Here is a 1037440-nt window from a genome sequence, read left to right as displayed (position 1 = left end):
CTCGGCGTGTTGCGGGTAGCACAGCACCAAAATGTGGCCAATTTACTGGCAGAAGCAGGAAGGCGGCGTCAGTGTGGTTGAAACATGAAATATTGATCAGGAAAGGTTTTGCACATTGATAGTCGGTGCTCTTATAATTAGCGTGGAGTTGTGTTTTAAAAAGTGGAGTGCTTGTCCGTTGAGTGGCAATGAGATGTATGAGTCTCTCTCAGCATCTTCAGATTCAATTTTTCCACTCAAGTGAGCGATTGGCTTTTTTCCTCTACACTCATGCGTATGCGTCTTTTGCATATGTGCACATCTTGGGAAAACAAGATTACAGTATTTATGAGCTACAACAAAGGCAAGTAACGAGGGGCATTCCTCAATGCAATGTCAACCTACCTTTACATTATTCTAACGTTATGAAATTGCTCATTTGTGTCTGTTGGGTTCTTTAAAGGCACCTAGTGTCACCTAGGCCGAGTGGAACGCTCCATCAGTTTTAGGAAGGAGCTTAAAGCAGCACCAAAGTCTGTGGCGGGAAGCGGATTCTTCTTCTCTGTGCTCCTTCAAAGTCATAATACAGTAGTGACCTTTTGTACCCTAATGGTCGTCGGGGGTCCAGGGCCAAAGGGAAAACCTCTTCTCCAAAATGTCACATGTCCTCGAGCCCCCAGGCGAGGAAGCCTCTGTCAGACGTAGGCCGACTCGCTGGACTGGGTCCTGCCCAGGTTGGGGGTCTGAGACAGGTGGGAGACGTCCTTCTTGCGCACTTCGCAGATGGACTTCCGTCGGGCCTGCACGCCGCGAATGGCCGTCTTTATCTTGCGCCAGCCGAGGTGGTTGAGCTCGGCCAGGTTGAGCACCACGCAAATGCCGCTGACCGCAAACATGAAGACCAGGAACACGGTCTTTTCCGTGGGGCGAGACACGTAACACTCCACCTCCTTCACGCACGGGTAGCGGTCGCACTCGAACATTCCCGGCACGTTGAAGCCGTACAGGAAGTACTGGCCCGCCAGGAAACCGATCTCCAGTGCGTTGCGGAAAACCACCTGGATGACGTAGAAACGGGAGATTCCTTCTTGCCGCCGCACTTTGGCGCTCTTGTGCGTCGGAGGGAGCCCTCGAGGTCCATTGGGGATCTCCTTGACCTCCAGGCAGTCGTGATCCTCCTTACTGCTGTCGGGGTGCACCAGGATGCCGTTGATGTTGCGGGAGTGAAGCTTGCGAGCGTGATGGTCGTGATGGCGGCCGTGGTGACCGTGGCCGTGGTGGTCCATGTAAGGGTGCAGCAGGGAGTAGCTGCGGTCCCGAGCTTTGGCCGACTGGTGGACGGAGTAGGTGATGAAGCACAGGCTCGGCGTGCACACCAAGATGATCTGGAAGACCCAGTACCGGATGTGCGAGATGGGGAAGGCTTTGTCGTAACAAGCCTGATTGCAGCCGGGCTGCATTGTGTTGCAGATGAACATGATCTGCTCGTCCTCGTACACCTTCTCGCCCACTATGCCGACTATCAGGATGCGGAAAATCACCACCACGGTTAGCAGGATCCTGCAGAGGAAACACAATAGGAAGGGGGAAGGTCAATGCACACCCGAGTGTTTGGATACAGAGGAACCCCTAAAGCTGATTGACATGTTGACTTTGTTTTGATTTACGCTTAGAATGGATTTAGGACCCAAACGCACTAAAGCAATGCACAATTGTATATGATAGAATAAAGGCCTATATGATAAAAAAAAAAAAAAAGACGTGAAGAGACAAACTAAGAGTGAATTATATAGGCACATAGCAACTGACCACATTATCATCAGAGACGGAAGGTCTGTCAATCCGTCAATGACGGACGCCTATTTTGTTGACAATTAATGGGAAACTTCGAAAAATTGACAAGCTAAGCATTGACGGAAGGGGGTCACTATCAATGATACTTCATTTATATAGCGCTTTTCCACCCTCAAAGCATTTTACATTCAACTACTTATTCACCTACTGAGGAGCAAGTGGGGTTAAGTATCTTGCTCAAGGGCACTTCCATGTGGTCACAATGGCATGGGATTGAACCCACAACCTCTGGATTGTGGGAGACGACCACTCTACTCTCCACAGAGCCACGCCACCCCAATGTAATCGTCAATCCGTCAATAAATTTGGCAACCCATCAATGACAGACGTCCCATTTTGCTGGGATGACGGTTGATGAAACATTTGACGGAGGCCCACTTCGAATGACGGGAACATTGACGGACGCTCATTTTGCTGAGCAATCGGCGAATGACTTGATTGACGGTTCGGCTTGAAATATTGATGGATTGATGATGACTGTTGACGATTGCCGAACGACGGGAGTCTCAAAATTCATTGATGCGCCCACCTCTGATTATCACACTATCATCATAAAGGAACATAGCAACTACTAAAGACTAGACAAACTAAGAGTGAATAATACATCGTCATCATAAGGGAAAGAGTAGCTGCATAAGCAACTAACAACAATAACATCATAACAAGCATTTTTCCATCCTCTGATACGTATGTACAAGTTTATTGCTCAGCGGCTCGGTTGAAAACGATCGCATTTAATTTATTATAGCATGCAAGCTCACAAGTTCACTAATCATGAGAGGATGCCAGTAAGTGGAGTGACTCACACTCCACATTGACATTAGTGTGTATGCCTACACATATGCTTAAACCGCTTGCTGTTTGTCATCCTAAACACTAAATATTATCCACTGGTGTTGATCCAACTTGGCCACTGCAGAGGAGGAATGGGCCTTTAGGATTGCACTGTCAGCGCTTTGTAATGAGCAGCGAGCGCCCGCACTTCACGGGGTGCCCGCTGCCAAAATGCAGTGGATGCGCATACTTCCTGCGTGGAGGAGCCAATTACTTAGAAACGCGCTTGTCTCTAGGCAGCGAAAGGGATTGGAAGTGAGATCAATGAGAGCTGGCTACAGGCCGCATGGACCAACTATTGTAAATACAATGACACACTTTATGTGTGTGCGGTCGCATTATTAGCTGATATAATCAACGGCCACAATAATAGGTACACCGGCTCAATTTTAATGGCATCCAATACAAGAGCTGCAATGAAAATTGAGGAACTTTTATGTTTAAAGTTTTGGTTCGATTTTTCAATGGGGTCGAACCGCTCTCATATTCAGAGCTGTTTCTAATGTTTTGACCCTCTCATTCTGCACACTACAACTGCAGTAATGAACGCGTGTGGAATATGAACAAGGTGGCAAAATCCACCCATTTTTATCCATTTTGCCACCTGCTGTCGACTAAAAATAACATCACGCTCAGGGCTTAGATAACGACCAATCACGGCTCACCTGTGTTCTGAGTTTGATCATGTGACATTCACAAGCTGAACGGTGATTGGTTGTTACCTGAGCCAACTGTTGTCATTTTCAGTTGCACGCAAAATGGCTGCCACGGGTGGATTTTGCTGCTTTATTCATATTCCACAAACACAATTTTTGTCAGAATACCGTGTTCACATGAGTGGGGCTACTATAGAACATATTAAAGACTCACGTTGACTTCCTCTTTAAATTGTGCCGGCATAACGAATGATTTCTCAAATGAGTGTCTATTTATGAGGCTAGCCTTGCATTTGAAGGCCTGTTGCCAAAGCAACTGCTAAAATGTGAGATGTTTGAGCAGGGTGAGAAAAAAAGGTTTATATAAGCTAAACATGCTGTATTCCTCAAATATACATATTGTTGTTAGAGACGTAGATGGAATTTTGGGCTAAACGTAATACAATAAAATAGTATTGGACGAAAACTGTTAGACGTTAGAACAATCAGCATTGCTGTATGATGTATTTTATTTGCATTTGTAATGTTTTTAGTCTTGTAACTGGATAAACACTGATTGTGAATAACTCCAGATGATGAAAGTGGCAACAGTTTTTATAGTGTTGATGGTGGTGGCACGGAAAACCCCACTGAAGGCCCTCTCGTACCAAATGCACGACGTAAGAAAAACGTCTCAAAGTGTCTTTAAGTTAAAAGAAACATGTCTTCAGTTGAGTAGTGGAAGTAGCTGAAAGCAACAAAGAACTTGTATCGTTAGCGTGAAAGTGATTTCAAATAGTCGTGCTCCACCTGCGAGTGCATGCCAAGAATGTTTCCTTCTGTGCGAGACGAAGACACGGGGACCGAGACAATGAGGGAGAGTTAGCCATGTGTGTGTGTGGCTCGTGCAAAACGGCAAACGTGCCCGGTCGTCTGTGATGGAGCAGCTGCGAGTGCGTACGCTACGCTGACTTTCACTCCGTGAGCGCCTAGAACACAATAAAGCTCAGCTGCACCTTTGGACCTCCATAAATTCAATTTAAAGTTGTCGTAATGCAGGCTTCGGTTCAAGTCAAAAGGTTGACATTTCTCATCATCATACGGAGGTAACTCATATATTGTGTGCTCATGTATATGACATATTTTATTACGTAGATGTAGGAAAGTAGCACTTATTCACTGCAAGTTTAACACTGTTGATGTGTAAAATGCCAATTAACTTCTATGCACTCGCATTCCCTTTCTAGTTATGGCCTTCTTCATGTAAAGTCAGTTTTTATTATTATTACTTTGGTTTATTTACTTTACTTTAGTTCCTTCATAGTGATGGTGTGGTCTATTCATTTATTGTTATGTTTTGCTGACAGTTCATCATGAATATATATCAGATTCAAATATAATATTAGATTACAAATTACAATTTATTTATATTTAGTCTAAGATAATTGACAATTTTGTTTTTAGTTCCATGTTTTTCCACAAGCAAAATCATCCCCCCCCCCCCCCCCCAAATAAAAAGAGAGAGAAAAAAATGAACTCCCCCCTATCCATCTCAGGGGGCGGCCATTTTGCCACTTGCTGTAGACTAAAAATGACATCACAGTTGCTCAGGGCTCAGGTAACGACCAATCACGGCTTACCTGTTTTCTGAGTTTGGTCATGTGACATTTGCAAACTGAGCCGTGATTGGTCATTAGCTGAGCCCTGAGCAACTGTGATGTGATGTCATTTTCAGTTGACAAGTGGCAAAATGGCCGCCTCCTGAAATGAATTAGAAGGGATACGAGGCTCATTTAGCAATTTTCAGCAATTAGAAGTTAATATTTTGCCTGTAATTAATTTGATAACTGCTGTCCACTAAAAATGACATCACGTGGTTATCAAAATTAATTATAATTAATTTGATAACTGCTGTCCACTAAAAATGACATCACGTGGTTATCAAATTAATTCTAGACAAAATATTATGCAATAATGGCTAAATATATATTATATTGGATGTTGTGCTGTGTTTGTTTGTCTTGTGTGTGTGTGTGTGTGTGTGATTGTGTGTGTGTGTCAATATGTGCACTCCTCTGCTGGCTAACAGGATAATCAGCACATGGCAGATTGCTGCATGAGCAGAAAGCAATGAAGGAAGGTTATCTGCAAACATCAGTGTTTTAGTGCCGCACAGCGCCAATAGTGTGCTTTGGAGCACATTGGGCCAGAACCGCCCTGAGCCATGAACCTGCAGAAGGTTCTAAAATCACCACTCCTCGCCCTAAAATAGATTTCTAGCCCAGCACACAAAATATAATTATGTAAAGGAGAAATGTGAAGATGTGGGTTCTACATTGTTACACCTCGTGGCATGCGGCGCGTACGGCGAGTGCTTTTTTTTCTCTTTTCAGTCAGTGCTCATCGCATCAGTAACAGCAGCTGCCCACCTCCCCGAGGGCGTCTTTTCAGTTACGAGTAATCATTACTTTTTGGACGACTGGGTGTGCCACAGCTTCAATTTGAAAGAGGATTGGGTTTTTGATGACCTGCATGGATGCTATTTACCATTTGTAGCCATGTATCACTGCCGGCTGATGTCAACCGTACGTCAGCGTGGGCAACAAAAATGTATCGTTTGATATGATGAATATGAGAACACGAGGGCACGCTGTAGTGAAAATGAAGTATACCGATTAATGAGTAGCAGACTATCCTGTGTGACATTAGATGATCCGCCACTGGTGTGTTGGCTGGACTTACTGGCTTGGTATAGATATCCCACAGGCTTCAAAACACACGCACGCACATTCATTCATAAGGCAGCTGCTGCCGCCAAGCCTCGAGGGACGACATGAGCCCTGCAGCATGACAGCAGATGTATTTCAAACAAAAAATGCAAACATTTTTTCTCTTTCTCACACACTCAGACACACTGAATATACAATCAAATTCCCCTGAGATGGCCCATCCATTTTTTTGTATCCTGTTCAGGGTCATGACAGGCTAAAGTCTGTCCTGGGCTGACTGCACCCTGAACACAGAGCAGATGAATGAAATGTGAGCCTGTGTCAATTCCATGCAAAAAGTAAACCACTGCTTATCCATCAAACAAGTGTTTAAAAAAAGAGAGAGAGAGAGGTTTAAAAATATGTACATAATACAATTAAATTGAATTAAATCACTTTAGATTATACATGTTGTAACTTAATCGCTGGGTAGCTAGCTGTGGATTTTGAGCAGATTGGGTTACTTTTACCCAAGGTTGGGTTATTTACATACTAGAAACAGTTGGGTCAATAACCCACTATTTTGGTGAATTTGACCCAACTTTGTTAGTCATCTTTTTTTTTCTTTTTTCTTTTTTAAAAAGGAACCAATTTGTGAGATTTTTGTTGTTGTTTTTTTAAATGTTTTTTTGTTGTGCAAAATAACCCAGGAAGTTGGGTGAAACTGACCCAAGTAGTGGATCGGTCCCTTTTTTACCCAAATTTTTGACCTACCAGTAACTGTTTTTAGAGAGTATTTTGACACAGTTGATTGGATTTGGGCTGGCTGAATTCAAAGTTGAAGCTGGTGACCATTTTTGACAAGATTTTCTGGTGTACTGAAGATGAAGTAAATTTAAGCCTGGATACAAATTTGTGGGTTACGCCAGTGAGAGCATCCGGTGTAAAAATTGTCCCAAAACATATTATGCGAGTGACTCACTATGCACTCAAAAAAAACAATAGAGGCAAAAATAACCCAACTTGGGTAGAAAAATTGACATATTCACTAATTGTGTCAATTTGACACCACACTCACAAAACAACACCACAAAATAACCTTGGGTTGGGTTGCTTTATGGGTAACTTATCAATTTAAGCTTTTTGGGCAAATAACTCAAAAAGTTGGGTAAGTCCATTATTGACCCAATTTAGGTTATTTTTGATCCAACTTTTTGGGGGGTTAACCCAATTGAATTGGGTCAAAAAAGAACTGACTGACTCTGAGTTATATAATGAGAGCAAAAAGATTTATTTAACCCCAAAGGTTGGGTCTTCATAACATTACTCCTAAACCCCTAGGCGGTATTGTGACCCATTTTGTGATTTTTGATGGTTCTGACCCAGCCATTTCAAAATAAAATACTGCCCACAGGTTAAAGCACTGAGTGTTTTGTTTTCATAATGTGTTTACACTTGTATGACAAATGCTACCTTAAAATTGCCTGAACAGTCAAAAAGGGTTTTATGATAGTGACAGATTCTTTCTGCATTATTTCCATCATATTTGTTGTGGGACAAGTTGATTCTAAACAAACCCGTCGGGATAGATTGTGTTTGATCTTCAAGATTCCACTATATACTGTACGGCATACTGAATGTCCGGACGCAGGGGTGCAGCCAGCCTTATCTGCAGGGTCAGGAATAATCTCTGCAGTAAGGCCTTGAGTAAAAAGATTTATCCCACCCATACGCTCTCAATAATAAGCTCCACCGATTGCTGTAATGAATAAAGACTTCAGCGGGCAGAGAAATTAGGCCGCTTAATGATGACTGTGCAGACATTTCTGTCCTACTGCCACTCATTCCCCCACAACTCCGCTTTGGAAGCTCTTTAATAGTTTGGAATTTATGGCGGACAGGCCGCCTGAGGGTCCACTAAACAGCGCCGTGAATGATGTTTTGAAGTGTGCGCTCACGAAAGCAGGTTAACCGAGTTCAATCAGCATATTTTTACCGAGCGATTAAAACCTAAATGGTTTATCAGTACGATGGGCTGTGGAGAATTGTGATAATCACTCTTCCTGCTCATCAAGGAAACAACTTATTTCTGTAATTGAGAAACTGACCCCCATTCGTTTAAAGGGAGTTGAGGAAAAACAAGACCAGATTATTTTGAGGATGATGCCGCCTTCCTCTTTTCCCCATCACCCTTTCATCTATAATGCTCTTTCCATCTTTCTTCCTTTACTGGCAAGAGAAATATAAATTCTCTCTGAAGGTTTCCAACGAATGAACCAGAGCATTTTCTGCTGACTGCATCGAAACGCAGTTCCTGAAACCACCATGAATCTTATTGCTTTCCAGTGTTTGCAGTTACGACAGCTTCCCTGTCGTGAAAAATATGATCACCACCGAGGTTTTGCATGGTCTCAAGTGCAGTGTGCTAAAAGTTCAGCATAACTCTAGAACTTTCATTAATATCCAAGCAATGATAGATTGTACTTTAATGCATTCTTAACTGTCACGTAATAGGCAATGCAATACTAACACCTCATGCATGTAATAGCATATCATAGTTTTGATTAGGGCTATAACTCAGTGTAAGTGAAAATACATTTTGCACATTAGAAAACTGCTACAGCAAATTATTATACCGTTATGCTATCACGCGCACACATACAATCTAAAATTGACAGTGTGTTACCAAACAAAATGATTACTTTTCTTATTCAATATTTTTTTTTTTAGAAGAAGTTATTTAATAATTCAATTTCATGTATTTGGAATTTTTCATAATTCCATCCACATTGTCTCAGGTCAGAGTTCCAGCTGGAGTAAAACAGCCCCAAAGCATGTTGCTGCCACCGCAGTATTTCACTGTGGATGTTGTGTTCTTTTAGTGATGAGCAGGTTTATGTTTGTGCCAAACGTATCTTTTGATGTTACGGCCAAAAGGATTTCACTGGAACACTACAAGATCTCCCACACGTAGAACTATGTGTTACAGCAAAACCTTCAGGCTTCTGCTAGAGAGCAAAAAATAATACCATATAAAGCTGACTAGATCAGCTGAAGTTTATTTTTGGGTTCATCTGAGTGACTCTCATTTAAAATGAGTTTGAATTAAATTGTGAATTTTGAACACAGCCACATACTAGTTATAAGAGGGTGTGCAGACTTGTGCAACCTCATTATTTTAATTGTTTATTTTGACTTCCCCTCTTAAAAAGAAAAAAAAAATCACGAGTTGTACAATTTATTGGTGGAAAAAGGTTTTAAATGATTTGTCTTGGTCTAATTGTTTTAATATCAGAAAAAGTTAGCATTTGAACAGGGTTGTGTAGACTTTTTTTTTTTATATCCACCTTATATTGATTTTATAGCTAGTTAAGCCGAAAATGATTTCGAACTCAAGTGATTTCTTTTTAATTATTTATTTATTGCTCAAAACGAAAATGGAAAACTTTTTTTTTAATTTATTTTTACCTGTGGTCATTATTAAATTGTTTATTAACATTAAATCATATTAATATTAACTTATATATTAATATATAAATACAAATATGTATAAATAAATATGTATTATATATATATATAATACTATATATTAATGTAATATTTAATTAATATTTATTATTATTAATGAAATCTGCTAAATGCATCGAGTGTAAGGGTTAAGGACTAAATTAAATTGATTGCACCCATCCTGTCTTGGTGGAGAGACTTGATTGATGGCTTTCCTTGGCCTACGGCCTTCTGTGTTGTCTTTGCTGATATATGATGATAAAACAGAGTGTATGACACAATAGGTGGCAGGATGGCCCATTGAGCCTGTCTGTCCTCTCTCTGCTCTCGTGCAGCCTCCTCTGCAGACCCATGTCATCGTTCATGAGCCTGAACCTCAACTCACACTCTTTCCCCTTCAGTGCTTCATGCTTCTCACAATGGGACGCAGTGCAGTCATTCTGCTCGGCATTTTACCAGGAAAGAAAGATACGAGTGTGGCTTTAAATGCTTTGCTCAGCGTATGCGTTAGCCCGGGTCAACAGTTTATCAACATTGATATTAAGATGAGAATATCCGTACAAAACACTGTTCTGGCTTTATGTGATGTTCATGAGAGCTGACTGGAGGAATAATTGCTACTAAAGAGAAATCTGCAAAGATGAAGAAGCACTTTATTGTCCTGGTTCAAGTTCAACCATCCAATAAATTGATCTTGATTGAGAATTTAAATGTAAAACAGGCCTAGGGGCTTATAAATAGTTCATGAAACATATCTTCAGAAAGTGTCAAACTCATTTTTGTCACAGGCCACATTATGGTTTCCCTTAGAGGGCCGTTATCACTGTGAAGACATCAATTTATAATCAGCTCTTCATAATTATACATTCAATTGATGAATTAACTAGTTTTAAAATCCAATGTTAGGGAAAACAAACACGAAGTAGACACACATGATTTGCTTCATGATGTGGTGAGCCGTATCTGTCCCTCCGACCTTGAGTCTGACACCTGTTTTCCAAACTAAAAAAGGGACTGAAACTTCTGCATAGAGCACAGCAGTGACGCAGAACAGTGACACATTGCACATGCTCTGGGAACTTACTGCGCCCATCAATATGTTACTGGGATGAATAATATCCTTCAGCAAGTGAACGCTGAGCTCAGCTTTACCAGGAAAAGCCGCCATTTAACAGCAAAATCAATTGCAGTCAACGCCGCGGATTGCTGCACAAATAATCTAATGACAGCCCCTCCGATGTGCAGACAAATAGTTTAATCTAAAAGGCCGATGAGCTTCAAGTCGTCATAGAATGATGGATCACTAATCAAATGTTGACATCAGGATTTCAAATAGCATGGAAGCTGATGAGAAATGATACTCAGCTGCGCCCACAAATGAGAGTGGTCCTATGTCTGATTCTTTTTGGTTAGAATTTGGGAGCTCTTGTCAAAGTAGGGTACCTCCCCCTGCTGGATATCTTGACCTATTTAGGCTAAGAGGCAGCGAGAATGCAAATAACTACTGCGGCAGGCAACTATTTAAAGAGGCCAATCTTTGCTCTCCCAACACAAAAAGGCATGGAAATGTTTGGAAGAAAGGTTTTGCCATATTGTGTTTAGTCGGGAAAGCAGTGGAATGAAATTGTGTTTTGTTCAGCTTTTGTCATAAAATCACTATTGCTACTTCCTACTGGTGTATGAGTGTGTGTATGGGTAAATGTGAGGCTTAAAACTCTTACGGTGTAGTTAAAGCGCTATATAAAATTTGTAGAGTTGACTCGAGAACTAAGTTTCAACGCCTAGTAGGTCGGTAGGTAGAAATTGCTAGTAGCAGAATAGCATAATTGCCAAAGTCAGTTTTAGCTTACTGTTTCCCAATCAATAAAAGGATGCACTGAAACTAAAACGGCTTTTCCCCTCGTTTTCCATCAAATTCAAATGCAACTTTAAAACTTTGACAACTATGCTATTGGGCTAACGATATGGTGGTTACTGCGTGGTACGTACAGTGTGTAGGTAGCTAGATATCATTAGCCTAGTAGCTAATAACTGTTACCAAAAAAAAACATGCTTGTTAAAAATGATGTGCTTTTTCCTGTTTCCTGAAAATGTTCAAATGTGACTTTGGCAACTATGCTATTAAGCTAACGATACGGTATAGATATAAGAGGTAGCCTACAGTATGAAGGTATCATTAGCCTAAGAGCATAATCCAATATGACGTGGAGACAGTGGGCATCTAGGCTAATGATACCTAGCTAGTACTGTATCTATTTTAAATTCTTTTGACTATAGGATTTCCACTGTATTTCTTTTTTTGCGCCGATTGTATATGTCAGTGTAAGAAGTAGAGAAACAGGGTGCTCGAAATGCAGCGCAGTACAAGGCTGGTCAAGTCTATATGCATTTTTTATAAAGCGTGACATCTGTTGCAGCTTATAACAAGTGCCACATAATGTTCCTGTAGTTTTTAAATGGCATTTTTACATTACATTTTTCCGGTGGGAAGGGTGCGTAACATTAAAGAAATTGTACTCAACACGAAGGAAAGCAAATCTAGAAATGTACGCGCCGTTGTGTGAATTTTTCATTAGAATTATTTCAAACAGCTGTGGCTTTGGAAATGTATGAAGACGTGCTTTAAAAAGCGGCATCGTTCATTTGAAGATGCATCCTCTGCCGCTTATTAAAGCTGCTGTTTATTCAGCCAAAGCTGCATTGCTGTGTCTTCGTAGATGGTGAATATTGCATGTCATTTCTCTCTAAATAGCACTGCAGTGCTAAATTCCGTGCAGAGGAATATGAAAATTAAAACACTTAATGTTGTAATACAAAGAGCACATGCTGACTTTGTTAGCTGTTTTAAAACTTCTTCTTTTTTTTTATGCCCTCACATCCTTTCCTTTCCTCTCCTTCCATCCAGCAATATTTAGGATTTTATCTTCCCAGGATCACTCTCCTCCTCCATTATCTTTGCCTTTTTTCTCGCTCCACTTGTCTTTGGCTCCGGCCCCGCAGCATTGCAGTGGAGAGCAAAATGCATCAAATTCCTTCCTTCCACTCTACCTGCAAGGTGTACACCTCTGATTTGTTGGTGCAGCCTCAAGGCTTTGCGCTTTCACGCTAGACAGTGACACACACGCACACGCACGCACCTGTGGTCTCAAGAAAATCTGAGCACATCATGTCAAGGAGGAAATATGCTTATGCATATATGTCTTGATCATTTCTTTTAAAATAAATAAAGCTATAAGTGAGTCAAGGACCTTTACAGTATCTGCGTGAGTGTGAGTTGCGTGAGTTCAGCTTGTTGCCCTAAAAGCTGGATGTCCTTCACATTTAATTATTTTGTTAGCACGTATCGCTTTTGGAGAGAACATTTATTTGTCCTTTTGTGCAGTTAAGCGTACGACTTCCGTTATGATTTTTTATTTTTTTTTAACATGCAGTTTCTGTCCATTTCCTCACAGATGTATTTGCAAAATAAAACTATTTATAACTCAAGCTAATATAAATTGCTGATGCCTACAGGATGACAAAGCGTGAATTTTATAAACAGCTGTAGTACAATGATTTCGTCATAAAACGAAATGTTCCGTTTCCCTCCCAGTTTTTTATCTTTCGCTCCTGGCCGTAATTTCACTCACTGCTGCTCTAAGAGGAAAATGGTATCAAAGAACAATATGTTTTTAAGATCCTGGAAACCTCAATTCAGATTCATTAAAAAGGTTAAGTAATTATTTTCTTACTAGAAACAATTTTTTTTTTTACTAATATGTGCCTTAAAGTCTTAATGTCAACCCATTTCAAATATATATATATTTTTTTACAATATGTTCTATTCAGCCCCACTAGTCTAAACATGGCATTCTGATTAACATTACACCTGTGAAATATGAGTTTAGAAACAAAATCCCATTTTTATCCATCTCACGGGGCGGCCATTTTGCCACACACATCTCAGCTTGCAAATGTCACATGACCCAATTCAGACAACGGATGAGCTGTGATATGTCATTACGCGAGCCCTGCGCAAATGTGATGTCATTTTCAGTCGACAGCGAGTTAGCAAAATGGCCGCCCCCTGAGATGGATAATAATGGGTGGATTTTGCTGCTTGATCAATACTCCACAAGCGCAGTATTAATCGAATGGGGGAGCATATATATAACAAATTGTAAAAAAAAATTGGGGGGTTGACTTTCTCAAATGACGATCACTACAACAGTACAATAAATGGTTTTAGCCAGTGAATGAGGAGACACTCTACAATGCGTCTTCATTGCAATGCAATTATGATTGCATTCATTGGTTAATTATGTACAAATTGTACAAGATGCGAACGGCCTTTGAAAGGGCAATACACGAAAACGCTTGTAACGAGTCATCGTGCGGAAGCCACCTGCAGTCAGTCTGAGGCATAGAAGCAAAACTCACTCAATCCGTTCCCAAGACTATGATTAAGCCAACCTATGCTAGTTTCTATTTTTAGTTTAATTACCTACCTAAAGCCATATCTTAAAGTCTGCAATTACGAAGAAACATAATGGCAGCGAGAGAGGGGGCACAGTGTCTGATGGTGGAATGTCATCGTCCTATTGCAAGAGGAACACCCAAACAGATGACTGACATGCAAAGGACAATTATCAGCCAATGGGAGAGGCGACGTCGTCATGTACTTTGGAGCATCATTTCAACTACAAGTGCAGACATGCAATGTATTTATAGTTTAAAATGCTACACAGGCTCAACATTCTATTTGTGCTGCCATCAAGCAGTTGCCGCATGCGACGGCCAGCCGCGCTGTGTGACGACAACGCTTGACGATGCGCAACTGTGAATCGCTTGCGTCACAGTTGATCGTGTTGGCACGTGCAACGACAGATCACTCCTGACCACGCCCAACTCGGGAGGGTTGGCTGTGGTCAGTGGTGCAACAGACTTGAACCTTTCAACCCGCAGAGGTCAGTGCAACAATTTGGACTCCGTACACCGTTTATGGTGTGGAGTGGGTTCAATTTTTGGAGGCACCTGTACAGCTTAAGACTGTGCCAGAGGGTGAGCAGCATTCTCCAACTTGCTGAGAAATCCCAAAAATAGAATTCGGATGGATTTCCTGACCATGCAAACACATGCTTAGTGTTGGGGATTCAAATATTAACGGGTTTTGTCATCTAGCCTCAGATGGTGTGTACAGTAATCTATGAATACTAACACGAAAAAGACAGCATCCAGGCTGTTACTTCAATACAGTGGAACCTCCTAGAAAAGAGTGAACCCCCTATTTTATTATTTTATTTTTATTGTTCACGTATCACTGTAGCGATATTATCTAAATACACAAAGAAGACGTAATTGCAAGACTTTTGGAAATGATCGTACTGTTCACTGACTGCACTTGTATATTTCGGTGACAGAGACTCTCCGCGCTTTGCTTCGCTTTTCGGTCACAGGTACATGTGATAGACAGCTGTCACATGACATATCATGTGATACGCTGTCATCTCGGGAGACTTAGCTTACTGTAACTCACAACATTTATTTTAATGTAGTCACTATTTTTCTTTTTTTGACAGTTATTTATGTTAATATTGAATTTAACGAGTGCTGTCAAGCGATTAAATGTTTTTGACTACCGGTAATTAATCACAGTATTGTCCTTAATTAATCGCGCTTAATCACATTTTTCTACTTCTGTTAACACTTTCAAGAATTATAATTAATCTCCAGATTTAGCACTTTAATTTTGACAGCCCTACATTTAACATTAAACAGTTTTAAACATTTTGTGATGTCGATAGATTCTTTTCTATTTCTATTGGGAAGTAGAGATAGACCGATACCGATTATTAGTCATCAAGGACGACGATAACCGATATTTGGAGCCGATATTCATTTAGCTAAAAAGGAAAATATTGGCATCAAAAATAAAAATAAATACAAACTCCACTTCTTCTTTTTTTTAAGCATATGTTTATTGAACGATGTTCGTAAAATATTGAAGTTCAAAAAAAATCTTAGTCAATAGACATCTTTGTTTTACAAATCTAACAAAAAGTAGCAGTAGCATGTCTTCAAAAGTTAAATAAAAAATTAAGTAAATAACTCCCTATTGTTTGCTACAGTAAATAAAGTTGTTAAATTTTTTCAAATTTTTATTTCAAACAAAGATGGAAGGTGCAGAGAGTTCCCAGGTTCAGAAGCATCTAAGAACATTTAAATAATTAGTTCCCTTATTTTTTTCCTGAACACTTTTTTTTAAATGGATCTATTTATCGGCCGATATTTGTCAAAAATGCGCCGATAATCGTCCCAGCCGATAATCAGTCTATCCCTATATGGGAAGTTTAAGGTTCCACTGCATTGCTAAAACTAGGGCCTTTCAGCACATTATATTAGCAGTATCTAGGTTCGATGTAAACACTCGGATTACAAGGGCAAACAGAAAAGACATGTTTAAGGAACTACATCCGACTAGCGTGAGTACAAAGTGGTAGCAAGGCAATAGTCGGAGCTTGAACTGCACGGACAAGCAGGAACGATGCGGGGACCTCATCGGAAAACTCTAATGTTACAGCTAAATGCCCCAGGGCCGACTTGAGAGGCTCGCAGGACAAACACGATCTGAGTGAAACCAAAACACATTTACCTCGTGTATCACTTTATTTGGGACTGTCTGGATGTTCAAATCCTGAGGGTGTCAACCACCTTCTGGATTGTTTTATCCATTTAACATTAACACTTAACCCTGTTTGTGTAATTTTGGGTTATTAAGCTAATGGCCTATCATAAAAATAAATAAAAAACACAACCAAAACAAGTACTTAAAGGACCATTCTTAATTAAGCCAGAAAAGCTTCTAGGCTGATTATAATGGTGACTCAGGGAACCATTTTAATGTTCTTCCAGTGAAGTGCATGATCAACAAATAGCTTAATTAAGCACAGGAGAGGGAGCCATTACATTGTTAGAGTATTCATTATTACTTTTGAAAGCGGGAGCAGACAAATTGAGAGTTGCCTCCATGCCTCTGAAAAACTACTGGTGGCTTTCTGCGCATTGTATACGGTTAACTTATTATGTTGTGACCACAAGGGGGGGCGGAAAGACTCATTTAAAAAAACAACAACAACAGTTAGCAATTAGCTTAGCAAGTAGCCATGGCTAACATGTTAGCAAACAGTTTCCTACTTACAAATCCAGTAGAAACAGAGCAACACGGACATCCCTTTGGTCTCCTTTTTCCGGCCACCTGTTGAACGCAATTCCAATATTCACTGTCGTTTTAGCCCTTGCGCTCTCTTTTCGCGCTAGCTAAATATTCAGCATTCTTCAGCAGTTACTCGGACAAGAAAAATGAGCTTGCAAATGGCTCCACAGAATTTGAAAGTGGGAGCTTAATTCCTAGTGGTAGCCCCATAAGCTGCGGTCATATAATCACATGTCTATAAAACCTCGCTCGGTGCATCTTTATTAAACCCAGTCAGCATCCTTGCAGGTTTTCCTTCCATCTGTCTGTACCCCAGAAGATTTAGTTGCTTAATAATGTGCTTTCAACCACAAGCAAACCTCTATAAAATGACTTAGTTGGAAGGAAAATCTCCAGAAAACCAATCATGATTCCGGGCCAACAACAGGTTTGGTGTCATATAATGCCGCTCACATCATCTCTGTCATTGTGTTGCAGTGACAGTGACCCACATGCTGAAGGGTATAAAAAAGTGTAAAAACTGTGATTTCTCACACTTTTATCCAGCTCACTTATGGTGTTATGTGAGGATTATGTGTATTTAGTGTACAATTTTGATGTAAGCATCCCCCCCCCATTTAGTCAGTCACACTGAAATGATGCAGAGTGCATTGTTTTTCAGAATAAAAGCTTATCTTCGACGTCTGTCTGAGATAAGACTTTCAATGTGGAGTGTTTGCAGATAAGAGAATCCGCTCAGGTGTTTCTTTTTGATTCTCTTTCATTCACACTCTTGCTTTTCTACTCCTTTCCGGCCTATTGGAATAAACCTTATCCTATCAATAGCTAAGCTATCAGGTAATATCAGCACATGGACCTCTTCTGAATTAACAACCGTAAAGCTTCCTATTGATTATGTGTGGTTTGTTTATCCCTTAACTAACGGTTAGGCCGGCAGGGGGGGGACGTGAGGAGGCATGGAGAGTTTTGAGGACAACGTGGGCCAATCCGAAATCATGGGAGGAGATGTCCTCAGCAAGTACACACGAAAACCGTGAAAAATCAACCCGTTTCTTACCTGCCAATCATGGTAGAGTGCTGCTGGACAGCCGCCTCCAGCAGCCTCTCCAAAATGGTCCATTCTCCCATGGTGAAGCGTCAGGGCGATCAAACCAAGCAGCAGGACTCGGAGGTGACCTTTCTTCCTCGGAGGGGGCACGGCCACTATGACCCCTCCCCGCCTCCCCGTGCTCTCTCTCTCAGCTCGATTTTGACCTCTACACCTGGCCTTGGACGATGTCTTTACGATTCCTCCAGGCTAGTCGTGCTGTGATTCTCTTGCCAGTGGTGGTGAAGTGCTGATCTGATTGCTCCCCGCTCCCCCCCACCACCACCCCACTCCCTTCCTCCCTCCCTCCCTAGTGCAGCGATGCTTGTCCTCCCCTGCCGCACCACTCTGTTCTGCACTACAGCATATGCTATAGCTCACTGTTTGACAGGCATGATCACCCTCTTTTTCCGCCCTGTCGTCGTTCTCCACTCTCCCTCCAGGACGCTCCTCCCGGTACCTCAGCTGGCCTCCCTGCCGCCACCTCTGCTCTCTCCTCGTCCTTGCATCGCCTTAAGATCTTCTGCTTACACTTACCTCAGCGCACAGCAGCGTAAACACAAGCCCCCCCCCCCCCGATCCCGCTCTCTTACTTCCTACTGAGGACTGCAGAGCCGCACCAGCACACACAGCTCCTGTCTGCTGAATGTCATTTTATGACTGGAGGAATGGTCTCTCCCAAAAGCTGCGAGAGCTACAAGGACCCATAAAAAATTTTAAAAAAATACACACACACGCACGCGTTCATACGCACGCACGCACGCACAAGCACGTTGCCACCCAGCCCCTTTGTAATAAATCAGCTGCCTTGCTGCATCCAGCCAGGCTGAACCAAGGCTCTGCAGACCTCCCGTCCTGCTAATTTGAGCACACGCCAGTGCTCAGAGTCACGTCTGCTGGCGAAAAGCTTGTCCTGTATAGCCTATTTCTGGGCTCCATCATCTTAACTCCCCTGCAACCTCCACCTCCTCCACCTCTCCCGCTAACCTCCGCTCTCCTTCTCCTTCTCCCTCCGCCTTCCTTACTCACGTTTCTGTGCGGATCTTTCCCAACTAGCTCTGCTCTCTCAGCGCTCAGTCCCCATCTCTGCGTTCCCTCTCCACCTCTGGCTCGTTCTCGTGCATGGAATCGCTCTATCTCTGTCACATTGTGAGCGTGCACTCCCCCCCCACCCCACACCCGCCCCCTTCTCTCTCTCTCTCTCTCTCTCTCTCTCTCTCTCTCTCTCTCTCTCTCTCTCTCTCTCTCTCTCTCTCTCTCTCTCTCTCTCTCTCTCTCTCTCTCTCTCTCTCTCTCTCTCTCTCTCTCTCTCTCTCTCTCTCTCTCTCTCTCTCTCTCTCTCGCGCTCTCTCCTCCCTCTCTCCCACCCTCCCTGGCAAATGTGCTTACTCCCTTATGCTTGCAAGAATGCCTCCTTCTGGACACAAATGAGGGATTCTACATCTCACGCTGCATTATGTCTCATCATCATCGCCGCAATCCTTTGTTCCGTGGTCTTTCCCACACTCTTCCGCTATACTCTCATCCGGGGAAGCGGATTTTCAGGGGAATGATGTGCCTGCTCTCAGGAGCTTATAGCGAGAACATTTTCATAGGGGTGGTCAGGGTGATTTTATAATAAATAAATATAATATGATAAATACAAAAAAAAATGATTATTATTATTTTTTGTGTGAAATAATAATATATTTTTTATTTATTTATTTTTTTTATATGAAAAAAAAATCACAAAATTTTCCCTTAGGTATGAGGGAGGCCAAAGAGTGGCCACCATTTAGCTCTGCCACTGCCTGCTCCTCCCACCATCCCTCAGTGATTCCCTCCTTCGCTTCTTACTGTCACACTTGACTTTACCCTGACCCAACCCTGATGCCATCCCCATATTCCCTCGCCTAATCGGCCCCTATGTTCTTCATTCCGTTCACTCCTACTCCCCCTCCTCCTCCTCCTCCTCCTTCATTACGTCCCGAGTGCTCCCCATCCCTCTCAAGAGACGCGAGTGCTGTATTGCACTTTGCTGTGACATTGAAAGCTGCATTCATTAGATTTATATTAAGGTGATGTGGGGATGGGAAGGTCTCCCTCCATCGTGTGCACACGTGTAGGCAGAGGTGTACGTCATTGGTACGCTCAACATATAAGCAGCCAGCTCAAGAAATCCATATTTCTGCGTGTACAGTAAGATGATAGAAGGGGAAATGTGCCACATTTGTGAGTCATGGCAGGGCTTCCCCATCCACATAGAGGAATTGGGTGCAGCAGTTTAGCACAGGCCAATAATGCAGTGGAATGACGAGCCACTTGCACATCAGAATGAAGTCAGCGCTTGAGGTGACATTTTCATTTGTGCTATCTTTACCTCTTACGCTTCTTTGGATTTTGGGATGACATGCTTAAAGCAGCAGCTCCTGTGTTATCTGATTTCCTATGTAACCAAGACAGCAAATCTGCTCTTGTGAAGAGAACAACAAACTCTCCATCGTTCGTTTTACAATTGCACACTGAAGCTTCCAAATAATGCACGGGTGGAAATGTTACCAAGGACATATGGCGGAGTTGAGGAGAGCAACAACGGGGAGGCGGGCGGTGAAAGGGGGGTGGGCGAGGTTCAGGTCTCAAAAAACCGAAGCACTGGTATCAGCCAGATGGAGACTATAGAGAGTCGCGGGTGTGTCTTCAATGACCTACAGCTCAAGAATGCACAAAAATACACACTGTATTCAACACAAAGTAAATTAGAAAGAGCAATGTTCTGTTTAGTCTATTTTGTGATGTGTGCAAGGGACTCACTATAAAACTGGCTCATGCTTGTATGCATTCATGTAGGAATTCATTTATGTACTGCATACCATTCAGCTGAAGGTCACGTTTCATTTCACGCGTGTAAACAAACACTGCATGTTGCTTCGATCAATGTATTCGCGCAGGTTTTGTTGGAAACGATTTCATTACCCTACCAATAAAATAAATGTGACTGTAATTATTATGATTGGTAGCTTCCACAGTTCTCTGCGATATGCGTTAGCATAATGGGTTCTTTCAGTTTTGATTTGATAAGACATCACAGTCAAGCAAAAAGGTTCATAAATGACTATAAAAATTCCTCTCAGTCAGTGTATGTCAGTTCCGTTTCACAGCAGCACAAATTACAGCCTTCAGAATGGCTATTAATCAGCACCTCTCTTGAATAAATTCAATAAAAACTGGATCTTATAATGGACTTGACAAGAGATTTTATCGCTGGACTTTTGTGTAAAACTACATTTATTTTATCTTGGTGAGTGTATGTCATGTAAAATTCAATTACATTTTTAAAGTCACCTGGGATCGGCTCCATTCAGCTCACCTGAAACCCTAATGAGGGCAAGGGTGTGTGTAACAATAAACCTAAGATGTCCAGACTTCTACTTTTAAGCATGCAGGGAATTTGATTGATTATTCACACTGCAGCTGAGCTTTAGAATGTATTGCAATATGACAGTGAACATTTGACAAACTCATTTAAACTAACATATTAGCCTATTTATTATATAAAATCATAAGACAAATTTGATCTGAGTGTTGGTGTGTATTATTACATGATCTCAAGTGGAGCTCAGCTTTACATTACACATATTCTCCTCAAAAGTGAGGGCTTGTCACAATTCGCCCTCCTGTGGACAAACGGTGGTATAATGTGTACTGCACAATCCGGTGATTTAATTAAAGACTGTAATGTAAAAAATATATACAATTTTGTGGGTATTGTGTTTCTCTTCCGCAATTTATTCTGAATTCACAAATTGTATTGACAGTTATTCCCAACCACTGTGCCACAATAGCACATTAGTGTGCTGTGGGGGGGGGGGGGGGATCACCTGTCTGTAACACGAATATATCCAGTTTTATTTATTAATGTATTTACTACAAAAAAAGTTAAAAGTTATCATTCGCATGACTTTGCTTTTCCTTCTACATTTGAATACATATGCTTAGTCATTATTGTCAAAATAGGCTTGTTATAGTTTTCAATCTCTGCCGAAGATGACACGACAAAAGCAGAGAATTCAACTGCTGTTTAAACCTCTTACTTTTGTAGTTGAAGGCATTTCAGATTTTTTTTTTTTTACTTCGGCGTTTGATCAGCACTTACAGTACAGTACAGTACAGTACAGTATACTTGTACTGAGTTGTGAAATAGTGCTGTACGCTATGTTTACCACCAGTAGGGGACAGCACACTAATTTAGGGCTGGAGTTTTACATACGTAGAAGAAGAAAGGTCCAAAGTGGCAACCATAATGGCAACTTGCCAGTAGACATGTCACACAAGTAATGTACTGTAATGCTAACTTGTCTGCAGCTCGGCGGTGAGTTGTCAAAAAAGTGTCTAGAAATCCGAAGGGGACATTTTCGTAACAGAAACCACACACAAGTGGCTTCTGTCGCGAGTTGGACAAATCGGCTCGACGTTCCAGATCTTTTATTTTCGAAAACAAGTGGTTAGCTCGCTTTAGCTGGCTAGCTGGGAAGCTCCAGAGAAGTCACGTCAGAGCCCAATTGAGCCCGTTTCACAGCCATGTCTACGGCCGGAGACTTTGGAAACCCACTAAGAAAATTTAAATTGGTCTTTCTCGGGGAGCAGAGTGGTAAGTCTTGTTCTTTAGTGGGCACAATGGGCATTTGTTCTAAATCACTGTTTACTGTGTCCCATTTAGATATGATGCTAAGGACTTAGGGTGTGTTTTGGCTTTGGCTGATTTAATCGGTTTTTGTGGCTAGCAGCTCATAATAGCCACGATACATACTCCTACGTATTCCTATTATAGTTTTCACCCTTAAAACGTAATGTTCTTATAATCCAACAATAACTGGTTACGTTAAAGTGCATGTTTTGTTTCAAGAGATAATGGTGGTGAATTAGCAACTTTACAGAACAAATGACTAGTAAATCGATTTAAGTCGTCTGTGTCTGACGCGTGTCGCCCATTTATTAAAACTTTTAATACCAACGCTACTTGTCCAGCCTGATGTTGTGTTACAAACCTGGCCAGTAGCATTCCTGCATTCCTCTTCCCACCAATTCTCCCACTTTCCAGTCAAACCGAGCACAGAATTCCCACGTAAAGGAAAAAAAAATGGCTTCACAAACAATCTTTAATCCTTATTTATCACTGTTAAGACAAAGGCCTGTCAACACAAAACGTTTTAAGAGCACTTTCCCAAGAGGGGTCTCATACCTCAAGCCAATACAGTATTAAGTATTAATGCTATACTAGAACTCAGCATGACTCATCTTTGTGCTTGGTAACATGAGGCAAAAAGTTACTTGCGTCATGGTCACTCACTGGAGTGCACTGCTTCTTTGAATCCTTATATATTTTATTGTGTCAATGTTAATTTGACTGTACTCGTACAACACACCTCCTAAACAAACCGGCTGGTCTTAATTCATTAATTGTGCTTAATTATTCATCCAACCGAGACATTTTTGACATCCTTATTGGTCTATGTGGTCCAGTGTGCCAGTTGTGGTGTCTTGCAGTTTTGTAAACAGACATGTTGACTTTGGCCCTGTCGTCATCAAGTCAATGAGTCTTGTAAATTGATAGTCAGTCCAGCTTCGTGTCACAGTCCACGCTGGCAAGTTCTCAAAGCCATTGCATGCCCCCCCCCCCCTCTCGTGCATGTGTTTATAACAGAATGGAAACGACAACATTATGACAGCAGAACTACGACTCGTTTTAAGTTTTAAGCATGACGTGATGTGACATGTGATGTGACATTTGATGTGTGTCTTGCTTTCAGTGGGGAAGACCTCGCTGATCACCAGGTTCATGTATGACAGTTTCGACAACACTTACCAAGTGAGGCCAAAGGTCACAATCAAATGTTGACTTGACTTACCACTTAATATGCCTAATGATCGCCATGCGCCATGTTTCAGGCCACAATAGGAATCGATTTCCTGTCGAAAACCATGTACCTCGAGGACAGAACAGTAAGTTTTATGTTAGTTTGATCTTCTTGTCATTTTTAAGACATGTGATTTTATTGGGTTTCTGTCGACATATATAAAATTAAACAGCATTTTGTTCTGCCCTTTAAGCGTGGGCTGACTGCCACTCCTTTCTGACTGCATAATCCCCCCCCCCCCCAAAAATCAAAGCCAATACGTCACCCAGAAAGGAGAATGGAGGACAATTGAAAGCTCATGTTATGATTCATTTGCCTTAGCCAGCGTAACCCTAAGCTATAAGGCCCAAACATATTTATTAAATTAATGGGAATTGGACCTTGAAAAAAATCATCATATACTGTATAAAATCCTAATCGCAATCAAATGTTTTCAAAATTGTTGCCCTAATTTATGACTAAATGTCTGGTTGTGTTTTTTCTCTTATTTTTTCCCCCCTCCTCCTTTCCCCACTCTGCCTTCTAGATCAGATTGCAGTTGTGGGACACGGCAGGCCAGGAGCGATTTCGTAGCCTCATCCCAAGTTACATCAGAGACTCAGCCGCCGCTGTCGTCGTGTACGACATCACAAGTAGGCGGTGATTCTTTTCACACACAAAAATTGAAATCTTATATTTTACACCTTTCAACCATATGTGTTCAAATCAACCAGTCAAATGATGACATTCTACTCCATTTACCGTCTCTTCTCATCTCATTGGCAGACGTGAACTCCTTCCAGCAAACCACCAAATGGATTGATGACGTGCGAACGGAGCGAGGAAGTGATGTCATCATCATGTTGGTGGGAAACAAGACAGACCTTGCAGACAAAAGGTAATCATCTTCCTCCTTCCTCGCTCCCTGGCTGCAGGCATGCTAATGAAGGCAATCGATTGCCGCTGCTGGAATGTAAATGTACAGAGTGGTTGCGAGTTTCCTGATGGAGCAAATTATTTCGATGTCAGTGCTATGATTGGTGTTTTGCCACCACTGTTTGTTTGTTTTTTTCACTTTCAAAAATAGTGAGTTAATATAAAGCTATAATATATCAATTTATTTACCATATACATTTAATGTACATGCAATGTTTAAAGTAACATTAGAATTGTTGATTTACCCGTAAAGCTAATTTTTAACATTTGCTGCCAGACGAGTAGCAAATTAAATTCACCTCTAATGTAAAACTTACACACACATAAACGCTTTAGTTTTATTCTTCTCCAAGGCTCACACATTGGGAGCAACATATTCCGAGCTTTTGTCCATCTAAGCAAATGGCCAACAATAATGGCCGTTAAACAACGTGGTAAAAGATATGAAGATTTTATTTATTTTTTTACTATTGTGTTTTATTTTGAAAAGCTGATCTCATTGCGTAGTTGTTAATATGCGATTGGCTTCATGTCTTACTTGATCCGACATCTCCAGTATACTGTATGTGTGTGTGTTTGTATTTTTGGGTGTGCAAGCGCAGTAAGAGCACTGCAATGCAGAGGGAGGGGTGGAATCAAGGTGGAAATACAAACAACTTAGCATTGATCACAACCATATATAGATAGTTAAACGTTTTATCATAATGCTTTGAAATTACTGAACAGATGGGAAACGTTTAATACAACAGTTTTGCAATTTAACCACACATACATTCATACATTCATTTGATTTGATTTGATGAACTCGGCACTCCTTAGTAAAGTGCTAACTGTGGCTGCTGCTTTTTGGCTTCTTTTAAGGTTACTTGTCACCCCACGTTAGGTGTGTGTGAGAACGAACTTTAACCTTTTGAACACTGATGAAAGGTAACAGAGAGGATTGTTTTATTTTTGTTGCCTTCTTTCCTTGAATATAACAGGCTGTAATAGAAGCAACTTGTTTGTTTTTTAATGCTTGGTCAGCTTTGTAACATTTGGCCAGGAAGCTCGGGAACGTTCCAGCTACTTGGCCTTCAAAATAAAAGGCCAACCGTGGCTGAAATTAGATTTAGTGATATATCATGCAATATGGTGACATCACTCGTTATGATGGTTTTTGTATGGTCTATTTATCCTTGGATTTTTGGTAAAATATAAGCTGTAAACTGTCTGTCCTTCAAGATTAGAGGTGTTAAAACTGTTCACTATTTTTTTTTCTTTTTATCATAAGAGGATCTTCAAGTGAGATAAACGGTGAATCTTAACCTTAAAAAAAAAAGTGCACACGTGACAAGGACTCTCATGTGTATGTATCTTTTTTCACAACTTAAAAAAAATACAAATTCTCAAGCAATAACGAGATTTTCATTATTTGCCATCTTGACCTTTTAATAGCTACCCAGCAGAGAAAGTTTCATACACATTCAGCGGATTCGCTGTAAATTCTGCTTACAGCGCCACTTTGCTCTTAGCCAGGGTGTTGACGCAGTATTTTGGCATCTAAGATGTTACAGAAAGAGTCCAGAAATATACAGCGAGTTGCTTTAAAAATAATTTACTTAGCTGCTCTCTTTTTATGGTCATTTGTGGGTTTCTTTTAGTTCATGTCATTGTCATTGCGATGTCCAAGTTTAACCCCTTTATCTACCGCAGGCAAGTATCTATTGAGGAGGGAGAGCGGAAAGCCAAAGAACTAAATGTAATGTTTATTGAGACTAGTGCGAAAGCTGGCTACAACGTAAAACAGGTAAGATGGAGAGCGAGCGTCGTGCTCAGTCACCTCGCCACCGACGCTGCCACCTTGGCGACGTCTCCAAAAGTGCCCCCCCCCCCCTTCCCATCCAAGTCACTCATCAGAGGGTGTCGTTGACAAGAAACCACCAATAAATATTGTGGTTATTGCAGTCAAGGCCTACATTTACACCGACGTTACCTCCTCTTTGTCGTGCAGATGGTGAACTTTTGGTTTTGAGAAAAGGTGGCAGCAGGAGCAGGGATGAGCACGACTCTTTCATTCATTTGAAAATATTGAACCTGTACTTTCCCCCCCCCCCCCCCCCCCCCCCCTTTGTCTGTCCGTCTGTCTGTGGGCGTGTTTGTGTGTATGGCTGTGCGCGTCCCGTACGCTGTGACTCATCACAGACAGATTACCACAGAGGAGGGAGAACAGAGGGCAAAAGAGATGAATGTTCTGTTTATTGAAACAAGTGCAAAGACAGGCTACAATGTCAAACAGGTAGAGCGTGCGTGCGTGCGCGTACGTGTGTGCGTGTTCGTGCTGTCCTTTTGATTGGCTTCGGCTTTACACACGCATGCGCGCTTTAAAACGTCTTTGACCTTTGGCCCCGGGTGGACGTAAATGGGTTTGGCCATTCCACGGATCTGTATATATTACTGGATAGCCGATAGCCCATACACGCCCGTGCAAGCCGTTGAAGCCACAGGGCGGCCATATTACTCCTCCCATCTCGCGAGCAGACTACTGTATAAACTGTATGTACATGTACAGATTAGACATATACAGCTTGTAGGCTCTTACTAAAAGGGCGGGGGTTGTGGCAGGGTGGTCACTATTTTTTTTTAACAAGTGGATGGTATGTGCTGCTTTGAACACCCCCTTTTCTTTTATCGCTCAGTTCTTTAGAGCCCAATATTAGATTTGGTAGAAGCATTTTTTGTTAAATTACAGGTATAATTCATTAATAAAAAATAGTTTCCTCCTGTAAACATCATTAAGCATATCATGTATACATGTATTGAAGGCAAGTTGTAAAATGTCTGAAGTCCTCTTGTCTTCATTTAACAAATTTAAAACATCATAAATCATGCTTTTTCTACTAAGTCTCAAATGTTCTCCAATTTCGATATCGTTTACCGAAAAATGTTTCTTGGAAGTAGTAATATGGCGGCCTCGCGGCTTCAAAAGTCTTGGCCTATCTGTTATCCAGTAATATATACAGATCAGTTGGCCATTCGTACTGGCTGTCTTTTGATGCTAACTGACTGATTGGAATCACATTCACAATCTACACAGTGCAACATTTAAAAGCTTGTTGTGTTGGCATGGGGTGAAAAAAAATGTGAATGGTAATTGAAATATACACACTCCTTGATAAACATCAAAAGACGTGTCAGAGTTTACAATCAAAGCAGTATTAGGGGAATGCCAAAAAGTACAAAAAGTGATACTATGAGATTTGAGTGACTGAATTACAAGAATGTAATTGAAATGCTAGAGACAAGTAATTATTTTAATAAACCTAAATGTAAATTGTAAAACATTGCATGACTTTATTTTATTACCCAGCATCAAGATTTTATTCTTGCAATATTATGACTTCTCTCTTTGACTTGAAATTGTACCACTTTATTCTCACACTATTTACAATATACACTTTTTTTTTACTCTTGCAACTAGACTTTTGAGCATGCCCCTAGTACTCCTTAGTAACATTCCATTTCACGGCATAGTTGTGCCCAGCCTATTTGTCGCATGTCGAGAATCATAATAAATACATGCTCACTTTTTTTTTTTTATTCATCATTCACTTGAGACCCTCTTAGCTCCCTCAGTGGAAAGCCAATTTTTTTTCAAGTTGAATTGGTGTACATTTTCCTCTGTAAGAGCTTCCAAGTGGGACCACATGATCATGCCAATACACCTATGTCACTATAATGAGTTTCACAGAATGTCATTTCCTCATGTGGAAAAAAATAATAATAATAAAAAAATGCGTGCTTTATTCCCTCCTGCAGCTCTTCCGTCGCGTGGCGGCCGCCCTCCCTGGTATGGACACCACACAGGACAAAAATAGAGAAGACAGTATCCTTTTGTGTAGTCTGTCTTGTTATGTCGCTCCATACGTCAACAGGAAAAACTCCGTAAGCCTTGTGACAGCTCACTGTACAGCTTGGCATTCATGGCAGGGTTTCGGACTCTCACTTCTGTTTGGGGTTTGAATCTCAGCTAATGACTAACTCACTAAAGGTTCCTTAATTCATGCATCCTTCAGTGATCGACATCAAGCTGGAGAAGCCGGCAGAGCAGCCTGCCAGCGAAAGCGGTTGTGCCTGCTAGTTTGCTCCACGTCACTGGGAAATGTTTCTCTTTCTGGGCTTGTTTGTCTGTATCTGTACCCTTCACTACATCCGCCTCACTTCCCCCAACCCACGGAGAAGGGAGACCTTCGCTCTCGTCCAGGCAGCCATTTAAAAGTCTTGGATCGATGTTTGCACTGCTGCACACAAACGCGGAAACAGTATTCACAGCTTGAGCTCGGACGTCTTCCCCGAGCTGCGGCGTCTGTCCGTTCGGGTGGAGATGATGGCAGAAGCGGAATGAGACGCGACGCGGTGGCGGTAGTTTGTGTAAACGTTACTTTTTGAACCAAACGGCGAATGTGTATAAAAAGCACCAAATGGAGTTAGCATGTTAAATAAATAAAGAGCATTGCGTTAACGGTAATGAGTGCAATGTGGATCTGTTAACATCACCATGTGTGAATTCTTACGTAATTTGTGATAATGACAAATTACCCTTGTGTTGCACTCAAAAGCAAATAGGCATCATGGCGAGAGCTCGCTGTCAACACGGACTGCAACTCACTAACAAGCGTGACATGTCACGACAACCTTTAGCAGCAAGGTCACCCATCTCCGGATATTTCCCAGCATGTCATGAAAGCCACCAAATGGACGAAAACATGACGCCCACATGGGCCGACACTACACCATCCCTCGCCACACTTTTCCCTTTCACCGTCCTCACGCTTACTTTCTGTTTTAATTTGTTTTCTTGGCTTTCATTTTCTACCCTTTTTATTTGGATAGTTTATTTTTTATCTTCAAGAGTACCATATAGCAATTTGTTTGATAGTGTTAGAGATGTTCTCATATATACAGAGTTATTATAAAAACCCACTGTAAAAATTATAAATGGAGATGCAGTGTAACATAAAATGAGGGCTTCCTTTCTAGTTTGGTTGGTAAAAACTATTTGCTTGTTTTTCTATTTTGGTGTTGATCTTTTTGTTAGTGATTTATCTACAATGATTTGTTATATTTATTTCTACAGGATTATTTTTTCTTTTTTTTTATGAACACATCTGTCAATCACGTTCCGTCTACTTTGGTAAATCATGCCATTTTCACTGTGCAATTTTAGCTTGTGTCAATATCTTGAGGAAGTTATACAGTAGTTTCTGTCTGAAATTTATTTTGAAGGAAAAATCAAATAAACTTGTTACTGCTGCTGCAATTCATTCACGCATTCAGCCCACTTTGTTTAGGATGTTTGGATATGGGTATTTCAAAGCATTTTTTTTTCTCCTAGTATTTAGTCATGAATTTGTCTTGTGAAAAGAATTTGCCTATGTATTTTTTTTTCATATTGTCTTTGTTCGCTTCAACTCTTTATTGACGGTCCTTAATTTGACTTGCCGGTGTTGCCCCTAGCGACCAATGTAAACATTTCCTCGTCAATGGACTGTTTGCGTGAAACCGAGGCTCTACTTAGTTATTTTGCATTACTATGTTTTTTTGTTGTTATTTGTTTGTTTTAAATAGCTCCTTTTCACGTAGCTGTTTGACCCCGGAAATGGATTTCTTACCAACTTATCAGCGCTGAATGAAACGTCAGGTGGCTGCTGTCATCATTAGCGTAACTTGCTTTAAACCCATTAACGTAGCATTCACGCGTGTAATTCCATCATTTATGTCATCGTTATGGAAATTCTTTTGATAACCGCGCTGTTTTGACAACCCTGACCTCAAAATATATTTTTTCATCTCGATGAATACGACTTTTATCACAGGGACTGAAGAGGACGTCGTGGCGTGGTCTTAAAAAACGATTACTCTTTGAGTAATTTTGTAGTTTATTTTTCTGAAGGGGGAAAAAAAAATCAAGCCCAAGCATCCGACGTTGCAATGTGCAGCGAATACTACGACAAGCTTGAAATAAACAGAAATGCGACAGACGCAGAAATAAAAAGGGCGTAAGTCTACCTAGCAACAGTTGTCGTAAGGAGCCAATCACGGTAAGATACACATCGTCATCATTTTATTCTCTGTCTTTGCAGGTATCGACGTCTGTCACTCAAGTTTCATCCGAGCAGCAACAAAGAACCTGAAAGTGCTGAGAAATTTTACCAACTGGGTGAAGCCTATGATGTTTTGAGTGACCGTAAGCATTATTAGTTATTATATACATATTTGCTGCATGATGATATTCTTTTACCCCATTGTGTGCCATTATGCACAACATACATTTAATTGACAGAATCTATTGAATATTATGGAAAACGTAATTTAGTTCAATTCAAAAAGTGACACACAACCTTGTAGGAAACTTCTCCTTTGCCAAGATTTTGATTGATTTTGCATGATTAGTGTTTGTTCATAACATGCATCTGATGTTGTGACAGCTCGAAAAAAGGCAACATATGACAAGTTTGGAGTGGAAGGCCTGAAAGGTGGAATCCCATACGAGTTTGGCAGCGGTGGCGCTTGGTCAACCAAATATGTCTACCACGGCAATCCAGACAAAACTTTCCGGCAATTTTTTGGCAGTGACAACCCATTCGCAGGTACCATAAAATGTTTGATGATAAACATCACGTGCTTCATCTAATGTGTCATTCATTTGTCTCTTACCAGACTTCTACACAAGTGACATCCCTCTGCTGTTGGGCGGCCTGCTACCGGAAGAGGTCAAGACGCAAGATCCACCCATCGAGAGGGATCTTCATTTATCCCTGGATGACCTCTTCCATGGCTGCACTAAAAAAATCAAGATATCTCGAAGGGTCAGTTTGGATGCGAGTTCCTACCTTGAGATACAAGTGCATGCAATGCAAACCATTTGTCTGGCCACAAGGGGGCAGTATAGAAGCTCGCAGCTTCTCACAGAGGATCTTCTTCTTCTTCTTTAAGTTCTTTTCCTTTCGGTTTTTCGTTCAGATATTTATTGCATTGTTTGTTAGCAACTTAGCATTAAGCTAAACAGATTTTAGGACAGTAAAGCAGTGGTTGTTTTAAAATCTTTGTTTCATGTTTAGTTTGTAAGTGAACTTCAAACAAAGACCAAGCACAAACAACAAAAGAAACACACAAAATGCATTTTTTTGTCACTCAACTTCCAGGTTATGAATGACGATGGCTACACGTCTGGTATTAAAGATAAGATTCTGTCAATTGATGTCAAACCTGGATGGAAAGAAGGCACAAAGGTCATTTTCTCCAAAGAGGGGGATCAGGTAAGAGATCAATTAAATAGTCACAAATTGTTCCGTATGTAAGAAAAGTAAACAGAACCTGTATGTTTTATAAATCTAGTGTGAAGATGTAGTACCTGGAGAAAATTCTCATTCTTTAGATTTTGTGACTTTTACAGGGCCCGAACAAGATCCCTGCAGATATTGTGTTCATCGTGCGACAGAAGACTCACCCTCAGTTCAAAAGACAAAACAACGACTTAATCTACAAGGCCCAAATCTCACTGGCAATGGTGAGTCGTGCTCAGAGCCACAGAAACATTTATGGACATTTATGTGGAGGGGCGGACTCAAGTAGCAAGTATTCTCTCCCCATTACAGGCCTTGACGGGTTGTTCTGTCAATGTGGAAACACTAGATGGCAGGCTACTCAACATTCCCATCAATGATATTGTGCAGTAAGTGTTTTCCTCTTTGATATGCCGTATTTCTTTACTTTTATTGAGCCAAGGCGCATATTTTTATATATCACAAAAAGTATATGCTGTGAACTTAATGGAAAAACAAAAAGGGGCACCAATGGCACATAAACCGTACTGTACTAAATCCAAATCAAAACAGGAAGTGCTGATCTTCGAGGATTTGTGTTCCACCAGAAACAAGCCAAAGGAATTATACATCCGTATCCCCTTTCTTCTCCCTAATTTGTGTGTCACCGCACTGCAGCTTTACATATCAAAAAGTGGTGACAGGAGAGGGGATGCCGCTTTCCCAGAATCCGGCCCAGAGAGGAAACCTCATCCTCATTTTCGGCATCCAGTTTCCTGAGAGGCTTTCCCCGGACAGGAAGGATCTCATCAAACAAGCTCTGCTTTTTAAAAATTGATTACATTCGGTCTTCTATTACCCCCCCCCCCCCCCCCCCCCCACACACACACACACACACACTACCACCACCAGGCAAAGAAGAGAAATGTAAGTCCATTACGCTCAGACAATGCAGACTGCTGAGTCATGCTGGAAACACAAGAACACTTCGCACTGTACAGAAAACGAGATCCATACGTTGAGGCTATTTATATCCATACACTACACTGTGTAATGTGTACAGTACATGCATGCCTTACTGATATTTTCCATTTATTGACTAAACAAGCTGATTTTAAGCAAACATCTGGCTTTTGACTTTGTTGGCCTGCACGATCCCACAGCAAGTTTTTCACAGCCCGTTTACACCTATGTATGATTTAGTACACATATGTAATCATGCCAGAATGCTACTCGAAGAGCCTCAACGACGGTCATAATTAACCGCGTAGCCTACAATGGTGTTACAATATTTACGGCCCATTGTTATGATAGCGCCATATTAGAACCAGTTTAGCCAGAAATTCGGTTTTACATGCAAGTCAAAAATATTAGGTGTATTGAAGCACAATTAATATAATAAGTCAATCATTTGAAAAATAAATCAAACGTATTATATCATCTTCATACTTTTGTAACATGTTTATAATTTATTGGCCAGCAATAAATCAATGTATTTAAGTGCAATGTCCCATAATTAATCCTAACCACATGGCTCACAAACATAAACAATCCCTGTAACTCAAAAACAAAAACAAAACAAAAAAATTTATCATATGGCTTAGTTAGTCTACAGTACTTCTTGTCTGTGATCTCAATAACAAATACAGTACAACTTAAGCAACAATTCCACATGATCTGCCAGTTTGCTGTAAACATAAACATCCTGTTTTGACACTCGTCAATGCCCCTAATTGCGACAGGGGTGTTGCAACAATTCCCACAGCAGGAATTAGTGGACCTCGGATCGACCTGAGCTGTGACCACAGGGCCCCCAAAACCATTTTCATGTACCCTGTGACCCGGGGGTCAACTAACCCCTCGTAAACACAACTGAGCATTTTCATGAGGCTTCGGTCTGTGTGGAGTCCTGCTGGAAGAGGCTTCAAAATGGCGACTCCCAATACTGCGTCACGCCTCGTTTGATTTGCTCATATGTGACAAACATGACGATGTTCCAGGAGCCCAGTCGCAGGAAAGAAGGCATAAACCTGACGGAAAAAAAATCCAATATTAGACACGAGTGTGTATATATATACACACACACACACACACACACACACACACACACACACACACACACACACACACACACACACACACACTTACCCTTTATAGAAGGCCGTGGTTCCTTCATTCTTAATCATTGTGAGAGCACAGTTGATGGCGCTGCTGTACTGGTTGGCACCCGAATTCATGAAGCGGGTTTTAACGACGTCCACAGGTGACGCCACAACGGTGGTACAGAAGCCTGCACCGAAGGCGGCTGTGAAATGACACGGCAGGTTGTCTGGAAGGCACCAAAAGGCAAAATTAGCGTTCATCAAATTTTGATAGGAAACTTGGTTTGTTTTCAAAGCACAAAATGTCATTTACAGGAATATTTGTGTGTAAAAATGTGATCAGTATTATTTTATAATATGGCATATAGTCTTTTGCTGAATGTCATTTATTATGTGTTATATGCATATTAACTCATTCGCTGCCATTGATGGCTATAGACGTCAAAAATTAATTTGAACTCGGTCGGGGGGGGGGGGGCGGCTTTGTTGGGGGGGGGCGGTGGTGGGGGTTGCGGGGTGGGGGGGTGCTGGGGGTGGGGGGTGTCTGGGGGATTGGGGGCATGGGGGCGGCTGGGGCTGGGTTGGGGTGGGTGGCGGGGGTGGATGGGGGGCGGGGGGTTGTGGGGGGGGGGCGGGGGTTGGGGGGCCGGTGGGGTGCCTGGTGGGCCTGCAGTGCCCCGTCCTGCTGCGTTGGGCCGGGGGCGCGGGCCGGGTTGGGGCGGGGGGCGCTCCTGCTCCTGGGTTTGCTCTCCGGCCGGTGGCCCTGGTGGGGCCCGGGGGTCGTCCTTTGGCGCTGCCGCGGCCTGGGGGGCCCTGAGGTGTTGCGCTTGCTCTGTTCCGGCGGGGGTCGACGGCTCCCCTCTTTGGTGGAGATTTTCATGCATGCCAGATCCACCACACCAGCATCTACCGAAACTCAGACACAATCTGTTTCCTCCTCAGGTTATTGAATCGGTGGAGGCTGGTGTCTCGGATCTCACGCGGCTTCGTCTGTCCTTCCTTCCTTTTCTCGGTCTCTCCGTTGGTCTCTTGAGGCCTCCCTGATTTTATGTTTTTTGGATTTGTTGGGGTCTGGATGTTTCTTGGGCTGGGGAGGAGTTCTGGTGGGGGGTGTCTGGTCGGTGCTGGATTTCACCTTCCTTGGTTTTCTTCGGTCCCCTCGGGTCTCCTGGTGTTCGATTTAGGTGAACGGTATGAGATTTTTTTTTTCTAATAGGTTTTCTGGTGAGCTAACAAACACACGCACGCACGCACGCACGCACGCACGCACACACACATACTCACCCACACACACAAAAAAAAAAAAAAAATGTATGTATATATGTATATATGTATGTATATATGTGTATATATATATATATATATATATTTAAAAAAAAAAAAAAAAAAAAAAAAGAGCAATGATGATGACATTTCCGAATGAACAATACTGAGCTCTATAAAAAAATAAAAAAAAATAAAAAAGAAGAAGAAAATAAGAAGCAAGAAAAAGAAAAAAAAAACAAACAAAAAAAAAAAAAATTCATTTGAACTATTTCTAGGAGTTTCACATTTTTTCCACTTTTGTTAACAAGAGTATGAAAATATAAATTAAAAAAAAAAGTTTTACATTTAGAACAGATATAATTTGTGCTTAGCGTTGTCCCATGAAAAGATAAATATGCAAAAATGTGAGGGGTGTGCTCACTTTTGTAATTGCAGTATCTCACCTGTCATTAAGTTATACTTCAGGATGACCTCCTTAATGATGTCATAGGTCACCAGCTCTGCACAGTTGACAATGGCGTTACGGGTGATGTTGGGCATGCACCCTGCAAGTACGCAAAGCTCGTTTTATTTCATTGGATGGTCTTAACAGTGATGTGATAAATGCTAGACGTACCTTTCCAAAGCCCTCGTACCCCCTCGTTCCGGGCGATGGTCTTATAAGCATCCAGAGTACCGTTGTATCTCCTCCCGCCGTCGGACAGGCGTGTCTGAGCCTGGAAGCGCACCTTCACCACGTCGGTCGGTTGCGCTAAAGCCACGGCCATGGCGCCCGTGGTGCAGCCCGCCATGAGCCTCGTGACGATCCCCGAACCTTTACACGTGCGCTCGTTACAATCAGGTCACCTTCATCATACGACAAAATCCTTCGGGGTCGGGATACTCACTTTCGTTGCCTCGAGTGTAGAATTGCTTCATGGAGTCGTAAAGACCAATTCGTACAGAGGCGAAGCTCATCTGCCTCTGCAGTCCTGCGACCAGTCCGTTGTAAAGACTCCCGGGGCCTTCTGTGCGCACCATAGTGCAGATGGTGCCAAACACGCCACGGTATTTTCTTGCAGTTGCACCCTCGGCTTTCTGAACCTCGCCCTGAACCTAAAGACACGGGCCACGTATAGTTAGAGACGTGTTTAACATGGGCAGCGCGTGAGGTAGTGGTTAGTGTGTCTGCCTCACAGTTCTGAGGTTTGGGTTTCGAATCTCGACTTTGTCACAAAAAGAGGGATTATACAGGTTAATTGCCGTGTAATGGACACAGATTAGTTTATTGCTTTTGCTTTGTTAAAAAAAAATAAAAAAAAAATACATGGACACTGAGTAATTACTGAGGGGGGAATTCAAAATCATTCAGTTTTACAAAAGATGTCATTTGTAGCAAATAATGTTCATACCAATTAAAACTCATTTGCTTTAAGTGTCCCAAAGACGTATTTATACGTTTTTTTCATGCAGAAGACTTTGATGCAGCCTCTCAACTGCAAAAAAAACGGTTGAAGAAATGGTAGTTAATACACAAGCGGCCAGCAGGTGGCAGCAGAGCAAAAGAGATCAACCAGGGCCATGTTGAAAAAAAAGCTATTTTACTCACATTTCTAAAAAGATTTGTGACTAATGATTAAATTTAGCTATATTTTAAACCTAGTTGCTGCAAAACGGAAACAGATAGAAATATACTTTTTTTTCCTGATGAAAAAAGAGACTCTAATCTTTCTTTTGGTATGTTCCATCTTTTTTATAGCAATAGAACACAATATTCTGTGGGCCTTGCAAAATCTGTCAAAATCCAGTAAAACAGCCGGGAGTGAAGGGGGGGGGGGGGGTTGCTTCAGTGAAAATGGCTGGGAGTGAATGAGTTAAATGTAATTGGTTCATTTGTCACTGCACACTGGTTGGGAATCACCCGTTACATCGTCCCACCTGTAGTCGCACTTTGGCCGTGTCCAACGGAAATGTGACCAGGTCAGCGACGCAGCCTGCAGTGCCAGCGCCAAAGAACTTGACAGTTGCCGAGGGGGTCACCTCACGGGCTTTCATCACGACCATTTTTGCACCTGAGTCGCATGGAAACATTTGCTCTTATTTGACCTGCGCATGCTTTAGAATGAGCACAGCTCAACTTGACCTGTCAATCAAGTTACACAACATTGGTTGTGATGATGAGGAAAACCGTATTTGGCAGCCAAAGTGGAAACGTATGTCACGTGTGTCACTTTGCGTGTGGAACCATGTGATTGGTTAATAAAGGTATAGGAATGATAATAACGAAGGTATTAAATCTATTGAAACAAGTGTACTGGTGCATCACTTCTCTGAATATAATGAGAATCTTAACTCATTCAATGCCATTGACGGCTATAGACGTAAAAAATTCATTTAAACTATTTCTAGTAGTTTAACATTTTTTCCACTTTTCTTAACAAGAGTATGAAAACCTAGAAAAAAAAAATTCAGAACAGATACAACATTTGTGATTAATCGTGAGTTAACTATTGAAGTCATGCAATTAATTAAAAAAAAATACCAGCTGATGCAATAAAAAAAAAAGATTATTAAAAATTAGGGGCGTCAGGTGATAATTTTTTTTAAGCGTAATTAATTGCCTGGCTTCGCTAGTTAACTCACGATTAATCATACATTTTATATTTGTTCTAAATGTACGATAAAAAAATTCTAGGTTTTCATACTCTTGTCAACAAAAGTGAAAAAAAAGTTAAATAGAAATAGTTCAAATTAATTTTTTACGTCTATAGCCGTCAATGGCAGTGAATGAGTTAAATATGTTTGTTTGTTTTTAATTGTACTGTACATAATACAACATTATAATACGAAAAAGAAATTGTTGTAAATGAAAGTGGAGAACCTAATGAGATGACGTCATAACCAGAATATAGCTAACAAGTGTAACATTTAGCTTGTTGTTTCCAAAACCTTATGGACACAACGTTACCATAAAAAATCAATACTGGAAGGAATCAACAATGACCCCCTCCCAAAAAAAAACCATTCTAAACTACAACATTTACTTTCAGTTACATCAACTTTTCCAAGAAAAAAAACCCAACAACCTTAATAACCAGCACACCAAAATCTGCCTTGCTACTGTTTTATGATCAAAAGATGGATGAATGAGCATAGTTCTCACTATAAAACAATAGTAGACAATTTAAAAGATCCATATTGGAAAATATTTAAGCTATTTCTGTACATTAGGGCTTGTAAATGCTTGAGGCAGACAGACAGACGAACAACCTTCAAGGTTCAGGCAGGAGAAGATCAATGGTCATATGACGATTCCAATTAATTATGTTAAATATTGATAAGAGTATATTTTGCAGAAACCTGATCAAGCCAAAACAACACTTATTCTAGAAGTAACAAAATGTGCGGTAACTAATTAAACTAAGCAAAAATTGGATTCATGTCTTAAAACTCATAAAAGCTTTTATTGTGGTAAGATTGCAATATGATGACTTAATTCTTAAAAAAAAAAAAAAAAAAAGACACCTCATAGTTTATTCCTGTTGACTAATGAGAACAAATAGAAACCATTGTGGCCATAAATTCCATCATCAATACACCCTTTCGAGTTTTACATTTTTTAATACTTGAAACATTCAAGCCTATAAATTTCCATACATCATGCAAGTATTTGAAATGCTATTACTTTTATCATCCATTCGAAATACACTGTAATGTAATCAATTACCTTTTGTTGCGTTCCTGAAGCGTCAAAGTGAATGACCAATCCCTATGCCGTCCTCATCCCTTGCTGCATACTCGCTGTTTGTCCCGCCGCCAAGCTGCCGAATATATGGACACCTTTTTGCACATGACCCCCCCCCCCCCCCCCCCCCCCAGACTGCGTGACAAGTTGTACCCACCTGTTATGCGAGTCTCATGTTTACCAGGGTGCGAGCCAGAAACAGGCAGGATACTCGAGCTCTTGTTGATCTTCACTTTGCACCGTCACTGGCCCCCGTCCATGACTCTGTGCAAAAAATTAAAATGATTGAACGCCCTTTCAAAGGCTGGCTTTGATGTCATTCTGTTATTGTTTGATCTATTACGCAATCCTCACATCTACTTTGGTATTCAGCGTACGTTCACCAAAGAGCTTTTGGAACATGCAGTCCTTTGAGAATCTATTGGCTCCCATTTGCAACCAATGAGAGACACTTACAAGCAGGCTGTGCAAGTCTGAATGTCCAGAGGTGGCAAAAAAGGAATAAGAGTGCAGATGTTTGTGTTAAATAAATATTATTTATTTGATTCCTGTACTTCAATAAAAGTAAGTGAGTATAAAACAAGACCTGTTTTGATCATTTATGCACAGTGAAAGACAACATCTCTGCACACAAAATTAGTTTTCCACTTACAAACTTGCGAATGGCGTTTTTATGCTGAAAAGACGCCAAGGCATCCATTGCAACTTTATTCAATTATGACCAAGACTACTCCTATTACTACTATGTTTCTAATTCAAATTTTGTGTTTCTAATTTTAATTTTGGCCAACATTTTACTCCACTGCAAATCTGTGAGTCATTCTCGGTCTGTACCAAAATAGCTAGTTGTAGTTTGTTTTTGTTAGTCTAAAGAGTTTAGTAGTACATACACACACACTTTCTAAATTCTATGCGAGCGTACCTTTCCACCTGTTGTCAACCATACAGCAGAAGGATTTCTCACCATGTGAGTAAATCGAGTTATTGACGCCAACCTATAAAGCTTTGTAATAGCCTATACATGCCACAAGATGGCAGTAAAGCACTTAAACGTTGTTCCTTGTCCTTGAAAAACCACAAAATGGCGCCCAAGAATCGCTTTTATTTCAGACCTAGCTTAGCACAAAAAAGGTAAATATTCCAACAAGGATGGAGTCCCAGAAGAAATTTTCAAACGCCAAACCTTCAATGTGAGAGAGTGCCCTGACTCACAAAAACAGTTACAAAATGTTTTTGAATTTTAAGTTCTGGTCTGTTGGAGGTTGCCTGCATACAGCACATGTGACTTTCTATGTCTTCATTTGGTCAGTCACGAGGAAGGCCCATGGAAGACATTCCCACTAAATATTGAACATTTCCCCTTCTGTTAGATGCTTTAATATAAAATGTCCATATTTATTATAGCCATATTATATTAGATAAAGTCTGACAAAATACTTTTGCGAAAGTCACTCTCAAAAGTAGTCTTTATACTTTGATACAATGGGAATTTTTTTTATAGGCTTGTAAAGTGCAAAGGAATACAGAATGAGCACTTTACCCTACTAAAGTTATCTAACTTGAACCTCTTCACTTCCCCGGCAATCTAAAAGGGCCCTCCCAGACCGGAGACAGACGCGTAAACACCTCGTGGCTGTTCCAGCTTCAACTCGATCGAGGTGACCTCATATACAGTCCTTGCAAAATGAAACCGAGCAGGCCCGCTCGCTTCACCCCGCTTTGCTCGGCTGCACTTTGAATACCACGAAGTGTGCATCAGTGCGGTGAACACAGCTTATCGCTGCCGCACTATAAATAAGACCGGCGGCTATAAATAAAGTCAGACGCTGCTTAATGTAAATGTTAGTGGAGCACGCAAGTATGCTTCATTATTCAGCAGGCCGGTCAATTCTCAGCCTCTGTTTCAAGTCGAATTATTTTGTTATGAGATGGAGAAAGGAACCTTTGAAAATAACAAATACTGTATGTGACATCACCTCTAATTTACTTTTTTTTTTAATACAAGAGAGTGAGGGAAATGCTAATATGTGTCAGCCATTTTATCATAATTATCCATAAGACTTAAAGATAATGTGTTCTTGTTTTTATTAGCATGATACTATCTATTGGATTTAAATATCACTTTTTAAAATGCAGCACTCCATTATTTACATTTATATTAGTAGTTAGTAGTGGTAGTGATACTGATAGTATATTATATTATATATTGTTTTATGGTGAATTCTCAAATACAACGGTTTAAAAAATGTTTCTATCGTTTGTTTTTGTTTTTTATTATGTCATTGTTGTGTTTTCCCTCAACTTTGCATTTATCGTTTTTCTCAATCTTGTTTGTGTTTTTTTTTTACATCATTTGCAATAAACCTGATAGTAGACACTAATAAATAAATAGTAAATATCTCATGCTAGCGTGTGCTAAACAGACCTGTTAAATGATTGATATGAGATACCCCACCTTTGTCAGGCGGTGAAAAAAAAAAAACTTTCATTGCATTATATCTATTATCGAACAGAATGGGACAAGACAAGATAATTTTCTCATTGTCTTTTCCATTATGTAACTTGATACCATATGTCCTAGTATACAACAATAAAGTCCACACCTACATGTCTGCAGACCTGGTGGGAGCAATTCATGTGATATGATCGAATTTAAGCCCTTTAAAAGCCACAAAGAAGACATTGTAATGACTGCAAGAATAATGGCTGGGAGTTGACCTACTGTAACTAAACCGTGTACATAACTCATACCCTCCTACCTACCTATTTAGACTGCATCACTTTAATAAATACAGTATAAATTATACATTTTTGAAAAATGATCTTGAATTATTATTTTATTAATTTTGCGTGTTATTGATATTGATGGACACTAGAGGGCAATACAACATTCGAGTTATTGCTAAGTAGGACGGAGGAGGCGGAGATGACGGAGAAGAAGAATTACCCAAGTTAGCCGTTAGCCTGTGGTACAAATGTAGCAGCAGTTAGCGGCTATCGGTTGTGCTCTTGTGTCATGTCTGCCTAGCATCGGTGCAGGTGTGGAAGAAAACTCCTATGCAGCGAGAGTGGGTTGACGTCACTTTCGAGCTTTCCTGACAGCGATCGAGATCCGCTTTTTCCGCAACATGGAGAAACAGTTGCATTTAAACCTGTTAGCTTCCAGACCTCCTATGCCGGGTGGCTTTCAGTCCAGCTCCAAAATGAAAATGGGGTGAGTCAATTAGCATCATATTAGCATACAGTCGTACTTTAAACGTAACAATAACATTCATCTCAATTCATCAGTGTGTTATTTATGCGACACAGGGATACTGTGCTACTGTCAAATGATTAAATTAGCCTATGGAGTGGATAGCAACAACGCTGTCAAGAGTTTGAAATGGACCATTATTAATATGATACGACAAGCTAACAGCTCAGTAATACACACTTCTCGGACTTTATTCAATTACTAAGGAGATGTTTATTAGCAAACAGACAGCCAGGATGTGACGTCCAGTGGTCCATCTAAGTCACGACAGAAAAAAAAACACCGTTTTCTTAATAGCAACTAATAACAATGGTGTGTTTTTACTGAACACAATACATTTGGATTTAATAATTGTCAATAACCTCAACCAAATGTTTCTTATGGTTGTAGATCCATTCATTTGTTTCAGAGGATAAAGAGTATGGAAAATGGATGGATGTTCATACAGTGCTTTGTTTGTCTTTTTAATCCAGGCCTGGACGAAGGAGAGATTTCACCCCGCTGTCCTGGAGTCAGTATTTTGAAACCATGGAAGATGTTGAAGTGGAAAATGAAAATGAAAATGGCAAAGATATATCTTTTTCTGCTTCTGTGTGCCTCCAGAAAGTGTTCAAAATTATAATTATGATTATCTTTCAAAGTAGTATATTCCAGCTAACCCCACCCCGAGTCAAACATTTCAGTCCAATCAACATTAAATTGATTTACTATGACACTAGATGTAATTGAATCTATTAATTGGGTTGAGAGGTTCTTTGACTCCATGGAACATTTTCAGAGTTTACTGCAGTGGTGCTCATGGTCCTGTACTGCTCTTGCTCCATGGAGGAGGACACTCTGCTCTCTCTTGGGCTGTCTTTACTGTGAGCATAATAACTTTTACTATTATTGTGTCGTTCCGTACTGTATAACTGTTAAAATCTTGCTTTAAGTGTGCTTAAAGCCATTGTTACGTGTTTTACAGGCTGTCATCTACAGCAGGATTAACTGCAGGGTAGTGGCTATGGACCTTCGAGCTCATGGTAGGTGGTATGTACTCTTAACAGTCATCACAGGAGAAACTTGCAGTCACTTTACAACAAGGTGCAGTTTGGCAGAATTAGTAAAAAAAAATAAAAAAATTAATTACATTTATTGACACTGTCAGTGGAAGGTGAATGTCAAACTAAACAACAAAAACAATTACTATTAATTAGCATACATTGGGAAGCTCCAGAAGCACACATGCTAACAATTAGCATCAAAATATGTGGTGGTGTTATCTTTTAAGCTACAGCTATTTGAGCACAAATGGTGAAGCAACAACAGATGATGTTTATTCAAAGGCATAACTGCCATTCTGAGGACCTGAATCTCAAGTACAGTGTATCTGTTTGTATGTCTTATACTGCCCCCAGGTGGCCAAAGCCACAATGAGCATTGAATGATTTGCTTTAAAAGGAGATTTGAGATTATGGTTGTTTTGAGTTATGAGCATCGTCAAGGAACAAATTAAATTGGTATTTCGTGGCCACCACTGTTTTTTTTTTTTTTTTTTTTAATACAAAAATGTTCAACCAAACCTTATAATTTTCTCTAGCAACGCCCGTTATCTTGCATGTAATGTAAATACCACACAGGGCCTGTTGTCAAAACCCATAAAAAAAAAAAAATCAAAATCCACTAATGATGATTAGATTTATCAGAGGAACACTGTTTTCATGTGCATCTCTGTCATCTGCTGCAGGTGACTCCAAAGTGAAGAATTCTGAAGATCTCTCTGCAGACTCTATGGCCAAGTAAGTTGCTGTATAGTGAAGAAGAAGAAAACACATAAACCATACAGTGGCTATAAAATGTCAGTTTTTATACAAAAACAAAAAGATGAGACCAACATAAATAATTTTGAAACTTTTTCCACAACTAATGTGGCCCGTGATCTGTATAAATCTATTTAAAGAGAGGAAGTAAAATAAAACAAAGGTGATATGGTTGGTTGCACAAGTGTGCACACCCTCTTATAACTGGTTAGGTGACTATATTCAGAATGAAACGATCACATTCAAATGTGATGTGGTGGCAGGTGTTGTGCCATTGAACTTGAGTTTGAATGTGATTGGTTAATTCGTGAATTCACACTTGTGCAACTACATCATCTATCTACGTTGGTTTATTTTACTTCCTCTCTCAATTGTTTTCCCAATTGAGTTGTACAGATTAATGGTGGGGAAAAAATGTTTGGAAATCAGTATGTAATAACAGAAAATGAATTGTTTCCACAGTCACGAGCTGTTCAAGAAACAGGAAAAATAACAATGACCAGCAGAGGGAGACAGAGATGCAAAAAATGGAAACATGAGGAGGAGGGAGGGGAAAAAACGAGGCCAAATATGTGCTGCTCAGGGAGAACAGTATGAACCTGGAAAATTATCTAATAAATTGCCTTGGTTACTTCTGGCATTTTATTTTGAACATTAGGTGTGAAGACTTTTTATTTCCACTGTACTCAAAGTTACCTGAAGCTTTTATTTAGCAACTTAAGGTTCTCTTTCCTCTTCTTCCCAAAGGGATATTGGCAAAGTAGTGGAAGCTCTTTATGGAGAAAACCCACCGCCAATCATGATTATCGGGCACAGCATGGGTGGGGCCATAGCGGTTCACACCGCCGCTGCCAATCATATACCATCGCTGCTTGGCCTCTGCGTCATTGACGTCGTCGAGGGTAGGTGTTTTTAATTGTATTTTTCCAAATCTTAAACACGCTGCCAATTGTGTGCCTTTTTACAAATTGTTCCTTCTCAGGCACAGCAATGGACGCTCTGAACAGCATGCAGAATTTCCTCCGAAGTCGACCAAAAATGTTTAAATCGCTGGAAAACGCCATAGAGTGGAGGTAAGCCTCAACCAAGCTCACTGCTAAAAGAGAACAAAAGAGTTTTTTTTTTTTTCTTCTTTCAAATCTTCCATTTCTTGACTACATTTCCATGTTAGCGTGAAGAGCGGCCAGATCCGAAACATCGAGTCAGCGCGCGTGTCGATGGGAGGCCAAGTGAAAAAGTACGCGCTGTCCTGCGTCATTGGGCATTCAGTCCAAACGTCGACGTGTGCTCTCGTTCAGCCCGAACACTTTGTGCTGCTCTGACCTTGACAGATGTGAGGAGTCCGCCAGGAGCCCGGTGGTCTCCACGAGCATTGGCGAAGGTATCATAGAAGAGGAGGAGGAGGATGAAGAAGGGGAAGACGAGTCCAACAAGAAAAGAATGAAGGAAGATGACCAAGAGGTGAGTTGCGTGTGTTCTCCTAAAAAGCAACGCATCTATGACGACTTTATTTGTCAAATCTGATTGGACGGTGCAGATGGACGTCATCGTGATTCTTGTTTCAGACGAAGAAGGAAAGCGTCTTCACGTGGCGAGTGGATTTGGCCAAAACGGAAAAGTACTGGGAGGGCTGGTTCAAAGGCCTGTCTTCACTTTTTCTTACCTGCTCCGTGCCAAAACTGCTCCTGCTCGCAGGTTCGATACCTCACCTCACCTCGCCTCCGTTTCTCACTGTCGACGTTTTTGTGTTGAGGAATTCAAACGTGTTCTTTGTGCAGGGGTGGACAGGCTTGACAAAGATCTTACCATAGGACAGATGCAAGGTAAAGACGCCGAATGAACATTGGCAAACTCTCTTTTGCTTGATCGTCTCACTTTTTGCCCGCAGGGAAGTTTCAGATGCAGGTCCTCCCTCAGTGTGGCCATTCTGTCCATGAGGATGCGCCCGAAAAAGTACATCACGAGAATCCGAATTTGCAGCGCGAGTTTGCTATTCGCTCGATTTGATGTTGTGATTGTTTGCGCTGTTCCTTTCTTAGGTAGCAGACGCCCTCGCCGCGTTTATGGTGCGGCACAAATTCACAGACTTTAAAGATGGATACATGTGGTAAGGGATTCTCCTTCTAAATATGTACGATCGGGTTTAAAAATTGGGATTTAACACGTCGTCGTGTACTTGGCAAATTCTCCAAAATCCCTGTTTTGAAACTGAACACATGAAATAGAAAAGAAGTGTGAGCTGGTCTTGCATCTTCTCAAAATATATAAACTAGGGGTGTCAGGCGATTTTTATTTTTTCATCGTAAATAATCGCATTACTTCAGTAGTTAACTCACGATTAATTGCAAATTCTATATCTGTTAATGACTTTTTTTATTTCTAAGTTTTCTTACTCTTGTTAACATAAAAAGTGGACAAAAAATAAACTTATAGGAATATGAGTTAAAATTAAAAATGTACTGTTAAAAAAAAAAGTGTGATAGTTATTTGTGTTGAGATCATATTTCTGCCACTAGATGGCATAATTGCATTTGTAAAACATTAGTGCCAGCTCAGTGCATTTTTCTTTTCATATTAAGAGCTATCTAATCTTTAACATTAGTAACGGGTGAAATTCTGCACATTTTGAAAATTGTAAAATACAACTTGACCCCATTTTCCACAAATATATGCATTATTATTCAACTTATTACGACTAAATTTGGACAAGGACGCGTGTGCTGTGTTGCGACTGTACAGGCTTTCCAAGTAAGGGGTGGCCATTAATGAAAGGAACTTCAAATGAACTCAAAATTAATGCACTTATTTTGACACTTCTATTATAAACTTAAGGACTATTTTTTTTTTCTGATCTTTCTACAGTTAATTGAATACGTCGCCACAGAGGAATTATTTGAAGACTCGCCAACGTCATTGTACAACAGCAGATTACAAAGGACGTTTAAAATAAAACACTCATTGTTGTTATGTTTTGTAGATACTTTGCCTTATTTTATTGTGCAACGCAAGAATAGGTTTATTCTTTCCGTTGCAGCGTCTTTTTATGTGAAATTCCTTTTTATGTTTTTGTTTTTTTCCGAGTGAAGTTTTATGTTTATAAAATGTCTTTGTCATGGTAAACGGTGATTCAGAGGGATTGAAAAGATGTCACATGCTTTTTGAATGTGTACAAATTCTGCAATATGTCACGTAGCGGGATCATCACGGCTGGTTTACTTCAAGGTCATCTACGGTCTGCTTTGTAAAGAATTCTAACTTTTGCACTGTTCAGAAAAACTCATTATTTGATATCCATACCATCTGTTGTCTCATATGCTGTACATTAATCCCCCCCCCCTCCCCTCCCTGTCCCCAAACAAAACCTGTCCACTCAGTTGCACTCCAAATGATTCAAACCTTATTCCAAATTATACTTTGCAGTGAACAAACAAGACGAGGCCAATTTAAATATCCCCACATCACTAACATTAACCGTTATCTTTTTAAAATGTATTTAAAGCTCATACAAATTGAAATCATGCGCAATTTTGAGTGCAGCTTTAAAGAGGAAATGGTCATTTGAATTGTTGCTGAGTGAGTTGCGAACAGCAAATTTGCGTGGATTATTTTAATATCACATAGCACAATGGCATCAGATGCACACAAATGACAGTTGTCTTTCATGGGTTTTGTGAAATAAAATGATGATTTAAACTATTGTTTGTGTCTCACTATATTGTGTTAAGTCAAAACTTTTCCAAACGAGCTAATGGAAGTGGATTTAGAAAGTTTCCTCAAATGCTTGATTTACTCCCGGATATTTAGTTGCATGCAATTAATTGTCCCTCTACAGACTAACGCATATTTAATGATGCAAGAAACAGTTGGATTATTGATTAACAATTAATGGCTCTCCAAAGATGTGATCTTAAAAACGATGATGTTGAGATGTAAACAACCTAATGAGTTTAGGCCAAGCAAATAGTGTCCCTCCTTCGTATAAGATGGTGTGTCACCAATTTTAATTTCATTGTATTTAAAAAGAAAAGAAAAAAGAAACTTTGGCCAGAACAATAATATTGACTTTTTAAATTTTACAGAGAAGTGCAGACTTTTTTTTTTTTTTAATGGATATCAATGTGTCATGATACAATCAAAATCATTGTGCTGCTAACCGCAAATATTACACAATAACTGCAGATGTCGGTGGAATCATTAAAGTTATTAGTTGAGTCGTCTTGTATATTGTAACTGTTCAAAATGGCTTGTGACAGAAATAAACAATGACATAATTTATCCAGCAGATGTCGCCATTGATATACATTTGGATGTGATGGGCCCTCAATGTACTCTACCTCTTCTACATACAGTACTTTTTACTTAATGTAAAATTTAGACTACCACATGCACAGTAGCCGTCAATATTACTCAACAAACCCCCTTTTATTTTTTTATTTTTTTGTTCCCCTAGTCCATAATGACACATATAGGCCGTGAGGCCAATTTATGAGTGTAAACGGGGGAGGGAGGTGGCAACCCATGGAATTAAAAAGCAGTGTCTGAGCGGGAGGTGGGATTCATTTAACCCATCTTTACTCTGCCACAAGCCTCGAGCCCTCTCAGGATCTCCTTGGCCTCCGTGAAAGGGCACTCGAAGGCCTGAAAAACATTCCAGAGAGGAGAAGTACCTGGTGACAGGGGGCCCCGAGACAAAGGTTGTTGTCATGATCACAAACTCCTCCACATCTTTTACCAAGAAAACGTAGAATGAGTTTTTATTTCCCCTTAAACTTCCCTTCTCGCTGCTCTCGCTCGACAGCTAATACATGCATTGTGCTTTTAACTCTACAACTACTCATTCTTCTTCTCGGCCTCGTTTTTACGGGCCTCTGTGGATGGTTCGACAACGCGGCATATGCGCAGTGCACGACCTCCGTTGTTCAGCATAGCTTCAGCTCTCGTCAGAAATGTCTACAGGGTATTCAACAGAGATGAAAGTCCAATTACGTAACACGCTGGTAATGAAATGAAAAGCTCAAAACAATGGCATCGGCATGTGACAGTAAAGGCAACAAAACGGAATGCACTAATGCGGCAATCTAACTGGTAATTCTTCTGCAATTACTACTGAGCAATGGTATCCCCAATGGTTCTTCTTCTCCATAGGCTTGTAGTGAGACTCAAATTAAAGCGCTGACCTGGTTAGCTTTCTGTCAGCAGGAGGGAGCGCTGTACCCCAACCCCCACTCCATCCCACCCACATGCAGGCATTAATGAGACTGGAATACTGTATGTGCCAACCAACTTTTGTCAGTTTTTACTTGAATTTGCCGGGGGGGGGGGGGGGGGGGATAAATATGCAATGTGACTTTTTGGTGATGGATGAAGCAAAACTAATAAACATAGGCCTTCCTTTTAGAAATAAGTAAATGGAACTTAGTTATAATTATTAATTGCATCTATGCTTACTTTGCAACAGGCCTCTAACGGGGGGAGGGGGGGGGGGTGTCAGTGGGCACGCGTAAATTTGACGTCATCCTCACGTAATTGGACAGACAGACAGGTAGTTTTTTTTTCTCTCCGTCAAATATGTCATAAAGCTCAAATCAAAAGGAAGTGCACACACTTACAAACAACACAGATTAAATGTAAAATTAAGTTGAAAACAAAACATTGACATATTGCAATGTGTAGCTACAGTCAAGTTATAGACTAGGTTAAGTATATATTTAGCCTTTTTTGGCAAAGGTGACGACATATTCAGTCAAACTCGGCGTGTGTGCAGAGATTGAAACGATTAGCGACTTGATTAATCAATTGATATTGGGTTTTCAAAAGAGATGACGTAATGTGAATACTAATGGTGCGCTCCTCCGAGGGTAATATTCGGTGTGGAGCCACGTTTAGATGCCGTTCACTTAATAGGCAGGTGAGTTTTACGTTCCCCCTGTTGTATGTGGCGCAGATGGTACGGTCCGCATGCACTCTGAGTTGTTGCTGAGGAGGTTCCGCTGTGCACTCAGTGCATACCGTCAAATTGGCACGCAGCTGTCGCGTCTTCTCGCAAGTGATTTTCGCCGTGATTAAAAAAAACACAATGCTGTCTTTTTCTTACCGATCTTACCTCGGACGACATGGCAAGGTCGCGTTGTTTCTCCTTTTGTTTCATCTTACAGGTGAGTGGGGTTTTTTTTTTATTCGTTTTTGCTGTGTTTTAGCAACACTTAAAATAGAGTTGGTTCATGAAAAAAAACTTATCTCGCACACGTGCGTGGGTTGAAAGTGTGAATTTTTTTTATGCAATTTTTCATGTTTTTTTATTTTTTTTATTTACTATTGCGAATTGAGCAGGTGCCTCGGAAAGAAATAGCTCGGAGAAAACTTGGCTGCAAGTTGACTTGCCTCGCCGCTCCAGCCAGCGTCACCACATCACGTCTGCTCGTGGTCCGACCTGGGGCTTCCATAGTAACACGCCATAGGAACCGCCGAGGAAGCAGATGCAATGAAATTGTACATACCGCCACCCTGCCGATTCAATGGCAGCCATATTAACGCCTGGACATTCTCTGACAAAGTAGCACGTTTCTACCGTATGTACGCTACACTCCCTTTCAAAAGTATTGGGATTCCTTTTACTTTTGGAAAATACTTTAAAAACAGGTTTGGCAAATGAAGGATAAACATTTTCAGTTTTTATATTCCAGGTACTTGGGATACACAACTTAAAACCGTTATTCCACCCACTGTGGACGTGATAGTGTTTGAAATCATCAGGTGTGCCTGGGAAATTATCCAATTTCACTTAATTGGTCACTGGTCAGAAAGTTTTTTTGTTTTTTTTTGTCACTATAAATACTGTGATCTTTTATCTCTCTTTGCTAGCTATGCCAGTGACAGAACAATAAAACTATCTTCCACTAGATGGCAGAAGGGGCTATTAACCTTCAGAACCTTTTTTTCCCTTTATTTCAAATACAAACAAAAATAGGTACAATCCCATTTCAATAATTTTCTAAATTCACATGAGTACAAACAAATAACATGCGGCATTTCCAATTCAACCTTCAGAGCCTTATAAAGAGAGAGTTTGGCCAACTCTGTTTCGGCAGGGTAACAAGATGGCGTCCATTTTTCATGTGACCAGCAGTTGACCAATCACTTATTTTTATTTTTATGTATTTTTAAATTTCATTTTAACTCCTAATTTAACCATTGGTATATTCCATTTTATTAAAGGGTTTTTTTTCTTCTTCAATGCAATTCCAAAACAACCTGGCAATAGTTTGATTGATAATTGAGTTCTTCACAATATAAATCTGGCACTTCTCCACGGTGATTTGGACGGGAAATGCGGGACATTCTGTAAAATACTTCGAGGTGATGTGACGTGTGCGGCATCTTGTGCACGTTTTTGACCAATCACGGCCATGGATGAAAATGTCCTATTGGTTCTTGTCTTAGGGTAGAAGAAATAAATGACCAGCTAAAAATGCATGAAGCGCCTTTTTTGAAGATTTGAGGTACACGTGTTTTGAGTTATGAGCGTGGTCATAGAAGGAATTAAACTCATAAGTCAAGGCACCACTCTGGCTATACTTTTTGACATTTTTGTTTGGTAGTGTGCTGTGAGATTTCTAGTGTAAAACATGTTCCCATTGGCTCAACGAAGTTTGGGGGAAACTGACTTAAGATGGCGTTAATTGTAATGTAAGTCTACAAATTGCTGAAGCCCAGCCCAGAGTGTAGAAAAGCAAGCGTGCGCCCAAAACAATGAAAGCATTTATTGTGGTACATGGACACATTGCCAAACACAAACTGCACCCCCTGTCCCACCAACAACTTAACAGAGCAATCAAGTAAGTGTTGCTCATAAGAAGCTAAGGCTGTTCTCTCACTTAATGTGTTTGCATTATCTGGTGGATGTAGGATTTTCATCGCCAAGGCACCAACACGATCTTGTTAATTCTAGTAGTGGTGTCGTGCATGTGCCATCCCCAAACACTGCCCTTGCCCCCCATGTTGACAATTTAGCCAAACAAATTCAAATGACGGCTGAATGGAGAGAGTTCCCCTTGGATTGATTTCTTAGTGATGGACGCATGTACCAGCCAGGCCGCTCTTACAAGAACTCGATTTGTTAGTTGAGTAAGTCTAGACTCCAAATGATTCGGCTGCACAAGACGCCACCCCCCCCCCCCCCCCCCCCCCATTGCTACCTCCACCCTAACACCATCTATTTTATGCTCGGATTCCCACTTTTAGCAAGACTCCCTGCCCTCTGCCAAGACATACATATTTATATTCTTGCTGCCACTTACACATGGTTGTTGATGGACTGACTTGAAGTTGCTGCCAATGCTTTCTCTATAGAGAACATTCGGGGTAAGAAAGATATGAATCAAATGATCCCACCCAAAGTGTCTCTGACAGCAAACCACATGAAAAGGGGAATATCCTTTTTTTGGGGGGGGGGGGGGGGAGTAAATTCAAGTCTCTAGTATGGATCCAGGGAATCCTTGGAAAAGCACCCTAAAGCTTTTCTACTAGCATGCTTTATGTTAGTAATTTGTCACCTATCTTTAAGTGGTGCATGTTGAAGGTATTATTGTCGAAAGTGAGAACCAGCGTCAGACAGTCCCCGAGGAAGCAGCGTGTCCTTGATGCTAGGATATCTATAATCGTTTTTTTTTACTGAGTGTGAAGGGGACACATTGTATTACATTTGCACACCAAGAAGCTTCTTTTTGAGATTCCCCTGAAAGCACACGAAGTACATGCTTATCGTTATGTCAAGCTAGGCTGCGCATATGATCAAATACACTTCGCCCCTATTTTCGTCACTTTTTATTCTGTCGGAGAAAAACGAGGGCACGCTTATGTAAGGTTGTCATGTCACCAATAAAAAATTTAGTAAAGTCGCTATACCTCTGCCATTACATATTCAGAAGTGGAGAAATGCTGCTTCCTTTCCTTGTACCGAGCTGTTGTTTGCTGTCTAGCGTTATCATTGTGCCTGTACTGAAAGGGCAAGTAGAGAAATCAGTTTTGGGTTTGAAAATATGGATGTTTGATACCACTTTATACAAATTGATACCCAGAAATGGCAAATCCAGATCCAGAAAGTAAAAAAAAACTGCCACCGTTTGGCTTTAACTCCAGGTGCTAGCTGGCGAGCTCCCTAGCTAGCTCACCGCACGCTCGGTTACCTGCTAGGGAGCTAGCTTGCTAGCACAAGGGGCTAAAGGCAAACTGTAGCAGGGTTTTTACTTTCTGGACCTGGATTTGCCACCTCTGAATAAGTTCTTGAATAGTCACCGATACCAATACCACTAGTACATTTGACATGGATTTTTTTCCCCCTAAAAACACAAACAGTATTACAATAGATATATATATATATATATATATATATATATATATATATATATATATATATATATATATATATATATATATATATATATATATATATATATATATATATTAAGGCCTATATAGCTACTAAACTGACAAAGCACCTAATGACAGAAATTTTAATTAAGCCAATTTAGTAGGGATGGTCGCGTCCCGATACCAGGTATCGGGGCGGTACCCAGCATTATTTCAAGGTATCAGACGGTACTGATGATGGCTGTCAATACCAGTATTTTTATTTTTGTAAAATTTTAATATTTTATCACCAAATGGTTCCATATTTTAAACGGGCACTAAAAGTTAAGGATGTTCAATGCCACTTTTTTCTCTTTTTTTTTTTTATTTCACCCAGACCGGTACCAATACACAAGTCAACAATAAATCGATACACTAATATTTTTTTATGGCAAAAGTTTCCACCCAAAAAAACCCCAATATATTTTTAAAGAAAATACCTATATATATATATATATATATATATATATATATATATAGCCTTTTTCTAAAACTACTTAAAGTATTAAGATGTGTAGATTTCGATCCAAGTGTCTTTAATATTCTATAGTGGACTGAGTCACTTCTAAATGGCCTGTACAATTTAAGAATGTGATGTCATGGCTCCATACACTTGTAAAACAGCCTATTCCAAAAATGCTGTCATTTAGAATAAGTTCAGTAGTTGCTGATAAATGTGGAAAACCAACCAAGCTGTTGTAACTCGTACAACATAAGTTGTGATTAATGAAACTCACTACATCAAATTGAGTAAGTGCTGCCTGGGCTTTAAAAAAAACAAAAACAAAAAAAAGTTAAATTCAAGCAGCAGACATGGCATCGCGGTACTTTGGCTTGGGCCCTTAAAATGGTGTCATGTCTCTTGGGACAAATTCACAAGAAGTTTTTTAAGCATTTTTGAACGCAACTACTTACTACTGACTGTGACAAGACCATAGTATTTCTTTGCAGGTCTTCGCCTGACATAATTATTCTTTTCCAGGATGCTTGCCAGTTGGGTGATAGTTGCCTTCATCTGTTTGCACATGTACAATTTGATGACTGCCAGAGGTTTCCAAGTGAATTATTTATGCCTGTGAGCATGTGTAGTGATGTACTTGGTATTGAATCTCAGTTGTGTGCGTGTGTGTGTGAAACTATGAATGCCTTGTTTGAGGCAACTAATTAGCCGCACTAAGTGAACCAACATTGCCGCGACTCTGTCACTCTTCATTCCGAATGGCTTCACTCTCCTTTGGGGGACGTAATGATACATTTTTATAGGGCAATCTCCTGCCCGCGCAATCGTTCAGTTAGCCTACAGCTATTGCGGAGAAGAAAATCAATCGGTAGCAATAAAATGATAGCTTTTTTTTTTTTTTTTTTCAGTCAGTCCTCCACCAATATTTGAGGACGCAGTCTTTTAAGAGGGAGTTTGGCGAGATGAGAGCTGATTTTGGCAAAACAACAATGGAATACTGTTTTGGACTCAGTTGCCGAGCAGCACAGCAGGTTTTGATTAGTCATGATGTTTTCCACGCTGGCAGTTTGTTGCAATTAGTGATGTAGTCCAAGGCTTAGGGACACATTTTTTAATTTTCTTTCATAAAGCCGTGACGTCACTCATCTGTTTTCTCTTAGCCGGAATCTTGACGATGGCGTCCCTCTCAGTCGTCGTCCCTCGCACTTTTTTTCTCTCTCTCTCTCTCTCTCTCTCTCTTTCTGAGCGGTGATGTCATCTCCACACGTACCCTCGCCTCCGCCGCCTTCACTGGGATCTTGTCGTATCCCCTTTTTTGCCTTTCCTTAAAAAGATGAGCTTTCGGCTTTTGAGCGGTGGCACGATTGTGACAGAAAGACCACGGGTTTGTCGGAAAAGAGGACATGCCGACTGCTTTCATGCGTTGTGTCTGGGTGGAGGGAAGCTTGCAGATTAAACGGATTCGTCAAACGAACGCTCCCACTGTCATCTGCGTTTTTATTTGTTTAAATGCTTGACGCCTGCTGTGATGCTATCACGCTTTGAATCCCGTCTTATCGCCACAAATGTCACCTCGCTCTGCGCTTGAAGGGCTTTGAAACATTAGACACAACAACATAAATGTTCGTTTGAACAAAGTCCTCGTATGACCTATATTGTTTCTCTTCGGTTGACGGCGTCAAATACATTTTCATCCCAGGTCACTGCGTTATTTTTCTTAACTACAGTCAATGCTCTGCTGTTTCAGTGTTGGGGGGGGGGTAATGGATTAAACAAACTATTTGAGCAGTTTCAATTGAAAATAGAACAAACTTTTTGCTGGAAATGTAGATCATTTCGTTTACACAAACCGATTGGCTGTTAAAACGATACCATTTTTAAACACAATTTTGCCATTTTAAATTTTGGTTCTCAACACGAACTCGTAAGTTGGGAAACGGTTAGGTGAAGGAAAACCTTTAAAAAAAAATATGGAATTGGTGGCTATATTCAGTATAATGCCAACATGTAATTTTTACCTTTTTTATATTTAAAGGGGAAGTCGAGTCAAAAATTTTCTTTACAATGTTTTATAAACATAACGCTAAAGTCTAAATACGGCATTCTGTTTAATTTGGTTGAATATGAATTTTCTTTCTGCCAACTGATTGACGTCACAGTTGCTCAGGGCGCAGGTAACGACCAATCATGGCTCAAGTTTGCAAGCGTCACATGACCCGTTCATAAAACAGCTGAGCTTGATTGTTCGTTACTAGTGTTAATTTTATCCGCTTAGTTAGTCTGTTTTATTCCAGTTTCAATCACGCTTGTTTAGGTTTTATCATAGTCAACCTCATCCCGTTTTTATTTAGTCCATTTTTAGTCGACTATAAATCAAAATTTTTAGTCTTTAAGTCCCAAGAAAACATCATTTTATTCATCGAGTTGTAGTCATCAAAAACTGTCAACATTTTCGTCGCGACAATCAATTTGACCCCTGTATATTTTTGGGGTCAGCACATTATTTGTATAACAGTATTTGGGTTATTGATTTTTATTTTATTATTATTTTTTTCAGGGATGTTGGCCAGTCAGGTGGTCGTGCCCCACCACGTGACCGCCGTGCTGGGGAAGAACCTGACGCTGGAGTGCCAGGTGGACGTGACGGCCAACCACACGCTCACTCAGAGCTCTTGGGAGCGGCATTTGCCTTCCGGCGCGGTCACGGTGGCCGTCTACAACCCGCGCTACGGCATCTCCGTCTCCCCGGAGTTCATCCATCGCTTGTATTTCCGCTCGCCCTCGTTCCACGATGCCGCCATTGTGCTGGAGAACGTCGGCTTTGCCGACATGGGCATGTACACATGCAAGGCTTCGACGTTCCCGCTCGGGATCACTCAAGCCTCGACGACCGTCAGTGTGCTCGGTAAGCGTTTAAAGCGCAATGTACATCATAATAATAATAATAATAAAATGCCACTTTTCTACGCGATCTGTCCTCAACGAAGGGTTTTCATTTCATCCTTGTGTTACTTTTTGAAGTGGAGCCCAAAGTCTACGTGTCCGCCGGCTCGACAGCGCTGATCGACGGCAGCAACGAGACGGTGGTGGCCACCTGCATCGCCGAGCGCGCCCGCCCCCCCGCCGAGGTGTCCTGGGAGTCCAACCTTTTCGGCCAATCGGAAGTGCAGCTTTTCGACGACGTCAACGGAACCACCACCACGCAAGTGCGCTACCTCTGGCAGCCCACGCGTCACATCCAAGGGCACGCGCTCACCTGCGTCGTCCGCCACCCGGCTCTGCTCGGCGACTTCAGGGTCCCCTATCAGCTTAATGTGCAGTGTAGGTGCATTTATGAATTATTATTATTAAATCCGGTGAAAGGTGTTGTTTGGACCCGTATGCAAGAAAAAGGGATTACAAAAGGGGTATAGTTGAGTTTGGCGTATGCGGTGAAATGAGAGAACCAAAAAGAATGGTTCTCTTGAGTTGGCAGGCGTTCTCGTCATCTTTTTCAGGCTGTCGAAGTCGAAAAACGTGAGCTTTGGAGATTAATTTAAATAATTTTGAAGTGTTAACTTGCTTGGCATTTGTTGGGGAAATCTTAAGTCATTTGTGAACTTTGCAAAGCCAAATATTCGTTCGTATGTCTTTGGCCCATCGTCATCATCAGAATAAAATGGCCTGCTCAAGTAACTTCCGCGGGGCCTCGCAAATTCCTATTGGCAGAACTAAATCTGTAAACAGGACGTTTTGAGAATTGTTTCTATGAGAAGGTTATAAGAAAGTAAAGCTCAGTTAGTTTTGTCTGTTTTGTACAGCAGTTGTATTTTTACAGGACAAGAATCGTATTGAAGGCCCAATGGCAACTCGAGCAGTGTTTGTATTGAAATATACTTTCTAAATTGATTTGACATTCATTCCAAGATTTTACTTGAGTAAATATCTATTCTCAGCTTCATAGAAAATAGTAAAAAAATAGAAATAGAAAAATACAATTAATTACGGAAAATTGTGGAATTAATTAGTTTAAAAAATGTAATCTCTTGACAGCATTACTTTATACTTTAACCAATAGTTTAAAAAATATATATATATACTAAGGCACAAGCTTTAGCATTTGTTTGTCCACAACATTTGGTGGTTTTGTCGTGATGTTGCCACCGTTTCATCGGCTTTGTTTCTTTGCTGCAGTTGCACCTGATATCTCTGTGGTGGAATACGATGGAGACTGGCATGTGGGCCGGGACAATGTTCAAATGACGTGCAAAGCCAACGCCAACCCACAAGCTCATCACTTCAGATGGATCAGGTGTGTGTACATATGTAAAAAAAAAATAAAATTGCCTTTCCAAAGATAATGTTCTCATTTTGATTTGTTGCTGAGTTATTCAATTTCCAATTTTTTATTGTGTTTGCAGTCGATCTGAATCATAATTGATCAACCGAGATTGTTGCAAGTTGTCTTTGTGTTGTGGTCCATCTTTATACATCTGTTGTTGTGAAATAGAAACGTCTTTTGTATAATGACAAGTCAATTTGAAGTTTCATGTGGAGTCGTAGCGGTCACTTTGTCCTGGGCAGCAAACATACAACAGTCAGCATCTTCTAGTAATTGTTGACTTGGAGCTTTAGTGCCGCCAGCTTTACAAATAAATCCACAAAAAAAAAAGGCATTGATGCGTAACTTGTCATTTACCCACAAAATATTTACAGTTCGAATAATCATTTTCCCGTCAGTTCATTCAGACTACCGACATGTTGGCGAAAATGCTCCTCTTCTATTTGTTCCAGGCTGGACGGCGAGATGCCAGAAGGCGTCCAAGTCCTGAACAGCACGCTGATTTTCCTCCGTCCTCTCCAGAGGAACGACTCGGGCGTTTACAGGTGCGAGGTTGCCAATGACATCAACCTCCGCAGTCGGGACATTCGCATTCTCATACAAGGTGAGCGCACCGGAACACGCCTGGCTCCCATTTGCCTGAGGATGCACAATGCACGCCGCACGCTTCATTGAGCGCATTGCTTTTTGTGAGAATGCTGTCCTTTTTTTGCTGAAATGTGACTCTGCCTCATTCCTGGTGTTTGTGCGTGCGTGCGTGCGTGCGTGCGTGCGTGCGTGCGTGCGTGCCAGCTGCTGGCAGCCTCCCAGGGCATTCACATTCACCAGCATGTATGGGCACTTATAATACTTGACCTATAATTGCTTGCTGATGATAAACATTAACACCCCAGATGTTCATATGGCACGTTCTTGGCCTATGAGTAACTAGTAAAGCTCTCTTCCGTCTGCCTTTTTGTGTGTGTGCGTGCGCGCGCATTTTCTCTTCGCATGGCCTTGAAATGTGTCATGCTTGTGTCGTGTATGTGTTCTGTGTCACGCAGGAAGAGGCAAAAGTCTTCAGCCTGGCTGGGATGATGTCTCCCTTTTTCATAAAACATTAACTAGTTCTTTTCAACTCTTATATATTATTTATCATACATATTCCATTTTCATATGAGAGGGGGGGCCGTGCAGATATTCACGAGATGACATGTGTTGGTTTACTCTTTTGTTGTGTGTGTGTGTGTGTGTGTGTGTGTGTGTCTTGTCGGTGTACGCACACAATAATTGACCACCTTCCTTGAATGCGTACCATTCATCCACATAAAGATGACGGACCTCCGGGTTTGTGGTTTTAACCAATCAGAAGTGTACGCTTCTGTCTGATCTTGTCTGGCACTACTTTGGCTTGTAGACGGTTTTCATTACTTCAATTCCTCCATCTCTTCTTTTTTTTTTTTTTTTTTTTTTTTAATAAATTCTTTGGTTTTGTGGTCCAGATCATTTTACGCTCGTTCTATTATGTTGCAATGCGTTGCAGTGTCTTAATGCTGTCAGTCCTGCGAATTTACCCAACAAATTATGAGCTCAGGAAAATGGTATGAAAATGTCAACATTCTCGCCAAACTGTTTTCTAGCCAACATGAGCTCAGTGTGCAAACAAGCTACAGCAATGCGCTCTGATGCACAAACATGGCAGCCACTCGCCATGCCGCGCTGAAACCGCCCGTAATTCATTGCTGCAGTGACTCCGCAGCAGTTGGGGCATAATACAAACTATAGCATCGATTTTATAAAAAAAATCGAAAGTTCATTCATGAAAATGAATAACTGACAATCAGAACTGCAAAGTTAGGCACAGTACAATTTTTTTTTTTTTAGAATCCAAGCAATTGTTCATAGTTTTATGTTAACCTGATATGCAAACACAAGATTGGAAAGGTGTAACCATTTATGTATTCAAGAAAAATATAAAGATCTACCAACGTTACCTCTGCAGTGGCCCTCCTGGGAGCACAGTCAAACTGAATGAAGCTGAATTTCCGAAAGTTTGTTTGTTCTTGTCCTACTTTCCTGCTGTTCTCGTCACACAAATAAATTCACTGCCAGTAGTTGAGTTGAAATTTCAGTTTGCTCGTGTCACCTCAACGATAACGTAATACAAGCCACTTAAAGTGTTTTGTCAGTCGGATTCATGTTTTGTTTTCAAAAGGTCCTCATACTGTACAAGAAAGCATATCAAACGTGATTCTTCGTCTTGGGATACTAATAAAATTTAGCACGATTTTTAAAATCAGTATTTCTCATGCAGAATAACGGGAAGGCACTTCATGTAATGTTAAACATCAATGAAGCTGGTCATTGTCTCATGAGCATCAACCATTAATTCAACTCCAGTGCGTGTGCCCCGCAAACGGTCTGGCAAGCAGATCATTGTGACTTCCTCTGTTATGAATGAATGTTCTGAGCGCGTCAGCAGGAGTTCTCTAAAAGGTAGCAGCAAACATCCCTGCGATGAGTAATGGAGAAAATACAATTTGTCAAGCGCTGCAAACCCACCCACTCCATTTGAAATGCATCCAATAGTTGTTCTATACGGCCAAAGTTGTTGAACCTCTGGTTCAACGCGAGGGAACTTTTGCCTTGCGGTGCTTCTCTTTATAACCTTGGTGCACTTCGGGGATCCTTCTTTTAGCCGTCATCACTATGTAAAATCTCTGTCCAACCATTACATCTCATCTCGCATTTTAAAGACCCTGTAAAGTGAACTCACAGATTTATTTCCCGAAACATTTTGAATGATTTCATTGCTGAAAATTGTGAGGATATAGTGTTGAGCTGTTTTTCACCATTTCAGCATTCCTCTTTAGTTTTTTTTGGTGGGGGCGTGGCTCGTGATGTCGCCTCCCCTCTCCCATGTAAGAACTTGAGAGCATTCGTTTGGCGCAATTGTGACATGCGGTTAGCTAGCTCTATGCTTACACCCTGAAAACGAATCTTCCCTTAGGATAGCATGCTGGCGTGCCTGCTTTAGAGTGCCTCGTTGTGTGCCTTGTGTGTGCACGTCACGCTGAGATGGACAGAAGAGTGAGGTGGTGGTGGTGGTGGTGGTGGTGGGGGGGGGTGCTTTATTTGGTGTGATTTGACAGCCAGCGTGTTTGAGAGCAGAGAGTTTTGTCTGTAATTATTACAATTTGCCGAAATTGTTAAACTCTTCTGTGTCATGTCAAATTTGCAAGACATTTTCACTTTGCGGGGTTTTTAACAATTTAAAACCACGTTTACATGCACTTTGTCCTTTGGCATTGACACCTTGAGAATGCTGACTGTAGTTGAGTGTCCCTATTCTCGTAGGACGGTGTTTCCCCAACCTCTGAGCCGTCGCACGTCAGGAAAAAAATGTCACGTCGCACCATCAAACAAAAATCTCACAAAAAGTATACTGAAATAATGAGGTCACCTTGGCTTACTTACAAATTGACTGTGTGAAATCTGGATTGGTTTAATTGACCACAAAGATGATATTTTCGCAGGAAGCGATGTCATACCATCGAGTGTAAGGATGAACTCGGATATACATTATTTGTATAAAATCCATCATTTCTGACCAATTACGTGAAATTTATCGAACTGCCGTGGCACAAAGGTTGGGAATCACTGCTGTAGACCATAGGTGTCAAACCCCCGGTCCCGGAGGGCCGCGGTCCTGCAGGTTTTGGATGTTTCCGTTCTCCAACACAGCTGATGTACGATCAACTCGTCAGCAAGCTCTGCAGAAGCCTGATAACGATCCTGTTGATTGGAATCAGCTTGTTGGGAGAGGGGAAACCTCCAAAACCTGCGGGCATGCGGCCCTCCAGGACCGGAGTTTGACACCTATGCTGTAGATGAATGTAGTTGCACTGACATTGTGCTTGTCTGTGTGTTCATCTCTCCCCCCCCCCCCCGCCCCCGCCCTCTACTCCCCATTAGATCCTCCCACCATGCCTTCCACCATTACTGCTCCTGTCCTCTCTGGTTCCTCCTCCTCCTCCTCCTCCTCCACCCTCGTGGACGATAAGCTCCACGTTCATCTCAGCTCCCCGACCCTCGAAGCGCTACCTGAGAGTAACCTGGGCACCGTTGTGGGCGGGGCGGTGGGCGGGGCCTTGTTCCTGCTGCTGCTGCTGTGTCTGGCCGGCGTGTGCTACCTGCGGAAACACCAGTCCTTGCACGGGGACTGCTACGCTAAAGAGTACCCGGGCCCCGGCGACCTCCAGAAAGCCGCCGCCGGCAAGCAGCACGAGCTCCAAGCCGCCAAAACCGGCGGCGGCTCCGGCTCGGGCTCGGGCTCGGGCTCCCACCGCCGTCAGGACCACGACAGAGAGGAGTGGGGAGGCCGCGAGCTCAAGCGCCACTGCAGCGCCGGCGGAGATGAATACCCGTCTAACGGCTACACGCGGGCCATGAGGGAGGGCGGTCACCACAGCAACCAGCCCAATCCCCAGCAGGGACAAACGGAGTATTGTAGTCCACAGCAGCAGCAGCCCAGGAGGCCCCCGTACACGCACTCTCCCAAACCTACGAGGAACGGCTCCCCCTACGTGGCAAACAAGTGCTACGATAGCGCTCCGGAGGGCGACTACGTCTCTCACAAAGACGGCTCGCTCATCTCTCGCAGGGAGTGGTACGTTTGACCGGCCCGCCGGCGGTCCGTCCTCGCGCCCTGATCACCACTTTACAAAATTAGCAACACTTGACTTCTCTTCTTTCGAAAATACCTTTGCACCCTGGAAGACACTTGAGAGAGGCTCATGATGCGAATGAGCCTCGCTGTGGCTGTGTTGCGTCTGGACCGCCAAATTTATGTCCAGTCACTAATGTCGGCAGGTGAGGAAGCCCCCGGTGGCCTTGCTTTCTCATTTGCACAAGCCCATTTGTTTGAAAGACCTGCGACCTCTGAATACGCGACACTTGGAGACGAAAAGGCCCGGGACCAAAACCTGATGTACGTCTCGCCATGAATCTCCAGTCCGAGGGTTACTGGTCCTGAACTCTCGTCTATGGAAGTCCGCTTAATTGCACTGCCTTTTTGCCATAGCCTCAATATTTCTTTCGAATAACGTTCTGTCTGTGAATAATCCCCCCCCCCCCCCCCCCCCCCCGAAGTTAATTTGAAGGCCTTGCTAACTTGAGTTCATGTTCTTGGAGGAACCTCTCTACTACTGTTGTGCATAGGAAAGTGGAAGGGAAGCCAGGTCACTGCCACCAGCAGCCGTAAAAGTCTCCGTTTGTAAATGTGACGAAAGGAGCCGCCACGGTCCTCCGCTTCACCTCGTGAGTTGGGCCCGCTTTCGATTTACAATACCTCGACATGACAATAGCTGTGTTGGACAGTTTGCACTCTGGCACAGGGCCAATGTAGCCACTGGGGGGGGGGGGGGGGGGGGGTTGTCAGTAACATGGCCGCCATCACGGACCTGAATACAGTATTCGGTTACATGACGGTGGCGCTAATGGGCCCGCTAATCTGTACCGGTGTCAATTAATAGCTTGTCGTTGGCCGCAGTTATGTTCATCACTTCTCGGATTATTGTCAAACATTGCAGGTAGAAGTTTGACGATTATGATATCCAGACAAATCTGTGACTTTTAACTGGGCCCGCTATGCCGTTGGAGTTATGAAATTTGGGTTACTCATTCTTTACCTTTGTCTTTTTGATGCACTAATATGATGGAGTATTTTGTTTTATTCTTTTCAAATGTCAGGATATCATATCAGGAGCTGTTTAAAAAAAGGGAAAGTCAAACCAAAAATGTTCTTATGCAGCCCCACGTGCCTGAAAACGGTATTCTGGTTAATTTTGTGTTTTTATCCATCTCGAGGGCGGACATTTTGCTTCTTGCTGTCGACTGAAAATGACATCACACTTGGTTAACAACCAATTATGGTTCACCTGTTTTCTGACAACCAATCACAGCTCGGCTCCAGAAAATGGATGAGTCGCGATTGGTCGTTACCTGAGCCCTGAGTAACTGTGATGTCATTTTTAGTTAGCAGTGGCAAAATGGCCGCCCGCCCTCTTGAATTAATTAAAAACGGGGTGGATTTTGTGGATTCCACAATCGCAATATTAGTCAGAATACCGTGTTTCGACTAATGAGGGCGCATACAACGGTTTGCAAATGACATTTTTGGAGTCGACTTCCCCTTGAAGTATTTTGGCACGTGCACTTACCAGACGGGGACGGAGGAGATTTGACAAGCTCTCCCTCTTCTTGCACAGTAGCGTTTCTAAACGGTAGCTTTTGTCACCTTTGATATTCGCTCAGAGGCCAAATATTTGCTTGCGTGTAGAAATAAGGATGACGTGCGTAGAACACACTAGACGACAACGAAGCCGTAGCGTGTATATTAGTTTAACCACAGGGTCCTGTTGCTTGAAACGGAAAGACGCGTTAGCCACTTTAACAGTATTGTCGTCCGACGGACGTTAGTTTAAATCGATGTTGTTGACTATTGTGCTGTGATTAGGCAGCCGTCGTCTTTAGTGACATGTTGGCCAGTGCAACTCGTGTTGTTTCGAATGTGAAATGAAATGCTAGAAACACATGCTCCTTTAGTTCGAAACTACCTAGTGTTTGTACAGTCGAGAGTGCCATCTTTTGAGGCCGCTATTGCCAAACTAGTACTCGTCATGTTTTTTTTTTTTTCTTTTTTCATAGGAAAGGCTTTGAATCGTTCTGGACGCAAGTTGGTGTAGGCAAGATATGAAATTTGCTCCTCAGGCAAAGCTTGTCTCTCGGGGGGTGGGGGGGGGGGGGGGTGGGGGGGGTTGAGAATGCAATCTCATGCGCATCTCCAAACTGCAGCCATATTGTGCGCGGCAAAGATGGAATTGGCCCGATGTGACGTTTTCATGGTTGGGTGGCAAAGTAAACATCGTGGCCATGTCGGTGTCCAGGCAAACATCCGTGCAGGTAACAGGAAGCATGGCTGCCTAATCCCGTCGTTTGCTTCCATGCACTAAGGCGGAAACTTCACTAATCGATTTTCGCAGCCCTTGTACCTGAATTCATCGAGTTTGCTTGAGTGAAGCAATGAGACACCTTGAAAAATATGATCTAGTGCCTTAGAAGATGTTTAATTGTTCCCGTATTTGTAGTTTTCCTGTCGATGCTTGGTGCCATTTCCGTTCTTAGTGCCATATCTTCACCGTATACACGAGAGTATTGCAAACCCATGATAGGCACTTTTGTTGTCAATGAGTTCACAGGTAATAGTACCGCAGTGAATAAACACTGTGAGTAGTTTACGTTTAATAAGCACCTTTTTCGTTCTTTGTATATAAATATACAGTATTCAACAGAAATGTAAGTTAATGGAAAGAAATATATATATATATTTATGTCAGTGAAATCTTGATTTGTTCTTTTTTTTTTTTTTTTTTTTTTTTCAGATACTTTTGTCTCAATAAAGCACCTTAGCATATGTGAGTTCTTTTCTCTCGTCTTCGGCTCTTTGTGCTTCAATAAATGACATCATCTCTGGCTCCCGAATGCTGCATAAGACCACCCACCCCCCACTCCGCTCCGTCAGCCCTCCCCGCCTCCCTCCCCGCTCCTTCAGATCCAGTATGCACATCTGGGACGCTGCCGATGATGTAATGCTTCCTCGCTTCATCTTCATTACCGTGTAGTGTCTTGGAATTATCTGGGATTACACTTATTGTCCTTAACTGGAATACGGCCATTTGTGCTCCCCCCTCTTAATTCGGATTTCCAGTCTCAGATTTTCTTTTTGGATTCGGCACAAAAAGGCCCGCGTGCTCTTTTTGTGAGTTCACCCCCCCCCCCCCGTGTCTCTCCCCTACTGTCTAGCAGCTGGTAAAATTAAACGCTGAGTGTTTGTCTGGCCCCGTGTCCCACTCTCCAGCCCATTGACTGTCCCCATGGCAACAAGCTCATCTGGGGCTGCTTCTCTTCGTGCTACCTGGCCACAAAATCTGGAAGGGGCGCGGGGATGCCGGGGAGCACGAGGCTGTAACCAGCAGAGACCGGGAATGTCCCATTACACCCCCTGCCTGGCATTCATCACATGGGTTTGACCTTGACATTGTTGCGCTTCCCTATGAAATTGTCATCGCCGATGACCTTGCCACGCAAAGGTCACGACCGCCGTTTTCACTCTTGACCTTGAAACGCTTTGGTGACCGCGCGCACCAGTGAAGCATCTCGAATCGTGACGTTAAACCCGCGTTGATGTACTCTTGACAAAATCGTTGAATTAGCATTTGATTGAAACGTGCCCGTTTCCAAGGTTACTTTTCACGCCAGACAAAGAATCAGAGCCGACGCCTCTCGGCGCGACGTGGGATCAAATGGTCGCCATCTTTGAGCTGGAGAAACAAAATTGCAATATGGGGTTAAAACGGAGACACTTAACCTTCCCCACTAATGATGACAGCATCTGCTTCCACAGGGTCGTTGTGTGACCTTTGACCCTGCTGTTGAGGATTAAGGGGATGGGACTGTCCTGACCTGCTCCCGGGATTCTCTTTATTTCACAGTCTGCTTCTTCTTTACCGTCAACGATCTACGTTGCCTCAAACATGAAGTAGAAAAAATATCTGACAAATACTTTCTTTTCTTTTTTTACACTTAATGAAGTCAACATCCTCAACAAATATTGACAATATATTCTATGCAGCCCCAATAGTCTAATTAATATTATGTTTGGAACATGAGTTAAGTGGCAGAGTCCTCCTGTTTTTATCACTCTCGGGGCGGCCATTTTGCCACTTGCCGCCGACTGAAAATGACATCACTGTTGCCCAGGCAACGACCAATCATGGCTCACCCTGTTTTCTGAAGCTGAGCAACGAATCATGGCTCATCTATTTTCTGAAACTCTGCCATGATTGGTTGTTACCCGAGCCCTGCGCAACAGTGATGTCATTTTTAGTCGACAGCAGTGGGCAAAATGGCCGCTCCCTGACATGGATCAAAACGGGTGGATTTTGCTGCTAAACTCATATTACACAAACACTATATTAATCAGAAGGCCGTGTTTAGACTAGTGAGTTTGTAAAGGACATTTTGGGATTGACTTCCACAATGGCACTAAAATGCACATAAGTTAAACACAAACTACACTAAAAAGAGAATCGTTGAACCAACTTAATTTCATTGCTTCAAGCGGTAACACAAAATTTAATTGGGTTCATCCAAATTAATATATTAAATTTGATCAATTATGAGGTCATTAAACTTATATTTTTGTATTAACTAAATTCAGTTGTGTTTTACCGCTTGACGCAATTCAACTAAGTTCGTCAACATTTCTCTTTTTAGACTGAAGTTGCTTCAACAATTTTCTTTTTTGAGTGTACACGGAAAAAAAAAAGACTCTTGGCGGCTTACTAGAAAAATAAAAAAAAGTACAGTATATCCAACGTTAGTACTATAGAGATCTTATTTGCATATTCAAAATGGGGGGGGACAGAAGAAACTCTATTTGATTCACATAAACTAACAATGACCTTTTGACCCGGTGGGCAGCTGCTGCCGCTCTCCCTCTGCCACTCAGCGAAGGTCAGTCATCGCGCATTACAGCGGGAAGGTTGACGAGCTGCATTTTTAAAGGCGCTCTGATCCAGCCACGCGGCCTGTTGTCGTAGTTCAGCCGCCGTCAGGGGCGAAGCGGCTACGGCGGCGGGTGGAGGACGAGATGAAGGCCACGTGGGCATGAGGACGCTGCAAAGTCCACACTTGTCCGCGTGCGTCATGATGGAAGCGGTATTTAAGATTCATTGCGGCGCATTATTGATCCGCCCTCCACCTCCACGGCTAAATCAACTGTAATTGACCCTTGAACGTGTACTTTTGCTCCTGTCACCTTTCGTCCTCCGTCGGCCTTGCGGGCTGTGCGTGTCATACTCGCAGTTTTACACAGGCCTGCTGGGGGCCGGCCTGTGACATGAATGCATCTTAATCACCGTTAAGCCTTAATCCCTTTGGGGGGTGGGGGGGTGGGGGGGTATGCAAGCATATGGTGTAACAAAGCTAATTCAGCAGACATTACAACGGTATTTAAGCTCCACGCACACAATGGAGGGAGGGTGTGATGGAGGTGAGCAAAATGTGGTCAAATAAACATTTTTGGAAGGCGCACTAGTGCAAGAAATTATAGGGGTCCATGCAATTTGTGTAATATAGTGCACAAAGTTATAGATGGGATGAATCATATTTAGTTTTGATCAAGTTAAAAGAATATAAAGACTGACTTTGTCAGGCATGCATACATTTTCCATTTGGACTTTTCTCATTTCCAAAAAGGTTATCACGTCATCTTGCCCACATCTGACGGCAGCTCCTGTGACCACTCAAAAGTGTCTTTCTCCTCCCAGAACAGTCTCGGGCCGAAAGGTCAAACTCCCTCGCCATGGCCGGGGCAGTGATCGGCGCGGTCCTCGCTCTCTTCCTCATCTCCGTGTTCATCATCGTCCTAGTCACGGCCCGCAAGACCCCGCCGGCGGCCTTTTCGGACAAAGTGTAAGTCAAAGAAATCTGACTCGACCAAAAAAAAAACAAAAAAAAAAAGGACTGATGAAAAATGATTCCCCTTGAGCCGTGGCTGAGGCCTGTCAGCGCGTTCGCTTTCACCGCCGGGGTGCCAAAGAACGTTGTGAACAGATAGCCCTTTGTCTTGTTTTGTGCATTTCTTCTCGTGTTAAAACACTCAACCCTGAGGCTGGTTTAAGTGCTTGAGGACTTGTTTTGATTAATTAAGCTTCTCTTTAATATTGAAGTCCGCGCCGCTGCTCCGACTTGTAACCGACGGACCGGAACGTCTGTGCAAGGTCACAGGTTGATTCCTCTCATTTATCTTTGTTAATGTGTCCTTGCGAACTTCCCCGCCAAAAGTAGAAGAAAGTGATGGCTAAATAAATGAATGGCATTTAGTTTTGTCACTGGAGCAAATGTAACGATATACTCCATTTTCATCCAGGGCTTACATTTGACTCTTAAAAAAAAAAAGAAAGAAAAAAAAAGCGATTCAAGGTGGAAAGTGTGACACTGCAGAACTGTGCATCCTGCAGTGCTGTAACGAAGTTAGCATCTTAAGCGTGACTGTGGCCGGACGTCCCGGTGGGACCGCAGGGCAGGAGTCGCCACTCTCCTCCATCACACATAAGCGTGTATAGCATCGTGTCAACTGGCATCTTGAAAGAGAAAAAAACGTTCCATGTTGCAAAGTCAATGTTAACTAAAAGGGGTCAATATCGATATCAAGTGCTTTTGGTGTCCTTGTCGGAATCGCTCAGTTATCCTTTATTTATTCCAGGCAACAATTTACAGTTGTTATCATGAAAATGTACCAGAATGAACACCGGAAGACCGAAAATTAATATATTAGTATAATTAATAAGTGTCCAAACATTTGCACATAAACCAGTAGAAAGTTGGGTCTCTTGAAATGTGACCCTCAAGATTATTTTACTTTGTGACTTTCAAAATGATTATGGAAGCATAGAACCAATGTGCAGTAAACAGTTTTGACTAGGCTATGTTGTTCGAACGTACTGCAAAGTAGTGCAAAGTCGTTTGAACATATTGGTACTATATAGGCTTGCAAAGTTTAAACCTGTTTCTTTGAAGTATGAGTCGGATATATGTTACTTTTAATATCTGATTCTGAAATTAAGAAAGCAGTTGTTAAACAGTGTTCATTTTAATATTTTCAGTATTTCTTAGTTTTTACTTAAGACCCTGGCTCATTTTCCCCTTAATGTTTTATTTCGTTATTTCTCTCCTCTGTGTTGTTTCTGTATGTAGTTCATATAATTTTATTCGATTTATTAAGTGAATAATTATTATTTTTTATTTTATTTATTTTTTAAAGAAGAAGAAGAAAAAAATTGCGACTTTTAAGACAAAAAAAACAAAAACAAAGGGTAATTGTTTAAAAAAATATATATATATATCCAATAATGCCACAACTTGAGCATGCGCAAACGTGCACTACAGCTACTTTTTGAGGACAGGACGAAGCTCACGAACAATGAAAATTAGGTAAGTAAACATTGTTGATGCTTTAATGTTTGAGAAATGTCGAACCAAATGCTTATTTACTTAATTTTCACTGTTGGTGAGCTTCGTTTTGTCCCCTATCAAGCGTGCACGTCAATACCCCGTGGCATTATGGGATTTAAAAAAAGAAAATGTTTTTAGCATTTAGCCTACGTAGCTTAATGCTACGTTCGAACGACTTAGCCCAGTCAAAAACGTTTATTCCACAACGTAGGAAGAAATAATTTTGCGCTCGACATTTATTTTATGTCTTTATTTTATGTCATCCTCTGAAGGATTGATCTTCCTCCGACACACAAGCCTCCTCCTCCCTACTCCGAGCGAGCGCCTGCTGTTCCTTTGGGGGTCCATGCGTCCCAGGTGGCCTGGCTGTGTCAGGTAACGCTCCCCCCTCCTCATCCTCGCCGTGACGTCATTGATGGCACTTCCCCCACGCGTACTACATCTCCGGTGGATGTCCACATGCAGAGCCGCAGGGCTGAGCGCAGGTACGAGGCCACCGAGAGGCGACGACCCCCCGTGGCCGAGGAGGGACCACCGGGGAGACGAAGTCCCACGGGACGCCTGGAGTGGGTTTGTCATCAGAGCGGGACGGAGCGGGTGTACATCAACCGCCGTGAACACTACGTGTGATGTGACGCAACATCACCCGCAGCTGCTTGCTTTGAACCCGGTCAAGCGCTCATAGCTTTGCATCTTGTGCGCCAAGCCGTCAAGTCCGGACGAAGAAACATTAGAAGCATCGGGGCCAAACTATCCTTCTCAAAAAAAAATCTGCAGTAATTTATCCTATGTGTACACAACGGATTCTCCTTAATATTGCCCTTTTTAGAACTGTGGAAGCACCTAGCATGTATTCAAATATATATATATATTTTTTTTTTTATTTGATTTCCGCTTTAACTTCCCTTTTAAAAGCACAAATCTCTTCTTAATTTTTTAGTTTTTGTTTGTTTGTTTTCTTGCTGTTTATTTACAACTGCTGAGAATTATAAGGGACTCCGATCAGATCATCAGCACGACACTGATGAGTCGTTCTACACAAAGGAAAAGTACACAAAGTTTAATATCCAGTTTGACAGTAAACTTCAACTGAGAGCGGCATTAAACAGCTGGAGAATTATTAACCAAGTGCTGCTATTGTTAACCCTCCTGTTATATTGTGTGGTTAAAAGTGACCCACTTTCAAGTTAAAGAACAAATGTTTGCTTTTTCGCTATCAAACGTGGCACAAACAGACAATTTAAAAAAAAAAAAAAAAGGTTAATTTTGACATATTTGCAAAACAGTTAAGAACCTTTTTGAAACATTGCGCATATACCGGGTCAATTTTTGTTTTGTTTTTGCTATGAAACTTCACCTCAACAGACTAAGAAATGGTTAAGTATGTGCAATGAAAACGGTTAACAATAAGATATACACAATATTTATTTAGTTGATTTTAACATTTTGGGTCAAATTGACCCATTTTAAAATTTAAGAATTACAAAATAGTAGGATTTTTCTTTTTTTTTCTTCTTTTTTTTGTGTGTGCAACTTTTAATCAACAGACAATTAAAATGGTTCATTTTGACATTTCGGTTGAAAAAATGTTAACCATGAGCTATAATTCGTTACCAGAGTGGTTTTGAAACATTAAACATATCCCGAGTCAAACTGACCCATCTCAAAGTTAAAGAACTACAGGTAGTAGGATTTCATGATAGGTGACCCTTGTGAAGAATAAGCGGTTAAGAAAATGGATGGATGGAACTTAAAAATGGTTCATTCCAAATATTTGCAGTGAAAGTGGTTGATAATGTTTATTGGGATGTGTTTTTATCATTAAACACCTTGGGTCAAACCAACCTAACAGTTAGCCGTAAGTGAGTTGAGTTCATTGCCACAAGACTTTCTCAAGTTTAGGCTCGCAAAATCAGGCTTGTATCGCCAAAAACTTTTAAGTCGGGTCACTCGTTTCGATCTCGTCCGAATTTACTCACAAATTATATTACTTTGTCTAATGCGCAGGCCTGTTTAGTCATCTTTTCTATCGATTGTGCCTTCTGCTTTCTACTGGGAGAACATTTAATTGTTCTTCCTGTCACTATACCTCACTTGCATAGATAGATGAAGATACTGTACATTTGTAGTGAGTAAATATTAATTGTATTTTTTTATTTTTTGTAAATGAAGACAATTTGAAAATTGATCATTTCTTGCAGCGTGCGGTTGGGGGGGGGGGGTGCGAGTGCGAGTGTTGGAACGCGGCCATCAGTGGCCGGAAACGACGGTCATGTGTGAAACCCGGAAGTTGGAAGTCCGTGGCATCTGTTGGGAAGCACTGGTTTAGCTTGTTTAATGCTGCATTCATGAAAAGTAGGAAAATACTGAATGCCACTTTGACCTCAAAAATACAAAAAAACACAATAAGCTAATATTTGTGCTTGAGATCAGACAATTTTAGGTCCCTATTTATATTTTACAGAACGCCATAACGCGGTCATAATAATATTAAATACAATCTAAAATATGTAACCAGATAGCACACATAAATATAATAATTCCAATCACAATCATTTCTGGACTGATATCCAAAAGATGCCTTGATGACAGCAAATCCGCCAATATCAGCTCCTTATCGGCCTGTGTGGCTTGCACGAGCGCATGAAATAATATAAATGATAATAATTCTAACAGGTGCCTGAAGACAAGCATTGCTTTTAATTGTTGTGTCGTCAGTACTGCTGCAACCTGATGCGTATCATCAGACCAAAACATGTTGCAACTGCCGAGGTCCTCTGAGACCATCTGTACTTACTGTGATGCAAACTGTGAAGTGATTTCCATCTCCGTCTTTTTTTTTTTTGGTTGCTATTTTTTGGTCTTGACACTGCTAAGGTTAACAGAAGAAACTGAGGATGTTTTTTTGTTGAATGCACATATCAGGAGGATATTTACATTGTTTTTTTTTTGGTGTGTGTGTTTTTTTTTGTGTCCATATAGCAATATGCTAGGGATGTTTTACTGACGTACTCAGATGCGACAAGCTAATGTATGTGTAAGGTAGTAACTAGAGGCTGCCACAGGGTGGCGCCCTTGTATAGTTTACTTTAATAGCACAAGCGCCTTGTTGCTTTTTGGCCTTCTGGAGACCCCGTAATTTTGGCTGTGTTTGCGTGGGGCGTCCATCTTGGTTTAGTTTCTTTTTGGTTTTAAATAGACGATTAAAGCGAAATTTCAGCCACAATCCGATTTCTGTGCTGCCTCTCTCCATCTCCGCATCACAACACAACTAAAACACAAGGCAGACTTCGCCGTTGCGCAGGGGCCGGTGCAGTCCTGGGTTACATATGTATATCTTGTATTATGTCAAGTATCTTTTTTTTTTTTTAAAGGATTATGGAAATTACACTTTATGATTTAAAGTATTAGAACCACTTCATTTTGCAGCTACTGGAAGTGAAAATTAAATGTATTGCAGCTATAGTTTCCACTTTTTGGGAAGACTTTTTACAAGATGTTGGAGTGTGTCTGAATTTTCGAATGAGACCTATGAAAAATGTACTTTTTAATTGCTTGTGGATGAATAGTTGAATTTCTGGAGTGCACGCCCACAATTAAAGTGTGACATCATCATGAACCAAGTCAATGTTTTATCTGACTATTTCTGAAAATGCGTCTGCGAATGAGCCGTTTTAAAAGTGTCTCACTGTGGCGTAACAGTGGGGCTAATTCCTTTTAATAACCAACATTGTGGAGTGTTAAATTGACCACCCCTGTTTTTCATTTTTTTTTCTTTCTTTTTTTTTTGTAAGTGGTTCCAAGGAGTGAAAGTTCTGCAGGGAATCAAGAATATAAATCTCGTCATCCAATAAATGTTTGAACTCTGGATTAAGTGTGCTGGGGATTCCATTTCAAGGTAATAGTCACATTGTACGCTCTGTGAGTGACAGTGTTGCATTGCTACGCGTGGGAACATCGTGTATAGATGTAGAAGACTTTGTGACTAACTGAGGAGTCAAAAGGCACTTTTCTAATGCGCTGCACTCATATTGAACGCGACCGTCACCGCCAGCATCCATTTGTGTGCGTGCAGTTTGCAGTTTCTGTGTGAGCCCCGCCTCCCTTTCCCATACTGACGCTTTCCAACAGCGACATTCAGTGGCTCCATGAAGGACTACAACAGCCGATACCTTTCATCATCACTCAACAGCTAGGGCAGTTTATTTTCATTTTTTTTTGCTTCTGTTGTAGAGATTGTTATGGAATAGAAGCCCGTTGCCGCCAGTTAAAAACAAAATTATATTTGTTTTAATTGTCGATGTTTTACTGTAAGAAAAAAAAAAACGTATTACGTCGTGTCGTCATCAGCAACGTCAAAATACATACTGAATTAATTAGAGAGCTTTAAAACTGCCTGAAGGCAGCTGGGATAGGCTCCAGCATCCCCGCGACCACTGTGAGGAATAAGAGGTCACGAAAATGAATAGTCTACTTAGGTCAGAATAAAATACAGTATTACACTTTTTATTGCTTTTTATTACAGAAAGAAGGGCAAAAAGAACAATGCACTGATTCCAATATTGTTTTTTAAATTCTTCATAAATGCCTTGTATAAAAACTGCTATACTCAACAGAAAAAGACTCCTGCCATTCTGGTTGATGCAGCGGAGATTGTTTGTCTTTTATCTGTTAAATGCGGGGTATGAGATTCACAGTTCCAACATATTACATTTCACAGCTAAAATGAAATAACAAATGTACAGATAGCTTTGCGTAAGTGTTGGCACACATCACTTGATACATTTTGGATGAACCACAAGGTAATAGATTGCATGTCCGAGCCGGTGAGCTCACAAATGTTATTTTTAAATTTGAAACCGACTCCATATTTTCTTTCATTTTTACTTACTGTAAGAGTAACTACTAGTTTTTGTTTTTGTCCATCTGCAGTACATATTTCATTAGCTCACTAAGACATGTTAGTTTGAGTACAGTGGTCATCAGTGTCATACTTTTGCAGAACAGTAATAATTTATCAATAAAACAAGTCACAGCTGAAGAGAACCCCATTTTTTTGTAGTTTGGCCCTCAACTTGCACTACAAATTACAAGTTGATGTTATTTTAAATGTGCATGATTCTGACAATGAACTTCTGCAAACTTTCTTGTTTTCTGTCTTCATCACCAGTGATGTAGGCTTAATAGTAGAACCACAAACAATAAAAGCAGATAACAAAGTGAACAGAAATGAGTGCGCTAGATTAATGCTAATGCTAACACAACTCAAACAGTGCAGCAACACATATAAACATTCAATATAATAGTACCATCCGTTTGTTCTATACTGTCCCCTGGTGGCCACGGCGGGCAGCAGCACAATGGCCATTCAATCGATGCAGTGTGACAAACTTTGCCTGTAATTCTATTTATGTCTCTTTTTTTTAAAATAAACTTTGTTGTTGTTTGTTGTTGGTTTTCTTTTGCTGATTAGCAGTCAGTTTTATTCAAATGGTGTCAGTAGTAGTAATAATAATAATTTAAAAAAGCTACAGCGCTTAATTTGGCTTCTAAACAGGAACACAGTGCTTGTGCTAATGTAAAAATAGACCTGTTGCCACGTGCAAAAAAAAATAAATAATAATAATCTGTGCTCTTGTGTGTGTGCTGTCCCTGACTGAAGTGAATATGTGAAGCATTTTGCCCGCACAAAGTATCTTGCTTGATAAAATTCCTCTCTCCTCACACATGTCCTAATGAATAGCAGCTTTGTCTCAGCTGTCAGCATCGATTAGATGGTGCTCCAAAACCAACGTCACGGTGGACTGACGGAGGATGCGGCACCACGGGCACCGCCGCCGTCATTTTGACTACAGCTAAACATCCTGCGCGAGCTGTTTACTTTGCCTTGGCTTTTTGTTTGGAGGCTGGCGTAGGAGCGGGTTTCGAGGCGGCGGCTTGTGCTCGAGCCGATTTGACCGCATCGTGCACCCCGAGGCACCTGAGACAAAACACAGCACCATAATAAAGTATATTAGTTACTGTGTACTGTAATGAGGCATGTGACAACTCATTTTGTAACATTACTTACCAAGTTTTGATCTTCTTCTCAAAAGCTTTCCAAGCTCTGACAATCCTCCTTATCCTCACCTGGCATTATGACAGGAGGGGGTTTATATTTAGAACAGATTTCTGTGCAGGTGTACCTAATGTTGTGGCCAGTGAGTATATTCAAATCTTACCTGCTGTTTTTTGTAGAGCAGAGGAAAGGAAAACAGAGCGATGACAGCTGTAACACAAAAAAATATTGATGCAACTCATGAGACAATTTGACACACTATTTCAATACAGCGAAGGTATCAGTCCTTATCCTGACTTGATACCTTTGACAATGAGATCTATATTGAAGCTCTCTGCTATGGAGGACCAAAAATGACCAAATAAAATAAGTAAATAAATAAACATTTAAAAAGTGAAAATAAAAACGGATACAAAAATATAATTAACTAATTAAATAAAAAATAAAAAATAACACAAATGCAAATAAAAATAACAAAAAGTTATATAAATAAAAGTAAAAATAAAAATAAAAAACGAGATTCAAAAATGAAAAATAAATGTGGAAATAAATAGATATAGATATATAAATAAAATTAAATAACAATTAATAGATAAAAAGGCTCTGCTCTCATATTTACTTATTTCATGCTGTAGACACTGTCAGGATGGAATGTGTCATGAAATGTTATTCAAATGAGGGGGCAGACCTAAGGGTGTCTTGGGTTGGACTACTTATTCACTGTTGCAAACTGCCTTTCGTGGCCTTTTTATATTAGACTTGGTTTTGGCCTGAGCACAACAATGGAACTTAGGTGAGTTTTTCAGAAAAAGAAAAAAAGATGGATACATTAATGAAGGAATCAGATCATTTTCTGAACTCACCAGCTATTACCAGAGTCAGCCCAACGGTGAGAACGCCAACATAGGTTAGCAGGTACAGCAGCAAAACAAACTGAGAGAAGAAAGAAAAACACACCAAAATGTACCTGCTTCAAAATCGGTAAGTGCTTTGTAATATTTTGCTTTCAAACATCTCTGACCTTGAGCGAGTCAATCACGTTGTCAATGAAAAAAAGACGTTTGAGCTCTGTGACAGCAAATGCTATTAGCAGCACCACCTCCTCCACCAGCATCACCGTCTCCTTGTCTGTCAGAGAGCTGTCGTAGTCCAGACATGACCTGGAAACACATATTTGTAACAATCGGCAGTGTGGCACCGCGCCACGGGGGGGCGCTTCTTTGTTTTTGTGTGTAGCACTTCTTCGTTTTTTGGCGGTGATTTATTTATTTATTTGATGCCGTGGAAGCTACGGTTATTGTAACGCGTAGTGTTTTTTTTTTGTTTGTTTGTTTTTTTGCTGCTGCTTACACCACGCAGGTGTTGTTCACAAAAGTACAGCATAGTGTTTATACTAGTGTAAATGTGTAAAATAATAATACAATAATAATAATAATAATAACAATCACTCCAAAGTGGCATTCTAGTAATGCTACCATCCCCTCTATTTGTCAACCAAACAGTCAATGTGAATGGACTCACTGGAAAGGATGCAGCCCAGGGTTCCAGCGCAGCAGCTCCAGCAGCTTGTAGTAGAGACGCAGGGGGAAAGTGACGCACATGACGCCCAAACAAATGTGAGAGAGGACAGTGATGGCGCTCAGCTGGAACAGACTTGCCAGACAGACCACTAAGCCCGTGAACACAAAACCGGTCCTGCTCGTGCTCCTCCAATAGACCAGGTCCATCACTGCAAAAACAACATACACATTATGAAATGTGTTACTTCCTGATTTCTTTTAACGTCTTATCTTAAGCGGCCTGAAAAAAGAAAAAAAAATTGAATTGGCTTTATTAGTTCATGTAAATAACTCTCTTAGTTTGACTTGAGAGTTCTAAGAGAGAACATTTACATTCTGCGCAGAAAGCTGTGATTTGAACCCACGACCTCTAAATTGTGAGGTAAACGAGTCTGTCATAACAGCACAAGCACTAATAAGAGATTGCATCGTTTATCATCATATTAATGAACTTAGGAATTACTGGAAAACATCATCATTTTAATGACTACTTTTTAGATTTAGGTTGTTATTATTTTATTTCAATTGATGTAAATTGCCTTAGAGAGAAAGAAAAAAATAATAGTCATTCGTTTTAGTATTGCTGATTTAAATGTCATAATGTTAAATAAACTGTATACCACAAAGCACAACAGATGCAATAGTTTCACTGACATCATAAATAAAAAGTGAAAATTCCTCTCATAATGACAACTATAACATTCACTCACATTTATCAGGACAGGAGTGAAGCTTTATACACAAACTTGCACAATATATATATCAAGAATAAATAAAAAAAAGACAAATCTGTCAAGCCTTCTCCCATTCCCTGACTTTTTACTTAATACAATTAAAGTTGAACCAGTTTGTTCTCCGCACACACTAAATAAATCGGCTCCCATTTCCGCATGCACCCGACAGCCTGACGGATAGACAGCGTGACTTGACCGCTCCTAACTTCAAAGTTGTGTCACCGATTGTTTCCTTACGTTTGCTGGCCATTTCGGCGGAGGTCCTGCTCGCTCTCCTCTCTTTCCTTCTTGTTGGCCGTGCACCGCCGCAGGCTTTTTTTGGCCACCCCCGCTCTGTCAGCAATATTAGGACGCCCTGGCCTAATTTTATCCCGTATTGGATGGCCTCGCTTTGGAATCACACACACACACACACAAATTGGCAACTTGAGACATCAGCAATGTACTCATCCCTCAGCTTTCAGACACTCCTATGCCTCCGAGCCAGTTGGTGGCCTACTGGAGGTCTTCCACAGTATTAAAGACTTTTGTAAGGCCATCTCTCTCCTGCAGCTGGATAGCTAGGCCTACCGGTTTAATATTCGGAATGGAACAGAACATGAAGCATAATTGTAAAATGAGAGCCACCTTGACGGAACTGGGAAAAAAAAGACACTTCACAATAAAGATGTCACAAATTTCAATTCCCTGAGAAATTGTTGGTGAATGATGTCACCAAGCCAATAAATCGCCGCATACTGTATGGTAGCAGTAGATACAACGCTGTGCAAATATGCCCCCTAGTGGATGTGAGCTCTACAGGGATGACGTCAGAGCAATTTGAATGACGCTAAAGTTTCTGCTGCTGAGGCTGCAATCTTGTGTCGAATTGTGTCAATAAAAGCATTAAAGCATGTTTCTGTTGAAAAAAAAAATATTAATATCACTCTTTATTTGGTTTTATTGCAATATTTGTACAATCTTTTGAGTAATGTATTATGTAAATGTTATTACATTTATAGAAGATTTAATGTTCACAAATTATTGGTAGTAAATTTGCAGGGAATTTATTGTTATATATACAAATTTATGGGTCTGGAAATGGAATGATGATTGAACTTTTAAATTTTTTTAAATTCCCTGCACTGAATAACATAACAAACATAAAATGGTGTTAATGCAGGGTCAAACTGCAGCATGATTTAAAGTAATTATTGTTTTCAATTAATATGATGAGCTCTTGGGGCCACATACAGGTTTTTATTATATTCAAATGTAATGTTTTTATGTTTCAATGAAAAATTAATAACTAAATGATTCAAGTACTGTAAATAATGCCACTTTTTGTCCACTTGGGTCAATTCTGTTTTGACCCCATTTACTTAGAGTGGAATTCCAGTGTCGGCCACTGGATGGCAGCACACTATTTTGTTTAACACTGTGTAAAAAAAAAAAGAATAAGAATGAAAACAGGAAGTGGGCCTGTTTCAACCTTACAAGATTTTTCAAATTGTAAATTCTCTTCAAAACTTCTACTTACACAGCGACAGCTGCAGGTTCGTTTTATAATGTAGCTTACAGTACACCTTTGGACATTGGAGACGATAGGAGATGATAGGTTTGTTAATTTAAAATACAATATTTTTGTCTTGGTCTGAAAAGTAACCCCTTTGATGGAGGGTGGTTTACTCCACTTCACAAATTAACCAAAATAAAACGTATAACAATTAAAAATAATAATAATTAAGTACATTAGACATAAATCAGCAAATTGAAAAACAGATGCAGATACCCTCGTTTTGTGTCTTATTTATTATTGTTTAATTAAAAAAAAAATTGTTTACCTAAATTTACATATTCATCTTCATATTCACAGAAGGTTGTGGAGCTACTATTGCACAGTGTAAGTCATGAGGTATGGTGCAAAATACATAACATGAATTTAAAATATCTCCAGATAGAAATTTAGCTTTTTCTTCCTATTAATCACTGGCCTGATTTTCATACAGGCAGCATGGATTCAGCTCCCACTTAGTGATAGTGTGAATGTGAGTGTGAATGTTTGTCTGCCTCTTATGTCCCTGTGAAACAGAATAAGTGGATGGATGGTGTTATGTCCAACTTTGTAAAATTGCCCAAAAGGGCTTCTGAAAATGTGTTGGGAAATGCTTTGCAGTTTGCAACAATCCAGTCATTGCCAGCATCGTTGGTTTACAATTCAACTGAACTTCATTACATTTACTTGCCTTTGTGTTTGTCTTTTCCTCCGTCACTCAGGCACACTGTGATCTAAATGGCCAGACTGCCCCATAATCCACCATGCTGTGAGCCTATAATCCAGCCTGATCAAAGGTTGGCTTTATCGCAAAGGGGGAGGGTCCGAAGTACCCGTAGGAAGACGTTGAGAGAGGCTGAGCTCCATTATGATAGTGACAGTTAGAGGCGGGCCTGGGATTGGTGCACGGAAATAGCCGACCAATCCCGGAGCAGGTAGAGAAAACATAACAAGGCAAAGAGGCCGGCATTGAAAGAGGAAGGAAAAAAACGGAGGAAAATGAGAAATCGCAGCAGAGGAGACTGAGCGAGGATGGGCGGAGGCGAGAGCGGCGCTCAGTGACGTCTCCGGAGAGGAGATGAGCGAGGAGAGGGAGGCGAGAACATCCATCAGATGAGGCAGCCATGCACCGAGGAGGGCCCAGCAGCAGCAGGCCTCGCCACCAGCTGTAAACAAAACATCCGAAGCATGAGGACGTCGAGGAAGGGAAGCGTGGAGATGCCCGCGTTTGTGCGGCAGCTGGTCAAAGAGACGGAGAAGAGGGTCAGCTCTTTCTTCAAAGGTGGGCGGGGGGGAGCGGCCGAGGGGGAGCAACCCGGCGGTGAGGGGGAGAAAGAGGAGGTCATCCCCAGCCCATACCTGGACCGGCCGGTGTTGGACAAACTGGCAGAGGAGGGCTGCGCCCGCTGGGGGCTCACTTATGCCCTGGGGAGCATGCAAGGCTGGAGGGCCAACATGGAGGACTACCACAACTGCGTGCCTCAGCTGGCGGGAGAGCTGGCCGACTGGAGCTTCTTCGCCGTGTTCGATGGGCATGCGGGGAGCACGGTGGCACAGCACTGCTCACAGCACCTCTTTGGCCACATTCTGGCCACAGGTGACAGACACACACACACACACACACACACACACACACACGTGCGCGTGTTCAGGACTCGTATGCCTCCTACAAATCTAAAACAAGCGCTGAAAAAAAGAAAGAAAAAAAGATCGAATCTCAATCGACATTTTGTTGTAGAATGCAATTTGGAAGAAAAAAAACAAATCCCTGCTTCATTTCTGTTAGTCAGGTCAAGTAGGCTTTATTAATATTTTTTATTCATATATTTTCTCAAATTTCAGTGCTCAGGTCGTGTTTCAAACTCAATGTGCTCAGGCCTTCAGTTTGACACATATACAAATATTTCATAAGGCAAACCATATGTATATTTTAAATGTCATATTCTTATTAATATTGTGTTTATGGTATTTGAATTAAGCAGCAAAATCCATCTCTTTTATTCATCTCAGGGGCGGCCATTTTGCCACTTGCTGTCAATTGAAATGACATGCAGTTGCTCAGGGCTCAGATAAGGAATGACCAATCACAGTTCACCTGTATTCCGAGTTTGGTCACGTGACATTCATATGCGGATAATTCTTCCTTGAAACACTATATGCTACGTTTTCATGCGCAAATTAGCAAAAATCCAGCAGTAATTGATGCCCCAAAAAGTTTTACAATTGCACGTAGATGCCACAAGATGACAGCAAAGCATTACATTGGTTGAAATGAAACGCCACAACTCACGCCAACCTAGTTCCTTGACACCAAAATGACATTGAAATAATTATTTTTCTGTTATGTAATTAGAAAATAGGTGAGTTTTTAACAAGTGAGCAAATAAAGTATTCGCTCCCAAAAATATGAAATGTCTGATTATTGTAAATGATGAGCTAAAGCAACACTGAATCAATTAAAAAGAGAGCAAAACATCATCATAGCATTTTTCAGCAATTGCAATTTCATGTAGTATTACGAGTTGCGTTTGCGTTGACAGGTGGCCTGGGGCCCGAGGACGACCCCGACAGGGTGAAAGGTGCCCTGACCGAAGGCTTCCTGCAAACGGACAAGCATGTCCACGCCGCGGCCCGCCGGGAAGGGTGGGAGAGAGGCGGCACCACCGTAGTGGCCGCCCTCATCTCGCCCTACAACATCTACTTCGCCAACTGCGGCGACTCAAGAGCCGTGTTGTGTCGCTCGGGCCAGGTGTGCTTCTCCACCGAGGACCACAAACCTTACAGTCCCCTGGAGAAGGAGCGCATCGAGAGCGCCGGAGGATCCGTGTCCCTCCAACGTATCAACGGCTCATTGGCGGTCTCCCGAGCGTTGGGCGACTTTAGCTACAAGGGGGCGGAGAACCGGCCGCCCAACGAACAGATGGTCTCGCCCGAGCCGGAGGTGTGCGTCGTTGAACGTTCGCCGGCCGATGAGTTCCTGGTGCTCGCCTGCGACGGAGTGTGGGACACTATCAGCAATGAGGAACTTTGCGCTTTCATTCACAACCGTCTGCTCGTGTGCACCGACCTGAGGGATGTCTGCTCGCAGGTCATTGACCTCTGCCTCTACAAGGTCAGAACCTGCCTCTCGAAACTGAACTTAGTACCACATCAGGCATTTGGTCAGCTGTTGACTTGAAATACTTTTTAACGGGTTAATTAAGTGAGGGACCATTGTTTATTCCGGCTATTGAGCTAAACCAGTGGTGTGCAACCTGCAGCTCTGGAGCCACTTGTGGCTCTTTAGTCCCTCTTCTGTGGCTAGTGTGGATCTCTTAAAATAATTAGTAGACATTTTACATTTACTTATTTAACTTTTTTTGGGGGATAAAACATTGTTTGAATTCATTAACAAAAAAATTAATAATTAGATATTCAAATTCAAAAGTTGTCAAAAAAAAAAAGCTGAAAGGTAGATATAAAAGTTACCTAAAAAATAAAAGTGACAATAAAATGTCCAAAAGGAAAAAGAAACACATAACAATACCATCACAATGTATACAAAATAAAAAAAAATAGTTATTTTTAAAAAGGCATAATAGAAAACGTTCAAAAAGTAATCATAAAATGTCCAAAAACAAAAGAAGAAAGGCAGAAAATTACCATAGAATGTACACAAAATTGCAAAAAAGTTAGAAAATTATTTCCCCAAAAAAGCAGACAAGAAAATAAGTTCAATAAGTAACTATAAAATGTCCAAAAACAAAAGAAGAAATCCCCAAAACTACCATCAAATGTCCACAAAATTGCCCAAAATGTCAGAAAATTGATAGCAAAAAAGCTATAAAATGTCCAAAAACGGAGGATCAGAGGCAACAAATTACCATAATATATGCATAAAATTGCCATGAATTTCTGAAATTTGACAGAAAGAAAAGTCTAAAAATTTATGAAAAACGAGCATTGCAAAAAAAAAAATATATATATATATATATATAATAATACGATTTTGGTTGATTTATTTGGCCTAAAATGGCTCTTTTGACAGTAAAGGTTGCTGACCCCTGAGCTAAACACAACAAACATGACATCAAATACAAAACGCATTTGGCAATATAGTCTATTGTCAAACATGACAGCTAAATACACAATCTGCCAGTCATGTATTAAAATTGTTGAGAATGTCAAATTGAAATGGACATCAAATATGCTGACATATAATCAAGAGAATGATCACATTTTGAATTTTAGAAATTTGAAATTACTGGATGGAAGTAGATGTTCTGGGCAAGTCAAAGGAGGACCAGTCCATTTCGTAGTCACAGCTGAGATGGGCTCCAAATCACCCGCAAAACTAAAAAGTACAAGTGGTCTTGAAAATGGGTGGATAATCGTCTATAGCCGTCAATGGCAGTGAATGAGTTAAACACCCCCTAGAAGTACAAGTTTTACTTTAATTGAGACTTTTGTCATTGATGTCCTCCTCAGCTATAAGTGAAGAACCCTATTGAAATAAACAGCAAGTAAACAAACTAACAGCGGCGCTGCCCTCCGCTTAACTGTCACGTCCATCATGTCATCATTACGTAAGAACGATCCAGCGTGGAAATGCACAATAACCTCAAAATGTCACAGCTTCTTCTTCATTGCGTGCACGTTCCTCTGCTCCACTGCAGCAGATGCGTGCAAAAAATAAATAAATAAATAAATAAATAAATCGGCAGCGAGGCTTGAAATGGTGACGTGGGTTGGGTCGGAGTCGAATGCTTTGCCAACATGGCCGTCACTCTCCACCACAGGGCAGCCTTGACAACATCAGCATCATTCTGCTGTGCTTCCCTGGCGCTCCCCAGCTGTCCACCGAGGCCTTGCACCAGGAGGCCGAGCTGGAGGATCTGCTGGAGTCCAAAGTAGCAGGTATGATGTCATATATATATATATATATATATTACTATTACGGTCATGTGACAATCACAAGCTGAGCTGTGATTGGTCATTACCTGAGCCCTGAGCAACTGTGATTTAATTTTCTGTGCTGGATAAAAAAAAACAGGTGGATTATGCTGCTTAATTCATATTCCACAAACGCAATATTAATCAGAATACCGTGTTTAGACATATTGCATACATTATAACACACTGTATACACACAAACTAGCATTAGCATTAGCCCACGAGCCAATATTAGGTTAAATTACAGCTGCCCTAAATTAACGGCAGCAGTAATGAGCAAAATACACACTTTTTTTTTTATGTTAAATACATTAGGAACTAGAAGTTCTGATATTTTGAATACTGAAATATAATTATTATTGTTATACACAACTTTTCAAATTTACTGCATTACCTGCCCCAATTTTTATTTTTTTTTGAAAGAGTCCGTATAAAATACTTCATGATGCTTGATTGATGAAATTTCTGTCTTCTACTTAACAGAGATTTATGATGAGCTGTGTGCCAGAGGGGAGGATCCTGATTTACTGGCGGTCCTCACGGTCCTTGCATCTACCGTAATCCCCGGATTACCACCAGGGGGAGGCATACAGAGCAAGTGAGATGCCAGCGTGTGTGCGTGTGTATTTGTGCAATCGTGCAGAAGAGAAAAGTGTCTTCGGTTTATGTTTTTGCAGTGCCGATGTAACAAAAATCTGAAAGTGCGACATGTCTCGGGCGTGGCAGAAAAGCTCACTATGGTGGCCCCCGATGACTTGACTTGGAGTGCAAATCACAACAATTGCTAAACGCAACAGCAAAAAAAAAAAAAAAAAAAGATGAAATAAAACAACAAAAAACTAATTTGCGTGTGTGTGTGTTACAGAAGGAACTGCATTATCTCCGCTTACTACCAACAGAGAGAGATGCATAACCCGACAGTACCAAATGTAAGTACAAAATAAATACATAAAATGTTAATATGCACAATCGTCAGTAATCCGTTACATTAATAACACTTTTTTTCTTCTTCTTCTGTCCAACCAGGAAATGGAGGGCTCCTGAATAGGCCGACTGGATTGTGTCAATTAAGGGATTGTAATCCATATCTATATTAACTGTTTTATTCATGTTTCTAATGGACAAAAAGGGAGTTAGTGAACAGTGTCTGTTTACATCATTCTAGCGAGCAGCACCTTGTCGTAACAAATACAATGCAAAAGTAGGTATAGGAAAGCCTGATACATTCTATATTTGTACAATTGTGACATTTTGTCAGACTAACTCAGCGACACTGACCCAGCAACAAACTTCTGCCTCATATTCAGTCAACGGACGAGACAAATAAAAGCCCGTCAGACTGAATATTAGCAACTGTGAAATAAGAGTGGATGGATGGAATGTATTTGTAAGAGTGTAGGCACATTTTAGCTTAGCCTTAGCATACAATAAGGTCCATTTGTTCAGACAGGAAATGCTAATACTGCTCAATGCTAATGCTACCTTGTTAGCTGTTGGAAAAGCACAAAAGTTCCCTTGTTATGTATTGTTGGCAAGGAAATGAACTAATATAATAATGTGAAGAAGAAAAAATATATTTCACATTTAATACGTTGAGGTTTGTGTTACGTTAGATGGTTGAACTTGATAGAGTAGACAATATTATTATTGTACTCTTTGCGTGTTCAATAAATTGAATGGTGAGATTCTGGTGAAGAAGTCCCTTTGCAAAGGTATAATTCATCAGAAGCTTCTGATCACACAAATGAAGACACGCAAGCAGTGTTCCGTTCAAAAAGTGTGTCTCCTCCTCCAGCACACAGATATTTATTGAAAGTCAGTGAATACAAAAAAATCCCTCTCCCCTCCCATGAGCAAGTTCCAATAGGTACAAATCAGATTAGACTTGAAGAGTAGCAAATCAGCCTGTCCTTGGACTCTCTTCGACCGGACAGAGACTCGTACCAACTATACTCCCTTTAGATAATATAGAAAAGAAACCTGTTACCAGAGAGACAGATAAGAATGCAATAGACAATACTATTGATTGAGCTATACTGAGTTAACATAATTATACCTACATTTACACAGTTATAACTAAATTCAAAACGGTTAAAATATAAAGTAAAACAGTAAAAATGTTAACAATGTTAACAAATTCAACATATCGTAGTTTTTAAATATGACATGGGGGGGGGGGGGAATTATTTTAGTTTTTTTTTTACAAGAATTTATAATGTAATGTAATCATCCTCAGAACTTTTGAGTAAATGAAATTATATAACACAAAGTCAGGGAAAATATATACAGTACTCTTTTTTTCTTCTTCAAGTCCTCAATGAAACTTACAGGAAAAACATCATCAGTATACAGTATTGCATGTCATATTCGACCCCCCCCCTGCATGTTACAGAACTATGTATACTGCCTTATCTCTTTCTTGATCAGGATGGTCAATAATCAGGATGGGTCATTATATCATTAATGTTGTATTATCTCAGTGAACAACTTTCTCTATATCTAGATGTTATATGTTAATAATGAAATGGCTTTCAGACAAAATAAAGAATATTTGAACTAGTGTGACTACTGGCATGTTTATTACCGTGCAAAATACACATTTTGATTAAACTGGCACGTTAGATTAGATTTGTGATACAATATGGAGTATGATGGATTAAAATGGGTTTTCTTGCATAGAGAAAAAGCTCTACAGCTTTTTTTTTTACTCTTGCTCTTTCCTCTACTGCCACACACAGCGCTTAAGAACAAAAAATAATTTTGTTCGGGTGCGCCTTTGATTGATGTCATGCTAAAAAAAGCATCCTCTTAAGGCTTTTGTTTGATTATACTGAGCATGTTGAGACGTGCAAATGATCAGCAAATTAACTCACTCACTGCCGTCGACGGCTATAGACGTCAAAAATTCATTTGAACTATTTCTATTAGTTTAACATTTTTCCCACTTTTGTTCACGAGAGTATGAATACCTAGATTTTTTTTTTATTGTATTAGAACAGATATAAAATTTGTGATTAATTGTGAGTAATTACGATTAAAAATTGTAATCGCCTGACACTCCTAATTTTTTATCATCTTTTCATAAATAAATAAAAAAGATTATTAAAAAAATAAAACATTTAAAGAAAAGATGATTAAAAATTAGGGGCATCATGCGATTACAATTTGGAATTGTAATTAATTGCATGACTTCACTAGTTCACGATTAATCACAATTTTTTATATCTGTTCTAAATGTACCCCAAAAAATTCTAGGCTTTCATACTCTTGTTAACATCAATGGGGAAAAAAATGTTAAACTAATAGAAATACTTCAAATACATTTTTGACGTCTATTGCCGTCAATGGCAGTGAATGAGTTAAAATGGTTTATTTTTGCAGTTTACCATTTATGTAATGTAAAAGGCTCCAAATGATGTGTGCATCTTTTTCTATAAGATGATCTTGTTTTGTTTTTTGTGCCTATGCTCTCTATGTTGCTTTATTCCACACAAATATATTAGTTGCGGAGCTAAGAAGACGACGAGCGAGCGCAGCCCTCTTAACTCATCAGCAGTCCGGCATCAAGTGGCCCTTCATGGCTGCTTTCATCTGATTGCTTTTGTATGAGCCAATCACTTCAGGACATCAAACCTATCTTGACTGTGATATCGAACGCTTTAAATTGCTTTCATGTTTTTACTCCTCAAACCAAAATGCGAGCATGTCTAGACTCTATAATGACTATCTGTAATGAATACATAGATTGTTTAAAAAAATAATTATATATATATATATATTATAATTTTGTGACATTGACATAGTGAACGAATAAAAGACTGCAAGTCAAACTGTTTACTCTTTAGTACAGTATGCTAACAATGTTATTTCAAGTACATAAATAAACTGTCTTTCATATTAATTCATGATGCATTTGCCTTTATTTTAGCATAACTAACCTATAAAACCAAAAGCATAACAAATCTGATAGTATATTGTAATGCTGAATAATTTATTGCATTTGGTTTTTTTTTTACATGAGAAGAGGAAATTGCAAAAAAAAAAATTTTAATCGCAATATTAAAAGGGAAATCATCGCAACTGGATTATTTTTCAAAATGGTTCAGTCGTACTACCTATCCACACTGGTTTCCTGGAGACGGTTATTCATAATGGCCAACGCCCCCACTCCTTCCGAAAATCCATTCTGGTGACTCTGCCGTGGCCCCTGGTGTGCGGTTTCACTCAGTTGCTTCTGCAGCAGTGCCAAAGACACCTTATTGGACACCATAAACTCATTAACAGAGATCATTTCTCCCGACAGCCGCCGGCCTGCGTACGCCCCGTCCGTTAGCGCGCCGCCGTCCGTCTCGCTGTCAAACACGGTCTCCACCGAGCCGTCCGCGTAACGTTGCCTTCCAGCGGGACGGTGCGACAGGAGCGGCTGGACCGCGTTGCGCTTCGATCGCTTTTGCCCGAGGTGAGCCGGCGGATGCCCCCGGTCGCCCTTCCGCTCGTGCAGGCAGGGGCAGCAGAGCCACCAGCATCCGGTCGCCGGGCAAGAGCTGGCCCGACGGTCCCCGGGACACGCCAACTTTTCCAAGAGCCAGTTGAGAGTTTGTTTGATGATAATGGAAATGACGTTAAAGAGTGAGTAAATACAACATACTCCCATAAGAATGAAAAGGCAATTCCCCAGCCGGTAGGCCTCCTGAGAGTCATAATGCTGCCTCTGGCTGCTTACCAGGTCGCCGAATCCGATGGTGCTGAAGGCCACAAAACAGAAATACAGAGACTCCACGTAGCTCCAGTTCTCCATGGAGCAGTATAAAGTGGAAGCGCCGCATGCAATCACTATCGAAGCCAGTCCGAGAATCAGCATCACATAATAGACGGAAGGCTTCCAGCCTTCCAGGCTGTCCTCCTCCCCGGACGGCTCCTGCCGGCTGGACACGTCGCCGACTCCGCCGCACTGAAGGCGGCGTTCATGACACCAGCGCATGATGTAAGCCAGCATCGTGATGATCCTCTCCAAGAAAAGGTTGAAGAATAGGATGGTCGCGGCGCAGCCGATCAGACCGTAAAAGATTAAGAAGATCTTTCCCGGTATGGTCGCCGGCGTGGTCATACCAAACCCTGGAGAGAAAATTATTTTTAAGTAAGGCATGAAGGTGACCTGGGATTGTACAATTAGGAATTCCACCAATATATTTGCTCTTGAAGAAGAAACCCCCAAAAAATTCGTTTTTAACTCATTCACTGCCATTGACGGCTATAGACGTCAAAAATTCATTTGAACTATTTCTATTAGTTGAATTTTTTCACCCACTTTTGTTCATTTCTTTTTTTAATCTTTTTTTTTTTTAAAGAAGAAAAGATGATTAAAAAATTAGGGGCGTCAGACAATTACATTTTTTCATTGTAATTAATCGCATGACTTCACTAGTTATTTGTATTATTAAAAAAAAAAGTAAAGATAAAAAAAGAAAAGATTATTAAAAATTAGGGGCGTCAGGCGATTAAAATTTGTAATCGTAATTAATCGCATGACTTCACTAGTTAACTCACGATTAATCACAAATTTTATATCTGTTCTAAATGTACAATAAAAAAATTCTAGGTTTTAAGAAATCGGTTTTTTTGTGTAGCTAATGATGAATTTACAGAAAACTCTTTCTGTTAATTCATTCACTGCCATAAATTCATTAAAAAATATATTGTTAAAAATTAGGGGCAAGAGGCAGTTTTATTTTAATTAATCGCATGACTTCACTAGTTAACTCATGATTAATCACAAATTTTATATGTGTTCTAAATGTACAATAAAACGAAATTGCTAGGTTTTCATACTCTTGTTGTTCTGAACTCTGAGCTATTGTGATGTCATTTTCACGAGACAGCAGTGGCAAAATGGCCGCCCCTGAGATGGATAAAAATGGTTAGATTTTGCTGCTTAATTCATATTCCACAAAAGCAATATTAATCAGAATGTTTTGACTAGTGAAGACGCAAAGAACATATTATTGTAAAAAATATATCTTTGGGTTGACCTCCTTTATAACTTCCGCTGTCAAGAATGACATCTTGCCAGATGTTAGCATAGCTCAAGCTAGTTGAGTTGAGTTGAGTTTATCAAATTTGTATTTCTTTGGACTTTGGTGGCATTTTTGTGACCGGCTCAACTATGCGTGTTCTCTTAACAAATAATAATGCTATTAGATCCAGGTGTCACTCCACTGTTTGTGATCGCTGCTTCTAAAAACCCACAACTATCGATGCTAACTATTAGCATGTCAATAGAGTCTTGAAGGCAATATACAGTACCGGTATGTTAGCATAAAGCTAGCTGGACCATTCTTAAGGGAACATAAGTTGGTTGTTTTAAATACATGTGTTCGGAAATGGATGGATGAATTGGATAAATAAAAACTGGCCTAAATTTGAGCTATTTCTTATTGCCTGTTGATGTGAATGGGAAAGGTTGTTTATGCCAGTGATCCCCAATGGCTGTCTTGCGGAAAATTATATTTGATTTAATTGTAATTAATAGTTGTTCATCTATCTGTGCCATTAAGTGACAAGCAGGAAGAAAAACAACTATTCCGAGAACAGAATAATAGCATGTTCAACTTAATAGCAACAGTAGCAACAGGAAAATGGGTTCGTACTGAAACTGTTACAAAACTTACCAATAGTGGAGATCACCGTACCAACAAAATAAAATGCTCCAGAAAAGTCCCAGCGTGGCCTCAACGCGTCCGCTCGTATCCCCGCTCCGTTGGCCTCCTCGTACTGCCGCAGCAGGGTGTGCAGGTCTTGCGGGTCCACGTTGAACCGCCGGGTGAAGTTATCCAGCTGCTGCCTCCACAGGCGGCGGGCGCGGAGCTCAAAGGGGTGCTCTAGGGCAGAGAAGATGGCGGCCCCGCACAGTAGGTAAAGAAGAATGAGGGCAGCGAGAAGGAAAAAACGAGCGTTGTCTTGGTTGATGGGCGCGTTGGGGCGGCATCCAGCAGACTTCCTCTGAGCCATCACCCCACCACAGCAGCTGCAAACAACACACATATATATATATATATATATATATATACATATATATATATATATATATATATACATATATATATATATATATATACATATTTATATATATATATATATTGTATACTGCAACCACACACCTGCATTATAAAATCATACATATGCTAGTCAAACAGTTCATATTAGCATAAACATCACTAATCTAAGTTAAGTAGTAAATACGGGTATATTCGTGAATGGATTTTACAATTGTAAAAAGTGTGAAATCCTGTTTACAAATAATACAATGAGACATACCTGATAAGGTTGAGAGCAGAGTCCCTCTCCCTGAACATGTCTGCTGTGCATCTGTTGAATGATGACCAACAAGAGGCGGTGTGTGTGTTTTGGTGTGTGTGTGTGTGTGTGTGTGTGCGCGCACAGCACAGGCTCAATGATGCTTTATCTGTCTCGCGCTGACATCATTTTTTTCCCGCCCACACCTTCTGTGTCCAAGCCCACCCTCTTTGATCTTGCCCCCCCCACATATGCACAGAAATTCAAAAAACATTTCTCTTACTCCATAATGACGATGAGCAGCTTGCACTCCGGTCTAGATCATCCGAAAGGTGTTTGATGGGGTTCAGGTCAGAGTTTTTAAGTTCTTCACCGCCAAGCATTTTTCATGGACCTACAGAAAAGAAACCTCTGTCAAAACTAATTTGCATATCAATCCAACAAGAAATGTGTCCCAAGACTTCTGTCTGTATAAGATACAGTTTGGGTGCACTTCTGTTTACGGAACCTGTGATGTTTTTTTGTTGTTGTTGCTGCAGACTGTGCGGGAGGTGTTTGTAGTCAGGCCTTTAATCTTGTATGGAAGTGCAGCGAAGGGCACGGCTTCCTTCAGTCGAGCCTCTGATGGCTGAGTGGCAGCTGGAGGTAGGTGCGGACCTCATGCCTGTCAGACAGAATACTGCAATTTCTCAAATTATGATCCAGTCATGCTCATTATAGTCCAATAAGACTACAAAAAAAAAACGTGTGATTCGTGGAACAGCGTGTGAGAATTCTGTCTTTTTTTTTCAATTGTGTTGCTGCCAGCTAAATATATATATTTTTTGGGGGGGTTTTACATATCACTAATAGTTTGTTCACTTTATCTGAGGGACTACTGGACTGTTAAATCCAAGTAAATGCATAATTTGCGTCAATGTTAATTTGATCAAAGGATTTAAATTACAATTGATGAGAAATAATTGTACCTTCATACAGTTTTTTTTTATTTAACTCATTCATTGCCATTGACGCTATAGACGTTTAAAAAAATTCATTTGAACTATTTCTATTAGTTTAACATTTTTCTCACTTTTAACAAGAATATAAGAACCTAGAAAAAAATATATTGTACATTTTGAACAGACGTAAAATTTGTAATTAATCATGACTTAACGATTGAAGTCATGCAATTAATTACAATTAAAAAATGTAATCACCTGACGCGATAAAAAAGAAAAAGAAAAGATGATTAAAAATTAGGGACGTCAGGCGATTAAATTTTTTAATTGTAATTAATTGAATGACTTCACTAGTTAACTCACGAATAATCACAAATTTTATGTCTGTTCTAAATGTACAATACCCCCCCCCCCTAGGTTTTCATATTCGTGTTAACAAAAGTGGGAAAAAAGTTAAACAAATAGAAATAGTTCAAATAAATTTTTGACGTCTATAGCCGTCAATGGCAGTGAATGAGTTAAGAAGCACCTCCCCAATTTGCAATGTAAAGAGATTAAAACAATACTTAATAATTACATATTTTTTTAAACCTGCATGTCCAAAAACTTTTAGTCGCTTCTGTGACATGAGGCAGTGCTTGAGATTCTGAATGAGAAATCCTGCGATAACCATTCTTTAGCACGCACATACTTGACTGCATCTCAAACGGCACACTGTAACGACTTCAGATCTCTCCTACGTTCAACATCTCTATGGAAACAGGTCCTTCACGTAGACTGCACAGCAATGTGCTGACCTTGACCAGTAAGCTGCAAGCCTTCAGCAAACATTTATCTTTTTTTTTTTTATCGTGCTTGTCCTCATTATTATTGCTACTGTATTATTGTTTTTGTTAATTGTCTCAGAACATATGGGAAATTTTCTTTTTCTTTCAAATGTTCATAAAAATATGGCTTATATTTGCTCTGAATAGCATTTGACATTTACTGCACATTTACATTTGGAATTAAACCATCAACACAAACAAAAAAAACATAAAATTTTGTTTAAAATGTTACCTTAAATTTGACAAAATTTGTGTGAATCTACAGTAATCTTTGCTACCATTTTGTGTCTTTTCAGGTGATGACACAGGCAGATCTTCACCCGTAGAGGGCAGCGACGAGCCGCGGACGTCATAATGAAGCAGAAGAAGAAGCCGCAGCCCAACGAATGAAACAGAAGAAGAAGAATTGAACGTTTCCCGGTAGTAGAAGCGCCTCGGGTCCTCCCTTAGGTGGCTCACAATTAATTTTGTTTTGGACCCGGCGTAAAGTCGCAAGAAAGCGGATTTAAGTGCCATTTAATGGCTTTGCCCAGTCAACACAACGTAATGTTTCCCCAATATTAGCTATTTTCTGGCGATTTCAAGACGCATCGCTGGAACCAAAGGTAAACGCTGTTTTCTGCAAATGAGATGACGTGTATTACTTCTAATGTCACTTTGCAAATATGCATAGGAAGCTTGCCTTGTTGTTATCGTAATAAACATGCTAGCTAGCTAAACGAAGATGGCCAAGCGGTCAATCCAAAAGAGACCCGCCTTGATTTGTTCAGCGACCGATTCCAAAATGGGACAACGGTGCATCGCACGAGTTCAGCAATCGAGTTGAACAAATAGACATGTATACGACTTGCGTGCATGTTAACTCCGATAAAAGATTAATAGTGTCACTCATTTAATCCCCTTTCACTGTGGGAGAAAGTGATGACAAGCGCCATGGGAATTGCGTTTTTGTACTAACCAAATTAGAAGACATTCAGACTTCACAATCTAAAATAGGTTGTGGTTGCTGTTGTTTTACGTAGCTTAAGGACCGCTTCCCCTGATGCCAATTGATTTAATAGCAACTTTTCTCACTAAAAGACTCTATTCGACGCGCGTTTATGACTCATTAGCGCCCCTAGATGCGTGTTGTGGTAAAAGCAGCATCGCGTGCCCTCCAGCTGCTCAACTAGATCAGCGTATCCCAACCTTTATTTAGCCAAGGCACATCATTTTACATAATATATATAAATCTCACGGCACACACAAAAATAAATTGCAGATAGAAATGAGAAGGAAACATACGTGTTTGTTTTAATGGTAGGAAGAGATTAAGATGAACATCCCTGCCAGAATGTGGTCCACTATATGATTACAGTGGCAGGTGCTAATATTTTATAACACTTGGGGGCGCTAGTGCTACTGATTGGATTTTGGATGTTGTCAATTGTGGTGGCGCGGGGGTCTGGTTTAGGACCACTAAAATATGTAAATTTCCACCAGTATAACACAAGCTGACAGATAGTAGTAATAATAATAATAATTATTATTATTATTTGTCATTATTATTAAGTTATTATTATTATCATCACAGCAAAGCATTGATAATATACTGTATTTCAAAAAAAAATATCTCCTGAGTTTCCAGCTGTTTTATTTGATTTGATTTAAAAAATATTATCCAGTCTGACTATTTCTTTATCTGTATTTGCAGCATATCCTGGGCACACTAAATTAGTTGTTCCCTGACCCAGACTGAGAAATGGAGGAGAGCTCGGAGGTGATGGAGAACATTGTGTTCCGAGGATCTGAATTTGTCGTGAAGGTAGAAGTGGATAAGGGCGGGCTGCTGGTGGAAATCTCCGATTCAAAGACGGCAGATCAGTGGAAGGCAGAATTTGATCCGGCCTGTAAGTTATCACGTTATCATTCAAAGATGGCATCTGCACCTTGAAGCCACATTCCTCACATTGCATTCCTTCGGTTTTTCCAGACATCGAAGACCTCACTCGGAAAACCGGCAACTTCAAGCAGTTCCCCATTTTTTGTAGCATGCTGGAGTCGGCCGTGAGAAAGGTACGTGGGCAAACAAAGCGCAATGTTGTAGGTGGCTGGCTCAGAAAGATGTGAACGGACAGGAAGACGCTTCGGGCTGCATGAGCTGGAGCGGACAAGCATTCGTTTTGCTAGCCACTGGAGCGAAAAAATGGAAAATTCCCGTGCTATCTTGTCCCATCTCTCCAGGCTGGGAGGTGCGAATGTAAATGAAGGAATTTGGTTCCATTTAAGTTATACGCATCAACCGGAATGACATGTATGATTATATACATCATTGTTCTTAACTAATGTGTGTGTTTTTTTTCAATGTATTTTCTGCAGACGAGCGATTCGGTCACACTGGACTTGTTGACCTACGCAGACCTAGAACTTCTAAGGAACAGGAAAGCGGGAGTGGTCGGTCGCCCTCGGGGCCATCCACAGTCGTCTGCTCTCACCGCCAAACGTTACCTTATTCTCATCTACACTGTGGAGTTTGACAGGTTTGTGTGCGCCCTTGCTCACTTGTTTCCCTCCATATTGTCTGCACCGCTGACTTGTGTCCTATACTTCCGTAGGATACACTACCCTTTGCCGCTGCCGTACATCGGCAAGCCGGACCCAGCCGCCTTGCAGAAGGAAATCAGGGCCCTTCGGTCGGAACTAAGCGCGCTCAGCTCTCAGGGAGTCGGCAAGTCTGCGGAGCTTGAAATCCAGCGCTTGCGAGCTGAGTAAGTGCGCTTGTCGTAAAAATGTGTTCAATTGTTTTTCAACAGTAAACTTCAAGAGTGGTTCCTGCATGACCTTTAATATAACCTCCAATATACATTTTCCACTAAAAACTGGATTTGCTCCCCCAAAAACCAAAACAAAGGGAAACAAATATTAGAAAAAATACACAAATACCGTATTTTTCAGACTTTTGGGCGCAGCGTATTATTAGGTACAATAAAAATGAATGAGTCTGTTTTTAAATATTTTCATATACATAAGATGCGCCGGGTTATAAGACACATTGTTTTTGTTAAGCATTGTGTGTTATGATAGATTTAGTACCATTATGCTAGGTTTTATCTGTTAGCGCCGCGTGTCTAACTTGCTAACGTTCACTGTACAACTACACGGGGGTTGCTTTGAGCGGAGGAGAGGATCCTCAAGCAGACAAAAACAAAGTTTGAACATTGCTAATGAATCTGGTGATCGGTGTTTTGCTATTCCTTTGGCTAATGCTAAATGCTATCTTGGTTGACAGTTGTAAACAAATCAAAGCACTCACCATTATCCAACCTTTTTGGCTCTGCCCCGGCAGCTATCGGAAGCTAGCTGTTGTTTACCTCGCGCTGGTCCGGTCTTACATTGTAACATTGGAAATATGATGCCAAAAAAGCTCATTTTGCGTTGGGCCTAACTGGCAACTGCATCATTAGGATAGTAGGACTACATTTCCCATGATTCTTAGACACGGAAACAGGAAGTAATTCTTGTTCCGGTATGATGAAAACATAAATGCCTGCTAGCTAATAGATGTGAATGAAAATTCCATACATAAGGCACTCTGGACTACAAGACGCACTGTTTATTTTAGAGAAAATTAAATTCTGCAGATTATTATTATTTTTAATCCCAATCTTAACATCCCATGGAAAGTTTCTGCCTATTGACCGAAAATGATGCGCATGAGGGGATGTAACACTGCAAATATTTTTATCTCCCAAGGCTGGCTCTGATGAAGGAGGAGAAAGAAGCCATCGCCAAGGTCCTGGAGCGGCTGCAGCATGGCGGAAGTGTTCCCGCACCCGGCGGACCTCAAGACTGGAGGGGTCGGGACGTGGTGAGGACTTTGGAGGAGCAGCTGCTCAAGGAGAGGGCCAAGAATCAGCGCTCGGCTAGCAAACGATGCCAGGAGCAGCGACTCCTGATGGAGCAGGTGGAATGCTTGTGGACGCCATTTGAGTTTGAGTCGTCAACTTTTTTGTTTTTAACACTTTCCCTCCCATCCTTCAAGATGGATGAGCTGAGGGCCTCGGAGTGCACGCTCCGCCTTCATGTCAAGAGTCTGACCAATGAACTGGCGTTACTACGCAGAAGGTTAGACCCAAGTACCTAAATCGCCACTGGTTCCCTCACATTTATAAATCTCACCTTGCATCTGAAGCAGAGGGACGCCCGTGTCCGCGTGCGGGGAGATCTATCGTTCGCACAATCCTGCCAGGGGTCGCTCAGGATCCAGAGAACGGCGAGGCGACAGAGTGCAAAGGTCAACGGAAAGAGGGAGAAGAGCAGACTCAACAGGGACGCGCGCCGCCGTGCGAAGGCCGTCACCTTCTCCCACTGGTGTGAACTTCAAATTGTAAAAGTGTGATATTTCATCAATGAAAACGTGTATTCTGTGATCAAATAAGAGTTAACCGTAATTAATATTGGCTTACTTGATTTAAGGCTCCCGAGCACCTCGCTTTGACCCAACTGCTTACATCCAGGACAAACAGCGCCGGCTAAGAGACTCTGAGCTCAAAAGGTAGGTTTCCCTTCAAAATCTGCAATTTTCATCACGTTTTTAAAAATTCTTATTAGCCATTACCTGTCTGTGATGCGTGCCAGACAGTTGAAGGTGCGGCGAGACATAATGATATCGCCATCACTGGTACCCGAACGAGGGCGCTCCCGCTCCAGAGAGGCGTGTCCTCATTCGAGGAGTCGCACCGGCAGCCGAGGGAGGAGTTTGTCCATAGAGCGGCAAGGGAGCAGGAACTCCTCTGAGAGCTCTTTAGTGGATATGGAAGAAATGACAAAAGCGCTGCTCAGGTGAGCTTCCTCAACGTGCATTGTTGACATCACACATTCTCATCTAATGTGCTTGTGGCATTTTAGAGGACGGAAACAGACGTTTAATGGCCCCGGCGCGGTACGTGAGGTGTCATTTATGTCACTTTATGTTCATTTGGTGATGTTAAAACACTTGAATGTATAATGTCTATAATTGTTTCTATAGTCCAGAGGAAGCCTGATTGCTCGGAAGCCAATAAGCAGCACTCCAACATACAGGATGAAGGACAAAGGTAGTAACTTCTGTTATTCTCAACTGATTTAAACCAATCTAAGATAATCATAAAAATTATCTTGCTAAATATCAAATCACATTCCAAATATTCCCACATAGCGCATAATGTGACATTTGACATTCAGCTCTTCAGCATTCGCATGCAGGTTCTCCCAAATTTGCATTTTCTACTTTAACTCATTCACTGCCATCAACGGCGAAAGACGTCAGAAATTCATTTGAACAATTTCTATTAGTTTAAAATTGTTCCCACTTTTGTTAACAAGAGTATGACTACCTATAATTTTTTTTTATTGTATTAGAACAGATAAAATTTGTGATTAATTGTGAGTTAATTAGTGGAGTCATGCGATTCATTACGATCAAAAATTGTAATCGCCTGATGCCCCTAATTTTTAATAGACTTTCCTTCTTCTAATTATTTTTTTAATTGTTAAAAAATTAAAAGAAAAGATGATTAAAAATTAGGGGCATCAAGCGATTACAATTTTTAATCGTAATTAATCGCATGACTGCACTAGTTAACTCACGATTAATCAAATTTTTATATCTGTTCTAAATGTACAAAAAAAAATTATAGGCTTTCATACTCGTTTACAAAAATGGTAAAAAATGTTAAATAGAAATAGGTCAAATTAATTTTTGACGTCAATGGCAGTGAATGAGTTAATATATACAGTGTATAATAATGAGTGCGCATTTTTCTCTTGTCACGCTGCACTCAAGAGAGCTCCATAGACACAGGCGCGGAGCTGTCGGAGATCGACGCCAGGCTTCAGGCCCTGCAGGAGTACATGAGGGACTTGGACACGGGACATTGACAGATGGTGCAGCTTGCAGCCCAACAAAGCTCAACTGAACAGGGTTTGCATCTCTGGGCGCCATTTTGTTTTGTTTTCCTCTGCATGGACCAGACTTTTTTGTATATGTTCAGGACCTCAAATTTCAGGAAATGAAAGCAAACATTGTGAAAGTATCCAGACTATTTTTACACCAGTGTTTTCACTTTTCAATTATATTTTTTATTAATTTAAATGTTATTGTGAATAAATGTGGATATAATCCAAACAAGTGGAGTTCACTTGTGCTGATTGTTAACTGTGGCAAATATACAGCAAAGGCCTGCATATGTACAGTTGAGAACGACATCAAAGTGAGTTGATTTTCAATTACTAGTGGTAGTTGAACAAAATATTTTACACACCATAACACCAAAAAGTATCACTCATCCAAAGACTGAAGCCTTTGGGGCTTGGTTTGTACCTTTTTGTTGTTGTCGTTTCATGCATAGGTTATTCTAATGTAGCCGCAAGGGGGCACAAGCCAATGTCGTCTTGTGCCAGTGTGTTGACAGATGCCAGTAGTGTGATGGGAAGATGGGAAAAAAAGTATTTTTGAAGAGTTGATGAATGAGGAAAATGAAAGAACGAAGCGTAGAAGAGGTGACTGTTGTGGACCAGGAAGTAGCAAAGATTAGCAAGGATGAAGTGAGACGGGCATTGAAAAGTGAAAAGTCACTTGGCCCTGATGATATATTTGTGGAAGTTTGGAAGTATCTAGGAGAGGTAGCAGTAGAATTTCTGACTGGGTTCAACAGGATCTTAGATAGTGAGAAGATGCCTGAGGAATGGAGAAGTGTGCTGGTGCCCGTTTTTAAGAACAAGGGAGACGTACCTCATGACAGGGTGCCCAGAGAGGAACTGTGGTTTTGTATGAAGAAGTCTGGAGTGGCAGAGAAGTATGTTCAAATGGTGCAGGACAAATGCCAGGCAGAAGGTCTGGAGGAATACCAAAGAGGAGGTTTATGGATGTAGTTAAAGAGGACATGAAGGTAGTTGGTGGGTGAGCAGAGGATGCAGAGGACAGGGTTAGATGGGAGGCAACTGATTCGCTGTGGCGACCCCTGAAGAGAAAAGCCAAAAGGAAAAGAAGATGATGATGATGATGCATAGGGTTTTCTCAGGGTCAAGTACTTTCCTCAGCATGTTTTTTTTTAAATTTCTTTATTGATCCTTCCTCGGTTGCTTCAACGACAACAGTGCAAGACAGTACAAAAAAAAACATTAAAATGCGGAAATACATAAAAAAAACGGGAAAAAGTATGAAAATCCTGCTCAAGGTGCTTTAACATCGTGAGGGACAAATTTATCATTGATACTAATAACTGGATAAAAATAGAAGCAGTAGAATTTCCTCAAAAAGTTAAGGCAGGTGTTAATCACGTGGATGAAACTCAAGTCAATGGCCAAGTTGGTCTCAATAAAGTGCTTAATGCAGAGAATGTGAAGGAAAGGCTTTAAACGCTTAATGAAATGATGGCATGTACCAAAATGACTGGGACTTTCTGATGAAAGCCTTTTTTCCCATCCTTCAGTTATTTGTTTGCTGGTTTTCAGCTGATTCCGCCACAGCCACTTGCATCTCTTGACTCCGTCGCTCCCTCAAAATGCTCAGGATGTGCAATGTGAGCTGGGGGAGAAAAAGAAAAAACATGGCGGGCATTAATTACATTTATACTCACATGATACCAGTTGAACTTACTAATCGCTGCTCTTCAAGAACTTCGGCATAAAAGGCCTTTCTCCGCTCCAGCTCCTTCATGTCGGTTTGTTTCCACTGCACAGCCTTTAACTTGATCATCTCTATGGGCATTTGTGGATTTTGGCGCCACTGGAACAGAAGTGTAGGAATATTTTAACATGAAAGAGAGGCACTGACGTTTATTTAAAAACTGTCTATTTCTTTCATTTTTATGCTCCTTTCATTGTCGAGTTTGCAGTGACTCACCACATGTACCAGGTACTCCTCAAGGGGATGAGACGTCAAGGTCTGCACGTCCTGGAAGGCGGCTGCTGATTTGGCTCTGCTTTTGTTCAGCAAGTGCTGCAAACGCATATGTTGTGTTCGGTGAAATGCAAAAGGGCACTGGTCGCAACGTGCAGCACATTTACCATCAACTCTTCATTGGTCCTCATTGTCAAGGTGTCCAGCCTGATTTTCACTGGGGCGCTGGCTGGGTGGGACTAATAGAGACACGCGGATGTTATAATGGCAAGTGTGTGCGTGTACAGTGAGCTGCTGCTGGCTCAGTGTACGGCTCATTACCTCAGCCTGATACTCGGCCCAGGCATCTTTGCGTTCTGCTTCAGTGAGCTCCTCCTCCTCTTTATGGTCCAGCAGAGACGCATGCTCGTGGTAGCTGACTATTTGGTCTTTACACTTCTCCAGAAGCATTGCCAGAACATGATCCTAACAAGACACCACAATTATTTATATTTAACCAGTCAACAAAGCAGAACGGCAGCATTTCATTTCAAATTGTTACCTTTGGCAAGTCCGAGGTCTTGCGCTTATTTTTCTTGGAGTGGGGCTCGTCTAGCAAGTCTGGCTCAAACGTGTAAAGTTCAGTCAGCTCTGAAAGGGTGAAGTGTCTCTCGATCTGCTGCTGATCCACCACTCGGTAGGACAAAGACTGCTTCGTCACCTGACGATCGTAGATCTTCTCCTCCATTGTGCCCTACATGTCAACAAACACGCAAAGACAGATTACAATCAACTGGGGGGGGGGGGGGATTCTCCCAATATGTGATCTTTATTACATACTTTTTGTTGACCTCACCTGCGCCAAGAAGCGATACACGAAGACTTGCTTGAGCTGGCCGAAGCGGTACACTCTATAGATGCTTTGAATGTCGTAGGACGGATTCCACGAGGCGTCAAAGATGATCACCCTGTTGGCAGCTACCAGGTTGATGCCCAGCGAGCCGGCCTTTGTCGAGATGAGAAACAGCCGGCCACTAAGGGGAGCGACATACGGACAATTAGCCTCATTGTGGCAGATGTCACCAGAGTTTATTGACATCATAAATGTGTTTTAAAAAATAATAATAATTTCAACGGTACCGGGTATTAGTGGGATCATTGAAACGATTGGACCATCTCGTCCGTAATGTAGCAATGATAGAGCCATCCAGACGGTAGTAATCCATGTTCTTAATCCATTTTACCACTATGTAAAAACAGGAGCCATATTTACTGGAAATGTACAGTGGTATTTCAATTTATGAGTTCAATTTATCAAGTCAACCTTGGCTGCCCAACACCATGCCTTACTTGAATTTTTTTTTTAATTGGCGCACTCCTAAGTCAAGTTTTTAGTTTTAACTCTTAATTCAAGGAGTTCAAGGTACAACCGAAAACATCAGCACTACCTTCAGTTGAATCCGCTGTTCTCCATTGTGAAGCTGCCAGGAAACTCTCAATCAGGTCTAATGACACCAAGGATTGACTGAACACAAGTCTGAGAGAGAGAAGAAAAAAAAATCAGTCTTTGTACTGAGGGATAAATGTTGACATCGAGAACGAGAAAAGGCCCGTACACTTTGTCATTCAAGGCTTCGGCCATCCTCAGGATCTCAAGTAAGAGCACCAACTTGCCCGAGTGCTCCAGGATGTCGGCGTCGTGTCGAGACAGCATACTTTTGAACCAGCACGGGACTGAAGGAGTAACAACGACATGAGTAGAGTGTTTCCAAGTTGCTGTTGACACTAAGTCACTTTCAGTACCTTTTGATGCAGCATCAGCAACATTTGCTGCAGCGGATTGGGTCGGATCATTGGTGGAGCTGTTGCTTGGTCCGCTATGGCAAGCAAGGAAAACATTCTTATTAGTTTACCAACATGACACCAGGCGGTGCACAAGAACAGAACAGGTTAAGTTTTTGCTCCCAAAAAAACAAAATAGTAAATATCTGTCAATAGGTGAATTCCGAACTACAAATATGTAAGTGTTCACTCTATAGCTGACATAAATTGGCAAAAAATATGTTATTTTTTATTGATGGTGGCCATTACCTTTCCATGAGTGGAGTGCTGTACACATTCTTCCTTTTATGAGCCTACCATTAAAAAACAATAAAATCCTTAACAACACATCAAAAATGGTGACATCTTTGTGAATTTGGTTTCCTTACTCTGAGCTTTTTTTCTTTGGCATCATAGCTAAGTTGAAGGCACCAAGGATGAGTCCAAACCCGGCTGAGGACCTGAAAATCCTTGAACAGGTTTGCACCAATCTTCATTTTTGCAGTGCTGATAACATTACTCAAGCCTGTGAAAAACAGGCCTTAATGTAAATATCAACTTGAACTACACAAAAGAGAAAATCATCTATTATGGGCACAATTGTTCCATTTAGGCAAAGTGTTTCATTTGTACAACAATTTAGAATTTTCATGTTCAAAAAAACTTGCTTGACCATAATATGTTCTATGCAGTCCCACTAGTCTAAATACAGTACTTTGATAAAATTTGCGTTAGTGGAATATGAGTTAAGCAGCAAAATCCAGCAATTTTTATCAATGTCAGAAGACGGCCATTTTGCCACTTGCTGTCGAGTGAAAATGACATCACAGTTGCTCAGGTCTCAGGTAACAACCGATCACAGCTCAGCTTGAGAAAACAGGTGAGCGTGATCTTTCATCTTCTTTAATTTATATATTTTATTGTAACAATCAATCCTGATCCATAATCACCCAACGCCCAAGTCTACTCACCACTGACGTACTGCAGGTAGTGACTGTACAACTTGTACTGAAGTGGAGAAACCCTGACTGCCATCACATACTCATACTTGGGAGGCAGAAACTCAGTCAGCTCGGAGTAATCCCTCCTCTACAGAAAAAACAACAAATGTTTTAGCGATTGCTGAGATAATAGTAAATAACTAGTTCTTACTTGCACACATCCGGTAAGCATTGCATGGAGGACGTGCGCGCGCCTCTTCATGATTCGAACATCTCTGGGCGTGGAGTCAGCGCACTGGCCATTCTGGATAGGGTTGACGAAGCGGTTTCGGAATTCCCCCAATGAGCCCAGAAGGTTCTTCTTGATGAAGTCGACCATGCAGTGGTCTGTAGAAACAATATGAAAGGGATGTCAGTTCTCACTGTAAAAAGGAAAAGACCCAGATATTTGCAAATAAAAATTGTAATGTAATTAATTTTCACTTACAGTATACAACTTATAGGCTCCTTTCTTTTTTTATGCCAAATGTGAATTTGAAGTGACATTTTAATATTAAGTCATAAGAGGGGGGTCAGAAAAGTTGCCAACTAAGCAACACTGATTGCAACAAAGAGTATAACCCGCAAGAAAATTAATCTTTTCTCCCCGGAAAAGACAAAAGGTCGAAAACTTACACTCAACCAGGTTGTTCTGCAGCGGCGTGCCAGTTAGCACAACTCTCCGTCGCGTCTTTACCGCACCCATGGCTTTGGAAATGTTGGAGTTGTCGTTGCGCAGAATGTGCCCTTCATCACATATGACAAAGTCTGGACCTGAAGATGAACACGTTGACAAAGCACCCTCAGAAAACATGTTGAAGTATAATGAAAAATGCAAAGTGCTCTACCTGGATCCACCAGTAGATTTTTAAGCTTCTGCTTTAAGTCGTCGTTGATTTTGGGGGATAGTGAGAGGTTTCTGAACATTTCGTAGCCAATAATCATCACACCTCCAGTAGTGTACCAGCTCTGCAGAGCTTGGAATCGGTCAGCAAAATTCTTTTTGGTGACCAGCTCAGTAACCTGTCATACATTTGTATTTGTGAACATTAAAATTAATGATGCATGTACTTTTTTTGGGTCCGTTTGTGCAATCTCGTACCTTCACTTTATCGTTCCCTAGTTGTTGTTGCCATTTATTGAACTCGCTAATCCAGTTGAGCACAGTATTGAGAGGACAAACCACCAGGGCCGTTTTAAAATGCAAATTTGTCGATAGCAACACAGTGTGCAGGAAGGCAACCACCTAAAAAAAAAGAGAAAAGAACGAACAATGTTAACATCCTTATCCCGTCTTACTTTCCAATCAATGGATCTATACCTGCAAAGTCTTTCCCAGGCCCATACAGTGAGCCAGAATGCAACCTGATCCTGGACCTGAGTTGGCCTTCTTCACTGACTCACAGCAGTTGTCCCAAATGAACTGGACTCCTGTTGATGAGGACAAAGAGAAAGAGAAAGAAATATTCAGTGAATGGAAGTCATGTTTAAAGAGTCATCTGGTTATCTAATCATAAATAACAAAATCTAACGAGATCTATCATAGGCCCACATTTGTGATCTCTTTTATTTAGGTACTATGTGTTTTGGTTGGGTAAGCACATGTATAGTGTCTTGATGAGCCTGTAAAAAAGGCCAAATGCATAAATAAAAAAGGGATCTAAAGTCTTTCACTATTAAAATCGACATTTTGTTTAGTTGGATTTTATAGTACAACCACAAGGTCTGCCCGTCCTCAATAAATAGACCTCTCTGACTCATTAAAAAAGAAAAAAGATTGGTGTTAGCATGTCTCTGGACTATGAAAGACTTGCCACAAGAGGGCGTTGGTTACCTCTATATTTTTTGGGGTTGCTTCGCAATGTTGGAGGTACACAATACAGCACATACAAATGTCATGTGATACACTAATGAATTAATTCAGCATGGTTTAGACAAGACTAAATCAGAATAAAAATTCTTCATTAATTTGGGGAAAGGTCTTTTCTATTCCAAAATGACTGTGAAACACTTGTGGGGTGGTTGCTATATATTAAATGACCAGGTGTCCCAATATTTTTGTCCAAATAGCAAGTCTCATAATCACTGCCTTTTAAAAAAAATTTTTTATCCATACAGTACATTTGTCAAGCACCACTCCACTTTTACATACATTTGCATTTGGCCTTTTTTTTTTTTTAACCTTTGTTTTCAAACATTTATCATTATCTTTATGGTTCAGTTTGGTTTGTTGAATTAATTATTTGAGGTCCCCAAGAAGACTAGTCACCACTTTATGGAAGCTAATGGGGATCCTAATAAAGAATAAAAGATACAATGTGAGTCTAACAAGTGCAAGTGTGCACTCACCGTCCACTTGGTGAGGTTTGAGATGAGTCACTAGGTTCCTGTGCACCTGAACTAAAGGTATCCTGGTCTGCTCATCCCCATCCAGAATCAGCTTGGTGGTGACAGATTCTTGAGAGTTGCTTTCTATGACGATTGTCTGGAAAGCAACGCTGGACTGTCAGTCTTGACTACTAAAAGTCACGAGCCACCAGAGCGTTTATTGTTGTATGTGCCGTACCTCCCGTCGCTCCTCCATCAGTTGCTCCCGACTTGCCAGTCGTTTGCATCGCTCCTCCTCCTCTCGCAGCGCTTCCTGGGTCTCGGAGCGGAGATTGTCATCTTGGATGATTTTGCGGATTTTTTTGCGCCCTTTGGGTGTGCCCTGACTGTTAAGCTCAACCTCGACATTCTCTTGTTCGTTCTGCTTCAATGTAAGTAAGTAACGTAAGACATCAAACTTTTCCTTGCCAGTGATGGCGATTGGTCATCGTTAGGGTTACCTCGCCACTGCTGCTGTCTGACAACAAAATGCAGGCCATCGGGTTCTTGCTAACAAACGGAGCGGGCTCTTGTTTGACTTTAGGGGATGAACTGGAAGAAGAACATGACACAGATACACGTGTAGTTCCTACCATTTTCATAGCTATAATATCGGAATATTGTCCATCCAAACATTTTTACGACAATTGAAGCAGGGTACACCCCGAATTGGTTTATTATCTTTAATGCTATTGGGAGCTAAATTTCACTGGTGACCTATTTACAAAAGGCACGCTGGTAATTCATGTGCACAGGAGGTCGTTGACCTCTGATTTCGAGATTCAATTTACAATAACGCGTCCTTCTCGAATATGAGAGGAAGAATTGTCATCAAGCTTCTCCATCAAGGAGACCCATTTTGAAGACGTGGATGACATCAAGATGGCCGTGATGACAGATTTGCAGAGTATCCGGAAGAATCCTTCCAAGGTGTGGCAGAGAAGGTAAATGGTACTTAATTTATATCGCGTTTTTCCACCTTTCGACCCTCAAAGCTCTTTACATTCACCTACTTATTCACTTACTGATGACGCAGCATCAGGAGCAACTGTGGGTTCAGTATCTTGCTCAAGGACACTTTGGTGTGGTCACAATGGCATGGGATCTAACCCACAACCTCTGGGGTGGGAGACGATCACTCCACCACTGAGCCACGCCACCTCCCCAGGGGTGTGTTAGACTCCAAGTGGAAAAATCTTGTGTGACGTGTCCTAGAGATTTTCTGACACACCGCCCATATAATACCAATCAAATGCAGGGGGATTTCTGTATATGTAATATATGTAATAAGGGATCAGACGAAAAGTAGAGCATAAGAAGTCTGACTAAATAAACGCCATTTACACATCTTGAAAGTTAGTTTTTTGTGCAATTATTCACACTTCAAAAACTCATTTATCTTATCGGCTATGATCAAATGACTAATTTTATCTGGTCATTATCTCATCAAACTCAATGATAGCACTGACCGTTTGAGCTCAAATGATTTTGTCCTGCTCAAAAATAGAGAAAGTGTGTTTTTTTCCTTTAGTACCTTTCTAGCTTCTCTTCCTCCTCTGACTCACTCAGCTCCTCGCTCATTCCAAATTCTTCCACCTCCGATGAGCTATTTTCAGTATCTCCGCTATCATCATCATCAGCTGGACATAAAGCAGCGTCACGTTATGACAATTCCAAGACGGACACACAAGTGCTCCGTGTGTGAGGCGTCCTTACTGCTCAACTCCATGGGGGTGACTCTCCTCTTCTTGTTTGCCTTTTCTGCTTCCTTCCCTGATGCTGCCTTGTCACTTCCTGTGCCCTCATCCAAGGTGAGTTTGTGGCGCAACAAGTGATGCTGCTTCGAGTTGGGGCCATTGGTGCCAGCGTCAGAAGACAAGGACAAGTTTTCCCCTGCGGCAGACATTTGAATGACTACGTAATCAACGGGAGGCTCGCATTCCCAGGTGACATCACTTTAAATAAACCTATGTGACTTGTGCTTCCGCACACTCACCATTTGCCTCTTGTCCACATTCTTCACTGGCTTGTTTTAATTCCCTTTCAGGTTCAGAAGAAGACTCATCATCCTGTGTTTCCTCATCTGACGATAACTCATCGAGCGATGAGAAGTTGGCATTGATTTGGGCCAAAAGTATTTTCTTAGCGATTCTTTTAAAAAGTAGAAGAGAAGGACAAGGTACCTCAGATAAATTTCATGATCAGTAACATCGGCTTCAGATGGAAAATTAAATATTGCATGGCCAGATGAATATTACAAGGCATAAATTATATCAGTTCAAGTTAATACGACTGATTAGTTGTACGGGACCTCCAGAAAAAAAAAACTTCCATTGTGACCAAATAGCAGAAGTCTACCAACAGGAATGCAAAGCTGCAAACTTGGTGAACTGGTGAAGGGACAGAGTAGCGATAGTTCGGCATTGGAAACAGCAGAAAAACACTGATCAGACATTTTAAAGAGCAAACATTTATTAGAGCAAGCAAGTTGTACGCACACATGCCACTAAAACACAAAGACATGTTTTCTTAGTGAAGCCCCATGAAGGAGCGGGATTGTTTTCTCTGTATTACATCATTCCCTCTTGAATTTTTCTAAACCTAATAGTACACTATATTGACAAATATATTGAGACACAAGGCAATTACACCTACAGGAAGTGGGAAAAAAAAAGAATAAAATATAGACTTGGTCTCACGCCCATTTGTAGCTATACAGCTTCAACTGCTCTACAAGATGGAGGTGTGTATATAATACACACATGGACAAAATTGCTGGCACCCCTCTGTTAAGGAAACAAAAACCCGTAATGCTCACTAGAATTATTTGAAACTTAAAAGTAACAATAAAGTTTGAGTGAAAATTCAACAAAAATCAGCCTTTACCTTTGAATTGTCGTTCAGTTCAAGATAATTATTCAAACGAGCGGACTAATAAAACAGGCCTGAACAAAAATGATGGGATCTCTCTATAAAAAAACTAAAAATAATTTGACCAGAGTGACATGTTTAACTCAGTTGCGTCCTTTTGGGATCACGGGTGTCTTCACACTCATGAAATAGAAACTGTGCTTTTTGGGGACATGGTGTGAACATAAACGACAGAAAGCAAAGGCGAGAGTTGTCTCAGGAGATTCGAAAGAAGATCAGAAACAAACATGGTTAAGGTGAGGCCTCTAAGTTCATCTCCTGTGAAATCATTCCTGTGACAGTTGTGGCATATATTAGTCAGATGTTCTAAGATCCAGACCGTAGCCAAGCTCCATAGATGTGGGCGCAAGAGGAAAATGGATGACAAATTGAAGAGACGGATAGTTGGAATGGTAGCCAAAGAGCCCAGAACAACGTCCAAAGAAATTAAAGGTAAACTCCAAGGCCAAACAGTGTCAGATCGTACCATTCGACGACCAAGGAGGACACCACTGTTGAAAGTAAATCAGAAATCCCATTGACCATCTGTGGAAGGAGCTAAAACATGCCACGACAGTGAGCCAAAATACCTGTTGACAGGTGCAGAAGTCTTATTGGCAGTTAGAGAAATCATTTGAATGCAATGACTGCCCCAAAAATATTAAGTTATGGGTACAATAATTTGTGTCCAAGCTTGTTTCATTAGTTTGCTTTTTAATAACTCTGTTGAATGACAATTCAAAAGTAAAGGCTGATTTTGTTTAATTTTCAATCAGTTTTTAGTTATTGTTACTTTTGTAAGTGATTTCAGTGCCCATTGTGGGGTTTTATTTCATTAGCAGAAGGGTATGGACACTTTTGCCCACGTGTGTATATATTAGATTTCATAACTTCATCAAGGACATTTGTAAGGTTAGAGGTCACTGATGTTAGAACCCAGAGAGAGAGAGAGAATTGGGCAGAACATCTTAAGATGAAGAATTAAAATTCATGGGGAAAGAAAGGGTCTATTGTACAACACCTCATTGGTAACTACTTAGAAGGATAAATCCACTTTGTTGATCCAAAAAGTCCTCTGGTATAATACAAAACAACTACCACATATAAATAATGACTGTACATGTTAAGTCGTGTAACATGGTATCTCTACACTATACAATAACATCCTGCTTATGATCCACATTTGAAAATGGTTCCAAACTATGTCCTTGAAATGCAATGCATTGTTTTGACCGATCAGTCCAGTGCTGTATAAAGACAAGTCAACATAGAATGACGCACGAGGTGTAGGACTTCTTCCAGACTTGGGCGCAATTGTCCATCCCTTGTTAAATCGCTCAGAAATCCTGACGCTTGAACATGCCCCTAATCTAAAATTAGGTCATCGACATGATTCACGAGAGGGAAGGGAGCAGCCATCTTCACTGCCACTGAATCCAACGTGTTAAAACCGGGAAGTGTTACAGTGTAGCGGCATCAAGATTGGGAGTGCTTAGTGGGCAAAAAGAGCACCAGTGAAGTAATTGACATGTTTTGGCCTTAGTAAGCACAAACAATGTGATCTTCACATTCTTGCTGACCATTTTACTAGCGAGTGAAAAAAAATAAAAGTCACGTCACAAACTACAAACAAATGAGTCGAGGGAGGGCTACAAAATCCCACATTTAAGACATTCCTTCCTAACAGCACTGCAATCACTGCTGTGCTGTCAGAAAATCCGACCTGGAGAGAAAAACAACGAGAAACAAACATGGGTGTCATTAAAAAAAGGACAGAATCGGAATTTGGGTGCTTATAATTGTTGTTTCACAGCCCACTCTCAATTCTCAGATGTACAACATTGTTATTTGTACTTGGAAGTACTGACCTGCAATATTTATTCTAAACCCAAATTGTCTCAACTTCAGAGAACTGCGACTGCTTTCTCTGCAGTATGTCGGAAATGGAAGGCAGTCAAAGTCCTCCATTTAAAGAAGCTGTGCATTAAGCTTTAGAAAATGGTCAGCAGTAATGTTTATCTGTGCATAGAAAGTGGGGTAAAACATACAAAAATACTAATATAGGTTGGAAAAACAGATGTACTGTTGACTGGTGGCATATTAAGAGCTCCGGATAGAGTGTTCCAAAACCGGACCCATGGATTGCAATTACAACAGCTCATTTGGCTCACTAGCACTTCAACTGAGTCTCTCCAGCTGCTTTGTTTTCTTTTTCCTTTTTTTTTTTTTTCAACAGGAGGCCTACAGGGAAAAGCCCTTCTGACTCAAAGGCTGGCTCCAGTTTCAACTGCGCGAGCCCACACCGCTCCTCAGGGCTCGGCCTTGAACACCGTTATACAACTCTGAAAAACTCTCTGTGGTGACAGATATGTCGAAACCTCAGCAGAACAAGGACGGCATGCGCGTGAATGAGACCACACTGTACTTGCTTATACAGAGCTCTCAGCTGCTGCTCACTTGGCACTAGTGAAAACAGCTCAACGTCAGAGCAGGATTTCAAGTGTTTGAATGCCATCCCATCCACCAGGGAGGCGATAGTCAAAGTTTTTTTTTTTTGGAACTATAAATGTGAGGTGACAAAAGGCAGGCCCTTAAAAAAAGAGACTAAATACCAGTTTTAACAGTATTATGTCACAATAATTTATTGTTCATTAGGGTGGCAAATACCAGAGGCTTGATGTTGGCGTCTTAAATGTTAAACGTTGCACTAATTAACAATCAAAAATGTCAATCGGCATGCACCACAATTCACATCTTTTACAACCAGATGTGATTTGCGTCTACAGAGATTTGCAGAATCATTCTTGTTTTCAAAGGGGTTTTTTTCAGTTATTTATATGACAAAATTATGTTCACCACAAAAGCCTAAGAGATAGTAGAAAGTCATATTGTAATGGATTTTTATATAACAAAATCAAGTTTCAACAACGGTGTTACAAACCCATGGAAAGGCAGCTTGGATAAAATTGGTTATATTTCTAGCCACATTTAAACAGGGCCTGTCAAAAGGAAATACACTTAATACGTTAAAGGAAAATCAGTAGGGAAAATTACAGCAACCTCAAGCGGATCTTCAAACTTCTGCACTTTATATAATAGATATTTTATTTAGAAATTCTCAGGGCATTGAATTGATTGCAAATGGACTGTTCTGGTTGTCATAGAAGACATTTAGCCTCTCAACTGAGCAGTTGAAAATCTAACTATCCACTTTATTCCTGACGGCTCTGATGTAGAAACAATTATAAAATGATGTTATTGTTTCTCTATGAGGAGCAGGTAGACAGCTGAGTCTTGACCTTAATGCTACATTTATTACCCCAGATGGTCAGTTCTAAAAAGAAGAAAAAAACGAAAAGCAAGAAAGGAAAAGAAAAAATTTGAATCTAGTTCCAGAAGTAACAAGCGCAAGGTGGATGAAGAAGAAGTAGGGATTGGTACTGAGTCACGGTACTAAAGTGGCAATAGGACTGAAAAAACAACAACTGGAATAACGATAAGATCCACCCTCAACTTTTTTGCACTACCTACTTGTGGGTTAGAGTTAGGGAGTCGCTAAGTCAGCGGCTCTGAAAGGCGGAAGTGAGGATTTACTAATGTACACTCACGCAGCCCAAAATGGCGTCCTTAACATTGGGTTAGCTAAGGTTGCTACAAATGCCATTTCACTCTCTGGGCATGTCTAATCGATTTACACTCATGCAACCGTTACATAATGTATAAGTTTGGTTATTCTTGGTTTGAGTGGTCACGCCTGGAGAAAGATTGAGGGATGACGTCGCAAGTGCAATCGATCATTAAAATGTCACAGGGGCAAAAGCACAAGCCATCTTATCAGAAAATGTGCATCTTATCCCACAGAAGTGCTTTTTTGCAGCCTTGTTGCTCTACACCAGATTTATTTTACACTAAATAATTGTTCATATAATGTTCATCAAAAACCAGTTATTTTTCTGAATATATTATTTATTTATTTACTTCGTTTTTGTGTGTGTGTTTTCTTACATTAATGTCCTTGTAAATACAAGACCAGTAAGTAAATGTTTTTTTAAAAGCAGTGTTCCAATATTTCTGTTCTGCCGTTTTTCTTAACAACAAAGTACAGATAAGAATACCGTTAAAATGCCAGATTGAGAAGCAGTATCATTAAGAGTAGTCCTATAACCGTCCCGACATCTATGACAACCAGAACAGTCCAGTTACGGCAGATTCAATACTCGGAGAATGAAATGACCTGGACGAAAGAGAATATTCACAGCCATCTTTATATTTTAATATAATATAAATATAATATAATTTTGTATGCATTAACCTAAAATTCAACACTAACAGCGATGATTTACGATTCAGTGCGTGGTAGAAAATCAGAACAAAGAAAGTGAAGCATTTCTGTTTTATTCTTGCCAATAGCTTGCCTACAACAAAGTAGTTGTAAAAAACAAAAAAAATAAAAAAAAGTAAAAAATTATTTTTTAATGATTACAAATAGGCTTCCTTTTTTTAAAGTCAATCTGAGGGGTGGGGTGGGGGGGTGTCTGAAAGGCAAGATTCCAACTTCATACTCCACCTTTAAAAGTCACATTTGCATCAGTTCAAAGTGCTACACACATCTTCGTTGATTGTGTAGCAACCCAGGCTAGCAGGCTTGACTTTGTTACTTGATTAAAATACTTTCACAGCATATAAACCTGTCGGTCATACATGAACAGGTTGGACTATAAGGCAACAAACAGTTCCTCTTTTAGGACAATGAACTACAAGCTTCTTGCATCTATGCCTGGAGCAATCCATTTATATGATAAAAGATATACTGTACATTTGAATATATATATATATATTTTTTTCAATTAAACATCCCTAATTATTTTCTATTAGAATGTATATTTGATTGATGGCGCTCTACTGCAGCTACGTTTAGGCCGCGCCTGAAAAGACCGCAACTGACTCTTGATGGCATTGGAGTTGGTGGATTTAGCAGAGGGTTTGCTTCTCGGACTTGCAGTCTTTCTCCCAAACCTTGGTTGTTTTACACACTCTACTTCCAGGCTTTTAGAACCATACCTATTTTCAGGGTCGTCATCATCGCCTGCTGCCCAGGTGGGCCCAGCTCGATCCTCGTCGTCTACAAAATAACAAAAAGAACAATTGCTGACGTGAATGTTTGTCTTTGTGACCGGTGATTCGCTGGCGACTAGTCCTGAGTGTATCCTGCCTCTTGCCCAAAGACAAGGCAAGGCAAGTTTATTTCTATAGCACATTCCATACACAAGGCAACTCAATGTGCTTTACACAAGAAAATACAACACCTATAAGCACAAACACAGCAGTTAACATTAAGAGCAAAGCAGGGAAATCAAAAGTAGATTAAAAAAAAATCTAAAAGAACATACATGGACAATGTTAAAAAAATAAGACAGCAAACATTAAGAGTAAAGAAAATTTCTAAAATATATTTTTATTTTATTTTAAAGACTTTAATCAAAGGTATGTGAAAAAGCAAAGTTTTAAACCTGGATTTAAAAGCATTTATACTCTGGGCTGACTTCACATCTGTTGGCAGCTTATTCCATTTGTGTGCAGCATAACAGCTAAATGCAGCTTCACCATGTTTACTTCAAACTCTGGATTCCACTAGGTGGCCCAAGTCTGCAGATCTGGGTTTGTATTCAATCAGCATTTCTTGATTATATTCAGGGCCCAAACCATTCAGTGATTTATAGACCGGTAGCAGAATTTTTAAATCTATTCTACAGCTGACTGAGAGCCGGTGTAAAGCCTGCAGCAAGGATATGCTCCGCCCATCCACAACCCAAAGTAAGAATAAGTGGCAAAAAAGAATGGAAAAATGCATCCTGCAACTCTGACTAAACATGTACTAGATAACTAAAAATACATCCAGGTTTTGCCAAAGATGAGTGAAATCATGTATGGGAAACGGGACACAACATCATCAGACTTACCAGATGACTGATGGAAAGCTGCTGGTCCCACATCGTCTGCGATAGCTTTCATCTTAGGATCGTCGGCGTCACTCCCAGAGTCATCGTCATGGTCGTCGTCGCTTGATGACGATGTGGATTCTATTACTTCCAGGCGAGCATGAGTCTTGTGCTTTCTGGACTCCGCTATCCCCTTCTGTCGAGCACAGCCTTCCGTTTCGCTCTTAACAAGATGAGTCTTGCCGATGGGCCTCAAGGTCTTCAGATTCTGCGTTGAATTCTGCAGGTCTTGATCGTCACTGGAGGAATCCGCCCTCCTTTCCCGTCGAGCCTTAGCAATGGAGTCATGCTCCGGTGAACGGTCCAGCAGCTTTCGTTTGCGGCGAATCCTCTCCGGCGATATCGGGGTGTTCTTTGTGAGCCATAAGAGACGCTTCTTCGCCACTTTGGCAGACGCTTGATTGCAATCATCATCTTCGTCGTCAGTGTGGTGCTCATCGGAGCTTTGCGCTTGAGTCATAGCGACTCGCTCAAGAAGCACGGCGGGTATTTCATCGGAGTCGGAGTCATCTCTGGTCTGGCTAAGATTTTGTTCTTCGGTGGTTTGGGCGGCGGCTGAGCTCGGCCGTGCCTCGGGGTCCGAATCGCTGTCGCTGTCTGCTGCGGAGCAAGACGGTTTACCCTTGACATCGCTGGGACGACGCAATGGTGTTGTCTTCACACGGGGAGACCTCCGATTGCCTTGCTCCTCTTCTAGGTGGAGAGATGTGCTTGGGTGATCTACGCTTATTTTACCGTCATCAACAGCCATCTCTTCATTTCCCGATACATCTTTTGCGCTAAACATCTCCTCTTCCATGTCTTCTGGAAGAAGCTGCGCATCTGGGCAGGGCTCTTCTGCCACAGGTACTGGTGTAAGTTTGACCACTAGCTTTTTGGTCACGCTGGCACCACTTTGAGGGCCCATTGTCTGCGGATCCTCTCCAGCATTACGTAAAGGCGAGTTCGCGCCCTTACTTGTGCTCACCACATCTGTGAGGACTTCCTTTTCCACATATTCATCTGGCACCTTCTGCAAGTTATTCAAGCTTCCATCATTGGAGATCTTCCCATCTGCTGCTGTGGCAGGTTGGGTCACAAAGTTATTGTTAAGTAATTCCTCCCAACACCTGGAGACATCCAAGTCGCTGAATTCTTCTTTAAGGCTTTCCTCGAGTGCCGCAAGAGACGCTCGAATGGATTTCACCACTGTCAAATATGACTTCAAATAAAGGCTTCGGACACCCCGTTTAGTCTTTGTCGCGGTATTAATGAAATGAATAAAGCTCGTGTTCACATTGTTTGCCGAGTCCACTAAATGTTTGACCTTTGCGGTCATATCTTTGGAGATATTTAAAGTGTTGTAGTTGAAAACAACACTATTATCCACGCCATTGTGATCCCATTTAGCGATGGGAAGGATTTGAGGTAGAGGCAGCATGCCGTAAAGTTCCGATTTCCCCGGTTCGGCTCGGTTTCTCTTGCGGTGCTGCTGCCAAAGTTGCTCCGCGGTCTCCAGTACGCTGTCACAGGCCATCACAAGGCCGAAAATGGGCTCAGGGTTACACACATAGCAGTACCAGTTGCTCTCCAAGATACCAGAGAGCTCCTTTCGCCCCAAATTTCTCAGAATGCACTTCTTGCAAAAGGCGTTACTGCAGAAATCACAGCAGATTAGGTTGCCGCCTTCGGCACACCAGCTGCATACGGCAAAAAAAAGGAAAACGACAAAAGGTCAATTTTAAATGTAGCACATAAAAACAATGCTTACTTTCCCATTTGAGTTTTACCGGCACTGTTCATCCATTCCATCTCCATCCTTGCTTATGTCATCACTTGAGTAATATTTGTAGCATGACTGTCAAAACAAAACATTGCAGAATATTAGCCGAAAATAACCATGCCACCAGGGGACTAATAGAGGAATGTGCTTGAAATTCCATAAATCTATCAAATCTGTTTATGTAAATGTTTGATGAAAACACATCAAAAACAGGCAAGAGAATCCAAACTGCCAAGTAAGTGTCTTACTCGAATGTCATGAATACAGCATTATAAACTGTTTATTTTCTTAACCGCAATACTTTGAATAAAATTAATTCATTTATTTAGTCCCAACATTTGGAGCTGGTAATAAACTCCGGAATACTGACGGTCAAGGTGAAATATAGAGTAATACAAGTAAAAATAGAATGTATTTCTGACTCACCTTGCATATTAGTACTTTGAGAACTGGGTGGCAAATAAGGGAATCTCTCTGGAAGTGGTTAACTTGACGACCACAAGCCGTGCAGCTGACAATTTCCAAATGGTCGCCTCCTGTTGAAGCCCACAACACTATTAGCTACAAAGACGCAGTCTCAAATAGCTTGTGTTGTTGTTGCGATTTGTTGCAATTTTGTCAACCAGAACTTGACTGACCTCCTCGCCTTCTTGGAAATTCTTTCCGTAATGCGTTACTCTTCCGGTTACAAAACTCAGGACCCCTGAAGTCATCTCTGCCATTATCTACAGGTTCAGGTCTGACCAAAACAGTGCCTGGACAAATCATTGCAATATTGTCACTACATTGTAACATAAAAAAAAAGAAATGACAACTTTACATTTGTCAATTTTTCAGCATGGATTGGATAGACGGTGTTGTTGGATTTTACAGGAAACACCAAGAACCAAAAACAAACTGTTCTATTGAAAACTTGCGCAGACTATTTGTCAAAGTCATGCAGCAAAAGTGACGTACCTTTCGGAAGGCAAGTGGTGTCTAGGTGACCGTTTGCACTGAAGGGGAAATCTACGTTGTCGCTGTCGTTTGAGTCTGCAGACTCGTCCAAGCCAGAATGCTTTATGACAACAGAAGGTTTTCTGAAATGATATTGAGAAGAGCTAAGTATTTTTAAACTGACAGACAGTTTATCTTCTATTTTTGCCATGTGCTGAGAATTTTGCATGTTGTTCTTTTAATCTCACCTTCTGGAGAATTTTGTGTCCACAAGTGGCTGTGAAGAAGCAAAGTAACACTTTTGAGATGCCATGTTGACTTTCATCTTGACATAGTTGTGACCAATTTGACTATACCAATCTAATCTATTCTATGCAGTTAGTTTATTAATGGAATATGTTGAGCACTAGTAGTGCTTGATTTGTTTAAGTGGGATGTATTAAGGAACATTGACTTTTAAATTACTTATATACAAAAACTTGTGCCTCTGGAGTTGTCTGCCCCACCCATCAAGTGTGAAATTAAACACCCATGTAACCTTTTTGATGTCTTCCTTGTTCCCAAATGGTCTTTAAACAAGCCATCCTTAATTTTTTGGCAGACTGTGATATATATAACAGTGTGGCAAATTTACATTAGTCACCCCATTATTCTGATTTTATTTGCACCTATGACTTGCCCACTAGAATGGGTGATGATCTGCCATTTTGAAATGTATGTTTGGTGATGTCTGATGCGTGATCAGCACATAAGAGGAATACAGCAGCATGAATTTGCTATTCTCTTCAGACCAGAGCTGAGAATAAGTAAATTCTGCTTCCAGTCATTATGGTGACAAAAGTTGATCTCCGCATTGTATTGGCGGGCAGGTGGAGCAGTGGCTTACTTGCATGAGACAATAGCACCTAAGAAAAATTAATGTTTTATATTTGTGTTAAGAATAGATGGTAAATTGCTTCTTTTTTTTACCCTTTTTGTATTTTTCCCTTTTATTAAGACACATGCAAACGGTTTTATAATTTGGAAAAAATAGTATTGTCTCCTTCAATGCATTTGATGCGGTTTACAGGTACTACTACTGTTCCAGGATTACCTCAACCATAGAGGGATCTGCTGAATTTCCCACTGAACCATTCCTGTTTGTTACATCTGCAAATGAACGATATAAAATGTCAACATTTGAATTTTGACCAATGTTAAAAGATGAAGGACCAATACGTTATGATGTTACCATCAGGCTCGACTGAGCCATTGCTGTCTTCATTTGTAGAATTGGCCAGGTATTCATGCAGCTTGGTAACCAATACATTCAGTTTGCTTGTCGTAGTACTGCAACCAAGAGAAAGGTGTGTTATCTATCAATGTTTGAATACTAAATACCCAAATATCTGGTTGGCAAAAACAAAGTTAATGGAGCTGTAGAGTAATTCAGAAGTATGTACCATGGTAGACAGATATATGCTTATTTTAAACCGTCGTTTCAGTAAACACACACACAAAAGGAAGGTAAGACAGTTTGGTGTCGTGCTTAAGTCGAAAGTTTCTCATTTTGACTGCTGTATACACGTTTACAGCAATGTAAAAAAAAAAAAGCGACGATACCAAATTACAAATGTTACTTCTAATAAAAGACAACGTTGAAGTCAAGAACAAATGTTTCTTGTTACCGCGTGTGTAGCTTACATTGACATTATTTGGAAACTTAAGTGTTTATAGTTTTGGACTGGCTGCTAGCCATCGTGGCTAACCTAGCATGTTGCTATTCGCCATTATTGCTAGTAGAGTACGACACAGTGGTTTTACCTCAACATCGCTGCTACATTTGGAGAATTCTTTTACGTCCTTGTTTTTAAGCATGCCAGAATGTATTTTTATTTTTAAAAAAGCGCTTATTTTGAGCGCAGCATAATACCAACAAAGCAAACAGAAGGCTGCTTCTTTTTTTCTTTTTTCGTTTCAGAATGACGAGTTTCCTTGCTAAAGGTTTTACCGCTTTCGCGCCCTCTGTTGGCTTGGAGTAAAAATCACAGCTCTGTTACATTGAAATTAAAACATGAGACACGGAGGGGGGGGGGGGGTGGGGGGGGGGACAAAAAACATTTGCGTTAGTTTTTTATGTTCTCGCAAGACATTAGTTAATGTCAATGCACTTCCACGTAAGCCACTGAGAACATGACTTAGCTAATTCACGTTTTTGTTATGTTGCAGGAGCATACATGGAATGGTAGCCAGGCAAACAATTTTAACAGTCTAATCACAACACTCATATTTAGTACATATTCACAAAACAATGTGGACAATTACCAAAAGCAATGAATGAACGTAAAATACACTTTTTTTTATGTGGGAGGAAGCCACTGTTACTGGCAGATCAGAGATCACACATTGAAGACTGGAGCCAAGATTCGAACCCAAGCAAAAACTGTGAGGCAGTACCATCCCACGGAAACTACATACTGTATTTCATCAAATCAACAGTTCTTCAGTTGTAGCAAAAGAACAACACATTACAAATATTTTAAATATAGCATTCCAAATACTTGTCACTGGCGCTGCCGCGCAGGCGAATAAAATATGTCTTACACAACAAATTGGGAGACATTTGCTCTTGTTTTTATAGCAACTTAAAACATATTTCAAGGTTAAACAATTTGAAATTTTAAGAGGGGAAGAAAGATAGGACATCCAAGGTTTAATTCCTTTGTGAGTAGCATGTGGCTTTGAGCATTTATTCAATAACATTAACATCGATGTCCATTTTTAAGGTCCGCCCGTGTATGAATGAATGTACTTTTATCAAAGTATCACTTAACTAATACCAGACTGGTATGTTACTAGTGCATGGACTTTGACCTAGCTACCAAGGATGTATAATCATTGGTGGTTTCTGGCATGTGCACTATGTGCGGCCCAAAGGGGGGAAAATGCTTTTGGTTTTTGATTTCGTAATTATTGCCGTTAATATGGGGATTTCGCGCCCCCTTGTGGTGTTGCCCTCTGGAGAGATTATAAAGCAGCCATTTTACATTAGAACATTTCAAAGCACACCACCAAATAAAATGTCACAAGGTGTACAAATACTGAAACAATAACCATCTTGTCTCAATTTGCTACAAATTGACTTCAATGTGAAATCTGGGGCTGTTTAATTGAACACAAAGCTGACTACAACAGGTGGATGCACGTGTTTACTTATGGACAAGTATTTGTTCTACATGTCACCATACACTGATGGTAAAGAGGAACAATGATATGCTTGTACTTAAAAACAGTTTGGAAAATTAAGTGGAAAGGAAATGGCAAATAGAGTGCACCTACAAAGAGCTTGTGTCTACCAGAAGGCAATACTTTTGAAATAAGTTATTTAACCATACATAAAATTAGAAAGCACAAAGTATACAAAATATTGCAATAGGGTTCCCTTAACTTTTCTATTCATTTGTACGCCGTAAGATTTTTTTTTAAACTGTTTCCGTCATTCTTTAGTGTTGCTTTATTCATACTTACGTTTTAAATATGTTTTTATTGAACAATTGCTTTATTCGTACTTGTTTACAATTCAATAAATGTTTTTCATTTAACAGTCATTTCAATTAACATTTTAAGTAACATGAACAACATATTTAAAAACAAATCAAAGAATCACCAAAAACAAAACAAGAAACATGGGTCAACTATTTTTTTTAAACATAGAGAAGCCATTACAGCAAAAAGTTTTGTGAGATTTCTTATTTCTGAAACTATAATGCCCATTCCAGTGTGGAGAATGGTGACGTCACTAACATGAAAGCTCGTACACCGTAACATGACGTCACATACTTTAAAGAATTAAATATAAAGAAGTTTTGCGTACACTAAAGCTACAAAGAGCCCTTCAAAGACACATTTTGGATAACGCCTTTAGGCTGGTGCCCAAAGAACAACACTTCACTTCCACACGCGACAAAGGTAAGTTGGATTTTGCATTGGACAGTTAGCCTCGTTAGCTTAGCACCAACCGCTGAGAATTCAACTAGCACATACACTGCGTTCTATTATAGAGAGCCTGCCGAGGGTTACGAGTATGTCGGCCTTTCCTGCAGCGAAAAAGAGCGAGTTGGTAAAAATCCCATCGCCGCCACAGCATCCTTCATTCACCACCAGTCCGGCGGGCGGTGACGCCACAGCAGGGCGGGACAAGAATTCCAACTCCCGACTACTTTGCACTCGACGTGGAGGAGACTGCACTGCGAGCTGGCCGCTGTTTGGAATTTCAGGCGAACCGAGCGTGAGTAACCAAGTTAATGTCTGTAACTTCTGATCGGCCCGAGTTGCGCTCGGTTGAATGTACGCCTTTCATGTGTCCATCTTCCTCGATCGTCACGTCCCGGCGAGGAAGCGCTGGATTAGCGCGAGTCAACAAGGATCGTTCGCCGCCCGTTAACTTGAATCTCGTCTGCTAGCAACCTAGCTTTGGCTTTTTATTTGTTTTTATATACTCCAGTACAGACTGTTCAGCCAACATCCACAATTTACTCCCCACTCCTCTGTGCACCCCCGTTAGCCTTAAAGTTGTTTTAAAAGCCAGTAAGGATGCCAGATCGCATTTGGGAGACTTGGCAAAGATGGTTTAAAAGTCTCAACTTAAATTTGTCGTCAGTAGTCATATATGATACACACTGCACGCCAGTTACAAAAAGACATGTCGTTTAAGTTGACACCCATGCGCCACATTTAATCATTACACGCGCGTGTGTGTTCGTGTGCGCGCGTGGACGTGTGTTTGCAACCGAGTGTTGCTCCTCTGATGACAGAACTGCCTTGTTATGTCGTTTTTATACAAATATTCCATAATGCTGGCGCTATCCCAGTAAATTATTCGCCGAGGATGTGCCGCTCCCTCATCGTTTCAGATCCTACATTATACATCGCTCGGAGTTGTTAGTAAACTTCAGTAATTACTATACAGAAACTGATTTTTTTATTTTTGTAAACGAGCGGCCCAATGCCATGTTAAGTGTTTTACCAGGTGTAACCATCTCACTTACAGCCGGGTGTTAAGAGAAAGCCACAGTTTGCCTTCATATTACTGGCGTCAGGACTCTAAAGGATTAGTCATAGGGTCAGAAGTGGAAAAAGTGTTGCTTGCACTTCCATTTTTGGGGGAATAAAATAGCTGGTTTGCCTTTATTGGTATTTGCCCTTGAATGTGTGGCATTACAACTTTACATAAAAGTGTTTCCCCTGCACAAAACCACGTGGCCACCTGTGTGTGTTATGCAGATTGGGATGTTGTCTTTGTAAAGACAAACCAGACCGTCAAGCATCAGCAGCACGAGAGTGTGACTTGTGTGCCCCGCCCCTTGCACGGTGTGTGTGGAAGTGAACAGGTTGGCCCACTTTCCGTGCCGTCAGCATTAAATTGTTTGTGATCGTTGCTCATTTTCACTTTGCTGTGTATCTGCCACCCTTTTTTCTGTAAAGTCTTCTGTTACTAGAGGAACTTGTTCCTCCCCCCCAAGAAAAGGTGGTCAACTTTCAAATGAATATTTGCATTGCTTGTAATGTGGTAGGTTAGTTTGCGTGGGATACTTTCCCACTCATTGCCCAAATTTGTTCATCGCCCTGCAGATTGGTTGGCAGCAATCTCGGGGTGTATTTTGCCTTTCAGTTAAAATCGGTTGGGACAAGCTCCAGCCCCTGTCATGGCATTTTAACAGGAAAAGCAGTATAGAAAATGGACAAACAATGTTTGCTTCCTCTGCTAGGTGGTCAATGAGTGGGCTACATTACAGGACAATAAAAAAAACGTAACTTCCAAATGGCACAGCATGAACAAATACTAGGTAGTGCATCGGCTAAGACGTTTTATTTTAAAGATCGTCTGTTAGGTGTGTCGACTTAACTGTGGTTGAAAAGACAAGACCGATTCCAAAATGCCAACCCGTCCGGTAACATTCCTAAGTGATGGCTGCTTCACCGCACCCCCATCTTTTCATTGACTGGTAAGTAGCGACCTTAGCAAGTTGTTCCAGTCACAAAGGTGAGCTGTCGATTTGAATATGTTGATTGTCTTGGGCTGCTTTTTTATCGCAAACCCGCCTTGCTTGAAGCCCTAAATGATGTCATCGGTTTCGAATTCAGCACGCATCCGTTGTGACATCTTGCTTATCTGCGAATGAATGTCGCTGGGCCTTACTCATCGATGCGCCATGAAAATGTGGCATACCGCACGCTCGTTAGGTCGTGAGTCAGTTGGCCTCGCATGTACAAGGCGTTTGGCACGAGAGTTAAAGTCTGTGTTCTTACAGACTGGGTGTGTTTTTATGAACTTGACCACACATGGGAAGGGTGCCAGTCTATTTGTGTGCCTCACGGTTCCTACGTAACCAAAGAGCCTTTTTGTACCTTTGCATATGTTGTGTGTTTAATCTCAGTTACTTGATTATTGATTTTCCCAGATTGGTATCATTAAAGGGAACTAATGGGAGGAAGTGTATTAAGTCACCATTTTAAGCATAGTGGGGATGAGAAAGGTCTTTTGTGTTAATTACTGTGAAAATTACAAAGATGTGTAAAAAAACAAAATAATTGTACTACTACTGTTAATTGAATAAATACTGTTGGTAAAACTGTTCTTAAGATGTGCAAGTGTAGGAGACATCTCGTTTTATAATAGGGACAGTCCCGATTTTTGTGCGGCCCTATCCCGATGCCCCCCCCCCCCCCCCCCTTCGGACAAATCATTGTGACAACATAACAGTTTACAACATATATTAGTTACACCCGAAAAGAAAAAGGGCTGATGGGATGAAGCCGAAGCGTATCAATTCCCGTCCCCAGAATACATTTAAGAGTTATCAAGATGTTGATTCATTAATTATTTATTAATAGTTTGGCATGTGATAAACCACTTAAAAAGGAATTTAACTCATAAATTCCTTCCTAGTATTTACTTTTAGATTTGCGTGCATTCTCATTCTCATTCTCATCCGCATCTAATCGCTTTACCTGATCTCAAAACTACTTCCTGCTTCCGCGTCTAAGAATGATGGGAAATGTAATCTTACGAGGCTAGCTTAATGCTTGCAGTTACTACCGCAAGGTAAACGACACAGACGCTTCCATTAGCTGCCGGGACCGAGCAATAATGGGGAGTGCATTGGCTTGTTTAATACGATTGAACTGTCAACCAAGATAGCATTTAGCATGAACTAAATAACACAACCACTGGCCACCGGATTTGTATGAATAGCTCCTGGTGAGAAATTAGCTGTATTTGAGTATCATTGAAATTGTAGCGTTGTAGTTTTTAAATTTTGAAAATCTGGTTACACTATGCAAATTGAAAAAAAAAAAACAGTACTGTATCATGCCATTGACGAGCATTTTTTTTTATCTAAAACTGAGAAACACAAGACATGAATACAAAAAAATCATTTGAAAAAAAATAATTATTTTACTCAAACCAGTAAAAGTAGCAGAAGATGCTTCATGTTTGAGTCCAGCTGTCGGGAGACGACAACTGCCTTGAAGCCAGACTCTCATTTAAGGCCGCGGTCTCATAGGGCGATTACAAACGCTCTTTTCTTCCCCGCTCTGCCACCAGCGTCGCGTCTCACATTTGTCCGCCGCCATCTGTGGCCCCCGCTCTGTGTACTTAACCCCTCTTCTGTTCCCACTCGGGCCTCTTGTCGAGGGTGTGTGACAAGGGCCGGCAAATGAGGTAATGCGTGCCGGCCCTTGTTGTGGCCGCAGACGCATTTCACATCCTTCTGGAGAGGTTAAATATAGCCGCGCGGTTATTTTCCTTATCGTTCTCGGTTTGTTCTTGCCCAGATTTAGTAGCATTAAGTAGAAGGGAAAACATTCTGTTATAGGAGTAACATTTCAAGTTTGATTTACTTTTATTATTATTCATGGGAGCAGCCGTAGCTCGATGATTGTTGGGCTAATCTCCGAGGGCCACATGGCTGCCGTTTCATCAGCTTTCATTAGGACTGTTAATGGTTTTTACTCGTGGAAGAGGAAGTTTAGTTATTTAGTCCATTGTTTGCCAAAGAGAAACTCGCGCTAAGCAAAACAAGCACTCTGCGGCGATCAGGAACAATCCCTATGCTTCAATGGTCTTTTTGCCATTTCTCATTATTCAAGTAGTGTGTTTACAATTGTGGTACCGAGAACCCAGCAGAAATAGCTTTGCCCGGTATTTCTGACTAAGACGTCCTGAAACTCGCCAGTCTGGATTTCAAATCAGGAAACAAGAACCCTTTTCTGTCTGGAAAATCTGAGATTGTCACTGCAGTTTTCAGCCCCGTCTTTGTTTTGTGAACACTTGCGTTCACAAGGAATGCCACCGCACCGGTTTGGCCTTGGAGACGCATCGCACCCTCTCCTTGCCTCTCAAAGCAACGATCTGCACAAGGCCCCTGTGCATTCCTTGGCTTTTGCAGTCAGGAAGGAGCTAGTAAGAGGAATGCCTCCACTTTTTTTGGGATTTTAGGAGACGGGGGACCGTCTCAAGAGGAGTTTGGCAACACAAAATGCAATGTTTCGGAGTTTGGCTGACTTGAGTCATGTTATTGGATATTTTCTTTTCACGCTGTTTGTCCGCAGGGCTTCTGTAATCTGGCTGCCATAACAAAAAGGCCCCCGAAATGTGTGCCAAACTTGAACAAATGTGAAGCAAAAAGTGCTTTTTTAAAAGCTTTTGTGACTTTGCTAATGACTCTTATTCTTTCATTTCCACCGCAGTCCCACCTTTTGCTGACTGACCAGCCTCAGGTCAATCACATCAACATGTCTGCAAAGATATCAAGGGAGGAACTGGAGGAAATACGGGAGACGTTTGGAAAGATTGGTGAGTAGATAAACTATTAATAGAGTCGCTGCACTACATTTCCGTGTTAGATAAACTATTAATAGAGTCGCTGCACTACATTTCCGTGTTGAAAACCCTCTTTGTGTTCATTGTAGATCTGGACCATGATGGCTACATTAGTTACTATGAACTCAATGAACTCCTCAAAGAGACTGGCCATCCGCAGCCAGGTTACAAGGTCCGAGAGATCATCGAGCAGCTCGATCGCAACAACGACAATAAGATCAGCTTCGAAGAGTACATTGCGGTAAGTCAAGTTGCGTCCAAATCGGCTTGTGCTCGGCCGGACAAGTGCTTTGTCAAACCCTATGCCGAAAAACCCCTCACCCTCGCGAGTGGCACTGTGAAAAAAAGCCTCCACACACTCAGGAAGTGAGGTCAGCAAAGCGGTGTTTTTTTTTTTTCCCCCTTCAGTATTTTATTTCAGTTGCGTAGCAGAACCGCAGCAGAAGTCGCAGCGCCATGATTAAGAAGTTCCACCGAAACATGGCTTGTGTTTTATCAACTTGATATTTTGTTCCTCATTAAGTACAGTTGGACATTATTAGGAGCATCTCAAATTATGGAAGCCCATGAAAAAAAAAAGATGTCCTTCCTTGAGCAAATAAGGGAAAACATTTGAAGTGGGTATATGATTGATGGATTTTCAAAAGCAGCACGTAATGACTAGGACTGTATTGGATTGGGAGGGGCTGCATCCGGCCCCTCCCAGGTCACTGCTAAACATGACGGTGCCATTGTTTGAGAGTAGTGCACTCCGGCAAATGCTTTGACCCGCTTACATGCTAAACCAGACTTTTCAGTGCAATCCTTGTGGCTGAGTTGTGATTTTACCTCTTGGGTAAATCACAACTAGCAAACATGCTAGCTGGCTACCTGTTAAGATGGAATATTACCCCGTTTCACTTGAGTTGTCCGAAGATTTGAGCCAAGTAATGTTATCTTTGCACTTGCATCTGTGTTATAGAGAGAGGTAGAACAATTAAATGCTTACGAGTTAAGCGGAAAAATCCACCAAAGGGGGCGGGCCATTTTGCCACACACTTGTCGACTGAAAATGACATCACAGTTGCTCAGGGTAACGGCCAATCATGGCTCAGCTTCGGAAAACACGTAAGCCATGATTGGCCGTTACCCGAGCCCCGAGCAATGATGATGTCATTTTCATTAGACAGTGTCAAAATGGCCGCCCCTTGAGATGGATGAAAACGGGTGGATTTTTCTGCTCAATTCAAATTCCACGAATGCAATAATAATCATAATGCCACGTTCATACTACTGGGGGCACATACAACATATTATTGTAAAGGAAATTTGTGTGGTGTGGGTGGTCACCGATGATGGAGCCACAACTTGAGTCTATGGAAGTGTCACATGACATTCCGGAGTCGGGGTACGTTTTGTCAACTCAGCTTTGTCGAACACGGCTCGCTGTTATAGTGATTCATATAAAATGACTCCTCACAGGCAGACCGGCTGGGTTGTTTGTGTTTGCTGACCCACAGAGAGTTTGGAAAAGTTAGTCAGCGTTGTTTGTCTTTTTATAGCGCTGCTTCGGACATTTTGTGCTGAATCTTATTTCCTAAGATGTGCCATGATGTCACAGGCTGACGTGACAAAAAAAAAATCATCATCACCTTCCACCTAAAAAGACAACTGCAACAAAGGCGTCTTTGTTCAGTTTTTTTTTTCTCTCTCAGAACATGCGTGATGTTCAGAAACTTGCAGTTAGTCTGCTGCCTCATGATGTTGTCATGACAGTGATGATGAGATGTTCCAACTATGCTGCTGCGTCTGCAGACTTGACCTCGGTTGCGCTGGCTTAAGGACAACAAAGATGACAAAAAGGAACAATTAAACAAAGGCCTTGGTGTAATAGTTGCAACAAGTGTGGTTGCACAAATTCCATGGAAATTCATTCAAATAATTCTTGTGGCCGAGCATCTCTTTGATTCAGTCAAGTTACAAATTCACTTCAGTACAATATTACATTTTCCCTGTTAGACCAAACAAAGTACTAAGCTTGGCTGTTAATTGATTGTGCCCATCAAAATTTTCTTTACAGTAATAGGTTATTGTCTAAACACGGTATTGCGTTTTGTGTAATATGAATTAAGCAGCAAAATCCCATTTTTATCCCATCTCGGGGCGGCCATTCTGCCACTTGCTGTCGACTGAAAATGACATCACAGTTGCTCAGGGCTCAGCTAACACTCAATCACAGCTCATCTGTATTGCGAGTTTGGTCATGTGACATTTGCAAGCTGAGCCTTGATTGGTCGTTACCTGTGAGCAACAGTGATGTCATTTTCATTCGGCAGCAAGTGACAAAATGGCCGCCCTCTGAGATGGATGAAAATGGAATACTGTTGTTTACATTAAGCAGGGGCACATATTTTAAAGAATATGTGACTTCCCCTCTCAACGAATTTTCTGTAAAATTCCATGTATTGTAAATCTGCCTCTGGTCTTGACAGATTGTCAACGAGCTGAAGGGCTGTGAAGTAGCGAAAACCTTCCGCAAAGCCATCAACAGAAAAGAAGGCATCCTCGCCATTGGGGGCATGTCGGAGCTGTCAAGTGAAGGAACGCAACACTCGTTCTCTGGTAAGAAGGACAATGTTGATCTCTCTCGGCGCGTCGCTACTGTTTTTGCAGCTAACATTTGCCGCCACTGTCGGAGCCAAACGCTGTTTGTTTTGCTTGCAAACTTAAACTTCCATCTTCGCCCTGACAGAGGAGGAACGATTCGCTTTTGCAAAGTGGATCAACAGCGCGCTGGAAAATGACCCCGACTGTCGCCACGTCCTGCCCATGGATCCCAACACAGACTCGCTGTTCAAAACTGTAGGCGACGGTATCTTACTCTGGTGAGAATTTAGTTCCCCTCTACACCGTATTCACATTTATAGTTAGTTTCTGTGATTTAACGTTTGCAAATTTTTTTTTTTGTGATATGCAGCAAAATGATCAACCAATCGGTGCCAGATACCATTGACGAGAGGACCATAAACAAGAAGAAGCTCACACCCTTTACAATACAAGTCAGTTGATTTTTTTTCTTTCTTCTTCTCAATCTCAACATTGTCGTGGGCTTTTTTCCCCGTCGTGTAAAATTGACAATTTGAGCACAGAAATTAACAAGAAAAATGAAAATGCGTACCTGTGTCTCAAGTTCTTATTATTGACCGTTACAGGAGAATCTTAACTTGGCGCTGAACTCCGCCTCGGCCATCGGCTGCCACGTCGTCAACATTGGCGCTTTAGACTTGAAGGCGGGGAAACCCCACCTGGTGCTGGGCCTGCTGTGGCAGATCATTAAGATCGGTTTGTTTGCCGACATCGAGCTCAGCAGAAATGAAGGTAACGCTTGTTCACGCACGTGTGGAGTTTTTCCCGCCGTCGCTCACCCGACCTTTGGCGCCTTCCGCAGCTTTGGCGGCGCTGCTGAGGGAGGGCGAGACCCTCGAAGACTTGATGAAGTTGTCCCCCGAAGAGCTGCTGCTCCGCTGGGCCAACTTCCACTTGGAGAACGCCGGCTGGCAGAAGATCAACAACTTCAGCTCTGACATCAAGGTGGGCGTGGAACGCGAAAGGTCGGCCAGCACAGATGTCGGTCCATCGGCACACTGGGCCGAACGATGTTTGCGCACACTGACCTGCAATATCCGCCGCTTGCGCGGCTCTTAAAATAGGACTCGGTTGGTTGTGAAACCTTCTGGTGCTCTTTGGCAGACGGCCAAATGAATATGTAAGCAAAACTGTGTAAGCAAGGGTGATTACTGCACACAAGCACAAAACTGGGTTACATCTTCACAAAAATGTTAGAGGGGGGATATACAGGTCTTTTTTTTTTGGGGGGGGGGGGTATATCAAAATTACTGGTATTGGTCTGAAAAAAAGTGGTAACTCATTTGCTCCCAAAAACGTGTAAATACATAATATTTTAAATATTCCCGTGCTCCGTATGTATACGTTTTTATGCTAGAGCATACAGAAGGGAAGGCTTTGATGCAGCCTCTGAACTGAAGAGAGAACGCTTGAAGCAAATGGTAGTTATTACAATAACGGTCAGCAGGTGGCGGCAGAGTATACGAGATCAACCAGGGCCATGTTGCAAAAAGCTCTTTCCCCCCCACTGTTTTTGTGAATAATGATGAAACTTAGCTATATTCTGATGATAATTGCTGCAAAAGGGAAACGTATAGAAATATAATTTTTTTCCTGATGAAAGAAGAGTAGGTTTCATGTTTTTATATCAATAGAACACAATATTCTGTGGGCCTTGCAAAATCAGTCAAAATCCAGTAAAAGAGCCGGGAGCGAAGGTGGTTGCTTCAGTGAATATGGCTGCGAGTGAATAAATTTTCATCAGTCATCACAGGACACTTCACTTTTTCTTAACAACAATTGAACCAAGTGAAAACGTGACAGTAAAAATATACCATTGTTGAGTTTATGGTTAGGGATTTGTAATACTGCAACAAGATAGATTTATTTTGCAATTTTGGTACAAATTTTCAGACAAAACTAAAATAAAAGCAACATAAATTATATAGTCACACTTTTGCTATAGTGGGCCACAAAAAGTGGAGCAGTGGCCTGGATCTGGCCCCCACACCTTGAGTTTGACAACCATACTCTACATAAAATGTAAATGAATGGTTATTTGGCAATATGTGTACGACACCTCTCGCTGTATCAAACATGGATTTATTATTTATAAGTATCATTTATTTGATTGTTTATTATTATACTTATTATTATTATTATTTTATTGATTAAAATTTGGTATTTATTTGCGTGTGATTCTCCAGGACTCCCGTGCCTTCTTCCACCTCCTGAACCAGATCGCTCCAAAGGGTAACGAGGAAGGCCAGCAGGCCATAGACATCAACATGTCGGGCTTCAGCGTAAGTGCGCTGCGTCCGCGCGTCGTAATCGCGTGCGACGCATCGCCTCTGAAGACGACGTTTTGTGTGTGTTGCACGCGCCTTCCAGGAGAGGGACGACATGAAGAGGGCGGAAGCGATGCTGACGCAGGCCGACCGGCTCGGCTGTAGACAGTTCGTCACCGCGGCTGACGTCGTCAGCGGCAACCCCAAACTTAATCTGGCCTTTGTGGCCAATCTGTTTAATAAATACCCTGCTCTGAAGAAACCCGAGAACCAGGACATCGACTGGGACCTTCTGGAAGGTGAGTTTGGAGGGATGTTGAATGAATAAAATTGCCTTTAAAGGTGTCACCTTTAAGGTGTGACAACAAGTTGCTTACGTTGGCTTTTACTCATGCACATTAATCCCATGATCTCTTTTTTTTTTTTTTTTTTTAATTGTCTAGGTGAAACGCGTGAAGAGCGTACGTTCCGAAACTGGATGAACTCCCTAGGCGTGAACCCAACCGTCAATCATCTCTACGTGTAAGTACCCCACCAATGTCTATACACTCGTATTCATCTGAACGGGACAGTTTTCTTGCTCAAAATTAACTCATTCACTGCCATTGACGGCTATAAACGTCAAAAATTCATTTGAACTATTTCTATACATTTTTCCCACTTTTGTTAACAATAGTATGAAAATCTAGACATTTTTTGGGTATTGTATTAGAACAGAAATAAAATTTGTGATTAATCGTGAGTGAACTAGTGAAGTCATGCGATTAATTACGATTAAAATGGTAATCGCCTGACGCCCCAAATTGTTAATAATATTTTCTTTAAAAAAAAGATGATTAAAAATCAATTATTTAAAAAAATTTTTTTTAGAAAATATTATTTAAAAAAAATAGAGGTGTCAGGTCATTAAAAATGTTAATCGTAATTAATCGGATGACTTAACTAGTTAACTCACGATGAATCACAAATTTTCTATCTGTTCTAAATGTACAAAAAAAAAATTGGGGCAATGGCAGTGAATGAGTTAATGTACTGTTGTCTTCCAGCGACCTGCAAGACGCCATCGTCATCCTGCAGCTGTACGAGAAGATTAAAGTAGATGTTGACTGGAACAACAAAGTCAACAGGCCTCCATACCCAAAGTTGGGAACCAACATGAAGAAGGTCAGCGTTGATTCCTTTTCAAACGCGCACATCACAATGACTGAAATATCCTCACATATTGGATTTGAATTCACATCCATATCCAGTTGGAGAATTGTAACTACGCCGTCGACCTCGGCAAAACCGCCAAGTTCTCCCTGGTGGGCATCGGCGGGCAGGACTTGAACGACGGCAACGCTACGCTGACCCTGGCGCTGGTGTGGCAGCTCATGAGAAGGTGAAAAATCCGCCGCTGATTTTTTGCTTAAGGACTGAGAAATGACACGGTGAACGTGTGTGTGCTAACCGGGCGCACGTCCCCACGAGCTCAGCCGCCTCGCGTGTCACAAAGGCCGATTGTTGACATTGTTACCGCTGCGCTGAGCTCGACAACATACCATTTAGTACGTGGCGGTGAAATGTAAAAAGTACAAACTCACAAGCAGCCTGTTGCATTGCAGGTACACTCTTAACGTACTGGCGGAACTGGGTGACGGAGAGAAGGTCAACGATGATGTCATTGTCAGCTGGGTCAACAAAACATTAGTACAAGCTGGAAAGAAGACCAAGATTACAAGCTTTAAGGTCAACATTAATACTTTTTTTTTTTTTTTTTGGTGGGTGGGTGTAACGTAATAAAAGGGATACTCACCAAATTGCGTGTTTCTGTGTGGTGATCAGGACAAAGAGATCAGCAACAGTTTGGCAGTACTGGAGCTGATCGATGCGATCCAGCCGGGCAGCGTCAACTTTGACCTGGTAAAAACAGGACGCCTCTCTGAAGCCGACAAGCTGGAGAATGCCAAGTATGTTTTTCCTTCTTTTTTTTTTTTTTTACCACACACAGTAAATGGACAGACTATACATTAAAAAAAACAACACTTTTTTAAAATACATTTTTAAGGTGCGTTATTTATTTTTAATGTCTTTATGTTACACACCCACATAATTTAATTATTATTTTTTTTATCCCTCCCACACATTTTAATCATATTAAAACACACTTTAACTCATTCACTGCCATTGATGGCTACAGACGTCAAAAATTCATTTGAACTATTTCTAATTTTTTTTCCACTTTTCTTAAGAGTATGAAAACTTAGAAAAAAATAATTGTACATTTAGAACAGATATAAAATTTGTGCTTAATCGTGAGTTAAGTTGTGACGTCATGCGATTAATTATTTTTTTTAAAGTATTTATTTGTATTTTTTTTTTGAGAAAATATTGTTAAAAATAATAATAATATTTAGAATAATATTTTTTAAAATCATAATTAATTGCATGACTTCACTAGTTAACTCACGATTAATCACAAACTTTATATCTATTCTAAATGTACAATAAAAAAAATTCAAGGTTTTCATACTCGTTAACAAAAGTGGGAGAAAAAAAACTAATAGAAATAGTTCAAATGATTTTTTTACGTCTATAGCCGTCAATGGCAGTGAATGAGTTAAAAGTGTTCCTTAGCGAAAGTGCGCTAGCTCAATAAACATAAAATGGGAAACACCATAGATGGGCTAACAAAAGAGCATACAATACTCGTTTGGTACTACAGTGAAATAGTAAAGCATTAAAAAAACAAATACAAAATCAACTTCCCACTGCTGTTTCTGTTTCTTTAGATACGCCATTTCCATGGCGAGAAAGATCGGAGCACGTGTCTACGCCCTCTCCGAGGACCTTGTGGAGGTCAAGCCCAAAATGGTGATGACTGTCTTTGCGTGCCTGATGGGTCGAGGGATGAAGCAAGTCTAAAAGGGGGATTGGCTGCGATCGTTGTGCCACGCCCACAAGACATCAGCTTTCTTGGAACGTCCCCTCCCCATCCCATTCAGCTCCGCATCACCGCCTGAAGGATTATTGTTAAGATTGGGAAAGCAAAAAAAAAAAAAAAAAAATCATCAAATTGCAGGTTTTGCTACCTTGTTGAAAGACTGGAGGTGTTTAATGAAGAATTACATGTTATTTAAAATGCCACATTCGGTAAATTTCCAATGGACCCTGTGTTGTTGACGACAAATGTAGAAGTCTTGTTTTTCTTAAAGCATCTATTCATATTCCATCTGCAGGGTTTACTTGTATACTGCCACTGTTGTCCACGCGTTCCTCAATTAGTTTAAGGAGACGAGACCGATTATGTCCCAACATCCACGCATGCCTCATCAATCCACCCACTTTACATATCAGTATACAGAAGCCCATTCGATGCTGTTTGTATTTTTCTACGTTGTGTATTTTTGTGGGACCATTAATGTGAGGTAATATGCTGGTCAGAGCAGGGCTTCTGTTATTATTATTATTATTGTGTCCAATGAGGAGCAGGCAGGTCGTCGGGGCTCTCGCTGTGCCTTCTTGTCTCGAAGATGAGAACCTTAACCCGGAACCTTTTTTGAGCTTTCACCGCCTTTTGCAGTCAACCATTACCAAATATAAACCCAAAGCTCCGCTACGACGACGGCTGAATTGTATTTGGCCATGTGGTCATGTTCTACTCCAAAAGTGCTTCACGTGTTAACAATAAATGACTTTGAAAACTTGAGGGCTTGATTTTTTTGGGGTAATCCAATCCCTTTTTAATTAACGACTTTACAACCTAGATTTACACCAAAAAAATTCTCAGGGCACTAAAGTGATCACTATCAATAGGGAAAATCTCACCACAGTTGTAATCGACAAACATTACAAGTTCCTTCTTTATTGCTATTTTTTTCTCAGTGGCAGTTACTTTTATGATCAACACCTCAGCACAGCTTCCAGTTCTTTTTATTGCTACTTCCTCTTTTTTTTTTTTATCTTACCTGTTTATCGTTATAGCCCTCGGGGGGTGATACTTCTTTTTTTTTTTTTTCTCTCTGACCAAAGACAAGTGATTTCAAAGTGGTTTTAGTGTATGTTTGATTTTAGGTGACACTATATATTTTCAAGTTATCTATGGACTATAGTATTGCTCTACACAAAGGTAAAGCGGTGACAGATTAATGTGTACACAGTTCAGTGGCCTGAGTGTCAGGCAGACATGAAATCCTCTGGGCTTCACGCATTCAGTTTTGTTTCAGATGAATGATAAGAAAGCTACATTACGTCTCCTGTGGTTCAAGCGTCATTGAAATAAAACCATGAAACTGTCTTCACTTGCGATGCTTTGCCTTCCAGTGCCACCCCCCCCCACCCTTTTTTTTTAATTATTATTATTGTTCTCCTTTTAGATAATGGACTAGTTTTGCGCTTAGGCTCGCCTTGAACCTCCCGAGGCCTGGATTGACACTTTGCCTTGAGAAATTGTATGTTTTGTTTTAAATTTTCTCCTGTTAATGTCTGCAAGCTTTTCTCCCTTTTCCTCATTTCTACCATATATGCTGAACCTAAACTAAATTGTCGTAATTACATCGTGGTAAGAGTTTACTTCTCAGGATTTTGTCTTTGGTGTTTTTTTCTGAGGGCGTTAAGAGAGTTATGCTTCATGGAGAGGACCAAAGCTGCAAAATTTAAAAAAATAAATACGGACATAAAAAAATAATACAAATATAATACATTTAATAAAAAAATATATAAATGGAAATAAAAACATCTCTTAAATTTTTGAATTATATTTTTCATATCAGTTTTTATTTTCACTTTTAGTTGTTTATTTATTTATTGTGGTCCTCCTTAATGCTTGGCGAAAAATGAGAATCCTTCTTTCTCTGCCAAACCACTACAATATTCTGCCTCCTGTTTCTAGCCTCGGGTGCGGTTTTATTAGCACTTTTTCCACCTAGTGGATTTTGCAAAGTCAGTTGGAGGGTTCTTCACTGCTCTGTCTTCAAAGTTTATGATAACACCTAGGCTTGTGTTCTCTTGCGAGTGAAGAGCAGGTCCAATCCAGTCCAGTGGATCTTAATATTATTATTGGCAGTACGAAAAAACGACAATGCGTTCTCTTTGATCACTTCCTGAGTAAAACGGATGTTCCTGTCCACGTGTTCAGTAACCAAATATTCACAGCTTTGATCCGAGCCCATGTGGCGTCAACGTACCTGAATCAGTGCGAGGGTTAGTTCTTCTAAAGGAGTCCAGTGTTTTTCTGTCCACTTCTTAACTTGTACGTTAGCTACAAACAATGAGCTACAAACAATAAGCTACAAACAATGAGCTACATACAAGGACGACATGAGTCCCCGCTAAAACGTTCTCTGAATTTAGACGTTCTCTGAATTTAAACCCTCTCGAATTTAAACTCTCTCTCTCTCTCTCTCTCTCTCTCTCTCTCTCTCTCTCTCTCTCTCTCTCTCTCTCTCTCTCTCTCTCTCTCTCTCTCTCCCCCTACACCTTTCACAACTACCCCCGCCCTTTATCAGCTGCTGCACCTTCTTCTGCCAACCTTCCTACTTCTGTGTCAAGTGGATGCACTCCTAAAAACGGGAGAAGGTTATGTTTACGTGATTACATTGATTTGACTTCATCTCTCTGCAAGCAGAGATGGACTGGCTCAGCGTGTTTGCGTGAGGTCCCCTTTGGGATGTTATTGGACTAACGAAGTCACCAAAGGTAGGGATTAATTACTATGAGAGTGTTTTTATGTGCTGTCTTTATTTTGTATACAGTATGGTGTTTTTGGCATGTTATTTGTGCAGATTATATAAGAAATTACTTATTATAATTATTAATTTACAGAAAATTATTTCTGTTAATTCATTCACTGCCATAAATTCATTAAAAAATATATTGTTAAAAATTAGGGGCAAGAGGCGGTTATTTTTTATTTATTTTTAAATTGTAATTAATCGCATGACTACACTAGTTAACTCATGATTAATCACAAATTTGATATCTGTTCTAAATATACAATAAAAAAAATCTAGGTTTTCATACTCTTGTTAACAAAAGTGGGAAAAAACACTTAAACTAATAGAAATAGTTAAAATTAATGTTTGACGTTTAAAGCCGTCAACGGCAGTGAATGAATTTTAATTTAAAAAAAGGAAAGAAAATATTATTAAGAATTTGGTCAGGTGATTAAAGTTTTTAATTGTAATTATCGCATGACTTCACTAGTTAACTCGCGATTAATCACAAATTTCATATCTGTTCTAAATGTACAATGAAAAAAATGGAGGTTTTTATATTCTTGTTAACAAAAGTGGGATTTTTTTTTTAGCTAATAGAAATAGTTTAAATAAATTTTTGACGTTTATAGCCGTTAATGTCAGTGAATGAATTTTTGTTTTTTAAAAAGGAAAGAAAATATTATAAAAAATTTGGGCCGTCAGGCGATTAAAGTTTTTAATCATAATTAATCTAATGACATCACTAGTTAACTCGCGATTAATCACAAATTTTAGTTCTGTTCTAAATGAACAATAAAAAAAATTCTAGGTTTTCATATTCTTGTTAACAAAAGTGGAAACAAATGTTTAATTAATAGAAATAGTTGAAATTAATTTTTTCATTGGCAGTAAATGAGTTAATTTGTTTGCACAGGTGCATAAAATAGGTCATTTTAAACAAATTCAATATACAGTTGTTGTTTTTTTGTCAAATGGGCTATTATCATCATTATTACCTAAACAAAATGTAATTAATTCCTAATAAATGCACCGTAGTCCCGTAAGCTTTCATTATGACGCATTTAATCATTTATCTGTCGCTATTTCCTCTTTATCTTGTTGCAAAATGCATGCATTCAAACACTTACGAGATAATGTTGTTATCTCACCTGTGCAAGTCAGCAGAGGTGAGAGCCCGCCGGTTACCAAAGTGACACGGAGCCCGCGGGAGAGCAGCTCTCAGAGCTTCAAGACGCCTCTTGTGTGTTTTGTGTTCATTAATGATCTTCCAATTAGTCACGCGGTGCTAACAGTCATCTAAATACCTCTCAAAGCTTGGGAGGCTGCACAGGGCCCTTCTTGTCCGTCACTCATCCTCACAAGGATGTGAGCGGCAGACCGACGAAAAAACGAGCAACACACGTGCCCGCCATCACGTGGACAGGCTTTCATTGAGCGTACGTGTGTGTGTGTGTGTGTGTATTTGGACCTCAGCAGGGATGAAGATGACAGGTCACACTCCTGAAAGAGATCGGTCGCCCCACAACCTGTCAGTCAAGACGAGCTTGGACGAGGAGATTGAGAGAGCCGAGAGCATTCTAAGCAGGTGAGGAGATTTTAAAACTGTATTAAGGAATTCTTGAACCTTGGGCTAGTTTAGACAAAATGGGGGGGGGGGGGGGGCATATTGAGTGCCTTAAAACCTTTTTAACTCATTCACTGCCATAAATTCATTCAAATTAAATAATTAATCGCATTACTTCACTAGTTAACTCACGATTAATCACAAATTTCATATCTGTTCTAAATGTATGATAAAAAAAATCTAGGTTTTCATACCCTTGTTAACAAAAATGGGAGAAAAAAGGTTAAATAGAAATAGTTAAAATGAAATTTGGACGTTTATAGCCGTCAATGGCAGTGAATGAATTAAAAAAAACAAGAAACAAATTTCGGGGCGTCAGGCGATTAAAGTTTTTATTTGTAATTAATCGCATGACTTCACTAGTTAACTCACGATTAATCACAAATTTCATATTTGTTCTAAATGTACAACAACAAAAATCTAGGTTTTCATGCTCTTGTTAACAAAAGTGAAAAAAAAAGTTAAACGAATAGAAATAGTTCAAATGAATTTTTGACGTTTATAGCCATCAATGGTAGTGAATGAGTTAAGCTAACATCCTTAAAAAGTATAGTTAAAAAATAAAATCACAGGAGCTCATAACTGGCTTATCTTTAGCATCGAAGTGTGACCTTTGGCCTTTCCTTCTCAGGAGTCGCCACAGCAAGTCACTCGCTTGATTTGTTTGTCGCGGTGTCAAGTTTTGATTTTGTACGTTTTCCGACTTACGTTCCAGGGTTCCATCCATCTGTGACGACACGTCCTCGGAGCTCCAAAGGGTCGCTGCTCTCGAACCTCACGGCGGCAACTCCAGAAACTCTTTTGAAAGGACTGGAGCAGTCTCAAGGTAAAAGCACATCAGTGGCCCATTCTGTTCTTTAACTCATTCACTGCCATTGACGGCTATAAACGTCAAAAATGCATTTGAACTATTTCTATTAGTTTAACATTTTTCCACTTTTGTTAACAATAGTATGAAAACCTAGAATTGTTTTTATTGTACAGACGTAAAATTTGTGATTAATCGTGAATTAACTAGTGAAGTCATGCGATTAATTACAATTAAAAATTTTAATTGCCTCTTGCCTTGAATTTTTAATAAACTTAAAAAAAAAAATATGGCAGTAAATGAGTTAATATGACTTGCTTGTCATGATTTTTTAAATTTATTCATCGTATTAAATATTTGGTCAATGGATTTATTTTAATTAATTAAATGAAAACATTTTACAATTGGGCAATTGATTTGTTGTAAATAGTATTTTTTTTTTAAAATAAACCACTTACAGATATGTTTAGGATTATTTCTATTGCTATTCATTAATTGGTTGATTAATTTCATGTATATTAAATATATTAGTGCAAAAAACAACAACATATAGATTGTTTTTTAATTAATTTGATTACGTGATTGGTTCATTAAGTCTAATTTAATTGTAAACAATGCGATTAAAAATGGAAATATACCGTAAATTACATATATATAAAAAACAAAACATGTAACAGCCATGTTAAGACGTAAAAAAGTTTTATAAGTGTATATTTTATAGGGGTGTGCAAAAAAAATCTATTCTCATAAGAATCGCAATTCTCATTTAGTATGATTCAGAATCGATTTTAAATATCCCCAAATCTATTTTATTTCAATTATTTTATACTGTCTTGCCCTTGTGTGTGCCTTTATCGGGAGCACTGTTCATGTTGTACACAATTTGGCCACTTAGGGGCGGTGTGGATATAGCTCGTTCTGATACACTGTTAAGTTGTAGCCACATAGAAGCAAAAAGTCATGATCAAGTTATTCCAATAAAAGTTGTGTTTTTTTGCAGTGTAGGATGTTAAGATGCTTCTCTGTATACATTCCTGAAGCGTTTTGTATGAATAGTCATTCTTTTGAGTGATAAAAGTGCCACGGGTAGCGCGCTAATTACCATTAGCGAGTCAGACGGGAGTAGATCATGACAATTCTTTGCATATCTTATCAATTAAAGCATAAATCATTGTCAATCAAATCATTTTTCATCTAAAATCGTTCTGAATCGAATCGCAGACCCAAAAATCGGAATCCAATGGAATCGTGAGACAGTCAAAGATTCCCAGCCCTAATTGACACTACTGCTGCATGTCAGACTGGTGAGCCTGGTGGTGAGACTGCGGGAATGGGCTCACAGGAGCTTGATCCAGGAGCAGGAGAGACCCGACTCCTTCCTGGAGCGCTTCAGAGGCCCGGAGCTGCGAAACGCCCCCAGCCGCGCAAGCAACGCGCAAACGGATGCCAATGGAAATGACGCCAAAGGGATCCTCAGGTATCACTCGGCCTCTTGCCACAAGTCAGCTTTAATAATACATCATTCATATCATATTATTGAAAAATCTTGTCAACACATTGTTGTATCGGATCCAGCCAGGACACACGCGCCACTGTGAGTTTTGTTAGCTAGGCTAACAAAAGCTAACTCATCTTAGCACAGCCATCCATTGACACTTTCTGTGGACAATAAAATTGAATTTGCCTTTAGGAAAAAATGGGAAGTTTTTGTGGTGTCCCCGTCTGACGACGCCTACTACCGCTGGTTATTCGTCATCGCTGCAGCGGTGCTCTACAACTGGTTCCTTGTTGTGGCGAGGTAATGACAGACGAGACATATTTAGGGATGAAAACAGAGGATGCTTGTACCGCAATGAATCTTTTTCTATTTGGATCCACAGGGCATGTTTTGATCGATTGCAGGTTGCCTATTACATCTGCTGGCTGGTGCTGGATTATCTGGCCGACACGGTGTACGTCATGGACACTTGTGTTCGGCTTCGCACAGGTGACGTGTTTTTAAATGCAATGTCAGTCCTGAAGATCAAGTGCTGCATTAGGTGCGAATGTGAGCGGGTTGTTTGTTTGTGTAACCGACGTTGTTCACCAGACACATTTCCGCAACATGGAATTTGTGCTTTGTTTGTGAAAAAGTTGCTGGGGTAAACTCCATCCGTCTTTAATGCGCAACACAAGACTGTGCATTGTCAGTTCAACTATTTAATGGATGTCAAAAAGATTGACCTTTAGTCGAATGCGGAAGAAGGCCCGCCCTCTCCAAAATAAGGGTTAGGTTTTTTTTTATTATACATTTATACACATTTCTGCCTTTCTGTCAAATTTGTGATTTTTTGGGGGGCGATTTTATGGACATATTTCTGCCTTACTTCTTCTTTTTTGAACATTTTAAGGCTATTTATTTTCTTTTTTTCCCCCCCTGCCTTTTTTGCTAGCAACTTTTGGCAATTTTGTGGACACTTTATGGTCATTTTTGGAACTTCTTCTTTTGTTTCTGGATTTTTTTATGGTTACTTTTTGAACATGTTCTTTTCTGCATTTTGTTTAATCAATTTTCTGATTTGGGGGGGGGGCAAATTTTTTTGACAATTTATGGTAATTCGCGGGATTTCTTCTTTTTGTTTTTAGACATTTTATAGTATTTTTTTTAATATAACATTTCTGACAGTTTTTTGTGAGTAGTTTTTTGTGCATTTTATGGTAATTTTCAAGATTTCATTTTTAAAAAAAAAAACGTTCTATAGCTGAGTTCTTACCTGCCAATGGAGTAGATGCACCTGTGGCTAAAGTTATTATTATTTATTTTTTTAACTTTCTGGACCTGGAGAGGCCTAATCTAACATTTGCTTCCAGGCTTCCTGGAGCAAGGCCTCCTGGTGAAGGACCACACGAAGCTGAAGGACAGCTACGTCCGCACGTTACAATTCAAGCTGGACGTGGCGTCTATCCTGCCCACCGACCTGGCCTACTTCTCCACCGGCATCCACACGCCGCAGCTGAGGTTCAACCGCCTGCTGCGCTTCCCGCGGATGTTCGAGTTCTTCGACCGCACCGAGACGCGCACCAACTATCCCAACATCTTCCGCATCTGCAACTTGGTGCTCTACATCCTGGTCATCATTCACTGGAATGCCTGCATCTACTACGCCATATCCAAGTCTTTAGGCTTGGGTTCGGACACTTGGGTGTTCCCAAACATCTCCAAACCGGAGTATTCCTCCCTAACTCGAAGTTACGTCTACTGCCTGTATTGGTCCACTCTCACCCTCACCACAATTGGAGAGATGCCTGCACCGGTGCGAGACGAAGAGTATCTTTTTGTGGTTTTCGATTTCCTCGTCGGCGTCCTGATCTTCGCCACGATCGTGGGAAACGTCGGCTCCATGATAGCCAACATGAACGCCACCCGTGCCGAGTTCCAGGCTCGGATCGACGCCATCAAACATTACATGCACTTCCGCAAAGTCGGCAGGGAACTGGAGACGCGCGTCATCAAGTGGTTCGACTACCTCTGGACCAACAAGAAAGCCGTGGACGAGCAGGAGGTGCTCAAGAACCTGCCCAACAAACTGCGAGCCGAGATCGCCATCAATGTCCACTTGGAGACTTTGAAGAAAGTTCGCATCTTTCAAGACTGCGAGGCGGGACTGCTGGTGGAGCTGGTGCTCAAACTGCGGCCGCAGGTCTTCAGTCCTGGAGACTACATCTGCAGGAAAGGTGACATTGGGAAGGAGATGTATATCATCAAAGAGGGGAAACTGGCTGTGGTGGGAGACGACGGGGTGACGCAATACGCCCTCCTCGTCGCCGGCAGCTGCTTTGGAGAAATCAGCATTTTGAATATTAAAGGGAGCAAAATGGGAAACCGTCGGACCGCCAACATCCGCAGTCTGGGATACTCGGACCTGTTCTGCCTCTCCAAGGACGACTTGATGGAGGCCGTGACAGAGTATCCGGACGCTAGGACGGTCCTGGAGGAGCGGGGCCGCGAGATCCTGATCAAGGAGGGGATGCTGGAGCACAACGCCGAGAGCGGCGGCCTGCAGAGGGAAGACACGGAAGAGAAGGTGGAGAGGCTGGAGTCGTCCCTCGACGGCCTCCATACTCGCTTCTCGCGGCTTCTCTGCGAGTACGCGCACACTCAGCAGAGGCTGAAGCAACGCATCACGCTGCTGGAGCGGCGGGCGAATCAAACGGACTGCGGAGCCGATGCGAGCCATGACGTCGTCGGGGATTCGGAGGCGACGGACAATGACGCTCAAGCTCGAACCTCCAGCCGCGCGGATGACGCTCCTATTGGGAATACTCTGGTGCCTTGAATTAGCAGCACCCTCATTTACGGGTTGCTTTCCTCTTACGTTATGGATCAAATTGACACTGACATTTTCATTTGTGTTATCATATATTTTTGATAATTGTATGTAGTCAAATTAACTCATTCACTGCCATTGACGGCTATAGACGTCAAAAATGTATTTGAACTATTTCTATTAGTTTAACATTTTTTTCCACTTTTGTTAACAAGAGTATGAAAACCTATAATTTTTTTAATTGTACATTTAGAACAGATATGAAATTTGTGATTAATCGCGAGTTAACTAGTGAAGTTATGCGATTAATTACAATTAAAAACTTTAATCGCCTGATGCCTCAAATGTTTTATCTTTTTTCAATTTTTATTCATTCACTGCCATTGACGGCTTAAAACGTCTATTTAAATTACATTTAAAAAATGTTATCGCCTGCCGCCTCAAATTTTTAATAAGCTTTTCTTTTTTTAAATCGCGTCAGGCGATTAATTTTTTTAATTGTAATTAATTGCATGACTTCAATAGTTGACTCACAATTAATCACAAATTTTACATCTGTTCTAAATGTACAATATTTTTCTGCTAGGTTTTCATACTCTTGTTAAGAAAAGTGTGAAAAAAAATGTTAAACTAATAGAAATAGTTCAAATGAATTTTTGACGTCTATAGCCGTCAATGGCAGTGAATGAGTTAATGTAAGCATTCCAAAGGGATAATTAATCCCAAAATATACGCATATACCTGTCCATTAAAAAACAAAACATAAATATGACAAATCTTTGGATTAAAAAACAAACAAAAAAAACTCTACTAAATCATTCAAAGTCCCAAAAGAACACAGCATTCTTTATCATGAAGCGGTATGCAAAGTTGTCAGCATTGTATGTAAACACCACATGTTGGGTTGCGTCAGCAGAGGGCTTTTGATCAAGACAAGTGGCGCTGTGGCGCTGTGGCCCTGAACACCTCATCTCTTGCCGCCCTCCTGGGAACAAAGTCCAAGGAGAGATTCTGAAAGGTGACTTGTGGAGTTGACAAACACAATTAACTAAGGTCAAATCTACAACACAGATGCCATAAAGCCAGGGTTCAACCTGCTAATTATTTTATTTTTTTAACATTTCTTGCTCTACAACTCGTGGTAATATTTAAGATGGCCACATAAACCCACTTGGTATGTAACAGGTCAAATTGACCTATTAATAAATAACAATAATACAAAATAAATAGTAGAAGTGTTTTTCCAGTCTGAAACGTGCTCTCATATGTTCCCATGTTAAGGAGATTTTGTTATGGGTTGAACTTTTTGGCCATAATTTCCAAGGGTATGTTTGGTGCAAACACAACACATCACCCAAAAAATCTCTCACAAAGTAAAAGCAACCTCTCACACACTATAAAACACCTCATACACACACAAAAAAAAGACTCATTGAGCCATTTTCAGCAGCAAAAAGTTCATATTTTTGTCCAGAATTAATTTATTTTCATGTACAATTAATACCTTTTAAATAAAAAAATTTCACTTGCTGTCGACTGAAGATGACATCACCTATACTGAGGAAGTAGGTAACGACCAATCACGGCTCAGTTTGCTAACCAAACCCAGAAAACAGGTGAGCCATGATTGGTCGTTACCTACTTCCTCAGCACAGGTGATGTCATCTTCAGTCGACAGCAAATGGAAATTTTTGTTGTAAAAGTTAATAATTGTACATGAAAAAATAATGAAGTTATCAAATTCGTTCTGGACAAAATCTTAACTTTTTACTGCTAAAAATGGCTGTCAAGTATCCCTTTAAAAATGTATATACCTCTCTCACACACTAAAAAAATCTGGGACATACCCCCAAAAAAATCTCTCACAACCAAAAACTACCTCTGAGTCTCTGACACACAAAAACACAACAAAACCTCACATTACAAAGTCTCTCTCCCCCTCCCTCACATAAAAAAAAAACACACACCCAGTTCTCAAACCAAAAACTACCTCTCACACGACAAAAAACATCATGCCAAAATATTACACCCAAAAACTTTCCACTTTTCAACATTCACATGCACCAAAAAATAAAATATAATAAATCTCCCACACATAAAGGATATTATCTCATTTAGCAAAAAGCTTCACTAATTCAAAAATATTTTTTGTCCTGTGAGACCTTTGTGAGTCAAAAATTATGTTTATTTATTATGTAAGCTCAAATATTTGTACAAGTTGTCTTAAATGCTGATTGGCTGTGCAAAGCTACAAGTCCCGCCTTCTGTTTTTATAGCTGTAATACATACATTAAAGCAAAAATAAATAAATCGACTGATAATTGAGTACGAGTTTAAATCACTGCATCAGAAGGGGTTTAAAAAATGTTAGGAAATTTCAAGGTGGAGGGTTAATAAAACAATGTGGGGGTTTTTTCCGCTCACAAGGCGTTTTGTTGTTGTAGTCAGAGTGTCCCCGGGTGAACAAAACGACTGGGGAATTTCCATTGGGCTCAGCCTTGGCATTCCTGGATGCCAGTCAGCCTTACAAGTGGCGGCGATAAGCGCAGCTGCAACAATGCAACAGTCGGCAGCATTCGAGAGGTAATTTAGTGCGCGTTCCCTGCACTCCGGAGGCCCGCCTTGCTATGATGTAAAAAGTCTACACACCCCTGCCAGGTTTTTGTGGTACACACAAATGAGAGTAGGACCATGTCAAAACTTTTTGGGAGAGAAGTAAAACCAAAACAACTCAAATAATATGATTGCACCCTCTCCATTCAAAATAGAAGTCGGTAAAGGTATTTCCAAAAAAGTAGAAAAGATCATTAAAAATAATAATAAAGTGGGGCAAAAAAAGTGTTTGGCCAGCTTCCCATCGACTTCCTATTGGATTTTGGCCAAATCCTTTTTTTCCCCCTCCACTGTAATATTAATAAAATAATGGTTGGTAATTTCAACAGCAAGCTAACATAACCCACATTGCGGGCGATGAATATTCCTCATGACAGATTGCATTCAATCTGCCAAATTGTTACTGCATTAAATGCTGGAAAGGAAATGCGGAATAGCATGCAGCTGTTATTGTGCTCCATTCACAAAAAAGTTGCTTGTTGCGGTACATGCATCTGTGAACACTTTATAAACAGGTGCTCTTGGTCTCTTCACGCACACGCATTAACCGTTAGTGGCCATATGGCATATACAGGACAACTGGTGCAGGCATGTGTGCAGTGTCGTTTATTTTTACCATCTTGAACACTTCCACGACGACAAATGTGTTCAGGTCGCATCTAATTCGTAAGTTTGTTTCATGAAAACTAACTGGAAATTTCCACCCAAACAAATGACAACAAATTAGGTTTTTGTGGCAACCTAAAACATTTTTTTGTGGACCATGTCACATGGGCAAAGTTTTGTGCTCGAGATCAAATCAAACACACACACTTGGTCTTTCTGAATAAAACTATATTGCTTGTATTTTCAAAGGACTGCACACATATATTGGAGCAGTAGCTGTTGCATTTCATACTTGGGAGAGAACGAAAAAAAAAACGAGATCCCCCTGATAACTGGGGTCTTCAGTATACAACAGCGAGGTTCATAATATCCCCCATCAGAGTAAACATGGTTTCATTCTTTAATAGGTCACAGGAGGACAATTGACAAGATGGGGGGGAACAAAACAAAAATGGCGCTGCCCAAGATACTTAAGATGACCAGGAAACAAAATCCTCATATTAATTGTGATTGAACGTGAGGATAAAGTGAGTGCAGAGCTCCTTGTGTTTTGAAAAGGAACTGCGCAGACATCTGGCAGCTGATTGGCTGAAATGGTCCGCTAGGACGAACAAACAAACAAACAAACAAACATGGCGGCTAGCGCATTCTCATGTGAAGGCTGTGCTTGGGTCCGTCCACTCGTTCCAACTTCTCAAAGTGTTTCCTAGCATTACGGATATTGATGAGGGTGGCCGCAGAGGCTGTGGAAAATCAAGACAATTGAGGGGTCCATTTATTTGACTGACCGCAACAAAAGTGATAAGCGGAACGTCCGAAGTCACAACACCGGATCGAGAACAGGATGTTGTTGACAGAGCAATACTGTCACTTAGTGACATTTTATAGGTAATGCTGGATTAAGGATAGTTTATATTATCAACTCCCTTGATAAAATTCATTCATATATGTCATTAATGGCATGGCCCATACTGAGCAGCCACTAGCGTTCCTATGTTAAAGATCTGTGGTTATCATCATCACACTTCTTTTAATGTTGACTAGTTGTTGTTTTTTTTAATCATTCTCTACAACATTCCTCATAACTATAACAGAATTGAGAATGCCTTAAAATAATATATATATATGTATATATTATTTATTTAATTATATTTGAGTATTATAAATTATACTTGAATATATTTTTTTTAATTAAACCACTTCTCAGAATAACATCACAGTAATTTTGCAACTATATATATTTTTTGTTAGAGAGAATAAGACAATAATAATATAAAAGACAAGATATTTACACCACTACTTATAAAATATAATAGTAACAATAATAATAATAATAATAATATAAAGGCAAAAAAAGCCTTAAAAGCAAAAGCATTTAAATATATATTTTAATAATTACGGAAAAAATATTTATACTTTAATATAAAATTCAGAAAATCTCAACAATAATAATGTAAAATACTCAAAAATGCATTAAAACCAGATATTTTATAATGATACTACATTAACAATACTACAAAACTTTCCCTGGAAACACATTAAAAGCTCAGCTAATTTATATATATTTTCAATAATTATACTGATATTCATAAAAGACTTCAAAATGCCATCAAAATCAAAGTTACCACCAATTCAATAAAAATATATACTACACTACTCAAAAAAATCTAAACATTTAGGACGGTTTAGCCCTTTAAATGTTTACCGATTTTAAACATTTTGGTTGATCATCATATTATTTCTGTGCGTGTATGACTGTGGAGGCTCCATTGTATGATCCAGTCACTACTTACGAATAGACGGGTCTGACATGATGACCATGACGTATGTGTTGGAGGTGAAGACATCGATGAAGGCCGCAAAGTTGGAGTTCCTCACTTCCATGCTCTGGAAAGAGGCTGCCAGTTTGCTGAAATAAATAAATAAATAATAAATATACAAATAAATAAATAGGATGTCAGTCTAACGAACGCTGATTTAAACCTTGACCAGTTTGCTGAAATAAATAAATAAATAATAAATATTCAAATAAATAAATAGGATGTCAGTCTAACGAACGCTGATTTAAACCTTGATGTTTCTGATTGGGGAGAAATAAATAAATAAAAAAACTGATGTGATACAGTTCTACTCCAGTTCTGGGAGTGGCAGTAATGCATGCTAACAAAAACTAGCGCCACAATTAAAAGTTTGGTGGTGGGCTGATATAAATGATTAAAACTTCTGCTAAATTTGGTGCATTAATTTAGATTTCTCAAATTGGCTTATTAGAATGTATTTGTGTCCAATATAATAATTTATTTGTTAATAATAAAACTAAAAATATTAAAATGTAATAAAAATAATAGTTAATATATATTATTTGCACTTACCTACAGCTGAGTTTGAACTGTTTGATAATGTTACTGATCTTCTCAAAGCGGTGAGCATCCCGCTGCTCTTTGCACTGGTAGTGGGAGATCACCTGCATTGAAAGCATTGTGCAAAAAAAAATAGTCCCGAAGATACGTTTAGTTAGCTATGGAGGTTACATTACGCACAGATGCTGTTAAGTGTTACATAAATTGCTCTGACCAGAAAAGTGGCTCTCTCAAAGAGCAGGACTTCATCTGCCTCGATAATCTGTGCAAAATTCCTCAGGTTCGTCTCAAGTTGCTGCACGTTTGGAATAAGCTGGTACACAATGCTGGACCACGCCTGCGGGAATTCAGATAGAACCGTTAGTTAGCGCTAGCATCACTTGGAATTGCTTGTATAACTTGAAAAGAACTCTCACGAACGGTCGTGTGGGCAAACCTTGTACAGGGTTTCATCCCAGATGGACGTCCTGAAGCATGTGCAAGCTAAAGGTCGGGACAATCTCTTTAAGTCCTCCTCACGCTCCTTAAAGATCTGTCAAGGACGCAGACGCACAAATAGCAAAGTTATTATAGTTAACAAAATAATTTAACTAAAATTTAAAAAATATTTGTATAAACAAAATAAAATCGAGGGTTTTTGTTGTTGAGATTTTACTACACATTCCTTATTGTGACCTGTATTAATTGTTTTTATCTAATACTAAAACAAGTGAATCTAAAATGAATATTAACAAACACACTCATTAAAAAAAATCATTAAAACTACATAAATTTGAAAAACAAAAGTCAAAATGAAATTTAAAAACAACCAAAATTATTTTATTAGCATCGATCTGTGTTCTTGCATATCCCTACTATGATTAACATCCACCTTACCAAGTCTCTCTGGTCCTCCTGCACCAGATCCATTTTATGCACGAGGCAGAAAACTTTAGCGTCGGGGGAGTTCTGCAAAATGGCTTCCAGACACGATTGGTAGTAATGCATGTCTTTCTCCAGCTCGCGGCTCTCCACGTCGAAAACATAAATAAGCACTTCCACATTCCTGAAGATGTTGTCCCTCTGGCTGGTGAAGTAATTCTCCATGAAAGTGTCTTGTCTGAGGGAAGAAATGTGGTTTGTCTTTCCGCAGCTGATCAATCAGCAGCTGGCAAATAACAAATCTACTTTACCCTCCGCAATCCCAAAGGTTTAGAACAAGATTGCCAAGAAATCGCACGTGGGAGTGTTCCACATCAACTGCAGTTCACAAAATAAGTAAAAAAAAAAAAAAAAGGATTAAAGAAGCGGACAGAATATGAAAGCAGTCGACTCTTTTGAACGTTCTTACTTGTTGCTCCAAGGCGACGCGTGTCTCGAGCTATGTAATTTGCAAATATGATTGATCTCATACTGGTCTTTCCCGACCCACTTTTACCCATCAATAACACCTGAAAAAGACGTGTTTGACAGATCACTGAAATGTAACCAGTAAATTACAATGTTGGCAGATAATTGACGGGACACTGCCAAACGCATCATTCTGACCACCCGTTAATTTCATGTAACTAATATAAAGGAACCAAAATATTACACACGACTCACGGTATGCTGCAGTACAGTTCTATGCACACCACCGTAACCACAATAATGTCACTCAAAACTCAAATACCGTTGTGTTTAGAACGACCAACCTTTTTCTTCATGGCTGAACTGGACATCCCCTTCCGAGGACACGATGGAAGTTTGCGACGAGCTGCGGATCAGATGACTTCACGTGCGCAGCTCTCCCCTTCCTCGCCTTCTCAGCTGAGGCGCACAAATTGCCACACATATTTACACTTACGTGTTCACTTTCAGTGGAGCCACTTCAGCAAATGCGACAAGAAGCTAAAAAAACCCACCGATAAAACTAACACTAACGAGGTGAAATTAGAAGTTCTAAATTATTATCTAACTTCATCCGAGTCTACTTTCCGTCCCGTAACAATATCTGAGCTAAAGCTAAATCAGCTAGCCAGACATACGGTACAGATTTATGCCATGTAGCTTAGCCGCTAGCTAAGGAAAATGTAACTACAATAAGAGTAGCTTACCAAAAGTGGAGAGAAAGTTTACTTGTGTTCAACCGAGAGTAGACATAAGTTATTGGCGTTAAAGAACCCAGTTGTGTACATTACTTGATGGGATCAGCGAGACAAGTTGAGATCAGCTGCTTCCTGTTTACGCTCCAGTCACATGACGTGACGTATGCACCAGTTGTGGCTGACAGACACACACAGAAAAAGACACGTCATTTCCGTTACGTAACAATTGTTTTATTTTCCTGAAAGGGCGCGTCCAAATGTTTGTATTGTATTATTTGTATGCTATGCTAATTACCAATGAAGGTTAAAATTTGCGGGGTCAACCATCTATTTTCTATACTGCCTGTCTTCATGGGTAATCTGGAACCGTTTTTTTTTTTTGCCCGACGTAATAAAGTACAAATGTTAAGATAGCACACAAATTTATTCTAAAATAAAACTGAATGTTACGAGATATTTAATATTTTTAGTTTTCAAATGTAGAAAATAAGATTGTAAAAACTCAACGTGTTTTGTGTCCTGTGATGTACGGCGACAAATTGTTGTAAATAACAAACACGATTATAAATGGCTGTTTGTATGTGCCCTATGGATCTCAATTCACACTGAAAGTTACCTGGGATATACTCCAGCTGAGCTCACCCTCGACCCTTATGAGAAGAAGCACTACAGAAAAATATGGCTCAAAGTAATATAATTACAGTGTAACAATAAGTTTCACATGGCAATGAATTGATTAATTTATTGAAAAGACAGCGGGATAAAAGTTATTATAAAAGTTTATTGTGTGTAATCTGCAAACCATAACCCCGAACAACCCCGATTAGTTGATTACCACACGAGAGCACATGAGGCCTTTATAAGGGATGCATAATGTCTCTCACACAGCAATACAGGAATAACAAGTCATACAGTGTGAAGAACAAAAGACCTTCCCGAACAAGCACTTCTTCACATCAATTATATGCCATTGACCTTAATATATGGGGGGAAAAAACACACTATTTACTGGTTTTGCAAATTCTTCAGTGTATGTGTTTTAGAGTAAAATTTCCAATGAACATTTTCCACAGCCAGTTTTCTTGTTGGAATCCAAAAGTTTACATTTCTGTAAGTTAACAGTTGTTATAAACACAAAATCAAGAACAGTTATGCTCCACATAGGAATTCAGCAACGTAAAGAGGAGAAACAAGATATGGTGTGAAAGTAAATTTCATTCATGGGGTGTATGGACAAATCTCTGTGGTACAATGTCGCACCCCTGCACTCCTCCGTTACATTTGATCTCGGAGTCTGGCCAGCCTTTGAGACAGCTCGTCCTTTAGACCACAATAAGCAAAGACAATCACTGATTAGCCATCCGCCCTGCTATTAATTATTAGTGGTTGAATGGGAAACAATTCAAGAAGCCGCTTCACCTGTTCTGCTGAAGCCACGCTGGTGCCCACCGATCCCACCTGTCCCTGAGGGAGCTCCAGGTTCAGGTCCAAGCTAAACAAAGTACATCAAACATGAATACTCCTCAAATAAAAATAAATGAGCACACAATGTTAAATGATTTCCTAAAGCGCATTAGTACCCTGCTTCATCTGCCATCTCGTGTAGCAATGAATCCACTTGGTTCTGAAACACACGATTAAAAGACGACGTTGAGTGTAGCACGTATGTCGGAAATAAAGAGCACGCTGTAAAGTGAATACCGCAGTTGTGTCGTGTACCTGCGGGGTTGACATTGTTGTGCTGCTACTCATCGTGTCTTCCATCTGCATCGTCTGGACATCCAGCGTCTCAAACTGGCGCTCAAACTTCTCCATGAGAGATGAAATCTGCGAGGCAAAAGTTGAATTTGTTGATGTAGCCATTTTTAGTCTTTCATATATATATATATATATATATATATTTTTTTAACTACCTTCTCCAGATTCATGGACTTCAGAGTAACATCCATGCCTTTCACCACTCCAGCCATAGACTTTGTGACCTGAGAAGAAGCACGAGCACATTTTCTATGCTTTAAAATTACATTACAGGTTTTAATGCTCATTTGCATGTTATATTGACGTTGCTATCATAAGAACGTGGATAAAATAAAATAAAGATTTGTAAATTAAATGCTTCTCTGTACTGTCCAAAATTTTCTGCTAGCATTTTGTTGAATAATTTAACTATTAAAACAAAGTCATTTATGTGACATGAGATCCTGATTGTTAAACTGCAGCAAATTAAACAACATTTCCAAATGGTGTAAAATATGACTGACCTTGTCTTGTTGGTTCGATGTGTAAATTACAGGATGTGCGCATGCGAGTGTACACACTGTTATGTTCCTTTCTTGCTTTGGTTCTGTTACATTAGGCTGCTTAAGTGATATTACATATTGTTTAGGTATGCTTTTATTTTAATGTAGTTTTATAATTGACAGAGTCAGTATATAACATGAGCATGAACTTAAAAAAACAAAACTATTTTTATGGCGCTATGCTTTGCCTCCATATTGAGAAGGGATGTTGGATACTACTTTTTTTTTTTTTTAGACCAATATCAGTACTCAACTCAAGATACCATACCCACTACTAAATTTGCAATTATGCCCCCCCCCCCATGCTTAAAATTGCATGAAATGAATTGGAATTTATCCATTTTCTAATTTCTAGTTCCTGATCGTAAAACGGCCTTCGCAAATAGCGATACCTTGAAATAAGGCCAGATATCGGTAATCGCTTATCCCCAATCTTGCGGGTTTTGACTATATTCATGACAAGGGCTCACTTTATACCACTCAGTCAAAGTACCTGGTTCATCGTGACAGCAGTCTGGACCCTTGCGGCCACCGCTTCTACCCGAGCGCTCATCCTCAGGTAGGTCACAGACTGATTCTTCTGTCTGATGGCGTTCTCGGCGTGGATCCGAGCCACGTCCGTGTTTCCTTTCTGGATGGCCTAAAGGCACACAAACGGTGTCAACTGTCTGCGGCCAACTCTAGTCCCAACCAGTAGTTTGGCCACATACTTTCTTGACTTTCGCCTTCTCCACTTTCTCGTCTTTTTCGCATTTCTTGGAGTTTCTTTGGAGTTCTTTGGCGGCAAACTTCAAATTGAAAAGATGCTCTAAGATACGAGGTTAAAGGAAATTCAAGTAAAGGCGGTACACCTTTTTGAATGACAAGGGCAGAGAGCGTGACTCAGAGCTGTCAACAAAACAATACAGTAGAAACATTCTTACGTCACAGATATAGGAAAAAAAATGGAAATTGATATTTCGGAAACGATTAAAACGGAAAAAATAAAGTAACTTGTTAACCATACGAGAACTCAGTAGCTAGTGACAAATACAAGTAATTTAGATAGTATTTTATGTTAAATGCCTGAGGTTGCCATTGCTAACTTTCAACCACATGTAAAAGATGCCATCATAGTTTAAAGTAACATTTCGATTACTGTAAACTGTACAGTAGTACTAAAAAGGAATTCTAGTTGGCGGTGGTTTAAATTCAACAATAATAATAATATATTAAAAACAAAAAACAAAAACAGGTTGTACTTGTCGGGGGGTTTCCAATAAAACCATTAGCAACAGAGCGTATTCAAGGCCTTTAGCACAGTTCAAACTGCTGTAGAGTAGACTACAAAATTGAAGCTGCGCTTTTAAATTCAAAAATTATATGACAGTTTAGCAATGTTTATGTGTTTATAACGTAAACAAAACCAGTATCACCCATAAACATATTGTTAAGTTCGGCGCATGAAACCTTCGCAATAGCATTTCCAACACTTCTCTTACTTAAACTGTTTTTAGAAGGATACTATCCATGCTGCGTATCCCACGGTTGCTTCGACGGAAGCGCCAAACAAAAAGTGTAAAATAAAGCCGGATTTGTCCCCAAAACCGTCGGACTTATCTGGTTACGGTCTACCTTCGCCGTCGTCTTCCGCACTTCCTGGTGTCTTACCAAAATACGGCTGACGTCACCGTCAGGTGGTGTTGCTTCGTTCAACGTCACAAGGAGACCTGACCCGCCTTCCGCGTGATTGTACGCCAAAGTCGCAGCCATATTGGATGTGGACAAGTGGAATTAATTCATTCATTTGCATCTTGCAGATCTAGCAACCGTTTTACACTCAAAGCAAGACCACTCATTGAATTTAGACTTAACGATGGCTTTTAATTGTATTTGGTAATTATTGCATTATTTTTGAAAAACTCATTTGCTGACTTTTCAACAAATCTTTTGAAGCCCTGTATGTGCATTAAACTGTGAATTGCTGGGACAAAACCTGTTTTCTATTGATTTGAAGAAACTACTCTGATTGTTAGTTGTCTCCAGCAATTGCCATTACATCTTATCATAGCATGAAATTCTAAACATTTGCCTCTGCATTTTGTTGTTATATATTTTAAAAAGCGATCAAAAAAAAAAAGGCGAAGTCAAGGAACACAATAGGAAATACTTTCGCGTACAACTACTGTCCAGTTTATGTAAAAAAAAAAAAAAAAAAAAAAAGTTAACGTGAAGAAAGATGGCAGTTTTGGAACACATCTTCTGACAAAACCGAAGTGTATGTATGAATATATAAATATATAAATATGCATTACCCGTTGGTCAAAAATGTTCCGTTCATGACGTTGGCGATGCTAAACTCGCAGTCTAATTGGACTGGGTTGTGAGGTGGGCGGGGCCAGAGCTTGATTGATGATAAAAGATTTACGTTGTGTGGATCTCGGCGGGGGAGAGTGGATGACTCACTCAGTCCGCTCCGCTGCGATGTTTCACCCCGCAACAGCTCGGCCAGCAGTGCGGTGGCACGCCGGCGGAGCAGCGTCACTGACAGGTTGCTGTGCTCCACGAAGTCCAACTCCCTCCACCCTCAACATCCTTAACATACTCTCGACTGACCCGTAACATAAACACTTCAGCTCGGACACTTTCGAGTGGGCTCCAAGTTGCGAGAACGATCAGCGTCGTGATTTGCCGTAAATGTTCGTGACGCCCGATTGCCATGGAAACGGTTCTGCTGTTTTGAGGAAAGGATAACTGTGCGTGGCAGCGTTTTTCCTCTTTTAAAAGAGGTCCGACAAACCTGTTGGATACATAGTCTTTTTTTTTCTTTTTTGTGGCTGTACGTTCGATTTTAATTTGTCAGGTAAAATAAACAAACAGGTAAGTTTTTTTTTTTACTCCATTATGTTTCTCCATCATGTACACTTTAAAAAAACAGCAAACTTAAATTAGTGATATATCAAATCTCACATGTTCTAAAATATCTACACTGAGCATCATTGCCTTTATTTGTTATTGTATAGTTTCTTTTAACCTCTGATGGACCGTTTGTTGTGTTTTTGTGCCATTGGATGCAGATTCTTCATTGAGCAGCTGTATGACTCATGGTGTTGTACTTATAAAAAAAAGAAAAGAAAAAAAAGGAAAAGTGGGAGTGGGGAATAGGAGTCCTGCAGCAGGACCCAGCTGATTTAAACCCGTAGCCAGTCACTGACTGGCTTTACTTTTATTTAGATGTGTTTAATAAACTACATCAGCCTTCAGTGCTCAAAAAATAGATGCCGATCGTGTTTACATCAGCAGACAAAGGAGTTGAATGATTTTTAAGCTTAAATTGGCCGACAATGACACCGCCTTGTAAATGGTATTATTTGCTGCTACCTCATCAAGTACCTACTTATTTATAGTTTATAATGGTACTGACAAGGATAATCTTTGACCCTATCATTAAAATGTTACATTTAAACACAATTCCCTCCACTCACATTCCATTTGTGCCATTTTACTCAAGCACAGCAACGGAAGCTTTTATAAAAAGTGAAATGTCTCTAATATTAAAGCAAAAGAGATGATTATAATACACATTCGTAATATTGTCACAAATGTGTCTTAGTGGCTTTTAATGCAATTTTAATGTTGACTCCTGAAATTGACGTTGGCCTTGAAGAGTGAACAAGTGAATGAGTGAGTGAGTGAGTGAGTCATCCCACAAATAATGAAGTCTCAATACAATGCAATGTTCTCGCCTCATAACAGCAGGAATAAAAGCACCTCATTATGTACACATGCCCTCAAGTGTGTAAACCGCATGACATGGTTCGATTCATCACCGCCACTTCACAGGAGACGAGTTTATAGAGGACCAGCACAGACGACGTTCACCATCTTACCTCAATGTTACGTATTACGTAAGGGAAAAAAAGTCTGAATCATATCAAGGGTTGAATTATAATGGATGACATTCTATTGTTTTCTTGTACTGTATACCTTTTATTGGCAGGAATATCTGATCTGTTAGGACCTAGCTTTGGAACAAGAGGGTAACGATAAAAAAAAAAAAAAAAAGTGGACTACATAGAGATATTTGTCTGAATCTTCTCTATTTTTGAGCTGCCCTTGTGCAAGGCATAGAAGCATATGAAAGTATCAATTAAAAGTAAATAATATATTATTTTTGAATATTTTTCACTTACCGGTAATATCCTGCCTCTTTAAATTCCATAGATTTACATATTGACAGATCACATTGTGGAAAAGTTAGGAAATTACCGTGGTTATTTCAGTCAGAAAAAAAAATTCTATCTCAAAAAGTTGGCATTTGAGCAGGGGTGTGTAGACTTTTTATATCTGTCAATCTATCGAATATAAAGGGGCAGGAGATTACAAAAGATATTAAAAAATAGTCAATATTAAATATATTGGCTATTCAAGTCCAGAGATGCTGTTGCCACCTGGTGGTAGTTTGCTACAGCTTTTGCCCGAACCCAATTGCAGAAAGTTCTTGATTTAGTGAATACAGTATACTGTTAATTCCATTGAGATCAATTCATTGAAGACTCTGAATTGAGAATGTCTTTTTATGTCCCGTGATTGACTGGCAACCAGTCCAGGGTGCCTCGTCTCTTGCACTCTCTCCGCAAACTATAATCACAAAAAAAGTATCTGTACTTTTCTGTTCACAGGCAACCATGACAGCGCCCCCAACTGAGAAACGATTCCACAACTTGACCCTGGAGCAACTCCAGGCTCTGGACAAAGTCCTGACCGAGGTCATTTCCATCCACGGGCGAGGGAATTTTCCAACACTGCAAGTGAGTGCCAAAGACATCATCCGCGTGGTGAAGGATCGACTTGTGGAACGAAACATCCGTGTTAAGGACATACGCCTCAATGGAGCCACAGCCAGCCACGTCCTGGTGAGGGACAACGGCCTGGACGTCAGGGACTTGGATATTATTTTTGGAGTGGAGTTGCCCAGGCAGGAGGACTTCCATGTGATCAAGGAGGTGGTGCTGGGTAGTTTGAGGGACCTACTCCCATATGGAGTTAACAGACGCAAGATAACCTGCCTTACGATGAAAGAAGCTTACGTACAAAAGATGGTGAAAGTGTTCAACGAGCACGACAAATGGAGCCTCATCTCTCTGTCCAACAACCGAGCCAAAACACTGGGCCTGAGATTTGTCAGTACCCTCCGCAGGCAGTTTGAATTTAGCGTCGACTCCTTCCAGATCATCCTGGACCGCATGCTGGAGTCCTACTGGGAGACCGACAGGAGACAAGGGAGGAACTTGTCGTCTTCAAAAAACAACGAGGGGGGAAGTGAAGAGCGAGAGCGTTCAAGCCAGCCTCCGGTTGACTCCAAGATGGCGTCTGGTGGAGAAACAGCACATCACAGTGAAGCGGTTGAGGAGAAAGAGCTTCCTGATGAGACTGAAAAGTGTGAGGCACAGGAGGAGTTAGCACCCGAGGATGCCGATTTTAAGCTTAACTCTCAGCAGGAAGAGCCAGAAATAGACATACACTCTGAGGAGGACATTGTTCTTGAACTAAGCGATGACAAGGAAGGGTTTCCAAAGGCATCTTCTCCAACGTGTGCATGTTTAAAACTGCAGGTTCAAGACGAGGCCTCTCATTCGCGCATCTCTATTACAGCATTGGTCAGTAAATCCTCCGCGCAGGATTGTGTCCAAGTGGACTCTGCCATCGCCAGCCTGCAAGAGTCCCATCACGAGTTCCCCTCTCCTCCCCCGGCTAAGAAAACCTGCACCATGTCCCCGGAGGTTGTACCAGACTACTGCCCCTCGCCTAAACTGCAAAGAAAAATGTCCCACAAAATGATCTGCAGTCCTGAAAAATGGTCTTTGCTCACAGACGTGTCAGATATGACCACTCAGCTGTTTGCACCCATTGAGATACCCGCTCAGATTCAAGATGGGGCTCATGGGACAACTTCCTCACAGAGGAGCTCAGCAAATCTTTCAGGTGCAGCTCGCACACTCCAGGCTGGACCTGAAACCAGTCAGGCTAACGAGCTAACCGTGAAGCCCAAACGTTCCAAGAAGCCTCCAGATTGTGACACCGGAGGCCAAACTCCCGAGGCGAATGTGGGACCGACCCAGGATTCCCGTGCAGAAACTCCCCCACCCTGCTGTGGTTTGACCTCATGGGGGTCCTCCATGGTGGTGGAGGCAGAGTGCATGTATGGCGACTTCAACCAGGCCATGGAGCACCTACGGCAGCGCCTCATCGCCACCCACCACCCCGAAGAGATCCGGGGAGGAGGCCTGCTGAAATACGGCCACCTCTTGGTGAGGAACTTCCGTGCGGCCAGCGAGACGGAGATCAAGTCTTTGGAGAGGTACATGTGCTCGCGTTTCTTCATCGACTTCCCCGAAGTGAAGGAGCAGCAGCGCAAGATCGAGGCCTACCTGCATTGCCATTTCACGGGCAGCGAGGAGAGCAGCAAGTACGACTTCCTGATGACCCTGCGCCGCATCATCGACGAGAGCACCGTGTGCCTGATGGGCCACGAGAGGCGGCAGACGCTCAACATGATCACCGTCCTGGCTCTGAGGGTCCTGGGGGAGCAGAACGCCATCCCCAACGCCGCTAACGTCACGTGCTTCTACCAACCGGCCCCTTACATGAGCGAGCCCATTTACGGAAGCTACTTCATTGCGCAGGCCCAACCCTCGCTGGTCTACCACCCCTACCCGGTCCACGTGCACATGCAAAGCGGCCTGGTGTAGCCACGGCGTTGTGCCCTCTGGGAGGCGGGAAGGCAGATTTCAGCACGTGCCAGCAAAAGGCACCGATGCAGGTTTTGAAGATGAGGCACCCACCCCGGGCACAGAGTCCTTTAATGCTTTGACATCTCACCTTGGTCAGGACTGAGTGGGGTCTAAAGGCATAGCATGTGAAGCTTTCACCTTGTCGACTTTTGGAAAGAATTGCCAAGTGGACACAAGAGCACAGGAGGCTAGGATGGAAAAATGGTTCTGATCATTCCTGAACAAAGAACAATGTTATCATCTAATTACGAACCCCAAATCTGATGAAGTTGGGACATCGAGTAAAACGTAAACCCTTGAATGCAATGGTTTCCAAATCCTTTTCAAACTATATCCAAGTTGCTCAATAGTCTGGTGTCTCCGTCGAATTTGCGCTTCATAATGTGCCACATATTTTCAACAGGAGACATGTCTGGTCTGCAGGCAAGTCGAGGTGTGCAAGTTACAGCCTATACCGTCACTCATGCCGGCATTTGAACTTTACTCTGATAAAAATCTGAATTGTCCTTTTCCTCTTTGGCGCAAAAGACAATTTCCAAAAACAATTACAAATGTGGACTCGTCAGACCGCAGCACACTTTTCCACTTTGCGTCAGTCCAGTTTCTGAAGTGTTCCTGAGCACTTTCCGCCTTGCCACGTACATGTAGAAATTTCTCCAGATTCTCCCAATCTATTGATGATGAAATTCCTGAATTCCTTACAATAGTACGTTGGGAAACAATCAAAAGTCCTTTTTATTTTAAGCTCCTTTTATAATCAATCATGGCACTTACCTGCTTCAAATTAGCATGTTCACCTGTGGAATGTTCTAAATAGATTTGTTTTCCTGCTGAAGGAGGCACTATATTGGGTAAAACCTGCACTCACTATACATTTGAACAGCACTACAAAATAGTATATGACCATATTAGGCGTAGGTATAGTGATTCCGAACACAGCTGTTTGGTGAAATGTTGTCATGTGGTTTGACTCTAAGCATGTGACGTTATTCAGTGTGTAGAATTGTAACTATGATGTGTAACCGTAAAAAGGTTTTACTGTGTACCGTATAGGGTTGCAAATTTCCAGTCCCACTGGGAACTAATAGAAATATACTGAACATTTGCAAACTTGCTATTTGTTCTATAGCATATGCATAAAGAGATCGATTTTTTAACTGTCGGAATTATCTTGAAATAATTGGGAAAAACAACATTTTATTCCCATAAAATGATTAACAGTTTCATTCTCAAGTATTTGGTTATAAATATGAAAACTTTTCAGTAAGTGTCTTTTAATTTCACGTTGAAAGTTAAATGCTGGATAATTGTAATTAATCTAGATAGACGTGGATTACACGGCAATGCTCCATTCAGAGGATTACTTTAAAATAAAGTGATTAGGTTTTAGTGTGTGTGACAAACTGAGCAGTGTTTTTTTTTTTTGTAGTGGGATTTAACGAGAATGACTTGTCGGGGTTGTGTGGTCTGTGATGTTTTTAGATGTGCACAGTTATGTGTACATTCACTGACCACAACATTAGGTACACTTGCAGAACCTAATCAGATGCAATTTAAGAAATTGCACCTTCACATTGATAATTTTGATAGACATTGCTGCATTATATTGGCAGAATATGCAAATTAGGACTGGTTGCTGCAAAACTACTGAATCAAACCTTAGTGTATGTTTTGGATGTCAATAAGTAAAACAAAAGGTGTTAAAATACATATTTTTAAATGTATTTGCAATATATATTTTCAATGTGTATCACTGTAATGTTGGAGCAGGTGTTTGTGTGACTATACGGTATAAAAAAAATATTACTACTCTTCAAGCACAGGTTGTTCACACTTTACCTGAGACTGAAGCACAACTTAACTCATTCACTGCCATGGACGGCTATAGATGTCAAAAATCTATTTTAACTGGGCTAGCAGTGAATGAGTTAAACGCACATACAGTGGATATAAAAAGTCTACACGCCCCTGTGTCCAAATGCCAGCTTTTTTTGTGACATAAAAATAAGACAATCTTTTTTTTCTTTTTAGCAGAAGCCTGATGGTTTGGAACTAATCTGTGCATAATTCCCTCCACCTTTACTAAGGACCCCAGTTCCAGCTGAAAAAATAAATTATTTACCTTGATCTCATTTTGTTTATATCACAAAAATCTGGCATCTGAACAGGAATATGTATTTTTTTTTTAAACTATCCACTGTAGATAGATGTTGTGTTGTCCTGCTTGTAATTCTGACATGCAATACTGACTACTGTAATGTGTGCAAATATGTGGATTTCCAACTGGTTGTATCTGTTGTGGTAATTGAGCTTGTTGTGTATCACCCTCTCCAAAAAAATGGATAGGATTCCTGTCATGATATATTAAGTGTTGAGCTTGTTGTGCTATGCATGGTGATGAGTAAAAATAAGACAACGGCTCTGTCTGGAGTTTCTTCTGTTCTTCAATGTGAAAATTATAGTTCATCATCCTCAAATAAAAACAGTGCGCAAAAATAATTCATTTGAGATGAACAAGGTCACCTTTATATTAATATCAGCATGCACGACGAGACGACTTAAAAAACAAAAATAGATCTCATCTGTCAAAGTGACCATTTCCCTCTCTGCATTTATCGAGCTTGCAGTTTGCAGGTGTGGCGCGGCGGCGTGCGTCATAGCTCAGCCTTGTTTGCTCCTGCTCTGACTCAGCCCGCCTTTCAACGCATTAATGCAGTCTCCCAAAATGGAATAGACAGATGTAAGAGTCCTTGTTCAGTTGACTTTTGAGGCCTTGCCTTTGGTGCTTGCGTAACTATGGGTTGTCGAAGGGACGCCGGGAAATTAAGAATCAAACTAATATGTAAATTGATTTTCCTTACATTTGATATTACAGGATTAAGTCTTCAAAAGCAGGGTACAGTTCCCCTAAGAAAATAAATGAATAACAACAAAAGCTCTACACTTACATCTTGGTTGTTTCCCTTCCTGATGCAATCCACCGATTTCTATCCAAGCTTTGAACTGGCAGTGGCTGGGAATTGGTGCACTGATCAAGACTTGAAAGGGAGCAACACGTTACACTACACTACCAGTGCACCTACTTGTGAACCTGTACACAGTAAAAAGATGTTCAAATATGCAAATATTTGATGGGGATTTCCAATTTTAAAGTTTCAATATATTGCATGTGCATATTCAACACAACGTTAATGATGGTTAAAGATTAAAGGAGGCAAAATGGAGTGCAGCACAATAAAATAAAATAAAAAGTCAAAATATTTTTGGGTGAAAATGCACACATTTCAATCTACTGTTTTAAGATACTAAATAAGCACAAAACCTCAAACTTATTGGCAACAACACAAACAAATGCCATTGTAATTTGTTTTCTTTTATTTAAAAAACAAACAAAACTAAACTGTATCAAAAACAGCCACAAAGTTTAGTAGTTCTTCCACTCATGGTAGAATGTTACATGTATGTTGACTATTTTGATGCTTAAGAGACCAGACAAAGTCATCTACTTGATAAATTAACAAATAATCATTTTGTAGACACCGGTTAATGCTTCTGCTTGTAGCACCTCATCTAAAAGGAAAAAAACAAACTTGCTGAAAGTTGGCTGATTTGATTTCCCAACTCATAATGGCACAATGTAAACGGTGGACACATTGTGAATCCAGTTAGACAGATGAGAACTAATTATTAGCTACATCCCAAGATGAGAAATGGGGTGGTGAACAATTGGTATACAACAATTTTCAACTTATTACCTCTCTCTATTATCATCACTGCTAAGCTGCCACATGGAGAAAATAAAATGTGCAAAATGTCACGTTCCTCATTGCTGTCAATGAAACGGCACCCAAAGTAAACTAGAATCAAAATCTATCACCGTGAAAGATCGTTGGGAAACACAATAACAAAAAGTAAAAAAAAAAAATGTAATTAAAGGGAAGGAAGGGAAGAAGCCATATTTACAGTTTGTGGAAATTGTGAGACAGCTGGATTACTGAATCATTTCCTCTCACTTGAAGAATGGTCGACAAGCAAAAAAATTGAACTTGTCATCCGGATAGTGGGAGAGATTGGGAAGAAATGAGCACCATGTTTTCACATCCCTGCTTTTTTCCTTTCTTTGGTGGCCAGTGACGAGACAAGCAGCACAGAGAGGACTAGTATTGAGTGTGAAACGATGAAGAGGAGACGAAGAGGAGCAGTAAGGCTGAAGTGATGAGTCCCGGGGAGGGAGAAGGGCCAAGATGACCAGCAGCTATCGGCCGGGGTGACGAAAACCCCTTGGCGACATATTGTTAGCACCATCGTTAAAAAACATCTCCCACCCACTGTCATTATATATTTATTATTTACACACCTGTACAAAAAAATCCCTGCAGTGTAGTTTGCTAGTTTTCTTGAGGTTCAGTGGCCCCATCCCATGAGGTGGCTGACGCGAGCTTTCTCGGTCATACGCCGTACCCGTCCCGAGCGGGACCTTCCCAGGTTGAGGCGGTCCTGCTCGGACTGGCCCTGGTACGAGACTGTCCGGCGGCCCTGCCGGCGAGTGTTCACCTGATGAAGTTTGTCGCACACGCTGCTTCCTGAGCCTTTGGTGGCAGCGACCGCCATTGCTGCAGTGGACGTGCTGTCCTCCTCCCCATCCTCTTCATCGGATTCCTCCTCTTCTTCCAGCTCCTCCTCCTCTTCTTCTTCATCCTCCTCTACCTCTTCATCCTCCTCTACCTCCGGTTTTATATTCCCTGGTTGTATTTGCTGCTCTAATTTTCCCTCCTTTTCATCCTCTTCATCTTCATCTTCTTCTTCCTCCTCCTCCTCTTCGTCGTCTTCGTCTTCTTCTTCTTCCTCCTCCTCCTCCTCCTCCTCCTCAACCTTTCCGGGGTGCTGCACCCGTGCTTTCTTAACACCAATCATTGCGTCCTCTCCTTTATGTTTCCGCTTCCCTGAGGTGACCATCTTGTCCTTCAAAGAGATCCGCAGCGACAGGCTAGGTGCTTTACTGTAGTCGTGATCTCCACCCTCCACGTATTCCTCTGCCTCGCCGTCCGAGCTGCTGTTGCTGTCTGATGAAGACGAGGAGGACGACGAAGTGGAGGATGACTCTGACGAGGAGCTGTTGGACCCAGACTTGTCGTCGTCGTCGTCGTCATCTTCGTCAGTCTGACGCTTGGCCGTACTATGCAAAGAAAGAAAAAAAACAAGGTCAAATTTAGGGCACTCAGCAGCAACCTATTGCAAATCAGCATCAAAATAGGACAATTACATTATTGAAAACCTTCACGCATGAGTTTATCAGAAACCTATTTTTAAATGTAAAAAAGTAGGAGGCAAGAGGAAAAAAATAGTCTGTCCAGTTTGGAGGTTTTTTTCTTCACTATGGCTTATAGCAGTGAACATTGAGTAACACAGAAAAAATGATCAAATACTGGACTGCGAATAAGTACCTCACAGCTGGCGATCTGCCTCCATTGTGCAACTGATTCCTGTAAGTCTCTCTCTGACAAGTCCGCTGTTCATTCCGAATGGCCGACTTGTGGTCAGAGATAATGGAGATGATGTGCTTTTCAAAAAAGGCCGACAAGCTGACTGTCATTGTGTAGATCTAAACGGAAAACAAAGAACAATCAGAGCTTCACTCAGTGTACAGCAACTTAAATGTTATACCTGAGATTTCTTGTTTGGTGTATATGCTTTGGAGTTGCTGAACATCAGGCGGACATCTTTGGCAAACTCCATTGGGTTCTCATAACTGCCGGTCTTCAACGTCTCTGACACAGTACCCAGATCCATGGGAGTGTCAATAATGTCTCTATAGTCCTGAACAAAAAATGGACATAGATTAGTACAAGTTTAATTTACTCACAATCCAAGTAAAGTATTGTTTGTTTGGATAAACCAGATGGCCTTGCTGATTATCTTACCGGATACTTAACGAGATCAACAGGCTGCCGGAACGGTTGAGAATCGTGGGAGGAGATCATTTTACGCAGCAGCTCACAGCAACGGCCCTGCCACGTTCTCACATTCAAAACCACCTCGCGCTTCTTTGAGTTACATTCCTGGAATCAAGAAAAGAGCCCACTGTGACACCGGACAGATTCGAAGAATATAAATGGTGTTTTGAAGCCTCCTGGCTGTGTACAGATGAAGACGAATTTCTCTCTCTCTCTCTCTCTCTCTCACCCGATGTCCTGAAGATGTTCCTGGAGTGTCAGAGTCCACATCCACCTCTCTTGCCTGCAGGGGAGCACATAATAGCCTAATTAAAAATAAATAAATATATAAATAAATAAAAAAACTCATCTTACCTCATCATCTCCACTGCTGACCTCCGATTTCAATCTATGATAAAGATTCAAGATGTCTGTGCAGCTTTGGTCTCTGGCACAAGGGAAGAAAAGAAGCACAGTTACAAAATGTTCTGATCAATTAATTCAGTGATTCGCAATCAATGTGCAACGGCAAATTAGTAAGCTGAGCAAGGTTATTTTAGTGAATGAAAACTAACAAAATAAACTCAAAATTCAAAATACATTTTCGTTAATGAAATCAAAAACAAAAATGAAAAACAGACTACATTTTAGGTTTACAAAACTAACTATAATTATAGCGAAGGTGTCCTTGGTTTTAGTCTTTGGTAATAAATTTAATACACGAGTCTTTGGGGTTGATTTTAAATGTGATTTGAAGTATATTATATGTATAAGGACATTTGAAAGTGTCACACAGAAATGACGTCATCTAGCAGCAGCCAATTAAAAAAAGCGCTTGACTTTTGGCTCCAATGGCTCAGTTTGCCTGCTTTTTCATTTAACTCAGCCGAAATGCAACACTAAGTACGAAATGTGTTTTTTCACTTTCCCATTGTGTTTATTAAATATTGCACACAAGTAATAACATTTTTTAAACTATAACTAATACTGAAACTAATATTAAGCTTTTTTTTTTTAAATAAGTAAAACTAATAAAAACCAACAAATAAAAATTCCAAAACTATAATAACCCTGGCTATGAGACATCATCTGGTGTTGCTACCGGAAATGATCCAATTTCACTTAAATGTTTGGAAAAAAAGAAGAAGAAAAAGAAAAGATTATTTATTGCAAATCTTTGTTCATCCATCTATACCAGAGATGTATGCAAATACAAGCAAAAAAAAAGAAGGGGGGGGGGTTATATAAACTCTGTTTACTACCAATTTCTGCTGCAGCTCATTTTGGCTGCAAACAAGTTGGGCCAAACTCATGTTAATGTGTTACCCGATGTAGCAGAGGAGAAGGTCCGTCACCACTTTGGCCGCAGTCACAATTGGGCTCTGGGGTTCGTTGAACGTGCGGGCGTTGTGTTCAATGTAGCGCACCTCCCACATTAGAGCGGAGATCCGCCTGAAACAGAAAAGTGCCAACGTTGCATAAACACGGTTGAACCATCCTGTGGTTGTTGTGTGCTCTGCCCTACCTGTAGAAATGGGTTTCCAGGCGTTTGTGGATTGTGCTGATGTCCGTGGGGTAGGCCACCACAGTGCAGTACAGAGGGTACTCTTCAAGATTCACAGGCGAAGCAAACGGCTTGGCAACATCTGCGCAAAGACAGAAAAACAGACATCAACAACAATCAAGTTGACAGTCGGTAGCCTGCATGACAAATCATCCGCCAACTTCTGCTCCTTACCAAGTGTAAGCAGCTGATCGATGCCATGGATGATTCTCTCACATTCTTCATCTCGTGTGTGCGCCCCCCACTCTCCTTCCTGAGGCTTGTAGAGAAGAGCTTCCAGCTCCTCCTCTGCCACCTCCACGGCGGCACCCACCTGGTCAGGTAATAAAGCTGAAAGCAGAAAGTGTCGTTAATGATGTTGTGTGATGGGCAGCAGCTAAAAGTAGAACAGTAGTTCTTAAACAATAAAAAATAACAACTATATTATGAAAACAAACATTTCAGGAAAATACAAGTTCATAAAATGAATTTCACATTTGTGAGTAGGCTATTCAATTTCAGTCTCCCCCAAACCAGAATGGTTCAACCCAACCTATCATATGCCGCCTAGCATCACCTGTTATTTTGAAAATGTTATTTAAAATTAAGTTAAATGATTTTTGGGGGGTAACAGGTCTTTACTATGATCCCAAAGGAGGACATTTGATGGTGATAATTTTTATGCGCATAAATCTTAATTTGTAATTAAGTTAATTTTGGGGGGTTTTATCTTTTGATTTCCAAATAGTTCAAGAGAGACTATTGTACAAATGAAGTTTTAAAGTTTTATAAATCAATGATGGCACAGCACAGTTTTAAGCCCTTTCTTCTTCTTCAACCAAAAATGATTTGTGCTGGTGAAGGGCTACTTGGATGAAAATATATTTCACAGGGGGCCCGTCACTGGAAAAAAAGGTTGAGGATCACTGAAGTAGAGCATGGGGTTATGAATTCTAATGGCATGGCAGGATCTGAGACAGTTTAGGCTCATCCATGCGTTACAACTCCATGGACACTGCTTTGAAATGGACATCAGGCTGAGAATGGAGCAGATTATTTTTTTTTTAACCACATCAAGGTACATCATCTGTTTTGGGTCCTAGAGGTTAGGGCACAAATACTGATTACCGGTACATTCTTGTATTCACTGTAGAACACTGCCACTCTTTTGCTGTTTTCACACTGAAAGGAATTTCTTTTATTGAACAAGGCAAAATGTCACCACAACAGGACCCCTGCCCGGTTCCTAAAACATGTGTCTCAGCTCAATAAGGTCAGAAAATACTGGCCTATCTAGACAAATCCAATTACTTTCATACTACCAACCTTCCTCTGGAATCGGTTCCATGTCCCAAGGACTCAATTTCTCCCGCTCACCATTGTCCCACCTGATGAAACAAAGGAGTTGATTCAGTGTTTGGCAGAAATGTATACAAAACATGATTGGCTTGGGTTAATTAGCTATATTATGTTGGAGAAAAATATAAATAACATGGAGAGGGACTTACTTGACTGCAAAACATTGAAACAGGCTGTCTGGATGATCCAATTGCAAAGGCTCCTGGTCCTCCACCAAGCCAAACCACCAAACATCATCAATGATGCTGCGGAATCTCATACCTGGAGTATGCGAGGATTAGAAGAAAATGGTCAGCAACACCTCCATGTATATTAACCAGCCTATAGACGATAGCCTATATAGAGATGTACACTGCCCTACCTGGCTGCCAGTTGTGGTCTTTAGCCTCATTGTAGAACTGCTGCAGTACAAGGAAATCTATGACATCAGGCATGTCATGGTACCTTTGAAAGAAAAGAAGTACGAGATTAAATTAAAATTTTGAGTAAATGAGATTTATAATTGACTTTATATAAAAGACTCACTTTAGGGAGAAAGAGTCATTGGTCATCTTTCCTGAGAATGGGTCTAAGAAAGCCAGTTTTAGGCAGCAGAGAGTGGGCGGTCCCACTTCATACTTAATTCCGACGATCTTCACAGATTCCTGGTCCTGTATTGGGTCAAAAGTAGAAAGACCAGGAAACAAGATAAATACATGGCTAGTACTAGTTGTACAAAGCAGTTTCTCGCAATAGCACATCTGAGAACAAGTCAATTAACAGTTGCTGATATATTGAACACAATGGAATTCATATTCAAGATTTGATGCATGATTGCAACCCACCTGCCGAGAGCTATTTCAATTCAAAGTGATGACAATTATTCCAATGTTTTTGTCATTGTTATATAAAAAATAAATCTGGTCCTCTTTCAAAGCACAATGTGTTTGTTTGATAGTACCCTCACCCTGAGTTGGAGTTTGTTCCATGGTTGTTTCTGAGGGTTAATGCAGTAGGCTTTGGCCCTACGGACCGCTTGGACATAAGCCTGGTGGCCTTGTTTGAAGTAGACAAGCTGAAAGAAGATAAGAGTTTGCTCCATTAGTGGTAGATTTAACCAAATGAAAAGATATACAAGCTGCAGAATGCAGACATCATGTCTGTTTAGGATGGTTTATTATGAGGAGATCCCTTTTTAGGTTTCTCTTTGTGTCCGGAAGGAGAAAGCTGTCTTGGAGGTTACACAAATACAAACAATCAAACATAAACATTACATATAAACATAATATATGTGTCTATATTTTACAATATGAATGGTATTTTATTGTATATTACCTAAATTGTTTTGGTATTTCGACTCGGTGAAAAAAAAAAGCAATATTGTCTGACATATATTAAAAAAAAAAAGGTAGTTAATTTTTTTGCTATATCACCCAGACTTATTTTCGAGTTACCGGTCGAACCAGTAATATTTTGCACTGAACAAACTCGGGGAATTGACAATTTAATTTGCACATTTTTTAATTTATTACAAATGAATCCTTCATCATAATTTCTCTATTGCAGAGTGACTGTTCTGCTTTTTGTCAGATATATTATTGGACATTCAACAGAAATTTTATGTATCAAATATACTAGTCTAGTGTTATCTTACATAGTAACCAACTTGGTTTCGGTATAGGTACTTTGAGTACTCAAAACTCAAATAATTGCACTGTTATCGGTCTGAAAAGTTTCCATTTATTTGTGAATGAGCACACCACCATGTAAAGAATATTTCTACTCCAGGCTGTGATTGTCAATGTTTGACTTTTTTTTTTTTGGCTTATCCTCATTAGGTAGTGACATCCAAATATGTATCAGTTGGGTTTGAGCTAAATCTGTGTACAAAGTAAATTAGAGGGAAGAGCGAGCTTCTACCTCATCTCCCATTTGTGGGACAAAAGGGAGGCGATGTGGGATAGTCTCCATGATCCATGAAGGTGGCAGCCAAGACGGTGCATCAAGTACTCTCAGAGAGGTTGTGGGTTTCTGAAAACAAATAGTATTAAGGTACGGATAAGCTAGAAAAAGAACATTGATACTGACAGAGATCAAGCAAGATCTTGCACAAATACGTTTGCAATGTGGCAAATGATGCTGCAGGCAGGCGCAGCTCACCTGTTTGGTCTCTTTGGGCTTTTTCTTCTTGTCTTTGCTGTCCTTTTTCTCCTTCACATTTTCATCACCATCCTCCTCCTCAGAGCTGCTGTAACCCGAAGGCTGGACAGGCCTCCTGGTCGATCGCTTAGGGGGCTGGAGGTTTATCCCGGCGTCAGCGGTCCAATCAGAGTATTCACTGGAGGAATCACTAGAAGAGACGGACGGTTGTTAAGTCTGGGGTACGAAATACATCAGCAGCAGTCAAAGATCCTTACCTGGAGCTGCTCTCACTCTGCCACTTAGCTTCACTGTCAGAGGATGCAGAGCTGGCCTGTCCCTGCTCTGCTCCCTTGTAACACACAAATGTAAACAAATAAAAATAAAAATAAAAACACGATTAAGCATTAGTACATAACAGATTAAAGATTAAAGGTTTGCAATAGAACATTGGTATACTTAGAATATTGGGAGGGGCATTTTTTTTTCTTCAGTAGCTTAATCTTATTTTCATCATTTGATAATAATAGCTTGCAACTAATGAAAACATGAAATTTCCACAGAGAAATTTGAGTAAAACAAAACAAAAATTTACCATTATCATTATTTTTGTTTTACTTTTATGACAGTTAAATGTTTAATTGCTGCGTAGGACTGGAACAAGTTATTTCTACTTCCCTGAATTCCTTTGAATTTGTTGGATTAAACATAATGAAATCATTTGAGTTAATTACTTCTTAAATCAGTACAGACACCACATTTTGGAGATGCAAGAAAAATAACCAACTTCTCTTTCACTGTCGGAGTCTGCATGGCTGTTAGAAGTACGTTCGCGAGTGCTCCGGTTCCGTGGGCGGCGTACTTGAGCTGAGCGGGTCTCATACGAGTGCCGCTGCTGTTTTTTCTTTGTCTGCCGCAAGGAGCGCAGGCGTGTGGTCAGGGGCTCGGCCTGCAAAACGCACAAAGAAAAGGGTGAAACAGAAAAAGAAGAAGATATACACTCAAATGTTTGGGATTCATATAGTGTTTGTAGTACATAATAGTGGGGTAGTAGGTACACAAACCTTTGGTGGACAAGTTACTGGTTTCTTTCTCCTCTCTGCATTGTAGAGAAAACATTCTCTATCACTTTTGGCTTGTCTGCTTTCCTCCATTAGACTGGAGAAAAAAAAAGAGACAAAAAAATATCATCAAAACTCCAGTTCTTTCTTTTTTTTGGTCCAAAAACCTGATGAAATGCCTTGCTGGGGCCTCACTTTAAAACTCCCTGCGGCAATTCATTGACCACCACTCTGCGGCTCCAGGCCAACAAGTCTCTCTCGGTGGCCACTTGACTGCGAAGAGCATTATGTTGCATTTGCCAAATGCCGTCCACCTGCCCACTACTGCGAGGACCCACATTCGGAGAGGACGCTACCACTTCTACTGCACCACCTGCCAAAAAAAGTTGCGACATTTGTTAATTAATTAGGTCATACATTGCATAATCGTAACCACATAATTACAGCATCAAGACATACCACCCTCTGCTTCATTCTGAAGCTCATCCTGCCACTCTCTGATGCGGGTGTCCAGAATGCTTTCTCCATTTTCTGCAGCTTGCTGGCCAAGAACCTGCTCAACCAACTCGCCTTCATCTTGAAGAATAAAATCAGTTTTATTTTGAGGGATAAACTGTGCATGGCTGATGAGTTGTTAAAAGACGGCATGTTTTACTGTTAGTCATGTATCCAAGTTGAGGTATTAGCTGATCGTCCTTGCAATTCTCTCTTCCCGGTACCAGGCGCTGATAGCGAGTAGTGTGCGGATTTCCATCGACATCCACTAGGAAAGGTGGCGGCATGAGGTGCGGGGCCTGCTGCGTCTGCTCATCCAGGACATAGTTGTTTGAGTCTCGGATAAGAGGCCGGTAGTCCGTGTGGAAGAACATCTGGTCAGGAATCTGGAGGGGATGAAGTCAGCAGTTTGTGTTGTTTAGACTTAAAACCTAATTCAAATCTTGATTTAATATCTCAAACCGGATGAGTGGGTGACTTATTTGGACATATGAAGCCACAAAATACATTCAGGTACCTTCTCATATGGTGTGCTGCACCCAAAGCCAAAGATGAGCAAATGGCCATGAGAGTCAGTGCAGGCAAAATGCTGACCATCAGCTGAGAACTTGCAGTCATAAATAGCCCCGTGACCTTGACCTTCAATCTGGGGAAAAAAATAAAAAAATATGAGCTGGAAAACATCATCAATAAAAGGTATTTCTCATGAATAAATAATCAAGTCATTGTTGCTTGATTACCATATTGAAGAAATTGCGAATCTTCACTCCCTTGCTCAGGTCCCAGATGTAAACATTGCCGTCATGGCCGGCTGACAACATGATGCGCGAGTCAAATGGGTGTGCCTCCAGCACAAACACCTCATCATCGTGACCCTGGAAGTAAGCAGTTGCTTATCACATGGTTATTTTCTCACATCCCTCTTCTAATAGGGCTGCAGAGTAGTTATGCCCACTTAAACCACTCACAGATAAAATATGCAACAGCTCTCCGGTAGTTGCATTCCACACTTTGAGCTGATAGTTTGACACGGCTGTGATGACGGTGTGATCCGCGCGGTCCCAAGCCACCATGGTCACCACCAGCTTGGTTTTATCATCTCCATTAACAACAGAACTCCTGCAGGAAATTGTTTGCTTCAATCAAGGAGCACTGAGTGACATTGTTGCATCATCCCACCTCGGGGACAAACGCATCTTTTACCCTGGAAGCCTGGCCGCCATGTCTAAAGCGATGCTCTTCCACTCTTGTTGTTGGTAATGCCAAATCCTCGCTGTGCCGTCGCGACTGCCACTCACAAACTTGAGGCTGCACATATACATGGTAGAAACGCAAAAAATAAACAACTTTCCGTATGAATAAATAAATAAATACACTCCAGGTTTGAACAGTTTCTCATTCAATAGCAATAGAAAATGTGTTCAAACTTTTTACTACCAGTTTATATGAATAAATAGCAGATTCTTACCTGTCACTGCTATTGCAAAACTGGACAACCACAACTTTATCCTACAAAGCCAGAATGGTGACACGTTAACATGTTGTCCAATGATCTGGCAATACAATTAGGTAGCTTTGGCGCATCTCACCGTATGAGCATCCAACTCTGAGACCTTCATCGGGTTTACAGCACCAAGGTAGTAAACCCTGACCATGTGATCGCTTCCACCCGTAGCCATTAACATTCCACCTGATCAACAAAACACTCAATATGAAATGACACACATATTACAAAATGTTAACACCATCTTTGAAGAATTTTCTAAGTGAGTACACTTACCACCACTGAAGGAGGAACTAGAGACCTGGACTCCAGGACGTGACCGCTCAACAAATTTGACCGGCTGATCACTGTGGATTGTGAGTGCACGCATATTTCCGTTACGAACATCTTTATGTTGTAGAATGCTGCAATGTTTGGCAGTTGTATGTAATACTAACTTGAATTTCATGCTCACAGAGTGCCACTTCCAGAAAAACACCATGCCATCTGCACCTGTAGAGGCAAGGTAGCGTGTCGCACCCCTGGCTGACGGGGAGAACTAAAAGAAATGGGAAGACATGGTTGGTTGGTTGTAATGCAGATATTCCCCCCCCCCACACTTATAACAAGCATGTGCATTGTAGTCACCTGAATGGATGTGATTGAGGCAGCGTGTGCTTGCAGAACGGTGATGGGTGCACATGTCCGCAGGCACCACATTCTGATGATTTTATCACAGCTTGCCGACGCGAGGAGCGAGTTCTCGTAGTTGACGGCCATATCACAGATCTCAGCTTCATGGCCGCGGAGCGTTGCAAGGAGCCGGCCATCATCTGTAGCCCAGATTTTCACAAGGCAGTCATCTGAACCCTAAAACATGACATTTACCAGAAATGAAATAAAGATCAAATTTCCAGAAAGATCAGACCTCTGAAAAATGTCATTTCGGGATTTAATTTTTTTTTTTTTTAAGTAATATCACTGGCCCATAAATCACGACTCACTGTAAATATTCGTCGACCAGTGCGGTCAAAGGCTACACAGTAGACTGCAGATAGGTGGCCGAGGATACGTTTGTGTATCCTCATGTGTTGGTAAGAGGAAGACGGCAGTGCCTGGCCAAAACGGACTGTGCCAGTGGTCTGCCGAGCGCCCATGATGGATACTTGAAATAGAGACAGTTGAAAATGACTTGCAGCAACACTTTAAAACACAGAGAAACTACACAACAAATTGGGGATGTTTACTTTCATTAACATTAGCAGCTATCTATATAGATAGATGTATTAAAAAAGAAGAAGCAGATAAGCATAAAGGGTACTGTCTAAAAAGACAAGGCAAATGAATGCCAACTGTATGTTCAGACTCCCATGTGCCAATTTGCATTGTGGAAGCAGATACTGTTTTGACATTACTGCATTTGCTTTTGGAAGCTGCTCTTGTTACATTTCCTTTCACTTGAGATTCCAAGACAATCTGAATTGAGAATTTCCAAGCAAGTGCCGTCAAAAGTACTCAGAAACATTATGAATCAGAACATCATAGCACATTCTTCATGTTTTGCAACATGAATTCTGATGTTCCAAGGCCTGTTTAGAGTACTAACCAGATTTGCTGAAGCAATGTCAAACACATTTGTTTTCTCGGATCATGCCATGTTAGAAACTCTGGCTATTTATTGATAAGCTCCACAAATTGGTAACCCAATTGAAATCCTAAGTAAACACACTTAACACAAAGTGCCTAGGGGAATACTACTTAAACGGTTAAATCTGAAAATGTTTTGTGGTTATAGAGAAGCATGAAGCGAAGCTCCAGCCAATATGCTTGGGTAGTCATACGCACCAACATTTGTAGGATATCCATTGTTGACTGGGGGTTCTGGTGGACGTCCTCTGTGAAGCGCAGCTGAGCCACTGCATACTTTATGAGTACAACCTAAAGCAAACCAATTTGGGTTTTAGAAAATGAGTATACTTTGCAAAACAGGCGAGAAATTCTAACAAGCACACCAGTCAGAGCGATAATTACTTTTGGTGGTACGAAGTAAGGACTGCCTTCCCAAGCCCAGAAGCGTTTGGATGCCAGGAACACTAGATGGGATCTCCTTCTCTATGAGTGGGCCTATCCGCTTACAAACACGCAGTAGATAGTCTGCAGGAATGTGCTCATTCAAAATCACCTGCAAGAATTTATTTACAATTTACTTTTTCAAGTACATTTTTACATACAATAAATACATTCTTTCCTAATCAAAATCTAGGATATCATATAATATATATTGAATATAGTACTTATATGATTTATTCTTTGTAAATAATTTCTGGTCGTCTTCTTTCATGTTTTAGCCCAGATACAACAGTGTTTCTAAAGCGGTCCATTAAATGTTCACTCATCCTCCTCCGATTGGCTCTACATTTCAAAGTCAGAACGTGATTGGCTCCGAGTCATTACTGACAGCGATGTTCAACCAATCAGGCCTCTGAAAATACTATTCCTCCTCCCACTTCCCCCCGACACAATAGCGAGCCGAAGCTATTAATCACCAGTCCGATGCTAAAATAAATGTAAAAATTCAAATAACGTTCCAAACTTAACCACAGTAACACGTTTACATGGTAAATTAAATTACATCCACACAAGGGCAGTTTGCGAATAAAAAAATATACTCTCAACACTACTAGAAATTAAATTAAAAGCATCCACTCACCCAATCTTGGAAGGTCCTTTTATATTTATTTCCGTCCCAAGTCCACCGTTCTGGGATCAACTAAAGTTAAAAATAAGTTGTTAGGAGACAGCGTGTAGACAATGGCCTCCGTTCTCGACTACTCGTTCCTTTGTGGAACTCCAAAGAAAAAATAGCTGAACTATGACCTACAAAACGACCAAATTGGGGGCAAGGATCGGAGATCCCGAACGAAATAAAAGGCAGAAAGTTGGTGCTGAACCTACCTCATACTCCTCCAGCTCTTCGACCAGAATCTAACAACGGACACACGGATTCAACGTTAGCTGCTAGCACTTGGCTAGCCAATTGGATTCGTATAAACTACACGACCGTTAATGGTAAATGTTGTGTTTGTCGATTTACCTTTGCTGATTTTTTACAAGGTCCCGATTGTAGGAACCTGGCAATGAGGTAATACAGTTCTGGAAGGGAGAGAGCGATGTGTTAGCATGTGTTGTTACCGTTGAGCTGCGCTAATGCTAAGGCAGATTTGGCTCGCACTGTGTTACTTAGCTCGCTAACTCACACGCAAATGTAAAACGGTGAGAAATGGCAAATGTTTCCGATTGGAAGGGACACTCACCGCATTCGACCTGTGAACAATGTGTTCCTGCCATGGCTCGAAGGGGACGGGCGGCATTAAAACAAACTGATGTTTTGGCTCGCTCGTTAGCCGCTGGGCTAGCTAGTAGCTAGTGGTGTGTAGCTAAAAAGGCTAACGTTAGTGAGTGGCCTCTCTCTCAAGTTGCTCCCTGGGCCACCACCCGGCCCTTTGTGCTGGCGCCCTCTAGTGACGGCCAAGTGACATTGGTCATTGCTCCTTTGACGAATATGACGAATAGGAACATTAAAGATATTCAAATATTTATATAATTTAGCCTTTGTTATATGCCTTTTGTTTTATTTATTACGAATAGGGACATTAAAGATAATAAATATTATAATTTAGCTTGTTTGAAAATATTACAGAACGGGTAGCACCGTGAACTAGAGCTTGGATGTTCTCGTCCATGTTTGGGGTTTCCCTTCTTTTTTTTTTACTACGACACTGCATGACTATTTAGATTCCATATAGGCTATGTACAGTACTTTGTTTTCAGCGAGTTGAGTAGGGCACGACCATATGTATGTTTTTTCTTTAAGGCCGATGCTGATAATTTGGCAGCAAAAAGTCCTGATGACTAATTCAAATAATTAAAAAAATCTATTAATACAATAACAAATGTGAATTATTGGCAGAACATGTGATTGTTTTACAATAATGTTTCCTTTAGTATTTGTTTAACTTTACAACTAAAGTGCTTCGGTGTACAGTACACTTTTCACAGAAGTGTGGCTGGCACTTCCAGGAACCAGCTATGAACAGGTATGTCACTAACTGATCTTTTTAGAATCGATTATTCCATTAATTACATGGGTAATTGGACCGTCCGTCAGTAACAAATATCTGTACGGAAACACGGAAGTGGCCAAATATTGGCTCCAGATGCTGGAAATATGGTTTCAAAATGTCGTCGTTTTGAGGCCAAAATGTTTGCGGTCGAGTTAGCTTCAACCAGCCCTAAATTAAATCAATCTTTTCCTGAAATTGTTTAGCCGTAATTGTCACGCTGATCTTGTGCATGAATGTCTGAATATTTGAACATATTTAAATACTGCCCCAGCACTCTGATTTAGTGAGCTTGACTCAGGTCACATCCATCATGGTGTGTTATAGCTGTGAGGTGACTTGACCGTTTAGGGTTGTGGTCATGTGCACGTATTATCCTCTCTCTTCAGTGGACATGAAAAGGAAATAGTCTTGAATAGCAGTGGGCTCTCTGGTAACTGTGCCGGACAGTGTACGTAAGGTGTATACACTCACCAGCCACATCATTAGAAACAGCCCCCCTATTATCGTGTGTACTTGGCCAAAACTGCTCTGACATGTCAAGACGCGCACGCCTGAAGAACTCTTATAGTTGTTCATTGGTATCTGGCACTGAGATGCTAGCGAAGGCCGTGCAGTAAGAGAGCTCAGCGTTCCGTGGATCAGATCCGCTTTCCTAGAATGTTCCTGCAATTCTAGATGGGATTTCAGTGAGAAGCAAAGTCCACACCTTGTTATGATCCTCAAAAGCATTCCGGAGTCATTATTTTACAATGTGCCACTTGTTCATACACATGTGTCGTAGGCTGTGTGTCAAATCAGTGACCCCACTGTTTCAGAGAACATCGTACTGATTCCACTTATGTGCCCCTGAGTGCAAACTAGTGCAAAATGTGTCGCCACTAAGGTCAACAACACGTATGCATTGTCAACGGTTATCAGTGTAACATATCTTTCTTCATCTCTCTCACTCGCTGTTATATGGTCAAACATAGGCACTACTGAAGAGTGTTCATTATGCAGGTAACAGAGCATTGTAATAAACTTGAGTCCACTGTGTGATATATATATATTTTTCCATTAACTGTTTAGTGCCAATGTTGCTCTTGTATGAACAGACGGGCTTGCCATTCCCATTAAAAAGACACTGCATTACCTGTCAAAGAGCAACATGTTCTGGAAGATACTGGATGCAATGGTGCCATAAGAAGGCCACTTACTTGAATATTACTGAAGTGGAAACTTAAACAAGCCCCTATTTTGTGTGTGTTTTAGCCATACCTATGCAAGTGTATGGGGAATATAGGTGGTTGTGTTTGTCTTATTTTGAATTAAATGGGGAAAATCTGTTAGAGATTTTAGGTATTGTATTACAAGTTACTCTTTTATTCTAAAGAAAGCGTTAACTATGCCTACAACATGTAATTTTGTGAATGGATTGGAAAACATTTACATTTTGTTTTATTTTTGCTTCCATTAAAAAAACAATAAAAGTGTTTTTTCAAATGGCTTTCATCTCCTGCATTGTATTTTTTCCCCATTACAATTACACAACATATTTATGTACCTGTTTATTATGATGTAGCCACTTGCAGACATCTAATTAGCTTGAGAGCTACAGTGTTTGTTTACAGGAATTCCCTCTAGCTCCTGACTTTGGTAACCAGCTTTTATTTTACATAATGAAATGTTTATGGCAATTTCCTGTCTTGAGTCCAGGTAGCTATGGCAACAAAAGAGAGTTAACTTAATTGGTTTAACTTTCATTCAGAAAAAGGATGTCAAAAGTGCTTGGTAAATGTCCTTCTGTAACCTGAGTTTTATTTAAAAAATATATATTTTAAATTTATGTATCCATTACATAATTATTATTATTTTTTTTTTTAAAGTGCGGTCGATAAATAGATATAAATATTCATAAATGCTTGATCCATTATATGAAAATATGGAATCTCTCGCACGCACACACACACACACACGAGCGCGCGCTTACACGCACATCAACTTTATTTAGTCCAGTGGGCGGGTCCAATCTGTGGCTGCACACTGGCTGCAAATGTTCTTCCAGTCTTCATACGAGCGTTGCATTCACAGCTCGCCTCCTGAGTCATACGAAAACCTTCGATGCCGGGAGCTGCGTGGACCGGTTTTTAACGGGTCGGATCTTCAGAGATCGAAATCTGTAAAAGAACGCTCACCCGACGTCAGTGGCAGCTCCGGCTCTGGGCAACTTATTTCCCCCTTCTTTTTTCTTTTTTGGAATGTAGCGCATCTGTTTCGTGTCGTTGCTTAAACAGCTTGTGCGTGTCTTTCCGTCTGGTTCCGTCTGACCTGCATTTCACACAGTCAGGTAAGACTTCAGCTTGGGACCGTTCACTACACTTTTCTTCTTTGATTTATTTATTTAGTTCATGCTTGTCTAGTTTTTACCTACGTAAATCGGATTTCGTTCAGTTTTGTGCAAAAAAAAACAAGCCAAAAACCCCAAAGTTGTTTCCCTAACAATGGGATGGCTGCAATTCATTCTATTAGCATTGTTGTCTGAAAGTGGAACGCACTTGACATATTTTCCTGGAATCAGATGCTGTGCAATCATAAATTGGCACCAGGAAGTCATAAACCTGTTTGGTTTGAAGAATGACTAATTAAAATGGAATCAAAATAAACATTAATCCATTCTCCAATAAAATCATCAGAGGAAAGAACGGTTATAAAAAGACAAAATCACAAGCGCTCTAATAATGTATGCTTTGTTCGGTCATTGCAGCATATTTTGTTATACATTTAATAATCCCCCGCATAAATACAACCTGTGACTGCTTCTCATAATTGAGCCAAGGCACATATTTTACATTAAAAAAGCTCAAAACCATTAAACAAAAAAAATGTCCTCCAAATGTATGCACTTGGTGTGAAAACCGGGACTGTTAAATTCAATTCAAGGCTGTTACTGTTGGCAACAGGTGGATACACAGGTAAATACTACCTTCTGCCATCTCGTGGAAGAGCATTTACTGTAATTGCTATGCTTGTCAATATACCTCGCTGGCATAACTGGATGAACATCTTGAGCGGTTTTTGCCAGCTCGATGTGTGAGTCGGCAGCCGCGAACGGCGATGAGGAGGATGTGTGCTGACAGCTGAGCAGGCCGAGCTGGGTTGCTCCACGGCTGAGTCAAGTGGGCTATTCGCCGCGCCATATGCTCCTTTTACATCACGCTGCTAAACATTCGGGCCAGCCTCATGACTCTCTGACGCTGCTATCGCCTTCTGCTGCTTATCTGCACTTGTGTCACTACAAACAACAAGTGGAACTCGATAACTGTAGTATGCTTGCTGGCATGAAAGCAAAACGTGCTCATAAAAGACATGCAAGGTCTTCTGACTAAGGCAGATGTTGATAGTGATTTAAATCCATACCAACCAATGTGCTGCGGGGAAAATTATGTCATTTCAACTGATTTAGCTGAAAATTATCATTTGATTACAACAAATAATAATGCACGGGAATCTTAATCATTGCTCATCTATCTATGACGGCGATGTATAGTGACAGTGATAGTGGCAGAGCGTCGGGTTCCGTCATCCACGTAGGCCCCTACTTTGTTGACTCTGCAATTAGATTATTATAAAAATCGTTCAGCCCTATTAGTGACATGCATAACAATAATCAACAACCTGTTTATTTCCGTATGCAGTCTATACTCTATGTGACATTTTTTTCCCCCCCCAGCCAAGTAAAATACAGTATGTGCCTTGGGTTAATAAATGCTGGGAAACACCATCCCATGGGTTGTCCTGTTTGCTCGTGTCCCTATTGCACAAATCAGGACTGCAAGTTAGCATGATTGATTATGCGCTGCTACTACTAGGTCCTAAATAAGATTTATTGGCTGAAGTGACTAATGCGATGGAGAGAGGAGCCAACCTAGTAAAATGCACACTAAGATGTCATAATACTGTTAGTACCCAAAGTTGAACTTCAGTTTCCCCCCCCCCCCCCCTCCAAAAGGAACCACGCGTTTTTATTAATAGGCCTACTTTTTCATACTTCAGGAAGCAAGAAACGTAATTTAATTTTGTTAATTTTTCACCATGTCCACCCCATGTCCGAGTTTCCAAATCTCTTGGCAAAAAAAAAGAAAAAGAAAAAGGAATGCTGCGGTGAGGGTTAGTTAACTGATGGCAGAGAGCCTCCTCTCTGATGTTACAGAGCATGTTGTGGGGGGAAAGTAGGTTACTGGGCCATGTCCTGCAAGCTTAAACTGAAGGCTCGTCTGAATATTGCTAGAGCTGCTTAGTGTGACTGGGCATGCACAAATGGCTGAGGTCTGTGTAGCAGCAAAAGGGCTCGTTCGGGCCCGCTGTCTCTTTAAGGAAACGGTGCCTGGTCGCTCCGCATAAGGTTGAATGTTGAATGTTCGAGCCATGTTGATTCATCTCTTAACGCACGGAATAGACTCCAACCTGCTTGACTAATGTCACAGGAGGCAAAGTGCAACATGAATTAATGCTTCTCTAACGTGGCCAATCAAAAAGGAGCATCTTTGTAAAGGCAGAATCTCCTTTGGGTTGTCCGAGTGTCTATAATGTTGTGCGTACATCAGGACAAGTGTTAATAATGATAATGTTTCTGAGCACTTAGCATGAGAGCTAGTTAGGATGTGCTCATGTTATTGATACTTATGCACTCTGTTAATATACAGCCTGTGTGCATCTTGCGTTTTCCCACATTTCCGGAAATACGGTAACAGACATAAATCATGTCAGCTAATGAAGGGTTAGGGGTTTCCGGATACAACATATTCCATTTAATGTTTTATGTGCTACCAAAATAGGGTAGTGATTTCATGAAGTTTTGAAATACATCATCAGTTAATACAAGCCGTTTAATCTTGAGGCAAGGATTCAGATTGATTAAGGTTTTATCATTTAAAATGGCAATTTTAGAAATAGTGGTCAGCACCTGGTTGCATGCGGCCCATTTCAGATGAACCGAAGACTCTAAAAACTCAGTGACTTTTGATCTATTAAATTCATCTGTTGGTATTTGTAACTGTAGATGTGTTTTTATTCAACATGCTAGATAGAAGTAATACATATTTTATTGAAGAAACCAGCTAACACTCACACCAAATATTTCCATCAGTGACCTCTACTTGCATAAAATCATTTAGTCTACATTATTATTCACATTCATCATACTGTACACTCAGAATTGAACAGAACACGACTGCACACCTTATCCTTTTAATTTACTTGAAAGATATTTGTTGCTGTGTTCGTATTGACCAATGGGGAAAGCGGCAGAACCTTGAAACGGAAAAACTGCGACTACTTTAAATGAAGCGACCTAAAGTAAAGAAAACCCAGCAACAAAGGCCGACAGCAACCGGGCATGCGCCACCGTCAGATCTGGCGCCTTGAAATTAATGGAACCATAAGGAATTTGTCATGGATAAATTGATGAATGTATTTGGGTCCCGACAGTGCAAACTTGCTGTAGTCAGGAGAACTGATTCAAGTAATGTATCTCGGCGAATGAAAAGACTCAGTGATGTCTATTGAGGATCAAAGGTTGAACCAAGTAATAAGAATCTCTTACCAGATGATCCATCCAGCCATTGTTACACCGCTTATCCCGTTCAGGGTCACTGCGAACTGGAGCCTATCCCATCTGACCTCGGGCTAAAGGCAGACTACACCGCGGACTGGTCGCTAGTCGATTACAGGGCACACGGACAACACATTCACACTCATGTTCACACCGAGGCAAATAAAACCATATCCGTGACTTTATCAGATGATGTTAGCCTTTAATTTGATTCAATGCCATCCTTACAAACAGTATTTCTGCTACTCATTCAATCGATTTCCCTGATAAGGAGACACAATGGATTTCACTGTAATACAGTACGCTGATTTTAAGTAAAATAGCGAGATTTATACCAATTAAAATTAAAATAGAAAAAAATTAACTAGTGCATTGGAGTCAGTCGGAACTTGGAAGTCAAGTTTTCAATTTACTTCAAAATAACAACCTAGTATGGAATATAAAATAATTATATTGAGCTACATACAAAAAATTTATAAAATAAATCAGGAAATATGAAAAGATGAAAAACTGTTTAATGCTAATTATAGCTGACCTAAGTGCTTGGTTCCCTATTTTATCTTCATGTAAAAACATGTATGATAGGAGGAAATGTCATCAGCAATTCAATATTCATATGCAGTATAGTGAAGAGTAAAAATCAACTGTTGGCCTAATCCCAGAGACTTACAGTACTGTATGTCATGTCTCTAGTTACACTCTATTGCTTTGACACCACACTGAAACTGGATATAGAGTAGCACCTTTCCAAGGTTATTGAACTACATAAACAACAGTCTTTGTCGCGGTCTTGCTGGGGAAAACCATTGTTAACCTGACCGGAAAAGGGTCGTTGGAAACTGTTTAGACAAGAGCAGATGCTTTGAAAGCTAGGAAGTATTTTTGTTGTCATACCTGTTGCGGGCTGAATTGAATAGGAATACTCCTTTCCTTGAAGAAAAACTTTCAGTGCAGTTCTTTCATTCTCACTTTCATTATTTAGAGTCCCTGTAAAGGGAAATAAATGTCTTTTGAATTTGACACATGATAAAGCTAGCAAGCAGCTAGCTAGCTAGCTAGCTAAAGGCTTCCAGGACTCCTTTCGACGGCCTCGTGTGCAGTGTCTCTTCCTCGCTTGGGAATCTTAAATAACGACACCAAGATGTTCTGCAAATTGTGGCAACCAGGGAGGATGAACTTTCAGGGTGTAGGCATAGCTAGCAAGCTAACAGGATGGGCCTAGTAACTCACAATTGTGGCGGATAACCACTGATGCGACTCAAGACAGTTTTAACCGTATATAGTGGAGGAGAGGGTACCAGACGCGCAAGTGCTTCTTTAGGTGCTGTCTGAGCCACATACAAAAAATAAATAAAATAAATCAGGAAATATGAAAAGATGAAAAACTGTTTAATGCTAAACCTCTACCTTTCAGTACTACATAGGTCTTTGTACATGTTTGCAGCAATCATCTTCAAACGTAGTAGAATGTATCCTCGGAATTCCCTTTACGGCAACAAAGAAAAAACTTCTCATACAGCAACCAATCTGAACTATTCAGTCTCATTTACGCCGATCTCTATGAGTCTCACACGTTAAACCTGCCTTATGTTTTGTAATTCATGGATGGAGTTTTTCAGGAGTCTAAACTTGGGAACTGGTTGAACAGCACACTCGTGTCTTTTTAAACAAGATACTGTCAAAGTACACTATCTTGTGTGCTCGATTGGTCGTTTGGTAACCTGCGCTCTCTGTGGCCTGGTTGGTGAGCAGCTGCTAATTCTGGTTTCTACGTGTGGACATTAGACAAATGCCACTGAATGAGTCACAGTCACTTTTGCCTTCATTCATGGTCGTACGTGGGTTGCTCCACGTCTTACCAGACTGTTGTCTCCTTATTGTTGCAAGTCAACTTTATTCGGGCAGTGGAACTATGTTGCACATGACTCTCTAGACTATGACTGGTATTCGTGTCATCCTCTTTGACCTTGTAACTATGACAGACCAAATGTTCAGCTCTGGTTATATAACTTTCACTACAGACGTCATCGCCCTTGCTGCTGTCGCCGATCTCTTGCTCCAAAGCACACAGTCATTGTCCTCAGTAGCTCCAGGCCCTCATTCACTGAGGCATGGAAAAGGAGATTTCATGTGTGTGTTTTTTTATATACGCTTTTTTATTTGAAGCATGAACCAAGTTGATTTACTTTGAGATAAGCATCTGGACGTTAAGTGTGGCCAACAAGTCTATTAGTTATGTGTTCTTTAAGGAGCAGGGGTGACTGATTCTCTCATTTGTCTCTCATATGTCAGCGTGATAGTTGATTCACACAACTTCTTCCTTTCATTCACAACTACAGGTCACAATAGAGAAATGGGTGGACCACTAAACTTGGTACTCCAAAGGCCAACGATTTACAATCTGCATTGGCCACTTGACTGTGTGTGACCTATTTATGACTCATATCTTTTGCTTAGGGTGTTGGCTGCATGTGCCATGACAGCATGGCTCGTCGTCGTGGAGTTAAACACAAAACACCATAAGCAAGTTCAGTCTGACGCTGAAATGACTTTGTTTAATTTACATCAGGGAAATCACCTTTAATCTATAGTTTAGTTTCTTTCATTCTTACCAATAACTATTTTTTTACAGAGTATATGGTGTATTGGCAGTTCCTATTACAGACGTTCCAATAACTTTTCAATTTATTGTTAATCCAAACAGCAGCACCTAAGGAAGTATGGATCTGAAATGTATTATGAACAAATATCCTGCATAGTAGTAAAGATGATCTTATGTTATGTGTAATTAACTTTCCATTTTTTTTATTATAATAAATGCTTGATTATCTTTGGGGTGCAATGCACATTCATATTATTTGATTTTAAGGTCCAGTTTCACTTGACACACTGTATATTGTAATATTGGCTTCTCAACTCCCCCCCCCCCCCAACTTGCCGCTACGACTATAGATAGTATCATTTGTATATAAAATTGCTCTCCGTAGTTCTCTGAGAGCACCACTGCCACCTACTGTAGTGGGTGCACAATTGCACTTTTTTCTAGTGTGGCAAAAAAAACCATGTTCCCCGGGGATCAAACGCGACGCCCCTGACCCCGCATCGCACCGCACCCCTCATTTGAGAATAACTGATTTATTTGGTAAAAAAATTAATGAAGTCAAAAAAGCAAAGCATAGAACCGCTTAATTTTATTTGAACATGTCTTCTCACAATGGCCTAATCCGGTGATTGTCAACGTGTGGTACGTGAGTCCCTCTAGTGGTAGGCAGAATAATCATTGCCCAAATATAGATCACAGTATTTACAGTACAGTACAGTATTTAACTTTTAAATTCAATATATTTTCATTTAATCTTAATAACAATCTGTTGTTAAACATTTAAGTAAAATTTTACTTGATCTATATACTGTATATCTACTTTCAAATGTCATTAAACTTTGATATGCAATAAATTTCAATTGAAATATTTATATATATATATTTACCCCTCTATATTTAAGCGCAGTGTTTAATGTTCAAACTAAGCATCATGTTAGGATGACACAATCTTATTAGGGCCGTATTAGAGCTAAATTTTCTGTCGACCAATTTTTGCGGTCGACAAACGATTTAGCCGAATTTCCCCCCCACCCCTAAATCATATTAAATACAATTTATTGTTTTTAATGAACACATGGGCCGACTATGCTTTTGCATTTTAATGTTTGTTGTAAGTAAGTTGTAAATAGTTGGTGTTAAAATGTGCCATTTGAACAACTTTATGGGTGCGGTTGGCCATGCAAATTTTTCACTGGCATATGGATTAGTTATGACAGCAAGAGTTTTTATTTCATGAATCACAGCAGATTTTTGCTGTCTGGATGATTCATAAACTTCCTATGGAGGATTTTTTTTTAATTTTCTGATTTACGTCAGCCAGAGAGTGTCCTGTACTTTTCCTTGTATGTAACCTACATAACTGCCTGAAGTCTTTCCTCTGAAAAGCTACAAAATCTGTAATAGATAGAGATTCTACAAATTATTAAGCCACAACCATCACTGGTTGTGTTTGGGAAACTGGTTTGCCTCTCTGTGATGCAACGTGATGAAAGGACCAGTTGTGTATGAGACCTGGAAGTGATTTAAGAGTCTTGCTCAAGGACAATGTACAATAATTATGACCATGACAAATCAAGGTTTTTGTTCACATATTGTGGCCTTCAGGCATCAAAACAATTTATCATTGTACTGTACTCTTATTTGGAAATTAAGTCAGTATGATTATTTTCCTTCTTCCCAGAGTGCTAACGATCCAGACGTGTTTTTTTTCTCTCTCTCATCATTAAAAATGTAGATGTTATTAACCCACTTTCTCGGTCAGTCATGTTCTGATTATATGCACACTCATTTGTCATAGAGAGCAGGCCCCTCACTTGAGAATAAATGACGTCTACAGCTGTAGAAAGTTAATTACATAAACATGCAGGGCATAATTTTTTTTTGTTTGGAAGGAAGTTGTCAAGCCTTTTGTGTTTGCAAATGAAACAGAATGCATGTGCAAATGCAGTTCAGCACAGAGCCCTTTTTGTCTGCCAGGTACCTTAAGGACAAGACTTATTTCCTTTTCTTCCCTTTCTTGGGAGAAAGATGGATTCAATAAAAGGGACTTGTGCTCCTTAGAAATATGGAAGACGGTGTTTCATAACAAGGAAAATGCAAGCAAGAGACAGGAATGAAGACATAAAGTCATTTTTTCCATGGCCTGCTTACAAAAGGCTGTTTGAGTTCACTGGAGAGCCGCTGTATGGAGCGAGAGAGTGGCTGCTTGTGGTTTCGCTAGCCAGTAAAAATTTGTCTACAAGATGTGTTATGTTTATTAGCACGGTGGTCCTACGTCTTATCTGAAGGACGTCATCATCTTTGTGTAGTCAGTAAGTGAAACCAAAATCGGAGCTTGAGACGTTGCTACAAAAAACGAAGCAGCATTGCCCTTTCCGCCCGTGCCCTAGAATCATGACCCACATATTTGCTCACACACTGCGTGTCTTTTTCCTGACCAGCAGCACACAATAACAGGCCTCGAGTAATGTGATGATTCATTGAGAATTGTCGAAAGCGTATACTTTAGAGGAAATTTCCAAATAGATTTATCTGATGAAAGAATATTTGCTACAGAGTAGACATCTGCTTTTCTCATCAAAATGAGGCAGCCCGCCTACAAGTACCGTATGAATTCATGCTGTGTCTGGGAAGTGTTTAGTTTGGGTAAAGTGTCCTTGAAATAATTTTGTGTTGTCATTTAAGTGTAAATTTGAGACGTGAGTGAAGCAAAATCAATGGAAAGCGAATTTAACATTTAAAGAATAACTCAACACAAACATTTTCTCTACAATATTAAGTAGCAAAATCCACCCTTTTTTATCCATCTCAGGAGGCGGCCATTTTGCCACTTGCTATCAACTGACAATGACATCAGAGTGGCTCAGGGCACAGGTAACGACCAATCGCGGTTCACCTGTTTTCTCAGTTTGGTCATGTGATGTTCGCAAGCCGGACCGTCATTACCTGTATCCTGAGCCAACTGTGATGTGATTTTCAGTCGGCAGCAAGTGGGAAAATGGAAGCCCCCCGGGATGGATAAAAACGCAACCTGTGCTAGCTTTAACGTAACCATCTGCTGTCAGCTAAAGGATCATCTGCGGTCAAAATTAATAAAAAAAATGTGGGTGATTAATTAATTAGTTAACACTAACTTTGACAGCCCTAGTAACGTTGCTAGTATCCTTAATTCACATGGCGGGTATCAGCAAATTGTAAATATTTTTGAACTTGCCATGGAAATGTAACCTGTACTCGGACTGCAGTTGGCACTTAGCATTTTAGCAGTTAACATCACACTGATAAAAAGAATGTATATAGAAAAGATTATTGAGGAAAACTTTAAGTAGTTCAAGTCAAAAAGTAACTCATATTACCACACACTATAAAATGTATGTTGATTTAAAAAAAATAATGTATACATATATTGGTGAAATTACCTTACAGCTAGCGATACTTAAAGAAACTTAAAGACCTAAAGAAATTTGAATGTTACATAAGAAACGATCAAATCGATTGTTTATTGTATTTTCTAGTGTCTTAGATTAAGTTCAACTTTTGAAATAAATTGACATTATGATGACATTTTGTTGAGGTCCAAATTAAGCATTCAACCTTCAAAGTATCACTGCAGTAAATAAGTTTCATGAAGGTAATAGTTTGACCCTGCAACTATTTCTATTTCCATTGTTTCCAATGGAGAGAAATTGTTTTGATCAGAGTTAAGATTTATTGAAGACAATTACATTTCCTATAGGTGTGACTTGTGAATAATTGTCTGTGTATTCATCAGCCCTGTGGTTGACTGGTGATTAGGCCAGGGTGCGGTGCCCAAAGACAACTAGGAAACTATTTAACATCAGTGTTTTCCAACTGTTAGTCAGCCAAAGCCACCAAGCAAAAATAACAAAATGTAAACACATGTAAATGCTTGTAAAATGCTCTAGCCTCAGTTTAATCACAAATGTTACTTAGAGTGAAATCACAGCTTTCGTTTAGTTTAACACAGAGCTATTGTTCTGTTTTATGAATGGCAACAGGTGGATACCCAGGTTAATTGTATCTTCCTGCCATCTAGTGGAACACCATGTAATTGTTTTGCCTGTCACTATACATCACTGGCATAAATCACCGAACAAAGATACATTTGTAGTAAATAGATGATGATAATAATGATAATTATTGTGCATCTTCAGCCAGGTCACATTCCAAATTATTCACAACTATTTTGAAAATTGATAAATCATTTAGAGACCTTGTTTGAAATTTCAACTTCTCAACGGTATATATTGTCAGATTTTTGTAGTCTTGTCGTCTTGCTGCTTGATTGTGAAATCCGTTCCTCTAATGTATTATGTCCTTTTGTATCGCCATTCATTGACAAACACTAATGACTTTGACTCTGCACTACTCCATAAAATTAATGTCTGAATGTATTTGTTTGGCGCACATCGAATCTCGTGGCTTGTTTGGTATGGTTGCTTCGGTTGGAGGAAAGACACCACACACGGTTGCCATGGCAACACAGAGGGAACAGCACTTCCAGAGTCTTAATTAACGACAGCCAGCGCTCCAACAGAGGGCCACGATGACATAATCAATACCGGCGACTCATACAATCTGCGGGGCCTCACGTCTCAGTGATGATTTAAACCATTCAGTTTTTCCTCTCTCTAAAGCCCAGCACTCGGAAGGAAGGAACAGGATGTAAAGAACACAACAGCTTTTATTATGTAGTCAGGTCTTCCTCAGAGCAGGAAATGTCATCTTATTATCTAATAGCAATAGCATGACCTACATAAAAGAGCAGAACTAATCCCCACGTAGGCGGATGGTGAATAATGCAGGAAAATGTGGGAGATCTTAATGAATCTTAGATGTCTCACACTTGTTGCCACTTGTCGGATGCTGGCACAACAAAATTTTGAACATCCTATACTTTTTAATGACTGTGGCTTTATTCACTTCGTAGATGCTTTAAAGCTCTTGTATAAACTTTATTTGGCGGCAAATCATATACGTTACACGGATGGATGATAGAGAGATTGATATCTTGATTGTGAGCCAGATACATAAATAGATAGATTGATTGATAGCCAGATAGTTTGCCAAATAGATAGCCAGATAGGGAGATAGCCGGTTAGCTAGCAAGCCAGATAGATAGCCAGTTAGCTAGCAAGCCAGTTAGATAGCTAGCCAGATGGATAGATGGATAGATAGATAGATAGATAGATAGATAGATAGATAGATAGATAGATAGATAGATAGATAGATAGATAGATAGATAGATAGATAGATAGATAGATAGATAGATAGATAGATAGATAGATAGATAGATAGATATGATGATCATGATGGACTTGTTTTAAACAGAAGTGGCAAGCTTAGTAGCTACACAAAGTGATGTGGAAGGCCGGACCTTGAGTTTGACATCTGTACTGTAATGGTTTCAAATTGTGACTTGCAATGAGTAAAAATTCAGCACAAGCCATCATTTAACTTCCCCTGTTACGTTGTAGCAGCTGTTAAGATAATACCGCCCACTGCATATCACAGTTAGCTTTCCCACCCCTGGGGAGGACATTCCTGCTCATTGCGGTTACACGCTACACAATAATTACATTGATAGGCGATTGACAGACTTAATTAGAAGCGGCGAGACAAACGTGGACTGAAATCCTAGTCACACCAGACTGAATTTTATGTAATTGAAGAGGAGGTTGTACTGCACGTGCATACTAGCAATCTATACCATAATGCCAAAAAGAAAAAAAGTGGGCCAGAGTGTTGGTTGAGCGTGTGGTTGCCAATTCCAATCAGATATGTTGACTAGAAAAGCTCTGTTTAAAACCAATTTATGAATACTTTTATTATTATTGGTACAAGTGTTTTAGGGGCCATGTCTGATGTTATTGGCCGCTAAAAATGGCTTCCAGCCCGTATTTTGGACATCCTTGATCAGTGAATTAAGTTGTCAACAAAAATGTACTACCTCATTATATATATTTTTTGTGGTGCCTTCACTGTTGACAGCAGACTTGACAGTTTAACATGGTACTTATCTTGAGTTTGCCATTACGCGTCATTTGACACAGTATGTCATTTCTAATGGCGATGAGTTACACGCTACTAGTGATTACCACAGAGCCATAACTGCAAATATGTCATAATGACACAAATTGTTTTTGAGTGAGCAGATGACATTTAAAAGAGGAAAGTGATGCAATTTGATGAATGTCCATGTGCCAGATTTATGATGAAGTCCCTCCCATGCTAGCAGAAAGTAATGGATGGCAATGTGAATTAATTTGCAGATCTTGAGGCAGCACTGTGGACAAGTTATTTGCACATCTGCATTGAAGACTAAATTGTCTATAGGTCTAAATGTGAGAGTGCGACTGGCTTGCAAACGCACGCTATTCTAATCTATTCAAATGCACCTGCATATACAGTATGCATCACATCTCACAAAGAAAGGTACACGATTGACAATATGCCAGCACATAAAGTACAAAGCCAGGCAGATTCCTTTTTATCTTCCTTGTCTTTCGCCAGCACAGCACAACAATTGTATGTCAGGATGTGCTCAAAATTGCACATTCCAGTGAATTATGTATAATATGATAATGCAACATCTCTGGATGAAGAATGTGTATCATAATGATGTGTTTTATAACTATTATAAACCTAATTACTAACATGGTGAGGTTTTCTTGCATCCTGTCTTAAAGATTGATCAATGACCTTTATACTCAATATAAAATTTGCTAGATCATTGATTCATCATAACTCAGCAATTTTTTATTAAGTACAAACGCTTAGTCTTCAGTCAATGCTTACAGTAATTTCTCATCTAGTTGTTTTGCATTCGGTTTATTAATTGCTGTTTTTGATGGATCGCTGCTTGCTGTGTGCAAGCAAACTACAGCCTGACGTACTGCTCTGTCAGCTTTGTGATCTGATAGGCCTGCCTTTAGACTCTATGTAAGGTTACTATAGTTACAGGCCAAAACGCCACTGCAATCTGGCTTTGCTGAGCGCCACCTACTTGGTCAGTGTTGAGCATCCACCTGCCGCTTATGTATTAAAATTAAAAATTAGTGGTGCACTGATTTTCACAGTGGGGTATAAACACTTTTTAATAAAAAATAAATAAATTACAATTAAAGTGGAAATCAAGACAAAAAAATGTTAATGAACTCATTCACTCCCAACTATTTTCACTGAAGCAATCCCCTTCACTCAGTTTTACTGGATTTTTACTGATTTTGCAAGGCCCACAAAATAATGTGTTCTGTTACTATAAAAACATGGAACCTACCAAAAGAAAGATTAGAGTCTCTTCTTTCATCAGGAAAAAAGTATATTTCTATCTGTTTCCATTTTGCAGCAATTACTATTAGAATATAGCTACGTTTCCTCATTATTCACAAATCTGATTAGAACTGTGGGTAAATTAGCTTTTTTCAACATGGCCCTGGTTGATTTATTTTGCTCTGCTGCTACCTGCTGTCCGTTTTTGTAATAACTACAATTTCTTCAACCGTTCTCAGCAGTTGAGAGTCTGCAACAAAGCCTCCAAGTTTTAGCATGAAAAAAACCCCGTATAAATATTTCTTTGGGACACTTAAAACATTTAAAATAGAACGTGTTTATACGTTTTTTGGGAGCAAATGAGTTAAGCGGCAAAATTCGCCAATTTTTAATCCATCTCAGTGGGCGGCCATTTTGCCTCTTGCTGTCAACTGAAAATGACATCACAGTTGCTCAGGGCTCAGGTAACGACCAATCACGGCCATTTTAAGTCAACAGCAAGTGGCAAAATGGTCGCCCCCTGAGATGGATAAAATCAGGTGGTTGGGAATAATATTCCACAAATACTAATCTGAATTCTGTGTTTAGACTAGTGGTAGTAGTTTTACTGTAATTATTTAAACAAAGAAGACGCATGTTGCCATCATTCATAAACAAGCATTCCCTAGTTCAAAATTGTTTAGTTCTCTTTTGGTTTTCTTTCTGTTGCATTCTTTTAATTTACTGGAACACATAAATAGCAATTAACAGCTCTTGACCAATCGCTGACCAGTGAAATGTCCAGATCTTTTCACACATGTGAACCAAACTGCACTACTGCAATATATAAGTAATGTGCTCTTTGCGGACAAAACGTTGCCCACCCTTTCCTTTTGTACCAACAAAGAGCTATGAAAAGGATAAAAATGCCCAAGTTCCGCCATACCATTCACTTCTTTTAGCTTTGAGCACACAGTGAACATTTTTTTAGTAGGAATCTTGACACAGGTTTGAGTCACAATCCTCTCAGTGGAACCTCCTATAATCAAAATGTGTAATGAGAAAACATCCTCCATGAACCAGGAAATAGTGTGCTATAACAGATGGAAAAACAATTTCTTTCACTTTTATCAACAGCTTGGCCTTGGGTGAGTGCCATTTTAGTTATTTATGTCACTTGGTTATTCATACACCAGGAAAGCGGTCAGAGTAACACCACTGCTCCCCTATTAAGAAGGAAATCGACAGAGATAATTTGCAACGTGGTCATAAATCCAGTTGGCAGGGGGGAGCCTGGGTTAGGCCTCGGACATACAAAAGGGATTAAATTATCAGGTATAGGAATCTTTTGGGATTCTCACCAGAGAGGTATTTTGTTTGTTATGGATCCACCTAGACCTAGAGGTATAGCTTGGTGCATTATTATTATTATTATTTTAGATAATTGCTAGAATGGTTGTAGAACTGAATACAATGACCATATTTTTAAGATTCACTTTTATTTAATGTCATTTGTTTGGTTGTTTGCATCATTAATTGAAAATTTTAAACTTGTCCATAGGTATGAAGGTTAGTGTGATTGGTTGGTTGTGTGCTCTGTGATTTGCTGGCGCCCAGTCCAGGGGTATACCCTACCCGTTCCCGCCCAAAGTCAGTTGGAATAAGCTTGAGCTCATCTGCCTCCCAATGAGAACAAATGCTATAGAATGGAAAACTGATGAATGGATTGAAGAAATGACAAGAAGAGATTAAAGAACCCCAATACTGCGTTCACATCAGCATTTATTTTATTCATTTATTTCTCTTTTTGAATGGTATTATATGAATTGGCTTGCTGTGTTGTGCGTATCAGACGAGGAGGGAGCTCTCTGACATTGTGCTCTGGTAGACTGTGTCTTGACACTTAAGACACAGTGGTAACGGTCTTTTATGGATAAAGACTCTAGACTATTTTTGAACGTAACCCCCCCCCCCCCCCCCCCCGCTGATTTGGCAATGTTAGCATGCCCTTTTGGTCCAGACTGTGATATCCTAGCAACAGGTGGTTGGGTTATTATAACACTATCTGTGAGCATTTTTGGTTCCTGTGCATTATCTTTTATTATGATTATAATAATTATTATTATCATTAAAGGTTGTTTTTTTTGCGACAATATGTTCTATGCAGCCCCGCTAGTCTAGATATGGTATTCTGGTTTTTATCCATTTCAAGGGCGGCCATTTTGCCACTTGCTGTTGACTGAAGATGACATCAATGTTGTTCAGGTCTCAGGTAACAAACAACCAATCACAGTGCAGCTTTAGAAAACAGGTGTGCTGTGATTGGTCGTTGCCTGAGCAACATTGATGTGATGTCATCTTTAGTCGACAGCGAGTGGCAAAATGGCCGCTCCCCTGAGATGGATAAAAATTGCTGGATTTTGCTTTGTAACTCATATTCCACAAATGTAATATTAACCAGAATGTCCCGTTTAGACTAGTGAGGTCACATATAACATATTATTGTCAATAAATGTTTAAGGTTTAATATTATTATTAAAAATACTATGCTGATGTTATCTTCACTGTCCAGCTTCCTTTAATAATACTAAACTTCTTTTGTGAAAATTATTTTCAAATTACAATTGGATTTACAACAAATTTTCAGATTATTTTTTATTGCTAAGGGTAGCCGTGAAAGATGTGTGCCATTTACCTCAAAACATGACACTTTGTTGTAAGGCTGTGACACAGATTTGTATTTATATATATATATATATATATATATATATATATATATATATATATATATATATATATATATATATATATATATTTTTTTTACCAATTTAACGCCTACCTGCTGAAAATCAATTGTCATGGCCTAATAGAGGATATAATCAGAGGCAGTGGTCCTGTTAAAACACCGCTGTAAACTACTTGTGAAATTTAGGATTTGTCGGCTGTCGGGACGGGGGATTCCATGGTGACTGCACTGTTACACTTAAACGCAATGTTATTAATGCACTGATAATAGAAATTCTTATTTATTTTTGTTTTTTCCGAAAGAGAAATTCTTATTTATACACTTTGGCTGGTTGAGATGCAACAGTTTTGCTTCCTATTTATTATTGTGTGACAGATGGGTCGTTCTAGCATTTTCAGAAATTATATTTAGAAAGAACAATTCAATTTCTATGATAGTTTTTCAATGGATTCAAATTCAATTAAATGAAAACAAATATGCATTTTTTTCCTTACTGGGTTCGCTGTTATTCTTCTCAGTATAAAGGTGTATTGGTTCCAAAATATTGGATCTTTTTTTGAAGGTGTACTGAGTAAAGTTGACGTTGAACAGCATTTGTATTAAGTCAACTATATTTGAAAGGCTTAACGACAGAGAACCACATTGTGATGGCTACACATTCGCTGTTAGAGCCCATAAACACAATTGTTTTTTGTAAACAGCAACAGATTTAATGACATTTATAATGGAAGATCAGATTTAATACGCTCTTTTTAGGAAAGTGAAACATAAATAGTTTGATTTATTTTTAGGAAGTCAAGGATTCTGACAAGTGCAGCAGTGTCGGTTTGAACAGTCAAAATTAATATATGCCATAAAACTTTATTAATGGTTTGGTATTGGTTGGGCTCCATCTGAAAAGCTCCTGGGAGACTTGTGGTAATGTCGCTGGAGGCGCCGCTTGCCAGAAGCTGAGGTAGTTCTATTTCTTGTTGCTTACCTAATATGTTGTTTGTGGGACCCTAATTATTATATAGTTGCCCTTGCATTTGGTTATTATTCATACTATGCTAGTTTTGATATTATATTATTTGTATTTATTGTAGGCTATGTGCAAAACTACAGAAGCTACTCATGAAGCATCATTGAGAGAGCTCTGTACATGATTACATTTAGATTCAGGGATTATGATTTTGATCAAATTGGAAAAAAGAACACAAGAGACACAATAACTACAAGATCTATTTTCACTACAAAACACATCTCGTGCGTGATCTTTCCCACCGCATCTGACATTTTGCAAGGTATTATAGAGCTGAGGGCAACAAAAACATACAGAGGCTAGTCCACCATGAGCTCCTGCAATTAGTCATGCATACTGTTGAGTGTTGACCCACATTTGGGGGGAAAGGCAACCAGGAAGTTGTAAAAGTCAGCATAGGAACCAGCACAAGTTGAGCCTCTTGTTATGCTCGGGGGATTAAAGTGTTGTCTTCTTGCAAGTGGTTGCACAGTTAAACTCCCCCTCCCCTCCCACTTTCTTCCAAGATGAAAATAAAAGGTTTATACTGTAAAGTCAGGGTCAGACGGGCTAATCGGCTGTCTTGCAGTTTCTATAAGCGTGTGACTTTCGGATCAGCTGTGACAACTGCGGTGACTTGTGCTCTCTCTCTCGCTCTCGTTTTTCTATTTTACACTGCCAAAAGGCTCACTGTACACAAATGACGTTGTGCTTCAAAGCACGTGTTAAAGATTACAAGCCGTCCCCTCCTCCCGGTGCCTCCAGTTTCTTGCTGTTGTCGACTATTGGAGCTACCAGCTGACCTACTTTCTCCCTCGCAGCGACTCGCTCCTGTTTACAAGCCTCGCCGAGAGGATGGTGGACCAAACGCACTTGAAAGTGGATTTATTTTTATTCCCTTTCTTTCTCGGCGTGGCGGAGGAGAAACTAGCCGAGCCGGAACCTGCCAAACCGCGCTCACCAACCGGCCTTTTCCAATAAATGCACCTTATTAACTCGTTATGCAATTTAATGCTTTTGGTGCCAGCTTCTCGTGGAGATCTGCGCAATCCTCGCCGCCTTTTAGTTTGCGGGAGATAAAAACACCATGAGCACATTTGGTCCTATTTTATAAGCGTGGATGTTTGTTTTCTGCCGGACGCCCTTTCTTTGCAAGGTATGTGGCTTTTCCATTCGGGGTTTAGCGGTAAAGTTCAGCGCAACCTGTCAACATGAATTGGTCATGCGCGAACATTTATTTTCAAGACTTTGAGTTAATCATTTATTGCAGGAGACACCCGGCGCGTGCTGAAGTTTACACACACACACACACACACACACACACACACACACACACACACACACACACACACACACACACACACACACACACACACACACACACACACACACACACACACACACACACACACACACCGGGCACTTCATTAGATATGCGCTCAGTTTTGATTGACATTGTCATCTGTTTATTAAAGCGCGTACAGTATGTTCTGCCCCTCTCCATATAGAACCACTACACACGGCAGTCTTCCACAAGATTTATTGAACCAACGCACATGAGCTTTGAAAGCAACTAATTGCAAAGTAATCAGTTTCTCTGATTTTGCTTTTTAAAAGGTAGAGGCTATGTTTGAGTAAATAAATAAATAAACAAATTAAACAAATGTCGCAAAAAGTATAAATGCTAAGCTGAAATAATGATCTTGGTGGGAGAAAAAGAGCATTAGATTGCTCTGACTGTCACTATACGTTGCTGGCATAGAGAAATGAACAATCACGCACGATTTGTATAGTACTGTAAATAAATAACTTTAGACGGTGAAACTAAATTGGCTTTAGTATACACACTGACTTTTTAGAGCACACCACCACAAAAATATAAAACAATTTGTATACACAGGTCCTGTCTGTCGCTCTGAATTGTTCCTAGGTGTGCTTGTGAGTGTGGATGGTTGTTCGTCTGCGTGCCCTGCAATTAGCTGGCAATCAGTTCAACGTGTACCCCGCCTATTGCCCGAAGCCAGCTGGGATAGGCTCCAGCACCCCGCGACCGTAGTGAGGAATAAGCGGTCACGAAAATGGATGGAAGGTCCTGTCTGTCATTATAAGTGAGCTGAATGGAGAAAGATGCAATATTTGTAGTACCGGTAAATAATACTTGCACAAATTAAGTGAAATTGGATATGCAGTGCAGTTTGACATCAACACAAACATAGCTATTGTTATATTATGCTGTGAATTTGAGTATTAGTGTCTTGTCAAGTAGCGTAGCTGTGCTGTGTGGATTCAAATCTTGAACCTAATCTTCCTGTGCGGGGTTTGCATGTTGTCCGACTCCCCGTCTATGGATGTATTTTCACTGGGTACTCTGGCTTCCTCCCTCATTCCAAAAACATGCATGTTAGATTCACTGACCACTCCAAATTGGCCATCGGTTTGAATGTGAGTGTGAATGTTTGTGATTGACTGGCAATTAGTCCAGGGTGTATCCCGACTACCACCCAAAGTCAGCTGGGATCAGATCCAGCTCACCTAGTACCGTTAAAATGAGGATAAGCACAATAGAAAATGGATGGATGGTGCCTCCAAAGTGCAGTTTTACAACATAACTACAACTGCATTAATTAACATTTTTAAATGCCTACCTTTCACTGTTCATTCAATCAGTAATTTCCAACCACTATGCTGTGGGAAATTATCCAATTACATTTAATTTGTTTAAAAATGATCATTTATACAATTAAAAAAAAATCTTTGTTCATCTTCCTATGCCTGGCAGAAAAATTCAATGCTTTTCACCCAGAGTATAGAAGTTATGTTATTAACCCTGTACCCACCCGTTGCCATTCATACAGAATAATATCTTTGTGTACAATTAAACAGGCCCAGATATCACACCTCGTAAGTAAATTTGTGTGTAAACTGACACAAGATAATCGTTACTTCAGTAGATGTACTTTTTAGGGAGATGGCATGAGATTTTTCTAATGTCAAGTATATACCTTTTTGGCAAAGGTGTACCTAATATTGTGGCCCAGTAAGTGTGTATTAAGCAGACATTTTCTGGGTTTTAAGATTGACATAATCCATTCCACCCCCGCCGTTGGGTTTCCACCTGATGACATGCATGGCAGAGGGGATATTAGTCACAATGATGATGAGAAATCACCACACAGTTTGTCAGACTGCTTGGGTTGGGCTAATGTTACCCAACCAGGTAGGTTTGTCATTGTGTCATTTATCCGCCTGGGATTAACATGGTTTTGCTCTACAAGAGAGGATCCCACCCTTCAACTGGGCCACTTATTGACTGTGTGCATGCAGTCAGTCGCGGGGGGTCACTGGGTGCAACATTTGGACATCCCACTGTAACCTAATACAAGTGCTTCCTGTTCCATTCGGGTGGCATTATCTGGAGTAAAAATCACAACCTATTTCTACGTAAAATGTATTCATAAATTCCTCTATGGCAAAAAGCCTTGCTTGATATCAAACAAATGCGTGGACAATACAAATCACAACTTGTTTCTATGTTGCATAATAGTGTCTATGTATTCGAGAGATTGTCTATGACTAAAAACCCTGCTGGGATGTATTGGAATCCAAACTAAAATCAACCATATGTTTTTTGTTGTGTTTTTTTTTTTAATAGACTGACTCAAGATTAATCTGTAGGTGCAAGAAGCAAGGCAGACTCAGCATTTGGTAGACACTCACCAGACACTTCATTAGGTACACCCACATGACCTAATTATACCACAGGGTGATTTAAAGTGAAGTTACTGCACGCTTGGATTCTTATTAAACAGACATGTTTTTTTTGTTTTTTTTTATAGATAAGTGCGCTGTGCCGAGCACCCATATAAGCGTTGTATAAAAATTGTTTCCATGAGATCAATAATAGTGCTTTGTTTTGAGTGACACTGGCGGAAAGGCATTTAATTAACCAATATGCCAATTGGTTCCTGTGCCAAGGAGGTTATGTTGCCATAACATCACATAACACAGCCATGGTTACCACAAAATGCTCCTGAGAACTTGGTGACAGCACAAACAATAATCTCTTACATTTTGGTGCGGATAACTACTACTTTCTTAAAGGGGAATACATTGCCTCCAGTGCTACTCATACTGGTGCATGGAAGGTGCGAATGTTTGGCGGTGGTCCGCGGGGCCGCAGGCGCACACTGGCAGCCGCGCTTCCGTCAGCCTGCCTCAGGGCAGCTGTGGCTACTTAAGTAGCTTACCGCCACCACAGTGTGGATGTGTGAGTGCATGAATAATGTCTCCGTTCCATTGTAAAGCGTCTTTGAGTGTCTAATTAGATAGAAAAGCGCTATATCAATCCGATGCATTATTCTTATTATTATAATAAAATATGTTTACGGTCAACTTCCTCTTTAATTTCATATACTTTCTAGTGAATAGTTGAGTTGTAAAGTTTTACAATATTTTGCGGGTTCAACCCTGGTTGGTCACCCTTGATGGATGGCAGCACTCTAGTGAGGCACATTTGATGATCTGATTGAATGTTATGACAGATGTTTACTTTACTTTACGAGCAAAGAGGTTTCAATACATGTGAATTGTTTTTGCTGACCTGACATAATCTAATCTAGCTCTACACCGTTCTCAAATTGTACTTGTACCCTCTGCCACCCCTTTTTAAAATGTATTATCTGAGGTTTGGATTTAATTTACTGTGTTGGTTTATTCAGACGCTCCGCTCCAAAGGTTGAGCAGTACTACAACCTCAACCGTGTGGTTGTTGAATGATTTTATCTGTAAACAAGCATGTTTAAACAGCTCTAATCCTTATAAGGTAAACACGCTGGGTTTATTCTTATCTGCTGCATACAGTGAACCTATTGACTGACATCTCCATGTCATCAAGTTTGTCTGATCCCAATGTAAAACTCGGTTTGCTCATGTACATTCAGTGCGGGTGTGTAGTGAAATGTAATTTGATTTTAAACTCATTGGAAGATGCTGCTGATGATGTTAAAATGGGGAAATATCTGCTGTCACCTGAAGAATTACATGAGTTATCTTACACCACCGTGGCAGATAACATGACCGTGCCTTTATAAATTGTCAAAGATTAACCTATAAAAACATATTTGAAAAGACAACAACACACCTAATTGGCCTAATCATTCATAATTATCCAATTAGGTGTTGATTATGTGGAATGGATTCTTGATTGGGCTGCATTAGTTGACTGGAAGCTCAGGCAGTGTTTCCCACACCATGTTAATACTTGGGCGGGCCACCCAAGTAAATTGGCCACCACCCAGAAAATCTATTTAAAAAAAAAAAAAAACGTGTTGCAACAGGCTATACCGCATGTAACGTTAGTTCGCCGTCACTCATTTGTGGATCGTGAGGCTAAAGGAGACGTAACAGGACCGAGACCCACCTCCCGTCCAACCCCCTCTCCCATCCCTCCCGCGGGAGCCCACCCACCCAAGTAGATTTTAATTCTCTGGGAAACACTGACTGCTGCAGAGGTGTTGTTGACCAGCCTGCATAAGTGCATGACCTCAGCTGTGGGTCTGTTTGAGAACATTTTGTTCAGTTCTTAACTCGTTGACAGTCATAACTGAGCATATGCATGGGGTCTTATTAGTTTGCGCAAGTTGTCGCAAAGCATTCTGTCCCTCAGCAAACACTTAAGTGTGAAACATCCCTTGAGCAGGAGGTGTTGTTGCTCCATTAATGGTCAAAACGAAACCCAGTGGTACATTGTTACAATCAAACTAGCAGTTGTTACATTGAAGTTCCTCATAGGCAGTTCAAAGCTGTCCGTTTGATCTTGAACTTGGAACTTTGTGATGCCGGCTTTCTAGCGCGAGTTCAGGTTGCTAGTTTGAAAGCTTTAAATACTCCAGGGCACACATGTAACCTGACGCCGGTGCTTTTAGCTCTTAACCTGGCAAGGTGTGGTTTTAACCTCATTACAGTTAAAGAATGTAGGTTGATATGCGTGGCTTCACTTTACACCATGATATCTGTGGTGGTCCTGATGTGCTTTACTATCACACAAAGACACTTCCCAAAGGACTGACTGGATGAATTACATATAATAAGTGTAAAAAAACAACACCAAGGTCAGAAAGTGACCTGATGCTCAAACTGTCGCAACTGCCTGACATCAACAAGCACACATCACTAAACCTCAATTCAGCAAAAGATTATAACTCAAGCAGAGGAGGATTTAAAGCAGTGAGACTCTCGCGAGTACTTTAGTATATCCTGTGCTCTCCAGCCTTGTCACTAGTTTCATTTTGGTAACCTTCCCGTTGATGAACATGGACTTGGATCTCTTGATTGTGTAGCTGCTCCTCGCCAGCAAAGATTCAAACTCAGGACCTCTCGACTGCGAGGCAGATGCACTAACCACTAACCCATCATGAGATAGAGCATATGGGGTTTATTATCCCCCTCTAGGCCTTCAAGTTAAGACAACTTACTGCATTGTTTAACTTTTGTCAGTATTTACTGTAGCCACTTAAAACATTGACTGATTAAAGCTTTTATGATGGCAACAGTTTTGAAACGGGAATGGATTAATTCCATATACTGTATGTTCATTTCAATAACATTGGCTTTGAAATTAGAAGGAACTGGAATTTAAGCAGCATTCAAAAGTAGATTGTGGTCGATTTTGAGGTTCTGTTGTCGTAGGATAAAATGTTAGCAGAGCGACTTAAGTCTGGAAATGGATGCAAATTGTATAATTTATGAGCGCCTTGCTATCCCCAAGAAACTCAATGCAGAGGAGCACTTTAATGTGTTTTTTTTTTTGGTTTTCTTTTAAACATAAATTTGGGAACACATTCTGGAACGCGTCTAGAAGTGTCACTTCATTAATCAAGTCCAAATCCTTTTCATTAGATGAGATTGGCACATCTGAGTATTACACACTGCTCTCGCATTTAATTTTGTCCATTTCCCTAATTTCCTTCCCTTTCTACTACTTTTCCCAAACACTGAAAATTGTGACTTTGCCTTACATTCCACAAATGTATTCCTCTTCAGGGAGTCTCATTTAGATAAATAATTATGGAAATAACCGTTTATGAGCATTTTCCCTCCAGACCACACTTATACGTCACTGAGCGAACCCCAAATACAAATAAGTGGTGATTGCTTTGAGCCAGTTTCTCTATCAGTGAGCTAAGAGACCACATAACATATAGGTGTCGGGTCAGCAATGTTAGCTCTTAGTAGGTGTTTATTACAGAGGCGTCTATTTCATCCTATTGAATTTCATTGTCAGAGTACCGAATATGAGGAAAATGATTGTTCAGTGCTTTTTCTTTGCAAGGTTGTCATATGAAGTGTTTGCTTCAGACATTTTTCTAGGTCAAGGGAGCTCCTTTTGTGCAAAAACAATTTTAATGTGGAACCGAATAAAGTGGTTTTGACAGAAAATGTGTAATTTCCAGGATGATGGGATCTTTTACTATCTGTGTTCACAGGATTTGGCCTTTGTTCGGCTGCCGGAGTGCGCTAGTTTTGTGCGAAGGTGGGCTCAGATGAGGTCAGTGCGGATGAGACTCGAGAAAGGGCCTGGATGGGAAAGAGCGTGAGCATGGACAACCTTTCGGACTTCGGAGGCCCTTGTCCTTCCAGCCACAGAGACTGGGAGTACGTTTGAAAACAATTTTCCTTTCAATCTGTGACCTTTGCTACATTGCCCAGAGGGGGACTTTCTTTTTACTCATGTTTGAATGTTAATAATGTTTTAACAAGTAGATCACTGATTGTACATCATGCCTTTCACAATGTTCATTTTATTCAAGAATATTTTTTTATGTGTGGTAATAACTATAGTTAAAATTATATTTACACAATAAGAAAGATAACATATTATTTATTTCAAGACATCATGGTATAATGCTAAAATTTTTCGCGAGAATTTAGCATGAAGGCATCTGACCAATCTCAATGATTCTTTTTCACAACTTTAATAGTAGTAAAGGCAAACCATAAACGATAGAACATTTTAATCATTGAAACTAGGCAAAGACCTAGAAGAAATTGATTGTGATATGTATTTTTCTGCCATGACAGGAAAAAATGTACAGCATTGTATTTATTAGTATGCAGGGGTTTTCCTGTGTACTGCGGCCACCTCCACCTAATTTGCTCACCGTTTTTTTTTTTTTTTACTTTAATGTACCGAAGAAGAAACAGATCATGGAGCAACCGTTGCACACGCCCATTTCCTGGTTGTGAGGCAGAGGTGGCGCGCTCCAGCCATCGACAAAGTCATAAAAACACAGTATATACAATAAACATAATAGTGTTTTACAACAACGCTGAACTATATTTGCAATTTAATATGTACTAGTGAATGAATTTTTAAATGATTGTTAACCCTTGGTATTCATATAATTTCTCATTTCTAGTCTCTGATCTTAAAATGGCTGCAGGAAGCCGGCCGATAATGGTATAGGTCAGCGCCGCGAGTACCGATACCTTAAAATAAGACTAGTATTGGCACCGATACCTGGTGTCGGTAGTCACCCATCATAGTTAGGATGGTACCACATCTGCCTCATTTTGAGTCAGGAAAAATTTATATTAGCAAGGTATAAAAAAAAAATTGAAGTAAAAATAAATGATATTTTAAAGGTTCCCAATGTTTCGGAAAATGTACATGATTACAACAGATGGTGAATACTGTATCTATTTTCTGTTCCTGAGCACCATTCTGCTATTTTTACAGAAACATATTGTACTGTACAATAATTGGTTGTAAAAAGATTAGTTACTGATGTAATGCTCTTTTGTTCTCTGATAGATCAAAAACTATATTGAGTGACTGTGTGAGCTGCAGACTGTATTTAATTAAAAACGAATTTAAGCTTCAGTGCCACAGTTACATGGTTACAGCACTATAACGGTACACATACAGTATGTATTATAGATGAACTCAAACTTCTAGGCAGCACATGAATATCTGGCTCAGTGGATTTTTATAAACGAACCTGTCATGCTATATTTTAAACATGAACATGCAATTTAATAAAGTGATAAGGCTGGCTCATCATAATAGACATAAACGGTGCTGTTGCCAGGGAACAGAGAATCTTTTTTTTGGGGGGTGGATAAGATTTTAAAGCTTTGTGCATTGTTTGAGGATCATGAACTATATTTGAATTTGTACCCATTTCTTTCTAGTTCTCGGAGCTGCACAGATGATTTGATGGACGATGATGAGAAAGACCGGGCAAAAAGGTACTATAGACATTTCCATTTTGCAATCACATTCTGATTCTGTGACTTCTGAAGTGCTGATGACTTAACTTGAGAAATCCTTTTGGTGCAATTTCTCCAAAATGCCTCCTCTAACTCTGTTGACAGAAAATGGAGTTTTGAAAATGTGCTTCTAATGAGAATGGCTCTTTGCAGGGCGTTGACCTCACTTGGAAAACAACATAGCAACAACAACAGCTCAAATCAATAGGGAAACTCACTAGTTACTTTTAAAAGATTTCCAATCTTCTGTCTTGTAAACATTGCTTACAGCCATATAATTAAATAAATACTCCATTGTGAAAAGACAGAGTAGACAACTGAATTTTTTTTTAAGTAATGTCATATTTTTGCAGACTACCACATTGTGAACAGACACATGGACATTCACAATGGCCACTGTGAGACAGCGAAAATAATCCGATTTCTAGTTTTACTTCAATTTAAGTTTTATCTGGGATTGTACCAAAGTGCAATGGATTCTTTTGTCTACTGCAAATTTTCAAGGACATCGTTTTTGCTGTGCTAGTGGTGTCAAAACTTTTATTTTTGCCGTCTTCTGGAAACTGACTGACCTTGTCTTGGCTGCTAAAGGGCATCCCGAAACAAATCGGAAAAGAAAAGAAGAGACCAGTTCAATGTACTCATCAAGGAGCTATGCACCATGCTGCAGGGCCAAGGCCACCCTCGCAAGATGGACAAGCTCACCATACTACAACGAACTATTGACTGCTTACAGAAACAAAAAGGTAGGACCAAGACAATTCTTGTTTGCTTTCCCTTAGTTACCGTTGACAATGAACACACCTCATTGATTAAGTATCTTAAACTGTACTTGCTGTCCAGACATCAGTGCTCAGAATGACACGTGTGACGTGAGACAAGACTGGAAGCCTTCATTCCTCAGCAACGAGGAATTCACCCAGCTCATGCTTGAGGTAAACAGATGCGATAGACTGACATCCTCTCCTCCTGATGATTTCAATATGGAAAACCGGGCAAGGTCTTAGGATCAGCTAGCCAGCACTTCATCTGCAGTAGCATGAATACAGTGCAGATTCTATCAATGAGTCTACTAACAATAAATCAGTCACCAACTCGCTGTGTAACTGCTCTCTTGTTCTTTTCTTTTTTCTTTTTTTCACAGGCGCTAGATGGTTTCTTGATAGCGTTAACTACAGATGGAAACATCATATACGTGTCGGACAGTGTGTCTTCACTTATTGGACATTTGCCGGTGAGTGTAAAGGCATGCAGTCTTCTAGTTTCTGTCAATATTTGTCCATAACTTGGTAACAAATCGATTGAAATGCTTAAAGAGGAAGTCAACCTTAAACATTTCTTGGCAATAATATGTTATATGTAACCTCATTAGTCTAAACATGACATTCTGATTAATATTATATTTGTGGAATATGAGGTAAATCTGCCATTTTGCCACTTCCTGTCGACTGAAGATGACAACACAGTTGCTCAGGCAATGGCCAATCACAGCTCACTTGTTTTCTGAAGCTAAGCTGTGATTGGTCGTTACCTGAGACATGAGCAACTGTGATGTCATGTGATCGACAGCAAGTGACAAAATGGCCTTCTGATACTGATCAAAACTGCTGGATTTTGCTACTTAATTTATATTCAATATCAACCAGAATACCGTATTTAGACTCGTGGGGCTGCATAGAATATAATTGTCAAGAATTTTTTGGGGAGGAATTGACTTCCCCATTAACATTGAATTGTAGCTATTTTGTCTCATGATGCTATTGTCCACACAATGTCTGTCAGACTGTTTCCTCATGTTTACCTTGATACGTTCTTTTGTGGAAGCCTGACCATTCTTTATCTATCCTATCGCATCAGTCAGATATGGTGGACCAAAATATTTTAAATTTCCTCCCGGAGCGGGAACACGGAGAGGTGTATAAGCTGCTATCATCCCATATGCTGATGACTGATCCCATTGCTGCTGACTTCCTGACCAGTGAGTCCCCTCTTTGCACTTTGTCTGCCCCCTCACAGTTCAGGACTATTTGTGTGTGCCAACCTGGTGAAGCGCAAGTTAAAAATACATGACAGATGAATACAGTCGATTCAGTCAGGCCTGGAGGATCTATTTAAATGAGAGAGAAAAACAGGTTGTGGAATTTGGGTCGGTAGGTTATTGGATTGCTGATTTGTGTGTCTATAATTAGCCCTTTAGCTAATAATAGTCACATGCTAAGTATCATAGTTTAGACTTTTAATCACCGTTATGTTAACACAGTAATCTCCCAGCAATGAACTATCCCCGGGCTCAAGGCTCTGACCTTAATCCTGCATTACTATTGGGCTTTTTACAGAAAGAGAGATGTGACTAGCGAAGCCTAAAAACAGTTTCAGAACCATGTGCGCCAGGGGCTCAACGCACATCAAAAGGTGCTCCAAGTTGCTGCGGTCTTTCCAGACAAAACATTTATGATGATGCATTTTCATGGGGTTATTTTTTAACCATAACATTGTCTACACTTCTGTTGTGCAGTAAATGTTTATGGAAATGTGGTCAAAGTGCTGTTGTAGGGCATGACTGTGCCCAAAGCTAATCATACATAAATGTCTTCTCACAGGATTTAAGAAACGGAAGCACTCAGGTTTTAAGTAATGATGTCATTTTCAGGCGACAGGAAGTGGCAAAATGGCCGCCCACTGAGATGGATAAAAACGGGTGGATTTTGCTGCTTAACTCATATTCCACAAACACAATATTAATCAGAATACTGTGACTCGTGGGGGTGCATAGAATATATTACTGTGATGAAAATGTTGGGTAACTTTCCCCTTTATATTACACAATTATTGTAGCCTAGCCTTCTCCATTTCCTCGCTCAGCTGTTGTACATAAAAATGCTTATTTGTTTTTCTGTCAACACTGAATTAAATTTAAGATGCTGTCTTTAGGTGAGGCACATGTGGAATTTTGCTGTCACCTTGCCAGAGGGAACATTGATCCAAAAGAGCCGCCTGTGTACGAGTATGTCAAGTTTGTCGGAGATTTCAAGTTTCATAACAATGGTGAGCAAAACCTTTTAGTAACACACCGAATCCAGTAACTTCATGACCAAAGTCGGACTGTTATTTCTCGTAGTGCCTACATCCTCTTGTAACGGGGATGAATTGTCGCTAGCAAGAAGCCTGCAGACATCGCTGGAGGAGCAGGTCTGCCTCATTGCTACTGTACGATTAGTCACACCGCAGTTTCTCAAGGTGAGACTCGTTGTGGTGCATTCATCTGTGTCAGCATTACTTGACAAATGAGACCAGTGCTGATTGAAGTGTAATAAATGTGTTAGTTGACTTTGAATGAGGCTTTTCTGAACACACCTCGAGAGTCAGCCGAGGTCAGAGCTGCACATTATTTCCATGACAGTCAAAAAGGTTTTAATTTAACAATATGTTAATTTTATGGTTGTACTGGAGCGTGCATTTACGTTAATACTTTGCTTGGTTGCCCGTTTAAAGTTAGAAATGATTAATGGACTAATTACTTTAACATCCACTACATTTTGTGATTTTTATTTCCTAAATCCGGACAGTTAGGAAAGTCATTTTGTGGTTGTTTACATGACTAAAAGCAGATGAGTTCATGTTCATGGTAGCACTTGTGAGTGGAGCCTATAGCCTTTCATAGTAAGTCTTTGTCAGGCTTGCTGCCATGCTTGAGTAAACATTGCTTGTTGTGAAGTCATTGAGGTGACTTCCCCCTCCTGTGTTCTTATTTATTTATTTATAGGATTTGTGTAACGTGGATGATCCTCGAGATGAATTCACATCCAGGCATAGCCTCGAATGGAAGTTTTTGTTTTTAGATCACAGGTAAATGTTCATGAGTCCAAGAACATCAGCAGCCAGCACCGTTGTTGTTTTACATACTCATTGTTGTCTTTGTTACAGAGCTTCACCAATCATCGGATATTTACCCTTTGAAGTTCTTGGAACATCTGGCTATGATTACTATCATGTGGATGACTTGGAGCTTATAGCTCAGTGTCATAAGCAATGTAAGTAACCCAGTCTTGTTGTCGCTTCTTTCTTCATAACCTGCAAGTGAAGTCTTACTGGGTGCATTCATTGCGCAATAAGAGCCTATAAGGCTGCCCAATTTGCTCTTATTTTATTTCTACCCTGGATCAAGAGCGTATTTTTGGCACTACAGTCGACAGACAATTTTCCCTTCACTTATAGTAAATAGCCACAAGCCTAAGGGAAATGAATGAATGAATTACATTACTTGAATAGAAAAATGCTGTATGTTCTCAATTGTTGTCCTTTTTTTGGTCATGTTCCTCTTCCTTAAATGTGAATGTTTAGGTATGATGTCACACTGTTTATTCAACTATCACCATTTGAGAGACCAGATGTCTTGATTGTCTTCATTTCTCTCCCCAGTAATGCAGTGTGGAAAGGGTAAATCTTGCTATTATCGCTTTCTGACAAAGGGTCAGCAGTGGATTTGGTTGCGGACGCAGTACTACATTACTTATCACCAATGGAACTCCAAACCTGAGTTCATCGTGTGTACTCACACTGTTGTCAGGTGAGATTATTTTGTTCGTTGTTGCTTGCCCACGAGAAGGATGCGTACCCTCTTTTGTTGTCTTGGGATTAAAGATGCCTATGAGGCAAGCCTCATCCTGGAGGAGCACTGTGACTAATATAGCGATCTTCTTGTGATTCAGTTACGCTGAAGTACGAGCTGAAAGGAGGCGAGCGTTTGGCCTTGAGGAGCTCTCTCCTCCTGAGATAGCCCCCTCCTCTGCGAAGGTAGACGTCCAGAAATTTCTCCATCTGATATCTATGAAATATCCGAATTGAGCACCTGGTCTGGTATGTTTTAGGCCCAGGATCTGTACTTCGACATGTGCTCCACGATGGACCCGCCGCAAGACAGAAACAGTGGTGCACGTTCGGTATCCTCCCACAGCTCTCGGAAGTCCTCCCACACAGCACTGTCAGACTCCGCATGTGAGTCATACTCTGCTCCCTAAAGTGCCAACTCACTCAACAATAGGTCGACATAAGCCGTTGCAGGATTTGATGTCCAGTACCAGCAATTCAAAAAACTGGGATACTGCCAGATAATCCGGCCATACATCCCTCCATTTACATACAGTATAGGACACATACAGACAAACAACCATTCCAAGTTACACCTGTAGACAATTAAGTCCTAAAATGCATCATTTAGGGATATGTGAAAAAGCTGTAGTAACTGAAAAAAACATGCAAACTCTGAAAATTTCTAAATTAGAACATTAACTGTGAGCCAGTCATGTTAACCAATAAATCTCCATCCTCCATAAACCAGGAAGCAGTCTAGTATGTTCCAGTCAACCAAACCCAAATATGGCACTTTTCACTCATATCAACAGTGTCATCCTAGTGCAGGGGTCTGCAACCTGCAGCTCTGGAGCCACATGTGGCTCTTTAGTCCCTCTCCTGTGACTCCCTTTGGATATCTTAAAATTTTGTATAAAATAATAATGTAATGTATATATATATTTTTTTTACATCAAATATATTTTTTAAAAAAATCATAGAATTACAATAAAATGCCTTTGGCATAAAATGTTCACCAAACTGCCAAAAATGTCAGAAAATGTATTTAAGAAAAGACAGTAAAGAAAATAAATGTTTTTTAAAAAATAACCTTAAAATGTCCAAAAACAAAAGAAGAAATCTCAAAAATTTTCAAAAAATTGCCCTCGAGGACCGCAGTTTGTTATCCCTGATACGTACTGGATGCTGCTGTCATATTTTTGTCTTCTGGTGCAGCTCTAATTAGACCAACACTAACACACGGTTTCCTTCATCATAGAGTTCAAACGTTTTATGGTTCCAGATAGATTTTTTTTATTCATTTGGCCTAAAATGGCTCTTTTGACAGTAAAGGTTGCCGACCCGTCCTAGTGTAATCTGCAAGGCAAAACCTCTATGGAACTTGCAGTTAATTACACTGGTGTATATTCCCCACTCATATGCTGTCTTTATGATTAAGTAGTCTCTAATGCTTACTTTAATTAACCTTGTTTATTTTAGCCTCCGCTCGCTCAGACTCCAGCTGCGTCTCCAGCCACTAGGAGCACACAAACTAAACAGTCCCCTCTTCTGTGTATTTGTGAACAAGTCACAGTAGCACTTGCTGATCATAAAAAGCAATTTATGTTAATCGTACGGTAAATAATACACTCAGTTGGTGTTGCTTCATTGAAAAGTGTCTAACTTGCATCACAGTCTGTGGGTTTCGCATCAGTGGAAAAATGAGGTGTCAGCCAAGACCTGGTGACTCTGCAGTATTGTTACAAAACATTGAAGGAAACCCAATTCATGTTCTTCTTGGCAAAAATGTGAGTTGTGTAACACATTTGATAAAGACAGAGGAGATATAATGAGAAGCACAATGATAAATTACTGTATAAGGTTTAGGCTTTGGTTTAAAAAACATGTGTGAATGGCAACAAAATAGGCATCACAGTACACTATGATATTTTCACAATATTTTTCCTTCGATATATCGCAAAACAAATATGCAATGATCAATATACTGTAACTACAGTATATGCAAGATATGAAACTATTTGTGTAAGCAAAAATAAGGTAAAACTCTTGAAAGTGGGCCTTAACTATTTTTTGTTTCTTGTTTACCTTCTTTTAATTAAATGTTCAACAACGAAATAGGTGTGCCAGTGGAATTCTTTAAGAGGACATTTAAAAACAATTAGAAATATTTGAGAGATAACACCATACAATGCCATGTCAACAAGTCCCACCCCTACCTGAGCATAATTATCTTTGTAAAGGCCACTTAAAAAAAAATATTGCTCCCATATTAGATGATAACTGAGCTCAAAGTACCGGTATGTCTTTCTGGTTTTTAATTCCTGTTACATTAAAGGAATGTAGGAAGACGAGCATTTATTAGGACCACATTTCGTGACAATTCAATGTGTGATTTTTTTTTCTGTGCAGCAGCAAATTCGTACACGGAGACCTGCACACCGTCATGGCAGTCAACTTCTATTGGGACCGAGAGGACGCCTGCCAGACTCCAAGTTGGGCGTTCAAAGGTCAGTTTATACAAAGGCTGTATGTGTGTTTGGAGATGATTTAAAATTAAAAAATTGAAAAAATTAACGGCAGTGAGAAACTAGACATATTCAATGGTCAAATTCATAAAACTTTCAACTTTCTATCATCTTCACTTTGTAGAATTCGATCCAAAGACAAAATTCCTTTGACCTGGTGCCCCAAATGAGCCTCCCCCTTTCTCCTCCATGCAGCAAGAACACAACGATGGTTAGTGTTGAGACTTCCCTTCCTGTCATTTGTCTTCCTCTCTTTTGTTTGCATGCAGTGCTGTTAGGTCTCTTTCTGCTGCTGTGCGTGTGCGTGAAAGTACTTCCTCTCAACTGTGTACATTGCCTCCAGGTTATAGGATTAAGTACACAAGTCAGACAACAGCTAGCACATTTTTCAAATTGCCGTCTGTTTTAAATGCAGCTTTGGAACTTTCAGCAGTTTGTCCCATTACACTTGGAAAGTCTATGTTCATGGCTGTGTTATTGCATGATATTCCTCATTTACAACTAGTATATACATTTTGTGTTTTCAGCCACAACAAACACAGCAGCAGCCGTCCATGTTTCAGCTGCAGCAGCCTCAGCTGGGTGTCATGAACCAGCTGAAGGAGCAACTGGAGGAAAGGACGCGCATCCTGCAGGCCGACATAAAAACGCAGCAGCAGGAGCTGCATGACATCAAGGAGAAGCTTCACCTCGCTAATCTTCAGGTAACCAACTCCTCATACCAGTTTAGACACCCGAGACCACTTCAGCCTGCAACATTTATCAAGTTTCCATTGAAATTAACAGGCAATCATGGGAATATGCTATATACGGAAAGTGGAAGTATATTGAAATGTACAAACGCTAACTTGAGAAATGTGGATTTATTTCTCCAGTAACAGTGGCATTCATTTACCAATATGCTTATGATGATTGTATTGCACTATATCATGCCAAGTAAAAAAATTATGTAAACAAAAAGAATAGTAATAAACACTGTTGGATATTAATAAATCAAAACAAAGCATTATCTTTGCAAAGGCGCGGAGTTCTGGTAGATCTCATGTATTGGATCTCATCCGACTGTGCAGGTGCACCTAATGCCGAGGCTGATGAGTGCACATGTCATCTGGGTTCATTAGTCGCATCATGCAGTAAAAGCCTGCTGTTAGCTAACCTCCCTCAGTAACAGGGGAAATGGCCCCACCAAGAGGCGGCATGCAAACCTAATGACCCACATACAGTAACATTTGTGTAACAATGATTCAGTTCCCTTATGACTTATGTCAAGAAAATACTTTTCTATTATATTCTATTCTATGAGTGACGACTAACATTTTCTCAATGTGTGTTGTAGATGTTGCTACAACAGCCCATCCACAATGAAATAGGCCAGCCGCCGCAGCCGCCGCAGCAGCAGCAGCAGCCGCAACAACAGGGCCCAGGCAGGCCGGCCTCACAGAGCCAATCAGGGGCTCATCAAACAGCTCTCAGGCCGAAACCACCGTCATGCGGGGCCCACAGTTCGTCCCCTCACTCGCTTCTGAGAGAAAACAGCTCCCCCTCGACACAGGTACGCCCAACAATAAAATGTTAAACACACAAGCGGCAAAGTTGCTACTGCTGATTTTTTTTTCTATTACTGGCAACATTCAAAAGGTCCCACAGAGGATATCTCGGAGCGGTCAGGTGCAGTCAGTCAGTTTGCCCGTGCAGACCAACACTAGTCTGACCATGCCCTTCTACAGCAACCCCATGATGTTCTCTCAGACCAACACGAGGCCTATACAAGACGCAAACCAAAGACACACGGACAACGACTTTAGCCAAGACGGACAACTACGGTAACAGCCAAGTCACACATTGAGATCTACTTAGCATTACAACAACATTAGATACACTCTAACTTGCACGTGTAGCCTAATATATATTATGTAATTTTTTTAGATAATTTTTTTTCTCCAGAAAATTACCATAAAATGTCTTTAGAATTGAAAAAAGGCAGAAAATGTATTGTTAAAAAGGCAGAAAAGAAAACATTCAAAAACTATTAAATGTCCAAAAACAAAAGATGAAATCCCGAAAATGACCCTAACATTTTCACAAAATTGCCAAAAATGTCAGAAAATGTATTTAAGTAAAAACAGTAAAGCACATGTTCCAAAAGTAACCATAAAATGCCTCAAAACAAGAGGAAATCACAAATCTTGCCATAAATGTCCATAAAATTGCCCAAAATGTCAGAAAAGGCAGCAAAAACTTTTTTTTTTTAAAAGCCATAAAATGTCCAAAAAAGGATGAAGAGAGGCAAAAAAAAGGACCATAATATGTCCGAAAATGTCAGAAATTTGACAGAAAGGCAGAAAAGTCTAAAAATGTATGAAAAATTTAACAAAAAAATAAAAATAGATAAAAAAATAAAAAAATGGATGTTTAAAGGTTTTGCGGCTCCAGAAAGATTTTTAGTTATTTATTTGGCCTAGAATGGCTCTTTTGACAGGAAAGGTTGCTAACCGCTGGCTTAGTCAGAGGTGGGTGTGTCTGTCAGTCAGTCACTGACGGATGCCCGTTCGACTAATGTATATTGAAGTAGACAATGTTTTGACACTCCTATACCAGTGTATGTTACCGGTATATTTTCCGTCATCTGAAAATTATGATTATGTCCTTTAGGATGCTCCTGAACCAGCCAATGCAGACACTGGTCCCCACAAGCAGTGGGTCCTCACAGTCCACCCAACAATGCAACATGGGCATTCCCCAGACCATGTGAGCATTTTTCCTCAGTCACCCCCTCCACACGACTCTCCTGCGTCTGACCCGTTGACCGTTCCCTCCCTACAGATACACGTTGGAGCAGCAGATCATCGCACCTTCGTTCCCAATGCAACAGGTCAACTGCAACGCCGTGCTCGTGCCCTCTCAGGTGTTCACGTCGCCTATCATGATCCCACACAACAGCTTCATCTCCCACCAGTCGCAGCAAAGCTATCAGGCTCAGCCTCAGGCCTCCCAGCACTCCCTGCATCTGCAGCAGCCTCAGCAGTTCTTTCAGGTGTGTGAAGCTCAGCTATCTTAGATTGTTATTGATCTGTTGAATAATCTTATTGTGGCTTTGCATTTGCTTAAAGCAGCTCTTGTGTTACCATAGCAACAGAGTGTCAGCAGGCTGTTAAGCAGAAGATCTGCATGAACCTTAATAAGGTTTCATAAACTAGAGCATTGGAATCAATTATTGGCTGAAATTGGCTAGCAACCAATTTTGCTGTAAATCAGCTGGGATAGGCGCCAGCTCATCCGTGACTAAGTAAAAAAAAAATTGTATTATACTAGAATAAAGTGTAATTGCACATCCTCTTTTATAGAGAATTACTATTTATTCTCATGGCGGAGAGTTGGGGGGTGGCGCGAAATATTTTCTTCTTCTTGGGGGACGTAACAAAAAATAATTGAGACGCACTGCTCTAAGAGAACAAGCCCCATCTGTGAGTTCTAGCCAGAGGAAAGCGATTTAACACATACAATACAAATCCACTAGTCACAATGTACAGGTTGTTACAATAAATTGGAATTGTAAATATTCATTATTTGAAAGGCCTGATGTGCTATGGGCTGCTGATTTGAGTGCATCTGTGTCTGCGTTCTGTGTTTTGCAGATGACTCAAGGACTTATGCACAGTGGATCGACTCCAGCATTCTTACACACCGCCAACATCCCACAGCAAAGCACTGTGGGATACATCCAGCAGCAGCAGCCAGCGCCGCAAGCACAACAGCAACAGCCACAACAACAAAGACAATACCAACATTCCCAAAACCAGAATGCTAATGTTTCAGACTTTAGGAACATGCTAACGCGGTAGCACTGAGGAACGTGGGAGAGTGCTGAGCTCGGCGGCCGGTTGTTGCCGTTGGAAGTCAAACTCGGCGGGAAAACTGATGCGAGCGGTCTGAACATTTGATGTGAAGCTGCTCGCCCCCACGAGAAAGTGCCGGCGGAGTTGAAACGGCGACGGGAAGCGGACCTGAGGAATGTGATGATGAGAGGCGGGGCCTTTCATCACTAGCCTGCGACACGCTCGGTTGTCATTGAAACGAGTGAATTTATCACCGCTGAGGACACCACTTTCATTTCGCAAGTGTCTGTTTGCACTTTTGGTACCATGCCCCACCCAAGAGTAGGATACAGTATTTATTTTTGCCTATACATTTAATATTAAATGTTCCCTCTAACCAGTGGCTTCACAGTGAGATTATTTTCCCGACAACCCCCTTCAGTGGAATCAACATTGCTTTTAATTTCCCATTTAGATGAGTTGGATGTCACACCCCAAGGGGATGTTTATCTAAATACTACAAACCACGCAACAAGGTTTTGTTTGAACAAAGAAGGGCTTCTTTAACAGCCGTCTCTTGACACGACACCTCTGACGAGCCCTGCAGCACCACAGCTCGCTTGTAAACAACTAAATGGTGGAGGGTGGGTTGTCTAATGTGCCTTTTAACCATGCTACTAGTACCATGGTGCAGTTCCAATGTTGTGTCTGACTGCGGCTTTAAAAATCCTGCTCAGGTCCATTTGGAATACAAAGTTTATTTTCCTTGATAGTAATTTATATTTTTTCCCCACATTAGATTGAAAATAATATACATTTAGATTTGTATTGGAGATTAAATATATATATATATATATATATATAGATGTATGTATATTGGATGCCTTTTTCGACCTTAACTTGCCCCCAACAATCAATTTAAGCACTAGCAGCAATGATATTATCATTATTATATTCACTAATTTATTTGCTGAATACATTTGTTGTAAAACAACTGACATGGGATTGAGAAAGCAGTTTTGTACGTTGAGATCATAATTAATATTATTGTTCATGCAGGAATTGATGGGTCACCACTGGTCTTAAAGTCTCACACAAACCTCATTGTATTTAATTTAAAAAAAAGAAAAATCCACCCACAATGACAGATTAACAAGATTGATGTGCTGTCTAAAAAAATGTAGTTATGAACTATATGCTGCAGTATACTCATCAATTTTACCATGAAGACAAGCTCTGACATTCAAAAATCATCGGAAATATACAAGTGTATGTTTGTAAATTGTGTTTTTCACTCCAAACTATTTAGATTAACAAACAGTACAAAAAAACGTGCCTTTACAAAGATAACCATGCTGTATTACTTGGTAGTACACACAGTTCATTGAAAACGTTAAGTCATCAAATATAGTGTGCTCATTTTCCAGTATGTTTATACTTTACTAGTTACAACAGTATCTTTGTAAAGGTGCACTGCAACAGCTCCTGTAACGGATCCCATTAAAAGCTGCAGAGATGAGAATCTGCTCATTACCAGAAAATCAACCTTTTTCTTTTTAATCACTCACGAGTCTCTCAATAATTTTTTGTTGAAGGACGCCTATTTGCAGCACGCTCAAACTGCCTGTCAGCGTCCACCCCAAATTCTCATTGTCTCTATTTAAGTTTTTCTGCAGTGCTTGAGCACCACCGAAGAAGAAAACAGGCCCAGTAGCTACTATTTGACTATGTGCAATGTCCCTTTGAGAATGTTAATTTATGCTGTATATTTACAATGTTTCACTACAGATGTGTAAAGATGTGTATATTATGCCACTATTGGTACTGTGTAAATTTTATTTTTTTAGTTACCCTGACATTCCTCCAGGCAGAAAACACAATTATTCCTTTTACAATGATTACAGCTTTGAGATTTGGGAATGTGGTGTGGCCTTTCTTTTTGATGGTCCAGGGAAGTTTCAACATCCTGTGGTTGACCCATGACTTTCTGGTTTAGAACCTAAGCAGTGCATGCTATTAAGCGATACATTTGTTACGATAATACCAGTCATTAGGCATAATGACATTTACTATCAAGCCGTTGCTCATCCATCATTAAGAAGCAGGTGATGGGGAGTTGGATCCTCAACTGAGCCGACGAGGTCCGCAGATGTGCATCTTTAAGTCAAAATATTATTTGCCTTGCATTGACATTAAATACAAAATCTCACTTGTGACTGACTCGTGAAACAGTTGACACAGTGAAGTTAAATCTGCTTTTGTGAAACCGCCCCTTTCGCTACCTGATATCTCGATGTAAATTAAGCCCTCATTGGTCCAGTTTGTGTAAATATTCGGCGCTAAATGGGTACGGTTTCAAAATCCACCCCCTCACTTTTAGCTTCAAGGGCTTGTTCCATTAAGTGTCGATGTTATTAAAGGTTTTGTCATGATTTTTTAAGTGACACTTTCCATTTGTATGTGAGAAAATGAAGGCCAGAAGCTGAGGAATACGAACCTGCTACACAGCCATTGCTGCCGTTTCAGGGCAGAAAACACAGTGAATATATTGTATATTAGAATGTACAAAAACACTAGATGATATAGTTTATTTTCTATGTCTAATAGAATACATATGTATGTTACATGATTTTAAAATTAAAGTAATTTTGTAACAGATATTGAAGTGTCTTATTAGTGGCGGTGAGGCTTTGTTGTGTTGGTGTTGCACAGTCACTTGTATGTATTTTCCTCCCGCTGTATTTACCATTGAAATAAGCTTTAAAAGATATTGTTAACATTGTTTAAAACATAAATTAAGTTTACAGCCTAAAATATATTGATATTAATTATGTTATATTGAATTATTTATAAATCAGCCTGGTTATTGTGAAACATTTGCAAATAAATATTTTCAAACATACAGTATGCATTGTGATTGTGAACACAAAACAAATGGGATATTGTTGACCTTGAAAGTTGTCAGTCTAGACAGTATAAACACTAATATGCTTATTTATTTCAATTTCTTTGCATGTTAGAATCACATTAAGGATTTGCATTCTATTGTGCGCGTGAGTGAGACTGAGTACACAGTGCTATCTTTGTGACAAACTGTTTGATTTAGAATTTCTAATTTGATGGGAAACAAAATGTGTCCATTTAAGACTAAATGCAACAGTAAAAATTTACTGGTAGGGAAATCTATTAGACAATAAGCACCATTAAAAGTAGAAAATTGTTACGAGTGTCCATTTAGTGCTTTTTGAAGATGTGCTATGTTGTTCAAAATAAGCAATGATTAATGAGTAAGAAAAATGCCCTAGAGCAGTGTCTTTTTAAACTGCTACACAACAGAAACTTCAGTCACTTTGTACACTTTGCTAACCAGTACCTCCACCTCCTCTCCACCAAGGTGACAAATGTCCAAGACACACACCAAATGTGTGTCCTCCAGCTCGCCGGCAGTCGCCATGATGTCCTCTGGGAGATCAAATAATAGGTGTCATTGCGATGCTAAATAACTCTGTAGTGGGTGAATTTTACCTGGTCTGTGGTGTGACTCCTCACTGTGGCTTGAGGTGACGCCGCCCGGAGGGCAGAGGAAACCAGAAGAGAGACAAGACAGCATGGTGTTGTCATGACGACCCAGAGGAAGACCTACGGCTCTGTGCTTGCTGGAGCGCACAATGGGTAAAAATGCTCCATCGACAGCTATTTGCTTGTTTAAGCCTGCCAAAACACATTTTTTAAAATAAAGGTTAAGCATGTGTATTGATTTAAGATAACCGCACATTAAAATATGTTTACGTTTGTAATACAGTCATTAAATTCTGTTTCCTGGTGACTCACTGATGACTCAAGTATGCCTAACTAAAGGTCAGTTTGTCTGGTCTGAAACTATTTGGAAGAAATTACGTCCATCTAGTTGATGTTGCTACTGAGTATTTTCCCCTTCAGAGAATTCCACCAAGTTCTCCATCTGAATTGTCCAGCTATTTTCCAACCACACACGTTCTAACCACTACTACTTTTATTCAGGCATTGAATAATAATAATAAGAAGAAAGACTCATTGGTGGCTCCATGTTAAATAGTGTAGTGTTTATGAACAACTAACAGCACATCAGAGTGTATGTATGTCTGAGAAATCTAAATTTGAAAATCTTACCTAGTATGGTAACTTGGTAGTATCCCGGGCAAATGGTGACTGGGAGTACATCGGCTGACTGTTCTGGTGTCCAACGCATGGGATGAAGGTTGCTCCACCGCAGAAGGGCATTCTTGTCATCCAAGGTGAAACTTCGAGAAATGCTATCATGATGAAGAGCGCCGTGACGCAAATGCACAGAGATTTCTTGTTGTTGCCTTGACCACCCGCTGCTCTCCCAGGATAGCATACCGTGGCCTGGTGGAAACAAATACACGTTCGAGCAGATCAAAATCTGCGCATTATAATAAAGTAGGTTCACAGTTCACAATCTAACCTTCATTTTGTGGTTGCAGACCCTGTCGCCGTGATTCAGAATCTCCCTCATTCTCTTGCAGCTCTCTTTCTACTTCTGCATTTCTGGCTCCTCTGTAAAAGCAGACACCTCAGCTGAGCATTGTTGAAGTAGCTTGCTTGTGTTAACATTAGTAACAGCATCGTTCTTACCGTTTCACCGGCACGCTGTTCACAGAACTCTTTGCTGTATTTCTGGAAAAAATATTTGCTTAATTAAATTAATTTGTCCGCTACTTTGTTCACTATGCAGGTGAATTTCAATCAAATAGAACATTGTGGAAAATGTATTTCAATTCAAAAAGTGAAACTGACTTCATATTATACACATATTTTTATATACAATTTGGATGATTAAACTAACAAACACAAACGTTATTGTCTCAACAAATTAGAATACAGTTGACCCTGCTATTTGTGGGGATAAGGACCAGATAGTAAATAGCAAAAATCAGTGTATCATCCACACCCATTAAAAAGTATTCGGGGGGAAATAAATAACCCCCCCCCTAATTATGTATTTTATTTTATTTAAAAAGGGGGGGGCAAATAAACATTTCATGTTTTCCATGAAAAAATAGAAACTGATTGAAAAAATTAACTAACCACAAAAACTAAAACAAAATTACAAATATTTAAATATAAAATATAAAAATATCATACCTTGTCTTCATCGTCCTTTTCCTTCTCACAGATGCTTGTTCAGATGGGGCCGATGCAGAATTGACTGACAAAGTTGCATCACACACATCTGATACGACATGATCACCTGTGGAAACATCTGGCACCTGCAGAAAACAAAGTATTTCTCTCAAGTCTATAAAAATTACATTGCTATAGGGCAATTTTAAGCAATGTATCATACCCCTTTAGACCCAAGACCTTGTGGCTCAGCCATGCTTGATTCTTCCACATATCTAATAGCCATGATCTGACCTTGAATGGCAACTTTTTTATGCTCTCTATACTGCAGCGTCTCCAATTCCTTCTTCAAGTCGGAAGCAGCGACAAGGGGAACTTGCTCTGTCGAGTGAACATTTAATAAGACAAACGTCACAATGGACAACCACCAAATGAATAATGTACGAAGATAAGGGTAAAGCATATTCATCAATTTGCAAACACTGCAGGCTCGAGGTTATTGCAAATGCTATCTGATCTTAATGTTATCTGATTTCTTCTATCTAGAAGAAGTTGAATCATTTCACAATTAAACTACACAATTCAGTCTTCAGCTTTGGAAATAATATTTCTAGTATTTTTTTGGTAACCTTTTCTCTTACAATTAAGAATTATCTTTGTACTAATAACGGTATGACTTTTTTGTTGATCTTGTTCAAATGTTTACTTTGTGTTGGAAATATTAAGATTTTTTTGTTAAGAGTTTGACTTTATTTACAAGTATTGTTTTTTTCCAGTCTGGCCCAAATACTCTGTACCACTCACTGAATGCTGAGAAATACTAAAGGCAGAAATTAATTTAGGGCTATTTTCACTTTTCACTGCAGTTTTTGGAATGTAATGCCAGTGAGTGTCGGGGGATTATGATCTGAACTATGCACTTTCCAAAAAGTGATGTTATGTCATTGCTGCTAATAATTCACACAATGAAAATGAAACTTTTAGATTTTTGAAAAAAAAAAAGGTGATATAAATAGAACAGTAACTGCACCGAAGGTCTCTGCCACTGGCTGGGTGAATGTACGCGGGGCATGAGGGTAGCAATAATGGCCACCAACAGCCGCCTTATCGAGGACCATGTTGTCCTTCAGAGTCTTGTTCCGCTGCATGAGGTTCATAACTGTGGGGTCATTTTTATATGGTCGACCCTTGTGGTAGCCTGTTACGGTGACAAAGTTCAAACCACATTGAACAACTCGTCTTCCCTATGGCTACAGACAGATGACATTTAAGATTTGAGCTGTGTTAACCTGTAATGAAAATCTCCGTCTCGCAGCTACTAGTGAGGTAAGGCAAGGAGCCTTCCACTTGGCACACTCGCATCTGAGTGCACACCAGGTAAGCCACTTAGAGAGAGAGTAGATGATGTTTTTAGCAAATTGAGATGCAGATTTGCTTTAGAAGTCAGTAGAGGTATCATATGAGGGGTTTTACATGGGTATATGCTGCCAAAGATTTCTGGCTGAGAGGAGGAAAACAATTCCAGGACAAAGGGATGCTCCGATGTTCCATCTATTGCATGGACCCAGCGGAGCGACCAGTACTTCTCAGGGCCTGCAATAAAAGTGAGCAAGGTCAATCTAACATCAAGTCGATCAAAATACAGGGGATCATTGATTCACAATGGTCATGACATACAAGGTTTTGATGTTACGAACGGTGCTCAGTGATCTAGTTTGCAGAGGTTAGTAGAAGGTTCCAAATGAAGTATACATTTGGGTCACACCACTGCCATAAGAATGAGCGTCGTAAATGGAGCACTGCCTATGTGTAGAGCTGAATTTTCTTATCTGCGTGTCCACAGGGTGTGCATGACCAAGAGGTAGGTTAGGGAAGACTCACCTAAGTTGCCTTTTCTTTTTATTCTTTCAACACGACCAACAAATGTTACCAAACCGATGACGTCACAAACAGAGTTGTTGGCAAGTGTTTTGATCTCTGATCTGGGAAGATAGAAAATGTGAAATGAATCATGGTTCACAACACGAATACAGTGTGAAAAAAAACTATTTTTGCATTTGCACAATCCCCAAAAATGCACATGTAGGGCTCAAGTGTAAAGTAAAGGCGGACGGATGATTTGAGGTTAAATCACCTTGTGGCGAAGCGGTAGGACACATCAGGCAATGACCACTGAAGTTGGACATTCTTAGGTGGCACCACGGTGATTATAGAAGTTGGGTTGCGAGCGTTCAGGCAGATTTCTGAGAGATAAAAGATAGAACTGTGAGATCACAAATGCCAGCATCCAATTTTCTATTCTTGTTGTAATAAATAATAAAAAATAATAAAAATATTATGATTTTTCAAAATCCTTTCAATGTTAAGTCATCCTTGGTAGGGAACCACTGCTTAAAGGTCAACAAATGAATCCTCTCACACACACACACTGGAAAACAGTACCCTGTTTAAACGTGATGGAAAACATACCAATGGAGGTAAACGTCTTGATTCCATAATGGTCCATTTTTGGGCGTGAGCGATTTGAGTAACTCAACTTAAGAGCGTAATTCTGGATGTACAGCACCGTTCCAACATTGAGCGAGTTGTAAAACTGTGGACATAGCTCGTTCCAAAGCACAAGAGACATGATGCCACTCTGGTCAGCAACTTCAAAATATGCCTAAAAGAAAATTAAGTAAAGTCAGATGGGGACTGGAGGTTATGTCTTTAGAGCAGGGGTTCTCCAACATTTTGGGTCCAGAGCTCCCTACAGGAGAGAAATACTTTCAAGGACCCAAGATGAAAGGACATAAAAATTATTTCAATGACCGCGACCAGGGTTCCGTGGACCCCAGTTTGTGTACCACTGCATTAGTGGGTTTAAACTTACCTGGTAAGGGAAATCGATCTTGGATCCGTGTTTGCCATAATAGCGCAATCTGGATTTCTGTATTATCTTCACCAGGAGAGGGAGGGGTTTACATGTGCTTCTGAACACGGACTCCAGGTTATTAATAAGAGAGATCTTGTTCACTGTTGGACAAGAGAATATTGGAGGAGATGAACACAACGTGCAGGCAGGGCGTAGTTAAGGTGGGGAGGTCGAGGGAAACATATACCTTTCGGAATCTGTCCCTTCTGTTCTCCCCACACACTTTTGTAGCAAGATGATCTAAAAAATTGGATGGACATGTATACAAAGTAAAAAGTGTAAACTGTGAGAGCTAAAGCTCGCTTTTTCCACTTGTGGGAAAATAGTATATCCCTGATGCTAAAACGAACATAACTTTGTTACCTAAAATGTTAACTTGACAGCTAATTTTACTTGAGTAATTTTACTCCCCCAAAAAACCTACGCCTTAAGTAGGTCCTACTCGTAATTGGTGATCACTTCTTTGCACATATTTTTTTTTAGTTCAGAACAGGTCAATGTAGACTGATTTAAGTTTAATCTTTATATCTCCATAGTCGCATACACTTATTCTGGTTATAATTCAGATTAGAATGACTGAGTCTGAGCCTAGTTTCATATGTTGATTTGGTGGACTTCGGAAGAATTTCAGATTTCAAATTGGGACCTGGCTGGCACTCTGTAGGTTTTGGCATTGACTGATTCAAAAGCATGTCTGAGAATGGGCAAAAAAAAATGTTTATCAGTTTTCCAAGCCTATGTCCATGAATGTCTTAAAACACAACAGCTATGTGTGTGCTTTGATGGAGGACTAAGCATAGGCTGAAATCTGAGGATTTTGACATCTTTAAAAACAATGACAAAGCTTTTTCACTTCCTGTTTTTTCCCCATTTTGTGTCCAAAAGGCTTACAGGGGCAAGAATGATATTTGACTGATATTTTTTAGTTCAGTCAGTGCTGTCATTGGACTTATTTATTAGGCTATTTATGCTTTACTGTCATTGTGTTTTACTTTAACCAGACTTTTGGCCAGTTTGGTTATGTAAATTGGCCACTATAAAGAGGGGCATTGCGAGAGGATGATCATTTGCTCAATTTGAGTCTACCCTACTTCTACAATGATGGCTCGAGCAGCACCTCACCGTCCAGCACTGGGTCACGTGAGGAAGGCGCCGAGATCCACATGTCTCCTTCTGGATACTCGCTATTCCACAGAGACAGGTAGTGTTTACGACTTAGCTGGAGGGGGACGTCGCTCTGGAGCAAGGTGTTCCTCTCCATGCCACTTTTGACCAGCACAGGCAGTGAGCTGACATCCCGAACGTGAGACAGCAGCGCCGATTTGCCCGAGGCGCACCTCATCTCCTCGATGCTGATATAGCCGTGACCCACTGTGCGCTCGTTGTAAACGAACGAGCATTGCGTGATGATGATGTCCGACCCTGTCCTCAGGTTGTTGCTGTGAACCAAGTGATTTAAACTTGGGTGAAGGGAGCATTTGGCCCGCCACATTCCGTCGGTGACAGTCACGTCGTAGCAGTAGCTCTCACGCGGCTGTCCTTCACTTTGTTCGCTCAAGTAGCGCTGAACTGCGATGACAGCGACACTAGCCGCCGCCTCATCTTCCTCCTCAGTTAGTTGTAGGTACTGCCTGGTCGATAACTGCTCCATTGCTCTCCGAAGGAAAGATGGACGAGGAATGCAAGTCGAGGTTGATGAGGTTTCATCCATCGCGGAAGTTTATCCAACAAATTGTTCAATGTAGTTTGAAAACTAGCTCTCGTTAGCTAACTGATGTCTTCCCATCGGTGAGATGGTGCCGCCGTGAGAAACCACATATTTATGATAAACTATGGGGTAAACTTATCTTACTACAACCACCAATAACAATATATATACATATATACTTTTTGTTTGTTCATTTACCCGGCTTGCGAACGGTGTTCGATAGCAAAGTGGCTAACGAACCGCCGGTTGCTCTTTGATTGCGTCACTATTAAAGATGAACAGTAAGCAAATGTTCATCAAATAAACAGTCCGTATCTTGAAGTTATGCCGACCTCTAAACGACGTTTTTGTCTGGCGGTACTAGCTAGAAGAGGGACGCTCCTTCAAATTGCCCGCTCGCTTGGCATGGCAGTTGTGAGAGACAGAGGCGGACGAATTTGACGTCATCTACGCGACAAATAAACTTCTGTAGTTCCAGATGTCTGCATTTGTAGTTAATTTCCTCTAGTCCCATTTTGGATGGAATAACTCAATACACGTTATTATATTTTTGTAAAACGTATAAATCGTTTAGCTATTTTTAAAATATATTTATTGTTATTAAGTTCAATTTTCAGCTGAAAAGACCAGTGTCACAAAGTGCCATGTAACCTAGTGGCTCTTCATAGGCCATTCACAGAACTCTTTGCTGCATAATAAACCGTGAAAGTAGCCATTTTTGCATATGTACATTATTACCTTTGTATATTAATGAAACAGGTGCCATTGTTGTGTTGAGTGTCAAGATGGTGTAGCTCGCCTGACTAGGGTGCAATCCAGGCACCATTGGTTCAGTTCCTGTTCAATGACAATGTGAATGTTTATCATCTCTCCATGTGAATGTGCCCTGAGATTGACAGATGATCAGTTTATGGTGTAGTCCATCTTTCGCCCATCATCAAGTCATCTGTGAGAAGCGGATAAAAGAAGTTGAACTTGCTTTGCAGATTCATGTTGCAATCAACATTGTACCTTTAACTAAAACAATAAATGTATGCAGTATTGCAGTTAAAAAAAACATTTATCCTGATCTTTTATGAGAAATGTTTCATCTGCGTCACTCACAGAGGAGAATTACAGTTTATTAAATTGACACAATTTCACAACACCCAAATCAGCATGTTAGCCAACACTTCCTTTATGACAGGAAACAAATGAGTTACCACAGTGGGGTGGAAAAGCTGAAACTGTTTTTATTCTAATTACTGAAATAAGTGGGCCCAAAAAAATGATGTTGTACAGTATATAAACTCAGACATGTCGATACTCATAAGGATACCATTATTACGGAATATGCAACAATTTCTCCTTCCTACCTCGGAAAAACTACAATCCCACAATGCTTTGCGCCTGGCAACATTTCTTGTCGACGTGGGAAGGGAGGCATCCCGACGGTGGACACAAACAAAATATTCAACGGGTTTGATGTGTATGCAACGCTGGAGGTAACCGTGGCATGACAGGAGGTTTTGGAGGCGAACCCGCTGACGTTTCTAAATATGTGGCTCAAACCCGAAGAGATCCTGCTGAAAAACGCCTTTAAACTGTGGGTGACCGAGAAGGATAATGAGTATTTCGTGCTTCAAAGGAGGCGAGGGTACGGTGAGGGTGCAGGCGGCTTGACAGGTAACGTCCGGGGGTATGTTTTCACCTCCTCGCATGTTTGGTAGCTGCTGTGTTTTAAACTACCAAGTTGGTATTATTAGGCTCACTGGTCACGAATGACCATCTTTTCCTGTTTGAGTTTTTTTTTTCTCCTGACGATCGAGAAGACAGTGTACATACAGTAGCATGCTAGAAATGCACTGCAACAGGTTTAATGCCAAATAGTGAACAGATGGCTTGTCTTAACATTGTTATCTACCTGTCAAAGTGTAATTTGTTCGAGCATAATAGTTGCCTGGCGGTTTGCATGGAGCAAAGTACAGGGGATGTTTACACTGTTCATTTAATTTCAAGCTGACTGGCCTGTAGCTATGCTTCAGGTTAGCCTGGATAATTATAGACTAAGGAGTAAGGGCATGATTGTATCATCTTCATTCAGATTCTGAGAATGAATCATTTATTTTGCTTTGGGTTTGCAGAAAAAATGACGTGTATGTGCATTTGTTTACAGCCCCAGGTCACTTTGCGTTGACAACTCAAAGTGGGTGAAGAGTTTACAAAGCAATTGCCAAAAATTGTACTCAAATAAGAGTACTGTTACTTTTCAGTATTACCAAGTCGTCCAAATAGCAAATTCAGCCCTAATAAATGCTTTTGAATTAACTTTGTTTACACGCGCGGAACAGCACGATAGGCTCACCAGGCAGCGATCTATTATTGTGTACAATTTGATTACGTAGAACAGGTGGATTCGCCCACATTTATCAGCAATGCTGACATCTATGTCATTACTCAAAAACAATTTAAGTTCTGCCAACTTACATCTTTATCTTGACTGTTGTGCATTGCGGATTGCTTTTCTCCCCGTTCCATTTGACATGCACAACTGCAATTTGGCTTTATTCCACAGAGCATTACATTTTACAAACGCAGACCAAGACAGTCTTCAGTGTGTTTCTCAAATTCCAAGTGGAGATCTTGTAGGCTGAAATGCTGACATTTTTAGGCAGACACAGATGACGGTGCATGGCATACATGTGGCATACTTGGAGTCCATCTTCTGACACATACAATTTATCCCCAAAAATTGCTTAAGTTAATGTAATTGAGTAAATGTACTTCTTACCGCCATTTCTGTTTTAACATCACTGTAATTACAGACTCGCAGCCTGGCCAATAAATGTGTCAACTACTGTATAGACACTTTGATGTTGACTTGTGATGGCATTCTGCATCACAAACTAAGACAAGCAGACTATCATTTAAAGCAGTAAGACTCCATCCCGCCATGGCGAGGAATGTGTTCAACAATAGAGAGTCTGCTTTGATAATAACCGGGATTATTCACTATACCTGCATGGTGTAATAGCGACAGCTGAATGCTGCAGCTGAAGCCCTCTACAACTCGAGAGCCTTTCATGTCTCAAGAATCTTTCAGAGGGTTTAATGTCTATTCTGTACAGTGAGATGACCTTTGTCGTCTCCCAATGAGAGCATGATGATGCATTATGTTTTGTGACACTTGAAATTCCTCAAATGCTGTACTGGAACATGCTAAGAAGTCATTTACCCACAACAGCAAGGCCCGTGCAAATCTGAAGTCTATCTGTCTACTTGTTAATTATTCATGGGCGGCATGTGAGAGAGAAGCCTTAAAGTGCCAGATGTGGTAGTTGCGTATCTCTGACGTCAAGCGCAGAAATCACGTTCTATCCTGTCAGCTCGTGTTTAGAAGCACAATCTATTAAATGTAAATCTAAGTGAAATACATATTTTTCAACAAAAATCTCGTTGACGTTGTCATTATCTTTTGTGAAGTTTCAGAGACTGTCAGAACATAATCTTTTGAGATGCTCTTAGTCCTAAACCACAGTTAAAAACAATATTACAAAAATGAGACTGCAGCTGTGAATTAAGTAATAATTATCCCCTGTAGCTGTAGAAGTGTGAAGGTCACACAGTGTTGGTTAAAATATCACTGCGCTCTATGTTGCAGGTCTCCTTGTGGGAACGTTGGACACAGTACTGGACTCCACATCCAAAGTGGCTCCTTTCCGCATACTGCACCACACGCCGGATTCACAAGTGTATTGGTCGATAGCATGCGGTATTTGCTTGTGATAGCATTCTTGCTGAATTTGAACTTTCAAATGAAATGTAGAAAATAAAATATCTTTGTGTAAGCTATTTCCGTATGTTGTGTCAGGTGTCACCAAGGAGGAGATATTCCAGCACTGGGATTGGCTGATGCAGAATATCATGAGGACCCTCTCTGTCTTCGACTCCAGCGAGGACATCACCAGCTTTGTGCAGGGCAAGATCAGAGTACGGAATCCTAAGGACTCAGTACAAGATATATGTAGCACTATGCCACCGTAGTCTGTTTGCATTGACACTGTCTCGATGCTATTCATTTCATTGGGATGCTCCACAGAGGGACGCTTTAGTGTAACATTGCATCGTCATGACACCAGCAGCTCACCCTTAATACTGTATGTTGTATTTTTCAGGGTCTGATTGCTGAAGAAGGGAAGACGTCTCACGTGCTGGAGGATGATCCTGAGAAGTTCAGAGAGGCATACTTGAGGTTCGAGAATTGGTTTTCGCTGCCGTCAGAGGAGAAGCTGGTCACGTATTATTCCTGCAGTTACTGGAAAGGCAAAGTGCCATGCCAGGGTTGGCTCTACCTCAGCACCAATTTCCTCTGCTTTTATTCCTACCTGCTGGGAGCTGAGGGTGAGACTTTTTTTTGCCTACAAAAGATACTTTCATTAACAGTGGGGTCTATCATTTAACCTTCAATTTGACCTCCTTTTCAGCTTGTTCATGGCCATTTTTGTCCACATACACAGTCTGTGTATTGATAAATTATTGTGTGAAAAGAGAAATTATTTTAAGTCCTGTCTCATGATGTCACAAAAACGAAGAAGGACAAAATGTCCCGGACAGAGCGTTGAAAAAATTATGATGTTGCTTAAAAAAAATTGCTTCGGAAAATAATTCTTGCCACCAACGGAAATCACTTTTATTTATCCAAAACATGACATTGGGGAAGACGTATTTCTTTTTTAATTTAATTACTTACCAGTTCGTTGTTCTCAGCCTAATCTGTTTTGGGGCAAATCTACTCACAAACAGGTCATGATTCTTCAGCAAAAAGTTATTTCTTATATATACATTTCTAACATTAGACATTAAAGATCATATTGTAATGAAATTAAACCTTTTTCACACCTCAAGGTACCAGTAGTCGTCTATACGTACAATATTGTACTACTTGCGAATAATAAACCCCCTCGAGTTTGGATTATTTTTTATTTATAAAACAATTTCTATAGTTGTTGGGAAATTAGGGTAATTTTTATTTTTTAACCTTTTAGTCTGTTTGCATAATGCACTGATTGGCAAACAATCCCAAAAAAATGTCAATGTATTCTCAGGGCCACTGTTTTTTTCTTATAGTTTTTGTACAGGCTGCCTACGGACAGAAGAGGGAATCTCTACTTTTCAAATATAATTTATTACAAAATGTAAAAAACAAACAAACAAAAAAACAGGCGATGAGTGTAGAATGAAAGCCATTTATATTTGTATTTTTTTAAGATGATGGCTGTTTTGTTGCTGCAATTATACAAATATTTAAATACAGCATGTCATGGCTGCTATGTGAAAAACACTTATGTCCATTTTTGTAATTATTATTATTATTATTTTTTACATTTTAATGTTTTTTGGGGATGAAACTGAATGCAGACATCCAAAAAAATAAAAAATAGTCAAATAAATAAATAAGCAGTTTCATAATATTTCCATTTTGCTTGCATTTTTAGTGAAACTGGTCATTTCCTGGGACGAGATTTGGAGGTTGGAGAAAACATCAAATGTCATCCTGACTGAGAGCATCCATGTGGTGGCTCATGGGGAGGATCACTATTTCTCCATGCTGCTGCACCTCAACGAAACATTTGTCATCATGGAGCAGCTAGCTGACTACTCCATTAAGCGCCTTTTCGATAAGGAGGCCTTTGAAAGAGAGAGAGCACTCTCAGACCCGCTGCAAATTACCAAGAGGTGCAGTTTTTTTGCTCATTAGGTCATCAGATAGCATGTTATAAATTCATCCATTTTTAGCAACTTAGTAACATAAATTACCCAACACTTTTTGGCTTTTGGTCTTCGTGGCAGTTTCATTATTAGTTCATAACAATTTGTGATAGAGTAGCTAATAGATGTCTGGTTCAAAATTCTACAACATACAACGCACAGCTCAAGGGTAGGATATAATAGCGTTCATCCACAAATGCATCCATAGAAGAGCAGTCAACCATACCATAACTAACCTCAATCATGAAGCGAGAAATACCGCCCACTCTTCAGCAGTAAAACATTTTGTTCTGCCCACTTATTCCCAATATGCAACAGCATATTTGAAACAGCCATACAATTTGCTTGCATTACACCAGGCAAAATATTCCGGGCTACTTTGCAGAACATCCCACATATCAGCAATAAGTGTCTCCCAATAGTAATTTGCAATTGCAAAAAAATGGCAACATTTCTGATATGCCTGAAGATGACTTTTTGTAAATATTGTTTATATAAATTATCTGTAGTGTGTTGTCATGTGAGCCATATATTGCCCACACTTAATTGACTCATTCCTGTAAGAATACAAATAAATACAGTAGGTAATTCACAAAACAAACCCCTTAAGTGTTTAACCTCCTCAAAATAAATCAACAATCAAGTTTTTATGATATTCATCATGACATTTTTTTTTTCTCCCACAGAGGCCTAGAGGCTCATGCAAAAAGTGAGCTGTTCCGGACATTTTTCAGGCTTCCCAAAGAGGAAAATCTGTTAGAAGTGCACGAGAGTTTCCTGTGGGTGCCTTTCAGCCATTTTAATACACTTGGCAAGATCTGTCTATCTGAGACCTACTTGTGTTTTGCCAGCCAGGACGGGAGCCAGTGTCACATCATCATTCCAATGCGCGAGGTAGAACACCAACGGCTTCACTTGATTTATTTCCATTGCTGACACTTCCTTCCGCCACACGTAATATGATGAAATTACTTTCTGTCTGACCAACGCGCCACCTTCCAGGTCGTAAATGTTGAGAAGCCAGATTCCAGCAGCCGTGCTTTAACAGTGTATGTGCGTGGGAAAAGGGCACTCCGTTTCACTGAAGTGCGGGACTACCAGCGTCTGGCAACAACGATCCGCAGCAGATGTGGGATTAGTGCTAGTCCGCAGCACTCAGCCTCAGCAGAGGTAACAATTCTGCAGTTTTTTGGGGCGTTTTTTTTTTTTTCTTCTCCCAACATCAACATGGTTTCATCCTTGTCCCGAAGGTCATCCGAGGTGAATGTCAGTCGCTTATCAACCACTTTGAAGACAACCCAGAGGACGTGACGCTCATGGTGGGCCAGAAAGATAGCAGCAAGGCAGTAAGCACAGAGGCGCTCATGACGGTTTACCACCCTCAAGATGTTGAAAACCTTGACCCCAAAATGGTACGGGACAAACACACTAGCATTTAGGACAAGGTCAATACTGTTACTGACTAATGGCTAATGGATGTGGAAAAAGGCATCATATTTGATCTACTATTTTAACTTGAAAAGTATCTCCCTATTTTATAAGTACTTGTGTTGCTTCTAACTTTCGTCTCATATTATTTTTTGGGTGGTAAAAAATAAGACATTAAAGCAGTGGTCCCCAACATCTGGGCCGCACGGTTGAAAAAAAGCTAATGCTGTTGCATTTTAAAAACCTAACAAACCACCAGAAGCCGCCTCCCGGTACGTGAAAGTTACGAACTTCTATGAAAAGGTTGGGGACCACTGACTTAAAGAACTAACACAAAAAAATTGCCATAAGTAAATTATTTGTAAGTATTTTAAAATAGGATGTTTTCAATCACCCTATATAAAGACAAAATTATTAAGATGAAATCAGTGTCTAAAAAAATACATGTTGGTTAAAACACTTTTAATGCCAGAATCCTTATCCTCATGATCAACAGCTTAAAGAGAAGATGAAGGAGCAATCCTGGAACATCCATTTTTCGGAATATGGCCGTGGTACAAGTATGTTCTTCACCAGGAAGACACGCGACTTGATTGTCCGCGGAGTTCCTGAAGCCTTGAGAGGAGAGCTGTGGATGCTTTTCTCAGGTATTTTGTTGTTGTTGTTGTTGTTTTTAAACACTAAACATTCTTCTCACATTCAACTCATAATAACCTTTCTTTCCATGTTGTAATATTATAAGGAGCCGTAAACGACATGGCGACTCACCCTGGCTATTATACGGAGCTGGTGGAACAGTCTCTGGGCACGAGCACGTTGGCAACAGATGAGATTGAGAGAGACCTTCATCGCTCTCTGCCAGAGCATCCAGCCTTTCAGAGTGATACAGGAATCTCCGCCCTACGCAGAGTCCTCACCGCATATGCTTATCGGAACCCTAAAATTGGCTACTGCCAGGTAAAGTCTCTTTTGTGCTGGTAACTGGATGCATTCTTTATATCTATTTGTAAATTGAACTGTATTATCATTCAAGATTTTGGATGTAAAATATTTTTTGAATATTTATTAAAAGGGGTGCAGTGAAAAATGCACTCATGGCAGACATTATTTGTAAGCTTTCAAGGTTGTTAAGTGAGCAGTTAAGTCACAGAGTGACTCCTTTCTTTTACTCAGGCCATGAACATTCTGACTTCCGTGTTGCTGCTCTACGCCAAAGAGGAGGAAGCCTTTTGGCTATTAGTTGCTGTCTGCGAGAGGATGCTGCCAGATTATTTCAACCGGAGAATTATAGGTACGAGGATGGCTGATAGGGATTTGACAAATGGCCTTGATTGATTTATGCCAGTCTCTAGTTGACGATACGATGACTTTGTTTCTACAGGGGCGTTGGTCGACCAGGCTGTTTTCGAGGATCTGATTCGAGAGAACCTCCCCCAGCTGGTGGAGAATATGACAGATCTGAGTTTCTTCTCGTCCGTCTCTTTGTCCTGGTTTCTCACCCTCTTCATCAGCGTGCTGCCCATTGAAAGCGCCGTGAATGTGGTGGACTGCTTTTTCTACGATGGCATCAAAGCCATCCTGCAGCTCGGCCTGGCCGTGCTCGATTACAACATGGACGCTCTGATCAGCTGCCATGACGATGCTGAAGCTGTTACCATCCTCAACAAGTAAGGGTCTATTCTGAATTCACATTAGGGGCTGGGCAATAAATCAAAATAATTCTATTAATCGCCATTTTAACCCTATAAAGCATGAAATATATGGGAGAAAATTCTAATTCTTTATAAATAGAGTATTTTGAACAAACTTCCACATATATGATTTATCATCATATTTGATACATCCAGTCAAAATGCTTTAGATTTGTACATTTATAACTGTCAAAAATATACTAATAATAAACAGACATATCAAACATATTAATAATTCCCAAAATTAGAAATAACTTTTCCCACTATTATTAAGTATAGGTATAGGTATAAGCCTATGTATAAATACGTCTTTCGTACACTTAAAACATTTAAAATAGAACATATTTATATGTTTTTGGGAGCAAATGAGTTACGCACAAACTATGAATGTTAGGTTTATGTTAAAACTGATATAGAATATATTATTGTTGTCAACATTTTGCACAGGAATTATTTTTGGATAAATAAAACCTTTAATTGAATATTTGTTGGGTTTATTAGATTAAAATCGTAATCGTCCTGAATGACAGAAGAAAAATAGAGATTTTATTATTGCCCTAATTCACATTTAATTTTTTTAATTTTTTTATTTGCTCTTTAGATTTTTTGATAGTGTGACAAACAAAGACAGCCCGCTGCCACCCACAGTGCAGCAAGCCCCCGTAGGCAACAACGATAAATCGACCAACGTAAACGTGGACATCAGCGAACTGATCCGAGAAGCCTATGAGGTACTGCCGCGTTTTTTTTTCTCTCCCCCCCAGATCCATTTGACTGTGTTTTTGAGTTCATTTTCTCTCCTCTAGAAATATGGCAGCATTCGCTCAGAGGAGGTTGAGAGTTCACGAAAAAGAAACAAACTTTTTGTGATCCAGACACTGGAGGACACAACAAAGCAGAATGTTGTAAGTCGGCACTCTTATTTTTATTTCCACGTTCGCTGTATATCGCAGGAACGTTCATTCATGGGTTTTTACAAGTTACGTTATGAAGAAGTGTGTTTTAATGTGTTTACATAAATAAAAAGAGGCTAACGTAGTGATTTCAAATTTGTCAGTAATGATTGTTTTCTTTGCAGATTCGTGTAGTCTCCCAAGACGTCAAATTTACTCCTGCCCAACTTGACGAGCTTTACAATTTGTTCAAAGTGAGTGACACACTTAGCTGTGCTCTCAAATCAAGTGTGTCTTTAATCTCGTCGTCATTCCGAGTATGTTGTTTCAGAGGCAACATTTTCTCAGCTGCTACTGGACAATGAAGAGCCCAGCTCTGCTTCACCACGATCCGAGTCTGGCCTACTTGGAGCAGTACCAGTTGGGCTTCCAACAGTTCAGCGTGTTCTTCTCCCTGCTGGAGCCTTGGACTTTCTGCACCAACAAGAGCACGCTTTCTCTTTGGGTTTTCCGCTTAATCGACGAGAACCAAGACGGCTTAGTCAACTTTAAAGAGTTCTGTTGCGCTCTCGGTGGGTGTGCTGTTCTGTTCAGGCCGCCTTTGTCACAAATGCTGCTTTCATTTTTCTTTGTTCAGTAACATTGTGCGTTATTTCCTGCAGATAATTTGTACTGTGGATCTTTTACAAATAAGCTGAAGTTCCTCTTCAAGCTGCATCTACCACCAGGTTAAGTGTCTTGAGTATATGTTGCGCCTCTGTCACCTTCTGAATTGCACATTTTTTTTATCTCTGAATGGTAATTGTAGTCCAACAAATCGTTCAGTCAACACAGAAGCAGCCAAAAGTGAACGCGAACCACTCCATATCCAGCAACAGTGTTTATTCAGTGAGCACATTGCTTGGTGAGGGAGAACGCCCTTGAATCTATGACTCTAATCTGCATGATGTGGCACTATGTGCTTGAAGGCAGCATCAAGAATAGTCTGCATGGGGTGCAACATCTTTGCCATGGTAACGATAGCTGCGTGCAACTGTGAGGGCATTTTATGCTTTCTGTGTCATGACGGAGACTATTTGAATTTTTTGGCTCACAGCTTGGCAGAAATACTCGCATGATGTGAGTGTGTGAGACAGCAAGAGACAGTCGCTTAGGACAAGTTACGGGGCAGACAATGACTATTCAAATAAAAATACATAGGATAAATAAAATGAGTCTCTTCTCTTCCAATGGAATGAAGGCAGAGCAGTTAGTGCTTGCGAGGCTGCGTTGCAAACGTGTAGACTGTAACAGCGCCCTCTGTTGCCTGACACGTCGTACACTCCATTTTACAGCTGATGTCTCAAATTGAGCTATTTTCAACAGTAAGAAGATCATATTTTGTCTATAATTCATTTGATGATGTAGTTTAGTGACAGCAAGTAATTATGCCTGAAAAATAATGAATTTAAGAAATTAATTCTGGAACGAAATCTCTTTTTACTGCTTAAAATAGCAAAATGAATGAAGTATCCCTTTAATACACAACATCCAATAATCCGTTTCCTATGTTGCTAAAGATCATAGGTGAGCAGGATTCTATCACCACCTGACTTTTGGGCTAGGTGTTCGGGGTAATTAGCTCATTTTCAACGCTTCATTATAGCAGTTTATCACTAACTTGTCATGTAGTTTTCGCCAGCATCATTGCCAATGAGACATCATTGTGTATGGTAGCATTCAATTCAAGCATGCTCCCATAGCAATTGGTAAATGGGGCCGAATTCAAATTCACTCAAATCTTTATTAGTACCACAGAAGAATACGTTTTTGTACTACTGTATTTGATGCAAATATGGCCAATGTTTTCTTGATCAATAGCTGACAACACTTCCTCTGCCTTGCCTATGCTCTTCTGTCTCTTCGTCTTTTCCTCTCAGTTGCGCTTACAGTCATTCTCTTCTAGCTTTCACAGGTAGTCCTTCGCACGTACAGGATGAAAGACTGCCAAACTGTTTTGCAACGACAGAAGGCTCTCCTCACTTGAGTAGACTTCCTGGTTAGCGTCTTGACTGCTTCTTCTCTCCTTCAAGTCTCACTTTTCCCTTTCCCTAATATTGGCATCCTTGCTTCAATATATCAATTTTCTTATTATGCTTTGCTGACATTTTGCCCATACATTGCAGACTTTGATCTTCCAGAAGACGGCGTGATTAAGAAAAGTCCTGAAAGAGGTGCTTTTACAGTTCTGTGTATTCAAAGGCTTTGTGCAAATGCCAACGTCTTTCCTGTGTGTGACACTAGATTGTGTGTCTGTAATTGAAAGGTCGAGGAAAAGTGGACCTGCAGGCCTACCTGAAACAATGGCAGAATGAAATACTTAGGAAAGAAGAAACCATCAAGGACCTTCCCCGAATTAATCAGGTAATTGAATTAACTTGTCGATTTACTTTGTTGAGGCTGTGATGAATAATGACTTACTTAATTAGGGTTGTGTTGCACTCCATAGTTGCACCAGAATGTATACACATTTTTTCCCCCACATATTAAAACCATATATGAGAATGTTTTGTTCAAAAAATACCCCAAATCATAAAATCAAGAATTAGCGCACACAAACATTTCTTTGTACATGTTTCTTGAAAGCAGTCAGGTGACTGCTCACCAAGCACATCTCTTCTGCGGGGTGTGATAATACGAGTAAAGAGACACACTATTTTCTATTTTGTCCTTTTTTTTTTTTTCTTGTGATAAAATACATTCACGATGGGTTTAAAAGGTGTGTGTTGATATGTTGTGCGATGGAGGGCTAAAACTATTTTTATTTATTTTATTTTATTTTTGTCTCCATATCACAAATTTAGTGTTCACTGTATACTGTATAATGAACATTTAGTGCCTATTTATCTAAGTATGCTTTTGAGCATCGAGTGCAGGGATGGGCAACTGGTGGCCCATCATGGATACACTCTTGAGTGGTCCCTTGATTAATTAAAAAAAAAAAAAAACACTGATCAAAATTTAACAAATGGGGGGGGGGGGGGGGTGGGCCAGCAAAATCTATAATATGAAAAAAATATTGAACAAAATGGGGGGGGGGGGGATGCTAATATGCGACTCAGTGGGTGCCAAAGTGCGAGTGTGCTGGGGATGACGGTGGTTTAAAGTTATAAAATCACCAATCACCACTAGATGGCAGACATGACTTCCCTGTAGTACAACGTGAATAAGCCTAATATTTTTTTGCATATTTGGAATGAGATGCATTCATCAATATTAACATTTTGAGTGTGTTGATTTTTGTGTGTGTGGGGGGGGGGGGGGGTGTTTAATTGTAGCAATTTATGTTGGTTTCTTGTTCAGCACGTATTTTGCATATATGTACGTATTTTGTCCGTATTTAAAATAGCATTTTCATTATACATCTGGTTAGGAATTGTGTGGTCCTCTGTGATCCCCTCAGTAGCACTAATGAAAAATTGTGGGCCCTTCCACCATTTGGTGCATATTTTCAAAGTATGCTTCTTTCTTTTTCTTTTTTTTAAATCTTAGTCTCAGTTTATTCAGTTCTCCAAGACCTTGTACAACATTTTTCATGGCGACCCAGAGGAGGAGACTTTGTACCGCGCTGTGGCCCACGTGACCAGCCTCCTTTTAAGGATGGAGGAAGTAGGCCGGAGGCTGCAGGAGCCCAGCAGCCCAGCTGCGTCCTCAAAGCCCGCCCCTGCGTACGGGGAGGACGGAGCTCCTCTCACACCCAAAAGCTCCGGCACCCCCAGCCCGCAGGAAGCCGGGCCCGAGCCAGGGGTGGACTGGTCCTTCTCCTTCGAGCAGGTCCTCGCGTCGTTGCTCAACGAGCCAGCAATAGTCTGCTTCTTTGACAGACACGTTGACATTCAGAGTAAAATTACGCTAGCTCAAGTGGCCCAGCTGAAGCTAACAGGAAGTAGCAAGTGATTGGAGAGATTAGTAAGGCAATCAGCGGATGAAGAGCAAAAAGGGCTGACATGCGAAATCCTTAAATGGCTTATATGGCATGCACACAAGAGGCATCTTTTCATTCCTGTATTGCTCACTAAGGGACATTCCTATGCCACTATTTCTTTGTACATCAATCAACAGTGTTTTTCACTCACAATGTTGACTTCATAGCACTCATTATGCAGATTTCATAGAAATAGTCTCCCTTTTCCACATTGCACCCAGCCAGAATGCCATAGAGCCCGTACAATATCGCTAATATTGTATAAAAGACATAAGTACTGTTTATTGTACAGTGTCTGACAGAAGAGGTTGTTCTATAATCTCTGATGTCATACTAACCGTCATATCAACCTAGTTTGCTCCTGGCAGATTAGCCCCGTTGTACTGTTAACGCTTATCACCAATGTGATGTATAATACTGTATGCTCTGCTGATGTGTGTTGTCCTGTAAATCTGTATGGAGAAGAAGCATTGCCATTTGTTTCTTAATTTGCAACACTCGGTACAGTATAGCTCGTACCCCTGCGAACCAGTATCACCAGTGCGGTGGCTCAAAGTGGACTCCACTAGTTTTGACTAGTAGTTCAGTAGAGAGCTGCTTGGAATGGACGTTGAAGGATGTTTTACTTTCATCAAATCTCAGGGTGCAATTTGTATGCGTTTAAAAAAAGAAAAAGAAAAAAAAGAAGTGTTTTATCCTGAGAGAAATCATTTGAAAATTATGACTGAGTTAAACATGATTGTTTTAAGCATGTGTAGCACATTTTGATGCGCGCCTTCAACAACATGCAAAGTGTGAGGTTGTTTTCTATTTATCTGTGCTTTTGCTGCTTGCATCCCAATGACTTGTTGCACATTGTTGGAGAATATGCCTACACGTTGGAGGCGTTCGGGTTCAGAAGGTCCCTGGGTGCTTTCGCTCTGAGGCTTTATTTCTTCTTGCATAGGAAAAGACAAAGTGATTTGAGTGCCAGTGATGTTTTTTTTTTTTTTTTTCTTCATTTGTTATTGTGTATGTATAGTCTGTACTGCGATTGTGAGTACAAACAAGCATCACCTTTGAAAACTGATGGTCATTGTTTACATGGCTTATAAAATGTTGCATATATTATAGTCTACTTTTGATGACGTCAGTAAATAAAGCCTAAAGCCATACGCAAGGAAGTGGATTGCCCATGTCATCCATTGTTATACAACATCACTAATATGCTTAATTGATCAAATATAAATATATTGATCCGATTTAAAAGATAGATATTAAATGTATTTTTGTCTGTGACAAGAATGTTATTTTTTACAAAAGGTCTTGTTTTGTCCAAGTATAAACTGATCGCTCATTTCAGAGCAACCTTGATGTGAGAGGATTTGACATTTTCATTTGGGTTTATTTACTCTGTCACACATTTCAAAAAATCGGCATTAATTTTGTTTGAAGGGAAAAGTAGAATTACCCATGATTGCTTTGCAGGGATTTTTTTCCCCATTACATAAAGGCGATTGCTGTAGTATTTAATTGCTTCAGTCATTTATGTGTGCAGTTATTGTCTGCTGCATTTGCTGAGAATGTGACTTGCCAATAATTCTCTTGCTTGTGTATTTTTTATTTTTTTTATGTTATAAATGTTGTTGTAGTAATAAAAAGTGGTCTATCTTTTAATAAGATGGTTTGGATCCTTCTTAGTGCCTCAATTCACTGCCCATTAACCCTCGCTCAATAGGAAATCATATCTACAACAAAACATACTTAAAGTAATCTAAATATTATTATTCTTTCATTGACTTTTATTTAACCAGGTTAAAAACGTATTTAGATTTGCAATATATTTTTGCAAAAGGCAGCTAGCTGCACATGAGGGTCCATTGTTGATCAAAACTGGCAATCATCTTTGTAAATGGCAGAATTAAAAAATACAATTCTGGGATTGGATCTTACTTGATTTTGCGTATGTCACAAACACTTGCGAAAATGTTTCATGGTCTGATCAAACTGAGTTTGATATTTTTGGCCATGATTCCAAAAGATTTGGCACAAACACAAGGAATTAATGGGTTTGAATATGAATAGGAATTCAAATTATTATTATTTTTAATTAATTAATTAATTTAATAAATGGCAGTGCTGACTCACACATCCTCAGTTATTAGAGGGTGTTTTTACATCCAAAGTTTCCTCCATTAACCCCAACCCAACTTTTGTTGTACAGGTTGTGGGTTATATTAATGTGGAGTCTTATTTGATCTAATTTGAACAGGCGTGTGTAGACCTTGTATGTTCACTTTACCATCTATGGAGGTCAAACTGACCACAAGCGTATTGGCACCATAAACATTGTTTTTGCGTGGCAACCTGGCCTATTTAACAGCTTTCCAGCTGTTCATTTCAGTCTTAGAACACAAAATACTCCGTTGTGAAACAAAGGACAAACAAAAGTTTGTCAACCTTTTAAAGAATGGGTTTTCTTTCCAGCGGTGGCACACAAGACAGAAGGGAGAAATACCATGTTGTGGAATGTATATAATCAGCTTTGTCTGAATTTCCCCTCATAAATCACCAAAGTATTCAAGGTTCACCCAGTTCTATCAAGCGTCTGTCTCTTGTCATTTACAAGCGTCAATGTGACTTGCTAACGGATGATCACGATGCTATTCTTGCCCGGAGATTTGGTTGCATGTGGTTGTAACCCCAAGTTCACAACTTCCACACTGTCATCTCCACTCACTGTCAATTTAGAGATGCTTTGAATCGTTTTAACTTCTTTTTTTGTGTGTGTGCCATTAGCAGTCTACTCACTGAGGTGACAAGTCAACTCACCTCAAATGATCACACAGCGATATGCTAACAGTAAAAAGGTCTTTGTAAAAAACATGCCGTGGGTTATTTGTTTAGTGTCAGACTACATAAACAAACATTGAGTGAAAACAGCGAGTTCTTCTGGTGGTCGTAAAGCAATTAAAAACATCACATGAGTGTGGAATCTAAGCTCATTCTTTATCGCAAGTACACACTTGGAAGAAAAATGTAATAGTAATAGCCTTACTTGTTGACTTAATCTACGTAGCGCTTGTACTGTGGTGAAAACAAAATTCCGTTACGCCACATTGTTTAAAAGCTGTCATCAAAATGTGTTCTCATAGCTTTGCTAAAGGTTAGCTATGCCAGAGTTAGACAGACCTGACGATATATATCTAGAAGGCAGGCTATGCATGGCATGGGCATCCACTTCCTTGAGTAATGGCTGACCGCATACCAAGTGTGAGCCACGAGGTCATCAGAACGGGACCACCGTTCCTCAACGTTTCGCCCCTTATGACGGTATATAGTGAGCTCGGCCACACCCTGTAGCTAACCTTAAGATTTTTTTTGCTCCCTATGTCTTGTCACACAAACACTCTAGAACTGGAATTATATTATAACAATCATTTATTTTTATATCTAGAAAAATGAAAGTACAATCCGCAGAGTGTTCGGAAGATGCTAAAAATTCGACTAGCAACCTGACAATGTGGCTTTAGGGTTAGCAATTCCTAACCATCATCAGAAATCATGGGAAATGGTTAATTTTCACTTAGTTGTTACAAAAATTGTTTTTGTTCATCTATATATGCCATCCAAGAAATTGTGAAACCCGATTTCTCACTGTATGTAAAATGTGAGCAAATTGAGACAAGGTCATCAGTACAGTTTTATTATTATAGTTATCATTTTTGTGAATTTTCTCATTCTTAAAATCTTCTTATGTAAAATAGACACTTTTTCTAATGGTTTGGAATTACTGAAGCACATGCTGCATTACTCTCTTTGCTGTATGTTTATATTAAAGAATAAAATAAAAAATGTTGTAGCCTGTTTGATGTATAGTTCCTAGAGTGGCTCCAACTGCTGGAGATAAAATTCCTTGTAATTTTTTTTTAGTCGTACTTAACCAATTAATTGGATTCTGATGATCAGTCTATTAACAATTGCCCTTTGGTTTCGGTAGCATAGAACTAAGGCAGTGATCATCTTGCTATTGGCGGTGTTAAAATTGCAGACAGCAATGAGTTCCAGGATGCTGTCATTGCATGTTTATGTCAACGGTTGCCATTTACATGATGTGTGATTGTTAAACATGTAAACTACCCTTTGGCACACTTTCGCAGCACCAAACTGGAAACTGGACTGAAATGAACTGGAGTAAAGTGGACCTAATTGGTCAAAAGGCAAGAATTCACATTATTATAAATGGGAATAGTGTGTTTTCATAGCTTTGCTAAAGGTTAGCTATGCCAGATAGTATTTTATTTTATATATATAATTCAACTAGACTTGATTTTTTATTTATTTTTTGTTGAATGATGCTCTAAATTATTGATAGTATTTTATTAGTTTGTTTGTTTTATCCGTAAATGTGCACAAACGTAATTGTGATCTAATTTCTGTTCCAATTTGTCCTGATCGAAATCACCTGTGGAGTGGGCGTGTTCAATAAAAAGGCAGTGTAAGTGTAATGAGCAGCAAAAACCCCTCTCGTTCTTTTTCCCCTCCAAAGTTTTTTCGTCTAGACTCAAGAGCAGGGGTGTTCAAATCCGGTCCTCGAGAGCCCCTATCTAGCCTGTTTTCCATGTTTCTCTCCGCTGACACACCTGATTAATAATCGGCATCGTTATCAGGCTTCTGCAAAGCTTGCTGATCATTAGATTCAGCTGTGCTGCAGGAGGAAAACAGGCCGGATAGGGGCTCTCGAGGACCGGACTTGAGCACCCCTGCTCTAAAGTTTATCTCAGGGTTGCGACGAGTAGCCGCTGTGAACTGCCGCACTGCCAACATTTTTTTTTTTTGATTAGCTGGAGGATTCTTATGCTCAGAATTGACTCTTTGCTGCTATTTCCCCACAGCAGGACTACAAGCAGTGAATTTCTGATCATAAATATGTCTATTTGGCAGCACTTCATAGCACAAGCGCAACAATCAGCCATTCTTTTTCAAAAATGTATTTATATAATGGTCATAAGGTCTTACGCGAAGGCATTTCATTGAAATGACGTCCAAAAATCTCGTGAAGTCTATGGGTCGCATGATTGATACAGTTATTGCTAGTAAGAGCTGTGCCACCAAATAACTTAACAGTGTCTGTTCTAATACTTTTGCTCACTTAAAAAGTGGGTTGCTTCAAACAAGATGTTGTTTAACACATATAAATACCATGAAATAAAAGCTGGGAATTCTGAACTTTAGTTGAATGTTCACCTTTTGACCCAAATGCCTTCAGTGTACATAAAACAAAAGGATAGAACTTTCAATTCTTTTGAAGGGAACGACGTGTTCTCCCTGTTAGCTGTCAGCTGCTTGGACGCTGGCGCCTTTCCCAGGTGACCTTTGACAAGAGGCGCGATAACACCCGAATATATCACATTTACAATTTGGAGTGTTCAATGAGGTCGGCATGCGTGTTTATGGAATGTGGGCGGAAGCCAGAGTAAACCCGTAAAACCGCGTTGCCAACGTATCTGTCAGTCAAAGTTAATCAAGAATATCAGGTAAAAAAAACTGTCTATATTTTGAGGTCATCCATCCTGCTTTTGTTATTGCTGTTCTTGCTCGACTGGCTGCTTCTCCGCTGGCTCTCCATGGGCATCTCTTGAACCGAGGTGGAGGTTTTACTCCGCCTCCCGTCGTCTCCATCAGCTTTACCTTTCCTCTCCGCCGCCATGTTGTCTCTGTTCTGTTTATACATCACTTTGCTGCTGTAGGGGCTGTAGGGGACATTTGGCTCAGCCATGCCGTATTTTGCCTCCACTGGGAAGGATTCGGGCCCTGCGGCGCCACTCGGAAAGTAGTTGTAGCTCGGGACAAGAGGGATGACGGCTTCCGCTGGCTCCCTCGTCGCCTGCGACCGCCTGAAGCGGAGGCCCTGGTGGCATTTGGTGAAGCCGAGATGGTACATTTCCACTAAGTTGAGCAGCAGCGAGACGCACGCCACGGCCAGCATGAAGAGGATGAAGACGGTCTTCTCGGTGGGTCTGGAGATGTAGCAGTTGACCACGTTGGGGCAAGGCCATCGGTCGCAGGCGTACATTGGCTTGAGATCAAAACCGTACAGGAAGTACTGAGCGACGATGAAAGCCACTTCGAATAGGGTCTTGAAGATAATGCTGAAGACGTAGGTCCGAAGTAGTGCTCCTCTCAAGTGCACATGACCTTGGGTGTCCTTGATGGGCTTTAAAACCTTCTTGGCCTCATTGCCGAGTATCTGCTGCTGCTTTTCACTCTGTCGAGCCAGTTCCTTCTGCTTCTCTTTCAGCTTGTCCTCCATGCGCACCAGATGTAGGATGTGTCCCAGGTAAATGAGAGTGGGCGTGGACACGAAGATGATTTGCATCACCCAGAAGCGGATGTGGGAAATGGGGAAGGTCTTGTCGTAGCACACGTTCTGACAACCGGGCTGCTTGGTGTCGCAGGTGAAACCCGACTGCTCGTCTCCCCACACCTTCTCAGCGGCCGAGCCCAGCACCAGGATGCGGAAGATGAACAGAACCGTCAGCCACACTTTGCCCACTACGGTCGAGTGCTCCTGGGCGCTCTCCAGCAGCTTCCCCAGCAGGTTCCAGTCTCCCATGGCGGCTCACAAATCGATCCTCAGCTTTAATGACAAGACCACCTGGGTGGAGACAACCACATGCCGCGCGTTAATGTATAAAGTCGTTGCAACAGTCGCAATCAGTCGCTATCTCAAAGTGCCGGTTGGTTGGGCTATTTAAAGAACTAACCTACATTTACAACCTAAATTGATTTCAATTTAATCTGTTACATGAAATTGTGTGTATAATGTATTCTTACAGTCTATTCATTTCATAGTGTGTCTCTTGGCTGCACTTAGTACACACTATGTCACACTGGAGTCCAGTTCTCCCTGTGAGGGAAGGACAAGACAAGGAAAAGGACAGAACAAGACAAGACAGGACCAGAACAAGACAAGAACAAGACAAGAACAAGACAAGAACAGGACAAGGAAAGGACAAGACAGGACAGGAAAAGACAAGACAAGGACAAGACCAAGACCAAGACAAGATAAGAACAGGACAAGACAAGACAGGACAGGACCAGAACAGGACAAGAACAGGACAAGAACAGGACAAAAACAGGACACAAACAGGACAAGGACCAGGACAAGGACCAGGACAAGGACCAGGACCAGGACAAGGACAAGACAAGACCAATACAAGAACAGGACAAGAACAGGACAAGAACAGGACAAGAACAGGACAAGAACAGGACAGGAATAGTGGAATTGGCTGTCCAATTGGAGTATGGTGGAAGGAGCTGTATAAATTCTAAGCACCTGTAGCAGTGGAGTGCAAGTGATGGGATTACCCAAGGAGTTCACAATGTCCTAAGATTCTGGTTAGTAAATCAATCAATTTAAAATTGAAAGGAGTGTGCCCGAGTGGAGTGCTAATCATTAGCACCTTGTCGGTCACGTCTTCTGTCTCTGATTGGTTGTTTGTCCTCGGTCGCAGCTGTTATTAATTACTAATATCAAATTAGAGGCACTTGATGGAGCCAGAGAGGGATGAGGTTTTTCTTCCCCCCTCCCACAATTACAATGCATTCATTCATGGCTTCTATAGTAAGTGAATGAGTATTAATTAATACATTTACTAATCAGCATCTCTGTTGAGTATGATGTATTTTATTTACAGTTTTATACATATTTTTGATTGATTTAGATAATAAATATGGATTCTTTACTGCACAGATAACATATGTGGCACAATAAATGTTGTCATTTAGACTTTTATTTTATTTTATATATGGTATTGATGGTTTCTAAAATTGTGACATGATGGTGGTGGCATTCGAAGTCGACTAAGTTGCTATTGAAGATCCAGGGACTAAATGCATGGCACTGCTAAAATGCAAATAATAACAGGTATACTCACACATAATTGACACTGCCAGAGATTAACGTTTTAATTTTCATATCTGTAATATACTGAAAGATTTCTAGTAACTTGCTTCTGGGTCACCATACATGACACACATGACAGTACTGTTCTTCTCTACTGTTAACTACATTTATAAACACCTTTTATTTTTGCTGTTAATTGAACATAGTGAACTGAAACACAAAATAAAAGGCTACCAGTATAAATTGCATTCAAAATTGCAAACTGCTTGCAAATCAATGTTTTTCTTTATAGTAATCTTTTCAAAATGTATTGCTTAAGACAAATTAAATTAGCCTTCTTCTACTAATATTTTTGTTAGCATAACATCCAGTTCCCCTCATTTATCCTGCTCATGGTTGCAAGGTGCTGATGGCAGACTTGTTTGCTAAAATAACCAATAACTAGGATTCATTGAATTTCTTTTGTTGAGCCCAGACTGGTTGAACTGTTAGTGAATGAACAAGCGGAAAAACATTTTTGGATGAACACATTTGAGATAAAAAAAAACAAAAAAAACAAGCATATCAACTGTTATAGGGACACAGAGGACGGAATGAACCCCCCAAAATTGATACTTGTGGTATATAATATCGACATGAAATGTACAATTATATAACACATACTGTTTTTTACATTAATAATTCACATTTGTGGAAGCTCTTGTTGACTTTTGACTGTACATTTACAATAGTAATCAAAGATAAATAACTTCACAAATGCTATAAAATTACAGTATAATAATCACAACCCAATTAAGTCCTTGTGCATATATGATGACTGGAACTTGACAGACTAAAAATTGGAAATGAAACAATCGCTTCGGCAATATTTAGTCCAATTTTCTTTCACTCATTATAAATGTGTGGGGCTGTAGGCTCGGAAAAGCTTTTCAACTTGATTGTCTGGATTAAAAGAGCATATTTGCTTCATACTTTGTATTCAAGTATCTGCTTAAGGAAAAAATACAAACGTATAAAATGTTCAAAGAATACGTAGAATTAAAAGTGACTTACTTGTTTGCTAGCGAAGCGCCCCAGGACGAAAAAGATCATTAGAATGCGATGCGATTGATCATGAATCAACTACTTGTCTTCCAAAAGGTTGTGTCTTCGCCGCTCATTAAAGACAAAATGAGGGTGAGAGTCTCGGAGGGGCTGGAGCTGCCTGCTGGTGGACAACTTTTGCTTGAGGACAGATCTTGTGACACAAGACCCACATTTAGGTTTCTAGTTTATATTTCAGGGCCAGCAAACATGAAAAACACTTGTGCCTGTCCTTTGGGCAGCCACCGGAGGAAGTCAACAGAACACCTGTTTGGGATATAACCCATGTGGATTTGGATCAAATACAAGTTTATCTTTGTGTGTGTGTGTGTGTTTAAAAAAGAAGAAGAATATAACAATTGAAAAAACAAATCTGACAAACGATTTCTGATTCAGATTCGTGTTGCGTTTGTAGAATATGCGTAAAGCAGCTAAATCGACCCGATTTGATCCATCTCACTGGGCAGCCATTTTGTTACTTGCTGTCGACTTAAAATGACATCACAGTTGCTCGGGCAACGACCAATCGTGGCTCACCTGTTTCCTGAGGCCGAACCGTGATTGGGCATTACCTGAGCCCTGAGCAACTGATGTCATGATGATGTCATTTTCGGTCGACAGCAAGTGGCAAAATGGCCGCCATGAGATGGAAAAAAAAAACCAGGTGCATTTTGCTGATTAACTTGTAACTTTTATTGTAAAGACGTTTTTTTTTTTTTATTGACTTCTCCTTTAAATTGTTACACTATTATACTGATTTACAGTACTTACTTTTGTAGTGTTTGGGAAAACATCACATGCGATTTATTCCTCAATCTCCCCAGGATTTACTGTACCTGATACTGATCATCTCCCCCAAGCCTTTGAGGTCTACAGTGAGTGGATCAGGAGATCTTTTCAGTTCACATATAGACCATATTTTTCTCAACTGCTGATGAGTGCCAAGATAAATTTCTCTCGAGTCGGCTACTTTATTTTTATTTTTTAATGTCTGTTCTTTTTAACTTCCCCGCCTGATCTGTCGGAATACTGTGTATTCAACAAGCCGCTACAAATGAGGCTTTGTGCCTCTCACGTGAAGACACATTGCCGAGAATTGCGAAAGCTCTCACTTGAGAGCTTGAGTTTCTGTACACACAAATGGCAGCTGAAAACTCCTGAGGGGATGCGGTATGTCTGCGTGGTCTAAATATAAATGTTGTCACTGTGTGGCGGTGGTCTGGGATTTTTGAAAGTTGTCCAAACTTGTCGTCCAATCATCATTTATCATTTGTATTTGCTGCATACAGACACTTCGGGAGTGACAGCCACAAGTCCAAAGTTTTGCTTGGATTGCAATTTTGATACTTTCCGCTACACCCCATTATGTGGTTTAAGCCGTAAAACTTGTGAGGAAATGTGATTAATTTGTGTTTTCATCTATCATCAAAATCCATATACTGTACCCTCATGGGCGATGGAGGCTCATTAGCACCGCTGTAAGCATACTGATGTTTTAAAATAGGTTTGATTAGAATGAATGGAAAGGCCATACTAGGACATTAAATTATATGAGCAGCACCTTTTGTATCTATCTTAAACATAGTTCCTATTAAATTGATTTAAATGTTTGCATTATATACAATTCCGTGCCTCAAGATTATGAGCGAAATATGATGAGGAAGCCAATACTGTATCAAATAATTCTACAAAGATAACAATGGTCATTGTCCAAAATTTAGGCTATTCATTGTGTACTGTGAACCAATTCATCGCATTCCAACTTCAACCGATTAAGTTAGGAACGGCAGTTCACATTAAAAAGAGCTCCTTTTCCTGGAATATCACATTTTCCATGCAAATTAAACTGTTCACGTGTATGAGATGCTAAAAAACAAAAAAAAACAAAAAAAAAACTTGCCATTTGAAATTAAAAACATTGACCTTGTTTGGAACATCATAAGATCTATTTACCACATTCTCAAATTTCACAAATTTTCACCCTCCCCACTTCAACCTCAAGTCTTATAGTCTTCATTTGTATAATTCATTTAATTGCAGCAGTTCAGAATTCCAATTCCATGGCTGTTCAGCGTTCACTCACACGTTTATTTAATTTAAATTTTATTCTAAACAATAAAGTCATTATTTATTATTGTAGTTTGCAGTGGTGTAGAATAAGAGCCGTGTTGACTCTAATGATTGAATGACTTTTTTGGGCGGTACTTTATTAATCACATGAATCAAGTCATTAATTGCACACAACGGAAGGCCACCATAACCAATGGTGGCAAAACGATTTTAGTGGTCTCAAAAATGCCTGTCCAAAATAACATTACTTATTGAAAGTCAGGATCTAATAGTTTTGTTTCCCGTACACTTGTGATGATAGAGTGTTGATACTTTCCATAAAAAGAGACGTGCCCCTGCAGGTCCAGCTGTCAGCAGGGTCAACAATTGTCCCGCACACGCTGACCCCTTACACGCCAAGGCTATTGATAACGCAAAACCCTGCGCTCTGTGGCCTTTACAATCAGTCCGAGACGTTTGCTCACAGGTGGCAGTTCAGGTCTAAAGATGGCAACAGTGCCATTCGCGACAGACATCTTCTTTTTTTTCCTTCCCCACGCCTATTCAGTAAACATCACCATTAATTAAATGGCTTTTGTGGAAAATCACACAAAGTATGGTGGAGTTTATTCTGCATTTTTTTGATGGCAGATTTACTGCTTCATATTTACCTCACAGGGATGTTTTAACCCATATTAATGAAACACTGTCATTACAATGAATGCATTGCATTATATGTTTTCTGTGCATTTACGTGTGCTTCGCTTTCAGTCAGACAGAAGACATTTATTACATTTCAGTACACTGCATACAATTCATGGCAGAAAGAAGCTAAATGTTGACACGCTCTATGTATAAAGTAAATAGACAATGAATAAATAAAGTAAAACATATTTAACACAAAATATTAAATAAATTTAATGTACACCAGGACAAATAATTTATATTTGGCAAGCCATTAATGGACCTAAGATGTCATCTGCATCTACTTAATTAAATTTAATGAGGTCTGAAAGGTTATTAGGTTTTTTTATTTGTTCAACATTAAAATAGAATGCTACTACTGGGTATGCCTACAACATCTAATAGCATCCAATATAAGTACTATATCTTTTTCTTTTTTCTTTTTGTACGGAAACCCCAAAATTTTCTTTACAATAATATAATCTATGCACCCCCACTTGTCAAAATACGGTATTCTGGTTAATATTGTGTTAGTGGAATATGAGCAACAAAATCCAAATCCAGCAGTTTAAAAAAAAAAATCTATATCAGAAGCCATTTTGCCACTTGCTGTCGAGTGAAAATACATTCACAATTGCTCAGGTCTCAGGTAACAACCAATTCACAGCTCAGCTTAAAAAAACAGGTGAGCTGAGATTGGTCATTGCCTGAGCCCTGATCAAATCTGATGTCATCAGCAAGTGGCAAAATGGCCGCCCCCTGAGATGGGTAAAAATGGCTGGATTTTGCTTCATAACTCATGTTCCACAAATGTAATATTAATCCGAATTTCATGTTTAGACTAGTGAGGTCTAACATATTATTGTCAAGAAATATCTAAGGGTTGACTTTTCCTATAATAATCAGCAAAATCCACCCGTTTTTATCCATCTTAGTGGACAGCCATTTTGTCACTTGCTGTCGACTGAAAATGACATCACAGACGCGAGGGCTCAGGTAACCAATCACGGAGGTCATTTGACGGCATGTGTCAAAAATATGGATGGACAAATGCTGCTTAATTCATATTCCACAGAAGCAATTTTAATCACAATACTATGAATAGAACATATTATTGTAAAGGAAATCTTTGGGTTGTCTTTTTTTGTGTGTGTCTTGAATCCCATTAAATTGTTCTGATACGCCATAAGGATAACATCAAATAACACCAAAATAAACATAGTGTATTGCACTTTCATAGTGTAAATCAAACGTTAATAATTGTTAACGGTAAGATCACTGGTATGCGTCGTTTTAAAAGAGATTTATTTCCCTACTATGAGTTTATGTTGTAGCCACGCCCCCGTGGTTGAGTCTCCAGCATTGTGCAGGTGCTTGCCACAGGCCTTCCCCACCAAGAAGACGATCTCTGCGATGTTGAGCAGGATGCAAACGCCCGACACGGCCAGCATGAACACAGTGAAGACGGTTTTCTCCGTGGGCCGGGATACGAAGCAGTCCACCGTGTTGGGACAGGGGTACGAGTCACACTTGACCAGACGGATCATCTTGTAACCGGGGTAGATCATGTAGAAGAGGTACATAAAAGTCACCTCGAACGTGACCCGGAATAACAGGCTGATGACATATGTCCACCAGAGGGCGCCAGTGATTTTCATTTTTTGGCTCTTGATCTGCTCCAGTTCTTTCGGGTTGCTTTTCCCCGACAGCTTGTAGAGCCGCTTGTCCACGTGCCGCCGGTGGGCCACGTGCATGGCGACCAACAGGGCGGGAGTGGAGACCAAGATGAGCTGCAGGGCCCACAGGCGGATGTGAGAGATGGGGAAGAAGTGGTCGTAGCACACACTGTTGCAGCCCGGCTGCTGGGTGTTGCAAATAAAGCCGGACTTCTCGTCCCCCCACACGCTCTCTGCTGCGACCGCCAGGACCAGGATGCGGAAAATGAACAGCACGGAGAGCCAAATGCGGCCGATTCCCGTGGAGTGTTTGTTGACGCCGCTGATGACAGCATAAAATGAGGCCCAGTTCATTTTTTGCTCCGGGTCTGAAACACACAAAGGAAAGTTGGAGTCTGTTTTTCATTAGTTGGATTGCTGTTTCTGATTCATCATATTTTTCAGAGTGGACTGGCTTCACAGTGAAACACTTTGCTCTTTAGATCCAATACAACACCTGAATCCAGATAGCCGAGAATCCTGGCTTCACAAATATAATATAATACAAATGTAAAAAGTTTCTCGTAGTTATTCTGCATCACTACATGACTGCCATACAAACAGAGTGAGGGTCAATTCCCACTCAGTGAGCGGTTGTCTCTCTCAAAATGTGCAATTTGATTGACTGTGACCATTTCAAAGTTTAGTCTTCCGTTAGCTAGATAGACTCCAGCTCCCCACGACCCTGAACAGGACAAGCGGAATAGAAAATGGATGGATAGATGTTCCCATCGTCTAGATACATAAGATGTGAATCACATTTTAGTGCTGCAACTAATCATTATTATTATTATTATTATTGCCCATATTATTACTTTTTGGAGCGGTTTGGGAAAATTAAAAATAATACTAGAATGTGTGATTAAAAAAGCCATATTAATTATAATAATAATAACATCACATTATATTGTCAAAGTTTGTCAAATGAAAAATGGGGAAAAAAACTTGACAAATATTGACTGTTGAATGAAACACTTTTACACATTTTTAATCTAACATTTACATGATTTCCTATTGAATTTTAAAATTGAACACCGCTTTTTTTTTTTACACCTCTCATAATCAGCAATTTAGTTGTGCTGCTATTTGAATTTTGCATTACCGGCATATTATCACCAAGTTTGAGTTAAAAAGATGACTTTACAAATCACATGACAACTTCATCCTGAAGAGGTCCAATTCCCAACTGCCATTGACGGCTATAAACGTCTAAAATTAATTTGAACTATTTCTATTAGTCTAACTTTTTTTCCACTTTTGTTAACAAGAGTATGAAAACCTAGAATTTTTTATTGTACATTTAGAACCGACATAAAATTTGTGATTAATCGTGAGTTAACTTGTGAAGTCGTGCGATAAATTACAATTAAAAAAAATTAATCGCCTGCCCCCCCTAATTTTTTGATAATCTTTTTTAAAATGAATTCATGGCAGTGAATGAGTTAAAAATAATAATAAAATAAAATAAAAGTACCAGCAATGTTTCATGAGTCAAAATCATACATCTACATCAACAAAGATGAAAGTGGTAAAAGTGTCCAAATATGTCTACAGCATCATCAGAGTGTAAATGCGAGTGATGTTACCCGGCTCAGCAGGAGGCGTAAGAGGCATATGAGACAGCGATGACAACTCTATTGACCCACTAGCTTGGAATGGATGACTGACTTACAAAAATAGAAGAAGGGGGCCTCTCCGCCCTCCTGTGGATTTGGCAGACCCCTTACGAGTGACCTGGCGCCGTGCGTCATGTGACATACTCGCCCCTCGTCAGAGTGAGACGCGCAGAGTGCCAAAAGCGCCTCGTGCAAATATTCAAAGGGTTAAGTAATATGCAGAGATTTTTTGTTTTTGTTTTTATGACAAAGAATAGGAAGTTAAATGAAGCAGCACAAGGAGCAAAGTATCCTTACCTTCAGATGACACTCATAACAAATAACATCCGGACACATTTATGCATGTAGCATTTTGAAGAAGTCTGTGCCAGTGAGCAATGGAGCAGCAGGACTTTGCATTGCTAATGATACACACACACACACACACACACACACACACACACACACACACACTGCACTGCACAGCCCTGCACTGAGAGGTCATATGCTTCTACACACGCTGTTTGCATACAATAGCTCCATTTAGCCGGGCCAAACAAACAGCCACACAATTCAATTCAAATGTTTTAATTTCGGCCCAGTTGAGGAATCTGTGTGGGGGACTGCAGTCGGCTCTCTTGGCTTAACGGCTTTGTTCTGGACAGGAAGTGTTGAAAGGTATAAAACAGCAATTATCCCAGAATTTCAAGAGACAGCAATACAACGAAAGCCTGCTATTTCGTTAAGGGGGAGTATTTAACTTAATAACTAAATTCTCACAGTTATCAGATTATTCTATTAACTGGACAAAATCAACACTTCTAATAATTACAGAAAACTCATGGAACCCTGCAAGCCAGGACCCACACTACTCATTTCCTATAGGTAATTTAAAATACTTAGGCATAAAAATCTCACCTAAATTAACTGATTTAGTTAATTTAAATTTCACTCCACTTCTGGATAGCATTTATAGTGACTTGGAGCGCTGGAATAATCTTCCTATTTCTCTAATAGGACGAATAGCCACTATTAAAACGAAAGTTTTACCCAAAATAAACTATTTTTTTCTCAATGATTCCATTTAAACCTACGGCTAACTGGTTCCAGTTGTTGGACTCAGCCGTTACAAAATTTTACTGGAATAAAAAAAAAAAGCAAAGATTATCTAGTCTATCTACTCTTCAGAAAAATAAATCCAAAGGAGGCACCAAATTTTATGCACTACTATATAGCTAACCAGCTACAATATATTATTTTATGGGCACAAGCCAACAGAGATACTAACTGTTGGCTGGAACTAGAACAGAAGGATTGTAATAACCTCAGACTTCTAAGCGACATAATTGTTTTAAAAATCCAATGATTTCCGCCACCCTGACTGCCTGGTGGAAGGCACTAGAAATTACAAAAGCCCAATGGCATAACCCCGACTTTCAAATTAACAACCAATCGTTTTATTTGGTTGTGTGGGAGCAGAAAGGAATTACACATCTCCACCATCTCTTCTCAGATAATATGTTTATATCATATGCATCCTTGCTCCAAAAATACAAAATTAAAAAAACGGAAATTTTTTACATTATTTGCAAGTTAAAAGTATGATAAAGAAACAAATTCCAACACTTCGGGGTACGCTCCAACCGCCTGTTTTAGCTAAAGTTATTACCAAGCTTTCTCCGACAACAACAAAAAAAACTCTCAAAAATATATAAGTTACTTTCATATACTGATAAAACGTCTTTACCCATCTCGAAATGGGAAACAGACTTGTCTGTAGCTCCGGAATCTGACTTTTGGATTCAAGTTTGTGAAAACGTTTTTAAAATGACAAAACACACAAATTTACAACTTATCCAATATAAAATTATTCATAGAACATACATTTCTCAATATATGATGAAGAAAATGGGACTCTCAGACTCCGACAAAATTCAAAGAAACATGGTCTACGTATATAGAATGTTTTAACCTAAACCTGGTTACTTAATTCTGCCTGTTAGCGAGAGCCACCGCAGCGTGATAACTTACATTGATGTTTCTGTATTTGGCAATTTGTAACTAATGGTTGTGTTTCTATAGTCAGGAAACCAGCTGCTGCCAACAGGATCGAGCAGATTCGCCTCCAATGGGCACTAAGGGTTAATATTCGGATTCACGGGGGTCCAATTGAGTTCAAGGTTGCCTCTTACACCTGGTCTTGGAAGTAAAGACAGCAGGAGCAAGTACATGGTCAGTATTATCCCCCCGACGTCTGGCTTCCGTTATCTAAACCAACTTAAATCAACCCTGCAAGACATTTTGGCCTTGGGATCCAGTAGCACGCTTGACATCCTTTCTTAAATCTCCTGTATTCTTCCTGTGTGTTCCCTGTGTGTGCCTAATTCCTTCTTCTTCTTTCGTGAAGAAAATGCATCAATTACAGCTCAAGGACAGTTGTCAGCATGAGGATAAACATTAACATTGGTGCATTCAACAAAAACACATTCAGTTTATGCCAAATGCCAACACGAACAACAATTTCAACAACTTCATCATTTGTTTGATGCGAGTATTGATTAATTGAATTGAATACACAAGTAAAACGTGAGTTCGAAACTTCACTCAAACTAAAGTGAACTGCGGAACACATCATTGCAATGCACTACTTGTGCTGCATCATTAATGCAATTCTGCACAACAATGAATTTCACAGAGGCGAGAAATTAGCTTGCGGCCTTGAGGGCAATATCAGATAAGGTAATTGCTACTTTCCCGGAGCTTGTTGACAAGATAACTACAGTGTACGCAACGAGGGGAAGCAACGGCTTCACCAGATACATTGTGATGGTATTGTAAATCTTTTCTAGCTTGAAAACCTGAAAGACAAAGACTATCATCACCTGCAGAGAATTGTGACTAAATCTGCATAATGTTGGTTGAAGATAAGCACTCTGAATTGTCTGCTAACGAGTCACCGAATAAGTAAAAGTAAATAAAAGTAAACAAGTCTTACTAGAGAGCTTTAAAAAAAATGCTTAATGAAAATACTGATATGAATATAGTAATTGTCACATATAAGCTCGTAGTTGTTATTTCCTGTGTTTTGACTGTGCCACAGGTGCTCCAGTATGAGGCTGGACTGGGGAACAAGAAGTGTCATTAACTCATTCACTGCCATTGACGGCTATAAACGTCAAAAATTCATTTGAACTATTTCTATTAGTTAAAAAATGTTCCCCCCACTTTTGCTAACAAGAGTATGAAAACCTAGAACACATTTTTTATTGTAAATTTAGAACAGATATAACATTTGTGATTAATCGAGAGTTAACTAATGAAGTCATGTGATTAATTACAATTAAAAATGTTAATTGCCTGACGGGCCTAATTTAAAAAAATATATATTAAAAATAAGGCGCATTTAATCGTAATTAATCGCATTATAATTTTATAACTGTTAAAACTGTATAATAAAAACATTCTAGGTTTTCATAAAAAATTTAATGAAATGGAAAAAAATGTTAAACTAATAGAAATTTATTTTTGACGTCTATAGTCGTCAATGGCAGTGAACGAGTTAATGACTGGCTGGCCCTTATAATGTTATATACGTTCTGTTGTCATTCTTATGATACTTTCACAAAGACGTGTGATAAAGATCATTGCTTTAGAGGCAGGACATGCAAGCCAATCTTGGAAATGATTTGCTTAAAAGAGAAAACGTTGGATGCTCACCATGATGGAGAAAAAAAAAAACTAAACATGAATCACAACTAGTTTGGAACACAAGCACGTGAATTAGTTGCCAGGGACATCAGATTTCTCATTCAACATATCAAAAAAACTGAAAAGATATATTGTACATTTCTTTCCAATAATAAATTGATTCGAGATATTGCGCAGTTGTTTTAAATGAAAGCATTCTGGACGAATACATCATGTGGAAAACCAAACTAAATGTGAAAAAGTGTAGTAATGTTTGATGAGTGCAACATTTTGTAAGACGTTACAGGGCTCCCTACTTATTTTCAGAATGTTCGGGGGGGGTTTTGTGTCCATCCTCTTGAAGGACTTCATTATTTTGGCAGCAAGAGGAGGCACAACTCAAGGCCGTGGATGACTATGTAAAATGTCCCAGATAAGAACACTAGAGCTGCAACACTTAACACCTGGGAGAGCTGAGACAAAAAAGCAAGGCTTCGGAGCGGCAAAGTGCCAAGGCTGAGTTATCAGACCTTCCCCTGAAAAAGTAGGAAATCTGTGCACATGAAGCTTCAAGGTTAGACAAATTGGAACGGAAGTTTGGGAAAGCGGCACTAACTGGGAAGGGGAGGGTTAGTTCCTTAACAGAAAGTTCAAGCAACAATATGTTATCAGTCTAAGTGAAAAATAATGGCCTCTAAATCATTTGCTAAGTATGCATGTTGGCACGTCGACATCAAGTGGCAAAGTTAACCATCATGTTTAGACTAGTGAGGTCACATATTACACTCTAAAAAAAATTACCCTACGGGTAAAAACTGGACCGATCCTCTATTTGGGTCGGTCGATGTGACCCAATTTTGAGTCAAGAAATGGGTCTTTTTACTTTTAGTGTAAAACTACTCAGAAATATTGGTTAGAGCCCAAAAAAAAAGGTAATTTTGTGTAAAACAATCCAGAAAGTTTGACAGTGATATGATCAAGAAATGTTTACGGTTGACTTCCCCTCTCATGCTCTGTAATCACATTGGGACTCATGTAACAAACTTTTGAAAAACAAAAACATAGTAAATGTATTTCAACACAAAAAATGATATGTTTCACAGAAAGTCGAATATAAAATATGTTTTCTAACAGTATTACTGAGAGTTGAACTAAGTCCCGGGTGTACCTCACCTCTTGCCTAAAGCCAGCTGGGATGTGTTCCAGCTCACCACATAATGAGGACGTAATAATGGATGGGTGATATTACAAAAAAGAATAGCTACAGTATTAGTAAGTGTGCCAAAAAATGCATGATTAATGCTGGTGGTTTGTTTGTAACAGAATGGTTTAAAAATAGATGATTAACTGAGTGGATTTAAAAATAGTGTAGGTACTATTACTGCTTTATGCAAAATCTGATTTTCGCTTAACGTTTGTGACACTGACATACTGCCGTAAAAAACGAATACATTAAAATAGTTTCACTCCCTCAAAGACATAATTAACCTTTTTCACCCCTGATCTCCTATCTGGAAGGATGAACACAATCAAGGTGAAATTGGATTAAAAAGAAGGATCCTTGGCCTACAACGACTGTGCTGGTCGCCATTCAAGGTTTAAGTCTTGGATGTGTGTGTGTGTGTGTGTCTGGCCTTTCTGGCTTGTGCGACTACGGAGGCAGCTGACAGGTACCGGCTGGCCAAGCGGAATGCAGCTTCAGCAGTCGCTGAGGAAAAAATTCGGACATGAAAGGAGTTCGGTGAGGCCATGGAAAAAGGACTTCCGCACGGCTTCGAGGAAATTCTGGTCCATCATCCGGTGACTCAGGAGAGGAAAGCAGTGCACCGTTAACACTGTGTATAGTGGAGATGGGGTGCTGCTGACCTCGACTCGGGACGTTGTGAATCGGTGGGGAGAATACTTCCTCAATTTTATCGACACGCCTCCCTCACTTTCACTTAATCAAATTGAGGCACTATTAGAGAAAATAGGGTACACCCCTCATATACCGCCCAGTGTCATGTGACTCTTTTGTGTTACAAACTCAAGTGTGAATAGGAACAGGTGTGTTGAATTTGGTACTACAGGTCTCGGACTCTCTCATACTGGTCAGTGCGCTATATAAATAAAGATGACTTGACTTAAAATGCATCATGGCAAAGAACTATCTGAATTGCCAACACATTGAAACTGAGCTGTAGCATCGTGGCCAAGACGGCAAGCTTCAAATCAGATCAAATTGTAACAATTTGCCCAAAAATATCTTTACAATAAGCCCTTTTCATTGACCATTTATGACTGAACAATCTTCGAGTTAGTAAATTAACACTTTAAGCTGTTCACAATATGTAGGCTACTCCAGACTGGGTTCGGGTTCAAATTTCCTGCCCCGTGACTGCGGATGTGGCGCCATGTGTGCATTGTGTACGCAAAGAAGGGTGTGTGCAGTTTCATTTATTGGCCACAGGTGGCAGTAGCGATTCAAAATTAAATGTTCTGCATTCAGCAGCTTTAAAAAGTAAAAACTTTTAGATGCCAGTTCAACCTAAAAATATATATGAGCACAAAACAATCATAATGACAAATTTTTACACATTTTGTGTTATTAAATTTGATAATTAATCACACGCCTTGTTTATTGTCTGTGCAATTTAGTTGATCGTTGGAAAATAATTTGGAAATGAAAATATACAGTATAATGATGCAAACAAACAATTTCCCTTTGGGAGATGGAGAAAAATGAAACTGACGAGACAACGAGAGACACCTGGACAAGACAAAAGTGGCTGGGGGAGATGATTGGATGACACAAGGGAACAGGATGACGAGTACAGGTTTGAACAAAACCTTACAAGTCAGACAGGACACCAATCATAACACCATGATGGAAAAAAAAAACCTAAACATGAAGTTTGGAACACAAGCACGTGAATTATTTGCCAAGGACATCAGATTTCTCATTCAACATATCAAAAGAACTGAAAAGATATATTGTACATTTCTTTCCAGTAATAAATTGATTCGAGATATTGCGCAGTTGTTTTAAATGAAAGCATTATGGACGAATACATCATGTGGAAAACCAAACTAAATGTGAAAAAGTGTAGTAATGTTTGATGAGTACAACATTTTGTAAGACGTTACAAGGCTCCCTACTTCTTTTCAGAACGTTTTTTTTTTTTTTTTTGTGTCCATCCCCTTGAAGGACTTCATCATTTTGGCAGCAAGAGGACGCACAGCGAAGGCCGTGAATGACTATGTATGTACAATGTCCCAGATAAGAACACTAGAGCTGCAACACTTAACACCTGCATTTTGCTATTTTGGAATGATCTTAAAGTAGCCTTGCTAGAGTGCCTTCTTAATAGTGGTTTTCATAAGCAGTTGGTTATGTAGTGTGTAATGGTTGGGGCCTTAAGAGGTGATGCATATCAGCAACAAGTTACAGCCCTAAAACCTGCCTGATTGTAATTCCACAGATGAGCAACACTTGGTTCATTTCAGAGCCTTGACACGCATTTGATTAATCCCGTAGAATCTGGAATAATATTAGGTGGTGGCTGAAGTATGATGAGTCGGCATTGTAGGCATGAAGATGTTTCTTTTGTGTAATTTTCTGCAGTAAAATATATTTTCTCCACCTCTTGAATCACCTGGGATTATTCACATAAGTGATATGTTGATAAAAATCATACAAGTTTTGGTGCCTGCTTCCTGTTTTGTTGCCCAAAAAGGCTTTGGGGCAGTATATAATGTACCTCTGGTCAGGTAAAGCCCTTTGAAACTGTTCAGCTCTTGTAAGGTTTTCGGCTTTCGGGCATTGGAAATAGAATTCAATGTGGTTTGTGCAATCACTCAGAATAACAAACTATTTACTAAACGTTCGTGTGAGCAGTTGGTCAGTGGGTACAAAATCCAGGATACCCTAAAATGCACAATAATGTCACCCCCCGCTCCCTCTCTCACCCTAAGAGCAGCCATGGAGACTATAACGCGTAATATAACTGCCCTGCCCACTTCGTGCCACTTTGGAATTACGAAAGCGCGCTCTTCTGAGCGTGCTTTCGTAATTTGATCCAAATAATTGCTTTGTGGCTTTAGCGTGAGTTGCAGTTGCGTGTGTCAAAAATTAAATTGAAAAAGCACTGTCGTCTAATGAATACGTTTTAATTCCACTCACACTTCTTTGGACGTGACTCGAACGTCGAACAAAAAGTTCGCTCTCCGAACTTGTTTAGTGGCAGGGGGAGAGAAAAGAAACACTCTTTTGGGAAATGAGCCAAAGTAGCAGCACATTATGGCCAGCGGGGGACAAACCGGCGACCGGCCAACATGCCCAGTCAAAGACGGAAGAAAGTTGCTTTTTGGCCATAAACTCCGCAGGAGGTGAAACGGACCAGCTGAGGGAAGCCAACAACGCGAATATTTATGGAGCGTATGACAGGGGGAAACAGAGCTGTCAGAGAGAGGCTGACCCACACAAAGATTCGCCCCATACGCAATACCGCGTGGGCGACCCTTGTTCCATTCCAGCCTGCGCCACCATCTCGGACACAGCCCGCGACTTCTGTAAAGTCGTGTCCGTGTCTCTGGGGCTCTCCGCAGGGATGTGATTTTTCCGCTAATTCGCGGAATTCCGCTTTTTTTATATCCAAAAATAAAACGTTACAATTTTTTAAGTGGTAAAAAATCCGATTTCGTCTCTCGACAGCATTCCATTTTAGTGTTTCCGTAACTGAAATGAAACTGATCTTGCGATTGGTTGAAGTGTCCGTGTTGACCAATAAACGCGCTTGTTATAAAGGCATAGGCGTATGCCATTGTTCATTTTTCAGACGTTTTTGCCGAGTGTTTAAAGAAAGATGTCCGTGATCGAACGCAAAGATGCTCCGCGAGTTAAGGAAATTGACAAGATCGTAAAAAACAAGTTTCGATGGGACTGGTTAGAGAAGGATATATCTACAAATGTTGGAAAGAAGACTGTGACGAATTTGTTCAGTGACTTTATTCGGAAGATCGATCGTGCCGGGAAAGCGCTTTGCATTTGGTGCCGTGATACCGTTGACTATGGCGGGAGAGGTTTCAAAGCTCTTGAAAGTCACGCAAAGAGCAAAAAACACGTGAAAGAACTCCAGTCAAGAACAACAAATTATTCCATCGCTGGAAGTTTCGGTGCCCAAACGAAAACTCCAAAACTTTACGGCCTCCATCCCTTATTGACATCACAATCGGAAGCGGTAATAGAGAGACGTGATCCACCCCAACAACCTGTACCAGTTGCTGATAGAGTCGTGAATTTTGAGGTCGGTGGTAAACTTTTCAAATTAATCGAAATCAAATTTTCGAAAATATTATAACGTAATAAAAATGGCCATAAATATTTAACATGGTTAATCATTGACACAAACTCAAATGAATGCTGCATGTTTGCACTTTTCAGGTTTCAATATGTTGACTGTCTTGATGTATGCAGTTACAGAGATGATCTTAGTCAATCATGCATTCGACGAATGCATGATTGTGTTTTTACCAGAGCTTGCTGCATGAGGTATTTTATGTTTTTGTTATGCATTATGTATTAAATTAAGAATGATTGATTAAATGATTTATTGCATGGTAAATATATATGATGATATTCTCAGTGATAGTTTTTAAAAGAAAAGTCAGTCCAATGTTTTTGAATGTGACTGATTTTGAGTTGACTAAAACTGCAATTTTATATGGGATAGTTCAATATACATTGAAATTTTATGCTGTTGTTTTGTCTATTTCTTTGTCATCTGAGTGCATTGAAAGTAATTAAAAACACGGAAAACCCATGAGCTCTGGACCTAGCTGAGTGCCCGCGGCCCCCAGACCCCCGGCTAAATTTTCAGATAATTTCACTTTGGTCTAATCACATCCCTGTCTCCGCGGACTCGAGTGACACCGGCGATGTGGCTTCCGACCACCTCAAGGTCACCCGCTGTATGTACCAAGCGAGAGCCGCCAACCCCGCCTCCGTGTCGGCCGCCAAGTACAGGTGCTTGTCGGGGCAAGAGGCGGGGGAAGCGATGTTTAAAAGTTCCGAGACAACGCTGCCCCAACAGCATCCCGCTACCACTTCTTCTTTGGAGTTCGCGCTAGCCGACTCCACTGAACTAACTTGTAAACAATTTGACCACATGGCCACCGGTTTCACGCCGTCCATGTCGCAAGACTTGGAGCTCGCCGGACGAGCCTACAAGCCATTTGAGGTGTCGTCGCCAGACTACGGTCCGGACAACTGCGGGTACCAACTGGAGCCATACCGCGTCAGTGTGAAGTCGGAGGAGCTGAACGAAGCGTGTGAAGAGGCGCAGCGGGGCAACAACTACTCCCATGGCGACAGGTACAACTCTCAGCTCTGGGGGGCGAGGCAGTGTGTGCCGATGCCGCACACGAGTGGGGCGAACGCGGCCTTCGCATGCGAGCCATACGAGAGGAGCTCCGGGCGAACCGATCAGTGGTACCCCTCCGGTGGGATGGTGATGCCGCCTTACGCCAACGCCAACGCCAACGCCAACTTCATCAAGGCGGAAATGGGACAACGGGTCGATGTCTCCTACGACTCAAGGTAAACAAAAACATCACACTTAAAAGTACACAAACAAACAAAAATGGTATCCACAATGAGACTACAAAGACGACAAATGTGACTTTAATGAAAAAATGTGAGCCAACTAAATTTAGAAATTTATAAAATGTAACCCTGGGAAATTTTTGAAACAGTTTATTTATTTATTTATTTATTTATAATTTCATATTCATTACACTTGCATTGCTATAATATGAGTTGTGATAATTTCTCTCTGGGAATGACATTTGCTTAACTATTTTGTGTTCACCTAGAACGCAACACAACCAGATGTTAATTAATATACCAATATAAAGAAAAAAAACCTTTGCCAAAAAAAAAAGTGTGCTTCCCAGATTAGTGACTTTATGACCCAGGGTCATGACTGGGCTCAAGTATTAATTCTCCTCTTGCACTTGACCAATATCAGGAATCTCTTAAATTTAAATGTAACGAAACCCGAATTACTAACTGCTCTGTATTCTAATATTTATTGTTTTGCTGTCAAACTGGTGGCCCAAAATGTTTTCACATTGAACTGTGCATTTTGGCAAAACTTGTTTAGTTAAGACAAACGTATTCCTCATTATCTAAGCATTGTTTTAAGTTTAGTGTCAAGTTTTTAATAAACTTGCCTTAAATGACAATTATGTGACTTGAGGAATTAAATGTTGTTGGCGTGAAACTCCTGCATATGGCGTGCATATCTGGTTTAGGGGTTCTGAGTTAGAATCTCAGCTCAGATATTTCTGTGTGCAGTTATCATCTTTCATTTTCCTCCCAGATTCCATAAACATGCATATTACGTTAATTGACGACTTTTAACTTGTGAGTGTTAATGGTTGTTTTTCATGATGTGGTTGTGTGACAACTAATCCAGGGTGCACCCCGTTTATTGCTGAAAACCAGCTCGGATAGACTTCAGCTCACAGCATGAGCGGGAGAAGTACATGAATATTTATTGCCTGATTTCTTAACAACAAAAACACAAAACAATATCTGAAAATACATTAGAAACAATATGTTTTTCTTTTTTTGTCTTTTTCAAATAATAAATTGTTTTAATTAATGTTCACTATGGGAACTTAAAAAAATATATATAATAAGACTGACACATGAATGGAGTGTCGGTCAATGCGCGACCGGCAAGCCGCATTGACAATCAATTCATTTATAAGTCCGTGCGTGCGTGCGTGCGTGCGTGCGTGCGTGCTGTTTTCTTTTTCTTGGTAAGTCCGTGCGTGCGTGCTGTTTTCTTTTTCTTGTGTCTTGTTTGACAGCACCGTTTATGTGCTCAGTTTGAATTGGATGTTGAAGTGTGAATTAATAAAGAAAGCACAACAACAAAAAAAGTCCGTGCGTGCTGTCGAGTCGCGTCAGGAGTGACGTCATGCAGCCGACAAATTCGGCTTTCGGAGGACCCAGCCTTGAGAATTTGGACGCAAGCTATCTGTCTGACTGAATGCACACTATCTGCTTCCTGTCTTCTCGCCCCTCAGCAAATCTCAGGCCAATCATAAATCACACTCTGTTGGTTACCTTTAAGGCCTCCCAGAAAATTGGAAATTACAGAATTTATGAGCAACACAACTGCAGTGTTAGTGCGACAGTGTGCAATGATTATTTCACGCCAAATAGAGGTACATTATGGAAGCGTATTGCATTCACTTAAAAAAAAACAATTTTTTTTGAGGAGCTCTGTTTGTGTGTGTGTGTGTGTGTGTGTGTGTGTGTGTGTGTGCGCGCATGTATTTTTTCAATGTTCTGTTTTTCATTTTCTTTTTTGTTTCAATATGTTATTTATAATTTTCAAGCTTTCCAAAGACACAAGCTGATGCTCTGTTTTTTTTTTTTAAATACCTCTGAACTCCAAATGGCTTGTTGCAGACTCGCTAATGGCGGCCCGCCTGCAAAATGTTTCCATGGAAACTTAACTGTTAGTTTACTAAAATTATGCTGATCTATTGACAAATTAGTCCGAAAAACGGGATATAAAAAAAAGAAGAAGAAATCGAGTGAATACAACATGCTTCCTTAGTACGTGTACCACCACACTTGAATCACTGAAGTTGAACTTCCCTGCAGGTCGAATAATCCACACTGGCCGTATTGGACCTGGCAGGCCAGTTCTGGCCCGCAGCCCGTTCGTTGGACGCTCCTGCTCCAGAGGGATTTCCAAGCTTAAACTTGTAGTGTGGATTTGAAATACATCTTTTGTGGCAGACACTTAGAACTTTTCTGACATGCCTCACTGATTATTTGTCTTGACCACTGTTAGTGTTAAGCAGAACTTATGTCAGCTTTACTTTGGACTCCTTGTACTGCATCTGCAGTAAATTGTTAAGGTCTTCACAAACAATTTGAAACACACTTCAAGCCAAAATAAACAGTTAAGCTAAGTAATAGCTTCCCGGCTCCTCATGGGTTTGTTTTTTGTTAACATTGACATAAAGTTGGGAATGTACTTTGTATTTTAAGATAAGCACAATTATCACTAATGGGACGGAACGGTTTCCTGTATCATTTTCATTCAGGATTACGTGCCGCTGCCTTTTGTTAATTTGGGTCCTCTGAGATCTACCATCGCAAACTTAGCTGGCACATTTCTCACTTTTACCCTTGATGGAGCTCTCACTAGTTGCTGAGTTATAATTCCACTCTTACTCCCCCCCACCCCCACCTAAGTCAAACTGATACTGTCTTGTGTAAATGTTTTTTTTTCTTAACTCATTTTGCCCTTGTCTGTTTTACTATGAACCTTGATATCTGAGTCGTCGTTATGTCTGGATGTTTTTTCCCCATCGCTGTCTGTGCGCAAAGGCTGACGCTGGGTGCATCCTCAGCTCAGTCTAGTTTTTGCGGAAACTTATTAAATGTGAAATCCTCTTTAATCCTGATTTCTACACCTACAGAAAGTGACGGCTGTAGGTTAATTTTGTAATATGCGGTAGTTAGATCCATTTGATTATACGAGTGTCGCCTTCCTAATGTTCTGATATTAACGTGTACACACACATTGTGTGTTTCTTGTGGCTAACTGTAGATTTGAGACTGGCAGAGAGCACATGATCCCCATGGAGTTCTTCTATCCGCCGCAGAGAGCATGTCTTATCTGTTCGGACGAGGCATCCGGATGCCATTATGGTGCACTCACCTGCGGCAGCTGCAAGGCTTTCTTCAAAAGAGCAGAAGGTAAACAGGATCAGAAATAAGTATGTGGTGTGAACACACACACCGCAACATCTTTAACTTTTAGCTCAAATGACACATTAGATACTGCCCTTTTATTTGTGACCTACACGTGACATCTGCTCTCCTCTTTATCCAAAGGCAAGCAGAAATACTTGTGTGCCAGCAAGAATGACTGCACCATTGATAAACTGAGGAGAAGAAACTGTCCATCTTGTAGGCTGAAGAAGTGCTTCGAAGCTGGGATGACTCTCGGAGGTAGGGTGGACTAAAGTACTGTTGTCTCACTGGACTGTGAATCAATTTTCACAATAAGATAAGAAAAGAGCATGCTTGTTCCACAGCATAGATGGCCTCATTCCTGAAAGATGCGTACGTTGTGTTTTATACTTTTCATATATTAAATAAATGGGTCATTTTCATATAATTTGACAGGACAGGAAAGACATGGCTCACTTAATTTCCTTATGAAAATAAATTTTTCTGATAATGAGTATTTGATTTATTGCCTCTTTTTACCACAGGTCATAATTGTTTCGAAGAAAAAAAAATACTTTGAAGCAAAAGTTTGATATTAACTCATTCACTGCCATTGACGACTATAGACGTCAAAGATTCATGTGAACTATTTCTATTAGTTTAACTTTTTTTAATTTCATTTCATTTTTTATGAAAACCTAGATTTTTTTTGTATTGTTCATTTATAACAAATATAACATTTGTGATTAATCGTGAGTCAACTATTGAAGTCATGTGATTAATTACGATCACAAATTGTAATTGCCTGACGCCCCTCATTTTTAATAATATTTAAAAATTAGGGGCGTCAGGCGATTACGTTTTTTAAAATTGTAATTAATCACATGACTTCAATAGTTGACTCACGATTAATCACAAATGTTATATTTGTTATAAATGAACAATACAAAAAAAATCTAGGTTTTCATACACTTGTTAGCAAAAGTGGATTTTTTTTTACCAATGGTCTGTTTTCACTCAAGCTGTCTTTGCCATTATTGCCAGTGGAGAGAGCCTCATTATATTGTTGCAATACACCAGAGCGACCTGTGAGCTCAAGTGCCAGGATGAGGCTTCTATTTTGCATTCACACAAGAGCAGACATCAAAATAAATGGTGTTATTCCTGAGATAGGAAAAAATAAGTATGAATTGTTCTTTTAAATGCTTACAATTTTAAATGATCAATAATGTTTTAAAAATAGCACTGTTACCGTTATTTGTTTGTTTGTTTACACAATCTTAAAAAAAAATACAAATATGGCGGCAAAAAAAAAACAATGTGAAGGTGAATTAGAAACCCATTACAAGGACCTCACCTAAGAATAAGTAACTAACATTTTAATAACAAATGCTATATATAGCCTCGACAAACATATCTTCAACATAACTGAATTATTACTTAAGCAAAAATAATTCCATAAGCGGCACACATTAAATACTGTATTAGTCCGTATATGCAAAAAGATCAGTGTCACTTACCGTGTTATTTAATGTAAAAGTTCTCACGTCAAGATGAACCCTTAACTATTCCATTTGCAATCACAAGCACGTGCTGAATTCAGGTGCTGTTTTAATGAATGGTAATAAGCTCAGTGTGTACTGCATGAACAAAACACATTACAGGGAAGGCGAAGTAGTAAAAGTATTAGTGCTTTGCCAAGAAAGACCAAGCACTTCAGTCTCTCTCCACGGCACATCCTCCACAACTCTCCAAAAAAGTTCTTGACAATAATATGTTCTGGATTTTGCTGCATAACTAATATTTCACAAATGTAATGTTAATCAGAATGACTAGTGAGGTCACATATAACATATTGTGAAGAAATGTTTAAGGTTGACTTCCCTTTTAAGCAACATTTGCATTTAACATTTGCTGTAGTTGCAGATCAGAACTGCACACTGGTTAGACATTTTGAACCAACCCAACAAAACATTCAGATGAGAAATAATCTTGGGAGGTCATGCCACATAATAACAATTGAAGTTTAAAAGGAGTCCCAAAAATAAAAAAAGCTACCCCTCATACAAAATGACCGCAGACCTTTCCATCAGATGAGACGCATCTGTTCAATCTGACCCAAAAGGTTGGGAGATTAGAAGATGAGTCTGGGTATTGTTGGCTATAATAGTTTTTTTTTTTTGGTTAGGTTTTAAAAAAAAAAAAAACACTGACTGCATGAAGCATTTTTAAATTGATCATTTGTGAAATGACTTGAATTCTCAGAAATGCAATCACCCAGTCTGCCTTTTTCAGATCTTTTTGGCATAACGGCATAAAAAGACAAATGAATGTCGTACAGGAATGAATAAAGTTTTCTGAATCTGAACGGTTGACTTTTCGAAAATGACTTTTTGCCTGATTCATCATTTCTAAAGCACCAATCTCTTTATCTTTTTAACCACAATTGATCCAACAAAACAATGACACTGTATTTGTTTTTGTTTTTTCCTTTTGCTAGCACGCAAACTGAAAAAGATTGGACAGCCCAAAAATGCCCAAAGGGAGCAAATTATTATCAATAAACCAGAGGCTATCCAGAATTTATCGGTCCTGAATTCCAACACCCAACAAGTGGTCTTCATGAACATCCTGGAGTCCATTGAGCCGGAGGTGGTGAATGCAGGCCACGATTGCGCCCTGCCCGACTCAGCAGCCTCTCTGCTCAGCAGCCTCAACGAGCTTGGAGAAAGACAATTGGTCAAAGTGGTCAAATGGGCGAAAGGACTCCCAGGTAAGGCACCGGTGATTCAAATCATTTCAAAAAGTAGTTTTTTTCTTTTTTTGCATATTAGACAATCCAAGACAGTCATGCCACAGGACAGAAAGCATCATTGTTCAATTCAGAAATTCAGGCAGCAATCCAGTCGATGAAGGACATCAAGTTCTTTAGAAACAAGATGGCTGATTTTCAATTGTGTATGGAAACTGATGCTAATGTTTTTTACATGGGATGTTAGAATAGGCTGCAAATTTTTTACATTTTTTTCCTTTTCTGACTAGCCCATGTTGGCATTGATCTCACTGCAATTGTGAGAAAGAGAATTGCTGTTTGGATGGAGAAATGCAGCATAAACATCTAAAAATCGGAGTTGTCCATTGGTTATGACAGAACTTGATAAACAGGAAAGCAGAACAAAGCTGTCTGAAAAAGTAGTGGCCCTAAAATTGATCCATGAGAAATCCCACAGGGTATTGTTGAGGAAATGCTGACACATGAGACATGTTAAGCTGTTTAAAATGTCTAATGTGTAATCACTGCTTGTAGGTTTTCAGACCCTCCATGTGGATGACGAAATGACTGTCATCCAGAATTCTTGGATGACCGTGATGGTCACCAACGACAGGATGCTGTACTTCGCGCCTGATCTCATCTTCAATGAGTAAATGATCACATTTAATTGACATATAATGACACGTTTCTTGCTGTCTCACATCTTTTCCACTCACTTGTTCATGACGCCCTGTTTTTATGTAGAATCACAAAAAATACATTATCTTAGTTTTCTCTCTCTCTCTCTCCATAAAATAGAGATAGTTGCAGTCTTTTAAGCCTTATTAAAGTGAGGAACATTAGTTCTTATCGTAAAACTGTGAGGGTGCTGCCGAATGAAACTGATTCAGATGAGAATATTGGTTGCCACATCGCCAATATCGTTAGAAGGAAAATCCACTTTTGTTCCCTTTGCATTACAATTTTCACCAATTTGGCGGTAACCTCACATCTCCTCTGCTGCAGCTCATCATCACACAACCGAATGTCAGACGTGTAAAAACATTTGATGCCTCACTTCTTTTGTGATTTGAGCGTTCGTTCCCATGACCTCGCCTCCTCACCCAAGCGCTCTTCTTTCCATTGGCAGGCAACGGATGCACGTCTCCTCCATGCACGTGCTCTGCAGCGGAATGAAGAAGCTGTCACAGGAGTTTGTGTCGATGCAGCTCACGCATGAGGAATACCTATGCATGAAGGCCCTGCTCATCTTCAGCATTGGTGAGTTGGGATTAGTTCATGGGAATTTCAGTTTGCCTAACTAGTCTATATGTGAGATGAAGACTTGGAGGTGTTTCACTATGTACCTTCGGGGTCTTGTGGGTGGAGCTGTGTTGGAATTTTGTAACATACAAGGTTTTTAGTTAACGAAAACTAACAAAAACTAACGAAAAAACGAAAACTAAAATTCAAAAAACAATTTCATTAACAAAATAAAATAAAAACAAAAATGCTTTTCTTTTTTTCTTTTCTTTTTATGTTTACAAAACTAACTATAACTATAGCAAAAATGTCCTTTGTTTTAATCTTTGCTAATTCATTGAATGCATTAATTAGCCTTTTGGGGATGATTTTAAATGTGATTTTAAGTAGATTTATTTACCCGGAATAAGGACGTTTGAAAGTGTCACACAGAAGTGACATCATAGCAGTCAATAGAAAAGAACCTTCAGATGATGTCGCGCCGAGGCGACAACAAAATGCTTTAACCCCAGGTGCTAGCTAGCTAGCTCCCATGGTGCTCGTTTACCTGCTAGGAGGGAGCTAGCGAGCTAGCTAGTAAGCATCAATGGCTAAAGCCAAACTGTGGCAGAGTTTTTACTTTCTGGACCTGGATTTGCCACCTCTGCGCACAAGTCATACACATTTAATAATAAGTAAATACATAAATAAACAAAAACTAATACTGAAACAAACTAAACTAAAACTAAGCTTCTTCTTTTTTTTTAAATAACTAAAACTAATCAAAACTAACAGAACCGGCCTGAAAACGAATTAAAACTAACTACATGTTGTTTTGATCGTGTCCAGTGATTTTCATCTTTTCAGTACAAGCACTATGCAAGTTAATAAGATGGAAGCTCTTTTGTACTGTGCAGAGGTTATTTTTGTTGTTGTAGGAGCATCTCTTTACTTACGTACATGGACAAATTTCTTTCTGTGGCCAGCGGGGGGAGAAACTTGAAATTGACAAAAATAATGAAAAAGAAATGTCTGAATGTTTTTGTTGCTGCAGTTCCAGTGGAAGGTCTGAAGAGCCAGAAGTACTTTGAAGAGCTGCGCCACAGCTACATCAACGAACTCCGCCGGCTGGTTAACGCTCGCTTTCCAGGCCATTTTCAGAGGTTCTACTACCTCACAGAGCTGATGGACTCCCTCCACATACCGTGAGATGCACTCCTTGCTAATAAGACTTTTTGCTGTGCTCGAAGGAACAATACTGATATGTTAAAAACAAAAAAAACATTCAAACCTTAACTACATCTCAAGTCTGATTAAATAGAAAAGAACCATGTGAAATTGAATGCAATAATGAAGGCTGTTAATATGACACGCCGATAAGACAGATTTGAAAAGTTTTTGCACGTCGTTTCTAATGTGGGCTCTGATATCAATCTCACACAGGTTATTTTTCCTCCCCCAGCGGAGCTTAATGAAACGGAAATTACTTTTTATTTTTTTAAAAGGACATTCACTCGCAGCCGTTTTCACTGAAGCAACCCCCTTCGCTCCCAGCTGTTTTCTTGCATATTAGTCTCTCTTCTTTCTCCAGGAAACAAAGTATATTTGTTTTCTTTTATCTGTTTCCGTTTTGAAGCAATTAGCATTAGAATATAGCTAAGGTTCATCATCATTCACAAATCTATTTAGAAATGTGAGTAAAAGAGATTTTTTTTCTACATGGCCCTGGTTGATCTCTTATACACTGCTGCCACCTGCTGGCCGATAACTACCATTTAAGCGTTCTCTTCAGTTCAGAGGCTGCGTCAAAAGCCTTCTGTATGCTCTAGCGTAACAATAAAAACGTGGCAATATTTAAAATAGAACGTTTTTATACATTTTTGGGAGCAAATGAGTTCAGATAAAAAAAAATTATGCATAATGGTCAATAAAAAAAAGGATGTTTTTTCTTATGGAAAGCGTGAAATGGTCCACTGTAAATGGAATGAAAACATTGTGGACATTTGAAGACAATCATGATGCTAGTCAATAATTTGTTCAGCAAAATGTGTTGAAAATACTGATTGGTAAAGTAATACAAATCGCCAGAATAAAATTTCAGACTTGTCGTTGATTTTTAATGTCATTTCTCCTGCGTTTCAGATGGTGAAGAAACTGCAAATCCTGGGAGTTTTGGCCAATCCCATCATGTTCCACGAGTAGCACGTGACATGTTTTGGGGGGGATTATTTTCCCATCAAGAAGTAACACATCTTTTGCTGCCAGCCTGGCATGGCTTGTTTCCTGGCAATTATGAGTTCATATTCTTTTTTTTTCTTCTTATAATTGTAATCTCCTCTTTTAAGCCATATTTTGTTTCCTTGGTCACAACCGTGTGAGTTTTTGTTTCTGTTGTCAGTCCGAGCTGAGATGCCACAAAGCAAAGTCACAAATTAACATCACACCAACCATATTGGAAACACGTCATTATGTACACCTACACGTTTGACAAGGCTAGGAAATCCAATAAAGAGCTGGATTTTAAAAAATAGATACAAATCTACGTTAACAAAGAAAATATTGCTTAGTTTTTTGTTGTTTTTTAATTAACACGGTCAGATATTTAATGCAATGAGTCACTCCAGAATTTTGTGGCGGAGTGATTTTTAGGACTAAAATAAATGTAACGTACTTAAAAAAAAATTGTAGAAGTGTTCTTTTGTACCATGTTTTCATAGTGAACAAAAAGTTGAAAAATTAAAATAACTAAAACTAGAATAAAAAAATGAAAAAAAATAAATGAAAAAAAATGCATGAATAATGTATTCATTGTGAATCTTGTGTCATTTAGTACTTTAATAAGAGCAAATTCTGCTACACTTTTTTTCTTTTTTAACCAACTTGATCAAATCCTGTCATGTTAAGTTATTCCTGGGCATCATGAAGCATGACGTTTCCATGAATTAGTTTGATTTCTTTGCATTCAAATTACCAACAGCTGCGTGTGATGAAGTGAAGTTCAACGCTGCTACTGCCAAACACTACAATGATATATAAATATATTAAATTAGTACCTTTCTGACAGTGTCAATGGCTAGTAAATATGCACTACTTCAAACAATAAAAAAACCTAAATTAAAATGCTATGCTAATTATAGATTTTTTTTTTTTTACTTTATTTTACAATGCAATCAAAGTGTTTTTTGTTTTTTTTTACTTCTCTTTGTCAGCCATTATATGACGTAGGCTGGATTGACACTTTTGGTCCAAATTCGGATACCATACCTATGTCCGTTACGCCTCCATTTCAAGTGAGGTCAATTTGATTTGGCTACGTTTACATTCCCTGAGCACACGGAACAACCCGCAAATAACTTTATAAGCATCAAAACTACAAATTGACAACATGGAAGTACGCAATAATAGATACAAAATGTAATCTAACACTCGAGCTCATATATTTACATCGTCAGGCTCACAGAAAATACTTAACGTTTATCGACAATGCTAAATAAAAGTCATTTAGTCCCAAGGACCACGTGGAGCGATTTTCAATTTCAATCAGTTATCCCGGAAATAAATATCAAGTTGCATAGATTAAAAAAAAATATATATATACAATTTTATCCACGGCTCCCATTAAGTCATCTAGCTGTGGTTTAATAATACTTGTATACGTATATATTCCTGTGTGGTATCGCTTACCTTAGTTTATTGAACATGAGCTAAAATTCCAGAGGTCATTGATCAAGACAGCATGTTGTCGAGTTAACATATGTAAGCAGCTAATTCATAACGAGCATTGCAAACGATGAACGTCTTTGTTGGGTTTTGCGTCAATGTGTCCAAAGCACAAAAAAATAAAAAATAAAAAATATATATATTCATTCAATCTACACTGATACTAAATGTTAATTTTGGCCATAATATACTTTTCACAGACAAAAATATGAAAACATGAAAAAGTTTTTGTGTCGCTGGTATGTGCCCAGTCTACTGCATATTAAAGTGCTCCACTTTGTACCCTTACAATATATATTAATCAGTATTGCTTTTGGTATTGTGATATTGGCTTATTGTTGGTTCTATCTAAAAAGTATGTAACGAAGTGTGTAACGAAGTGTGCAACGAAGTATGTAACGAAGTATGTAATCATCTTAAGGCAAATAAAAATCATAATGCATAATAACACGGAACGTTTTTCTGTCTCTTCATACCAGAATCACTTTAGACCTTTGAAGTTTTCTGACTGGCAACATTTGAGGTCTAAAGCCTTTTTACAGAAATGTGTATTTCTCTTTCCTACTGTGGCAATTGGCTGCTTAAAAGTATGAATCGAGTCAATTGACATAAATTTCAGCCAACTTGATCCTGATGAGCTTTCCCTTGTTTGTGCAAAAATAAGCACAGGAACTCTGCCAGGCACTGAAGGTTTAATGTGGTGGGAGGAGTGGATGTGAAAAGAAATACAATGCCTGATTACAAACGGGTTTTTATCATCGCTGACTTTTTCGATATTAAAATGTGGGGAAAGGAAGTGATATGAACTGAAAACAATTTAAAAAATATTTACTGCTTGAACAGGCAATTTCATAATTAAGAACTTTTCCTTTATGTTTTTGAAAGGCTTTGTATACACGCAATAATGTGAAGATTGGGAAAGGAAGAAAAAAAACACACACACCTGACCCAGATCTTAATCCCAAACCGCTTTTATGACAGCATTGTAGACAAAAGTTGTTTTGGTTGTGACGTATTCCCTCATGCCTGCACAGAAGCCTGAACACGCACGCACATGTCCACGGCCAATACTATGCCCAACGTATGAACAGAAATCAGTGGAAAACAAAAAAAATCAGCCATTGAATTGACTACGTTGTTAACTGAATAATGACATAAAAAAAACATTGTAAAAAAAAAAAAAGTACACTGGCCATTCTTGCTGGCTGTAAAATGAACACGTTTTTAACTCATTCACTGCCATTGACGGCTATAGACGTCAAAAATTCATTTGAACTATTTCTATTAGCTTAACATTTTTCCCACTTTTGTTAATAGTATGAAAACTTATAAAAAAAATTATTGTACATTTAGAACAGATTTCCCATAAAATCACAAAAAAACTACCATAAAATTGCCAAAAATGTCAGAAAATTTGATAGAAAAAAAGGCAAAAGTAAATTACCACATGTCCATAAAATAGCTAAAAATGTCAGAAAAAATGCAGAAAAAGAAGCAAAAAAATTTCCAAAAAAGGAAGAAAGAGAGAATAAGAAAATTACCATATGTCCATAAGTTGCCAAAAATGTCAGAAAATTTATAGCAAAAAAAAGGAAGAGAGAGAGGAACAAAATTAATAATATGTCCATAAAATTGCCAAAAATGTCAGAAATTTTACAGAACAATAGAAAAGTCTAAAAAGTATGAACAAATTATGTATGAAAAAAAAAATCGGAAGACAAAATATAGAAGGACTTACTAGGACGCGGAGGATCCATCGTTGCTGGCTGCACTCTGTAGCTTGAAAGAAGGTTGCCTGGAGGGCGGCTCGGGAGGCCTACCCGGGGGTCTGCAAATGGGGGGCATTCTGCCTGCTCTGCTCAGACCATCACAATCACCTGGAAAGCATTATAAACAATCCCATGTAAAGCTTTTGAGTGTTTGCCGAAGATTCCGTGTTGGCAAACGGTACCTTTAGGAAGAGGTCTCTAAGAATCTCGCTCAGTCGGAAGTCCAGACTGTCTGATTCTAATTAAAACAAAAGGTTTGGACGCCAGGAAAAGAAGTCAGCGTTGCAGAATGCATACAATATTAGGCCGACTTGTTAAAGCAAACAGAACAAGTTGAATGGTGCATCCAATAGAGCTGCTACTGAAACGAATTGTGTAAAACTGTGGGGCGTCTATAAAACGCAAAAGAAATAACATTACAACCAATAAAACAAGGTTGAGTTCATCTGAGGAAGAGTCTTTCGAAGGAAACTAAAACCATCCTTTGTCTTGAGGATCTCCCAGTGGGACATCCGGCAAGAATGAAAGACTTCTGCTATTAAACTCAGTTTTACGATGTTGACTAACGTGACTCAGATTTCCTTTTCCCCTCTTAAACTAATCAGCTGTCCTGCAGCCGAACCTCTAGCCAGTGCTCCATTTCTATCCAACTGTGGATAACACAATGGGTACAAAAGGGTTCTCTTAGATTTTCATCGACAAAATGCATACCATACATGCTGTACGGTATCTGTGGTCACCACAGCAAGTCACTCACATTTAACACTGGATACCCTTTACTCCCATTTATTTGGGCTTAGGACCAGTGTGGGAGAAGACCAATTGGTTATTGGGGTAATGGCCAGGAATCAAACCCACGCCATCTGCATGAAAGTAGTAAAAATGCTCCCATATTACGACGCCAATGCTACTTCCTTGAAGCTCGAACCTTTTTTGCAGACACACGCAGTGGACAGGAAGTTATTGAGCTCACTGTAGCTAACCCTGTTAGCTACAGTCGTTTGTTGAAGCATCATCAGTGACACTATTACATGCATAATGCAGATATGATGTATGTATGAACTAAATGGTAGTTAGTGTTTGTTTACCTTAAATGGTAAGCACTAGCATGCTAACACTAATCACGTTTGCTAACTGAATTGGTCATTGATGCTAACGTACTAATACTAATGTACTAATGCTAACTGCGATTGCTAACTGTTTAGCATAGGCTAATTTTATTGGTGTTTAATAATGCTCATACAAAAGATAATAGTTACATTCACTCAATTCTACTTAGCTATAATGATGTATGTGTGAACTAAATGGTGGTTGGTGTTTGTTTACTGTAAATAGTCATCGCTAGCGTGCTAATGCTAATCGTGATTGCCCTCCATTTAGCATAGGCTAAGACAATAAATAATTAGCCGTTATTAGTTTTTAGTAGTCCATTCCATTCATCTCATGTTTAACTTTAGTGGATTAACAAAAAATGGGAAATTTGGGACAACGAGGCACTACAGCTATAGCAGGTGGTAATGGAAGAAAACATTTAGCCGCCCCCACTTTGCAGCTAAAACAGCTTCCACTCTTTGCTCTAAAAGTTGAGTTCCTCAACACAAAACTCATCCAATTCTGCCTTGATGGCGCTTGCTTTGCGAACTGCGGGATTGAAATAGCATTCTCTCAAGTGTTACCAAATTGGAAGCAGAGAATTCTCCAAAATGTCTTGGAAAGATGATGTTTCAAGGGGAGAACAAGGGGGCAAAGCGAATAAGTGTTTGATAAATTAACTTATATTCATATTGTGTAAGAGTAGTTAAGATCATAAACCCAATTCCCTTGGTCTTAAGAACTAGGCTGGTGCCAAAATGTGCCTTACTTGCAGCTAACACAAGGTCTCGGTGTAGATCGTAGGTCATCAGCGGCTCAGACAGATTTAGCACAATGCTAGTTTCCATCTGTAGTCCCCATAAAATAAAACAAAGCAAATTAAAATTACATACAAACAGCATACCAAATACATAGTGCTGTATCATCAAATTACAAGTCTTATAAAACACGCATGTTAGATGAACCGATGACTGTATTTATTGCCCACAGGTGGCTCGCCAATGCATCATGGCAGTTGTAAGACGCTGCACATGTACGCCCCCTGGCTGTGATCAGCAGTAGGAGCTCTGGGGTGATCATTCATTGCTTTGCATACATTCATCACTCCTGACTGAAATCATCGCAGTGATGGTGTTGTTAAAAAGAATGACACAAATATGAGTCTCTCTACTAACACAACAACAGGCTTGCGAAGACAGGGTATTAAAAAAAAAAAACTCCACCATTAACAATACTCCTCACCTTTTTCTTCCACGTAGTTGACGCACTTCCGCACAAACTTGAATCCAATTTCAAAAAAAAATTATGAGTTGTTTTACACTAAAAGACCCAACGTTGTCAAGACATGGGTCTTTTAGTGTAAAACAACTCAAATATTAGTCAGATCCTTTTACTTGGGTCAAAAAATTGGGTCATTTTGTATCAAACAAGCCAGAAAGTTGGGTCAAATTGACATATTACGTGGATTGGTCCATTTTTTATCCATAATTGGGTTACTTTTGACCCAACTGTTTTTAGAGTGCACGTTCCAAAAACATTGCTGCTTCGGTTAATTGAAGACTAAATCAAGAGGGTCAAACTCATTTTATCGCTGGCCTCATCGTGTTTATAGTTTCCCTCAGAATGCCGTTTTTGACTGTGAAACCATGTCAGGGTTTCCATATAGTCATCATATGAAGAGTGTTTTTTTGTGTGTGTCCGCAGGAGAATTCAAACCTTTAGTTATTGCCTCCCCAATAATAAAAATGTTTTTGTTCACCGTTTTAAATAGCAAGCATCTCCTTTTTTTCCGCATTTTATTCTTACGTACGTTATGAATCAATTCAATAATCTGATTAATCGACGCTCAACATTTATTTATTTATTTCCCTGAGAGAATACCAACCACTTAGGCACTAAACACTTAATTATATTTGCCAGATGCTTGGCCCAAAAAAAAAAAATGCACATGAAATAGCACTGCCACACATGCATCACATCTGCTTCTCCATTACTTCGCAAAGTGCAATTTGTCGAAGCAGTGCCCCGCAGAGCTTGTGCACCGCGAGCCGGTGGCTAAAACTCCACTCATGACAGAAGCTGCGGAACCGTTTGCATCGAGCAGTCGGACACGCGAGGTGCGCAAGTGTGAATGGGCGGCAGATCAGGTTCACTTGCTCATTTCTTACCAAAGAAGGCATTTAGAAGTTTCTGCACTTGGATGTTGCTGCCAACTGTTCGGTACACATCCTCTTGTGTGACTCCTGCAAAATGAGGGGTGAGAAAAAGTTTGGTCTGACAAAAAGAGAAATGGAAATGTACCACATGCTTCTCCACGGAGTGCTTAGATAGACAGACAGATGGTCTTCCTCATTTAGGAATGTGTCATTTTATGTACTTAGTCTGGTCTCAAACAAAGGGGCATGCTAAATTCCTATAAAATGATTAATCTGAAAACATATGTGATTTATTGATCTGCTTTCAAATGCATATAAATTATTTACTTAAGTGAACACAATAACAGCAGCTCGGTGCCTTAGTGGTTAGCACATCTGCCTCACAGTTCTGAGTGATGTTCAAGGGTTTGAATCTCACTTCGGGCCTTTCTGTTTTGCGTTCTGCACCAATTCACGGAGTACTTTGGCCTCCTTAGACATCTTAAAAAGTTTTAGTTTAGTTTATTCAAAGGACAGTGTGCAGTAACATTAAAAAAGATGGCCGCACCAGATTTAGCACAATGCTAGTTTCCATCTGTAGTCCCCATAAAATAAAACAAAGCAAATTAAAATTACATACAAACAGCATACCAAATACATAGTGCTGTATCATCAAATTACACGTCTTATAAAACACGCATGTTAGATGAACCGATGACTGTATTTATTGCCCACAGGTGGCTAGCCAATGCATCATGGCAGTTGTAAAACGCTGCACATGTACGCCCCCTGGCTGTGATCAGCAGTAGGAGCTCTGGGGTGATCATTCATTGCTTTGCATACATTCATCACTCCTGACTGAAATCATCGCAGTGATGGTGTTGTTAAAAAGAATGACACAAATATGAGTCTCTCTACTAACACAACAACAGGCTTGCGAAGACAGGGTATTAAAAAAAAAAACTCCACCATTAACAATACTCCTCACCTTTTTCTTCCACGTAGTTGACGCACTTCCGCACAAACTTGAATCCAATTTCAAAAAAAAATTAAGAGTTGTTTTACACTAAAAGACCCAACGTTGAGTCAAGACATGGGTCTTTTAGTGTAAAACAACTCAAATATTAGTCAGATCCTTTTACTTGGGTCAAAAAATTGGGTCATTTTGTATCAAACAAGCCAGAAAGTTGGGTCAAATTGACATATTACGTGGATTGGTCCATTTTTTATCCATAATTGGGTTACTTTTGACCCAACTGTTTTTAGAGTGCACGTTCCAAAAACATTGCTGCTTCGGTTAATTGAAGACTAAATCAAGAGGGTCAAACTCATTTTATCGCTGGCCTCATCGTGTTTATAGTTTCCCTCAGAATGCCGTTTTTGACTGTGAAACCATGTCAGGGTTTCCATATAGTCATCATATGAAGAGTGTTTTTTTGTGTGTGTCCGCAGGAGAATTCAAACCTTTAGTTATTGCCTCCCCAATAATAAAAATGTTTTTGTTCACCGTTTTAAATAGCAAGCATCTCCTTTTTTTCCGCATTTTATTCTTACGTACGTTATGAATCAATTCAATAATCTGATTAATCGACGCTCAACATTTATTTATTTATTTCCCTGAGAGAATACCAACCACTTAGGCACTAAACACTTAATTATATTAGGCATAAAATAAAACAAAGCAAATTAAAATTACATACAAACAGCATACCAAATACATAGTGCTGTATCATCAAATTACAAGTCTTATAAAACACGCATGTTAGATGAACCGATGACTGTATTTATTGCCCACAGGTGGCTCGCCAATGCATCATGGCAGTTGTAAGACGCTGCACATGTACGCCCCCTGGCTGTGATCAGCAGTAGGAGCTCTGGGGTGATCATTCATTGCTTTGCATACATTCATCACTCCTGACTGAAATCATCGCAGTGATGGTGTTGTTAAAAAGAATGACACAAATATGAGTCTCTCTACTAACACAACAACAGGCTTGCGAAGACAGGGTATTAAAAAAAAAAAACTCCACCATTAACAATACTCCTCACCTTTTTCTTCCACGTAATTGACGCACTTCCGCACAAACTTGAATCCAATTTCATTGAGTTCCACTGTCAAATCAAATGCGCAGGTTAGTCAACTCTGAACATTCTTTACCGCTGCCCACTCAGCGTAATAATAATAGCCCACTTACTTTCTGCTTGCTTGTCAGATTAAATAAAAGATGAGGGCAAAACTGTGAAATTATGAAACAATGAAATGCTTTTTTTGTTAGAGCTGCTTGTTTACACATTGGCAATACACGAATAATAATAAGAATGATGATCAATATATATATTTTTGTTATGGTTGACATGGCCGGCTGCTAAAGAGTGACGCTTGATTACACCGTGTTGTGAGCTGAAAAACAACTCCATTATTAGTCAGATGTCATTCTCCACTTTGGCAAAGAAAATGACTGATTCTCACTACTGATGATTATTAATAAGGTTTCATCATTTTGATGTGCTGTGCTACTTCAGTTAAGTTTACTAATTAACATGGAAATTAAGAATATCTTACTACAAGAGCATCCTGGCCATGACTGAGTAATAAAACAAAACAAACTTAACAAATGTATTAGACCAGCAACCTTTCCTGTCAAAAGAGACGTGTTAGGCCAAATAAATAACTAAAAAATCTGTACTGAAGGCCCAAGAGCTCAATAGAGCTGCAACATAAAAAATATGAAGCATCCAATACATTCATTTTTCATCTTCTGTTTTTTTTCCATACATTTTTAGACTTTTCTACCTTTCTGTCAAATTTCTAAACTTATTGGCAATTTTATGGATATACTACTTTTCCTTTTTTTTTAAGCTTAATTGATTTTTTTTAAAGGCTTGGCTTTAAATACATTTTATAAAATACACTTTATAATATTCCTTTATTTATTTCATGTACTGCATATGTAGCTACAAAATAATTTCAAGTAGAAACAAATCCTGAACTATTTTCAGTTGAACTATTAAAAGGAACCCCGACTATTATGACAAGTTTGCTCTATATTATTTATTTGGTTGATAGATAACTATGAGATTCATATTTCAAAAATAATTTCCAGTTCAATACATTTTATAGAAACTTTATTTGGCGTCGGTTAAGCTGAACGTGAATTGTGGCCAACAGCAGCTGGTCTCATTTTGTATTTTTGTGTTTAATTGTTTACACTATTTTATAAATATATAAGTCAAGGTATCACTGTATTTATACTGTATATAAAAAAGAGCTTCCACACAGACTGGAAGAAGACATTGTCGGCAGGAGACTCACTTGTCTGCCTGCTTCAACTCCTATTTTATTTACTCTGGAGTTCAGTTCTACCAAATATCTCTCGGAGGAATAATCGGAGATGAGAGAAACGTCAACTCACAGGCTCTTTTCCGTCCATGGCTTCCATCCACAACTTCCTGTCTTCCTCCGAAAGAGCCTGGAACGTGACGGGCGTGTTTCTATGGAAACGGTCACAAATGCCATTAAAGAGGGGAAGGTTGCAATGAAATGATTCAGTTAGAAAAATCATTGATCGACTATGATAACGTTTAGCACTTAAGCTCTCGTTGAAAGCTGGACCTGGATCATGTCAATATTTTAAATATGACGTGAATGCAACTTTGATTTAACCATTATTGTAATAGTGGAAAAAGAGCACAATGTGATGCAAATCAAATCAAAACTGGTCTGTCTCATATTTTCTGCTACAGTAGCAACAAAACAACACTTGAAAATGACGCGTGTAGCTTTATCAATAAATCAACTCAAGCAACTGTCTTTCTTTGGCCAATTTCACTAATCACACAACTGTTGATCTAAATATATGTTCAGCAGTGACATATAATATTAATATTAATATTAATATTATACATTATATATATAAATAACAATTAATTATGAATTAATTAATATAATAAAAAAGATATATTTAAATGTAATTTAACTGTTACACAATATAACAAAAATGTATTCAAATAAAATAAAATGTCATTCTGTTCTTTTTCTGGCCAGATACTGAATGAATAGATACAAGAAGCTTCTTTAGAGTGGAACCCGCCAGAGTGAGTTTCACTGCAAAAGACACTACTGCCACCTGCAGTCTATCAGACAAGCTGAGACCTCATCATGTTGTTAACGGGACTCTAATTAGTTGCTCAACATTACAGAACACTCACAAAGCCCTCCATGCGTCATTCAGCAGTCATTTAAACATTGAAAAACGCCCGCACGACAAGCAGGCGTCTCCATGTGTTTAGAATGCATTTTGTCATCAATAAATATGAGCTTGTCGTGTTGGTCTCCCATCTGTTTGCAACGCTTCGGGAATGTTCGGGCTACGGTCTATTTCGCCCTCACTCGCCGTCCTTGGAAAGCAACTGTTCACTTCACCCGTCACCTGTTTACTAGGGGTGTGGAAAATAATCGATATTAATGGATGCATCGATGCGCACATGCACGATGCGAGTGCGTCGGCTTATTCACTGGGTATCGATGTCATTGACGTGTGAAATCTAGATCCATCTTGATGCGTTGGCGGGTATCGGTAAAATTTGATGCAAGCGCCGTTTTATTCATTGTAAACGTCATCCCATCTGCTGTTCCCCCAAATCCCAGGGCGCAGTGAATGCACCATACGGAAGCCGTGAGGCACCCTCTGTACACTAGTAAAACATCATGGACGTCCGAGCGAGCAGCAGCGAGGAAGATTATATATGTAATGCACCCGCAACGTTTAAATCATATGTTTGGAAACACTACGGATTCGCAAAAAAAGACTTCACAAAACGTCCGTCATTTGCAAAGAATGCCGCGTGAAGAAGCCGTACAACGGCAGCACGACAAACATGCAGACCCACTTAAAAAGGATACACCACATCGCTAACAATTTTCCGCCGCCTCCCCATCTAGTTCCTCGTCGGACACCGGAGATGGACTAAGCAAATTAGGTCAGGATCAGAAAAGTTTCGCTTCTTATTTTGGGGGTCCTCTCGCAGTGATAGTCCTGAGGATAGCAGACCAAGTGGAGGATATGGTAAGAAATACATTAGCAGCAGTTAGTTTTACTCTTATTATTTTCTGTCTCACTTAAGGGTTTTCTGTTTTAGTTCTAATTAGGTTACAGTATATGTATTTATTTATTTCACATGGAAAATAAATGACTTATGCTAGTTTTCAACACTTGTCCAAGTTGGCTTTTCTCGATGATGATGATGAGCTCTCTGCTCTGCTGATTGTCAGGCAAGGGCTGATGGTATGCTAGATGATGAGAGCCAGGCAGCTCAAGCAAAATAAGATGGGAGAGGCCACAGGGAGGAAGAGGAGGAAGACAATGAAAATGATGTGGAGGAGATGGAGGAAGATGAGAGAGGTTTGTTGTGGGACTTGGTTTTGTTATCTATAATAGTGCATTGATTTGAAAATAGGTGTGATGATGATATTGTATTGCAGTCATATGGTAGTTTAACTAATAACTAATTTAATATGCTGATATTATTGTAAACAAAAGAACAGGTTCACACAGCTTTTTTTTTTAGCACTACGAAGTGAGTTATGAGACTGTGCTATTGTTTATAATTTATGTTAATGTTTTCTCCTGAACATGTAGACCAACTAATCTTCCTGGGGGGAAAAACTGAAGCAGCACCATATGAAATGCATCACAAAGTGAGATGTTGACAGTGAGTGGTATTTGCAGAAAGATGTTTTCATGTTCTTTTCTTTTTAATTCTTATGAACATTTCGTAATGAGACACTCAGTGAGAGTAGTCTGTGTTTACACTACAGCAGCAGCTATGAGTTTCAGATGTTGTTAAATCTACTGCCTATGAAGAATAAAGCCAAATCATTTTTGTAGTACTATACTGTATTTCATATTTTTTAATACATATTTTTTCATTTTCCCCTTTGCTTATTTGCATCACGTTGAATCGCATCGCATCGCAACAAATTGCATCATATCGTATGGGATCGCATTGATTTGAACTAAATGATTATCGCATCGCATCGTATTGCCAGAAAATTACATTTATCGTTAAAGTATCGTATCGCTGGCAGTGCATCGAGATGCGTATCGAATCGTCCTCAGTGCTGAGATTCACACCCCTAGTAAGTACATAGTATGTTATTCACCTAAAAAGTATTAATCCCATTGTTTCTGGGTCACAGCATAAAACCATGACATAAAAGATGGCCTTGCAGTGTGAGTTCAGTATTGAGATTTCAGAGATTTGATCATGTGAAATATTGTCACCAACTAATTCAACATTTGAAATGTAGTCTTTTTTTTTAAGTACACTGTCTGACAATCGTTTCATTATTCGCCCTTTATTGATGCTGCTTGTGTAAATAAAGTGTCTTCACATTTGTAAGATTCATGCATTTTATGGGTTGAATTTTTTGTTTGTTACAGCAGCACAATATCATTACATTGTTTCAAATCGTTAAATATATGTTTAAAAACAAACAAGTCAAAAATTTAATGCAAATAATATGAATTAGGAAATGTAACTTTGGCTGGAATACTAATTTGACAGTGAGTCTTTTGCATACCACTAGAGGGAGCTAGTGTCCCACTAGCGGTATGCATACAACATTGAAATTACTGTTCCAATCAAAATTTTAAGTCCATCCATGGATAGTTTCTTTCTGTGTCACGTTTGAAGATGCAATAATTGCTTCAGACGGTTGTTGTTTGGAGTTGAAGCCTACTGTTGGATGCTTTCAATGGGGTTGACTTTGGCCACATCATGATTTTTTTTTTGTCTCCTTTTCTGCCCAAAGCAGCAAAACAGGTTTAATAACTCTCTTGGTGCAATTTCGTCACAGAGAGTGGGGTAAGTAATTTTACTTAAAGTGTCTTTTATGCAAGGGGATTACAGGAAACCCTCCAACTACAATATGTTCATATAGTTTAGGATGTTGTGCATCCCTGGGAGCAATCAATTTGGATCTTCAATAAACTGATGAATAACCTCCAATGTACTTCAGTCTGAAGGCGGACATCTAGAGGTCATTATAGTTACTTGCAATTGATCAGAACTACACACTCAGTGAATTGAGTAAGTCTGAGCTGGATGAAAAATAAATATAACATCTAATGAATTTGGGAGAGAAAAAATATCAGATGTGACAAAAACATTCATACTCTGTACTTAGGAGAAAAACTTAGACGTTTGTTAGAAAACCAGGCTATGAAATTAAATGCTTCGAACAAAGACCCTTTGCTGCCAGCTAAATTATGACAGGAGATACGGGACTAAATTTACAATGGGTCATTCATCAGCAAAACAAAAATTGCTAGATTAGCTAACGATATCATCTTTTTTTCCACATTTGAGAATTTTGTGGTTTGGTACAAGACACAACGCATTCGCCATCTTAGAGAAACCACTTGCCCCGAGTCAGAGTAAATTGTACAAATATTCAAAGGTTTAAGTAGTATGCAGATTTGTTTTTGTTTTTGTGCGTGTGTGTGTGTATGGCAGTGATTATGAAGTTTAACGCTTAAACAATAACAACAACAAAAAGTAATGTTTTTTTTCTGTAAGATTTGTGATCTTTAATTGCAAGTACTTTGGTAATTTAGCTTTATTTACTTTAATTTTCCACCAAAAATAACCTCTCTAAAAATAATTTCGCATTCATTTACTTGTACACTTGTATTATTTACAAATGATGAATTTTAATTAACCAGAGAAACAAATGACTACAGTAGGACAGCTTAATTTTGTTCGTCGCAAAAGTCTGAAACTATTGTAGTTGTTAAATTATAGTGGCTAGCTATTAGCTTGCCATTTTGTAGCGGCCCCTTTAAGAACCTCCTGGGTGTGTAAAAAATGGATTTAGTTTTTTTTCAGTCATGGGCGATTGGTAGCGTTCCATTTCGCATCCAGGCAGGCTTGTACTATTAATTTGCCTTAAGGTACAAATTATACACCACTTCAAAGATTCCACTTTCCGTTTGAGTGTACGGTTATATGTTGTCAGGACTGTAAAATAGTTTTGCTATAACGTATGATAGACAATATTGGCAAACTTGACTCATGAAAATGCAACATATTTCGGAATGGAACGAGTCCGAAATGAAACTAGCCGCTCTTGAGATCGAGACATCACAATACGGGAAAAGTGGCTAGCGGACAAAAATTCGCGTAATCAATCCACGGGATAAGGCTGACAATCACGGAAAAGCGAGGGAGTCCGTCTGTTTTCCTCCACTTCGGCTTCGTAAGTGACCAGCGGCCATTGCAGGCTCCCACGGCCAACATGGTTGCTCGAGCTCCGCTGCAATAAGCGGCGTGCAGTAAGTAGTAGGCGAACTAAGAGCTGCGTGGAAACCAAACTCACCGACTGTCCCCATCATCGTTTTTATTGCTCGAGAGACCACAAACAAGATGGGGCATCCTCCGTTGGAGTTTAGCGACTGCTACTCGGACAGTCCTGACTTCAGAGAGACGCTCAAGTGCTACGAACTAGAGCTGGACAGAACTAGCAAATTCCTTAAAGAGTTGATAAAAGATGGCAACAATGTGATTAACTCAATCAAAGGTAAGCACCTTATCCTCTATTTTTAATTTTGCACATTTCATGCAGTTGCAAGATGCGTTGTTATGGTGGGGGAGACATTTTGGGAGGTGCTATAGTGCTCCCTAATGACAGCAAGAAAACACCTACTGGCAGAGGTGGGAGTACATTTATGACTTGCACATTTGTGGCTTCCCCAAATCTCAAGTCTTAACGTTCAAGTTTCAAGAAAGTTACAGCAAAACAAACAAACAAACAAGCAAGTCAAGTCGACTCATCACTAGTCAAGTTGAATCATACAGTCTTACTCAGTCACAACCTGTGGTGGTGGTCAACGTATAGTATACAAAACCTTTCTGCCGAGTTGACCTATTTGAACAAGTATGAATATCCCCCCCGCCCCCATTAAATTGTATTAATTAATTTTATTCTAAGGAGTCTCGTCTTTGTTTTGTAGTGTTTCTCTGGGCTGCACTGCTTTTAATAATTTATGTTGATTAGATTTTTTTTCTTTGCCCAATCAGATTTCAGCCTCTCTGTTGCAGCCATGTATATTTAATCTACTCATGGCCTTCACAATCAGTAGAGGCCCTTTGTAACTCTATGGTTAACGGGACTGTTTCTCTAACTAATAACATTTAAAATGCATCCTCACAGGGCCAGATCTGATTGTTTGTTCAGAGCAAACGGTTGACTAGCAGAACACGTCTCTAGTGATCCACACACATTTATACACTTATTAATATGCATGGCTGGTGATTACGATGCATTTTATTTGCATCTTCTAAAATGTTTTTGTCACAATTGTTAGATAAACATTGATATTGAATTGACTTCCTGATTTTATCAAAACATAATAGTTGAATCCAAATTCGTCCCCTCGATGCTTCATGAGGTGCTATCTGCATCATAGTATAGTGTGGAGAAAATTACCCGATGTGTACTCATCGTGACTGCACAGAAAAAATACTATTCTTTAGAAATGAATCAATAAAACAAATGCTGTTCTATATTGAAAATGCAGATTTTCACATTTAAATAGGCGTAAATTGTCAAGTCCATGTAGTTCAAGTTGATTTTCACGAATACCTAGAAAATTCTAGTGGCGTCTTTCATAAGTTTTAGTCAAATTCCAAGTCCTAAAATTGTCGAGTAAGTCCGAGTCTTTCCACTGTTGATATCTAGTATACACAGATGTTGCTTTCCCACTCTGCGAGAGCGGATCTAGCCCAGTTTACCGTGAGGACCACATCCACACATCCGCAAACTTACAGTACATGGCTACATTTGGGTTAACGTGGCACCCCCTCCCTGAGGACACACTATTTGTTTTGTTTTACTTGCCAAGCTCCCATTTTGTAGCCCTGGCAAACAAATGGCGGCATTGTTGTTCGTGTTGGCAGTTGGCACACTTCTGGGCATAAACTGAATGTCTTTTTGTTGAATGCACCAATGTTAATGTTTATCTTAGTGCTGACAACTGACCTTGGGCTGCAACTGATGCATTTTCTTCACTGAAAAATAATTTAAAAAAAGAAGAAGAAGAAGGAATTAGACACACAAATGAAGAGTACAGGACATTCAAGATTGAACAAATGTTGATTATCATCTACTGTAATCAGAATTTGTGGATCAGTTCGTCTGACTGAGATTGAGATTCAACACCCCTGACAGATTCAAGACTGTCTTGCACTAAACATTTGATTGCAATGTAACCAAACAACATGTCACTCAACTCCTCCAACAAGTTTGTAAATGTTGGCCTCAAAGTTGAATTACAGAATGTTTTTTACTGCTGCCAGCCATGCTTGGCAGCAGAAAGAAGATCCAAATATTTATTATTATTATTTTTTTAAGTAGCAACGTGAATGTGAATCACTGTTTGACTATATGTGCCCTGCCCTGCAATTGGTTGGCAAACAGTCCAGGGGTGTACCTATTACATTAAATTAAAATTATATTACACATATGATCCTACTAAAGACAAATGCTATAAAAAATGATGAATGGATTAATTTTTTTTTAAAGGCTTTATGCATGTTTTCATAGGTTATTCTCTGGCTGTGCAGAAGCTTTCCCAGACTCTCAGTGTGTTCCAGTTCGACTTCATTGGTGACTCCTTGACTGACGATGAGATTAACATTGGTACGTTAGTCAATATCACCGTAAGGTGCCTTTAAGATGGCCCCATTGGTACTCACTGTAGAATGGTTGAGTACCGATACCAGGTATCGGGATGCTTATTTCAAGGTATGAGTACTTGTGTATTGGTTGCCCTCCTGTGGAAGTCAACCGTAAACATTTATTGACGATAATATGTTATATGTGACCTCACTAGTCTAAACATGACATTCTGATTAATATTACATTTGTGGAATATGAGTTAAGCAGCAAAATCTAGCCGTTTTTATCCAGCTCAGGGGGCGGCCATTTTGCCACTTGCTGTCAACTGAAGATGACATCAATGTTGCTCAGGCAACAACCAATCAGAGCTCACCTGTTTTCTGAAGCTGCGCTGTAATTGGTTGCTACGTGAGACCTTAGCAATATTGATGTCATCTTCAGTCAGACAGCAAGTGACAAAATGGCCGCCCCCTGAGATGGAAAAAAACGGCTGGATTTTGCTGCTTAATTGATATTCCACTAAAGCAATATTAACCACCATGACTAGTAGGGCTGCATAGAACATATTATTGTCAAAAAAATTGGAGGAAAAGTTTATGTAACAAAATATGTTATTCTTGTAGAACAGCAGTGCAATCATACTGATTGCTGTGCCTAATGATTTGACTCCCATGGAGCAAACAAACCACTATAAACTAACCACTTCATTTAGAATGTGTTTCTAATGTGTCTTTTCTGAGCGCATTTCCTAAGTCGTGTGCGGCTTTTCATCCCCAGCTCAATCGTTCCAGGAGTTTGCGGGACTCTTGCAGGAAGCGGAGCATGACAGGATGATGCTGGTGGGTTATCATCTTCCTCCACGCGCACGCCGCATCCTATTGGAGCTTTGTTAGTTATCAGGACAAACACATTTACATGCATTTGAATTGTTTTTATTGCATGTTTCCTTTTTTAATTTTTTTTTTAGGTCTGATAAACTCTTTGGCTACTGAATGTTTTCCTTTACACTTGTCATGCTATGGTATTTTTATGATAGGCTACAACTACACGCCGACCCTGTTAGACTAGCTTGTCTGTGACTAACAGTAATTTTAAACTTGCCGTCGTGTGCTAAGCCGTACTTAAAAAAAGAAAAAAAAGAAAACACACACAAAAAACGTGTGCACAACACAATTGTTTGGAAATCGCATTTCCAAAACGTTACTAAGCAACACTTTTTCATTTTAGGATTGCAAAGTCATACATGTTCCCTGTTTTCACTGTCCAGGTTCAGAATGCGTCAGATCTGCTCATCAAGCCTCTGGAGAAGTTCAGAAAGGAGCAATTAGGTTTAACAAAAGTAAGCATTGTGTTGTCTTCTGCTGCGTCACATTGGGCTTGAAGTCGAATGCTTACACAGCACGCATACAATCCACCCTCATGACAAACAGGAAGCCACGAGCGACTTCCTCACTTCATTTTTATGATGAAGTGCGTGGCAACAACATGAAAACAAATACTCGCATATATTTCCCCAGTTAACCTTTATTGTGAAAAGAGTAAAGCTTTGTTTTAATGTGCTCTTTTAAAGTAAATATCAGCCCATCTAATAAGCATTCTTTTTTTTATGACTTGCACAAATTATTACCCAAATGGGACCTGCTAGGAAATTTGCTTTGATTTATATCCTTGTCACCTATGCTTTCATTAGTATTGGTGATCCCCCCCCCCCCTGATTTCCTCTGTACACGTTTAGCAGGTGCAATGAGACATATGTCACAGTTTAAAGGCATTTACCTACGTTAGATCATCTCAGCAGATTATTATTATGATTAATCACATTTGGTGACAGAAATAGTCATTGGGTCCACATAGTTTTGGGCTTAGAAACCCATTCATTTTGAATCCATGGTATGTCATCAAGTATCGTATTGGAAATGATCAGCTCGAGGGTATTTATAGCTGAAGGCAAAATGTTTCGGACACATTTTCTACATAAAAGTCATCAACTCTGAGGCAGTATGGTGCCACAGACCTGTGCAAATGCGAAATAAATCAACCTCAGATTGACATGAAGCAGCTAGAATCATAAATATCTTAGTAAACAAAAAAATGCTAGTGTTAATATTCTAAATCTAAAATGTGCAAACATGTTACTTGTTAATGCAAATGAGCAACATAAATAATAATATAAAAAAAATGAAGAACAATCATCTGATGTGTAATAATTCTGTGTTCTGCAGGAAAAGAGGAAAAAATTTGAGAAGGAGGGTGAAAAATACTACTCGCAGCTGGACAAGCACCTGAATCTTTCTGCAAAGAAGAAGGAGAGTCAACTTCAAGAAGTTTGTGACCTTGTGGGAGTGAGAGCGACCTTTTTTCCCATGTGGCTTCATCTGTCTTTTCCCACCACACAGGCTGATGACATCTTGTGCAAAGAGCAAGTCAACTTCTACGAGTCGTCCGTGGAGTACGTGTACCAGATCCATCAGGTCCAAGACAGGAAGAAGTTTGACGTGGTGGAGCCTGTAAGTCGTCAACTGCTTCTTACTGAGATGAACTAGACCAGAATCTAGCTGAAGAATGGAAGCTATAAGAGCGACAAAAAGAAGATTGCTACATATTTATTTTTTAAAGTGTAAAAAAAAAAAAAGAAGATGTGGGTGAATTACAGACTAATGACAAAAATCCTTCAGTGACAAATGTTATATTGTGGTTTTGTTTGCGCAGGTCCTGGCGTTTCTCCACAGTGTTTTGACCCTCAACAACCTAACGGTGGAGATGACGCAGGACTTCATGCCCTACAAGCAGGAGCTGCAGCTCAGCCTGCAGAATGTAAGTCCTGTCTTGAAATGAAACATATCTTCGATCGGATAGGCATTGTCAATTGTAACCTGTCATTACTGAAAGATATTTACTGCGACTGGCTGGCGATCAAATCAGGGTGCATGTACCCAGCCCCTCACCCAAAGTCAGCCGGGATACACAGTAAAAACTTTTGAGACAAAAATAACTCAGTTTGGGTCAAAAATGGACCAATCCACTATTTGGGTCATTTTGACCCAACTTTCTGGGTTGCTGATTGGTCGCCAGTCAATGAAGGATGATTGTAAAGGGGCATAATGTGGCAAGCATGACAGTCAAACTGAATAAACCACTACCCTACCAATTACTCTAAATTGCGTACAAATGAACCCAATTTGGGTCAAAAATGGACTGATCCACTACTTGGGTCAACTTGACCCAACTTTCTGGGTTGATGTGTAAAACAAAACACCCCACTACTGCACTTCCAAACGCGCAAGTATTCAAGTCGTAGTTTGTTAAATTTTTTATTAATTCTTTCATTCTTCATTACATTAATGCATTTATTTTGTTTGATGAGTTTTTTTCCCCCCCAAACCCATACTGTGCCCCTCTCTTATGGAAGCATAGTTTGGGGTAGTTCTCCCCTTATTTATGTTTTTCTTTTTAATCTAAGAAAATCGAAGCACTTTTTGCTGACCTGGCAGGCTTCTCATTCTGTCTTCCTGTGTTGGTCATTTTTTTTATTATTTTTTAAACAGGTTGTAACTGTTAAGTGAAATTCGTTGCGCTGTACTTGTGACAGACAATGACAAATTTTACTCTAATTCACTTCCATTTTTTGGGGGGTCAAATTGCTCAAAATAATAATTGATCATAAAAAAATGTTTAACCCGATTTTGGTTATTTTTGACCCAACTTTTTTTTTTTTTGCGTTTTGGTTCCAGCTCACATGTGACCCTACTGGGGTTAAAGGTTATAAAAATGTCAGTTTACTACTTGTTCATTGAATGCAGTGATATCAGGGATATGTGGCTAACTTAAAAATAGATCTGATAGAGCCACTAAACCCAAATTGAAGACTTCAAATGCAAATTCAGCCTTAATCCGAATCCCATCAAGCGTTGTGCGGTTGTGCCCGCAGACGAGGAACCACTACGAGAGCACTCGAGAGGAGATGGAGGACCTCATGAAGCGAATGAAACACTCCTCGCAGATCTGCAAAAGGCCCAGTTGGCTGCCTATGGCGAGCTATCTGTATTGTCATGAGAAGTGTAAGTGGAGCGGGCGTGAGATACTTGTACAAGCTTGTTTAAAATTACCTCTCTCGCACGTTGGGTTTGAGGTGCGCCTTGTTTTGTTTCCATCCCAACAGGGGCCCTGGGTATGACGTGGGTCAAATACTACTGCAAGTATCACACAGAGGGAAGATTGCTGGTCATGGTTCCTTGTGAACAGAAAACCACCACTAAGCAGGTGTCACAAAAAGGCATCCTTACTATATATTTGAAATAAAAAACCAACAAACTGTAATGTGTAATATTCTAACTATCATTCCCTTCAGGGACCCACGCTGCTGACCCTGAAGTCTTGCGTCCGCCGGAAGACGGATTCTATAGACAAGCGCTTTTGTTTTGACGTGGAAGTTAATGAGAGGTTAGTGAAGCAAATTTGAGACGAGGCGTTTTGGACGAACCTGGCGGGGTAAACGGGTGACGGGTGAAGTGAACAGGTTGCTTTCCAAGGACGGCGAGTGAGGGCGAAATAGACCGTAGCCCGAACATTCCCGAAGCGTTGCAAACAGATGGGAGACCAACACGACAAGCTCATATTTATTGATGACAAAATGCATTCTAAACACATGGAGACGCCTGCTTGTCGTGCGGGCGTTTTTCAATGTTTAAATGACTGCTGAATGACGCATGGAGGGATTTGTGAGTGTTCTGTAATGTTGAGCAACTAATTAGAGTCCTGTTAACAACATGATGAGGTCTCAGCTTGTCTGATAGACTGCAGGTGGCAGTAGTGTCTTTTGCAGTGAAACTCACTCTGGCGGGTCCCACTCTAAAGAAGCTTCTTGTATCTTTTCATTCAATATCTGGCCAGAAAAAGAACAGAATGACATTTTATTTAATTTGAATACATTTTTGTTATATTGTGTAACAGTTAAATTACATTTAAATATATAGTTTTTATTATATTAATTAATTCATAATTAATTGTTATTTATATATATAATGTATAATATTAATATTAATATTATATGTCACTGCTGAACATATATTTAGATCAACAGTTGTGTGATTAGTGAAATTGGCCAAAGAAAGACAGTTGCTTGAGTTGATTTATTGATAAAGCTACACGCGTCATTTTCAAGTGTTGTTTTGTTGCTACTGTAGCAGAAAATATGAGACAGACCAGTTTTGATTTGATTTGCATCACATTGTGCTCTTTTTCCACTATTACAATAATGGTTAAATCAAAGTTGCATTCACGTCATATTTAAAATATTGACATGATCCAGGTCCAGCTTTCAACGAGAGCTTAAGTGCTAAACGTTATCATAGTCGATCAATGATTTTTCTAACTGAATCATTTCATTGCAACCTTCCCCTCTTTAATGGCATTTGTGACCGTTTCCATAGAAACACGCCCGTCACGTTCCAGGCTCTTTCGGAGGAAGACAGGAAGTTGTGGATGGAAGCCATGGACGGAAAAGAGCCTGTGAGTTGACGTTTCTCTCATCTCCGATTATTCCTCCGAGAGATATTTGGTAGAACTGAACTCCAGAGTAAATAAAATAGGAGGTGAAGCAGGCAGACAAGTGAGTCTCCTGCCGACAATGTCTTCTTCCAGTCTGTGTGGAAGCTCTTTTTTATATACAGTATAAATACAGTGATACCTTGACTTATATATTTATAAAATAGTGCAAACAATTAAACACAAAAATACAAAATGAGACCAGCTGCTGTTGGCCACAATTCACGTTCAGCTTAACCGACGCCAAATAAAGTTTCTATAAAATGTATTGAACTGGAAATTATTTTTGAAATATGAATCTCATAGTTATCTATCAACCAAATAAATAATATAGAGCAAACTTGTCATTATAGTCGGGGTTCCTTTTAATAGTTCAACTGAAAATAGTTCAGGATTTGTTTCTACTTGAAATTATTTTGTAGCTACATATGCAGTACATCAAATAAATAAAGGAATATTATAACGTTTATTTTATAAAATGTATTTAAAGCCAAGCCTTTAAAAAAAATCTATTTAGCTTTACTTCTAGACAACAAAATAAAGTTTGCTTGTATACACAAGAATTTAAAAAACAAAAAAATATTGATTCCAGAAAAAGGAAAACCAATTTCTCATTTTTATTGTTTAAAAATACCCTCAAATTTAGAAAAGTTGCTTCTCAAATGAAGCCATTGATTTTCAAAGGTACTGTAAAATTATAAAAATGTGAAAGTTGATTTGATAAGGAAGTAACTTGGCACATGTTAAACCCTCCCCAAAATGCTATCATTGTTAAAGCAGTCGTCACGTCAATTATGTATTTTAGAACTTACAGCAAATTGTATGTGTCACAAAATTGCTTCAATCAACTCTGGGATGGAAAAAAAAAGTGACTTTTTGTGGTAGTTCTTCATTTGTGGGGTAATCATGGCTTCTTAGTTAGCTTCTTAACTAATTAGTTCAGTAAGGTGATCAGGCAAAAATAACATTTTCCAAGCCAGAATAAAGCGTGTGGTATACTTTCAAATTTAATTGTGTGTCAGAATGACACCTGTTTTCTCTTAAAAGTCCTAAAACATAGACCAAGTCACACAATGGGACTTTTTATATCTCTTAAGTGGAAACAAATCGAGTGTTTGATTCCTGTATTTGATGTGACGAATATAAAAACTCACAATGGTGGTGGGATCCTCCGAGCTGTAGACAAGTAAACAGATATTGTCACGAGATGGGCAGAAGAAAAAAAGAGACGTTTTTGGGTGCCCTTTTCCTGTGCAACTTCCCTAAATATTCACTCAATCGTGAGTTTTACAGTTAGAATTGCAGCAGTACAAAAAAGTTAAATAAGTTCGCATAGTTGTCATACTTTGTGGAACGTTAATTGACAATTCTATTTCAGTTGCTTCGTTTGCCTTTTCATTCTAATATTGTGTTGTCCTGCAGTTTTACGGTGCTTGAGTGCATGTGCAATGCTTACCTTTTTATTCATTTATTTTTAATACAAAAATATAATGAATCCATAAATTATTATTATTGTTACTACCTCAATTAAGATGTCGAATCATTGCAGTCCTGAATATAACTTTTTTTTTTTTAATGGTTGAGTATATTATACTTGATTAATTTCTGGTATTTCAGGGAGCCTGCTCTCAAATGTTGTTACTTAAAAGGTAAATTCTGTTCAAAATCCTTCCATTCTTTCTCAAAAGTGGAAAATGTGGAAAGCATTAAAAGTCTGCATTATAGCACTTCATGAAGTAGGATGGTCTCAAAGATAAATTGTGTTAGTCAAAAACTGCAATCTGCCACGTGGCTCTTTAGTCCCTTTTTTGGGGGAAGAATAAAAAAATTATATATATATATATATAATATTCTTCAAATTAATTAATGATTAAATGAAACATGGATTAAATATTCAAAAAATAGAGTCAAATCTTTTAAATTGTCACAAAAAGAGAGATGAAAGGCAGATGAAAAAGTTTTTTAAAAATACCTGCATATCCAAAAAGTGACCGTAAAATGTCCAAAAAGAAAGAGGAAAAGTGGAAAATTACCATAAAATGTCGATGAAATTGCCACAAATGTCAGAGAATTGAATAATAAAAAAAAAGACAGAGAAGAAAAAGTTCAAAAGGTAACCATAAAATGTCCAAAAAACGAGAGAAGAAATACCCAAAATGACCATAAAATGCTCACAAAATTGCCAAAAATGTATAGCAAAAAGGCAGAAAAAAAAGAAAAAGTAGTATATCCATAAAATTGCCAACATTTTTTGAAATTTGACGGAAAGGTAGAAAAGTCTAAAAATGTATGAAAAAAAACCGGAAGATGAAAAATGAAGGTATTGGATGCTTCATATTTTTTATGTTGCAGCTCTATTGAGCTCTTGGGCCTTCAGTACAGATTTTTTAGTTATTTATTTGGCCTAACACGTCTCTTTTGACAGGAAAGGTTGCTGGTCTAATACATTTGTTAAGTTTGTTTTGTTTTATTACTCAGTCATGGCCAGGATGCTCTTGTAGTAAGAGATTCTTAATTTCCATGTTAATTAGTAAACTTAACTGAAGTAGCACAGCACATCAAAATGATGAAACCTTATTAATAATCATTAGCAGTGAGAATCAGTCATTTTCTTTGCCAAAGTGGAGAATGACATCTGACTAATAATGGAGTTGTTTTTCAGCTCACAACACGGTGTAATCAAGCGTCACTCTTTAGCAGCCGGCCATGTCAACCATAACAAAAATATATATATTGATCATCATTCTTCTTATTATTCGTGTATTGACAATGTGTAAACAAGCAGCTCTAACAAAAAAAGCGTTTCATTGTTTCATAATTTCACAGTTTTGCCCTCATCTTTTATTTAATCTGACATTTTTCCCATTCCAGATATATCACTCCCCAAATCACAAGCAAGCAGAAAGTAAGTGGGCTATTATTATTACGCTGAGTGGGCAGCGGTAAAGAATGTTCAGAGTTGACTAACCTGCGCATTTGATTTGACAGTGGAACTCAATGAAATTGGATTCAAGTTTGTGCGGAAGTGCGTCAATTACGTGGAAGAAAAAGGTGAGGAGTATTGTTAATGGTGGAGTTTTTTTTTTTTTTAATACCCTGTCTTCGCAAGCCTGTTGTTGTGTTAGTAGAGAGACTCATATTTGTGTCATTCTTTTTAACAACACCATCACTGCGATGATTTCAGTCAGGAGTGATGAATGTATGCAAAGCAATGAATGATCACCCCAGAGCTCCTACTGCTGATCACAGCCAGGGGGCGTACATGTGCAGCGTCTTACAACTGCCATGATGCATTGGCTAGCCACCTGTGGGCAATAAATACAGTCATCGGTTCATCTAACATGCGTGTTTTATAAGACGTGTAATTTGATGATACAGCACTATGTATTTGGTATGCTGTTTGTATGTAATTTTAATTTGCTTTGTTTTATTTTATGGGGACTACAGATGGAAACTAGCATTGTGCTAAATCTGGTGCGGCCATCTTTTTTAATGTTACTGCACACTGTCCTTTGAATAAACTAAACTAAAACTTTTTAAGATGTGTAAGGAGGCCAAAGTACTCCGTGAATTGGTGCAGAACGCAAAACAGAAAGGCCCGAAGTGAGATTCAAACCCTTGAACATCACTCAGAACTGTGAGGCAGATGTGCTAACCACTAAGGCACCGAGCTGCTGTTATTGTGTTCACTTAAGTAAATAATTTATATGCATTTGAAAGCAGATCAATAAATCACATATGTTTTCAGATTAATCATTTTATAGGAATTTAGCATGCCCCTTTGTTTGAGACCAGACTAAGTACATAAAATGACACATTCCTAAATGAGGAAGACCATCTGTCTGTCTATCTAAGCACTCCGTGGAGAAGCATGTGGTACATTTCCATTTCTCTTTTTGTCAGACCAAACTTTTTCTCACCCCTCATTTTGCAGGAGTCACACAAGAGGGTGTGTACCGAACAGTTGGCAGCAACATCCAAGTGCAGAAACTTCTAAATGCCTTCTTTGGTAAGAAATGAGCAAGTGAACCTTATCTGCCGCCCATTCACACTTGCGCACCTCGCGTGTCCGACTGCTCGATGCAAACGGTTCCGCAGCTTCTGTCATGAGTGGAGTTTTAGCCACCGGCTCGCGGTGCACAAGCTCTGCGGGGCACTGCTTCGACAAATTGCACTTTGCGAAGTAATGGAGAAGCAGATGTGATGCATGTGTGGCAGTGCTATTTCATGTGCATTTTTTTTTTTTGGGCCAAGCATCTGGCAAATATAATTAAGTGTTTAGTGCCTAAGTGGTTGGTATTCTCTCAGGGAAATAAATAAATAAATGTTGAGCGTCGATTAATCAGATTATTGAATTGATTCATAACGTACGTAAGAATAAAATGCGGAAAAAAAGGAGATGCTTGCTATTTAAAACGGTGAACAAAAACATTTTTATTATTGGGGAGGCAATAACTAAAGGTTTGAATTCTCCTGCGGACACACACAAAAAAACACTCTTCATATGATGACTATATGGAAACCCTGACATGGTTTCACAGTCAAACCGGCATTCTGAGGGAAACTATAAACACGATGAGGCCAGCGATAAAATGAGTTTGACCCTCTTGATTTAGTCTTCAATTAACCGAAGCAGCAATGTTTTTGGAACGTGTACTCTAAAAACAGTTGGGTCAAAAGTAACCCAATTATGGATAAAAAATGGACCAATCCACGTAATATGTCAATTTGACCCAACTTTCTGGCTTGTTTGATACAAAATGACCCAATTTTTTGACCCAAGTAAAAGGATCTGACTAATATTTGAGTTGTTTTACACTAAAAGACCCATGTCTTGACAACGTTGGGTCTTTTAGTGTAAAACAACTCATAAATATTAGTCAGGTCCTTTACTTGGGTCAAAAAAAAGAAAGAAAGGCCATTTTGTATAAAACAAGCCAGAAAGTTGGGTCAAATTGACCCAAGTCGAGGATCAGTCCATTTTTGACCCATAGTCGGGATGTTTTTGACACAACTGTTTTTAGAGTGTGGAAGGAAGCTAGAGTACATTTTTGAGTTACATTAGAACAGAGCTCATTAACCAAGGACCCCTTGTACAAAGTTTCATGCCAGTCTTCAAACTTAATCCAACTCTTGTCATTGGATTGTGCAGGTGTACCTAATGTTTGTGTTTTTATTTTATTTATTACAATAATTTCTGGACTATAAGCCCCCGCTACTTTTTTTTTAGTTGCATTCGACCCTGCGGCTAATACAAAGGTGCGGCTTATCCATCAGATCACAAGGGGGCGCAATTTTTTAAATAATAACATCTGAAATTAAACTGTCAAATTAGTTGAGTAGATTTTACACATCAAATGTCTTTATAATTCACAAGAATGAAAGACTTTGCCCAAATTTGGGATGGCGGAGGATGAATTTATGGGGGCACTTATCGCCCGTAATAAACAGACAAAATCTACAAGCGATAATCACAGTTGTTCACACTTACACTTTTCTTACTTTGACAAAATATCTGTCCATGACACCTAGGTAGTGTTATATCTAGTGTAGCATATCATTAGCTTTTGTAACACTTCATCTGCTGCTTTGTACTCCTTTGCAGGTCCTGTAAACTCAGGGGATGTGGACCTGCATTGTGGCGACTGGGACATTAAAACTATCACCAGTGCAATGAAGTTCTATTTAAGGTGTGTGAGTACGTACATGTAACTATACAAAAATATATATATATATTTTTAATTTAATTTATTATTTTGACCTAATGTGTACTTGTGCAGTTCTGGATCTATGCATGTGCTTCCCTGACTGTTTTCAACTGTGGTAGTAAACCACGAGCACTGCGCTTTGCCATGCAGTTAATGTCAAGGCATTGCGCTCTAGTGTTTTACGAGTGCTTTTATTTGTTCGCAGAAGTCTGTCTGAGCCGCTGATGACCTACGATCTACACCGAGACCTTGTGTTAGCTGCAAGTAAGGCACATTTTGGGACCAGCCTAGTTCTTAAGACCAAGGGAATTGGGTTTATGATCTTAACTACTCTTACACAATATGAATATAAGTTAATTTATCAAACACTTATTCGCTTTGCCCCCTTGTTCTCCCCTTGAAACGTCATCTTTCCAAGACATTTTGGAGAATTCTCTGCTTCCAATTTGGTAACACTTGAGAGAATGCTATTTCAATCCCGCAGTTCGCAAAGCAAGCGCCATCAAGGCAGAATTGGATGAGTTTTGTGTTGAGGAACTCAACTTTTAGAGCAAAGAGTGGAAGCTGTTTTAGCTGCAAAGTGGGGGCGGCTAAATGTTTTCTTCCATTACCACCTGCTACAGCTGTAGTGCCTCGTTGTCCCAAATTTCCCATTTTTTGTTAATCCACTAAAGTTAAATGTGAGATGAATGGAATGGACTACTAAAAACTAATAACGGCTAATTATTTATTGTCTTAGCCTATGCTAAATGGATGGCAATCACGATTAGCATTAGCACACTAGCGATGACTATTTACAGTAAACAAACACCAACCACCATTTAGTTCACACATACATCATTATAGCTAAGTAGAATTGAGTGAATATAACTATTATCTTGTGTATGAGCATTATTAAACACCAATCAAATTAGCCTATGCTTAACAGTTAGCAATCGCAGTTAGCATTAGTACGTTACTATTAGTACGTTAGCGTCAATGACCAATTCAGTTAGCAATCGCAGTTAGCATTAGTACGTTACTATTAGTACGTTAGCGTCAATGACCAATTCAGTTAGCAAGCGTGATTAGTGTTAGCATGCTAGTGCTTACCATTTTAGGTAAACAAACACTAGCTACCATTTAGTTCACACATACATCATATCTGCATTATGCATGTAATAGTGTCACTGATGATGCTTCAACAAACGACTGTAGCTAACAGGGTTAGCTACAGTGAGCTCAATAACTTCCTGTCCACTGCGTGTGTCTGCAAAAAAGGTTCGAGCTTCGAGGCAGACATTTTCAGTCGACCTATTTATATCCGGCTTGGTTGACTTTTTCTCACAGCCCTAATAAACAGTAAAAAACAAGCACTCGTGGACTTTTTTTTTTTGAAGAACTCTTGTCTGACACACTGCACGCTCAGGAAGTGCAGAGTATTATATATGTCAGGCTGATAAAGTAGCATTGGCGTCGTAATATGGGAGCATTTTTACTACTTTCATGCAGATGGCGTGGGTTTGATTCCTGGCCATTACCCCAATAACCAATTGGTCTTCTCCCACACTGGTCCTAAGCCCAAATAAATGGGAGTAAAGGGTATCCAGTGTTAAATGTGAGTGACTTGCTGTGGTGACCACAGATACCGTACAGCATGTATGGTATGCATTTTGTCGATGAAAATCTAAGAGAACCCTTTTGTACCCATTGTGTTATCCACAGTTGGATAGAAATGGAGCGCTGGCTGGAAGTTCAGCTGCAGGACAGCTGATTAGTTTAAGAGGGGAAAAGGAAATCTGAGTCAAGTTAGTCAACATCGTAAAACGGAGTTTAATAGCAGAAGTCTTTCATTCTTGCCGGATGTCCCACTGGGAGATCCTCAAGACAAAGGATGGTTTTAGTTTCCTTCAAAAGACTCTTCCTCAGATGAACTCAACCTTGTTTTATTGGTTGTAATGTTATTTCTTTTGCGTTTTATAGACGCCCCACAGTTTTACACAATTCGTTTCAGTAGCAGCTCTATTGGATGCACCATTCAACTTGTTCTGTTTGCTTTAACAAGTCGGCCTAATATTGTATGCATTCTGCAACGCTGACTTCTTTTCCTGGCGTCCAAACCTTTTGTTTTAATTAGAATCAGACAGTCTGGACTTCCGACTGAGCGAGATTCACTCCCTTACCTACAAATTACCTGAGAGAAATCGGGAGATGCTGGAGATGCTTCTTAAACACTTGGTTGTGTGAGTGCCGGCACATTTTGTCCTCCCGCATACTAATATGAGAGATGTCACAGTTAATTTTACACTCAAAAAGTGTTATCTTTATCACCAGTGTGTGCAGTCACAGCAAAGACAACCTTATGACTCCTTCAAACATGGCCGTCATCTTTGGACCCACACTGATGAGAGCGAAGGAGGAGACGGTGGCCGCCATGTTGGACATCAAATTCCAAAATATTGTCGTGGAGATTCTCATCGAGGAATACAAAAAGGTACGCATTTTTCAACAGATGCATTTTTATTTGTAGAATAAGATCGATATCAGTACAAGTACTCAACTCCTTACCGATACAAACCACTATGTCATTAATACTTTTGACACATAAAATCCCCCCCACATAAAAATTTCACTTTTAATTTCTAGTTCTTGATTGTAAAACGGCCACAAGAGGACGGCATGAAATAAGGTTGGGTATCGACTGGATACCGATAACTAGTATCGGTACTCACCCATTTCTATAGAATACAATAAAAATGTTTTTTTTATTTTTGTGTGTGCAATTTTTGGACTTAAAAAAATCTAGTAGCATTGGCCCGGCAGCACTTTTAACATATTTTGTGCCATCGCTGTTAGTATAATAGACCGATATGCTTTTTTAATGGTCGATACTAATAGTAGTCAGGAGACAACCGATATTTGAAGCAGATATTTATTTGTAGAAAAAAATGGCAAATTGTGGCAATGGGGAGCAGTTAGCACGCAGGCTAAATACTTCCCATTGGCTACTAGCGGGCACTAGCATCGAGGCAAGGTAGCTTCTTTCTTTTTTTTTTATATAGTGCATTTAACGATGAAGTCAATCCACACGTGTAAACATGACATTCTGATTAATATTGCATTTGTGGAACACGAGTTAAGCAGCAAAATCCATCTCAGGGGGCGGCCATTTTGCCACTTGCTGTCGACTGAAAATGACATCACAGTTGCTCAGGTAACAACCAATCACGGCTCAGCTTGAAAAAAGATAGGTTGCTACTCGAGCCCTGAGCAACTGTGATGTCATTTTCAGTTGCCAGCAAGTGGCAAAATGGCCCCGCCCCCTGACATGAATACAAACGGGTGGATGTAGCAGATGAACTCACAACAAAACACAATATTCATCAGAATGTTGTATTTAGACTCACGGGGGCTTCATAGACCATATTATTGTGAAACAATAATTTTGGCTTGCCCTCCACATGAATGCGCAAGATTAAAACGATGTGCTTTACACATTTGAAAGTGTTACTGCAACTGTGAAGTTACTCACTGGAAGTTTGACCATGATTGACAGATTTTCAGTCATATGCCGGAGGACAACAACGCCCCGCCCATCCCTCCTCCGCGCATCACCCCGAGAAAGCGGCAGCCCATCACCATCTCCAAGCGGCCGCCTCGTCTTTACCCGCCTCTGAGCCACGAGCACTTCCTCCAGCCGCAGCACACTGAGAGTAATTACCACCCTGCTATCATCATCTTCATCATTATCTTCATCATTATCATTATTCCGTCATGTCATTACTTTGTAATGTTTGGACACATTTCGAGAAGAGCTGCAACAAAACACACTTGTGGGGGTCATTTTGTTGATGCCGCCCTTATGGGGCACAAAATGTGTATTTAGTCTGTCTGTTAAATACAGTTATTACTTCCTTCTACATCTTTGTTGTAAACTCTGGATATTTCACATTTTTCCTCCGTGTTTTCGTCCAAATCGTGTAATTTTCCGTCCATTTAAACCTCTTGTTAAGTGGGTGGTTCTGTAATATCTCGTTCACTTTGGCGGCGATACTTGGCGCACCTGCAAATTGTCCTCCCGATGCGTCTTAGCTGTGCTAAACCACCACCGAAAAGAAAGTGGGGAATTTGGAAAGATATCTTATTCAAGCATACGTCGATTGGTTCGAAGGGATGTATTTTCTTTTCCGTGTTGTATACGGAGCCGAAATAAACCATTCTTAAATATTACTAGGGATGTTCGAGTACACAACCCTTGAGGAGTCACTGATACAACTAGTCCTTTTGATATATAACATTTCCTCCCCAAAATAAAAATAAAAAAGACCTATGATATCTTTTTATTAATGGCAATTTTCTATTTTTCTGATTTCTAGTTCCTGATTGGTAGTACCGATACCTTGAAATAAGGCCTGGTATTGGCTGGTATCAGTACTCGCCCATCACTAATAAATTACAAATTTTTTTGTTGTGTTTTTCCGAAACCGTTTTTTGGCCCCCCGATTCAGATACCCAGTTATTTTTTTCTCAACATGAAAAAGCTGAACTGCCATTGGTTTAGAGCTATGGAAGACCAAAACTGCCAAAATTAAAAATAAATAAATGACTAAATAAATGACTAAAAGTGAAAATAAAAAAACGGATATAAAAAATATATAATTTGAAAATTAAATAAAAATAAATGGAAAAAAAAATTATATATATATATATATATATATATATATATATACAGTAGTATTTAATTTTTTTTTAATATCCTTGATACAACCCTGTCCAAAATTGTAGAAAAAAAATGACACCCCTCCCAATCCAATGATGCTTACAAAGTCCCCTTCTCCATCCCAAAAAGTCCCATTCAACATGCAAATAAATATTTTCCCTCCAGCATCTCAAGGCTAACCTCTGCATTTTTGCTAAACCCTTTCAGGCGTTCATGAAATGTGGTTGTTTTCGTCAGGATTCTACTCTAATATATTACCCCAATCATATTTCAGTTCCCAACAAAGAGCCAACCTTCAATTTTGTACATTCCTGCTTTACACCCTTTTATTCCCATAAATTCCCATGGAAAATTTTCAAGATCCTGTAATTTTGCAACCCTCTAGTAGTCATTTGAAGTTGAGCATCCCGTAAAGACTTTATGACGATATTTACTGTCATGTGTAACAGATGGCCAGAGTAGCGACTCAGCGGCAGAAGGCGACTTCTCTGCGAGCCCCGTTCCCCTGCAGAGGACCAAATCTTCAATCTGTGCTCCGCTCGTTCCTCGAGAACCTCCTCGCAAGCAAGCGCCGCTCTACAGAGCAACAACCGGCAAGGCGGACTTTGATGGCAACAAAGTAGAAAGGCCGGAGTCGTCTTCACTGGCGAATGGAGAGCCCGGAGTCCCCGTGAGTCGAGTGTCGTCATTCCCGGGCAGGAGACCTCTTCCTAAAGGTACCGTTTGCCAACACGGAATCTTCGGCAAACACTCAAAAGCTTTACATGGGATTGTTTATAATGCTTTCCAGGTGATTGTGATGGTCTGAGCAGAGCAGGCAGAATGCCCCCCATTTGCAGACCCCCGGGTAGGCCTCCCGAGCCGCCCTCCAGGCAACCTTCTTTCAAGCTACAGAGTGCAGCCAGCAACGATGGATCCGCCGCGTCCTAGTAAGTCCTTCTGCTCGGGCAGGGGTCAGCAACCTTTGCTGTCAAAAGAGCCATTTTAGGCCAAAAAATAAAATGAAAAATTCACATCTGTCTGGAGCTGCAAAACATTTGAACATTGTGATGAAGAAAACAGTTGGTGTTAGTCAAATGTGTTGAGGGCCCAATAGCTAATTAGAGCTGCACTATAAAAGAAATTTCAATACCTAGAGATTCATTTGCTTCTATATTTTGTCTTTTTTTCATACCTAATTTGTTCATACTTTTTAGACGTTTCTATTGTTCTGTAAATTTTCTGACATTTTTGGCAATTTTGTGGACATTTTATGGTTTTCAGGTTGTATTTTTTTGGGAAGGCAATTCCAAATACTTTTTATGGTAATTTTTTGCCTTTCCACTTGTTTTTGGACATAACAACTTTGACATAACATCAGGATGAAGTTGGCTCAAAAAACAATAACTTAACAATTTGGACTGATATTTTTATGAATATTTAATTATTCCTTTTTTATTTAACCATTAATTCATTTAAATATTGTATCTAAAAAAAATACGTAAACAAAAATCAACTTTTTGGGGGGGGGGGGGAGATCTACAGAGAGTCACTGGAGAGGGACTTTATTAAAAAACCACATGTGGCTCCAGAGCCGCAGGTTGCAGACCCCCGTGCTAGAGCTTGGCAAGCTAGGACATTAAAATAATAATAATAATTTCATTGTCAAAATGCATCCTTGCTGATATGAACTGCTTACACTAACAACATAACCGTGCGGTCATTGTTGCCAATGCTGTATTTTGGGACTTTCCCGCCCCCCCCAAAAAGTCACTAACACGTTTGTATCCCATGAGGAGAATCATTTTCACATTGTTTTCCGCGTGACAAAGGAGCCCAGTGGAAGGCAATCAAGAGTAAATGGCGCTCAACTTTGCCAAAGAAATGGTGCCCATTTATATTGATTATTTATCGTAATGTTGTAAACTTTTGACCTGAGGTATGCGTTTCCAAGCCGCAAATATTTTGCCGAGGTCGCCATGCCTCTCATGTACAAGTCAAATGCGTGAGAGAGCAGACATAAGAAGCAGCCAAACCATTCAGTTTGATGGCTCATTTTATGATGCAAATTTATTTAGGATTGTGCTTTGACAAAGGGGACTTTTTTTTTTTTTTCAAGAGAAAATCGATACAAGTAAATGCTGGGGGGGGGATTTTTTTTTTTTCAGATCTTCCAAGAGGGAAAAGAAAAAGTTGTTCTTGAAAATGCCGGTGTCATTTGCTTCTATACATGAATGAGGGAGGACATTTTTTTTTTTACATTGTAGTTTTTTTTAAGGCCATAATGTCCAGCCCGACATTCTTCTGTTCTTTTTTTATTATAGTCAGCATAAATCTCGAATCAAGCTGTTAAAAACATGTTAAAAGGAATTTTGTGTGTGCGTGTGCTGACAGTCACCTTGAAAAAGTCATTTGATACTTGACTGACTACTTGCTTTAAAAAGTAACTTAGTTACTTTAATGATTGCTTGCTTTAAAAAGTAACAGATTACAAAGTTACTTTTCTTTACCTTGTTTTTGGAACTTGAGAATAACATTTATGGTAGGCAGATTATTTGGACAAAGTGGAAATTTACTGTTCCATTATTCTCCACAATGAAAACATAACAACTAAAGGCAAAACAGGCAAATTACTAATCGTTTAAGTCTTTATTTTTTATTATTATTATTATTATTTTTTTTTTAATAAGTCATAAACTAAAATAAGGTGCCTGGTGAAAATGATGTCCGGTGGGATACGTTGTGTTCGTCTAGGACTGCGCATTTCTGGTTTTAAGTGGCCTCACAAAATCAAATCAACTCAAGGCACTTTTTTTTTGAGGAACAAGATGGCTATTTGTGTGGCGACCATCCGCTTGGACCGATCGGCTTGAGAAGACTTCACGGTCATAGGAGGACAATGCGCAAAATTAGGGGAGGGAATCATCAACAATGATGGTCGTCATAATTGATTTATTGGAGGGGAAAAACATCTTTCTTTAAAATTGAGTTTTTGTTCAAAAGTATTCACATGACGAGAGAACACAAACATCCCCCAGCATATTAAAAAGTGCACAGCTGCGCACGATGTCTTGAACCTCTCATGCCTAAAAACGACAAGCTCTTCAACTAGCCTCACAATGTACAGACGCGAGTGCCTCATCGTCTTCGCTCAAAAACAGCAGCGAAGCGGTCGGCCGCTGAGCGCAGATGGACTGTGACGAGTGAAGGAGCCAAGATGGAGACACAGTCATTGTGTTTGTCCATTTAGACCAGTCAGTCACGCAATTGAGCAATTTGCTACTTAGATGTGCGTTTTAGTCTTACTGGAAAGCTAAAACTACAATCAAATGAGTTCCTCAACCAAATATTTACCAGCTCAGTACTTTAAAAATCATACGGCAAATAGATGTTGACTGGTTTTGCATTTGATCCAAAATTGCCACATTGAAGCATACAAAAAAATGAATCGTGAGTTAACTATCGAAGTCATGCAATTAATTACAATTAAAAAAAGTAATCGCCTGACGCGACAAAAAAAAAAGAGAAAAGATTATTAAAAATTATGAGCGTCAGGCGATTAAAATTTTTAATCGTAATTAATCGCATGACTTCACTAGTTAACTCACTATTAATCACAAATGTTATATCTATTCTAAATGTACAATAAAAAAATTCTAGGTTTTTAAACTCTTAACACAAAAGTGGAAAAAAATGTTAATAGAAATAGTTTAAATAAATTTTTGACGTCTATAGCCGTCAATGGCAGTAAATGAGTTAACTAATAACATTTAGATCAAGATCATTTCCTCCACTTTTTGCTCTGTCAAGGTCCAAATTTTGAACATATCACATGAATGATTCCCAAGTAAGTGCAGATTGCTCCTGTTTTGGTACGCTTCAGCTGCTGTTTTGTGCAGGGGCTGATATTCTCTGGCAGGTTACAGGGGCTCTGAACACCCCAACATTTCTTTAGAAATCTGTTCAGGTAGCAGTTTTTCAAAAATGAATTATAAACATGCAATTGGTTGACAGATTTTTATGTACTTGATAAGATTGATTAAAAAAAGGAAAAAGTGGCCCCTGCATCCGTTGTTTTTTTTTGTCTATGTGGCCCTCAGAGGGAAAAGAGGAAAAATACCATTCCTACTTACAAAACCGTTGTGTGCCAAGCCTGCCATTTAGCTTCAAGAGGGTGCCAGTGACTGCTAACAGCTGCCTTCGCAAACACTTGTGGAAATAATAGGACAGGCTATTTTCTTAAATTGACGATATTGGTTGCCTTCATTAGCTAGAGACTTATTATGCATGTTCCTTTAAAAAAAAGAAAAAAAATCATTTATATTGTTGTTACTCTTTTTTTCACAGTGTTGCTTCAAAAGCAAAATTTTTCGAGAATGCCTCGAGAAAAGGTAGCAGGTACGTAAAAAATTTTTTTTTTTTTTTTAAATGGCACCAATCAATTGCTGCTTTGGATTGTGTACTTATAGTGCAGTGTAAATTAAGTCAATCGGACGGCGGCGGCGGCGGTCTGCATTGCCTAACGTCTCTTTTCTTATTTAGTACGCCAGCTTCCCAGTCAGCAGCAGCAGCAAGCAATGAAAAAAAAGAGGTAAGATTTGCCAGCGGAATCTTTTGCTAAACGTAGTCCTCACCTCTGGCGCTCCTTCCTACCGTTTTGAATACTTGAACGTGTTGTGGTTGTCTCCTGTCAGAATCCAAGCTGAACCGAGCGTTTCGGAAGCGGCAGTTGGCGATGCCAGTTAACGGGCCAACCCGTGATTGGCGATTTGAAAGTGGCGCGGCAACTGGCTGAGTATTTCCGCTTTGTTTGAAGGCAACGCGGCCGCCCAAGTGACTTTTGAATGTGCGTTCAAGGCCGTCGTCTTTTGTTTGAATGTCATTCCAATGTTTGTCCCTCTCGCTTTTTGTGTTACGTTTGTTGGAACGTACTTCTAATGCGGACACGTTTTAGTTCATCCATTTGTAACCTTTGCTAATCAAAATATTATTTATTAGTTTCAATCAATCTGTTTAACTCATTCACTGCCATAAATTCATTTAAAAAAAAATTATTAAAAATTAGAGGCGACAGGCGATTCAAATTTGTAATTGTAATTAACTCATTCACTGCCATTGACGGCTATAAACGTCAAAAATTCATTAGAAATATTTCTATTAGTTTAACATTTTTTTCCCACACTTTTCTTAACAAGAGTATGAAAACCTAGAAGAAAAAGTTTTACATTTAGAACAGATATAAAATTTGTGATTAATCGTGAGTTAACTATTGAAGTCATGCAATTAATTAAAATTAAAAAAATTAAAGCCTGACGCGATTTAAAAAAAAAAAAAGATTATTAAAAATTAGGGGCGTCAGGCGACATACACGCTTAAAATTTTGAATCGTAATTGAATCGCATGACTTCACTAGTTAACTCAAGATTCATCTCAAATTTTATATCTGTTCTAAATGTACAATAAAAAAAAGTCTAGGTTTTCATACTCTTGTTAACAAAAGTGGGGAAAAAGTTAAGCTAATAGAAATAGTTTACGTCTATAGCCGTCAATGGCAGTGAATGAGTTAAAAACGTGTTCATTTTACATCCAACAAGAATGGCCAAAGTGTAAAAAATGTTTACAATGTTTTTTTGTCATTCAGTTAACAACGTAGTTAAAATAAATCAATGGCTGAATTTTTTTGTTTTCCACTTCCACTGATTTCTGCTCATTTTTGATGTTACAAGTATTTTCTGTCCCTGTAAATCAGTTTTTGTAAAAAAAAAAAAAAAAAAAAGTTGGCTCTTCCAAAATATTTTAAGCAAATTTTGTTACAGTGAAGACTTTATTTCATTTTTATATGCCACATTTTATTCTTTTCGCACCACCTGGAAATTGCAGTTGTCGTGTTTCCTTTTGTTTTTGTAAAGAAGATAAATGTGAAAAATGAATAGTTGTTTGGGGGGAGGGGGGGGGCTGCCTGTTACCTCTGTGTTGTTAGTTTTTTTTGGTATGTCAAATCTTTCTAAATTGAAAATTGTATACATTTAATTTGATTTAAAGTAAAAAAAATAATAATTAAAAAAAGCTTTATTTTGCAGAATGGATTTTTGATTTCTTTCAAAACAAGTGCCTAGTGTTAAAATAAGCACTTTTTTTTTTTTTTTTACTCGAGAAAACCTGCTAATAAACAGATTGTCCCAACAGTAGTATGACAGCCAGTATTGTTTGTGACAGTAAACAGCTTGACTCTTAACACGTTTGTTCTTCGCAAGTTTTATAAACACAAAGAAACTGTTGTTGACAAGTGACCTGATGATTAAATATGGATGCAAAAAAAGCCTTTTGCTTGATGTACCAAAAAATAAAAAATGTATGTTTCAAAGGTATGGAAAAAGATGGGGGCTTATCTGCCCTGTGGTATCCCATTCATTTTTTTTCCCTCACTAGAACATTGCTCAATAGGTAAAGAAATAACTGCATTATTCTTAACAAGGAATGCAAAGTCTTGGAATGACACCTTTAATTGTTTCTGTGTCAACAGTAGAAACGTTATGTCGGCCGTGGACATGTGCATGCGTGTTCAGGCTTCTGTGCAGGCATGAGGGAATACGTCACAACCAAAACAACTTTTGTCTACAATGCTGTCATAAAAGCGGTTTGGGATTAAGATCTGGGTCAGGTGTGTGTGTTTTTTTTCTTCCTTTCCCAATCTTCACATTATTGCGTGTATACAAAGCCTTTCAAAAACATAAAGGAAAAGTTCTTAATTATGAAATTGACTGTTCAAGCAGTAAATATTTATTTTTTAAATTGTTTTCAGTTCATATCACTTCCTTTCCCCACATTTTAATATTGAAAAGGTCAGCGATGATAAAAACCCGTTTGTAATCAGGCATTGTATTTCTTTTCACATCCACTCCTCCCACCACATTAAACCTTCAGTGCCTGGCAGAGTTCCCGTGCTTATTTTTGCACAAACAAGGGAAAGCTCATCAGGATGAAGTTGGCTGAAATTCATGTCAATTGACTCGATTCATACTTTTAAGCAGCCAATTGCCACAGTAGGAAAGAGAAATACACATTTCTGTAAAAAGGCTTTAGACCTCAAATGTTGCCAGTCAGAACACCTCAAAGGTCTAAAGTGATTCTGGTATGAAGAGACAGAAAAACGTTCCGTGTTATTATGCATTATGATTTTTATTTGCCTTAGACGATTACATACTTCGTTACATACTTTGTTACATACTTACTACATACACAAACATACTTTGATATGTTTAGATAGAACCAACAAGAAGCCAATATCACAATACCAAAAGCAATACTGATTAATATATATTGTAAGGGTACAAAGTGGAGCACTTTAATATGCAGTAGACTGGGCACATACCAGCGACACAAAAACTTTTTCATGTTTTCACATTTTTGTCTGTGAAAAGCATATTATGGCCAAAATTAACATTTAGTATCAGCGTAGATTGAATGAATATATATATATTTTTTTTTTGTATTTTTTTTTTTTTTTGAGCTTTGGACACATTGAAGCAGAACACAACAAAGACGTTCATCGTTTGCAATGCTTGTTATGAATTAGCTGCTTACATATGTTAACTCGACAACATGCTGTCTTGATCAATGACCTCTGGAATTTTAGCTCATGTTCAATAAACTAAGGTAAGCGATACCACACAGGAAGCAGACGTATAAAAGTATTATTAAACCACAGCTAGATGACTTAATGGGAGCCGTGGATAAAATTGTATATATATATTTTTTTTAAATCTATGCAACTTGATATTTATTTCCGGGATAACTGATTGAAATTGAAAATCGCTCCACGTGGTCCTTGGGAGCCTGCGGGCTCCATGTTGATGACTCATGGTTTACAGCATATCAAATTTGGTGGCACCTATATCAAAAAACGTATCTGCACAACGCTGCTCAAGTTGGGTTATTTTGATAAAAAAAAACGGTTGGAATCGCTCTAAAACAGCCAATGCATTTTCTTGTTTCTCACAATTTGGTGGATTTTCAAACAGGTAAATATTAATTTATTTTCTAACCAATAATGTCTGACTTTGATTATGAGCCCGGTTTTAAATGAATTGTGAAATAATAAAAAAAGAATGTCAAAATCTGTTTTCTTTTTGTTGGAATTGTGACGAAAAACTGCACAACGGTAGGCAAGACTTCCAATATTGAACTGGTTGAATTGAAAGTAGCCATATTGGAAATAGTTTTTTTTTTTTTTTTTTCAAGGCGTTAGATAAAACAGATTCTTTCTTGGCACAGAAGGTCGTGCCAGTTCAGAGTTGGCCGTCTCTTTTTATTTGTTGTCCCGTTGGAACATTTTTCTAGCCTCTTCTGATAAGGATGTATCTGGCAACGATGAAGCCGTGTTAGCACAGCCCACAGGCGCTTGTGAGTAGATCAAAACTTTATTTCATTTTTTTTTTGTCATAGCCTGCGTTTTCTATCTCAACTGTATTTTTTGTCATAGCCTGCGTTTTCTATCTCAACTGTTTCAAAGTGAAGGGAGTCTGCCACGCCACTAATACTTGAAGTACACATGCACAATGCAATGAGATTTAATGCAAAAGCTCTTATCAAATGCTGTCAAAAGTGGACACATTTTGCCTTTCCTCTAAAAAACATCAAACAAGTCAAATCACATTTAGTGAACCAAGTTATACAATTGCACGTCAAGCCAGGGGTGCTCAAGTTCGGTTCTCGAGAGCCCCTATCCGGCGCAGCTGAATCTAATGATGCAGAAGCCTGCTAACGATCCTGATCGTGAATCAGGTGTGTTAGCGGAAAGAAACACGGAAAACAGGCTGGATAGGGTGCTCTCGAGGACCCAACTTGAGCACCCATGCGTTAAGCGTAAGAATGACAACACACTACATTCATGTGTATTTCAATGAAGGCAATATTGTGGTCCAAAAATTATTATTTACAACAAATTGTTGACATGCTGGTCCACTCCTCCCATCCATACATACATTTTTGTAACAATGACTTTTATTTAGCATTGTCGATAAACGTTTTTTCTGTGAGCCTGACGATGTAAATATATGAGCTCGGGTGTTAGATTACATTTTATATCTATTATTGCGTACTTCCATGTTGTCAATTTGTAGTTTTGATGCTTATAAAGTTATTTGCGGGTTGTTCCGTGTGCTCAGGGAATGTAAACGTAGCCAAATCAGATTGACCTCACTTGAAATGGAGGCGTAACGGACATAGGTATGGTATCCGAATTTGGACCAAAAGTGTCAATCCAGCCTACGTCATATAATGGCTGACAAAGAGAAGTAAAAAAAACAAAAAAACACTTTGATTGTATTGTAAAATTAAGTAAAAAAATAAATAAATCTATAATTAGCATAGCATTTTAATTTAGTTTTTTTTATTGTTTGAAGTAGTGCATATTTACTAGCCATTGACACTGTCAGAAAGGTACTAATTTAATATATTTATATATCATTGTAGTGTTTGGCAGTAGCAGCGTTGAACTTCACTTCATCACACGCAGCTGTTGGTAATTTGAATGCAAAGAAATCAAACTAATTCATGGAAACGTCATGCTTCATGATGCCCAGGAATAACTTAATTAACATGACAGAATTTGATCAAGTTGATAAAAAAAAGTGTAGCAGAATTTGCTCTCATTAAAGTACTAAATGACACAAGATTGAAGACTTGCTTAGGAAAGGTGTCAGTTCTCGTCTTATTGGATCTCAATGCAGTGTTTTGATCATAATATATTGTTGAACAGGCTGAAAAAGAACAGTCCTAAAATGGTTCAAGATCCTACTTGAAGGAATTTTGTGACCATTAGAATTCTTGAATCCGATCGAATGATGTGGGGGTTCCTCAAGGGTCAGTCTTTGGACCCCTTTTGTTCAGGATGTATGACCAAATTCTTCAGAACACAAATGTGGGCTATCCTGTTTCTGTAGATGATATATGCAGCTATAGCGATCAAGGTCCACATATGACAATAATAATAATAATAATGCATCAGATTTATATAGCACTTTCCTAAACACTTCACAATGGATACATTATTCATGCATTTTTTTCATTGATTTTATTTTTTTTATTCTACTTTTATTTAAATTTTTCAACTTTTTGTTCACTATAAAAAACATGGTACAAAAGAACACTGCTACTGGCCGTTTTTATTTAATTAAATTTTTTTTAAAGTACGTTATATTTATTTTAGTCCCAAAAATAACTCCGCCACAAAATTCTGGAGTGACTCATTGCATTAAATATCTGACCGTGTTAATTAAAAAACAACAAAAAACTAAGCAATATTTTGTTTGTAAACGCAGATTTGTATTTATTTTTTAAAATCCAGCTCTTTTATTGGATTTCCTAGCCTTGTCAAACGTGTAGGTGTACATAATGACGTGTTTCCAATATGGTTGGTGTGATGTTCATTTGTGACTTTGCTTTGTGGCATCTCAGCTCGGACTGACAACAGAAACAAAAACTCACACGGTTGTGACCAAGGAAACAAAATATGGCTTAAAAGAGTAGATTACAATTATAAGAAAAAAAAAAGAATATGAACTCATAATTGCCAGGAAACAAGCCATGCCAGGCTGGCAGCAAAAGATGTGTTACTTCTTGATGGGAAAATAATCCCCCCCAAAACATGTCACGTGCTACTCGTGGAACATGATGGGATTGGCCAAACCTCCCAGGATTCTCGGTATGTGGACAGAGATGATTTCTCCAATCATATCTGGGAAGCTCACCTTGGCGTTCATCGACTTAGCTTGGAGAAACAGGTCATACGTAAACTGCTGCAGTTTCTTCACCATCTGAAACGCAGGAGAAATGACATTAAAAAATCAACGACAAGTCTGAAATTTAATTCTGCCGATTTGTATTACTTTACCAATCAACCTATCCCAGCCGACTTTAAATAAGAGATACACATTAAGGTGCAAAATTTTCAACACATTTTGCTGAACAAATATTGACTAGCATGATTGTCTTCAAATGTCCAATGTTTTCATTCCATTCACGGTGGACCATTTCACGCTTTCCATAAGAAAAAACATCCTTTTTTTATTGACCATTATGCATAATTTTTTTAATCTGAACTCATTTGCTACCAAAAATGTATAAAAACGTTCTATTTTAAATATTGCCACGTTTTTTATTGTTATGCTAGAGCATACAGAAGGCTTTTGACGCAGCCTCTGAACTGAAGAAGAACCTAAAATGGTTCAAGATCCTACTTGAAGGATTTTGTGGCAGCAGAGTATAAGAGATCAACCAGGACCATGTAGAAAAAAAATCTATTTTACTCACATTTCTAAATAGATTTGTGAATGATGATGAACCTTAGCTATATTCTAATGCTAATTGCTTCAAAACGGAAACATAAAAGAAAACAAATATACTTTGCTTCCTGGAGAAAGAAGAGAGACTAATATGCAGGAAAACAGCTGGGAGCAAAGGGGGTTGCTTCAGTGAAAACGGCTGCGAGTGAATGTCCTTTTTAAAAAAATAAAAAGTAATTTCCGTTTAATTAAGCTCTGCTGGGGGAGGAAAAATAACCTGTGTGAGATTGATATCAGAGTCCGCATTAGAAACGACGTGCAAAAACTTTTCAAATCTGTCTTATCGGCGTGTCATATTAACAGCCTTCATTATTGCATTCAATTTCACATGGTTCTTTTCTATTTAGGTTAAGGTTTGAATGTTTTTTTTGTTTTTAACATATCGGTATTGTTCCTTCAAGCACAGCAAAAAGTCTTATTATTAGCAAGGAGTGCATCTCACTATGTGGAGGGAGTCCATCAGTCGCGTGAGGTAGTAGAACCTCTCCGAATTGCCTGGAAAGCGAACGTTAACCAGCCGGCGGAGTTCGTTGATGTAGCTGTGGCGCAGCTCTTCAAAGTACTTCTGGCTCTTCAGACCTTCCACTGGAACTGCAGCAACAAAAACGTTCAGACATTTCTTTTTCATTATTTTTGTCAATTTCAAGTTTCTCCCCCCGCTGGCCACAGAAAGAAATTTGTCCATGTACGTAAGTAAAGAGATGCTCCTACAACAACAAAAATAACCTCTGCACAGTACAAAAGAGCTTCCATCTTATTAACTTGCATAGTGCTTGTACTGAAAAGATGAAAATCACTGGACACGATCAAAACAACATGTTCCCACAGCTTTGCGAACGTTGACTAATCCCACAATTCATTCTTGTAGTTGCAACATCAAACAATTCTCTTAAATTAGCTCATTGACGGGAATATGTTGCGTCATTATCGTTAACGTTCCTCTGTATTGCTGCCGTCCCTCATTTTTTCCCCCTGCCTTATGTTGACCGCTCTCTCGTAACATCTGTTTTACTTTGTTTCTTCATCTGTGGAAGTTGAACAAAGTAACAAGCCGGGTATAAAGTGCAGACTTTCTTTTGAAATATAGGAACATTGCCATTAGAAAAAGAAATACATCAAAGTATTGATACCTGAAAAATCTACTTCTCTACCGGTATAGCCGTATAGAGAGAGAGTTTGGCCAACTCGGCTTCAGCAGTGTAACAAGATGGCGTCCATATGTCATGTGACAAGGGTTGTTATAGTTTTGGAATTTTCATTTCATTTTGAGTTTTTGTTTTTTAAATGTAGTTAGTTTTAAGGCCGGTTCTGATAGTTTTGATTAGTTTTAGTTATTTAAAAAAAAAATGCTTAGTTTTAGTTTAGTTTGTTTCCGTATTAGTTTTTGTTTATTTATGTATTTACTTATTATTAAATGTGTATGACTTGTGCGCAGAGGTGGCAAATCCAGGTCCAGAAAGTAAAAACTCTGCCACAGTTTGGCTTTAGCCATTGATGCTTACTAGCTAGCTAGCTAGCTAGCTCCCTCCTAGCAGGTAAACGAGCACCATGGGAGCTAGCTAGCTAGCACCTGGGGTTAAAGCATTTTGTTGTCGCCTCGGCTCGACATCATCTGAAGGTTCTTTTCTATTGACTGCTATGATGTCACTTCTGTGTGACACTTTCAAACGTCCTTATTCCAGGTAAATAAATCTACTTAAAATCACATTTAAAATCATCCCCAAAAGGCTAATTAATGCATTCAATGAATTAGCAAAGATTAAAACAAAGGAAATTTTTGCTATAATTAAAGTTAGTTTTGTAAACACAAAATGTAGTTTTAGTCAGTTTTTGTTTAAAAAAAGAAGAAGCATTTTTGTTTATTTTATTTCGTTAATGAAATTGTTTTTTGAATTTTAGTTGTAGTTTTTTCATTAGTTTTCGTTAACTAAAAACCTTGTATGTGACCACATGACATATGGACGCCATTTTGTTACCCTACTGACAAAACTGGCCAAACTCTCCCTATATACGGCTCTAGTAGTATATAGTGGTGAATGGTGATATTACAACTTAGCCTTACAGTGGACCCTATAATAATTAGAATTGTTTTTTTGAACCCACACAATTTTTTTTCTTTCAAAATTCAAACACAGCTCCACCCACAAGACCCCGAAGGTACATGGTGAAACACCTCCAAGTCTTCATCTCACATATAGACTAGTTAGGCAAACTGAAATTCCCATGAACTAATCCCAACTCACCAATGCTGAAGAGGAGCAGGGCCTTCATGCATAGGTATTCCTCATGCGTGAGCTGCATCAATACAAACTCCTGTGACAGCTGCTTCATTCGGGTGCAGTGCTCGTACATGGAGGAGACGTGCATCCGTTGCCTGCCAATGAAAAGAAGAGCGCTTGGGTGAGGAGGCGAGGTCATGGGAACGAACGCTCAAATCACAAAAGAAGTGAGGCATCAAATGTTTTTACACGTCTGACATTTGGTTGTGTGATGATGAGCTGCAGCAGAGGAGATGTGAGGTTACCGCCAAATTGGTGAAAATTGTAATGCAAAGGGAACAAAAGTGGATTTTCCTTCTAACGATATTAGGTCTGAAAAAAAATTGGGTATTTCCCATTCTGACAAGCACAGGCCAGCGAGTGACCAGAGGTCCGACACAAGTGTTAAATCGCTTTTTTAAAAATTATTATTAATAGGAAATAACCACATTGTAAAAAAGCTTATGAAACCAAGACGAAGCAGAAAGAATAATATTTCATCAGTTCTAAATGGAAGGATGGAAATTTAATGGAACATGTTAGATTATTCCGCACAATGTGACTGATCCCAACTGCTCAAACTGGTGCACGACCTTACAAACTGTACTTCCTGATAAATTTTGTATTTCCTCAGATAGAAGCCAGGGGCAGATTAACAGGTGTCTGTGGGAAAATGCATTTATACATCACAAATTATACTTAAAGGGGACATATTATGGTTAACTGACTTAGTGAGGAAAAAGTGTGCCAAACCCAAATCACTTTCGCAAATAAGTATAACACTGCAATGCAGGAAAATGTAAGAAAAATTTAGTAAAATAAGAAAATGATTACCTCAAATAAACCAAATTATCTCTTAAGAAATTTCGACTTAAATTTAACTAAGATTTTGACAAATAAGAAATTACTTGAAAATAATATTCTTAGACTGAAAAGTAATATTGACTTTTTTTTCAATCTGTAATATATAGAACTATTTAAGTTTATGCAAAATATTAAAATAAGAAAATTTAATCTATGAAGTCCCAGTTCAAAACCTTGTGATATTGGTAAGTCGTCTTAAATTGTGGAAAATGTTTGTTTTAAGACTCACAGTACCTTAAGTTAACCCTGAGTATCTTAAAATAAGCAGAATGATCTTGTCTGACTATCTTATTTTAATCTTATTGTAAAATTAACACGTTTTTAACTCATTCACTGCCATTGACGGCTATAAACGTCAAATTCATTTGAACTATTTCTATTAGTTTAAAATTGTTTCCACTTTTGTTAACAATTGTATGAAAACCTAGAATTTTTTTATTGTACATTTAAAACAGATATGAAATTTGTGATTAATTGCGAGTTAATTAGTGAAGTCATGCGATTAATTAATATTAAAAACTTTAATAGGCCGATGCCCCGAATTTTTAATAATCTTTTCTTTTCCTTTTTTTATTCATTCACTGCCATTGACGGCTATAAACATCAAAAAGTCATTTTAACTATTTCTTTTTAGTTTACATTTTTCCCCCCCATTAACAAGAGTATGAAAACCTAGAATTGTTTTATTGTACATTTAGAACAGATGTAAAATTTGTGATTAACCGTAAGTTAACTAGTGAAGTCATGCGATTAATTACAATTTAAAAAAAATGTAATCGCCTCTTGCCTTTAATTTTTAATAATCTTTTTTTTTTAATGAATGCATGGCAGTAATTGAGTTAAGCAAAAATAACTTGTCAGAGCAAAATAAGCAAATTTAAGTTACATTTTGGAAATTATATCTCGCTTAAGATTTCAGTCTTTGCAGTGTAGCTAATTTAAGATTTAGTGTCTTAGTGTAATTTCACACTAGACAGGCAGTACGAAGACCCAACTATTTGGATACAAGCAATAAAGTCAATCTACCACAATATTTATATAAAATGGCTTGCAGCACTATCATTTTGGGGACTGCTGCCTTTGTTTAAAAAAAAATGTGTGCATGTCTATGCATTGCGTTTACAGACACCAAACTGATGAGACTCCGCTAAGGCCGCCCTTCCAATTAATTCTCGTTTTCAGATCTCTCCCACTCGTCTTTCATGTGCAGTCCAATCTCTTTGCGACAATTAGAAGAGTGCATTCAGTGCAAGGCGCCCAACATATTGCTCAAGCTTCGATGCCATGGCGAGCTCCAGGTACGCCTCCACCTCGCTTTCCATAAAAAAGCACAACAATTATTCAATCACTGCTGAATTTGGTGTCTCATTACAATTCCCGTGCCAGCTTTTTTTTTTGCCACTCTTAAAGGATAGCCTGGCTTGGCGAGAGACGGTAAGCAGCCAAGTGACAGGGAGCAGCACTTGAGTCCATTAACACTTAGCGCTCACATTTCTTTCAAATAGCTCAAATTACCCACCTTTTCTGAATTACACGGGCTCCACCAGCCGTAATTCACTGCTCCAATTTGGAGCTGCTAATCCACCAACACCTTGAAGACAACCGAGTAATCTGTCTTCTATCCTGACACTCAAGTCAGTGTCTTAAATGTACTCTTAGATGTAATTTTAACAACTTGCAAGTCTTTAAGTGGAGCCTAAAGGAGAACATGGTCGGAAATTGATTTCAACATCATTTTGGGATACCTTTTCATGACCAGTTTCCAATTCTCTATCCTGCTTTCACTCTTTAGGCTCACGGTTGTGCTGGAGCCCATCACAGCTGACCTTGGCCGAGAGGCAGGTTACTCCCTGGACTGGTTGCCAATAATTTAATTCGAAAAAAAGAAAAGAAAGTTACTTGCTTGTGCTGGAGTGTCTCCAAATAAGATAAATAAGCAGCACAGTGGTCTAGTGGTTAGTATGTCACTCACAGGCATGAGATTCTGGGTTTGAGTCACAGTGCAGACTGTTTGTAGAGATGAATTATGCATGGCCTAACTTTATCTAAAACCCCATCCTAAAAATAAATAAATGAATACATAAAAAAAGCTCCCTTCCTCTACCTTTTATCTTTTAAAATAAGCAGAGCAATTGACAGAAATGCATTAGTGTCTTAAAACAAAAAGGTAAAAGTGTTTAGTTCCACAATTTTTATAATTACAGGATCATTTTTATTTTTTTTCAATAATGTTGGTTTTCGATGCTAGCCCAACCTCATATATACACTCCATTTGTCCCTTTTTGTTGCCTCTTTGCATAATTGCAGTATGGTTGTCACGTTTGAGAATAGTACAAACAGGAAAAATAGACTAATGGCCATACAATTGCGTTTCAATTTTGCTTTTGCCCCCAACCCTATCTACCAAATGCTTACTAGGTTTGAGGACTCAAAGTAAATGAGCACACCACACTTAACCTTTTGGTTCATAAGTGACCCAGCTACCATGCTGTAAAAAAAAAAAAAAATTCTATAGATTTAAATAAATAACCTACAAACAATTCACAAAAGATATACAGATTTAAATAAATACCCTAAAAACAATTTCCCTTAAAAAATTAAATATTTTTATAGATTTAAATAAATACCTTAAAAACTATTCACTAAACCAAAAAAAAACAAAAAAAACAATTCACAAAAAAAAGAAGACTTTTATAGATTTAAAGAGGTACCCTACAAATAATTCACTTACAAAAAAGAATATATTTTTATAAATTTAAATAACTCTACAAACAATTCAACAATACAATACATTCTATATGTTCCTTTCGTTAGCAATAGAATTTCTTACTGGGTCGCCCCGCTGTCTGTGGCAACCAATATTCTCATCTGAATCAGTTTCATTCGGCAGCACCCTCACAGTTTTACGATAAGAACTAATGTTCCTCACTTTAATAAGGCTTAAAAGACTGCAACTATCTCTATTTTATGGAGAGAGAGAGAGAAAACTAAGATAATGTATTTTTGTGATTCTACATATAAACAGGGTGTCATGAACGAGTGAATGGAAAAGATGTGAGACAGCAAGAAACGTGTCATTATATGTCAATTGAATGTGATCATTTACTCATTGAAGATGAGATCAGGCGCAAAGTACAGCATGCTGCCGTTGGTGTTCTTATAGGAGCGCCACCCCAAGGCAAACACCATCACGGTCATCCAAGAATTCTGGATGACAGTCATTTGGTCATCCACATGAAGGGTCCGAAAACCTACAAGCAGTGATTACACATTAAGACATTTTAAAACAGCTTAACATGTCTTGACTTATCTAGAATATAAAAATATATTTAATGTGTCAGCATTTCCTCAACAATACCCTGTGGGATTTCTCATGGATCAATTTTAGGGCCACTACTTTTTCAGACAGCTTTGTTCTGCTTTCCTGTTTATCAAGTTCTGTCATAACCAATGGACAACTCCGATTTTTAGATGTTTATGCTGCATTTCTCCATCCAAACAGCAATTCTCTTTCTCACAATTGCAGTGAGATCAATGCCAACATGGGCTAGTCAGAAAAGGAAAAAAATGTAAATAATTTGCAGCCTATTCTAACATCCCATGTAAAAAACATTAGCATCAGTTTCCATACACAATTGAAAATCTGCCATCTTGTTTCTAAAGAACTTGATGTCCTTCATCGACTGGATTGCTGCCTGAATTTCTGAATTGAACAATGATGCTTTCGGTCCTGTGGCATGACTGTCTTGGATTGTCTAATATGCAAAAAAAGAAAAAAACTACTTTTTGAAATGATTTGAATCACCGGTGCCTTACCTGGGAGTCCTTTCGCCCATTTGACCACTTTGACCAATTGTCTTTCTCCAAGCTCGTTGAGGCTGCTGAGCAGAGAGGCTGCTGAGTCGGGCAGGGCGCAATCGTGGCCTGCATTCACCACCTCCGGCTCAATGGACTCCAGGATGTTCATGAAGACCACTTGTTGGGTGTTGGAATTCAGGACCGATAAATTCTGGATAGCCTCTGGTTTATTGATAATAATTTGCTCCCTTTGGGCATTTTTGGGCTGTCCAATCTTTTTCAGTTTACGTGCTAGCAAAAGGAAAAAACAAAAACAAATACAGTGTCATTGTTTTGTTGGATCAATTGTGGTTAAAAAGATAAAGAGATTGGTGCTTTAGAAATGATGAATCAGGCAAAAAGTCATTTTCGAAAAGTCAACCGTTCAGATTCAGAAAACTTTATTCATTCCTGTACGACATTCATTTGTCTTTTTATGCCGTTATGCCAAAAAGATCTGAAAAAGGCAGACTGGGTGATTGCATTTCTGAGAATTCAAGTCATTTCACAAATGATCAATTTAAAAATGCTTCATGCAGTCAGTGTTTTTTTTTTTTTAAACCTAACCAAAAAAAAAAACTATTATAGCCAACAATACCCAGACTCATCTTCTAATCTCCCAAACTTTTGGGTCAGATTGAACAGATGCGTCTCATGTGATGGAAAGGTCTGCGGTCATTTTGTTCGAGGGGTAGCTTTTTTTTATTTTTTGGACTCCTTTTAAATTCTTTCCTACCTAGAAGATTTTGCAGGGAAGCACACAATTGGGTAAATCGTGGCCATTTGCATTACATTTGGGATTCATCCTCCACTAAAAAGCAGAGTGAAATTGAGAGATGGAGAATGGGAAAAAGCGCACGAGTTGAAATTGAGAGATGGCGAATGGAAAAAGGTGCTCTCACCGACCTGTGGCAGATGCTGCATGTGACAACCTACACTTACAGACCAAACTGATGCATGATTTGTTGAGTCAATCAAATGAGGGTTCATAGAAAAAATATTAACGTATAATGATGGCGCTTTTTTTAACTTGAGGTTTAAGACCGTTGATGTCGTTCAGCGTTAAAACTGTTGTTCAAGAATCTGCCTTAGTCATACTTTAAGAGCTTTGACGTGTGTTGATCTATGGTAAAATGCTGACGACGTCTGGTAAAATATTAGCCTTCTTAAATCCTGCAGAGGTCATGGTTTAGGAGTGCTTTACTGCCTCGTGGCCTGGACGTAAATCATTATGTCTTCTAGAGTGGCCCAGTTAAGATTCCTGACCTCAGTCCAATTGTTATTATGTGGCATGACCTCCCAAGGTTATTTCTCATCGTCATGAATTAATTTGAACTATTTCTATTAGTTTACATTTTTTTCCCACTTTTGTTAACAAGAGTATGAAAACCTAGAATTTGTTTTATTGTACATTTAGAACAGATATAAAATTTATGATTAATCATGAGTTAACTATTGAAGTCATGCAATTAATTACTGATGCGATTTAAAAAAGAAGAAGAAAAGATTATTAAAAATTAGTGGCGTCAGGCGATATATATTTTTTATTGTAATTAATTGCATGACTTCGATAGTTAACTCACGATTAATCACAAATTTTATATCTGTTCTAAATGTACAATATTTTTTTTCTAGGTTTTCATACTCTTGTTAATAAAAGTGGGGGAGGAAAGTTAAACTAATAAAAATAGTTCAAATAAATTTTGGACGTCTATAGCCGTCAATGGCAGTGAATGAGTTAAAATTAAGATGGAATTTTAAATATGGTTTTCGTATGGAATTAGTAATAGGCTATGTGTCAAATCTCAAATCTGTGGACTCACCAGTCTGAGCAGTGTGACCCAAGTAACAAAACCTGTAAGATGTAGCCCTCCAAAGTGAAAATAAACACCAAAGGTTTTTATAAGCATCACATTGATTACAATGAGACTCAGTTCTCATTCATGGCTTGTTAATAGAACAAAAAATATATATATTCTGTTTCAACCAGATTTCCGACTTTGGTCGCTTCTTTTGGATGCTACAGAATTGGAGGAAAACTAAATTTACATATGTGTTTCCTTCCTTGTACAGTTCTAGAATTATTCTGCCAGAGTGGAAGTCCCAATTTGAGGACACAAAAAGTTGTATGCAGGTCAAAATAATTTCCGTGGTTAATTTTCCTACCTGCTAAATGACAGTAAATGTCAACTGTCTCGTGATTGTCTTTCGTAGTTTCTGTGGAGAGACTCTTATTAAAACTGCCACCCAACTTTGCGGCTCAGTTCGCTCAATATTGAATTTCAAGTTTTAAGCCAGCCTCAAATGAGGTAGAGGTGAGAGCAAATTGCAAATTATATAAGAAGTATCATTTGCAAATCTAACGTATCTACATGTTGATCCCATGACAAACATCAAATAAAAATGCTTAATTAAAAGTGCTTGCTGGGGATATTACCAGCAAACAGGCTTCGCTAGTATTGCGAATAGCTTATTTTTTTTTTCATTTGTAAAAGTAGGCTGGTAGGACTCATGACGTCTCCTACATTGTGATGACGCACGAACAATTTTGTTTGATAAATTGATAAAAGCCATGCAAGGAGATGAGCTGTCTTGCACATAAGCTGCTCCCTTGAACCTTCATTTTTCGATTCATTTTTCAGATGACGAGCTCCAAATATTAGCGCAGGATGATGAGTGAATGAGGACAGCTTGCAGGAGCTGCATCCTGCCCTTGCACGATGAAAAAGCTCCTTCGCTCTTATTGAGGAAATAACATTCCAAGAATAATAAGGAATTCATTTAATCAGAAATTAAATGAGATACTTGAGCAGATGCCAAATTGAAGAAAATTCATAAAAAGTAACTGTTGTTTGCCTCTCTTGAAAGGCTTTCCATTTTTAAGTATATCTTAAAAATGAAACTACATGTACTATTCCACGATGAACTAGTACTAGGCACTCAGTAAAGTGCTGACCTCCACCATGGCTGAACAATGCTAATTTGCACCAGAATTATGGAACAAATCCACATCTGGATTACAGTCAAATTGTAATCGCTTTATCGTGTTCCTACCACAGCTGCACATCAAATTTTATTCGGTTTTGTTCTCACTGTGCTGAAAAAAAATGTGCAAATCGTTTTGCATCGACTTTGTCTGTGGAAAAACACAAAAACATTTTTGTTTTTCACAAATAAAGACTTAATTTTAGCTGAAAAAAAATAGCATGACTCACAAACAGCTTTAGGAGGGAAAATAAAATACTGAGGAACTGTAGAATATTTTGGCCAATAATATATGTGACATGCCGCAAGTGAGTAACACACTTATGATGAGAACATACGTGAAAGGAGGCTCTCTTTAGCACCAACTAGAAAAGATGTGCCTTTTTATGACCAATCACTACATCAGAAGGCATTTTTGCTCCATGGGTTTGTCACTGACTCGTGGCCAAATTACCAGCATGTCTGCTGCTTTAATTCACCTGTCACATGTCAGCTTTGTGCCTGCTGTACAATTTTCAAGCGTAAACAGAATGAAAAAATGGAGGGGAGAGGAAATTGAACACAAGACCAAAATTAGCCCACTACATGTCAATCCTTACAGCCTAATATGACAAGCAGATGTGGCTGACAGTAAGGGGAAGTGAATGAAATAGGTCGAAATTGCACGGCAGCTCGGTCAGGGGCTTGATTATCACTAACATCCCCTATTGTGATGATGCCGCAATTGAGGAGAGTTGCGGAGGATGTGCCGTGGAGAGAGACTGAAGTGCTTGGTCTTTCTTGGCAAAGCACTAATACTTTTACTACTTCGCCTTCCCTGTAATGTGTTTTGTTCATGCAGTACACACTGAGCTTATTACCATTCATTAAAACAGCACCTGAATTCAGCACGTGCTTGTGATTGCAAATGGAATAGTTAAGGGTTCATCTGGACGTGAGAACTTTTACATTAAATAACACGGTAAGTGACATCATTTTTATGTAATCGGATTAATACAGTATTTAATGTGTGCCGCTTATGGAATTATTTTTTGCTTAAGTAATAATTCAGTTATGTTGAAGATACAATATAGAATTTTTTAAATTGTTCATTCAGAACAGATATACAATTTGTGATTAATCGTTAGTTAAAGTCATGTGATTAATTAAAATTAAAAAAACGTAATCGCCTGACGCCCCTAATTTTAAAAGATTAATAAAAATGAGGGGCGTCAGACGTTTAAAATTTGTAATCATAATTAATCACATGACTTAAATTGTTGACTCACGATTAATCAAAAAGTTTATATTTGTTATAAATGAACAATACAAAAACATTTAGGTTTTCATAAAAAATTAATGAAATAAAAAAAAGTTAAACTAATAGAAATAGTTCACATGAATCTTTGACGTCTATAGTCGTCAATGGCAGTGAATGAGTTAATATCAAACTTTTGCTTCAGAGTATTTTTTTTTCTTCGAAACAATTATGACCTGTGGTAAAAAGAGGCAATAAATCAAATACTCATTATCAGAAACATTGATTTTCATAAGGAAATTAAGTGAGCCATGTCTTTCCTGTCCTGTCAAATTATATGAAAATGACCCATTTATTTAATATATGAAAAGTATAAAACACAACGTACGCATCTTTCAGGAATGAGGCCATCTATGCTGTGGAACAAGCATGCTCTTTTCTTATCTTATTGTGAAAATTGATTCAAAGTCCAGTGAGACAACAGTAATTTAGTCCACCCTACCTCCGAGAGTCATCCCAGCTTCGAAGCACTTCTTCAGCCTACAAGATGGACAGTTTTTTCTCCTCAGTTTATCAATGGTGCAGTCATTCTTGCTGGCACACAAGTATTTCTGCTTGCCTTTGGATAAAGAGGAGAGCAGATGTCACGTGTAGGTCACAAATAAAAGGGCAGTATCTAATGTGTCATTTGAGCTAAAAGTTAAAGATGTTGCGGTGTGTGTGTTCACACCACATACTCATTTCTGATCCTGTTTACCTTCTGCTGCTCTTTTGAAGAAAACCTTGCAGCTGCCGCAGGTGAGTGCACCATAATGGCATCCGGATGCCTCGTCCGAACAGATAAGACATGCTCTCTGCGGCGGATAGAAGAACTCCATGGGGATCATGTGCTCTCTGCCAGTCTCAAATCTACAGTTAGCCACAAGAAACACACAATGTGTGTGTACACGTTAATATCAGAACATTAGGAAGGCGACACTCGTATAATCAAATGGATCTAACTACCGCATATTACAAAATTAACCTACAGCCGTCACTTTCTGTAGGCGTAGAAATCAGGATTAAAGAGGATTTCACATTTAATAAGTTTCCGCAAAAACGAGACTGAGCTTGAAATACTTCCTGTTTTCACTCCTCTTCCACTTCTATCCAATTTACAGTGTCAAACATAAGTGTGCAAACATCTTGTGGCTGATTGTGGAGTTACACCCAAAATAAACAGGAAGAGCTGGGGCATACTACAGTCATATTTCCACTTAAACCTCTAATAAAAACCATGTGCAGGCATTTGCGTATGTTAAAACAGTGTGAGTTATAGGTTTTCACTTTGCGTAATAAAAACGACAGCCCCTAACCGTGGTTTTGGGACTGGGGACGGTGTGGGAAATATTTGCGTGTCAAAAGTGCAGCCATGGGACTGACTGGGTGGGTGGTGGTTGGGGGGTGGGTGGGGGTGGGGGTAGCAGGATGCACCCAGCGTCAGCCTTTGCGCACAGACAGCGATGGGGAAAAAACATCCAGACATAACGACGACTCAGATATCAAGGTTCATAGTAAAACAGACAAGGGCAAAATGAGTTAAGAAAAAAAAAACATTTACACAAGACAGTATCAGTTCGACTTAGGTTGGGGGGCGGGGGGGGGGGGGGTAGTAAGAGTGGAATTATAACTCAGCAACTAGTGAGAGCTCCATCAAGGGTAAAAGTGAGAAATGTGCCAGCTAAGTTTGCGATGGTAGATCTCAGAGGACCCAAATTAACAAAGGCAGCTGCACGTAATCCTGAATGAAAATGATACAGGAAACCGTTCCGTCCCATTAGCGATAATTGTGCTTATCTTAAAATACAATGCATTAGTACATTCCCAAATTTATGTCAATGTTAACAAAAAACAAACCCATGAGGAGCCGGGAAGCTATTACTTAGCTTAACTGTTTATTTTGGCTTGAAGTGTGTTTCAAATTGTTTGTGAAGACCTTAACAGTTTACTGCAGATGCAGTACAAGGAGTCCAAAGTAAGGCTCACATAAATTCTGCTTAACACTCAACAGTGGTCAAGACAAATAATCAGTGAGGCGTGTCAGAAAAGTTCTAAGTGTCTGCCACAAAAGATGTATTTCAAATCCACACTACAAGTTTCCGCTTTGAAATCCCTCTGGAGCAGGAGCGTCCAACGAACGGGCTGCGGGCCAGAACTGGCCTGCCAGGTCCAATACGGCCAGTGTGGATTATTCGACCTGCAGGGAAGTTCAACTTCAGTGATTCAAGTGTGGTGGTACACGTACTAAGGAAGCATATTGTATTCACTTGATTTCTTTTTTTTTTTTATCCCGTTTTTCGAACTAATTTGTCAATAGATCGGTATAATTTTAGTCAGCTAACAGTTTCCATGGAAACATTTTGCAGGCGGGTCTCCATTAGCGAGTCTGCAACAAGTCATTTGGAGTTCAGAGGTATTTAAAAAAAATAATTTAAAAAAATCCTAAAAACAGAGCACCAGCTTGTGTCTTTGGAAAGCTTGAAAATTATAAATAACATATTGAAACAAAAAAGAAAATGAAAAACAGAACATTTAAAAAATGCACGCGCGCACGCACGCACACACACACACACATACAAACAAACAGAGCTCCTCAAAAAAATTAGTCAGAAAACAGGAGGTTTTTTTTTTTAAGTTAATGCAATACGCTTCCATAACGTACCTCTATTTGGCGTAAAATAATCATTGCACACTGTCGCACTAACACTGCAATTGTGTTGCTCATAAATTCTGTATTTCCAATTTTCTGGGAGGCCTTAAAGGTAACCAACAGAGTGTGATTTATGATTGGCCGGAGATTTGCTGAGGGGCGAGAAGACAGGAAGCAGATGCATTCAATCAGACACATATCTTGCGTCCAAATTCTCAAGGCTGGGTCCTCCGAAAGCCGAATTTGTCGGCTGCATGACGTCACTCCCGACGCGACACGACAGAACGCACGGACTTTTATTTTTATTATTTTGCTTTCTTTATTAATTCACACTTCAACATCCAATTCAAACTGAGCACATAAACGGTGCTGTCAAACAAGACACAAGAAAAAGAAAACAGCACGCACGCACGCACGGACTTACCAAGAAAAAGAAAACCGCACGCACGCACGCACGCACGCACGCACGCACGGACTTATAAATGAATTGATTGTCAATGCGGCTTGCCGGTCGCGCATTGACCGACACTCCATTCATGTGTCAGCCTGTGCGTGTTGTCGAGTCGCGCCAGGAGTGACGTCATCCAGCCGACAAATTCGGGCTTCGGAGGACCCAGCCTCGTGAATTTGGACACAGGCCCCGATTGACCAATATGAGACATACAGTACTGTACTAGTTTGAACTTGTTAATGACTATTTGTTTTGAAACGAAGATTTTTGTTGAAAGCTCCCTACTCACCCTAGTTCCTTCATCCAAGCTAAGGTAAGCGGCCATTTTTGAACACCTGCTAAACAGCAGTGACTGACTATATACAATTTGTTTTTACTCATGTGTCCTCTCCCATCACCATACGCACTGACTTCAGGGGACTCTTAAGAACTGAACTGCCTTCTCAATCAGCCTGTCCAGGTTTCTACTCTCAGGACGTAATATCATGCTGCCCCAGCAGGCCACTCTCTGAAAGATGGCTGCTGTGACGGAGTTATAAAATTAGCCCTCAGGGAGTCCACTTTTATGTGAAAGGACCTGAGCCTCGCCCCAAGACAGTCTCCTCTGGCCTTTTTTGGACAGCGTGTTTGTAGTCCAGTCTCATTTCAAAAACTTTTGTGACAATGGGGAGAGATGTAATTTAATTCTACAGTGTATATAGGATGAAAAGCAATGGTGCCAGAACAGTTCCCTGCAGGGCTCCTATTCACCACCTGGTCTTAAATAGGTCTCCATGACCTTATGAGCTGCAGGCAGTTAGTGGGGTAGTCTAATCCAGTTGCAAAGATGCTAGTCCACTCCAATAACTCCTGCATGTCCAGGGTGGTTATCAATTGTGATATCTTAAAGGGATACTTGACTCATTGAGCCATTGTCAGCAGTAAAAAGTTAATATTTTGTCCAGAATTATTTTTGATACCTTTATTATTTTTTCATGTACAATTAATACCTTTAAAAACACATTTTTCCACTTGCTGTCGACTGAAGATGACCTCACCTGTGCTGGGGAAGTAGGTAACGACCAATCATGGCTCACCTGTTTTCTGGGTTTGGTCTGCAAACCGAGCCCTGATTGGTCCGTTACCTACTTCCTCAGCACAAGTGATGTCATCTTCAGTCAGCAGCAAGTGGGGATTATTTTTTTTTATTTAAGGTATTGAGTCTACCATGGGCAAGTGACATGAGAGTGGTATTCAATACATTTCTGACTGTCGTTATTTGGCGTTCCCACACTCCGCTTGCGAGACTGAAGTGTGGTGCGTTCATCACGAAGTCACTCTCTTTGTGACAAAAATGTAGTCAATCTTTTGGTATCTAGTTCCTTCAAGGCTGCTTTAAACTCATTTTGTGCTGCAACAAAGTGTGTTCCTTGGTCACAATGTATTTGGCGGACTGCACCGTTAACAGCAGTAAAACACCTTAGTGCATTTATGAACACGTTTGTACACCGGTCCTCCCAACTATTCAATGTGAATGGCGCGGGAGCAAAAGCAGTTGAACAAAAGCCCATACCGTTTTCGTTGTTTCCTTCCCTCTCTAGTGAGGACCAAAACAGTACATGCCGCAGTACGTGAAGGGCATAGACGGCTCCAACTGTTCAGCAGGTAAGTTGCTCATTCATAAGTTGCTACGACGCATCACACATCAGGGGATGAAAGAAGCAACAGTTCTGCTCATTCCAGAGATGATTTGATTGATGGTGAATCATTTTCCTTGGTGTTTTACTTCATCGCGATCGTGAGATATAATGAGTTTGGTCACATGATGTTTGAACGAGTCTTTGATAGATGAAAGTCGCCCTCCCACCTTGAGGAGACCGTAAAGATCCAAGAAAACGTCAAGGTGGTACAGTTTGTCGTTGGAGCAGGCTGCTGTAGTTAAACAGTTTGTCTCCTTTCTGTATGTTTGTCCTTGCACATCCTTGTCAAGGTTGGCAAAGTCACGTTGCCAGCTCTCCCACGTTGGAAGCTCTCCCACGTTGGAGTGCTCCTGGCAGGGCATCAGCCCAGTTGATGCCTTGGTGGCGCATTTCATGCAAGATATTTTCCCCGTTTTAGTACGTATGGCGCCAAGGGGGTCGTAAATGGATGCAACAGTTGATCAAATGTGTCGCTGTGTTGCTGGTTATTCTTTTAAAGTATTGTTAAATCTGAAACAATCATTTTCTATACTCCATAGAATGCCCAAGGTTCGTTCTTGTGGCGGGTTTTTGAATGTCAGGTCCTTTGTTGGTTGTGTCCACAGCACACTCAGAAGGCGGGATACTTTGTAGAACAACATCACTGTTTGAGATTAATTTATGTACATGAAAAATAAGGAAGTTATCAAATTTATTCTGGACAAAGTATGAACTTTTTACTGCTGAAAATGACTCAATGCGTTAAGTATCCCCTTAAGAACCTGATCCTCATAGTGCAAACACATTTAAACATGTACAATGTATTGAGAGAGCAGTATCCATGAATAACACCAATGTATTGTACAATCTAAAAACTGATACTCACACGCACAAAGACGATTATGATGATGCCGTAAAACAGTTTGTTCCCGTTTTGACACAGAAATAAAGCTGTCTCCTACATACATGGGTCATGTCGAGACATGCAGATTCGTGTCATATTTGTGTTAATTTAACCGTGAAAAATATATATATATATATCGCGGTATCACAGTATTCAAATTTCAGCTCTAAAATGACCTTTTGGGAAATATTTGGGTAAATAAAAACACATTTTCCCCACTAAACAAGACGATTTTATTTTTAAACAAAATATAGTATATTTAGTACAGAAGAATATATATATATTTCATTCTTCTTAGTAAGTCACAGTGTCCCATCACTGGTGTGCTATTTCTATAAGAGACCCGTGATGCGACTCATGTTGTCCTTGGGGCCAACTAGTACCTGTTGGCGGCCCTTTTCTTCCTCAAAAATGACAATCATTACCGGTGACAGTCATTAATAGCGTTTTTTGAAACCTTTAAAAAAAACAAAAACATAATCCATTTAACCAGTAACCAGCCCAAGTCTGGTGTTTACATTAGTTGGATTTCATTGTGGCGTACCATGAGACCGTGACATCATTGTGTCCCAACATCTGGAGAACTGAGAACATACAGTAACTCCTCAAGAATTCCATTTAAAAAATTTGCTTTTAGTTCAAAGCTGCTTTGTCCTTTTTCAAGAATATGAGTTGATTATATTTGTGGAAAGTCATTTTGAATTACTGTACAGAAGAATATTAGTGAAAATGAGTCAAATGGAAGCAAAGAGCATTGCTTGTGCTCCTCGCTGGGCTGCAGGCATGGGGATTCTCCTCAGTCAGCGGACATGTTTGCTAGCCATGCATGATGTATTTTGAACAAAGTGAAGGTTCGGGTCTTGTTATAGATCCTAAATTAATCCACTTACCAATATACTCGATGGAATAATCATGATGGAATAATGAACCTATTGTACTTGGATCGAACCGCATGCAACACCCAATACAAAGGATGGGTGAGTACCAATACCAGGTATAGGTATTGGGGTGAAAACTGGATTTATTTCAAGTGATCAAGTACTCGCAGAGTCTGCTGATACCTGTCACCAAGGACTATTTTCCCTGCTGGAAGTCTTACAGGCAACATAGTGCTTTAATTTACTTGTGTATATTAGTCTGTATAATAAACACACCTGTTGCTTTTTTCCCCCTCTTAATGTCTCCTAATTTAATGTTATTTTTCTGAATAGGTAAGAAAATCTATATAAATATCGGCATTTTTTCCGATGTATCACCCAGCCCTATTTTCCAACTTTGTAGTTCATTTGTAGGTTCATAGTTGAAGCTGTATCTTCAATTTATTTGAACAAGTACTAAAACTCATGGAGTTCTTGGTTTTGCACTTTTGCTAATTTATTTCAAATAAATCAGAGACTGTTGTGCCTTGTGTCAAAAGCTTTCTTTAAAATGATCTGTCATTTAACATTGTCATTGGTTTAATAGAAATTGTATTAATCAAACTTAGTGGTATTTGTGAGTACTCAATTTGGAAATTAGAAATGTTTAAATTGCCATTGGGGTAAATAGGTCTGTCTTTAAAATGATCTATTATTGGTTTTGTGGGGTACTAGTGGTATCGGTGACTACTAAAGCACGTTTTGAGTACTGGTGCTGGTATCGGCCGTCTGCACACACAAAAAAAGTGCTATTGAGCAATTTAACTAGTTGGGAGTTTTCAGTGTGCTGGACTGCACTTTAAAGTTTCAGATCAGACCAGCATTAAACTAATGCAGACCTGTGTCAAACTAATCAATCTACGAGCACGAATTCTCAACTGGGTTTTCAACAGCAGCAATTAACAAACTCAGAGATGCTATTAGGTGAAAATCGAAAAACCTCTGACTCAAAAATACGTTTCTACTGTACACATATAGATAACATTTGGCCGTAGCTTGGCCTTGATCTGTTTCTCCTTGTGATCTAATTTGTGATTTGGCTACAGCAAGTTTCACTGTCATGGATGCAGTTCAGTAATTCCCTACAATATGATTTGATTGATAGTCTCGGCGTAGAGAGCTGTATTAGACCACCAATACCAGAAAGTACCCACAAGCATGAGGGATGACCGCGGGACATCGCCGCGCTCTGTTGTCCGCTAAGCTCTGATGACAGTTTTCAAAAAATTATTGTTTCTTTTAATTCCTTACAGCCATTCTTTGTAGCTAAAAACACAAGACTTCAATTAAGATTTGATCCACTTGCTGTAATTTCATGTGATACGGATAATTTATAATTTCTTTATATACTATAAATAAAAAAATTAAGTTCCCATAGTAAACATTAATTAAAACAATTTATTATTTGAAAAAGACAAAAAAAGAAAAACATATTGTTTCTAATGTATTTTCAGATATTGTTTTGTGTTTTTGTTGTTAAGAAATCAGGCAATAAATATTCATGTACTTCTCCCGCTCATGCTGTGAGCTGAAGTCTATCCGAGCTGGTTTTCAGCAATAAACGGGGTGCACCCTGGATTAGTTGTCACACACCACATCATGAAAAACAACCATTAACACTCACAAGTTAAAAGTCGTCAATTAACGTAATATGCATGTTTATGGAATCTGGGAGGAAAATGAAAGATGATAACTGCACACAGAAATATCTGAGCTGAGATTCTAACTCAGAACCCCTAAACCAGATATGCACGCCACATGCAGGAGTTTCACGCTAAGCCATAAAATATAGCATTTAATTCCTCAAGTCACATAATTGTCATTTAAGGCAAGTTTTTTTTTTTTTACTTGACACTAAACTTAAAACAATGCTTAGATAATGAGGAATACGTTTGTCTTAACTAAACAAGTTTTGCCAAAATGCACAGTTCAATGTGAAAACATTTTGGGCCACCAGTTTGACAGCAAAACAATAAATATTAGAATACAGAGCAGTTAGTAATTCGGGTTTCGTTACATTTAAATTTAAGAGATTCCTGATATTGGTCAAGTGCAAGGGGAGAATTAATACTTGAGCCCAGTCATGACCCTGGGTCATAAAGTCACTAATCTGGTAAGCACACTTTTTTTTTTGGCAAAGGTTTTTTTCTTTATGTTGGTATATTAATTAACATCTGGTTGTGTTGCGTTCTAGGTGAACACAAAATAGTTGAGCAAATGTCATCCCCAGGGAGAAATTATTATTTGGGACACAACTCATATTATAGCAATATAGTGCAAGTGTAATTAATATAAAATTATAAATAAATAAACTGTTTCAATAATTTCCCGGGGTTACATTTTATTCATTTCTAAATTTAGTTGGCTCATTTTTATTTAATTTAAGTCACATTTGTCGTCTTTGTAGTCTCATTGTGGATGCCTTTTTTGTTTGTTTGTGTACTTTTAAGTGTGATGTTTTTGTTTACCTTGAGTCGTAGGAGACATCGACCCATTGTCCCATTTCCGCCTTGATGAAGTTGGCGTTGGCGTTGGCGTTGGCGTAAGGCGGCATCACCATCCCACCGGAGGGGTACCACTGATCGGTTCGCCCGGTGCTCCTCTCGTATGGCTCGCATATGAAAGCCGCGTTCGCCCCACTCGTGTGCGGCATCGGCACACACTGCCTCGCCCCCCAGAGCTGAGGGTTGTACCTGTCGCCATGGGAGTAGTTGTTGCCCCACTGCGCCTCTTCACACGCTTCGTTCAGCTCCTCCGACTTCACACTGACGCGGTATGGCTCCAGTTGGTACCCGCAGTTGTCCGGACCGTAGTCTGGCGACGACACCTCAAATGGCTTGTAGGCTCGTCCGGCGAGCTCCAAGTCGTGCGACATGGACGGCGTGAAAACGGTGGCCATGTGGTCAAATTGTTTACAAATCAGTTCAGTGGAGTCGGCTAGCGCGAACTCCAAAGAAGAAGTGGTAGCGGGATGCTGTTGGGGCAGCGTTGTCTCGGAACTTTTAAACATCGCTTCCCGCTCCTCTTGTCCCGACGAGCACCTGTACTTGGCGGCCGACAAGGAGGCGGGGTTGGCGGCTCCCGCTTGGTACATACAGCCGGTGGCCTGGAGGTGGTCGGAAGCCACGTCGCCGGTGTCACTCGAGTCCGCGGAGAGCCCCAGAGACACGGACACGGCTTTACAGAAGTCGCGGGCTGTGTCCGAGATGGTGGCGCAGGCTGGAATGGAACAAGGGTCGCCCACGCGGTATTGCGTATGGGGCGAATCTTTGTGTGGGTCAGCCTCTCTCTGACAGCTCTGTTTCCCCCTGTCATACGCTCCATAAATATTCGCGTTGTTGGCTTCCCTCAGCTGGTCCGTTTCACCTCCTGCGGAGTTTATGGCCAAAAAGCAACTTTCTTCCGTCTTTGACTGGGCATGTTGGCCGGTCGCCGGTTTGTCCCCCGCTGGCCATAATGTGCTGCTACTTTGGCTCATTTCCCAAAATAGTGTTTTTTTTTCTCTCCCCCTGCCACTTAACAAGTTCTGAGAGCGAACTTTTTCTTCGACGTTCGAGTCACGTCCAAAGAAGTGTGAGAGGAGATTCGAACCTCGTCAAAAAAAAAAGTGAGTTCAATTCACTGGATAAAATCACCGAAGTCTTGGCTACTGTCTACCACTATCACATAAACAAACAAGACGACCAGTTGCGTGGAATTAAAACGTATTCATAAGACGACAGTGCTTCTTCAATTCAATTTTTGACACACGCGACTGCAACTCACGCTAAAGCCACAAAGCAATCCTTTGGATCAAATGCGCTCTTCTGAGCGCGCTTTCGTAATTCCAAAGTGGCACGAAGTGGGCAGGGCAGTTATATTACGCGTTATAGTCTCCATGGCTGCTCTTAGGGTGAGAGAGGGGGCGGGGGGTGACATTATTGTGCATTTTAGGGTATCCTGGATTTTGTATCCACTGACCAACTGCTCACACGAACGTTTAGTAAATAGTTTGTTATTCTGAGTGATTTGGCCTTGACCTGAAAGCGTTTTAACACAGATCCTTTCCACAAATAAGTGTATTGTTTTGTTAACTTTATATTTAGTGTGATATGAGTGAGTAGCTGAGAAAATATTCCTCACACACAGATCCATCCCAAAAATAATAAATGAGTTTATTATTGTTTTGTTAACTTTATATTTAGATGAGAACATATTCCCCGTTCCCTCATCTGTAGTTTGCCCTTTCTGAAAATGTACTTATTAAATTGTCTTTGTTTCAGGTTTGTACTGAGGTTTGTACTCAGCCTGAAAATCTACGTTATTTTTTTTTGCCATAAATGTAGCCAATAATTTGAGTGCCTATAGTTTGGGAAAAATCCTGAGCATATTTGTCCTTAATTTAGACTTTGTCGTCTTTGATTACTTTGGTAACCATTTACTATCATTGTGCTGCTGCCTATGTTGGCGTGATGAATTATGCCATCCTTTAGCCATATTCTCAAACTTATTTTCCCAAGTTTGCTCCTCCTGAGACCTGTTGAAAATGTACTAGGTAGTTTATACCTCAAGGGACAAAAAAAGGACTCATACTGTACTCCTATTTGTGGAAAAAAAAAATACGTATTGCTAAAATAATTCAGTTACATCCGGTAACATGAGCCATGAAAACTATATTTGGAGGAGTCCTGAGCACAGCAGTGGAATAACTTTTAGGGTCCATGAGCAGATAGATGCGCATGAGCTCCATGCAAAGCCTGCATATCAGTCTTAGGGATTACTCTTGAGCTCCTTCATTTGCATTTTTTGGAACTGTTAGCTACCTGACTGTCTTACAATGTACTCTCACCTACTGCACCAGCACAATCTAATGAGATGGGGGGTGGGGGGCTGTCTTTACAAAGTTATTTGGGTTTATTTTTTATGTTGAGTGTGTTAACTATATTCTTGTTAGTGTAGTTTGCATAAATTACAGTATGTGGATTTTGTTTTTCTAATTTCCAACCATCCATCCTGTTCAGGGTCACGAGTATCTGGACCTGAGCTGAATTGGTGAAAGGAAGTCTACATCCTGGACTGGTTGCCAGAAAGATGACCATTCATATTCACAATTTCATTCACTCCGTCACTTACTGAAAACTGACCCCACGCTGCCATTACAAACGTCAGGTAAGTGTACCACTACACTATCAGTGACCCAGTTCCTGGGCAAATTGTTAGAAAGTTTGAATACTGAGAAGTTTTGTTTGCAGTGGTCGGTACTGCGAAGGGGAATTTGTTATCAATTGCCTTAACAGGATAAATAAAAGTAAATGAATACAGTAATGTAATTTTAGCCAAGTCATGCCTATCACGTCACCTGATCACAATCAAGAATGGCTTCAAAGCGTGTATAAATGCTTTGAGATGATGCTATGACATCAGTGTTTTTTTGTACATGATGTCATCTTTGATCTCTTTCAGGAATTTTCAAAAAATGTTCGATAAGTTATGTCAGTGCAATGAGGCGCTCTTAAAACACGAGGCGGTCTCTTTGTAGTATGAAACAATCTATATGAGTTGAATGCTTGTGTACAAATCAGAATGCCTGCCATTTTAATTGAAATCGCCTGTCAGTATGTTTACATTCATCAAAGAAAGCCAAATTAGTACTGTATTGCATTTTAAAATGTGAATAAACACCTTAGTCTGTGTGTTTGACTTTTTAAAACACAAAATATTTGATTCAGAACCAAATTCTTGACACATGTATATACAGTGGAATAAAAGTCTGCACACCCCTGCTCAACTGCATGATAAATCTTTTGAGCACTTTTCCCCCACCATTAATGCAACCTATAACTTGTACTCAATTGATATATATATATTAATATATATATATATATATATATATTGTAAGTGAACATGCAGCTATGTGCAGAATTAACCAATCACATTCAAACTCATATTAGATGAATCAACACACGCCTGTTGTTCAAATTGGCTAAATAAAAGCAAGGAAAACCTTCATTTGCTTTCTCACAAAAGCTTCAAGGTTGTGTGCTAACTTTGACTGATGTTTGGAACTGCCGGGGGTAGGAGAAAATAAACATTTAATTTACATGCAATATATCTGGCCACTGTTCTATTTTATTATCTATGAAAAAAATGGCCACCTGGCATCTCTCCAGCACTTTATATGTCTCGCTTTTCTTTCACGTCTCAGCAAGCCGACAAGCTAAACACAACTAAAATGACCACAAACAAACACCGCTCGAGCACTTCTTTGAAAAGAGGGAAAGTACGCGCCGTGACTTCCAACAAATAGAATGCCTCATTTAATAAGAAAATACCAAGAGTCTACATCACAACAGGTTTGCATGTTCAGTCTGCTCTTCGGGTGTCACGATTGATTGACCCCCAAATGCAACCGTCATTATACACCATCATTATACGCTGTAAATTTAATTAACAATGGGTGTTGACTAGTTTTAAGTGTATATCCTTAATTCTATGTGGTCGGTTCCATGCTGCGCCGTGTATGAATGTTTCTTCTTGTGCAGCTTAGTTGTATCTGTCCGCCTGTTGCTCCTGGCAGCCGCACAAGTCCAACCGAGCATGAAAGAATAGAGCAGTAGTGCCAAAACCACATATGGGCACTGTGACTGCTTGATGTCAGTCTAAACCCGAGTAACGCTCACTTGTGTCGACTATCAAGGCTGATTTTGTTTGGATTTTCAAACATGACTGATGAGCCTGTAATTGATGATCTTCCCATGTTTTGCGACAAGCTAAATGCAGTAATCTTCAGAATCAAAATATTTGAATCCTTCCCGTTGAATCCTAGCTTAAATCATTCTCACTTAATGTAGCCTGCATGCTAACTGAAATACGTACAAACAAAACTATGGTGCTCAGCGATTTCCCCACTTTTATTAGTGGAATGTTTTTCCTGTTTTTGCTTCTTGAGTCGCAAAAGGAGTCCCTTTGCCAGCGGCGGGGAAAACAACAAAACATCAATTTGATTTATATTATCCAGTTTGGCTTCTTTAACTTAGTGTATTTCATATTGAACCAGTAGTTAGTTGAGTGTTATCAGGAAAAAGATCCTTATTTTTTGATTATGTGTGGCTTAAAGGGGACAGTAATATGTTCTTAATATCGCCTTTGTAGAATAAGAGTTAACCAGAAAAATCCACCTGTTTTTGTCCATCTCAGGGGGCGTCTGTTTTACCACTTTCTGTCGACTAAAAATGACATCACAGTTGCTCAGGGCTCAGGTAACGACCAATCACGGCTCACCAGTTTCCTGAAGCTGAGCTGTGATTGGTCTTCACCTGAGCCCTGAGCAACTGTGATGGCGTTTTCAGTCGACATCCTGTGTCAAAATGGCCGCCCCTGAGATGGATGAAAATGGGTGGATTTTGCTACATAACTCATATTCCACAAAAGCAATATTCATCAGAATGTCGTGTTTTGACTAGTGGCCGTATGTACATACAACATATTATTGCAAAGAAAACATTGAGGTACCTTAACATTATATGGTTTGACAAATGCACTCCACAACTTGTAATGATCTTGATCACATGTGCAGTACATGTAATTTTCGTAAAAACAAACCACATTGAATTCTATTTCCAATGCCCGAAAGCCGAAAACCTTACATCAGTAACGGTAAGAGCTGAACAGTTTCAAAGGGCGTTACCTGACCAGAGGTACATTATATACTGCCCCAAAGCCTTTTTGGGCAACAAAACAGGAAGCAGGCACCAAAACTTGTATGATTTTTATCAACATATCACTTATGTGAATAATCCCAGGTGATTCAAGAGGTGGAGAAAATATATTTTACTGCAGAAAATTACACAAAAGAAACATCTTCATGCCTACAATGCCGACTCATCATACTTCAGCCACCACCTAATATTATTCCAGATTCTACGGGATTAATCAAATGCGTGTCAAGGCTCTGAAATGAACCAAGTGTTGCTCATCTGTGGAATTACAATCAGGCAGGTTTTAGGGCTGTAACTTGTTGCTGATATGCATCACCTCTTAAGGCCCCAACCATTACACACTACATCCAAAGTGCAGCCTTTGTAATTGAAAGGATGTGGCTTGCATTAGAATGTGAGCATAACTGGGCCTGATGGGCTACAGAAGCCACGAGTGGTCATGGATACTCACTGCACTTGCTTTGCTTCATTGTTCAAGTGACGTGGGTTTTAGAAGTATATTGTCTGCTGAAGCGTATCAAATATTCGATTTACATCATGTACTTTCTTGTTTATAACTTTCAGTGAGAATGAGATTGCATGTTGACACAATGTTTTGGGTCGCAATATTCTTGAAAATGCTCGACTTGTATTTTTATGTTCCCTTTTCACAGATGGTGCTTGAAATTGAATTTCTAACTATTTGTTACATAAACAAATAGCTGTCCTGCTACAATAAAGGCAAAATAAATTATGTGCCTGAGCCTTCTGATAAAACATGCTTTCATTTTTCTTCATCTCCCAAAGGGAAATTGTTTGTTTGCATCATTATACGATCAACTAAATTGCACAGACAATAAATAAGGTGTGTGATTAATTATCAAATTTAATAACACAAAATACGTAAACAAATTTCAATATGATTGTTTTGTGCTCATATTTTTTGTGGGGTTGAACTGGCATCTAAAGATTTTTCTTTTTTTTAAGCTGCTGAATGCAGAAAATTAAATTTTGAATCGCTACTGCCACCTGTGGCCAATAAATTAAACTGCACACACCCTTCTTTGCGTACACAATGCACACATGACGCCACATCCACAGTCACGGGGCAGGAAATTTGAACCCGAACCCAGTCTGGAGTAGCCTACATATTGTGAACAGCTAAAGGTGTTAATTTACTAATTCGAAGAATTAGTCATAAATGGTCAATGAAAAAGGCTTATTGTAAAGATATTTTTGGGCAAATTGTTACAATTTGATTTGATTTGATTTGAAGCTTGCAGTCTTGGCCACTATGCTACAGCTCAGTTTCAATGTGTTGGCAATTCAGTTCTTTGCCATGATGCACTTTAAGTCAAGTCATCTTTATTTATATAGCGCACTGACCAGTATGAGAGAGTCCGAGACCTGTAATACCAAATTCAACACACCTGTTCCTATTCACACTTGAGTTTGTAACACAAAAGAGTCACATGACACTGGGCGGTATATGAGGGGTGTACCCTATTTTCTCTAATAGTGCCTCAATTTGATTAAGTGAAAGTGAGGGTTATTCAGCTTGTGGGTAAAATTTAAGGACTAACCTCAAATGTGCTACCCTGACCTTTACAGCTGAACTTTTTAAATGTTTCAGTACTTTTGCAAAAGTTGCTGTTCTCTAACAAGGAGCTTATGGATTGACTATTTTCAAGGACATGTATACCTTTCTGTGATTGTTCCTGCTTCTGTTTCTTTGTTACAGCCTGCTAATGAAACTCTAAAGTCAGTGTTTGCTTCTGACAAAGCCTCACAGTGGTGGTGTACTCTGTTGTTAGTTGTTGTCTTGGTCTCACAATGTGAAAATGTGGAAAGAATGAGGAAGAGGACCATTTAAATCCCAATTCTAATTCATCTCAATTTTGTCATTCAGCTCCTTGTTGGAGAACAGCAAGTTGTGCAAAAGATATTGAAACAGTTGGACATTTGCATTCAAAAGTTTGGAAAAGGTCAAATTAAGTTCACATTCTCACAGCTGAAGATAATTCAACTGTATGCCTATGTGCATTAATCAATGTGTGGGGAGGGAAAGTTTGTTTTAAATGTGTGTGTCAGGAGTTCTTGTTGCAGGTGGAAACATTCAAATAGCCAAGTCGAGAGAGTCAAAAAGACGCGTCTAGACTGCCTGTCACATTTGGGCACCAGACAAATGGCAGTTTTCACAGCGGAGGGGGTGGGTTGGCAATCTCCAAATGCACTCTTTTTGTGACAATTCCAGTGCCAGGAAAATTGAGCTCGCTAATTACAAAACCTCATCAGAAAACATTTTCAAACTATTTTCACAAATAATACAAGAGAGAACAAAGTCAGTCATTTGGATAAAGATGCAAATGCTTTCTCTAGCTCTGTTTGAAACTATCCCAAGAAGCCAACACATCTCAGTCGGTGTATGTCATTTAAAATTTGCTGCAAATAAACCTTTATTGCAATATCAACTATTTTCTTCTCTTACAGAACAGACTCAAAATAAGACTCCTCTCTTGGCAGCCATGATAGAGATCTAAAGGCTTTTTCATAATAACCAGTCAAAGACCAAGAGGTTTGATGTATATATGAAGAAAGTAACATAACAAAAATTAATTTTCTTGCATTATACCCTCACACACACACATCCATTTTCTACCGCTTATCCGAGATCAGATCGCGGGGGCAGCAGCTTTAAAAGGGAAGCCGAGACTTTCCTCTCCCCAGCCACTTCAATCAGCTCTACCGGCGGGATCTCAAGGCGTTACCATGCAGGCCAGCCGAGAGACATAGTCTCGCCAGCGTGTCCTGGGTCGTCCGGACATGCCCGGAACACCTCTCCAGGGAGGCGCCCAGGAGGCATCCGAACCAGATGCCCGAGCCACCTCAAATAGACTCTGAGTCCCTCCCGGGTGACCGAGCTTCTCACCCTATCTATAAGGGAGAGCCCGGAGACCCTGCGGAGGAAACTCATTTCGGCCACTTGTATCTGTGATCTTGTTCTTTCAGTCACGACTCACAGGTTGTGACTTTAGATGAGGGTAAGAACGTAGATCAACCGGTAAATCGAGAGCTTCAGCTCCTTCACAACAACGGACCGTTCAGAGTCCGCATCACTGCAGACACTGCACCGATCTGCCGCTCCATCCTGCCCTCACTTGTGAACAAGACCCCAACATATTTAAACTTCTCCATTTGGGGCAGAATCTCATCCCCGACCCGGAAAGGACACGCCACCCTTTTCTGACCAAGGACCATGGTCTCGGGTTTGGAGTTGCTGACCTTCATCCTAACTCCTTCACACTCTGCTTTGAATAAGAGTTGGAGATCACAGCTTGATGAAGCCAACAGCACCACATCATCTTCAAAAAGCAGAGATGCAATGCTGAGGCTACCAAACCGGACCCCCTCAATGATTCGGTTGCGCCTAGAAATTCTAGTCCATAAAAGTTATGAACAGAATTTGAGACAAAGGGCAACTTCCAACCCTCAATGGAAATTAATCCGACTTACTGCTGGCAATGCGGACCAAACTCTGACACCGGTCATACAGGGATCAATCAAACATTCCGTATCGGGGAGCTCGGTTCAGGGAGCTCGGTACCCCGTACTCCCGAAGCACCCCCCATGGGACTCCCCGAGGGACACGGTCGAACACCTTCTCCAAAACACATGTAGACTGGTTGGGCGAACTCCCATGCACCCTCGAGGACCCTGCCAAGGGTGTAGAGCTTGTCCACTGTTCCACGGCCGGGACGAAAACCACACTGCTCCTCCTGAATCCGAGATTTTATTTCCCGACGGACTCCCCTCTCCAGCACCCCTGAATAGATCTTACCAGGAAGGCTGAGGAGTGTGATCCCTCAATAATTGGAGCACACCCTCTACCACCCCAGTCTGCCAATCCAGAGGCACTGTCCCCGATGTCCACGCGATGTTGTTGAGGCGTGTCAACCACGACAGCCCCACAACATTCAGAGCCTTTAGGAACTCCGGGCGGATCTCATCTTGCCACCGAGGAGCTTTCCAACCACCTCAGTGACTTCGACCCCAGAGATAGGAGAGCCCGCCTCAGAGTCCCCAGACTCTGCTTCCTCAAAGGGAGGCGTGTCGGTAGTATTGAGGAGGTCTTCGAAGTATTCTCCCCACCGATTCACAATGTCCCGAGTCGAGGTCAGCAGCACCCCATCTCCACTATACACAGTGTTAACGGTGCACTGCTTTCCTCTCCTGAGTCACCGGATGATGGACCAGAATTTCCTCGAAGCCGTGCGGAAGTCCTTTTCCCATGGCCTCACCGAACTCCTTTCATGTCCGAGTTTTTTCCTCAGCGACTGCTGAAGCTGCATTCCGCTTGGCCAGCCGGTACCTGTCAGCTGCCTCCGTAGTCGCGCAAGCCAGAAAGGCCAGACACACACACACACACACATCCAAGACTTAAACCTTGAATGGCGACCAGCACAGTCGTTGTAGGCCAAGGATCCTTCTTTTTAATCCAATTTCACCTTGATTGTGTTCATCCTTCCAGATAGGAGATCAGGGGTGAAAAAGGTTAATTATGTCTTTGAGGGAGTGAAACTATTTTAATGTATTCGTTTTTTACGGCAGTATGTCAGTGTCACAAACGTTAAGCGAAAATCAGATTTTGCATAAAGCAGTAATAGTACCTACACTATTTTTAAATCCACTCAGTTAATCATCTATTTTTAAACCATTCTGTTACAAACAAACCACCAGCATTAATCATGCATTTTTTGGCACACTTACTAATACTGTAGCTATTCTTTTTTGTAATATCACTCATCCATTATTACGTCCTCATTATGTGGTGAGCTGGAACACATCCCAGCTGGCTTTAGGCAAGAGGTGAGGTACACCCGGGACTTAGTTCAACTCTCAGTAATACTGTTAGAAAACATATTTTATATTTGACTTTCTGTGAAACATATCATTTTTTGTGTTGAAATACATTTACTATGTTTTTGTTTTTCAAAAGTTTGTTACATGAGTCCCAATGTGATTACAGAGCATGAGAGGGGAAGTCAACCGTAAACATTTCTTGATCATATCACTGTCAAACTTTCTGGATTGTTTTACACAAAATTACCTTTTTTTTTGGGCTCTAACCAATATTTCTGAGTAGTTTTACACTAAAAGTAAAAAGACCCATTTCTTGACTCAAAATTGGGTCACATCGACCGACCCAAATAGAGGATCGGTCCAGTTTTTACCCGTAGGGTAATTTTTTTTAGAGTGTAATATGTGACCTCACTAGTCTAAACATGATGGTTAACTTTGCCACTTGATGTCGACGTGCCAACATGCATACTTAGCAAATGATTTAGAGGCCATTATTTTTCACTTAGACTGATAACATATTGTTGCTTGAACTTTCTGCTAAGGAACTAACCCCCCCCCCTTCCCAGTTAGTGCCGCTTTCCCAAACTTCCACTCCAGTTTGTCTAACCTTGAAGCTTCATGTGCACAGATTTCCTACTTTTTCAGGGGAAGGTCTGATGTCTCAGCCTTGGCACTTTGCCGCTCCGAAGCCTTGCTTTTTTGTCTCAGCTCTCCCACACACTCCCTCCGTTATCTCCACCCCTCTTTCAGCTCCACAGTGAAGTGTTAATATCAGGCTTCATATAGTACTCGCTGGCAAGAAAAGTCAGAGCGGGGACTTGTTATTGGGAATTCTTGCCAAGTTGTATCGCCCCAAAACTGTAATTAGCACTTTGTACTTACTCGCCATGCGGTCTGAAGCATGTGCTGCTATAATGAACGATTACTATCAAGCCTTTATATTAAACCTTAAATGTTTTTACATCAGCCATGAATTCGCATAACAATTAAGAAATCACTTCAGTGAAATTGCGTGTTGCTGTATTTAAACCAACTGCTTATGTAAACCACTATTAAGAAGGCACTCTAGCAAGGCTACTTTAAGGCCATTCCAAAAGAGCAAAATGCAAGTGTTAAGTGTTGCAGCTCTAGTGTTCTTATCTGGGACATTTTACATAGTCATTCATGGCCTTCGTTGTGCCCCCTCTTGCTGCCAAAATAATGAAGTCCTTCAAGAGGATGGACACAAAAAAAACCCCCGAACATCCTGAAAAGAAGTAGGGAGCCCTGTAACGTCTTACAAAATGTTGCACTCATCAAACATTACTACACTTTTTCACATTTAGTTTGGTTTTCCACATGATGTATTCGTCCATAATGCTTTCATTTAAAACAACTGCGCAATATCTCGAATCAATTTATTACTGGAAAGAAATGTACAATATATCTTTTCAGTTCTTTTGATATGTTGAATGAGAAATCTGATGTCCCTGGCAACTAATTCACATGCTTGTGTTCCAAACTAGTTGTGATTCATTTTTAGTTTTTTTTTTCCATCATGGTGAGCATCCAACGTTTTCTCTTTTAAGCAAATCATTTCCAAGATTGGCTTGCATGTCCTGCCTCTAAAGCAATGATCTTTATCACACGTCTTTGTGAAAGTATCATAAGAATGACATAAGAACGTATATAACATTATAAGGGCCAGCCAGTCATTAACTCGTTCACTGCCATTGACGACTATAGACGTCAAAAATGTATTTCTATTAATTAAAAAAAAAAATCCATTTCATTAAATTTTTTATGAAAACCTAGAATGTTTTTTATTATACATTTTTAACAGTTATAAAATTATAATGCGATTAATTACGATTAAATGCACCTTATTTTTAATATATATATTTTTTAATTAGGCCCGTCAGGCAATTAACATTTTTAATTGTAATTAATCACATGACTTCATTAGTTAACTAACGGTTAATCACAAATTTTATATCTGTTCTAAATTTACAATAAAAAATGTTTTCTCGGTTTTCATACTCTTGTTAGCAAAAGTGTGTGTTGGGGGGGGGGGGGGGGGATTAAAGTAAGGGAAATAGTTCAAATGAATTTTTGACGTTTATAGCCGTCAATGGCAGTGAATGAGTTAATGACACTTCTTGTTCCCCAGTCCAGCCTCATACTGGAGCACCTGTGGCACAGTCAAAACACAGGAAATAACAACTACGAGCTTATATGTGACAATTACTATATTCATATCAGTATTTTCATTAAGCATTTTTTTAAAGCTCTCTAGTAAGACTTGTTTACTATTATTTACTTTTACTTATTCAGTGACTCGATAGCAGACAATTCGGAGTGCTTATCTTCAACCAACATTATGCAGATTTAGTCACAATTCTCTGCAGGTGATGATAGTCACTCGCGTGCTGTTATGTCTATATCTAGTTTTTTTTTACAACAAGCAAAATAAAGTCTGTCATTTACCCCAAATGACACATTGGCTGTCATTTTGAATTGATTCAACCAGATTCATCGGAATTATATAAATGCTACAAACTAAGAAAAAGATTAAGTGTTTTACAGCAGCTTGAGTGTTTTCTTAAACCAGGCACGTTTTTCTGCTTTGACTACAAAATGTCCTTTTTTTCAAACTGTAATCACACTTCAAATGTCACTAAATGATTGTTTCGTTTCTCCACTATTGACATTTTCCACAACGTAACCTCACACAGCCTGCCATTAGAAGCCTCTTTGCATATCCCAAAGTCACAGACGGTGAAAAGAGATTTATATTTATTATAAAGTTATAAGATAAGCTTTCGAATGCAGATTATATGTAGGTCCTCCTGGGGTTTTGCTCTTTTTACATCTGTGTTTCAGGGCCTGAAGCTTTTGTCCCTGCTGTATAAAAACTGCAGTGAACATTTGCAATGTAAATTAAAAATTAAATCCCCTCAGAATAGAGTTAGAAGGGAACCCGACACTGAAGAATTGACACTTTGAAACAATGAAAAGTGGTCAGTGTACATCTTATATAGCAGCATAAATGTATTGTTCCTTCAAAATAACTCTAAATACAGCTTTGAAGACAAGCGAGAATACCATCACATGAGCACCGCCGATTTTGACAACCTTGAGCCTCCTTTGGGCACAGGCCTCTCCGACGTTTAGCAGCATCTCTTCTTTCAGCTGTGACATGACAGGTCACTGGACTTCGTGACATACGCTTTGCTTTTCATATATAGCTGTAGGTGTGAGGAGGGAAGCGCCATCGAGGGGATGAATTGAGCTTTTGTTGAAGCTGAGTTTCAAAGTAGCCTGCTTTGTGACTAACGCCTGTTCTGGGAATTTGGCATCACTGGTGGTACACTCTAAAAAGAGAATTGTTGAACCAATTTAAGATTACAAATGAACTCATTCACTGCCATTGACGGTTATAAATGTCAAAATGCATTTGAACTAATTTCTATTAGTTTAACGTTTTTTTCCACTTTTGTTAACAAGAGTATTAAAACCTATATTGTTTTGGTACATTTAGAACATATATAAAATGTGTGATTAATCGTGAGTTAACTAGTGAAGTCATGCGATTAATTACAATTTAAAAAAAAAAATGTAATTGCCTCTTGCCCCTAATTTTTAATATATATATATATATTTTTTTTAATGAATTTATGGCAGTGAATGGGTTAAATTGTTGACCAACTTAAAAAATTTAATTAAATTAAAAAAATCGCTTCAATTGGTAACACATGATTTAATTAAGTTAATCCAAAGTGAAAATATTAAGTTTAATTAATTATGAGTTTGTTAAACTTGACATTCACCTGAATTAATCCAAAGTGCCTCCAATCTAACGTATTAGGGGGCCTGTATTGTTGTTTTTTGCTATAAAAGGAACGTTTCTAGGCGTAAAGTCAATGTTTACGCTGTCGCTGAAGGCAGGCGCAATGTTGACGAAGAGAGTGGGTGGGGGTTGAGCCATGGGAGGAGTCAGTTTTAAATTGTTTGTTTACAAACAGAAACGGTCAAAACTTAAGACCTCGCCTTTAAGTTTAATGAACTCATAATTAATTAAACTTAATATATTCACTTTGGACTAACTTTATTAAATCATGTGTTACCAATTGAAGCAATTTTGTTTTTTAAGTTAAACACATGCAATAGACCTTTTTAATTTGTGTTGAGCAATTAACTATAAAAGAAGTTTTGGCACTTGGAAGTCTGAATAAGTTTCGCCTCAGTTTCATCAACCATCTTCCGCAGGCTCCAAATTTTCCCGCTGTTGTTGCATTATTTGTCTAATGTTTCCCTCTTTCAACATGAATCATGCAGCGTGTGCAGAATTAATTTGTTGGAGAGTGTGAAAATGATTTGGCATTGTCTCTCTGCATTTGTAAGCTCTTGATGATGTTACGCAACTCCTATTGTATTAAAAATGGACCTTATAAAAAAAAAAAACAATAGACACCTCTTGCGTGATGTACACTATAACATTTGTAAGCTTAGTTCAATGTGTTTTTTGTTTTTTACGGGGAAGTTCATACACTACACTTTGGAAACAGATTTTTATTCCAGGAGAAACGAAAGAAAGTAATCGTGCATTTTCTTTCTTTCTGCAACTCACACAGAAAAAAGATATTTTAATTATAGTCTTGCTGAATAAAAAATGAAAAGTTGTTGAGTTTATTCTGGCCAAAGAGTCATAAGTAGAAAGTACATAAAATCTTAAGTGTGTAGCATTCTTGCAACTCCGGTTACCATAGCGACGGCTCTGTCTGTTGTTGTTAGACCCACGAGTTCTAGCGAACCCCCAAAATCTCCTCATCCAATCAAACAAAAACCTCTCCCTCAAATAAATATCATTGCATTAGATATGACTGAACATAATAAAGATGATCAGCCAGTCAATGCGAAAGTAATTATGTGAGCTTGCTGATGTTTCTATTTGAATGAGTTTTTTTTTTTTTTAGCAGCAGCAGGCAGGGAACATGTAATCCTCCTTCAAGCATGTTTCTGCCTCAATTAACAATGTCTTCCAAAAGGATGCTTGGCTCCTCTGAGCACAAGTCAGAGTGACATTGAGAATGTAACATCTACAATAAACGGGGTCACGATGCACCTTTGAGCGGGAAAAGCACCGCTCGGCCCATTCTCATCTCAACGTCATACACTTATAAGGGGAATCATTTGAATTGCATGCAGCCTTGGCTGAAATAAAATGAGGAGAGTATTTCGGCGACGGAGTGACGAGCAGGAGTCAGTCTTTGGCCAGGAGCGCTTGAATTTGTCTTTCGGGTTTTCAAGCAAGGAAAGATTTACAATGTATCTGGTGAAGCGTTGCTTCCCCTCGTTGCGTACACTGTAGTTATCTTGTCAACAAGCTCCGGGAAAGTAGCAATTACCTTATCTGATATTGTCCTCAACGCCGCAAGCTAATTTCTCGCCTCTGTAAAATTCATTGTTGTGCAGAATTGTATTAATGATGCAGCAAAAGTAGTGCATTGCAATGATGTGTTCCGCAGTTCACTTTGTTTTGAGTGAAGTTTAGAACTCACATTTGACTATACTACGCGTGTATTCATTTCAATTAATCAATACTCACATATGTATAAACCAGGCCGTGGCAAGCTATTGTAGCCCCAGTTGACTGTTTTTTTTGTTTTTTTTTGTTTTTTTGCACCTTTTGGCAGCATCCACGTGGCCATTGGGCACCCTGGTCTGTTCCAGAGTGGTGACAGGCAAACAAGTCGCCACAGTTACATAACTCCTATGAAGGGGAAAAAAATTAATAATGCCACATGCGGGAGCCGTTGACTCCAGGGAGCAGCATTCTGTATGCCTTATAGATATATATATTTTTTATATCCCTTTATTGGCTCTGGAGCATTTGTTGGGGTATGACCAGTTTACCACATGACCTGTTGATAATGAAAAACGATAAACCTATATATCCCAATATATAATTTTTCCTTAAAACTGCATGAAATAAACGCCAATTTTCTATTCTTCTCATTTCTAGTTCCTGATCATCGTAAAATGGTCTTTCTCTCTCTCTCGCTCTCTCTCTCTCTCTCTCTCTCTCTCAAGTATTGGTAATTTTTCACAATAATTTCAGTGACTTTATTTGGAAAAATATAATTTTAGTTATTATAATAATAATTATTATTATCAGGCAGAATTGTGGTCTCGTGGTTAGAATGTCTGGCTCACAGTACTCCTGCTTCCTCCCACATTCCAAAACCACGTTCGGTTAATTAAAGACTCAAAAGTGTCAATAGGTGTGAGTGTGAGAATAAGCATTATTGAAAATGAATGGACATTGGCTATTACATTCTCTTTTTTTTGTTTATGTTGTACTTTGAACATGTCACAGAGAAATATTTCTTTGAACAAAAAACATCTCATCTTGTGTCATGTGGAACAACTCATTTGTCCTATTTTTGTAATATATGAACGGATGTCATTTTCCTTCAAAATAAAAATATGTGACTCGCGTTACAGAAGTGAACATAGGAAAGGATTTTGTTGTGCTCAAGGAAATAATCAACCACTTGCTGACCAAGAAAATTAATCTCAAAGAGATGTTCAGCGTAAAAACCACCAGTGTGTTACAATATGATCCATTTGTGTTAAAATATGAATAGATAGAATATGAGTGATCTGTCACTACAATTATTTACAGTCTGGCTCGTCTACCATGCCAAAGTGCCCCACCCGATAAATCCAGGCTACAATGCAATACTTCCGGGATCCGCTGCAGTTCCAGTGTCTTGATGCTTTGAAATTGAAAATTTCAACAACAACAAAATCACTCAGAGCCTGGTCGATGTGAGATATTGTTAGTAGGGGTGATGTCACGGTGAAGCAGCCACTAGTTCACACTTCCATAACTCCCGCTTCTTCTCTCACACAAAATGAAGCAAATCTCTTTCTAGACGTGTTGGCTGATCATTTGGCCTACATTGAAGAGGAAATCTTGTCATTTGTGGTTTGGGTTTTTAAATATATATCTTTTGTGACACGTCCTGGAACTTGTTTGGCACACCTTGTATACTTTAAACCTGGGTGTGTGAGTCCACTTCTTCACGGATTATTTATTTGTCTTCCTCACTTTAAGGAAAAACAAATCTTGTGTTCACACACAATGAATGACCTTGTGTGTGTGTGGGGGGGGGGCTCTCTCTCTCTTTGGCCATTAAGTTCCGCTACAGCAATATAATAAAACATTTGATGGATCACCATCATTGGTAATATTTACATTTAGAAACTAAAATTACAGACTAACAACAGTTCACAAAAAACCAACGGAACAAGAAAAATTTAAACAAAGGTGCATGCATTTTGGAAATGGAATAGACACATGGTGTTCAATTATTTAGACTTTAACTGTAAAACCAGCACTCTGTCATCACACCAAATGATTGAATGATGTTTTAAAAAAGGAGATAAAAGCATTTGGGATTTGAATTGGAAATTGTGATGTCGTCGCAAAAAGAGAGAGCCAAAAAGTAAAAATACAACCAAAAAAATTACCTCTCAACCTCAGTCAAAGTTTTCCAAAACCTCAGTTGAGTTTTCAGTGGCCTACAATTAAGTTTAGAAGTGGACGAATAAAATACACGTGTTTTGGTACACTTTTGGGAGGCACATGAAAAGTAAAATATGATGTAGTACAAGTAGTAAATTGGAAAAAAAAAATCTTCATTTGTGCCACACTCCCACATCCAATTCTCGGAAAACTGTCGGGGCTGACAATCTTAAATCTTAAACCTGTTCGTTATTTGCAAATTTGATGTGTGATCAACAGTCAGTTCGTTAGAGCCACAAACTCTCTGATTGTGCACTGAAACGTAACGTTAACTAATTAAGAAGCTCCTGCTCCTGCTGGACACAAATAGGGTAGCAAACGGTTTTGTTAAGTGTTTGTGTAATTACTCCCTACCTTCGCTTTGAGGCAATTAAAGTGGAAAAATGAGGCAATACTGGACTGATAGACCCAGGTAGGGTCACAGGTCACCAGGATAAAGGCTGCAAATACTTGACTCACCCTGGATGCTGGAAACCCACAATGTGCTATTGTCATTGAGTACATTGAAAAAGGGAAAAGGCCCAGCACTGAGCCCTGAGGGACACTTCCGTCGAGGATGTAAGGTTTGGACAAGGATGTCTCCCTTATTTACCATCAACTTCACACTTAATCAAACCGTACATGTGATGCAAAAAAAGTCCTATGACCTACAGCAACCTCAATGACACTTGACAAGTAGTTTCCCGTTTTTTCAAGGTGTTCAAAATCACATTTTAATATGTCAGCCTTCTGACTGCAATGTTCCCCAGCTGTAATTATGACATCTTCTTGGCTCAATCTTTGTATGCTATGAAAACATTTTGACAGTCGCCCTGTGTTTCAGTCCTGAGATCTGCCTCAGTTGTTTGTAGCTTCTGGAAGCATGCAGTGTGGAGGCAGAATGAGCAGCCAGAAGGCATGAATAAATCTTACTCTTCAGTCTCGACACCTGTAACACCAGATTCATTACTTAGTGAAATACTATTGACGTTTTCCAGTAACTGCTTTCATGCATCAATGCTGGACCATTTGAGTGCAACAGCGACAAGTACGATATTAAGTCAAATCAAAAACGTTTTTTTTTTGTTGACATTATGTTCTATGTACCCCCGCCAGTCTAAACAAGGCATTCTGATCAAAATTTAGTTTGTGGAATAGGAATTAAGCACCAAAATCCACAACAGGTTGCGGCCATTTTGCCACTTGCTGTCGACTGAAAATGGCATCACAGTTGCAAGAGGCAAAATGGCCGCCTCCAAGATACATATTTTACTTTTACATATTGTAAATAAAATGTTTGGTTTGACTCCCACTTTAAGAATATTAAAATGTTTTTAAAAAAAAATTATCCGCCCATTTTTATCCATGACGGGGGTGTGTTGGCCATTTTGCAAGTTGCTGTCGACTGAAAATGACATCACAGTTGTGAGGCAAAATATATGCCCCCCCCCCCCCAGAGAGAGAGAGAGAGATATTGTAAAGAAAATTATTGGTTTAACTTCCACTTTTAACTCAGTCACTCCCAGCCATTTTCACTGAAGCAAACCCCTTTGCTCCCAGCTGTTTTAATGGATTTTGACAGATTTTGCAAGACCCACAGAATATTGTGTTCTATTGCTATAAAAAACATTAAACCTACCAAAAGAAAGGTTAAAAAGTATATTCCTATCTTTTTCCGTCTTGCAGCAATTCCATTAGAATATAGCTAAGTTTCATCATTATTCACAAATCTGTTTACAACAGTGGGGGAAAGAGCTTTTTGCAACATGGCCCTGGTTGATCTCTTATACTCTGCTGCCACCTGCTGGCCGTTTTTGTAATAACTACCATTACTTTGAGCATTCTCTTCAGTTGAGAGGCTGCATCAACGCCTTCTGTATGCTTTAATGTAAAAAAATAAAAAACATATAAATACATCTTTGGGAGCATGGTAATATTTAAAATAGAATGTGTTTATATGTTTTGGGAGCAAATGAGTTAAGAACATTGAAATTATTTTTTTTAACAAATTGGAGGTTGACCTGTGTCTCTAGTATGAAATCATAATGTCTGCGTTTACTCTTCATATAACAATATTTCACGCTCACAAACCGGAAGTCTGGCATAGTACCAAAACTGCAACATGGCGCCACAGGGCATCCAAACTGCAAGAAAAAAAAACAAAGAAGAGGAACAAGTACAGCAATTACAGAGGGAGAAAGAAGTCAGGTTACCTGGCAATTACGCTGCAAATTCGTCCCCTTTGTGGTTTTAATTGTGCTAAATGACTTGTGAGACATGTTATACAAACACTCAACACAACCGGTTGCTTTTCTATTTGTGTCCAACTACCGCACGAGCTTCAGACCGCTCCCTAATTGGCTGTCATTACATTTCACGTCTCAATCACGGAGCACTAGGCCCCCAACAGAGGAGCATGGTTATATTTGCATTACATTGACAAATAATGAAAGTTGAGTAGCCCGAATTGACATCCTCCGATTCCTAAAAAGGGTTATTATTAGCGATGGAAAAATGAAGCTTCATGAACCTCTTGCAATATATATATTTTTTTACTCCTCGAGATGGTGCTCTTGGTTTATAGATAAAAGCTAGTGCAAAAGAAATTCATGACATTTCCGAAGATTTAGTTTAGTCTTGTAAGGCGAGAGCTCCACATTGGATGTGGGGGACCACGGCACAGCTTGATTGGCTCGTGCTGTCTTCAGCGACAACAAACCAAATACACAATGCGTGAGAATCAATGACAACGTGTCTCCTTGTATTCTTCTTCCTCCTCATCCTCTATCTTTTGTTGTCAGGCCGGAGAGCTTCATTGTGGCTCATATAATGTTTTCTTTTATAGTGCAATACAATACACGTGAGGCTGTATTTCATGCCGTCCAGAAGGGAAATAAATCATTAGTGCCACATTTAAATGCTTTTCAAATAGCTCCCATATGACGTACCGTGGTATTTAGTAGTGGAACTAAACAGAATCCGGTGACCCTCATTTACCTGTGTGGAGCGCCGCACTTTGGGAGTGGATTAAAAATTGTGTTCCTCTTCCTTATTAAAGGATTTCAAGAAATAGCAGCGGACAATTATGACCTAATATTGTTGTGATTTAATTGTTACAAAGGACTGAAGATAAGACCTTGGATACTTTTCCCGATACATCAATTTTAATTAAATGTTTTTTTTTGACATGCTACAGAAATGTGTTGTCATAAGTGGAATCATGTGTGATGAGTTTCCACACACCTATGACGGGGGCCAAACTGTATTCAAATGTATTGTCCTGGCTGAGCTTGATGCTACGTTTACATTTGACATAGTCATCCATATTGAAAATACAGAATCAGATTTTACAGTTGATGCAGCAACAAAAAAAAGGACATATCTTACAAATCACATCAAATTAAATGCTTTATCGGCAATATGCATTTTAAAATTACGGCAGCTTTCTACACAAGTTGTGTATGTGGAAAAAAAAACAACTATGATAACATTGTGCACTCTAAAAACAGTTGGGTCAGAAATAACACAACTATGGGTCAAAAATGGACCGATCCTCTACTTGGGTCAATTTGACCCAACTTTGAGTCAAAAAATGGGTATTTTAGTGTAAAACACAAATATTGGTCAGATCCTTTACTTGGGTAAAAAAAGAAAAGAAAAAAAAGGGTCATTTTGTATTAAACAAGTTAGAAAATTTAGTCAAATTGACCCATAAAGTGGATCGGTCCATTTTTTATCCATAATTAGTTTACTTTTGACCCAACTGTTTTTATAATGTGTTCAATTGGTAACATGAAATGAATTAGACCAATATCACCACTTAGTGGACAAACTATTACATAGCAGCAAAAGGTGGACTTTGGTGAGTTGTGTCAGGAAAGTTCCAGGACTGGTGTCACAAACGTGACATTTTAAACTGCAAACTCAACGTTTTCCCTTTTAAAGCAATACAACTTGATTCTAATGCCTTTCCTGTCATCTCTTTATGGATTTTATATATATATATATATGTGATCTGTGATTGACTGGCGACCAATCCAGGGTGTACCTTCATCTCATCCCAAATCAGTTGAGGAACTCCAGCTCGCCTGTGACCTTAATCATGGGTGACCTCATTAAATGAATTGTACCTACTGAAGATAGTTATTGCGTGTTCATGTATTGTGCATTATCTGGCAGGCTTGTTGAATTCAACATATAGTTTACTGACTCTCAATCTAAATGAAGGTAAGTTTTAATTGACTTTCCAAATAAACCGACTAATGTTACAGTTTGGAAGAATGCAATATGTCTGTTTGTCCATTTACAGTGTCAGTGATGTGGGTTGTCTCAAGGTTTTAATGGAAACTAACAAAATAACAAACGAAAATTGAAGAAAAAAAAACTTGTTAAAGAAATAAAATAAACTTTATTTTTTTATGAAAACTAACTGAAACTACAAAATATATATATAAAATATAAGTTTGTAAAACTAACTCTAACTATAATTAGAGCCAAAATGTTCCTCATTTTCAACTTTGTCTCTTAACATCGAGCTTTCGGGGGTTTATTTTAAATGTATTTATTTCAGTATTGCTGTACATCCAAACAGAAGACGGAAGGTCAAACAGTTATAGTTTACGTTATTACACAATGCTTAGTGACCGTTTTTTTTTCATCTTGCACATTACAAATGCGCCATAAAAATAATATGAAACAAAAAAACTAGTACTAAAATTAAGCCTTTTGGAATAACGAACTTGCTGTAAAAAAAAAGTAGGCCTAACTCTAATGAAAAATCGAAAGCTCTTATAACAGGAAGCATATAAATGGATGATAAGCGTTTGTGTCTGAGCGCAACCCACTTTGACTGAGCAGAAAACTATATTCGTTATTATAATATTCAGCAGTAACAATTGTGCGGAATCTCTTTAATTACAGTACATACAGTATACAATTCACATATTTTGTCATTCAGTCATGCTGCACGACATCTTCTATACGGCATTGTATACGATCAACTGTCTCGAGTCATTCGTTCAAATGGACACCAGCTTGTTGCCTATTTCCTTAATAATCGATCGATGAGGTAAAAATGTAACACGTATCGAGGTTCCCTCCAGGCCCGTTGACTCGCCGTCTCTGCTGAGGTCGGCGTTGTCTCGTAGGCCAGTGACGCCTCACTTCGGGTATTTGACAAACTGACACTCGCAGAATCAGAGTGTCCAACTCAGCTTGTCAAATACACTAAGTGGGGGGCCGGATCTCTCCGAATCAAACCTGGAATGAACATTCACCCCCGCCTGTCTTGCAGTTATTCAATATTGATCTGAATTAGTTACCTGCGGTGGACGTTGCTGCCGAGGGCCAACGATGACTCTCGCTGCTCCAGTGTCTTTAACTGTTAAGACACTGACAACTGGTCGGCTGCATTACTGCAAAGGGGAAGACAAAACGAGGAAGATAAGCGGGGGCGGAAATGTGTGGAAATAAAGTGTCAACATGTCACGGTTGTGAAATGCTCTTGAAGCTTTTCTCACATTGACATATTTGTGCACGCCTCTCCTTTTGTGGCATTTTATAGTTCTTATCGTTGCATTCAGAAGGCACTTGTGAAGCAGTTGATAGAGAGTATCTGTCAGTTTGTAAGCTAATTGAAACTTACATACACCCCCCCCCCCCCCCCCTGAAAAGAAGGACCATTTTATTTGAACAGAGAAATGTTGTAATTGTTTCATCATCATGCTAAACAATAAAATGTTCTTTACTATAATATGTTCTATGCAGCTCCACTAGTCTAAACAGTATTCTGATTAATGTTGTGTTTGTGGAATATGAATTAAACAGCAAAATCCACACTTTTTTTTTTATCAATCTCATTTTGTCACTTGCAGTCAACTGAAAATGACATCACAGTTCAGGGCTTCGGTAGCAACCGATCACGGCTCACCTGTTGTCTGAGTTTGGTCATGTGATGTTCACAAACTGAGCCGTAATTGGTCATTACCTGAGCCCCGAGCAACTGTAATGTCATTTTCAGTCGACAGCAAATTCAAAATGGCCGCCGCCTGAGATGGATTTGAAAAAACGGGTGGATTTTACTGCTTGATTCATATTCCACAAATGCCGTGTTTAGACTAGTGGGGGCACATAGAATATATTATAAAGACAAAATTGGTGTTGACTTCCCCTTTAAAGGTCTATATTGATTAACTCATTCACTGCCATTGACGGCTATAGACGTCAAAAATTAATTTTAACTATTTTTTTATTGTACATTTAGAACAGATATAAAATGAGTAATTAATTGTGAGTTAACTAGTGAAGTCATGCGATTAATTATGATTACAAATTGTAATCGCCTGACGCCCCAAATTTTGTATAATGTTTTCTTTTCTTTTTTTTTAATTCATTCATTGCCATTGACGGCTATAAACGTCAAAAATTCATTTAAACTATTTCTATTAGTTTGACATTTTTTCCCACTTTTGTTAACAGGAGTATGAAAACCTAGAATTTTTTTTTACTGGACATTTACAACAAATATAAAATTTGTGATTAATCGTGAATTAAATAATGAAGTCATGCAATTAATTACAATTAAAAAAATTAATAATTTTTAATAATATTTTTTTAAATCAACTTATGGCAGTGAATGAGTTAATTTATTGGTTTATTCCAAAATATCCTATCTGCTGATGTAAAATGTGTCACCAAAATAACTACACCAAGCTGATACATGATAAGGTAGAAGGTCGGGTCAAATTCTAGCTCTTGCATTCCTTAGCAGATATTACCGTACTTAGTTTTAAAGGTTTAATGCCCTACTACGTTTTTCACAAAATGCTACTAAACCTTTCATGAGAGCAGACTGAGGCTGCAATTCACATAAGTGGCGAACCAACTTCTCCCAACAGCAGCAGCAGCAGCACAATATAGAGGAAGTTGGAGGTAAAAAGATGCCTCACCGTGTGCTCTTGAGAAAGAGCGGGGTTAACTTTCATCAAGTTGTTCCCCAACAATTAACTGAAGAAACGAGCCGCAGTTCAGTGGCAGCCACATTTCTAAACTGAAGGGCTAAAACAGTACTAAATGTTGGCGGAACTCTGGTGACAGGAGCTTGTGGCAATGTGACGCTTTACTTATTTATGTATTTATTTACTTATTCCACCAGACTGACACTGAACCGAGAGCTTGTTGTTTGCTCACCTGTCAATCACCTGCTGTATTATTTGTATGTGGAGTCTAAAGATGGATGCTTTGAGTGAGACTTTTTTTTTCTAAATATAAAAAACATGTATATCATTAAGGAGACACTTGATTGGGATAAACTTTGGCACTTATATCATAGGTCTGTATGCTAAATGTTGGTGCAGATTGAGAGCCATTTTAGGAAATTATTAGCAATTTATGTACAATGATTTGGAAGGGTTAGGGTTAAATTAAAGTTAGTTATTTACTGATGTGCCCAAAACAAATAATTCAAAATGCATGCTAACATAAGAGTGATAAATATGTATAATATTACTACTAGTAATAGGGTATTAGGCACAGTAGGCTATCCCTAACTTTTAAAATAGGTTGAAAATATATGTGTGTAATGGATTAACAATAATAGTTTGATGCACAATTAAAAAAAAAAAAAGTTTATGTTTAAGTTATCATTTACGGAAGAAGCGTATTGCATTCGCTTGAAAAAAACAAACAACATTTTTTTTTAGGGAGTATTTTATTAAAATTTTCTGTTTTTCTGAATATTCTTTTCTGTTTTACTGAATATTTTTTTCTGTCAAAAAATATTCTGAAAAACAGGCTGAAAAAAAATATTTAAAAAAAAAAACGGAAAAAAACATATTCCAAAAAACAGGCTGAAAAAAAGTATTCAAAAAAACAGGCTGAAATTTTTTATTTAAAAAAACAGAAAAAATACTCAAAAAAACAAAGCTACCCAAAAAAAATTAGTCAGAAAAACAGGATTTTTGGTTTTTTTTCAAGTGAATGCAATACGCTTCCATAATCATTCTACTGAAAATGTATCCCTTTTTTTTTGTGGACAAGTCGCCTTCTTTCATGGACTAAAGACACCACCATGTGGCTCATTGCAAAATTACAACTACAGTGAGTGAAAGAAACTGGATTAGGAGGTTCACTATGCAAAGTCCCGTCATACTACATTGCGTAATTATTCACGCCTTGTGACGTCAAAACACACCCAGTTACAGTTGTACTTACTTTTTTGTCGTTGAATGTTTTGTATACAGCATTCAATTCATGCCCTTCCCTACAAATATTTGCAAATTGTAAATCAGCGTGTTGCGATTTACGTACATATTTGAACCTCATCGTAGGTCGAAAGGCGAGTTGCAAACACAGAAAGGAAAAGACCAATTATGTTTTTGTTTTTCTGGCTTTTATTTACTGGTGAAAGGAAGACAAAGCAAAAATATTGGGCAAGGCACTATCTGTCAGATGGTAACAGATCATTATAATTCAATTCTTCATATTTCAATAACTACTAAAAGAAAACATGAGTGAGTCCACCTCGTTCACACATGATTTGACTGAACTTAAAGGATTGTTCAGGTAAAACATACAGCACAGTAGCATTTACGTTGTCAAAGGCATCTAAAGGTATCCAAAATAAATGCATTCTTATTTTTGATGGCAGTTATTCTAGAAAAGAAAAATAGATGGGCAAAAACACCATATTGCAGTTGTATCTAAGTAAAAATTCATTCAGACACATCAAAATAGAATGAAAAGAAACACCTACTTCTATAATACTTTTATTTTGACCTTGCAAAATAATGTAAATACATCTTTCAAAAACTAATCTATGAAACAAGCAAAACCCTTCTTGTGCCTTGATGCCAAAAATGAGGCTGATATGATGGCGATTACAAATTGATTTGATACGGACTTAAAGAATGTCGCTGTCATGAACTGGAATGTCAATTTTCATTGTTGCAATGATGCATCGTGCACAGGGTGTTGCTTGTTCCTTCAACTTACTAGAACCGCCGTGAGCCACGTTATTAGTTCACAACTAACTGCTCCAGATGCTAAAGTTGTATCATACAAAAATATCCTTGCCGGTGTTTTCTTCTCTCTTTTTTTTTCTAACACCGTACATGATTTGATCACATCAGAATAATCCAAATCACAAAAATACAAAAGTCATTAATTAAATACATACAGTATATTAAAATGTAAGATCTGGAGATACTACTCATTGTTTTGGTTAATATTGAATACTGTGATGTTCCAGTGCATGTTAAAGGATGTTACTTTATGCAAGAAGGTCTTTCAGATGTGATAAAAAAAAATAATAATCAATTTAAAATTAAATTACAACATACCACATAGGCTGTTGAATTGAACAAAATAAATGGTCACCCATCCCATGATAACAAAACAATTTGATTAAAAGCTCATCAAGCTAAGTCTGATGTACATTGCGTATTTGTAAAAGCTACAATCTGACAGCTAAAGTCACCCAATCAGATATGAACGCTTAAGGGTCACTTTCTCCCCATAGACAAAAGTTGATGAGCATCAGTCATCTCGTGACAAAGATTGAAATTTAACACTACAAACTAAACGGGTTTCTTATGGCACACGTTTATTCAGTCTATATCCCAAAAGAAAAGCAATTCATTGTCTTGAATTCTGTTCTATAGATGCACCATCAAACTGAAATCAACTCATAGAACTGTTTACATTGTACAGTATTTAAAAGCTATGTGGTGCGTCATGAGATAATTAACTCATTCACTGCCATTGACGACTATAGACGTCAAAAATTCATGTGAACTATTTTTATTAGTTAAAAAAAATAAATCTTTTTTTATGAAAACCTAGATTTTTTTATTGTACATTTATAACAGATATAAAATTATCATGAGATTAATTATGATTAAACGGCCTTTTTTTTTTTAATTAGGCCCGTCAGGCGATTAAATATTTTTTTAATTGTAATTAATCACATTACTTCACTAGTTAACTAACAATTAATCAAATGTTTTATATCTGTTCTAAATTTACAATAATTTTCCCCCTAGGTTTTCATACTCTTGTTAGCAAAAGTGGAAAAAATGTTAAACTAATAAAAATAGTTTAAAGAAATTGTTGACGTCTATAGCCGTCAATGGCAGTGAATGAGTTAATATGAACAGAAAATTCAGTTCGCATGTGTACAGCAGCAGAAATATAAATTTATATCTAACGGGCACAGAGTTGGACCTTCAGCTCTTTTATTTTGGAGTCACAATACATGGAAGTGACAGAAATATGAGATGAAATTACAATTAGTTTACTTGATGTGTCAGAAAATGTGGTCCTATAACGATATGCTACAACCCCCCCCCCCCCCCCCCCTAAGTGAGGAATGCACTTACAAAATACAGTATGTCCCTTATTAACCAGTGACTTGCCTAAATTCAGTTAGGAATGGTAGCACATGCAATTTGACAGATCCATATTTGTATATTGTGCTGTGTTTGTGCAGCCATGTCATGATTTGCAGCTGATTTATTTGGGAGGAGAGAAAGAGCTGTAGCGACGCGGGACTGCAGTCCGGTCGAGTGGGCTTGCCGACTTCCGCATCACATACATTCAAACTCATCGATGCGCTGCTTGGTGTTTCCTGACCGGATCTGTCGGAGGGTCTTGTACTTGTCTCGTCCCGCCCGCATGTTCTCCGCGTGGATCATGTCGTTGACCGTCTTCTTGGTCTCGTCGCGGGCGTTGGCCAACTCTGAGCTCAAAGCCTGGAACGACAGTTGTCACATACTCGGAATCAACTTTACTCTTTGTTCTATTACCGTGACAACTATGGAGGACCAAAAATGCCAAAATAAGAAATAAATAAAAGTGAATATAAAAACGCATAAAAAAATAAATAAAAAACATTTATATAAAAAAAAAATACATTTAAATGGAAATAAAACAACAAAATGTACATAAATAAATACAAATTCTAAAATACAAAATGAGATTCAAAAAATGTTAAATATTAAAATAAATGTGGAAATAAATACATAAATAGAATGAAATGTCAATCAATAAAATAAGCTTTCATATTTATATACGCTGTCGGCATGAAATGCGTCACGAAATGTTAATCAAATGAGGGGGCGGTCCTAAGTGTCTTGGGTTGAACGGTTGATCGACATGTCAGTCTATGTCGGACTCTGCCCGTTCCACAGCAAGGGAGAATTCACACACCAGTGTGAAGTTGTCAAGTTGTGGTGACAGTGGACAAGATAGTTGTCCGTTGCTGGCGCTCTCCGTGCATGCCGGCGAGACTTCCTCGTTCGCTGACCTGCTCACTCTACCAACCCAAGACACGCTTAGGACCGCCCCCTCATTTCAATAACATTTCATGACACATTTCGTGCTGACAGTGTTTGCAGCATGAAATAAAAACGAGAGCAGAGCGTTTTTATTTATTGATTGACATTTAATTCCATTTATATATTTATTTTTGTATTTATTTCCATTTATTTATATTTTTTGGAATCTCTTTTATTTTTGTCTTTTAATTTTTTGGGTAGTTAACTTTTTTTTCACCACAAAAGAATGAACAGAAAAACTAAACATTTAAATCGCATTCCATATGTGAAAAACATCTGTCTTCTTAATATAAAACAAATAGGGAATGATGTTTTTTTTTCAGCCTTAATAAATCATTGTCAAAATTAAAGTCAAGTCTCAAGGGTTTTACAAAATTAACCCACTTCTCCCAGCAAGAAATAAATTGTTCGCTTCTATGATTGACGTATGCCGTTATTTTTCTCCATTTCGTAAATGTCCCTAGTAATGTCCATCCACCCATTCAGTGTTGGACTTTCTTGTGTCAACCACTTCCTTGATAGGGCCTTTTTACTAGCAACCAACAAAATGTTGACTAATTGTTTGTATTTATTTTTACGTATAAACATTACAGTTTCTATTTTTTTTTTTTGTATAAATGTTTTTAATTATATTTTTATATCCGTTTTTATTTTCACTTTTATTTATTTATTCTGGACAACTAGTGTGTTGTGTCTGTCGACCAGCCTTAGATGCACCCCGCCCCGCCTCTCGTTCAAAGTCAGCTGAGATAGGCCCAACTCAGATTAATGACACTAATGAGGATATAGAAAATTAATTGACGGATGGGTTACAATGCGGACAAGTATGTGCTTATTGTTTAAAGATGATGTCAGCACACTGCAGTATGCCATGACCTTTGCTAAATCCATTAGGTTATTTATTACGTTTGCTATAATGTGCTGTCGACACACTCCACAGTGGAAGCAGGGTCAGTACGGGACGTACTGAACTGTGGCCACTTGGTGGAAACATGGCTTTAGTGCTGACAATAGGTTCTTTTTGTTGACCGGGATAATATATTCAAGGAAAAAAATTATGCCAGTGGTATAACAATCAAACGCTCTACCATCACATGGCAGAATGTACAATTAACCTGTTGCCATTCTTCGAATGATCAGAATTAACATATTTTCAAATGTCAGACTTACAAGTAAATGTTTCTGCAAACGCTCGTTCTTCTCCGCCTCGGTCATGCGCTCCTCCTCGCTGCGGTCCTTGTACGTGGCGGCGGAGGTAAACTCGGCGCTGGCCTCGGCGCTGCTTTCGTCGTTCTCGTCGTGCTCGTTCTCGGTGTTGAGGGGCTCCTGAACATGGGTCGCCATCACTTTGTGTTTCAGCTCTTCTTTGGTCTTCTCCAGGTCTTGCTGCACCATGGTAGCCTGAGGTAACAGATTGAAGAAGTCACTCACTAATGGATATCATTCCCCCCCCATTTTTTTTATTTTTATAAATCAACACTCATATGTTTAAAAGATTAATAAATAAAAAAGCCGCCCACCTTTTCTTGCCACAGTACTGCCTCCTCTTCCTTCTTCTTCTTAGAGTCCTCCAGGAGGGAAATCTTTGAGGTCAGCTCAGCTAACTCGGTGGCCTAAAACAGATCATCCTTTTTTTTGAGACGCTTATTATCTAAAGCACCAAAGCGATTGAAATTGTATCGTATAACTGACCAGGTGCTCTTGGTTCTTCATCTGGTTCTCTGACTGTTGCAAGAGCGCCATCTTGGCATCCTCGGCGCCTTTAAGGTCCGCCTCCATGCGCTCAGCCTCCTCCTGGGCTCGCTTCCTCTCCAACTCCAACTCCAGAGCCCTCAGTGTTTGCTCCTCCAGCTCTGCGCACAATCACTTAACATGAACATCACAACAGAAAAGTACTATCTCCCCCGACGCACGGGCCCGTCACCCACCTTGCTGGGCCTTTTTGGTCTGCTCCTCGATTTGCTTTAATCGCTCCATTAATTCCTCTTTTTCCTTTTCTATCTTCTCCTTTTCCTTTTCTGCAGCTTCCCTTTTCCTCTTTTCGTTATCCAGCAGAGCTCTAATACATTTGGAAAATAATTGACAGTACTTTGAATGATCTGGCTCGCGTTATTATGTGAAGACATTACAGTAATTTGAACAGTGACCCTTAGAGGTCGAATAGAAGATGATTCACAGTTTTGATGTGATTCTGAGATTCTGCATGCAAGGTTTGTGCACATTCAAAACTGCCCTCAATGATGCAAGTTTTTTTTTTCTCTCCATTAAATATATGTTCTGTGAGAAATGTGCCCGTTACCGTTCCATCTTCTTGAGGTTCTTCTCCTCCCGAGCCTGAGCCTTCATCTGCTGCACTTCAATGGTGTCGGGCTTGCGGCGGCGCATGTACAGCTCGTGGTTTCCCATGCATAGAGACAAAATGCGCTTGTTGATGCGCAGCCTCGGAGCATAAAATACAAAGTCCTAAAAAAGAAGTAGAAGTAAGTGCCGGCCAGGTAGCGCTAAGAAGCATTTACAGTCCTGTCAATTAAAGCTAAAAAGCCTAAAAAATATACTTGTAAAAAAAAAAAAAAGAGAAAAAAAAGGTCAACATACTGGAGCTTTCTTGTCGATTGGTTTGATGACAAATTTCTTGTCATTGAAGGAAATATTCCTGATTTCACTCCAAGGAAAGCCAATTTTGGGCGTCATTCTGTGAAATAAACACACAAACGTCAGTACTGATAACGAGCCTCAAAAGCTACAAAGCGTGTAACGTTTTGCAAACTGGGTTAGGTCCTAAATACATTAAATAAATACTAATTGAATATAAACCCAGTAGGGTTCCGAGGTCTGTAGACTCGGGTCAATTAGTGGAAAGCAAACATGGTGAAACAGATTTTACTTGTTATGCTGCACACAACTAGAATAAGCTTCCAATAGAACGTAAATGCTTTTAAATCCAGCTTTAAAAAAAAATAATGCTTTTCCCCCCCCGTGCCTATAATTAAGGTCTTTATTAAACATTTCTATAATTTTTTTTCAAAATATTAATTTTAATAAACTACTTTTTATTTTGTTACTTTGCTTTTAAATATCTTAAATTGTTCTGCCCCCCCCCCTTCTCCTTTGCTTTAAAAATCTTTTATTTTGAACTATATTCCTCTGTACGCCTTAGTCAGTTTGCACCTTCTGGTTCATCGACTCGGTACGCTGATTCTGTACAATGACCTTGTGTAAGAAATGCGCTATATAAATAAAGCTGCCCTCCCTTGCCTTGTACACACTCACTTATCATTCTGTTCATAAATGTTGAGTCCCAAAGCATCCACTCCCAGCCACAGCTCTGTTCCTTTCTTATTTTTGATGCTGAAGTAGTTGACTCCATACATCTCCAGGTCTTGGGCAATCTTCAAATATTCCATCATGGATTCCTCTCTGAAAACACAAGAAATGTATTTTAAATACAGGATGTTCTTAACGTTGTCAAGGCAGAAAAAAAAATTTATTCTGTCGCTTTAAACTTTCAGATCTCAGCGAGCCACAGTCGCTTCCTCAAGGCAGTTTTAAGACTTCTGTACAACAGTCACTCTACCCAAGCATAGCAGACTAAGTGTCAAGAGGTCTCAAGCATAATTCGAATAGTCTAACCACAGCGTTAGCACGTCCAAACAGAGCAAAACAAATCATAGTCTCTGCGGGGCTGGAAAATTCTGGCTTAGGCAAAAAAATAAAATAAAAATGTTGCCGTGTGTTGTAAATGGTCATCTGTGTCAGCCATGTTATTGACTTTTGATCTGTCCAGGTTAATATTTGTTGCATCAAATAGCTTGTGCTTCATTTCCGATTCAAAACGTACGCTTGGTTATGACAACCGAAAAGAAAACACTGGCGATGAAAAGTGTATCATGACCTCTGGGCCCTGGCCAGTGTTATGTTTGAAAAGTCATGCCAGCCCACTGGGAGAGGCATACAAAGGAGAGAAGACAGAGTCAGATAAAGTTTGGCACAGAGTAGAGCAGTACAAATAGAATTAGTAACCCGTATAATGAGCTGGGAACTTTTTTTTTTTTTTTTTTATCTAGTGAGACTGGGAAGGAGGAGGAACAGTGATTACCTCATCATTCCCTTGTGTTCTTCATGCCACACTTGAATCCTCTCCTCCCACTGGTCCTTGCTGAGTTTGTGCTGGTCCAGAACTCTGCCAACATGAAAGGTCAGAGGTCATGCAGAGCCTGATACGAACCCAGATGACCCCTGATTGTCTTGTTAATGAATTAGTGCGGTAGGAATTACCTCTGAGGGAGCAGATGTTCATTGGATAGATAGCCCGGCGTGTGGACTTCCTTGTTATAGTCGGCATACTTTGCCTGCACCGCGTAGGAAGCCAGGAGGACGGCCGTCTCAGGAGGGCAGTAGATATCATCATTTAGAATTCCCTCCTTCACCTGCAGGAAAAACAGCCGCTGGGTGGCATCCTGGATTAACTCCTCGGACACATCCTCAGGAAAGAACTTGGCACGGAACTTAAATAGTAGCGGGCTTTCCTTCCTCACATCTTGGGCTGTCACCTGAAATCATCAAGTAGAATATACCGTAGGTCAAATAGTGGTTCACTTAGCGTCAAAGACAGGATAAATCAATAAAGAGCTCACCTTCTTATTGAGCTTGAGCCATGTTGATAAACCCTTGGTATCCTGGTACTGGAGTCCAAAGTACCAAACCTCCCGAAGCCCAATGGTCTTAACGACCTGAAAAAATAAAATTATACATGCAGATTATTTAAAAAAAAAAATACATATACCTAGACTATTAGCACAAGACCTTTCAAAGGAGCAGCTATTGTTTTGGGGAGACTGTGTATGGTGCAGTTGCACTGTAATCGCATTCAGTAGAGGCGAGACATCATTTTGTATTACTAGAGGCAAAGATAAGTGACTATTGTGTGTCCTACCTGGTCAAAGAGTTGTTTTCCTGTTGTCGTGGGCTGAATGGCAAACTCCAGTTCCGCATCCATTGTGGTGACTCTTACACTAATCTAAAAGTAATGAACAAATGGAATGAATGAACAATGCAAACATAACATGGACAAAAGTGTTAATTGAAAACAAGTCAATCAAAAAAGTACAGCAATCCAGATGATGCAAACTTGTTCGACAAAACAATCATTGCATTTGTGGAGTACGAGTTACGCAACAAAATCCAACCGTTTTTTTTATCCATCTCAGGGGGCGGCCATTTTGTCACTTGCTGAAAATGACATCACAGTTGTGGGACTCAAGTAACAACCAATCACGTCTCATATGTTTTCTGAGTTTGGTCATGTGACGTTCGCAAGCTGAGCTGTGATTCGTCATTATCTGAGAACTAATTTTCAGTCCATAGTAAGTGGAAAAATGGCCGCCCCCTTGAGACGGACAAATAGGTGGATTTTGCTGCTTTATTCATATTCCACCAACACAATATTAATCAGAATACCACGTTTAGACTAGTGGGTCTGCACAGAATATATTGTAAATATTTTTGGGGAGCTGACTTCACCTTTAAGCCATATCACAGTTAGAAAAACTTCAGCCTGGCTCCTTAACTGCACATCGCAAGCTAATCCCCCACATCGTCGTGGACAAGCCAACAACCATCTGACTGAATGATGAGTAATTCCATCTTTTCTGCACGTAGACTCCATGAAAGCCCATGTGCCCGTCTAGTTGGTCTCAGTATGGAACTTATCTACAGGAAGTAACCACATCCTTTGGTGGCGAGGCCTTGTGAGGCTTTTTCGCCGCTTCACCCTCATGAGAATGGCTTACTTCCTGCCATGTATCAAGCAGTCACCAGTCAGCTCGCTGCTCTGTGTTCTGCCAAGAACATACTAATACACCTATTTGTAGCGAGTTTGTCACCACCGGGGAACTTCCTGCTCGAGTAAAGAATGCACTGAACACACATCAGATATTGAGGCCGGAATGTGGAATGTACTGTATTGTAAGAGCCACCTAAGTCAAGTCATTCCCTTTCTATGTTTTTGCAGTGATGTGACGTTCGACGTGTAGCAGAAGTGAAAAAAATCCATAATACGCGCCTCCTTCATTTATTCAAACTTGCATCCAGCTGCCGAGGTCATACAAATATTAGATTTACTCTGGAATCAGCGAACTGATTGTGTTGCCGTTTCTCATTTCTCCGCCCTCTTTGAGATGATGAAAAAGGCAGCACAAGATGCCTGTTGGGAAATAACTGTGCATGCTGAGGCCCACGCCTGCCCTCAACAACAATGGCACGCATTATTTCCCCACTAGTCGGGGCTGGCGAGAGTTGCGTTCTTTCCCATTCATGTCAGCAGAACCCCATTTACAGCCCGGGACACTTGCCCCTCTGTCACTTCCTGTCATCGCCAGCAGTTAAGTTGTAGGTCAGTCTGGGTCGATGCGAAGAACTAATAAGCCGATAAGAAACCATTGTGAAAACTCATTTCATCTCGCGATGACCCATCTGGACCTTCAGCCGCTTCATTTCCTGAGCCCGAATGAATAACGTTGCATGAAAAAGGAAGCACGCGGCTACATTCTCTGCTTGTGTTAGGTAGGGTGTGTCGCCCACACTATTCTTAGCGCGCACTCACCCCCGCGCCCTTTCGGCCCACGTGCCATGTTTCCATGCATTTGACCTCATCGTTTCCCCCATGGCAACGGCACAATGTGCCCTGGCCAAACACACACTTTACAAACCATACCAACGTGCAACATCAGGGTCATATGATGCTTTAATGTTGTGCCAATTGCATTTCTTAACATGACTAAGACGTACAGTCACACAGTTCTAATCTCATTTTCCTATTTTTTGTCATCACGCCGTAAATCACCATGACGACCACAATATCCAAAAGTACAAATGACATGTTGAGGAAAACGACCTACTAATTACTCACATTAAATTATATGCACCAGACTTGATCAGAAAGGGTACCCTCACTGATTTAAACACAGCGAACATTCGAGAGTTATTGATGAAGTGATGGGTTGTCTCTATGAGGTCCTCAAATAGGCCAAATAAAGCCTTAACACGCAGAGATATTTTGATATGGACCATACTAGTTTTATTGTTAATATTTAATTAATTGTACAAAATACTTACAATTAAACCATTTTCTTTGTTTCCCTAATATTTACATGCATTAGAATACCAGGTTCAAATTATTATTATTTTTTTCAACACAAACTGCCCTTTACATAAACTTAAGAAAGATTGGGAGTTAAGTGTTTCGACGAACATAAATGCTTCTGGAATTGCATACAATTATCCATACATCCGTTTTCTATTGTCCTCATTAGGGCTGTGGGTCAATTTGAGTGTATCCCATCTGACTTTCGGCAAGAGGTGGGGTACGTCCTAGAATGGTCACCAGACAGACAGACAGACAGACAGACAGACCGCAACCATTTGCGCTCAGCTTCAGAACTATGGACGATTCGGTCTTCAATTAACCGAACATGCATGTTTTTGTGATGGCTGAACCGAGATACTAACAGACATACTTCCACTAGGGCTAGGGGTGTAACGGAAACCAATTTGAATCATAAAATCAGTTTTGATATAAAATATGCGAGTGCATTGAATTCAATGGTTCCATTTTAAAATCGAACCGCCTTCGAATTGTTTCACACGTATCGAATCGTCTTTTAATTGGGAAGATGACAACTAGCTTCCAGTATGGAATTTCATCTTCTACTGAGAAATGAATGATAACGCAGCATGCTATACATTATGATGATCCAGGCCTTAGCTTTTTTGACTTTTTATTGAAGGCCCCCGTTCTAAATTTAAAGGGCTGTCACCAATCACATACTTGAGAGTCTTAAACTATGTCACAAGTGTGAACATTTTATTTTAAAACAACCCCGACACCTAAAATGGCTGACATCACACCACTGACATTTTAAACAAAATAATACTTATATAGACTTCCAGAAAAACCTTTACACTGAACACTAGCCATACTGTCCCCTTTTCCATGCCTACATCCAGATCCTCATAAGTAACTCCGGGTTTTTTTTCTTGGTAATTGGGTTGCCCCTCAACAAAGTTCTGTGGCATAATCCTACTAAGAAACCAACCAACAATACAGTTCAAAAATGGCGGCAATACTGTAAAAATGTCTGCTCAGACTTGTGCCACTAAAAAGGTTATCTCACATTTACATGGCACGTTAAAAAAAAAAGAAGTCTGTGACATACTATGCGAGTCGTAAATATATCTGTGTTGTACGGAATAAGGCTGTTAAACCTCCCACCTCAGTTCAAACGCCCTGCGGCTGTGTGTGTACTGTTGTGTGTCTGCAGTCCAGATGTGTTTACATCTGAGGGCTGGATGCAACCGAGCGTTACGCTCGAAAAAACCCTCCAGTTGAAGAGTGCAAACTGGCAGACAGGAAGAGGGAGGGATGAAAAGGAGGATGAGCTTGCTTTACAAAAGCGAGGAGGGGTCTTTCCCATGACCATTGTTCCGTAAATATACATTCATGTGCACATCCATCTTAGTGCCTTTTGTCGGCGAGGTAGTCAACATTTGTAATCCTCCTCTCTACCTTTCCAAACTAGTATTTCGCTCATGAAAGCCTGTTCACTCCAACTTCCTACGATTCACTAATACTTGTGTGTGAGAAGTGTCATTTGCAAGGGTGTGGGGCAGAACTTTCAGTACAAACATTTGGCAAAACCTCAAGCTTGCTCTTATCTTTAGACAACCTCGATTTCGATTCAAGCTGAAAACTGAAAAATGGACCACAGATAGCACTAATTAGCACACAAAAATGACAAATATTAAGATAAAACGACTTACTTTCCGAAGTATAATAGTCACGGCCAGATCCTAGTGTGAAAATATTCAACAATTTGTGTAAAATAAAAAACATTCACTTTTTCCAGCAGCTCTAACTCTACAAACTGCTAATCTGCTCTGCTATGCGCACTACGGCCTCCTTAAATCCCCTGCTAGCATACCTCCACGTCTTTCCATTGACCAAATCACCATAGCCACACACACTCAATGTTTGTCCCTCAAGCAAGAAAACCACCAATGTTGTTGACTTCCGTCTGAAATGGTAAGTCGTACCCGAGCTTTATATTAGAGAATGTTTGTTCATTTGTGTGACAAGAGAATGCTAGCCTGAAATGTTGACATACTAATAACTTTTTCATACTGATATCCAACTAAAATAGATCCGAAATTTAGGGAGTGTTTTAAACCCCGACAGAGTAGAGGAATCACAGTTAACTTGTGATAAAAATGACACTTTAAGGCTGATATAGTGCTCCAGTGCAATCTTGAGTGGCGCACGGCATGTGAGGAGCAGGCAAGGGAGGAGAGCAGCTAGACGGTGATGTGAAAGTCCATATAAGGCTGCGGGCGAGGAAATTACCAGAAAGGAACTGATGTAAGAGCAGAACATTTGAGTCACACCGTAACTTCCTTGAGAAACTCAAGCACTTGCCAGTAGGAGGATGGCAGAGACGTGCAACTTTTGGAATAATTGCGAATTTGCGACTCATTAAGACAAAAAAAAATTGGGGGGGAATTTTTTGAACCTCCCTCCTGTGGCTACACTTCTCCAAAGGCAACTTTCACTTGGCAAAAACTGAACTTTTTTGCCGAGTCAGATGATCCCGCTTCCTTTTTTTTTTTTGGGCCCCCATTGAAGCTTTCAAATAACCTTACAAAAGGGCAAGCTCATTGTTTTAACACTAATCTCTGATACTGGGAAGTACTAAACTTTTCATCCCGAAAGCATTGTTCCTTCCATCATTTATGGCCAGCGACCTTCCTCTTGACCAGATATTTGTCCCCTTTCAGTTTCCTTCTTTTTTTTAACACTAAAGCACCATTTGTATCGTGTTGCTTGTAAACACACTGTAAAAGCTCCTTTTGAGCTTCTCCCGGCCTGTGAAGCCTCAGTAAACAGGGGACCACGCCGCTGTTGTCGAGGCTAACAGTATCCTAGCTGCACTACTCAGACAATTAGCACCCAGACGGTCACCTAAGTAACACACTAAACTTATTTCTAAAAAAGCACAGTAAACACTCGCACTATTGCATTCTTTGCAGTTTTCGGAGGTTGCAACTCAGCCTTCTTCCAATTCATATTGATTTTGGTCTGTGGTTACTTCTCAAGGCCCAATCATATTAATCTGCTCCATCTGATGATAGTGTTGAATGTTGATTGATGATGGTCTTGTAATGTAACAATTTGAAATCTCTTAGCTTTCCAAGTTTTTCCTCCTACCATTGTGACTTTATTCTAGTAAAATTAGAACGTACTCATCATAATATTTCAATGGTTTTTTGGGTAGTAATATATTTTTCTCTCTCCTATTTTTAGTGTTGAACCTTTTAAAGAAACTTTTATGCAGGACTTTTTTTTTAAGTTATTAAACATCCTATCGTTAAAGTTCTCAAGCTATCTTAAATTTGTAAAAAAAATAACGGAGCTGTATGAGGGGTGGCCGACCAATAGTGTATGTGGATTTTTTCAAATTTGGACAGAGGGTTTTTTTGCCCAACAGTGAGGAAATGTACCCCTACATGCTATAATGAATAATTTATTTCTTTAAATGTTTCTGCCTAAATATTTATGACCTGTTTAAGAGAAATGATCTTCACCGAACTAATTTTAATTATATATCCATTGCCACTAGCTAGTAATGCTGGATATGCATGCAAGCATGTCAGATTTGTCACTACACGGTACGTCACAATCATCACAGCTTTTAATTGGCCCAAAGGGAGGAGTCATTTAGGGTGACCGGATTTTTTTAAATGACGCTACAATTTAGCTGAATATCAAAAAATCATTTGAGACGCAGGAAGCAGGGCTAAAAACGCGACTGTCTCCGACAATACCGGACATCTAGTCACCCTAGAGTAATTGCTTTATTATGTGTTTTTAAGATTGGCATACAGGTCCCTAATATGTACATCTCACACAACATAATTCATTTCAAATTTGTTGGACCCCAAATTGAAACCACTATACTATACTATACGGTATTGCTAACAAAAGTTGGTATTTCACAATTCCTCCATTGATAAACAAACGTGCATTTAAACATTTACAGTGTATATTATCAGCAGCATCACGAGTCATGGGTCACAATACTTTCATTGTCCCACTGTCTTCAAGTAAATATCAGTTTAACATTTATGGATAAGTAGCAGATTTTTATTGTCATAAATCCCAATGTTTATGCTCAGATATATAAAAAAGAAAACAGAGGATAAGGTTTAGAAACATGAGCTTTATGCAGTTTAAATTTAACAAAGAGTGTGTGTGCACCCCCCATAAACACCCCCAACAATGAGAGGAGGGGTTCTCTTCATTGTTCCCAGCTATGCCACATTAAAACAGATTGCTGAAGTTAATATGATGTCACAACATCTTATAAAAATCTTTTTGTGGGGGGGGGGGGGGGGGGGGCAGGTAGAGCAGGGGCAGGAGGTCACATAGATGGGCCGTCTTGACAGCTCCAATCTCGGCTTCTACCTGCTAGCTAGCCCCGGCTGGATGGGGAGGCCTCCGGAAACACGAGCTCCATGGCTACCGGGGAGGGGAGGGGGGAAGTGGAGGGCAACCTCCCAAGACAAAGCACACCCTGGGTCGGGATTCTCAACCGTGCCACTCGTGTGGAGACGTGGGAAGATGGATTGTGATACAAAGTAGCCTCAAGGCCTCAATGAAGGATGTGATTTAAGCGCTCATTTGAAGAAGCATTGGGGCGGGAGCGCGCACGCGCACTCTCCTAACGGAAAGTATTGTGTCGTCGTGAGAATTTAAAAAGATTCCAGTAAAACCATTTGAAGCACTTATTAAGTAATACGCACACTAAAATAGAGAGTCACATACCGGTGTTGGACGCATATCAACGTAGGATCCTGTTCAACATGAGCAACAACAGGACGTTTACGTTATAAGAATAGTTAGGTTAATCAAGCTTACCGTTTTCGGCATCTTGGCTTTTGTTGGTCCGGTTCTGGTAAGAAGGGGGAAAAAACACAACCAAAAACTAATAGAACAGACGAGCAGTTGTCGAAACCACCAGAAAACTTTTTCCCATCAGAACAACGGCGCCAGTGAAACGCCTTCCTGTCCAAAACGAGTCCGACCTATGACTTGTTAGCTCGATTTAAAACACTCCAAAAACGTAACTTATCACTTTCGAAGGGAATATTAGTCTTTGTGCCGCCCTGAAAAAAAGAAATGAACTCGAAAGCTCGATTTCCTGCTAACGGTACCCGGACTCTGAAACCACACCCAGGCCGATGACAGGACAGCAGCCAGACAGAAAGAAGGAGAAGCTCGGTTTGGTTTGGGTTGGTTTAGCTGGAGCCCGCAGACTCCGCCTGCTGCTTCTGCATCATCATGGCCGCACACAGCCACTCTCCTGGCTCGGCCAAGACCTTTTTTTACTCGCTTCGCGTTCTCTCGTTTTAATTGTTTCAGTTTATAATAACAATTCACTGTCGATAAAACGCCCGCCAGGTGCTCAGTGGTGGCAAGTAAATTAAGTAGTTTTTCAGGTGGGTACAAATCGACACTTTTCTTCTGACGAGTTTTGACTTTTACTCCCCATGTGTATGCTTACTTTCTATTCATTATTTTTTTGTCCAAATAAGCTAATTTTGTATTAACGACCTTCTCGGGGGACTCAAGCAAGGACCACGAAGTCCCTCCTGCCGGGCAAATAAACCCGTGTGCTGAATAACCAAATATATCTCTTATTAGGTAATTGACTTGTAAAATGAATTACAGCAATCCTCTCTTCATCGCTGGGGTTACGTTAATCTGATAAGAACAGATACTACACTTGAGCTCCAGCCCAGCCCAGATATAGCCTAATCCACAATATATCCATAATATATAGAAATACCCTCATTGGAAAAACTCTCTAGACATATTTTTATAGCATTTACAGCACTGCAGTTATTTCAAGGTCTTTAAACACACTATAAAAATATAAAACCATTAAAACACATATACTATACATTGAGAGCAAGGACAATTGGTAACACTAAAGTGTACCGATCCTGTTGTGTTTACACCCCCCCCCCCCCCCCAAAACGAATGAAGAGGAAAGAAACTGCAGTTTAGATCCTAATTGGTTGATTAGTTAGTTGATTGAGACCTGTGGGATTTACAAAGCAGAAAAAAACTGATTTTGATGGCCATCTCAACTTACCTCAATCAGTCAAGATTTTAACCATGTATGACTAGACATCTATTTATATTGTGTGTGTTTTTTTACATCATGCCATCATCGGCAGAAATTGAAAAAGTAACATGGCCATTTTGACAAAAAAAGACGTGATTATATGCACTGAAAATAAATAGTTTCAGTACTTCTGCACATATGTTCCATTATTATGCCCAACTACACAATAAATTCTGGACAAAATGGTTGTCATCAGCTAAAAGAAAAATAATAATTACCATAAGTAATAAGTCTTTTTTTCTAATGTTTTATCCAGGCAGTGGAAAAACGGGGAGTCATTTGCCTTCCCCACGTTACCAACGCTACTGGAATGACGGAAAACGCTCCAGCAGACGCCGCAGCAGAAATGTTCATGTGGGCCCGCAATGTGGTGAGCAAGAGCATGCAGCAGTAGATGGAGGTAAAATCATGACGTTTTTGGCCTGTCTTGTTGCGTCGGATAACCTGGAAATTGCAAGCCTGATCCCTCCAGATCGCTTCAAAGTCAGATATCCTATAAGAAGAGCTCGAAGAGTCAGAAGACGTTACACCAATTTCAAAAATATGCTTCATCATAGCAGACAACGGCCTCTGGCTTCTTGACTCTTTGGGGATACAGAGGGATGATTCATAATACTATTTCCTCAGAGCTCGACAAGTTAAATGATGCCTTTGTACTGATTTCTTAACATGCAGCTCACATCGGGCTATCACACTTCCTCATCGCGTCGAAAACTTTGGATTTAGCTTGAACCTAACTATTTGCATACAATCTAACTAAACAAAGGTTTTGGAGTGAACGGTGATGTGCAGTGTGTCTAAATCAGTAACGCCATCCAAACTAAGCAGTGACAACTCTGTGGCCCTTGCGCAAAATGTTGCTGACCCCTGATTCAGATACAGTACTGGCAGTCTTTTTCATTTTCAACTGTCTCTCTGTGTGATTGACGGGCTGTCCAGGGTGTGTCCTCTGCTCTTGCCCAATGTCAGCTGGGTCGGGCTCCAGATCTGCGAAACGTTCACAATCCATTTGCTGCAGATAAGGGATGAAAGGTAAATACCACAATGCCTGAGGTGAAATTCTGCCAGAATGAGATTTTAGACCTTTAAAAAGTAACCAACTCAAATACCTTTGTGCTGACTCACTGAGTTACATTCCTATGAACTACACCTCTAGGGTAAGATGACCTCCTGTGGAGTGAGAAACTTACTGAAGCTCAATCACAAATTCAGACTAAAACGATGCTGCTCAGTACACTCACAGAAATATTTCAAGCAAGCCTAACTTAAGATTTATGTAATTTTTTTTAACATGACAAATTCCAATTTACTTTTTTTTATTAGTTAATTTTAACACAAACCTACCAAATAAACCTTATATAATACATATTCATTAATCTAATAAAGCCTATTTATTTGAAATGCACAATCCCCAGGTTTATGTATTTAGTATTAATAAAGTATAATTGCTCTTAATAATAATAATAAAAGTATTTATTTAAAATACATAAATTTCATTGTTTGAATTGCATAATAAACATCAATATATTTATCGTGTATAGGTAACCTATGTGAAAAACATTTATGTCAATTTTTTTCTCCATGTTTATATATATATATATATATATATTTTTTTTTTTTACATTTTTTGTTTTCGGGATTAAACTAAATGCAGACATCCCAAAAACATAAAAATAAAAAAGTAATTATACTTTATTAATACTAAATAGCATAAACCTGAGGATTATGCATTTGAAATAAATATGCTTTATTAGGCAAATGAATAAGTATCATATAAGTTTTATTTGGTAGGTCTGTGTTAAAATAATCAAAAAAAAAATCAGTAAATGGGAATTTATGTAAAAAATAAAATACATAAATCTTGTTAGGCTTGAAATATTCCTGTGAGTGTATATGATTGTGCCCAAGTCTAGCCTACTGCCAATCTATCCCAATTCCATGCACAACTTTAGCCAGAGGAGGGTGCTCAAACTCAAATAATGACTGAGCTGGCAGTTTAGCATCTCTAGCACTTTAGTGGCTTACAATAATATTAAATATCACTGAAGGTGTCCGATGCGATTCTTCCACACCAAACTCACACATTCCCAAAAATGGTTTTATTGAAGGAGGCGCTAGCACAGTTTGAACATAATGTAGCTTTATTAACGGTGAGAAACACATGTCATTAAGACTTACATTTTGTTTGAGCCCACAGACTCAAATAATCTAGTTTGGTCTACAAAAAAAAAAAAAAAAAAAGCAATGCTTTCCAGTCAGTGTAGATCACGATACTGCAGATAAGCACAACACAAAAAGCTTGCTTTAATGTTTCCCTTTTTACACTGCAGACACTACGGTCCACTCACACCACTTTAGAGAAGTCACCAGTACAACTCACTGTTTTTGAACCATGTGATTTTGAATGTTAGCGGGTTTAAACCTGAGTATAACACTGTAAATATGTACAGTCATGTTAATGGGCACACCTTGAGTCCTGGCATTCTGCATACCAACTCTGTCCATCTGGGAGTATGCTGGCATCAAGTGTCATATAAGGTACACAATTAGTGTGAATGTGTGTTTGAACCACTAATCACGATGTGTACATTTATTATTATTTTTTTAAACAACAACTTTGGTCTTGACATGCTATTTAACACATCATTTCAAAAGTCCAATTTCCAAAGGGCGCCAGCTGAAAGTACATTCAAACTGGCCACAGACAGCAAAATTATTAATTCACACTACTTCAATATATTTCAGAGGTCAAAGTAACAACAAACAGCACACATCTGCTTACCAACATTGTTTAGTCATTAAACCGACTGCCAAACATTCCATTAAATTCCAGTTTGAAGAGAAAAATTTATATTTAAAAAAAAACAAAAAAACATCAATAGACAACTTATTCAAAACTGGCACTGTGCTATCATTTATTAGTGTTTAGTAAAAGTGTCCTTTAAAGTGGATTAGTTCGGTGTGTAACACTGCGTGAATTTTTATTTTTTTTAAACACCCAAATATGCAAAGTTTTCATACAAGGCAAAAATATTAACAAATCAAGGGAAAATAAGCACAGGTTACAACATTCAAGTGAACTGAAGTAATGTTTTACATTTACACATTAAATCCTATCCACAGGAACACATGTAAGTATGTACAGTGAGGGCATGTAACTTAGTGCTGCGCAGTTTTGTCTTGCAGTGCACTGACCCAGCACATCAAAAGTACCAGGTAATTAACTACTGTACCCAATAAAAGATAGTACATACCTATGGGCTACTCCCAGTGACACACAGTGTCACACACAATAGGCATCACCCGCCCCCCACCCCACCCCATCACACACACTTTATTTAAATAAAACTATTTTCATAATATACATTTGATATTTAGTTTACATTCAAGTTAGAGATACAATTTGTATCAACAAGTAAAAGTCAATTCTAGACATTTGTGGCTTGGTTGTTTGCGGCACTTACAAAAGAGGGAATGTGGGGGCGCACTGACTGAACTACTTAGCGTGAGAAAAGCTTTTTCACAAAGCTGGACCATATAGGACAGGGTTTTTAGTTGTGAATTTTTGGCTCTCAAGTACAAGCTAGAAAATATAGCAATCAAATTGAATATGGACAAACCTGAGGATCATACGTCCAACAAGTTATTAAAAATGACTATTGAAATTTCACTTCCTTTTGGATCACGAGCAGGGCAGCTGCCTTTTAATGTGTGTAGTTCAAATTCATAAAGTGACTCATCAGTTTTGTGTACATCTTGTATTCAAGTACTGATTTGATAAGCATGATGCATCCCAGACTATTAACTCATTCACTGCCATTGACGGCTATAGACGTCAAAAATTAATTTGAACTATTTCTATTAGTTTAACTTTTTTTCCCCTTCACTTTTGTTAAGAGTATAAAAAAACTAGAATATTTTTAATTGTACATTTAGAACAGATATATTAGTGATTAATCATACGATTAATTACGATTAAATAATGTAATCGCCTGACGCCCCTAATTTTTAATAATCTTTTCTTTTTATTTAAACTTTAATTTTTTATTGTAATAAACTGCATGACTTCAATAGTTAACTCATGATTAATCATTATTTTTTTATATATCTTCTAAATGTACAGTATTTCATTTTCTAGGTTTTCATACTCTTGTTAACAAAAGTGGAAAAAATTAATTGTTTACGTCTATAGCCGTTAATGGCAGTGAATGAGTTAAGCACATTGAGTTGCCCTGTGTATGGAATGTGCTATATAAGTAAAGTCACCTTGCCTGTAAGAGGAAATATCTGACCTTGCTGAAGAAGACAATAATTCCGCTTTCATTTGAGTTGCGCTGTGTTGCAAGTCGAGACGGATTAAAGTCGTCAGTGCAATTAACTCGGTGTTCTTTCAGTCGCTGAAACACTGATGATAGTTGTTCTTTTTCTTTACATCAAAATCATTTTTTTGGAATATGATAATATAACTAGCTGGAGGTGGGTGGATGGGGGAGAGGGGGGGGGGGGGGTGATGGCACGCAAACGTTGAGCCAAATGCCAGAAACAACGGGTGACAGCAGCCTTGCAATCTGATTGTTTCATATGAAGAAACATTTAGGCAGTTTGTTTTCACCTTCTCATGAACAGACAGCTGGCCGAAAGTGGCCTCGTCTTTTTTCATGAAAAAAAAAACAAAGTCAGCAAAAGCCCAAAAAAAAATCATTTGGGCGATACACATTCATTTTTTTCTTTTTTGGATGTTTATACACACTAGTTTTACCAAACATTATAGAGAGCTTTTTTTCTTTCTTTTTTTTTTTTTTTTAAATAATCACCATTGAGAAAAATAATCTGGCTCACACAAATTCCCAATTAAGAGTAATACCACTTGATGTTGAAAATCTGCGTGGCGCGTTGGCATTTTGTACTTCCGTATAAGAACGTTTGGATGCTCAGTCAGGTGATTATAACAGATTCAATCAAGTGGCATTTCCCTTTAAATGCAGTCAGAGCGCCACCTTGCAGTTGGGCTGGCTTTTTACGATACCGCTGTTACCTGCAGTGGCACCTTGAAGTTCAAAATCCCTAATTGCCATACAATTTCACAAGTTTGAATAGAATTTTCATGAAAAATATACTCCAAAATTCAAACGACCGATATATTACACTACCACTCAAACAGTGATATCAGCATCATGTAAAGCCGCCCAAAAGACCCTTTGTTAAACAACTCAAGGTGCATACTTTGGACATACATATACAAAGTTTTACAATGCATTTTTTCACGCTTCAACTGTATATACATGTACAAGTTTTCACAAAATATATCACTCGTAGAAGAGAATAGACTCTTGCCAGCAGTAACCGCTGGTTTTTGGCCAGTGACGTGAAAAAGGTGAACGCATCCTGAGAGCAATGTGCTGCAAGGCACAGCCAAACTGTATTTGAGCCATCCACTCTCACAATAAAAGCCAAACATCATACTAGACATGCTTTCTTGCATTTATGTCATTTGTGGGGTTTTCTTTAACAATTAAAAAAACAACAACATATATTTAACAACCTTGCAGGCCAAATACTCATGGATGGATTTTTAATCTATCCGCCTAAATATAACAAATCTGTGTGCAAACTCTTGACGGTAAACATTTTTTTCAGTTTTTACTGCGGATGCATTGTGATCATCCAATTTTTACACTTTGTTATCTGAGCGTCTTATGTTTTGTTCACTGCATCCAATTTAACGTTACTGCTTTGCAGCTTTTTTCAACAATGTATTCGCGCTATAAAAAATGTATTGTAAGCGGGTTCTTCAAGCTGTCTCACCCTCTTATGTGTCTTAGTGAAGTCAGTCCATTTAAGTGCATGTTACTTTGATACAAATGAGCAACAAACAGATCCACTGACAAACTGAAGAAGTTCAGAGTAGCTCCTTTTTTCTTTCTTTTTTTTAAAGATAATCATATGCTGTAAGTACCCTGGGAATCAAAAAAAAAAGTGATAACATTGGATTTGTGATGGATCGCAGGGAGATTTGAAACACCCAGGAGTACTTTTTAATTTGTACTAGAGAAATAGAGCTAAAAATAATAATAAAAAATACCTCAGCGCTGTCTAAAAGCCTTAGATACATAAAAAGCGCTACATATATTATATACTATTTTCACAACAAATCTGACAAAAAATATACACAACAGTTGGAAATGAGAACTAATTCCAATTATGTTAAGTTGAATGTTATGTGACGTCAGAATAATAACCGTTTTTTGGCATTATTTAGCAGCTTATAAATGACTGAAATAATGGCTTTTGTGTGATTTATATGTACATTGATAACAACGTGCACCTGTATACAAGACAAAATCTCTTTTTGGCTTGCTTTGTGCACTGTCGTCAAATTCTACCAAAATAGTAGCTTTGTGAGGCTGAGCAAATAGATCTCTTTCCATACTGAGATAGTGCTTTGCGTTTGAAAGTAGGAGACTTCAATGACAAAGACATTCATTGAAGACTAAAAGCGTGAGGTCATTCAGATATAAGGCCATTAAATATCATAGTTCATGCTTGGAGGTATGTGTGTACCTCCCTCTTATTCGTCTTAGAAAGAAATGCACAAAATAATCACCAGTTATTTACAGCAGAGAGGCAAAGCTCAAGAACGTTATTGATAAGTTGTACTGCACCACAAACATTTGCGATGCCGTTCACAGCACATCCACATGACCTGAACAGGAACTTCTTAAAAGCTATGTGGCTAAAACTTTGGATATTGTTCATTAAATGAATCCAACTGTGATGTTGCTGGCTCGTATTGAAAGCAGGTGGGCCAAAGTTTGATACGTCGTCTCTTGTTGAAATCAGGGCCCGGTTGTTCAGTTAGCGGTTATTTTTTTTACCACTGGTTAACCCCTAACCGGCAGTTAAATTCTTAAACCGCCGTTAGCTAGCCAGCCGTAAAATATGCACTGTTCAAAACATGGTTAGTCACGTTGTTACTTAACAGCGTGTGGTTAGCATAACTGGTTAGCACTAATACACGCCACAATTCCTCATTTTGTAAGACGTTCAAATGTCCAAAAAGATCGCACTGTCAAAGTTAACCGTGTGGTTAGCATCACTGGTTAGCACTAACACACGCCACAATTCCTCATTTTATAAGACGTTCAAATGTCCAAAAAGATCAAAGGCTTGTTTTATAAATTGAATAAATCTATTAAATAAGTTATTCTCCACACTATTAAAAAGTTAGCGGCGTTCACAAAGTGTGCTAACTTTAGCGTCAAGGTAGCAGCCAGTTCAAGTTAACCGAGTTTTGAGCAACCAGGCACAGATTGTCAACCAATTGGTCTGACAAATTTGAGAGAACAGCTAACTAAGATGACAAAATCCTTATATTTGACATTTTTTCTACTCCATTTCAAATGTTGATAGGAAACTCAGCTCCTGGTTAGGCATGAGAGATGCGGTATGAAACGTACAGTAAAGTTTCCTTTTACAAATGTACCACACTGTGTGAAACATCTTACAATTGTACTTTAAAAATGTCAGACAAACTTCGTCTATGCTGTTGACTTAATGTCATCTTGCTGATGAAAAACCAGAAAGCTGCTGGATTTTGCAACAGACATTACAAAAAAAAAATCCTGAGGGCAAATGTTGCACATTTGGCAACATTTATCAAGTGCCTGTCTTTGCAAACAAAACACTCCAATCTCTCTATTTAATTTCCACCTTAATCACATATTATTTTTCTTTAAATAAAAAAAAACAAAAAAGGGTCCCTCAGTGACAAGACCTCAAATTTGTAACAATGACAGCTGCCAGTTGTTGTGGGTCTGTCAAATGAGGGTTCTTCTCCATCACTGAATGGACCACATAAGCAGGAAAAATGTTGCAAAGGTTCCGATATGTTTGATACTGGTGCTCGGGGATGACGTACCGTTCTTGGTGCTCCGCGGCAGCTGTGGCCTCCCACGGCGAGTTCCAAATTTGCTCCATTTTGTCAGGCATGCTGCGGACCATGACCCGCTCGCAACACGGCATCAGGCTGTGGCTCAGCGGGTACGAGTGGTACCCGTAAGACTCGTTCCCGCAGGGCAGCGGGTCCCAGCTCGCGTGCTGCTCTCGGCACAGCGGCGGTCGCCTCTGCCTCATCGGGTTGCTGTCGTACAGCCTGGAATCGGATATGCTGTCCATGCGAGTCATACCAAGGGAGCGCGTCGGCTGCGAGGACAGCGGCGGGAGGGCGTTCTGAGGCATGGGGTAGTCTCCGGGGCAGCTCGACCTGGCCCCCACTGCCACGTGGATGTGCGTGGCGAGGTGAGGCGCGGGCGGCTTACGTGGACCCTGCTTGGGCTCCTCCGGCCCGTAACTCTGCACCCTGGTGAGCGTTTCGTGCCGAAAGCCGTGCGGGAAAGCCTGCATTCTCCCCGTTGCCGGGGATTGCTTCATGCTCTCCTCCAGGCTCCCGTCCACAGAGTTCGGGTACATTTCGCCGTAGGAGGAGAATGAGTCACTGTTGGAGTGGCTGAGGCAGGACTCGGGGCAGTGGCTGCGAGTTCTCTGACACACAACGTGCTCGTGCTCCATGCTACAGAAACTGTCGACGTTGTGCATACTGCTCATGCTCATGTTTGAAAAGTCACTGTGCAGTGAATAATAACCATGATCGCTGACCGAGTCGTACTTTGGGAACTGCTCGCTGTATGTAACGGAGGCGCCGTGACTGTTGGTGACCAAAATGGGAGGGTAGTGTACACTCGACATGTGCTCGAGCGAACTATGTGAGAACTGCAACGAGCCCGGCACCGGGCTGCTCGCGGAGCGCGTGTTCAAGGCCCCGGCTGCGTGGCTCTTGGCGGGCTGCATGGTGGGCACGCTGAGGGCAGTCACAAGGGAAGGCACTGAATTTGTCTCAGACTTCCTCACGACGGACAGAGTTTCTGGAGACTCGCAGGCCACCGAGCGTATGCTCGGGTCCGACTGGCGTTTGGGCGCCACGCGTTTGACTTCAGAGTTGCCGTCCCTGTTCACAACTGCCGGACCGGTGCCGCATTTCGCTAAGGCCCCCTCGCTCATCGTCTTCACGGCAGACAGCTTGGCGAAGGCCCGCAGTTCATCGGCCACCGACCGCAGTGGTTGGTTGACGCGCTCCGGATGATAATATTTGCACTTGTGTCCATATGTGCACTTTTTGCCTTTTTAAGGAAAGAATAAATCAAGTCAGCAGCATGGAAGAATCTAAACCAATTTTTTTTAACTGACTCACCATAGGGGCAAGGTTGTTTTTTATGCTCTGGGACAACAGGACGCTTGCGAAGGAAATTTTCCAAGCTTGGACCGTGCCTTCCCAGTGGATCATCAGGTGGCATAAATCTAAAGACATGAAAATGTTTCAATGTGACTGCCGCAATGTTAGTAGTACACTCAAGTTCAACATAAATAGTGACGGCTGTAATGTTTAGGGCCCATATTGCTAGAGATTCTAACTTGACATCAAAATTCACGGCAAGGACTCTTAGCTTAGGAGTGATTGTGTGTAGAAGTGAGGATAGAACCTCAAATTGATCAACTTCACCATTTTCAATTTTATTTCATATTCGCCCCCATTTTTGGCCTATTAAAGAAGACATATTTTTCAGAACTCCTAGACATTTTATCAGATTGTCTTTTTATTTCACCGAGCGCTGTTTGCCAAGAAAAATGACGCTGATTTTGATGGTCTTAACATTCATAAAAACATATGAAATTTTAAACACACATATCATGCCACGCCATTTTTGCCTCTGCTTGTGGAACTTCTAAGCCACTTAAAAATCTCCTTCCCTGCTCCGAGCACCTCAGGAGCTATCTTAACTAATTTGCTCCAAAAAATGTATTAATACGTTCTATTTTAAATATTAACATGATCCCAAAGACGTATTTATACTTTTTTTCCTGGGGGGTTTATGCTAGAGCATACACAAGGCTTTGATGCAGCCTCTGAACTGAAGAGAATGCTTGAAGCAATGGTAGTTATTACAAAATCAACCAGCAGGTGGCAGCAGAGTATAAGCGATCAACCAGGTCCATGTTGCAACAAACTGTTTTCCCCACTGTTTTGAACAAATTTGTGAATAATGATGAAACTTAGCTACATGCTAATGCCAATTGCTGCAAAACAGAAACTGTTAGAAATATCCTTTTTTTTTCCTAATGAAAAAAGAGACTCTAATCTTTCTTTTGGTAGGTTCCAAGTTTTATAGCAATAGAACACAATATTCTGTAGGCCTTGCAAAATCAGTCAAAATCCAGTAAAACAGCCGGGAGCAAAGGAGGTTGCTTCAGTGAAAATAGCTGGGCGTGAATGAGTTAGGAGCTAGGATTCTTCAGGAATAGCTTTTATCTTTAGTCAAATCTACTCCTCACTTTTAGGCGATATTCTAATTCATTTGAAGCTGTAATTTATGATGTAGCATCACTGTACAAATATGCTGACTGTTTTCCAATGATAGGATTTAGTGTTGAATAAAATGTGCAAAGCTCCTTACTTGTCATTGACGAATGAATACATTAGGAGACGTTCCTCGATGAACTTCTTCCACTCTGGTTTTTCATTTTGCAAGTCTCTGTAGTTGTCATTTGACACAATAATTCCATCAGAATCATAAGCCAGCTTCACTATGAAGCGATCATCATAGCACACCACCCTTCTGCCTTGGACCCTCCGAGATGGGGTGAAAACCAGGATCTTCTCTTTTTCTAGCTTGCGTAATACTTCTTGATCTGTGAAGGGGAAACAATATTTGAGCTGGCTCGGGATCACATAAATACGAGGAGAATACCACATTCTTTTTGGGTAACTTTTAGCAGCTAATCCTAAATCCCCACGCCGATTGCCTCTTATTATTACAATACTCATTAAATGCAGTATCACGTACACTGACAATAGCAGGCCAAACATGACTTTGCTACCTGTAATGAGGGCATCGGGTCTTGACTGTTCCTTTCTCCATGCTGGGACAAACACAGTAATGTCTTTGTGCCCCTTTTCCAGGAACCATTCGACAGCAAGTTGGATACCACGGCAAGAAAAAACCTCTTTGTTTCCATGACTGAAAAACAAACAGATACAGTGAACTCCTGTTATAGAGAGACCATACAAAAACAATTGATTTAAAAACTAGTCTATGTATTTATATTAGTGTTTGAATTTTGTAAATGCTCCTCCTCAAGTCACTTCAATATAATTCCTTGGCACCAAGATGCCACAAGATGGCGCCAATGCAATACTTGTATTGCTTTACCATGAGCGCAAAAATAGCAAATGGGTGATAGTGCCCTAAAATGTCAGCAAATGTGTGAATTCATGAATGCCGAACCGCAATTATGTCACGGTTGTGAGCATCTTACCTCATTGCCACGTTTGATCCGTCAATGACAATAGGCCTGAGGTTGTCATAAGGGTCCACAGATTCCTCTTCCACAGACACCTCAGGACTAACAGTCTCTTTGACGCACGGTGTAAGTGATAGCGACGTGGCTGCAGTGCTGCAGGGTTGACTTTCGGGCTCCACTTTGTTCCCCAGCCTTACGAGCTCAGCAAGAATGTCATTAATTAGCGCAGCGGCCCCCAGTTTATTGAGCACCATCTCCACCTGCTCTCCAGAGTAGCCCAGCTTCAACGCAAAGTCCATTTTGGTCTGGTACTCCCTCTCACTGGCCGCTTTGATCGCTGGCCCCGCACCGGTCTCGTCATCACGGGACTCTTGCACGGTGCTACTCTGGGAAAAGCTGGGCTGGTCGAGGCACGGAGAACGACACAGCTGCCGATGGGGCTTTGTCACCGCCAAGGGCTCCCAGTTCTTGCAGCTGCTGTCGTTCACCTGAGCCTCCTGCCGCTGCTGCTCCTCGCCGTCACTTTCCGAGCTGCTGCCGTCCTCGGGCTCATCGGTGGCATGCTGGTCCCTGCTCGAGTCAGTGTTCTCCTCCCTGCATGGGTGCTTTTCCATTTTGAGCCTTTCCGACGCAGAACATGCTGTCACGTTTGCCTCAACACTTCGGATTTACGCCCCATGCTTCTTCCTCACCTCACCTGCAACCAGGGAATCTCATTCATTGCTGGACTTGGAACACTCCTTGAGTTGGACTGAAGGATTGCACTCTTCCCTGTGTGAACTACTTAAACCTGAAAGAGAGCAAAAATATATGCGTGAATACTGAGTTACACAGCGGGACTTAAAAATGTTAAGACTACCAAAACCTGTACAATTACGAACAGACATTTTGCCTAAAAAAAAAGTGCCTTAAAAAATTGCTGAAAAACTTCGACAGGTCGTACAGGCAACATGCCGGCCTATGATTTGAGACTTTGGCAGATCTCGCTTGTGCGTTTTGCTTTTTTAGTAGGCTTTCTTTTTCTTGCAACACTTATTCCAAAACAATAACCAGCCTTAACAAGGGACATGCAGAAGAGCTGTCCCCCTCTATAAGTGGGGGATAAGTACCAAACCATCAATCACTGCCGCAAATAGCATAATAATAATGATAATAAAAATAACTAAATATGTTTGTTTTTTTATCTGTAAATAGATGAATTAACAAGAAGCGAGTCAGCAATTAGTACATTGTTTAACTTCTTTTCACACATGTTAAGAAATTTAAATTGTGAGGGGCATCTGCCATGCAAATTTTACTATCGTAAAATATTTTACATTATTACACTAATTAGCTCCTAAGAATGAGAAATGTTCACGAAAGAAATTTTCTGCACATTTAGAAGGTTTTAAGATGTCTTGGAAGGGAATATTTATATTTGAATTATTTCATACCGGAAGAATGGTTGAATATGCAGTCTTCTGGTTGTTATTATTAGTATAGTGAGCATTAAAAATGAAATAAAAAATGGTGAAAGTCACCATCAGAACCTTATCCTAAAAATCGGACTGCTTTAACACAACCTAGCATGCTAATTTTATGAAAGAAATGAGATGAATGGAAAATGTTCATTAATTTCATGCTATTTTAAGAAGAAATGCTAACTTGGTATATATTGAAATTATCTGTCATTGTATTGGGGGGGGGGGGGGGGGGTTATGTATCAAAAGTACTAGTGGTATCGGTGACTACTCATTAGCTGAGTGCACCTACGGGTACTGGTCTGAAGAAAAGTGATATCGAACATCCCGAGTCTTCAATATGCATCAAAACAGTGTTGCATTAATGAACAACGTTTCCCTTGTCGTTGGTATGCAGCGAGAATATTACCAATGGGCCAAATGACGAAAATATGAATATTCAGAAAGAGGAACCACCAAAAGTCTGCATCTGATCCGTCTGAAAGCCATGCAAACCTTTTATCATGCCATGTTGACTATTTCACTTTTCAATCTTAGTAATGTGTTGTGAACATTACATGGTACAGTTTGAATTAAGGCATATGCAGTACAATAGAATCAGCCGACCAGTGTCACGATTCGTCTCCCTCTAGATAACGGAAAGAAAGAAAGAAAATAATGAAACCGACCGCAAATATGCATGTGACTTTCCTCTTCCTGCAGTCTATTGGTTTTTAAATAATACAACAACAAAAAAAAGCCTGGTCTGTTAATGTACTGCAGAACAGCCCTCGCCTTGAAGCACAAAGGCAACATTGAAGGCAGACACGCATGAGTGCATAGAACCTGAGACAGTGTGGGCTGATCAGTGCATCAGTGTGCCGCCAGCCCTCTCAAAGAGTGAACATTGCCTGGCAACTAATCTGTTACGTTCAATAAGGGCACGCCTTACGGTAGAAAATATGTTTTGTTACACGTGAAAATCAAAATCATTTTAGTAACGAGCCGGTTTAGGTGGAGAGCAGATACAATACTGCCAGATTCAAGAGGCGCAGCCCATGATGTGCGTTGCCTAGCAACACAGCCGTGTCATCAGCTAACTCCTTTTTACAAGTCACGACTAAAGCAAACACAGCTCATCATCTCTCTTCAGGCAGCCAGTAAATGCACAACACTTGCAGATACACTACTCTTTGCACCACAACTCTTGAGGAGGCACATTCCATAATAAAAAATGGACTTTTTACTTCACAGACCTTTGTCTCAACAATGTTTTCAATATGGAATAATCTACAAACCCAACCCATATCCCATTTAGGTTTTCTAATGAGGGTAAAATCATTCACGGATTATTTTCTTTAGCAACAGAGGTTTTCGTTAGTTGTTTAATTGAATTTTAAAAAGGTGTTAACAGGCAAGACCTGTCTTTAGGGACAAAATACAAAAACTAAGTAAATCTGATGCAACAAATGCATACATTTGCAGTCTGTTAGTGTATCCGATCAATTTGCAAACATTTATTTGGCCACCATAACCTCTCTACTAAAACTAAACGCAACATCTAAATAACGCAACCGTAGTGTAAACAAAAGCTGACGCAGTCCACTGATAATCGTTTAAGGTGACATGATTGTAAGTGGAGCAGATCAATCCAATCATTTACCTTTCTGATTCACAGGTTTATAATTTTGCAAGACGAAGAGACCATCTGTATATGAATGTTACATGGCGACATATGAAGAGGTCCTTGGGGCCATTCTGCACCCCGTCTGTGTTCGGAATAACTCCCTACCCGCTAAATGGTGAGTTTGCAATTTTGTAGTACTGTTTGAATAAGTAGCGAGTACAGGTTATATATCCCACAATGCATCTTGAAAAGTAGTGAACCGATTGTCACTAGAAAAGCAAAAAGCAGCGGGAGCTATCATACAAATGTTTGTATTGTTTTATAATACTAAATTATTATCATTATTATTTTTAATATTTAATACAGAAAGTCAAGCAATTGACACTGATATGTTGCAATTATGTAAAAGCAATAGAAATTAACTTTGTGCCCGAGTAGAATTCAAAAACAATTTTTTACTTGACTGATGAAAGAACTATATAGAACCACAATATAAAAATCGCAAGTGATTAGGTCTGAATAGACATCAATTTGGGCGATTTATTGCTGCACTAGTTTGACATCCTGAAATTAAGGTTGAAAAATTCAAGCCTTTCAAACTTTTTGCATTAAGTAACATTAGGTAACGTTATGTTGACCTGCGTTGTATCAAACTAAGGTATGCATCTAATATTTTAGTACCCAACTGGAAATTACAACTACAATAATGAACATATTCTCAAATTAATACTTCTAATAGTATCAATAAAAACTTACCAAGTCATCATCCAATCACATTATGCTCTCTTCAACTTTGCAAATACGATGACCAAGTTATTGTATGACTAATTTGCGTGTGGATTAAATCACATTTCAAGACAGAACGATGGACATGTGTTAGTTTTGGTCGAGCATGATTTAAAGTTCTAGAGTTCACTTAATGGCACACCGGATATTAATAAACTAGTGATATAAAGAATTTCAATGAGTCACGGCTTGTACTTTAAATAGAAACTTCGGTTACTTTGATAGCACTCATTTTCAAACGTGTTACGACTAAATGCACGTCAATATCAACGTTGTATCATGTCATCCCAAACAAGAGCATCGCGCCTTTAAATGGATGGTAACCAACACAACACCACAGGAGATCGCATATTATACTGACTTGATTATTTTAGCGTTATTACATGGGATGTCAAATTGGCGACCTTTGCACACAAGTAATCGCTGTAACATCATTTAGGCCCCGAGTTAGCACACGCGTACGAAGCTGCTCTGTGGTTACTTAGCCAGCTGGAGTCAACACGTTAGCCACATCCACTAACCAGGTTAGCTTTCTCAGCTACGTCTGGTTTGATTCATGGATACAAAGTAGCACGGCGTGTACCGCCGTGGTTAAACTGTACACCACGACAGTCGATCGGCGTCTGCATTTAGTTCACGGAAGATAAAAACATAGCCACTAAAATAGCACCAGATGCTAACTTTGACATACGCTCGCGAGCGTGTGTTAGCTTGTAGCTGACGCGCGCGTGCTAACATTTTCTCCGAACTTGAGATAAAGTTAAATGACAAATCTTACACTGCGGCGAAGTTGCGGCGACACGACGGGGCTTGTGCGTGTGGAGGAGAGCGCACCTAAATCGGTCGCGAGTGTTGCCATGCAGCGAGTGCAGTCTCACCATGTTGCTGTCATCCTCCTCGCCCGCACCACGGATGTTTGGCTGCCATTGGCGCTGCTGTGCTGTCGCAGTTTGCTCAAGGTTGCTAGATCACGAGAGGATGCTCGCTGGTGACACCTCAGCGCACTCCTTCCATATTGAAACATGGCCAAAATGCACTGTTCGCGTTTTAAGAGGAGCACGAATAACTTTCGCAACTTTAAATGGGATACATTTGATTTTTCAGCACTATTGCCAATGCACTTGTCGTTGGCTGCAATGCATTTATTTGTGGGCAGTTTTACCATGCAACATGAAACACTAATCGGCCACTAAATTAGGTATACAGCACATTTATTAAACTCAAGTGTTTCACAGCCTTTATTGAGCCAAGAAAAAATCTCACTGTACACCCAACAAAAACACAAATAGTATACAGTGGACCTCTTCTGCACAGAATATGGTGAGTTGAGGAGCTTCATTTGGACAAAATCAGTCATTTGCTGCCCTCTTTTGGCATCTATGGGAAACCGTTGTTTAAAGTGTCAATTTGCACTCGAGTCAGGGCTCACCAACAAATTTCCCATACATCTGTTAATAGTTGACACCCCCATGGGCATGTACGAGTGGGGAAGACTCCAACTTCTTTTAGCATCCCAAGCAAAATTTTTGTCCTACCCAACATAACAATCTCAATCATCTTTATTGGCCAAATATGTAAAACCAAATAATTTGTCTTCAGCAGTTTCAGCCAAATTAGTATTTCAGTAACAGGCAACTAAAACATAAAGCACAAAGCATCTCAGTCAAGATTGATGAATCACTTCCACATAATTAACTACTTTCCTATTTAGACCAGCATCATGTGGCAATTCAGAGAGAGCACGAAAGTTGCAAATAATGTATGTTAGTTTCTCAGCGCTCAGGTTAAGGTTTAACTGGGAAAAAAAGAGGACCAACTGAGGTAGGTATTTAATGAAATAGTGATTGTTTTGCCTGTTTTATGTTACTGGCAATGATAAATGAACAAAGATACAGCACACATTTGTCATAATTTTCCAGACCATTTAAGTGAAATAGGATAAAAACACACCCAACGTAATCACTAATGCTCATGATCCATAATGCTGTTTATTGATCATGAAGCAGACATTGCGCAGTAAATTTGCACCTTTTAGAGCAGTCTCATTGTTTTCTGCCTGTCTTTTAGTCAAGTTCATATGTAAACGTCATTATCTAAAGTAAAAGCTAGATTTAGGGATCCATATTCAGCCTTCATTCTCTCAGGGTGGTTATGTAAAACTTGAATCACTCTTCTAGTCAAGAGTGCACTAAAAAAAGATGAGTGGGCCAACAGACTGGAATATACCTGATCAGGAAAATAATAATGCAAATACAGGTACGTTTTTTTTTTGTTTACTTTTAAGGCAGTGTTCACATTGACAAAACAGATTTTTCAAAAATAACAGATAAAACCGAAGACATAAAGACAATTTTCAACAGCATTTTCAGTACAGTCCTACAAAGTACAAACAGCTGAGAATATAAATACAAAACATTCGATGACACTGGTTCATGACACTAGAAAAATTAAGTCATCCAATCAACAAAACATGGAATTCATATGACCATGAGGCAAGGATTTCTATTCAAACCACATACTTTCTAATGCAATAATGTGCATAAAGTGTGTCAGTAATCGTCTTTTGCACTGCACAGGCAGTCAAGCAGCATTCCACTCATGTGCTACACAAATAATCCATCTTTATCCTGCCGTATTATCTACACTTATGGTCGTCGAATGTGCAAGAACTAACACTCCAACTTCACATTTTCGCAATCCAAACTATCAAAACACTTTCTGTACTGCAAACCAAATGACTAAATACTTTTGACTATAGTGACAAAATTGTGGTCTTTAACTCATTCACTGCCATTGATGGCTATCGACGTCAAAAATTCATTCAAACTATTTCTATTAGTTTAAAAATGTTTCCACTTTTGTTAAGAGTATGAAAACTAGAAAAAAATATTTTATATTCAGAATAGATATAAAATCGTGAGTTAACTAGTGAAGTCATGCAATTAATTACGATGACAAATTTTAATCGCCTGACGCCCTTAATTTGTAATAATTTTTTTCTTTTTTAAATCTTTTCTATTTTTTTAAAGAAAATATTATTAAAAATTGGGCATCGGGTAAATACATTTTTTAATTGTAATTAATCGCATGACTTTTCTAGTTAACCCACGATTAAAAAAAGAAAAATTATTAAAAATTAGGGGCGTCGGGTAATTACTTTTTTTTTGTAATTAATCGCATGACTTCACTAGTTAACTCACGATTAATAAAAACAATTATATCTGTTCTAAATGAGCAAAATATTTTTTTCTAGGTTTTCATACCTTTAACAAAAGTGGAAAAAAATGTTAAACTAATAGAAATCGTTCAAATGAATTTTTGACGTCTATAGGCGTCAATGGCAGTTAATGAGTTACAAAACTCAATCTTGAAATGAATCGGGGGGGGCAAAACAGCTACAAACACATTTAATTTAAGAATGCTGCCCTGTCGAACAGAAACAAACGATAGCATCAAGTAAAAGATTTAAGAGGCAACTGGTGTTATATGCAAACCAGGCTGATGAGGAGCCTTCCGATAAAGCACAGTAACATAGATGAAACCTAGATATGTAAAACAAATGCTTGGTGAGGCAAAGATGTGAGCATTCATTCCTGCAACAAAACCATAAACTGTGCAAAACCATTTAGCGTTCTTAATTCAGCATGAATGCGTTTAGACTCCAATTTTGGTTTTTGTGCAGTACTTTTCAAATAAATTGTTCAAGTAGGCCACAATTATCACTAAACGTTAACACACACAGAGCAATCAATGGCACGTCGTTGTCCAACTGTATTATTTGACAACCTTTCAATTTCAAGGTGATTTTCTGACGTTTGTCACACCTGTGGGCGGGTCTTCTGTAGGCACACCTGCCCTTAGAGGACTTCCAGAATGACACGCTCGTTCCCGACTCGCCGTCTGTCTGCTTTGACTAAACTGCATATATGACTGTAAATCAGCAGCTGCTTTGCAAAATGCATCCTCATCAGCACTGTACGACGTGTCTATTCCTGAATAAACAAAGGTGCTGTGAGGTAAACAAGAATCTGACTGCGAGGGCAGGCGGCAGGGCCTATTGTAAAGCTCTGCGTCTTGTGACATTGGCACGTCAGAACCAAGGCGGGCTTTGCTCTCAGGTAACCCCCTGCTTAAAGAATCCGAAAATATTTGACGTTTCTGGACTGCTTCAGTTATGTCGTCGTCGCTCAAAGGAAGGCTTAAAGCCATTTCTGACCGACTTTGCCATGGCAAGGCCATAGCGCTACCACCGTCTCTGACCTCTGATGTGGACATGAGTACATTCTTTTTATAATATGCTAACGGATCCCTCTCCGGGTCTCTTTCAGCTTGAGGACAGGAAAGGGTAGCAACAGGCATCTGCAACTGAAGGCTTTCCGTGTCCAGAGACCGACTCCTCCTGTCCAGGGACAAAGGATTGGACATGGACTGGCTCAGTCTTGTAAGGCCAAGGTGCCGTGGGAGACTAGCGATGGCCCACGTGTTACTGATCAGACTCTGCTCATACAGATCTAACATTTGATAGTCGCATTCAGCAAATGCATCTTTTTGGAGGTAGCTGTCTTCAAATTCCTGATAGGGCGACGAAATGTCCTCCTCCAGTTCCATGTGAATCTGCTCATCGTATTCCCCCTCGTTATGCATGTCCACGACGTCGAACGTGACGATGGTGGGTAAGGCCTCCATATTTGAAGTGAAGGCGCTGCTCGTCTCCAAGACGTCCACGCTCGCGTTGTGCAGGTCGCACAGCATCTGAGAGCTTTTCTCATAGTTGACAAGCGCTTGGGAGAAACAAACGGTTTGGCTTTCATCCAAACAACTGTTACGATCCGGAGACTGGGAATTGACATTTCGGAACGGCGATGCAACAGGCGTGTTTTCTTCTGGATGTTGCTCTTTGGGATCACATAATGTTTGAAAATCTGGGTCGGACGTATTCGCCAATGACAAGTTGCTGTGCCTCGTCTTACGGTCAACATTTACAGTATTTGAGGAAGCAAGTTCATTTCCCTCTTCATTAAATTTGTCTGCCTCAAAATTCTTGCTAAGTGCGGCCTGTGGTTTAGTATTCAAATTACAGTTCTTCTTCCAGTCAGTTTCTTGCAGGGCTACTGTATTTCGTGTCAAGTTGAAGGACTTGCATGCGCTTTGCACCTCAATAAAATCCTGCGCTTTGCACTGGTCGGCACTTGGTCGTCGTTTCATCTCTGAGAAAGCAGAATCTGTCGCATCCATTTGCTCACTCTGGTTGGAACTTGGCAGTCTCGGTTTGCTTTCATTATGTGGACTGACGAGACTCTCGTCAGTCGCAAACAGTTCATAGAGGGCGTCCCCGCTGTAACTGTCCCTGGGTAATCTGTTTGTCTGTCTTAGCCTGTCTGTTCTGTCCTGTCCTTCATCTGGACCCGGGGTAGTTGAATCGTAGTAGCCCTCGTCGCTATTAGGAACTGATTCTTGATGCTCACTTTGAGGTGTCAACACATCAGCTGAAGTGTTCAAGGTGCTGGCTTGCTGTGCGCTGTTACTGTCCACCGAGTCCATATTGTGTGAAGGCATCATGCTGGCAGTCAGATCCACGTGGTCCTGGTTGCAAGGACAGTGAAGTTCCTCTGATGTGTTCGGTTCCCAAAAATCCTGAAGGCATTGTTCGTCTAAATCTTCGGGGGAGGCCATTTCTTCACCTCCGCCCTGGTAGGTGAGAAAGCAGGAGGCCCGCTTCCCTCCATTTCTTCTACTTTCTCCAGAAACGGTCGTTTCTGTGATGCTGTCATCCTCTTGATCTGCAATTATGTCCCCACAACCAGTGAGCGAATCAAAGCTCTTAAGGGAGGCAACCTCGCCGTAGATCAGGTTCAGTTGATCAGATGAGCCGGCAGGTGTTTCGGACTTCAGTGCTGGATCGGGCATCATCTCAAGTAACAGACAAGGCTCGCTATGTCCTCTACCGCTCTCCTTGTATCCACCGGAAGCCACGGCCATCAAATTAATGTCATCTTTTTGATCAGCACGCGACTGATTATCACACTCAATCGTAGGGTTTTCTCGTTCCAAATTCTTCTCTAAGGTTACTACTTCAGTGTCATTACATTCAGGTGCCAGTGAACTATCACACATAGCATTTGCAAAATCAGGCACATCTGGTTCAGATTCCAGGCACTGTGTGACATAGTGGTCAGGTTTGTTCTGGACAGGAGGCACCTCGATTTGGCAGTGAGGAGAGGACATTGTAATTGTTTCTGTTTTATCGGAACCGTCATTTCTATGGTTCTTGTGATGTTTAAAACTACTAAAAAAACTTTTCAAACCCCGTTTCTGTCGAGTGAGAGACTGGGATTTCTGTTCATTGGGGAGACTACATTCATTACCATGAAGGGTTTCAGTGCACTCACTCTGGTTGTGATACTCAAAATCCCCTGTGGAGGCGGATCCACCTTTCAGGCTGTCATCATGACTTATTTGGCTTAGCCCATCATGAGTTTTGCTTTTGTAGATTCCTTTCTTATTAGACCACTTGCTCTGGTTTTTACTCCTCCCGCTGAAAAAGCTTGGTAACAGACACATACTTTTGCGAACTCCAAAGAAGGTGAGTGCAGTCCTAAATTTCCCAGATTTTGGAGCTTTCACGACAGAAGCGGTTTTATCTGGAAGATGCTCCTCTGTAATGTCAGGAGGGTCACGTTTAGAAAGGGATCCCGAAATGTTCTCCAAGTCCCCAGTTTCACTTGGGAGCTTGTCAACGTCGCGAGAAGCCATTGCTAGCTTGTTTACAAAATCATGACGTTATCTGGCGTTGTTTTAGCTGAATGTCCACACCCAGCAGTGTGGTTCACTGTTGTCACTTCTTCATCCATCCATCGCGAGCTCTGCAGTGAAAAATATGTAAACATTACTGTGGCGTTTTTATATTAAAATTACCCAAGTGACATTTGGCTAACTACATCCATTAGCATGTTTTTACTATTCTCTATATCAGTGGTGCTTAATATTTGTCGCCAAGTACCATCTAAAAAAAAATAGCTTGCCAAATACCTCCATCGTGGCAAACAATTAAGTGTTTGCACTGTCTTGTGCACAAACAAGACAGAGATTTTATTTCTACAGCATATCTGTAATATTATTTTTAGTCACTGTAAAATTATGTTATTTGAGCATCAACGTTGGGCTTAAATACCCACCCAGCCATCCATCTCACTGGGGTTTGTGTGGAGCCTATGCAGTAAAATTAATAATTCAATTAAAATGATTTAAAATAAACGACTCGTAAATATTTTTAACTTTAAAGTTCAATAAAAACTAAATTGTAGTTACTACTTAGGCAGTGATTCAGTTACGTACCATAAGCGGTACTCATACTCCACTTTGAAAATCACTTCTCCACAATAGAGATGTGAAGGATAGTGTCTGCTTTGGCTCTACTGAATGATGTCTGACTTAATATAAATCAAAAGTCATTATAATGACGATGATAATGATAACAGTAGTAAATATGAGCTCTGTGGCACAATTGAGTTATTTATAAATAAGACTAAAATCAGCAGTTCACTGGGAAAGCAAGATTTGTTGTGCGTTTAAATGCATGTCACTGGTGTCTGTATTAATTTTGACAAGACAATAGTATGATAGAAGATAAACCACAATTTCAAACCCACAAAATTACATTTAATAATGCAACAGGCTGTCACGGCGTGGCTAAAATATGCATAAACCTATTTATAAATAGTTTATGCAAAGATGCGCTGACTTAAATCACACAGTCATTTATATAATGACCTTCAAGGAATGACAAATTACTGTACATTACTGTACATTGTTAGGTAATGGTAAAGTATAATAAGTAAACAAACTTACCATCTACAGCCAAAATCTCCCATCGCGTATCCCAACGCAAAGTCTCCGGCATCATTGAATTTATTCTAATTTCTCACTTCAAACCAACCTTCACAGTAAAATATAGAAGCTTGCGCCAGAAACGGTTTGATTTGTTTAGCACTAACCTAGCCTTTCGTTAGCAGCTGGTGCTTGCTAACAGGCTAAAATCCGTCATCAGCGGTGTAAATTCCACACTTAGTGGCCGTGCAGTGGCTCACGGTAAGTGACGACAATCCACCCGATTGGGAAAAATATTGTGCATATAAGCACGGATGTTGTTGCTGTCATTTATCAGGCTATTGGCATGCCGATTTCACTTCAGCAGTGTTAAAGCCTGGATAGAAGTACGCTAAACGCTATCGGCGCATGTTAGTGACGCAACACGTGAACCGCTGTTCTTTGGGCTGGGCAGTGGCAGTGCACATGCACAGTTGCACACTGCATAGGGATGGGGCAGTTGTTCCCAACTGTTGTCAAGCTGGTTATATGTTAAGTCCATTTCCCTGCACCGGATGAAGAACGTGAGAATGCATAATAACTGCATGAAGAAAAACGAAGTCAATTTCTTCACTTAAAAAAGCATCTCTGCACACAAAATAGTTTCCCTCTTTTAATAACTTACAAAGTGATAGCACTAGAAATGGGGGGGGGTAATTTACATGTTACATTTGTTGTTGTTTTTTAATCTGATAGCTATCTAGCACTGGCTCCTGTTTGTTTGCCATCAAAACAACATGTTCCTGACAGCATGAGGTGCCGACAAGTTCATACATAACCTAAATACTTTATTAATTTTCCCACTTGATTTAGAGAAATCTTATGGTCCAATGAAACTAAGGTTTAAGTTTTTGGTCATGATTCCCAAAAGGTATGTTTGGTCAAAAATATGAACGCTCATCACCAAAAGAACACCATGATAGTGGCAGCATCATGCTTGGGCCTTAGAGACAAGGTGGAATGAATTATGTACAGGTCATGTAGACCTACTGTTTGGCTTCTGATAGAAAGCCGAAATGTCCGGAAAAGCCTACTAGAACCTTTAAAAAAAAAAATTCTGTTGATGAGCATGACTTTAAATAGCTCTCATTTCACATGAGTTTGAAAGTTATAAGGGGGTGTGCACACTTGTGCAATAACTATCAAAAATGTTTATTTTTACCCCCCTTCTCAAAAGGATTCCAATTGAGTTGTTGCGTTAAGTTATAAATCATTTAACGGTGTAAAAAGTTCTGAAATTATTTATCTTGGTCTTATTTCTTATATCACAAAACATGCGAACACGGGTGTGCAGACTTTTTAGATCTAATGTAAATCCCCAAGATTTCCGTGAATCAAGAAAGTTCTCAATCTCCAGTTGACTTGACATTGATTTATGTTTGTTTGTTTTTTTAACATGTCGTCATCTAAGATGGCGGTAGAGTTCTTAGCACGTGTGTCTCACAGTTGGGTGGTCTTAACACAGATCTTCCTCAAATTTGCATGTTCTTCCTCATTTTGTGTGGGTTTTCGCCGCACATTCTGACTCATTCAGACATGCTTCTTGAACTCGCTAAAATTGTCCATACAGTACCTGTAAACATGTGTGAATGTTTTCTTTTTCTTTTTTTTGTCTATACAGTATGTGCCTTGTGACTGACAAAATAGTCTATAGAAAATGAACGAATGAATCGAATGTTCGTGATAGCAAAAGTACATTCTGTGCAGCAAACCCTTTGTGTAATTCAGGTCATTCTGAATATCTTCACAAATATATACAAAAATATTCTGCTACATTCAGATTAATGAGAACTAATAAAAACAGATTTACTGTCCTTTTTTTCCAGTGCAATTTCAAAATGCTGAAGATTTTACATCAATATTATTTTGGGTTAATATCAGACCAAGCGTTTGATATTTTCATTGTGACTTTTCCTCTTATGTTTTGGACTGCCGCACATCTGTCCATTCCATTTTGGTGTTTTGTAGTGCCTGAGTCTTCTTCTCATCCACCAGCACGTAATCCACCCGCTGTTCATCGGAAAGAAGAGGCTTCTGTGGAAATGCGTGAGGAGGTTCGGGTGAGGTAAATGTCAAAGGTCATGTTGAATCACTCTTCTGTGGTTGTGTCATCTGTTATACCTTCTGTACAGGAGAAGGAGAAGCCGAGTTGAAATCCAGTGACAAGTAGTCGAGGTTTGATCTTCTTGCCCAGGTTTGAACAACTCCTTCAACGTTGAGAGAGAAGCGTTGTCTTGATTCCTGCAGTCAGAGAAAGAACAGAACATTTGAAGAGTCATCTATGTTCCAAGTTTATGGTACGTGAAAAGTATTTCTATTGCAAAAGTGTTGAGCTATTATTGAGTTAAAACAAGACAAAACGGCCAAACGGCGATTTATATGATTTTGGGGGAAATGCACAATTTAACAACTAGGGGATTAAGACCACAAATACACCTTGACATAGTCAAAGGGGTTTTATGAGTGTTTTGCATTCCGCAACCAGTAGTGTTGCCCCCTAAAGGCACTTTTAAGCATTTCAGGCAAATTGGTTTTAAAAATAGAGGTGAACGTTGCTTTCTTTTTTTAGAGATTGTGGTTGAATTGGGACATTAATATGTTGATGACGGTTATTATTTAAAAAAAATGACATAATGGAAATGATTAGAATTACAATTATGTTATTCTGTAAACTGTATTTTAGTCTAGGCTAAAACGTGACTTGATTGGTATATTACCATTGTGGCACAGTTTGCGTCTTCATCTCTTGGATTGTCCCCAATCTCAAGACTTCCCTCATGAGCTAAACACTTTCCAGAAAAGCTGAAACTACAGAAAAAAATGAATATTATTGAATATGTTTCAGGTTTATATAACATCTTAAGTGTAATTTGTAAGTTCAATAAAAATATTGAATCTTTAAAAATAATACATTTTCTCTTTCAATAGCAACTCTTTACTACAATTTCATTAGCAAAGTTTACATCAATCAATCTCACCACGAATCAGTCTTTGTTCTGCTCAAAGGATGATGAGCGGGACATTCAGTGATTGTAGAGAGGCCTCTCAAATCAAGAGGTGGGGGACGAGCTGTGAACCCAGAGAGGACAACAAGGTCTTTATTTAATGCGGTCTGAAATGCAAACAGAGCTCTGACATTTGCATTTGCAACCGCCTATTTTTAGCAAAGCGCTGCAAAAGACTACTCCAATTGTTCACATGGTTCAAAACATTCAGCCCGCTGTCACGCTCACCTCTCCTCAAGCAAGGTTTGAGATGACGGTGAATTGGCGGCGGCGCAAATTCTCCAGGTTGGCACATGAGGGAGCTGAGAGTCTTGGTGGCCTTGACTTTGCTGTTTGTATCAGGGATGCTGAGGGGGCTCATGGGAATGTAACCGTCACCTTCAACAACGCTAACTCGCGACGATGGGGCAACCATGGGGATGTAGGACTCATCTTGCTGGCTTTGAACCTGTGCCGTATTTAGATAGGCCTTCTGAAAGACAGAGATCACAAGGGAATCCATCTCCCCTTCAAGTCTGACTAAGCTTGTGCCGCCCATGGCAGGATTGTCTTACCAAATTAAGAGTCTGCCTTCTGCTCACTGTTGATCTGCTGTCAACATCTCCTAGAAAAAGATACATTGCTGAATACAAATTTTTTCTACGGAAGCGTATTGCATTCACTTGAAAAAAAACCCTCATGTTTTTCTGATTAATTTATTTGGGGAGCTTTGTTTTTTCGAGTTTTTTTAATTTTATTTTCAGTTTTACTGAATTTTTTTTTCTGTCAAAAAAAGTATTCAGAAAAATAGGCTGGAAAAAAATATTCAGAAAAACAGGAGGAAAAATTACTCCGAAAAATAGGGAAACAAATTATTTAAAAAAAACAGGAAAAAAAATATTCAAAAGAACAGAAAAAAATTATTTAAAAAAAAACAGCTGGTGTTCTGTTTTTTGGAGTATTTTTATTATTTTTTTACCTCCAAGTAACTTGTTGCAGACTCGCTAATAGCGGAACCGTTTGTTCTGTAATCTCTGAGGGAAAACCATTAAAAATATATATATATTCCGAAAACCAGAAAAATAATTATTTTATAAAACAGGGAAAAATTACTCCTAAAAACAGACAAAAAATATTTAGAAAAAATACTCAAAAAAACAGGGAAAAATATTAAATAAAACAGGGGAAAAAATACTCAAAAAAAAACAAACCTCCCCCAAAAAAATCGTCAGAAAAACCGGATTTTTTTTTTTTTCAAGTGAATGCAATACACTTCCGTAGTTTTCCCATCCGGCCGCATCAGTCTGCACGCTGCCTCAGTATACCACCAACACGACTTTCAATTGGATCTTCCTATCAAAGCATACCAATTGTGAAATGGTCCAGGCTTGACAAAGATGTCCTCCGGGAAAGCAGCGCGACATGTTTTGGGAAATGCCGTGCACTCATTGCCCTCGGCCTGCGAATGCCTTCATCGGACAGATGGTTAGGCTTAGGTGGCAGCGGAGGAGGTGTTTGCCTGTCATTCGCGGCCTCAAATGACGCACAGGAGTACGGTTTGTCAAACTGGAAGACACTCATGGCGCAGAGATGGAGCGGAGATGAGGAGGAAGGTGGTGCTAGGGCTGTGCATGGAGCGCTGAGGGGAGGGTTGCTAAGCCTCCCATGTGCAAAAGGGGATGGACTGAGGCGAAACTGAGAAATGCAGTGAAATGATGTCGAGTCACTGCTAGGAGGTGAGGGCACGATGTCCTTGAAAACATCTTCTGTTGACTTGTGCTCCAAAGAAGTCTCGGAGTTTGAAAAGCTGCTATGTCTGCGGATGCAAGGACGTCAAAATCAATGTCAATGAAAAATATTAGCTTCTTTTTTCTTTTTTTTTATCCTGTGATTTTGTGTGAGAGGTTTAACATGCCTGCAAGTGTTTCCACTCCCTGTTTCGCATTGTGAAAGGACAAGATAATCTGGTGGATGACTGGAGTCTTGTTGACTTGACAGAGACACCCGGTCAGTGCTGTCACTTGACGGCTGAAGTGATGTTGGGGTGCGAGGAAAGCCTTCTTCTGAGCTCCCTGTTGACAAAAAAAAACAAAAAAACAAGTGTCACTGAGAATGCGTCGTTTCTGAGTTTTTGCAAGCACAAAGGGGACAAGAGTGACACCAAAAGGCAAAATGGTGCAACTCTAGCACACACAAAAATACATGCAAAGGTGCCCTTACCCAAATTCAGAAACATCAACAAGTGCATTGGAATTATTACTCCATTTATTTATTTTTATTTTTGTAAGTATATAAAAGCGAGTGATGTCATTTCTCCCTCTTTTATTTGAAAAATTGCCACTTGTGTAGTCAAGTTGGACCGGCTTCAGAAATTCAAGGCCTTTTTTCAAAAAGTAAAACACACACGCACACACACACACACACACATGCGCACACAAATCTTTCAATGCTCTCATAAAAGAGTTTCAACTAAAATGGAACTATGTGTAGTGCAAGCTTTTACAATATATTTTTCACTCGTTATAAGGGGCCTTGAAACTGAACTGTTGACACTTATCAACCAATAGCCAAAATAAAGAACTGAAGAAAAAGATTTGGCTTAGGGGTGTCCAATAAGCCATAGAGGGCCGCATACAGAACAATCAAAGGATACAAAGGCTATTAAACATGCTAAAACAAATCAATCTAGTAATTGTGCATTACAGTAATTTCAGTGTTTTTGTTTGTTTGTTATTTTTAACACATTTTAAAGGCGATAACGCAAACCGGTAAAATTTTTCATGATTTTTGGGGGGTGCCCTGTATCTAACGAGAGTAGATCTGCTCCTGCCCTGAGCAGGTTCCCACATTCAGAACCAAAGCAACAGTAATCGGTAATAAGATGGCAATTTTTAAAGCAGTAAAAAAAATACTTGAAAGTATTATTTAATCATTAACTCATTCACTGCCATTGACGGCGATAGACGTCAAAAATTTATTTCAACTATTTCTATTAGTTTAACATTTTTTTCTACTTTTGTTAACAAGAGTAGGAAAACGTATATATTTTTTATTGTACATATAGAACAGATATAAAAATGTGTGATTAATTGTGAGTTAAATAGTGAAGTCAAGCGATTAATTACGATTAAAATGTTTAATTGTAATTAATCGCATAACTTCAATAGTTTGTTCCCAAATCAGAAAATGCAGATAGTGGTGGAAATTATTTTTTGCTTCTGAAACAGAATATATTACTTTATGAGGTATTTTAAGGTGTAATGTTGTTAATATTTTACTAGTTTACTCTAAGTCAAATTTCTTAGTAGTATTAGTTGTCAGGTGCGTCACACTCATGATGGATGTCGCAACCGAACGGCCCTTCACAATACACTTTTTCAACACCCACGCCCGATAGTGTTGCAGGCCGTATCAAAAATAAAAAAAAATGTATGCATGCTGAGGGCCGCTAGAAAACGGACAGCGGGCCGTAAATAGCCCCTGGGCCATAGTTTGAATACCACTGACCTCTGTGAAACGTTGACAGCAATTTTCTATTAATTTATTACTGAAAACTTCAGTGGAGTTTAACTGTTTTATTTTTATTTATTTTTATTTTTAACACAACAGGTTAAGCAACAATTCCATCATCATGTTGCCCTTTGGCCTTCAAGTCAAATTGACCAATATCTTGCTAAGTCAAAGTGAGAACGGAAAAAAATATTTTTGCATTGACCTGCTTCCTCCTGGTTGCCAAACTGGCAAATGTGGCTGATGCTGCTGATCCAGCCGTTCATCTCCTCTTCAGTCTTGGCCACCAGGTAGAACATACGAGCGGAGGTCTTCACCACAAAGAGATGTTTTTCTTGGAAGTCACGCTTTATCCCCAGCTGCCCATTCAGCATTTCCACCTCGCACTCTTTCAGGTCAATGGTGCGGATTGGCTTTTTGGAACTCTTACTTTGGTAGTACTCCAGTACGTCGGGGTTACCGCTCATGCGACCTCTGCGCAGGACGAACCAACGTTTTCTCCACGCCTGCAGGCGAGAGGATGAATTAGCCCTTTGGTCTAATTTAATACAATTCTGGGTGTCGCCAGTAGAGAAATGTAACACCATCAGCACCTTTTTAGTCACGACCAGTCATGAGAGCCAGATCACAGCTTACTTAACAACTTTAAATCCAAATCGCTTTTGATTAGTCACTGAGCGGAACTTTTTGCTCAAATTCCGTGCAAGGAAGAGGAAGTTGACTGTATTGGGCGGAAAATGTTTAACACAACAAAATAAAGAGGTACTTGTAGAGAATTGATGACTTCTCTCTAATTGGGAAACGATACTGGAAAGAGTTTTAACCGATATTTCTATCAGAAGATGTGACTCCCAAGCTCTGCATGAAGTATTTTCACACTTGGATTTGTGGTTTAGTTTTCATCAACTTATTTTCTTTGTGTGGGCTCCTGCACGTCAGTTGGTGCCAGGAAGTGTTAAGACAAACCACATTTACTATCAACACAGCCCAATTTATGGGAAAACGAGAACGATGTTGGTGACCATCTGACAATTTGGGAGATTTCAGGACTATACTTTAAAAAAAAAAAAGCAGTTCGCAGTTTCAGAGGAACATTTGACTGTTTCCATTTCTTCGGAGAAGCATGCTAACAAACAGCAAGCGTAACAACAAAATGAATATCTAGAAGAATGATGGGGTTGAGGGACTTTGTATAGTCATTCATTCATACTAAAACTACAGATTACTGGATTTAATTCAAATGATTTAATGCATCGGCAGCCTTAAGACAATGATTATGACGATGGTGTCGATGATGGGTGTCTTTCTAGTTCGTTGAACTCGTAACTGAAGGTCAACCATACCATTTGATAAAGTAGGTGGCCTGGTGAATGCAGGAAACTTTATTTTGGTGATGCACATTCTGTGGGTTAGACTTTTTATGTCAGGGGTGATGATATATATATTTTTTTATTGTTGCATAATATGTTTTCATAAATTTAGTATGGCCCATGGGTGAATTTATATAACCTGAACTGAAAGTTCCCAACCCCTGCTTTGTGTCATCTGATTCCATTCTCCCATATAAGTTTGACCAAGATAACAGTTATTTTCATACTGGTGAGAGTATTTGAATAACAAGACACACGGCACTTCATCAACATGCATGGAATCTGTCATCTGGCGCCAGCACAACTGCTTTGGTGTCCTTCAATAAGTTTCTTTTTCTCGCCTTCAACCAACACAGACCTCCGCCCGCACTTGTTTTGACGAATTTCCCTCCTCCTCCTCTTTGCACAGAGGAAGTGCAAGCAGCCCATCAAAAAGCGGGACTATTTCTGCTTGCTGCTCATGACTGATGTCTGGCTTGGGCTGACATGACTTCCCATGTTTCACAATAAATGTGCTCCTTGCGCCAAAAACATGCAGTGAGTGGCTAAGCCAAAGATCACATGAACCAACCCCCCCCCCCCCCCCACCCCAACAATTCCACGCCGATCAAAGCGATGTGCTGTTAATTATTTTGTTTGTTGCACAAGTTGGTTTCCATTATTTGTGATTTATTGCTTCTGTCATATTTTCATGTGGTCATAATAATAGCAAGAATGAGGAGGAAAAGAATACAAAAGAGGCTGAAGGGCAGCTATGAGAATACATGGATATGTTTCAAATCCTTAATATACATTGTGTATATATTATGCACACACACAAGCACACACACACCATAGCACAAACATGCTGTAGCAGAAGGCTCAATAGCAGAGGATGGCATTTCTACTATTAGGCTGCTGCAGTGGTATGAGACAAAAAAAAACAGTGTCCAGTGTGTGCTTCTACTCACAAATCTCTTGAGTTTCTTCTCCGGGGGAGATTTAATGAGCCAGCCAGTGCAGACCACATCCCCAGCACTCATCTTGACTGCAGAGCGTGTCGTCCTCTCTGCTGCTGCTGCTGCTGCTGCTGCTGCTGCTGCTGCTGCTGCTGCTGCTGCTGTTGCTGTGAAACTGAGAGCAAGCATATCCTGTGTTCTGGTATTCAGCCCAGCCACTCCAAAAAGAGGAAGTCCAAAAAATTGATTACACTGACAGAGAGAAGGGGAGCGAGAGAATGTTTACGTTACCAAGAAGGGATGGAGCTTTTCAAGTAAGAACTGAAAATGTTGACACTCAAGCAGGAGACGGTTAAGATGTACTGATAAGAGACAAACTTGGTATCCTGCAAGACCTCATTCAAAATGCATTGTTTTAATTTTTTTTGCATGACATTTCAGAATAACTCTGTTCAAGTATGAGAAAAAATTATGAGTTATTTTGCACAGCTCAACTATTGTTGAAGGTTAAAGATTATAAAATAATATTACATGTTTTTTTAAATGTAAATGTTTGTATATTACGTTGATAAATATCCCTTAGATGTGCATGCCACTTCAACTGTTCATCACAAGCACCTGCCTTCTTTCTTCATTTGTTTTCTAATGTGTGCATTTAGGACATCATGGTAATGCATCTATGTGTCATCCCAAAAAGATAAGTCACCCGTTTTAAAGTAAAAGGGAAAAAATACAAGTGACTGAGTAATGTTGACTTTATATGAGAATAGCCCACTATGAATGTTTCACATAGTTTTTTGCTTGGGATGCTTTTTTCCCCGCTTAAAAAAAATAAAGTAAGCCAAATGTAAACACATCATTGTCATAGTTTGTTTAATTGTATATTTCAACCACTATGCTACCCCAGTGAGTACCATACTACTATTTCCAACGTAGACGTGTACCGCTCAAATATGTTTACCGTTGTGCGCATGCCAAGACGCGCTCAAGAGGCGTGGTGTGGCTCGTTTCGGCTCAATAAAAGGAAACTACTCGCTCATTGGCTCAGAGTGGACGTTGTTTGCTTTTGACCAATCAAAACGGTTGTGAACATTAACGACGTAACGCCAAAGATCTTCGAAGAAGAGATTCCCATTTTCGTGTGACTCACATTTCACACAGCACTGAGCTGAAATTAAATTCTCATGTATTGACTGTCTTCTGTCTGACTGTCTTGAGTAATGAACAATAAATAAGTGGATAAATGACAGTGCTAAATTATTTCTGACTTTATGGGCATCTGTTTAACAGAGCAACAGCGCCATCTTTTATCATCAGCTTTCCTAGTAGTCACTCTTGAGCGTTTAAGATCTTTACGATTACCCATGATTCCTCTGGACGTATGACCTGTCTCTGGCCTTGTGCAGCGCGGCAGGTAGCAGGACTCTGTGCAGGCGGTGTTAGGATTAGATTAACTAAGTAGCACTGGTGCACCTACCTGACAGGTCGGCAAGTGAAGTAAGAATTGATAAGAGCGGAGTCGCCACAATGCTCAAATGTAGAAACGTGTGGAGAAAGCTTGCTCCTCTTGCCAGAGCCTCGTCAACACTGTGTCGACAAAATGTGAAGAGAACAGGTATGTAAAAACTTACAACAGCTTGTCTTATTCTTATTAGCGCGCCTAATCGTTTCCGGCAAATTAACGGTATGGTACTTGTTATTTCTCTGTGTCTTCTCGTTTTAATTTCCGGGCAACCAATTCGGCGACATTTAGGTAGAAGTGTGACCTTCAATTCACCGTTAAAGCGCTAAAGTAGCCAACAAGCGAACGCTGATATTGCCTGAAGTTAATTCCAATGCAATAGTCTACAGCCCTGCATGACTGACTGAAAATGTCTCTGGGTTTGATTTTGTCTTTAACGTGGAGTCAATTGTGACTTGAGACGTCACACTGTAACTTAAGTAAATGGTTTTTTTTATGCTTGTAGTTTGCAGTGGTGAGACAGCTGTTTCTAATGTTGTTTCATTTTATATTTAATGTTATGTATTAGATCCATGATCGTGTTTGTTTTTAAGGGCAGAATTTAGATGCAGGTCCAAAGTGAAAGTATGCCAAATGTTGTGGTCTGTGAGTGTGCAGGGTGTCTATAAAGTATAGATAACATTTCACAAATTTAGTTCAAAAGCATTTGAATTCTTACAAAATGAGTAGATACTATATTGAACTTTGTGTTTCCCTAATTTCTACACCTCATTATATGGGCACCATAAGGGCACACTTTGCTAGGGGTGGGAATCTTTGAATGTCTCATGATTCGATTCAGATTTTGGGTTGTGATTCGATTCAGAATCGATTTTCGATTAAGAACGATTTTTGCTTCAAAATGATTTGATTGACAATGATTTTTGCTTCAATCTATAGATGTTCAAGGAATCGTAATGATCTACTCCAGTCTGACTCGCTAATGCTAATTAGTGCTCTACTCGCGGCAGTTTTATCACTCAAAAGAACGGCTCCATGCTGAAAAAACAACAACCTTTTATTGGAATAACTTGATCGTGACTTTTTCCTTCTACTCCTTAATGTGGCTACAATTTAAGTGTATCAGACCGTGGAACCACACTGCCCCTAAGTGGCCAAATCGGGTACGACATGAACAGCGCTCCCAATAAAGGCACACACAAACAAAGGGAAGACAGTATAAGATAATTTAAATAAAATCGATTTTGGTGCATTTAAAATTGATTCTGAATCGTACTAAATGAGAATTGTTTTTTATTTTTGGGGGGCACACCCCTACTCTTTACCTAAGCCACTGACTCCTGTCTTTACACATTTCAGGTGCTTTATACAAATGGATGGACAATCATTTAGTTTTAATCGTAAATGTAAAGACGGTATTAAGTAGTAGCCCAAGCACTGTACACTAGTCTTTCACCATTCACCAACATCCCAAAATATTTATGGTTCAATCTTTAACCACTTGATAGCATTTGTGAAAACTGATCACTATTTCATTGCTATCTGCGTTCAGGTTTGCACAATGCCAGAGTACCTGGACATGTCCCTACGGCTCACATGGCAACCGGGCCTACAGGGAGTGGTGGGGAAAACCGTCTGTATGTCCTTACGGCTGGAGCAGTCGCCATTGGTGCAGGAATATACGTGAGTGAGCACATCTATATACTGAATATAAAAAAACGCTACACACCTTTGTTCATGTGCCATTTTTTTGTGTATAGAAAATGAGACCAAGGTAATTTGAAACGTTTTTTCAAAAGGTTCTAATCCTGCATTTTTGCACACTTTGGCAGTCTACAGGTGATTATGGTGTCCGTGTTACGGTGTAGCGCAAAGAATAAACAACTTCTCTTGTTTTCCCAGGCGTACAGAACTATCAAAGAAGACAAACAAAGATATGAGGAACGAATTGCAACAAATACACCTTTGCGACATCAAAGCGCCAAACAAACAACTACTAGCGTCCAGATAGAAACTCCGGGTTAGAACATTTGATTTTTACTTGCTATTGTTTGTTGTTGCCACCCACTTTAATTTATGACCAATGATTTATACTGTCTCTTTTTCATAGCCGCCGAGGCCATTGAAACAGAAGGTGAGTGTTTAAGTCTAATAATTAAAAAAAATATATATATATATTTTTTTTTTAGTTGCTGTGAAATTGTAATGCATCATGATATGTGTGAATTATTTTGGTTGGATCAGTTATACACAAGGTAGCCAAATGATCAGTTCTCATCTTTGTTAAATGTGTACCTATGTAACAGTGAACATTATCTTTGTAAACAGACCGCAAAGTTAGTAGTATTGAAGCGTAAAGTCCATTGTATTTGTGTGTCACTTAGTTGTTCCCGAGTCAGAACCTCAAGCCGCACCTTTGACAGAAGAGCCGAGCCCTCCCGCGCCCGATGCCGAGACAGCAGCCCCCAGTGAGACGACTGAACCTCTACAAGGTTATTTTCTTCATAATGTAGGAAATGCGGCCTCATGTCTAAAAGTTTTGATTCATTTAGTATTTACGGTATATTGGGAAGCTTTTTTAGTCTAATTTCCATTACACCAGAAACTCTTATTTTGTTAAGAAATATATTGCCACACCGGTCTAATTTAATGGGCATGCCTTAAATTTGGAATTCAACCAAAATTATATGAATATCACTTTGATGATCATGAAAATGTAAATGTCCCAGGATGGTGACAATTGGACTTGTAGATTGTTATTGTCCATTATTGGCATTGGGATTTTTTTTTTTTTTGGAAATGTGAACAATTTGCAATGAGGCCAGCAAGTATTCGACCATAAAATGAAATACATGAAAAGTAATTGTTGGCTAGCATTCCAAAATGAATTGAGTTTGAAATTTTAGTGACTCCACTGCATCTTCCAACACTTTGGATTTGATACCAACACTTTTATACATGAGCCCCCAGAATGCTTTGTGCAGTCACTCCTAGCGCATTGCATGGTTCTAATACTCATGCATGATTATTTAATTATATTCTTATTATGTTTTGTGATATCTGTATTTTCCTCTTTGACACTGGCCTTTTTGTTTGTTTATTTACCTTTTTAAGTGGTTTTCAGTGTTCTGTCCAATTAACCTTTCCTAGTTGTCTTTGCACGTTCACACGCACGAATGATGTTGATGACTGGATCCATGAGGTTTTGTTTTTGTCCGTGTGTGATACTTTTACACTTTTTTTTTTTTATGTGGTTTTCAATGTAGAAAATATTTTCTTTGGGCATAGCTGGAAGCTGCACTTCCAAGTGGATTATTGCAGGAAGTGATTTCACTTGAAGTGAGCAGCATCCAGCTATGATTGGACGATGCATGGTCTGTATTCACGTTAGCTAGGTGAGCAACCGCATGAGTGTTGGTGGTCTTCCCTATTAGGTCCTAGTCTAACGTTCTAAGTCTGAACTCGTGCTATGGATCGCCCCAACAGCAGATGAACCCGTGTTAGAAGCGGCACCAGAAGAAGCAGCAGAAGCGCCTGCTCAGCCGCTAGTTGAGGAGGAGGGTAAGACATAAAAAGGATTTGCCGTCTTTTATGCCGTATTTTGAGGGCACGCCAGTAATTTAGTAGTCTGTATTGACTGAGACGGTGAAATGCCTCCAATCTCAGTCACACAGGCTACTAACTAATATTTAAACTATACTACCAGAACCCTCATCCGAGCCAGGCCCAGCCGAACAAACCGAGCCGTCGCCGCTGCCTGTTGTGGAGAGCGGTAAGCGCCGGCAGGTCCTGTGTACGGAACCTGTGACGTACACCTGCGCCATCTTTGACGCTTGATTTTTGTCTTAACTGCTTCTGCCGCTCCGGACACACTAACAGAACCTGCAGCAGCTGAAAGCCCCGCAGCAAAGCTGTCTGAGCCACCAGCTGAAGTTGTGGCAGAGAGTGGTAAGACAGAAAAGGGGGCAGACTTTATGACCATGTTCATTTCTCTTCTTCTTTTCTTTGTTGGTAACGTTTCTTTTCTCACAGTTTGATTTTCTCTAACTTTTTTTTCTAACTTCCCCAGGTTGGTTTGTCTTCGCTCCTAACAGGTTTATAGGTGTACAGGTCATCTACCAATCTCTCGCTCTCTTTCTGTCATCCTAGCTGCAGGACTCGACACGGCACCGCCCTCACTCGCGCTCCCGTCACACGCCCCATACCTCCTCATTGGTGGAGGGACCGCCTCCTTCGCCGCTGCCCGCTCTATTCGAGCCAGAGACCCCGGCGCCCGCGTGAGTTGGCGTTCTGCTCCAAAGTCGCTTCATGTCCTTTTTGTCTATCAGCTTAACCGTGACCTCCACAAACAGGTTTTGATTGTGACGGACGAGCCGAACCTCCCGTACATGAGACCGCCTCTGTCCAAAGAGCTTTGGTTCTCTGATGACCCCGCCGTGACAGATAGTCTACGTTTCAAGCAGTGGAATGGAAAAGAACGAAGGCATGTTTTGTGTACTTAAATGCAGTTTCCCAGAAAACGCAATTGTAACCTCTAACCAGGAAAAGTGAACTGCACTCGACCTTATTTCATAAACTAATCAGCTGACTTTGACTATACTATTATGTTTGTTTTGCAGTATTTACTTCCAACCACCGTCGTTCTACATTACTGCGGAAGAACTGAGTAATGCAGAAAATGGCGGCGTGGCTGTTCTCACAAGCAAAAAGGTTGGTTGGTGGTCGTTTGTGTTTTGCATGAAAGTCATTTTAATTAAGGCATATAAAAACTACAATCACAAACAACTTTTTTTGATCACTATACAAAATGTCTCACTGTATCAGACTTTGGTCAGTGTTTATATGAAGTAGCAAGTTGATTTAAAAACGAAAAAAATTGTTTCATTCAAGGTTGTTCACATGGATGTGAGAGGTAACAAAGTCAAACTAGACGACGACACTGAGATTTCGTACGACAAGTGCTTGATTGCCACAGGTATGTCACATCCGCATACTTCCAGTATTTCCACTGAGCAACCATTCAAAGCTAATTTCAAGTTGTCTAAGGTGGCGTTCCAAGAAATTTGCAAGTCATCGACAGAGCAGGAGAGGAGGTGCAGAAAAGGACAACTTTGTTCAGAAAGGTCAGTGTTTAGTCACTCGAGGGCACTACCCAAAACTTAGGTCGGCGTGTATTTTTATAATGCAAATAAAATGATAATAACACGATGACAACAAAAGCGTTCTGCTTTTTCACCGCTCCAGATTGATGACTTCAGATCTTTAGATAAAGTCTCCAGAAACGTCAAGTCCATCACAGTCATCGGAGGCGGCTTCTTGGGCAGCGAGCTGGCCTGTGCCCTCGGCAGGAGATGTAAGACAGCCATCATGACGAGGAGAAAACATTTGATGCAACAAGTTTACTCACGCATTCGTTCACATTTCAGCTCACCATTCCGGCCTGGAGGTGATACAGATGTACCCCGAGAAGGGTAACATGGGCAAAGTTCTGCCCGAGTATCTCAGCAACTGGACGACAGACAAAGTCAAAACAGGTTTGGCTCTCTTTTGCCGTGGAGTCCCCTTTCTTTCCCATCACAATAACATTCTCAATTTGATCTCGCAGAGGGTGTAAAAGTCATCACGGAAGCTCTAGTCAAGTCTGTGACATGCAAAGATGATCAGTTGGAAATAAAACTGAAGGATGGTCGATTGGTAAGTTCAGTGTAATTCAGAGGACTATTAAAGTAATTAAGAGACTATTAAAAAAACAAAAAAAGTTACTCAACCTATGCTTCACATCATAGGTGAAAACTGATCACATCGTTGCAGCTGTTGGCCTGGAGCCCAACGTCGACCTTGCCAAGTCGGCCGGTCTGGAGGTGGACTCGGACTTTGGTGGCTATCGTGTCAATGCAGAGCTGCAAGCTCGATCCAACATTTGGGTGGTAGGTTAATATTTGAAAACTACTGCGTCAATAAACTACTTGTAAATTATTTACAAAATGGCAAATGCCTTTATTTATTTTATTTTTATTTTTTTTTAAGTAAACTTATTTTCTGATGAGTAAACAAAAAATAATGCTTAAATGACTAATGATTACATTGAAGAATTGGCCAAAAGTATAAAAAAATGTGTCTGGGTCTTTTTTGGTGTGACTGCAGCGCCCTCTTGGGGTGATCTCAGGTCACGGCGCACACACGCCCCAAAAAATTCCCATTAGTGTATTTTTAAAGTAAAACCACTGTGTGCTGTATTAAAAAAATATTTTTATCCATGCTGTTGTGTGTTCTTTCTTCATTCAGGCGGGCGATGCCGCGTGCTTCTATGACATAAGGCTCGGCCGCAGACGGGTGGAGCACCACGACCACGCTGTTGTCAGTGGCCGACTGGCGGGGGAGAACATGACGGGCGCCGACAAGCCTTACTGGCATCAGTCTATGTTTTGGTACGTATTAATTAGCAAGTGAACTATTTAACAGTATTTCCTGCTTCTAGAGGCGATTGCAGCCATATCTATGTTGTTTCAGAGGATTTGAACATGCACGCACGAGAGTAGCATTTAGCTTGTTTTAATGGATTTCCTATTCTTTGAATAGCTGAAATGCTGTTTCAGGGCCGACAAGCATCAGGAGTCAGGAGGCCACATTGCATAGAAAACGGGTTTCAAAAATCCCAAGCATTGTGTGGAATGTGGCCATCACTTCACAGATGACGGATGTGACTGCATGGTTTTAACAGGTGCTGATATATGAAACCATGCTCATGTCATTGGAAAATAAACAACCTTATCAGAATTAGCAAAATGTCAAACACATTATTGGTCGGATTTGGAAAGGATTTCAAATTATGTAATGAAATCATGTATGTGAATCATTTCTGGTGTCAAAGCGCCCGAGTCATCAAATCTTTATGTTAAGGAATGTCATACAAGCGTAAAATTAAGTTACCCTCCTTAGGATGTTAAATCAAAACTTGCTCATCTTGACTCTGCGTTCCTTACCGAACGTCCTGCGTTGGTCTCGTTGTGTCCCGACTCAGACGTGAACTGTGCAACTGTGTAGATGCATATTAGTCTGCCCAAAATGTGTCAAATTCCATAAGATAATGCGCGGCCCCACGCCATTTGCATCAATTGATCTTGATTAGTATGACAGATGGTTTCGGCCACAAACATGGTAGGACTTAAATTAAATGAATATGTGCAACATAGCCTTGTCAAAATTAACATTAGATACTTATATATGCCTCTTAGGTTTGTTAGTATTAACAGGCGCATCTTCCTTAATAACTCAGAATAATTTTATTTATATATAAATTTGAATAGATTCACGACACACAGAAATTACAATGATATATTTTAGGATTTTTTTTCTAAATATATATCTTTTTATGAATTGAACTATTCAATGATGTCTTTGTGTCTCCCAATATTGTGCAACAGGAGTGACCTGGGTCCTGACGTAGGATACGAGGCCATCGGGATTGTGGACAGCAGTTTGCCTACTGTGGGGGTCTTTGCCAAAGCCACGGCCAAGGACACACCAAAAGCTGCCACGGAGATGTCTGGTAGGATCAGTAATAAAATATCACAATTTCCTCATTCACACCCCTAACTCGGGTTGAGTATCGAAAGTCTACTAGTAGTAGCAGTAGTAACGAGACCGAATGAAAACGGTGCCTGGCTTTTATTGTTGTAGCGCCCTCTTGCTCTTCCTGTGTCAACTTGCGTGACCCGCGCTATGCAGCGCATTGAAATGATGAGCGCGACGACGGAGCAAAACGGTCGAAAGTTTTAGCTTGATTTTTCACCGATTAAAGGATGACTTGTGGAGCGCGACGGGTGTTAGTAAAACATTTGCGTGCAAGTGAGGTAACGCCTCAAATTGAATGAGTTACTTGGCAACTCATCGAGTCCGTATAAGAGCAGAGCAGTGCACGTTGTGTTTGACAAATTTCCGTGCCGAAAATCCAAGCAACTTCGGCAACAGCGGTCGGACTCGGAAATAAAGCCCCACTGGCGGCCCTGCCGCTGCCAGTATGTTTGAAATTGCAGATGTCACCGACGGCAGCCTTTCCTCTCCTTAAGGTAAGGTTAGGTAAGGCCTCATTTAATGTCGACCGCAAATCTTGCATATTAGTTCACTTTGGTTAGCAAACACCGTTGCCATTCAGCAGCATGTGTGTGACAAACGTGCACGTGGCTCTGTATACTTCCACTTTCGGCTTTATGTGAAACGCAAATGTCGTTTATTTTGTACGTGACTTCAGAAAGGCTGGCTAGGTTTGTTTTTGTTAAATGTTGTCGTGAGCTGTTAATCAGAATGGGCTACTACTAGTAACCTGAAGAGTTAGTAGGTGTATCTTCTAAACTATTTTGATAGGAATGTTTTTATTTCTGGCTTTCAAGTTATCGCAGTGACTCCTTTCACTTTTATTTATAATATTATATTCAATTTTACCTTGCAAATAAAAGGGTATTGTTTTTGACCCAAAATGTGTAGTTTTGTATTTTTTTTAGGTGCCGATTTGTGAACCGTTTAAGCACCGTTTGAAAAGTACAGAGAAAGCACCGGTATCGGATAAAACCAAACAATACCCAACCCCTACTATATTGGAAGTTTTTTTTTAAATGTATTTTTTTAGTGATGTTTGTTTTTAAATATGCATATTGGAATCTAATGATATTTTTGGGACCAAGTGAACATCAACAGCTTTGGCATGTCCTGTGAAATTGTGCTGCAGGAACTGGTATCCGCTCCGAGAGTGAAACGGAAGATGTGGCCTCAAGTGCCGTGGCCGCGTCAACGCCTGCTCCGGCTGCGACGCACAAAGACGACTACGGCAAAGGAGTCATCTTCTACCTGCGAGACAAAGTGGTGGTGGGCATCATCCTGTGGAACGTTTTCAACCAAATGCCCATCGCTAGAAAGGTTAGCCGTTATTATTTAGTGCAACAAAAAAAAGGTCATTTCAAGATCATGATTTTTTATTTTCTTTCTTCTTCTTTTTTTTTATCCTGTGTAGATTATCAAGGATGGAGAGGAACATGCAGACCTGAATGAAGTCGCCAAGCTGTTTAACATCCATGAGGATTAGGACTTTGAAAACCCTCAACAATGCAGCGACATTTTGTGAACTTTGTCCTTTACAATGTCTGATCAAGGTTTATGTAAATTATGATTTCACTGAATTATTTTCATACAACAGTTGAAACTTCAATTCATTGACCTGAATCCGTACTCCGACCAGTTTATTTTCCCCACTGTCTCGCCTTCGTCCAAACCAGTGGTTCTTAACCTTGTTGGAGGTGCTGAACCCCACCAGTTTCTTATGTGCATTCACCGAACCCTTCTTTATTGGAATTTTTTTTTTTCAAATGTAATTAATACTTCTTATTTTTACTGGTGAACAAATTAAACAGGGAGAGTAAAGTAGCCTATTTATAGAGCACTTTCAAACAACCACTGCTGTTACAAAGAAAACAGCGAGAGAGGCCCCATAATTGAACCCTGTGGAACGCCACATTTTCAGCTATACATGTGAAATCATATTGCACATATTTGTCTGACTGCTTTCTTTTTTTGCTCAAATTAGCACGAAGCGAATTACACTAATAAAGAAATCACACGGCATACCATCACAAGCCGACTTGACTAGAACACTGTCCGCACCAAAATTCCCTGCAGATAGGCCCAGCAACGCAGCGTGATCTCCTGCGGCCAATGATGGCCAAGCGGGGGCGTATCATCACGAATCATTTCAGTCGGGTGTGTGTCGACCTCCGTCGAACCCCTCGGGTTCGATGGAACCCAGGTTAAGAACCACTGGTCCAAACGTTTCTCTTGGTCACAACTGTCGCCACAGCAGCTTGTTTGGGAGAAAGGCTGTAATAAAGTCTATTTTTAAATCAAAGTTATCCCCTTATTCTCGCATGGAACTAATGTGGGATGCATTGACCTCAAGGGATTGTTGCACTCTGTGCGCTTAAGTTCAAGATGGAGCAAACGGATGTAGACAGCCACCCTGGTCGCTTGTCGGTTCATAAACAATTAAATCAGCATGTTGTTTAAGTACGAATCAAATAAATCCACTGCACTGCAGCAGTAGACCCAAAGCGTGGCCTACTTACAGTATGTTGTCTGGAGGTAAAAATGTTCAAGCATGCAGAAACAATTTTCCTTATTCTCCTTTGAGTTTCCCCACTATTAGTAATACATCCCTGTTTACTCATCACACACATTTCTTATTCTATTTGACACTGAAGGCTCCAGAGCCAAGTGAGGCAGACGTGCAGCAATAACGGGCCGTCTCCTCGTTTCTTATTCATTTTACATGATCAAGTGGATGAATCGCTGGATGGAGCGATGAGCATGAGCTTCCACATTTAGGCTATATTTACATTTTTTCCTCCCCGCTTATTTGAAGATGCACCCAGCAGGCTGGAAACATCGGACATCTCTGCTTGAGATGGGAACCACTGATATCCACCGTTACCAATAGAAGTGTGACCTCTTAGAATTTAATTTTAGCGGCTTTAAAATTAATATTGGATGATGCAGAAAACACATCATTTATAAAAACCTGTCAAATAAAAGGGGTGGCTAGTGCTCCAAATTAAATGCTATGATTATTTTTTTTTTCTCTAAAATTTGCTAAATTTATTACGTTTTGCTCAAAGAAAAATATTTGGGCTGTATCATGTTCATAAACCCGATAAGAACCGTCAAATATTTCCGTTCCTCAATTGAAGTGCCTACTGTCTCTTTAAATATTCTTGCAGTCGTTTCTTGAAACATGAGTATGGCCATAAAAAAAGAGAGCAAGCTTGTAGCCATTCCCACAAACACACAAGTGGTGGGGGCGTGGGGCTAAGTTCTCCCAGGGATTCTGAATTATACAACAGCAGCGTCCTGTAGTTTACACCTGCTGAGGGAGAAGGAAGGAGGAGCTGCTGACTTCAGACGACAGCAGTAGCTGGAGGAGCAACAACAAGTTTCCAGCATCTGCAATTTTCTCTTTTCAGTTATAGTTTCTGGACTGTTTTTGTTTCGAGGATGCAACTGCACATTTTGTGTTTGCTGTGGGCTCCGTATGTGTTTTTTCTGCAAGGCAGGTACTGTAAAATATTTCATTATATCACATTCCTGAATGTGCAAGTAAGCTTGTTGATGGATTTTTATTTTATTTTATTTTATTTATTTTAAATATAAGGATTTCATCATGTGACTGGTTTATAAAGGTATGTGGAAAATTTCAAAGGTATAAAAGAAGCTCAAGGAGTATTTTGCTGTATGGTTGTTTCCTGGTAGATAAGAAAAAAAGAAGGTTTTAGGGTCAGAGGTTTAGGGGTGCTACGCTTACGGCCAGGCAATATCATTTTAGTCGTTTTAACTAGTCTTTTTTTTTTGATCAGATTAATCACATTTTAGAATTTTGATTAATCACTATGCTTTTTATCACAAATGTTTGCCTGGCAAATTTAAAGACCATTTGTAATGTGGTAATTCTTTCTACTTTTCATTTTTCAATGTTATGAGGACATTTTTGGATCCACTGCACTCGCTCATCCGCCTCTTTTCCTAATCTGTTAAAAAAAAAAAAAGACGCCAATATTATGACTAGAACAAATATTCTGAATGTCATACACAAACATTTATTAAATACTTGAATACATGTAGTTATGTTTATTGCTCTAACACAACCTATGCTACCTTAAAATTTAACCATCCGCTGTCAAACTCAAAGATCATCTGCAGTCAAAATTAATAGTGTGATTAATCTGCGTTAATACATGATTAATGCGATAATTTTTGCTTTAACTTTGACAGCACCAATTTTAACACAATTTCATTCCCACATTTATTAAAGCGAAGCAAAACTTTTTTGTCATGGCTAACAGTTAGCTTGTCCGTAGCACCTTCGCTTTAATATTAGCACATGCACTGGACATACAGCTAGCTTCTCCCATTCCAATTGATTCCATATTAAACGTATCCTAGCAAGAAAAAAGTGTTAGCTGACCTAACAATATAATAACTGTAACTATGTTTAAAATATATATGTTTCAAGTAGTAGTAGTACTGCACTTTTCTAGCACAAACTGCACATTGGTTAGAAACACCCATGCTAACTAGTAGCCAGTGTCTTATTGACATTTTATGTTTTTCTACATGTGAATGATACCACAATAGAGAATTCAGTTTCAATTATGTATTTAAATTAAAATAAATGAAAACAATTGAATGTTACCTTTAAAAAAAATAAAAATAATTAGTGTAATTGAATCGCATAACATGATGAGTATGTCCCATATGAAAAAAAAAAAATCCTTAAAAAACATTAAACCACCTTGAAAACATGATGCCAAATGTGTATATGTTAGAAAATAACTTGATGCTGCAGGTCAGTCCAGTGTAAGGACATGAAGTTACCCGGCGGTGCATCCAGACCGCCCTCGCCATCTGACTTTCTGGACAAGCTGATGGGTCGCACATCTGGCTACGACGCTCGCATCCGGCCCAACTTCAAAGGTAACAGCCGATGCGCTGGGAGGAGCCTCCTTGTCGTGACAGGTGCGAGAACGCTTTGCCGCTCAATTTGTCCAACAATGTGGGCGTTGAGGTGGCACAAATCCCTGACAGATGGGTCAAGGGGGACCAGAGACGCTGTAGGCAGGGATGCTTCCCGCACAATCCTTATGTGTGTGTTTCTCTCTCACTCTTTTACTGTTGACCCACAGCCTTGGGTTGTGATATTTTTACACTTCCTTCAGATCCTTTTAATTTGAAATGCGCAGCAGTGTCCGTGTTGTTACCCCACAGGCCCATTTAAGTCCAATCCTGATCTCTAGCTCTAAATGAAGCCAGAAGATTCTCTCTGACACACTTTACCCCACACAAGTCTCCGGGGTTGAATCTCATACATTTTTCATATCAAATTTGATACCTCTCTCCACTCCGTCGACAGAACATGCTGAGAAAAATCCCAGCTGATTATCTATAAATACACTAATGTCACTGAAGTAAAATCAATAAATTATTGCCTCCAGGGAAATGAGGCACTTAAATATTTCATGTTTGGTGGTCAGCATATGGACTGCACTAATGGGGGTGTACCAGAATTCCTGGATGCATTTGTTCATTAAACGCAACATTTAAGACGACCTTTGTGACTATGTTGTGAAACAATGTGTCCCTTTTAGGACCTCCTGTTAACGTCACCTGTAACATCTTCATCAACAGCTTCGGCTCTATCACTGAAACCACCATGGTGAGTTTTCCTCAGTCATAATCCTCCCAAATATTATAAGAACATAAGCATGATCCAATACAAGCGCTGCATCCCTATTTCTGTCTTTAAAAAAAAAAAAAAAAATCTATTTTGATTGATGCAATGTTATGTTTATTGTAGTTATGGTTTGCCATTGTGTACTATTTTGACTTTTGTGAATTTGCCTATTCATCTATAACAGTATTTCTTTGGTTCCATGTGATGGCATCTTGGTGCCAAGGGATTTTGTTGAAGTGAGTTGAGTAGTTTGTTATGTAAATGGGGTTCTCTGCTGCCATCTTGTGGCATCTAGAGATGATTACAGTACAGTAGAACTACATGCCGGCACATTAATTCATAAATATTCTTTCATTCTTTGACCGAAAACGGCATTAATAAAATGCAAAATTTCAAATGTGATTTCCTCATTAAAGGTTTAAAAGGACTCCCAAAAAGAACTCTCCCTTATTTATGAGGTCTGAACACTTTCCGAGGGTGTTTATTTATTCACATTCAGAGATAGTGAGACTCATGTATTTTCTAAAATACTTAAAAGGTTGCCTCATTAAATAATAATTGTCATAATTGAAAGTGGAGTTTGCTGTCGTTTTAGATGATGAGCACACAAGCCCTGCAAGCGTCAGCATTTTTTGCAGCCGTTTTCATTTTGTTCTTAAATACGTGTTTAGAGAGACGTGACGTCAGATTGGCTTTTCAATACAGTACCTATACTGTTAACGCATGAAAGATCTAAACGTGGTAATTTAGGCCATCTCCAGACTTAATAAAAAATAATAATAATTTACTTTCAGTGCTAAACCTGTTTAAAGTCTATTCTGTGTATTTAAATGATTGCAGGACTACCGGCTAAATGTATTTCTGCGCCAGCAGTGGAACGACCCTCGACTGGCGTACAAAGAGTACCCGGACGACTCGTTGGACCTGGACCCGTCCATGTTGGACTCCATTTGGAAGCCTGACTTATTCTTTGCCAATGAAAAGGGAGCCAACTTCCATGATGTCACCACTGACAACACACTGCTCAGAATATTCCAGAATGGAAATGTCCTCTACAGCATCAGGTCATGCACATTACACTCTGCTTCTGGCTCGATAGTCAATTACATTTGTTATTTGACCATATTTATTTTTGAAAGTAAACTTTTTTTAATTCATTTTCAGACTATAGGAATATGTAAATGATTTTTTTTTTGGGCTGGAATAAGCGATATAGAAGATGGATGGAAAATGCCTCTTTGACAGTATCAATCAAAATCAAAACATTAATATCCTTGTAAATGTTTTTATTTTTTTTAATTCCGCTCTTAAATTAGAGCTTATTAGATCCGATTTCTCAAGTATGAAGAAAATACATAAATCCATATCCGTGAATATATGCACTTCTACAACAGCTGGTTATAATATCTGGCTGCATATTTCTTTCCACTCCAGTTCAGCTGAGTTGTAATTGGTGTCCAGCTAATACTGTGAACATGTTCATGGTAAACAATAACTGCAGGCCAAATAAATTCAAGTCGCTTAAGTGACACCAAAGCAGTGGAGCGTAATAATCAGCAAATACAGTATAAGTAGATGGTAAGAAATATGAATCCTTGATTAGATTTGTATACACATTTATGATATGCCAAATGTATTGCAAAAATCTAGTGGCATTTATATATGAAAATAAATAATGGTTCTATGTCCAAATGACTGCAGTGCATACTACATAAGACTTGTTTTACTCGTTTGTACCCGAGTATATATTAATTAGGTTATTACTCCTTCCTTATGGTTTCTTTTTTTCCCATCTAAGAAACTCAGGGCGCTAATTAGCGAACCGCCAAACTTCCCAGCGTGAAAACAAATTCCTGGTGTCTTTTTACATACTTAGCCAATAAATCTGATTCTGATTAATGCTTTATTAAACACTCTAAAGACAACTGGGTCAAAAATAACCCAATTATAGATCAGAAATGGACCGAACCACTTTATGGTTCAGTTTGACACAAGTTTCTGGGTTGTTTTATACAAAATGACCCCAAAGTTGGGTCAAAATGACCCAAGTAGATGGTCTAACCCAACTTTAGGGGTTGTTTTGGTAAAATGGCCCATTTTTGTGCAAAACAATCCAGAAAGTAGAGGATCTAACCCAATTTTCTGGGTTGTTTTATACAAAATGACCCAATGTTTGACGTAAAGTTGGGACAAATTCATCCAAGTAGAAGATGTGACCCAACTTCGTTGGTCATAATATACAAAATTAAGCATACTCTTTTCTTTTTTTTTACCCAAAGTTGGGTCAAATTGATTCAAGTAGAATACCTGACCCAGCTTTCCATGTTGTTCCATTAAAAAAAAAAAAGATCCAACTTTTGACCCATCGTAGGGTCAAATTGACCCAAGTAGAGGATCTCACCCAACTTTCTGTTTTTTTAAGAAAATGACCCAATATTTGAGTGGGTCAAACGGATGCAAATAGACTATCTGACCTAACTTTCTGGGTTGTTTTATACAACTTATTTTTTTACCCAAAATCCAGGATCTGTCCATTTTTGACCCATAATAGGGTCATTTTTGACACAACTGTTTTTAGAGTGAACCATTTCTTAACTCCCCTCTTTATAAAACAATACCAATTGTACTTTTTTTTTTTTTTAATTGCAGCTTCTTTCAGCAGATTCACTTAAAACTAATTATTTTACCATTTACAAAACTAAAAGTTGTGACCATCTTGCAGCACTGATGCAGCAATGTGGTTCGACAGAATTGTTCCAATTATTTTTCTTAATCACATCACTCATTTACACAGTCCAGGTAGAGTGCATAAGGCTTAATCATAACTTAACCCTTAGGCCGATGAAAAATTACGAAAGGCTACTGAACGCCCACTCGGGAAATTTAAATTCAATTATGCCACATTAACTTTGCAATGGAATTACTCTTCTGTATCCAATATAAACTACCGAAAGACAGAAAATCACCATCATGGGCCCATAATGCTGAATTACCACCGATAAAGTCATTGCTCGGACCTAAAAAAATGTATGATTCAAATGCAGTGTGCCGTCTACTGTATGTCCTCCAGGCTGACATTAACCCTCTCGTGCCCTATGGATTTAAAAAACTTCCCCATGGACAGCCAGACGTGCATCATGCAGCTGGAGAGCTGTGAGTGACTCTCTCATTTTAAAGCCGGCTTTGTTTTGAGATCTACAAACGAGATTCTTTCTTACCCTTCCCAGTTGGCTACACCATGAATGACCTCATCTTCGAATGGCTGGACGTTGGCGCCGTGCAGGTGGCCGATGACCTGGTGCTCCCTCAGTTTGTGCTAAAAGAGGAGCAAGGCCTCGGCTATTGCACCAAGCACTACAACACAGGTAAACACAACCTCCAGGCCGACCCCCGTCCAGCATCTTCGAAGACCTCTGTCACTCTACTTCTAATGAGCCTGTTAGTTTGTACCTGTATCTCCTCCTGTGGTTAGGTAAATTCACCTGCATTGAGGTCAAATTCTACCTGGAGCGCCAGATGGGCTACTACTTGATCCAGATGTACATACCCAGCCTGCTCACTGTCATCCTCTCCTGGGTGTCCTTCTGGATTAACATGGATGCGGCTCCGGCGAGGGTCGGCCTGGGCATCACCACCGTGCTCACCATGACCACGCAGAGCTCCGGCTCCAGGGCGTCCCTGCCCAAGGTTGGGCTCCTTTCTTTGTTGTGACGCGTAGCGAGTTGAATAAATATAGCAGATGCTACACGTCTCTGGTAAAGTACTGTAAACATCATCAGCTAATTGAATATAGCCTACCGCCGCTAGCCAGAATGAACCGCAGTCCATATAATGAGCATATCAGGAGGACTGAAACAGCCACTGGTGCTCTTTTAATCACTTTAATAAGCAAACGGTAACAAAATACAGTAATCAAAAGCATATTATTAGCACACCATTCGCTGGTCTCAATTGACCGCAGTGGCTAACACACTGATTGGTAACAACCAATCACAGCTCAGCGTCAGAAAATAGGTGAGCTGTGATTGGTTGTTGCCTGAGCCCTGAGCAACTGTGATGTCATCTTCAGTCGACAGCAAGTGGCAAATTATTAGCACACCATTCGCTAGTCTCAATTGACCGCAGTGGCTAACACACTGATTGGTAACAACCAATCACAGCTCAGCGTCAGAAAATAGGTGAGCTGTGATTGGTTGTTGCCTGAGCCCTGAGCAACTGTGATGTCATCTTCAGTCGACAGCAAGTGGCAAAATGGCCGCCCCTTAAAATGGATTAAAAATAGCTGGATTTTGCTCCATAACTCATATTCCACAAATGTAATATTAATCGGAATGTCGTGTTTAGACTAGTGAGGTCACATATAACATTTTATTATCAAGAAATGTTTAAGGCAGCAAAATCCACCTGTTTTTATTGATCTCAGGGGGTGGCCATTTTGCCACTTGCTTTCGACTGAAAATTACATCATAGTTACTCAACCGGTCACGACCAATCACAGCTCGCCTGTTTTCTGAAGCTGACAAAAGACGAAGAACACGCTGGTTGAGAGAATTAGAAATTTTTTGCAACATTTTTTGTCCGGCTTGATTAAAATTCATGCGCTGGGAAATTGATGCTTTGAGGAAGGTCGTTCGTGGTTTTTGTGAGGTTTGCAGCTCGTGGTTGCATTTTGTGTAGAAATCAACATTGCGGCAGGAGAAACGTCACTGCTTCTTCTCCACCCACTAGCCCAGTGTCATATGGACTCTTTGGATTAATGAGGTGTGTCACTATAAAAGCATGCAATATATAGTAGTTTCCTTAGGCTAGATGATAGAACATGTGTATTTACTTAGGAAAGCTCTTGCCTGAGTGAAATGCCTGCAAGGTGCCAGTGGTAGCAGCCACGGTGCGAGCTGCTTGAATTCCTCTTAAGCTTGACGACACATGGGATCCCATCCCATAATTCCTTGCACCACTAATGTGGAGAGCAAAACACCCTTCATTTCAATTATGTAGTTCAAACTCAGGGTTAATCAAAGGGCAGTTAAATTTAAGAAAATAAATCGAATCCAGTCATTTAGTGTAAAATGCTTACCAAGACAATTCATTAGAGTGTTTTATGTAAAATAACATGACGTAAAAAAAAAAAAAATAGGGATGTTCAATGGCATCGCCATTAAATTTCTTCCCTGATTGGCTGGTAGAAATCACATGGTTTTACTACCTTTTAGCCACGTTTTCACCTACTCAAGTTACAAAAGCTTGATTTCAAGTTTATTTAACTATTGATTAAACGAGTCCTTTGTCTTATGTCTGTGCTAGAGTAAAGTGCAATTGCACTTCCGCTGCAGAAGGTGGCAGTGCCGCTCTTATTGTCAGAGCGCGCAAGCAGTATTAGCTCATGTATTCAGCGTACTAGCTAGCATACTTCCAAAAGAAACTGAGAAGCACAAGATTAAACTGGTTGACTAAAATCTTTATTTTGGCCATAAAACATAACAATGGCTTCAACAAAGCAATTCAAATCACTCACACAAATATTTAAGCCTAACTTTTTAATGTAGATGTATGTATTTTCTTTACATAAAAAAATCACCATTTACTTTTTTTTCCAGATAATTTGAACACAAACCTGCTAAATAAACCTCATATGAAACATATTCATTAGTCTAATAAAGTCTACTTATTTGAAATAATCTTCAGGTTTTTGTATTTAACATTATAAAGTATAATTACATGACATGGCATGACTTCACTAGTTAACTCACGATTAATCATACTTTTCATCATTTTATATCTGTTCTAAATGTACATTTGTTTCTAGGTTTTCATACTCAACAACAACAACAACAAATTAACAAAAGTGGATTTTTTTTTAACTAATAGAAATAGTTCTAATGACTTTTTGACATCTATAGCCGTCAATGGCAGTGAATGGAGTTAACATGCTTGAAAAGGAGTATGAAAAATACGTATTTAATCCGACCTCTAACTGAAGTGTTATTGTTAACAACCTGGCCAACGAGTTTCGAGTGTGTTGAATGGATTTCTATTGGCTGGAACTGCACTGCACTATATTTTGGTCCTATATTGAAACAAGTCTGTTTTTGCAGGTGTCTTACGTGAAAGCCATCGACATCTGGATGGCGGTGTGTCTCCTGTTTGTGTTTGCCGCACTCTTGGAGTACGCGGCGGTGAATTTTGTTTCCCGGCAGCACAAGGAGTTCTTCAGACTGAGGAAGAAGCTCCGAGAGCAAGAGCGGCAGCGGACTGTGAGTGCGAGCCACCCACTCAGGCTCTGCCCCTCGGGCAGCTGTCACCTGCAATTCCCTCCGCCCGGCTATGCACGTCTCAGCCGCATGTTGCGCCGCCGACAGCGTTGACCTGTAATTAATTTAAGCCGTCACCCCTTTCCACTCTCGGCTGCACATTCTTAACGTCTTCCTAGCTCACCTTGACTCTCAAGAGAAAAAAAAAGAAAAAAAAAGAGACAAAATGTGCTTTAGAATCGAAAACATTCCTTGAAAGAAGCAGCGTTGTGAGACCAAATGCAGAATTTATATGACAATCCTCATTTACACGGAACATTTGTATTCATTTGTCAGGGTGACAACGCAACGCTCTGATGACTTTTTCTCCGCAATGTAATAGACAGACAACGACTCTGTTAATGAACACAAACACGCAGTCAGATGATTCCATGTACACTGTGCCGCTCTCTCTCTTCCATTAGCAGGGAAGTGGCGAGAGTAAGACGAAAGGCAACATGTCAGGCAACGATGCGGCTCACGGGAGCGCCGGCCAGCAGTGCAGCGCCTGTGCTCGGGTACGTACGTGCCGACGCCCGCTTAAGCCGCAAAGAAAACACAAAACACGAGCCTCTAATTCAGTCGTTTCTCTTCCAGGAGGAGGAGCTGGCACGCCAGGGTTTACTCTTCCACACTTTCGGCTTCGGACTCGGGAGCGCTCCAGAAATGGATGCAACTCCGGTGTTTGCCGACTTGCCTCCCGGCTTGGGCTACTATGACATAAGGCGACGCTTTGTGGACAGGGCCAAAAAGATTGACACCATCTCTCGCGCCGTGTTCCCCATGAGTTTCCTTATGTTTAATGTCCTCTACTGGCTCACCTACAAGGTGCTACGGCATGAAGACGTCCAATTTAAACTGTGAGCCGACAAGGAGGATCAGAGGGGACAGTGTCACTCGAGCATGAACCGGGCCTCAGCTGAGCCGCGCAACATGTGGAGTGACTGCATGTCAGCTGCTGTTAAGATGCTCCACTACTAAGTTATAATTTTTACGTATTAAGACTATTTATATTTTGAATACTGCACTTTTGATTTGCACTTGTGAGCCATATTGCATAGCACACGTCAGTTAGCATCTCGAGGATAATCATCAAGTAACATTTAAAAAAATTATACCTCTTTGAAACCATGCGTTATCTTTGTAAAGGCAGACGTTTTGATACTGCGTTCGTATTGGATCACATTAAATTGCGTACCTTATGTTGTGACTGGCGAACGTATCACAGCGAGCATTTCAACAAAGGATATGCTTTTTATTCATTTATTTTTAAATCACGTGGCTAGCGCATCTCACAACATTCGTCTTTGATTCATTTTGTCTTCCCTGCTGTGGGAGCTGATCATATTGTTATGTAATGGGTTTCTTTTTTTTAATGTATTTCAACGTCTTTCAGTAAAGGCAAAGGTGTATTTATGATTTGTCAGACTGTTTTTTCATCACAATGCTGAAAGAAAATATATTAAGGATATATGAAAATTCACGGTAATTTAATTCATACGTTTGTTTTATAAAATACTTTTTTTTTTTTTATATAGATGAGTATTGCTGTTAGCTCCTTGCCTCTATGGCCACAAGATGGCACTGTTGTTCCTTCTATTTATTGTGCGTGTTCAAAGAAGAATCTCCTTCAGGTTAGAATTTAAGCAAACCAGAGACAATGTTTTGTTCTAGGTTGGGCTTTTTCAACACTATTGATATGACAAGAATTCAAAACGATACCAGCTAAGCTCAAATTGTGACCTCTTCATAAATATCATTTATTTGCTTGTTAGTCTTAGTTTGTTGCATTTATTTGCCAAATGATTGAGATTATTTTTTGAAAAAAAAATGTTAATTGGATGCAACTATGCACACTTTACACATGGTTGAAAGCGATGATTAAAATACAACCTTTCTTCTTTTTCTTTTTTTTACTGGACCAACAATTTCCCAGATGCGTATTTTTGCAAAATATGTAGCCGCACTTGGATAGTTTTCCACACAAATGAAGACAGGAGATTGATGTCACATGTAGGTCTACTAAACAGCCCCTACTTGCCAACAATTTCTGCAGCTCCCACAATGTTTCTATCCGTCTCTTGGCATCGTCCCTGACCTGTTTTCTTATTATGTGAAACATGGGAGAATTTTCTTATTAAACTATAGATAGTCTCTACATCACCTGTGACCCAAGAAAGGCTTCGAGGTATAGAAAATGGATGGATGGACTATAAAAAGAACAGCTATGTCATACACTGCCATTTATGTTGCCCTAAAAATGGCACAATATTAGCCTACAAGAATTTAATGTGAAACCTGAGAAACATCAAGACGTTGCCTCGGTGTGCGTTTGGAATAAATCCTGCAGGTCAGCTACTGCAATGCGCATTGCAGACCGTCCGACCCAATAAGACCTGTTGGAGTTCTCTGTTCCACACTGTAGTGTAGTGGGTTGAGTGCTTGCAAAAGGAGCAGGGGCAAATGTATGCCCAGCACTGTAAATAAACAATTTAAAAAATATATATCACAGTTTATGAATAATAAAACAGATGTGCCTGAATCCACCTGTTGATGTTTAACATAATCAAATTATATATATTTGTATATTATTATATGACTAATAATCTCTGCCTGGTGATCATATTGTGGGGTCTCGTGAAAACAAAGATTTAATGAAGCTGAATTTGCCTTAAATTGTTATTTTATAAAAACAGCTTGTGTTAAAAAATATATTTGAATTTGTATATATTCCTGTTCTAAGTTTTCGTTGATTTGGAATTCATGCAAAATGAAAAATAAATAAATAAATCAGAAGTTACAAGTTATTTAATTCACTATTATTATTTTTGGGGGAGTACTTTTTCTTCGGATTATTCTAAAGTTACAGTCTCTGGCTACTCTACGCACCACAGAAAACTTTGTTATTCTTCTCGACAGGAGCATAGCAAGTTAATAAAAGTGGGGAACTATTATGTCTGTTTTTATAATGTGCCAAATATTACTGACAGAATTTTTTAAAATCATTTTACAGTACTTTTATACGGAGTACTAATACCGTTACCTTTTCTTTTTTTTTTAACAGAATTTTCTGTATTTGTATTAATTGAAGGCCAGAGTGTGAAGAATACGCTGTGGTGAAAAGGGGAGTCTGTCCCACTGTTCCGTCGTACCGGGACCCTCCACTGAACTTATTGGAGACGTGGCAGCGCCTCCGGGTCTTATGATTTGAGTTCAAACGGCAACCCCACCCGACAGTTGTAACAAATATCACCGCTTCCTTCGATTAATTTTAAATACCCAACATGCCTTCAAACCTGTAATAATGTCTGCTGTATAACTTCGCATAAACACTCAACGTGGAATCTATTTAAAGGACGACAAAACATTTTTAGACGTTTAACTGCTGACGTTTCCACTCTTCAAATAGCTTCCGTTTCGCTCTGGCAGTGATTGGACTGGTCTGCACTTTTTTTTCCTTCTTCCCTTCCCACCCGCGAGCTAGCGTGAAGCGCCCGTTGAACAAGTCGCACATTCTCCACTTCAATGGAGGCGCAGCCCAAAGATCGGGCACGGGACAGTCGAAATCAGCACCGCGGGGAGGACGCGAGCCCCTCTCGGTGGACCGCTTGCCTAAAACATGATCAGAGTCACTTCCACCAGCGCCAGCATCAGGAAACGAACGCGAAGAAAACAGGTTTGGACATCCGTAAAAGTTAGCTAGCACTCGCTAGCCTTAGTCAGCTAATGTCAACTAGCCACTACTGGGCTCGCGCTAACCAGCCAACATAAATGAAGCGTTAACCTGCGCGCGTTGCTTTACGGTATAGCATTAAATAGCGCATATGAGGGATGGTTTATTGCCTAAAACCAAGTAGTTAGTCGGCCACCGTCTCCGTAGCATGTTTGCTGACTGGCTAGCTGACATTGCGTGACAGTTGTGGCTGGCGGTGGTTTGACATATCGAGAATTGACCTTGTGCGCCGGTCCCCTCACCCACTTTCCCTCCCCGCTACACGGAAAGCCCTCGGGTTCGCCTCGAGCTATTAGCCGTTATGCACAAACTAATAAAAGTGACAGACGTGGCCGTGTATTCGAGTTGAGCTCATTTCAGCACGCTTGTGCTGTCGTCCCGTTTAGGGAAAACGAGCCGGCTCCACTGGAATGTTCGAGGTGCCATTTCCTGTCGGCCATGTTAGAGCACAACTGACGTGCTAATGCTCTATTTAGCAGCTCAGTAAAGTTTTTAAATACCACAACGACGTGATGCCACCGTGACACTTGAATACATATTCCCCCTTTTAAGGGTTCGTCTAGTTAGGCGGCCACGCAACGACACGTTTAGGCTCTGGTAAATGCCGAGCTGCTAGCTAGTTGACGGTAGCTAATGCTAGCCATCGTTGACAGGCCTGTTGCATTTTCAGGCGCCGAAAAACAAAGCGACAACTCTTGTGATAATTAGATCAAAATACGCGTTTGAAGATGTTGAAAACGCGTGACACGTCACTATATGTTGTGTTTGCTTCTTGCAAGCTGGCTTTGATTCAACTGTGCTTTGAACGTTGAATCCATTGCTCAGAGTAGACCTTTTATGGATCTTGGCTTGGCCAGGCATGGGTTTAAGTTGTTTTGAATCATATTTTTTTGCACCATTAACATTATTAATTACACGTTTTTTCCTTTTAATTTATTTAGCCCACTTTGAAGAATCCGTTTGACAGATGTGTTCTGCCGGATATCACATGTCTGTAATGCAACACACACGGAGCTCATCCTCAGATGTGTCAGTCGTGTATTTTTGGGTGAAGGTTCATGTTGAAACCAGCAGCGGCATGAGTTGGCCTTCTGTTGTCGAGTTAACCATGATGACAGCAGCAGTGTTTGTGAACTTCGACCTGTGCTGCAGGTAATAACAGGAACGTTGGCTTTTGAAGGAACGGATCACCAAAGTGCACTTTGTTGTGCTAACAGAACAGTTTGGTTTTGTGTGGTTTGAATGGGATTCATTTTTAAAGGTAAGAATAAGTGACTGAATTCATTCTAGATGAGGTGGGCAAGTTCAAAGTGATGACTGTAAAATCCAGGGTGTGGCATTTCTCATCATCATATACCTGACAAAGCATTTTACATGAACCGTAGGTTAAAATGTAATTTTATGAACAACCGTTTATTTCTGTCTCTTCCAGGCAACAAAAAAGTAAGCACTGGCGAAGAGGAGGCGGAAAAGAGGACACATTTGTTTGCTGCTGTTGGTATGCCGCATCCTCCCAGCAGTAATGGAAACAGACACTCAAGTATCACAAATGTGAAGCAGAAGTCAACGCCACGGCTGTACTCGGCGGCTCCAAAAGCGAGCGGCAAAGGACCAGACTACAAAAAGACTATGGACCTTAAAAACGATAAGGCTGTTGACTTGAATTATCACGAGGATAAGAAAGACTCTGCGTTATTGCAAAATGGTGTTGCACACTTCGGCGTGATTATAAATGGCTATTCGTGCAAGGACAATGACGGCAGCGGGTCCGAGGGTGGATACACCACGCCGAAGAAACGCAAGGCCAGATGTAACAACATGAAGAACGCCGACAATGCAACGAGAGAAAATGACATTCAGCAGGGAATCACTACACAAGAGCCTGCACTTTTTAATACCGAGGCCCCCGAGAAGGGAGTGACTTCTCGACTCGACTGTTTGAAAGCCACACATAAAGGAGAGCCTCAGTCCGCGCCAAGACGGACTGCAGCCTCTGAGGCCTCAGTGGGGGAACCTCAGAGGAAGAACTCTGATGGGAAAGCCGTCGCTAAAAAGGCTGAGGAGCGGCACAAAGCCAAGGTTTGCTCCCCTTCAAAAGAGGACTCGTGGACTTTGTTCAAGCCCCCTCCAGTGTTTCCTGTGGATAATAGCAGCGCTAAAACAGTCCCCAAGATCAGTTATGCAAGTAAAGTCAAAGAGAACCTCAAAGTAGCTCAAGGTGGCGCAGACGTTCTGCCTCCACCTGTGAGGCTTTCGCAGGTCCCCATGTCCGCTATGAAAACCATCTCGTCGGCTAGCTTTACTAACGGCCCCGTTTCCGCTAGTGGAAATGGCTGCCCGTCGGTGGGTACCTTCTTTGCTCCTGCCGCTCCGGGAAGTGGCGACAATGTAGCATCTCCTTTGGAAAGTCATCGTAGCTCTGCCAACAGCCCCACTGAGGGCGAGGCGTACGAACTGAGAAAGTGTTCCCTCTTAATTTACCCTTTAAATATGCAACCGGCGCTCCCCAGCGCCCGGCACCTCAACCCGCCGGCTGCTCAGACAAATCAGAAAGCCTTGGGAGAAATCTTCCAGAATAAATGGGGACTTTCGTTCATTAACGAGCCCAACTTGGGGCCGGAAGGGGGGAGCGGGCCGGTGCCGGCAGAGGACAGCCCGTCGGTGGGCCAGTGTCGGGCCAAAGCTGGCCAGCTGTGCTTTGAGCAAGGCCCTTTCTTCTTGGAACCCGGCACTTTGGCCCAAGATGCCGAGAAAAGGACTTTAATTATTTCGCCGGTTTGTTCTCCTCTCTGTGTCCCTGCCGAGGAGGACAACGGAGGAAAGACGAACGTCGATTCTCCCGGTAAGGACAATGGTGCTAAGCCGGTCCAGGGCCACACCGCCACAGTGTTGTTCGGCAAGTCTCAAGAACAGGCCTTGTCGAAAGATGTCTGCAGGAGGCGTAGCTGGGGGTCCTTCGACGTCAAAGCTGCTGTCACTTATCACACTAAAGGTAAACGTAGTTAAGCCTCAAATGATTTGCGTAATCGTAAAATGCTGGTTTGCAGTCAAATGGTCCGTGTCTAATCTCAACAAGCACTTTGTCAGCTTTCAAGAGATTTTTTCATGCTCAACTCGGTCTTGACTATGCTTCATGCCTATTAACATTCACTGATGTGCTTTTCGTTTCCTCAACAGAAATGGAATACATTTTCAGCTTGCAAAAACGATGTAAGTTACATTTTTGAATTTTGTTTTTATCATGGGGGGGGGGGGATCATAGCATAAAAATAAACCTCAATAGCTGTAGATTTCAACACAATGTCCTAAAACAAAGATTATACATTATTTATAATATGTTGTATTTTTAATTTTACCATGCTCCCAAAGACGTATTTACACGTTTTTTTTTTAAAATGCTAGAGCATACTTTGAATGCAGCCTCTCAACTGAAGAGAACGATTGAAGCAATGGTAGTTATTACAAAAACGACCAGCGGGTAGCAGCAGAGTATAAGAGATCAAGGGCCTTGTTGCAAAAAAAGCTCATTTACCAACAGTTCTAAACTGATTTGTGATGAATGATGAATCTTTCTTTTGGTAGGTTCCATGTTTTTATAGCAATAGAACACAATATTCTGTGGGCCTCGCAAAATCTGTCCAAATCCAGTAAAAGAGCCGGGAGCGAAGGGGGTTGAAAATGGCCGGGAGCGAATGAGTTAAGAACCATCTGATGTGAGGATAAACTTTATTGCCTAGTGCTGGGTTTAAAAAATGGAATAAATGTTCCTTTTTTCGAGCCTGATAATCGATTCATAAAACAATGAATAAATTATTTTAATATATTTTTCCATAAATTCATAAGAAAATAGAATTTTTAAAGGTCGTTTTTTTTGTGTATCTTACTGTTTTCTTAAAATGTACTGTTTGCGTAAATTTAAAAGTATTTTATTACATTTATGAATGACCTGACTTGGTGCACTTTAAGGTGATTAAAAATGGTTTTAAAGTATTTACAATTATTGAGTTAGAATTATGAAAATAATTTCATCTCATCCTTGCTGATGTCAATCAAGTAAGTGATTGTAACACGCAATACTTTTATTAATAAACTAAATTATTTAATCAGTTACTGCCTCCACAAAGTTAGGAATTTAATGTTTGTGGAATTTTTTTTATCATGTCCTTGATACTTAAAAATAATTGATGTTCTATAATTAATTAATGAATGAATGAATGAATTGAAGTGAGTTGAATTAAAAAAATCTTGTGACTCGAAATTGAATCGAATGAGGAGATTATAATCGATACCCAGCCCTAATATTGACTTAATAGATGTCATACTACAATTTTTCAAGTGACATAGTTGAGATTTGCATTATATTTTTGCTGATGTCAATGAAATTACACTGATCCACAAATGGATCCCAAAACGCTCCACCAATTAATTATGGTCTCAATATGCTGCCACCAATCATGAAATAGGAAAGGTTGGCGTCATTTTAGCCAATGACAGCGAGGCGTTGGCACAGCCAAATTCATGATTCTCAGTTGCATTATTTATAAATGTTGCCTGTGACTTGAGCTTCTTTAGACCGTGAAAGCGATCTGACAAAGACGTTTGATGGGAACATGCATGTTTATTTTCAGCCTTAATCACTGTTAGCCATTGAATGGAATTACTATTATTATTGTTTTTTAATTTGTGTTGGACAAAGGGGGGGGGGGGCTGACTTATAGGAGCTTAGCAGGTTTTAATTTTTGACTTAATTTTCTGTTCCTTACGTCTTTCTCATTGATGTGCACATCGGCTTCCCCTTGTCGCAATCCTTCTCATTCAGATCCAAATCGAGTCTTGGTTTATGCCGAGACCAAGGAAGGACCCGACGAGTGAGGCGGACGTCCGCAGTGCTTGGCTCCGTCTCTTCTGGGTGCTGTGGCGTTCCCTCCTTGGGAATCCTCGATGGCGTCGGAGTGGAAGAAAAGTGGACAACTGTGAGAAACTCTTGCTCGTTTGAAGCGCGGACGTCGGACTAATACGCGGACGATAAAGGAGATCAATCGGTGCCTCTGCAATACGAGCGGACATTTTGGGCCGGCGGCGGACGACGTCCGCAAAGCGAAGGCGTCGCGAGTGAACTGCGTCTCCTCGAGCCTTTTTTTTTGCGGCGGCCGTGTCAAACTGTCGAAGCGCCACCGACGCTTCCAATCGACTTGTACGTAACGTGAACATCGGCGCGCGGCCAACGACTGGAGAAGAACTTTTGAATCAAATGCCTTCAAGTGGCGCAATTAAGTCAAACTGTACACGTTAGTAAATAGAAATCTTTGTCTTAAAAATCTGCAGGGCAACTGTCGACCCCCCCCCCCCCCACCCCCGTTGTCGTGTTTCACCGACCGCGAGCGCCACCTTGGCCCCGTCGTCGGCGCTTTCCAGGCGGCAACGCCTTCGCAACCAAAATGCCAAGTTTTCGCGTCGTCTTGAGTCGAGTTGAAATGTTTGGGATTGTTGCTTCCATGACTCGAGTTGTTTTGTGGCGGGGTCAGGGGTCAGGAGTCAAAGTTTAACGTGTGTCGCATTCTCGAACTTTAACTCCGTTGACTCGGCTTTTTTTTGTTTTGTTTGTTTGTCTGTCTGTCTGGTGTGTCCTGCATGTTTACTGGTGGAACTCATCTACTAGGGTTGCAACCACGCCTTTTTATCAAAATGTGAAGAAGGGTCGTCGGCCATGTTTTAATGCTGTTAGCCGGCGGGTGCGTTGTTGCGAGATGGCCGACACGAGACGTGCCGAAAGCTGTCATTTAAGCCTAGGAAGCCCAAATTTGCCCGCCGCGATGTCACTTTCATCACCTTCTCCAAATCAGTATTGAACACAACTAAGGACCTGTGAGGTTTCTAAAAAGTAGGATTTAGTTAACATGCAGATTGTTAGCACTTTATATAAACTTAATTTCTGTTAGTTACGAGAGCTCTATTGACACGACTCCTCCCGAAAAGAATGGCTGCGGGCTGTTACTTCTCAGAACAAACAGAATTATTAAATGTAACTCAGGTAGTGTTGATAAAGCCATGACTATGTTCACTTTTTATTTTTTATTTTTTTTGCCCACCTGTTGCGATGCCCTCTCATTTGGAAAATGTAGAATTGGATCTATTTAGGAGATGATTTACGACAACGGATTTGACTCGAAACCAAATATTCGTTTTTAGTGAACGCTTTCCGGTGTCACGAATCGCGCTGGTATACATTTGGAAGACGTTTTTAAAGCGCGTTTGGTATCCGCGCTATAGTTTTTTTTCTTTTTCCAAATGTATTCCAGCCCGCAACGTGTAAGCGTTCATTAGCTTCTTGATTTCTCGAGCGAGCAAGCGAGCATCCAGTGGCTCGCCGCAATCGACTTCCCCGTTCTCAAGTACTCTTCTTGCTGCTGTGGCCTGATTAGGCCTCACTGCCCCCCCCCCGCCCCTCCCCTTCTTAAACAAGCCAACTTGACATTGAACCTTTAAACGTCGTTTAAAAATGCTTTTGTTTTGGCTTCTGTTGAGCGTTGGAATGCTTCCCAGTGATTGTGCGTGTGTAACAAATATTATGCCATAAAAAGAAAAAATATGTGAGGAAATGCCAGTTTAAAAAAAAAAAAAAATGGTGGATCATTTATGGTGAACACTAGGGGTGTGAATTGCCTAGCACCTGGCGATTTGATTCGAATCACGATTCATGTCACGATTTGATTCTATACCGATTAATCCTGATGCAAATCTATAAATTGATTATTGCGATTATTATTTTTATATTTTTTTTTACTCAAATTTTGAAAATACTATTCAGTAAACTTGCACATATACACTGTAAGATTTGTATGAAAATGTACTGAAAATTCCGGCTTATAACTAAACCACTGCATTTAACAAACAGGTTGCGGTCTGTTTCATGTTTGAACAGCACTGAAATAAAATATTAAGGCTTAATGTTGCATTAATATAACGTTCTTTCATGCTTAATGTGTGAATCCTAACCCCAAGAAAGACTTTTTGTTGAATATTCCCATAAAAAAATTTATGTTTAAAAATCGATTCGGCCGCATATCGATTCGAGAATGGCGCGCTGTAATATCGCGATATTTTGCCGAATCGATTTTTTTTCCCTAACACCCCTAGTGAACACTGTATAAGGTGACACTATCAGGTTATCTTTGGGCATATTTAGGCTTCTGCGTGTCAAAACAGGGTGATCAAAAAATGAGTAAGTGATGTTAGCATAGTTTAGCAATGATTCCTTTTTTTGTGTCAATGTTTTAGAAAAGAAAAAAAAAAGGATGGGAACTAGTTACTCGTCATCCTTGTCCAAGCACTTAAATGAGCAAAAACCAGGCTTCTTATGTCGAATATCCACTGAGAGTGCAGCCTGCAAACCAAAAACAGCTTCTTGAAGCAAGCGTGCGAGTGTGTGTGTGTGCGTGCGTGCGTGCGTGTGCGTGCGTGCGTGCGCGTGTGCGTGAAGTCAGGCCTGGTCATGTGGAGTTGAACCCTCCACTTCTCAGGATGTGCAATCACCTCAAGGATGCTGACGCAGGCTTCCACATCACCACAGACAACGTTAGCCTCTCAATTGTTAGCGCCTAGTCAATTGTTTATTGTTGTTATATGCAAGCTCCTCATATTTCATGTAACCGCACGCCCTGTTTCATGTTCAGGTGCCTGAGTGGGGGAAAAAAATAATTCTTTTACAGCAATTTTGATTGTTTCCAATCTGCTTCCAGTTTATATCCGTGCCATTTTTTTCCCCCTTGCTTACTTCCTGACACCTTTTTTTTGTTTGCAATGCTGAATTTCTTCTAAGCGACATGGACGCAGCTGAAAGCAATGAATATTTTACGTTTTTGTAGATTTAAAAAGAAACTATTGTGACCGACTTGTTTGGATTATGTGCGAGGGGAAAGCCCAAATCAGTGGATGGACGTTGCACGTTCCATTTGATCAAGTTCGTGTCTGAAGTAGCACATGGTTAATTTTAACAAATTAATGTTCTAACGTGTTTAAAAAAAAAAAAGAAGAAGTTATTTTCAAGTTCTGAACTAACTTATCCATAGATGCACAAATAGGTTGAGATTTAAAAGGAATATATGACACTGAAAGTCAAGGTTTTTCTTTTGTTGTTTTTTTAAATGCATTTCTCATTGTTTAGTTGGTAATTAAAGTCTGATGTGAACAGTTTTTCACCTGTAGCAACAATGTTAATATTTGAAGTCGCTCATGCAATAGATTGGGTTTCTTGAAATATTTGGGAATTGCGGAAACCCACTGCATCATGTGGAATTGCGTTTTCATTTCAACATACTTTACAGAGCTTTTTTTCTTAGGAGTATTGTCGACCATCATTTCCTCAATTTTGTACTTTTAATTTGATTGTTTTGCCTCATCGCCACACCCTCCTAAAATACAAGGCCGGAGATCTTCTCTCAAATGTCTTGTACGTGGACTTTGGAAGTCTTTAAACGAGTCATTACATTTTGCTTTGTATGAAACAAAATGGTTGCCATTTCTTTAAGCATGAAAATTCCAAACAATGTTATAGAAGAAAAAAAAAGATGTTCCAATGTCACAATTTTAGTTTCCATTAAAATGTTAAATTTATAAATTACGTGTCTTCTTATTTCTGTTTGTTGTGCTCTTTGTCCATCTGCCACAAAAAAGCATCTCAAACTGTTTTGGTTAAACGGCGCCCCCTTGTGGAGAGTAGTTAATACTGCGCATAGCAACCAAATTTGGAGATGTAAAATCTGGTCCTCAAAACAAAGTTTAAAATATATAAATACAACAAATGTAAAAAAAAGTTTTTCTTAACTTCCAGGGAATTAATTATTAATAAGTGGTTATAGTTATTAATTAATGGGCTTACCTGTGTTAAGGTGTGTGTGTGTCTGGCATTGATTACCTGGTGGGGTGAGAGTGAGGAGGAAACTGTTAACCGTGCAAGCGTGAAATCAACTTGGTGACTTGTTTTATTTTAGTTTAACTTTAGCAAGAAACCTTCTAAGTGAGCCAGAAAACAAGAAAATAAAATTACTATGTATATATGGTCGCTCAAGAAGAACAAAAAAAATGTCTCATTATACTAATCAATAAAAAAAAAGTACAGTAATATGAAATAAACAACTTACTATACATGGTCTTTTAAAAAATGTAGTTAAAAAAGCTAAAAAAAAAGTCGTTTTAGACTTAGTATACATTGAAGTAAAAAAAATAAAAACACTACACAGTAATTTTCTATACATGGTCATTTATTAAAAATAAATGCCAAAAAACAATTATTTTTTTTAAATGTCTAAATAAACGTTTTAATAAATAAATGCCTTACTATACATGGCTGGTTTTTAAAATAAATGTCTTACTATACATGGTAACTTTAAAAAATAATAATGTAATTATTACTATACATAGTCATTTATTCATTTTAAATAATAAAAGCCATAGTGTACATGGTAATTTTATTTTAAATAAATGGTCTCATTTTAATTTTATATAATAATTAAAGATTTCCTATAAATGGTTTTATAAAAAAACCTCTTACTATACAATGTTTAAAAAAAAAAAACACCTTGCTATACATGGTTGTTTAAACAAACACCTCACTATATACATGGTAATTTTTTTAAATAATAAAAGCCTTACTATACATACAAAGAATATATATATATTTTTAAATAAGTTAGGGTTAGGCCATGGTAAAAAAACAAAAACAAACGCCTTTTGGTCATAAAAAAAACCCTCCACCATAAATGAATAAATATGTGCATGAAGATATATGGTCGTTTAAAAAAAAAAATATATATATATATATATATAAATCATATATTAAAATATTACTATAAATGTTTTTTTTTAATTTTTTTTTTATAAAGAAAAAGCTTATATATACATTGTAGTTTAAAAAAATGCCTTGCTATACAAGGTTGTATGGCTAAGGGGCCCCAAGCAATTGCCTGCCTTGCCTGATGGCAAGCCACGTAGCCACTGAAGACAGCAACGAGGGTGAAATGTGCTAGAACTGATTTGCCTCTTGTTCCATTTTCTATAATAAGCATTTTACTTCATTCTTGCTCACTTTGTAACAGAGTGAGCAATGCGTGTGTGCAATAAAGACAACCACGTGTAGATGAGGGATGTTAGTCGAAATTGTTTTTTTTTTTTGGTGGCGTGACATTGTGCTAGTGCACATTGTTCGCTGCCTAGTGGAATTCAGCTTTGTGCTGGTGGGCTCGGGTGGGGGAGCGAGAAGGGGTGTGTGTGTGTGTGTGTGTGGTCATTTTGTGTGATATGGGCCATTGACTGCTTTTCCATAGCTAAAGAACAATAATGACCCCCCCCCCCCCCAGCCCCCTCCTTGCACAATATCTATGCCTCCATTCAGTGCACTGATTGTGTTTATGAAATTGTGCACACATCTGTGAATGTGGAGCAAGGGAGGGCACAGCCATTGGACAAACATGAGCAAATTGTTTTGTGTTGTGGTGCAAGGATTGATAAGGCCACGCGCGGACAGAGAAAAAATACCCATGAAACACGAGATACCAGCAGCGTTAAATGGAAGAAACAATCGCACTTGAAAGTGTATTACGTCATGTCCATTATTGTGTTGCGGTGCTTTTAATTACAGCTCGTGTTGTGAGCGATGCCACAGTTGACCTTGAGTGTGTCCTTGTCTGAGAAATGAGGCTGGTTCTCCACTGTGTATTTTACACCAGCAGTTATTGTGACAAATGGCTTGATATCTCACACAAATGACCTTTTATTCGATATGAAGCGACGCAGGCTTTAACCAATGGTCACGTTTCACTTCTGCGCACGAGCGAAGGTCACCTGACTCGTTTTTTTTTCCTGAGCTGATTTTGAGCAAAATGTTACATAAAAAATAGTAACACATTATTATCATCATATTATCATTATCATCATTATATTTTAGTCTCGAGTCGGAATTGAAAGAAAAAGCAATACAGTGATGACGTAATATATGAACGAACAATTCCGATCATCCGGGCATTTCTGCTATTTCCACAATGCAATTGTTAATTTACACGTCATATTGTATTGCTTTTGCCTGTGACGAGCCTACAAAGTAGGCATAATGTTATAGTAGTCAAACATTGTTTTATAACATTTCGAAATAAAAAAATAAGACTCACAATACACAAAGATCTAAAGTCCAATGCTTTTCTATGGGAGCGGCGTTTCACTGTGGAAAAAAGCTGCATTCGAGGAAAGTGGGAAATTTGAATTTCCCCACTCTGATTGTGTCAGTTCCGATCTCAGAGCGTTGAAGCAAATGTAAATACAAGACATATGTTCATGTGACACAACGTGATTTGGAATAACGGCATTAACCAGAACAACAAATAATTCATCATAATCGGCCATCTTTGTTGTTTATATTTGCTTCAAATGCCTCGAGGGCGGAAGTGAAACACTCCGAGTCTGATAAATCCAACTTCAAAACCTTCCTCGAATGTAGTATAAAACGTAATTTCGGAATTGTCAACGGCCCTAAATGAATCTTATTATATTACTATAAAATATTATATCATTCTATAGAAAATTATAAATAATATAAATGTCAGTTTCTAAACCAATTGACTCACGTTGGTACCGTTTCGCCTCTCCATACCTTTCTACAAAAAGCAGCACGCGCGTGACTACTTGCATTGGCCCAAGGTCACGTGGTTAATGCACATTTGAGTTGTTTTAAGTGGTTTTTAATCAGCGATTATTAGCGAATGGAGTGGCTGTGCGGGCCGCTGGTGAGAGAGTGTCCATCAATGTCACGTCAATTTGCATGGCGGCCTCCACATTAGAGATGCATTCTGGGAGGCAGCCGCCACCTGAGTGCCTCCTCACCACAACACACGCGGCCCCCCCTCCCGACACCCGCCCCCAGCCCCCCGCGCGCACACACAGGCAAGCAGCCATAGACTCCATTACACAGCCCTGTCAAAAAAATGTTCCGCTGCCAATGAGGAACAACCATTACAGGGCTGTGAGGGGAGATAATTTAGTGATGCACATAAAATCAAATGCATTGAACGTTGCTCATTATAAAGGAATTCCGACAATGCCGGCCATTTTTCTTGGTATGATTATTTAGGACGATGCCCTATATAAATAGCTGTCATTTTCACCTATACCTGTAATTGTCAATTAAGCATGCCGGTTTCTCTGAGCAGCTTTTAATTACAGTTAATAAATGCTGGCGCACGTGTGTCCTGCATTCATGAATATGCATTGCCATGGCGTCCTCGGTGTGGCATTGACACACTCGGAGGTGGAAGCGGGCCGTCTCCGTGACACCTCCGCTCACTGCGTCGCCATGGTTGCCTGCCCAGGCTACGATGTTGCCGTTTGGTCACGTTCAAACACCGGGTTGCAGACTGGCCCAAGGGCCAAGGCATGAAGCGGCGTGAACTAAGCCCTCCTGACCACTAGGGGGCCCGCAAGAGGCAACAGGACACCTCTAATATACTGTACAGAATATATCGTTAGCTAGTTTTGTTGACTTTAAAGTAAGTTTCGGCCTAAAACAATACTTCGGTCGAACCAGACTGTTTTTCACGATTCGTGTTCATTGTTCACTAAATCTTGTTATAACATATTTGATAAATATTTGTTTTTACGTTTATTCAGGCAGCTTGTGTTACAAGTACAGTAATACAACTAACCGTAGGACAATTGTAGGACTTGTAATTGTAATTTTATTATAATAATACATTAATTGTAATTGTCGGACAATATTTGAGTTGAACTTGTGGAACACAAAAACATGTTCTATTTATTTGTTTAATATTTTTGTAAACAAGATTTATAACTTACTTTAATTATTCTTAGTGGGTTTAAAAAAAAAAGGTGAAAATTGAGACTATACACTCTTCTCCCCAACACTACTGACAATAACAAAAGATTTATAAATTAGGATCAAATTTCACATTTGTTGGATGGGTATGCACTCCCGAGACCTGACTATTTGTAAACAAGCAATTGACCAGTCAATTTAACACATGATGTCCCTTTTAAAGCCTTTGTGGACCTCCGAGCGTCCAGTTTGCAGATCTTAATGCCACTTTTAATTGGCCCTTAATGAAAAGCAGCCAGAGCGGAAAGGTCAACCAGGTAGGATGGACGGCAAAAGGAAAAACTGTCCCCAGACTCACCGCATCTTATTTACGGCAGCGTTGCTCATTATTATGAAGGAGCAGCTATCATTAAACACATTTTCCTATAGATATCAGCAAAGCTGCTAAATATTTTTCTCTCTAAATGAAACTCCTCAATTTGCTTCAACATAGTTCCTTTGGACCAAGATGGACGATATTAGACCATATCAACGACGCAACTGGAATCCTTTAATAGGCTTGTTCATTTTAAGCATCCTCTTATTATATTTGTTTATCTATTGTCCATTTTGGGGCCTGCGGCCTCTCGGGGGTCTCTAAACGCTCCTGTTGACAACTGGCGGCGCGGCTCGGGAGCTGGCCTGATCGATCAGCTTGTCACGATGACTGATGAAGTCGCCACAATACACATCTTTGAAAGTGATATATTGCGTCTACATGAGAGCGAATGTAATGTGAATAATGATGATGAACTTAGAACTGGAATGACTGAATTTCAACCTTTATTAACCTCAACTCATGTGTGCGTGTGCGCTTCCTCGTGTTGATTCATCCTCTTATTCCAGCTACAGCCATTTAGTCAGTGAGCCTTAGCTGATATCGATGCTCTTCACGATGATGGCTGATGAGAAAAAAAACTAGTAGTTGATTGGCTTAGTTTCCCTGAGTGTATATGCAGTACCGTGGGTGGCCAGTAGGGGGAAGCAGAATTACACAGCATGGCCTGTTTTCTTCCTGGACGGCAGGAATCATTTATATAAGTGGAGATGTAATGTGCATGAGTGTGGATTAATTGTAATGTAAAAAAAAAAAAAAAACCTTGATGATGATGATTAGTGTCAATAAAGAGAAACTACGACAAAAACAAGTCATATAACAATTCAGTTTATTGTATTTATTTTCCAGACAGACACATCAATTTCTGGACCACAGTAGAGGATGGAAACCTTTCACAGACAATTTTTTTTGGTCAATATTATTATTTGAAAATACAAATATAAAATTAGACTTTCCACATTTGATATGTGAGAGACCCCCATCCATCCATTATTATTTTCCATATATTTTACAACGGGGCTTTAGCAAGCCTATATGGTAACCTGAAAGATGCTTTCAGATCAGGTCAGTCGAGTCTGTCTGTCCATCTCTCGCCATAAAAAGTCGGTTAACGGAATAAAAAACAAAAAAAGGGGGGCAAGTGTTAGGAATGGCCCGAGAGCGATGCAAGAAACATGTCCCACGATGCACCTGGGGTGGAATAGTGACGGGACGCTCCGACTACATGAGCACAAGTCTGCAGGCTAGTATTAGTCAGACGGCTCCTATCTAATGAAGACACACGCATATACTTGTATTTATGTCTATTGCATGGGAGGTGGTGATGCTTTCAACTGGAAATTGATTCTAAACACGTTTTTCTTTTCTGCCATCTTGAAAGCTGACTATATATATATATATATATATATATATATATATATATATATATATATATATATATTTATATTTATTCAGTGTGTAAGATAGCTTGGAGATAAGGACAGCTTCTGGTTTGGCGATGATGGAGAACATTCAAGAGTGGAATTGAGTGGACAAGATGACAGAAAAGTCGACGTGTGGACCAGCTAAGTGAAGTGTGGCCTTTGCCTAGCACTTGCCTCCAGATTCAAGTTTCAATGGATACGGTAGTACACAAACGGCAACACCTTTCAGGTGGATTCTTTTTATCTTTTTTTAAATATTTTCTTTTTTTTCTTAAACCAAGTCCCCTCCCCTCTCCCTGAACGGAGACGCTAAGTCGACTAAAATGAGTAACATTCATCAGCTGCAAAGCGCTGTCAGTTTGCGATCAAATGAAATGAGAGCCACAGAGCCATGCTACCTTAAAGTCCAAGCTACTGCATCACTACACTACGGAGGCCATTGGCGGCAAAGAAAGTTCAAGTTTTTGTTCTGTTCAGGTGGCTTCATTCTAATACGAGTTCTTTTTGAAGCAAAAGTTTAACTAACGCGAAGGAACACTTTCTTTTACCCTGTTGGATGGATAGAAGGCTAAATATATATATATATATATATATATATATTAAAAAACATAATGTCTCACATGCAAAATTAACATAAATGCTTGTGATTGCTGCCTCCTTCCTTGTCACTATGATTTGTTGTCATGTTATGAGGAGCTAAAGCCCGAGCAAAAAAAGCGAAATTGTCCAAACTGAGCACAGTTGGTCCTTTTCTCGCCCCAGTGTCATGTGACCTATTAGCGTTACAATGTCTCAGGTGTGTTAATTGTTAAATAACAGTCTCACATTTTATTCATAAATTATTTCCTCAAATAGTGGCCTCCACTCACTGCAATGTTCAGTTTTTCCCTACCAAAATAACAAGTTGATGGGGAATCACTTTATTGATGGGAAAATGAAGCTTCATGAAGCACTTGCAATATTTTCGTACACCTCTAGAGGGCGCTCTTGATTTAAATATAAAGGCTAGTGCAATGGAGAGCGATTACATTTCCACTGCCTCTTTAAATCAAGAGTGCCACCCAGAGGATTCCAAAAAATACCACAAGTGCTTCATGAAGCTTTTATGAAGCTTCATTTGTCATCACTATCTGCACCCCTTGTCGACAAATATTTTCCCGGGCCGAATTTTGTTCTGGGGGAAACCTTGGTTTGGTCCGGCAGACTAAAATCTGATTCGGTCAACGTTGGTGGTCTATAGCAAATAGCTGCAAGAGATGCGTTAAAAGAGTGACATCATAACAGTACGGTGATGTGAGTGCATAATATCATCCTTTGGTATTCCTCCAATTGCGATTATAAAATCAGAAATGTCAGTGAATAAAAATAACCCCAATCCAGAAGCATGGCGCGGTCTTATGCCCTTGCAGCAAGCGCAAAAAGTACTTGAGCTTGTGTCATATCTGACAACGCGGAACCTTTGGTAGGCAACAATTACTTCTGCCTCCATTCCTGAGAGGAGCAAAGAAAAAAAAAAGGAGCAAATATGCTCACTATTTGAGGAATTATGCTATGACAATATTCCACCTGAAGACAAAATAGTTAGCAATAGTTTGAGCATTGAATTCTCAGGTCGAACTCTTCCATTCTATTCCAATCGATTTGAAATGAAATCGGATTTATTTAAGCCTCGAGCAGTCGAACCACCCGATTGCGTAACAGCCACGGCGTGCGCAAAAACAACAACAAAGAATCGGCGTTTTTGCATATCTAGCGTTAGCATTTAAGGTAGTATGGCACACCCCTTTAAAAAACATTCTAGGGTGGGATATCCAAATAATGCCTTGCGTTACACTTCCACCTCCCAGCAAGTGTTTCTCTCTATCGTCCATCCACGAGAGCTTTGGTTCGCCGAAACCACGCGAGAGAGGTGACGCCAACAGAAGAAAGAAAGAAAGAAAGAAAGAAGAAGAAGAAGAAGAAAGAGTAGAGGAGGAAGAAAAAAGAAGAACTTAAAAAGGTCCAAGTGTGAAGATGCGAGACTAACATGGTCACCGAGAGAAAGGTCTAGTGTATATCTTGACTGGTCCTAAGTCTACTACAGTCACTACATCTATCATATTAATGAGCTCTATAGAACATCTACTTGTACTTCGAGGAGGAGGTCGAGGGAGGGAAAAGGAGAACAACAATGAAGCACTAGACTGGGAGCAAAGACAGCACTGCGTTTACAAGTTATTTCTTTTACACACCCATGAAATACATGAATGAGCAACAAAAAGATCTTCCGAGGATGGAAAGAGAGAAAAGCAATGGATGCACAGTACATTTTAATAGTATAGTACAATTAGTATTCATATAGAAACCACAACAGAATCAAACTAGAAATCAGCAAGGAAGCATCTTTCTTTTTTTCTTTTTTTTGTTTCTTTCTTCTTTTTTTTTGTTTGTGGATCGTTTTGTTTTTTTTCTTTTACATGTGAACATTACAATTTTTTTTTTCTCCTTTAAATTATTACTTCATCACAACTCCATACCATCGACTTGAAAAGTATCCAGCATATTTCTTAACCTGGTTGTTTGGAAATGCAAGTGGGTGGAACAACGACGACAAAAAAAACAAAAAAAACCCATAATTATTATGCATCAGTATGCACACCATCCGCTCCGTCGGATGACCTTGAAATAGCGTATCGTTATTATTATTATTATTATTATTAGTGAAATGTCTGTGGTTTGATAGCGAGTAATTCAGTGTGTGACCCGGAATAAATACGTTCAAGGTGAGTCGCGGGGTCTGATAAAAAGCAAAGCAAAGGTCAAACATGTCAAGTACTATTTAGCAAGCTGTTAAGTCACCTTCGCCATTCGAAAAGGCGTTCGTTCGTCTACTTCGGAACACGTGAATCCAAAAATCCTTTGCGCTAATCCCAAAGCCAACATGTACATGTGCAAATAGGAAATGGCCTGTACTTCACTACTCACAGTGCAATGATTTCTTCTTCTTCTTCTCTCTCTTTTTTTCTTTAAATAGTTCTATTTAAATCATTCAGTGTTTTTTTCATTTACGTGAGAATAAATTAAACCTGCCCGCGATCCCACAACAGAATGCGCGAGGCTGAGGTATGGTATCAAAAAAACCTTTCCTAATTCATTCCAAAAACTAACAACAAAGCGGGCTCGCGCGCGGAGTCCGTACATTGTTTTTTTTTTTTTTGTTCCCAAAAGAGTTTGGGAAGGAGCAGGATGATACAAACAATAAGAGAAAACCGAGAAGAGTACAAAAGTGTCCGCATATGCACAAAATGCAATCTAAAAGTACAGTGTGCTTTGGATTAAAATCTTTTTTTTTCTTTTTCCTCCTCCTCGTCGTTTTAACAGCTTAACAAAAAAAGATACCAATTGGGATCTTTTTTTTTCGTCTTCTTTTTTTTTTTTGTGTTGAATTTCATAAAACTTGACTGACTGACTTGAACACACCGTTTGTAAGTTTGCTGGTTTGACACTTTGTAAAACGATTCAGCGTTGACTATTTACAGAGCAACAAGTGTGTGTCGGCCTCAGGGTTGTTACCGTCTTTCAGCAGGGAAACCAAAAAAAAAAGAAAAAAGTATAATAATCATAATCATAAGTGTTTACAGCTTTTTCTTCTATTCACACGCTATAACATGTTCTTTGACACACCATCACAAAAATATGCTATTCTCTCACTGAGTCGGTTATATGCAGTGACTGGAATAATATGTACAGCTACATTTCTTTTTCGCAAGTTTGAATTCACAATGTTGTTATATGAAATTTGTTATAGCATATATATATATATATTTATATATATAATATTTATATATTTCTAAACAACAAAAAACAACACTTATAAAAAAAAAAGGACCATAAAAATATTGGAGTCCTCTTTGTATTGCCCAAAAATAGGTCATCATGGTTAACAATGAGACATCACAAGAAACAAAAAAGCGCTACTAAGATTTATTACTTTGATACCCTCGTATCCGATTTGCCCTAAAATTGATTTTTTTTTCTTCAAATCTAACAATCTTGCACAGCGACTCTCTTTGTTTTTGTTTTTTTTGTACGTGTGTTGAGCCTGAATGCTTCATTTCTCTTTCAAGCTACCAAAGACGAAGACATTACAAGCTGATTTTTTGTTCCCCCACCCTCGTCGCCCGCAGTTTAAAAAGCAGAAAAAGAAATCAAACAAAATGACACAAAAAGTCGTGTGGAACTAAACCGACAGAGCAACCGAAGCACGGGAAAGAAAAGAGGCGGGTGAGAGGGATGTGAAACATCAAACCAAACCGGGCGCTGACCTTATAGGAGGTTTGGAATATAGTACAGCAGTTGTTCTTTTTCTGAGATGACTCAACGGTTTCTTTTCTTCTTCATATGGTTTAGCACTTGCTCGCTCTTTTAGCCTGTCCGCTGTGCCTCAGTAGCGCCACCTGCACACAAAGCCAATTAGAAACTTGGTCCCGTCTTTCCTGGGCCGCCAGACAAACTCTGCTGGAGAGAGGAAGGAAGGACGGCGCGGCGACGGCGGCGGCGGCGGCGGCGGTCAACGAACGTGCGAAAAGACAAAAAAGGGCATGAAAATCAAAAGGAGCGATCGTGCTGACGCTCGACGGCGCTTGCATGCGCCGCCACGTGCGCACATGCCGCAACCATGACATTGAAACAGGCATTGAATGCGTTTTGAGATTTGTTTGAGTCTATTTTGGAAATGGAAGGTGAAGGTGAGATTGAAGGCTCTGTCCTTGAAAAGCAGAGCTGAGGGTCAAAGAACGACGAAAGTAACGAGCAACCTTTGACTAGCATGATGACGATTGATATTTGGTAGCCGCGTTTCTACCAAGGAGTACGCTTCACTTCGTTTATAGTATGTCACTCTACGTTGGCGTCGGTGTAAGTTGTGAAGAGTGAACCAATTATTATTATTTTTTTACTGTAACCATACAATAAACTAGAGATAGCTACGCGAGGAGTGCACATGCGCGAAAGCTACCTTTGGCTTAGCTATGGCTAACACCTCGCTGTTGGTCAGCTAACGCCGTCCTAGCAAAGGGAATGTTTGGCCGGCTAACGCTGTGCTAGCAACAAACAAAATGGAGTTTGCAAACTTGGACGCCAGACCTGAGAGACAATCTAGCTTAGCATTAGCTAGGATGAGGCTAGTAGGAACATAGATGAATTTAAAGTTTTGCTGGTTAAAGTAAGTTGTTTTAAACTAAAAAGGTGCGTGTGTTGATATGCTGCGTCAACACACTAGCAAAGCGATAGCTAGCATGAGGCTGATAGCGACCTAGATGGATTTAAAATGAGACTATGATGATGTTTCTCGGCAAAAGTACATTGAGTAACCAATTTGAGTTGATTCGGTGGTTATGTCAAAGCGAATAGTAAATGTGAGCAATAATGTCTGAAATCCAGTTATCAGAAAAGAAATTCAGCATTTCATCATTAACATACCAACTCTTTGTTGTGAATTTTGGTTTTGTTACTTAGATTATTCTGTTTTCTTTCAGCTTTTAACTGTTTTTATTTTGTTGTCTTTTAGTTTTAAGCTACAGTGTTTCCTGGGTGCTTTTCTTCACATGGTTTCTCTGTGCCCTGGGGTGTTGGGGGATAAAAAAAAAAATTGTATTATGGATGTTTGAATTGTTTAGCACCTTGAGTTGCATTTGAATGTATGCTATATCAATAAAGTTTGATTGATTGATAAATGTTGACAGGTAGCCCAAATATTTTAATTTCAAGCCATAAAGGTGAAATGTTGAATGTTTATAATTGATTTTGAAAGGTGAATTGAACCTTTAATGTCATTTGATAAAAGAAGAATTTCCTTTAGGACATCCTTTACGCTATTTATTTTCAACTAAAATGCACTCTGAAATTTAGTAGCCTAAAACAAAGCGCATCTCGGGCAGCGCGGTGCATTATGGGTAGGCCGGCTGCAACTAACAAAGGAAGCGCTGTTTTGAACCATTTCAACCGTTGGAAAGTTGAGTTATTTTTTTTAATACTCTATTTTAAATACGCATAGCGTGTTGTTACTGACCGCTCTCTGCCGAGACGCTAGTTTGGTCACACGTACACGTCTGTTCCACGTCTGTTCCCTCGGTTTCAGGATATTGACAAAATAATTGTGTTTTATGTTAAATTTTCCATTTCAGCCTTTTTTACCTCCGTTTGGATCTTTCTTTTCTGTCTGGAAATTGGGAAGAGTGAACGGAGGTTTACAAGAGTACACTTCCGTCTTCTCGAGTTTTTTTCTTCTTCTTCCTTTAAACTCTATTAAGACAGTTAAAAATGGCACAAAATGCACCTTTTGTTTTGTCACTTAAGGCTGAAAGTTATGTTTGGGAGCAATTTTTATTTATTTATTTTTTTACTTGATTTTCACGAATGCGCAAACGTAATGCGCACGTCGCTTATTAAGGTGCCTACATTTTACAACAAAAACTAAAAGATATAACTGGAATGAAGTGAAAATGGTTCCAAAGTGAAGTGAAGTGTACATCTTGGTGCTGGTGTGGCCACAGAGCGACACTCGTTTTTTTTTTTTTACTGGCTGCTCTGCTATGTGAAGGACGACTGATGCAATGGACACATAGGAAAGAGAGAAGACTGATAAAATGCACAGTAAATAAAATGCAATACCTCTGATGAGATGGCAAGCAGGCCACCTGTTCAATGGTATCCATTTGTAAAAGCTGTCGCAATCAAGGGGCCCTAAAAGTGTACAGTTAGTGCTGCGGTCAGTATGCAATTCAAGGGGGAAGAAAAGTGAATCATAGCAACTGCAACTTTTTCTCTTTTCAACTGAGATTCAGTTAAATCATCAGCGAAACTAACCTCAGACACAGACACACAGTTTGTTCCAAAAAATGGGCATCATTTGGGATATGACCTTTGGAATGACATTTTTCTTCTTTTGTGCCACGTTCAAATCTGCTAACACGTTGGTGTGCTTTTATTGACTTTATTGAATTAGTATTGAAAAATGCTCTTGTTTGACTATGTTCACATTATTTAACATAGAAAATTATTTTACATCGCTTGTGTATGCCAAGAAGAAAAAAGACTAAATCAAACATTAAGCAAACAATGAACTTAAAGGAGGCATATGCAATTTGTCAATAAATCACAATTTTCCATATTTGTTAAAAAATGTCAGTATAAACCTGACAGTTATACATTAGTAAAACGATCTTTGAAAAAAACAACTTCTCTAGCCCTATCTTGAACTACTAATTAGATTTTTTAAGAAATCGAGATGTCAATCATTTGCCGTGAGCTGGCGGGCACACTCATAATCGATTGCCAGCAACCCCCCGCAGCCTCACGCTGACCTGTTACCTTGAGCTACAGGAGCTTTGTTGAAATCATGGTAGAATAACCACCTCCAGGACTAAAAAAACAAAAAAACAAAAACAATCTATCTTTTATTTTAAGACTAGCAAACGGCAACAGCTGACGATTCAGAAGTATTATTATTTCTGCTCGACAGGTAACTTGATTTTTAACAAAAATGCACATTCTAAAAACAAAACAAAACTTCAAACCGATAACATTTCGTATTAGAGTTACGCTCTGTTATGAATGTCATGCTACCGACGTAGCAGTCGTGGCTAACGTCAGCTTGTTTCCAAGCAATTTTCATGTAATGTGACGTTACTGAGGGGCGTGGCTACATTAAGGTAAAAATAACAAATGGAGTGACAATTGGCTATGTTTAAATAATGCCATTTTTTTTTTGGAACATCCTGTAATTATTAAGGTTATGCTATATTAGCATTTTTACACTGGACAAAGTGCACACTGTTGCAATAACACCACCTAATACACACATGATGTCAAAAATACTCACATATACAAGAACACATGCACACGCACACACAAGTGATTAGGTATGAGCACATGGCGAGATCATAAACAGCCCAGAATGAGATCATGACGCCGCTCAGCTAATCAGGCGAGCGTCGTCAGAGTGGCTGCTGACAGGTTGGTGGAAATCACAAGCAAAGAAAGGAGCAGCCCTTTCAGCTGTGATTAGCCGCCGTTATCGCCTCAATCAACTAATTGCGTTCTAATTGTCTTGCATATAAAAAACAGTTAAAATCATTACGGCTTCTTTGCGGGCGCTATTTTGATAGTGGCTAAAGGGATTAATAAAAGCAGCCAAGCGTGACTCTGAAGTCGTGCGCGACGCTGACGACGAGGCCCCGTCAGCATTCCGCTTTGCTGCCTGATTGGGACGAGATGATTTAATAACGCTGGCATGTTGGGATCATCCGCTGGGGAGTTTTGTTTTGTATTTGCTAACAGAAATGCTAAATGGAACAAATATGTATATATGTGTACGCACAATATACGAATATACATAAACGCACAATATATAATATATACGTATCATATCTATGTTTAGAATAACAGCTTGAAAAATCATCAAACTGATACTAATTAGCTTGAAATTTGTATGCTAGCACCGTTACCATCACCTATACTCCAAAAAAAGTGAAATAATCTATCCATCCGTTCTCTATATAGTTTGTACTCATTTTATTTTATTCTATATTATTATAGAAGTGGAGTTCAAGTTCTAACTTGCACGTTTGCATTCGCGGATGGCTAAGTGGTTTATTCGGCTGACTTGTGGGTTCAATTCCCACTCGGTGATGGTGGAAACGCGAGCGTGAACGGTTGTGCGCCTCCTTATGATTGACTGGCGACGAGCTCAGGATGTGCCCCGCGCCTCTCGACGAAAATGGACGGATGGATATGCATTTTGTGTTGGTGCGTAGCACATCCAAATATTGGCTTGGCTTCTTTAGCTTCTGGCAGTGTGCTTATTGATTTGATGACCCGATGTCTTTTTACCACTGTGAAAATGTATTTACCACAGTAGTAAAGAAATAATAAAAAAAAAAATCAACGGTTCCTAACTGTTGTGTCAAATATGAAAATTGATCTGCTTATTTTACCCACGTTTTAAACTACATTCTAAATATTTGCCACGGAAGCAACAGTTGGAAAAGAATACAAACGCTTGATTTCCGTCGGTAAACTCGCCGCTGGTAAATCGGCCTTGAAAACGAGCCAGCCTGATCTTCCCTAACAAATATTTTGCTCCCAAAACTGACGCCAGCCGACTATGGCTGATCGCCAGTGGACCTAAAACAATTAATGGAGGTTTTGCTTTGGAAGCAAATAAAAAAAAACACGCTTTCCCTTTTTTGTTTGGATACCATAAAACAACTATTTGCGCTTGTTTTCGGTGCGAAATCAAGCGAGGCAGTCTCACACGAACCCAAGACCAGCTCACCCTTTCTGGTCCATGCAACTCTGTTTAATGATGTGTACTATAAAGTTTGCCTCACTATGTCGTCCTGCAGGACTAATGGGCTCTCTTCATTATGCCACCTCAACCCATATGCTAATTACTTTTTATTCCCACAAAGCAGGTGTTATTTGCATAGCTCGTTCTCCCTCGCTCCGTTTAATTGTGTAGAACTATTAAAAACATGCCCCAACAAGCCGAGTGCCAGTCCAGCAGTTCAGCCATGCTTCGCCATTCTAGGGCCATAAAACCCAGATGAAATATTCAGTGAGGTTCAAGAGAAGAGAAGTGCCAAGCAAACACAGGAGTGGAACAGGGGCCCATTTACTGGGTCACTGGGTTGAATAGCAGCAATAATGTAAGAGACTTTTAATACAAAAATAAATATGAAAGTGACAACTGACTGCTTTGACCATTTATGCAAATTTTAGCTCGCAGGCATCACTTCAGACTAGACCTCGTTAGTTGGTCCAAATCACTAATTGAGAGTCAATGGGTTGAAAATGTCACCTTGGGTATTTTGGCAGAGGCGGCTGCCGTGCCCCCAACCCATTTTGAAATTTGGTGACAAAAACTAGTCTAGCAGATTTTTGTAGATTTAGAAATAGATTTTAGACTCGCACGGTCTAACTTGTGGCGCAGGTGGTGTAATGAGATTTTGGTGGATTTTAAATGACAACTGCGTGGGACTATATATTACAGAAATGATCATCCTAGAAATATTTTAATAGGCTGCAAGGCTGTCTAATTGCCCACGCGACGTTTGCGGCCGACTGCATCGTCAGCAAGGGGAGCTCTTGCAGTTAACCTTTTATAAACTCACTTTGTGCACACTAATCTCATGCGCGGACCCCAGCGCGTCAATTTCTGCTTCCGCGATGTGCGCTTCCACCTCCCTGATTTTAGCGGGAATGAGAGGGAGCCGCTTTAATAGGACGGGAGTCGGCAGCGTTCCATCCCACAATAGGACAAAACGTTCTATTCTGTGCTAGCCAAGCAAAATACAATTCCAGTTAGAATGTGCTCTGCACTAAACTTGTGCTGGGCACGAAAAATGATGGATGGCTGTTGAAACGGGACTTTTAAAATGTTGATTTCTAATCCCGAGGTTTTATGCTATTGTTGAATTATTGAAGTGTTAGAAAATTCTGTCCATTACCCTTACGAAAATATCGTCACCTTAAGGCAGACATTTGGCGCCAAAGTCCTCTCTAACATCTCTAACAGTCCTGCTCTTCTTACATTTATGAGCAGCTAGCAGCGGCTAACTGGTCAGTGAAACAGGACGTGTGCCAAGCAGCGCCAATTGGACAAGGACACGGATGGAAACGAAACCTGCTTGCTGGTTGGGTTTCTAAAAATAACTGACATTTTGTTTCTACACGCGCAGGGTGAAGTCAGGTAATTGGTGCGACTGCTGAGAAAAATAAACATGAGCATTTGACACACATACAATTCAAAGCTGTGATTTGGTTCACCCCTGATGTGCACACAGGTTACTTAAGTGCCACCTCCTTCTTAAAAAAAAAAAAAAAAAAACCACAACACACACATTTTGTAGTTTACAATAAAATGTGCAGTAAAATTAGTAGACTGTTGAACGCAAGTGACAGCAAAGTGCAGCCAGGCATCCATTAAGTGTCGGCCGAGTACTCACGGTGATGCTGGGGCCGAACCCGGAACCAGGCTGAGGGCTGGCGGCGCTGATGTAGTTGCCCACAGCCGAATCCTGGCTGCCGGGTCCGTAAAGGTCGGCCACGGGCCCGGGGCTGTTGGCGCTGTGGAAGCCTCCGGGCCTTGACGGGTTGGCGCCTGCGCGGAAACACAACGTGGAGCAGAGCGGCTCAGAATAACTTTACGAACAATCGTCAGCTAATTACGTTCATTCGGTGCCATTGACGGATAGAAACGTCAAAAATCCCGTTTTTGGGCCGGCAGTGAATGACTTTTAAATGAATAGAACTCATCACTGGATTCATGAGAAACTAACTCGTGGCTGATGTTCTTGATTTGGGTTCAATTGACATGAAATGAATTGAGAATCCAGTATGACGTTCCATGAGTGTATTTTAACATGCTGTTAAATCATCAACATCCACTTTGACTCATGCACAAAACAAAGCAAGCACACGGCTAGAAACTCCCAGCATGCTTAGCAACTTCTGCGATGGTCGCCGTGTAAATTCTAACATGCTTAATGAGAAGGAATACTTGTCAACGAGGAGAGCGACGCACGCGCCGTTGGATTGTTTTTATTTTTTCCCCATTTGAGTTGATTGCCTCTTTTGTTTTATGGTACGAGCTGATCACGACGAGTACCGACGACAAAAACACGGCCATTACTTCTGAAAGCACTTTGAGCCGCGCGTGTCAACTTGTCAGTCCTCGGCAGTAACTTCACGGCTGAAACGTGTGCCAGACGAGAGATAGGAGGCATCGGGGGAAATATAAAAGCTTGACCCGCGTTCATTTGCGGGTCCAAACTCAGGGGACCGGAAAAAGAAACACTGTACATGACTTACCGCCTTTGCCCTGCAAGTAAGAACAAGTCAGACTAATGAAACGTCTTTCGACAATCTGGACGAATACTAAAGGCTCGCAAACCGCGGGACGATAGGAAGGGAAGGAGGGGGAGAAGAAGACAGCCGGGAAGAGAGAAAATATGTGACTCTCTTCACAGCAATCTCCTCTGCTGTCAGCTCCAACATGCCCCTTTGTCTGGCCCTCATTCTTAGATGGCAAAAAGCTGCTTTGTGAAAAAGAAAAAAAATCCCCACAAGAAAAAGCTTGATCTTTTGCTCAGAAAGTCTGTGGGATCTGCTTTACGTCAAGGAAACACCATTTAGCTGCAGGATATATTGTTAACGTTACACATTCACAGTGCAAGCAATGTGACAAAATTACAATTGGACTTCAAATTGCTCCTGATGAACTGTTAAGCACGTGAAACAGCTCTTATTTTGTCTGCCGTCTCATTTTAATAATATTCTTCATGCAAAAACTGCATGTGTTCTGTGTATGGCAAAAGGACAGGACCGAGATTATAATAGATTATAAATCATATTTAACATTTTTTGTATGATCGGGATTATTAAAGTATACTGAATACGCTGCTAAAAGAGGGGTTTCCAAACTATGGCTGGAGGGCCATTTGTGGCCCGCCATCCACTCGAAAGCGGCCCCGCGGCGTGTACTAAACATGACATCTGCGACTAATAAATTGGTTTTATATACTGTAGAGTTTTTCAAAAATATGCAAATGAACTATTTACAATTAAACAAGTAACAGCATTTCTCTTTATAGCACTGTGGTGAATACAAATAAATCATTTTTATAAGCCAAAATGGTTTCTCCCACTTTCTGCTCTGTCAAGGTCCAAACTGGGAAAATATCACGTGAATGTTTCCCAAGGTTGCTTTAAAAATGGTGATGTGCAGGGGCTGATATTTTCTGGTGGATTTCAAGGTCACAACCACCTAAACTGTTAGCGTCATAGAAAGCTGTTCAGACATGTCAACAATATGCAATTGCTGGATTGACAGATTTTTTTGTGTACTTGATCAATTAAAGTTTAAAAAAAAATCAAAGAGGCCTTTCAATTTTTGTGGTTGTGGCTCCCGGAGGAAAAAGTTTGGACACTGCTCATTTAAGAATTATTTGCACAATCACATCTTCATGTTTTGTGTATATTCAGTAAGACGTAAACGTATTAAATGATGGAGAAAAGTGTTTAAACCCAACTCTATTTTTTGCACGCTCACCAAAAACATCCGCAAAGTAATTCCGAATATATCCGCAAACAACAGCGAAATAATTTTCCAAGCAGTTCGACATGTTAAGTTCTAAATAAGAACGCAAACGCATCTTTCAATGAATTAAAGTGCCTTGTTATTGTATAGAATTCTCATGAGTCAGTTTCAAATGTCAAGACTTTCAGCATTTCATATTTTTAGGCACACGTCCAGTAAAGAGTCGAGTCTAGTCATGTGATCAAGCTGCGTTGATAACATTTTTTTTATTCACAGTGGTTTTGTGCACGTTCCAACCTCCACTATCTTCCCTTCAATAACACTTCTTTTCATACTGCACAATGTGTCTCGAGGTCTGTGGCGCAAAAGACGCTGTGATAAAATGTGTTGTGTATAATACGAAGCAGCACAGTTTTAGAACTCCCGTCGCATCTGCGGAGTTGACCCTAACACAGCCTGCCTGCGTTTCCGCTGTTTGCCGAGCTACATTTTGTACCGAGCGGCTGTAGTAAATGCCAACATCTGCCCGAGGCAGCTGGCTGACGTGCTATTAAAGGACGCTTTGGACTTGTCCTCCGGCCTGCGAAGGCCACACTTCCCCTTTCCTTGGCTTTCTTCATCCTTTTACTTCGGCGAGTGAAGGTGAAGTCACAACTTTTGAGTCTTTTGCCAGTAACAAGGCGGAGCGAGTGCATTTGGAGTCCCCGGAGACGCGGCAGCTAAGCGCCACGTGTAGGTCAACGCTGTCACCTACAATGAGACGCGGCAGTCCACTAAAATCACATTCTCTTGCTTAACAATAGGTAGTGGTGGGTGGGAAAGCCAGCGAGGGCAGAAGCATGGATAGATAGTGTAGGCTAGAGTTGAATATAGAGAGAGAGTTTGGCCAAATCACGCTGTGGTTGGTCAACTGCTGGTCACATGACATATGGACGCCATCTTGATACCCTGCTGAAACCGAGTTGGCCAAACGCTCTCTATATACATCTCTGGTGTAAGGCTAGTTTACTGTATGGCTAGTGTTTTATATGGATATCTGAAAATATGGAGCTTAAGTCTACAACATATTTACACGATGGAACTAGCCGGTCATGGGAAATAGCAAATATACGACTCTTGTTCACCCTATGTTAACTCATTCACTGCCGTTGACGGCTATAGACGTCAAAAATTCGTTTAAACTATTTCTATTAGTTGAACATTTTTCCCCCCACTTTTGTTAACAAGAGTATGAAAACCTAGAATTAGTTTTTGTATTAAAACAGACATAACATTTGTGATTATTTTTAAAAATAAATTTATATTTTGTTTATTTTATTTTTTAATAATCTTTTCTTTAAAAAAGATTAATACAACTTAAAACAAATATATATATATATATATATATTTTTTTTAAAGATTTAAAAAATGTAGGGGCATCAGGTGATTAAAATTTGTAATCGTACTTAATCGCATGACTTCACTAGTTAACTCACGATTAATCACAAATTTTATATCTGTTCTAAATGTACGGAAAAAAAATACCTAGGTTTTCATACTCTTGTTAACAAAAATGGAAAATAAATGTTAAACTAATATGAATAGTTAAAATGAATTTTTGACGACTATAGCTGTCAATGGCAGTGAATGACTTAAAAGAGGAAGTTATGTGATGTGGTGGCCCGGATCCACCCCTTGGGCCTTGAGTTTGATCGCCGTTGTCTTGACAGCGAAATATTTGTGTGCTGTGTACTTAATGTGAATGTACTTCTTGGAACAATTTGTGAAAAGTAATGTCTTGCAAAATGTTGCTAATCGCTGGTCCAAACAAACACATATTTAAAAACATTCAGATAAATACGAAATGTGCTGGAGAGCAAAGTGTCATTCATGACATCATCAGTAGTCGTACCGCTCACATGCAAGTGGTGAATAACATTCTGCGCAAGGCCCTTGTGTGCAAGCAGGGGCTGCAATACATCGACTCAAAATAACAGACAATCGAAAAAAAGTTAAGAACAAATAAGGGAACATGCATTTTCTCAGCAAGGCAGGCTGACTTTTCATTTTTTCTTTTTTTTCTTTAAATGGGGCAGGGGGGGATTTTTTTTCATTGACAAGCACAGGAGAAAATGAAAAACAAAACCAAACAACGCAGAAAGTGAAAGATCTGCCATCTGCATGGAGTGATGTCATGAATCAAAGTGAAAAGTCCGAAAAAAAAAAAGGTTAAGACAGATACGCGTATACAAACCTGGGTTCTTAAACTGATCCGGGCTGTGTAGGTGCTGGAGGGGGGAGTTGCAGGCGGAGGTGGCATGCTCACTGTGCAGCATCTGAGCCGCCTGGGGCCCCAGGGAGCCATAGTCAGCAAAGGAGCAGGGCCCCCCCCTTTGGTCACCGGGTGTAGAGTAAAACCCATAATCGGGGAGGCCTGGGAGATACAGTAAAGGTGGGGAGGGGGGAGGGGGACTCCATCATTGTGGAAAATCAACTTTGTCATCGTCAAAGTCAATGTTCAGATTGGCAAGCAGAGCTTCTCCTTGTGTTTGTCAATGACAACCCCCCCCCCCCCCCCCCTCGCCACAGCCCACGTTTGACACGCTCAGCCGCATCCTAAACGTCCCCGCAATTATTCCTCTCCAAACCCCGGCATTTATTTTTTTTATTTATTGTTTTTTTTTCTCCCCCGCTCACAGAATTGACCAATGTGTGTTTTTTGTGCAATCATTACGGAGTGAGATGAAACTGAGGAATCATTAAAACACAGGTCAATACATTCTCATTTCAAACGGACAATTCTCTGTTGACATACCTGAAGGAAGCCTGAATGAAAGAAACACAAAGCGCGCCAATCAATAATTAATTTAATGGCTCCTCTTTGACCAGCGAGCTGGAGACGATAAGGTGCGGGTGTGAATGAGATACAAATATGTTCCCGATGTGATCCAAACATGCTCACCCCCCCACCCACCCCACCCTCCTTCTAACGACGCTCCCTCTGACACGGATGGTGGATTATCAACAGTTTAGAAAACGTCATTCAGCAGTAAGTCGTGCTGACATTTATTGCATGTCCTCTTAATCGGAGACAAGCTGCTGGTGGGAAGAGGGGCAATTAAAGCCGACGTCCTCCTCACGCCTCTTTAAGATAGCCCGCCTTAATCTACTCAGGAGGGACTCAGCCTGGCGACACCAACTTCGCCCTGCACCTCCCACCCTCGCCGCTCGTGTTTGTGTTTTTATTTGGCCCGCGGAGCAAACAGCCATTCAAAGCCACTTCACCTCTACCCACTCGGAATGATAAAGTCCACTTGTGGCAAATGGAACGCGGGCGGCCGCCATGTTCCTCCCGCCAGGGCTTTCTAGCACTCTGATCTCGCCACTTGCGGGGCTTGTCGGCCCACTCGTCAAATTATAGGATCCGAATGCGGCAGGCTTCCCACGTACGTCACATAATGCCTGACACATTGAACAAAGCTCAAGAGCCGATCATTACATTTAGTTCACTTAGAAAAAATGTCACAGACAATTGATTGGCCTTGCTCATGAAGGGAAACTGGATCAATGGAGTCATTTTAATGGAGGGTGAAAATATTCGGCAATTGAACTAACTATGTTAGCGGGAATAAATGTGGAATACCAAATGTCTTCTTTTCACAAAGTTAATCTTCCTACATTGTTCATCACGACTGATGCAGACTAACTCAGGGTAAAGCTTCAGTCTGCGACTTGGGGGACGTCGTGAATCATGTCCTAAAATACATTTTTGTCAAAATGGCCGCTATGAAAAAAAGGCATTAAAAAGATTATGAATCAAAATCTAATCAAGTAAAACGGTGTAAGGGGTTTCTTTTCTACTTTCGAGGTACTCCAAGCATTTGACAAGAATCAGCACCTTGATCAAGGACACTTTGACATGATCACAAAGGATGACAATCGAACCCACAACCTTCTGGTGTGGAGACAACCACGCTGATCCCTGAATTCCCTGAAACACGCCGCGCTGACGGGCTGAGCAGAATCGGAACCAGATTTATTGGCCAAGTTTGTTAAAACAAAAATAATTTGTCTCCCCGGTCACGACCCGTCCAAAAAAACACGAAAACTAACAATGACCATGACAGCGAGACAGAACAAGAAGCCTGGCGGCTCGCTACTTAGCACGTTTTGTGAACTTATTTCTTCTTATTAAAATAATGACAGTGTTACTTGAAACTCGGAAACGAAACGGCGTCTTTGTTCATGTTTTTTTTTGGCAATGGACTATAATGTGCTGAAAGTCGAGTTGAAGTCGATTAATCGATGACTCCGTTGATATTTTCTCAGTACAACCGTTGTTGCACCGCGGTCCAGTTTCACATAAATACATACAGTCATTTGATAGACTGGCGCAGAAATAAAATTAAAATGATCGATTGTGATTAAAAATGATTAAAAACACATTCCTGCAGTATATTGAATGCGGTTGTTTTAATTAGGGAGTCGCATGTTTCTCTCATCTTGTGCACAATTAATTAAAACAATTAAGCATTCTTCTTGTCATTTGTGCTTTTATTGTATTTGAGGATAGACTAGCATATATATATATATTTTTGGGGGGCAAGTTACTGGTCTAATTTGTGGTTGAATATTTCCGCACACCTAGCATAGCATAGCATAGCATAGCATAGCATAGCATAGCATAGCATCTATGCTGTATTGTAACTAGCATTACGATACAATATGGTAAAGTGACACAAAGTAACCCTAAGACTTCTATTATGTATAAAACTCTTGTTAGCGTACGGCTGTTATTCACTCACTATTGGGCATAACATTGAGAAAAGCGAGCTTTACTTCGTACTTACTTTACTTGCTCATCACTGCTAGTGCTGTGACTTGTGGCGATGCTATTAGAATCTGCAACCGGTTTTGTTTTTGTACTCTCGGGTCTGTGTCGATGTGTAAAGACTGCGTCGCTATGTCGAATGGACATTTTATTGCTATACAAACAGTTGAGTTGGAAGTTCTCTGTAAACTGGCCGATTAGAAAGCAATACGGCAAAAACACGTGATCAGCTAGCGATTAGCCGACGAATCAGTCCAACGCCCCCCAAATGTGCGCAAGCTGAAAGTTAAGATACATTTTCTCACGCTGTTTAATCAGAATGTGACTCCATACTTTCGAGTGTGATTTTACGTACACTAAAAGTTCAACAAAACACATCACATTCTCATATTGTCATCTTAAATGAATGCCATTGACATCTGAAGTACTGCGGCAAATGTGGCGGAACCCAAATGCAATGAACCCCCCGGAAACATTACAAATAATGATGTGGCGCGTATTGTATGCTTTAAGGTTTTTCAATCCCGAAAATAAATTGCTTGTAAAATATTTGGAGAAAAATGCATAGTCTCCAGTTGCACTGAGCAAAGGCTAAAGTCGCCTCTTATGGCTGCTTACAGGCAGCTGGACAAAAGTGCTTCTCAGACACTCATGCGCAAACACGCCGGCCCATTCTCGCAGCCATATATTTTCATCAGCGGCTATCTGATCCGTTATGCAGGACGAGACTGGGCAGATTGTGCCCACAGCTGCATAAGTATCACCGATCATATCAGGGAGCCGCGGACCGTCCCATTATTAATATTCACACAATCTATCCAGAACAATGGGCCTTTCTTAGCCTCCTTCTTTTTTCAGTGGCCACTAATTGGATGTAATTACTCATCTACCAAACAAATGAGCGTGCTGAGGTTGCCTTGGAGACTAGATCAGGGGACCCAGCAGTGCGAATCATTCACAGGGCTTCATTTATACTGATAATTATCTCGCCTCCGCAACACCCCCCCCCCCCCCCCCCCCGCCGCCGCAACTTTCCCTCATGCCCTCAGCGACCAAAGCTGGCTGAGAGGCGACGTGGGAGGGGGAGGGTCCCGCAGTCATCTGTTTCTGACATCATCAGGGTGGCGCTCTCCAAGTGGATAAATGTCCTGCTCTGCTTGCCACTTTGCCAGGTGACTGCCTTTAAGGAGGAATCATCAACCTTGAAAGCACTGCGGCCCTTTTTTTTGTTCCTCACTAGTAGGAACATGAAACTAATCACACTGATGATAAAACACAACATCATATACAACCGCCACTTTCTCCACACACTCCATGGAGTTGGCTTTTTTAAAGGCGACATCAGCGGGCCCGTTTTGGGGGCTGCCGTGCTCTCAAAACTGATTGGCGGGCCTCTTAACGCCAACACCGCAACCTGTACTTTGTAATTTGGCCACATACCGCTGCAATCAGCGCTGATTGCAGAGTCATCGCAAAGTTACATTTTGACCACAGATTTTTTCTTTCTTTGTGCACTTAAACTGCTCAATCTGCCAATCAATAATATTATACAAACTTTGATTGATATCCACTCACCGACTCCATTAGGTACACCTGCAAAATGAGATACCATGCAAGAGTTGCAACTAACACTTTTCTTGCCCCGCTTGTATGGCCACTGAAAGGTTTAAAAAATATGCTTATTATTGTGCAGCATTGAGGTAACATACAGTAATTCCTGGACTATAAGGCACGCTAGCTAAATTTGGGGAATACGCAAGTTTATTACACATATAAGCCGCAGGTGTTTTAACGTTACCGCACCGGGTTCCCGCTACTTTCTTTTCCATAATGAGGGCGCAAATTGTCTCGCTCTCGTTCTGTCTCTCCTACTGTATTTGGGCTCACTTAGTTGTTTTTGCTCTGCCTGACGCTTCCTTTATAGTGCGCCCCCCTTGTGATCTGATGGATAAGCCGCACCTTTGTATTAGCTGCAGGGTCGAATGCAAGTGAAAAAAGTAGCAGAAATGACTGTAATTCTTGGTCCTGAATACATTCAAGAAATTGAATATAAACCCAGTAGGACTCTAAGGTCTGCAGACTTGGGTCAGTTAGTGGAACCCAGAGTTCAAAGTAAACATGGCGAAGCTGCATTTAGCTGTTATGCTGCACACAAATGGAATAAGCTGCCAACAAAAGTGAAGTCAGCCCAGAGTGTAAATGATTTTAAATCCAGGTTAAAATCTTTGCTTTTTTCTTATACATTTGATTAAATCAAGTTTTTTTCAAAAGACAGTTTTGTGATAATTGTTAGTTTTAGTTAATTTTATATACCGGTATGTAATTCGAGTTACTTCTCACTTTTTAAAAACACACTTTCGATTTAACTCATTCGCTGCCATTCACGGCTATAGATGTTTTCATTTGTATTAGACAATCTAGAATTTTTTTATTGTACATTTAGAACGGCTATAAAATTTGTGATTAATCGTGAGTTAACTATTGAAGTCATGCGATTAATTACAATTAAAAAATGTAATCGTCTGACGCCCCTAATTTTTTATAATCTTTCCTTTTCTTTTTTTTATATTAGGGACAGGCAATTTTTTTTTTTTTTTAAATTGTAACTAATCACATGACTTCACTAGTTAACTCAAGATTAATCACACATTTTATATCTGTTCTAAATGTACAATACATTTTTTTCTAGGTTTTCATACTCTTGTTAACAAAAGTGGAACAAATGTGAAACCAATAGAAATAGTTCTATTTTTGTTTACGTCTATAGCCATCAATGGCAGTGAATGAGTTAATTTAATTAATAAACACGTTCTTTCAATTATAGTTTTAGTTATTTTGTTAAATTGAACAACAACATTGGTATTACCCTGTTTCCATTTATACTATTAAAAAAGAGCCATGTCGTCCTGCAAAAAGATCAGCTTTGTGTTCAGTTAAAGTGACTCACATTTCACACTGAGTACGAAAAAATAAATATAATATTTACATGCAGAGTTGATAGGTTCGCGCAGAGGTTCACCTGCAAGCCGATGCTCGTGACTATTGAACAGCTCTGCTCATTTCCACAAGCAGCCCTTCTTGGCGCGCTCACTCCTCCGCCTCCGCCTTTGTCACAGTGCCAGTTAGATTCCTTGGTGGCCATCAAACCACATCACCCTACAGAAGATGTCAATAAACCTGACATGCTGCTTCTCAAATTAGCATTGTATTGTCGGGCTCCCGTAATTAGCTTTTCCATTTTCACCAATGTCATTTAAAAAGCGAGTGATATAAACTAACAGCTCTTTTTGCCGTCTTGCCTTGCTTTCACTTTCCATTTGAAACAATCTTTTCTGAACCAACGGCTGAGTAATTAACAGCACTAGACAGCCTTTTCAGAGAGCGCAGACATTTCATAAATAATACATATTTAATGTCTTGTCATTTTGTGTTCAGAGAAGCTTGGCTAATGAATTTTAACAGATGATTTCTTCTTGCATTTACTCACTCATACTCATGCCTGTCTTTTGTTACTGGCCATTTTATACCTTTTCTCTTTTCTTTGCATTATTTCCCAGCAATGAGCAAACTCATCAGTGCACCTGACTAATATTTAGTGGAAGTTTTAGACGGAGCAGGGAACACACATGCACACATATACATATATATATATATATATATATATATATATATATATATATATATATATATATATATATATATATATATATATGCTCCCCACACAGGCACCACTAAACTGATTGTATAACGAAGAGTCAAGTTGTCTGAGATATGTTCTGGTTGGGACGGGGAAAGCAAACCGAAAGGTGACAGCCCTGAGCCTCAGCCTCAAAATAGGCAAAACATTTTTCTTCATGTTCATATGAGTTCATTAGGGATGCAATTTCAGATTCTTTGAAGAAAATGGATCGATGGACAGTTCAATTGCGACTTTTGAAGTTGTGCACCACACTGCCCCTTAGAGGCCAAGGCATGCATAGCAGCAACACTCAAAAACAACACGCAACAGTGTAATGACGAAATAATCATGCAATGAATAGAATTTGTTGCCCACACTTAATTATCAAATGTTATTGATCTTATTAATCTGTTGTTACAGCCCTAAACTTTTTTTTCTTTAAAATTGCATTTTCTAGATCCTAATTGGCCACAAGAGGAAACAGGTTAATACCAAGGTAATTCTAGTAACCAAAACTTGCAAACTAACTAAAACTACAATTGATAAAACATTTTTGTCAATGAAATAAATTTACTCATTTGCTCCCAAAAACATATAAATACGTTCTATTTTAAATGTTTTAAGTGTTTCAAATACGTATTTATATATATATTTTTAATGATTATTATTATTTTGTTATGCTAGAGCATACAGAAGGCTTTGATGCAGCCTCTTAACTGCACAGAACGGTTGACGCAATGGTAGTTATTTTAAAAACGGCCAGCAGGTGGCAGCAGAGTATAAGACATCAACCAGGGCCATGTTGCAAAGAAGCTGATTTACTTAGTTCTAAACCGATTTGTGAATAATGATGAAACTTAGCTATATTCTAAGTTTAATTGCTGTAAAACGGAAACAAATAGAAATATATATTTTTTTCCTGCTGAAAGAAGAGACTCTAATCTTTCTTTTGGTAGGTTCCGTGGGCTTTGCAAAATCAGTCAAAATCCAGTAAAACAGCCAGGAATGAAGGGTATTGCTTCAGTGAAAATGGCTGTGAGTCAATGAGTTAAAAGAGTGCTTTGAAAAAATTATAACTAATTAGAGCTACACATTTATAAAACGAGCTAAAACTAATAATACTTATAGCAAAAATGTGTTATTTTTTTGCCTTGAGCATTCTGGGTTTTAAATTTTGCATTAGACAAGTACTTCATATATATTAAATGACAATACAAAAAAAAAAATCACATTAACTAATCAGAGCTTGCCAAAGTTTCAGAATGCACAGCATAATTTGTACACTACAATGTGCAGACAAGCCCTGTCTGTGTTTAGCATGCAAATTCATTGGCTTATCTTCTTTGGCACTAGAGCATGTCTTTGCTTGTTGAGCTCAAAGTTGGTAAGATATCGCGCAGACTTCCAACTAAATGAATTATGGAAGAATGACAACAGTTGTTTCGTATTGAACGTCCGTCCAAGATCAAACCAACTCCACCTCAGTCAGCTAATTAACTGCTGTTAATTTCTAGCAACTGCAGGGGCTTTTGTGTTTATCAACTGTAGGGGGAGCAAGGGAGCAGAAAAAAAAACCCTCTCCTCCTCACTGTTGCATGAAGCCTTCAATCATGCTTTCTTTAAAGCGAGTGTTATGTATGCACACCCTGGAGGGCAAAGCCGCGATGTCCCTGAAGGGATGTGCCTGTAACCTCCGAGCATCTGCTCGCCAACAGCTGCCGGAACCAACACTTCGTGGCAAAAGCGCAAAGGGACATTTTGCCCTCTTCTGAACTTTTCCTGGACCTTCGACAAAAACCTAAGTGCGATGGTCTTACTATGCCTGTGCCCTGTTAAACCCTGCAGCAAATATACGTAGTGTGCTTCTGGCAGCGGGGTTGAGCTCTGCGGATTAACGTGTGGGACAAATGGACCCCAGATTGATTGAGGCCAGAACACGCAGCACACATCGGTGTTCTCCCGGGGCGCCGTGGAAGATCACTAAATTATTTGGTAGGAAATTGATGAAGACCTTCTTTCGGAAATGACTGTCACATAAGTTCTCCGCTTTTCATGTGATGAAAAAGTGGAAGGGAGAGGAGGCGGAATGCGAAATAAGACCAAAAAAAAAAAAAAAATCTTGATTTAACATAGTGAATGGTTCGACAGTATACGATGCTTTGCTATTCCTGCACTGGCAACCGCAGTCTCACTGGAGTTACTGTACGTAGCCAGCTCTGACACCTAAATGGCACTTTGTGAATACTGGAGGTGAAGCTGAGATCTGAGCCGACATTTGAGCTTACTAGGAAGCTCCGAGGGGATCAGAAAAAACACTTAACAAAGCAGCCTGGGACCCGTCGGAACCTTCTTCATTCTTTGTATTTTGCTCTGCTTCTGTCTGACAATGCCAAAAGCGCAGGCTATTTCTGCAACTTTAATGCATAACAAACAAAACAAACCCGAAGCTGAAACCGTGCTCATATTTCAGTAGCTGGGGTTCTAATAAATGCATCGGGGAATATTTTTCTACGTATGCATCAATATGCAACTTGGTTAAATGTCAAACATTAGCGTTTATCAAGCTCGTGATTCGACAATCCTCAAAATGTTGGCTATGACAGCATTGGTGAACACCAGGAACACATTACAGTGCAACAGCTTCCTTACTGGATAGACGGCCATCGTGGCCGACTCAGAAACAAACAAGTAGTGGTGGCAAATATCAATAATATTGATAATACAATATAATATAGTGACATGAAAGTCCATCAATCCATCAATGACAGACGCCATTTTTGTTGACAAGCGATGGGAAACTTGAAATTTGACGAAAGTGGTTTTTCGTCTGCCAAGGTAATCGTCAATAACCGGGTCAGTACCGACTGACGAATACCCGTTTTGTTGACAAATAACGAATGACGGAAAACTTAAAAAAATTGAAGGAATAAACATTGACAGAATTGGCTTTTCGTCGTCAATAACCGGGTCAGTATCGACTGACCGACTCCCATTTCGCTGACGACTGAAGCTTGGCATGCTTGATGTGTCCGCAAGGTCCGTCAGGCTCCATGTGGCAAAATGGCGTCATTTTAAAAAACACGCTTCCTCCGCGTATCGTCCACATTTCCCGCACTGTGCGCCTACGAGAATTTGTAATCTTTGGACGCATATAGTGTAGAAATCTTGTATTTCGTTCATAGGTTTTGTAGTTTCCTATGGTCTGGGGGGGCCATGAAGGCAACAGGAATAAGGATGAGCACAGAGAGTAGCCATCTTGTGTTGCCTCTGACAATAAACTAAGAGAGGAAGGAGGAGACGAAGAAAAAAATGTAAGAAAATCTCAAGTTTGTTTAGTAATGACGGAAACGTGGTTAAAAAGAAAATTGACTGATTGATGGGTTGATGATTATAGTTGGCTTATCGGTGTAAAATTGTCACGGATTGACAATGACGAACGAAGAATGATGAATGATGGACTGTCAAAATCCATTGGTGCGCCCACCTTTGGTCACGTTGGTATTGACATTGATCGATATCAGTGTCATGAGGCTGACACTTGAATGACTGTTTCTCTCCTGTATGCATTTCTGTCGCTTTATTTTGAAGTTGTGCCACCAATCATGTGACTCAATGACGCCGGGTCAACAAACACGGAGCCTCAACTAGCGTCACCTGAAAGCTACACGCCTACAGAAAGCGGACCTGAAGGATGGCAAAGAGAAAGAGGAATACGGTGTAGCTACATTTTCATCTTAACATTCACTCAAAACATTTCAGAAATGACCGTCAATACCAAATCTCGCAGTATCACACACCGCACAAAATCTTTCATTGAGACAAGAAACACCTTCGAGAGGCTACAAACAGCTCCAGCTGCCTACAGTTTGCCCCTCCTTGAAAGGTGTGGCAGAGTTAAAAACTACAGGGGACTTTTTTTGTTTTGATCCGTAACTATTGTCTCTGGGGCAAGGCTGCCGCGAGCAGTTCAAATACACCTTGTCACCACCAATGTTCTCCCAAAGAGAGATGAAGTGAGCACGCTGTCATTTTGTCTGCTGAGCATCGTGTCAAGTGGCCGATGTCACGGACAGAAAATGTTGTCAATGTCCTCCCAGCAATATTGATGTGTCACTTAACAATCTACAACCAAACGCGATACGAGTCATTGTTACGTTACTTTCGATGGGTATATCTTTAGAGTGTTTACATCCGGTTCGGTTTTGGATGGTGTGAGCAGATGATCTTGGGTCCAAAGCGATGTTTCCAACAAGTAAACCGCACGGATTAGAATGGTGTTTATCTTAACTCATTCACTGCCATTGACGGCTATACACGTCAAAAATTAATTTGAACTATTTCTATTAGTTTCACATTTTTTCCGACTTTTGTTAACAAGTGTATCAAAACCTCGATTTTTTTAAAATACAGATATAAAATGTGTGATTAATCGTGAATTAACTATTGAAGTCATGCGATTAATTAAACATTTTTTATGCGATTAATTTTTTAGCGTAATTAATCCCATGACTTCACTAGTTAACTCACAATTAATCACAAATTTGATATCTGTTCTCATGTTCGTTTTCATACTCTTGTTAAAAAAAGTAGAAAAAAAAGGTAAAACTAATAGAAATAGTTCAAATGAATTTTTGACGTCTATAGCCGTCAATGGCAGTGAATGAGTTAAAAGGCAACACCAAAACTTGCACATAATTGTAAATAACACGTTTAACAAAACTGAAATACTCATACCATCTTGGTCAAGTTTTTTAGTCTTTTCAAAAATAACAGTGTGATGCTGTGTTATTGAACTTTTTCCTTCACTGCAAAATATTGAACAGTGTTGTAATTTCATTCACGGCTCATATTGAATTGAGTGGTGGAAGACATTTGATGTGCTTCCACTTTTGGATGCAACCTGTTTGCAAGATTATGTACAAATGAAACCACCACGTTTGCACATCTGCTCTTCTCAACCCAAATATGTTTTCTTTTTTACACACCAAATTGTCTTTGCCTTAGCTTCCATCTGATTCGTTTCGATATAAATCCTAGTCACCTGAATGTGCTTGGTGGTAACAGGGCTTAAGTGGACTGGACTGTTCTGAATGTGGTGCTCTGTGAGAGCTGTAGGTGGAGTCAAAGCGCAAAGAATCCCCACGCATGCCACAGTAAGACATTTGTGTCATTTTGTCAAACTTTGAGGCAAAACAGAAAAGCAAGGCCACAATAACAACTTCTGTCCTTTTGGGAGCAATATTATTACAAATGGGCACATCTGCTGGTAGAGGTCATGCTGAGTCACTGTGTCTCTAAAAAGAAGAGACACCTGGATATCGCCACCCTCCTGAAATAATGGTGTGAGTCATTTTTCCGGTTTTCCAGAAAAGACGAAAAAATTAACCAAGTACTGATTATATGTATTAATAATTTCTTTTCAAGGGTAGGATTGAATGATTTGTTTAACCACGGTTTTAGACGATATTAGCAGAGGTGGCCAGAATCCTCGGAAAAGGCAACAAATATTTTGTTGTCAAAATGTGACATTATATTTGCCCTTTCATGCACAAATTATAACCTCTATTATGATTTTTAAGGATAAAAAAAAAAAGAAGATTTATTCATATCGAAGAAATTAACTTTTTGAATGTTAGTGACCACTGTCCCTGAAAGGAGTAGGAGCAGTGTTGTCAAACATACGGCACGTGGGGCAAAACCAGCCAGCCGGGGCCCAATTTGGCCCGTGAAAACCCAAACTACAGGTTTTCACTCAAATTAACTGTTGTTGCCAATTTCGTCCACTGGAAGGCGCAGAGACGGCCACTTAACTCATTCAAACCCAAAAACGTGTAAATACGTTTTTTAAATACTTCGTCCTTCACTCCGCAAAAAATTATTTAAAGTTTTTTTTTTTAATGCAAGAGTGTACAGAAGGCTTTGACACAGCTTCTGACATGGTGGCTTAAATCAATTGTAGTTATTACAAAAAATGGCCAGCAGGTGGCAGCAGAGTATAAAAGATCACAGCATTTTCACCAGGAATGTGAATAATGATGAAACTTAGCTATATTCTAATGCTAATTGCTGCAAAACAGAAACATATACAAATATACTTTTTTTCCTGAAAAAAGAAGAGACTCTAAAATTTATTTTGGTAGGTTCCATGTTTTTATAGTAATAGAACATAATATTATGTGGGCCTTGCAAAATCTGTCCAAATCCAGTAAAACAGCCGGGAGCGAAGGGGGCTGCTTCAGTGAAAATGGCTGGGAGTGAATGATTTAAATGACATTCTGAAATTTGGCTGTTGCTCAGGATTTGATGCAAACATTTTGAGCTCATTTTTGTTAGGAACTTTCAGATTACTCTACAGTAAGACATTAATAAATGGGACTATTTTCAGAATGTATGTGCAAGTAATTGCAACCCCCCCCCACCCCCCAAAAAGGAAATATTTTCACTTGTAGTTATTTATTGCTTATTATGCCACGGACATACTGGTCCAGTCCACTTAAGATCAAATTTGAGGTGAAAGTGGCTAGTGCATTAAAGTGAGTTTGACTCCCCTAGTTAAGAAGAGTAGTTAGTAGTATAGTTGAGCTCAAAAGCACCGTTCCCATCGTTGTCATGAACGTACCATACAAAGAGAAAAACCATGACACTGGCTAAGCAGTGAAAAACCACAATGTCATGATTTATCTTCCCCTGTCCATAACGATACTTACCTCGCTTCCATTTGCGGCTGTCAGAAATAAACTGTTCATGATGGCTGCCATCAGGTCATTTACTTTCTGGCTGCTGCCAACCCCCGAATCAACATTCCTGCTTCTTAATGACGTGCATTGCCATGATGGTCGTGCTAATGGTTTGTTTTGAAAATACAAACAGCCTGATGTGAAGGACGGAGCGTCTCACACAGTAATGTTGATTTAAATGAACTTTGATTTGTATGCACGCACGCACGGCGCTCGCTGCGCGGCGGCTGTCTTGCATTGCCCACATCGGCGTATACAACATTACATGCGGGAGTCGCAAAGCTGACAACACCTGAAGTTACAATTAAAACGGATTTTCCGCCACAAGCTTCTTACGGTACAGTATGTGTGATTAAGAGAGGCGCTCCTCACGAGGCTGCAGGCTGTGTGTTCAGTCAGGGGAGCGACTATTGACAGCTATTGAATGATCTACAGTTGTAAGGGTGGAAAAAGCAAGCTGTCTAAATGAAGCCGACAAGTCAATCGATGCTGTGTTAAACACACGGAGAAACTCTGTTACAGACTCGCACAAACTCGCATCCGGAGCATTTTTGGAGCAAATCGCCTGGTAGACGTTCACTACAGATGTCAATGGCTCATAGACCAATGTATTTAAAAAAAAATAAAATACAAACAGCAAAGACCCAACTGATTAGTTTTTTCAGCATGGACTTTTGTTAGATGATTCTTTGTGGTTATTTTCAAATTACAATAAATGATTCAAGAGTAACCCACTCCGGTAATCAGTCCGCACGCAAGTTGCTAGCTTTTCTCAGTGTTGTTATGACGCCCCCATAACGCTTCAGGTTATAGTTCCATTAGTTTCTTTGGTATGTCCTCGATGCCAGTCATAAAACGAGCACAATAGACCACGTGGGCCAGGTCCGTGAAGTACTCCCGATCTCGCCGGTGATTGGCAAAGTCGTTTCCGGTTAACGTCCTGCTCCGGATTGCAAAGCGGGAAACTGAACTGAACTCAATTGTGGAAACTGCCAGAAAAATTTGCAAATATAATTTGGGAAACACTTTTAAGAACCGTGCGCAGTGGAAACAAAATTAGAAGGAGGGAGTTCGTGTTATGAATGTAATGAAGTGCATAATGAGCATAAAATATTGCCATTATTAAAAATAAGTAATATATTAGTTATTATTATTAGCATAATAATAATAATAATAATACAATATTTCATGTATATATCTAATCAATAGTGAGAAATATTTTCTTATCTTAACAACAACAAAGATAATCTATTGACACTGGTCATTTTCACTCAGAGGTGTGCTCACTTTTGTTGACAGGGTTTTAGCCATTAACTCATTCACACCCAGCCATTTTCATAGAAGCAATCCCCTTCACTCCCGGCTGTTGTACTGGATTTTGACTGATTTTGCAAGGCAGCTGCTATAAAAACATGGAACCTACCAAAAATAAACATTAAAGTCTCTTTTTTTTTATCAGGGAAAAAAACGTTTTTACAGTTTCCGTTTTGCAGCAATTAGCATTACAATATAGCTAAGTTTCATCATTAATAACAAATCTATTATGAGTAATTGAGACTTTTTTTCCAACATGCATGGCCCTGGTTGATCTCTTTTGCTCTGCTGCCACCTGCTGGCCGTTTGTGTAATAACTACCATTTCTTCAACCGTTCTTTGCAGTTAAGAGGCTGCATCAAAGCCTTCTGTATGCTCTAGCATTACCCCCCCCCCCCCCGTCTTTGGAACACTTAAAACATTTAAAATAGAACGTATTTATATGTTTTAGGAAGCAAATGAGTTAATGGCTGTATTTTGAGTTATTTTGTGGGTTATATTGTATAAGTTGTACACTGACTAGTTTTCATTGTGTCTAAGTGCCATTGCTTCGGTGTTGTTCAATGAAAATATATAATTAAATATCTGCAGAAATCTGACTTTTGTGACATGCCGTATGTAGCAGATATTTTGGCGAGGATCAAATTCATTGTGCTGCCAACGGTAGGCGAGTTTTGGCCGCAAACATGTTATCATTGTTGCAGAATCATTTCATCTAAGTGGCTGTTCTTCTGATCGTACAGGTTAGCCATGCCATAGTTTGTTTTTGAGTCATGTTATACTAACAAAAGCACCTACGTAAGAGGCCCCGTTATCAGTTAGCAAATCGGTGGCTTACATGTTTTACTTGCGCAATTGGATATTGGATATTGAATGGAAGGCCAACGACTTTCAGAACCTGATAGTATGTTTGTTTAATTTAGAGCGGCCGTGGTTCCCTTAAGCTCTTGTTAAGAAACAAGAGTCGGACGTTCCCGAGTGTAGCAGCGACAAATCCATACACACAGATTTTGATATAGATTTCAACATTGTTCTCGCCCCCAACACAAAATTATACTGTGGTCGTGTGTTACCGGGCAGATTTGTGTGTTTTATGAAAGACAGTCTGTACTACACGTGCTGTACCAGCACATTGCGGCCTCCTGCTGTGTTACTCGGCAGATAAAGCAGGAAGTGAGAACACAAGTGGTCGCTGGAGGATGCAAGCTGAGGCCAGGTGTGAACAGGCCAACAGGTGTGATCAGGCTTCCCCTACTTCTCTTGACTTTACACTCAACTAAAAGCAAAGTAAAACTATTATTAATAGTAATTTCATCTTTTTATTTTATTTTATTTTTTTAAAGTTCTTCCACTTTATTTTTATTTATTTTTTAACAAAAACAATAATAGAACAAAGTTATTTAACACAAAGGGTTATCATATCACCACAGTTTAACATCACAGACAAGAACATCACAGTGGAACCTTCTTTTTTTTTTTTGACTTTGTATTAAACTTGCATGATGGTTAATTGTGTTAAAAATAATTAAAATATTGCTGGTACCATTAATACTAGGGATGTTGGACACCAATTTTTTTCTGACCATAACCAGTAGGAGTACTCAACTCCTGAGTAGTCACCAATACCAATACCACCAGTACTTAATATACCCCCCCCCCCAAAAAAAAACAATGATAGATAATTTTAAAGGAAGATCTATAAATCACAATATAGCTTTTAAAATTGCATGAAATTAATGGCAGTTTTTCTACCCGTCTAATTCCTAATTCCTAATTGTAAAACGGCTGCAGAGGGCAGCTGATAATGGTATCGGCACCCGTCACGAGAAGTGATACCTTAAAATAAGCCGAGGTATCGGTACTCGCCCATCCCTAGTTAATGATACATGTTTTACACTGGCAGGAATGGATTAATTCCTTTTGGATTGTGTTGGATTTTAGGTTCCACTGTGTTTAAAAATAACCAAAAGCACAAATCACCAGTGCAGAAAATGCAATTGTCCATTCAAGTTACTGCAGCTTGGTAAACTCCATCAGTTTATTATTATTATTTTTTTTTACTTATACATATTCAAAAGTTAAATGCACTTCTGTAAGTGACTAGTATAACCTTTTGTTTTTAAAGTCGAGGGCATTTGTGTACAGATTAGATTTCTTTTAAAGGGGAAGTCAACCCCCCCAAAATTCAATATTTTACATGTGACCTCACTAGATTCATTCTCATTCATATTATATTTGTGGAATATGCGTTAAGCAGCAAAATACAGCCGTTTTTAGCCATCTGAGGGGGCGGCCATTTTGCCACTTGCTGTCAACTGAAAATGATAATAATGTTGCTCAGGGTGAAATGTTTGTTAAATTTTGTCATTTCAATAATAATAATAATAATATCAATAATAATAAAAAACAAGCAATGGCCAATCACAACTCAGCTTCAGAAAACAGGTGATTTGTGATTGGTCGTTGCCTGAGCAACTGTGATGTCATCTTCTGTTGACAGCAAGTGGCAAAATGGCCGCTCCCTGAGATGGACAAAAAACGGCTGGATTTTGCTCCATAACTCTTATTCTACAAATGTAATATTAATCAGAAATGTTCAGACTCGTGAGGTCACATATAACATATTACTGTCAAGAAATGTTTACGGTTGACTTCACCTTTAAAAAGTGCGGCAACTGAATTAGGTCAAATTAGAATGTTTAATTCATCAAACCGAATTCAGGTTATTTTTGCCTCGGTCCCATCAAGTCACCTCAAGCCCCCCCCATCTCTCCATTTACGTAGCAAGTAGCGGTCACGTCTAGCATTAGCGTCGTCGTCGATTTTCGACCCAACGAATCTATTTCTCAGTCTACGTTACGAGAGATGCTTGTGAGAGAGCGCACGGGAGCTTGGGTGACTAGGTCTATGGGAGGAAGCAGAGCAGGAGAAGTTGAAGAGAGCAGCAGCCACACAGAACATGGACAGAGCGTTTACCTGGCCCTGTGCTCTGTGGGTACGCCAAGTAGCCGCCTCTTCCACGGGCCCCCCTACCTGAGCCACGCGCTGCTACTACTGCCGCCGCCGCCACCGGTCCGTACGCCGTCGCTGGGAAGCCTGCGGGCATACACAACACATGCGTCATTTCCTGCACATGGACGAGTGTGTCCCAGAGCTACGGGAGAATGTTGACACCAGTGCTGAGCTGCGGGATAAAACTAGCTGTCAGAGGCAGGGGCTCGTGTCAGCGCGATATCTATCAGCACACGCCGCCGACCTAACGGTCCACACACAGTGTGAAAAATAGCCGAGAGCAACTCACTTATTATAGAGTACAAGTGATTGTTTAATCAGCTTGAAAATATTTGTGATGTATGAATAAATTAGATCAGCAAAAGTTCATTGGGGCCACATTTTTACAACAGTGCTACTAGAGATCATTGAGTTCACTTCCTCATCAGATGTATGATAAAAACGCTATTTTATATATATGGACAAAATAAGTGCATACGTGCAAAAATACCAGCTCTGAATTTATTCCATTTTTGATCATACATTTTTCAATGCATGTATAAAAGCAAAACAACAAAATAACCACACATTTTAATCCCCCCCCCAGTAAAATGAGCTCTCTTGCATAAAAATTCCCCTTCAAGGACGGCAAAAAACAACTGAACAAGAAACAAAGAAACAAACGTTAAGTGCAAGAACTAATTCTTTCCACATTGTTTGTTCTGCATATCATTCCAAAACCGTAAAAAATAATTAGGCCTACTCACGTTGTACTGTAGGGAAGTATAAGATCAAGTGTAAGTGCAACTAAGACATGTCTACCACCGAGTGGTGAATGGTGACATTACAACTTAAAACGACACCTGCGTCTCACAGTTTGGCACCCAAAGTTTTGCCAATTCTTTTTTTTCCCATATTTTTAATTTAATCAATTTTTCCCAAGATTTTTCCTCCAGTTCATTTTTTTTTTCATGGAAAAACATATATTGTATCTTGATCTATGTATTTTTTTTCATGAAGAGTTTCTTGGGTTAAAAAAAAAAAAGGCCGTCAATTGTCCATCCCTGATCTAATACAATAATTCCCAAATACAGTACATTAGTATGCCGTGAACATCATCGGGTGCGCTACAGGAAGTCATCCAATCTCATTTATGAAAAAAACTAGAATGACAATAATCTTTTATTCACTACAAATAATGTATCTTTATTCATCTGAAGTCAAGAGAAGCAGAACAGTTAAATGCGCTTCCACTACATGGCAGAAGGTACGATTAACCTGTGCATGCACCTGTTGCCATCTATGCAACACAATATGCCGTGGCTTCCTGCGAGTTGATCAAGGTTCAACTAACCAGGCGCAGATTTCACACAGAGGAAGTCAATTTGTGAGTAAATTGAGACAAGATTATCATCACTTCATTATGTACACACCCTTTAGTGACATTTTTGTTTGTTGATGTATCATTTGATTTTCCCAATGTAAAATGTGATTTTAATTTAATAGAAGTTGGGAAAACACTAGCCTAATGGGATTTAATACTACAAACTACAATAATACACATATTGTTAAAAGAAAAAAAAAACACACACACCATTATTTTCTTTGTAGAATGCATCTCATTAGTTGCAGCCGTATGTCACGAATGGCTGATTTCCAGTGGGGTGATTGTATTCATTAAGATATTACTGGATATGTGCATCATCTTCGCCTTCGCGGTAGATCTCCGTCAAAGTGAAAATATTCAAATTCTTATTAAACTACAAATCTGTGAATAAACTGGCTTTAGGTGGGTTTGCAAATTGCACGTGGCTGATTAGTTTAATGAAATAACGTTGCTCTGGGGGGTGTTTATGTCACAAGCTCGTATGAAAGATTACAACCACCTCTGAGCTGCACAGCCGCGTGCGCGATAGCCCTACCTCTGGGCGCAAACCCTGCATTTTTTGTTGTGGAGCGGCTGCCTAACCCCCCCCCCCCCCCCCCCCCCCCCCAATTACTACCAGCTTCTGAGGATTTTGAATCGAGCGCTGTAACTCATGAGGCAAAACATTGCAGCTTTTTGTTGTGGCTTCATCAGGTGCGAGATCAATTGTAGTTTTGGAGTATGTGAACAGACGGAGACATCTGTTGTGCGATTTGTCATCATGAGCACATTCAAATCTGGTCTTTTTGTTCCCTTGTGTATGTGAACCTTTGAATAACAGCGAAGAACATGAAATCATCTGTTAAGTCATTCATCAAGTCATCTAACAACAACGAATGTATTGTTAGAATGTTTAGAATGCTCCAATGAAGTAAAGACATCAATAGGGTGCAAATATGAATGCGATTTTTCGGGATCAAATTATTCTCAACAAATATCAGCCTGGTAATCAGCCTGTAATTAATCCAAAGCAGTATCAGTGAATTGTAATTACATAGTTGGGACTTAATGAACATAGTAGCAAGAGGTGGGTGACAGGAGCTGGTCCATGCCCAAGGCCTGGGCTCTTCTTTCAACACAGGAATGGCATGTCATTAGCGCTGGTGATGAGATTCCTCACTCTGGGCTCCACGCCGTCGACGCCTAATCAGCCTCCTAAAATTATCTCCACAGGATATGCTTGCCTGTCTTGCAAAAGAAATGAGCTTCAAATCCTCTCAATTGGAGTTGTTCCTGATTTTTTTTTTAATGAATGTGTGCGGAATGCGTTGTGTGCACGGCACGCCGTGTCTCTCGCTGCCCTCACTCTTAAAAAACAGTTAGGTCAAAAATAACCCAAATTGGGTCAAAAAATGGACAGATACACCATCAGATTAAATTAATATAAAGCAATTCAATTTTGGGGTTGTTTTCTGGGTTATTAATTTTACCTAACTCTTTGGGCTAAATAACTCAAAAAGAATGGTCAGTTGATTTTTGACCCATTTCAATTGGTTGGGTCAAATTAATAACCAACAAAGCGACACATTTTTTGGTGTTGTCTTATGGGTTACTCTTTGAGTTACTAAACTCAAAAAATTGGGTCACATTAAATTAAAGACCCACAAGCAACCCAATTTTTGGTGGGTGTTTTGTGGGTTATTCATTTGGCCTTTTGGGGTTAATTAAATAACCAAATTGAATTGGGTAAAAAAAAAAAGGGACCAACCAAACATTTTGAGCTATCCAGCCCCGTAAAAAAGTGGGTCAAATTAAATTAATAGCCTACAAAGCAACATGATTTTGGGGTTCTTTAATGGGTTGTTAATTTGACCTAACGAACCAATCCAACTTTTTGAGATATTTAACCTTAAAATGTTTGTGTTGTTTTAAGTGCTATTCATTTAACCCAACTTTTCGGGTTAGATGAATAACCCAAAAAGTTGGATTGGTCCATTTTTTACACAATTTAGGTACATTTTGGCCCAACCTTTTTTTATTTTAAATTTTTTTTTTAATAGTGCTTTTCCAAAGACGGTGACTTGGACGCACAGGACACCTCGGAGGATTGTTTTTCCAAAGCGGCGGAGGCGAGGGGAGAGGCAGCAGGTGACCTATTTCTGAGGCAGCCTCTGAGTGCTCCTCCATGAAGAGAGGCTCGCACAAACGAATGATGAAACAGAGGGGATGGAAGAGGAGGTGAGAGAGCAGGGTCAGACGAGCCAGAAAACACATAGCTTTTCATTAGACGGCCGAGAAGGAGGTAATTCACAACTCTGTCGACACAATATGACCATGACTGTGCGTGTTGGGTGCGAGATGCCACCACACTGTGAGCGGCAAGATGGCCGAGAAGACAGAGAAATACAATTTCCACACACGGCTCAGGAGAGAATAATGCAATAAAGCGGCACAGTGAGTAAAGAAGTAAAACAATAATAAAAAGACAATAAAAAAAAAAAAAGGGCTACTAAAATCTGCCACTTGAATGCTACCGAAACAGCTCAAATGAGGCTGCCCACCTCTTTTCACAAACGCAATCCTAGCGCAACCATGCATTTCCACTTATAGCATCCCCGCGTATGCCGCACAGAACAACGTTTCCTGCATTTCCCTCTCTCTCCCTCCTGCCATTGTCACGACACCCCAATAGACCCACTGGCTTGGAAGTTAGTTGTGAGCAAAGTTGTGGTGAGAGATTAACTTTGCAGGATTAGGTGGGTTAATTAATAGATGGCTGCTGCTCATTGTTTTGTGCTCACGCTGTAAGAAGCCACCCAAGAGAAGCGCTGCGGCATTAAATCAATTTCATGGCCCTTTTATTACTGAGGAGATAAAGCCAATATTTAGCTTTCAATTCTTCACAATTATTGGGCCCCTGCTTTGCCACTTGAGTGGCTGCACTTGGCTGGGGACAAGGACACATCTGTTTATGAGCCGCGCAGGCCCGGGGGCCTTGGTGTCCGCACTCGGGGGAACTGTCCTCAGCTTTTCCCTCCACGAGCCCGCAGCGCAGAAATTCAGCAATCATCAGGAGTGCCACGGAAATGAAGAAAAACTGGACCCAAAAAAAGACGGGCACGCTGGCAAATCTTATCGACCTCTTTTCTACAAGCAAAATCTTTCCCAGCCAGGGGAAAAAATGAAAAGGCAAAATGAATATATTCATTTGTTAAACACAGCATTGGGAAAAAAAAATAATCTTTATGGTACAGCATAGGTAGTTCAAATACTATTAATCACTTAAACAAGGTGATACAATTCAAGTGGTTGATAATGTAATGTCAAATCAGAGAGATAATGCTGATAGAATAATGATTGAAATGTAATTAAACATTTTGCAATCAGGACTTTTGTTAATAATCAGCATCATAAAAAAATGGTAAATACGTTTAAAGAAGCACTGTAGGCTAATCAGAATGCTCTCATCCATAAATGAGTACGAGAAAGACGTGGTCCACGGGAACGCAGCACGATTAGTCACGGCTGTCACTGTTCATCATTGACTGGATCACACAAGGATACAAACTGCCTGCTACTAAAAACATTTTGCCTTTTAAATGACATCATATTAGGGATGTTCAATACCGCAGGCTAAGCATTTACTCTTGAATACTCATCGATACGACTCGTACTTTTGATATGTAAAATGTTTTAAATTTCTAATGAGGACATGCATTATGAGAACACCCTAAAAAAAATTACTTTAGACCAGGGGTCACCAATGTGGTGCCGGCGGGTACTAGTTAGCCCCAAGTACCACATGAATAGCCCGCAAGACCAAAATAGCTCACTAGAGATGAAGCATTGTGATTTTCTAGGAATGCCGTAGAAGTGATCATTTGAAAATGAAAACACTGGCAGAGGTTAGTAGAAAAAAGGTGTTGCAAAGAATGTGCATCGGTTTCCTCTATATTGTGAGAAAATATTAAAATGATCAGTCTTCATATGAATAAATGTGATATAAAAGGTGATTTTAGCAAAAGTGCATATCACATTGGTAGCCCTTTGCATTAAGCAGTACCCTGGAAGTAGTTGTCGGTTTCCAAAAGGTCGGTGACCCCTGCTTTAGAAAACACACATTTCGATGAATTCATGTGAGTCCATCTTAAGAGGTTGAACTCATTTACGCCGAGTACTACACACAGACAACACAGTGTTGCGCGCAATTCAATGAGAATTACAACCCAAATAGAAAGGCATAATAGAAGCCAACAAATGGCTCACTAAACGTAATTATGTTTTATTATTGGTGACATCATGTGAGTGACTAGGCGCTGCAGTGTTGGGGTCCTACACTAAAAGGTTTATTGAAGAGCAACTCATTTTTATGGTCGGAAAACGACAGTGATGGAGAGCCAGTGTCAAAGCACCTCTTGACTTTCTTATGAACAACTCACAGAGAGTCCATAAATACCAGAGGTAGGCGACTGCTACTTTCCTCAGCGCACACGTCAATCATGAGGCTGCATGGATTTGCAATTTGAACCAAAAAAAAGACTATAATCGCTTGACTGTGTGTCAAAATGAAAGGAACGGCATTTGTTACACAACAGAAGTCCAATTCAGTATTCACTTCCCGGAAACAGCCACTAGGAGATGTGAGTGACCAGTTTTCATCGGTTTCAACCAACACTGGACTAGAATTGCTCAACTTGGCATTGCAAATCACTGACTGCCATCCCTCAACTCTTTAAAACAACCACCGCGATTTTCTGAAGAGGGAACCCAGGGGAAGCAGATAGAATGAAAACAGGAGAGGGCCCATAATTGAACCCTGTGGAACACCATCGATTGAAATTCATATTGCACATATTCGTCCAAACATTTTCTTAATTTGCTTAACATAGTTAGCATGAAGGGTTTAAACTGAAAATAAATCACATGGCGCAACTGGGGTTCGAATCGGGTACTCGTGGAGGCTGCCGATACCAGCCACGGTACTTAAGGCACACACACACACAAAAAAATTGACATCAAGTAAGTCCTCCTTGGCAGTAGTTGCGTCAGTTTATTCACTTTTCTCATTGAGGCATTTACACATTTTCTCACATTTTCTTGTTTAAGCATTCTCAATGTTCAAACCTTCATAAATGTGATAAAATAGGTACACTACTGTAAAAAGAAATGCATGCAAAATTGCACACAAAAAAATCAGCCAAAAGTGAACCACGTTATAGCGAGGGAACACTCATACTGGTATCGGTCTGAAAAATAGTGGAAAGTGGTTATTAATAAATAAATGTGCAGTTGGAACACTTTTAAAAGTCATACTAAAACCAAGACGTCTCGGGATAATGCAAGACATTTGCACACGGCTGCAAGCAGCAGCCAAACTAAGTCAACATTAACTCAATATCTTAAAACTGTCACTCTGTACAGCGAGTATATCCATATCCTTTCCCTCCCTACCTGTTAAAAGCCTTAAGCCAAAGTAAAAATTCATTTGGCAAAGCAGTTAAAGGTCATTCCCAGCAGTGTGCTGAAGGAGCACAATGTACACTCTGTGCACATACAGCTCTGTATTTGTGACAATGACAGGGGCTTTATGGCCAAAACGTTTTCCTTCAGGGCACGCCGCGTCTTTTCTTGCAAGCGCACGCATTTGCGAGTCTTTGTGTAGTGCGGCGAGCAGCAGGGCTGCTGGTGATCAAATAGTTTCTGGTGTCAAGACTTGCTGGATGTTTTGCCCGCCGAGTGCCTACACAGGCTTGGAGTCCAATGCTTTGTTTTCAAAAGTGCCAAAGCGGTTGATGTCAGAATGGGGAATGGATGTGATTGGTGACACATTGTTGCTCTTGTCAGCATTTCACGGCATACTGGAAAATATCAAGTGTAGCGAAATCCAAACAAAGCCACCAAATGGGACAAGTCAAATAACTTACTTATCCTCAAGCAGGAATAGGCAAAGGCAAGATGTATTGATTGTTTGCTTGTTGTTGGCTGTTTTGGTCACAATTAGTACCTGCATGTTTGCACATTTGTTAAGTTTACCTTTTAACCAGCGAATTCTGAATCCATTCAAACGGGTTACTAATTGTACGTTTGCTGAAAAACATGTCATTCAAAAAATTAAAAAATCCAATTTCATCATACTGGCAAATTGAGTACACTTACTGTTTATAATTTTTTAAAATCTATTTACACCATATGTTGTCCAGGCTACCAACTCTCGTATTCACTTTTTTGAAAACCTATCGCAGTGTAGAATGCGTCCTGTGTTACTATACAATAAATTCTCACCAGGAACTATTCATAACTAATACAATCTCGAGTCAATCTGGTGATCTCATTACTTAAGTTGCTAATTAGGGGTGTGCCCCCCCAAAAAAATCGATTCACATAAGGATCACGATTATCATTTAGTACGATCCAATCGATTTTAAATATCCCCAAATCGATTTAAATTGTTTTATACTGTCTTGCTTGCTCTTGTTTGTGTGCGCCTTTATTGGGAGCGCTGTTCATGTTGTACAATATTTGGCCACTAAGGGGCAGTGTGGTTCCACACGTTCTGATAAACTTAAGTTGTAGCCACATTAGAGAGTAGAAGGAAATAGTCACGATCAAGTTATTCGAATAAAAGTAGTTTTTTTGCAGCGTAAAGGAAGAGCATATGCCGGTGAGTTATGTTAAGATGCTTTTCTGTATGCATTCCTGAAGCATTTTGTATGACTAGCCGTTCTTTTGAGTGATAAAAGTGACGCGAGTGGCACGCTAATTAGCATTAGCGAGAGTAGATCATGACAATTCTTTGTACATCTATAAATTGAAGCGCAAATCATTGTCAACCAAATCATTTTGAAAAAAAAATCGAATCGTGAGACAGTCAAAGATTCCCACCCCTACTGCTAATGCTAAATGCTATCTTGGGTCAATGTACCCACCATTATCCAACCTTTTCAAGCTGGCTGCGCTGTTTTTACCTCGCGCCGGTCTCGCAGTGTTGCAAAACTGCCGCCAGAAAAGTTGAGCTTGCATTGGGTCTGACCAGCAACCGCAGCGTTAGGCTAGTAGGGGCTACATTTCCCATGATTCTTATTCACGGAAGAAGAAAGACATTTGAGTTCTGCTGTAAAAAACCCAACCCTTGTTAGATGAGTTATACCAATCACTATAACAACTGACATACACGTGGCCCAAACAATTAGCTTAAAATTGGGACGGAATCTGCTTAGAAACGGGACAAAACAATGGCACCGGTGAAATCCATCAAGACTAAAAACCTGGACTGTCACGTTAAACAGAGACATCTGGCCACCCTCCTCGCCCTCCTCGCCCTCCTCGCTGGAGTTGTGTGTTCCAGTCAGTGCTCTTTAGCTGCCTTTCTCCTCTTTGTTCTCAGACATTTCCCAATGAAAACTTGCTTCCTTATGCATCAATAAGGTTCTCCTTTTGTGCTCTGGCAACAGCTTGACTGATGTTAATGTAATCTGCACTGTTCTTTGGCCCAAAACTGCCAGCGGCAGCTCAACCCGTCATTGACAAAAGAACTCCATCAGTCACAGAGCACTCCACTTGCTTCTGCTTTAGGAAGACTGTCAACTGTCTAACACATAGGGCGAGCTTGGGGACAGCTGCTATTTCTATGGCGGCTCTATGGATCAAGTAGCCTCTGGCTGCATCTTGACAGCTGCCTGAAAGAGACGGAGTAAGGTTCGGGCACACTATTAACCACAATTACTCGTTAGCATCTGGACTTGCGGTCCCCGCTGTAGCGGTGCGATTATGACTCGACGGATTTTGGCGTCCAGCAACGTCATCTTTTTTCAAGTCTTAAGTTTCCTTCTCTGACACGTTGGATGAGCTCCAAACTGCAGATTGATGGATCTTACGGGCCCGCAACTTAGACGGATCCGGGGGACCGCTCCAAGTTTTTGCCGGCGCGCTGGGAGCGCTAGCTGCACAAGGAGAGCGACTCCGACGGGATGGCGGACAGTTATTAGCGCGGTCTCAGAGCTTTTGCCCGCATTTAGCAATGTCTTGGGAGTGCAGTGAACCAGTGCAAGCTTGCTGTCTAAAGGCTCATATATCCGGCTCGAATTGACGCTCGGGGTTACGGCATAGCTTGTTAAGCACTTCCCACGAAATGCACGGCTTGCTTGAAAAGGTGGAAGCCATGCAGGACAAAAGGTTAAAAATATTACCTGCCGTGTCACACGCTGCCTTCACCTGGGCTCTTTCTGCTGTATACGGGATAGTGCGATTATATTAGGGGAGGCCAATTAGACAAGGACAAAAAACTGGCCAGCCACACAACAAATGGATGTCAATATTTCTGAAGTAATAATATCTGGAAACTATGGATGTTCGATACCATGCTTAACTCATTCACTGCCATAAATTCATAAAAAAGAGAAGAAAAGATTATTAAAAATTAGGGGTGACAGGCGATTACAATTTTGATGACTTCACTAATTAACTCACGATTAATCACAAATTTTACATCTGTTCTAAAAGTACAATATCTTTTTTATAGGTTGTCATACTCTTGTTAACAAAAGTGGATTTATTTTTTTTAAACTAATAGAAATAGTTCAAATGAATTTGTGACGTTTATAGCCGTCAATGGCAGTGAATGAATTAAAAAATAATTAAAAGAAAAAGATTCGGGGCGTCAGGCGATTCAAATTTTTAATCGCAAATAATCGCATGACTTCACTAGTTAACTCACGATTAATCACAAATTGTATATCTGTTCTAAATGTACAATTAAAAAAATCTAGGTTTTCATACTCTTGTTAAGTGTGGAAAAAAAGTACTAACACTAATAGAAATAGTTTGAATGAATTTTGGACGTTTATAGCCGTCAATGGCAGTGAATGAGTTAATTACTTCATTCCTGGTACTCAATGATACCAATACCAAGTACTGATACCACTAGTACTTTTGATGCATACAATTTCCCCCCAAACAATGACAGAAAATTGTAATTCATAAATTCATAAATATATAAATGCTAATCTGCTGAGATCAAGTTAGAAGTGGACGGACTGACGTGACACACTGAGCCACCTATCGAGAAATCTTGTAAATATGTACACAAAATAGACAAGATCTATTAGGTCAAAGGTCAAATCACGATATCTAAGCCACTTTTTAAAAACATTTTTTTTACCTTTACAGTTTCCAATTAATCATAACACTTCCCAGGATTACTGATCAATACCCGAGCAGGCAAGGCTATTGATTACAAACGACAGGCAAACAACCATAAATCCACCAAATCCAGCGCACAGGTGAAGCCGGGGGAATTCGCTTTTGAGATGGAGGCCGGTGATCGGTGAAACAAGTCTTTCAAGCGTGCCCGCCCCAGCCCATTTCGGGGGGCCCGAAAGATGGAGTGAGACAGATGAAGTGTGAGGAGCGGAGACGAGTAGAACAGATGAACGGAGGAGGGCAACGGCCGTATCGGCGGCAAAGGAAGACAAAGAGAGGAAATGACATCCAATGAGAAATAAGGCCAGAACACCAGTGTCCAATTCACTCTTGCGGAATTCTCTAAGGCGCTGGATAAAAATAGCCGCAGCTCCATTAGAGCACATTCAAATGCACCATTAAATACACGCATGTGTTTATAGTACTACAACATGGGAAAAGGTCATATAGAAAATGGTCGACGTAGTGTATCCCACTGGGCATCCTGAAGTTTTTTAGATGACACTGTATTTCAATAATAATACTAGAAATGTCAAAATTAGTCGATTAATCGACAGCTAATTGTTTACCGCATTAATCATGGATGAATGGAGTAATCGTTTAGAGCTTTTGTTTACTTAAATTGTCCAAATCTCTGATCTCAGCCTCTCAACAGCAATTAGTCTCTGATTTCTGTTATTCTTGATGAAAGCAGACGCGTTATTCTGCCGTTATTTGCTTTTACTTTGCAAAATTTCAAAAAGGTCGGCGAGTACAACATCAATCACTATCACGTGGTATTGCGTACGTGTTTTTTTTTAAACCACAAAACAATACAGGGATGGCCGATACCACTTTTCTCCAGACCAATAAGAGTGAAGCATGAGAGAATATGAGTAATCAACTCTTCAGTAGTCACCGATACCAAGTGCTGATACACATATTTCCCAAAAAATGACAGATAATTTGAAAGAATGACCTATATATTTTATAATTTCCTTAAAATTACATGAAATTAATGTAAATTTTCTATTATATTTTTTATCTTATATATATATATATATATAATTTTTTATTATTTAATTTAATTTATTATTTTGCATAAAACCTGCACTAAAATTAGCTCATTCACTGCCATTGACGGCTACAGACGTCAAAAATCCATTTGAACTGGACTGGCAGTGAATGAGTTAATTTTAAAAACATAAATAAATAAAATGAAACAAATAATCCAGTGGGCAGAAAAAGTCCCAGTTCAAATATGAGGCTGTGAAATGTAAAGAATTAGTTTCAATACAATAGTGGATTATATATAGTATACAAGTACCAGGTATCAGTATTGGTGCGCATACCGGTTTTATTTCAAGGTATTGGCGGCAGCTGATATTAGAAGAAAAATAATAGAAAATTGCCATATTCTGTGAGCCATGAATCCAAATTATCACCATAAAGAGATACAATAATGTAGCTATCAAATGTTATACTGTGGTTGAGTTTTTTGTCAGTCGTATTTTGATTCTACATTTGTTGGTAAATACAGCAATTTGGCGTATTAATGGAGCATATTTCATCCAGAAGCTTCATTTATTTCCTGTCAGTGGATGACGGTAAGAGGGACAAGCCAGCGGAAATAAGCCTGTTGATAAGTCACAGCAGAGGCGTCGAAGCACACTGCCGCCTCCTCGCAGGCGGAGGAGGGCATCCTGTCACGGAGGGGAAACCGTGACACCACTTCACATGGCGTCCCATTTATAACCCCCACCTCGATAGCGCGCGCGCACGCAAACACGTGGAGGCAAATTAACAAAACAAAAGAACAAATTACGTATCAAAAAAAACAAAAAAAAAAAACAGACACAGGCACCTCGCAAGACATCTTTTCATCTCCAGACTGACAAGTATCCCATTGTTGTCATCTCTCGGCGCGACTTTGTTGTTGTTGAAAGCACCTCGGGTTTGTTGTTATCAAAGGCATAAATCACAGCGCCGAGGAGAGCCAGGTGGCTTTCATATGAACTGCCGCGCAGATGCTCTCCCGTCTCACCTTTCCTCTCAGCGCCGCGCGCCAAACATGCGCCTCGCGTAGAATGCGGACGCAGCCGGCGAGGGAGGGTAAGAACATTTGCACGCCGTCTAATAATTCAATTAGAAGCCGGCTAATCCAATGCGTATATTATTGCAAATCTTGTGTAAACAACCTTCACCAGGTTATCTTACTGGCATGCAAGTCCTAATCGGAGACTTGATTAAGATAGCCGGGGCGCTTGTCAATCATTGAAATGAACCTTGCTATGCGTTTGTCTGCTTTCTCGTCGCTTTGGATTCCTCGCGCGCGGAACGGGAGGGGCATGCAACTCAAAACTGAAATCAAACATTGGATGGCATTAGTTACACCTTCCAAATACGAAATGAGAGGCAATAAAAGAGCCTAAAAAAATCTAATCAAATCAACAACGGCCAGTTTTGACACTAAATCGTCAAATGCATTTGTGAGCGCCACATCTTATGAGATTTGGGCGATGCAAGCATGACTGACTGGGCTGCGACAAACAATTATTTTAGTAATAGTTATTTTGTCAGTTAATGGGATTAAAAAACAGCTTTAGTTTCCATCCCTTCATTCCAAAAAAAGGATATTATTTCAAGTTGAAAAAAAAACGGATTCTGTTACTGGTTTGGACTTGATCATTGTTTTTCAAAATAAAAACTAAATATATAATATATATATATTTTTTTAACACAAAGATAATGGGCTGAGTTCACTCCCACAATGGCATGAACTTTCTAACTTCCAATTTTCAATTAAACAAGCTCTTTAAACGATTATCCAAAAATCTTTTGATTAATTGGATTATATTATGAGTTTATTATATGATTATATTATCCTCTAGTTCCGTGGGCGGATCGGACTGTGAAAATGAATTGGAAGAATTAAGTTGGAAACTCGATTCACAAACAAACAAATCGGTTTACAATCACATTTGTCGGAGAAATATTTTTGGGCTTCGCAAACTTGCCGACATCTGCACTTCTCTTACACGACATATACTTCAAACTCTGTGCGTCACCTATTTCAGGAATCTTTTCCTGTGAATTATCCCTCAATATGGCTTCCGAAAAAGGCAAAAGTGCTATTTAATAAACCCTGGAAGGTTTCGCCATTGCGTCGGCTTGGTTGGCGCTCCGAAAGAGGGATGGAGTTCCGTTGCTACGACCTCGGTAAATCAGCGCACCGATCCGTCACTCCTGCAGTGCAGGTTTTTGGGGTTCAATTCAAAATTTTCAATACAGCGGCTTTTTTTAAAAAAATTTTTACTTAACATATTTTGCAGGTTAAACAAGATGACTGTCATTTTCAATATTTGATTTACAAGACTCTCATGGAATAAATTCAAATTGAAAGTCAAAGCACATTTGCAATGTCTTGGTCTCTGCTTTCATGGCTTTCAACACACAACTGCTTTGTTTCCCCGACTCGCACATCTGCTTGACTCCGATTCAACCGCAATAAAACTGCTTTATTTTGACCGGTCTACGGCCCTAATCTCCCAATATTGCACCCATATAACACATAGATGTAGGTTACAGTTCTAATGTTGGGTTGGAAGCAGTATATCTCACAGCTGCGCGAGTAATGAGTTTCCAGCCGAGCCACAACGGCAACTTTATAAAATATTACAGCGTGCTTCAGCCTAAGTACGTATTATATCGCAGAGCACAAAAAAAAAGCAATCCCACTCAATCTTAATTTACGCTGTGAACTTAAAGTTAAAGATTTGAGGATATTGATTCGCACTAGAGCTTGGTTAATTGCTATGGTCATACTTATCTGCAACGACACACAAGTCAGTGTCTGTTTGTTTACCCCATGTGCACACATTGTCACCAAAGCTAAATGTTTCTTTGGGTAATGAAAGCGTTTTGGCACACTGATCCTTTGCCATTCAGACTTTGCGAGTCTGTGATTGGAAATAGAAAAAAGTCAATTACAGAGGTGAAGGGAGCCAGAGCTTGGCAAAAAACCCGGCTTTATGTCAGTAATTGGGCCTGAGATGGTATACCTTTGGAAAGATGAGGTCAGGAAAAAGATATATATGGTGAAATTTCAACAGGCAATCCATCCGGGAGCATATAAAACATGTTGCTTAGGAACTACTATGGCCTTTCACAAGGCATGATCATGTGCTTATAGACTGAGCTTGGGGGTAAAAAGGCCACTTTGTCTTATCCACGCCTTTGGAAAACCTTGGGTGGAGATGTATTGAGTCCACTGCATGCTGAATCCCCAAAAGAACACATATTGTGTCAGAGAAATTGCAAGTGATGGCCAATCTCCATACGGAAATGTCATCTGTCACACGGAATCGGGACTGCGGATTGCTGTACCAAAATGTAAGCATAAGTATTAGCATTAGAGCTGTCAAAATGAATCGATTCATCGACAAGTTAAGATGATCAAATTAATCGACGACTATCTTAATAATCGAGTAATCGTTTGGAGCCATTTTTTTTTTATTTAAAATGGTCCAAATCCTCTGATTTCAGCATATCAACAGTAATTGTTGACTGTTTTTTGTAGTCCTTCATGAAAGAACACTGATTATCTTCTGCGTTTAATCAAAATAAGACATTTGCAAATATCTGTCTATACTTTAGAAAATAATGACCGAACCTTCTTTCAAATCACGATACGAATACAAAGTATGAAATAAACACCAATCACTGGTTAATAAACCCTAATCTGAGGGAAAATGTTTAAAAAAAAATACACTTTAATGCAAAATTAAAATGAATCCGATTAGTCGTATTAATCGACTATTAACTCATTCACTGCCATTGACGGCTATAGATGTCAAAAATTCATTTGAACTATTTCTATTAGTTTTACATTTTTTTCCACTTTTGTTAACAAGAGTATGAAAACCTAGATTTTTTTTATTGTACATTTAGAACAGATATAAAATTTCTGATTAATCGTGAATTAACTAGTGAAGTCATGTGATTAATTACAAGTACAATTTTTAATCGCCTGACGCCCCTAATTTATAATGATCCTTTCTCTTTTTTTATCGCGTTATTTTTTTATTGTAATTAATTGCATGACTTCAATAGTTAACTCACGATTAATCACACATTTTATATTTATTCTAAAAGTACAATATTTTCTTCCTAGGTTTTCATACACTTGTTAACAAAAGTGGGAAAAAAATGTTAAACTAATCGAAATAGTTCGAATGAATTTTTTGGACGTCTATAGCCATCAAAGGCAGTGAATGAGTTCATCGACAGCTTCATATTCCGGATCTGGTTGTGAAATGTTTTGACGCTTTCACTTGGACTTGATCTCGGCTATAGAATAAGAAGACCCAATCGTCCTCGCCTTGTGCAGCTGCGCACAGTGAGTTGACGTGCGGTAAGCGCAAGTGAAAAGCGGCGTCTGATCCGCCACTTTTAAGTGACAAGAGCATGGATTCTTTGTAGCCGAGTTGCAAAGGCGGCATCAAAGAGGACAAACTAGGCTCTTTATTGAAGTGGAGCTGCACTTTGGCCCTCGCCTTTGTACTCCTTCGCATGCACTTAGGTAAAAAGGAAACTTCTCCTGCGGCGTGGACGCCATCGTGACATCGCAACACATCTGCTTCGACACAATAATCAATATTAGACCTACTCTCGGTTACTTTTGAACAGCTGTTAAAGATGAGAGGGGGAGAGGGAGTGGAGGGGGGGGGGGGGGTCGCTTTTCTCCTGAACTACTGAGGAGTGTAAAAATACAGAACGAATAAGGCGAAAGCATGTCAATTCATTTTGATTGTGCAAACACTAACGCGGTGAAGAGGATGCGGTTTTGCTTCATAACCCTTGAAGCTGACCAAGGGCGCTTTATTAGGTGACTTTAATAGGTTAAGACAGATAAGAAGAACAAAGATGTCTGACCTTGCAAGTGGTTCTTATGTAATGGTCTACTTAAGTGCATTGGACTGTCGAGCTCCTTCCCATGGCGGGATCAGAAAAGGCAACATGTCGCCGCAATCCACTTTCCTTGGACATCCCTTGTGATGCTTTGGGTTTGAAAGGGTTCTCGTGAGCTCGGTGAATCTCGGCTGTGCGATCCCGATGGAGCCAATCAAACTAATTAAACAGGACTACTTAAGCCTCCTCTCATTAGTGTCCAAGTAAACAGCCTTAATTTTATATGCATTTTAATGCCCATCACCAAGATCAGTAGAGGCGACAGATGAATGATGAAGGCTGGCAATTTTCTGCTCGCGAGCTTACTAAACGTCTTTTTTCAACCAGAGAAAATGTGTGTTTGTGGATTTATGTTGATCAGCAAAACGAAAAAAACAAACACTGTGAGTCAAAAATGGAAATAATACAAAATGCTCACGTGCATTGCAGCAAAACTAAAGGGTTAAACGTAGTATGGTGCAAAAACATAAAATAAAAATGCATTCACATGCACTTCCAGCTGATTGCAAAAGATATCGCCTTACACGCTGCTTTGAGACAGAGCGAAGGCACGCAGAGGGTTGCGAGCTATCGCCATGAATATTTGCATAGGTGTGAGTATACGTCTGCACATGTCCGTCCACTGGGGACACGAGTGATGGGAGCGGCTGGAGAGCTATTAGCACAGTCAGCAGGAGGGAGGGCTGGGAGGCTAGATGGAAAGGACGGGCCAACTGGGTAGAGATCTCGCAAGTACAAAACTCCCTGGGCCCGGAGCTTTCGAACAGTGGGTGGCATCAAAACAACGGTTCGAGACGGAGCACGCACACACAAGTGCACGCATATTCTCCTCGGTCTATTTCCATGCCCGTCCTCCTTTTCAGCGCCATCTGATCTCCAGCGGCGCCCAAAGGTAGCAGTCAAGTGAGGAGGCGAGACACCTGAAGGTTTACTTTCACATTTAAGACTTGATTAGCTCTTATTAGACAGGGTTCGACATTAACAGTGGCCATGTTTTGAGTTGTATCCTCTACTACGTACTTGCATGCTTTTTGGAACTCTACACATTTTTTTAAATTTTTTTTTTATAAATAAATATAATTATAATATATATATAAAATAAAATATATATTATAAAAAAAAAGTAAAAAAAAAAGGAACTCTACACATTTAATTTCATCTACATGTCGACCTACATATTTTATTAGTTGACATTCCCTGTGCTGAGGAAATAGGTAACGACCAATCACGGCTCACCTGTTTTCCAACTGAGCCATGATTGGTTGTTATCTGTTTCCTGAGCACGGGTGATGTCATTTTGTCGACAGCAATAGGCAAAATTTGTTTTAAAGGTATTAATTAGGGATGCACGACAATATCGGTGGCCGATAATTATCGGCAATTATCGACCAATTTGACGTCAAGCAGATAAACCAGATAATAAAGAAATCCGCCGATAATAATAGACTTGCCGCGTTGGTCTATCTGTTGTGGCTCAAGATGCGTCTCCAAAATGTTACCCTCACAGTTTTTTGTTGAATTTTTTTTAAACGTGTTTTGTTTTGGCAAACTCAAAATTAGTTATTGGTTGTCTTTGAAGCAGAGATATCAATAAAACTCAGCTTCATGGTGCGTTGCAAATGTTTCGATGTATTTGTACTTATAGTAGGACTCGAAAGTATATTTGTATTCAAGTTAATTTTGCTAACAATTATCGGCTTATCGGTTATCGACATCGGCACGTTCTAAATGATTGGCTTATCGGTTGAAAATACCATTATCGTGCATCCCTAGTATTAATTGTTTATGAAAAATAATGACGTTAATTATAGACAAAATATTATCTTCTTAAAGTTGAAAACGGTGGCTGACTGATTAGCACGTCCGCCTCACAGTGCAAAAGATGTGAGATGGAGTCCGGGCTTCGGCCTTCCTGGGTGGAGTTTGCATGTTCTCCCCGTGCCTGCGCGGGTTTTCTCCGGGTTCTCCGGTTTCCTCCCACATTCCAAAGACATGCGCACTGCAGGTTAATGATGTAAAAGCAATGGAGAACGCTGTATTTAAAATTGCGCTGAAAGGCCAGAAATGCAAGGAATTTTGTCATAGGTGATATGGCATGACTCCTTCTTGTGAAAGTAGCCAGTCAGCTATTCAACTAGAGCATTATGCGCTATATGTCCTTAGAATGTTTGTTTCTGACATTTCCAAAAATGTGTGTCTTTTAAGTTGCCCCATTTTGTCTGCACCTCCTCCTAACCACAGCTACCTTTACGCATACGAGTGTCGGTTCACGCAAGTCATGTCATTCGATCGTAGAAATGCCTGGTTAGCAGAGCAGCTTCCTACATCCATGCAGATGTACATAAAACCTTTTTAGCGGCGAGCTAATCTTGGAGCAATGTCGCCTCATGAGTGCACACAGAAGTAGACTAGGCGTGACATATAGTGCTGTCCAGTGACGTCATGGCAGCGTAGTCACTGCTGTCACTGGGAATGGAGTCATGGCCTGGGGAGCTCAGTGTTTGTGTATGAGTGTGTGTGTGCGTGCAGTCAGCATTACTTTAGAGACAGTGAGTCAGACAGACAGGAAAGCAGAGAGGCCCCTGGTAAAGTGCCTCCGTCGTTCGCGTTGAAGAGTCTTTGATTGTGTCTGTTTTATGCCCGTGTGTGCATGACAACGAAATGCGATGGGACCTTGGTCATTCAAGTGAGCTCGCACAACGCTCGTTGTCAGGCCCTATTTTAAGGCTCGCGACTCATGAAGAGCTCCGGCCTCCGTAGAGCCATTGGGCTAATGATCAGCCTTGGCAATTAAAACCTATCTGTGAGTCAGAGTGGCATCAGGAGGGCCATCTGCTTCCAGTCCAGTAGCACTTATTCTGGCCTGTGGGACCGCTTGCTGGGGTCACAGCTCGCCCAGCTTGTAGTGAGATGGTCACAGGATCCAAAGAACAATCTGCTGCCCAGCTCAAGTTCAGCTGAGACTTGCCCCGGAGACGGCGCGGCTGCATACGCGCAGAGGGACCTCTGTTCCGGAGCACATTGTTGCACACACCCGCGACACTGGTAACCTCCTCATCAGATCCAGACCAGTGACTTTGCCCACCTGTTCTAGTAATGTTGCCAAGAAATTGGGCGGTTATTGTACTGACAAGGTGGAGAGAGGTTGTCTGGGCATTGAGGAAAAACTCTGGACATTCTGGTGATGACTGCACACGGTGTCCCAAATGACAACAGCGTTCGCACTGGAATTAATGGGGCACATCAAGCAGAAAGTGAGATCGATTCGAAAAGAAATCCCACACTTTTAATGAGCGGAACTATGTTGTTGGGGGGGGTGGCGTGGCTCAGTGGTAGAGTGGTCATCTCACATTCCAGAGCCATTGTGGCCATGTCGAAGTATCCTTGAGCAAGATACTGAACCGGCAGTTGCTCCTGATTCAATCAGCAGGTGAATAAGTAGTCAAATGTAAAGCGCTTTGTAAGGTGGAAAAGCGATATATAAATGAAGAACCGTTTGTTTTATTCTTCAAAATAAACGGTTTTGGATGAAAGTCCATAAACGGTACCACCTGGGAACCAGAATGCATACATGCTATCCGTCCCGATCCATTAACATTACATGTGCATCTTTGGCTTCAAAAGTTGAAAGCTCTATATAGTCCATGTCAGCGCCGTTCCATCTCTCTGCAGCAGACAGGTGCAGAACCCTGGGAGGCTACCTGGTGTTTCAGGCCAATGCTTTGCAGTGACCTGTTGTGCATTTATCATATGCTTGGTTGGTTCTGCCCCAGTTTAAAGGGACATTCAACCCTAAGGAACCACCATGTCAGACTCACAGGTCAGCGGCTCTTTCCCTATATGCTACGTGCTGAGAAGACAGCTGTTCCGTCATTTATTCCCCCTCCCCCGGAAATGTTAAAATTACAGTCAGTAGCATCCTTTCAGAAGATACTTACTCAACATCAACACCAGACAGTAATTGTGACCCAACTAACATCTTGCAGATATGTGATAGGAAAAGACAATTTTCTAGGAAAGACTTCTGTTGGATAAACATTTATACATATTTCCTTTGTGAATAGTCCCTACCGTTGAAATTCCTTTTTATAATGGAAAATAAAAATGGAAACTTTCATTCACGCCTTCTGCTATTTATAGCTGATAGCGCTATCGACCAACTAGCTAACACGCTCTGCATTGGAAACACAGGGAACTGTTAGAAATTGTACCTCGGCAAACCAAACCCAACTGAGGCACGAGGCGGAAATCTGGCTTGTCAACTTTCTTCAACTTTAAAGTTTTAACACTGCTAGCAAGACCGCTTTAGTCTCTCATCAAAGGTGCGCCTGCCATCGATGTACACAAGCACAATTGTCATTGGCCATTCATAATGACATGCGATTATGAAAGTGCGTAAATGTGATAAATAGCCACAGACAATGTGTTTTTCCATATTAGCAATACTAAGCTAAGAATAGCTTAATATAAACAAACGTTAGCCACGTGTGCTAGCTTGGTAGCACGGCTTGTTTGGAGTAGAGTGTTAACACTATAAAATGAAATGCTACCGGCTTCAAGTTTTTTTTTTTTTTTAAATATACAATCAATTCAAAATAAAAAAAGAGGTAATAAAATTACTTGTGGAACAGAAGCATACTTTCTTTTTGCTAGTTTTATGCCCAGTTGTTAGCAAACAACGCCAGATGATTGATAACTCATCAGTCATGCCTTCTGTCCCGAGTTGGTTGTTCTTCGAAACCATAAACTTCCTCTTGTTCAGCACTAATAATGCACCGCTATAAAGTATTGGCTCGAGCTCACCTGCTACCCGAGTGAGGACTAGCTGAATACAAAATGGATGACTGGATAATTCTATAGAAGTCCCACTCGTGGTTTAAAACATGGCAGTTCTGTAGAAGGCGTGGAAGCTGGAATAAGAATAGATAAACGAAGCTACAACAATGCTAAAATTGCACACTGCGTGGTAAATAAAAACAATCAAACGTGAAATTCCAAAACAAACATCCCGCATAAACACAAGCATCACTATAAATGTGCTTGAACGCAGTTCCTCGGTAAAAACATTTCATGGTATAAACACATTTACTTGGTATGCCGTCCCAAAATTACCTGCAGTTATCCTCCCACTCTCCACTTCTTAATCATCGTTTTCTATCTATTTTTTTTTTTTTTCAGTTTAAAAGGCTGACTCAGAGGACCCATATTGCTGTTTGTCTGTCTTGACATCTGGAGTAGCTGAATGACTGATTGTAATGCGTCTCTCTTACACAGTCTGTCTATCTGCCCTGATGGGAGCTTACTAACATCTTCATCTCTGCTTTTTCAGAGTAGCATAATGACCTCCAAGTAGCAGCCCTAATGGAACCATAATGGTCATTTATGCTGGGGGAGGCTCTGAGGGCACAGCTGTGGAGGCAGCAAGTTGCACAAGAAGACGAGAGAGCGCAGTGAAGCTCCTGGTTAAGTCCCTCCACTTCCACCTCTTCCAATCGTGCACGTCTCCCGAATCTAATTCTTCTTATGAATGTGGCCTTTATGTGTGTGCTGTGTGAGCGCAATTAACTGCGTATTCATGTGTGTGTCATGGAAGGCTTGTCGACAATAGGACGATTCTATAAATGCCACGTGCGGCTTTATGTCTCGCCGTCTTTGTCTTCTATGGTTTATTCACAGACAAAATGCACATTTAATTATCATCATTATCATTAGTGTCTTATTCATCATACGCATTATACAATACTATTCGCACAACGGATGGTGCAAAGTGTCTAACAATACATTTGCGCTCTTTCTTCGGTGTTTCCTGCAGCATTTAACTGAAAAAGCGCTCGTGTTGAACATATTAACCTCTATAAAAGATACATTGTGTTTCCAGAATGACTCTACGCCAATTAGTTCCTTGCAAATAACAGCAGATACTGGTTACCTTCTAGACTACATACTTCCATCACGAAATGCACACGTTATGTGGTCCTCTCTCTTGGGTGCTGCAAGCGGAACAACACAATGACACACACATTTAAATAATGCTAATGAGGCTGTTGCATAGGAACGAGAATGTACAGCAATGTGAAGTATGCTTTGGGATCTTCTACTTTGTCCATTTGCAGCATTACGCTCCCACGCGTTATTAGAGAAAATGTACCGTATAGCTTACCGCTGGAGAGGATGCATTAGACCGCATGCGACGGGGGTACGTTCAAAGCGAGAGAATGGTTATGTTTGATGTTGTCACGTAATCATACGTACAAATCACTTATATCTTACTTTAATGTCATGCGGCAACATTTTTTTTTTAATCTTGAGTTGCTCTTAAAGGGTCTTCTTTAAAAGCAATCTGAAAATCACGGCTGTCCAAACAGTTTTATCAGTCTTGTCCAGGAAATGATGTGCCTCTTTGATGTCAGTTCCTTTCTGCTTCATTTTTAGTAAGAGATGTCTTCCAATTTTAAGTACAGTGGGTATAAAAAGTCTACAAAACCCTATACAAATTTCAAGTTTGTGATACGTCAAAATTGTATCCACCATTAATTTGACCTACAAACGGTATAAATCAGGTAATTAAAAAATACAGAGGGGAAGTATAGAAACAAAGTCAGCTGGGATAGTCTGTATTTATGTCATGGATTGAACCTAGCGGTGACTAGAGTGGCCACTTGATTCATTTCCCCCCACCGCCCCCTCCCCCCAAAAAAAAATAAAAAATTTTTTTTACAAAATGTATTTTTTTTCCTTTTAAAGAATAGTTTTTGGGGAGAAATATTTTATTATCATAATTTTTTTTATTTTGACACCCCCCAAAAATTCTCCCCAAAACGCTGTCATAAACATTTATCACATAAAACAGGGGGGCGGGCGATTTGGTTAAATGGGGGAAAATAATCCCTGAAAAATTAGCAAAACCCTCAAAATATTAAAATATATATACTGTAAAAATATAAAATAATAATAATAATAATATGCAAATTTGCGGGTGCCAAACTGCAAATATACTTCAACTGTAATTTTAAATTGTAATATCACCATTCACCACTAGATGGCACACAAGGCTTAGTTGTGGGTCATATACTGCCCAAGCCACAACATGAGTAGCCCTAATAATGTTTTGATGATTTGGATATATGACGCACAGTACCTCAATAATAATGATAATTGTACATATTTTGCAAAAATGCACATATTTTGCTCATATTGAAATGGCATTTTTTCTTCCTGGGTGAGCCCCGAATAGAACTAATGAAAATAGTTATAAATGTTATATAGTTTGGGAAGCCTAAACTTCATTTGTGGCTGGATGCCTAATTAGGAAGCTTCGAGTTTAATTTGGAGCTTCCTCAAATGCAAACTGCCAAAGCGGAAGAGCTGTAGCTTCATCAGTTCCTCTCTTCATTCACTTAATCTAAATTATTTACAACTTTAATAATGAACTCTTACAAGATGCCAAACAATCTTTAGCTAGCACAGTAATACAACCTTTTAGTTAAGTTATATAAAGGCAATAATAATCAATAATCAAGGAATAGGAGTGAATCCCATACACCAATTGTACATGCCTCTGCTTCTCCACGAGCACTTTTTTTTTTATTATAAAATTTTAACTCAAGAAAAACTCTGAGCATAAAAGTAAAAAAAGAAAAAAAAAGTTATTGCCTTCTATACAACTCCTTCCCATTTTTCTCTCAACTTGATTATGGCTGCAAATCACTCACTTCAGGCATTATGCCCGAAGGCTGCTGCTACAAGGCAATCACTGTGTGATTACACAAAAATGCATCTCGGAAGCAGAGAAAGTGAGCATATCAACGTGAGCGTAGGACGTCACTTCCAAACAATATTTGATCAGATTGAAATACGTGTAAAGACTAATTCTTCTCAAACGTTTTCATTAGTTGCATACTTCGCAGCGACATTATTGCTTCTTACAGTTAGCATTTCACCTCTCAACACATTTCACTGAACTCAATTTATGCACGAAGGACGCAAAATACTAGTTAAAACCTTTCAGTGTCAAGTTTTTTAATCAAGTAATTAAGCTATAACTAAGTATGCCTGATAAACATCACACAGACTTGTATCTTCAATTTATTTATTAACTACCAAATTGAAATGATCGCTCACTCCACTTTGTTGACCGGGGGGGGGGGGGGGGGGGGGGGTGATGTCGCAATTTATATAACTGGCACTCCTCTTAGCACACCAAGTGATATTCTCTTCTCAGAATGACCACTCTCCGGATGATATACAGGGAGAAAACTAGTATTCCACTTTTTAGTTGCTCTGTTGGAGAACATCATTACAATGTGACAACTGACCCATGTGACAACTGACCCATGTGACAACAAGTCCAAATCTCCCTTTTACTGTACTAGCACCACACTACCCATGAACAAACAGTATACAAGTATCGCGCAAGAATGTGAACGGTATTGCAATGACATGAAAGCAATCTGATTGGACATTCGCAGACGTTAATGCCATGACATCATTGCCATTGTATTATTGTATAGAATTATATAGAGTAAGGGGTACGTAAACACATGAGCACAACTGTAAATCCAATCAAAGATACAAATCAAACTTCAGGGTTTAAAATGGAATGCAGTGAGCTGCTGTATTGCATTACATTGATATAAAATACATTTTCACATCATTTCAAGTGCAAAATAATTTGTGTCAATGCAATGTTGTCTCTCCACTTTGTATTTCTTAAATGTGCTCCAGGTTGTGTTCACTGTCAGTTCAGATTTTTTGACCTCCACTTGTGTTGCGGGAACGCCAGCTCGAGTTTGGCGCTTCCCGTGAATGTTCTCTCTGCACTGATATCTTACTCAATTCAGTGTTTCATCACTGATCATTGTTTTAGCGCTGCTTTATCTTGACAACTGAACAATTGCCGAAACACGTGTTTCTGGTAACAGTGGACCCATGTGGTTTGCCGGGTGTAAAAAAAAAACCTTTGGAGCGCTGCCCAGAATTTATGCCTCTTGAATCTGGTCTGCCGTTTATTTGTGGGAGTGTTTCAGCGAGGTTGCGTACAGTGTGAGAAACAGCCTAAGTCGAAAATGAGGATGTATCCACCAGTTTAGCAACGAAGGACACGAGTCAATATTTGTCCTGGGGTTATCCAATTTGGACAAGGGGTTTGATTTATACATAAAAAAAAAAAATACCAATTACCCTGTCAAGAGCTGAGCAAGTCCAGAGGACACCGTTTTAATCATACGGCTTTATCAAACTCTTTAAATTGAGTTTAACATGGAGAGGATAATGTATTCTGCCTCGGGGAAGGTGATATCACTTAATTTGCCCCAAACAGTAAACATTTTAAAAAATCCATCCTTCACTAGAATTTATTGAATAAACACTGACAGTTGCTTCACTATGTGTCTCGTGAGTATCTTTTAAAATTCACTTTGTAGATATAAATGAATGACAGATGCATTCTAAATTTGGCAATGCTATTTTAGATGTGATTGCACACAAAAACAAACCTTTTGTCATGGCTGACATCCGCTATGGTTGGTCGGTGCCATTTATAAAGAAAACGCACATGCGGTCTGCCATACATTGTTGCTGTTAGGTGCAAATCTCGTACACATCTGCTCTGCAGGCGGTCTCAGCTGGACCTGCCGCGGTACCATTCCTGGATCCATTTCACAAAGATATTACAGAGATCTGAGCTGCTGTCAGCCATTTCCCATTCCGGCTTATCAGTGGCAGGAGGGATGTCTGGCACAGCAAACAAAGTATGTGTAAAGTCCTTAAATAAAGCATGAAATGGAAGGGATCCCTGTGAGGCCTCTCGCAGTGGTCTGCTACACCTGCTCACCCCCACAATCTACCGCTTGGACTCCCATTAAAGTGCCTTTTTCCCCTCCAAGTCAACACTTTTAATGTAGGAATTTTTTTCTTTTGGCTTTCTTCACCGCGGAATTTGCATACATTGGATGGTGGAAAATGAAGAACTTATCCCATTTTAGTCATTTGGTCATGGTAGCGGCATAAAGTAATTGACTTTGCTATTTTTTCGACTCACAATGGCTGGTTAAGCAATCTGGACACGACACCCTGCATGGTGATTTGGTGACTGACGTGTATGTTGATGAGCATTTGTGCGTGCCTTATTGTGTGTGTGTGTGTGTGTGTGCGTGTGTGTGTCTAACTCGCATAACATTAAACTGCCGCCATACTGATATCTTGAAAAAAAGCGTGACTCACCAGGGAACTGGTAGCTGTAGCTGGGTGCGAATCCAGTGTATCCACGGCCATACGTTGCCACAATATTCGGGTAACCTTTAACAGAGAGATTGAAAGAACTCAGTGACAATGTGAACAAAATATGCTTCTGGAAAAAGTGGGCATACTCAAAATGTCCACCTTTTTTTTTTTTTTTTAATTGGTCCAGAAAAATGGAAATGTGAAATCCGTCATTTGGACTTGCTCACAATAATAAAATTATGACTTGATTAAGAACAGATAGTCGTTCCTACCAGTAACACAAGCAACCTGAATTAAAGAGGAAGTTAAGCCTTTTTTTTTTTTTTTTTTTTTTACAATAATATATTCTATGCAGCCCCATTAGTCTAAATATGTTATTCTGTTTAATATTGTGTTATGATAATATGTGTTAAGCAGTAAAATTCAGCAGTTTTTAATCAATATTAGAAGGCGGCCATTTTGCCACTTGCTGTCGACTGAAGATGACATCAATTGTTGCTCAGGTCTCAGGTAACAACCAATCACAGCGCAGCTTCAGAAAACAGGTGAGCTGTAATTGGTCGTTGAATGAGCAATGAGCAACTGTGATGTCGTCTTCAGTCGACAGCAAGTGGCATAAAATGGCCGCCCCCTGAGATGGATAAAAGCGACTGGATTTTGCTGCATAACTCATATTCCACAAATGTAATATTAATCAGAATGTCATATTTAGACTAGTGAGGTCACATATAACATATTATTGTCAAGAAATGTTTAATGTTGACTTCCACTTTAATGCAACATTTATCACGAGGTAAATATACAGTATAAATAATGTTGTAAAACAATATTTAGTCAACAATGAACAAAAACAGTGAAAAATAGTCACTATTAGACCTCAACATTGCTTTAGACCAAATCTTATTTGTCCCCATTCATGTGTTTTTACTTACTTTAAAATCAACTACCTGCGTAGCTACTATAAAACTAAACTAGATCTTGTAGGTTTGTGTGTAGCCGCCTCAATACGACCACCTCAGGGATCGAACCCACACCGCCAGCAAATCTCCGGTGCATGAGCGCAAAACGCTTCCATTGAGCCGAAACTCCGGGCTGCCGTCCTCTGCATGACCCGCCCTACTCTGCCTCCGATTGGCTCATCAGTCCTCATGCCTAAGGTCAGCCAATCTAATCAGCGAAGGCAGGGGGTATCGGCCAATTAGAGGCAGAGGCGGGTGGGCCACGGCTTCACCATCCCTGATGAAAAATGCATAATCTGGCTGACAGATATGATGGGCGGATTTCTAAATGGAAATACGCAATGCTGACTGAAAAAAGAAGCGGGTATACACCGTACACCCTGGAATATACCACTGGTTCAGTCGAGCTGTGACACCCACTCAAAAGCAATATTTCGTTTAAAATAATACATGAAAGAGAGTATTCTCTTCCTGAACGCCCACACAGAAAGAGATCAAATGCGATTCTCGAAATAGCACGAGATTTGGAAAGCGTCTTTTATCAAGCAGACAGCCTAATATGTATCACGTCCTACCCTCATTTACCCTCTTTGAAAAATGGCGAGGTAGAAGTAATTTACTTGGTTGCTTCCAGCCTAATAAAAAGAGGTGACATGTATTCATGGTTCATCATGTTTATGGGCGACTGTCAAGTGGGAAACATTCCCAGTGTTGGCAGAGTGACGACAAGTACCAGCCCTAAATCAATGGTCAACCGTCTTAATTAGATTAGCAACTAATTTTGATCGAGCCGCTCTTGTTGTTCTCCCAACACATCACCCAGTCACAGTAATCCATCCGACAATGCCGACAGATTTCGGCTAATGCCGCTTGAACACTCGTACCTTCTTCTCTTGGTTCTCGGCTCTTTTTTATTGACCAAAAATGTTGACGCATTTTTATAAGAGAGAGTAATAACATTGATAGCCCTCTTGGGAGCACTGTTAGACGCCCACCAGTGACAGAGTTGCTGTAGTTTATGTTCTGTGGACTGCGCAGAGAGCTTCATACATTAATGTTGCGGGATTCACTGGCTGGATAAAGTTGCTTTAGTGTGATTTAGAATCGGATTCCTGATTTCTATGTCTGTAGCCCTTGGCTGGGCCACCACGGCATGCATGACAATTGGAAATATTGGTAGCACGTGTGCTAGTGTCACACCATGTTACACTGGTTTTGTACATGGCATGTCAGGAATGGGCAACTTAAATGCTGGAGGGGGCCACAATTGTTCATCAGTGCTATTCAGGGGCCACATATGAGCACACACTTCCCAACCAGATTCCAAAAATGCCATTTTAAATATGCACACAATACGTGCACATGTGCAAAATATGTTCTTAATATATTTCATTTTTCACAATACATTTCTCAATGCATGTGTAAAAAAAAAAATCCCCTATCCTAACGCAACGACAAAAGGTTTGAAGCAAAAAGTGCAAAGGGCTCTCTTTCATTAAAATGACCATTTAAAGATGTCACAAAACTGATGAACAAGAAACCGACATTAAGTGCAAGAACTCATTTTGTGTATTTTTCCCCCCACAAAAATCAACTCACACAAAATGTTATTGAGCTACTGCTTGTCCTGCATATCATTTCAAACTTTTAAAAAATTATTAGGCCGACTCATATTGTAGTAGCTAGCAGTTTGGCACCCGTGAATTTGCACAATCACTGATTTTTCTCTCTAATATTTTTTTTAATATTTGGGATTTTTCTAGTTTCCCCGCGATTTGTTTCTTCATTATTATTATTATTATTATTATTATTAGTAAATTTAATCAGAGTGTGGTCGGGAGCCGCAGTTGTTGATGATTCGTCTGTCTCATTACTTGTCACAAATTATTGTGGGAATGTTCATAATTGAAAGATTTAACTAATGCTCTTTTTGTGTACATTAAAAGCACACATTCAAATTTGAAATTTGGGCTTGTACACATTTCAATGACATACTGTTTATCTGGGTATGACATGTTCCATTTCTGGAAGCTACTAACAATGAAAGAATGATCTGAGTAAGAGTACTGTTGAGAAATGAAGCTCTCCATTGAAACATTTCATATTATTTGTCACTGAAAACATTCATTACGAATGCTTGATATGAATGCTTATTTGTCTATAAGTGCTCCGCGATTGGCTGGCGACCATTCATCAGTGTACCCCGCTCTTGTTTAAAGTCAGCTGGGATCGTCTCCAGCTGCCCTATGACCCTAATGAGGATTAGCGATATAGAAAATCCATCCCTATGATCCAGCCTGGTGCCTCGGGTCATCTGACCAGTTACTTCTGGAGGTGCCGGAGTCTAAGTGGAAGCTTAAGAGGGGATACGGCCTTTTCTATTGCTGGTCACAAACTATGGAATGACTTCCCGGTGCACATTAGACAAGCATCCTCACTTGTCTATTTTAAAACCCGTCTTTTGTCCTTGTTTTAGTGGCTTATTTGTTTTGTTTTAAAACTGCTTTATGTTCAATTATCTTAATTTTTTTAAAATTTATATACAGCATTGTATTCCATTTAAGGTTGTTTCTAAATTGATGGCTAAAAAACATTAGCTAATAAGACACGTCACAACTCTCAGTTTGACAGCTTCTGAGGGAGTCGTCGCCGAAACTAGTCAAGGTAAAGCACAATTTTTATTTTTTTTTTGCCTTAACTCATTCACTGCCATTGACATTAAAAAATCTTATATTTCTATTAGTTTCAAAAATGTTTTCCACTTTTGTTAACAAGAATATGAAAACCTATTTTTTTTTATTGTTCATATAGAACATATATAACATTTGTGATTAATCTTGAGTTTAAATAATTAAGTAATCAAACAAAAAATAACATTTTATTTAAAAAAATTAGGGTCGTCAGACGATAATTTTTTTAAATTGTTATTAATCGCATGACTTCAAAAGTTAACTCACGATTAATCACAAATTTTATATCTGTTCTAAACGTACAATACATTTTTTTCTAGGTTTTCCTACTCTTGTTAACAAAAGCGGATTTTTTTTTTAAACTAATAGAAATAGTTCAAATTAATTTTGGACGTCTATAGCCGTCAATGGCAGTGAATGAGTTAAAAAAGAAAAACCATAGGAGAGTATCTAAATTGAGTTGAGAAAATAGATCAGTTCATGGATGCATGTTTTTGTAAATTCTTGATTCATAACGGTCATACAAACGTTTCCTGGATATGTATATTTAAAGTTATAGTTACAATGAGCCGTGAAGGAGCTCGAGTGCCATTCGAAAGATTCAAAAGCAACAGATGTATTGTCAATCTGCTGTCACAATGCTTATTAGAACCACAGAACCCACAGTTAATTAGCTCGACAGGTTGAGGCCAAAGCAGCTGTGGGCAACATATTGAGACACGGATGCGAGGGAGCGGTGAGGAAAGCAGAAACAAAACCAAAAAAAAAAACATGAGGAGAGTGGGTGGATGAGCAAGTGGGCCAACATGTGAGTCAGTGAGAATTTAAGTGCCATCAAGGGTAATATAAACATACTGTAATTAACCCTCTAATTATGCTATATGTCTCCGTCTTTATCTGTTTTCCGCGAGCTTTTGCAGCTTACCAACCACAAATCGGAACTAAATGACCTAATACAAGAAAATCCCTCAGACCAGAACAGAAGATGTCTTTCTTCAGACGTTCGCTCATATTTATATGTACAGAACGTACAGTATTTAGCATGCATGCATGTTTCCGCGTGTGGGTCGATTCTGCTCTGTATGCCTCCGAGCCGGTGCCAGTCGGAATCAGAAAGGTTGACCTTGGTCATAAATATCTAATCAGTGTTTGCTGTCCATGAAAAAGATCAATTTATTCCTGACCCAATGGGAAAATGTGTCTGCCTCAATCATCTCCACCTCGCTCGCAGACAAAAAAAAAAAGAAAAAACCAAAAAAACATAATGCAACTCAGAGAGGCGATGAGGGGAACGTTAACCTGGTCTGGATGAACGCATGAAAAAAAAGAAATTCTTCATTAGTCTCTGATGAAAAGTCATCACCTGGAAGCCACAGATGGATAGCTTTCACAAAAGCCCTCATTGTTTGTTTGGGCTGAAAAGAACTGAGATGTGATACAATGAAAAGCCATTATGGAACACCAAAAATGGGATATTATGTGTTTGATATTGTCAAACAGAAGAAATGGCGAGGCAAAATTGCTGGCTTAAATGGCAAACCCATTCTTCAAGGCTGATGTGCCACATTTAAACAATGATCCCGTTACCAAAATTTGCCGTAAAAGGCTACCGTCCGTCTTTGAGGATGGAGAAATACGGGATATAGAGATATATTTTAGTTTTTGGGGGAGAGTGTAGAAGAATATTTTGTGGAGAAGAAAAACAGAAGTGGCAGATAGAGGGGAAAAAAAAAATCTAGTTATTCCATAAAATGAAGCCTGCCATTGTGTTTGTCTGGCCTGATGGCGGCGTCTTTGCCTGCTCTTATTTGCCTTATTAATATGCATGCTAATGTACCTATTTTATGGCTCACCAGCTCTGATTCACTTTAAAATCAATTATCCATCTGGCTCGCCCGTATCTCGCTCAGGCTCAAATGTCTATTTATTTCAACAAACATACATCGGGCACAGCACAATAAAGATAAATGCCTCGATTAGAGGCAGTAAACAAAGGAGCGAGGGAAGGCTTTAATGAGATTTGGCACAAAAGAAGCTTACACTTTCTTAAATAATGAGCCACGGGTCTTGTTTTTTTCTAAATGCAAATTATATAAAGGAATGTTTGGCTGTCCTTGTTCCAATTTCATTTAGATAAGAGTGTCTCTAAACAAGTTGGCTGTTAATATTCTTACACGAGCACATCACTGCCTTTCTGTCTGCTTCGTCCCAGCGGAGGAGAAGAGTGCTCTCCTCTCCACGGACACATTAGTGCGTGACAAGTTCGGGAAAGTTCCCTGTGCCTTTTAAAGATGCTGAAAAGAGGAGATGCAAATGACAGACGAAAAGGAAAGTTGAAAAAGGCTTACATTTTCTGCAAAGGACAAAAAAAAAATAAAAAATCGACCGTCCACATGAAATGATGAAAGCATCTGATGATTAACTTTTTGGGGTATTTTTTTTCTCCAAATGCCACAACAAGAGTGTGACGCTTATCGTAGAACTGGAAACTGACCTTATTACGACGTAATGTGTCTCCTCAGTGCTAATGTAGTTTGTACACATTGAGCAACTATTTAAATGAAGAGACTCACCTCCAAAGCACAAGCAGCCCTGTGGACATTTGCCGCCGCATCCATGCATGTCTCTCACGTCACCGTATTTATCGGGTCAATTATATAATATACGGTTATAATATTATCAATGGTTAGACAGAAAGTACTGAATGTTAATAGAATGTTATTTAAAAATGGTATTCGTGATGGTTGGTTTGCATCTCTAAAGAAAATATGATTATGCTTTTCGACACGTGGGGTGTAAATTGATTGAAGGATGTTTTGATTTGAAATCGGAACAATTCGACAAGGTTTGATGCAATGACGATTTGTTGTCATTTTACATCCATTTGGATGAACTTAGCGCTGTCAAATGTGCCATTTCCTTCCAAGATGTAAATCTCCAATACAAGACGATTCTACACGTATTTCCATATACCTCAAAGTGGAACGATTCGATTCAGATCGGTTCGATGCACTCGCATCTTTTAAATCAAAAAACGATTTCCCGGTTCAAGACGTTTTTTTGTTACACCTCTATTGGCTACAGTCGGACCTATAAGACTGCGTTTCCCAACAAGACATATTTTGACAGACCTGTATAGAAACGATTGAAAATGATCTTATTATAGTATATTAGAACATTTTGTAACATCATACACTAAAAAATAAACATGTTGTAATGATTTATTTTAATTGTATTTTTTACAACCCGTATGTATTGGATAGGTATTGGTAAGCATCTAAACAATGTAAGCAATATCCCACCTCTAATTTGGCTTTTTGTTGTTGTTGCATTTTTATTCACGGGAAATTACGGTAAATATGTTAATCCATCAAAAACGTTTATCCATATTTAGATACCAGATAAAAAAAAGTTCTCAACACCAAACAGCTAAATTTGACTGCAATACACTTTCTCAGGTGCTTCAAATATTGTGCTACCTGGTGCAGATAAAAATGCATGAATATGGCACAGTGTGCACCTGCTGTACGGGGGGAGAGCGGAGGGAAGGGGGGGGGGGCTTTACTCGCAGAGCAAATCAGGCAATCAGCAGCATGTTTCTTTTGCTTTTGAATGAAAAATAAATCTTTTATGTGAGGGCAAATCCATTTGGGTGGGTCGCACATACAAATTATATGCATGGGAAGGGCGGAGAGAGAGAGAGGGAGGGAGAGAGAGATGATGGAAGGATGGGGAGGAAGTAAGGGAGAGAGCGAAATAGTGTTAAATAAAAAGGGCCACGGGCATGGGCAGGATGGTAATGAAGAGGGGTAGACCAGCAGCTGAGGTCCCTGTAGATGAGATCTCTCCCTGACATGTGTGTCCCCTTCATTACACATTAAGGGGGGGGGGGGGGGGGGGGCACAGTGATGAATCCTTAATATGACATTACACCAATTTTCCTCTTCATTTAGCCTGCTAATGGGCTGGTCTGCTCCTATATGGCCAGGGGCTGTCTGTACCAGACTTCACCAGAAATAGACCACAGTGGCCACTGGTGGCACACCTTGAAGCCGCCTAATTAGGGCCAGTGTTCAACTAATGGGGCTTTTTTTGACAAGAGTTTGCCTCGTTTGACTCTTTTTCGTTGCAGGGATAAAAATGACCACCAAAACGGCTCTGTTTTCCCCTTTAAAAATGACATCAGTAAATTTGACTCTATTTTGAGAAGGACCAAATAGACTCCATTTTAGAGCAGGCTAATATTTACACTTGGAAGAGAGTCAAATAAAGATTTGAAAAATAAAAGTAACGAACTCACGACCTTTAGCTTGGGAGACTGCCACAGTACCACCTGAGCTATGCCCCTCCTACTGTTTTGCTTATCTCCAAGAGGAGATCAACAACTAAGACGGAGTGAAAATCCAACATGGCTACTCGCCGAAGAGAGACAGTAGTGAATGACTTACGATTCATGGTGTCGTGAGCCACGCTTGATATTCAGAAAGCGTGACGTTGCTCACGAAGACGACGTCACGCAAATAGACAAATGTGATTGGCCGGCCTGTTTTTTTCGTCCGGTGCCGAATCGCTATGGAGTCCAAACCCATTTTCCTTTTCAAGAAAGTGGGTGTGGCTTTTCAGGCTAGCGTGGCTCAGGAAGTAGATCCGCTATCTCCCAAGCTGAAGGTCGTGAGTTCGTTCCTCAAAACTTAAGTGACTTTTATTTAAAAAAAATTCTATTCTTTCTTTCTTTCTTTATTTGACTCTCTTCCAATATTACTCTAAAACGGAGTCTATTTGGTCCCACTCTAAATAGAGTCAAATTCAGGCTACAGAATTGACTGTGGTGTATGTGGCTGTATGTGTGTATGACTCACTCAGCATGCCCATCCCTAGCATGAAGGCATCCATGGTGTAGGGCAGACCCCTGGCTCGCCCCCGTGTTCCAGGCGGGAACATCACCTCCTTGGGCTGGGCCTTCTTACATTCTACCTATGTAGACAGACAAAGACACGCACGCACACAAACGCACACACAGACAAAAACCATTAGACTGTGCAGGCACACGAGCAGACAGATCTGACAGGGCTGTCTAAGCTCTTTAAGGTAGTTTTCTATTTGACTTGCACAGCCCGCGATGTGTTCCATGGAGGAAAAACAAGACAGAGTCAATCCGAGCACCTCGCATTTGAGAGCCGAGTCCCTGTGGAAAACTTACAATCATGCTCTGGCTGCTTTCAAGCAAAGGTTATTGCTCTGGTGGGCATGTGCCCAATGCTTGGGGGAAATACGAGCTAAATACTTTGAAAGACTTTTGGAGAAGACGGGGTGGAAGAAGCTCCGGTCTCCCGTGACATCGCCGTGTGAAAGGCGGTTTTGTTTAATCTGTTAGCGGGGATAATCAAACTCACCGCTAAGCCGTTGTCATGTAACAAGACAGGGTGGCTGTGTATATTTTTGAAAAAAGTATTCTTCCCAAGTAACTCACTGTCCAATTCCACCCGCCGCGCTCGTCTCTCTTCTGCATTTCTTCCTCTCACTCCAGTTCTAACACGTGCGCCTTTGTTCATTTCCCACCCTGCATGAATGACATCCCCCTCCCCCCCAACATCACACATACCAAATGAGGGATGTGACAAGGGCAGATGACGAGATGGGAGGAAGATGAGAGTCCTATTTACCACCTATCTATCCCCACCGCCATGAATTATGTAGTGGCTGACGAGGGTCAGTTGTTGGTTGCTCTTTGGGTGGGCCGCATGCGTCTGCCGTGCCGCACAATCTATTTGCTCCATTGCCTACTTGGCATCGGCCTGTCCATATGTTTGTCTGTTTGCCTCCTGGCTCCTCGTCTCGCTTCTCCCTCCTGCCTCCGCTTAAACAGGGCTTCCTCGGCTGCTGTGGTTCACATGTCAACCCGGCCCGATGCGCAAGACAGGCTGGAGCGCCCGGCACTGTGTGCACCTCAACTAAGAAACAGCATGGCATCCATGCAAATAGCCGTCCGACTCTTTGACAGGCCAGCGCATTGTTATTCACACGCAAAAGTTATTAGCAAATGTACAGTGCAGTGGATGCTAGAAGTGGGAATGTTCTTGCTGGACTACACTGTCATATATATATATATATATATATATAATATTTTTTTCTTCTTATATATATATATATATATATATATACTGATTTTATATATATATATACTGATTATATATATATATATATATATATACTGATTATATATATATATATATATATATATATATACTGATTATATATATATATATATATATATATACTGATTTTATATATATATATACTGATTATATATATATATATATATATATATATATATATATATACTGATTATATATATATATATACTGATTATATATATATATATATATATATACTGATTATATATATATACTGATTATATACTGATTATATATATATATATATATACTGATTATATATATATATATATACTGATTATATATATATATATATATATATATATATATATATATATATATATATATATATATATATATATATATATATATATATATATATATATATATATGAAGAAAAAAATATTTTAGGGCTGTCAAAATTAAAGCAGTAACTGTGGAGATGAATCTGAATTCTTTAAAGCATAAAAAAACAAAAACTCAGTTAACTCAGTTGTGTTTACTTCCTGTTGCGGTCTATAAATTGCACCGTGCAGGATTGGAGTGTGCTGCTTGTGGGCAACAACTAAACCTACAAGCGAAAAGTTTTGAAATTTGTTTCTATGAGAAAATGGATGCCGGTAAAGCGGTGTCCGTTTTGATCGTTTTGTTCAGTAGTTGGATTTTACAGGAGAATTCTATTCGAGGATCAAATAAAGCGATTACAAGAGTCTTTGATTTGAAATATATTTCCTATTAATGATTTTACATTAATTTCAAAAGTAAATATCTGTTACAAGCTTTGTAGAATATAGTAGAAGCAGAAGTAGAAACATGCGATTAATCGCAATTAATTACAGAAAACTAGAGAGAGAAAGAGAGAGAGAGAGAGAGAGAGCTTCGTTATTCATGACTAAACCACTTCATACTTAATGATACAAAATGAAAATAAGATACATACAGAAAACTAGTTTTTATTTATTTATTGATTTTTAGGAATATGAGCAGATATTAACCAGTTGAACGGAACGTCACACCAACTAGGTACGTTCTTAGTCACAATATGCGCAGGTTTAAAGAAGCCACTGTTCAGACATTTCTTTTAAAGCCACTTCAATCAAATTTAACACCACGCGTGCACTAAATGTCACCATTAAGAAGGACGTTATGTGCTCATTTTGTTTTTAAAAGTATTTCCATTATATGTGGAACATACTGCACTATGAAAAATTGTAGTCTGTGATTGCAGCTTGCAGCATCCTTTATTGCAAACCCGTTTATAGCTACCCTTTCTGAACAAAATGAAACATTGACTCAAATGATTATTTTTGTTGTCAGCTGTTTTGACACAATTGACATTTTGAGATCTTTTAATAGCGGATGTGCCAAGTGTTGTTTTTAAGGATGATTAAGACAAACAGACAAAGTGAGGCTGCACTAATGACAATATGTGCTGTTTTTTTAGAGAACTTCATTTTGGGGCTATTGACTACACAACACAGCCTTCTTCAGACATGCCAGATCTACAATATTCCACACAATCAACAACATAAATGAAAGAAACGGTCAAACGCGATTTATCTGGACAGCCTGAGTCCACAGAGACATCTACAAAAAGAAAGCGAAAGAAAACACTTTCTTGGAAAGTTGCTGCCTTGCACAGTTGTGATAGGTTACACTTAAGACTTTCATTTCAAGCACAGTGGCAGAAGAACACATTTCCCTGAGCCACTTTGCCGCCATCGCAGCAACTCTGGCCGCCTCACTTGCCACTATGGTTTGTCATAGTGCTGAAAAAAGGCACAAGCGCTTGGCATGGATGTTGAAACTGGAAAGGACAAACATCTGTAGGAAATCTCAACGCATTGCTGGATTTTTCAGATTGTTGACATACGGCAACAAATCCAGCAAGGGTCTGCCCGCACCATATGCTTCACAATGTTCTCCAGTAGCCCCCCCCCCCCCCCCGAATGCCCAGGTTGCCCGCTGCGAGAAAGGCAGACCCAGGTGTGAGTCATGCCTACATGCTCTCAGACACAAGTCTTTGATATTCAGAGAGGGGGCTCCTTGTCATGGATTCCAAACCAGGATCTGCTGTGGTGCGAGTGTGTGGGTGTTCGCCCGCTTCAAACAGTCAGGAGTGTGTGAAGGAGAGACGTGTGTGCGTGTGGAGCTCTTAAGAGAGAATCAAGTTCGAGAAGGTGAGAATGGAGGAGGACAGATTGAATGAAAAGTCAATTCTAAACATGATCATAAAATAACAGGAGGGTGCAGCAGTTGGAGATTCAAATTTTCAAAAGTTTTTTTTCAGACAACTTTTTGTTGTCCCAAATGCTGGCTTATGGAACTTTTCAGGATCTCTCGAAGACGTGAAAGGAGGCACAGTTTTTGCATTTTGAAAAGAATTATGATCATTTAGATGGGGAGTATTTATCTTACGTGTGCCTTGTTGTCTGGGGAAACAATTTCATGCAGCACCGTAAGCATAAGAAGTGATTTTGGTGTTGCTAGTGTTCACTCTTGGACCCATGATAATTTGCAAAAATCGGCAGTGTTAAGTCATTACTTACAGAGTTGAATTTAACTTCAAAAGTGTCTATATTGGTCGACACTAAATATAGTTATTTAAAACAAGACTTTTGAAAGTGTTAAATGCAGAGTTAACCGAACAATAGGTGATCGTCAAATAACACCTACCCTGGATACCATTTAACTCTGATACACTCCAGGAGTTAAAATCAACTCCCAAAAATGTAACCCTGAAATTTTAGCACTCAGATTTTTGTTGTGTAGAATCTTGACACACAAGCTTGATGAAATGACATCTGAGTACTTTTTTTAATTTTTATTATTATTATTATTTTAACAATAATGTGTTCTATGCACCTCCACTAGTCTAAACACGGATTCCAAAAACAATTTCGTTAACGAAATCAAATACAAACAAAAATGCTTTAAAAAAAAAACAGAAAAAAAAACAACTAACTGAAACTACATTTTAATTTACAACACTAAAACTAACTATAATTATAGCGAAAATGTCCTTCGTTTTAGTCTTGGGTAATTAATTTAACACATGAGCCTTTGGGGTTGATTTTAATTATAATTATTTCGATATTAACCTGAATAAAGACGTTTTAAAGGTGATGTCATCTGGCAGCAGCCAATAGAAAAGCACCTTCAGATGATGTCGCTCCAAGGGGAAAAATTGCCGAAACGCAACGCTAGGTAAGAAATGGGTGACTTTTTTCATTACTACACTAATACTGAAATTAACTAAAACTAAATTCAAACTAAGCATTTTTAAAATAACTAAAACTAATAATAAAATTGTACCCCGCCTACTGCCCGAAGCCAGCTGGGATAGGCTCCAGCAACCCCCGCGACCCTTGTGAGGACAAGCGGTACAGAAAATGGATGGATGGATGGATAAAACTAATAAAAACTAATAGAACCACCATGAAAACTAATTAAAACTAACAAAACAAAAACAAAACAACAACTCAAAACGAGATTAAAACAAAAACAATTTAAATTCTAAAACTTTAATAACCCTGCCAAGGATTCAGCTTGCATGACCAAATCTAGAAAACAGATGAACCGTGACGGTCAGTACTAGGCAAAATGGCCGCCAGCGTGAGAAAGGGGGAAATTTATCTCCTCATAGTCAACACCCACAATATTAGTCAGAATACCGTCTTTAGACTAATGGAGGGACTTAAGACTAAAATTCTGTAACATTTTAAATAGTGTGTTAATTCTACTTAAAACATGACACATTTTATTTGAATGTATTTTTTTGTCTCGATTAAACTGATTACGATCCCTCACGGGGATTTACTCTGATGTCATTTTTTTAAATATATTTGTATGATCCCCACTCATGCACAGACTGTACATTCATCAACACGCAATATACTGTATTACAATACGATACAGTACAAAATTTATTTATACATTAAACTCATAAAAATGTTTGTTTTGTCATGAGCAAACAGAATGGAGAAAGCCTTCAGTTATGACCTTTTCAATATATTTCTCATACATATTAACCTTGTATGTAAAATGCAAAGGTGTGGGGGCGAGCTGGACTGGAAATGACTGTCCTTCAGGGACAAGTGTTGTGGGTGTGCTATTTGTGTGTGTGTGTGTGTGTGGAGGGGGAGGTGTAGAGCTCTTGAGCTTCAGCAGGGAAATGATCCATCAGTAGGCTGGCAGGTGAAGTAAAGGACTTCTGTCATTCATTGTGTTTCATTTGTTCCGCAGACCATTGTCAAAACACAGACCGAGTGTTTTGGGAATGATAATTGATGGGGAACATGATAGAGGATTAAAATCAATCAAACAATTCAGTTTTTTTTTTTTTTTACAATAACAAAGAAGAATTACAAATGAATGCGGATGTTGATACCACTTATTTTCAGACCGATAGCAGTACTAGTACTCAACTCTTGCGTAGTCACCAATACCAAGTACCGATACTACTAATAATTTTTGATACATAACATTTCCTCCAATGGACAATGACAGATAATTTTAAACAAAGATCCATATATCCCAACATAACATTTTGCATTAAAATTGCATGAAATTAATGGCAATTTTCTATTCTTCTAATTTCTAGTTCCTGTTAGTAAAACAATCACATCGGCCACCGACGCAAATAACCCTGATATCGGCCCGATACCAATATCTGGTATTGGTACTGGCCCTCCTTACTAATGACAAGGAAGTGCCAATATTCATCATTTTGATGAATATTGGCATCAGACTTTTTGAAAAATCACACAGCCTATAAGAGATCAATTTGAAACTGTATACTTCAGGTAAGTATTTATTAAAATTTTCAGTTAACTTTTTAAGAGATGGTGCTGACCCTGGGAACTCTCTGCGCCTTGTTTTTGTTTGAAATGAAAACAAAAAATGTAACATTTCCGATATTTGGGAATTTTGGAAAACGTTTTTTATGTTAAACTCATTTGCTCCCAAAAACGTATAAATATGTTCTATTTTAAATGTTTGAAGTGTCCCAAAGACATACATACATATATATATTTTTTTATTTTATTTTATTTTTTATGCCAGAGCATACAGAAGGCTTTGATGCAGCCTCTCAACTGCACAGTTGATGAAAAGGTAATTAGAAGGTGGCAGCAGAGAATAAGAGATCAACCAGGACCATTTAGCAAAACACTTTTCTTTTGTTTAAAACTGATTTGTGAATAATGATGAAACCTAGCTATATTCTAACGCTAATTGCTGCAAAACGGAAACAGATACGAATATACTTTTTATTCTTGATGAAAGAAGAGATTCTAATCTTTCCATGTTTTTATAGCAATAGAACACAATAATCTGTGGGCCTTTCAAAATTGGTTAAAATCCAGTAAAACAGTGAGTGAAGTGGATTGCTTCAGTGAAAATGGCTGCGAGTGAATGAGTTAAGGTGTTTAAAATATGCTTTAAAAAAAATCAACGATGTTAATTAAGAGTTATAGTTTGTATTTTTTTTAAAGTTTTGCTAGAAAAATGTTCCCTTTTAGTAAAAATGTATATCTGCTCCAAAAATCGGTTATCGGCCTCCTTGACCACTAACATTCGGTATTGGTGTCGGCTCTGGAAAAAACAACAATTTCCGACCATTAGAGGACCTCCACTATCAATCCCCCATCCAACTTAAGAGGTCTGAGTACTTCTAAGAAGGGTTGACCAAACTTTACAAGAAAATCCGATACGGTATTTTACAAGGTCAAAAGCTAAAACTAGTATCTTTTACTGGTACTGCTTTGGTTTTCGTGGTGTTAAAATCCAAAGCAAATTTTGTAACAATGACACCACCCAAAAGAGATGAACACAGCAGCATTTGATCAGAAACCAGCAACAAATACTTTTTGAAAGAAGAACAGCAGCAGAGCTTCTCTTGAAGGAAAGGATGTTTTCATTCGGCTTCAAGTACCTGGATAAGGTTGACTGTTTGAAACATATTGTGGATGCAAAACGTTTACTGCACATCCTGCAGATCTTTGCTTGATAAGATCATCAAGATAGCTGAGCAAAAGGACACAGTATACTAATATTGACGTACCCTACTTTTAGATAATTTAACATTTGGATAAAGCAACATGCCTTCAGTGTTTCAAATCTCAAAGGAATCATTAGATGTGATGTTTGCTCCTCGTGGTTTATATAACTGCTGAGGAATATGAGGTCATTTTAAAGACCATACGCTCCCCGTGGTGCTTCCATATTCCAAGATGATAATGTCTCCGCGCATACCGAGACACTTTCAAGCGATGCCATCATCAAATGGCTTCCATCCGATTGCAGATATGAGCACTCCTCAAACGTCCCAAGTATTAAAACACAGTGGACTTTACTGCCTTCACCGCTCATCGCCTTTCTTCTTCTTCAAGTGTAAACATCCCATTACTTACAGGCCAGAATTTGTAAGGCAACCTTCCGTGTGGAACTGACTCGCCCAAAAAGCGCCCCCTTCTCCCTCATTAGGCACATGATGTACAAACACTGCGGAATATTTCCATTTAAAACAAACAAAAAAAAAAATACATACTATGTATTTTTCAACACATTGAACTTGTTTTTTTTATGGAGGTTTTCAGACAAAAATAGTCACAATACAATAAGTCTATGGCATTAATGATTTAGCTCCAAAAGACAGCTTTACAATGTAAGAAGGCTTAGAACACACACACACACGCGCGCGCGCGCACACACACACACACACGATTCATGATGTGCACTTTAAATGCTTCTTATCTATAATGTTCAGCGGCAGCGTGACTGATTGGTTTGCAGGGTTCACGAGCAACCGCGCAACCAGTCCAGCTGGCAATTGAGAATTCAGAAGATGCGACTAATTAAAAGCAATTACGTTTCCTTAGACAAACAACTGGTTTTAGATTGGTTTGGGGGCTTTACAAAAACGTTATTGCTTGTGATCAGTAATGTTTTTTTTGTTTATCAAAGCTACGGGAAACAGCAGCCAAGAGGCGGATCAAAACATCAAATTGTGCTTTGCTGTTATATATTTGGTCTTATGAGGAACGACAAGACAGCAGTATTAATGTGAATATGCTCACATCAGAGGGACGGTCTTGTCAAGCATGCAGGCCTAAATAAGAGGTCTCTGCAAAATGTCATTGTTGTTGCTATTAAGTGTAGGACATTGCCACTTAACATTATTTTACATGTAGGGATATTCAATACCACTTTCAGTCATACCGATACCATGAGTACTTTTGATACGTAAAATTCCACTCAAAAATAATGACAGATAAAGAAAGGACAATATATCACAATATGGCTTTTTCCCTTAAAATTGCTTGAAATTAATGGTCATTTTCTGTCTTCTTAATTCTAGTTCCTAATTATAAAACGGCCACAAAAGGGCAGCTAGTTACATTGCAATTATCTTAAAGATGTAACAAAAATGGATTATACCTCATGATATGATAATTATAAAAAAACATTGTGGGGAGGTTGGCAATATAGAAAAGCTCACAATACTGTATAAAAACTCACGATATTGCAATGAATTTAATTTTTTTTAAAGGGACTGCAGTGGCCAAAACAATTCTAGTTCAAATTAATCTGCACTAACCGTCATAAAATGCTCGTTTTTTTTTTTTAACAGATGTACTGCCTTTAATATCATGACATGACCGCAACGATATTGTGGTAATTTTAGTACCGTGATAACTCAACTCAACTTTATTCATAAAGCTTTTTAAAAACAAAATCAGCTGAATACAAAGTGCACAATAACGCCGTTATCGTTACATCGCTAACTGATACCATCGCCCGTTACTGATACTTTATATCAGTACTCGCCCATCCCTACCTAGTAATACGTAGTATTTTTTTGTGTGTGGTTAACAAGAACAAAAAACTACTGATATATACCAATTTAACAATCACTTTTCTCTCTTACAAGCTATTTGGCCTTTTTTCCAGCGGCACTTTAACACAGTGCATTGACAAATAAAGAATCACTACCGTTTTCTATTATTTTTGGAAATTTGATGTGATATATATTCAACATCGATAAAGCTATTTACCTTATCATTTTTGTAAATCGGTGAGAGTATTTTCCAAACCATCTCAATTTCCACTATAAGCAGGGCAATCAGAGTTTATTTGTAAGTAAGTGCGTTTTTATGAGGATAAACCCCTTGAGATGCATCATCTCATTCTCCTCGACGCAGTCATTGGGCGGTCGTGTCAGGAACCCGGCGTGAGAAACTGATGACAAAGACAAAATTCCTCTCTTCTGTTGTACGCTTGTGTATTTGGAAAAAAAATACATGAAAGCCCTTTTGGCAAATACCAACTTGAGTCCATTTGAATCAAATGCTGATGTTTCATCATAGTCGATGTCGTGTAAGGATGTTGTGACTGCCCCAATTCTCCCTTAAAGGCCGTTTTATTATGATAAAGCACATGTAGTAACCAAAGCCACACTTAAGAGCCAATTCCACTAAGAATGCGCTGCGTCCGCTAAGAGCGCTAAATATTGCTCCACAACTGCACCCGCAGCTTGCTTCCCTGTTAACGTCCTATTCTCTAAGGCTATCGCTCTAATGATATTCCAGCGCAAACACGCCCACAAAGTTTGACAGCTGGGAAAAAAATGTGCGCCTGATTTACCACACATGCCAATGGATTTGCGCCAAAAACACAGCAGTATCGTAACAGTTGCGAGAAAGATGACATTATTAGAAAGTGAGGTTGGATCGAGGAGGTCCAAAAGCGTTTTCCTCATTTAGCGCCATAGTGAGCGGACGATGACGTCATTCGCTCGTTCATTGAATGTCCATAAAGTACAAATTATTTGTGCGATCATCTTTGATATTTTCAGAGGTTTACGTGGGCATACAGTAGAGATGGATTTTCATATAGCATAACGGTAATGCATCTGTCACGTGTAAATAATCACAAAATGACCCCCATAGAGGTGGGCAATTTTTCCGCCAAATGTATGCAAATGACCTTATTTACTTACACGCAAAAACTCCCGGCGAACTCTGGTTGACAGCGCAGTTAGTACTGAATTTCCCCATCTGCGCGTGCTTAGTGGATTACACGCTTCCCGATTGCTCCATTTATGCCGGTTGGCGCCGCGTAAAAGCTACGCAAACCTTTAGGCTGCGTTCAGACTGCAGGCAGGCAAATCGGATTCCTCCTCAAATCCGATTTTTAGGGTCCAGTTTTTAGCAAGTGTCCAAATCCAAACTAGCCCGGTTCAGACTGAGCCACATTATTGACCCATCTGACAGTTTGCTGTAGCAACGACGTCGAACGGAGGCGGCGCCCAGCGCGCGTAGTCATGTGACGCTGTTTACCGCTCCGTACATCCCCGTTCCTCGCAAGAGTGCTAAGCGGTTTTCTTTTCTTTTTCTTTCTTTTCCTTCTTTATTTTTTTATGTCAATGGCTACGACCGGGCAACTAAATCCGTTTCGAGTGTTTCAAATTGATCAGACTGAGACGCATCTTGTCCAAATCGGATATGAAAACTACTTCCCGTATGTGGTTTCAATCCGTCCCGCAAAAATCGGATTTCATGTGCTTTGTGACTGAAAGTGGAGGGCTCTTTTGTTGTCTGAACAATCTCGATGTGGATGGGTTATAAATCGGATTTGGGCTGCCAGTCTGAACAAGGCCTTTGTGGTTCTGGCCCTGTGGACATCAGCACAGCACAGAGAAGGTTGTGGGCGTCTTGCTGAGCAGTGCCCTCATTTTAATTATAAATAAGGACACAAGAGTGACAGAGGGGACATGCTCTTGAGAGTAAAGCTTGGGTGGTACATGCACACAGGGCGACACGGGGTGTTTGACCACCTCACTAAAGGGTGACTAATTCATATCCGAGCGAGCGTTGACCTTGTGCGTTTGCGTGGCCCATGAGAGGACACGGAAGGAGAAGGTGGGCTGCCCTACACATGCATCGCCCTCACGACTTGGGTGAATTTCTGTCTGCATCAATTATTCAAGGACCATCTTAGATAACACTCACAGGGAGGATGGATGAGGTCTATTTCTGTATAGTACTTCATAAAGATGAAGACAGGAAGCATTTTTTACTTTATGTGCCGGTGCTTGAAGAAAGCGAATAACCGTCGGTCTCCTCTGCGACTCTTTGCAACCAAGGCAACACCGAAGGGTCTTTGAAAAATGCTCTCAACACTCTCCACATCCTTTCCTTTTTGCACACATTCCCACGTGTCAGCACTTTGTAGATGCGAGGGCCGCGCTTATTTCCTGCATACTAGGACATTTATCTTAGGTGTTATCAAGAGGGCCTTTTGCAAAGGTGACAAAAGCCTCCAAAAGGCCTCAAGCCACCGGGCCTTTTGGCCCAATAATCCTGATCTTACTGGGACTCTCAAAAGACTCAAAAGGGGATTCAGGATGTGTTGTCTTTTACATGTTTTTGGAATGTCTTAGAGATTGACAAAAGGGAAAATATTGCCGTTGAAATATTACCTTAGATAATAGATAATACCAGCTCAGTGGCCTAGTGGTAGAGTGTTCGCCCTGAGACTGGGAGGTCGTGGGTTCAGTCGATTACGTTGGAATTGGGGGGTTAGATCACCAAAATGATCCCCAAGCGCAAGCCCCTGCTGCTGCTCACCGCTCCCTCAGTGGATGGGTCAAATGCGGAGAATACATTTTACTCCACTTAGATGGGCGTGACAATCAATGGTACTTTAATATAATATAATAAACATCTTTGATTTAAAATTCCAACCAAATGTTCAGGGAGCTCCCAGGGTCATTTGCATAATAATAAAAATACAATTTGCATAATAGCTACATATAATTTTCAAAGTTTTTCAAAATGTTGAAATGTTTAACTTCTCTTTCTTTTAATTTCAAACAAAAACAAAAGGTGTAGAGGTCCCAGAGTCAGCTCCATCTCTTATGAAGTTAACCAAAAAAGTCAATAGTTACCTTAAGTTAGCACATTTTGAAATAGATCTCATATTGGCTGACATTTAAAAAAAAAAAAATTGTTTTTTTTTTAACAGAACTAATATGATACAAAAGATAATGCAGGTATTCCAATTAAAGCTAAATATATATATATATATATACATACACCAATTAAAGCTAAAACTATGTATATATAATTGGAATATAGTTTTAGCTTTAGATGGAATGCCTGCATTTTATTTTGTATCATATTGGTTCTGTAACAAAAAAAATCCTTTGTGTTGCCTCTAATTAACTATTAATGTGTGCGGTTGTGGTTATTGTCCACTCATTTGCCGGACGTAAGAAAGCAACATTAAAAAAATAAATAAATAATCTAAATCCTTTTCCTATTAGTTGTTGTTGCTGCAAATGCAAAGAAAATACTAATTGTGCATCTTAGTGTCTAATTACCATTATTATTACAAAATAATTGACATGTTATTGTTACTCCCCAGAAGCAGACAGTGATTTGGACTGTAATTATGCTTTACAAAAGCTTCATTGGATAAATCCACAGTTTGGAAAAAATGGCTAATCAATTTTTTATTCTGTATATTGCATTAAGCACAGGTAAGGGACAAATGGCAATCCCTTTGCTTATTATCTTAGGGCACATAAAACAAAAAAAAACAATCTTTGCCATTTATATTCAAGCCTTGAGAGTAGAGGTATAAAAATGTCAACAGTGTGCTCCAACTAAATGTCACAGGATGTGACAGAATATCTTTTATACCATAATTTCAAAAACACTTTAGATATACGCCTGAGCGCAGAATGGGATGCAGCACTGAAGCATAGAGGGGTGCACACCGGGGTCATGTGTGACCCGGTCTGGTCCCTGGTGAACAAGGTTCTACTACACTGGTCCTGTCCGTCAGACAGCCAGTCAGTCTGTCAAGTTGTGGAAAAGGCCAGAGAGGGGGGGATGGAAGAGGGGAGGGACACTTGGAGAAGAGCCATACTGAAAGGCAGCAAATATTCCCTCCAGTCAATCACAATCCACGCAACTTATCAAATACATTGGAAACCCCAAAAATACATCTTACAAAGAAACTGATTCTGTGTAGAATTAACTCCGCCAGTGTCGTGACGAACATGACAAGGAATCATTACCCAATGTGAACTGTGCCTCACAACAAAGAGCTGTCAGAAGACCAAAAATTAAGAAATGTTAACTTGCACGAAGCTGGAAAATGTCACAAAATTATCCATAAAAGCCTTAATGTACATCAAACCACGGTTAGACAGATTGTCAATAAACGGATAAAGGTTCAGCATTGTGGTTGCTCTTGTGAGGTGTGGCCTTCGTGTAGAGATGATGCAAGAGCACAGCTCAGAATGCACAATGAGGTGGAAACAAGACTTAAGGTCTCAGCATACCAAGCCGATGTTTGCTGTTAGGCACTTGGTTGAATGAATTCAACATGATGAATTGCGTTGGCCTTGTGTGACAATTGATCATTCTGATTGGCTGTTAGCTAGCAAATTGGTGTACGGGACAAGAATTGGATATGACAAAAGCAACAGCAAAGTTGAATTCTTTCCTATTTTGCATCTAGATGGAAGAAAATAAGTAAAGATTAATTCATTATTATTGTTAATTAAAACTAATGAAATAATGTTGTGTCTCCCATGACTTTTACCGGCCCGGCATGCCGACGTGGCAGTTGCCTGGACGTTGACCACGTTGGCCAACCGTTGACTTGTTGTAATGAGACCATCAAAGAAATCATATGTAAGTAAGTAAAACATGACACAAGAATCTGTCGTGTCAAGACATTCCCAAAAACATTGTTGAACTGAACTGAGGAATGTCTATTCATGTGGAGATATGCTGCTCTACTACACTCTAAAAACAGTTGGGTCAAAAGTAACCCAATTATAGATCAAAAATGGACCGATACACTTTATGGGTCAATTTGACCCAACTTTTTGGGTTGTTTTATACAAAATGACCCACATTTTTGACCCAATATTTTTGTGTTGTTTTACGCTGAAAAAACAATTTCTTGACTCAAAGTTGGGTCAGATCGATCCAAGTATAGGATCGGTCCATTTTTGACCCATAGTTGGGTTATTTGTGATCCAACTGTTTTTAGAGTGGAGTTTCGCACCACAACTCATGAATTTGTCTTGTGATGAAAATAAAAAAAAACTCATTTGTCTATATCAACGTAGCATATTGCTTTTCTAATGACCATCGGTTGTTCTCAACTTTCCAAAATTCATTATTTGATATATTGAGGGCAATAAAGGGATAACCTATATAAATTGGAAACAAAACAAAATGGCCGACTTGCTGACTATATAGGACACTATAAAGTGAATTTAAAGTGTTCTGAGTGGTTTATATTATATTTTATACTGATGACATGAGCCTGGAACAGATGAATGCAATTGACATGTTGAGAAAAGAATCGTGTTCCACTATAACGCCGTATATCACTCCGGAGGCTTGCGAGGTGGAAGTGCGCTGCAGGTGTACTCACAGTCACGATGCAGAGGATCGGTTACTCTAAATCATCATTTAACGACAAGACAAGTATGCTTTTGAGTGCTCGGAGATGACCCAGCTCCGAGTGTAAATAAAGCGAGCGCCACAGGAGCCTGTGGAAGGCGTTAATCCCCAACTAATGAACTCAGCCTCTTCTAGCGCCATCCCTGAACATCATATCTTCACCTTTGTGTGTCCCTGAGAATGTGTGTGTGTGTGTGTGTGTGTGTGTGTGTGTGTGTGTGTGTGTGTGTGTGTGTGGGATTCCGGAAGAGGGACAGGTTCCAGACTCCTGTCTCTCAGCCTGACAGGCACAACTCAGTCACACAATTTCACGCTTTGTGGCCAGTACACACCACTACTTTCCCATCCCTGAAACCCACAGAACCACCGGGGGTGCGCACAAGTGAGCGGGTCTCTCGCTCTCTCACACGCACAAGTGGTGCTATTAATACTTGGGGGGAAAATAAATAAATCAAATATTAATCCCTCAATGCCCGACTGGAATAAAAAAATAAAAATAAAAAAAAGAGTGGACTTACCATTTTATTATTGATTTCATGAAAATGAATTTCACAGACTTTCTCAACGATGTCCTCACTGTCAAAAGTTATGAAACCGAATCCTGTGCAGAGAGAAGCAGATGGTAGGGAGGGAGAAAAAGGGGGACAGGAAGTTAGTCACAACTTCAGGGGGAAACGCACAACAAGGTAGATCTTTGTGGCGAGCGAGCTCAGGAGCAAGACATTGTCCTCTTTAAATCAGGAGGCGGATGAAACCTGCCACTTTATTCGGGGCAACCCAGAAGTTCTCCCACAAAGAGAAGACGGGAAAAGTGCACAAAGCTCATTTAATGAGATTCAGGAAGCCACGGTTCGGCATCTGAATTTCATTAAATGTATTTTTTTATTTTTTTTTATTTCTGTTATTGAAATCTGACTGCAGTAGCAGACACTGTCCTTATGTTAATGCCGGGATTTTCATGTCGTATTTATAGCACTAAAGCACAACTTCTCTTTTAACACAGGGGGGAGAGTCTTGATGGTTTGCGCCTTATGAACACAAGTGGAATGCTCTCTGCGTTTTGATGGCGATACACAAAGCAATCTGGCTTCTCTACAGCAGGGGTTGAAAGGAAAACCGATGTTCTATTACTTTTGCAAAAGAGGAAACGGCACAAAAGGGAAACAGTTAGTGGATAAAGCAGCAAGAGCGAGTGAAAGGAGATGAGTTTCTTTTCAAAGAGGCCAAGGCCAGACAATGAAATCAAACCAACTCGGTTGGAGATTTCGCAGCAAACACGCCACCGGTCTAACTGGCATGCTCCACGGGAAACGCCATCAAATTATTACCATGGGATGTGAGATGGGGTAAGAGGAGGTAAAATGTACTGAGTGTGAAAATGATAGCTGGAAACTTACTGGAATCGAGTATACTACCACACTGTCGGGGCCAATACAAGAGCCGTCCCAAAAATGCAGTTTTGACAAGATGTTTATGCTCAGTTTTGTTTTATCCTGTAATAAAATTCAAACGCACCAAACGCGCACATCTGTCTCTGTGTGTGCTCTGTGAATGACTTTTGACCAATTCAGGGCGTCGTCAGCTGGCACAGATTCCCGCTCCCTGCAAGCCTGACATGTCTCATCCAGTCACGCGGGTCAAACTCCCAGCCACGGGTCACATCTGGCCCGCCATATATGTCGTGGAACTCGGACTGATGACAAACAAGCTACATTACCCAACGAAAAGGCTGCTAATCATTCCGTAGTATACATGCGACCCGAATGATGTGTATCCTTGCTAGCACAAGCTACCGGATAGCTTGACTACCTGTCATGCCTCGAAACATTTTGTTGTTTAACTCATTCACTCCCAGCCATCTTCACTGAAGCAACCCCCTTCACTCCCGGCTGCTACTACTGCATTTTGACTTATTTTGCAAGGCCCACAAAATATTCTGTTCTATTGCTAAACCTGGAACCTACCAAAAGAAAGATTAGAGTCTCTTCTTTCATCAGGAAAAAAAAGCATGTCTATCTGTTTCCGTTTTGCAGCAATTAGCATTAGAATATAGCTTCATCATTATTAAAAAATCTGTCTAGAACTGTGAATAAATTGAGCTTTTTTTTAACATGCCCTGGTTGATCTCTTCTGCTCTCCTGCCGGCCGTTTTTGTAATAACTACCTTCTCTTCAACTGTTCTCTGCAATTGAGAGGCTGCATCAAAGCCTTCTGTATGCTCTTAAACATAAAAAAAAAAAACATATAAAGGAGGTATCGGTACTCGCAACAGTGGCCAATATCAGTATTGGTTGTCTCTTGTCAGGAACTAGAAATTACAAATTAGAGGAATAGTAAACTGCCATTTATTTAATGCAAATTTAAGAAAAATACTATATTGGGATATATAGGTCTTTCTTTAAAGTTATCGTTCTTTTTTTTAGGGTGGGGGTGGGGGGGGGGTTATGTCCTAGTGGTATCGGTGATTAATCAATCAGTATCGGTCTGAAAAAAAAGTATCGGACATCCCTAAATATTATTATTATTAAACATTACTCCTGTTTTTTTTTTTATAAAGCATTTTTGCAAAATTTGACATGATGACAACAAAGTGAATAATTTTGTTTTGTGCATTTTCAGTTCTTTCAAAAAGTATTCGATACAGTAGTACGCCTTGCTTCTCATCCCCCTCCCCCACGGCGATAAACAAAGCCTCACTTCACAATCTATCAAAACGGCTTCGTCAAAAGAAGGATTGGGAAGTGGACGTGCGAGCTGATTAAACACGGGCAACATTTAATCTAATGAGATCTTAAGAGACTGAACGTCATTTTCCACCGAGGCACCTGTACGCTGAGCTGCAGCGGTGAAAGCACGGCGCGCATTTGTGAGGTGGGGGGTGGGGGGAGGGGGGAGGGGGGAGGAACGGAAGGGATGAAGGAACGCTGATGACGACAGGCAGGAACAGGAGGAAGATTCTTCCCCCTGCTCACCCCACCTTCATGCCAGCGCACGGAGCACTTTTGACAACCAACAAATCAACCGCCAGGAGTAATTTGTCACAGAGGGTTGTGGGAGGAGGGGGGGAGGGGGGGGGGGGCGGTGCATCTGAGGGCAACGTGAAAGAGAAAAAAAAAAAAGGTGGAAATGAAAGGAGAGGGGGAGGGAGTGAGACAGAAAAAGTGACAGGGGGAGAGGTTAGCGCACATGGCCCCTGTCGCCGCACTCCTTCCTGCAGCTAGGCAGCTCCTCCATCAACTGACAGGACATTTTCTACTGCGCCATTATATCCACTTGGGTCAGGCCGGAGCCACATCAACACAAGATACCACCAGCCGGGCCCTTCTGCGCACGACTGGACGAGTTTAAAAAGAACAATGAGAGGCTTTGCTGCGGTGTAAACTACAGTATCCACACGCCCGCGCGCACACACACAACAACAACATGTTTTTTCTTTCTTTCTTTCTATCCTTCAGCACACATCTTCTTAGTCGCTCCCTTAAGCATTCACTAAACTTCTGGACCTGCCGCCGTGTGCACAGCGATCCCATTTTCCGCACTATACAGACAATAACGGGCACAAAATAGCAGCAATTGTCTTCATGTGTTGTGTCGCACATGGCATGAGGATGACCTCCGCAAGACTATTAAAGAGTGTCAGCCCCGACAGACACAAGCAGAGAGGTGTCATCATGCTCGCAATGAGCCACCTACAGCTTAAACAGTAGCCTGTAAATGGAAACACATGCTTGTCTGATAGGATGGGTAATAATAGGTTTTGTGGAGCCGCTGGCTGGAGCTTCCACTGCACCCGCTCACACTTATTAGCGGGAGCCGCCGCGCTTGGCCTCGTCGCCCGGCTCGGCGGGATTGGCAGGGAGTCGACTTTCGCAGCCTTTTACCGGCTCCGTCATCGTCGGGCCCCTACTGCGACCATCTAAAATGAAGCACGATCGGGGCGTGTGCGCTTCGACCGAAGTAGCTCGGCGATGAAGTGTTAAGTCAGGAAACCGTGAAAAAGGGATCGTCAGTAGGCTTAAAAAGGATAACACTTATGCTATGGTTTTAAGATAATAGAATTGTTTGCTGTCAAGGTGAAATTGATGTCATGTCCCAGTTTCAAATGAGCTAATCTTATCTGAGCGAAGGCATAATGTACTGAAAGAAGCGCGTAAACAAAACATTTGTTTGACTCAATAATAATAATAATTATTATTATTATTATTATTTGAATAGACAAATACCTGTAAATGTGCTTTACTACCACCTGAATGCCAAGAAGTTTATTGTATTTTGTAGTTGCATATTATCTCTTTTTTTAATAGCTTTTTTTTTTTTAAATAAAGTATTGCACTTATAAGTTACGTTTTTCCTTCTGATGTTGATTCTGATTATTAAGTAAAAATTATAATTAGGGATGGGGAGGGAATATGACTTTTTTCAGACCGATAGGTGTAGTCATAGATATCAAGTACCAATCAATATCACTAGTACTTTTGATACTTAAAAAACTTCCAAAAAGCAGCTTTATATTTTACATGTATTATTTATTTATTTATACAATTGTATTTGACAGGCATAAAAATACTCAAATTTTCTTATTCAAACTCGCAATTTTCAAACTTTCCTAGAGTAAATAAAAATGTGCTCTACTGCAAAACAAAAAACAAAAAAAATAAACATGCCCAATACAAAACAAATACTATAAAATAAAAATCAGTGAGGCGTAGAAAGGTGAACCACGTTCTCACGAGGGAACACTGTATATCCTAATATGGTGTTTTTTTCCTTACAATTCCAAGAATTTTTGGTCAATTTTCTATTTTTCCAATTTCAAGTTCCTGATCATAAAACGGCTGCCGATATTGATAGCGAGTACCAATACCTTGAGATAAGCATCAGCATAATTATAATGATAATAATAAGCCACCAATGCAGATACACTGACCCACAAATATTTCACTAACGTACTGTATTCTGTACTGTAACATACTTTATTCAAGGATGCATAAAACACAATGAATTATCGTCTACATCACACTACTTTTCACAACTCTAAATATTTTTTTTAACCCCCGACATAGAGGCAAATGCTTGCAAATGCCTTGGTATTGATTAATTGCGACCATTTTGCGGACAATATTGTGAAGCCCTTACGCTGTCATTTTATACTCAAGACTTGCAATTTTTAATCAGCCATCACACAGACACAAAGTGCTCCCAATGTGTCTGCAAACCACCTGCGGTTACAACCGATCCTCCTTTCCTTCACAAGCTTGAATATTCAGCAATAATTCTGCATGATCAAACCCTCACCTGTCCAATCAGCAGGCAGACTGGAGCGAGCTTCTGCACTGAACTGTTGGCGCGCATGCCCTGGCCTGGAAAGTGCCATCTTTCAGTACATCTACGGCACAGTTTGATGCCTTTGATCAGTATTTCCGTTTGCAATTACTACGGATCCAGAGCCCCAAGAATTAATCCTCTGTTTAATACGGTTAATGCCATGAACCCTCCAAGACCATAGGACACATATGAGAGAAACTACATCCTGAGGGAAGGGATACTACAGCTATCGCTAATAAAAATCCAAATCATTGCATATGTTGATAAGATTCAAATACATTTCTTGGCTTCTTTTTTTAGGTCATATATGAGGCCAAAGAATCAAACATCACAATCAGTGAGGGTGTAGGTGTGCAAATTGCCTCCTTTAGATTTGACCAATATTATTCTAATTTTGGACTACGTTGTCACCAATGTCAACGCTCAATTTGACGAGGTATTAAGGTGATGATTATGTGTAGGTGGCCTGCAAAAGCATCGGGTGATGGAAGGATTGGCTAAAGACATTTTAAGAGCAGAGCTTTTTGCATGCTGCCATACTCGATCAGAGAAGTTGTCCCAAACAAATGTACTTTTACTTATGGAGTAAGACCTTTTCTGAACATGTTTCTCTTAAATGTATTCATAATTAGTACAACTGAACTACTGAAACTAGGTAACAGTGTCACATAAAAAAAAATAAAAAATTGGAACTTCAGTCTAAACTGAATTTGTTCTATGACATTTCAGTTCGCAAACTAAGGTAATGTTTCCTATTGAAAAGAATGGAAACACTATTAATCCATATGCTTTTGGATCAGGATGGGTGATTACCAATACCAGGTATCGTATCGGGCCGATACCAGGCCTTATTACGAGATTACCGGTATGCGCGAAACCAGCCGATGCCAGTATTGCCGCTCTTTTGTGGCCGTTCAAATCAAAAAATCAAAAAATCTAAAGAATTTCAGGCAATTTTAAGGAAAAATGCTATATTGAGATATATAGGTTTTTCCTTTAAAATTACTTCTTTTTTTTGTTGCGGTGGGGGGACTCTAGTTATCAAAAGTACTAGTGATGTCAGTACTTGGTATCGGTGACCACTCAAGAGTTGAGTAGATATCCATGGTGAATAAACAATAATAAGTAAACAAGGCTTGTCTCGTCATGTGAGTGGAAGGTGGGAAACATTAGCCCACGTTAATCATATAGATTTTTCTTCATGAGAAAAATTTATTGTTTGTCAACTGACTTACAGACTGTATTACTAAGAATAGCTAAAGTACCTTAAAGGGAAGGCCAACTCCCCAATATATATATTTTTTTTGACGATAATATGTTCTATGCAGCCTCACTAGTCTAAATATGGCATTCTGGTCAATATTGCGTTAGTGGAATATGAGTTCAGCAGCAAAATCCAGCAGTTTTTATCAATATCAGAAGGCGGCCATTTTGCCACAGTTGCTCAGGTCTCAGGTAACAACAGCAATCACAGATCAGCTTTGGAGAACAGGTGAGCTATGTTTGGTCCTTGCCTGAGCACTGAGCAACGGTGATGCCATTTTCACTTGACAGCAAGTGGCAAAATGGCCGCCTTCTATTACTGATAAAAAAAACTGCTCGATTTTGCTGCTTAACTCTTACTCCACAAATGTAATATTAAACAGAATATCATGTTTAGACTAGTGAGGTCACATATAACATATTGTCAAGAAATGTTTAGGGTTGACTTCCCCTTCGATAGTGATTTCACTGTTTTCATTCAGGACACTTCACCTGAATTATATAATTAGCATTTTCTCATTCGCTAGCGAAAGTGATGATAAATGTACACTTCTATAAAAGTCCAATATGTGTGCTTTCGTTGCATTTCTTGCACAGCAACTTGGCCCAGCACGCATGCTGAGGAAACTAGTTTGTCTGCGCCTCTAAGTAGGTCAGCTTTCAGAGTTGGCCATCAATTTCGACTGTCCTACTTTAAAAGGTGCCCCGCCTCGATATAGACACACAAACATTTGTATTACATTTAAAAACTCCAGCCCCGACTCGCAGCATCGGCTTTATTTATATTGTTATTACAGATATTCATATTAGTGTTGGGTTTGTCTAATTGTACGGGTGACAGCAACTCCAGAACACATTGTTCAACACACATTTAGGCTGCTAATGCATTCCTAGCTGCAGTGGTCAGCATTAATGTGCATCTAAATAGCAACATGGTGTGTGCATCTGGGAAATGAGTGCCTCTCCACTGACCTCTATATACTTTAAAAACATTTCCCTACCTAAGAAGGAGCCTCATTAGTGCCAAACAATATACGTCTAAGAGTTTATTTCTGTCTGCTGTATGATCAGAGGACTGCGAGCACCAAGTGAATAGAAGCAATTACCCATGGAGAAGGTGACCATGTACCCCTTTGCTCTCTGGCAACCAGACAGCCAACTAAAAGCAACTGGGCTCAAAGGGCTAAGGGGAGCACTTGGAGATGTGGGCAAATTCACTTTTAATAAACAAGGACATGAGAAGTTGCTTTTTCTGAGTCACACTGAAGTACAGAAATGAAAGCAGATCTCGCGTCACCCAAGTTTCTGAAAATGGTGCACATCAGTATGTCTATTATAAGATTCCTTAAATGTCCCTTGACATCATCCAGTGACATGCCATAGGCCAGTTACAGGGAATTTGGTGCACTCAGTAGTCGACTTGTGGCTGTTGTGATGGTACGTAGTGTGGTTTCTTTATTAACTCATTCACTCCCAGCCATTTTCACTGAAGCAATCCCTTTTTGTGTTCTATAAAAAACATGAAACCTACCAAAAGAAAGATTAGAGTCTCTTCTTTCATCTGAAAAAAAAAGGTATATTTTTTTTACTGTTTCAGTTTTGCAGCAATTAGCATTAGAATATAGCCAAGTATCATCCTTATTCACAAATTTATTTAGAAATGTGAGTAAATGAGCTTTTATTCAACATGGCCCTGGTTGATCTCTTTTGTTCTGCTGCCACCTGCTGGCCGTTTGTGTAATAACTACAATTTCTTCAACCGTTCTCAGCAGTTGAGAGGCTGCAACAAAGCCTTCTGCATGTTCTGGCATGAATTTTTTTTAAATAAATATGTCGTTGGGAGGCTTAAAACATTTAAAATAGAACATATTTACATTTTTGGGAGCAAATGAGATAATGTAATCCCTTCATACTATATCGAGGAAAAAAAGAAAGTGGTCGGACGAATATGTGCAAAATGAATTCACATGTTAAACAGATCGTATTGGTGTTCCACAGGGTGCTATTCTGGGGCATCTGCTGTTTTTATTGCATCTGCTACCATTCCATTTTAACCTTGGCTTCCATTTAAAAAAAACTGTGGTTGTCGTTTTAAAGTGCTTTATAAATATAGAGTTGAGTTGATTGATGGGAGTCAGTGTCGTTTGTTGCGCAATTGTAGTCCAGCATAACTAGCTATCGAGCAAAACTAAAGGAACACTTCAAACTGCATGGAGATGGGGAATACAAGAACACAAAATTGAAGCGGCCCACCTCATTAATCTATTTGAGAGGCGTACGTGGCAGAAGGACTCGCTGGAGTCCATGCGTGCAAATACATTTCCAGCCGTGGAAGGGCATTTGGTGACCGCCTTTAACCCACGATCGTCATAAGTAATTCATACTAGCCTAAAATTGCTACCATTGCATATGAAGGCTCTATTTTTCCTTTATCTCCACACAATTTCATTACCAATTCCTACATTTTCATGCAAGTGAATAGGCCAGTCCGGTAGCGTTACGCGGCCCAGTAGTTAGGGACCTCTGCTTTAGAACAGCGAGTATCAAGAGATGAGATATGAAGGTTTAGACCACAAGGGGACGCTTCATTTAAGAAAGTCAGCCTCCTTTGTGCCAAGCAATAATCCAGGCCTAATAGATGTCTCCATTTCTATCACATGCAGGAACAACCAATGGGGGGGGAAGAGAGCCAGCATTAGGTCAGAGCAGAAGTTTTTTCCCCTTTTATTTCTAAAAGCCTTTGAGACAGTCTGATGAATTTCTTTTGAGACGTGAAGCAATGAGGGACTTGGATGAAATGAAACACATATGCACCTTTTGTGTTTTCTGGCCATTTGATATACAGTAGATACTGGCGCTGTTTCATTAAACTTCATTAGCATTTCTTGCTCCACGTGAATGTGGGAAATCAAACTTGGGGAATAATAGGCGGTGAATGCATGAACGCAGAGATGAAAAAAGAAGATTAGGGCAAAAGTTGGCATATGAGAAGATTTTTCAGATGGAATGGCACCAAGAGCCGGCGCAGAACACGACAAAGAAAGACCAAAACAGTAAGGCTGGATGCAAAGTGAAGTTGATTCGTGCCAATTAGGCCTAGCATTAGCCGTATTGTTATTTTTCTAAAACGCAAGATACACAGAGTTCATCTGAAGTGAAGCACAATGATCATCCCATTTTGGCGGTCATTTGCATTTAGCAGAAATGGCTTTTACTGAGCTGCCAGATGAAAACGCCACTTAAGTGTATACATAGTTTATGTTGCAGTTTAATGCAGAAGAAGAAAAAAACCCACACTACAGATTCAGGGAAGTCGGTCCTCTAAGACTAACTCCAATCATATGACATCATTACCCCGGCAAGCACTATGTGATGATGTCACTCTGACACATGTGACCCTCACAAACATGGCTGAACTCCTTTTCATGAAAACGGCACTTGACTTGTCAGAACAAAATCGGGAGCGTCAGGAAATGCACCATAGTTCATTTACAGAAAAAAAAAACTGCCAGACTTCATTTAGTTTCTTATTTAACTAGGTATATAATAATGTGTTACAGTAAAAATAGCACTACATCTTAGTATGGTAACATAACTGTGTCCTTTCATCAGTGCTTCTGGGCAGTAATTACCGGAGATGAAAAAGTGTCTTGGACGACCATTATCATCTTGCTTTACTTAGGAGTATATCCGCGATGAAAAGATTTGTCTTCTTCGTTCAACAGACACCTGAGAAACTGTAAAAGCACATGCAACGATGGAAATGAAATAATAAATGAAATCATTTTGAGTATGAAATCACATGCCGCTGATTTCTAATAATTACTATACAGTACGTCTCATGAAATGAGACACAATAAGTACAGATAACATGTTTGACGATAAAACAATATACAGTAAATGCAAAAGGGCTGGGCGATTACAGAAAAAGCAATAACCACAATTATTTTGAAAGTTATTGAAATCACAATTCATAAAACTTAGTACTAAAACTCAAATACTCATAACTATTTCATCCCTGGACACTTTATTCTTGAAAAAAATTATTTTTGTCAAGTACAAAATGATCTTATAAACACGTAAAATGCATACTTCCTGCATTTTCTTTATGCCACATTTATTTTTATTTTATCTTATTTAGTTTAGTTCTACTTTTATTTTTTCAAGACTTACCTGGCTAACCTGGGACCTCGGGTATTGTATTTCGTACGATATCATATGGAAATGTGTTTTGGTGCGACAATTTTATTTGATTAATTTAACCTTTATTTAACCAGGTAAAAAGTTTGAGAACTTATTCTCATTTACAAACAATAAATTATTCCTTCTGTTTACTAGCCTCTTGGACACACACTTTCATTTAAATAAGAAGAGTAGAAGAACATAGTTGTGATGAAGCATTATAAATAGAACTTATTTTTCACAAATTGGGAAAAATGTGCCCCTTTCAGTATTGTTGAATTACCAGTGTGTACTGTATTTGTTCCTATATTGTTTGTGAGCCAATATTCGTTATTTGAAGAAATATCACACCCGTAAGTCGATGTTCATTTACCGCTAGCAAGGTCAATGGGATTTTACATTGACTTTAGCATTAGCGTTGGCAATGTTTTTAAAACAAAGATCTTCTATTTATACATACAACATGTGTAATTAGTTTAGCTGTGTGTTTACTTTCACAGTCGCCTTCAACTGGGGTGTCATTGGACAGCGCAAAAAGGCGCTCAGGGAGAGCAGAATCATTTATGTTGCATGCTTGCGGCACAAGCGGCACGGTACATTCAGGGTACTTTCACAACCTCGGGAACTATTCGGCACGTTAAGAATTTGCTTTTTGATTATAATGTCAAGATCGTGAGAAGCCAAAATCTAAATCACAAATCAACTTCAATTAATTCCCCATCCCGAGCAACTAGTTCAGTTATCAAATGTAATACACACTAAAGTCCTTAGAAGCACACAAAAACACACAAACGTGTGTTAAGTCCCACTCGGGCTACACTTTTTAGGGAACTGAAAGGACTTTGCGTCCCTGTTTAGTTTCTCTCTGAAGTTTTCCTTTTTCAAGCCAGCTCGAAGGGGAGCTCATTTCAATCTCAAAGCTGACATCTGTGGAAGCTATGCGAGCTCTAAATGAGTAGATTTAATCCTGCGCAACAGGGCTGGAGCACAGGAAACTCTCGAGCAAGACGTACAAGAAGCAAAAGCGAGGAAAAAGAATGGCATGAAATGCTGGAGGAGGAAAAAAAAAAAGAGAGCCAAGTGCTTACAGTCAATGTTAGCTTAAAGTCCGTGTTAGCTTAAAGTCCATGTTAGCATCTTCAACAGGGCCACTGTTAGCTTGTCCACCCTCACTGACTAGATGGTTGACATACAGTATTTATCCATGCAAGGATGGTGCAACGGTTTTGGAGAGAGCTTCAAAAGGCGAGGATGCGTGGCCTTCTCCTCTGGCTAAACTTCCTGTATTTGGCCTTTGAGGAAGGGGCGGATCAATCCCCCAGCTTGCCGCCAGCCTCTGGACCCCCCCCCTATCTAGAGGATGCTCTTTGAACAATCCGGCCAGGGTCATTCTCCCTGCGCTTCATCATCTTAAAGGTCAGGCAATACAAATAGCTTGGAAGACACTTTCGTTCCAGCATTGCTTTGAACTCATGGCTGACCATGAAGAGCGTCTACAGCGGGCATCTGAGCAGCATATGAAAAACAATTTTTTTCATTTGAATACAGGCCACATTAAGCATCGTAATTCTTACTTGTGACACTGGGTGGCGCTGCTCTAACAAGGCAATCATTGGAGACAAGTAGGCGTGATGTCACTTGTGTGAAACAATGTTCAAGGCAAAATAAATCACTAATGTGAAGAAAAAGTGTGACTGTTTAATATGCAAGGCCGTTATTTCAAATTATGTGACAAGGGGCCAACAGAAGGCATTCCAAACATATCTTGTAATATTTACGCTGCCATGCATATCCAAATTGTGCCACTAGAGAGCAAAAAAGAAAAAGAAAAAAAATGGGGATTGTGTCACTTGAAGCATGAAGTGTAATTTTAGTCGTAATTGTGAAGTCAAATGTACATGTAATTAGACAATCAAAAAACTCAGATATAGGCATTCAATTGGAATTGGACCTACGGACCCGCAAGTGAAAAAACAGTCAAATTATCTCACTAAAGTTGCAGGAATAATGAGCACTGAGAAAATATGAGAATTCAACAACTTCAGTTTGTAATTTTTCATTATGAGTGGATGATAGGCACCACATAAAACATAAGGAGAACTTACTTCATCCGATGAGTCTGAATAACAGAAGAATGTTTGCGTAAATTAGCTATAAAAAAACCCGTATTGAATTAAATCAATCTTGATAACATTTTAACCAATGTTGACTAGAATTCATCTTAATCTTCAGGGAAATTTTGCTACAGTATATTAGAATAAAAATAAAAACGTGTGCACACTCTTCGTCTCCAGGAGTGGCCAACAAACAAATATAGACCAGGCAGTCCCTCAATTGGCAATTTGTATATGTGCTAAATATTATTGTGTGAATTTTGAAAGCATTCACGTTATTCCTATTTTTCTTCTGCCCATTATTTTGACATGCATCTACTTCCACATATTTCATCCGATCCATATCATTCTAATTTCAACATATTCCGAATGGTCACACCTGTAAGGCTATTATATTTCTAATCCCCCCCCCCCCCGCCTCAAATAACAGCGTTCCCAAAATTCAACATTTTCAACCAAAACATTCCCCATTAAATCCCAATGAGACATTCCATAACAAGTCTATGGCAGATTCACATCATTGCCATTTGAAATTCAAAACATTCAGCCCATTCAATCTCGGAAACAAACAAAAACAAAACAAATCCCAATGACTGAAAATTCAACATTCTCACCACTAAAATTCCCACCCAAAAAACTGACTTATTTATTCCCAATGACACATTCAACAATACAAATTCACATCTTTGTTCCCATTTGAAACTCACATCATTCAGCACATTTAATTAACCTTGCGAACGATTTTCAACATGCCAAAATCCCTTTACACATCCTTCAACATTATGCATCTATATTTTTCCCCCTCGGAAATTGCAAATGTCCAGTTATAAAAGTAACATTACATTATTAGAGTTTAACCACCATTTCTTGTTGAATTATTCTGTGGAGTGGTTAAATCTTTCATGCACTTAAGCGTGTAAAGACTGTTTAAAAGAATAATACCAGCTGCCTTCAGCAAATCTCCCAATCATTACGTCGGCTTTCAATATGCCTGTTGTGCATGAACAAAGAGTCAGGACGTTTATGATATTTTGGTTTGGTTTCATTCAGTCTGGTGGCGGTTCACTTATTTTTGTACTGTTGCATGTTTGTATTTTATCGTCTATATGTAGTGCTCATACAGTCTTCATGATTGTGACAGTTTAAAGAAAGATAAAGATAAAATTTGAAATTAAATTCTGCTATTTAATAGAATTGAATTTTACTTACTTTATAATTGCTGTAGTAATATCATATTGTATATTAATAACTGTAATTATGTTTGTCTTGAAATGAAAATTGCATATTACTTAAAAAAAAAAAATCTAGTAGCAAATACACACTTGTCTAATTAATGTAATTCATTTCAGCAGTTGAGCAGTTATGCACAATTGCTGTTTTACTTTCTTTTTACAGGATCCTCAACTGTAACAGAAGGTGTGGCACAGTTTTGTGTCGCATTGGTGCACATTTACTTACTTAAATTATCACACATTTTTATGATAATTGTATCCCACCAGAGTTAGCTGTATTTTGGATCATGCTACAATTAGGTATATTAGTAACAATGCTTCAATTCTCAACCAATAATGTATCTGTTCTCTCAAACACAACAATAATTACAGGCATATATCCTTTATCCTCTGCCAAGAATGACTAATAATACTGCGGCTTACTGAGGAGATGGGATGGACAAATGGCTTTTCTATGGGGAAAGATGATTTTAGATACAGGTGTTTTAAGTTACAAGTGTGGCCTGGGAACAAATCCAACTCATATCTCAAGGCATCACTATAATACAAATGCATTAGGTATATTATTTTATGATAATACTATATCGAACTTATTACAACCAATGATTTCTGTCATGTCGCGTGTAGCATATAGATGTCACACATCAATAGAGTATTTTGCTGCTGCAGAACATCTGTGTAAAGGAGAAAAAGCTAAGTTGCATTTAATTACTAGACTTGCACCTGCACCTTTTCAGAAAAGTACGTCGGCTTCAAAAAAGGAAAAGCTTTTCAGTCGAATAAAAATGATTGTGCACACCTGATCTCTGCCACTCCAAGCAGAGCTCAGGTGTGCAATGATCCGTTTACATACTTAAGCCGTCAAGATGCATTCAAAACTCAGGATGCTCTTTCCAGATGCGACAAAACCCGGAAATGTGCCAGACAGTATTTTTGGTTGACATTATGCTACTTTTTAAAATTAACAAACAATGTCGCTTTTCTTGTCTTGAAAGTGGAGACAAAATACAAGTTATGATGTTTAATTTAGCCATTCAGCCACAAATGTTTACTGAGGGAAAGCACCCACGGGGGATATTTAGATTTTATTACCACTTTCCATCAACAGTCTGATTCATTAGGTAACATTTGGAGCAAAAAAAAAAAAAAAACAAACAAACATTTTTTTCCCCCTTTTGGCTGTCTGTAACAATTTGCCCGGTCAATAGAATAAACACATTTTAGCAGTCAAACATTTATTTCAGCATATTGCCCGCAGTTGCCTCTAGGACATTCAACAAGCGCTGCATGCAAGCAAATACATTGCTATAAAAACGATAAAGAAAGTGCATTACTGATAAACATATTGCCACTTCATCAAAACTCTGTGAAAATAAAGCACTTTGGGTAATAAAAAGTCTCGTTTTGTCTGCTGCCAAGGGTGAAAGTGTATTGGCAGCGTGTCTTGATGAGCTTTGACAAGTCGGGCCATCTCGAAGAGATGTGTGGTGATTATTTGGATTGGGCTTCTCGCTCTGTCTGGCTTCCCCAATGCATTCATGATGCCAAAATGTTCTCTTCCCGTCTGAGTGTCTAAAATGGACATGTGGGCCTGCTGCCGCCGCCGCCGCTGCACAGGAGTCAAATTCAACAACCGGCACATGATATATCCATTATAAATGCAATGCTTCTATAGAAGCAGCTGGAGTAGAACTACAGTAATCGTGGCGGGGCCATCGGAATCTGTGGGAGTGTGAAATGGGCATATACATACAGTTGAGCAAGGCATGTTAAGATATGCAATACGATGTAATGTGCCGCACGCTCAAGCCCCCAGATGCTCGCCCACATGCCACAGATTCTGCACCATGTCGAAACAGATGCTCCATCAATGATGCTTGCTCCATTGCCACGTACCTCCCTGGTGGCCAAATCGGGAGGAGGAGAGTCAATGAAAGACTGAATGAGTCGGTGTTTGGAGGCAAGACAAGAGGGAAGGATCACGGGCGAGAAACCAGATCTTACGATGAGTACGGCGGGATAAGTTGGCTACGCCAGAGGAAGCCGAAGGAGACAAAACCTGCGGATGAAGTGTTCTCCTCGTTCCATCTGCTCCTCAGCGCAACAGAGAGCGAAAACTCGGGAGGAATCGCAACTGAGTCATATTGTGATTCTGTCTGGGATGCGAAAATAGATCAACACATGGTCACTAAGATGTTGAAAAAGGGAGCTACAATTTGCCTGGAATTGTTTTCGCTTATTGTATTTTGTCACTCCAGAATTTTTATCAAATTCTGGTTGGATTTGAAACTTCAGCTTCTAACTACAGACATTTCTTTCTTTATTTAAAATGCCTTACCTCAACTTGAATTCTGCATCACATTGTGGCCAAAGGTAGAATCCGGGTCAGTTATTGCACCTTTTGGAGCTGCAAATAGCAAATCCTTGCTGTGGTGGATGCTGTATGCTAAACTAGTTAGCTAGCTAGCTGCACACAACACCAAGGTCATTTTAGTTAAAGAAAAGTAATGAAAAAAAACGAAAATGTAAAGTCAAAAAGCATTTTATGAATGAAATAAAATAAAAACGAAAACAAACTTCAACTACATTTTATGTTGACAAATCTAACTCTTTGACTGCCATAAACGTTATAAAACGTTTAGTATAAACCTAGGGAAGGGCGCCGAGGACGTTAAAAGACGTCCCCTATGTTTTTTTTTTTTTTTTTTCAAAAACGGGTGCAGGAAAGCCTTGGGCAGCTGTGCTGAAAGTATCAGGCAGATCTGATTAGTCAAAGACTCGTTTTGGCCCCTAGAGGGCAGCGATGACTCTCTTTGCACAAGGTTGGATGGGCCGCCCACCGTGGGCGTCAGTAGAAGACGTGAGGCGGAGCTAGAGTGTTGAGGAGACAATGGCTGATCCAAGCCACAATGGCTTGACCAAGCAACCGGTTACAAGCAGCTCAGCTTGAGCATTTTTTTCAAAGACGGAAAGCATCAATCAATACTAAAAAGCGCATTGATGTCAACGATGATGATGACTCCGAGCTCTACGCCAAAGTTGGAAGCTTTGGCCTGTTACTATCACGTAGTAAGCCTCACCGGCTTAGCGCGGCTAGCGCTGCTAAGGCCGGAAAACGCGCACAATAGCCGGCCGGGTACTTCTGCACAAGCGGACATTCGATCGGGCGATGGAGAGTTGGCATCGACCAATGCAGATTGATGATGATGATGATGACGACGACGACTCCGAGTTTGACGCCAAAGTTGGAAGCCTGGACGTGTTTACGATCACGTAGTAAGCCTCACCGGCCTAGCGCGGCTAGCGCGGCTAGCGCTGCTAAGGCCGGAAAACGCGGAGCTGCACAAGCGGACATTCGATCGGACAATGAAGAGTACCCCGAGTCCAATGCATATTCATCGGAGGAGCGGGTACAGTCTGATCACGGAGAAGACACTGTTTCTGGACTACGATGCCACCATGAATGGAGTGGATAAAATGGATCAGAACATCTACCACTCGGTATAGCAACTGAAGGACGCGAGGAAGCGAGACGTAACACCACCGTAACGTAACCGTAGCATGATCCTGATATTAGACTTGATGACACACTGCAGTATATACTTGCTATTCCCCGGAAAAAAACGGCCTGCAAGAAAGTGGCACACGCGAAGAGGCAATCTGTTGTGCAAATGCTGTTACGTCTCTTTGCACGCAGGAGAGTGTTACAAAAAGAAAAACTGTCGTTGAAACATCCACATATTTGTAAATAGCACCACAGTTGCACACATTTGTAAATAGTTTGCCAAATTGTTGTCAAATTGTTACACTGTTGAATGTAAATAAACGTATTTTGCTATCAAAAAACACTTTTTCATTCTTGGTGGTAGTGTTTTATAGAAGTAAAGCACTATTTAGGTGTTTGTGGCATCATTCATGGACAAAAAGAAGTGTCAAATTCACTAGAATGCATGAAATAATATCGTTTCACTAAAAGCTTGATTTCTCCGTATTTTGGTCCAACACAGGCGAAATTGGGTCAAACTAACCATTTTCTATTGTTGATTACTAAAGAACGGAATAAGGTAGAAACAAACTCTTTTTTTCTGATGAAAGATGAAAGTCCAATCTTTCATTTGGTAGTACGTGTGTTTCCATAGTCCAAACAGAACATTTTCTGTGGACCTTGAAAATCAGTCAAAATGCTTAAATCGGCTGGCACTGACGGCATCCCTTTTCTGAAAACGTCTGGCAGTCAAAGAGCTAAGCAAAAATGTCCATCGCTTTAGTCTTTGGCAATTAATTTAATGCATGAGCCATTGAAGATGATTGTAAATGCGATTTTAAGTAGATTTATTTAATTAGAATAAGGAGGTTTGAAAGTGTGTCATATAGTGACGTCATCTGGCAGCAGCCAATAGAAAAGCATCTTCAGATGACCACGCTCCTAGGTGACAATTTGACTTTTGGCTCTAATGGCTCGGATTGACCCGAATGTAGGTAAGAAATGAGTTACTTTTGCCATGGTGTTCATTAAATATTGCGCACAAGTAATACACATTTTAAAAAACGAAGAACAAAACGAAAACTAATACTGAGACTAACTAAAGCTAAACTAAAACTAAGCATTTTTTAAATAACTAAAGCTGAACCACTCTAAAACTAAAACTAAATAAAACTACTGTAACTAAATTTAAAAAACAAAATAAAAATGAAATAAAATTTAAAAAAATATTTAAAAACTATAATTCAATTCGAATAGCTTTATTGTCATTGTACACACGTTACAATGAGATGTGTTTGGTATGCCCTTACACCGTACGAAAGTGCAACATGAATAGTGCAAATAAGAACATTTAATACCTAAAATAAATAAATAAAATCGCTTTAGTTTAAAAGACCACTAGTAACCCTTCACATCACACATCAGTTGCCCATTACTACTTCTTCATCTTCTTTTTCTTGTTCTTGCATTTCTTCTATTTTATTTTAGTGGTTGGCAAACACTTTTGGTGCATCACTGCCACCTTCACTTTAAAGTAAGCCATTTTAAACCAAAAACAATTTTTTTTCGTAGTGAGAAGTTTCAAATCCAATCGGAACTTGTTTGCTGATGTCAACACAACGTTTAAAAAAAAATTCAAAGTGAAATCAATTCATGTCTAATTATTCAGTTGACCACATTTCTGTGAGCGCTCAGATTGAATCCAGGCCAACCACAATTGTTCACATTAGCAATCCATCAATTCCAACAACTTTCGCTCTACAGTGGAGGGTGCAGCCGTCTTCAGTGCTCTGACCACAGTATGGGTGCAGAGTGAAAACAACCTCTTTTATGCGCTTAACCTTCAATAGTTCACACATATATCAGTAAACTTGTAACGCTGGTAAGTTCCGGATAAGGACTTTTCGATACGTTGATATTTCTTCACCAAAGTTTCCTTTGAATTGCATTTTGTGATCTAGAATGGGGAGACTTTGCGAGACGGCAAAGAAGTTTTCTTCAATCAACCTAATTAAGATTTCACTCGCCAAATGAACTTTTCATGTACATGAAAGCAAGCAAAGTAGAAGTAACTAGAGTATAATTCTAGGTGATTTCCCTGCATTTAAGCAACAGTGTTGTAGACAGAAAAAAAAACAAAAATGGATTGCATGTTTTTGTTCTGATCAAACATTAAATCAGACCACGGCAACACATTTCATGAAAGCTTTTGGAGCTGTCAGCTCGCGCTAGCAGCGGGGCTGGGTAATGAATGGCTTTTGCGGGCTTGAAATATTGCAACGCCATTTTAAACAACATTTGAACACAGCCATCAGGAATTTTCATTTACGCCACAATGGCAACAACCCAATGCACTGAATGTACGTTTTGGCACCGGCCAAAAAAAAAAAAAAAAAAAAACACACACCAACAAATACAACCCTGCTTGCGAGATACGCCTGTTGTCATCATCCATCATAATCTAGCCCGCCTTCACCCTGCTGTCAAAACTGTTCTCCACAATTCACTTCGACAGTGTCAGCTGAACTCTAATATTTTACCAGCCGTTGTAATGAGCGCTGGTCTCCAAGACCCAAAGACATAAACACATGGGTCCCCTCTTCTCACACTTTGCTGCTGGAGGCCATTCGTCTACTTACAACTTCAAATCATTCATCAAATCATTCATTCAACAATCACAGTGACGTAAACATAAACATTTGTCAATAATTCAGCTTTGGCGAATAGCTAAACCTAAGATGGCGTTTTTGTATGCTGTTGTGGTTTATCAGCGGCTTCAAGTGTATGCGTTTGTTTGTTGCTGTCCACACTAAGTGCCACATTATCTGCATTAACTTGGAGGACAAAGCAGGGCACGCAAACACACCGCCGAGAGACACAGACAGAAAATAGATGGAGTAGCGACACACACTATTTTAATTATCCCCTTGTCTAACCTGCCCTCCAATTACAAATAAGAATGTATAATAATCCCTCTATTGATGCATGAAAGACAGGACAATAACACGGCAGATGAACACAAGCAGAATAGGAAGTGGTTTCATAAAAAAAAAAAAAAAAACTTGGGAGTGAAGGCTAAATTGAGCTGATTAGAATAAATGGTTATCTTGGTTCACATTCACGACTAAACTAATCTTCTCTTCATACTTATAGGTTCATAACGTTGCATATTTGTTTAAACTATGAGAGTCTGGAGAGGCTTTATCACCACCAGAGACTTCAAGACAGAACCCATGATTATGTTTATGATAGCGCAGTTAAACGATAAAGAGACTGCAGAGATTGGCATAATGAATATGCACTGGCTAATTTATGATCACTAATTTGGAGCGTCTTTTTCTCGGCAAATAAAAACTCACATCAGCATTGAGTGAGCAGACGCTGCTTTTACACATTGCTGCTCTTCTGTTTCACGTTGAAAATAGCAAACCAGGACAGACACACAAAGTTGGCAAGCTTCTCTCCTGAGTATTACACTGACCTTTAAAAAGAAACACATACATAATAAAATACAACTTTTTTAGGCCATATGGACATTTGGCCAATTGGGTAAAGACATCACTTTTTATTTCATGTCTATACTTTTTTAATTTAATGAAACCTAACTTTGAAACAGAGTTAATTTGCTTAACGAAAACGCAAATTTTTCACGAAAACTAGATTGAACGAGACTAAAAAACCCCCGTTAATGAACAATAACTTGGACTAAATCATATATGCATTTTCTGGGCTAAAATCTATGGACATTTTATTTCACGAACAAATACAAGACGAAAATCACATGATCGGATCCGCCTCTAACACCACCTTTCAAATCTGCAGTGACAAGGTAAATATTTTTACTACAATGAAGTGGAGGGAAAAATATCTTTAATTTTAGTTGAAAGGAAGGAATGTGGGCACGAGGTAGCTGGGGGGGGGGGGGGGGGGGGGCAGTCCACCAAAAAGACATCATGGTATGTTAATAACGTAACGTAACATGAAACCAATAGCTTAAAATGACCACAAACTAACTGCCTAACTTTCTAGCTTGTAGCATGTAGCGATAGTAGCCACATGTTGATATACTGTAATCGTATGTGAAGTTGAAGTTGTACTAACTGAGATAGCAGCTTGGATCGCAAGTTACAAGCTAATCTCGAAGGGATGAGGTTGACTAAATGTGTGATTGAAACTAGACCAGAGGTGGGCATCGAGGTCCTGCAGGTTTCGCATGTTGCCCTCCTCTAACACAGCTGATATATGATCAGCTCATCGGCAAGCTCTGCATAAGCCTGATAACGATCCTGTTGACTGGAATAAGCTTGTGTTGGAAGTGAGAATCCTCCAAAAGCTGCAGGACTCCGGCCCCTCGAGGACCGAGATTGCCCACCTCTGAATTTGACTAAAACTGAGACTAATTTTTTAAAAAATGGCACTACCTCAAAATGATATTCTAATAACTTCTTAGCCACAGGGTAAAGATTAAACCCTTTCATCCACATTTTAGCTTCGGATCATGCCATAAAGCTTTTTTTTGTTCAGGTGTCTTGAATGATTCTCTCCTCATATGTCATGTTGCTTGTCTGTGCCAATCCTATTCCCTGTACATTCAAGCCCCCCAGCCGTGACAACAGCTTACAAAATGCTACAGTGCAGCATGAAGGCATCCTCTTACAGCAGAGGAGAGTGATGGAGAGCGAGCACCATGTTATGTCCAATGGTCAGATAAGCTCCGGAGGCACCGAGGACAAATCGAGTCCTTCAGCTCCGTTGGAAGCAGGCCGCAAAAGCTCGGAGGTTTGTTGCTGCCAACGTGTGCCACAATTATAAAAAGTGCTTTATTGCTTGCTGAAAATGACCACATTCAACTGTGGGTTCACAAATGAAAATCTATTTTATGTTATATGATATGATGCATGTTTTCTGACATGATATATTCGAACAAAAGTATTTTTGTTTGACAGCAGAGTCTCGGCCAAAAGGCAGCGTGCCAGAAAATGTACACAGCAAGGCGGAATGCCTACTCTGGCTAACTGAGATACCCTCAATTCATCTATTGATTTCAAGGAAAAAGATGAACTGGAGCTTTAGTCACTTGTTTACCTGCTGTGTTTAGCCAAGACTTATTTCTTCCTGTAATCTTGCTTTAGTGTTTCAGTTTAAGAAATCAATTCAGGCACCTTGATGGGTCAGCCTGTTCTCATCAGGGAAGCGCAAACCATCACACAAAATGTAAGCACACCTAAACACACATTTACTGTAGGATCCCGTGAATAAGACTTTTTTTTTTTAAGGGGATTTTTGGGGGGATGAATAATGACACATTTTCACCTAGTTTAGACATTTACCAAAAAAAATAAATAAAAATAATCACTGATGCATTTCATACACTATGTAACTGAATACACTTCACATATTGTGGTTAAAAGTGCAACATTTAAAAGCAGTTCAGACATTGTTAGAGATTTAAAAGAAAAGCAAAAAAAAAAAGAGAAGCTTACTAAAATAAAAAACTGATTTTAAAAATACTAGGAAAGCATTTACACATGCATGTTTTGACTCTTTATTAATTAGTATTATTTACTCTGATAATAAAGGATAACAGCAAATCCAGACAGAGAAAAAAAAGCTTTTTAAGGATGATTTTGAGGTGGTGTATTTTACAGATTTTTGATATTTGTGTTTGATATTTTACTGTTTGTATCATTTATGTGAAAAAAAATCATGTAGGGTTTACTGTATTTTGTGTGAATTAATGTGATATTTATTTTATTTATTTACTTACGTATTCACTTATTAATTTTATTATTTATTGTATTAACCCATTTGCTCAACTACTTATGTAATAATTAATTAAGTAATTAATTAATTATTTTTATGCTTTACCTGACTTTGCTGCAGACCTGATGGTTGTCTCAAAGCGCTATATAAATACAATTGAGTTGAGTTGAGTTATAATCGTGAAAATGTTGGTCATGATAATCGCGATTTTGTCTGCTTTCAAATCTTGTTCTCATCTTAGTTGATGTGAGAGTTTGCATGCAATCCCAAGCATGTGCAGTGCGCAGGTGCATGTTTAGGGCAAGGGAAGTCAGAGGAGGACTTAGCAGTTCTTCTCCATCCCTGCTGTCTGGAAAGACAAGTTAATAAGATGGAGCAGTCCCCCGGAGGCAACAGCCGGCGAGAATTAGCACTTTGAAGGCAGCCAGAAAAGCCCAAAAGAACCCAAAGAGGACCTATTAATTATCCCCTCTCACTGCCGCAGAAAAAGAGTTAATTTGACAATTTGAAAGAGAGGGATTGTTGAAAAATATGGGATTTTCCTCTCACGTGACAGAATTTTTTTGTCTTTCTATTCTTACATCTTTTTCATTCTTATCACTCTCTCCCTCTGCTGCACACACATGCATGATGACGAAATGGTCTCAATTGGAAGCATGGGGTACCATGGCACATATGAGCATCTCTTCTCCAGACATGTGGCGTGATGAATAAATCATGCTGCATGAGACCAGGGAGAGAGAAGCCCCTTTGCCTCCTTGAGGGTGCGTGTTCACTTAGCATTCATCTAAACGAGCCAGCTAAAGCAAATAACAGCACAACTGTCAGCTCACTCAGGAAACATTGATCATTACGCAATTTGTCCCATTTTATTACAGCAATTGCAATTAAAGCTAATTGACGAGTGGGGTGGGCAGGTGCAGCCAGGAACAGAATTTTGCACCAATTAGCACTACAATAATATTGTCCTAGATATCGCTGAACATAATATTTGCACAAGTGCCTGTGTGCATGAGAACTGTTCTCAAATGAAGATGAAATCAAAGGAAATATTCTATTCTTCTAATTTCTAATTTCTTGATCGTTAAATGGTCACAAGAGGTCGCGAGTACCAATAACTTGAAATAAAGCCCGATATCAATACATGGTATCGGTACTCGCCCATCCTTAATTTTCACTGGCTGCTTGATGGACATAAATAATGACAAAAAAAACAAAATAAGTTAATCATTTTACAGTCTGACTTCCAGTAAATGATATCAAAACTAAAAATCACTTTAAATCAAAATTTGACCAGGTGAAAAAAAAAAAAAAACGCAGCTCAACTGAATGTAGTTAAAAATATAATACTTGTGTGATGCCAGTCAATTTTTGCTGCTAGTTTTGGAATAATTAAAAAATATCAAATGTAATAACTAGGGATGGACAAGTACCCATACCAGGTATTGGTATTGATATTTCAAGTTATCAGCGGCCGATAACTGTATCGGTTGCCCTCTTGTGGCCGTTTTATGGTTAGGAACTAAAAAATCTCGACAAGATAGACTCTTCTTGAAATAAGTTTTGTTGCTTCTGTAGTTGTTTTGGTCCTCGTGTCGTATCATCTTGCTTGGTGTCTTATAAGCCCACGTGGGCTGGGCGTGCTATTGTGTACATGACACAATAATAAAAAAATAAATAATTCAAAAATATCTGTCTTACTTTAAAATTATCTGAGGAATAACAATGTTGAGTGCTCGAAAGGAATAATTTCACACTTCCCAATAATGGCTTCAAGTCAACCGAGATTTACACAATCACACAAAAAGGTAAAAATAGAAAGAGAAACAAAGATTTTCACATAATCATGCCAACACTTTCAATACTTCTTTTGTGAAATTATTATAATGTGGCCATAGCACATGATCTAATATTCATGCTATCGTGGCATTTCGGAAAAGGCCTCAAATTGACAGGCGAGAAAGGAGGCTGAGAAGAACAGATGTGAAAGTGTGAGAAAATAGAAAAGAGGAATGGAGCGGAGGAGTGTCGCGGACAAAGACGGAGCGAGGGAGAACCAGAGAGAGAGAGAGAGAGAGATCAGGGGGCCGGGGACAGAAGAACAGCGGACGCTAAACGAATTCCCAAGCGAAAAGGAGGGACACGGAGAAATTACAGAACAAAAAGAGAAGACAGAAATGACATTTCTTAAGGGACTGCTGTGTGGCATGTGTAGGAAGAAAAATGAAATGTGAGGACCAGAGAGAGATGGAAAGGCAGGAGAGGGCATGGGGAGAATGGAATGAGTAAGAGCACGAAACAAAAGAAGAAAGTGTGTGACAGGTAAGACTAATTCATGAGAAATGACGGGAGCTGGCGAGGCTCCCGGCCGCACTCCACCGATTCGGGGCTGGGGTGGGATTTTTTGGGGAAGTTAGTGGACAGAGAAGGGCATGTGATATGGATCCTTTGAGTTTTCTTTTTCTTTTTTTCAAAAAAGGTGCTCTCTCTAGAAATGGGAGATGAATATCAAGCCATAAAAAAAAAAAAATAAACTCTTCTTTTTGAAGGCGATTTTCCTGGCAGGTAACTGGAGCAGAGAAAGACAAAGGTGAGGAAGAGATTGGGTTGGCAAAAAAAAAAAAAAAAACTGAATAGCAAGACGCACAAGGGAATGGGAAAATGTGAAGAAGAAAATGTGTGAAGTGACAGAGGCGAGAAAGAGTAAGCGAGGAAAAGATGAGAGATGGCGATAAAGCCAGAAGAGCGACAAGTGCCTTTGATGCCGCCGCTCTTCACCTGTGGCGGTTTGGAAGCAGCCTCGTGCACGTGCGTGCTTCTGTGCATGTATTCATAAGCGCATGCGTGCATTTGAGCGAGCGCTTGAGCTAACGCAACTGGTTATGATGAAGTTCACACAAGCATGAAAAGACAGCACTGATAAGGCAACTGCTCATTTGTAGCGCAGTTGGAAAGCGCATGCTTGCCACTGGAGGCTTCCACAAAGATAGCGAACTGACTTGACGACCGAAGTTTGCTCGACAGGCGAGTACAGTGAACCTTTCAAAGTCAACGCCGTCTTGATTTGCCGTGTTTTACAGCAGGCGGTATCAAAGTCACGGCACACTTGCTGCTGTGCAAAGTATCGGCGATGTATACCTTGTACACCTGTTACAACTCACCTGCTTACTCATGTGTTATCTTCTGATTTCCGAACACAACACTTTAAGAGTACATTTACAGTACGTGACGTGAATCCAAACATGGAATGCCAGCGACGGCAATTGCCGTCAATTACGTGTTTGTTTTTTTTTGTATGGGGAATGGACAGAAAAGTATTGGGCAGGTCAGGTTTGATAACTTATTTTCTCCCCAAAAACTTAAATACGTTCCATTTTAAATATTACCATATTTATACGTTTATGTTTTTATATGCTAGAGCATACAGAAGGCTTTGATGCAGAGGGACACCTGAAGAATGGTAGTTATTACAAAAACGGCCAGCAGGTGGCAGCAGAGCATAAGAGATCAACCAGGGCCATGTTGCACCAAGCTGTTTCGCCAACAGTTTTAAACAGATTTGTGAATAATGATAAAACAGCTATATATTCTAATGCTAATTGCTGCAAAACGGAAACAGATACAAATATCTATTTGTTTCCTGATGAAAGAAGAGGTTCTATTCTTTCTTTTGGAAGGTTCCATGTTTTCATAGCAATAGAACTGAATATTCCGGTGGCCTTGCAAAATCAGTCAAATTCCAGTAAAACAGCCGGCGGCAAAGGGGGTTGCTACAGTGAAAATGGCTGGGAGTGAATGAGTAAAGCTGGTAAATTAAAAATAATAATAACTATGGCCAGCAGATGGAAGCATTGCATTTTTTCTTAATTTTTGGCCCAAAATAGGTGAGTTGGGTGAAACTAACCCATGTTCCCCTGAATGCTAAAAAAATAATAATAATTAAAAAAAATAATAATAATAATAAAAAAAGAATAAGGTAGAAGCAACATTTTTTTTGTGATGAATTAAGAGAATCTAATCTTTCTGTGTTTAGTCATAAAACAATATTCTGTAAGCCTTGAAATATCATTCAAAATGCTATACAATTGGCTGGCACTCAAGAGGTGCTCTTTCTAAAATGACTGGTCAAAAAGTGCTTGAGAGCTGATGTATGAGACTTTGAGAGCTTTCAAACCTTTTTGTGTACACCCCGGAAGAAGGCACTGCATATAAGAAATTGTATGTATGTACGACGTATGGATTTAGCCTCACTCCTTCGCACATTCTTTCAGTGTTTGCATGGACAAGTTGCATGGTTTTTCAAAACTTCCACTTCTAATTCTAAATGCTTATTATTGGCCAAAACGTCAGTTGCAAAATGTCTCCAGTTAAAAACAGTGTAGAGTAAACAGGGAACAGAGAAGGGAGAAAAAGAGAAGCTGGCAGGGGCGATAAAGGTACGGTCTCCAAAGTTGATGTCATTCTATCTACAAACGCATCACACGTTGTCTTTTAAGTTCGGCTTCTTTCAACACGAGCCAGTCAAGATCACAGTCGCACATATTTCCACTATCGTTTGGATAAACGCACACCTTCCACTGCATCTCTTTCCACTTGCCAATTCCATGCAGACCAAAGCCAAATAAAGGCCACCGCACACAAGGCTTATTAATCACCCTTAATCACCCCTGAAATAACCTCATGAACTATTGATGAGCTGCCATATCAAGGTCCCTTATAGCTGGGAGGTGTTTGCACCCGCCAAAAAACGGAGTGTGATAGTGACAGACGCCACCCCTGACCTCGATCATTTTGCAAATTCAGATTTATTGCAGGTTGTTATGAAATGCACCCATGTGTACACGCAATTGCGGGATGTTTGGGCCAGGGCATAATGGATTGAGCACAGGGCCTCAAGACATTTTTTTTCCCACTTTTGCTAAAGACTTACCAACCCATGTATATTTTTTTCTGTTCCATTTTGAATTTATACTGATACCTCTTCATAAACTTATTTTGAAAAGTGCTTTATAAATAATGTGTATTATTATTAATATTATTATTTTGATTATAAACGGTTGAAAATAATTAATCATGTGTATGTTGGGTCAGAAACTTTAATGCCAAACAAAATTTTATATGGATTAGCATTTAAATTCAAAGCCAGTTTATAATAATTACTAGGGCCTGACCAATTAATTGGTCATCTGATTTTATCGGCCAATATTAGCCCTTTTCAAAATAATCATCATTGGCGAGATTGAACGCCTAAAGATCCATACTATCTCACGAAACAGTAAATGCTGTTCAGTGTTGGAGTCATTCAGAATAAATGCCCTTGTGCCATTTTTCCACTACATGGATCTCTTGCTCCTTTCAATCCAATAAACATTAAGGAAGACAGCGACATACTGTCCCAATTATTATGGCCATGCATGAACACGGCCATTTAATGGCAAATTAATGGGTTACGTTCCTGAACATTATATTTAAAAAAAAAATTGGCTTTACAAGGATTGTCACAGTTCTGACTTCAAAGCGTTCAAGGCGAATGTAAACAACAAAGTTGGCTCATTCTGATCAATTGTTTGTTGTTCTGGTTAACACAGCCAGTCCAAATGACATTGTGTTATGAGTATAGTAAATGAATGTTATAATAAATAAATAAATAAATGTTTATGATGTAAATGATATTTTGCTACACACTTGTTGTTTTTTTGCATGGTAGTATTTAAAAATTACTGTAAAGTTAGTATGTTAAATTCATATATTTGTTATTGCGATACGTAACCCAAAATATTATTTTATTCATCAAATATTTTTTAAATTAATTAGTCGATTAATTTGTTATTGAAAATTTTACCCATATTAGTCTGGCCCTATTTACTATTATAGTAAATTTATAAGGTCCTCTATCAAATTCAACCAATGTTTAAGCCTTGGTGGAGGTACTGTTTTAGAAGAAAAGACACGTACTTCCATTTAAAAAAAAAAAATAACCAAGAAAAACCCCCAGCACACCTCCACAGAGGCGCGCGTTCAAACACACAAAGGCTGACTTGGAAGCTGTCAAGTGCAAACAAACTGATGACAAGACGCCGACAGATGGAGTCACTGAGGAGAGACGAGCGACGCATTCAACTCAATTAGCAACGTGCTGCTGCGTGACGCTGATGGGATATGGAATCTTACCATGACTAGCAACCTGTCAATCCGGCAACAGAGCCGCAAAACAAGCGGCACGCGAGATGCAATAAATGAAATCTAATAAACCGATAAATAAATTAATTTACGAATTAATGGCATAAACCCAATGAGCTCTGCATCACAAAACAGGGCATAATGTGACCTGGGAGCCTCAACTCCCCCCCCCCCCCCCACCCCCCCCGCGAGCGCGAACACGCACACCAGAACCAACCGGCAGCGGGGACGCTGAGGCAAAGGCGGCGGAGGATAACGACAGAAATACGAGAAGCGAAAGAACAATGGCTGCTTGCCTATTTCCTGCTCACTCCGTCTCTTCCTCTTACCTGTGTGCGCATTTGAGAATTCTGTTCATACATTATCCTGCCATGGTACCTAATGAACCAGGCGTCTCCACCCTGACACTTACGCTTGGCTAGGCAACCCTTATTACAGAGTGGCGGCGGGCGCGCACGCACGCACACACACACGCAGGCCATCACATAATCTGTTTCATGGGGTGCGCGAAACATCTCTTGCTGCTCGTGATCACCAAATCAAAATGCTGCTGCTTCTTCTTTGTCGTTACTTCGCAATTGTCATGTTTGTGTGTCAGTCACAAAAATATCAAGCTCCCGCACAAATGCATGAGCCCGCTCAAAGACCCCCTGTGAACATGGTGACAGACACCGCATGTCCCTCCTGAGTAGTTGGTTATGATAATTTTTTTATTGTTCCAGACTTGCTCAAATATGCTTTTTTGCGTCTTTCACCCCCCTAGCATTGCGAGTCCCCCCCCCCTCCTCCTGTAAAAGCACAAAATCAAGTGTAGCTTTTGTAGCAACATGCCAGGATGCATCCTGCAGCGTGATGATTGTTTGGTCTTAAAAAAATACTTGAAAAAAAAAAAAAACCTTCCTCCAAGTGCTTAAGTGGTAAACCAGCATGGCTGTGGGATGCCAATCAGCTGCAAGTTGGAGCAACAAAAGCAGAGTTGGCCCAATAACGCCCAACGACATGACAGTGTGCAGGTGAGAATGGAAGCCGCTTTTGAACGCGGAGGACGCTTGATTAAATTGCATGGCATGCCGTTCCAGCACCCAGTTTGAAGCTCAATGCAGAAAAGAAAAAAAAAAAAAGATGTAAGAAAGCAGAAATTGCTGTCCCTCATCCCTTTAATCTAAGATTAGATGCTTGGACTAGTGGTGATGTAATCTCTCTTTGAGAGGTGATTGCTGTGGCTCAGCTGCTGATTGTGAATTTTAGCCGTGCGGGTTCTGACCACTGTTACATTTGAAGCGCCGTGTTGGAACACACACAAATTCACGGCTCGTTCAAGTGGACATGATGTTGTATTTTGATAACGATCAATTGCGGCATTAGGGTCAGCTGCACATTGTAAATACTGTCATTGTTTTTATTTCAATTTTTTATTGCATTTATTTACTCACATGAGTCAAAATATTCCAAAACTGGCATAGCTAAGAATATCTTTTACTATTTTATTGTTGATCATTGTCTTTGCCTGCACTGTGGCTCAAATCAGATAAACATGACTGCATATAGATTCTTTGGCATACTTCAAAATTTGTTCAACATCAAAAGTCCATAATTATTAGTGACGTAGCTTGCTAACGGCGTGAGTATGAGGCTACAACAAAAGGGTTTATTTACTATTTAAAGAAGCAAAAAATGAATCAATAACCGACCAGGATTCTACCATTTTAAACACAAAAAAAGGAAAACTTCAACGTAAATAGAAGTGGAAGGTTTTCCACCTCATTTGCTGCCGTAAACACGGGGTACGTTTATGAAATTCACGGAGAGGTAGAGCGCGCTCCCTTCCCGTTATTTTCAGAATGTTAAAAAGCAGTCAGCAGTTCGTGCTTGGACTGTTTCCTTTTCTAGTACTGCCTCACGCGCCGGTTTCCGTTTTTTTTGTGGGGCACACTGAATAACCAAATGGCACATTTAAACAATGCTCTGAAATGACAAACGGTCAAAGTTAAGCAGTGTGCACACTGATATAAAGCATCTACGATGAAGACGGGTATATTGGATATGATGAGTGCTAATGTTCTTGTTCTTGTCTATAAAATACATTTCGTTAAAAAAAATTATTTAAAAAATCCCCGACTTGTATGTCATTTTTTTTCTTCTTTAGGATATATATATATATATATATATATATATATATATATATATATATATATATATATATATATATATATATATATATATATATATATATATATATATATATATCTGTACAGGACAGTTGTTTGATTCCCATTTTTGATTATTAGATCGTGTACGTGCAATTTATTTTGTGACTGATCGTGAAGGGCGTTGCCCATCCGCTAAGAAAATATGTTATTTCAGCGGAGCGCGCGGAATTTTGACATGATTGCTAAACTGCCTAAAAGAAAACGACCCATTTTTTGTATTCCACCTGCATGACAAATCAGCTATCTGCGTGTCGTTCTTTTGAACACAATCTCAAATGGAAGCAGAGGAAATCACGTTCCTATTAACAATGTCAGATGTAAAGTTGTAAATTATTAATCATTCTGAGAGAAGGACCTCTCCAAGGAGGACTCTGCGGAGAGTACTGTGTATTAATGGAGTGCCTTTGTTGGTGTGATCAGCATGTTTTCAAAAATGTTACAAAGGCAACATATTTCACGGACGCGGCGTGGCAGACATTTAGCCAATTCCCTCATGTGCTGCACTCAGCTGTAAGACGCCTGGCTAAGCACCAATCAGGCTGTAAATACAGGGTACGCCGCCAGGAGAAGCTAGCACTTCAGCCACATGAATGTTCCCTAAATAATGACATACATGTCTTGACTTTGACATCATCTAAGAGATACATTATTAGCCAGATTTAGAAGCCATTTTCAATACAAAATGTAATTTAAACTAAGCCAGTGTGACTAGTCTATCTTATGTTTGAGTGTGTATGTGCATATTTGCCGGGCAGTAGTAGTAAACTTGTGTATTCCAGGTCAATCTCACAGGAGGTTTAACCTTGGTAAATCCACTATTAGGTGTTCTGAGAATGATGATGTGAGCAGTAGATCCTCCCCAATGGTTTCGCTTTCTAAGAGCATCCGGCAGGTCACAAATAGAGAAGCTATGGGGGTATTACAAGGTCAAAGGCTGGCTAACTCTCAATAAGATGACAATTTCAAGATGGCATTTTCATTTCCTGAAGAGACCGATTCCTCTTGGCAGCTGAGGCTGAAAATGTTTACTTTTGCTTATTTTGCCTTCGCTTGAGAATGCATACCGCAAATATGTTCCATGAATTCCGCCCATTCAAAGTACATTCTAATCAATAGTGATTTCTAACACCTACACAAGCATACAATTAGACCACTCATTCAATATACAAATGCGCTTTTCTGGGCTTTTTTTTTTGTGTGGTCCCTTTTCATTTTGTCCTTCAAATGTCTTCTGGGGCGAAGCAGTGGGAGCAGCTGATGTTTTTAAATGGCACATGGTTTGTCTCCTGGTGGTGAGATAAACATGGGGAAGAGATTAAAACCCCAGGCTTTCTTCCACAATCTCCTGCCTCCATCCTCCTTCCCCGCGCAGTGGTCATAGCTAAATCTCATTCAAAGCCGGACGCACTCGGACTATGAGGCGCAGCATATATACATGCACCAACTAGTAGGTGAGATACATTGACTACATTTACATGCAGGCAAAAGTGTTAACTCGATTGTTTCACAAACCGGAATTCTGACCATAACCCAAATATTGACTGCATGTTAACGTAGTCACTGGTAGATTCTTAAAATACACAACGTAGTAAGTAGGAATCTACACCTTTAAGGCTCACATTAGCATAGTTTAGTTGAAAATCGATTTCGTTTTTTTCCTCGTTGTTTTGTTTGGTCAAGTGCCTAAGCTCTTGAGTGGACCAAATCAACAACCGCTTTGGAACGTATCAGGTAATTCACAGATTTTAACGGTGACATCATGAGACCTGTTGACTACTGAAGCCCATGTGTGCAGTTTGGATGTCATGTTTTGCTAAAAATTCTGATTGCAAAACGTCTTCACCTTGTGATGAAAATGTTTGCTCGTATACTGTAGCCTGTGATATTGTTCATTTAAGTATTTTCTCATTCAGTACCCACTTCATTCAACTGCAGGGTGGCCCAGGTGTCTATTAGACATAGGGCATTCTAATATAAGTATATACTGCCTATAAGTAGTCTTAGGCATAACTAATGTGAATGTGTGGGCATAAAAATGTGAAGCATCTTTAGTACTACTCAGTCAACTTGTTTAGAAAATCCAAGTAGTAGCCTCATTCACTCGATCGAGGAATTTGTTAAGCGTCTCAGCGGGTGCTCCTGTTTTGATTAGCAACGTAATTCAAATGGCCTCAGCAGTTAATTTTTTTAGGTCCGTTTGGTAATAAGGGTGTCTTCAAACTGAGGTGATTACAATTACCATCCATTTATTTCCAAGGGGAATAAGGAGGCACGCATTTAGGACGATGGGTTGTTTTCTGTAAAGTAGCAGGAGCACACCTGGAAATTAAGTGAAGGGAAAATGAGGCTGTTATTGGCGGATATAGAGATTTTTTTAACAAAACCATTTTTTGCTCTATGTCACGTTTAATAGTGCTGTTTTTCCTCACTAGTTCGTCTATCAAACCTTCTTTGCGGAGGTTTTAGTGTGTGACAAGAGAGAAATGGACCGTGGAGTTTGCAAAGCCATCAAGTCATTCAGACCAGAGAAAATGACCAATACTGTGAAAGCATCCCGAGTTTACTGGTTGTGAGTGTGGACATGAAACAAGTTGATGAGCTGGAGCATTTATTAAGACTGTCGCAACACATCATTTCCTGTGTCACTGTGATTATGCTATGGCGGGAGCCCCCCCAGGTGGAGGTAGATCTATAGCGAACGATTAGCTCTGCCATTTAAATGACATTCACATTCGATGCTAATATTGAGTGCGTGAAGGTGAGTCATTTCAACACGGACCAAGTGAGCTGACAAGAGAAGGCGGCGAGATCGCGGCATCTCCTTGATATGAACGCCACGTCAATGAGTTACGGCCGACCGCGTATCGAGTGATGTGGGTGAGCTGGAAAAAAAACACACGTACCCACGTACAGTACCCATCTTTTTCAGCGAGTGCTTTATGACGTCCAATCATCGATAAAATCGATACTAACGTGAGTATCGGTATCGGACCAATACCAGAGCGCTAATATCGTTATTTTACATTTATTTATTTATTTTTGTTTCTCATGGGTCCCTCACGCAATCCCTTTGTAGCACACGCACGCGCATGTGCTGGTGCCAATGACAGCGGCGGGGGGCGGCACTGGTGGTAACAAATAATTATTTTTACAGTGAATGACATAATATGAGTCATATTATGCTTCGTTTGAGCTTTTTCACCTACTAGTTGAGCTAGGTATTAGTGTAGCACAACATGTAAGTATCGTTTATGTAATGTGACTAGACTAGAGGAACTTCGGTGGCTGACGTTTCTTTGAGTACAATTTTGGGATAATGGCACTATTTAAAATAGAAGGTTTTTATACGTTTTTGGGAGCAAATTAATTAAAAAAAAATGGATTTCCTTCATTAAATAATAAAAACACAATTTCAATATTCAACACCCATACCGCATGTTTTTCCAATATCGTGCAGACCTAATATATAAAATCCTATATATAATGTATATACTGTACTATTGTATATAATTTTCTTGCTGTTCCTTGGTGATTCAAAAATAGAATCACAGTACAATCAGTGGTTGGCAACTCACGGCAACCAATTACCAAACTCCGCACACCGTGCGACAGTCCAGTCGCTTTTGGTGGCGTCCTTCGGCATGCGCCAGGCTTTAAGAGAGACCCCCCCCGGTTGATTATTTACTCTGAATCAGTGAAGCCATACAGTACTCAAGAGCAAAGAGCAGTGCCGATCTGCCAACACTACAAGTCCAGTGGAACCAACAGGGATTGAGTTTGTTTAAAAAGGGATTGCCAGTGGAGGATATTCACAATCAAAGTGGACCTTGTGGACGTGCTTGTGAAAAGATACCGCGTTTGAGCTCCTTCCAAATAGGTTTTGTGCTCTTGTAATGATAACAGCGCTGGCCATTTGCTGGCACGGCTACTTGGGTCAGAATTGGTAAAACTTGTCTTTCTCTCTTGGAGGAAATTCAACTCTTAAGTTGTGCCATCTTTAAAACTCAAATGAGCCGTCGCCGTTTCTTGCCTGAACAAAAGGAAGACATTATCAAACCACTCGCTCACCATTGTGAGATCCATTTGGTAAACAGCCTGTGTCCTGCAGCAGTAATCAGGGGGCATTTTTTGAGGGATTTGCAGGCTGGCCAGGAGGCATCCGCTGGAGTGATCTCTAATTGCTTGAAGCGGAGGCCTAGGTCGCCTGGCGCTCTTTTGAAGCCATCGGCAGCAGTTTGCAGCCAGAGGAGTTAGCAGGGGGAGGCTCCCCGTTGAGGCACTTGCCTTTTTCTTTATATCTTGCTCCTCTTCTCCTCACCATGACATCATTATTCTTCTCCTTGTTCTCACTCTCCCTCCTTTCCATTTTCTTCTTTCGACTTCCCGTTTCTTTCCGAACAGCACGTGTTCCCTGTCTCCACTCTGCCTGTTCCCCTCCGCTCCTACACAGTCAATGAGCCAGCAATCACTTTGCAGCCAGACATCCTCTGCTCAGTCGGCCATGTTCAAGCCCTAACACCGGTGGCTGATGAGGCATTGTGGTGACGTCAAACACGGAGGTTTTTCTGGGAACAACAGTTAACCTGTGGAGGCACAGCTAAGCTTCCTGGGTTGCAGGACTCATACAGTGGCAGCCTTTGTATAATGAATGGGAGATGCCAAAGAGATAAAAGATAATGAAGCCAATTATATTTTTCTTCTCACCCACTGGGGCAAGAAACAAAAATCGATGTCAAATAGTCATTATATAATGACACATAGGGCAACAAAGAGTAAATATGAATTTCATATTGTGAGATATTCACTGGTTTGGACATAACTGAGGTGTTGATTACTTTGGAATATAGATGATAATATCGATGTCTATTATATTTCCATGCGCCAAAATTGACTTCAAATTACTTTTATGCTTTCATGACCAGAGGTGGGCCAGTCCGTCATTCATCATCGGCCAGGCCACCCGTCCGTCATGGTCAGTCTGTCATTATTTATAGCCGAACCAAACTACAATTGTCACCATTATTTATAACCGTGCTTCCGTGATCACTAAATTACAGTTAGTCAACACTATTTTAGCACCAACAGATAGTCTTCTTCTCCTTCTTTTATGACTACTTAGTATGTCAAGCATCGTATCTACTGCGGAAAAGATCCACACTATATCCCATGAAAATAAAAATAAAGATATTCCATAGTATTTACAAGCAATTATTAACAATCATCCCTTTGAGTCAAACATTCAGTAAATCCAAAAAATATAACATAACATGTGCACCTTGTAACCCGGTAGTAGATAAATCCAAGATAATAAAAGTCCATCACACAACATAACGCTGCAGTTTTATCTCTGAATTTCTCATCCAGCATACGTGTCTAAACAGGAAGTAATTGTGTGACCCAATCCGGAAACACCCGTTTACAAAATATTTTAAAAATAAATAATTTCATCCACTTTTAACAGAAAACCACAACCATAAAGGTATATGAAAGTTGTAGATTTGTGTTGTCGTGGCAAAGTGAAGTGACGTCATTTGTATTCAATTCAGCTGGTTCTGCCTCCTTAGCCAATCAGAGCCGGGCTATCAGTCTCTGCAAAGATCCTATTAAAAACAGGAGCACCCTCTCACACATATATAGTCAATACAGTCCGCTCTAAGCCACCTCCACAAGCAAACGCGAGACAAAGTCACGTCTTTTCATCAGTTGTCAACGAAACGAGCATCCGTCAGTGGCACTTGACACGGTTAGTGACGGATGACAATTAACTTCCGTCAGTGCAAGTTTCTTATCATCAGCAAAACGGGCGTTCTTCAGTGACGTACTGACGGATCTTGCTAACTCTGCTTATGACAGTGAATCATTCAACTCAAAGCACCGGTCTTGATGACAATTATCGGCGGTGATCACAGATGATTCAAAAGACATCACCATCATCTAGGCTGCCTTTTGCTCCCTGAGTCGTTTCCGTTTCTTCTTCATCGTGTTCATTTCCTACAGTTTGCATGCTCTTCACGTTTGTTTGCTGTTCCAGTGCACACCAGATTGGAGAAGCTACCACTCTCAAACATGCTTAAATAAGGGAGGAATGACAATTACAAAATTAAACTAACCGTCTGAAATTTTTATCAGTAAACCATAAACTGTTTCATGCTCTTGCAGGAGCAGTGCCGCTCTCCTATAAAATACACACCATCAAACGGTTTTGGATTGTTTGGAAGGCAGCTCGCTCAGTGTGACATTGACTTTTCCCTGCCAACTTCACACTGGGAGCTGCACTTGCAAGCTTTTCTGCCAATTCAGGTAAAGAGATTACAGACACACACCATGCGGTCTTCTGTTCCTCTGCCAGGTGGAAAAACAGCCCTTACGACCGGTGGGGGAAAAAATGGCGATACACAAATTAATGTTGTCCTCACACAATGCCATGAATCCTTTTCTTCTCCAGGAATTTTTTTCTATTATGCGCAACAATGATACAAATATTTATCCTGGTCCCCATATCTGTTGCACATTACTGGCACTTGCATCATTCACAGCAAAGAAGGAATTTGGCTTACAATCAGTCACACAATTAAAGCTACGCTAATGGGTGCTGCCTGCGTGCTAACTTATACTGAGCAATATTTAAGAAACTTACATATGTATTTCATCATTCATGTTAACGGTGTAATTAAAAAAGGAGAAGGGGGAGAGTGTGGAAATAAACAGAGGTGCCACCTTTAATATTTTCGCTTACACCTTTGAAGCAAGTAAATTAAGTCAAAGTCTTAAGGAAAAGGTCATGATTTATGAAGCTTTTATTGGATTATCTTGCTGAAGAAGTTGAAACCAATTAATTGCCTATATATATATATATATATATATATATATATATATATATATATATATATATATATATATATATATATATATATATATATATATATATATATATATATATATATATATATATATATATATATATATATATATATATATTGTATGTCATTATCTTATAAGTTAAATGTACTAATGACAACTGCTACTAACAATTTCCAAACCAGTGTTAGAATAAAGAAGATTTAGATTTCAGATCATTTTTAAAAGGTTTCATAAACTTTTTATTTTTTTTTATTCTAGACTCGTCTTCACACAATCAGGATTTTGTTATTTCAGCCGATCACCGATCGACAAGTTTGGAGAAAAGAAAGAAAAGATAACCGATTAGGATTCAATCTTTTTAATTCTACTTTTACATTTACTCAGATTTATTGGTGCTCATAGTTGGAGCATGCTGCATAATGCCTCTGCTCTCAGCTACGGTACCAGCTAGCCCTTAACCAGGTTGAAAGGAGGTGTAAAGCATGTTGGTCTCCTGCTGCTAATACATAGCCTCTCTACCGCAAAGACTCCAACAATTCTTCCACAGACAACAATGTGATATCTTCCAGTTCATGCTAAACAGCATGGGATGGTTGGAGGGTGCAGGCCCACAGGTGTGTAGACATGCCCAGGCTCTTCTCAATCCCCGCCTCAGCCCATGGGCAAATAGAAGGGGGTAGACGGTGGTGATCAGTGCCATGGAAGGAAACCCATACAAGAACAAATACTATGAACAAATACCTGTTTACATATATACAAATACTTTAAATCTTTGTGTAAGCTTACCCCAAAACACCTCACCACACTCTTTGCTCTGGGCAATGGCTGGTCATTACCAAGACCTTGTTTCAACTAAAGAACAAAGTCAAGACCTCCTGGCCACACCTCTGCTCTAAAAACCGTCCCCTTCTTGCTTAAATCATTGTCTGTCAAACTGACAGGGTTGAGATGTCTGCTTTAGCAACTTCTGGGCTGAAATCCAGTGTACCCTCAAAGTCATGGAAATGACTGGACAAACAACGACAGTGAGATACAGCGTCAGGTGAACATGAAAAAGGAAAAACAAACTTGCTCATCAGTAGATGGCGCTACCATCTACTTGGACAAACTACAGATCCTGGACAGAAGGGCGTAGCACTTCAACAACCTGCTGAACACCTTTCATAGCCAGCCAAGACCCATTTGTGGACCGTCCATGCAGACCACCCATCGCCGATCTGGATATGGAGCCCAGAATTTTATGGAATCCCGACAGAATGTCTGAAGCATGGCAGATACCTCCTTGCCCGCACATTCCAACAACTGATAACTAGCATCTGAAGTCATCACACAAAGATTGGAAGGATGCCAAGAAGACAAGGTGCTATGTCGAGAACTTTTACCAGACCCACACACCCAGCATCACCTCGCTCCTTGCTTAGAAACTATGTTGAAACTTGCGCTATGTTGGTCAAGTGATCCAAAGGCCTGCCCACTGTCTCCCCAGGCAAATGCTCCAAGGGCAGCTTTTTAACAGCCACATATATCTTAGGAGTCAAAAAAAGCACTACAAGGATCACTTCAAGCCCCTCCTGAAGCAGTGCGACATCACTCCTACAGCACTCAAATCTCAGGAAGCTGATCGCCACACAGGAGTTCAACCTGCCACTAGGGAATTACTCACCTTCAGGAGTAGTCCACAGAGAGGAGGATGCAGAGAGGCATCAACATGCTGCAGGAGGACCACCCCCTCACCCGCCCAACCCTGTCCCTATATGTGGCAAGACTAGCAGTTTTAGCTACCTACCTACTGTATCTATCTCTCTTTATCTGATCTTACCGTATCGAGCTATCATTTATTAATATTATTTATTAATGTATTGCTCATTTATGTAATGCTTCCATGCTGCTGACATAAATGAGTTTGGAGGTTCCATGATTCCAGGGTTGGTAGCATACTAGCTGTGTTTCTTATTCTATGGTCTGTTTTGCTTAGTGGTGAGAGTTTTGCTCACTTTGGTCAGATGACGTCACCAGAAAAGGTAGTCACATAGGCTTATGTTTTTGTTTTGTTTTTTACTTCCTTAAAATAATAATATAATAATTAAAATGTTTAATACCACTGTGAGCTCATATGTTGTATCTGGAATGTCAACATTGCCAATTGAACGAAGATACATTTGTGTTTTAGACTATTGTGAATTCAAACTTTGTAAGAACAGTTTGGGGAAGGCACTTTTGTGTTTCTGTATTAGTGTCTCAGGGCAAGAATTAAGGTCCATGCTGAGATAAGTTTGTTGTGGGAAAAAATGTGCACAGATCCCTGTCCCATAAACCACCTTTGAAATGAACTAGAAAACAAAGAGTAGTGGTCTCAGGTCCAACATCAACGCTTTTTAACCTCATGTACTTGTATGTATAAGAGGCCAACGACTAGCACACTTCATTTTCTTCAATCTACAGCTTATGCACTTCCTTCCTGTCCTAATAAAATATAGAAATATGAGCTAAAATACCCTGCAAAGAATGTATGAATGTACACATCCCTACTTTATGTCTTGCTACAAAATGAGCTTCAGGAGAAAAGAGAAGGTGGAATGGAGGCGGAGCAACGAGGGTACTGCGGTAAAACATGGAACAATAGGTGCCCTCTGGCATCAACCCCTGGACGGTCCAAGCAGCTCACCGAAGGTATTGAAGTCGTCCACAATGAACGGCTGCTGAGGCAAGAGCGGCTTTGGAGAGTTCAATTTCCAACACAATCGGCAGTATTCTAGTCCTTTAAATGCCAAGGAGATGGTGCTCTACACGCGCCTTTGTTGGGGGCTTTGCTTATGGCGATTGTCCTCTAAGCAGGAGACACGACGGGAGAAAGACGAGAGGTGGTGAAGTCGGGCAGGGTGCGGGGCAAGAGAGACGAAAAAAGACTGCAGGAGATAGAGTGAAAGAGAGGGGAAAAAAAGAAAGAAAATGGGAAATGTAGAGAATGTCTGTGGCATTCGTTCGTTCGGCCTCACAGGGACCGTCTGAAGGACAATGCTGCTACTATTGGAGTGTGACGTTTGTCCTCTATCTAATTCAGTGCGGCTCCACAGATATCACACTTATAATCAGGTGTCAATCATGCATCCTCTGCGCACCTAGACAGACAGTAATAAGCAATTACTAATTTTTTTTCATAACATCTGCAGGGGTTTGTTTGCTCTGACAGTTTTAGACAATAATATGTTACTATTACCACTTTAAAAGTTATGATAATAAACTGCAGGAAGTTGTATATTGGCAGAATTGATTTAGATAGATAGAAATGAGCTATTGCTGATCTTTCTTTCTTTTTTTCTTTTTACATATGACAGCAAAAGCTGGAATTATTTTTTCATGGCTCAATCTGTACGATAAAAATCTACACAGGTGGGAAAATTGATTTGGACTGAAGGCAGCTAGCTGTATAGCCAGTGGACCAAGGCACTGGTTTCACTTATAATATATTTAATGCCCTTTCCTTTGTGGTCATGAAGCAGTGGAGTCATTAATATTACACAACCACACCAGTGGCACTGATGAATTATTAACATTTTCTTATGGGTCTGTAATATTCAAAGTGTTTCATCTTGGAGACCTGTTGTCGCAAGATTAAAGCGCTAAATGTCTACTGTTTCAAATTCCCACTGGAAGAAAATATCAAAATGCTATTAAGAGAACCACTGAGTGTAGAAACTAACTGCACCTGCCTCCTGCCTCATTGTCAGACTCAATATAAATACGGCTGTTGTCGTCATAAAAAAAAAAAAAAAAAAAACACCACAGAGGGTTTTTCTCTGTCATTGTGTTCATTTGAAGGGCATTTTGCTGCCCATAGGCAAACATCTAACAAAGTCCCGGAGCGAAGTGTCTATCCTCTCTCAGTAAAGGCTGCCTATGCAGCAGACAGGAAAGAAAGAGAGTGAGGAAACGCCTTCGTCTCAAAGACCTCACACTGGGTCCTGTCATGACAGATCAAAATCCCCTCAAAGCCATAGATCACTTCCACTATAGTTCACATGTTCCACACTTGAAAACTGTTTACCAGGCTCAGAGAGTTTGTCTGCACAGCCTACTCACACACATACAGAGGAGAAAGGAGTGGGAGAGACTGTAATGCACACTATAGCCCTGCTTCAAGAGAGCAAGGATTATTGCTGGGTAATGTTCAGCTGTCAAAAGCCACGTTTCAATCACTAATTTCATTTCGGTACAGATTGGTAAACAGGGGCCAGATTTCCATTTTGACCCGCAAGGTGCAGGATGCCAATGGTCCCAAGGTGAGCTGGAGTCGATACAAGCCGACTATGGACGAGAGGTGGGCTGGTGCCAGCCAACAACAGGGAAACTGCAGTGATATGACTCTCAGTAAGCAACACTGCATTGCAATCACCGATCTGTATATATTACTGGATAGCTGATAGCCCATACACGTCGTCGAAGCCACAAGGCGGCCATCTTACTCCTCCCATCTCGCGAGCAGACTACTGTATAAACTGCACGTATATGTACAGATTAAGCATTTAATTTATATATATATGTATATACAAGTTATAAAATGTCTGAAGTCCTCTTGTTTATGTTTACCAAATTTAAAACATCATAAATCATGTTTCTACTAAGTACTGTCTCAAATGTTCTCCAATTTCGATACTGTAAATGTATAGGATTGTATGCCAAGAAACCTTTCTTGGGAGGAGTAATATGGCGGCCTTGCGACTTCAAAAGTCTTGGCCTATCAGCTATCCAGTAATATATACAGATCAGTGAGGGCAATGATTAAGGAGTGAACAGTAACCCATGCCTTGGTTACATCTCAGCTGGATTACTGTAACTCACTTTATTTTGGAGTCACCAGTCCCCCCTCAAGCATTTCCAGTTTGTCCAAAATGCTGAAGCTTGCCTCCTAACTGGTGCTCGTAGGAGGGACGTAACTCAATTTCTGGCTGCCTGTACAATTTCGAGTTTATTTTAAGATTGTTTTATTTGTTTTTAAATCTTTAAATGGTCTCGTCCCACTTACGCACTTGCCCGGAGCCTCAGGTCAGCGGACCAGATGCTCCAGGAGGTACGGACGACGAAGCTCAGAGGGGATCAAGCTTTTGCCATTGCTGGCTCCTCTCTTTGGAATGACAGGCAAGCCCCCTCTCTGGCCATTTTTAAAACTCGTCCCAAAACACATTTTAAATTTGTTTTTCACTGTCTTTGTTGCTGATTTTTACTCTATGTACAACACTTTGTAAGCAGCAATGGTTGTTTTAAAGTGCATTATAAATACAGTTGAGTTGAATTGAGAAGTCAGGATGCTGCTATGATGTTACAATCACAATCTTGCGGAGTGCATGGCAAATTTTGTACCATCAACTCTCCAGTTCTGAAGCAACTACTGCTGACCCAGTCGATCAACTGAGCAAGTATTTAATGAAAAAATTTAGTGCTTTTAAAGTTGCGGAGGATGAGTCTCTGTAGACTAATATTTTCCTCAATATGGCCCAGTTCAGTGTGAAGGAGTGACGAACTAACAAGAAAACTGAATGATGTGACAGGAAAAGCCTGCATCCTTCTCTTGCGGAAATACCTGTCAGTGCCCGTTGACTACTCACAGACACAATGATCGAGACAGAGAGAGAAGGACAGAAAGAGACACACACAGCAACAGAGCGAGGCCCGCTGTTGCTTTCAAGTTCCTTTAACAGCCAATAGAAACGGCCCAGATAATCGGCAGCCCTATGTGTGGTAACCAGTGGTTAAATCCAGCCTTTGAGTGTGCTGTTTGGCTTAAACACAGTGCTGGCTTTATGGCGCAAGGAGGAAACCTGTCTTTGGAAAGTCCTCTGCTTGAGAGAGAAACGTTCCCTCATCTAAAGATAAGACGCCGATGAGCGCGCGATAAAGTCAGTGCTTCTCCTGGCCGTTATCTGACACTGTTATCTGACTGCACAGCACCCAGCATCTCACAATCTTACACCCTTTAAGCACATCTCTGAAACGCGCAAACACCATGACCTGCGCAGGCACACACACAAGCTAATGCTGAAGCATTCTAAACACCGTACCATCGTATTGATCAGTGTGACACGCTCTCATTGTTCAACAGATGAGACACCTAATATCATGGTGAAATGGAACTGTTCTGTGTTATCGCACAAAGGAAAGGACATTAAATGACTGCTTTTTCAGTTTACTGGGTACTCACCTCTATGTCTGTTCGTAGTCTTATCAAACATAAGCATGGCATCGTCAACCTGAAAAAGAGGAAAGAATAAGCCCTTGTTAGTAAATATTTTGTGTCATCTTCTGACAAACTCATTCCATTTAATTAATGGCAGATCATCTGAAAAATAACCACTGCAGCATTGTCATCCAGACACCGTTTCCTTTTCTGATTCTCTGGCAAAGATATGCGAGTGAAAAGTGGCAGAAAATGACAATAATGACAAGCACTGAGGAAAATGGAGAACTGTTTGGACAATTTGTTTGATGAACACCGATGTCCATTCTTGGGGAAGGAGACGGATAAATGCATTACGCTAAGCGAAAGTGAGACAAATGGCCATCCGTCCTCATCTCACAGGCGCGGCAGCAGGAGCATCCACCATAATATCATCCCTCATCATGTCCAATAAAGCCACACACAGAAAGTCAGGCTGCATTTTTCCTTCACGCATCTCCTATCCACAGACAACCTGTGATTTTTATATCTTTGAAGAACTGCTTTAAAAACAGAGTGAGGCATGCTCATTCACTCCGTAATTTTGTCTTCGGGGGGAATATAAAAAGGACAGAGAGCCGGGGAACAGCGGCAGACGGGGGAGGGGGGGAGGGGGGGTTGGGGAGCGAGGACGCTGCACCGCTCGCTTCCTGGTTATGGTTTCTAGGTAAGTGTAACGACGTACCTCCAAGGCTTTATGCCGTGCGGGGGAAATGCGTGCGCACAGGCCTGTGTCTGTGTTTTTCATGGGAGGGTGGAAAAGCTTTGGGAGAAGATGGGACGAGACAAGAATAGGGGTCTCAGTCAAGCAGAACTGTCTGATTGGATAAAAAGTAGTCCCTGGCAGCCAGGCAGACTCGCACTGGCACACTGCTCTTGCCACACTCTCGCTACACATTTGGCACAGATGTTGACGTTGCCAGGCAAGATGTTGGCATGGCGTGCGGAACCTGCTGATTTTCTGCACAGCTCACCAACCACATGCAGCTCTTTGGAATTTTTTAGTTTTGCGTGCGAAGGTAACTCTCATTTGGATAAGGTGGCTAACAAATTATAGCTGAAGAAACATCTGCAATCACATCACTGCTGCAATCCATCTTGTATTTGAGCACAAAAGACGTATAGAAAAGCACTGATAGGCCAAAAGTGGGGAAGAGGCGGGGCTTACAGTAATATCTCACCAGGATTGTCTGCATGGTGTTTATAGTCAGGTTTTTAAGCGAATTTTGTGAAAATGCGCAAAACGGACATGCGACGTATGCCCGTTTCCGTTTGTTCTTCTTTTGCGAATATTGAGAGGGGACTCCGTCGCTGTAGGTGGCGGTATACACCATAGAGATGTGATCCACCAATAATTTAAAATAAGAAGAACAGGAAGCGACTGAGCCATGCGATGATGTCGTATGAGTTTGCTTTTGTTATTCTTTATAAACCGTAGCATTTCTTTGCTGTTTTCCATCTAAAATTGCATGAATATTCACTTCTTTAATTAATTAAAAAATAATTTCTGTTTTGTCATCCCCCAAACATAACTTACTTTATCGTGTGACGTGTATCCGGTCTTGTCAGCGTTTATTCACAAAACCTGTTTCCATAGCCACAATTTGCAACACTTCTTTTTATGTTTTGTTTTATTTTACAGTAATCTATATTTTAGTTTAAGAGTTTACAGGGGTTCTTTTTATGAATGCAAAGCACTGCATTTGGTGTTGTCATTTTAACAAACCCTAGTTAACAGGGAAAAACGCAGCCAACACATATGTGTGTATATTCTACGATCAAATAAAATACATGTCAGCGGTAAGAATATGTTCACCAGTTCACAACTTGCCCAGAATAAACAAGGTTAACTCTACAGACAGATAAGTTCAAAAGCTAGAGCAAACTTTTTGAGTTTTGCCAGCTGTGAGAAATATGCTACCTAATTATTATATGATGGGACAACATAAAATGTTAGTACTAAGCAATAACACCAACAGCATCAGCTTTATCAAGAGACATTTATAATATCATCTGTCCTCGTGTTATCTCACAGAAAATCACATTACAGTGAGAGAAAGCGTGATAACTGCAGTTTGTAGTTGGGGGATTGTGACTTCATTGCCTTGGTTTAAAAGGACAATGAAGAAAAAAGAGACACTTTTGCTATAAAAGGAAAACATTTTGAGAAGTACCAAGCGGTACACTCTGAACTGGTGTCATTAAATAAAATGTGAGAAAATATGAGGTGTGTATTTTTCACTTCTTAACACTAAAATTTGACACATCATAACTTGTGACAGTGGCAGATGGAAGAGATTGTTAATCCACTGCTAAACATTTGTATGTTATTCTTAAGTGGAAGTCACCCTTAAACATTTCTTGACAACAATATGCTATATGTGACCTCACTAGTCTAAACATGACATTCTGATTAATATTACATTTGTGGAATAAGAGCTATGAAGCAAAATCCAGTCGCTTTTATCCATCAAAGCTCAACTTCAGAAAACAGGTGAGCTGCGATTGGTTGTTGCCTGAGCCCTGAGCAACATTGATGTCATCTTCGGTCGACAGCAAGTGGCAAAATGGCCGCCCCCTGAGACGGATGAAAACAGCTGGATTTTGCTGCATAGACTATATTGTCCCCCAAAAATTGGGGGTTGACTTGTCTTTTAAAAGTCAATGCTGGCAAAGAGTAGCATTTGACTTCATCTCGTGTACATTTTTACAGAATTTTGACAGGCTGGTTGAATTATGTAACAACCTCACACTATCAACAAGCAGGCGGCCTTGCTGGAAGTCGGCATTCCACTATTTCTGCTGCTACGGGTACTAGTGAAAGCATTGCCAGCCCAAGGCAGAAAGCTGAAGGGAGATCTGTTAAAGGAAGTGTATTACATAAATATATGATGCTATGACATTATTAGAGGAGAACCATCCTGTCATACAAGGAACACTGATTCATAGTGAAGCACTGATGGGCATTTTAACAGCAAATGTGCACATCATGCGAGGGGTCACACACTCGCAGGTCGAGCGACGTCGCCTCGCTCTGTGTCACTCTCGGTCGGGCCCTCCCGTTCGCTCTCTCCGGCACCAGCAGACTCTATAGAACCATCTCCTGTGCTTCAGGGCTTTTCAATGTAGTTATTCAAGCAGAACACAACTGTGTGCCTCCATCTGATAGAAGGTTAAGGACCTCTTCACGGCGCACAAAAAAGCCCGCCACACAGAGGTGAGGCCAGGCTCACCTCAGGGAAGAAATCTTTCTCTGTCGTCCTCCTCCTTCGCTTTCACTCTTTCCTTTTCTCCTGGCTTGGTGAAAAGAAAGGTTCAAAGGATAATGGCTGTCTTATCACTATGTAAAAGGGGAAAGGGAACTCCAGCGAAGTGGCTGGCCTTTTGTGACAATGAAGAAAAGAGCAGAAGTCTATTTCGCGGTGGTATATGCACTGGAACCGTCCATGACCACTTAAAAATTGGAGAGTGCTGCGAGGCAGTTGAGGGGGCAAGAGGCCAGGCAGCTCTTTAACTAAACCTGCAGCAAGCAAACAAGGCCGACAGGTGAAGAAAAGACATGAGACGACTGATTTGGCTTCATGTAAATTTCAGCGCAAATTTAAATATTTTTTAATTTTCTTTGGTTGTGCTGACCTTATACGTATACAAATGTCATTTAAGTACCAAAACTACATTTTTAGTTTAACAGTTTTTTTGTTTTGTTTAATAATTTGTGGCTGATAACTATCAACACTATGGTTGCTAAGAGAAACCTGTTGGCCACCTCATGCGCAACTGCATGTAAAATAGGATTAAAATTAAGATTTTAAATCTGATGGAACCTAAAACATAATGTCATGCTGAAACCTGAATAATATGAAATCCGCCTATTTTCTTTGTGCTTCAAAAGACAAATACATGATGATTTGGGAGAAAAAAAGGAAAAGTTCTGCAAGTGATGAATTATGTATCAAAGGACAAAGGCATCAATAAGGGCTAATGTGCTATGTTTGGATTGGAAAACAGCAGACCTGCCAGGTGACGGGGAGATTTAAGAGCTCTGGAAATGAATTATGACAGTGATTTAGATAGGTGTCAACTGCACATTTACATTCAACTCATGGCAGGAAAACTAGCGAATGGAGCTTCTTTTTTTCTTTTTTTTTGCAATTTGGGGTGACACTGATATGGATGATAGCTGATGCCAAATATAGTCAGGTCAAAACCACATACGGTCACCTAGGACTCTTTGTGTTGCTGTTTTGAGCTGTCACGAGTGTTGCACGTCTGATGTTGGAGTTACATATACCCGGTGTTATTAATTTCGTCTTTTTGATTTGATTTCAAAACATTCCTCGCTCTTCCATGGTGTAAGGAAATCGCCAATGAATTGAAAGAAACCGTTTTTTTTTTTTAAGCCTCTTTGTTGTCAAGCATCCATCTTCCTTGGGAGTGATTGAGCAGGAGAGTGATTCCCCAAATTCTCTTGGGATTTAACTGCACCATAGCTTTTCAAAGGGAGCCGGGTAAAAAGGGTGTTGAAAAAAAAAAACCTCCCTATAGAGCTCAATGAAGTATCACATCATTAGGATCATTACCACTATGACAAATAAGGGTCACGGTCAAGGAGAAAGCTCAGCTGGCTCTGTCCCTTCATCAACACTCCCTTTGCAGAGTAGATCATCTCATATTCTATTTCAGTGATGACAATTAAGAGAGAAATGATAGCAGCCCAGCGACAATGGACAAATTTGTAACAACCCTTTCAATTGTTCTTCTGTCGAAGGGAGTCTATATCATTGTCAGAGGATGTTGAATTGCGCACAGAGGTGCATCTACGCTCGAGTGCCTTTACAAGTGGTGGTTTAACAAAGAGCAGAGGGCACAATTTTTGCTTCCTTTCAGCTCTTGTAATTACACATTTCGGGGGGCGAAGTTTTCTTAATTGTTAGCCTATGGGTGGCTTTTGGTCATGCAACAGAGAACGCAGGCAACAGAGAAATAAACTGGATAGTTAAGGAATTAGAAGGTCATGTGCTGATCAGTTCCTTCTCAGCATCAACTGCAATAGGCTGGAGGATGTTCACAATGGAGATGAGCCTTCCTCTTTCTACAAATCTACAATCCTAATGACAGTGATCTGACCAGCTGTCTTGTTATCGGGGATGAAAACTGATATTTCATGACTCCTCCCACCCATCTCATTGCTGCTTGGCTTGTTCCATCTGGATAAACCACTTGGCAGATCAGTAGCTTCTTGTTTCTGGAAAGGTACAATGTGTCTTAAAAGAAGCAGATTTATGGATGTATGGGCAATTTTCAAAAATAAAAAATAAAATAAAAAATTTAGATGATAGAATAATCATTGCAAATCATATTACTGGATCTGTTCAGAATATATAAGTATTTATTACTGTTAAATGACAACGGCCCAAAAAAATATGTCTTCTTGCAGTCATCTGACGATAATATCTATGGAGGACCAAAACTGCCAAAATAAAACATAAACAAATAAATAAAAGTGAAAACAAAAATGGATATGAAAAGTAAAAATGAATTTAAAAAATAAAAATAAATAGAAAGATGAAAATAAAAATGGATATGAAAAGTAAAAATTTATTTAAAAAATAATAATAAATAGAAAGATAAAAATAAACATGGAAATAACTACAAAAATAAATATATAAAAATAATTAAATATTAATCAATAAAAAAAAACACTATTCTCTAATTTATTAATTGTATGTTGCATTGTTATTGATATTTAATTCTTTTTTTTATCTTGCTTTTATTTGTATTTTTTTATTGCTACTTTTATTTATGATCTTTTGTATTTAATTTTGATTTATATCTTCATATTCGTTTTTTTTTTATTTACACTTGTATTTATTTATTATTTTGACAGTTCTGGTCCATAAATATCTATGTTATTATTCATTACAAACACCGTGGCATGACCGTCAACACTTATTTGAGCAAGTTTCCTTCATGTTGACATTAACAAAACGGCTTGAGAGAAGACAATTTCTCAAATGTGTCACAATTGCATATTCATGAGGTCCCCTGCTCTGCATCCATGGAGGTCGCTATGGTGATGCGAAGTGATGTTCTCGCAGAGAGCTTCTGCCGATCCAAGCACAGAGGCTCAGTGCAGCTCAGACCAGCAACGAACGTACAATTAAAATTGTGCTGAGGGCACATTCAGCTGCTATAAAAGAAATGTTACGAAAGGAGGATGCCTTTAGGAGGATTCTACATTATTAAGTGGAGGACTGAACATTGTTTTGGTAAAATATTATTATTATTATTTTATCAGTCGACACAGCCTTTTTTTTTTCTTCTAGAAATTATCATTTTATGGGTGCTTTAACCCTGAAGTAATTCCAATTATGCATTCAAAATATTTTCTTATCCTCCAGGGAATCATGTTTATATATATATATATTTTTTTTTACTCTGGTGTATCATGTTTACTGCCATAGATGTTGTTTTCACAATGGGTAATTTTATAGGAAAATGGCTGCCTTGTTGCTGAACCTCAAAGATGCAATGAAGGATGCACTTTATGATTTGGCTCATATGTGAGGCACGCTCGTTTAAAACCTACCTCTGACCCTCTAATAGAAATCTGGACATGACTTTGAAGGTCATGCCTTCCTGGATGAATGGGACCTCAGTATGTTGTGATGCTTGCTCCCGCGTTTGGCCTTGCAGTCATATCCTCATACTTGAACTCCGTATGTTTGGAGGATGTTGGCCCTGCCCTTGTCCATCAATCTTCTTGTCGTTCTTTGCCAAGCTGCAGGAACTACCCATTATGGAGTCATTTTTATTAATAGGGCCCCTTTTCCTCTCTGCCACTCTCTCACAAGAGTGCCTCCCCTTTCTGTCAGAATAGAGTATGCCTGCAAGCCACCGCCATGAAACTACAGTGTCGGGGCTTTCCCTCATTCTCCCATGTGAAAGCTCAGCCAGGGAAATATTTTGCTTTCAAGCTAAAATAGTATTTGGAGAGGTGAGCAATCCTTAAGCCCCAGAGCAAACAGTTTAACACAGAGGACCTATTTAAAATGATTTTCTTCCTCCCTGCAAAGCCAATCTGATTTTCCTTACACGCATGCACACATACACGCGCGCACACACCGGCAATAGATTTGACAAAACGATGCACCTTTTTCCACTCCTCTTTGTTAATGTAGAAATAGCTAGAGGCAGAAATACGTAAGGGGCAAAAAAGGTCAAACGATGCAGTGATATGTCGAGGGGCACTGTGTAAAAAATACAGTCCGTTGGAAGCAATGCGGTTATTTTAAATAGTGGAATGAAGTTAAACAGAAGGTTGCAAAAGACAAAACGGCTGCAAATAGCCACCATGGAGTTGGATGATCCATTATATATATATTTAAATGCTTCGATGTGCAGGTCGCGGGTTTGAATCCTGCTCCGTGTGTGATGTTTGCACTTTCTACATGCGCTTGTGTGGGCTTACTCCAGCTCCTCCCAATTTCTTCCCACATTCCAAAAACATGCAAGTTAAGTTGACTGAAGATTCGAAATGATGGTTTACACAATCAGGATTCCACGACAATTCCATCAGAAGATGGAGCAATACATCTATTTAATTATTTTTTTTTATTTACTTTACGTTTGTAATTACTTTACAGTTGACTGTCGGCATTTGTGGGAGATAAGGACTGGCCCATCACAAATACCGAAAACCCATGTATAACTGACGGCAACGGAATTTTGTATTGTCTTATTTCGTGGAGTTAATAAATGACGTTATTGATCGATCAGACAAATTAAAGGGATTACAAGCTGACTATAGGCATATAATGATTAAATCTTACCTTTGACAGCATGGCGATGTATTTAAAAAAAAAGAAGAAGAAATATTAGGTATTTTGCTGACTATTTTTCAAATGCGGAAGTAAAACAGCCGGTTCAGTAAAGCCCCGCCTCTCCCCGTGTGTTTGCCGCACCCCTCTCGTCTGAGCCGGAGCGCTGTGTGGCCACGCAAGACCGGCCAGCCGTTGTAGTACAACCGTTCTTCTTTACATGTGGAAAATGGATGGATGTTCAATTCTTCAATAAACATTCGAAACAAAACGACTCCTTGCCACAAGAGAAGGAGGAGGAGAGAAGAGGGAAGAAAGAAAGAAAAAAAAAAAGACGGCCCTGAGTTGGTCGCAAACTGGAGACCTTCTGCTTACAGGGTGAGCGCGACAACCACTACACCATTCACACCTAATAAAGTCAAAAAGTTCCAACAGCTCGTTTTCTCAGGTTGGGAGGGGCTGGTGCTTGGAGAGCAGAATGACCTAGAATTTCTCATAGAGGGGCAAATGGAGAAAAACGCCACTTAGGTGATGGTTTTAGTAAATAATTAGCATTTTAACATGGCTAAAAGCGCCGAAAAGTAGATTTTTCACGTTGCTGTCCCTTTAAGACAATACAGCTGATCATCGATATTGCATAAAAATGTGAGTCTAATGGTTGTATTTGTTTACGTATGTCAAAGATCAACATTGATCACCTGCTGAACATTTGCATCTTTTTGTTGTTGTCTTGATAGCAACTAGTAGTCAACCAGTTTGTTGATTAATCGATCACTGAGAATTCTGACGATCGTGCGGAATTACGAGCCGACTCATCTTGTCTTGAAGTAATTGAGACGAGTGTGCTGTTGACTCCGTCTCAACAAGTTTGGGTAGAATTAAATGCCAGTCAAAATAAACTCCACGGAGGTCATATATTTCCATATAAAACATCTCGATGACAAGGTAACAATAATATTAAGTGGCCTCATTCTCTTTGTGATTTGTTGTACAAGCGCAGCGATGACAGCTCATTGTGAAAAAAAATTTTTTTTTCAGCGAACAATTAGCTGGAAGTTAAACGAGTCGGGAAGAGCGCATTCAATTCTATGTGCATTGCTCTTTTTTTGAAGGCTGCGAATCTCAATGTGGCCTTCCGCAGGCGCCGAAGGTACTCGAGAACAGAAATGTGCTTCTATCGCGCCTTTTGCAGCTGGTTTTGAGCCACCATCTCGAGGTAAGAGTTATTTATTGTGCTCTCTTCATGAACGATTGGAAGCGACTCCCTGGCAGCTCTGTTCTTGGAGTCAAGGTTTACATGACGTACTTTGATATCAACAGGTGAACGAACACCGGGGATCAAAATCCCATTTATTCTGCACAAAATGGCCACCGGTGCTTATACCTGGTGCTTCGCTTAGATTAGGCTCAAGCTTGAAGGACATTTCAATAATGTGTCATTTCTCCTAAGATTTGAATAGAATGCGCGCCGATAGAAAACTTTTCATCTCTTCATGCAAAACACTTTCATCTGTTATTTTGTGATAGCCTGTCTCTCTTTGTCAGCACAAATACGGAAGGCCCGATTTGAATATGGTTACACATCCCTCTATTTATTAAAGCTTGGATTAACATGACAGGAAGTTTTGTCTGGGGGCTCTTTAAGATGGCTCAGAGAGGCAATCTGGTGACAGTAATAGGATCCAGCTAATATACTTGACTGATGCTCCTTTCCCAGTGTTATAAAGCAGAACAATGGGAGTAGGGTTCTGGGAGTGAATACATTGTGTTTGGTAATAGTGTGTGTATCCATGTGTGTATCTGGAGGACTATGGTGCGCTAATCAGCCAGAATACCATCACTTAGCAAATATACTGGCGGAGGAAATAAAAATACTAAAAGGTCACAGAGCAATTCCATCAGGACATCTATTCTACAATTAACTGAATAGACAAAGGATCTGACATTAGTGCAAGAGGAATATTTTAGCTCTGTGTCTCTGAGTTTGTCGAGATTTGTTAAAGGTTGGCTTTGAATATATGGAAATCTTTCTAATTGTATTTCTTTCTTTCTTCCTTTTCTATGCCGTACGATTCACAAAGAAAATTGATTACTGGGGATATTTAAAAGGGTCTTTTAAACTGCCCGACTTTATTTTTATTGTTGCTGAAAAATATGGCCGTCCCGTTTTGCCGTCACTTACGATTTGTGAAAAAATAGAATTGTCAAATAGTGCTGTCACTATCAAATATTTTTAGAATTGATGAATCTATCAATTATTCAATAGATTAATCAACAAATCAGATTAATTTTAATTCTGCATTAAATTGTATTACCAAAGCATTTTCCCCCCTGAGAACTGTTTATTGGGGTTTATTTCATACTTCGTATTCGGATAGTGATTAAAAAAAAGGGGACTGATGTTTTACTATGTTACTAGTTCGGTCATTGTTTTCCGAAGTAAAAACAGATTATTGTAAATGTCTTATTTTGATTGAACACAGAAGATAATGAATCCTCTTTCATGAAGGACTACAGAAATAAGTGAACATATACTGTTGATATGCTGAATTCACAGGATTTGGTCAAAAAAAAAAAAATGGCTCCAAACGATTATTCGATTATCAAAATAGTTGTCGATTAATCATGACAGCTCTATTGTCAAGCATCAGGCAGCCCCCAAGGACTACATGAGTAGCCCACGGTCCTGCTCCAAAAATAGCTTACCAGTGATGGGGCATTGTTATTTTCTAGGAATTTTTTAAACTTTAAACAATGGAAAAGATTTCTAGAATTAAAGTGTTGCATATTGATATTTATCTATTTTGCAATTTTTTGTGAGAAATCACCAACATGATCAGTTTCTTCACATTATATGATTAATTATTCATAATGACTAGGATTTTTACTAACAAATCTTTTTAAAATTGGTAATCGCCTTGCGTCGATCAATTTTACTGCTCGATACACCCCCCCCCCCCCACGATTAAACATAAATTGAGCAAATTTGTTATGTCAGAGGTGTGCATCAAACACGTAGCCCTTCGCACGAATCCGTCGCCAGGAAGTAGCTCTCATTTTGAGCATTTTATTTGCTTAAATAAATTCTGTGCCAACAAACAAAACTTTTACAACACATGGAGGCTAGACTAGTGAGCGGGGTTAGCGGATCAAACTCGCATCTGTTTCAGAGATAGAAAGGAATCGGTGCATCTCCCCCAAACCTCTCAATACTAATTAACAATCTACTGATAGCGGCCAAATGCCAACAGTCATTAGCACCGAGCAAGAACACAGATGTAGATGCGGATGCACTCAAACGTAGATGATATGTGGCCACCCATACCAAAGCGCCACAAACCATCTGTGGATAAGATATTAGATTACAAAATGTCCATTTTCAGCCCCACCAGGAAACACGGCGCGATTGTGCAATCTGATCTGCCTTGTTTAACACTTACGCTTAAAGAAATGGATGACAAGTTCAATTGTGAAATTGCATTGGACCTCTGACTTGTTCACTGATAGCGCTATTTGCATGCACTCAAGCAGCGTGCACAAAAAAAACCGCATCTGACAGTTATCTTTGATTTTATTTAGAAAGGATTTTCAGCGGCGGCGGCATGGCAAAAGATTCCGCGCTTTCGCTTCCTGGTGCGATTTCTCTCTCGCCGAATCTGTCACTCTGTGCCTTGGTGACAGGGTCAGATAGAGAGAGCAAAGTGGTGAGAGGTGTGACAGTGTGAGCAGATGAGGGTCGCTCCGTGTGGAGGCCCACAGCATGACACCCATCACGGCTACCCAGACAGACGCCAGTTGGTCCGAATAATGCCACCCACACTGGCTCTGGGTGGGAGCCCAGAAACCATATGGAGGCCAGAAGCCAATGGACCACCAGGAGAAGACTGACATTTCAGGCTGGCTATTGTTAATCAAACTGAGCTTCCATTAATGTCCATTAACCAAATATGTATTGATTGTACACAGCTCTTACTGCTGATCACATAACCGTGGTTGTAAGGGATGGGCGAGCCGATACCAGGCCTTCTTTTTAGGGCTGTGACAATAACCGCGATACCTTTATATTGCGATATTAAAATTGCCGCATTATTGTCGTCATGTTATGATTTTAAAAGCAGTCTATATCCAACAACATTTTTTTGCCAGCTTCAGCCAAATACAACAATGTGAACGAGACGGACCATGATGCTTTGCACCGCTGAGCCGATAGGAACACACGCTGTGCTCGGTTTATGAGTGATTCAAGATGGCGGCATGGATTTAGCAGAAGACTTTTAGGGTTCGTGAGCATTTATAATTTCGACACCCCCCAAGACACACAATTAATAATCATCAAGTTGTTTTCATATTATGATATCGTATTGGGATGTTTGGATATTGTTTATGATAAGAAATTACAAGAATACACTTTTTTACATGAACTGATTTGCTCCCAAAAACGTATGAATACGTTCTATTCTAAATGTTTTAAGTGTCCCAAAGACGGATTTATACGTTTTTATGTTTGTTTGTTTTTATGCTAGAGCAGAAGGCTTTGACGCAGCTTCTCAACTGCAAAGAACAGGTATTGAACAATCCTAATAATAATAATAAAAAAATAATAATATTTGACGTGCACTTTACATTTCAATAATATCTCAAAGTGCTACAGATAGTATAAAATCCACCTTAAAACAACATCAGTTAAGAAGCTAAAAGGTTACGGCAAACAAGTGGTTAAAAGTAGCGACACACTCGGAGTAAAGACTAAAGCTAATCGGCATTTGTACTGTTATTGGTTTGAGGAAAAAAAACACACACAACATTGAACACCCCAAAACTTTATACACGTTCCCACTCTATTCCCTGTACTCTACACTGACACCCACTATCAGGAATGCACCTAAAATTGTCTTGCCTTATCTGCTGACTTCCCGCCCCCATTTTATGACAGCGACACTCATCTTCCCTCAGCCCTCTGATCTCTATGTCAACACACAGCTCACACGAACGCAGCCCATCTGCAAGGCACATTTCAACGTGAACAGATCGAGTGTGCGCTTTAAGTAGGGTTACCGGCAAAATCGAGTCGAGAGTCTGCGTTCACCTGACAGGGTAACGCGGTGTAAGGTGGCTTCCGTAGCAGCTACCCGAGCCGTTCTCACTGGCCGCAATTTACGAGCGGCGGGTAGGAGATCAAAGCTGGTGCTGACAGACTTGGCAAACACAAAGATGTATTCAACTCATCGCTGCTTTCTTAGTGGCTTTCTGTCTCGCTAAGGCCCCGCGATGATGATGAGGGTTTAATAGTCGGGCAGGTTGGCGGCTCTGCGGTTGTCGACGGCTGGATTCAAACTTCTCCGGGCACGGTGATGACAGGATACGAGGTACTCTGCGGTTACTCGCTGGAATTCGAATGTCAATCGCCCTGCCCGGTGCCATCTCCCCCCCCCTCTCGCTCTCGTTTGTCATCTCTCCTCCCTCCCCTCTCCCCTGCTGTTTGTCAGGGCTGGTGATTAGCTGTCACCCTCTGCAGAAGCAGATAACACCCCACACAGCCTGTTTCCCCTCTGGGAGCATGCACACACGTAAAACGGGAAAATGCACAAATAAAGGCGCAAGCGTGTGTACATGCGTGCACACTAAAGACACTCGATAACGTAAAAATAGTATCGTCCGCAGCCGTTTTGTATTCGTTTACCAAGATGTACTTATCCGTAGTGTCTGCGGTAACTGGATGCCATTTAGATCTTATCACTCTTGACTGTGATTAATGCTCTGCGCATCGATTCTAATTGCAATTCCTTTCTTTTCAACAAATTTAAGATGCAATAAACAGTTTGTTGGCAATGTTACTCTGCATCTTTCCAAGCACAATTTGAGTTGGCTGCGTGAGCTGATTTTGAGACATTATGACTTGGCATTCGCCAACCCAGCTGCAGCTGTTGAACTGCCGTCGCCGCATAATTCTTGCTCAACATTTTCCTGCTATTTAAAACTTCAAAGAGTACTTCAACACTCCTCACACTTTTCGGACACAGTTGCATTTGTGACAAGCGTAGTTAATTATATATTTTTTTGCTATTCTTCAACAATCTAGGTCGGAATAAAAATCACTGATATTTTGCCAGGACAATTAATGTAGTAATGAAATATATCTGGTGAGATCGCTTCTTTCTTCCTGTCTAACACCCATTGATTTATCATATTTACAGGATTTACCTTATTTTTGTTTGATACTTTTAACTAAGTGCCGTGAAATCGAGTGTATAACACGCACCTGTTTATAATACGCCCGGCCCGAAAATCATCCCTTTAAAAATCAGTTTTTTTCTCTGTACTTGCATAATAATGATTTGCAGATATCCTTTAATATCAGAGTTAATAATAATAATTTTATTATCTCATTCACTCTCAGCCATTTTATCTGAAGCAACCACATGGCTGTTTTACTGGACAGAATATTTTGTTCTATTTCTATAAAAACATCCTATTACAATAACCAAAAGAAAGATTAAAGTCTCTTCTTTCATCAGGAAAAAAAAAGTATATTTGTATCGGTTTCCATTTTGCAGCAAATAGCATTAGAATATAGCTAAGTTTCATCCTTATTCACAAACCTGTTGTAAACATTGGGAAAAAGCTTGTTGCAAAATGGCCCTGACTAATCTCTTATACTCTGCTGCCACCTGTTGGCCATATTTTGTAGTAACTACCATCGCTTTAAGCCACCTCCATGTCACAAACTGTATCAAAGCCTTGTGTATACTGTAGCATAAAAAAAAAACATTGAAAAAAAAAAAAGAAGTATAAATATGTTTTGGGCAGTGCAGGACAAAGTATTAAAAAACTTATTTTAAATCAAGATTAGAAAAAAAAAATTCCCGTAACTATGAATAAGGTTCATACACTTAGGCTCTTTTAGTATTTTTTTTCTAAATGTCTTTACTTTGCTCATAAATCTCTTTAACTGTTTTGAAATGTTGTACTTTTAATTACAGTATATGAAGCATATTGAGTTATGTTGTGTATGACATGCGCTATAAATCAGCACTTTTTTTTTTTTTCTTACAACCCCTGGCACTGCCTTGGTACTGGTAAACGTCTAAGCAATATGAAAATTATTGGTTTCCTTTTAAGCCCCCTGGATAATACCCTCTCTCAATTTGGGCTCCCTTTTTTTTTGGGGGGGGGGGCAACAAAATGAGTGTTATTCATGGTATTATACAGTAATTTGTCAAACCCCACCATGTCTCTTATTCTATTCTATATGGTGGCTTTGGTTGGCCAAAAAAAAAAAATTAAAATAAGTGGCTTTCAATCAATTCAGCATAAACTGAACCCACACCATTTCAAATATGACTGAGTATATACACAACATTTCCCTTGAATTTGTTCAGAATCATAAAAAATAAAAAAATAATACAAACAAAGCACAAGTGTCATCCAAATGTGCTGAGTTTGGGAGACTCATCTAAAATGTTCAACGGGTTGTGTGGTGAAGGGTGTTTGCTATTTCCAAACCAAATGTGCCTCGCCAGACAACATTAGTTGCTCTTTCCACCTCAGTGGCAGGTGCTGCAGCAGCTGGACAGGGTGCAGAAGGATAAATGATCTTTTATTTATTTAGGTTTAAATGAAATGAATGGATGCGGATTAACTCTTCAAGGAAAACGTTTTAGGTGCGGGCAAAATGTAAACTCAATAACTATATATTTCTATTTCAAGGTATCACCATGGTGGCTCATTGTGGCCACTTTTTAAAATATAATTTTATGTATGAAAAATACAAGTGTTTTTGGTGATTGGTGACCTCTCAACAGTTGAGTACTCAAACTGGTATCAGTCTGAAAAGAAGTGGTATCCAACATCCCTATGTAATTCACTAATACACATCGGTAGTCTCAGATTTGCCCTCACCTATTATTTTCAGCAACTTGTAGTAAACATTTCTTTGCTGCTCTCACGTACATTGTATATAATAATAAAACCTAATCTTCCACATGCTATGTTGATGATACAGTGACTTACAGCCAAAGCAAATCAAAGTCCCACGGCACCTCAACTGAATCAAGCATATGCGTTTTATTATTTAAAAGGATACAGAATATGTTTCGACAAAAATAACACTGGCATATACATAAATCAACATTAGCTGCATAATATTTCATTTGATCAAAAGGTTGGGAGAGCCAATTCCCAGCTCGCAGAACAGCAGCATCAATTCCCTTATGGTTTAACTTCATATTACTATGGCAGGAAAAGGCCCACCTTCACCCCCCACTTGTATCATTTCTACTGTTACAATAGTAACAAAGATTGTAATGTAGCAGATAAATATACAGCATGGATTTATCTTTTGCCTCTAAGCAGCTTTTGTTCTGGGAACCCTTGAACAATGCTGGCTAATCATAGCATTTGAAACATTTCAATGTGTCATCTTGCAATAGTCAAGAACAAGAGGTGATTTCTTAGGACATGACAGGCCTGTTATGGGAATATAATAGAAAAGTGAGGTAATAGGAGAGCAAAGGGCTGAAAGAGAGAGGAGACGGAGAGAAAGAGCACGCTGGGAGCACAATAAAGACAGCAAGACAAAAACAGAAACCCCAAAGACAAGGCGAGATCGCGCCCCTGCCTGTGTACATACGGCGTCATGTACCAGAGCACAGAAAGACCAACACATTGAGATAAGCGCCTTTGCACAGGCTTGCTTTTTAAGGCTACTCTGGGTAGATTCAAGTACACAGGCAGGCAGAAACGTATCAACAGCTGAATTCCTGATAAAAAAAAAAATCCCAGTATAGGCGTAAACAAATCATGCATCTATGTGTTGACGATGTTGACTAAAGCAAAATCCGCATTACTCATGTGGGTTAGGGACTCCAAAGAATTGAGGACCCTCCCCGCCCCAAAAAATGTTGCAGAACCTAGTAGAGTTAAACTCAAATAGATGGAATATATACATTTTCATCCCAAAACATCCATCCATCCATTTTCTTAACCGCTTGTCCTCACAAGGGTCGCGGGGTTGCTGGAGCCTATCCCAGCTGGCTTCGGGCAGTAGGCGGGGTACACCCTGAACTGGTTGCCAGCCAATCGCAGGGCACACAGAGACGAACAACCATACTCACAATCACACCTATGGACAATTTGGAGTGTCCAATTCACCTGCCATGCATGTTTTTGGAACATACAAATACTATAATTGCTAGAGATGTTCAATAGCACTTTCTATCAAGATAATACTAGTACGTGTACTTAACCTCAATGTTTATAAAAAAAAAAAAAACAGGAAGCCAATTGGATGCACAACTGCCACTAATTCAAATCAAACCAAATAATGTTAAGTTAATGTAGTAGGCCTTTCCAATTTGCTGCTTTCGAGCAGAATCCGGAAGGTTTTGTGCTACCACTGACTAGCACAGGTATTTGGAACTGCTCATAATTCCCTCCACCTTGAATAAGGTCCAAATTCCAGCTGGAAAAAAACAGCCCCAAAGCAGGATGCTGCAACCACCACATTTCACTCCGGGAACGGTCTTCTTTCGGTGATGTGCAGTGTTGTATTTGCGCCAAATATACCTTTTGGAATCCTGGCCAAAAAGTTCAACCTTGGTTTCATCAGAATATAACACATTTTCACTCGCTTCAGGCACTCCTTTGTGCCCAACGCCATCAGACTGTACAACAGCGGTGTGGGCCACAACTCAGAGACTCTGTGTTTTGTTGTTGTTTTTGTATCCTGCTGCTCTGTTTTTGTTTGGTTTAGAGAAAAAAAATCATATGGCATTTTATTCCACCAAAAAATATCTAACCGTTCTTTATTTCATATTTTTAACTAACTCACCTTCATTTATTATCTTATTTTACCTTAGCTTTCCCGCACATGCTTGGGAGTGTATTTCTGTTTTTTATAAGATAAGGCTTCCGTCTTTATATACCAGATGGAAGATTGCTGTCCCATATAATAATCAGCCAGTACTTTCCAGAAATTCCTGCATTTACTTCAGTGTTACTGTCAGCCTTCGGTAGCCACCCTGAGCAGTTTTCATCTCATCTTTTCATCAATTTTGCAGAGACGACCTGTTCTTGGCGCTGTCACCTAATTTCTCCACTTGATGATGATCGTGTTCATCGTGTTCCAGATATGGATTTAGCTAGCAATGTTTATAATTACAAAACAGAATGACAGAAGGCAGCGCTTGTGAATGCCTCGACAAGACTTGAACACAGTAAGCCATTTTTTGGTCTCACACCTGCTCTTTTAAATCTTTAATTAATACGTTAATACCTTTACTTGGCTATCCTGATGGCAGCCCGTTTTAGTTAGGCCAAAAACAAAAATTGTAACGTTTCGACCAAAATGAAGGAAGCAACATCACATGACAGTTGCGGTCATCTGCCATCAGTTCTCCATCTAAACAATATATAATAAATACGGAAAAAAGGACTCCGGGGATAAGACTGAGGTGTGACTGTGACCAGACAGCAAAATTATCTACGTAATCCGAATCGAAGCCCTCAAGGTTTTTATAGATCAACAGCATAGATTTTCTCTCTGTCTCCATTTCTACCTGGCTTAGATTTAATTCAACTCAATTAAATCAACCACAAAGTTCCTAGAGAACACAGTCATTCATCTTTGAGTCGCACACTTTAGCTGAGCAAAAAAACAAAAAAACACTCTTTACCTGCTTTTTCTCCACAGACACCACGAGGGCAGTCAATAGAGTTTCACTGAGAATTAACGCTGATGATCTCCCAAACAGCTTTAATAGACGCCCTGGCCTCACAATTACATCAGAAAATGTGGTAATTTCATTGTCGCCGGCATCATATGCCTTGTGTTGGTATTTAATTAGCAGTTTTTATTTGTGATTTATTTTTGAATTCTTATCTGTAAAAATGCAGTGTGAAATTAGAAAAGTTATCCCTGACTCCAAAATACACCCTGGGGGTAAATGTGCTGTTCACGCAGCTTTTATTATGACAAAATCAACACAACAATCAACGAGAGCAAAAACATCAACTCGTGTTTGCTCTTGAATGACAGACAGAGACCTCAGCTTTATCGCGACTATAGGAAACAGCTGCCGAAATCAACATCTTTTTGACCGATACATATTTCATGAGTTGTGGACTCGCCGTCGATAATTTAGCATTGAATAATATATTCATCAATCCTAATGAATAGCTTGCTGATGTGAAAAGAAGAAAGCGAATCGCCAACACGCAAAGCAGCAAAAGAATTAATGAGCGTTTGTGAAAGCTCAAATAATCTACTAAAAGCTGCTCAGAAAAAGCCGGACCATTTCCGTTCTCTGGTCAAAGTTCCCCAGTCATGAATGCAGGAGAGGTTCCATAGTCTTCTCCGTGATTGTAGATTTCACAGATGTGTAAATGATGTTATGTGAGGCGCACTGAGTGAAGCTTTGATCTGCTATTCCACAAACCGGGCTGTACAACAAAAGGAGAGGAAATCCTGAGCTCACGCAAGCCTTGTATAATGTAAAAACTCTCTTGTCTGTGTGATCCTCTGCTGATCTGCAAGCACTCCAAGCTGTGAAAGGAGCTGCCCACACCTACACTGCAGATGTGCCCCATAGACACAAACACAGACGGTAAGGTTGCGCGTTCCCAGCAATGCAGGGCAACACAGATATTGTTGCCGTCCATGTGTTCTGTATGTACTGTTAAAACCGTTTGAACAAATAACCGAAACATGAAACACATGAAAGACCATTTACGATGAATCATATATTGCGATGGCACCTTTATAACAAGTAATCTAATCTAATGGCCGCCAGATCTGTACTACTATGTTTCCTAAGAGCACCAAAGTCTGACTGATGCATGCAAATGATGAACTTTGTGTCATTTGGCTTCCCAAAACGTCTTTACAACCTGACAAGAACAAGAGTAGGAGATTTGTAATTGCTAAATATCAATTAGTCTTAGGCAGCTATTCCACATTTAGACACACTTGTTGGTTGCCTTTTGCTGACGAAAGAAAAAAACAGCAATGGCTAAAAATAGCCAAGAATGAAAGAGTTCTGATCTGAATCTGATCTTTGAATGGGTATTGGCTATTGGGCCAATATCTGTCCTTATCTCAAGTTATCTGTACCCGTGATAGCAGCTGATACGATTAGGAACTAGAAATTAGAAATAAGAAGAATAGAAAATTGCCATTAATCTCATGTAATTTTAAGGGGAAAAAACGCTATATTGGGTATTAGTACTTGGTATCGATATCGGTGACTATTCGTTGAGTACCCGTACTGGTATCGGTCCGGGAAGTAGTGGCATCGGACATCCCAACTGATTAATACAGGGTTTGTAAAATATGAATGAAGCATTTCCTCCAAGCCTTATTGTGTCATTTACACAACAAACCAAATTGTCACTTTGCCAAATATACCCTGCAGAAATATAAACGCAGCACTTTTTGCTCCCATTTTTTTATGAGATGAACTCAAAGATCTAAAACTTCTTCCACATACACAACATCACCATCAATGTACACTAATCATGGTGTCTAATCAGCATCTTGATATGGCACACCTGTAGGGTGGGATGGATTATCTCGGCAAAGGAGAAGTGCTCACTATCACAGATTTAGACTGGTTTGCGAACAATATTTGAGAAAAATTGTGAAATTGTATATGTGGAAGAAGTTTTAGATCTTTGAGTTCATCTCACAAAAAATCGGAGCAAAAAAAAAAGGTGTTGCGTTTATATTCTTGTTGAATATATATTCTGTTGGATTTACATGCTCTGGTCACACACTTAAAACCAGGAGTGCCAGATAAAGTCAAGCACGTCGCTTGTAATTCAAAGGCCACTTTTCCCACAGAGCAGATGGCCCTCTTTTTTAATTAATCACGTGTGCAAAACTGTGGAGTCGTGTTGATTTTTCATTCATCTCAAGATTTAAAACGTGCTGAATTGTTACTAAAAAGGTGACCTGAACACGCTGGCGAGAATTGGAATGAGAGAATTTTATTACATTCATCAGTGTAAAACCCAATCTATCATGGCAGTCCCATTTTTTATTCATTGAACTTCAAAATGGGACAACACAGCCCAATGTTTGTTTATCTAAATTATTAATGAGGGTTCAAATTATTCAAATTGTTCTATAGTATGAATGCAATTGCATGTATAGGAACAAAGACTGAGGCAGTGGTTCTTAACCTTATTGGAGGTACTAAAAACCCCACCAGTTTTCAGATGTGCATCCGCTGGACACTTCTTTAATGAAAAATCAAATGTGATTTTTATTTTTTTATTTTGGACTTTTCTGACTCGCCGAAACCCCGGGATTTGATCAAACCCAGGTTAAGAAACATATACCAAAATCGAAATTTTTTAATGGGGTTTATGTTTGGTTTTATTATATGCACAGCCCAGTTCCAATGTGACTCGAAAACGAAACAAGCCGAGCTGAAGTGCAATCTCTGTGAAGCTCATTACCTGCAGGTCAGTTTTCTCATCAAATGTGACCAATGACAACTGGCACTCACTACACTGCCCATCATTTGCTGCTCATGACACAGCTGCGGCACATCGGTTCGCACTCAAATTACCTTTGCTTCAATAAATAAAGTTTGAAGTCCAGTCAGGTGTTAGATTGCAAGCATTATGATATAATTTGTCTGTTGTGACATTTAAATGGCAAGGATGAGGGGTTCCGTTGCTTGTAGCCTTCCAAACACTTGAATTGTGTTTTTGAGATGTGACTTTCACGATTCTAACACACCTCATGACTTTTATGCTTTGAAAATGCGCTGATTTAGTTTGTGATTGCAACAGGATCTCAATCGTTTCAGTTTAAGCAGACAGACCAAGACCAAAACCTGCTTACATTTCAGCATTCACTGGTCACTAAGCATATCGTCGTATTTAGACAGCTTCAGTAGAATGTCACAGCGTAATATGTGTTGGCTAATTTTCCAAAAGGTTTGATGTGGACAATCTATCTGAATGTTCTGGTTGGGCGCATGGCCTGATAGGATGGCACCCCATTAGCCCAGTCAGACTGCGGGGCCCCACTGTTAACATTAGAATGTGTAGTGGAGCATAACAAAGTGGAGCAGGGCTTAATCTTGCCATATTCATGTTGGTTCCTGGCTTATTGTGGTCAATGTGATGATAGCGTCGATACAAGCCAGCCAACAAGTGCAAAATGCCTTTGCAATTAGAGCTATGGGGGTATTAGTATTTTCATAACGCCCCCCCATTACCAATTCCCCCTCTCTATCAGGCTTGGTAATCAGTTGTTTCAAACTGTTTAATTACAGCTTGGCAATGACTACTTAATTTGATTAGATGGTTTACCTTATTGTTGCATCAATTATATTAAAGAGCTGTTTTCAAGAGGGTTTGCATGTGATATAGCACAGCACAAAGGCTGAGTGACAGGGACTTCTTAAAGACTTAATTCTACAAATACAGTCATAAATACAAGCTAGCGCACACCACGTCTCGCCACACGGCGAGCTGTAAGGTCTTTTGCATAATTGCAATAAAAACGTGTATTGGCCTGACTGATTGAATTCGGGCTTGGTAATTGCGGCATAAACAATGTGGTTGACTGTCACACGGCTACAGTGCCACAAGGCTGTCAACAATCCAGATATGTTTTCTAGTGTCTACTATCATATTAAGCGGATCCACAGCCTGCCGCGTAATGACTGTAATTATGCGGCGAGGGTGTGTTACCTGTGGGCTAGCGTGACACATTCACACATGTGGAATGGAGCACACGTTTATTTATTTATTTGAATCCATGACCTGTCAGTCAAAATCAGTATGAGTGGTGCTCTCATGCCTATTTTTTTCATTACTTTAATAACTTATCAACAAGATATGCTCCCTATGGACCAAAGAAATAAAAAATGAAAATGTCAATCTTAGAAACCAGTGGTGCCCAACAACCGGACTGCCACAGTTGAAAAAAAAAAAAAAATATATATATATATATAATTTTTTTATTTTTTTTTATTTTTTGCAATGGGTGCCATGCCAACAGCTAGCATTTTGATGACACATCCGTTTTCTTCAACAGTCACTCATCACCGTACGTGTGCCGACATCCGTCAATACGACCACCTGTATTGTCAGAACCAACCCCCTTGTATCGACAGCACCTCCACAGCGGCCCGTCAAGCGCCTCCCTCCACTTTTGAGTCTTTCTTTCCCGCTTCACTTCCTCCTCCTCTCAACCAGGAAAAGCGCCACATGCTACCAGACCAAGTCGATGTACATCTCTTGTCTCCCTTGTGCGACCCATATCAAACATACTGCTCCCAATTCCTGACTGTTGAGCCTTGCGCACATCATATCAAGAGTTGTAAATACAGAGGAGCTTAAATGACAACAGCCGTTCTTCCGTAGGGACTTAAGGAGGAGAAAGGTACTGATTTGTGCGAAAGACGGCTGGCGAAGATAAAATGTCGGGCTTTGGGTCTAAATTCCACATGAATGCCTTTCCCTTTAGTGTGCATTATGATGGCAATGGACCATATCATAGTATTTGTTTTGCTTTAGAGCTGTCCCTGGTGATTTATGTTCCCTGGGGACAAATATATCATGTCACTATACAAGCAATGTTTCTGTCACAGCCAACGCGGGCGGGGGGGCTGAATATGAGAGATTTGTGTACATCTGTGGCTGGTGTGATGAGACACTTGTGGCATTGCCAGTGTGTGACCGCTGGCACCCCGACTAGGGAGCAGCGCCTGGAAAGGTTACCCAGCAGAGTGGCTTTTGTATGGTAATGTGACCTCCAGCTCCCGAAGGAGCGCTTTCACCTGCCCAGCACCCCACACCGGGCTCATATCCCTGACACGTTAACTGCTTTCCCCGATAACAAGGGAACCGTGGTTAAGCAATCACTTGGTGATGTTGTCATTTAAAAGTCAGTTTTCAATCGTACCCCTAAATGACAGAATGGCAGATGGTCTTCTGGTGACAAAGACAGGACTATTCATATTCATAAATGCGCTCACGCATGTCACTTTTTCAGGAATACTAAAAGACGTTTTACAGTCAAGTATGTCATATAAGCAACAAATATCAGACATCTTCAACATCAGAAAAGTAAATGTATCTTTTCACAGTTAACACTGTGTTTTCAAAATATTTATAAAGCGGTTAGAAATTCCAAATAAAGGCATCCTATATAACAAATGGAAAATACTAACTGCAAATCTTCCATTCAGGCTCCTTTCAAATTGTAAAAAAATGACTACACTAGTATGTTAGCATGCTGTCATCAACAAATTGCATTGATATTTAACATACAAATCGGCATACTTAGCTTAATAGCACATCTAAACAGCCAATGTTGACTTGAACACATCAATCAAATCAGTCACATGCACTTGCTCAGGAGGGGAAAAAATAATCTTTACTGCCACTCATCACCCAGTCACTCATTATCAGCTATCTTTGCTTCATAGTTTCAGCAGTCCATAGAGAAGAAAACAAATCATCACTTTTTTCTTTCTTTGTGGAGCAGTATGGCGAGTCAATTACTTAATTTGAGAAGCAACTGGAGCAATTTGTATTTATATATTTTTTTCTAGGTCAATACCGCCGACCTGAAGTAAGGGTTTTTAATTAACAATACGAATATGATGAAAATATAAAGAAAGAACAAAATAATTTTTCTTTTTTTATATTATCTATAAAAAATAATTAGATAATCAAGAGTCTTTTTTTTTATTTTAATTCAAATGCAAACTGTATTTTCTTGTCTAGAAGAAAAGCTAAATGGCTTCATAACTTGAAAAAAAAAAAGGTAAGATCTACTTTAATGTAATTTGAAAACATTTATTGCTGACTTAGCTACAGAAGTAGCTCGTCAAAGCTTTTTGCTAGCCAGCATATTATTTCAAGCCTTGCATCATAAAGTACACATTTCCAAGGCAGTATTGTTTATACTGATCAGTGACAAGAATGTTAGCATTGTTGTGTCAAACATTGAGGATACTTGGATACTTGCATGCTAATTTGGTCCACTTGTATGAAAACATGTTTTGGAATGAGCTGAAGAGATGGCAATGGTGAGGTAAATTATTGTCAATGTGTTCTTTCCATCCATTCATCTATCCGCTTGGCGTATCTGTATCGCAACCGAGATTTGAGCTTCAGTTCAAGGCCTTGGTACGGCTATACCTCAGGCTTGCATACACTTGCAAGTAATTTGAGCACCAGCTTCCCGTCCCTGAGGCGGCCCACCTACTGAACTAATTTCTTCGTCGTCACCATGCTGAGCATCACTAACCCAGCCCTCTCATGCGGTTTTGTTTTATGCATTAGCTTAGCAGCGACTACAGTTTTCCCCTCATTAACGTCACCCTTCAGTTGTGTCATTAAATATGACTTTAAGTCATATCCATACGAGTCCATTGCTACAATTTTGTCTATTTATTTATCCATTAAAAGTTAATTATGAATGAATGTCACTTTGAATAATTCATGTGCACCCCAGTGCTATGAATAAATAGCTAATACACCTCTGCTTCCTCCCCTTTCGTGTTCTTCAAACCCTTTTAGTAGTACAATGCACTACTGTAGGTTATTGGTCTTTCTCTCTCCCTGGAGGGTTCTTGTGCACTTAGTCCTTATTAAAATTCCTATAGCACATAAACACACAATGACATCTGCACGCACGCACACACGGGCGCTCACGCACAGGCCAAGGACCGTCTGTTGGTACAAACCATTTATTAAAGCTCCTGTGAAGGTCCTGGCAGTCAGCCAGAGGGAGACATGACTTTGGATCTCATTCATGTCCACATCAGCAGAGTGAAATATTTCTAGGTGTTGATCCATGGCAGCCATTATTGCTGCAATCCACTTTTATAGTTGTCAACTTTCACAAAAGCGAAAATGGGCCTTTTTTTTCCCCTTCTGTGTTTTAGCAGCTTGTCAATATAGTCCAAATCAAACAGTGGCAGGCATTTTCTTTTCGGGACACGTTTGCAATATAGGAAAGAGAGAAACAGCTTATCTTATCCTATTTCTCAATATGTCATCATGTAAGAGAGCAGCAGCACAACATTCAGCTGGACTATCCAATGCAGTGGTTCTTAACCTAGGTTCGATTGGACCCTAGGAGGTCGGTGAATGCATCTAGGAAATTGGTGGGGTTCAGTACCTCTGACCAATTGTATCCATTGTGCATTAATTCAAAATGCAACCCTGACAAATTAGAATCAAGCTGCATTTTGTGGTAAAGGTATGCTTAAATAACTGTATATGATGTAAAAAAATATATTAATACATTCAAATTATAACACAAACATTCCACTGGCTCACCAGTCCCATTAAGTACCTCCAGTTATTCTAGCTCCCTGCACTCAGAAAATATGCAACCTTGGCCATTGCTCACATGCCATGCAGAAAAAGCGCTAAGTGGTCCTGAATTCTGCTGTGTCATCACCATATATTATGACAGAGGCTGACATCAGGTAATACCATCAATCTCATTTTGATTCACCGACAGCAATATATTGCTTTTAATTCAATATAAAAAAAGAATGAATATCAAGCCAAATAGTTCACCAATCATTAGTGGGCAGGAACTGTGCAATCCGAATGTACAAATTCTTCATTATCTCCATTCTGAGTGTGTGTGAGTGTGTGTGTGTGTGTGGGGGGGGGTGGTTATAATCTCCAACAAGGTGGTCGGTTTCCGCAGCTAAAAGAAGATCTAACACATTTGGTAGAGGTTGATAATGGTGCTTCACTTTCACACCGACCACTCAGAGGGAATTACAGGGCTGCAGAGAAGAGAATGTCTGAGTGCTTTAGTTAAAACCAGGGGGTAAATGCTATCTCATGCTTACATACTCCTTGATCCATGGGAGCTGAGACTGCCGGCCCATTTACATTTTCAATCGACAGCGTCACTCACACTATACAGTAGGTTCTGCTCTACGGGAATCGATCCTTTTCTTACAGTCCGCCGGTCTCCAGCACGGCTCTACGTGGATTGAGCGATACAGCAATCAAAAGGATCGGATGCAGAGAAAACCATAGCAATGCAGAGTAAAGATCACAGAGCGAGGCTGAACTTAATGCTTGACAGAGGATCGCTATGGAAGGTCTCGAGAGGAGAACCGGACAGCAACTGTTAGGTTTTTGGTATCAACTGATAGGGTGCCTCAGCCTTCAGTGGCTAATCTAACAGTCAAACAGAAGGACCTTGCTAGACAATTCTGTGACTGATATACCTCCTCATTAAGAGGTTTTTTTTTCTTGCAAAGCATGCTTGCCAAAGACTCACAAAAGACACCTTGACCAGTCAGTCACTCACTTGACAGCGACTACTCCGCGCTAAACGAGAGCGAATCCGAGGCAGTTCCCCACTGTCAGCACGGAGCAGACTCAGCCAACGCTGTTCATCACCCTCACAACGAAGGCTAAATTTGAGCACAAATATGAATATATGAATAACTGAACAAGTGGTTATTGTTATTCACCTGCGTTGTTCACGCTTGCCAAGCCTGCAATGTCTTTTGTTTGGAGCCAGTAGTTCTGCTGAGCACGGGCTTTCTGACAGTACATCTTAAGTGGGGCAGAGGGGAGTGGGCACAGGTGTTACTGAGTGGCTCTTTTACTGAGGGAGAATGACCTGTGTCTGAAAATGCCCCCTCTGTCTGTCTTCAGAGGCTCCCGCGATGCCCCCTGTGCCCTCTATCCTCAGTGGTTACCATACTGGCATAAAAAAAAAAAAAACCTTCCAGTTGCCCAGATGGCAGACAGCAGGGGCCCCCTAACACTTCTTGTGTCACTGAAGACTTGGCCCCCTGAGTGTGTCTAAGATGCAGTTTTGGTCCATATGTCCCTATGAGTGACTGAACCATACAGACAGACATCTGCACTGCCCAGCATAGATGATCTGCAGGAGCAGTTCATAAGTACCGTTGCTTTTGATTTAAACAAGACAATACAGTGGTGTCTTGAGATATGAGTAACCAGACATGTACGTCTATTAGTGGATATTTTTTGTTGCTTTGACTTACGAGCAACCATTTGAGATAGAATTGCTGTCTGGTGGCAATCATCGCAACTCAACTTCACAAGATGCAGCATTTTGGCAGGTAGTGTACCGTTCATCCAAATCTTCTTCGTAAATATTATTCATTCATGGACTAACTGCAACTATCAATGCAAACTGCAAAGCTATACATTAATCGCCCCTTGTGGGTTAAATAAAGTTGTCTAAATCTGAATTCTTCAAACTGTTTAATGCCACTCCCAGCCAACATTTACCGTCAAACTACGCATAAAACCAAGAGAATTACATGAAACGACATAATTTAAAGTCTGCGAGTTTAATGCTAACACTTAAAAGGAGATAGGCTAAAATATAGCCTCTGCAAAAAGTGATATATATTACTGCCACTTAAACCCATATCCCAACCATTTGTGATGCTAACGAATGTTGATTTCTCGTCAGTGTTCATTCAAGGTTGTAGCGTTTCCTAAACGTTTTATTAACCGTTTTAATGGTTCTCTTAGGTGTCTTGTCTTTCTTGTTGCAAGGACATTAAGAACATGTTAAAAAAAATGTGACAAGAACATTGAAATCAACATTTGCTAGCGTAGCAAACGTTTATCCCTTAAAGCAACACTAATGAACTTTCAGTTTACGTTGATTATGGCGGCGCCATATGGACAAAAGCGGTAATGTTATGCCTGAAGGAAGACCTCATTTCCCATGAGGACAAGCGCTTGGGAGCTCATGCCAGCGAGTGAAAGCCTGGCCAGTGTTGATCCTTGACTGTCCTTTTATTCAGGTAATTTGCCTTTTTCTTTTTTGTCTCTTCAGACAAAACTTTTTAATTGTTTTGCAGCTTGTGCCAGGAAAGCAGTAACCGTGAGTCAACATTCGAATTGACTTCCGTCTTTGTAACCAATTGGGGAAAGTGACGTATGCCATAAGGCAGTCAGCACATTTGTAGTTTTTTATTAATGTGTTTTCTTGTTGCAAGGGCATTTTAAAAAATATTCAAAATTCCCTTGCAACAAGAAAAAACATTAAAACTCTAAAAGTATGTCCGGCGAACATTTGCAAACCTTGAACGAACCTGACGGGAGTGCGCATTTGCTACCTTTGCCAACACTCTCAAACATTCGCCCTTCATTGGGATATGGGCTTTACAGTAGTTGTGAAACTCTTCTTTGTTTGTGTCAGCATGACTTTATTATACTGTTCTCTGGTGGCCAAGTCACACATCAGAAAGAGTTGCAATTAATTAACCATGACACACAAATTGTTTAATTCCTTACATTATATTTAATTGTGCTATTTTCCTTATTTAGAAACTCGTTCCATATTTTTTTGAAACAGATTAATTGCATATATTTTCAATTTAAATGGGGAAAGATGGTTTCAGATTGAATGTTTTGAGTAATGAGTGACATCACAGAAATTTTTTTAACTCTTAAGGCACCCTTTTACTGAGCGTTTAATGACACATTTCTTCAAATGACCATTTGGTAACGAAGGGATTTGTTTTTTTGTTTTTAAGATCATCTATTCTAGACACTTACAGATTTTGAATGATACTCTTTATCTGGTCTTCTCGTGAGCAACACACACTTGAAGTCGTTTTTGTCTATTATAGTGATCTATTGGTTATGATTTTCATCCAATTTTTCCCAAAAAGCTCATTGGTGGGGTCGATACACTTGTACATGACGTCTGCCAAATAAATATGTCTATTATATTGCTGATGTTGTTTAGACTTTGTTTTCCCACATTATGTGATTATGCGTTATGGAAATGAACATCTGAAACTCGTAGTTGCAACAGAAATATGTGTTCATTCTTAACAAGAATTTTAATTGCCCACTTTTACAAGCCATCTGAGGACTGATTGCACGTTCAAGTTTGCATGTGACAAATTACATGACATGAGTTATTTTAACAGTCCTCAAGTGTTTCACAAGGTTCCATGAACAGAATCGGCATTCATTAGCTGTTCTTTATACCATCTTTTGTTAAAAAAAAAAATAGTACAATGAAGAGCTAATGTTTTTATTACATGGAAAACGGATATGAGGCAGGTTTCTATGTCGGCGCTGTTTAGAATGTGACGAAAGCCCGAGAACATGGCATTATGCCAACTGGTACACATCCGGCTCTTCAAGTTCATAATGTCATACTGACATCAGGAGACAGGCAGTGCCAGGGGTGATGCCCAGGAGTGAAGCAAAGGTCAGCGAAGCTTCACGATTGAAGTGGTGCTGATGCCACAGCATGCATGGCTCGAGTGCTTGGCAGTGCATCTTAACAACAAAATGTGACATTATTAGAAGCTGTCAAATTACAGTCTAAAAAGCAGTCTTGACTGGGGACTGAGCCAGAGCGCCGCTGCAGGGCTTTCAATCTGCCCGTAATGGGAAAGATGGAAGAAAGATAAGATTCCAATTCAGCCATTTCTGCACAGCCCAATGTAATCACACAGCAATCCGAGCAGGCATTGGGGGAGTTGAAAGAATTCTTAAAAAGACAGAAAATCTTCAAGTGTGGTTTTCATACACAAATCCCATCACTGCTTCTAATTGTTCCACTCATTGAAAGTAAGATTTAACAAAGTAAGATGTAATCTGTGAGTTTAAAGGATTCTTGCCACTATCAGAGATCATACGGTCGACATGGAATACAAGGAAAGCAACAGCTCTGAAGGAAACCGCTTGTGGGTTCACATACCAAAATTGCGGCTCAGAATAATTTGTCCAATCCTTACACATCCCATCAAAACACAGACGAAATAGTTTTAAAAGGAAATAGAAGTCAAAGCACTGACCTTCACCAAGGCCAATTGGCCAGCAAAACTATTCACACTTTTTGCCTGAAATCCGAAACAAATTAGATGACAGACACACTTAAGGTAAAGTTAACTGTTTATTTAGCACAGCGGCAGGGAAAAACTTAATTTGTAACTCACTACAGACAAGTGAGCACACGCGTTCGTACATGAACGCATCTGAGTGACAGGTAAGAGTCGAGCGCTGTGTGTTTTCAGCACATTCAGCGGGCACCCCCACAGCGTCCGACAGACGAGAGGAGGACTCTATTTTTATCGTATGTATTTTTATTTTTTTGATTTTAGAACCTCACATATTTTGCAATGTTTTTATTAATTCAAATATGGCAGGCTGACAGCACTATTCTCTGTGATGCGGCAAATTTTCACTTGCAGGGAGTTGAATCTGGCTCACAAACATTGACATTAGTTGCAATTAAGCCATTTTTTCCTAAAATGTGTCGAAATAAATTCATCCATTTATCAAAATAAATAATTATCACTAAAATTGTATTATTGATTTATTTTAAATACTGTAATGTAAATTCAAAAACAAATATTGCACATTTCATGTATATTATTCAATAGTTGGTTAACGCAAATTGAATTGCACATTTTAATTTATTATTATCATTATAGAACTAAACTATTTTAGATAGACTCGTTACCATTTTATTTTTAATTCATCCATGAATAACCTGGCCCATTTGTCTTTTTAAAAAATACATAAATGTTGCCTTTTAGTTTGCTCAACCCTGATTTAGGAAATGAATGAACACCAATTAAAAAAATTATCAACTGTCAACTGTAATAAATAACAGATCAAATGTAAAGGGAAACGTACCAAGTATATTTTCGTCATTAGCGCCGATTGTCATTTTCCATACTTTATATTAGTATGCACAGCATAATGCATTTGGCAGGGCCCTGGCTGCTAGTGATGTACTGATAACTACAACACACAGTCCCTTGGGGCTGTATATGGGTAACACGACCGTCTGTTCTTTCCAAAGAGTGATTGACACACGATTAGCTCATTTCTGATGCCCATCGGGCAGATCGACAGGCGGTGGTAACCTGCCACCGCATTTTGCTGGTTTTGAACACATTCTCTGTTCTTTACTATCTATTTGCGTTATGCAAGTATAAGTTGACATTTTATATTAATCATAGTTAATCTAGACTTTAGGTATCAATTAGGTTTGCTTGTCCTCCCCCCCCCCCCTCCCCACCCCACAAAAAGGGCAATCCCTTCAACTTTCTGCAAACATGCTACCCCCTTATTTGTTTTAAGTGCAGTCTGTGAGTGGACTTAAAGTTCCTTTGTTCCTAAAAGTACATTTTCTTTTGAAAGCACAAGCTTGGTGTGAGGAATTAGGAGGAATTTCTGCTCTGGGTCTTTAATTGGGCTATATTTAACCTGTCGCAATTTAGGACACTCCAGGGGATGAGAGAATCCAAAATAATACCCCTTTTTTTGTCTAGCCTAATTCCTCAAGTCCAAATCAAGCTCAAATGAACATCAGTAAGATATCCTAAACTCAACTCCTGGCAAATAGAGTCTGATCCTGATTTAAGATCTGAAATTGTTTTTTTCTTTTTCTTTGCCCCACGATGCTGATCTTTGTCGGATATAATCTGCTCTAGATAATGGAACAATTTAAATGTACGTAAAAGGGTACAAATTCAGCAATGTCCAAATAAGGATTTATTCTTGGGAGACATATGGCATCAAAATGCTTCGATGGAATGAGTGCAAAGATTATTTGGGTATCAAGGAGATTAGTTGCTGCAGGTTTGGATTGACCTCTATAACATCACCCATCAAGAGTGGTTTACGAACACCATCGGCACGACATGCCATAGGTTGCTTCTACTCAAGTTTGATGTGGTGGGCAATGTGAGAAGATGAGCCCCGCAGTCCCATCTTTTAGTAATAGGAGGAGAGGAGACAAATAGGAGAGGATAAATTGCTATTTGTATGTAGCAGCAGCCTTTTGTCAACAGTCACTATCAAAGGATTTGCTTCCACGTCCTCTCAGCCTCTGTCAAATTGTCACTGAACCTTTCCTGAAAATCAAAGGAACCTTCTCCACTCTAGCTACGACATCAGCTCTCTCAATAACATAGGCACAGAGGCAGGGTTCATCTTGAAAGAAGAAAGGAAAGTCCCGGGAGATTCCAAAGAAAGAAAAAAATGTATCTGCTTTCATTTTCCTGAACCTTTTGCACGAGGAAATCCCATTTTTGTGCTCTTTAGCTGTGAGAATTAGAGGTCCATGCTGACGAGTCAAACAAACAGCATCCATCCCGCTGTCTCATTTATCTCCTCAAGTGTTGCTCAACCATTACTGAAGTAATGATGTGAGGGAAAGGTTTGCAAAAGTGAGGCTCCACAAAAGATCCCATCCTCCTCTAATCTCCCTCTGACAGGACTGGAGAAATCCAGCTCAATGTTGCATTTGGCTGCTTTGTGCCTTGAGTGAAGGATCAGACAAGAACTTCAGAAAAGTAGAACTATGCAAGATGTTGAACAAAAAACATCCCACAGTTGAACTTTATCCGCAAACAGTCTTGTTGTTTGACACGACACTTGAAGTGTAAATGGATGAAATCCTACTTCTGAACACCAGGGAGATTGCATCCAGCGGCGGTACACACACTTGGAGATGGAAAGTTATTTACAGGTGTGAAGCCAATGTGTGAGAACAGAGTGCAGTCATCAGGGTAAGGCGTGTGATGTACAAAACACAAACCGGCGCTGTTTGGTGATGGTCACCAGAGGCACAAAGCACTCAGGTAGGACATTATAACGAATATAAGGAACAAAACACCTTTGGTCTGCGTCTATACATATTTTTTCAAAAAGGATTTTCTTCCTAGTTAGTGTTAAAATGAGTGAACAGAGATGACATTGTAAATAATATTGTGCTTATTATAGTGTTGGAGTTCTTGAGATGATCAAGACTGGTTGAGACCTGTCTGGTACAACTGTGATCTGTGAGGCGTGTTTATTTTTAACTTCCATTCATCCAAGTATTATTTCTGACATTTTTTTTATCCTGGTTTATCATGGCTTGTCAGGAAAATTCAGTTTTGATAAGCATGACTGTAGTGTATATTTTTTGATATATGCAGTTTTAGCCAAAAGTCTTGGTCTCATACCAGTCTGGTCCTTCAAACGCCTTGGTCTTGTCTCTGTCCTGATACATTCTAGTCTCAATAATTGTAAAAAAAATGACAAAGACTTATATAGACTTCATCTTGTCTCGGTCTCGACAGCCAAAAGTCTTGTTCTTGTCTCAGTCTCGGTACTCCCGAGCCTCGACAATTGTAAAATTTGTAGAAGAACAGATAGACTTGGTCTTGTCTCAGTCTTAGTACTCTCTACTTTCAATAATTGTAGTGCTAAATCCAGACTTGGTTTTGTCTTGGACTGAACCTCCAAAAGTCTTGGTCTCATCCCAGTCTTGATCCTCCAAAAGTCTTGTTTTTTTCTCTGTCTTAATACTTTCTAGTCTTAATAACTGTAAAATTTAACAAAGTGGTATATACGGACTTGGTCTTGTCTCGGTCTCGACCGCCAAAAGTCTTGGTTTTAATACTTTCTAGACTTCATAATTGGTAGAGAAAGTCCTTGATACAGACTTGGTCTTGTCTCTATCTTGCCCTCCAAAAGTCTTGCTCATGTCTCGGTCTAGATACTCTCTATTCTCGATAATGTCCTGGTCTCAGTTGGTGTGGTCAACACTATATCATAATGAAAATACATTTTCACCGCCACAACCTAACCCCTCCCAGGAGAAAAAGGGCCCGATCAGAGGGCTGACCACCATCCGAGATCCCCATCCTCACAGCTAGCTAAGTAGAGGGGGCATGCCCCAAGAGTCATCCCAATTGGCTGACTTCTATGAAGCGCGTTTGGATGTGAACTTGAATGGGTGTCTCTCTTTAAGTGGTCTGAGATCAACTGACGACGAATGCAGTGTGTATGCATAAAACAGCCTAGTTTTAAAAAATACTATTGTGGACTTGGCTTCAATTAGAGACTGGACTCAATCATGACAAGTGTGCATAATTGTTTAACTGTAAAGAGTCTAGTGTTTGTCTGAGACACTGGCAACAGCTATAATGGGATCCTTGTACGCTGATGGCACAATTAATTAGCACTGTATCTCAACTGTGAGAACAATACTTATTTTTTGCAGATTGCAAAATAACTTTGAATATGACAACATCAAACTGTTTAACCAGCAACTACATGTAACAATTACAGTTTGCAGGCCATGTTTTGTCTTGGTGATACAAAATCTAATCTAAATAATTACCCAGTGTTACATTGTTTGTTGCAAACACAATCCACTCTCTGTTTTAAATATGCAATGACTACATCCACGAATGAATGTTTTGTTTATGAATATACTTAAAAAAGAAAGAAAAAAAAACTTACTGTACCGTTCCATGAGGATACAAAATAAAACTTTCTTTTTATGTCTCTGGTGGGTGGTGAGGATGTGTACAATGGTAAAAAAAAAAAGAAGGTCTGAACTGTATTCTATGTGAAAAACAATGTGTATGAAATATGCTATGTAAATGTTGATGCATTGTCTTGCTTAAAAAAAAGCAAGCCTACACGATAGCAACATTTAGCATATTTAAAAAAACAAAACAATGGAGAGCTTCTTCAGGTAGGGAAAAGGACCAAATGATTAGACGGAACACCCTAGATTGAACTTCTAAGAAAAAGAAAGCTACACTTAAGATACAATATCAGGTGATTCTCACGCACCATGAATGCTCCGCGTAAAATGTGGCAACGGGTTTGAAAATGAGGCAATGAAGCTTTCAAAATGTTTCATTGCCAACATCCAAACTTTGTGAAGCGGGATTTTCTGCAATGACGGCGACTAAAACAAAATTACATAGTAGACTGGACATAAGTACCGCACCGCAGGCGTCATTGTCGAGTGTAAGTGAGTGAGTGAGTGTGAGGTGCACTTGAGCAAGGCACCGTGCCCACCACCCAGATTAATTATTGCATCCCTCGTTAGGATTATAATGAGTATACATGTAAAACACTTTATGATTCCAAGATGGGACCGGCCTGCTGACGATAATTACAAATACATTCAGTTTAATGGTGAGGTGTATTTAATAACATAACATGAAATGTGTTTTTGATGCTGGTCTGTCAAGTTACCACTTTACATGAAAGCGCTCTGTCACACAAAAAGATTGGGGACTACTGTTCTATGAGACGCAATGACATGGACAATAGGCGAGCCGCTTCTGAGGTCATCAAATGCGATAGAATAGCCTGGGGCAACTGCACCCACTCTTTCAAGCAAAGATGGAGAGGAGACAGCATACTGCACCTGTCTTGCAGTCTCTCACGAGCTGACAGCGCTTCCTTCCATCTTCGCTGAGGGACGCGCAAAAGTACACAGAGGAAGCTGTTCCGCTCCCACACACAGACACAACCATCAATGCATGCGCTCGCTCTGTAAGTCTTGTTACAGAAGTGAAATTATTTCATCTCTCGGGGGTCCTGTTAAGCTCTTACAAAGCCTCACTGCGTACAGCAGGTAGATTGATTGTGACTTATTAACTGTGAGTGAGCCTAACAGAGTGCATTAAAACAAAAGGAAATGCGATATCCCCAACCATCAAGTGCTTGTTAAAGCTTTAATCAAAGCCTTTCCAAATCTGCATATCGAGCTCTGCTCATGAATTCCAAACGGCATCTTTACAAACCTGAGGAGACCACAAAGGCATCACACACAATGACCCAGAAGATAGATTAACAGAATAAGGCATTGAACAATAGAAGCGCGTTCCAATAATCACCGCTTTGGCTTTCATTGTCATTTAAAAATCATATTTCCTCCAGGACTGGAGAATCGCTCAATTGCTCTAAATGAGTCTAACGAGGATCATTATCGCAAATACAAATACCTAGAACTAATACATAGTCGAGTGGCGCAAAAGATAATAATTATCCTCATCATCATGAGCAAAAACACCAATAACCAATTCATACTTGAGTGGCGCAAATCAGCGAGTGACCTCAGCTGATCGGTGCTGACCACTGGCTGTTCAACAGCCGCTCCTCGCTGTCTGCAATCAGGCAGGCTGCACTGATGGCGTCACTTCCATTTCAGTGGCGAGAATATGAGTAAGTGTCCAAATCACAGGCATCATCACATCTGCTTTATTGAGGCGAGACGTGTGGACGATAACAGTGACTATTAACAGGTTTGGTGAGGTTTTGTTTTTCCCCCAGGAACCGTTTTTATTTCAATTTTCCTTTTCAAATGTGACCTTTACCTATTATATGTTATCATAACTACATTTTTGTCTTCATTTCATTGGAGTCACATCCCAAAAACATGCATGTTAGGTTCATTCAAAACTACATTTTCCTTAAGTGTGAAGGATTAAAGTGGATTTGTGGCTTCAATTCCTATTGAGAAGTATTAAATCCGGTTGTACAGTGTACTTTTTTTTGTACGGGGTTTCCCCTAGTAAGTATCACGCTCCATGTCAATAAATAGAAATTGCCGCATGCCGTTGACAAATGTTGGATAGTAATCGATGGATGCCGATGTTATTTGCCGTACGCCGTTAGACATTTGTTCCCTAAACCAGACAACTGTTTGAGTGTCCTACTTCAGGCTAATACCGAAATAAATACATTTAAAATCAACCTCAAAAGCTCTTGTATTAAATGACTTGCCAAAGATGAAAACATGTTCACTATAATGACAGTTTTTGTTATTTTCGTAAACGTAAACTGTAGTTTCAGTTAGTTTTCGTTGTTAAAATAATTTCCATTTATATTTTATCTTGTTTATTGTTTTATTTTTGTTTTAGTTAATTTCGTTAATTGTAATGAACTAAAATAAATAACTCACTCCATTAGTAGCAACAATAAAAAACTTTATAAATATTGGTATGTGAATTATTTCAAAACTGTAAAAAACAATGAACATGGTAAATATGGTTTATTTAAAATTTGCTGAATTGAATCATTACCAAATTTAGTAGTAACTGTAACTTCTTTCTTTTTTTAGCTGGCCTGCAATTTCACAATTTGTTATATATGTGAGCTGCTATATATCAATTGTTTTATTATATCAAATCAATTAATAATAGTTGAAAACACAACAGATATTTTACGCAAAGCACATGAACGATGGAGGAGGCTTATTTATTTAGTAAACACAAAAGAGAGAGAAAAAACAGTAACACGACAAGCTACTCACAAGAAAATTAATCAGGCCTGCCTGAAAGCAACCAAAGCTTCAGTGAATGTCTAATTGGATTAAACCAAAACAGAGGACAGGATTCTGTGTGTTGTTGCTCTGATGACTTGACCTCTAATGAGGTCCCCTTTTTTTAATTTCTTCAGATCTCCAATCAAACTGAGACTAATGACTAGTGGCACATTTGGCACATGGTGGCTTTTCCAAAGAGTGACTTCCAAGTTAAACCGTGGGTGTGGAATTGGTCAAGGTCATTCAGATCTGCTCAGCTTCAAAACAAGAAAAAGACACACACGTACACACAAATCAAAAACTGTGAGCCTATAGGGAACATTTAACCCGCTCCTGCAGTGACCTTTTCACACAAGAAACGCTGTCACCTGAGAGGTTTGTGTGACAGCGTACCTGCCAGGACAGCTGATGGCATATTTGAAATAGGATGTGCAAGCATCGAGTTTTCTGTTGAGGTGAGTGAGAAGTAGAGCCGAGAGAAACGGCTTAAAGCTCTCTGAAGGTGATGTCAATCAAATCCACCTTTGCACAAGTCATCCCAACTGTAAGCTCAAATGCTGCTGCAGGCCACCTGAGCTGGAGTTCATCTTTGCCCTTGTCACACAAGCAAAAACTAGAAAGAACACTATTCACTACTGATAGAAAAACATGAAATATACAATACATGTTTTAATGTTATCAAGATATTCTCTCAATGGTGTCCCATTCACCATTTTATACAAAATTAGTTGGAAATGCGTGTACACTCCATGCCAGTGCTTCAGTATCAAATAAGTGCGTGGGGGGCATCTGTTACTGTGTTTGTAGGTCAGTTTTTCAACTACTGCTTATCATTTCAGAGGCTGGGAGCCATCAATGACTAATGTGTCAGTCTGTCACAGTCAAGGACCTACCATATGGCGCCAGTGCACCCCCCCCCCCACTTCCATTTGCACTATGTGTGTGGGTTGTGAAAAATACCAACGCTAGCAACAGTATAATTATGCTATATTTGAAAGAAATGCAACGCTAAGCCAGTTTTCTCTTCATAATTGTTTGATCATCCATCCATCCATCCATTTGCTACCCGCTTAGCCAGGGTCAGGTTGCGGGGGCAGCGGCTTTAGGAGGGAAGCCCAGACTTCCCTCTCCCCAGCCACTTCGACCAGCTTTTCCGACGGGATCCCAAGGCGATCCCAGGCCAGCCGGGAGACATAGTCTCTCCAGCGTGTCCTGGGCCGTCCCCTGGGGCCTCCCGCCGGTGGGACATGCACCAGGTGTTCCGAACCAGATGTCCGAGCCACCTCAACTGGCTCCTCTCAACACGGAGGAATAGCGGCTCGACCCTGAGTCCCTCCCAGATGACTGACACGTTCACCGTTTCATAACAATTGTAATTTGGGGCAGCTGAGGCTGAACCTTACTTTGAAATTGTTTTGGACTATATATTAAAGATAGACCAATATGTTTTTGTCAGGGCCGATGCCAATACCGATTATTAGTAGTCAGGGAGACCGAAGACCGTTATTTTGAGCCAATAATCGTTTTCACTAAAAGGAAAAATATTAGCGTCAAAAACAAAACAAACAATAAAATCACACTCCAACTTTGGCAAAATGTTTTTAGGCTTAAGTTTATTGAACAATCTTTAATAATTTGCAAAATGTTCGATTTTTTTTGTTTTTAATCTTGCACAACAAACACAAATAAAAATTATTTTTTTTTTTTTTCTAAAGTAAATAGCTTCCTATTTTCTTTCTTTTTTTTTATACAGTAAATAAAGTTTACTAAAATACCGGAAATGTTACATTTCGTATTTAGTTTTAATTTCAAACAAAAACAGAAGGTGCAGAGAGTCCCCATGGTCAACAGTATCTCTTATAAAATTAACAAAAATTTCAAATAAATAGTTGCCTGAAATTAACAGTTTAAAATTGCTATTTTCTTGACCAGATTATTTTTCAAAAAGTCCAATATTTGTCAAAATGCTAAATATTGTCACCGATAATAATAATTGGTCTCTCTCTGCTGTATATTCTGTATAGAGTAGCAATAAAGTCATTCTTCATCAAAAGTATAATAAAGTTGATTATTTGAAAGAAGACATGACGACAACTCTAAACGGACATTTTTTATGATGGTTATTAATCGATTGTTCATATCCCTGCAGTCCAAGAAAGAATCCACTATGAGCTAAAGCAATGTGCTGTGCCAATTAGAACAAGTGCAGACTGGTGAGGATGACCCAGAGGCAAAGTAGAGCTGTGGACACGTCTCCCAAGAAGCCCGTCAATTAACACCCAGCAGTGCAAGATTCCGGTCGACTCATGAGAACGCATGACTCACATGGAGAACCTTGTCGATACCTTGTAGGCACCAAGCCATTTTCAGTCACTGTATTGTTTACATGTTTTTCCTGGCCAATTTTACACATTTTATCAGTAAGATTTTGTTCTTCTAACTAGACTAAAACACTTTTTTTTTATATGACTTTTTCTTTGCTCTATATGTGTGCATCATTTTAACATGCCTCAAGTTTTTACAGAATTACCTCCAAAGCTGATTCTAAAACTGTAATTTACCATTCATGCCATTCTCCTCCTTGCTAATCAGTACAATGAAAATGATTTCCAACCTGTTCTCTTAAAGTGAAATTACCGCATCTGGTTGTTTCTTTCAGCATGACCTTTTCATCAGGATGAGAGGTAGATGACGTGACCTAACCTTGCCTCCACATGACGACGGCTGATTCAACCGTCCTTGCCTTTCATGCTGATGAGATGCCGGCTATGACAGTCAATCAGTTTCTCGCTGGTAGGCGGCCCACCAGGGTTCTTTCCTTTTCCCCGTTTGAATCTCTCCCAAAGGTGTCTTCACCTTCAAACTACTAGTAAGTATATACTGTAATAGCTGCAGCTGTTGTAGACCATGCTGGAGAAATTAAACAAAATAAATGGTTCGTCGTGGAGTCCAAAACATGGCAACATAAGTGTATTTGGCTGCAGTTAAGTTAACGTTACGTCAGTAACATGCACTTGGAATTAATTTGTCTAAAACTACTACCGTACTCATCTTTACCCACATAGCACCCTATAATGAAATAATTTCCAGAAAATTTAAGAGAATTTGCACTTGAAAAATGTAATCAAACCCAATAATGTAATCATTTCACCACTAATGTATTATTGTATATTGTAATCAATTTTTTATATATAACATACCTCGTTGCGTTATTGGGGATTTATTACATTCTTAGTGTTTTTTGTTTTGTTGTTGTTTTTTCCACATAACTAATACTGTAATGTAAAACAAATAAAATGTGATATGTTCATTTTTAGTCCAAGGTTCTACACTTTGTGTTTTGAGAATCTAAGACTGTCATATCAGAGCAAAAATTGGAGTGTTAAAATATTGGTGTTAAATGTTTCAGAGTTTATTTCAACCCTCAAAGTGTTTTTTTTAATACTGCCTGATTTAAATGGAGGTCAGTGTTGGAGTTATTTGACAGAGTTAATTAAATTGGCGTTGAAATCAACTCTGCAGAGTGTTAATGTAAGCTCTTCCCACTTGATTAGAAATTCCCTGCCGCAAAGACTTCTGGGAGTGCTGAGTGTAATAGTTACATATTATTATTAATAATGTTATGGTTATGTTTTATTGTTAAACAATCAAGATGTGTGACGTTCACTGTTATATCAGTTTTAGCGCTGTTATAATTGTAATGTAATGTAATAATTTCGAGAAAAGGATTTTCTTGTATATTATTGGTGAAATAAATTATCACATAATTGGATTTATTATCAAGTTAAATGCAAATTTGATTCAGTCGTTTTGACATTTTCTGGAAATTATTACATTATAGGGTGCTACAATCCCTAATGGGGAAAATATGCTTACATTATGGTCTATATTTTCTTTTGTATATAATACAGAGAAGCAGATTTCAACTGGTTCTTGACTGAAGAGGGAGAATTTGCCGTCTTGCTCATGGGCACATAAACAGTAGTCAGATGTGAACTAGCGTCACATCAACCACTAGACTGAAATCCAGTGGATCTCGCAGCATTTGTTAATTCCGTGTGTATACAGACGACTAATCCTACAAGCATGTTTTGTTTACATGTTCAAAAGATAACGTGATGACACCCATAAAACCAGAAATGTAACTTGGAAAGCTGAACCGCGTTTTAAAATCAGCAAAGGTATTGCCAACAGAGGCAACGACACTTGGAGCGGATCCCCTGACAAAGTCCTGGCTCGATTTAAACCTTGCAGAAGCAGGTGTGCCGCCCATGCAAAATAGAGAACAGATGCGGTATACGACCAGAGTAATATAGTCGTAGGCTGCCTCCGTTGCACCTGATGATATGGAGCCAATAGGGGCATTTGTCAAATGCAATCAGGTGTGATGGGAAGAGAAGAGCAAGGATGGGGAAGAGGGCGGGGGGGTGAAGGGACTCAAGGCGTGCCAAACTCTTCCACTGTGTGGAGCACAAAGACCAAAACATGGGCACGAGACCATATCTACTACACTCACACACAGAGGACACACTGTGGATGAGTTACTGCTGAAATATAACCTGAAAATACAGTACGAGCCATAGATGGCCAAATTATCTCAAAATGCCATGAGGTCAGATTTAATCAAATGTAAGCGACACACCACCGTTCAATTTGGTGCGGCGTTATCTACTCCCTGTTGCTCTTTCCTAAGCTTATAAAAAAAAGTTGCGCAAGGTCAGACTAAAAGGCCAGTCCAGTTCGGGCCAGTCCCTTGAGTGGGACACTTCAATGGAAAGTCTGAATCTGATTTAGAGCTGGGCCACATGTGCAAGCTGCCAATGAATGGGCATCCAGCCAGACAGGCGGGCAAAACAGGAGGGAGGAGTGTGCTCACAAGGCTGTCGAATGAATTAAAAATCCGCTTGATTTATTTTGGCATTTTAAATGAATGTTTTGTTGGTTTGACAACAGAATGACATATTCACAAAACAATGATTGAGCAAAATTGCCGATCATGTCACCTTACTGAGGAGCTTGAAAGTAAACAGTTGCCATGACGCACAATACACTTTAAAAACTCCATAAAAGTGACTAATTTGCCTTTTTTGTACATGGGAGAATGGGTCTGACTTGCATGTGGTTTATGTGCAAACCAGATGGTAATGGGGCAATTCAGTTAAATTATTCCTAATTAAGAGGAACACCACTGGTTAAGCATAAGCAATAAAGCAAAACCCATTTCACTCCTTTAGTTTTGCTTTTACAAAGCATAAATTTAAGGCAATATAACTTGAAAGAATTGCTAAACATAATAAAATAATCCAACTCAACACAGGATGATGAGCATAAAGTAATGAGATATAACATATCCACAACAAGCAATATGTGTCATATCTACTTTAGACCACACATCACACTCAGCTTTTCAATTTGAATAGCTGACTTCAAACCCACTTTAATGCTTGAAACCGTCAACTATGCCGTTAAAGACACCGGATGAAAACACGGCACTTCCACACTTTTATGTTTCGTTTCATTGCTTTGTAATTTGCATCTAATGGTCGACAGTCTGCATTCTTTCAAGCTACAGCAGGTGCCTTATTGGCTGTTTGCGGGAAACATCATCAAAAGCAATGTGTTTCTTTGAAATGGATGGCAATGTTTTGGAAGCATTATTTCTTCATTGTCACCATGATCCTAATACCAATTCCTTGTAAATTCCAACATAGAAATATACAATCTGACCTGTATAAACAACGATATGCAATCAATTCAAGTGTTCAAACTAGTTTACTGACGTGATGTTGGCACCAGTTCTGAAAGGGTAATAATGCGCTTTAGGTAAGCTCTGACGGTTATCCCCATGGAAAATTTAGTAGACCGTTAGCGTTGATTTACAGAAAATAAATTTATCGCGCCGATAAATTTGAGCAAGCCAGCAACCGCACGAAAGCCATGCTTTGTTTGATTTGACTCAGCCCCAATGTGTGTTAATTGGATCTATCCGCCCATCAAGTGTAACGTTGCACTTTAAACTTGGGACAACACACAAGAAAAACTGCTCTGGCAGAGGCCAACACCAATTGTCCAATGCGCTTAAACAACCCCGACACAAGGACAGAGTTGAAAGGAGTTTAGTCATCTTACGGCCATCTTATGTTGCCACTCGGTAAGCTCGCTTTATTTGAATACATTGATTTCTCCGTGTGGCTTTCACATTATTTACTGTTTTTACCGGGGGGGGGGGGGGGCACAATGTGTGGCATACGGTTGTACCGATAAGTCTGGGAGATATTAAAGTAAAAAAAATAATAATAATATTAAAAAAATAATAATAAAAAATAATAATAATAAAAAAATACACGGCAGTCACACAGTGTTAGGTCTCGTTTTAGAGCCATAGTTTCCCCTCAATATTGGTTGAATTCTGTTGCATGTGTTGGACTTCAAAGGCTCTACTGTAGCACCGTTTTTATTTTTATTTTTTTTACTTTCCACTCAATATCATGTCATTGAACACAGCGAGTTGGCAGCTGTAAGACTTGCCGGCAGATGATTAAACGCAATCAACCTGTCACTCGAGCATGATACCACCTGTCCATGTGAGTGCATCACATACAAATCGTACTTTAATTCAATTAAACCTGACGCTGTTTAAAATGAAATTGCCGGTCATTTTTCCCATGACAAGGTAGCCGGCAGCAGCTGACTTTTGTACCGTGACTTTGAATTTAAAGAAGCACGACTGTGTTAGGACAATTGTTTGGGATTGGGATTGCTGGGTAGATGCAAGAGGTTGTTTGTTTAATAAGGATTGAAATTAATATTCAGTTTCCATCATGTTCCTTTAGTGGATAATTCATCTTCAAAGGGAATTAAGTGCTCCTTGGTGGCTTTTACAATGTGTGCTGAGCTGGAAGAGAGGATGCTGGGCTGGCAGTGGGGCTCAAAAAACAACTTGAGGAAAGCCTCCAGGTGGCAAGGCTGGAAAAAGGATAACATCCATGCTTCTGCTCAACTAACCATCAAACCTAATTACCTGTGGATAGGACTTATAGGCCACATGTTGGGTTCAAGGCTCCCCGATCAGGAAGTGACTTGAGTGGGTGTGTATGTGTGTGTACGGGTCTGGTCAATGCGTCCGTGACCAAAAGATTAGACTGCCAGACTTGATGCCACATCTTGGCTTGGTGCCACAGTTTCAATCAAACTGACTTATTTAGATTTTCGATGATTCGACTGGAGCCATGAGCGAAGGTTTCAAGACAGATCGGTTGTCAGACTGTCGCACGCTGGCAGCCACGCCTGCTGATGCATTATTCCGCTCGGTGGGGGAAGCAAACAGCTTAGAGGACTTGTCGGCACGAAGGGTAAAACGATAAAATAGAAACTATAATTTAATTTGAATTAGTATTACAACAAACATACCATAACGAGATGCATCACCTGCTTCTAAATCGCTGCCTCGTACTTCCTATTAACAACCTATAAAAGCAGCATAACATAATTACAGATCACATCAGCATTTTTCAAGACTTAGTGTTGACACCGCATTGAATTAACCTTTGCATTTCTCTGCATACCGTCATCATTTTAGGCAATACAAATTTAGATTTCCTTTTTTATTGATATTTGTACACTTCTGCATGCTACTTTAATGGCATATTAAAGTGCAATTGAACAGGTCCAGAGGCTTTTAGATGAGCTAGCATAACACTTATACGCATCATCTATTGTAATATGGTGATATCTACTGTGTATTTTATTGTTAACCTTTTCCTAATACACTGTGTATTGAAAACTGTATGTATTGGGCATGAATTAGTTTACTGTTCAAACAATGACAAAATTATAAACAGTTAGTACAGTATTACCATTGGTCAAATGGTAATGATCACAATTCAACCGTTTAGTGTCTCTGAGGGTGCAAGGACACTGACTACGTTTACATGCAGGCAATAACCCTTTTAAAACCGGAATATTGACAATATTCCGGTTTTGTAAGGTCATATAAACACGCGCAATAACCGGAATATGCTCTTATTTGGGTTTTTAAAAACCCGATTAAGACCCCTGGGTTACTCCTTTCATAATCGGAATTCTTGCTCACATAAACGGATTCGGAATACCTCGATCAATCGGGGTATTCTTTTCCGCTGTGCGCATGCTTGCTATTTTCTTCTTCTTCTTCTTCTTCGCTTATTTGACTCGCAATGAATCTTGGTCTATGTAGTCACAACTTGTAGACAACACAATGCATACTTTATACGCTTCTTCAAAAAGGTTACAAAGCCTGTTGAATACAAAACGTGCACAGGATATTCCCATATTTTAAAACTGTATGTAAGCCATTTGACCATGTTTAGCCATATTAGTCAGACAACCTTTCTCAGAACTGAAAATCATCCAGATACATTTTTTTTAGATACATCTTAGGTATATGAGAGATAAAGCGAGATTTGCTAAAATAATCTGTCAATGCAATTATTCCACTTCATTTTATGTCAGGTTGCAGTGTGCTGCTTCATTGAGGTCTCGCAATGGTAATGGTTGCACTGGCACATATATTGGCCCCTGACGTTAACACAACCCTATTGTTCTCCAGCTTCCTCACTAAATCTTAAAAGCGCGGTGATATAAGGATGACGTAAACATAAACAATAAATTGTGTGTTCTAAAGAAAAATAAAAGGGCAGACCACAGTGCAAAGTTTCAGCACAAAAGATGTGAAAAGGCAAAAACAGCGAGCCTCTGCAATATCATCTCTTTATATGTGCTGTATTTTGTTTGGCCTACCTTCTATTTCTCCCAACTAAATATGTCTGGACGCAATGAGCCTGTCACTACCAATGTTGGTCTCCACTGTTACAGCAAATAAAATCTAACAAGCAGTTACTAACAACTGGATTTATTATAGCCGATTTATTTAAGAGCTTAATAGTTTTGCCAGACCTGAGGCGATGTAGACATGCACTCATGCACACCACTGTCAGCTGTGCAGTGATTCAGATAAGTGAAACTTTTGAGACATCATTAGCCCTTCACATCAAACTCAAGCACATGGTGCACATTTCCATGCCAGAGCATTTCAGCGGTGATTGCGGGAAAGTGAAGGCATGCGTAGGAGGCACTCCGAGTCAGAGCAGGCGCTGTAGCCGCCTATGGATCCGGTCACAACACAGCTGTAGGTGGCTAAAGATAGTCAACGGGCCACTGATTGTTCAATGCCTAAATTCTTGATCAATTCATGCAAAGTAGTCAACTTTAGACTTGGTAACACAGTTTTAAGTACACATTATTGAGGGTAATATTCAATTTGATTGCTACTGATTGTTGACCATTCTACGCAAAAAAAATAAAGCTTTCTCTTTATAGATGGCTGTGTTTTGCAAGATCCACTCCCTGCTGGTGCTAGATCTTGCAAACGTTTGTTGTTGTTGTTGGCAAAAAATTCAATAAGATAAAAAGACTGCCTTTTCCGCTCGGCCACATTACAATTTTTGCTTGCTGTATATCTTTAACACAGCTGCAGGTATTATTTGTGGTCACTCTGGGATAAATCTATCCACAAGAACAAAACCAATATTACAGCAAATATCCCATCTTGCAACAGCACAGGTGTATCCGAGTATAGCACTGCAGTTTCTATAGAGAAAAAAATATTTTCCTCCAGGTGCTGCTGAGTCATGGTCTAAATAGAGAGAGGAGTGGGGTCTAACATTTAGATCTCTCCGTTCAGATATGTGTGATTTTGATGAGAAGGGTTATTCAAGGTAAGAAGCTGATTCACTTTGTCCCTGAAAGCCAAGCTGATAAGATTTTTTTGAAACCTGACACCACTGTGTTGTTTCTCATTTGGCTGTGACATACAGAGACAAAAGTTGCGTCACTCACACACGGCTATCGTTCGCCTTGGATCTCAACAGAAATATGCATATCTAAGCAACTCGTAACGACTTCCATTTGAGCCACGAATACAGATTGTCCTTTTCTGCCTGTTATTTATTCAGAGATTGGTATTAATTGGCAGTTTTAGTGATGGCTGGTAAACAAACGTTAGGGCAGGAAAAGTGTTCAACTATAATCAATGCAATTCAATAATACAATCGAGTCTACAAATCTGAGAAAGACGAATGAAGTTCCCACTAAAGTGTGTCTTTAGCTCAATAGTCTCTTGGCTCCCCATCAATTCATATTCTGCCAAGATCTCGACCTTTAATTTCTGCATTCCATGCCAACCTCGAGAACACACATGCAGCATACATCAATAGATGTCTCGCACCCATCAGCAAAATAACCCTATTTGAGTTGCAATTCCAACCCAACTGTTCTCCCACGCGGTGTTGCCAAGGTGGAGGCGGATGTGCGGATATGGACGCCTCCGCAAGAATCTGACGTTAAGACTGCTGCAAATGACTCATGACACTTCCTCTGATGACATTTTTCAACTGTTGAATAGCATTTGTGGCGCCTTGTAAGCATCCGTCTACCACCCCCAATAATAAACCCCAATCCGCGTATTAACACCGCCGTTTCTAGTCACAATGGCGCCTCAGCCTCCCGCCGTCACCTGATTGACCCCTTTGAGCAGGTGCTGGATCTGATACAATCACAGTCAATCTTCTTTAAACATTTCATTCTTTAAGCAGCAGGCTCAAAATGTCGTCATTCAATCACCTGATCAGTCACCGATAACACAATCAAGCCAATCCGGGCTTATCCGAAGGGAGCCAATTCAGGAAAGGCAGCTGGGAGATGAGACCAGAGACCTACAGAAAGGTGTCAATCTTCTCAGATCTGAAGCTATTTGTAAGTCTCCTGTAGAGTAGGGTGACCATATTTCGATTTCCAAATAGAAGACAGTCGGCCCGACCTCGAGATACTTAAATTCAATTCAGATTCAAATATTTATTGATTATCTTATCAAATCTTTTTACTTTAAAAGGAGAATAAACAGGTAGATTAGCATCCACTTTTTTTTATGTCTTAATTGTATCTGTAAACAAAATACATGTTTTAAAGTAACATGACCTTACAAACCCAACAGCGAGGTCTAGAGAAGTCCAAATTCTAAGACACCTGGTTAGGGTGCCATGGGGTCCCCAGGAAAAAATAAATAAATAAATAAACAGTTTTGAAAATAAACATACAATTAAAAAATATATTATTCTATATGTCCCGAGCTCTCAAAAACTCCTTCTCCAAGCAAGCGGTAGACTAGACTGTCACTACCGTGAACTGAGAGTTGCTCTTTCTTGTCTTTGCACATTTTGCAACCTTAAATGAACTCTGATGAAAAAAAACAACACTTGTGGCATTATCACCGCACTCGGTGTGAATTGCAGTCCGTACGGATGTTGTACGGACACTGCTCGGATCCGTACCACAGTCAAGTGTGAATCTGCTGTTACCAACAAGAACCGGTTTTCAATTCCCATCCCTGTCAGCGATAGTCAAAAATCTAGCTTGAATTAAAGGTCCTCAACCTCAAGGTAAAAATACATTAACCAATCGTAAAGGCAGAAATAGACATCCAACACAAGGATGAAGAACGATGTGGATACAGCAGCTCAATTCTTCAGCGGCCATTTAAAAAGCTGTTGGAAATGTTGCTGGGCCAATGGGCAAATAAAGGTCAAGGGGGGTATAAAATGGTTTGTCTAACTGGCCCTTTTCCCTCATGTGTCCCTGCAGCAGCACTAGCATACCCGCATTCATAGCCAATTCATTTATATTGCTCTGCCCTTCTCTCGGCAAGTCTCAGTCACTAACTACAAGTGACTGCAATGAGATTGAAGCCTCTGGCTAAATCGGGACGGAGAGGCACAAGCTCCATCATGGCTGCTCTGATCACTCCTTATAATCACTGGAACCAGACAATATCCCCCAACTGATTAGGTCAGTTGCGGCAGCGAGAAAAACAATCACAGGACGTCAGCCGGTGATGGACACCAAAATGCGGGGAGTGCTAGTGGTCACTGCGAGCTACCATGTAAATGGCATGCAAATGTGCACCTGCGCCAGCCGAGGAAGTGGGATGAAGGACTGTGGCCTTTTGATTAGCTTCCTTTCCCTCTTTTAAAGTGCATTTTTTTCTGCATTAATCATCGGTGTTTTTCTGCTTCAGCGCTTGAACATGTCAGAGGCTCTCCTCATCATACATTATAAGTCTACATTCAATGACTGCTTTGTCAATCAGACGGGCGGAGGAAAATTGATTATTGCAATCTCGAGTGTAGTAAAAGTGCCAACCGAGCCATAGACTACTTCCATTAAGTTCGCTTGCTTAGGTGTTCTTTGCTGGCATGTGCCACCCCCCTTGACAAAGTTTAAAATTAGAAATATTTTGTGTCATTTCTGCCTAATCCTTGTGACTAAGAAATTAATGGATTTATGTTTTAAATATAGGATGATACTGACAACAATGGAGTTTTTGTAAAATAATTGGGATATGAAATTTTCATAAAATTTCACCATTTTTTGTACTCATACTTCTGATATAGCAACACAATTTTCCAACACTATGATCCACAAAGGCACTATTTTAGTCTGAATTCAAGAGTACACAATTATGAATCAAAAATGGACTGATTCACTTTATGGGTCAATTTGATCCAAATTTCTGGGTTGTTTTATACAAAATGCCCATTTTTTGACCCAAGTAAAGGATCTGACCAATATTTATGAGTTGTTTTACACTGAAAGACCCATTTCTTGACTCAAAGTTGTGTCGAATGGACCCAAGTAGAGGATCGGTCCATTTTTGACCCATTTTTGGGTTATTTTTCATGTTCAAGGAAATTATTAAAAATGATTATGCAATAACATAGTGCATCCAGTTCTTACTTGACATGAACCGCAAATATTTCAAGATGCTAGTTAGTACGCTTGTCAGGTAGGCACAATGAATTCAGAGTCTGTACAGATGGTCTCTCAGAGTTATTTTGGTGCCATTTACAAACTAAAACCACGCAAAATGTCAGCCGTGGTATTAGAGTGGCAAAGCCCCAGAACAAATGTCACACACTAACCAACGAATTTGTTTCTGATGCTTCTATAATTTTAGTTTATTGTCACAATCGCTTCATTTTGAGCATGAGAGAAGAACCTATGCTCTGACTGTGATCTTTTTCCATCATGTCTCTGCAAATATACAGTATTTGCTGTGTTCTCCATCGCTCTTACATTCAGGCTTGTGAATTGACATTTATTTAACTTAAATCACATCACTGTCATCTTCTAGGATTCAATGCACTGCTGTGCTTGTCTGACTCAGTGGTAACCTTTGTATCTACCTTTATCCCTCATAAGCCCAGTGGCAGTGAACTGGATAAGCTCCACCTCTTCCTCCACCCATTCAGTTACACCTCCAGGAGCTGGCTCTAGACCAGTGGAGCATGAGAACCAGGATGGCGGGGACATAAAGAAACCATTGTGGGAGCCGAGTGACATGGAAGCAAGTAGCTCTGATGGAAATAAGAGTCTGCTTGAGGGCTGCGGTGCAAAGCCCGGCCAAGTGACTGAAGTGGAGGCGGACTGATTCTGAGAACAGGACTCGTTTCTGTTTGGCGAAACGAGACCAGTGTGGGATGCACTCAAAGCCGATCAAAATAAACCAATGAGGACCAAAGCATTAGTCACCCCATCTAATTATGCCTTTAGCACTGTGGCGAGTTCTCTTGATGCCAGGGCAGGGCTCAGCTGGTACGTCACATCCAAATTTGAAAGGTGTCTTCACACCAAATTCCAACTCTAATCAAGTGCTTGCCTCAGCGGAATCTTTATGCGAAGGGTGGGGTGGGAGTGGGAGGGCGTCAAAATGTGTTTGAGTATTGCAAAATAAAATCACATGTTTAGAATTGCTGGTAGATTTTCTGGAACTACATCTTTGCATGTTCTAGGTCAGGGTTTACCAATTCCGGTCATCCAGGTCCGGAGTCCTGCAGGTTTTAGATCTTTCCGCCAACAAACACACCTTATACTTAAGATCAGGATCGTTATCAGGCATGCTGATGAGCTGAATCAGGTCTGCTAGTGGGCAGAAACATCTAAAACCCTCGAGGACTGGAATTGGTGAAACCTGTTCTAGGTTAACACGAATTAGTCGACTTGCTTGGTTAAAAATAAATAAAAAATCCAAATGTATGGGGGGAACTTCAACTTTCACCATGGGAAACTTCACTCTTTAAGCAACCCAATTTGGATTAAAAAAATAATAATTACGCGACCCACTAAATTGGGTCAATTTTAGCAGTTTTAAGGGTTTAAGATTGTTTTTTTTCACAGATCACATTTGGCACCACTTGGTTGAAATTCAGTACATATTTTGAGAAGTAAATGGTCGTAGATGATCGAGTGTAAAAATAAGATTGATCTTTAAATGGTAGCATTCTATTCTCTTGCAATTTATAAGTCTGCACAAAAGCAAATAACAGCCCAAGCACAGTAATGATTAATTTCACTTTATTGCGAGGCAGAAGCGGGATCGGCCTCTGGCTAAAGAGTGCTTGAATATAAAGAAACGATAAGATTTCCTCAACTGGCTCGCACGGCTAATGTGCAGTGTGATGCCCTGAGAAGCAAAATAGGTGGCAGGATGTGGTAACTATTAGCCAGGTAATGAGATCCATCTGAGATGCATTACAATCAGTCAAACACAAGCACACTTCCACTTAAATGCAATCACTTCCAATACACGCCTTCAGCGTCTAATGAAGGCAACAAATAAGCGGCAAGGTTGTGAAAGTGTGCCAAGCGCAGGCTTGTGTTGCGTCTTAAAGGTGACGGCTGGGGAGAATGATGCCCTGAGACTGATGCAGAGAAGAGATGTCAACCTCCCCCCACCCCCGGACAGAGTAGAGAGGGACTAAGGTGGCAGGGAGGGGAGCTGAGGTGAGGTGCGGAGGTTACCGACAGAACCTGTGACCCAGTTGTGGCCACACAAGCTGTTTGCCCTCCACAGCTTCCCAACCCCCGACACCTCTGCAGACCACATCCTGGTAATTGGCTTATGGTGCCACACGCGCACACACACATGCACAGACATATCTCCTGCTACGTCACAGTGAAAGGAAAGGAATGTTTTCTGTGAAGAGTCACTATTACTTGTATGTGTGTGTGTGTGTGTTTGTGAGTGACACTTGGACAAGCTAATGAGTTCCGATACAACAGCTGCATCAAAAATTCAAACTTTACTATCACAACATAGTTTGGGGTTTTGATTTACACTGTCTGGGCAGTTTTACATTTACAACACTTTTGGTTATAGCTCTCAGAATACGACTAGTCTAGTGCCACACCACACAAGAAGTAAACATTGTTAAATCAAAATATTGTTAAATTATACCCCCCCCCCCCTGACTGATAGCATTTAGCAGTACTATTATATTTTTAAAGACACCCCTTAAAAGGGCCATGCACGCACAAAATACGGTTTAAACAAAAATTGAAATTTAAACGATAATACAGCGGTACCTTGGATTTATAAGATTATAAAACTCAAAATATGGTCATAGTACGAGTAATTCTTGAAGAAGAAAAAACTGAATAACTTTGCTTTACAGGTATTGCCCCCAATACCTCCTGAGATGTTTAATTTGCCAAGCTCCCACAGACCTGCATGCACAGACGCACATCTAATCACACAAGCGTATAAATACACTTAATCGCTGGAACACTCACGCAAGGCGAGAGCTTTACGGCAGACACATGGAGGCATGCACAAGTAGGCTATAAAAGCACACCAAGAAAACATGTACAAGATCTTGCTCAATCAGTCTGATTTGTTTGTTTCCTCCTAAGCATTTGAGGATTTCTCAAGAAGGCGGGGGGGGGGAAGAAAAACTTTGTATAATCAAGTCAATTATGTCATTCAATCAAGTCGAAAATCATTTTGAGCCCTTTCTCAGATCCATTGATTGCAAAGCCGTGCTGCATATTTGCTTGCCGGGTTCTATTGTGCAAATAAAGCACCCAGGCCGTGGTAGGGCCTTCCAAGCATCCTCAACAGAAGAGGAGCCAAACAAAGTCATTCACCTCGCTCGCTCGCTTCCAGCCAGGAAAACAACGCTTGGCTTTAGAGGAGGGGAGAGATGGTTGCATACTGGGTCTGAACCAAAAATAACTGTTTCCATTATTTCATAACAGCTCTTTTGTCTCCTTGAGGACACGGCGCATTATGCGCCCATGAAAAATCCATCCTCGCGGAAACTGTTTAAACTCAAGGTCAAGTGCTGATGTTACAGAGACTGTATCAGATGAAGGTGACCTTGACTGATGTGGAATATGACATGAGGGAAATGGATCTCCACTCAGTGTGAGGAAATTATCTGTGAAATGCTGCCACTGTATCAAAGCCTGTTTGTGTGCATGTGTGTGGCATGCATGTCCTTGTATTAAAGGGCGTGAAAATATGCCTCACTCAGCTGGGGGTATTGGTCTGACAAACCACAAACTGCTAACAAAGACCACACGGCAAGAACTTCATCCTGTTATTTCATTTTCATTGCAACTTATAAGTGGAACCTCCAAAAGGTGACGCTTGTAAAATTTGGAGTTCAAACGAATATTGCACAATTTTGGACTCAAGCCGACTCAATGCATTAGTCAGCATATCGCGCGTTGTTCACGTCACTTAAAATCTCATTTCAGCCAGTTTCAAAGGATTAACTCTGCGTTTATGTTCAGCTTTTCACTTTGGAATTAGGTGTCTTTTTGCGACATATTTTCCTGAAAGAAGGATAAAGGTAAGAAAGGAGAAGATAAGACAAGAAGAATAATACCTTAAAGTAAGCGCATATTCTAAGTAGAAACGATTTTGGTGGGGTCTAAGCACATTTGACCAGTTGCTCGGTTTCACTATCATCAGTTGACGGGCTCTTAGCCAAAAGCATTGTTAAAGCATTATTCAGTACTTTAATTGGTTTTATTTTGCTGTTTACTTCCTTTTTTGTTCCCATTCACAACGGCTAGTATTGAACTAATCCTTGGCAAACAACACTCCCAATTCGTTATTATTTATTTCTAACAATGATATTAGTTGGGATGTTCAAACGTCATGGTACGATGTTATCACGATATGAACCTCACGATGCGCTAATTATTCCGATATTGTGGGTGGGTTGGTGATTTAATAATAAAAAAAGCTCACAATACTGTATAATACTCACGATATTGTTAAAAAAAAAAAAAGCTCATGACATTGAGAAAAGAAAAAGCGCAATAATGTGCTGTTGTATATAACAGTAGTGACAAAGAGCTAAATCGATGCCAGTAGGTTCGTCATCCGCCATCTTGAATTATATAAATTATATCATTATTATTAAATTATAATAATTGTCTCAGTAGCGCAAAGTATTATGGTTTTAAAATGGTAACATGACGACAATGTAAGTGACAATTTTAATATCATGATGGCAGGTGGCAGCAGCGCAAAAGAGATCAACCAGGGCCATGTCGAATAAAAGCTCATAATAATCAAACTTAGCTATATTCTACAGCTAATTGCTATAAAACGGAAACAGATAGGAATATACTTTTTTTTCCTGAAGAAAGAAAATACTCAAATCTTTCTTTTGGTAGGTTCTATGTTTTTAAAGCAATAGAACACAATATTCTGTGGGTCTTGCAAAATCAGTCAAAATCCAGTAAAACAGCCAGGAGTAAAGGGGATTGCTTCAGTGAAAATGGCTGGGAGTGAATGAGTTTTTCTGAGCAAATTTAAGGAAAATTGCTATAATGGGATACATAGGTCTTTCTTTCTTCTATCTGTCATTGTTTTTTGGGGACATTTGATGTAATATATGTATGTAAAATTACTACTGGTATTGTTACTCTACTGCTACTGGAACTCAGGAGTTAAGTACTTGTATCGGTCTGAAAAAAAATGGTACCGAACATCTCTAATTGTGATCAACTTTGAAGGTTCCACTTAGCTATGAATTAGTGACTCTTTTCTTTTTTTATTCATTGTTGTCATATTGTTGATCACACAAAAGCTTTTCAACCATAATTAGCCATCATTTCCAGTTTCCTTGTCACAATAAATGTAAAAAAAATTATAATAATTTTTTCCAGCTTTCAGTTTCATAAAATCAACAGGATGTAGTCAGTGCAGACACAATTGACACGCTTACAAACAACAACAAAAAAGCCTCACCTTCCCAAACTGTTCAAAATACTGCCTCACATCTTCCACTACTGTATTGGCTGAAAGGCCACCCACGAATATTTTCTTCGTTCTTGTGACCATCTGAAAGAAAAACAAAGGACGGATTAGTAGAATAAAACTTTCAATGCATTGCACAACACCTTTAATGGGCGGCACGTCTAATAAAGCGGACACACGCATTCTTGAATACATGCACACAATAAAAGTACCAAAACACCATTTGAAATTCTGTATTCATAGCAAGCAAGGTCACAAAGGCTGAACGTTTTGACAGGGGAGGGAAAAAAAGAGGAATAAACAGTTCTGTGAGTCTCTCTGCCAGACAACATCTACATCTCATCCTCAAAAAGTTTGGCCCAACTTAAGCAACTTTAGCATTCATTTACTAGCAACAAAGCAAATTAATGAATGCTGATGTAATCAGGGTGCATTAAGGCCTCATTTAATTCCAAGCAGTGACAATATGAAGGATTATTACCCACAGCATTAAAATGGCAGCCCCCAAAAACATTTGGTACTAAATTTGGAGGTGGAGAAAAGGTCAGGGAACTACAGCAAAACTGTTACACAACTATTATTATCATTAAAAATGCCAAGTTCATATGGATCTTCTTGAACAGGACACAAACCTCAGATTCACACAGACAGATCTTCACATATTTAGATGCAAAGATAATCCAATAAGATCGCCAGAAACCACCCAAAAAATGAACCATGTAAACCTGATAACAATACTCTGTGATAACAGAGCTGGAGAGTTGACGGTTGAGAAAAACTATTTTGATCAAAATGCTGACCGAACACTTTCAATGCATGAAACGGTGATGAAAAGAAGCAAAACTCATTTCTAAGACGTATCTGTCAAGGGCTATCCAGGTGCAGCGAGTCTCACAGGCACAAAATTGGGCGGCATATGAACACGCGCTCCTACACTTCAGTCCTCTCTTGTTACATGTTGTGTTTATTTTTCTACCTTTGATACTTTTTACAGTAGGCCATTGAATTGTTATGGTCTTGTATTATGTTGTCCCTTATCATGATGCAGTTGCTATGTGAGGTTTTAGTAGTCAGTCTTATTTGGCCTAGTCATTTTATTTTGTAATTGCCATACAGTTTGCTATGTCGCTTATGATGGTGTTTGATGACTTAAGCCACTCATGTCCCTTATGATTTAAAAAATATTATTATTATTATTATCATTTGTTGGGTTCATTCAACCTACAATATTTAATACATTTATTACATTTAAACAGACATGGAAGGAAGACAAGATATATTGGCTCGCGAGGAGAAATGAACAGAAATGTGCCGATCACAGCCTCCTGCCCATTTCTGACACACACTGTCGTTTCTCCTCCTTTTATTTGGGTTGACCTACCACATGGACATTACTGCTCTGAGGTGTTTAGAGGGAAACGCAAAGCACCATTGCGACAATCGTTTACACAGGCAACAATGCACTAAAAGCTTCTCAACCATAAAAATGTTCCGGCCATTTGTCTTGTGACTGCAATCGACTTCAACTCACACAGTACAAACAGAGGTCACAATGTTGAATAAATTCACATGGTTGAATAAATGCTTTACAATTAATAAAAGACTAAATATGTGATAATTAAGATACATTAATCTAACATTATTATTATTATTACGGAAATGCCACAGGTGTAAGCTCTGAAATGTTTTTGGAATTATGTTTCTATCTGCTTCAGGAGCTGAGATATCAATTATTTTTAGTATTGTTGAATTTCCAGGAAAACTTCAGGTTTTCGGCAGGTGACTCAAAAGTCACCCTTTTAGTGGCATGTTTTTGCCAGGCGCTTTAGGCCTTAATGGGTTAAAAAATACAGATAAAGTTGAAAATAGAGAATGGCCATAAGAAAATGACTTCCTTGCTTCAAACTTAACATCGGTATAAGTTTGGTGTCACTCAAGTTTCTGAAGGGGATAGTCATAGCAAAGCTAACCGCTATTATGTTTTTCCCCACCACTGTAATACATCAACATGCCAAACGATGAACTGGCCGGTCGTTGGTTATACACAAGAATAGACCCGGCAGCTGCATCATCCTCCTCTCCCCTCCTCCTTGCCAACATCATCCCTCAGACCTTGGGGGTTATCAGCCTTGGATGCCACCGCCGGCAACCCCAGGCCAGACAGCTGCTGATAAGCCGGCTGTGCGAGTATTTATCATCATCACTCACTTTAATCTTTGCAAATCAAGGTAAAATAAAGAAAAAGATAAATAAACAGGCCGGCGTTCATGTTTCAGCTCTTTGTCCCATTTCCCTTCCAGGCCGCCCATTCCCATGTCATCTTTCCATCTTGTTCCATCAAACCCGTTCCGGCCTGTCAAGTTTTCAGCCTTGTCTCTCTCCTGAGAAGCTGATGGCATTGCTGACTCCCGGTATAACACAATTACTTGTCCTGTTTTTTTGGTTCCCATGGTGACTGAAGACATTATGGCTCATGACTCTATACTATAAAACTAAATGGGGAGGCTACTTTTTGTTGAGATGTTACATTTGTTACAAAAACAAGTCCTAGTAATTGTTTTGGATGTTTGATATAAATATATATCATCTGCTTTTTAATCTCATTAATGAGTGCAGTAGCACTAACTTTATTAAGGGAAATAAGTATTCGTCAAAATCATTGCTGAGTAAAAACAGTATTCATTTAAAAATAACACGAGGGAATGAAGAAAACACCTGTAGCAATTGAACAAGATTTAGATATGGACAGATCGTCAACCCGATTTTTTTTTTCTTAACCCAATTTTTCAAACATTCAGCTATTTTTGCACCTCCCAAAGAGACCCTAAAAAGATGTGTGTGTTTCCATTTTGTAAGTGTATGTAACAGTGTGTGGCCTGTACAGATTCAAATGCTGAATTATAATTCTTAAAAAAAAACAATAATTCTCTGCCAATGCCAAACATCTTATTTTGCTGTTGTCATTGACTCTTGTTTTTTGCCGCTGGCACCTGTTTTTGTGGAGGAGCATTATGTTCAGCAATGAGTCCGGATTCTGCCTGCAGCAGTTCAGCTCATACGGTCAAAGTGTGAAGAGGATGCAGGCTGATTGCAGTACAGATAAAGACTTATTTTGGTGGAATCTCAATGCAGAGAGGTTTCGAGATGAGATTGTGTAACCAGTGGCAATCCCATAACGCCACCGTCTGGGACAGAAGTCTATCCCCCAAGTTGACAAGGCCCCTACAGGGCAAGGTTTGTAAGAGACTACCATCAGAAGATGCCAGCAGTCCTGACCACAACCCCATTGAACACTTGTAGGATCAACTCGGGCCCAGTTCGTGCCAGAGGGACCAACACAACCACATTGGCTGACTTGCAACAAATTCTGTTTGAAGAATGGAATGCCATTCCACACCGGTGTGTGACCGTTGTGGCTGTCTATGGTTCTTGTGGGGGCAACTGTGGTTGCCAAATTGTTATGCTCGCCGCCTGCCACTGTGGGAGTCCTGTTCAAATCCCAGCCATCGACCTGCTAAGGAATGTGGGCAATGGACCATACACCCATAACATCACTCGGACCCATGGCTATGGTTTCTCTGAGCAGGACACTGATACCCTGAATTGTTCCCCAGGCTGCTCCATTGTGTGAATGACAAATAATAAAAAAATATATAAAAAGGATTCAAAATATTTGCCATACAAATATTATCAAGAGAGAACTGTATGCATACATGCATTATAATTGACAACACGGACAAGTCTTGACTAGTCAGGCAAGTGGAAACAGCAATTGGCCCCGTGACTGTGAGCGACTTAAAGATTCCCGATGTGAAATCATTGGACATGACAAGCTCCAGCCTCCTTTCAGTATTACGTTTGCCACGTCGAACGCAAGCGTTAAACATTCAAGACCCGTCCCTGATGATCTGCTGACTGAAGCAATTCGATCCTCAGTGTTTATGAAGTGAATTAGTTCATAGCCTTTGAATGGCTGTTAGGTAGTCAAAGTGAACACAGGTGAGCAAGTTATTTAGCAAGCTTTCCATCAAAATGTTATCGACTTGGTATATACACCAAAAGTAAAGTCTGGCCTTGGAATTCTACACGAACCACTTAACGGTTCATAAAGTCATGTTTGTGCCAAGTGGGTATTGTGTTTCGATTGAAAATGGTCACAAATATCCTAATTGAGCTCACCCATTTTTGAATGCCCCTTTGCTGGGGTACTGTCGCATTATTACGCTTGAGTACACTTGTGAAATTAGACACGCTAGTGTCTATTGATTGGTTCACAAGAAAACAATATTTCTTCTTCGTCTTCTGTCTAAGAATGGAATTAACAGAATAACAAGAAAACAAAAAGCACCATTAAAGAAGATACTGTGGGTCGTGACTAAATTGGCCAGTTATAGATGTATGCTGTCAACCCATGTATGAAGCTATGACAGGTATTAATATCCAGTCTACGCACCCTGCTGTGTAAATGCAACCCTAATCAGGGTTAAGAAATCTGAACCAAATTGTGGCAAACTGAACTGCATCTCTTTAGTAAGGTTTAAGTAAAGCTGTGAACCATTACCTGAAAGATGAAAAAGACATGCAGGCAATTGTCCTTTGATGGTTCCGAATGAAAACTGTAAGTACATTGCCAGCACTGGTGTACATTGCCTTTTGTCCTATTTAAACTGAGTGTAAATAATGCGCAGCATTTTACACATCCTTAGAATATTGCGCTGCCTGTATGCCTGTGTTTAATAACAGCAGGGTAGAACTACTGTGGGTGCTGAGGAAGATGAAAAAGATAAGCCCGCAGCTGATATTGCAACATGCTATAATATTACTATTTGTAGAAATTCAGTACCTCGACCTGTGGCAGCAAACAAAATTCAAAGAGTCTTCATGATGCACCAACAAAAAGCTATTAGTGTTTCGAACATGGAGAACAGAAACCGCAAAGGGAAGCTGTGAATGTTATTAACTCCGCAAGAAGGATGAGACGAGATGATTATAGTGTGAAACAAAATAAAATGTAAGACAGAAGGCTGCAGAGACGGGGAAAAAACATGTGACATATTTCTGCAAATCTTGAGAGTTTTACACTCGAGCACCAGCAGTATGTTGTCTTTTAAACTCCATTCAGGGCCACATGCTTGACTGGCAGATGGTGATAAAGACATTTAGCAGTTTTCCTGGCAAAGGTGTAAGCTGACACCATTTATGGTGAGAAGAGAGAAGACTCAACATACAGTATTTATATTTTTATTTGTAGCTTTCCGATCAAGCTCCTACCTTTCATTATGAGCCTGTCAAATATTTCCTTAGAAGTGCTTCTCAATTAGTTTTGTTCAAATAAAAATAACTGAATTAAGACAATATGGATGCACTTTTTTTCCTCCTTAATAATGCCAAACGTATCATATTAAACACAAGACATTTTGAGCCCTCCATTTCATGAGTATAATATTTTTTCCCCATTAAAACCCTGATGTATATGATCTGACACATGCATTGCACGGATTTTCCATTAGAGGGCAGTATCACCCAGCTGATGGATTTTCCAGCGATCTTGCAAGATCGCCCCAATTGAGAAAGGAGAGACACCTATACTTATTAATAGTGGGAAATTTTATTTCAGATTTTTGGAAACACATGTTTTTCTGTTTATTATTATACAGTTGTAAATGTACGGATATAAAGTATTGTGACCGGATGTATCAAATATGACACAAATCAAAAGTCATTTGTGGAAGTTGACCCCCCCAAAAAGGACCGCAAATACTCTATTTACAAAGATTCAGAATTTTCTCTCATATATTTCATGGTTCAGGCTTTATAGGGTTAATACATTGTGAGGTATAGGTTCGGGACTCGATATCAGCCGATCCTCAAAATCAGGTGAATTGGACTCGGGTGCAAAAAAAATATGATTGGGCCCATCCTTATATTGTAGTAAAAAATATTACAACATCTTAGTAATCAGTTGAATACAGGTACCGGTAACCTTTGGGCAATCAGCAATCGTTCCTCCTATTTAACGGTCAATGCACTCAATATAGTCTAATGCATTTTGTCTAAGCTTTTGTTGGTGGTGATCCACAAAGTCAAATCAATCTGTTTGTAGCTTTACAAGGCAAATTTGCCAGATTCAACCCTTGCATTCCTACCAATTGGTCTATGTAATTACATAAACGCTACTCAAGATTGAGTACGATAGCTTTTGTCAACAATTGTAATTTGCCTTTAAAACTCTGCAAATGAAAGTCGTGTTCCTACAACAACGGTTAGTAGTTTATTTCATCTATTGCTTTGGTTTACTGCGGCTGGCATTTTGTCTGCTGGTTGAAGTCTGTTTGTAACTCTCACATCAAAATGTATGACTTGTTATGACAAGTATGATCGAGCATAAAAATAAAAATACCTATATCAGCAAGAATATTGTGGGTAGTAAAATCAATCAGTAAAAGATCTTCATGTTCCTTATTAACTCGCTATTATGTGTTGTTCCCAACCACCCCGTGCTCTCATGAACCTGCGTTGTTGAGGTCACACATCAAGCTATGATTACAAGGTGTAAGCCTTTATCACGGCCCTCACCTCTTCCACATACAGGGTCATAAACAGTTGTAAACACGGAGCCCCAGACAGGCTGGGGATTTCCATGTCGTTTCTCATCTCTAAAAATAATGGGACAGATAGCAAAAAAGCCATCACACTTTGTTGTAGGAGCCACAATTGTTACGGTTCGAGTGCGGGGATATAATTACTGGCATTCAGATCCCGTCTGTCGCCTTGCTCATAAGCAACCACAAAGCACCAGAGAGCATCTGTCAATGCAATGCAGCATGATCAAAGCCGGAGACGTTGTGCAGGCGCTCACACGCGTGCAGGCAAAACATGGCCAGGTAAACACTGCCATTGCTCATTTGCATCACTAGAACAGGCCCACCAAGAGAAAACACAGCCAATAAATGACAAACACCAGCACAATCATGTCTGCTTTGGAGGCCTGTGTGCACGGGAGAGAAAACAGAAGGAAAAGGCGCATGGTAGGAGAGCGGGATTAGCACATCAGCGAGAGGAAAAGAGGAAGCTGAGTGATTAGGAGCAATGGCGTCTTTGTGGAGCAACAAGTTAAAGACGAGGGTCGCTGCCTCGTCCGGTTCCACCCCTCGACTTGTCCCTTTAAAAAGTGGTCCAATCTCAGCTCTGGTGTGCATAAATAGATCTGTAATTGCTTATTACAATACAATTAGAGCAAAGGGGATGAGGGAAGGAAAGATGCTTAGTGCAAATGTGGAGTGACAGGCCCGAGCAACCAGACAGGATTACAGTAGCCATTTGCACACGGGCAGAATATGAGAGCGATAAGAGCGAGAGACAATGACAGAAAGGGAGAGTGAGCGAGAGTGAGCGAGAGAGAGAGAGAACAAGTATGGGGGAGGGGAGAGGCTGTCAAGCACAGGGCAGAAGCTAATGACAACTCTGGCTTCAACTAGCACAGACATCTTTGAAGCGCCGCTCTGATCAGAGCTGTGATTGCCACTGCTGCAGGGCCACCACTCCTATATTAACCTACACTAGAAGCGACTCGGGAAGAGTCACGGGCCCGTTCCTGCCCGTACCCGCCACCTGTGGACTAACCCCGCGAGAGACGGCCAAGACATGAGTCACATGTAAGGACGCTGTCTGCATATGGCCTCGCTATAACACCGACAAGCCAAGCTGAACATGGGGCCAGTTAGACGTGATTAGCTGCACTTCCCTCCTCAGCCCACTACTGTTATGAAGATTGATAGAAGCAGCTTAGAGCTGATTATATGGCCCTGGAGATGCATGGGCCCATACCCAAACTGCACATTCACGCTGCATTCGCAATGAGCGCAGCATGCCGTCGCTCGGCACAGGCCGGGCATTAAGCAAACGTTACAGCGATACGTGGCAAATGTGAAACGGACGATGCCAGGAGTGCTCTTAAGCGCTTTTCACAAACATGAATATTATGCTAATTAGATGCAAGCTACTGGCCAGTTCGGGGACGTTTGAGCGAGCATGCTATGGCCGTTTAATGAAATTTAAAACATATATTGTGAACATGCAGGGATATTTGAAATTCAGTGCAGGGTTATGAGACACAGAACGGATTCGTGATATAGAGAAGATCGATTTAACATAGTGGATAGTGAAATTAAGCTCATTTGGACTCAGGCCTGACCTGCTAGAAATAGCCAAATAAATGTGTTAGCAGCATGAACATTCATCTGAGTCTGTTTTATTGAATGGAACCTATCAAATTTATGATTTGATTCAGGCTGAATCATATTACCTCAACCTAGGAGGGCATATTTTTATGGCTGTTTGTTCGCAGGATTATGCAAAATCCAATTAACTGATTTATACTAAACTTTTTGTGGGGTGGGACAGGGGCCAAATAGAAACCCAATATATTGTGGTGTTGATGGTGAGAATGGTGCAGATTACATTGGGGAACAATTTAGGAGGAAAAAATCTGTTGATTTAGATTTTTATGCTGATTAATACTAAAATTGGCATGCTGAGTATTTTTTAAGATCATCTTTTTTTTCTCCGCAGCTTAACCTCCAGAAAAAGATTATTAGCTGTAGAATGTAGTAAGAAGAACTGATTATACAATTGGACTCATCTACAGCTACGTGGCAACTTATTTGTGCGGTCACGATTGAAAGCAGTGCAGTGAGCGGTGTCTGCAGCTCCCAACACGTCCGTACTATCAATATTTACTAACAGAAAGTTAGCATAGAAGCTAGGGAATAGTCATGTTTCATATTTCATTGTATGACAGTATTTTTTTTTTTTTTAACAACCTCATCTGTCAAGTAAAGCATTTTTTCACGTTGGGGCTCTATAGTTAAAAACTTGACATGATAGAGAAAACCTGAGATCACTTTTGGATTCCACATCCAATAATTACCGGTAGTCAACATAAAATGTGTTCCCCAGTGTTATTTTAATAGTTTTCACTTTAGAAAATGATGATGATATGACATAGCCAAAGTAATTGTTTCTGAAGGTGCGTGGTTTTGTTTGCATCTAAATACTCTGCTGAATCTGGCACATTGTGTTTTATTGATTGCATTATTGATCAATTTTCCATTTGAATATAATTCATATATTTTTATCTCTTCCCCTAAAGCACTTGTTGAGCCGTATTGGCATGTGTGTGAGCCACTTTGTGCTGATTGCATTCACACACAAACTAAATGCATGTCATCTTTGTGTCACAAAAACCCTGTGCATTAGTGCCTCTAAGGTCAAAAGGTCACATCATGAAGTCAGAAACCAAAAGTGACATCAAAACTAGAGCACAATACAAACTGTAGGGAGATTCCTACAACGGCAGTCAGCAGATCGCATACCTCACCCAAGGTCAACTACTCCTCATACACGCTTTTTCTCGCTAATTACGATATGCCAGGTGAAACTGTCCCAGCTGCGTTTTTATCAGATAAACAACAAAATGTAACTGAGTCCTACTTGGTACACACTCCAAACCCAAATATATAATAATATTTGAAAAGTTGTTTTTGAGTAACACAGACGACTACGTTTACACGCCGTCAATATTCAGGTTAAGGTAAAAATTCCGGTTTCTGAAATATTCGGGATAACTGTGCATTTCCCGTGGGTTGCACGCCAGGCGTACGGACCTATATACACGCATGAATATGTGCATGTATATATACACACTGTGGCATTTTTGCTGTAGAAACAGAAAATGCTATAGAGAGATCAATGTATTCAAGCTTGACTCACTTAGCGAGTGGCAACGTAAAATGGCCGCCGCGCACATACTTCCTGTAATCAAAAGACCAAGATTCCTTGCGGATAGAGCAGGCATAAAATACAAACTAATGTTCCTTTCAAAGGACGCATTCCAATCATGTTTATATGACCCAATATTTGGGTTAAAAAAGGGGTTACCCTCTTATTCGGCCTTTCAAAACCCAAATATTGCCAATATTCGGATTTTCAAAAACCCGTAGTCACTGCTAATTAACTACGATCAAATCATAACCGCATAAATAATAAAGATAAGTTTTGGTACTGGAGTACTGGAGGTTGCAGAAGTGTAGCACTGAGAGTACAGAGTGAAGGATATTTGTAATATTTTTTCCCTGTGTAGCTCCGCAAGATTACAAAAAATACAAAAACAGCTCAATATGATACACTGTTATAGTTTAGGGGGTGGGTAAGCACAAGCAGAGCAACAGCATAGTGCAATTCAATTATTATTAGTTCTAAACAATATTTGACTACAGGGAGAAGCGAATATTAGAAAAACGCAAATGTCACCGCAGTGGTGGTGCATTTGAAACATTTCACAATTCTCTAAATCTCTCCTGCCTCAGCAACAGCATTTGAGTGGCAGCGTTTTCAATAAGATGACGCTCTCTTCCATGACGCCTGATATTGATAACAAAAGTTGATTTTCAACACAAGCCCTAGACTTGTGTACTGACAGTAAGCACTAGAGGGGAAAACAAATGGGATTTTAAGTTCCAATTACATTAATGGCTTTTTGACAGGCACTCCAACAATGCCCCTTACATATAAACACACACACACACACACACACACACACACACATACTTTGTGAGCACAATGCAACTAATGATCCTGGATCTTCCATCTTTGCAATTGTGATTGTGTGAGTGACATGACAACAAACGGAGGAGAAGGAGATAAGCAGTCCGGAGATAAACAGGAGCGGGTAAGGTCACACAAAAGAATACCTTTTGTTTTCTTTTTCTTTTTTATTCCTCCTTCACAGGTGCACTTCTCTTAAAGCAAGCCCAACTGGACAGACTGTCACTGCGAGACAGAGTGTATGACAGACTGGAAATAGTTTTAATATTACCTCAGGCGAAGCCTGATTGGCAGTTCAAAGTCATAATCTAGTCGTATTTTATTTCATTCCTGTATTTTTGATGTGCCAAAGGCAACAAGACAGCAAGCATGTAAACCTCCAGAGGTTAACACAAACTTTCCCTTAGAATGGAGAAGGCATCGTTTCAAAATGTAAAGGCAGTTGTATATGAATAAGAGGTCTCAACCTTGTAAATCATTTACAAGTAAAACAAACTTGAGGCAAGTGTCAGGATGATGGAAGCACAATTTATTGTGCTACAAAGTTAATTATGTGGATCATTGTGTTCCAAAAATAAACGGTTAAGTGTGCATCATTATGCATGATAGCCAAGGTCATCAATCATTGAGCATCCTGACAAACAGGATTTCAACTCCTTCTGCCGCATAGCGGGCTTTTACACACTCGTTCCTTCAACAGTTCACCTCCAAGACAAGATTGTCAAAGTCTAGGCCACCAAAACATGGTGTGTTCTGCTCAGTGGATGTCAAAAAACAAACACGAAACCATAACATAGTGAACATATAGTTATAAAAAGCTATAAAGTAAGTGGATTTTCATATCGTTGGCATATGGGTTTTGCCTGTGTTTAAGAAGTATTATAGAATAGTAAAGTGGAGTATAAACGTCAACCCTCCACAACATCCCACCCCCATTGATTACCTTCCAAAGGGCAATAAAAGTAGGGCTGGGTAATTATATACGGAAGCATAGACCTGCCAATGTGGAAAAACACTTTTGACTGGGCTATGACGTTGTATGAACATACTGCAAAGTCGTTCAAACGTATTGATAACGTTATCAGAGTCGCTCAAATGTACTGGTAAAGTCGTTTGAACCTATTGGTAAGATGTAGGCTAAAATGCTAAAAACCTTCTGTTTTCCCATTAAGCCACAGAGAAGGCCTACTGACTTGTCAATGCACAATTACAGCATTACCCTGTGGTATTATGGGAAAATATCCCGTGGCGCTATTGGGGAAAATGCTATGCTAGCATTTGGCCTAGAAGACTTAAACGACTTTAGCGGTACATTGAAACGACATTGTTGAAAAGACATAGCCAAGTCAAAACTGTTCACTCCACATCGCCAGTTCAACGCTTCCGTAATTACATGATTGAGAATCGTGATATTATGTTGATAAGCTATAAGAGCATATTTACTCAATCAGACGCGGCAGAAATGTGTATGATAGAAGTCAAGTCCTTCGAACTTTGGTTTTCAATTTGAAGTAAAAAGACGGTAATAATAACAACTCAACAATGATCGAACGTGTGGCTATACGTGCAGCTGATATGCAGCCATGACATGGCGTAATCTTTCGAAGAATAAGCTATTTTGACAAGAGAAGTTCCTCACTTGTGTGGCCAAGATGATAGGGAGTAATTGAAGCCCAAAAATAGGCAACACAACAATCCCTATTCAACCATTTAAACAAGTACCAACCAAGACATGATGCAAAAAATTTAATTGTAAGAGTAATCTTAATATGTCTTCACCATTTAGTGACATATATTCATTAGTGCAAATCCATAAGAACCATATGATGACAAACACTAGTGAATTTTTGCCTCATTTCGGTACGGAACCATGTAACACAAACCTGATCAGGGTTTACCTGATCTGTATTGCACCACTTTTGGTGTCTAAACACATTTTAATCCACACTCTTCAGAGGCTAACATTTTTAATTTAAGACATAATTGAGCTTGCACCATGCATTATTCCATTCTTTAATATTCTCCTAAAAGTCTTTTTACATGTATTTGAATTGTAAAAGGTCGTGTATGTACCGGTACTAATTTTCAGTGTCATATCTGTGCTTTTACATCATTGTGTTCTGGCAGTGCTTTTGTGACAAAGAGGTTTTTATTCATCTCAGACAATAGCTGGCTTTGACTTAATTGATGTAATTAATGCTCATCAAGTTGAGTGTTTGCTGAACAACTTTAAACCCAAGTCTCTTGGCTTCTCTCAGGAGGGGAACTGTGAGAGCATGAAGCCCTTGAATTTTTTTTTGTCATGCTTCACGGGAACCCAGAAATGAGTGGAATAATTCGCAGCTCTTCAGCACGCTCAGAATAACTCAGCAGCATAGCTCAACTTTGTCTCTCCCTGTGGCTGGATTCCACCCGCTACCAGTCAACCCTAGCTCGACCATTGTCCAGTTACAAGGACACCCCGCCGCCACCACCGCTGGTATCATAGAAAATCATTTAGTAGCAGGTGATGCATGGTAGCGCAAGCACAATCATCCTGACTGCATGTCATGTAAAAGTGCCTGTTTACACTGTGGCTGTCTGTGTGTGCCGATGCTTCAGTGCGTGTGCCGTCCTTGACGTGCCGAGCTCAAGCTGTCAGCAGGTGATTGGAGCAAAGCAGAGGAGAGTAGTGCGCAAAATCTTGACTTTGAGGGGGTTGAAGATATTTTGTGCTCTCTTCTCTGGAATTAAATAAACTCCTTGTGGCTAGTGGAGGCCGCAGCTGTGGAGTGAACAGGCCCCCGAAATGCCTCTCTCCAAAAACAATCTCCACCGTATCTCCAAATCTTCCATCTCTGCCCCCTGGGCAGTGGATGAGACCAACAAAATCCTCTCGCTCTCTATTTGTTGTGCAAGTTTCATTTCCTCCCAGGAAGGGGGATGGCTTTGAATATTCAGTCATTTTAAAGCAGCATGTAAGACACTCCACACTTTTTCTTTGATGAGCTTTAGTGGTAATCCTTCAAGGATACACCGCCCAAATCTGAGATAGCCCGAGACTACACGATACATACTTATTGGTTGAGGAGTAAAACGGCTGGGTTTCAAACGGCTATAACGCATCAGGTATATCAAGACACAATCAAGAATATGGAATCCTACACACTATCCACATGCACACTTATAGTAATAAGCAGCAGGGACACAATCTCAACGCCCAGCCTTGGCTCTAACCAGCTGCCCCACCACCTACAGTGTAATTCACTCTTCAGGTAAAGCCGGGCGGTAGGCTTGACCCCAGAACTCCGGCTGTCATTCACTCCTGAGTCCTGACCTTTTATGTCTATTCAGTCGTGAGCGCAACATAGCGCCTCACCTGCCTCATGCTGTCAGCTCAGCATTTTAAAGAGCAATAAGGGATCAACACAGGTTCAGAGCTTCACCAGCTTTGCCGCTAGTCTGTGCAATACACGCCAGATAAATCCAACACGGAGTGGGTGATGATGGGTTTTGACGTCAAAATATATTCAGCCATACTTTTGTGTTGGCCAAAAAAAAAACATTTCAGAAGCCGTTCAGGGATTCAGCAAAGTCCCATGATAATTTAGGAGGACAACGTTCAAATACATGTAAGCAGTATTTTTGGTCCGTTCGGTACAGCCAATATCTATCTGTGTGAAAGCACACAGTGATGCACTTCAAAACAATTGATGTGCCCTATCACAGCTTGTACTCAGGAGAGCTTAGAAGTAAATCATTCAAAAGGTTGAGCACTTCTTTCATTTAAACTGTACTTTCAAGCAACAGGTCAGTCAGTGTATTTTCACTTTCAGTTAAAAAAAAAAAAAAAAGCCTTCAAACAACTTCAAAAGGTGTCTTGCTTTCTGAAAATTTTACAAGGCTTTCTAGTTATTCATGTGATAGCCATGCTGTATTTAAAAGGGGGAGTCAACCCCCAAAAATTCATTACAATATGTTCTATGCGCCCCCACTAGTGTGAACACAGAATTCTGATTAATAGTGTATTTGTGGAATATGCATTACGGAGTAAAATCCCTTCTGGGGGGGGGTCATTTTGTCACTTGCTGAAAATGACATCACAGTTGCTCAGTGCTCAGTTAACAACCAATCACAGCTCACCTGTTTTCTAAGTTTGGTCATGTGATGTTCACAAGCTGAGCCTTGATTGGTTGTTACCTGGGCCCTGAGCAACTGTGATGTCATTTTCAGTGGACAGCAAGTGACAAAATGGCCGCCCCCTGAGATGCATACAAATGGGTGGAGAATTTGATGCTTAATTCATATTTCAAAAACACAATATTAATCAGAATACTATGTTTAGACTAGTTTAGGGCTGCGTAGAACACATTAATAAGAAATGTTTGGGTCTCTGCTCTCGTTCAACTGCATTAACATTTTGCTACACTAGATTGTGTTGATGTTGACATGCTCATTTCCTAAAAAAGAAGCAGTTGGCCGTAGGCACTTTTATGAGATGTCTACATTCAATGCCATTTAGCGGGGGTCTCTGTATCAAATGTTTTCCTGTTGCATGTCTTCCTTGCCTTTGGTCTACTGTTGCTGTCCTGTTTTCTTTTCTTTCATTACACAGCATTGATAGATCATTTGTAAAAGGGAGCTGGTACAACCCTTAATAAATAGATAAAAAGATAGATAAATATGTAAATAAATCTACCTAGAAAGTAACACTGACCTTGCGGACGGTGTTACTACAGTCTAAAGTTAGCATTCCAGGAAGTTTTCTAACAGCTGTTACTTGTGTCAGAATGAAGAAATACGGGAAGAGCAACGGCAGAAAGCTGTGGTGTTGAAAACCTGTGATAAGAAACACGAACCTACTAATATGGCAAGGAGCTGAGGGTGAAAATGTAAATTTATGTTCTACAGCTCTATGATCGCAAGTGTTACAGTAAGTAGGTTTAGAAAACGTCAAATACTGTCATTGAAACATTTTTCAACATTACCGAGTTAGCACGATACAAATAAAAAGAAGACACACTTGTTTTAGAAGAGTTTCATACCTTTTTGAAATGTGTGTTCAGCTCCACTGAATTATTAAAATGGTCAAAAATATTACCATTACACCATAAGTGTGGATTATATATTTGCGAGGACTAGACAGTCTCCTCTGAGTATTTCAGTCATTAAAGCAATGGCCGCCACAGTGCTCTTTTATCCGTTGATTTAACGTCCAGTAATATTAAAACAAATGAGAATGAAGCCCCATTTTTACAGGGTCATAAAAGCTTATCAGAGCTTTAGCACAGCATTCGTCTGAACTTTTCTTTTTCCCACCTTCTATCAAAAAAAAAAAAAAGTCCTTTTGTCCAGCAAATATGTTGACCTTTACAGAATGGCGTTTTAGAAGCTGCACATTTATGGCGAGATATCAACTATTCTTATTTATAAATTCACTGCTTCTTCACTTTTCCTTTGGCAAAGCTCCCTAAACTCGGCAGGACAACATCATTTACATAAACGCACATGGCAGTTGAACACACAGGAGGCAGGCCAGCTAATAACAGTCCAGTCGGCTTCTGACAGCTCGCTTTGTACGAGGTGGAAATTCTAGTTCGGAATTGACTCGTGCACACGAGCGCGCCAACACAAACATCAACAGTTCCGGGCATGAGAAATAGGAGGTGCAGGGAGAGTGTGTCAGATTAGAGTCCATTGCACAAATCTTCCACTCACTGTGGGAGATTTGGCCTCAGGCCATGTTCCAGATTTGGGGGAGTTCCACGTGTTACTACAGTTATAAAGCTTATCAATTCTACTATGCTTCTGTTCTTGCTTTCCTGACCGCAATCAAACTAAATTGAAAAAGAAAAAAAGTATTGATAGTCATATGCTTTAAAAAAAAAAAAAAGTACATTCCCCATCTTTTCCTCAGGGCTATTTGCAATACTTAATTAGCAAAATGTCTTGATGAAATGAATTTCCTTATGCATAAGAAATGTGATCATTGCTATGAATTTGATACAAGATAATTACATTACTAGGGCATTCAAGACTAAAGGATTAAATGGTAAACACTTTGTCCTGCTCTTGATTTATACGTTTTTTTTCATACACATGCCCAGCTTGCAATCGAACAGCTTGTTTTTGAAGAAATAAGACTGTTAAATTTAACTATTGGGTTTTTGGTAAGAGATTAGCTGAATGAAGTGTAGTAAGGCTCATTATTTAAGGAAATTAACTCTTTAAATTTAAGCCTTTGGGCCACAATGCCCTATGCTGTGGGAACTCATAACCCCTAACTCAGTGCTTCTCAAGAAAAAAATATTTCACGTGCCCCGACTCTCCATCATGATTATAACAAGTATAATTTGGCTATGAAATTGTTATAAATTCACCTCTGCAAAAATACAGAAATACAGCTTTACTAACAACAAGAATAATTTCATGAACACTGTTTTTTAGTCTGTGACTTCAAAGATTTGAAAGGCATCAATTTGCCTCAAATTAAAAAAACTAATAAATGAGAGCACAACTGCCACCTACTGTAGTGCATGTGTAATGACACTTTATTCTTGTACGCAAAAAAAAAACATGTTTCCCGGGGTCATATGCATTGAGTACTTTTACTGCTATCGGTCAGGGGGGAAAAAATGGTACCAAACATTCTTATATTCAACACAGCCTACTCCATTTAATAGCTCATCTGCTCTTAGTTCACGTTCATTTATTGATTGTAATTTTCTTTTTAACTTGTTGCAATATTGTTCCTGTTTTTTTTTTTGTAGTTTGTAGCCTATATATGGACCTATGTTTTATTTATTTTGTATCTACTGTATTTGTATCACACACATACACACACAGACAGTGATTTAATGTCTGTGTGCTCCGTTGCCAACCGTAGGCAGCGCAGATCTGTAGAAAACAGGCTTAGACACACAGTTCTGCACGAAAACCCTTCTTTTCCATGAGCTGATCCTTCTTTGTTCTGCATAAATGCCAATTACATAATTCTCTCTGGCATGCAAATCAGATTAGATGGGGCCATGGCAGATCACCTATACTGCTCAGTCTCGAGCTGCCTTCAAATCCCCAAGACGAGAATTTTGGGACTCCTCACATTGATGCATTTAATTAATTTGGTTTTCACTCAAGATGTAACAAAGGAAATATTTTTCATCATTTAAAAATCAATAATTATGTAATTTAGCATTTAAACGGCATTGGCAAGCCTTAGTCTCAGGTAGATGAAAGACATCTCTTTCAGAAAAGACATCTTTAGCATGCACGGTGGTATTTAATAAAAAAATATGTTTTTTTTATACAGTGAAATATCAAGGGTATTATCAAATGTTAGAGATGTCCAGGAGTATACATGACATACAATATCAAGGGGATATTTGTATTCTGGGAGGAGACATTGACATTCAGCTTGTGGGCACGGATGCCCAGAATCATGCTGGGGAAGGGAACTAATGCAAATTAGCAAATCGAAGGAAAGTGACACTTTGCTGCTGGCTGTAGGAAGTCATCAGGAAAAATGTTGCATAGTGCAGTCAGGAAAACAGAAAAATTGGCTCTTGGTATGCTGTTCTTTGTGCGTGTGCGTGTGTGTGTGCCCAGGGAACTGAAGAGCAGAACAAACCACAAGTTGCCTGATGGCACAAGACCCTTCTCAGTGTGAACTCTGAGAATACAGGGACAGCTGGTGTAGATGACAGGGGAAAAAAAGAGGGAAAATATTTTTTTTCAGGGGGTGCAATGTATTACCCCCAAAAGTTTCTTCAAAGTCAGAGGAAATTTATTCCTATGCATTTTTGTACAGCATGCATTTGCATACATCTCAACAGACTAAATGAGTGTCTACACCGACTATCAGACCAGTTTTGAAATGAGAAAATATTCCATTTTACAGCTGGTAAAAAATTGTTGGTACATTGAGATGTTTTTGTTGGGAGAAAAAAAATGCAAAATGAGGCTGCAGGCAAATTTCTGACTTTGCCCAAGTACGCAGTGCAAAGGCCAGAGAATATATGAGCATGTTACATTTTGTATTAATAGATGCACAGCCACATTCCTCCAGGCTCTCTTTTGTTAATGTGTTAAGACTGCTGACATTAACTTGATAGTTGACTTCAATCTCAGCATATTAAAATGTTAAGCTAGACTTCATTATGGAGATAAAACATGAATAGCAATTGTTTGCAAGAGTTTCGACTCAAGTCGAAAGTGACTCACTGACATCCTCAAGATATATTTGGGGTTATATTGCAAGTGATACAAATCAGTTGTTTCGCAACCTTTATCCACTCATGGCACCTACTTTATATTACAAAAATAAAGACTGAAACAATGGTGATCTTGTCTCGATTTAGTCGCAAATCAAAATTTCTAAATATGACATGTGGGCCTGTTTAGCAGAACAAAAGGCCAATATACTTGCAAGAAGCCAACAAGTGGATACACAGATTATATTGAATTGTTCTGCCAGTCAGGGGCGTAGCCAGAAATTTTTCATTGGGGTGGCCAGGGTGAAACCATGACTCATATAGGGGTGGCCATAAATTCATACCTGAAATGTCTAAATAGGGGTTTTTAACCATGCAGCCATACCGTTCGCATGCCGACCTTGGGCTGTGAGCGCCGACGAGAGGGGTCTGCATACAATAATATGTTACGAATTCAATGCGTTGGAGCTGTTCCAATTGTCAATGAGTTACAACAGAGCTTTCTGCCACTTGGCAGCAATTAGGCAAATGTCAGTTGCTGACCTGTACACAATAAGTAGAAAGGGAAATCGAACCTCGAAATTCACGACTAAGTATAAAAAAAAAAAAAAAAAAACTATTCTGTACAAGATTGATACGTCACATTTCTTCTTTTTGTGTCTAATTTTACACACATTTATTTGTTCAAAATACTGAACATTAAACATACAAATAAATAACAAATATGCCTTGTCATGGACTAACATAGCACTAACATAGGCTGACATTCACATAGGCAACATGACAACTGTGTGTAAAAACACACACGCAGATGCGACACAGTTTATATATATATATATATATATATATATATATATATATATATATATATATATATATATATATATATATATATATATATATATATATATATATATATATATATATATATATATATATATATATATAAGCTGAGATATCAATTATTTAGTAGGCATTGACAGCTAAACAGCAAAAGCTAAAAGCAAAAAACGGTCCACTTTAATTAAACTAAAAATCATATTTCATTGGATAAAGTGAGTGGAGGCATATAATTTGATGTTTACTTAGAATGTAGTAGAATCAATAAATGAAAGAGTTTTCAGGGGGTGCAGTAAACGAGTGGAAACATTAAATTGCAGCGACAAGACCCTCCGTGGTTTCCTCTCGATTGGGAAAACTCTGCCAGCAGAAGTTCAGTCCAAGTCAATTCATTACTACAGTTTGTATTTGGGCTTTTAAGCACTGTGAATCTTTTTTTTTTTTTTTTAAGATCACAACCCAACAGCCCAAAACTTACATAGATGTCCCATCTTTTCAGTCTTATTACAGATCAATACTAAATAATATTAAATAATTACACTCCATTTTATTCAGGTCAAACAATAACCCATTTTCTTCATGTCTTGCTGTGATGCTACATTGCGCACACACTGTAAACACACCTGTCACCTTCCCAACACAGCGCCGTTAAACTGCGACGCCTTGGCTATACCTTGGTATCATACAGCTCTGGCTGCATGCAGCGTGGCACAATTAGGCTAATTGTGCATGTAAACTAGCTCTTCACTGCTGTGTAGGTCTGCTGAGAACGAGCTAAGCCCATGACAGCGTAAAAGAGCCTCATGACAAGACATTCACTGGCGCACCAAGCACGAGTGCAAAAATAAATGATTTGACTCACTGCTCAGCACTGTGTTGCTATTTAATTTGAGAAAATAAACACAGAACGCTTGAAATGTGGAAGAAATAAGGGCAACGAGGTAGTGTCAATTTATGAAATCTGGACATAAAATTGCATACATATGAATCTCGCAAGGTTGATTACATCTGGGTTGTGCACATACAGTAGTATCAGGCTATCAAATATAACAATAACACACTTCACAGTGCCTGTAAAAGCAAACATTTTCCACCATTAAAAAATAATAATTGTTTGACAGCTCTAGTTTTTAGTCTTTTCACGGCACAAGTTTGGCTCTCCTAGTTGCCTCGTACAGAAAAAAACATTGTCAACATACTGTCCAAAAACATAGACATAATATTTGGTGACAATCGGTCATGTAGACATGTGATAATCATAGTCTGAAGACATTAGAAATACAAAACTTTAATTGTTTTTTTATTCTATTGACGTCCCAACCTTGGCTTCTCAGAGTTGCCTCACAGATGAAAAACACGATATCACTTAATTCCCCCAAAATTTGACCAATTATCACCAAAATGTCTGCGTACATGTGTCGACGTAATAATCATAGTCTGAAAATATTAGAATATATTTTGGATCATAACTACATCACAGTGATGACGTCGACTGGACAAAAATGTCTGGCTATTGATATGCAATCAGCTTAAACCTTTTGTCAGGGAATCTGATTTGTTTATTACAGCCTAATAGAACGAAGACAATTTGATTCTGAATCATGTGTTCCTTTAATACTTCTATTGTCACTGTCCAAGAATTGCATATGTCATACCAGATTCTAACGTTTAGGATGGCTTGGCAGGAGTGAGCTCAACACTCTTTAAAAAAAAAAAAAAGTCCTATAAAACTGCAAAGTGTTTTACAGTCATGTTCTACCTCATCAAGGTGAAATTTACAGATTAGAGGACTAAACGCTGCATGAAAAGAGAATCTTGTGACTCTCAAATGTGGGGACCGAATACCCCACCAGCAAGAAGCTTCTTCTTCAAAAAAACTGAGAAACATGTGAAACACAGATGTCTAGCAGATGTTCCTCATAACGCTTCACTTTCCTCTAACATGATGAGCAGTCGCTCTTCTATTCATATGCATAATCAGGCTGCCCAATCCCAAACTATTTCCCAACACAGATTTTTTTTTCCCCCAAGCAATCAATTTACCTTGGAGAGAGATAAACGTTTAAAGAGTCACATAAGAGGAGTGCTGAGGAAAAGGTGATACGAAGAAGAAACTGCCAAGACAGAAAAGGAGCAGTTGGGGGATAGCTGGATAATTTTGGTATAAACACACAAGTATGCCTAGGAAGGCTTGACCGAAGCTCATTCCCATCTAAGCTGAGTTTCCCTCCACTGCAGGAGGGACTTCCAACACCTTCAGCCGCAATATAAATGTTAATAGAGTTCAGGGTAGGAAAACGAGGCATAAACAAACAAATGTCGTATTCCATGCTTTGGGGCAGCGGGAGGGCCCGGCCACTGAGCGGCATAACTGCGCGTGTTCATGCGTGCTCATTTGAGCGTCTGCGTACGCATGTCTAACGGGAATGAGGACGAGGGAATAAACGAGGGCTTCTCATACAATCGGCTACAGTAGACCTCCAGCGGTGGAGCCTCAAAATCCATTTTCTATAGACCACACACACACACGCATACACAAAAAAGACAAAAAGGAAATGGCTTTGAGGTTCAGCAATACTTGGAAAATGAATCCTGAAACCATAAAATACACACTGAGCATCTAAAAGGAAAACTCAAGTGGGCTTTATGCTAAAGCGAGTGCTCTCTAAAATGTATAAATATATATTAATAAAACATATAGCTTGTGTCAGTGTACAACAAAGATATTGGATGGCGCTAACTGCTGAGGTTGAACAGTCTTTGTGCATTAGGGCCGGAAAAAAAGAGAGCAGGATGAAGGGTGGGTGGGTGGTAAACACACACATCTTCATTCGAAGCACACAGTCGGTCGCAACTCTCCGTCCGGCCTTGGTTCAAAGGGCTGGCAACCTTCAGATCAATTAGACATCACAGGGCAGCCTGCACAGCGCCCAGCGTTCATAAGAACGCCTTTCTATGAATTTTTAATCAGATATAATTTCGGGATTTAAATAAAGATCAACTTCTTCCGGCTGCACTGCGCCGACGTGTCTGGCTCAAGTGAGTTTGCATGAATGTGCTCATCTGTTTGGCTGGCTGTCCATCGCCGCTATAGCCGTCCTCCTTCCCCGCCCGCCTTAATGTTTCCTGCCTCTACCCCCCCCCCCCCACACCAAACACCCCCCCACCGCCGCTCCCACCTGCCAGCGTTATGGGCAGACGCCCGGCAGGTTGTCTAACCCCGGGCAGAGAATTTCCTGACTGACTGGTTGGCTGGCTGAGTGGCAGCATGTGAAGAGCAAGAGACAGATCTGCAGGGAATCACTGACAGATGTAATTAATGAGGTCATACTTGGAGCTGGCAGTCCCCTTCATATCCAATTTCTGACGATCACAACTGAACACACCTGCACCTCACACAGCCAGAATATCCCATTCCCCAGACAAAAAGAAAGATAGATGTAAGGTGTATTTTTAGACTACAATGTCCCTAAAACAGAATAGGCTGTTTTTGCACAAATTCCCCATGATCGCAACTTGTTAATGAATGTTTTTATCATTTCTTCAGGACAGGAGTGTCCAAACGTATTCCTTCGAGGGGCGCATACAGAAAAATGGAAGGATGGAAGGGCTACTTTGACATTGTCCCACTTTGCTAAACACACTAAAACCAATAAATCAAGCAATTAAAAGGTGATAAGAGTTTTGGGTTGTTCGTGATTTTGGGGTGGCCCTGAGCAGATCTCCACATTTAGAACCAAAGCAGGACTAAGTCACTTTTCAAAGCAGCGTTTACTTGAGGATCGTAATCATTAATGTGATATGTTCGCAAATTACACCTTGACACAGACAGCAGAAAGTGGAAGCAAATATGAAACATGATAAAGAGAAATCTTACTATTTTAGTTGTAAATAGTTTCTAGGTCGACTTTATTATTAGTAGTAGCAGTTGTCAGGTGTGTCACACTGTAAAGGTTGTAGGTTTTTTTGTATACACTGAGGGTCGCTAGAAAACGGACGGTGAGCCGCAAGTAGACTCCAAGCTGTATTTTGGACACCTTTGCTTCATACAGTGATGTTGCATAGGGGCCGGTCGGCACTGGTGCAAATTTTGGGAAGGACACGGTTACCCAAGCTATAAAATTTAAAGTAATGGCATAAGTAGAATTTATGACTGCCGAGTTGCGTGCCGAACACGTACTGCGTTTCCTCAGTGGAAATATTCACTAGATCGGTGAAGTGTGTCAAACTAAATTGTACGGCTTGGTGGACATGTGGCAATAGTAAAGTTAATTAAAGCTACTGTACGCTATGGCACGGCCATTTTTTTTTTTTCATAAAGGGAGAAAGGAGGCATCTATTTGATGAGGGCTTTTGTTTAAGTAGACTGTGATTAATTGAGGCAGGTCTATGATAGCAATGGCCACGATTTGAGGAGGGACGGTAGTAATGAGTATTTGCTTTCTCAAAATTGTCAAAACTTAAGAGTTATAAAAAGATGCAGGAGAGAAAAAAAGGCACCTTGAGTTATAAGTTTTAACATTTTGTTGTCTGTTGGAGATGTGATGCAATGTAATTGAATTCTGCTTTGAAAAATGAAAATAAAAGACCATTTAATCAGTATTTTTGTATGTGAACACAAATTTTTATATGAAATACAATACTTTACTGAAAATTTTACACTAAAAACAGTTGAGTCAGAAATAAACCAAATTACGTCAAAAAGGGACTGAATAAGACGCAAAACGATACAAAAATTGGTGTTGCTTTGTGGGTTGCTACCAATAATTGAATTTTGGTTGGATTAAATAACTGAAAAAGTTGGGTCGGTTCATTTTGGACCCAATTCAACTGGGTTATTCATTTAACCCATAACTCACAAAACAACCCAAAAAGTTGAGTCGGTTCTTTTTTTTCTTTTTTCTTTTTACCCAATTAATTTGGTTCATTCAATTAAAACAAAAAGTTGGATCAAATGAATAACACACAAAACAACAAGTTGGGTTGCTTTGTGGGTTATTAAAAAGTTAGGTCAAATGAATAATTCACAAAACAACCCAGAAATGTGGGTCCGTTAATATTTGACCCAATTTAATTGGTTTATTCGATTCGATTAGTCAAAAGAATAACCCAAAAAACAACCCCAAAAAATCCGTTACTTTGTGGGATATCAATTTAATTTTGAGTCATTTCACCCAAAAAGTTGGGTCGGTTCATGTTTGACATAATTTGGGTTATTTTAGACCCAACTGTTTTTAGAGTACAATGCCCTGAGAGATGTTCCACAGAAATAGTTACCATTAATAAATATCCCGCCATTTTACTTGACCGGGTTATATTATTTGATGCACTAATGCACCTTTGGGGCGCATCTATTATCTACACAAACAGCCCTTGTCACGTTTCACTGGGGCTCCCTTGCTCACGGCTAATAGATGAAAATATGTATTGAGGTCAAAGATTTTAGGCCTCCCTCAAGATCTTGACAGTCTTCGCTCTTCATCTGTGCAAACATGAAAACAAACACGTTCCAAAGGGTGCGTGTTGCTGTGCAGACACCGCACATTTTCAGAAAAAGGAATACGCACACGCTGTACATCACATGCGGGTTTCTAAGAGCATGTGTGCATTTACACTCACTGCCATTTTCCCCCCGTCTGTGCAGATGGGGCTGACCAACCAATGTGGTTCCAATGGAACACATACTTACCGTGCAAACAAAGGACAGCCTTGGCAGTGCTCTTGTTATCCATCACCTCTTCAGTCTTGCATAAATAACTCTTAATAAATAGCATCATCATGCCAGAGAGCTCTCAGCTGCACAGCTTCCCCTGCAGCTGCCACCTATTTTTTCCCCCACTCCGCTTCTGCACTTTTAGCCATACTTGTTTAGCATTTTCGCCTCGCTTAGCATTAGGGAATCCAAAATGTTTTGAAACTTGTGGTTTGGCGATGCTTCAAGGGTGCAATATGCCGTTTTTTTGGGGGGGGGGGGGGTGAATGCTACATAGAAAACTGGCAAGCTGGCGTAAATATAAAACCACTCTGATGGACCATCTTTGCCCTACAGTGAGGTCTTAGCAACCTGATTAGAGTGGTCTATTTTAGGATGACAACACCTACTACAAGGCACAGTCAATCACTGTATGGTTGGATGAGCAAGCAAACAATATAAGCCCTGTTCCGTGACAGCCCTGGTCCACATGTCTAAATTGAAATGAAAGCTTGTAGCAGATTTAATTATTGCATAATTCTATTTATTTATAGCAGCTATAAATGCAGCTGACTGTTGTGTTTTCTATGTCCTGTTCATTTTAATCAATCGTACTCACATTTCAGTTGCAGTAAATGCACTTAATTGCACCCAATTATAAACATCACTATGTGAATAAACAGGTGGGTTTATTTTGGTGGAAGTGAAAACGCTTGTGTTTCTCATTTCTGAGCCCATCACAGCAAGCAGCGTTCTCGCCTTTTCTAAGACCGGCAGAAATGCTGACTTCCTTAACGTTCAATTTACATTCCATCACTCACCTATGCTCATGAGCTTTGGGTAAAATGAGATTGGTGGCTGGTCTGGAAGAAACATACAGTAGTTTAGCTCCAAGAATCTAAGCACATCCATCTGGTAAATCGGCCTCTACTCCACGTTACAGTGACTCAATATCACCTTGAGGAAAAAAATAGTTAATATGGCACGGGTGAATGAAGCCAGCAAATTATATCCTTATAAATTGCAGCTCCAAGGGGTATTTAAGGGTGTTTAGGGGTTCATTTTGAGAGTCGCGCCGAAAACAAAATCTCATGACATTTCATGGTCTTAACCTTTGCATACTTGAATGCAGGGGCGGAGCTACGTGGTGGCCATGGTGGCCCTTGGCCACGCTCTGGCCACCCCACACATATAGGAAATTTTGATACTTGTAACTTTCCTGCCATTCTCACATTGATGGAGTATTCAAATAGGTAATGTTATGCAGCTGGCAAGGGATCAATTCCCACTTGGTTCACTCTTAACAATAACTGTTGTTGCATTGTGTTTGTATCTGAAATCTCCTTTCTATTTGTTCCATTTTTTATACTGAACGTGCCAAACAGACTGATTCTAACGGAAACTACAACATGGAAACTAAAATAATCAAGCAACCTGATCATCATTGTGTCCATGCAAGCTCCATTTGGATGTGCAGTTCACCAAGATTAAGATGTTGCCTTTCTGCAGTCCAATACAAATGGAAACCTTTCAAAATAGCCAGTTTAAGTCAGTACCCATAAAAAAAGGTGTGTACTTGAAGCTAGATCAATGTAAGGAACAAATGTAATACAGCTTTGTTTTCTCTTCCTTTATGTGTGCTTCTCCATTTTTCATTCGATAAAAAAAATGCACATCTGAGGTGTCATTGTTTTAACAGTTATTTGGCATTCCCATTTTTACTATCACATTCTACCCTCAAAGAGCAGTGTCCCGTTTTATCTTACCAGTGCACAAAAGCGGATATCTCATTTATCCAAACCCTTCCATTTTTCTGTGTATGTTTCCTGTCACCAGGTACACACACACACACAACCTCCACTTACAGTCTGCTTGGAGGGGATTCTACAGAAAAATATGCCGTCTCTGAAAAATCAAGCTTACCATCACTACGCTTACATGCAGGCCCTTTTAAAACCTGGGTTTTTGTAAGGGCATGCAAACACGCGCAATAACCCGAATATTCCCTTATTCGGGTTTTTGCTCATATAAACGCAATCAGAATACTTCTATTTTCTTCTTGATGTTCTTTTCTCCTTCTTCTTTGCTTATTTGAATTTGCAAGGAATCTTGGACTATGTAGTAACGACTTGCATGCGCAGCTCCGTCCCTATTCGCTAAAGGAGCGTTGCTTGAATACATCGATATCTCCGTTGCACTTTCATGTTATTTTGCAACTCTATGGCGAAAACGCCACAGTTTGTGCCTATATGCACATATACAGAATTACATAAGTCCGTGCTTCTGGCGTGTAACCCACCAGAAATACTCAAGCCGCTGTACACAAACATGACGCTCACAGCAAAGAACCACACTTCTGGAGTGAGTAGGAAACAGACTACTTCATTTAGCGTGGTGAGTGACATAAATATAATGTCTCCTATTGAACGTAGAAAGTTAAAAGCGGAAACGACGTTAGTTACGTAATTACGTTGTCCGCGCATCGCGGTCCAAACGGGATATTCCAATCGAGCACAAATAACATGTAAACGAGAGTAATTCGGTCCGCCACGTATGTAAAGGTAACCTTGATTGTTTCACAAACCGCAATTCTGACCTTAACCCGAATATTGACTGCATGTAAACCTATGTGTTTTAGGGAAAAGGTTACCTTAAAACAGAATTCAGAAGCCGTAACAATCAATCAGCACTTAAGCTAAATGAGATCAAATGGCATTAAAAGGACAATGCAAGCAGTCGGAAGGCAGTGCAGACAGCTTCATCTTCACCATCAAAATTCTCTTCCTCTCACCGGGATTTCCTCTTTTCTTCCCTTATATAGAACTATTTCTTTCACTGTAAAAAAAAAAAAAAGAAAAGAAAAACTCTGCTTCAGACCTTGACTATGCCCAAGTTATTTTTAGAAAGGAGTTCCACAACAGATATCTGTTGTCCAAAGATGGGGAAAGAAGATGATAACAGGTCATTAAAAGCAAAAGTGGCAGTTCAAGCTAGACTCTAACAAAATACACTCACTTAGTGCCTGAACCCCGTAGGTCACAACACCTCTTAATGTTGCAAGGTAGACAATGAGACTATATTAAATGCTCAGCAACAGGGTTTTTAAAGTGCGATGAATCCCGCAGGATCAACTTGAGTTAGAGGCTGCAAAGGATTCTGTCCATTGGTCTGTGATGAATGATGGTACCCAGTGTCCTGGCTATGAGAGCTTATAGTCCCATTAGACTGTAAGTACAGAGGAAGGGTCAAAGAAAACTGTTCCTTTCCTGGCAAAAAAAAAAGAAGAGAAAAACAGAATGGGCTGGCTGCAAAGGCCAGAAAGATTCATTTATCTAACATGATGAGTCTTGGATGGTATAATTAGGCCTCCTGACACAGAGAACCGCTCTACAGTGCACTATGAGCCCTTTATGGGGAAAAGGAATCTCTGTGATGTGCTTGTTGAGGTTGGTTCTAAAACAAAAGTTTGGTATGATACCACTGTTTACAGGCATGTATTTTTCTTAGGTGCCCCACTGGGTCTGTGGGTGTTATTCTTAGGAGTAAGCAGGTGGCTTTTAGACCGAAATGCAGCTCTTACTGGCATCAGAGCGACCAGCCTCACTCACACTTTCTATATATAGCTCTTTTTCCATGGCAAGGCCATTTGTGGGGCAGAGTTCAGAAGAGTTCTAGCCTGAGGAGCTTTCTATTCTAAATGTCGGCTAAATTGTCACAGCCAACAACCTCTAAACAATGTAGGTTGAAACATTTGCGGCAAAAGAAATGGCTAAATGCTCGGAATGATGACTTTGCCATCCTCCCAGCATTGATAGGGTACATGTTTGTTAGCTTTCCAAGTGGTAAAATGGATCAGTCTGTGTTCAATTAGGAGGGACTGGCAAGTTGGATCAGAAAGTGTTACATAACTTTATTGACACAAATGTAAGAACTGCTCTCACTACCCTTTAGGTGCCGATTACACAAGACCATTTTTAACAGAAATATATATTGGAAAAAAATGTTACATGACCGCATTGTTTCTGGGAAAAAAAGACCCTTTGAGAATGGTAAAAGATTCTGAAAATCACTTCTCTCTAAAGTCATGAAACATTTTCTCACAATGCTACTGCATTGTAGTGTGAGTCTATTGTAGTCACATTGTATTTCTTCACAACTGTCATTGCCAAATACTGACCCGACATGCAAATTAAAATATTTTCAGACATTTTTTAGGTCTGTGTGAACTGATGGGGGGAAAAAAGCATTCCCGTTTTCATGAGGTTGTTGTTGTGGTAGCATAACACATACAAGAACAAAATGTAAAAAATCCAAACATTTACATTTGAGGGACAAAAAAAACAACTATTACCCAATAGTTGTACAGAAAATGCAACCCCTCCAACACCAATATGTACCTATTACAGACATTTTAAGAGTTCCTTCAGAATATGTACCATAAAATAAAGTGATTAACACACACCTATGTATAATACACTCCTTCAAAAATCACCCTTAAAAATCCTTTGTTTGTGTGTGACAGTCACTCGATTTGCTGGTATATTTTATTATCAGAGTGAATTATATGAATAAATAAAGATTCAAAACCTACAAATAAAGTGTAAATGCTTATAAATCCAGGTTACTTTGCGCCGAAACAGAGTGTGTATGAAATGTGCTATAAATCAGTGATTATATATATTTTTTCCTAAAACCTGTAGTTACTGCCTAGTTTAGGGGTGTCTAAATAATTTTAATTCATGGGCCTTAAACCCATATTTGATCTCAAGTGGGCCATACTAATATGTCCGTAGCCTAATGATCTATAAATAACGACAGATCCAAATATGTCCTGTTTTTTGGTGTAAATAATTACAAGTGCGTTCTAAAAATATTCCTATTTATTATTACTATATTCTTGCAGAATAATTGCAAATGTTTTGCATCATATCCTGAGTAACAACCAAATTTCAGAAGTTCATTTAATTGGTTGTCGGTGTGCCCTCCAGTGGACAAAATTAGCAACAATCGTTAATTTGAATGAAAAATTGCAGTTTGCATTCTATCCTCACGGGGCAGATGTGAGCCTCCAAAACGGGCCAGTTCTGGCCTGCAGGCCGTGTGTTTGACACCCCTGGCCTCGGTACTGGTAAATGTCAAAACAATGTGACACATTTTCATTTTTTATTAAATCTCTGTCTAATACCGCTTTTTGGGACTTTGTTTTTCTGCAAATATATATATTTTGGGGGGGCAAAAAAATGGATGTTCTCCGCACCCGCAGCCAGTTGTGCCCCAGGTAGCACAGCATATTGCAGCCGACTCCACCAGCCAGGGACTCGCAATTAACAGGGCCATTTAAACAAACCACCCTGCCCACACACTTAATTAACACAATCAGCTCTAGCATTATTTGTCTTCGAGCAGCCCAGTTGATTTGGCACCATTAAGCAGTGTTGATGATGACTACATTGTGGAATTCCCACAACACCTACTCTTGTCTGCAACTTTGAAGAGTCGAATCAGTCCCTTATTATAGTGTTAGTGAACAGTCTGGTTTTTTCTGATTCTCACAGGGCAAAACCTTTTAAAAACACATGCTTAACAAATGAGGTTGGACAAGGGGAGGAAGAAAAAGACTGCAGCTTAGAAATTGTGAGTATAGATATTTAAAGTGTAAAGAGCAGTTGCCTCCATTGGCCTTGATGCTTTTCAAGTTAAAAGCTTTGAGTCAATATTTATAGTCATCGAAAAATCATCTAAAAGTTAAGTGCTGACTAATAAAATGCTGACTGCCCTATATTGTTAAGTCTGCCAGAAGTGAATGGAAAAGACTACAAAATTGCATTCCCTGGGCTCTGTAAAAAATGCAAACACTACATCCCCCCAAAAAAATTACTCTTATCTAGGTGCAGTCTTGGTGCCCCACTTGTGTGTAAATAAACAGTGAAAGCAGAGGAAGTGGAAAAAAGATAACATACGGCAGGAATTCCATCAAGAGGCGGAATGGGATGACTCATGAAGTTAACTGACTTTGAGGTTATGTGGGCAAGGACAATAAGGAGCCTTGAAGCGCTGAGATTACAGAGCGGCAGCTGATGGAGCAAACTCGGGAGTGCTTGGTATTGCTGCAGTAATGTAGCTCACATTGTACACCGGCTCTGGTACTCGATCATTCGGAAATACATGTAGGGCACGGATTCATCAGCCCCCTATGGGGATACAGGCATTACATTAACAGCTCACCTGGCGGCAAAGGAACAACTATGCCTTTGTGGCAGACCAGGTTCACCCGTGTCCCACACCAAGCAGAACACACACCACTCCATTGAACATCTGCCAGCATGCAATGCCTGCGCGTTCATCCTTGGATGAATTAGAATTTTTGAATTTTTCCGTTGCTAAGAATATGCAGTAAGGTACGTAAATGTTGTTTTTTTGGCTCTAAACACTATCACAATGGATTTGAAATTAAACAAACAAGATATGCTGTAACTGCAAATGTTTATCTTTAAGTTGATGGTATTTTAATTCGATTAAACGGTGTCAGAATTTCAAAAGTTTGTTTATGAGCCTCCCATTTTTTTAAAGGATTAAAGAGTTTATTGATTATTTGACTGCTTACGATGAATTTTGAAGTGTTTCATGCAAGATTAGCAGCTCATATTGGGTCAAATTTCTTCAAAACTCATTGGACAGCGCTTCAGAGTGCAGATGGACAATAACCTGAAGCATGCTGCAAAAGCAACCCAAGAGTTTATTAAGGCATTGCAAGTATTAAAAAAAAGTGAACATTGGGTAGCTTATTGATAATTTATCCTATTATTTTTTGGTCCCTTATATAGTGAGAGGCTAACTGTTATAATTCCTATACTTGATCTGGATGTAAATACACTGAAATTAAAGATGTAAGTCTCTAAATAAAGGTTTGTGTGTCTAGTTTCTGGTTCTTGGAGACAGATCCCACTCTGGGGCAAGACATGGTAAAAACACAGTGTATTTTTATTGGTATTTACATCCAGGTTTAATGGTTTCTTCAATGGCGCGCGCCAACCTAAAGTATCTTGGGAACAAAGCAAGTGCTAATAAATACCTTGCACCTTCATGCTTGAGAGACAGTCATTGGGATTTGTAAATGAGGTGTTTCATATCCATGCACACCAAAACATCTGTACGCAACCTTTAGAAAAAGCTAATCAAAAAGTTCTGTTTTTTTTTTTCCACTTTTAGTCATCTGGCCTGACTTGTTTTGTGCTAAGCTAAAAACCATCCTTAGCTACATCTATAATAAAACCTTTAGAATGACTGTGGTTCCTCGCACACTGCCGGACACTAAACACGCTTCTAAGTGAATTCAAGTGGCTTCTTTTTAATTGAACCAGTGTGAGGACATGACCAGCAAGGGTCAGCAGTGAGTGCTGATGAGAAGGGCAAGAGAAAGGGAACTCTAGATCATGGCTTCAAATAACAAAGTCACACCACAGGTGGCGTTCAGCTGCAGTGCTCCCCCTGGTTCTCCACCCCACGCATGAGAGCATCTGTCATAGAAATGAATCAACTAATGAAACGGAAAAAGACTCCACAGGATGAAGAAGAACAAAAAAAAGACTAGTTTAAAAAAGCAGGTTGTGTGATAACTCTGACTCTGGGTTAACAGAACTAAAATAGCTCCTAAAGCGGCAAATGCCGGCAGTTTACAGGTAGGTGTAAAATCGTGCCACATGAGGATTGTCAGGGAACATGTACATCAATGTAACCTTTGACCTAAATGGCATCGGGTATCTATAAAACGATAAGAGGGTTCTTTGATTTAATCAAGACATTAGACTCAATTGCTATTGCTCAATTGGGAATTACAACTAGTATAGCATTTAGAATAATAAAGGAAACTAGAAAAATTTCCAAATAACTTCAACTCACAGTTGTATGTATGTCAACCACTCCTTCCAAGGTTTACATTTTCACAGACTCCAATAAAAGGCATGCTGCAAACACAGCAATCTCAGATATTTATCTTCAAATTCTCAATAGAAAGACAAAAGATTATTTTTTTCATAATAAATAATTGTTAGAAAGGAAACTGCAACATATTGCAAGGCACAGGGCAATTCTTTATTATTCTTTCTGGAAAAGTTCTCCAACCATAAAAAAAAAAAAAGCAGCATTGGGTCGCTAATATAATAAAAAGGTAATTTACATTTGCCCTTGTTCACACTCAAATGTCACCCAGGCACTCACTAATGCTTTCAACACATATTCACACTCCTATGCAAAAATGCATACACATAACCAGTGGACAAAAAAACAATAACGATCACCGATTCAATATGAAAATGGAACAGTATATCTATTTGAACAACTATTATATTTACTCTAGTCAATTGTTGCCATTCGCAGGTGACGGGGACCGACCCAGCCCACGAATAGTGAAAAACCCACATTAAAAACCACAAAATTAACCCAAAGATATTCTCCAAAAAACACTGATATACATTAATGTCTTATTTTGCGGCACCAATCAATGACATCAATGATCGATTGGGCAAATTATACTAAGACATTGCAGCCGATCACTGATTTTGCATAAAATGCAAAATATCGGCCAATCCCGATCCAGCCGATCATATCATTAAGTCTAATAACCAGTTATGTTGACCAAATTAGGGTACATTTTATTGTATTCAAAGGTTAAGTCAACCTTGAACATTTCTTAACAATATGTTATGTTATATGGGACCTCACTAGTCTAAACAAGATATTCTGATTAATATTACATTTGTGGAATATGAGTTATGCAGCATAATCCAGCCATTTTTATCCATCTGAGGGGGCGGCCATTTTGCCACTTGCCGTCGACTGAAGATGACATCACAGTTGCTCAGGGCTCTGGCAACGACCAATCACAGCTCACTTGTTTTCTGAAGCAGAGTTAAGATTGGTTGATATCTGAGACCTGAGCAACTGTGATGTCATTTTCACTCGCAAGTGGCAAAATGGCCGCCTTCTGATATTGATAAAAACTGCTAGATTTTGTTCAAACTCATATTCCACTAACACAATATTAACCAGAACGTCATAATTAGACTAGCGGGATGCATAGAACATATATTGATCACAAAAAAAAAATGGAGTTTACTTCCCCTTTGAAACAATTTTCATGTGTTAAATTTATCTATATATCGTCTGTATACTTCAGAGAAAGCAGATGATTGTCTCCGCTTTCAGCAAAATTGCTTTTTACATGAAAAACAAGCTTCATGTAAGTAAAGGCAGGAGGCAAAGATGTAATAGTGCATTTTCACGTGTGAGGTAAATGATGCCTTTCTCATTGAAAATCGGTGCGATGGACCTTTGAGTGTCACTGCGTGATTCATTTACCTCCTCATTCCACTTGCACATCAGGGTGTTCGTCAGGGTCAGGACAAAAAAAATCAATGTGCTGTTATATTGCAATATTACGATGTCTGATGTTATTGATATACTTGTACATGGTATCAATGTATTTTATCAAACTAAGTGAGCTGTAAATGGATTTTCTAACACTGACCGTGCAACTATTCAGCCGCACCTTCCGTCTGATCTTCCTTGTGATGTTAATGAGACTAATGTTGGAAGGGTAAGATAGACATAGAATAAAAGTTATGATCCAAAGAGACTTCGAGTAGCAGACTGAGCTGACCTGCACTCTAAACTTTGGTTTGGAGCATTGCGCAGAATCTGATAACATTTCTTAAATAAATAGAGCAATTTAAAGTACCGTCAGTGTGTGACATGTCATATCGCTTCTGCTTTAGACAGGGGTTAGAATTACAGTAATCCCCTACATAATCATGGTGCTCTATTCACAAATTCACTGATTCTTTTTTTTGTCAAAAGAGTAATTTGGTGTCAAGGAAGTTGAAGGGAGACATCTTGACTGACAGACAAACGTTGTATGCAGGGGTGGGGGTAAGTTGAGCCTGGTTTGTCATTGAAAGTTACAGCGAGTCTTCATGCATGTGCATGTACACACTTATTTCTGTTTTTTTTTTTTTTTTTCAAAATCAAATAATTTCATAATAATTTTTTTAATTGTAAATTACACGACCGCAATTGCATTGTCCCTCTGAATTCAGGTATTTGAATGCTGCAACATCTGAATGTAGTTCTCACTCCCAAATATATATTCCTTGCAGACAAAAAGTATTTTAACTTTGTAAATAATTCATTCAAAGTCATGGCTGCTGGCTCAGCAAACCTGACAGGCCACAAAAAAACACGAGTCAAGAAACTAATCTTTGGCCGTGCTCAGCTCATTTTAAGAAAGAGAAAGCTGCCCTTGTATGAAAGACTTTTCATTTTCAATGTATAATGACAAACCTCATAAACTGATGCATGAATATTCTGCAGCATTTTTTGTTAAATGATATCATCTTGACAGGCAAATATCCGCACTTATGAGTCAACTTTATTCATAATAAGGCATCTCAAAGTTGCAAAAATTATTAAAAGCTAAATCTTAAGTCAGCAATTTCCTTGAAAAGGCTGCTCCAAGTGTTTATCTTGGCAGTATATCTAGCATGAGATGACTCTCAATTTGTGGTTGACATATTTATAAAAGATCAATAAGGAGAGAAAAACAATTTCAAAAAAAGATTGACTTGAAAATACCGTCAAGCTCATTTGGTCTCAACCTCAAATACATTTCGCCTTTAAGACCGCAGGTATCAAGGGTGTTTAGTGTGCAATTTGAGGGGATTTCATTATTGCTGACAATCAACACTGGAGGAAAAAAAAGAAAAAGAAAAAAGAAGCAAACACAAGCAGTTATCTCAGACGTCAGACGCTATACTGCAGGGATCATCCCGATTTTTGCATTCGGCCTGATTACAGCAATTAATAATCTACGGACTACTGTATGCATGTCATATACAAAAGCCATGCTTTCCTGACATGGTGTGTGCTGATGAAACTAGCAGAAAACACTCCAAGTGAGCGTAAGTAATTTTGCTCCTGTTTATATGCAAACAATGTGAAGAGCTGCAGCGAGACAGGCTGGCTCAGTAAACAAAGACAACATCGCATTTTCTCATTACCAAGATGCATGAGGGAGGCCATGGAAGAGAAATTAGCGCGCAGAACTGCAAGGAAAGCAAACCAACCAGGTCATCTGCCTTGTTCGGCACCCACTGATTTTGATTTGAGTATTACCGCACAAAACAGCCAGAGAGGAGAGGATTACAAAACTAATGTCCTCCATTACTAACAACAAATAATGTGGATGTTGACGACGGTGCCAAAAATCTTTGCACACCATTTTCAGTCAACTTTAACAATTGACGAGTATAAAAATCTAAAGCCAGTTTTTAATTAATTAATAAAGGGAGCACAAACTGCACAATAAATGAAGCTAGCTCTGTGCTGTGACATCACTGATGTGTTGTGGCCACCATACTCAATGCTAACACCACAAATTAATAATGTACGATAAAAAAATTGACATCACATTGTGCAATTTGCAGTATTGTATTCGCTGCGCTTGCTAAGTGATATACATGACGTATCTGACATATCTTGCTCTCAACGTTAACATCGATCTCATTATTAAAAAAGTAGCACTAAGCAGTGGGCAATATGGCCAAAAAATAAAATCTTGATTTTTTTTTCAGTCATTTGGGATGATTACGGTTTTAAATGATTTTAATCTAATAAACCCAACAAACGTTTATTTAAAAATTTCACTTATTCCAAAATAATCTATGCGCAAAATGTTCAGACAACGACAATGTATACTGATTCTAAATCAGTTTTAACATTAACTTAACATTCATAATTTGTGCTAAATTGCCACAATGAAGTAGTTGGTAGTTATTGTAAACCACGCATTCTGCCACTTGTGGAAAATTACAACTCACAATAACATCTGGATGTAACAGAACATAAGAACAGCTTTTAATAAACCAGAAGACAAAATTGATTTCACAAAAAAAAATATATATATATATATATATTCCAAAGCTTTTATTTTAAGGTCAAACCTCAAAATACTCAATACTGCATCTTTTAAAAGTAACTGGATTTCCGTGTTCAATCATAAGTGTGTTGTGCCTTCACGCACACATGCATTGTTATATCAGTTATGACATTACGCTATTAATTTTTTCCTGCCTTTGCATAAATGCCACAATGTTTGAGAGGAGCTAAAAGTCACATCAGATCTTCGAAGGTAAGCCAAGCTGACATTTATCCCCATCACATATCACCGTATAAACTACAGCTGAGTGAAAGTGAGGTGTGCACAACCCAGCGCTATTACACAGGCAGACACCCACTGCATCATTTATCCCGGCCATAAATCAGCCCTCTGCTCTACCGCACTACTTTTTTCTCTTGTCCCAGCAGAGCTCACTGACGTCTCATTATATCTTATAGCAACACTAAAATTACCTGGAGTCGAAGAGCATAGCATTTACGGAAACGGGGACTTCTATCTTGCATGGCCGAGGCTTTGCATGAGTTAATTACACCAGCAATGGTGTTTTATTGTTTTTTTTCCGTTTTTTTTGCAGCACGGTGTGGATGAGTAATGTCATCCTACCTCGCCACAGCCAAGCAAATCTTAAGGCTATGATATATCATTGCAAGTGAGAGTGTCTGCAAAATGAGGACATTCGGTAATGATGATGATAACTGAATGGTTGAACTGTCACTTCTTACATTAAGAGCTACACTATGTTGTTGTTGCTGCTTATTTACCGCGTACAGTATACATAAATCAATGCTCCTACATACAGTACGTCCCTATTCATTTCATAGATACTTAAGAATTACCACCATCGGCCTCATTGGTTTATTACATTTTTATGGAGCACTGTTTCTAGATAGGCGCACATTAGAGGAAAGTGTCTCACATTACAATTTCTGCCCAGACCAAAAACATTTTATTTTTTTTGCCAGATACTACTATTTGTTTTGTTGTTGTTTAAATACAATTTAAATACAGTGGTAGTACTCAAAAGTGCAATTCCCTTGAGATAATACAATTCAGAATGTGACCGACATTTTGAGAAAATTCCAAATTCCATTTGTTGAAATTTAAACTGCGGTCATGTGACATCCCACACAAGACATCAGCATCAGCATTTGTGCACAACCTTGGCATCAAAGTATCACCTCTGCACAGCTTTTGTGGAATAATTATTCCACAAGATAGCCCTCTGTTGTACATGACATCTGAAACGTACCTCACCAGAGCAGTTCAGCATCAAACAAAGCACGATTGAACAGATCTGTGGTTTGCTTTTTCTTTTAATTTCTTGTGGCAGGTATGCAAAATTTTATTCCAAAAGAAGGACTAGCTTCCACAGAAGAATTTCACGAGAGGAGAAAGAATAAATCCACGCAAAGTTCCATGAGGGAAGTTAAGACTGAGGTTGTGATTCTACTGTTATAACAAAAGTTGTTATAAGTGATGTGAAATGTAAGGAGAGCGCATGACAAAAGGTAAATGGACTGCTTTTTATATAGCACTTTAATTAACTACACCTATGGTGCCCAAAGCGCGTCACGCTCACCCCTTCCGCACACATTCACGCACCAGTGGTCGGCTACTGCCATGCAGGGCGCTGGCAGGTCCACTGGGAGCAAATTGGGGTCCAGTGTTTTGCTCAAGGACACTTCGACATGGTCACCGGGGGTGAGGATCGAACACAAAACATCACGGATGGGAGACGACCACTCTGTCGATAAGCCATGCTGCCACAAGATATGCATCAAGATAAGCTGTTGTTTCCTTTTTCAAACTTATCATTATGTAGTGTTCATATATGTTTTGATAGTTCAAGATGAATAAAGGTAAAATTTGTAAATAGCATGTGAAAAGCACGTCTGTTAAGACCTTAATGTCTCGGGAGCATGTGCCATGCAAATCAACATCTTTACATAATGCCTTGTAAAAGACAGATTTGTCTTAATACTAAAAGTAGTAAAACTTGTTTTTACATTTTAACATCAGTTCACGTTATGAAAAAAAACACAGCAACCAGCTTCACAACAAGATTTTATTTTATTTTTTACCCTAGCAGTTATACTCCACAAATCTTTAGATTTTGAAGTGAAAAATAAGCCAGCAGCTAGCCAGCAGCTAGCAAGCAGAGTACACTGGTGAGTGTAACTGGATAGTAAGCCCATTACATAATACAAATGAGTCAGTGCTTTTGACGCGCAAGGGTTCAAATACTCCGGGATTAGAAGTGCCTGTCGTTCGGCAAGCGGTAAGGACTGCAGAGCAAGACCCGGGTCCGAATGAATGCTCTGTGGATAGTAGCGGAAAAGCAGTGCAGCACTGTATAGGCAGACATGCTGTGCACCCGCCATTACTTACCTGAGAGAGAGAGACAGACAGACAGACAGACAGATAGAGAAAGACAGAGATATGCACCTCCATTACTTAGCTGAGAGAGAGAGAGAGAGAGAGAGAGAGAGAGAGAGAGATGCACCCCATTACTTAGCTGAGAGAGAGAGAGAGAGAGAGAGAGGTGTAATGAAGCAGTAGAGAAGGTAAAAGGCTGTCAACACCAGACCAAACAGGAGAGAAAACAGGCGTTTTAGCGAAGGTGATAAAAAAAACCAAAAAAAAAAACAAGGGCCAATCTATTTTCTAAACTGAGAATGTGGCAATGACGAAAATACAAACACAACACCTACATATACCAAAATATTTCTTTTTTCTCCCTTTCACGCGTCCTCTCTTTTTGTCTTGGCTTTCCATACCACCTCCATTAATTCCTCTGTCTCCCCTCACTCTCGTCTCCCATTCAAAGAGTGGCGGCGTGTTTGTTTGAGAGCCTCTTGCATCACACCTGTTTGTTTAAGCGGCAAAATGACGCTGGAGACAAAGCACGCCTGTCTCTGTAGACCGCTTGGATATAGCTTGTGGTTGCCAACAACACAGGGCTCCCTCTACCTCTCACCCGTCTCGTCGTTCTCACACACCCTCTTGTCTTTCCTCTCTCTAACCCGGGAAATCCAGAACACTGAGCCTCGGTGATAATTCCGACAAGTACAGCAGAGCACTAAATACTCCCAGAGAAGCCCAGCTTAGTACCGAGGATAATATGAGGTAAAACGCTAAGTGTGGATGTACTGGCGGTTGTTAAACTTTAACTTATTACCTAAACAAAACCAGTTGCCAATCATGAGTGAAAATCAAGGTTGAGGCAGTGTATTTTGGGTTATAACATTGCAGGCTACAAGCAAACAAAACCCAAATCACTACAGTGCTATAAAGCAGTGTGGAAAAATTGTCAGCACCTTTCAGCCAATTTGATTTAGAAAAAAAAAAGGAATTCAGTTACTAAAGCATTAGCAAAAGAAATGCCGAGCTTGTGTGATTTTACACTTCCAGTAGGTTATGGCTCAAAGGCCTGGTATCAGCAGTCAGCATTATTCTCACACACAAACCTGAAAAGAATCACTCTCCGACCTCTGCTGTGCATCTAATTCCTTCCAAGAGGCATCATACATAAGCAAAACCCACACATCAGGCGAGAACACATCACATGGATAATCGAAGCTATGCTGCATGAATACACAAAAGGAAAAGGCAGTTTTTTTTGTTTTGTTTTTTAATTCATCAGTTTTGAGGGCAAAAGGGCAGGCTAAAGGTTAGAGACATAAATACACTCAGGGTTGAGGTTAATATTCCTGCTTGTTTTGACCTCTAAATGAACACGGCAACCCATGTCTTTATTGACAGACTACAAGGCACGGAATGGCCACTCACTCTTATAGATTATTATTACTATATTATATAATTGATTGTCCCCATCCATTCCATTTTTCAAAATACAGTAATTATGATAATTATGGTATTATCATAATCTGGAATTTGGGATTTTATTTCTACCCAAATTTATAGCTGAAAAACAATACTTTATCTTTTCTGTTGTTTGCTTGCAGCTCCAGTTGAAATTCAAAAACTAATAGGTCAATAATACCAGAACGTGCCTTATCTACAACAGTTTATTTGCTAAAACCATGTCCACCCTGCCATTATGGGGTTACCGCCTCTTTACGAAACCCTCTAATAGTTGCCAACATTTTGTCTTTCTTCAGAAGTTGAAACAATGGCTGGCTGCAGAGTCAATATTTTAACGTGTTTCGAAAAACACATTATATTCATAACTGGATGTTGTCATGCTAAACATGTCCATTCTGTCATAGTCAAATATTGTTTTTTATAAAAATGTTTTAGAAATTTGAAATATTTGTTCAACAGTACACAATCGTGAATCGTGTAATTTCATGCAATTTTAAGGAAAAATGCTATATTGGGAAATATTGTTCTTTATTTATTTGGGCGGGGGGGGGGGGGGGGTCTGGGGGATTGTGACTACTCAAGAGTTGAACATTCGTACTGTTATCAGTCTGAAAAAAGTGCTATCGAACATCCCTATTTACACTTACTGTATGTTTGCTAAATCATTTTATGTAACTGGATGTTGTCAAGCATTTCCACTCTGTCGTAGTGAAATATCAGTAGATATAAAAAAACTTTCAAAAATTATAAATATTTGTTAAGCAACACACAGTCATCTTACTAAGTTAATTATGTTGCACAGTAAAGGTCCACCATGTAACTCATAAAATGCTAACAGTTGGTAAAGATGTCCATGCTGTCGGCAAGCTCACATACTTTGCTATTTGCATGTACGTTGTCTGCTTTGTTATTTAAAAAAATAATAAAGTGGGAGATTGGCAAATGCAAATTTCTAACAGTAACATCTACAGCACTTAATACAATAATACAAGTGATGGATTCATATGTTTTTATTAAATTGCACTGTCCACTTCTAAATAAATCAAATCAAATCAATGTAACATGATTACATTTTTCTCAATAATTCATTGAATCTAACTTGCACTAGTTGATTTTGCAGGATTTACAGATCGTACTGTCAACATTGTGTGAGAAGCATGCATGTTTTTTCTCAGTACCTGAAAGCAAACAGTAAATTTGTTCTGTTCACATCAATATTCATATCTACAACATTTGTTCTTTCTCTGGTCTCTGGCACAAGTGTAAATAAACTATTTACAGGTTAAACATTTCTAAAGCTCAACTTGCTCCCCTGCTGCTTGATATTTAGAAAGTTGGCAAGTCAATATTTAAAAAAAGCACTCCACATAAGATTTCACCACTGAAGGAGAATCTAATGTTTAATACGAAGTGAATGTATTAGTGTGACGCTAGAAACATGCCCTCGCATAATCTGATACATCCTGAATACAAAATATAGTGCTAAAGAGGAACAGACTGATTTATTTGAGACAGCAATTAGATGGTAATCTTTGGTGTTCTTTAAACAACTTTGACCAATTTAGTTCAAGAATGAAAACATATCGTAACGCCACCAACGATGAGGCAGTAAAAGACAATACAATAGGAAAATTAATCTACACATGGAATTTTATTACCAATACATATTTAAGTGCATGGTAATTGTAATGAAAGCAACATGCTTTGTTTAAGTAAAACAAATCAAATTATTAAATAGCTTTAAAGTTGATAACAACTATGGTACCAATAGTCCAATTATTGATGCTACAAATGCAATTCATTGTTGGAAGAACAAACACTTTTAATATATTAATTACAAGCACACGATCACATTTAAAACAGGAAATTAAGGCTGCAAACCAGGAGACGGTCGAAGTTCTGTCATCAATTATTTCATTACTATTTCAAATGTGCTTTCAAATCAGTATCACTATATTCCACCTGTGAACAATATTAACCTCATAATCTATGCTATAATGACAATAAGAGAGATGCACATTAGGGCCTCATCCGGCCGAACTTTTGCCGAAGGTTAGTGCAACGTCTGGCTGAGTCCATGTTTTCCTGTGTGAGCAGGTCAATGTCATGAAAACATAAGCGTTGAGTAACCGTGACAACTGATTCAATCTATCCTGGATAGTCAATTTCATTACCCTCCAGGCAAAAAAAAAAAAAAATAATCCATTCCCATGAAAACCATGATTTACACGGTGATATCTGTCAAACTATTCACAATGTCAATTTATTTCCGTATTGGCACACGCATGCACACGTCCTGCTTCCGACCAATCCTTGACACAGTTTCCACATGTTTGCAGCTTCATAAATCAGAAAGAACTATTCCTGTGCGCTTACTCTAGCTTCCTGAAGATTCATCTTCATATCTCCATAAAACTCCCAGATGTGAGGACATCCTTTCAAACATCACGCTCCATTATTTATGTATGTATTTTAAGTTAAAACAAAACGAACAATAGCCTGAGCTTTTTTTTCCCCCCACTGAAAAGCTTATCTTCATTACCAAATGCTTCAAAGCTGTGAAAATTCACTGCCTTCCAGCAGAAAACAAAACACAATGGTGACACAAGTGTGCTGTATGTGGTTTCAACAGCTAGAATATTGTTATCACTTCAGAAAGCAGATGGAACAACAGGTAGAAGACCCAAATCTTTATCCATCTGCAATCCGCAGACCCTGAGAGTCGACCCCTTCCTCTTTTTCTGTTGGCTCAAAGTGGCGTCGACTTGCCCCTTTACTTCTCCGGTCCTCCCTCGTCTCCATTTGTAAGCCTGAGGGAGAGGATACCTGTGACCAAAGGCCAGTAACATGGCAACCGAGTCAAAAGGGCTTCATGCCTGGTGCGCTGCGGGGTGCTGGCATTTACTTCCCCCTGTTTCATCCTCAAGGCCCCAAGCCCAACACAGGAGCCTAAAAGAAATCGTCTTTGCTTTTTCAGCTGTCTCTCTCTTCCTATGTTAGGGAAACAATATTGCACAAAAAAAGAGGAGAAGACGACAACTTCCTGTCCCTTTGTCCATTGTGCAGGCCAAAGTTGATGTTTATTGGTTTTCACTGCGAGGTTCCTGCCTGTAAACTCATGGATTTATTTTTTATGGCAAGAACAGTAAAACCCTATATTTACTTGCACGAATTTGGATAAACACACACACACACATCGAGCGCACAAATAATATTTTAACGAACTTCTCCTACAGAATTTATCTTAGCGACTTTGGATGTTTCATCTAAAGATGTTTTAAGATGAAAAGCAATTGAAAGTGTTTTAGTTGGTCGCAGCTCTAGTTATTGTTTCTGCAATTGCATGTACTATGCAAAATTCACATTACAGGGTGTTACTTATCATATTTAATGGACGATGGAATAACTGCGCTAGATGTGTCAATTATACAATTAAGTTAAGATAACGTCTTTATAATTATACAAAAAAATCTGACTTTACCACTAGAAAGGCTGATGGTACGTGATAGGTTATAAATCCAACATCTCTTCCCCATAACAAAATCCTGTCCAACCCAGGGATTAACAATTAACTCATTTGCTCCCAAAAATGTATAAAAACGTTCTATTATAAATATTGCCATGGTCCCAAAAACATATTTATACGTTTTTAAGTTGTTGTTTTTTTATGCTAGAGCATACAGAAGGCTTTGATGCAGCCGCTGAAGAGGTCGCTTAAAGCAATGATGTTTATTACAAAAAACTGCAACAGGTGGCAGCAGAGTATAAGAAATCAACCAGGGTCATGTTGCAAAAAAAGCTCTTCTCCCCAGTGTTTTGGACAGATTTGTGAATAATGATGAAACGTAGCTATATTCTAATGCTAATTGCTGCAAAACGAAAACAGATACAAATATACTTTTTTTTCATGATAAAAGAAGAGCCTCTATTATTTCCATGTTTTTATAGCAATAGAACACAATATTCTGTGGGCCTTGCAAAATCAATCAAAATCCAGTAAAACAGCCGGGAGCGAAGGGGGTTGCTTCAGTGAAAATGGCTGGGAATGAATTTGTTTTTTTTGTTGTTTTTTAACACCCCAAAAAATTTGATTACTGTATTAAGGAGATTCACTTCCAAGTTGTCCTATGCTGGTTTGCACATTCTTTTAACAGCCTGAGCATTGGCTTAAGTATTTCAATACTTCATTGTCGATGAAATTTATGGCGACAATGTGTTTTCAACTGATGAATAAATCAATTATGATGATGATGAGGCATTGAATCATTCGTGTTAACTCTAACACTGGCTCGACACGTTAATTCAGTGTCCTGTTTTAAATCATTTTGAGTTCCCTGCTTTGCATAAAGCCTATGGGGATTCATGAAGTATCTTCAGGGAAAAGTAGGCACTAACTCCACAATCTTTCCAGAGTCCTCGGTGACAGAGAGAAGGAGCCGGCAGAAAGCTCATCGATCAACGACTGGGAAATGCCAAACGTCAAGTACAAGGCGAGTTTTCAATGCAGCCTTCACGGCTGCAAGAGCTACACATCACTGAATGGTGCTATGAATAAGAAGGCATTCATTGCCACTTGTCCAATTAGGGGAAAAAACTCTTAGAAAACAAGCAGCCACTTATTTCATGACCTAAAAGAATGTTCACCTAGCACAGATACATATGTTTCTAACAAAATACTACTCAACAAAAAATTGAATAAATTTTGGCGAACAGGAGATGGAAACGTACTGGTAACTATATCAGTTACTGTGTAAATACTAACACCAGACTTCAAGGTCTTAATAAAGATGTTGGACATTGAGCCAACTGCAGCATAAGCTAATATAATTGGACCTACCATGGAGTGTGGTGAATAATAGCGTACACATACATACTACATCTACCCAAAACACGCCCACAGTAAAGAAAACAGAGCCAACTACTGTTAAATACTTTATCAAATGTGCACAGACAACTAAAGAGGAAAAACTGATGTTGCCCAGTGGAATAATGCAGAGATTGCCTACATGGGCCGATACTAAATTCTGACGCTACAATAACCATGAGCAAAAATATCATGGTATTAAAATTACAGTTCTAAAATGACCTTTTTGAAATATTTACATAAATTTAAAACTGCATTTTTTTTCCATTTAACAAAACCTATTTTATTTTAAGTTATAGTGTCCCATCACTGGTGAGCTATTTTTAGAACTGACCCGTGGGCTACTGTGTCGTTCTTGGGGCTAACCAAGACCGGCTGCCACCATTTTTATTTACTTATTTATTTTTAGGAAAATGCACATTAACTCAGCAAAAAAATAAAATAAAATAATTAACTTGTCTTGCTCACCTCCCTCCTCCTCTGTGCACAACTCGTGATTTTTGTATGATTGTTTTTATTTCCTGATCATTTTCTTGTATAAGTAGATGTCCACCTACATTTTGGGCCATATTTACATATGAGTTGTTTCAGGTGTTGAGAAAAAATTAACAGTGAGAAACAATATGGGTTACTTGAGAGAAGATGTTAAAAGACAGTAAAAACAATTTTGGAGTTGATCACAAAAACCTGTTGTGTAAATCAAGTCTGGGTGGGACAACAACTGGTTGACTTTAACAATGAGTGGCACAAGTTTAGCACTATGATTCTCTCTCTTTAATGTTTGTAAAGGGATTCAACACGACTCCAAGCAAGCCAGGAGCGTGAACGATATTTCTTCTGCCATGTGGCAAACTTGAATATGAGCTGTCGATGCAAAATCCAGATAAACAAAATTGCATTGTATTCGACACAAAGGCTTTTCTGTGGGTTTTAGGCAGGGGGGGGGGGGATATCAGAAGGACTGACCATGCAGAGGATAGCTGCACTGTGAATCCATGCAGCGAGCTAACTAATTACCCGCCATCTCTGAAAAATGTGCGGTGCAGCAGTGGAGGGCCACTGCTGGATGCCACTTCACTATTCCACCCTTCATATTCAACGTAAGCAAGAGGCAAATGAGGGGCTATAGAGGATAAATGAGCAATATTACTGGCAACAGGCTGATAAGAAGACAAGAGAGAGAGAGAGAGGGTGACAGAGTCAAAAAACAGGAAAAAGAGAAAGAGAAAGACTGGTTTTCTGTCCAAGCCATTACCTTGCTGTTGGAGACACCAAAGCGAGGAATGTGGGTATTGTTCAGTGAATTGATCCATCAGTATATTGCACAGAACAAGGCGAAGAAACTGCATTGCAATTATAAATCCCAGCAAGAAGGCACATTTTTACACCTGATGTATCTTCATATATCAACTGCTCTCCGAACCACGTTTTGTTATGAGCACATTACGATGAGCAATATACAGTAAAACTATGTGGGAGATAGTTAGCAGAGCATTTGGCCAATAGTTCTTTAAAGCATCGACTGTAATATTCCTCCAAAGTGAAGATGGGTTTTCAGAGTCGATTGAACACTAATATCAGAATAAACATTAGCCCTGCAATCTCTTGTGCAATCATTTTGGGTGTGATCCATGTTCCATCGACCTACAGTAGCAGTTGCAAACAATGAGCCATCTGGGATGCTCAATATATTATTTCATGGATAGTAAAGTACAAATGTACAGCATAGACCGCAATGGTGCTTCAGAGTGTTTTGTCTATGTTTAGGTGCTGTATCTGAAGCTGAAAGCTCTCGACTGTGGACACACTTAAAAAGGCCAAAATGGTCTATTGCATATCAGGGATGTAACGAGAACAGCAAAATCATTATATTGCGATATTAAAATTTGTCATGTCAAACCAGGTTGTTTTCCGTTTGTACAGTTCCAGCAAACTCTAATGATAGTTTATTAGCACAGTTTAATTTTAATTCGACATGTTTCGACCATCTACGTTTAAGCCCACGCTAATCACCAGATGAAGGGGAAACTACATATACCATGATACTTTGCGCCGCTGCTTTTTTTTTTTCCACAATATTGTGACTTTTTATACAGTATCGTGAGTTTTGTTCATCTCGCCAACCTCCCCACACTGTCGTGACAATTATCGTACCGTGAGGTTCGTATCGTGATAACATCGTATCGCGATAGCATCGTATCCTGACATTTGGATATCGTTACATCCCTATTTCATATACAACAAGCTCCTAATCTCATGAAGCACAACCCCGATGAGCTGAAATGATACGATGAAAATTTGCAGCCAACGGCTGTTTAAATTCAGTCTTCAGAGAAAGGAATGTGGCCACTGACATTTAATGGATAATAGAACTGAGAACGGGAATAGTTATGCCGGTAAAAGAGACAAAGGGGAGGCGAGAAACTCTCAGACGACCTCACGGTTTTCAGAGAGCTAAATAAAAGATGATAAATATGGATTATAGTGGCCAATGGTCTGGTCTTTATTCTTTCTAGTCCCAGAAATGTGTCTCTAAATTTAGCATCAGATTTATCAGACAGCTGCAATCCAGGGAGGAGAGGACTTGGGTATAGGGAAAGGAAAATAGAGGAAAGGTTGAAAGATATCTAAAAGACAGGTGCGGCAGACAAAAAGATTGAAGGGCGGGGAAAGGTGGCATTGTCCGGGTGATTCTGTCCATCACTTGCCACTTTTAGAATGAAAATACATCTCTACTAATATCCGCCAGCCAAACACACACACACTCGCAGACACACCGCCAGCAGACGTACGAGGAGAAAGAGAGATGTGAATTTCAATTAAGGTAAGGATATTAAACAACTGCTACAGTTATAAAAATCAACCAAGTAGATAAAGACTCCAATATTTTAGGAATGGTAGATGGATGAGGGAGAAAGACTAATTCATTCGCGCAAACGTGCAAAATGCAACCCAACATAAAAGCAAACAGAACAGAAAGAAAGGTCAGCCTGGGACAAGTGATCTTGGCTCTTTTGTTTCTACATTTTCACTTCATGTCTAGTAATTGTACACGCTCTATGGAGTGAAATGGGAACTTGAAAATGGTGCGACTAACGTGTTCAAGTGTTTCAATCTACAATTCAGTCTCAGTGCATGAGACGTGTACTGGAAATGTCTTAAACTCCAAGGTTCAAATCTCAGCTCGGAAGTTCCTTTATTCTTTATTCGGATCCCCATTAGCTTCCACAAAGTAGTCTGGTCTTCAAAAATTAATACATAGTAAAAATAAAAAATAAAACACCAAACAAAACAAACAATAATTTACAGATATTGTAAGTAGTCAAACAACCATACAAAATATTAGAAATCTAGTATCTCTTATAAAGTTAACTAAAAATCAAAATAGTTATTTTTTTTCTCTTGAAATGCAAAGCCTATTTCATGATTAGCCAGACTGGTCTTTGCCGCTCTTTTATATCTTTGCACTGTCAATAAATTGCCTCTTATCATTTCTATCTTCCCTATGAAAAATGTATTATTCATTCTTCTGAAACGAATTCTTCACTGAATGAACACTAAACTGTTTATTAACACATCTGCTCAATATCCCATGAGAAATTAACTTGTCCAATATTAAGGTTTTCAACGCCTCCAGATGTTTTTTACGCTCTATATGACCTGACTAACTAACTAAGCTGACATATTCACATAAGCTAATCAAAGTCCGTGTAGTGCACATGTGGATTAGGTTGCATCAATTTAAAAAAAAAAATAATAATAATGAGGAAAGAAGGTGAACATAATTTGGACCAATATAAATGCAAAGAGCCCATAAGGTCAAAGTTGGACTAATTAAAAGTGCTATAAAATTGTCTGGCGCTGTAAAATTGCTGCATGTAGCAATCAATTAGAAATCACAAGATGGCGTTGGGAAATAGCAGGCAGGAAATGAATCTGTCAACACGTTTCATTATTGTCTGATAACACAAAGAAAATTAAGTCGCAAAATAGCAGTTACAAGCTAGACTTGACTTGCTTATGCATTAAGTCTGTTTGATTATTTCCCATTATCCTCGACTCTTTGTGGCTTTGTTTGTCAATTGAGGCAAATTACAGGATATTTGCTTTTAGCAAGTTGATGGAAAAGCCTGCATTTTGGAGCATGTACTGTAGCACACAGCAATATTGAGCTTAATTTTCAGGTCAATTTTGCAAGCAAAGATGCTACCACAGCTCTATCACACCTACAGTGCCTTTGATTGATTGAATGGAATATATTACCAGTCGACATGGTAGGGCCTGGTGTCAATCACGCTCAATTAAATTTGATCATCTCACTTTAAAAGCAATGAGCTCCCCGCCATGTGGCACAGACTGTTTCACCATAAATGAGTCCAAACGGCCGGCCTTATAAAATACGCAGAAGAGACGAGAGGAAAAAAATGTTAACGTGCACAATTTTGAGCGGAGAATGTAAGATAATTTTGAGCGGGGAATGTAAGATGATGAAAATGTGCTGGCAAGTCAAAGGATATCTAATTTCAAGTTACTTGGAATGGATAATGTGGCATAATTACTTCATTTATGAATTTGCTGCAATTAAAATGAATTCATTGAAGTCCTACTACCAGTGCCGAAGATTTTTTTTTTTGGGCATTTAGAATAAATGGTTGTAGATTATAATTGGCACAGTTACACATTTGCTGGAGCTGGTTTTAATCTGTCGTTAAGGAAACGTAGAATATTTGTTTGTCCATGATAAACACATTTAATTCAGTAATTAAACATCACCTGCCAGCCTGTTGAACACATGTTGATTTTACAGCTAAAGAACCACACTGACTAATGTCTAATTCTTTAAAAAAAAATCTCAATTAAACATTATTGCTTTGGTCCATTTTGTTATTTTTGTTAACATTATCTGAAACTCATACGTATCAAGTATGAAAGCCTTATTAGACATTTTAATTCATCTCAATTTAACCAAGACAATGTTTGTAATTTTTTAAAGCAGCTTACTGTTTGTTTGTTTGTTTGTTTTACTGTGTATCAAATTCAAAATATTTGTCTATAATCCTTGTATATCTACGCACACGTGATTCTATTAATACACTCACATATGTTTACTTTTGCTAATACTGTATCATTCATTTTCTTCAATGACTTTTCTCACAGCTGCCAGATTGTGTCTACATGGATTTTTTTCCCCCCCAGAGTTAAATTAAATGCAGGATCCCATCTCTGGGACAAGCAAATAGACAAATACAAACTGCGGCAGGCCGACGTGAGAACATGACACAAATGTATACAGATGATAAAATATGATGTGGATGACATTGCCCGCAATGAAAAATTAATGGCATGAGCCAACATGTCAGCAGTAAAATGGTGAATGATGTGTGGAAGATAAAGGTCACAGATGAGGACCGCAACATTATGTCAGGAAACGCCGAAGCTCTTTTGCGCTCTGCGTTGGTCCAGTAATGTACTATTAAATCTTTTTCGTATTATATATCATTTTTATCATAAAGTGACATGTAACATATGTTTGGGGGGGAAGAAGAAAAATATTTTTGCTTCCCTTTTAGTGGAAGTGAAAACCACATTGCATGCTGAGGAATTCCAGTGATGAGGGTGCCCTCTTTGAATGTGAAGCAACATGCCACACAATCTGTACGCTTGCACATCCTTCCCTCCGAGCTTTGTTACATTTCAAACCTCTACTGCTTATTACTAACAAGCCAATGCACATGCCTGTCATTGGGACAGTTTGGTAGCTATTAAACAATGCCTGACTGCGCAGGGCTCTGTCGGAGGAGTACCACTTATACGGCTCCCGCTTCAGATATAAATTGTAGGAATAAGCAATGAGGACGGAAAAGTCTTCAACTGCCATTAATACAGTGAAAGGTTTAAATCAAAACAAATGAAAAAATAAAACTTACATAAGCTTAGGAACTATATACTACTATATGTATTGACATTTCACAATTTGGTTGATTTCTTTTTTTTTTCCTTTTTTACAAATCTATACTATTGGTCAGTCCACACGTGGTTACTACTTTTACAAATTATTTAATGCAAGTGTTAAAAATGGCTTGCTCTCATGCAATGTTAATAATTGAACAAACATGGCTTTTTTAGGGTCTCCTGAAATGTGATGCTTTTGGAGGTACAAGGTTTTGCCCGACACAAGTGACAGACACAAATGTAAGCTTTTACTTTCATACATCTGATCAGTTATTCCCATTTATTTCCAGCTGTACTCAGGTTATCGCTTACACAGCAAAAGACTTGAGGACAACTCATTCTTGTTTAAATTTAATGTTAAATAATAGCTAGCATTTAAAATAGGGATGTAACGATATCCAAACATCACAATACGATAATATAACGATATGAAGGTCACGATACAATAATTATCACGACATTGTGGAGAGGTTGGCGATATAAAAAAAAAAAGGTCACAATATTGTAAAAAAAAAAAGAAAAGAAATTGCTCATACTTAGAAAAAAAAGAAAAAGAAATTGCTCATACAAAAAAAAGAAAGAAAAAGAAATTGCTCATACTTACAAAAAAAAAAAAAACCTCACCTGGATTTTAAACATGGAAGGGCCAAAACATGTCTTGTGAAAATTAAACTGCACAAAAAAAAAACAGCCGCCAAAGGGTGCTAGAACCGCACAAATGGAAATCAACCTGACTTTTTTTTAACAGATGTGCAGCTTTTAATATCATGACATGACGACAACGATATTGTGGTCGTTTTAAAATCGCGATATCACGATTTTGTCATTATCGTTACATCCCTAATTTAAAAGGCAGAAATGAAACTTTCCCGAGTGCTTTACAGGCCTGGCGGACCACCAGTCGTCGTCCGCATTCCCGCCCCACTGCGTTGACAAATATTTTCCCGGGCCGAATTTTGTTGACCAGTCTATTCCTGATCATGACGCTTAGCAAGTTTTATGCTGGAAACCCTGACTATAATAGTCTATCCATCCACTGTCTTAACCGCTTGTCCTCACAAGGGTCGCGGGGGGCGCTGGAGCCTATCCCAGCTGGCTTCGGGCAGTAGGCGGGGTACACCCTGAACTGGTTGCCAGCCAATCGCAGCACTATGATAGTATTTTATTTAAACACATGAATGCATGAAAACATTATTATTTATATCTTACTTCAGTAGAAGGGTGCTCTGGCTTATCCACCTGCCATGCGGTGCACTAATATAAACCACTGCCAGTTTAGAATTGCTGTGGTGAAAAGGGTTAAGGTCAGAGACACCGTTTCAGTTTGTGCTGACCAAAAGAACTTTCATTTAATTGTCTCACGGAAAGATGACTAAGAAGCCAAAAATAAGTGTTAAACTAATACTGTGAGCAACAAATCTGTAAGACTTAGAGAAACAAGCAGCTGCTCAGGTTTTCAAAGAATCCATTAAAGGTGTGTTCCAAGGCCTATTTTAATATGTTTTTGTATCCCTGTGGCTACGTGGAGTACAAAAAGGCTTTTGAAAAGAGGTCCTTCAAGACCATGTCCTCTTCTGTGCTGCTCAGCCCTCGATCCTGGCTGGATCACTGTCCTCATTACTGTCAGTCAGCATCAGGTTTAGCAGTGCCAGGCTCCTGCACAGCCCCTATGTCCTCTCTGCCCTGCCAGCACTTGCCTGCCTGACTGCTGCCATTGGTAAGCATTGTAAGAAGCCCTCATTCCCCTAGAAAACCTAATTACTCTCCACCAGCAACCAAGGAGACCGGAATGGAGGCTGGAGAAAGAGGAATCGCACAAATGTGCACTCCACTTACAAGAGATCAGGCAATTATTCATAAAGGAAACAGTAACTAGCGTTCCCAATTTGCACGATTTATCTTTCAATGGAGGTATAAACGCTGGCGAGGAAAAGAACACAATACGTTATGGAAACACACAAAAAGAACATGCATGAATCAAGTGCTTTGACTAGCCGTTAACTGGGTCACTCTGTTGGCAATTGTGTTTGACCACCAAACAGTCATTCATTTGTTTGCGCTTTAGCCCCTTTTGCATCTGGAGCAGTTCCACTGTGGCAAACGAACGCAAAAGAGCTGACAGGTCAGGGACTGAACGGCAACACTTTGACACAGCAGCTAAAACCACAAGGAAGAAGAATCCATCCAAAATAGCGTAGCTAGCTAGCATAACATACTGTACAACATTGTGGTATCCTTCACACGACTACACTAACTGATTCAGGGCTATCCGAAATTTCTCAAGGTGCAATTTTGAAAAATGGGACAAGCCACTAAAGTGGCGAAGTTGTAAATACTCATATTTGATGGTCACTGGTGAACTACAAGTGGATGAAAATACAAAGAGGGACTTGAGCTTGAGGGTTCACATGACTAAGGTCAGGAAAATGAGTAAAAAGATTTGACATGTCCGCCTTTTTTCGCAGAGACTGGCTAATTTATCTTGGATACATTTTCCATGTGCCGACCATTCTGTACTCAGTCCATATTCAACCATGTTTTTCACGTTGTGTCGCTTCCTCTTCTTTATTCTACATTTGCTTGCTGTTGTGGTGTACAATGAATGGGAAAAGTCAAAGGCAACTAATACTCAATGTGGTAATGCCTATAGTGATGATGAATGATAATTACTGCATTTTGTTTGTGTGTGTGCGTGCGTTTTATATTGGGATGTTAGAATGTTCAGAACTTCAATTTCGATGCCAGTGTCACCTCAAAATGGATCCAATTACCTTTATGGTAAAGCTTAAGCTGACATGTTGCTTGAGGTGGAATCAACAGCACATCTACTCAATGCAGTACCGCACAACATTCACATCAATGCTTTCAAAATGTAATTACTAAACAGACAATTCCACTCATGTAATGAAACAATTAATTGATTACTATGCCCTTTTGTAACTTAAAGTAAATGATACGCAGTAAATGAAGTGCTATGCTCACATTGTTTGACTAATGCTCTCACACATTGCATTACAATGATGCTGGCGTACCATCTAAATGAAACTTGTCTCGCCGATTCTAATAGCTGACAGGCCAGCAATACGTTTGTGCCATATCAGAGTGTTTTTATTGTCTTTAAACACAGGAACTTGTTTTCCATGAAAGTCACACTCCAAGTTTCATCCTTCATCTCATGGTGTGTTTATGGACAATAGCTGTGCATGTGTTTGTGAGAGGGGGCATGACAAACCACCGGCTTGTATTTGGCATGTCTTTCCTCACTACGGACTGCCTCTTGGTTACAATAGAGTATGTAAAACCCATTTCCAATCCCATTTATCCAGAGAAATACAGCCAATGTCTATTCTGTGGGACAGCTTGGTTATTTGCAGCTCCATGTAGTGTGACATATCGCCTGAAATGTGATGTCAAGTTTAGTCTAAAACACAGATCGCATTCGTTTTGTGGCTCTCGGTGCATATGTGCTGCGGGAATGCGTTGGAATATGGAAGGTCTAATTAAAAATATTCTACTACACATGACAAATATCTGGGAGGGCTTATTGTCGAGCTCAACAAAAGATACTGATACAGCACTCTGTTCTTCATTGAGGACTTTTGTCCTTGATTATTCTTTCAGAATCATGCAGCTGTGGAGAGTTGGAAGAGGGAAGCTGGTGCTTTTAATAAACTCCCTGAGACATTCAAAGGGCCTGGCAGCCGCTGTGGTTTCATTTACCCAGCAGTGAGCTGTGTCATTTAAAATAAGGATCATTTGGAGATGGGGAATATCATAATGCTAAATCTAGATCAAATAACAGAGCAAGGTGTACGACTGGATTTACAAGGCAGGGTAATCCTAAAAGAGGTGCCAAAGAGCGCAATAGTAGCTGAGTAAGGTATTGAGAGATCAAGTAAGACAGGAATATTAAAGTGGCATATGAAATATACATGCACATATGCCTTTGTGTGGAACAGAAACCCAGGGGATATATTTACTTCTCACAGCATTGTTATTAGAATTTATTTAAATGTAAGGCTTGGCTCTCTTGAATCGCAATACACTGGATAGTCTTTTTTTTTTTTTAATGCTAAAATCAATCATAAAAGAAAACTGTCCCAGAGAAGGGGGTGAGGAGACTAGTCAATTTGCCAGTCATAGGAAATGTGTGCAATATCGAGAGGAAATGAAATGGATAAAAAGGAGCTATGTGTGGAACGAAAAAGGAGAACTAAGACGTAGCTGCCAGCAATGTGGCTTTGAAAGACTGCCGTTAAAAGGGAAGCCACAGTCACAGGTGTCAGCCTGGAGTGAAATATAGGACAGCGCTTTGACGTTATATCGGTGAATTACCTCAATCAATGTACGAACATGCTTAACCTTTCTCCTCGCTGACATTAAAATAGTGCCTCTTCACTTTGTTGGACGAACTGAACCCCACCAGTTTCCTATGCGCAGTCACCGAACCCTTCTCTATTGAAAAATGCAACTTAAAGACATGTTCCTTTGGTTTTACTAGACAGGTAGCTGGTGGATTAGAATTGCTTAACTTGGTATTGTGAATCAGGCAGTTAAGATGCTAACTTAACTTCCATCACTCAACCGCCACAGTTTTCTTAAGACGGAACCCAAAGGCAAAAGATACAATGAAAACAGTTTAGGCCCCAGAATTTAACCCTGTGGAACACCAGACGTTCTGTTATACATGCAAATTCATATTGCACATATTTGTCCGACCACATTCTTTTTTTTTGCTCGACATGGTATGCGGGGATTGCAATAAAATGCAAACCATTTTGGTGATTGTTGTCACATCTGTCTCTATTAAGGTCACACGTTTATGTGTGGACAGTCTTCTTTGTGCATGCCAAAATCTTCATGAAACAACAACAACCAGAGCGAGAGGGACGCCAAGGCAAATCCCCTTTGTGAGGTGCAATGAAAGGATTACGCCCATTGCTCTTGGAAAAGACGCTACCATGTCATTCAATTTCCATAACAAGCCATCACAACTCATCTCCCACTGAAGTGGCCACAGTCCCACTGGCAATTAAAAAAATGTTGGGACCTGCCATGATTGTGTGCGACGCCACTGTGGGAAATAGCAGTAATGACACCTACCGTTAAATGGTGAAGAGTAACAGAGTAGAAGTAGATCAAGCTGGTTGTGCTTTGAGGTCATTGAAAATGTAACATTTTGACCTTTGGATGGGAAACTGTAAGAAACTTGAGTACCGATAGATACTATACATCGGTATCGGGGAGAACCCAGCCTTATTTCAAGGAATCTGTATCTGGCCAATACCAGGAGGTGAGGTCAATATGGCATACGATAAAGATTTTATAATTAAAAATAATAATAATAATAATAACACAAATTGTGATGTAGACATAAACTACTGAGTGAATAGGTCTCACTTACATTTACTATGAGTGAGTAAAAACCACTATAAAAGACATGCCATAAATCCCATGTGCATGTCTTGGCACTCGGCCAGAGGTGCGTGCAGCTACTCCTTTGTAGCTGCCTCGAGCTAGCACAATATATATTTAAGACGTGAGGCAAAACACAAATCACTACACAAGAAAATATGACGACATCAATCTTAAGTTTGGTCTGTCTGTGGCTTTGAGGGAGGTGACCACCTCATATGTCAGTGATGTCACATCACACGACAAGGGCCTCACATCTTTCGCAAATGTGAATGGGGACACCAGAATTGAAGTGCAAAATTCCTTTGTAGAGTCTCTTTCAAATAGGCACTATAATGTTAAATTAGTAACACTGTTATAGTTTTTCAAATGAATTTGAATACACACATTTAAGGACTTGTCTCCCTTTTTTTTTAACCTTAGCCAACACTCAAATACGGTCACAAACAAGCAAGATCACTGAAACTTTCTTTCTGTTCTCCTTCCGTTCTAAGTTAGGTAGTTGCAAGGTTTTCTTCTTAATAGTTGCTGCCAAAAAGCTTTTGCCTTATTCCACCCACCGAGTGGAAGTGTCCATGTGTTTGGCCACGGGAAGCAATGCCATCTGATACAAGTTGTTTTTCCTGTGATCCTGTCATCCCGGTGCAAACACCCTCACTTGTTTACAGCCAAATGTCCTCTAGTGTTCACCTTCACTTCCTGTCTGTTTCCAGCATTAGTCTACGTGCCGTACATAATGCAGCGTTTTACCGTACTGCAGCATTCAGCAGTGAAGGGGTCAATGTCAGGGTTACCGATGAGGTCATTGTTAGCCGTGAGAACATTAGCACTGATTGGTCTCGTCACCATTTGATTCCTGAAGCCTGTTTCGCTCATGCACGTGCCGAGTTGAGCTCCTTTAAACTCGAACGGGGTCAATTCCAACCAAAGCTGAGAGCAGCCTAGCAGGCAGGCAGAAAGCAGAGAAGCAAGCAGGACAAAGGAATTATATATATATATATATATATATATATATATATATATATATATATATATATATATATATATATATATATATATATATATATATATATACACACACTTCATCACGATAACTGAATGAAAATGAATGTGTTTGGGCAGTGTCGATTTGAAATAATGTCCTGTTTTTGAAAAAAGGGATGGATTCTTTTTATCTGATTTATCAATTAATCAAACAAATACATTAATAAATAAACTACAACCTCAACACAATATTTTATCTAAATTGATATTAGGATGTGCTAATGCTGATGACACCAAATCTGAAACCTCAATATTTCCCTACTTTTGAACGCAGAGTGAAGGAGAAAATCTCCTAGACATTTCTCACTGGATTCCGAGTCCAAAGTCCCAACAGTAAAGCATAAAAGTGCTACACTACACTGTAGTGTGCTACAGCTTTTACATTAGATGCTAAGGGGAGGTGGTGTGAGAGGGCATGTCAACAAAGCCCTTGACTGTGCTGCAGCACCATCTGCACACGTTGCATATTTAATTGTCAATAGAGATGCTCAAGACCAGCAATCAAGAGAAAAGATCATATGCATCATGAACAACAGCCCCAGTGTGATTAGAGTTTTGTCTCCATGCTAATTGTGACGTCTCCAAGCAGGCGCCCCCAAATGAAGATATTTCAAAATCACTTATGTCAATCCATCCCCTTTGTTTCTGAATATTAAAGAAAAACACAGACTGCGAACGCGCTTCTTATTTGTCAGTGAAGAAGACAATTTCTTGCTCATTAAATCTGCCAGGCCAATCATGTGCTCAAATATTTCACAAGGATGTGCTCCACCAATGCTGCACATTTTAGTCAGGACATTGTCTGGATTCTACTTTCTAAAGGTTTTTGTCACAACAAAGTTAAACAATGGTTAGTCTCCCAAATGCAAATAAATCCATTTGCTGAAGCGGTTTCATTTCTATACAATAGCGTGAGGGGGGAAGCATGAAAAGAGTGACGATAAAAAGAAGAGATATTTTTAAATGTGCAGAGCAGAAACAATGTGAGAACAATGGAGCCAGACGAGGTATTTCTCTAAAGCAAACAGACAACCGCTGCCTCTTTGAATCTGCTGTGTGGCTACAGAAAATTAGGTACGCTGGTGACACGAGACATAATCATTTTCTCGGAGGAGGCCTGCTGACCAATTTATTCTTCTTACCTTAGGCTGGGCGCGACGTGGAAAGGCAACCTTAGGATCAATCTGAGGAAGAAAAAAAAAAGAAAAAAAGAACGGGGCTGTCAAGACATTTTAAAAGCATGACATCGACTAGTTCTTAATCCCAAACAAATAAATGCCCAAAGTGCAATCAGTCACGTGACTGAATCCTGTGAACACAAGAATGAATAAAAATTGGCATTTTGGAGCAACAAATTAATTATTCACTAGATTCAAATGTGACTTTTTACTAACTAATCAAAGCATTTAAAGGTTCATAAATGCTGCATAATCAACTAGCATTAAGACATGTGCTCTGCTTTTAAAAGTAGAAAGTATTTTGTTTTGTATTAAAGCTGCATTCAAAACGGAATTATTGTGATCGCAAATTAAGTGCACATGAAGGACAAAACAACATGGAAGAAAGATTTTTTTTTTTTACACTGGCATTGTAAATAACTAAATAAGATTATTATTATCCCCTTTGTCCGAAATAGTCTGGTTTAGTTCAATTGGCTGAGTAAGTTCATCAATAAATTATTGTGATGCATTTAAACCCATAATTTTATTTTCAATTTCTAACTGGAGTAAATGTAAGAGGTACACATAATGGATGGATGGATGGATGGATGGATGGATGGATGGATGGATGGATGGATGGATGGATGGATGGATGGATGGATGGATGGATGGATGGATGGATGGATGGATGGATGGATGGATCCTTGCTGTCAACTAAAAGTGACATTACAGTTACTCAAGGCCCAGGTAACAACCAATCACGCCTCAGCTTCAGAAAAAAGGTGTAGCCGTGATTGGTCATTACCTCAGGCCTGAGCAACAGTGATGTCATTTTCCGGCAAGTGACAAAATGGCTGCCCCTTGAAATACATAAAAACGGATGGATTGCGTTGCTTAACTCATATTCCACAAACACAATATTAATCAGAATGTTTAGACTAGTGGGGCTACATACAACATATTATTGTAAAGAACATTTTGAGGGGTGACTTCCCCTTTTAAAATCACTAGCTGCGCATCATGTAGTCTTTTATACAGACAATTTGCTAGCCAAGTCTCCCTAATTACGATCCATGTCAACGCTCAATTGATGGAGCTCCTTTGACACATTCAAGGCATAAAATACATTCATTTGACTGGGCAATGAACCATTGGGTATAATCATATTCATTACTACTGATCAGTGTCGAACAATATCCGGACATGGGATGGGTATAATATCGATTAATTGTTCGTTAAGAACATGGTCCATCGTATGGAACTGAATGATGATTAATCATGGCTTGCAGCAAGTTAGGCAAATCGAGGTGCAGTACTCTGTTGCAACCAGCAGAGGCACTGTTGATTTCAGTCTTATTTACTTGGCGGTGCTTTCAGACTCGCTATCACGTAACTCCTGTAGGCAGCATTATTCAGCATAATGGAGTGGTTCATAACCTTGGATGATTTTTTTTCTTCTTCAAATTCAAGACATAGATACTGTATAGGGTTGACTAGTGAACGAAATGAAAAAGGAGTGTAGCCTTTTCATCCAGTCTGGCTCTCGTCACCTTGAATGGAGAAAGCATTGTGTTCTTGTGTGTATTTCCCCGTCTCCATGCATCTTGGGTAGTGTTAAGAACCACTAGCCTTTTTTTTAATTATAAATAAATAAATACATTTTAAAAAAGTAAAAAGAACCACTAGTCTAATACAATCAGGAATTACAAACGTTCAGAAAGGGATTCTCATACTCTTATCCCATTTGAAAAAAAGAACAATCGATAAACTGATTGCTAATTTCTCCGAATTGACCAAGAAAATGTCATCCAGAGAAATGTAGTCCTACATTTCCTTGATCAGTAATTTATGCGGCACCTGCCAGTCGATGCGGTAACGTGAAAAATGTTCACGAAACAATAAATATCGAGGTCAGTCACAACAGCCATGGTTTGACTAGCCATAGTCATTATGTTAGAGAGTCGCTGTTCCTCTGACCAGGAATCACTGATTGAATATGACACGGAGAAAATGAGAATCCCAGGCTGGTGACGCCTAAATAACAAGCAGGATGCATCGGATGAGCATGTTTGCCCGTCTTGTGCTTGTTATGTTATTAGCTTAATTTTTCCCATTAATTTCACTGGTATGAAGGTATGTCACACTAAGAAGGGGGGGTGGGGGGGGGTCCGCATCAACCTTGCACTTATAATAAATGACACAGCAACGTCATCCCAACTGCATACCAATGAAATCACTACGATAACACCCTATGTCTTCTTTTCTTTCCTCTTCCGTTGCCATTTTCACGTTTGCTTACTATTTGCATTGACTGAAGCTATTTCTAGCCGTTCACAAAAGTTATTCCTCTGGTGCAGATGGATCCATTTAAGAAATGCGTACCCTGCTGGGGAAAACAGCAGAAACAAAATGAAGGCAAGACACATCTGCACAGCTCAATTAAGACAACGAGACTGACTACCTTTTAATGCGTTTGAAGGGAAACCATGATGCGCTTTGTCATTGCCATCAATTCTGCCAGTCTCAGTTATTACTGTTATCTCTCTAAATCAGGTCAAAATGAGAAATGAATTCAATAACACCTGAGTATAGAAACACTGCTTGTAATGAATTTCATTTAAAGATTTGTTTTAGCACTTAGCCTCAGGCTTAACCAATTGAAACTCAATTACTATGTCTGCCTTGTTTGTGCCAAGACAACGTGTCATGCTTGGAATAACAAATTCCAGTGCTTTCTGACCTACTGTATCTCCCTTTTTTATTACTGTATTTTTCATATATATGACATATTATTTACTGTTATAAATGTTACGCTTTATGGCAAGCTCCACTGAAGGTATGTTAAAAACTTTATAAAGACAAACGAGTACAACTTCTCTCTCCACATCATTTCTACATGTACGAACTGTATTTCAAATGTAGCTACAGTATGATACTATCAGAGCCATGTAGACAAATTAGCCAAGGACAACCGACGATCCAATTCTTTGGAGAAATACTCCAGCAGTACCTTTTTAGGTCACAACTTATGATGAATGACTCCTTCGAGGAATGTGAAATCAAGGGCAGGTGAGGTGTAGCGATTGTTTCCCGTGTTTTTACATACTCATGAATATGTAGTTTTGCGGTTCAAAACTATCGAGCCCCTAAGGCCATCGCGCAAAAATACGCACTGCCCTTTTGCACTGGATAACCAGAGATGCCACAAATAACGTCGTCTCTATTTCACCTGGATCGTCTTCATGATCATTTACATATTGGTAATTTACTAATATTTTGGCCCATTGACTTTTGGTGGTTGGGGAGAAAATGGCAAGATCTAGCTGCAGAATAAATGTCAAGGTTAAGCTTATTTTGCCAACTATTAAAATAGATGGTGAAAAAAAACTAAATGAAAACATAGAGAAGAAGGGAGATTATGACAAAGTCGCATATAAAAAAAACTAATAATTGAACCGTAGAATCCTGTGAAGAACACGTACCCATGCATAGTACGCTCCCCCCAAATCACCCTTAAAAAGCATTTTTTTCCCCTCTGTAATTATTTATGATAGGCTCCCTCAAATATTATCAGAGTAAGTAATATGAATGTATAAATATTAAAGGATAAAGTGTATATGTAAAATCCAGGTTAAAAATTACGCAGACATTTATTTTGCTTTTAAATCTCTTTAACTATGTTGGTAACTGATTTTAAATGTTGTACTTTTAATTACGGCATTTGAAGCATATTGAGTTAGGTCAGGGGTCATCAATGCGGTGTCCCCAAATGAGTAGCCCACAGGCCTATTCTAAAATAGCGCACCTGTGATGGGACATTGGAATTTTCTAGGAATGTCGAAGAATTGATTATTTAAAATGTAAACCGAAGGTTTGCGAAGGTAGCAAATGTAGATTGTTTTTATTTTGACAGGGTTTTTTCAAGGTCGCAATAAAAAACATAATTCTTTACCTTCACAAAACAACAAGTATCTCTCGAAAAGTTTGGTGAACCCTGAGTTATGTTGTGTATGAAATGTGCTATAAATCAGGGATTCTATTTTTTCTTTCAACCCCAATGCCTTGGTGCTGGTAAACATCTAAACAATCTGAAAAATGTTTAGTTCTTATTAAGCCCTCTGTATAATACCCACTCACACAAAAAAAAAAAAAGAGTGTTATTGACGGAATTTTTCAGTAGTTAATAGGGATGTAACGATAACGGCAATATTGTGGTACCACGATATTAAGACCGCCACAATATCGTATCGTTGTAGTCATGTCACGATATTAAAAGCAGCACATTTGTTTAAACAAAAAAAAAGTCAGGTTGATTTCCATTTGTGCAGTTTTAGCACCCTCTGCTGGATAGTTTTTTAGTGCAGTTTAATTTGCACAAGGCATGTTTTGACCCATTTACGTTTAAAATCCACGCTTAAGGTCAGATGAAGGGGAACGTAAAATGCTTGTAAACTGAGTCAATATGTGGAGGAACTCAATGTGTGCGTGCATGAGCAAGAAGTTAGTGCCTCAATATTAAGTGTTATTAGCGATTGTAAGTTGTTTATATGCATTGCTGTTATGTACAAAACAAACAAAAATTTTTTTTTAGTATGAGCTAATTTTTTTACACTACCTTTTTTTGTTGGTTTTTTGTTTGTTTTTTTAATCGCCAACCTCCCCACAATATTGTGATAATTATCGTATCATGACCTTCATATCGTGATAATATCGTACTGTGATGTTTGGATATGGTTACACCCCTTGTAGTTAATATAGTATATAAGAAGTGCACTTTGACAGCTAGCAGACCATACCGTAGATGTCGGCAAGTAAACTGAGCAGTAAGCAGATCCTTAGAAGCCCCTATTGGAACAGAAGGAACAATATGCTGTGTATAGGAATGTGCTTCCACCTTGGAACATTAGGTTTTATTGGTTACAGGATTATCTGCGCAAATGCGGGCAAGTAGCGCTATTAAGAAGCTTAGCACATGGCATTTACCTTTTGTTTATTGTTTTCAACCCGCGGACGTGTGAAGGTCATTAGGTTGTTATGTTACTGTACCTCCAGTATGTGTGTGTGTGTGTGTGTGGGGGGGGGGGGGGTTGCTCTATTGACACTCTTAGTGTACCTCCAAGTTGTTGTGGACACATTCGCTAAAACTATCACACCTTGACTTATTAAAAAGTCAACAGGTACAGTGATGTTTACTATAGTTGATAGTAGTGCACTACTTACAAATGTCACCAAGTCTAACGATTGCAATATTTTCATGTTGTGCATGAGTGGTGGATGCTATCAAGGTGTGATTTTTATTTTGCATTTAAGGTAGGTTACGCAGCTGATTTAATGACATACTAAAGAGGACGTATCATTGAGCTCACCTACTGTATATGACTTGCTAAATTCATGCTTTTACTTTTGTGTGAATAGTGCCACACACGGAACAAAAGTGGGTCCCCTTGGGACATCATCACAACCTGGCGGTGTCAAAGTAATAAAAATGAGAACAGACCAAGAGGTCACGACCTCCCCACAGCCACTAACCCACCATCTTTTATCTTCTGCAGCCTTTTACAACAAGGTCCCTACACGCTGCTACCGAGTGAGATCAGCGGGAGGAACGGCATATATCTGAGAAATCTCACACACACAAAAATTGTCTGTATATCAATGCAGCTCTTGGGTAAACTCCTGATTAACACATATCTGCCCTCACACAACGGCACCGTGCTTAAGCTTAAAGGAAAAGGCTTATCAAAGTGTGCAGCTTCCCCCAATTTAGGGCTGTGAGGTGTGCCACAGGTGTTTGTGTGTGATAGCAAACAGAATGGACATCAAATTAAAGCGTAAATGATTCATATCAGGGCTGTCAATCTTTGCTGATCTTTGCGGCTGAATAACTCCTGAAAGAGGCCGTTTGTTATGCTCCTAAATCAATAATAAGAATTTCACCAAAGTCAAAGACAACAAACACATTGACCTTTCCTAAAAATATGCATCAGTATGTTGGCTATTCATTGGTGTACAAGGTATTACACACCTGCAATGACAAGGTATATCCAATAAAAGAGCAGGATCAGGTGGACTAGTAATTTTTTTGTAAACAATCTGTAATTACTGTAAAATCCCATTTATACTACGCACCCTTGTATAATACGCGCCGTGCCAAAATCTCCCCTAAAGAGTGAATAATATGATTGAATGAAGATTCAAATACCAATCAAGAGTAAAAGGTGAAAAACTATGCTCTTTGATTAACGTCTTTCAAAGTAGTTTTAAAACCGTGTTTAAGAAAATCTTCTTGCACTGTATCCTCTTCTACTAATTTTAATAAGCCTTTTTTTTTCTTCTTTGCTTTGCTTTTAAATCTCTTTAAGCATAGTTACGTTGTTTATGAAATGTGCTATAAAACTGTTATTCTTTTTTTTTTTTTAACCCCTAGGTACTGGCAAACAAATATAATATTCATTATTTTATTATTTTATTAATTTATTTATTATTTTAATAAATGACTGTTACTTTTACAGTAAATCCGATAATAGAGCAGGATAGGTGGCGGACTGGTAATTTTTTTTGTAAATGATTAATTATCTAATTATACAGCGCTTAACAAATTTATCAGACCACCCGTCATATAAATGAGAAGAGTCCATCCAGCGTCATTATGGGCTTTAATGTAGGCTTATATTTTTCAGTTTCACTTCAGTTAGCTTTAACCATTTAGAAAAGCAATTTCAAACAAATTTGAGCCACAAAGTCTGAGAATTCATAAATTAATTACCGGTACGTATAACTTCAATAAATTCAGGAATGCAAGTAAATTACAATCATTTGACATGTTAAGACATCAATTTGAATACTAACTTTAATAATAATGGGGAAACACTTTTACTCATTTCTGATATATATGCAGAGAAAATGATGTAGGAAGTGGATTGAAGGAATCAGCTCAAAGAGAAAAAGTCATTAGATGCAGCCCCCCACCAATAGTACACAGAAGACAGAAGCATGAACAAATCACACTTTCAGCCATAATTAACTGCAAGACGGAGCCCCTGCTAATGCAAGGGCACATCAGAGTTCAGATCATTGATTTGACTTTCTTTCCAAATCCTGTGTGATGAATATGCTAGATTTCATCTGGACTGCTCCTCCGCTGTTCCTACTCTACAGCTTTATTTTCAGAGATACTGTACCTAAAACATCCAAAGCTAAAAGTAAAAGGTCACCTGGGGTCACTAGTGAAGCCAACATTTTGGGGAAAATATGACTTAAGACCAATAAAACTTTCAAGACTTTGGCATTCCTCCTTAAAACCAAGACCACAGCGTTGACTCTGGGCATTTGTTTTCTCTTTCTCGTTTTTGAGAAGGGGGGGTGGGGGGTCCTTTCCGAATACTATATTTACTGCAAAAGACAGACTGCTGGTTAGGAATCCGTTTATCATTTGTTCTGGCAAATAAAATAAAAAAATATGTACCTGAATAATTAATTTTTTTAAATCGAACATTTTGGGGGAAAAACATTTCCAGTCAGAAGCAGACTGTGAGCGTTTTCCTTCTGCGTGATCTATTTTTTTTTTATCTGCAATCGCCATGTACGCACAGTTCTTCACATCATTGCTCAATAGTTGAAAGATGAATTAAAAACAATAGTATTTGACTATTATTTACAAATTGTCTGAAATATTAATAATTCTAATAATGACAGTGACAGTTTGAATCTGGAACAGTACATTTATATTGTTATTCTTATTATTATTTCTCATAAGAATTACTTTTTGTGACCCGGCTTTGCAAAAATTGAGTTATTACAGTGAAGTACAGTAAATAAATAAAAAAGTAATCACACCCTTTAACCCATTATTGGGGCCTACAAACCGTAAAACTCAATTTAAAAAAGAAAAAAATAGCTAAATAAAACGTATTGACTGAGATGAAGTGGTTGTTCAAGTGTGCCCAGCCTCTTATAACTGGGGGTGTTCATTTTGGACCATTTTCCTGACAATTTTTTTTCCCCCAATTGAGTTACATAAGGGCATATTAATAGTGGGAAACGGGTTTTGAAATATTTGTCCTGGCTCTCGTTTTTTTGTTTCACAAAAAATAGCATTTGAACATCGGTGTGGGGGCTTTTTAGATCCATTATTTTTGCTATAATGCAGCAATTAACGTGCAATCAATCTTCCAGCAATAAATCTGCTGCCTTGTAAAGTGTTCGTCAAGTGTTCATGCCCGTCTGAGCCCCAAACATCGTCAGGGGCAAACATATTTTGAACAAAGCAATGGGGGAAATGAGAAATATGTTCTGAATTACCAGCATGTGTGTTGTGATGCCCGAGGCTGTGCTTCCCCATATGTCTCGTTCATATCTCCATCCAAGCGTTTTCATAACCGGTTGGGGAAAAAGAAGCACTAAAAAATATATATACACTGTAAAGAATAACATGAGGATTTTGGTGCAGGCTATATTTATCCTGTATTTTTCTTTAGGATTGATTAAATAGCACCCGACGACAAATCTGAAGATCCAGATGAGAAATGTTTTGTGTTCACCGAATAAATTCACAAATCCAATAATAACTTAAAGCAAATGTAAATGAGCGATGACTTCCATGCTCATAATATGACTCAGCTTGTTCACAGTCACGGCCCCTGCGGCCTCTCACAGACAGCCCGCTCAAGGTGACCCGTGACAGGGAGGATTCGCCGGACGGCCGCGTAAAGTCCAACGCTTCAATCGAATCAAACATCTGCGCACAAATCAAGAATGTTTGCAAGTCTGCTCTTTTCCTTGCGCTCGTGTTGAGCAAATCGGCAACGCGATATGACAGATCCTAATGCGTCGTGATGGTGCGATTGTTGAGCTAACACAAGAGCAGAGAGCGGCCAGTGACTAATGGTGAGGAAGAACGCACAGCCAGCTGCCTCAGGTTTGTTCTATTCGGTGGCACGTTTCAACAGCACATTAGCAGCTGGGAAATATCTATTTCTGAATGTGTTCCGAGTCATCAGGATCACGTCGCAAGGCTGGTGTGTCAATCACAAAGTCAAATATTTGTCTGGATAACAAGAGAGCCGAGCTTGATACATTTTAAACTATATATCACGGTCAAGTATCACACTTCTTCTTTTTTTCTATTTTTTTTACCCCATCATGGCATGAATGGCACCAAAAGTAAAAAAATAACATCGCTTTAACATTGCCCCTTCATCGTCAAGCCATATCGGGACAAAGAAATTGTGTTAAAAATAATAATAATAATAATAAATAAAGTATAGATAACCCCTGTAGATAAGGCTTGTGTATATATCAAAAAAGAAAACAGTTTGAAGAAATCCCTTTGTTATATGCATTTTTCACAAATCACATTCAATCCATATTCTAACCACCGTGTAAACTCAATTCGAAAATTCTAGAAAATCTCTCTTATTATAATAAGCAGCACATATTGGTGTGTTGTGGTGATATGAGAAGTCTCATAATCACCCTGCATGTATACTTTGTGTGAAATACTTTTTTTTCTCCTTTGTTGTGAATTACTAAAGTAACTATAAATAAAGATAATTGTTCATTGGTAAAAATGTATTTTGTTTGACAGTTCTATTGAAAATCTTCTCATATTCCCCTAAGAAAAGCATCATATATTTTTTTAAAGGATTAAAAGCTTGCCTTTTTAAACAGTGACTATAAAAAGTCAGCAATAAGACAATGATAATGGTCATTATAAACAATTAACTTGAAGCTTCCCAGCGGAGTAGCAGTTTAAGCCGTTGACCGTGTATTTCCCTTTTGAGTCCAGCTGAGCCTCTCTCCTCTCATTCCCAGCATGTCCCCTCGCACAAGGACAGTGTCCTATTTTTTTCTTTTTAAGTTTAGAATTAATACATTTCGATTCATTTCAAAGGAGATGGCAGCAGTGTCAATAGTAGCTATGATTCAAGGATAAACTACTGTGCAGAAAATACGTTCTGTGTAGAAGACAGCTGAATGTCGTCATTTCATTGTCTGGCTGGTCTGTTAAATATGACCTGATGCATAAAGTAAGAACCCAACACAAAATGGTATTTAATGCCATTTATTTTGCAGTGCAATTAAAAATGACCTGATAATACTAAAGAGGACTGTTTTAACGTCTACAACAATTGTACTTTAGCATCAAAATATTTTGAACGCAACTACTAAAGAGTGGGGAATTGCATTTTTGTTTTCTCATATATGGAGATAGAAATGTGATGGAATATATTTGGGTTTTGTGATGGTATCCCTAAATATGAATTTATTTTGAAATGTAAAACTACAGAGACATGAGTCACATTATTCAAAGGAGGGCAATACCATAAAATTGTGCTAGGTTTGAATATAACATTACATTTTCCAGTAAAATGAGCATTACTACATGAGATCTGTATGCATGTATTAAAAAATTGAAATACTGGATAATGTTCCGCTTTTTTTCACAGGCAAAACCATCCTATCAGTAACTTTTCAATTTGGACTCCCCAAGTGTGAAAGGTAAAATACTTGACAGGCATGTCATCCAACTTTATTTACATCAAGAGTGCCCAAACTTTTTTGACCCAAAATATCCGGTTTGGGAGGGCAAAGCGCTACCAGTGAGCTAAAATTCTGGGCTGCTGACGCAGCATAGCACCTTATTTGATAGTTGTTTTGAATGATACGTTGTCTTGTTTTGCTGTTGTTTTTTATTTTCTAATGTCACGCGGTTCAATGCTGTACCATATTTACGAACAACTAGTCAATCGCAATTGACGTATTGAGCACCCCCCTGCTTTACATCCTGTGTTCAAATATTTGTACCATCACACTATCATTTTCAAAACACTGTTCATGTGTCATCAAATGGACAAAGAAGCACATTTGCTCTCTATTTCAAGTTAAAATGGCCTTGTGTATAAACAATTCCTAAGATTCAAACCACCTAAAAATTACATTTCTAACAAAAACGTACCAGCTTCTATGAGGACAGGGTCTTAGATGCGGTCTTCGAGTCTGACTAAAGTGCATGTTTACCGCGAGGCCAGCTATTACAGTAAGTCAGCGGGAGGTACTGTATACTGAATGAGCCCAAGGTCCTCAGGTTAAATCCTATGAAGAGCTTAACAGAATAATTAAAAGCGCACAAGGAATTTAACCCCTTCCTGTCATTCCACTACAGTTGATTTCCAGTGAGCTGCTGTCAGTAGAAAAGTTCTAACCGTGTCAACTCTGCAGCCTGTTTGATCATTCACAGACCATCCGAAATACCTTGTCTCTTCCGGCATCCTCTAAATCTGTACTATTTTACAGTTCTGTGATAGCATCAGTCGTAACTTGCTGTTCATTTAGCTCTCAAGAACTTATGTCTTCTCTCTATGGCTACTAATTGGAAACATATGGAACCAAGTGTGATCTTATCACCCTCACCCCCAATAGCACATAAATAGTGCTTAAGGCAATTTAGCTACATGACGTGACAAGAGCGCAACTAGTGTGGGAAAGCGGCCAATCTGACGACAAACCACAACTGTGAGCGTATGATTCCACAATAGTCCAAATGTAAAACCGGAGACAAAATCCCCATTAACGTGAGTCTAAAAACCTCAGAGCGCCTTATAGTCTTTGCAATTTGTCATGTCTATGTTTTATGTCATATCATCATAAACAAATACACAAAGCACAACCTGACAGCCTACAAAGAAATAAATTGTGTTTTATCACTATACAGAATTCAATTTCAAGGAAATTTGTGCTGAAAAAAAACATCTATTCTGTCACTATATAGACATCTTACAAAAATGACTCGCCTGTTTAATTATTCATCGACTGACAAATTTTCAAACGGCAAGAAAAACCCACAGTAGTGCCGCATTAACTCATGAATGAGTGTTTATTCATCTGAATTATTGCGAGTAAATTCAACTGCCGTGTTAAAATAGGAGAAAAGTCAACTTTAAAAAGAAAGACCTATATTGGGATATTTTGAGGGAAGTGTTTTGAACCCTTTTACAAATATGTGACGACATATTACAGAATGTGTGTCCAATAGTGGCGTGGTGGAGGAGGGCGGTATGCTCTTGACTGTACTTGATGCACGTCTGTGTGTGTGTGCGTGCGTGCGTGTGTGCTGCATGTGGAGCTGAAGTCAAGAGGGGGGCGTGTCTGTCCCATTCATCCAGAGAAGTGAACATGCACACATAATATTCACAGTGGAGCTGCGTTTTATTGCCTGGATTAGTGCTGAAAGGACCATCGTGCATTTAGCCCTTATTCATGACCTTGAGCAGAGCGGGCTTTCCCATCAGTCTCATGATCTTACAAAAAAATGTCAAAAGAAATTAACTCACCGTCTTTGAGTCTAATTCGTGGTGTTGCTGAGCTAGGACTTTTTCTACGCTGGCAGCATCTGTGAATGTAACAAACCCAAATCCTCTGCAAAGCAAAGACACAAACAACAACAGTGTTAAAATAAAATTTTAAAAAAACACATGCATGCATGCAAAAACAGTTTGGGATTGTTTAGAATGCAAAATCAAACTGCATTGCATTGCATGTCATATTTCCTCTTTGACCTCAGTATTGTTACAGTATTGTTTCTTGTTAAAACAGTCGCGGTACAGTGCATGCGTTTATCATCCAGATTGCGGACGTCCTGTGGCAGAAACTGAAAGTGAGCACGCTATTCGCCACACTGTTCTGCTGCAGTCACAAAGTCAATGTCAAATTGCATTCGGTCGCAGCTTTACAGCAGCGAGCATTTAAGCTTATCTGGCTCGCTGTGAAACCACACGCAGGCGCGAGCACACGCACGCCCGCACGCACGCACGCTTTCTCTCACACACTCACACACACGCTCACGCACGCACACACAACAGTGGATTAAACCACGAAACAAAAGTAAAGCGATATCGCTACATGAGAGAGAGAGAGAAAAAGTACACATTGTATTTACCTTGAGCGTTTCGTCGTGGGGTCTCGCATCACCATACATTCTCTTATCTCTCCAAATTTACTAAAATACTCTCTAAGGCTGTCTGTGGACAGAGGAGACACATCGGGTCATTAGACAGACATCCACATGATGTCATAAAAATATATATATATATAATTTTAAATACACATACACACGCGCATATATATATAAATATATATAAATGTATATATATATATACACACATATATATACCCCCCCCCCCACCACCACCACCGCGATGCGCATAGGGGTCGAATAGAGGACTTGAGATGGACGAATATCGGAAATAACGTCGCGCACACACACCAGCCGAGACATCCCACCGTGCGCACTCGCATTCGCACGGCACCGCGGCGACAACCGCCGCCGACACGCAGTCAACAAACAACACGAAAACAACAACCAAATACAAGGACAAGGGCTGTCCGGGAGAGAGAAAAAACAACACTCTCACCTGGTGAGGTTTGCCAGCTGAGGCCACCGATAAACATTTTACTGTAAGGGGGAAACACAACACAAGTGAGTCCAGATGTCAGTTCGGCCATTTTGACGACTAACTACTTCTAAAAGCGACCTTAAAGGATAAAGCGCGAGCGATCGAGTCATAATAACAGTCTCGCTCGGTGTTATAGCAAAAAGGGGAGGACACTCTCGGCAAAAGCTCGCGAAAACTGCCCGTTGAAAGGCAGCGAGTGGCGTGCCGTGTGGACGAATCCGGCACGCCAGTCCAAGTCCTGTCCAAGATGTTGAAAACATGCACAGAACGCAAAGATTCTTACCCCGGGTCATGTTGTGAGTCATTTAGGCTTCCGGATGTGGCTTGACTCCCGTCTCCTTCCATAGCTATTCCGAACTATCGGCTGGGACTACAGTAACAGTGACAGACACACAGACAGGCAGGAGATATGCAAAGCCCCGCTATGAGAATATTACTGAGCCGGGAACGACAGCGTCACACGTGGGATCAGCTCAGCCCCCTGCTCCCTCCTCCCTCCCTCCCTCCTCCTCCTCTCCCCTCCCCTCCCCTCCGCTCTCTCCACGCAGTGCGCTCTACCTTGGCCCACAGGGGGCGGGGCCTCGCGCTGTCACCGTCCTCACCAATCCGATTGACGTCAACTCGGGCAATCTGCAACGCAATCCTCCTATTTGTCATTTCATTCAACAATAAACCACGAGAGGTGAAAGTGTCCTATTGCACTTTCAAGCAGGTGCCTAGTCTAATATGGAATTAAAAGATTCAAGAATGGCTAGGTGGAGCTATAGCACCGTCAGACATCTTGTGTAGCCCAATTAGGCAGCATTTTTTTTTTCTAAAATATATTTATAAATTATTTTCTAATTTTATAGAACCAGGTAAGTCATCATTCCCTAAAGAAATGAATGCAAATTCCATGAATCTGTTTTTTTTTTCTTCTCAAAAACACATTGCATGTGCCCTGATCAAAACATGGCATTCTCATTTGATTTTCGTTCATAGAATCAAAGTTATTCATCAACCCGAGTCTCCACAATGAGCAATGTCATCTCACAACTTCACTGTTAACCCCTTTTCACACTGCATTTAGCAGGGTGCAGCATGTAACGGCATGGTTATACTCTCCAAGTTCCCACCGAGCCATCAGGGTTTTTTTTATACTGTTTTCTATAGCAACAATGAAAGATACATCTTGTCGAGGTGCGGTCTAACCGGCGGCAAAATCTCAGTTTTTACTTCCTGGTAGGCTGGTAAATCAATACTCTGGCCACCGGTAATTTCGCCTTGCCGAGCGACTCTTTCACACTGACTGAGTGCAGTGTGAAAAGGGCTCAGAGCGTTCCAGGCAAATATAAACAACAAAAATGGATGATTATGATAAATAGTTTTTTTGTTCCACAAACACATTTTGACTTAGAGAAAATCGCCCCAAAAAAAAAATCACAGAATAATTGAATAACTAATCTCATAAATTATATTTTGCCATTCACAGTCTATGTCTACGTGGGGGTCGCCATTGTCAAGTGACGTAAGATTGGAGCTCAGTGAAGTCGAGGTAGATCATTTTTCTTTGAGATTTGGCCTCCCCGATTGAGTGGCGTTCTCGTGCGCTTTTCCTCGTTGACGGACAGAAAACACAGACTTCCCATGTTCCTGGAATGCAGCAGTATGCAGTCCTTGTATGTGAAGTGTCACATGACCAAAACAGGAAAACAGATTAGCAGACTCCTTGCTTAAACTAGCATAAATACGGGTTGGCGACATGATTGATTACACCCCAACTTGCTAAAACTATTTTTTTTTAATACACCCAGAACTGCATTTTAACAATACTATAATTTAATGTTTGTCTTTGCAGCTTGCAATGTGGCTTTTATTGGAAGATTTGTGGTTGGTGAATTGGAATTTTATGTTTCAGTAGGTGCACATGAAAGAGCCTGCCAAATCTAAACATGAACCATAAAATCCATTCACCCAAGCAAGCCTGTATTTATTAACCAAGCCATGTACATGATGAAATTGAAACATGTTTACATCAGTGAATCAATACAGCAAATCACTATACTTCTTAAGCAACCAACAATATACAAGAAAGCAGAGTCTGCAAATGTTCAAAATCTTAACCTACTCTTGGTTTGGAGGGTTAGCTGATTATCGGAGTAACTCTCCTGAGCCATTAAACCTGTGTACAAGCAGATTTCAAGTGCACAAAAAGGTCCAAATCCTTTGTGGCGACCCTGAGGCATGGCCTTTCACATCTATATTCATTATGGCAGTGTTTTCCCACGGGGATTGATGCTGTATCCATATACATAAGGTTACAATGTTCCTAATGTCCGACTCATTTTGAGGCACTTTTACGAGGAAGTGTGGGCGAATATTGCCATAGTCAAGAATGCTGTAATGAAATTTTTTAGGGTGTACACACTTATGCAACCAGCTTATTGGATATTTGAATTGCATTGTATGTCAGATATGTTTCTTTTCCACATTATTGTTTTTTTAAAACAAAAATCAGGTTTTTGTTTTATTGTCAATAAAGTTATTTGTTTGCTTTGGGCGCGAAAACACGCCCCTCTCAACTGTCATCTGTCAATCAAGTACGACATTCTTATGCCTATGCATTACTATGTTGTTTGAGCCGCATAAATATATCTGCTCAAAGTCTCCAGTGGCTGGGATATAATATATCTCAACGATGGGACAATGAGGCGCTCTAAAGCAGCCACGCCAGCATGAAGCCGTTTGTACCTTGTTCTTCCACCTTTCTCTGCATGACGTGCATGCGCTCACAGGCAACAACGAGGCGCTCTAAAAGTGGCCAAACCAGTAGACTGTCAGACTATCTGTTGCAATTGCGCCAGATAACTTCTTATGCAAATGAGGACTCGCGTTTTTATACAGTGGTGGAGGGGCAATTTGCCGTATTCCAGTGTGTGTCATGTTTTAGCCACGGCAAAAAGAAGAAGAAGGAGAAAAAGAAGAAGACTGAATTGGTAAAAAAAAATAATAATAATAACAATACAATAAATAAAAGAAAAAACAAGCTCCACAATTGAATAGTACATGGTTGTGACTGCGCAAATAATCTCTGAATTTACTTGACAAGGTCTTTACAGGTAGCCTACAATGTGTAGAATGTAGTGCCCTCTCGTGGTGAACTACAGAATGCAACTATTTTGAAGCACATACACTACGGCACCTCAGACAGACCACCCTTCGCAAGCCTACCACCAATCACTACCAATATATTATTTGGAGTGAGCGAGCAACCCAGCAAGCAGGCGCAATGAACAAGAGTGGCTAGCAAGAACTCGCTGCACGGGCTAACAAGTGAGGCTAGCAACAAGTTGCTGGAGCAGCTAACAAGTGTGGTTAGCGGGAGAAGCTAATAAAAGCTTGTGAGATCAAAGCAGAGCAAGACTAGAGGGCGACAAGCTGTATTCACCCAAATCACAGGACTCCTTCGGGTATCTGTAGCACAAAGATGACAGCAAAAACATGTCAGCTTCCTATAAGACTTGGCGCAACCTATGTAAAATAATAGCGATTACTAGACCTATGATTACATTTTTTTTTTAATATTATTGAAATTAATAGTGTTTTTTTGTTCTTTACAATAATACTCTATATTCTATTCCACCACTAATCTAAAAACAGTATTCTGATTAATATTGCGTTTGTAGAATATGAACAGTAAAATCTGCCCATTTTTTCCATCTCAGGGGGCGGCCATTTTGTCACTTGCTGTCAACTGAAAAATTCATCCCGGTGCCCAAGGGCTCAGGTAATGATTAATGATGTCACGCCTCACCTGTTTTCTGGTTAATTGGTCACATTATTGTCAAGAAATCACAACTTTATAACCAGGCCAGATTACTGCCGCACAATCCTAAATAAATGCATGATATCTATTGAATATTTAAAACGTAAAGCTCCCAAGCTTCTGCCCGAAACGTGACCACTGAGCCCTTGCTATCGTTTACGTTCAGAGAACTTTCGGTGAATAGGCCTGTCTACGAGGAGCACTACCAGAGAGACTTCCTTATCTGGCCTGGCAGCATGTTTTTACAAACAATGACTTCGATAAAAACCCAAATGACAACACTTTTCGGGAGAGGGGGGGGGGCATTCGAGCAGATATCTCTCGTCAGGTGGCCACATTGCAGCCGGCTGTCTTGAGAGAGAAAAAAAAAGCAATCGGTGGCTATTGAGTGAGGCACACATCTGTCAAAAAACATAAAAAGTGTGAAATACTGTATGAGAGACAAGTCTACTTTATTTTTTCGAGGTATTGTTCTGCCCTGTGCTATTTGATGATATATAACAATTATTTACAAAAAAGTTCCATGTTTGGCTTGACTAAGAGAGCGGCAGCTTTGTTGTTGCGCTCAAATATGTCTCCAATTTTGCAATGGAGGTTGTTAGATTCAATTTTCTTTTTTAAACATTGTTATCACCGCCGTTCGATTCTGTGATTCTGAACAGCAGACAGCAAGAAAGGCAAGTCAAATGTGACAGAAACGCCAGCGCAAGTGTGACATCTCGCAATATTTGATTGAGGTTTTCAAGCCGAGGAAATAAAAATCACCAGCTAGCATGTCATACTTAAGAGGAATTTCAATGAATGCCCTTATTTCATAACAAGGTATGAGCAAAGATTCAACGATGTCATATTATTATGGCTTTGAAGCCTTTTTAAAAAAAGGGTCTCACTGGGGGAAAATATTCAGTGCACCGGTTTTTCCAAAGGAATTCTATGAACCAATCTGTGTGGAACCATAATGAAACATTTACAGTCATATTTTTGGATTGCAGGCATTTCTGAAAGCATAGTTGTGTCGGTGTAAATGCATCCCCGCAGTTCAATAGCAAAAGATGAACCCTCTTTTCAAAAGAGGGGGAACCCGGCATGGAGAAGCGCTTGTAACTAATCGAGCCTTTGCATGAAAACTGGAGGATTTGAGGCTTTAGAGAGAAGTAAAATTGATAGTGTGTGAAAGAGCTGAGAGGAGAAAGAAAGTGAGAGAAGCGACAGAGTTATGAGATGGCGTTTTGGAGAGCAGGCCTCCTATTTCCTGTTGCAGTAATCATTTCAAACCCTCGCAATATTCCCTTGACCTTGGCCAAATTGTTCTGGGATCATGTGCGAACGCCTTTCTCAGCAAAAATACAGTATACACAAAACGATTTCATATTTATGACTGTAATTGCCGTAATTGTCACAGATGCTCTCTGCGTTGTTCTCCCGAGTAGAAATCCAGCGTGAAGTAAAATGAAAAGTCTTCTTTGAGTTAACATCAGTGGTAGTCGACTTGTGGCTATTGTGATGGTACGTCATGTGATTTAGTCATTATTGTAATCCCTATAGGAAAAAAAAAAAAAGACCGTGGTTGGACAATACGTGCCAATATGAATTCACAAGTATAACTGAACGCATGGCGTTCCACAGGGCTCAATTCTAGGGCCTGTGCTGTTTTCATTGTATCTGCTGACCCTGGATTCCATATTCAGAAAATAGCAACGGTAGTGCTCTATAAATAAATAGAGCAATTCTGGTCTAGCACAACTAGCAAAACCAAAGCAACACTTCCTTAATCCTACAACGCCAAATGTATCACATTAACTTATTTGCTCCCAAAAATATTACCATGGTTCCAAAAATGTATTTATACGTTTTTTTATGCTAGAGCATACAGAAGGCTTTGATGCAGCCTCTGAGTTGAAGAGAACGCTTGAAGCAATGGTAGCTATTACAATAATGGCCAACAGGTGGCGGCAGAGTATAAGAGATCAACCAGGGCCATGTTGTAAAAAGCTATTTTCCCCAGTGTTTTAAACTGATTTGTGAATAATGATGAAACTTAGCTATATTCTCATGCTAATTGCTGCAAAACGGAAACAGATAGAAATACACTTTTTTTCTGATGAAAGAAGATACTCAAATTTTTCTTTTGGTAGGTTCCATGTTTTTAGAGCAATAGAACACAATATTCTGTGGGCCTTGCAAAAACTGTCAAAATCCAGTAAAACAGCTGGGAGCGAAGGGGGTTGCTTTGGTGAAAATGGCTGGGAGTGAATAAGTTAAATACAAGACATTTTGAGCCCATAATTATAATATGGTTTTCCCATTAAAACCCTGATTTATATCATCTGACACATGCGTTGCATGGATGGTCCATTAGAGGGCAGTATCACCCATTTGATGGCTTTTCCTGCGACCTTGCAAGATCGCCCCAATTAAGAAAGGAGAGACACCTAAAGTACACTTATTAACAGTGGGAAACATGAATATGTTTGATATGTCTGTTTATTATTACATTTTTGACAGTAATAAATGTAAGAATTTAACGCATTCTGACCAGATGTATAAACTACGACACAAATCAAAAGTCATATGTGGAAGTTTTTTTGTTTGTTCAAAAGGTCCAATAAATACTCTATTTACAAAGAATCAGAAATTTCTCTTGTACATTTCATGGTTCAAGCCTTATCGGGTGAAGCAATTTTTCATTAACGAAGGGTTCGGTGAATGCACAACAGGAAACTGGTGGTGGAGTTCAGAACCGCCGAGTTACACGACTTAGCAAAATTGCTAACGATATTAATTGAACAGGATGTTATCCTTTGGATCTAACAAATGTTTTTCTATTGATCACTATGGATTGAGTCATCATGCTTTCCTCTGGAGGGATTACTGGGGCAGCAGCGTGGCTGTCTGTGTAGCCGTGAAAGCTGCAGATGTGCACAAACTGTCTCCCTCTAGTGTCTTTTCCCCCTCTGTTTAAACTAAAGCGAGCCAGCTTTAGACTGCAGGGAGGAAGCCAGGCCGTAACATGCATAATTGACAGTCCTATTTCAGGAATTAGCCACCCACCAAACTGCAGTCTGTCAGCCCTTTCATCTCGCTCAAAAAGCCCATTCCGGCCATAAATTATCAGTTGAAACTGGTGAAATAAATGAAAGATTCTTGTTTTCATCCTCAACGTGTTTGTTTTCCCAAAGGTGGTTATCATATGCGCACCTTTGTTGCGGTACAGAAAACTATTTGAAGGCAGATCAGTGGGAAGGATGTTCTGGTGATAAATGATTTCTTTCATTATTCCTGTTTTAACTACACAGATGAGTTAATTAAGCTGTGCCAGGGGCAACACACTAACATTTCGCATAGATGTGATATGCAGACATTTAATCACATTACTAAGAAATGAAAGTGTAATATTGATGTCGGGATGATAACAATGAGACCGGAAATGGGGCTTATTGTGACTGTAAACGTGAGTTCTGCAATTAATTGAATATCGATTACATATACGCTAATTAAATTTGCCACAGTGTGTAGGCAAAAGCATAATTGCTAATCATTAGCCATTAGCTTAATGACGATCATGAAAACAACAATAGAAGTGTAATTTTTTAAAAAGCATTTCGCAACCAACCATGCTGCGTATTGCAAATTATTAAAACAGACATTATACTCTTCTGTACCTCGTATCCACCTCACTGTGCCTCCTCCATTTTGTGTCAGTCGCTTCACTCTGCATAATATGTAATGGGGGGGGAAAAAAATAGTAACAACTTGAACAACTCCCAAGAAAAACCATCGTAACAGTGCGGATTGTGTTTCACTTCAGAGCTTTCCGCTCTATCTAAAATCTATATGACTTTTGGCGGGATCATGTTTCTAAACTAGCACTTAGAAGAAGAGCGCAGACCTCTGCCAAGGTTAAGCCAGCTGGTGTTAATGGCGGGTTTGATTTTTCGACGACATTGTCGCGACCAGTAGATTATGTAATGAGCAGAGTATATTTGGACGAAAATGAGGCAGAGTTTCCCACACCATGTTAATACTTGGGGGGGCCACCCAAGTAGTTTTCACGAAATGTGAATCATGAGGTTAGGGGTAAGTAGCACGACTGAACAGAGAAACTGAAGTTAGGCAGCTCACTTCCTTATTTATTCATTCTCTCATACGTGAGTCATAGAGGGGCTAAAACTTGTGATATTTTCGGAGGTTGAAGTCGGTAGAAGTAGAGATGTGCACAAAAAATGTTGGTGCTGATCGCCGATTTTGGACATTACATTGGACATTGAATGGAGAAATTGCATCTGGTTCCTCAGCTGACTAACACCAAAACATAGGGGGAGGCATTTAAGGTGTTTATTTATTTCCCTAAAGCAAATTGAGGAAAAAAAAATGCAAGATAGTTTCATTATCCTGATGAAAAAATAAATAAAGACATCATGGTTTTTTTGGGGGGTTTTTTTAGCTCATGCCCAGTCTTCTACATAATTTTGTTTTGGTTTCTTTCATGGCAGAACATTCCATTTCACTAGGGTGGATGTTGGAAATGAAAGCAAGGAATTCAATCTTTTTTGCTTTTACAATTTCTGGATATTATGCTGTGATTTTAATCCAGGCTTGCCTTTTAATGTCGGGTGTGAAAAAGCATTTTATTTATTTTTTGTCTCCATGAGTGGCCCAGTACAAATGGCCTAGTGGTTTGTTGACCACTAATTTAATTGACAAAATACCCTCAATTTTTTTTTTTTTTTTTTTATAAAAACACTATTCTACTATATTTTTCTGATGAAGGTGATTTATTACCCTTTGTATATAATCAATCACTATCAAATGTAAAAGGGTCTTTGTTTTCACATCCAATGATTAACATGTCATTGTCTTTGTCATTTGGACCTTCGCATTAAAAAAGCATTTAAACGTGAGGCTCTTTAAGCCAATGCGGCTCCATTACAAGTGGATGACGATGACATCATTTACCTGCTCCACTGGGCCAGGAGATAAGTACATGCCCCCGCTGCTCCCACCAAGCCTCTGGAGTCTCCGACGACTCCAGCAAGAGCGTGCGTGCCGCACATGATGGAGAACGGTGTTCAAGCCCCGCGAGGAGCCATCCTATCACCTGCACGGGAGGCAGCGGGAGGGCCGAGGTGCATGTCGACATTTTGGAGAGCTCTGTCGAGATTGAGGACGGGGATGAAAACAATGGCTCCATGGAGAGAGTGAATGTAAAACACTATTACAGGGTGTATCAAACTGATGCTGGGTTTAAAATATCGATATCGAATCGATATTGCTTTTCATAGCCCAATATCGATTCACAAATATCGATACTTTTAATACCGCCTTTTACGGTATGTGCCCCAAGCACATACTTGTTCAAAACCTCGTGTGAGCGTTGTTCAAATGTGCCCTCTTGTTATTCAGAGTACCCCAAAAGGAGCCCAGTGCTTACAAAGAAAGGAAACAGCTCAAGTTCAAGCTGCTGGTTGCTATTTAACTTTAAAAATGGGCTGCGTTTTAATGCAAGCCGATCGCATTGCGGGTCTCCCTCTCGAAAAATACACACATGCAAACACATAATATTTTGCAGTAGTTTTAAATGACTTACCTTCAATAAAATTCTTTGTCAAATTGGAGCCAAAAGTAGAATACTGATCGTTTACTGTGCATCTTGCTGCTCTAAATAGTAAATAAATCATACTACACTATAATTTACACAAGAATACGACTACTTCTCCTACTATTCATTTGATGGTTGTCAAATACTTTTGGATCATTAGCGCCCCCCGCTTTAGCGTATATAACTATGGCTATGAAGAAGGCCACTGGCGGTAATGCATGACTTCTTCTTCTTTCTTATCGCGGTTGGCAGGTGCGTTTGGTGCAGTACCGCCACTTTACTAAACGGAGTGCATGCATGCGGCAGTAATTAAACTGTACATTAAATGAAAGAAAAAGAAAAAGACTGAACACAAATACCCCCCCACTTGAGTGAACTTGAATTTCTTGAGTGAGGCAAGAAATTGGACATAAAAATACAAAATGTGGATGCATAATTATGCACTATGACTGTGTCTCTTATGTCAATTTGTTATTTTTTTTAAATTTATTAACCACTGGAACCTTAGCATAAAAACTGTCACAGAAATGTGAATGTCATGATTTGGGATAAGGTTAGTGTTTTTGCCACTTTATTGACATAGCACTGCAGTTGTAATTGATTTCAATTATTATTTATTGTTTTGATCAGGTCATGTTCAATGATTAATGTAACTTTGGATTCAATAATAAATGTAAATATTCAAAATGTAAATCTTCCAAATAAAAGTTATATATATATATATATGTCTGCCAGTCATTTCTATCCTTTTTGTTTTATTTTGCCGGCTAACTGACTGCCACCATGCATTCTTCTCCGATACTGCAAACACTGACCTTAACACTGACCTTGCCTTGTCTGCGCCATCGAGACAAGAAGCGAGATCCACCACATCCACAGCCCCCCCCCCCCCCCCCTCCACCCCAACTATGCTGAAGGGTTGAATTTTGCCTGTCTCATCAGTCTCTCTGCTTCGGCTGGAATACGCCTTGTTATTTTCTGAATTCCTACACATTCCCTTTTTAGTTGATCAGCACCCAGACGGGAAAACATTGCTCTTGGCTGAGAGAGACGGCGAGCCTCTTGGCATATAGACGCAAGCTGTCAATACAGATTAGCTTTTATCAGATAAACTTTATGTGCAACATTGGAGCGTCCTTTGGTTGGGTAACAGCCTGATTTGGGGTTACGATTGATATCGTGCCTTTGCAGTTGTCTCAAAGACGGTTCAAAATGCTTGGTATCGTGTTAATAAGGTGATACTTAAGGTAGGTTAACAGCAATGGTTCTTTTAGAGGTCAATACTGTATATACCAGGACCGAGTGATTAAGAAAAATAATCTTCTAATTTTATCTTCAATACTGCGATTGAACATGTTATTATTTGTTCAAGGTCCTCTTCATATGTATTTTTTTTTAAACGAAAACAACCTATAAATAAGTCTATTATACATAAATGTTTTGATCTTAAAGGCTAGGCTTATGCTAAAATAATAGCAAATGAACCATGAATTAATAGGAAAGACAGTTTATCAATCAACTTCAATTCGATTTTGTAATTTACCAAACATTTTGACTTAAAGCATTTTAAGCATTCACGACAACTTTGCAAAATACTATGAGTTCTATTCTATGAATGAGTACGTCGTAAATCAGATTGCAACAATAATGCAAACAAATATGTGGGTTTTGCACGTCAACTTTTCATGTGTCATTAAATATGTGGACGACATTCTCTTAACACTATATGAATAAATACAATATACATGTACTAGTACTATAATACAAAATAAAGCCTACTGGTCAAGAGAATTGACTTAAAAACTACATTCTACTATGTTATGATGTCAATTAGAATTTCATCAATTTTTCAGCCCAAATAAATACAGGACAAAATAATTTGATGTGTAATTAGAAATGCGGTCGTTATCATATTTGCATGTGATTATATTTTATTTATGGCGTGCTGTTTAAAGCAGGGGTGCCCAAAATAAAGCAAAAGAGACAGTTGCGACTTTTCTTTTTTTTAGCAGCCTGATGCTAATGCAGTTATGATGCTAATGGCACTTTCTATTATGTGTTAGCATTAAGCTAGCAGGCTCAAAGGCAAAATGATGCAGTTGTTTTAAAATACACAACATGTAATCTCTTTGTTTTATGCTTCGCTAGATAGTAAACTTCAAGCGAGAGTGTTAATAAACAGCTCGAAGCCTCTTTTTTGACAATTTGCTCACTATGCTAAAATTGTTGCTTGAGAAGTAAGCTAAATTGGGTTTACTACCACCATAGGCTACAGCATCCACATCACAATTGTTTTTCTCGCAAAATATCAGCCGAACGTCAAATCTCAAACAACTCCCAAGTCAGGTAGCTTGTATCTCAAAGCGCCACTGTAAATTACCACACAAGGCGGAATAGAGCACCTAAGAGAAAATGGCAGTTGTAATGTATTCACCTTCATTACTTCCTTTCTTTTTCACCGCATGGGGCATTTAAAAGGTGATGTGTGTAATAATTGCATGTTGTGAAATTTGAGGGGATTCTTTGAATAAAATCAAACATTAAAAGGGCAGCGGGTTGTGCTGCTTACAAAGGCATAAAGCGTGATAGTCGCTGTTAGTGCTGTAAAAGGAAAGCGTCAGTCCACTCCAAGCAAACAAGCCAAGACAGAGAGACGAAGAGACCCAGCGGTAAATGATACAAGCCTTCTACACCTTGTCAGTTATTAGGAGAAGAGAAATCTGACACAACTTTGTGTTGTCTGGAGAAACAAAAATAATTGGCTAGTATGAGGCAGCCCTACCTCCTCCAGTAAGCTACTTTGAAGAAACTGTCATAAAGTTCTGAAGCTAAAAACAGCTGGGGAGATTAAATACAAATCCAGAAAAATATATATATATATATATTCACAAATCTGTTATGAAGGTGCAACTTTTTCAGGTTGAAAATGCATGAATTTGAATGCAAGATCATTCTATTTTTTATTACAATTGTCCACAGCAATTGCAGTCTATTTGTTAGTGGCATCGTTTTGGGAAAGTGCAAAACATAAAAAGATGCAAATAAAACCTAATTTTCCATGCTATTTCACAGCAGTGTGATGTTTCTGTGTTTGATTAATTACTTTCTGCATCAAATCTTACATGAGTTTAGAATTAAAATTATGCTCTCAGTTGAACCTCGCTATAAATCTCAAGGCTGCTTTAAGGTTGTGAGGCAACAAGCATAGCAATGCCACGGAGGAGGCGGGACTTCTGACTTCCGTTTCCGGTTTGCGACGTGTGGGCCGCGTCCCAGTTCTTGCGCTTCCGCCTTTGTGCCCCACGGTTGCGCGTTCCCGTCGATGGGTGCGAGGCTGCGAGTGTGTAGTGTCTGTCTCAGTGTCCGAAGCATTTCAGATAGCCGAGACGCCCTCTCGTCGGTGAGCGGGGGCGCGCGGTTCGGGGGCCCAGGGTTGGGGGTGCGAGTGTTGGAACGCGGCCAGTAGTGGTCAAAAACGGCGCTGATGTGTAACACCCGGAAGTCGGAAGTCCGTGGCATCTACCCCATAGAAAGTGAACAAGCTCCTGTTAGCTTTGCAGGCTGCAGGCAGACCTTAAAAATAGTAAATGTGGCTTGAAAACTTACTTGTACACTTCAAGTTGGAAAATATGCTAATCATTGGATAAATTCTGCGTTTTTATTGGTTTAGACCGTAGACACGCAAATATGTCATGTCCACTGCAATCATCTATGGGTCCCAAGGGATTAAGCAATCCATTTAAAAGGCAACATCTGAGCAGGAACACCCATTAGTCAGTGTCAGTCCAATACTTTTGCTCACTTAAAAAGTGGGTAGGTTCGAACAAATGAAACCATGAAATAAAAGATGGAATTGCAAACGTTCGTCTCATATTCATCTGTAACCAAAATATTATTAATAAAATAATAATAAATATTAGATCTAAAATAAAACGTTTCTCAGTTAAAATAAATAAATAATTCTAATTGGGTTCATAAGTCCCTCATTGGCTGAAGAAAATTTGTAAAGCATACCTTTTTTTTTTTTTCAAAATTTACCTCAATTCAGATTGGTCGCTTATTTGTGCGACATTTTTCATAGAATAAATTGGCTTATATTTGAGAGTTATTGCTCTATGATTACCTTTCAAAGCTGTGCTTGTAGTAGGTAGTTGTCAATTGTGATTAAGTGTGAAGAAAGGCCTGACTGGGATTAATGCTTTTATGCTTAGTTAGTATGCTTACTCATGGGAGATGTAGTTGCTGAATAATTCATCATCCTGTGTTCGAATAATAAAAACACCACGTCCGATTTTATAGAGCGACGCACAACAAGGTCTTCTGAAAAGAGGTTTTGACAGAAAAGTCACAAAACAAAGTATTAGGATTTGGGCATAACTTTAATAATAATCGATGTAATTTGAAAAATCTACTTGCTGCTAGATCAACTACATTCATTTGAAATGGCGGATTTGAATAACATCTTACATGCTTTTCAACAAATACATATGTTAATGATTCCTGGGGAGGTCATTAAAGTTCAAATGTATTCATTAACTGTCATTGTACAAACTGACTACAAAAGACTGTAAAAGTAAAAAAAAAAAATACATAATTTTAGTCGTTACAGTAAAATGTACTGATTAAGTTAAAATTAATAAATCCAAATAAGATATTTGAAGGTTCGCTGAAGGCTGCGCCTTCAAATTGCATTCAGCATTGAATGTATAGCGCCATCATGTGCTGAAATCTGCTCATTGCAGGACACATATTTCTAAATCAGTGCTGGTGCTTTTTAGGGGAAGCGTTTCAAAAGCAACATGTAGCGAGTTATGAAGAAAAAATACTGTGAAGCAAATTGGCAATGCAGCTAATTGTGATGAATGAAGTTATCGGTATGACCTTTAAATTAGATTCACACTTCAGATCTTAATACCCAATTCTAATTTAGAGGATCTATTTCGACTATTTACATTTTTGACCGACTATCATAAATATGAAGCCTAAATATCTCGCTACTTACATTTGAAAATTCCTTCTGTGAGGTGAACACCAAATTTGCCTGAGCAATGAACACGATGGTTTGCGAAGAAAATGGAACCATTTACCTCCACTAATAGAGGAGCAATTGATTGTGTTGAGTGTTTATATAATGTCGTCGCTCAGCAAAAATGACGAGAACAATTTAAGTGTCTGAATGCACTGTTTTGCTTTAAAAAAAATAAAGCCAATTTGTCCACTTTCATGGAGGACTAAATAATGATAATAATAATAATAAAAATAATAATAATTTATTTATTTATTTTTACAGAATTTTCGTGTTCAGAGTTGCTATTTGACATTTACTAATCTGGCTACTTATGGTTTACTGTCATTATTTATTTTTCTTACTATTATTTATAGTTTAAACAAAAAATTGTTTTTACCTCAACCAGAATTTATGGAATTTGACAATTGAGATATTTAGATCTTTGGCCACTAGGTAGAAAAGTGTTTTTTCTTCTTTTGACCCTGTCTACAGTGTTCAGTCGAAAAACTCCTCTTGTCACATTTTTATAATCTTTCTGAAACACCACTAAGGTTAGAACTTGGTATCAAGTAATTATGATAAAGTGATATATCTCAACAAACAAATAATCTGTGAATGTTGGGGAGGAGCTAATGTTAGCACAAGTTAGCTATGGTTGACGAGTCTTTCCTCATAGCACACTTCCTGTCCCCCAAATTAACTAATATTTGAGCCATTTGTTTGTAAGGTTAATGCTTGGAGATGAATTACAATTACACTATTTTGGGGGAGGGGGGGGGCGATTATGTCTTGTGGTCTATTTACAGTTTAAACTATTAATATAGGCACTTTTGAGCATTTATTACTCTTCTTCCAGTTAGCATTCCCGCGAGCAACATACTTACTGCTACCAACAGGTCAGTCTTAGTACTACGTTAGTGTTGTGCCGTGTTGGTCATCTTGAGTACAACAAATACTTTGTTTAATGTTTAAAATGGTTAAAAATCGGTTTGTGTCTACCAGGCTTCAGAGGCTTTGAGACAAGATTAGAGACAGGAGGCCCAAGCTAGCAAGGAGAAAAGATGAGAAGAAGTTAGCAAGAGTTTGACCGATGTTGACGCCACCGTAAGACGAGGAATCCTCCGTCCTCACACTCTTAGTACGAAGACCGCTTGTCTTGACTTGAATGGTGGCGCTTTCTGTTGCAAAGAAATAGTCGGTTACCCTCGTTGGTCTTTTTGTAATGGCTCTCGTGTTTGGAGTTGAACCCGTGAATGACAAACCGGAAGCTGACGGATCGGGAAGGTCGTTGATTGTGATCGTGGCCTTCGTGGAGTCTCCAGGAGGAAGACTGAGAGGAGTGAAGTTCCACAGTCCCGTCGTTACCCCTCCACAGATTGCTTGAGGGCGGCAGGGGCAGCCCAAGATGAGCGCGGCGCTACGCCGCATCCAGGATAGGAGGTAGGACACGTCAGCTTCGAGGCCACAGGCCCAAGGGTTGTTGCCCAACGTGAGAACCCGAAGCGACGTCATCTTGTCAAACGCCCCCAATGGGAGATGGGAAAGGCGATTGTCGTGAAGATACAAGAGGGACACGTTGGGAAGACGCTCCAAAGATCCCGGCAGCACCTTGACAAGTGAATTGTGGGAGATGTCGATGACCTCCAAGCGTGCCGGCATGTTGGTTGGAAAAGTCCAGAGGTGATTATAGCTCAAGTTGAGCGCGCACAAATTGATCAGTGTGTTGTTAATAAAAACGGTCCTCTCCAGCTTGTTGTCGGAGAGGTCAAGTACCCTCAGGTTCCACTGGTGGACTGTATCGTTCTTGTCCAATCGTTGGATTCGGTTGGAGGCGGCGCGGAGCTGCCAGAGGGAGCGAGGCAAGCGCCGCGGCAGTCGGCTCAGGCGGTTGTTCGACACGTCAAGGACGCGGAGGTGCGCGTAGGAGGCCAGCGCGCCGTCCAGGTCCTGCAGTCGGTTGCGGGACACGTCGAGGGAGCGCAGGTCGCGCCGCAGGCCGTCGGGCAGCTCTCGGAGGGCCCTCCGCGAGCAGTCCGCGTCCCTGTGGCTGCGGCCGCAAGAGCAGGCGGCGGGGCACGCGGCGAGGGCTCGTAACCCCAGCAACAAGACAAGCAGGAGCTCCAGAGGGGCCTCATTAGGGGACAGATTTCGCAGCGCACGTCTGCTTAGGGAAAGAGAGGGAGAGCGGCGTGTTACGGTTTGTCTTACGCAGCATTCTCACCTCAGGAGGGCATGCTGCGTAAGTAAGATGGATGCCTGCAGTGTGGACAGAGAATATACTGTACATTTACTTCCTGGTAGCAAACTGCAGGTTGGTTCCACTGCTTTTTGCACCACTGAAACTGGACCTTATTTTGTTTGCGCACACACATTCCTGGAGCCCACTGCATTGTTTGCAGGTAAATACCATCGCGTTGTATCTCATTTTAATGTCAGAGGAAAGTTTCCTGTCAGGTTAGACACCGCTCTCAATCTTTTTTTTCCCCCCCAACACACAATATAATTATTCTTATTTGTAGTCACATTTAAAAAAAAAAGTGACAGATGAGAAAAATGGGCTTATAAGACATCAAACAATCAAATGTCCACCCTCTTGTGGCCATTTTACAATTAGGAACAAGAAATTAATGATTTTTTTATTTTTATATTGGGATATATAGGTCTTAAGTTAAAATGATCAGTCATTGTTTTTTGGGGGGGAAATCTCATATCTCATATCTAAAATGGTGAATCGCTGCCATCTACTGGTGGCTGTGCATCAGTAAAGTTGTTCCCAAGCTCCAAATTTACAGGGGAGCCCAGCCATGTTGGCAGTATAACCGTCATGTATATAAAACCCATCACCAATCATATAATTATTTTATTGTATTTATTTTTTTGCCTAAGCAATGGATAAGGGATTATAACCTACACTAATATACGTGCATTTAAGAAAAGTGCATGTTTTGTTTATTTTTCATTATTAATTTTTTCTTCTTTTGTTTTCTTTTCTATTTTAATAATGTATTATTAAATATAATAACATGATCACGATATAAGTCATAGTGGGTAGGAATAGATCCGTTTTTGGACTTCTTCCTACTCCCTGTAAATTCCGACTTTACTAATAATGAATTTCCTTTTAACTTTTATTTTCTTTCTTCCACTTTTATTTTGTATTGCATTTATATGTTGAATAAACCAAACCAAGTATAACCGTCAATGGCAGTGAACGGGTTAAAACATGCAATTACAACCAAACAAATTTGAATCAAATCTTCTAGGTAGGTTTACCATTCTGTTTATCTAAAAAAAAATCTGTATTATTATTTGTTTAAATCCAAAACAGTATATTTTAACATTGTTATTTATTATTTATTTTTAATTATTTGTATTTTTTTTAAATATATTATGTATTAATATTGGCCTTAATATTAAAATTATATATCAATTTATTACCATTATTTATTTCCTAAATTATTATGATTATTTTTTTAAATAATTTTAAAACAAACAAAATTGAACAAAACCATTATTTATACTTATAGTACTGTACTCTTTATATTTATATATAATGCACTAATTGGCAGCGTAATTAATTATTCTAACACGTTAAACTGACAGCTCTAATATATATATATATATATATATATATATATATATATATATATATATATATATATATATATATATATGAATTGATTGCAGCATTGAAATAATGTTTATGTAAATAACAATGTGTATAGAATTTCAAGAAGTTTAGACTGAGACACAAAATACTTTTGTACGACTCCACAGAATAAAAACGTGACCCCGATGTTTCATGAACTCAACACGCGTTGGCGAACGAAAGAGAAAAGCACAACTCACCTTCTCATTTTAACATTCCAGTTACTTTTCAAGGCTCCTTTTGTGCCGAGCAGACTCGCGCACTTTCAACCTTGAAGTCAAGTTGGCTGGAAAAAGAATGCGAGCCTTGCACACGTCCAGTTACACGTTTTCAAGCCGTCTCTGGAGATGGATCCGTCCTGTGGGCGCGATCAAGCTGTTGCTGCTTAGTGGTGGGGAGGGTGTTTCGGAGTGGGGGTGGGGGGGGGGGGGGGATAGAAGAAAAGCCGAATACATAATGGGGGGGCTGGCTCCATTTCAACATAGTTCCTTGCCACAAGATGGCTCCAAAGCGCTACTTTTGTCTAAATATAACCCCCTCCATGAGTTTTTATATAGCTCCTTGACAACAAAATGCCACAAGATTGTGTCAGAGCACTATTTTTCTCCAAATGAACTTCCTCAACTCAATTTAACATAGTTACTTGACACCAATATGTCACAAGATGGCGTTAAAGCACTATTTTTTCATTCGCCTTCATTCATCTCAACATAGTTCCTGGATTTTTTTTGTCGAATGAAACACCTTCAACTTATTTTAATGCAGGTTCTTGACACCAAAATACCACAAGACGGTGTGAAAGCACTTTGCTTATCTAAATGAACTTCCTAAACTTCTTTCAACATAGTTAACTCATTCACTGCCATTGACAGCTACAGACTTTAAAAAAATCATTTTAATTATTTCTATTAGTTTAACATTTTTTCCCATTTTTGTTAACAAGAGTATGAAAACCTAGAATTTTTTTTGTACATTTAGAACAGATATAAAATTTGTGAATAATCGTGAGTTAACTAGTGAAGTCATGCGATTAATTACGGTTACAAATTTTAATCGCCTGATGCCCCTAATTATTAATAATATTTTCTTTAAAAAAAAAAAAGAAAGATTACTAAAAATTAGGGGCGCCAGGCGATTAACATATATATATTTTTTTATAATAATAAAACATTTTTAATCTGAATTAATCGCATGACTTCACTAGTTAACTCACGATTAATCACAAATTTGATAACTGCTCTAATACAATAAAAAAAAATCTAGGTTTTCATACTCTTGTTAACAAAATTGGGGAAAAAATTTAACAAAAATAAATAGTTCAAATGAATTTTTGACGTCTACAGCCGTCAATGTGGCACCAAAGCACTATTTTTGTCTAAATAAACACCCTCAACTTATTTTAGTGATAATATAATAATAATAATAGTGACAAGATGGTGTCAAAACACTATATTTGTCTAAATGAGTTTCCTAAATATGTTTCAACATAGTTCCTTGACCCCAAGGTGCCACAAGATGCCACCAAGGCACAATTTTTGTCTAAATAAAATCCTTCATATAATTTTTATATAGGTCCTTGACATTAAAATACCACAATATGCTGTCAAAGCACTATGTTTGTCTCAATGAACTGCCTGAAGTCGTTTCAGTATAGTTACTTGACACCAAAATGCCACAATATTGCTCTAAAATGAAACTTTTTATTGCTTTGGCCAGAGTACGAATACAGCAGTTTCAGCAAATAAGCTAAAAAGAAAAAGAAAAATTGCATTAATTGAAATGCAAAAAGGATAACGATAAAATAAATGTGAAAATCTGGATTTTGTCCAGAAAGCTGCGTAGCAATTTGAAACGGTGTCAAAGTACACACATCGAATGCTAAGCCGCACTTTTAGGTCCCTCGTTGCCATCGGAGAGGGCATCGCCATCTTTGTGTTGTGTCAAACAGGATGAATTATCAACTGGGGTGACATCACCAGCTTCTTCACTTTCAGCGCTCTCTTCCGCCTCCTCCTGCTTCCCTTCTCCCTTTTCTCCATTCTCATGGCCCTGCACACTTTCCTCGTTGGGGCCACTACGGTCCGCTTGTGTTCGACTCGACTCAGTCAGTAGCACGCTGGTCTCTTTGGCCTCCGTCTCCGAGTTACTTTTGTATTTGCCGTCCCGCTCCGTCCGCTCTGCAGGGTCGCTTCCCAGCATCCTGATGCGTTTGCTCATCTGGCACACTTTGCAGGTCAGCATTAAAGTGGACAGCAGCAAAATGACACAGACAAGAATCAGGCCTCCTGTTAGCATCAAGAGTGGGATGCATTTGTTACTTGTGTCCAACACGGCGACCGGGGAGGTGGTGCCGCTTGTTGGCGTCGAGTCCGGCGAAGGGTTCGATTTAGAGGTGCTTCTGACGGCCGAGGTGAGTTGAGTGGTGGCGGCTCGGGATGATCGACCCGGAGAAATAGCACTGGCTGGTACGTTTTCTTTTGGGGTTCTCGGGTCAGGGGTCGAGGTCAACGAGGCAGGCGCACGAGTTGAGCTGTTTTGAGCTGCGCACGTCAGGGCCCTGAGTGTAATTATGCAGAATAGCAGGGGACGAATTGTGGGGGCTTTCATGGTTGCTAATGTGGCTGAAAAGAAGCGAGAGAACAAGTGAGTCAGCGCTGGTTAGCAAAGTAGGTCAGTCAAACAAAAGAATGAGCAATTTGGGAACAAAGGTAAGTCATGAGTCAATAAAAAAAAAAAAATATATATATATATATATATAATATCAAAAATATAATATAAATAATAAAATAAGTGTAAGTAAATTTGTATAATTAGCATATTGGCAAAAAAATAATTCATGTAAATATCACAAGTAAGTTTTTTTTTCAGGTTTAAGTGAATAATCAAGTAATAGTGTTGCTCAATAAAAAAAATTGTCACTCAAATGTAATGAATTTCAGAAAATAACTATAGGAAATCACAGTATGTATTAATTCAGTAAGAAATCGATGTACCGGTAAGCAAATATGTAGGTATGCAAGTAAAAGTAGCTTTAAATGTATCAGGATAAAATAAATAAAATAAAATATAAATAATAAAATAGATAAAAAATATTAGTAAGTAAATAATTTGTATAATTAGCATATTGGCAAATAAATAATTCATGTAAATATCACAAGTAGGTTTATATGCTTTTTTCAGGTTTAAGTGAATAATTAATAGTGTTGCTCAATCATTTTTTTGTTTTTGCAATTTATTTCAGAAAATAACTATCGGAAGTATGTATTAATTCCGTAAGTAATCTATGTAAGCAAATATGTAGGCACGCAAGTAAAACTAGTTTTAAATGTATTAGGAAATAAAGTACAGTAAGCATGTGAAAATGAAATAGAACAACACATAGAGGGAAATAAATTGTATTTTTATCATTTAAAAATATATATATAAAAAGAAGTGACTTACATTGAAAGCGATTGATCCCAAGACGCCAAAACTTGCGTGACAAAAAAGAAGAGCTGAAGACGAGCGCATAAAAGACTCTCATTTACAGTCAAACAAATCAAGAGCGTGTAAAAGCTGTCCCGGGGCATACTTCTCCATTTGGGCTAGTGAAAAAAGGAAGCGGTTTTAGTGAGAACATCTGTGGGGTGAAACACAACACTACACTTACACACTATACGGCAAATGATTGATCTATTTTCAATTTTTTTTTTAAGGGTCAGCGAATTTGAATAATGCTATTTGGTAGAATGATAAACATTACTTTGGTATTTTTAATCTCGTTGTATTCCTCGGGCCTGAGCAGACGAAGCATAAATTGAAATGATGTCAGAGTGCTGTGGTGTCGACTAAAATAGAATCACAGATTGTAAGCAAGGAAAATGTGAAAGGAACTGAGAGCAGGTCACAGTCCCAAGTGTGTTTTTTCTTTGTCTCATTGTAGCAAGTTAGCAGAGCAGGTGTTGTATATAATTAACAGTATTTTTTTTTTTTTAATCTTGTATTGAGTCAAAAATTTTTTTTACAATACAATCAATGTAGCTACACTGCATTCTGATTAATATTGTGCTTGTGGAATATGAATTAGGCAGCAAACTCTACTTGTTTTTTGTATATATTTTTTTAGCCATCTCAGCCGGCGGCCATTTTGTCACTTGCCGTCGACTGAAAATGACAACGCAGTTGAGCAGGGGGCTAAGGTTAAAAACCAATCAGGGCTCAGCTTGCAAATGTCACATGACCAAACCCAGCTGAGCTGCGATTGGTCGTTACCTGAGCTCTCAGGGATTGTGATGTCATTGTCAGCAGCCAGAAACTGACAAAATGGCCGGCGGCGGAAATGGATCCAAATGGGTGAATTTAGCTGCTTAATTCATATTCCACTAACACAGTATTGATCAAAATACTGTATTTAGACTAGTTTGGGGAGGAAGATATTGTAAAGCATTTTTTTGGACTTCCTTTTTAAGTACATTTGAGAGTTGAATCAGTACTTCTATTTAAGTACAGAATGCAAGTACTTTTGCCACCTCTGCAGTGACAATAATAAACGCAAGGGTAGCTTATTTAATAAGTAAATATATATAAATATACCAAAATGCAAAAGGACAATTTGTCATTTGACGGTCCAGTGGAGAAAGAGGACATCTTGTGTCTGCCCTCCCCTGCAAGGTCATGTGATCCACTCGGCATCTTCTGTGCAGAACGGATCAGTATGAGTGTGCAAAAAAAATCCATCCCTCCCTTCTTATCAGTCAATGTTTCTCATTTTACTGACACGTAGCGAGACTCTTGATTGATTCCTCGCCGAAATGACTCTCGAGGCGGCAAGGTGAAACGCAAGGTGTTTTTGTTTTGCTGCCGTTGAAGCTTTAAAGTTTGCTCTAAATCGAGATGAGGACCGGCAAGTAGATTAGGACACCCTGATAAATGCGCTTTACTGGAATGTCCAATCGATATTTGGATGACCCAGTTGCAACCCGGAGAGGGCAAGTCGCCCTCTGTTGCCGGGTCTCCGCGACACCCACAGTTGGATACTTTACTCTGCAATAAACACAACCACGCTACAGTGATGATGTGCTAAGTTTGTATTCTCGGTTAATTTTATGTTGATTTGAATTTTTATAAGTGACAATAAATATTGCAATACTGTCCCTCCGCTATTTGAATCAATAATTGATGCCCATCCAAAGAGGTTTGCAATTGCCTATTTATGACACAAGATGGTGGCTGTTAGAAAAGGCCATGGCCTGACAAAATGAAGCTCCTCCCCTTGCAGTGTCATAGAGCAGTGGTCACAACCAACAGGCACGTGCCACTTTGGACCAGCCGCACAGTTGAAAGAATATATATATATATATATTTTTTTTAAACTTTCTGTTCTGGTTTAATCATTATCCGAGGCAAAAAAAAATGAAAAAAAAAGTTTATTTTGATAAGTAACAACTGACGGGCTAGCAAAATGAGTAAAAAAAAAACCAGACATATAATTTTTAAAATTTCTTTCTAATTGATGAGACAACACAAGAGTCTATGACCAGGACATCAAAAATGAAAACAACAAAAGTTATTTTACTAATTATAGACCGATATCCCTACTCCCACAATTTTCAAAAATCCTAGAAGAAGAATTCACACGGGATATCCACAAGATAGGAAAGAATATATATCGGTAGTTGGTGTCTTTATAGATCTAAAAAATAAAACAAATGCTTTGACACTCCAAGCTTTTAAAGGGATACCTCAAGAGTCTGTAATAGACCCTAAATCATTATTTTAACTCATTCACTGCCATTGACGACTATAAACGTAAAAAATTAATGTGAACAATTTCTGTTAGTTTAACATTTTTTCATTTAATTTCATTTTTTTTATTAAATCTTAGAGGAGAAAAAAAAATATTGTACATTTATAACATACAATTTGTGATTAATCGTGAGTCAACTATTGAAGTCATGCGATTAATTACAATAAAAAAATGTAATCGTCTGACGCCCCTTATTTTTATTTTATTTCTTTTATTAGGGGCTTCAGGTGATTAATTTTTTTAAATTGTAATTAATCACTTGACTTCACTAGTTAACTAACGATTAATTAAAAAAATGTATATCTGTTCTAAATTGACAACATAAAAAAAATCTAGGTTTTCATACTCTTGTTAGCAAAAGCGGGGAAACATTTTTAACTAATAGAAATAGTACAAATGAATTTTTGTCGTCTGTAGCCGTCAATTGCAGTGAATGAGTTAATAACACATGCAATGTTTCTGAATACTCAAATGTGTCGTATTTGCAGATGATGCTACTCTCTCCCGTGTTGGCAAAATCCTTGAACAGCGTGTGAATACGGTTGACAGTGAACTGAACACACTGAAAAAAGTAGTTTGATGTCAATAAATTAGCACTAAATTTGGAGGAATAACAAAGTTTATTTTCTTAGGCACAATTAAAAGTAATATCACTGTGCGTTCCATTCAGATGGAAAGAGTATATAATACAAAATTCCTTGGAATGATCATTGATGCCAAGCTTTATTGGAAACCACATATAGATAACGTTAAAACTAAAAAGGTCAAAAGTTACAGCTATTCTTTGTAAAAAATAAGACGTCCTGGACCCGAACAACAAATCAGTATACGTAATTTATAGTTTGCTATTACTTCTATGTATGACATATGGTATCGTTTTGATTAAAGCTGATTGAATAAATACAGTCCACGATAATTTCCCCCGCAACACATTACGACTGCAAGTGAATAAGCAGAATTTCGCACTCTATATTAAATGCTGCAGTTAGGAGGGCAATAAAGAATTTGTATTGTTACATGACGAGCCTCATTTTATTGTCTTCCAAGGATGAAAACAGAACCTGCGTGTACAGAACGGTCTTCACAATGCGATACAAAAATATGAATTTTTACAACAGAAAAAAACAACAACAAAAAAAAAAAAACATGTATTGGCCCATTTAAAAAAAATTGTACATTCTTTGTACATGACAAAAATATAAATATATATACACATCTGTATCGGCGGAAGTGGGCCGTATTCAAAAAAATGTGGTGAAAATGTTTGTACAAATGTTCGATCATCATAAATTGCTGTACATTAAATAATGTATTTACAGTACTTAGCAACGGATTCGCAACAGAAATTAAGCTAATTAACCCAGCATGTTTCACTCATACACACGCACACACATTGCAAGCACACAAAAAAACTTAAAAAACAAACAAGAGGTAACGTTTAAGGAAGATAGAGGACACTTTCTGATTTTTTTTTCTGTCTTTTGTGGGTGTTTTTTTTTTCTTTCTTTGTGAAGTCACTCAGCTGCTTGAAATAACTAATATTCTTATAAAGTGCACTTGACATCTTTAAAAAAAATAAAAAATAATCCAGCATGTGTTCCTTTCCCTGGGATGATGTTGAACGAGTAAAAGGGGGAGGGACATGTAATTAAATGCTTAAGAAATCAATGGGTAGGTGTGGAAGGGTCACTAAACTAGCACAGAACAAAGAATAGATCCCCCCTCCCCCCCATTTTTTTTTTTTTAAACCAAATGCCACAAAACACTGCAATGGTCACCAAATTACAAAAAATAAAACAAATACTGTAAATAAAGAAAGGAAGCTTTTGCAAAAGACATGCAATCACTGTTAAGAAGAAGAAGAAGAAGAAGAAGAAAAAAACCAGAGCCAAATGAACGGGAAGGCTTCGGGCACATCACACGAGCGAGCTGGTCATGTGATCACAAACAAAGCCTCGGAGAAACCCAAAGGGAGGGGAGGAGAAGAAAAAAAAAAGTGTGCTACGCCTCAGTCCACTCATGCTCGCTTTTCAAACAAGACAAGTGAGCGGACAGAGAAGATGAGTGCGTGTGTGTGTGTGTGTGTGTGTAAGTAGAGTGTGTTCGAGGCAATGCTTTGAACAATCCTGTGGGCATTAAGGATTCGGGAGCATGCAAGGCAGACCCGGGCTTTGTGTTGCATTGCTTATGTTTGCCGCTACAACCTGGAGGCCGACAGGAGACAAAAGAGACAAAAAGAGAGCAAAGGAAGAGGCAATCATTAATAGACGACGGTTAGTCGATCTGTTCAAGGCAACAAGGTTGGGAAGATTTCAAGACAAGAAGGCTAGTAAAGGCACACTTGGAGATGATTATTGTATTAGTTCATCTCAAAAATGATTTCTTTGGTGTGGTTTTTTGCTTAAGGAAAGTGGAAGGAAATGAAACAAAAAACAAGAAGGATAAAAAAAAAAACTCAATTCAAATAGTGCTGTTGTTGAGATGTTAGATGATAAAAAAAATTGTAAGAAATGTTACGGAAAGATACGGAATTATTACTCTATAGATACTTTGAAAAATGCACGGGGAAAAAAGCGTAACCACCCAACCCAACGTAAATTACAGCGGTGCCTTGAGATACAAGTGATCCATCTTCACAAATTCGAGATACAAGCTGTGGATCGGCCATTTTTTTTTTTCTTAGACTTTAGCTCCTTTTTTTCCACTTGCATTCGACCCTGCGGCTAATACAAAGGTGCGGCTTATCCATCAGATCACAAGAGGGCGCACTATCAAAAATATTCAATTAATCAAATAAAAATTATTTTTAACTCCACATGTGGCCAAAGTATGATTATGCATTTATTTTCCTGTCAACCTCTAGAGAATCTGTTATGTTCATTTCTGGAACTGCTTATTCCTATCATTCCCCCCAAAAAATTTTTTAAAAAGCAATCTTCTTTTTTACATAAACCGTAAAGATATTATTGTGACTGAGTCAATGCAGCAAAGAAAACATTTTTGTTCTGCCATCTTGTGGGATACCTACTCTGCTGACTTCCAGAAGTGTCCCGGGTGAGACAGCCTGCGGTTGAGTTTGGGCAGCTTCTCCAGCATGTCGGCCAGCTGCGTGAAAGGGGGCCGCTCCCGCAGGTCGTAAGCCCAGCAGGCCGAGAGGATCTCCTGAGCCGGAGAAGACGCTTCGGGTCAGAACACCGGAAAAAAGGCTGGACCCGGAAACTTGGGACTCACCGTGACCTCCTTCCCCAGGCTGATTTCTGACAGGATCTTTTTTATACCTTCTCCGCTGCCCACCTGCCAGATGGTTGCTTCCACAGGCTGGTTGGTGATTGGCCAGTCCCTTACTTGCAACTCGTACCAAATGGTGCTGCAAAACCAATGCGTGATTACTCTTTCATGTTTCGGTCTCAAATTGACGCACAGAGCACATCTTACCCAAAAGCGTACACGTCGGCCGCAGTGGAGAAAGGAAGTCGATCCTCGTTGTTACCCGGACTCATTTTGCGCACTATTTCTGGTGCGAGGTAACAAATCCAGCCATGTGGAAGTTTGAGCTGATTCTCCCGCCTGAAACAGTTGCCAAAAACAGCACCTTATGCCGGCTGTGTAACAAGTGACAAGAAATGTGATTTGCCAACTTCGACTTACCTCCCTTCCTGAACAACACCAGAGATCCCAAAAAGGCCAAAGTCGGTGATCACGACCTTGTTGGTATCATGAAAAACGTTCTTTGACTTCAAGTCTTTGTGGACAATGCCTTTAGCGTGCAGATATCCCATTCCCTACATCGGGAGAAAGTTCATTATATGTTTTATTCAAACCTAAAAAATTCTAAATATGTTTTTTTTTTAATACTTGGTCCTTCACTCCCCCCAATTTATTTATATTTTTATGCTAGAGCATACAGAAGGTTTGATGCAGCTTCTGACATGAAGAGGTCGCTTAAAGCAATGGTAGTTATTACAAAAACGGCCAGCAGGTGGCAGCAGAGTATAAGAGATCAGCCATGGGCCATGTTGCAACAAGCTCTTTTCCCCAGTGTTTTGTGAATAATGATGAAACTTAGCTAATGCTAATTGCTGCAAAACGGACACAGATCCAAATAGACTTTTTTTTCCTGATGAAAGAAGAGACTCTAATCTTTCTTTTGGTAGGTTCCATGTTTTATAGCAATAGAACACAATATTCTGTGGGCCTTGCGAAATCTGTCAGTAAAACAGCCGGGAGCGAAGATGGTTGCTTCAGTGAAAATGGCTGCGAGTGAATGAGTTCATAACTGGATTGTCTTAAACTACTCAATGCATTAAAGCGGATGTCAACCCAAAACTTTTCTTTACAATATGTTGTATCCGCTCCCATTAATCAAAACACATTATTTTGACGAATATTGTGTTTGCGGAATATGAATTAAGCAGCAAAATCCACCTGTTTTTTCCCCCCAATCTCAGGGGGCGGCCATTTTGCCACTTGCTGTCGACTCAAAATGTCATCACAGTTGCTCAGGTAACGATCAATCACAGCTCAGCTGTTTTCTGAGTTTGGTCATGTGACATTTGCAAGCCGAGCCGTGATTGGCCATTACCCGGCCGGGCCCTGAACAATTGTGACGTCATTTCCAACAGCAAGTGGCAAAATGGCCGCCCCCTGAGATGGATAAAACCGGGTGGATTTTACTGCTTTAATCATATTCCACAAACTCAATATCAATCACCATAATTAATTAATTAATTTAGACTAGCGGGGCCCTTCTTGTGAAGAAGATTTTTTTGGGGTTGAGTTCATCTTTAAATATTTATAGTGAAAACCGCTAATGGTGAATATTTATTGATCAACGGCGAGGTGTTAAAAACCCAAATGACTCAACAGGAAACTACCTTGACAATCTCCTGGGCGATTTGTCTGGTCTTGTTGATATCCAAAGTGTTTTTAGTATCTCTTACAACGGAATACAGCGTCCTCCCTTTACAGAAACTGTGAACAGAATGAAAACAAATGCATTTCGTTACTTGAGTGGTGCCTTTTTGGTTGGTTGGTTCAAGTGACACAATTCGGGCAATATATCATTACGGGAGGAATATTCAAGCTCTCACCTCGTAATGATAGCTAAGTGGGGCGGGGCCATGCAAGCCCCCATGAAGAGCACCACATTCTCATGCCTGGTCTGCCTGTAGTTCATCACTTCCTTTTTAAAGAGCTTCAGGTGATCCTGATTGTTCCCGTCGATCTCGAGAAGTCGGATGGCCACCTCGCCGTGCCATCGACCTTTATGCACTTTGCCCCAACGGCCCTGGATCAACAAACGGACATTAAAAGCGTAATTTCAGAATTAGTTATGATATCATGGCGCCAAATAGCTATATGCCCTTTTTTTGCTATTTTTTTCTTATTAGTCTATGCGGTTCACACTGATTTTAAAATTTCAATTTGACTCTAAACTGAGTAAAATTTACACTTGGAAGAGAGTAAACTATTCAGCGTAAATTTTAGTCAAAGTATGTTTAATGTCTATCCCGTTACAAAACCAACAAAAGAGTACATTTTGCAAAGAGAGATTTTGATTCAATTGTACTAGTTTATTACTAAAAAAACAACAACAACTTACTTGGACACCCTTACTGTGAGTTAATATATCGCTCGTGTCAGCTCGAATCTTCGTACCACCAAAAAACTATGTTTTTGTTCTCCTTTTGAATATTAGTAAATAGCAGTGGCAGTCTCCCAAGCTGAAGGTCGTGAGTTTGTTCCTCTACTCTTGTGTAACTTTTTATTTTAAATAAACTAGTAAAATGCATGAGTGAAAAAAACTTGACTCGTTTTTTTTCTCACGGGATAGGCCAGTTTTCTCGTACACAGTAAAAAAAAACACTTTGAGTTCAATCAAACCCAGGTTAAAAACCACAGCTCTATAATAATGAGGATTTCATGGAACCACCATGATGACAACTTTAATGACAATTATCTCCATTTTACAGCTACTGAACGCAATCATCTTACATCTATTTCTGCTTCCTTACCTTCCCAATGAGTTCCCCGAGGTCCAGCTGCTCAAAAGGGATGTCCCATTCCTGCAGGTAGACGCTGGTCTGGCTGGCTTTGCGTGAGATGGGGACCTTCCACTGGTTCCCCCGCGGGCAGGGCAGATCGTCCAACTTGTCGCTTTCGCACTCGCCGTCAGAGCCCATGTTCATCCGGACCTCCTCGCCGTCCTCCTCGTCCTCGCCGTCATCGCAAATCTCCTCCTCTTCCTCCTCATTGTCCTCGTCCAATTCAGGGTCTTCATCTTCGACATCGATGTCGTCCTCCACTTCCTACAAGAGGACCGTTATTTGCTCTTTAACTCATTCACTGCCATTGACGGCTATAGACGTCAAAAATTAATTTGAACTATTTCTATTAGTTTCACATTTTTTCCACTTTTGTAAACAAGCATATGAAAACATAGAAAAAATGTATTGTACATTTAGAACAGATGTAAAATTTGTGATTAATCTTGAGTTAACTCGTGAAGTCATGTAATTAATTACAATTACAAATAATTAATCGCCTGATGTCCCTAATAAAAAAAAAAGATTATTAAAAATGAGGGGCATCAGACAATATTTTTTTTAAATTGTAATTGATAGATTAATCACAAATGTTATATCTATTCTAAATGTACAATAAAAAAAATCTAGGTTTTCATACTCTTGTTAACAAAAGTGAAAAAAAAAAGTTAAACTAATAGAAATAGTTCAGATTAATTTTTGATGTCAATGGCAGTGAATGAGTTAAATGGATTCAGCGCAGAATTGTAGAGTCATTTTAATCAGTGTTCGCCAAAGTTTGGGCCAGAAGAACCTACTTCAGGTCTAAGTTATTTTATCATTGGTCACCTAATAAATCATTTATCATCATTATATTCAACAACAAACTTTCACGAAATTTTCTTGTCATGTCATACCTCCTCATCTTCATCTTCATCTTCAACCAAATCATCATGAATGTCTTCTTCTGATTGCTCAATCTCACTGCTGTAATCCAAGGACAAAATCCAATGAAAAGTATTCTCACAATTCCCCATGAGAGATGAAAAATCAACATATATAAATAGGAATGTAGGAATAAAAAGAGTGAAGTCTTACACTGTATCTTGGAGAATATCAGTATGTAAATTAGCAGGGCCGGAGACGTCTGAGAAGCATGAAATATAAAAAGTACTCAACAATATTCATAAATGTAAATGCAAGATAACCACATGCAGTTTCCCATTATCACCAGCAGATGGCGGTAAAACAACATTTATATGCATGGCTCGAGTAGACTACCATGACACTGTGAAACCTCAGAGGAATGACATGCAGAGGGCAGTAGCAGCTGCAGGCTATCTGGGATTTGCACAAGGAGATGACGGGAAGGTGACGATGCAGTATGACATGTCTGGGACTCACCAGGGAAGATAAACTGCTGTCTATGCTGAAAATAGCAGGCAGCTTTCATAAAAAAAAAAAAATTAATACAAAAAGTTGGAAAGGCCAGCAAGCATGGCAGAGGGAGAGAGACGCATAGTTAGTTTTTTTTTCTCAAAAGAAGAAACTTTAAAATGCACAACCATTATTAGTTCTCAGTGTTAATTCCATAGAGGGATCTAATTCTTATTACTTGAGGACATTTAAAGAATATTAACATACTGTACTGCACACGTCCATTATTCGTGTATGTGTGTTATCTGTGAGGCTCACCTGGAAAGTTGAAGCGGCTGTCCCGATGGCCTTTGGGCGAGGGGTTGGGCGGCGGCGTGGCGCTGGGAGGGTTGCTCTGCTGGAAGGGTGCCGGGGACGAGGGCGTGGACGAGGTCGTGGAGGACGGATTACTGCTGGAGTCGAGCTGGTTCAGGACGGGAGGATGATCCTGCTGACACAAGCCACTCACGTTTAGAGATCAGACGAACATTACACTCGCCCGACACTTTATTAGGTACGCCTGCACAATGCATAATGCATTCCGTTACGAGAGCTGCATTAGGCATGTTGATCAACAACGATATCAATTCAATCATATCAGCAGAAATGATGCGTGATTTTTACTTATTTTTTTAGTATGAAATATTAGAAGAGCTTTGGTTCAAACGAAGAACAATAGTCAGCAAGAGTCTGTATGAGAAAATATGATCCATTTATTCAAATTTAGAAAATACTAATCCGTAAACTTGCACATGTACACTGTAAGATTTGTATGAAAATGCATTTATTTATCTGAAACTTCAGGCTTCTAACTGTGAGCCACTGTATTTAACAAACAATCTGTTGCAATCTGTTTCATATTTGAACAGCATTAAAATAAAATATTAAGGCTTTTTGTTTCATTAATATAACATTCTTCCATGCTTTAACGTGTGAACCCTGACCAAGATGTTTTGTTGAATATTTCCATAAAAAATGTTTAAATTTCGATTCGCCCGCATATCGAATTGTGCGCTGCAATATTGCCGAATCCATTTTTTTTTTAACACCCCTACTAAATATATAGTTTTAGATATATTAACGATACTGTTTTTGTTTTCTTGCTTGATATTGGACCGATATCTGATATCAATATCGGATCAGGACACCCTAGTAATAGTAGTTCGAACAACCCCTATCTCCTATGTCAGCTGTAATCATGAATATTATTTAAAAGTAACATGAAATCCACTTTTTGAAAGAACGTTTTTTCCGCGATATTTGTAGTTATTAAGATTGACCTGTATCAAAATTCATTATTTATGGTAGAAATTGTGGGGAAACTTCTCGACAATGGGGTTAGTCTAATCGTCGCTCTCTAATGTTCACGTAGCAGTAGCAAGTGAAGAGACGTCAGATGGCAAAAATCACCTGCATAACTATTTGTCTTTCACACTAAAGCAAACAAAACTGGAACGTCCAGACATAGATTCCATCTGCGCCAACGTGTTCAGAATTCTCACACATACAAACACTGAAGTGCCAGACAAGAGACCCTCGTCTGGCACTTCCATGTCTTCACCGATCAAGAGAGATTCACAGCATTTTACCTTTTTGGTGATGGCCTTTGGTAGTGTACCAAACTGCGGACATTCGGGAGGACGATCCACTGGGTTGTTTATATCCGATGGCACAGACTCTGTCCTTCGAATTTTGGCAACTACAACAAAAGACGGACATTGCCTTGCTTTTGCATTTTGTTGTCTGTTGGTCGGGAATAAAAAAACAAAAACTAATCTTACTTGGAAGAAAAGAGATTCTGCAGGATGGAGCTTCTTTTGTGCATTTGTTGTGGCACTTTAATCTGCACACAAAAAAGAAACAGACCACACAAAAAAAAATAGGTACCTCGTGATTAACTCATTCACTGCCATTGACGGCTATAAACGTCAAAAATTCATTTGAACTATTTCTGTTAGTTTAACATTTTTTTCCCCACTTTTGTTAACAAGAGTATGAAAACCTACCCTTGTACATTTAGAACATATGCAATTTGTGATTAATCGTGAGTTAACTAGTGAAATCATGCGATTAAATTTTTTAATCGTAATTAATCGCATGACTTCCATAGTTAACTCACGATTAATCACAAATTTTATATCTGTTCTAAATGTACAATAAAAAAATCTAGGTTTTCATACTCTTGTTAACAAAAGTAGAAGAAAAAATGTTAAACAAATAGAAATTGTTGAAATTATTTTTTGACGTTCATAACCGTCAATGGCAGTAAATGAGTTCAATCATTTTTACCATCTTTCTTCGTTAATATCAAAGCGCTCAACTCACCGACAGTGTTTGCACTTGACCCCAAACATCATATTCTTCTGACACACCTGACATGTCTGAGAGAGCCAGGACTTTGTGGAGAACCTACAGAAAAGTAATGCATCATGTTGGGTGATGATAAATAACCCAACATAAAACATACATTTTGTGAAAAAAAAGGCACCTGTGCGTAACTGCAAGGCCAATGTCCCGCCTCACAGCTTGTGGAGAGCTGCGGTGAACTGCTTTGTTATCTAGACACAAAGCGGAGGAATATTTAATGCGGTTAAGAGATGACAATTTGTCAATAAAACATGCATGAAATCATCAATTCTAGAACGATGATCATTCACAAACTCACTTTTAATGATGCTATGCTCTTCCAACAGGGTGGGTGTACCGGGGAGGGTGTAAGGCGCGGTGGTTGCAGCTGGGGGCGCCCCTGGGGTTCGTACAGGAACAGCAGGGTAGCGAGAAGGCGTGTCCTCGTGTCCGTTCCCATTGACTTGCATATTCAAGAGGATTTTGTTCTTTTTGACACATCTGGAAGCAGGAGAACGCAAGGTTAAATGGGCGTTCAATCTCATTTGGATCCCAGGGAAGAAAAAGGCACACAAAAAAACCTGGAACTTTTAAACAATCCAATAAAACCAAGAGTGATGGGAGAAAAATATTTTATTCATAGTAATTGAAAGCTTAAAAAATGCCATTTACAATCAAACAATGATGGAATCCCAGCTGAGCTGTTGCAGCGATCAATGAGGAATCTCAACAGCAGATTTCAATGGATTCATACAGGATGATGTCATCTACAGGACGTAATAAAAATAATTAAAAAAAATCCACCATTGTTTCTTAAATGCCATGTTTTAAGGTTTCAATTACTACGAATAAAATGTGTTTCTTCCATGACTCCTTGTTTTATTGGATTAGTAAAAAGTGTTTTTTATGTCACCCCGTATATGAAAATTTTTGCTGTAATAAATAGGGATGTTCAATACCACTTTTTTTTCAGACCGATAACGAGTAATAGCATTTTTTCCTTAAATTTGCATGAAACTAATGGCAATTTTTGATATATTGATATCTGCTTTTTTTTTTTTTTTTTTTTTTTAAATCAAACGGCCTATAAAAAAACATTAAAAGCTGTGTTAACCTCAGGGAACTATTTATTGACACTTTCAGGTAAGCTATGATATTTACTTGCTAAAGTGTTCATTTAACTGACCCTGGGGGGTTCCTGAACGTTTTCAGGGATCTTAAAAGAAAGATGTCTATTTTCTAAGAAAAAAAGAAAAAGAAAAAAAAATTGTTGTTCAATAAACATATGCTTTAAGAAATTTCAACAAAGTTTAGAGATAAAATTTGTATTATTTCTTTATTTAAATTTGAATATCGGTCTCCTTGACTAATATAATCAGTATGGGCCATAAAAAAAAAAAATCAAAAACAAAACATATCAGTCTACCTCAAATTTTCCATTATTCTAATTTCTAATTATTGATCATAAAACAGCCACAATACAGTTGCCAATACTTGTATTGGCCGCCATCGCGAGTATCGATACCTTGAACAAGGCCTGGTATCGAACCGATACGGTGATACCTGGTATCAGTACTCACCCATTCCTAGTATTGAAGAAAAAAAAAAAGATGAGGATTGAAATCGGAAATGTCCAAAATAATAATATTTTGTTAGTGAAATATATACACATATCCATACTTTACATTTACCGTTATTTATTTATTGGTATATTCTTGCCTCAGCTCTCAGTTTTAAAAACCAAACCAAGCCCTTGAGCCCAAAAGTTTGGCTCACCCCTTTGGTTCCGAGACGGAACGTGCACCGCATGGCTTCAAGTAATTGTGTCAGGTTATGTAAGAAGGATTTGAGAGTCGGCACGTTTGGGACGCACGTCTCCGTCCACTTACGTGCGAGCAACAGTAAAAAATGCTACGACATTAGAACTGAGACCAGATTGCTTACAAAGTCATGAGCGTGTGTGTTGAATCTGTCAGTTTTCAGCATCGGAAAAAGTTCCGCCTCCCGTACACAGACAGGATATGATGGATAAACATGGAGCTTGTTTTTGCATGTGCATCCCATCGAAATAGACGGAGAGCAAAGAAGAGGGGAGACAGATTGTGCGTGTATGTGCGTGTGTGTGTATTTGACTTGCCACCTCCGAGCATTAGTCCGAGAGGAAATACTTCCTGTTTGGACATGACTCATAATCTCTGGGAATCTGAGGGGATTAGCCCGGGACAAACATTCAGAGTAAGGAGGGTGTGGATAACAGCGGGAATAGAAGTGTACTGAATAAGTAAACTGACATGCAAACAGGACATTATTACGTAGTTGGTATAGATTTTAAGTAGATGTAAAAAGTCTACACAACCCTATTCATATACCAAGTTTTTGTGATATATATAAAAAATAAAAAAAGCGTTTCCCACCATTATTGTGACCTATAACCTGTACAATTATTTTGTCAAATAACATTCCCTTCCTTTAATTTCTGTAATTGTGTGATTTTTATAGCATCATTTAAGAATATATGCAATAATATTGTCCTGACCTTGAACAACGGTTGCAACATAGCAGAGGTTCAATCTTTCAGTAACTGTTGATGTGTGTACACATTGGCGCAGCAAAAGTTTTATTATTAATATAGCTTATAGGGCTGGGTTAATTGTTTTTTAATAATAATCGAATAATCAATAATGTATCCATTTTCATTTTCCAGCATGATATCGATTCATAAAACCATGAATCGATTATTTTAAATATCTCTTTTTCCCATAAACCAAAAAGAAAATATAATTTTAAAAGCTGAAATATTTTTTGTACTGACTATTTTCTTGAAATTTACTGTTCACATGAATTTAAAAGTATTTTATTACATTTACGAAATACCTGACTTATTGCATTTGAAGACAATTCTGAATCTTTTTTATTTATATTTACAATGATTGAATTAGAATTATGAAAACATTTTCATTTCATCCATGCTGATGTCAATGTTTGTGTAACACTTAAGTGAGTTGGAGTTACTGCTTTTGCAAAATTGAATTTGGAATTAAATGTTTGTAGAGTTTTTATTTTTTAAATCATGTTCTTGATATTTAGGAAGAATTGATGTTACATAATATCGGAAGTGAATCGAATCAAATTGAACACTTGTGAATCGAAATCGAATCGAATGAGGAAATTACAATCGATACCAGGGCCCCAATAGCTTGTCAACCACCTAATGAGGCTTCAAGCAAAACAACAAAAGCAACAGTGGCAATCATCCAAAGTGTTCTGACCGAGTACCTACTTGTTGGTGAGTGGGTCTTCGATACGATTGCCCAACTGCGATTCGTGACTTTTGCTGCGCGTGAGCGTGATGTTGGGGAGCAGATGTAGGACTTTGCGGGACGGAGGCGGTGGGGTGCACGGAGGCTTCAGTCGGTGACGGCGCTTTGACGGTGGCGTTGCGGGTGGCGTGGAAGTGTGTCCGTGCAGACGCGGGGAGCGCGCCAAGGTCACGGGGAATGCATTCGTGAGGGGGCTTTCGCCGTGGAGGTGCGGCGTCAGCGCCTCGGGCGTGGGGGCCGCTGACACCGAGCCGGAGCGGGGATGAGGGAAAGTGGCGCAGGGGGTGGAGGGCGTAGAATGGATGGCGGACGGGCGGGCTAGAGGCGAGGGACTGTGCGGCCGCAGCGGGTTTCCGATGCTGGAAAGCTGATCTGCAGGCAGTAGAGAACCGCTGTCCCTCCTGGTGGGCTCAGACAACCAAGTTGTGCTGTCTTCCTTCAGTTCACCTCCTGGAGCACAGACAAGAGTGGATAATGCGGTCTGCATCCATGGAGAACACGTGAAAATAAAACCATGGCAGATGGGAGCAACACACATACCGGATTCAGTTGCACTCTTGAGACAGGAGAGGGCAGCACTTAGTCGGGCACATTCTTCTGAGGTGAAGCCAAGCCTTCGCATTGTGTCCCTCACCTGAGTTCCTGCCATCTGCAGTAAGGCATCCAGGGAGAACTTTGCTTCCACTGCCTACACAGAAGCAGCATTGAAGAAAGAAGACGCAAATCTTAACTTTACTAAGTGCAATTTCTGCAGAAATCGCGTGGGAATGCTGAAAGCTGAATGCTAATAGCTGAATGCTTTTCAAGTAAATTGAAAGATAAATTATGTGAACATTACAAAGTATTAATTGTAGTTGAAAGATAAATAAATAAAAAGAACACTTGAAGCCGGGATGTGTGAATTTTTGAAGCAAGTTGAAATTCATATGGAAAAATGTTATCTGAAAGTAACCTCCATTCATTTAGATGGAAAAGTGGAGCAAATGATATCCAATGGAAAAATGGGAAAAATAAAAAATAAAAATCACTTAATAGCGCCACCTGGGCATGCAGTACCCTCCATTAATTTAGGTGGAAAGCTCAAACTAATGATATCCAATGAAAAAATGCAACAACAAAAAAACTGCCGTATATCGCTGTGATTGGTCAACTGCTGGTCACATGACCATGAGTCGGCCAAACTCTCTATATGGCTCTGAAAAAAATACTCAATAGCGCCATCTAGACATGCAGTACCCTCCATTTCGATAGATATGATCGTCAGATGGTTAGCATGTAATCACTTAGCATAATTGCCATGGATACATTTGCAATGTACAGCCAGAGGAGGGAGGCGCACATTTTTGAAGCAAGTTTGAAATTTGAACGGTGGAAATCGGAAGTATTGTTTCTCAGGCAAAAAAGTGAGGAGAATTAAAAGAAAGAAGAAGAAAACTTCAAGAAAATTCTGTCTCAAGTTGCTCACACAATCATTAACAATCCACTGGAAACTATCAAGCGGGAACACCTACATTTTTCCCAGAGCACAGAGATGTGAGCGAATACAACAATTTATGAATCAGAAGGAAACAAGAGCAAGCCCAGTGAGTTTGGGATGTTGTTTTTGGACATGGGAAGTGCGCAGTTGCTTATCAGTCAGGTCAAAGCTGCGCTTCGCCAGGGCAAACAGTGATCAGAAAGCAAGGCCAATGTCCTACTGTAGGCAAAGGGAAGTGCACAAACAGAGAAAAAGATTTGTGAAAGTGGGAGTGGACCTTTCTCAATCATTTGTATTACGGGCATAGAAATGAGACCAAGTGCCAGCTAACATATTTGCTTGAACAAAGACACGCTGTACCTTTAACCCCTTCAGACCCATAAATGATTTCAAGGTAAGATGATTTGAGACCACCGATTGCAACATTCCAAAAATACGCATGGTAAGGTTAACTGAAGACTAGATATGAGTGTGATATATATATTTTTTCATTGGGTGGATACTTTTTCCATTGATGGATGAAATCAATTTGAAATTATTTTGTAGTATTTTAAATGACGTTCATTTTGCATGCAGCCTTTTTCCGTTTCCCCAAATACCAATACGTGACAGACATGGCCCCCAAACCAAGGCCTGAAACACTGAATAAGATAAACACAATCAAATCTCTCAATTGTGTAACTCCGAATGAGCTAAGCTTCAGTTCTCCTCTGGAGAATTGCATAATGTGCGCACGTGGAATTCAATTAAGTATGATGCAGTTTACGGCACATAAACATACCTCGAGTAGTGTCAATCAGAAGAACCATATTTGGAAAAAGCAGATTGTAACGATATACACTGCACTCTTCTGTGTGCTATTTGACTCGTTGCTCCAAATACGTGATTTAAATATATTTAGCGTTTCAAATCAAGTGTTGTGAGAATTTTGCGTGGAATCAAACCGAGTATGGCTGATTTAATTGAATATATTATAGGGAATAAGTTAATCTAAAGTGACGAAAGTGGAAAATTACTATTATGATGTACGGCGGGGATGTATTAAAGAACAACAAGCAGGAGAAACATCCTCGACGATCACGTTACGGTGAGGTCATAACACAAAAGCAAACAAGGACAAGAAAAAACAAACAGTAGTTGACAGTTTGCAGCTGCACAGGAAGGAAAGCAAGTAAAGGGAGAGGGAAAAAAAATTGCAGTCAAATATGACGAACAAATATGTTGAGGAATGACAGCGACAACGAATTTGCCAGACGGAAGCAAAAATGAATGATGTATTTCTTTCAAGTATGTCCTGTAAATGTAGTCCCTGCGAGTAGAATACAAGTAAAGCAGGAACTTTGCAGAAAGATATCTTTCTTTTAAGACCGTCTCCTCAGCAATAGGTCAGAATAAGCTAAATATTTAGTGCTGAACAGTCAGGGCCTTTCATTCCAGGCAACATCCAGTATTTATCTGAGAGGAAACCCGCTAGGCAACAAAGTCACATGCTTTTATGCTGAATTTTGTATTTAAGGGTCAATGACACCCCCCGCCCTTTTTTTTTTTCCCAGAGCAGTTCTGGTAATCAATGACTTCATTTGAGGAGTGGCTTTCTACTTTCGAGGAATAATTTTTTACAGGCTAATCCCAGAACAGAAACCTGAAACAAGGGTTTTATTAAACGCAAAAATTAGGGCTGCTCGATTATGAAGAAAATATTAAACACGATTAATTTGGTAAAAATTGCAATCACGATTAGGACAATCATTAGTTTTTTTTGGTACAAAATAAGAAAATGATTAAACATGTAAAAAACATTACGACAAATACATTTCTTTGAAACACTATGATTATGCAAGTTCCTTTTGGACCAAACAAGATTGATTAAATTAGTCATTTTAAAATAAAAATGGTGCAAATATATAAATTTAAACAATTCAAAATCTGTATTAATAATCTTTTATTTTGGTTTACGATTATGCCTATTTTGTAGTTGTGGAGTTTAATAATTGAATTTCAATTAATTGCACAGCCCTAATAAAAATGTGACAAAATAATGAATGAACAATTGTTTTTATTTTTTATATGACAGTTTTCATTTCTTAAAACATTCAGTGGGAAGTATATAAATATATATATATAAAAAAAAGAAGAAAAAAAAAAAGAGTACATTTCTGTTTAAACTTAGTAGCTCTGAAAGACTTGTGTGGTCTTTTAGTAAACGCTTAAAAATAAAATCTACTGTAGCGTAATTTTGAGAACATTTGTTTCGCAGACCTCATAAGTCATTATTTTCTTAATGACCTTAGCTTTCATATCATAGTTTGTTGTGCTACATAAATGCCACGTGCAATATAAATGCACTCCGTTTACCATTTAATGCCGTGCGTCTCAATTATTTTTTGTCATGCCCCTCCAGGAAGAAGAAAAATATTTACCCTGCCCCTCACCCCCACACACAGCTAGTATCATTTGTCAAGGTACATCACTGCAAAGAAGCTAATGCTCCTTGTACACGCAATTACAATGAGAGCGCCACTGACACCTACTGCAGTGGATGTGCAATTACACTTTACCTCAATGAGTTCCGGTCGTAAGTTGATGGTGCGGAGCCAGTCTCGCAAACGCGGATAGCTGTCCAGGCTGTCGGGCCTCTCGGTCTCTGGCACTTTAAGCTTGCACTGCAGCTGTTTACAGCTGTATTTCACCAGCTTCACCTGTAGGGGGCAATAGAGAGACTCATGAGGGAGGGGCAACCACAGAAGAAGTTGCGGTTGACTAGCAGGAATACATGCTGTACAATATTAGCTTTTTCCGTTCTGAACTGCACAAACCCGCTGTAACAAGTTGAAGTTACAACACAATTTGTCATACCTGCAAGTGTGCGTTTGACCTAATTTCAGTGCCCACAGCGTGCAAGACACCTTTTGAATTTGAATGACTTCACTCACGAGTACTTCTACACATTTAACGTGACTAAATTGAATACAAATTGACAAAGATTTTTTTTCTAAAAGCTCAGTTTTGACACCACCACACATTAGGTTTTTAAGGTTACGTTAAAGCAGATTTTAATACAAGGCTGAATGGCAGCGGTCCCGTGAGTAAGTATAATATGTATTACAAAGAACACCGCAGTATTGGTTTGCAGGCCGAGTGGTGCGGCGGATTGTGTGTCCGCTTATCGCGCCGACTATCTGCATGGGTCCATTACAGCAGGCGGCACCTTCAAGATGAGCCGTGCAACACCATCTACCTCACAACCAGCCAAACACCTCGAGTGCTTGAGCACTGAATAGGAGCGCACGTCTTTCTCTGCTCATTCAATTCTCTCGGTGACAGGCAAAGATTAAAAACTCACACAGACGGTGCTCTGGGAAAGGCTGGCCTTGAAATGTAAAAATAAATAAATAAAGATGTCTTTGTGGAAGCGCACAAAAAGCATCTATAGTGGAGGTCAGGCACTGAAAAGGAAAAAGATGGTGTCAGCCGTCTGCTACGTTTCAGCACAAGATCGACACAAGATTTAGTATTGAATGGAAATGTCAATGAAACAAACCTTTATAGTAAAAGTCAACTCAAAAATTGCCTTTACATTGTTCTACAAGTGGAAACACAGCATTCTGATAAATATTGTTTGCGGAATGTGAGTTAAATAGCAAAATCCAACTGTTTTTAAAAATGTCAGGAGGCGGCCATTTTGTCACTTTGCTGTCGACTGAAAATGACATCACAGTTGCTCAGGGCTCAGGTAACGACCAATCACGACTCATCTGTTTTCTGAAGCTGAGTCGTGATTGGTGGTTACCTGAGCAACTGTGATGTCATTTTTAGTGGAAAGTGGCAAAATGGCCACTCCCCTGCTGCTTAATTCATATTGCACAAACACAATATTAATCAGAGTACCGTGTTTAGACGAGTGGGGATGCACGGAACATATTATTGTAAATACATTTTTTGTGTTGCCTTCACTTTTAAGGGTTTACATAGTTTTTTTGTAAATTGTTTCCCTTCAAAATATTTGATAGACATTTCTAATTAAATTATTCATCCATTTATCCATTTTCTTATTATCGCTAATTAAAAACTTTTAGTTTCACTCAAATGAGGGAAACTTGATTGAGTTGTTTTCGTCACACCACTAAAATTAGGCACACCTGCACAATAATAATATCCAACATTCTGTACAGTTAAGTAAAATGAGAACCACAACTCGGTTTTATGCAGTGCAGTTGAATGATTTTTTTCAGACTTATTCAGAAGCTCATATTCCAAACCAATAGTTTGACAAAATGAATAGAATGCTCAGTCAATATGTAGTCTGATTTGAAGTGACATTAGCAGCACAGTTGCAAGCATGACTTAGGGCCAACAAGTGAAAATAGCTCCTGAAAATTGAAAGGCAGCTTTTTTGCTCTTACTTCCTCATTTTGTCACAGGCTGGCCCCTGCATATTTTAATAAACACGCAAATAAACTCCATGAATTGTGTTTCTTGAGCCTCGGGATGGAAACACACCATCCGCAGGCAAATTCACACCTCACTAGATGCGGCTAACAAAGCTAGCCCCGTTTCGCCTCCCTGTACTCTATTGCGGCCTGTGACGTCAGGTTACCTAGCAACCTCTCTTCTGAATCGTCAGCAACATTTCAGTGGGATTTTCCCATGCATGTGAAACACTGAGCGCTGACAAAACGCAACCCCAGATATAAATGTCATCACGCGGCTCTGCGCAGCAACAAAATAGGGCGGGCATCTGACGGAGCTTTTGACTCATCTGTTATCTTGCTAAATAACGGCGAGAAGTCCCCTAGTCCCTCATTAATATCACTGAGATGGCATTTAGGTTGAGCGCACAAGCGTGTCAACAAACCAAGATAACAACAGGCCTCTCTTCTTTCATATTATTTTTGGTGCAGAGTAGCGAAAGCAGCTATTGACGCGTGGCCTGGAGGTGGGCGGTGGCGGTGGCGGCGGGGAGACAAATGGCGTCAGAGCCCACCTGTCAGCCCAGCTCAACGGCACCATGGCGACGGCCTAATGCTGTGCGGGGATGAGTGACGGCCAACGTGTCGGCCAGGACGGGTGAGGAGAGCAAAAAGAGAGCGAGGCCCAGCAGCAGCCCGTCTGACACAGCAGAGTCTCGGCCCAGCAGAACCCGCCGCCGCTCAGATTGTTCCTGGCGCTTGCTGATGCAGCCACATTATGGCACCTGCCAAGGGGAGGGGAGGGGGGCCTGATGGAAAACTGGGCAACAAAATTCTGTTCAAAGACGGGCTATAATAATATTGCACTGAAAATGTATTTTATGTTTGTGTGTGTGTTGGGGGCTTGTTATTGTATTATGGATGTTTTAATTGCTTAGCACCTTGAGTTTTATTTTAATGTATGAAAGGTGCTATATAAATAAAGTTTGATTGATTGATTGATAGTTACATGCCACTAAGGTACAGGTAACATGAGGCCTGCGGGCCAGTTCACGCCATCCATGCAATCCATTGTGGACCACAAAAGCTTGCAACAATTTCCTCTTTCGAAAGTGGTTATCCACTATGAAAATGCTAATCAAACTCATGGCTAATTATATAAACATAAAATGAACATATAAACTCTTTTCTTTTTTCCTAATCTTGTTTTCTTTTTTTACTTCAATTTATATTGTAGACCTGTGATGTGTTTTCTTTGTGTCTATATGTTCAATAAAGAACCAAAATCACAATATGATATTCCGTAAGATACAAGAAAAATGACCCTAACCCTCGGGAAAAAGTTTTCTAATTAAATAAAATTTAATAAAAAGATGTGAATGCACAGAATCGAATCGAACCAAAACGTTTCACTATAGAATATATAAAGATATGTACTGAATCGTCTTTTATTGGGGAGTTATATATTACAAGGGAATGGCACATTTACAGTACTGAGAAGTTCATTCAAATGTATGTAAAATGACAACAACAAAGTCATTTTACCCTTAACCATTTAAATCTCACCCTCTTGAACTGATCGGAAACCCACTGGGTTGAATCGGATCGAATCGTTCCACTAATCCAACCACCCTTGAATGGTTTTCTAACCCCGCATATCGAAAACCGTATCCAAATGTCTTTTCTAATACAAAGGTAAGGTGCTTTTATAAAACAACTCACTTTCTAAAAACAAAAGTTTTAAGTTATTGAAGTTTTACATCAAATGTGTTCCTGTTTACATAAATTAAACCAAAAATGTATTTAGCATTTCGTTCCCTTACTGTATCCAATGTGAAAGCCACCACAAAGTAACAAACAAATTGCGATGTTGGTGCTGCGTTACGCCGCTAGCGATAATACATTATAAGCGCTCCTTAAGAGTAACCACAACGACAACGTGGCCCACGATAAAAACAAGGCCAAGCAAAACAGCAACAAACAAAACAGAAATCAACCAGATGTGGACAGATGCCACCGTACGTCCATTCGAAGGTTTTGCTTTCACACTAAAATGGGCCGACCATACCAAAGCAATGATCAACCTCTACAATGTGTGTCAAGAGAAGAAAATACATGTATCAGTCTTCAAGGGAGCAGGAGCACGCTTTCCAGTAATCCTAATACTGGGCTGCTTTCAAGGACAGACGGCATATTTTAGGAGCAAATCATGATGCACAGTTTGGAGCTGATCTAAGAAAAATGTGTCAGGAGTCAGGAGATAAAAATAGGGCAGGCAGCGAGGCCAAGATAGGCAGGAGCCGGGTCACATGACCTTTAAGGGGCACGCACATGCTTGATAGTCTCGGACAATGGCTTGCTTGAAGCCCCTCCCTCTTCTAACATTGTTATCTCCTTCGGTCGTGACCTCCTAAGCGTGGAGGGGAGGGGGGGGGGGGTATATCTAAGCAAATGTATCAGCAGTCACCGTTAAACATAAAATGAACCCATTATTTCGATTGTAGTGGGAATATTTATTGTAATGTACAAACAAATGAGAATAGATGGCCTTTTAACATCGCAAATAACAGTTGGAGCAAAAGGAACACGGCCCCCTCCTCCTTCCCGCCGCAAAATTACAAGACGCAACTAATCCTGGGTGGGTTTAAGAATAGATCAAGGCCTGCCTACACGATTCCACAACCCCCATTTCCACTCTTTTGCAGGTTCACACGCTGCGGGTCTAAACGGAAATGCAGACAGGGTCAGTGTTGCTGCAATCACCAAAGTCGCGCTTCCTCAGTACTCGCATGTCAGCGACGTTCGCTATTGTTTTCTCCTCAGCTACACGCGCACGCGGACACACACACGCTCGGCAGTTGTCACGTCATAAGCGGCGGCGCTGCCAATTGGCTTTGATTCCCCCCTCCCCTTTCCTCCCTGCTCTCCTAGCCTCTTTGCGCGTCATTTGATTTTCTTATTTAACAGCCTACCCTACTGAAAATGCGTAGGAAGAGAAGATGTCTAAATATAGATGCAGCCAAAACAGCTCACGCTACATGCGCACGGCAGAGGCTCTCTCCCGCGCGGAGAGGAGACAAAACACAGTGGCGCCATGTTGCTTGATGATCGCCGCCACGCCATAATTAAAAAGAAAATCGAGTGCATTTCTTTTGTAAAGAAAAACAATAACCAGTAATGCATTTAAATACAACACAGATCATGAACACAACTCCTTGCTGCATGCTCACGTTCTATTTAAAAAAAAAAAACAAAAAAAAAACGACAGACCTCAAAGGCAGTGCAAAGTGGATATGATGGAGCCCAAATCAGAAATCTATGAAGAGTCAGAGTGCAAGTAGAACGTAGGCAGCGCGAGAGGCAGACAGAGGCCAGACTGAGTGGGATTAACATGCGTAAAGTGAAGTAGCGGTTAGCACTCCATGTGGAGAGGCCGCTATCATTATCCTCTCACTGGCAAGGCAGAACAACACCACGGTTCAAGTGGAATAATAAAGCTGTCTCAATGAGCATGTAAAGTGAATTGGAGTCGCTCTTGATTACACTCCAGTGCAATGTTGAAGCAAGGCCGCTTTGCGCCACCTGCGAGAGCGACTTTGACCTCACGGTGTTCACGTGGTGGTATTAAAACTCAAGCGGAGATGCCATCCCTCCCTATCATGACTAATTTTTTTGCGACTGAACGGTACGCTGGTGATGCTCGCTGGACTTTTCCAAGCCAATCGCAAAGTTAACCAGTTTCCCATGAAAATTAATATCATGCTAACATGCTACAGTTGATATGCTAATATATAGCAAGTCGGCTACTTTTTGAAAGAGAAGCTCAATTACTAACATGCTAACAGTCGCTATTGTTAACGCAAAGCAAGATGTACTAGTTTAGTAATACATGAAATGCCGATTAGTCTCAATAATATTAACCATCGGTCCGATTCTCTGCTTGGGATGCGGCACTTACTAAGTGGAGACCACACTGAGTTTTCACATACAAAGTGAAGACCTCGCTGCCAAGTGGGTACATTTTGGAGGTAACCTTTTGTTTAGAGCTCATTTTAAAAAGCTAAAGACTTGGTTTTAGAGTTTAGGTTTGAATTGGGTTATGGTCGAGGTTAGGGTAAGGAATAGGGATGCTTATATCGTTGTCGTCCTGTCACGATATTAAAATTTCCATTTGGGCAGTTCCAAGTTCCACCCTCTGGTGGCTAATTTTTTGTTTTCACAAGGCATATTTTGGCCCTTCTATGTTTAAAATCCACGCTAATGGTCAGATGAAGGGGAACATAATATGCTTGTGAAGCGAGTCAATATGTGCAGGAACTCAATGTGTGCGTGCATTAGCAATGAAGTACCTCAATATTAAGTGTTATTAGAGATTGTAGGTTGTTTATATGCATTGCTATTATGTACAAAATCACAATATTGTGTGTACCTCTTTTTTTTTTTTACAATAGTGTGACCTTTTTTTTTTATATTGCCAACCTCCCCACAATATCAAGATATCATATCGTGATATTTGGATATGGGAATGGGGGTAGGTAATCATTTTTGATGGTTGAGGTTAGAAAAAGGCAATATGTCAATGACAAGTCCCCACTTGGATAGTCGACTGTGTGCGCTTGGGTGTTGATAGTGTTTAAAAGGAAAGTCAACCCCAAAATTTTCTTTACAATAATATGAGCTATAGAACCTCATGCGTTTAAACATGGTATTCCAATGAATGTGTTTGTGGAATATGAGTTAAGCAGCAAAATCCACCGATTCTTGTCCATCTCAGAGGGAGGCCATTTTGACACTTGCTGTCGACTGAAAACGACATCACAGTCAGTTGCTCAATAATGACCAATTGTGGCTCAACCGTTTTCTGAAGCTGAGCCGTAATTGGCCGTTGCCTGAGCCCTGAGCAAATAACTGTGATGTCATTTTCAGTCGAAAGCAAGTGTCAAAATGGCCTCCCCCTTCGTCTGGGAAAAAAACCCAGACAGATTTTGTGGCTTAAATCATATTCCACAAATGCAATACTAAACAGAATGCTGTGTTTAGACTAGTGAGGACCCATACAACATTTTTTTTGGTCCAAGCTTTGGACTACTCGTTTTCGGAATTAGAACAGGTTAATATGCACAAGAAAAACCTATTCAAAAACAGAAACAGTTTAGGCAATATGAGTAAAATATGTAGCCCAGTGTATCAAATTGATCGAATATTTTTTTTTTAAAGGATTCCTGGTGCCCATCCACTCAGGTGGCCATTAGCGCGCGTAGCTGAACAATACACACTCACTGAAATCTGTTCGTTTGGCTGATTTTCATGAATAATAAAGAAAAAGATCATATGCGACTATGAGCAATGTTAACATGGGCTGTTTATGTGTTCGGAGAAGCACTGCTGCTGTCTGCTTAGTGGCTGTTAGGGGTAATGCTTGCTCTGCAGTAGGCTCACAATGACACAAATGTAAAGTGTAAATTGATCTCTTAAAAAACTAGTAATACAGTACGAAACTAAAAGGTTACTTTTGGCTTTACATCGCGGGTAATTAACTTCTGAAACTGTACAGTGTATGACCAACAAAAGCAACATCGATGATGACCTCTTGGAGGGTGCAGATAATAGCATAGGTTTGGGAGATCACATGGCTGTACTTGTAAGTTTTTTAATTATGACAAAAAATAAAAAATAAAGAAGAAGAGAAGAGATATGGGTTTAAAAGATGACCTCCTGATACAAAGCACATAAGACTACTGCTGGAAAGAGGAATTAAGGCTCCAAATCTCATGATGCATGCTAAGCATTCTATTCTTCAAGTCCACATGGTGATTTCTGCTATTATTTCCCTATTTCTAGATATAGTTTTCATGGAAAGATATTGATCTTTAAAGTCTACATCAAGTAGGCTAATGAAACTGAAAAAAAAAAAAAAAAAAAAAAAAAAAGCAGTGAATGAACTAATGTATGTCTCTTTTTCCCCTCAAATAAATAGACAGCTGCAACATTTAGCAGGTACTGCTCATCCATCTCGTTGGTGTGTGGGAGTGTCAAACAAATGTCAATCTTGCGAAATGAATTTGAACCAAAGTGGAACTTAATAAATTAACGGAAATATCAAGACTACAACAAGACAGATCACAAATTTGCAATTAACAAGCTTTGCACAGACCTTGTCAGCACCCTGAATCAATGTTAAACATTTTAATTTAAGTCATTGTGCTCTAACAAATCAGTAAGATGTTTTTTTTTAAGTTATTTTGAAGCTATTATGCGTAATGTAAACTTTCTAACAGAAGACAACTTTTCACCTGAAAAATATGTGACACTGGCATGATTAAAAAGTGAATTTAGCAGTCTCGATGATGCCACTATTCTGGCGGAAAAGATACCGACCTGCATTGAGGAGGAGAGCATTGGAAAAAAGGCATCTGGAAATCACAAAGAGATTCTCGAACCAGAAATGAAAGTGGCAAGAAGTGAAGACAAAGGAAGTGAGAGCGCTGACATGCACCGCCCTGATAGCAACCAGCCACTTGAAAACACAAATGCTGTAAGACCATCTGAGCACTTGGGCACCGTAGCTGAATGATCACTAATCGGGTCAAACCACAACACTAGACACCTTTATTAATCAATGTGCAATTTGAGATTTAAAAATAAAACGAAATAAAAAGTTCTACTCTGCGCAGACATTCAACAAGGGGTTTATTTACAACGAATAGATAAACAGTAACTCTCTTGAGCGAAAAAGAAACACTAAGTTCAGACTTACACTAAAAGACAAAGTAGCCCTTGACAAGATTCGGACTGCTGGCATGAAAGGCGTTCCAAAACAATACAAGAAGGCATGACCACCCTATTGTCTCATCTCATGAGAGTTTCACAACAAATTGGTGTGGAAGGCGGCCTTGCTCAGGAAGTACTCAGCCATATCACATCCACTTCCAGGGTGACATACATGCCTGGCCTGCCTGAAGGATGGCGACAACCCGAACCTAACAGAACATCAACAGGAACTGGAGATTGGCATGATCACGGGACACAACAACACAAACCAGTAATACTGGTCCAGTATTGACATTAGCTTGAAACATGTAATAAGTGCTATTATGTAAATGATGACAGCTTTTAGAAATAGAACTTCTTCTTTTTTTTTTATCCCCGTTTGTTTCATTCCTGCATAACAGATCAATTAACTGTTTAGTCATTGTAACCATCCTCTTTACTACTCACCGTTTAGGGTCATGGGGAAATAATAATTAAATTAAATAAAAGAAATAAAGCAGAGCATAAACAGATCTCGTGGCGTCCTCAAGGGAGGTCACATGAAGAAATATGTAAAAGGAATTCATGATTTTTTATACAGATATAAAAGATACATTGTCTGTGGATGAAATACAATTAAACAATTGTTTCCAATATAATTGATTGAGTGAAAAAATAGAGCAAACAATGTAAGATTTCTTTTTCTTTTTTTTTTTAATAGTGTGTAGTATTATTTACTGGTGATGCATTAAGGTTGGTTGGATTGTTGTCCTACATATCACAAGTGGAAATGTCTCATGTCCACCACCGGCTTTGTTTTTATGCAACGTTCAAGAGCATTTCAGAACTGGTGTCACAAAAGGTATATTTCAAAATCAAACGTCACGTTTTCCCCTTTGAAACATGGAGTCTAACGCACTTTCACAGTCTTCTCGGCCGCACACGCATGCACTACGTGATGCTGTCCACGTTTTCAAAACAGGTCCCCTTGAGCTTGGAAAAAAACTAACAAAGTTGCACGGAGCAATGTCAGTGCTAATCGATTCATTGGATTTATTTGAATATTGTATTAAAGTGAATTACAAAAGCATTTTCCCCCTGATTACTGTTTATTAACCAGCGATTGGGGGTTATTTCGTACTTCCTATTGGTGTAGTGCGATTGATGTTGTACTATGTTACCGGTTCGGTCATTGTTTTCCAGAGTAAAATCAGATGTTTGAAAATGTCTTATTTTGATTAAACACAGAATATAATCAGTCTTCTTTCATGAAGGACCACAGAAATCAATGAACAATTACTGTGGATATGCTGAAATCAGAGGATTTGGACCATTTTAAAATAGTTGCTGATTCATTTGATAATCGATTACTTGTCAAATAATTTTGACAGCTTTGAACGTATAGTACAAAAACAGTATGTTTTGAGGTTCTCAGTTCAAATCTCAGCTCTGGCTCTCCTTTTAGGAGTTTGCATGTGCTTATTTGAGTTTTGACCGCAGTTTCCTCCCCACATTCCAAATGCATGAATGTAGGTTAATTGAATACTCTACATTGTCCTTATATGAGAATGTGAGGGTATATCGATGTTTTGTCTATACAGTATTTACACTGAAACTGGTTGGCAAGCAGTCCATAGTGTACCCAACCTCTTACTCAAAGTCAGCTCCCTTACAACCCTAATACGGACGAGTACATTAAACGTTGGATGGATAGCCTCCAACCCTTGTAAATGCCATATGCATAATAGACACATGGTACTCTCTCTGTAGTAAATTCATCTGGTCATTACATGAGGGGAGATTGGCTATTGAAGTCTGTAGCATGATTTTTGCCGGCTAAATAATGTGAAATGTAAATGACAAACGGAGTGCGCCAGACCAATTAGAATAACGTCATTCTGCTTATTTTACCGTTAAAAAAATACATAAGCAAAAATTGTATTACTAAAAGAAAAAGGCGTGCTTCCACTGACACATAGCAGCAGAGAGCATAGTGTGCCGAGGCCCTGCGCAAAGCAATGTCAGGTCGTTACAACGCTGCATCCAGATAGATGCAGGATAGCTTAGGCTGAGCATCGAATATAAAAACAAGAACATGTTGTGCAATTCGTTTTTTTCTTTGTTAGTTTGTCAATAGTGCAGGCCTCTGGGAGTCTAAGCTACAATACAAGTGCAGCATGTGCGACGCATGCAGTTCTATAAATAAAAGCAGATTATTTAATATTAAGCCGAGATGAATTGTGCTATGAACTAAGCAATGGGAACTCCTCGGGGGAGGGACAGAGAGGTCACCCAAGAGCATTTAAGCATCTTTGAGGTGCTGATGCAAAACATAAATACATGACTCAAACGTCGTTTTTTTGTGGGGTGCCTACAAGCCAAAAAAGCCTTCGATCGAGGCGGACGTCGCGGCTTCATGACTCCGCAGTTTGACAAGACTCGCGATCTTTTGTCACAGCAACATCCAATTTACCTCCAGTGTGCGGATTTCTTGCTGCGTGAGGTCGTTGGACGCGGCGCATTTGGTCCTGAGCCCCTGTAAGCTGGAGATGGAGATATCTATCATGTTCTGGATCAGTTCGCACTGGTGGAGCGCGGCCATGGCTGCGTCGCCCCCACCGCCGCCGCCGCCGCCACCGCCGCCGCCACCGCCGCCGCTGTCCCTCTCCGGCTTCTCGCCACTCTCGACCATGTTCCCGCCGATAGTAGACACACTATCCATTCCTCGGCATTTGGACTCGGCTGGGTGGGGGGCTGGAGTCGATGGGTTAATGGATCAAATCCGACATATGCAGCAGCCCCAGCGAACTATAGTGAAAAGAAGCACCTGACCGAGCCAATGTCCCCAGCTTCCGTACAGGAGGAGGCTGATCGAAGGAAATATATCTTATTTTCTTTAAATCCAATGAATATGCTCGATGGAAGGAGGTTGTTGAAAAGTCCCTCGACGTGACGTTTTAGTCCGTTGTTTAGCGACAAGAGTCTTCTCTCCCACCCCCCGACCCCCCCAACAGACAGCTCTCTGCTAGTGGCTTTCACCGTCTGTCAGCTGTTAGGAACATCATGGGGCGCGCGGTGCACTCTGGGAAATGTAGGCTACAGGGCCTAGTCCGCCCATGACAGAAAAGGGAGCTGTTTTGTACAGATTTTAGATATTAAAGTTTCCAGTTGAGGCGAGAAACAACAAGGGGACACATTGTGAACTGGCTGTGCAAGAAAAAGTAACTATTAAAAAGTAACTATTATAAATACAACACACCAATAATTAACTATCCGAATCAGACAATGGTTTTACAAAAGAATGACAGAAGCCTAAGAGGAAATTATCAAATTTCATGCAATTTGTCGGAAAAAAACAAAGACAGGTCGCAGCCCAGGCCACTGTGGCGTACTTTCACATTGAGGCACTGGTACATTGGAATTTGAATATTTTGAAAATGGCACAACAAACCTTTATATATGGATTTTTTTTTTGTTTCTTTTGCCAGGTCCATGTGTATTCAAAATGTTTAGACCAATCAAATCAGTATAATTTTATAGCCACAGCAACAGCTTTCAGCGAAATAAAAAGTTTAAAAATTAAAATGTTTTAGAAGAAACACCCACATATTCAAGTAAATCATAATAAAATCTATGACGGACTTCCTGCTGGGTTTAACATTTGGCTCCAAGGGACTTTTTTGTAGGTCTTGGGCTGTTTTTATAAGTGAATCGTACTGAGGCTGCTTTGTTGAAAAATTGTACGGGATGAGACTGAGCCATTTTTTGAAAAAAATTATAATCTCACAATAAACTATTAAAATATTATTTTTTTGGCAGCCCTGATGTGAGTGCAAAGTTTTATGAGTTTTTGTCCATGTCATTTTTTTGTGTGAACAATGCGTTGCCACTGCAACAGAGTTTCACACACACAAAAACACAACATTTGTGGGCCTAGACACTCTCGCTGCTCGGGCCCTAATAATTACATCTATCTTTGCAATCTGCATATAGTAAATGGCAGAAGAATTAAAAAAAAATAATAATAATAATTGTGGTGTTTCATGAGATTTTCCTAATGTAAAATGGGCACCTTGGTGCAGTAAAGAGAAAGATTTTGGTCTGAGCCGGAAAAATTGTGAGCTACGTCCAACTCACAAATTCCTGTAGTCGCTCCAACATCTCAACTTCTTGTCATGTACTGTACCCATTTTTTACATGAATCATATAAAAAATAAATAATAATAAAAAAATAAAAAAAACTGCCTCTGCAGTTTCCCAGTAGCAAACACAGCCAGTATAGACCATTAAAATAGCAACACACTGGTACAGGAAACAACCTTCTGGTGCCTTGGGGAGCCACTTACATGTCTGGCTCAAGGGCACCTCAGCTGCGATGGCCTGTGCAGAATGAAGGAATTGAGCCTAGGGTCCTTCAGTCACAGGCTTTATTTTTAGCCACTCTTCCGCAGCTGTCCCAAAAGAGTGACTGTCATTATTTAACTAGAGTGCAGAAGAGCCACGTGACATCAGCAGAGGAGTCGGTATAGTGGGGTTGTAACGAAACATTCAGCTACAAATGCACTCTTTATATTAGGATAAAGCATGGACAAAGCCATTTTTGGGTGGGATTTTGCAGAAGTCTCAACAGGTGGTCCTCAAGATGATCACTCCTTCCTCCTACTCAAGCGAATGTTTAGAAACGTGAGAAATTCCCATTTTATTGCGAGCTCAAGGTGAAGTGAGCTCACGTTGAGAAAGAGGGTGCAATTTTGAAAAGAACAATCAGTGGCACGCACACGGGTGTGATGTTCTTTATTTTTAATATAGGCTGATTATACAATAGAACGTGAGTCACTTCTCAAGGAACCTTGTGTTCCCTCATAATATTTTTCGATGTGCAAGGGCCTTCAGTTTTGTTCCGTAGCAGGGAGTCATGGATGGAGCAGTTGGTTTACAAGTGATATGATAAACAATGAGAAACATTACATCAATCATAGTGTAATGTGAATGTGATTTTTCTTTTTGTGTGTGAAAAACTCCCTATTGACATTTTTGTGTTTCTTTAATCCCCCACAATGGAGCCAAAAACCCTGGTGAATAGGAAAGTAGTAATTGGTGTAACCTCGATCTAACATACAAGGGCGAGAGGTCATATTAGAGTCGATTTTTAAATTGAAGTACTTTTTTTCGTGGCCTAAAAAAACACTGTAGAGTATACAACGTACTGTAAACAAATATAAAACAAATACTTGAGTTTAAACTGTTTGAAAAGTTTTCAAGTTTACGATCATGGTGATAATGGCGCGCAGGCGGTTGCGTTCAAAGAGCCACAAAGTTAGCGCGCTTCCTTTTTTCACCTCTGTTCTTAGATGCCATAGATAAGGGCTGGACAAAAAACAAATGTGCTGTGCACCAAATATAATGTTCGAGAGCCGTGTACGAAATGACAAGACTCGGCTTTATTAAACAACAGGTTTAAAAAAATATATATGACACCCTTATTTTGAACTGCGTGCCTATGGCGATGCTAAGTCCATGCTTTCCATTACCTGATAGGACGGTTGCCCCTTCCAACATGGCCGCCATGTACTGCATGCATGCCCATGCATTCAGACTTTGACAACTACCGTTTTGAGTGGACTGGATACTATTTAAATCAGTTAAATCTGCAGTCTCTTAAAACGAAACATCTAAACTATTCTAACATTATACGTTTAACCTTGGTGAATGCAGATGCTACGAAGAGTCTTTGCTGCATGTGTCTGTTTTTTCTTTGCTGAGGATTTGAATTTGTAAATACGCAACTTTTTAACATGTACGATTGTTGGCGCGAATTGTTTTCCAAGCATCACCCAATTATCAGGATTTTGCTGACTTTAAATGGAAGCCCAGTTATCAGTATGCCATGTGTGCTAAAAATGAAGCATAAACATTAGCTGTTTTTTGTTTTTGTTATTATGCAACTTTTTTGTTTGAATGAGGTCGTATTGGAGCAACAGCACAGACTTGATGGTGTCCGGCCAGCACAGTCTGTACCACTTTCAGCTTTGCCTCCAAATGAAAAGTTATTTGCAGAAGTCGTGCACGTGATGACAGACAATACAGTTTAGTTATGCTATTTTAATGTACAACAGCCACCATACCATACACTCACCGGCCGCAACATTAAGTACACTTAAAATGTAATCTGATGAGATTCAGAGTAGTTATGCCTTTACAAAGATAATCTTCAGCGAGGCAGCATATTTGAAATTGTGGTCATATGTTTCACTGGTGTACAAGTACACTGCATTATATTACAAAATGAGTTTGTAATCTTTTTGCTTATTTTAGTACATGAGTAGGGCAAAGCACAGCATTAGAAAAACAGTAAAAAAAAAAATATATATATAAAGGAATAAATAAATAGAGTATGTAGGTGTATGTATCTAATGCATTTTGACGTGAAAGAGGCACAGAGATGAGGAAGACCAGTGAGTAGAAATATTTAGCCATGAATGTTGCAAAACATTCGTGTTGCTTCACACAGGAAGGAAAGAGAGTACAGTAGTATTTGTCTTATCTTTCACACTATGTCTGTCTTGTGACCAGTTGGACAACTGACACACATCAGCAATGAGAATACATTTAATTTGACACATTCTGAAAATAAGCAAGCTTTATCTTGGCAAATACTCTTCAAGTACTTAATTTGCAGCATGAGTGAATAAAAAATGTTTCCTCACCATTTCTTGCTCTGCTTTTGCTTCCTCCCGTTTGCTGTGGTTTCCCATCCAAAAAAATATGCTGCTCTAAAATCAAATAACACTTGATTATTCATTGGACAAAAGTGTAAACATCTTGTACAGGTGTAGGGAGCAAAAGAAACGCTCACATAGGCAGCTAGTGAGTCACTTAGCTGTGGAATTGCATGATCCTGGTCCAGTCCAACAGTGTTCTTCTTAAGCTGTTTAGAGGGTTGTTTAAAGGTGGCTACACTTAGCATGGAGCTAACTTCAGAACAAATGAGATTGGAGACTGTCGGCTGCCATCTTCTTTACTGAAGAGGATTTCCAAAGAGCAAACTTTCAAGTTGGAGTCAGAGGTCCAGCATATAAATGTATCATTTGATAGTGTACATGTTTTGTTTACTTTAGCAAATCTCGACTGATGGAATCAGGAACAACGTCGCAGGCAACAACTGATTCAACACGGCGTAAATTTGAATATGATAACTGGGCGCCATCTGCTGGACAACCGTGGAAGAATTTAAATTCAACCAGTCGCTAATTCAGCCATGAGCTCTTGAGTGAGGTCTGGTAAACACTGGAGTTCATTTTAGGGGGTCATAAACATATAATAAATATTTTTGACAAATGACTTTGTGTTTGTGTACAAAGGCTTTCTGGAGGGTCTGCCCATCCATTAAGTGCGAAAAGAATCAACCTTTTGTTAGCTGCCTTTTTCTGAAATGGAGGCTGGGATGCTTTTCCCACTGTGACGCAACAGTGGGATTAATTTACCGGAAAATAATACGATCGCTCTATGGGTTTTTCTGTTTATGACTTGGCAGTTATGGTTGGTATGATGTGGCCAACTTTTCTGACCCATCTGTGCTTGCGGGCTTAGATTTTTGAAGTATAAAGTGAAAAAAAAAATACATTAAAAAAATCATTTAATAAGCCACTCTCAATTTAAAATTTATTTTAAATATATTTGACTATGTGTCTAGGTTTTTGTTTCCTTGTATGTATGTATTTTTATATATAAAAATGTGAATAAAATATATAATTTTAAAATGAAAGAATGTAAGGTTGTGAATATTTGAATCTAATGGACAATACAAAAAAATATATTGCAATGATTGATGGCAAACATTGGATAAATACAAAATACGTAATGTTTTCTTTTATTTAGACAACCCAAATAAAAGGCACATAACATTGCGCATGTTCATGTAATCATTTGACAAACATAACATTTAAAAAAAAAAATGCAGGAATGTTTGCTCTAATTGTAAAGCCTACTTTGTTGTATATACAAAATTACCATTGTTAATATTCTAATACAAAAAGTTTTATTTAAAAAAGGGGTTATTTCTCTTTCACATCTATCTTTACTACATATCCGCAGACCTAAAACTTTTGTACAAAGATATACATTCAAATGCTTTCATGAGGCTCATGGAAATTCCAATTCATGTTCGTTTTAAAAAATAAAGAGATGTTCAATTCATCAACAACAAAAACAGAAACAATCACATTATCGCTGTATCAAATTTGGCAAACAGTCTATTATAGTGTATCTACGCAATACGTACTTTAGGAAAATACTATTATTTTGTTTTAAAAAAAACAACTGAACAATGACAATCATGCATATTGCGTTTTTTTCAGCATCAACTGAAAGTCTTCAGGAGTTGCAACACTGTAAGACAACAATGCATTCAATAAAAAAATATGTAAAGTTCAACATAGTTATAGTGTTCAGGGTCATGCAATGTCAATCTCATCCCAATATTTTCATTACATTACATTAAAAAATTAAATCACTTGTCAGTCCCAGATCGGAATAGTTCACAGCCTGAGACTGATGTTTGTTAAAAAATAAAATGTACAGTAGATATGCCAATGTACAGCAAGACAGTGAATGGTTATGCTTTTAAAATAATACTATTCTTGTCCCAGATGGAAGTAGGGAGGTCTGTAGAAAACAAAAAACTTGAAACATTCCTTCATGCAACATTTGCTAATCACTCAACTATTAGGGCAAATAGAGTAAAAAATATATATAAAAAATTAAAATCATCAAGCTGAAATGCTGATTCACACAGGAATAAGCTCACTTGAAAAAAAAAATACAAAATAAAAACTACAGGCCTCAAATAAAAATAGCCAGATTTGTCCTGGAGGGCTCATGAAAAGATCCTTATGGGAAGTAATACTAGAAACTCTTCCACCAATTACATTTTTGTTCTGAGAAAAATCTTCTTGGGTACCAAAATATTTTCCAAATTAAGAAAAAAAAGTAATAAAAAAACAAACAAACACACATAAATCCACAATGAATATGTGACATTTCTATCAAACGTGTGTTTCCTGAGTGAGTCTTTTTGGAGGAATAGAAGATAAATGGAAATAGGGCGAGGTTTATAATCAGACATCACAGCAAATATATATTTTTATGACAGAAATAGCCTGAAATGCTTCAAGATGCACCTGTGCCTTTCTAGTTTAAACACTATGAGGCTACAAGCATAGACTGGCACGTTAGATTGACCTTTAATGCTAATACTGCTGCTCTTTAACTGTGTAGGACGTACGCTCAGTGCAAGACTCAATCCGCTCCAACGACATTTGGGGGGCTAAAGGTTAAAACTTTTTTTTAACATTTTTTTTTAGGTCTTCGTGATCCCATACAAATATAAAAATACAAACATTTAATCATCAAGCGGACACTTTTTGAGGTATCCCTCTTGAAAAAAAAAAACAGGTAAAAATTAAAATGCGGACTATGTCAAATTTACATTTGTACCTCAAGAGTAGTAACTAACTATCTGAAAAGAAAATGGAAACGCTGGAGCACGGCGAAAAAATATTCTTCCATGCACATCGAAGCTGCTATCCCTTTTTAACTACGCTCATGTCCTACATTAAATATGGATAACGGCTATAGTTAACGTACAAAGCAACAGCCAAAGGCTGTAGGAGAGAAGTCAGTCCATCTCTCCTCTCCAATGGTAACCTCCAAAAACAACAACTCTGGTTCATCTTCCAAGACGGTCCATCACGTAGGAGGAATCACACCTCAGCCTGTCATGGTACAGGTCACAGTTTTATCACTCTCACTAAGCTAAGTCCTAAAATTGTCCTTATTTCAAGGACGGTCCTACTTGGATTCTACTCAAGAGTCTCCTATCACTCTTGTAGCATTAGTCGTGATGTCGCTGAGACTTGGCGAGCACCCCCTAGCGGCGCAGCTCTTGTAATTACAGCACCCATTTGGAGGTGTGAGAGGAAAACAAAATGTTTGGAGGGTTTAAAAACTAAAGCAAAAAAAAGAAGAAAAAAAAAAAAGAACTGGGCCTGAGGAGCAAATTGTGAGATTATAAATCTTGACCTTATTTTCCCATTCTTTGTGGCCAGTTCAATGCTCTTTTTCCTTTCTTATACTTTTGTATTTCATTTTTACCAAGGTGGGGAAGACGGCAAGACTTGGGACAAGAAAGGCATGCTATCCACCGACCTCATGGCAATGTTAAGTGGGCCGGCGATATTCATTGGCATGGAGGTGGATATTGCAACCGGGTGGGCAATATTCATGGACGCGGTGGCGATGTTGACGGGCCCGGTGAGGGTGAGCGGGTGATGAAGGCTGACCGGCGACGTGATGTTGACCGTGTTGGTACTAATGTTCATTTGCGCCGCTATGGTGACGGCGTTGTTGTTATTGTTGGAGTTGCCCCGATTCATCGCCGCGGTGATGGGAGCGGAAACGGTCACGGCTGTAGCAGAGGCAGAGTTGCAGACCTCGTCTGGAGAAGAGCAAGAAACAGTCGTTAAATGTTTGCATGGTTTGCCGATAGCTCGCCATCCATCCATCTTCTAATCCACTCATAAACAATTCTCAACTTGATCAAAATTTGACAAACACGCATTTCTGGCTTCACATACAATTACAATTGTTCTCACGGTTTTTCATTTAGTTAAATTGTTTTTTTATACAAATATTTACTGCAATTATGATTTCACCAAATGAGTTAAAATGACAGTGTGTAATCTTTAGCGCCATCTAGTGGTCATTCAATTTAAAAGCCTGCTATTGATTTCAATAACATGCAAAAAAAAAACATGTTCTCTCACATCAGCATACATTTTTGTATACAATCGTAGGTTTAGTAATCTGAGCCAATGGGTCGACCGCCGCATACCTTCCAAAACTGGGGCCCTGCTAGCTTGTCACCTTCTGCTTTGCTCTCGCAAGCTTTTACTAACTTTTTTTATTTTATTTTTTTACACTAGCTCCTACTGCTAGTCGCTCTATATCCACTCTACTTTATGGCTCCGATTAACTCCCACGAGCCGCTCTTGTTAGCTGCTCCGGCTACATCCGGATGGCTCCGTCTTTCGGCGTCGCTCGCCAGGCTTCACACCGGCTGCCAAGTCGCCGTCGCTCACCGAGATGCTCGTTCGCTCACGTGAAATAAGAATTCGCCGGTAGACTTGCAAAGTGTAAGCTGCATTCTATGATATAGCGCCATCTAGTGGTCCCTTATTACACACTGTCAGTTTAACGTAGGTTAGTAATAGATTGTGTGTGTTCTGACTTGCGTACAAATTCGGGTTACATTGGTGTCATAAGAACGGAAGTCTGTGGTAAACCAGTATTCCAAATGCTTGGAATAAATATGTCACATTTTCTCATACCTACTATTTCTAACTATTGCTATTTGTTTGAAAAGTGTCACTTGATGAAGTCTATTCTAACATTTTATACAAAAAAATAAAATAAAAGCTTAAATATTGATATCGATATTGGACACTACGGACAGTACTCTCGGCTGCAATATCGGTATCGCATCGCAAGTGAAAAAGTTGTCTTGTGGCAAAACATGCCGCTGCCAGGTGCAAAATACCTTTGCAGGAGTTGAAGTTGGTTTGCCCGTGAGTCTTCAAGTGGCTGGTGATGTACGCGGCACTCAGCATCTTCCCGCAGATGCTGCAGGTCACCTTTCCCTCGTGTCTGATCATGTGAGAACGCAGCCGGTCTTTGGTGGCAAAAGCAGAGGTGCACGCCTGCAAGGCCCAGAAGACACCAGGTTAGAGGTCAGGGGAGAATGACAACCACATAAGTAGTGACAATAGTAAACATAATAAGTGATAGTAAATCTCAATCGTCAGATGTAAACAAGAGTGTAGGCGTACCGTCACTTGACATTTGAACGGTCGTTCAGAAGAATGAACATGCTTCACGTGACAACTCAAGTGATCGGGCCTGCAATACAAAAAAAAAAAAAAAATACATTGTTTCGGGTCAACAAAGGGACGTTATGAGACTCATCATCATGTTCATAAACAAACCCAACTTCAAAGTACTAATGACCTCAGCTTGTTTACGCAACCACTCCAAATAATCGGCAACATGGAATGATTTCTCAAATGGACAGTGTGTCACATAGAACACAAAATTGAATTGAGTAACATGTGTCCTACTACTTTAATTTGCTCCAATGCGCACATCCGGATGTTGTGTGCTTGCTTTGATAATGAGGGGGCTTGTGTGAACCCTTAAAAGTTGCATCAGTGGCAGTTGAGTTCTCCGCGATCAATCATGCGTGATTTAGTTTGGCCTACTTTCAGGAAGCACCACACGGAGATGGTACACCATTATATTGTACACTTGTTTACGCTCAGTAAAGCGGCGGTTGACGTTGAGACAGCTCTCACATTCGTGGATTTGCTTGCGTGAATACAAGTGAATACTAATGTCATGCAAGTATTTAGGACTAAAGCCCCCCGGACTTTCGCAGCAAACTGCAGGAGTTCACTGCAAAAGTCCGGTGCTAATTTTACATAGCATCTCCCTCGGGACTAAGAGGAAATGTAGGCCACAAAGTTAGTTCAACTTGAACCCAGTGGAAATGTTGCATGTCTGACAAAAACAAAGCATGTTTATAGTTGAATGACCTTCAAAACTAAAATCTTGTTTTATTACGAATAAACAGTACTGAAATCTGAATTATACGTTTTTAGAAAGACTAATCTCAAACAACACTTTGTTTACACACAGTAATTCAATTCAAAGGAGTTTATCTGCATCAAAATGCTTTCTTCAGATTGCAGTCTTGTTTAAAAAAATAAATAAAAAATAAAAAAAACTACATTGATGACAACAGTTATTGTCTATTGCTTAATTAAAGCGATGTTCCCTTTGGAACCCTTTGCCTGTTGACCTTTAACGGTGAGTCTCTTGCATTCATAATCCCGGTTTTGGCATGGAGCCACCACTGACAGCTGGATAGTTCTGGTGACGCTGAGAGTTGAATCATGTTAGCGGGGTGAGTAAGGGTGCCTGCGTTGGCAGTTGTTTGTGAACCACCGGAAAGTTTCATTCTACCGGATTAAAAACAAACTAAATTCCTATCCATACGAATGAGAAGTCACGTTGACGCGTCTCAATCCTATGAACCGGAACTTTTTTGCTCGCAATCCAAGAACACCAGACAAAGTTGAGTCCAGTGGATGCCAACAGATCGAGCTAAGTGGCAGTGACTCAGTGCCCTTTTCTTCAGCGCCCATTTACGCTTTCCAGCATGCAGACAAATGTCTTACCCACGTCACTGTACTGGAAGCATGCCTGAAAGTGGCTCACGGGGTAAGACAGGCTAATGGTTCGCCGCCAAGGTGTTATTAATATTCTCATCTCATTAGAAAAAATGACATTAAAATGTCAAACACATCAAACCAAAGAAGGGGGCTTTTAACTTTTTGACCCAAAAAACAACAACAATTAATTCAGATAATGTAAGCAGAGGTTAGAGTGTTTTAGTACGTTTTATTTCTTGTTCAGACATTTAAATATGTCCATTTTGTCTTGACCCTCTAACTGTTTACTTTATTTCACTTATGCGAGACCACTTGGGTCAAATTTAAGAAACTGAGATATGTGCATTTTTTGAAAGGGTATTACTAAAAATGTTTTGCAGTGAGGTATAAGTTGTGGAAATTGGGTAACGTTTGTTGACGTTAGGTCAATTAAGGATCAGTATTTAAGTACCTGGAGAATAGAGAAAAACTGCGACCAAAATTGGAGAAATCTACCCCTTAGCAAAGTACCAGAAATAAATTAAAATAACACCGACTTCTCATAACATGCCCTTTGTAATCTCACATTTTCATACAGCTATCCCAAGACGAACTCCGAAAAAAGAAAGAAAAAAAATTAGATTTCAAACTGGTCATGTGCAAATTCTGACCAATCAGAAGTGGCCTTACAGCTTTAGCTTAGCAACAAAAATGTTTTGTTTACACCACGAGGGATTGTTATTATGGCCTCCTGTTCCATACGCTGTAATGCCGTAGATTTAAAATATTTCCACGTATGCAGAAGACCCGTTTCTGTTGATACCAGACATGATGTGGCTTTCCTTTTTGCACGCAGCAGCAGCCGATTGGTTCTGTTGGTTTTCGGACTTGTCATGGAGAATTTTTTTTTGAGGCATTAAGGTGAGGAATTCACATCACTTCCATCTAAGAAGTGATGATAACTTATTTTTCTGGTGTTTGAATTACAAATCTGAAAATGGACCATTTTCACATCGCGCTTGTTGGGTTCTTGCTCAAAACACGGCTGTAGGACTTCTGATTGGTTTCATGCTGGAAGATCACGTCCACATAGTAGTTGTATAGTTTTCTCATTTTGCTCTAAAAGACTGACAAAAAGAGCTCTTTGGACACCACTGCTAAGAAAATTTTGCATTAATGTACAAAAAATGTCAAATCCAAATCAGCTGTGATTGTGAGATTGCCAAGAAAAGTGTGTTCAGCCTTACCTGGAAAAACCTTTCCCACAGACGGAACACACGTAGGGCTTATGGACGCCGCCATCATGAGACCGAACATGGTAGGTCATTCGGTCCTTCCTTTTAAACCGTTGGTGGCAAATGGGGCACTCGAAAGGCTTTTCGTCCGAATGGGACAGCTTGTGGCGATTCAAATGGTAAACATCGCGGAAGGCCTTGCCGCACATCTCACAACCGTGGTTTTTCTTGACAGGTTTGGCGGGTTTCTTCGGGACAGTCTGCTGGTGGTGGTGGTGCGATATGTTGCCCATTGCAGAAGTCATTATGCTCGCGCCTGAAGAGACAGATGTGGTCGCCGTGGAAAAGATGCCCGCCGCCGTGGAGATGTAAGAAACATTTCCGTTGTTCTCTCGCTGCATCGTTGAGATCATTGGCACCATGGTTGGAGCTGTCTGGGCGATCTTCTTTGGCCGCGACACCATTTTGATGCCCGTGTGGCTGGACTCATGGCGCCGCAGGTGGTAGCTGTCGCGGAAGGCTTTGTTGCAGTAGCCACAAACGAACGGCGTTTTGCCTTTGTGCTCCTTCTTTATCACAGGCACTGGCAGCCGTCCTCCACTGGTCACATTGTCTTTAAGGAGATCCAGAGCAATGGATGGGTTCTTCTGGTCGATTTGGATGGGCAGCACAGGCTTTTGGTCGATTGGTTCACTTCCTGCATTGAGAAGGGGCAGCAGGCTGTTTTGGGCCACCTGGTGCTGATGGTGGAGGGCTTCATTGGCCTGCTGGTGGAATAAAAAAATAAACAAAAACGTCAGGGGGAGGAAGCAATGAGGAGATGAAATGCAAAGCAGTCAATATGACAAGAAGGCAGTGTCAGCATCCAAATGTACATATTTCCAAACCCACAGAATGCCAATATGACAGCATAGTTTTTGTCAACAGTTGTGCCTAATTTGACAAGCGTGAGAGCCAAATGGGCTTCATATTTTCGATTTCGGAAGAGGATTTGTCATTAATGAAGCTGACACCATATGACATCAATACAAAAGAATCCAAATACTGGATTAAAAAAAAAAAGGACCCAATTATGACCCCGCTGATTCATCCAATGACTGTGAAACAAGCATTCCACACCAGAGGCATAACAGACTGTAGCGTGCTGCCAAAAAGCCTCTAAAGACCAGACCATTATTTTTGCAATCGAACAGTAACACTTTTGCGGGTCAGTAAAGGTCGTAAAAAGCAAATATCTAGGTTACAAAGCAATATGGAAAGTGGTACAGCAACACACTAGTTTGTAGCTTTGCCCACAAATCCACCACACTTGATATTTAAGTAAACATCTAGATAAACCTCATTAGAGTTGTTGGTGATTGACAACATTAGCAAGCATTCAGCTACAATCACATTAAATACAAAATGATGGCTATCTTCATGATGGAACAATAAATTCGGAAGTTTCAACAATAACAAACAAACAAAAGTTGATCGTTGGCTGAGGGAGGACTTTATCATTCTAATCGGCCAAACTTTAGTCACGCTCGAAGGAAGCACGAGTAGAAAAGTGCCAAACATCTAAACCACTGTACCACAAGTCGTACATGAGGTGAGGTCACACTGGTCTGGCAGTACACAAAAGTCGCTGGATTTCATACAAATAAAATGCACATTTAAAACTTGAAATGCAATCAAAGAGAATCTGATCATTGAGGTCTCCTCCACGTGGGCAAATATAAAAATCGTGACACACTCAATGCTGTTAGCTCAGTAAAACAAATTGCCGCAAATTATTATTATTTTTGGGGTGAACCAGCAGCAAGATGAAATGCTTGACCTTTCCCCTTTTTGGTTCAATCATCCATCGGAGAAGACCAGCCAAGAAAGAAGTTGCAAGAATGAAGGGCTTGGGGCTCAGAAAGAAAAATGAACCACACAATGTCCTCCTTATGTCATCTAGCCTATTGTGAAAGACACAAATCTGAGCAGTGATGCACTAGGGCCACAGCAGGGGGGCTTTGTATGCTCATCTTCATTGATTTGGCTCATCTATTCATGAGCCGGGGACATTGTTTATCCACACACCACTCGGTGAAGCTAGCAGTCAGTTTGCCGACGTGTACGGGAACTTAGGGGACTCATGTCGCTTGCCGCCGAGCCCACCCATTTCTCGAAACACCTGCTCACACTTGCCACCTTCCAGGATTAGCCATCATAATGCAATGCTATGCCGTCCACCGGCAAAGCTGGCGTGAGGGTGTTGTTTGGGTGGCGGGGTGATACCAGTGAAGCTTGCGTAGCGCAGACATAGCGCACGGCCTGGACCTGAAGCAGAGGTGCAAAGCCTGTAAAAGCTGCTGTGCTTTCATGCGGCTCTGACCATTTTGACACAAATGCGCTCTGACAACTGAAGCCGCTCGCTCATAAATAACATCAAAATGGAGGGAGTGCCCTGACGTCTCCACGGGCCACTGTAGACTTGAACGACACTCGCAGTCTGAGGCCGATAATGCGCCGTCTTTCCGCCATCTTTTGTGTCTCACTATACAGCTGCTTGGCATAATCCCATTTTGGGCCAAAACAAAGACCATGTAAAAACTGGTAGAAAAGGGAGGGAGGGAGTCTGGCGGAGATCAAGCTGCAGAAAACACTATTTAATATAAAACATGATTCAGTTTTGCTAATGGAAACTCCTTTCGTTTGGTCTTCAGTCGTTTGTGATTGTTAAAGTTCTCCTAACCAAATCTCTTCAATCCAATCACTTGACTTAAAGCTAAAGTATTAAAGTGTACCTCTACCTCTATCTCTATAAGACAAATTAAATGTGTCTGAGGAAACAGTTATTGTTTGTCAAAGGTTGTGAGAAGACAGACAGAGGAGTGAGAGAAGCCATCTATGTGAAAGTGGAAACTGGACAGACCAGCTCTAAACAGAGAAGGTGCCTTACAACTAGAGGTGTGCCCAAAAAATCGATTTAGAATTGATTTTAAATGTCCCAAAATCGATTTTAGTAAAATTATTTGATACTGTCTTGCCTTTGTCTGTGTGCGCCTTTATTTTGAGAGCTGTTCATGTTGTACCCGATTTTTGGCCACTTAGGGGCAGTGTGGTTCCACGTGGTCTGATACACTGTTAAGTAGTAGCCACATTAGAGAGTAGAAGGAAAAAGTCACGATCAAGTTATTCCAATAAAAGTTTTTTTTTTCCAGCGTGGAGCCGTTCTTTTGAGTGATAAAAGTGCCGCGAGTAGCGCGCTAATTAGCATTAGCAAGTCAGACTGGAGTAGATCAGTACGATTCCTTGCACATCTATAGATTGAAGCAAAAGTCATTGTCAATCAAATCATTTTGGATCAAAAATCTTTCTTAATCGAATCGCAGACACAAAAATCGGAATTGAATCGTGAGACATTCAAAGATTCCCACCCCTACTGAAAAACATTACATCTTCACAATTGAGGCCTTGTGACAATATGAATCCAATTCCCTCCCAGGTAAAAAAATACCGTAAAACACGGGTTTCTTAGAATTGGATCACAGCTGCCACGCCAGCAGCAAAACAGTTTGACATTCAGGCTTTTGATTACACTATATTAGCTCACAAATACAGGCAACAAACACATTTGGAGCTCAACTGTGCACGTGAAGGGCAGCATCAGTAAATATCTTTACCCTTTCCAAACTTTATTTTGACATCCTCAAACCAACTCACTTTTAAATACTGTGTAAACATGTTGATTTTGTGTGTGTACTAAGGAATTCAACTTGGACAAAAAATAATAAGCTCACACCGTAATCAAAATAATTACTCAGCTGTCCTGACCAAAGAAAATGTTCTCTATGACCTTCACTCAAAACATCATTTCTAAAAACACCAGACCTGGAAATGAAGCAGACCGGAATCTGAATTGTTGAGCCTTTTGAATCCTCGGTTTTAAAATGACACTAAACTTCAAACTTTACTACAGGTGTCCGTGCAGTAGTCATTAATATTCTGTGCAAACAGTGTAATTCCTGTGTGTTACACACACAAAAAAACAAATAGTTGACAAAAGACCCTGTATGCTTTCCTTTCCGTTAAAACGGACCAACAGACTTAAGACCCTTTCACACCCCAGGAACTAGAGACTTTTGAAGGAATATTGGAGTGAAGTTTGAGACCGCAAACAAGATTATGAACAATTTATTAAAAAGGATCATTGCAAATTAGGTCAATGTAACAACTTTACAATGCATGTGTCACTTATAGTTTTTGTGCCATTTTTGGGCACTGAAAGTTAAAACAACATTTAAGACAAAATGTACTTTCTGGAACAGTGTCTTTCTTTCGACGTTGACTTTGCAAAGTTTCTTAAGTATTCAGGGAAGACACTAGTATTCGCATGTTTTTTTATGAAAAGTTTCAGTTTGCAGGACAACACAAATTGCTTTGAGGAGGGACAAACAGTTATTGTGCTTTGAGAGGGTATTTGTGAAAATATTCCTTCCATTGCGTACATCATTTAGTGGCATTCAAAAAATTAAATGTTATAAATGTACATTTACAAATATTTTTAAACGATCAGATATGTACAAAGGGGATTTCCTATCAAATAAAAACAAGTTCTGAAGCATTGCTCAGCGACTGGAGTGTTGCTCCTCTTACACTCAGAGCCTTAACGTTTACAAAAGACTAAAAGACAAAGTAACAGTGTGAGGTACACGTCTGGCACGGCGCCAGATATTTTTAAACAAACTGCACTGTCCATCTGTCTGCATTGCCCAAACAGTAAAGTACTTTGGAGGCACGTAAGAAAAAGAAAAAGAAAAAAAAAACGAAAAAAAAACCCTAAGAACTTTTGAGAGGATAGAGTACATTAATAATACATAGCAGGATAGCAAGTGCCTCCTTTTGTGGCAAGGCTCACATTCTTCAGACAACAACAAAAGAACAAGTACATGTAAAACGTAATGAAACTGCAAGTAAAAGTGATTGGTCAATCAGCAGTGCATGGAATCCTTGGCCTGCCGTAAATCTGTTATTTTACCGCAATTTCTTATAGACATTTCCAAGCAGATATGAATAAAAATCACAAATGTGCATATTTAGGGTCACAATGTGTACACCGTCCCCTCGCGAACACTTAGCTTTGTGGTTAGGTTAGCATCGCAAAGTCACATCGATTTAGTCACTAGGAAAGACAAGCATACTTCCACTTGCAATGTTGTAAAATCCTTCATAAACGTCAGACCTGTGTGTAGGGTTAGGCAAAAATAATAATAATAAAAAAAAAATAATCACACTAATTAGATTTTTAGAAAATTGAATAGTTGAAAATGTGCTAAATCGTGAAATCTGGGTGCATATAAATAATTACACTCTTGTATTCGTCTAGAATACTAAAAGTTGTTCTTAATTCAGTTTTATCCAAATGGATGGGTGGTGTACAAGAGTGACTAACTTACTTAAGTGTGGCATTTAAGTATGATAAGCTATGAATGGCCTTTTTTTGCACAAGCTATGAATGTTAACTTTACCTTTAAAACTGATTTAAAATCAGTATACATTATTGTTGTCCGAACATTTTGCGCAGTAGGCTACACAATAAATAAAACCTTTAAATAAATGTTTGTTGGATTTGTTCAGTTAAAATCGCAATCGTTCAGAATGACTTAAAAAAAACTTTTTTTTTGCCCATATCGCCCAGCCCTACCTGTGTGTTTAAGAAGTTCCTCGAACCCTAATTTAGATCTCAATATGATGATTCAATTACCTATTAAATGAAATGTAGTATAGTAAGTTGGTATTGCCGATAGCAGCCTGTTTTCAGTGACAAAAACGGAAAACTTTGTGAAAAGAGACAGACGAGTATGAAGCACGCAGGCTGATCGTAGTAAAACAGCCGATTTACGGGAGGCCAAGAATTCCTCGCTCGCGATTGACCAATCAGAGCCCTGCAGGCAAAATAACGCGAACAGGAGAATTGCCGCTCACGGCCAAATAAACACAAAATACTCCCTCCCCTTGCTATGGCAACGTCATTTGAATCTAACATCCTCATAAAAAAAAATCTGTTATTTGTATCGCATGAGTTTAAATACCGGGGTTGCCCTGCACTCGGAGTCTCCCTAAAAAAATAGAAATAAACCAACATTAGCCTATTCGTAGCTCGTGTTAGCCGATGTAGTGCGCATAGTTTGAATTCCTTTCCGCGACGCTCAGCAGAATGAACAGACAAATAAACGAATAGAGCCGCCAATAAGTTCCTAAACGTCCGTGTTCGGCGAGTCGCATCGATTCAATGGCGAGGAATTACTTAAAGGAGTTTTTGGTGAATGTGATGGAGGTTTCCTAAGCACCGTTAGCTAAGTTGGCTAGTGAACGCTGCGGGAGGAAAGTTGGCCGCGAACCGCAGTTATCAGCTGCTGAGATTTTTTTTTTTTTTTAATGAAGCGCACACAATTACGCGGCGTTCGGGGCTGGGGGAAAAAAACATTTTGTTTTTTCTATTAGAGGCGACATCCAAATTGAGATTTCATGATCACTGGGCGTCCGAAGAACGCGTCCCTAATGGGGTAACGCTGCTGTGTGTGTGTGCGGGTCGATTGTAACGGTGCAGTGCCTCACTTGAAATGATCCCGCATGTTTTGCTGGGCTCGACTTGGAAAAGAAACTTCAGAAAATGAACGCGGCATTTTACGGCAGCATTCCGCTTCTCCGAATACACGGCAGATGATAAACAAATGGCGTTTTTCATCCACTGCTTGAGGATGGTTTTGTTCAAGCGTCAATCCCGACCCTCACAGCTGGAAGCCAAGATTCATTTACCATTGTTTTGCTCTGTTACTTGTTCTTCGCACTACTCGTTTAAAAACTGCTTTTGCCGCCAAAACACTGAGTGGTTACGGATCCGTCTTTTCCCAAAGCGGGCAATACATTTATCCCCCCGAAACAGTGAACTTACTTGGAAAAGAAACGTACTCCAGCTTGCCTCCATTTCCACACTTACTAATTCTGTAGGAAACCTAGTAGAAGCCTACAACAAAGCAACCTAACATGGCAGCTGAAACAACTTCCGGTAACCTTAGGGGTTGTACCATTTTACCAACAGCATGGGGGTACGCTCGTTTAGTGTTTTAGAATTGCGTATTTTTTTAATTTCTAAAATTAAATTATAATTTTCAAAACATAGCTATTATTAAGTGATATTGATCTATAAATCATCACACCAATAATTCATCCACCACACGGATCATGCGATTACGATTCGTTTTGGAAACACCCCCATTTAATGTTGCGTTTGATACTGTGAGGGGCATATTTTATTGAGTACCCACGATGTCTCATGTGGCTGTTTCATGATGTGTTTTACTAATAGTCGGTCGGTGGAAAACAAAATTAAAATTGCCTTGGTCTTTTTATATGCAAGATTGAGTATTGTCGTTTTTAATCGATTAAATTCATTCCTTCTGTCAAACGAGCACTGGGACTCCCTCGTGGATGGATAGCCGTTCATTTTCATTCATGGTCTAGGGATGAATGAACACTAGGTTGTGCACTATACAGTACTATCGCAAGTAAAACGCATTCTATAGTCTTTGCTGACAATATGATCATTGCTATGTATTTGTGAGATAACGTTGTTACATGCACACGTATTCTGGTTGAATATTGAAATAAAAGTGTCTTAAAATTAGTAGAGGAAATATAAGAAGTAAACACAGATCTATCCATGAACACCAATTTGCACCATCTGCTCTTCACATTTCTGGCCCACTGGTACATTGAAAACCTTTATTCCCCTACAGTACAATGAGAACTTCAATGAGTCATTCATGTGTGGTCAGCATCATCCAGTAAGAGGCCACACATAATGATTTAGGCCTACAACAGATAAGCTATGTGGATTTCACTCTTCGATTGAACATTTCCACAAAAGACAACCCAACCTGGATGGTGATACTGCTGCCTACAGTGATGAGCAGCCATAGTCGCCGCAGCTAGAATGCAACAAAACGTCATTTTGAAGAAGAAACAAGATGTATGTTAGGCCTATAGGATCCAACACAGCTTTTCATCCAAGTATTATTTATGTTAGACATCTTTTCCTGCACTGCATCAAGGAGATAATCTTAATTCTTGTACAATATTAACTGCCGTGTTACATACACCTCCTCAAACTAACCTGCCCGTTTGTTTGTAGAAAATAGACAAGACAAACGTTCTCTTCATGATCAGCATGACTTTTGGGTGCTTCATCTTAAACTTTTTGAAGCGGCGTAATCTTGGCTGGATTTAAAATATTAATTAAAAAAAAAATTCAAGATTACAGCTGTTTGTGTTTCATAGTATCCAACTATCCATCCATCAATTTTCTTTAACACTTGCCTTCAGGTTAGCCTGTTTGACAGCCAGTCACATGACATATACAGACAAATAACCATTTACTGTCTGCCCACTCACATTCATACCTGTGGAAAATTTAGTCTTCAATCTAACACGCATGTTTTTAGAATGTGGGAGGAAGCTGTATTACTATACATACATTTATTTTGAACTCATTTGAGTCGCAGTAAGAAGACAAAAATAATAAATGAAAATGTTATTGAAAGTAATTTGCAGAGCAAATTACTCCAAGCAGCCTGCTTGGTTTATTTAAACTTGCTATTGTTAAAATTGACCAGTAGGGGTCACTGCTGTCCGATTTCCCTCATGTTACATTAAAATGCACTCAGGATTTCTGAAGTTAATTTCCAACACCTTCGTGTAAACGAGCTTCAAATATCCTAACTTTATGCCGTATTTTGTTTAATGGTGTACACAAAACGGTTAATTTAAATGAACTCTTCTTTTTTTTGGTGGATATCACCGCGGACACTATTTTGTGTTTTGGTACCTAATTCTCATTTCAACAACATGAGAACACATTGGGTGAGGGCTGCTTATCGGTTCAACTTTCTTTTCTTTTCTTTTTTTTCAAGAATCCTTACCTTATAGTGGACCGTGAAGGCACCACGAGTACTGTTATCTCACCTAAGGAATCACATGCCGAAAACTTGACGGACCTGTCACATGTCAACAGTTGCAGGTAGGATGTTTCGTCGCTTGTAATATAGACCGCTATACTGTACTATATTTGTACACCCTCCACTGACATCCTTCCCTGCGGCCATCAGGTTTTTAATGAGGGCAAAGCAGCTTAGAATTATAGCCAAGCACTGACAAGGCATGTCGTAGGACAACACAGTTTTACAACATCTAGTCAATTCGCTCGCAACAAAACCGTTAAAATAATAAAACACTTGATTTTGAGACAAAGAAAAAAATAAATAGCAGTACAATATGTTTAGTTTTTATCTACTTTTTTATTGCCTAGACCTGGGAGACGTGACAACGACGTGAATTTGAACAACAATGAAGAGAACGATGTTAAATACATTTGCATGGTAAGTCTATACATTAATTATTCCATTCATTATGATTATTTTAAATGTTGAGTGCTGTGTGTTATGGTGATAGTAATATTGTCGTGGATTGTCTGCATGAGAGGCGAATACCAACACATACTGCATGTGAGTCAGTGCATCAGTGCTTTTTAGTTCTATGTAGGGCACAGTGGCAACTACATTAGGTGCACTTGCCCAACAGAATAGAATCCAATAAAAGAGTTGTTCCATTACTATGCCATTTATGCCATTACAAAAATAATTCATTTTGACTGACAATGTCAGAGAGGTATTCATTGAACCATATATTGGAGTACAATGCCACATCATAGTGAAATATCCTCTGTCTATATTGAGGCAGAGTAAATTCTGGTTTGGCTGTCGGTCAATCACAGGGCACATGCAAGACCAGTTATTCCTAATCACCGAGAGATCAGGTGATGTTGTTGTGGCTTTCGGCTTGTCCTATCGGTGGTCGAGACAGGGAGTCATTAGCATGGTTTTTAATGCAGGATTCCCTTCCTGGTGCAAACATTTTATTTTATTTTTTTAAATTAAGGTTTGGGACTTGGAGTGGCTGGGTATTGGGGCCCTGGCTGTGAATCAAATCTGAACCATCTGCATGAAAGGGAGCAACATGTAGCATCGCACGAGCAGTACTGTGCCATGAGAAATTATTAAATCTCTCAGAATGTGTTTTTTGTTAAGCTATCTATGTTAGCATCATAGAGTGACAGAACATTTGCAATGTTCTTCCACCAGATGGCAGAAGGTACAATTAACCTGTTGCCATTCATAAAACAGAATAATGCAAAGTAGCTTTGTGTTCAACTAAACAGATTTCAAATACACTTGTGAGTAAATAATGAGTACATCGTTGTGATGTGTGGTTAGATTTTTCTAATGTAAAATATGTGCTGTGGGTCAACAGTTGGGAAACACTACCGTAGACAAACAACCATTCATACTCACATTCAAATACTCGCTGAGTAGGAACTGTACAAACACTGGCCGCACTAAAGCCAGACAAGTGAACTAATACTGTCAGTGACCCATACTAAAATACATTTCAAATATTTTTGTGATTTTTGTTGTTGTATATACTGTAAAGTTAGCACCTTTAGCTTCTCAAGGTAGGTAAAACACAAAACAATGCAGAGCAGTTGTACACCACTGCAAACTACATCCACAGTGGTAAACATATTGTTAAAATAGATTGTTATGATACAGAACTTGCATTGACTCACATTACATTTTTTGGGTGCACCTAATGTTGAATCTATCCACACGAGTGCGTGTCTTTTCCATTACTATGATTACTATGGGCATGATGCATCGGTTGGTTTTATCATTTTCTTTACACACAAAATCATCTTGGCTTTTGCAAATTACTTTAATTGCATGCTAATATATTATAAATTCTAAACTCAAATATTTTTTGCATGGTCTCATTAACTAAACCTCCCCCCCCCACCCCCTATCTGACTTACTGCTCTCAGGTACCTGATGTAGAGCTGCCTTTTCTGACTGTAATCGATTTGAGTCAAGAGGCTGTTGAAAAAAACAACCAATATGTTTAATCTGATTAAGAAAGAGAAGGAAAAGGACATTGGCAAGAAGGAGAAGAAAGACAAAAAAGACAAGAAAGAGCGTATGTCCCAGGCCGAGTTGAAAAGTCTGGAAGAGATGAGCATACGCCGAGGCTTCTTCCACCTCAACCGGGGGAGCTCCAAGAAGGAATCTAGGAGCAAGTTGGAGATTTCTAGTCCTATTCCTATCAAGGTGGCAAGCAACTTGGATCTCAGTCTTGCAGACTTGGATGCTGAGCGCCTCAACAGCTCTAATACCTTGGCACAGGATGTGGCATCTGGCGAGGATACCAAAGGAATCGACCAGGACCAAATACGCAGTTCTGTAAAGGAGAGAGCGGCTAAATTTGGAGAATTAGCCAAGTTGAATTCTGGGATAGGCCCGAGGCATCCATCTCCTTCTCAGAGGAACAATGCAAGTGATCAACCAAGAGTTTTTGTTCAGAAATCAAAGCCACAATATTTTCGCCAAGGAAGCAAACCTCTAAACATATATAAGGTACACATACCTGAACTAGTCGAAAAAACATTCCCGGGTGTCGACTTGGAGTTGCCAGCGCTTGTTGCTCCCCCAATACCAGATCCCAGAGAACTGAAATTAAAGCGACGCAACACGGGCGATTTTGGCTTCTCTTTGAGGAGGACCACCATGCTGGACAGGCAGCCTGATGGAGACGTGTATCGGAGAGTGGTGCACTTCGCAGAGCCCGGCGCTGCCACCAAGGACCGTGCTCTGGGCCTGGTGCCAGGAGACCGACTGGTAGAGATCAATGGGATCAAGGTTGAGAACAAGAGCAGGGATGAGATCGTGGAGATGATCCGTCAATCCGGGGAGTCTGTGTTGCTGAAGGTGCAGCCCATTTTGGAGCTGAGCGAGTTGAACCGGAGCTGGCTGAGGACATCACAAGGGCAGTGCAAGGAAGGCTTGAGTGTAAGTTACATTCCTTTTTATTTAACTGTCACTCACTTTATACATTTCCCTAAAATAAATTGTCATTATAATATGCCACGTCATATGACATGTTATTATCACATTAACCGGTCGGCTGGTTTTATCGGCCCATATTAGTCCTTTTCAAAAAATGGAATTTCTGACTGCGCCTGTCTACAAAAATCTCAAAATAAAGAAACTTCACCCACGCGTACAGCACTGCACCTTTTTCTAAACTCGCGCTGGGCACGAAAATAGGGCCCATTTATGTGGCTTTTAAACTGCATACATTTATGGCGTAAATGTAAACAATATAAATGCATAAGTTAATACTTTTTTTTGCTTGTTTTGGTACATGAAAATTCCAATCGTAAAGGACAATGTATGGTAAAGCAATCAAATGTTCTTGTAATTCATATTTCTGATCTTGTAAGTCTTTTTGTTATATAATTTTGGACATGCAGGTGAAATTGTTGTTCTTATTTTTGATTGTACATTTTGTGCTTATGTTTTTTTTTCTTTTTTTTTCTTTTTTTCTTGTTGTTCATGTACGTATGTGGTGCATTTTGCATTTTCGGAATAAAAACCAACCAAGCAACCTATCAAGTTACCAATCAACCAAAATGGAGGAAAAACAATAATTAAATAGGACAACATCGGTCTGCCCACTTCATCTTCCCTTTTTATGCCAGTTGGGCAGTCCAACCCTGGTCATAATTATCACAATATCCTTGCTACCAATTGCGGTAATATTATAATTCAACTATTATGTGATAAATGATTGTACTGCATGTTGCCAATTGTACAAAAACGACTACATTCCTAATTAGCAATGAATGAACTAATCACTTATACAAATCCATACAACAGAAAATAACTCTTCTTCCAGGCAAATTTTCTTGATGTATATGAAACTTCATCTCTACCAGTTGATCAGTGGGTTTATTTTATATTATAGGTAGAACAGAATATAAGTGTAACGGTGACATGGTATATGATAAATTAGAGTCTCGTGGTTTTGGTCCAGATGTGTGTTTTTAAGGCTTTGGCATTTGATTGTGCATGGTTTGTTCTCCTTTTCTACTAATTCTTTAGTGTAAGTAAGGTATGGATTCAATAATTTTGATCTAGGAGATAAGATAAGGATTGGCTATGCGTTTCTGTGCTTTTATCCACTGGGGAGTGAGTGTGTGTGTGTTTTAAGAGAATGTGTTCTGATGTGTATATATAATCCCCTCCATCCCCCTACCCCCTTTTGACACCAAACAATGGGACGCTGAAGTAGACAACGTCCCAAGCGCCACTTCGGTCCAGGGCCATATGGTCGCTGGTTGGCAGCCTATTCACTTCTTTTTTCTGTGGATTATCATGTGTAACGAGAAGGGGCGTGTCAAACATGACTCTTTATTTGCCGGTACACCTGAATTTAATCCTTTTACGGGGGCTCACCCTGACATGTTTTTAGAAAAAAAAAAAAGAACTCTGTATTTCTACATTTGTGTCTTTGACTCCTGGCTTGACTTCATCTACACAAGCGATATCGACATATAATGATGTTTTAAGGTATGAAAGGCGTGCAATGAAGTACTTGTGTTTTTATAGGAATATTTATCATGAACTCAATTAATCTGACAAACTTCATGTATGGTGCACAATTCCTACATAAAATGTATTTTAGAGATGAGATTCAAACCCAGAACCTTCGCCTGTGAGGCCAATGCCTCCACCATCCTGCCATATTTCATTGTATAGAAATTGTTCTTTTCTTGGTCAAATGATATACTTTACACCCCCCATATGAGGCGTTTAGGGGACATTTAGCTTAGGAACATATGATTCCTTGCCTGATAAGAATACACAGATCGACAGTCAATCAAAACATTCGCTCGCACATTCCCGTGAACCATGTTTTGGCACCAAGACACTCACAGACTGTTATTGTGAAAAAGACAATCATCCAATCACACTCCCAGCTGGTGTTTATGTCTCATCGTTGAAATCGATGTGCATCATTAAGTTCCTCTCACTCCCTACTCACACCGTCCTACATATAACTGAACTTGATGATCATCAGTAGACAGGTAATTTGAAGAAAATACAAAAAATGGACTTGAGAGGCTGACCTAGAACCAGCTGCTCTATTTAAAGGTGGTTATATTAAGAGCTTGACTCTGGATCTAGAGCAGATAGTTGCCACATAGGATGCATGAATATGGCTCTATTTGCAAAGTTATAAGATCAACGCCTTCTTAAAATAACCACCTAAGTCATTTTTTCTCTCCAGATTTTTCAGGAAACACAAAAAATTGAGACATTTGCATCATGAGGAGATGATTTAGGCAAAAAAAAAAAAAAAGCAAAAAAAATAGGCAATTATTTTAAGAGGGTTATAATATAATATAAGAGAGGTAGAGAGCTTGTTTGAGAATATACGAAGTAGCGCATTTTGAGACTTGATATTACTTTTAATGTGATTTCACAAGGGGTTTAGTTATGTAATAATTGGTTGTGTGCATAGACTGACCTTGTGATGTGTCATGAGGCTGCCAGGCAACCAGCATTGACTATGACTATGATCTAATTGCATTTTTGAAGAGGGGAATCAGTGGGTTGTGGTTAATAAACAAAAACAAACTGTTCTGATTGGTATCAAGTGAATACTTGCTTTAACTCTGATACTGTTGCTATGATATAAATTATCACACCTGAGACAAGCCAATTTGTCATGGAATTTTTTTTTAAGCTGTCACACACTGAAGAATCAATCAGTATTTAAAATAATTGTAATCTAGTTATTGATTCTGGCCCAACATTTTACCCACAAAAAAAGGATGGATTGTGTTTTTTTTTGTGTCCGTTAGGTGGCAGCATTGTCCACACTACAGCTGACAGTAACTACAATTCCACTGTGATCTTGTTGGTTCTGCTTCCAAAGCATACAAATGTTTTCTAATCCTTAAAAAAAAAGATTAATGAATGGAAGGTACGATGTTTAGCAGCACTGTCACCTCACAGTATGAAAATGCTGTGTTTGATCATCTACTGGTGTCTGTGCTCGTTCTTTCTCCTGCTTCATCCCACAGATCAAATACATGTGTTCGGTTAACTGGAGACTTAGTGGTGACCTCGTGACCCTACACAAGCGATAAGGTGCAGAAATTTGATAGAAACAAGCAATTATTGTTTCCTTTTGCGTGAACACTATTTAATGACTTAAAAATGGATACAAAACACTAACATTAAATTCTCCATGAATTGATGAAATGATGAATAATGTGAACAATTCATTTAAAAAATGACTTAGTTAAATCTGAACGTGATTTGCAGACTAGTAGCTACACTTAAAAAAAAAAAAAAGTCTGAACACACAATTTTGCTAAACGTTTATTATAGGCTATATAGTATCTCTCAATCATCTGTTACATATTTCATAGCCTTAGCCTTCCACTGTTGACTCGACCGGTTTTACCATTAAAAAAAGCAATCGGTATAATCTTCTCCCCATTTCCAGCTAGACTAGATTATTAGACCAGGCATGGATTAGAAAAAGGCGGGGCTTTCCAAGGATAAAGATTTTAGTCCATGATCGAGGCTTAAAAAGTCATTTTCCCCGTCCTCCACTCTTAACGAGATTTGAATGTGACTATTTTTTTTTGGGGGGGGGGGACACGTCATTTGGTTTTACTTGGTCTATCTAGGTTTCATCAGTTAAGAGCAAAATCTTGTTCTTTAGCTAGATAACTGAAAACAAAAATTCACGATTGGTTTCCTATTTTTCTCAATTTTTTCCTATTACATGACCAGTGTTGACAATTCCACCCCTCAAAAGTAAACATTAGTTTGCATGAATACAGTCGATTAAAATATTGGCATTTATGTCCAGTTAATGCTGAAAAACATTCATATCTTTCATCCTACAGTTGGATTAAACTGGGTCAGAATCAGTTTGTATGGTTCATGAGTCTTTAATCTTTGCTTTACGCTAAGCATGTGTCAACCAACAGCTTACATAGTGTTGTGTCCCAGTATCTGACTCTGAGGATTAGCAGACTGTACATGGTGGACCAACGCGGCCATGTGTTGGCAGAGTGCTAATACTGTATGTGAATTGGAGGATTTAAAGCATGAATATCCAGTTTTGGCATATTTAAATGGTAAACAAATCAATGGGGGATAACCCAAAACAGTATTACAGATTTTTTTTATTTTAAAATTCAGTTGTTCATGACACATCCAACACTAAGCCCTTCGATCATATAGCGAGTCGTGATCTTTCCTTCTAAAGTGACAGTCACGCTGTTAATGAGTTTGAAGAGGAAGAGACTATTCCAAGATTGGATTAAGTCTTTCATACTTAGTCAAACCCATGCCTGCGTTTCTGTAGAATGGCTACAATCCACTGCACCAGTGGAATTGTCCAGTAAAGTTAGTTTGTATTGATCTTTTTATTTTTAAGGCCTATAATTTGATTGGAATTAATTTGCGATTACATTTAAGTGATGAACCACTTGATTGTGGTCATTATAATCTTGATTGGCTGGATGAATTTGCACTCTATTTTATCCAGTGTAAATGTAAAACTATTTATATGTTTGTTTTTGGCTCCCTCTTATGGTCACAACTGCAAAGTGACGTGGCTCGGTATGTTTATTTACAGGATAAGTGAAAGTTCCAATTAATTAAACAATTTTGCGTCTCGAAATAGAAATGGGAGCGATCAAAATATACCAAGTGGCAGGTACAGACAGTCTGAATAACTGAGTGAGGGAGACCCCCTCTTTGATGGTCCGTCACCAGGGAAGATAGTGGCAGGAGTGTATTGGTGTAGTTACGCAAATTCTATTCATAGCCTTTCTGCGTTCCGGCAGCTGTCTTCTCTCACTGCCCAACTCCTCACATTACTCCGCCTGACCTCCCCCCCCCCCCACCCCCCACACGCTTTTGACTACAGGCTTGGGCCACTTTGACACCGCCCTCCAGGATTCCCGTACCCCTCACTCACGAGGAGTCTGTAAACTCTTTGTAGACTCAGCTCTTACGCTACTTCGGCCCCTTTTTCAGTGACTGGAGGTTAAGCGATTGGAAGGTTAAGCAGGCCTAGAGAGAAGGTAATGGACTTGGGCCTCTGGGTGGACTGTGTGTGTGCTGGACATGGACATGGGTGCATGTGCTCTGCTTAGCAGTAGGCTCTGATGGCACCTCAGAATGGCCTCTCTTGCTGCTGAAACTATTTATAGTCGCTGACTGATGAAAGCTTGCCGAAATTTATTTTCAATGAAAAAAGGTTACAGAGTGTATTTTCACTAAATAGTCAAATCGGATATTGACAAAATACTGTTTGGTCTGATGGTGTAGTTTTTAAAAATTGGAAGTTTTTTTTTTTAAAGGCTTTAAAGATGATAGGTTTAGTTCCTCCAACAAGGTTAAGAACAACTGTTTCGAGTGCATCGACTGTGGAAAATGCTCGTGATTTGGATTTGTTTACAGAGTTGATTTTGCGCAATTTTCTCATGTATGCACCTTGCAGGGTTTCATAAAAGTGGCTGGAAACTAAGCTATCATCATCTCACCATGTTTTCTCATCATGTCTTCTGTCCACAGTGCTGCATTGTCCCACTTCCCTGTTGGTAAATGGGCCGTTGTGTGCAGAATTGCGCTTCATAATATCCCCAACGCCTCCCGCCACCACCGCGCAGCTGATATCCTCCTCTCGTTTTATGTTTGTCACCATTGCATATATTTATTATCCTCACCACCAGTTTGTTTCATGACGTCTGGCCCATCACCATGGCGTACAAATCACGCTTTTCATTTTGGGAACAAAAGGGAAGTTTCGCTCTTCTGTGTTGTCTTTTTCCTTTGACTGCATCTTGACTCGTTTGTGATATTTCACTTGACCAAGATTTTGGCGTAGCTCTATGGTTTGATCTTTTGTGTTGATTCTTCTCGTGTAGGTTAAAGTTGAGAACAAGCCGAATGTAAGTGCCCTTTAAATACATTTTTTGACACGTGAACTCAAATGATGCAAATTTGCAAACATTTTTTGGAACTGAAGCAAATGAGACGACTTTACATACCACAGTTCTGGGAAGTTAGCCAGCGTGCTGAATTTGAAATGATGATTATAATAATAGTTTAAGGGTGACTTTGGTGTAGGATAAGTTGACTTATGGGTAAAATTCAGCATTTTCATGAGCAACTTCTTTAAATAATAAAATCACAATTTGGCATAGTGGCTTAATAACATTTTCCAAAACTCCAGTATTGAAAAACCGGTCAAGCAGTCCTCTTCTCTTAACGAGCCAAACCAATGATGATGATGAGCTAATGCCATAAATATTTGTGTTGGAGCTAAATGCACTTTCATTGTCCCCTGAATCTTTTAATTAAGTGATGCCCAAAGCCAGCAGTTTGCCAGGAAAAAGCAATTAACTGAAACTGCTGAATTTAATGGATTTATAGCATACGCATTTCTTTTAATGAGGCTTTTAAAGACACCTTTCTCCCAAGCAGCTCAGTTAAGTTTGGTTTACTACTGGTCACTTTTGAACATTTGTTAGCTATTTGTGTATCAATGATAAGTTTGTGCACCTCATCAAACCGAACTGGCCTGTTCTCCTTTTATATACTCGACAAAAATATGACGCAACACTTTTGTTTTTGCTCCCATTTTCTACGAGATGAACTCAAAGATCGAAAACTTCTTCCGCACCCACAATATTGTTCAAAAAACAGTCAAAATCTGCGCTAGTGAGCACTTCTCCTTTGCCGAGATAATCCATCCCACCCCACAGGTGTGCCATATCAAGATGCTGATTAGACACCATGATTAGTGCACAGGTGTGCCTTAGACCACGCATAATAAAATGGCACTCTGAAGGGTGCAGTTTTTTGGGGGGGGTTCCTGAATCAGTACTGACTATTTTTCTGAGTCCTCAAACCCCCCCTAAACAAAATTGCACCTTTTATTATGTGCAGTCTAAGGCACACCTGTGCACTAATCATGGTGTCAAATCAGTATTTTACATGATATGGCACACCTGTGATGGATTATATCGACAAAGGAGAAGTGCTCACTATCACAGATTTTAGACTGGTTTGTGAACAATATTTGAGAAAAAATTGTGATATTGTGTAAAAGTTTTACATCTTTGAGGTCATCATAAAAAATCTGAGCATAAACAGAAGTGTTGCATTTATATTTTTGTTGAGTTTATATATATAAGCATAGTTGGTCTACTTTACTAAACAGATTTTTTTTTCCAGTCAGTTGTGTCATCAATTCACATTATTGCTGTTTTGATCTATTTGCATCCAGCCTGATGTAGATGCAAGTCAGCCACAGGCAATTCCTAAACCTGAGCAAGACACAGGAAGTGCATCATCAGCAGAAGACACCAATAGTAACACTGCCATGGGCGGTCCGGATTCTCCAGGAGAGGGGCAGAAGCCCGACAGTAAAAAGGGGGTGAAGGTCGTGAGACGGGTTGTTAGGCGTGTTGTTCCTGCGGCGACTGACGAGCAGAATCAGCTGGCTGTGTCCGAAGCTGTGAAAACTACAGCCGCACTTAAAACTAAGTCTTCAGGGGAGGACAAAGATGACATCTCCATGGGTCTGACCAGCCTCATGGGCAGAGGAAGAACCAAGGAACACCGGCCTCGCACCCGCACCCAAGACCGCAAAGAAAACTTGAAAAAGGAGCTCAAGCAGGAAGAGGATATAGGAAATGGAGAAGGAGAGGAGGAGAGTATAGAAATAACAGAGGATTCCTCATCCACAAGTGCACTCAAGAGCTCATCACCAAATACTGTACCACCAAATTCAACCCCCCCTGCTCCTAAACCCGACCCTTTGGCCCCACCCGCTGGCTTCATCCCCACCCCGAAGCAGAATCTCTTCTTGACTCCTCCACTTGGTTTTATACCCACCAGAAAACCCAGCCCGGTTCCTCAAAAACACAATCCTCTTGCAAGGCCTGCCGGTTTCATACCTGTCCCAAAGACGGATCCTCTTGCGCCTCCTGCAGGGTTCATCCCAAAACCTCGCCCAGTAGCAGTGAAGAAACCAGAGGTACAGAGTGAAAAAAACTGCATGATTGCCGCTTAACCCCCGAGTGGAGCATGCTGGGTGATAATAGCAGAGACATTACAGCTCATATTCTTTACCCATGAAAGACAAGTTAATTCCTGGAGACTTGATAATGGATCCCGTGTGAGCCATTTTAAAGTTCATGGCTACATTCTTCTTTTTCCTCAGCTGTGCGAAAACATTTTCTCGGAACATATTCATTGTGGCTGACAAAAAAAAAAGTCATTTATATAATGAAGCCTTCTCGAATTAATGTTCACCGAGTGCACAAAGCTGTTTACGATCAGTCTAGACCTCATCAGTGGGTATGATAGTGTGCTTGTAGCCCAATCCAGTCAGTGAGTGTAAGCAATTAGGCACTGAGCTGTGACTCATTAGTGTCACTCTTTGCTAGTAGAGCATTGCGTCGGTGCCAGGAGAACCGTCACTGAGGCAGGGGCCTTGTAAGGATCATGTTTTAAATGATTTGGTATTATATATCGGCAGAACATGTTCTCAAATTATGTCTGATTTGATTAGCAGTTAGCTGTAGTTTTCATTTGAACTATTTCTATTAGTTTAACATTTTTTTTCCACTTTTGTTAACAAGAGTATGAAAACCTAGATTATTATTTTTTTTTTTAGAAATACAGATATAAAATGTGTGATTAATTTAAAAAATGTAATCGCCTGACGCGACTTAAAGATTATGAGAAATTCGGGGCGTCAGGCAATACTTTTTTTTTTAATCGTAATTAATCGCATTACTTCACTAGTTAACACAATTAATCACAAATTTGGTATCTGTTCTAAATGTACAAAAAAAAGGTTTTCATACTCTTGTTAACAAAAGTAGAAACAATGTTAAGCTAATAGAAATAGTTCAAATTAATTTTTGACGTCTATAGCCGTCAATGGCAGTGAATGTGTTAATTATGTATTGGCTCTATGTATAACAGTGGTTCTTAACCTGGGTTCAATCGAACTCCATAGGTTCGGTGAGTCAGTCTCAGGAGTTTTGTGGTCAAGACAAACACCTGACTCAAATGCTTCGTGATGATACATCCCACTTGGCTAACCAGTATGCATGTACCATAATGCAAAACTACATTTTTAAACACTTCATAGTCCGTCTATTTATCCATTCTTCCTGTCTGTGTGCATGTTGGGTTAAACTGTTATGTAAAGGACACCCTTTATCCAAGCGTGACTCCCAATGGCAAACCATCCCTCCAGGCCCATTCTTCATCGAGTGAACAGGTGTGTTTGTGTTCATCTTTCCATTTTTGTGCATTCAAACACACATTTCATGGATGCATTCTATCGCATGGAAATTGCTGGCCTTGCACTTGCAGGTCACAGAGGTCATTCCTACTGAGGAGGATTACATGCGTGTGAAAAGGATCTTCACCATTACTAGCAATGATGTAAGGTCTCTCTTCCTCAGTTTGATTGCTATGCGCCTGCCATTTTCCAAGTCGTGCCATCAATTCGCTGTACGCTAGCAAAGCTAGAGGGACAGACACATCCGCTCAAATTACTCACTGGGCTGTCCACGACCTCTACCACTGACAGAAAGGTTTTTAATTACTGAGAATCCCTGACAGTGTGAAATTGTGAGACAAAAACATGTCACTGCTCTCAAATTATGGACATGACTTCTAAAAGGTTTTTGGAAGCATACCTTACATATTGTCCCACATGTTAATAAATAACAATTTGTAAGTGAACTGGATGTTTTGCAATAAATGACAAAAAATACTGCATTTCCTAATAGCAGTTATTTCTTGAAATAAATATTAAAACTGCATGAAAATGATATGATTATAAATAGGGGTGTCAGGCAATAATTGTTTTTAAATTGTAATTAATCGCATCACTTCAATAGTTAACTCACGATTAATTGCAAATGTTATATCTGTCCTAAATGTGCAATAAAATCTACCCCCAAAAAATGTATGCTAGGTTTTCATAATGTTGTTAACATAAAAGTGCAAAAAATATTAAACTAATAGAAATATGGCTGCTTCTTTTAGTCATTGATACAGTAATTTCATAATAATTCATAAAATTGAGTTAAAATGAAAAAATATTACTTTACTGAAAAAAACGAGTGTGATGTTGATTTGTATTGAGGTCATTTTTCTGCCACTAGATAGCATAATTGCATTTTTAAGACGGTGACAGCTCAGTGCATTTTTCTTTTCATATTAAGAGCTAACTAATCTTTAACATGAAGTAACTTGTGAAATTCTGCACATTTTTTAAAATGTAAAATACAACGTGACTCCAGCCTCCACAAATATATGCAATATTATTCAATTTATTACTGCTAAATTTAGACGTGGATGTGTGTGCTGCGTTGCAACTTGAATTCCCCCATTACGGGCTTCCCAAGTTTAGGGGTGGTCATTAATCGTGTGTTAATTTTTTTTTTAGTGGCGTTAGAGGAACTTTAAATTAATTCAAAATGAACACACTCATTTTGACACCCATATTATAAATGTTACCTTTTTGAAGCATGGAAATATGGCAAGACATGCAATTAGCTTTGCAGTTGAGCTCGTCCGCCCTGTTTGTTGCTTGTTGCACAATTGCTCTCTAATTTTTTGGAGTATGTCACTGTGGAAGCTTCAGCAGGCATAATAATACTCAAATGAACACACTGCTTGAGTGTACGTCCTTCAACCAATAGAACGTGTTACGGTACAATATCTGCGCTGCTGGAAAGGAATTGAACTGATTCAGTCAAGCATTTCTTGTCTTCCTATGATTGTTATAGTGCAAAAGGAACACAGGTGATAAACTTTGCCCACTGGCGTTCTATGTGATGATAATATTTTCTGGTTATTTCTGCTCTCTGCTTCTCTGTGGGTCATTGGATCTCGACACCCTGCTGTTGTCTTTGATGCTTGCGTGGCTAGCGTGCCAGAGGACCCAAATCCTCTCAGGTACAATCTGTGTGACTGCAAGCTCGCTGCGTTCCCTCGACTCGAGAGATCACGGGTTTTGTTCGTTATTTTTTTTATACACTATTTTGTCTGTTGTCTTTACACCAACATGGCTGCATTTGGGTGATGCTTGCGGACCTGAAGTGATTAATTTTTTGATGCTTGATTTCTGACAAGACATGAGCGGTGATTGTTATGAATATTTGAATGAGTATTTGAACTGGGGTGTACATATCAGTCTAATGATATGATTTGCTGTATGCATGGGAGTGAATATTTATCTTTAAAGGCTTTAGGAGTTTTGAAAATGAGCATGTATTGATACAGATTATAGAAAGGGTGGGAAAATATTTGTTTTGTTTTGTTTTGTTTTTTAAGAGTCATGTTTTTTCACAACATGTCATTTATGAGTATTTAACCAAATAGTGCAATAATTCAAAAATGTAAAATGCATACAATAATTACTAAAGTTGGAATTTTACTAGCAGAAAATCAATTAACCAACTATTTAACTCTCTCAATGCCAATAACGCTAGTGCTTCTCAATTTATTTTCATGTCCCTGGAAGAAGAAATTATTTTGCACCCCCTGGCCAACTTTCCGCCGTGACTATAAATAAATATTAATTAAGTAAATATCATTTGTCTATAATATTGTTGTAAAAGTAGAGCTAATGCTCCTTGTGCACTCTGACAATGACAGTGATTCTGCCACTTGTGGCGGCCGTGGCTCAGGGTGTAGAGACGGTCGTTCAGTAACCAGAATCCAATGCCTTATTATTATTATTATTATTATTATTAACTCATTCACTGACGGCTATAGACGTCAAAAATTAATTTGAACTATTTCTATTAGTTTACCATTTTGTTTCCACTTTTGTTAACAAGAGTATGAAAACCTAGAAAACATTTGTTGTACATTTAGAACAGATATAAAATGTTTGATTAATCGCGAGTTAACTATTAAAGTCATGCGATTAATTACTATTAAAAATTGTAATCGCCTGCCGCCCCTAATTTTTAACAATCTTTTCTTTTTTTTCTTAAAAACAAAAAAGATTATTAAAAAAAAAAAGTCTAGGTTTTCATACTCTTTTGAAATTGTTAAAATGAATTTTTGACGTCAATGGCAGTGAATGAGTTAATATTACCTACTGAAGTGGATGTGCAACTACACTTTATTCTAGTATGGCAAAAAAAAAAAAGAGTATCCTAGAGTGATGTCTTTCTCATAGCTACAATGCACTGCATATAACTTACTAACCTTGACTAAACATATTAACTGTGACTAAGTATAGAGAGAGCCACTTTTCCCATTCCGTGTATGGTTTTTGGTTGATTACTTTTGCAGTGTTTCTGCATTCTTTTATTGTGTCGTGTGGTTCATTATTCACAAATGACTGTTAATGACTTCTCAGTTGACTTCTATTCTTTCCTTTCTCCAGCCAAAGCTTTCTGAAGACCCAGTGGCCATTCTTCAAGCATCACACTTAGCAGCAAAGGTCGGACCTTTGTGTTTTTTTGCTTTTTTCCCTCCCAAGTATTTAATTATCGTCACCTATAGTTGATTATAAGAACACACCCTCCTTTTCTTTTGACGGTCGCTAACATTTTCCTTCTGTAGATATTATAAAGTCTTATGTACCCGCTTCTTGTGTAAGCGGCAAACACTCTTTTCTAATGTGAGACATCTTTTAATGGATATTTTTCATGAACTCTCAGAGTTCAAAGCCCTTTTCTTTACTGTGGAAAAGCACTTTGAAAGAGCTTCTGTCAAAGAGGGTTGTGTAATGGACAAAAAGACAAGATGATAAAAATAACAACTCAAACTACTGACTGCTCTGCTTCGTGCATTTGAACATTTCCGTCAATCATCCTTTGCAATTCACTTATTTGTAACTAAGCAGTCATGCAGTGCATTCAATGTCTTCACTGTTTAGTATTGTGCGGATTTGTCGCCTTTTTAAACAGGCAAAAAATGAAGCAAACATCGCATCGGAGAGAGCCTGGTACAACACTGAAAAAGTGTGGCTCGTCCACAAGGATGGTTTTTCTTTGGGTGAGTAAAATCTTTATCAGGTTTCTTTTCTTTGCAGTGTTTTTTGCCGTTCATTTCATGGATACACAACTTGCAGACAGGTGCACGATTCATACATTTTGCATAACAAGATGAATTCATGTTGTGGCCCATGCAGCAACTCTCCTGAAGACAGAAGCAGGGAGTCTGCCCGAGGGGAAGGTGAAAATACGCCTGGACAGTGATGGATCTTTATTAGACGTTGATGAGGATGATGTGGAGAAGGTAATAAATCACCAAACCACCTCTGAAACACATCAGTCAATAAATGCCAGATGAAACTTCTCATGACTTTCTCTCCATGTCAGGCAAACCCACCGTTGTTTGAGCGGGTGGAGGACCTGGCCTCTCTTCAGTACTTGAATGAGTCCAGTGTGATGCATTCCCTGCGGCAGCGGTATGGCGGTAACCTGGTGCACACCCATGCTGGGCCCAACATGGTGGTCATTAACCCCATTAGCGCTCCTTCCATGTACTCGGAGAAGGTGAGCATTCATGGAACCTTCCACTGGTCTTCAAAAGGATTTTCTAAAGTTGGTGTCAGTAATAAATCCACGTCTGCTGTGTTCTTTGCTGATATTATCAATGGTATAGTTTAGTGGTGTCCTAACTAAAGCACGGGGGCCATTTGCGGCCCACCGTCCAATTTTTAGCGGCCCGTAGCATATGCAATAAAATCACATTAGATGGCTCGCAATGCTATTGTGTGGATGTTAAGCGGCATCTTGGTTTTTATTCTACAATTTAGCATTTTAAAAGTTAAATATTGTATATTTAGTGTAACACAATTGTTTAGAAGGGTAGGAGCCGTGTGTGTGTGTGTGTGTGTGTGTGTGTGTGGGTGGGTGGTGGGATGGGGGGTATCATAATGGATTATTAGAGTAAATTTCTACAACAGCGGAAAAGGAGGGAAAATTGTATTATATTGCATATAAATTCTGACAGTGTGATCCTCAAGTAAATTCTGCTTGTCGTCTTTTTACAAATTGCTCTTGTTTTGGTCCTCAACATTGAAATCTACATCTCTATATGTGAAATCTAGGATACAGAGCTGCAAGCTACCGCAAAATCATTAAGAAAAGAAAAAGGAAAAGAGAGCAATGATGATGACATGTCGAATCGGTAAAATGACCAAATTAACAATACTGGGCTCTCTCAGAAAAAAATAATTAGGAAAAAAAAAAAAGAAGGCCTAAACTATTTACTTGATCACCTTTAATGGAAAGATATCATGTATTTTCTTAAAAATAATTTAAAAATAATTAATTCCGTTTTTCTGTATGTGGCCCTTTTTTGGGGGGGTTGGACAACCCTGGTATTGATGGATATATGGCTCATTTGATAGATGGCTGATTGATGATCGACAGAAGTATGAGGACATCTGTAATCAATCTACAGGAAATTGTTTTTATGGAAAGCTTTCTCATTCTGCAGCAATGCCTCGATGCCATGAAATTCCAGGCATAGCGTTTTTGAGCTGATTTAATACTTGAGAAGTCTTGTAATTCTGCAGTTATTAATTAATCAGAGCGTTTGTCGGCTTGCCTCAGCACTCTGCGATGTTGGTTTTTCCAAATGCGTCTGCTTTGTGCTTATATCACTCACATCTCACCACCAGATATCTCGAAGAGAAGACATTTCAGAAATCGACATATTGAGTCAGCTCTTTTTTAAATATTTGAAAAGGCAGACTCAATGGCACGTACCTCGATTTTTATGGGTTTGTCGCGAAGCCACTCTTGACTTCTATTTCCATGTGTCCGTCTTCGCCAAGGTGATGCAAATGTTTAAAGGCTGCAGAAGGGAGGACACAGCCCCCCATATTTACAGCATGGCTCAGTCTGCTTATCGGAAGCTCTTGACCACTCGCCAGGATCAGTCCATAGTCTTACTGGGCAAGAGCGGCAGTGGCAAGACTACAAACTGTCAACACATCATTCAGTACCTGGTCACCATTGCTGGCAGCACCAACAAAACATTCTCCAGTAGGTTGGAAAGCACCCAGGCTATAAATTAAGTATGTCACAATGTATTCACATTTATTTCCAACATTCTGACGTTTCTGCAGTGGAGAAGTGGCAGGCGGTGTACACAGTTTTAGAAGCATTTGGGAACGCGTCCAGCTGCATGAATGTCAATGCCAGCCGTTTCTCCCATATTGTTTCTTTGGATTTTGACCAGTCAGGCCTGGTGACCTCAGCCTCAATCCAGGTATTTGTTTTATTTATGTATTTATTTAGTGTCAGTGTGAATTCCCCCCTCCTATGTCTTATTTGTGCTGTGGCCTTGCAGACAATGCTGCTGGAGAAGATGAGGGTGACAAGAAGACCCGAGGGCGAGTCCACTTTTCACGTGTTTTACTACCTAATGGCCGGAGTCGACAGCTCCCTTAGGTATGGATCACTACTGACTGGACAATTGAATGCACAGTGCCCCGTAGATCTCATAGAGCCAGACTACATCGTATCTATCATGTTGATAAACGCTCAACAGACACAACATTAGGTACACCTGCACATTCTAATGACATCCAATATAGAGCTTTGTGCCTTAGAGAGCTGTTTACGCTTCGGGCATTTCTAATACTTTACCTTATTAAGCAACATTAACATAATCTTTGCAACGTTTTTTTTTTTTTAATACAATAATATAAAAATGATGCTGTTGTATCTAATGATGTGACCGGTGAATGTATTGCATTGGTTTGAGAAAACTTCTATCTCATTCTGTATTTTTTTTTTCCCCCATTAGAACTGAGCTGCACCTCAACCACTTTGCTGAAAATAATGCATTTGGGATCATGCCTCAGACAAAGGTAGGTATTTACTGGAGAAAATCAATTTTTTCTTATCTGAAATAATATTTTTTATGAAGTAGGCATCTTGAACTTTTTTTCTTCTTCAATGTAATCTTTTATTTATCGTACTGATTAGAACACCTGATTTATGTTGTTTGCAATGCGAGTTGAATTTTGCCTCTGGTTCCAAAGCCCAAGTTATTTACAGATGAGCTCCTGCTTTTTGGCTTTTTGGAACATCATCACAAAACTAGGGATGTTTGATACCACTTTTTTCGGCCCGGCAGCAGTACGAATACTCAACTCATGAGTAGTCACAGATACAGATCCCACGAGTACTTTTGATTAGGGGTGTCAGGCAATTAGTTTTTAATTGTAATTAATCGCATGACTTCAATAGTTAACTCAAGATTAATCACAAATTTTATATCTGTTCTAAATGTACAATAAAATGTAATTTTTTTTCACAACTTTTCATACTGTTGTTAAAATAAAAGTGGGAAAAAAATGTTAAACTAATAGAAATATGGCTGCTTCTTTTAGTCATTGATACAGTCATTTCATAAGAATTCATAAAATTGAGTTAAAATTAAAACGATGTACTGTACTGCAATAAATGAGCGTGATATTGATTTGTGTTGAGGTCATTTTTTCTGCCACTAGATGGCAAAATAGCATTTGTAAGATGTTGGTGACAGCTCAGTGCATTTTTCTTTTCATATTACGAGCTATCTAATCTTTAACATGAAGTAACTTGTGAAATTCTGCACATTTTTTAAAATTGTAAAATACAACTTAACCCCAGTCTCCGCAAATATATGCATTATTATTAAATTTATTACTGCTAATTTTTTTTACGTGGATGTGTTTGCTGCATTGCGACTAATTCCCCCAGTACAGGCTTTCTAAGTAAGGGCCGGTCATGAATTGCATATTAAAAAAAATTGTGGCGAACTTTAAATGAACACACTCATTTTGACACCCCTACTTTTGGTAGATAACAAATTCCCACAAAAAACAATGACAGATAATTGTAAAGAAAGACCTACATATCACAAAATAGCATTTTTCCTTAAAATGGCATAAAATTAATGGCAATTTTCTATTCTTCAATTGGCCGCAGTTGCAAGTAAGTACTGATACTTTGAAATAAGGCCTCGCATTGGCGCGATACCGATACCTGGTATCGGCACTCACCCATACCAAATCCAAACCAAACTGCCACAACTGCTGACATACATGTCACAAATACTTTCATTAATCCTTTTACCTCATTAATTATTTTGAAATTTCATTAGCGAAACACCCAAGTGGACCTTCAAAATTAAACCATAAGATCTGGTAGCGCTTAAACTAACCCTAAACCGTTCAGTAATTCCTTTCAGTAATTTGTGATGTGATGTCCTCCAGGCGGAGGATAAGCAGCGGGCATCCCAACAGTTTTCCAAGTTGCAGGCAGCCATGAAAGTTCTTGGCATCACTACTGATGAACAAAGAGCGTTTTGGCTCGTCATAGGGGCCATCTACCACTTGGGAGCTGCAGGGGCTACTAAAGGTATGCTTTGTGAAATAGAATGTGCTTGCATTAGAGGAAACAAGACACATCCAATAAATACCAGATAAGAAAAAGGGCTTTTTTTTTTTTTTACACACACACGTATTAAACATGAAATCCAATACAAGTGTATGAAACCCCCCCATTCCTTTATGAAGATAATTGCCCTCACTTTTGATTTATTGTTTGTTATGCATCATACTATGATGGTATTTTTCACAAGTGAACTGTGAACTGCATAGTTAGACTGAAAATTAGAACGTATTGATTTTCCAGACTGAAACTTGTATTCCACTGAATCTTAACGAATGACATTAATAACCAATGCATGCTATATCATATAATACCCTAAAAATCTTGATAGGCTGTTGCAGGGTTCTTACAGCAGAAAATAACAATGTAAGTCTTGACTTGGATCTCATCTTGCAATACAGATGCACCTTGGGAGAAGCAGTCTATTTCACCCTGAAGGTTTGGTCTCTATTTTTGAAGCTATATTTTATGATGAAACCCAAGGCAAGACCGTTGTTTTTTTCTTGCTTTAATAGTATTAAAGAGGATCGCGTTAGGAATCAGCAGTCGTCTTAAAGTTGGTGTTATTGTTATGGGCTTTAATCAAGGTTTGAAGAGAATTTAAAAAAAACAAAAAAAATATTATTAAGCATTGTGTTTGTTTGAACCCCCCCCCCCCCCCTCCTCCCTGTAATATGTTTTAAAGCAATTCATGGGTGATCTAATCCTTGTTCAGATATATATATATATGATATTCGTGGAAAAACTTTGGACATTTTATAGATAGGGAATGATGTGTAATGTGAGTTTTTCTTCCATTGTAAGAGGTGAATTTCTTCATATGGACTTTAATCCTAAAGGAAATGTCTGTTTTCTAGATAAACATGAATAATGAACCTGTGTCGTTTGTGTGCATGCGCAATTTAGCACTGTAGCACAAGGGGGCAGCAGTGATCTCTTATCTACTATGCTACCTGAGTAAAAAGGCATGATAAAGCATAATCATCATTGCTGCGCTTATTTTTTTTCCAGCATTAATTAATTATTCTGCCAATTAAAATTTCCACACCTTGATAGTTAAGTAGCATTAAAATAATTATTGTAGAAAGCACTTATCAAAGCAAATATGGAATACTTAGGATTTACATGTGATGTCTGTGCAACTTTCCTGCTTATTACTGCCCCTGCAGGGGATCTGTCAGCTGGATAAAATCTACTAGCACCACGACTACTGCTCTCTCTGTGTGAATTCTCCCAGTGCCTCTCTTAAGTCTTAGAAGATAAATTCACGGCCCATTAAAAGTCCTGTTTGCACAAATATCAGCAGCACTTCTAGCCTAGGAGTTAAAGTAAAAGTTGTTATTATTGTTACATTTTCTTTTTATGTGTAACTGTGTGCTGCCACCCTTAGTCAAGGGCAATCATCACGTAAAGCTTTAAGTACATAACAATTGGTTGAAGATGATGGCTGACATGTTTACGATGTGTTTGTATTTATTCATGGCCGATACATGCTTTTAGTGCAGTTTATTGCCAGCGCTCCGCAGCTGTTTCATCCTCCTTCTGACCAGGGACATTATCCAGAGTGTCAGACACCGAATTACCGCAAATACAAGGCCAGCCATGTGCAAACGTGTAGTTGGCAGAAGGGCTAATGAAGGTCTTCATGCATGCTTCTCAGCTGGCAGGAAACAATTTGCACGTCACGAGTGGGCCCAGAAGGCAGCCTACCTGCTGGGCTGTACCCTGGAGGAGCTCTCCTCCTCCATCTTCAAGCACCAGGCCAAGGGCGCCCTGCCCAGAGCCAGCAGCATCCGCCAAACTTTGGAGGAAAATGGCACAGCAGACGCAGGTACCCCCGCCATGCATCCTCTTTGTCGCTGACATTCTTTTCCCCACCAACACAAGCGCGCGCGTCTTCCTTTCACCTGAGGGAAATTGCATGCTCAGGAGCAGAGAAATCTTATCTTAGTAATGAATACGGCGGCTTAACAATGGGTATTGACGGATAAGTACACACTCTTACGTGAGGACAAGCAATTTTGGTTTCTCTCTTCATTCATTGTCCTTGAAATCATAATTGTCACGCATTGATTTTTTTTTTTACATACACTGGCCAACATGGCTGTGGAGTGCTTGGGAGGGACACTTGAATACTGGGCAGGTCAGAATTGACCTCAGTTTCACCTTTTCTCCATCAACCCCCTTTCAGCATGACCTTCCAGTCTTGGATGCATTAGCACACTTGAAAATATCCCTTGGGCACCATAAAACTCAAAATTTTATGAGATAGTGGAGTCATTTAGAATAACTTAACAGTTGGCAATTGCTGTTTTGCACCAACACGAACACGCGTGCTTTGATTTGCCCAATTTAAGTGCACCCAAGGCCTCAACGACGCAGTTTCACTGAGATAATTTCAGAAACAATTTGAATTTTTATGCCATTGGGCGTAATATACTCAATATGATACTATTAAACAACCATCTTCATGCAAATGTAGTAGCTGTATCTCACATCTACTGCGGAAAATATTGTACTTCTCACAATTCAACTCATTAAATCATGTTGACTGATTTTAATGCACATTTGACTACTTTTCACACCAGGATCCAAGACTTCAGCCATGGAGTGTTTAGAGGCCATGGCCACTGGGCTGTACTGTGAACTCTTCACTATCATCATTTGTTTAATCAACCGGTGAGTATTCCTTCTCTATTCTTGAAACTGAATCAGATAAAAAAAACAAGAACAACTTGTGCTGCCTTTGTACAATTATGCAATGCAAATGGCTTGCATATCATTCATGCTTATTGTATTTAGCCCTAAAAAGCCAAATGCATCATATTAAATACAAGACACTTTGAGACCCCTATTTCATGAGTATATATACCCCCCCCCCCCATTAAAACCCTGATGTATATGATCTGACACATGCATTGCACGGATAATCCATTAGAGGGCAGTATCACTCAGCTGATGGCTTTTCCAGCGACCTTGCAAGATCGCCCCAATTGAGAAAGGAGAGAGACCTATTCTGATTAATAGTAGGAATTTTTGGAAATACTAATATGTTTGATATGTCTGTTTATTATTATTATTATTATTGACAGTTATTATTATTATTTACAGTTAATGTACAAATCTAAAGCATTGTGACCGGATGTTTCAAATATGACACAAATTAAGTAATATGTGGAAGTTGATTTTTCCCCCAAATTATTATTATTTTTTGTTCAAAAGGACCGACAAGTACTTTACAAAGAATCAGAAATTTCTCATATATTTCATGGTTCAGGCTTTATAGGGTTAAATCAGCCGTTTTTTGAAGAGAGGCTAGAAACAGGGTTTGGGATTTTAATCATTACTGGATTTAAAGCGCACAAGACTTAAACTAAGACTCTAAAATACAAATCAGGATGAAGTTTCAGAAAGAGCTAAGGTTTAAAGCTTGGGGTGATTTGGTGAATGTTATCAATAAATCATTATCTAAAGTATTGTTTTTCGCTTCTCGCTTCAGGGCCTTGAAATTCGGCCAGCTTCCCTTGTGCTCTCTTCTCATCGTGGACACACCGGGCTTTCAAAACCCCAGGCTGCTAAAGCACGACCGCGGCGCAACGTTTGATGACCTATGCCACAACTACACCCAAGAGCGTCTGCAGACACTCTTCTACCAGCGAACCTTCGTTCAAGAGTTGGAGAGATACAAGGAGGTGGGAGAATTTGACGGCTATACACTCAGCCTTAATCTTCCCACATTTTCCCTCTCTCCCCTTTGTCTGCTCGTTCTCTCGCATTATACATCAACCCCGGTGTGGCATGCTTTCACACATCACATTCTCTATCTGTCCCACCTGTCACGAGATGTGACAAGCCAAAGTGGTTCGTGTGTTAGACCTTCTCATTAGCGATGCCAGGCTTCACCTCTTCTGCAGAGATCAAAGAATAGACACTCGCAACACAAGCCTTGGGGAGACACGCCCACCGGCAGCACTACACTATAGTGAGGGAACTTTTCTTTTATTTTTGTTGGCACTCTTTGCATTATTTATAATTGGAGGTGTCAAAATGTGTGCATTAATTTTGAGTTAATTTAAAGTTCCTTTAATTAATGAATGACCGCCCCAACCTACTGGGGCAATTCCAGTCGCACGTCAAAATATAGCAGTAATAAGTTTGACTCATTCGCTGCCATTGACGGCTATAGACGTCAAAAATTCATTTGAACTATATCTATTTAACAGGTTTTTCCATTTTTGCTAACAAGAGTATGAAAACCGATATTTTTTTTTTGTTCATTTAGAACAGATGTAAAATTTCTGATTAATCGTGAGTTAACTAGTGAAGTCATGCGATTAATTACGATTACAAATTGTAATTGCCTGATGCCCCTAATTTACGAAAATATTTTAATTATCATTTTCTTTTAAAGAAAATATTATTTTTAAAAATCATAAATCGTAATTAATCGCATGACTTCACTAGTTAAGTCACGATTAATCCCAATTTTTATATCTGCTCTATTACATTAAAAAAATCTAGGTTTTCAAACTCTTGTTAACAAAAGGGGGAATTTTTTTTTTACTAATAAAAATAGTTCAAATGAATTTTTGACATCTATAACCGTCAATGGCAGTGAATGAGTTAATAATAATGCATATATTTGTGTATCAAGTTGTATTGCTGATGCATTTTATTTATTTTTTCCTATTTGTAGATATTGTTGTGACGTAATCTGATATCATATCCAGTCCGATCTTTAAAAAAATAGAAGCATTAAAGCTAATTGTGGCTGCCCTACCAACTACTGTACAGGCAGGTATATTGACCAGCTGTTCCTGACATTTGATGTTGATGAGAATTTAGCTTTGGCCTTTGACTTTGGGATTCCCTGTTCCAATGCTGACATATCCGTTAGTATTATAGTCTGAAATCAATTGATCATCTCTCTCAGCGGTCACATTGTAGCGTTTAGTTTCAAACTAGTGCCAATGATAGCAAAGAGTATTTTGCTCCTTATAAATAAATATCAATATAATATCTGCTAAATAATATAGCAATAATATTATCTGCTATATAATATAGCTAAATATCTGACATGATAGAAACTCCTGTCAATGCAGCTCTACACCCTTGCAAATTAACAACATAAATATCTCTCTGGCAACCCCCCTCCTATTATTGTAGTAAAGGCAGAATAGTTGTACGTCTCTTACTTCCTGGAATGTTGTGGCTGGTAATATGACCATTTTTTCTTCAAAAATCTAGTCTTACAAATTGGCCCATTTTAAAACACAGCACACTTAACCGCAAATCACTGACTACGATTTGTACACGGAAGCTGTGATTCTCCATCTACTTCACCGTCCTCATCGCTTGCCTGGGTGACAAATAAGTGGAGCAAAATGAAATAGCGCATATGTCTGTGTGTAGCATAATTCTTCTTTGTCAGTGCATTTTAGACTATAAGGAGCCGTGAAACTGTCGCAGAGAACTGGGTCAAAACTCCTTTTAAACCCCTCTCTGTATCAATAATTGCAGTGACAGGCAGGTTTAAAAAGCGATGCGAGCGCACAATGGACTTTGTACTTAAAGAATTAAAAGCTGTCTCATACAGCAGCTGGGCGAATTGTCTTTGTGTTTCCCCTGCATCTTGCAACTCCACAGTCGAGAAGAAAATCATTTAGGCTACATCACACACACAGTCAACTTGAACACTGGCATCTGTCATGCGCGCACTATTAGCCCTGCAAACATTTCCCCCACATTTCCAGTACAGCCTGTGAGCTGCTTGTGTCTATTTTTTTTGTGTGTGTGTGCTCTTGACAAGGTGATTTATCATTACTCGACTCCGCATGATCCTTGAAATGTTAGCATCTGCTACAGAAATTACATTCTTCATTTTTTTTGTTTTTGTTTTACAGATGATGTTTTGAAAAATACAAAACCTTTGATAGCTGTAGTGTTGCTAGCTCACGCTCTGGCAACAACATTCCAGATATAATGCTCAGATACTGCTACTACTATTACTACCAACACTAATCATTCAAACGAGATTTTTTATTTTATTTTTTGTGGGGGAGACATTTCATTTCATTTTTCATGTTAAAAATACTACTACAAAACAAATGTAGTTGGAACACATTAGGGTTAAAAAAAATAATAAAGGAAAAAAAACCCCATATAATCATGCCAGGGAAACCCCAAAAAAAGGGGTTTGACTAGTAGGGCTTCCTTTGGTCAGTTTTAAAGAGAAGTCAGAGCAAACAAACATAAGATAGGAAAGAAATGCAAAAACAATGATTGAGAAAGTACAATGTTGGATTATTCATTCAGCAATATGTTTTTAATAGACTTCTTAAATGATCTTGACTAAAGTTTTACCAGGTGAGAAGGAAGATAATTCCAATTCTTTCCAATATTTTGGGCAGTTTTTGATGTAATAAGTGAAATTTGAGTACACCAAGAAAGCGAGCTGATTTGACTTTAGTTATTGTACAGGTATATTTGCAAGATTCTTTTTTAAAATTTTTTTTTTTAAATAATTTTGACAGAATAAAATACAACGTAAAATCACAATAGCTGTCCGAGACGTTTGAAAAGAGCGCTTTAATTTTCACAAGGAAAAGATAATAAAAATGGGGAGTTGGGATTTTTAATTAATTTGATTGCTGGTGTACCGACAGCATTTGAAAAGTATCTGCACCAGGCCTCTTTCATTTTGAGTTTCTAATTTTTGACATCCATTCAGAAAGTGACACTCAACATTCATTTCGGGATCTGAGGTCACACGGAGGCTATGTCTCGAAGCACTCCTGCAGAATTGGATGAGTTTCTTCTTCTTCTTTGCTATAGTGCGCTCTCTTCATTGCTTGCAAGTGCGAATAATTTATCAGGGATTTTCCGGGGAACTGAGGCTATAACAATAACAGTAACAATCTTCATCCATTCGAGCTGTGGCAGCAGAGAATGCAATTAAATTAAGCATAATTGATACCAAAGAGAATGTTACATTCCGCATGAGTTTACCTCTTCATATCTTAATTACATTTGGATTGTCATCAGGCTTCTGTAAAATTGGAATTAAAGGCCCAGACAATTTGTTTTTAATTGATTTAACAACCACAAGTTTGCATAATTATCATCCTTATGGTCTTTATAATACATACTAACAGTTCATATCTGCTTTGGTAAGCTCTTGTCCAGTGTTCTGCTGTGAGAAAATGTGATGCACGAGTGACTTGCAATTGCATATCCGGCTTGCATAAAAGCATCATGCCATGACGATCCCGCTATTCTTGTGAGCAGCTTTCGGAAAGGCGATCACCAAGACAATAGCTCTGCTGATCTAACCTATAAAAAAATGTATCTGTCCGCCTCAAAACATTTGTCCGGTGTAAAGGTCACTGCAAAGTCACTTACTCGTCATTATGTATGTGACTTCCCGAATCCCGGCTTGTTTGGGGTTCTTTCCTTTATTGTCACTCATGCACAATATCGGCTGGAATGGGTAATATTCTAGAATTTGTGTGCCCTCCATATATTGTCACTCCTGCCTGAGATACGCCAAAAGAATTGGTTCTGCTGTGCGGACGATCAGGATTTGTATTCATTTAAAATGGGATAGATTGTTTTTGACCCAAATGTGCAGAAGTGTGCAGGAAAATGGGTGCTCTGCAGGAGAAAGAGGAATGAATGGAAATACATTTATTTGCAGCATTACACTGGAATTGTCATGGTAGTTAATAATAAAATGGTGTGCTTCAAGTACTACTCAAAATGACGCAAATGCCGACCACAGTGCTTAGATGAAGATCAAAGGTGAGCTGGATGTCTGGCATCTAATACATACGGAATATTGTCATTGCCGTAGATTGTGATACTGGGCAGCAATTTGAAAATCTCAATGGTTGTTTATTTTGATATGTTGGAGAAATCTGTGAAATCTATACCACCTTTGACACGTAATGTGGTATGAATACATCAGCTGTTCCTGTCCATCTCCTTATTTTTCCAATTCTAAACATTTATCATTTATTCATACATACCAAAGAATCTGATTCCAGAAAATGTGTATTATTTTATTATTAATTCATGTTATGTCATATATTAATCCTATACAATGTTAAACTATGACAAGTTATCACAAATAGCAAATGAGACACTAGGCAGCAAATTTGCTCGAGACCTCTCTGGTAAACAAGCAGATAAGCTACATCACTATCGCAAAAACGGTAACAGCCTGGAATTAAATGAGGCAGTTATACTGTACTAGCAAATAAATACTGTATAAACTGAAAAGTACAGTAGGGACATGTGAAATAAATAACTACTGAATAGAATGCACACAAAGTGCTCCCTCTCAACTTGTCTCACTGCAGAAAGACAAAAAAGAGCCAGTCAGGAGAAGATCATGTGCCAAAGAAATCCAAAAGAAGTTAGCAAACAACCCAAGCCATTTGTAGAAAATGTAAAAAAAAATTGCAATAAACTCGATCAAAAATGTATTAAAACCCAGCAATGTAATAATTTCACCAATAATGTTGTTAAAATGCCAACTGTTACCGCAAATTACTGGGGATTTATTAAATTTTCAAGTGTCCCCCCCCTCAAAATGTATAATGTACAACTGAGATAATGTAATATATATGTTAATTTGTTGTCCAAAGCAAAAATTGGAGTGTTAAAATGTTGGTGTTAAATATTACAGCGTTAATTCCAACCCACAAAGTGTTGGTTTATTTAGTGTTAAACCAACTCTGCAGAGAGTTAATAAAAGTAAGCTCCGCCTACTTGATGAGAACTGCTCTACCTCAAGAACTTCAGTCAACATTTTTTATTAGTGAAACTATTGGATGTTATCATATTTTTGATCGAGTAAAGTGCAAATTTGATTACATTTTCTAGGAATGATTACGTAATAGGGTGCTACACTCCTTTCTCGTACATCCAGCTTGCTTTTTGAACAGTACAGGCAGGAGTTCAGGTACTAAATTAGCAAACAATGTATTTGAATTATTTTGTTGGGATATGTTGTGGTGGTAAAAGTGAAAGTGGCCATTTTGAAGTACAGAAATAGTAAGTGAAAATTCTACAGATATGCTTGTATTCTGCCACCAAGTGTGAAATGTGAATGTTAACGGCTGCTTGTCGACATTGTTCCAACACCTTTGGACTGAACTATTTTTATTTATTGAATTGCTTTTAATCTGTCTTCCTCCAGGAGAACATCGAGGTTGCCCTCGATGACACGGAGCCCAACACATCTTTTTCTGTGGCAGTGGTGGACCAAGCATCAAGCCAAGCACTTGTAAGTTTAATTCTCCAAATTCTTAAATCTTCTCTAAAGTCTCTCACGATCACCAATGGGACTTTGGTCACCTTTCAAGGTAGTCCGTCGGCGCTGCTTTAATTCAGAAATAAATATCATCTCTAGAGATCAAAAGTTTCCGTTATGTAGCCTTCAACTACTGAAATTAGTTGTTTGGCAAGGAGTTTAAAGAAAAGGAAAGTGGGAGCACGGAGAGAAAAAAAAGGTTAGAGGATCGACTTCAAAAGAAGAAGAATCAATGTTTGGCCTTTGCAGCCTGTGATCTGCACCATGGAAACAAAAATTGTGAGAATTTAGAGTCATAGATCATGTTGGTATTATTCCAATGCATTTTGATTTCAGTGCTTTACTCTTTAATTCATCCACACTCTATTGGGATTGTGATCAGAGGCAATGGACCGTTGAACAACATCTTCGGAAAAACACCAACCATTCCTCCATTCCTATTTAGAGTCACAGTTGGTCACAGATTTTTTCTTTCTCAGCCACCCCCCCCCCCCCCCCCCCAATTCTACCTATTTTATCACCATTCAATGAAAGCCACATAGTTGTCACCTGTCTCCTCCAGACTGATACTTTGTGTTGCAGTCAGTGTAGTGTGCACTGCTGATAAGGATGTCACTTTCTGATGGGCGTTGAAAACCGATTTCGGTTTTGTGGGTTTGGTTTCTTCCGGGAAGCATTCGGGCTGCAGACACATAACTGCAGCGTGGAGATCATTATCTCTGCAGCTCATTTTCATCCACACAACAAAAGTGAGGAAAACAGCGTTTTTTTTTTTTGTTTTCTTCTGCGCCTGTTGCTTTGTTTATCTCTCTGACTGTCAGCAACAACTGCAAAAAAAACAAAACAAAAAAAACCCTGCTGGTCCAATTTAGAAGAAATTGTGTGGAAATATGCATCGTGACACAAAGCCAGCCCATTAGATTGTGGTGCAGTGCTGGACAAAAGGGAATCATTTTTTTTCTCTGTTACATTAACATTTAGTGAATTGAACCGTGGAACAGAAGCACATTTGGTTCCTGAATTCAGTTACACAAGAATAGTTACACTTTGGTGGGACCATTTAGACAACTGTACAAATATTCAGCCCAAAAGTACAGTTTGGTATCATGAGTTAAGAAGATGTCTGCCTTATGGTTTCAAGATCAAATCTCTGCAATCTTGCATGTTCTTCCTGTTAGGGCTGCTTGGTTCTGAAACACAAAAACAAAACCCCTCATTCACTCCCAGCCATTTTCACTGAAGCAACCCCCTTCGCTCCCAGCTGTTTTACTGGATTTTGACTGATTTTGCAAGGCCCACAGCATATTGTGTTCTATTGCTATAACACATGGTACCTACCAAAAGAAAGATTAGAGTCTCTTCTTTTATCAGAAAAAAAAATATTTGTATCTGTTTCCGTTTTGCAGCAATTAGCATTAGAATATAGCTAAGTTTAATCATTATTCACAAATCTGTTGAAAACACTGGGAAAAAGAGCTTTGTTGCAACGTGGCCCTGGTTGATCTCTTATACTCTGCTGGCACCTGCTATAATAACTACCATTGCTTTAAGCGACCTGTTCAGGTCAGAGGCTGCATCAAACCTTGCTCTAGCATAAAAAACATAAAACAATGTATAAATACGTTTTTGGGACCAGGGCAATATTTAAAATATAACGTTTGGGAGCAAATGAGTTAATCACGATTACTTTGGTAACAGTTAAAACATTTATTTATATATTTTTGGGTACAAAACAAGAACATGTTTAAACATTATTAAGGCAAATATAATTCTTTGAAACACTATAGTTATGTGAGCTACTTTTGGACCAAACAAAATTAATAAAATTGGTTATTTTAACATAAAAAAAAGCGCAAATGTATAAATTCAAATATAGTTATAGTGCAATGGAGTTAATTTGCTATATATACACGTCTAAATTGCCATAGAACTGTTGTAATGCCGTGCCTTGCAATGTTCTGACATAATCACGTCGGCGTGGCCAATTGTGGAGTTGCGGTAAATAATGAGATGAGAAGACGAATGCTAGTTGCTTCTGTCTTTACTTTCTATAGTAACATTTAAATGACAAAAAAAATAAAAATCTATAGATAATTGAAGACTCTAAATTGTCCATAGAATTGATGTGAGTGTGAATGGTCGTCGTTGTCTGTGTATGTATGTACACTCGCAACCCTAATGAAGTCAAATGGTATCGAAAATGGATGGATGGATAACATCAGAATAAAAAAATAAAAACAACTTTCCTCCTGTGTCAATTTCTAAAGGTCTTTCTTTCTATTTCAGGCAAAAATATCTAAACTGATTATGTTATTATCAACACAGCAGGATGGGGCACAGGAGCACTATTATTTCTCAAATTTTAATTTCCACTGTCAGCATCAGTTTTGGCTCGACTGCACTCACAAAGCATCACACTTTTAGTGACCTTTTAGAAAACAGCTTGCATTCAAGTAAATTAAAAAGTAATGCAAAATATTCTGCCTATTTATCATTCATACCTATAAAGTAGCCATTTTTGTGCTAATCATCTGCGAATGTCATCTCATGAATTATGTCATCATTCTGAAATGACAAAAATGGAAAGCATTGCAGTCGGGAATTTGTTTGTTCGTGTGTGCTGTCCAATTGAGCAGGTGCGCAGCGGCCGAACAGATGAGGCCCGCGGGCTCTTGTGGCTGATGGAGGAGGAGGCTCTGCAGCCTGGGGCATCAGAGGAAACCCTGCTGACTCGCCTTTTTAGCTACTACGGCCCTGCTGAAGGCGAGAGCAAAGGTGAGACGAGCACCCATCAAAATTTGAGCATTCCATTGTATACGGTGTAAATAAAAAATACTTGCACATCATACTCACGCGCACAAATAATTTATGAGCTATCAGTGGTGAGCTCCATGAAATTGTACTAATTATTCCCAACAGTCTGCTCTCTTTATTTTGCAGTGTTTCTCTTCCAGAAGTGCATCTATTTTCTTTCTTCAAATTTTATTTCGAACATGTATATAAAGTAAAAACAGACAAAAGTACATGTGCAAAGACAAATTATACAAAACATATAAAACAAACAAACACAACATTAAAGCAACATGAGCAAATTTAAAATAAGTTTCACCCAATCATGAGCTACACATTTACATACATGTTCGAAAAGGAGTAGGAAGAAGCATAAACTTATCGGGTCATACCACGTACCATTTGTACAGCGCACGGTGTTAACAATACAAGATCTGTATCAAAGATTTTAAATTACCACGAGCACTCAACAGTGTTTCATGTAACTCCAGCAAGAACAACAAATTCAATATGTGATTCCGGCTTATCTGATGACAGCACAGCCACTGTTTAACTTAATCTCTGTAGGTAAATTTCATATGCTGGATCTGGCTAATTTAAGTGCACTATTATGGCGAAAATTTTAAGTAAACGACTGGATCTGCACCTGTACATGGATCCTCACCAAAATTAGGAGTTTGCAAAGTTTGGTAGAAATACATTTTGTATTATTTGCATAAACCTGCTAAGAAACCAATAAATGAAGAATAATACACCGCTTTGATTGCAATGGACATAAATATGCATTCTATACCTTTGGTTCAGCATCACCATTCAAGTAAACTTGGGTGACCATATTCCCATTTCCCCCAAAAAAGAGAGGACATATGCCCCGATCTTAAAATGGTTGTGGTTCCAGTCGCAGTTACACAGTGTACTTACACAATTCCAACCGGACATTTTTATGAATTTATAAAAAACCCCGGACGCCCGAACAGGACGTAAGACTCCTCCTAAATGTCCTTCCAAAAGAGGACGTTTGGTCACCTTAAAGTAAACAGATCCTTGCAAAGGCCTACTTTTTTTTTCATGCAGATCTAAGTTTTGCCGTGATTTCTGTGGAGGGGTGCTTAATTGTCCGGTCTGCCAAGGATATTCCGCTTCTTGCCTTACTATATTCTCAAAATGTACTCGACAGCATGATCCCAGCGTTAATCGACTCCACAAAATTCCATCAAACAGATTGACCAGCCACAGAAGTCCTTGCTGCGTTATTGTTGTTCTGCCATAGTTGCCATGGTTACAGCCCATGCAGAGTGCTCTCCCAGGAGCACTCAAAGCAACTGAAGGCGTGAAGTGTGATTTTTCCCGTCAAACACAACCTGAAAGCATCTCATTTATGCCCTTTTTATATGAAGGCGGATTTCAAGCTTTTCGCCAGACTTTATCAGTCGTAGCTCTTTGACGTGCAGCCCTTGAGTCATGTTGTGGTATTATTTATTAGACCGTTTTATGGATTTTGACACCAGAAGCTCCATAGTTCGGCTCACTTAATGAGATTTTAACAAGGGACTGTTTTTTTATTTATTTAAAAAAAAAATCTTTATTCAGACTATGTTAATTAGCATATTATGCATATGATGCCTAAAACCTGCAGTCAGGCTGGAAACACATTTTCCTAAATTCCCACAGGAGGCTGTTTATTTTTATCACCTATCCTTATGTGCAGCACAACAGAACAATCACATCTTACACACTGCTTCTTACATCGATATCAGGTCACACTTTCCTTCTGAAGAGTGAAAAAGATCATCACTTCCTGCTGGGCCACAGTCACGGGACCGACTGGGTAGAGTATGATACCCGCGGGTGGCTTAACTATGCCAAGCAAAATCCTGCCTCAATCAACGCTACAAGCCTCCTGCAGGACTCCCAGAAGTAAGCGTCAGACATCTTTTGTCATATTTTTTAATAATAAAACATTGGGCTGATGAAATCCGTGTCTCGCAGGAAGATCATCAGCTCTTTGTTCATGAGCCGAGCAGGCGGGGCTACCGTTCTGTCAGGTTCCATCGCAGGTCTTGAGGGTGTTTCTCAGCTGTCTTTGCGACGGGCCTCAAGCATGAGGAAGACCTTCACTTCAGGAGTAGCTGCTATCAAGAAAAAGTCTGTGTGCATACAAATAAAGCTTCAAGTGGTAAGTGCGGGTGTCAAAATTGAAAATGGTGTTTTTCGCTACCATTATGTGGGAAGAACCAAAAGTTGAACCACATGGCACATACGGCACCATTTTAAAGTAGTAGAATCCATTACAGTCTATCAGCGAAGAAGGCTAAGTATGATTAAATAAGGGTCATTCCACTGAATCAATGCCATTTACTTGTTGTAACTCTCAAATGAATCAAAATGTCTTCCTTTCTTCAAATCTAAATATGATAATACACATATTGAACGACTCAAAAAAGAAATAAACCCCAAAATTGTGTGACGTGATTGTACCAAGATTTTAACACCCAAAGTCATTGTTGAAATATTAACAAATATACAGAAAATGTATTTTTGTCTTTCCCGGAAAAGTCCAGTTCGATTGTTCTGATGCTAGTATAGAATCTGTAATGTATCCGATGATGCTAATGTAAGTTCTCTTGAGTTTTTAATCACAATGCTTTGATGTCATCTATTTGCTGCCTTCATTTGCAGTGACATACTGTGACAAATTGTTAAATCCTGGACTGAATTCATTTCCTTAATTCATTTCACCTCTCAGCATTCATATGAAGTGTTTTGGACATCACTTAATATTTTTATTTTTTAACCAGCGATAGAAATACAAAGAAATAATATAGTGTGACGTTAACTCATTCACTGCCATTGACGGCTATAGACGTAAAAAATCATTTTAACAATGTGTATTAGTTTAACATTGTTTTCCCACTTTTGTTAACAAGAGTATGAAAACCTAGATTTTTTTTTATTGTACATTTAGAACAGATATAAAATTTGTGATTAAGGACAGGCGATTAAAATTTTTAATTGTAACTAATCGCATGACTTACAATTTTTCTACTTTTGTTAACAAGAGTGGGAAAGTAAAGTGACTAGTAAAGTCATGCGATTAGTTACAATTAAAAATTTCAATCGCCTGTCTTTAAAAAAATCAAATAAAATTGACAACGGAATCCTGCTTAGTTGAACCCTTATCTATTCTTATTTATCTTTGTCCCAGGATGCTCTGCTGGACATGGTGCGGAGGTCCAGAATTCACTTTGTTCACTGCATATTGCCTAAGGCGGATGCTCTTAAGGCTCTGAGTGGATCCTTCTTCAAAGGTGTAGAAAGTGAGGCTCAAGGGGAGGGCGGAGATTCTGGTTTAATGCAGCTGGATGTAGCCTTGCTCCGTGCTCAACTGCGTGGATCCAAGCTCCTTGACGCTCTCCGGATCCATAGACAAGGTGAGACGGTTGCTATGTAACACTCTTTTCCCGTACAAATATATTCCCAAGTGTAGGCCACAACTCGGTCTGGCCTTCTAACAAATTAAATGTTGTTATTGTTGATTGACCTTCAACAGGTTACCCCGACCACATGGTGTTCTCGGAGTTCCGCCGACGTTTTGATGTGCTGGCGCCGCACCTCACCAAGAAGCACGGGCGGAATTACATCGTGAAGGACGAGCAGAGAGTGAGTCAATCAGCGAGAGAGCGCTGCCACTGGCCAAACAGTTAAGATTAATGTTGTGAGAGGGGAGCTTCATTACATCTGCCCCTGATTTGTCAGCAGCCGTCTGACAGAGAAGTAAGCCTTCATCCATCAAGAGCTGTTGTCATGATCTAATCAACTTGACCGCATTTGTATTGCGCCTGCTAAAGAGGCAGGTCGGAAACGGGGGCTGAGGAAGACCCTCGCTCGTTAATATTGGAAGAGAGCCAAATGTTTATGCTGAAAGGAAGAGGAAACTAAAAATGTCTTTTCATTGATATTTCATCTATGACAAAAATAGTCACAACGGTTACAAATATACTTTTATTACACATTAAGTGATTGCGTGTCAATGACGCCATTATAATGCATTTCTTATTATCATTATTCGGACTCAAGTATAAATGCTTTATAGTAGAGGGATTTTTTTCATGGATTCAAACCCCAAACAATTTCCGTGGCCGCTGGAACAGTTGAGCTGACGCTTTATATTAAACTTTGAGCCCTTTTTCTAGTGATGGGAATGTGAAGCTTCATGAAGCACACACGGTAATGTTTTACTCTTTAATGCGGTGTTCTTGGTTTAAGTATAACCGCTCGTCCACTGGAAAGTGATTACATTTCCATTGCGTCTTTAATCCAAGAGTGCCATCTAGAGGAGTCAAAAAATATCACAAGTAATTCATGAAGCTTTCAAGTCGCAAGTCTAGCGCTAAGTGCAGTGTGTAGTTTTCTTTCTTTTGGTATTTCCGTAGACTACGTGCCGATTAAATGAAAGGAAAGAGAAATAGACTCGCATATTTATGATGATAATGATGATAATTCATTTAATGAATTGATTTCCTGAATGATTTAGAGGGATTGTCCCAAGCTGTTCGCGGAGCTGTCTGCCTGCGCCTCGATCAAATCCACCAAAATTGCATTCCTAGTTAGACCTGGTTTTACCTAGTCTAAAATCGAATCTATGTTTTGTGAGCAAATTGGCGACGCACTGATATGCCAAACTGACAAACTCACAAACACGCTAACGTGCATGAAAATTAAGATGTGCCCGGTTAGAGCTAGAGCACAATCTGCTTTCTGTTACCAAATTGCCAAATGCGCCGAGGGCGCAATCTGTGTCCGCCGTAGTTTGCGCAACACAACACCCAAATAAGGCTAGACTAGACTAACCTAGACATGAACATTGAGATGTGCCCGTTTTTTTGCTCGCAGTTCTGAGGGACGATATTGTAATGTGTGATACAAATATTTTGTTGGAGAAGCAATTTTATTTGTTGTCCTTTGCCTAGTTTCCATGATCGTGCGTGAGTAATATTTCAAATCACTTACACAATAATTGCTCCAGGAACAAATAAATTGGACAAGTGAGGTTTTTGTTCCAAAATGAAATCAAATCGATCATGCCATGCAATTCTATTATGTGCAGACTATTATTCTTTGTTGTTGAAAATGTTCAGACTAGTTTATGAATCCTTCTAACAGTTAACAATTTCTCTCAGAATAATTAAAGAGATTCATGGAAAGTATAATGAACATGTTTGTGAATCACAAACGTATACAATACAAAGGCAATGATGTTGCTAAGATGCTATGCATGTTAACTCATTCACTGCCATTGACGGCTATAGACGTCAATAAATCATTTGATCTATTTCTATAGGTTTAACATTTTTCCCACTTTTGTGAACAAGATTTATGAAAACCTAGAATTTTTTTATTGTATTAGAACAGATATAAAACTTGTGATTAATCGTGAGTTAACTCGTGAAGTCATGCAAATTCCGATTGCAAATTGCAATCGCCTGATGCCCCTAATTTTTTATAATCTTTTCTTAAAAAAAAAATATATATATATAAAAACAATTAATTAAAATTATTTTATTATTTAAAAAAAAGAAAAAAAATATTATTACAAATTAGAGGCGTCAGGATTTTAATCATAATTAATCGCTTGACTTCACTAGTTAACTCACGATTAATCTCAAATTTTCTAGCTTCTAAATGAACAAAAACAATTATAGGTGTTCATTTTCTTGCTAACAAAAGTGGGAAAAAAATGTTAAATTAATAGAAATAGTTCAAATGAATTTATGACGTCTATAACCGTCAATGGCAGTGAATGAGTTAACAAGCATCACAGCACTTGATACATATTTGATTATATTGCTCTGATGTCATTCCTTAAAATCATCAGGTGCTATTATCAATCAGGTTGAATTCTTTTGATACAATTCCAGCCTATGAGCAGCAGTTTTAAACATGCAACTACACTGTCCAAGAAAAGTACCATTTGTAGAATGCACGTTAACTCTTTAAAAATGAAGTATGGTGAGTTTATATTCAGAGAATTCAGATCAAGTTTAGCAAGGAGACAAAAGTTTGTTTCTGGAGAGAAATGAGCAAGAGTGAAAGAATAGTGTTAAGGGAGAGGCAAGCACTTCTCTCCCCCCTGTGCCTGCAGAGCACCCGGGCTGAGTTTCTGTGGAAACTTCCAAACAAAAGCGCTTCAGTTCCTTTGGCAAGGCTCTGGTATAATCAAGTTGTGGTCTTTCTGGCCCATGACTTTTTACACAGTATACACAAGGTTAGGTCCTTATTCCTATGCATAGGTTAATCCCATTTGCTGCTGTGTGTGTCCATGTGTACATTAATTTAGGCTGTGGAGGAGCTACTGGAGTGTTTGGATTTGGAGAAGAGCAGTTACCACATGGGTGTGAGCCGGGTGAGTAAAGAGCAAATAAACACGATTAAATAAACCTTCCTTTCGCAACGCTGCCATTTTCACCCCTATTAACATTACACGCGCGCACAAACACACGCTTACACCTCTTATTCTCTGCATCTGGGGTGTGCGTGCCCTTCATTCCACCTGTCCCTTCTTTGACAACCTTTTGATGTTGGAAAGTTGCCAACCTCCGCCCCTCTTCCCTCTCGTCTTTGTGAGACTCGCAACTCCAAAGGCGCGCGTCTGATCTGGCTGCCTGTCTATTATGCCACAATTCCCTCTTCTCGGGTCATGAGTGCAAAATCGTCCAAACGGATGTCTGTCTTTGTTTTGTAGCGTGACTTGTAAGAGAACGGCAGTCAACGCCGCTATGTGCCTCCGAGGTCTAATCCTAGCAGGAGAGTGGCAATCAGCCAAGAGGGAAATCAGAGGACTTTGTGGCAGTCAAATTGGTGTTCTCACAGCCATCTGCACGCCCCCATTCCCTTTCTTTCTTTCGCTTAGTTTAAATATGGATAGAGGCAACCAAATAACAAACAGACACAAAAAAAGCAACATATAACCAGTATCCAATAGGGAAACGCAAACAAAAGGAACATTTGAAAAGAGAACAAATGCTTATTTTGATGTGCTTATTCAAACATGCTCACACATTCAGGAAAATTCCACAATTTCAAGCACATTTCCGTCATCTTAATAATTCTATTCTAAATGTACTTTATTAAAATGTATATGAATATTGATGGTAGCAGATTCTTGCTTTAAGTGTGATTTGAACGCTCACATGAATAAAAGTGCGTACTCAATATCCAATTTACAGTTTCTAAATTAAATCTAAATTATGTATTATTTGTATTGTTCTGTGTTGACTTTTCCTTTAGCGTTTTCAATACTCCACCATTATCACAACAATACAGTATGATGTAAATTTTAAAAAGGCATTAGAAAACAATAGTTTGACCGCAGGCGACTTTTGTGTCTGCTGGCACTTGAGTAATCCCCAAAACACAAAATCAGCAAAGTCCAACAACAAGATTCAAAGTAACAAACAAATACTCCAGACTGCAAACAACAACACAACGCGACATGGACAACTCAAAGACCGGACAGAAGAAGGGAACTAAATACAAGTAAACTGACGAGACAACGAGAATCACCTGGACAAGACACAAGTGACTGAGGGAGCTGATTGGAAGAGAGACACAAGGGACCAGGATGATGAGAACAGGTGGACACAATCATCTAATGAGACAGACTTATAGACAAAAAAGAACTCAAAGTCAAAAAAATCAAATCAAAAGGGGACAGATCATGACATTTACCAACATTAAAGAAAACGAAACAAAAAATTCAATAAAACCGCTGAATAACTTTATTAAGATTGTTTATACTGCCTAATACAATGAGAGCAGCGCTGCCACCTACAGTAGTGGAGGTTCAATGACACTTTATTCAAGTACGGCAAAAAAAAACAAAAAAAAGGTTCCCTGTGGTTACACGCACCCCACCGGCAGAGCACTGCGCCTCCCCCGAGGAGGGCCCGTCCCACTATTTAAAAAGGGCTGACCTAGCAGTATATAGTCACGCATTACAAATGAATAAGTATATATTACACATTTTCTCTCTTGCGAAATGTATTGCGACATAGTGTTATCAGACGCCATTTTTAGATTAATACAGTACAGCTACCTGTTATTATTATTTTTTTTTTACAAAGTGAATAAAAAATGGAGGCATACACTGTTCATGAGGTATTTATTTGTCCAAGTTGACAGTCCTTCTGGGGATTCATTGAGATACATTTGTCAAAGGAAATAAAATCGGAATGACGCAATATGAATTGCTTAACCTTTTGAACATTGCTGTGGTAAATGATCATGATTAAACATTGTTGAATCATTTAAACCTCACTTAATTTGTACTGTGCTTTCGTCGATAACTTTGGGACGAGTGGCAAATTTCATCCATCTATTTGAAATGCTTCCTGCAAGTAGACCTACTTAATCTCTCTGAGGTACATGCAAGCTGTCAAAGATGGTTTTCTGCTGTTTACCTGTTTTTTTTTTGTTTTGTTTTTTTATCCTTTAGTCCAAATGAGGGCTAATTTTTCAAGGATGGTAACGTAATCAAGCTTCTGTCCCGAAATAAAACCCAACTGTCTATGGATCAGACTGTTTCCTATTGATTTAATGTTTTATACATTAAACTCACTCCTCTATGTAGTTTGATATTCTACCTTATGTGTTCTTTTATTAATATGTGTGTGTTTACATCTTTTTCCATTTTAGTTATTCTTCAAAGCTGGAATCTTGGCAACATTGGAGGAACAGAGGGATGAGCAAACCAAGCGTAATTTAATCCTATTCCAAGCTTCCTGTAGAGGTTATCTGGCAAGACAAGCCTTTAAAAAGAGAAAGGTAAGCAAAAATACCTCATGCTTATCAGTATCATCTTAACTGAAAATACATAGGATGTAAAATAGCCACATTACCATTTAGATGACAAAGCAATGCAATCAAAAGTAGTACATGTTCAAGGGGTGGAAACTTTCATGAAGCTGCCAATCAAGAATCAAATAACTCGAGCTGCCCCTCTTTAACTCATTTGCTCCCCAAAACGTATACAAATGTTCGATTTTAAATATTGCCATGGTCCCCAAAAGTTTTGCATATTTTTTTCATGTTAGAGCATACAGAAGGCTTTGAGATGCTGCCTCTGATCTGAAGAGGTCGCTTAAAGCAATGATAGTCAGCAGGTGGTAGCAGAGTATAAGAGATCAACCTGGGCCATATTGCAACCAGCTCTTTTCACAGATTTGCGAATAGTGATGAAACTTAACTATATTCTAATGCTAATTGCTGCCAAACGGATACAGATACAAATATACTATATTCTGTGGACCTTGTAAAATCAGTCAAATTCCAATACATCAGCCGGGAGCGAAGGGGGTTGCTTCAGCGAAAATGGCCGGGAGTGAATGAGTTAATATGACACATGCAGTCAGCTTGTCGGGACGATATTTGATTGTGCTGCGGTTGTGGCTGGATAGAGGCAAGAAAGAATGCAGCAACTCCACAAGAGACTATTTATTATGAATTACTCAAGGACGCTGCAAATAAACAGACTCAACCAAGTGGTTGTACAAACTATTGTGAACACTAATGGAATTTGAAATGGCTTACACGGAACGCTTTTCAAAATGGTATAAACAAACAAAAAGGACTAAATACCGGAGGATGAATGAGAGCAAGCTACAGGTGAAGGTCCATGAGGGAGCTGTTTGGCGGAGTCGTGCGGAATGGAATAGAGGTTACAAGACGCTGCCGAAAAACCAATTGTAGACAGCAACCTTCACTTTTCCTATTAACTCCTACTGGTAACATTTATTTCATTATACAGAGCTGCGGTCTACAACTTAGATATTGTTAAAGAAATACCTTTCTGACTGGGTTTCCTATTCTCTTCTCTAATTAGATGTAATACCCATTCATTCAGTAGAATAAATTACCCCCCACCCCACCCCCCCGGCTCACAGGCACGCACGTGCGAGCACATGATAGACCAGTCTCCACAGACCTCCTCCATATTATGTATGCAACCCTGCACTCCCTTTCTATGTGATTATTGAACCAGCAGCAACAGAATTCAAAATTCATAATCGCCATTCAGTATAACATGATGTTCCGGAGCAGATATCTTGCTCAGTTGTATTTTTCTTCTATTTACACTTCTATGTTTAAAGGCCATTATTCACACTATGAAGTGAGCAAAGAGCCTGGCGCTTTTTTTTTTTTTAATCTTCTTCAAGTTCAGCAGCAAGAAGTGATGTGAAATTGCTTGGCAACTGTGCAATTATAAAATCAATTTGCAAAGTGTCCAGTTCCGTGCCTATGGCTCCTATTCCCTGAAAATGTATATATAATGGCAAGATAAGATATCATGCTATTTTGTCTTATAATGGTATTCTCTCATACAGTAGAATCACATCGGTGCCATGTGACGGAAATATGCAATCATAAATGTGTTGAATGCTAAGGCAGGCCCGGAAAATGAGATCTATAGGTTTTTGTTTTGTGGTTGCGAGGGATATGGGGTCATTCAGTCTCGTCTGTCCTTGTGGTAATGCATATTACATTCATGGTCATATTTATTTTCTTGAATAAAAAAAAAAAAAAGTGTGGCGAAGACGGGGTCGTTTGCTCATAGAATATATCCAGCCCGATGAATTGAAAGTGAAAGTGCATAAAATTATATTTATATTCATATATTGCCATGTAATTGACAGTTGTGTTAACCCATCCCTAGTTCTCTAATATGTAGTCTAATCAGATCACAAGTTGCAAACAGTGAGTGGGAGTTGAGTGTGCGGGGAGATAGATGACACTGATTAACAACAATTTTAGCAGTGTGAAACAGTCATGCAAAGACACACAGTGGACACCATTTATGGGTCAACCGCTAGGAAATTTGAAAACATTGCTGCTAAGGCAACCACAATGTATTTGATTTATTGCAACGTAACTGTTACACATGGTTTGTACATAATATTAACACCTAAAGGGCATACATTAACTCTGATTCACTTAGTTGACAGCAGAGCACTGGATCAGATGCATGACTGCAGTGAATTATTGAGTGAGTTTTATATATTTCTCTTCATAAAGATCAGGGATGGGCTTTTTTTTTTTCCATTTGGAGGCATATAGGACCACAGACATCCCAAATATATGTATGGCAAAAATGCGGTTTTAGATATTTAATTCATTTAATCCCAGACATTTTCATTGGAGCAACTCCTTCAATATCGGCCATTTTACTGGATTTTGACTGATCTTGCAAGGCTCACAGATTATTGTGTTTTTTTTTTGCTATATAAACATGGAAGCTACCAAAAGAAAGATTAGAGGATTTCTATCTTTTTCCATTCTTTAGATATCAGTTATATTCATTTTTCTTTTGTCACAACTCAAACATCTAAATACAGAGGTTTTTTTTTAATGATTTTTTAAAAATAATCCTTCAGTCAGACCCTCCTGTACACTCTTGCATGAAAAAATGCTTATGGTGTATAAATACGTCATATGTACGCGGTGACTGGGACTTTTATGAAGTATTGATACGTCTTATGTATGGAAAGTTAAATAAATACATGCTCTTAAGATACATTTCTCAATGTACATTGTAGTAAAAAATCCGTTGTGCTCACCGAACAACAAAGAGTTTGAAGCAAATGACAATACAACCAATTACTGTATTCGCCCCCCCCCCCCAATTTACTCTCTTGCATAAAAAATACCATCAACCCAATATTAAGTTCAAAAACTCATTGTATGCATTTCTTCACAAAAATAAATCCATTAAAATTTTTTATATTATTTAGGTATATATATGTCATTCAAAATCCACAAAAAAAATTCATCTAGTGATGGGTAATATTGCAACTTAAAAACTCGACTCAAATCCTGCACAATTGCAATTCGTCACCCATGGATTTGCATCTGCGCCTTCTTCCCTATTATCACTTGGGGAAAATTTATAGGGCCACAATGTTTCTTCCTCGAATTTGAATAATCCAGGTGGCATGAGGGGTAGATGTTAGTCTCCCGATGGAAGACAGGCTTGTTGATAGATGTTGATGTGACGGAATGTCTGTTGATGGATTTTTCCTGGCATGTTAGGCATGCGAAGTTGCGCCATGCCCACGTGAAATGCATTCACATCTTGTTTTTGTCCTTTGTCTGTCAAGGACAAACAGCTTTACACGACTGTTTCAGCAGTCATTTCCCGCTCTGTGAGTTTCGTCCTTCAGGCGCCCTCTTAACGTACTGTAAATATTTTCACATATCGGCATTGAGATCAGTATGAAGCAGAAATAGATTCCTCTATTTACATACGCATAAGAAGGCGGCAGTGTACATTATGTTCTGTTCCGTTTTCATCATTTAAAGTGCATTTGAGAGATTGTTAAACATTCTGACGAAGGATCTTCCTAATTGAATTTTGCACTCAAGGATGCCGAGGAGTTTGCAGTGAAAGATCGCTTGATGAATGTTATTGCAGTACTATTTTCTTCGTCAATGCAACTGCATGTAAACTCGAATCTGGCTCTCTTCACCTTGAATTCAGAAAGTGTTGTGATCTTGTGTTCCCTATCTCCATGCAGCTAAAGGAAAAGTTCCGTTAGCTTTGCTAGATAGCGAGTTGTACTGGACTAGAGTTGCTGAATTTGGCATTGCAAATCATGTAGTTAGGACGCTGACTCCCAACAATCTACTCTAAGTAATTTATAACAGTACTTTAAAGAAACCACCGCTGTTTTCTTATGATGGAACCCAGAGGCAGCAGATATAATGGAAACAGCAGGGGCCCCAGAATTGAACCCTGTGGAACACCATACGTTCCGTTGCTCGATATATACTTATTAAGAAGAAATTACAATAATAAAGGAGTCACACGATGCACCATCACAACAATCCAAAGGCGACTACTGAACGCACCAAATTCCCCGCAGCACAGATAGGCCCCTGGGGTTTGATGGAACCCAGGTGAAAAACAACTGCTTTAAGGAATTATTGGTCTTTGTCCAATCACGAACCCCATTGATTTTTAATGTCATTTAACGCAAGGTTGCTGAGAGAGAGATGTGATAAAATAAGTCCACGTTTCCTTGCTTATTCTGTCTCTATTGATTTTGAATGTCATCCAAGATGCTGAGACAAACACTATAGACAACACCCTAAGTCTTAATTGTCACTTTTGCCAAGACATTGCGGACAATGTTATGCTAGCAACTTTGTTGTGCTAACAGCTAACAACAGAAACCTGACCTCAGCCTCATTAAACACATTTGAAATCAACGACAACGGAGGTTGTAAACCAGGCCCTCTTGTCCAACATCAGCATGTGGAGTTAATCCTTTAAAACATGAATATACTAATCTCACTAATGAGATTAAGGTGTCAGCAGTAGCAGCTCTTAGGTGTTTGATACGCATACAAATATGGTTGTATGTGCACAAAGCCCAAACACATCTTTAGCTGTAATGCAGTTGTCTTGTAATTTGCCTTCGCGGTTGTCACACTGCCTTAATGTAATATGGATGCTAAAGTGTTTATACACGGTGCTCACGTCGTACAATTATTTGTTTGTTTTCCAATCATTTCTGACGAGCTCAGACAAGTGAGACTTGTGTCACGAATCGGCCGCATTTTCCTCCTTGTGAGGTGTTCTTAGTGTGACGAATCCTAATTGGTCATAGGGAATACCTTCAGGGCGCTATGTACCTGATGCTGAGAATTGTGTTGCTCTAATTGGGTTTGCCCCGTAATCTGCTGCTGCGAAAGAGCCTCATGCATAAGCAGCATGGAAATCGTGTAATACTTAGAATGAGCTGCCAACGTGTTTGATTTAATTAATCAGAAATTAGCTTGCAGCCTTGGAACACACTTGGCTGAAATTCTCAGTAGGAGGCTGGCAAGCCCTTGGATAGCTGCTTACCCATACACCAGCAATAAAACAACCGTGGTTCATGAAATGTTTATCATGTCGTGGTTATTAGCATTAAAGTGGGAGATGCAACAAATAGGAAAGTGATTTGTGCACATCCCTCAAAGCTTAAAAACAAACTTTTTTTGTTGATACATGCTGAATAGTTTGATGTATTTTATTTAATTTTTTATTTGATATCGTATATAGCTGTGGTAAAATGACTATTCTTGCGATTCCCGACCATTCACTTTGAAACTTTTAGGGGATATTGCTTCAGAATATAAGCTAGTTGATGCTAATATTATCACATATATGATCACATGCTCGATGAATTGAGGTTGTGTAAATGGAACAAAAGTTACATACATACTAATATTTTCCATTACTCCTGATTTCAAATTCATTTTTTTAGGACATATGCACAGTATAATTAGCAAATGTAAGGCCAGTTGTGTATACATTTAGAAACAATATGATAAGGCGATTATATAGTTATTAGAGGTGTCAAAATGAGTGCGTTAATTTTGAGTTAATTTAAGTTCCTTTAACACCACACATTTTTTTTAAAACATATGATTAATGACCAGCCCTTAATTGGAAAGCCTGTACTGGGGGAATTCCAGTCGCAACGCAGCAGACACGTCCACATAAAAATTTTGCAGCAATAAATTCAATAATAATGCATATATTTGTGAAGGTCAAGTTGTATTTTAAAAATGGGCAGAATTTCACAAGTTACTTCATGCTAAAGATTAGATAGCTCTTAATATGAAAAGAAAAATGCACTAAACTGTCACCGACGTCTTACAAATGGAATTATGCCATCTAGTGGCAAAAAAATGACCAACACAAATCAATATCACACTCGTTTTTTTTTTTACTGTATATTTTAAAATTTTAACCCAATGTTATGAATTATTATGAAATTACTGTATCAATGACTAAAAGATGCAGCCATGTTTCTATTAGTTTAACATAACAACTGTACAGTTGTCTGCTATTGTATGTATTAAATAATACATTCATTTATACATTGACACGATTCTTGTAATGCCAACAGGTTCAGGATCTAGCAATTCGTTGCATCCAGAAGAACATCCAGAAAAACCGTGGTGTAAAAGACTGGCCATGGTGGAAACTCTTCACTACAGTCCAGCCACTCATTAAGGTTCAGCTGACTGAGGACCAAATGCGGAGCAAAGATGTGAGTTAACTCTCATCCACTGCACAATTTGACACACTTTCTCTTCTCCTAGTTTAATATACGTGACATTCCATGTAATATTTGTTCTGCCCTCCAGGAGAAGATCCAGATGCACAAGTCCAAGCTGGAGAAGGTGGAGAAAGAGCGCAACGAGCTGAGACTGAACACAGATCGACTGGAGAGCAGAGTGGGTTGTGAGGATGGTTTTCAAAAATTGATGATGTTTTATTTTTATTTTTTTTAGATTTAGATTTAGATTTAGATTTAGATTTTTATTTTTATTTTTATTTTTATTTTTATTTTTATTTTTATTTTTATTTTTGAGTTACAGTGAAGCCCTGTTTATTCCCAACAACGATAGGTGAAAAGCTGCAATAGAGAGACCATAAAAAAAAAAAAAATTCTCCCACATGCTTTAAACACATTTACTGTAAGCTTTTTAAAACATGTTACGGGGGTACACTCTTTATTACGTATAACGGTGATGAGTAAGTTGTTGATCTGGTATGTGGACAGATTGCAGACTTGTTGGCAGAACTGGCTGATGAGAGGAGCACAAGTGAGTCAGCATCCCAGCTTCTGGAGAATGAAACAGCTGAGAGACTACGCCTGGAGAAGGACATGAAGGACCTGCAGGCAAATACATCCAGCGATATTGGAAATATTTTCAATAGCAAAACTGGGAAATCAATCATTAAACGTGTGTGATTCAGGCAAAGTTTGAAGGCGTGAAGAAACAAATGGAAGCGCAGGAGATGGAAGTGATGGAAGCTCGGCTCTTGAAAACATCAGAGCTCAACGGGGAGCTGGAGGATGATGATGACGCTGGTTAGTTGATGGGGTTTAATCAGGAAGCCGAGTACACCATTCATCCTTACACTGCGAGAGTACTGTTTATTTTATTTTCAAATTCAGGCTCAGTAAAATTTCTGATGGCCAAAGACCAAAAAAATGACAAAACCAGGAAGTCAAGACTTCACTCTTTTTAGCTAAACTTCAGTACCATTCAGGGTAGTTATAATCGGCACAAAATTATACATACAATTTCCACTCCTACAAATGTCTGGAAGATTGTTCAGGTGTACCTAATTAAGCGTCCGGGGAGTGTATTATGTGTGGACAGCTTGAAAAATCTCACTTATTCAAATTGTCGCTGTGGGATTCAGTGGCTTTAGTCGCCTGTTTCAGTAGGCGACATGACAGTTAGACATATTGCATAATGCTATTAAGTATATTTTCCAAGTTTGGGATTTCACACCAGGGGATTAAAATGTTCTCTCCCAGGCATACAAGTAATGGCGGTCGCTGATTGGTCGTCACCTACTGAGAAATTGAGCTCCCGCTGAGAGAGCATTGTCCACGAGGCAGTCTTTTCTGCCTCCTTGTGCTCACACATCCCCTCAAACCGACCTCCGCCGACAAGCCATTACAGAGCATATCAAAATTCTTAGATGAATGAGAAAATAATCGTTGAGATCTGAGCCGGTGGCCCTGCAAGTTGTCATTATGCTATATAAATGCTAATGAGCAGCGTCGACGGAGGAGCCGGTGTTGCCATTTGAAGGGGGACATGGACAGCCTCAAAAAATGATAAGGCTCGGAAATGAACCTAAACCTGAATGGCTGCCTGGACGCTGTCATAGTTCTGATAGCCCCCGACAGCTCCAGAATTAGGGTCGGCTAAGAGGCATGCAAAGAGCCACTTAGTCTCGTCGTCCTCTCCCCGCCATTGTTGTGTGCTCGGGCTTGCGGGGCTCAGGTTTATCCGAGATTAGAGTGGAATGCGAGGGCCGCTTTGTAGTCGTCCTGTCAAATGTTTTGACCTCATAAGGTCAGCATTTGATGAAAAACGGTCTTACTTCATATGAGATTATTTTATTTCAGTCCTTCAATGTAATAAACAGCGTAGCCTGTACAATGTGCCACATAATCCACAGTATCAGTCATCGTTGAGCTTTTGAGCCCCTTCGTCTCTGTATACCACATGACCTGCATTAAAAGCAGAAGATGCCTAAATGTCAGAAAAAATGATTTTGTCACATTTTCTTCTTCAGGGGGTGAGTGGCGCATAAAATACAACAGAGCTATTCGGGAAATGGAATTCACCAAAAAGAAACTTCAGCAAGAGTTCGATGACAAGCTGGAAACGGAGCAGCAGAGCAAAAGACATCTTGAGAGAAGGGCAAGACACTTTGTCATATTCAATCATTTAGAAAGGCTATATTTAATATTTGATCGCCTCAGCTTTGTATGTTTAAATAAAATGACGACGCGTATGCTGCAGCTGGCCGATTTGAAGACAGACAATGAGGATGTGCAGCACTCTGTGCAGCAGCTGAAGAAGAAGTGCCAGAAGATGACGGCTGAGCTGCAGGATACTCAACGTCATCTGGAGGGCCTCCAGAGCCGCAACCATGATTTGGAAAAGAAGCAGAGGAAGTCCGTTTTTTTTTTTTTTTTTACTCATTTCATCATTTCTTTCTTTCTGTCATCCTTTACACTGTAGACACACGTACTGTAATTGCACAAATGTATCCATTATGACTCCCATCACTCTATGTTTCTAGAGCACTTTAAAACCACCGCTGTTTTCTTAAGATGGAATCCAGAAGCAGCGTATAGAATGAGAACTGCAAAGGCCCTAGAATTGAACCCTGTGGAACACCATACGTTAATTAATCTTGTACATATACGTTAGACCATTTTTTTCTCTCAAAGGATTACAATAATAAACATATTAGGGACTTGCCATTAAAAATATATATTTTATATGATAATGATAATAATAATCTGTTCTATTGATTGATGCCCACAATGTGCTACTACTTAGACCTGTTTTTATCGAGTCAAAAACCTCATCTACTTTTTGTGACTAGATTAGTGATGCGCCAGGGGTTTAGAAGCTCAGTGCACCAGAACACACAGGAAGGCGTAGTGCGTCCATGAAATTCACAAACATGCTAGACTAAACTACAAAATAGATCCCAAAATGTGTTTTTTTTCACAAGCAAATTCCAATTGCCACAAGGTAAGAACCTAAAATATCCTTCATCCCCTTCATTTGAATAGTGGCTCTGGAATCTGCAGAATTGTATTAGCTCAGAAAATGGCTCAGATTTAAAGCACTCGAGAAGTCATCCCCTGCGGCTAATTGAAGATGCTCTGTGGGTGAAATTATTTTCAGTTGCGCTTCACCGGGGGAAATATTACAACGAGGCGAGTTGACAACATGAAACACTTTGCTTTCACGTTCACTAGCCATAAGTGTTTCTTGCCTCAGCAACTGATGAAAACATGGTGCACATTAGCACGACCCAGTACCAAAACACCAGGCTAATGGAACGGGAGAACAGTTGGGGGGGGGGGGGGGGGGTGCTCGGATTCAAAACCAAACAATTTAAAGTTACCCGGCGTAGTTAGATATTTTTTCAAATGCTAGAAGTCTGAAAGTTGAAAAGTTCTTGCCCCAGATTGTGTGAATTTATGTTAAATAATGTGATACAGGTAGCTTTACTAATTTCGCAGCCATAGTCATTTTTTAAAGTGGAAGTCAACCGTAAACATTTCTTGACAGTAACATGTTATATGTGACCTCACTAGTCTAAACATGACATTACATTTTTGGAATATAAGTTATTCAGCAAAATTCAATTGTTTTTATCCATCTCAGGGGGCGACCATTTTGCCACTTGTTGTCGACTGGAGATGACATCACAGTTGCTCAGAGCCGAGTAGACCTGAGCAACTGTGATGTCATCCTCAGTTGATTTCCCCTTTGAGGTGCTGATATTTGCATCTCTAATTTTCTTTGTCTACGTGTCAGATTTGATCTCGAGCAGAACCAGTCCCAGGCTGAAGTCCAACGAGAAAAAAGTCTGAGGGAGAAGCTGGCTCGAGAGAAGGACACAATGGCGGCTGAGATATTCAACATCCACCAGCAGCTTCAGGTTTATAGAGCATATTCTATATGCCGTCTCTCCTCTCTCTTTGTCCGTCACACTTGTCCAAGCAGACCCATTCACTGTTCTCTCATTGGACCACAGGAAAAGGATTCAGACTTGTGTGCTGCCAACATGAAGGTGCAGCAGCTGGAGGCCGAATTGCAGGATCTCTCTTCCCAGGAGTCCAAGGACGAAGCATCACTGGCCAAGGTCAAGAAGCAGCTTCGTGACCTTGAGTCCAAGGTGAAAGATCAAGAGGAGGAACTGGATGAGCAAGCTGGAAGCATCCAGATGCTGGAGCAGGTATATGAGAAGATCACACAACCGTGCAACGTACCAGAAAAACTATTGTGGGAAATGTTGTTTTTCTAGGGGTGTCAGGCAAATACAATTTTTTATCGTAATTAATCGCATGACTTCAATAGTTAACTCATGATTAATCGGAAATTTTACTTCTGTTCTAAATGTACAATCAAATATTTTCTTTTCTATAGTAGGAAGTAGGAAAAATGTTAAACTAATAGAAATCATCTTTTAGTCAATGAGACAGTAATTTCATAATAATTCATAAAATTGAGTTGAAATTAAAAAGATGTACTGTACTGTAAAAAACGAGTGTAATGTTGATTTGTGTTGAGGCCATTTTCTGCCACTAGATGGCATAATTGCATTTGTAAGACATTGGTGACAGCCGAGTGCATTTTTTCTTCTTCCATATAATTAGAGCTATCTAATCTTTAACAAGAAGTAACTAGGTTGTGAAATTGTAAACTACAACTTGACCCAAGTCTCCACAAATATATGCATTATCATTACATTTATTACTGCAAAATTTTGACGTAGACGTGTCTGCTTCATTGCGACTGGAATTCCCCCAGTACAGGCCTTCTAAGGGCTGTCACGCGTAAAAAAAATGTTTTATTGGTGTTAAAGGAACTTTAAATTAACTCAAAATCAACATACAAATTTTGAGACCCCTATTTTTTCCCCCCATTTTTTATTCTGCGTGTGTCCTCTCAGGCTAAGCTGCGGCTTGAGATGGAGATGGAAAGGCAGCGACAGAGCCACTCAAAAGACATTGAGAGCAAGGATGAGGAGGTGGACGAGATCAGGCGGTCGTGCAGTAAGAAGGTAGCTCCCTCTCATTGTCGCAGCCATGCACGTATTCCCAAAAGGCTCAAAGCTAGCCAGACTAACACTAAGAAAAATCTTCATAGTTGTCTGTCAAACTGGATAAAGTTCTTTCTGATGTCAATACACCAAGAAAAGATTGGTCGTTTTTTGGCAGTTTTGAAGGCATCGTGGCCACATTTACGAGCCCCACAAAATATTACACAGGATGGACTTCAGAATGGAATCACCTGTAGCAGTGAACCCGTAATTTCAGCAGGACAGCTGTTATTTTCTCTTAAAAGCTTTTTTTCTTGCAAGTCTTTTTCCAGCTCATCGTTTTGCCTTTTCCCCTTTCTGAGCAATCTCTCCAAACACTTTTTTTTTTTTTAACTCATTTCTGCTCACCTTACAGGGCTACTTTTTTTCCTTTTTTTTTTTTTTTTTACTACTGGCAGATGTGACTGAGACGAGTGGTTTGACATGTGTGCAGAGGCACAAGGGAACACACCTGATTTTCAAATAAAACTTCTTTCACCCTCTGATCAATAAAATATTTTTTCAGTCACTCTATGCAGCCCTGTATCAAATGTTCCACAGATCAGTAGGTGGTTGGGGACCTCTGGGCTCGATCGTCAGTATACCGTACATTTTTATATCCACACATTGCGTGACAGTTTCTGCACACTTCTTGAGGCACACTGTCACAATCAAAGGACATTTGATGCGAGAACTGTAATTTATTTATTTGAGTTTTTTTTTAACTATCACATGACCCAACCACGTTCCAATATTACCTCAATATTTCTTCCTGTCAGTATAATGAACACATATAGACAGACACACAATACAGGGTGTCCATGAAGTCTCTTTACAATTAAAACAGTTTATTACAAAGACAGTTTTTGAGATATTTTAACTAGATTTATTATTTGTTTATTTTTACATTTATTAAATAAAAATAATTTTCTTTTTTTTTTAGCTATCACATGACCCAACCATATTCCATTATTACCTAATTATTTCCTCCTGTTAATATTTTGCATCAACACACGTAGACAGACAATACAGGGACTCCATAAAGTCTCTTTACAATTAAAACAATTTATTACAAAGGAAGTTTTTGATATATTTTACCTAGATTAGATTTATTTTAATGAGTGTTTATCAAAGTATTTTTTTTTAACTTCATTTAATAGACCTCCATATGGGCAATATTATTTGCATTAAGCACATCAAGATGGTACTCGATTTCTTGCCATGTTTGCTGCAGGCCTCAACAACAGTTTCCCATCCATCAAAACACGGTATCTGAAACATAATTTTTTTATGTGAATAAAAACGTTAATGAACAAATCTGGTTAAGATATCTCATCAACTGCATTTTAATATATATATATATTTTTTTAATTGTAAAGAGACTTTATGGACACGCTGTATAACAATACTTTGGTGTTCCTTGTGAAAAACAACCGAGTCAGATGTGAAATTCTGTGTGCGTGTGTCTGTATTATACTTCCCCATGCACACCAGCAGGAGCACAATGTAGGTCTTGAACGCAAAAATGGCATTTCCGTTTCTTTCATAGGAAAAGATGAAGTTACGAATGTGATCACGATACCTAGTATTTAATTGCAAGTTTGGAATTCTACACAGAACAAAACAACGGTCGAGGCTCTGTTGCACGCTTGATTTTGTCTGTCTGTTGTGTTTGTGTGCACCCTGACGCTCGGTCCATGCGTCTCTCAGTTGAAACAGATGGAAGTGCAGCTGGAGGAAGAATACGACGATAAGCAAAAAGTGTTGCGCGAGAGACGTGAGCTGGAGTCCAAACTGCTGAGCGCGCAGGACCAGGTAGCCCCCATTTGTCTCATCTTCATCCTGTCAGCACAGGATGTGTGTGATGGTGTGTGTGTGTGCGTGGGGGAGAGGAGGAGGAGGAGGGATGGGGAGGGGAGGGGGGGGTAATTTACTGCTGAATCTCGTCAGGTGCTGAGAGTTGTGATAAAAGGAGAGCATGTTTATCCACGCTGGCTGGACAGGAATGATTTGTCATTCAGGTGAGCCACAGGGACGTGGAGAGCGAGAAGAGGCTGAGGAAAGACCTGAAGAGAACCAAAGTCCTGCTGGCCGATGCTCAGATTATGCTGGACCACCTGAAGAGTAACGCCCCAAGCAAGAGGGAGATCGCCCAGTTCAAAAATCAAGTATGCCACTCTTAAAGGGCGCAACTCCAACAAAAAAAAAAAGAATGTTCTATGCAGCCCCGCTAGTCTAAATGTGGTTTTCTGGTTAATATTGTGTTTGTGGCATAAGAGTTAAGCAGCAAAATCTCAGGGGGCGGCCATCTTGACACTTGCTGAAGATGAACATCTATGTTGCTCAGGGCTCAGGCAACGAGCAACCACAGCTCACCTGTTTTCTGATGATGCGCTGTGATCGGTTGTTACCTGAAAACTGAGCAACTGTGATGTCATCGTCAGTCGACAGCAAGTGGCAAAATGGCCTCCCCCCCCCCTGAGATGGATAAAAATGGCAGAATTTTTCTTCATAACTCATCTTCCAAAAATGTATTATTATTATTAGACTAGTGAGGTCACATATAACATATTATTGTCAAGAAATGTTTAAGGTTGACTTTGGTTGATACGCAGATCCGTGACCTTCTCACCTTTGTCCCTCCCCTTCTCCTAGCTGGAGGAGTCCGAATTCACTTGCGCGGCTGCAGTGAAGGCCCGAAAGAGCATGGAGTTAGAGATCGAGGATTTACATATCCAAATGGAGGACGTGGTGAAAGCCAAAGTGTCGGTGAGTTAGCCACTTGCGTAGTCTATTGCCAGGAACTCATTCACTGCCAAAGTAAAAATAAAATAAAATAAATCGATCAATTGTAGTACATGAGTTAAGTATTTTATCTCTCATTTTAATCCCTATTCACTTTTTCAATTTTATGTCGATCTAACTTTTGTCAATTAAAAAGTCAAATGAAAATGAGAGAACTTGACCTCTCTCCGTGTTCGCGGTTGAGCCCACATCATTACGCGCGCATCATCATATTTTGCCGGGATATTAGAATAATGCATGCCCTTTGGCACATGTCTGATTTCTACAGTTTGCACTAATGGGTAAAAATGCCCTTTTTTTTCTTACAGTCTGCTCATTAATAGCCGTCACTTAGAGGCGCTAGCTGCATTTCCGACTTGTTGACGCAAGCGTTTGTGTCTCTGGGGGCGTTTGTTAACTGCTGTGCATATGTCAAGGGCACATCTTGGAAATGTCTCACATTAAAAGGAAGCATTTGGAAGCACCCTAGAGGACGAACTCTTGGACATTGGCAGCAATCTGCTCGAGCTGCACATTTGCCAACCTAAATGAGCTCATTGATTATCTTCAATTGCTCTCGTCGTCCTGCCAGTCGTCCTTCCAGATTCACTAATGACCGTTTATCGTAGCCCGCCAAAGCATCCCGTCCTTTCTCTTTTGTGGCGGATCAGTTGGAGGAGCAGGTGAGTCGCCTTCAGAGAGAGAAGAACGACATGCAGTCCCGCTCGGAGGAAGACCAGGAGGACATGAATGAACTGATGAAGAAACACAAGGCTGCTGTCGCCCAGGTAACTAAGCCACACCTCAGCCAGCTAAAATCCATGATGACGCTGTAAGTCTCGTCTCTGCAATGCGTGTGGTCTTTAAATCACATTGTAGCGTTGTTTTTCTTTGTATTATATTTGTTGTGTGTATATATATATATATATATACACATTTCCAGGGTTTCCCCCAGAAAACTTGCTAAGCCTGGTGGCCGAGAAGAAAAAAACCCTAAAACATCACAAATGATAACTATTATGTGTTATTATAAGCCATTTATTAACAGCAATCAAACATGGAGTCTAAAAAAATAGGAACAATCTCGAAACACAAAAAAAAGACAATCGCAATAAATAGCATCAATTCACGCGAGTCTCTTCAATTATATTCACACCAATCAGATCTGAAACAATCTAAATAACAAATAACGTTTGATTGCATTGGATAGTTAAAATTTTCAGATTGTTGTTTTTGTGCAATGTGCTTCTTGTCCATTTTTCTATTTCCTGTATCCACTATTACTGCTGAAAACAAATGCTAAGTTCTCCATTGTTGGACTAATTCAAGTTCTTGTATTTTAAATATGTGCTCCCTTGTTTATTGCTGGGGTTACGGTCCCAAAAATACCCGCAATAAGTGAAATCCGCGATGTAGTCAGCTTTATTTTTTATTCAAAATTTGTTATGGCTTTTATACACGTTTCTCAGGCAATGTTCTCACATTGCTCTCTTGTTTAAGCAATGTTCAAACTTTCATAAATAAAAACAAAATAGGTACACAGCTGTAAAAAAAACATAACAAAAAAAACGTGCAGAATTGCACTAAAAAAAGAAAGAAAAAGAAAAGCCGGGAGCACGCCAGGCTTATAAAGCACTGGGGGAAATCCATGCATCTCCATCATAAACTACATATTGAAATTTGGTGTGTTCATTAGTCTGCCAGAGATTTAAGCCAGATCAGTGATCTGCAGGCACAGCTGGAAGAGGCCACAAAGGAGAAGCAGGAGATTCAAGAAAAGGTACTGCCGCCTTACGAGACAAATTAAAGTGAAGGGTAGTTGGAGTTAGTTAGTAAGTCAAAACTCCACTCCTGAACTCTGCCTCATAACCGCCTCAGCTCTTGCTATCGGGCTGCGAGGTCCTAGTTTTGCCTGTATTGTATTCATTGTGTTTTCTTGCCTTTCTTTTCTGCAATGGTCTTAGAAAAAAAAAAACACTATGGTCCGGTCGTTGTATTTTGCAAATGTTTACAGCTTGTTGTAAATGTGAAGCGGCCACATTATTGAATGTGGGCCTTTTTATTCTGGGCTGATTGATTCTATTACTGTGCAGGTTGTCTTGTAAATATTCAGGCTCAGCATTTACATTCACATTTAGTAGAATCCTAATAATTTGTGACATTTTTTTGTGTATATAGTGCAATTTACTCTTTCATTCGTCATATAATTATCATTTGGATTATCATTCATATTCATTTCACTTATCATTTTTGCTTTTTTACTCTGAATGCAGCCCAAACAAGGTTTACATAAAAGCACATTATTATCTTCAGCTCGCAGATGACTTTTTAACTCATTCACTGCCATTGACGGCTAATGACGTTAAAAATTCATTTGAACTATTTCTATTATTTTAACATTTTTTTCCACTTTTGTTAGCAAGAGTATGAAAACCTAGAATTGTTTTAAAATTGTACACTTAGAACAGATATAAAATTTATGATTAATTGTGAGTTAACTATTAAAGTCAATAATTAATTACATTTAAACATTTTAATCACCTGACGCGATTTAAAAAAAAGGATGAAAAGATTATTAAAAATTAGGAGCGTCAGGCGATTACAATTTTTTATCGGAATTAATTGCATGACTTTACAAGTTAACTCACGATTAATCACACATTTTATATCTGTTGTAAATGTAAAATAAAAAAAATCTAGGTTTTCATACTCTTGTTAACAAAAGTGGAAAAAAAATGTTAAACTAATATAAATAGTTAAAATGAACATTTGACCTCTATAACCGTCAATGGCAGTGAATGAGTTAAGCACTGGGACATAAGAAATTACACCTTTAAAAAAACAAACAAAAAAAAACTTTAAGAACTCAATGAAAGTGTATTTGCACTTAAAAAATTAATAAAATGTACCTTCCTACAGTATCTCATAATAGTGTACTGTACTCACTTTAGTGAGATAAATAAAAGTTTAAAAACTGACTTTTCATAAAGATGAACTGCAACTGTATTGCACAAAAAAAAGAAAACGTTCAACACAGGCTTTGCTCCACGTTCTTGTCTGCAAGGCCCACCCATGAGAACTGTTTTGACTGGGAGATTGTTAAGACCATGCCAGAGGCACCGATAGCCATCTTAAGCATTTGACCTTGAAATGGTTATCTCTTCCCCAGTAAAAGGGCAATTTGACTTCTTAAATAAAATCAAAGCGGAACTCAAAAAATCCCACTTGTCTCAGATGTAAAGTCACTCATTAAGTGCCATTGTGCCTTCTGGGTTTTATCGTGAGGGCTCTTTTTCGTCTTTTATCATTCAAAATGATTCAAGTGAAAGAAATGGACCTTGATTGGACAGTTAAGTGACTTTCCCTGCAGCCATCACTATCATATAAAGTAGTTTGAATTTATTAGAACGTTCTCCTTTTAAAAAAAGGCAACAGTTGATTGCTTGGGAGCTGTTGCTGCACCCACATGGCAAAATACAAAATGCATGATTGTCTAGCGTTACATAAAGGTTAATATAAAAATACCTCATAATTTACATTTTACATTTACTATCCAAATTTTACAGGTAGCAACAAAAAGCTTTTCAGTTGACTTTTCCTAGTCTGAGGTTGTACATTTGACATGTCATTGCGTTATTGGTAGGGATGCATGATAATATCGGTGGTCAATAATTATCGGCAATTATCGACCAATTTGACATCATACAGATAAACCAGATTATAAAGAAATCCGCCGATAATAACAGACATGCAACGTTGGTCCATCTGATGTGTTTGTGGCTCAAGTTGTAGCCAACTCCTCAACCCCTCCCCTCTCCTATGGTAGTGTCACATATTTGTGACGTCATAATGCGCGCGACCTCGTGTTGACAGAAGATGCATCATGGCAACATGGCAGTCGCCAGTGTGGGCTTTCTTTACTGCGTCTGCCCAAAATGTCACCCTCACAGTTTTTTGTTGCATTTTTAAAACATGAGTTACTCATTGTCTTTGAAGCAGATATATCAATAAAACTCACTTCATGGTTCAATGTTAGACTTATAGTATGACTTGAAAGTATTTTTTTTTTAAAAACAATTATAATCATTTATTGACATCAGCACTTTCTAAATTATTGTTTTATCTGTATTGGTTTTAAATAGCATTATCGTACATCCCTAATTATTGGTTTCCTGTGTAGCTAAAAGATTAGCATTTAGCATTCTTACACTGTGTGAATATCTGACTCTCAGTATTGACAGTTATTGTAGTTGGACTTAACCCCAAGCTCTTCTTCCACCATTTGTAGTACATTGGGAGCTTATCTGCAACTCATTACTCACACTTGACATGCGACATTTACTCAGAGGGTGAAAAGTTAACACTAATTCAATGTACATACACAATATTTGATTTTTCCCCAGCCCTCATTTTAAACAGTAAGGCCAAGATCAAGAATTAGCATTGAGAGCGCTTTGTGGAGTTAAGAGTGTGCATGTGTGTGTGTGTGTGGGGTTTGCGGTGATAAATTTGTGTGTCTTTGCACAGCTTCATTCGCTGCAGAGTCAGCTGGAGTTTCAGGAACAATCCATGGTGGAAAAGTCTCTGGTGAGCCGTCAAGAAGCCAAGATCCGTGAGCTGGAAACCAAATTGGAGTATGAGAGGACACAGATCAAACGTTTGGAGGTCAGACAATCCTTGTGTCTCGTAAATGTAAAAGAGTCGAGGAAATGCAAATCCTACATGACATTTTCAGTTTGTATATCAAGAGGGACACATCGAGAACACTCAGCCATGACATTAGGTGCATTTGCAAAATTGAATGAGATCCAATACAAGAGCTGGATCAAAGATAATACTGCTCAATTTTGATTGACTTTTTTGTTTTTGTTTTTGTTTTTGCTTAACTCCAATTCTCCACTTCTCCCTTAGAGCCTGGCGGGTCGTCTAAAAGAGAATCTTGAAAAGCTGTCCGAGGAAAGAAACCAACACATCGCTTCAGAGAACAGGGAGAAGGATCAGAATAAGCGGATGCAGAGACAAATAAGGGACATTAAGGAAGAAATGGCCGACGTGTCCAAGAAGGAGGCCGAGGCGAGCCGAAAGAAGCACGAGCTGGTCGGTGCCGCCAGCGCTATTGGGATAATATGATCGTACTCACAACCAAGCTGCAAATGACTTCTTTACTATCCATTCACCAGGAAATGGACATTGAGAGCTTAGAGGCAGCAAATCAGAGCTTACAAGTGGATCTCAAACTGGCCTTTAAGAGGATAGGTGACCTGCAGGCTGCCATCGAGGACGAAATGGAGAGCGATGACAACAACGACTTAATCAACAAGTACGCAATGCAGTTTTAATTGTTTCCATTGAAAAAATGCGTCACCTTGGTATATTCGTGTTCGGAACACCAGACGGAAATTGTGTGGAAAGAAATGATTGCTAATGAGCGCACCAAGTTTTTTTTATTTTATTTTTTATTTTTTTTGCAGTCTTGTCAATCATGACTTGTTATTTCTTGTCTCCAGCAGCGTTTTCTTTTAAATCTAGTTTGAAATTCTGGGTCATGCGTCACTCTTGTGTCTGACCTGGTTTAATGCTGTTGTATGCTGCTGTTCTTTTATACAGGTGTGAGTAAGATGAACTCACGCAGAGCTTTAAAAGGAAGAAAGAACTGTGAACTGATTTACAGTGGATAATGATTCCGTCTGAGTGTGGAACAATGTTGACATTGTAATGCCGTGAACATTTCTCACCTGTTCTTTTTCTCTGTTTTCTTGTTCCCGTTTTGGCGTCGTCCACACTCTCCCTGCAGTTTGCAAGACATGGTGACAAAGTATCAGAAAAGAAAGAACAAAACGTGAGAGTGGAAAAAGCGTTCTTTGTGTTTGTCAGTGTGGTTGTTTTTACACCTTTTTTTTTTTTTTGAACAATGCAGTATATTTTTAGTTACACTGCAAAATACCAACATCAAATACATTTTTTTTATGTATTGAAATTTGTATTTGAAATGCAACATTTTAGCAAGCCAAAATGATAAAGATATTATATAGATATTTACATACTCACTTTTGGCATTCATTATTCCACACACTGTGGAAGGCCCGAAGAATGGAGCCCCTACACTGAAAACTGTAGCAGGTTGTCTTTAATACTGCATTGTTATCTTCTGCCGTCTTTAATATATTTGTTTATTATGTTGTGTTTTATATATATATATATATATATATATATATATATATATATATATATATATATATATATATATATATATGTATATTCCATTGTCATTTGCAAATAGTTGGTCTGTATTCACCTGTGTTCTTTGCTGATGTTCTTGGGAGAAGCACAATTAAACACACAATTTGTGTCAAAGTAGCATCTGCTGCCTTGCACTCATGCCTGCAGCGTCAGCTCGTGTGGAGTGGACCACCACCCTTTGAAAAGCTCGCCCTTCAAAAACAGTTGGCTGTTTACATGCACGCTATATGTATGATGCTTTGCTGATTTAATATTCAATGTTTAATAAGACTGAGCTGGTTTCTTTCTGATTATATATGGTGGTACCGAAGCTTCACTCTAAAAACAGTTGGGTCAAAAATAACCCAACTTTTTAGGTTATATGGTCAACCCCCCCAAAAATAGTCAAAATGAATAACCCACAAAACAACCCCCCAAAAATAGTTGCTATAACCCCCCCCCCCCCTCTCCAAAACAAAACAAAAAAATAATAGTTAAATGAATACCTTAAAAAATTCTGTCAGTCCCTTTTTTACCCATATTGAGTTATTTGTATTTTGAGTGTGGCTTCAGAAAGTGTGGTTATTTTGGACCCGACTTTTTTTTGTTTGTTTGTTTTTGAGTGATGCCACATTGGATAAAAAATAACCCCGTTTTGGTAAATTTAACCCAATTTAAATTCAACCCAATTTTGGTTACATTCTTATGTAACACTCCTCCCCCCCACTCAAAAAATGGTGGCTCACTAGACTCAGAAACAGTTGGGTTAAATTTGGATACGTTTTTGTTAATTTAACCCAATTAAAATTTAACCCAATTCAACCCTATTATGGAACAAATAAATAAATAATTTTGGTCATTTTGTACAAAACAACCCAGAAAGTTGTGTCAAATTGGCCCAAATAGTTTTTTGTTTTTGTTTTTTTCAACCCAATGTGGATCACTAGACTCTAAAAAAAAGTTGGGTTATATTGGGATACATTTTGGCAAACTTAACCCAATTTAACTTGAACCCAATTCAACCCAATATTGGTGCATTTATACAGCACTGCCTAACTTTAACAACAACAAACAGGTTGTTAATGTCAATCAAAATTAAGCATCAATATACAGCATGACGTGCGAGACACGATGTAATAATACACCCGTCAATTGGTCTAGTAATTAACTTAAAAAGTATGACGCTGAAGTGATAACATTGAGGCATATGTGATTTGAGGCTGAGTTTGAGTATTTGTGACAAAGATTTACAACCAGCCAAGGCTGATTGTCAGAAGCCATTAACGTTCACTTCCAAATTCTTGGGGCTTGTTTGTATCCGTAGGCCTCAGGAGCGGTTAGCAAGGAGTGTAGGGCCAAGGACAAATCGCTTCTGACACCATTTGCACAACACTCAATTGCCAGCCACCTTTTATTTCACATTGGTTTGTTTTTTATAGTGGCAAGTGAGAGAGGAATTTGCTTTGGATGAGTTTTTGGATTTTTCGGAACGATGCATTATTAAATGCGATGATTATTTCTTTGATTGGCCTTCATTTGTTTTGTTTGGCCTCCATGATCCAGAACTATACAGTAGACAAGAGAGCAAAAAAACAAACAAAACAAAATATAATCTGAACACAAAATTAAGCTTGTTCACTTCCCTTGTATAAAAAAAAAAAAAAAAATATATATTTTCAGCTCAGACGCTCGCTCGAAATTGGCGAAAGGGAAAATGACAGAATTTGTCACATGGGTCATGGTGACACTGGTGATGGATTTTTTTTAGATGGGTATGAGGACACCTGATAAGGCTTAACGGCATGGCTATCATCTTGCACCGTCATGAATAATGTTTTCTTTTCATAATCAGCAAATACGCCAAGATGGATCATCTTGTCACTTTTATTGATAGTTCGGCGTCTGTAGTCTGTGGATGAAGCGTACTAGCATTTCTTTAGAACAAGACACTTTCCATGGATGAAACATAACATATATGGCGATAAATGATAATGAAGATAAAACGAAAGTATGGGGTAAACCCAAGTTTGATTTATTATGTAAGAAAAAAATGAGTAATTGTTTCAAATTAGGCTATAAGTGTTAACAAATGCAAAAAATTATTTGAAGTAAGGTGTCTAATTTTAGAGGTAGCCTGGGTGCCTACAAACGCTTGTGTAAAGGAAGAGCATGAAAAGCTGATTTTGGGTGACAGAATTATTGCTTCATTGTTAGAATGGGAATGGAATGTGCAACTGCTTCACATGAGTAGTTTCAATTTGTGTTCCATACTTTTTATCCGTGGTTCCTATCAATGTAATGCAGTTGGAAACAGGTTTGGCGGAAACACGGTTTTTGGAATTGTAAATTGAAAAATTGCAACTACCTGTTAGGTATCAATTTTAGCTGTCTACTATACAGAGTACATTACTTTTTTTGCATCAAACTTTCTTTTCATTATTTCATCTATCACATATAATGATTGCAGGAAGTTGCACTTTTTTCAGTCGTCAGGCGTTTATGCTACAAACGTTCAACTACTACAACGGTACACATTTTGGGTCACACTCTGAAATTCACTATTGCATTTAAAAGGAATGAATGAGAATTGAGCCTGAGCAGGTGGAATCTATCAACCCCTCCCGCTCCCAACTTGGATCCACAGGTCCCCATATTGATTGTCATGTCAAGCGTAGGGGCTTTTTGATGCTCGTGGCTCTGCTCCATTACAAGCACCAGAATCGGGTGACATGCCACACAGATGCTAGCAGCCAGCAGCCAAACACGTTTATTATCCCGCCATTCTGCCTGGATAATACATGCGCTTTAACTAGAGTATGTTGACTAATGGCATGATATTTTTGCTTCTGTCTGCACTGTAATGCTTCATCCTAACCTCCTCTTACAAAGTGCCCATTTATTACACCGCACTGTGTAATTTATGTGATTACGCTGCATAAATATTCATTGTGAACAAGTCGTTTTATCTTGTGAAAATAATTCCAACCTGTCTAGAGTGTTCACATTTCGACATAAAGCAGACAAAATGAGAAATAGTGTTGACGGATTTGTTAAGTAGAGTCATTTGTTCATCAAGCGCAGATAAGAACATGACTTGTTAGAATGGATTTGGTTTTATTGTCTCATGCTTTCTCAATAACATGCTTCTTTGTACTCGCAGTGGGCAAGAGACGGACAGCGATTCTGAGGTGGAGGACCGTGTGGACGGGGTTAAGTCTTGGCTCTCCAAGAACAAAGCCTCCTCCAAGCCTCACTCGGACGAGGGAAGTCTGAAGAGTGCCAGGTTAGTGCTTCCTCCTCCTCTCATCCCTCTTGCCTCATCACAGATAACCACATGGATCCCTGTGATAGAGAAGTGATACGGGTTATATTGAGCAGTGCGCTTGGTGACTGAAGAACCTCTGTCGTGTTTTCATCATATAGGGAGAAAATAATGCAAAAAAAAAAAAAAACGCCGTGGAGAAATCAATGTATTCACGTTAGGGGACACGCAACACTCCCTACAGCAAATAAGCAGCATTGTTGCTACATTTATATTCATGCCTGTGATATAACTGGGTGGGTTTTGCTGCTTAATTCATATTCCAAAGCAATATTATTCAGAACACCATATTAGAACATATCGTAAAGACAATTTTTGACTTGGCTTATATTTTTTCAAAGCATTTGTTTGCTCCCTACCGAAATGATGGCCCGTCTACTTCCTGGGAAATAGAGGATGTCAGATAGGCTGTAACATTCTGAAGTTTGACCGTGGCCCTATATTTAACATCTTTTTCCTAATGGCATCTGTCCTACTATTTACTGTTTTATGTCAAAATGAAAGCTGTAAAAAAGGTCATGCCATGAATAGATTCTGTGCCGTCCTCCTTGTTGGATAATCTTGTTGACATACAGATAAACCAATTATAGCAAAAAATACATTCCTTGAGAGATAACTAACTAGAGTCTAGAGTCTAAGGCCCAAGATTACCCGAGGCCAAACAAAAGTAGGGGTAATTTATGCGATTAGGTGTCATTGCTCTCCTCTCCAGTAATCTGTCTAATGACAGCAGGCGGAATGGCGAAGTGGCTGCTGTCAAATTTATTGAAGTGGCCTGTGGCCAGTTGGCGCGTCTGCTAAATGATGCCTTTGCTTCCATAGATCTTCTCACTTGTTGACTCCCGCACTGCCCACAATGCCGTAGTGTACACAAACCGCAATAGCTCGAGGGAGAGGGCGCTCCCTTGCCATCAACCTCTAAAGGACAAAAAGAACGTGACAAATTATCAGTTCCGTCCGACGTTACAGATTAGCATCAGGACACCAACTCTACGAACAATATGCTGCTCATTAGATTAATTTCTTTGCCTCGACAGAAATGCATCTTTTTTTTGGTTTATTCATATATTGTGCTACCCTGTAGATATGCAGCAAATGTGGATGCCAAAGACGTGAAAGAGGGTAAGGAGAAGACGAGTGATGGAAGTCAAGATGGCAAAGATGTAGATCAGAACAGGTCCATTTCCGTCATGAGCTCGCTGAGTTACCGCAAGCGTTCGAACCTTAAAGACTCCATCGGCGGGACAGGCGATGAGAGTTCCCTGTTTAGCACTCTCAAAGAACAGCCCGACACCCCTGACCACAGCTCAATTCGTAAAGCCAAAGCCAAATCCGGAGACCTCCAGGATGACAGGAAGAAGAACCAAGCACAGGAAGACTTTGATGACAAAGGCTCCGTCATTTCCATGGCATACTCTGAGGCCACCAGCAGGGCGAGGAAATGTTTGGAGTCACGCTGGACCTCACGAAGCAGCCCAGAATTTGATAAGGACTCTACGATGTCCTCCGCGGCTCCCAGCAGGGTGTCAACCAGGAGGTCGTTACTGGATGATGACGACACCAAATCCACCATCAGCGGTGTGAGTCGCTCTAGCCCGCGATCGCTGCATCGTAGCAGCTCCTGGAAAGACGACGGGCGCAGCAGTTCTCGCCTGTCCCTCGCTCGTAGTTGCGGCCTTAGTGAGTTTGGGGTGCGTTTAGACGATGACGACAATGAGGATGGCCGAAGTGTTGCTTTTACCCAAGGAAGAACTTCCCCATGCAGTCCTCGCTCCACCGCTCGTAGTTTCTCTACCCCAGCCCGACCTCACTTTTCAGACGGCAACCCGCCAGATATGTCTGACATCAAGCCTGTCACGCACCGAAATTATCTGGACCCCGACTTGGAGGCCGCCATCAATGAGGTTCTCAGCTTCAAACCCATTAAGTTCAAACGCAGCAAGCTTGATGAGTCCAGTGACGAGGAAGCAGGTGAGAAGAAAGGACTAGCGAGCAGTCAGGGAAGGAAGTTGGAAGATCACGAAGGGTTTGGGAGTAGTAAGTCCAGTTTGCTTCGCTCTGCATCCACTTCCGCTGTGGACTACGGCAGTCGGCCATCCAGCATCCTCAGTTCCACCTCCCACGGTCGTAAAGACAAAAAAAGCAAAATCACTCAGTCAGATGACTCTTCTTCAGACGATCGTCACAGCAGGAAGAGCTCAAGGCGAAAGAAGGGCAAAAAGTCCAAGAAGAGATCCAAGAAAAAGGAAAGCGAGTCAGAAGATTCCTCCTCATCATCGGAATCAGAATCATCGGAATCGTCCTCGTCCGACTCCACAGTCTCATACCGCAGCTCGAACAGTGTTAAAAAGAGCCCCAAAAAGCCTTCTGATGACGAAAAGGGAAAAGCGAGTGGTGGAACGCCTAAGAAGGACAGCAAGAGGAAACAAAAGAAGGTGGACAACGTGATGTTGAAGTACCTGTACAGGCCAGACAGTGACTGATAGCAACAAATGAAGGTGATGCTTGCTGTGACAATAACTCTGGAGTCTGAAACGCATCCTCAATCACTCACTTCGCAGACTAACTTACTAACTGCTGGAATTTGGCTTGTGTTCGAATAAAGTCCCCGCCAAAAGTATTGGAACGGCAAGGTCCATTTCCTTTGTTTTTGTTGTATACTGAAGACAAGTACATCTAGATGCGTTAACTCAGGACGGAGCCGCCCACTTTAAGTGAACAAAAGTACTGGAACAGACATTATTAAATCAACTCAAAGTGAATACCATTTAATATTTGGTGGCGTATCCCCAACTTGCAGTAACTGCATCAAGCCTCCGACCCATTCACTTCACTCACTGTTGCATTATTTACCACAGCCTTTTTCAGTTCATGAGGTAAAATGCATGCTCTATTGGGTTAAGGTTAGTTGATTGGCTTGGCCAGTCTAGCACTTTCTACTTGTTCCCCTCTGATGAAGCCCTTTTGCGTGATAAAGCTTCTTCCAATTAGTGTGTGTCCATTTTTCTGTAAATTGACAGACAAAATAGTTTTGTAGACTTCAGAAACTGCTACCATGGTGGTAGATTAAAAAAACAATTGCAATTGATCTCTCCGTTCCAATACTTTTAGTAGATACTCATTGACGTGTAATCTCATTGGATAATTTCCTTCCGAAACACTAACTTGACTTGGATCGCACAGGTTTTGTCCAGTTAAAAATGAACTCTGTTGTCAAAAGTGTGAGGACTACCGTTCCAACCCGCAAGCCGCTCCAAACAAGAGGTCAGCTTGAAATCAAAAGTTCGGTGCGGTTCAGATGTGGACGTGACCCGAGCCTAAGACATTGACCTGGTTTAGTCTGGTACCGTTGTCAGAAAGATCCCCTCCTTTCTCCAACAGTAGGAAACGTAGGAAATCCTGGCACTTTTACTATCATACAAAATGCTACAAGTGAAACTAAAATCGAATTAGTGTATGTAACCCAGCACCATTATTGCTACAAATATTATAGTTTGGGTGCAAAATCACAAATTTGGGTCCTATTGAACTCTGATTTAATCTTTTTTATTTTTGTTTTTACTGGGAAACTTGGTTCCATATTAAACGAGCCAGGACCACTTTGCAATGCAAAAGGCACTCTCATGTTCTGCTCTGGTGTGACAAGAGAACCAAATTACAAGGGAAAATAGCCTTAGAGCGTGCGGTTCTCAAGTCACGCCACCCACACACGCTGGCCAATATGTAGCACTTATTTGTTTTGCAGCAACAGCTAAACCAGAAAAGCAATCAACACCTTGAAGTCTTGGCTTTTGTTTTTTCCAAATCAATTTGAGATGATCCCATATTTATATTCCTTCTTGCACTTTTTGAAAGGTGTCAGCAAAGCTTGTCAACCGTGCCATCCTTTTTTGAAATAGGAACATATAGCCATTATACTAACACTATATATAATTAATTACTGTCATGGTCAAAACGGACAAGGCAGTAGCACCTTTCTCACAGACAAACAACATTAAATTAACCACAATGATTTTCCTTGGTCTTATTACTACAATCATGTTTTTATTATTTGCAATGAGTGCCTTGTAGTCAAATTTTGACATGCAAGGAGTAACATTTCATGAACGTTTGCAGTAATTTTATGATGATCGTATTTGTATCACATGTTAACAATTACACAAATAAGGCTAGATAATGGTCTAACTTCTTGTTTAGTTAGTTAAAATAAATGACATTCAATATCGTTCTATCAAATTCAACTCCCCCAATTTTTTGAAAATTGAATTGAGAATTTATTAGAATATACTGTAAATTTACAGTAATATATAATCACTTTAAAATAAGTGTCTCTAATGTTAGATAGTCACAGATTCAAAAATATTTTAGTTTTGTAAATGGAAATGTAATAGCATGGTATTCCAAAAATAAAGGATCGTTTTTTTGTTTTTTTATTGACAGAAAATCTGACATTTACCGTCACAAAATTTTGGAGGGACTACTCAAAAGTTAAGCACTCGTACTGGTATCGATCTGAAAAAAAAAATGGTATCAGACATCGCTAACAAAAACATTACTTTACATTCCTACCAATACATCACAGCCTCCAAATTAATATTTCTAACTTCTTTTTATTTTTCATTATTATTCTATCACCTGAATGTTGGCTTATGGAGGCTATTGCTGTCGCTAGTCATGAGCATTCTTTGTTTGTCAAGGTTTTTTGTGCAATGGATGGCTGGATAAAATCTCTGTATTGAATTGCACTGTCCTTCAATAATAAAGACTTGGAAAAATCAACTACTTAAAACTTTTAAGGGAAGGACATTTAACAATACTTATAATCTTACATTTTAGGGTTAGCTGCCGTTTGCTTTGTATACAATAATAACTCTTGTTTATTCACTACTAACAACATTACCACCTCATTCGTATGTGTTTGTGTATGTGTTGACTTTGACAGCCCTCCTGTGTCCAGGCGACATGTGACCCTCGGCAAGTCTGACGAAGAGGACGAGGTGGACTTCAACACGGACAGGAGGCTGCCGAGGCCGCGCTACGGGGAGTGCACGGGGGGCGAGAGCACGTCGTAACTCAAACTCAGGTCACCTTGCGCTCTCAAATGAAACCAAATACAGTTTAATTGAGGATTCTGTCATGTTTGTTCTCCCTCATGAAAGGGAGTTTGCTTCCGAGGCTTACCATGTCTGCTCACCTTTTTGTGTGATGCTTGAGAAAGTTAAGTGAAGTGGAGATATTTAGGGGGAAAAAGGCTTCTTGCCACTTCTGTATTTTAAAGCGCTGCTCTTCAGGCAAATTTAAGCATTCCTCTGCACTTCCTGTCTATTCAGCCCTGCCAAGAGGATTTAGATAAGCCTGCTCTGGATGGACTTCTCCAAGAAAGTCTGACCAACTCCTAAGACTCCTCTTATCTCTTTTCCTATTAATGGGGGGCTCGCTCAATGGGAAGAATTTGGTCCTCTTTAAAATAATTTCCATAAATTATCATTTGCATCTAACGTCAGAGTATTTGAAAACAATGGAATAATTATCGCCAAATGATCATTAGCGATTGCACAGATAAAACTAAATACAAGGATTTTTGCATTAAAAATGAACCAAGCAGTTCTTTGTTTAGTGTACTATAGTATAATATAGGTGGAGTCTATCTTATAAAAAGAAAGACCTTAACATATTTAATGGGGATGATGATAACGTTTATTTACATTATTAGGCTAACGGTTGAAAAAAAGAATATCCCTGCTGACTTTTGTCAAGAGGTTAAGTACACAAAGGACTGGTCGCCAGTCCACTTCGTCTTCATATAGTATATTAGGGAATTCATAAATAATCCATTTGTATTGATATAAACGTATTGAATGTTAAACCTTAAAGACTATTGTAACGAGAGCAAACTGTGGTCCACATTTGGACAGCAAAAGAGTAAGTTGCTACTTGCTATGAAGCTAACATGAGAGATTTGAATGTATGCTAAAGGGATTCATTATAAAGACAAAAAAAAATGTGCCTGTTGAATAATTTAAGTTTAGATTCTGGAAATCAATTGTGTTTGTTTGTTTGGAGGTAATTTGTTTATTTATTTTGACCATAATGGAGCCCTCAAAATAAGAGAATATGGTTATTGTTATCCTGAGCTTACATCTATTTCATATCAGATTGCTGATGTTGATACTTTTTTTTTTTTTACTCATTTTGTAGGCATAAAACTTCAGTACAGTACAGTACATTATTACTATATAAATATTTTTAAATAAATATTATTAATAGAATACCTTACAATCTTATTATAAAGGCAGATTGCATAATACATTTAGTAGAACTACATAAACATAAACATGTGATTGTTTGCAAACTTCTTTCTATTTTGGGCCTTATGATTGCGATCTTATGAATTTAAATTTTTTCCAAGGAAGTCTATCTCTGTGCTCATGTGTACAAAAAACAAACAATAAGGCATCATGTGAGTTGCTATTAGCATAGCTTCCCAGAAAAACCTAATCTGCATTTCGTGTCTTTTTTTTTTCTTTTCTTCCCTCTTTGCACTGCTCATGAATATTAATATAGAAACACACAACTTTGATGTTGGTGATCCCAAATATGTTGAAGTGAAAACATGTATTGATGTTATTACATAGACTGCTTGAGGACTCTGGTCTGGGTTCATTTTGGGAATGTGTCACTGTTATTGAAATGAGCTTTTTCTAGGAAATAAATGAACTGTTACAAGATCGACAGCTTGGTGTCATTTCGGTGTCATGCTATTTTGATTCGCCCCATCATGAACGAGTGCAAGAATAGCAGGTCAGAAAGGATTTCCAGCCAAACAAGTCGTGGATGCCTTTAATTAAATTTAGCTGCGACCCCCCGAGTATCTCCTCAGCGTACCCATCGGCTTTTCTCAGGAGACTGGAGGAAACAAACAATTCATGGGAAATGAATGAAGTTGAGCTGCAGGGAATGCAGACTGTTGTTGTTGCTTACGTTATCACTAAACATTTTAATATGTATAGCGCGCAGCTCCGCCGTGCAAACTAAGCTGGAGGCAAATTAAGGAAAGCAAAGAGTTCCTCCTCCCCATCAATCTCCATCCTTATACAGTTTACAGTGGGCTGAAATAGATTGATGGCTTCTAGAATCACCACCTTGCTGGATAGTCACGCTCAGTATGTTTTGCTGAGGAAAAAAAAAAAATCTCTTATTTATCCAACCAATCTATAATCCCCATTCCGACACACAACCTGTCCTTCACTCTGCCCGAGAGCTTTTGATGCAATTTCACCTCGCTTGTGTGCACCCTCTGGGTGGCTGCTTAAAGGCTTTCCATTTAGTGGCAGATTAAATTTGGCTTCTGATTTTACTTATTTCGCTCTCTAACACTTTCCCAAACCGCTGGAGCAGGAAGTCATTAGCCTGGCAAAGCCGAGCAAGTCTGTGTTTATGGAACAAACCCCTTTCTCTTATGGTGTAACAAGTCTACACACCCTTGCGCAAATGCCACGTTTTGTCACAATCACTTCAAAAGTTTTCCCACCATTCATGACCTATAACTTGGACAACACAATTGAGAAACAAATGAAAGCTTTTACAGAGTGGCAAGTAAAACTAAACAAGTCAGATATATAACTTAGAACTGCAGATGTGGCTGTGTTCAGAATTAAACAACCACATTCAAACTCATGGGAGTCATCCAATAACTGGCGCTATCTAAAGTGCCTCTAATTAACTCCAAATAATGTTCAGATCTTCTAATAGGATTTTCCTGACATTTTTTTTGTCACATCTTATAGCACATCATGTAGTCTGCAGAGCGCTTCCACAGCATCAGAGGGATCTCATTGTTCAAAGTTATCAGTCACGAGATGGATACAAAAGAACCTCCATGGCAAGTGAATATCAGAAATAGAATCAGGTTTATTGGCCAAATATGTAAAAACGCACAAGGAGTGTCACAACCCGTCAGAGACAGAACGGGAAGCCTGTTGGTTCGCTAGTTAGTGCCCCGAGTTTCTTAGATGGAAAAAAGAAAGTATGAGGAAGGAGGGATAGGGAAAAAAAGGTTCAATCTGTGCTCCTTTACCGTAGAACTTGGTAAAGGCAGTTACCATCAAGTGGAGAAAATGTAGCACAGTGACATTGAGAACTGGACAGCCCTCCAAAATTTAGCAATATGAGAAAAAAATGGTCTAAAAGGTTGCTATGAGGCCAACAGCAACAGTGAAGGATCTGCAGGAATTTCTGGCAAACACGTTACAGTAATCTTCTAATATCTTAATATGACTGGCAAAAGATTTTACTAGAGGTGTCAAAATGAGTGTGTTCATTATGAGTTAAAAATTTTTTTTTTAACGCACGGTTAATGACCACTCCTTACTTGGAAAGCCTGTAATGGGGGAATTCTAGTCGCAACACAGCAGACACGTCTACGTCAAAATTTAGCAGTAATAAATTTGATAATAATGCATACATTTGTGGAGACTGGGGTCAAGTTGTACTTTACAATTTTAAAAATATGCAGCATTTCACAAGTTACTTCAAGTTAAAGATTAGATACGGTAGCTCTTAATATATATATATATAAGAAAAATGCACTAAGCTGTTTTACAAATGCAATTATGTCATCTAGTGGCAGAAAAATAACCAACACAAATCAATATCACAATCTTTTTATTTTATTTTATTTTTTTTACAGTACAGTACATCTTTTCAATTTTAACAAAATTTTAGGAATTATTAGGAAATTACTGTATCAAGATGCAACCATATTTCTATTAGTTTAACATTTTCTCCACTTTTATGTTAAGAGTATGAAAACGTAGAAAAAAAAATTATTGTACAGTTAGAACAGATATAACAATTGCGATTAATCATGAGTTGACCATTTGAAAAAAAAAAAATGCAATCGTCTGACACCCCTAGTTTTTACAAACAAAAGCAGCTAACTCCAGTTAAATTCTGTAAAACGAAGAAAATGGAGGGCCAATGAAACCAATGTTGAACATTTTTGTCCATCATTCCAAAATAACTCTATTCCTAAAGTGAATCGATACCTTTTTATATCCGCTCAAACTGCTCCTCCTCTGCATGATCAGTGGTGCCGCACTGCATTATTTTACATAATACGTTATTCGCTTTTAAGTACAACATTGCATATTGGGCTCCCGTACATGCTTTACATGTCACGTGTAATTTACATGCAGCTGTGTCTTTCCCTGACATGAATGGAAATTACTTGTCTCCTCCAATAAGACACTGCACCACTCTGGACAAATATGCACCTTTTAGAATTACAAAGAAGCTGGAGAGCGGCCAAACCGAGTCAGATTTTCAAATAACAGCTTGCCGGCTGTTGCAAAACAGCTCCATTTGCCAAGCATCTCCATATTCTGACCTTGCTTGGAGGCGGGAAGGATTAGTGGGGCTACAGTAAAAGGGGAGAATATGTTTCAGCAGTGACTCCCCTTTAATATTAGGGCGGGTCATGTTTAGATGGATACCTGCCGTCAATAAGGCGATGATTGGAGGCGCTGGGAAGATGTCTGCAGGGAACAGGTGAGGATGCTGCACTCATTTGCAATTCTGAGATGGGGAAAAAAAAAAAACGCAGAGTGCACTGCTTGGGTGCCTCTCTTTGTTTGCACATATCATTTCCACTCTAATGAACACTGCACAGTAGCAAGCCCTTGTAACGAGGCTCAGAAAGCTAGCCTCAAACATTGTTTACATTTTGCATAGGCCTGCGCAGAGCCTGGGGAACAATACAATCATTTTCCTCCCTCCGTGTTGAAGCTACCATAAAAGTAAATCACACCTTCCGCTGTGGCAAATCTTTGATATAGTTTGCTCTCCGCACCCACTCATACTGAAGCACTGTGTGAATCTCGAAAGCAAATAGCTGAAATGTGCGGCCCAGGGAAAAAATTCCGTTGAAATCATCTTTTTAGCGTCACGATGACTCCAGGTGGTGCTTCATGTTGGATGTTCTTTGTGCGTCCCCGTGAAAAGAGAGCTCCCCCGCTTTTGTCACTGCTTCATGTCTCTGTTTATTAGAAGTGAAGACTTAAGATCTAATAGGGTGGTCCACAACTGGGGGAGTGGTAGGGGGGGGGGGGGGTGTAAATGGCTTTTCTTCTGAGCTCCTCTCAGTGGTAAAGTATTAAAAAGATCAGTCACCTGGTTCACAAAAAAAAAAAAAAAAAATAGAAATAAAGGCCACTGAAATGAGAGTTCAATAACCGTGTGGCTTTAGAATGGTTGTGTCATACTTTGGACTATTTCCTTTGCCAAAGATAAATGTACGATTCTACATGAAATGTGATAAAAGCAATACTAGCAACCCTAAAATGTCAAATGTAGTTTCATCTTAATGGCAATTTGTTTGGAATTCTCTAATTTATGAATTGCCTAATACACTCAACAGTTCAATTATTTATTAAGCTGTGTACTGCAAGAATTATTATTATTATTTTGTCCTTAAAATTCTTAAAATACATAGTATGCTACAGTATTTAAATCGGTGGTTCTTAACCTGGGTTCGATCAAACCAATGAGTCAGTCTCGGGACTTCAGAGGAGGTCAAGACAGATCGCAAACTGCTGGGGTTCAATATTTCCAACAAGGTTAAGAACCAATGGTTTAAATGATCCATGGCAATTTTCACTTTGTGTGACTATTTTTTCGAGCAACCCAAACCCTCTTTTTTCTATCTAGCTTGCAAAAATTGGCATTCATTGTATTCACAAGGGCGTTTCCGCTCTATGATTTGATGATCGACAGTGCAAGACATTTGAGGATAGTTGTGCAAGCCAAAGAAAGGATACCATTCGGGGTTGAAGTTTAGATTTTTCAACACCAACCCATGTTGATCATTCTTAACGTGTCTGAGGTATGTTCGGTAGATGAGCTATGAGTATACTATACTATGTTACACGTGCTGAAATTTGTTTGGTCTGTCCAAAGATTCTGCATATAGTTATAGAGTTTTTCTGCGGACTGAATATGGTTTGTTCTAGCAACTCAACTCCCGATAAACGAGTTCTGTTTCATTTGTCATGAAGGAATAAAAAAAAAAAAAAAACAACAAAAAAACAAGGACCACACTTGGGAGTTAATTTTCTCAAAAACTTTTGACTCTCTGAAAATACAGGTACAAACTCTATAGATTATAAAATATGACATTTTTGTGGATTCCCCACCCCCCCTCAAATCCATTGTGCTGCTGTATGGATGTAGTAATTATACTCAACACTTAACTTAATTATAACCAAAACAAGCTCGTATGAGTTTAAACCAAAGCTGATTACTGTCATTACGATGTTATGTAGTTGTTCGATGCCAGGTACTAAAATCCTACTTTCGTCTGACTTTTTGTGTTCACTGCCATCCATTATTTCTTGCACTGCACTGCTGCAGTGTAGCTCTATTTCTAATGATCCTTGAATCTCCAGATCCCAATTCCAATTCGGGAGTCATGCTGTTGCTGAAAGCTGCTGCCAAACATCCAGTTGTGCTTAATTCTGCATGTTCGGCACAGGAGCCGGCTCCTGGTCCCAGAGATGCTATAAGGTGGCTGCTCCAAACAGCTTTTCGTGGTTACAACTTTCACCTCATTGTTATTGGTGCTATTTTGTTTTTGTATTTTTAAATGGATATTTAAAATAAATGACAAAAATATTTTATTTTTTGCTAAAACTGCAGTCATTTGAGGATGGCAGCTTGGTGGTCTTTGTCACCAAAAGTCCAGAGCTAGCAAGTACCACGGCCGTGAACGCAAAGATAGCAGGAGTTAACAATGTGTTTTACTGCAGAATTTACAGGCATGTCTCACAGAGCAGATGGCATGTTTGGAGGCATTCCAAACACCAGTATAATACGCTACACCAGGATTTCCCAATTCACATTTGAGGGCTGGGATCCAAAATTCCTTGCCAAATATGTAATAATAGGCACGTAGGTAAGTATGTACATTTTTGTAAGTATTTTTTTTTTATTGCCAACAATTTCTTGGCAAATGCATTTTTGATATATGTTGGCAGTGATAAAGGAAATGTGTTCTGTATCAGTTTTTTTTTATTGGCCTGGATCCCAAGGGGTGAGTGGAGGTTGGGTTCACCAAATTTGTAATTGATATAATGAACATATTTAGGAAATCCTACATGACATCACTTTCCCAGTAGACTACTTCTCTCTCCAATGTTGTATTTCAAACGTGTAGCCATTTGCTAGCATGATCTGATCCCTGAATGTAATAAGTTTTTGTACCTAAACGTAGCTCAAGTAAAATTGGATATAAAGCTGCAGCTAGTTGGAAAAAAACAACCAGTTTGTCACAGAGGAAAACCAACCAATACCCAGCAGCAGGAATCTTTTGAGTAAACATCATCAAATGCTGAGTGGAGTCCAAAAAATTCATGAAGTGTTCCTGAAGCATAAGGCAGACATTGACAGTTGGAGAAGGAATCAGACAGGGTACCGGTGACGATGAGTGTGCTGCTGACATTCACAGTTTTTTGGGGGGAGTCTCCATCTCACTGTGCATGCAAGTCTGAGTGACGAGATACTGACATTTACAATCTCTTAGCATTGAAGTGTGACCAAGCATGTCAGTGACAAAATGGAGCCACAGTGGATTGTCTTAGTCATCACATGGTGAGTTCTTTTTTACTTGGCTTTGGGCAATCTCGAATTTTGTCTTTTGGATTATTTAAAGCTGTTGTTCTTATGTTCTGTTACATCCAGATGTTATTGTGAGTTGTAATTTTTCACAATTGGCAGAATGTTGGATGGGTGGTTTACAAAACGTTTACAATAGCTACCAACTACTTAATTGTGGCATTTAAGCACAAATTATGAATGTAAAGTTGTTGATTTAGAATACATTATGGTTGTCTGCACAGGAATGATTTTTTGAATAAATGAAACCTCTAAATAAACATGTGTTGGGTTAAAATTAAAACTGATTAAAATTGTAATTGTCCTGAATGACTGAAACAAAAAATAGATTGTATTATTTGGTTAAATCGCCCAGCCGTAGATATAATTGACATTGACTGCAAGAATCAAATGTTCTATTCTAAATGCATATTCTCATAAAACAAAAAATGTGTTCAGACATGACTCATGACCACCTGTAGCTATGCCACAGTAAGTGTTCTTGTCATTAAACTTACAAGACTTGCATTTACAGATCTTACATTAAAACATTAAAAGTAAAAAAACATCCACCTTCTTAACCGCTTACTCCACACACAGTAAAGTTATATTGATGTGCACCTTGAGGTTTTAAGTTAACACTTTCACTTGTTTCTGTTTGGACAAAAATACTCAAGTAAAACCGTGCCCCCCCCCCCCGCATCTCGCTGAAAGTCAGATGGATTGAGATTCAGCACACCCGCAACACTAGTGCAATAAGCGGAACCGAGAATGGGTGGATTAATATGGAATATAGCTACATTTTTACAATATAACCAGACTGACAGATACCTTTTGATTGCACCATTTTTTTTTAATACTGGGCTCAGACACCAATGGATTGTAGCCAATGACACATTGCAAATATAATTATATTGAAACCAAAAATTTCACATCTGCAACATTTTGCAATCCCACTGTTGTAAATGTCTGTGTGCTTGCGCATGACGACCCAAGTGTCCATCTTATACGAAGTAAAGTGGATCTGAGGGAAGCTCCGTCTCCGGCTTGTCCCTCAAGGGAAAACGTGGCTGCCACAAAATTGAGCAACCCGGCTGATGAATGGCCTCTGACATGATATACGGCTGCTGGCTTCTTCCCACTGGTCTTTACAGGTTGTGTTTGGTCAAGTGACCTCAGCCTCTTGTTCATCCCCAGAGTCCTAATCTGCTGTCCGAGTGTAAATATGATCCGTGGCACAGCACGGCAGAATGTGAGTCTTGCAACAAGGCTGAGTAAATCGACCAGATTTGTATCAACCATTGATGACAAAGACTCTGGGGTATGTTGTTTAGTAAATGACAAATGTAATGCAAGCCATTTCTGAATTTTTGTCTTAGATATGTTCCTGGATGGTGACAATAGGTTGATGTCGTCAAATGACTGTCCTGCATACCTTACTTGCCTGGTGGCAAAATGGCTTGCGAGGTCCACTCTTCCTGTGGAATGACACAATCGTTGGGCGGAGGGATGCCAAGACATTGTTATATGTTTGGTTAGATGCCATTTTGCAACCAGGCGAGTGATTGATCGATTGGTATGCAGGACAGATGTTTACCAGCCACACCAGACAGCATCAGCACCTAAATTGGGCGACCCCACACTGAAAATTTAGAACCGAATAAGGCACGACAGCAATATAGATAATTACTTGACAGATAAGACAACGTGCTGCTAAGCCTCCAAAGCAGCAAAGGGTATTCCTTCATTTCGCTGACCTCAGGAAGAAGGACAAGCAAAATGTGTGACACGCATGTCTTCAAGGCTATGTGATTCACCCAATTCTATTTTTTCCCTCCAATGTTGCTCAGCTAAAAGCAAAAGCTTCGTCTGGTTGTATCCCGTTATGGCAAGTTGGAGCGTTATCATCCGAATGATTGAAGGCACATAGCCACTTAATTAACGAGAACTTCATCATAATTTGAGGTAAAGCGATGTATTATCAATTAGGGATGCTTCGTTACCACCTTTTTTCAGACTGATACCAATATGACTATTCACTTGAGTACTCACCGATACAGAGTACTGCTACCTCTAGTAATTTTCATACATGAAATTTCATTTAATACATTGACAGATTTTAATAAATTGAAAACAAAGTTGTTGAGTAACATTTTTATACTGATTACAACTAAAATTGCAGTGCTGATTCCAAAACTAGTCCGTTCAGAGAAGCAAAATTCCACTAATTAAATGTAGAAAGAAAAATAAAAATTCCACTGATTAGCTTGAAGAAAGACTGTAGCAAGAAAAGCACAATTCCACTAATTAAATGTAGAAAGAAAAAAAACAAAATTCCACTGATTAGCTTGAAGAAAGACTGTAGTAAAATTCCACAGATTAGCTGTAGAAAGACGGTAGTAAGAAAAAGCACAATTCCACTAATTAACTGTAGAAAGCAAAAGCAAAATTCCACTGATTAGCTTGTAGAAAGACTGTAGTAAAATTCCACTACTTAACTGTAGAAAGACTGTAGTAAGAAAATTATATAAGTGGAGTTGTTTTCAGCCACCTTTTACTTTGGCATCATAGCAGTTCTGTTTCCTGTGTTTGTCCCCAGTTTTAGTTTTTCCTTTAAGGGCTGGGCGTGGTCAGTTCATGTTGGGCTCCTCACACAGCGACCTCCAATTATCAATCACCCTCAGAACTTAAGCTCTGGTCTTACCTCCACTCCTCGCCAGAACGTCTCGTTGTATTCACGGTACAAGCTGATGACCACTCCTTGTTCTCCCTAGTTTACTTTGGTGTTTACGAGAAGCTTTTCCTGGGTTTTCCCAGCGTCGTTGGTTTGAACTGATTTCCCTTTGTTCTCCTGTTTTTCCCATCCTGATGTGTTGAGAGCTCAGCCCAGAAATCCTTTGTTTAATGCTTTGTTTGTTTTGCTACTTTGTTGAATACAATTGTGTTGTTACTTTGACCTTGAAATAAGGTCTGGTATCGGTACTTGACCATCCATACCCTCAAAATCGTGATTACCCTAAACCTCTTATTGCGTGCTGCTTTGTTCACTTACCACTACCATAGCATTAGTGACAAGTATTTCCATTATTTGTAGTGTACCATTAAAGTATGACATAGAATCTGCTCACCCAGAAACAAAATCGATATCGTTATATCATGTGTGTAGCATTTATGTGCTCGCCATTTTAACCTTTCCTAACTCCCACTTTTAAGTAAGCCCAAAAAACGGACTTGCAAATACTGCATTGTGCATTGACACTCGAATTCTTCAAGCCAGAAATGCTGAATCATTTGCATAAGACAGAGTCAAGTTTTGGTGTCCACTTTATAGCTCACAGTTCTAGAGTTCCATCAGCACACCTCATTACCTTTTATTGGGTACAAACTGTGGAGGCAGTTGGTCCAATCCTGCAGTCAAATATCTAATTTCTATGTATCCCGTCACGTAATTTTATGTTTTCTGCTATTTCTCCTCTACTATACTGTGCAAATCACTCCACTAAACAATGGGTCACTGAACCTCCATAACCGAGCGAGCCACCAGACGCTGACACAATACATTTCCCTCTCCATGAGAGCTCCTCTGGTAAATAGACACACTGAGAAATTAGATTTGGCAGGTCATTCAGTTCCACCCTTGGGGAATCTGCAACTTTGGGACAGCATGATTGTATTTATTTATTTATTTCAGCTCAAAATAAACAGTTCATTTACAGTAAAGTGTACTGGTGCGGTACATTGCAATTCTCCTAAAGCTTTTCAAGCGATGACAGGGAAAACAAGTATTCACTAATCAAAACGGCATGCAGGGTAGCATCTGAATTGGAGCGTTGAAAAAACTTTTCTTTTTTTTTTTGCATTGGCGTGCCACTCTAAACTAAAAAAAAAAAAGTCAGCAAGTGAAAACTCAAGCGGATTTAATGTTGGGAATAGTTTTGTTTCTATTTTTTTGGTTTCTTTAGCCTGAGCCGTGCACGCTTTTTCGCCTCACCTCCAACTTGATGCTGATGACACTGCTGCAGGATAACTTTATGTTCACAGCACTTCCAGATTATTCATGTATGTCCACTGCATCTCTTCTGGCAACGAATGGTGAACGGAAGCAGCCCATCATTGAACTCCTGCGGCTCTTCATGCATAGGTGGTACTCAAATGATTTCCACTTGAATTTTCGAGTTTGCTGAATGAGCCTAACTCAAGTAGAGTGCATAGAGGAATTGATTTATTATAAAACAGGGGAACTGGTGGCTATTCTTATAGACAGATATATGCAGTATGTAGGGATTGACATTCACAGTAATTTAGAGTGATCAGTACCCATTTTTGGTCGCAGCTTTAGGCAGGTCCCGTCCCATTTTATTTATTTATTTATTTTTAGCCAAGTCAGTAAGCCAATTGTTTGGGTCATGTATATGTCAATCACACAGTTGTCATAGTGATTCATACGATAAAGCAATTAAAAAGGAATCTAACGGATAAATTCCTCTCTATTTACTCTTACATTCTCATGCGCATCTAATCACTAGTAGGCATGTCAAGGCGCTATCTGTGACCCCTGCACGATCTGAGGCAATCTGACGTGCGCATGCGCGGCAGGTCGGCCATCTTGTCTCGCTAACCTACGGCAACTACACAAGGACAAAACATATAAGTACGGACAATCGGCGGTACCTCCAGTTGTACGTACAGGAATTACTTATATGTTTTGCCCTAGTGTGGTCGCCGTAGGTTAGCACCTCAGATCGTGCCAGGGGTCACAGATAGCGCCTTAAAAGGCATGTTTTCATCATACAGGAACTAGAACTACTTCCTGCTTACATGTCTAAGAATCATGGGAAATAAAGTCCTACTAACCCAATGCTGTGGTCGCGGGTTAGACCCAAGGCAGGCTGAGCTTTTCTCGTGTTACAATGTGGGACCAGCGCAAGGTAAACGTCACAGCCGGCTTCAAATAGATGCGGGAATCAGGTGAGTTCATTGACTTGTTTACGCTAACTGTCAACCAAGACAGCATTTAGCATTAGCTAAGCAAACACAATCAGCGGTCATCAGATTGATTAGCGATTACATTTGCTATAAATGCTTGCTGGTGATAATTTAGTGTAGCCGTATGTGATTTTCAGCGAAATTGTAGAGCCCAATTTTTTTATTTGAAAATCTGGTCACCCCTGCAGTAACCCGACTGTTTTGAGATTTTGTATTCAAGATCGTGACAAAAAGTAGGACCTTATAAAATGCAATATACAGCATCTGGTCGATACTAAAATCTTGAGCGGAGGCTTTTTTTAAGGTCCTGAAAAGAAGCAAACGTGAATATCTGGTCACCCTTTTTTAACAGTATTCTTGTAATGTTTTTGTGGTGCTAAACAAAACAATTTGCTTCATACAAAATATAATACTTCTGCTATACTGGCAACAACATGCTTTTACATTGCATCATTTAACATAACACACAATAAAAAAGCTCTTCTATTAATCAAGGCATAAACATTGTGCCATTGTTGACCTCAACTTCAGTTGACTTTTAAGTGCATGAAAGCTGCCCCCTCACAGCCTGAGGAAACTGAAACCAGATAAATCCGATTTGTCTCGACAGAGGAAACCCACTGAACCTGAAAATTGAAGTATGACACACGGATTTACACAGTCGATATCATCAGCGAGTCATTGCCACATTTGTCGTGACCAACAAAGTCTGGATTTTGGTTCCCAGTCTTTACCGTCACTGCTCCTTGTTTAATTTGTCTAATAATGTTTCATAGTGGAGTGTGTGCAATAAATGATGAAGACCTATCATACCGTTGTGGAGCGCTAGATTTTTCAGTTCGCACACCAATCACTTACACTCACTCGCGCCGGATTCCACTCTACAAAAGGTCTCCATTTATCCACTTCAACTTGATTGATGGATGACCTTCAGCTTCTTCTCCAGGGTAAGAAACGAGTGCTGACGAATAATTGCCCTGTGTGAAAACCATCGGATTTGGATTGCTCCTGGTGAAGAATTTTGCATTGCGCACAGGTCAAAGAAAATCTTACAAGGTTTTAGGTGTCGATTTTCAGAAGAAGTGAGAGATTTACAAATTTTTAATAGTGGTGCACCGATCACAATTTTCCGGCCGAGCCCCAAAAAAGTCTGACCTGCCGATCGCGATTTTTGCCTATCCTGATTTTTTTTTTTTTTTTATAACACGCAGCATACACTTTAAGCGTTCTAATCTTGTTTTATTGGAAAACTTTGAAAAATATCTGTGAAATAATACAAACGGGTCGTTTTAACTGCACATGAAGTAATTCACTCAAATAAAAATGAAATACTCATCAGAAAAGGAGAGCGGCTGACTTTTTCAGACCTTTAAGGAGGGAGATAGAAATAGATCAATTTATTTTTAAGGGATGGGCCGATCCCCCAAAATTAAGGAAATCGGGGCCGACAAACCGGCCAGCTGATCGATCAGCGCAGCCCTAATTTTTTATATTTTGCCAATAGTATTTAACCCAGGAAAATAATCCAATGTATTTCAAGGGTCTCAAATCACAATTAATAAAATACAATACATAGGTCAGTCATCAACCTGCCCCCCCACCCCCCAAAAGCAAACAAACACACACAAAAACACTTACCAACAAATGATGTCCTATTTATGAATCTGACCAATGACAATTTATATTTTCTTAACAAGTATATATTTTTTTTATCATACCATCCACAGTCAGAATGGTCTCCAGTCAAACTTGGAACGCTGTCCATCATAATAGCTAAAGAAAAACAAACACAATAAGTGTGATTTAATTCTATTTATTGCAATGTTAAAAATGAGTTCAAATTCCACATCTCCATCATTCTTCTGTACACACACACACACACCTGCGCACACTACATTTGGCCTCCTGTCAACTCTCCAAAATGACACTCTGGCAGGTGTTAAAAGCTGCTCTGCTTGAACACTTCACAAAAGGCTTATTGTACACCTGCTTGGCTATTTTACATTAGGGAACATCCTCCAGGGGACGTATCCCCCCCCAGTCTTAAGCAAATTAGTTTTGTGCCCATCAGCATGATAGAAAGCTAATAATGTTAATTCAAAAGCTCGCTGAATCTGAATTGTATATCCAGGCAGGTGATAGTCATTAACTTTTGCTCTGGCATGTGCCTCACCATCATTTTTATCCCCTGTGAAGTGCAGTTAATAATTTAATTCACAGGGAGAAATATTGACTTTTCTTTTTCCAGAGACATAAATATTTCTTTAAGATGTATGAAAATACAAATAGCAACAGCGCCGGCACCATATCCTTGAAGATATTTGCAGATTTATCAGGTCGGTAGTGTTCCTTATGCGTGTGTGGCCAAGCTGAACAAAAATGTATCACATACTCGAACTGAGCAATTTTTTTTAGGAGCTGTAGATGAAAGATAACACATTTGAACCACTTGGCAAATGGTAAAGATGTCCAATCTTTTATTCTTGAACAAATAATATTCAGAGGTGTTCACACCCTCCAGTGGCTGATTTATCACCAAAACAAGATATAAAGTTTATTAAAATGCTAAGTTATTCATTTAAACATGAAAATATTACTTAAACAGAAGCATAAAGAGCATTTAAGCTATTCTGTATTTTTCTTGTATCTTCTACAGAACAGTCAAGCAGATTGAGAAATGCTCTCAAAAAAAAAAATGATTATAGCTTCTTTTACATTCTCCCCATTTGCAAAGGATTAAGTAGCATTTAACTTTTCAGACTTACAACTTTCAAGGTAAAACTTGCCTAATATGGCAACTTCTCTTTGGCGTTCTTGGTTACAATTGTGATACATAATGCAGTGCAAAAGCTGCTGGATTGTCGTTATCACAACAGCCTTGTCAAGGTAAATGGATGTAAAACATTTTTTGGGGGGGGGTCTTGAAATGAAACAATTACATATTAAAAACAATTCAAAAAGGACAATAGAAGATACAACAGATACACAGAGCAGTGCACTCACAAAATGGTGGAACTGAACAGGATATCTGCTACATATACCCCGAATTATTAACAAGATTAGGCACAGCTGGGTACAACAAGCAGTAACAGTAAATGATTGGTTGAGACTGAATAGGGCGGAGTAAAAAAAAAAGAAAGAAGCCAGGACAGGTGTAACTTATAATCAGATTCAAGCCCCTAATGACCACCTGTTCTCAAAAATAGCTCACCAGTATGATGTCAATTTTTTTTAAGCTTCATAAAAAAAATAAAAAATAAACTTGTTTTAGGTGTGATCCTATTTTTTTTATTACAATTGAATTGGTGTAAATATGGATATGAAAGCTTTGGGGGGAAAGCACGCAGGCACGCACACACACACACACACACACACACACACACAAGTTAAATTTTATTGTTAAGAAAATGGATGGATGGATGTAGCGTTCTTGTCTGTTCTTGAGTCCTTTGTGATCTCGTTAAATGTCATCAATCACTGTCCAAGTACTGTTCCAGTTGAAAGTTCAAGTAAACCAAGAACACGTGGATGCCCTTCTTGTCAGCTATCTTAAACCAGATGCATTGATCGGATTCCTGTGAAGACTTGGCTAGGAAAGTGCACAGCAGTTCCAATTTACAAAGTGGCTCGCGAAGAAGTCAAAAACTTTACGGGCAAAAGTTCTAGGGGGGGCCTTGAGGCTTTGAGTGAGGTCCAGTTTGGTGGCCTCAGGACTACGTTTCTGCTTTTGGCAGATGATGTGATTCTGTTGACTTTTGTTGACAATTCCCACGGGAGCAGTTCGCAGCCAGGTGTGAAACGGTTGTGCATGAGAATCAGCGGCTCCAAACTTGAGGCCATAATCCTCCGTCGGAAAAGTGTGGAATGCCGCTTTCAGGTTGAGGATGAGATCACTGCCCCAAACGGAGGAGTTCAAGTACAGTATCTTATGGCCTTGTTCATGAGTGAGCGAAGAATCGAGTGCGGGACCGACAGGCGAATTGGTTCTCCGTCTGCAGTCTGCCGTGATGAAGAAAGGCAACAGCCAAAAGGTCGAAGCTCTTGATTTACCGGTCGATCTACATTCCCACCCTCACCTATTGCGGGTAGTGACCGAAAGAACACGATTATGGACACCAGCAGCCCAAATGACTTTTCTCCGCGTGGTGTCTGGGCTTAGAGATAGGGTGAGAAGCCCGGTCATCTGGAAGGGGCCCAGACTAGAGCCACCACTCCTCCACATTGAGAGGAGCCAGATAAGGTGACCTTCGCGGTTAGTATTGGATGTTTCCTGGACACCTGCCTGGTGAGGTGTTTTGAGCATGTCCCACCATGAGGAGGCCCCAGGGACAACCCCAGGACACACCGGAGAAACCGGGAAGAGGTCGAGTGTTAAAATGATTCCCACAGAGCCGACTTCTACACTTTTTCCGGGTTTCTTTAGCTCAACACGCTGCAGAGTTGAATTGACACTTTCTAAATAGTTGAACATTTTACACCATGCCAGAGTTATTTAACGATATTGACACCTTGTTAAAATAATTGCCTGAGTCCTTTTTTATCTGATTTTTCAGGAAACACAAATAATTGAACCATTCGCATCATGAGGAAATGATTTAAACAAAATAATATTTTTTTGCGAAAGATAAAGATATATTTAACAACATGGTTAGTGTTAGTTTCACTCCCAGATGTGTCCACTAGCAATTATCTTTAAAAAAAATTATATTAACTTTGATTTTCTTAAATTTTTTTTTTTTTTTTTTTTTGCAGAGTTGGTTTAACACTAAATAAATCAACTGTCAAATAACTCCAACGTTGACCACCATTTTAATCATAAAGTGTTGAAAATACACTTTAGGAGTTAAAGTTAACCCTGAAACATTTAACACCAACATTTTAACACTCCAAAGTTTTGCTGTGTTACAGGGATGTATTTGTCATCACTTCAGTTCATCTTCCATATGTCATAAATTATACATTACACAATAAGAACGTAGCGTACATTATCCATACACAGATTGTCAATCTCTGATTCCCGAGATGTTCACAAGACCCGAGACTGTTTAGGTCAGAGGTTCGTAAGAGGGCCGGCTGTTAATTACTTGTCACACACTTAAGACGGCAAGTATATTTTTGGACACATTCAACCAAACCGTGCATTCCGCTGAATATTAATAATGCACGCCAGGTTACATACAGGTTAATACATGTCCTTTCTGATGAATTACGAAGGACTGATGTTTAATGCATTAGACTTAGCTGTTCCCTGCTTGGAGCTTTACGTTCGTCTCGAGCTGATTTGAGCCACAATTTTTTCCGTGCTTCTTCTGGACTTCATATATTCACCCACTATGATAAAAAACAAAAATCAATGACCGTATAAAATATTTATGCGTTCCTAAAGTACTATTGGTTTTAGTTATTAATCATTCTTGTTTGTTTCTGACATTGCCGGCAACCTCTTTCTGTATGGTGCGTCATAATTAGAGAGTTTGAGGCGTCTCCTCCATCATTGTTGGCGGTGACAGTCTCATTTACAATAGACGGTAGCCTGAAACAGAGCTGCTGTTAAACTCATGTAGGGCATATATCAAAACGGACTCTGCATTGGAAGCAAGCCCAGTAAAATTGATTTGCTGTCGTAGTATGAAGCCAATATGTAAACCAAACATTGGACATGTGTTCTGCCTCAAGTAAAACATGGCACATGGATTTGTTGACTCTATCTCCAAACGCCGCTTCCTGTAATGTGTAAATCTACATCAAAACGCCGAAAAGTAGAAAATTCTACGTAAGTTTACTGACGTCAACATTTTTGCTATTCAAACCGAATGAACAATTTCAAAAGTGTTCCTTTTGATCGCTGGAAGAATTTGAGTGCTTTTGTATGTGTGCCTGTGCTTGGTCCTATCTTGTGATGGCACATGTCTCGGCCCATGCTGTGAGTGCCCCTGCTGAGTTGTAATAACATACCTCAGTGCTGTCTGAAATATTCATAGCCAGGTAAGCCCATCACTTTGTGCCAGTCACAAGGATTCTTATTATCACTCTCCTCTGCTTTCGCCTCCGGGTCACTTTATTCCACCTGACTTTCACTGCATACAACTCACCCCTCGGCTCCTGGTTGCATCTTGCACCGCCGCCCAATGTTAAAGCCTGCAGCTCCAAATGCCACTCTTTATTGCATGTGCTTTTTCCACATGGCTTGAAAACAATAACTGTCAGGAGTCGAAACCCCCAACCCCCATCCCCCCCGCCCACCCCATTGTAAAGTTTAATAAATAAATAAATGCACCAGACCAGAGGCGTCGTGCATGCTGAGGCAACAGGTAGTGCTGTAACTCTTACTTGTTTAAATATTAGCCAATCGACCTGTAGAAAAAGGCACAAAAACAACGATCAATCAATAACAAGAGATTGAAATGAAATTTCTCCTAAATATCACCTCCGAATGTGTTGTTCAGCTTCAGCTTCAGTTTTAGCCTGCAAAAAAACATTATCGTTAATAATTTTACAACAGTTTAGAAACAACAATCTCAACTTTGAGTACTGAGCAAGGTAAAAGTCTATACATGCAAGTATGTATCACTTTAAAAAAAAAAAGAAAGAAAAAAAAAGCCTTGCGGTTCGAGTGAGTTCAGGTAAGGTCAGAGCATGCCCGTAAGCAGCTTTTCTTAACAAACAACAGCCACCATCTCTTGCCAGTCGAAGTCTTCCCACGAGGTCAGAATTGCACCAGGTCAATCACACTTAGTAAGAAAGCAACAGAAAGCAGTATTCTCTTCTTACAAGTGAGAGGAAGGCGCAAGGAGCAAACGAACAGTGTCACGTCTTATACAGCAAACCGCCAAGACTTTGTGGTTTTCCAGGTTGCAAATGGTGGAGGGCACAGGTGGGTATTCCGTCGGTACTGACAAACTGCCCATCAGACTGTCACTGACAGGCCCGACTACCTTTACCTAAGCACTGACGCATGTGGGTTTTCGTCCGTCAGTGTAAATGTTGCTAACCGGGTCAAGTACCAATGGACCAGTCAGTCTGACCGTCAATATTGACGGAATTGCCCGCCTCTCTCTCTCTCAGTCCCACAATGGCAGTGACGTAGTGATGATGGAAACTCTTTGGAAGGGATTCAAAAATATGGAAATGAAAACGATGGAAATTCAGAAAGTTAACATAGTCATTGAAATTGGCTTTAGTCGCAGGTGCTTCAACTAAGCAAGCTCCCGGTGTTTTTTTTTTTCTGGACCTGGATTTTCCACGTCTGGATGTAGCCTCATGCTAAGATTGGAATGCATGAGTTCGCTGTCGTGACGGACTATGGTGTAGCATGACATCATCGAAGAACGGTGATCCGGTATCAAGGACGCTTCACGATCATGATACAGAAAATTGGACATTTCAAGATTTTGGTTTGTTTGTTCCCCGTAGAGTGACATGGCTTACGCTGGTCCCAAAATTTGATCCTGGATATTGAACAAGAGGAAGACAGAGTACCTTAAGTGACTCATTGACTAATTGACATTTGCTGAACCCGCCTCACTGTGCTCTTGGACCGGGATTGTAAAGCGATGAGCAGGAAGGTTCTGGTCAGTGTCAAGCTTGTATGTGGTCTCTCACCCGGTCCAAGACAAAGGACAAATTCATGACATGACCATGTCTGTAATCAGGCATAGTCACTGTTATGAACGACAAAAAACAAAACATATGGTCGAAGCTTGGCATAAAGAGTGACATGCTAACATAATAAATGAGCCTAGCATACCATTTACTGGCTCTTAACAACTCATGCTGTTTGTCTTACATTCTGTTCAGCTATTTTATCCTTGTTATCCAAAAAGGCTTTGGTTGACTTTTTTATTGTGACTCTGCCTCAGAGAATCTCTTATCTCTCTGGCAGAGATGATCTTTCGACTGTCAAATGGATTTTGCTCTGTAGTCTATTTTATTAGGCATTCGCCCAATCCCACTCAAAAACTTCACACACTTCAACTTTGAACCCGGTAATGGATGCTTGGTTCCCATCCTGTCCCTTGAGAAGTGGCCACTTCACCACCAGGAAGTCTTGCAATCTTCTTTTTTGAACTTATCTTCCTCACCCATTTTTTGAAGGACATTGAAAAACTCTACCACTTTTTTGGGGCATATATTTATTTTGTCATGTTTCAGTTCAGGTCTAAGGTAGTCACTCGCGTTCTGCCACTGGAGGTATCCTTATTCCTATTCTTTACAAACTTTCTGAAATGTTCTACATTTTGTTTTAAAGATCCATTGGTGTCATTAAATTATATATTATGATTTAGAACTGTATAGTTCAAAGGTCAGTATAAATCTATTGTATGTAGTGCACAACAAAACAATAGCGTTCATGGTGAATGAGACAAGCTAGCTAACGATGATGATAAGATTGACCCACGAATAATTTCAGGAGTGAGTGTGAAACTGGTAGCAGTACACAAGAAGTAGCTCTCAGTTTCAAAAAGGTTGGTGACCCCCTGTACAGTATAAAAGGCATATTTGGTCAATTTTAACTCATTCACTGCCATTGACGGCTATAGACGTCAAAAATTAATTTGAACTATTTCTATTAGTTTAACATTTTTTTCCCCACTTTTCTTAACAAGAGTATGAAAACCTAGAAAAAAATTATTGTACATTTAGAACAAATATAACATTTGTGATTAATCGTCAGTTAACTATTGAAGTCATGCAATTAATTACAATAAAACATTTTAATCGCCTGACGCGATTTAAAAAAATTAAATATTATTAAAAATTAGGGCCGATTACATTTTTTTATCGTAATTGAATTGCATGACTTCACTAGTTAAATCACGATTAATCACACATTTTATATCTGTTCTAAATGTACAATAAAAAAATCTAGGTTTTCATACTCTTGTTAACAAAAGTGGGAAAAAAACTAATAGAAATAAATCAAATTATTTTTGGACGTGTATAGTAGTCAATGGCAGTGAATGCGTTAAGAGTTCTGTGAAATGTAGAGTGCTCTCAGAAATCTCAGTCTTTCACAGAACTCAAACAAAGTAACTTATATCACGTTATAATATATCTGGTATTGATATTTTACATAAGGAGACAAATTTATTGCTCTTTATTACAAGGACATCTCCTGTGTGGGCTCTTCTTGGTCCATTAAAAATATCTACAGACGCTGTTGAAGTTATTGTGCTGAAAGGTAAAATCTGCCTGAAGGTTTTTTGCCAAATACTTCATCTTTGGAACTTCTCCAGCTGTACAAAAGTTACAATGAATAAAACAGATGAAAAGCATTTGTGTTTGAATGAAATTGGTTGTTTTGAACAAAGCCAGTCTGGGAAATAATAGGGTTTGCATAGTTATTCAACCCAGGGAAAAAAAAAATTGTTTTTCTTCTCACACATTCATTTTTAAGGTTATAAAACCTTTTATTTTTCTATTTTTTATGCCATGAAACCATACAGTATATTATATTGGTGTGTGTGGACTTCTATATCTGCTTTAGAGTGGTCTCTGCTCAGTAATAGTGTAGAGGCGTTATGTTGAGACAATAACTGAGGAGAGTGTAGAAATTGCATATCTGAGAGGAAACCTCTGTGGAAATCAACAAAGCAGATCTACAAAAAAAAAAAAATCAATCTGAAAATGTTTACAGGTTACATTGACTTTTCAAGCAATGTTTTGGAAAAATATGTCAATATTGTTTTAATGAGTACTTTCTGAATTGTTTTGTAATGGATTGGGTAGATACACTGTGAAAGATGTGCAGCGGATAAAACATTCAATAATTCATCAGCCCCAACTCGTTTAGATTTAGTTTTGAGTTGACTGCCCAGGAGACGTGCTTGTCACCTGATTTGTCGCCTGGCCTCAAAACACCATAATCAGAATGTTCCCAAAACAATGCTACTAATCATGCAGCTAAAAGACAGGCAAAAAATTGTTTACTTGCAGCTGCTGATGAGAAACCTTGTCTTTGATTCCGTGATCGATAGAGAGGCAGCCTGACAAAGGTGAGCTTTAAGCATCTACGGGGAGATATGATCTGGAATACAGAAACAACCTTGTGAGAAAAAAAAGCAAAGCCTCGTCTTTGTCTCGCTAGGATGTGTGATGCAGGGGTGAGAGAGAAGTGCTGATTTGAGTCGTTTTATCCCACTGAAATTGCCTTGATCTGCCGAGACCATGGGCTCTATTTTCGTGATCGGCATATCTCTGTGCGGTGGCGGGTTAGACCCAATGTTGGTAATTTCGCAGATAAATGCAGGCCAGCGGAACTGAGAGAGGGAGGACTGTGGGAGTGGTCACAGCCGACTTCAATCGATCTAATCAAAGTGACTCCTTTCATTGCCTCTAAATGCCAAACACTAGTTGTGCACTAGAGAAGAGTCTCAACATCTACGCCGTAATTTTTATTTACTTTTTTTATTTATTTTTAATGCCACCAAATTGTTGCTCAGCCAGGCACATCTTCGAGGCACTCCTTCTGCTGTACCGTCCGCCCTGCTTGGCGGAGATCAGTCTGCCTAATTGCCTTGCACTAATATAGGGTGGGCCAAATGTAAGCTTGCACTAGCAGGTATGTACAACATAATACAATTTACCATTTCCTAGACCTCCCAACAGCTGATCATAATTAGATTAAAAAAACAACAAAAAAAAACATGCTTAACTCAATCAGTGCCAACCTTCCCACTCAAAATGCACATTTGGCTTCTAAAAGCAGACGGATATAAAAACCCTGTATGATGATCCGACAACAATGGTGCCACAATGCAGATGCATTTTCTATGAAAATTGAAAAAAGAAAAAAAAAGATTGTTCACTTGTGCTTTTTGCTTTTTATTGGGCATTAGGATTTGTACTGGTGTTTTGACGTTAAATTGTGTCCCCAAAGGATCATTATAAGGTCCTATGATTTTTGTTTCACCACTGACTGATATCAATTATACAACTACTAATCAACTCCCTAAAATGTATTCAATATTAATAATTAAGTATGTAATAAGTCGGGTTTTTTTTTTTTAAGTTGAGACAAATATAGCTATTTTTATTCAGTGTTTTCTTAAATCTTCGGTTTAGTTTACATTGATTTAAATGAAATGCTCCACTGGCTCTAAATTAACTTATTTTAATGATCAACAAATCTAATGATCCATATTTAGACCATATTTCCCAGTTTGTGCGTTTACTAAAGTTTACATTTACAGCTGGTGCTTAATTATGTCATTTGAACAGATGCTGGTGGAAAAAAAACGTAGTTTATATATATTTTGATGACAACATAGCATTAGCGATGTATACTGTATACAATCTGTCCATTTGCCCTGCAGTTGCATTGGCAGCCATCGGTGTCAGATTTTGATGAAACTGAGTCACATGTCAAACCTGTAAATAAAGTCTAATAATAAAAATGATCACCCATGTTCCGTGACATTTGTGCGCTAAGGAATATCCCAAAGAAGTCATCTAATTTCACCCTGAACTCATCATTTTTTACTTTCAGTCGAGTGCATTGCTGTGAGCTTCTACGCTAAATAGTCAAAAGACTGAGTCATCTCACCGTCAGCAAAGCTCTGATTTCAGGCAATTAGTTGCCTTTTACAGCAATTAGTATGGATAGACATGGATGGCTGCAGTCTCACAGACCACTTTCTTCTCACTTAAGCATTTATTCATTAAGTTTAGGAAAATGCAAAAAGCAGACCTGCATGTCGGAATGTTTTCTCATCTCGCGAAAAAAATGGGGAATGTAGGCTTGATTTTTCTCCTAAAAATTTAATTATACAATCAAATACACACCGTGTCATTGTGAAATCAGCTTGCTGATTGAGGTACAGAGCAGCACAATGCATAAAATGGAACTGCAGAGTACAAGGTTGACATGTTGAAAAGCTTGTATAAATTCCTCTTGCATTTTGCCATGGTTCAATCAGTGTCACTCGGAAGCTTCACAGAATAATGAGTGTGCTGAAGTACAGAAATAAAATTAAACCCTGTAGCCATAAAGTATGTAATATTGCCTTTTGAGCCTTTTAATTTCCATCAGCAATTCACTTCACTTCAGAATTCCATTCAAACGTTCTTTAATATAATACTTGCTTAATCACATAGAATTTAAATTAAACGCGAAAAGAGTGGCAAGAAAACAACAGAGGGAAAACAAATGTGGCTAATTGGACCATTGTCTCTTGTTAGTGGAAGTGCAACGAGAATGGCTGCAACAATTCCTTTGTGGTGGTATTAATTAACATGACATATGACAAAAGTTAAGATAAGGTAATCCTTTATTAGTCCTACACGAGGGGAAAATCACATTAAACCTTACAAGTGTATGAACACAATAATTGTTTTGTTTTGGAAACAAACTTAAGAGCGAAAATATACTAAATGAGCTCAAGAACACAATATGGTTGATTAAAACCCGACTATGTAAACACATGCTATATATAGCACAATTAGCATGATCCAGATGTAAATAATGCACAAGAAGGTGAGAGCATGTTCTAGTGATCCACTGGGAACAGCAATGAATGAGCAGCTTTAGCAAAGGGCCATTGGTACCACTTCGTCTGATACAATGAGTCCAGCTGCTTGTTGATGACAGAATCTTTGTCAGTTTGCTCCCTGGCGCAAGGTAGGCTAGAACTACACAATTTGTTGAGAGTTAAGCATAAGCTCCTTTTCGCACTGCACTCAGCGTAAAAGGGTTGCGCGGTAGCAGGGAAGGACGACAGCGCCCTGGTGGGAAGCATTTCCATATTTGGAAGTGCTAATGTGGTAGCTTACCAGAAAATAAACACGGAGGGCCCTAATTTAATGCCCAGTGCAGTCTAAAAAGTTGGCCATATGATCACTTTTTAGAGGGCACTTGGAAACCCTCCCTCCACCAAAATTGTCTGACACCACCTGCGCCACAACTTAGACCTGCGCTAAGCTGGTGTAAGGTCTAGTCAACTTTCAGTCATCGAATTGTCTGCCAGGGGCGTGTAAAAGAAAACTCCCTATGGCGCACGGTGATCTGGCAATTTTCCAAACACAGTAAATTAAAAGTCAAAAGTCAAGATGGACAAACATAGCCGAAATAGAGCTGTCTGCAAAAATAGAGCCCGAATAGTTTAATGTTCAGGAGCTATAGTTCCACAAAAGCCACTTCAAGGTATATTTCAAGCTGAGCAGTGTCTTCTTAAACTCGTATGTGATCTCTTGAGTGGCCAAAGCTCGGGATACAGAGACACCACATACATAAAAGCTTCCTTCATTGTCCTCATGTCGTTAATGAATAAAGTCATCCAAAATAGCACTAAATCACTCCGCCAGCCTTTTTCCTCTTGGTGGCGCGCTTGTCTGATATCACGTGCCATCGGAGCAGATGTCCCAACGCTCCATTCTGTGGTGCCAGTCCCTCGCCACATATACAATGAATGGGTTTGCCGGCGGTACACTGCGCACTGCTAAGTGCAGTGTGAAAAGGCTTTGAAGTGGGTATCGCCGTCAAAAGCGTTCTCCTTAACTGAATATGCCACCGATATAGCCGAAAAATATTTGACCCAAGAAGTGCAACCGAAGGCCAGCTGGGATAAGCTCCAGCTCCCCGTGATGCTGAACAAGATAAACACTTGACAAAACAGATGGATGTACAAAAGACTGCATGGTGCAGAGTAGGAAGTAAGAGAAAGTAGGAGGAATATGTGATGAATGATGATGGAATAATCAGAAAAATAAAATATTATAATACATCTGTTGGATATGCATGATGTCCTGGATGACCGATCTGTGGGGCGTGCTCGGACGAAACACTCTGTCTATTCTTGGAGCTGCAAATCCTTCAATATAAAAGCCATTACTGCACCCAAAATCTCTTCACACTTCCAATACTGTCCACAGACAGATTTGGAAATTATACCTTCTGTGGACGCAGAATCAGACTTTCCCCATTAAAAGGCAGCTATTTTCTCCCAATCCCTCATCTTCTCTACACACTCGCTCATGCAGACAAACCATTAAACTAAATTCAACTTAATTTAATCAACAGCACTGTTCCCCGCCTAAAGGAACTGAACATAAATGACCGGAACTTTTTTAATTAAAAGTGAGCACTTGTAGTATCTTAATCATCCATTTTTAGTTCTGTTGGACTGAAATAAAATGTTTGGTTAATTATATTCAATTTAATGTATGTAAAACTCTATGAGATATTCCACATTCACGTACAAGTAATATACAGTATTCTGAAATACTGTAGACATACAAAACAGATGAATTAATAATTTTTTTCCACATTACTTGAGTGGTGGCTTATCTAAAGCTCACTCAAAGCTCGCTCACTACCTGCGCCAATACTTAGACATGGTTCAACAGGTGTAAAATACGGTGTATACGGTTAGCCACCAAATTGTCTGGTGCGTCAATGGAAACGCCCTCGGTATGCATACAAGTACATCGAGGCTTACGTCGTCATGTGACATAAATCGACAACCTGTGACCGACCGGAGCATGACGTACTGTATAGATGACACCTGGCGGGGGAGGATGAAGAAAGTGGGGCGGTTTGTGTGACTTGTCACTTGTCAGGCATTGCTTCCGCTAGCCTTGAGATGCTGGGCTGTTGCCTGAGAGTGCTTTATCATCATGATAAATGCAGCCTTGGAGCAGTGCACTATCAGCATGCTCAGAGGCGCGGACACGCTCTGACTAATGAAAAGAGAAGGTCAAGGAGAGGGAGGGGCGCACTGTGGGATAGGGAGAGTGAATGGCGATGCGTATGTTCAAGTGTGGGACAACATGTCAAAGCTTCTGTCAAAAGGTTTATGCACGTAATTGCGGGTCCATGCTTTGTGTGAAACTTGTGCGTAAATGCATGGATCACTATTTCCTTACTTGTATTATTCACCGGACAGAATTATAACAAGTGGTGCAATAATTGAGTTTTTGGGTGAAAAGGGAAAAAGGTTGGTTCAAATGAATAACCCACAATACTGCACAATTTTTGTGGTTGGTCCGGACAAAAACAACTACATTTCCCCCCCAACTATATTCCCAAAAATTACCCAATTTATTTTCTATTTTTTTTATTAATTTATCTATCTATCTATCTATCTATCTATCTATCTATCTATCTATCTATCTATCTATATTTATTTATTTATTTATATATATTTATTTATTTATTTATTCTCAACAAAACTTTTCCTGTGGGTTAATCATTTGACACAACCATTGGTTTAGTCATTCCCCCCCAAAAAGGTTGGGTTAAATGAATAACCCACAAAAAAAATACAATTTTGGGGGTTGGTATAATTTTTGGGTTGTTTTGTGGGTTATTCATTTGACCCAACTTTTTGGGTTAAATTATTAACCCAAAAATTTGGGTCAAAATGATTGACGCACAAAACAGCCCTAAAAAATATATTACAAAAATATACTTTTTGGGTTAATTGGATGGATGAATAAAGAAAAGGTTGGGTTTGTCCCTATTTGACCCATGTTTTTTTTGTTTTTTTGTAAGTAAAGGGATGAAATTAAAACCCATTTTCAATTCCAGTTCATTGATTCAACGACAAAATAAACGACATTTAATCGATTATGGAGATAATAGTTGATTGCGACCCTAATTATACCCCAAGATAATGCCTTCAGTGGCTAAATAATAAACAAAGCAACAAAGAATTTATTGTGACGCATCTGCACCTCCTTGGTTCTAATTACATTTGACAAGAAAGGTTACACAAATTTTTCTGTACCCATATTACTGTTGACATATTCCTTCTATCTTGAATGTTATTACAGCAGGTGCTGAGCATTTCCTGCACAGTGTTAATTTTGGAGTCATCAAAGTGACAGCATGGAGCATAGGAATCCTTTTGGGCTCATTACCATAGGCTGCTGAATCTATTGGCAAGACTCTGCATGAGCGGGACTCGTGCTGCTCCCGAGCCGTCAGATAGGAGTAATGATCGGGGATCGGGGGGTGGGGGTGGGTGGGGGTGGGGGGTGCACAATGCTGCATAGTCTTCTGGGTCGCAGCTTCGGCCGGAACGAAAAATATGCGCGCACAGAAAAAAAGGAAAAAGCACAAGATGATATTTCTCCCTGCAGTCTGTCTCCTGAGCGGTCTTCTTGTCAACAGTTACAAAAACCACTAAGCAGATGGGAAATGTTTGAGGTCAAAGGTCAAGCGGATCCTCATACACAATTCTTTTTCTCCCTCGGAAAATGGATGCGGAGAAGAAGCTGTCTTGTGTTCAGCGAACCTGCTCAGGGGTTGCCCCCCCACCCCCCACCCACCCCCACCCCCCAACAACCATTACGCTACATGCTAATAAGGAAGTGCAATTAACAGGGCTCCAACACGAGAAATAAATACAATATGTACTTCCAACCTGCTCTTATGTATTCATAAAGCCCAATTTAAAGTAAAAGAAGGCATTTGACATCAAGGTGAAAATCGGGTTATTACAGTAATGGCCAGCATAAGAAATAAAAATAACACTTAATTAAAGAGTGGTTTTCCATTCTCATCAGTAAACATGGATTTTTTTTTTCCCCCAGTCAAAGAAAACTATTGCCAATTTGCACATTTGCACAAACAATATTTATGAGGCCTTTGCACGCATGAGTGATGAGGGGGAGCATCTCCTGTGCAAAGAAGCACCAAAATAACAGATTCATGCTATTATTGCAGCCATTCCGTTGACACTTCAATAATGGACACATGGATATTCCATATTTAGTGCTTTTATAACACATTCTTGACTGCCCACTATGATTACATATTCACTCTCTATTAGCTGTTGTGCTTTGTTAGACATTTGTATTGACTCACATGCTTACAATCAAAAGCGAAGAGACGCAATACTGTGTTTGATGATCTTATTGTTCTATTGTCTCATTTTCCAATATTGTCTATTAAATATGTAAAAGCCTAGAGGATTATCTGGTCCAGGAGAAGAAAAAATAAATAAAAAAATCAGCAGAGTCGGCAGAATGAGTCAACTCTGGCCTTATTTGATTTATTTTATTTTATGAAACCGCCTCTCTCCAAGACAAATATGGATTTTATAAATAAAACACAGACACTGTATATGAATCCTGCCTGGAAACATTTTTTCGAGATCCATCATTGTAACCATATTGAAGAGAATAATGACAACATTCAAACAATTTTCTCTGATCTATTTTGGTCCAAGAACATTTCATGTTACTTTGTGCTCTGAGATGACGTGTCGTTCGGAATTAAATCAAAAGAAGTGTTGTGCTGGGGCTGATGTTTACTTTAAAATACCAAATATGCAAGCATTCACTATCATCAAAATTGTTTTTTTGTTTGGCTCGTTGTCTGCACCGCAAAGTAAACATTGGCTGGAGATAAAATTGCAAATTCCCATTCGAGGCACTAGCGAGCAAAATTGTGTTTTTATTCTGGTTGGAACGATCAGACCTCTATAAACGTCACTCGTGGTCATCATTTATATTTTATTTGTGTGGGTGTGAGATTTTGTGCTTTGCCATCACCAGAATTGAATTGAAGTCACCTAAGCCTTCATCTCGAATGACTGGCTAATGTCAAAGCTTGTGGACTTGTGGAGATTGAGACCGAGACAGGACCAAGACTTTTAGAGCAATTTTGATCCCCACCGTGGATATGAACATTCGTCACCTTCACTTGCTGCTTTGTTTGTGCGTCATCCCAACTCTACCTTTTTTTCTTCACAAAGTCTAAAGCAGGATTTATTAACTGGGGAGTTCGAAATCTCAAAGGTTTGAATGTAGCCTCACTTCAAGACCTTCAAGGCTGAATGGTGTCAAATTGGCCAGGGAGATCACACATCGGTGAAGTGGACACTTGGAGATTGACTTCCAACCCAATTGTGTGTGTGTCATATCCAGCCAGTGGGGTGATTTTAAGAACCTATACTAAAAATGAATGTGTTCAATGAATTGATTTCTTCAATATTGTCATATTTATGAATGAAATACGATATCCAACACACATGTCCGCAGAGCTCAAAATCTTCACCAAAACTCCAATTACACTACCTGCGCCAAAAACAAGAAACACAAGATCAAGACTTTTGGAGATCAAGACCGAGACAACACCAACAATTTTGGAGGTTGAGACTGAGACTAGTCCAAAACATGGTCCACACCAAGACCAAGGCTTTTGGAAGTCCAGACCGAGACAAGACCAAGGCTGCATATACCAAAGAATAATCACAAAAAGACAAAACAAAATGACCAGTATCTTTTTTTTCCCCATTACGTCTGCGACAAAGACCAATTCTGCTATGTTGTTTTTGGCACAGTACAATGAAACAAATCTCAAATCTTAGCAAATGTGTTGTTTCACTTCTTCTACAAAATCTGACTTGTCTTGGCAAGCCATGATAAATGTCGTTTTACAAAGAAAATTGTCATTACGCATTACTCACTGATCTCAGTAGAGTTTGCCTGGTCTCGGCCGCTCTTGATCAAAAATCCCAGAGTCCGCCCTGTCAGAGACCGAGACCAGACTGAGTAGCAACGTCTTTGATTCGGAGATGAGACCAATACCCTTTAAAAGTGGTCTCAAGACCAAGACAGACCTTCGAGAGCTACGACACTAGTTACTTTTATTTTTTTTCTTCTTTTTTTTTTTTCTTCGTTTTTTTTTCAAAGAGATCAGTATTGTTTATTCGGAAATGTCATCATCATTGCTCTTTATTTTATTATTTTTTATTTTTATTTTAATTTTTTTTAATTTTTATATATATATATATATATATATATATATATTTTTTTTTTGTATGTGTATGTGCGTGCGTGCGTGCGTGTATTTGTTAGCTCACCAAAAACCTAGTTACTTCTGTAAGCAGTCATATCAGCAACACTCATACCATAACTCTGCGTATGGTATGCCATGTTTGAAAGATGATGTGGTTTGCATTGGATTATGAGTTGTTCATTTGCTTTATATTTGACCTTGGTTCAAATGTCGAAAAAATCAGATTCCAGAACATCTGACTTTTTGAGCAAAATGGATTTCCTGTTCTTGACTATCACAAATGGATTTCACCCTCAGTATTTACATTAATGAAAGCCTTTCTTGCCAACCTTCTGCGGTGTTCGTGAGTTCTGTTGACAAGGGAAATGACTCATATGTCTGCCAATGTATTCATATCATATTTTCAAGCAGCACATTCTAAGAAAAAGGCAAATGGGTTCTAATGCATGTGATACAGCTACGAGGAATGAACTGATTTTAGGACAATCATTCTGATTGCAGGCTAAAATAAGTCACAATGGAGGTAATGCATTGTGATTAGCCCAGCATTCATTTGCGGGTCTCGCGATTGTGATATCGTGGACACATTTCTACAGGCTGTAATTTGACGCTCGCCACGCTGTGTGGGACGAGAGCCATTGATAGCGTTTTGGCAAGCGGGCCCGTCTGAATGTCACAGTCACTGCTCTGAGTCACTAGTCAGTGTATTTGTTAGCTGAGCATGTAATAATCAGTCAGTCCTTCGCTACTTAATCAGCATCATTAGATGTTTTTACATAATCCTGCCATATGAAATTACCTTAATGCTTGTAAAGGCTCACTGCCGCACTGTGCCTCATTACCTTGGGACATTGGTCATTTCATTTCAAGGGTCTGATTTTCATTAACTGCTTACGCCCCCCCCCCCCCCTCCTGCCCCCCGGCCCATTAGCAGAACGAAAGCACGCCTGCGACCATCTGGCTGCCAACTCGACCTTATAGCTTAAAGCTTCAATGTGTGTCATCAAAGGTGAAGTTGCAATATTAGTTGTCTCGGGGAGCATAACGGGATAGAATAGCGATGGGGGAGAGAGAGTTGAACGGAACCTGGCCGTGCAATGACGCGGCGTATTCGGCTGATGCTTTGAGTTAATCGAGAGGCTGCTGAAACTTAAGGAGCAGAGGTGAAATCGTATAGCGTGAGATTCATCCATCAGTCTGGCTTATGGTGGAAAAAACTCAAAAGAGCAAGGTGTGCTTTTTACTCATCTACGTGATACATGATTTGTTCTAAAGAGTGGTCTACTTCCAAAATAGCATCTGCTTGCAGATACTATTTTGGTATCTTCAATGAGTTCTCTCTGGTGCCTTTATTCCCATCCTTACTCTCCTTCTCTCTGCTCTTGTCTCCTAATTTGCTTTTATTTTGGTTTTCAGGATGCAAATCACTAGCGTATGATTGTACTGTGACAAAACACAAAATATGCTTAAGACATTCAGGTCTGGTTTGTGTCCACTGATACACAGCAGTGTGTAAAATTAACACTTACCAGAGTTATTTGAGTCCCCAATGGTAAAGGATCATTGTGCAGTATGTCACTTTTTTACTCGTGACTGCCACCTCTGGCCCGAAGCTTAACTGCAACATCTGTGTCAGGCTCGTTCATGGTGCGCGTGGTAAGAAAAACTCCTCCCCTCCCCAAAGAAACTGTGGAGTGTGCAGGGTCCGCACACTCTGCTATAAAGGGAAGATAAAAGCAGATAGGTGCAGTCAGAGTAAAACAGTCAGGGCTCTTTGTACTCATCTGGGCATTGGTGGAGCATGCATAATGTGGAAAAAGCATTAATATGACCTTTTTAAACGGCACAATGCACCTTTAATCTCCTATAACTGAATAAAGAGTGTTTGATAGAGTTGATTTTCTATCAACAAAGTAGAGCAGAATCAACACTGCTGGGAGTCATGTTTACTCTCGCCAGAGTTCTTTAACCTGTAGTGTGAAATTGTATTAACGCTGTACAGTGTAAGCCAGTGTTATGTTGTTGTTAGTTTTACTTCGTTTTGAGTTAATTTTACACGTAAAATAGTAACACTGTGGAAAGAGTTACTTCAACACCAATTCTGATAAGCACCAAATACACTTGGACACAGTGTTACATTTAACTCTTAAAGTGTTGAATTAACACTTTCGGCATACTCTACAGTAATTCTCATAAATTATATTTATAGGCGATATGACATGCATGCAATGATAAAGGTTAATGCTATGCTAATATTATTCATTTACTGACCAACCGCTCATTGTAAGTTGTGCTTCTTTTCAATGTAGCATAGCAATGCGCTTACTGGACCCGTACAATCTGAAGTTCTGCCTTTGCAAATGTAATAAGGCTGAGTTTTAATTGGTGCAGTCAGATTAAAGGAGGTATTAGGATTTTGGTGACATTTTTAGCAGCATGAGAGGAGCAAAATTAGAAACAGGCTTCACTGCTTAGCTGTGATAATAATAATTCAATGAGAGGTTCCTCCCCTGGGACTTAAACTTAAACTCAAATGCATTGTTTATTGACAAACACTAACACACATCTTACATATAAACTAATGATAAAGAACACATACATTAATTTGTTAAATAAATGAATCACGGAATGTAGACGATCTATACGTTTTCACAATTACAGTTGGTCACCCGATGATGACTGCTGGTTATTTTATTATAAGCTGACGAGTCTTTCACAGATGTCACATTGTTGGTAATATTGATTTTTTTCAGGAGAATCCATTGTGTCACTTGCCCTGGCTTGACATTGGAGGTCAAAAGACAAAAAGACTCAATGCACAGCAGGGAATTGCTTGGTTAAGTTTGTCATACAAAATGATCTTCATCTAAATCGCAACAAAGGCTTAAACGAGCACAACATAAACAATTGCATGTTTTCTTGTTTTTTATCGGACACACCATGCAAACATTTACACTGCCGGGTGTAAATATATGTCAACCTCTGTGCTAATGACTTCTCCAAGAGCTAATCGGAGTCACGAGTCAGCCAACCTAGAGACCAATCAATGGGACGAGCTTGGGGGTGGTTAAAGCTGCACTGCTCTATGAACAACGCACACACCAGTTTTGACTTTTCTATTAACCAGAGAACAATTACCTGAATATATTCAACGAAAGAGCGCTCAGAATGCCTCAAAAGCACTAACGATCAATCCATGGGAGACAGATTGTCAATAAATGGAGAAAGTTTGGCACTGTTGCAACAAATTTCCTACAAAAAAACACCAAAGAAATATTTAGTAGATGAATCCAAAGCTGAAATGTTTGGAGGCATCACAAAATGCTATAAGGGGGAAAAAAAGGGCAAAATACAACCATCAAAACCTCATCGCAATAGTAAGTATGGAGGAGGCATCAGGGTTTAAGATAGCTTTGCTACCTCAGGGCCTGGACGCAAGAGAATTTATGACCATCTATCTGCTATTTGAAACAACAAAGGACAGAAGTAAAAACACAAACTAAAGGAGCGGCCAAATAAGAGTTCTAATGGACTTGAGTCGACTTAAGTCACTAACTGTATGACTTTCAACTTGCTTGGCAAAAAAATTGTAAAAGGCTTTTGACCAAGCATTCGTGAGACTCAACTTGACTTTGACTTGAACTCCACAAGTCATGCTGTTTGCATTTTAAAATCTTTTTTTTTTTAAATATAGTAGGCCTTTTGCTTTTGAAGGGAAAAGTTTTTTTTTTGTGTTGTGCATGCCAAAGGCTGATGCTGACTTTTTAAGCAAGTGTCACAGAGAAAGCACCAAAGATGAATACATATTGTTGACGAAACCATGAAAAAGACAATATCAAAATTCAAGCTTTGAAACTCACAGATAAGAGACACAACATAGACAACATTTACCTTCATCTGTCAGACGCAGGTGAGCAAGCTGTGTGAACTGTGAAGCTAAGCTGGCTAGGTTAGCTTGACAGTTTCGTTCACCAACTCAATTTAACTCAACTCAACATTATTTCGAGAGAACTTTTAAACTATATTATTTTGCAATTCCCCGGGAACAACTAAAGTAGGCTATTTTAAATCAGAGTATAAACAAATAAACATTGACATCTATTGACATTGTGAACTGTGATTGGTTGGTGACCAGGTCATGGTGTACACCTCCCACCTAACGAAAATGGATGGATTAAGTTTGAATTAATTGATTGACTGATTTAACATATACACACACAATAGAGATGTCTTTAATAAGGAAAAATAAGAAATTGAAAGAAAGGAAACAAACATCAATAGAGCTCTTTGTTCACTTGACATGTTCTAAGGAAGTATGAATAGGTAGAAAAAAAGCTATTGTTCGATAACCGATCACCAATTCAGTCAGAAGATGGAGCAACATATCTATTTATTTATTTATTTTAAATATGTACTGTACTTTCCGGTCGATCGCCGACACGCCCATGAATAGCGAAAACCCACGTATAACTGACGTCGATTGAAATGCACGGGGTGGAAAAATCCTCCCAAAATGCTGAAAAACATGAAATATTAGTTACATAACAATGCATCGCTTACTTCATGGCGCTGCTCAATGACGTCATTGATTGATCGGGTAAAAATGCATTTTATCGTTCAAATCCAGATAAAGCCGAGTAGATCGGTGCAAAGTCTAGTATGTACGTACTACAAACATATGTACTCACACTATGTGGTTTACACAATGTAAAGCACTTTGTGAGTCATCGTGAAAAGCGCTCCATGAACAAAAATGACTCACAATTGCCCATTCATGTCAAGTCGCCTGCCTCGTTAAAACCTAAATGGAACTGAACCCTGATCTTATCTCAAGTTTCTTCCCTGCTATTTTCTATTTTCCTGCCAAGATAACTGGCGCGAAAAGGGTCATTAAGCCATTAAAACAGTAAAAGCTTTGCTTGGACGTCACGTGTTCCTAATGTTGCGTCCAGCGATTGTCACATGACACAAACGCACGTTGAAGCCCTCTCTCCCCCCGCCCCCCTTTCCAAAACTCCACCGAGGTTGTTCCGTCTTCTGACGCTAGGAGTAGGAGCTGTCCTCGGTGCTGACGACTCGCTCTGCCGTCTCCGTCCAAATGTGCCGCCAGCTCTCACAGCCACAATCCGCTTTACGGAGCGTTTGAATTCAACCAGGACCTCCGCGTTTCACTTGATTATTATCGCCTGTCGTCTCACGGCGAATTCAACCAAAGTCAAGCCTCGCGGATTCAACTTTGCATTTTATTTTTATTTTTTTTAAAGGGACGTTCAAATCTCACGGTTTGCTTTCTCCCCCGCTCCCCTTGTTCTGCTCCTCCGACACAAGGACGTTATTTTGCAGCCGCGCGACCTCGACTTAAGAAGAGATGAATTGTCCGAGACGAGATTGCACGTTGGCGAGCATGCTGGCCGTGTGGCTTCTCGCAGCTGTCGTGGCCACAAGCCACGGACGAGGTAAGAACTTGCCTGCACTTTTGTTTCGCTTGTTGTCCGGGTGTCAAACTAAACAAAGGTGCTGAGGTCTATACCGGAGCAAGCAGGGGGGTGGGGGGTGGGGGGGGGGGGGGGTGGTATCTCTCACGTCTATGTATCCTTTTTTATTTGACAATAAAACATTATTTTTGCTTTATAAAATGTGTAAATCAAGCAAATGAAAATAAATGATAAAAAAAAAAAAGGGGGGAAGCTAAATCTGTTTTAAAGTCATACACTGACTTCATCTACACATTCACGAACATGTGTTAAATAAAGCATTAACTACAAGCAAGGATGTGGTAAATGAAACCCAATTAGCTACTATGTTTTAAATTCATCCACTGACTTATTCCATAAACTTAATGGCTCATCAAGAATGGATATTGATTAACAAACTACTGGAGCAAACAGAATCAAACAATATAATTCAGCGTACATACTTCCTGCGCTCTGCGTTACGGATCACCATTAGGCAAATACTGATTGTTAAAGGATGATAAACTCCTAAAGTGTGCATGAAATGAAGGAAAAAAAAATCACTTCCACAGGCTCCATTGCAAGCAGAGTATTACTAATCACAAATTGATCTTTATACAGCCACGGGGTGAAATGCACAGTTACTTCCTGTCCATCAAAACACAACCGAGACTCTTTAATAAAGCAAAACGCAGCAAGAAACTCATCTTAATTGGCCTCAAATCAATCAAACAGGCTATTGTGTTCAACCTTGCTATGTGATCAATTCGACATAGGGGGGTGTTTGTGAGTTGATTGGAGTACAAAAAATAAAACAAATTAATACGAGCCAGAGAGTGACTTATTTGGCCGCCGAGGTCTGTGTGACAGACGGTGTTCAGTAATAAGACTCTAATCCTCAGGAATTGCTGAAGATTATTGACCAAGCTGTTTGACACAGTTGAGTGCTTGTGGGAAGTGGCGACGGATTCGTGCACAGTGGCCTTGTCCTAATTATTTTTTGTACTGTGCATCTTACAACTAGCTTTCTGTTAGAATGGCTCCTCCTCCACTTCAACTTCAGAAAATGACAAAAATATTGCAAACCGTATCAGATCATCTGATGCGATAAAGTTAAAATGGTGTCCAACTACCTCGGCGCCTCCGCAGACTACAATAATAATAAACATATTGTTAAATGAACACCTCTGACCGTGTTCGTCATCTCGCAAAAGCAGAGTCCCAACAAACGCATGCCATTAGATTGTGCAGCGTATTTGGTGGCCATTTTATGTTGCTTTTTTTTTTTTGCCGTTCATGGTTCATGTTGAAAATGGGGAAAAAGAAAAGTCTAATACTGCACAATGCAAGAACTGTGAAAATGAATTCACATTGCGTTGCCTATTTCATTCGCCCTATCTCAGCCCATCTAAAATGAGGTGCAATTCAAGTACAGCGCCTGCCACAATATATTACAGTATCAACAAAACAAAACAAAACACCCACTGATTGAATATCAGGTGGAGGAAATGTGCTCTATTCCGCTGCTAGTTTCTACATAAATCCAATCATTTGTGTTATTGCCCTTAGCAGACATTTCATATTTTTGAAATGTTTGATTGAGTAAACACTAATGCAGAGCATGCTATGGTCGTTGAGGAAGACGTGGGAATAATTGAGTGCTTTCAGCCCCAGGAACACACCTGCAAGCGTGTGCTCAGCGCTCAAAACTCCAGGGAGAAGGAAAAAGCACGAGGCGACTATTTTTAGAGCAACAAATTTTACCGCTTCCATTAGTGAATTTGCTGCTTAGCCGGCAAAAGCTCGCTCGTAGTTTTTCAATTTTTAATCATTGAAGGTTTGGATGTTTTAAGAATCGTGCGCATGCTGGAGCTTGTTGTCGTCAACTTGACTGCATTTGCTACCTCGCAGGGGCCCCAAGCAGCCATTCAGTGCATTGAGAAGCACACACAATACTTTCATTTGCCAGTTGGAGTTGCGACACTAGCGGATAGAATTTGAGAAGATGTAAATTGGAGTTGAACATTTTAGTTACAGAAGCATCTTTGTAACCGACTGGTGCTGCTGCTGTGATGCGAGAATGTAACTGAAGTTTGCTTTTCTATTTTCTTTCTCATCCAAGTTGTAGTCTGTCATGTTTCAGTCTTCTGCAACAGCACTGGATCGGTTAACTCATTCACTGCCATTGACGGCTATAGACGTCAAAACATCATTTGAACTATTTATTTCAGTTTCACATTTTTTCCACTTTTATTAACAAGATATTATTAACAGATACAAATTGTTTTGATTAATCGTGAGTTGACTATTGAAGTCATGCAATTAATTACAGTTAAAAAATTTAATCATCTGATGCCCCTAATTTTTAATAAGCTTTTCTCTTTTTTTTTTTTTTTATTAGGGGCCTCAGGAAATTAAATTTTCTTTATAGGTTTTCATACTCTTGTTAACAAAAGTGGAGAAAATGTGAAACTAATAGAAATAGTTCAAATTAATTTCTATAGCTGTCAATGGCAGTGAAATATGACTTCATACATGTATTTCATATTCATTATTTAGTTTGCTTTGGTTTGCTTTTGTACAAAGTCATGACTTCACATTTTTATTGTGAATGCAGAAAGAAGAGGATAGTCATCTAAAGCATTTTGTCCTTGATTGCTTTTCCTGAGCTTTGCCGAGATAACTTAATGAGCTTGATAAGCGAGCCACTCTGTGACAACATTACATTAATAATTAGTTTGAAACTTTTTGCAAAGTGTGGCACCCGTTCACACGGAGTCTGCCTCATACTATTGCAATTATTGATACTAAATTATATGTTTATTTCTAGACACAGACAGATTTGCATTTGACACTAAAATGGGCAATTTATTTTGCAAAGGGGCCCCATGTGAGAAATTGTGTTCTATAATTTAAAGTATGTTAAATAGTATTGTTTCAATAATTTGCTATGTTGTTAGGATTAGGAAATAAAAACACCAAACACAATTATAAACAGTTAAAAAATTAATTAACATTAATGGACTTTTGTGAATACTAATATAACATTCTCTCCAAATTGGAATTATAATGTTAATGGCCATCAGGTCAGTTAGCTTGTCAGTAACACCTTGGCTTTAATATAATAACACATGCACATGACACAACAGGCAGCTTCTCTCATTCCAATTCAAACAGAGGACAGTCTTGCTTTTTCTCTGTGTGAGCTTTCAACACATTATTATCAAACTGTGTTGGTATTGAGATGTAGAACGTAGGGAAATGTTTTACATATCCTGGTTTTGGCCACGACTGCATATCACTGAGGCAGAGGTAGAATGCTCAGAGCCGAGTTGGGAAGAGGTGAGAGGGATTGGATGGAACAAACATTTTGGGACATTTGAAGTGAAGTATTTGTGTTGTTTTAAACAAGTACTGTATGGTTGTACCTTTGACTTTTGACTTGTTGAAAAATGAGAAAAAGTACAAATAAATAAATGGATATATATGAAATAATCTGTAACATTTTAGGGTGCTATGATTGAATTTAGGGGTACTCCCCCCCCTTATCATCAATTTTTCCTGCACTTTTTTTTCCGCACACAGGCAATCCACTCACGTTCTCATCAAAGTTGTTATAGTTAACTTTAAAGTAACTAAAATTGAACACAAAATTTTAACAAAAGAAAATGGAAAAAATACTGCAACTACTTTATACATTTATAAAACATTTTTCATCTTTGTAAATTCATTTAATAAATGAGCTTTCGGCATTTATTTGAAATGTATTAATTTCGGTATCACTGTTTTGCAGTACAGAAGGAATGTCGAGCAGTCATTTGAGAGCTGTTGTTTACTTTATTACACAAAACTATTTACCTTTTTTATCTTCAACCTCACTAATAATTGATAGCCTGATGTATATTTGTAAAACTAAAGCTAATACTAAAACGAATAAAAACTAAACTAAAACAAAGCACTTTTAATAAAAATAAAAACTTACAAAAACTAGCAAACCTGCTGTAAAAGTAGTTAAAACTAACTGAATAAAAAAAAAAGTAAAAACAAAATAGAAGCTACTTATAATAATGATAATAACAACAATAATAATAATAAAAAATCTAGAACTACAATAACCCTGGTTCCCATTTTCTTTTTTACTGCCTAGATTAGAGGTGTCAAATTTACCCATCAGTGGGTCCAATCTGGCCCACAAGGACAGAACATAAACTGCAGTATTTCACAAAATTTATCCGTTGTTGCTAATTCTGTCCACTGGACTTACGACCACTTAAATGACATTCTGAAATGTGTCTGTTAGTTAGCATTTGATGCAAATATATTGCACACATTTTAAATTTCAGATTACACCAATGTTGTTATTTATAGCTATTATAGCCACGGACATATTGGTCCGCCCCACTTGGGGTCAAATTTGGGTGAAAGTGGCCCCTGCGTTAAGATGGCCTTGACACCGGACACGCTAGTCTAGACTGAAGGACAACTAGACATATTCCCAGAATCCAGGAAATTCCAGAAACTATGAAAAACACATTTTAAAGAAGCATCATATTCATAAGATCACGTCTTAAATCTTGATAGACATCTATTGCATTGCAACAATTGAGTTTGGTGAGCTTTCACCAGCCCTGCTAAGCCACTTTTAGAGTTTTATAAAGTTTAACGACATTCAGCCGAGCCTATTATCTTTATGCCGACACATTATTGCTTCCAGTTAACAATGATCAGCAGTGTGCTGGGAGTCAAAGAGTCAGATATATTTCATGTATCCTAAAGCTCATTAAATGAGTTATGAGAGCAGTTGACGGAGCTCCCCGTGACATCCCTCTCAAGGTATAAAAAAATGTCTCCAAGATGGAGGCTTGTAATTCACGTCCTAATAATAACTTCTGTCTTAGTTGTTAAAGGGCAGGAAACCATTTCCTCATACCGGATGAGGCATTAGTAGATTGACAACGGTTATTCATTACTTGGCCATATTCTAATTAAAGGAGAGGTAAAAAAACGGTTTTCTCCAGGGCTCCTCCTATGCAGTCATTTACTTTTCAGCCGCAATGCTAAATGCAAATGAACGGTGGTGAATGTGCATTTGTTAACTGACAAATCAATCGCACTGGCTGATCTTTTAGTTCGCTTTATTGAGCAGAAAAGTTGTTAAAGTGTCCCTGGCTGGTCCACCAGTATTATAGAAGAATGTATGACGTATTTCACATCAACCACCAGGCTGAACGCAATCTAAAGTACTTTTCGGAGCTGCTCGTGCTCCAAGATGTTCATCAAATGTGCCGAAGTACGATGATAATACGAGATCATTTTTCCTTGGGATGGATTGTTGCTTGAAGCGGCTTCGCCCGTAATTTGAGGGGAGGTAATAAAAATCGTGCAACACCTGTTTGTTGGATTGCTGGTGATTAACTTCATCAGGGGCTATTCAGCATCTGTGTGCTGTCATAATTAGTTTAGCTTTACCAAGCCCCGCCACTTCTAAATGAGAGTCGTTACGCCAGGAAGCCCCCTTCCGCATCCTCCAAGCCTTCCTCGGCCCCCTTTCTGTGCCCGTCTCCGTCTTCTTTCACCGCCTCCTAGGTGGAGCTCACAGCTTGGCTGAATGCGACTCATTTTCATCTCTTCATGTGCAAATGCCTCGCTCGCTCCACCAGAATGTTGCATGCATCCTAATTTGAGTCCTCGCCGCATGTATTGCTCCCTCAAAAGTGTGAAGGTTGATTTGTCAAATGGCAAAGAATATTTTGGGATCTTCTGGCGGAAAGAGTAACCCACGGCGAAATAAACCTCAGTGATCTCAGCGTTCAATCTTAGGGGAGATTGAGCAGTGGAAATTGTCTTTAAATGATGATTAAAAAATGAAAGCAACATTAGTATACATGTATGTTATTATTCAAAATGATATATTTTTTGTTTGTACAGTTAGATCCAGAGGAATAAAACAATTAATGTGTGTGACTTTACGACCATTTTCCTTCACGTGGGGTTCAATTGCTTGACAGACGTAAAGGCAACATCATAAAAAAACTTTTGAAATACACCTGGCAGTAAGTGTACATTTTTATATCAGATTTACCTGATTATTCTACATGATTTTCTTTTTCTTTCTTTTTTCTTCTTTTTCCGGAGAGCTCAGTTCATTCGGTAATTTTACCGATTTGACATGTCACCATCATTGCTCTCTTTTTTAATTATTTTTTTATTATTTATAAATATATTTTTATTATTTATATATATATATTTATTATTTATATATATTTTTTATACATTTTTATTTTGTATGTGGGTGTGTATGGGCATGTGCGTGTGTGCGTGCGTGTGAGTGTGTATGTATTAGTTCACCTCAAACCTATTAAAAAATCTCATACCGTTCACCTAAACCGAAACTCCACATGATTTTCTATTGACAGATCAAATTATTCAAGTTTGTAGTTATTAAGATGATTATGACTTTCATATTGAATGATGAGGGGCAAGCATTCAGATAACGCTATTATGTGTCCGTAAAAGTTTCTGCAGCTGAATTTCAAGCACAGAACCAAATCTGAACACTTGTAACTTTACAATGAAGGGTTGTTTTTTCCGTTGGTTGCTTTGCCCGTTGTTTAATTTCGTTAACAAAATAAAAAAATAAAATAAATGTAAAAAATAAAAAAAAGACACATTTCATGTTTACAAATCTAAAACTAACTATAATTATAGCGAAAATGTCCTTCTTTTTAGTTTTTGAGCCTTTGGGGATGATTTTGAAGACGTTTGTCACACAGAAGTGATGTCATCGGGCAGCAGCCAATAGAAAAGCACCTTCAGATGACGTCGCTCCTCGGCAACAAATTGCCTGCTTGACTTTTGGCTCCAATGGCTTGGCTTGCTTGCTTTTTTTATTTAACTCAGTCGAAATGCAACGCTCGGTAAGAAATGTGTTACTTTTTTCATTTTACCAAATGTTTATTAAATATTGCGCACAAATAACACACATTTTAAAAGAACAGCAACCGGAAACTAATACTGAAACTAAAACAAAACTAAAACTAAAACTAAGCATTTTTTTTTTAAATAACTAAAACTAATAAAAACTAACAGAACCACCCTGAAAACTAATTAAAACTAACCAAATTAATAAAACAAAACTATAATAACCCTGATCTTCACCATTTCTGTACTGCTCATGGCACCAATTGCTGAGGCGGTTTTTGGTATGTTTTATATGTGCCGTTGCACTGGGCAACCTGCCATGAAAAGAAATTGAGTATATGAATTGAATGAAATACTGTATGAATTGTTATGGTATTATGAATTATTTGAAAATCATTGGCATTTGTGTAGGTGCCATTGAATTGAGAAGTTATTGATGACATCCTCGTTGTACGATGATCTCTAGATTTGTGGGGAGGAACTTTTCAGAGCTTACACCTGTGCCGTTTACATGAACCCAAGTTTATTATTATAAACCTTCAATATACTGTATATACCTTTAAAAAAAATCAACAAACACCTGTGTCGCATTTGCGGGTCTATTTACCTTCAACACTGGCGTGCAGCTGTAATAACCTCGGGGAATCGAGTGGTAATTATTCGTCATCCATTCCATTACAAAGCCGTATAAATGTTCAACATCCTCTTTGTCTAAAAACATATTTCCTAGCGATTTGTCACTGTCGACTCCCGCGCCGTCGCCATTTATTTAATAAGTCTGCCATAAATGCTCAAATTCAATTCCAAGAAATACTACGAGGCCCACGTCACCCTATCGTGTATATTCGGATGCATTTCATCGGCTTAAGTGACCAAGAATTGGTCAAAACAAAATGACGTATCTGCTCTCCCGGCTTTAAAGGCAGAAGAGCGCTAGAGCGCTCCCGACTCTGGTAGGAACGCGGTAATGCACTTCTCGGCCTTAATGGGTTAAGCTCGGACAACCACTGCCCCAGACGGCATGTATTATTCCTGTGTTTATATTATTCCCTCTTTTTTGGCATTTCGACTTGGCAACCAACTCAGGAGCATATTCAATAATATATAAATCCCGATTCTAATGATGATAATGATTGTTTGACGCTGGTGTAGAACCCATTGTACGGAGAAGGAACTGGCTTTTCCCCAAAAGCATTTCCCTTCCTGTTTGTATAATCAGTCTCACAGATTGGATGGGCCTGAAATGGGCTCCAGATAATTATGTGAGAGGTTTCTACAAGAATAGTTTGAGTCAGTGCAATCATCTCCTGAGTCACAGCAAAAAAATAAGAATGAAAAAAATAAGACAAAAAACGGAATTGGCAGCTTGGCGGTAAGCACATCTGATTCACAGTGATGTTCTGGGTTTGAATCTCAAAGAAATCTGCTTTGTTTGTGACGTTCCTCTCTCAAAACAAAGAGAGCATAGTGGAGTAGGACCTCCTGCAGGGAGCGTAATGGACTCAGAAACAGCTTGGCCACATTGGGAGGGCCGCACACGTTTCAAATATTGCTATTTTGGGGAAAAATAACAACAGGTTTAAATGAAGAGGTCTCTGCCAATTTGTCAAGGCAGCACATCACCACCTTACTTTCTACCTGGCACCGCAATCGATCGCACTGGCCGGCCACAAAAAAAAAAAAAAAAAAAATGAACACGGTCGCCCTCCCCCAGGCCGAGGCTGCTTTCTGCACCTTTCACGCGCAGCCTGTCTGTGAACACACCTCTCTAATCTGGACTGGCGTGCTTTGTGGCTGCAATGGGGATGCCTCTCTGAAACGATTAGGCTTGGGGACAGCGCCTGTACTCTTCCCCTCTTCTCTATGCCAGATTCCATCGAGAAAGCATTTCATCTGTGGCGGCGGGAAGGCACACGCGGGGTGGCTCAGCGCTGTGTGGAAAGCAGCAGGTAATAGGTTGTGTAATGTGTTTGGTGGAGTAGTTTTAGTATTCACAGTTAGTCCTGACCTCTGGCGGGTGGTGCCCCCCCCCCCCACCCCCACAGTAATTTCCTCTGGAAAGATGTAATTGAATTCATCGGGATGAGTAAACATATTATAAGTAGTAGAGAAAGATAACACTGTTGTGGAGAGATCACGGAAGAGAATTGTATCGCCATGAGTAATTGAAAACAGTTAAGACAAACAAGAGGATAAAGTGTGCAAGACCTGAAGAAACTTTTAATTCAATTTTTTTCCTTCCACTGTCGTCTCACGTCTGTTAAGATCAGATTTACTGTGATATATTACTTTGGTACAGCCCAATTTACAGCATGGATCCAAATATGTACCATGAATTGTTTAAAAATATATTGCTGCTTATTTTAGGAGGCAACTTAAAAAAGAAAAGAAAAAAAAAGATCTATTACAATATATTTCCAATATCTTGTCATTTCAAAACTATTAATGTGAGAGGTATGTTTTTTGTTTGGTTGAATGTGATTAGTTATGATGCAAGTAATATTAAACGCAAATGACAGTCAGTCACAATTTAGCATTTGAGCACCGTAAACTCAATTATGAGCTTAGTCAAGGTACCACTACACAATAGGGCTGGGCAATTGAAAAACAAAACAAAACATCATTATTCTTTATTGATATTGAAATCATGATAAGCTTCAAAATGTTGCCTTTATTCAACTAGCAAAACTTAGCTTAAAATGAAATGAAAACATAACTTAAATGAACAACAGCAACAAATCAATTAACCACATTTTAAATAATAATAATAATAATAATAATAATAATAATAATAATAATAATAATAATAATAATAATAATAATAATAATAAATGCAAACAACCAAATTAAACAAACAAAAAAAATCTTGTGTGCGCGCTTTGGCCTCAAATACACTAGCATGAAGATCAACATAATAAAAGAAAGTGGCAAACTTTATTAATATGACACATTTTACACAGATTAGGAACAATATATACCTGTACGTATTGTTATCGTACCTGTTTGTATGCGTTGCTATAGCCTTTGTGAGTGAATATTCATTGTTGAAGGTAAATCTCTCCCATGATGTGTAATGCTAACTTTTGCTAGCAAGTCAATACCAGGAAGTAGCTACCGAAAACGCATCCTTATCACGGAATCCGAAATGGCTTGGTCACTTCTTAAGTATTCCTCGATAAACCAGGAAGTAGCTAGTTAAAATTCAACCAGAAATATATTAAGTAACAGTGAATATGTTTTTCTTTGTGCTGCAAATGTTGAAGACCGCATGCTACCAGAACGTGTTGTAGAGGCCATTGTGAAGAAAAGCACCGTAGGTATGCCATGCATCCATTTCAGTTCAATGTTCCAGCTGGTGTTTTTAGTCGATACAAAAAACCCGATGCGATGTCTTTGAGTCTCCCTTTGGCGAGATGTATTGAAATGAGGTCCCCCGGGAGTCTTTTGTATAATTTAGAGTTTCTAACATCGACCCCCGCCTTGAAAAATATCGAACATCGCCACTCAGAGCGACTGTTGCCCGGTCAGGCAATTGTCTGTCAGTCGCAAGCAAGACCCACGACTCCCTTTAGTGATTGAAAGCTGGCTCATTGTCATGGTTTCTCATCTGTCAGGGCAGCACGATTCCTTTGAAGAAAAACTCATGGTTAAAGAATGGATTACTGAGCAAGGGAACAGCTGCAACACAGGTGGACCACAGCATTGACTGCTGAGCAGGATCTTTTTGTGTTTACGATGATACTAACATTACCTTTCTCAGAAGTGATGTGTATGAAAACACCTCACTAATTGGCTATGAAGCAATCTGCCTTTACAATAATACTCAGTTTTTAATGACGCTGTTAGAGAAGGTAGATTACCGCTACGCAGGTTCGAGCTTCATGTTATGGAACAGCGATGTTTTGAAAATGGTCACTGAACCAAACTCTTCCGGTGACATCATGACATTTATATGGAATGCGCTTGTGTTTGTGCACCTATTCCTTTTACATTGCGGCTTGTAAAATAAACAAAGGCTGACATTTAAGGGTAGACGTGGCAAATAACACTCAACAGCAGCTGCATTGTGGATTAACCTCAGCCGTCACATTGCGAGCCCGGTTGCACACATAGGATCAGAAATTGCTCCATCGCTGTTATAGTGATGTTTGTTCTGTTTGGAGAGATGGCATCAATTGGAATGACATCAAACCCGATGCCTTCGGGCTAAATCTTCTGACAACACGCCATGGCAACAGGAATTTAACATTTGGGTTTTCAGATAATATCCTTTAAGGCAGAACTTTACACCCGCTTGTAATTGTTTTAAATATCTTTTGGAGATTTCTCCGTACCTGAAAACTGGTGTGCAATCTGGTGAAAATGTATCTATTTTAAGAGTTCAAAACACACATTTCACCAATTAACGCCACATTTAGTACACTCGGGTAAAACACAAAAAAGTCTCAAGGACCGCTGACGGAAATATTTAAAGTCAGCCATTTTGGTGTGAAGCTGCCATTTTGACTCAATTTTAGGGCTCATAAACTTCTACAGGGGAGTTCTTCAAATGAGCTCCAATCAGATGCAGGCGTCAATTTATGTATTATACATTGGATTTTACAGTATATTGTTGAATCATATTAAACCGTACCACTATTTTTTGTCAATTCTAGGTCTCATAATTTGCCAAACTTCTACTAGGAGTTCGCCAAATGAGCTCCAATCAGATACAGATTTTACAGTATATCATTGTATCATATTAAACCATAATGTCATTTTATGCCATAATGTAACTGCACTATAGGTGCAATTTCAATTCATGAACTGACCGATTTTCAAAAAATCCTTCATTTCGTTGGTGCGTACTTTTGGACAAGTCGCTATAATCACTGCATTTGGGAATAGAGGTCGCTTGTGCTTGTTTTTCAACTTCACTTGACAGGCTGCCAATGCGCTTACATGTGAACAGTGTGTGAAGTTTTGGGGATTTTCTGACCCAGAGTGTGATGACCAAAATGCTAAAATAAAACGTTTACTGTCATCAAATTATTTTGTCCCGGCTTTAAAAAAAAAAAAAAAAAAAGTGAACACAGGCCATCTGGGAGGGGGAAAAAATGTATACCCTCGGAATGTGAAGTTAAATATGTGCTAATTATCGTATAGCATTTCAAATCCCTGTTTGACTTATTTAACCCAGACATCAGTAGCTAAACGTGGCTCAGCGGCTTGCCAGGAGAAAACGTACAGGATATTCAATTCATGAAGCCTTGCTCTGTGTGTGTCCATGTGTGTGTATTGGGATTACATCTGAATTATAAAGGCAAACAGATGAAAAGGGATTGTGACAGTAAGAGCTGATTCTTGCCAAGGACACGGCCTTTCACGCAGCACGGGCACAGTAAACTGAGACTAGGACAAATGTTTTATATCAATTTAATACTCCCTCGTGTGATTCTCTTAACAGCAAACTTTAAAGGTCACACTTCAAATGGAGGCGTAACGGTTGAACTCAGGAGTGTAGGGGTAAATTGCTAGGACAATATAATGCGCAAACCATGTCGTAAAATGAAATTAATTATGCAAATGATTAAGACGTGAATGGATTTGTTCTGTATGTCCATTAACGCAACACATGCTCGCTCGCATGTTGAGAAGAACATTTCCATAAGATGAACATCAAGGAAGATAATAATGATGAGTTTGTTGTTGTCGTGACTTTTGGCTTGTCCCATCAGGGTTCGCCGCAGCGAGTCAGTCGTATGATTTGTTTGGCACAGGTTTTACACCAGATGCCCTTCCTGACACAGCCCAACCATTTTTTTTTTATCTTGGCCCGGAAGCAAACCTGCACCGGCTGCATGAAAAGGCAGCAGCGTGTACGCGACCAGTGCAATAGGTTCACTTACTAACGGCTTTTCGTTTCCAGTAACGGGCCCTTGTAAATAATAACTAACAATGTTAATGTTGCTGCCAAATAACGAGGTGTTTTACTAAATCCAAACGCCAGTAAGTGTTGATGATTGGCTGAGGTAGAATGAATATCATTTTAATTCCGTCAAGCGGTGGAGTTGGGTGGGTGTTGACGCGAACGGGAGCAGCGATGGTGCGACAGAAGCACACTCAACAATTAGGCAATTAACGCGTGTTGTGAGGGCCGAGGAAATAATAACAGAAATGACAAGCAATCCCGGTTAAATCTACAAGTAAAGCGCTGGTAAATAAAATAAACAAATACATATAATAATCATTATAATATTTATGAGCAGGATGGATAGTATATAATCAATGAGGCGTAGGATTGATTTGTTTATCCCTGTTGTCGCATTTCATGACACTCTTCCGGTTTTGGGCGATAGGATATTTCGCAATAAAACAAACAATTAATGCTTTGAAAAACACTTTAGACAGAAGCGACCAATTTGAGCGGATAATCCCCTTTTATTCCACAGTAAAGATGAGCAGCACAATCACAAGACTTGAGGGGAAAATGACTTAACAGCACGCAACCTTGGGGAAAGGATGGGCGTGGGGGGGGGGGGGGGAGTAGATAATTCATGTATTTCCTTGAACACCACTACTGACAGCTTTTCATTTGTACTTCGACAAGTTATTTCTTCCCACATGCTGAAATTAGGAGCGCACACATGCTGCTGAATAAAAAGTTCAAAGTCGAAATTGAGAAAGTAGAACAACCTTGACACAAAAGACAAGAGGAAGAAGAGTTTGACAAAACGTCATTTTTAGTGAATCCTTACTGTTACGATTTCCGCACAGTTTTTTCATTATAACTAAACTCTTTTTCTTGGTCACTTGTTGACCGCTAGAATGTGTCGGGCCCAGTAAAACATCAGCATCAAGCCTACATTGCGGCTGAACAAAGTAAATTCCTTGCTTTGAACGCAGCACCATTGCATCACGGGTGTGTGTTCACGGCAGGTTGTTGTCATGGCAACAGCAAGCCAAAAATGTAGAGCTCCCCATAGTGGGGTTCATGCGTGTTCAAAAGAATAGAATGAATAGGAACGCGTGGTCACGTGACTGGAGAATAGGGGCCAACATGGGATGCCACGCATAACTCATGTTATTAAACACGGTTGGTGTTAGCTGTCCATGGTCACTTCACTCCGTGATTTGAGTCCCACAGTCGCTTTCTTCTCCACCCATTTTGTGTTGGGTGCAGGTGGCTGTGGCTGTGGCTGTGATTGTGCGGACATGGTGACAGTCACATGCTCTCGCAGCGGTCCTATCGGTTGTTTCGCTGTCAGCGATCGAAGCAGCAGAATCTCAGAATATCTGACGCGGCTTGAGATCTGTCGCGAGAGCCTGTCTGGTTGCACGACGATTCGATCTTTCATCTTGGCTCTCAGTGGGACGTACGGCCACCACTCATGAGCTGTGGCGGTTGATTATACCCTCAATTGTGCATCTGTCTTCTGAGTTGTACAAAAAAATTGTGTGTATGTATACACCATATGTATCATGATACGCATCGAATCGTCTTTTTTTTAGAGAGGTACACATACATATTTTTATATATATATATACATATTTATATATATATATATTAGAGGTGTTTAATCAAAATTAATCGCGTGACTTCCTTAGTTAACTCACGATTAATCACAAATTCTGTTCTAAATGTACTATAAAATGTACAATACAATTTTTTTCCCAAGTGTTCATACTCGTGAACAAAAAAGTGGGAATACAAATGCTAAAACTAATAGAAATATGACTGTCTCTCTTAGTCATTGATACAGTAATTTCATAATAGTACATACAATTTTGTTAAAATTAAAAATATGTACTGTACTGTAAAAAACAAGTGTGACATTGGTTTGTGTTTAGGCCATTTTTCGGCCACTAGATAGCATAATTGCATTTGTAAGACATTGGTGACAGCTCAGTTAATTTTTTTTCATATTAAGAGCTATCTAACTTGACCCCAGTCTCCACAAATATATGCATTATTATTAAATTTATTACTGCTAAATTTTGCCATGAAATTTCTGCTGCGTGGTGACTGGAATTCCCCCAGTACAGGCTTTCCAAGTAAGGGGGTGGTCATTAATCGCGCGTTAAAAAAAATTGTAATTGGAACTTTAAATTAACTAATGAAAAATTACAGTAATCAAAAATAATGAAGCTTCAGTTTGACAATATTTAAAAACATAGATAGTACCCTTTTCCCTTTCAAGTCTAACTGATGTTTTCAAGACTCAGTCAGTCGCAAGGCCAATGTCACCACCGTTCTCACTCTCAGATAACGTTTGTGTTTATGATGTGTCCCCTGTCAAAGCACCTTCTCCCACTGAGACAACAAATCCTGTCAAAAGTTTTCGCAAGGCGGAAAAATAAATAAATATATCCCCGCACCGCTTGGCTCCAGTGCAATTACCTTCTGTAAATGAAGCACAGTGTGTCCTGCGAGCCGCTCACCTGAGGTGTGGGTGGCTCGCACATACATCGTGTCAACAAAACAGCAAAGACCTATCTGGAAGGTGCGAGGCTGTTTACCTTTGTTGCCATGTGGATTGATGAGGTGGCTGAGGCAGAGGCAGGGGCATGATGTGAATAGTTGGAGAATTAGTGTGAAAGGAGGTGTTTCCCCTCAGAGGCGGCTAACTGAGTTTGACAAAGCTGCTCCAGCCGAGAGGCTGCAGGGACGATTCCTGGCTGGGATCCAGGAATGCCGACTGTTCGTGTGGATGCACGTTTAAGGTAGTGACGGAATATAGTGCACAGGCAGCTGGGGAGAGAAATCAACCAGAACACAGTGTGTGTGTTAATAGTGTGAGCACATCCGCGTGTGTCCAGTTTTCTAAATAGCCCTGTCGCTTAATATCCCGCATCTTGAGAGGGAAAACTCCACACAAAAACAACCATAACAGTATTAACAATATACATAGTATAATACCGTATATAATAACGATAATGATATAAATTGTGTATTTGAACTTAAAGTAATAATGTGGACGTAGCTCTAAATACGATATGGTTCATCTCTGCTATAGCAATTACTTTCTTCTTATATGAAAACCGAAATGTATTGGGACAAACATCCGAGTATGCTGTGTATTTCTCCCAAATCTGTGAGTTAATTTCTCATAAATGTATTCATTTTTTTCTTGCAAACTTGCCACTTTATATTGTCACAAATTTGCGAGTTTATATCTTGTAAACGTGTGTTTTTCTCTCATAAATGTAGTTTTTTTGGGCCTAATCACGCAGTTGTATTTTTTTTTTTAAGATTCATATTTTGTTTTAAGATGAATGTTGCCTCAACTTAATATTTCTTAATATTTCTTGCAACAACAACTGGTAGACTGGCTGGCAGTAAAATTAGGGGTAGGCAAGTACCGATACCGGGTATCATATCAGTGCCGATACCAGCCTTATTTTTAGGCAGTGGTTCTAAACCTGGGTTCGATTGAAGCCTAGGGGTTTGGTGTGTACCGGTAAGTCTCAGAAGTCAAGACACACACCCGACTCAAATGATTTGTGATGATGCATCTTGCTTGACCATCATTAGCTGCAGGTGATCACATGATCATTGCTTGGCCTATCTGTGCTGCAGGAAAATTGGTGTGCTCAGTAGTTAACTTGTGGCTGTTGTGTTCTTTATTATTGTAATCCCCACATACTAACAATGTCGAGAGAAAAAAAAGTGGTCGAGCAACATGAATTCTCATGTATAACGGAATGTATGGTGTTCCACAGGGTTCAATTCTGGGGCCTCTGCTGTTTTCATTGTATTTGCTACCCCCTGGGTTCCATCTTTAGTAAACAGTGGTGGCTGCTTTAAAGTACTCTTTAAATATAGAGTTGAGTTGAGTGATGGGAGTCAGCGTCCTTGCTAACAGTGGGGGAAAAAACGTGGTCGAAAACATCCCTAATTGTAAAGAAGACCCTTTTTCCAGAAAAATAAATCATTGATTCTATGGTAATGGAGGCTAGAAATGTTCACCTGCTTCAAACAAATGTTGAGAGCACATTTTGTAAGAGGAATAGCAATGGCACGATCCAAAAAATATTAGCAGCATGATGACTACAATGAAAATACTTGATCGAAAGAAGACCTTAATTATTATTTGGAATGGAGCGGCACAAAAGGACTAAAGAAGAAAAAAGGGTCCATCTCGTCGACAGGCAGCTGCGTCATTACTGCAAATGGATCTCAAAAGGCACTTTTTCGTATGTTTGCTCTTTGTCTCTGGCTCCCCGCGGAATTGTTAGCAAAGACAAACCCGCCATGCATCTGAAAGCTCAGCATCCAATAGAAGGCAGATCAAAGCCGGCGCTGTCTCGCTAAGATGCTTTCGTTAGAGTCCCGAAGATCGAGGGAGGGACGGAAAGATGAAGAGGACAACAGAGGGCAAAGTTGGTGTCTTTGTGCTCGCTGTGTATAATTAACCTTCTTTCCTGGCAAATGTGTGGGACCTGGAGATGGAATGGATGAGAGGAGATGCATTCTGCGATATTGTTGCAAACCCGGCAACCCTCCATGACAAGTAAGAGGGTTTGCTAAATGATGTGTTCAAGTGCAGGCTAGAAAACAAAGCAGGATCCTCTTAATTAATTGAATCGGCTGGCTTTGAAGTAATTTGACAAAAATGTGGCTCCATGTGATAAACTACTTAAACATTCAAGCAGTTTTTAGTCTACGACACATTTGTAGAGCCTCAAACAATTAACATGATATTGACTAACATTTTCAACCCTTGCAGTATCGTGACTATACGTTCAGCTAATCGTTAAACATAACGCTGTCCTCCTTGGCCTTTATTTTAAATCTCCCCCTGTGAGAAAAGCGTCTTAAATTAATTATGTTTGCCTAATGAATAATTAAGCCTGGGGAAAGATAATTTGGTGTTACGCAGCGAGCCAGGCCATTGTTGCATGTTGCTCTGCGTGCCTGCCTGATTTCACATTGGGAGTATGAAATGAGATTTAGCAAACAATTAGTCTCCTGTTTCGTCATCTACCGTGACTAAAATATCGCTGTCGATTATGTCTTGACAAGTGTCAATATTGCATGTCGATTTTCCCTCGTAATGATAATAATGCTCTATTGTTCTTGTGTCGAATTTGCCACAGTTTGAATGTGAAAAATGACACCGGCCCAGGTGGTATTGTCACAGAGAAGTAGGAGTACTGTGCTAATGACAGCAGACATAAGGAGGCATTAATCGTCTTTTGTCGGTGGAGGTGAGTCACAGAGGACAGAGATTAATCCACCACAGAAGACATGTAATTATCCAAGTCCGACTTGAAGTGGACAAATCCATGTCTTGTATGTTTGTGTTGTACTGGACTTCCTTTTGAAAATATAAATAGTAAATGCATGTTATGACCACTGAAAGCATTATGCTTATACTGTATCATCATGGCTCGGTTTGCGAACATCACATGACCAAACCCAGAAAGCAGGTGAGCCGTGATCGGTCGTTACCTGAGCTCTGAGCACCTGTGATGGCACTTTCAGTCGACAGCAAGTGGCAAAATGTGTTTTTAAAGCTATTAATTGTAATGCAAAATAATGTTATCAAATTAATTCTAGACAAAATATTAACTTTTTATTGCTTAAAATGGCTCTCTTCAACTTTCACCCAATTTATTTTAAAAAGGGAGATTGTAAAAAATATGCTTGCAATATATTAAATACATATAAATATATATTTGGGGTGCAAAAAAACGTTTTGAACAGAAAAATCGATTTTTTTTTATTTAAAAGATGCAAACACATCAAATCGAACCGAACTGTACCACTTGAAATATATCGGGATACGTGTCCGATCGTCTTTAATTGAGAGCTATACCTTAAAAAACGGCATATTTACAGTACATATGTCATATGTATGTAAAATCACAACACAAAAGTCATGCATCATACCTTCTCGAATTGCGCTGTAGCCTGTACCATATAAAATCGAATCGTAATCCCACTGAGCTGAACCGAATGGAGTCGTTCCACATATAAATCATACTTAAATCTTAAATCGTGAGATACACACCCCTATATATATATAAGAATTTTGTTAGCTTTCATTAACTATATTAACCTTGATGTCACCACGCCCTCTCGCGTGACGTCAAAGCAAAGGAATGAAAAGTACAAATATGGGCCGATCAGAGAGTGTTGTGAAATGGCGCCGTGGCGGAAAAGACCTTGCTTTGGAAAATACTTGCCATCTCAGGAACACACTTTTACACAAAACATGGCATCAAGGAAGACGTGTTTGTTTATATTTACGGACGTTTTCGCGTTCGCCGCCCCAATACTTTTCTGGACAAATCGACTCGCGTGCCTTCGTGATTCTTAGTCAGTAAGGAAAATTATATTAAAGTTGAATTTGATGTCTTGTCATTTTGCCTCTACTCGTACAATACTACATTTTGATTTTGTACTGTATGTACTTTGGTGTGATACAGTACTGTACAAATGTTTTAACTGGACCAATACCAGTGACAGTTTCAATTTCACTGGGCCCGGTGATTTATGAGGTCTATGAGTTATTCCCAGCGAAAGCGCAAGAGAGAGAGGCCAGACAGACAACAGACAGACAGTCAGGAAGACGCCTTCCCCTTTCTCTGTCCTTGTCTTCTCATCTCCACCGCCAACCAACTCTTTGTCCCTCTCTGTTGCGAAAGGCGTGCCAAGAAATCATTGGCTCGTCTGAGAAAGGGCAAATCCTTTTCAGCCAATTTAAATTCTCCTGAGCACATAGTGCTGACTATTCCAAACTAATTAATAGACATGTCATGAATAAAAACACTTTGATTATGAGAAGAGGTTGCCCTCTGCCTCCTTTTAGGCTTGTCATTAGTATGAGGACACATGTGGTGAGTAGCCGGAGTGGTCGTACCAGCAGCCAGAGACGGCCGCAGATGCCCTCGCCTTGATTAAAATTTTTTGCTTCATGTTTTATTCAGGTCTTACCGCATGGACCCAATGCCAATGTCTCTGATTAGCCGTACCTGTAACAACGAGCAAGCCGGGGCAGCCGGGACCAGCAAGGCGAGGCTTATTCAAAGGGCAGGGCTCAAAGACACGTGACCTCGAGGCCCCTCGTCAAACCTGCTCGCTCTATTACCAGCCACCCTCCAGTCCCCTCAATCAAAGTGACATACAGTGCATGTCCTCTTGAGTCCATGGAACCAATCGCAATGAAGATTTATTTATGGCCGCCCTGAATTATCACTAGTGGTCCCAGGGTGTGTTTTGATTCGGATATATCAATTCATGCGCAGCAACTACGTGATGTCTTGTTGCTCCCTGCGCACTTGGCGACGGCCTTTAAAGTAGCAGCAGCAAGCCCTGGTGCATTGAAAAGTAAACTTCCAAACGACTGATTAAAAAAAAAAAAGAGAAGCTTTGCTTAAATTCGATTTTTTTCAATCCATGAATTTTCCGTGTTTTTTTAAATAACTGCGCTTATTTTACGGAACATCTAAAACAACATTATAAAAACCGCCACCAGTAATTATTTTACTTATTTGATGATATAGTTTACCCTCATTATAACGTGATTCACTTTCGAATCAATTAAATTTTCGATTCAATTCTGTTTTTTGTTGTTGATTTACCCCTAGGGTGTCGTTTGGATTGGGACTTTGTACTGTATGTCATTAGTGGTGTATTTTGAGTTGATCAGATTAGATTTGATTAGATTAGATTTCCATTTATGGCCAAATTGCATTGGCAGAGAATCTTAGTCAAGTCAGCTTTTTATCCATGATTTATGCCAGGCCTGATTCTCATCAGAAGGGTTAGGGGTTTTATGTTTTTGGCTGCGATGCCATGTGTATATATTTATATATTTATATGAGTATTTTTTATTAATTTTTTTACTTTTTATCAGAACTGTATCACAAGAGAACTGAAAAAACTATCAACTGGAACTATACAGCATTAATCCATTTATATAGTAGATCAAGGCTTTATGTCTTACAAAAATGAACAACTTACAGTAAAAATCAAATGGCTAAAAATTTTAATATGTCATGTAAAATTAATAATGCATTTGACATAACAAAATATATCAAAATGAATGAAATGCAATTGAAGAGCTCTTTACAAAGTTCTTAATTGTCCCATTACAGGAACAACAAAGAAAGCACAGATCAGCCTGTCTTTAAGGAAAGCAATGCATGTTTCACCTTGGCTGCTTACAATGACAGAAAAGCAAAGAATAGAACAATATAATTCCTAACAAACTCAAAACAGTGGGATATAAATGTCCACGGGCCAAAAGTGTAGAAGCGCCTACACAAACAACTGCACAAAGTAAAACCTACAAAAAGGAGCACAGCAAAACAATCCAAGTTTATAAGGTATAAGTTACAAGTGCTAGCATAAGCAAGCAACACACACAAAGAATTAAAATACTAAGTGTTACAAACAACCAAGAGGAGCCGTGACTGAAATCTCACATTCAAGCACAGCCAACCCTGATGAAAAGCAAACGAGCTTTTTTTTTTTTTTTTACCTGTGATGAATAACAGCTGCAGCTGATTCGTGGAGAAAGTTCCTAGCATCCAATCATCTGGCTGAGCGGGAGGCCATCTTGCTGAGCCCAGGAGGTCAATTTGGAAATGAAGGCCACCAATCAACCGATGCGTAATCTGAAATGGCAGCCAATCCCAAGCAGGACCATCATGCACATTATTGCATATTGAAGCATGCAGATTGTAAGCAGAAAGATACAATAACAGATTGTAAACACGTACGTACACTTGCAACGATGAAGAGATGCATCAATAATTTAAAAAGACAGTAATGTTAACTTTTTATTAAGTCAAAATTTTCCAAAACGTGTATTATCATGATTGCAGTGGCCCAAAAAGTGAACAGCGTTCAGTCCAGAGTGTACCCTGGCTCTCGTCCAATCTCAGCTGGGATAGCCCCCAGCGGCCACAAGGCCCTGCATAATAAAGGTTAGAGCAAATTGATACTTTCTACCAGAGTAAAACTTTACCAAGCTTGAGGGGAAGACTGCGTTATTATTATGTTTTCCCTCGGAGGGTCTGTGAATCCATATGATTACCAAATTTTCCACAAATTGATAAATAACTATAAATAAAAAATAATAAATAACTATTTGTTAAACTTTTACCCAATTTATTTTAAAAAGGAAATGTAAAAAAAAAAAATGCAAATGCATCAAATCGTACCAAACTGTTCCACTCGAAATATATAAAGATACATATTGAATCGTCATTAATTGGTGACATATCTACCTTAGGAAATGGCATATTTACAGAACTGACAAGTTCATTCAAATGTATATAAAATCACAACACAAATGTCACTGTATCATACCATTTCGAACAGAGCTGTATGGTAAGCCCACTGAGCGGAACCGTCATTCCATATATATATATATATATATATTGACTGAAGAGAATTTGCAATGTTGATCTTTTAGCAAGAAACATGAACATGAATTACACTAATTTATGGTTGGCTCAGTACCGTATAATGCAGATTTCAAGTTGACCAACGCTCTTCAGATGTTAATTTTATGGTATGTAGGCATTAGCATAGCCTGTATGTCATCAAGAGGTGAGTGCTAAAACCCCCATACATAACAATGCGCTGAGCGTGGATGCTTTATTTTTCTAACGAGTGATGAAAAAAATAATTGTACCTTTGAGTATTGCCTCGACGCACAGGGAGCCTCATTTTATTGATTATACGCTTCTTGCGAGTTGTCTTGTTTTGTTCCGTGGCCTTTTTATAGATGGCTCCCCGCGACCGTATGTCGTTCAGCAAGATACCGGCCCGTCGACATGTGGTCCCAAACCCGGCTGACTCTTCCCAAGGGGAGACCCCCTGCAGGAGCCATCTGTATCCCAGACAAGGTTATCCATCATTCTTTCTGTAGCTCTCAATTTAGGCTTCTCGTGCCGACAGCTTCGGGCGGCTGTGAACAGCTTTACATGGACGTGGCAGTAATGAGAGCCCTTGAAACTTGCCTTGTGGCTCGCAAATCCGGCCGCGGGGGCTGAAGGGAAATCAGTGAGACGATCCCCCAGGATGAATCCGTGCCTGCTGTCTTGGCTTGTTGAAAATACAGGCTTCTTCCTTCACCTTGTTTCATTATGGAGCAGTAGCACTACATTTAAGCGAAGCAAAGGGGATTAGGAATAGTCCACAATCCAAGAAGCACAGTAATCCCTGCTTCAGGCTTTTTAAAGACAATGGAGTCGAATGTTTTCCACAGTGGCTTGGAGAGAATACAACTGAACAACCCGAATATACACATCTTAGCTCATTTTGATTTCATTATTCATTATTTTCATGACAACAATGGCTGCGCATTTAATATGGGTGTTTATGTCTCATTGCTTCCAGGTATGATGACATATAACCCACGTTTATTTTCATCCTGGGGGCAAACGTCGTGGAGGAAGTAAGCTTACACGCGTTCCATAAATTAGCTTGAGGGCTGCCTATTCAAACCACAGAAATGTGCGTTGCTCATTAGTTTCTACCACCCAGAGTTTTCGGAGCAACTTCCAATCGCCCGTCTGCTTCTTTAACCGAAGGCTTGCTTCACCTCACTAAACAAATACATCGACGTCAAACAAGTATCTGCCTTTGATGCGGCGCTGAAACAAAAGCAACATTTTGCAGAGACTCAGGAAACTCCTTCTCCAGTCTTCGAGGGTTGTTATGTTATGATTGCTCTGGTTGTATTTGATGAATCACAGAGGACTTGCTTGAGCTGCTGAATCCCAAAGAAGTTACATAAAAGTACCTGTTGGCAATGTCCATCCATCCATTTTCTGTACCGCTTGTCCTCACAAGGGTCGCAGGGGTTGCTGGAGCCTATCCCAGCTGGCTTCGGGCAGTAGGCGGGGTACACCCTGAACTGGTTGCCAGCCAATCGCAGGGCACACAGAGACGAACAACCATACTCACAATCACACCTATGGACAATTTGGAGTGTCCAATTTACCTGCCATGCATGTTTTTGGAATGTGGGAGGAAACCGGAGTACCCGGAGAAAACCCACGCAAGCACGGGGAGAACATGCAAACTCCACCCAGGAAGGTCGAAGCCCGGACTTGATCTCACAACCTTTGCACTGGGAGGCGGACGTGCTAACCAGTCAGCCACCGTGCCGCCCCTGTTGGCAATGTATTTATTAAAAAAACTGAATACGAAGTGTCAATGTATCTAGAAAGATGTGCAAGTAGATTTTGTTTTAGGTCCAGTAATGAGTTCATTGCAACACAGTTGATAGCGGCAAACAGATTGTCTATAAGGGGAGAGTTAGGGATTGTTTGAATGGTGTGAAATGTCACAGACCATACAACCTGATTGCTCAATCCATTATACTGAGAACATGCTCTTGTTATATATTTTACATAATATAGTCGTGGTTGGTCCGTTTTAAAAAATGCATTGTGCATGCTAAGTGCTTATTCCCATTCCGCCAGCCCCAAATCGAATCATATGTTTGCCATATCCAGCTTGCTTGAAGCCAAGAACAGCAAAACTCCCGTGAGACACATTTTGTACTATAGCCTGAGCCAAACCATCTGTGGAGGTGGTTTGAAATGTGATTCAGATTGGATTTCTACAGACGCATCTTCAGTCCCGACGCTCTGGCCTCTCCTCAAATTGGATATGAGTTTAGTGGTTGAGTCGCTCGCGCTGTGACACACACTCACACAGAACACCAGCGAAGACACGACTTTCAGTGTGAGAACTCCACCGGTTTACATGTTAAGATCTACAATAACTTTGTTGACATTTACATGGACGACACAAACCACAGCAGCCTGTCTTTATTCTAAACGCGAATTTGCGTATGGCGCCAAACCGCTCCGTGAATGGTGAAACACGCTGTTAGTACATCTGGACGTACTAAATTTGTACTCAGGGCCTCAACATGACAGTGTTTCTTGGGTTTCTCGAGCCCCCCTTGGTCCCCCAGGCAAGAACATTTACATGCAGTCAATATTTTCCGGTTTATGAAATATCGGGAAAACCCACGCCAGTAGAGAAAGTTACTTCCGTAAACATGGTTCTTGTCATCAATTGGAATATCCACATTTAAACAGCGACGCACGGTTGTCATTACATGTACAGACATTGTTTCCACCACAACCTCCCAGTCTCTACCACTAGTCCACTGAACAACTTGCATGCGCGGCAGCCATCTTACGTTGCCACTCGTTAAACGAGCCTAACGAATGCATTGATTTCTCCGCGTCATTTTCACGTTATTTTCTGTCTCTACGGTTAAACACACATTTATGCGTGTGCATATGTCGGTGCGACTGGCAGGCAACCAGACGGAAATGCACAGCAGAGGTAAACAATTGCGAACAAACTCAGATGCAACACAGCAGCGCACTTTTTGGAGGAATGAAGCCGACTACTTAATTAGTCTAGTCAGAGACATGAATATACGTGTATTGTATTTTATTGACGGTAAAAAGTAAGAAGTTCAATCCGTTGCCGGGTCATACCAAAGACTATAAAAAATGAGACCCTGATGACATGCTTCCTTGCTTGACAGTCAGCAATAAAGGTTGGAATTGTGGGGGTTAGGTCACCAATTGATTCCCGAGCGAAGCCCCTGCTGCTGCTCACCGCTCCCTCTGGGGATGGGTCAAATGCGGAAAACGAGTTTGTGACGATCAGAGGTACTTTAACTTTTTAACCTTATTCGCGTACCCAAAATGGCGGCTCCCCGATACGCATTTATATGACTCAATATTTAGGTCAGAAGAGCGGTAACGCAAGGAGGAGTTTTATTCAGGATTAGCATCAATAGCATTATTAACATTTGAGTTTTTGTTTAATCATGGCTTTTCAAAACTCAAATATTGCTAATATTTGGGTTGTGAAGGGTTTATTGACTGCATGGAAATGTAGTAGTAGTAGAAAAACTAATTTAAGCTGTTAACTAAGCCTTTGTCAACATAGTAGTACACATACAGTATCTATATCTGTTCCACATTTGTTTTTTATTCACGAGTGCTTCATTGTATATTGAATTAGCCGTCTTAGTGCTGAGGAGAACCTCCCTTCCATGACTGGCCTGGTGTAACATGATAAATGAAAGACTTTCAAAAGGAACTAAGTAAGGGCTTTCTACATGCACCGTTGTCTTTGATCTCAGAAATATTTATTCTGGTTCCACGGCTGTGAGATGCAACGGGTTGGTTAAGTGTGGCACACTTTAATAGTGCTTGTATTGGATTCCTCTCATTGTTTAGTTCACAAGATTTGCGAGCAGATGTTTTTGTTTCTATTCTTAGGCGGACGCGCCACCAGAAGGACTCTGATCTTTTATTTTGATCACACAACTATATATTCTGAATGTTCCAGTAATGAGCCTGTTCCTTCCCATTTGTTAAACTGGCAGGACTCTATTCAGGGCTATGTTGATATGGTCAGACATCAGAGAACTACATAGATGTTGCCACTTTAGTGGCGAATAATTCCTTTACCAAGTAAAGAAATGTACAGTTAATTGTCCTTATCTCCACTTTACGTAATTAAATCCCATTTGAGTAGCTCTGGACCAATCGGAAGAGGAAAAAAGGCTGACGTCCTAATTTATACATACAATCCGGTGTGAGTTCTCCTAATTGCTTAGTTCATACCAAAAACATTACTCTGCTGCTCTTCTTTAAAAATTAACAGCACGTCCTCACATTATTTAGAGTGTATCGTCCCTAACATAACAACTCCGAGTCTTGAAATAAAACACACAACAGATTATGATGAATATAGACAAGACATTTCCTCTCAGCCTGTAAAGTTGTGAGCGGGGTTTTCATTGTGAGATTGCCAGAAGGTGTCACTAATAACAGAGATGAGATACTTTGCATGTAAACATATGAGAAGTGTGAGCTGTGAAATTGACTTTGGAGTGTGAAATTAAAAGCAACGCTGACTGGCTGTGACTCTGATTTGTTTGGAGGCGGGGCAAACTGCACTGCAATTCAATTAATGCCCTCGATCGTCTAAGCAAGTCTGATGGGGTGTGACCATGGAGAGAAAAAAGGAGTGCGAGAGCAACTCGCAAGATGACTGGGAAGTTTCTGCGAAGATGTCTTATCGGTGCCTGTTCGTACCCAACAAGCAAAGCAACTATTTTTTAATCCATTTAACAGCCCCCCCAAAAATAAAAATAAAATAAAATGCCACGCACGATCTGATGAGACCAACATTTTCAGGCCAGTACAGTGTGGTAATCCAATCCAAAATGGATTAGAAATCAAATAGTCTGGTGTGTGAGGACGAAGAGTAGGCTAGTGAAACGTCAGTAGGATTAAGTCTGAGCGGATATTGTGCGGTTGCAGAGGCAGACTATCTTACAGTTGCTGCCTCTCAATAATAGAAATGTCAAGAAGTGAAAACAGGGGCCGAAGCGGATGTCCTGACTGCAGGTCTTGGAAATTACACAGCGGTGGGGAATCCATCACTTGTGCTTTTCTCATGAATCTTTTTTTTTTTTTAAGAGATGACACTAACTTTGACTGTGCAGGAAATTTACTTTTAGGGGCGAGATTGCGGTCGGTCTGAGGAGCAAAAAAATACATATTGTGGGATTACTTTGCTGAAATGAGAGATAATAATGATCCTAGTCCCTGATTGATCCTGTGCGTATGGATGGAGTTTTATTTCTTTTGGTATTTGGCATTACTAGTGCTATTAGTAGAAAAGGGCGTTTTACGCTGTTGCGCGCCATTTTGGGATGAAAAAACCCCCCACCAAAGGAGTAAGCAAACAAGCAAACCAAAAAAACAACTATTCCAGTTCAACAACTATTTGACCACTTCTGGCAGACAAAAGAAGCTCTGTGTCCCGTTTCATTGGACATTCATGCACACATCTGTTGCCCCCGCCTTTTTCAAATTAAAAACAGTATGAAGTCAATCATTATAAGCCCTTGCTGTGCCGATCAGTCTCGCAACATCTTGGAGAGTTGCATGAAAACACCTTCCCTGTGAAGTCGTGCTCTTTTTCTCCCTTCATCTATGTTCTCCACCCACAGGAAACACGAAACTGCTTTAAATGATGCCAGTTGCCTGCGATTTGTCACCACTTGTCATGTGTTTTATTTGCAGTTAAACTACTGCCTCTTTTAAAGTGCATTTTAAAGAAGAATTTGTATCTTAGTTTGTGGGCACTATTTTAGATATAATATACACATTTGTTATGGAGAATCCATTTACAGAATTGGTAAAAAAAAAAAAGGAAGATAAGTGCATATTTTTTGTGCAAAATTCGGTAGTTATAAAACACACACACACACTTACTATGATATTATATAATAGCAATATGTGGATGAGCAATTCAATTTAGCGTAATAAACATGAAAACAACCTTGCTGGAGGAGCAAGTGTTACCCATATCCCGTTTCATGCTTTATTTTGTAATGTTTTATCTCTCCTCAAGCGATCACTTTGTCAGCATCAGTAGTGCCCATAAATCCTACTGTGGAGGAGATTAGTCTGTGAGAAGTGCTGCCGCGTGCAGTAATTAAAATTCTGCCGGATGGCCGGAGTTGTTCCTGCCGTCTCCTCTAAACATCACTTGCTGTCTGTCAGTGTCACTCTCCTTTGTTGTCCGTTTCTGCAATTTCAGGACTGAAACGCAGTATCTATCCACCCTTCCACACTTGTAAACTAAATACAAATATGTTCAGAGAGAAATGTTACCAGAGATTTTCGATGATAACATTTATAACCAAATCTTTATGTCTCATGTATTAGTATTACAAAGTATTTCAAACAAAATAACATGTCAACAATATGATGTCCTGAGAAGGCAATCTTAATCAAACAACCACAAATTTTTGTCTTGGTCTATATGGAAGAAGTCATACAATACAGCATATGGGCATCCATCTCATATATATATTTTTAAAGACAAATATGCCTGTCTGAGATTGCCTTTCTGGCACGCGTGCATTTTATGACTCGGCTGCTCATATCTTGACAATTGCATTCAATCACAGACAGAATGAAAAACCATTGCACATCTTGCTGCAGCATCAGCAGTATGCAAAGGCAGTGCCGGTGTCTAGTTTGTTCATTTGGAGTTCTTATTTCTTTCTCAAGTAATACCTGCGAGACCTGTGAATGACCTCCATCGATCTGTCATTGTCCCCGTTTTTCTCTGAGGTACAACGGTACTTTCATTTTGATATTTAATTCGAGAAATCTATAAAGGACTGTTGCAGGACTTTTTATTACAGCTATACATCTTAGTCTGACAATAGAGTAAATACTCTATCAATTATATATAAAACACTAAGCGATTTATGGTGGGTAGATTTCTGTGTGTATTGTGCAAGTTTGTCTTATTATTTTTTAATATGAAGAAAAATGCAAAATAATGGTAATTTTGGAGCTAGCACATTGATAACATCACACTCCACAAACCTGGTATGTATATATATACGGGCTCCTAAAACTTTTCTTTTTGCAAAAGCTTTTTGTTAGACTTTTTTTTTTTTACAAAGTGCATTACAAAAAAAAAAAATATATATATATATATATATATATATATATACACTAAAACAACCATCATCAGTGTTAAATATGATAGTGTTCTGTCATGACAACTTCACGAAGCAATTCATCAAACCTCATCGCATAATCCTTTTGAAATATCGCCCCAAAAAGATCATTAGTTCATTACAGTTTACAAAATGACCAGCGTGCCATTTAGACTCCATAATGTCACCGCATCACTCTATTTTATTTAGGATTTGCCTATTTTTGTCGCTCATTGCCTGAAATGTCATCCTTCCACTCATTTTATTACCCCAGAGCTCTGTCTGCACCCAATTTTGTTTATGGCCCAGGTGACCTTTTGTGAGCCATAAACAATGTCTTTGCCAGTCTTTATAACGTTGTCGGGTAATCTTCTCATCGGTTATTTTGTTACTGTAAGAGCAACATGACCTAAACTTTCTGTCCTCAGCCACGAGACGTGGGGAGATAAATTGCTTTATCTGTAAAAGATGCAATTGGACTACACGTGCTGACAAAGTGCCAGCTGATAAGAGGAAGCGTGGTCCAAGCCTGTTGGCCGGTCATGAAGCTGCTGTATTGTTTTGTGCAGCATGTCAAATAGCAAAAATGAGTGCTTGGATAATAAGCGCTTATGGATATGAATTATTATAATAATTGCGGAAAGAGCGAAAGTACAAAATGTCTCCCTCGCATTTGCACTTCTTGATCCGGAAAGTCAGTCATCAGCAATGCTACTTAATGAGTGTGGTGGATGCAGGCCGGCAGAGAACTGTACTTCAGTGAACAGTTGGCTTGAGGCTTTGGGTAATGCTAAAGGAAATCCTTGTATTTCCACAAGAGTCGTAAAAAAGGAAAATCGGGAAAATAGTGTATACTGTACAGGGTAATTGTGAACGGCCACTCAGCATATCAACCACAAATCAGTCTGCAGGGTAGTTTGTATGTCTTCTTTTTTGCATATTCCACATCCAAGAAGGGACAGAACCGAGTCGTGCATGTGAGTGTAGTTGAACGCGTCCTCACTGACATAAAAGTTATAAAATATTTTAATCGTCAGAATCAGAGGAGCCACAATTGGGCGCTAAGTTTTTTTTTATTTATGTTTTGATACAATGCATGTCACAGCCCTAATGATAAGACTGACCTTGTTACCTAAAGAAGAAGAAGACCTTAATCAAAGATACAAGAAAAAAGTGCTGCATAACAGCTAAATGCTGCTTCACCATATTTACTTCTGAATTCTGGGCTCCGCTAATTGGCCCTTAGTCTGCAGATCTCATAGCCTTACTGGGTTTATATTCGATCAGCATTTCTTTAATTTATTCAGGACACAAAACCATTCAGTGATTTATAGACCAGAAGTAGAATTTTAAAATGTATTGTTATGCTCACTGCTTTGCACTTATTTATGGAACATGAGGAAAACATATGAAAACTATATACAATTTATTTATTTTTTGGTGATTAATTATCCTAGACGTGGGTGTTGATCCGAATTGTAGAAGATAGGAAAAATGTGGCTCGATTTGTTTAATTCTGCTGATTTCCATGAATGTCTGTGTTGGCTTTTTTTCCCAGGGCATCCACATTCGATTTTGTGTGCAATGAGCTTTCTAGAGGGCGGGGAAAATATCACATTTTACAAAATTGAGCATTTAAACTGGCCACTTATGCTTGTTTAGTGTTTCATTTGACAGCGTACAAAACAAAATCCATATGATCACAAAGGAATTGAGGGCAGAGAAGTAATGCTGTGTCATGGATGGAAAATGTGAGGTGGGCAACCTTCAAATGTCACAGAATATTTAATAAACAGAAGAATCTCCAGAGAATAGATCCACCAACATACACGGAGCACCCAAGGCTACAAATTAGCATTTTGTGCATGTTCTATCTAGATTGTGGTCAAAATTGGGAGAAAATGTGCCAATGTGATATAAAAAATGTGGTCACTAAGTCAGATGCTTGATGTGTTTGTGCTGGTTTTCTTTGCCACTGATAATTTTATATTTTATAATAATCTAATCCATCAGTTCCCATTTTGCTTGTCTTGTTTATCTATAGTGAATTATCTGCCGCTACCTTATACAGTCAGAATTGACATCACATTTTACATAACCTCTCTGAACAGCTGTGCGTAAAGGTCGCCGTCCTTTCAACCTTGCGCTTGGCAGTGCTTGCAGCGCCGACGCTCTGATGCGTCGGCGCTGCTTTGCTTACTCAACCCCCCCCCCCCCCCCCCCCCGTCACAGCCCCACTACCCCTGCTCCCCCCCCCCCCACTCTCCCTACAGAAACAAGCTGACAGGTAGCGGGAGTCGAGGGAGGATGCTTGGTGACTTTGTTGTGATGATAGCTGATGTTTTAAGTATTTAAGGCACAAAATGTGAGCCTCTTCAGGGCTTTTTTAAACACTTGACTGCAAATCATTTGTATGCTAGATGTTTATATATCGGTACATGAATATTGCAATTAAATTAGAGGTGATTCCAAATGTTTCTGACCTTAAATGTTGCCAACACATTTAATAACTAAGGCCAAGAGAGGATTTAAATGGCGGTTGTAATTACATACATGCATTTCATGCGCTTCTGCCAAACACATATCTTGTGACCAAATGGGAACGCTCAAACATTACCAATGGAACAATGTGTATGACAGCGGCGCCCTTTCCAGTTATGCTTGCTCTTCTGTTTTTTTTTTCGCCTTGTCCCCTGAGCTGGTACATTCCAAGATTTAAAGGATTAGAGTAGAGTTATAGTTTCCATGGTTCTACTGAATCCTTAACCCTGAACCAATGTGGCAAGGATTTTTTTCTCACTCATATCAGATTAACTCAAACCACATTTTTACGATTGACTTTGCTCCATGGTCATTTGGCGTTAAAGCTGCTATTGCCAATGACATGGCACATGGTGAATATTCTGGAAATATAAATTAGCTTTATGCTAACTTCATGTTGTAGTTATTAGAATTTGCAGCTCGTTGAAAGTGTCTCCCTAAAAAAAAACTCAGTCAGGTAAACACCTCACAAGAGAATTTCCTGCCTTTTTTTGTCACAACCGTTTTTTTCACTTAACAGGTCGGGCTCATTATCAATATTTGTCTGGTTTATTAAGTAAGCCCTGAGAGTCCTCTTGGTTTACTAGAGGTATGTACACCGGGGGTCACCAATGTAGTGCCTGCCCCCAAGGACCTTGTGAATAGCCCGTGGGCATGTCCCGAAAATAGCTCACCAGTGAGGGTACATTGTGATTTCAATGAAGTGATCATTATCAAAATGTGAACACTGGCAAATATTCATAGAAAAAAAGTGCTGAATATTGATATTGCTTTCCTAATTATTGTGTGAAGTCACAATAATGAATATCATTAATTATATATATATATATATATATATATATATATATATATATATATATATATATATATATATATATATATATATATATATATACCGGTAAACATTTATTCTTTAACTTACTAAAGGTAATTTGAGCAAATTAAATCTTCATTAAAATATAGATGTATTTTTTTTTATCTTAAAATGTACTGGTCATAGATGAAAAATTCACTTTTATGATGGGCCATTTAGAGGTATTCTGGAGCCTTGGGCCCATATTTGTAATCATATTAGGCTACAAGTGATAAGAGAAGAAGATGGATGAGTAAATTATTTTTGATTCGATTACATTAGCGATGTATTTGCTGATAGAGCGTCCATGTTTCTTCCATCGAAAGCAATGACAGAACGTGACAAATATGAGGGACCCCATTAGAACGTGACTGGCTTAGAGGGAGCGTCCTGGCATGCGTCAATGGTGGTTTTGGCTATAATTTGAAAGAAGATGGTTCAGTGTCATAATTTGGATTCGCTCTCTGGTTTCGTAAAGGACATTATCAAGAACGTCAGAGCGCTTCAAAGCCACTTGTAATTCATTTTGAAGGAAGCAGGTGGATTTTATTCTATATGTAGTCAACCTAATCTTTTTTTTCACTATTAACCCCCCCAGCTAAACCCAAGATGGAAAATCCTTTCAATTCTAAGGTCAGAGGACAAACATATTCCATATCTGCAAGTATGCATTTATTAAATATAAATCACAAGCCTCGAATGGTTAGTGGAAAAACAAATCAGTGTAGGCGTGATTGAAAGATTGCGTCTGTCAAGCAAGTGAGTGAACTTTTCCTTTTTAGCCGTTAATATAACAGCAAAGAAGTCATATTGGATTTGTTTTCATCTCTTGCGTTTTCATTTCATTTCCACTTGGTTTAACTAGACAAGGGTTGCAACATTCAACTGTAAAACGATTTTATTTAGATGGATGATGATACTCAAATAGAATGGAAAAGTGTTTGTTGCGTTCCAAAAACATGCGATTTGTAGGTATGTTTAATAAAATCTAACACTTCCATCATGTACCTTTCTATTTGCTTGTGCTGTGTTGGCTGCATCAAGATGCGCTGTAAAAAGGCTTGACAACTTTATCCATTCCTGTGCCGTGTACCCCACATTCTGTATGCACACCCTACATGTGATAGAGGCGAGCAGTGATAAAGGCTGACATTTGTGATAAATGCACTGACCATAAACTGTCAAATCATAGCAGAATGTGGCTGCTGGTTGCTCCTGGTTACGCTTTGCACCCTCTCACTCGCCCGTGTAACTCCCCCTTCAGCGTGGCTGCCATTTTGGACACACATGGCCAGAGTTCGCTTTGACAGGAACCGGAGTGAGTCACATAGTGGCCGAAGGCAATAGCAGCCAATGTTAGTGACCATTAAATATCTTTTTTACCTCACCTATCTCTGTGACCCCATTTTGAACTGCCTCAGTCTTATGTTCTCATTCCTATGCAGCACCTGTTTGTTGTTTTTGTTTACATGCATAATTGTGCTTTTTCTCGGGTAAATGCTGACTGAAAACAAAAAGGTGTGGATCATGCAGGGTTAGCAACATCTGACGGCAGAGGTTCTTCATTTCTTATTCATTCCCCAGTTTATCACCCGGCTGACAAGTTGTCACCCTCCCTTAGTCTTTTGTCCTTTTTAAAAACACTTTGAATTATTCAGCCGCGCTTCATGCATGATACTGCTGCTGTCAGGCCGCATTACCTTGAAAACAGAAGTTTTTGGGTCATGTTTGCGGAACCAGCCCGAAGCAAAATGATAAATGCTGATAAGCTTTTTAATTATCATAACTTGACATCGTCGTGCATAAATTGCATTATGGTAACTTGTTTCAAGTTGTTTGTGCTACTTTTGCAACTTTTACCGTTGGCAGAGCAACAATGTGCACGAGGTCACCGTAAAATACCAAAGATCATCCAATGGGCACACTTTTCACAGCAATATGCATTATATATATATATATATATATATATATATATATATATATATATATATATATATATATATATATAGCTTCATGTAATCACTTTGCATTGCACTAGTATTTACCTTTAAACCGAGAGCACCATCTCCAGGAGTAAGACAAATATCACAAGTGCTTCATGAAGCTTCATTTTCCCATCATGAATATTCTATGTTTTTGGGGATCGTTGATCAGCCAATCCCTTAGAAATAACCGATCTTTTCCACCGGATGTTCGATTTTTCAATAGGTGGTATGTGTACTTGCCCATCCCTTAATATATGTATTTATATAATAGTACACTGTTTCTGAAGATACAATTCCCTTTTAGAGACCATGAATGCCAATTCTGAGTACAGTATACAGTCATCATTTTTTAAGGCGAAACCGAAAAAAGAATGACTCACATACGCAGAAAACATGTTGAAATAAACTTCCACTTCCTTGTCATAAACTAACAGATGCAGATGTGACTATTAGCTTTGATAAGTCTTGAGCAATGATTACAAGAGTGAGTGTTGGTGTGGGTGTTGTGACCACCTGCTGTCTGTAAAGAACCCGAGCTGGAATGTGAAAAGACAATAAAAAAAAAAAGACAAACAAGAGTATCTCACTGTCTTGTTGTTCATCTCCTGAATATAACTTGATGTGTTTACTTTTAGTTTATCCCAGATGGCACCCAATCGGTCACCGCAGGGAAATTACATCTGCGCAATATAATTTGCATGTCCATGATGTGAAGTTATTTTTGCTGGCCCATTGCCGCAATTTGATGAATTTGCGACTGTATCTTATTTTATATGTTAAAAACGCATTTGCCGGCTCTACGTGATTAAGCTCGATGCACAGTTTATTGTCCTCAAGCGCTGCCTGCTGCAGTTTTCCGCGTCCGCTTGATATACACAAGCGACTCCGGAGGGACAAATATGTCAAATGACTTGTTGTTTACACAAAAGGGACAGAGCTTAAAAAGAATTTGCTTTGAAAGCATTTGACTCGCACTGTGGATCGTGTTACACAATTTGGATGTTTGGGATTTATACAATTTGTCTCAATAGCTGAACCTTGATTATTATTATTATTGTTTATCTAGTGTTTTTTCTACTGCCGTTGCCGTCGTGTTAAAACAAAGGGGATGAGCCTGTTTCATCCATCAATGTGTCTGTCTACAAAAAAGAAGAAGGCACGTTTGACTTGACTAGGCATTGGGGAAAATGCATGTTTTAATCAAGACTATGGCGCCTTCTCCACTCTAAAAAAGCCATGTATGCTTCAGAGTGCCACAGGGAGCAGCGTCATATATCACTGTCAGCGTTATTATTTGTATCCCCGCGTCTCCCCATCGGCAGCTTGTGTTCTGGTTTACAGGGTTTATGTTTTCAGACTTGTGCACACAACAGGCACTCACCTGGATCTGCTCTTTGACACCCCCGCTGCCAAAACAAACCAAACCCATTTTGAAATTACACACAGTCAGCGTGTATAAATGTCTGCTTTTAAGCCCATCGTTTCAACACCTCACCGTGTCGTCTTTGAGGCAAGTTTCCCCGACTTTGTGAAACAACTGACCATCTCTACAAAGATTTCCTTTTGCAGTATTGGACAGGTCATGAACGACGTCATATCGGATGTAGCGCTATCGGTATAAATTGAACTTCTTTGAACCTTTGATTCCGAAAAATACATCCTTAACATGGAGTTTTTGAAAGTCATTAACTGAATCAGAATCAGAAGGCGTTTACGTAATATTGCGCTGTTGTGTCAAACAAAGGCAGCTGTGCAAATGATGCGGAGAGTCGTCAAACAAAAATAAAGTGACCAGTATGGTGCATTAATTATGACACAGCGACAGATGTGCAACGATGGGGTGAAATTTTATTACAGCAGTTATACAAATATGTAGAGAACTGAAGCTACAATAATCAATGTTGTCTTAGTGTCAGTCTGTCATACAATGTTGTGCAAAATCAGCAAACGTTTGAAAAAAATTCCGCGATGGAATTTTGAGTCAATTGTCAGGGGAGTTAGAAGAAGCTATTGAAACGTTTGCTGATTTCAGTGGGCATAGTCCGATAGTGCTTACCTGAGGGAAGTCGCTGGATGTGGAAGGTTTGAGATAATTTTGCATGCTTTAGTCTTGGTTCTTTTGTTATGTTTGACACATGATCTATAATGCAGCCTGTCGGATCCTTTCATTTGTAAAAAACAAAATAATCATATTATCAGACCAAGACATTGTTATGTCCTTCTCTTGTCAAGTTACGCCTGCCACAAGATGGCAGGTACATTTCTTTCTTTCTCTCTCTCACTCTGAATTTCACTCTTACTCATAAAGGGTTTTTGTTTTTTCACCCGAGAATCCGGTTGAGTTTATTTACCATCGAGGTGATAGTTTTTATGAAATAACTGTAGATGAGTTTGTGTGTATTTTACAGAAATGTTAGCATCACGTGTGATGCTAGCACGACATATTTTAGCATTTTCTACATCTGTAAATACTCTACCATGGAGCAATTTAAGAAATAATGCAGATTTGGAATAGAAAATGGTAAATTGCACATACTTGTTATTTTAAAGCAGAAGGGATTTTCAATGTATCACATTACAATAATCCATTTTAAAATTGTGAGTCCTGTTTCACCCCGAGCTCTCTTCTTAATTGACTCCAGCATGGAGTAAATGAGAAGAAAATGAAAAGATAAATTGCAGTAATGGAAGGAAATGAAGTGTGTAAGAGACATTTTCTCCCAGTATATTCTCAGATGCGCAGCATTGGTAAATTGAATTACAAGAATGATTCTTCTATGTAAGACGTGGGTTACTACAGAAAGCAACGAGATGTACTCACATTGGCTCACTAGTGCTTGATGAAGATAAGCTAAATATGCGTGAAAGAAATTGAATGGAATTACGATATTCACAATTCAACACAATTCAAACCTACATTGAAGCTTCCTTGCTCCAGTGTGCATGCAGAGTGGCACATTTGCATATTGTTGCTGTTACAGTGTCTCTAATGCAAATAGGGGTGCCGTGTACGGCTGTTTTTGTTCCGCTCCGGGTAAAGGTCAGGCCTTATGAGCTTCTATTAAGACATAGTTTGTTTGCAGCCTGAAGGACGGAGCTCATTGAACCGGAACATAATAAATGACAGTGGAACGTTACGGTTCGACTCAATGAAGTCAAAGGGCAGAAGGAGAAAGAGAGTCCATCTTTTTATGCTATTTCCACAAATCACCATCCTGATATTTTGAAAATGGATGCTTTTATAATCAGATTATGCAAGGTCACTTGGGCTGAGCCATACTCTAAATCTCCTTCAGTTAGATTTAACTGTAGATTCTGTATTTACTAAACGAGCTAACTCGTTCTCCCAGCCAGCACTCACTTAATTGAATCTTGTACATTTTCTTCCCGACACTTTATTTATTTCCACTTCCGTGCACCTGTGACACCCAAAAGCCTAATTAAATTATCAATTCATTAAGTCGACTAATGGAATCATTTATCAGATTCAGCTCATTATGTCCCGTCGTCTTTCTTTATCGCTGTAGTCCAAACAAATGCTACAGGTATGGAGCACATGTCAAAGCGAGGACATTTTCATTTCCTGATGGAAACTTCTGCTGAGGATCCAGGAAGTCAACGCTGCCAGTTCGGAAAGATGCGCGTGCGAGCCCAATGGAAGCTGTCGATTGATTTGCTTGTCTAGAGGCTCCGTGTAAAAATAAGGAAATAAAGCCCCTGGATATAAAGGAGATTGATGTCAATCAGCAGCCCGCCTCAAGTGTGGCTTGTCCCATCTTATTAACGCGCTCTCCATGCACTGAGTGTTCTCTGATGACTCCATTGATATGCAACTGAAGAGAGAAGCTTGTCTCTTGCCATCTTAAGGAGGAGTCCCTTGTGATTGCTCACTCTGTCGCTGCAGTTGGCGAAGACAGCCTGATAGATTGTCACGGATACACAGCCATGTATCCGAGCAAAGTCGCAGATTGTTCTTCAAGTTTTAAGGGCACTTATAATTAAGATAACTATTTTGAATGATAAGGTAATTACAGACATTCACATATCTTTTCGAAGATTTGATAGTCCAATAATATTACAGCTAAGCGTAAATAATTTACGATTATAGCCAAATGTATCCCTTTCAAAGACATTTTTTTTGCAGAATACGCATACCATTGCCAAACATGATGTAAGTCAAATGCATGATATTGATTTTACTTTTACTTTTTTTGTGTGTGTTGATACCATCTTGCGTGGAGTTGAGTTAAGCAAGCATATTTAAGTTTGTTTGTTTGATTGTTCACTCTAAAAACTATTTGGTCAAAAATAACCCCAATTGTATCACAGAGGGACCGACCCGACCCAACTTTTTGGGTTATTCATTTAACCCAAAAAGTTGGGTCAACCAAATAACCCACCAAAAATTAAACAAATAAAAAAAATTTGGGTACAAAACCACTCCAAAAATTATGTTGTGTTGTGCTATTGTTAGACCCACAAAATAGTTAATTTTGGATCAAACCTACAAACCCCCAATATTTGTTTGTACGAAACACAAAAAAATGTGTTGTGTTGCTCCCCAAAATTAAACCAACCCACAAAAAGTTGGGTTAAATGAATAACCCCCAAAACAAAAACAAAAAATGCATTGTAAAAAAACTAATTACAACCCACAAATTGGGACATTTAGAAGGGGGAAAAAAAGCAATTTCAACAAAAACAAATGTGGTTGTTTTTTTCCAAAATCACCCCATAAACTGTGTTGTATTGTGGGTTATTAAATTTAACCAATTATTTTTAATTAAATGAACAACCCAAAATGATGGGTTGGTCCCTTTTTGACCCAACTGTTTTAGAGTGTTTGTCGTTGCATCGCTAGCCTGCAGAAGCACAGACACTGATGTTGCTAAAATGAGCGCAAGTTGAACAGAAAATAGTGCTTAGCTTTCCTTGAATGGTATTGACTCGTAATTGTAATCAAATGAATTACCCCCCCCCCCTGCCCCTCCCCATTCAGTGGTATTTTGTAACATGTATTACGCATACAAGGCAAGGAGAGATTAAATCGAACATTTAATTTGATTGATGTGGTCAAAGGAATCATAAAATAAGAGTCTTAAATACGATCTAACCCTAATCCCGACCATAAACACTCTAGCTCTAACACATCATTGTCTTATCAAACCTTAACTCTTCTCACACTTTTTAAAACTTGTATCTACCAATGGGACCCAATAAATCAAAAAAAAAATATTCTAAATGGGAAGCTTTGTTTCACTACCTAAATTTCCCCATGGACAATAAATTGCATCTTTTTGTATTTGTGCCACTAGTCTGAATAGGAGCACTAAGCAGTACGATAGCAGTAATCTCATTCTGTCATAGCAGTCACCACCTTTAATTTATGAATACGCTCTAATTAACAAGCCTCCGTGTCATGTGACTTAATGCAGTTACACACATAACCTCTTAAGTGTTTCAGCTCAGGGATCTACTTTTAGCCGTAGCAGCTCACTGCAGTAAAATTAGCGCGCGGCTGTGAGTTTACATTATCCTCAATATCATCTGCACTTATGCAGTGTTTCAGTGGCATCACATTCTGGAAGAAGAGCTGTTAAAAAACATGTATTTTCCATTTAAGTTACCCAAAAGAAAACATCAATCATCTCTTTGGGGTTTCGAGTCATTGATCACTGGATCGTTAAATATGATGGCGATACGCCCATCTTGTGAAGCCGACAGAGCCCATGAAGATCACCTTGTTCTGACACTCCAATGCTTAAACAGTACATCTGGACTTGATTGGAGTCCTTCAAGCGCAATGAATTTAAATTGGCTGGCAGTAGAGTGAGATGTTCCATCTATGGATTGAACTGGGTGACAGAGGGTCCCCTTCTGTGCTTTTGGATCCAGAGTCAGGCTCAGTAGTCTTTGCCAAAATCACAGTTAGCAAGAAGTAATTGTAATGGAAATTTGTGTTGCATTTCAAACAAAGGCAAACATTTTGCATTTAACAAAAAAAAAAAAATCGGTGACAAGCTGACTCATGACATGTCCACAAGATTAAGTTCATTATAAATTTACTGGCTATATAGGCAAACATCATCATAGACAAACATTTTTTTAATTTATACCGTTGGTGGATGAGTACTGCACTAAATTTGCATCTATGTCAGCAATTGAGACATTACTGATTACGATAGGAATGGAGCATTTTTTGAGGCATAGAGAGAAACTTGTTATACAGTAATTCACTTTTCAGGTGTGACATCCTTCTGGGACCAACTCTTGGCAGGACAATGTTTCACATTTGCCCATTAGTTATATTTACTGACAACTTACATTTTTACAAGCATCTAAGCTGCAAGCTGTGCAAGTTTAGCAGTTTTCTTCTGCTACATTTTTTCCTCTCTCGGTTGCATAAATGTGTATCTGCTTCAATTTTGTCTTCATTTAATGCATGTAAAGTTTTGCAGTACTTCAGAAGCAGATTTATTGGCCATGTTTGTAAAAACACACAGGAAGTTTGTCTCAACAGTGACAACCCGTTTGAGAAACACGAAAAATAACAATGACCAACAGCGGGAGACGAAACGGGAAGCCTGTCGGTTCGCTACTTAGCGCCCTGAGATGGAAAAAGAAAACATGTTGCAACAGTTTTTATACTATTTTCATTTATTTACATTTACATGATCAAAGTACTAAAAGTGAAAGAAAAAAGAATAAAACAAGATTTCAACTCTTACTGAGAGAAACTTCTACCACAAACATCCAATTAGGGTTCAAGGAACATTGTGGTAGCACAGTAATCACCACAGTGGGGTCTCCAACATGTACGCATCGATTTTGTATTGATCTTTGTATGAGAAACTCTGCTTTAACCTAGTTCCCCTCTCTATCGTTCCACGCCACTCGATATTCTGACTGCTGGGAGCCTGCTGGATGGTCAAAAGCTTAACACACAAAGACTTGGGCTCAGACAATTATGAAGTGTATTTCTGGGTTTTCTATACTTTTGTATGAAGTGAACATTATGTTGTGTACTTCAATTGTTAAGTAGATCTGTTTTTACATTTATTGGTGAGCCTTGATAGAACAAACCATTTTTTTCCAGCTCTGCGATAAAATCATTCAAATGGGGTATTATTTTCAAGCAAACGTGTCAATTCAGTAAGTTTGGATGAGTCCGTTCTTAGCTACTACTTAGCTCTCAGCACTAATGTTTTTTTTCACTGTATACTGTGCCCGTATTAAAATATCTGTTGGAGATCGGAGATTCTCTGGTGGTCCATTTTGTGTTCAGTATGACATTTAAATGCAAGGTTTATTTTGCCAGGCTTCTGAAGATCAATATTGTGCCCGTCTTATTTCCAGAGCAAATGTTTGCTTGCTTGGGTGCAGACAGAATCAAGCATCTATTTCCCATGCTGGAAAAGCAAATGGAATTTCAATGTGACCCTGCATTAAAAACTGTGTTGATGGTAAACTGACCTCCAGACTTATTCGGGTTTTTTTCACATGAAAACATAATTCCCACAGCTTCACTTTAAGTACATTCTATTTGCTTCTTCACTTTAGAAGTAGATTGAAATCCTGCTACTGTGAAGTGCAGTTAAACTAATTATTGTTTTGTTGCTGTCAAATATTCTGAAGGCATGGATATTAAGCAGGGTTTGGCAACTCCAAAATCCATTTGTCAGAACTCCTCAGACAAACAGTGTGTGTGTGGGGGGGGGGGGGGGGGGGATACTTGTGGACACATGATTTAATTATGTGGCATGAGCTGCCACTTAACTGATAGCGATGATTACACTGTACACAGATTTTGGCTGTCACCTAAACAGATGTAGGTCAAACGCGCAACAATAATCCTGTCAGGCGTGTGTTGTTTACTTCTCAAGGTATTTTAATTAAACATTAAAATTGGCTGCGTTGTTCAGAGTTTGGTGATTATTTTATGACTTAACTCATGGTGTTTAATTAAATGGAAAAATTGTCATTGTGAGGGGAAAAAATGCCAGTACATTTCAAATCCATCAAGAGAACATACTTTGATTAAAATTCCTCTTCCAATTGTACTCACATTTGTGACACATTCACAAACTTCAATAATTGACTCTTCTTTCTTTTTTTTTTAAGTTTCAGCAAAATATCTAGCGGATTCATGCAGCAAGAGAATTGCACAAATACTATTTCCTTGTCATATCACACGGTTGTGTGGGAACCGAAAGGCTCTTTGAATGTCAAACTACTGGGTGACAACCATGCGTCACTTCTGTGGGACAATGGGAATGGAGTGGGAGGAAGGCAAAACTCGCCTTTTTTACCCCCAGACAAAGCTTGTCGTCTTGTAATATACCAGCCGTGTCAAAAATAAAGAACAAAAATAATGTCCTCCTCTGTGTTCCTTTGTTTACTGTGTCACATCCCACTTGATTCATGGGTTGGTTACACTGTAGCGCTGGTATGATGTCGTTTTACTTAGATAACTAACATGGTTACCACCAACCTGCACACATATACTCGCAGAGGAGAAACATAAAACAAATGAAGGATTACACTGTGGAACAATTTGAAAAATAAATCTGATGAGTTGTAAATTAAAATGACCATGTAGTCAGTTTTGTTCCTAACATGTCAAGCAGATAAGCAGGATTTCACTGACTAGCTGTAGAAAGACTGTAGTAAGAAGAGTTGATCATACGACTGGAGTCCTCTACAGCTACTTGGAAACTTGCTTGTGCAGTCCCAATTGACACGATCGGTGAGATCGTCTCACGATCCTCTCACGAGATTAGTGAGAGGTATGTGCCACTCCTTTTAGGTCAGTAAATCAATCTCTGCAAACACAAAACTAGCATATTAGGAATTTAAGAGGTTCAGAAGTAGCTCTATCCAAAGTGTTAAATAAACATTGCAGTCATTGTACGTCTATATATAAACATATCTGCGAGTACAGCAGTTTAAAAAAAAAAAAAAATGAGGATCTATATTTCAAAAATTTGAATTCTGCACCCAAAAATGAGTTAAAAACAGGTATCAGACATAACTCAACAAAAATTGTGCTCCTCAGTGTTATTGTTTCATGTTGTATTGCAATTAACTAACCCGGATAGCTCGGTGAGAATATGCATTAAAAAAAAAAAAAAACATTAGTATTGTTGTCTTTCCTTTCAGGTCCAAATGAGAGTGATGACACCGGGGGGAGGACCCTGGATTTGAACAGGGGTCACATCACAAACCCCCCAACAGAAGACACAGAGAGCGAGGTTCACTGGGTCACCACCGCGTTGCCGATTAACAGCCCAGACCACCGGCCTGTCCTCAAAGGCTTGATGCTTCATGAGCACCTTCTCTTGAGGGACTTTGAAGGAGACCAGCACTTCTTCAGGAGCGATGGCTCTCTGGCAACCCATCCGACCAGACCAGGCTCTGTGTACGCCTCAGATGCAGCGCGCCCCGTCACTCAAGTAGTTCCCCACGAGGACGCTCCAGCCTTCTCAGACGTCGCTTCCACCGCAACTGCAGCTGCCACCACGCCGCTTACCACATTCTCCCCGACAACACCCAAACCTCTAATGCCTCTCTTTCAGAAGTCTTCTGAAGAAAGAAAGGAAGGAGACAAGCCCGAGCCAACCGCTCACTCCCTCGCAACACAAGTGACACCAAATAACGACAACATCCCAGGTGCTTCTTTATCATTGCAGCGAGATAAACCGCGGCCTTGGAGGGATTTTTCTGCCGAAGCGAACCTTGCGCCCTCCGCGATGAGGGTGGAGAAAGGGCAGACGAGGGAAACAACACCTAAAGACAAAAACAGTCCCAATCAGCCCCTCCCAAACCTCACTTCACCGTCCCGAACAGAGGGCGCTGCCACGTCAACCTCCGTGATCACGACGACAACCATCACCACAGTGCAAACATCTGGTGAGTACGTTCCTAATTCCTTAGACTCCTAATTCTTTAGATTAGTTTGAGAAAAAAGGGAGGGTGTTCAAATGACTGTGAAATAAGTATCAGCCACATCACAATAACCTAAACCCCAGAGGAAATTCAAAGTTTGGAGTGTTTCCCTGTTAAGATTTGACACATGCATCTCCGAGGAAAAGAAAATTAAGCGGCAGATTTCAGCATCCGTTCTGTTCATTTTCCATTTTGCACACTGCTATTCATCTCCCCGGTAGGAATAGCAGAGCTGCTCATGTGTCAAAGACAAATCTGATTTGTCCTGCCTGTCCATGCTGTAGCTTGAGAACCAATCCACAGAGATAGTTTGAGGGTTACATGGCCACAGAGACACAGGTGGGCTGTCAGTAAGAGTCAGTGGATTGAAGGAAAAGGGAAACACACGTCTTTTCGCTGTCTCCTGCAGAGCCGTGCAGCCTAAATTTCACTGACCCCGAGGGCAACATTGAAATCCTGCAGCAGCTTGACACCGCAATGGAGTGCAACTACTTGATTACCGTCTACCTGGGGTACGGCATCGAGGTTCAGGTCAGTGCTCAATAACCCGTATCATTCTTGTTTGAAACAATACCAGGCCTTTGATTAAGTGATTGAGTTGTGGAAGCATCTTTTGGCCTTGCTTGCTGCTGCTTATGACTTCAACCAGGACCAGGATTTTGGTACCGAACTGAGCCTTGGCGCTTCTCCAAAAAGTCTTGTAAAACCACTTATCTTTCATATTCAGTCAACTTTTGTATTATCACAACAAAACATCCTCCTTACAGTGAAGAGAAACTCCAATCTAATTGTGTGAATGCTGAAATACTTCTGAGTCTATATTATTATTATTTTTCACCTCACTATTTTGTCCTCTTTAAACTCTCACATAAATACATCAGATTTTCGCGTTCCAATTTACTCCAAAATTTCCCGCCAATGGGGCTTATATTTTTCTCATTCCACATACGTAGTTTTTCACAAATTAACATTTTATATCCAAAATTACCCATTCATTGTCAATGGGACAGACATTCAACATTCTAAGTCAGCATTCCACATAATGCTGTGATGGCTTAGTTGGTAAAGTGGATTGTCCCGTGGTTTAAGTCCAAACTGCAACTGCACATTATTAATGTGTCCATGAGCATGACAGTAAATGATATGCATATGTACATACTAAACATCATATCCCATGAAATGCATTATGATTTCACATAAATGTTTAAAAATTCTCATTCAGCTTTTAGCATTATACCACATCATTTCAAGGTTTTTGCTAAGTCTGTTCATACACCGCTTTGCATTAATTCCAGTAAAAGTTCAATTTCCTGTAAAAGTAATTGCTCTATTCTATTTGATATATTTTATATTCAATATAATTTTACATTAAGCCATTTCCTTCAATATTATTCCATATCATTTGATATGATTCAAAAGAATTTCACATCATTCAAAGATTAACATTCAGCATTTCAGCATTCAAACGCAATTTTCTCCAGATATTGCACATGTCTAGTTATTATGGCTATCACTTTGTCACTGCAAGTGACCCCTTTTATTTACAGGTGGCTTGATATTGTTGCACATTATAAATTGCGCTCGACTGCTATGGCTCATAATGCGCTTAATAAGCGTTAATGTCTGTTATATAAAACACTCTCAAGTGAAATAAGGGCGCATGGGTTAATCCAGTAAAGAGCTGTGACATATTTGGCGTTAGCTTTTAGAATATTCGCCGGTCTTGTGTGGGTTGATGGAGATAGACAGGCAGAAAATTGCTTGCATGCGTGGGAGGAAAGGGACAGTCTCAGGTTGAATGTTTGCATGAAAAGTCCTTTTTTTATATAAAAGGTTATAAGGATTAATTTCCCGTGTTTACGTGTGTGTGTGTGTGTGTGTGTGTTGCCTGGCATTTGCAATTCCTCAAACAACTAATTTACCACAGGAGACTTGAAACTATATGTGAGCTTTGTTTCCCTCTCTCTGGAGAGCGAAGATAAGTCTTGACTGAGTATACTCTTTCTGAAGAGAGTATTTTTCCAAGAACCACAGAAGGCTCTCTCACCTGCACATATCCACACAGGCGTACCCGAGCAAAGACTTCACAACGTTTAATGCCATAGCTGTGAACCACCACCGATTTTCCACTGCATTTGACAAAATATTCATTGGGTACTTTCAAGTCAGCAGCGCAAGGGAGTTTCCGTCCACCATACTGATGAGCTGATTAGGAAGGCTGAACTTTTTTCCGTCCAGTGCATGACACAACCGATGAAAGTGAAGTCATGGTCTCCATTTATTTTTAAAATATCGAAGGCGCGCATGCGTTGCATCTACTCATCAGCAGTCATCTCCTGCTGCCTGGAGGCAATCCAAGTCTCTTGGTATTCTTGTGGCAGGCTGAGATTTCAAATTGTGTAGTTATTGTTCGTTTTGGTGACAGAACTTAGAGCAATGTTATATGTGTAATATTTTTACAGCTGTGTGGAATTATTGATGAAATTACAGCAAGTAAGACATCTAGGTCTTGTCCTTCATTTTCTGAAATGGACCCCCCCACCCACACACACACACACACACACACACACACACACACAAAAACACATACACACAAATTGATCTATTAGTCACCTCAATTTAAATGCTCCATCCTCTCATTTCAAGAGTTCCACTTTTCATCATGTTGTGCGAAGTCATTTTGGTGATACTAATCTCCCTTTAATCACAGTATCCAATAAGAAAAGAGCGATGCCATGAACTGTCGGCGGAGCGAGTAAATTGATTGCTTCCACTTTCCTGATGAGTTTATTTGCCATTTTCTCTCAACTATCTCGGGAGGACTCAGGCACCCCCCCTCACCCCCACCCCTCACCATGCAAGATTGTTATTAAACGCCAAATCATTCTGACATCGACTCTTCCTCGTTGGACTGGGCAACATTTTACCGTAGCAAAAAATAAAATCATGGTACATCAGTAGAGAGTAGTATTTTGGCAAGTGGGCACTGTTATTAAGGGCGACCATCAGTAAATCTGCATGATACAAGAGTGAAAGGGAACATTATGGGAGTAATTAAGTGAGCAAATTTGAAGGGCATGCTTTTTCCCATTAGGTTTTTTTAATTGCTAATTTCCAGTTTAGCATTAATTAAAGTGACTGTCAATATATGGCTGTCAGAGACATTCAAATACAATGTTGATATTTTTATTTATTTTTTAGGAATAAATGAGGTAGGTGAGATCATTTTTATACGTGCCATTTGCATGGGTTCATGAGTGAACCATATATCAAGAAGACCATTTTGGGTCCCACAGCTCACAGCATTTAATGACTTTTCCCATCTGCTCTTATGACCGCTTAATGATTATTTTGCAAAAATAAAATGCATACACATTTAGAGGCTGATCTCATATCAACTAGAACAGCAATAAAGCAATAGTATAATAGACATGTAGGCAAATATATAAAAGATACATTTTGACATTAATTATGTGCATTGTGATGAAATCTACAAGCATGTGCAGTATTTTAAAATACAAGATGCCATCATATTACTGAGAAATTGACGTTATTATGCATTGAAAACATAGAACAGGCTCTGTCAAACCACACTCCGTACATTTGGTTGAGTTTTAATTTATTTTAAATAAAACCGCCCCTTTAGTAGTTACAATGGAATTGCAAGTATTTATTCATTTATATATTTTCTAAGCTAGATGCAGCTCTTAAAATTCTTAATTATATGACAAGCGAATCATTTTAGGTCTACAAAATCAGCTTTTTGCTGTGATATTCATTAGTCAGGTTTCCAGCTAAATGTTTTAGAAATCTTTAAGCAGATTTTGTGAAAATGCGCAAAACAGAGATGCGACTTAAGCCCGTTTCCATCTGTTCTTCTTTTGCTAATATTGAGAGGGGACTCCGACGCTGTAGGTAGCGGTATACACTATAGAGATGGGATCCACCGTTAGTTTTAAAAGAAAAAGAACAGGAAGTGACTGCGCCATGCGATGAGTTTGCTTTTGTAATTCTTGATAAACCGTAGCGTTTCTTTGCTGTTTTCCATCTAAAATTGCATGAATATTCGCTTCTTTAATTAATTCCAAAAAGGTTTCTGTTTCGTCATTCCCACAAACATACCTTTCTTTATTCTTCGCCATTGCTTTGTGACTACAAACGTACGTGTGACGTAATCGGTCAAAACTAGCGACGTGTATCCGGTTCTTGTCAGCGTTTATTCAATTTATTTCAAATATGCTTCTAAATGTATAAGGAAAATGTGTGGTCTCATGACAGATCTTTGCGGTACACCGGCATTAATTAATCATAAAATGGCTTTGATTAAGCTTGAAGATTGATAAGGAACATGGAAATGATGGTACTCCTAGAAATGTATAACACTACTGAATAGTATCTTAGGTATAATATTTTATATATATATATTTTGTGTCATTTACTTATAATAAACTAAATTGACCAATATTACGCAGCATTATTTTTGCATCCTCCATATCTGACTCCTTTTCTGCAGTGCGTCTCTTTTGAAATACAGTTTTAAAGGACAGCTGGAGTTTTACAAGAGTGTGAAATTTGTATTAAATTCCTTTAAATCTGTTTTAGAGCTTGTCTAATTTGACCACATGAATCCGTCGATAAGATGGTTGTCAGCTTTTTTGTTAGACATCTGTTCCAATTCGCTATCCTCTGCTTGTTTACAGCATCTACCTTTCTCGGTCTAAAGGTTCTTACATCTCTGTGTGCATGTTGTCCTCGCAGGTCTGTTTCGTGGAAGTCTGCATTCTGGAGGAAAAGAGGAATGAATTCTGTGGGGGCTCAGAGAGTTTGATACATTTAAGGGGTTAGGAGCCCAGACGGGCAATTTCTCCCACTGCCACAAAGCATGATTGGAGGAGTGTTTCCATTTTCTGACAGGCTTAAGGCAGCAGCATTCAAGAAGATGGCGGCGATAGATTTTGTGTTCAATACTGCGAATCCCATTTCTTCTTCACTTCTTTTCTTGTTTCCCATTTCCATACTAATGCCACAGTTTTTCTATTTGTCAAGCTATTTCAATGCCTCAATCAGCATCAATTCAACTGGAAAGCTTTCACCCTTAATAGTCTTGGCTCTTTTGGCCTTTGAATTAAATATGTAATCTCCACTTTTACTTGGCCCATAAGCATCAAACATGCATGTTGTTTTGACTCAGCACTTTCAACCGGTGTCTTAATGAAAAAGTTAATACGACTCAAGATAGCTTTTTTCTTGATCAAGTGGAACCTTTACATTATGATAGCCGATCGCAATGAATCCAAAAATGTGACTGACTGGTGGCCATTCATATTAACTCATTCACTGCCATTGACGGCTATAGACGTCAAAAATTCATTTTAACAATTTCGATTAGTTAAAAAAAAAAAATCCACTTTTGTTAACAAGAGTTTGAAAACCTAAACAAAAATGTATTGTACATTTTGAACAGATATAAAATTTGTGATTAATCGTGATTTAACTAGAGAAGTCATGCGGAAAAAAAAAATTCAAGAAAAAATTATATATATATTTTTTTTATTACAATTATTTTATTTTTTTAAAGAAAAGATTATTAAAAATTAGGTGTGTCAGATTACAATTTTTAAACGTAATTAATCGCATGACTTCACTAGTTAACTCACGATTAATCACAAATTGTATCTGTTCTAAATGTACAATAACTTTTTTCTATTTTTTTTTTAAAAAGTGGAAAAACAATTTTTTAACTAGTAGTAATTGTTCAAATGAAATTTTGACGTTTATAGCAGTCAATGGCAGTGAATGAGTTAACTCGCTTCTGAACCTCACACCGTGCGAATCATTTCAGTCCAGTTCGCCCTAACTGCTAAGAATACAGCAATCCTTCATAAATTTCGGACCAAGGTGGATCAGTGTATTTAAAAAAACAAAAAATATATTGATTTGGGGCATGTCATATGTTTACAGCCAACACTTTTGAGGTGGAACAATTGTTTGTCGATGCAACCACAGTGACCACGCTCTTCTGACTCCAATCAATAGTCATTTTAATAAGCAGCACTAACACTTGACACACAGCCTCTTCACAGATCCGGGTGAATTGCCACATCGATCCGAGTACTCTTACTTTAAATTCAGCGTGTTTTGTCCAAGAGGGGAAAAAAAATGACCATGACATTGACCCTGGTTGAGCATGACTGATGAGGCAGAGAATGACTTTTCTTTTGTCGGTGTTAATTGACCACATGTTCTCTCGTCGCAGGATCTGGACAAAAACGAATATTTGTTTTTGACTCATTGATGCGTTGCTTGCTGTCAACGGTAAAATATAGATTACGCACTCGCCAGCCAAAACTTTGGTTTCGCTTGATGTAAGGAGCGAAAGTCTTTTAGAGCTTTTATGCAGTATTTTGAAACTTAACGATCAATGGATTAACAAGCTTTGAGATTCTGAAAACATAAAAACAATACTAATAGGGCTGTCAAAATTAAAGCGTTAATTTAAGTTATTTTTATTTATTTTTTTACTTTATTTACCTTGTGGCCAATAACCTGCAGCTAAACTTAACCAATGGCACAAATTGCTGTTTATTTCGTACTTTGTATTCGTATAGTAATTTTTATTTATTTTTTAAAGGGGGATTGATGTTGTACTATTTTACCGATTCGGTCATTGTTTTCCCAAGTAAAAACAGATATTTGAAAAAGTCTTATTTTAATTATAAGTCTTCTTTCATGAAGGACTACAGAAATCAGTGGATAATTGCTGTTGATAAAATCTGAAGATTTGGACCATTTTAAATTGATAAATGGCTCCAAACAATTACTCGATTATTACAATAGTTGTCGAATAATTTGATAATTGATTACTTGTCAATTAATCGATTCATTTTGACAGCTGTTCAATCCCATTTCTTAGTAATTGTTATTTCAATTTTATTTCCTGTCATTTGAATTACTTGTATTGAATTGCTTTCATTCGGAATTTAAACATTTTAAATTTTCTTTCAAAAGCGTACTGGCCGAGTACATCCGCTCCATAAGGTCTTTTCAAGTTTGAAATGTGCTTGATCTTTTTCCCGGATTTTAATTACATTCACAAGTTTCCCTATTTTGACGCCAGCTGCAGCTGTCATTGAATCACGCATCTTTGGAGACGGCGAGCAAGTGACTTCACGCAAACGAGAGAATATAGCCCATTGTACACAACGGATTCGTCCATGAGAAGCTGAGACTTTGCGATAGAGGCAACGATTGCTTCCGTTAATCAATTTTGGAAGGAGATAGGGCGGTAGAAAGATGCCCTCTTCATGTTGTGCCTTTCGGGAGCGAGACAGGACATAAAGACTGGTTTGATCTTGATGAGCTTTTTAGTGTGTCAGGGCTTTGCCGAGATGAGTTTTCATGAAGTCTTGCCATCTTGAGAGGAATGCTTTTCAGGTGACACTAATTGCCGCTGCACCCATCAAGCTGTCATAAAGGGAGAAGGCGATGCTTGGCAGAGGGGTTGTGTTCTCTCCAAAACACAGTGTCACCGTGGGGGAAAAAAAAAAAAAAAAAAAGAGAGTAAAGATGCATGCTTGGAAATACAAAAAGTAATCCGCCAGGCAAGAATCGAAAGCTATGGAAAAGTGCACACTGCTGTAAATAAACTCAAATGTCACGGCTTGAGAGGTATTGAATAAAGTGGGGGGTGCTTTATTGTGAAGTAAGAAGCTCATCTCATGAATAAGATTGATGCAAGGTTGGCTTCTGTCTTTTTGTTTTTTGACAAGAAGGTTGTTAACTCGTTGTCTCACTCCCAACCAGGAGGAGCAGTTACGTCTGACCTATACTCCCCGAGACCTTTTCCGGTTGGGCGGACCTACCTAGAACGTTAAGCAGTGTCATAACTCGTAGATATGGAGGCAAATAAAATCTTTGGACATGACAAAATGCAAATAAAGATACGAGACATGTAGCATGAAATAAATAGAGTTTGATCATTTAAGCTAGTCTTTTTGGGCACCACATCTGCTTGTGGAGAGTTTTGCCAGGATAACAGATGAGAAACCTCATTAATCTGAAGGATGTTGCATTTACCTTTAAAATGTATTTCATTTGACAGCTTTGACGTTATTGTAAATTATTAAAACACACACGCAGCATCAAGTTCTTATTGTGCACGTTTCCTCAATTTCCTCAATCGATTCGATTTCAGAATTCACTTCAATCCGATTATGATTCATTATGGAACATCAAGTCTTAAATATCAAGGATATGATAAAAATTAAATTATGATAAAAAAAAAACTTTGCGGAGGAAGTAACTTGCTGAATGATTTGATGTCATAATCACACAAACATTCAGCAAGGATGAGATGAAAAATTTTTCATCATTCTAATTCAATAATTGTATATATCAATTAAAAAGATTCCGAATTGTCTTAGAGTACAATAAGTGAGCTTATTCATAAATGGAAGAGCCACAACTTTTGTTACTAGGTTTGAAAAATAACAGTGATCTGATTAACCTCATCCCCTCTTTGATAGTATATTTTAACTCATTCAATGCCATTGACGACTATAGACGTCAAAAATTCATGTGAACTATTTCTATTATTATTAAAATTTATGAAAACCTAGATTTTTTTATTGTACATTTATAACAGATATAAAATTATAATGCGATTAATTACGATTAAACGGCCCTTATTATTATTATTTTTTTTAATTAGGCCCGTTAGGCGATTAAAATTTGTAATTGTAATTAATCACATGACTTCACTTATTAACTAACAATTAATCAAAATTTTTATATCTGTTCTAAATTTACAATATTTTTTTCTAGGTTTTCATACTCTTGTTGGCAACAGTGGAAAAAATGTTAAACTAATAGAAATAGTTCAAATGAATTTTTAACGTCTATAGCCGTCAATGGCAGTGAATGAGTTAAAATAATACTTGACATATGATAAATCATTGATAGCAAAGTTAAATCAATCTACTAGTACTAAGAAAACCACAGAATATCCTATTTGAGAGGATGTTAACTATATAGTGCGGGACTTTTATCGCAGGTGAATAAATATGTTGGCAAAAATGTGAAAGAAATAAGTCAAAACAAGCAATTTATTGATGAATTCAGCAACAGCCTTTGGCATTTACTCATTATCACTCCGGTTTTGGCTGCTTGGTAAGGAGTCATTGTTTTAGACAGCCAGTAACACAGGAAATGGCCTTGGCTTGTGTGGAGGCGAGTGTTGGCTTGAGATAATGTTTTTCACATACCGAGCAGTGGAATGAGGCTGTTTTTGAATGAAATTTATCAAGACGTGCACAAAACACCACCTGGAGGCGGCTTATTCACCCCCGTGATGGAGAAATGAGCATGTAAAATAGAGGGCGATGAGGCAGGTACCCTCCATGAACGCTTCAGTGTATCGGTCAGTAGGTTTCATCATGGTAATGAGGTCTCCGCAGCTGGTGGGTCCAAAAACGGTTGATTTATCACCCCCACGCCCCCCAGCTGCAGGGTCATTTAATTTCCATGTATAGTGGGATGAGTTTGATTACATACTCCTCAATTCAGCAACAGCGATGGCTCCTGCGAGTCGCTGTAAATGTTCATTATGGAGCCGCAGCAGATGTTTTCAACGATAAATTATCGGTATGACTCAGCCTCTGTGAAAAGTTAATTCATAGAGCGTTCACGTACAGATTACACGTTATGTGTGCCACGTAATGTATTGCAGGCAGACGTGGACCACCTTTGGTCATTAAAGTAAAAGCCGCAATAGTCAACTGTATAAACAATTTAATATCTGTAAAAGCTTGTTGCAGTCAAAGCAACACAATTTATATGAGCAAAATGCATTCAAGCATTTGTCTTGTACAAACAAAATGTCCCCGGCGACATAAATTACCAAAGCATTATCATGCATTAAAATTAACATTCAACTTTTGCCAAATAGTATGCGAGTGTGATTAAAAAAGAGTGACTAAATTACTGCCAGAGCATAACCCATTGATTATATGGCACATAAAGTATGCTCATACATGTACATTAGCTTTTCTAAAAACGAGTTTTCCCTAGGATTAAACAGTGGTAACTTGACCAAATGTCAAATACATTTTCCCCATTTAAATGATTAGAAATGCCATCAATCTGTTACAATTCCTCCTAAAAAAAAATATTGAAAAATATACGGTAACACTTTATTATCTATCCGTTATAACTAGTTAATAATTCATTAGTAAGCTGTTAATGAGTTAATGACTTGAATAAGTGCTTGTTAACAGTTTGTTATGCAACATTAGAATAATAACCTAATAATATATATAAACTCTTTACTGATATTTAACAAGTCATGATTTACTAATTGCTTGTTCATGATCTATTACTAATTTATAAGATACACAGTAAATTTCGTAGAGTACATTTTACTCTAAAAAGACTAGATTTGGTCCCACTCTAAGCAGAGTAAACTTTACACTTGGAAGTGAGTAAAACACAAAAAAAAAAATGTTCAATTAAAAACACTCAAGACACAGTTGTAGTTTAAAGTAAGCTTAAAACAGAGCAGTGACTGAGGCATAACGAGATGCCTGAATCCAGTCCACATAATTTGCTGCTAGAATTTGTACAACTATGTACGACGTCTGTTTTAAAATATATGAAGTTGAAATATTTGACTTTGGGTTGTGCAAAACAGATAACTGGCACTCAGCTCACAATGTCAGCCCTGACCATTTATACGAGGAAATCTAGTATTCCGCTTTTTTGTTGCGCCCTCTGGTGGAGAAGAAGATTGCAATGTGACAACTTACCCGTGATACAACTAGCCCCGGTCACGCCAAATTATTCTATTTCCATCCCCACCAATTTGTATTATGGTCCAATGGTGGGTTAATTCTCTTTGTACTTATCACTTCTGTATCTAAACAATTTGCAAACCGACCCACATCACATAGACGGCGATTGTTATTTGAACCCCAGAGCCCACCGATACTGTCGAAGAGATGCAACTCACACACCAGTGAGCCGGTCAGAGAATGGACAGGTGAGCAAGAGAGCTGTCCCTCTGGGCATTTGGCTGCAGTAGCGGTGAATTTAAGGCAGTGTGATGTCTCCCGACATGGCCAATGAGTCATAATTGAGGCAGGACAGCTGTTGCCGGCTGCAGTGACAGGTCCCAGGGAAGGTGACAGATGACGGGGCCCTCGGGGGGCTCAGCCCAAATGTTCGATGCTGGCCGCATCCCCCGTGTGTCCTTCAGAAGCTTCCCTTGTCTGTGTAAACCAAGTGGTCACACATTCGTATCATGTTTTACTTTTTGCATAATTGACTGAATGTTCAAAGAAAAAATTCACACCAGGAAGAGACCAAAAATATAATGGTGAAAATAACATACTGGCAAAACGTTAAAGACATCTCCCATAAATAAAAGGAATAATTATAAGCAACTGTAAATTAATTAAACTCTTTGATTCAAGCCCCCGACATTTTGTCCAGGAGTTCAGACCTGGTCAGACCACATGGTCTTTAACCATCATAAATTATGTTGCTGGCCATGACGGTCAAAACATCAGTTGTGAAAAGGTCACAGAAATTATTATAGCAGCTGTGTCCCCCTTTATTGATCAGATGCGTGGATGGTCCTGGCAAACTGATTATATTTGGGGCTAAAGCCAATTAATCTCCTCATCTCTGGAAATAAAATGTGATGCACAACCACAGCAGCATGGCTAACATTTATTTTTTTTAATTCATTGATTTTCAGAATATTTGTTTGTTTTGTTTATGAGTGATGATTGACTGAAAACTAACTCCCAAATGGTAAATATTCTTCGTCACGATTATGACGATTCAAAGTATCAAAAAACAGACAGACTAGGAACAATACTCGGCTTGACTTGGACAGAGACACAAACGCAAACATGGGAACCAACAAAGACAGCAGAAACCAGGAAAACAAATACAAGCCAACTGACGAGACGAGGAACACCTGGACGAGACAGGAGGGGTTGAGGGAGCTGATTAGGAGACACGAAGGACTGGGTTGATGAGCACAGGTGGAAACAAAAGACCTAACGAAAAGGACGAGATCCTTATATATATATATATATATATATATATATATATATATATATATATATATATATGGTTATGCATGTCATGATGTGGATTTTGTTTTATATATATATATATATAAAACAAAATCCACATCATGACATGCATAACCATAAAGCGGTTACTAAATAATTGATTGAGATTTGCATTTTTCATGCCAATGGGTGTCATTATTGAAGAACTAATCATTTCAAACAAGACCCTATACCTATAATCTTTTTTACAAAAGCATCCTTCTAAATGTATTTTTAGTTCAACTTTAATTACTTGTTTCGGATCATTTCATAAGTGTTGTAACAATTGTATTGAATTGTATTTTAGATTTTTTTTTTCTTACCTTTCTTCGAGCATTTTGAAACTAGTGAGTGTACGGTAAACATTTGGGTAAAAAAATAACCCTAATTGGGTCAAGAATAGATCAAATGAATAACATACAAAAACCTAACTCTGATCCTAACGGGTTATTAATTTAATAAAAAGTTGGATCAAATTAAAATAATCAGCCCAGTTTGTTGAGATTGTTTTGTGATTTATTCATTTGACCCAACGTTTTGGGTTGATTATTTAATTTGGTAAAAAAATGAGCCGAACCATCTTTTTGAGTTATTAAATCCCAAAAGATGGGTCAAATAAAATTAACAACTCACAAAAAAGATATAGTTGTATTACTTTGACATATTATGATTAACAGTATATAATGATAATTACATCAATGTCATCATATTTGTAATATTTCATCCCTTCACCAATTGTGAGTCGATAACAGAATCAATAAGGAATCAGCTGATAAGCAGTGGTGATCATGGAATCTGAAGTGTAGCATTCTTGTCAATTCCCAACATTTTAAAACAATACAGTAAATGATAAGGTTCTAAAACGGATTATTTCCTAATAAATGAATGTGCCAAAAAAAAAAAACGAGATGCATTGAATGTTGCTCCTGTTTGGAGGTTTGAGGACAAGCAGCTGTGCAGAGCGGTGTCATGGTGGTCTGTGATAAAAATCAAATCAATCAAAGTGTCTGACCTCGTGGATAATTCCAGAAGGAGTCACCTCCAAACTCAGTCTCCAAGAGTCCATGAGCCTGCCTGCGCTTATTGTCAGCGCCGCCATCAGCCCGAGTGATAGTTTGTCAACGTGACCACATTTATTTTGTTGTTGTTGTTACTCCTGCGCGGTGTGCTCATACTGCCCACTGTCTCGGCTCTTCCGGACCGTCTCACTAACACTCAAGCGCACATATCACTTGGCGGGCAACATATTTTCAGCTCGTGTAGCATACCTGAAGCTCACAATCACTCCGCTGGCTTTCGGAGCAAGCTGTGATTTGTTTTGCTAGATGGCACAGTTGTGTTTCAAAATTGATGTAATAGATGTTTACGTCTTTTGACTGTGTGTGTGTGTGTGTGTGTGTGTGTGTGTGTGTGTGTGTGTGTGTGTGTGTTTGCCTTTGTGTATTATGAGGACATGTCACCTGAATACACGCAACACTGCGAGGACATTTTGAATTATGAGGACACAGCCCATGTCCTCATAATTCATTCAATGCAGAAGTGCTCCTAGGGGTGTAGAAGGCTTAAATCCAAAGTTTTAGCCAATGTCCTTGTAAACCATAAATACGTGAATGTGTGTATTTTTGTGTATTTGATGACGCCCCCTGTGGAAGGTCCTTGTAATGCACCACTTCATGAATAATTCACACCAGTGTATATTTCACAGCATTTGATTGGCTGACCGTCACCTGTCCCCACAATTACGCACATGTCCCCATAATTCAGTTTTTTCTCAAAATGCTGTGTATTGTGAATGTTTGTGTGTAGACTCAGAGCCTTCTTTTTTTTTTTTTTTTTGCAGCCACCAATTCCTAAGTAGATAAATTAAATAATGAAATACACTATGACATTTAATTATATATTTCAGCATTTAATTCTTGCAGTGGTTGTTTATTTGAAAATGTACAATGGTTACCAGCTGTTTATCACATCACTTTGAACAGCTGGAGGCAGAGACAGAGAAACTGTCAGTGCCGTACATTGATTCATCATTTAACATCCCACCCTGCCTTTACAGTATAACATCTTTCTGTACACCAGTGGCAAAATGTTTTGAGAATGACATTGATTTTCTTAAAATCTGCAGTGCTGACTTATTATTATTGTTTTTTTTATAGCAATTTGCATGTATGAATGTTATAGTGATTAGATGAATTGCAAATTCCCTATTTGCCATGAAAATTAAAGTAATTTCCTTTAGTGACCTTACAAACTTTAAGTGAAGAAGGCTTCAGGGCACCCAAGAAAATCCAGCAAATGCCAGGACTATCTCCCAAAGTTGATTCAGCTGCGGGATAAGGACATCACCACCAGTGTAGAGCTTGCTCAGGAATGGCAGTAAGCAGGTATGAGTCAATCTACACCCATGGTGAGGGAGTAAGACTTTTGGAGGATGGCCTGGTGTGACCAGTGAAAAAGGGATTCCATAAATACAGACCAAAATAAGGGAAAAAAGATTAAAGTTATTTTTCTCTGATTAACCCCCTTTCCAACTGCTTGGGGCATCTGGAAAAATGCTTGTCTGTTGAAGAAAAGGTGAGCGCTACCATTAGTCCTGCTTCATGCCAACAGTAAAGCTTCATGTGACCATTTGTTTGCAAGGTTGCTTCTTAGCCAAGAAATTGGGCTCGCTCACAATTTTGCCAAAGAACACATGCATCCATTACTGAAGTATAATACCAAAACATCCTAGGACCGCAACTGTGTGACAGCAGCAAGGTTATTTTATTTACTAAAGCAAATAAACATTTTCATTAATGAAAAAAAAAAAAAAAACGTTTTTAAAAAAACAAAACTAAAATCACATTTTACAATTAAAAAATTATCTATAATTCTAGCAATAATATCCTTTGTTTTCGTCTGTGGTAATTAATTTAGTATATGAGCCTTTGGGGTTAATTTTAAATGTGCTCTTTTTTTTTTTTACTGTAAAACTGTAAATCATACAATAGCCACTCTTATCAACAATGTTCATAATCCAACAACTGAACCAATTTGTTGATTTAAATGTGATTTATTATATTGTCCGGAGTACGGAAGTGACGTCATCTAGCAGCACCGAAAGAGAACCGCCCCCGGCTCTAATTACTTCACGTGACGTCCACTCAACGCAGATGGCTTGCAGCTGTGCTAATGAGGTAGGTTTAAAGTTCGACATTTTTCCTCCAAATTGTTTTTTTTATGTTGGTCGCTCGTGTACATTGCGCCTTGCAATTTCGCGGCAATGAATTATAATGCAAGTTCAGTGTAAGTGCAGCAAAACAAAAAGTCTGTTGATTATGATGGATGCAGATAATTATTTAGAATTGCTATGCTTTTGTTAGCGACGGTTAGCATAGCAAAGCTAACCGTCTGTTGAGTAAGATAAATGCTAATTTTATTTTTTAAGAGGAAAGCCATAACAGGGTGGATTGATAGGCTGGTTTGTGATGTGAAAATATACAAAGGAAAATACTGGTAAACGTTTTATGTCCCTGTATGGTGGAGTAATGAAGTTAATTACTCTGAATAAAAGGCTGACCATCCTAACTTAGTATGTGTCATTATGTCATTAATTTAATTTACAGTTACTCTTGTTTGTTCTAAACAATGGCTTAGTAATCACTTATAATTTGGTAAATTGCTGTATTTGTGTTTACTTACATTTGTTCTTTCAATAAAAATATTTCAGTAAAGTCTGTTAGTGTTCATTACATTTCATTTATGTAAATGTTTAGCAGAGCTGTATTTTATTTTGTTTGGCACATTTACTGTACACTGTACAGGCTTTCAAGGTACACTGAAAGTCAACTTCAAAACATCTGCGTCAAGTTACCTATCAAACTAATTGAAACTCATTTTTTCTAAAGCTTTAGATCATTATCTTCAGTAACATGTCAGTCATGAGGCGACAGAGAGCAAAAGTTAAGCCCAAAGACGAGGCAGCATACTTTTCATCCTTGGCTAAAGACAAGGATGGCTTCACCATAAAATATATCAATTCATTCAAAGGTGAGTATTGGTAAAATATTCTTTAGTATGGGCCTAGTTTTCATTATTGTTATAATGAAATATTTCTGATGTATCCTTTTTTCTATGTAAGGTCGAGGAGTGTTCAGTTGCTGCTCCTATCAGAAGGGAGACTTTCTCATTGAATATCGAGGAGAACTTGTAAGCAAACAGGAACGTGAAAACAGGCTGAGAGTTTATCATGATGCCCTGAAGGTTTTCATGTTTGAATTTCGCTATGATGGAAAAACACTATGGTATGTTTATATGGTGTGTTGTCATACTTAATTTTGGCTTTTTTTGGGAGTCGCCCTAAAAAATATAAACACCTGCAGGCTGCTACTTTGTATAGTGATTTTACTATGTTGTAAAACATAAGTTAAGTTAAGTTGACTATTTTGGGAAGAAATAGCAAATTAATTTACTCATAGTGTGACTTGCTCAACTTTATTTCTAAAGGACTATAAAATAACCATAGCCGCATACATAATGCTGTACATGGAATAAATATCAGTCATGCAATAAAGACGGGTAGAACAAAATAACACAAAACGAGTGAATAAATAAATCTTAGACATATTAGATGTCAACGTATTTTCTGTGAGTGTTCAATACTCAAATTAAGTCAAATACATATCATTACCAGAATGTATCAATAGTGTGCAGTTTTCAAAATAGACTACAGTGACTTAAATTTGAGTTCTCAACTATGTTAAAGTAAATTCCATTTAATGTTCAGAAGCGTTGAATGCTTGATTCTCTTTTTGGTGGATGAGTAAAACTAAAGTCAACTTATAGTTGTACTTGAAAGCATACCCGAGGGTTGTGTAAACTTATGTGAGCACATTATAATGGTGAGAAACCAGCTTAATGTCCATAAAATACAAAATACTGTGGCAATTGTTTTGATATTTTCCAGAGGTTGAAGTTGACATTAGTAGAGATGTGCTTGTGAATTTTGGTGACTATTAATAGCATTTTAGTGTCATTAAGCGACGTTAAGCTTTTGTACATTTACAGTTGTGCTCATAAGTTTACACACCCCAAGGGTATGTAAACTTTCAAGCAACTGTAACTTTCTCTAATTATAACAATTGCGGCACCTGCTAATTTAATCTGAAACATTTTCTGACAGTAATAACCCCCCAAAAATGGTGAACAGTTTAAGTGGAATGAACATTTGTCTCAAAAATCTTAATGTTAAATGATACCTTTTATCAAGAGAGAATGGGAGTACCTCGATCATTCGAATACTGTGAAAACTGTAGTCAAATCCGTGTTTTATTCTGTTTAATTTGTAAATAGAAACAAACATGGCGACAACTATTGGTGGTGCAAAGAATCACAAAAGTCACGGTTCGGATCGGATAGTTTTTCGGATCAGCAGAAAAGAGATAGAAGCTTGCTTTCATTTATTCTGTAAAACTCTTATTGCCCAGTAAATTAAACAAAAAATCAACACAACCTTTTTAATATGGCTGTTTAGGATTTAAGAACACAACTTTAAGCGCAATATGAGGCAGAAACATTATTTTATATATTGTCCATGCATAAAATAACAAGGTATTAATGGCTTAAAGTTGTGTTCCTAAAATCTAAATGGCCATATTTGACATGTTGAGTTTATTTTTATTTTGAATTGATCATCGTAAGCACGGTTATTTATTTATTTATTTATTCTGAATTTAAGCATAGTGCTCATGGTCAAACTGCATGGTATTACAGTGGCTTAAATGTTTATTTTAGGAATAACATTTCTAGTTTTTGATGAACACTCAGACCTACTATGCCTACGGTACGTAAATCAAATTTAGCTTCACTCAGTTTCATGAAGTTAAACATATTTTCTGACCTAAAATAACTAATTAAAATTAGTGTCCAGATGTTGATAAACTGAGTTGGGTATACTTTTTTTTAATAATAATTTTGTATTTTACCATTGACATTATAGTGGAAGAGGTGGGGGTTATTAATACATATCATGTGTGCTTGTCTTTATAGTTTTATTAATTTTGTCTTTTTTAATTTATTTAACAATTTCAGCATTGATGCAGCCAGAGAGGATAATTCACTTGGGAGACTCGTCAATGATGAACACATCAGCCCAAACAGCAAAATGCAGAGAATCACTGTAGACGGACAGCCCCATCTCTGTTTGTTTGCGACAAAGGACATTGAGCCAGGGGAGGAAATAACCTACAACTATGGCAATTTTGATTTTCCATGGAGACTAAAGGTAGAGACAAGTTAATTTTCACAAAGAGTTAACGGCTTGCTGTTTGAATTTAGGTTAATTTCCCAGTATTGTCACTATGAACAGGTGCATCTTTGGTGAAATACTGAAAATACCTATTGTTTATTTACATGATTATGCCTCAGCAACATAAAAAACCCCAAAAAACAAATAGGAATACAGTAGCCCATAATTAAAAATGTTAAGAGCGGTATATGGAAATTTAGTGGACACTGTAATTGAATTGAAAAGTAAAATATAGAATTTCTCCTCCCGTGTCACTGCATTACTGATTTAAAAACTTGCATAAACTGTCTACAGGGATTTTTAGTAACATTTTATCGTGCAAGTTTTGACAAAACAAAAAAAGGATTAATTATGATTATACAATGAAACTTTGAACCACTGAGCCAATGGAAACACCCGACGGTAAAAATACTGGCCAACTCTTTTGTCACTGTTATTTACAAAAACACAATTATTTTCTCAATATCATTATTATTTTTTATATTATAATTTTTTTTTACAATATTGTGACTTTTTTTTCTCAGTTATCGTGAGTATCGCCAACCTCACATCATGTTAATTATCATATCTTGATTTCTTATCATGACATTTGGATATTGTGTCATACATGTGACATACTAGAATTACTGGTCGCACATTCATGATTACATGAAATTGCATTATAACAGTCTTGTCTTAGTAAAAATTGTATTGTATTGGTATTTTTCTATTCATCTGCATCAGGTTTCCACTGAAAAACAACCTGATGAAGACAGAGCTATCACAGACTGCCCCAAAGTTGACCAGGTGACGAGATTTATTTTTTAATGTTGAAATCGGTTTTCAGAAGCAAGAAATTAGTGGAGGGTGGAGATACTAGGGCTGCACAATATATGGAAAAAATCTTGGCGCACGAATGGCTCATGCAATATGTTTATTGCAAAGACATGTAACAAAGGAATATTGGATTGATTGATTGACTTTAGTCTGGGGCTGAGCGATATGGCCAAAAAAAGAAATAAAAAGTCTTTAAAACCAACCATCCAACAATCTGCCACCACTTGTGCAAAATTACAACTCACAATAACATCTGGATGTAATGGAACATAATAGCTTTTAATAATCCAGAAGACAAAATTCGATTTCACGCTTTAGCAAATTTTCAACTATTACATTTTAAAAATGACGATTAAGCTAATTAATTTGATTTATTGCCCAGCCCTAGTTGAGTTTGATTTTGACCAATCAGAGACTAGCTTAATTGCGCATCGCCATACAAGAGAACCATTCACAATACTTTATTCTATTCATTGTACTGTAACTGTGTTAATGCACAGGTACAGTCTTGTGTGTTACTAAGAACAGAATTTTAGTTGTATTTTTCTCTTCATCTGCACCAGGTTTCAATTGAAGCACAACTTGATGAAGAGACAGCTGTGATAGAATGTGCCAAAGTTGACCAGGTGACTTGATTTCTCTTTGCATGTTGATGTTGAAATATTTTTTCGAAGCAAGACCCTGCACGGTATTTGAAAAAAATATATTGTCACACAAACGGCTCATGCAATATGTGTATTGCAAAGACATGTAACAAATTAATATTGGATTGCATACTTTAGTCTGACTTTGACCAATCAGAGACTAGCTTAATTGCACATCGCCATACAAGAGAATTGTATCGACGACCTTTACTAACAAAAAATAACTTAATTTGAAAGGATTTGATCTGCGCAGCCATCGCAGATACATAGTCTTCACAATGTTGTAGATGTGAATAACTGACACTCTGAGGACAGTGTATTTATACACTTAGTGTAAAATACGTTTTCAGGGCTTGGCTTTACAGATACAGTCCTCACAATTCATACTCTGGTCAGGTTTGGACTCTGTGAGGACTGTGTGTGTTTTCTGTTGTTTCATTGTGAAAAATAGATATCATCAATTTACTCAAACCTCTAATGCTGGTGGATTTATGTGATGCATTTATTTTTGTAATGGCAAATAAAATGTGTCTGCATTCACAATACTTTATTCTATTCATTGTACTGTAACTGTGTTAATGCACAGGTACAGTCTTGTGTGTTACTAAGAACAGAATTTTAGTTGTATTTTTCTCTTCATCTGCACCAGGTTTCAATTGAAGCACAACTTGATGAAGAGACAGCTGTGATAGAATGTGCCAAAGTTGACCAGGTGACTTGATTTCTCTTTGCATGTTGATGTTGAAATATTTTTTAGAAGCAAGACCCTGCACGGTATTTGAAAAAAATATATTGTCACACAAACGGCTCATGCAATATGTGTATTGCAAAGACATGTAACAAATTAATATTGGATTGCATACTTTAGTCTGACTTTGACCAATCAGAGACTAGCTTAATTGCACATCGCCATACAAGAGAATTGTATCGACGACCTTTACTAACAAAAAATAACTTAATTTGAAAGGATTTGATCTGCGCAGCCATCGCAGATACATAGTCCTCACAATGTTGTAGATGTGAATAACTGACACTCTGAGGACAGTGTATTTATACACTTAGTGTAAAATACGTTTTCAGGGCTTGGCTTTACAGATACAGTCCTCACAATTCATACTCTGGTCAGGTTTGGACTCTGTGAGGACTGTGTGTGTTTTCTGTTGTTTCATTGTGAAAAATAGATATCATCAATTTACTCAAACCTCTAATGCTGGTGGATTTATGTGATGCATTTATTTTTGTAATGGCAAATAAAATGTGTCTGCATTCACAATACTTTATTCTATTCATTGTACTGTAAATGTGTTAATGCACAGGTACAGTCTTGTGTGTTACTAAGAACAGAATTTTAGTTGTATTTTTCTCTTCATCTGCACCAGGTTTCAATTGAAGCACAACTTGATGAAGAGACAGCTGTGATAGAATGTGCCAAAGCTGACCAGGTGACTTGATTTCTCTTTGCATGTTGATGTTGAAATATTTTTTAGAAGCAAGACCCTGCACGGTATTTGAAAAAAATATATTGTCACACGAACGGCTCATGCAATATGTGTATTGCAAAGACATGTAACAAATTAATATTGGATTGCATACTTTAGTCTGACTTTGACCAATCAGAGACTAGCTTAATTGCACATCGCCATACAAGAGAATTGTATCGACGACCTTTACTAACAAAAAATAACTTAATTTGAAAGGATTTGATCTGCGCAGCCATCGCAGATACATAGTCCTCACAATGTTGTAGATGTGAATAACTGACACTCTGAGGACAGTGTATTTATACACTTAGTGTAAAATACGTTTTCAGGGCTTGGCTTTACAGATACAGTCCTCACAATTCATACTCTGGTCAGATTTGGACTCTGTGAGGACTGTGTGTGTTTTCTGTTGTTTCATTGTGAAAAATAGATATCATCAATTTACTCAAACCTCTAATGCTGGTGGATTTATGTGATGCATTTATTTTTGTAATGGCAAATAAAATGTGTCTGCATTCACAATACTTTATTCTATTCATTGTACTGTAACTGTGTTAATGCACAGGTACAGTCTTGTGTGTTACTAAGAACAGAATTTTAGTTGTATTTTTCTCTTCATCTGCACCAGGTTTCAATTGAAGCACAACTTGATGAAGAGACAGCTGTGATAGAATGTGCCAAAGTTGACCAGGTGACTTGATTTCTCTTTGCATGTTGATGTTGAAATATTTTTTAGAAGCAAGACCCTGCACGGTATTTGAAAAAAATATATTGTCACACGAACGGCTCATGCAATATGTGTATTGCAAAGACATGTAACAAATTAATATTGGATTGCATACTTTAGTCTGACTTTGACCAATCAGAGACTAGCTTAATTGCACATCGCCATACAAGAGAATTGTATCGACGACCGTTACTAACAAAAAATAACTTAATTTGAAAGGATTTGATCTGCGCAGCCATCGCAGATACATAGTCCTCACAATGTTGTAGATGTGAATAACTGACACTCTGAGGACAGTGTATTTATACACTTAGTGTAAAATACGTTTTCAGGGCTTGGCTTTACAGATACAGTCCTCACAATTCATACTCTGGTCAGGTTTGGACTCTGTGAGGACTGTGTGTGTTTTCTGTTGTTTCATTGTGAAAAATAGATATCATCAATTTACTCAAACCTCTAATGCTGGTGGATTTATGTGATGCATTTATTTTTGTAATGGCAAATAAAATGTGTCTGCATTCACAATACTTTATTCTATTCATTGTACTGTAACTGTGTTAATGCACAGGTACAGTCTTGTGTGTTACTAAGAACAGAATTTTAGTTGTATTTTTCTCTTCATCTGCACCAGGTTTCAATTGAAGCACAACTTGATGAAGAGACAGCTGTGATAGAATGTGCCAAAGTTGACCAGGTGACTTGATTTCTCTTTGCATGTTGATGTTGAAATATTTTTTAGAAGCAAGACCCTGCACGGTATTTGAAAAAAATATATTGTCACACAAACGGCTCATGCAATATGTGTATTGCAAAGACATGTAACAAATTAATATTGGATTGCATACTTTAGTCTGACTTTGACCAATCAGAGACTATCTTAATTGCGCATCGCCATCGTTGTTAAACAACCTTCAGGGCCCACACATGGTATGAGCCGCCATCTGATAACATGCTTTATTGTATGATTTGCGGCTTGTTGGCCAAACCTTGCAATTAATTATTTTTATTTTATTTTTAAAATATTCCACCTACAGATGATCCACAAGAAGGAACATCCAGAGGTATGGTTAAGAGTTACAATGTACTTCTGTGTGTTGTTTGCGCATTCCGACGGACTTTCAGACTTCCGACATCGGATTGGGGCATCAAGGCTTGGGAGGCACATATTGACCGTACCGCAAATGCCATGCAAGCATATGTCTGATAACGATACTTGGGCACCCCCGCACTACTAAATTATTATGTAAAGAAGAGTATCATGTTTAGTTCAAATTCTGTTGTAATACTACATTGAGCTATATTGTACTTTCTACAGGAACCGAGACATTGTGGCAGCCTGTTAAACAACCTTCAGGGCCCAAGGCCAAAAAAGCCAGGAAGACAAAGCCTCGTGGACATCACGGTAAATTACACAGACATACTATATAATAATGTACCACTTAAGCCTGGTTGACACGGTAGGATTTTAAAATTGTCGGCCGACTTCCAAACTGTGAGAGACGCCACGTGAAGAGAAAAAAATCACAAGAGTAACAGTTTTGAACGTACCGTTTGTGGTGTGCAGCCACACTGCACAATCAAACACACACACGAACAAAGTTCATTAATGAATGTGATACTAAAGTCCTGCAAAACCTCTTGAGTCAACAAACATACAGAATCAGTCACGATACTTCCTGGTTTGTTTTCAGCCGAAAAAGCGTCGTAAAAAGAAATGGTATTTAAAGCAGTGTAAATTGGCTCTGGGTGGCGAGGCATCACTTGCCCTTGGTGCTGCTGGCGCGGGTTCGCTTCCCGCCCGGAGACCACGTTTGTTCGTGTAGTATGTATGTGGATAAAAAAAAAAGTGTAATAGCGCAAGCACAGACTTTCTACTGCTCCATGACTGTATTGATTTTGGATTTCCCACCATCGTACTCGTCGGCTTGCTTTCGGATTGGCTGCGCTGTGGTTTTAACCTTGCTCTGCAAGATGAATTCTGGTGGTATTTTGTGAGTTACAAACTCCGAAGAATACATCTTGTACCAAGCCTGTTGATTTCCACCGATCCATGGTTCGGACCATTCCCCCCCTTGACGAGAACAAATACGACATTTTCATCTGTGGCTGTGATTGGTCAAAACAAATGTGCACAATGCTGCATCGTCCAATCAGCTCAAAGTATTGTACAGAATGTCCCACCTTACCCAAGCAAATCCCTGCGGAGCAGTCCCAGATTGATATTGTATATATTAACTTCCTTGAGTGAATCACAATATCAATCTGGCTATTGCCAGGTTACGTTTTTGTCCTCGGGGCACTCTGCACATGGAGTGAAGCTGGGCCAAAACAATCCAACATGTTGAATATCCCCAATTTCAAGTTGGAGGTCCTTCCTAGGGCCGATATCTGTATGAGCCGTGTGTGGCGTCAGCACACAGGACACACGGCAGGATTATCTGTTATGATTATCGTTTGGATGTCGGCAGGGGAAGTTTGGGGCTAAACTCTGGCCAATTCTCCGGCCATGTGAACCAGGCTTAATGTACCGCAGTAAAAATTAACAAGGATGAAATTATAATACATTTGTATGTACGCTTGGTCGCCATGGGACATGTACATGCACCAGCTCAGACTTGATCGGACATGATTATAGACTGCGCTTATATCTGAATTAATAAATGCAGCGTCATGTAATGGCATACATTTGCTCATCCAGTGATTCCTAATAAGTGTGCCGTGGCACAGTGCGCCATGAGAGCACTTATGGTGTGTTCTGGGGAAATAAAATTTTACTTAATTGGTCAACCACACCTCCCGCCCATTGACAGATGGGATGGGCTCAAGCATGCTTGCGACCCTCGAGAGAATATGGATGGATGGTCAGAAAATGATTTAGAATATATAATGAATGCTTGTTACACCATCTATGCCAGGAATGTATAGTGATAGAACAAATGAAGGCTCTTCCTTGGATGACAAAAGATAAATACAGTGGTACCTCAGAGTTTGAACATTCCTGTGAACTGTTCAAAGTCTTTGTTTTGTTTCTTAAATGTTGTTCAGTTTTTGCGGTAACATTAATTGCCCTACAGGGACATAAATAGAATTTAACTTGAAATTGTTTTCCATAGGAAATAATGTAAATGCAATTAATCAGTTCCCAAGCTCCCTAAACAGAACATTTGTATTTTAATTTATTTGTTATTTAATTTAACGTGTACAGTAAAAACAAAAAAACCTGACCTTTTTTGTTGTGGTGTGATTGCATCAGTGGATAAAAAAATGCACTCTCAAATGTACAGACCCCGTTATAAATTCCTCATGATTGCTATGTTAATGCAAGCTTTAGTTCAGTGCGGAGTTTGTGTATTTTACATTGGGCATATTGTTAGACTACTAAGGGGTCCTTGCATGCGCTGTTTAACGTCAGGCACATTATTAAACAGCTACGGAGGGGTCTTTGCGCCAGTATTTACGAAAGTAGTCACGATAGGTGCGATAATCTCCTTTCTTAAATCCACTGTAGTTTGTTTTTCCTTGCTTCCCCTGGCACTATTGTCTTTTTTTGGGCCCATGGCATAGAAAATTACCATGGAAAAATCAAAATGCACTCACGACTGTACGGGGCATCTCACGCTCTGACTTGTTATGAGCAGCGCCTCGTCTCGACTACCGTGATGTGAGCATTCGGCATCAGCCTGCTTCTCTAGGCTACCCTTTCAAGGTACATTCAGCTTTGCTTGGGTGTTTGAAACTCCGAGGCATTTTTACTCTTTTTTGGGGGGGGGGGTTCAAAGTCCGATTTGTACGAGCTCCAAGACATTCGAACTCCGAGGTTCCACTGTGATTGATATGTGTATTCACATCTTGTGACATTTTTGTTTGGGGTGTACCATGAGATTTTTCAGACTTAAAATGTACCCTGGCTTAGTCAGTCGTGAATCACTGTTAACGGTGACTATTGTGAGTTGAGATGGCATGTGTTGGTAAAAACTGAAAATGGTCTTTACTGTTGATATACAGTACATTTTGTGTTTCTAACAAATTATTTATTTTTCATAGAACTTCTCACAAATGAAATTGACGATCTTCGGAGAAAGAAAAAGCATCCTTGGTCTCCAGCTGAGGTTTCTGCTGTGATGAAGCATTTCAAAGACCTTATTAAGGAGGGGAAGTTTGCCACAAAAATACAATGTGATCTGTGCAAGACTGCAGAGCACCCTATCCTGGCAAATCGCACTGTTCAAAATATAAGAGACTTTGTACGCAATCGAGGTACTTCAATCAAAAAGAAAAGTGGCAAGTAAGCGGCCGCTTCGTTCTATGTTATCACTTTTAAGAGCTACCTAAGTTTAAGATGAGGCAGTCATGTTTTATAGAATAAAATGTTCAATGTTCAAGTTTAAGATGAGGCAGTCATGTTTAAAAGAATAAAATGTTCAATGTTCACTGACTCTTTTGCATCTGGTTTCATGTCTAGCTTATCCATTACAAAGCTGTACTTTACCTTGATAACCTGTTCTCACATTAGAAGCATTGTTTTATTAAAATACCAGTTTCAGTCGGTCCTAAAATTGTAAGTTGTAACATGGTGCTCAAGGACCAGGTATGACTTTGCATTTCACAGTATTGCTGTGCACAACAATGTGTCCTCATATCAGGTAAGTCATTACACATCAATGCCATTTTAGTTTGTGTAAAGTCAGAATGCCAGAACTTTCAAGTCACTTCAGTGACATGGTTGCTGTGTGTTGTGTAAACTTTGTCCTTGTAATGTGAGTTGGTCCTCATAATTACCATTTTTGTAATGGGCGTGGCTTATTTAGGTCATTATCTATGTCCTCACAATTACGGATTTTTTCAGGTTTTTCTTTTTTTCGTGTGTTGAGTTTTTTCAAGTTTTGAAGTGAAATTTCCCTGGACAACCCCAAAAAAAATTTTTGGGTGCAAGTCCCATCTCTCTGGCATTAGCAGAAAGGGGTGTCCCTGTAATACACAATTAAACCGGTTTGGAAAAAATGTCCTCATAATACACAGAGGCAAGTATGTGTGTGTGTGTGTGTGTGTGTGTGTGTGTGTGTGTGTGTGTGTGTGTGTGTGTGTGTGTGTGTGGGTGTGTGTGGGTGTGTGTGTGTGTGTGTGTGTGTGTGTGTGTGTGTGTGTTTTTTTAACCAGAAAACAGACATGGACTTGATACAACAGAGCACATAAGAGATGTACAAGGCTGACCATTTTGTTAAGCATGTAAAGATCAAGGACTTGATATATGATAAATCTGTATAAAATATGCTCATATAAAAAATGGTCAGTAAGACAAAACACTTAGAATTGACTCTGATAAATGTCAATGAAATACCAAACGTTTTGTAAGTATTACCTTTGTTCTGTGGTTTATTTTAGGTTCTGAATGCAAGTATGTCAGAAGGGGAGCAGGTGACAGTGGAGGACACGGGCGGCCGCGAAGCCTTTCCTCTTGCCAACGAGTCGGTCTTAATACGAGGTCTTGTGCTACGCAGTCGGAGCAACCAGATCTCCATCCGTTTCCGTAGCGACCAACAGCACAACTCAGGACTCCTTCAGCTCCATTACCAAGGTGAGATAATGATGAATGATCTAATGCGTCTGTGATGAAATATTCAGTTGAATATATATTATATATATATATATATATATATATATACATTTTCTTAATTGCTTGTCTATCCCAGCTGGCTTCAGGCAGTAGGCAGGGTACACCCTGAACTGGTTGCCAGCCAAACGCAGGGCACAAAGAGATGAACAAACATCCACACTCACACAATCACGCCTGTGGACAATTTGGAGTGTTCAATTAACCTGCCATGCATGTCTTTTGAATGTGGGAGGAAACCGGAGTACCCGGAGAAAACCCACGCAAGCACGGGGAGAACATGCAAACTCCACCCAGGAAGGCCGAAGCCCGGACTCGATCTCACGTCCTCTGCACTTGACCAGTCATCCACCGTGCCGCCCATATATATATATATATACATCGTATATACGGTATATATATATATATTTTTATATATATATATATATATATATATATATATATATATATATTTATAAATACATTTTTATATATAATATATATATATATATATATATATATATATATATATATATATATATATATATATATACGGTATATATACGGTGTGTGTATAGACAACATAGAATGAGTGCTAAAAACTATCCATCCATCCACAGTGTTAAAAAAAAAACCTGTTAGAATAAATCATTAGCGTGCTCTGGCAGCATATATGATGGCTCGTAAATTTGTCTTCAGCTTGCCAAGTGTGTGTGGGTGTGTGTGTGTGTGCGACATTGATCTTCCATGTCCACAACAATGTCTGTTTATTCTAGCAATCGCACAAAGTGGCCGCCAATTACATGCCCCATCGATTTGAGTTGATGGTGGAGCTGGTCAACAAAACATTCATTCCACCACATTACGGCAACTCTTTCATCAGCTCCAAAATGAAAAGCATCGTGCAAACATTGCCACCAATGGGAAATATATCATCCCATCTCGGGCCGGTTGTGGTCTGTTGCTGTGTGTGGTCAGACTGATGATAACATTGAAGGGTCAGTACAGATGCCATATGGCTTTTTAAATGACTATACCATACAATATGTTACATTCTGTTGAATGTTTCAACATATCCCTTATTTTCTCTGTTAGTTGCATAAATCACGACGTGGGCTTATCGGTACAATATCTTGTTGGTCTAAATTAAGATCGTTCAACCTTGGCAGAGGTCGGCGCTCTCATGAGTGCCATTCGACTTTACACTTAAATCAAATCTAGCCATGTGAAAAAAACCCGGTGCTGAGCTGATTTTAAATGGGGAGGGTGCACACACTGGAGACACAGCAGATATTTCAATTTGTCTTCGTCTCCCCACCAAGCCTCGGCGACACCTTGTCCTTTATAATGGGCTGTGAGAAATGTGATTGGACAAGCATGGAATAAGCGGGCGGATGGAGTTGTGTAGGGTTGGTCTCAGCTCGGAGTAATTAATATCTGCCGCGGCATCAGCACCGCCCGCCACTGATGGATGTTTCTACAACATTATTGTTGTGATATTCTACTGCTAAGATTTCGGTGTGTGGCAAGCGACTTCCTTGTAAAAGCTTAATTGATCACGTTTTAAGACAATATACATTAAAAAAAATAACAAATTAAAGAACCATGTATATGTAATTGGTTAAAATAGATCCATGTCCACCCAGCAGACTGCCTATCACGGCGTTGTTCAATGTTGCACTTTCGAACCCTTTTCATTTACAGGACTTCTTCGTATTTCCACTGCAGCCCAGCACCGCACCGTGCGAAGCCAGCATGGTGTTGCCGAGCGTTTGCATTACAGCTGACCGTGTCGGAAATGGACCGTGCGGAGCTACTCCCGGCCCTCACGCCGAGAGCGAGCCAAGGACATGACGTAAAACACCACGGCAGTTGATTGGGCGGTCGGTCCTGTGATGCCATCAGTAATGGACATCGGCGAGAGGAAAAAAACAAAAAAAACGTACCAGCCGTGTTCGTCTTCTTCTTCGCTCCCACTGCTATCAGCGTGTATAGCCTCGAGGGCTTTCCGACAATAAAACATCGTCCTTTTTATTAACATTGGTAAACAAGAGGCACTGACTCCTTAGAAGTCAGACCCAAAATAGAATCTCTGCCTATATTTCAATTTTGACATAATTGAAACGTTTGTTTTCAAAGCTTTTATTTATGGTTCAGTCAATTACACACTGTTCAACAATGTGATAGCAAAAACAAAAACAAAGATATAATATAATAGGGGTGTTAGAAAAAATCGATTTGGCAATATATCGTGATATTACAGTGAATCGGCCGAATCAATTTTTAAATATACATTTTTTATGGGTATTTTCACCAAAACGTCTTACTTAGGGTTAGGATTCACACATTAAGCATGGAAGAATGTTATATTAATGGAACATTAAGCCTTAATATTTTATTTCAGTGCTGTTCAAACATGAAACAGACTGCAACCTGAATTAACAGATAAATAATTACATTTTCATACAAATCTTACAGTGTACATGTACAAGTTTACTGATAAGTATTTTCAAAAATTTGAGTTTTAAAAAAATCGCAATAATCAATTTATAGATGTGCATCGGGATTAATCGGTATTGAATCGAATCGTGACCTATGAATCGTGATACGAATCGAATCGCCAGGTACTACAAAATTCACAATGTAGGCAATATAAGGTCAATTTTCAGCATTGTTCGGCTATTTTGTAAATTGTAATGACGAAATCATTGACATTATTGGAATGAATAAGAATATCAATGTAAAGCACGGACCAGAGAATGAGAATCTACAATGTACATAATCATGAAAATAAAGCAAATGTATTGAATGAATCGTTTATACATTCAGCGTCCGTACGTCCCAGGATGTCCAAACACACAGTGGCTTCTGTTGCACCGTTGTCACTCTCTACGTTTCTCCCGCTTAGTCTTTTAAATTAAAGCATTTACGTCAATTTATGTGCACAGTCTGCCATTCAACAGCTTCCTTTTACAATTATAAGAGTCACATGTATTGTAACTCCAGCCAAACTTCAAGTCAAGAAGGATGCTTCCCCTTTCCGGTGAACTTGCCTTACCACGTCCTTTTGATACGTTTGTTAGGAAAACGCAAAATGCCATATTTGACAGGGAACACCCACGTCTCAGGGTTGATCCACCCAGAGCGCGGATCTGGCATGAAGGTGCGTTAATGAGAGAATTAAGTCGCTGCCAGAATGTGTGCAGCCAGAAAAGAGTGCAGCTGTGCGCCCTTTCCCTCTTCTGCGCATATGGGAATATGGCTCAAGGAGAATATTTTAAGTAGCTGTAGTGTAAGAGTTTTTAAAATTCACAGACCATCAAACACGCCATTGACATTCTTCACAACTCATACATTTTACTGACAAGTGATGAGATCAAGAGGACCTATAAAGTTATTTTCTTTTCATAAACGAGCATTAAGTCAACCGTAAAATTATAAATTGGCCTGTTTGTTTAATCTCTTGGATAACATCTGAATCTGTGACAACTCATAAAAGCACAATTGTGCTTAATTTAAATGCAAACACATTTGTGCTCACATTGCCTCCACCTCGTGGTTTTATAACACCTACAGCATTTTACCCACACACTATCAACCGTGTCACCCTGCCTGAAGTTGATGTGAGTCATTATCACGCTTTACACAAGACAGTAATCATTTTTTGGGGGCGAACTGCTCTAATGAGTTTGTTGAACATTAGAAATGTATTTTTAAAAAATTCAAGAAATCTAAGGTTTGCAATCTAGACGGGGGCATTACAAATGAAACAGTGCTTGATTTGTTTTTGTCATCTTTGATTAAAGATGGATATTTTGCAACATTTTGTTGCTTCATGGCCACTACACGGTGTTTTGTTGTTCCACGTCATTGAATTAAATACGAAAACAGCTGTTTAATTTGGTTGTGTTATTGCTAATGCCGCAATTGTAGTATAAATGTTGCTTTCAGTCTGTCAGCGTTTGAAATTACAAGTATTTAATGAGAGGCTGATGACCTTATTTCCGCTTAAAAAACTTTTTTTTTTTAAATTACGTTCACAGACAATTTATATTTTAATGTATAATCTAGTTAATTGGTTCATAACCTGGGTTTGATTGAACCCCTTGTGAGATTCAGTAACTCCAACAAGGAGTGACCTAGTTATTATGGTTAAAAATGCATTAAACGTATAAAAAAAAACAATATTTTTGTGAGTGATTTCAATGCGTTAAGTGAATAATCAGGTTCAATAATGATGAAAATAGTTATATTTTCCATAATTCAAGACGGAATTTCAACTCAACTGTCAAAGATTAATTCCATTCTCTTGTCGAATGAAGGCTGACCTTTGGTGAGCGTGATCTGATCCCGTGACCTCCTCTAAAAAATAATCCGTAACTTGGAAACTTTAAGCCGTGCATCTGTTTCCTGTGGCCTGACGGTTCCACCGGCTAATCTCCCAGGCAGTGCAGCTATTATTTGTAATAGCTAAATAATCAGACTTTATGGCCCGGCATCTAGCGGAATGGAAGCAGCACAAAATTTAATACTTCTGGAATTGGCTCTACAAGTTTTGCCCACGGCTCTTCCGCTGCACGCTCAATAGGGATGTAAATGCTTCTAAGATAATAGCAATAACTAGGTTCATTGGAGCTAGTGATAAACGACGAATTGAATGGATGACCCAAGGGCAGCGCGCCCCGTCCCCGTGGCTTGCCGATTCGCTGCCGGGCGGGTGGGGTGGGGTGGGGGGGGGGGGGGGGGGTTGTAGTTTCATTAGTGGTGGAAAAGCAATGGCTTGTGTAAAAGAAAAACATAAGTCATTAAATTAAAACAAGAGATGGGGGCAGTTTTACAAGCAGTTTATGGCCATTAGGCTTTTGCAGCTATTTTCCCTTGAGGTTAATTTCACAGACAGGCATGTTTAGTACCAAGTTATATGTCTCATAAAGTCAAGTTTTCATCTCCTAAATGAGTATTTGGGATGGAAACTGTCTTTTGCGCAGTTTAGCAGTTATCATCTTAGTAATAAAACATGCAGACAACTAAAGCGATGCAGGCGTTCCAAGATGGATGCCTATCAAGATCCAGCTTTCCTTGTTGATACGCGCGGACTTTCTTTTTTACTAAAAAGTCCATTTATCAGAATATGCCAATCAAATCATTGGAAAACATGGCAGACAGAAAGTCTCAGCTCAATACAGTGAAAAGTGAAATATTTAATTTTGCAGCCTAAATTAAATTGCAATCTGGTTGTATTCATACCTGTATACTGTGTACTCTATTGACTTTGGATCAGGGATCAGCCTATGGCATTTTTGCCATACATATCGTTAGGAAGTCCAATGCGGCTTCCGTGGTAGTGCTGATGAAAAATTTGAATTGTCCGTCCCTGCTTTATATACGTACACTACATGCATGTCCTGCTACTAATAAGTGAATCATTAATTTATTGTATTCATTCTCAATTCATTCGCACTTTGCACATGACACATTTTTTCAAGTGCAGACATAAATGTGGATTTGAAGGTTATTTACAATGGACGGACTATAACTTGGAGTTGCGACCTAATGGCCATGAAGTTCCACTGTATCTTAACTTTAGGAAAGCATTTATGCAAATGTTATCTTTCAATATCCGATTTTTTGCCCCCCATTATATTATCTATCGCTGAGGCTTTGGGGACAGCTCATTAAGCAAGAAGTATGTGCAAAGTTGCAACGTTGAAACTCTTTCTGTAATTTTGCTTGCTAAACAATAGCTTTTATTGTACTGAGCCATCGTGGCTCTAATTATGTTTACTTGTTATGGAGCTCGCACATTTCCAGGAGTTTAAAAGTTGTGGTGCTACCATTAAAAGGCCTGCCCTAATGAGGTAGAACCGTGCGGTTATTAGACAGGAAGAGAGGTTGTTTAATAGCTTCCATTAGACTTGGTTTTCCACGAGAGAGCTCCGTCCTATTGCGTGCTGTTCATTTATTTTAAACGGGACAATCCAGTCTTGGGACATTGATTTCAACCTGCTGGAAGCACAGCTATGACAACATACGCTGGCCATTCATCTTTCCGAGTTACTGTATTACGAGCCCATAATGACTTGCAAGGACTTTGTTGAATTGTTCGTTGTTGTGTATGTTAAATATCACGAGATCTAAATACGTCTTCTGTGTTCTCCCTTTTTCTTTAGCTTTTGTGCTGAGCTGTTCATTCCCCAAAGAGCCAGCTGGTGGAGAGGTTTCCGTGACACACCTCTACGCCGGCGGAGAAGCTTATTTTAACTGTTTCAGCGGCTACCGGTTGAAAGGTCTCAAAATGCTCACGTGCCGCAACGCCACAACGCCGTACTGGGGCGGGAAGGAGCCCCAATGCATTGGTAAGGCAAAACGTAGTCGTTGGAATAATAATTTTCTGCATCTCGCTGATCTGATTCAGGGTCACGGGGAAGCTGGAGCACAGCTGATTCCGGAAGAAAAGCGGACTTCAGCCTTAAATGCTCGCCAGTGTGCACATACAGAGACCGACAATAATTCCTACTACATGTGTAAATATGATAATATCCAGTAGTAAAGTAAACATCTTCCATTTCTATGTTGCGTTCTATGTATATATACGTATTTCGTTTTAAACCAGTGAAATCCCTTTTTTGTAAATTCCTGCTCATTAGCATATTTTCTCTCAAGGGAACAAATGATTCTGATTAACAAAAGGTGTAGGGTTGGTTGTTTTCTACTGGGTTGATTACCGTGCAATGTGGGGCCAAATGAAGGTGTTTTCATACGATTAGCAACACGGACCGTTATTGTCTGGAGGCACTTAGCACCTGGCTTCTTTAATTACAACCGGGTTGCATGACTTTCCCTGTCCTGCTGGTAAACAGCTCATCTAACCAAATCCTGACTTACTCCATGCCCGCTTGCAGCTGCTCTGACTCTGAAACGATACTGCCACTGCGGCTGCCATTTTTAACAAATCTTTCATGCGCAGTCCCCCACTATCTGTGAACCTTTCAATGTGGACTAGTCTGCTGGTGGTCTATCAAGACTTTCCTCCAAAACCTTCCAGTTTGTGTGATTACTGTGGCTCATTTGGTCCTTTCCCCGCACCCTCATCCAGCATCCTGTGGCGGAATGATCAAAAACGCCACCTATGGTCGCATTGTCTCTCCTGGATTTCCTGGTAACTACAGCAACAACCTGACATGCCACTGGGTCCTGGAGGCCCCTGAAGACCAACGGCTGCACATTCACTTTGAGAAGGTGGCTCTGGCAGAGGACGATGATAGGTGCACACACACACACACACACTACATAGTATTGCACACACTTTTCTGAGAAACATGGCAGTCTGGACAATTACACCCTCAAGGCCAGCATGGCCAAATCAATGACACGGCTTTCAAGGCCAAATTCTTTCTATAGTCTTCATGCAGCTCACATTACAGTATACAACGTTAGGGACTAAGACGGAAGTGAGTATCTGTGTATTCCAAAATTGCACACTTTTTTTTTATAGCACATCAAATTTTCTTTCCACAGATAGACACAATTCCACCGGTTAGCTGTAGTCTGACTGTAGTAAGAAAAAGCTCAATTCCACTGATTAGCTATAGTAAGACTGTAGTAAGAAAAAGTGAAATACCACTGATTAGCTGTAGTAAGACTGTAGTAAGAAGAGCTGATTACGATCGGAGTCACCTACAGCATCTTATCCGTGCAGTGAGAGGTGTTTGCACTCCCAATAGGTCAGTACTATCAATATCTGGAAACAGAGCGCTAGCATAGTTGGAATTAAAATGATTAGCGCTGGCTATTTATATATGTATATATATATATATATATATATATATATAAGCTTGTAACTATTCCATCTTAGTTTTTTACTAACATACACATTTTATTTTTAATTTTATTTATATTTTTTTGAAAACAGGAATCTGTAGCTAAAAAAAAGAATTGACGTGATAACACTGTACTTTCTCCTCTTACTATCTATTATTATCATATTAATTCCATGTTAGCCACTGTCCACTTCCCTATGTTCCAATGTGTTCCAATTCTTCTTTGGTACAAACAGTGCATACGGTACGTCGCCCTTTTATGGTGACCTATGAAAAATAGTCACCAAAAAAAGCAAAGGTCTCACGTTGGAGTCTGATTTAACACCTGTTTAAATACCTATTTATGTTCTGTCTTGTGAATATGTAAATGGTGCAACAGAGAGAAGTGAGAAGCAGAAAGCATAAATTGCTGTCATCGCACACATGACCATTCACCTCATTTTGAGGTGGCAGACAACGTTATCGCAGCTGCACATCTTTTATTTATCTCAAGGGTAACTTGCATCTATTTTCATCATCCTTTTTTAGACTGCTGATTAAGAACGGCAACAATATTGACTCCCCTCCGGTGTATGACTCCTATGAGGTGGAGTATTTGCCCATCGAGGGAGTGCTGAGCACAGGACGTTATCTGTTTGTAGAGTTTACCACAGACGGGACGCTGACCTCCACCGGGGCAGCCATCAGATATGAAGGCGAGTTTATTGTGCAGTTTGCCAGCAAAACACTTGCGTACGCTACTCAGTTGTCACTGTGAATTTATTTTTTTATTTTTTTCAGCTTTTGCAAAAGGAAAGTGCTACGAGCCTTTTGTGAAGTACGGCAATTTCAGCAGCAGTGACTCCACATATAGCGTCGGGACTGTGGTGGAGTTCTCGTGTGACCCCGGTTACACGCTGGAGCAAGGCTCTGTGGTCATCGAGTGTGTGGACGCCGAAAATGCTCAGTGGAATGAGACCGAACCGGCCTGTAGGGGTGAGCTATCTGATTTAACCTTTTTGACTCATTTGGAGGCAGTTAAATTACGTATAATTGAGTGAATGACCCGAAGCTTTTATTTTATGATTCATCTTTGCAGGATTTAAAGGAAAATCAAAGAAACACAAAATACATTTATATATATATATATATATATATATATATATATATATATATATATATATATATATATATATATATATATATATATATATATATATTTATTTATTTATTTATTTATTTATTTTTTATATATATATATCAAACAATTAAATATTTAATCAGATTATTCACATTTTAGAATTTTGATTAATCACAATTAATTCATTTAAAAAAGCTTTTTTATCAACCTTTTTTTGCCCACCAAATTTGACGAGCACCTGTTATGTGCTAATTATTTTTACATTTATTGTTATAAGGACGTCTTCAACATTTTTTGATCCACTGCAAGCTCTCATTCTCCTCTTTTTCTAATCAGCTAATTACTTGCATAATTTAAAATGGACAAAAAAAATGACCCCAGTACTAAGTCATGTTAACTGAATTTGGTTCTGAGGAGCTAGCAGATTTAACGCTACTAAACCACACATACGGTTTGCTTTTTCAATCTACACTCGCAACACACTGACCTTATCGTAAGCCACTGTAGGGTGAATGCTCATTTTGCAACACAGCAAAATTGAAACGCTCTCCCGTAAAGCTCAGCCCGGGAAAACAAGAGAAGAAAAATCATTTGCACCCCCTGGGGCCACGGTCACCTTGTGGTTTACTTGTAGAATGCATTTTTCCCCTATATGAAGTAGGATGCATGATTCTCATGTTTTACTTGAAGTTAAGGTTTTAATATGATTTTTTATAAATGTAAATGCATAATGTAAACATTGATTTTTTTAGTAATGCTCATTCTGTACTGTGATCAAAACCTATAATAAAAAAAACTGACTTTACCTAGAAAATAGTGCAATTTTGGTTAATGTTTTTATTATGGGTGTTGAATTGAAGTGAAATTTCGCTTACTCAAATATAATAGGTCTGGGTTGTGCAACTTAAATGTTGCAGTCTGCACGTTTTTTCCCGTCAGTACTACTGAGGTCACAAACACACAACACACACTCCCTAACTAGATGTATGACACAAATGCATGAAATATCAGATATGGACCAAAAAATTTGAATATGTGTGAAATACATGCTTTTAATATATTGCTGGCATCAGACCAAAAAAATCTTGTGCCTTTGATAATACATTTCTCAATGTATAAAAGATCCACTATCCGAACCCAACAACTAAGGTTTTGAAGCAAACAGTGAAAAGGGCTCTTGCATAAAAAGTACTATGTAAGGACAGTGCATAACTGTTGAACAAGAAAGCAATATTAAGTGCAAGAACTCATTTTGTGCATTTTCACAAAAATCAACTCACTCAAAATTTTAATTTCATTTGTCTTGCATATCATTCCAAATCCGCAAAACAAATTATTAAGCCTACTCACGTTATAACTAAGCAATGCCTGCCATCTAATGATGATTGGTAATATTACTTTTTAAAACGACACACGACCCCTGCATATTCACAGTTTGGCACCCATGGATTCACATATTCGCCATTTTTCCTTTTTCATTATTTTTCTCCTAATATTTAATCGCATTTTGGATTCTTCCTGTTTTTTTTCAGGATTGTTTCCCTCCCTCGTTTTCTTATGCTCTTTGTGGAAAAAGTAACTTAAATGTTAATAATTTTTCGGGTTTATTGAAACAAAAACAAAAAAAACAAAAGAATGACATACTATTGAAGTTGTGCCATCACCTGTAGTATTAATACATTTCTAAAGCTTTGTCTGTCTTTTTTTTTGCAGCTGTTTGCAGCGGTGAGATTACCGACTCTGCCGGCGTGGTATTGTCTCCTAATTGGCCCGAGGCCTACGACAAGGGGCAGGACTGCATCTGGGGCATCCATGTGGAAGAGGACAAGAGGATCATGCTCGATATTCAAGTGTAAGTCGCTGCACCTAAGTTTACGAGTGGAACCTTGCACATAAAGGTCTCCGAGGTCACCCTGACCTCAAGACGTTAAATAAAGCATCTCCCGACACAAGCGCATGCCATCTCTTTCGCTTCACTTTCTCTCGCCCACACTTACACCGACACACCATGACAGGCACATGGGAAAGTGTTTCTGTAGTTGCAGCCGCTAATTAGATTTTTTTTTTTTCCATCCTCTACATTAAGCATTCTGCCTCGCTTCCAGCACGTTCTCCGACCAGATTAGCTAGTAAGCCGTGCTGCTCTCACTTCCCTGGTGTGTCTCAGATTTGGCTTTGAAATGAATATGCTCTGGCAGTGAACTACCCTGAGCCACTTATCCGGCCCTCCCAACTGGAACTCAACACACATGCACACAGATGTCAACATTAGACATCAGCACGGGCGCACATCGTTTCTCCTTCACCTATTACTCTTAGGCTAACGTCCCCGCTAACACACCGATTCCACTCATTGAGATATTACCATAATGTTTAAAGAGCACATCATAAAACATGCTCCTCATATTGCTGCACTCCACGAGCAAAGAAAAAACAAGTGATTTTTCATCAGAATGATTCTCGTTTTGTGCAGGCATATATGGCAAAAAAAATAAATGTATAAGTGATGATGTTATTGCCTGAAGCGCTTGCACACACGAGGGCACAGCGAGGTTAAATTTAAACCAGCGGGAATGTTGCCGCAGGCTGCAGAAAAATTGACTCGCAGACAATCCCTATCACAGGCTATTGTTGGTTATTGGGCATGCTAGTCATGTGCGCATTTATACGACTGCATTCCTGCATACGACTACAATGATGTACATATTCATATTTGTCAAATAAAATGACTCACTAAATTAGTTTAACATGCGTGAATTAAGTCTTAGTCGATATCTTCACAGCATTTTGAGAAGGTCGACCAATACTAGCTTCAAAATGTTATCTTCAGCTTTGTTTCATGTTTAAAATTACACGTACAATGGAATTGGCTCTCATCCCAAAGGTTGCGGGTCTCAGCCTTCAACATATCTTTTTTTATTTTTTATTATTTTTTATTTTTATTTTTTATTATAAGACCAGTCAACAAGCCAATTTTTTGGACTATGTGTATGTCAAACATTCAGCTAACATAGCCATTCATACGATAAACTAATTAAAAACTAATTTAACAGTTAAAATCCTTCTTATTTACTTTCACATTTACGTTCTCATTCTCATCCGCATCTAATAGGCTAGCAGGCGTCACACGTTTTCGTCATTCCAGAACTAGAACTAGAACTACTTCCTGCTTCCGTGTCTAAGAATCATGGGAAATGCAGTCCTACTAGCCTAGCGCTGCAGTCAGACCGTACACGAGCTGAGCGTTTCTTGCGACATTATAAAATGTGGGCCTGCGAGGTAAATAGCACAGCCAAGTTCCAAATCAACCGACTTAGTTCTGCTGGATTGTCAACCGAGATAGCATTTAGCATTAGCTAAAATAATAACACAACCACTGGCCATCAGTTTGGCTGGTCAGTGGTCACCCTAGCGAAGCCGCTAATGAATAGTGCCGATTAATAGAAGCTAACGCTGCTAATGCTAATGCTGAAAACTATTAGTGATGGACTCCAGCCATCATTTGAAAATGGCAAATCTTCACCACAAGGACTACAGTGCCCTGGTGCAATCTTGCCCATATTTGGATGTGATTCTATAGCAAGCAACCAGGAAATGAAAGTGAAGTCAATCAACAATTTTGGATGTGCCTTATAATGTCAGCATGCTTTCGAATTGAACACATTTCCATTTGGGGGCGCATGTGTGAGGGTGACACAACACATTTTCAATAAATGGGTTCGACAACAGGGCGCGTCGCATTGCTAAGGGAAAAATTCACAACTCATATTTACATACATTTCAGAAAGTTAACTAAAAGAAGATTTACTTGTTGTAATTTCACACTTGCTTTTTGGGCACATGCCAAATTTGTATATACAATTAAAATGTCCTTCTATCCATTTTCTATAGCGCTTCTCCTCAATTGGGTTATGGGTGTGCCAACTTATATGTTGGTGACACCATTGACTGTTGCCAGTCAAATACAGGCCATACATAGACTGACAACAATTCACAATGAAGTGCGATTTATAATGTTCAATTGTTCATGTAACCCACAATGATTTTTTTTTTATGTGATGTTGAAGAAAGCAATTAAGTGTAGCCTAAAAACAAACAAAATGCAAACTCCAAACAGAAAGGGCCACTCTGCTGCCTGTGGATTTCGAGTTTCTTCCATTTTCACTTCCAATGAAAAGAGTGACTGTTAATGTCAATAACGTTTCCATATCAGGCCCACAGATCAAATGTACGTTACAAGATAGCATTTGATTCAACTCAAATGACTTCAGAGAGGCTTGCATTACATTCCCTGGAACATTTTTGTAATTACGACTGATTCATATCGAATGTTCAAAGTCAATCACTTCACCTTGGTGGAGGAAAAAAAAAATCCGTAAGTAAATAACTCGGATATGAGGTGAGCTGATTTCCATACAGAGTGTTAAAGGTTGCCGATGCTTGACCCTAACAGCATTTTTCTTATCTTTACAACAGAAGAAAATTAGTGGGTGACATTTTTCTTTTTTTTTTTTGGTCAAATTTGTTTGCTCCTGTCACGCATGTTGACTTCACAAAAGGCTCGTGAATGGTGAATGACTGCTGTCTCATTATTAAAACGAGAGGGGGGGGGAAGCCAGTCCACACCTCCCCACGGTAATGAGAACATTTTCCAAATTATCATTCATCACCGTGCTTGCGCTGGAAATGACAGAGGAGCAGCGTGCATAATGAGCACTGATTAATTTAGGCCAAACAGGAGGGCTGGCTCCCCACTAATTAGCATGGGGGCAGACGAGGGGTTGCAGCTGATCTGCACCTGCACAAGGTTTAAGAAAATGTTTCCCAGTACTGTATTACACAATAGGGAACTGTTAATAAGGTTTTCATTGCACGTATTAGGCTTAGGGAGCCCTCATGTGGAGACTGGCACCACTACAACGTCATCTGCAAGCATCGTTTGAAAAAGAAGCCAGCGATTTAGTTGTCAAATAGGAGAACAATTACAATCGCCTTTTCAAAACACGACACTGAAAGCAATTTCGATTCTTTCGGATGCTTCAGACCATCTGTTATTCAAAAATAGATTTGACCTTTTCAAAAAAAAAAAAGACCCCTCAAGATAAACACGCAAAAAACCAAGAACGCCATTGAAGACTAAATGCAAACCTTTTAGAAAATTGGTTTAGCATGAGAACAAATTGTCGTGAGAGCATGAAATTACCGTAGTTGAAAGGGTATCAGTCAAGGCAGTCAATGGCTGGTTGCTATAGTGAGGCCGGTTGAGTTCAGTGGCTGGTAGTGTTTAACTACTGAATGATGTGTGGAGTCTCGGCTGAAGGGCACTTTGCTTTCGCAGCTTGTGTTTGTGTCGCTTGGAATTGCAAAACCAAGATGACAGTCATTTGACTTGACCGAGGTGACAATTTAAAGAGCTATCAAAATGATTGGGCAGATGTGCAAGGCAGTGGCGTTGTTACTTGAGTTTTGTTCTCTAAAAGCTCCTAGATTACAGGTTTTATTGTAAATTTATTGTCATTTATTTGTGACACAATTCCAATGAATAGAAAAGGGGAAAAGCAGGAGAAAAACTGAAAAAAGTGTCAAAGTAAATTTTTCCTTGAGGTTAGGATACTAATCTACTGCTAAAAAAAAAAACAACAACAAAAACAAATCAAATCTTGAATAAAATATTCCATCTGGTAATCTTTATTGATTTATAGTGATAAATGTAATGTAAAAATGAGAACTTGATTTTTGAAGTGAATAATAGAGTAGTGGATTCTAGTTGTACACTCTGGGTCAAAACTAACCCAATATTGGTTAAAAATTGGACTGACTCGATACTTGAGTCAATTTGAACCTATTTCCTTTTATTTATTTATTTGAAACAAAACAATAAAACAATAGATGGGTCAAATTTACTCAAGTATTGGGTCAGTTATTTGTGACCCAACTGGTTTACGGGTGTACTGTACACTCTAAAAACAGTTGGGTCAGAAATAACTCAAGCTGTGTCAAAAAGGGGCTGTCCCAACTTTTTGGGTTACTTATTTAACCCAAAAAGTTGGGTCAAATAAGCAACCCTCAAAACAACAACTGGTGGTGGCAGCCCCAAATAATTTTTTGTACAAAAACACAGAAATTATTTTGTTTTGTGGGTATTTCATTTGACCGAAGTTTTTGGCCTATTTATTTAACCCAAAAATTTGGGACTGTCGCTTTTTGACCCAATTTGGGTTATTTTTTACCCAATTGTTTTTAGAGTGTATAATATCTAGTACACTTCTCTATTTGAATCTCTGCCCTGGTCTTCTTGTGTAGAGTTTGCATATTCTCTTCATGCTTGTGTGTATTCTGGTATGCTAATGTTTTTCAAGAACATACGTGTCCATTTACGACTAATTTGTCCTTTGTTGTTAATGTGAATGTTTTTTTTTTCTGTATGTGCTCTATGTGGGTTGGCCTGGATCAGTTCCTGGACAATGTCGTCCACATAAGTAGATCGATCGTAACCAAATGTGTCGCTGGGACTCTCGGTTGGATTTAGGCGTGAGGGCAGGCCAGCCAATAGATCACAGGGAATCCTGAGCCAGGAACTGTCAGATGCTCAGGGCATTGTGTTGTCATGGTGAAGCAGCCACGAGCTGACCTGCTACAAAGCAAACACGACACCAGTCTTGTAACTTTTTCGACATATCTCGTGTGTACCATTCTGGATTAGCGGCCCTACCTTAGGAACATCTGTGTGCTGCCTGCACCACCTCATGCTGCCACTTATGGTTAAACCATGTGTAAGACAGAAATGCTTTGACCTGTGAAGTTGGATCGACATCCATGACTAAGCAGACAGCTGCTGAGCTATTTGTTTAAATTGTGTCGAAAGAAACTCCCCACAGAGGACACAATCCATTGTTTTGCATTTTATTGTTTATTGTGCCATATAAAAATCACAATATAAAGTGTCCTGGTTGTTTCAACATTGAGTTTTCATTGAGAAGGATGAAAAAAAAAATGTTTTGGTGCATGTGTCAATGTGAAGAAAAAGAAGAAATACACCAAAACACCCCTGCCATATGTTCGAAAATGCGAGACCGAAGCCAATCGGAGTCGATAAGATGGTGAGCTGAAAGATACGCATTGTCTGGGGTGGCCTGATTGTTGTGAGACCTTTGTGGGTTGATAAGGTTCCACGGTGCGTTATAAGCTTTGTTAACATTGGCTGTGGTCAAGACAGAACTTGAACTGAATGAAAGTGTGAAGTCGGGAGATAATAAAAAATGCGGAAGGAAAAATATCACTTTATTCATTATTGTATAAAGTAAGCCTCGATACAATGGCTAGTTGACATCGGCCTATTGTTTTTTTTTTTCTCATTTGCATCTGCCAGCATGTTTTACAATATTTTCACATATATCGTTTTTTTCCTTTTCATTCTTTCTTTTTCTTTCTTTTATTTTAGCGTGACTTTATGTCTGGGGATACGCACATCCATGAATCCATACCGCGTGCGAATAATTGATTGGTTCTTCTCAAGTGGTGCAGGTTTTCACTGAAGGCTGCATTAGAATGCTGGAGGACGCTAAATATGTATTATTTTGCAGTATTTCAATGTAAAGTCACTTTTTCCAAATTGTTCCCTAACGTCAATGAAACAAACTGAAGTGGTGCTTTGCAAGGAGATGAGAAATGACGTGGTTGAAATTGTGAATAGGAATGTGGAGAGTCGGTTTTCTTCTAAATATCACGCTTCATGTTAATCACTCAATTCACATCACCATGTGTGAACTAAAATTAAATCTAATTTAAACAAAATATGCAAAAACACAAATCATGGAAATCTTCACCAATTAATACTGGAAATATTATTTTTCATTTCTAAGTAAACATTTAACTACCATCCACTAAAATAAATGACAAAAAAAAACGAATGTAATTTGTATTTCACCTCACAGCTAAAGATAATGATTGAATTCCAAAAACCCTCTTTTACTTATTTTCTTACTAAAAATAAATGAATGTACAGATTTTTTTTAAAATAACCCTCGTAGCATATTCACAATGTATTCTTCTTCTTTGTGTTTACTTGAGCAAAACAATAATTATATGCTCTTTATCATGCCTGGATATGTTGCTGGGATGGCAACATACTTTTTGATCTAAATACGCTTTTCAGGATTTAGAGGTCAGCATTTTTGTTAAACCCACCCTGCCTTAAACTAATTGTATTCAATTATTCTTTTAATTTGGCCTTAAATGAGAAGCGGAACTGATGAAGTCTGCTTATCGTTGTATTTCCATGTGTATCGTAGACTCAACTTGGGGAAAAATGACCTATTGACCTTCTATGATGGCGATGACCTGTCAGCCAACATTCTTGGACAGTACAGCGGCAAACGTCCTCACTTCAAGCTCTACACGTCCATGGCGGATGTCACCATACAGTTTCAGTCCGATCCCGCCACCAATATCTACGGCTACAACAACGGCTTTGTGGTCCACTTTTTTGGTAAGATTTAAATACCCAAGAAGAAGCCCAACGTGTGCACACGTAATTCCGAAAGAAAGGTGTGGATGTTCCTGTTGTTGTTTCTGTTTGTCTGGCTCAACACAAGTGTGCTGCGTTCGATAACAGGAACACAATAATTGGGTACACTTAATTGCGGGCTGCTTTGCCGGATGCTTTGTGTTCTTTGCCATGCGCCATTGTGCATCAACCGGTGCCAAGCCGCCTGCTGCGTTCCTCGCGGCAAACATCGCAAGCCTTTGTTTACATTCGCGTCCCGAAACACTTTAGTTTTGTTCACATCGAATTCCTTGCGTTTGTATCACCTGCTGTTACATGATATTTATTTTTTCATCCTTTAAGAACCACGTCTCTCTTCCCTTCAAAATAATCGCTAATGCTAAGTATTTTAATGTGTGTATGTACCATCTTTGGACCTAGTATGTCATTTCTGAGAGATGTAAATCGATCAAGGTAAACATCTAGAAATGTAAGTCTTCTTTATTTAAATGAAAGCAACTGTTAACAAACCGCAAAATTAAATTAGAACCGTGATTCATCACAATTTTGTGATTCTTATTTCATTATCGATGCCGCTCAGCAATCCAAGGGAATAAAAGCATACAGATCACAAATGCTATTTACGTTATTGTCATTATATCTATTATCATATGATACGATAATGCAAAAGATGTTTCTAACCTCCTGATACAGATTTTATCTTTAAAACAAAGCTGTTTTCTATGATCTTTTCTCCATTGGTTTATAGCCCAAGTTGACACTAGCAGTTGAAAATCACAGAAGAACTCCCCTACAATATTAGACAAGGCCTGTAGCACATTACATACACGACTACTAAACGTTCTTCACACAACCAAAAGCGCAACATCTAAAAACATTAACAAACAGATCAACTAAAGACATTTGCAAAGTAAAGAGATCAAAAGTAGCTTATTAAAATTACTAAAACTAAAAAAAAAATTATTTGTGTGCAGCATAACAGCTAAATGCCGCATCACCATGTTTACTTTGGAACCTGTACTCCACTAATAGGGTTTAATTTAATTTAATTAATTAAAAATAACAATTGTACGATAATGCACATATTGGAATAAAAGCAAACAATATTTGTGAATTCTTCATGTAATCAAGTAACGGAGGGAAACAGTCTTATATGAATAAAAAATAAAAATAAAAAATAAAAATAAAAAAAAATATATATATATAATAAAATAAAGGGAATAAAATAGCTGCCAATAACTCTATATTCTAGACTTTAAAAAATACTCAAAAGATCCAGTAAAAAAAAATTTTTTTTCAGTAGCAAGGATAAAAGTAAAAAACAACAAAATCGTACATAGCATTATTATATGTTGTCCTACTTTTACTCAGAACCAAGTGGAAATGCTAGCATAGGCTAGGAAAAGACACAATTATTCATTATCCACCCGGCACACTGCCTATTTCATCACCAATGTCCACAGAGGTGCCGAGGAACGACACCTGCTCTGAGTTGCCGGAGATCGCCAATGGCTGGAAGAGCACGTCGCACCCTGACCTCATCCACGGCACCGTCGTCACATACCAATGCTACCCTGGATTTGAGATGGTGGGCTCCGAGATCCTCATGTGCCAGTGGGATCTCAGTTGGAGCGGGGATGTGCCGAGATGTCAGGAAGGTGAGGAACACCCTGACGCCCATCAAGCGACGAATGATAGATTTGTCGGAACTAGAACTTTATTTGTTATAATATCCAACACAAGCTTAGCCAAAGTACCCGAATAGTATCTGCATCAGAACAGCAGTTGTCGCGATTACACCGGATCTAAGGTTGAGGTTACTGCAGTTCATGTTCCTATTCAGTGCTCAGCCTAACAATTTTTATCGGGCTTATTTCCTGAAAGACAGATTTATAGCACCGTGTACAATAAGAACCTCATAATATTTGCCTTTTTTTTCCCCCCCTAGTGGTGACATGTCAGGACCCTGGAAATGTGGAGCACAGTCGTCGGGTGAACACGGGCACCCGCTTTGCTGTTGGATCTTCAGTGCAGTTTTTCTGTCATAAAGGTTACATTCTGTCAGGCAGCAGCCTCCTTACCTGCTACAACCGAGACTCGGCCAAACCCAAGTGGAGTGACCGGCTGCCCAAGTGTCTTCGTAAGTCCTATGCTAAATATTGCATTACTCACTTGATTTATTGACGTCAATATTGTTTCTTAAAGTATGACTCTGAGCAAAACCAGATTTTTTTACTTTGTCTGTAAATGCCAGCTAAGACCTACAACTTCCTGTCAACGGGCAAAAAAAAAAACACTTGCAATGAAGCCCCCTATCTCTTGCTAAGAACTGCAGTCGTACTTACAAATATTTCGGTCTTCAGCTGAAAAGTACGAGCCATGCAGGAACCCCGGTGCCCCCTCCACCAGTGCACAAAGTTCTGCAAAGGCCTTTTACCAAGCGGGCGAGATGCTGACCTTCTCCTGCCACCCGGGCCACGAGCTGCAAGGCGAGGCCACAATCTACTGCATCCCCGGACATCCGTCACAGTGGAACAGCACGCCGCCTGCTTGTCGAGGTAACGAGCACGTGCGGCAAACGCTTTTCAAGCTGACAATTTCATGAGCTATTGATTTTCATCGCTGCAAAAAAACGAGATTTTGTTTCAGCGCCCAAGTGCGACGTGCGCTTTGTCTCACAACAACAACAAAAAGGAGCAAACGCGGACTAATTGTCTCTTTGCAGCTTCCTCGAGTCGATATGTGAACGAACACAAGCCGGACGGTGAGTTATGCTTTGAAATATGGCAACAACAATGCATCGCTATTAGTTGTGTGATACTTTGTAGAAATAATGTTATTTGTGTGCGTGTGTTCTGCCCCACAGTTGTCAATACCGATTATGGCATTGAGGGAACCAATATTACCCTCGCTGTATTTATTCCAACTACAATTATCTTGATGGTTGTTCTTGGGATTTATGTGTGTGCTACAAAGTAAGCAGTTGTACTCAACATTTGTCGCACGGCCTTTGCAAATGAATGCGTATCACATGATGCTCCCTCGTTTCGTTCAGACTCCAAGGGAAGTCTATCCGCATGCCAACGCCATCGCCGCCGTACGACAACATGGCAGAGGAGCCCGCCTTCGACAACCCGGTTTATGACAGAGGAGTAAGTACAGATGTGGTGACCATGCAAGCGGTGGACTCACAAAACACCAGCGTGCTGTCCTGAATCATCCCCCCTGTCTGGCTGGCCATCTCGTTGTCATCTCATGTTTCACCACAAGAGGGCAGTCACCATTCATCTTCCCATCACAGTTTTCCATCAGCAGCAAGCAATGGAGAACAAATTGGTACTGTATGTTCATTGATACGGGATTACAGGGGTTCGCAAACTTTTACACCCAAACATAATACTAAGCTCTCAAAGTACCACCTAAATAAGAAAAATAGTTATGTGGCTTTAGTGTTGGAAGTGCTCATCAAAAATGTAAAAAAAAAAAAAAAAGATTCAATTTAAAATATATTGCGGATAAAAGTTAAATAAAATATTTAATTATGAAAACCTTAAGTGAAAAATCTAACTGCAGTAGGCCTAAATACAATTAGATGTGCAATTTCTGGAGAAACTGCGTGTGAAAGCTGAAGGCTAATATTTGAATGCATGTGGAATGAGATGGAAGCTTTATTATCATTTTAATGTGAAATGTCATTGAATAGAATGGATGTTAAATAATTAGACAATGATTATTATATAAAATTGAACTTGGACTAAAATTTGCTCCAACCGGATACGAACCCTGGTCTCTCACCCTGGTCATTGAAGATGAATGATGATTGTATGTGTTTAATCCAGATTTATGTGATTAAGTAATGCATGATATGATATTTAGTTTATATATATATATATATATAAACGTTTTAAATACAGTATACCCGTGTATAAAATGTTAAATTGTGCAAAAACTGTAAGTACGTGGAATGAGAAAAATATAAGCCCGCTTGTTGTGAATTTTTGGACCATGGTGAAATTAGAACAGTGTAAATCGAATGTTGTTTGTGGAAGTTGAAAGAGGTCAAAAATGTGAGGAGAGGAAAAAATTTGCGGAATAAAGAATCGGGTATACATAAGTGTGAACCATTAAACTATACTGGGGATGAAATTATTTCGCATAACTCTCGAGGCAACCCAATGAGAATCACCGAATTTCTTTCTGTCACCCATTTCATTTCCGTTGTCTCAATCCTCCATTATCTCCAACATGGTAAGTCGAATTGAAACTTTAGCAGCGATTGACGTTCGTATTTTATTGAGAGAGGTCGGTCCTCAAATGACACCGTCGTCGTTCTAACATTATTTTAAATGCACCGTCCCATTTGTCTCCATGATTTCCCCCTCAGAGCAGAATGTGTTTTTTGTTGACGTGTGTGATGGTTATAAAGCATCCGCTCCAATGCTCTCCTCTTCTCCTTCAGCACTGGCAGGCACATTCTAGATACTAAAGCTGTCATCCTGTCACTATGTTCATGTTGGCGCCACTTCACAACAACTATGAGGTGAGATCTCCGGCCGTTTGCTGAGAGCACATCTAAGTCACTTTTCACCTGAGCCGCCAGAGCACCATTTGACTACCTCTTCTAACCTGTCACAATGTTTCATGATCTTGTTGATGAAAATTGGATGCCGGCTTCAGACTACTAAAGTACTCCTTGGGTTATGTCATGTCTCCAGAGAAAAACATCTGTACGATCCACATAAAAATAATGAACAATGTCTTTGAATTACATTTTTTTTTTCAAATAAACGCCTTTGATAACAAACTACTAACATCCCTGCAACAGTACACACAGCGTCACGCTACATACATTTCTTACTTCGATCATAAGCACGTCAAATCGGATTATTTATTTATTTATTTATTTTTAGGAAGAATCAACACCGCGTGGGACACAATTGTGAAGTGGAACAAAATGGATATGATATTTTAAACTTTTTTCTACAAATAGACAACTGAAACTGTAAAAATCGTTCACCCCCTTTTCTCTCAGTGCAGCCAACTGACTCCAGAAGTTCCCTGATAATGATGACACTTTTTGCAAGGCATGGTATATACAGTAGTTACATGAATTATTATGATGATAAATACAACTGGATATAGGACAACAACCCCCCCCCCCCCCCCCCCGCACACACACACACACACACACACCCAAAAGCTGCTTTATTAAGTTCACCTGCACAATTTAATAACAGCCAATTCAAAATCTGTATCCAAATTCTGCTGGGCAGTTTTGACTGAGGTGTTTATTATTTGTTGTTGGGTGTAGTTTGCAGTGGCTTCAAAAACGCAGGTGTAACAATTAAAGTGCTCCATGTTGGATGTGTCAGAATCATACCGAAACCCTCGCATACATGCAATAATTGATAACAATACTGCTTTTCTTGTATGGAGTCTAATGTCACGTGTTTGCAAAACATAGATGAAGGAACATGTTACTCGCAATTAAAACAACTAATCAACCTATTAATAACATCTGTGTATTTATTCAAAATTTTATTTGTAATATCGTTTGGTCTTTTGACATATGCGAGCACGGTGGCATATCCGCATTCGCGTATGGCTGGCATATTACTTGGCCTTTGTATATAATACAACTAAAGACAGATTCTTTGTATGTTGTACAAACATGTATAAAAAAAAAATAATGTTTCACAGATTATATCAACTGCCCTTTGACTGATTTGTGTGTCTGGTCTTTACAGGACTAATGAAAAAAAAGATTAAGAGGTGTCAATTTAGAGACCTTGAATTGCTCAAGCTTTGCCTTTTGGGATCTCCCTCTGCACTGTTCATCTTTTCCTTTGAGGATATTGTAAATATGTCTTTTCCCAAGGTTGACTCTGTGAATCTGTGGATCGCCATGGTGATATTTTTATAAACTAAACTGCTTATGACAGAAGGTGATCACTTGATTTTTCTGTATTTTTGATGCCCTAACTCAGTAGCAGACCTTGAGGGGGAAAAAGGGGGGCTTTTGTTGAAATCTGTTCGATACAAATTCCTACCATCTAGCTTTCTTTGTCAACTTGCCGATATAACTGTATTTTGTTTGCGTGTCTGGATCTGCTCTTTGTAAATAAACTGCCTGTCCAATGCATGTGTCTCCTTTCTGACTATAACCAGAAACGTCTTACCGAACATATAGTCATGCAACAACAACAAATGGTATACATAGAGTCAAACCATACAAAAACTTAACCATACATCATCCTTAGTGATTATTTGTTGCACGAGAGTACAAATGATTTCAATTATACAAAAAAAAAAAAATATATATATATATATATATACCTTAATAAAGCCATCACCTAATTATAGGTAGGATATACATTTAATTACATGGATTTCAGAAAGAGTTCATTCACTATAGACCAAAATCTGACCATGTGATAGTGAAGTTTATTCTGGATTTACACATTAAGTAAAGTAAATAACATCAGGCTGTTTCAGGAAAGAAGAGGGAAATAAAATATCAAGTTACATTAATAAAATATGGTGTTTTTAAATATCGGGGGGAAAAATACAATGCCAACATTGCGGTAATCAACATAGTAAATAAAATGCCCATAAACAGACTGAATTAACAGCCTTAAGAGTGATGTATCTTATGATAACGATGTAATAGTAAAAACATATATATATGTTTTTGTTCTATATCTAGCTATAACAAGATGATAAGGTTTAATAATATAATATTGTCAATAGAGGACGCTATAGCTCTGCTACACTGCTGACTGTGGACGTTAGACAAAAGACAAAAATTCGAATGAAAATATTCATCATAAAATGAGAATATTCTGTGATAAAAGTTTTTTTTAACATGAGATGGATAAATATATTATATTTATAAATATTTAGTTATGAATGAGTAAAGTTGGCGGTCTGGCCTCAGACGTACAAATCTCATTACAAGTTTGACATTGATATTGAGTATTTCCTTGCTCTGCCGTGGTGTTTAGATCATTTGTCAACTTGTAACGCCATTTGAGATGCTTTTTGTAATTCAAGGATATATGAATACATTTGACTTGACTTGGTCTGATTCTGTGTAAATGCCGTTCAGTGCGAAACAAACACATTGGCATGTGCCGTGTAAAAAAAAAAAAAAAAGATTTAAAAAGATCATTTAATCTTGCTTATGATGTAACTGATTTATATAACAAAAGGTATACAACATGTATATGTGCACATAAACACATCTATAGCCATACAGACTTTTTTCCCCCCATTTCTCTATGCACCTTAAGCATTAACATACTGTACCACCAGGTGGCAGTCTACTACCGAGACACGCATCCAAGCAGGGAGCCATCCAGTACATCATGACAAATATCATGCATAACCGATGTGGTCTGACGAGGGCCTTCCGTTGTTCACAGTGGCTCACAATTAAAATGAGACCAGCTCACAATCCAGAGGAGACCTGAGCATGGCACTTAATACAGTAGACCATTATAGACCTCCCGCTAAGTGTGTGCAGCCTGGGGGGCGAGCAGAGCAGACAGTACACTTTCCAGGCGCTGTGGGATACATTTTATGAGACATCATTTAATTTGGGCTAATGACTCGTTCAATAGTAGTATTTAGTAATAGTGCCCCTGTGTATGTGTTAATTCTTTACAAACTGTCTCAAAATTAGGGCAGATGTGTTTATTGAGAACACATTTTAAACTTAATATTCTTTGTCTTAGAGCAAGCAGAGTTTATTGTCTGTTTTCTGTGAGTTTAAAAAAGAAACGGCAAAATACAGAAACTCTCCCAATATTTGAATAGCCTCCAATTTTGGAGCAGTATTTAATTCTCTCCAAAAATGTGACTATAACGTCAAAGTTGTTTTAATAACAATGTTTTTACAAACAAGGTCTCTTCTAAGAACTACAAAATGTTATGTTCCACTGAATGCATATCATTCTTTTTTTTCTTTAAAAAAAAATAAAATAATGCTCTTTATAATTTTTGGGATTTTTTTTTTCTTCTAATTTTTGAAGTAGAACTCGAACAGATCAGAAATTGAGAATAAAACCACAAACACATGCAAAGTGTGGTTGTTGAGCGTATTTTCTATGTGTTTCTGCGTCATTAACATATTTTCTGTTAAAGTCCTTTAATGTAGTACACGTGTCTAAACTACGGCCCAGGGGCCATTTGCTAACCCTAACCCTAAACCCTACATATACTAAAAATGAACAAATAAATAAATAAGTACATTGTGTCGAAAAAATAGGCACCTCTACTACTAAATTGGTTTGTATGCTGTAGAGCCAGATATGTAAAGATACAAATAAACTGTTTTTTTTAACTTCAAAAAGTGCGGTGAATAAAGAAAATTAAATTTAAGACATTTCTTCCATTTTCTGCTCTGTGTCCATGTCTGATTTACAGAATGAACATTAATGGTCATCTTTCTAAAGTTTTTGTTCTGAATATGGAGATGGAATTTTGTCACTGTTCAGTGAGAGTATGGACCTAGTCCAGTGAGATACAGGACCGAGGCAACCCAAAAATCTTGAAAATCCTCAATTATTTGACATATAGCAATATGAAGATAATATGAAGCAATTTTTCAAAATAGCTTGAAAACATAAACAATTGATTGCTTTCTTGATTGATTGATTTCCGTGCTCTTAACAAATTCAAGTGAAACCATTTAAATGTGGCCCTTGCATCCTCCCATTCTGTATGCGGCCCTCATATGAAAAAGTTTGGGCACCCATGAGTTCGACTTACTAAAAATCTTGACGACTGTCTATTATGTCAAATAATATAGCTGAGTTATAGAGCAAGTTCATATTTCCATTCTATGGACAGTGTACAAAAAAAGTACAAAAGCTATTTGAACAAAAACAAGGTCAAAAAACGTACACTAGCTGACACAATCCTCAAATTATAAAAACCTAGTGTATATTCCATGCTCTTTCCCACTCAACACAATGTTGAAGGTCATGTTGGTCCAGTGGCAAAAAACACAGTATGTTCTGTAAAACTTGATGCTTTGTGCGGAACCGAAAGATCTGTATGCAAGTGTGTGGTTGCGAGTCTGTGTGTGGCGTACATGACGGGAGGACGGGGGGCTTTATACGAGATGTTTTCCTTCCAGGACGCTGAGCATGTTTGAGATTGAGAGCTCTGAACAGAGGGGGGGACAAAAGCAAGCAAGCCAGAGGGCGGAGGGGAGCGGATGAACCGGTGAGATGATAATGCAGCATGACACCTCTGAAATGAATCCCTGGTTACCATGGAGAAAAAGCGGGATGAGCCGCTCTCTTAGGAGCCTCAATAAAAGCATGTTGTAAATGATGTTTGATTAGTATTTTCAACATGTTCCTGCACGGAAGAGACGTTTTTTTGTTGTCAGCTGCCGCTTCTATTGTTCTTCTCCAGCCCAATATTAGGAGACAAAATAAACTGCAATTGCCAGTTTATATCTTACATATGTGATCCGTAGGATGTCTTTGAGTACACAGGAAGGCATCCATGAATAAAGTTTATGATGAGTAATTATTGGCTTTGCATTAAATCTTTTGAGTAAATACATTGTATGGAGAAATCACAACAAAAGCAATTCTGAATAGCAAATCCGTGCAAAAAATACAATCTAAATTTATATTCTGCCGAACCATCGAGCACCCGATCCTGTTTGCTCGAGGCTTAAGGCTGAAGAATGTGCGTTCCACATTCCAAATATAAAACGGGCGCTGGGACGTATTCATGACACAATTATTCACTTAAGCACCTCAGCATATTAAACAGGTTCCATCTTATTTGCCAATCAAATTAATGACTTCTTTTCATACATAAATGCATGGCAAGTAAAATGATGTTTATCTAACAGCAATATGATATTATTTGCACATTAGAAATCCTAAATATTGATGTCACCGCTACAGCATTATTTATTACATCAATTCAGCGTGCGAAGATAGAAATACCAGAAATGAGCACGGCTAACATTTGCAGTTTGCCGTCTTACATCTTTAAAATGATCCATCCATATTCCCAGCAACACGACTGTAGTTGAATTACGATGTCCCTTGTCACCGCAGCACTTTAAATAACCATTTATTTTTTCCCGTCCTGTACTTCGTTTATCTCTAACAGCCCATTCACCAACTGTCAAATATCAGCAACAGCTAAGCTCAAAACTAAAAACGGTCGCAGACAGTTAATATTCACTGTCTGATAAATCATCCCCAAAAAAAGCTGATACAAAGTGTTCAAAATCACCTTTTGGACAATAACCATTTAGAAAAATTGTATTTCTCACTCCTTCCTTCGCCTTTTTAGCTGTCTTGTCAAAAAACAAAATGGCCTCCTCTTGGCAGCTGACTAGACTGCTAACCATCCACATCCTCTTCAATTTGAGCACAACCTTCAACATTATCTTCCATCAAGTTCTCCTCAACAGTATTACCTCTACTGGAATCTCCGAGACACCCGGGACTGGCTATTCGCATTTTTTTTTCTCAACTCAGTGTTAAAAAAAAATCATTGTAGTGGCTCATCCCCACTGACGATTGGCGATTAATGAATGTTGATCACGCCACGCTCACTTTCATCTGATATTTCGCTGATGACCCGTTCAATAATTCTATAAAAGAATCAAGCTGCCATTGACGCCAAATTCAATAGTAATTAGAGTGAGATCATTACTAAGACCAGAAATGTCAAGCAAACAAAATTGGATCCACTTACTGTCACTGTTTGAATTATAGTAAAATAGTGTCAAAATTGCTAAAAAAAAAATGGGTATAAGTGTACCTTCACACATTTCAACAATTGGGCCTTGGCTGAAATGGAAGGATTTTATTTTTCAAATATTATATATTTTTTTTATACATCTCTCTTATTGAATATCACATGCGATGATGCAAAGACTGCTTATATGCACCCCCCCTTTCTTGTCTCAACGTCCTCTTTGTGTCTTGTGTTGCTCACTGCTGATGGAAGATGTTTGACATAGACAGATTGCCCAGGCTCAGCTTAAAGTGGCTTGCTTTGCTCCCCAAAAGCACCGGATCATTGGAATCCATCATGAATACTACCTCTGATTTCCACATATATACGGATCATACCATAAACACAATAGACAAAAACGGAACAAAAATTGGACTTTTGTCTAAAATGGAAAAAAGATACATATGCGAAAATTATGGAAGATTTGATGATAAAAGTGTGATAATGGCACATGCATGGAGGCACTGAATTCTTTGCATCTAATCATGGCGTGAATACTGGGGGTTTGCCGGTTATGTGAAAGGAGGAATTTATCATTATTGACTCGTACCTCCATCCCTTGCTCAACCCGACTTCCCTCCCTGCCGCTGACATAAATCATGATTTCCCCTTGCAAGGATCCTCTGTGCCATTCGAGGAACAATAGCCCGCTTACGTCGGTTTTGCTCCCTTTATATTTTATCTCCGCGCGGTAAAGCATAGTCATTATCAAACGTTCCTGATTTGAGGGCCTCGAGGGTGGAAGGTAAAAAGTTTGTGTCGCTGCTTAATTTGGATGCATGAGATGCAAAGAGGAGTAAACAGCGCTCAGTTTGCAGAGCTTGTGCATTTGCATCCTTGTTTTTTTTTTTTTTTTTTTTTTTTTTTTTTTGGGTGACCACCGGAGAGAATCATAAGCAGCAGGAAATGGAAAGAAAACAATGATTATCATGAACAAGCGCTTACATATGTTTGTGCTCATCACATCCAAAACCAAAGATGTTTGCTGCTGGTGCATAAATACAAATTCCTGATGTGGAATTTAATCGCAAGAAAATTGGATTTTTTGTTTTGTTTTTATTCGATAACACAACAACAGAAGCATATTAACATGAACTTGGACAACTTGTTAAGATAATTTTGGATAATTTTGCATATATGATGTGCTAACTGATCCTCAGTTCATAATCTAAAATCAATCCAGAAATACTCCATTTGGAATATTTACACTTTTTTGAAAGGGTGTCAGAGAGCCAGCATATCATACAAATAAGAATGATTATCAGCACCTGGAACCTAAAAGGTGATAAATATTTCATTTTAATTAAACATGAAATATTAACACATTCCTTAAAATGTTAATCACGTGACTTGATTGATCGCTTTTCGCCAAACGTATTTCCAAATGACTATCATTAGTCCCTTTCTGTTTCAACTGCAGCAAAAATTATGTGAACATAATTTAATCAACATATGTTTCATATGAAATATATAGAAGGGAAAGTACAGTCCAAGAATGTCATTTTGCAGTTTTGCCATCCTATATATATTCTGCGTAAAACATCATTTGTAAATACTAATTTAATGGCTAAGAACCTATCACTGTCTCGTTGGAAAAATATGCCAACTTATTAATTAATTTTGGATATTAATGTTGATGTAGCCTTACTTCTCTTAATGGGCTAATGTTTGATGATATTTTGATTTCATGCAATGCTGCTCCAATTATACGGACTACTATAATGTACTTTTCCTCATATATCTACGTTAATCAGTGTAATACTGGTAATTACTGCTACAAACAGAACATCCATACATTTGGACTGTTATGGCCACTGTTGTATTCAGTCAGCGTTTCATTTTATTGCAACTCGACGAGCAAATGAATATAGTTTACGACCACAATGGGTACTTATTTAAGTCAAACATAATGAAGTATACACATAGAAGTGTATATAACCATTGTAAGAAAAATGACTGCTGATTTAATGAGGCTCAGGTTTGAGGCCCATACATATTTTGTCTGTAATGATAAATAAAAATGATTTGATGATTTGTTCCCATGGTCAACTTTTGATTGACTTACAACTAATAAACAGCGTATTACGCCTTTTTCCCCAAAGTCAGTTGAGATATGCTCCAGCTACCGACCCTGAAGCGGTAGAAAATCAACAGATGGGCACTATATTACAATTACATTTTCATTTGTAAATGTTTTCCAAAATAATGCAATTTTATGGTTTATGTTACATAACCACAAATATATTATTTTGTTATTCAGACTGATTTCATAGAGCTCAAGACCTGTGAAACAAATTGTACTCACATTATATGATAAACACTGTAACGGTCCAAATGTCACAACATTGCCCAAATAATCAATAGCTAATTGTAGTGTGATGATACTTCAACGCTTACAAATTAAACATTGTATATGTGGAGTTTGGAGCACAAATAAAAACACAACGAATAAGACATGAAGCTAATCGAAGGAAAATCAGTGTGGAGGATTGTGATATTCAATAGTGTGAGTGGCTCTGTATCATGCTAGAGGGCATTAACCCATGGCTAGCTTCAAATTAATAGCATATATTATCTTTAAGGCTAAATTTACCCCATCAATTTAAACCTCCAGAAAGTGATTTTAATTGATACTGTTTCCCAAGTTGACGTGTCAGATGTGCTTGTTTGTTACCTAAATAACCGATTAGATCTGACCCACTATATATCCAGAATACCTACCTGTTATGCGATTATCATAAAATAATAAATCTCACAGGTTGACCTAAAATTTTAATCATTCTTGTAATGTCTTTATTGTGGCGGTGTATTTTTCGTTTTTATTTGAATCTTCTTATGTATTTAAGGTAAATAATTTAAAAGTGCACATTCGGGCTAACCGAAAACATTTGTACCGTGTGGTGCCAAAATTCAGTGTTAAAAAACTATGCTGATACTCCAAGTGGTTCAATAACAGCTTCAAATTTACTTTGGGTGCACCTTTTTTTTTTTGCCGTTTTCGGTGGCAAATCCAGGTCCAAGTAAATCCAAGTAAAAACCCTGCCACAATTTGGCTTAAGCCCCAGGTGCTAGCTAGCTATCTCCCTAGATAGCTCACATGGTGCTTGTTTACCTTTTAGGGAGCTAGCTAGCTAGCTAGCTGGATTTGCCATCTCTGGTTTTCGGCAAAATTGCCCTAATGATAAGGGCCTAGCTAGCCAACGACAATGTGCATGAAAGTTGGCCCTTTGCATTAGCAGGACCTAAGAAGTAGCTCTCATTTTCAAAATGGTTGGGACCCCTGTTTTAGATGATAACGGTGCACGTTTTGGTGACCTCAATATCATCCAAAATAACCAGAACGTTTTATCCAGCTAAAACAGTCTGGGATCAAATTCACCACAAATATTATTGATATGTTGCACAGCCTTAGTCCATTTTTTATTGTATTTTTTATTTATTTTTTTAGCAAAATGTAATGTCAGAAAGAGCCTCACTCAAACTAGACGGAGAAAATATTACTGTAAAAGCTTACCTCGTGGACTACTAGTAAGGTTAAACATTTATTTTGATAGACTTAAATCGCATGGCACAGTTTAATGACAAAATAACTTCCCATCAAACTCCACAAACTGTTTAAATAATACTTGGCGGTAGCCAGGCACTGTTAGTAAATGGTAGCGCTATTATGGATAATTGGAGGTGGCTCCAGCATGTTGCTTTGCCGTCTGCTTTCTGTGCTCTGTCTCCTCGCCTCTAATGGCAGCTTACAGAGCGTTTACCCATCTAACTGCTGCAATCATGCTATTTATTTAGAGGAACAGTACAACACATTTAATGGGAACAATATAGGCTTTTCCCTCCTGTGTTGGAAAAAGGGTGCAGATGAATTGTTGGCTAGATTGGTGCTAGACTCTGTTCCTTAACAGGTCCAATTTTGTGAGTATAAACAAAAGCTGAGGGGCAGAGTGCTGCGTCACTCCAAACAAAGGTCTGACACAGACAGGTGAACAAAAGCCAACAACAGGAAATTGATTGGTTTGAAAAAGGTCATTTGAGGTAACCTCAGGTGGAAAGTTGCACGCACTATATTGTCCACTTGTAGCAGTCTACAGGTCACAACTTTCCCTCAAATTTTTAGCATTTCAAGGATGACATACTGATAAATAAATGATAGCATTGTATCTTGAGGTTGGCATTCCTCCTTGGCTTGGAATCCAATCTAATCTAAAAGTTATTAAAATATAAACTAATTAGTTCCTTATAGTTGGTGGAAATTAATGTTAAACTTAAAAAAAAATTTTTTATACTTTGTATGATTTCTTATACTAACTTTATCTGTTGAATACTGCTTTTGTTTTGTGTTTTCATTTTTACTGTATAAAGTAATTTTAACCTTGGTATGTTTCCGTTGAATTCATTATTTTAGGACCCCAGGAAGACTAGCGACCACTTTGTGGAAGCAAATGGGGATAAATAAAGAATAAATTCCGTCAATATTGACGGTAGGTCCATCAATCCGTCAGTGACGGATGCCCATTTTGTTGATGATTAACGATTGAAGAAAAATTGACGCACTAAGCAGATGCGGGTTTTCGTTCATCAATGTATTTATTCATCAATAACCAGGTCAGTACTAACGGATTTTTGCTGGTTTGAAATAATGACGGATTGATGATGACGGGTGTCCCGATTGTTGACGGTCAAAATTAATTGTCGCGTCCGCCACTGCTTATATATAATAATTATAATCATGTTGCCTTGTTTCAACCAATGAATAGGTTCCACAGTATTTTCATAGTTTTATAATTTTTTTCTTTCATTGAAATATTGGTATAAACCTTTTATTGTATCGATAATGAAATAAGTCTAAACATACAAAGAATAAGAGGTATGACTAGGTAGGGGGGTTTGCGGCAGCGGGGGGGTTGTCACGTAGAATCTCAGTTCTGTTTGCGTTGACAATTGCCGGTTCTCGGCCTCTAATGATGGCAAAACAAACAAGCGGGAGTTTCGCGACAAGCTCAGTGTGTGTCACTTCATCATTTAATAGCATTTTGATTGCTGGCTCTGCAGGCGCTGGAATTATCAATTGGATGGTGCCGCTGCTCTTGTGCTCTCTGTTATTGGTGTACCATAGATAATGCATTATAATAACAATCAAGTGTTTTGTTTTTCAGACATATTCGCTTTAACTGCCATTTTATGTACACGCAATATTGCACGCTTTGGTTTCCAGGCTGAGAATGGCCGATTGTTAGAAAGAACGAAAAAAAAAGATAATGTAGGCGATCCCATATATTTCTTGACAGGGAATAGAATAAACTTGCATTTTTTTTTCTCCTCATCATTACTCAGTTTTTAAAATTCTACTTGACCAAAGCCTGATTTTCTTTTCATGCATGCGCCGCTCTTTGTATCAACATTGACCTTTGCTCTGTCAATGGGAATGCCACAGCTGCTCTTTGTGATGGCACAATGCAGAAGTGCTCCAGAAAGGGTTGTCTCTGCCAAACCACAGATCTTCAAATGTCTTCATTTACATGATAGTGTCAACGCAATGTCCCTCCCACCTCACTGGAGGACCAAACTGGCGAACTATAGCATGACACGTGTAAGTGTGAGGGGAGACAGAGGTTATCAAAAAGGTATATACACCCAGAGGAAAACAAGGTCATTGCACTCCCAAAATACAGGAGAATAAGATTCATCATTTACTATCATTGGGGGCATAGTTTTTTGAATTTAAAAAAGTATGGGTGGATGGATTACAACTGGAGATTTTAAACCGTCTACCTTGTTCATCTGTCTATGCATAGTGCCAAGAGGAACCATTAAATTTCCCTCCACTAAATAGTAGACAGTATATAATTAACCACTTTTTTTGTTAGAACGTAACGATAACGGTGATACTGCGGTATCGCAAAAATAAAAAATGGCTACAGTATCGTCATTGTCATGTTACGATATTTAAAGTAGTACATCTCTGTCAAAAAATTACTTTTTACCCGCTTCGGTGGAAAAAAATTGGGAACTACATAGACCATGATACTTGACATGAGCCAATAGGAACGTAACGAGTAATTCAAGATAGCAGAGAGTGGCAAACCTACTGGCATGGATTCATCTAAAAACTCCATGGTTGAGATACAGATACAGAGTCATCTAAATTAGTCGATTTGCTATTGATCGGAATCCAAATCGTTCTTTGTTGACACACACACGGACGGAATTTATCTCAGCAAACCAGCCACTATAATAAAATATACATTAAGGACAGGACAGTCATCAAGCAATATTAATTGTAGCTTTGAAAAAAACATCTTGCCTTGCAAAACTGGTCAAAATCCATTTCAAGTCAGTTGATAGCTTGAAATATGCATTCATTCCATCTGTAAGGCTACCTACGGTTAATCTCATGTCTGCGTTTCATTTGCACATGCTGAGTGTAAGGTTCTGCACTTCATCCTGAAAGCCACGAAGGCGGCTCAATGCTCGGCAAGACTCGGTAACACCCATTAAGGGCAGGGGGCCTTTATATACTTTCTTGATCCTTCATTCTCTTTCATTGGCTTTCCCCTCCTCCTGCCATGACGGCGTGATTAACCATCAGCAGCACAATGGGGGCACATGTCCCCGTGGCCACGGACAGTTCCCTTAGACCTGCGAGTCCTAATAAGGATTAGGCAAGAAGTTAACAATGAGTCCTTCAGGGGCCGCTAATACTATTCCACTCAGTGTCACTTCTCATCCGAGGCTATTCACAATTCCATGTTTGAACATTAGCTATAATCCTCTTACATATCAAAGGTGAACAAATCATATTAATTTAGACATTGCCACCTCATGGCACATTATGCGCTCCCCGCGAGAAACCCAAATCTCACCATCTGTTCTACCTTCTCCACTTCCTGCTCCTCGCAACCCGGTACAGCTACAGTCAGTTCCTTTGTCAACCGTTCACATATTATTCTAGCATTTAATTGCTTTTTTTTTTTTTTAACATACGTTGATATTATAACTTTGTGATAAAGCTAGGGGTGTCAGGCGGTTAAAATTTTAAATCGTAATTAACTGCATGACTTCAACAATTAACTCAAGATTAATCACAAATGTTATATCTGTTCTGATTGTACAGTAAAATATACAATACAGTGTTCCCTCGCTATAACGCGGTTCACATTTCACTGCCTCGCTGTATGGCGGATTTTTTTTTTTGGGGCAATTGTGAATGCAGTAATGTACCAATTTTATAAAACTGATGAAGGTTTGAACATTGAGAATGTTTAAATAAGAGAGAAATGTGAGACAATGTAAATGCCTCGAAAAGTGTATAAACTGTGTGGTGGGGGGTTTTAGAGCCTTAAAACATTTTTAATAAATGTAAAACATAAAGCTTACTATACTTCGTGGATTTCATTTATTGCGGGTATTTCTAACACTGTATTTTATTTTTTTGTGATACTCTTAACATAAACGTGGGGAAAAATGTAAAACTAATAGAAATATGACTGCTTCTTTTAGTCATTGATACAGTAATTTCATAATAATTTATAAAATTGCGTTAAAATGAAAAAAGATGTACTGTACTGCAAAAACAAGTGTGATATTTCTTTGTGTTGAGGTCATATTTCTGCCACTAGATGGCATATATGCATTTGTAAGACGGTGAGAGCTCAGTGCATTTTTCTTTTCATATTAAGAGCTATCTAATCTTTAACATGAACTTGTGAAATAATGCACATTTTTAAAATTGTAAAATACAACTTGACCCCAGTCTCCACAAACGTATGCATTATTATTAAATTTATTACTGCAAAATTTTGACATGGACATATCTGCTGCGTTGCGACTGGAATTCCCCCATTAATCGCGCGTTTCAAAAATATTAGTGGTTTTAAAGGAGCTTTAAATTAACTCACTCATTTTGACACCCCTTAGTTAAAGCATTCAATGTTTTATTTATTTATTATTGTAAGCAGGCGATAGCCCATCTCAGTAGATCATACACTTGTGCTCTTCCATCATTTCTGCTTGCCGTTGTCGTCTCACATGCATCAAACATGAATTAACCCAAGATTGACTGACACTGAACTCCAACACGGGGAATGCAAGTTGAAATGGTTCCTGGCTCACGGCCCCGTGCCCTATTCTTCTTTTTCCATCCTCTTCCCTCTCGCACTATTGCGCCTGGACGTTTTTTTTCTTCCCCCCCCCCCCCGACACTCGTCCTCGTCATTCACCTGTCTAGCGGACATCAGCTGTTCCATTTGCCTGACAGACAGGTGCAAGCAAAGTCTGATGGAGTAATTTACCGCAGATGTATAGAACGTGGCTGACGAGAGAAATGTCATCCATAGTGGTGGAGAATACTGCTGTGCTGCTGGATGGAGACAGAGGTGCACTTCCACATTCATCACAAGTCCTGACACATTGTCCCACTTCACCATTTTCGTTGTCAGTAATATGTCTCTCAGCTCGCTGGTACTTTAGATTCGCTACTTTCTTTCTAAAGTCTTTGCATATGCCGCGCGAGAAGAAAAAAAAAGACATCATAAAATCATAAAACAGGTCTAAAGTTCAAATAGTTTAGCTATTACAATTTTTTTAAATATGTTAGGCAGGTGTGTGCTTAAAAAAACAATTTCCAAAAGAAACAAAAAGGCAAACATAGTGCTTGGAATGATCAAAAATGCTAACTCAACAAAGGTTCGAAATATGATATACAAAGTAACGAAACAAACACTAAGGAAGAAGACTTGACTCAATACAGCAAACAAACACCAACGAACAGACATGCGCATAAATAAACCAGGAAACTTAACTTAAATACAGGCAAGTGATGAGGCAACGAGAAACACCTGAGCAAGACGCAAGTGGCTGAAGGAACAAGCACAGGTGGACACAAAATTCTAACGAGACAGACATGGACAAAAAAGGGACACAAGGAAAACATGACAAAACTAAAATCGAATCAAAACCAAAACCACAAAACATGGAACATGACAGGATTAAAAAATAAATAAATAGATAATTGAATTTCGATACAGCCCATCAGCAATCTGTGCAAGAGCCTGATAATGATCCTGATCATATGAATCAGGTGTGTTAGAGCAGTGGTCCTCAACCCTGGTCCTCGGGGACCGGTATCCAGCCTGTTTTCCATGTCTCCCGCAGCCAACACAGGTGATTCATATCATCAGCTAATTAGCAAGCTCTGGAGAAGCCTGATAACGATTCCCACCTGTGTTGGCTGTAGGAGACATGGAAAACAGGCTGGATACCGGTTCCCGAGGACCAGGGTTGAGGACCACTGTGTTAGAGGACATGCAGGACTCCGGCCTTCGAGGTTCAGAGTTTGAGACCTGTCCGCTAAGCTTAGAACAAAAGGGGTCCAAATGTTTTTAAAAGAAAAACTGAAACTAAATTCATCCCAATGATCCACTGATTTGGTCAGAATCACATCAATGTATTATCAAATAAAACCTAATAAAAGTAATTGGTTTACAACATTCACAGACTGTTGTACAGTACAAAAAAAAATAACTTGTAAGTTGGTGCACTCTTAAGTCAAGGTACCACTGTTTATCACCCCTCCCTACTGCTGTATTGTGCACACACTCCTTATTATTCCAGTCTATTATTTACATATCTTAGAGTAGCTGGTCATGAGAATAGTGAAAGTAATGGAGTGTAAAACCTGTCTAATGCAAAGCACAGGGTGAGTCATATCTTCCATCACAATGTATTTGCTTTACCAGACGCAGATTTGACTGAGACTGGCTGGCAGTTAATACCATCATTACTGAATGCTTTGTGAGAAAGTCGGCATTTACATGAGGAAGGCGATCATTCTGTATTAGTGGATCGTGCTTTGCCAACCATGGATTAAGTGTGGATCCAAAAGATTTTTTAATGATGGTAACAAAGGACCGTTCAGTATGTTTTGTTTTTGCAGAAATAGATGTGGGTGGAAATGATGGAAGGAAAATAGCAAATGCAATCACACAAATATTTCAAGGGATTAAGACAATTTAAATGGAAATTAAAAAGGTATAAGCCTTTTATATTATGTTTGTAGGTGTTGAGGATGCGGGGGTGGACGTCTGTCAAACGAAGCATATGCGAAAATTACCAAAAGAAATCAAGATTTGAAGAAACACAGGGAAACAAAACACTACTTGATAGAAAACATGACAAAACTTTTCTTTGGTCCTTCCTCGGGTCTCCTGACGGCCTCACGACTCTGGCTGGATTCTGAAGTGTTCGGTTTAGGTGAACGGTATGGGATTTTTTAATAGGTTTTAGGTGAACTAATGCATACACACTCACGCGCACACACGCACATGCACATACACACCCACATACAAAATAAAAATGTATAAAAAAAAATATAAATAAATAAAAATTATAATAAAACAATTATAATAAAAAAAAAAGAGCAATGATGATGACATGTCAAATCGGTAAAATTACCAAATGAACTGAGCTCTCCAGAAAAAAAAGATGGCAAAACTAGTGACTTTCAAGAACAATAGCGTGAGCAGTCACCAGATTTTCAAAATTAAAAACCGGACACTACAATTTCACTAAAAATCCAATATGTGATAAATCAAAATAACCAATTTAATCGCTAGCCAATCTTGTGACTGGTGGTTGTGATATTGCCATTGTTGTAGTAGTAGACCACTTTTTAATGATCTCTGTCTCGTCTTGGAATCAAAGGTATTTTTACTCGGTCTTGTCTTAGCCTCGGACAGAGCGGAGTCAGGACCGGGATCAAGTATTGTGCAACTTTTATCAGCACATTGAGAGGAAGCATAAATACAGTTAAAGTAACCGTTAAATTTCCTACACTGGGAAAGTTAAAACACAAAAGACAATTAGCGAAAGTAAGCTCTTCCCCCTCACTCAATTGTTTTGCTAACGTTCAGGGCTAACGGCGGTCATTTTGTTCTTTTTTTTCTTCTTGCGATATTTCTTTGAATTAGAGGCTATACCGTCTTAATCTTGTCTCGGTCTCAACCTCTACAAGCCTCGATAATGTGGTCTTAACTACAACGCTAGAAATTGCTTTAACTAATGCTAAAGGTTATCTTGACTGACGGTTCAACGGCGCTAAAACATCAATGCACTCACCATTATCCAATCTTTTTTTTGCTCAGTCCCAATAGCTATTGGAACCTGCTGTGCCGTTTATCTTGCGTCCGTCCCTAATTGTAACATTGAACATATGCCAGAAGAAAAGCTTGCGTTGAGTGTGACCGGTGACTGCAGTGTTAGGCTAGTACCCATGATTCTTAGACACTGAAACAGGAAGTAGTTCTAGTTCCGGTATTACGAAAAACACTCCTGTTAGCGGTTAGACGTAGTTTGAAGAAGCATATGAGTTGCTATGACAACTGCGTGCTTGACATACACTAGCCGCTTCTTCAGCTCTGATCTGCGATTGAATGTTCAGACACTGTGAGGAATTCAACACAAGCCCTTCAAGCGCTAATTATGCCTCGTGTCTCCAGACAGAGTGGATGAAGATGATCAATACATAACACAAACCCTTCAAGCACAGGCCACAAGTCTTCAGTGAGTCAGTCCGAAATGACAATATTCAATGATTGTTCACCTCACCAACACTAAGAGGATCAGGCCAGCACGGTATTAATTCTTTGTGACACAGAGTAAAGGCAGGAATTGATCTCCGCACCTCCATTCCTTCAAAAAGGAAACCTTTGTTCAGCAGGAAGATATATCTTTTCTGTCACCCACAATGGGGATGACCACAAGCGGGGAACGGAGGAATCCAGGCTTTTGCTTGATCATCTCCTTCATCCTTGAACAGAAAAGGCACCAAGTAATGGTCTCGGCGAACGTCAAAGAGCGAGTGAATCAAACCTGACACGGCAATTGTAGAGACTCACTCCCCTCGGGGGAGAGGAAACCGGGGGTGACGCTGATCTTTGACCGCTCTTGATCGAGGAGCACGGTGCACTTTCACTTTCACATCTTTCTGCATCTCTGGAGAGAAGAGCCAAACGATGTGGAGCAGCGAGACACTGTGGAGAGCTGATGAGCGGTCTGGCGATATTATCTGAGGTCACATGTGAAGAATCAATGATTCTCGCTCCTTCTGCTGCCCCAGCTCTGTGATTTGTGCTCGCACCCTATGGGAGCCAACAAGTCAGATGCGACAGCCTGCAAATAGCTTTATTGACATGGCGATGGTAACATCTGTGTTGATGAAGCAGTTTCAATAAACAGTTTGCATGGTAATGCCTCAGATGCAACATATTAGCATCGTGCTGGAAACGGACTTTTGTGATGTCACAGCAGTCTCGAAATGAAGCAGAAATGCAATATTGGGGATGTGGGCTTGAGCCTGCAGAGATTTTAGGGGAGGGAGGCTTGAATAAAGAGCAGCAGGGGTGCCAAAGCTGCAGCCACAGACGTGTTTTGTCATGAGCATATGTCTTAGTCAAGAGTCACAGAGCGTTGGGACTGGCAGACGCTCAGGGTGAGATCAGCTGCTCCATTAGCACTGCACTCTGTACATTTCCCCCGACTCGCACCACCCACTTCCCTACGGACGCGACACTCCGGTAGCTCAGTGGGTGAAGATGCAGGTCCGATTCATGAAAGTCGTCTTTACGTCGTCATGTGAAAATGTCATGTGTAATTCAGAGCAAGTGTTTTTTCCCCCCTTGAGAAGAATTCTACAATTGCTCTTTCCCTTCGTTGGTAAAAGGTGTGTCGAGATGATGTTTGAGAGCTTTTCCCAAAACAATGGCTTCCAGGTGACAAAAAAAAATTTGGTTCCCAAGCATGTGGTTTAACTATTGCTACCTCAACTACCTATCTGACATGTTGCACTAAGGTAAGGCAGGCACTGACACACGCAGTCTTCTGTATTTGGGTTTATTTTGACACGGAAATGTAAAAATCTGCCCAAAGAAGGAACGAAAGAAAGAAAGAAAGAAAGAAAGAAAGAAAGAAAGAAATGTCAAACACAGGCCATGTAAACGCACGCAAAAACCCAAATATGCCCTTATTTGGATTTTTTAAATACAAGTTTAAGACCCCTGGGTTACCCATTTTCTAAACCGAATATTTATATAAATACTTGTCGGGGTACCTCAATTGAAGGGAACATTGGTTTGTACTTATAGTTACGTTCCTACGCTGGCGATGTAACCCAAAATTCGACTTAAGTCGGAGTTCGCCGTTAAAGTCGATATTTACATCAAAATACTTTGTACAGTAATTAAAAAAAAAACATATTTGCGCCATTTGCTTATTACATATTATACATGTGCATATTTGTTAGAGCCAGAACCAACATTTCGCGTTTCTGCACGGACATTCATTGCTAACGGACGGCAGAGCGGAGCTAAATCAAACTTAAACACGGAAATAAAAATTGACCTGCTAGATGGACGTCCGTTGCTGGAGGTAACAACAACACAACTTTGAATAACTTTAAAATGGCGTGATTACTGTAGGAAATTAACAAAAAAGAAGGTTGTACGGACGAGGCACGGGTGCCGTAAAGTCGAAGGACTCCCTGTACTCTGTCTTTTGCAATGAATCTTGGTCTGCATGGTGTCAATCTTAGATTTTCCACTCAGCATTCGCTAAGCGAGCCTAAGTTGAATACATTGATTTCTCCGTGGCATTCGCTGGTCATTTTCCCTATACGGTGAAAATGCCACCAATGTAAGTCCATGTGTCTGTCAAAGACACTTTTGGAGTGAGGAGGAAACCGACTACCGTAATTAGTGTGGTGAGTGACTTGAATATGTCTTATATTCTGTAGAAAGTAAAAAACGGAAATGATGTCTGTGTGTTACAGTTTAGATCATGATATGGACACGGGAGTAACTCGAATATTTCAGAAACCGGAATTTTGACCTTAACGCTAATAAGGACTCCGTCTTAAAACGTAGTCATTTTGAAAGACGACACGACCATATTTGGAAGTGCTACCAGGAAGCAGAAATGGAGGATAGGCCACACCTCGACAAGATGTATCTTTCATTATTGCAAAAAGAAAGCTGATTTCAAGAAGAAGGACGAGGACATGAGCAGATTAAATAAGACCAACAAAATAACTCCAAATCCCTCCGCCAACTCTCGAATGTAACATTTTCAAATTTCGACGCTCCATTCTGCGGTCCCTGCCCCTCACCACGTACACGATGAATGGGTTTGACAATGTTGCACTCCTCCCTGCTAAATGAATTGTGAAAAGAGAATCAGGGAAAAAACACACTAAGATGGAACTGATGTCATTTATTTGGACCTAAAGTGCGCCAAAATGTTATGTTGCATCACTTAACATATGCAGTTTGCTGACTCCATAATGCTTAGCCTACTCTGTTGGCTACTAATAGTCTGCAGTCATTTGAATTCAAATACTGCAACGTCTGAGAAGTTATTGTTGTAGAATAAACCTTTTCAATTAAAAAGCGCAAAATAAGAGATCAATACAACTTAGGCTCAGATTGGTATTTATTAGAGGGAATTCAATTTAGCACTGAGTTAACTAGTTGGAAAAAAAAATGCTAAAGGCAATGAATGAAGACGCCTTATTCTGCCTGAGGCTCTGTTGGGAGACATTTTTAATATCTCACACAAAACAGAAGTGTGGATTTAATGTACACAATCTATGAAGCATAAAGGTTGCAGAATTAACATAAATGTCTGCCTTCCCCTCTCTGCCCTGTGGGCCGTTTATGCTGTCACGTATGAGATCCCTCAAACACAGCTTTAAAAGCAGTTCTCTCTCACTGTGGGTTTATTGACTGCCAGTAAAGTTGCAGTACATTGCAGAAGTGTTGAACTGTCAGTGGAAATATACGGCCTGGGTCCCAGTACCCAGGTGTGAAAAGGCGAACTGTTAAATGTGCCCATTTCTCTTGCAATGTGTGACAGGCTCAGCAGGTCTTTGCTGAAGGTGAGTCCCCACAGTATCAAATTGCAGGAGGAACATATCAAAACAGCCAGCAAAATCCACAAATAAAACGAATTAACAATTATCAGTGTTGGGAACAATTAGTAAACATTGTCCCTTAACGTGGTCAAATATAAAAAATGTTTCCCTTCCTCTGGGGGAAGAATACAAGATCAAATTTGATTAAGATAAAAAAAAGTTTATTTTTCAGGAAATGATTTTGTTGCACTGTTTTCTAAAACTGATCACACCTGAGTCTGTTCAGACACATGCAATTTGATTTGTATGTGCCGTGAGGCCGGGGGCAGGGCCAGGGGGAGGACATAGCACTTCTAACGGCTTTTGGATGTAGATAAATGGCTTACAGATGGCCTCACTCAATATATTCAAATGAGATATAAAAGTAGGGGTGGCTACCAATGCATGCATGGTTCTTGTGTGATATGATTCAAATGCCAATTAGCCACTCTTTTTTTTTCTCCAAGCAATTCAAATTCTTACAATGAACCAGAAAAAAATTATATTTGTATACTGTGGATCAAGACTGTTTAGCTCAGAGAAAAACATTCAAATTGATTTCGTATTTGCAATGAAAAAAAGATAAACCCATAATGTTTAAATTATGCATGTTACACTCAAGCTTAAGAGAGAGAAAAACAAACTTAGCAACTTGTTTGACATAAGTATTTTCTCTATTTTGTTATTTTATATTATATAATTATATTAGGTTTAGGGTTAGGGCTAACCCTAACCCTATTTTTAAAAAAATTATAAAAAAAGAGGCCTTTTCGGAAATATTAATACATTTTTACCATTACCATTATTATGTATAAAAAAAAATCCCATGTATAATACGCACCCGTGTTTACATATATCACTCATTGACCAACGATTTATTTATTTTTTGTGCCACAGATTATTATTTTTTAATAAATTGAGTATTTCTGGGGATCCTTTTCTTTGAATTGGCTCTTTTATTCTCTGATATAAGTGAGTGAAACAACACAGGCTAATAATGCCACATTTTTTTTTACTTTTTGTCATCTCTCCACATTTAAGATTTTCTGTTTGGAATGAATGATGATTAAAAATAATGGATAAATGATACAGTAATACTAATATAGTATACAGTATATGTCAGACCAGTAGTTGGTCTTGTCTCTTTGTGTAATAACTTTGTTTATGTTTCACACACTTCCACATCAGATTTGAATTTGTCTTTTGAATACCCTTTGTGGCAATATTATAAGATTTAAAATTCTAATATAATCAGCAGTCTACACTCAAGCTCAGCAGCAATCATAAACAGTGCTACAGCCATTGTTGTTGTGCTTGTTTTGTTCTTAATGAAATGGCCAACATACAACCAGTAAACAGCAAAAAATTAATTCATGGATATTCACAATGAACGCTTCCACGGTTGGATTGCAAATACCATTAATAAACTGCCCAACAATATGATTATTACTGGCTCCATAATTGTCTTCATTCAGTCTTCTCAGTCCACAGACAATGTCCTGGAGGAGTTCTGAGCTACTAATGCATGCAACACTACATAGTACTATCAGCATAAATTGTATTTACCCACGTCTCACCTATAACACAAGGATGGAAAAGAAGCTCAAATGCGATTATGCACACGAAGAATTAATCCGGAGATGAGCGCAGGGTAATGTATGCTAATTATCTAACAGGATATTCTTACATAGCAATTAGCATATCTGGGAGGCCAGACAGGGATGGTAGGGCAGTCGGAAAGAGAGAGGGAAGGACACAGCTGCTGATAAGAAGTACAGCTTGTTTTGTTTTTTTAGGTGTTTGTTTTTTTATTTTTTACATTTGATTTAAAATATGCCGCACAGTCAAGCTATACTACAATTATAACAGTCAGTTTTTGACTTTCTCTCTTAGCATGAAGATCGCAGAACATGATAGTGTATATCATATACTGTATACAGATTCATACAATATCCCTAATATATATATATATATATTGCATGAAATTAATGGCAATTTTCTATTCTTACAATTTACCAAATTTTGTTAGCATACGATGCAAGCCTAAACTGCTTTTGTCCTAAAAGCCACTATTATTGTAAGTGGTCATAAGATTGTAAAGGGTTGGTATATGTCGCACGTACTTTTATTCCGGTAATTTATTGACATTTTCCAACAATAGGAACCGGTTTGATTTTCTCCTCTGTCTGCCCTGCAAACCTCATTGCATAAAATGACCAGGAGCCACTGTATCAATTCTGATTTTGGTATTTAGGTGTAATCAGCCATGTAGAACACCAGCTTGCAAAAAAGCCTGGCCTTTTGTAAGACATCCATCTGTTTTGTGCATTGAGAGAAGCCCGGTCCCAAAGAGCTGCCGCTGATAAAAGGGTGAGCATGAGAAGGCCCAGCTGAAAGGACAAGGGTGGGCGGCGGCATCGAGACGCAGTCTGTCTGTGACACTTGTGCGGTCCACTTGTATTCTCATGTTGAATCCATGACTCCCCTGCTTGCATACAACTCGGAGATCAGAGACTGACAGCTGCTGACACGGAGGAGAAACAGGCCGGGACGTGCGTATGACAGATGTACAAATTCATGCCGCTATGCGCGACACCGTCCGTCTACCTCTTGCTCCCTTAATCTATTTGGCTAATATTTTCCATCAACTCGCCAGTGTGCATATCACCACACGTCGTTTGTGGCCTCTCAGCACGGGAGCGGATCGATTCATACAGTTGGCTCGATTGGACCTGAGCCAGAGTGGGAACAGATGATTTGGAAGTCTTCCTGAAAGACCGTCCTCAAGATGTTTGTGTGCCTGTAAACATTTTCATCCATTCATCCAGAGGAACGTCTCTGTTTTATTTCATCGCAAAAGTGTTGGATGGGATTGATGTCAGGGTTTGGCAGTGCCTTCACACAATCAATCGCAAGGCACATTTTGTCAATCATACTCAGATTTGTGGATGTCTTGATTTAACCTACCATGCTTTACTTTGCAGCTCTGCAGACTTTGGTGATTTAACATGTCATGCCACAACCCGACAGGCAATAGAAAGGCAGAGAAGGTCCCCAACTAATACTGTCTCCAATAGACATAGTTCTCCACACCTCAGAAAGAATATATGCCTAATAGTATTGTATGCTTTGTGTGTGTTAAAGTAGTAGTTGTTTGAAGGGTGTAATTACTGTAATATACAGTAGATGCAAATTTTTGTTCGCCCAGAGTTTCACATATACATTATATTCACGCATGCATGTGAGAACAGGTGCAAAGGAATACTTCAAAGAGTGTAGTTTAACTCATTCACTGCCATTGACAGCTATAGACTTTAAAAAAATAATTGTAACTATTTCTATTAATTTAACTTTTTTTTTGTTAATTTTTGTTAACAAGAGTATGAAAAACTAGATTTTTTTTGGTACAATTAGAACAGATATAAAATTTGTGATTAATCGTGAGTTAACTAGTGAAGTCATGCGATTAATTGCGATTACAAATTTTAATCGGCTGATGCCCCTAATTTTTAATCATCTTTCTTTTTCTTTAAAAAAAATGTTTTTGTTACATTTTTTATTTTTATCTTATTTTTAAGAAAAGATTATTAAAAAATGAGGGGTGCCAGGCAATAAATTTTTTTTATCGTAATTAATCGCATGACTTCTTTCTTAAAATATGTTCTAATAAAATAAAATAAAAAATTTAGGTTTTCATACTCTTGTTAACAAAAGTGGAGAAAATGTTAAACAAATAGAAATTGTTCAAATGATTTTTTGACGTCTATAGCCGTCAATGGCAGTGAATGAGTTAATAAGCTAACGTGATTAAAGAGTGCAGGATAATTAAAACTAGGTTTTTTTTAAATGTTTTTAGATTACGTTTTGGAATCACAGATTTTCACTAATAGCCCTCTGACTGCATCAAACAAGACTCTCACATCAAATTGTGTTATTTCGTGGACTGTATGTATTTATGAAAAAAATCTGCCTCTTATTTATATGGGACAAACATTCACATTGTTGCATTTGTGGAAATTATATTTCAAATTGACCATTATTTGTTTGGGAGCCAGGTGACGTGCCAGTGAGAGACTTATCATGTGTTCCAAGGAAAAGCCTATTTTTCCCTGCTAGTAGAACCATATGTCTCCAGGGTCCAATCCCCCACTCTTTTATTCCCCCAAACACGAACACGCTCCTGAGCCCCCCCCCCCCCCCCCCCCCCCCCCGGGCCAAGTGGGCCTCCCCTTTTTGCCGGCACTCCCGATAACTGACGGCAGCTGCATTGATGAGCACAATGTGTGCGCCAAGGCAGCTCAGCTGGCCTCTCTCCCCACTTGACACTGCTTTGACCTGAGCCGTGTGACTTGTCCACCCTGCAGGCTGCTGTGCCTCGCCTCTCGCAGTCTGGCTCCATATCTCTTGTCCCCACACACGCTGCTCGCAGGCAGGGCGCACCTCCAACAACGTGCGCATCCTCAGGTCAGCCGGGTCAATTAAATTCAAATTGAAGATAAATGATTTGTAAATCATGGAGATAAGGGCCTAATACAACATAGAGGGAGGATATGTTGCTGCTTTGGCCTTTAGGCACATTGTTTGCAAAGAAATCAAGTCACTTTTCAAAAAAAATAAAACTGATGCAGAACAACACAACAAAATTTTGTCCTGTTTTTGATTTTATTTTGAACGTCCTATTAATGTCATTTGCTTGTTTTTTAGTTGGCAGGATTACATAAAACATTTTAAAACTAATCTCCACGAGGGAATGGCCCATGAAGTGATGGAAATCCTAATGAATTTTATCACTGGTAAAACTAGTTACAAAAATGAATAGATTTTTTTTTTCAGATGTAAATATTGTTCCACTGAAAGAATAATGAGTAAACTTCTTATTGATGGCTGTTGACAATATTAAATGTTTTACCAAGAGTTAAAAACAAATATATCCATACGATAAATATGCATTGCATCCACTGCCTTGTTCTTGTCTGATTGGAAAAAAAAACGTCCTCAACAATGCTTGCTTGTTGACTTTCTCTCTGACTCCCAAATTAAGAGCATAGTCTTAGCTCGTGGATTGATCCGTATTCTTTCATCACGCTCACAAACTCCCATCTGTGCACAAGCAACATTGGCGTACGCACCATCGGTGTGAAAGGCTTGTGACAGCATCCCTGAGGGACTCATGACGCTGAGGAAGCTAAACAGAAGCTGATGGTGTGACAGAGCTAGGGGCAGGAGGGACAGGGGAAAAGACCCCCCCTTCCCCGCCGCTGCCCTTTGGGTCCGCCCTGCCATTCTGCTCCTTTATAACTTTACAAAATAGCCTTTTAATTTGCTGTAACGTCTGGGGTGTCTGAATTGTGCCTGCATCAATCACCATCATCACCAAGAGGCTGAGGGCACTCTGTCCCTTGGGCCCTTTCAGAGAACGGACCCTCAGGCACATCACTCTCGTGGACCTCAGATGGGAGAGGGATCCCTTGGCCTCACTGTGCCTGAAACATGTCCACATTTTGTGGAGTGCTGAGTAAGCGTTACAGTAATGAAGTAATGGCTAAACAATAGTTGAGCATAAAGAGCAAACAAAAAAATCCTAAACCATTACAACATCCTGTCAATGCTCAGACCCAACAGTGTATGGCATCAAATTGGTCTACATGGCTGTCTTCCCAGAAGGACGCCTCTTCTTAAGATGATATACAAGAAAGCCCGTGAACAGTTTGCTGAAGCAGACTAAGGACATTGATTACTTTTTTTTTGTATTTGTATTTTTTATTAATTTTTATTTTTTTGAGAGAGAGCTCAGTCAGTATTGTTCATTCTGTAATTTTACAGATTCGACATGTCATCATCTTTGCTCTCTCTCTCTTTTTTTTGTTTATTTTTATTTTGTATGTGCGTGAGTATGTGTGCGTGCATGTGAGTGTGTACTCATTGGTTCACCTAAAACCTATTAAAAATCCCATACCGTTCACCTAAACCGAATACTTCAGCATCCAGCTAGAGTCGTGAGGTTGTCAGGAGACCCGAGGAAGGATCAAAGAAAAGAAAGGAAAGTGAAATCCAGCACCGACCAGACATCACCTACTACCCACCGGGTTACCAACCAGAGTCTTTCACCAAGGACATGGATTACTAGAACCATATCCGGTGGTCTGATGAGACCAAAGCCCTGTTTCCACACACAGGACCTTTGGGTATAGGGTGGGGGGGGTAGGGACTTACACAGGAACCGTCCTCTCAGCCGGCTCGCTTGTGGCAGTGTCTCCACTGCGGAGCATGACCCAGTTTCATAAATTTCAATCGATGTAATCACCGTGCAAAAATCTGAACAGCAACATCGAGCAAAGAGGAAAATGTGAAGCGCTATTTATTTTTGATATACATGGTGAGAGGAGACGGTGTCTAAATATAGAGTTTGAAAAGGTTGACTTCACAAGTTTCAAGGATTATTAGGAGAATTATTTTGGTGGAAGAGCCTTGTTAGGAATGCATCATCGTCGGGCATGATGGTAAGATATTTTTATACTGAATAATTTTTAGCCAATCAGCGCCGGAGCCCGATTGGGAGTTTATCAGGCCGATGGAGTGCCTACCCTCGAGTCAGACCTCCACTCATCCCCGTAAGTTCCTATCAATGCGGCCCGGTCGAGAACGTTCGTGCAGCGGAGGCACGCACACACGGGGCTGGCCCCGTAAATTTACCCCGAAGTTCCTGCGGTGTAAACGGGCCTTATTTAGTTTCAGATGGTGTCAAGCGTTTGTGCCAGCAATCAGGTGAGTAGTGTGACTTGACTATAGTTAAGGATGGCGGTGGGAGTGTCATGGCCTGAGGCTGCACGAGTGCTGCCAGCATTGAGGGGCCGTTGATGGAATCATGACTGCCAGCATATCGAAAAAAGAGCCTGATTCCATTCCGCTCTAAACTGGGCCTACTGGGCAGTATTTCAATATAATAATGACTCCAGACGAAACCCCAAGATGACCACTGCCTTGCAAAAGAGGCAAAGGGTGAAAGTGATAGCCTGGCTCACACACATCTCTCCAGACCTAAACCCTATTGAACATCTCTAGGTATCTTTATAAGGAAGGTGGAGTGTATAAGGTCTTGAATATCTGCCAGCTCCGTGATGTCGTCATGGAGGAGCGGAAGTGGATTGCAGTGGAGAGTCAAGCCAGTGCTGGAAAATAATGTCGGCCACACAAAATATGACATGCATGACTTTTGGATTGATGTGCATATCATATGGAGATCATACAATCCAAGCTGAACTGCCTGACATGTCTTAAATATAAAACATCATACGGTTTGTGGCTTATTATTTACCCTCTTACCCCAATGCTTTCGTCATTTTCACCAATCAGCTTGAACCCTTTTTAATTAGCCTTTTCTAATTAATTTTGTTTTTATTTATTCGTATAAATGGTCCCAGTGGGTGGGCTCATCATATTGTTAAGGCCAATTAGCAGCAATTAACAAACACTAATGACATGCCCTCAACCTCCTTCCAAAACAAAAAGTGTGCACCATGCCAGATTCCGGTGCTTGTGAAAGGCCTCTTGTCTGATGCAGAGGTGGGGGGGGGGGGTGGGGGGGGGGGGCGATCCGCACACTGGGCAGAGTGGCTCATCAACACCTGCATCGGAGAAGCCAAACCCAGAGGGAGACACTTATTCACACTCACACTTGGAATGCCATCATGATAATTGCTTTATACCTCCTGCTTGAGTCATTGTCACTAAAGTGACACTGGTTTTAGGATTGTTTGTGCAGTGACTACAAATAGTGCAGAAACACAAGATCACATTGTTATTATTTTAAATCGTACGATCGAGTTGTAAATTGGCTGCCTTCAAACAAGTACGGAAGGAATTAAACCTCATACGTGACCATACTTGGAGTCCAGCCAATCGCACAAAACGTCGGAAAATGTTCAAATGAAAAGGATTCTTCCATACAATTACAGCTTACCAACGAGCAATTAAATTATTTATACATGTATACTGCACTTGTGTTATTTTAACACTTAAAGAAGTTATATTTAACACTGTGTCAAAATGTATTTGTTCCTTATCAGAATTGGTGTTAAAGTAACTCTTTACACGGTGTTGTTACAATTTCTGTGCAAAATTGGTCAAATAAAATCAACACTGCACAGTGTTAATACAGTATAACACTACAGGTTAAATAAATAGAGAGTAAACATGACTCCCACCAGTGTTGATTATTTACTATGGTAATTTTTTTTTTAATAATAATTACTTAACCCATCCGCAAACACTCTTTAACACTGCATTGAGTAGTAAAAGATTAACACTGCAGACTCAAATAACTCATACTGCTTTGTAGTGGTAACCTTTGGTGTAAAATATTGTACTGCAATACACAATAGGCACGGAATATATTTTTGTTGTTACCTGAAAAACCTTTTGAAAAATGGATCCAACCCAAAAATATAGATAATTTTATGTCAAAGAAAAGTGTAAAGTGTCAAATTATTTTGCCAACTTGAGCTTCCTCAAGTGGATCTGCCGGTAGGCCTATGTGCTGTGAAATCTACACATCAGTCAATTTAATATAATAAAAAAAAACACACACACATCTGTGGGCTGAGAACTACAAAGCTGACTTTGCTCTGCAATGTGATGCTTCTTTCAAGAATTTCAGAAGATCCACAATCGTGAATGAGCAGAGCTGGTGCACGAACTAAAAATGTGCAATCTCCATCCTAGTGTGAAAACATCTCAAATACAGCCTATATGGTCAGAGATTATAAATGTTAATCAGCGTTGTCCTTTGAAACCAAATGAAGACTAATGCAAGGACCAAATGTGTGTGTGGGAAGCACGACGGCGGTACTAATGATGTCACACAGCCCAGTCTTTTGAGAAAAGTCCTCATATGGTCATCATGTATGACATGAATTAAAAATATTAACGATTAATACTTGCAACAACAAAAAAAAAGGTTGACCAAAATTTGAGAATGCAAATACAATTATATGATTTTTTAGCGCCACTTAAGATGTTATATTTGATCAACTCAAATTCACACTACTGTCATATTGTTTTATTCCTATCTTTGTTATCAGCTATTTAAATTGTATTCACTTTATTCAAATAATAAAAATGTATGAATAAAAGTGTAGGCAATAATATATGCATTCTGGCAAAGCATTTAACTTTTAATGTCATTTAATATACAGTACTTGGTGCTTCCCCTGGAAGGGAGAAAGTTAAAATGTCTTTTTATTGGCTTTTGTCCTCGTGATGTCACCTATTTATCGCCATGTGATTGGCTGTTCGCTGCAGGGAGCTCATTAGTGCGCCTCTCTATACTGACATTACAACAGAGGGAAAATGGGACTCAAATGGCAAGGTTGGACACACTGACAGAACCTTTCGTTATTTTTCACTATTCTCGACGCCATCCAGGATGTACTGAGAGGCAGGCGTGGGCTTGATGTTGCCTATATTTGCTATAAATTCTGACATCATCTTGATTGGCCCACTGTTTTTTCGTGTTTATGCCAGAAATGTTGTCTGCCGGTCTTTTTTCATTAGGTGACCTGTTTGGAGCTGTTGTTCTTGCGTGGATTCTTTTGACATGTTTGGATAATATTTGTCATTATTCACATTGACTTGGATGCACGGGGATCCCTGGATAAGAACGCCGAGGCGACGGGGAGCCTGGAATACATCCCCAAAGCACTGTGTTGTAAAAATATATTTATTTACCGGAATCCACTCTGCACGATGATTCATTGCGCCAACTGCGAAAAACCAATTGTAGATCGGTTCTTGCTCAAAGTTCTGGACCGACCGTGGCACGTTCAGTGCGTGCAGTGCTGCGAATGCAAGTGCACTTTGACAGAAAAGTGTTTTTCACGGGAAGGCAGACTCTACTGCAAAAATGACTTCTTTAGGTAAGAGTCTTGTATTTCTATCTATCTATCTATCTATCTATCTATCTATCTATCTATCTATCTATCTATCTATCTATCTATCTATCTATCTATCTATCTATCTATCTATCTATCTATCTATCTATCTATCTATCTATATATCTATCTATGAGAGGTCAAGTGTGATGAACAGGAAAAGGAGGAAATATCGTAAGTAATAATAATAATAATAATAATATCAATAATAATAATAATAATAATGCCGGATGTAAGCCAAGGTGCATGTAATATAAGAGGAATCAACAATCTAAGAATAAGAAAAAGAATAGGCTATTGGATGTAAGATAATAAAAAAAAAAAAAAAACTATCGACATAACCAACATACCAAATGTAAATATTCTCATGCATAATATAGTATATGTTTTTGTGGCAAATGGCATTAGTTGCATAGGCCTATTTATTTTTCTCTTTATTCAATTTTAATTTGAATGCAATATACACCACGTCGTATAATAATAATAATAATAATGATGATAATAATAATAATAATAATAATAATGATGATAATAATAATGATGATAATAATAATGATAATAATAATAATAATAATAATAATAATTATAATAATAATAATAATAATAATAATAATAATAATAATAATAATAATCCGTGTTGTATGCCGCACATGAATAGCTGTTCTTTCTCGCCTGCCACAGGAGATTTGGGACCAAGTGCGGCGGTTGCTCCCAGGGGATTCTGCCCAGCGATCTTGTCCGCAGGGCCAAGAGCAAAGTGTTCCACCTCAACTGTTTCACTTGCGTGATGTGCAACAAGCAGTTGTCCACCGGCGAGGAGCTCTACATCCTGGACGAGTTCAAGTTCGTTTGCAAGGAGGACTACCACAACAACAACAACGGCAAAGACACCATTCACCTCTCAGGTTGGAATTATTATTATTATTATTATTATTATTATTATTGGGCCTGTTACGATTTAGTATTCAAAATCAAAATATTTTTTCTCACTCGTATCTTTTGCTCAGTTCTTCGTTCATTTAAATTTTCATTCGCTTTTTTGTTATGTCAAGTCAAACTGGAGCGTAATTTCAACGCACAAGGTTGTTTACATATAAATTGGATATACGGAGTGACGCCACTCACTTACAGTGGCAAAAAAAAAAATATATATTGGTGTTTTGGATTTGAAATTGGACATTCCGCTTTATTACACTCTAAATCGCGGGTGCATTCGCTGCTTCTGTAAAATATTGTGCCCTCTTGCATTAAAAAAACAAACAAAATACAAACCTCCTGACCTGACTAAAACCTATCACGTGACAAAGCCCGCTTTAAGGAGTTAGCTAAAGTGCAGCGTGTCTTTCCGGTCGATTGGCAGTGACGACGTGCAGCGACCCCAGTTTATCCCCGGACTCCCAGGACCTGCAACAGGACGACTGCAAGGACTCGGAAGCGGGCCATTTGTCGGACAAAGACGTTTGCCCGAACGAGAATGAAGAGCAGGGCGCGGTGGGGAAGAGACGCGGGCCTCGGACCACCATCAAGGCCAAGCAGCTGGAGACGCTGAAAGCGGCTTTCGCCGCCACGCCGAAGCCCACCAGGCACATCCGAGAGCAACTGTCGCGGGAGACCGGTCTTAACATGAGAGTCATCCAGGTAAATGCGCCATATTCGGAAAACGTCAAATTCAACGTGGAGTTTGGTGCGCAAATTGTCGCTTTTACGCACGCAATTGTCAATGGAATTAATGCACGCAGTGAGCTGAGTATCAACAAGAAATAAAATGGAACGTTTTCCTGAAACTCTATGTTGTATTTACATGTATACCACCTTACAGTTTTTTTTTTAATTAATAATATTTACCTGTTTTAACGCAATCAATTGCGTAACGTAGCGCACTGCCTCGGTTGTTTTATTTAACGCATAATGAAATATAATTTGAATGCATTTGTGTCACCTTGTTTTCCCCCCAAAGGTCTGGTTCCAAAACCGGAGGTCCAAAGAGAGACGCATGAAGCAATTGAGTGCGCTGAGTGCCAGGAGACACATGTTCTTTCGCAGCCCGAGAAGGATGCGAGCTTTGGGGGAGCGGGTGGACACTGCCGAGCTTGGACATTTCTCCTACTATGGAGGTCAGAAAAATAAAAATCCTTAAAATGCATGTTACTATGCTTTTTTTCAGATTCCAGATTTGCGAAATTAAATTTAGGACAATTATTTTTTGTACACAACTACAAAGATGATTTAAAAAAAAAGAATGTTGCAAATCTGGAATATAAAAAAAAGCATAGTCACATGCATCATAAAGAAATCCATCCATCCATCCATTTTCTTATAATTGTACTAATTTCTGATTGACACGGCCAGTATATTATGGTAATCTGACAATATATTGTTTCACTGTGTTCCTATTGTGGACACCTACATTTTCTAAGATTAGAAATATTCATTTAACCATTATTTTTGACCCTATCTTGTCCATAACAATAATTGCAGTGTTTCAAAAGAATCTCTAATAATTAGCCAACATGTGCATTTTTGGAATTGGGTTATTCAATGTAATGGCCAACTACTTGATTTTATTACTCTGAAGTTGTCAAGCAAAAATTTAATTGGTTCTTAAGGGTGTCCAAAGTTTTATAAAGCCGTATACACAAAAATGGAAAAATGCAAAGGCCACTTAAATATATATTTTTTGATTTATCAAGCACAATAAAATCAGTCAATCAAGCAATTACATTTTGTTTATAAATTACAGGGTTTTTTTTTTTGGTATGTTTTTGAAAAACTGCTACCTGAACAACTTTCTATAGCAAAATACTTTAAGATTGCACCAGAAAATATCCAAAATAGCAGAATACCATCTCAATGTTCAGAACAAAATCAGGGCAAACTGTCCTAAATTGACTATTATTAAAGCAATTACTCGGGAATCCTTCATGTTCACAATTTGAAGGTCGACACAGAGCAGAAAGTGGACGAAAACATTTTTGCTTGTAAAAATGTATTAAATCTTAATTGTTAGTAATTCATTACAATTAATTGCTTCTATATCACAGTGTTATAAAGAGAATCATTGTTACTAGTTTACTGGTTAATTTGCATATTTGCATATTTACAAAAAACTCTATAGTAATAAAATACATTTATTCATAGCAAGTGTCATTTTTAGCATATGCCACAGATTTGCTTAAAAATGGACAGCGGGCCACAAATGGCCCCGTGCCATAGTTTGGACACCACTTGTAAATTAGTTCATTTGCATCTTTGCATATTGACAAAAGCTATACAGTAAAAAAAAATATATATTAGCAGCAAATATTGTTTTATATTGTTTTAAGTACATGCCGTGGGCCGCTTAAATATGGTTTGGGGGCGACAAATTGACCCAAGGCCATAGTTTGGACACCTCTTGTAAATAGTTGATTTGCATATTTGCATATTTCCAAAAGATCTACAATACATCAAGAAAATGTATAAGCAGCAAATGTCATTTTTAGTATATGCCGTGGGCTGCTTAAAAATGGACGGCAGGCCACAAATGGCCCCCAGGCCATAGTTTGAACACCACTTGTAAATTAGTTAATTTGCCTCTTTGTATACTGACAAAAGTTCTACAGTATATAAAACAAATGTATTAGTAACAAATGTCATTTTTCGTATATGCTGTGGGCCGCTTAAAAAAGCATGGTGGGCCACAAATGGCCCCCAGACCATTTTTGGGACACCACTTGTCAATTTCATATTTATGAAAGCTAAACAATATATGAAACAAATGTATTAGCAGCAACCGTCATTTATTGTTTCTGCTTAAAAATGGACGGTGGGCCACAAATGGCCCCCAAGCCATCGTTTGGAAACCAGATGTATTAGACTGTTCACTTAATGTGGCAATTTAATGTCTAATTTCACACAATTCATGTATTATGTTCCTTTTCAACGAATCCAGATTATCCTGGTGAATATTACGGCCCAGGCGGGAATTATGAATACTACCAAGGCCCGCCCCCATCCCAGGCACAGACACCAGCAGACTTGGGTTTCGTACCCTCAGCGATCCCCGCCGGGACCCCCTTAGGGGCCATCGAGCACCGCCACCCGGGGCACCACTGCCCGGGAGAGGTCCAGTGTTACCCCGACGCGGTGCCGCACCACCCGGTTAACTCTCCCAGCCCGGAGCCCAACGGACCGGGTTCGATGCACAGCATCACCGGCGACATGTGCGGACCCGGCACCCCTTTCACCGCCATCGCCCTCGGCGACAACGGGTACACCAACCAACTGTCGCAGCCCTCGTCCGAGGTGAGCGAAGGGACTGTGTGGTAACGATGGGCGTTGGTTCTGAAGGCAAATCATTATTTAATTTATTTATTTATTTATTTATTTATTTATTTATTTATTTATTTATTCAAATGGGACTCACGAGTACTAAGTGCTGGAGCAATAAATGCATACATACTGTTTTTTTTGTGTGTTTTTTTTTTTTAACACCATACATACTTTTTCAAAGATCAATATGTAGGCTATGCATGTAAGTTCATCCATCCATGGTCTTTTTCTGCTGATCCTCAACTTTCAGTATTAAAAAGCAGCTCTCTCCAGCTAATGGTGAATACAAGGTTTTAGATTGTGATTGTCAAGTTTGTTGCATTTGACCAAAAAAGCTCTCTCAGGACTGTGCAAGCTTTGCTTTTCAAATGTCATTTGTCAGCTGTGTCGAAACAGGTTTGCCTTCAAAAGGACGTCGGAGAGAACGCATTTGTATAGAAACTGATCGCGCTTTATGAAGACGATCGATGAGTTCAAACTTATAAATAAAGAGTATTAGCGAAGGGCGGTCAACTGTTTTACTTTGAGCCCTGTAGCACACTATATTGTAATAATGTCGTGAAAATGTAATGCCTGAAAAATGTACAAAAAAATGTTTTCCAATATTGTAATATCTTATTATATTATTACATATTTTATTTTTAAAAAAATCAAAAAAAAAGAATCCCATAAAACATGACAGAAAATGTGATATATATGTTTATGTAGAACTTTGGACTGACAATTTTGTGTTTTGAGAATCTGAGACTGTCAATATATTCACAGGAATTGGAGTGTTAAAATTTTGGTGTTAAATATTTCAGAGTTGATTTCAACACCAAGTAGGCTATATTTTTAAAAACCTGTGGGTGGTATTTTTGATGGTCTGAGTAGTCTATTTCAAAATAAAATACCACCCACGGGTTTTAACACTGTCTTATTTAAATGGAGGTCAGTGTTGGAGTTATTTGATTAACTAATCGATTCATTTTGTGTTAAACCAACTCTGCAGAGAGTTAATTCATATAAGCCCCGCCTACTTGATTAGAACTGCTCAGCCGTAAAGAAAATCTAGGATATGATTATAATACAGTAATAATTTAATAAGGTATTACGTAATCGGTAACAATTTTACAATATCAGTCGGGATTTTATCAAATACATTATTGGCGAAATAATTTAATTATTGGGTTTTATTCCATTTTTCATCAAGTTAAGTGCAAATTTTCAGGCATTCTAATATTTTTAGGACATGTTTACATTATAGGGTGCTACAAGCCCCAGTATTTAAATATAACTGTATAAAACCTGATTGATTGTGGAAATGGATTCCAGAGATAAACCAAACCTCTGCAGCTACATGTTTGTGCTCGATGTGCTAGTTTGTAATTGGAAACACGACCAGCACAACTCGCTAAGTTGTTGGCTAAATATTGATGATGTCTACAGTAAAAAAAAAAAAAAACCACACAAAGCAAATAACAAAACACACCTAAGACACACACTTGTATGCATAACGCCAGCAGTAGCTAATGTTTGTAATGAGATGATTGTTTAAATAAGGCTGAGACTGATGTTTCTGACCATTCACTGTATGATAAAAAAAAAAACACAAAAAAAATCAAAAAAAACATTCTGATTGTTATTTGTAGATATTGACTTTGGACAAATATGAGCTTCATCCATTCAAAGACCAACTGGAATCCCTTGCAGTAAATATGTCAACATGTTTTGGAAATAGTTTTGTATGTTTTAATGTGCTATTTAAAATATGAAGTCAAATAAAAAACGATGTGGGCTGGATTGAATAGAAATATTCTTTTTACTAGGGTCTGACGACATCTTGATTGCCGGACTTTATTTTGGAAACCAAGTGACAAGTTGATAAGGAAACATGCATGGACAGAAAGTGAGTCAGCAATTTTGGGGGGTGTGGGGGGCTGATTTTTATTTGCAACACTAAGTTTAACCCTAATACAGTACTTCTCATTGATTTTTTTGATCCCCCCCCCCCCCCCCCAGTGCGGTGAAACAATACGAGTCAAATTATTTTATTATTCTAAAATACTGTATGAAAAGCTAACCTTTGTTTACCTTGCCTAAAATGTCAGTGAGAGGAACCCTGAACGCTTCCACAAACAATTTATATTTGCCAGCCCGCTATTTTTCTTTGGACAGCAAACCACATGAATCTTAAAATGATAGCAAACAATGGAAGTCACACAGGAAATGTCGGCAGCACCATTTTCTCCATGTGTAATTAATTCATGTTTGCACATACTGTCAAATATTTGCTTCGGTTTTGTAGAACGTTTGCAATCACAATGTGGGAAGAAAAAAAAAAGCATTTTCCAAAACAAAACAAAAAAACTCTTTTTGCAGCTCATCAGATCTGAAGGTTGATTTTGAAGTGTGTTTCAAGCTCACAAACGATGGGACATTGTGATTTCCTAGGAATGTTTTCAAGGTAATCGTAAAATGTAAACACTTGCATCGATTTATAGGTGACAGTTTTGACACTGAGACTGCCTTAAAAACCTGAAATGAAAGTTAGGCTATATTTGCAATCGTTCATTCTCTACTTGCTAATCACAAAACATTAAAGGAATTTGTATTCATATAGTGCCTGTGTTGCAAAGTTTATTTTCATTTCCTTAAATGCTTTTAAGTGTTTTTTTTTTTATTGCCGTCTTCACCTTTACATTGACTTGAAAGCGAAACTCTTCAGCCAAGTCAAACTTGCTAACAAGATCATTGATTCCAATAATCTCGAGCAGAGTCTACACGCATTTGTGACCACACAGAAAGAATGAGCAAAAATAAATAAATAAATAAAAAAGAAAAAATTATTAAGTTGATCAAAGCGGCACTGTGAGTCACTTTTATCTGTGATATTTATTGCCGGAGAATATTGGCGCTCGCTGAATTTTTATCCCCCTGTTATTTTTACGATGCTCAACTGCAAAGAGCAACTCAAACATGATGCCAGCCGGCATGAAAAAAAAACTGTGAGTTGTAAATTTAATCATATTTAATCGTATGACAGTGCATTAAAATATGTCTATGTGAAACTGCTACAAGTCAAAAAAAAAAGAAAAAAAGTTGGGACCACTGATCTTGTGCATGGTGATTGACGGACCATTGTATCACAACAATATATAAAATCCCAAGAGTATTGTTTAAAACACATATCGCTTGAAGTTACGGCATGAAGAAATTTTCAATCTGCATAATCGATGGGAACCCGTTGCTGCTTAGTGTGGCGGCACATGAAAAACAAACAAAAAGAGAGCCACGAGCCGAGACTCAGACCTCATTATAAGAGAGCGCTTGCAAACACGTCGCAGGTGCTAAAGAAAAAGACAAGAAAACAAGAGTGAGAAAACAGCAATGGAGCAGACAGCGTTGGCACACTGGCACATATAAAGCACTCCCAAAAAAAAAGGAACTTTGGTGGAATGTGGTTTGAATATGGACAAAAGGAAATCGCTCTTGTGATATCTATGTTGTTTGACTTTGATGACGAAATTCAGATATTCCTCATTCCAGTGTACGTTCAGATCGGAATAAGATCTCTTCCAAATGTGGATGAAAATCAGTTACGTATTCGATTTATGCCAATGAAAGTAATTTCTTTATGTATCTAATGTCATTTGCCCTCCAGTGAACAAAATTAGCAATAACAGTTAATTTTGGTGAAAAACTGCAGTTTGTATTCTGTCCTCACAGGCCAGATTGAACCCCCTGACGGGCCCGCGGACCGTATGTTTGACACAGTTGGTTTAGCTGTTCATCAGTACTATAGGCATGGGATTGTTTTTTTTTTTTTAATCACTGATTCATAGCCCATTTTATACAACTGAATATGCTTCACAATCTGTAATTAAAAGTACTTTGTTTAAATGCAGTTACAAAAAAAAAAAAAAAGACTAAAATTACTGCTTGAATTTAAACGTTTTTGCACTTTTGTGGTGTCTTTTTAATCTTTATTCATTCATATCTTTTCACTGATAATAGAGGATACCAGCAAATGGGAGGATGTATTATATTGTACACAAATACAGATAAAAAAAAATTTAAAAAACACTTTCTTCTTTTTTTGTTCTTTTTTTTGCAAGAGCTCAGTATTGTTCATTCGGTAATCTTCCATGTCATCGTCATTGCTCTCTCTCTCTCTGTTTTTTCTTTCTAAGGGTGATTTGGGGAGGTTGCCCCTATTTATACACCGTGCATACACGGAGTTTTACGGTAAGCACTTTGACCAGCAAATTCAGGCTGAATGCGATCATTGCAATGAAGAAATATTCATTTTTGCATAATCAGTATCTTTGGAACCTTTTTTTTTTGTCCCCTAAGATGTTATCATAAATAACTACATCTAGGATATAACTTAGAATGTATAACTATGCATATGTCGTTTAATATATACTGATGTAAAGACACATTCACACCTGCAAATATGACCTGACAGCCACATTAAAGCATCTCTGATAGTCTGACGGCAAAAGTCAATATCTTAAACATAAAGGCCGCACAAAAGATTGCTGACTGTATAACCACTGAGGAGCCGTTGGAAGGGGAGGAGAGGGGGGGGGGGGGTGGAAGAAAGCCCAGAGGGTTGTAAACCATAAACTGCAGGGAAGCATGCACCGAGGGGACATTTTTAAGATTCATTTTCTCCTCCAATGTGTTGCTCGCACAATCCAGATGAGGTCAAAAGGGGAGGTACATATGGCGGGCAATGACTGCAGCAACTCGAGCTGGGGCTGAGCCATCGTTCAGTCGAGCCAAGGCTGTGAAACTGAAACGGAAATTCGACGTGCACTGGCATCAGGATTGCAGCGCCTCCGTATTCTTCCAGGACAATTTAAACAAGTCTACAGCGACTTTTCATTTGCAAGCTTGTGACACTAACACGGTAAAAAAAAAAATATATATATACAAAAAATAAAATTAAATAAAAAAATAATAAAAATAAAAAAATCTGTCCAACCATGCACACTTTTGTGGTATTTCAGCATGATAGTTAAAATATGTGAATTTTGATCAAATGACAAGGAAAATGAAAAGTGTATGAACAAACAAGAACAAAAAGATTTTTTGCTAACCTTTAGCAAAAGAGACTAAAATGACAGTTACGGCCTGTAAATATTTATTTTCACGTGTGAAAGTAATGTATCTAACTAATCCCTACCTTCATTTCGATGTTTGCAATAATAAACATTTCAGCATTCCTTCATCAGCATTCAACTTGCATGTTATTTGATCACCCAGTTAATCAAAAACATTTCTTTGTTGTCAAATGTGCAAAAAAACAGAGAAGGTCCATTTTGACTATAAACAATGCAACATAATAAAATAATTAAATAGTCAATTCCAGTAACTCAGCAACTCTATATAGATCCACTGCAGACACAAATACAAATAATGATAAAAAGAGAAAATACACCAAAACGTATGCATGTGTTATTCAAATACTTTTTATTTTCTGTGAATTAAGCACAATGGAAAAATCATCTATCGTTCTATTTCCTGGTAGGAGATTATGCTACGCTGTTAATCAAACTAATCCCTGTTTATCTGAGCAAAATGCCTTGATTAAGAGGGAGATTTGCAAGTCAAACACGAGACCAGCAAATCAATTTACACCAAGCTGACTGCGCTTATAGTAACAGTGGGATAAACCTTGAGCTTTGTATTTGTACAATAAAGGTTGTTTATCCCGCTTTGCGACTTTCGCTTTGCTCTGGAACTCGCTGATATTACGCAAAAACAATAGTTTTATCAAGCTTTGTGTACAGATTTCTTTTTTTCTTTTTTTTAGATAATGAATAAACCAAAAGTACAGTTAGTTTTTTTTTTTATTCTTTCAACTGCGCTTCTTCCACCAATTCAAATGCTCGGATGATTGTCTCCTTCAGTTTTGTAATGTGAACGTTCAACCACAGACAAAGAAGATTGAAAACTGAGCTTTTCCTACCAAAACACTCTTGAAAGCAACATCTATAATTCTTGGGACATTTTTATATGCCAGCCACATGCTCAAAAAGTACAAAGTATTCATCCAAATCGTTTTTGTTTTCATTAAAAGGGAATAGTTTTTTTTACAAACAAGATAAAACTTTTTAGACCAAAGAGTCGACTTGAATCTCAATTGTTCAAGTTCCTATATTGTTATCTTTCCCTTGGTTTCATTTTTTTTCCCATTCTGCACCACCCATATTAGTAGGTTCGACTTTATTTTTTTTCAGTAAGATAAGCAACATTATCCGGATTCGTCGCTCTCATCAACAACAATCTGCCTGATGTCATCTACTTTGTTTCCTGACATTTTTTGAATGTCAAAGGGGTCCGACATTTTTGCCAAAGTATGACTTTATACTTTGGTTCAGGGACTCCTTAGAAGGGTTCTCAAGAAAACTCAAGTAGAACTTCATTTTCCCATGCATCAAAATTATTCAGATTTTATCACGCAACCAACACAAAACAAAGAGTAATCTCGGACGAACCCCTGAACTGTTTACCCCCCCCCCCCCCCCCCTCCAAAAAATCAAAGGTGACTTCTTCAGATATTTATGTGGTCACAAAACAGAAAAAACTAACAACGCTAGTAAGTCTTGTCACTCTCAAACCAAATTTAAACTCAGGAAATCTGCTGCCTAAATAGACAGACACTGATTAGCCCCACCCCCTCAGGTGTGAGGCTACACACAGGTGTCACTTATTTTCTAAATGAGCAGCACCAATTCCAGTAGATTCCAAACAATAAAATAAATGTGACCTCAAGTATCCATAATCATCCCCAAAATTCAGCAATAGCATATTTGCTATCTTTTGGATGATTCCTATTTTTTCAATGATCAATATACTTGTCAACAGAGTGCCATGTGCCAGATATTTTTTTAGAGGTCCTTAGCTGACACTCTGGGATTTTTCTTAACCTAATTGAACATTCTGCATTGTGCTTTTCATTAGCCTACGGGTTCACATACTTTACATATTTTACACGCCGCGCTCTGAATGTTGAGTTTATAACGTGTGTCCAATAAAGACATTAAAAACATGTTGTGTTAGATTAGGCAGACTGTGTTTGTCTACTGTTGTGCGCTCGGGTATAAAAATGTAAATATCAATAAAAAATCAAATGTAAACATTTTCGTGCACACCTGCTAATTTGGTGACTGAGAATAGACTAGACTGTAGACTAGGTCATAGCAGGTCTAAGTGGTGGCGCAGGTGGTGTAACGTGATTTTGGTGAATTTGGTGAACCGACCTAAAATCATCCGTGCACCTCTAAAAAGGAATGAGAGGAGCCACTGCATTGGCTGGGAAGCAAATACAGACCACATTTTATGACCAATATATGTATAAATTCAGTTGACATACTTTTTTTTTGTTTGTTTGCAACTTCATACTGAAAAGATGCCATAGAGCTGCGTATATTGTGAGAGCTTAGAGTCAAAATTCCAATTGTTGACACTATAGGGTTGAATTGTCCATTTCTTTTTCGAGCTCAGCAGGGCACTCTTTAAAAAAAAAAATTCTAATCGCAATCTTTTGGCCTTTCTGTCATTGCTGCTTCATTTTAGTCACTTGAACAATCTGGTTCAATTTGCTAATTTGACCCTTTCTTTACTTTTGGCTTCAGGCTTGGTAGTCCACTTTCTGCATGAAAATCACTCACACATACAATTTTATAATCAATGCCCACAGTAATAGGATTCCTCTGGCCACGGGCAATTAATACAGTACCCCGCCCCCCCTCCTTACCCCCTCCACGCCCCCCGCCCCCCCTTCTTGTGCTGATCTCAAAGCTACGAGACATTGGCTTCTCCTCATTTACATATTTATTGCATTGGACTCAAATCTGGCGAGTGATTGATGTGGAGCCTGCCTCCTGAATTTTTAGCGGCCCATTATTATGACAGAGAGGGAGGGAGCTGCGGCACGTCAGTGTACTTTTGATTAAAGTTGAAGAAGACAGAATCCTAAGTGTTCCCCACCTACTTTCTCTCTTTCTGCGTGCCGCTTGCATCTGCAAGGCCAAGGGCTGACAAGATGTAAGAGCGTGTTATAGCTATTGACAAGTCATTTGCTCACAAAAGTCAAGGCAGATACGCTTGTTACGACTTTAATCACCATATCACTTGCTCTACATTTTTAGAGATTATAAAGACAATGGATTTAAATTTCTGGCTACGCCGGCATCAGCCGAGTGAAGTATTATTGACTTCGACGTTGACGTTCCATGCTTGTAATGGAGGACGACGGCATCTGACAATGTTTGCATTTTTGTAACAGTGATACGACAATATCAGTAGAAACCTGTGAAATTGGATATTGCTTTGGGCAAAAAGATGATATAATAATAAATAAATGATGTACATTCCTTCGCAAAAAGATACTTGCTTTTGTATTTTAATTACACTTTTCACACCAATCATTTTAAATGGTGTCACAGTAAATAGTAAAACAGATATACATTAGTTACTGGAAAAAGATTTTGGTACAAGGATTTTTTAAATTTATTTTTACAATTTGAGACACAACTGCAACTAAATGGAATGATCCTTGCTCCAGAATCAAAACAGTTCCACCAAAAAGAGGAAGTAGAAGCTTTTTTATTTCATCGTACGCTGTTGCCATGGCGATGTGCTGTTTGCAAAGAAAAATGCAGCTGTTTTTTTGCACTTATAAGGCCTGGCAAAATAAATAAATAAATAAATAAAATAAAATAATACAAATAAATAAATAAATATATATATATATATATATATATATATATATATATATATTAGTGCTGTCAAACGATAATTTTTAAAACATCAGATTAATCACATTTTCAAATATTGATTAATCACGATTAATCGCTGAATTAAAAATACTTTTTTATCAACAATTTTTGCCCGCCAAATTCAAGAATCCAGTTATGTGTTAATTATTTTGACGTATAATGCTACGAGGACGTCTTCCAAACTTTTTATCCACTGCACACACCTCCCCTTTTACTAATCAGTTAATTGCATAATTTAAAATGGGGGGAAAAAAATGACCCCAATAGTTTGACATGAACAAATATTCTAAATGTCATATGCAAACATTTATTAAATCCTTTACTTTAATGCATGTTGTTATGTATATTGCTACCTTTAACGTAACCATCCGCAGTCAGCTAAAGGATCATCTGCGGTCAAAATTAATAGTGTGATTAATCTGCGTTAATACATGATTAATGCAATTATTTTTTTGTGATGAATTAATTTGTTAACTTAAACAGCACTAATATATATATATATATTTTAGATGTTTTTTGTCCTATGTGCCAGTACCCCAACGTGCAAGTACCCCATGACCCTGGAGTTTTAATTGAGTTTTTAGCACCTTGATAGAATTTCTTAATGTTTGAGAAAATGAGAATGAATGAAAAAATAAAGAAGCTTGAAACTCGCCAATGAGTGTATAGCGCTGCATAAACAAGATATTGTATTGCAGCCTTCGACTTTTGCATGGCTATACAGTAGAGTCGACAGACAAAGAAACGCAGGCGTTAGTGCATAAGGTTGATGATTCTCTCATTTGCAATCGAGCATGAAACGTTCCAGTGGGAAAGAGTCTGCTCGGCAAAAAATGTAGCCGTTTGTGTTGCGTGCGTGTGTGTGGCCTGCTGGAGGTTGGGTTGGAGGGTAGCAGATCAGCAGTCATGGTTCTGCCAAGTCTACATTTCTGCTGTGAGGCGAGAGTAGTCCCATACTGACAAGTGCCAGACTTTTGAAATGTGCTGTATTTAAATATTTTTTAAAAGACATTCACATTACAAAAAAAGCAGTACTTTAGTGAGCGCTTTTATTGAGTTATTTCTCTCCATGTTTCAAACGTCATGTGTTTATTTTAAAAGTCGCACATTAGTACCCACCGCAACATTTTCCCCTACGACTGGTTGTCTTTGTCCTTCAGGCCCAGAGGACAATGGTCACACATGCAAACCATTGTACAGACCCCACGAGAAAGCGTAAACCAACATTTCCATAGGGAGATGGCTTTACACGCTCCACTGATATGCCCTAATGTATGCATTTTAATAGATCCGACCTTTGAAAGAGGGCTGCTGCAGGTCCGGACTGTTTGCATTCAACTGTATATAGAAGTCTTTGTCAGCAACTCTATATTATGTATGCATCATCATTGCTACTCTACACATTTCATTTCATAAACTGTACTGTAAACAAATATTCTTGTGAGATATTGCATCATCATCATCATCATTATTATTATTATTATTATTATTATTAAATGCAGTATTATGTCGTATTTTGTATTCTTATTATTATTCATGATTTGTTTATGGTACACACACACACACATTGCTTTCATAGTCATAATCAATACTCTCTTAAAAGTGCTGGTCAAAAATAACCCAATTTAAATAAATAAATAAAAATAATAATAATAATAATTACAAAATGTTGGTCAAAAATTGGACCGATCCAAAATCTGACCCAATCTTCATGGTTGTATAAAACAACCCAAAAACTGGGTCAAATTGGCCCAAATTAGTGGGTTTGTCCTTTTTTTTTTTTTTTATCCCAACACAACACAATAATAACCCAAAATTGGGTTATTATTGGGTTATGCTACTTGGGTCAATTTGACCCCAACTATCTGTATAAATTGTATATATTGTATAAAACAACCCAAATTGGGTCAAATTGACCCAAGTAGTGCGTTGGTCCGATTTTTGACCAAAATTGTATTATTATTTTTATTTTGACCCAGTAGTTTTAGATAATGACAGCAATAATTGAATCATTTTTCAAATATGTGTGTTGATGTCAGTGGGGACTTTTTTTATATTATTTTTTTGTCATTTGTCATTTTTTTGCCATAAAGTGTAATTGCACATTCACTACAGTAAGTGGCAGTGTTTTTCCCCCCAGGCATATTGTTGTACCTGAAATCGTATTATATATTATAGACGAAAAAACTAAGTTATTCTTTAAGATGATCTCTATTATTATTAAAAAAAAAAAAATGGGTGTAATTATAACAATTTTATAGACACATTTATAGTCACGGTGGAGAGTTGTAGGGGAACAAAATAGTCTTCACAGGGGGGCATAACAGAAAATGATTGAGGAGCACTGCCATATTGTTAACCTCAAGGTTCGGCAGGAAAAAAATAGGTCACATCCAAATGATCTTGAATATTACGTAGAAAACAGCGAACCCTGGCATAAATACTGTTCAGCACCTGCGGATTCACATACATATTTGCATTTATTTATTTTTTTGCCCACACAATTTTTTAAAATAAATATTTCAAAACTTGTCTTTCTTTTTATGAGCCAACTCCAATTTTCATGCAAAAAGCTTATTGGCAACAATTTTTTAAGTAAAAAAAGAAAGGTCCCCCAACAATGCACTGTACAGTACATTGAAATCGAATTATTAAAACTACTACCAAACAAAAGTACAAATGCCTCAATCCAAATTTTTGCCGAGACACTGTATCACTTTACAATGATTTCCTCTTACCCTTGCCCACTTTTCCACCTGCCACGCAGACGGTCCCCCTGCCCTTATAATTTCTGCACCAGACAATGACCCACAGTAATAATAGTGATCTATGGCCCAAGATGCACCACCTTGCTTGCTGACCTTTCCTACAATTCTTCACTAGCGTGCCTGTTTTTTTTTCTCCCCACTAACCTAAGTCAGGGCCTCTCCGCTTCATCCCTCTTCGTATCTCGCCGGCACACCCCCACCGCCCCCCAACCCCACCTCCCCTCCATCACCGGCACCTTTTTTCTCCTCCTCCACACATCTCGTCAACGGCTCGATGTGCGCGGCTCGCCACACTTCACTGGCTCCATGAATGTTAATGTCAGACGTGCGAGAGGGCTGAGGAGAGGAGGGGCCGCGGTGTATAGGAAACCCGTTCTCTTGTTGTGTACGGCGCATTCACAACATTCATCAATATATAATTGTTTATCTGCTAATTATACTTTGAGGACTTCCATGTTTTTATAGCAAATACTGCAATTTACTATAAATCATTCATTAGTCTGGATGAAATCAAAATTCTGTCGTGATTGCCCCCCTTCCTGACTGAAGCAGGTGTGTCTGGGTCTCGTCCCCGTCTTTCCTGAGTCACAAGCCCTCAGCCAATGTTTACCAAGCTCTGGCAGAATGACAATGTGTGCATTATGTGGGTGATGATCACCGGGTGTTGAAATCTTTGACCCCTGTGACACATTTTAAACATGGATTGGGGATTAAGCCCGTGGTGCAGCTGGCTGACAGGCCGCCCCCGAAGAGATTCACATCCTCGCTCGCTCTCTGTAAAAACACTGGGACACTAATACCCTTTTTACTCTCCAGTGTAAAGTAAGCTGCTTTTGAAATGTGCTAGGACATTGTTGATGTCTATGCATCTTGTTTGAAATTAAGGATGGTGCAATAATCCAAATTATTCATGACGCTGTTCACTTTTACTTCCAAGACATTTAGGGAGAGCGTTGCACACGGAAATCAGTTTGTTTCATATATTTAAAGTAGGTATAATGTAGACTGTTTCCCAGAAAATTCATTAAGTACAACTGCACGGTCTATGAACTCATTCACTGCCATTGACGTCTATAAATGTAAAAATGTCAGTTTAACTATTTCTATTAGTTTAACATTTTGTTCCCCACTTTTGTTAACAAGAGTATGAAAACCTAGACATTTCTTTAAATATATATTTTTTTTGTTGAAAAAGAAAAGAAAAGATTATAAAAAAATTAGGGGCGTCAGGCGATTATTATTATTTTTTTATTGTAATTAATCGCATGATTTCAATAGTTAACTCATGATTAATCACAATTATTTTCTTTTTTTTCACTTTTTTTCTAAGAAAAAATCACAAATTTTCTATCTGTTCTAAATGTAGGTTTTCATACTCTTGTTAACAAAAGTGGGAAAAAATGTTAAACTAATAGAAATTCTTCAAATGAATTTTTGACGTCTATAGCCGTCAATGGCAGATAATGAGTTAAGGGATGTGATAAAAAAAAATTCAAGATAATTTAAATATTAATTTTGCAGCAAAATCCACCTGTTTTTATCCATTTTAGGTGGTGGCCATTTTGCCACTTGCTGCCACTCAGTTAGCGAACATCACATGACCAAACAAAGAAAGCAGGTGAGCTGTGATTGGTCGTTTCCCGAGCTCCTATGCTGTATTCGAGGAAGGTAGGAAGTTGTATTTATCCCACTTAGATTGTCGCAGTTCTGACCTCAAAGTGTTTGAGGGGAATTGACTTATTCTTTATACTTATTACTTTTTTATTACTTGTTTTGAAAGAATAAATTAAAGTTATAATAAATAAAGCGACAAATATATTTATAATCGTATAATTTACTGCCACAAATTGCGTAATTGCATGTATTGTCTGTTGATGCAACAAGATGGTGGCAAAGTACAAATTTTGTGTAAAAAAAATAAAAAATAATAAGTCCTCAACCCACACAGTTATTTGAAATCAAGATGCCATTTCCAGCAAGTCACAGAAGATTGGTTGCCCCAAAAATACGCAATATGTGAATTCACTGCATACAACACTGAGAAGCTGAGACGGGGAGAAGGCCGTTGACCCCATCGTTAATCTGCTTCACCAGTTATTCAACTTATAAAACACATTTAAAGCATCTTAGTGTGACTGAGCCGCTGTACACTTTGCAATGTGGTCCCGACATAAAAAGGCGGCCAGGCGAGCAGAGAGGAGCTTTTCTTTCGAAACCCTCAGCCTGGAGAGAGACGGAGAACAGCTGGGGCCTCGCGCTCCCCGTGTGTCAGCCGACTCTTTATCATGGGCAAAATACTTTTTTGTTTTCAGGCAGTAATCAGGCAGCCCAAGGGCTCTGTAAAGACCCCGTTCGCGTTTCATCTCAACTGTTGCATACAGCCGGCTAATTGGAATCCTGCATCTGGGTCAGATGCATTGTCTCTCAAGTGCTGTCAAGCCATTGAGACACATGAATGTGGAATTATGGTTCTCCCCCGATGCATGATTGAGTCTCCCCTCTGAGCTATCTTAATTCCTCCATTTCAATCTCGTTGCAGGCATCATTTTGCAGAAGTTTCTCCCCCTTAGTTTCCTACCAACAGTTCCTCCTGGAAAACAGCTAGTCATAATAATATACATAGGCTACATATACATACATGGTCGCAGCTCGATGACAACGCATAGTCATAGTTTCATGACGTATGCTTCCAATTCTTGCGCGAGTCCGTCAATAACGACGTAGGTTTCTCATGCTTTTACAGCAAATAATTTTTGCGTGATGTTGTTGTACTTGAATCACCCGCCATTGTCACTTCTCCTGTGTTTGTCTCACGGAGCTGTATGTATTATTGGACAGCCCATACACGCCCGTGCAAGCCGTTGAAGCGACAGGGCGGCCATCTTACTACTCCCATATCGCGAGCAGACGTATACGTAAAGATTGGACTTTGAACACACCCTTTTTCTTTTATAGCTTAGTTCCTTAGACCGCAAAATTAGATTTGGCAGTGTTATCTTTTGTTGAATTAGTTATAATTCTTTAATTTATAAATGTATTTAAGGCTAGTTGTAAAATATCTGAAGTCCTCTTGTTTATGTTTTACACATTTCAAACATCATAAACCAGGCTGTTTCTACTAAGTACGGTCTCAAATGTTCTCCAATTTCGATATTGTAAACGTATAGGATCGTATGCCGAGAAATGTTTCTTGGGAGGAGTAATATGGCGGCCATGCGGCTTCAAAAGTCTTGGCTAATTAGCTACCAGTAATATATTCAGATCAGTGGTTCGTCGTCTTCTACGCTTACCGTTAACTCTGTGGCTGCGCTAGGAACTGCGATGTCATTTTTAGTGTGCAGCAAGTAGGATACAACCAAAAAAAGAAGTATTTTTGTTTCCATTTTGGGAAACAAGCACATACTGTATAGGCAAACTACCATTTTCATTCATGTTTGGGCAATTTAGAATCTCAATTTACAATAATATGAGAGGAAGCCGGACAACATGCAAATTCCACAAAGGAGGGCCTGAGCCTGGATTTGTGTCCAGGACCTCTTAAGTGTGAAGCAGACTATCAGTAATTTCTGCCTGAATAAAACCATCAATTTTGTAACTAACATTTTTTTTTTTTTTAACCGATGATATCAAATAAAGTGTCCCCTTTTTTTGTTACCGCCCTTATAAAAGTAAAGATTTGGTTTCCCCAAACAATGCCGCTTGCTCCACACCAGTGTTGAGGAAGAAAACGAATCTGCATTTTGTCACTGATCAAAAGAATTATCCCGCCGCGCACACCACCACAAATGAGCAAAACCCTGTGGGAGACAAGGGGGAACACGCAACACACATTTCCAATTATAGCACCAAATGACTTTCTTCTTTTTGGACTGCTCGTAATTGTTGTGGGTATTGGGCACATGCAACTCAATTTGTCTTACATATTTGTTGGTGGGACGATAACAAAGTTGACGGAGCCGAGGGGATGATACAAACGAAATAGGGCAAAATTAAATAAATAAAAGGATGAGATAGCTCCCTCAGTATTTGTTTGATCCGTTTCATCCTTCTTAAGACTGTTG

The 1037440-nt window shown here is 39.3% G+C and overlaps 42 protein-coding genes and 4 long non-coding RNA genes across 97 annotated transcripts in view; 23 read left to right on the top strand and 23 right to left on the bottom strand.

Moving 5' to 3' along the window:
- LOC147160951 (gap junction delta-2 protein-like) overlaps positions 1–18951 on the bottom strand; it is a 19621-nt gene extending 670 nt beyond the window's left edge. The window contains exons 1-3 of one of the 2 annotated variants that reach the window (XM_086098312.1): positions 17767–18951; positions 16695–16751; positions 1–1539 (exon numbers count right to left, since the gene is read on the bottom strand). The exon at positions 1–1539 is cut by the window's left edge and continues 670 nt beyond it. In XM_086098312.1, coding sequence (XP_085954438.1) covers positions 675–1539; positions 16695–16751; positions 17767–17837 — 993 coding nt within the window. In that variant the 5' untranslated portion in view covers positions 17838–18951 and the 3' untranslated portion in view covers positions 1–674. The remainder of the gene's footprint in view (positions 1540–16694; positions 16752–17766) is intronic. The other variant, XM_086098313.1, reaches the window with a different exon arrangement.
- Positions 18952–22061: 3110 nt separating this feature from the next.
- On the top strand, positions 22062–29905 carry rab6a (RAB6A, member RAS oncogene family). Of its 2 annotated transcripts, none has more exons than XM_086057647.1 (8): positions 22062–22423; positions 23583–23641; positions 23722–23775; positions 24217–24322; positions 24456–24567; positions 26787–26880; positions 28401–28467; positions 28658–29905. In XM_086057647.1, the coding sequence occupies exons 1-8, from the start codon at positions 22354–22356 to the stop codon at positions 28720–28722; spliced, it is 627 nt and encodes a 208-aa protein (XP_085913773.1). In that variant the 5' UTR covers positions 22062–22353; the 3' UTR covers positions 28723–29905. The 2 variants fall into 2 exon arrangements, with proteins under 2 accessions (XP_085913773.1, XP_085913772.1); XM_086057646.1 differs by lacking the exon at positions 26787–26880 and adding an exon at positions 26298–26391.
- A 198-nt stretch (positions 29906–30103) lies between these two features.
- dnajb13 (DnaJ heat shock protein family (Hsp40) member B13) lies at positions 30104–34440 on the top strand. Of its 2 annotated transcripts, XM_086057641.1 has the most exons (9): positions 30104–30277; positions 30458–30640; positions 30725–30828; positions 31070–31231; positions 31302–31450; positions 31787–31900; positions 32038–32151; positions 32240–32316; positions 32585–34440. In XM_086057641.1, the coding sequence occupies exons 2-9, from the start codon at positions 30573–30575 to the stop codon at positions 32742–32744; spliced, it is 948 nt and encodes a 315-aa protein (XP_085913767.1). In that variant the 5' UTR covers positions 30104–30277; positions 30458–30572; the 3' UTR covers positions 32745–34440. The 2 variants fall into 2 exon arrangements, with proteins under 2 accessions (XP_085913767.1, XP_085913768.1); XM_086057642.1 differs by having other exon boundaries at positions 30104–30640; positions 32480–32728.
- LOC147160948 (dicarboxylate carrier UCP2-like) lies at positions 33353–42172 on the bottom strand. 3 transcript variants are annotated; one of them, XM_086057644.1, is made up of 9 exons: positions 41946–42172; positions 39156–39262; positions 38981–39074; positions 37192–37325; positions 36162–36369; positions 35891–36088; positions 35718–35819; positions 34055–34235; positions 33353–33936 (listed from the first exon to the last, which is right to left on the bottom strand). In XM_086057644.1, exons 4-9 carry the CDS (start codon positions 37315–37317, stop codon positions 33831–33833), a joined length of 921 nt encoding a protein of 306 aa, XP_085913770.1. In that variant the 5' UTR covers positions 37318–37325; positions 38981–39074; positions 39156–39262; positions 41946–42172; the 3' UTR covers positions 33353–33830. The 3 variants fall into 3 exon arrangements, with proteins under 3 accessions (XP_085913770.1, XP_085913769.1, XP_085913771.1); XM_086057643.1 differs by lacking the exon at positions 41946–42172 and having other exon boundaries at positions 39156–39337; XM_086057645.1 differs by lacking the exons at positions 33353–33936; positions 34055–34235; positions 39156–39262; positions 41946–42172 and adding an exon at positions 34958–35176 and having other exon boundaries at positions 38981–39115.
- Positions 41918–47747, top strand: ppme1 (protein phosphatase methylesterase 1). The gene is made up of 14 exons (XM_086057639.1): positions 41918–42212; positions 42725–42826; positions 43024–43114; positions 43216–43273; positions 43978–44029; positions 44798–44952; positions 45033–45123; positions 45222–45287; positions 45382–45511; positions 45616–45745; positions 45829–45873; positions 45939–46003; positions 46090–46157; positions 46913–47747. Exons 1-14 carry the CDS (start codon positions 42127–42129, stop codon positions 46914–46916), a joined length of 1143 nt encoding a protein of 380 aa, XP_085913765.1. The 5' UTR covers positions 41918–42126; the 3' UTR covers positions 46917–47747.
- A 2318-nt stretch (positions 47748–50065) lies between these two features.
- On the top strand, positions 50066–63645 carry LOC147160946 (nectin-3-like protein). The gene is made up of 6 exons (XM_086057666.1): positions 50066–50205; positions 56476–56823; positions 56940–57239; positions 58092–58209; positions 58692–58843; positions 62194–63645. The coding sequence occupies exons 1-6, from the start codon at positions 50127–50129 to the stop codon at positions 62895–62897; spliced, it is 1701 nt and encodes a 566-aa protein (XP_085913792.1). The 5' UTR covers positions 50066–50126; the 3' UTR covers positions 62898–63645.
- Positions 63646–70239: 6594 nt separating this feature from the next.
- LOC147160945 (uncharacterized) lies at positions 70240–74164 on the top strand. The gene is made up of 3 exons (XR_015090382.1): positions 70240–70275; positions 70569–70671; positions 70762–74164. It is a non-coding gene; the product is annotated as an uncharacterized LOC147160945 (long non-coding RNA).
- A 669-nt stretch (positions 74165–74833) lies between these two features.
- Positions 74834–79308, bottom strand: rtn2b (reticulon 2b). Its single transcript, XM_086098088.1, has 7 exons — positions 78885–79308; positions 77876–78083; positions 77376–77514; positions 77218–77287; positions 76518–76564; positions 76367–76425; positions 74834–76276 (listed from the first exon to the last, which is right to left on the bottom strand). The coding sequence occupies exons 1-7, from the start codon at positions 78895–78897 to the stop codon at positions 76174–76176; spliced, it is 639 nt and encodes a 212-aa protein (XP_085954214.1). The 5' UTR covers positions 78898–79308; the 3' UTR covers positions 74834–76173.
- Positions 79309–80099: 791 nt separating this feature from the next.
- On the top strand, positions 80100–87672 carry ppm1nb (protein phosphatase, Mg2+/Mn2+ dependent, 1Nb (putative)). The gene is made up of 7 exons (XM_086098087.1): positions 80100–80244; positions 80904–81778; positions 82722–83293; positions 84960–85077; positions 85597–85711; positions 85979–86042; positions 86140–87672. Exons 2-7 carry the CDS (start codon positions 81295–81297, stop codon positions 86155–86157), a joined length of 1371 nt encoding a protein of 456 aa, XP_085954213.1. The 5' UTR covers positions 80100–80244; positions 80904–81294; the 3' UTR covers positions 86158–87672.
- kcnk12l (potassium channel, subfamily K, member 12 like) lies at positions 86878–92940 on the bottom strand. Of its 2 annotated transcripts, XM_086098086.1 has the most exons (4): positions 92915–92940; positions 92690–92800; positions 91782–92137; positions 86878–90228 (listed from the first exon to the last, which is right to left on the bottom strand). In XM_086098086.1, exons 2-4 carry the CDS (start codon positions 92692–92694, stop codon positions 89225–89227), a joined length of 1365 nt encoding a protein of 454 aa, XP_085954212.1. In that variant the 5' UTR covers positions 92695–92800; positions 92915–92940; the 3' UTR covers positions 86878–89224. The 2 variants fall into 2 exon arrangements, with proteins under 2 accessions (XP_085954212.1, XP_085954211.1); XM_086098085.1 differs by lacking the exons at positions 92690–92800; positions 92915–92940 and adding an exon at positions 92428–92591.
- On the top strand, positions 92680–100335 carry ccdc61 (coiled-coil domain containing 61). 2 transcript variants are annotated; one of them, XM_086098083.1, is made up of 15 exons: positions 92680–92756; positions 92946–93051; positions 94471–94779; positions 95868–96063; positions 96147–96229; positions 96533–96693; positions 96769–96921; positions 97907–98117; positions 98196–98278; positions 98349–98524; positions 98630–98708; positions 98792–98995; positions 99062–99095; positions 99183–99249; positions 99978–100335. In XM_086098083.1, exons 4-15 carry the CDS (start codon positions 95916–95918, stop codon positions 100070–100072), a joined length of 1494 nt encoding a protein of 497 aa, XP_085954209.1. In that variant the 5' UTR covers positions 92680–92756; positions 92946–93051; positions 94471–94779; positions 95868–95915; the 3' UTR covers positions 100073–100335. The 2 variants fall into 2 exon arrangements, with proteins under 2 accessions (XP_085954209.1, XP_085954208.1); XM_086098082.1 differs by having other exon boundaries at positions 98346–98524; positions 99978–100334.
- On the bottom strand, positions 97747–120783 carry LOC147160940 (chromatin remodeler ATRX-like). 3 transcript variants are annotated; one of them, XR_015097370.1, is made up of 39 exons: positions 120593–120783; positions 120021–120118; positions 119883–119938; positions 119038–119066; positions 118811–118932; positions 118492–118608; positions 118280–118389; positions 117861–117928; positions 116053–117770; positions 115154–115214; positions 109179–109333; positions 108899–109075; positions 108717–108822; positions 107644–107734; positions 107382–107567; positions 107165–107300; positions 106137–106246; positions 105918–106061; positions 105664–105838; positions 105452–105589; positions 104988–105163; positions 104807–104924; positions 104225–104361; positions 104106–104149; positions 103818–103891; positions 103631–103748; positions 103463–103551; positions 103155–103260; positions 102871–103048; positions 102577–102768; positions 102357–102500; positions 102203–102274; positions 102039–102134; positions 101793–101921; positions 101578–101720; positions 100926–101029; positions 98772–98955; positions 98620–98695; positions 97747–98531 (listed from the first exon to the last, which is right to left on the bottom strand). XR_015097370.1 is itself a non-coding variant. In XM_086098079.1 (36 exons), exons 1-35 carry the CDS (start codon positions 120598–120600, stop codon positions 101622–101624), a joined length of 5577 nt encoding a protein of 1858 aa, XP_085954205.1. In that variant the 5' UTR covers positions 120601–120783; the 3' UTR covers positions 101016–101154; positions 101578–101621. The 3 variants fall into 3 exon arrangements, 2 of the variants coding, with proteins under 2 accessions (XP_085954205.1, XP_085954206.1); XM_086098079.1 differs by lacking the exons at positions 97747–98531; positions 98620–98695; positions 98772–98955 and having other exon boundaries at positions 101016–101154; XM_086098080.1 differs by lacking the exons at positions 97747–98531; positions 98620–98695; positions 98772–98955; positions 100926–101029 and having other exon boundaries at positions 107382–107564.
- Positions 120784–122600: 1817 nt separating this feature from the next.
- pls3 (plastin 3 (T isoform)) lies at positions 122601–136235 on the top strand. Its single transcript, XM_086098081.1, has 17 exons — positions 122601–122737; positions 122830–123056; positions 127523–127628; positions 127745–127896; positions 130127–130256; positions 130387–130519; positions 130612–130693; positions 130847–131012; positions 131083–131225; positions 132467–132562; positions 132651–132846; positions 132991–133069; positions 133594–133711; positions 133798–133928; positions 134152–134275; positions 134372–134496; positions 135319–136235. The coding sequence occupies exons 2-17, from the start codon at positions 122853–122855 to the stop codon at positions 135449–135451; spliced, it is 2118 nt and encodes a 705-aa protein (XP_085954207.1). The 5' UTR covers positions 122601–122737; positions 122830–122852; the 3' UTR covers positions 135452–136235.
- A 1840-nt stretch (positions 136236–138075) lies between these two features.
- LOC147160938 (cyclic nucleotide-gated cation channel-like) lies at positions 138076–145146 on the top strand. The gene is made up of 7 exons (XM_086098537.1): positions 138076–138223; positions 139717–139828; positions 140583–140693; positions 141976–142152; positions 142366–142473; positions 142556–142662; positions 143526–145146. The coding sequence occupies exons 2-7, from the start codon at positions 139722–139724 to the stop codon at positions 144989–144991; spliced, it is 2076 nt and encodes a 691-aa protein (XP_085954663.1). The 5' UTR covers positions 138076–138223; positions 139717–139721; the 3' UTR covers positions 144992–145146.
- Positions 145147–148412: 3266 nt separating this feature from the next.
- On the bottom strand, positions 148413–152810 carry rraga (Ras-related GTP binding A). Of its 2 annotated transcripts, none has more exons than XM_086057876.1 (10): positions 152721–152810; positions 152235–152349; positions 151892–151991; positions 151734–151800; positions 151438–151660; positions 150998–151093; positions 150776–150898; positions 150574–150665; positions 149995–150110; positions 148413–148944 (listed from the first exon to the last, which is right to left on the bottom strand). In XM_086057876.1, the coding sequence occupies exons 2-10, from the start codon at positions 152259–152261 to the stop codon at positions 148841–148843; spliced, it is 948 nt and encodes a 315-aa protein (XP_085914002.1). In that variant the 5' UTR covers positions 152262–152349; positions 152721–152810; the 3' UTR covers positions 148413–148840. The 2 variants fall into 2 exon arrangements, with proteins under 2 accessions (XP_085914002.1, XP_085914001.1); XM_086057875.1 differs by having other exon boundaries at positions 152637–152800.
- Positions 152811–153388: 578 nt separating this feature from the next.
- chmp1b (charged multivesicular body protein 1B) lies at positions 153389–156600 on the bottom strand. Its single transcript, XM_086097805.1, has 8 exons — positions 156432–156600; positions 155638–155735; positions 155421–155567; positions 154541–154609; positions 154347–154454; positions 154208–154251; positions 154047–154119; positions 153389–153947 (listed from the first exon to the last, which is right to left on the bottom strand). Exons 1-8 carry the CDS (start codon positions 156436–156438, stop codon positions 153903–153905), a joined length of 591 nt encoding a protein of 196 aa, XP_085953931.1. The 5' UTR covers positions 156439–156600; the 3' UTR covers positions 153389–153902.
- Positions 156601–157367: 767 nt separating this feature from the next.
- On the top strand, positions 157368–164112 carry LOC147160935 (terminal nucleotidyltransferase 5C-like). The gene is made up of 2 exons (XM_086097803.1): positions 157368–157786; positions 159589–164112. Exon 2 carries the CDS (start codon positions 159595–159597, stop codon positions 161656–161658), a length of 2064 nt encoding a protein of 687 aa, XP_085953929.1. The 5' UTR covers positions 157368–157786; positions 159589–159594; the 3' UTR covers positions 161659–164112.
- A 945-nt stretch (positions 164113–165057) lies between these two features.
- brwd3 (bromodomain and WD repeat domain containing 3) lies at positions 165058–179203 on the bottom strand. The gene is made up of 38 exons (XM_086097802.1): positions 179007–179203; positions 178787–178845; positions 178648–178677; positions 178403–178462; positions 177724–177874; positions 177538–177630; positions 176697–176857; positions 176341–176562; positions 176151–176251; positions 175990–176060; positions 175799–175899; positions 175678–175718; positions 175413–175517; positions 175178–175328; positions 174950–175084; positions 174727–174855; positions 174370–174595; positions 174174–174290; positions 173910–174087; positions 173718–173811; positions 173441–173602; positions 172932–173005; positions 172675–172864; positions 172435–172545; positions 171482–171589; positions 171061–171185; positions 170897–170979; positions 170685–170796; positions 170503–170564; positions 169372–169527; positions 169159–169279; positions 168960–169085; positions 168009–168081; positions 167884–167937; positions 167622–167759; positions 167365–167517; positions 167145–167302; positions 165058–166876 (listed from the first exon to the last, which is right to left on the bottom strand). Exons 1-38 carry the CDS (start codon positions 179038–179040, stop codon positions 166105–166107), a joined length of 5037 nt encoding a protein of 1678 aa, XP_085953928.1. The 5' UTR covers positions 179041–179203; the 3' UTR covers positions 165058–166104.
- Positions 179204–181836: 2633 nt separating this feature from the next.
- On the top strand, positions 181837–222128 carry npas2 (neuronal PAS domain protein 2). Of its 5 annotated transcripts, none has more exons than XM_086098000.1 (22): positions 181837–182142; positions 206511–206679; positions 208219–208275; positions 208888–209042; positions 209140–209231; positions 209441–209530; positions 210154–210274; positions 211228–211341; positions 211415–211533; positions 212060–212142; positions 212221–212327; positions 212716–212863; positions 213006–213090; positions 213165–213291; positions 215299–215393; positions 215536–215622; positions 215939–216115; positions 216748–216963; positions 217050–217234; positions 218064–218159; positions 218235–218445; positions 219047–222128. In XM_086098000.1, exons 2-22 carry the CDS (start codon positions 206606–206608, stop codon positions 219251–219253), a joined length of 2646 nt encoding a protein of 881 aa, XP_085954126.1. In that variant the 5' UTR covers positions 181837–182142; positions 206511–206605; the 3' UTR covers positions 219254–222128. The 5 variants fall into 5 exon arrangements, with proteins under 5 accessions (XP_085954126.1, XP_085954124.1, XP_085954127.1 ...); XM_086097998.1 differs by having other exon boundaries at positions 215296–215393; XM_086097999.1 differs by lacking the exon at positions 181837–182142 and adding an exon at positions 199464–200182 and having other exon boundaries at positions 215296–215393.
- Positions 222129–222204: 76 nt separating this feature from the next.
- radx (RPA1 related single stranded DNA binding protein) lies at positions 222205–229399 on the bottom strand. Its single transcript, XM_086098003.1, has 15 exons — positions 228387–229399; positions 227223–227365; positions 226820–227012; positions 226485–226593; positions 226232–226332; positions 225824–225943; positions 225640–225735; positions 225381–225548; positions 224574–224731; positions 224372–224496; positions 223862–223903; positions 223692–223783; positions 223376–223612; positions 222752–222937; positions 222205–222688 (listed from the first exon to the last, which is right to left on the bottom strand). The coding sequence occupies exons 1-15, from the start codon at positions 228973–228975 to the stop codon at positions 222552–222554; spliced, it is 2496 nt and encodes an 831-aa protein (XP_085954129.1). The 5' UTR covers positions 228976–229399; the 3' UTR covers positions 222205–222551.
- Positions 229400–230385: 986 nt separating this feature from the next.
- tbc1d8b (TBC1 domain family member 8B) lies at positions 230386–243859 on the top strand. 2 transcript variants are annotated; one of them, XM_086097986.1, is made up of 21 exons: positions 230386–230637; positions 232613–232723; positions 232823–232941; positions 233127–233352; positions 234447–234687; positions 235407–235614; positions 235723–235890; positions 235971–236132; positions 236645–236795; positions 236891–237105; positions 237322–237439; positions 237530–237815; positions 238441–238570; positions 238646–238744; positions 238918–238986; positions 239064–239304; positions 239395–239460; positions 240678–240770; positions 240898–240945; positions 241038–241135; positions 242264–243859. In XM_086097986.1, the coding sequence occupies exons 1-21, from the start codon at positions 230511–230513 to the stop codon at positions 242666–242668; spliced, it is 3381 nt and encodes a 1126-aa protein (XP_085954112.1). In that variant the 5' UTR covers positions 230386–230510; the 3' UTR covers positions 242669–243859. The 2 variants fall into 2 exon arrangements, with proteins under 2 accessions (XP_085954112.1, XP_085954113.1); XM_086097987.1 differs by lacking the exon at positions 240678–240770.
- A 4210-nt stretch (positions 243860–248069) lies between these two features.
- On the bottom strand, positions 248070–249291 carry gja2 (gap junction protein, alpha 2). Its single transcript, XM_086097988.1, has one exon. It carries the CDS (start codon positions 249289–249291, stop codon positions 248227–248229), a length of 1065 nt encoding a protein of 354 aa, XP_085954114.1. The 3' UTR covers positions 248070–248226.
- Positions 249292–253847: 4556 nt separating this feature from the next.
- On the bottom strand, positions 253848–258167 carry LOC147160929 (gap junction beta-1 protein-like). 3 transcript variants are annotated; one of them, XM_086057622.1, is made up of 2 exons: positions 258029–258167; positions 253848–256444 (listed from the first exon to the last, which is right to left on the bottom strand). In XM_086057622.1, the coding sequence occupies exon 2, from the start codon at positions 256428–256430 to the stop codon at positions 255705–255707; it is 726 nt and encodes a 241-aa protein (XP_085913748.1). In that variant the 5' UTR covers positions 256431–256444; positions 258029–258167; the 3' UTR covers positions 253848–255704. The 3 variants fall into 3 exon arrangements, with proteins under 3 accessions (XP_085913748.1, XP_085913749.1, XP_085913747.1); XM_086057623.1 differs by having other exon boundaries at positions 253848–256471; positions 258029–258146; XM_086057621.1 differs by lacking the exon at positions 258029–258167 and adding an exon at positions 257702–257829.
- A 7486-nt stretch (positions 258168–265653) lies between these two features.
- Positions 265654–279306, top strand: LOC147160928 (androgen receptor-like). The gene is made up of 9 exons (XM_086057604.1): positions 265654–265988; positions 267303–267974; positions 271018–271166; positions 271305–271421; positions 273643–273915; positions 274450–274564; positions 275045–275175; positions 276191–276341; positions 277279–279306. The coding sequence occupies exons 1-9, from the start codon at positions 265654–265656 to the stop codon at positions 277283–277285; spliced, it is 1950 nt and encodes a 649-aa protein (XP_085913730.1). The 3' UTR covers positions 277286–279306.
- A 511-nt stretch (positions 279307–279817) lies between these two features.
- On the bottom strand, positions 279818–288397 carry LOC147160927 (oligophrenin-1-like). Of its 2 annotated transcripts, XM_086098964.1 has the most exons (7): positions 288369–288397; positions 288062–288289; positions 287266–287344; positions 285902–285964; positions 283886–283960; positions 280595–280733; positions 279818–280318 (listed from the first exon to the last, which is right to left on the bottom strand). In XM_086098964.1, exons 2-7 carry the CDS (start codon positions 288071–288073, stop codon positions 280297–280299), a joined length of 390 nt encoding a protein of 129 aa, XP_085955090.1. In that variant the 5' UTR covers positions 288074–288289; positions 288369–288397; the 3' UTR covers positions 279818–280296. The 2 variants fall into 2 exon arrangements, 1 of the variants encoding a protein (XP_085955090.1); XR_015097423.1 differs by lacking the exons at positions 287266–287344; positions 288062–288289; positions 288369–288397 and adding exons at positions 280808–280863; positions 282487–282565 and having other exon boundaries at positions 279818–280733; positions 285902–286647.
- A 139-nt stretch (positions 288398–288536) lies between these two features.
- On the top strand, positions 288537–316648 carry ophn1 (oligophrenin 1). Of its 2 annotated transcripts, XM_086098700.1 has the most exons (25): positions 288537–288918; positions 289125–289254; positions 294459–294554; positions 295311–295372; positions 295801–295872; positions 296756–296857; positions 296930–297040; positions 297243–297347; positions 298462–298591; positions 298693–298793; positions 298882–298973; positions 299963–300041; positions 302949–302982; positions 303066–303128; positions 304012–304086; positions 305683–305767; positions 305991–306049; positions 307902–308007; positions 308099–308258; positions 309321–309477; positions 310934–311200; positions 311275–311413; positions 314811–314861; positions 315006–315054; positions 315158–316648. In XM_086098700.1, exons 2-25 carry the CDS (start codon positions 289236–289238, stop codon positions 315167–315169), a joined length of 2226 nt encoding a protein of 741 aa, XP_085954826.1. In that variant the 5' UTR covers positions 288537–288918; positions 289125–289235; the 3' UTR covers positions 315170–316648. The 2 variants fall into 2 exon arrangements, with proteins under 2 accessions (XP_085954826.1, XP_085954825.1); XM_086098699.1 differs by lacking the exons at positions 288537–288918; positions 289125–289254 and adding an exon at positions 291724–292433.
- A 3992-nt stretch (positions 316649–320640) lies between these two features.
- ar (androgen receptor) lies at positions 320641–343444 on the bottom strand. Its single transcript, XM_086097830.1, has 8 exons — positions 342077–343444; positions 333747–333898; positions 333492–333608; positions 328747–329019; positions 328037–328181; positions 324052–324182; positions 322251–322399; positions 320641–321280 (listed from the first exon to the last, which is right to left on the bottom strand). The coding sequence occupies exons 1-8, from the start codon at positions 343084–343086 to the stop codon at positions 321122–321124; spliced, it is 2136 nt and encodes a 711-aa protein (XP_085953956.1). The 5' UTR covers positions 343087–343444; the 3' UTR covers positions 320641–321121.
- LOC147160924 (uncharacterized) lies at positions 335963–365129 on the top strand. The gene is made up of 4 exons (XR_015097348.1): positions 335963–336442; positions 337710–337773; positions 344609–344756; positions 364990–365129. It is a non-coding gene; the product is annotated as an uncharacterized LOC147160924 (long non-coding RNA).
- Positions 365130–368447: 3318 nt separating this feature from the next.
- On the bottom strand, positions 368448–383399 carry LOC147160923 (moesin a). Its single transcript, XM_086097832.1, has 13 exons — positions 382998–383399; positions 375963–376046; positions 375664–375759; positions 375305–375579; positions 375126–375209; positions 374300–374446; positions 373625–373721; positions 373329–373492; positions 372958–373088; positions 372722–372882; positions 372550–372642; positions 372200–372430; positions 368448–370444 (listed from the first exon to the last, which is right to left on the bottom strand). Exons 1-13 carry the CDS (start codon positions 383007–383009, stop codon positions 370280–370282), a joined length of 1740 nt encoding a protein of 579 aa, XP_085953958.1. The 5' UTR covers positions 383010–383399; the 3' UTR covers positions 368448–370279.
- LOC147160920 (uncharacterized) lies at positions 380040–410149 on the top strand. Of its 2 annotated transcripts, none has more exons than XR_015097346.1 (5): positions 380040–380108; positions 384527–384670; positions 398743–398866; positions 409312–409408; positions 409476–410149. It is a non-coding gene; the product is annotated as an uncharacterized LOC147160920 (long non-coding RNA). The 2 variants fall into 2 exon arrangements; XR_015097347.1 differs by lacking the exon at positions 380040–380108 and adding an exon at positions 383113–383578.
- On the bottom strand, positions 384935–400480 carry zc3h12b (zinc finger CCCH-type containing 12B). 5 transcript variants are annotated; one of them, XM_086097829.1, is made up of 7 exons: positions 400356–400480; positions 395641–396415; positions 395203–395342; positions 394779–395013; positions 393518–393624; positions 392189–393446; positions 384935–385282 (listed from the first exon to the last, which is right to left on the bottom strand). In XM_086097829.1, exons 2-7 carry the CDS (start codon positions 396237–396239, stop codon positions 385174–385176), a joined length of 2448 nt encoding a protein of 815 aa, XP_085953955.1. In that variant the 5' UTR covers positions 396240–396415; positions 400356–400480; the 3' UTR covers positions 384935–385173. The 5 variants fall into 5 exon arrangements, with proteins under 5 accessions (XP_085953955.1, XP_085953950.1, XP_085953951.1 ...); XM_086097824.1 differs by lacking the exon at positions 384935–385282 and having other exon boundaries at positions 390807–393446; XM_086097825.1 differs by lacking the exons at positions 384935–385282; positions 400356–400480 and adding an exon at positions 400256–400355 and having other exon boundaries at positions 390807–393446.
- On the bottom strand, positions 401735–407706 carry LOC147160921 (APC membrane recruitment protein 1-like). Its single transcript, XM_086097823.1, has 2 exons — positions 407326–407706; positions 401735–406340 (listed from the first exon to the last, which is right to left on the bottom strand). Exon 2 carries the CDS (start codon positions 406228–406230, stop codon positions 403273–403275), a length of 2958 nt encoding a protein of 985 aa, XP_085953949.1. The 5' UTR covers positions 406231–406340; positions 407326–407706; the 3' UTR covers positions 401735–403272.
- gab3 (GRB2 associated binding protein 3) lies at positions 408001–417139 on the bottom strand. Its single transcript, XM_086097831.1, has 11 exons — positions 417107–417139; positions 416158–416397; positions 414043–414343; positions 412243–412399; positions 411695–412143; positions 410903–410952; positions 410577–410820; positions 410322–410412; positions 410061–410151; positions 409465–409584; positions 408001–409377 (listed from the first exon to the last, which is right to left on the bottom strand). The coding sequence occupies exons 1-11, from the start codon at positions 417116–417118 to the stop codon at positions 409261–409263; spliced, it is 1872 nt and encodes a 623-aa protein (XP_085953957.1). The 5' UTR covers positions 417119–417139; the 3' UTR covers positions 408001–409260.
- A 379-nt stretch (positions 417140–417518) lies between these two features.
- On the top strand, positions 417519–427698 carry aifm1 (apoptosis inducing factor mitochondrion associated 1). 2 transcript variants are annotated; one of them, XM_086099134.1, is made up of 21 exons: positions 417519–417760; positions 419160–419290; positions 419510–419627; positions 419718–419741; positions 419992–420099; positions 421094–421168; positions 421314–421379; positions 421487–421555; positions 421757–421884; positions 421960–422090; positions 422227–422317; positions 422498–422582; positions 422654–422730; positions 422852–422960; positions 423034–423141; positions 423213–423301; positions 423394–423534; positions 423893–424035; positions 425032–425156; positions 426333–426520; positions 426615–427698. In XM_086099134.1, exons 1-21 carry the CDS (start codon positions 417673–417675, stop codon positions 426684–426686), a joined length of 2166 nt encoding a protein of 721 aa, XP_085955260.1. In that variant the 5' UTR covers positions 417519–417672; the 3' UTR covers positions 426687–427698. The 2 variants fall into 2 exon arrangements, with proteins under 2 accessions (XP_085955260.1, XP_085955261.1); XM_086099135.1 differs by lacking the exons at positions 421094–421168; positions 421314–421379; positions 421487–421555.
- Positions 427699–428460: 762 nt separating this feature from the next.
- Positions 428461–439786, top strand: LOC147160917 (glycine receptor subunit alpha-2-like). 3 transcript variants are annotated; one of them, XM_086057561.1, is made up of 10 exons: positions 428461–428703; positions 429993–430120; positions 430792–430859; positions 431751–431941; positions 433948–434030; positions 434105–434242; positions 434350–434564; positions 436973–437131; positions 437593–437685; positions 437765–439786. In XM_086057561.1, exons 1-10 carry the CDS (start codon positions 428645–428647, stop codon positions 438029–438031), a joined length of 1401 nt encoding a protein of 466 aa, XP_085913687.1. In that variant the 5' UTR covers positions 428461–428644; the 3' UTR covers positions 438032–439786. The 3 variants fall into 3 exon arrangements, with proteins under 3 accessions (XP_085913687.1, XP_085913686.1, XP_085913685.1); XM_086057560.1 differs by having other exon boundaries at positions 431718–431941; positions 437596–437685; XM_086057559.1 differs by having other exon boundaries at positions 431718–431941.
- Positions 439787–440621: 835 nt separating this feature from the next.
- nufip2 (nuclear FMR1 interacting protein 2) lies at positions 440622–449513 on the top strand. Its single transcript, XM_086099065.1, has 4 exons — positions 440622–440843; positions 442333–443892; positions 444078–444110; positions 445720–449513. Exons 1-4 carry the CDS (start codon positions 440693–440695, stop codon positions 445770–445772), a joined length of 1797 nt encoding a protein of 598 aa, XP_085955191.1. The 5' UTR covers positions 440622–440692; the 3' UTR covers positions 445773–449513.
- Positions 449514–454908: 5395 nt separating this feature from the next.
- Positions 454909–712537, bottom strand: LOC147160915 (RNA-binding protein Musashi homolog 2). Of its 4 annotated transcripts, none has more exons than XM_086097953.1 (15): positions 712342–712537; positions 712017–712057; positions 711542–711623; positions 710937–711021; positions 698587–698628; positions 639057–639149; positions 582992–583040; positions 538700–538782; positions 523375–523489; positions 514867–514941; positions 488118–488237; positions 470835–471014; positions 466509–466663; positions 462172–462243; positions 454909–459956 (listed from the first exon to the last, which is right to left on the bottom strand). In XM_086097953.1, the coding sequence occupies exons 1-14, from the start codon at positions 712401–712403 to the stop codon at positions 462202–462204; spliced, it is 1224 nt and encodes a 407-aa protein (XP_085954079.1). In that variant the 5' UTR covers positions 712404–712537; the 3' UTR covers positions 454909–459956; positions 462172–462201. The 4 variants fall into 4 exon arrangements, with proteins under 4 accessions (XP_085954079.1, XP_085954080.1, XP_085954081.1 ...); XM_086097954.1 differs by having other exon boundaries at positions 488175–488237; XM_086097955.1 differs by lacking the exon at positions 470835–471014.
- Positions 712538–712605: 68 nt separating this feature from the next.
- Positions 712606–721586, bottom strand: LOC147160914 (uncharacterized). Its single transcript, XR_015097365.1, has 3 exons — positions 721451–721586; positions 720820–721014; positions 712606–712688 (listed from the first exon to the last, which is right to left on the bottom strand). It is a non-coding gene; the product is annotated as an uncharacterized LOC147160914 (long non-coding RNA).
- Positions 721587–725846: 4260 nt separating this feature from the next.
- LOC147160913 (oligodendrocyte-myelin glycoprotein-like) lies at positions 725847–730484 on the bottom strand. 2 transcript variants are annotated; one of them, XM_086098987.1, is made up of 3 exons: positions 730320–730484; positions 727733–728631; positions 725847–727648 (listed from the first exon to the last, which is right to left on the bottom strand). In XM_086098987.1, the coding sequence occupies exons 1-3, from the start codon at positions 730325–730327 to the stop codon at positions 727476–727478; spliced, it is 1080 nt and encodes a 359-aa protein (XP_085955113.1). In that variant the 5' UTR covers positions 730328–730484; the 3' UTR covers positions 725847–727475. The 2 variants fall into 2 exon arrangements, with proteins under 2 accessions (XP_085955113.1, XP_085955112.1); XM_086098986.1 differs by having other exon boundaries at positions 725847–728631.
- Positions 730485–731835: 1351 nt separating this feature from the next.
- LOC147160912 (uncharacterized) lies at positions 731836–735937 on the bottom strand. The gene is made up of 2 exons (XM_086098976.1): positions 733561–735937; positions 731836–732740 (listed from the first exon to the last, which is right to left on the bottom strand). The coding sequence occupies exons 1-2, from the start codon at positions 733640–733642 to the stop codon at positions 731998–732000; spliced, it is 825 nt and encodes a 274-aa protein (XP_085955102.1). The 5' UTR covers positions 733643–735937; the 3' UTR covers positions 731836–731997.
- Positions 735938–736505: 568 nt separating this feature from the next.
- Positions 736506–768806, bottom strand: ksr1a (kinase suppressor of ras 1a). 5 transcript variants are annotated; one of them, XM_086098819.1, is made up of 22 exons: positions 768502–768806; positions 768353–768418; positions 753045–753185; positions 749550–749697; positions 748970–749459; positions 746009–746190; positions 745832–745901; positions 745669–745752; positions 745125–745186; positions 744933–745042; positions 743623–743791; positions 743332–743373; positions 743026–743074; positions 742845–742914; positions 741919–742212; positions 740995–741191; positions 740779–740875; positions 739553–739686; positions 739340–739471; positions 739136–739271; positions 738933–739066; positions 736506–738108 (listed from the first exon to the last, which is right to left on the bottom strand). In XM_086098819.1, the coding sequence occupies exons 1-22, from the start codon at positions 768610–768612 to the stop codon at positions 738102–738104; spliced, it is 2925 nt and encodes a 974-aa protein (XP_085954945.1). In that variant the 5' UTR covers positions 768613–768806; the 3' UTR covers positions 736506–738101. The 5 variants fall into 5 exon arrangements, with proteins under 5 accessions (XP_085954945.1, XP_085954942.1, XP_085954946.1 ...); XM_086098816.1 differs by lacking the exons at positions 768353–768418; positions 768502–768806 and adding an exon at positions 764119–764673; XM_086098820.1 differs by lacking the exons at positions 768353–768418; positions 768502–768806 and adding an exon at positions 761274–761330.
- A 693-nt stretch (positions 768807–769499) lies between these two features.
- Positions 769500–783167, bottom strand: LOC147160910 (vascular endothelial zinc finger 1-like). The gene is made up of 5 exons (XM_086058025.1): positions 783071–783167; positions 776158–776912; positions 773531–773600; positions 773242–773401; positions 769500–772140 (listed from the first exon to the last, which is right to left on the bottom strand). The coding sequence occupies exons 1-5, from the start codon at positions 783101–783103 to the stop codon at positions 771794–771796; spliced, it is 1365 nt and encodes a 454-aa protein (XP_085914151.1). The 5' UTR covers positions 783104–783167; the 3' UTR covers positions 769500–771793.
- A 1907-nt stretch (positions 783168–785074) lies between these two features.
- On the top strand, positions 785075–856901 carry LOC147160909 (unconventional myosin-XVIIIa-like). Of its 6 annotated transcripts, none has more exons than XM_086098685.1 (45): positions 785075–785194; positions 785483–785552; positions 787052–788072; positions 799065–799091; positions 800536–800592; positions 801062–801149; positions 801286–801392; positions 801476–801652; positions 802942–803152; positions 803236–803378; positions 803460–803560; positions 803919–803982; positions 805375–805519; positions 807213–807383; positions 808141–808231; positions 809052–809244; positions 814755–814841; positions 817505–817643; positions 819416–819575; positions 819648–819834; positions 820864–821089; positions 821209–821318; positions 823996–824061; positions 826353–826481; positions 832613–832756; positions 832854–832943; positions 833273–833392; positions 833470–833584; positions 834811–834938; positions 835041–835195; positions 836580–836703; positions 836800–837000; positions 837718–837828; positions 839557–839661; positions 839868–840014; positions 840502–840615; positions 841302–841418; positions 842327–842410; positions 845158–845295; positions 845542–845727; positions 845811–845950; positions 846425–846469; positions 850010–850132; positions 851256–852669; positions 855129–856901. In XM_086098685.1, exons 3-44 carry the CDS (start codon positions 787125–787127, stop codon positions 852652–852654), a joined length of 7413 nt encoding a protein of 2470 aa, XP_085954811.1. In that variant the 5' UTR covers positions 785075–785194; positions 785483–785552; positions 787052–787124; the 3' UTR covers positions 852655–852669; positions 855129–856901. The 6 variants fall into 6 exon arrangements, with proteins under 6 accessions (XP_085954811.1, XP_085954810.1, XP_085954813.1 ...); XM_086098684.1 differs by having other exon boundaries at positions 855114–855244; XM_086098687.1 differs by lacking the exon at positions 799065–799091 and having other exon boundaries at positions 855114–855244.
- Positions 856902–891579: 34678 nt separating this feature from the next.
- LOC147160907 (seizure protein 6 homolog) lies at positions 891580–988014 on the top strand. 6 transcript variants are annotated; one of them, XR_015097408.1, is made up of 18 exons: positions 891580–892006; positions 935980–936729; positions 937175–937296; positions 964221–964413; positions 970599–970784; positions 971525–971693; positions 972777–972943; positions 973029–973223; positions 975082–975220; positions 981660–981856; positions 983338–983532; positions 983823–984014; positions 984238–984432; positions 984600–984638; positions 984741–984849; positions 984930–985026; positions 986334–986414; positions 987622–988014. XR_015097408.1 is itself a non-coding variant. In XM_086098721.1 (17 exons), exons 1-17 carry the CDS (start codon positions 891919–891921, stop codon positions 986358–986360), a joined length of 3060 nt encoding a protein of 1019 aa, XP_085954847.1. In that variant the 5' UTR covers positions 891580–891918; the 3' UTR covers positions 986361–988014. The 6 variants fall into 6 exon arrangements, 2 of the variants coding, with proteins under 2 accessions (XP_085954847.1, XP_085954846.1); XR_015097407.1 differs by having other exon boundaries at positions 986785–988014; XR_015097406.1 differs by having other exon boundaries at positions 984930–986414.
- On the top strand, positions 950247–963273 carry LOC147160908 (uncharacterized). 6 transcript variants are annotated; one of them, XR_015097398.1, is made up of 13 exons: positions 950247–952060; positions 952772–952913; positions 953005–953167; positions 954945–955146; positions 955894–955956; positions 956550–956612; positions 957280–957342; positions 958010–958072; positions 958740–958802; positions 959470–959532; positions 959961–960026; positions 960154–960240; positions 962883–962942. XR_015097398.1 is itself a non-coding variant. In XM_086098607.1 (13 exons), exons 2-13 carry the CDS (start codon positions 952796–952798, stop codon positions 962958–962960), a joined length of 1053 nt encoding a protein of 350 aa, XP_085954733.1. In that variant the 5' UTR covers positions 950260–952060; positions 952772–952795; the 3' UTR covers positions 962961–963273. The 6 variants fall into 6 exon arrangements, 4 of the variants coding, with proteins under 4 accessions (XP_085954733.1, XP_085954735.1, XP_085954736.1 ...); XR_015097399.1 differs by lacking the exon at positions 959961–960026 and adding an exon at positions 959873–959899 and having other exon boundaries at positions 950251–952060; positions 959470–959765; positions 962883–962917; XM_086098607.1 differs by lacking the exon at positions 959961–960026 and adding an exon at positions 959873–959899 and having other exon boundaries at positions 950260–952060; positions 962883–963273.
- A 28938-nt stretch (positions 988015–1016952) lies between the features above and the next one.
- Positions 1016953–1022658, top strand: LOC147160906 (LIM/homeobox protein Lhx1-like). Of its 2 annotated transcripts, none has more exons than XM_086098795.1 (5): positions 1016953–1017511; positions 1018211–1018431; positions 1018887–1019164; positions 1019484–1019640; positions 1021458–1022658. In XM_086098795.1, exons 1-5 carry the CDS (start codon positions 1017342–1017344, stop codon positions 1021832–1021834), a joined length of 1203 nt encoding a protein of 400 aa, XP_085954921.1. In that variant the 5' UTR covers positions 1016953–1017341; the 3' UTR covers positions 1021835–1022658. The 2 variants fall into 2 exon arrangements, with proteins under 2 accessions (XP_085954921.1, XP_085954920.1); XM_086098794.1 differs by having other exon boundaries at positions 1018208–1018431.
- Positions 1022659–1037440: the final 14782 nt, after the last annotated feature.

Source organism: Leptonotus elevatus, chromosome 16 (genome assembly GCF_054856555.1).
Source record: "Leptonotus elevatus isolate MCC_2025b chromosome 16, RoL_Lele_1.0, whole genome shotgun sequence".
Taxonomy (NCBI): Eukaryota; Metazoa; Chordata; class Actinopteri; order Syngnathiformes; family Syngnathidae; genus Leptonotus; species Leptonotus elevatus.
The sequence above is the reverse complement of the archived record's forward strand: the minus strand, read 5'-3'. Positions and strand labels throughout refer to the sequence as shown.

Coding starts and splice junctions, on each gene's coding strand:
- rab6a (XM_086057647.1), top strand. CDS start 22,354: ATGTCTACGGCCGGAGACTTTGGAAACCCACTAAGAAAATTTAAATTG. Junction 23,642..23,721: donor GTTTCGACAACACTTACCAA/GTGAGGCCAAAG, acceptor GCCATGTTTCAG/GCCACAATAGGAATCGATTT. Junction 24,323..24,455: donor CGTCGTGTACGACATCACAA/GTAGGCGGTGAT, acceptor TCTCATTGGCAG/ACGTGAACTCCTTCCAGCAA.
- dnajb13 (XM_086057641.1), top strand. CDS start 30,573: ATGTGCAGCGAATACTACGACAAGCTTGAAATAAACAGAAATGCGACA. Junction 30,829..31,069: donor CTATGATGTTTTGAGTGACC/GTAAGCATTATT, acceptor ATGTTGTGACAG/CTCGAAAAAAGGCAACATAT. Junction 31,232..31,301: donor CAGTGACAACCCATTCGCAG/GTACCATAAAAT, acceptor GTCTCTTACCAG/ACTTCTACACAAGTGACATC.
- LOC147160948 (XM_086057644.1), bottom strand. CDS start 37,317: ATGGTCGTGATGAAAGCCCGTGAGGTGACCCCCTCGGCAACTGTCAAG. Junction 35,820..35,890: donor GGTACGAGGGCTTTGGAAAG/GTACGTCTAGCA, acceptor GCGTACTTGCAG/GGTGCATGCCCAACATCACC. Junction 34,236..35,717: donor GAAGTATAACTTAATGACAG/GTGAGATACTGC, acceptor GGTGCCTTCCAG/ACAACCTGCCGTGTCATTTC.
- ppme1 (XM_086057639.1), top strand. CDS start 42,127: ATGGAGAAACAGTTGCATTTAAACCTGTTAGCTTCCAGACCTCCTATG. Junction 42,213..42,724: donor AGCTCCAAAATGAAAATGGG/GTGAGTCAATTA, acceptor TTTTTAATCCAG/GCCTGGACGAAGGAGAGATT. Junction 45,746..45,828: donor AAAACTGCTCCTGCTCGCAG/GTTCGATACCTC, acceptor TTCTTTGTGCAG/GGGTGGACAGGCTTGACAAA.
- LOC147160946 (XM_086057666.1), top strand. CDS start 50,127: ATGCTGTCTTTTTCTTACCGATCTTACCTCGGACGACATGGCAAGGTC. Junction 57,240..58,091: donor CTATCAGCTTAATGTGCAGT/GTAGGTGCATTT, acceptor TCTTTGCTGCAG/TTGCACCTGATATCTCTGTG. Junction 58,210..58,691: donor CATCACTTCAGATGGATCAG/GTGTGTGTACAT, acceptor TATTTGTTCCAG/GCTGGACGGCGAGATGCCAG.
- rtn2b (XM_086098088.1), bottom strand. Junction 77,515..77,875: donor CCTGGGCTGCATCCTTTCCA/GTGAGTCCATTC, acceptor ATGTGTTTCCAG/GTCATGTCTGGACTACGACA. Junction 76,426..76,517: donor TGCTCTACAAAAAACAGCAG/GTAAGATTTGAA, acceptor TCATAATGCCAG/GTGAGGATAAGGAGGATTGT.
- ppm1nb (XM_086098087.1), top strand. CDS start 81,295: ATGAGGCAGCCATGCACCGAGGAGGGCCCAGCAGCAGCAGGCCTCGCC. Junction 81,779..82,721: donor TGGCCACATTCTGGCCACAG/GTGACAGACACA, acceptor TTGCGTTGACAG/GTGGCCTGGGGCCCGAGGAC. Junction 85,712..85,978: donor GGGGGAGGCATACAGAGCAA/GTGAGATGCCAG, acceptor TGTGTGTTACAG/AAGGAACTGCATTATCTCCG.
- kcnk12l (XM_086098085.1), bottom strand. CDS start 92,465: ATGTTCAGGGAGAGGGACTCTGCTCTCAACCTTATCAG. Junction 92,138..92,427: donor TCTGCTCTCAACCTTATCAG/GTATGTCTCATT, acceptor TGTTGTTTGCAG/CTGCTGTGGTGGGGTGATGG. Junction 90,229..91,781: donor TACGGTGATCTCCACTATTG/GTAAGTTTTGTA, acceptor TTTTCTCTCCAG/GGTTTGGTATGACCACGCCG.
- ccdc61 (XM_086098082.1), top strand. CDS start 95,916: ATGGAGGAGAGCTCGGAGGTGATGGAGAACATTGTGTTCCGAGGATCT. Junction 98,709..98,791: donor AGAGACTCTGAGCTCAAAAG/GTAGGTTTCCCT, acceptor GATGCGTGCCAG/ACAGTTGAAGGTGCGGCGAG. Junction 99,250..99,977: donor ATACAGGATGAAGGACAAAG/GTAGTAACTTCT, acceptor GCTGCACTCAAG/AGAGCTCCATAGACACAGGC.
- LOC147160940 (XM_086098079.1), bottom strand. Junction 103,749..103,817: donor TGCTGATGCTGCATCAAAAG/GTACTGAAAGTG, acceptor TTACTCCTTCAG/TCCCGTGCTGGTTCAAAAGT. Junction 103,552..103,630: donor GAAGCCTTGAATGACAAAGT/GTACGGGCCTTT, acceptor TCTCTCTCTCAG/ACTTGTGTTCAGTCAATCCT.
- pls3 (XM_086098081.1), top strand. CDS start 122,853: ATGTCGGCCTTTCCTGCAGCGAAAAAGAGCGAGTTGGTAAAAATCCCA. Junction 127,897..130,126: donor GCTTCGAAGAGTACATTGCG/GTAAGTCAAGTT, acceptor TGGTCTTGACAG/ATTGTCAACGAGCTGAAGGG. Junction 130,520..130,611: donor GGCGACGGTATCTTACTCTG/GTGAGAATTTAG, acceptor TGTGATATGCAG/CAAAATGATCAACCAATCGG.
- LOC147160938 (XM_086098537.1), top strand. CDS start 139,722: ATGAAGATGACAGGTCACACTCCTGAAAGAGATCGGTCGCCCCACAAC. Junction 140,694..141,975: donor AGGACTGGAGCAGTCTCAAG/GTAAAAGCACAT, acceptor GCTGCATGTCAG/ACTGGTGAGCCTGGTGGTGA. Junction 142,663..143,525: donor TTGTGTTCGGCTTCGCACAG/GTGACGTGTTTT, acceptor ATTTGCTTCCAG/GCTTCCTGGAGCAAGGCCTC.
- rraga (XM_086057876.1), bottom strand. CDS start 152,261: ATGTCCAGTTCAGCCATGAAGAAAAAG. Junction 151,801..151,891: donor GCGTCGCCTTGGAGCAACAA/GTAAGAACGTTC, acceptor TGTGAACTGCAG/TTGATGTGGAACACTCCCAC. Junction 150,111..150,573: donor CAGTTCAAACTCAGCTGTAG/GTAAGTGCAAAT, acceptor TATTTATTTCAG/CAAACTGGCAGCCTCTTTCC.
- chmp1b (XM_086097805.1), bottom strand. Junction 155,568..155,637: donor AGAAGGCGAAAGTCAAGAAA/GTATGTGGCCAA, acceptor GTGTGCCTTTAG/GCCATCCAGAAAGGAAACAC. Junction 153,948..154,046: donor GCGTGGCTTCAGCAGAACAG/GTGAAGCGGCTT, acceptor TGTGGTCTAAAG/GACGAGCTGTCTCAAAGGCT.
- LOC147160935 (XM_086097803.1), top strand. CDS start 159,595: ATGACAGCGCCCCCAACTGAGAAACGATTCCACAACTTGACCCTGGAG.
- brwd3 (XM_086097802.1), bottom strand. CDS start 179,040: ATGGCAGGAACACATTGTTCACAGGTCGAATGCG. Junction 170,980..171,060: donor AATGACTCTTTCTCCCTAAA/GTGAGTCTTTTA, acceptor TTTCTTTCAAAG/GTACCATGACATGCCTGATG. Junction 167,938..168,008: donor TCAGCAGTGGAGATGATGAG/GTAAGATGAGTT, acceptor GCTCCCCTGCAG/GCAAGAGAGGTGGATGTGGA.
- npas2 (XM_086097998.1), top strand. CDS start 206,606: ATGGGAAAGAGCGTGAGCATGGACAACCTTTCGGACTTCGGAGGCCCT. Junction 212,328..212,715: donor AGCTCAGTGTCATAAGCAAT/GTAAGTAACCCA, acceptor TTCTCTCCCCAG/TAATGCAGTGTGGAAAGGGT. Junction 218,446..219,046: donor AGCCTCAGCAGTTCTTTCAG/GTGTGTGAAGCT, acceptor TGTGTTTTGCAG/ATGACTCAAGGACTTATGCA.
- radx (XM_086098003.1), bottom strand. CDS start 228,975: ATGGATGAAACCTCATCAACCTCGACTTGCATTCCTCGTCCATCTTTC. Junction 227,013..227,222: donor AGATCGATTTCCCTTACCAG/GTAAGTTTAAAC, acceptor ATTTTCTTTTAG/GCATATTTTGAAGTTGCTGA. Junction 226,333..226,484: donor TCCTACCGCTTCGCCACAAG/GTGATTTAACCT, acceptor CTATCTTCCCAG/ATCAGAGATCAAAACACTTG.
- tbc1d8b (XM_086097986.1), top strand. CDS start 230,511: ATGTGGCTCAAACCCGAAGAGATCCTGCTGAAAAACGCCTTTAAACTG. Junction 237,816..238,440: donor GCTGTTACCATCCTCAACAA/GTAAGGGTCTAT, acceptor TTTGCTCTTTAG/ATTTTTTGATAGTGTGACAA. Junction 239,461..240,677: donor CAAGCTGCATCTACCACCAG/GTTAAGTGTCTT, acceptor ATTCTCTTCTAG/CTTTCACAGGTAGTCCTTCG.
- gja2 (XM_086097988.1), bottom strand. CDS start 249,291: ATGGGAGACTGGAACCTGCTGGGGAAGCTGCTGGAGAGCGCCCAGGAG.
- LOC147160929 (XM_086057621.1), bottom strand. CDS start 257,729: ATGCCTCTTACGCCTCCTGCTGAGCCGG. Junction 256,445..257,701: donor TACGCCTCCTGCTGAGCCGG/GTAACATCACTC, acceptor TGTGTGTTTCAG/ACCCGGAGCAAAAAATGAAC.
- LOC147160928 (XM_086057604.1), top strand. CDS start 265,654: ATGAGCCAAAGTAGCAGCACATTATGGCCAGCGGGGGACAAACCGGCG. Junction 265,989..267,302: donor CTGGGGCTCTCCGCAGGGAT/GTGATTTTTCCG, acceptor CGCGGACTCGAG/TGACACCGGCGATGTGGCTT. Junction 267,975..271,017: donor GATGTCTCCTACGACTCAAG/GTAAACAAAAAC, acceptor GGCTAACTGTAG/ATTTGAGACTGGCAGAGAGC.
- LOC147160927 (XM_086098964.1), bottom strand. Junction 280,734..283,885: donor ACTTCTAAATGCCTTCTTTG/GTAAGAAATGAG, acceptor AATGCTTTCCAG/GTGATTGTGATGGTCTGAGC. Junction 280,319..280,594: donor GATGGATCCTCCGCGTCCTA/GTAAGTCCTTCT, acceptor TGACATTTTTAG/CTATTTTATGGACATGTGGT.
- ophn1 (XM_086098699.1), top strand. CDS start 292,280: ATGGGGCATCCTCCGTTGGAGTTTAGCGACTGCTACTCGGACAGTCCT. Junction 298,974..299,962: donor GACGTGGAAGTTAATGAGAG/GTTAGTGAAGCA, acceptor CCGTTTCCATAG/AAACACGCCCGTCACGTTCC. Junction 303,129..304,011: donor CAATTACGTGGAAGAAAAAG/GTGAGGAGTATT, acceptor CTCATTTTGCAG/GAGTCACACAAGAGGGTGTG.
- ar (XM_086097830.1), bottom strand. CDS start 343,086: ATGAGCCAAAGTAGCAGCACATTATGGCCAGCGGGGGACAAACCGGCG. Junction 322,400..324,051: donor CCTGCTCCTCTTCAGCATTG/GTGAGTTGGGAT, acceptor TTGTTGCTGCAG/TTCCAGTGGAAGGTCTGAAG. Junction 321,281..322,250: donor TGATGGACTCCCTCCACATA/GTGAGATGCACT, acceptor CCTGCGTTTCAG/ATGGTGAAGAAACTGCAGCA.
- LOC147160923 (XM_086097832.1), bottom strand. Junction 375,210..375,304: donor GAACATCTGCTCCCTCAGAG/GTAATTCCTACC, acceptor TCATGTTGGCAG/AGTTCTGGACCAGCACAAAC. Junction 373,493..373,624: donor CAATCGACAAGAAAGCTCCA/GTATGTTGACCT, acceptor CTTCTTTTTTAG/GACTTTGTATTTTATGCTCC.
- zc3h12b (XM_086097824.1), bottom strand. CDS start 396,239: ATGGAAAAGCACCCATGCAGGGAGGAGAACACTGACTCGAGCAGGGAC. Junction 393,625..394,778: donor TATTCATTCGTCAATGACAA/GTAAGGAGCTTT, acceptor TCATGTCTTTAG/ATTTATGCCACCTGATGATC. Junction 393,447..393,517: donor AAAACAACCTTGCCCCTATG/GTGAGTCAGTTA, acceptor TTCCTTAAAAAG/GCAAAAAGTGCACATATGGA.
- LOC147160921 (XM_086097823.1), bottom strand. CDS start 406,230: ATGGCTTCTCGCGACGTTGACAAGCTCCCAAGTGAAACTGGGGACTTG.
- gab3 (XM_086097831.1), bottom strand. Junction 410,821..410,902: donor GAAGGCAGACTCTTAATTTG/GTAAGACAATCC, acceptor TCTGTCTTTCAG/AAGGCCTATCTAAATACGGC. Junction 410,413..410,576: donor CAAACCTTGCTTGAGGAGAG/GTGAGCGTGACA, acceptor CTGGGTTCACAG/CTCGTCCCCCACCTCTTGAT.
- aifm1 (XM_086099134.1), top strand. CDS start 417,673: ATGCTCAAATGTAGAAACGTGTGGAGAAAGCTTGCTCCTCTTGCCAGA. Junction 419,291..419,509: donor CCATTGGTGCAGGAATATAC/GTGAGTGAGCAC, acceptor TTGTTTTCCCAG/GCGTACAGAACTATCAAAGA. Junction 420,100..421,093: donor GACGACTGAACCTCTACAAG/GTTATTTTCTTC, acceptor TCGCCCCAACAG/CAGATGAACCCGTGTTAGAA.
- LOC147160917 (XM_086057559.1), top strand. CDS start 428,645: ATGCAACTGCACATTTTGTGTTTGCTGTGGGCTCCGTATGTGTTTTTT. Junction 434,565..436,972: donor CCAGGGCGTCCCTGCCCAAG/GTTGGGCTCCTT, acceptor CTGTTTTTGCAG/GTGTCTTACGTGAAAGCCAT. Junction 437,686..437,764: donor AGTGCAGCGCCTGTGCTCGG/GTACGTACGTGC, acceptor TTTCTCTTCCAG/GAGGAGGAGCTGGCACGCCA.
- nufip2 (XM_086099065.1), top strand. CDS start 440,693: ATGGAGGCGCAGCCCAAAGATCGGGCACGGGACAGTCGAAATCAGCAC. Junction 443,893..444,077: donor TGTCACTTATCACACTAAAG/GTAAACGTAGTT, acceptor TTTCCTCAACAG/AAATGGAATACATTTTCAGC. Junction 444,111..445,719: donor TTTCAGCTTGCAAAAACGAT/GTAAGTTACATT, acceptor CTTCTCATTCAG/ATCCAAATCGAGTCTTGGTT.
- LOC147160915 (XM_086097953.1), bottom strand. CDS start 712,403: ATGGAAGGAGACGGGAGTCAAGCCACATCCGGAAGCCTAAATGACTCA. Junction 711,022..711,541: donor CCCACGACGAAACGCTCAAG/GTAAATACAATG, acceptor TTTGCTTTGCAG/AGGATTTGGGTTTGTTACAT. Junction 466,664..470,834: donor GGATCAGTTTAAGAACCCAG/GTTTGTATACGC, acceptor GTTTCCGCGCAG/GCGCCAACCCGTCAAGGCCC.
- LOC147160912 (XM_086098976.1), bottom strand. CDS start 733,642: ATGAGAGTCTTTTATGCGCTCGTCTTCAGCTCTTCTTTTTTGTCACGC. Junction 732,741..733,560: donor TGGGATCAATCGCTTTCAAT/GTAAGTCACTTC, acceptor GCTTCTTTTCAG/CCACATTAGCAACCATGAAA.
- ksr1a (XM_086098816.1), bottom strand. CDS start 764,367: ATGGATAGTGTGTCTACTATCGGCGGGAACATGGTCGAGAGTGGCGAG. Junction 745,902..746,008: donor AGAGCATAGCATCATTAAAA/GTGAGTTTGTGA, acceptor CTTTGTGTCTAG/ATAACAAAGCAGTTCACCGC. Junction 741,192..741,918: donor TCGGGGAACTCATTGGGAAG/GTAAGGAAGCAG, acceptor TTGTTGATCCAG/GGCCGTTGGGGCAAAGTGCA.
- LOC147160910 (XM_086058025.1), bottom strand. CDS start 783,103: ATGGAGGCAAGCTGGAGTACGTTTCTTTTCCAA. Junction 776,913..783,070: donor GGAGTACGTTTCTTTTCCAA/GTAAGTTCACTG, acceptor TTATTCCACCAG/CAGGCCAATGAAGCCCTCCA. Junction 772,141..773,241: donor CAACTTCAACTCCTGCAAAG/GTATTTTGCACC, acceptor GCTCTTCTCCAG/ACGAGGTCTGCAACTCTGCC.
- LOC147160909 (XM_086098685.1), top strand. CDS start 787,125: ATGTTTAATCTGATTAAGAAAGAGAAGGAAAAGGACATTGGCAAGAAG. Junction 835,196..836,579: donor TTGGAAAAGAAGCAGAGGAA/GTCCGTTTTTTT, acceptor TCTACGTGTCAG/ATTTGATCTCGAGCAGAACC. Junction 845,728..845,810: donor GCCGAAAGAAGCACGAGCTG/GTCGGTGCCGCC, acceptor TCCATTCACCAG/GAAATGGACATTGAGAGCTT.
- LOC147160907 (XM_086098720.1), top strand. CDS start 891,919: ATGAATTGTCCGAGACGAGATTGCACGTTGGCGAGCATGCTGGCCGTG. Junction 984,015..984,237: donor CCGGCTGCCCAAGTGTCTTC/GTAAGTCCTATG, acceptor TTCGGTCTTCAG/CTGAAAAGTACGAGCCATGC. Junction 984,850..984,929: donor ATTTATGTGTGTGCTACAAA/GTAAGCAGTTGT, acceptor CGTTTCGTTCAG/ACTCCAAGGGAAGTCTATCC.
- LOC147160908 (XM_086098607.1), top strand. CDS start 952,796: ATGTCAGTCATGAGGCGACAGAGAGCAAAAGTTAAGCCCAAAGACGAG. Junction 955,147..955,893: donor ATTTTCCATGGAGACTAAAG/GTAGAGACAAGT, acceptor CATCTGCATCAG/GTTTCCACTGAAAAACAACC. Junction 959,533..959,872: donor AATGTGCCAAAGTTGACCAG/GTGACTTGATTT, acceptor TTCCACCTACAG/ATGATCCACAAGAAGGAACA.
- LOC147160906 (XM_086098794.1), top strand. CDS start 1,017,342: ATGATTCATTGCGCCAACTGCGAAAAACCAATTGTAGATCGGTTCTTG. Junction 1,017,512..1,018,207: donor TGCAAAAATGACTTCTTTAG/GTAAGAGTCTTG, acceptor CGCCTGCCACAG/GAGATTTGGGACCAAGTGCG. Junction 1,018,432..1,018,886: donor AGACACCATTCACCTCTCAG/GTTGGAATTATT, acceptor GTCGATTGGCAG/TGACGACGTGCAGCGACCCC.